The following is a 1,104,650-nucleotide window of genomic DNA, read 5'->3' as shown; positions in this document are numbered from 1 at the left end:
TCAATTGTACATATGTGGTTCATACTTAATGTAAATGTCAAAAGATCTATAGTACAGGGTGGCTAGATGGTGCAGCAGATAGAGCACTAGCCCTGAAGTCAGGAGTACCTGAGTTCAAATATGGCCTTAGACACTTAATAATTACCTAGCTGTGTGGACTTGGGCAAGCCACTTAACTTCATTGCCTTGTAAAAAAAAAAGATCTAGTAGTACATTCACTCAAGCTAGGTACTCTCATCTCTTCATCAGTAAAGAACGTAACTCAGTCCATGACATTCTGCCATAGATCTTACCCAAAAGATCCAACAAACTTTCTTATAGATCTTTTTTTTTCTTTTTTTAGATTTTTCAAGGCAAGGAGTCAGATTTGAACTCGGGTATTCCTGACTCCAAGGCTGGTGCTGCGCCACCTAGCTGCCCTTCTTATAGATTTTTTTAAAATACCCTTTGACTATCTGTTATCCAATTTCCTTGTCCCATCAGTTTTTTTATAAGTTATGCACCTTATATCACTTCCTGAATATGTTATTGGAAACATACTAAAACCTTTTTGAATCCTTTGTCATTCAAAAATTGATTCCTAGTTTGTTCCAGTATTTAAAATTATACAGCATTGCTGGAAGAAAATATTGTACTCTTTTGCTTTATGTCCTATCTCCTCCACTAAAGGTGAGAGACTATATGCTGTTTAGGAGAGAATCCTTGGGAACTTTAAGGCTTCATTCACACGGTCATAAAAAAATGCACCTTCATCCTTAGTTAATTTCCTCAGTCAGTTTTCCCTACTTCTGCATGGCTCTCATTTTTTTTTTTCTTTTTTTCTTCTTCCTCCCTTCTTTGATTTTTCAAGATCCTTTTTAAGCTCTTCCATGTAGTTTTGGATTTGAGGCCAATTCATAAATTCCTTTGAGATTTTCCTTGTAATTTGTCATTGGTTTCTTCTTCTGAGATGGCATTTTATCCCTATCTCAATAGCAACTTTCTATAGTTAGTGCTCTTTTGGGTTTTTTATTTTTGTTTTGTTTTTTTTTGCTCATATTGTTAGTTGGGCCTGCTCCTAGGATGCAGGAAATATAGTCCCCAAGCTTTTTGTGCTGAAGTTCATCCCTTATCCCTGGTTTATCTCTTGCTAAGGAATTGCCTATGCAGAGGTTTGTTTCCTCCTTTATTCCCAGGCTTTGCCTATGCAGTGGTTTGTTCCCAACCCAGTCCTGTCTGTTGTTCCCAGGGCTTGGACTTGGTCAGCAATGGGACCTCCCTGCTGGCCTGCTCTCTAGTTGAACCTGGAACTGGACTGTGCTGTGGCTGTCTCCCTCCGGCTTTCCCATCTCCCACCCACACTGAGCTATACTTTCTCTTTACCCCCAAAGAGACAGACCTTAATGGAAGATCCTCCAGATATTGTGAATTGAGAACATATTTTGCTCTTTTTTTGGTGGGATCTGTAATTTTAACATCTGTGAAGAGGCTTCATTTAAAGTTGTGTAGGGAAAAGCTCAGGGAGCATATTAGCTTTGTGTCTCCATCTTGGCTCCACTCCAGAACCTCTTCAACCTTTTTCATCTAGTTTTAGATGAAGAAAGTCGTATTTTTCTTTCACTTTTGAATAGTATCTTCATAGTTCACAATTGAAGTTTCAAAAGTCTGGCAAGCAGGCCATAGCAATCTAGTAATTGGAATGCTGGCCAATTTTTACAGCTCATTTAGAATATTACCCTGGGAACAAAGAGGTAATTGTCTTCTAGGTGTGGAAGACTCTATCTTCAGGGTGTGGAAAGGTAGTAGTAGGTAGAGTAGTCTGAGCTAAGTTTTGCTGTATAAAGGAGATTTATCCTTAGAAGTATTGGGGAAAATATTTCTCCTTGTTATGTCCATAAATTTACTATGACTTTATGAAAAACTATCTGACATTATGCTAGGCACTGGCCCCAAACAATGCAGGAATAGAGCCAATTGTCCTTGCTAACCGTAGCAATAGGAGAACAGACTCCAACCCCTCAGGGTAGCCTAGAACTCTAAGAAGCAAGGCAGCCAGTCTGATGCTAAGAGAAGGGGTCAAAGCCTACTTAGTACTTAAAATCTCTCTTCCTGCATGGAAATAAAGCTATATGTTCCATATCTGAAAAAGAAATGAAACAATAAGTCTTTTTTTTAAAGGTTTTTGTAAGGTAAATGGGGTTAAGTGGCTTGCCCAAGGCCACACAGCTAGGTCATTATTAAGTGTCTGAGACTGGATTTGAAACCAGGCACTCCTGACTCCAAGACCAGTGCTTTATCCACTGCGCCACCTAGCCACCCCTATAAGTCTTGTACTTGGAAGCAATTTGGGGATCATTAAAAGCACTACAATTTCCTGAATGGAATCCAGTCCCCTTTCCTCCAATTCAGATCTCACCCAATTCACTGACCACCTACAGTATCTCTCCCAAATATATGTATTTATATATTAATTCCATGAACTGGCTATCCAACTACCTATTACAGTCTGAACAATAGATATTTTTGTCTTTTTATTTAATAAGAAATTGTTACAAAGAATTTATATTTTCTTTATTTCTGTTGTCAATGCAGAAAAACCTGTATTTAAAAAAAAAAGCAGGATGCTTCCCCTACACAATTTAGTAAGAGAATGAATTTGATGTTACAGTTGTATAAAAACATAAAAATAAATTGCATTAGTTTTGAGTGTTCATTAATTGAACTAAAAGATTTAAATTAACAAAAATCTGGTCTACAAAAAAGTCTTTACAGCTTAAAAATCCTTAGAAAATCCTTCTTTAGTAAACACAATATACCATCAGACTTAATAAAGTAAGCTTAATTTTCACCTGATTTATATGATAAAGTTGTCATTCCTCTAAATTCACAGTTATATTTTATCCATGATTAAAAGGTTTCATTTCATATAGTCAGTCATAATTTACTTTGAACTGGCAATCCAGTTAACTATTAGTTAACTGGATTGCCATAGATGGTCTTTGAAAGTCTTCACAAGTTGAGGACTGATTCAGCCATTCTGGGAAGCAATTTGGAACTTTGCCTGAGGGGCTATGAAACCTTGTATATCCTATAACCTAGCAATACCACTACTGGTTGTGTCCCAAAGAGATAAAAAACAAAAGTGAAAAGGATTTATATGTACAAAAATATAATAGCTCTTTTTCTAGTGACAAAGAATTGGAAATTGAGGTGATGCCCATTAGTTGGAGAATGACTGAACTAATTATGACATGTGATTGTGATGGAATACTACTGTGCTACAAGAAATAATGGGTAGGATGTTCTTGAACAACCTGAAAAGACTTACATGAACTGATAAGCAAAATGAGAACAAGGAGAACATTTATACATAGTAACAACAATATGGTATGATGGTCAACTTTGAAAGTCTTAGCAATTTTCAACAATACAATGATCCAAGGCAATTCTGAAGAATTTTTAATGAAAAATGCTATCCCACTCCAGAGAAAGAACTGATATAGTATGAATGCAGATCAAAGCATAGTCTTTTCTACTTTCTTTTTTTTTCTTTGGTGGGGGGATCCCTATGTTTTCTTTTTTTAAAATTTTTTTTATTTATTTAAAGCAATGGGGTTAAGTAACTTGCCCAAGGTCACACAGCTAGACTAAGTGTCTGAGGCTGGATTTGAACTCAGGTACTCCTGACTCCAGGGCAGTACTCTATCCATGGACCACCTAGCTTCCCCCTGCTCATTCAAAAATTCATTTATTTATTTATTTAATTTCATGTTTTCTTTTACAACAATATAGAAATATGTTTTACATGACTATACGTGTATAACCTATATCAAATTGCTTGCTTTCTCAATAAGGGGTGAGGAAAGGAGAGAATTTGTAACACAAAATTTTAAAAGACAAATTGTAAAAATTGTTTTGGAAAAACAAAATATCAACTAAGCAATTAAAAGTTTAAAAATTTAGTTCTATTTTACTTGGTGAACTTATTAGCTCCCATGGATTCAGTTATAATTTTATGCAAATGATCCTAATAAGTATTTTGTTCAGCCTTCTTCTTATCTCCAGTCATGCATTTCCAACTGCTGATTAGATATCTCCAACTAGATGTTTCATAGATATTTCAAACACAACATGATCAAAACTAATCTTATTATCTTTCCTTTTAAACCCTCCTCTCTTCCTAACTTACTTTCTTTTTTCAAAGATACCATCCTCCCAATCACCCATATTGTTTATTCTTTTATCATCTGCCTTCTTCCTGACCTTTTAATCTTCTTACATCTTACTCCCTTCCAGGTACTATTGCTTACTTACTTGCTTTCTATTGCTTACTCCCCTCCAGGTACTCTCACCTTCAGGCATTTTCCATGTTTCTCATGCATGGAATTTTATATCTTCTTATCTCTGCCTCTTGATCTCAAGTCCTAGCTAAGGTCCCACCTTTTATTAAGAAACATTTCTTGTTTTTTCTTAATCAGAATGCCTTCCCTCTGAAGTTATCTCCAATTTATCATTATACATACTTGTGTACATATTTATTTATCCTAAAATTATCTTCCATTTAGCATAGATAATATGTATTCAGATAGATGTGTGTATGTAATATATGTACTATATAGTACATATGTACTATATGCAAATATATATATACGGACATTAAAATCTTGTGTGCACATTATCTCCCGCATTAGACTGTGAGCTCTACTCATAACAAGGCACTACTAGGTTCTTAATAAATGTTTGTTGAGTTGTATATTTTATCAGAGGGGAACTAAGAGTTGTTGAATTTAAGATTGGTCAGTGGTAATACAGTGTTTGCTTAAAGACTTTCTGAGGCATCACATTCCACTTTAGTATGTTTTGATCATTAGAAAATTTTACCTGATCTAATTCTAGAAAAGCATTGTGGCATAGTAGATAGAGAGCCAGCCTCCAAGCCAGTCAGTCTTAGACTTGTCCTTCCTGGGATCATCTTGGGCAATTTTCTGAACCTCTCAGAGCTTCAGAGCAATGTCAGTCTCAACGAGGCCACAATCACTAAACCTTATTTAGGGATCCTTGTAGGCCATATATTGTCTTTAAAAAAATAGTAATGTTATCTACATTCTATTGTATTTTCATTCTGTTAAATAATTCCCAATTACATTTTAATCTGGTTTTAGCTCACAGTCAGGATTGTTTTAGCCTGCTTTTAATTTTTGACATCTCTATTCTAGGTTATTTTCTAAAATAAGAGATGTACCCTTAGACTGGACGCAAACTAAAATTTCCTTTTTAGTTTCTCTAGGAATATTAAGAAATAATTTTTTTCTTCTAAAACCCTCTCCAAAATCCTTGGATAGGTGAGTGATGGATCAGATCAAATATGGTAAATAAGGGGTGTGCTCCAGAAGGAATGAGAGAGTGACTTGATTATTCAGTATAGGAATGCTGACCCAGATTTACTAGGTATTTTTTACTAATTCGAGATTCCTATCTATAAATGTTAACTGAAATTTTGGGGCATTGTCATGCTTGGATGACATGAGGACAATGATAGTCTGGAAATCTCTATCCAAGCTAGAGATGGTTTGGATATAGATAAATGATAAATAAAATTGTTTTGGAAAAACAAACCTAAAATACAGAGTTTGGATTTTTTTTTCATTAAGTATTTTTTGTTAAAATTTTTAGATTTTTTTTCAATAGTAATATTTTTTCTTGGAAACCAGAATAGATCATGTCATCCATGGCTCTTCATTTTATGCATCTCTTGTCCACTTCTTCCCATAAATCCTGTAGGAGAGGTCATCTAGCATGCTAGGGGGTAGGTGAAGTAGAAAGTTGCCTTTAAATCACTTGACATGGCATGAATCTATAACAGTAGAAGACAGTGGTGATTCCCTGGTGACTCCTCATTCTCACTACTTGATTTTCCCACTTTGTTTCCTAGTCACACATCTCTTCTTAATGTTAAATCTTATCTTCTTCTGGATCCTCTCCTTTACCTGATATGTGTTCATATTTGTCTGAGATTTTTGTCATCTGTAAATCTGACAAGTATAATTTGCCTTTATCCAAGTCTTTGATAAAAATGTGAAACAACATGTGATCAAGCACAGATTCCTGATGCATTTAGGTTTGGGAGGATTTCTTCTACAATGACATCTAACTATTAACAACTATTCTGAAGGACTGACCATTCCACCAAATCTAGCCCATATCTCCCCATTTCCCACCCCCTCGGACAAGCATAAGGACATGCTTTTGCCAAAGTTGTTTTTAGCATTCTCTAAATTACCAGTTTAGCAACTTTACCAAAAAAGAAAAAAAAAAGTTAATCTGATACGATTTTTTAAATTAAATTCTTTTCAATTATTGAGCATATTTTCTTGACTCCCCTAGCTAATTGGAAATAAAATAAAACCAAATACTTATAACTAACAAACTTAGGAAAGCAAAACAAAGCTTCAAGTTTTTGTGTTGCTGGTTTTCAGAGCTAGTTCTGGGAGTCTGTAAGTTTACAGTGCCTCTGAGGTGGGGTGATCTAAGGAGAGGTGTGGTCACAGCAAGAAAGGCCCCGCTTCCTTGTTGATTCTGTTGGTCCTAGAACTGGGTCTGGGACTTCTGCTCCCCTGCAACTACTGGCACTAATGCTCCTTTTCACTAAAGAACTTCAACCTAGAATCATGCCACATGAAGGCTATGTCCAAAAATGTTTCTCAGTAAGAAAAATAATAAATCAGTATAACCTTTTCTCAATGAAGAATAATGAGGATAAAGACCTGTTCTGGCTCTGGAGGTGGCCAACATTCTGGTGATGAACCTCTCCAAACAGTTGGGCTGTTTATTAGGCCACAGACTATTCATCAGCAGGCACATTCTTAAAGTCTTTCCAACTTGGTAGACCTACCCAAGCTTGTACTCTGATGGTAAAGCCTTCGAGAATCCAAGGTCATGTCTATGCTGTGATGAGGCATCATCATAGGATTATGTGGTACCTTACATATCCATAGCCCATAAGTTAACCAGTAAAACACGCTTCAGAATATTATAGTCAAACCAGAACTTATGTGGCATTGCAGCTCCTGATAGTTTTTGTTCTGGTTTACTATAAAAGTCATAGGGAGAAAAAAAAAAAGTCATAGGGAGAAAAGAATGAGAAGGATGTGGAATGAAGTTATCTGCTTTTTCTGGGAAAATAGCCACTAAATCATTCTCATCTACAGCTACATCTGCTTTTTTGGGGGTCCTTTCCCCCATCTCTGCTTATATAAGTTGGGAAAGGATGGGAGAGAATAGAAAATGATACACCTTCCAGGAAACCTCAATGGATCCCATTAGTAGCCAAGGTAATGGTGCTAAACTCAGGCTAGCTTCCTGACAGACTCCTGGATCAGGGATAATCTTTTACCTTTTTTGTTTCCTCAGCACTTAACATAGTGCTTCACCCTTAATAGGTCCTTAAATAAATGATGATTACTTGATTGAGAAGCACAATAATAAAAATAAAAAGCACACCTTTCAGAATTAGCTTAGGGATTGGCTGCATCCTCCTCTTGGGGCAGAGGTACCAGCAAGATTTTCCTTCCTCTTTTTTTTCCCCTTATAAATTTCTCTATACAAGAAATTGTATATTGCATTCTTCTGCTAAAGAACTGCTTTTATCTCAGAAACTTTTAGAGAGAAGGTGCTATACAAAATATATATATATATATGTATATATATATATATATATATATATATATATATCTTTGCAATATCTGAATCAAGGGAGAAAATGTAGAAAGAAGAGAACTTTGTCACTGGCATGAGAAAATTTAGCAAAATAATAGTGCCTTAAATATAATCATCACTGAAACCCCATTCAAAGTAACCTCAGACAATATAAAATACTTGGGAATCTACCTGCCAAGGAAGACTCAAACTTTTTGAAAACACTTACAAAACACTTCTCGCAAAAATAAAATCAGATATAAATAACTGGGCAAATATCATCTGCTCATGGATGGGCCTAGATAATATAATAAAAATGATAGTTCTACCTAAATTAAACTACTTATTACCAATCAAAATTCCAAAAAATTAATGTGTTAGAAAAAATTTTAAGGAAATTCAAAGGGAGAAATAAAGTCAAGAATTTCCAGGGATTCAATGAAAAAAAGTACAAAAGAAGGTGGCTTAGCTCTACCAGATCTAAAATTATATTATAAGCATAAGTCATGAAACTGTCTGGTACTGGCTAAGAAATAGAGTGGTGGATCAGTGGAATAGACTAAGTGCAATAGCAGAAAATGATTATGGTAATCTGCTGTGTGATAAACCGAAAGAGTCCAGCTTTTGGGATTAAAAATTCTCTTTGATAAAAACTGTAGGGAAAATTGGAAGTTAGTATGGCAGAAACTTGGATTAGACCAATACTTCACACCAAGATAAAATCAAAATGGATACAGGATTTAGACATAAAGAATAATATTATAAGCAAACTAGGAGATCAAGGAGTAGTTTACCTGTCGGATCTATGGAAAGGGAAGCAGTTTATTACCAAGGAAGAGATGGAGAACATCATTAAAAACAAACAAGATAATTTTGATTACATTAAAAAGCTTTTGCATAGACAAAACCACTGTAACCAAGATCAAAAGAAATGTAGTAAATTGGGAAACAATTTTTAGTATTTCTGACAAAGGATTCATTTCTGAAATATACAGAGAACTGAGTCAAATTTTTTAAAAAAAAACAAGCCATTCCCAACTGACAAATAGTCAAAGGATATGCAAAGACAATTTACAGATGAGGAAATCGAAGCGATCCATAGTCATATGAAAATTTGCTCTAAATCATTACTTATTAGAGAAATGCAAATTAAAGCATCTCAGAGATACCACCTCACACCTTTCAGACTGGCCAATATGACCAGAAAGGACAATGATCACTATTGGAAGGGATGTGGGAAATCTGGGACACTAATGCACTATTGGTGGAGCTGTGAACTCATCCAACATTTCTGGAGAGCAATTAGGAATTATGCCCAAAGGGCAACAAAAATGTGCATACCCTTTGATCCAGCAATACCACTACTAGGTCTATACCCTGAAGAGATCATAAAAAAGGGTAAAAACATCACTTGTACAAAAATATTCATAGTAGCCCTGTTTGTGGTGGCAAAGAATTGGAAACTGGGGGTGGCTAGGTGGTGCAGTGGATAAAGCAATGGCCCAGGAGTCAGGAGTACCTGGGTTCAAATGTGGTCTCAGACACTTAATGATTACCTAGCTGTGTGGCCTTGGGCAAGCCACTTAACCCCATTTGCCTTGCAAAAACCTAAAAAAAAAAGAATCGGAAACCGAGTGAATGTCCATCAATTTGGGGAATGGCTGAACAAATTGTGGTATATGTATGTTATGGAACACTATTGTTCTATTAGAAACTAGGAGGAATGGGAATTCAGGGAAGCCTGGAAGGATTTGCATGAACTCATGCTGAGCAAGATGAACAGAACCAGAACACTGTACACCCTTACAGCAACGTGGGGGTGATGATCAACTTTAATGGACTTGCTTATTCCATCAGTGCAACAATCAGGGACAATTTGGGGCTGTCTGCAATGGAGAATACCATCTGTATCCAGAGAAAGAAATGTGGAGTTTGAACAAATACCAAAGACTATTACTATTAAAAAAAGTTATCTTATTCTACAATTTTGTTCTCTTATACTTTATTTTTTTTCCTTAAAGATATAATTTCTCTCTCATATTCAACCTAGATCAATATGTACCATAGAAACAATTTAAAGACTAACAGATTGCCTTCTGAGAGGGGTGGAAGAGGGAAGTGAGGTCAGGAGAAAAACTGTAAAATTCAAAATAAATAAATAAATAGATAATAGATAGATAGATAGATAAAGATAAAATATAAAAATAGATAATCATTATTTGTGTACCTAAATTTATATAGTTTTTCCAGTACATGGTAAACTAAAATCTTTCCTTAAAAACAAGTCTTACCTCACCTTTCTCACTGGATAATAATCTTTGGAAACAGAAAGCATGGTATACTATAGCAATTCTCAATGTACGGCTTACGCACTCCTGGAGGTCTCTGTGATCTTTTCTGGGGGGGGGGGGTCCTTAAGGTCACAACTATTTTTATAATAATACCAAGATGTTATTAACATATTTAAAAACTCTATTTTTCAATGACCTATTTATGGGAGGCCAGATTTAATTCAGGGATTTCAACCAAAACAACATATCACAAAAGACAGTGTAGAAACAGAAAAAAAAAATCCAGTTGCTTTCTGTTATGCCAGAAATGAAAGAGATTCGCAATAAAGATGTAAAACAAAGCCACTAATTTTATTTTTTCTTTTGGAAAATGTTATTTTTCATGTTATTTTAATATGTAATGAATTTATTATTGCTACATTAAAATAAATGAATAAACATTTTAAAATTTGTCTTAATTTCTAATACATTAAATACTGAGAGATATAAAACACATAAAAAATTTCTTTGAGTTCTTCCATAATTTTTAAGAGTAAAAGCAATGGGATTAATGGCTTGCCCAAGGCCACACGGCTAAGTAATTATTAAGTGTCTGAGGCTGGATTTGAACTCAGGTACTCCTGACTCTGGGGCCAGTGCTCTATCCACTATGCCACTTAAGAATATAGAAGGTTATATAGTTAATACATGGGATGTAAGATTTTCCATGGTAAGGCGTTATAGTTTAGCTGCAGAGAATTACTAACCCTCAATTTACCTCTAGTATACAGAGAACCCTGACCCCCAATTCACCCCTGATGTACAGGGCCAGGAGATGAGCAGGACTGATCTCATGCACATATTTAAAACAGCTTGAGCATTTGAAAGAACCACTGAACATCCCTGACTGGTCCTGGCCAGACTCTCAAGGCCCTTCTTGATTAACATTGCCTATCTCTTCAGCCATTCCTGAATGTAAACACCATAATTCTTGGGGCTCAGGGAGGGGTGGCTCCCTTCTCAGACAAACTGGAAAATTTGGTTTTATTCCACAAAACATTGGCAAGAAGCGTTCTTTGTTCTCAAGCTATTTAAGATCTAATTAGACCCTCTTCAGATTAGAGTTTCACCCATGGAGAGGATGCTCTGCCTGGGGCTTTTCCAATCAAGACTCTGAAGCTGTAACCTGGGATTCCTCACCCGCTATTGATTCAGATGTTGAAGCTCCTTCGATTGATGTTTTCTTTTAATATCTATATTTATGTAGGCTCTGCTCTTTTTTATTATATTGGGACTTATTGGTTACTTTTGCCGTAAAACTGATTTATTTCTACCTGTAAAACTGATTTATTTCTACCAATTTATTAAATATACTTTTTTTAGTTTTGTTGGTGTGAACATGTCATTTTGGAGGAGCAAATCGAAACCAATACTCCTTAATCAAACAAAATTGGCGTCATGAACAGGATTTGCTCTACAAAATAACATTTTTAAAGAAAAATGTAGAAAAAGAGACATGTATATAATGGGTTGGGAAGATTTACGATATTCATCCCTTGCTAGATAATGGGCATAGGGGAGCCATATGAAACAAGGGTCTCCCACACAAGTAACTGAATGTTTGAAGCAAGTAACTGTGGGAAAAGGCAAAGGAATGACAGGAGTCTGTAGAAGGGGGTGGGATCAGAGAGATAAGGCTGTGGAAGAAATTCTACAATGTCAGAACTTTATTTTAGGAGATCAGGTATGCAATTATCAGGGTGTAGCTGAAAAAGCTGCTGTTAGAATGTCACAGTTTAAATATAGGAAGAAAAAAGGGAAGATTGATAAAAAGAAAGTTCAAACTATGGTGGGGGATGCAGATACATATGATTTGACTTTGGTTGGAGCGGCCCGCTATAATACCTTAGTCCAGAGGGGCCCCCCCAGATACAAAAATTTGATAATGACATTGCTGCTTAGTGAAGCAGGAAAGCCTCTGGCAGAAGTTTTGGACAAAATCTCCCAATTAGAGAACTCAGGCAACTGGGAGTATACTGATGGCAATAAATCTCGATATAGGAGTGGTGAACATGCTGCTGATCAGTCTCAAGATAAGTACAAAAATAGAATGTCCCAAAAAAGATTCGTTTATTGCCCTGCTACAAGCAGAAGTGGATAGGAATAAGATTGATGGACTCCCTACTCCTAACTTGTTCAGGATGAATAAGAAGAAAGGACAAAAAAGTAGAAATAGGGAAATTAGGGCCACTCCGTTGGCACCCTCCTTATAATTGCCCTCTCTTAAAGGAGAATAGTAAATAGGGACCAAACCCTGGTAAGGGAGAACAGAGATGGATTATTGGCTTCTCATAAAGTTAATTATAAATTGCAAAAAAATGGATATACAACTGTTTGTTAGCTTTGTTTTATTTTGATACTGGGGCAAGACCTCTTCGATGTATGGCAAACCTAGTATATTTAGAAATGGAATGTCCATTAAAATTACAGGCTTGGGAGGAAAAGAAATTTAGGTAAAACAAGTTGAAATAATGATGAAGATAGGTCAATTACCCAAAAAGGAGTACTCAGTGATGATTGTTCCCCTTCTCCTGGAGTACATATTAGTACATTTTAAAGGGGATGACTCTAAATTTACCTGATGCGAGATTATTCTTGCTAAAGTAGAGGGACTTACCACAATCTGTAAAATTTTAAGTATACATGGAATCAGGGACATAGAAAAATCTTGCCCAAGAACTTGTAAATAGAACTATGCCTATTTAGCTGTAAAAGTAAGGTTTTAAATAAGTCATTGGATCTAGTCAAGAACAGTATGTGTTAAAATAAAAAAAGAAGAAATGGGGATGAAAAAAGTCTGAAATATGCTTAAATAGTATATTAAGAGAATATGCAAGTTGTGCAGTCTGAATCCTGGATTTAAGGACCTGTGAAAAGAATATTGAAAGGGTTGCAAGGAAAAAATGAAGAGGCTTAGAGAAGGTTGGTTTTTTTTTTTTGGAAGTATATCAAATTTATGGAAGCTAAAGCATGTATAATGAAGGTATAGGCAAATTTGACTTTGTATAAATAAAATATTTGGTTTTGGAAGTTTTGGATAAAGTAACTCTTTTTTTGTTGTTGTGTTTTTTTTAAAGTTTTTTTGCAAGGCAATGGGGTTAAGTGGCTTTCCCAAGGCCACACAGCTAGGTAATTATTAAGTGTCTGAGGCCGCATTTGAACTCAGGTACTCCTGACTCCAGGGCCAGTGCTCTATCCACTACACCACCTAGCCGCCCCTAAAGTAACTCTTAACTGGGTACCAAAATATTTAACTTTTCCAAATATATATCCATCTTTAGAACCTCTTATATAAATATTAAGTGATTCTGATTCTCTAAAGCAACTATTGGAGAAAAATGAAAGAGCTCTTAATGAACACCAAATACAGAACTACATAGTTGCTGGTAAACTTGAAGCCTTTCACCTTGTAACTATTGATACTAATCATCATTGGTATAACTTTCTTATTTAGATCAGCTTCAGCCCAAAAGTATCTTTCCATAATAGTACATCCTCTTCTATTGCTTGTTGCACTGCTTCTTTTGTTATTCTTGTGTAATATATACATATATACCAGAATAAAGAAAATTTCTAGAAAATTAAACCCCAAAGTTGGAACGGCCTATACCATGTATAATCTTAGGGCCGAATGTATGATTAATACACTGGATATGAGATTTTCCATGGTAAGGCCTTATAGTTTAGCTGCAGATTATTACTGACCCTCAATTTGCCTCTGGTACAGAGAATCCCTGACCCCCAATTCACCCCTGATGTACAGGGAAGGGAAATGAGCAGGATTGATCTCATGCACTATTTAAAACAGCTCGACTATTTAAAAGAACCACTGAACATCCTTGACTGGTCCTGGCCAGACTCTCAATCAAGCCGTACTTGATTAACATCGCCTATCTCTTCAGCTGTTCCTGAATGTAAACACTGTAATTCTTGAGGTTCGGGGAGGGGTGGCTCCCTTCTCAGACAAACTGGAAAATTTGGTTTTATTCCACAAAAAATTGTTAAGAAGCCTTCTGGTTCTCAAGCTATTTAGATCTAATCAGACCCTCTTCGGATTGGAGTTTCACCCATGGAGAGGATGCTCTGCCTGGGGCTTTCCCAGTTGGGACTCTGAAGGCTTCCCGGGATTCCCCAGCCATTGTTTTTTTTTTTTTAAATTAAAGTATTTTAATTACACAACACAAGGAGTAGATTGATTACAATAACATCCAATACAGCAACTAATACATTAAAGACAATGGGTTAGTAATACTATAATCAAAGTAGAAGAAAAAGATAAAGATAACATCACCAATTCGGGGGAGCACCAACTCTGAACAGTCCGTGGCTGGGGGGATCCCAAGTTCTTGTCCAGCCTTTCTGTTAAGTCCCGGTTTGGGAAAGAAAGGAAGAAAGAAGGAAAGAGAGAAAGAGAGAGAAAGAGAGAAAGAAAAGTCCCAGGCAGAATCAATTCTCCATGGGTGAGATTCCCACCAATGCTTGGAGCCTCAAGAGTATTTATCAGTGGAGAACAGAGAAGGCTAGATGCTAATTTAGTTGGAAGTTCCTTTAACAGTAATATGGGAAAAGCCTATAAGTCTAGCAGTTTGAAGACTTCAAGGAAATGCCATAGGGGGCCGGAAGATTTTACTTTGAATAAGGTCAATACTGTGAGAATAGCCAGTTCTCCCTAGTACTACCTGTGTATTCCAAGGAGTGGCTAGCTCCTGGAGTCTTTGGAATGCGGCCAAATCACCTATGGAATGTCCAGAGTGGGGAGGTAAATTTGTGAGGAAGGCACATCCTCATACAGGCTTGAGAGAACTTACTTATAAGAAAACTTCATTTTCTTATTCATTTGGCCTTAAGGTCACGAGAAATGTATGAGGATGGGACTATAGGAGTAAACTTATTACAAATTTGTTTATAAAAAGCACAAATGCATAATAATAACAATAAAATCATTAACAACAATATAGGAATAGCTAAACTGTTAAAATATCTAGTAGTAATTGCTGATTTAAACAGGAAATCATACCAATGGTGATTAGTATCAGAAGTTACTAAATGAGAGGCCTCGACTAAATGTCCCACAACTATGTGAGTCTGTATTCGATGTTCATTCAAAGCATGCTGATTAGACTCTAACAGTTTTTTTAGGACATAAGATTGATTAAGAATAGCAATTAAAGGTTGTAAAGATAAAGAAGTATGGGGAAGAGGTAACAATTTGGGTACCCAAGTCAAATTCTTAACAATAACATCTGTATCAGGGGAAAAGTAAAAATCATCACCCTGCCAGTGTAAAAAAGAGATGTTAGTAAAACATCCAGACAAGGGAGGTTTCTGAGAGACAGAAGCTAAATCAGTACTATTATTAGAGGTTAAACAAATGTGTTGAGAAGATACTTCATATAACATTGAAAAGTTAGAAAGAGGATAGACAGTTAAGTCACAAAGGTTAGAGGAGTGTGAGAGAAGGCAGGGCTCCATCTGCCTATTCATCATCTCACACAGGATGCCTTTGTTAGTGAAAGTACAGTCCTGTAAAGTATAAGTTACATTGTCTTGATCTATATAGTTACTATTTATACGTGGTAAAGCAAAATAATCATGTAACACAAAAGGAATCACATGGAATTGACACATCATTTTCCATATATGAACTTGATAATATACTACAGTCCCACTACACCAAAGGGAGGTACACTGAGCTTGTTCAGGGTTGATCTGTTTCCAATAATTTGCCATATAGGGTAATGCTACATCCCAAATGTTAGTATCTCCTTCTTTTAATAATCTTTGAGCATTCTCTTTTTGTATTAAAGTGTACATGTTTTTCAAAGAACATTTGGTCCAACTAAACAGGGCACTTATATTAGCATCAATCCATATATTAGCTAGAATGCTATCATTAAAAAACTTGTAAGAATTGGCCTTGGTATTTTAAAGTATTTTGGTGTGGCAGGATCATCATGGGCAACCAATTAGCATTAATTGTCAAAGCTTGAGATACATCCCGTCCAGCACTGCGCAGTCTGCTGGCCAAGGTCTCAAGATCCATAGAATTTACTATACCCAAACCTGTTCCTGCCCCACCAAGTAGGGTGTCATACCAGGCTCTTTTAAATCTAGTACAGGGCAATAAAGGTAGAAAGGACACATTATAATGAAGGACAATTTTGTGCTGAGCAATAGAGGTATTAATACATGATTTCAGGACACGAACAACAGATGGAGGATGATTGGTGGGTGGTGTTTTGGGCAATAATAATGAATAATGAAGGGTGGAGTTATTTATATTCCATGTAGTACAATTTTCAGTTAATCTTTGTCTTATTACTTTATCCTGTAATGTTGGGAGCGTAAAGTGGAGAGGAGTAATACAACATGAGATATTAACCAATGAAGAGATAAGAATAGTTATAGAAGGTCCCGTTAGGAGGGCAGACATAGGTAATGGGGCTCTATAAAATTTAGCATCACTAGACCAATTAGCAATAGTCCAATTAGCAATATTACATTTGCTGTATGCAGGACAGATGAAATCTCCTTGTTGTCTAGATTTAGTGGCTTATTTCCATGTCAACTGGATCTGGATTCCTGAATTTGCTAGTTGAGCTCCCGGAGTCCAAGTCTATGCTTCAGTATAAAGCCAGAGCCTATGAGACACTGTAAGATGCAAGAGCACCAAGATGACCTGCAGTAATGTGAATCCATTTTCCCAGTGTCAAATCGTCCCTATTCTCCAGGGGCATCATTTGCAGGGATTTTTCTTCTGCTTTTAAGAGTTCATCAGCTTGGGCATTATACTCATGTTCCAGAGTGTCCACACACTGGCATGGGTATCAATTCAGGGGAGCACCAACTCTGAACAGTCCGTGGCTGGGGGGATCCCAAGTTCTTGTCCAGCCTTTCTGTTAAGTCCAGGTTTGGGAAAGAAAGGAAGAAGGAAAGAGAGAAGGAGAGAGAGAGAAAGAAAGAGAGAGAAAGAAAAGTCTCAGGCAGAATCAATTCTCCATGGATGAGATCCCCCCCCCCCAGCCATTGTTGATTTGGAAGTTGAAGCTCTCCTGATTGGTGATGTTTTCTTTTAATATCTATGTCTATGTAGGCTTTGCTCTTCTTTTTATTATATTGGGACTTACTGGTTACTTTTGCTGTGAAACTGATTTATTTCTACCTGTTTTATAATCACTTTATTAAATATACTCTTTTTAGTTTTGTTGGTGTGAATGTGTCATTTGGGAGGAGCGAATTGAAACCAAAACTCCTTAATCAAACAAAAGGTCATGAGTCCAAAAACTTGGAGAACTGCTAATATGGTGATCTCAAAGTCAGGAAGGCTGGCTGAAAACAGAACTTTTGTAACTAATGGGAAAATCACTCAAGTTCCCTGAGCAATGCACTAAGACTATAGGTAGCAGAATAGTTACAGAACTGCACTGGTGGAGTTTTCTCACCTGGACTTCCTACATCAACCAGAGCCCAAGTCCAGTCAAAAAATAATAACAACACAAAAAAATAGCATCTCTTTTATTTATCATGGTCCATTTCATGTAAGTTAAATACCAGTATTAATTCTGTACTATAAACCAAAAAAAAACTGTCATAAAACCAAGAAACTTCCTCTCTGGAGCAGCAGCAGATCCATTTTCTAGGCCATAATGATGACTATATGGAAGAGAGATGAGAAATGTTTAAACATGAAGATTCACAACTAGTTCTATATTGTAGTATTTTACCTTTCCATTCAAATTACCTTGTAATTACTTTCTATATGTTTTAGCAAAACAAATTCATTCACTCACTGACCATGTCCAGAAATTTATGCCTCATTCATGTATCATTTAATACTATTAATTTTCCCCATTACATGCAGAAACAAGTTTCAACATTCACTTGCCTCATCCTGTACCTTAAACTCATCACCTCTGGCAGGTGGGTGGCATGTTTCATCTTCAATCCTTTGGACTTGTTTCAGGACACAAACTAGGATTTGAATTCAAATCCTGTGAAACTCATTGCATCTTTCTACTCTATTAGGTAGTTAGGGGTTAGAGTGGATAAGAACACTAGGTATAGAATCAGAAAGACCTGAGTTCCAACTGGAAATTTGCTGAACCTCTGTAGTAAATACTACAATACCACAATACTACAATACTATAAGGTCTTTCAGTTCCTCTTGAAAATTAAGTAATATCAGTTCAGAAAAAAACACCATCCAAATTCCTGAACAGTTGAGGCAAACAATTTTCTAATTCCTGTTTTACTTTGCAAGCATTAATGTTGTAGAAAGTTAAATTCCAGGGGGCAGCTAGGTGGCGCAGTGGATAGAGCGCTGGCACTGGAGTCAGGAGTACCTGAGTTCAAATCCAGCCTCAGACACTTAATAATTACCTAGCTGAGTGGCCTTGAGCAAGCCATTTAATCCCATTGCCTTGGGAAAAAACCCTAAAAAAAAAAAGTTAAATTCCACAAGTAGCAATTTTACCCATGTTTATATAATCCCAATGGAAAACAAATGCTTGGAATAATAATAATAACAACAACAACATAATGTTTATATACATCACTCTATTCCAAAAAGCACTCTGCTAGGTACTTTACAATTATTATCTCATTTGATCCTAACCATACTCCTAGAAGGTAGGTGTTATTATGAAAAAATTGAGATTAAAAGACTTGCCCAGGGTCACATAGCTAATAAGTTTCTGGGGTTGGATTTGAACTCATCTTCCTGATTCTAGATTTGGTACTCTATTCTCTGTTCCACCCAGTTGTCTGGAAATTGAGTAAAATGATCCAAAATCTCAGTATGTTTTAATACGAGACACAGGAAATTATTTCTTACAGTATGAAGGTGATTTACCCTGCTATATTAATGCTGGTAGGGATGACCATTTTAGTTTATCCACTATCTTACAGACAGACCTCTTCCATTCCTTTATAGCTCTTCACTTTGACCCCACTATTTTCTCTATCTTCTACCATCCATTCAGTGTCCAATAATCCCCCTTCCCCATGCTTTTCTAATTCTCTTCCTTCTGCCCAATTTCTCCACATACTGTCCTACTCTGCCAGAAAAATACAACTGAAAGGAAGGCTCAGTCACTTAACTGGTTTGTAATCATCAGTGACACCAAAGAGTAAAAACTACAAAAAAAATATTGTATGTATGAAGACCAAATGACATTTGTTTCTTCTCTCTCATATTCTTTATTGTGTAACAATGGAGTCAATTTCCAATCATTGGTAGCAGTTGGAAACATTACTGAGTTATACCAGCAATGAACATATGTGACTGGTGATGATTAATAAGTCTTGCTCTCTCTCTCTCTTGACTTTTTAAAAAGATAAACAAAGGTAAAAGGAAGAGGGATATGAGCAGCCTGAGGCCACTAAATGCAGTCCCTCTTCTAGCCAAAACTACAAGAAAATGATAAAGAACATTTGACCTTATTTTCTCCTAAATGGAGTGGGAGGAGAGGGTTGGTGATTTTTTTTGTCAAAGCTATCCTGTTAGAAACATAATCTGCTCCTCCATAAACACAGTAGCTCCATACTACTCAAAAGAACACCAAAGTCCAGTCTAGATTTGATAAAAATTTTCTTGAATGAGTCTAAACATCAGTCCCAGATTTGTTTTTAATCAAAGGAGGAAGGGACCTGGTTACAGTCTTGATGAAGGGTCTCCAGACTAAGTTGACAGAACTATTTTCCTGAAGATGAAGATCAGTTCAGTAAGGACCAGATACTATATAATAAAGGTCAAAGAGGTTTTTTAGTATAATCCTTCCCTCCCCATAGTTTGGTCCCATTCATCTAGAGGTAAACAGAAGGAAAGAATTACCTGCACATGTAATATTACTGATGGCCCTGCAGTGACAGTGACTTTTATACAAGTAAAAGATACTTAGAAAGATCTGGCAGTGCATTGGGTTATTACCCTGAAGTCAGGTAGGCAAATGTATCATCAGTGGAAGGATTGTGCTCCCTTTCAACCAACCTTGGAGAAGTCCTTTTAGCACATTAACACTGAACCGCTCTTTGATGATGGGCTACCCCCATTTATCAGTTCTGCTGGATGCCCAGCAGATCACAACTGGCATCCCATAATCGCCTTGCCGTTGTCCCATTGCGTCCCCGGGAGGAAATCCATGCAGGACTACAATCACTGGAGGAGAAAGGAGAGGTTGATGTCACTGACAGTGTGCATGAAACAGAGGTTCAGCAACTTTCCAGTTAGAACTCAGGTCTTTCTGGTTCTATACCCAGTGTTCTTATCCACTCTAACCCCTAACTACCTAATAGAGTAGAAAGATGCAATGAGTTTCACAGGATTTGAACTCAAATCCTAGTTTGTGTCCTGAAACAAGTCCAAAGGATTGAAGATGAAACATGCCACCCACCTCCTGCCAGAGAGGTGATGAGTTTAACGTACAGGATGAGGCAAGTGAATGTTGAAACTTGTTTCTGCATGTAATGGGGGAAAATTAATAATGTTAAATGAATTTAATATGAAAAAAAAGATACATGAATGAGGCATAAATTTCTGGACATGGTCAGCGAGTGAATGAATTTGTTTTGCTAAAACATATATAAAGTAATTACAAGGTAATTTGAATGGAAAGGTAAAACACAAGCTTCTGAGGGGATCAGAAAAGTTCTCATGGAGGAGCTGGTCCTCCAGTGGAACTCTGAAAGAAGCAGAGACTTTAAGAGAAGGAGGTGTAGAGGGAGCATGTTCTAATCATGGGTGACTGTCAGAAGGGAGATAGAAATGTTATGGGCAAAAAATAGCAAGGTGGGTTTGTAAGACCACAGAGTGTTCAAAGGGGATTAATGTATAATTTTATAATTTTGAGATAATTGAGATAATTTTGAAATCTTTTTTGCCTTTCTTTGTATCCTTAACACTCAGCAAAATATCTAGACACATAGAGAGTACTTAATGAATATTTTTTTGCAAGGTCAGAATTACAGCAATGATGGTTATTGCAGCAGAAAAAAAAGGAGATGAATGATAAAAACACTGGAGGTAGACTGGACAAGATTTGGCAAGTGAACCATGGTACAAGATAACAGCTCTAGGTCTGTGTCAGGAAGATCTGAGTTCTAAACCAGCCTCAGGTACTTCCTAGTTATGTGACCCTGGCAAGTCACTTAACCTCTGATTGCCTGACAGAAGGATCCACCAAAACCACCGGACAAAGAAATGGTAACCGGGGTGGCTAGGTGGCACAGTGAATAAAGCACCGACCCTGGAGTCAGGAGTACCTGGGTTCAAATCCGGCCTCAGACACTTCATAATTACCTAGCTGTGTGGCCTTGGGCAAGCCACTTAACCCCGTTTGCCTTGCAAAAAAACCTAAAAAAAAAATGGTAACCACTCTAGTATCTTTGTCAAAAAAAACCTCCATGGACAGCACTAGTGTGTGATGATGGTCTATGGATCAAAAAGAGTAGGAGGCCACACACCCTGAACAACTGAACAACAAGGGTGATGATTTCAATAAGGCAGCAGTCCCTTAGTAGGGACTAGAATTCAGGTCAATTTAGTCTAGTGCATTTTCCTTTGCATCACAATTAAAATGCAGAAAATCCATGCTACTGATAGTTTCAAATGTGACTTGGTAGGAGAAGTATGATGGACAAACCATTCAGGAACTGTCATTTATCAATGACATTCATTCAATAATTTCCTTCTACATAAGGCTTATTTTAAAACTCCAGGTTTGTTATACAACTGACATCTTTTGGGAGTAAAAATCTGACCTCTATAAACAGAATTATACCTGAAATGTTTCCCACTCAGAGGCTCAAGGCCCTCAGTCAAGGCACAGTACAGGCTGGTCTGGGCTCCCTCCTGTGGGGTCTTAATGATGAAGGAGAAGAGCTTTAACAGCAGTTGCAGGCAAGTAGAATGACGAAACAATTCAGAGTTGACCGTTCCAGGATGTACAGAATATGTAGTAACCCCTGTACCTAGAATTAGAAGGACAGGAATTATGGGAAGTCATATACAAGAATTCAAAAACCTCATTGAGGACAGAGAAAGTAGAAGTATTCCCAACATGAAGATTTTCCATTATTAGATTATCACCAGCACCAACGTGGAAGTCTAGGGCATAGTTCCTGAGGGATATTAATGAGGCTCATCTTTACACAGAATAAACCTCGAAACCAAATATTTTACTTTAATTAGAGTTGGTGAATTCTATTTTCCCTATCTATTTTCCAACTGGCCACTGAACAGGCAATGCTTGAGGAAGCAGTAGGCCAGGCCCAAATTGTAGTATTCTTTATTTTTACTTTTTTTAGGTTTTTGCAAGGCAAACGGGGTTAAGTGGCTTGCCCAAGGGCCACACAGCTAGGTAATTATTAAGTGTCTGAGGCCGGATTTGAACCCAGGTACTCCTGACTCCAGGGCAGGTGCTTTATCCACTACGCCACCTAGCCGCCCCATGTAGTATTCTTTATCCTGTACATTTTGGAAAGAGAGATTCTGCCTAGATGAAGAGGGAGGGAAGACAACTTTCCCTATTGCTATTCTCCATCTTCTGTTCTACTTTTGTTCTGCTACAGGCCTACCTTTTAGTCTCCGAGCTAACTCTTGGGTAAAAAGTACATTGGCCAGTTTGCTGTGGCAATAGGCAAGGCCCCGGTTATAGTATTTCTCGCCATGTAGGTTGTAAAAATGGATCCTTCCCAGGTGAAAGGCCAAAGAAGACACATTCACCACCCTTGATGGGGCTGATTCCTTCAGCCTCTCCAGCAGTAGGTGAGTCAGAAGAAAATGACCTGGGAAGTGACACAGAAAAGGAGAGAGTTCAGAGACAATAAAAGCAAGGAGGGTTAATTATAGAAAATGAGAAGCTCAGGTCAAGTTCCTCATTTTATCTTATCACTAACATTTATTTACATAGCATTCTAAGGTTCATAAAGTGTTTACAGACATTCTCTCACCTAATCCTCACCAAGAACTCAGAAAGATATGTACTTAAATGTATTATCCTCATTACAGATGAGGCAACTAAGTTTCTGATTTGCCTGATGTTCCCTAACTGGTAAGCTGGGTCAGAAGTGGAATTTTAACCTAAGTATTCTAAATCCAAGTTTAGCATGGTTTCTACTGTGCCATGCTATCTTTTTCTTCTTAAGGTTTTTGCAAGGTAATGGGGTTAAGTGGCTTGCCCAAGGCCACACAAATAGGTGCCTGAGGCGAGATTTGAACTCAGGTACTCCTGACTCTAGGGCCAGTGCTCTATCCACTGCACCACCTAGTCACCCCCATGCTATCTTTTTATTCTTTTTTTTTAGGTTTTTGAAAGGCAAACGGGGTTAAGTGGCTTGTCCAAGGCCACAGAGCTAGGTAATTATTAAGTGTCTGAGACTGGATTTGAACCCAGGTACTCTTGACTCCAAGGCCAGTGCTTTATCCACTATGCCACCTAGCCGCCCCCCCCATGCTATCTTTATAAAGAAAAATTAGGATTATCCCCAAAGACTGATGTGGAATAGTTGACATGACTATAGAAATTGTCAGACTTGAGGAGAGGGAACAAATACAGTGGCCCAAATGGAGTACCAGATTCCAAAATTTTGGACAACAGTGGATCAAATCTTTTTGTGTATGATTTACATGAGGTGATCTCAGAAGTTAGATGTCAGAGAGTAATTCTGTTCAATAGGGACAGCCTGAGACAAGGGATATCTCCTATAACAGATTTAAAATATGGGTCCTCTAACTTGGATTTGATGATAGGGATTATTGCTGGGTGTCAGAGTAATGGGGTCATTGTTAACATCTTAAATTAAACTGAACCCAAATTAGGCAACTGTAAGAAGGAAGGACTTAGTAATATCTTCTGCTTTCTAGCTATGTTAGGCTTCTTACCTAAGTGATTGACTCCCATTTGCATCTCAAATCCATCAGATGTCTTAGAGTAGGGGCACATCATCACTCCTGCATTATTGATCAGGATATGAAGCTGTTTTTCTTCTGCAAAGAAAAGGAGGAGGAGATGAGGACTTCAGGGAGTTTAGCAGCAGCCAGCCAAGGTTATCCATGGTCTGGATACCTGTCCAGTCTACCTAAACATAGGCATGAAAAAAAGAGACTCAAGAATCAAGTCATCTTTATTTTCCTTTCACTTGCATAGATCACATTCAATCAATCAATTAATAATCAATCCTGCATGCTACTAGATGTTAGTCTAATGACATATGCTGCAAAGAAAAGAGATTTGCATGATGCTGACATGAAAATGACAAATGCAGGTGACCTTCAGACCCTTAAAAGAGAAGCAGAAGTCATCCCCTACTTTCGGAAAGCTATCTGCCTACCTCTCCCAGTGAGCATGGCTTCCAGAGGACAGAAGAGACTTCATATTCCTATGGTGAGGCAAGATTAGAGCCAAATTTGAGTTCTCCCTCCAGCTCATTATTTCTTAAATGCATAGATGTTTTAGAACATCTTGCCCTCTCTTCAACCCTTCCTAATCGCCCAGTTTGACCCTCACCTGACAGGAAGGTCTCAGCAAAGGCTCGGATTGATTTGGTGTCAGATAGATCCAGCTTCCGTACCAGCACCTCCTGGTTTCCTGTCTTAGCCCGGATCTCACTGGCTGCCAATTCCCCCTTTTGCAAATCCCTACAAGCAATATATACTCGAGCTCCTAAGAATAAAGATATAAACAAAGGTTCAATTTTTGTGTATAGTACAATACAATTTTAATTTGACTTTGAAAACAAATCTGGTGGTGATGCCTATGATGGTCTTGGGGAGGTTCTTACAAAGTTGGAAGATATATAGGGTCTCATAAACCCTATAGAACATATAACACTCGCTATTCCTAATTCTTCATCATGGGGAAAAGAGAATCATAGGCAGAGGTCCAGAATATTGGGGAAGCCAAAGGGGGAAAGTTAAATCATCCTGACTGGGGGAGGGAGGGCTGTCCCACTCAGTTCAGTTCCGACCAGGAAAGGGAGTCTCACTGCATTGAAACTAGGGGCAACGGGAAAACAAGATAGTAACTAAATAAATCTAAAGTAAGCCATGGATACAGGAAAAGGGGGGACATGCTTAGAGTGCAGGATGGGTAGAAGAGGGCATGACAACAGGAGATTCTTAAAAGAACAGTTAACTTAGCTGAATCTGATTAACCAGGATGAACTGAATAATGTTTAATGTTGGTCTTTTATATTTCAAGGAGGAGTCATTAACCCTAAACTTAATAGTTGGCTTAGGGTTGAAACTCAATGGGACAGCTGAAACAAGTTCCAAGGATACTTTTAAATTCTGAGAGCTTGGTACCCCAAGCTAAGAGGGAAAGATGTAACACAACAAATAATAACAGAAGTAAAGGATAGAAGCTGGAGGGGATTGAAGGAACATAAACTTGCCTCTCTGAGCAAGATCTTTGGCTGTCTCCTTCCCAATGCCTGTGTTGGCTCCTGTGACTATCACGACCTTTCCAGGAAGTTGCACAGTTGATGTACATATTCCTTTGGAAACTGCTTTTCTATAGAGAGAGAAAAAAAAATTCATCCAGCAAATTCCCACCTCAGCCTGGGTTTCTTTTGCCTCAAGCCTTTTATAGCTCAAGACTAGAATTTGCTTTGATTTTTTTTCCTATTGCAGTGACTCTCAGACAATAAACATCCTTTGTTAGCTGTTAAAAAGATTTTTTGAGGGTGTTTTTTTTTTGGAGAAGATGCAGAAGCAAGTGGTCTTAGTATTCCCAGTTAAATGAGTTGCATTCATAGCAATAATAGAAGCAGCTAGATGGCTCGGGATAAAAACGCTGGGCTTAGAGACAGAAAGACCCGAGTTCAAACCTAACCTCAGACACTCATTAACTGTGTGAACCTAGGCAAGTCACTTAACTTCTCTTTACTTTAATCTACTGGAAAGGAAATGCCAAATCACTCTACTATCATTGTTAAAAAGAAACCCCTATGGTCTGTATTATTGTGCTGTGTCCGACAGGGTCACAAAGAATCAGATCAAGTGAACAACAAAGCTGTGGGGGTCAGCAGTGAACTCTTTTAATTAGAGATCTCTATATTAAGAATTATGGCTAGGAAAAATGGAAACAAAGTGGGTACCCAGCAATTGGGGAGCTGTGGCATAAGACTGAGATGAAATGTTATTATGCTGTTTTTGTTTTTGTAAGGCAATGGGGTTAAGTGACTTGCCCAAAGGTCGCACAACTAGGTAATTATTAAGTGTCTGAGGCGGAATTTGAACTCAGGTCCTCCTGACTCCAGGGCTAGTGCTCTCTCTACTGTGCCACCTAGATACCACCAAAATGTTATTATGCTGGATGAGCAGGATGCTTTCAGAAAATCCCAGGAAATTTTATGTGAACTGATACAAAGTGAAGTGAGCAAATTAGGACATTGTATGTGGTAACAGTTATATTGAAATAATAATCAATTGTGAAAGACCTAGTACTATGTTCAAAACAACAACCCTAGACAAATCAAAAGAACCTATGATGAAAGATGCTACTGATCTCCAAGGAGAGAATTTATGAACTCTGAGTACAAATTGAAGCATATTTTTTCACTTTATTTTCCTAGGTTTTTCATGTTTTCTTTTGCAAGATGCCTAATAGGGAAATATGTTTTGCATGACTTCACATGTATAATCAATATATTGTTTGCCTCCTCAAAAGAAGGGAAGGGAGAGAATTTGAAAACCAAAATGTCAAAAAAAAGAATTTTTTTAAAAAATTTAATTGAGAAATAGTTAATGAAATAAAACATTTTAAAAAAGAAATAACAAACATGAATTCAAAAATATGAAAAAAGAATATATGAACTTATGTAAAATAAAGAACACAAAACACAATATAGGTCTACTATAATGACAGTCAAATTTGGGTTCACTGGAAAGATCAATCAATCTCAGTGCTAGAGAACAGACATTGAAGGATACTCCATAACTAAATAGAGATCTTGAAGTACCCTTATGAAATATCAGAAAGTTGCCTTGAAAATTATTTAACTTTTTCTTTATTAGAAGTGAAGATTCATTGTGAAGGCATGATGTGAAAATGAATTTTTTTTATTTTAAAATTGCAATTTAAAAAATCCCACAAATCTACAATTAGCATCTTAGGTTTCAGTTTCAGAAGTTACATTCTGTCTTTGTATTCCTAACAATGCTTGGCAAACAGTAGGAGATTCTGTGGAAATGTTTGTTCCAGCCTGGGCTTATTTCTTACTGACTTTAACTGTGTAACTCTGGGTAAGGCAGTGAACCTCTCTGAGTTTCCATAACTGAAATATGAGGTGAAATATTTATACCACCTGCTTCAAGGGATGGGAAATACTTTATAAAGCTTAAATATAAATACATAATATATTATATTATATAATATAAATATAAATTGTTTCTGAGATTGACTCCAGACATCTTTAGTTTTTACCTTTTACTCCAATCTGCATATGAGACATGTACATTGTATGTACACTATACATAAGATCCTAAACAGTCAGGATCTCTACAGTGAAGTGAATCAAAAGACTAAACAACAAGAAAGCAAATAGCCTTTGGCTTAAGGACAAAGATAGCTAAAATTTTTTAAGATCCCCCCCCAACATATTCTCCTCTTCTACCAAGTCATGGAAAAGACCTATCTACTTTTTGATCCTTAGGACTCATTAAATTAAAAAGTACATTTATCATACCATAGAGGATATTTCAGGTTTTTTTCCTCTTAAATCTCAATTCAATTTTTTTTCTTGTTTCAATTTCATATATGTATATGTATATATATATATATTTACACACACACACACACACACACACACACACACACACAATCACTCCTAGACACTGTTAATGGTTTTAACAACATCCTTGACCTATTCAATGAGCTTATTAAAAAAAAAGGCACCTAACTTAACTTTGCAGCGAATAGGTAGGTCATCTCTCCTTCTATGTTGACATTTCAGTCCCTAAAGTTAAGAGTGCTTATCTACCTTTTTTGTCTAGATTTGTGATTTTATCAGTTTAATTGAAAGTCTTTTACCAGGGCTGATCAGTAACTCTTCAGCACTTTAAAGTGTAGGAGATTTGCCTATGACATTGTGAATTTAAGGAATTTATCCATTGTCAGAAAGCCAGACACCAAAACCCAAGTCTTTTGAATCAAAGGCGGGGGAGAGAGAAACAGAGAGAGAGAGACAGACAGACAGAGAAAACATAACAAATTGTTGAGCATCACCAAACATGGACTCAAGTTCCCGTTAGTGCCATTAAGTTGCCCACCATCTTTTGTCATCCCATAATTATTCTTGGTAATCATTAAGAAACAACCAGTTAAGACCTGGACCCACAGCTAACCCTTATATTGTTCTGAGGAAGTCTGTGTCCTCTCCTCCAATAAGCTCTTTCTGGAAGGTTAAATTTGCCCTTGTTGGAGCCCCCACCCCCAAAAGTGAGCAACTCTGATTCTGAGCTGATGAAATACAGGAAGTAAAACATGCCCACCTTAGTTCTAATATGACATCCTCTATCAACTTTTAAATTGAACTTTTGAGGCTCAGTGAGCACTTGAGTGGTTTTTTCCTAGCTCAAACTTCCAGTGAATAGTGGAATTTAGTTCTCTGGGGCTTAAGTGGATTGTGGGGTGGTACACAGACCAAAGGTCAACACAGCAAAAACAGAGAACAAAGAGAATTTAAGATTTATAGGAGCTGGAGGGATCAAGGGTCAGGGAGAAAAATGTGCTCTCTTTACCAAAAACCCTCGGTTAACGATATTTATCTCTTTTTTTAAGGGGGGGGGCATTTAAATCTTGATTGCATCAAATTCTATGAAAGAAAACAGCTTCTAAGGGGAGCCAGGCCCCCTCCCGCATGGCATCTTCTCCCGCGGGGGCTCGGACCCCAGAGGCCCGTCGGCTCGGGTCAAGCCCAGCACCCCTCGGCGGGAAGGCGACGCCCCGGCCTCCGGGGGTCCGCGGCGCCCCGAGGCCATCCCCTCCCCCTCCGTCCCCCTGCATCCCGGCCCTCGGCGTCTCCGCCCAGCGCCTCCCGTCGCGAGGGCTCTCCTCGGCAGGGAAAGGGCGGGCAGGGCAGGGCAGGGCCAAGCGCCGCTCACCTGATGTAAGGCGCTGCCAGCATCAGCAAGAGGGCAAGCGAGGCCGACAAGGCCAGCACCCCGAACATGGCAGCACGCTGGGACGCAGCCGGGCCCGCAACGATGGCCGCCGGACGGACTCGGGCCCGCACCCCTCACCTAAATGGCCACAGGTTTAACTGGGAAAGAAAGCAAAGCCTTCTGGGGAATGTAGTCCGAGGCAGGCTTCCCGCAAGGCGCAGAACCCCGGAAGGGGCCCGGCTGCTGCGGGCCTTGCGGACAATCCCGTTCCGGAGCTCTTTGCCGACTGGCCTGAGGAGGGAAGGCGGGCAAGCCGGGCATTCGTCCGCTCCTGTCCAACCTGGTTTCTTATGGGGAAAAAATGATCAGTTTTATTGGCCTTGACGTTAATCGCATATACGTAACTCATTGAACCTCGATCACCGTCAGTTTCCTCATCTGTAAAAGGGAGATGATCACGAAACGTACGTTCTCCTCATCCCGGAGGATCAAATGAAATAATAATGCAAATCGCTTAGCATAGCGTGGCCCGTAATAAGCACTATAGAAATGTAAACTGCTATCATCATTGGTCCCGCCAGGTGGCGCAGTGGGTGAAGGGCCGGCGCGGGAGTGAGGAGGGCTGAGTTCAAAGGTAACGGTGGGCAGGCACCTAGCAGCCCTGTGACCCTGGCCACGGCCCTCCACCCTGTCTGCCTCAGGGTCCTCATCTGCAAGATGAGCTGCGGGAGGGAATGGCAAACTGTCCAACATCTTGGCTAAGAAAACCCTAAATGCGACCACAAAAGAGTCAGACCATTAATCGATCAAAAAATGTTCATCAAGAGGGAAAAAGGGAGGGTTGGGTTTCAAGGACGTAGTAAAAAGATGAAATTGCTAGTTTTCCAAGTGTTTTCCCAACATGATTTCATTTAACTCTTACAATAAGTCAGTGTTATGTATTATCAGCCACCTTTTCCAGATGAGGAAACTGAGGGTCCATGATTTGCCCTTAGTCCTAGAGAAGCATCAGAGGCAGTGTTCCTACCCCAAACCTAACATTCTTTCAACTATATCATGCAGCCTCTCCATCATATGTAGCAATCACCTAATTTGTTTCTTCAATGAAAAAATATTGAACACGATCCCTACTTCATTCAAAGTCAGAAAACCTATGATTAAATTAGATTTGATGGCAGTTTCTAGTGACTCACACATTAAAAATTTTCTTTTGCTTTGACATTGAACCTCAATTCCATTCAAGTCAAAAAACATTTATTAAGTGCATTTGTTGGGTATAGGAAGAAAGGCAAAATACAATCTCCTTCAAGGAGATTACAAATGAATGCTCTGATAATCACTGGTTGCTATCATATTGTAGTTAAGAATAATGATGATGGTACCATCATATTGTAATAATAATAATGATACTTTACATCTGCAGCACTTTTAGTATAGCTTTTTTAAAATTTCATTTATTTAAGGCAATGGGTTTAAGTGGCTTGCCCAAGGCCACACAGTTAGGCAATTATTAAATGTCTGAGTCCAGCTTTGAACTGAGGTCCTCTTGACTTCAGGGCAGGTGCTGCCACTACACCACCTAGCTGCCCTGAAGCACTACTTTTTTCTTAACTGATATTCTCTTTTCTTTCTCCTCTTTTTTTTCTAACTTTTTTTTTTTCAGTTCTTTTGTGCAAGGCAATGGGGTTAAGTGGCACACACAGCTAGGTAATTATTAAGTGTCTAAAGTTGGATTTGCACTCAGGTACTCCTGATTCCAGGGTCAGTGCTCTATCTACTGCACTGCCTAGCCTCCCCGCTATTTTATTTTTTCAATTACATGTTATGAAAGGTTTTGAACATTCATCCACTTGCATATTTATAATTTACATAATTTTCTTACATGCTCCCCATCAGTCTCCCTCTCACAGTCCAATGAATGTTGTACATGTACATTTATGTTAAACATGTTTACATATTAGTAATTTTGTATATGAGGAATTACGACTGAGAAAAGAAAGAAAACCATGAGATAAGGAAAAATAAGACAAATTTTTAAAAAAGTGAACATAGTGTTCATTCAGTTTCTGTGTTTTTTTTCCCCTATCTGAATGTGGATGGAGTTGTCCATAATAGGTCTCCCAAAGTTGTCCTTAGCTCTCTGGCCTGCTGAGAGAAACTACATCCATCATAATTGATCAACTCATGATATCATTGTTAATGTATACTATGTTTTTTGGTTCTACTCTCTTTGTTCATCAACAGTTCGTATAATTATTTCCACACTTTTCTAGAATCCAACCATTCATGGTTTCTTATAGAACAATACATATACTATAACTTATTCAGCCATTCCCCAATTGATGGGCCTTCCCTCAATTTCCAATTTTATCATCTAAGAACTTTCACTTATCTCATTAGAACCCTCAGCAGTCTTGTACACAAAATCATCTGACTTTTTATTTTTTATTTTCATATTTTATTTTTCCCAATTACATGTAAAATTTGACATAGGTTATACATCTGTAGCATCTGACTTTTTTTCCAAGGCAATGGGGTTAAGTGACTTACCCAAGGTCACACAGATAAATATTAAGTGTGAGGGAAATTTGAACTCAGGTCCTCCTGACCCCAGGACCAGTGCTCTATGCACTGCACCACTTAGCTGCCCCTACATCTGATTTTTTTGATTCTTTACTTAATATTTATTTATTCTCATTTTGTACAAACAATTTTTTTATACATTAATAAAATATTCTTGTTTAAGAGTAAAAAGATACCCCTTCCCCTCCAAAAATAAAGACTCGTTTGAGCAATAAAGTAAAGGGGAGAGAAAAAAATGAAAAAAAAATAGTAATAATAGTAGGTATAGACAGGTGGTGCAATGGACGGAGCACCAGCCCTGGAGCCATGAGCACCCGAGCCCACATCCAGCCCCATACACCCAACTATCACCCAGCCGTGTGACATGCAAGCCACCCCAACCCCACTGCCCTGCAAAAACCAAAAAAAAAAAAAAAAGAACAAAAAAGACCCAAAATAAAATAAAATAGTAATAATAGTAGGGGTGGCTGGGTGGCGGATAGAGTATTGACCCTTGAGCCAGGAGCACCCGGGTCCAAATCTGGCCTCAGACACCCAACAATCCCCCTGCTATGCGGCCCCAGGCAGGCCACCCAGCCCCATCTGCCCTGCAACACCCCAAAATAATAATAATAATAAAAAATGTGCTTGAGTCTTTGTTCCAACACCAACAACTCTGTCCCAGGTGGATCACATTCTTTATGATAAATCCATCGCAAAAGTTACTTCCATATTTTTCCACCATTGCCATTGCTGATCGCAACTTCCTCCTTTCATATTTCTCTACTACCATGTACTATATTTTCTCTCTCCTTTCACTCTGACTCTGCTGTAGGGTATGAGTGGTTCAGCAGACAGATCCTCGGCCCTGGGGCCAAGAGGCCCTGAGCCTCCCTACTACCCTGTAGGCCCAGAATCCACCTGGCCCTGTGGTCCTGGGCAGGCCATCCAATCCCAGCCCCTTGCAAGAAGTAAAAAAGAAAATGTGTTATATCTGAGCACTCTCCCCCCATGGTCCATCCTCTCCTCTATCACTCACATCCCCCCTTCCCCCTGTCCCCCACTCCTTCTTACTCCAGATGTCTATACCCCATTGAGTATATATGCTGTTTCCTCTCCTAGCCACCTCTGATGAGAGCAAAGATTCCCTCATTCCCCCTTGCCTTCCCCCCTTCCATATCATTGTAATAGCTCATTGTAATAAAGAAAAATCTTATTATATGAAATATCTTGGCCTATTCCCCCCTCTCCTTTTTCTTTCTCCCTTTACACTTCCCTTTTCTCTATTGACTCCATTTTTACACCATATTTTATCTTCAAATTCATCTTTCTCCTGTGCTTCAACTATAAAAGCTCCTTCTACCTGCTCTATTAACTGAGAAGGTTCATATGAGTATTATTAGTGTCATTTTTCTATGCAGGAATACACGCAGTTCATCATCATTAAGTCCCTCATATTTTCCCCTTCTCCTCCAATCTCTATGCTTCACCTGAGTCCTGTATCTGAAGATCAAATCTGTTCAGCTCTGGCCATTCCAATAGGAATATTTGAAATTCCCCTGGTTCATTGAAAGTCCATCTTTTTTCCCCTGGAAGAGGACATTCAGCCTTGCTGGGTAGTTGATTCTCACTTGCATTCTAAGCTCTTTTGCCTTCCGGTATATTATATTCCAAGCCCTACAAGCTTCCAGTGTAGTTGCTGCTGAGTCCTGTGTGATCCTGACTGCAGCTCCACGATATTTGAACTGTGTCCTTCTGGCTTCTTGTAATATTTTCTCTTTTACTCGGGAGTTCTGGAATTTGGCTATAATATTCCTAGGGGTTGGTTGTTGGGGATCTCTTTCTCGGGGGAATCAGTGGATTCTCTCCATTTCTATTTTTCCCTCTGCTTCTAGAATATCAGGGCAATTTTTCTGTAGTAATTCTTTGAAAATGATGTCAAGGCTCTTTTCCTGATCATGACTTTCAGGTATTCCAATAATTTTTAAATTATCTTTCCTAAGTCTGTTTTCTATATCAGTTGTTTTTTCAATGAGATATTTCACATTTTCTTCTAATTTTTCTTTTTTTGGTTTTGAAGTATTTATTCCTGATTTCTGGTAAATTCATCAATCTCCCTGAATTCTATTCTTTGTCTGAAGGATTTGTTCTCCTCAGAGAGATTTCTTATCTCTTTTTTCATCTGGCCAATTTTACTTTTTAAAGCATTCTTCTCCTCAATAACTTTTTTGAACTGTTTTATCCATTTGACCCAAGCTGGTTTTCAGCACGCTATTTTCTTCAGCATTTTTTTGGATTTCCTTGACTAGGCTGCGGACTTCATTTTCATGTTTTTTTCCTGCATCTCTCTCATTTCTTTTCCCAGTTTTTCTTCTAACTCTCTCATTTGATTTTCAAAGTCTTTTTTGGTGCTCTGTCATGGCTTGAGCCCAATTTCTGTTTTTCTTGGAGTCTTTAGATGCAGGAGCTTGTGCTTCTTCATCTTCAGACTGAGGATTTTGATCCTTCTTGGGCCCATATGCAAAATATTTCTCAGTGGTGTTCCTCTTGTTTCTCTACTTGCTCATTTTCCAAGCCTAAGACTGTTTTTAGGATGCTTCCTGAGCTTTTGGGACACTCCCACAAGGGTCTCAGTGTCTGAGGCTCTATCCTCCTGCCTGGTCTGTGAATGACCATGTGCACCCCCCTCTGCCACGGGGCTGAGGTGGAGGGAGGCCCTGCTGTTCTATGGCGGGGCCTAGACTGCGATCAGGATCTGAATGTGGTCAGAGCCCCAGAGTCCTGTTACAGGGGCAGAGCTCTGCAGTCTCTCTCTCTTCACTCCCCTCCCTAGGTTCAATGGGCTCATGTCCTGGGGGCTCCTGCTTATCAGCTCCATGTGCTTCTCTGTTTCCTGGATCTGGGCTGCTGTGGTCCACTGTGTGCCCTGAGGGCTGGGCTTCACCTGCTCGCTCTGGCAGAGGTCCCCCGCTGTTCCCCCAATTTGTGCCTGGTGCTCCCCGGGACATAGCTCAGGAAACTCCCCTGCTGCTGTGAGCCATGGCTCCCAACTCCCTGGGGCTGCCTCCAGGAGGCTTAAGTTCTTTTGCTTTGGTGGGCCACCTCTCTGGCAGGCCGCCCCTCCAACCCCAGGGAGCAGAGCATTTCTGCTCTTTTCCAGGTTACCTTGAGTAGGAGCACTACCTCACTGTGTCCCTCTGTGAGTTCTGTCTCTCAAAAATTTAGTTAGAGTCCTTAGTTTCGAGAGCGCCTAAGACACGATCCGTTCTTGTAGTCATCTTGGCTCTGCCCCTGAACCTGACTTTTTATAGGAATAATTGTTCTGTGTAATCAGCATTTAGACTTTCTAAACCTAATTCATGAAAAAAAATAGATTTTAAAATATGAAAATGACAAATGCTGAGGGAAATAAAGAGTTAGTAATTATAATTTTGAATGTGAATGGGATAAACTCTCCCTTAAAACATAAGCAAATAGCAGAGTGTATTAAAAACCAGAAATTCATTTGAAACAGAGAGATACATAATAGAATAAAGGTAAAAGGTTGGAGCAAAATTTATTTTGCTTTAGCTGAAATGAAAAAAAAATGCAGGGGTAGCAATCCTTATCTCAGACAAAGCAGCTACAAAAATAGATAGTATTAAAAGAGATAAGGAAGGAAACTATATCCTCCTAAAAGGTACCATAGACAAGAAAGTAATTTCAATACTAAATACATATGCACCCAATGGTAAAGAATCCAGATTCTTAGAGGAAAAGTTGAAAGAACTACAGGAAGACATAGACAGCAAAACTCTGCTTGTGGGAGAGACCTCAACCTCCCTTTCTCAGATTTAGATATATCTAATCATAAAATAAACAAGAAGGAAGTTAAGGGGGTAAAAAGATTGTTAGAAAATCTAGATATTAATAGACCTATGGAGGAAATTGAATGGGGAAGAATAGAATATACTTTTTTTCTGTACTACATGGTACTTACACAAAAATTGACCAGGTACTAGGGCATAAAAACCTAATGATCAATTGCAGAAAGGCAGAAAGAGTGAATACATTTTGTTCAGATCATAATACAATAAAAATCATATGCAATACTGGGCCAGGGAGATATAGACCCACAAATAATCGGAAACTAAATAACCTCATTTTAAAGAATGATTGAGGGGCAGCTAGGTGGTGCAGTGGATAGAGCACTGGCCCTGGAGTCAGGAGTACCTGAGTTCAAATCCTACCTCAGACACTTAATAATTATCTAGCTGTGTGGCCTTAGGCAAGCCACTTAACCCCATTGCCCTGCAAAAAAAAACCACAAAAAAACAAGGAGTGAATCAAACAACAAATTATAAAAAGAATTAATTATTTCATCCTAGATAATAACAATAATGAAATAATATACTAAAATCTATGGGATACACTCAAGGCAGCTGTCAAGGGATATATCTTTAAATGCCTACATGAGTTAGAAATTAGAGACAGAAGAAATTAATGAACCAAATTTGCAACTAAAAAAATTAGAGAAAAACAAATTAAAAATACCAAATTAGAAATTCTAAAAATTAAAGGAGAAATTAATCAAATCGAAAGCAAGAAAACTATTGAACTAACAAATAAAACCAAGAGTAGGTTTTATGAAAGAACCAATAAAATTGATAAACCTCTGGTCAATTCAATAAAAAAAAGATAAAGAAAACCAAATTACTAGTATCATAAATGAAAAAGGTGAACTCACCACCAATGAGGAGGAAATTAAAGTAACAATTCAGAATTATTTCGCCCAACTCTATACCAATAAATTTGACAATCTAAGTGAAATGGAAGAATATTTACAAAAATATAAGTTGCTCAGTTTAAGTGAAGAGGAAATAAAAAACCTAAATAATCCTAGCTCAGAAAAAGAAATTCAATAAGCCATTTTTGAACTCCCTAAGAAAAAATCTCCAGGCCCACATGGATTCACAAATGAATTCTATCAAATATTTAAGGAACAATTGGTTCCAATTCTATATAAACTCTTGGAACAATAGGTGAAGACAGAACTCTGCCTAACTCTTTTTATGACACCAATATGGTGCTGATACCTAAACCAGGAGGAGTTAAAACAGAGAAAGAAAATTATAGACCTATCTCCCTGATGAATATAGATGCAAAAATCTTAAATAAAATCTTAGCAAAACTATTACAAGAAGTTATCCCTATGATCAAGTAGGATTTATCCCAGGGTTGGTTCAATATTAGTATAATTAGGATAATATAATTAATTATATTAATAACATGCCTATCAGAAATAATATGATTGGGGCGGAGCCAAGATGGCAACAAGAGTGGATCGTGTCTTAGGCACTCTCTCATAAATCTTCAAAACTAAGGACTTTAACTAAATTTTTGAGAGACAGAACCCACAGAGGGACCCAGTGAGGCAGTTCTCCTACTCAAGGTATCCTGGAAAAGAGCAGAAAGGCTCTGCTCCCTGGGCTGGGAGGGGCGGCCCACCAGAGGGGTGGCCTGCCAGAGCCAAAGAACTTCAGCCTCCCGGAGCCAGTCCCAGGGTGCTGGGAGCCATGGGTCCCAGCAATGGGGGGAGTTTCTTGATCTACACCCCAGGGAGCACCAGCACAAATTGGGGGAACAGCGGGGTGGGGGGGGACCTCTGCCAGAGCGAGCATGTGAAGCCCAGCCCTCAGGGCACACAGCAAACAGCATGGCCACTGCAGCCCAGATCCAGGAACAGAAGCAGGCGGAGCCAGTAAGCAGGAGCCCCCAGGGCATGAGCCCATTGAACCTAGGGAGGGGAGTGAAGAGAGAGAGACTGCAGAGCTCTGCCCCTGGAACAGGACTCTGGGGCTCTGACCACATTCAGATCCTGATCGCAGTCTAGGCCCCCCCATAGAACAGCAGGGTCCCCCTCCACCTCAGTCCTGTAGCAGAGGGGGGCGCATATGGTCATTCACAGACCAGGAGGGAGGACAGAGCCTCACACACTGAGACCCTAATGGGAATGTCCCAAAAGCTCAGGAAGCACCCCAAAGACAGGCTTAGGCTGGGAAAATTAGCAAGCAAAGAAAAAAGAGGATCACCATTGAGAAATACATTATCTATGATCCCAAGAAGGATCAATATACTCAGTCTGAAGATGAGGAAGCACAAGCTCCTGCATCTAAAGACTCCAAGAAAAACAGAAATTGGGCTCAGGCTATGACGGAGCTCAAAGAAGACTTTGAAAATCAAATGAGGGAGTTAGAAGAAAAACTGGGAAAAGAAATGAGAGAGATGCAGGAAAAACATGAAAATGAAATCAGCAGCCTAGTCAAGGAAATCCAAAAAAAAAATGCTGAAGAAAATAGCATGCTAAAAACCAGCTTAGGTCAAATGGATAAAATAGTTCAAAAAGTTATTGAGAAGAATGCTTTAAAATGCAAAATTGGCCAGATGGAAAAAGAGATAAGAAAACTCTCTGAGGAAAACAAATCCTTCAGAAAAAGAATAGAACTCAGGGAGACTGATGAATTTATGAGAAATCAGAACTCAATACTTCAAAACCAAAAGAATGAAAAATTAGAAGAAAATGTGAAACATCTCATTGAAAAAAACAATTGATATGGAAAACAGATTTAGGAAAGATAATTTAAAAATTATTGGAATACCCGAAAGTCATGATCAGGAAAAGAGCCTTGACATCATTTTCAAAGAATTACTACAGGAAAATTGCCCTGATATCCTAGAAGCAGAGGGCAAAATAGAAATGGAGAGAATCCACAGATCCACCCGAGAAAGAGATCCCCAAAATACCAACCCCTAGGAATATTATAGCCAAGTTCCAGAACTGCCAAGTCAAAGAGAAAATATTACAAGAAGCCAGAAGGACACAGTTCAAATATCATGGAGCTTCAGTCAGGATCACACAGGACTTAGCAGCAACTACATTAAAAGCTCATAGGGCTTGGAATATAATATACTGGAAGGCAAAAGAGCTTTGAATGCAACTGAGAATCAACTACCCAACCAAAGTGAATGCCCTCTTCTAGGGGAAAAAGATGGAATTTCAATGAACCAAGGGAATTTCAAATGTTGGAATGGCCAGAGCTGAACAGAAGGTTTGATCTTTAAATATAGGACTCAGGTGAAGCATAGAGATTGGAGGAGAAGGGGAAAATATGAGGGACTTAATGATGATGAACTACTTGTATTCCTGCATAGAAAAATGACACTGATAATACTCATATGAACCTTCTCAGTTAATAGAGCAGGTAGAAGGAGCTTTTATAGTTGAAGCATAGGAGAAAGCTGAATTTGAAGATAAAATATGGTGTAAAAATGGAGTCAATAGAAAAAAGGGAAATGTAAAGGGAGAAAGAAAAAGGAGAGGGGGAATAGGCCAAGATATTTCATATAATAAGATTTTTCTTTATTACAATGAGCTATTACAATGATATGGAAGGGGGGGAAGGCAAGGGGGAATGAGGGAATCTTTGCTCTCATCAGAGGTGGCTAGGAGAGGAAACAGCATATATACTCAATGGGGTATAGACATCTGGAGTAAGAAGGAGGGGGGGGACAGGGGGAAGGGGGGGATGTGAGTGATAGAGGAGAGGATGGACCATGGGGGGAGAGTGCTCAGATATAACACATTTTCTTTTTTACTTCTTGCAAGGGGCTGGGATTGGATGGCCTGCCCAGGACCACAGGGCCAGGTGGATTCTGGGCCTACAGAGTGGTAGGGAGGCTCAGGGCCTCTTGGCCCCAGGGCCGAGGATCTGTCTGCTGAACCACTCATACCCTACAGCAGAGTCAGAGTGAAAGGAGAGAGAAAATATAGTACATGGTAGTGGAGAAATACGAAAGGAGGAAGTTGCGATCAGCAATGGCAATGGTGGAAAAATATGGAAGTAACTTTTGCGATGGACTTATTATAAAGAATGTGATCCACCTGTGACAGAGTTGCTGGTGTTGGAACAAAGACTGAAGCACATTTTTTATTATTATTATTTTTTTGGGGGGTGCAGGGCAGATGGGGCTGGGTGGCCTGCCTGGGGCCGCGTAGCAGGGTGATCATTGGGTGTCTGAGGCCAGATTTGGGCCCAGGTGCTCCTAGCTCAAGAGCCAATGCTCTGTCTGCCACCCAGCCACCCCTACTATTATTACTATTTTATTTTATTTTGCGTCTCTTTTTCTTCTTTTTTTGGTTTTTGCAGGGCAGTGGGGTTGGGGTGGCTTGCATGTCACAGGGCTGGGTGATTGTTGGGTATATGGGGCCAGATTTGGTCTCAGGTGCTCCTGGCTGCAGGGCTGGTGCTCTGTCTATTGCACCACCTGGCCATACCTACAGTTATTACTATTATTATTTTTTTAATTCTAATTTTTTCTCTCCCCTTTACTTTATTGCTTAAGCGAGTCTATATTTTTGGGGGGAGGGGTATTTTGTTTACTCTTAAACAAGAATATTTTATTAATGTATACAAAAACACTGTTTGTACAAAATGAGAATAAACAAATATTAAATATTGAATATGAAAGGAATAATATCATCATATAGATACTGAAAAAGCTTTTGACAAAAATACAGCACCTATTCCTGCTAAAAACACTGGAGAGTGTAGGAATAAATGAACTGTTCCTTAGAATAATTTTATTTTCAGTTCCAGTTCTCTCCCTCCCTTACTCTCAACTCAGTAGACTGTAAAGGGGGAAACACAGTTTCTACTCTTATTCTTTTCTTTCTCTTTAAAACATGTGACTTTGGCCTCCAACTTTCCTTGAACAGATTATCATCAAGAGAGAAAAGAATTTTTCTCCTCTACAGCCTCCCTCCCACCACCCGAATATGGCAGCAGTGTGTACATGGCAGTAAATACCCGTGCTTGAGATAGGATCTCAAATCTCTGGTAATCTTTTATGCTTTGGGTTTCTTTCCCTGGGCATAGGTGAGTAAACAGCAACCCTGGTGACTATCTCTTTTTTTTTAAGAGGGTTAAGTTGCTTGGCCAAGGCCACACCGCTAGATCATTATTGTCTGAGGCCGAATTTGAACTCAGGTACTCCTGACTCCAAGGCCAGTGCTCTATCCACTGCACCACCTAGCTGCCCCTTGGAATTCATCTCTTAAAGAACTAATTTTTTTAATTGAAGAAAATTGTTTAGTTATTTTCAATTATATATAAAGTTAGTTTCAACATTCATTTTTGTAAAGTTATCTCCTCTCCCACTCTTACCTTCTCCCATCATTTTACTTATTTTCATATTAGTCATTCTGTGAAACTAGAATCAGAGCAAAAGGGAAAAGTCACGAGAAAGAAAAGCGTTAGACCTAGGTACCAGCAGTAAGAGATGGTTCACTGAGTCTCACTTCCTGCCTGCATCCCCATTTCCTCCTTTGACTTCAGGGAGTGTGGGTGAAGGTCACAACCCTTTGCTGGACGCAAAGAGTAGACAGTTTTCTGGAAGATCGTCTATCCTCTAGTCCATGTGAGCATACCCTCATGAACATGTAAACCTGTGGAGGTTTCTCAGTGGTCAGACCACTTTCAGTGTCTGCTTGAAGAGTCTTTGTTGTTCAATCATGTCTGACTCTCATTTGGGGTTTTCTTGGCAAAGATACTGTAATAATTTTCCATTTCCTTCACTGGTTCATTATACAGATGAGAAAATTGAGGCAAACAGGGTGAAGGGACTTGCCTAAGGTCACAAAGCTAGTAAATGTCTGAGGCTAGATTTGAACTCAGATTTTACTGACTCCAGGTTCATCACTCTGTGTACTGCATGTCTTAGGCCTCCTGTGATCCCTGGAGATGGAGTTTCCTGGAGCTGGGCTGGACAGTCACTCATAAATGATGGAGCAACACTGCGTGTTCTGTTCCCCCACCTTTGGTCCCAGGTCGTAAGAGATTAAAAGATTTGAGGGGGGTGGCTAGGTGGCGCAGTGAATAGAGCACTGGCCTTGGAGTCAGGAGTACTTGGGTTCAAATCCGACCTCAGACACTTAATAATTACCTAGCTGTGTGGCCTTGGGCAAGACACTTAACCCCATTCATTGCCTTGAAAAATCTAAAAAAAAAAATATTTGAGGATATCTGTTTCTCTCATATTTTCCTCTTCAGCCTTTTGAGGCAATATAGTATGTTAGGAAGCATCCAAGATTTTAAGTCAGGGGCCATGGTTTCAAATCTTGTCTTTGCCATTCACTACTAATAACATTCAAACTGGATCTTGCAGGGCAGTTAGGTTGCACAGTGGATAGAGCACCTGGAATCAAGAGGACCTGAGTTCAAAATAGGCCTCAGATACTGCCTAGTTGTCTGATCTTGGGCAAGTCACTTAACCCCATTGCCTTGCAAAAACCAAAAAAAAACACACAGGAAAAAAAAACACCCAAACCCAAACAAACAAACTGGGATTTATTAAAGACCTAAGGTCTTTAATAGAATCAAATATGGAGTTACCCCATCCCACATCTCCATGCACACAATCCCTAGCTAAAGGAGCTTAGACTTGGAATTATATGTCTATATTATATATCAGTTATTGGAAATCTGAGCAAATGAGTTAAAATAAGTGAAGTACTTTGCAAATCTTAAAGATCCATATATTAAATACTACTAAAAAGTGCTACTTAAAAAGAAAGGCTAAGTTCTCTCACTGAATCCAGGACTGATGAAGTAAGGATTCAAGTGATGAATTAATTCACTAAAGAGATTCAAATCTCAGAAATATGAAGAACATACAAGTTTTACTACATAGTTTCAAGGTTATTGAAACTAGGCTGATCTTCAAGGGACAAGTATCTAATGGGATGTACTATGGCTTATTATAGGGAAACAGGGCATGGTATATGTGATAGGAAAGGAATAGAGGTTGGTGAAAATATAATGGATTATATCAGGAAGTTAATTTTGGGGTAACAATGGCTTATTTTGAGTATCAGTCTGTTATCTTTTTTTTTCTTTTTTGGTGTGAGAAGTTATTTTTTTATTTTAATTTACATTTTATTTATTTGCACATTACTAAAATAGTCTTGTTGCAAGAGTAAACATAATCCTCCCTCCCCTGACAAATATAAAAAAACTTCATGAGAAATACAGTGAATGAAAGAAAGAGGGAAAAAATGTGCCTCAGTCTATGTTCATACACCATCAACTCTGGCTCTGTGGTGGATTGCATTCTTTATCATAAGTCCCTCAGAGAAGTTACTTCCATATTTTTCCACAGTTGCTGTTGCTGATTGTAATTCCCTTCATCCATTTCTTCCCACTACCATTTATTATATTCTCTCTCTCTCCTTTACTCTGTCTCTCTTTAAAAGTGTCATGTAGGGCAGTTGAGTGGCTCAGCAGATAGAGCCCTGGGGCCAGAAGACCCCTAGCCTACATCCCACACCAAAGACCCAGCCCCATGGTCCCCGACAGGCCACCCAATCCCACAACCTTGCAAAAAGTAAAAAAGAAAATGTGTTATATCTGACTACTCTCTCTCTCTCATGATCTACCCTCTCCTCTATCATCTACATCCCCCCTCCCCTCCCTCTGTCCCCTTTCTTCTCTCATCCCCTTTCTCTCCTTTTTCTTCTAGATTTCTATACCCTATTATGTGTGTTGTTTCCTCTCAGAGTCATTTCTGATGAGAATGAAGGCTCATTTATCCCCTCACCTTCCCTCCTTCCCCCTATTGCATTTTTCTTGACTCTTTTACATAGCTATCTTAGCCCGTTATACCTCTCCTTTCCCTTTCTCCTGTACATTCTCTCTCTCTCTCTCTCTCTCTCTCTCTCTCTCTCTCTCTCTCTCTCTCTCAGGTTTTTTTTGCAAGGCAGTGGGGTTAAGTGGCTTGCCCAAGGCCATACAGCTAGGTAATTATTAAGTGTCTGAGGCCAAATTTGAACTCAGGCATCCCTGACTCCAAGGCTGGTGCTCTATCCACTGCACCACCTAGCTGCCCCCTTCTCCTGTACATTCTCTTTTTACCCATTAACTCCCATTAACACCCATTTACTTTACATTATCTTATATCTTCATATTCAGCTCCCTCCTTGATCTTGTCTATATATGCTCCTTCTAACTACTCTAATAAGTGAGAAGGTACATATGAGTATTATCAGTATCATCTTCCCATGCAGGAATACAAGCAGTTCATCATCATCAAATCCCTCATAATTTAGCCTTCCCAGCCAGCCTCTCTATGCTTCACCTGAGTCTTGTACTTGAAGATCAAACTTTCTGTTCAGCTCTGGTCATTTCAACAGGAACATATGAAATTCCCGTTTCATTGAAAGTTCACCTTTTCCACTGGAAGAGGATGTTCAGTTTTTCTGGGTAGTTGATTCTCAGTTACATTCCAAGCTCTTTTACCTTCCAGAAAATCATATTCTAAAGCTCTATAATCCCTTAATGTAGATGCTGCTAAATCCTGTGTAATCCTGACTGCAGCTCCATTATATTTGAATTGTTTCCTTCCGGCTACTTGTAATATTTTCTCTTTGACTTGGGAGTTCTGGAACTTGGCTACAATATTCCTAGGGGTTATTATTATTTTTTGCATCTCTTTTAGTAGGAGATTGGTGGATTCTTTCCATTTCTATTTTGCCCTCTTTTTCTAGGATATCAGGGCAATTTTCTGTAGAAATTCTTTAAAAATGAAAACAAGGCTGTTTTCCTGATCATGATTTTCAGGTAGCCCAATAATTTTAATTAAAAAAAATTTTTTTTTTAGGTTTTTGCAAGGCAAATGGGATTAAGTGGCTTGCCCAAGACCACACAGCTAGGTAATTATTAAGTATCTGAGACTGGATTTGAACCCAGGTACTCCTGACTCCTGGGCTGGTTCTTTATCCACTACACCACCTAGCTGCCCCAAGCCCAATAATTTTTAAAGTGTCTCTTCTGAATCTGTTTGACAGATCATTTGTTTTTTTTAATGAGATGTTTCATGTTTTCTTCTAGTTTTTCATTCTTTTGTTATTGTTTTGTTGTTTCTTCATTTATCGCAAAGTCATTGGCTTCCCTAAGTTCCACATTTGAAGGAGTTGTTTGCTTCAGAGAGCTTTCTTACCTCCTTTTCCATCTGGTCAATTCTGCTTTTTAAAGGTATTCTCCTCATTAACTTTTTTTGACTGCTTTTTCCATTTGACCTAAACTGGTTTTTAACATGCTGTTTCCTTCAGCATTTTTTTTTTTTGGATCTCCTTGGCTAAGCTGCTGATTTGATGTTCATGTTTTTCCTGAATCTCTCTCATTTCTCTTCCCAATTTTTCCTCTACTTCCCTTACTTGATTTTCAAACTCTTTTTTGAACTCTCCTATGGTCTGAGCCCAACTCCTATTTTTCTTGGAGGCTTTGGATACAGAAGCTTGAACTTTGTTATCTTCTTGAGTGTGTGTTTTTATGTTCCATGGGACCAAAGTAATTGTCTATGGTTCCTTTTTTTTCTGTTTACTCATTTCTCCAGCCTGTGCCTGGTTTTGGCGTGCTTCCTGAGCTTTTGAGTGTTATTGGAACACCCCCTGCAAGGATCTCAGTTCCTTCAAGGTCTTATGAGAGGTTCTGACTGCTCTTCTGCCTGTGTTCTGATCTGTGGACGACCACAAGCACCCCCTCTGCTCAGGGCTGTGAGGAAGGTCCCTGCTCCACTATGGCAATATAGGGGCCTAGACTGTGACCATGGTCTGAATATAGACAAAGCACTAGAGTCCTGTCCTAGTGACAGAGGAGAGACCTCAACAGTCTTCTCCCACCCCCTTATCTTCCATGGGTTGAACATTCTGGGAGCAGATGCTGGGTGGCTCCCTGCTGGGTGGCTCTGTGGACCTGCTTCCATTTCCTGAGATCTGGGCTGTGCTGATGGCCATAGCTTCAATGAGAGCCATGGCTGCATTGAGAGCCAAGCTGTCCTGGTCTCTGTGTTCCTCCTGATGGAGATCTCCCCACTGATCTTCCAAGTTGTACCTAGTGTTCCCTGGGTTAGCAAGTCAGGAAACTGTTTCTGCTGCCAGAAGCCATGGAACCAGGCATCCCATGGACTGATCCCAAAAGACTGGAGCTCCTTTGCTCCCACATGGTGATCCTGGCTGTGCTGCCACCCTCTCCATCCCTGTGGAACAGAGCCTTCCTCCAATCTTCCGGGTTACCTTGAACTGAAGAATTGCCTCACTGTATCTTTCTGTGGGTTCTTTCTCTTGAAAATATAGTCATAATTTTGAGAGAGCTCCTGGGAAAGCCTGTTCTCATGCCACCTCTTGATTCTACCAACAGTCTGTTATCTCTATATTCTTTGTTGGTCTCTAACCTCTACCTCCTTTTCCTTATAGAATTTTCCCACTGGCAAGGGCCAGTTGTCCTATCTAGTTGGCAAGATACAGAGTACCCAAGATCGTTTTTATCAACCCAACATCTGGCTCAGGGAGGCAAACTTTCCCAGAAATTGAGGCAGCCTTTCACAAGGGTGGTGTAAGAGTTTTTTCTATAGCAATATTTCTCAAGATATATATGGTCAGCATAGAAAAGAAAATATCCTAATTGCTAGTATAATATTTTCTCTCTGGCTCATATCACCTCTGCATCAGGGACATCTCCAGATTGATATCTGCCCACTGGACTTAGATGACTTCAGAGGAGAAAGTGAAGCTAGTGACTGCACAGTCCTTCCTCACATACAATTCCCTTGCATGTCATGGCATCACCTCCCTGATGTCATGGTCTTCTTTGAGAACCAAGAAGAAACTAGAAACCTGTATAATCTTAGATTAGTCACTTAAAAATCCCTCTGGGTTTTTTGGATCTCTTTCAGGAGGAGATTGGTGGATTCTCTCCATTTCTATTTTGCCCTCCATTGGACTTTAATGACCCTGGAAGAGATAGTGAGGCTGACAACCTTCTACAACTTTGCTTCATTTAATCCAATTTATACACAAGTCAAGACATTACCTATGATACCATTGATCTTCAAAAATAAAGACCACCACCACCACCACCAACAATGTATAACAAACTTCTGGGCAGCCCACTTATAACAGGGATATAGAGACAAATATGGAGTTGCCCCATCCCACATATCTAGGTACACAATCCCTAGCTTAAGGAGCTTAGACTTGGAATTATATATCTATATTATCTATCAGTTATTGGAAATTTGAGCAAATGAGTTAAGATACATGAAATACTTTGCAAATCTTAAAGATCCATATAAAAATGCTACTAATGGCATAGTGGATAGAATCCTGGGCCTGGAGTCAAGAAGACTCATCTTTATGAATTCAAATCTGGTTTCAGACCCTTACTAGCTATGTGAACCAGGAGAAGTCATTTAACCCTATTTGCCTCAGTTCTTCATTTGTAAAATAAGCAGGAGAAGGAAGTGCAAACTATTCTAGTGTCTCGGCCAAGAAAACTTCAAATGGGGTTACAAACACCCAACTGAAAACTAAACACTCTTTTTTTTAGAGTCTTCTGTGTATTTATTGTTTTACAGCAGAATGCTCGACACAGATCATCATAACTGCCTAATAGTCAGCTGTGCAAAATAGTATATATATAGTGCTTAAGTACAAATGGGAGACATGATTTTTTTAAAATAAATAAATAAATAAATATAAAAATAAATAAATAAATAAATAGATAAAATATAAAATAATAAAAAATAAAATAAATAAAATAAATAAAACAAATTTATAGTCCTACAAAAGAGCATTTAAACAGATGGTCTAAGTTGATCTGCTTTCTTGGACCCACAGTAACTGTTATTTTCCCAAAAACCAATAGAATCAATATGCAGAATCATCATCAGTTCCACTGTGTGAATAATGGATCACAATAAATGAGTCCCTTTTTCTAAGAGCTGTTCTTGGCTCTTCTACAAATATGATCTGGCCTGAATAAAAAGACAACAGGAATTTCTTGAAGGTCAATGGTCCAAAAATGCTAAATGTGGTTAAGTATTCTACATGATCTATATTTACTGGTTCCATTTTTAGCTAGGATGTTCTTAGATTACTTTCTTCAATTCATCATACAGGACAAGCACAAAAGTTCCACCCGTGCCTCTCAGAACATTGGACCAAGCACCCCTGAAGAAAGCTTTGCCACCTTCATCTTTAGTGATTTTCCTCTAGCAGTCAATTGTACCAGTGTACATGATATCAGCTCCTTTGCGTCCAGACTGCATCATCATTCACCGCCTTATGGTATCAAAAGGATAGGAGACCACACCTGCTACAGCAGTCACTGTCTGTGCAGTCATCCAGCTTACCACAATGTGAGTGTTCTTCGGATCTGGGAGCACACCTTTTTGCTGTATCATAGATTCCAAAGTAGGCTGCTCTATAAATAATGATACCCTGAACTGAGACATTAAAACCTTGATACAAGCCACAAATTCCATCAGACTTGGTGATTTTTACAAGGCAGTCTCCCAGGCCTTTGAATTCTCTTTCAGTGCCAGACTTCCCAACATCAGCTGCTAAGCAGGTTCCTGCAAAATCCAAGGGATAGACAAAGCAGAGAGAAGTGGCTCCAGCTGCACCACCAGAGGCAAGATTGCCAGCAAAATACCTCCAAAATTGTGTGTGCTTGTCCACTCCTCCCCAAAACACCTGCTTATACTTATCCTTAAAGGCAAAGTTAAGGGCCTGGGTGGGGAAATATCTGATGGCATTTGCTAAGTTGCCCCGCCAGAAAGAAAGCATCCCTTGTTCCTTTGGAATTCGGACTATACAATCCATAATGCCTTTGTACTGCTTATCTGCAGCAATTTGTTTACTTGCATGCTACACCTGCAACAGCAGCTTGACTCTCTGGATGGGGGCCACCGCGGTCTTGGGGAGGGCCGCGGCGATGCCGCCGGCCAAGAAGTCCTTGGCGAAGGAGATGGCCCGTTCCGTCATGGTTGCGGCGGGAGAAGGAGCTGGAGTTAGGAGGAGAAAGCCGGCGGGAGAGGGCCGAAAGCCGGAGAAGTCGGTGCCGCCCGCACAGCCACTCGCTACAGCTCGGAGCGAAAGGAAAACTAAACACTCTTGTGAATTTTAGGGGGAGTTCAGAATAAAAAAAAACAGGGCAGCTAGATAGTGCTAAGTGGGTAGAGGACCAGTCCTGGAATCAGGAGAATTAAAAACTTATTTTCCTGATCTTATGTTTTCCCTGACAACTAAATATGGGGGAGGAAGGTGGAGAATAGTTCCATTAAATACCTGTTAGTTTAATCTCAACTAGTTTAGAAAGCACAATATATTTATGGCACAAAATATAGTCAGTAATGATGGGAAATGGTAAAATAATGGCAAAAGAGTAATTAGAATAACTATACATATTAATTTAGATGATGGGATGCTTTTAATCAAAATTAGGGGGTTAGTATACACAGAAAAGTATAAAATCTCAGCTCAACTGGGAAGGGAGCTATCTCAACCAATGAGCCCACCCTTAGTAGCCTCTGGTGATACAGGATCTAGGAGTCAAGGGACTAGTTGAAGTGCCAACTTTTTCTCCTGCAGTTTGATGGGGAGTGAAGGAATTTTAACATTAAAAATTCATACCTTGCCTTTTCTTGCCTCATCATTCCTTCCTCTCCCCACCTTCTCTCTCTCAGAAGTCTCTTTACCAATCAGGAGTCACATCTCTATGTTCCTTCCTATGTAGCATCATAGTGCCATCCCACAGAGGACCAATAAGAAGCCCCCTCACTCCAGAGATTGGTTAACTAATTGAGAATGAAGTTACATTTGTTTAAGAATAAAGGGATGGGTTCAGGGGACTCTTGGGTAAAAAACTCATCTGTGAAGTTGGGCAACTACTCTGCTTCCAGAGCACCAGGGTTTGCACTACCAGTATATATCAGAGATAAGGCTTGAAACCAGATCTTCTTGGCTTTGAGGCCAGCTTCCTATTCATTACCTCCTCCACATTGCTTCTGTGTTATAGAATTATAATAAATGGGACAGTGGATAGAGCACAAGGCCTGGTGTCAGGAAGGCTCATCTTCTTGAGTTAAAATGTGACCTCAGACATATACATACATACCAGCTGTGTAATGCTGGGCAATCTTCACCCTATTTGCCTCAGTTTCTTCATCTGTAAAATGAACTGGAGAAGGAAATGGCAAACCACTCCAGTATCTTTGCTAAGAAAACCCCAAATGAAGTCACAAAGTATGGGACACAACAATACTCATTAAGAACATTATTAGTATTGATTGTTTTTGTGATAAGTAGAATGTTGTAACTTTGATAAAAAGGGAGTCATTATGGGGTGGCTAGGTGGCACAGTGGATAAAGCACCAGCTCTGGAGTCAGGAGTACCTGGGTTCAAATCCGGTCTCAGAACTTAATAATTACGTACCTATGTGGCCTTGGGCGAGCCACTTAACCCCATTTGCCTTGCAAAAACCTAAAAAAAAAGGGAGTCATTGCTACATAAAGTTTGGAAACTACCACATGCATGGATGGCTATTGTCCCATATGACTCAATTTAGTGATAGGAACAGAAAATGCCATTCACTCATAATCAGTCAATATTTACCATGTGCCAGATACGCTGCTTAGCATCCAACATTACTGTCTGGAATACACATTGAAATCTAAGTATTCTCCTTTTCTGTGTTGCTTACAGGTATCCCCATCTAACCTTCCTCATAGTATTCCTTTGTCCTACCCTATCATCTATGACATAGAAGCAAGCCCTCTACCACACACATGCTTGAACCTTAAAGTTAATATAGGACATTGGGTAGGCAGCATCTCCCCCAACTCCATTCTAGCTTTGTTTTTATTTCTTACTAGTAGCTATAAATCTTCATTATCTTTTTATTTGTTCTTTTGTTTATCTGTTCTTTTCTCTTTCTTTCTCCATAATGAAAGTCCCCGATAACTAGTAATCAATCCCCAGAATAGTCCCATTTCTTACCAAGTTAAAATTGTGGAGGAAAAGAAGAGAATAATTTCACATTTTTTTTCTCAAATTTCCAGTTACATTTTCAGATTTTATATTCTGGGGCCTGATCCAATTTTCAACCCATGTGTATCTTACTTTTGGTCACACAACTCCTATGAATATAATTTTATGGCTGAATCTTCCCCGTCTCTCCCCCCCTTTTTAAAAATTTTATTTTTTATTTTATTTGGTTTTTGCAAGGCAATGGGGTGAAGTGATTTGTCCAAGGTCACATAGTTAGGTAATTATTAAGTGTCTGAGGCCAGATATGAATTCGGGTCCTCCTGACTCCAGGGCTAGTACTCTATCCACTGCACCCCCATCATATCCTTAATCCTAGTGGAATGGATCCAATGGATCAAAGGAAACAATTTGTTACTCTTATTATATATGTATGTGTATATACATATAAACACAAACATACATATATACATACACATATATATATGTGTGTGTGTGTATATATATATATATATATATATATATATATATATATATATATATATATATATATACTTTGTGTGGATATGAAAACATCTGGAAATAGATTAGCTGAGTGAGGTAAGCAAGAGGACCTCTTCTACTGGTCTGAAAAAAACAATACACACATGCACATATATGCATAAATACACACACATAATATATTTTACACAGGATGTCCTAACAGTTTTACTGCAATTTTAAGCTTTAATAATACAGAAGTGTAAATGATAGAAACTTTAAAAAAACTGAAAGGGAGCAGCTAGGTGGATAGAGTGCTGGAACCACGAGGACCTGAGTTCAAATCCAGCCTCAGACACTGAATAATTACCTTGTTGTGTGACCTTGGACAAGTCACTTAACCCCATTGCCTTGCAAAAACAAAATAAAAAAGCCAAATATTTGAAAGGTTAGTTATTTAAATCTTAAGAATATATATGTATATATATATATACATATATATGTGTGTGTGTATATATATATATATATATATATATATATATATATATATATATATATATATATGTTTTTTGCAAGGCAAATGGGGTTAAGTGGCTTGCCCAAGGCCACACAGCTAGGTAATTATTAAGTGTCTGAGACCGGATTTGAACCCAGGTACTCCTGACTCCAAGGCTGGTGCTTTATCCACTACGCCACCTAGCCGCCCCATCTTAAGAATATTTTGAAACTTCTTACAAAAATTTAACATAACCATCATCTTCTATATATTGCTCTATTCAGTTTTCTTTACTTTGCTTCTCAGTGACTGAAAGAATTATATTTGTTATCTATTAAATCTGGAAACAAATAACCAAAAGTCACAGAGGTTATGAAAATACCAAAGATCTCACATAGGTTATCACAACTATAGTTAAATTAAATAAAATAAAAACAAAATAAAACCAAAGAGCCAACAGTGCTCATAAGCAAATAACTTCCTTTATTCTGTTGGAGAAGGGAAATTAGAGACATGTACCTCCTCCAGAAGCAGATCTGTTTTAGTGAAATCAAATACTGATACATAGAGTATTGGCTCTGCAGTCAGCTGTAACCCCTACAGTGAGGGGCACATGGGTCCTACAAGTATTTGTCTGAGTACAGAGACCAGTAGGGGCTGTTGTGAACTATTCTGGGTTTTTCTGCCACTGAGTTCATCCAGAGGATGAACACAAAGGATTGTTGTTAAGGCAAGCTCAGGGCACAGCTTGCTTGATAGATTTTAACTTTGGAAAACAAGATGTCTCCTAATAGTATAAAAAAAGGAGTAAAAAGAAAGGAGTGATCTTGGCATGGGGATCCAGAAAAATTTAAGCTTTAAGATTATCCACTGAATGAAGTTTTGATGAATACATAATTTTGATGTTATCACACAAGAAAATGTCTAATGGAAATAGATCAAGTGATTGAGGTAAGGAAGAGGACTTATTCTACTAGTTTGAAAAATCATCATTCAGAAATTTACACACATAAATACAAAATGGAAGGGTGTACTATTGCAATTAAAAATGTATTATTCAGGGCAGCTAAATGGCGCAGTGGACAGAGCACCGGCCTTGGAGTCCGGAGGACCTAAGTTCAAAGCCAGCCTCAGAAATTTAATAATTGCCTAGCTGTGTGACCTTGGGCAAGTCACTTAATGCCATTGCCTTAAATAAAATAAAATTTTAAAAATGTATTATTGAAAATTCACAAAACTAAATAAGTATAATTTAAATACACAAATAGCTTAATTTTTTTGTATAAGTTTGTAGGATTTATATCTCTGAAGTTATTAAAATTTAAAACTGCACTAAATGAAAGAGGCAGTTTGGTAGCAGGGATAAAAGGGGAAGCCTTAGTTAGGAATATCCTATTTCAAGTCCTGCTTTTTACATATATTGACTCTGTGACTTGGGCAAGTCATTTATCTTCCTGGTGCCCCAGGCAGCTCTCTAAAATTAGAATTTTCAGAGTCCTTAACAGAAAGGGACAGTGTCCTCACTAGGAATTCCTTAGAAAAATGAAATCAAAGATTTAGACAAAAAAATTATAAATTTTCATATTTATCAGCAAAATGCATCAATTCACAGCTCCCTCACCAATGTGATAGCTTTCTTATTTCTCTACAACCCTTCCAACACTTGAGTCTTCACATTTTGATTGTCTTTACAACTTGATGGATCAAAAGTTTTGATCCATGTATGTTGGTATCTTGTTGCAACTAAGACTCCAGTACTAGAATCAGGAAGAAAGGATTTCAAATTCCAGTCTTGGCTACTTAGTCACTATGTGACTCTGGGCAAGTCACTTCACCCTGTTTGCCTCAGTTTTCTCATCTATAACATGAACTAGAGAAGAAAATGACAAACTACTTCAATATTTTTACCAAGGAAACTCCAAAAGTGGTCAAAAGAGTGAGACACAACTAAATATCAACAACTTGATGGCACCATCTTTTTTTAAATTTAAAATTCTAATTTATGGAATAAAAGTAAGCATTTCCACAACATAGTACAATTAAAAAAAGATGATTGCATATGAAACCACAAATTTGCAATGTACAATTTGCTATTCCTTTCAAATACATAACAAAATTATCATGTAAATTTATTTTCTTTTCTCTCCCCATGCCACACTCTAGAGATGGTTACTATTAGACCCAAATAGATATATGTTTATATATACGTGTATACACACACACACACACACACACACACACACACACACACACACACACATATATATATATAATGTAACATGATTCTATATATACTTCTATTTATCAATTCTTTCTCTAGATGCACATAGGAGCTTTCTTCATGTTTCCTTTATAATTAATTTGGGCATTCATAAAATAATATTGCTATTATTATATACAGTGTTCTCTTGGTTCTGTTCATTTTGCTCTTCATTATTTTATGCAGGTCCTTCCATGTTTTTCTGAAATTGTTGTACTCATCATTTTTTTTTTTTTTAGGTTTTAGCAAGGCAAATGGAATTAAGTGGCTTGCCCAAGGCCACACAGCTAGGTAATTATTAAGTGTCTGAGGCCGGATTTGAACTCAGGTAATCTTGACTCCAAGGCTGGTACTCTATCCACTGTGCCATCAAGCTGTCCTTTGGTAAGAATTTTTCTTATAGCATAGTATGATTGCTTCATAATTATATACCACATCTTGTTTGACCACTCCCCAACTGATGGGCATCCCTACAGTTTCCTGTTCATTGCTACCACAAAAAGAGTTGCTATAAACATTTTAGACAAACATATAAGTTCTGTTCCTTTTCCCTTAATTATCTTTAGAAATTCACCTCCAGTGAAAGAACTAATGAAGTTATGCATAGTATAGTTTTATGTATATATGTGTGTGAAATAGTGGCCTCTTGTGTTGAGTGGAGATGGATGGCAGGAAACTGCTTGAAATTTAAAATGTAATTAAAAAATTAATTTAATTTTTTTTTAAAAAAAGGACACCTTTTTATCAGGATGAGGCACAATAGTAGAATTTTGTGGGAGACAATATAATGTTATGGAAAGAGCCAAAAGACCTGTATTCAAATCCATCTTTCAGTGTTTCCTGCCTATATGATATTGGACAAGTCACTTATCTTTCCTGGGTCTCAGGCCCCTAATTTGTAAAATCTGAGGGTTGGACTACATATTCTGAGTTGCATTTTTCAGAGGTAGCTAAGTAATGCAGAGAATATAATGCTGTTTCTGGAGTCAGAGTGGCCTGAGTTCAAATCTAGCCTCAATGCATACTGGCTGTGTGACCCTGAATAAGATACTTATTCTCTCTGCCTCAATTTCTTCAACTATAAAATTAGGATAATAATGGTTGTGAGGATTAAATGAGATATTTGTAAAGGACTTAGCACAACATCTGGCTCCTGGTAAGAGCTAATAAATACTTGTTTCCTTTCTTAATTTTTTATAACACAACTAAGGACCGAACACTGTGAGCTCCTTGAGGACACGGTTGTCTTTTGCATTGTTTTTGCCTCTCTCAGTGTTTAGCACAGTACCTACCATAGAATAAGTACAAAAACAATAGGTAAATGCTTAATAACTGATTTAATGCTGTGTGTTTTCACCTTGCCATTGTACTGAAGCTCTTAATAAAGTAGATATTAAATTAAATGAATTAATAAAGTTGAAGTCTATTAAGCTCTCTACATGATTTGATTTGGATGACTTAATTGGATAACTTAATTTTTAGTAGAATTTTTCTGCAATAGATTGTTAGTGTGTAAGCTGTAATTATTTTCATGATGATTGTTTGCAAATACTTTTACAGAAAAACATTTAGCCATCTAAGAAAGCCTCCTTTTTTCCTTAAATTTTTTTTTCAAGGCAATGGGGTTAAGTGGCTTGCCCAAGGCCACACGACTAGGTAATTATTAAGTGTCTGAGGTCAGATTTGAACCCAAGTACTCCTGACTCCAAGGCCGGTGCTCTATTTACTGAGCCACCTAGTTGCCCCTTCCTTAAATTTTCTTAAAATGCTTTTAATGTTTCATAGGGGATTACATTTATTTCTAAGCTGGATCATTGAATTTTTTTTAATGATATTTTGTGCTATGGGTACAAGATAACCAAGTATTCCATTAATTGATGTTTTCTTTCTGGATTCACAGTAAAACTGACTTCCTCCAATCTTTTATTTTCATCTCCTGAGAAAACCTGAGTACTTCCATTTAACAACAATTTCCTCCTATCTTCTGGTTTCACTTATGGTGAACATGTCAATGTAACGCTATTTATATAGGATTCTCCTCATTGGTGGAGAATGATTATTCAAGACTCCTTGCCTGCATGAAAGGTGAGAGCTTGGAAGAAGAGAGATATGAATGTTATCTCCCTTGAAGCTAGAAACCAGAAGACCAGGATCTTTCCTCTCCAATCCTCACTAACTACACCCTAGGGGCAGCTAGATGGTGCTGTGGGTAGAACACCGACCCTGGAATCAGGCGACTCTGAGTTCAAATCCAACCTCAGGCTAAATATTGAGATGATGATATTTGTCCTTGTTATCAAAGAAGACCCTAATATCAGGGAGGTGATGCCATGACCAGCACAGGAATTGGATTTGAGTAAGGGAATGCAGGGCTGGGTCACTAGTCTCACTTTCTCCTCCAGAGTCATCTGGATTCAGTGGCCAGATATGAAACAGGACAACTGGAGATGGCCCTAAGTGTGAGGCAATTTGGGTTAAGTGACTTGCCCAAGGTCACACAGCTAGTAAGTATTCAATGTCTGATGCCAGATGTCATGGCATCATCTTTCTGAGTCATGATCTTCGAGAACAAGTACAAGCATCATCATCAACCACGCCCCTTGTAGGCAAGGAGCCCTGAATAATCAGTGAGAAGAGTCTCATGCAAATAAGTTTTTAGACTTGGCAGTTACATCAAGATTGTTATGATTCATTTCCTTCAGCAGTTCATCCATTCCTTTTCCACAGGATCCCACTTTTAGAGAATCAAGAGCTAAGTAACTGCTTAATTTTTAACATCCTTTGATTCCTTTTCCATTTTGTTCTTTTGTTTTATGGGTTGTCATCACCTAAGAATTAATCACCAACTGGCCATCCTGTTGGTAATGAGCTTCTTAGTATATAATGAGACTGGTCCTAGAAAAGAAAACATAGATTGTAATTGAAGCCTTTTCAGTTTCAATTGAAATATCTCAAACTTTATGCTCTTATGGCATTGCTTTAGAGAACCCAACAACTCTCCTGCCTTGAAGAGACAGCTGAATAGGATATTTTCTCTCTCTTTCTTTCTCTCCTTTCTCTCTGCCTTCTCTCTGCCTTCTCTCTCTCTCTCTCTCTCTCTCTCTCTCTCTCTCTCTCTCTCTCTCTCTCTCTCTCTTTCTCTCCTTTCTCTTTTCTTTCTCGCTTTCTTTTTCTTTTTCAGGAAAAAGGGGTTAAATATCTTACCTAGGGTCATATAGCTAGTAAGTGTTTGAAGTCAGATATGAACTCAAGAAGATGAATCTTCTTGATTCCAGGGCTGGCTCTCTATCCACTGTGCCATCTAGTTGCCCCTAGAAGATTTCTTAGAGAAATTTAATTGATATAAAGTACTCATTATGACAGGGAACCCAGAAACTGACTCAGTCATCTTGCCCAGTCATCATGACTAATTTGCAAAAGGTCAGCTCATTTGCAAAATATTGTGGAGGGCATGAAGGAAGGCAAATAATATAATCTCATATAAAATAAAAAAGTCAAAGAAAATAAACCTTTAGGGGGCGGCTAGGTGGTGTAGTGGAAAAAGCACCAGCCTTGGAGTCAGGAGTACCTGGGTTCAAATCCGGTCTCAGACACTTAATAATTACCTAGCCGTGTGGCCTTGGGCAAGCCACTTAACCCTGTTTGCCTTGCAAAAAACAAAAAACAAAAAAGAAACCTTTAGAAAGCTCTGAGCTAAGAGTTAACTAAGATCTTATGTGTGAAACAAAGGGAATACAGTTTCACAATGGGAGTTTCTCAAGATGATGAAATTGCAAACCCTTTATTTAGTGACTACAAGATGTCTGGGGTAATTGGTCATTAACTTACCAAGATAGCATGTGACTTTTATAAAAATAACTATAAGACAATTTTGACAGAGAGAAATAAATTGTAAGAATATCCTATTAAAATCAATAAATCTAGCATGCATATATATGCTATATATATATATATATATGTATACACACTCATATAGAAATAGACAAATGTTAGTGTTATCCAAATTAAATCATAGATTTCATGCTATGCCAATCAATTAGATAAGTAATAAAAGCTACGTGGAGAAATATTGGAAAATTAAGGGATAATTAAGGAAAAATTGAGGAAAGAGGGCCTGCACTGCTCGATCTCAAATTATATTTTTATCAAGCAGTTATTATCAAAGCTGAATTTAAAAATAAAATAGAAAAGTAGGTCAATGAAACACAATAGAAAAATTCAGAATTAGAAGTATGCAGTAAATTAGCATTTGGTAAACCTAAGATTAAAAAACACAGAGGAAAGAAATCATTCAGTGAAATATACTTTGGAATACTGAATTGCTAAATGGTGAAAAGGACATGTAGTTGAGTTTACATCTGGCCTCAGACACTTTTGAGCTGTGTTAATGTAGCCAAGCCATTAAACCTTGTTTGTCTCAGTTCACATCAGCAAAATGAACTAGAGAAGGAAATGTAAACCACTCCACTATTTTTGCCAAGGATATCCCCAAAAGGATTAAGGACACAACTGAAACTACTGAGTATTAAACATGGTATTAAATTCATATCTCACATAAAAGGCCTCAAGGAGTCACATTATCATTAGTGTGAGGAATTCACCAAGGGAGATTGCAACCTCTCTAGATATGAAGTCTTTCAGGGTTGCAGTGACCAATTTGATTCTGACATTCTGTAAAATCTAGGTAGGATTGTCCTCAGACATTCTTAAGTCTTCAAGCAAGCTAACATGAAAGAAGGGTCAAAGTTAAGATGCTCTAAGAAAGAAAGAGGTAGCTTACCTACAGAGGTATATCTAATACCAGTCTCGCCCACAAAAGCATTGTGTCCCTGTTCAACCAAGAATGGTCCACTCCTTGCCTCCCCTGCAGGTAAAATCTTTTCCCAGCGTATAGGATCTACCTTTGCCCTTTCTTCCATGTTGGCTGTCTCTTGATGACCTGAGAATCTCCTTCCATCTCCTTGCTCCTTGGAGTGGCTAGGTGGCATAGTGGATAAAGCACTGGCCTTGGAGTCAGGAGTACCTGGTTTCAAATCTTGTCTCAGACACTTAATAATTACCTAGCTGTGTGGCCTTGGGCAAGCTACTTAATCCCATTTGCCTTGCAAAAACCTAAAAAATAAAAATAAAAAATAACATCTCCTTGTTCCTCATTGCTCAGTAAAGCTCCTACTCTGCTGCCTGACTCTCTTCAGAAAAGGGTTAGGGTTAGAGTTAAGGTTAGGGGATCAATTCTCATTGTATCCAGCCTTTTCTCAGTCTCCAGTTAGTCAGATGGTTCATAGGATACTCATTGAATAGTATCCCTGTTCTTATCTTTACATTGTTGTTCTGTCATGCTTGGCTCTTTTTGACTTCCTTTTGGGGTTTTGTTGACAAATATACCAGAGTAATTTAGCATTTCCTTCTCCAGTTCATTTTTTTTTTAGTTTTTTCTAGGTAATCAGTGTCTGAGGTCACATTTGAACTCAGGTTCTCCTGACTTCAGGGCAGGTGCTCTATTCACTGCTCCACCTAGCTACCCCCTCCAGCTCATTTTATAGAGGAGAGACCTGAGGCAAACAGGGTTAAGTGACTTGCCCAGGGTCACATAGCTAGTAATTGTCTGAGGTCAGATTTGAGCTCAGGAAGATGAGTTTTTCTGACCATACCTGATACTCTCTCCAACTAGCTCACTTTTTAAAAAAAATTATTTATTTAAGGTAATAGGGTTTTTAAGTGACTTGCCCAAGGTCACACAGCAAGGCAATTATTAAGTGCCTGAAATCAGATTTAAACTCAGGTCCTCCTGACTCCAGGGCCAGTGCTCTATCCACTGAGCCACCTAGTTGCCCCTCTAGTTACCTTATGAATTACCTTCCCCTCTTCCAATTCTTTGACTCTTCTTTTCAATCTTTTCAATCTTTCAATCTTTTCAATCCTTATTTTTATTCTCTGAGTAGATTTCTCAAATCAAGAGGTCCCTCTGAGTTTCTTGGTCAAAAGTATCATTATTTTTCAGATAAATTATAACTTATTTGTTCAATAGATTGATTCATGGGGTGGCTAGGTGGCGCAGTGGATAGAGCACTGGCCCTGGAGTCAGGAGTACCTGGGTTCAAATCCCATCTCAGACACTTAATAATTACCTAGCTGTGTGGCCTTGGGCAAACCACTTAACCCCATTTGCCTTGCAAAAACCTAAAAACAAAAAACAAAAAACACCCCCCCCAAAAAAACAATAGATTGATTCATGAAAACATTATTCACAAACTGCAATACTAAAGTAACCTAGACTGGTAATATATAATATAGTAAGATAAAATAATAATGTTCAAAGGAAATGATAAATAGCAAATATACATATTAGTAGCAGTGGGATAGTAACAACATTCCATCTGTGTGTCAAGATAATGCTGTATTTGCAAAGTGTATGTTTAATTTGGGACAGCTAGATGGTCCAATGGACAGAGTACTGGGTCTAGAGTCAAGAAGATTAGAATTCAAATGTTATCTCTGACACTTAGTAGTTGTGTGATCCTGGGCAAGTCTCTTCAACAACTATGTTTCAATTTTCTCATCTGTAAAAGGGGAAGAAAATGGCATACCAATTCATTATCTCTGCCAAGAAACTCCAAATGGGGTCACAATGAGTCAGGGATGACTAAAAAATGACTGAACAAGCAACAATTAGCAAAAGTTACATAGGATAAGTAGGTATGAATAGTTAGCAACATGTATCTACTACTGGAAGAATCTTTGAGAACACAGATACATTGAATTATTGATATATGTATCCTTTGACCATTTACTTATTAGAGAAATGAGTATTACTCTTGTAAATTTGTGTAACTTCCCTATAGTTTCTTGAGGTCAGTTTTTACCAGCCATATTTGCATCAAAAGTTATTTTCAAAATCTGTTTCTTTTTATTTTGGAAGCATCAATTTTCCTATGTAAATACCTTAATTTTCTATAATAAAATCCACTTCTTTTTCATTTTTTTCCCTAACTGTTTAGTTCAATTTATTTCTTAGGTTTGTTTGGGATTTTTTTTTTGCAAGGCATTGGGATTAAGTGGCTTGCCCAAGCCTACACAGCTAGATAATTAAGTGTCTGAGGCCAGATTTGAACTCAGGTACTCCTGACTCCAAGGCCAGTGCTCTATCCACTGTGCCACTTAGCCACCCCTCAATTTATTTCTTTAAAAATCAATCAGTTCAGTTGAGGGTTTAAATAAAATACATTGGATTCAAATCAATTAGACTCAAATCAAATGAACAGATTTTTGGTCTACAAGCAAAGTGCCAGAGTTGACAGAAGTCATATAGGAGAGATTTTTGTGGAGGTAGAAATGAGAAGACAGATTGAATATGTGGGATGATGGCAAGTGAATAACTGAGGATGACAGTGAGATTGTGAACCTGTATAACTGGGAAGATGGTGATACCCTTTGACAATAAAAGGGAAGTTGGGAAGAGAAAGGATTTGGAGGGAATGAGTTTTATTAGTTTGAAATACTTTCGGGACATTCAGTTCGAGTGTAATAGATAGTTTATGATGTAAAACATTCCAGATCACTCAGGAGAAAAGTGAGGGTTGGATAAATATATATAAGAATGATCTTAAATCTTAGATTTTAAATAGAGAAGATAATTGAATCCAGTAGAGCTGATGATATGACCAAATAAGATAGTATATAGAGAGAAGAGGGTCCAGGATAGGGATATTCCCCTTTTAGTGCGTGTGACCTGGAGAAAGACAAAGCAAAGAAAACTGAGAGTGATCAAACATTCAACAGGAGAAGGAAACCTAGAGAGGAGAGATATCCAGGAGATAAGATGATCAACAATATCAAAGCCTGCAGAGAGGTCAAGAAGAATGAAAAGTAAGAAGAATCTGGCAATTAAGAAGTCACTGATTGCTTTGGAGAAAAGAATTTCAGTTTAAAGATGAGGTTAGAAGCCAGATTGTAGAGAGTTTAAAGGAGAATTAGAATAGAAGTGGAGGCATGATTTATAGATAAAGTTCTCATGGAGTTTAGACATGAAAAAGAGAAGAAAATAAAACAATAATCAGAGGATTTGAATAATTAGTAGGGTTGAACGAGAGTTTTAAAGAATAGGTAAGACATGCCAGGAGAGAAGCAGACAGTACATAAGGAGAGTTTGAAGATAGGTCACTAAACCCCAGAGTCTTGGGAATAGCAGTGTCCCATAGACCACCAAATCTGCTTCCAGTCCAGCCCCTGCAGTCATTGATGGGACAAATCATGATGGGAAGAGGGGACCTTCTTATCACCACCATTACCACCAATTGTTGATCATCTGCCAACCAAAATCAGATAAATACAGGATCCTTGAGAATGGTAATATCCTCCCTCACCCCCCCCCACCCAGATCTCCTATTCTGCTTTCAGCAAAACCCTTACAACCATCATCTGGGAAAGCAATGTTTAAGGAAAAGGGATTGGACATTCCCATCAAATACTAACTGTTACTTACAAGGGAGACAAGACAACTTAGCTGAAGAAGCAAGACTTCAGGTAGACAGAGAGGTACCAGACAAATGAACAACCACCACCACCACCACCGTCTGACTCGGGATCCTGAAACTAAGAGCCCTGGAAAGAGCAATGTAGTCTTTATCCTGGGAAGCAATCCCAGTGGAGATTTAGCCTGCCAATTGCTTTTGCAAGTGTCACACCACAAGTACTGAAAACCCAGAAATCACAGTTCTTGCTGTTATTGATGAAACTGTGATTTCCTCCAATCATTCTAGAAAATAATTTGGAGGTACTTTATTTTTTTAATTTATTCATTTTTATTAAAGTTATTGAGTTTTACAATTTTCCCCCCACCCTGCCCCCCCCCGTGGAAAGCAATGTCAGTCTTTACTTTGTTTTCATGTTGTACATTGATCCAAATTGAGTGTGATGAGAGAGAAATCATATCCTTAAGGAAGAGACAAGAAGTCTCAGAGGTAACAAAGATCAGACAATAAGATATCTGTTTTTTTTCCTAAATCAAAGGGAATAGTCCTTGAACTGTGTTCAAACTCCACGGCTCTTTATCTGGATACAGATGGCATTCTCCTTTGCAGACAGTACCAAATTGTTCCCGATTGTTGCACTGATGGAATGAGCGAGCCCATCAAGGTTGAACATCACCCCCATGTTGCTGTTAGGGTATACAGTGTTTTTCTGGTTCTGCTCATCTCACTCAGCATCAGCTCATGCAAATCCCTCCAGGCTTCCTTGAAATCCCGTCCCTCCTGGTTTCTAATAGAACAATAGTGTTCCATGACATATATATACCACAGTTTGCTAAGCCATTCCCCAATTGAAGGACATTTACTTGATTTCCAATTTTTTGCCACCACAAACAGGGCTGCTATAAATGTTTTTGTACAAGTGTTTTTACCCTTTTTCATCATCTCTTCAGGGTATAGACCTAATAGTGGTATTGCTGGGTCAAAGGGTATGCACATTTTTGTTGCCCTTCAGGCATAGTTCCAAATAGCTCTCCAGAAAGGTTGGATGAGTTCACAGCTCCACCAACAGTGTAATAGTGTCCCAGATTTCCCACAACCCTTCCAAAAATGATCATTGTCCTTTCCGGTCATATTGGCCAATCTGAGAGGTGTGAAGTAGTACCTTGGAGGTACTTTCTAATAGTCATTAAACTGTGTAGCAAGAAGTAGAGAAAACTAATCAATAATCATGCCACCAGCATTTATTAATCTCCTACCATTTGTCAGGAAATGCATTTTGTCACTGGGGAATAAAACAATTCCTACTCACAAGGAGCTTACAATGGGGATACTCTTCAACTGAGGAATGGAGAAAAAGCTGAACAAATTATGAATAAAGATTTAACAGACTACAATGAGGAAAGGGTAGGATTAAAAGACATCTGGGAGAACTTGTATGATGTAGAAGTAAGTACAGTAAGTTCATCTATCTATATATAATTTCTAACTACAATCTTATGAAAGAATATAACTTTGAAAGACTTAAGAACCTAGTCTAAATGGACAATGATGAATCATCTTTTCCACTTCTTGACAGAGACTGAATGACTAAAGGTCATTTATCATGAATGCAGCAATGAAACTTTAGATACAGACAATATGTGGGTTTGTTTTGCTTGGCTCTAATTATTTGTTACAAGGGTGGTAAGGGATTAATAAGAGTTATGGAAGGGAGGATAGTAGTAGGGTTGCAAAAAAAGAATTAAGGAAAAAAAGAATGTCAGTGAAACAATTATAAAATACAAAGAGAGGGCAGAAGAAAATTCAGAAAGAGACAAACAGAAGAAACAAGAGTACAGTTAGGATAGTGCGTTTGGATAGCATGCAGGTCTTAAAGTCAGAAAGACCTAAGTTCAAATCCTACTTCAGACACTTATTAGCTGTGTGATTCTGAGCAATTCACTTAATTACTTCTAGCTTTGATTTCCTCATCCATAAAATGAGGATAATAATAGCATCTATTATTAGCACCATTGTGAGAATTGATTGAAAACCTCAAAGTACTATATAAATCCTAGTTATTATTATTAATTATCAAAAGCATGACAGTATTAGAATTACTGTGCTAAAATTATTATATACTTAAAACAATCTGTATGTAATAGTGATTCATAGTTTCATATGCATTTTTTTTACCTTTTCTATGTATATGGGAATGTTCAAGTCTGTTGATGTCTATCAAGTCTATAGAAAAAAGGAAAATCATAAAAGAAAAAAGAACCTGTATTTTAAGAGAACTACTTCTCTTGAGCTGAATATTATTGCAATTTTTGAAATACTGAGATTTCTCCAATATTTGGTTGTGTATAAATAGTGAAATTGATATAAATCTAGTAGGTGAGACAATTATATTATCTCAATGTTCTTTATTCTAACTAGTTCAATCAAAGCCATTGAAGTTAATTGCTTAAGAAAGAATAATGGAACTTTTGCTTTAAGAAATTATAGTTATTCTGGGGCAACTAGGTAGCTCATTGGATAGAGCACTGGCATTGGAGGACCTGAGTTTTAATTTGGCCTCAGACACTTAATAATTTTCTAGTTGTGTGACCTTGGGCAAGTCACTTAACCCCATTGCATTGCAAAAGCCAAAAAAAAAGTTATAGTTATCCCGTTGTATTCTATATGTAAAGTTGACCTAGGGGTGAGGGAAGAGGACTTCTTTAGAATTCTAATATTAAGGAGAAAAGGCCTCTACATATTAATTTCATTATATATCTATATCTATATCTATATCTATATCTATATCTATATCTATGTCTATGTCTATGTCTATGTCTATATCTATATCTGTCTATGTATATGGCTATGTCTATCTCTATCTCTATATCATCTATGTCTATATCTATGTCTATGTCTATGTCTAGATCTAGATATTTTCACATATTTATGTGTGTCTTTGTGGGATTGTGGGAGTGTGTGTGTGTGTGTGTGTGTGTGTGTATGTATTCTCTATCAAGCAATATTCATTTATATCCACACACAGGAAGACTGGTTCAGAAGTTATGAAAATTCTAGGTAGGAAGTCCATTGTGAAGAGGGGTTATTGGATAACAGAAATCAAACATCATAAAAAGTATTTTTTTTTGTTGGCCCTTTGGCAGCAGAGTACATAAAATAGGCAAGTTAGTTTGGAATGTAGAGATGGGGTTGGCAGCGAGAATGGTGGAATGAGGGAAGCAATGTGAAATCCTTCTTGCCCTTTGCTAGCTTTTTTTATAAACTACTGTGGAGGCTGGGATTAGGTCTGGGTCTTTAGGCTCTGGCACAGTACAGTGATTTACCAGGCACATGCTTTTTAGTAATGATGAAAACTATAATGATTGTCTTCATTATGTTGTAATATCAGTAAGAGAATGTCCCAATACTAAGTTGAGAAACATCTTTGATGTTTTGATATAGTATTTTTTTTCACTTAAAAGAATTCTACAAAACCATTAGGGTACCAATAGGTTATGAAGATCATGTTTAATAACTTTTGTCAAATTACATCTGTGTTCTTTCTTTAGGCCCTGATCACATAAGCTAATGTTATTTGACTAGGATGTTTTAGGACCCCTATGATAACTATGGGAAATCAACATGTTTCTTTTGAACTTTCCTGTCCCTTGGAAAAACATGTTCCATTCAATCATGATCAGAAGAGTTGGGATTCAGTATAAAAAGCAATCAGAGACCTCTGGAGACATCATTTCACCCAGGATGGCAGGTTCATCCTTCTAATTCTTTAATACTGTTTTAGCTCTGCTAGGGGGCAGAGCTACTGTAGTGGCTGTAGTAGCCCTGACCTTTGGCACTTTGGACTCTGTGTGCCTCCTCCTTTCCATTATTCCTAAGCCCATTGCTTTTTTTCCTGGCTCTGCTTTTACTTCACCCACAATCATCATTTTAGGTTGGAAGAGACAGAGTGAAAGTGGGCAGATAACTCTAAAAATGCTGTTTTTCTTAGTGGATAAGAAATTTGTTAGTTTTTTGTTTTTGTTTTTTTTTTTGCTTCCCTCCTTCCCTGTACCAACACAAAAAGGGTATGTCAAGATCAGTTTGTGTGGTATGGAGGGAAAATGCACTCTTTTTTTTTTTTTTTTTAGATTTTTCAAGGCAATGGGGTTAAGTGGCTTGCCCAAGGCCACACAGCTAGGTAATTATTAAGTGTCTCAGGCTGGATTTGAACTCAGGTACTCCTGACTCCAAGGCCAATGCTCTATCCACTGTACCACCTAGCCACCACAGGGGAAAATGCACTCTTTAGGAAAACTCATTAAGACTCAGATGACTCATATTTAAGACCAAGCTTTGTCTACATGACCTTGGACATTCTCTCTGAGTTCAATGTTTTCATTGGTAAAAACTTTTTTTTTTTAGATTTTCTAAGGCAATGGGGTTAAGTGGCTTGCCCAAGGCCACATGGCTAGGTAATTATTAAGTGTCTGAGGCAGTACTCTATCCACTGCACCACCTAGCCACCTCCAAGAACTTCTATATCTTAGTTTCTCACTTATAAAATGAAGGACTAAGAACTAAATTATTAAGTTCCCTCTAGGTCTTATGTCTTTGAATTATTCATTCGTTCATTCAATCATCATTTATTAAGTGCCTGCTATATGTCAGGCACTGTATTAAATACTTTGAATACCAAGACAAAATGGAAACAGTCTTTTCCCTTAAAAAGTTTACATTCTATAATTTTTCTGCCTTTTAAATGCTATCACCTTTCATGTTATCTTGCTAGGTCAAAGAGGCTATAAATGTAGCAATGAAGTCCAGTGTAAATAAACCTTTGTTTAGTAAGGACCTGAAAGCATGTTTATAGGTATCTACTTGAAGCAAAAGTATGGGACCATTGCACTTCCAACTGTACCTTCAGAACATATTATGTGCCTCTGGTTGAGTTTTGGTGATTTTCTTCTGCCTGGGCTATGGAAACTTAAAGTGACTCTGCATTATTTTGATTCTTTAAAATTGGTATCTTTGTACACTCTACATGACTAGGAAGTGTTCAGAAATTGTTCCATAGACTCCATATTACTTATCTCAAGTATTTTTACAAACAATGACTCTTCCTGGTTCATTCTCTTTCCCAGTGTAAGGCAAGGCCTCCTGCTTCAGTGTCTGACAGCTTTGTCATGGATGACCAGCAATAATTTGCACAGCTCACCAAGAGGCAACAATTTAGTTATTTTACACTCCAGTTGTCTGGTTCATTAATGTGCAAATTCCTATCTCCAACAGATGTGCCCTCAGTTTTCTCCCATTCACAGAAAAAGTGCTTTTCTTTTCCATTTGTCAAGTTGCATTAAAGCTACATGTTAATCTCAAAAAAAAGTTTACATTCTATAAAAGGGGAAAAAAGACCTACATGTGCAAAAATATTTATAAAAACCCTTTTCATGGTGGCAAAATATTGAAATACCCATCATTTGGGGAATGACTGAGCAAACTATGTTTCATGAATGTAATGGAATACTATATTGTGCAATAAGAAATGTTGAACATGCAAATTTCAGAAAACCTGGAAAGATTTGTAAGAATTTATGCAAAATATGAACTGATGCTGAGTGAGATGAGCAGAACCAGAAAAACACTGTATACCCTAACAGCAGCTTGGGGGTGATGTTCAACCTTGAAGGAGTCGCTCATTCCATCAGTGCAACAATCGGGAACAATTTTGGGCTGTCTGCAAAGGAGAGTGCCATCTGTATCCAGATAAGTAGCTGTGGAGTTTGAACAAAGTTCAAGGACTATTCCCTTTAATTCAGAAAAAAACAGATATCTTATTGTCTGATCTTGTTACCTCTGAGACCTCTTGTCTCTTCCTTAAGGATATGATTTCTCTCTCATCACATTCAATTTGGATCAATGTACAACATGGAAACAAAGTAAAGACTGACAGATTGCTTTGTGGGGGAAGCTTACTTCCCTGGGAGAAAATTGGGGGAAAATTGTAAAGCTCAAATAATATCTTTAATAAAAATAAATTTTAAAAAAAGAATTTATGCAAAATGAAATGAGTAGAAAGAGGAAGACATTGTACATAATATCAACAACACTGTGGTAATCAACTATGACTCAGTTCTTCTCAGCAACATAAATATGAAGGACAAACAAAGGAAAATACTAAGTCCTGATAGACTATGAGTGCTGATAAAAGCATACTTTTTTCACTTACTTGATTCTTTTTTGTATTTTTTCCCTTTTGATCTGTTTCTTCTTTCACAACTGTGATTAATATGTAGATATGTTTTCTATGATAGCATATGTATAACCTATATCGAATTGCCTACCACTCTTAGGAAGAGGGGAGGGGAGGAGAGGGAAGGAGGAAAGGAGGAAAGGAGAAAAATTTGGAATTCAAAATCTTGTAAAAATGTACACTAAAAATTGTCAATTTGCCATTTGGGAAAAATACTGTTTTTAAAAAGTTTACAGAAGATAACCAAATTACCAGTATCAAAAATGAAAAGGATGAACGAACCACCAATGAGGAGGAAATTAAAGAGATAATTTGGAGCTACTTTACTGAACTATGCCAATAAATTGGACAACTTGAGTGAAATGGATGAATATTTACAAAAATACAAACTACTCAGATTAGCAGAAGAGGAAATAAATAACTTAAATAGTCCCATTTCAGAAAAAGAAATTGGGGGCAGCTAGTTGGCACAGTGGATAGAGCATGGGCCCTGGAGTCAGGAGTACCTGACTTCAAATCTGGCCTCGGACACTTAATAATTACCTAGCTGTGTGGCCTTGGGCAAGCCACTTAACCCCATTGCCTTACCAAAAAAAGAAAAAGAAAATAAGAAAAAGAAATTGAAGGAAACCATCAATAAACTCCCTAAGAAAAAGTCTCCAGAGGGGTGGTGGGGTGGCTAGGTGGCGTAGTGGATAAAGCATCGGCCCTGGAGTCAGGAGTACCTGGGTTCAAATCCGGTCTCAGACACTTAATAATTACCTAGCTGTGTGGCCTTGGGCAAGCCACTTAACCCCGTTTGCCTTGCAAAAACCTAAAAAAAAAAAAAAAAAAAAAGTCTCTAGGTCCAGATGGATTTAGAAGTGAATTCTACAAAGCACTGAAGGAACAATCTACATAATCTACATAAACTATTTTTAAAAATAGGAGAGGAAGTTCTGCCAAACTCCTTTTATGACATCAACACGGTGCTGATACCTAAACCATGAAGAATCAAAACAGACAAAGAAAATTTATAGACCAATATATTGGTCTATAGAATATTTTTTTATTTATTTAATATTTATTTATTCTCATTTTGTACAAATAATGTTTTTTATACATTAATAAAATATCCCTGTTTAAGAGTAAACAAAATGCCCCCCTTCCCCCTTAAAATATAGACTCACTTGAATGATAAAGTAAAGGGGAGAGAAAAAAAATTAAAATTAAAAAAAAATAGTAATAATTGTAGGTATGGCCAGGTGGTGTAGTGGATGGAGCACCAGCTCTGGAGCCAGGAGCACTTGAGCCCACATCCAGCCCTAGACACCCAACAATCACCTAGCTGTGTGACATGGATGCCACCCCAACCCCATTGCCCTGCAAAAACAAAAAAAACAAAAAAAAAGACTTAAAAATAAAATAAAATAGTAATAATAGTAGGGGTGACTGGGTGGCAGACAGAGCACTGGCCCTTCAGCCAGGAGCACCCAGGTCCAAATCTGGCCTCAGACACCCAACGATCACCCTACTATGCAGCCCCAGGCAGGACACCCAGCCCCATTTGCCCTGCACCACCCCTCCAACATAATAATAATAAAAAATGTGCTCCAGTCTGTGTTCCAACACCACCAATTCTGTCACGGGTGGATCACATTCTTTATGATAAGTCCATCACAATAAGTTACTTCCATATTTTTCCACTGTTGTTATTGTTGAGCACAACTCCCTCCTTTCATATTTCTCCACTACCATGTACTATATTTTCTCTCTCCTTTCACTGACTCTACTGTAGGGTAGCTAAGTGGCGCAGCAGACAGATCCCTGGCCCTGGGGCCAAGAGGACCCGAGCCCCCATACCACCCCTTAGGCCCAGCATCCACCTGGCCCTATGGTCCCAGACAGGCCATCCAATCCCTGCCCCTTGCAAGAAGTGAAAAAGAAAATGTGTTATATCTGATCACTCTTTCCCCATGGTCCATCCTCTCCTCCTTCATTCACATCCCCACCCCTTCCTCCTGTCCCCCCCACTTCTTACTCCATATGTCTATGAGTATATATGCTGTTTCCTCTCCTAGCCACCTCTGATGAGAGCAAAGATTCCCTCATCCCCCCTTGCCTTCCCCCTTCCATATCATTACAATAGCTCATTGTAATAAAGAAAAATCTTATTATATGAAATATCTTGGCACATTTCCCCTCTCCTTTTTCTTTCTCCCATTACATTTTTTTTCTATTGACTCCATTTTTATACCATATTTTATCTTCAAATTCAGCTTTCTCCTGTGCTTCATCTATAAAATCTCCTTCTACCTGCTCTGTTAATTGAGAAGGTTCATATGAGTATTATCAGTATCATTTTTCTATACAGGAATACATGTAGTTCATCATCATTAAGTCCCTCATATTTTCCTCTTCTCCTCCACTCTCTATACTTCACCTGAGTCCTGTATTTGAAGATCAAACCTTCTGTTCACCTCTAGCCATTCCAACAGGAATATTTGAAATTCCCCTGGTTCATTGCAAGTCCAACTTTTTCCCTGGAAAAGGACATTCATTTTTTCTGGGCAGTTGATTCTTGGTTGCATTCTAAGCTCTTTTGCCTTTTGGTATATTATATTCCAAGCCCTAAGAACTTTTAATGTAGTTGCTGCTAAGTCCTGTGAGATCTTGATTGTATCTCCATAGTATTTGAATTGTGTCCTTCTGGCGGCTTGTAATATTTTCTCTTTGACTTGGGAGTTCTGGAATTTGGCTATAATATTCCTAGGGGTTGGTTTTTTTGGGATCTCTTTCTGGGGTGGATCTGTGGATTCTCTCCATTTCTATTTTGCCCTCTGCTTCTAGAATATCAGGGCAATTTTCCTGTAGTAATTCTTTCAAAATGATGTCAAGGCTCTTTTCCTGATCATGACTTTCAGGTATTCCAATAATTTTTAAATTATCTTTCTTAAATCTGTTTTCCATATCAGTTGTTTTTTCAATGAGATATTTCACATTTTCTTCTAATTTTTCATTCTTTTGGTTTTTGAAGTATTGAGTCCTGATTTCTCATAAATTCAATCTCCCTGAATTCTATTCTTTGTCTGAAGAATTTGTTTTCCTCAGAGAGCTTTCTTATCTCTTTTTCCATCTGGCCAATTCTGCTTTTTTAAGCATTCTTTTTCTCAATAACTTTTTTGGACTGTTTTATCCATTTGACCTAAGCTGGTTTTTAGCATGCTATTTTCTTCAGCATTTTTTTTTTGGATCTCCTTGACTAAGCTGCTGATTTCATTTTCATGTTTTTCCTGCATCTCTCTCATTTCTTTTCCCAGTTTTTCTTCTAACTCCCTCATTTGATTTTCAAAGTCTTTTTTGAGCTCTGTCATAGCCTGAGCCCAATTTCTGTTTTTTCTTGGAGTCTTTAGATGCAGGAGCTTGTGCTTCCTCATCTTCAGACTGAGTATTTTGATCCTTCTTGGGCTCACAGGCAAAATATTTCTCAATGGTGTTCCTCTTGTTTCTCTGCTTGCTCATTTTCCCAGCCTAAGCCTGTTTTTGGGGTGCTTCCTGAGCTTTTGGGACACTTCCACAAGGGTCTCAGTGTGTGAGGCTCTGTCCTCCCTCCTGGTCTGTGAATGACCATATGCGCCCCCTCTGCCACAGGGCTGAGGTGGCAGGGCCCTGCTGTTCTATGGGGGGGCCTAGACTGCGATCAGGATCTGAATGTGTTCAGAACCCCAGAGTCCTGTTCCAGGGGCAGAGCTCTGCAGTCTCTCTCTTCACTCCCCTCCCTAGGTTCAATGGGCTCATGCCCTGGGGGCTCCTGCTTACTGGCTCCACCTGCTTCTGTTTCCTGGATCTAGATTGCCTTGGCCACACTGCTTGCTGTGTGCCCTGAGGGCTCGGCTCATGAGCTTGCTCTGGCAGAGGTCCCCCCCTCCATTCCCCCAATTTGTGCCTAGTGCTCCCTGGGGCGAAGGTCAGGTAACTCCCCCGCTGCTGTAAGCTGTGGCTCCCAGAGCCCTGGACAGCCTCAGGGAGGCTGAAGTTCTTTCGCTCTGGTGGGCCACCCCTTTGGTGGGACGCCCCTCCAAGCCCAGGGAGCAGAGCCTTTCTGCTCTTTTCCAGGTTACCTTGAGTAAGAGAACTGCCTCATTGGATCCCTCTGTGGGTTCTGTCTCTCGAAAATTTAGTTAGAGTCCTTAGTTTAGAAGTTTTATGAGAGAGCGCCTAAGAAAGGATCCTCTCTTGTTGCCATCTTGGCTCCGCCCCCTCTGGTCTATAGAATATTGATGCAAAAATCTTAAATAAAATTTTAGTAGTGAGACACAACAAGTTATTAGCAAGATAATACACCTTGATCAGGTTGGATTTATACCAGGAAGGCAGGGTTGATTCAACATTAGGAAAACACTCAACATAATTAAACGTATCAATAATAAAACCAAGAGAAATCATATGATTATCTCATTAGATGATGAAAAGCCTTTGATAAAATACATCCTTTCCTTTTAAAAATACTAGAAAGTTTAGGAATAAATGGAATTTTTTCTTAAAATAATAAATAGTATCTATCTAAAACCATCAACAAATATTATATTTAATGGGAATAAACTCAGAGTATTTCCAATAAATTCAGGGGTGAAACAAGGATGTCCATTACCACCATTACTATTCAATATACTATTGGAAATGCTAGCAGTAGCAATAAGAGAAATAAAAGAAATTGAAGGAATTAGAATTGGCAATGAGGAAGCAAAATTTTCACTCTTTGCAGATGATATGATGGTATACCTAGAGAACCCAAGAAAATCATCTAAAAACTTCTTGAAACAATTAACAAATTCCACAAGGTAGCTGGATATAAAATAAACCCACATAAATCATCAGCATTTATATATCTATATCTACATCTACATCTACATCTACATCTATATCTACATCTATATCTATATCTATATCTATATCTATATCTATATCTATATCTATGAACAACAAAGTCCAAGAACAAGAGATAGAAAGAGAAATTCTATTTAAAATAACTGCAGACAACATTAAATATCTGGGAATCTACCCAAACAAACTCAGAAACTGTATGAACACAATTATAAAGCTTTCCTTAATCAAATAAAGTCAGATCTAAATAACTGGGAAAATGTCAAATGCTCATGGTTAGGTCAAGCTAGTATAATAAAACATGACAATTCTACCCAAATTAAATTACTTATTCAATGCCATAACAATCAAACTACTAAAATAACTACTTTACAGAGCTAGAAAAAATAGTAACAAAGTTCATTTGGAGCAACAAAAAAAGGGCAAGAATAGCAAGGGAACTGATGGAAAAAAAATGTAAAGGAAGGTGGCCTGGCTCTACCAGTTCAATACTATAAAGCAGCAGTCATCAAAATTGCCTGGTACTGGTTAAGAGATAGAGTAATGGATCAGTGGATTAGGATAGGTTCAAAAGAAACTGCAGTAAATGATTACAGCAATCTACTATTCGACAAACCCAAAGACATCAGCCTCTGGGATAAGAACTTACTATTGGACAAAAATTGTTGGGAAAACTGGAAAACAGTATGGCAAAAACTAGATATAGATGCACATCTCACACTCTACACCAAAATAAGGTCAAAATGGATACAGGATTTAGACATAAAGAGTGATATCATAGATAAATTAATATATCAAAAAACACTAATCTATCTGATCCATGGAAAATATATAAATTTGTGATCAAGCAAGAATTAGAGCACATAAACTGCACAATGAATGATTTTGACTATATTAAATTAAAAAAGGTTTTGTGCCAGTAAAATCAATGCTGCAAAAATAAAAGAAAAACAGAAAGCTGGGAAACAATTTTCACAACCAGAATTCTGATAAAGGTCTCATTTCTAAAATATATATAGAGAATTGCATCAAATTTATAAGGTCACAAGTCATTTCCAATTGAAAAACGGTCGAAGGATATAAAGCTATATATAATCATATGAAAAAATACTCCAAATCACTATTGATTAGAGAAATGAAAATTAAAACAACCATGAGGTATCATCTCACACCTATTAGATTAGCCCAGATGAAAAAAAGAGAAGATTGATCAATGTTGGAGAGGTTGTGGGAGGATTGGGACATTGATGCATTTGCTGGTGGAGTTGTGAACAGATTCGACTTTTCTGGAGAGCAATATGGAACTATGCCCAAAGAGCAATAAAACTGTTCATACCATTTGACCCAGCAATTCCAATTCTAGGACTATATCAAGAAGAAATTGTAAAAAAAAAATGGGAAAAGTCCTACATGTTCCAAAATATTCATAGCAACTCTTTTTGTAGTGGCAAAGAATTGGAAATGGAGGGGATTCCCATAAATTGGGGAATGGCTAAACAAATTATGGTACATGAATACTATGGAATATTATTGTTCTTTAAGAAACCACAAATGCTTGGACTCTAGAAAAGCATGGAATGACTTATGGGATCTGATGCTGAGAGGAGGAAGTAGAGTCAAGAGAAGGATGAACACAACATTATAAGATGAACAACCTTGATGGAAGCAACTCCTCTCAACAGTAAAGAGAGCTAGGATAACTGTATTAGACTGGTAATGGTCTATATTATCCCCAACCATAGGAAGAAAAACAAAACAAAACAACACACACACACACACACACACACACACACACACACACACACACAACACCCTCCTGAATCTGATGAACACTTTATAAAAATTATCTCATATATCTCTTTCCCTTAATCCTAATTCCTCCTGCCAAAATTACTAATTTATAAATATGTTTAACAAAATGTGTATGTAAAATGCCAACCTGAATTTTTCCTACTGAGGGGAGATGGGTGGGAAGAGAAGGTGGAGGGAAATTTTGTAACTTGGAAATATGCATGTACAAATGGATGAAAATTAAAAAAAACAAATTTAACATAAAAACATTTACATTCTGTTAAGGGAAATAATGATCACACAGAAGAGTAAAAGACAAATTAATTTTTTTAGTGGGAGGACATTAGTAACTTGGGATCAAAGAAGACCCTATATAGGAGGCCATCTTTGAAGGAACTTGATCTTTTTTTTTTTTTTTTTTTTTAGGTTTTTGCAAGGCAAACAGGATTAAGTGGCTTGGCCAAGGCCACACAGCTAGGTAATTATTAAGTGTCTGAGACCAGATTTGAACCCATGTACTCGTGACTCCAGGGCCGGTGCTTTATCCACTAAGCCACCTAACCTCCCCAAACTTGATCATTTTCCAAGACAGCTTTGAAGAAGAAATACAAGCACAGAGATGGAAGGGGAAAGTGTTATAAAATATGAGTTGTTATTTTTATTACTCATTATTTCTGATTGATCCATATAATGCTCTTAGGAAAACAAGTAACAGATGCAAGTCTTCACTATTAAAAAAGGGAAATTCTCAAATTCAGAAGAGATTTCTGTTCAGAGATTAGTTGGACCAGAAAATCCATAGGAGTCACTTCCAGCTCTAAGATGCCATAAGAAAGAATTATATAAATATATAGGACTATTTTCATTCTTCTATATTTCAAATAACATTCCCTTTTATTTGTCATCTTTCACCCATTAGAATGTAAGCTACTTGAGGAGAGAGAGGGTCTCGAGTTTTACTTATATTTGTATTCCCATTGATTTCTAACACCTGGAACATAGTAAGGACTTCATAAATGTTTTATCTATTTATCAGATGGTGCAGTGGATAGAGCATTGGACCTAGAGTCAGGAAAACCTGAGTTCAAACTCAGACACTGATTAGTGGACAAGTCACTAAACCTCTGCTTGTCTCAGTTTCCTCATCTGTAAAATGGGAATAATAATTGTTTCTACCTCCGAGTGTTGTGGTGAGGATTAAATGAGATAATCATTGAGATTAATAGTGCTTAGCACAGTTTCTGCCCCAGAGTAAGTGCTATATAAGCAATCAATTTATTGCTGAAGTTTTTAAAAAACGTTATCTTTTAATACAAGACCCTGGCTAGAGGGAAAATAAAAGGAAGACTGATATTTTAGGAATGTAGAAGTCTCTCCATTTTCTCACATTCCCTCCCCTAACAAGTTGAAGGTTTTAACTCTCCCTGCCAGGTCCATTTCAACAGTTAGGAACTGGACTACATCTCCCAGCAGGCCATGCTGTCAGAGCACACAAATTTAAATCTGATGCCGAGAGGACTCAGATCCAGTCTGCTGGGAGAAGCACAGAAAGCAGACGGCCGGGAACCGAGAGAAGTGAGTTGCAGGAGCAAGAGCAGCAGGTTGGAAAGATGATAGGCATCTTGGTGCTGCTCATCTTCTTTTCCTTCCTGTACGTGGCAACTCCCTACATCAGGTCTGTGTTCTTTCACTGGCTCATTCACTAAAAAAAAACAAAACACTTAACCCTGAATCTGGAACCCCTTCTGTTGAGAGAGGAAGTGATGAAGGCAGACTGGGGCAAAAGGCTGGGAGTGGGAACAACAGGAAGGCAGTGGTTATGGATACCACCCCCTGAAAGATGGGAAAGGAGGTCAAACCAATTTGCCAAGCGCCTCATGCAAGGAATTTGGAATCCTTTGGGGACTGGTAAGAAGAGTGAATAGCGTCTGTAAATAACTTACAGTTGGATTCTAACTGTAATGATAACTCTTAATGCATGCATGCCTCCCTGTCTATTAAACCTTACTAGTCCAGAAAGCACTGTTGAATGACATGAATCATGATTACTGAGTGATTAATTAATCTTAACTTAATTTGTGATTAATTATACTATAATGTTAAATATTATATAATAAACTTAATAAAATATTAAGCAACTAAACTTAGGGGAATTGTGAAAAAGAAATAAACTCTTGTTTCCTTGTTCTCTCATATTTCAATAGACTTATTTTCTCCTGTTTTGTAATTTTTCTGTTGTGGTTAGAATTTTTGTACAAGTCAAGAGCTGCTTGTGCTGAAGGGAAAAATCTGGGGATTGTTAATAATAAAAAAATCTAGAGAAAAGGAATAGCCACATCCAGTTTTGAACCATGAGTGGACAACTTTGGGCAATAGGAAAAAACTCTGGAGTTAAAAGTGAAGTCAGTCAGTTAACAAGTATTTATTAAGTGGTGGCATTACCACTGTAGAGGAATAATAGTATTGTACCTCAAATAACTGGCTTCCTCTAGACCCATGGAGAAGTAGTGAAGTGACCAGAGCCCATGTATTTCAATAGAGGATGACCAAAGTCTGACCCACTAATTGTACTATTCAGAATTTGTTCAGTGGTCCAGTGATTATACTTGGTGTGACGTGAATTTATAGAGTTTTGATAAAGTAGGAAACCTATTTTTAAAGTACCATTAAAACAAAGCCACAAATATCTCAAGGATGTTACAGAGTTTAAATTCTTGCTCAATAGATCTGACTAAATATCATTTAAGGTCACTTCTAGCTCCTAAGTTTCTGTGAGTCTATATCCTCTGCTACCTCATGGATATGTTTTTGAGTTTTCCTGGTCTCTGTTCCTAGTAAGGGAACTTTCTTTTGATTTGACTTAATTTTTTTTAAAAGTTCATTTAGTTTTTAATATCAGTCAATATAAGCATTTGAATACAGGAATAATAACAAAGAAAAATATAAACAAAACAAATTGAACAAAACTTTCTTATCTTCTTTGCCCAGATGATCTTCTCAAGCTCACTGGCATGCATCACCTTCTTGGAACTAAAGGATGTAAATAAAGATTTAAAACTCTTCTTACAAATATTTTTCACATTTTTTGATGGGATAACAAATCTTAAATATTTAAATTCTGATATGGCAAATTTTCTTTTACTTTTCTTGTACATGGGTAAAGGTGTCGGCTTCTTAGCAATACCGTTAGCAGTAGGCAGGGAATTTCAACAGATTGCCTTACTGAGTCAAAAGAAATCTGTTGAACTCAAGAGGGCAATTAGGGTTAGGTAGCATGTTTTCCATGTCTTGCTAATTGTATTTGAGAAAGAATGAAAGGAATCTATAGTCATTTCTTATGCAACTCAGATAGGAATTGGGAAAGAAAATGAGTTTTAATAACTTTTCCTCTTCTGTTTTTAGAAAGTTCTTTGCTGGTGGAGTTTGCACATCAACTGTGAGGCTTGATGGAAAGGTAGTTGTGGTCACTGGAGCCAATACGGGCATTGGGAAGGAGACCGCCAAAGATCTTGCTCGGAGAGGCAGGTTCATGCTCTCCCAGTTTTTGATTTTTTTCTGTTCCTGTCCTCCACTTCATCCCATTTCATATGGTTTTTGCTGTTGGCTGCTCCTGTTTTGGAGGCATGTGTGGCTAGGAGTTCAAGAACATATTTCATACATTTCCTCATTTATAAGAGAGAGGGGTTGCAATACTTTTTGTTTCACAAGCCTCTTTCAACCCTCTATAAACCTCTCCCTATTGCTTCTTCTCATAGTGTGACAGATATAATTACTAGTATATCTTTAAAGTTTTCCTAATTTTTAATCAGAGAAGCTACATGCATGCATTCAAAATCTATGTATTTTTCTTCTCTATCCCATCAATTCAGCATACAAAGGAGGAAAACAGCCTGGAATCACTCCTAGGTTAACAGGTCTGAGTGCATAGATAACAGTAAAATTGTCATCATTATTTTGAAGAACATAGCCCTCTTCTATCGTTCTCAGTTCTAGACACCTCCTTATTGGCCACTTTCTAGCTCCCATCCAGAAACATTTGTTTGTCCCTAGAGATGGAATTAACTTGTTCTTTCCTCTTTCCTCTGCCTAGGAGCCAAAGTATATATTGCCTGCCGGGATATCCTAAAGGGAGAGTCAGCAGCCAGTGAGATCCGAGCTGCAACAAAGAACCAGCAGGTGTTTGTTCGGAAGTTGGACTTGTCTAACACCAAGTCAATCCGAGCCTTTGCAGAGGCATTCCTTGCAGGTGATGAGGGAGCAGGGAAGCTAGAGAAGAAAGAATACAGGTTGAAGGAATTACTACTCCACCCCTTGCACCAGCCCTATCTTAGTCCCCACCCAACTGGTTCTGCTACTAGAACCTGCAGGACAGGGATGGGAAGACAAGGGAAGGGCAGGCAGACAAACTGGGTGAGGCCCCTTATTTCCCTCTAGTCTCAACTATGGGAATATGGGAAATTCTAGGCTCCTTGCCTGGGCTTGAGTTAAAAATCAAGGTGTGTAACCAGTGTTGCAGAGTTCCTGCATTGTCCTTTATTGTTTGATGGTCAGTGAGCCAATAACATTTTATGGTCATAGGTGGGGTCACATGGTCACCACACTTTGGGATCATGGAAGATAGATAACCAGAAAGTCTCATGGACTTAAGAGGAAAGCACAATTGTAGACAAAGAGCCCCAGATGATGTGTTCCCCAGGCAGTGACTAGTGGAGAAGACTATTCTCAATGTGTAATTCTGTCTCTGAGCACACTTTCATGCTTCCTATTGTGTGTTGTCTTCTTTAATTAGATAGTAAGCTTCTTGAGTGCAGAAGACTGTCTTTCTTTATGCTAATTGTATTTTCAGCCCTTAGACAGGGGCTGATACATAATTGGTGCTTAATGTTTATTGAATTAGATTGGATTGGATTGAGTGGATTCTCTGTGGAACTAATATTGTGCAGCCAAAAATAAAGGCAAAGGGCAGGAACCCAAGATCTTAACAGTTAGGACTAGGGCAAGCTGTTATTAGTTCACTTTACTCATGTCTCATTTGGCTTTATTATGTTCTGCCAGAGGAAAAGCAGCTCCACATACTAATTAACAATGCAGGGGTGATGATGTGTCCCTATTCCAAGACAGCAGATGGCTTTGAGACCCATTTTGGAGTCAACCACTTGGGTAAGTAATTCACCCATGGGGGATGCTGATCCAATTATATTCTTCCTATTCTTAAGTTCATAGCCAAGAGAAATGAGGCCATTTATATCACCTCCCTTTAGCCCAGGTGTGCCTCGACCCCTAGCCCACACTCATGCTTCCACAGTATTCTTTTCTCCTGTATGGATAATGCTAAAGGCTCAGAACCAAGATATCTGGATATAGCATCTGGTAGAACTCTTGTCCCCAAATGCTAGGATTGTGCTATGGGAAGATACGTGCACTCAGTTTAACTTATTGAACACATATACTGGGAATAATTCTCACTCTTTCTGTGCTCCTACAATTCAAAATTCATCCTCAGGACAAATCTGAACCCCCTGGGGATCTACATCCAGACAATACATCCATGGATCTATGTATGCATATCTTTACAATCTCATGAACTTTTCACATATTCAAGGCATTTTCTAAATCCTTCTCTCTCCTCCTCATCCTCAATCTAGTATTCTACTATCATTTTTGGTACTCATTCAATTACTGTTCTATACTCAACACAAAAACTCAGGGATCAACTTCTTAATGTGTTGGTTCCACCAATGAATTACCAGAGTGAGGAGAACATCGTGACTCCTCTTCATGGCCTTCGGGTAGCTCAGGTTAAAAGCATCTATGAGAGCCTCAGTCCCTTTAAAGACTCTCAGCATACCCATCCCTATTCTCTGTATGGGGATGCCACAAAACCAACTTTATAAATTTCCTATTACTCTGTGTCAAGGAAAGGATTATAGGATCTTGGCAGAATGGATCAGGATCAAAATATACTGGAGAAACTGCTATCAAGTAGACTGATTAAGGTCTCTTTCCAGACCTCTCCTCTAAGGAATTCCATCCCCATCCCTATTAACCAGAACTTTCAGGAGATATTGGGGTGAATAGTGTCAGTCTAGAGCAGGGGTAGTATTAGAGCAGGACATGTTGAGCAAGGTCAGGCCTGGGAAGCCAGATATGCCTAGAGGGATCAGATTAGAGGTAGAGCAGGATATAGGTCAATCCCAGAGAGAGAGGCAAGACCTAAGAATATTGGGCTGCACTCACTGACTTGGTTGACAAGGCAGTCAGGAAGAGAGGTCATGGCTGTTGTGCCAATGGGCAGGATGGGAACTCTTGGAAGCTGAGTGTTGAATTTGGAGAGAGGGCATTCAGATTGGAATCCCAGTCTTGCTATTTGATGGGGCAGCTAGGAGGCTCAATAGATAGAGCACTAGGCCTAGAGTCAGGAAGACTCATCTTCCTGAATTTAAATCAGACCTCAGACACTTACTAGCTGTGTGACACTGGGAAAGTCACCTAATCCTGTTTGCATTGGTTTCTTCATGTGTCAAATGAACTGGAGAAGAAATGGGAAAACCACTCCAGTGTTTTGCCAAGAAAAACCTCAAATGAGTTGGATGTGACTGAACAACTTACTATTGATAATATTGATAAGTCACCTGAATTCTCTGGACCTGATTCCTTATCTATAAAATGAGGGAGTTGAATTGGATGACCTTCCAGATCACTTTTAACTCTCAATCTAGGATCCTGTAGTCCTAAAAGATCTATGTACCCTCTGCCCTCTTTTATCCTTCTTGTCCATGGCTTGGGTAATCACGACCAGAGAAGCAGAGGCTGTTGGTATTTGCTGCTCTTGATTGGGCAGGGGCAAACGTACTGGAATTATTAAGAGGTTATTACAGAGGGACAGGATAAATGAAAAAAATTTGTCTGGTCTTACCCTTGTCCATTGTTTTGAGGAAAAGAAAAAGATTGACTCCTTTATGGTAAAAATTCTCTTATGAACTCATTCCCAGATCTCATCCTTTAACAATGAGGCAGAATAACAATAATGTTTGTATAGCATTTAAAAGTTTGCAGAAAGCCTTCTTTACAAAAGCCCTATTAAACAGGTATTAAAAGTAGTATCATCCCCATTTTACAGATGAGGAAACTTGAGCTTATGTTGAAGTGACTTCTACCAATTAATTAATAAATGTTTATTAAGTATTTATTGTTTGTCAGGTATGAGTCAGCGTTAAGTACTTTAGACAGATAAAAGTGAAACAGTTCCAGTCATCTATGGAAGAAAACAAGTTGCACATATATAATTATATGCAAAATAGATACAAAAGCACTAATAGCTAGTTGTGGGAAGGAGGGTGGACAGGGGAGGGAATCCAAGTTTTCATGTAGGAGGTGGCAGCTAAATTTGAAGGAGACTAGAGAGGCTAAGAGGTGATGGTGGGGAGAGAGTGCATTCCAGGCAGAGGGGGCAGCCAGTGCAAAGGTATGGAGATGAGAAATAAGAGTACTGTATATGAAAAAGAGTAAGAAGGTCACTTTGATGGAACCTCAGGATTCAGGCAAGGTAGTAATCTATGATAAAGTTGGAAAGATCATAACAAAAGTCAATTAGTAAATAAATAAACAAGCATTTTTTTTTTTACTAGGTAGTTAAGTACTGTGCTAGGCCCTGGCTATTTAAAAGCAAAACATGAAAAAGTTCTTGTTATTATGGAGCATATAAATGTATCTACATGTATGTAAACACATATACATGCAGAATGAATTAAAAAATGAATATGAGGTAATTATTGAGAGAGGATTCTAAGCTCTATGTAGAAGATGGGTCTTATACTGAGACATGAAGGAAGTAAGGATTATTCTAAGCCTAAAAGACTACCAGTACAAAGGCTTGGAGACAGGAGATGGGGTGTCATGAGGGAGGAAGCAAGAAGGCCAGGTTAGCTGGACTGCAGAATATAGGAAGGGGAGGAAAATATAATGAAGCTGGAAAGAGAGGTGGGACAGATTGTTAAGGACTTTGGAAACCATTGACAGCTTATTTTATCCTGGAAAAAAACAGGAAGCCCTCAAAGTTTATTAAAATAACAGAGTGACATGGCCAGACATGTATACTTAAGAAAAATCACTTTGGCAGCTGCGTGAAGGATGCATTAAAGTGGGGAGAGACTTGACTCAGTGGTATGCTGGTAAATGTTTAACAATCATCTCTCCAGGAAAACAAAATAAAACAAAATGTATGCACGGCTTAAATGTATCCATTTAATTTAAATCTGTGTTATTAACATTTTCTCTGACTTTCTTAAATCTAGGCTGTCTGAAAAACAAGGAATCAAGCCCTAATTTGTGGTTTTTGCTGATTTCTGAGATTTAAGTATTCACTCTGAAAATTTAACACCTGGTCCAAGGTGGTTCCAGCCCACTACTGGACTTGAGACATCCCAGGAGACTATACAATTGATAAATATAAGAGATTCTCTCCTGGTTCAATGTCCAGCATTCTTTTTATTCTCAAGAGTTAGTTAAGGGCACTTAGGTGGCACAGTGGATAGAGCATTGGCTTTTGAGTCAGGAGGTCAGGAGTTCGAATTTGACCTCAGATGCTTGACTCTAACTAGCTATGTGACCTTGGGCAAATCACTTAACCTTGACTGTCTCCCATCCAGGGTCATCTCTCATCATCCTGTATATCTGGCCACTGGATGAAGATGGCTCTGGAGGAGAAAGTGAGGCTGGGGATTTAGCACAGCAGCCCCTCATTCATGTGCTTTTCATGATATCACCTCCCTTATTGTCTTCTTCAAAAATGGAGGACAAACACTATTATTATTAAGAGAGCTAGTCAGTTCAGCTTCTCATTTCCCATTCTTGGACAGTTGCTTTTATCTTCATAACTTTCTCCATCATTCTAATAATTCTATTCTGTTCACAGGTCACTTTCTTCTGACTCACCTGCTCTTGGAGAGGCTGAAAGAGTCAGCTCCATCCCGTGTGGTGAACACATCTTCAATAGTTCACCATTTTGGCAGTATTTACTTCCGTGACCTGCAAGGAGAAAAATACTACAATCGTTTCTTAGCTTACTGCCACAGCAAGCTGGCCAATGTGCTTTTTACCCGTGAATTGGCTTTTCGGCTAAAAGGTGAGCTTGGAGCTGAGAGGCACGGATTCAAATTTAAAAAAAAAATAATGATGGGACTCAGGATCAGAAAGAGCAAGAAAAATCCTCCACAATGGGAGGTTCTCATTCTAATGAAGTCAAAGATCTGAATGCTGTCCTCTCAACTCTCTCCTTGTTATCCTCACCTCACCCCCAGGGCACAAGAAAAAAAAAAAGAAAAGAATAAAACAGATAAGAACATTTCCTTGAGTAGGTGCTGAATACTGGACATAAATAGATTTACTACTCTACTGCTAATACTAATAATACTGCTATGGCTACTACTATCACACTACTGCTACTGTTCTACTACCACCACTATCCCCACTACTGCTACTGTTACTGCTATTGCTATTGCCACTATTACTACTACTACTACTACCACCACCACCACCACCACCACTTCCACCACTTCCACTATGACCTCTCATTACTACTACCACTATCACCACCACCACAACACTATTACTAGTATCACCATTGCAACTATTTCTATTATTATTGTTACTACTACTGCTACCACCACTATCACCATCACTAATATTTCTATTACTACTACTACTACTACTGCCAGCACCACTACTACTACTACTTCTATTACTACTACTACTAATACCATCACCACATCACCATTGCTACTACTATCACTACTACTATTTCTGTTATTACTACCACTACTACTGCTACTACAGCTGCATCTGCTACTACTCCTGTCATTACTACTGCTGCTGCTACAACTACTACTGCTACCATCCCCACCCCCACCCCCACCCCACTACTATTACTACTTCTACTACTACTACTACTACTACTACTACTACTACTACTACTACTACTACTACTACTACTACTACTACAACCTGATATTTATATAGTGATAATGCTTTAAAGTTTGGAAAACACTTTCCATATATTATTTCATTAGAACCTTAAAACAATGTTGTGATGTAACTATGACAAGGTATAGTGACTCCCAAAATCCTGTAGAATTTTAACCTGACATTAAGTACAACAATAGAATACAGTCCTTGCTCTCAAAAAGTTTAAAATCTAACAAAAATAAGATAGAAGGGTAAATAAAGACTTAGACTTGTGGTGGTCTAAGGAAAAATGTACTGGAGTCCCGAAGTTAAGTGTTATTTTGACTACTTACTAACTCTGGGAACTTCCACAAGTCATTTAAACTTGGTGGGTTTTTCTTAACTGTAAATGAAGGGTCTCCAAATTTGCTTCCAACTCTAAAATTCTAAGATTCTCTGAAGTTAGAGAAAATTCTGGCTCTGACTTTCTGGAGGTCTTGGGGAAGGGAACAAGCATTTAAGTTCCTTCTGTGTGTGAGGTACTATGCTAAGGGCTTACAAATATTATCCTCATTTGATCTTTGCAACAATTCTAGGAAGTGGATGCCATCGTTCTTCCCACTGTGGAAACTGAGGTATGCAAAGTTAAGTGAATTGCCCAGGGTCACACAGCTAGTATCTGAGGTTGGATTTACACTCAAATCTACCTGACTCCAGACCTAGTGCTCTCTCCATTGCACCACCTAGATTCCAATTGATTATGGGACAGAGGCGATGTTTCTATCTGGTGGAAGGGAGAGATTGTTTATCAGTCTGTACTCTGTAGGAGGTGGCTTCTATCAAACCCCTCCATAATTCATATATATCAAGTCTCTTTTCACTTCTGTGGGTATGGTGCATGGGAGTGCTGTAGGCACTGATTCTATGAATCCTCCTCTGTCTTCTATGCTTTAGGGACTGGTGTCACTGCATATGCTGTCCACCCAGGCATAGTCCGATCTGAATTGGTGCGTCACTCATTCCTCATGTGTCTCTTGTGGCGTCTGTTTACTCCTTTCGTGAAGTCAACCAAACAAGGAACTCAGACCAGCCTCCATTGTGCTTTAGCTGAGGGTATCGAGTCTCAGAGTGGTAGATATTTCAGGTGGGTGTTACTCTGATTGTCTGTTTGTATGGAGGAAATATACATGTAAAGAATACTGGATCTGATGTCAGAGGAGCTGGGTTCAAATCTCAGCTCAGCCTTCTACTACTTATTTGATCTGAGACAAGTCATTTGTCCTTTCTGGACTTTCTCCATCTGTAAAATGAAGGGGAACTAGTGTGAAGTCCAAAACTGTCCTCTCTACAATAAAAGAAACAGAGACAGAGCTCCAAACCAATAGCATTTTATTAAAGAATGCATGGTCCCCCCTCTAATGAAGTGAACCTCAGCTCTTCCTCACAATTTGAAATGCCCCCTTTCTTTTTTTAATTTTTTTTGCAAGGCAATGGAGTTAAGTGACTTGCCTAAGGTCACACAACTAGGTAATTATTATGTTTCTGAGACTGTATTTGAATCCAGGACCTCCTGTCTCTAGGGCTGGTGCTCTATCCATTGAGCCACCTAGCTGCCCCAGTACCCCCTTTCTTTAAAGCCTTTGTTTTATAGTGTTTGATTCCCACATGAAACAGAAGATGCAATGTAAAACACATAGGCTCTCTAAATTTTTCTTGTCCTTCCAGGAGATTCTTCAGTTTATATGGGTGATAGATTGGCTGATAGAGGATAACCAAATATGGATGAAGCTGATGATCTTTCATTGACCTCATGTTGGGCAAAAGATGGGGAAAGAGATTCACAGGCAACTTCAAGTAGGGTCACCCATTGGTCAATTTCTCATAGGACCTGTTGACCAAGAGCCATAGATAGGGCTGTTTTCCTAGCAAATTGATGACTAGAGGGACTTTCCTTGTCATTAAATCACCCTCTGCCACACTAGGCTTGGTCATTTATCATCAGTCACTGCTTAGGCAAGTAATACATGAGATTTACTAATTATATTAAAAGACAAGTATAACAGTAATAATTACCACCCCTGAGGAATCAACTCAACTGAAAAATATCAGTTGAAAATAATCTAGGGGGGCGGCTAGGTGGCGCAGTGGATAGAGCACCGGTTCTGGAGTCAGGAGTACCTGAGTTCAAATCTGACCTCAGACACTTAATAATTACCTAGCTTTATGGCCTTGGGCAAGCCACTTAACCCCATTTGCCTTGAAAAATCTAAAAAAAAATAATCTAGGGATCTAAATAAAATAGGGATCTAAATTTTCCCACATTAAGTAATCTTGAAGGTGCCTTCTAGTACTAAATCTGTGAAAAGGAGGGGAGTGCTGGGGTTGGAACAAGCATTATGCTTTCAGTACCAAAAAAAATTAGAAGTATGAACAACTCACAGAATAAAGTTCTTTTATGGATAAAGTGCCTTGCCTAGGGTCACATAGCTAGTAAATATCTGAGGCCAGATTTGAAAATGAGGAAAATGAGTCTTTCTGACTCTAGACCTGACTCTTTATTCCCATAAGTAAGGGCTAGTATGTGCAAATTTTAAATTCTATAAATTCAAAGTTATACTAGAAAACCCATACCTTTCTCCTTCTATAGGATAGGTTCTCCTTCTATAGGTTGCTCACCTCACCACTAATGATTTCCTATGTAATCTAAGTGTTGTTCTCCTTCAGGCTTGTGGTTCTCTGTTAGTTTCCTTCCTGATTTGTTTATTCCCATCTAATACAAAGTATTAGTTCAAGGTGGCCCAGATAGTGGCCTTTATCTAAGGCTAAAAGGAACCTTAGAGAACATCTATTGAGGTCTTCTGAGTCCAGAGTGACTGTTCTTTCATGAACAGCAATGTACATCAGGGACATAGAAAAATCAATGGACATTTGTTTAGGGTTGGGTTGAACCCCCACACTTCTCTCTCATACTGTAAACATCTTCCTCTCTCAACCAGTGATTGCAAGAAAACATGGGTGTCCCCAAAGGGTCGAAACAACAAAACAGCCAAGCGCCTATGGGATGTCAGCTGTGAACTTCTGGGTATTTAGAAGGAATACATGGTGGCAAAAGAGAAGATGGCTTCATACTCTTAAGCTGGACTAACTGAGCCCCAACAGCCAGGAACAATTCCCCAAAAGAGAAGGCACACTGACATGGGAAGGATCAACATCTGCCTCCTTCCTTCCACCTCTCTGAGAACCTTTGTTCTCTCTTCCCTTTGTCAACTTATTTCATTTGGATAGATATCCACATTTACATAATCATTTTACCAAGGGTGTGGTGAGTAGCATATGTGTATTATTAGGTTAGACCTAAAGGACAGACCCCTGCTCACAAATGGTAGCCATTGAAGCATTTCTTAGATTTCCCTATATATTACATATGATTCCAACTAGCTTTCCATTTTAGAAGCACTCTTTCTTTAGCCTCAGATGAACTGAAGCGGGACTAGAGTTAAGTTATGCTTCTCAGACTAGGAGGACAGCATGGCCAATCCTTCTCTTTGGAAAAACAATCCTTGTCAGTGATGTTAAGGCAGCTTCTGGAAAATCCTCCCTAAATAGGGATTCTCCTTTGTTTGCTTCCTTTAAACCATCTTGCATTGCTGCTGTAATGACTGTCTTTCCCATATCTAGACATGGGGACAGTTTCCTTTTTATAAGTGTTTTGGTTGTTTGGTTATTTGTGTTTTTTTCCTCATTGTTCTGAAGAAAATAAAGACCAAGTAAGTTCTATATCTCTGCTTTTCTGTTGTTGTTTCTCAGAATAACAAGGTCATGGAAGAGAAGCTGTTGGAGGCTAAAGCCTTCTGACTTCAGTTAGTGGCCTCATATCCAGCCCACTCTTTGTTTTTTTATTTCACAAATTAGGTCTGTGATTTCATCCATCATTGCAGACCCAGCATTTGCTCTACTAATCTTCAGTGACTTGCCTGGGATCAGACAGCATGTTTCAGATTCAGGACCTGAACCCCACCAATTCTTAACAATACTGAAACTAGGAGCCCATAGGAGACTTGGCGTGTGTATAGATATACACTGGAGTCCTTTCTAACATAGCTTTAGGAACCTTAAGACAGAAGTTTCCTCTAAATGGATTTCTAAGGTTCCATTAAGTTCCAATAAGCATTGATTCAGGGTATGAACCTTGTTGACAGTGGCCTAAATCACACAGTTGTTGCCCTTTTCCATATATTAAGACCAGACACTCCTGGTAGATAGCACAGGTCTTTATAAAACAGTCAGACTCAGATAATTCCCTGATCTAGGATCTCTAAATTTTCATCATGGCTTTGGCTCAAGCTTGACCAGATTCTTACCCTCCTGCTTCTATAGACAAGAGGTAGGAAGAGCAGAAATGCTACCACCTCATAAGGAGTTGGCCAACTGTATCATTCCAGGCAAATCAGATCTGAGAACCTAGAGACCACAAACTTCTAAATTAGTGTCCTTCTAGACCTTAAGCCTAGTGACTTTAAGACCTAGTGTCTAACTTCTCAGTCAAGTTCTACAAGGAAACCTCTTTGTCTTGGACTCCTGATTGGAGACAATTCCATGGACAGCTTGTGACACTAGTCTCCTTCCATAAAAGTGATTTTGTTCCTCTGTTAAAATATTATTTTGAGGGCCTCAGGACTTTTGATGCTAAAAGAGAAGATTGGCCATTTCCCTTAACAGAATGGAGACTGGCTATGTCAGAATGTGATGGCTATACTTGGATAAGACCTGCTCAGATCAAGGGAGCTTTAAATTGAACTAGATGTGCTGAACAGGGCTGTAGAGGAGTAAGGGGTGGGAAAGAAAAAGGTAATGAGAAAAAAATAGGAGCATTGGGTGAAGGCAGAGTTAGTGATGAACAAAGCACAAACAAGCCTGGACAGAAGATATCTAGGATACACAATCTGGAATGTTGGGATTAGAGCAGAATTTGGGAACAAAGTCTAAGAGCAGAGAGAAAATAAAGAACACATAAAGAAAAGAGTATCATTAGAGGAAGTTCCATAGAGATACTCCAAGTTCTCTTAATTCTCTAAAGTTATGTGACTCTGTCGTGAGGTAGGTAGGTGGTTTCTTTTCCAGAGAAAGAAACTCACTCAGAAGCCAATATAGTGTATAACTGGAATCCAAACAGAAAAGGGCTTTAGATCAAAATGTGACTAATTACTGGTACATGTTTATTCTGATGCTTCAGGAACCACAAGTAGTTCAAGGGAGAAATTTCCCCCTCAGATGGGTTCCACCCTTCATCCAGAAGAATGAACCCTAAATCTGTCAATGATAAGCTAGAAGTTCATTCTGTCATCATACAGTTCCACCCCCTAGGAAACCAAGGCTGTCAATATTTCCAATTTCCATATTATACAGAATATCCAAACTTCCCCCTTTTATCAGTATTCTTCTGGAAAAGATTCAGTTTGGAATTATAAGGCACCTCTTCCCTTTATGGCAAGGCTTGAGGCACAGCCTATTCTGTCAGGGTATTGCTTGGGTGGTGAAGTACAGCTTCCTCTTCCCACAGGACTGTGCCAACCTTCAACCCAAAGTAATATTTCCAGAAGAGACTTGCCCAAAGTTCTCTGTAAACCTTGATGCCCCGAGTCATGGCCCAATCTGTCAATCTTTCTTTTCCAAATGCTAGTATAATTACAATAACTGTTTCATAGTCCATTTCCCAATGCCAGAGGCAGGACTTCAAACACCACCAATAACTATTAGGAACTGAGAAAAAACAGCAGTCACAGCTCTTCCTTCATCCCCCTATTCCTCATCATTCCCTTCTCTATTTCTTCTACGCTACAATGTCTGCCTTCATAGAAGATGATGTCGTCTCTAGCTATTAAGAACTGAGGGTGAAATATCCTTTCCCCTTTTCAATTGAATCAAGGCAGAAATTTTCCAAGTGGAACTTTCCCTTGAAAACTAAAGGAAAAACAAGAATAATGCTCAAGTTCAGACCACAGAATCTACTAGTACGGATATGGTTTCAATCAATCACTAAATATTTATTAAGTGGCTACAGTGGGCCAGATTGTAATAAGCATCAGAGTTACAAGGATATAAATATAATAATGATACCTGAGCTCAAGTTGCTTACATTTCATGAAGAGAAACAAGCCTACAAACTGTACATAAGCATATAAGTATAAAATTGTAACTATACACATATAAAATATGTACAAGATTTTAAAAATGTAATTTGGGGGTATGGAACTATAGCAAAGGTGAAAATTACACGCAAAAATATAATGCAAAATAGAGTATGTTAGAGGGAAAGGAGAGATTCATTCAAAGTCTTTTAGGAACATTTGAAGGAAAAGAGAACTTTCAGTTGGTAAAATACTGGGTTAGAATTACAGGGACTGCTTCATGGAGACACCAAATATGCCAATTTTAGTTGAGTCATGAGCTGGAAAACAAAATGACAAGCCACCCTAGTATCTTTGCCAAGAAAACTCCAAATGGGCTTCATGAAGCATCAGACAATGAATCAACAACAAAAGCATTCATGTAGTACCTAATATTTGTCAGACATTCTGCTAAATGCTCTATAATCTCATTTGATTCTCACAACAACCTTGGGAGGTAGTTACTATTATTGTCCTCATTTTACAGTTGAATTTGAATTCAGTCTTTTCAACTCTTGACCTAGTATTTTTTTTTTTTTTAGGTTTTTGCAAGGTAAATGGGGTTAAGTGGCTTGCCCAAGGCCACACAGCTAGGTAATGATTAAGTGTCTGAGACTGGATTTGAACTCAGGTCCTCCTGACTCCAGGGCCGGTGCTTTATCCACTGCGCCACCTAGCCGCCCCTTGACCTAGTATTCTAATCCACTTCACTCAGCTGTGGCAGCTGTATGAAAGATGTGTAATCTGTGACTGGGATTTCAAATTCACAAAGTGCCAACCCCCCCATTTTCCTATACTCCTTCACCCCCACCCCACCCCACCCCCTAACCTCCACCTCCTCATCCCAGCATATAATCCTAGAGGATAATAGATTGCCTGTTTGTTTTGCTGCCCCAGCCTCAGCGTTTTAATCCAGAGTGCCCACAGAAATAAAACATAATTATAGTTTGTATCTGGGTTTCTTTAAAGGTGGGTTAAATTAGAACAGGTTCATGCTTTAGGTTGTGATCATTTGATAAGGAGAGGTCTCTTGAGGAATATATTAAGGTCTCCCATAGGGAGTCACAAATACACTTTTTTAAGGCAATAGGAAGAACTGGGGGAAGAGTAGTAACTGTATCCTTTTTGAGAATGTTATGCTACTTTGTATAACCTTTAAAAAGACTTTGGGGCATCTAAGTGGTGCAGTGGATAGAGCACTGGCCCTGGAGTCAGGAGTACCTGAGTTCAAATCCGACCTCAGACACTTAATAATTACCTAGCTGTGTGGTCTTGGGCAAAAACTAAAAAAAAAAAACTAAAAAAAAAGACTGGAGTAGTCCTATCTGAACTCTCACTCTGATGAGTAGGGTCTCCAGAATAGTGGTGTCCAACCCAAACAGAAATGAGGATCACTAATCAGCACATAAGAATCCCTATACTTGACATATTGTCTTATTTTTAAAATGTAATATTATCTATGTTTTATTGTATTTTTATTTATTTTATTAAATATTTCCCAATTGCATTTTAATCTGGTAGACTCAAACTTAAGGCAATTTCTTTTTTTCACAATTAATATTTTATTTTATTTTTATAATTATGTTATGAAAGTTTTTCAACATTCATCCACATGCACATTCATATTTATAAGTTACATATTTTCCTTTCACCCTTCCTTCCTACACCTTCCCCTTAAGAGTGAAAAGTCTGAAGAACAATGTACATACACATTTGTGTTTAACATGTTTACAGATTAGTCATTTTCTGTGTGAGGAATTAGGACTAAAGGAAAAGAAAGAAAAGCATGAGACAGGAAAGAATAATATAAGAGAAGTTTTTTAAAAAGTGAACATAGTAGTATTGATTCAGATTCTCTAGGTTTTTCTTTGTTTTTTTTTTTCTTTTTCTAGATGTGGACGGTATTGTTCATAACAGATCTCCCAGGGTTGTCCTAGGTCTCTGAATAGCTGAGAGGAGCTATACTTCTTTTCCACTACAAAAACATCTGCCATGAATATTTTGAAATATGTGAGGCTTTTCCCATTTTTTATGATTTCTTCTGGATATAGGCTTAGAATTGGAATTGCTGGGACAGAGGGTATAAACAGCTTTATTGCTCTTTGGGCATAGTTCCATATTGCTCTCCAGAAAGGTTGGATTCGTTCACAACTCCACCATCAATGTCTCAATCCTCCTACAGCCTTTCCAACATTGATCATTTCCCTTTTTTGGTCATATTTAAAGCAATTTTTTTAAAGTTTACCAATGAAATTCATTTCTGAATGTGGCATAGCAATGGATAAGCCATTGTAGCTATCTCCTGGTGACTGTCAGTTCACTTCTATGTTGGGTCTAGGTGATTTCTGGGGACTTTATTCGGTGCTCTATAAAATCCAGCAGGTTTTCTAGTTCATGGACTTCTGGAGGTTTGCTCTCTTCACTTTTGAAGCTCGCTAGGTCAAAAACTATTCAAATATTCCTTTACCAAAGAGCAGGATAGAATAGATACATCAAAAGATAAAATGAGATGACAATTATAAGGAGCTCTGCCAAACTTAAAGTGTCATATAAATATTAGGCTAATTATTACTGTGGAGGTAAAATCAATAAGACTTAGCAGTTGATGTGGCTGTGATTGAGCAGAGTCAGTGATGAATCCTATGTTGTGAACTTGGATGAATGCCTTCAAGAGAAAAAGGAAAGTTGGGTGGAGGAATGAGTTTGAGTCAAGGTAATGAATTAAGTTTTGGACATGATGGTTTAAGATAGTAATTAAGTGAAAAATGAAGTTTTGGCAATCAAGAAGGAGATGAGGGAATAGATATTGGAATCACCTACATAAAAGTGATAGCTGTATCTGTAGAAGCTTGAACAGATCACTCAGAGTATGGAAAGAGAATATAGAGAGACAAGAGAGAGAGGCAGATAGACAGAGGACAGTGACAGAGATGAGGACTCAGGACTCCAGAAGATATTTTTTTTTATTTCATCTTTATTTAGTTATTTTTTTTTTTTGGATTTCATCCAGAAGATTTTTTAAGTGCACTTATTAATAAGGGACATTAAGCAAAAAGCAAAGATAAGAGTCAGATAAGAGTCCTTATCCTCAAATAGGTTACATTCACCTTGGGGACTAAATACAAAATATATGCAAAGTAACTCCCAAGTAGTCTGTATATATGTGTATGGGAGGGGGAGGTACTAGCAGGGGTAATCAGGAAAAGCCATATGTAGGCAGATGACATTTCAGCAGAGCTTCGAAGGGTGTTTTAGGGATTCTAAGGGTGCAAGCAAAGAGGCAGTGAATTCAAAGTTAGCCTGTTAAAAGGGAGTTAGAGCATTGTGTCCCAGGAATACCCAGTAGACAAGTTTAACTGGTCGTAGAGTGAGGGGTGAGAGTAATGGTAGAAGGACTTTAAATGTCAGAGGAGTGTTTTTTTTAATCCTGAACCAATAGGGAGCCACAGGAGTTTTTTGAGGAGAGGGTCGAGGTTAGACTTGTGCTTTAGGAATATGACTTTGATAGCAGCAAAGGAAAATGAGGATTTTTTGTTTTAGATAGGTAGAAACACTTTGAGAGTGTTTTGGAGAGTCTGTGAGGAGGGAGCATTCAGAAAGCGAAGGAGTCTCCTGGTAAAAAATAGAGGAGCTAGCATTGGCAAAAGGGATATCTTTCTCAGGGACTGAGCAAGGGTGGAAATCCTAGAGGCTGAAGTTCTTTGTGAGTTTAGAATTGGGGAAAAGGAGGTTTGTTACAGAAATTCTAAAACATTTCTGTGAAGCATGAGATGAGATGCTAAGAGGGAGGAGAGATGAAAGGGACTTCGAAGAAATGATTTGGAACTGATGCTGTGGGGAATATGATAGACTTCTAAGCAAGATCTTAAGTTACCTCCGAGTTTCTCAAGTTTCTAAGCAGCACAAGTTGTCTGACCTAGATTCAGCTTTTGTGTTCCCTTCTTCTTCCCCTTGGAGGGATTTTTAAAAATGGATAGCAAGTGTCTTCATTGCCTTCATTTCCAGATATATTTATTTCCTCTCACCTCTTCAGAGAGTCATTTCTTGTATTATATATATATTTTTTCCAACTACATGCAATAATAGTATGGGTTAAACATGTATAACTAGTAATGAATATATATATATATATATGTATATATATATATATATACATATATATATATATATATACATATATATATATATATATATATATATATATATACGGGGGAGAAGCAACCACCAGGCTAACCAATACAGCAGCTGAATGTAGCAGCATGCGCATTATTCTACATTCATAATCTTCCTTCCTTGCAAAGAATGGAGGGAGATGGATTTTCTCATCCTGTCTTTGGGATCAAGTTTAATTATACAGCAGTTTTCATTTTCTCTTCATGTTCTTTCCATTTATATTATCGTGTATACTATTTTCCAGCTTCTGCTTGCTTCTTTTTGTTTTCAGTTCTTCCCAAGATGCTCTGAATTCTTAGTTCATATGTTTCCATGATATTCTATTATGTTTATGGACCAAAATTTGTTTGGTATTTCTCTAATCAAAGGGGATCTACTTTGTTTCTATTTTTTAGTTACTACCAAAAAAATTCTGCTATGGTTATTTTGCTATATATGGCATTTATATGGACACTTATGCAGCTACAATAGACATTTGAATGATCATACGAGTAAAATATAATATATAGATAGATAAATGTATCGACATTTTAGTTATCTTTCTTAGTATATTTTTAAAATTACTTCCCAGAATAGTTGGATCAGTCTCTGTTGGATTTTATTAGCAATAGCTCTGTGTGAATTATTTTTCAAGGTCTGCTTTTATGGTATTAGTAGAGTAGGAGTCAGAATTTATTGTGAGACCAAGGACAAATCTCTTTGGGGCCCTTAGTTTCTGCATCTCTATACTGTGAGGATTAGAAAAAATGCTTCCCAAGACTTTTTCTGGATCAGAATTCCATGATATAACTGTTATGGTAAGTTTTTAAAAAAGATCTTTTTTAAACATTTAATTTTTATTTTTCTCAATACATGTAAACAAACATGTTTAACATTTTTTAAATGATTTGGTTCTAAACACTCTCCTTTTCCATCTTCTTTTCCCCCCTTTTTTGAGAAGCAATTTGATATAGATTATGTATAATTTGCAGTCATACAAAACATTTCCATATTAGCCATGTTGTAGAAGGAAATGCAGACCAAGAAAATACTCAAGAAAGAAAAAAAAGTGTTTCAATCTGCATTCATATTCCATCAGTTCTTTCTCTCAAGATAGATAGCATTTTTCATTATAGGTCCTAGGACAGCTAGGTGATGCAGTGGATAGAGCACAGGCCCTGGAGTCAGGGGGATGCTGAGTTCAAATCCTGCCTCAGACACTTAATAATGGACTAGCTGTATGACCTTGGGCAAGTCACTTAACCCTATTGCCTTAAATAAAATTTTTAAAAAGAGAGAGAATGTCATCATAGGTCCTTCTGAACTGTCTTGGATCATTTTTGCTTAGAATGCCCAAGTCCTTTATAGTTGTTCAGTTGTATAATACTGCTGATTCTTCCCATATTTTTCTCAAAGCATTCTGCTCATCATTCATTTTTTCTCTCTTTTTTTAAACAAAGCTTTCATTTTATTTTTTCCAATTACATGTGAAAATAGTTTTAACCATTCATCCTTTTGCAAGCTTTTGAGTTTCACATTTTTCTACCACCCTCCCTTCCTTTTCCACTCCCCATAGCAGGGAACAATCTGATAACATGTACATTCATGTTTAATTTATTTCTGTATTAGTCATGTTGTGAAAGATGAATTAGGACTAAGTGTATGTGTGGGGAACCATGAGAAAGAAAGAAACAACATGAAATAAATTTTAAAAAAGGGAACATAGCATACTGTATTTTGCGTTCAGACTTCATAGTTTTTTCCTTCTGGATATGGGTGGCATTTTCCATAACGGGTCTCTCAGGATTGTTTTTGATCACTAAACTCCTGAGAGAAGTTGCAGCTATCATAGTTGATCACCACACAATGTCGCTGTTAGTGTTCTCCTGGTTCTGCTCACTTCACTCAGCATCAGTTTATGCAAGTCTTTCCAGGCTTTTCTAAAGTCCAGTTGCTCATGATTTCTTACAGAACAATAATACTCCATAACATTTATATACCAAGCATAATTTGTGCAGCCATTCCCCAATTGATGGGCATCCCCTCAATTTTCAATTCTATGCCACCAACAAAAGAGTTGCTATAAATATTTTTGTACCTATATGCTTTTTTTCCTTTTTAAAAAATATCTTTGGGACAATAATAGTGGTATTGATGGGTCAAAGAATATTCTGTTGTATAGCAAAAAAGGGCCTTCTCAATTTTCTTTGAAAAAAAAGAATAGGGAGGGAAGCAAGAAGAGAGAGAGAAACACAAAGACATTGTGTATGTATGTATGTGTATTGGTGTGGGTGTGAATGTTGTATGTGTGTATATAAGGAAAGCAGCAGTATTGTGCTTAATGTTTCTGAACCGAATACTGTGCAAAAAACTTTAAAACTAAAAGGAGATAAAGAGTATTTTTGTTGTTTAAATCAGGGCTGTCCAACCTTACTTTTAAAAGTTTTTATTGAAACAATAGATGATATATTTTGATTTACCATTTTAATGAGAGTTCTGTGGTATCTCACTTCATTTACTAAAACATTTAGTAAACCCAAAGACAGGCCACATAAAATGTGGGTGCATTTTGAACAACCTGGTTTAAATTATGAACTTAATCTTGTTTTTTAATATCCATATCTAAATTCTTGGTCAACACTATTTTGAAATAAACACTTTAACATTTTAAAAAAGATCTTCTAAAGACAAAGCAGGAAAAGATAATAATTTATTGGTGGTAGCCTTTCACAGGCAATTTTGAGAACACATGATACCTAGGCTTAAATTTTTTTTTAAGTTTGAAAAAATTATATGATGAAGCCTTAACATATCACCTATAGTGGAATTAAAAGTATAAGCAGGGGCTTAGCTATAATTCAATAGTTAAAGACAAATAGAAAAATATAAAAGATATTTTAAGTTATATAAAAATGCTAAAACACTTGATTTTATAGTTTGTTAAATGATTTTCTAATAAATTGTGCATCTAGTCAAAGAAATCTCTATAGATATAAAATAATTGAAGATTTTCATTATATATATTTTTATGTATATATTTAAGTATGTACCTGAGTTAAATATTATAAATCTGAGAAGTGGAACTAGAGTTTGTGTGTGCTACACATACAGCTTGAGCCCAGTATTCAGAAATCTTTCAAATCCTGCATGTATTCTTGGGACAAAAGTCAAAATCTAATTACTGACACAAAAGAGAGAAAAGGAAACTCTTCCTACTTTAATTTTTCATGTGCATCAGTAAGTCCAGTAACTCCTGAAATAGGAGCCACAGCAAAAAGAAAGGAGGATTTCCACTGATAGCCTCCTTTTATTGAATTGCACTGATGTCATTGTGGTAGCCCTTGCCACCACCCGGGTCCCCTTCCCCCCCGACCCCAGTTTTTGGACAAACACTACTTGTTCCTTTGAAGGGTGATATTCACTGACACTGTTAGTTCCTAATAGACTCCAAACTCTCCATCTTCTGTAGCTTTTTTCTTTTTTTTCCCTTTTTTTTTTTAGATTTTTGCAAAGCAAATGGAGTTAAGTGGCTTGCCCAAGGCCACACAGTTAGGTAATTATTAAGTATCTGAGACCGGATTTGAACCCAGGTACTCCTGACTCCAGAGCCGGTGCTTTATCCACTGTGCCACCTAGCTTCCCCACCCTCCATTTTTCATAGGATAATCTGGTTTCCCACTGGAGTTTCTTCTTTCTTTCTTGAGCATCAGTTCTTTGTCTTTTAGTCTGTTTTCTTCTGTTGGATGTTATTGTTATTACTGCATTGATAACTTTGATTTTTAAGTTGTTAGTGCCATCTGTTTAGAAGTAGCATGACTTGAACTCATTCTGGTTTACTTGCTTTTTCACTTTCTTGATTATAGGCATCTTCTTATTATAAAGACTGTCTTCTTTTCTGCTGCATATTTCATACATATGAATTATTCTACTCCCCTTCAATTGAGCTAGAGGTTTCTCATAATTTAGAGGGAAAATTTCAGCCATGAGACATTGTTTTTTGTCCCCATAGAAAGATTTTTTGTGGATAATGTTTGTGCTATAGTTGATCTTGCTGTTAATTTTGCATTTTCCTCCCAGGTTCACTTGAAGGCACAAGAGAATAGACCTTCCATAGCAAATGAGAATATAAGATTCATCATAACCTAGATGAGACATTTTTGACAATAGACATCAACAAGAATTTGGACTTCCATTTGTATTGACCTAGATCTTCTTACTAAAGCAATTTGGCATAAGAAACTGAAATGGGTGATGGGAAACCTCTTCTGCTATAGTTTTGGGAAACCCAAAGCACAGGAAACAAATGACATTGGCTCTGCATTCTCGTCATTCTCCATGGACAGGGTACAATGGTCCTGGGGTGTAAGATGTGTTCAAAGAAGATTACTACCTTGGTGTGAGGGCTGCAGAGCCTTCTTCAAGGACTGCTTTCCACTTTTGAGATCCACCTGAGCCACCTAACTCTCACCTGTGACTCCAAGAAGCTGTAGCATGTACAGCAGCCATACTCCAGTAAACCATTTTGACAGGCTAAACCAGGTTGAGGTTGGGAGTCTCAAGCTCATCGGTGAATTAGTGGGGGGATGTCTGCTCCAAATAGGTGAAGTTTTCCACTAGTGGAATGAGAAGAAGAGAGCCATTCATTCCAATGGACACAAAGGCAGCTGAAGCAGGTGCTATGGAGTACTTAGAGCTTGTTTTAGACATCAATGATCAAGGTCATCCACTGCATCTAGAGCCATCACCAGTTGTCTTGAACTCTGTCTTTAAAAATTTTTTTATTTATTTATTCATTTTGTTTTCATCCATTTGTACAAGCATGCTTCCAAGTCACAAAATTTTCTTCGACCCTTCCTTTCAACCCACTCCCCTCAGTAGGGAATGGTCAGATTAGCATTTTACATTCACATTTTATTTAAAATATTTACAAATTAGTACTTTTTGGAATGAGGAATTAGGATCAAGGGAAAGAGATACATAAGAGATAATTTTTTATAAAGTGTTCATCAGATTCAGTAGGTATGGGTTTTTTTTCTGAGTGTTTAGTTTAGTTTTGTTTTTCTTCCTCTGGTTGGGGATAATATAGACCATTACCAGTCTAATACAGTTGTCCTAGCTCTCTGGACTGTTGAGAGGAATTGCTTCCATCAAGGTTGTTTAATTTCATAATGTTGTTCTCTTGGCTCTACTACTTTCACTCAGCATCAGATCCCGTAAGTTGTTCAGTGCTTTTCTAGAGTCTGACCATTCATGGTTTCTTATAGAACAATAATATTCCATAGTATTCATGTACCATAACTGGTTTAGCCATTCCCCAATTGATGGATATCCCCTCAATTTCCAATTCTTTGCCACTACAAGAAGAACTGCTATGAATATTTTGGAACATGTAGGATTTTTCCCATTTTTTACAATTTCTTTTGAATATAGTCCTAGAATTGGAATTGTTGGGTCAAAGGGTATTTTATTGCTCTTTGTGTATAGTTCCTTATAGCTCTCCAGAAAGGCTGGATCTGTTTACAACTCCACCAGCAATGCAATCAACATTGATCATCTCCCCTCTTTCTAATCTGGGATAATCTAATAGATGTGAGATGTTACCTCATAGTTGTTATAATTTGCATTTCTAATCAATAATGATTTGGAGCACTTTTTCATATGATTATATGTAGCTTTAATTCTTCATTTGAAAACTGTTCATATCTTTTGACAATTTATCAAGTGGGGAATGTACTTGTGATCTTATAAATTTGATGTAATTTAAGAAATGAGATCTTTATCAGAACGCCTGGTTGTGAAAATTGTTTCCCAGCTTTCTGCTTTTTTCTAATTTTGGCAGCATTGACTTTATTAGTGCAAACTTTTTAAATTTAATATAGTCAAAATCATTCATTGTGCTCTAATTCTTATTTGGTCATAAATTTATCCCTTTTCCATAGATAAGATAGAGTATTTTTTGGTTTATTAATATATGTCTAAATTAATTAATATGTCTAAATCCTGTTCCCATTTTGATCTTATTTTGGTATAGGGTGTGAGATATAGATCTATACCTAATTTTTGCCATACTATTTTCCAGTTTTCCTAGCAATTTTTGTCAAATAATGAGTTCTTATCCCAGAGGCTTATTGATGTCTTTGGGTTTGTCAAATAGTAGATTGCTGTAGTCATTTACTGCATTCAGAAATTTCCAATTCTTGGCCATCACAAACAGGGCTGCTATGAATATTTTTGTACAAGTGATATTTTTACCCTTTTTCATTTACTGAGTTTCTTTTGAACCTATCCTAATCCACTGATCCATTATTCAATTTCTTAACCATTACCAGGCAGTTTTGATGACTGCTACTTTATATATAGTTTTAGATCTGGTAGAGCTAGACTACTGTCCTTAACTTTTTTTTCCCATCAGTTCCCTTGCTATTCTTGCCCTTTTGTTTCTCCAGATGAATTTTGTTACTATTTTTTCTAGTTCTGTAAAGTAGTTATTTTGGTAGTTTGATTGTTATGGAACTGAATAAGTAATTTAATTTGAGTAAAATTGTCATTTTTATTATATTAGCTTGACCTAACCATGAGCTTTTTTTTTTTTTAGGTTTTTTGCAAGGCATAGGTAATGGGGTTAAGTAGTTTGCCCAGGGCCACACAGCTAGGTAATTATTAAGTATCTGAGACTGGATTTGAACCCAGGTACTCCTGACTCCAGGGCTGGTGCTCTATCCACTGTGCCACCTAGCCTGCTAGGGGACCTATCCCGAGCCATAGCCTGGATATATACCTTTCCCAGTCTTTGGACGTCATGGACCTTCCTTGGGGACATCCAGGTCCTCCTTGGCCCCTGGGTGCTCCTAGCCCATAGGTGGCCAAGGTCCAGAGCTGGGTCCCTGACACTAGCCACCCCTTTTTCTTCTCTTATTGCTGAGGCTAACATTTCTAATATGATATTGAATAATTAGTAGTGATAATGGGCATCCTTGTTTCACCCCTGATCTTATTGGGAGTGCCTCAAGCCCTTTCCCATTGCATATATTGCTTGTTGATGGTTTCAGATAGATACTGCTTATTATTCTAAGGAACAAACCATTTATTCCTACACTCTCTAGTGTTTTTAGTAGGAATGGATGCTGTATTTTGTCAAAACCTTTTTCAGCATCTATTGATATAATCATATGATTTCTGATAGGTTTGCTACTGATATAATTAATTATACTAACAGTTTTCCTAATATTGAACCAACCCTGCATTCCTGGGATAAATCCTACTTGGTCATAGTGTATTATCCTGGTGATAATTTCTTTTTTTTTTATTTTTAGGTGTTTTTTTTTTTGTAAGACAAATGGGGTTAAGTGGCTTGCCCAAGGCCACACAGCTAGGTAATTATTTAGTGTCTGAGGCCGGATTTGAACCCAGGTACTCCTGACTCCAGGGCCGGTGCTTTATCCACTATGCCACCTAGCCGACCCCCTAGTGATAATTTCTTGTAATCGATTTGATAAGATTTTATTTAATATTTTGGCACCTATATTCATTGGGGAGATAGGTCTATAATTTTCTTTCTCTGTTTTAACTCTTCCTGGTTTAGGTATCAGCACCATATTGGTGTCATAGAAAGAGTTAGGCAGAGTTCTGTCATAGAAAAAGTTAGGCAGATTGTCAGTGCCGCAACCAATGCCTCTGCTCCCTAGTTGCCCCTGTGGCCGATCAGGCTTGCCCAGCTGTTAGGCTTCCACTCTCTAGTCTACCCCACTGATCAGGCTAGTCGAGTTATCCTACTCTCGCCTGCCCCGCCAATCAGGCTAGTGAACCTCTCAGGCTCTGACCCTGTCCTGTGCTCCCCACAGAGTCCACCATCTGCTCCCAGACTCATCCATGATCCTGGAGGACAAACCTTGAGGTAGATCTTCTCCTAGTTCTCTTTCTTGGTTTTGTAGATAGAATTTCTGTTAAGAGATTTGTTTCATATTATGTATGAGGGAAGATCAGGAGACTAGCACTGTGCCTGTCTTCTCTCCACCATCTTGGCCTAAAGTCCTCTCCTATTTTTTAAAATAGTTTATGTAGAATAGGAATTAATTGTTCCTTAAATGTTTGGTACAATTCACTTGTAAATCCATCTGGACCTAGAGACATTTTCTTAGGGAGTTTATTCATGGTTTCTTCCATTTCTTTTTCTGAGATGGGGTTAAGTAATTTATTTCCTCTTCTGTTAATCTAAGCAGTTTATATTTCTGTAAATATTGATCTATTTCACTCAAGTTGCCCAATTTATTGGCATATAGTTCGGGAAAGTAGCTCTGAATTATCTCTTTAATTTTCTCCTCACCCTTTTCATTTTTGATACTGGTAATTTGGTTATCTTCTTTCCTTTTTTAAAAAATCCGATTAACCATAGATTTGTCTACTTTATTGCTTTTTTCATAAAACCAAATCTTAGTTTTATTTATAAGATCAATGGTTTTAATCTCTCCCTTGATTTTCAGAATTTCTAATTTGGTATTTAATTGGGGTTGTTTAATTTGTCCTTTTTCTAGCTTTTTGAGTTCATACCCAATCCATTGATCTCCTCTTTTCTCTATTTTATTCATATAGGCATTTAGAGACATAAAGTTTTTCCTCAAAACTTCTTTTGCTGCATCCCATAAATTTTGGTACAACGTCTCATTATCATCATTTTCTTGGATATAATTATTGATTATTTCTACTATTTGCTGTTTGATCCACCCATTATTTATAATAAAGTTATTTAATTTCCAATTAGTTCTTGGTTTTAAATGAGGCAGAATCCTGACCCTTTATTACATGCAATTTTTATTGCATCATGTCTAAGAAGGGTGTATTTATTATTTCTGCCTTTCTGCATTTGATTTTAAGGTTTTTATGCCCTAGTACATGGTCAATTTTGGTGAAGGTACCATGTACTGGCAAGAAAAAGGTAGATTCTTTTCTATCCCCATTAAGTTTTCACCAAAGGTCTATCATATCTATGTTTGCTAAGATTTAATTCACCTTCTTAACTTCCTTCTTGTTTATCTGTTGTTAGATTTATCTAGTTCTGAGAGATTAAGGTTTCCCATTATTAAAGTTGTCTATTTCTCCTTATAATTCACTCAGCTTTTCCTTTAGCAATCTGGATGCTATACCATTGGATGCAGTAATGATATAGCCTTTTATTTTTTTCAACATTTTATTTGTTTTCCAATTATATACAATAGTAATATGTACCCATCATTTTTTGCAAGACTCTGAATTCTACAATTTTTCCCACTTCTCCCTTCCCCCCCCACAGAAGGCTGTCTGACAGTCTCTACATTGTTTCCATGCCATACATTGATGTAAATTGAATGTTATAAGAGTAAGCATAAGAATAAACATAAACCCCCTCCCCACCCAAGAATATGAGAAACCTCAAGAATAGAGAGAGAAAAACTGTACTTCAGTCTGTGTTCAGATTTCAATGGCTCTGTCTCTGAGGTGAGTTGCTTTCTTTATCATAAGTCTAACAAGGGGCAGCTAGGTGGCGTAGTGGATAAAGCACCGGCCCCGGAGTCAGGAGTACCTGGGTTCAAATCCGGTCTCAGACACTTAATAATTACCTAGCTGTGTGGCCTTGGGCAAGCCACTTAACCCCATTTGCCTTGCAAAAACCTAAAACAAAGAAGCAAACAAACAAATAAATAATAAGTCTACCAGAGAAGTTGCTTTAATATTTTTCCCACAGTTGCTATTACTAGCTGTACCTCCACGTATAAAAGTATGTTGAATCTGAGTACCCTTTCCCTCAATCTTCCCTTTCTTCTATCACCTATTCCCCGCTTCCCTCCCCCTATTCCCCTTCATCCCATCCCTTTCCTCCCATCCTTCTTCAGGGCAAGATAGATTTCCTCACCCTATTAAGTGTGTGTGTCATTTCCTCCCTGAGCCATTTCCAATGAGAATGAAGGCTTACTCATTATCCCTTGCCTTCCCCACCTCCACTCCATTGAAAAAGTTTTTTCTTGACTCTTATGTGAAATCTCTCAGCTTCTTCTTCATCTCCTTTTCCTTCCTCCAAGTACTTTTCCCATTACCCATTGACTCCATCCCTTTACCACATCATACCATTATACTCTACTCCTTCCTATGTCCTGTCTATATATGCTCTTTCTAACAGCTCTTGTAAATGAGAAAGTTCATATGAGTTATCAAAATTTTCTTCCCATGCAGGAATACAAACAGTTCAACATCATCAAGTTCCTCATAGTTAGTCCTCTCTTCCACTCCCTCTATGGCTCACCAGAGTCCTGTACTTGAAGATCAAACTTTCTCTTCAGCTCTTCTCATTTCAATAGCAAAGTTTGAAAGTCCATCTTTTCCCCTGAAAGAGGATGTTCAGTTTTGCTGGGTAGTTGATTCTCGGTTGTAAACCAAGATCTTTTGTCTTCTGGAATATCATATTCCAATCCCTACGAGCCCTTAATGTAAATGCTGCCAGATCCTGTGTAATCCTGACTATGGAGCCTCAGTAGTTGAATTGTTTGTTTCTCACAGCTTTTAGAATTTTCTCTTTGATTTGGGGAGTTTTGGAATTTGGCTATAATATTCCTGGAAGTTTTCCTTTTGGGATCTCTTTCAGGGGGTTATTGGTGAATTTCCTCAATTTCTATTTTACCCTCAGCTTCGAGAATCTCGGGGCATTTTTGCTATGTTATTTCTTGAAAAATGGAGTCTAGGCTCTTCTCCTGGTTGTGCCTTTCAGATAGCCAAATAATTTTTAAATTATTTCTTCTGGATCTGTTTTGAGATCAGTTGTTTTTCCAGTGAGATATTTCACATTTTCTTCTAATTTTTGGCTTTTTTGGAAGTTTATATTTCTTCCTGCTTTCTTGCAAAGCTTCCTTTAGTTCCATTTTGCATTTGAAGTAGTTATTTTCTTCAGAGAACTTTTTTATCTCATTTTCCAGCTTGCCATTTCTGCTTTTATGGCATTCTTTTCCTTGTTTGCCTTTTGCTTTGCTTTTTCCATTTGGCCTAAACTGGTTTTTAACATATTATTTTCTTCAGTATTTTTTTGTATATCTTTCACCGAGCTTTTGATTTGGTTTTCATGATTTTTCTGTATCGCTCTCATTTCTCCTCCCAGTTTTTCCTCCCCCTCCCTTAATTGCTTTTCAAAGTCTTTTTTGAGCTCATCCATAGACTGAGCCTATTTTATATTTCTCTTGGAGGTTTTGGATATGGAATCTTCAATTTTGTCATCATCTGAATATGTGTTTTGATCTTCCATGGGAGTAAAGCAATTCTCTATGGTCAGATTCTTCTTTCTCTGTTATTAACTCATTTCCTCAGCCCAAGACTAATTTACAACACTTCCAAGGCTTTGGGGTTGTATTTTTTTTGGGGGGGGGACACCCCACTGGGACCTTTATTCCTCCTTTTGCTCTCTAGCCTGTGCTTTGATATGACCACTGCACTTCCCTCTACCCTGGGGCTATAAGGGGAGATCCAGCTTGGTTATTTATTATAGAAGCCCAAATGGCAATATCTGAGTGTAGGCAAACAGCAGAGTTCTACCCCAGGGAGAGCAATCTCTGCAGACTTCCCTTACTATCTCTGGGGTTGCAGGCTGCTTTCTTCTGATTCTTGCTGCAGATTCTGCGGCTGTGCACCTCACTCCACAATCACTGAGATGCAGCAGAGTTCTCTTCCCTCCCCTTCAAGCTGTTGCTGGTGATCTCTGGGCTGGGATGTGCTGGGCTGGGCTGTGCTGCAGCTTTTTTTCCAAGCCCTAGTCCTGGTGAAACACACCTTTCCTGTGGGACTTCTAAGTTATCTTGGACTGGGAAAATGTATCATTCAGTCTTTCTGTGGGTTCTGCCCCTCTAAATTTTGACTAGAATCATCTTTTGGGGGGGGTTTGGGGGGTTGGAGTTCCTGGGAAATGCCTTCACGCTGACAACTTGGCTCCGCCAAATCCTCAATGATGCCTTTTAAGAAGATGTAGTTTTCTTCCTTATTTCATTTAATGAGACTGATTTTTGCTTTTACTTTGTCTGAGATTGGGATCACTACCCCAGATTTTTTAACTTCTGCTGAGTTACAATATATTTTGCTCCAACTTTTTACTTTTACCCTTTGTGTATCTCTCTGCTTCAAATGTGTTTCTTGTAAACAACATATTGTAGGATTCTGGTTAATTCATTTAGCTATCCTCTTCTGTTTTTTGGGACAGTTCATTCCATTCACATTTATATTTAAGATTACTAATTCTATATTTCCCCTCCATTCTATGTCTCCATTAATATTTATCTTTCCTTTTCTCTTATTCTTCCTCACCAAAATTTTACTACCTTTCCCCTATGACTTTTATCATTTATTTACTTATTTTTTGGAAGGCAAATGGGGTTAAGTGGCTTGCCCAAGGTCACACAGATAATTATTAAGTGTCTGAGACCAGATTTGAACCCAGGTACTCCTGATGCTTTATCCACTGCACCACCTAGCCGCCCCTCCCATGACTTTTCTTTTAGGAATTTAAATTTGTTTATTTTCACTTACACCTTCCTTCCCTTTTATCAGTCCCTTCTTCCCTTATCTTTCCTTTTCCCTGTTCCTCCCTTCCCTGTAGATTGTTAGATTTTTAAACCCAAGTGGTAAATATATTTTATTCCCTCACTGGGCTAAATCTATTGAATAGGGGTGGTGATAGGCAAGTGATGAAGTAGCAGATGCAGATGTACTGGATGCTGTAGTCACAACCCTGCACAAAGGTGGCCCAGGCCATAGTGTTGTTTCTCCACTGAAAGCAGCAGTGAGATTTGGCAGTCCCCTGGTGACTGAGCAACCCTTCAAGGACTGCACTGCTCACCTCCTGATGCGAGGAAGAGGCTAGAAAAGCTGTCCTAAAAATTGTCTGCTTACCCAACCCTGGCCTGATTGCCACGACAGGAGGGTATCCCACAGTGTGGTTGATACACAAAAATAATCTATAAAAACTTCAACACAAGATCCAATAGACCTAAAAGATGAATAGTTCTTGTTACAAGAGAACTCAGCAGGTATCATATCAAAATAGCTGCCCTGAATGAAATAAGGCTGGTAAATGAAGGTCAGCTTACTGAAACTGGAGCTGGATACACATTTTTCTGGAATGGCCACAGAGAAGGGGAATGCCATGAAGCTGGGGTAGGTTTTCAAATCAAAACTAATGACTACTGTCTCAGGGACTCTGGAGTTGTCTCCTCACTTGCTAAGACTGGAGGAAGCGAATTATAATTCTCCTTCTGGATCTAACATTCCATGATAAGAATTATGTAATGATAGCCTGAGAGCCAGAGATCACTTAACCTTCTCCAGGCATACATTACAAGGAGAAAACATGGGAAACAGAACGAGAGGCAGAAATGCTTTTAGGGCACAATAATTTTATTGTGACTAGTCTGTAAAAACACAATACATGAGAATGTACTTTTTCACTGGAGATCCCAGCATCATACTTAAAAATCTTTAGCCATTTCACATATTCAACTACCTACCATCTGGTTTAATTAGAAATGAGAGGGAGGACAGTGTGAGTTTAAAACCCTGGTTTGGGTTGTAAAATCTGAAACCCATCAGTGTAAAGTGCATATGGTTCAGTGCAAAGAAGAATTTGAAGGGGATAGAAACATCTCTAGTGGGTTGTGCCATTGGCCTGTTGGAAAGAGTCCATTTTTTGATAAAGAGGAAAAGTCACTCAAATTCTTTATGCCTTCCCCAAAGTGGTTCTAACATTTCCTCTGGACCTCTAACTAGACAGAAGCAATTCATCTGAAAGACATCCAAAGCAGATGTTAGTTTAACTTCTAAAAGAATGTTCAGAAGCACTTACTGCACTCACCTCTGCATCAAATGAGATGACCAGATTAAGTTCCAATTGGCAAGACACCTTTCTAGGAGTTGGAGATTGGATGGTTTTGAACAATAGGTCATTTTTAGACTCAAGTCAGTAAGTACCATAGGCTCTATCTACCGATGCCATGTTTTCATTTGGAATCTATTTTTTTTTAATCTTAGAGAAAAAAAGAGCAGCTTTGTACTGAGTGATTTCTTCCTATTCCTCAACAAGAAATAATTTCTTTTGTTCACAATTCCTTAATTATTTTCATTGTTACAGCATAAGGAAGAAACAGGCAACTTTCCTAATGGTTAGATGGTTCCCTAACCCTATCTGAAGGAGCAAAACAATTCTTTTGGCACCAGCAATAAAATCAACATTTCATTTCATTTCTGTTTGGTCAAAGTAGATGTCCAATCCTAGGCTGTTGTTTTTCTAGGGGAAGAGTTCTTTTACTTAATCATCCTTGCTATTAAGATATTCTAATTTGTGGAACTCACAAAGGCCTGTGAATTCCTTCTTCCCAGGGAGCTGGTAATCCTTGAGTGGTGAAAGGCATTACTGTATTTTCAGACTTAGCATTACAAGCAGTAAAAAAGGGTTTGTTTCCATTCTAGTATGCTGGCCTAGCAGTGATATGTACTTCCTATCCACATCATGACTGTCAGGCAGATGAGTGGCATGTCTGGATACTACCATTCACCACAATTCTCAGATCCCAAGATCATGAGAATCCCTTTCCTATTCCATGAACTTTCAAAATTTCATATTAACAATTTGTGCTCATGAGAGAAGAGCATCAATTTTATTTTGCGATAAACATGATCCTCAAAATAAAGCCCATGAATCTTATAGAAGGACTGGAAAGTAAGCAGAATTAACTTTCTTGCAGTGCTTTGTAATCCTTTCAGCTGAGATAATACAAAAACATTTCTGTACCAAGGGGATTGTGTATAAACAAAATGTACTGGGTTAAGAACTAAAGCACACAAGGAAAGTTTCAAGATTAGCAAAAAGGCAAAATTAAAGTGCCTCTTCTCACTGGAAGAGAGTTTAGTTTGTTCAGAAAAGCCTAGGCACGCATGCATACACAAATATACACTCACACACACACACACACTTATACACTCACTCTCTCTCTCTTACAATGTGAGGTAGAAAGAACTGGTCATCAAACACACACACACACACATTCACAGACATATGGCACTTATGTGAAGAGGGCAAGAAGGTTTTCAACTCTGCTCATTTAAAAGTGGGGACAGAGTCATATAAGAGTCGTGCTTTGGGAAGATGTACAATGCATGGCTACTGTTTCTCTTTGCTGAGTTTCTTGGCATTGACTGCTTGAGCAGTCATTTCCTAGAACTGAAGCCATGGGGACACCTAGTGCGGGAGGTGAGAAGCCATTGGGCACAGATATCCTGGACCACTTCGTCCCCGCTGTTCTGGGCTGCCTGCTGCACCTGCTGGACGAGGTCTGTGGCACGTGAGAGCTCTTGCTTCACTGCTATCAGGTAGGCAGAACGCAGCTTGCTACACATCAGATAGGCCAGAACCTTGAAATCATGCGTGCAGAAGGGAGAAAAGGGAGTCCATTAGTAAGATCAGGGGATCAGTGGGGAATTTAGTTTTCTTTTTTTTTAAATCAAAAGAACCTGCAAACTGGAAGAGGCTCTGGTGTCCACAACTGCCCTAATCCTCTCTCTCCAAGAAAATTTATGTGTCGTTAGACCAGTGTCACAAGTCTATCTCAGACTGGAGGTCTCATTTGCACCATTCCTTCCCAGTCACACTGTCCCCTTGACCTGGCCTTCCTACCAGCCTTAGAAGATCACTTCCTAGACTTTAAGGCCTTGCCAGCAGGGCACAATGATCCCCTTTCTCCATATTCTCTGACTTGCAGGAAAATCTGCCTTGATTTATTGAGTCTTGATAAAAAAAAAAGTTAAAGAGATTTTTCTAAATGAACTTCTACAAAGAAACTAGGAGATAGGAAAGAATGAGCTCTAAGTTTCTAATCCCAGTTAAAAAAACATTCACAGAAAAGGTTGGCTAACATAATTTCAAGATCACCCAGAGTCTGGTCCCTTTCCTTTGCCTCCAGCCATCTGGTTGGCAATGACCCAACTCCTTTGTCATTCACTGATCAGACAGAACTGCCTTTCTACTTCTAAAATTAATTTCTCCAGTGACAATGCAGCTTTCATTACCTAGAACTTTTCTTTGGACAGTAGTTTCTTCTCATAATCAAAAGGAGACCCTTCTCTTTCTGGCAAATGTAAAAAAGTTTCTGTACTCCTTTTTGCCCTATCCACTAATTTTTCTGAAGTTGAAATTTGGAATTATGCCTAAAGGACAACAAAAATGTGCATACCCTTTAATCCAGCAATATCACTACTGGGTCTATACTCTGAAGAGATGATGAAAAAGGGTAAAAACATCACTTGTACAAAAATATTCATAGCAGCCCTGTTTGTGGTGGCAAAGAATTGGAAATCAAGTAAATGTCCTTCAATTGGGGAATGGCTTAGCAAACTGTGGTATATGTATGTCATGGAACACTATTGTTCTATTAGAAACCAGGAGGGATGGGAATTCAGGGAAGCCTGGAGGGATTTGCATGAACTGATGCTGAGTGAGATGAGCAGAACCAGAAAAAACATTGTACACCCTAACAGAAACATGGGGGTGATGATTAACCTTGAAGGACTCACTCATTCCATCAGTGCAACAATCAGGGACAATTTGGGACTGTCTGCAATGAGAACTGTGGAGTTTGAACAAAGACCAAGGACTATTAACTTTAAGTTAGGGAAAAAACCTGATATCTTATTGTCTGATCTTGCTATCTCTTATACTATATGTTTCTTCCTTAAGGATATGATTTCTCTCTCATCACATTCAATCTGGATTAATGTATACCATGGAAACAAATGTAAAGACTGGCAAATTGCCTTCTGTGGGGGGAGGGAAGTAAGATTAGGGGAAAAATTATAAAACTCAAAATAAATAAAATCTTAGAAAGAATAAAAAGAATGCCTCTAAGTTTCAGTTGATTTGTAAAACAGAAATTACTGAGCAGTCCTGACTTCAAGAATTATTAGGTTACCAGATTTGCTCACTTCCTTTGGAATGTTAATGATTCAGTCCATGAGTGGTTTTCTAGAATCACATCATTACTATCTATTAAAGTTTAATACTTTAAACATATATTTAAAACATTACAAATAAAATTCCCAAATGAAAAGGGACATTTTTCTCTAAAGTCTGACTCCCTAATGCCTACAGTGATTGCTATCCAAGTATTCAATATGTGCTAATGATCACACTGACCCTTTTCATGAGAAAAATATAAGGATTGATGGAAGAACAATGATAAAAAACTATGAGTATTTATTTATCTGATGGACCTATTAAAAGCCTGTGTAATACCAAAAAGAACTGGAAGGTGGGTCATGAAGTCTACTCTAGTCAGAAAGTTGGCACAGCAGAGCACCAGTTCTGACTTTGCCACTGAGCCATTTTAGACTTGTGGGAAAATCATTTGCCATGTACACAACAACCTCCTCTACTCAATCCTACCTTCTCAATTTAGGAAAATAAGTCAGAATATCACTTTTCTTTATTTTGCTGAGATATCAAGGGATTAAAAAAAAGGGAATATTGAGCATTCTTCAGGAAATATTAAATTATCTGTAATGTCATCCTGATCAGTTTCTGAGGTCAAGAGGCAGTTTTTTGAATCCCAATTTTGCTCATGCAGGACATAGATAAACCAAGACAACAAGATGGTTGTGCTGCATAGGGCAAGGCAGGATAAAACCTGGTTTATTTACTTAGTGGTCATGAAGGTCTCCAGGGAGCCTCATTAGTAACAAGAATTCTGTGCTTTCTAGACAAACAGGTACCTATTACTCCACCCTAACCAAGGCAAGAAGGAAAAAAAATCCACTAATTTATGACTATTCCATGCTTTTCCCTCATGTCCTTAGGGAAAGAGACATGCTTTAGGGAGTGAGAAGTTACCAGAAGGTGCTGAGCAACAGATGGAGCTAGGGAGTTTTCTTTTGTATCCAAGAAGATATCCTTTACTTATTAGTAACGAAGTATAGGAAGCTTTTGGCACCAGATTCAATTAGTTGATTGATTGAAGAAAGCTCTCCAGAAATCGATCTCAATACAAAAAACTAGAATAAGAATAGCCTTGAGAATCCTGAGGTATATTTATCTCAGGGATGAGGCAGAATAAGGCAGTCTCATATAGTGAAGTGGCCTCCCTCCCCACTCCCTATCAGTAATCCTAGCACTCCATAGCTAGTAGAGTTAAACATGAGGGTGACGAAGAGATACATTCAGGAAGGGTGGAAGAGCACTACCTGATCATTTGAAATCAAGAAGACTGACCTGGCTTTAAATTCTGTCTCTGCTACCTGGGTGACCTTGGGTAAGTCTATGAATCTCTCTTTGGGTATCAGTTTCTTCAGACGTAAAAAACAGGGTTGGACTGGGCAGCTAAAAGTCCTCTACAGCTCTGAGTTTAGGATCTTATGGTATGATCAGGAGTAAGAAATACAACATTAAGCCAAAAGTGCTTCAAATCAGCTTAGGCAAGAAATTCAGAAATCTCAGGTTTAAAAATGATTTGGAGAATCAGGGAGTTTATGCTTACTTTGTTGTCATCACTGTGTATTGCCTGGATTAGGCCATCCAATTCCTGTGAAGAAGAAAAATAAAGCTATCATAAGGTGGTTGGGAATGGGGGAAGAGAGTTTGCTTCTTTCTCAGCTAAGCCATTCTGACTTTAGGTTTGGGAATGCCTTCCTCGTTTTTCTTTCCTAACTCAAATTCAATTATAGGGATAGCTAAAAGGGAATTAATTGGTTACATCAATTCTGGGCAACTCGGGAGATAAATTCCTAATTTAAGGTTCAAGGAAGGCTTTATTTCTTCACCAGAGTGTGGTCTCAATGCTAAAGAGAGGGCATTGTTCTGATTTCTTGCTTTGTGTAAGATCATTCAATTCCTGACTACAAAATCAAAACACCACATGTGCTCTTCTGGGACACTAGGACCCAGTGAAACAAGTTTAATTTACTCTTCTCTGGACCAGAAAAGGCTTGGTCCACCCAGAAGTTTTGGGTTCTTGCTGTGATATGTGACTAGACTTTTTTTGGTTAGTTAGTTGTTTGTTTTTGCAAGGCAATAGGGTTAAGTAACTTGTCTAAGCTCATACAACTAGGTAATTATTAAGTGTCTGAACTCAGATTCTTCTGATTCCAGGGCCATTACTTTATCCATGCGCCACCTAGCTGCCCTGTGACTAGACCTTTAAAATAATTTAGTACAGAACTATAATTTCATCAATATGAAGAGTTCCCTGAAATGGAAAACTCTTTTCACTGATAGAGATTAGTAATTTACCTATACCTTAAGGAGACTTATTCAGGATCACAGCAGGAATAGTTAAGAAGCAGTACCTGAGCCCATGTCTTTCTAATTACACTACATTGTCTCTCTGATTTATCACAAAATAAATTCCTACTGGTTTTGAAAAGTAAAATTTTCTGTGATTATAAAAATGACTATAAACAAAGTCAGACTAAAGCAGACACTTTCTTCATGAAGGCCTACTGCCAGAATGTCATCTCTGGACCTGCAGAGAGAGAGCAAAACTTTTCTCTGGCTCCAAAGACAACTCCAAGGATAATCCAAAGTAGGTACAGATTGAAGAATTCTTCTAAGAGTTAAAAAAAAAAAAACAGAAGACTACCAAGGCATAGCAGAATTTTGTTTCTAGAAGGAGAGCAAGTAATGGTATTTCAGTTCTACTTAAGTGCTACACTAGTGATTTTCAACATTTGTTTTTTGTTGGGGCTTTTTTTTTTGGTTTTTACAAGGCAATGAGGTTAAGTGACTTGCTCAAGGTCACACAGCTAGGCAATTATTCTTAAATGTCTGAAGTCGGATTTGAACTCAGGTCCTTCTGACTCCAGGGCTGGTGCTCTATCCTCTGTGCCACCTAGCTGCCCCTACATTAGCAATTTTTACATGGAGGGGTCCTATTACAAAAATGCCATCACCATTATCGACTTAGGGAAATAAGGGCATCTTCAAGAGCATTAATTGTTTTCAAAGAGGGCAGAGTAAAGAATAAGACATTGGGATACTGAAGAGAGAAGTGGATGAGGAGAATGGGGGAAAAATGTTACCTGGGATGGGATACTCCCAAATTTCTCCAGGCAACTAAGGAGGATAGTATCACCATCATTCTTGGCTGCCACACCAGACTCATTCACACATTTGAGAAGTTGTCGTATCTCACTGTACTTCTCTCTTTTCACCAGTTGCTGGGCAGCTTTACAATAAGTGGCAGGAGCATCCAGCTTGAAGTCCTAGGTCAGAAAAGTGGAATAGAAGGTTTAAGATGTCAGAAGACATATAATAGGATGGGTAAATCTTGATTCCAAGGAGGGAAGCAAGGAGAATGCCATGACAAGCACTCTGAGTAAGGGGGCTGTATCACCAGCCTCACTTTCTCCCCCAGAGCCATCTGGGTCCACTGGTCAGATATGAGTCAGGATGACTGGACATGGCCCTGGATGTGAGGCAATCAGGACTAAGTGACTTGCCCAAGGTCACAGAACTAGTAAGGATCAAGGGTCTGAGGCTGGATTTGAACTTCTGGCCTCCTGAGTCCAAGGCCAGTGCTCTATTCACTGCTGCCCCTGTGTTGTGATTATAAGTTCTAGGATAAGCACCAGGTGAATAACTTGGGTTTTTTAAAACATTAGTTAAAAATATGTGCACCTTGGTACATAAACATGCATTTAAGTAGTATCTCCTTAAAATTCTTATGCACTCCAACTCAGGGCCTAAAAGGAATCCCTTGCTTTCTTCCCAGGGTCACTATCTAAGAGAATTCTCAAGTCAGGATAATTTCACTTTGCCTCCCAGAAATCACTCTCCTCATGAGATGCTCATATAATTATCTACACCAAGTCTTTTTTTTTTATCTCTGCTGGGACACGGCAAGACAAACACAATCATGCTTCTGTTGTGAAAGGAAGCTCTTGAAGATAGGATGTTAGTACAATTAGATTAGATGATAGGACAATTAGGCATATACTGAATTAGCTGAATGACTGAATAAGAATAATAATAATTGTTACTAGTTCATGTCAAATTTGTGATTGTTCTTAAAGAATTTATCATTTCCCATTTGTGTTGAACTAGCAATGCTAGTTTTAGAAATAAGAGAAGGAAAAGAAATTGAAGGAAGAATAGGCAAATGAAAAAACAAAAAACAAAATTATTCCTTGAAGATGAATGATGATATGCTTGAAGAATCTCAAAGAATCAACTAAAAACTAGGAAACAATAACTTTAGCAAAATCTGTTTACTTCACTAAATGTGTCAGGATATAAAATAAACCCACATAAATTATTAGCATGTGTACATATCACCAACAAAGTCCAACAGTAAGAGATAAAAAGAGAAATTCCATTTAAAATAACTATAGACAAAATTTGGGAGTCCCCCTGCCAAGACAAACTCAAAAACTATATGAACATATTTTAAAACACTTTTCACCCAAATAAAGTCAGATATAAATAATTAGGAAAATATTAACTGCTCATGGGTACACCAAGCTAATATAATAAAAATGACAATTCTACCTAAACTAATATACTTAGTGTCCCACAAAAAAAAATTATTTCATAAAGCTAGAAAAAATAATTTTCAAAGAATTACTACAGGAGAATTGCCCTGATATTCTAGAAGTAGAGGGCAAAATAGAAATGGAGAGAATCCACAGATCCACCCGAGAAAGAGATCCCAAAAAACCAAACCCTAGGAATATTATAGACAAATTCCAGAACTCCCAAGTCAAAGAGAAAATATTACAAGCAGCCAGAAGGACACAGTTCAAATATCATGGAGCTGCAGTCAGGATCACACAGGACTTAGCAGCAACTACACTGGAAGCTCGTATGGCTTGGAATATAATATACCAGAAGGCAAAAGAGCTTAGAATGCAGCCAAGAATCAACTACCCAGCAAGGCTGAATGTTCTCTTCCAGGGAAAAAGATGGACTTTCAATGAACCAGGGGAATTTCAAATGTTCCTGTTGGAATGGCCAGAGTTGAACAGAAGGTTTGATCTTCAAATACAGGACTCAGGTGAAGCATGGAGATTGGAAGAGAAGGGGAAAATATGAGGGACTTAATGATGACGAACTGCATGTATTCCTGCATAGAAAAATGACACTGATAATACTCATATGAACCTTCTCAGTTAATAGAGCAGGTAGAAGGAGCTTTTATAGTTGAAGCACAGGAGAAAGCTGAATTCGAAGATAAAATATGGTGTAAAAATGGAGTCAATAGAAAAAAGGGAAATGTAAAGGGAGAAAGAAAAAAGGCGAGGGGGAATAGGCCAAGATATTTCCTATGATAAGATTTTTCTTTATTACAATGAGCTATTGCAATGATATGGAAGGGGGGAAGGCAAGGGGGAATGAGGGAATCTTTGCTCTCATCAGAGGTGGCTAGGAGAGGAAACAACACATATACTCAATGGGGTATAGGCATCTGGAGTAAGAAGGATGGGGGGCCAGGGGGAAGGGAGGGATGTGAGTAATGGAGGAGAGGATGGACCATGGAGGGAGAGTGGTCAGAAATGGCTCAGGGAGGAAATGACATACACACTTAATAGGATGAGGAAATCTATCTTGCCCTGGAGAAGGATGGGAGGAAAGGGACGGGATGAGGGGGAATGGGGGGAGGGAAGGGAGGAATAGATGACAGAAGAGAGGGAAGATTGAGGGAGATTCAACACACTTTTGGACAGAGCCAGGATGAAAGGAGAGAGAGAGAGAGAGAGAGAGAGAGAGAGAAAAATAGAATAAATGAGATGAGGGTGGGGAGAAAAAGAGTAGAAGTACAGCTAGTAATAGCCATTGTGGGAAAAATATTGAAACAACTTCTCTGGTGGATTTATGATAAAGAAAGCAACTCACCTCAGAGATAGAGCCATTGAAATCTGAACACAGACTGAAATACAATTTTTTTTCCTCTCTCTCTCTCTCTCTCTCTCTCTCTCTCTCTCTCTTCTTGGGGTTTCTCATCTTCTTGAGGAGGGGGGTTTATATTTATTCTTATGTTTACTCTTATAACATTCAATTTACATCAATGTATGGTATGGAAACTGTGGAGACTGTCAGACAGCCTTCTGTGGTGGGGGGAGGGAAGGGAGGGGGGGGGGAAATTGTAGAATTCAGAGCCTTGCAAAAAATGATGGGTACATATTACTATTGTATGTAATTGGAAAACAAATAAAATGTTAAAATATTGAAAAAAAAAGAAGACAAAGTTAGTGAAGATCAAGAAGCTGCCCTGAATTGACAGTCAAGCAAGATTATATGGCTCAATGCGATCCCTTCCTCCTCCCAATCATCGCTTTCTGTCATGTCATTGGTTAGTCTTCAGAGTTACATTCTACTTGTGAAAATCTACCCCAGCAACAAAAAAGAGAATGAAATATTTTCATAAAATATTGCCTCACCATCTAGATGGTGAGAATATCAAAAAGACTTTTAATGACCTTCTGTGTCTACCTAAATGAAACAATGTTTGAGTATGCAAAGTCTTTTACTATCCTCCTAGATGGTAAAAATAGTCTTATCATCAAATAAGAGGCTTATGAACTTCTTTGGATTGCAAGGTTTTTCCCATGAGAAAAAGTCTATCTTTCTAGTGATCTTATCAAAAGTTAGGAAAGTGAGCCACCTGTTTGGAATAGAAGGGGCTTTCTTCTAGAAATAATTTAAGAACAATAGTTTATTCTTTCTTTAATATTTCTTAACCCTGAGAGGACTTCACTAGGAATATTAACCCTAAGAAGGGTTTTGTACAAGCAAAACTAATACAGCCAAAATTATAAGGAAAGAAGAAAACTGGGGAAAAAAAATTTTTTACAGCACATTTCTCTGATAAAGGTCTCAATTCTCAACTATATCGAGAACTGAGTTACATTTATAAGGATATGAGTCATTCCTCAGTTGATAAATAGTCAAAGAATGAACAGGCAGTGTTCAGATGAAGAAATTAAAGCAATCTAAAGCTATGTGAAAAAATACTTTAAATCCCTATTGATTATGCACTCCAACTCATTAAAACAATTTTGGGGAAAATACAAACAATTCTGAGATACCACCTATCAGATTAGCAAAAATGACAGCAAAGAAAATGGTGAATGTTAGAGGGGATGTGGAAAAATTGGGACACTAATACACTATCGGTGGAGTTGTGAACTGATCCAACCATTTTGGAGAGCAATTTGGAACTATGTCCAAAGGACTATAAAACTGTGCATACCTTCTGACTCTGTTGGAGGCCAGATACTTCAGGGCCACCTAGCCACCCCCAACTCTTCATTTAAAAAAGGAAATACAATGGAGGAAGATGTCTGAGTGGTGTGAGATGATGAGGGGAGAAGAAAGAGCCCTTGACAAATTATTTCAATTTTTTTGGTGAATATGATGGGATTTCCAACTCAGAAAGTGAAATGAGAGGATGCTATGATAGGCCTGGAGACAAATGATGGTCTTCAAATGTAGTGTTGAACATTAGTCAGACATATTGTAGAAAGGATTTCTGGATCTTGTTACCTCTTAGACTTCTTGTCTCTTCTCTAAGGATATGATTTCTCTCTCATCACACCCAATTTGGATCAAGGTACAACATGGAAACAAAATAAAGACTGACAGAGTGCTTTCAGTGGGGGTGGGGGTGGGGGGAGGGAAGCAAGATTGGGGGGAAAATTGTAAAACTCAAATATCTTTAATAAAAATTAATTAAAAAAAAAGAAAGGATTTCTATATAGGCATGGAATAGGTGAGATGATTTTTTGAGGTTCTCTACAACTTGGAGAGTCTATGACTCTTACTGGACTGGATTTAGTTACTCTGTCCCCCTTGATACAATCCCATTATAATCTAAGTCATACCTGTAGGACACGAAATGCTATCCCAAAGCCATCTTCCACATTCTTCCCTCCTAGCATTACCTAGAAGGGAAAAGAAATCATTGATATGGCTAGAAGTGCATGGAACAATGGAAAAGGTGCTAAATTTGGAGTCAGAGGATCTGGAATTTTATCTAAGCTCTATCAGTAACAAGCTGAATGATCCTGAACATGTCATTTTTCCTCCTGGGTCTCAGTTTCCTCATATAAAGGATGAACACGTTGGATTAGATGACACCTGTAAAGATCCTTTCATCTTTAAGTCAATGATCTTATGACATATATGTCAGGCATAGGTTGTATAAATGACATGTGTGTCAGGCATAGGTTGTATAAATGACATGTGTGTCAGGCATGGGTTGTATAAACTACCACATACTTTACAGGCAACATCCATTTTCATGTGATTGTTTCCAAACAGGGTTGGCAGGGGCAAGGCTGTAATCTGGGACGTTCCAGTGCTCTCACATCGATGTAGAAACCTGGTGACTTCCAGTTGCAGGCCAACTGTATTCATGTGCCTGAAATTTTGCAATATATAAGCAATGTCAGTCTTCACCTTAGGAATGATGTAACTGGAGCAGGAAACTGAAGCACCATCAGTAGTAAGAGTAGAAAGGTAATAGTATTTGATTCTGGAGGTAAAAGAGACCTATCTGTACAGTTTTCTGAGAAGCTTATAAGAGGACAAAAACAGTTATCCCTTGATGCTCAACAGCACTCTATGACTGGGGTATGCTTTGGAGCTGGAGAATTCATGATCCTAACTTTTCCAACTCCCCCTCTTCAGTTTCTCCAGTCTCTGGATAAAAAAGACCTTCTATAATAGGAACTTTGGCTAGAGTTTCTCCCCACGGATCTGAAAAGGGGGAGAAATTGATCAATATTGTTCATAGCCTTCTTGAAGCCCCAGGCTGAGGGTCGCCTAGATTTTGATCCTACCTTGATACATCAGCTGCATTCATCTTTTTCCGGAAAAAAGTGAGTTTCCTCTTCCCTGTACTCCGGGATGCCTCCTGTAGATAGGTCTTAAGGTGATCCTTAGCCTTAAGCAGCCATGTAAGTTTTTCTCCCAGTTCTGCATATGTCTTTGCTTTATGACAAAAGAATCGAATGCAGGTCATAGCAGCACGGACTTGGTCCTAGGGGAAGAGAAGAGATGGGTAGGTTTGAGAGATCAGGGATTTGGAATTGGTAGTAGTGACCATTCTTACTGGGCTCAGGTCCACGAAGCCCTGCTACCAGTATTTAGAGAGAAATTAATTCAAAAAGCCGAATCAATAGCTTCTTTAAGTTTTCTTTTGTTAGCTAAATTAGATCAAATAATCCTTTAGCAGACTGACTTCTGCTTTCATTCGGTGACAATATGCTTTTAAAGCAGGCTGAGACATACAAATGTATATTTCGTTGAAATATGTTTTTGATTGTTTAGTTTTTCCATTTGTAGTTGAGTAATTCCATTATTTTTATTTTCTTTAGTATTGACAACCTTAAAATTTGATCCAATATTATCATGTTCCCTAGGATGCATCTATTTTTTTAAGATTTTCATTTAATTTTCTTTAATTTTAAATATAATGTCTATAATTCCCTTTTTTCTTTTTTACCAACTATCCCATGCTTATAGTATTTGTGAATCATCTAGAGATGGTAACTGAATTCAAGCTGTTTGATAAAATCACCAGAAGAGTGAAGAATAAAAAAAAAAGAGGGTCCTTAATAAAATTAAGACTTACCTATTACAGAACTGTAACCCATTTTAGAATTAAATTAGCTAAGTGTTTTAAGGGAGCCAAAGAACACCAAGTCTGATTCCAATTTCACTTAATAGCATCCCCAGGAACCAAACTGTGTGGTCTCAACTTCCCAAAATTGTGTAGGCTTAGCTCAACAAAACTCAGTTTCAATATTACAGCAACAACATTGGCTGGGATTATTGTTACCTTCATGAATTGCTGCAGCTCATAGAGAAGGTGATAATAGTTTTGCTTCTGTAGGTGCTGGCAAGCAGCAATCAAGTATTTTCCCCAGCTCTCCAAAGTCGGATCAATGTCTTCTAGTAAGTTTTCCAAAATGTGTAGCTTCCCATTTGTGTAGCTTGGTTGGAAGATGCCTTCAATAAAGACTTCTGGAGGGCTCTCCTAAAAATGGGAAAGGGAAACATCAGAGCAGCCAGTGGTTATACATGCTTTTAGATCAATATGGTGCTAACCCTGAATCCCAACTTTCCTTTTAGCTCCCCCTTGGGAAGTTTTCTCAGGCTTTGGAAAACTGATTAAGACTGGTGTTAGCTGAACTGCCACTGCATAGGGAAAAATTTTCACTACTATCACTCTATGCCAGAAGAAATCCATAGCCCAAAGAGATGGCTTCTAAGCCCCCAACCTTTGAGTTGGATAAGTAAGAAATTGCCTGCTGTCCCTGAATCCCTCACCTTCTTCTGGAGATGCTGCAGGGCTTCTCTCATACAGTTGTGCCTCATGTAGAAACTGATGATGGCAAGGTTGGTGCTGTAGTGATGTAAGTAGAAGAGGCACTCCTGGTAGTAGGCATTGTGCATGGATTTCCCCTCTGGAATCACTTCTAGAGAGAGACTCTTGGTTCGAAGAGTGGCTTCTAACTCCTTCAGAGTGGCAAAATAATCATCATCCTGCTATGAAAACAGGAGTAAAGAGTAGGAAAAGTTCTCTATTTAATAAATAATATTTAGAAAGCACTCACTGTGGGGTAGTCAATAGGAGAGACACAAAGTTTAGATGAGACTTGGATTTTGGCTTTAGGAATTTATAGTTTAATATGGAAATAAGACACATGCATAACTAAACATGTGACTAGGGAGAGCCAAAAGTCAAGGTGGCCCTCTATAATATCACAATGATGTCTCCTTCTCTGAACCAGGCATTCTGCTTGGTGTTCTCTTACCACTGACAGGATAGGCTTTACTGTGGACTCCAGGTATTCAATTACATCCTGTACAAGTCTTGGGCCATGAGTTAGCTGATTGAGGTCAAGGGGCGGCTTGAGACATCGGCTGAACTTCTCACGCGCAGCCATCAGATTCCCAGCTTTGAGGCAGGCCATACCCCAGGCATGCCATGCACCAGTAACATCCAGTCCAGTTTTTGTGGACACCTGGAGGCAAAAAATTATCTAAGGTGTGGGTAGCTGAGAAGGTGAAAGCAACTCCATTTTGTTTAAAGTTCCTTGATCCTGCCCCTGGATCCTTTTGTATGGCAATACTTCATCTTCCTTAAGCCCCATAAACAACCCTACTGCTGAAATAGCAAAGAGAGTTCTATTAGGATGGGGTTAGAAGATATAGCTAACTTGAAGAACAGCCTTTCCTATCACTAGCTCAGAAATAAGCCCTGTCCAATACTAAGGTATCCCATGCCAAATTTACCACCTGGTTAAATCAAAACCTAAATGTCCTTTTGTTCCTTTAGGGAATCTCTCTGCCTGTGTGGGTGGGCTTTCATACTGGCAAACTCAATAAATCCTTATTGGTTCTTAAATTTATGGCACTGGGTTTGAGTTCTAGTTTGCTGAGGCCCTGAATTTAACCCACAATGAATGGGTGTCAGGCAATGAGATTCATTGACAAACTAGTGGAATTCCAGGGGTCACAATTTGGGAATGTCTTGAAACAGACCTTATAGGTTGATGATGAGAATCTGCCATCTGTACTCAGTTGAGCAAGGATTAGCTGTGCTGTACTGATCCACAAATAGTAATGAATAAAGACATCACCAGTGAGGGCTTCTGTGTTTTGTCTTTGTTTCAGTTTAAATGTTTGTATTTAATGCCCAGTATGTTTTCATTGTTGTCTGTGTTTTACAGCTTGGAAAAATCCAACTGACTTTTTCATGTGGTCTAATCAGCAGAAGGAAAAAAAAAGCTTGTAAAGAATGAAAACTTTTTTGTCTAAATTGAGACCTTTATTAACTTTGTTCTTTTGTTTCTTCAGGGAATCTGTAATTATGTGGGTTGGGTTCCCCTGCTGGTGAACTCACAAAATCTTTTTTGGGTCCTAAATTTATGGCATTGGGTTTGGAAGTTTTGATTCTATTATGTTAAGGAACTGACAATTTTTACCCACAGTGGGATAAGTCTAAACTAAAAATATAATGTACCACTCCTACTCAGTCACTGGTTCTATTCAGGATACTCCCTTAACCATGAAGAGCTGACAAGAGTAAATTTTTAGACTAGCAAAAGGAAATTCACTTTACATGTTAGATACAGTCTATGTTCCTCTCTTACCTCAACTCCCAGTTGATAGTACTCAGCTTCCAAAAGTTGGTTCCTTAGTCTTGTTACTGCAGCTGGCTGCAAGATCTGATCCAGAGATGGTACATGTCGATAGGCAGCACCAACTAAAATGTTCAGTACATCCACCTTGCTAATGTAACTATTTGGAAGAAAGAGGCATGGAAATGAGTCTACCCTGAACTTCCTATAAAACAACAGTTGCTTGGGTTCCTGCTTTAATTTTCTACCATGTTTACTAGGATCATGGAGCTTTCTATTTCAGGTTAGGCCTGTCATTTAGCATTTGGTAACCATCTTATTTGAAGCAAAACATTCTATTTGTTTTCCATTCTGGACTGCATTTCAGCCACCTGTAGTCACTGCTAGATGGCTTCAAGTATCTATGTATCTCCAAAACAATCCAATGCTCTGACTCAAGTAGAGGGAGCTATAAAATTAGTTTCTACCTTACTTTAATTTTAAAAGGTAGGTACAATTAGGTCTAGATCCCAAGGAGATCATTAAAAAAGGGAGAAATGCACATGTACAAAAATATTTATAGCAGTTCTTTTTGTAGTGCAAAGAACTGGAAATTGAGGAGATGTCTACTAAGTGGGGATTGGCTGAATGTGAATGTGATGGAGTATAATTGTTTTGTAAGAAATCAGAAGTATCAGGGCAGCTAGGTGGTGCGATAGATAGAGCACTGGCCCTGGAGTCAGAAGGACCTGAGTTCAAATCTGGCCTCAGATGCTTAATAATTGCCTATCTGTGTGGTCTTGGGCAACTCACTTAACCCTATTGCCTTAAAGAAATAAAAAGAAATAAAAAAAAAAGAAATAAGTGTCAAGCAACATGGGGTTTGATGATCAATCTTTTTTTTTAAAGGTTTTTGCAAGGCAAATGGGGTTAAGTGGCTTGCCCAAGACCACACAGTTAGGTAATTATTAAACATCTAAGGCCAGATTTGAACTCAGGTACTCCTGACTCCAGGGCCAGTGCTCTATCAACTGAACCACCTAGCCACCCCTTGATGATCAATCTTAATGGACTTGTTCATTTCATTAGTGCAACAATCAGTGACAACTTTAGGGTATCTGCGATGGAGAAAACCATCTGTATCCAAATAAAGAATTGTGGAGTTTAAACAAAGACCAAAGACCTTTAATTTAAAAAAAAAAAAAAGGAATCTGATTATGTAATTTTGCTATGTCTCATATTTAATTTTTTTTCCTTAAGGATATGATTTCTCTCTCAACAGATTCAATTTTGATCAGTGTATATCATGGAAACAATGTAAAGACTATCAGACTGCCTTCTGTGAGGGGTGGGAGGAGATTGGGGGAAAAAACTGTAAAATTCAAAATAGAAAAAAAAGGAAATCATAAATGTCAGAATTCAGAAAAACCTTGAAGGACTTGCATGAACTGATGCTGAGTGAAGTGAGCAGAATCAGGAGAACATGCACACATTAATATCAATATTGTGATATGATCAACTATGACAGATGCAGCTCCTGCTCCTCTCAGTAATTGAGTGATCAAGGGCAATCCTAAAAGACCTGTTATGAAAAATGCTATCCACAATCAGAGAAAAAAACTATGGAGTCTAAAGAGCAAACATATATGTTTACTTTTTTAAACTTTTTATGTGTTTTCTTTCATTCTCATGGTTTTTTCCTCTTGAGTTCTAATTCTTCTTTCACAATATGACTAATATGGATATATGTTAAACACTATTGTACATGCATAACCTATATCAAATTGCTTGATACCATGAGGAGGGTGGGTGAAAAATATGAAACTCAAAAGTTTGCAAAAGGAGAATGTTGAAAACTATTTTTACATGTAATTGGAAATTTTTTTAAAAAAAGTTTGAAGGTAGGGATTCTAACAATTGCTGATGTTTGTAAAGTAACTGAAAGTTTACAAAGCTCTTTGTATAGATCCCTTTGATCCTCATGAAAGCCATGTGAGGTAGGTACTACAGGTTATTATTATGACCATTTTACATAGGTGGAAAATAAGACATAGAGAGGTTAAGTCCATGGTCATATAGCTAGTAAAACATCAGAGGTAGAACTTGAACTCAGGTTCCTCCTAAAAACAAGAGCAGCACTCTCCATTACACCACATTGCCTTTACAATCTATGATTATGAGCTGGATTACTGTCTGTGACAAAAGTAGGTTTAGAACTTGACCCAGTTGACTCCACCCACAAAATAGCATAATTCTTGTTTGCTACACACCTATTTACAAGACTTTAATGCCACTTGGTCTTAGCTTTAAGTAAAAGACAAGATTTAAGTGAATTTTTTTGCCACTAGAAAGCATTAGATACTGAATGTGCCTTAAGATACTGAATGTGCCTTAAGATCTTGATCAAACTCCAAAAATCAAGATTTGTATTTCTTCCTATTCTAGTCTCTTGGATATAAATTTTATCTCCAGGGACTCAGTATGGGAATTTAGAACCTGAGATTAAAAGACAGTGAAATGAAAATCATATAGGATCTAGCAATGAACTCATTAACATGAATCTATTAGAGTGGACCAACCTCCTGTCCAACCTCATCTATTTGAAGAAGGGGATGGCTGGATAATTGGGAGTGGAAGACATAGATAGAGTGAAACTACCCCTGACCCAAAGGACATCGTTACCTGTCACACAGTGCTAAATCTTGGCTCTGGCCAGCTTTGACAAACATCATCTTGGCACTGAAGAGCAACTGCTTCATGATATCTGTGAGTAGTCCAGCATCCACCTCGGGGTTGGTCAGGCCCTGACTCAGTCGACAGCAATGATCTATCAACTGATGGCCACAGGCAATGCTGTCACGATGCAGGTTCAGGATGGCAATGCACAATGAGGCACTGGGGGCCTAGCCAGGGAGAAGGAAGAAAGCAGTGTCCTAATGAAACATTTTTCAAGTTCTGCCAAGAGAGAAGACATTTCCATTTTACAAATGGGCCAAGTGAAGTAGAGGAGAAGGAACTTAGGGAAAAAAAGTTCCTCTTGTAAAGCAACAGTGAAGCTAAAAATAAATCTAGGGGATCCAAGACCCATTGTATAAAATTTTCATTAGCTGACCTTATGTTTTCCTCTAGGACAGTGGTGGCTGCATGATCAGTTATCACCCATACTTTACCATTACCTGTTCATAGTAAAACTCGCTCCGCACCAGATTATTTTCTTCTTCATTCAGATCTAGAGTCCACTCCAGCTGAGCTGCTTTGGGGACTCGTACCACAGCCAAGTATGGAGGGCTCTCACTTGAGGGGCTATCTGAGGCTGAGGATAGAAATGCCATTCATTGATTCGTCAGTGTGGGCCCTCCAGGAGTCAATGATAAGTCAGTCCAGACAGTAAATAACAATGTAGACATTTGACAACCACAATAGCCTTCTCCTTTCCTTTGGGAGAATTCTGAAGGGAGCAGTATCTCTCTCTCTCTCTCTCTCTCTCTCTCTCTCTCTCTTTTTGTTTAAGTTTTTGCAAGGCAATGGGGTTAAGTGGCTTGGCCAAGGCCACACAGCTAGGTAACTATTAAGTGTCTGAGACCAGATTTGAACCCAGGTACTCCTGACTCCAGGGCCGGTGCTTTATCCACTATGCCACCTAGCTACCCCAGGGAACAGTAGAAGATAGACATAGCAGGGGGAGAAATTTCCAATATAGTACACAGAACTTTGAGGATTCATAGAGAGCAGCAAATCATAAGGAATTCTATTCTCTGCATTTGCTCAGAATGAAAAATACATAGCCATTTAAGTTTAGTCTGAGGGAACTTAGAAATGTATGACTCCAAATAGGAATTTAAGTTAGTTTTTAGCTCATCTGCTCTGTGGACTACACAATTCAGAAGTGGCCTCCTATTCAGGTGAGGGTGGTGATAATTAAGTACCCTAGGAATGACTGCTGAGTCAAGAACTGAATTCAATGGGGTTTTTTTTCAGTTTTTACAAGGCAATGGGGTTAAGTGACTTGCCTAAGGTCACACAGCTAGGCAATTATTATGTGTCTGAGACCAGATTTGAACTTGGGTCCTCCTGACTCCAGGGCTGGTGCTCTATCCACTGCGCCACCTAGCTGCCCTAATTCAGCAGTCTTTAATGGTATTGACAGATGCACATGGTGAGGGCTCTAGGATTAAACAAAATAACTGACAGCAGCAATAAGAAATGTCCTTGATAGGCTCATTGGATAGGGTCTACATTGCAATAAACCCTAAAGATACAGGGACCTTGAGTTTAAAAACCATAGAATATTAGAGTATCTTTCAGGCTCACCTTCTGAATGTCCTATACTCTCCTCTGGTGAACTAGAAATAAAAACAAAAATAAATTGCCTATCACATATCTCATAGTTCAGAGGATCATAGCATCACAGATTTCAAGCTAGAAGGGACCGTGGAAGCCACCTAGTCTGATTCTCTCATGTTACAGATCAGAGAACTGAGGTGTAGGGAGGTTACTTGGCTAGCCCAAGTCATAAAAATAATAAATAGTAGAAATAGGATTTTTAGGCTCTGACTCTAGGTTCAGAGCTCGTTTACACCTGTGGAATATTTCTCTGATAACTGAAGGGAATCAGTTACTACTTTGATTAAAAAAAAAATCCCCAGTACTCAGATGTGAATTTAAATCATGCTATCATGAATATGGAGCTCTGGAGATTTCCATGGCTTTTTGAAGTATAAGGCCAGATTTATTAGGAAAGTATGACTGGCATGTCAATGATCTAGCAATTATGGGCTACCAGACATGGTTGTTGGCACAGGTAAGGTTATAATAATTCAAAAATCTGATATTCACATATTACTAGGGTTTACAAAATAAGTTTCATATATTATTTAAATGGATTTTATATGGTAAGTGGTGCCCAACTGGGATAAGAAACATTTAATTCAATTTTATAAACATTTAATTAAGCACCCATGAGCTACCAGTCCTTTTCAGTTAGGTGGGATCCATGAAGCAGAGACTGCTTCAAGTGAATAAGGAATTAGATGCTTCCCTGAGTGTAGATGCTGAACAGACTTTTGGGATCAGGACTAAGAAATAAATTCCTGCCACTGAGGAACCCATGACAAGAACCCTGAACACATATTTCTTCTCCTCATCCCTGAAAAGGATTAATATCTATAGATAACCTGTCCCCACTCCAGATGTCATTGAATGTTTGTTTGAGGAAGGCTGATGTCAGAGAAGCAGGCTTTTGGGGACCTGAAGGCTTGGGGAAGGAGCAGAGCCCTGACCCTTACTCACGGTTTGTTATAGTGGTTATAGCATTGGTCACACACCCGGGCTGGGTTCTCTCTGCTGCTCTCCACAACCATTTTCTTAGTGGAGCAAGAGCCACACACTAACCTACCACAGCGACGACAATGATGACGGCGGTTAAACTATGAAAGAAAGAGAGAGGGAAAGAAAAGGGGAGGTGTGTAGATTAATAAATGCTTCTACCAATGTGCTCGCTCCCCTTCCCTCCCTTCTTTCCTCCAGTTATTTCTTATTATGTTCTCTGAGGACATGTTGGTTTTGGTGCTAAAGCAACATGTAATCTGAAGTCCCTGCCCTAGAGGAACCTCTCTTTCAACTGATAGGAAAACTCCAAAGTTCATTAAAGATTTTCTATCATTGAACTGATCATGAAAACTAGTCCTATCTTCTGTTGCAGACTATGTTGTGGGAAAGAGGAGATAACCACATTTATTTTTAACAACTGATTTCAATTAAGCCAATGTTTATTAAGTGCCTGCTGTATAGCAGGCACCTGTGCCAACCAGCTCCACAAAACTCAATCAAATGACCTGTCTTTCTCAATAATAATAATAATAATACTTTGCAAGGGACCTTTACCTATCACCTTGTTTCATCCTTATGGCCAAAGGGTGAGATAGCTAAGTTTTATTCTTCCCATTTTTGCGGATGGGGTTGGGACTAAACCATAGATCTATTGATTCAAGTTGAGGCTGACTTTCACTTAATACAAAATAAAGCAGGTAGCTACTTACCATGGTAAAATGTTCACTTCTACACACCATACAGGTGATTTCCATCTCATCTGGTACCCACTGCTGCCTATCTGGGGGCTTCTCAGGGGGCACAAATTTCAAGGGATCACTCTGTGGAAAGCTTCTCTCCTTTGAGCTCGGAGACTGAGCAAAGGAGATTCCTAAAGGCCAGAGGCAAAGTAAGAGAGTTTGAAAAAAGAATTAAAGGGATCTAGTTGTACCTATAATGTGTCAGTAGCCTAGAACTTCTACTTGGCTGTGCTGGATATCTGTTTTGATACAGATATTATTTATTCATATGGTGGGAAATGTCAGTCATTTTTTCTTGGTATCCAAGAAGCTTTTTTGGTTTTCTGCATACTCTAGAGGAGAAAAATATAGGAATCTCAAGACCAGTACAAAGATGAAAAGCTACAAATCTACTAAGCACATTGTACCTCTGCTGTAATACTGCTAACTCCACATCCTTTCAATCCCAATGTAGTTAGGCTTTGAGTGCTGCTCAAAGCCAGATCACAAAAGGGGCATCTGAGGTCAGCACAGCAAGGCAGAGGTTCCTGTTACTGATTTTCACAATATAACTGTACAATTAGAATAATTCAAGAGAATTCTGACTGGCAGTCTAGGAAACCAAGTTAGGTTTGGATTTCTTCTGGGTTACCACCTTTATGATACTTACCTCTTGACAAAATTGAGAACTGATCTTTGGACAGGGTTTCATTGGAAAATTTAACTCCCTCGGAGTTTTGAAGCATAAAAGATAGCTTTTAGACAGTGGAATCACTCCTGCTATTTGGATTTGTAGCTTAGATTAGGCAAAGAGTTAAAATAAGAGATACAGTTTTTACTCAAATAGCTTACTTTTGTCAAACAGGACTTTAGGATATTTTCCTGATTTTAATTAATCTGTTGTTTTTACAGAAAGTAAAATTATCATTGTCATTTTACAAATGAGAAAACTGAGATATAAACAACAGACTGTACCAGGTCTGTAAGTAAGTCAGTGACAGTCAAGAATTTAGGATTCTTGGTTATAATGACATTAGAGTGGGGTGGCTAGGTGGCGCAGTGGATACAGTACTGGCCTTGGTGTCAGGAGTACCTGAGTTCAAATCTGGCCTCAGACACTTAATAATTACCTAGCTGTGTGGCCTTAGGCAAGCCACTTAACCCCATTGCCTTGCAAAAAAAAAAAAAAAAACCTAAAAAAAAATAATGACATTAGAGCATTAAGAATAAGTAATCTGTTCAAAGTCACATGGTTAACAAGTAGTGGAGCCAGGTCCAGACAACAGGTGTTTACAGTTACAAAAGAGAGTACTTTACAAGTTTCAAAATTCTTTCAGAGACCTCATTATTTATTTCATAATTACTGACAACCAAATGAGGCTTAGAGGGCTTAAGTGATTTACCAGAGCCCACACGGCTAGTAAAAATTGGGATTAGGGTTTAATAGTAGTTCATATTTATATTCCCTCTTGAGATTTACAAACTTCCTAGTTAGAAGCATCAATTTCCACATCTGAAATATTGGGAAACTGATGCTTACACCTAGGAAGTATTAGAATTGGGGTTAAAACTAAAATCGTTTGATTCTCAATAGTGTTAAGATGTCTGTACATTAAGAGGATCAGTGAAGAAAAATAGGGATGTGATGTTGTGATGAAAACACCTTGGAGGCTTATCCATAAGTGTCTGCTGTCTTTACTAGTCATATATACCAAGAGATATCGAGTACTTCAGCAGTGGTATGAAACTAGAAATAGATCCCTGTGGCTGCATTTGGACATAGAAAACCACAAATTAACATTATGTATATTTTACCATATAAATATTTCCCAATTACATTTTAATCTGTTGGCAATAAGTGTGACACTTCTATACTTGAGGATCCTGTTCAGGGGTTATGAAGAAGGATAACATATGGTCCTCCTTTAGCAGTTAATAATGTATTCGAGAAGTTGCTGGATAAAGCATAAACATACTTAAAAAAGATGACAATGTAAGAAAATATCTAAGGGCTAATTGAATAATATATACATAGTAAGTATTATAGGAGTCAGAGGAAGGAGAGAACTCTGGGCTAGAGAAGTAAGTTAAATCTAATGGAGAAAGAAATGATAAATAGAAGTGTGTATAGAATTTTACTTATATGTATATCTCTAGGAGTTTAATGGTAGTCTTTTCTAGGGTGAGGGAAGAAAAAAGAAATTTACATAATTTTTGAAAGGAATAGCAAATTGTGTATAGCAGATTTGCAGTTCACATGCAATCATATTTTTATTGTACTAAGTGTGGAAATGCTTGTTTAACCTATAAATTAAAAATAAATAAAATAAATGAAAAGAATTATATAAAATGCTTATATAAGTCTTAATATTTATGGTCATTAAATTAATTTTAAAAAATCTAATGGAGGAGAACTGGACTTTAAGATCAATCTTGAAAACCAGGTAAGATTCAGGAACATAGAATGTAGGTGGGTAGGTAGGGGGTAATTAAAAACCCAGGGGTTAGAAATTTAAGTTAGGAAAGGTAGGATCAGTGGATAGAAGGGACTCAGATCACAGCCTAATCTCTTAGTTTTCCAAATAAAGAAATTAAATGATTGAAGCCAGAATGTGGAAGGTCTTTTTTTTTTTGGTTTTTGCAAGGCAATGAGGTTTAGTGACTTGCCCAAGGTCACACAGCTAGGTAATAAGTGTCTATGGCCGAATCTGAACTCAGGTCCTCCTGACTCCAGAGTAGATACTCTATCCACTGCGCCACCTAGCTGCCTCTAGAATGTGGAAGGTCTCAAATTGAAATCTTTGAAGATTTTTAAGGAAGTAAATGACATGGGAAAGATATAAAAATGAAGTTTAAGGAATATCTAAGGAAGCACATCAGATAATGTCTTTTATGTAGGTCCCAAGAATGTGGCTTTCTATAGGGTCCCACTTTCTGGATTCCTGGTACTAATTAGATGGAGAAGAGTTCAGCTACTTCTGCAAAGATAAGATCATCTTTTTACCTTAGCTTAATAAATTAGGGTAACAGATCAAGATGAATTTAGTCTCTATGGCTCAACAATAATTTTTCTTTCCACTGAGCTTGATAAAACACATTGGTTTTCTGAATAGATATCTGATAAGGGAGAAATAGCCTCAAAGCATTCACTAAATTCACAACAGGGTAAAAGAATATACCAGTTCTGGTATAGAAAATTAGATCAAATACCTAGAAACAGGAGCCTGAAAGAATAATTAGCAGAATCTCAGATGTATGAGGTTTTTTTTTTATAGAAAAGGTGGGGAAAAAATGAATACAAAGTCAGCATTAGAGGAAAAACCTCAAAAAGTGGGGAAACTTTCAAAAATTTTTCTTACCAGGAGATGTAGTAGCAGACAACTCAACTGATGCTGACCTAGATAAGGTTTCAGGCTCTGATAGCTGATTAAGAGTCTCTTGGAGGTGAATTACAGAATCTAAGGAAGGAGAAATAAAAAAAACAGGTAAGTTATGGATGACATGCTGTTAAAAGGATGGCTCAAAAAAATGTATCCTTGTTCACTGTGATTGTAAAAATTAATTCAAAGCCAGTCTAGATTGGGTGATGAGCATTTCACGCTTTCTTGAGAAAGTTAAGTCTCTATAATACAAAGAGTATGTAGGTGAAAACAGGGTGAAAACATGTGTTTTGGTGCCTGAGTATAGAAAGAGCAGAAGACAAAAATGAACATGAGTTCTCCTAAACATGTCTCAAAATGTCCAAAAGAGCACTAATTTCACTTAAGTGTTCCAAGAGCTTTCTTGTACCTTGGTAATGAACTGAGGTGCAATGTAGTGATTCTGGAAGTAATACAACTTAACAAATGAATGTGCTTACAGCAGAGGCAGACATGTCATTTTAGAAATTATGATCTCAGCATTCCTGTTCTTATAACCTGGGGCTCCAAATCCAAGGTTTTCCCTGCACAGTAATTTCCCTCCCATGACCTTCAGCAGCTTGGGAAAACAAAGGGGGAGGGAATTAGAAGTGCAGCATGGCTATGTTAGTCCTCTTCTATCCCAAGACTAGAGCATGCTGTTGACAGTTACCTACCTGATCGTTTTTCTTTCAATGAATATGGAAAGTCAAGTGCTTTCCCTGCATATCTAGAAAGCAATGCATCAATATCCTCCAAGGTAAACCCAATTTCTTGTCCAGCTAGTAGGTGGTGTAGAGTTTGCACAGCCACGGTAACCCAGTCCACTTTCATGTTCATTAGTAGTTGCTCCAGCATGAGTAAGGGGCTGGAGGACAGGTGGGAGTAGCTGGCTCGATGAGGTTCAGGCAGGGTCAACAGCACCTATGGGGGAGTTTAATCATGGGATGAAAGCTAATGTCTTAACTTTAGGGAAACTTTGAAGGCCTGTGGAGTACAATCTAACCCATAAGAATAACCACTGGGTTTCTCTTGGGTGAAGAGAGCCCCAATTCTGATCTAGACTCAAAAGTTCTCTAATTCTACAGCCTAATTTCTTCAGACTCAGGAAAGAATTCTACTCAAATGGTGATCCAAACACCTGTCTCTGCCATTTTGGTGACTGGAGGAGTTCAACCACTGAGCTACACTGGCTTAGCCACATTGGACTACATATAATGGCTTAGCCAAGCTCTTGAGTCTTTTTACTCAACGGTTTTCTCAAGGTCAATATAAACCACCTATGGAAGTCATGAAGGAAGCCTTTTTAAAGAATCATGCAAAAAAAAAATTGAAATGTGAGCCATTATTGTACCTAAAGCTAAAGACAGGCATTGTGGAATAGAGGATAGAAAACCAGTGCTGAAAGCATCCAGAAGACCTTGGTTGAAAGCTTACATCTTGATACATACTGGTTGTGTGATTATGGAAGGAATTTAATCTATTAGAGCACCAGACAAGTCTCTAATACTACACCTGCAGAACAGTTAGTTGCCTATCTGCATCTGGAAAAGGAAATTTGCACAAGAGAAATTTCTTCTCCCAATGAAATCCTGAGTCAGAACAAAAAAATTATAGATTAATCATATACTAATGATCTAAAGGAATTGGCCTTCTCAAAGGGCCAATGATCTCAAACATGATCTAGTTTTCAATTATTCAGTGAATCTTTATATTATTTTTAGAGGTATATGGGACAGAAAAACTGATGCATTAGGATGCATAAGGTCATATAGAAAGCTGTGGCTTCTGACATAGAAACAAGACAATGTTTTTAGGCCTCTTCTGAAGGAGACATTAATCTGACATGCAATATTTGGAAGTCTATATTTGTTTGAATCTTCATGTATTTCATAATTATGACTTTCAGTATTCAGGGAAAACTGTTATACCTATAAAATGTCATTTATTGGCTTTACATGCATTATGATATCTACATTTGCATCACAGAAAATTTCCTGTGTTTCCTGTGTCCAAAGTCTCAAACACTTTCACAATTAAATGTGATCCATCTACCTTTCCCAACATAGCAAATATTTTCAAAATCACAGGGCTCAAAATATTTGTAATGGTTCCACCTACATGTTCAATATCAACACCACCCACTCCTAGATTGTATTCTTTCACATCACTAGGTTGAGAAAATAAACTCTAACCTACTTACTACTTCTGCATACAGATTCTCACTAGAGTCAAAAGGAAAAAAAAGAATAGGAAAAGAAGATGATTATGTTAAATGTCAGGTGCACATGCGTGCACACACACGTCTTTAAATTCTGGACAATTATTTATTTTATGATTGATTATAGCAAGTGTTGACAGACAGGTTCAGCACTACACATAAATAGGTAGCCATCTCCTTAACCTAAGCTGAGAACCCTAAGTGACCTAAAATTCATGTCACACTACCTTATGTCCTAGCTGGTATGAAATTACTTCCTTTACCATGATTTCCCTAAGTAAAGCCAGAAAAATGGGTACATCTCCTGAGGGTCTTCTTTCTATGCAAATGGCAACCCCACATTTCTCAGTGGAACAGATTAATTTGTGACTAATTAGTTGAAGGTCTAGAAATCAGAGGAATCTTAAAATTCAGGATATCAAGTAGTTTTTCACTGGAGATTGAAGGGAAGTGTGCTAGAGGCCAGAGGCACAGCAGAGACTCTTTTGGGAAGACAGGTTTGGATAGAGTGGCCTAGAAGGGCCAGAGGCAGTGAAGGGATGGTTGACAGAGAACAGTAGTATGCCAGACCAAGGAGACAAGCCCAGTGCATGGGAGCATGTCTTAATAGAAGGAGGTCCTGAAGATGATTTCTAAATTCTGGATAAAGTTAGTTCCTCTGGGAGCGTTTTCTTCACAGAGTTGCAGTTTTTCTTATACATATAAACTTTACACAACACTCTCCTTACCTTGGATCCCACATACAGAGCTTGGATCTCATAGTGTCGAGTAGCTGTCAGTTCCCTGTAGAAGTGAGTAGTGAGGTAGTTGGCCAAGAAGTGAGAGGCAGCCAGACTAGGATGCTGATCAAGGGAACATTCTGTGACATCAAAGCGCATGGTGGGGTCAGAGATTCTCTGAAGGAGCTAAAGGAAGATGGATAGAACACAATCATCTATTCTGTAGAATCCTGATCCCAGCTGGCCAGCTATACCTTACAGAGAAAGTAAATTGGACAATGTCCTCCCAACATGTCCATAGGACTGCTGATACTTTATAGTCTCCCTCCCCTCCCCCACCCCTTTTAGCCTGGGTTGTGATTTCCCCCAAAGGCAAAGGAGGAGGAGAGACTTCAGGGAAGCTCATCTGTAATTCTCCATCATCTGAGAATTGCCAGAGGGCACTGACACAGAAGTGATTTTCCCATGCTTGTTCAGCCAGAATGTATCCAAGGAAGGACTCAAACCCAGGTCTCTGAACTCAGCCATCTGTCCAGTGTGCCTTAGTGGAGTGTGAAATGAAACTTGACATCAGATTGGACTCACCCTCTTTTCCAATCACATAGAAATGGCTTTACCTGAAGGGCTTTATCGTGGTCTCCCCTCTCTAGAAGGTGAAGGAGATGTTTTTGGTTAACACTGATTAAGTGCTCTCTTGGAATAGGATACAGGCAGCCCCATTCCTCACACAGCTCGTACTCCTGTGTGGAAAGAAGGAAAAAAACACATGTGCTTTTAATCCCTTATCATGCACATAACTCCTACCTGGTTTTTCCCAGCACACACTAGGGCAACTCTAAGAAGATTTAATTATGTGGTAAAGGGACAGTTACTGTAGGACTAAAGCTGGAGAAATCAGAATTGGAGTTGAATGAAGCCCAGCATAGTAATGTCTGGCTGTTGTTTCTGTGGCTGGTGGGTTGCTTGAGCTCAGAATAAAGACAACTGAGTGACTGCACTAAGTATGGCATTAACATGATGAGCCACAGGAAACTGGGGATACCAGGCTGCTCAAGGATAGGTGATCAATTTGGGGAGAAAAAAAAGAAGTAGGTTAAAGCTTCTACACCAAACAGCAATGGTGGCCACTGCAATTCCAACTTGGGCAAGATAGGGAGAAACAGTATCCAAAAACAAGAACAACAAAAGAAATAAAAAGTTAATTAAAAAATAAAACAACAAAAAAAACACCTAAAAAAATAAATAAAACATAAGGAACTGATTGTGTATCACTGAAATGCTTTTCCATTTATTTACAATCTCACTTTAACCTTGCAACTCTTTTTTTTTAAGGCTTTTTGCAAGGCAATGGGATTAAGTGGCTTGCCCAAGGTCACACAGCTAGGTAACTATTAAGCTTCTAAGGCTGGATTTGAACTCAGAGACTCCTGACTCCAGGGGCAGTGCTCTATCCACAGCTCCACCTAGCTGCCCCTAACCTTGCAACTCTTACAGGACAGGAAGTACTATCAGCATCTCACACTTACAGAAAATAGAAGCTCCAGTTATTAGCTAGCAATAAAGTCAGGCTTAGAACTTCCCAGTGTCTTTCCCAATATTCTCTCTAATCACCAGAACAGTGGTGCTCAGTGCAGTTTATCTCCAGCTAATATACCAGTTAGCTTTGCATTTATATATACATACATATATACGTGTGCGCGCGCACACACACACACACACACACACACACACGTATATAGCTAGATAACCTGGCTTTAAATCTACCTCCAATACTCACTTGCTGTGAAAGTTTGTTTATCCTCTATGAGCCTTAATTTCCTGTTCTGCAAAATATCAATCACAGCACCAACTCTTGCTATGAGGACTGAATGAGACTGTACATTTTACAAACCCTAAAATTCCCAGGTAAGCTATTCTCATTGGCATAAGGTTCTTATGAGATCTTCTGAACACCTGGATAAGGTCAAGGCAGGGGAAGGAAGGCCCAGAGAAACTCAATAGTCTTACTTATTCCCCCCTTTATTTACCATTGTAGAACTTTGCTTGTTCTCACCTCACCTATCATCCTAGGTCAAAATGACAAAGTTTAAATAAAGGACTAAAATGAATGAATCAGTGGGCCCTGGATCCTAAATATTACTTCTTCTTCTTCTTCTTTTTTTTTTTTTTTGTAATTGTAAACAGGTTGAAGCAAATGACCAGGGAGGTCTTTTGCTTCATCTAAGAATTCTCCAGACCAAGGAAAATGAAGACCCATGCTACTCAAACATAATGAAGAGGGACAGCTTTCTGAGGTGAGGGTGAAGGAGGGGACAGTTTGGGAAAACTGCACCTTTGCCTCCAGAATCAGGTCCATGACCTCTGGTGGATTGTCAGCACAACACCTCTTCAATGTCTGCCAGTCAGACCACAATGGAATGGTCTGCAAATCCAGAATCTAAGGGAAGATAAGAAAAATACTGAAGTACATGGCAGGTTTTTGATGCAGATGACCCTGGACTCTCCTGGAAATGAACTATCCACAGATCCAAAACTATTTGCCAACAAAAAGGAGGAATCAGAATATAAACAGGTTAAAAAAATTAAAGCCTTGAAAGATCTGAGAGGATAGGAGGTTCAGGTTCCTAACTTCTCAGATTACCTATTTTGGAAGAAGAAAAAGAAAGTAGAAGCTTGAGCATAGGGAGAAGGGAGGAGAAAAAGAGATATAATTCACTGGTTCTGAGGACTCCTAGAGACCATGGCTCTATTTGAGATTATTAACTTTTTACAAATCCCTTCATTTTAAGATTGAATTTAGGTCCTTGCCGGTAAGAAGCTGGAGAGGAGGGAGAATTCTGGACTCCATTTTTCATTTCAAGAGCCCTGTAATCCCACAGATGGGATTAAACAATATATACATTTTTTATTATGATATATATATATATATATATATGCGCATGCATTCTTTAGAAATCAGCTTCCAGGTGCTTCTCAATCCTGAATACAACACAAATCTAAGAACCATATGTTCTTAAAAATGTCCTGATCCTTTCAAAAGGGACTTTGAATGGAACAATTTTAACAAGCATATAACCTTTTTATAAAAAAAAAAGGCCTGTGTGGCCTTGGGCAAGCCACTTAACCCCATTTGCCTTGCAAAAACTAAACAACAACAACAACAACAACAACAACAACAAAAAACAAGCACAAGATAATAGAGCTAAATAGAGAGGAAAGACAAATCTGCCCAAAGTCCTTTATATCCTCATGTAAATAGTCAAGACAAAGATAAGTTAAACAGTCTATTTCAGCCTATTTATTTATTTTTTATTTTATTTAAGGCAATGGGGTTATGGGACTTGCCCAAGGTCAATAGCTAGGCAATTATTAAGTTTCTGAAGATGGAGTTGAACTCAGTTCCTTCTGACTTCAGGGCCAGAGCTTTGTCCACTGCACTACCTCAGACTATTAACTTTTTGATTGATGATGGTTTTACCTTCTGATAAACTTGGAGTTCCTTCAGCTTTGTATGTAGCTCCGATTTTAATTCTTCCTGGATGGCTGGTTCCGAAATGCAAAAAGCCAAAATTTCTAGACAAGGCTCCAGGGGCCACCTCTCCATGAACCCAAGGGCCATTTGGCTTCTCAGAGTTGCATCTTTTACAGAAAACAGGTACCGCCAGCCATCCTGATCTAGGAAGAAAACAAGAAACCCTGCAGTCAGCGAGCAGAGTGCTGAAAAAAGTTAACTCAGTGTCATGAAACAGCAAAGCAGAGGAATCATAAGCTATCTATTCTAAATTCAGTTCTATCACTTCCTTCTTCCTTTTGATTCCTCCCTCCATCATTCAAGGATACACACTTACTGAACACCCAAGTGGGGATAATATGAACCCCAAATATAAGACTTACATAATACAAGTGGTAGGTGCTCAAAGGTCTTCCATTCTCTATACAGAGGTCTGTTTCAGGGATATATGAGCAACAGGACTATTAAGAACATTCTCTACCATCACCACCCCTAGTGCCATCAAAGTGAGCATTACCATAATTGAGATACTTTGGAGCATTTGTTTCAACTCTGTTCTTTATTATTATATTATATTGGTTTTTAAAAAAATTACTTATTTAAGGCAATGGGGTTAAGTGATTTGCTCAAGGTCACATAGCTAGGCAATTATTAAGAGCTAAGGTTGGATTTGAATTCAGGTCCTCCTGACTCCAGGGTCCATGTTCTATCTACTGCATCACCTAGCTGCCCCTCAACTCTGTTCTTTGTCACCACTATTAACATTAGAAACTACAAGCAAACATGTTTCCCAGTCCAATTTCACAAATATGACAAACCACAGGAACCAAATTTTCCAGGGATAGAAAGAGACTCTTCTAGTTCTAACTTCTCCTTTGATTTTCCTTCCTCCCTAGCTCAAACTTTTTCTACTTACCATTCACTGTGGCACAGCTCAGAACTACATCCTTTATACTGCTTAGTTCCTCCATATCTTGTCCATACAAGTCCATGAGATGAAGGGCTTGGGCCCAATTTCTGCTTACTAGTGCTTCCTCAAAGGCCTTTGTCAGTACATCCACAGCCATAGGAGAGTGTAAGCCCAGGAGAACAGTAGAGAGACAAATCTGGCCACACAACCCCCCTGCCAAGCTCTGCTCCTCCTCATGGCTACCTCGGAGAGGCTCCCAGGCAGCCTCAAGGAAGGTTTCTAACATTGGGACCTGACTCAGGAGACTCTTACATTCCCGGGCTACCTGTTCTGGGGTTAAAGGAGCCTCTCTTCGACCACACAGTTCCTTCCATGATAGACTGGGCTTGGAGATGTGTAAGCCCAGACTAGCCCCCAGGCAGGCCAGAGCTGGCAGTAGTTTTGAGTGAGACTTCAGGAAAGCTAAGGCAGAAGCAGTAAGAACAGGGGGTGATGGGTCATCTGAAGAGGAGGGAGAAGGGGAATCCAACTTTGGTTTCTCTTTTGGTTCTACTAGGGTAAGACTAGGGAGTGGAATGTCAGTCAGGAAATGGGAGGTATACAACTGTGCTAATCCACCCAAACGGGTGAGAAGGGACCAAGTCTGTTGTCTCTGCCGAGGAAGACAAAGGGTAAGGGGTTGACAACAACAGCTAATGATAATTTGTGGCACACTCAGGCTGAGTTCCTCTTGGGCCAGAAGAGATGCAAGTCTGTAGAAAAAGAAGTAAGGGAGAGTAAAACATGAATAACTCAATATTTTGGTACAGGTAAGGGGAGGAAGGAAACTAAGAAGTCATAAAGATTGAAGTAGTAGTGCAAGTGGAAGTTAAGAGTTAGTATGGAAATGAGATTTCAGTTCTAATTATCTGCATAACTCCAATTTCCATCCATCAAGAGTTTCTCTGATGATATAGAAATCAAAGGATATGTGTAGGAAAATAGAACAAAACACCCACCTGTCTGGGGGAATCTGTCTTTCAAGGAGGAGGTGGGATATGAGTTGGGAAGGGCTCTGATGCAGAATGATAAAAGGGTTTCCCACTTTTACCTTCACTGCATGATCTGCAAAGGGAGGGAAAAGGAGAAATGTATCTTGTTGGTATGAGCTGAAAGATATAGGCTTCTTGGAGGCATCAATATGCATGGAATGAAGCTGAAGAATGCACTAGGAGCAAGCTTAAATTCATCTCTTTGTTCTTGGTAGGACAGTGGCATTGTCAGCATACTTCTGACTTCAAATTCACTTTCTCCCTTCCAATCCTGGTTTAGGAATGGTATATTGTCATCACAGAAGGAAATGGAATCTTTAGGAAACAGATCTGATACTTCTCATGCTGAATCATTTATAAAAGAGAGACAAATCAGACAGTCCTACTTCCTAGATACCCAGCACCTTTGCCAAACACTCATTCTGGGAACTCAAAGTCATATCACTGAGGTCATGTTTAGGGCACCTGCCTAAATCTACTACTTACCAGGCTCAGAACTCAGGCTTCGAAGGAGCACAGAAGCCATGGTATTTGAATAAGTGAAGAAGGCACCAACATAATCTGCTGGCCCATTTTCTACTGGGATCTGGTTGCTTAGGTTCTTCATGAGAAGACGTGTCTGGATCTGCACGGGGTGGGCTTCTATTTCAGGCAGCTTCTGAGAGGCCTGAGCCACTAAAGAAGATAGTGGGCTGCCCTTAGGTTCTGAGGAGAATAAGAAAAGCAAGAAAGAACTACTGTAGCTTTTTCCTGAATTTCCATTACAACCCACGAATAACAACTCTCCAGTTTTACATCTGGCCTCTGTTTGTAGACTAAGTTTTCTGCTCATAAGACAGGGACAAAAAAAAAAAATCTCTTCATTTCTATCTGATCATTTCTCAATGTGAAGGACCTAAGATTTTATTCCTGACTTAAACTAAGGAAAAGGTTGTGTCTGAAGGAATTAGATCAGGCAATCCTAAACCTCTGATACAAGAACACTGCATGCAGAATGGCTTAATTAGTGGCACAGAAATACTAAGGTGAAGGGTGTAAAGATTTATTGAACACTTCTGGATACAAAACTATGTAGTTGAGGGTGATAATTACATACTATCATGAAGAGCTTAAAGCTAGGAAAACATACACACAAGTATAGGATATATACATACATACATATATATGTATATATATATACATATCTATATCTATATCTATATCTATATCTATATACATATATATATATATATATATACATATATATATATATATATATATATGTATATATATATATATATATATATGACCTGGGCAAGTCAGGTAGAGCCATGTCTAACTTAAATTATTCAATTCCTTATATGACCAAATTGAACAATTTTGCTGATGATTTTACTTTATAAATAAAAAGACCCTCTACTTCAGAGTTAAAACAAATATTTATTTTTCTTTAAATTCTTTTATGGTTATTAAAAATATCTGGATCACTAATATAATACTACATTACTGTTGTAGTGCATGGTATAGTGGATTCAAATTCATTTTTTTATATATAGCCATTTAGTTAACTCAGCAGATTCTGTTCTTGAGTTTGAGTGTTTGTGACATATAAACTTTTTATACTCATTAGGTTCTGCTTCTGAGTTCCTTATTCTGTTCTATCAATCAGAATTCAGTTCAATCAAATAATCTTTAGTAACCTCCTATAGTCTTGGCCTTCAAGGAGTTTATATTCTGTTAATGATTATGTACATGCACAGATAAAGATTTCAAGGAAAGGATCATATTTGAATATAGCTTCAGAAGATTATAAAAAGGAGTGGGAAGGGGCAATGTAATGATCATTCCTACTTTTGGAATACAAAAGTACAGAACCAGGACATAGCATTTCGAATAAGGGGAATGAATTATTGGCAGTTAGCTAGAATGGAGAACATATGAAGAAAAATAATATGAGATAATTCTACATAGGTGGGTTGGAGTCAGATTGTGGATGGTTTAAAATTTTGAATCTTTTTACAGCTTTGTATTTTATCCCGAGGAAACAGAATTACAGAAGATTTTTGAGCAGAAGAATAACACGGTCAGATCTGTGCCCTTGGGAAATTATTTTGGTGGCTATTGAAGAATGAAATAGAAAAAGGAGAGATTTAAGGCAAAGGGATCAATAAGGATATCCCAGGAAAGAAATGATATAGGCAAAAACCAGGGTAGTACTCCTGTAGGTGGGAAGAAGGGGAAAGAAACTATGGCGTGATGGGAAGAGGAAAGACACTGGTGTGACTGTTTTGAACCTGGGTGAATAGAATGATGATACCCTCTACAAAAATAGGAATGTTTGGAGAAGGGATGGGTGACATCTGTGTCATTATGACCCATAGGATATTGATGAAATGCATTGGAGATGAAAAGGTAAGGTGGGATATATATGGATTTGAGAGTCAATCAAATAATAAAAATAACTGAACCCATTGAACAGATGAGACCAACAAAGTAAAGAGGAAATGAGGGTGAAGGTCAGAGCTGCTTGTATAGAAATGAAAGAAATACTTCCAGAACCTTAGAAGTCACATGACCAAACCTGGAATTGAACAAGAACCCCTTTACAACACATCAACAAGAAGCCTTCTGGTTTGAAAACTTTCAATGACAGAACTAGTTTCTTCTTCTATCAAACTGAAAGCTGCCTCTTTGGATCTTCCACATGTTGTTCCTAGTCTAAGGAGAAAAAGGTAGCTGGTGGATAATGGATAGGGCTCTGAGCATGGAGTCAGGAAGACTTGAGAATTCAAATCTAACCTCAGGCACTTATTAGCTATGTGACTTTGGTCAACTCACTTAACCTCTGCCTCAGTTTCTTTTAAAATGGGGATAATTATAGCACCTAAATAGTAAAGTTGTTTGTGAGGATCAAATGAAATAAAAATTGTAAAGAACTTAGGGGTAGCTAGGTGACTCAGTGGATAGAGCATTGGCCCTGGAGTCAGGAGTACCTGAGTTCAAATCCAGCCTCAGACACTTAATAATTACCTAGCTGTGTGGCCTTGGGCAAGCCACTTTATCCCATTTGCCTTGCAAAAAATCTAAAAAAGAACTTAGTGCAGGACTTAATAAGTGCTTGTATTCTTTCTTCCAGGTAACAGTCTTTTACATGCCTGACAATATTTTCCCTAAGCCTTCTTCAGGCTAAATAGTTCCATTCACTCATCCTCATATAGCATGATCTTGAGACCCCGTACCACTCGAGCAGCCATCATTTGAACACTGGTCACCTTAACAGTGTACATTCTGAAATGTAACATAATAGAACTAAATCCACTCAAGATATGATCCAACCAAAGCAGAGGACAGTGCAAAGGAGCTTTGGACTCTTGTGTTTCTCTTAATGAAGCCTAAATGAACTTGCAGTTCACTAAAACCTCTAGGTCTTTTCCAGATGGACCCCATCTCCCCTCATCTTATACTTATAAACCTGACTTTTTTGAACCCAAGTATAAAATTACATTTACCCCTATTAAATGCCATCTTATTAGATTCAGCCACATGCTCAAAATCTCTTTAGATCTTGTTCTTTCACCCCACATATAACTCATTCCTTTTCACTTTGTGTTGTCCACAAATTTGATTTAAAAAAAAAAACCAAACTACTCATGGCCTCTGACTGGAAGGGTTGACAGGTGGAACAACTTCCCAAACCTTCATTTAAGCTATCAGCTCTGCACTCCTTGGACTGGACTCAACCAAGCCTCTGGGTCAGGTGGGTCTCCCCTCTCACCCACTTCTGCTTTTCAGTTTCATTTTGTGTGATGTCTTCATCATTAAATTGTAAGTTACTTGAGGACCAGGTCTATCTTTTCTTAAAAATATATTTGCAGGGGTGGCTAGGTGACGCTGTGGACGGCCCTGGAGTCAGGAGTACCTGAGTTCAAATACGGCCTCAGACACTTAATAATTACCTAGCTGTGTGGCCTTGGGCAAGCCACTTAACCCCATTGCCTTACAAAAAAAACCTCTAAAAAAATATATTTGTATCCCAAATATTATGTTTCAGCAGTGTTTGTAACATAGTAGGTACTTAATAAATGCTTACTGTCTGACCAACTGATAAAAAGGTTAAACAGTAGAGGACCAACCATAGATTTCTGGGTTGCTTCACTGGAGACCTCTCTTTCCTATTCAACATTAAAACACTGAAACCTATTGCTTCAGCCTGGCCATTTGGTCAGTTCAGAATTTCATCAATTTATATTATTACCTAGGCAACATCCTTCCATCTCAGCCACAAGAATAGGATAAGAGATTTTTTCAAAAGTGTTGCCAAGATCCTGACAGGTTAGAATAATGAACTGAATTTACTAAGATGAAATTTATCATAGAGATAAATGTAATATCCTATACCATTTCAAATATCAATTCTGCACATAGAAGATAGCAAAGAAAAACTTCCCATTAAAAAAGGCCTGGGGGGGGGTGGAGCCAAGATGGAAGCATGAAGGCAGCATTTCCTGGGAACTCCAAAAGCCAATAAATGATGACTCTAGCCAAAATTTAGAGGTGTAGAACCCACAGAAAGACTGAATGATACATTTTCCCAGTCCAAGATAACTTAGAAGTTCCATGGGAAAGGTGTGTTTCACCAAGATCGGGGGTTGGGAAAAAACCAATGGCTGCAGTGCAGCGCAGCTCAGCCCAGAAATCACCAGCAACAGCTTGAAGGGGAGGGGAGGAAACTCTGCTCCACTAGAATGAGTGTGGAGTGAGGAGCACCTGGCGCAGAATCTGCAGCGAGAATCTGGAGAAAGTAGTCTGCACCCCCAGAGACAATAAGGGAAATCTGCAGAAATTTCTCTGCTTTCCCTCGGGGTAGGACTCTGCTGCTAGTCAACATCAGATCCAGGTTGCAGTTTGGGCTTCCCTAAGCTGGATCCCTCCATATAGCTCCAGGGCAGAGGGAAGTGGGGGGGGCATCTATATATCAAAGCACAGGTAAGGTAGCATAAGATCTTGGAAGAATAAAGGTCCCAGTGGGGTGTTCCCCCCCCCAAAAAAAACCCAAAGCCTTGGAAGTGCTGTCTTTGGGCTGAGGAAATGAATAAACAACAGGAAAAGAAGAATCTGACCATCTTTAGTCCCATGGAAGATCAAAACACATACTCAGATGATTACAAAGGTCAAAGATTCCGTATCCAAAACATCCAAGAGAAATAGGAAATGGGCTCAGACTATGGATGAGCTCAAAAAAGACTTTGAAAAACAATTAAGGGAGATGGAGGAAAAATTGGGAGGAGAAACAAGAGCAATGCAGGAAAAATCATGAAAAGCAAATCAAAAGCTTGGTGAAAGATATACAAAAAAATACTGAAGAAAATAATATGTTAAAAACCAGTTTAGGCCTAATGGACAAAGCAAAACAAAAGGTAAATGAGAAGAAGAATGCATTAAAAAGAAGAATTGGCCAGCTGGGAAAGGAGATAAAACCCAGAAATTAGAAGAAAATGTGAAATATCTCATTTGAAAAATAACTGACCTTGAAAAGAGATCCAGAAGAAATAATTTAAAAAATTATTGGGCTATCTAAAGCCACGACCAAGCAAAGAGCCTAGATTTCATTTTTCAAGAAATAATATAGAGCCATTGAAATCTGAACACATATTGAAGTACATTTTTTTTCTTTTTTTTTGCAAGACAAATGGGATTAAGTGGCTTGCCCAAGGCCACACAGCTAGGTAATTGGTAAGCCTATGATTTGAACTCAGGGACTCCTGACTCCAGGGCCCAGTGCTCTATCCACTGTGCCACCTAGCCACCCTGAAGTACATTTTTTTCTCTCTCTATTCTTGAGGTTTCTCATCTTCTTGGGGTGGGGAGGGGCTTCTGTTTCTTCTTATAGCACATTCAAATTTGATCAATGTATAGCATGGAAACAATGCAAAGATTATCAGACAGCCTTCTATGTAGGGGGGAGGGAAGGGAGCATGGGGGAAAACTTGAAAAATCCAAAACCTTACAAAAAATAATAGGTGGATATTACTATTGTATATAGTTGAAAAACAAATAAAATGTTAATTTAAAAAATCTTACTTCTAAAACAAACAAGCAAAAAAAAAGGCCTGCAAAGTCAATGAGGTAATAGGATCATGAAGTAGCTGAAAAAGGAAAGTTATATCTCAGACTGTACTAAGAGAAGAAGGCCACAGTCCTGTTGCATTTTGCCACTGCTGGAGAAAAGCTTGAGTACTGTGCTTGGTTCTGAGCATCCCATTTTGGAAGGACACTGAGAAGATGGAGAGTGTCCAGATGGTGGTGCTCAGGCTGTAGAGGGCAGAGAACCACAAGGAGACCATGACATACAAGGATTAGTTGTTTAGCTTGAGGAGAAGATCGAGAGGACAAAGTAGCTATCCTTTAATTATCTGAAGGGTTGTCTTATGGCAGAAAACCAGATTAAATGAGATATCTGAAAAAACTGCCTGGTACACTCTAAGTGCTATATAAAAGCATAACCCCTCCCCCCCTCTGCCTAGAATTGTCCTTCTTGTCCCCAAAGGACAAAAACAGAAACAAATGATAGAAGGCAAAAGTGGTAAAAAGGAGGTGAAATTTTCCTTAATCCCAGTCTGTCCCAAAGAGGAATGGCTTCCTATTCACCAGGGTTCTTAGAAAAAGTACAAGTGAAGCTTAGAGAGATGTGGGACTCTTAGCACAGTAAGGAAGTAGATGAAATTCAATTTTATGCAGATAGTAACAATCCAAGGTGCTTTTATGATACCCTAGAGGCTATTTATGGGCCAAAGACCTATGGTTCTCAACTAAGTGCTGATGGATCCACATTAATCAATGATAGGGACATGATCCTAGAGATGGGCTGAACACTTCCACAGAGTTTTTTTTTCCCAGTTTTTGCAAGGCAATGGGGTTAAGTGACTTGCCCAAGGCCACACAGCTAGATAATTAAGTGTCTGAGGTTGGATTTGAACTCAGGTACTCCTGACTCCAGGGTTGGTGCTCTATCCCCTGTGCCACCTAGCCACCCCTTAAAGAAGAGGTTTTTAATACCATTAGGCTCATTTCAAGTGGAAAAGCACCTGGTGCCGATTCTATTCCAGCTAAGACCTACAAGGTGGGGGGCTTCATTGCTCATCCAAAAACTTACTGAAATTTTCCAGGTTATATGGCATGAAGAGGTTATCCCTTTAAGAATTCAAGAATGTCTCCACTGTCCTTATCTATAAAGGTACAGGGAATAGATTGTTCTGTGACAATCATAGGGATGTTTCTCTTTTAGTCATTGCTGATAAGATTCTTTCCAGAGTCCTTCTCAATAGGCTGATCCTTCATTTGGAAGATGGTCACCTTCTAGAGAGCCAGTGTGGCTTCAAAAAGGGTCGAGGAACAGTCAATATGGTGTTTGCTGCCTGACAACTCCAGGGAAAATGCCAGGAACAGAACAGAGTTTTGTACAGAACATTTGTAGATATGACCAAGGTCTTAGATACCATCAGTCATGAGAGTTTATGGAAAATTATGTCAAAATTTGGTTGCTCAGAGAATTTCATCAGTATTGTACATCAGTTTCATGACAGCATGCATGCCCAGGTTTAGGACAGTGGACAATGCTCGTGAGATTTCCCAGTCACCAATGGAGAGAAACAAGGATATGTCTGTGCTCCAATACTTTTTAGCATGATGTTTTCAGCCATGTTATCCAACATCTTTACTGAGGATGAACATGTCCTCAAGGTCAGTTACTGCACTGATGGCAAATTCTTCAACTTGAAAAAGCTACAAGTCAAGACCAAAGTGGAGGGAGTGTTGGTGTGTGATCTTCTGATTGTAGATGACTGTGTATTCAATGCAGCCTCTGAAGCTGAGATGCAACAAGAATATGGATTGATTCTCTGCTGCTTGTGCTAATTTTGATCTAACAATTAGTACCAAGAAAACAGAGATGTTCCATCAACCAGCATCAATCCATATGTGGAACCATAGATTACAGCAAATGGAGTTTTGAGTACCGTTCACTTGAGTACAAGTTCACTTACCTTGGCAATGTCCTTTCCAAGGAGGTATACATTGACAGTGAGGTTTACACTTGCATTGCCAATGTAATGGCTCAGTGTTTGGGAGACTCCAAAAGAAAGTGTGGGAGAGAAGAGGTATTAGACTGACTAACTGAAGGTCTACAGAGCCGTTGTGTTGACCTCATTGCTATATGCCTGTGAAATCTGGACTATCTACCAACACCATGTCAGGAAACTGAATCGTTTCCATTTAAATTGTCTTAGGAAGATTCTGAAGATCACCTGGCAGAAGATATCAGACACTGAGGTCCTTTCTCAAGCCAAACTGCTGAGCATTCCAACATCTCTATAGAGAGTGCAACTATGATGATTTGGACTTGTTAGAATGCCAGATACATGCCTGCCAAACAAACTATTTTATGGAAAACTCATATGGGGCAAGCACAAGGGGGGTCAGAAGAAGTGATACTGAGACACCCTGAAGGTCTCATTGAAGAATTTTAGAACTGATTGTACAGCATGGGAAACTTTGGCACAGGACTGCCTAGCATGGTGTACTCTCATCAGTGAGGGGGCTGCACTCTATGAAGAAGACAGAACTGAAGCAGCTCAAAGGAAATGTGATATAAGTAAGTTTAGAGTAGCCACCCCAAGTGTTCATGTGCACTATTTGTGCCCAACCTATGGTAGCACATTCTGAGCTCATTGGTCTGCTCAACCACAGTTGAACACACTATAATTTGTCTCAAAAAAATTGATGTCATTTTGGTCTTCTTTGATAATAAAGGACAAGAACCAACCAACCAATTAAGCAAAGAATGACTACTTGTTGGGGATAGTATGGAATGAATAAAGCTTGTGCAGGTAGATATAGACCAGATAAGACAGTGATGAGGTCTTTCCCAAAGTTTTGAGTCTTAGGTCTCTCTATTAAATGCTCATCTACCACTCCTCTCTAATCCCCAACTTCATTTCTTCCCACTTATTTGAGCCCTTGTTCCTCCTTTTTCCATTTATAATCTTTTAAGAGATAGGGAAAGGTGTGGCCAACCTGGCAGTTGCAGCACTTGCATCAGTGTCTGAAGAATTTGTTCTCGCTGTTGGCAGAGGTTGATTTGGTTTGACATACAGTCCTCTGTCAGGCTTGGGAGGCACATCTGAAGGAGTTCTCTAACACTGTACCGAGGGTGACTGCCTGTTTTTTCTTCTGCATTGTCTATGGAAAGCAAATGAAAGTGAGATTGAAGAGAGAACCTAATGACACTCTTAATGTTAGTCTAGAAGAGAAAGGAGGAAAAGCAACTTACCAGATTTAGTCTGTCCTGCTGGCACAAAAGGGTAGCTGAGAAGTTTGCCAATTTGCTGAAGAATAACTGGAAAGCCTCTAATGCCATCACTATTCAGGAGAACATAGTCGAGCTTTCGACCTAGAAACAGTTTAAGGTGAGGGAACATGGTGAAGTTAGGTGTGTCTAGAAATTAAAATTTCAGTGCTTTTTGATTTTTTCTCCCCCAGGTGAGACAAGACTAAAAATTATTTCCACTTTCTTTGCTGTGAGACTCAAACTGCTGGTGGCTGTAAAAGCCCTCCTTGTGTGGCTCACACTGACAGCAGTTCTGCCTTTCCAGCAAGAACAGGCAGCAGCAGACCTGGAAATCTGAATTCCTTTGAATTGTGGCTACTAGTTACTGGGGGTTCTGCCTTCAGCAGTACACCTTTGGGGTTTTGTTGGACTTGAATATAAATTCTAATGCTGTCACGTCTCATTTTTTACTGTACTTTTCTGGCACACTCCTAGGGACATCGCAAATACTCAACAAATGATTAATACAAGGCTATTGTTGCTAAAAACTGCTGCAAGTTAGACAGAACTCACACAATTTTACTTCTCCCTTTGCAATGTAGAAAACCAATGGCCTAGCAGGTTAGCTGGTGTGGAGAAGAATCTATTTACTATGACAGTAATAGTGCTGAAATGAATAAATCTCAACAACATGAAATGAAGATCAAATAGTATTTTATTCAGTTATATTTATTTTTTCAAGGCAATAGGGTTAAGTGACTTGCCCAAGGCCACACAGCTTGGTAATTAAGTGTTTGAGGCCAAATTTGAACCCGGATCCTCCTGACTCCAGGGCCGGTGTTCTATTCACTGCACCACCTAGTTGCCCCACAAATAGTATTTTAAACAAAAGGTCAGAAATGATTTGGTTTTTCAACTCATTTCCATTCCCCTCATTCTACTCTTATGAGGATGGAATGACATTTTTCAATAATCAAGATTTTACTAACATCTGCAACATAGTGTTGAAATGGGTTTGGTTGGGTTAGGGTTTAGCTAAATTCCATCATTAATTTACATTCCTTCTCAATTTCCTTACCTTCCAACCTTCAAGTTCATAACTTTTTCATTTACAGAAATCCAAAAAATTGAAGGCAATGTCTGACTACTTTCTTTTTTCTTGGTTAAAAAAAAGATCACTTTTTTCATGAAATCTTCCCTAAATTAGAGATGATTCTGTAAAGGTGATTAAGAACTCTGTTTATAATGACGTAAATAAATTTGTTTATACATTAGGTTTTTCTTTTTTTTTTTTTTACTGATTGTTATTTTATATTTTCAATTACGTGCAAAGATGGTTTTGTTTACTTCATTCAGCATCAGTTTACACAAGTCTTTACAGGCTTTTCTGAAATCTAGGCCCTCCTACATAACAATAGTACTCCATCCCATTCACATTCCATAATTTGTTCAGATATTCCCCAATTTGATGGCTATCCCTTCATTTTCTAATTCTTTGCCACTACAAAAAGAGCCATTAAAATATTATAAGCATATATTACCTATAAATATATATTATAAATATAAGTAGGGTATAGTTGGTCATAGTTCTAAACTGCTCTCCAGAATGGTTGCATCAGTTCACAACTCCACCAACAGGCATTGGTATCTCACTTTCCCAATATTCCCTCCAACATCGATCATTTTCCTTTTTTGTCATATTGGCCAATGTGATAGGTGTGAGGAAGTATCTCAGGGTTGTTTTAATTTGCATTTCTCTAATTAATAATGATTTAGAGCATTTTATATATGACCATAGATAACTTTAACTTCATCTGAAAACTACCTGTTCTGATACATTTGACTCAATTCTCTAAATATTTTAGAAATGAGGCCTTTATCAAAAATAATAGCAGTGGGGGCGGCTAGGTGGCGTAGTGGATAAAGCACCGGCCTTGGAGTCAGGAGTACCTGGGTTCAAATCTGGTTTCAGACACTTAATAATTACCTAGCTGTGTGGCCTTGGGCAAGCCACTTAACCCCGTTTGCCTTGCAGAAAAAATAAAAATAAAATAATAGCAGTGAAAATTGTTTTCCAGCTTCGTGCATTCCTTCTAATCTTAGCTGCATTGGTTTTATTTGTGCAAAAACTTTTAAATTTAATGTAATCAAAATTATACATTTTGTATTTTACAGTATTCTCTGGCTCATATTTGGTCATAAATTCCTCCCTTCTCCATAGATCTGACAGACAGCCTATTCATTGTTCTCCTGATTGGCTTACGGTTTACCTTTTATTTCTAAATCCTGTATCCATTTCGACCTTGTCTTGGTATAGGGTGTGAGATGTGAGTCTATGCCTAGTTTCTGCCATATTATTTCCCAGTTTTCCCAGAAGTTTTTGTCAAATAGTGAGTTTTTATCCCAGAAGTGGGAATATTTGGGTTTACCAACAGTAGATTAATATAATCATTTATTACTGTTTCTTTTGTACCAATCTATTCCAATCATCTACCACTCTATTTCTTAGCCAGTAGAAGACAGTTTTGTTTTTTTTTTTTTGGTTTATGCAAGTTAATGTAGTTAAGTGACTTGCCCGAGGTCACACAGCTAGGTAATTATTAAGTGTCTGAGGCCACATTTGAACTTGGGACCTCCTGACTCCAGGGCCAATATTCTATCCATTGCACCACTTACAAGACAGTTTTGATGACAGTCACTTTATAATATAGTTTTAGAAATGATATGGCTAGGCCACCTCGCTTTGCATTTTTTCCCCATTAATTCCCTTGATATTCCTGACTCTTTGTTCCTCCAGATAAATTTTGTTACTATTTTTTCTAATTCTATAAAATATATTAGTAGTTTGATGATATTAGATTTTTCAACAAGATCCTTCTTAATTCTAAAATTGGCTTAGATTACAGAAATAAAGAAGTTGTAAGAAGAGGACTGAGAAGCAATTCTTTCTCTTCTCCCTTTCAGAGAATTCCATTTTTCTCCCTGAAGAACAAGGGAGAGGGAATTTATCTCACTAGAAGCTAATGAGACAGAGCACAAAGCATCCTTACCTCGGCTCTCAAGGCTGCTGAGCAGTCGTCGTTCAGCTGTTTCCAGAAGCTGTTTGCAAGTTTTCCACAGTTGGCATTGGGTGCAGGCCAGGTCAAATGCAGCCATAGCAGGGGGGCTGAGATCTTCTAGAATGTCTCTCAAGGGACCAGTGGGCTCCAAATGTATGTTGCTTATCCAGAAGTCTTCCTGGAGGATGGGGATAGGGTCTCTAGAGATGCTAAGTAGTTTGTCAGTCACATCAGAGATAGAGTAAAATACCATACCTGGAAAAGAAGCAGTATAGTAAAACATATCATAGAATGAGCAACATTAGCCAATTAAGAGGCATTCACTAAGCACCTACTATGGATATAGCACCACACTAGGGATACAAAGACAAAAAAAAAAAAAGAACAGTCTTTGCTTTAAGGAGCTTACAATCTACTGGGGAGAAACAACATGTACAAATATGAGAACATACAGATATCAAGTCTAAGATAGTTTTCTTTTTTGAGGGGAAAGGCACAAAGAGTTGGGGAGGGGGAGAGGAGAAAAGGCCTCAAGTACGAGTTTGTACTTGAGAAGAACCTGGAAGAGCCGGGAATTCTAAACTGCAAAGGTGAGAAGGGAGAGTACTGCACATGAAAACCTATTCCCATCATAACAATCCTAGTCATGCAAAAAGGTAGGGAGATAACTGTTGAAATGCAGAAGAGGCAATAGCAGGGAAGGCAGTGGGGCTAGAATACAAGAGCATGTGAAGGAGAGAATTATGGAAAAAGCCTGGCAAGGTAGGTCAAGAGTCAGTTTATGAAGTTCAGGGGAAGAGGGGGCCATTTTCTCAGACACGGTCAAATCTGTGGCTAATGTTCTGATGGCTGGGTGTGGAGGGGCAGACTTGAGGTAGGCTGACTGACTAGGAGGTGACTGCAACAGTTCAGTTCAGATGTATCAAACACTGTAGTCAGCAATACTCAGATACAACAGGACGTAGATATTAATAGGTGGCTTTCTAAGTCAATATGTAGCCCTAGTGACCCCATTCCTATTTGAGCTCATGGGTCTAGCTGAGAGTCAACGAGGGCCTGAACTAGAGAGGTGGCCCTATGAGAAGGAAAGATGTTATGATTCTCCTTATAACTGTTGTTGTTATTGTTACTAACGAAGTTATTATCAAGATGACAAGGAAATCTTTGCAAGTGAGTAGATACACACATCAGTGTCAAGAGAAAGTAAGGTAGCATGGTTATAGTTAAGGGAGAGAAAAAAAAATCCTTAAAGAGGTCAAAAAGAGCCATGTTTCCAGATGGGATTTTAAAAAGAAATTAATCAATCAAATAATAAACACATTAGGAATTTTCTATGTGTCAGGAATTGTGCTAATCTCTGGTGATACAAAAAAAAAATCACAAAATTCTAAAACAGACCCAGCTCTCAAAGAGGGAAGACAGTATATAAATAAATTGGCACACACATAACACTTAAGAGTAGGAGGAAGGTAACTTTAAAGGTCATGGCCATGTCTGTAGACAACAGCATAAGAAGAAATTGAAGATTAGTCAGAGTGGAGAAGATATTGACTCTGCTGTAGAAGGTGGGAATGGTGTGTTTATAGGAGTTGGCTGATGAAAAGAGAAAGGCAACCTTTTCCTGTCAATTAAAATAAGGATGCTCTTGTAATCTGTGACTTAACATCATGGTACTTCTACTATACTAAACATTGGTAGTTGTGACTATCAAAAAAAGAAGGGTGGGGGGAAAAAAGAGATAGGGGAACAAGGGACCATCTTGCAAGAAACAATTTAAAGAGGGACCTTTTTGCACTGAAGCCCAAGTTGGAGTAGATAGCTGACTCCCAATGGGTAGCATAAACCACTTGACAAGATCTCTTCTCTAACAGTTAAATAACATAGTGTTCTTTATAAAGCTTGCATAACCACACAGGGAGAGAAGCAAAATGCGCAGTCACATACAGAAGCATTAGGACTTATGGCAACAAAACTTATGGCTTCCTGGAGAATTAGGATAAAAGGGTTTCTCTTTTAAGTCTGGGCACAGCAGATAAGCTTAAGGGAGTGTGTAAAATAGCAGGTATCTGAAATATATTGTAGGGGAGATGGAATAGTTCTTAATTCCTTAGTTTCCTCTTCCCCACAAAAAAGATATTCTTGTGCAGAGGTTCTTAACCTGGGGACCATGAATTCATTTAATATTTTGATAACTATATTCAATATAATTTGTTTATTTTGTAAAGCTATGTATCTTATTTATGCATTGAAAACTTTCTTCTCTTCACAACATGATTAATGTGGTAATGTTTGCATGGCTGCACATATAACTTATATTGCTTGCCATTTTAGGGAAGAAGAATGGTAGGGAGAAAAAATTGTAACTCAAAATTTTATAAAACAAGTGTTGAAAACTTTCTTAACATGTAATTGAAAAAAATCCCCCAACATTCTTGTGGGAAGAGATACACAAGCTAACTGCCAAATAGTTCATGTTCTTGAAATTTTTTTCCCTCATTACCAGTAGAATGCAAAATATCCCCTATTTTGAAAAAAAAGAATATTTTCACCTGCTGCAGCAGCATTGCCAATGGCCTGCAGAGTTGACAGGCCACTGCCGGTTCGTCGAACAGGGTTACTGCCCCCCTCTGAGACTGTGTTTTCAATCTTGTTTTCAACTTGGGTCAACTCTTGGATCACTTCTTGGTAGCGCTCCATAAAGATGAGCTCACCACAGCTGGGAGAAGACTTCAAGTCAAACATGAATACCACCTGTCACAAGGGAACATGGGGATGGATTATTTCTATGGTTGCCTGCAGGAAATTCATAAATTTCTATGAAACTTCAATCTTGCAATTATCATGACAAGCATCTGACATAACAGGTCCATGAAGTCTGAGAAGCCTGGATGTATGAACAGATCAGAGAATGTTGAGGTAGCTCAGGGTCATGAAGGACTCAGAAGAAACAGGCTTGAGCCCTGGCTCTGATCTTAACCATCTGTGTGACACTAATTTTTTGATTGTGGGGCAAATCACTTAAGTCTGAATGAACTTCAGTTTCTTTATCCATAAAACAGTGATAAAAATATTTGTACTAACTCATAAGGATGGCTTTTCATTAAGAAAAATTCTTTTGAAACTAGAAAATGTTACACAAATGGGAGCATGGATGGAGAAGGAAGAATAGCTGAAACATATTCAAGGGGTATATGGTGGGGAGGCCATATGAATTAGGATTACTGCTATTATTACTATAGATAATATATAAAAGATGTTTCACCCTTCATTTTTGAAGACTAGGCCATCAGGGAGGTGATACCATGATAAGTACACGAACTGGATTTGAGTCAGGGGGTGCTATGCTAAGTCACCAGCCTTACTCTCTCCTCCAGAACTATCTGGATCCAGTGGCCAGATATGAATCAGGATACTGAGATGGTCTTGGATGTGAGGCGATCAGGTTTAAGTGACTTGTCCAAAGTCATATAGCTAATAAGTATCAAATATCTTAGGTTGGATTCAACCCCCTGTCCTCCTGACTCTAAGGCCAATGAAAACAAGAAGATGAGGAGCATAAGGATGGCCTTTGTCATCTGGGATGTTTCCTTGTGATATTACTATTAGATGGATAGTTGGCAATGGTTTATAGCCCCTGAAAAACTAAACTGTTCTCAACTGAAGGAAGTAAAATGCTCACCCACATGCTAAAGATAAGACTATATGCAAGTATAGAAGCTACAAATCAGTCTATTTAAAAAGTGATATATAAATATGATTCTCAAAAATAAATAGGCAAAAGTAAAAATAGTAATTCTGACTATATTATTTTAGTTGGCAAGGCACATGGACAAAGGACAAACTGAAACTTTTGTGATCCTCACAATGATTCCTGAGGTAGGCACCTCTGTAGAGAGGAGGTGCTAAAATGACTTTTCAAGGTTAGTTAAAAGCAAACTAAGATCTTCTCATTCCTAGTTTAGTACTCCATCACACACCTACAAAGCTATTCTGATCACTTGAAAATTGCAGTAATTTGCTTCAAAAACAAATAAAATTAAATTAATATTTTGGTAGATCAGTTTTTGTGAGCTAAATCCATTTTTGGGAGTCTGATCACATCTTGGAATGGTTTAAGAAGGCTGCAAAGTTGCAGACCTGGAATTTAAACTATGGCATGATACCTTTCAAGGGCACAATCACTTGTTGAGTACTGGCCTGAAACACTCATTTAGACTTTCTTGACTGCCCAGAGATGAAGCCTAGAACAAAGCTGTTGCCCCTTGGGGAGGGGGGGAGGGAGGAAAGGGGCAGTGAGTTTCTCCCTTTCACCTGATGTGCTTCCACAAAGTTCCCTCGGAGAATACAAGAAGCAAGAAGTGACTCGGGTTGAGACAGCATCATAGGAATAAGTGGGTTTTGCGGTTGAGGTTGTAGCTGAACCATGAGCTCACTACGCCCAGACACAGCACTCAGACTTCCCTCTATAAGGAATACAAGATAAGGAGAAAATCAGGCAAGCACATGGTTTGCATTGCAAAATCTTCAAATTACTTTCATCAGAATAACCCATGGAGGGGCGGCTAGGTGGCACAGTGGATAAAGCACAGGCCCTGGAGTCAGGAGTACCTGGGTTCAAATCTTGTCTCAGACACTTAATAATTACCTAGCTGTGTGGCCTTGGGCAAGCCACTTAACCCCATTTGCCTTGCAAAAACCTAAAAAAAAAAAAAAGAATAACCCATGGAGAAGACTGTAGATAAGACCTGATGTCTCCTCAGGAGGAGGGATTCTCCACATCTAGATTAACTGAGCAAGCTGCAGGTACTGAAAAATATCTGTTTATCTTGACTGAAGAGAAGCATTACCTCATAGTTCTTGAGACAATATTCGCATAGAGTCAGGTTGTGGGACCCCAGTTTTTCCATCACAGTGAAGGAGTATTCTCAACCATAGGGCAAAGATGGGAACTAGGATCTGCCTGATTAGTACCTGAGGTGCTTGTGCTTAGTTCACTACTTGTACTTTCTAGTGATGGGTTGGAGACTCTGTCCCGGCCATCTAAAGAAGAAAATAAAATCCATCATCAATGTCTTGTAGTGCAGAAAATTCCTTTTAGTAACAGGAATTTAGATAATCTGAGAGTGAAACACATATACACAGCAGGCACCCTCCCTCCCAACCATCAATCCATCCATTCATCTATCCATCCATGCATAAAGCAACTGTGGCTTTAGTGAGCAGCAAAACTCGTAGAGGGAGAAAAGACCACAGAGGCAGCAGATTCAACTAATCCCCTCTGCAACAGAAGCCTTACTCCCTCTTGCAGGCAGTAGCTGATATTTATGAGACAAAATTCCAAGACTCCATCCAGCACAGTCGGCTTGCTCAGGGCTATTCAAGACAAGGGGGCCCACACTGCCTTCCAGCTCCATTTTGCTCCACTGGTGAAGAGTGCATAATTATTTCTATTTGCTGTCTTTTTATCTGGCATGGATGGAAACTAGTGGGGAACCCATGGAGTCAATCAGCTTCTTGGTCTCATGGTCTCTCTGACTAATTTCTGAGTCACACATTTCTCAGGAATTATTTTATGTCATTCACCCCAAACAGAATGCTCCTTCCTTTCTCATCCATTTATCTAATACATCCTTCAAGGTCCAATTCCAGTCCCAGTCCTAACTTTGGCCAAGAAGCTTTATCTAATGCTAACTGTAACCTTTTTTTAATCTCTAAGGATAGTTGGGAAGAAAATGTTACTTATGTAAACACAAGTTATTATTTTAACCCCTTTTGCACTCATAGTAATAGAGTAGCTAACTTTTATAAACAGTCTAATATCTGCAAACTGCTTTATATATCTCTTTTGATCTTTACAATAACTCTGGGAGACAGATGCTACTGTTATCACTATTTTATAGATAAGGAAACTAAGGTAGAGGTTAAATGACTTGCCTAGGGTCATGCAACTATTAAATGTCTGAGGCTGGATTTAAACTCAGGACTTCCTGACTCAAGGTCTGGTACTCTATCCATTGTACCACCTAACTTAGACTTCCTTGTTTTCAAATTGTTTCAGGTAGGTTATTCCTGTCTCTTTATCTAGACCATAAGCTTCTTGAGGGTAGAGACTATGGCACTGATCCCTCTCCCTCTCCTGTATCTCTCAAAGTTTCCAGCCTGATGCTAGGTACAAATAGATGATTGATTTCAGACACAAGCAGCAGCACACAAGTTGCCCAGTGTACAGGAAAGAGCTTCTAAGTTCACCTGACTTATTTTTTCTTGCCCGGTGAGCCCGGCGGAGACTGGAGTGGCGTGTGGCATGGGTGTGGCATTTCTGCAAGGCTGCGAGCTGCTCCTCTGAAATGGTAACCACCACAGATCATATAGAGAAGGATTTAGGCTTTGTTTTGCCCTCTCCCTAGGGAAAGCCTGATAAGAAGTGGAGTAATTTCCAAATTCTAAACAGTTTATCATGGCATCTGTCCCTCTGAAAATTATTGGGGCCAAAGGGATATGGGCTTCTGAAACCTTGTCTTAGTTTTCTCCAGCATAATCCCTTCTCTTACCTGTGTTTTGATTGCTGATTACCACCTTATATCTCCACTGTGCCTCAGAGAGAATTTTAGAAAACTGGTGCAGTCGGTTCTGTGACCCATCCCTGCTTCCTGAGCAGTTCCGGCTTTCTAACAGTTTTAGGTCCTCAGAGGCCTCATGGTTGTTGATTTCCTCTAGTTGTTCTTGGAGAAGCTTGAGAAAAACCTCCATTACTAATTCATCAGCTAAAAACCCACTGTTACCACTAGTTAAGTGTTTCAGGTCCAGAAAGCCTTGTTCTTGGTTTTTGCCTCTTGCTTCTGCAATCAGACAGCTTGGGGAGCTATGGGGAAGACCTCTGAGAAGCTCAAGGGTAGTCTCTGACTTCTTCTCAGGCTGGGGTATATGCTGGAAGTGTTCAGAAGGAGACCATACTAAATCTGGAGGACTTTTCCCATCAAGGTCATCATCTTCAGCATAGTCCTCAGGTAGGACAGGGTCTGGGTGAAGGTCACTAGAGGTGATGAGGAGCAAAGAGAAAATATTTTCCAGAAGTTCTAGTCGCAGGGAATTGGGAATACTGCATAGATAATGTTGACACTTGGCCAGGTATGTTGAGAAGAGATTTGAAGCACCTGTAGAGATGAGATTCAGAGAAGTAGCCAGAAAAAGAAAAAATAAGTTCACACATATACTCAAAGGCTCCTAAACTAAAAGCAAAAAATAAAATCATCTGATAGCCTCACAAACATTTTCATACCTTCTAATCCAGGAGACCATGGCAATGGTCTGAAGCCTACAAAGATATACGTGATACATTCCACAACACCACTATAGTGTGGCTTGGAAAGGTTACAAGACCTTAGCAGAAATCAGAGATACTGGACACTAGTATTTCTAGGGTGGACTGTTGAAGCCAGAAAGTAGTCAATAAGCTAACCAAGCCCCTTCACAGAGGGATTGGGGAAAACAAGTCCTCTAGTCTATTATATCTAGCCAGTTTCTTCATACAGCATCTGCCCTGCTATCCCACATATACTTTTCTTTCCCTTCCTTCCTCTTGGTACAATAATTAAATCAATACTTCCACTGCTTTTCTGGAAAGGCTGTCAATGAAGTCACTCTATGGTTCAACTCACTGTCTCAGTAACTTTCCAGACAAAAACTACCTTCCATGGCAACTACTCCTGAGTATGTGCTATCTCTCCTGATTAGATACGATGAGGGCCAGGACTGTCTCTTTTCAGTGCTGAAGACAATATCAAGTATATTCTGGTACATATTAAGTACCTAGCAGATACTTCAAAGTGTTTTTCCTTTCATTCACAGGACACAAGACACTCTCATTTTGATGATCAGTGCATGCTTTCAGCTAAGGCATTGAAACTTCAATAAGGTACTATTGTACTATCTTCCTATCCCATCTCTCTTATAAATGCTCTATTTCTAATTTAGTGGAATGAAGGTAGCATTTGTCTTCTTTAATTAATCCTTATCTATATCAATTCCCCCCCCCCAAAGAATAAACCCACAATTTATCTTAAGTTCCCAGAAAACCAAGAGAACTATTCATTAGGCAACAGATTTTTGCTCAAAAAATAACCTTGCTCACACATTGCCTGAGAGGGGGGTGGGGAGGGTGTGATAGAATGTTAGTAATAATGACCTCTAAGAGGGTGGATTTTATAGAAAAGGTATATTAAAGACTGATAAAAGTTTTTTTTAAAAAAAAAGGAAGGCAGGAGGTCTGACCCCTTTAGATATTGGGTGAATTCATGCTTTGGTTTTTTCCTTCAGAAAACTGAAGATAACATTTGATAATACTGAAATTAATTCTCATTGAGTTATAAACCTTTGAATTGAAAACTGTAATGGAATTTATTATCAATACAAAGAATATATGTTGGATTTTTACTACTAAGTCCAAGCAGAAGCTGGAGCCCATTACTAACCTGGGGAAGAAGAGTCCTTGGCTGGCTCTTGATTAGTGGCCAGGTTCTCAGAAGGTCCTTCTTTGCAAATCTGGCACTGAGAGCGCTGGTGAGAATTCACACAGAGGGCATAGATGGCATACTTCATGGCGCAGAACCCCTGGAAGAGTGTCAGGTTCTGATGTTGATTCAAATGGTTGGGAATTGAGACATCAGCTAAATATCAATTATAAGGAAAGAGAAAAGAGAGAGAGGTAAAACTTCTGAAGGTCAATTCTTTCTTATTCTCAGTGATTGTGAGCACAAAATGAAGAGATACAGATGTAAATCATAGTAATGTGTCTTCTCTCCATACCACTTGTTATTTCTACTAGTTTCTCTTGTTTCTTTCCTTATGCTATTTGAGTTCAACATTTCCTTCTCTCAGTTACTCCCTAACCATAGAATCAGAAAACCAGAGTGTTGGAAGGGATTTCAGAAGTCACATTGTCTATGTTTGATCTACCACCTAAATCTGTGTTCTTATTCAAGGTACTTCCTGACATTTCTTAAAAATCCTTTCATATATTCTAAGAAATCCACCTTCACTTGTAACAAAACTGAAGATGAATAGAACAGAATCGATATTGTCCTATACCTGATACAGGCATCATCCAGTTGTTTTTTATTAAAGTACATGCCTTGTCCTAATATATCAGTAATGCTCAGAAAGAAATCACTACACTGAAAAGGTTCTATATTTTTATACAAGAGAACTGGATAATTCCAATTTCTTGAGTATTTCAAGTGGTGGGGCTAAAGCAGACATATCTTATTTCATGATCATTAGATTAGCTTCCCAAGGCCATTGTAATTCAGAATGAAGCTTCTAATTTTGTTCAAAAGGGGAAAATATGTATAGAGAATTCAAATTATAAATTGCTCCACTGCCTCAGAAAGGCCAGAAGATTTGTATTTTTGACTATGCCCCAGGGATTCCCCACATCTCAGAGTTTCCTTGAAAGATAAGGAAATCCCATCTTCCTCATGTGTCTGACTCAGTGTTGTTCTTTCAAGTTCGAAGACACTCTATGGGACCACTGCAAGGCTGCCCATTTTTGAGGGGTCATGGCAATAAGCTTGGCCAGACCTTCAGTTGGCAGGGGATGGATATGAATACTTCAACTTACACTGATCCTGCTGTGGGTCTGTGATAAGCATTTTTTGCAGTAGTTCAAGAACATCTTCCTCCCTAAGAGCAGCAAGGTTTGTGAGGTGATGAAGGGAGTAGAGCACCGAATGGCTGTCTCCAACATACAAGTGATGCAGAATCTTTTTGTCTGGTATGGGAATGCTGCAAAAAAGAAGGTTGAAGAGGTGGAGGATGGTTTCATAGCACTATCAGGGAAAAGTCTGATTTCTTTTCCTCCTTGATCTTTCTACTTCACTCTTCAGACCATAGATCTCACCTCTCTTAGCACTGAAAAAGAATTAGATTTGGTATGAAACTACCATCACTGTGTTTCCAGGAGATCCAGGAGGTCCTGAAGGACAAGCCTTTCTGCTAACAGAAATTCCCTTGGAATGCAGTACTTCTGGCAAGTGCTAGGGCAGTGACCAGACAAAGACCTCCATTCCCCTTCACCACCTACCACTCTACTTCTGGAAATCTTGATAAGGTGGGAAGGAGATGAAACTAGAACCATAGAGGAGTCAACAATGCTATTCGGATCAATCCCCTATAGCAACTATATCTGTATGTTGAAAAAGAAGAGTTAATGGGCAAAAAAACAGATTTACTGAATATCCCAATTACAGGATGGAAAAGTGAACAAGAGAAGGAAGGCATCACCTATCCTCACCTGCTTCTCTGTAGACACCACTCTAGGACCTCGACATGTGCTGACAAACCATCACAGGCATCACTGAGGAGTTTGTCACACTCTTGAATCTGATTTCAAATGAGAAAGGAGAGATGTTGACCCAGACTCCTAGGGCCAAAGATGAGTATTATCCATATTAAGCTAACCCTTAAGCTTATAGTTCTAGATAGCTTTCATTGCTAGAGAAACCCAAGACTTCACAATCAGAGATTTACCTCTGTCCTATGGAGGGTCTGTAGCAGTAACTTGGCCGATTCCAGGCTCTGACAATGAGTCCATCCAAGAAGCACGAATAGCTGACCAAGAGGCCTGAATTCTCTATCCAGCAAGCAACTCAGACTCAAAAAGTCTTCTTCCTTCAATAGTGTAAGTGCTGTCATCTGGAATTCAAGAGAATTATGAGAGACTGACAAACCCATTAAAAAAAATCTAAATGAACCTTGTTTAAACCATAAAAGTGACAGCTTTTTAGTGACAATATAGGGCTTCTTGGCAATTATAAAAATGGAGAATAGATTGAGTGGGGCCAATTTTCAGATTTTATTAAAGGGAATTGTAGCCTACAGGGAAATGTTTTACTTCTTTATGCACAGAATATCTTGAATTTTATGAATTCATCTAAACAGGATAAATATGGTATCAGGCCTACTTAACTTTGCTGTGACCCTCATCTTTCTAGAGAAATCTCTAGACTTTGCCAACATTTTGCTTTAAGAGACAACATGAAATGTAATCACAAGTTACACTGTTAGACCTTTATGTAACTTGTCATCCATGTCAGGAATGCACTCCCTCTACACTCATGTACCTCAGAGCATCCTTGGTTTCCTTAAAAGCAATTATTAATGCAATCTTCCTCTTAAAAACACTTTGTATTAAGATCAATTATTAAGATCTGAGATTGTAGAGGTAATCTAGTCCAATTTTATCATCTAAAAATGAGGAAACTAAGTTCCAGAGAGATTAAACAATCTGAGGTCACAGAGACGATTAAATGACAGAGATATTCTAACTCCAAATCCAGTAGTCATACACAACTTCTCAATTTTGTATTTATTTATTTGAATACAGAGGACCATAGTTTCAAAGTAGGAAGAGATCAAAAGAAGTCATATGGTCCAAGCCCTTCACCTATAAATGAGGTTAAGTACCTTGCTCAAGACTGTGTTAAGTAGCTAAGGGATTCAAATCCAGGCTTTGAAAATCTAATGATCTAATCTGGAATTATGCCCAAAGGGCAGCAAAACTATGTGTATCTTTTGATCCAGCAATACTTAACTAGGTCTATATTTCAAAGGGATCACAAAAAAGGGAAAAAGACCCACACATATAAGGATATAGTTAAAGCATATATTTTGTGGTAAAAAAAATTGAAAATTGAGAGGATGTCCTTCAATTGGGGAATGATTGGACAAGTAGTGGTCTATGAATATGCTGGAATATAATAAGAAACAATGAGCAGGGGGACAGCTCGGGTGGTGCAATGGATAGAGGACAGGCCCTGGAATCAGGAGGACCTGAGTACAAATCTGACTTCAGACACTTGATAATTTCCTAGCTGTGTGACCTTGGGCAAATCATTTAACCTCATTTCTTTTTAATAAAAAAAAAACCCCAATGAGCAGGAAGACTTAAGAAAAACCTGGAAAAACTTACATGAACTGATGCTGAGAGAAGTGAGCAGAAACAGAATATTATACACAGTAACAGCAACATTGTATTATTAATTATGATGGACATAGCTATTCTCAGCAATATGTTAATTAAAGACAATCTAAAAGATTTGAAATGAAAAATGCCACCCACATCCATGGAATCTCAATGCAATTTCCACCTTTTTAAAATTGTTCTTTGCTTTTTTTTTTCCTTCTCATGACATTTCCCTTTTCTGATTTTTCTTTCAGAGTGACTAATATGAAAATATGAATATATGAAAATGTGTATAACATGATTGTACATGTATAACCTACATCAGATTCTTTGCTATTTCTAAGGTAGAAGGAGGGAAAGGTGGGAGACAAAACGTTTCAAAACTGAATGTTGAAAATTATTTTTACATATAATTGGAAAAAGGCAACAAGAAAAAAGAAAAATTGGTGTTTTAATGAATGGCAACTTCTTGTCTTTATAGACTTAATCCCTAGTCCAGTCCCTTGAACATTTGTTGGATGGTATTATTTATCATAGTCGATCTATATTTATAATGCCTAGCCCCTGTCATAAATGTATGTATGAGGTAGGACTAGAAGAGAGACTCAGGAAAAGGGAAGGGAGAAGATGACATGACAGAGTAAGAAAAGAGGAGGAACAAACTTAATGGAGTGGATAAACTGGTGAAGTAGGAAATTGTTGCAAGGGAGTAGGGGAAGAGTATATGGCTGTGGAATGGTTGACAGTAAAGAAAGGAAGGTTATTAAAAAGGAATAAATAGGGGTGGCTAGGTGGTGCAGTGGATAGAGCACCAGCCCTGGAGTCAGGAGTACTTGAGTTCAAATCTGGCCTCAGACACTTAACAATTACCTAGCTGTGTGGCCTTGGGCAAGCCATTTAACCCCATTGCCTTGCAAAAAAAAAAACAAAACAACAACAACAAACTAAAACAAAGTAATAAATAGTCCTAAAACCTTAAGGAAGTTCTTAGAGGTATGGCATAAACACCCCACAGTAGTAAAAGAACACCATTACACTAAAAAAAAAATCACAAAAGGTACGGGGAACAGGAGAGAATTCTGCATTCAATTGCAATGATTGTTCAAATATTTGCATTTCTGTCAATAGTCAAGTGACTGATATACTCTAAGTACAGTTTGGTCTTCTCCCTTGAGGAACAGATGAAGGGACCTGAAGAATGCTTCTCTATATTCCAGGCCATTAGGGTCATTTAAAAATGAAAGCAGAACTTCTAAAAAAATGAAAGCAGAACTTCATTGGGGGAAAAAAAGCAGATATTTAAGGAAAAAGAGGGGAGATTAGAACTCAGCCAAGAAGATGGAAGATGAAAGAGTACTAGCCATATTCACAGGAAAAGAAAGAAAATGGCAGATGTTTACTTACAGCTAAATGACTGGAAAGAGAAGGAAGCTTTGAAGAGGCAACTGTTTTTATCCTCCTAGAAATTGCAGCAAAACCACCCAAGCTATCAGGGGAGAAATCTTCCAATAAGGATCAGAGGAAGAAATGAAGACTGGCAGTGATTGGTCATTCCCAACTCATGGGCACTGAAGCAGTTACTGATATGCTAACAATAATAGAGAAGTCTATTGTCTTCCCATGGTCTGTATATATCTATCTATCTAAATTTATTAAAATGGAAGTCTGCAATGCAATTCAAGTGATTCACATAAGTACATATAATATTGCCACAGGGAGCTTAAAACTTATTGCCAAAGATTATGAGGTTTTGAGAAAGAGACTGAATAACTATCAATTACTGATGTCAAATGGTATAAAAGCAATTTGTGAAGAAAAGAGTTGGCTAAAATAGTGGTGTCTGAGAATAGGATTTGGATTTCTGTATTATGACTAGTGAGCAGAGATACCTAGCTGGGGATGAACTAAATTTAACAAAGGCAGATAAGAATGAATGGTTAATTTGGGCATATGCAAACTTAATCAAAAAAGACTGTAAACTAAAAAAGGATTGAAAAACCTAGTTTTAGGTGATTTTCTGAACTAGTTACCATGGATAGTTATAATGAAAAAAGAATACCAGATGAGGCACTCAGAAATCATAGGAAGTAACAACCAAGAAAGGAACTAAAAAGTATAAAGTTAACCCAGTGGTCTCAACTTCCTATAAATACTCAAAGTTTAAGCAAGCAGCTAGGGAAAGGAGTTGTCCTAACAGAAGGTAGCAAATTTGACCTGAAGTATCCCTGACATTGAAAGATTAAAATCCATGATTGGAATATGGCTTTAGGTTGGTATATCTTATTTAAAAAAAAACTAGGACAAGGGGTGGCTAGGTGGAGCAGTGGATAGAGCACCAGCCCTGGAGTCAGGAGTACCTGGGTTCAAATCCGGTCTCAGACACTTAATAATTACCTAGCTGTGTGGCCTTGGGCAAGCCACTTAACCCCATTTGCCATGCAAAAACCTAAAAAAAAAAAAACCCAAACTAGGACAGGTAAAGAGGAGGAAGAATGAATTATAGAAGCTTATTGTAAGTTATTTCTCATGTAAGGCAATCTAGAAACATGAGTGGCTAAAAATAATGGACAATATTTGGACAAAGATCAATGGAAGAAAAAAAGAGAGGCAATTTTGTATGCCTAAATCACCTGAACAGAAAGTAGATACGTTCAGGAAATGAATCACATGTTTTGCATGAAGTGATCTAGACACCTTCTGGAACTTTTTTCCTACCAAAAGTACAACAGCTAAAAACATCCTAATTTGTTGGAAAAAACAAGAAGAAATTCCATATAGAATTTAATTCTCACTAACTAGGAGAAACTGGTTTCTGTGGTGGAAATAATGGGATCCTTGGAGGAAGTAACCACTCCTTCCTAGAGGTTCTGATTGAGAAGAAACTTCAGTATAGTTTGACAGTTATCCTAAGTTTCAGGAAGGTTTCATGGAAAGAAAGAGTAGGACTCCATTCTACAGGGAAAATAAGCCCAAGAAGAATGAAAAATTCAAAGATCAAGGGAAATAATGGAGTTGTCTGAAGAGTAAGCTGGGAATACACATGGAAGTAAACAACCAATTTATATTTTTTAAAAGACTTGAATAGAAGTTGGAAACAAAGGTAGGTAAAAGAAGATGAATAATAGTGGCATAGTCCTATAAAAATAGTACCAGAAATATTAATGTCCTGAATGAAAGGAGCTATGGAGAGAATGAGGATAACTGGCCAAGGAGAGAACATAGAGGTATTCAACTTTTACTTCTGCTCCCTCTGACCAAAAGAGTGACCTATGGATTGGAAATGACAAAACAATAGCTTCAGAGAGCTGATATCCAAAGTCAGTAAGAATGATAATAGAGCACTCAGTTGTCTTTAATACATTTAAGTCATGTGGCCCAGAGAAACTGCATCCTTGGATATTACAAGAATGGCTAAATATGAGAGGCAAGCAACTCACTGTCAGTAATAGCTAAAAAGCTGAGGAAATTAGGAAAGGTAATTCAGACAAAAAAGGGAAGAGAATAATGTCTAAAAAGTACAGGCTAATAAGTCTGAATTATTTGGAAAATTCTAGAATGGATCATTTTAAAAAATGGTCAGTGAACATTCAGAAAAATAAGTGGAGATTACAAAGAGAAAGTGTGACTTCATCAAGCAATAAATCACGCTACACTAACTTTATTTTTTCCCAAAAGGATTACTAAACTTGTAGGTGAGAGGAATGCCTAAACATAGTTTGACGATTTTTTTAAACAAAACATTTGATGAAGTAGTTCAAAATACTCTTGGGGAGAAGGTGGAAATATGTGGATATAACCGGCTAAATGGACAATTTCAGAGTAGTCTTTCCATGCATAATTCAATTTCTCTATGGCAGGACATCTACAAGACCAGGGTACCATGAAAATTTGTGTTGTTTAATATTTTCATCATGGCATACTCATCAAACTTAATGACACAAAGCTAGGAGATACTGTAGCTAATATACTAGATGACAGAATTAGCATACATAAATATGACATCCTTTTTAGGACTAAGTAGCAGGGTCATAACTAAGTTCTGGTAGACATACTAGGATAGTATGCCACAACTGTTCCTCAGCTACTAACTGAAGCAGCTTTTATGTGATAGCAGTCCTAAAGCAAGAGCACTGGACTGAATCTAATTACATGAAATTTGGTAGGAGTGGGGGGCTCATACTTGTGGTCAAAAAGTCAACATGGTTAGAGAACAGTTTTTCTGAAAAAGGTCTCGGGACTTCAGGGGACTGCAAACTTAATCTAGATTAAGTACAGGGTGGGCTGGTACTTAATAAAGCTAGGGCTACATTAAGAGAAGCATTTGCTTTCAGGAATAAGGAAGTGAGAGTCCCTCTGTATTTTGTCCTTGTCAGACATGATCTGGACTGCTGAGATCAGTTCTGGAATGTTAAAAGACTGGAGAGTAAGCAAACAACCAAAGCTTTTAAGTGCATGTCATTTAAATTGTTAAAGGAAATGGGCTTGTTTAGCCCGGAGAAGAAAAGACTGGGGATACATGATGACTTCAGGTATGTGAAGGGGATGCATGAGAATTTTCTGTTCAGCTCTAGAGGGCATAAACAGGTGGTGAATAGGAAGCTGCAAGGATACAGATTCAGGCTCAATGTCTTGGCAGACTTTCTACTAGTTATTTAAAAATGGAACAGATGAACTGGGAAGTGGTGACAGTTTTATGGTTACTGGAGCCTTGAGGCAGAATCAGGATACCAGAAATGCTACCAATAATGCTAAATTTCATTATTCTCTATGAATTATAGAGTAACCCAACTTGCCCATACCAGAATCTGCTCCAGGAAGTGTTTGTGGCTACTCAAGCAATAAAAATAGGCCATCTTCCAGGCCTGGGTTGTATTAGGATTGGAGAACAGGGTCAGCATTGCCTTTTCAGGATCCAGATATTCAGATGGAACTAGAAATCAACAACATAGGAGTTACTGAGGAAAAAAACAGAATTTCAATTCCTATGGTCAGCTCTATTTTTGAAACAATTAACTCAAGAGTCTGTAACTTTATAACTTTAAGAACTTTCCCATTTCTGTATTCTGAAAAAAATCATTCTTTCCTATTAATTTACCTGTCTCTTACTATCTTAGTTTGTGAAATGTTGTTTTGGCAAAATAATACCCATCACTCCCTAATCTCCTTTACTACCAAATTTTTCTCACCAGATTTCATAGTCTACCTGGGGGGTTATGAACCCCAAAGAAGTGAGCATATCAGAACATAGCAAAGGAAAACCAGAGTAGAGAAGAGAAAACTTACCTTTTCCCAAAGTCTTAGCTTCCTTCACTTTTTCTGCGTAGATACTGCCATATATAGCCACAAGGCTGCAACTAGATCTCCTTATCAGGCACCCCAAGAGTCGCTCTTCCTGCAGGGGACCACCTTCAGTTTCACAAGCTCTAAGCAGTTCCTCACACAGGAGATGCCACTCAACCCCAAGTGGTTCTGCAGGGCAGCATAGTATACGCAGAGTCCCATAGATGGCATCAGCTACCCTAGAGGGTACAGGGACAGACCCCTTTAGAGACTTAAGTGCTTTCTGAATAAAACTGATCAACAGTTTCTGCAAAGAATAGCCATAAGCTCCTATGCCATTGTCCTTTCCAATCATGAGATCCAGCAGAGCCTGTGCCTGTTGGGGTGCTTGCCATAGGAGGTCCCAGAGGATGGAAACAGCTTTTGTGCTGAGCTGGGGTGGCCAATTCTCCCCCTTGCTAGTGCTGTCAGTCAAAGGTCTTATATCATCTTGTGGTATAGTCTCATACAGCTCCTGTGGGAAGAATAGTTGGTCAGAAATGCTTCCTTTTCTTTCCTTCATTATCAATACAGAATGTTACCAAAACCTGTTCCCTCCTTCAAAGTGTGCCCTGGTGTAATCCCTTCCTCTTCATTTGCACAGTCAACAGGGTCTCAACACTTCATCATTACTCTAATAATCTCCTAACTACTTTTCCTGCTTCCAGTCTTTCCCCAACTCAACATAACCTACATCGTTTAAAATGAGTATTGGCACCTACATGGTAGATGTTCCATAATCGTTCTTTAAGACTCAGGAATGGTTTATGAAATTTTGATTTCTTTACTCATAGAATATGGGGTAGCTAGGTGGAGCAATGAATAGTATTGTTTTGGAATCAGGAAGGTGGAAGCTCAAATCCAGACTAAGACACTTGACATTTACTAGCTATGTGACCCTGGGCAAGTCACTTAACCCTGATTGCCTCCAGTCATCCTGATTCATATCTGGTCACTGAATCCAGATGACTCTGGAGGAGAAAGTGAGGCTATGACAAAGCACAGCCCCCCCCCAAACTACTTCATGTGCTTGTCATGGCATCACCTCCCTGATGTCATGGTTTTTGAGAATGAAGGACATAGAGGGCAGCTAGGTGGCGCAGTGGATAGAGCACTGGTCCTGGAGTCAGGAAGACTTGAGTTCAAATGCAGCCTCAGGCACTTAATAATCACCTAGCTGTGTGACCTTGGACAAGTCACTCTTAACCCCACTGCCTTAAATAAATTTAAAAAAAAGAGAGAATGAAGGACAAACATCAGCCATAGAATGTGACAACCTATTTCTCTTTTTATTGTAATAGTAAACCTATAAGTAGTAGAGAAAGTAGGTTAAAAAAAAGTATGGCTAGGTGGCTCAGTGGATAAAGCACTGGCCTTGGAGTCAGGAGTACCTGGGTTCAAATCCGGTCTCAGACACTTAATAATTACCTAGCTGTGTGGCCTTGGGCAAGCCACTTAACCCCATTTGCCTTGCAAAAACCTTAAAAAAAAAGGATGCCTAGAATATTCTGACAGAGAGTATTTCCTTCTTATCTTAGTATCACCAGGATCTACTAAGGTGCCTTGCATGCATGCCTTAATTAATAAATGCTTGCTGAATTAAACCAAACCTAAACTGGCATGGGTGGAGAAAGGACACTGTGAAACCACTATCTTGAAAGTCAGCCTCTCCTAGAGTCATACTGGCAAGGGGAACAACTTTAATAATTTAGAATAACTTTCTTTCCCCAGCAATCTGCAATACAGGTTTTCTTCCCAGAGAGGATCACCTTCAGGATATCTTCTGGAATGTTATTTTGTAGCTCTTCTGAAAGCAAAAGAAACTCTGTCCTTCTTCGTAGAGTAGATGAGGGAAATTTCTGGAAGAAATGAGAGACCAGAGTCTGAAGTCAAAGTTGAAGGCAAATAAATTATAGACAAATAACTCACCTAGACTAATCTATGTGTTGAAGGTGCCCTGATTTAAAGTACATTTAATTCATGAAATCAGCAAGAACAGAACTGTATGCATACTAATTTCAACAATATTAAGAAAAAATATGGTAAAAGAAGAGCCAAAGGATTTTGGCAAAGCCAAAGCAATTCGGTCGAATTGTGAACACTCTGGAAGGAGAAAGATAGCAAGCAAAGAGTATGCTTATTTGTAAATTATTTAAGTTCTGTATACTCCAAAAGTCACTAAACTCTATATAGCATGATTCAATGATGCCACCACTAGGCTTATACCCTGATAATATCAACGATGAAGGGAAAGGGACCATATTGTACAAAAATAGTGAAAGCGTAACTTTTTGTGATACTACAGCTGCAGGAAAAAAGTTGGAAAAAAAAAAGAAATGTCATCACCTAGAAAACAGCTAAATAGGTTGTGGTAGGGCAGAAAAGCATAGCCAGATCTCATGATACCTAAGCAGAAGTCCAATAAAGTTAGATCACCCCCCCCCAAAGGTGAGGCCCAATACAAGCTGTGAATTTTCTACCTACATGCTTCTCCTATAGTTAATAAATACCCACTTTCCGTGGGAGGTCCCTATTGGGTATCCCTGCCTTGAGTCTCCTACTTCTATCCATGCTCTACACAGCAGACAAAATGGTCTTCCTTAAGAGCCGACCATGTTACTCCTTTACTCAAACTCCAGTAGTTTTGTATTGCTTCAGGATCAAATATACACTTTTTTGTTAGGCTTTTAAAATCCTTTATAATCTGGCCTCCTTTCCTGCCCTTCTAGGAATTCTGCAGTCCTTCCAGACTGGCCTTCATCATGTTCTTCCCAGATAACTGCACACCTCCTGCCTTGGCACTGGTCATCTCCTATGCCTAGAATGGTCTTCCTTTCTCTTCACCTTCATCTCAGAGAGTTTCCTTCAGGGCTTAAGTGAAGTGTTATGTGAAGGCTTTTATTTAGATTATTTGGTTGTAATGAAAGCATAGCCCTTCTTCTATTTGTATAATTTCATGACAGTTTTGCCAGATATATTTGACTTTAAAATTCTTATCTTAATGCCAAATAAGCTGACCATTTTCATATGCAAAGAATAGAAAGAGTATATGAAGTACATTAGTCTGTATTATGACCAACTTACTTTAAATTACTAATTCAACATTTTCAAACTGTCTTGCTTGTTTACTTCCTCCTGAAATTTTATTCTCTCCTAGGCTTCAATGATGTTCTTTTATTACTTTTCTTTTTCTTTCATTCTAGTAACCCCATCACTATTCCCCTTTTTGGCATCACCTCCCCCCACCCCAGCAAAAGAAAGAAAGAAAAAAAAATTTTTTTTTATCAGATATACATAGTCAAGTAAACCAAATTTCCACATTGGCCACATCTGAAAATGAACACTCATTTTGCACTATAGATTCATCATCTCTTCATCAAGTTAGGTAGGAGGTCATCATTTGAAATCTTGGTTTTGGTCCCTATATCAATTGTAATTGTAATGTTGTCCAAACTTGCTTTTCTTTATGATGTTGTTATTTGTGGGGGTCCAGCCTCCATGGGGTTCTTGGAACCTGACAGGAGGGATAGAGTCAGTGAAATGAGTTGAGTCAACAAGTGGGTAAAGGCAGGAGCAGGTTGACTGACTGTCAGCTGCTTGGATTTATTTTTATAGTTTCAGAATCATATATGTTTCAAGCAAGCAAGCTGAGATCATTTCCTTGGTTACAAGAGTGTACAATTTTCATCAACAATGATATAGTTCATATGGTTACAAGTTTTAATCATGTGATTGCAAGTTTAAGTAATAATCATATAGTTAATTGATTTCTTATCCCTACTCAGACCATGATGACCTTAACCTGTCCTTTACCTTATTTATCACTACATTATATAATGGTTAATTCATTTGAAGTTATTAATTAAGCAATTCTTTTTATGGAAAGTTTTTTATATTTTCTGTGTAGGTAACGTTTTTCCATACACTTCCTTAACCGTCTGTAGTGAGGGTCTTTATGCTTGTCCACCCATCCGTTAACTCTGACAATAACCAATTTTTCTTTCTGGCCTAGTCGGTAGAAACCACGGTTTCTGTGACTTTTTTGTTCTTTCCCGTGAAACTAAGGTCTGCTGGAGTTCACATATGGGTCACCTGTACTGACTATTTTCTCACCCTCTTTTTCATATATTCCTGTATATGGTAAGGGGGGCAAAACTATTAATTTCCCTGGAATTCTATCTGACCCATCTCGTATCTATTTTCCCTGCATATATTCTGGCATCTCCTTGGAATTCCCAGTGCTGGGTTTTCCAGAGGTTTCATAATGTTGAAGCCTTTTGCATACCTCAGGGAGAGGCAGTCCTGTTAAATTTAGACAGACTTTACAATCTGTTTTATTCAAGGATTTTTTCTGAAATCCTTCCTTTATAGTCACTCCAGTATTAGGGTGAGTAAATATTGTAATCAATAATAAACCTATAAATATTGGTATGCATGAAATCCATACACACACACACACACACACACACACACACACAGATATTGAAGAAGGAAATGTTCCATCAGGCAGTGTGACTGCCTTGAGTCTTCTTGCTGCGACTATGTTAAACAGCTTAGAGACCCTGGCTCCCAACAGTTATTAATTATTCTGAGTTTTGCTCATTTTACCCTCTATTAGCTGATTCATGTCTTGTCAGATTTCCCTTTCATTATTTATGATGTAAAAATAATCTACTATATTCAATTCCATAATTTGTTTTAACTATTCCCCAAATGAAATATTTTTGAACATATGGGTTCCTTTCCTCTGTCTCTAATATCTTTTTGGTACATAACAGGGGGTTATCACTGAGTAATGCAGTTTAGTCATGTTTGAGAAATAGTTCTAAATTGCTTTCAAATGGATGAATCAATTTAGTGCTCTACCAATAATGTATTAGCCAGCCTGTTTTCTTGAATCCCTTCAACAATTGTTATTTTCCTTTTTTGCAGATTTGCCAATCGGAAAGGTATGAGATGCAACCTCAGAATTGCTTTAATTTGATTTTTCTTATCATTAAATTGAAAATTTTTTTCATAAGGATTTTGATAACTTGAATTTATTCCTTTGAGAATTAAATGTCTGCTTATATTCTTTGATCTTTTCTCTATTGAGGAATGGCTCTTACATATTTGAATCAGTTTCTTAAATATATATGGGATATTAGATCTTTGAAAATTTGTTGTGAAGCATATTTCTTTGTATCCTTCATACTTGTCAGCCTCAATGGTATTATATTAATTAATTAATATTATATTATTAAATGCTTCTTAAATAAATATTATCCTAACCCATTAATTTAATGCAAATTATTTAATCATCGCCCTATTTTTGAACATTTAGGTTACTTCCCAATTATTACAACTATAATTCAAACTTCTATAATAATCTTGGAATAGGTAGTTTTCTTTTTCTTTTTAAAAAATAATTCCAGAATATATTTCCAAAAATGGAATTGCTAGATCATTTTTACTGCAAACTGTTCAAGTATGGCCCTTTCCTTTACAACCCAACCAATGCTAAGCTCCACTGCTTTTCATTATTTTTGTAAATCTGATGGGTGTGGTGGTATTTCAAAGTTATTTTAATTTGCATCTCTTTGAAAACTAGTGAAGCTGAAGGTTTTTGAAGTGGTTATTTTATTTTTATCTTTTTCTAAAAATGATTTTATTCTTATCCTTTGATCATTTCCTCCTAGTACAGTAGAGAAAGCTCTCTATGTATTTTATTTTATTTTATTTATTTTTTAGGTTTTTGCAAGGCAAATGGGGTTAAGTGGCTTACCCAAGGCCACACAGCTAAGTAATTATTAAGTGTCTGAGACCAGATTTGAACCTAGGTACTCCTGACTCCAGGGCCGGTGCTTTATCCACTGTGCCACCCAGTTGCCCCCCCCCCCCCATGTATTTTGAATGTCAAATTTTTTACCCATCATGTTTACTCCAAATATTTCCCCTAATCCATTACATTTCAAATATTCTAATGTAGTAAAGTATATATATATATGTATATATAATATATATACATATATATATATATTTGTGTCCAATATTTCCTATTAGTTGCACAGAAAAATATTTGACTTCTTTTTACATGAGATATTCCAGTTTCTTCTAACTTTTTAATTTTAAAAAATGTTTAAGTCTATCATCCTGCTGGATTTCACCAGAATAATAAAGTATAAGGATTAAGGAACTAAATTAAATCTCTTTCCCCAAACTGCTAACAAATTTTCTTAAATTCACAAATCAAATAACGGATTATTTCCCCAATTTTCATTTTCTACAGGTTTATCAAACACTAATTTTTCACACATTTTGTTTGGATAGCTGCTATATTTTCAAATTTTGCTTAGTAACAGTTTTGGTGGTACTACTATTTTGTAATTTATGTTATTTTACATACATATATATCTACACACACACATACAGACAATAATTATAATATTTTTAAACCTGGAAGTGCAAGACCACCTGTGTCATTACTTGACAATCATTATCCACAGATTCACAAACAGATTTCGTATATACATTTCTCCTCTTCGATTAGAAAGGATGAACACCACCACCACCATCTCCACAACAGTAAAGAATTTATTTACTGTATCTAAAATACAGATGCTAACCATCTTGATTACAAAACCCACTCTGAAAATAATGTCTAGAAAAATTACAACAAAATGCAAGAGAGGAAAGCAAAAATGGAACAAAGAAAAGGAGAAGAGGGTCACACATTTATCTGAAAATGAAATAGGAAACTTTTACCATTAGGGAGTTTAGAAAAGGAACCAATCTAGAAGAAAGCATGACCTTTTTTGTCTGGTTTTGAAGTACCCTGCTAAGGAAGAGCAGAGGTTAAAGCTGCAGGTTCCACCTGGATTTTAGTTAAGATTAATAAGCTCCCAGAAAACTCATTACATTTTTGAAATTGCTTTGGAAAAGAAAGCAATTGCAGTTTTAGGGGCAAAACTATTTACTTTACTTCTGGTGAGAAAAGTAGGGTGTTGGTCTTCACAGGGTGTAGAGGGGAGCCCTTAGGGAATCCATTACAAAGGGGGAATGGCCCAGCCAATCACAAGACTAGAAGTATTCCTAATCCCATTCCAGGGATACCAAACCCCAAAGGTCAAGAGTGACCTAGAGATCTTGACCTAATGCTACTGAGTTTGCACAATTAGGTAACTGAATATTAACCCACCCCCCCACCCCCGTGACATTGGGGTTCTTTAGCATGTCATGCATTGACTGATGTGGGAGGGGATCATATTAGGGGCATATCATGGAATGGGCAGGCCTTTTAGATTGTAACTCAAACTCTGAGAGCCTATGGACATCCAAGAGGGAGGGGAAAGAGTTTCTGAGGACAATAAATTACCTGACTCCTGAGACTAAGGTGTGCCTCAAGCCTAGGAGTGAGGTACCCCTATCTTGTAAGTTGTATATTGCAAGGTTCGTGAATAAAATGTACAATTTTCTCAAACTCTAGCAGGTTTTTATTTTCATTCATTTATAACACTTCTGGAGAAAACAAGACAAAAGCCATGCTAGGACTGTGCAGTGGAATGGGAGCAAAGGATAAGGCAGGGAAGGAGAGACTGGGGATAATGGTGCAAGAAAACTCTTGATTCTGGGGTGGCTAGGTAGTGTAGTGGATAAAGCACCGGCCTTGGAATCAGGAGTACTTGGGTTCAAATCTGGTCTCAGACACTTAATAATTACCTAGCTGTGTATCCTTGGGCAAGCCACTTAACCCCATTTGCCTTACAAAAAAAAAAATTTTAAAAAAAAGAAAACTCTTGATTCAGCTGAGCAACTGTTTGGAAAAGTAAGCAAGCTAGAGGGGGAAAGTTCACTTGGCTCAAGAAATTCAAAGTTTAAGACAGAAAGATCCCTAATTAGAAACAATAAGTTTTTCTGCTTTTTGCTTCCTCTTCAGAAACTGTTAAACATTTTATTTCAAACTTTTGCATAAGTCAAAGGGGTTGGCAGAGGCAGGGACAAGAAGTCAATTTAAGTCAGCCATCTTGGTTGCTTTTGGGCATCTAAGCTGAAAAGATTTGGTTTCTGGTGACAAAGTACCACAGTAAAAAGTAATTTGGGATGAAAGAAAGAATGGTCTGATGAGAAGAATTGGAACATAAAGATAGGCTTACAAAAAACTTGTAACAAGTAAAAGTTAATAAATATTAATATTGCCTCAGAGATACCCCAAGAAATGTGTTTTGAATGATTTAGTATGCAAACTGTGTTTCTATAATGAAGAAAAATTGTACTCATATTTTTAAAAACAATTTCCTTAATATGGTTAATAATCTTTAATTACATAAATGCATGTGTGTATGGTAAGTCATATGTATAACAATGAGGTTTTAAAGATTTTGTACATATTCCTCTGCTACCATATATATTCAATAACTGATTTAATTTATATGATGGCCTTTTTTCTATCTTTTCTCTCATATCCATCTTTGTGCAATAATGCTGTCCATACTCACAGGCTAGAAGAAGCTCTATTCAAGGAAGCACTATTATGTAAACTTTGGTAAATCTCAGATGAAAAGAAATCACCAACAATAGAAAATAGGAGGATTCTATTACTAACACCTCATTCTCAATTTCCACCTCAAAGGCTAATTTGAGTTGTAAAAAAAGATCCTTACCCTGTCACATTCTAGCCATTTTTCTAGTACCAGAAGCCAAATCCAGGCCAACCTTTGGGGACTATAGTACTGCCCACACCTGAAAAAAGAAGAAATCAAGTTATTTAGGGTTTTGTGACAATTTGACTTCTCTTGACTTCAGACACAAGTTTCTTCATTTCTGTCAAACCTGAAAAAGCAAGATGATTTCAACAAGTAACAAGCAGTCAAAAAGTTAGAAATTTTTACTTAGGAACTCCCCACTTCCCTCCCACCCCAAACCCCAAGATAATTTATTCTTTCTTTTCTTTTTTGGTAGTAAAACCTTGGAACCTAAACTACTTGCAACTGGACTTGGGAGTCAGAAGTTTTATTTTCAAGAGCTGGTTCTGATATACTAGTCAAATGTCTGACCATTTTGTGAATCCAACTTTCCTTATTTAAAAAATAGAAACAACTTACTTTACATGGTTGTTAAGTAAATTTAACAAGTATTTATTAAGTACTTCCAATGTGCATTACATTGTACAAGGCAGGAGGGTAGATAAAACATTTACACGAGATATTATCTCTGCCTTCATCCTGCAGACCTTAGAGTCTAGCAGGGGATAAGACATACCTTGGTAATTGTAACATAAAATATTACAAAGTAAGTGCATCAAAGTGGTTCAAAGCTATGTGAGATGAAAAGGGAAGGGGATCAGGAAATGCTTCATGGAGATGGTAGAATATGAGTCAGGTCTTTAAAGAATAGGTAAAAATGCTATAGATGAAGGTCAGGGAGGACATTCCCAAAACACAAGAAAATATAAATAGCAACATGAAATCAGGAATCAACAGGGTAAATTCTGGAGAGAGAATGCTTGTCTGAAGCCTAGAGTATATTGAAGATCATAACATGAGATAATACTGGGATGTAGCTTAGCACCCAACTTATTCTAATAGGCCTTGAATAACAAATAAGGAGTTTGAATTCTAGTTGGTGGGCAGAAGAAACTGCTAAAGATTTCTGAGCAGTGACCTGACCAGACCTAGATCTGGTACTGAAGTATGGGTTGAAAAGGGGAGTGGGAAGAGGTAGAAATAACTGTTAAATTAATGTGATAGTTCTGGGAAAGTGATGATGAGGTTCTATACTAGAAGAAGAGATACATGCAAAAAATATTCTGAGGTAAAATTGCCAGTATTTGGTAAATGATTCAAAATGAGTAAGGATGAGAAGTAATAGTCAAAAGATAAGAAGATTTTGCTGGGTGGATGGTGCTACCATTAGGTTGAGATGACCAATGATGCAATACTAATAAGCAGGGAATCACTAACTAAAATGATTTCAGTAAAATGAAGTAGTATCAAACCTTGCAATCTACCCTGCTAAGAACCTACCTACCCTAAGAACTTGTGGGGTTTGCTAGCTGTCATATAGTTGAATTTATTCTTATAAATGTAATCATCTTCAATGAGAAATGTGAATTCTGAGAGCAGGGGACAAATCTTGATTTTTCTATTTGTATCCCCATTGCTCAGCACAATTCGTAACAAGCACTTAATATTTTTGTTTTCATTCCTTCACTTATCGTATGATTGAAAAGAAAAACCAACCTGGTGAATTTGGTTATTAATAAGTTTTTGGTGACTTTAGAACAGCAGTTTTCTCAGAAGTGCTTTGAAGGTAAAAGCTCAAATGAAAGAAGCTGTCCATTGGGACATGTTTTCTTTTTCCAAGAAATTTAGCAACAAATGAGAGGATAATAAAGCAACAGGAACTTGGTGGGGAAGAATGGTCAAAGGAACAATTCTTTAGAATCGAAGAGACTAAAGTGTTTGTTGGTAGATAGGAAGGAACCAGCAGAAAGAAATCTGAAGATAAGTTATAAAGAGACAATGACTGCAGAAGTGCGGTTCTAGAAAAGGTAGGAGTCAATGGGATTGAGGATAAAAAAGGAGGATTAAGAAAATTTCTTCTGAGATAAGAGGAAAAGAAGAGATAGTAGGTGTCTAATCTGATATATTCTTTACTTTGTAATTAATACTTCTGATCTGTATATTTCTGATCAGAAATTAGTCTCTTAACCTTAAACTAATAGTTATAAAATGTCAATTTGCCATGTATGACCTGTCTCCTACAATGCTGACTTGACCTGTGTAGAGACATCTTGGATGGGCAGCCAGAAAACGCTATTGTTATTTGTAAACTTTTACTCTTCAGCTTAAGTGGATGGATGGCATAGGTTTCTAAAGGGAAAGAATGTACCATTCCTTCCTCTAAGCCCCCAAATTTGGAAATTTTGACCTCCAAGGGATTGGTTTTTAATGAACAAGGTATTTTGTTGTTTGTTTTTGTTTTTTTAGATTTTTGCAAGGCAAATGAGGTTAAGTGGCTTGCCCAAGGCCACACAGCTAGGTAATTAAGTGTCTGAGACCAGATTTGAACCCAGGTACTCCTGACTCCAAGGCCGATGCTTTATCCACTACGCCAGCCACCTAGCTGCCCCTCGAACAAGGTATTTTAGAGTAGGTTGAGTTTAAATTAAAAGGGAGAAGAGGGAAGGATTTAATGATTACTTATAGCAATCTACAGGAAAAGAAATTAACTGCTAAATAGATCTGAAGTAAAAAAAAATTGTAGAACTTGGAGCACCTATTAAATAATGCTATTATAGTTATTCCATTTTTATAAGAATACTGAATTGCCTTTTAATCTTCCCTTTCATCTGCATATCCACCAAGCCTACACTAAAGTAAGATGCAAATTTCTTGCGTAAGAAACTGTCTTTGTATTCCCAGTACCTAGCCCAGAGTTTCCAACAGTGGAAACTTAATGCTTGTAGAATTGGAATTAATTTTTGCTTCCTTAAAACAAGCATTTATTTTGACATATATATTATTCTCCAGTTCACATCCCCTCCTTTCTTTTCTACTTTGCATTAAAAGAAAGGGAACTGAGAGTTTGGCTTTTTTTTTTCTTGGTAGCTAGCAACCCAAATCTAACCACCACAGCCTAGAACAAAAACTGTAAGAAAAATACTTATCCAAAGCCTGAGGAAGAAAGGGTTCTATTATGTTTTGCTTCTCTACTATGCTGAGGTATAAAAGGTGAAATAAAAACCCCCAAAAGATTGAAAAATATATTTGGTTTCTTTACCAGCCGCTGTAATTAACAAGAACAATATTATGAATACAGGGTGGAATTCCCTTTCATCCTTTTGCTTAAGCTGCAAAGAAATCTTAACCCCAAAATGAGAAAGACAGGATTTCTGTTTTTGAAGGAATGAAAGAAACTACTTTCTAAAGATGTTCTATCCATCACCTTTCTGAAAGACTAATTATAAACAAGAGAAAATCCGTGTCAGTGGTACTTTCCTGGACAGGCTCTGTACCAAGTTTTATTTAATAGTTAAGCTATTATGATTTAATAAGTGCCTGATAAAAATAGTCTTGGAAAGAATTTGGACTTCTGATTTTTCATTGAGTCAGAAAAGTAATAGGAATTGGACTTTGATTAATCAGTAATTGCTAGTTCCATCAAAGAAAGGTAGCATTTGAAAAAAAAGGTTATCAATTCTCATTTTGAAAGTTTAATCACATAATTTTTCTCCTTTATCAAAACTTGGAGGTACCTAGTCTCAGTACTTCTTTATATTCTTAAAAATTATTGGACTCCTTAAAAAGTTTTTTCAAATGTATGCTTTAGCTATTATGTCTTAGTAACAAATATTATGAAGATAGTTTTAACATTGTGGACATTTTATTGCCAAGGCAACATTTTACTTTGGAAATATCCATTGAATATGCCCTCTTTTTCTCCTCTGACATTGCTACCTCTTGCTGTGGGTATTCACTGTCTCACTCTTAGAATTCTGTCATATCCTCTGGTTGATCTCTTTGACAGAGAGCTCTCCCAACTCTAGACCATCTTCTACCAAGTTACTATCAAACTAAACTGCCAGTTGTCCCTCCAGTGGTGCCTTATCACCTCCAGGAGCAAATATAAAATTCTGCATGTCATCCAAAAGCCTTCCTAAATTGACCCTCCTCCTACATTTCCAGTTTTCTTACACCTTGTGCCCTTCTTCCTCCACAAACTTTGTGATCCAGTGACACTGGCCTCCTTGATAATCCTTACATAAGACCCTCCTAATCCAGATTGAACATTTTTACTGGCTGACCTTGTGCCTGAATACTCTGTCTCCTCATCTCTGCCTCTAAGCTCCAGTTAAAAATCTCACCTTCTGAAGGAAACCTTTTCCTATCCCCTTAATTCCAGTACCTTCCCTTTGTTAATTAATTCAAATTTATTCCGCATTATAATATGGTTTGATTGTATATAAGTGCCTATGTGTATTAGCAACACCATATGATTGTAAGCTTTTTAGCAGGATTAGCTTTAACCTTTGGATGTATCCCTAGCTCATTGACTGGCATCTATCTATTAGGCATTTAATATTTTTGTTTGTTTTTTGCAAGGCAATGGGGTTAAGTGACTTGCCCAAGATCACACAGCTAGATAATTATTAAATGTCTGAGGTTGGATTGGAACTCAGGTCTTCCTGACTCCAGGGCTAGTGCTCTATCCACAGTGCCACGTAGGTGATCCCTAGGCACTGAATTTACTGAATGACATGAAAGGTTCTAGAAGACTCCAAGCAGTCCCTGGACCAAACTATGAGAACCATTAGCAGGAATTTCTTCTAGGTCAGCACCTTTTCTGCAATTTAAGAATGTTACAGATCTTATAGATCTCCAAGAAATTATGTCAGGTCAAATCAATAAGCATTTATTAGAGTACTACTTGGTAACAGGCATTGTTCTAAGAAGTATAGGTACAAAGAAAGAAAAAAACAGTTTCTGTCTTCAAGGAGCTCACAATATAATAGAGAAGGAAACATGCAATCAAGATCTATGCCAGATAAACTGGAGATAATCTCGGAAGGAGTGCCAGCATTAAGGAAGACAGGAAAAGCTTTGTGCACAATGTGGGATTTGAGCTGAAAACTTGAAAGAAGCCAGGAGGTAAAAATTAGTAAGAAAACAATTCCAGACATGTAGTACATTTACTGAAATGCAGAGTCAGGGGATGGAGTGTCTCCTGTAAAGAACAACAAAGAGGCCAGTTTCACTGATCCATGAGTACTTGGAGAGGAAATGAGGTGTAAGAAAACTGGAAAGCTAGGGAAGAGGCTAGGTACAAATGTCTTTAAAAGTCAAACCGGATTTTATTTTTGATCCTGGAAGTGACTGGAGGCCACCAGAATTTGCTGTATAGGGCCTGACATGGTCAGATCTGTTCTTTAGAAAGATAGTTCTGAGAGGTGAATGAAAGAGGGACTGGAATGAAGAAAGACTTGAAGTAGGGAACCAATTAGCAGGCTACTGTAATAACCCAGATTTGAAAGTGGAAACAATGTCAGAAGAGAAAAAGAGACATATATGAGAAATGTTACCAGGGTAAAAATGACAGTATTTGATCATTGATTGGATATGTGAGAGGGAAGTTGTTGTGAGAAGTCGAAGATAACATCTAGGTTTGAGCCTAGATGACAAGAAGGATGGTGGCTGTCTTGACAGTAGTAATGAAGTTAAGAAGAGGGGAGAATTTTGGAAGAAATAAAACTCAGTTTTGGATATGTTTAATTTAAAATGTCTATGTGACATAGAGTTTGGCAAATCTAAGTTAAGTGACTTGCTCAGGAACACATAGTATGTGTCAGAGGCAGAACTAGAACTATTTCTGGCTTTGAGGTTAGCTCTCTATTCACTATTTAAAGGAAATTTCTCCTCTAGCAACTAAATGTGGGAAAATGCCTAAACAAACCCTGAAATTTCACCCTTCTAATTATCCTAATATAAAGTTTAAGTGACACTGATCTGTAAAAATAATAAACTAATTAAGTTGTGAATGGGTTACTGGTGATAGAACACTTAGGGCATTTACCTCATCAGGTCTGGACATGCCACCAGAGCCTGCAGGATATTTTCCACTTTCTTAGGGATATCCCCTTGTCCTTTGTGTAGCTGAGGGACACACGCTTGTGCCAGTTCCCATTCTCCATATTTCAGGCACTCACAAAAAAATCCAAAGAGCTGTTCTACTGAGGCAGCTTCCTCTTTTCCAAATGGATGCATTTTTCCCAGCACAGAGTGCAGGGGGCAGAGGAAAGTGAGCTACACTAAACAAACTGTTCTCAATATTTCCATTCTTGGAACACCACCTAGAAGTGGAAAAACAAATAGGGAGAGTCAGAAAAGCAACAGGAGTTGGACTTAGATTCATCAACAATTGCTGGTTCCATCAAAGAAAGGTAGCATTTGAAAAAAAAGGTTATCAATTCTCATTTTGAAAGTTTAATCTTCTTAAGTTTCTTCCTTTACCAAAATTTATAAGTATTTAACTGAAAAAAGTGCCTGATCTGTACTGTGTTATCTGACTGGGAAACAAAGGCAAAAATGATCTTAAAGCCTACTGATTTTTGTCTTTAAGACTTTGACATCAGGGAGATGATGCCACGACAAGCACATGAATTGGATCGGAGTGAGGTGGGGCTGGGCTAAGTCACCAGCCTCACTCTCTCCTCCAGAGTCATCTGGGTCCAGTAACCAGATAGGAATCAGGATGCCTGGAGATGGCCCTCCATGGAGGCGATCAGGGTTATGTGCCTAGCCCACAGTAAGTGGCAATAGTCTGAGGTTGCATTCGCACTCCTGTGCCCCGATACCATACACTGCGCCACCTAGTTGCCCTCTAAGGTCTTACTGAAAGATACAAAATATACACAAATTAAGTAAGAACACTGTAAATAGATGGGAAGCGGGAGAACCAACGACTAGAGCGGTGGGACTTCAGGAAGGGTGCCCGGAGAAGGCACATCTGAGACTAGGCTCGCAGGGAGAAATATTCTAGAAAGGCGGTCAGGAGGAGACCAGGCATGGGGCAGCCTGCTCCAAGGCAGGGAAAACGGCGGTGCGCCTCCATGGGACCATTCGTGACCATTATCCAAGGCTGCTTCACAACTCCTCTCCACCCCCTTCTCAAAAAGACTACTTCTTCCAGACTCCGAAGGTCCCAAGGGAAAAAAAACCACTCCCTTCTTATTTACTGCCCTGGAGGGAAACGTCCGGGACCCGAAGCCCCGGTGATTTGCACTAGTGCATTCTGCCAAGACAGCGCAGCTAGTCCGGCGACAGACCCGGAGGTCTGAGCCGGGAGTCGCACTTAGGGAACGGCCCCGCTTCGCGGGGTTGGGGAGGCCGCCACCGACTCCCCCGGGGCGCTCGGAACTCACCCATTCCCGACACAGAGAATAGTGCCCAAGCCAGCGCCGCCATGTTTAGAGTTGAGTCAGGTGACAGTTTTCTCCCGGAAGAGGGGGAGGAGTCAGCGGCCGTGAACCCGATTGGTGGAATGACAGTGATATGCAAATAAGACGCCATATATCGTAGGGGCATTTGAAGCCACAGAATGGAACCTGGCAAATTCAACAGGAAGTTTAGGATCCTACCATTCCGCAGACTTCCGGCCCAGCGCCAGGGCAAACCTCTTACCCTGACAGGATTCCTTACCATGGGAGTGGCCCATAATTTAACTTTGGACTCTCAAGAACCAAATTAAGAGCTGGTATCAAACGCTTCTCTCAGCAGTGCAGGCCTGTTTTCAGCCTAGTAGAAGGCGTCAGCTTTGAACAGCATTAACAATCGCACCCCGAGCGGAACCAGAAGAACACTGAACACCCTAACAGCAACATGGGGGCGATGATCAGCCTTGATGGACTCGTGCAGCAGTCAGGGACAATTTGGGGCTCTGCAGGGGAGAATACCATCTGTATCCAGAGAAAGAACTGTGGAGTTTGAACAATCGAACCCCAATTCCTTTCCTTCCCTTTTCTCCTCTCCTGCCCCCCCACTATGATCTGATCTTCTTTCCATTACCAAAATACCTAGATTTCATGAGCTTTAAAAAAATATTGGTTATCTGCAATATAATTGTCACTTTTATAATCATATGTTTTGTTTTGTGCATACAAAAATTTTCTAAGGTGTCCATTGGTTTCATCAGAGTGCCTAAAGGGTTCATGACCACCCCCAAAATTAAGAATCGCTGATCTAGTCAGCATTTATGTTCTTTATTCCCAACTTTCCCTCTTCTTCTCTTGTACCAAGATTTCTTGCTTCTTCATCAAACCTTCCTTAATACCTTTATATGTATAGCCCCTCTGCTAATCAGAATAATCTTTGATTCTATTTTTTGGGGGGTTTTGCAAAGCAATGGGATTAAGTGACTTGCCCAAGGTCATACACCTAGGTAACTATTAGCTGTCTGTGTTTGGGATTTGAACTCAGGTTCTCCTGACCCCAGGGCCAGTCCTCTATCCAGTGTACCACCTAGGTGCCTCCAAAAGCTTTTTTTAAATTTTTTTTAATTTTTATTAAAGATATTATTTGAGTTTTACAACTTTCCCCCAATCTTGCTTCCCTCCCCCCACCCCCACCCCACAGATAGCACTCCTTCAGTCTTTACTTTGTTTCCTTGTTGTACCTTGATCCAAATTGGGTGTGATGAGAGAGAAATCATATCCTTAAAAAGAACAGAATTCTCAGAGGTAACCAGATCAAACAATAAGACATCTGGGTTTTTTTTTTTTTTCCCGAATTAAAGGGAATAGTCCTTGCACTTTGTTCAAACTCCACAGCTCCTTATCTGGATACAGATGGTACTCTCCTTTGCAGACAGCCAAAAACTGTTCCCAATTGTTGCGCTGATGGAACGAGCAAGTCCTTCAAGGTTGAACATCACTCCCATGTTGCTGTTAGGGTGTACAGTGTTTTTCTGGTTCTGCTCATCTCACTCAGCATCAGTTCATGCAAATCCCTCCAGGTTTCCATGAAATCCCCTCCCTCCTGGTTTCTAATAGAATAATAGTGTTCCATGACATACATATACCACAGTTTGCTAAACCATTCCCCAACTGAAGGACATTTACTGGATTTCCAATTCTTTGCCATCACAAACAGGGGCTGCTATAAATATTTTTGTACAAGTAATGTACCCTTTTTCCTCAACTCTTCAGGGTATAGACCCAGTAGTGGTATTGCTGGGTCAAAGGGTATGCACATTTTTGTTGCCCTTTGGGTGTAGTTCCAAATAGCTCTCCAAAAGGGTTGGATGAGTTCACAGCTCCACCAACAGTGTAATAGTGTCCCAGATTTCCCACATCCCTTCCAACAATGATCATTATCCTTCCTGGTCATACTGGCCAATCTGAGAGGTGTGAGGTGGTACCTCAGAGAAGCTTTAATTTGCATTTCTCTAATAATTAATGATTTAGAGCATTTTTTCATATGGCTATGGATTGCTTTGATCTCCTCATCTGTAAATTGCCTTTGCATATCCTTTGACCATTTGTCAATTGGGGAATGGCTTTTTGTTTTAAAAATATGACTCAGTTCTCTGTATATTTTAGAAATGAGTCTTTCTCAGAATCATTAGTTTTAAAGATTGTTTCCCAATTTACTACTTTTCTTTTGATCTTGATTACATTGGTTTTATCTGTGCAAAAGCTTTTTAATTTAATGTAATCGAAATCATCTAATTGGATTTTGGTGATGTTCTCCAACTCTTCCTTAGTCATAAATTGCTCCCCTTTCCATAGATCTGACAGGTAAACTAGTCCTTGATCTTCTAATGTGCTTATAGTATTGTTTTTTTATGTCTATGTCCTGTAACCATTTGGATCTTATCTTCGTAAAGGGTGTGAGGTGTTGGTCTAATCTAAGTTTCTTCCATACTAACTTCCAATTTTCCCAGCAGTTTTTATCAGAGGGAGTTTTTATCCTGGTGGCCTGACTCTTTGGGTGTATCAAACAGCAGATTACTATAATCCTCTCCTGCTTTTACAAATAGTCTATTCCACTGATCCACCACTCTATTTCTTAGCCAATACAAAACAGTTTTGATGACTGATGCTTTATAATATAATTTTAGATCAGGTAGGGCTAAGCCACCTTCGTTTGCATTTTTTTTATTAAGCTTCTGGCAATTCTTGACTTTTTATTTCTCCATATGAATTTACATACAATTTTTTCTAACTCATTAAAGTAATTTTTTGGAATTTTGATTGGTAGGGCACTAAACAGATAGTTTAGTTTTGGTAGAATTGTCATTTTTATTATATTAGCTCTCCCTATCCATGAGTTGTTATTTGCCCAGTTATTTAAATCTGATTTAATTTGTCTGAGAAGTGTTTTATAATTGTTTTCAAAAAGATTCTGAGTCTGTCTTGGCAAATAGACTCCCAAGTATTTTACACTGTCTGAGGTTATTTTGAATGGGATTTCTCTTTCTAGCTCTTCCTGCTGTTTCTTGCTAGACATATATAGGAAAGTTGAGGATTTATGGGGGTTTATTTTATAACCTGCAACTATGCTAAAATTGCTAATTGTTTCCAGTAGTTTTTTAGATGATTTCTTGGGATTCTCTAGGTAGACCATCATGTCATCTGCAAAGAGTGAGAGTTTTGTCTCTTCCTTCCCAAATCCAATTCCTTTAATTTCTTTTTCTTCTCTAATTGCTGATGCTAACATTTCTAATACAATATTGAATAGTAGTGGTGATAATGGGCACCCTTGTTTAACCCCTGATCTTCTTGGGAATGCCTCTAGCCTCTCCCCATTGAGTATAATGCTTGTTGATGGTTTCAGACAGATACTGCTCATTATTTTAAGGAACAGTCCATTTATTCCTACACTCTCTAGTGTTTTTAATAGGAATGGATGCTGTATTTTGTCAAAAGCTTTTTCAGCATCTATTGATATGATCATATGGTTTCTGATAGGTTTGTTATTGATATAATTGAGTATACTAACAGTTTTCCTAATATTGAACCAACCCTGCATTCCTGGAATAAATCCTACTTGATCATAATGTATTATCCTAGTGATGACTTGTTGTAGTCGTTTTGCTAAGATTTTATTTAGGATTTTTGCATCTATATTCATCAGGGAGATAGGTCTATAATTTTCTTTCTCTGTTTTAACTTTTCCTGGTTTAGGTAACAGTACCATATTGGTTTCATAGAGAGAGTTAGGCAGAGTTCCATCTTTCCCTATTTTCCCAAAGAGGTTATATAGGATTGGAACCAATTGTTCCTTAAATGTTTGGTAGAATTCACTTGTGAATCCATCAGGCCCTAGAGATTTTTTTTAGGGAGTTCAATAATGGCTTGTTGAATTTCTTTTTCTGAGATAGGGTTGTTCAGGTATTTAATCTCTTCTTCATTTAACCTGGGCAACTTATATTTTTGTAAATATTCATCCATTTCACTTAGATTATCAAATTTATTGGCATAAAGTTGGGCAAAATAATTTCAAATTATTACTTTAATTTCCTCCTCATTGGTGGTGAGTTCACCTTTTTCATTTATGATATTAGCAATTTGATTCTCTTCTTTCTTTTTTAAAACAAATTGACGAGAGGTTTATCAATTTTATTGGTTTTTTCATAATACCAACTTTTGGTTTTATTTATTAATTCAATAGGTTTTTTGCTTTCAATTTTATTAATTTCTCCTTTAATTTTTAAAATTTCTAATTTGGTATTTGATTGGGGATTTTTGATTTGTTCTTTCTCTATTTTTTTTAGTTGCATGTTTAGTTCATTGATTTCCTCTTTCTCCAATTTATTCATATAAGCATTTAGAGCTATAATATATGCCCTATGAGTTGCTTTGAATGAATCCCATAGGTTTTGGTATGTTGTTTCATTATTATCATTATCTAGGATAAAATGGTTAATTCTTTCTGTAATTTGTTTTTTGGTCCACTCATTTTTTAAGATGAGGTTATTCAGTTTCCAATTTGCTCTGGGTCTATATCTCCTTGGCCCAGTATTGCATATGACTTTTATTGCATTGTGATCTGAGAAAGATGTATTCACTATTTCTGCCTTTCTGCAGTTGATCATTAGGTTTTTATGTCCTAGTACATGGTCAATTTTTGTATAAGTTCCATGTACTGCAGAGAAAAAGGTATATTCCTTTCTATCCCCATTCAGTTTCCTCCATAAGTCTACCATATCTAATTTTTCTAACAATCTATTTACCTCCCTAATTTCTTTCTTGTTTGTTTTATGATTTGATTTATCTAGATCTGATAGCGGGAGGTTGAGGTCTCCTACTTGTAGAGTTTTGCTGTCTATGTCTTCCTGTAATTCTTTCAGCTTCTCCTCTAAGAATGTGGGTGCTGTCCCACTGGGTGCATATATATTCAATATTGAAATGACTTTATTGTCTATGGTACCTTTTATGAGGATAAAGTTTCCTTCCTTATCTCTTTTAACACTATCTATTTTTGTTGCTGCTTTGTCTGAGATAAGGATTGCTACCCCTGCTTTTTTTACTTCAGCTGAAGCAAAATATATTTTGCTCCAACCTTTTACTTTTACTCTATATGTATCTCTCCACTTCAAATGAGTTTCTTGTAAGCAGCATATTGTAGGATTATGGTTTTTAATCCACTCTATTTGCTTACGTTTTAAGGGAGAGTTCATCCCATTCACATTCAATGTTATGAGTACTAATTCTTTATTGCCCTCTGTGCTATCTTCCCTCTGTTTGTATTTTTTCCCCTTTCCTCCCCTTTTATCCATATTCCCCAGTATTTTGTTTTTGAATACCACCTCCTTCAGTGTTTTTGCCCTCCTATATCACACCCTCCCCTTTCTTTCCCCTTTCCCTTTTTCCCTTTTCCCTTCCCTTCCTTTTGTTATTTCCCCTTTCTTCCCCCACTCCCCTATTCCCTTTTTAATACTTGGAAGGTTAGATGTTTTATAAGTTAACTGATTATGTGTAGGTTGACTTTAAGTCACGTCTGATGAGAAGATTCAGGTGTTTCTCCTCCAGTACCTTCTTCCCCTCTATTACCATAGGTTTTTTTATACCTCTTAGTGTAATGAGATTTGTCCCATTCAATCCCCTCCCTCCTCCCGTCTCTTTCCTGTCCCCCTTTTTAGGGAGGTAGTGCATTTTTTTAGATCATTCTATCTAAGTTATAGAAAATTCTGAGTGTCTGTCCCTTCTAGTTCAGTATATTCTGTTGAATAGAGTCAAAATTCCTGAGAGTTATTAGAGTCTTTCTCCCCAGTGGAGTTAAAGCCAGTTACATCCCATTAGATATCAGTCTCATGGATAGGTCATGGATGTCCATCATTTCTGGCTAGGTATATTCTCTCTGTTAGAGTTACATTTCTCAGGATTTATGAGAGTCTCTACCCCTCCCCCCCATGTTGGGATATAGCCAGTTTCAACTTACTGGATTGCATATTTTTCCTTTTACCTCCCCCCCCTTTTTTTTTCTTTTCATGTGTCTCTTGAACCTCCTGTTTGATATCCAAATTTTCTGTTTAGCTCTGGTCTTTTCATCAGAAATTTTTGGAATTCTTCCATTTCGTTAAATGTCCATCTTTTTCCCTGGAAGAGTAGGCTCAGCTTTGCAGGCAAGTAGATTCTTGGCTGCATTCCAAACTCCCATGCTCTTCAAAATATCTCGTTCCAGGCTCTTCAATCCCTTAAAGTTTATGCAGCCAGGTCCTGCGTGATCCTTACTGTGGCTCCTTGATATTTAAATTGTTTCTTTCTGGCTGCTTGCAGGATTTTCTATTTTATCTGATAGTTCTGGAGTTTGGCCACAACATTCCTTGGTGTTTTCATTTTAGCATCTTTTTCTGGTGGGGATCGATGTACTCTTTCAATAACTACTTTGCCCTCCGATTCCATGATGTCAGGGCAGTTTTCCATCACTAGATCCTGTAATATTAAGTCCAGGCCTTTTTTCTCTTCAATGTTTTCAGGAAGTCCTATAATTTTCAGGTTGCCCCTCCTCGATCTATTCTCGAGGTCAGTGGTTTTGTTGATGAGGTATTTCACATTTGCTTCTATTTTTTCTAATTTTTGATTTTGTTTAACAGACTCTTGCTGTCTCATGGAGTCATTAGTTTCTGTAGACTCCATTATTTTTTTGGGGGGAGGAGTTTTCTTCATTAACCTTTTCCACTTGGTCAATTCTACTTTTGAAAGAGCTTTCCATTTGACCAATTGAGGTTTTGAGAGAATTAATTTCTTTTTGCATTTGCTCATTTGAGGATCTGAGAGAATTATTCTCATTTTGTAATTGTCCAATTCTACTTTCTAAGGTTTTGTTTTCTTGTTGCAAGGTATTAATTGTCCCCCCCCCCAAATTTTCCAGTTGATTTTTAAACTCCTTCCTTATTCCTTCAAGGAAGTCTTTAAGTGCTGGAGACCAGATTGTATTCTCCTCAGAGGTTCCAGGTCTCTCTGGGTTGGGGTCTTTCCCTTCCAGGAATTTTTCTATGGATCAGCCTTTCCACTGACCCTGCTTCATTATGCTAAGACCTTGAGTTGGGTGGGGCTGGTTCACCTGGGCTTGGGATCTCTAAAGGCTTTACTGAGTGCAGTTTCTCTGCCTGGCCAGTAGGAGGAGCTGGTTGCCCTCTCTGGGGTGTCTGTGACCTTGGTTGTGAGGCCTTCTCCCTTTGCTTGATGGAGGGAATTGGAGCTATTGAATTCTTTTGACTTCAATCAATGGTGGGCCTTACCCTGGCCTGAGGTGATTCCTCAGCTGGGCTGGTTTTTTTGCTCACACACCTGGGCCTGAGGCAGAAATAATTTGCATTTGTTTGGGAGGAGGCCTCAGTGCAATGGAGGCGTGGGCTCAGAGTTTCTCAGACCTGAGGAGCCCAGGGATGGCGTCCACAGCTCTCCTGCACCAGACCTCTCCCCGCAGCCCTTTCCCCAAGCTCCAGGGGGACAGCCCCAACACCAGCGCCTCTGCTTCCCCGTGGACCCAAGCCCCCTTCGTCCAGCCCCAGCGCTGATCCAGCAGGTCCGGCTCTCGGGCCCTCAGACTCCTGGTTCCAATTCAGCTGTTGGTCTGGCTGATCCCGGGCTGATTTTCCCTTGAAGCCCAGACTCACCTGCAGGTACTCAACCAAGGCTGCTGCAGGAGACAAATCCTGAGTTCGATTTTCCTCTCCTGGCTTTTCTTTCTGGCTTTCCTGGTTTGGATTTCTTTTAAGAGGTTTGTTTCATGTGACAGATGGGGAAGAGATCAGGAGACTTTAGAACTGTGCCTGTCTTCTCTCTGCCATCTTGGCCGGAAGTCCCCTCAAAACCTTTGATTCTCCATTTTAGATACCATACTTTGAAAAGAAGGAAAATGTTTTATTTTGGTACAACAGACACTTCCCAACAAATATCCAAATCATCTTATCATTCTTAAAGGAAGTATAAGGGTAGTGTCATGACCTAAGTGGTACTGGTGAAGCATCTCCCCAAAAATGCAGGAGTGAAGCAAGTACCTTTGTTTCTTGTTCCTCCTCTTCATAATTTGACAGCAACAGCAAACTGCTTCTGTATCTTTGCTAGGAAAACCTCAAGTGGGGTCAAGAGGAGTCCAAAATGACTCAAGGGCAACTGGAATTGGAATCAAAGAACTTCAGAAATGGAAGGATGCTCATAAATGCACAACAGATCATTTAAATGCAATTCATCACATTTATGACACATCTACTTTTTTTTTAAAGTTTTTGCAAGGCAATAGAGTTACGTAACTTGCCCAAGGCCACACAGCTAGGTAATTACTAAGTGTCTGAGGTCGGATTTGAACTCAGGTACTCCAGACTCCAGGGCCGGTGCTCTATCCACTGTGCCACCTAGCTGCCCCTGACACATCTACTTTTAAGAAAGTAATGCTCCTCCCTCCCTTTTCCTTTCCTTTTCCCCTCATTCTGCCCTACTCTATCCTAATACTTTATAGATGTTATCTGTCACATTTGATCCTCACAACCTTGACGGTTGCTATCCTCATTTTATATTGGAGAAATATTAGACAAATAGAGATTAAATAACCTGCCCAAAGATCACATGGTTCCAGGTTAAATGAAGCCAAATTTAAACTTAGGTTTCCTAATGCCAAACCCAGCAATCTATTCATAATAATAACATCTAACACGTATATGGTTCTTTTGTCAGGCAAGGAAGTGTCTGAGGTCACTTTTGAACTCCCTGTTCCTGAGACATAGCATTATCAACTTAGGCCTTCAACTGCTTGTTGGTTAGCTAAGTTTTCAGTAGGGGTTCTTAACCTCTCCAGTAACTGGTTTTTTATAAATGGATAATTATATTTCAGGAATAATTTGTTTCCTTTATAATCCTAGTTTCATTTTTTTTATTAATTAAAACACAGTATTCCCAGAAGGGGTCTACAAGCTTCGCTAGACTGACTGCCAGGGTTTAAAAGATGACGCTTTACAGTGAGATGAGAAAACTGAGGACCGGAGTGGTTATGTGACTTTGGGCCATAGTTCATCTTAATGAACCAGATTTTTAATTTATATCATAATTTTATCCATTTAGTCCGAGATGGGCGAAGTCTCCAGGTCCTTGATTGACCATTCATCCACATTTACGCACCCCCTTTCTATTATTTCTCATCTGTGTAGGCTTTGAGGGCCTCTACTCGGGCGCAAGTGCCAGCGTGTTGCTGAGGCCCCACCCCAGCCTTTTCTGGCTTCTTCCGGAGAAGGCCACGCCCCCTTTGCTTCAGGGCCAATCGGGGCCGTTGTCGACGCTGATTGGCTGGCTCTCTCCCTCTCTTCTCCCTCTCCCCAGGACACAGCTGGTGGGCGCTTGGCCGAGCCAGGCCCTAGGACGGTGGCACCGAGGGCTCGAGTCCCGGAGGCTCCCTGGCGGAGCTGCGGGTCCCCGGGCGCTGGGCCGCAGAAGCCAGGTTCGATGACCACTTGGGGTTCTGTTTTACGACCTTCGGGAAGACCCTCGCGGGGATGAGGGTGGGGTGGCGCAGTGGCGCCTCGGCTTCCCTCCCCGCCAGTAGGGGTTCTTCAGCCCGGGGCCTGGGTGGAGGGGACGGTTCTTGCCTAGAGTGTGCCTCCTTAATGGGGGAGGCGGCCCTTCTTAAGGTGAGCTCGTTGAGGGTGTAGGACTAGATTGCACATGTATGTCTTTAGCCCCCGGGAGTCTTGCTTGGTTTTGGAATGGGGATCAAAGCTCAGGTTCCTTTAGGGGAAAGGTCCTGGACTCTGTGACTTAACCAGAGTCACACAGCTAGAAAGTGAGGTTGAACTTTTAGGAAAAAAAAATTGTTAACAGTTTCAGTATAATTGATTTCCTTTGTAATTATGTGCCTTCAGTTTATTCCTTATAAACATTTTCCACTCTGATCCATAACAGTTCTGAAAGACTTTATTTTTTGTTTATTTATTTTTTTTAGGTTTTTGCAAGGCAAATGGGGTTAAGTGGCTTGCCCAAGGCCACACAGCTAGGAAATTATTAAGTGTCTGAGGTCGGATTTGAACTCAGGTACTCCTGACTCCAGGGCCTGCGGTCTATCCAGTGCGCCACCTAGCTGCCCCACTGAAAGACTTTAAAATGAAAAATGCTGTCCATCTCCAGAGGCAGATGATGGACTTTAAGGACAGATTAAATCATGTTTTCCTTTCTCTCTTTCCTTTCCTCTCTTCTTCCTTCCTCCCCCCTTTTACCTTCCCATGGATAATTTGGAAATATCTCTTGCGCGACTTCATATTGTAATCCTTGCCTTCTCAGTGACTGGGGGAGGACATGGATGGAGGGAGTAGGAGAATTTGAAACTTAAAATTTAAAAAAAATTCTTTCTGTGTGGTCGTGTGACTCACAGAAATGCCCCTATTTTGGGCAATTTTTTTCAGGGAAACTGCAGTGTTGAGGTGGGTCTATTCTTTTTAAAAAGAACAACCAACCTATTTTAAAGTACCTAGGTATTACTAGAAATAATACTGCAGACTTAAAAAACAAAATTAACCCTGTAGGTACTAGAGGTCAAGGTCCCTTGATACTTATGCTTCACAAAGAGAAGAATCATTGCTTTACTTTTGATATTTTGATATCTTAGTGAGGTTCACCATATTAGCAAGGTACTAACAAAGTCACAGTTTGCTTCTTTTATTTGCTTTCATTGTGAAACTGGATTGTATTTTTTCCTTTTCCTGGAAGATTTTGGTACAACCACTAAAAAAAATGGAGTTGTTAACTGTATTATGAATTGGTCCTGAATAGAACCATCCAGATAACTACCATTTCCAATATTAAAGCTTATAAAACACCTGGGGTGATCAAGATTGGGTAATTCAGAATGTTTTGTCTGTATGATTGGGTGACCTCTTTGTGCTTACTTACAGTGAGTCACCATCTTGTTTGGGAAGCCTGGCTCAAGGCTAGTTAGATATACTTGCAAAAAACAAATCATCAGATCTTCTTGATGGGGACTGTTTTGAGAGGTTACCTTTTCTCTGTCCTTGTCCTGCTACATTTAGAAGATTCCAGACCATTAAAAGATAACTTTATTTTAAATCCAGCTTTGTTTTCACTCTATGCATGAGACTTGAAGAAATTACAGTTTTTCTTAAATAAATTTTATGGTTATAAATTTTTCTTAAATAAATTTTATGGTTATGGTCCAGTTATATTATCTATTGTGAATTACATTATTCCTTTGTTTTATGTTGTGTTAAGGACATTTTCATTTACTGCAGTTGTTGGCATGGCCAACAAGAAATTAACTCGAGTAGGCTTACCACAGGATCTATGTGACCGGCTTAATAAACATCAGATTGTTACTTGTCAGGTAAATTTTTGTTTAATTTTTTAAAATGCAAAATATATATATTATATATACATGTATATTAAACATTTTAAAGCAAACATCTAACAAGTAAAATTCTGGGTTTTATGAAATGATATTAGATGATAATTGACTTTCAAAAAGAATTCCCTTCCTATACTTTTAAATAAGACTATTTTGGTACATTTAAAATAATGATTGGTAACTTGAAAAAATTTGATTTGTACACACTTCTTCCTGGAATGTGTTCTTTTTAGAAAAATACTTTGTAAAAAAGAAATACACTTCAAATTCACATCTGAGACATATTTCCTCATATTTCTTTGTAATTGCCCTTCCTTTCCAATTTTCCATTTCTGGTGCTGTTATTATTATATATTCAATTACTAGGACAGGAAAATTCAGAGTCATCAACAACTCTTTCCTCTCCTGAACTCCATCAGATCCAGTTTGCACTGTTGCAAAGTTATAGCAGTTCTAAGTTCACCAGTATCTTTTCTATCCATTTCTTTCTCCCCATTCACTGTGCTACCATTCTCATCCAGTTTCTCATGACTGTTTTCCTGCTTTTCCATAATATACCCTCAACTGTTCTTCCAACCCTTAGTCTATTATTTTTTTCCCTTTGTCTACACAGCTAAGATCTTCCAAAGGTACCTTCCACTTCTTCTTGTTTTTAAGTCATGTCTGATGCTCTGTGACTTCATTTGGTATTTTCTTAGAAAAGATAACTAGAGTGGTTTGCCGTTTTCATCTCTGGCTAATTTGTAAGATAAGGAAACAGAGGCAAACAAGATTAAGTGACTTAACCAGAGTCACACAGCTAGTAAGTGAGGTTGGATTTGAACTCATGAAGAGTCTTTACCTGCCCATTGTTTCTATTGGCAGGATAAACAAGGTCCTAAGCTTGTCATTGGGCTACTAGGTGGCACAGTGGATAGAATCTCAGGCTTCAAGTCAGGAAGACTCATCTTCCCCAGCTTAGATCCAGGCTCAGACACTTAAAATAGCTGTGCGATCCTGGATAAGTCACTTAACCCTGTTTGTCTCTGTTTCCCCATTTGTACAGAGAGCTTGGAGAAGAAAATGGCAAACCACTCCAGTCTTTGCCAAGAAAATCCCGGATAGGATCAAGAACAACTGAACAACAAGAAAGCCTGTGACCAAACTGTTTACAGATTAAAAATTCTCTCCAGACTTGTCACTCAGTTTCACATTACTCTGTTCAAAACTCTTTACCCTTATCTTACTGGACTACTATTTTACAAGTTCTTAGTTCAGCTCACTTTACAAATCAGCCTGATTCCTTTGACTGAAAATGTTTTTCCTCTTCTCAGATTTTCTTAGAGCTCTTTTGGTTCTCTTCTAGGTCCCAATCACATTCTGCCCTCTACCATATTTATCTATCATTATTGTATGCCTTCTAATAGAATGTTAGCTCCATAAGGTCAGAATCTGTATTATTTTAATCTTGTATGTTGTAGAACTTAATAAATATTTTGTATGATTGAATTGAATTTGTTGAATCCTATTATGCATCAAGATTACAGTCTAGTCATTAATTTATGAGAATTTCTTGTTTGTGTAAGAAATATACAAATCACATGATTATGAATGATTTCTCTTGAATGTAGTAATGATGAGATTTTTGATTCATCAGAATGAATCTGGTAGATTTAGTAATGTTTGGTAAGAACATTAAATTTGTAAGCATGGTAATTACATCAGTCTAAAGGGATTGAAAAAATAATATGATTTGGTTACCAAGATATTTTTCCCTGTATGCCATAATTTTAAGATTTTGTTGTTTATATTGAAGATATATCCTCAAATCTTTAATTAAATAACCATTTATAGCACAGCCACTAATTGAGAATTAGTTTTTTTTCCTCTAACCTCCTTTGTAATTCATGTTGGTTTAAACTGTTTCTCTTCATACTTCTATAGGATTTCTTGTGCCTTTCCTCATTGGAGCTCATGAAAATGACTGGCTTAAATTAACAGGGTGTCCGTGACCTCCTCCACACAGTTAGCAGAGCTTGTGCCCCTCAAATGCAAACTGTAAGCTTCCTTTACATTTTGGTGGTTCATTGACTGTAGAATTTTTCTTGGATTTTATAAGCTATTTTACCATGATTGATGATAACTTGTGATCATGAAACTTAGGTCCTCTCTATGCCACAGCCAGAGGTCTTATTTTAATAATTGCTGTGCTGTTTATTTTTACTAACTATAAAAATGCCTCTTGCTTCTATTCTATATTTTAATAACTTATAGCATATAACAACGATGTAAAACTGCTTTATAAAATGTTTAAACTGTAGGAACAGATCAATTTTATCTTAATTTCAATTAATTTTTTAATGAACCAACTGCACCATAAATGATATAGTGGCATCAGGTGGCATTTCTAGCCTACTTTTATAATTTCTTATTTTTAGTTTTAGTTTTAGTTGTTTTTTTTTTTTTTTTTGTGTGAGGCAATGGGGTTAAGTGGCTTGCCCAAGGCCACACAGCTAGGTAATTATTAAGTGTCTGAGGCTGGATTTGAACTCAGGTACTCCTGACTCCAGGACCGGTGCTCTGTCCACTGTGCCACCTAGCCACCCCTCTAGCCTACTTTTGATAAAATAACAGTGATTTAAAAATAAAATAATCCAATTATTTGTAAAAGGCTCATTTCAGTTCCTTGATGCTCTTCCTAAATTAGACAACAGCATGTAATGTTTTTCTTCTAGTAGTTGTAATCTGGGATTCTGCTTTTTTAATTAAAATTAAATCTCTTGTTTAATTCTAAAATGGTGTTTTGTCTATAATAGTAACATAACTTATCTATATGAAGATACAGTAAGATGTTGTACTGGTTATATAAATTTTTGTTTACAGTGTAAATAGTTTTTAGACATTCTCTCCCTTTTTGAAGAAAGTTTATATAAAGGGTATCCCAAAAGTCATAGTGTAATTTTAAGATATAGTTTAAAAAAAAACTTTTTTAGACTTTTGAGCCATCCTGTAATTTGTCTACAAGAGATCAAATTGGATTATATTTTTAATTCCTTTCCCATTTATATAGCTTTTTAAAAGTAGCCAATAATAATAATGTACACATAAATGTTTAAGATGATGGATCTAAGAGTGTGGGAAAGTTGAAGGATCAATAATGATCTGGAAGAAGCAGCCAGAAGAAACAAACTGTATCTGTCCTTCATTCTCTTAGGTGTGGGGTGGAACCTTTTTTTCTGCCATTTGGATATTGAGGGCCATACAAAATTATCATCTTAAAAATTAGGCTGCTATATTTGGTCAAAAATCTAATTAATTTGGCCTTAAAAACTACCAGATTTATTGAATTTTGAGTTCCACCTGTGATTACTGTGGCAGTGTAGTGCCAAAAGCCTTATACTGACCAGATGTCCCCTGCTCCTGTTCTAATTTCTCCTCCACCCATTCTTCCCTCTTTCATGTATCACTTTTCATGAATGCAGACACTAAATAATTTTAGAAATAAAGTTATCTTTTAAATATTATTATTTTATGAAGTCATGAGATAGTTTTTTTTTCTGAGTGTATCTGAACACTAACTGATTTCTGTGGAAACTCCTCAAAGTAATTGCAGTATTGATTGAAAGATGAATCTAATCAACTTTAGCTCCCAAAATCAAGTTTTGAGTTAGGAGTAGTGAACAAAAGTCAGTTCAGCAAGCATCTATTAAGAACTTACTGCCAGTTCTCAGTTACCTTTTTTTTTCAGAGAATTCCAGAACTGTGTTCTGCAACCCTTATCTTCCCCATGCCCTCATAATTCTCTGTGTTCTAGATCCATGTTATTGCTACATGTTCTGTAATTGAGTTATTTTTACCAGTTAGTGTAACATCAGGCGAAGGAATTGGAAGAGCAGTAAGAAATAATTTCACCCCCCAGATTAAATCACGAGTTATATCAGGTAACAAGGCACCTATGTAAGTGATTGTCAAATATTCTTGAAGTTTTGTCATCTGTTCCTTTTATTGTCTTTTGAGCTGAAGGTGAAATTTTTTTCTTTCTATCATATTACTGACAATAATGAATGGAATATTTCAATTTTGACTAATTAGCTGATTTTATGTGCCTGACAAATTCTTCCTCCAGTGCCATGAATAACTGAGGATAGGTGTAAACAGTCAGATTCTATGGAAACCACATGAAGACTAATATTTTCTAATCTTGCATATAGCGTTTTAAAAAATTATTTAAGACAATGGGATTAAGATACTTGCCCAATGTCACACAGCTAGGCAATTATTAAATTTCTGAGGTCAGATTTAATTTAGGTCCTCCTGGCTTCAGGGCCACTGCTCTATCCACTATGCCATCCAGTTGCCTTTGCTTATAGCCTTTTGACAAATTTTAGTGAAAAACCATATTTCATAAGATCTGCTTTAATAGATCCTGAAGTGAGATTCTCATCCTAACTTAGGTGGAATCCTCAAGGTCATAATCCTACAGTTGGAAGTGAAATTTGAATCCTAGGCCTGTTTCTTTTGTAGCTTCACTGTGTATTCTGTAAAAGGGGAATTATTATTGTAATTTAGATAATTCCTGTGATGTACTAAGATGAAAGAGAAGGAAAAGGGACTGAGAATTTATGTAGCACCTACTGTATGCCCTGTACTGTGATTTTTTTTTTCTTAACAAATCTTCACAACAATCCTGGGAGGTAGGTGTTATTTATCCCCACTTAAAGATGTGGAAACTGAGGCAAGAAAAATTTAAGTGAATTGCCTAGGATCCCACAACTCAAAAGTATGTGAGGTTGGGTTTGAATTAAGGTCTTCCTGACTGAGCCCAGCACTCTATCTAGCTACCTAATGTGGCAGGTGGAGTAGAGTCATGTTGGCAGAGCTTTGTGAGCTTTTAGAGCGGAAAGTGCTACAGTTGGAGCTGTGTAACTTGCATGTGGTTTTCTGAAATTCAGTTTTCTGTCTTATCTCCATCTCTGCCCCTGAGAAAGCAAAAAAAAATGAAACTGGTCAGAAACATGTATACACAAACAAAACAAATTTTCACCTTACTAATGTCCAGAAAATTCAAAATAGGACAAAAAACTCCCATTAGCTTTAGTCTTTCTTTGAGTTCATTACTTCTGTATTTATGAACTATCTGGAATTATGATTGGTCATGGTGTTGATTAGAGTTCCTAAGTTTTTCAAAGTTATTTGTCTTTACAATATTGTTATTGTTATAATTTGTCCTCCTGTTTCTGCTCATTTTACTTTTGAAGATCATTTTTATGCTATAAATTTATTTACTTCTATCACATATAACAGTTGAATGTTGGCAAGAGCAAATGGTAAGTAATTTGCCTGTTTCAGGGAGGCTGATATCTTTTGCTGTCATAACAAAATGCTGGGTGGTTAGGTGAAGCCCCACATTGGACATCAATTATGCAAACACAAATTACACATTGTAATTGTATTTATTTTTTAAAAGAAAGTCAGTTTTTCTAAAAAGCTTTTTTTTTTTTTAAAGAGCCTGATATTTTTAAATTTACATGTGAAGTGTTACATTTAAAGAGCTGATGGCTTGTTTCTTTGTCTTGGAACAAGCCTTTAACATCCCATCAATCAGGTTTTTGCAAGGCAAATGCGGTTAAGTGGCTTGCCCAAGGTCACACAGCTAGGTAATTATTAAGTGTCTGAGACCAGATTTGAATCCAGGTACTCCAAGGCTGGTGCTTTATCCACTACGCCACCTAGCCGCCCCTCGGGGGTTGCCTTTTAATAATTTTTTTTCAGAGTGTTAATTTTCTGAACTTTTGACTCATTTAGGTCTATAAAAAACTATTACAAAATAAGAAATGAAAGAGTGCCTAAGCTTCATTGAAAACTAGAGGAAAAATTTTTTCTGGGATGTCTGACTTCTTTATGAGGTAAGGATGTTCAGACAGTATCTCATAAAAACAGTGATGTGGAATAATTGGTTTTATGAATACTTGTAGTACTCTGTGTATGTATATATAAATTTAAGGGTTTGGGGCATTGAGAATTGTAAGGTTTAGCATTGGTAATACGATATTTGAGGGTGCAAATGAAATTCTGGAGTAAATGCTATAGGCTTTGATTAACCAATTGAATAAGAACTCTTATTTTCTTTATTGATTTCTTAAGCCTCATTTCTGTTTAGGCTTATGAAATGAAATTACAGAGGTCTGGTGACCTTTCTTCAGCTTTCTTAGCCACAACCCTTTCCAGGTTAGATGAAGCCCTACATGGAGGTTTGCCCTGTGGCTCACTCACAGAGGTAAGCAAAAGATTTCTTTTTTTATTTTGTAACTAATAGTCAATTAATCCATAAATATTAATAAAATGGATGTAGCCCAGGTAGAAGTAGGTTAATAAAATCAGTTATTTCACAAGAATTTGTTTTATCTCCAGAAGTAGATTATGAGTACTTTGAATACAGGAACCATATTCCTATTCTTTTTTTTTTTTTCAGTACCCTTTATACCTTACCTTTTGACTGGTGCCCTTAAACTCACACCTTTTCTATCTCCTCTGGGACTTTGTTTTCTCAGTCAACCCCTCCTCTTTCATCTTTAATCCCTCCTTGAATAGGCTTCTCCCCCTCCCTAAAAATATGCTTAGGTTTTTCCCATTGTAAGGAAAAAAGCTAGCTGAGGCAAGGAGGATGGTTCTCTTATCATCTGATGCCAAATAGATATAATAAGCAGGAGTCTTTGAGTTGCTGAGGGGAGTTGAGATGGAAACTGTACTCTGAATTACTGACATTAAAGTTTGTGAGCAGCTGTCCCTATAATGTGTCCTATGAAAATCAATTACCTTGTATTTTTCATGCCCACTATCTCTTAGCTGACCACCTCACCATCTACTTCACTGAGAAGACTGAGGTCACCTTAACACAAACTCTTCTTTTGTCTATACTGTTTTCACCCTCTCCTCCTTCCTGCTATGGTTTTGTTAATGGAAATGACAATAAAGAACATACATTACCCTTTGCTTTGCTGTTGAATTTTAAGAAACACTGGGTCTTTGTTTTTGAGTTATAGCTGTAACCTTCTGTTTTTTTTTTTTTTTTTTTTTTTTTAGGTTTTTTCTAGGCAGTGGGGTTAAGTGGCTTGCCCAAGGCCACACAGCTAGGTAATTATTAAGTGTCTGAGACCAGATTTGAACCCAGGTACTCCTGACTCCAGGGCTGGTGCTTTATCCACTTTATCCACTTGCACCCCCTAGCCGCCCCCAAAACCTTCTGTTTAGGAAAACCTCTTTTTAGAATGGAAGCTCCTAAAGCAAGCCACTTAACACCATTTGCCTTGCAAAAAACCTAAAAAAAGAAATACATATATATATATATATATATATATATATATATATATATATATATATATATATATATATGAAGTAGAATGGAAGTTCCTTGAGACAATGAATTGTCTTTCTTTTTTTATTTGTATCCCCAGTGTTTTACCCCATATGATCAATGGCCCACTAGGTGACATTCCTGAGTGTGACCTGAACCAGATTAAAATGTAATTGGGAAATGTTTAACAAGTTAAATAAAAATCTAATCTATATGGTTTTGTAAGTGGTTTTATAAATCAGTATGAGAACCAACTAGGTGGTGCAGTAGATAAAGCCATAGGCTTTGAGTGAGGAAGACTCAGGCTCAAATATGGCCTCAGATACTTCTTAGCAATGTGCTGGGCAAACCATTTTAAACTTTTTTGCCTCGGTTTCCTTATCTGTAAAATGAGTTGGAGAAAGGAATGGCAAATCACTCCATTATCTATGCTAAGAAAACCCCACATGGGGTTATGAAGAATCAGACATAACTGAAACTATTGAACGAAGAAAACAAAGTACATATGAGGCCCAGAGGGATCTTGTTCCATTTGGGTCTTGACACCATTTGAATTTTTATCCATAGTAAGGGCTTAATAAATGCTTTTCCATTCATTCATTCTGACTTCTCTCCTGTTGGAGAAGATGAATGATCTCTTATCTTTTCAAGGTTAATAGTTTCCCTTATGCCTTAATGCTGCCCCTTTTTATGTTCTAGCTATATGCTTTCTCTATCTGGTGGGTCCTTCTGTGATATCTATAAATAATAATAGCTGGTATTTTCACTACACTTTTAAGATTTCAAAGTGCTTTACAGATGTTATCTTCTTTTTTTAAAAGATTTTATTTGAGTTTTGAGTTTTATAATTTTTCTCCCAATCTTACTCCCCCCCCCATGGAAAGCTGTCAGTCTATTTTGTTTCCATGTTGTACATTGATCCAGATTGAGTGTGATGAGAGAGAATTCACATCCTTAAGGAAGAAACAAAACAAGTATGAGAGGTAACAAGATCAGACAATAAGATATCTGGTTGTTTTTTCTAAATTAAAGGGAATAGTCCTTGAAATTTGTTCAAACTCCATGGCTCTTTATCTGGATACAGATGGTATTCTCCATTGCAGACAGCCCTAAATTATCCCTGGTTCTTGCACTGATGGAATGAGCAAGTCCATTGAGGTTGAACATCACCCCCATGTTGCTGTTAGGGTGTACAGTGTTTTTCTGGTTCTGCTCATCTCACTCAGCATCAGTTCATGCAAATCCCTCCAGGCTTCCCTGAATTCCCATCCCTCCTGGTTTCTAATAGAACAATAGTGTTCTTTGACATACATATACTAAAGTTTGCTAAGCCATTCCCCAGTTGAAGGACATTTACTTGATTTCCAGTTTTTTGCCACCACAAACAGGGCTGCTATGAATATTTTTTTACAAGTGATGTTTTTACCTTTTTTCATCATCTCTTCAGGTTATAGACCCAGTAGTGGTATTGCTGGATCAAAGAGTATGCTCATTTTTGTTGCCCTTTGGGAGTAGTTCCAAATAGCTCTCCAGAAAGGTTGGATGAGTTCACAGCTCCACCAAGAGTGTAATAGTGTCCCAGATTTCCCACAACCTTTCCAAAAATGATCATTGTCCTTTCTGGTCATATTGGCCAGTCTGAGAGGTGTGAGGTGGTACCTCAGAGAAGCTTTAATTTGCATTTCTGTAGTAATGATTTAGAGCAATTTTTCATATTGGCTATGGATTGCTTTGATCTCTGTAAATTGCCTTTGCATATCCTTTGACCATTTGTCAATTGGGGTATGGTTGTTTTTTTTTTAAATATGACTCAGTTCTCTGTATATTTTAGAAATGAGTCCTTTGTCAGAATCATTAGTTGTAAAGATTGTTTCCCAATTTACTACATTTCTTTTGATCTTGGTTACAGTCGTTTTATTTGTGCAAAAGCTTTTTAATTTAATGTAATCGAAATCATCCAGATTGTTTTTGGTGATGTTCTCCATCTCTTCCTTAGTCATAAACTGCTCCCCTTTCCATAGATCTGACAGGTAAACTAGTCCTTGATCTTCTAATTTGCTCATAGTATTGTTTTATTATGTCTAAATCCTGTAACCATTTGGATTTTATCTTGGTGTTAGGTGTTGGTTTAATCTAAGTTTCTTCCACACTAACTTCCAATTTTCCCTGCAGTTTTTATCAAAGAGAGAGTTTTTATCCCAATAGCTGGACTCTTTGGGTTTAATCAAACAGCAGATTACTATAATCATCTGCTTTTGCACCTAGTCTATTCCACTGGTCCGCCACTCTATTTCTTAGCCAATAGCAAACACTTTTGATAACTGATGCTTTATAATATATTTTTGACAGGTAGGGGTAAGCCCCCTTCTTATGCACTTTTCTTTCATTAAATTCCTGGAAATTATTGACTTTTTATTTCTCCATATAAATTTACTTAGAATTTTTTCTAATTCATATCTATCTATCTATCTATCTATCTATCTATCTATCTATCTATCTATCTATCTACCTCTCAGATTGTTCCTTCTCATTTTGGGGGTGCTATTTCTTTTTTTTTTTGGAAGGCAACTGAGGTTAAGTGATTTGCCCAAGGCCACATACCTAGGTAATTATTAAGTGTCTGAGTTCAGATTTGAACTCAGGTACTTCTGACTCCAGGGCCAGTGCTCTATCCACAGTGCCCCGGGACATTTCTTTTTCTTTTTCCAGTCTCTTTTTGTTGAACGAAACCACTTTTAGGACTTTATTTCTTGGGACCATTTCAATTCATCTTCTGGCTACTACTAACTTCATGGCTAGCAAACTGCCATCGCTAAAAAGAAATTATTCTCATCTATTTCATCCTCTTCTTCTTCAGTCCTATCACACTCATATTGAAATACTTCTTGCTCTCATCTGTCACCTCTAGACTTTTTCTTTATTGTCATAATTGAGCAATTTCTCCTCTTATGAAATTCATTTTAAAAAACAGTATTCATTATATTCAGATTATGGAGGTTTTTCTAACTACCCCTGGATCATTTCCTCTTTTTTCTCAAGGAGTTCAGCACTTGGCTCACTGTCTTTCTCTCCCAACTTCTGCCTTTATTTTAGTGGACTTTAGTGTTCAGGTTGATGCTTCCCCAAATAACCTAACCTCCTAGTTCCTCAGTTTCAGTCCCCTTATCAGCCACATATAGGGAGGGTCACACTCTGAATCACCATTACTTATCTACTTCCTTGATTATAAACTCTGATATTCTCAGATTGCATCAAAAATCCTTATTCCATCTTTTTCTTCTAAACTTACTGTTCCCTCTTATTGCAACCTTCAAGTCCTATAGCTCTCAGTATTCTTTCAGGTCATTAACTCCATTTCATTTTTAAAAGCCCTTTAGAACCTTCCCCTTATCTATCTTTATTGCTTCATCACACATTACTTTTCTTCCTGCACTCTCTTAGTCCAGCCAAGTTGACTATTTTTTCCCCATGGATGACATTCTATTTTCTATCACTTTATTTTGTACTAGCCATCCCATATGCACGCAAATCATTGTCTTCATCTCTATCTCATAGAATACCCCTCTTCTTTCAAGCTGCAACCCAAACACTGTGTTCTTTATGAAGCTTTTCACAATTACTCCTGACTGCTAATTCCTCTTCCCTCTACAACTGCCTTGTGTTTAACCACCTTTTTTGAATTTTGCATTTATTTAGTGTTGCTGTTCAAGTATGATTCTTTGTGACCCCATGGGCCATCCTGTTGATGGAATTTTCTTGGCAAATATACTGAAGTGGTTTGCCATTTTCTTTTTCATTGAATAAAGGCAAATGGAGATTCAGTGACTTGCCCAGGGTCTTTCAGCTAGTGTCTGAGGGAAGATGTGCACTCAGGTCCTCCTGACTTCAGGACCAGTGTTTTATCTACTATGTCACGTGGTGTCTTCCTATTTATTCTGTATACAATTTAATTGAAAAGATACTTATGTTTACTCATTACCCTTAGAATATGTGTTCCTTGGAAATAGGCTTCTCCTCCCGCATTTCCCTTTCATCTAGCAAAGTTTTTGGCATTTAGTAGGCATTTAATCAATGCTTGGTGATTGATTTCTGCCAAAGCAATCTTCCTAATGCAGCTCAGATCAGTTAATAAACCTGTTAACCACTGCAGCACCTTCCTTTTTGTAGAATAAAATATAAATGCCTTCTCCTTGCCGAATAATGCTCCAGTTTATCTTTTTAACCTTATTTCATACTATTCTCCTGTGTTTATCTCCTAAAGAGAACACTCTGGATGCACTGCACCTCTCTGCCTGCTCACATCTTTTTGTTTCTTAATTACTTAACAAATGCTCCATGAAGTGTCTGAACTCTCCCCATATAAAAACGATTCCCTCTTTTCCCAGAGGGAGAGCAGAGCATTCCAGGTATAGGGGATTGACTGGATGGGAAGAGGTGGGGGGGTGGGAGAGTGAAAGGTGAAAGTAAATGACATAATTAAAGTCAGTACTCCTAGTCCCTCATAGATTCATCTCTCATTATAATATACATTCTCTCATTACTTGTTAACCAATCAGGGTTGATTGCCACTCTCAGGAACACCCAATTCTTCCAAAGGGCATTTAAGTGTTGAATTGGTTCGATGGGGGTCTTTGACATTTGAAAATTCCACTAAACCCTTTTGTTAATTATTGCTAGCAGGATTAAGAAAATGATTAATTATCCAGAAACTATGTCTATTAAATTTTTTATATCATAAGACAGACTAATTAAAAGAACATGGCAGTAGTTTAGAGGAGAGTTGATAAGGCCCCAAACTAGGATGGTGGACTTTGTGAATTGCTCAAAAGGGGACTTTTGATAGTGAAATGAATGGAAAATCATCTCCATCAGTTTCTTGGAAAACTGACAACTTTTGTTTAAATAGTGTTATTGCATTTTTTAGTATTTATTTACTTTTTATTATAATTTAATTACTAAAAAGAGAACCTTTTAAAATTTCCATTAATTTAGTACCATTCCCTAATATATATTTATTTTTATTATAATTTCATTGCTGGAATAGAACTTTATCCTCAAATTTTATTAGCTTATTTTATTCCCTCCCTCCCCCTGAAGATTTTTTAATGATTTTTTTTGCTTGAGAAAGCTTTTTCCTATTAAAAATGAAAAAAAAAATTAAATAAAATCTGTAAAGTTTGTTGCCATGAATTCATTTTTTTTCTCTCAGTTTTGTATTTCAGAAATATTGGTAGAGGTGTCAAATGGAGTTTGTTCAGTCTTGTTTCTGGTGAGGATTTAAGATGCCAAAAAGTTAATAACTAGATTTTACAGATTCCAGGGGCATCTTAGACTTGAAAGTTAGTTAGGAAAAAAAGGGTTTTTAGATGACTGAGAGAGTGAGTATAAATCTAAATACCCAACTGTAGTATTTAATAATATTTCTTTCCTGACAACTGTTAACTTAAAAAGAAGCAAATCACTGTTATTGGAATCATACCTTAAGGACTTTACTAGTTTTGGTTTTATGTATTCAGGTAGAACTTTACTTAGTAATAATAGAAGTAGATAATTATTGCTTAGGCCAAGGAAAAGAAAGCAGATGGAAAGCAAGGAAACTTAAAATTTGAGGGATTTGGGAAGGCAAATGAATTGTGGAGTACTAGGCTGTTTACTATGAGTACCTTGTTCCATAGAGTGCAAATTTGTTATTTGTCTGGCAGGGACTGATTAGTTTCATCTCTGAGCTTTATAGCTGAAAAGTCTGGGGAAAAGGTTGTTTTTAATATGGGACTCTTAGGGATGTTTGTGGTTAGCTTTGCATAAAGTACATTTTAGCACTCTAATCTTCAGTTCAATCAACTTTTGGAAACTAATGTCAAAAAAAAGAAGAGGCTAGAATACTCTTTTTTTTTTTTTTTAGTTTTTAGTTTTTCAAGGCAATGGGTTTAAGTGGCTTGCCCAAGGCCACACAGCTAGGTAATTTAATTAAGTGTCTGAGGCTGGATTTGAACTCCTGACTCCAAGGGCTGGTGCTCTATCCACTGTGCCACCTAGCCACCCCTATAATACTCCTATAATTAAATCAAAATCACCTCCATGATAGTATGGAAGTAGGCCAAAATTTCTGCCTTGAATATTGTACTTAATCTTATCTAAATATTTAACATGAATCAGAATTTTTATGATGTTTAGGGTTTTTTTTTTGTTTTTTTTTTTTTTACAACTAGTAGGCAAAGGGAATAGAAAGTGAGGCCTGGAGTTCAAATCTAGCTTCAGACATTTAGATGCAATGTGACTCTGGGCAAGTCACTTCTTTCTACCTTAGTTTCCTTATCTGTACAATGGATTAATAATAACACCTACCTACCAGGATTTTTGTGAAAATAAAATGAGATACTTCAAAGTGTGCTAAAAGTCTCAGTGTGGCTTCAGCTATTAAGACTTTAATATTAAGTAATATAGAGCAACATCAGACTTAGCATTAAATTTTAGTTTGTATCTATGTAGAAATATAAATATTTAATTTAAAAAATTTAATAACATAACTGCACAAACATTTTTGGGACATTCTATATTTACAAAGTGCTTTACAAATCTTAAACCTCTTTTTAAATGCTAGTTATTTTGGTTAATTCAGTAGTGTCTATGCTTTGTCCATGCTTAAAAGGGGATCTCCTTTTAGCAATTTAGTTTTGTTTTGGTAGAGAGTGAGACAGGATGTCAGTGTCCTATTTTGGCAATTGTTCTTTTCCCTGAAAAAGCAGAATGTTCCCATTTAAAAACAGCTGTTTTCCTGAAAGTGATATAATCTATGTTGTAACATAGCAGTTTTACAGAGAAAATAACTAAGATTGGTTTAGTCTGAGAGTTCCTTTCTTATTGCTCCATAAATATTCCACTTATTATCTTCTTTATATTGGGCAACTTAATGCCCTTTATTAATTTTTCCACTTTGAAACACTTATTCTGCCTTGGCTGAGTATGTTTTATAAAAGCATTTGGATGGGATAAATATTGAACATACTATCTTACGGAGATTTTTTTTTTTATATTGACCAGGACAAATTTTTTTTGTTTTATATCAGAATAAACTGTCAATCAATTGATAAATGCTCTTTGATTTATTTTTCTTGTAACACACGTCTTCTGGTTTTGTTGACCATGTAGCTTGTGGTGAGTTGTCATCATTTCCACACCCTCCCTCCCCCATCTCCCTCCTTGTCCTGATCCTAGCAACTATCAGTGTGACATAAAAGTTAGTGGAGAGAATCCAAGATATAACACTTTCCACATGTTGTTATTGTAAAGTAATTCAAGTGGGAGGTTTTTAAAATGACAAGGTACAGCTTGGTCTTTTTGTCTAAGGGTTAGGAGTTTTGTGTTTTTTTGGTTTGTTTTGATTTTTCCACATTTTTAGATGTTTGAGGAGTTGATTTTATTTTAAAGGTAGACTCAAGGTCTCCAGATATGAACATTACTTAAAAAAAAGAATAAAGTAAGCTTATTTTAATATGGTACATTTTTATTGAAATCTTTTTGACATCTCTGTTTCCCATTGTGTATGTTCTCTCTCCCCTTCCCAAGAGGGATGTACCCATTCCTAACAACTGAGAATAAAAAAGAGGGTTTAGTCAAACTTAATTATCTTATCAAAAAGAGCCTGACATTATATGCATTGCTTTACTCTGGTATCCCAATTCTGCAAAAAAGTTTGGGGAAGTGTCTTTGAAAGTAAACTTTTTTTTGCAAGTCATTGTGGTTAAGTGACTTGTCCAAGGTCACACAGGCAATTATTAAGTATCTGAGGTCATATTTGAACTCAGGTACTTGTGACTCCAGGGCCAGTGCTTTACCCATCTAACTGCCCCTGAAAGTTTACTTTGAAAGTGGAGACACTTTGGATAATTTAAAATACGGTTTAAGATTTCTGTTTGTCTTACTTTTTCCAGTTACAGCCAACCAGACCTCACATTTTCCCTCAGCAGTGTTATTCTGGAACATTGCCAAGTTCACATCTGACTTTTGTTAAAAGGCATTACATTTTAGCTTCTTTCCCCAACTTAAGTATATAGGCTTTACCTATTGAAACTTACAGGTTCTGGCAGCATTTTCCATAGTGCTTAAGGACTATAGCATATAACTTGCAAAGAAAATGACTGCATTGAGTACAGTTTTAGTTTAGTTTAGCTAGACTAGAGACAGTTGTGTTTTTCTTATCTGGGAAATAATCCTCTTTCCTCTTCAAGAGTTGACTGTTTTCACTTTTTGCTTCTCTGCTGATATGTGAAGCTCTATATTACTTGTTGTTTCTTGCCCATTTTTTCCTCTTGATTTTTACATTTCCTAACCTTTAGTCATTCAAATTCATTTTGACTAATCCTAATAGTATTTTATTGGTATATTCTGTATATGTATTTAGTTTTGAGTTGCCAGGAAGCAAATGACTTAAGACAATTCTAACCCTGGTAAATACTCTGTTTAACCACCATTGGTGTTGAAACTAGAAACAGAATCAACACTTGAAATTTTGTGGTTTGGATGTTAGAACACTATGGAAGGAAGATTCTGTACTCTGTCCTTCAGGTATAAATTTACTTGAGTTAAATTAATTGATTAAATAGATTTAAATTCTAAACATCTTTGCTTAGAGAGAGAAACTCCAAAGGGGGCAGAAATCTAACTTAAAATTTAAAAAGTTTAAGAACAAGGACAAATTCCAAAGTTAAGATAAGATCAAGGTAAAACCCCAAGCAACAATAGTCATTTAACTTTAGGAGCACCCTGGAGAATCAGTTTCTTAAAACTATCCATTTTTTCTTGAATAATTTTCTTTTAACCCTAGCAAAGATGAACTGAAGAGATAATTCTATTAGCTGAATTAATCAAAGACTTCTTTTCTTAGTTTGATCATTTTCCCTAATCGAATCAAAACCATAGGGAAACATTTTTACAGATATTAACTCTTCAGTTCTCAGAAGGTTCATGGGACATAGGGAGTGAATTTTATGTAATTGAAAGATGCTGGTCTCAAAACTTAATGATCAAAGTCCGTTATTTCTTTTTTCTTTTAGGTTTATGCAAGGCAAATGCAATTAAGTGACTTGCCCAAGGCCACATAGCTAGGTAATTTTTAAGTGTCTGAGGCCAGATTTGAACTCAGGTACTCCTGACTTCAGGCCACTGCTCTATCCACTGTGCCACCTAGCCACCCCCAAAGTCCATTATTTCTTGCCAACTGTCCTTAGTTATATTGATATAACATGCAGAGACTTTTCATCTTTTGAGATATGTTTCGGATATGTGTGTTTGTCTCAGAATGAGATTTACTCCCCCTACCCCAGATTTTGATTCTTTAGTAGAAGTTCAAGACTGCCAGAACAACAGCACAAAACATAAACCTTGTCTCAAATTGAACTTATATCAAGAACAACACTTTTATTTAGGCTCCTACCATCTTGTTCAGTATTGATTGTATTGCCTTCTCAGCTAGGTACTTTTGATATGGGGACTGAACTCAATTCCATTTTGGTCTATTGAGGGTACAGGTGGACATCATTTAGACTTTTCCAAACAGCACCTGTCTTTTTCTCTGTAATGGTCAGGGCTGACTTTCTTCCACATTCACAGAGGTCATAATCCTTAGTGAGGATGTAGCTGAACCTTGACTAGCCATTGGCTAACTGCTTTATAATTATATCAGTTTTTGATCAAGCTACTTCTAAACATCTTATTAACACCTTATTAACAGTAAACATTAGCTCTTTGTACTTTGAGGACTTTAACACTTGTTAGTTGCCCTTTATCTTCTATAGTTTTATAACTTGGGAGGAAATCACTTGATCAGGGTGACAATATACTGTACTTCCTCCCCCCATGCCATTCTCTCCCCTGTCCTTTTTATAAAAGGGATTATGTTTCACTTTTGCCTTTTCCTCTGTTTAAAAACCTAGTTGAACATACAATTCAAAGGACTTTGTAATGGTTAAGTTGGTTGGTAATCTTCTTTAAGTTTTGATTGTGTGTTTAAATTAATATGTTGCCTATGTTTATGGGATTCATTTATGTATTTATCATTTTCTTTCACTATAAACTCCTTAAAGTCATTGACTGTCTTATTCAACTTTCTCATTTCCTAGCATTGGAATTTGTATATATTACTCTTTATAAAGATATTAACTATCTCTTAATGGTTGAATTTGATAGACTTCTACTTAGTTCTTATGGTGCTTTGACCTCTAGCACTTGATGTGGTTATCTAATCCTTAATACTTTATTCTCTTTGTTTATATGATACTGCTCTCTTGGTTTTTCTCCTATCTGTGCCTCCTTAGTCTCCTTTGTTGGATCATCTTCTGAATTCTAACCCCCCCCCCCAATTGTGGATTTACCCTAGTGCTCCAGGGCTCTTGGCCCCAATCATTCACTTCATAATTCTTCTCGGTGACTTAATTGGCTTTCATGTGTTCATTGATCCATTTTTGCGCACATAATTCAAGGCCTATGATTCTAGCTCTGATCTCTCAACTGAATTCTAGACCCACAACACCAACTATTCTATGTACCAAGTTTCAAACTGATATATTGTGTAGGCATCTTCAATTAGACATGTCTAAAATAGCCTCTCCTCCCACATTCCACACCCTTACTAATAATTTCTGTTTCTGTTGAGGATTGCAATATTCTTTTAGTTCAACTTGGCCATCTCTGTAATATCTTATATGTACCATACTAGTTCAGACTGTCATCATCTTTCACTTGGAATGTTAGATAGGTCTTCCTTCTCCAATACAACCTCCGCAAATTTATCAATGTGATATTTTTTTAAAAAAGATTTTATTTATTTTGAGTTTTACAATTTTTCCCTCATTCTTGCTTCTCTCCCTCCCACCCCCCCACAGAAGGCATTCTGTTAGTCTTTACATTGTTTCCATAGTATACATTGATCTCAGTTGAATGTGATAAAAGAGAAATCATATCTTTAAGGAAGAAAAATAAAGTAGAAGAGATAGCAAAATTACATAATAGGATAACAGCTTTTTCCTAAACTGAAGGTAAGAGTCTTTGGTCTTCCTTCAAACTCCACAATTCTTTCTCTGGATACAGAAGGTATTCTCCATTGCAGATAGCCCCAAATTGTCCCTGATTGTTGCACTGAAGGAATGAGCGAGTCCATCAAGGTTGATCACCCCTATGTTGCTGTTAGGGTGTACAATGTTTTTCTGGTTCTGCTCATCTCACTCAGCATTAGTTCAGGCAAATCCTTCCATGCTTCCTTGAATTCCCATCCCTCTTGATTTCTAATAGAACAATAGTGTTCCATGACATACATATACCACAGTTTGTTAAGCCATTCCCCAATTGAAGGACATTCACTTAATTTCCAATTCTTTGCCACCACAAACAGGGCTGTTATGAGTATTTTTTTTTTAGGTTTTCTTTGCAAGGAAAATGGGGTTAAGTGGCTTGCCCAAGGCCACACAGCTAGGTAATATAAGTGTCTGAGGCTGGATTTGAGCTCAGGTACTCCTGACTCCAGGGCTGGTGCTCTATCCACTGCACCACCTAGCCACCCTGTTATAAGTATTTTTGTACAAGTGATGTTTTTACCCTTTTTCATCATCTCTTCAGACCAGTAGTGGTATTGTTAGAACAAAGGGTATGCTCAATGTGATAGTCTTAAAGCACAGATAAAACCAAATCCTTCCCCTACTGGATAAAATCCAGTGACTCATTGCAATTAAAATAAATTATCTCCTCTGTATAGCTTTTAAAGCCTACCATCTTCCTTTCCAAGCTTCTTATTATTCCTTTCTTATATGGTCCAGACAAATTGACTTTCATGACATTCCTCACATGTAACACTCCTCCTATTGCCTTGTTTATTCATGGACCATTCCCTATGCCTCCTCCACTTTCCAATTAGAACAGACTGGTCAGTTTGCTCCTCTGTCTCTTGCCTCTGCCTTTTTTCTTTATTTTTTTTGGAAATAAAATGAAAATTTATTAAAAAAGTTATAAGACATAAGGAAGGGAGAGAGAGAGAGAGAGAGAGAGAGAGAGAGAGAGAGAGATAAAAGAACAGCCAAGCAGCCTTGGCTGGGCCATGGTCAGAGGAGTCTGAGCCAGCTTTTCCTGTCTTTGCATGGGTGGTTGCCTCTTTTTTTGTGGAATGTACTTCCTTCTCACCTACCACTTCTTAAAATCACTAGCTTTCTGCAAAGTACAGGTAACCTTCTACTTCCTACATGAGATCTTTTTTTATCTCTCTAGCTTTTAGTTCTTACCTCCTAAAACTACCTTGTATTTATTCTCTACTAATTTTATGTGTGTATGTGTGTGTGTATGTGTATGTATATACATGTTGCTTCTGCTGATAAATTAAAAAATCCTTGAAAGTAGACTTTTGGATTATTTTTGTCTTTGTATCTCCTGCATCTGATACATATCAGAGACTTTATACTTGTTGATTAATTAATTAGGGGATCCCTAAGTAAATGTTTGTTCAACTGTATTTAATAATGACTTCTAGCATGAAAAGACATAGAGGAGTTCCAGGTTCCCCTATACTCTCATAAAGCTATCAGTGCAGTAGAAGGAACAGTGATAAAGAAAACCATTGAGAAAGGACTCTAAGCACCAGTGAGTCCAGGACTTTTTAAGAAGTCTGACAAAGACCTGTGGTGACTGAGCAGAGAAAAGGTAGATATTAGGTGGAGACAAGGTCAAGCTGGTATGCAGATAACTGAGGGAGCACTTAGAAAGCAAAACTTTTGTGGATCTTGTTGCAAGCCTGCTACCAGTGCTTAGGTAATATCTGCTGGGTTAAGTTAGGTTCACAATTAGGGAAACTACTCCATATTTTGGACTTTGTAAACAAAAGGAGTTAGACAAGGGGCTGATGCTACAAGCTAAGTCAAGTCACCAGGAAACTGAGTCAAAACTTAAAGATTCCTTCAGAAGATGGGGCCTAATTTTAGACATGGTGATGAGGATCAAGCAGAGCCTGTTTACCCCATGCAAGATTTTGGAAGTGATCATAGTCTGACAAAAGTACAAAGTCTCAATCAAAAAATGGAGATATTAATAAACATAAGAAAACACTGGCAATGAAGAAATATTATGCATTAAGAAGCCCAAGAAGTTAAAACAGAAATATAAAGTAATGCTATATTAAATCTAAGAACTTTAGAGAAAAGAATGGCTTGACCCATACTGGAAGAAATAAAGCAATAGGACCAAAGGTAATTTTTAAATAAAATGAGAATTAGGGAAGAAAGACTGGGAAGGAAAATTAATACTTTGGAACACTTTCTCTTCAAGTATTTTTTAAAAAAATTAACTGATCGATTTTTGTTTTTTACATTTTAAATTTATTTACAGATTGCTAAAATAGTCTTCTAAGAGTAAGTATAATTCCCCTTCCCCCACAAAAAATAGAAAAACCTGATGAAAAGTAAAGTGAAAGAAAAGAAAATTGTATTTCAGTCTGTGTTCAGATACTATCAGCTCTATTTCTGGGGTAGATCGCATTATTTATCATAGGTGCATCAGGGAAGTTGCTTCCATAGTTGCTGTTTCTGATAGTAATTCCTTCTATCCATTCCTCCCCACTCCCATTTATTCTCTTTTCTCTTTCTTTTCACTTTGTTCCTCCTCAGAAGTAAGCCATTGGGCATCTGAGTGGTACAGTGGATAGAGAACTGGCCCTGGAGCCAGGAGGCACCAAACCTACATCCAACCCAGAAACCCAACAACTACCCAGCCTTGTGATCCTAGACAGGCCATTCAAACTCACCACTTTGCAAAAAAAACCCCAAAACATGTATCTGACTACCCTCTCCCCTATCACCTGCACTGCTCTCCCCCTCCCCCTGTCCCCTTCCTCCCATCCCCTTCCTCGCCTTTGTCCTCTAGGGTAAGAGATTTCTATTAAAGTGTTTTCTCTCTGAACCATTTTTGATGAGAATGAAGGCTCACTCATTCCCCCCTCACCTTTCCCCCTTCCAGACCATTGCAAAAGCTCTTTCTTGATTCTTTTACATGAAATATCTTAGCCCATTCTTCTTCTCTCCCTTTCTTCCAGTACATTGCTTTTTCACTCATTGACTCCATTTTTATAATATGTTATACTTTCATATTCAGCTCTCTCCTGTACCTTGTCTATATATGCTTCTCCTAACTGCTCTATTAATTGAGATGGTTCATATAAGTTAACAGTATTTTCTTCCCATGCAGGAATACACACAGTTCATCATCATCATCATCATCATCATTAAATCCCTCATAATTTACACTTCCCATCCACCCTCTCTGTGGTTCACCTGACTCCTGTACTTGGAGATAAGCCTTTCTGTTCAATTCTGGTTGTTTCATCAGGAAATTTTGAAAGTCCCCTATTTCATTGAATGTCCATGTTTTCTCCTGGAAGAGGATGTTCAGTTTTGTTGGGTAGTTTATTCTCAGTTTCATTCGAAGATCTTTTGCCTTCTAGAATATTATATTCCAAGCTCTACAAACTCTTAATGGAGACACTGCTAAGTCCTGGGTAATCTTGACTGCAGCACCATGATATTTGAATTGGTTTTTTTTTTTTCTGGCTGCTTGTAGTATTTTCTCTATGACTTGGGAGTTCTGGAATTTGGTATCTCTGGTATACCATTTCTGGTATCTCTTTTAGGAGGAGATCAGTAGATTCCTTCAATTTCTATTTTGCTGTCTGCTTCTGGGATATCAGGGCAACTTTCCTGTAGAAATTCTTTAAAAATGAAGTCAAAGCTCTTTTCCTGGTCATGTATTTCAAGTAACCCCATAATTTTTAAATTGTTTCTTCTAGGGGGCAGTTAGGTGATGTAGTGGATAGAGAACTGACCCTGAGTCCAAGTCTGGCCTCAGTCACTTAATAATTGCCTAGCTATGTTTCCTTGGGCAAGTCACTTAACCCCATTGCCTTAAAGAGATAAAAACATTTTTTTAAAATGGTCTCTTCTGGACCTGTTTTCTAGGGCAGTTTTTCCAAAGAGATATTTAATATTTCTTTTAGTTTTTCATTCTTTTGTTATTTTCTTATTATTTAATGATTCCTCCCAAAGTCATCAGCTTCCTTTAGCTCCATTTTTCATTTGAATGAATTGTTTTCTTTAGAGAACTTTATCTCCTTTTCCATCTGGCCAATTCTGCTTTTTTCGGTATTCTCCTCGTTAACTTTGTGGATTGCTTTTTCCATTTGATCTAAACAGGTTTTTAACATGTCATTTTTTGTATCTCTTTCACCAAGCTTTGTTTTCATGATTTACCTGCATCACTCTTATTTCTCTTCCTAGTTTTTCCTCTTCTTCTTTTACTTGATTTTCAAATTCTTTTTTGAGCTCTTCCATAAGACCAATCACTAATTTTCTAGGAGGCTTTGGATATAGAACTTGAACTTTGTCATCTTCTGAGTGTGTTTTTTACTCACTTTGACACCAAAGTGGTCAGATCTATGGTCTATGGTCAGATTCTTTTTTTTTCTGTTTATTCATTTCCCTGGCCTATGACCTGGTTTTGAGGTGTTTCTCAAGCTTTTGAGTGTTATTGGGGCACCCCTGAAAGGATCTCAGTTCCTTCAAGGTCTTATGAGAGGCTCTGATTACTCTCCTGTATGAGCTGTGGTCTGTGGATGACCACAAGCATTCCCCTCTGCCCTGGAACTGTGAGCCCCCCTCCCAGCAATGGGGGCCCCATGACTGGGACCAGGGTATGAATATGTATAAAGCCACAGTCCTGTTCCAGGGATAGGGGAGAGACCTTGACAGTCTCCCCCCACCCCCTTACCTTGCATGGGTTGAGCTCTGGAAGCAGCGGCTGAGTTGCTCCCTACTGGGTGGCTCCCCAGGCCTGCTTCCATTTCCCCAACAGAGGCTTTGCTGAGGGCCATGCTGGCCTAGGCTCTGTGCTCACTCTGGAAGAGTTTTCCCCTGCTGATCTTCCAAATTGTGCTTGGTGATCCCTGGGTTTGGAAGTCTGCATAGTGCTTCTGCTGCCAGGGCCCAAGATGCCCTGCAGGCTGTTCCTATAAAATGCTAGCTCCTTCACTCTGGCACCTGTAACCCTGGCATGCAGCCTTGCCTTCTAACCCCGGTGGAACAGAACCTTTCTATGGATCTTCAAGTTTCCTTGGGCTGAGAATTGTTTCACTGGGTTTTTATGTGGGTTCTCTCTATAAAATTTAGAGTCGTAATTTTAAGGTTTTTGGAATATTTTGGGAGAGAGTTTCTTGAAAATCCTGCCCTCATGCTTCAATCTTGACTCCGTCTCCCAGGAACACTTTCTACCCAGGAAATGGATTCACTGAAAATTACAATGGACCATAAACATTCTGAGACTTCATAAGATGATGGAAAATATTAGTACAAAATTAAGAGAGTTAAAAAAAAGGAAGTAATCTGTTAAAGATAATTGGCCTAGTTTACAGGTCAAGGAGAGATAATTTTAAGAATCATTGGATTCCCTGAAAAATAGTGTTCAAAAAAGTCTAGAATGCCTTATTTCAGAAAATACACATGCACACACAGATTTATTAGCACTGAAGGGCAAAGTGAAAGTAGAAATAAGCCAGTGATCATCTTCTGAAAGATATTCTAAAATGAAAATTCTCAGCAATGTATAGATAAAATCCAGTGTTTCTAGGTCAATGGAAAAAATACAAACATTCAGTAAGGAAAAAGTACCAAGGAATCACAGCTAGACATGGTAGTTAATACAACAAAAGAGAGAAAATCTTGAAATATGTTCTTGCCAAAGATTAAACATAAAGGCTTAAAAACAATGATAGCTTATCCTATCAAGCTGAATGTAATTGATAGGGGTGGAGGAATGGATCCTTAATGTAAGTATTCCTAGTGAAGGGACTAAAACTGAGCAGAAACTTTGAGATGCAAATCTAGGGGTCAAAAAGAAGATAGAAAGGGATTTAGAAGGTGATGTATGATAATAAAGTGTTTACATTCTTGTTTGGGGAGAAGAAACAAAGATCTGTTCAAAACTCTAAAATGAATTGAATAAATCTATTAGAAATCTCAAACTTTACATCCTAGAGGATAATTTTATTAGTAGAGCATTTTAAAGTTAGTTTCCTTCCATTTTTTCCCCTCTTTATTATTTATACAAATAATATTTTCTTCAGGTCTCAGGTCCATCGGGTAGTGGCAAAACCCAGTTTTGTATGATGATGAGCATTTTAGCCACATTGCCTACTGGCATGGGAAGATTGGAAGGTGCTGTTATATATATTGACACTGAATCAGCATTTAGTGCAAAAAGGTAAGAACTTTTATTATTCATCTTAATCCATTATATTTTTACTGTCTTTACTTCTTTTTTTAAAAATATGAGCCATATGAAACAGCTCATAATTACCAGTAACTTTGAAAGCTAAAAAAATAGGTAGATATTGATTCCAGAAACTTTCAATCTTAAAATAACAACCCCAAATTTTCTATTATCTTTTTGGTGTGAATGAGTCTTTCATATGGGCTCAGATACCTCCCTATTTGCTTTTACTCTTCTGTTCACTAAGCTGACACGAAGACACTGTGGAGAGGAGACTGAAAAAAGAAGAGAAAAGGATGAGTTGTTTTAGAGTGAGCCTGTCACCAGTAAATAGTGATAGTTTTATTTTTTCTTTTCCTATCTTTATAATTGTAGTTTTTCCTCTTGCTTTATTGCTATTGCTAGCATTTCCAGAACTATGTCAAATGATAGCAGAGAAAGTCGGCATCCTTCTTTTACTTCTATATTTACTGTTTCTAGTGTATCCCTGTCCTGTATGATGATTTTTTTTTGGTTTTAGATAATTTTCCTGATATTAAAAGGAGATCCCTTTATGCTTACATGTTTTATTATTTTTAGAATGAGTATTCTACTTTGTCAAAGTCTTCTATCTGTTCAGATAATTATGTGGTTTTATATATTTTTATTTTTATTGTATATAATATAGTGATTGTTTTCTTAATGTTGAGCCATCCTTGCATCGCTGGTATAATTATAACTTGGTTATTAATGAATGATTTGTTGGATAAATATTTAAAACTTGAATCAATATTCGTTAATGATAATTGTCTTTAGTTTTTCTTTATTGTATTCTTCCTTGAGTTAGATGTTAGGAGTATATTGTTCTCATGAAAAAGTTTGGTAGAATGGTTTTATTAACTTAGTGTTAGTACTTATTGTTCTTTTAAAAGCTTATATAGTTCTTCTCTAAATCTAATGGGACCATTGGTTTTTTCCCCCCCATTGGTAATTTCTTTATAGCTAGTTCTGTTTTCTTGTTCTAGATTAGGTTATTTAACATCTTGATTTAATTTTCTTTAGGTAATATTTTTCATATTTTTGCATGTATTTCTTTTTGTTCTTAACTTTGTTAGGATATAATTGTGCAGTAGGGGGCAATTTGATGGTGTTGTGAGTAGTGTACTAGACCTAGAGTCTGGAAGATTCATCTTCTTGAGTTCAAATCTGGCCTCAGACATTTCCTAGTTGTGTGACCCTGGGAAAGTCACTTTTGCCCCATTTGCCTCAGTTTTCTTATCTGTAAAATTTGGTGGAGAGGGAAATGACAAACCTCTTCAATGTCTTTGCCAAGAAAACCCAAATGGGATCATGGAGAATGAAAGGACTGAAAAACAACAAAAATTTGTACAGTAGGTTCTAATAATTCCTTTTATTTTTATCTTGGATTTGTTCAGATTTTACCTTACTTGCTATTTTGTTGATGTGATATTCTACTTTTTAATTTAGATTAACTAAAGATTTGTCAATTTTGTTAATTTTTTTGAAGGACTAGCTTTCAGTTTTATCATTTCTATAATATTTCTTCTTTAATTTTCTTTTTTGTTTGTTTATTTGTTTCTTTAGGTTTTTTTCAAGGCAATGGGATTAAGTGGCTTGCCCAGGGCCACACAGCTAGGTAATTATTAAGTATCTGAGACTGGATTTGAACCCAGGTACTTCTGACTTCGGGGCCGGTGCTTTATCCACTGTGCCACCTAGCTGCCCCTTCTATAATTTTCAATATCTCTTTAGTTTATTTTGAGTTTGTTTAGTTGTCATATTTTTGATGTTTAAAAATATACATTCACTGCATTAATTCTCTTTTTTCCTAGTTTATTCATGTTTTTAGGGAATATATTATTTCCCATGAACACTAATTTAGTCACATCCCAGAAATCTTACTCTATTATTTGTCATTTTCATTTTTTTCTCACATAAGTAACTTTTTTCTATGATTTGTTCTTTGACCATTCATCACGTAGTATTTCATTATTAAGTTTCCGTTTGGATGTTATCTTTGTGTTCTCTGAAACGATCCCTATTTTCATTGTCTATAAAGAATGCCTTTTCAAAAACTATTTGTGCCTTTTTATTTTTATTTGCAGTGTTGCTAAAACATAAGTAGTATGTAAAAGTGCTACGAGGTACTGAGAAATACTCATGTTCTTTTAAGAGTTTCATTTAGGGGGCAGCTAGGTGGCACAGTGGATAGAGTACCAGCCCTTGGAGTCAGGAGTACCTGGGTTCAAATTCAGCCTCAGACACTTAATAATTACCTAGCTGTGTGGCCCTGGGCAAGCCACTTAACCCCATTGCCTTGCCAAAAAAAAACCCTAAAAAAAAAGAAAAAAGTTTCATTTAGACGATTCATATATCTTTTAGCTATTTTCTTTTTTTTTTTGTTTTACAATTTTCCCCCCATTCTTGCTTCCCTCCCCCCATCCCCCACAGAAGGCATTCTGTTGGTCTTTAAATTGGTTCCATAGTATATATATTGATCTCAGTTGAATGTGATGAGAGAGAAATCATATCCTTAAGGAAGAAAAATAAAGTATAAGAGATTGCAAAATTACATAAGATTTTTTTTTTTCTAAAATGATGGCAATAGTCTTTGGTCTTTTTTTCAAACTCCATAATTCTTTCTCTAGATACAGATGGTATTCTCCATCGCAGATAGCCCAAAGTTGTCCCTGGTTGTTGCACTGAAGGAATGAGCAAGTCCATTAAGATTGATCATTACTGGGCAGCTAGGTGGCACAGTGGATAGAGCACCAGCCCTGGAGTCAGGAGTACTTGAGTTCAAATCTGACCTCAGACACTTATTAATTATGTAGCTTGTGTGGCCTTGGGCAAGTCACTTAACCCCATTGCCTTGCAAAAAAAAAAGATTGGTCATCACCCTCATGTTGCTGTTAGGGTATACATACAGTCTTTTTCTGGTTCTGCTCATCTCGCTCGGCATCAGTTTATGTAAAGCCTTCCAGGCTTCCCTGAATTCCCATCCCTCCTGGTTTCTAATAGAACAGTAGTGTTCCATAACATATATATATATATATATATAAAATATATATACCACAGTTTATTAAGTCATTCCCCAATTGAAGGACATTTACTTAATTTATAATTCTTTGCCACCTTTTAGCTATTTTCTTCAAGAATTTGTTCAGTTCCATATTCCCCCTCTATCTTTTTTAGTTTTGCCCATATCTATTTGACACCTTTTATTATTGTTTTCTTATCTATGTCTTCTTGTGATTCAGCTAATTTTTCCTTTTTAATTTGGGATAGATAAGTTTAATATTGACATTAGTTTTCTGTTTCCATTAAATATACTGAATTTTCTTTTAATCTTAAAATTGAGAATTTTTGTTTTTGCTTAGTATAATGGTGTGATCTCAATTTCTTTATTTTTGAATTTACATGATGCCGAGTAAATTTTGTTCCCCCCACTCATTTTGATTATATGTATGTCTTTATTGTTTAAGTTTGTTTCCTGTGAGCAGGAGATTATGACTTCGTTGAATTATCCAATCTGTTACACTTATTTTGTTTGTTTAATGCATTCACATTAAAGATGTTGGAATTAGATGGTTTTCTTTTGCTCTTTTCTTTTTTCTTTTTTATTAGGATTTTTAAAAATTTAATCTTTAGGTCAAGACTTTAAAGGGGCATCTAGCTGGTAGAGTGGATAGAGTACTAACCCTGGAGTCAGGAGGACCTGAGTTCAAATGCAACCTCAGTCACTTAATACTTACTTAGCTGTGTGACCTTGGGCTAGTCATTTAACTCTGTTGCCTTGCAAAAAACCAACCAAACAAGACTTTATAATTATTTTTGCTTAATCTATTTTAAGATTGTAGATTCTTTTCCTTTTCTCCCTTAATTTGACATTATCTAGATTTGGAATTCTAGATTCCTTTTTTTGGATTCCCTTCACTTATGTATATTAATTTTTTCCCACTTCTCACCCTTTTGTCTTTTGATTAAGTAGCTAATGAAAATCTCTCCTTATCTCTTCTTCTTCAACTTATTTTGTTTTCAATTTTTTATTTTATATATTTTTAAAAGGTTTATTTTTCTTTTCTGTCAAGTCTTAAATTTTTATTCTTTGATTCATAGTTTTTAATACTTAGTTCTTGGCTTTTTTCCATAGATTTAAAACTCTAAGGTACTAATTTTAAAGTCCTTATTTTTTACTACCTGGTTTCAACATCTCTCTCTATTCATATCTACGTCTACATGTATATACATATATAAAAAGAAAATACTGTGGTATTATATGACCTGTTCTTTGGGTCTTGAAATATCAATCATTATTGTTGATAATTAGATTAAAAATGAGAAAATATGTAAAAAATAAAAATGTTATCCTCATGATGTATGATAGAAAAAATATTGTTGATATAATAGGAGTAGGGTTTAACAGCTGGATCACGTGAATACTACACTATGTAAAAGACCTAGAGGGAGGTCTAGCATAATGAGTGGAACAAAAGTTGCACTGGGTGAGATAATTTGAATAGGTTGTGGTTTTTTTTTTTGGATATAGTACCGTATGGATAAAAATTAGTCATCTATTGAATAGTATCGTTGAGTTGTAATTGGAAGAAATTTTAAGAGATCAACACTCCCATTTTACAGATGAGAAAACAAAGATCCTGAAAGGTTAAATAGCTTATGCAAAGTTAAGCAAGTATTCAGTTGTAGGTCAGGTTTTGAAACTCAGATCCCCTTACTTCAAATGCAGTGGTTTTTCTCTGTACCATACTGAAATAATGAAATAGCATAATATGCCAAGAAAGAAACATCCATTAGGACTCTGGGAAGTCAGTTATTTACATATAATAAAAAATAACTGTCTAAAATTTACTCATTCAGATGTTTTTCTTTTTATGACAAGAAGTATGTAATAATCATACTTCAGCATAAATTACAATTGGGAGAGGAAAGGACAAATGCCCAGAGTTGACTTCTTTAAAAATAAAGGAAGTTGGGGAGGCTAGGTGGCCCAGTGGATAGAGCACTGGCCCTGGAGTCAGGAGTACCTGAGTTCAAATCTGGCCTCAGACACTTAATTACCTAGCTGTGTGGCCTTGGGCAAGCCACTTAATTCCATTTGCCTTGCAAAAACAAACAAAATAAAAAGATAAGAACTGCAGAGAAAGCATCCATTTGTATTGGGGAAGTAGTAGTATCAGAGAATGAGTCCAAGTTTCTTCACTGGAAATTCCATATCATCCAGTAAAAAAAGATTGAAATTATAAATTAAATGTTATGTATTTCTTTGCTGAAGTAGACTTAGAAAAAGTTGTCCAATAGATGTCACTGTCTTCATATGTTATGATTTTTTCTACAGGTTTACATTTTGATTGCTTATATTTCTCTTGCTCTCTTCCTCTTTAAGTATATTTATTAATAAGTATATCACCTGGTATAAATAGCACTTGCCTATAATTCTTTCTGTATTCTTTGTTTTTCTTGAACATATTTCTGTCTGATTCAACTTGTTAACTTTCAAAGCCTGATCCTGTTTTGAAATACTGAAACAAAGTACTCAGCGTCCAAAGTACCTGGCTTTTGTCTTTTTTTTTTTCTGAGTGTGGGGGGGCAAACATCTGAACCTATGATTTCATCAGTTAAAGATCTTACAGTGTACATCTTCCTTCTACTTGTTCATATTAGCCGGTGGTCTGTAAATTATAGTCTCAGAGACTTGGTTAGGGATGATTAGATGTTAAATGATTTCTCTCTGGTCACATCTAGTATCTGTCACAAGTGGATTTTAAATCTGCAATCTTCCCATTCCAATTCCAATCCTCTTTCTACTACTATGCTACCTCTCAAGAAACAATAGAACAAATTTAGCAATATGATTTTCTTTTATAACTAAATGTAAAATTGACTGCAGTTGAAGATAAATTTATTAGATGTTTATCAGTGAAATATTATTATGTAAAGTGCTTTGTAAACCTTAAAGGACTTTATGAATGTCTTGAAACTTGCAAAGAAAATGAAGCTTTTTTCAATATATTCATTCTTTTGTTAACATGCCTTGTAATAGTCAAAATAATATAGCAATGTATTTATCTTCAGATAGAGTTATGCAGAACACAAAGTCCTTTAAGAATTTATGGTACTTTCCATGACTCTTTACTGATCTTGGTTGGTGGAAAGAAGCCATCATCATTAAATCTATATTCATTTGTAGAGAGAATACTGGATTTGAATCTAGAAAATCTGGTTCAGATCCTTGCTTTGTCCCTCTTATGAGCATCACTTTTGTCAAATCATTTCACTTAACTCATCTTTAATTCCTTCTTTTTAAAATATGTGTATGGGATGGGGAATTTGGGTTTCATGACCTCTATGGTGAATTTCAAAAATGAAGCATATTTATCTCTTAGATTTTTGTTCTAATTTTATTCTTTGCTGTTGAATTGGGATGTATAAGGATCAGCAACTTGGACTTAACTGTTTCTGAATTTTTTATTGCTTTCCTTTCTATTTTCACAGAATAATCAGGATAGCAGAATTCCATTTCCCCAGCTTTTTCAACACTGAAGAAAAATTACTTGCAGTGATGTCCTAAAAAGGTAATCAGTTAAGTTTAGACCAATGTCATCTCTCACATACACCCATCTTCTCTCCTTTGACACTTCCACTATGCTGGTACAGGTCTTCATTATGCCTAGATTATTGCAATATGTGCTACCTGGTCTTCTTGCCCCAAGCCTCTTCCTTCTCTAGTCCATCCACATAGCTACCAGAGTGATCTTCCTAAAGTGCTGATTTGACTGTGTCATAGTCCCCACCTCACCTCCACTCTCACTCAGTAAACTCGTTTTACTCTGCATCATCTTGAGGATCAACTAGAAAAATCCTCTCTGTCCACTGTACCATTTACTTTGCCATTATTTGTTTAGTTGTTTCCCAACTGATGGGCAACTTGTCTACTTTGTCCCCAGTTCTAGATAGGTGGTATAGTGGAAAGAGCACCTGATATGGAGGCAGGAAGTCCTTAGTTCCAACGCATCCACAGATAATTATTACTGTATGACCTTGAACAAAATATACTTACCTTCTCTGTGTCTCAGTTTCTATATCTTTAATGATGGGATACCCCTTTCCTCAGGTTGTTGTGAAGATCAAATGAGATAATATGTGTAAAGGACTTAGCAAACCTACATTAAAAAAAGTACTATATAAATCCTAGCTGTTCTTTTTTTGTTACCACAAAAAAGATAACTTTATGCAATTTGGGAAATATGGGTCCTTTCTGGGTTCTGTTTTTTACTGAAATCATTTTTGTATTTCAGTTCTTTTTTAAAAATTTATTTTTTTATCCTTATTTTGTACAAATAATGTTTTTTATACATTACTAAAACATTCTTGTTTAAGAGTAGACATAATACCTCTCCCCCCAAGAAAATATAGACCCGCATAAGCGATAAAGTAAATGGGAGAGTAAAAAATAAAATAAAAAATAATGATAATGATGATGATGATGATGATGATGATAATAATAATAATAATAATAATAATAATAATAATAATAATAATAGTAGGTATGGCCAGTTGGCTCAGCGGACGGAGCACTGGCCCTGGAGTCAGGATCACCTGAGCCCAAATCTGGCCCTAGACACCCAACAATCACCCAGCTGTGCAACCCCATGCAAACCACCCCAACCCCATTGCCCTACAGAAAACAAAAAAAATAAAATAAAATAAAATAGTAATTATATTAGTAGGGGTGACTGGGTGGCAGACAGATCACTGGCCCTTGAGCCAGGAGCACCCAGGTCCAAATCCGGCCTCAGACACCCAACTATCACCTAGCTGTGCGGCCCCATGCAGGCCACCCAGTCCCATTTGCCCTGTAACACCCCCCAGAAAATATTAATGATAAAATATATGCTTCAGTCTGTATTCAACACCACCAGCTCTGTAGCAGGTGGATCACATTCTTTAGGATATGTCTATCACAAAAATTACTTACATATTTTTCCACCTTTGCCATTGCTGATCACAACTCCCTCCATTCATACTTCTCTACTACCATGAACTATATTTTCTGTCTCCTTTCACACTGTCTCTGCTGTAGAGTAGTTGAGTGGAGCAGCAGACAGATCACCGGCCCTGGGGTCAAGAGCCCCCGAGTCCACATACCACCCCTTACCCATCATCCACCCTGCCCTATGGTCCCGGACAGTCCATCCAATCCCAGCCCCTTGCAAGAAGTAAAAAAGAAAATGTGTTATATCTGACTACTTCCCTGCATGGTCCATCCTCTTCTCCATCATTCACATCCCCACCCCTTCCCCCTGCTCCCCCCTCCTTCTTACTTTAGATGTCTATACCCCATTGAGTATATATGCTGTTTCCTCTTCTAGCCACCTCTGATGAGAGCAAAGATTCCCTCATTCCCCCCTTGCCTTCCCCCTTCCATATCATTGCAATAGCTCATTATAATAAATAAAAACCTTATTTTATGAAATATCTTAGCCTATTCCCCCTCTCCTTTTTCTTTCTCCCATTACATTTCCCTTTTATCTGTTGACTCCATTTTTACACCATATTTTATCTTCAAATTCAGCTCTCTCCTGTGCCTCATTTATAAAAGCTCCTTCTACCTGCTCTATTAAATGAGAAGGTTCATATGAGTATTATCAGTATCATTTTTTCTATACAGGAATATTTGTAGTTCATCATCATTAAGTCCCTCATATTTTCCTCTTCTCCTCCATTCTCTATGCTTCACCTGAGTCCTGTATTTGAAGATCAAACCTTCTGTTCCACTCTGGCCATTCCAAAAGGAACATTTGAAATTCCCTGGGTTCATTGAAAGTCCATCTTTTTCCCTGGAAGAGGACGTTCAGTTTTTCTGGGTAGTTGATTCTCGGTTGCTTTCTAAGCTCTTTTGCCTTCTGGAATATTACATTCAAAGCCCTACGAGCTTTTAATGTAGTTGCTGCTAAGTCCTATGTGATCCTGACTGCAGCTCCATGGTATTTGAACTGTGTCCTTCTGGCTGCTTGTAATATTTTCTCTTTGACTTGGCAGTTCTGGAGCTTGGCTATAATATTCCTGGAGGTTGTTTTTTTTGGATCTCTGTCTCAGGGAGATTGGTGGATTCTCTCCATTTCTATTTTGCCCTCTGCTTCTAGGATATCAGGGCAATTTTCCTGTAATAATTCTTTGAAAATGATGTCAAGGTTCTTTTCCTGGTCATGACTTTCAGGTATTCCAATAATTTTTAAATTATCTTTCCTAAGTCTGTTTTACATATCAGTTGTTTTTTCAATGAGATGTTTCACATTTTCTTCTAATTTTTCATTCTTTTGGTTTTGAAGTATTGAGTCCTGATTTCTCATAAAATCATCAATCTCCCTGAGTTCTATTCTTTGTCTGAAGGATATGTTTTCTTCAGAGAGCTTTCTTTTCTCCTTTTCCATCTGGCCAATTCTGCTTTTTAAAGCATTCTTCTCCTCAATAACTTTTTGAACTGTTTTATCCATTTGACCTAAGCTGGTTTTTAGCATGCTATTTTCTTCAGCATTTTTTTGGATTTCCTTGACTAGGCTGCTGACTTCATGTTCATGTTTTTCCTGTATCTCTCTCATTTCTTTTCCCAATTTTTCCTCTATGTCCCTCACTTGATTTTCTTTCTTTTTTTTTTTTTAGTTTTTTTTTTTTTTTTTTGCAAGGCCAATAGGGTTAAGTGGCTTGCCCAAGGCCACACAGCTAGGTAATTATTAAGTGTCTGAGACTGGATTTGAACCCAGGTACTCATGACTCCAGGGCTGGTGCTTTATCCACTACACCACCTAGCTGCCCCCTTCACTTGATTTTCAAAGTCTTTTTTGAGCTCTGTCATGGCCTGAGCCCACCTTCTGTTTTTCTTGGAGTCTTTAGATGTAGGAGCTTGGACTTCCTCATCTTCAGATTGAGTGTTTTGTTCCTTCTTGGGATCACAGGCAAAGTATTTCTCAATGTTGTTCCTCTTTTTTCTCTGCTTACTCATTTTCCCAGGCTGAGCTGGTTTTGGGGTTCTTCCTGAGCTTTTGGGACACCTCCAAATGGATCTCAGTGTGTGAGGCTCTGTCCTTCCTCCTGGTCTGTGAATGACCATAAGCGTCCCCTCTGCTACGAGGCTGAGGTGGGAGCGGTTCCCTGCTGTTCTATGGGGGGCCTAGACTGCGATCAGGATCTGAATGTGGTCAGAACCCCAGGAACAGAGGACCGAACTTGGCAGTCTCTCTCCGCTCCCTCCCTAGGCTCAGCTGCTCATATCCTGGGGGTTCCTGCTTTCAGGCTTCTGCTTCCTGTTCCTGGTTCTGGGTTTCTGCGGCCACGCTGCTCACTGTGTGCCCAGAGGGCTGGGCTTCACTTGCTTGCTCTGGCAGAAGTCCCCCCCTGCTGTTCCCCCAAGTCATGTCTGGTGCTCCCTGGGTTGTAGGTAAGAACACTGCCCTGGCTGCTGTGAGCTTGCGGTGCCTTAGGGCTTCCTCTGGGAGGGCCCTCCGACCCTGTGGAGTTGAGCCTTTCTGCTCTTTTTCAGGTTACCTTGGGTTGGAGAACTGCCTTACTGGATCCCTCTGTGGGTTCTGCCTCTCGAAAATGTAGTTAGAGTCCTTAGCTTATAAGTTTTGCTCCAGAGCAACTAAGAGATGGTCCTCTCCTGTCACCATCTTGGCTCCACCCCTCTGTATTTCAGTTCTTTAATAGGGAATAATTTTTCTCTTAAATCCCATTTTTTTATGAAGGTCTACTTGTGTGTCATACCACCCTGCCCTTGCTTATATCCTGATATGTTTTTTTCTTAGTTGTTTCAGGCAGTCACTTAAAACACATTTATTTAATACTTTTTCCTGCATTTTACCATAGGCAGTGACCACATAATTGTCTCTCCTCACATCTCTGTTTCCCCACCCCTAAATAAAAAACAACATAATCTCTCTCCTTAAGGAATTTATGTTTTTCCTTCTGAATTCGTAAGTTCTTTCAGAGCAGGGACTGTTTTTAATTTTTCTCACTTTATTGAGCCTGAAATTAGATTTGTCCTTTGGATATATATATATATATATATATATATATATATATATATATATATATATATATATATATGTAATCACATCATTGTAGGTAATTCCTTCAGTGGTTCCATCCACTTGTCTGACCACTTCACTGGTGTGGGGTCTTCTATAAATCTCTTTACAATGGTTGGCCGTTAGTTTTCTGTCTTTCTCTTTATAAGTAGATTTTTATTGATATCTTTTATTTTTACATTGCCTAGATCTGTGTCTCCCCTTCTACACCCTCATTCATTCCCTTATAATTTAAATTTAAATTTTAAAGAAAACAAAGAAATAAAGGAAAAAATCCACAGAATCTATCGTTTCACCAAAAAATCTGATGTTGTATGCAATATTACACTCTTGTGGACCCTTTATCTCCCTCATGGACTTGTGTAGATGTTTTCTCAAGTCTAATATTTATATGCAACATTGATTCTTAATTGTTTTGCAATTGTTGCTTAATTGTTATCGTTGGCTCTGTTTACTTCTTTCTCTGTCAAGTTGTTTCCTGTTTCTTACTCTCATAGAAAGTGCTGTATAAATATTTTAGTGTTTTTGGAGTCATTATTTTTGTCAATAACCTTCTTGAGGTATATGCCTGGCAGTGTAATATCTGCATTAAAAGATATACCTATTTTATATATTTTATCTAAATAATTCCAAATTGCTTTCCATAATTGTTGGGTCCAGTTCAATGTGTTAATGTACTTGGTTTTCCATCATCCCTCTTACACTGAATAGTCCCATCTTTGCCTTCTTTGCCAATTTGTTGGGTGTGATATTAAATTTCAGAGTTTAACAAAGTAGACCTTTACTGATACCTTTTTACATGAGTGAGATTTTTTTTGTAGTCTTATTCCCTTCCCCTCTGATAAATAATATTCCCCCTTATATAATAAAGAATTTTTTTAAGTAGAAAAAGTGAAATTTGTTTAAAAAGCAAAATCCATCAATTCTTTGGAAAAATCTGACATCATTTTGTACTCTTCTGCTTCTGTAGACCTTCTACTTTTGCAAAATTGCTCATACCTCTTCTTTTGGGCCAAGTATTCATTTTCAGTTGTTTTGTAATTCTTCTTCTCCTTTCATTGTTGTTTGCTTTCTTTATAACCAGCCTATTTCCTTTTTGAGTCATTTGTCTCTGTGATGATATAATTTTTTCCACTTGTTTACTTTTTGTTGAGATTTTGTTTATCATTACTTATGGAGTTCTTTCTACTACTGTTTTGGATAATTTGTTATATTAATTCCCCTGAGTCTTTGCTATTTGTAGACTGTACGCTGTACCTGATCATTGACACAGAGGTGTCATTTAATAAATGATTGATTATGATTAAGCAAAGATCACAAGGCCATTTCCTGAGATCTTGTCAGGTAAGGTCTAAAGCTATTTCCAAGTGAGAGAACTTGTACCCAAGAACCTTGTATTTATCAGTACTCATGCAATAATATTTGTTGAATAAATGGTGGATGTTCTGAATTTTGGAAATATAACTTGGATATTTGTTTCCTCATTGCTTTTATTTTATATCTGCTCTACCTTACTTTCTTTTTAATAGTGATGAAAGTATTTACATGAAAATTTAAAAAAATTTAAATGAATGAAATATCTTTAGTATAACTAGATAATAGACAATATAACTAGCCAAGTAATCTTGTTGCTTTGAGTATAGGAAAGACAAAGAATGAAACTGCCTAGAAACTTGAGCAGTCTGGTTCCATGAGGGACATAAAATAAACATATTGTTGAGATGCTTGGGGGGAAATGTATGTTTTGAGAATCTACCGTATGGAGAAGGATAAAATGAGTTTTTTTAAAATTCATTTTTAACATTTTTAATGTTAAAATAACTTGTTGACATTTCTTTCATACAGCTAATATTTTAAAATATTTATTCTTTTAAAGGATCGAGTCTTTGGAGGAAGAAATTATCTCCAAGGGAGTTAAACTTTTGGTTATTGATTCTGTTGCTTCTGTGGTCAGAAAGGAGTTTGATACACAACTTCAAGGCAATATGCAAGAGAGAAGTAATTTTTTGGCAAGAGAAGCATCATTATTGAAGTATTTGGCTGAAGAATTTTCAATAATAGTAAGTTTTTATTTCTTTTTTTTTATAAAGTTCTCTGACATCTAGTATCAAACCATAAAACCATAGAAGGAAAATGAAAACCAGATGGCTCTTTTATTTTTAAGCGTGCCTTCCACTATAGTTGCTGTTAGCAAATAGCATTCTCGTGCTACTTGATTTGTTTCAATTTCTGCTTTCAGATTTAGCTTGGGGCAGACTTCAGAGTTGTTTTAAAATGTTTCTCCAGTCCCTTTTCCTGTTCAGTTGGTAGGCAGTTTTTGTATTTCTTTCCCTCCTTTTGTCACATTTGTGTAATTGACCTTGCTGGAATTACTCAGGCAGAGTCCCAACTTTATTCCCAGTGAATGTTCCTTTGTGTCAGCATTTTCAGGTTATTGTTTATACATGTGCTTGATATTTGGTAGAATTTTGACTTTAGATTCTTTTTTTTTTTTTGTAGGTTTTTGAAAGGCAAACGGGGTTAAGTGGTTTGCCCAAGGCCACACAGCTAGGTAATTATTAAGTGTCTGAGACCGGATTTGAACCCAGGTACTCCTGACTCCAGGGCCGGTGCTTTATCCACTATGACACCTAGCCGCTGACTTTAGATTCTTAAACTAGAACTAAAATAATTGTAAAGAGATAAGGACTTATGTTGGTTTAAATTTCATTTGTTCTGCAAATATGAGAGATAAGATTTTTGAGGTGTTTAAAGCATCATCTTGCATTTGGTAAGACCCTTTAGATCTCTGAACTCTTTTCTGGATGCTTCGAATGACTTTAGATGGTGCTTGATTTCAGTGTTGGGAGTTTTTCTATTAAGAGTAGGAGTTTTCTGGTTTTACAAGGGTCATACCAAAAATGATGGAGATAAATTTCTAATCATGTATTGAATTAAATTCTGATCTGAGATGATTTCTGTTTTTTAAAATTTTTTTAGTTTTTGCAAGGCAGTGGGGTTAAGTGACTTGCCCAAGGTCACACAACTATGTAATTGTTAAGTATCTGAGGCCAGATTAGAACTTAAGTTCTCAAAAAAAAAAAAAGAACTTAGGTTCTCCTGACTGCAGGACTGGTGTTCTATTCATTGTGTCACCTAGCTGCCCCTGAGAATGATTTCTAACAGGAAGAGAATTCATCTTATCTATCTTTGAGGTTTCAAATAATATGCCCTTGATTATTCCAGAAATCTTATTTATCCTGCTGATATCATAATGTAATGAGATAAAAAAGTAAGTACAGGTACTTTATGAGCATAAATCATAATCCTATTTGGTTGTTGACATAGAATTAATCAATGAAAAAGTATTAAGCATTAACAAGTATTTTTTAAGCATCTAGTATGTGTCCTGAACATGAATACTAGAAAAATAATGAAAAAATCTCCACAAAGAGTTTACATTTTAATGAGAGAACAAGATCATATAGAAATATAAAGGTATTAAAAGTATAAATATCAAGTGAATTATTACAAAGTAGTTGAGAACAAGCTAATTTGGGAGGTATCTAATTTGGGAGACTCTAAGTAGTTGGAGGGAGAATAAGAAAAAGTTTCATGCAGAAGATGTTACTTGAGCTTCACCTTAAGAAGAGGAATTTTATTTGGTGAAATTAAGGAGGGAATTAAGGATACTTATAGACAATGAGAAGATAAGAGAGAGGGCCAGTTTGTCCATCTGAATATGGAAGGGACAATAATGTCCATCAAGATTGTACCTTAATTGTAGTTGAAATCATGTTGTGTGTGAAGGGCTTTAAAAATTAAAGTGGAATTTATATTTTATCCTAGAGGCAATAGAGATGTTGGTTGAGAAAGTATGTCATATAGACAGATCTGTACTTGAGGAAAATTATTTTGGCAGCAGTTCATAGTATGAACTGTAGTGGTGAGACTGGAAGACTAATTAGGAGAAACAACTGTGGACCATGTAAGACCTCCAGAAAGCTCATGCCTGTTACATGCCTCTATCTCCTCAGTTAAAGTAGTCAGAGACACTGGGTGGGGGGGGGGGGTTACCTCTTGACTATCAAAATTGAGGTGCTGTAGATTTCTTGGAAGTCTTTCCTGGCAGTCTCCATCCCACCCCTCACTTGAAGAAGAATTGAGATGATTTTTAAAAAATAACCATTTTTAATTTAATTAAGAAAACTCTTTTATATCTGTATTACTGCAATCCATTCCCATAATTTTGTTTTCTTAGGTTCTTTATAAAGAAAGGATATCTTTTCCTTTCTAGTTACAGAATAGGAAGGAAACAGTGGGTTGGCAGTTGCAAATTTTTGATTTTGAAAAAGATACTATAGTAGTGGTTCCTTTTTAATGGGATTAGTATCTTAAATATTTCTTACTTTCCTGAAAACTTTCTAGACATTACATTCAACATTACAATAACCCTCTTCCTGCACAAAATAAGGTTCCTATTTATATTTTTTTACTGTAAATATTGGCCACATGAGCAGAATAAGGGAAAATTGGAAAAATTTAAAAATATTTCCTCAATATTACTATCTCTCCTATTTGGTTACCTCATATTACTTACTATTTTGGGTGCATTTTTAGATTTTGCCTTTTGTGCATTTTTAGATCACAATTTTCTTGAGGATAGGGGCCTTATTTTTTACTTCCTTGTATTATCATAATGCCTTTTATTGAGTAGGCACTGAGACCTTTGTTTACAAAGCCTTTCCCATGTATATAGTCACAATTGTACAGTATCTTTATCATATATATTTTAGAATTTGGAGTTCCGGTATGGCATTTTGTTTGAACAATTCTTTCAACGGTACCTTTGACTGGTGATCTTGGGAGGAAAATATAAGTTTTCAAGAAAGAAACATTATGTCAGAAATGAAAAGGGGGGGAGGTTAGGTAGCACAGCGGATAGACCACTGGCCCTGGAGTCACCAAGTACCTGAGTTGAAATCCGGCCTCAGACACTTAATAGTTACCTAGCTGTGTGGCCTTGGGCAAGCCACTTAACCCCATTTGCCTTACAAAAAAAAACCCTAAAAAAAAAAGAAATGAAAAGGAAGTATGATTTTGGTTTATTTACAATGGTGATGAGAGTAAATTTTTCTTTGTATGAGTTATTGATACATTAAAAACGTAAAATTTTAAAGCCTTAGTCAAGTATAAGGATTTATTAGACATTTCTGGATTGTCACACATTATGCTAGTTACTAGAGATACAAAGAAAGATAAAATTGAAATACTCTTTGACCTCTAAGAGCTTATATTCCATGTTAGATGTCAAGGATAATTGTGAACCAAAAAATCACTATGAATCACATCAAAAACATAATTTCAAGGAAACAGAGTGGTTTTGTGCCTTGAACTCAAGATGAGAACTGGGATTTCACATTTCTAATTGGATTTCTATTATCATTTTGCTGTGTGACCTTAGTGAAGTTACTTTATTTGCTTTTCTACATGTAAGAAATTTGAGATAATAGGTTTAATGTTCATTTACCTTTTATAGGAATTTTTGATGATTCCAATTCTGTGAAACAGTAACATTTTTGACATTTTACTTTATATATATCATATTCTGTTTTTTCCAACTACATGAAAAGATACTTTCCAATATACATTTTTTATAACATTTTGAATTACAGATTTTTTTTCTCTCTCCCTTCTTCCCCCAAAAGCCAAACAATCTGATATAAGTTTGAAATATTTAAAATTAAAAGAGAAACAGGGACAGCTAGGTGGCGTAGTGGATAAAGCACCGGCCCTGGAGTCAGGAGTACCTGGGTTCAAATCCAATCTCAGACACTTAATAATTACCTAGCTGTGTGGCCTTGGGCAAGCCACTTAACCCCATTTGCCTTGCAAAAACATAAAAAAAAAATTAAAAGAGAAACTTGAAAGTTTTTATATTAGCCTTTGGTACTCTTGAAATAAAAATTTTGTAAAGCCACGAAGTCATTATTATTGGGTTATTTTTGGTTCTGAGTATGAGAGAATTTATGATGTACCCATTCCTAAATTTCCTGGAAGATACTTTTATCACTGTTTGTATTACATATCAAAGAAATGTAGGCAATCCTTTGGGCAAACTCAGTCTGATGTTTGTGTTTACATATGTGTGTGTGTGTGTGTGTGTGTGTGTATGTGTGTAAGTACACACCATATTTTTAACTTTGTCTTGATATTTATAACAGACAAACATTGTTTAGATATACTGTGAATACATTTTGTGATGTTACGGTCTACGAGATTTAGGAGATATGAAGGGGAAGGTTAAGGCTACAGGGAGACTGATAGGTAGTAGAAAAGCAAACAATTCTACTATTTAGTTGAGGAAAAAGGGAAGAATCCTGATGAAATCAAGGTTTCAGAAGGCCTAGGTCTTTGGTCACAGATAAATTCAGCACAGAAACATAAGTAAGTAGTCTTTTACTATATTTTATTTTATTATTTTAATATTATTACTATTTTAAATTTAAATATTTATTTATTGTTCCAACTACAGGCAAAGATAGTTTTCAGCATTCTTTTTGTGTAAGATTTTGAGTTCTACATTTTTCTCCCTCCCTCCTTTCCTTCTTACCTCCCCTTAAATAGGTTCTATGTGTATCACTATGTTAAACGTATTTCCATATTAGTCATGCTGTGAAAGATGAATCAGAACAGAAGGGAACAAAAAACCATAAGAGGGTAAAAAAAAAAACGTAAGTCATAAAACAAAATTTTTAAATGGAAAATAGTATGCTTTGGTCTGCATTCAGACTTCATAGTCTTTCTTTGAATGTGGATGGTATGTATCTCTATCATGAATTCTTTAGAATTGTCCTTGATTATTGTTCTGCTGAAGAGAGCTAAACCTATCATATTTGTTCATCACACAGTGTTGCTGTTAATATTTAGAAGGTTCTTTTGGTTCTGTTCACTTCACTCAACATCAATTTATGTGAATCTTTCCAGGCTTTTCTGAAGTCCATCCATTCATGACTTCTCATAGAACTAAAGTGTTCCATCACATTCATATAACCACAATTTTTTCATCCATTCCCCAATTGATGAGCATCCCCTCAATTTCCAATTCTTTGCCAAAATGAAGAGAGTTGCTATAAATATTTTTTGTACATGTGAATCCTTTCCCTCTTTTTTATGATTTCTTTGGAATACAGACTTAAAACCATATTGCTTAAATATAAAAGTTTTAAAACTTAAAACTATATTGCTAGATAAAAAGGCATGTATACTTTTATTGCCCTTTGGGCATAATTCCAATTTGCTTGCCGGGAAGGTTGGATCAGTTCACAACTCCACCAAACATGTCTTAATGTCCCTGTTTACTCACATTCTTTCTAACATTGATCATTTTCCTTTTTTGTTATATTGGTTAATCTGATTTGTGTGAGGTAGTATCCCAGAGTTGTTCTAATTTGTATTTTATCTAATCAATAATGATTTAGAGCATTTTTTTCATATGACCATAGGTAACTTTAATTTCTTCATCTGAAAACTGCCTATTCATACCCCTTGACCAATTATCTATTGGGAAATCTCACTTTTATTTTTTAAGTAATTATACTGAGTGAATGTTTGGAGGCAGTGTATCTTTTTCTGTCTTGACTGATATAACTTGATGAAATTTGATGTGAGACAAATGGGAAGGTACTAACTAGGTTATTGTTATCCTTCTGAACTAGCAAAAAATTTTAAAAACTCCATTCCAGGTCACACCTGTTGCTCATTGAATCAGTCATCTGAAACTATGTTGTTTATATTGTTGTGTTGATAATATTTAACTCATAGAGGCATTACTGTTCCCTGTCCTTTATTATCTATTGGTCTTTCTATTTTAAGTCAATTTTTTCAACTCTATTAGTTTTACTAGTTCAACCAGGGAAACTGCTGTAGGAAATCTCCAGCCCACTTATTTTTTGTAAGCTTCAAATAATATTTTAGTTTTCCTCCAGTTACAATTACTAAGACAATTTTAGACATTCATTTTAAAAAATTTTGAGCTCCAAATTATCCCCCTCTCTCCTTTACCTTCCCATCCCTGAGATTTGATAGTGGCTATACATGTACAGTCATATAAAACCTATTTTCATATTAGTAATGTTATAAAAGAAGACACAAACCATAGGTGGAAAGTACAACTCACAAAAACAAAGTGAAAAAATTCTTCAGTCTGCATTCCAATTTCATCAGTTATTTTTCTGGATTTGGATAACTTTTTTCCATCATGAATCCTTCTGAATTTCTTGAATTGTATTGATAAGAATAGCTAAACTATGTACTATTTATCATTCTGTTCTTGTGTACAGTATTATTTTGGTTCTGTATTTCATTTTGCATCAGTTCATGTAAATTTTTCCCCATACAGATCCACTATTCAATGAAAATATGTCTACCCATAAGAGAATGAGTTATCTCCCATAAGTCAATTTTTCTGATTGTTGGAGCACTTTACTTTTAAGCACCTAAAACTTTTTAAAAATGATGGAAATCTATCTAAAATTTATTCCTTCCCCATACCTTTTAAAAGACATGCCTTACCCAATTTCATGTTCTCTGATGTGTATGTATCATTATTTTATATTTTTATTATTATATTTATTTATATATTACATATTTTATTATTATATAGTTTTAAAATTCTCTACTGTAATAAAGTGAGTGATAAGAGGACATATTTAAGGCATATAATTGTTATTTTTCTGCCCTACTTTAAAGGAGATGATGTAAAGGAGATGATTCTACTGCCTTTGCTATCTCTTACCAATATGGTAGATGTTACTTCTCAGTGTTTCAACTTTTTTTTTTTGTATTTCATACGTCTCTGATTTTAGTCTGATTTTAGTAAATCATGGGGGAAGAATAAACCAGATTGATTAAATCAGTAAGCTTGATTTTATAAAGAGCTCCCCTGTCTTAGGTTTTGAGATGCTTCATTTCCTTTCAGTTTTTCTGATGGCATGGGAATTCCTCTGGATGACTGGGGTTGATCGAAATCTGATTCTTCAATAGGGACTTAAATGTTAAATTGACAATGCAAATTGTAATATAGCTTCAAAATTAATCTGGAAGCTCTTCTATTTGAGTTGTGACAAGCAAAGTGGTGCTTTTGAGTTGTATGAAAAAAATGTATACTGTACTTGCTTTGCCTCTTCTTTTAAAAAAAAAGTAGATCATTTTAAAAAGTCACTAAATGAGGGGCAGCTAGGTGGTGCAGTGGCTAGAGTACTGGCTCTGGAGTCAGGAGTACCTGAGTTCAAATCCGGCCTCAGACACTTAATAATTACCTAGCTGTGTGGCCTTGGACAAGCCACTTAACCCCATTTGCCTTGCAAAAAAACAAAAAACAAACAAACAAATAAATAAAGTCACTAAATGAGAATACCCATCTCAATTTTTTTTTTTTACTTAGTTCAGAGATATTTTGCCACTGCAGTATTATTGTTGGGAGGTTTGTGTAGTGATAGCTGACCATGTAGACAAATCTGCCATTGCATATGGGGCCAAAGAGGTGAAAGGATTAGTACTTCATGATCATCTGGGTAGTGTGTATGTCCATAAGAGGAAAATTGAACATGGTATAACAGATAGAGAGCTGACCTCAGTGTCAGACTTAGTTTGAAATTCTGCTCTGTTACTGGCTATATAAAGTCAGATAGAGCTGTGTCAATAACTTAACCTGTTTTGAAGAGTCAGCTCTTTCAAAGACCAGGGACAGTGGGCTCAGAAGATTGTGGAGGACAGAGTTCAGTGCAGTCCTGTCGGGGCTCGGTCAGTTCCTGAAGGAGGCCTGGGCCAAGGAATTAGTACTCACTGTGTCCTTCACCACTGGCACCATGTCCCTACTCTTACCTCCTTACACTGCCATGCATTCAAGTGTTACTACAGAGAGCACAACTACAATGGGCTGACCATATTGTTTGAATGTCAAAGACAAGTACTCACGGAGTCAGAAGAAGAGATACAAGTCCCTTAGGAACTTTAGAAATGATTGTACAGCATGGGAGACACTGGCACAGGACTGCTCAACATGGCATGCCTTCATCAAAGAGGGTACTGTACTCTTATGAGCAAGACAGAATTGAAGCAGTCTAAAGGAAACATGAGATGTACAAACTTAGAGAATTCACCTCAGATGTACACATGGACTATTTGTGCCTGATCTCTGGTAGAAGATTCCAAGCTTGTATTGGTCTGATCACAGTAAAACACACTGTATCTTGTCTCTGATATAGTGATAACATTTTGATCTTTGCTAATGAAGGACAAGTACCAACCACCAAGTACACTGGTGTGATCAACTGAGCTACCCTACAACTATCTTCTTTCTGTTTGAGATGATAGCAACATTCCTGACATCCCCAGTCATTCTCCAGTGGTCTTTCCTTATAGTGGTTGAAAAATCCGTGAAACTACCATATGCTGTTCAATCTCCCTTCTCTCTCAATTAAATGTCTTTCTGTTAAAAAAAATAAAAAGTATATATATAGCTTGTGGAATAGTTGTAAATCTGATTTAGTAGAAGGAAGTCTTCACTAGTGTACTCACTATTTTTGTCTTTACCTGATGTCTAGCACTGTATCTGGCACCTAGTAGATATTCAATAAATACTTACTGACTGAATGAAAGCACAGGTCTAGACCCCCCCCCCCAAAAAAAAAGACGGAGATGCTGAGTGTTAGAGTAAGGATTCAAACCCAAATCCTATGACTCTACTCATTCCAGATTGCTACATTTCGCTTAAGTTCCTTCTTGTTCGTTTTTTATTTTAAAGGGTTTTTTAAAATAATTAACAAACACCAAAAAAAAAGCCTAAGAACGTTTATTTCTATTTATAAAGTAGAATATAAAAGAATATTGCCTATGACATCCTGAATCTCTAATCTATACAGATTGTTTTTTCAAAAATATTTAATAAATTCAACATGTTATTTTCAAAGCTGTCTGGCAAGTAATATGAGCTTATTTTTGAGTGTTCTGTTCTCTTTTGTGCTTTAAAAAGTGTTTCAATGGCCCTCTCATTTGTTTTCTTATTTTTTGTCATCACTTTAATTATTTCTCTCCCTCTTCCACCTAAAATCTTTCTTACAAGCAAATAATCACAGTGAAGCAAAAGAGATTCTCATTGGGACTATATTGAAAATATATATATTTTTTCCTTCATCTTGGGCCCTTCACTTCTCTGTGTAACTATCCTCCCAAATCCCTTCAAACAATTTTCTGTTCATGTTTGTGAATCTGATGAGTGTGACATAAAACCTTAGAGTTTTAATTTGCATTTCTCTTATTATTAGTTATTTTTATTCATTTATTCATTCATTTATTTGTGATTATTTATTGCTCAAATTTCTTTGAGATCGACCAGTTTATATCCTTTAATCTTATATCTGTTGGTGAATGGTTTTTGTTCTTGTTTTTATATATTTGAATTAGTGCTTCTTGCATATTAGGCCTTTGCCAGAAAAACTTGCTACAAAAATTATATTTCTCAATTTCTGTTTCCTTTGTAAGTGCCCATTCTCCTTTTTGTAAAGAAGAAAAAAATGGCAAAGAATGGGAGTATAATCAACAGCAAATTTTTAACTAAAGTGATCTATTTCTCTTCCACTCTCTTGTTCAATTACTTGGTTTCCTCTTGTTCCTTCTTTGTTATTTTATTTTATTTTTTGCAAGGCAAACGGGGTTAAATGGCTTGCCCAAGGCCACACAGCTAGGTAATTATTTTAGTGTCTGAGACCAGATTTGAACCCAGGCATTCCTGACTCCAGGGCCCATGCTTTATCCACTTCGACACCTAGCTGCCCCTCCTTCTTTGTTCTTTTTTTTTTTTTAAGGTTTTTGCAAGGCAAATGGGGTTAAGTTCCTTCTTTGTTCTTAAAAAAGACCAATGACATATTAGATTTAAGTGAGATAGGGCAAAGTCACTGGCCTCATTCTCTTCTCCAGAGTCATTAGAGTCCAGTGGCAAGATGTAAGTTACAATGACTATCTTTGACCCTGGATGCAGTGGACATCTTGGACTTTTTAGTTAAAGTCTTTCTCAGGACTCAGTTTGAGGCAAAATATGGCCTAGTTTGCCTTTACAAAAGATTTGGTCTAGCTTAGACTCTTAGAGTTTCTGGAACAAAAATAATTGCTATTTACTCTGACTCTGAATCAACAAATCCCAAATAATGAGGAAGTAGGGCTTGGGCTTGGATCTATTATTGACCAATCAGTGAGAGCCAGAGTGATTTGGGTTTAAATGTATAGTCTAGAAGCTCTATTTGAATCTCAGTGGGCTTGATCAAGCCTGGCTTTTCAGAAATCATAACTAAAAACTACATGAAACAAAAGGGTTAATTGTTCTAGTATTTTAGGAAAAAAAATAAAACAAAAAGATAGAAAAATAAGTAGAGAAGAAAAAAAAATCTAGTCCCTAAACTCCCAAGATATCTTGTGAAGTATAAGGCATCAAAATTTGTATTTCTTTGGGCAGAGCATCCTCATTTAAAGGTATGACTCTCTATGTGGACAGCAAGAATGTAAGTTTTAGGCCCCTCTTCTTCCACCATATTTTTCCCCTGCATTGTTCATATTACTGGATCCTTTGGATTCTTTTTTTTTTTTTTTTTTTTTTTTTTTTTTTAGGTTTTTGCAAGGTAGTAGGACTTAAGTGGCTTGCCCAAGGCCACACAGCTAGGTAATTATTAAGTGTCTGAGACCAGATTTGAACCTAGGTACTCCTCATTCCAGGAATGGTGCTTTATCCACTGCGCCACCTAGATGCCCCCATCCTTTGGATTCTTAATGGATTCTTCTACCCTGGAGCTCCTTTGCCTGAAGTATTTAGATCTGACTCTAACAGATCACTTATGTTCTCAGTTTCTTCTATGTTTTTAATTACTGAAAAGGCCAGGAGACTTACTTAGCCTGCACTGTTTCTGGATAGAGCCTCAAAGGCTAAAAGTATCTGCTGCTTTTCTTGATTATTTCTCACTTGCTCTGGGAAGCTTTCATCTTGTCTATCCAAGTACTGATTTTTCTGAGTGAAACATCTTTTCTATCATTTCTGAGCATCTTTCTGACTTTTTGTGTGGTTCTGGGGTAGATGTAGTTTCTCACTGAATTTTTTGACCATTGTTCAATCTGGTACCATTTTTTTTTTTTTTTGCTGGTGTGTGGGAGCTAGACTGTCTGCCTCTATTAAGCAGTCATCTTATCAAGAAGTCCTCTTTATTTATTTGAAAATAATAATAATATATACTTAATGATTAGAACTTTGGCATACAAAATTTATAGTTTGCTACTAATCTTGGTTAAAAGAAACTTGGAAATTTTATAAATATATGTCTTCATTTTCATACAACCTTTTTAAACTGACTTTTTCTTTTTTTTAAACTGACTTTTCCTTTATAATCATCACCTGTTGATCCTTTGCTTACTCATATTATAAATTCATCTTGGCTTTATAGGGAGTAAATTGCTGAGACATATGATTTAAATCTGAAGGGACTTAAACAGTCAATAGTTTTTCATTGACTGATATTTAACATTTCTTTCTTTTTGGAAATGGTCCATCAATTTGGAAGCATGCCTGAACTGTTCCAGTCCCTTAAGGCACAAGAAAAATAGATTTCTATTCATATAAACCTATTTTTATTCTTTCTCTTTTGGCAATATGTCCCATTACAAATTTTTTTTATTTCAGTCAAACTTCAGAACCAACCAATCTACATTATTGGTGCTATTGAAAGTCACCAAAGAACTATGCAAGGTAGTTTATAAAGGTTAGGTTATGGATATATCCTATGGAGTGTTGTGAGATCCCTTTTCTTCCCTCAGTCTCCTTCTCTAGAATAACTTGCTCTCCCCAACCTTCATTGGCAGATTAAAGGGTTTCCAGAAAGAAACTGTCAGCACATGATTATACACAAACTCTTCTCAGGGTTTCAGGGGAAACTTGATGTGTGTAGGGATATACTTCTATTGTTTGCCACTATAGTTCAAGCATAGGTTCAGGCCTTAGAAAAAAATAGGAACCATGAGGATTCTGACAATGCTTTTTATAGGCAAAAACCAGACTTTTATTATTGTTGTTGAGTTATTTTAGTCATGATATATTCTTTGTGACTCTGTTTGGGGTTTTCTTGGCAAAAGAGTGGTTTGCCATTTTCTTTGCCATTTTACAGATGAGTAATGGAGGCGAACAGGATTAAGTAGATAGAACATATCTGAATCCAGATTTGAATTTGGGAAGATGAGTTTTCCTGATTGTGCTATCTAATTTTCTTTAGAAAAAGGACAAACTTTTAGTTAATCAGAATTTGTTGGAAGTATGACCATCATGAGTTCTGAATAATAAGAGGAAATCAACAATTCCCATAATACTCTGAAACTTGCTTAGTAATCACCTAAACTTCATTGATTCAGTTATTTCTATACAATTGATTCCCAGATTTATTTATCTAGTCCTACCCTTTCTCTTGACCCTCAGTCTCGTCACTAACAACAGTCTTTTGGATTTTTCAGACTATCCCATATTTTCTAGGTATTTCACAGACTATATTTCCAAAACAATATTCAGTATCTTTCTTTTTAAACCTTTTCCCTCTTCATTTGTCCTGAAGGTCCCACGCTATTTAAAAAAAAATGAAACCCTTGAATTTGAATGAGTTGAGGTAGTAGTGGTGGTAGTAATGAAGAATGGTTTACAATATTTGAGAAAACTGCCCAAATTAACAGCACAAGACCAATTATATGAGGAAAAGAAAAATAAAGAAAATTTGACCTTGCTAATTATTGTCATTTTGGAGTTCTTTATCTACTATGTATGCCTTGTTTTGTAAGACCCTGAGTTTCGAAACCTGAGTTTCGAAACCTATGAACTTTTGCCTGAATGCCTGTAAGACCCTGAGTGTCGAAACCTGTGAACTTTTGCCTGAATGCCTGTAAGACCCTGAATGTTGAAACCTATGAACTTTTGCCTAAATTCTGCCCCTAAGTCTCTGTTTGGTCAGCTTGCTGAGTTTCTGCCTGATCAGCTTCTAGAGATTCTGCTGGGTCAGCTCTCGGACCATGCAACTGGGGGCTTCTCTGAGGACCTGCATCCAATAAGAACACGCCGCACCATCTCAAGACATTCAGCAGGCAGATGCTTGGAAATCCCCCACTGAACCATATATAAGGTCTCTCCTCACTCTACTTGGGGTTCCAGGATCCTAGCCCTGACCTAGGACGGAACCCTAGCTCGAGCTAGTTTAATAAACCCTTGCTATTGCATCTCCATTGTGTCGAGTGCCTCTGTTCTGTAATTGGGGACTTTTCTCGGACCTTAACAGTTTACCTTACAGCATAGTCACATAAATGCTGTTTGATTAGGACAGGAAAGCACTGTACATTTATACTTAGCCTTCATAGTTTGCTGCTTGCAGTCCAGCTTTTTTGCTTGTAGCTATTAAAAAAGGAGAGAGAATTCTAATCAGGAATCAAGCTCACAGTGAAAGCTTTTATGGATATCTAATGATCATCATAGAAAGCATATTGTAGTCTGTTTCAAGTTTTTCTTCCTTGATTTAAACTTCAACATTTGCACTTTCAGAGTTGGACTTGGGGTTTTGGTTTTTATTGAATCTCCTGTCTTCCACACAGTTTACTAAAGGTTTTTTTCTTTTCTCTGTTGAGATGTTCATAAGCTGTTCTAATATGAAAATGCCTTGCATGTTTTACAAAGGCCTTAGTTTTAAGAAAGTGTTTTTGCAACTGACTTCAAATTACCATAATGGTTCCTAGATATTCAGCATATAAAGAGCCACTCAAAACTGTTTTTCGAAGTCATTACTTGGGATGACTCATCAAATAAGAGATCAAGTTGTTAGCATTTCAATAGTGATAAGTATCTGCACCCTTCTTTCTTTCTCTGTTCTATCCATCTTTATTTGTGTAAAATTTTCCTAATAAAAAAGGAAAATACTCTTTAACAGTGTGTGAGAAACAGAGTAGATTCAAGAAGCTTTTGGACAAGACTGTTAGAACATGTTCTTGAAAGGCATAGTTTTGTTTTAGTTGCAAATATCTATTTTTAAACCTTAAACATATTTTGTCAATATGTAATTATAACCAGTTTCTATTTCATTGCAATCTTTGTGCTTGGTTATGTATTTTTGAGAATATTGTATTATTGCCTGTTTCTTTTAAAATACTCATGCTCATAAAATGTTTAAAGCTGCTGAGGAAAAAGATTTTTTTTTTTTTTTTGGTATTTAGTATTTTCTCACTTTAAAGAAGAAGCCCCAACCACTAAATGAGAATTAGTTTGTCTTTTTTGATGAAGGAAAAAAAAGAACATGCCATATGTAAATTGTTTTATTCTAGCTGTTTGATGGTATTTAACAAAAGCACCTTATTCTATATTGTGTTCATTCAGTCCTCCTGTGCCTTAAGTCCCTCTAGGGATACTCTCCTTCTTGCTATTCCTCTAAGACACTTCATCTCCTGACTGGGCATTTTCACAAGCTGTCTTCCATGCCTTATTACTCTCTCTCCTCATTTCCATCATTTGGTTTCAGACTCCAACCTTGCCATATTCAGAAGTCTTTCTTTGTTAGTTTGTTGTTCATTCTATTCCATTGTTCTCCATTCTTCCTTGTTTGTTTGTTTTTTTAGGTTTTGTTTTTTTTTTTTTTTTGCAAGGCAAATGGGATTAAGTGGCCTGCTCAAGGCCACACAGCTAGGTAATTATTAAGTGTCTGAGACCGGATTTGAACCCAGGTACTCCTGTCTTCCTTGTTTTAAACTTCAACATTTGCCCTTTCAGAGTTGAATTTGGGGTTTTGGTTTTTATTGAATCTCCTGTCTTCCACACAGTTTGCTAAAGGTTTTTTCTTTTCTCTATTGAGATGTTCATAAGCTGTTCCAATATGAAAATGTCTATTTGGGGGTTTTCTTGGCAGAGTTGCTGAAGTGGTTTGCCATCTCCTTCAGCTCATTCTACAGTTGAGTAAACTGAGGCAGTCAAAGTTAAGTAACTTGCCCAGGATCACACAGTTAGGTAGTCTGAGGCCAGATTTGAACTCAGGTACTCCATTATACTGTCTTCCTTCTTTTGATGACTTCCTATTTATTTTCTGTGTTTGCATAATATCTCTTTCATTAGATTGTGAGGTTTGGGTTGTTTTTTTTTGAGGTAGTCAGGGTTAAATGACTTGCCCAGGATCATACAACTTAGTAAGGGTCTAGGGTCAGAATTGAACTGGGATTCTCCTGGTGCTGTAGCATCTGTGCTACCTAGCTGCCCTGTGTCTCCATTGGATTGTGAATTCCTTGGGGGCTAGGACTGCTTTTTTGCCTTTCTCTTTCTATTGCTTACCACTGTGACTAGGGTGTAGTTGGTACCTAGTAAATGATAATTAACTGACTTGTCTTCAAATGTAATTTTGCAAGGTAAAGGATGGCATTTTTACTTTGCCCCCAGTAAAATTCTATAGAATAGTGCTTTGCAAAATAGATTTAATCTTCAAAGGTATATGTGAATGTGCTACATACTTTGGTATTAATGAAAGGTTGTATTGCAATTTGGATTTTGTAAATTAAATAATTTTTAGGGAAATTCAAAGGAATTTGGGTTAATTTTATTATGATCTAAATAACTGCTCCTTAATTTATCTGTTCTGTAAGCCTTGAATTCTATTTTAGAGCTTTCTTAAAGTGAGGCACATGTGTTATAGTATATTATCATCTGCACAAAGACACTTAAAGTTATATTTACTAGTGTAAATAAAAAAAACACTCATAACACTAAACTAGAACATTCCATGGGGATTTTCAACCATTTTTGCAAATGACAAAATCATGCTGTGAGTTTTTGGCAGCTTAAATTTTTTTTTTTATTCCTAAGACTACCTCCACTGAAATTAAAGTCATGCTGTCTCAGGAAGTAAACAACTTATGGTTAAGAAGTTGGTGTCTGAGATTGCAAGTTTGATTCATGGACCATGCCCTTAAATATAGAAGTATTTAAACATGATTTCTGTTAGGGAAGGGAGGACGTCTAAATTTTTTTCCCTCCTGTAATCTTACAAATCTATATAGAAAAAGAAGGGGATGTTAGAAAACTGCCTATGAATATTTACTAAGCTAGTTATGACAGCTAGTTATATATAAAAAGAAACAGAGTTAAATATATAGGGAGAAAAAAGAATCTAAAAACATCTAGCAAAAAAAATTAAATTCATATTGGTTTCACTTAATATATCTCCCACTCACATTTGGACTCCAGAAAGCAACTGACTAATTGTTCTCTTCAGAGTTCTAGAAGTTTCTAGTACTATCATTTATGATTAGCTAAGATCAATTAATTTTTGTGTGTATTTTCAGTTATTTTTCAGTTTTGTGTGTCTCTTCCTGACCCCATTTTGGAGTTTTCTTGATAAAGTACTGGAATGATTTTCTATTTCTGTCTCCAGTACATTTTATGGGTAAGGAAATTGAGGCAACCAGGATTGAATAACTTGGCCCAGCCACTCAACTATTAAAGAGTGTCTGAGGCCCAATTTGAACTTGTAAAGATGCATCATCCTCATTTTAGAGCCTGAACTCTATCCATTGCATCATCCAAAATATATATATTGTTCCTAGAAAGAATGCTCAAATTTAGGACACAGAGGCCAGTAAGTCACACAAGTAGGAAACACTTGGGCCTAAAGGACTACATCACAATTCCCAGCCTGTGGAGTCCTTTTCTTCCTTCTACACTAAGTTCAGTTCAGGATATTGTGACAAGTTACACCTTTTATTCATTGGACTAGTTTTTTCTAAAGTGTGGTGCCTTGGTTGTTGGTGTAGATCCATTGATGGGAAGGATCAAGGAGGACACCAGACTGTGGTGATGGCTTCTCATTGGACTCTATTGACATTATTACAGTTGCCAGTAAGACATCCTTGATGGTTCTGATGGTCCTCCTGAATATTCTTCTCATATTCATTCACATTGAGATCAAGAAAGAATAAAAATAATAAAGGTAAAAGAAACAGAGGCATCACATATTTGCAGACATTTGGTGATACATCAATTGTCTCTCCTTGCACATGGTGATTTATAGCCATTTTGGGCCTTCCCTAAAGAAAAATGCTAAAGGGCTTAGGGAAAGTGTGAATATGAACTCAGTTCAGATTCCATACTTCTAAGTTGTCAATACTTCTGGCTCTTCATTAGACCAGAAAACTCCCCAGTGAATAGAACTAACCTTCTAGTCACCTTTGGTTGGAAATAGACACAATTTATATAATGTGTTGGATTGGTACAAGGCAGAGAATATTAAAAATATTCTATATTGCCTTCATAGAAGGGCAAATTTGAGCATGCTCTGTGTCCTCCTTATGTCCTTATTGATCAGTCCTCTTTTTGATAAACAAATGCATACAGTAGAGCCATGTCTTTGTTGTTATCTTTATAACATCTCATACTTTGCTCTCTTCCTTGTCAGTGGAGACAATAATTGTGTATTCTGCAGGTAGTAAGCACCATGAAGGCTTTAGGAACAGAAGCTGAAGATTCTTGTCTTACTTTATCTACTCTAATAATTTCCCCAAAATCAGATTTGACTTTATTTACACACAAATACACAGGTGTATGAATGTGTGGGGTTATTTATACATACTTTACTTATACCTCTAGAAAGTATAAATAGTTCCTCCTAAAGAAAAGTAGTTAATGAAAAGTAAAACTAGGAAATTTTTTTTATGATGGTAATTGTTTGTAAAGACCTTAAGAGTTAGCATTGTCTTCTATTTTTTTTTTATTCTCATTCCTTTGAAATGTACTCATGTGGACATTTTGTGAGATTTCGTGTATTGTTGAACTGATGATTGTAGTTCTTTAGAATCTTTGATTTGGAAGGGACCTTGGAGGTCAGTTAGTTTAGTCTGTACCAAAATAAAGAATTCTTTCTATAACATTTCCCAAAAATGGTTACCTGCTTCTGCTTGAAGATTTGCATTTTTGTATAACTCTGAATCTTCTATACATTTTTCTTATTCTTGCTGAGGCCCAACAAAATAAATAAAATTCTTTTCCATATAGAAAACTCTTCAAATACTTGAAGATAACCCATCATATTCCCTTATGTCTTTGTCCCCAGTTCCTTTAAATAATCCTTATATGACAGAGATTTGGATCTCTTCATCTTAGTTGCACTTCTGTATTTCTATTACTTAAAGAATTCAGCAAGGACAAATATAAAAAAATAGAGAATAAAAGCTTAAATAAAACTCTCTAAGCACTTAATGAAATATAATCAAATAAATTGTATGAGAGGGAACTTTTCATAGTGAACAGAGAACTCTTATTGGAGGCAGGAAAATCTGGATTCAAGACATGTTTTAGATATATACTGGCTGTATGACTCTGGACAAGTCACTTGACAGAATCATAGGATTGTAGTGCTAGATGAAATCTCAGAGGCATCAAATCCATGGTTTTCATTTTGTAAAAGAGTAAACTGAAGACTAGGAAGGTTAGCTAAGTGAATTGTCCAATGAACTCACAGGTCTAAGACTTCTCCATTTATTTTTATCCATAGTTTATTTCCTGATTGATTCCCTTTTTGTTTAAACCTACACACTACAAAACATTTGTGAATATATTTGCATTGATGGGTTCTTTTTTTCTTTTTTATATTAATTTTAAAGATTAAGTCCTGTTATGGAATTTGTTGGATCATAAGATTACTCTTACCTTTGGATTTTTGAGGTATGGTGAGGTTTATCCAAAGCATGATTTTACTAATTGAAAAAAATGTCTCTTACCATTAATACCAAATTGTTCTCCAAATGTTTGTGTCAGTCTATAGTTCGAATAAAAATGTCTTGACTATTTACCTGCAACTTTCCCAAACTGAAATGTAATATTTATTTGGATTACTTTTGCTTTTTTGAGTGGGTTTGATTGTGATTTTCATTTTTTCTGAATATTAAGAAGTTGAAGCATATTTTTGTATTGTTATTAACAGTTCATGTTTTCTCCTTTGTTAATTCCATGTTTTTATCAATCCTTTGACCTTTACTGTTAATTATTTGTATATATTATCAGGCACATTACAAATATTATATCATTTGATCCTTACAACAATCCTGAGAGGTAGGTGCTATGATAATCTCCATTTTACAGTTGGGAAAAGGAGACAAACAGAGCTTAAGTGATTTGTCCAAGATCACACAACTTCTTGTTGAGATGTTTCAGTCAGACTCTCCATGATCTCATTTAGTATTTTCTTGGCAAAGCTACTGGAGTGGTTTGCCAATTCCTTCTCCAGGTTACTTTACAGATGAAGAACTGAGGTTAACAGGGTGAAGTGACTTGCTCAGGGTCACATAGCTAGTAAGTAACTAAAGCTGGATTTGAACTCAAGCCTGTGTTTTATCCACCTAACTGCTATATGTAACTTATTCTTGCAGATTTTTTAAATTTAATATTTATTCTTATTTTGTACAAATAATGTTTTTTATACATTAATAAAATATTCTTGTTTAAGAGTAAACAAAATACCCCCTCCTCTGAAAAAATATAGTTGCTTGAGTGATAAAGTAAAGGGAAGAGAAAAAAAATTAAAATTAAAATAAAAAAAATAATAGTAATAATTGTAGGTATGGCCAGGTGGTGCAGTGGACAGAGCACCAGCCCTAGAGCCAGGAGCACTTGAGCCCATATCTGGCCCCGTACACCCAACAATCACCCAACTGTGTGACATGCAAACCACCCCAAACCCACTGCCCTGCAAAAGCCATAAAAAAATGACCTAAAATAAAATAGTAATAATAGGGGCAGTTGGGTGTCGGAAAGATCAGTGGCCCTTGAGCCAGGAGCACCTGGGTCCAAATCTGGCCTTAGACACCCAACAATCACCTTGCTATGTGGGTCCAGGCAGGCCACCCAGCCTCATTTGCCCTGCACCCCCCAAATACTACTACTACTACTACTACTACTACTACTACTACTACTACTACTACTACTACTACTACTACTACTAAATGTGCTTCAGTCTGTGTTCCTACACTACCAACTCTGTTGCGAGTGGATCACATTCTTTATGATAAGTCCATCACAAAAGTTACTTCCATATTTTTCCACCATTGCCATTGCTGATTGCAACTCCCTCCTTTCGTATTTCTCCACTACCATGTACTATATTTTCTGTCTCCTTTCACTGACTCTGCTGTAGGGTAGCTGAGTGGCACAGCAGACAGATCCCTGGCACTGGGGCCAAGAGGCCCCGAGTCCACATACCATCCCTTAGGCCCAGCATCCAGCTGGCCCTATGGTCCCGAACAGGCCATCCAATCCCAGCCCCTTGCAAGAAGTAAAAAAGAAAATGTGTTATATCTGACCATTCTCCCCCCATGATCCATCCTCTTCTCCATCATTCACATCCCCACCCCTTCCCCCTGTCCTCCCCCTCCTTCTTACTTCAGATGTCTATACCCCATTGAGTATATATGCTGTTTCCTCTCCTAGCCACCTCTGATGAGAGCAAAGATTCCCTCATTTCCCCTTTTCCATATCATTGCAATAGCTCATTGTAATAAAGAAAAATATTATTATATGAAATACCTTGGCCTATTCCCCCTCTCCTTTTTCTTTCTCCCATTACATTTCCCTTTTTCCAATTGACTCCATTTTTACACCATATTTTATCTTCAAATTCAGCTTTCTCCTGTGTTTCATCTATAAAATCTCCCTCTACCTGCTCTATTAACTGAGAAGGTTCACATGAGTATTATCAGTGCCATTTTTCTATACAGGAATACATGTAGTTCATCATCATTAAGTCCCTCATATTTTCCTCTTCTCCTCCACTCTCTATGCTTCGCCTGAGTCCTGTATTTGAAGATCAAACCTTCTGTTCAGCTCTGGCCATTCCAACAGGAACATTTGAAATTCCCCTGGTTCATTGAAAGTCCATTTTTTTCCCTGGAAGAGGACATTCATTTTTTGCTGGGTAGTTGATTCTTGGCTGCATTCTAAGCTCTTTTTCCTTCTGGTATATTATATTCCAAGCCCTACAAGCTTTTAATCTAGTTGCTGCTAAGTCCTGTGTGATCCTGACTGCAGCTCCATGATATTTGAACTGTGTCCTTCTGGCTGCTTGTAATATTTTCTCTTTGACTTGGGAGTTCTGGAACTTGGCTATAATATTCCTGGGGGTTTTTTTTTGGGATCTCTTTCTCGGGTTGGATCTGTGGCTTCTCTCCATTTCTATTTTGCCCTCTGCTTCTAGAATATCAGGGCAATTTTCCTTTAGTAATTCTCTGAAAATGATGTCAAGGCTCTTTTCCTGATCATGACTTTCAGGTATTCCAATAATTTTTAAATTATCTTTCCTAAATCTGTTTTCCATATCAGTTGTTTTTTCAATGAAATGTTTCACATTTTCTTCTAATTTTTCATTCTTTTGGTTTTGAAGTATTGAGTCCTGATTTCTCTCAAATTCATCAATCTCCCTGAGTTCTATTCTTTGTGTGAAGTATTTGTTTTCTTCAGAGAGTTTTCTTATCTCTTTTTCCATCTGGCCCATTTTGCTTTTTAAAGCATTCTTCTCCTCCATAACTTTTTGAACTGTTTTATCCATTTGACCTAAGCTGGTTTTTAGCATGCTATTTTCTTCAGCATTTTTTTGGATCTCCTTGACTAAGCTGCAGACTTCATTTTCATGTTTTTCTTATATCTCTCTCATTTATTTTCCCAGTTTTTCATCTTAGTCCCTCATTTGATTTTCAAAGTCTTTTTTGAGCTCTGTCATATCCTGAGCTCAATTTCTGTTTTTCTTGGAGTCTTTAGATGCAGGAGATTGTGCTTCCTCATCTTCAGACTGAGTGTTTTGATCCTTCTTGGGCTCACAGGCAAAATATTTCTCAATGGTATTCCTCTTTTTTCTCTGCTTGCTCATTTTACCAGCCTGAGACTGGTTTTGGGGTGCTTCCTAAGCTTTTGGGACACTCCCACAAGGGTCTCAGTGTGTGAGGCTCTGTCCTCCTTCCTGGTCTGTGAATGACCATATGCGGCTCCCTCTGCTACGGGGCTGAGGTGGAGGGGGCCCTGCTGTTCGATGGGGGGCCTAGACTGCGATCAGGATCTGAATGTGGTCAGAACCCCAGCATCCTGTTCCTGGACAGAGCTCTGCAGTCTCACTTCACTCCCCTCCCTAGGTTCAATGGGCTCATGTCCTGGGGGCTCCTGCTTATCAGCTCCATGTGCTTCTCTGTTTCCTGGATCTGGGCTGCTGTGGTCCACTGTGTGCCCTGAGGGCTGGGCTTCACCTGCTCGCTCTGGCAGAGGTCCCCCTCTGTTCCCCCAATTTGTGCCTGGTGCTCCCCGGGGTGTAGGTTTAGGTAACTACCCCGCTGCTGTGAGCCCCAGCTCCCAGTTCCCTGGGGCTACCTCTGGGAGGCTGAAGTTATTTCGCTCTGGTGGGCCACCCCTCTGGCATGCCGCCCCTCCAACTCCGGGGAGCAGATCCTTTCTGCTCTTTTCTAGTTTACCTTGAGTAGGAGAACTGCCTCACTGGGTCCCTCTGTGGGTTCTGTCCCTTGAAAATTTAGTTGGATTTCTTAGTTTATAAGTTTTATGGGAGAGCGCCTAAGACACAATCTGCTTTTGTCACCATCTTGGCTCTGCCCCCCCCAATTTTATGTTTCAGACTTCTAGTTTGACATGTTTATTGTATATATTGTTTTGTGGTTTTGAGATTTCACTATCTCTTGTACTTTTATGTTTTGTTTATATGCTTAGCATAATGTTGGATAGGATTTTTCTGTTTTTAAGAATTTAGTAAAGAAAAGCATTTTAGAAAATATTTTACAGTCAAAATCAACAATCTTAACTTTGGTTAATTATGCTCATTTGAATACTCTGAAATACAATCCATGTTGTTTAAGAGGTTGGTCAGAATATAATTTAAGTTTTTCAGAGACAAAATTATCCCTCTGATTGATCTTTAAAAATACTTTTTTGGGCATTCCTTTTGTTTCTGTTGAGTGAATGTAGCTATCCTCCCTCTATATTGGTTTGTCTGTGGCTATTGTGATTTTTCCTGCTTTTAAGTTTTACTCTTTACCCCTTTTAAAATCATGTCCTATTCTTTTTTTCCCTGAGGAGGAGCTTAAGTATTTTTCTGGCAGGCTAAGACCTGACTAGGTTTTTGGCAATTTTAATGTTTTCATTTCCGTCATGTATCGGTTTATTAAATCAGTGAACCAGGCTCTCAGATAGTTTATTTTAGAAGAGTTTTAAGTCTCATACAAAGTTATTGTCTTTTAAAAAAATAACATGTGCTGCTTTAAATCTCACAGAAATTTTTGAGTTTAAGGGACCCCTTGAGAAAAAATACTTTAAAATCCCCTTGAGAAGTATATTTATATGTGTGTGCACATATATAAATATATATATAATATAAATATATATGTATGTATCTTCAAATAGTCAATTAAACAGGAGATTAAGAAATGTACTTGAATATTTAAGATAGTATATAAATATATTTTAAAATTTTTATCTGTTCTCATATTATTCTCATTTGAAAAAATCATTCCTCTTGCTTTTTTTTTTACTTTCCTGTAATGAATTGATAACCTGGTTTTCGTTTTTATTCTCTTCGATTCTCTGAAATATTCTAAACTTGTGATTTTATTAATACAGCGAACTGGTTTTAACATGGTTTTTCCCAATGCAGATTGATAATATATGATTCATGGTTTTAAGAATGTTTAGAGATTAGAGAGGGATAGGTGAATTCTCAAAAGTTAGACCACCAGCATGTGTGTCAGAAGTGGGACTTGAACCCACTCTATCTGGTTCCGAGGCCAACTCTATTCTTTATCCCTTGCTGCCTTAAAGTGGAGCACAGATTTTTGTCTCATCTCTTTATTACCTGCCTCTAATAGAGTGTGGTTGTAGTTCAGCTGAGATCTGTTAAAGGCCTTAGTTTAAAACAACCCACTGCATCCAGGGTCATGTCCAGTTGTCCTGATCCATATCTGGCCATTGGATGTAGGTGGCTCTGGAGGAGAAAGTGAGACTGGTAATTTAGCACAGCATTCCCACTCAAATCCAATTCATGTGCTTGTCATGGCATCACCTCCCTGATATCATCATGGTCCTCTTCAGGAATGAAGAACAAAACACGATAAAGTATATCACAAATTAACAATAGAACACATATAACGTAATAAGAGGTTTGTATCTCAGATAAAGAACTTATTGTGGTTGTTTATGGAAGAATTAATGTGAATATAGTGACTAAGAGGGCCAAAGGACCTATTATTTTTTTAACTATTAAAGTTTTCATTAACAATCACCTTTGTTCCTTCAATTAAGATTTTGTTTTGATTTTGTTAAACCAGGTTTTAGTCCAAGTTAGATGGAAATGATTGCATTTATGAGGAAAAAATTAAATCATGAAAATAGTCATATTCTTCAAATAACCAACATACATGTTATTTTGATGGCAAAATAAAGGGTTGTCAGTGCTATAATCTCTGTTTTAGTCCTAATAGCATTGTTCATTAATCAGAATCAGCAATTCCTAATTATTTTCTCATTGAGTATTTGCAGTGCCAGTGATGGCACTTCTAGTCTTGTAAATAGCAATAATAGCAATAGCTTACTTTACTTAGTGCTTACAGATGAGTAAACTAAGACAAAGGTGAAGTACACAAATACATGTAATAAAAAGGGGGAAATAAGTCAATATTTTCCCCAAGGTCACATAGATAATAATGGCAGATGGAATTTAAATGTATATCTTAGGTTTCTAAATTCATTGTTCAGCAGCCATTCTAAAACTCATATCTTATGTGGTTCTTGTTCATGTTTTTATGGCTATATGAAAGGCACATTTTTTTTCTCCCCGTAAGTCCTCCACTGAGAATCTACTTAATGAGCTAGGAGCATTCCTCTTGTTCTTTTGTTGTTAGTTAGTCATTGTTCAGGCATGTCCAACTCTTTGTGACCCCAATTTGGGTTTTCTTGGCAAGGATAATGGAGTGGTTTGCCATTTCCTTCTTCACATAATTTTACAGGTGAGAAAACAGAGACAAATAGTGCAAAGGGACTTGGCCAGGGTCACACAGCTAGTAAGTGTTTGAGGCTAGATAAAAACTCACTAAGATGCATTTTTCTAACTCCAGTCCCAGTGCTCTATCTACTGTGTTATCTAGTTTAACCCCATTCTCCCTTCCCCTTTTTCTTTTAATCGTTTGGAAATGACAGTTTAGTATTCAGGCTCTCTGTTGTCATTCTCTTGCCTAACCATCTCATTCCTGTGTATCAGTTGTTAATAATATACAATAGCTTTAGCTTACTTATGCATGTGTTTGTGTGTGTGTGTGTGTGTGTGTATGTGTGTGTATATATGTGCACAACTTTCCAGTAAACTTTTTGATTGTCTGATCTAGGGAATATCCATTCAGTTACTTGTTGTGATGGGGACAATATGCATTTTTTATCCACTTTCTTTTTCTGTGTTTATGGTAAAATCATTTTAATTTTCAATGTCTTTGAAGCTAATGAAGCTCTGTAGTATACTAAGAGTTGTTGCAATATAATTGGCATCAATGAAAAAGAGTATTTGGAGAACTTTACCATCTAAAATAAGAGTTACTAACATTTTTAGTGTTATGAACCCTTTAACAATCTGGTAAAGCCTATGGACGCTTTCTCAGAATAATCTTTTTAAATGCATAATACAAAATACATAGTATGACAAAGGAAATCTATTGTATTGAAATAAAGAGGTACTTTTCCCCCATTCACAGTCACAGTGGCCTTGAAATCCAGTGTGGATCTCAGTCTAGCTTTCCATGGCATTAATGGACATTGATTCATTTGAAGTCAGTATGCATTAGCATTTTGTGTTTAAATATGCCAGTCTTTAAAATGAGAGGACTTTTTTGTAGGTATTATGTTTTTGTATCAACAAATCCTTATATATGTATTATAATAATTATTATCTCTCAGTGATATTATTTCTGTATTTCTGGGTTAAACTTTATTGAGCTTATAGACTGATTTTTATGAATTGTATTGATATATATATATATATATATTGCTTTTTAATATTACTTACATTTCTCAATATGTCTCTCTAGAACCACCTCCTTCTCACATTATAAGAAAGAATAAAAAAAGAGATAAAAGAAAGCCAATTCAGGAAAACTAACTGACAAATTGAAAAAAATCTGATGTATATAGAGTTCCATAACCATAATCCCCTTTCTCAACAAAGAAAGAGGGAGAAAGGTGCTGTGGATTTGAGGTAGTATGTTGCTCCAGGAATCACTCTGAATAGGTTTTTCCTACAAGCTTGTACTTGGAGTCCTCTGAAGTATAGAGTTTCTGTAGAATTCTCCTAAGTGGTTTAGCAAGACCCAGTGCATGCTGAGACTGGACACCAGGAATTTTCGTTCACTCCAAAGAAGGAATTGCATTGCCAGATGTAACCAGTAAATTTTCTAGTTCTACACGTTAACATAGAAGCTTAGTGAATTTAATTAAAAGCACCTAGTAACCTAAAACTTCAAGTAGTTTTTATAGGCATCATGACTCAAGGGTCTTATGTTGCTTGTATATACATGTTAGAGAGAACATTACTTCTTAACACTAGAGTAAGGTGATACCCAAATGACTAACTGGACTAAGGTACATTATACTTAGGAATTGTAAAAAGTGTGATAGAAGCCAGATTTCCTTCATCCCTAAGTTAAAGTTTATAAAATTTGTTTTCCTTTATAGAATGGCTTGGAAATGAGTCGTACTGTGTCGTGCTGTTTTATTATTAGAATAGTTAAATGAATTATATAATACCATTGCATGGACTTGTCCTGCACTATTTGAAAATACATTTCTCCATCAGCAGTATGGGTATCTGTGCCAACTCCGGAACAGGAAGTCACACTACCTTTATTTTTTTCTTCTTTGAACCTTATTGGATAAAACTCAAAATTAAGCCTCTCATTATTGAATAGTGGAAAGACCATTGAACTAGCTTTGTGACTTTAAGAAAGTTGTGTCTTCTCTGGGTCTCTTAGAATCACAGAATACCAGAACTGGAAGAGACTTTAAGGGGCCATAGGAGTGGGGGATTATAAATAATGTTCCAGTTCAACCTGTACTTGAATTAGAATGCCCTCTACAGAATCTACCATAAATGAACTTCCAGCCACCATTTTCAGAAAATAATTTTATTAAAATTATCTTAACATTTTTAAGTTTTGAGTTCCAAATTCTATCCTTTCCTCTCTTCTCTACTTCTTTGAGAAAGTAAGTATTTTGATATAGGTTATAATACATCTGCAATCATGTAAAACATTTCCATATTAGAAATTTTGTGCAAAAAATACTCAAAAACAAAATCAAAAAGAGGAAAATATTCAGATAATAGTTTTTCTGTGGAGGTGAATGATATTTTTCATCATTAATTTTTTTGGGATTATCTTTGTGTGGATAAAAATCCACTTAAAAATACAGTGACTCCTCTGAGCAGAAAGGAAAGTTTATTTTGACTTTTCTTGAGAAAAGGGCAACCCCAAGTCTCACAAAGGTAGTGAAGATCAAGGAGCTGCCCCAAGGTGACAGTCAAGCAAGATTACATGGCCTAGTGTGATTCCCCCCCTCAAGCCCCCTCTCTTCCAACCTGATTTTTTAAGGTTTTCAGAGTTACAATCTTTACACAAAAAAATCTACCCAGAAACAAAGAGAAGAATAAAAGGTTTTCATAAAATATTACCTCACCATCCAGATGGCAAGGGTATCAGAAGAAGATTTCTAATGAACTGTTAATGTCTGAGTATGCAAGGTCTTCTAAGGGACTCTACTAGCATTTATCAAATAAGAAAAGACAGACTACTGTTCCCACAGTCCATTATCAAACAGGTGGCTAACTAAGACTGCAAGGTCTCTTCTCCAAAAGTATTCCACTATTTCCCTCCCTAACAGAATCAATGCAAGATCTTTCTGGAAATAGTTCACTGTTTCACTCTAGCAGAATTGGGAGGGTGCCTGACTGGGAATGCAAGGCCTCTCTCCCTCTTCTAAAAATAGTCTAAGGGTAATAATAGTCTGTCTTTGTTTTTATGATTTTTAACTCTGAGAGGACTTCACTAAGAATATTAACTCTTAAGAGGGAATATTCCATTCATCTTGAATCATTGCATTGCTGAGAATAGTGAAGTCACACATAGTCAACCTCATACAATGTTGTTGTTTCTGTGTACAATGTTCTCTTCTTTCTGCTCACCTCACTTTGTTTCAGTTCATGTATGCCTTTCCAGGTTTTTCTGAAGTTTGCTCATCATTTCTTATAGAACAATAGTATTTTCCATTCCATTCATATATCACAACTTGTTCAGTCAATTGATGGTTATCCCCTCAAATTCCATTTCTTGTTAGAAAAGAACTGCTGTAAAGAAAAGAACTGCTATAAATATTTTTGTACAGAAAAGTCTTTCCTTTTTTGGGGGGGCTCTTTGTCATACAGATCTAGAAGTTATATTATTGGATCAAAGGTCATGCACATTACAGATGAGGAGATCAAAGTGATCCATAAACATATAAAAATTGCTCTAAATCATTACTTATTAAAGAAATGCAAATGAAAGCATCTCTGAAGTACTACCTCACACCTCTCAGACTGGCCAATATGACCAGAAAGGACAGTGATCATTGTTGGAAGGGTTGTGGGAAATCCAGGACACTAATACATTGTTGGTAGAGCTGTGAACCCATCCAACCTTTCTGGAGAGCAGTCTGGAACTACGCCCAAAGGGAAACAAAAATGTGCATATACTTTGATCCAGCAGTACCACTACTGGGGCTATACCCAGAAGAAATGATGAAAAAGGATAAAAACATTACTTGTACAAAAATATTTATAGCAGCCTTGTTTGTGGTGGCAAAGAATTGGAAATCCAGTAAATGTCCTTCAATTGGGGAATGGCTTAGCAAACTGTGGTATATGTATATCATGGAACACTATTATTCTATTAGAAACCAGAAGGGATGGGAATTAAGGGAAGCCTGGAGGGATTTGCATGAACTGATGCTGAGTGAGATGAGTAGCACCAGAAAACCATTGTATACCCTAACAACAACATGGGGGTGATGATCAACCCTGATAGACTCACTCATTCTTTCAGTGCAAAATCAGGGACAATTTTGGGCTGTCTGCAATGGAGAATACCATCTCTATACAGAGAAAGAAGAACTGGAGTTTGAACAAAGACCAAGGACTATTAACTTTAATTTAGGAAAAAAACTGATATCTTATTGTCTGATCTTGCTATCTCTTATACTTTGTTTTTTCCTTAAGGATATGATTTCTCACTCATCAATGTATACCATGGAAACAATTTAAAGACTGGAAATTACCTTCTGTGGGGAGTGGGGGGAGGGAGGTAAGATTGGGGGAAAAATTGTAAAACTCAAAATAAATAATCTTAAAAAAAAGGTTATGCACAATTTTGCTCTAAAGAGTGGTTAGATCAGTTCACATTTCCATCAACAGTACATTAGTATCCAAGTTTTTCCCAGTCCTCTCCAACATTTATCATTTTTCTTTTTTGTCATATTAGTCAATCTGAAGGTGGGAAGTGGTACCTCAAAGAGTTGTTTGAATTTACATTTCTTTAATCAGTAGTGATTTAGAGCATCTTTTCACATGACCAAAGATAGCTTTGATTTATTGATCTGAAAACTCCTGGTTTATATTTTTTTTGACCATTTATCAATTGGGGGGATGATCTGTATTCTTATAGACTTTATTCAGTTCTTTATATATTTGAGAAATAAGACCTATATCACAGATACTTGCTATGGAAAAATCCATTTAAAGACCTTTGATGGGAATCTCATTAATTCTTGGGGAAGTAAATTCTCCTTATTTTGTTTTCTTTTTTATTGTTGTGAACAAGTCAAACATTAGCAAACATGAATATTTACTAAACATTCATGCACATGAAACTTGAATCTTAATTATATACATTGTTTTTAAAAAAGATTTCAAATGTAACATGTTTAATTCTGTCCTGCTTTTTTGGACTTCCTTTTGTTATTTTTCATTTTATTTCAAATTATCCCACCTAGCTGCCACTAAATCCTTCCTTTAAGCAAATAGACATAGCCAAAGTATAATCAAACACAATCAGCCATTTAGATATATGCAAATGTACTTTAACACACATACATATATGTATATGTATATATAAATGTATATATATATTTATATTTATATATTTGGGTGTGTATAAATTTTGTACCTTTAATTCAGAACCTCTGTGCCAAGAAATAGGAAGTATAATTCATCAAAAGCCTTCTGGAGTTATGATTGGTCACTGAAAGGATTATGGTTTTTAAATCTTTGATAGTTGTCTCTCATTACATTGAATACATTATTTATTTGGTTCTAACTGTTTTGTGCATCAACTCATACAAGTTTCAGGTTTCTCTGAATCTCTCCTTTTCATCATTACTTTTTTTTTCAAAGAAAGATTTTATTTAGGGGAAAATTTGTAAAAATTCAAAATAAACTTCCCTCCCCCCATCCCCCACAGAAGCCAGTCTGTTAGTCTTCATATTGTTTCCATGGTATACATTGATCTAAGTTGAGTGTGATGAGAGAGAAATCATATCCCTAAGGAAGCAACATAAAGTATAAGAGATAGCAAAATTACACAATACGATAACTTTTTTTTTTTTAAATTAAAGGTAATAGTCTTTTATCTTTGTTCAAACTACACAATTCTTTCTCTGGATATAGATGGTATTCTCCATCACAGATACCCCCAAATTGTGCTTGATTGTTGCACTGATGAAATGAGCAAGTCTACTATCACCCCTATGTTGCTGTTTGGGTGTACAATGTTCTTCTGGTTCTGCTCATCTAGCTCAGCATCAGTTTATGTCAGTCCCTCCAAGCTTCCCTGAATTCCCATCCCTCCTGGTTTCTAGTAGAACAATAGTGTTCCATCACATACATATACCACAGTTTATTAAACCATTCCCCAGTTGAAGGACATTCACTTAATTACCTATCCTTTGCCACCACAAACAGGGCTGCTGTGAATATTTTTGTACAGGTGATGTTTTTACCCTTTTTTCATAATCTCTTTAGGGTATAAAACCAGTAGTGGTATTGCTGGATCAAAGGGTGTGCACATTTTTGTTGCCCTTTGGGCATAGTTCCAAATTGATCTCCAAAAAGGTTGGATGAGTTCACAGATCCATTACTTTTTGGAGAAATGCAAATTAAAGGATCTCTGAGGTACCACCTCACACATCTCAGACTGGCCAATATGACCAGAAGGGATGTGGGAAATCTGGGACACTTAATTCATCATTCCTTTTAACAAGTATAATAATCTTCCATTATTTTTATGTCATAATCTTTATTTTTATTTTTTAGCAGTTTTTAAAACTTTATTTTTTGGGTTTTTTTTCCCTTTCACAACAGAACTAATACAAAAATGCTTTGCATGGCTGCACATGTATTTCTGTCTAATTGCTTGCTTTCTCAATGAGAAGGAGTTTAAGAAGGGAGAAAGAAAATTTGAAATTCAAAATTTTAAAAGATGAATATTAGAAATTGTTTTACATGTATTTGGTGAAAAAAATATTAAATTAAAATGTAAGAGGCAGCTAGGTGGTGCAGTGGATAGAGCACCGGCCCTGCAGTCAGGGGAACCCGATTTCAAATGCAGCCTCAGATACCCAACAATTGCCCAGCTGTGTGACCCAGGGCAAGTCACCCAACCCCATTGCCTTAAATAATAAAAAAAAAAAATCACCAAAGAAATTAAAATGTAAAATACTCAAACTAACAAAGGATCAAATAGAAATTTTGGATAAGTAATCTCAGGAAAAGAAAAAGAAACTTAGTGGAAAGGAACTATCAACCAGGAAAAATACTACTTCTGTTATTATCATGGAAGAATTCTATCTATTCTATCTATTAAATTATTCTCCAGTGCACATCTATTTGCTTCCATTTCTATCCAAATATAAAAAATTCAGCTATAGTTCTATGGATATGAGTTATTTTCTTTTTTTCTTTGATCACTTTGGGGCATATACTTACTAGTATAACAGGATGTTATGATATAAACAGTTTAGTGAATTTGGGGTATAGTTCCAAGTTTTTTTCCGTAATGTTTGGTGTTCAGTAGGTCTCTCCTAAAATCTCACCCATAGCGTGTCAACTTTACTGATTTCATAGGTGTGAGGTGAAATCTCAGAGTCATTTTAATTTGCATTTTCCTATTTGTTCATAGCATAAAATCTTTTACATATGTTGTTGAAGCATCATTTCTAATATTTTAATCTATATTTTTTGTATTGATATTCATTGTAGGCAGTGGTCTATAGTTTTCTTTTTCTTTTCTTGGTTTAGTTGTCAGTTGCATATTTTGGAGGAATATCTTTTAAAATTTTTTGAACAGTTTATATAATACTCAAATTAACTTTTTTTTTGAATGTGTGATAAAATTCACTTCCAAATATTTGGTTCTGAGGTTTTTTCCCCTTTGGTAGTTCATTGATTACTTGTGCATCTCCCTCCTCAGACCCCCACCCCCCAGGTATTGGGCTATTCAAAGTTTCTTTTTCATTCTATTATTCTGGGTTCTTATTATAGCCCCCTTTTTTTTTTAGGTTTTTCCAAGGCAGATGGGGTTAAGTAGCTTGCCCAAGGCCACACAGCTAGGTAATTATTAAGTGTCTGAGACCAGATTTGAACCCAGGTACTCCTGACTGCAGGGCCAGTGCTTTATCCACTACGCCACCTAGCCGCCCCTAGCCATTTGTTTTTTTAAAAATTACTTTTGTTGTCAAATTAGATCTTTATAAAAATTCTTCTAGTTTTAGTTATCTTTGTTTTTTGTCTTTCATTTTTGTTAACCTCTTTAAAAAATTCAGGATGCCTAATTGGATGTTTAATTGTGAATTCTGTTTTCTTTCTTTCTTTTTTGTTTTTAGATTTTGGCAAGGCAAATGGGGTTAATTGGCTTGCCCAAGGCCACACAGCTAGGTAATTTATTGAGTGTCTGAGACCGGATTTGAACCCAGGTACTCCTGACTCCAGGGCCGGTGCTTTATCCACCGGGCCACCTAGCTGCCCCCTGAATTCTGTTTTTTTTTTTTTAAAAGTTGTACTTCTAATTTAGTTTTGGCTCTTTATCCCTTTTGTTGATGAAAGTTTTTTGATATTTAAATTTTCTTCTAACAATTTCTTTGGCTTCGTTTAAAGACTTTGATGTTGTTGTCTCATTCTTGTAATTTTATTTGATGAAATTTCATATTTTTGTGATTTTTTTCTTTAGCCTACATATTTGTATTTACAGTGACATACATAACCACATGAGATTATATTATTTAGATTCCATTTAAGTTTCAATGCTTTCTACAAATGTGATTTATTGATTATTTATTTGAAATAATTAAAGGATGTATTTAATATATCTATTTTTGTTAAATTGTTAATGAGATTTTATACCCTATTACATGATTAGTGTTTTCAGTATATCATTCACAACCAAGAAATGCACATATTCCTTTCTTTTCCAGTTCTGTAATTGCCAGAGATCTATTATATCTAACTTTTCTATAATTCACTTTATTATCTTTACTTCTTTTCATTTATATTTTTGTTAGAATTGTATAGCTCTTAAAGGAATACATTCTTGTTCCAACAAGTATAGTTTTTTAACATTTAATTAATTCATTTATTTTCACATTAGTACAATCATCTTGTAACGTAACGCCTTATAATGTAAAAGTAACCATAATTCCCCCTCCCTCCACAAAGTTAGAGAAACTTCTGAGAAAACGAAAAAAAAATGTACTTCAGTCTGTGTTCAAACATCACCAGCTCTGTCTGGGATGAATTGTATTTTTTAATCATAAGTCCATCAGAGAAAGTTGCTTCAACATTTTTTTTCCCCACAGTTACTATTGCTTCCTGTATTTACCTCCATTCTATTCCCCATCCCACCCCCATTTATTATATTCTCTCTCTCTCCTTTCACCTTGTCCCACCTCAAAAGTATGTTGTATTGGGGCAGTTAGGTAATGCAATGGATAGAGCTCTGGCCCTGGGGTCAGGAGGACATGAGTTCAAAATTGACTTCAGATACTTAAGTTACCTAGCTATGTGCCTTGGGCAAGTCACTTAGCCCCATTGCCTTGTAAAAAGAAACCAAACAAAAAAATCTACAAAAAAGTTGTATCTGACTATCCTCTCCCATGATCTTCTTTCTCTTCTATTACCTATACCCCTCTCCCCCCCACTCCCCTGTCCCTTTTCTTTTTTCCTTCTAGGGTACGATAGATTTCTATATCCTATTGGGTGTCCAACAAGTATAGTTTTGCTGTATTTTTCCCCTGTAATAAAGATTTTTTGTTGTTATTTTTTTTTTTGCAAGTCAGTGGCATTAAATGACTTGCCCAAGATCACACAGCTAGCTAATTATTAAGTGTCTGAGGTCACATTTGAACTCAGGCCTCTTGACTCCAAGGATGGTTCTTTATCCACTGCACCACCTAGCCACCCCTGTAATTAATTTTTAAAATTTAAGCCCTTAGATACTATGCCATTTAGAGCCTATGTTGTCAAACACTGATATATAATATTTTAAGCATAATGTAGTTTTTCTACCTATATTTTTGTATCATGTTTATTTTTTTTGTGCCTTGTGTGAGACTGTGAGTGCTATTTCTACTTCATTGCCAGAAACATAATTCTGTTACAATGTCTCATTTTGACTCTCCATGAATGTTTATATTTCAAGTGTATTTCTTACAAGTAACTTTTTTGTAGTTAACTTTTTAATCTATTCTATTGTTTTCCATTCATGTCACTTGCTTTTTACTGACAGATTCTTCAGTGCTTCACATTGAGTGCCCAGAGAATCCAGGTTGAAAAGTACAGTTCAACCACTGTAAAAGCTTTGAAGTATCTATGTGTAATGTGTTTTAATTGAGGCCAGTTAGTTCAAATCTGTTCTTAAAACCAGTTCTTCTTTTTCTGTTATAATGTAGAAGAAAATCTAGAACCCTAATGAAATAGGATGATTTGTAACATCCTTGCATTTCTCCAGTATTAATATCTTCCTGTGTTTATCAGTCAGTGTGTTATGCCTGAAATGTTATACTAAGTTCCTTTAGAGTAGCTCTTGCCCAAACTCTGGTCACCTCCAGCTCATGCTTTCTTCATGCTGGCAAGGAGAAATTTTCTTCTGGAAACACTAAATTTTCCCAGTCCAGGAATTTGCTGAGAAAGATCAAGTGTTTTTTAAAAAACTGAGACCATGAAGCCCAAGTTTTTGAATTGGTTCTGTCTTCTGCTCTGCCAGCAAATCTGTTGGGACTTTTGTGGCTTGATTTTTGCTTGAACTAAAATGTTGGTGTTAGCAATCAGGGTTTCTACCACCAGAATCATCTCTTTAACTTTTTCTTTCCATAACTGGTGTGCTCTGTTTCATTAGGGTTACTTTTATTTACAAGTTAAAAGTGTAGGATTGACAATTCTGGATCCAAAGTATACTGATTTCCATTTTCTACCTTTTTTTTCTTGTTTTTGTTGTGCTGCCATTAGCATTAATGTAAATTTTCAAAAATTTATTCATTTTTATATTATTTTTGTAATTATTTTTATTGGTTGTGCTTGATTGGAATGCACTATCTTCTAGTGGATGGAGAGGTTTAAAGTTGACAGAGTGAAGAAAAAGTAATAAAAAAGATTCAGAAAGAATAAAAAAGTTTTTAAAAGTAATTAGAAATGATATGAAAGTAGTGATATCACTTTTTTTTATCTGGTGTAGGTTGGGATAGAGAATACATTTTAGTTATAAACTGGGATTCCAGCCCTCTCTACTTCTTCCCAGACCTCAGCATATAGAAAAATAAGTTATGATTACCTACTTAGATTGGATTGGAGATCATTTTGAGACAGTGTGTAGAGTTTAAAAAAAAAGAGAACTTCTCTACTCTTGGCATAAATACAGTATATTTTTACATTACTTGAATCTGGAAACTAAAGTTCTAACTATTTGTGATTATGTTACTTTTAGTAAATCAAGAGATGAGAGCTTTACTGTGCTCTGCAAATTCAGTAAACTACATTTTGCTTGAATAGTGAGGTGGCACAGTGAATAGAGTGCTAGACCTGGAATCAGGAAAGCCTGAGCTTAAATTAGGTCTCAGATCCTTACTAACTGTATGACTCTGGGCTGGGCACCTAACCCTATTTGTCTCAGTTTCCTCATTCACAAAATAATCTGAAGAAGGAAATGGTTGAATCATTCTACTATCTTTGCCAAGAAAAACCTCAAATGAGGTCCTGAAGAGTCAGATACAAAACAAATACCAACACTTTCCTTCTATTAAGATTCAAAATTTCTTTTCGCATTTGAGTTTGATGCAAAATTTTTTCTCTTCTCTTCTTAATCATTAAGTATTGCTATGTAACTATTGATGATTAATGCCTCTTAGTCCAAAGTGGAATTTTAGCAATTAGAATAAGAGGATTTCATGATGATCTCTGAAAAAATTAGACTTCTTACACTTTTATTTAGGTATGTAGTGATAAAAGCAATTGATCTAAAGTCAGAGATCTTGAACTTGAACCCTGATTTCATTATTACCTGCATGGCCTTGGGGGAATCATTGGTTTTCAATGGAATTTAGTTTATCTGTGAGATGAAGGGATTGGACAAGATGATCTCTACATTCCTTTCTACTTTTATATCCTTTGGAATAAGAAGAAATGAATATGATTGTTATTCTTCTTACTTAATTCAATGAACATGCATTATACCAGACCACTTTCATTCCTTTTCTGTGCTATTCTTTTGCCTGGAATGCTCTCTTTCTCCTCATCCTTGTCATTCAAAATTCTGTCCTTCCTTTTTGGACCAACTCATGCCATGTTCCATCTATGGTTTCCTTATCTATAAATTATTTCTCCCTCATTTGCATTTCTATAGCATTTATTTTGAACCCATTCATATGACATTTACTACAAATTATCATGTGCTGTTAATATTTTACTATGAGGTATAACATGTAAAATGGATAGAGAGCTACTTCTCAATATCTTAAGTACATCTCTAAGACTATAAATTGCAGATGAAGCTCTTTTTTTGTTTGTTTTTGCAAGGCAATGGGGTTAGGTGACTTGCCCAAGGTCACACAGCTAGGCAATTATTAAGTGTCTGAGGTCAAATTTGAACTCAGGTCCTCCTGACTCCAGGGCCAGTGCTCTATCCACTGAGCCACTTAGCTGATCACAGATGAAGTTAAGTTAAAAAAAAATGAAAACAAAACCCATGCTAATCTGTATTAGATGGGGTTCTCTTATAGCATTCATTTCCAACTTGTCAGAGCGGCTTATAACCCAGATTTTTCAAGGACAATCCAGAGAGAAAGATAAGAAAACAAATTTTTAATTGGAAAATTTTATTAAAAGAACTTTTTCAAGTTTTCTTCCACAAAATGACTAACTGAAATTGTTTTGCATTATTGCACATGTATAGACCATATCAAATTGCTTACTACCTCAGAGCAGGGAAGGAAGCAATGGAATGATAGAATATAGAGCTCAAAACTTAAAAAAAAGTTAATTGTTTTTGAATATAAGAGGGAGAAAAGAAAATATTATTTTTAAAAAATAAAAGAAGAGCCTTTGTTTGAACAGAGTTTGGTTCAGAAATATGCCTATTTTGTTTATGGTTTCTATCCTATGTCAATTCCTTGAACATAGGATAATTATTTGTAGAATGAAGTCATTCTAAAGTCAGAAATCTTCCATGTTGCCTTTTTTAAAATAAGCTAAATCATAATCATTGTTACTTTGTAATAATAATAATAATAATAATAATAATAATAATAATAAACAATCTGTAGGGCCACTATTCTTTATTTTTAATCCTTTTATAAAGACAGGTAGCAGTGATGGTGGAAGTGATGGTGATATTTCAGAAAAAAAAAATGAGAATGGGAGTGGTTCCCTTTCATACTCATGAAAGCTTTCTAATAGTCCCTGTTTGTGACTATGCTTCTGGCAGTGTTGGAAACAGGAAAGAAAACCTAAGAATGCTGCTCTGGGACCTCCCTACTCATTCATCCTAAAAATATTTGGTAGTATACTTAACAGATGATTTAATTGTTTCAAGGTAAATAAAGTTAGAAATCTAAGGTAAGATAGCTTTATTTCATTCCTGGATGTGGTGTTCAGAAGAAGACTAATGAGAATTAAATGGGAAAAAACTAAGAGGGAGGAAAAAGAAAGAAGGAAGAGGATAGTTTGGGAAATTTTGAGGATATAATTCAATGGAAAGGGAGATGTTACTCATAATGTGGCCACCTTCCATTACTCACTTGGGCAGTTTTTATGTTCTCTCTTTTTGGTTTCTCTTTTGAGAGTTAAAGCTGGTTGGGCAAATAAATAATGACAGTCATGGTCACTGGGATTAGGACAGAGACTTTACTTCTCATTTTTTAATTCCTTCAGAAGCCAGGAATGAATTTGGGATATAGATTATTTGACAAATATTGACTGAATGGTTGAATGATTGAATAAATGAATTCTAGAATTATGCTCAAGAAAATGAAGGAATTGATTGAATTCTTTGGGAAATGGACTAGTCTTAACATTTGTCTCCTTTCTTTCCTGATTGATTGTCTCACCTTCACTCCATAACTGGTTTCCTAGTGCCAACCCTTTATTTCTTTTCTCCTTAATAGCAGTTATTCTGTCACATGGGTAGGGATGATCATACTAAAATTTAGAGCTGTTTTGGGAGCCTAGAGGTCATCTAGTCTAATTGTTTAATCTTGTAGATGAAGAAAGAGGTCAAGAGACTTGTCCAAGGTTACTCAGGTACAGATGTTAGAGATAGGTCTCTCATTTGCAATGAAGTTAGTCTTTTAGGAAGAATACAATTGTTAGGTTTTCCTGACCAATATAGTTTTGCCTATCAAGTTGTTCACAATTAAAAGAAAAGGTTTCCCCTCCACATTTCTCTTTACTTTTAGTAGTAAAATCATTCATCTTCCCTAATCAGGTTACATGGTTGCACCATTGAAGTTAAATTCTTTGTTTTTATTGTCTAAAGTCACAATGTTAAAAAAATGTCTTTTCTCATTTTTAAGTCTGCCAATACAATAAAGTAATATTCCTTTTGGAACCAGAGAATTCTTTCCTCTTTGGCTCTTGTTCCAGAATAATATGTAATTTAGACATTTGAGTAGGAGGAGGAGGAGCGGCATGTAGCCAGAAGCTTTTCAATAGTCTAGTTAGAATACATAATTGTGTGTTTTTGAAGTAAACCATTGAAAGAATGATTGAAAAATCCTGGATAAAATCTCATTCTATGTCTCTCAAAGTCCTGTTTCACTTTGTAATGGTGGGAGGAAGCAAAGTATAATCCTTCAGTAGTGGTCAGAGATTCTTACATGAGTTTTTGTGGTTACAGACTGATCTTCCTCATTTAGTAAGTAATAAAGACTCAAAGAAGTTTCCGGTTTTTCAGACTTTATTGGGCCTGGTGTGTATCTGTTATCTGAGGACCAGCCAGGCTAAGTTCTGCCACAGGCTCATCACCAAGTTAACTGTAGGATGATGAATTTTTCTACCACAACTTCCAGATTCCAAGTTGGGGAGGGCCTGTGATTTGCCCAATGAAATGCCTCTATTCATCTGCTTATCTAATTTTAACCTGGTTGATAGTAAGGGCTTAATCAATGCCTATTCTTTCCCCTTGTTTCTTTCTCCTTGCATCCTTTAAGACCCTACTCAAGTTCTATCTTCTCCATGAATCCTTTGGCTTTGTGTTCTCACGTTGATTTTGAACTTTTCTTAATTGTTTGTGCACTTATTATTGGTTCCATATGCAAGTTATTATCTCTTCTATAAGAGTTTCCCCATTTATTAATTCTGGCTTCCTAGCCAGATTGAAAACACTTAACAACCTGTTGGGCAAGGTTTATATCTTACACTTTTTTGGATTTCTATCAAAGTGCCTAGCACTATTGGCTTTCAGTAATACTTGTTTATTGATCCCTAAATACCAGATAGAACTATGCCTATATTTACAAAAAATGATTTATACTTTTCCCCCCAGAATTTTGTAGAGATTTACACCATATATCATTAACTAAAATAGCAGGGAAAGATTTATATATTTTTTACATACAATTTTTTTTTAAAAAGTAAAGGTCTTTTAAAAAAAGTCTTTAATATTTTTTGATATAGTGGTATAAGGGAAATGGAGTTATGGAGCCTGGCAGAGTCACTGTTACCCTTGGTCCCTATATAATTATTCATTTCCTAGATAAAAATTCTGAGTGCCCTCCCAATTTGACTTTTTATATACACTTTCTAATTTATACTAGTAATGTCATAATGGTTCATTGTTCAGTGAATATTTTTCAATCAAGTATTATAATATAGTCTATGATCCTTGGTATTTTTTATTTTGTACACTGTGCTTTTATATAGATTATTGAGGAGCCATGTCATATGAATGTGTTTTTCTAAATTGAAATATGGAAATATCTATTGGGAATTTTTTAGTATATAATAAAAAACTGTGATTCTGATAGTAGTTTTGCTAGATTACTGACAGCTGTTATTATTTAAAGCTTAAGTTTGGTGAAAATACTGAAATTTATTGGCATTAGACTTGGATAAACCAATTCCCCCCCCCCCCCTTTTTAGCTTTTCCCAGTAAAGTATTTTGGCAAATAGTGCCTACATCTTATCACTTTATCTCTCATTCTTAATCCATATTCATCTTGTTGGATTTTGTTTTTTGGTTTCATTTTGCACTGTGTTTATATTTAAGTAAATGGGGGACCACGGAAAAAGAAATTACTAGGAGATGATATTCTATTACTCCTTTGTCCAGAGACTGGTGACACCTTGCCAAATTTCAAATCTAGGTTACCTCCACTTTCTTTGTTCTTAGTCACATGCTACTGCACTCTTTGGTGAATACCACACAATTCTTTTCACTAAACTTACCACTACTATATTTATTATTTGATATTAACTGGACCCTCCCTGCTACTTGGTGATTCTTTTGTTCTTTCCTGATTCTTTTTCAATCTCACTCTTACCAGGGTGACTTTTCCAAACATTCTCCAATCTACCAATCCCCTTTCTGCCTTTCTGAGACAGTTAAATGGTATAATGGATAGAGCACTGAGCCTGGAATTAGGAAAACCTGAGTTTAGATCCAACTTTAGATACTTTTTAAACTGCAGAACCCTTAGGAAATCACTTTACAAGTTTGTCATGTCTCAGTTTCCTCAAATGTAGAGGTGTTGTGAGGATCAAATAAGATGATATTTGTAAAGCTTTTAGCACAGTATCTAACACATAATAGGTGCTGTAGAAATCCTTATTCCCCATCCCCTAAAGTGAGAAAATAGGAGTCATCCACTCAACAGGAATGCCTTTCTCTAACGTTATGACTGATCTCTTAATTGCCTTATCTAGTTACCTTTTGTCCATTGATATTCTCCTTGTCCTCTCTGTAGCATTGACCCTATCCTCCTAGGTTTGTTGAAATGAAAGTCTTCCCCTGGAAGACCTTCTTTTGGCTTCCACGACCTTGTTCTCTGTAAGTTGTTCCACCTGTTTGACTGACAATTCATAGATTTCTTTTTTGGGTTATTTTCTTGCTCTTCACCCATGGCTGCTCTCAAATGCTTCATACAGGGCCCTTTTCTTTCTTTATACTGTCTTCTTTGGTGATCTCATTAGCTTCTGAGCCTATCAGTTCTTTTTTTTTTATTAATTAATTAATTAGTTTTGCCATTTATTATAAAGATAGTTTTCAGCATTCATTTTTGTAAAGTTTTCTCCTTTCAGGGCAGCTAGGTTGTGCAGTGAATAGAGTACCAGCCCTGGAATCAGGAGGACCTTAGTTCAAATCCGTCCTCAGACACTTTATTACCTAGCTGTGTAGCCTTGGACAAGCCACTTAACCCCATTGCCTTGCAAAAAAAAAACCCTAAAAAAAAGTTTTCTCCTTTCCACCTTTCCTAAGATAGCAACTAATCTGATATAGATTACACAAGCATAATCGTGTTAACATATATTTCCATATTAATAATGTGGTGAAAGAAGAATCAGAACAAAAGGGAGGAAACATGATAAAAAAAAGGAAAGTTAAAAAAAAAGTGAAACTAGAATGCTTTGATTTGTGTTCAGACTCCACAGTTCTTTCTCTGGATGTGGATGGCATTGTTGATCATGAGTCTTTTAAAATTGTCTTTGATGATTGAATTCCTGAAAAGAACTAAGTCTATCATATTTGATCATCACAAGTATTACTGTGTACAATGTTTTCCTGGTTTTGCTCACTTTTTTCAACTTCAGTTCATGCAATTCTTTCTAGGTTTTTCTGAAACCTGTCTTGTCATTATTTCTTATAGGACAATAATATTTCATTACATTCATATATCATGACTTAGTCAACCATTCCCCAATTGATGGAAATCTCCTCAATTTCCAATTCTTTGGCACCACAAATAGAGCTGCTGTCATTTCACTGTTATAAGGAATTCCCAGTGAGATAATATTCCCTGTCAATGCAGATTTCCTCCTAGTGTGCAAATTATAGAGGCAGGGAGCTGTATGGGTAAGTCACTTATTTAGCATCATAGAGTCTGTGTATATTGCAGGTGGGATTTGAACTAAGGTTTTCTTGATTCTAAAGGTAGTTCTATATTTATATAAAATTCTACATATGTATGTATCTTTATATATGTATCTTTCTCTCTCTCTCTCTCTATATATATATATATAATATGCACACGTATGCAAATATGTGTAAATGTATTTGTAGGTTTATTTGTTTGTATACAATACATACCCTGATCTCTATTTTGAACTTCAGACACCTGCATTCCCTAGCTATTTAGGTAATTCTTCTTTGACATTCCAATAGTCATCTCAAAATCTGCATGTCTGAAAGGAAATTAATTTTATTTCCTTCCAAATCATCTAAATTCCTCAATTTCCATTGAGGGTATGACCATTCCTCCACTCACCCAGGTTTATAATCACAGAACCATAGGATTGTAATACCCCCTCTAGGCTCGTTTACCCAATCACCACTTGCACTGACTGGGTAATTGATCCTTGCTTCTCTCAGAGTACTAGGGATATTCCTGAGAAGATGTAGTTTCCAATGCCATGGCTTATAAGATACCATTCATTGTGCTCTTCAGTATAGCTCAACCAGTTGACTTCATTTAGCTTTTACGAGAGAGTAATTACTGAGAAAATATGGTGAGGACAGAAATGACAAAACATTTCTTAGGTGCCATTAATGGAGAAAGCTCCTTCTGGGGAAGCCATTTACACTTAATTTTTTTTTTTATTTATTTAAGGCAATAGGGTCAAGTAACTTGCCCAAGGTCACACAGCTAAGCAATTATTAAGTGTCTGAGGACAGATTTGAACTCAGGTCCTCTTGGCTCCAGGGCCGGTGCTCTATCCATTGTACAACCTAGCTGCCCCTTATAAAGCATCTCTTAAAGTGGGAGAAAGTACACTTGATCCCTCTGGAGAGTGGATTCAAATTTTATGTACAAAAATAGTTGTGGAAAGGAAGGGGGCCTAGGAATATTCTCTTTCAAGCAATACCATAAAGCAGAAATCCTGATCCTAGATATCCTTTATCACCTCCTTCAGTACCAGTAAGAGTGGACTCATAGAGCATGATCATTCTTTCCCTACTTCAAATCCTGCTGTACTCACTTTCTAGCTGTGTGATTCTGGCAGCATCACTTACTCTATCCAAATCTCAGCTTCCTCATCTGTAAAATATGTATTATTATAATAGTAGTACCTATTTCATGGGTTTAGTGAGAGGATCAAATGAAAAGACTTTAAAGTGCTTTCCAAACCTTGAAGTGCTTTATAAATGCTGGGTTTTAATGCTATTATTATTAAGCATGTGCTATTATTATTAAGACTCTTGTTATGTTTTTATTGATTTTTCTAGAATAGAATAAATAGAATTTGGGTTATTTTTATATTTTAATGTAAAAAATAAAGTTTCATTGTGAATAGAACACTAGTTCATCTGCTAACTTCTGCTCAGCTGTACATATGAATAGGACAAGAGTTCAGTGCATTTCATGAATTTATAAATGGTGACAGTGAATGGAACTACTTGAATTACTCCATTCTGCCTTTGAGTAATGAATCTTTTGTGATCACTTCTGTCCTAGAGATTCAGTCTGCAGGGAAGAATAGTAGCCACTAGATGGAGGCTTTTCCTAAGAAAAATGGAAGGATAGACCTTTGATGAGCCTAAGAATTTCAGATCGTGGAAGGAATGCCAGACTTTAATCTAATCTGTTTCCTATTTGAATAAAATCTCATAGTAAAGCAGTGATTTTAAGTGCCAGTAATAGGACCTTATGTGTCCTGAGGAAAAGGGAACACTAAAAAGAAAGAAGAGAGAAAAAAAAGTGGAACAGTGTGGGTAGGGAATGTTAGATAATGAGAATCTATTAATGTACAGATAATACTAATAATCATAATCCATCAAGATTTTATGGCCTCTGTGGTATAAATTGCTTACCATTGCTCTGAGGAAAAAGAATGGAAATTTTAAGATTCTGGCCTTTAGTCTTTTTTTTATATAGTAGGTTTGTTTAATTATTACCCACATTTTATTATCCTACCAAAGAAAAAAGTCCCCATGAATATATCTACATATTTTTTTCTACCAAACATTTTTCTTTTCTTCATTAAATATTTCCCAGCTACATTCAAATTTTTATTATTATTTATTTAAAAGAATTTTGAGTTCTAAAGTCTTTCCTACTCTCCCTTCTTTTACACATTAAGAAGGCAAAAAATACAATACTTCTTTTACATATGAAGTCATGCAGAACATATTTTCATATTAGTCATGTTTTAGAAGGAAACACAAAATAAAACAAGAGAAAGTAAAAAAAGTTTCACTCTTCATTCAGAGATCATTGGTTCTTTCTTTGAAACTGAATAACATTTTTCATCATGAGTCTTTTGAACTTGACTTGAATCACTGTCTTGATCAGAGTAGCTAAGTTTTTATGAATATATTTTTACAAGTGTTTAGATGGCGAAAGTTTTAATTTGGGCAGCCTTAGAGATGCCACATATTCATTGTGTTGTATAGGACAGAATCTTGATTCTTGAGGTTTTATCTGAGTGGATTTGCTACTAGAATTACCAGCAGGATCTCCTTATACTGCTTTCTTCTATATAAGAGTATAGATTCAGGAGCAGCTAGATGGAGCAGTGGATAGAGCACAGGCCCTTGGAGTCAGGAAGACCTGAGTTCAAATCTAGCCTAAGATACATAATTACTTAGCCGTGTGACCTTGGGCAAGTCACTTAACTCCATTGCCCTTCCCTCCCCCCCAAAAAAGAGAGAGGGAGAGAATACAGGCTGAACCTTTAAACTTTAGGCTGAGTTGCATATTCAGGACCAGCAAAATCAACAAACCTCTATTAAGCAGTTATTAAGCAGTTATTGCCAGTTAATTTGTAGAGGGCTAAGACAGGTAGAGAAGTAAGAGAACAAGTACTTACTGTGTGCAGCATTGTGCTAATGCTTTAAAAATAGTTCATTTGATGTTCATAATGATCCTGGGAAGTAGTTACTATCATTTCCCCCATTTTACAGTTCAAGAAACTGAGGCAGACAGCTATTAAATGACTTGCATGGGATCACAGAACTAGTAGATACTGAGAATGGATTTGAATTCAGATCTTGCAGACTCTACAACTCTATTCATTGTACTCACTAGCTGCTTCGTGAATTAAAACACAAGCAAAAATAAAATATCCTCTGCCCTCAAGGAGCTTACCTTTTTCTTTTATTCTTTTTTTTTAGATTTTTGCAAGGCAATGGGGTTAAGTGGCTTGCCCAAGGCCACATAGCTAGGTAATTATGAAGTGTCTGAGGCTGAATTTGAAGCCAGGTACTTCTGACTCCAGGACCAGTGCTCTATCCACTGCGCCACCTAGCCGCTCCCTAGGAGCTCACCTTCTAATGGGAGAAGTTCACACTTAAAAAGAAACTTGGAGTTGGAGGATGTACCAATTTAGAGATGGTCAAAGGGAGGGTTTATGGTAGAGAAATCCAGGTAGAGAAGCCTGCTGAGAAATGAAGGCTTTTCTGGGTTAGACTTCTTCCTTAAATGGAGACTCTAAAAATAGCCATCATAGCCACAGGAGACAGGACTTCCAGATGTGATTTCCTGGACTGAAATGATCTTCCAGGATGAAAAGTCAGAGAAATCAGTAGTGCAGCCTGGTGAGAAGTGAAAAATTATTCAAAGATAATAACTGCAAGGCATACCTTTCTTCTTTACTTAAAAAAACCCAGTTATTGATCATGTTTATCTTTATATCTTAGCTTTATCTTATTCTTGCTCCAGATTCAATTCACCCTTGTAAAAATGAAAAGCATTTAAACAAAATCATTTGATTCCAAGAATGTCTGCTGTTATATATGGTGCTCTCTGTCTTTGGAGTCCCTCACCTTTTCTGCCCTGAATTGGTTGAAAACAGATTTCATTATTAAGATTTCTATTATTTTTTTCTTCCATTGCTTAGATCTTAACTTCCTTTTAGTGATCTTTTTATTTACATTGTTTTAAGTAATTGTGTATGTAGGTATTTTGGATCTGTTTATTTTGTTCTTTGTCAGTTATTCAAATTTTCTTTTGCTCTCTTGAATTCCTTGTAATTATCTCTTACTGTGTAGTAATATTGTGGTTCATTTGTAAACCATAGTTTTTTCATTTATTTACTAATCTGCTTTGTTTCTGGTTCTTTGCCATTGCAAAGATAAAAATAACTTTTATATTTATTTCACTTTTAAGATTTGCAAAGAAATTTACAAGTCTTTTAATACTCAATAATTCTATGAAGTAACTGTTGATTTTCTTATATACTGCTTCTCATATTTGTTCATATATGTATATATATCTATAAAATAGAGAATATACATATATATTCTCCATTTTATAGATGAAGAAATAGTTTAGGAGAGGTTAAGTGATTTGATCAGGACCAAACAGGTAGTCTTCTTTACTCTGGTCTAGCACTCTTAACTAGTCTAATACTCCCTGACTATGTGCTACTATAAATTTTTTGGTACTTAATAGAGCTATATATATATATACCTAAAAATAAGATCACTGGATCAATGTAGGAAATCACATTTTTTTTGCTTAATTCCAAATTGAAATATTCTTCGCTTATCGGCAATGCTTTTTTTTCATAACGCTTCCATCATTGACTATATTTATTCTTTATCATCTTTTGAAACCTAAGAATTGCTTTAATTTGTATTTTTCTTCTTGGTTATTCAGAGAATATTTTCAGATGATCATTTTATACTTTTTTATACATTTTTTAGATTTTATACATTTTTTATTTTTTGGAAAACTGTTCATATACTTTGAGGATATCTTTTTGAGAATGGCCCTTTTACTTCCTTATTTCTTTTTGCATACCAGAATTTTCTTAATATTTGATAGAAATATCATCTTACTTTAATGTTTCTTTTATCTCATCACTGATTGTGTAAATGTTTTTTTATTTTTATTTAATATTTTTTGGTTTTTCTATATTCCTCATTTGACTTATGATCTTTTATTTCATTTTTGAGCTTACTATATTATATAATATGAAGCACTAATCTGTTAAATTACTTTTAATGTTACAATATCTGTTACCAAAAAAGAGAATCCTTCCATCCATATTTAATGTTCTCAAATTCTCAGACAGTGGAATACATTTTTTCATGTTTCTTTAACATTCCCCCCCCCCAAATCTGATTCATTCCACTGATCAGTTTTTATATTTTATAATCAAACAAATAGTTTTAATGTTCACTTACAAAAAAATTTGAAGTATAGTAATTTTATGTCACCTTTGCTCATTTTTCTCTTTGGATTCTAGAAATTTTGTTCTCAACAATGAAGTTTGATATTCTTTCATAGTTTAAAAGTTATTCTCATTTTGTCTCTTTTCTGATATTTATATGTTGATTTTGAGCTCATGTTATTACTATTATTGGTATTTCTAGGATTTTATACATTTAGAAATTCATACAGACATATTTCTGGTCAATTTTTTATAATGATTTCTTGAAGTTTGCCATTTTCTTTTTTAAAATCTATAATTTTTATCTTGTCTCTCTGTATTCTATTGTCAGCTTAAGTATTTTAGATTTGTTAAGTATTTGTGTTCCTTTCATCTTGTTTTGTAAAATTTGTTTCATTATTTTTTCTTTTATTTTTATCCTCTTCAACTTGCTTTTGGTTGATTTTTCTAGCTGGTCTTACTGAAAATTTGCTTGATGTTGAGAAGTCACACTGTTCTTAAGACTTGCTGAGGCCTCGCTGCTGTTCTCTAGTCTTTCAGACTCAAAGGTTTGGATGAAAGTTTGTTTTTTTCCTCGCAGAAGAGGAACATAATCAACTTGGGACATTGCTACAAGGAAACTCTAAGTGACTGCTAATATTAGGATTTTTTCCAGTCCCATTCTTCTGAGCTTCCACTGTTCTCTTTGGAACTGCCTTTTTTTTTTTAGTCTTTGTGCAATGCTCCTGGGAAAGAATATATGCTTCTGAGAAGAATGTTTTTCACTTAGGTATCTCTTTTTCATTGTTTTCCTTTCCTACTGGCTACTTCTTTCCTCATGCTATTTTAATAAATTTTCATCATCACTGCCTTTCTGATGACCTTCCTCAGGATTCCTTGTCTTTTAGACTCCACAGTCCTCCTTTGAATCAATCTTATTTCCCTGTTTCCCTTGTTGTTGGTCATATTGATCGACAGTATTCTGATGATCTATCTAGTATTGGGGTTCCTTCATAATTCTACTATAGGAATTGTGGGAGCCAGGGAGTATGACTTATATGGGGTAGTATTGAAAGTAGGAGTCTCTCCGGGAAACTGTAAAGGGATCAACTGCAAAAGCTCATTGCCTAAATTTACAGCATCCTGAGGATGACTGATTTGACTGTCAATTTGGGAGGAAGGGAAGGGAGAGCTGGGTTAGGGGAATTGTCCTGAGTAACTGGCCGGTGATGTCGTCTTTGGTTAAATTTCTAAAAGGATTATTACCTTGTGGCAGATTGTTTCACTTTCTTTTATTTTTAAGTTTCTTGAATTTTGGAACTTTAAAACAATAACATTTGGTGTCATGGGAGGAAATCTATTTCTATTGCTGTTCTGTAAACCCATCTGGCTTGAGTTTTAATCCTGATTTTTACCACTGATTTGGTGGTTTGCCTTGGGCAAATCATTTTAACTTTCTGTCTCTTGATTGGATTTTTGTTTTTGTTTTTGTTTGCTTAAATGTAAAACTTTTAAGTTAAAGATATATTATCATTTCCTACCTCTGGCTCCAAGCTCCCACTGAGTACTTTTTATTTTTCAAAGTTGTCTGTAATTGAAACTAGTTAAGATAGCATAGAAACTTAAGCATTCATAAATGGAGTCATTGTAGAACAGCTGAATTATTATATTGTACAGAAATTATGTCATCATGTTTTTATTTTGTTATTTTTATTGAGTGACTCTTGCACTGCATTTTCAAGTACAAAAAATGCCTACTTTCTACTTTTGGAGCACAATGACGGCAAAAACAAGGTGACTGCAAAGAAAATACCAGCGTATTTTATTAAGCTTTTGGCAAGCAGATATTAATTAATAGATATTGCCATTGTCCTTAAAGTGGTTACCATTTAATAGGAACATGTATCATAAGCATGCATATAACTAGTAGAACTAGAATATAGATTTACTTGAATATATGACACCTATAAAATAAATGCGTTAATTAGGCATACATTTCTCTTAATCTGTTTTCATTAACAAGTGATGGGATAATGAATATTATAATGTGCTTTTCACTTGATTCCTTCATTCAGTAAACATTTATTAAGTGCCTGCTATATGCTAGGCAATTTAGTAAGCAACAGGAATATTAAAAAGAGGCAAAAAATAGTCTCTGCCCTCAAGGGGTTTACAATCTAATGGACGGAGGGGAAATAACATATAAACCAGTAAGTACAAAACAAATTATATCCTGGATAAATAGAATGTATTTAAAGAGGCAAAGCACCGGAATTAAGAGGGGTTAGGGAAGACTTCTTGTGAAAGTTGGTATTTTAATTGGGACTTAAAGGAAGCCAGGGAAGACAATAAATAGTTGAAGCAGAGGAGGGAAGAGTGTTCCGGGGATAGGGGGTAGTTGGAGAGAATACCCAAAGCCTAGGGATAGTGTATCTGATTCATTGAAGTCGCTTCAGATTTTTTTAAAAAATATCCAAATCTGTTTTTTTATTAGGGTAGGGAGTGAGGTGAGAAACTTCCTCTACTAATGGGGGTGAGCCTTTCCTATCATTCCAGTCTTACCAGGGGCACTAGAAAGTTAAATTACTTGTCCATTGTCACACTCATGATACATGGGAGAGTTGGGACTTGAACCTAGATCTTCTCTCAACAATGACAGTTTCCTATCCCTCTATTCTATGCTGCCTTTTTGCTTTGTATTGTGAAATTAATTTCATGACACCCTGAATCTGCAGGCACCTAATACCCTTTCTTTAAAATTCATTATACAAAACAGTCATGGGAAAAGTTCTGGAGAGGAGAGATGTGAGAGGCCTCCATTCTTCAGAACCACTCTGGTTTTGGTTATAATGTATTAAGGATGTTATTGTGAAACAATATTTTTTTTGGCAGCATTACTTAGGGTGTGTTCATTCCATGTCAGAATGAAGATCCGCAGAGTGCCATAATTTAGGTTTCTTTTTTCCTTTAGGATTAACAATTTGATAACCAATCATTTGTGTTGCTGTCCCTTGGTTAAATTTTTGTTGTTGTTATTTTGAGAGACTGGAGAATACAATTTATTCCTAACCACACATTTTTTTTTTTTTTTGGTGAGGCAGTGGGGTTAAGTGACTTGCCCAAGGTCACACAGCTAGGTAATTATTAAGTGTTGAGGCCAGGTGCTCTGTCCACTAGTTGCCCCCTAACCACACATTTTACATTTCATTTTGTTTTAGGGAAGAGATCTTAATTAAGTAGAATGCTAATAATTAAATATAATGCTAGTATTTTTCATCAAATATTACTGAGTACCTTTAGAATAACAACACATCCTTGACTTAATAGATATTTAAGTAAAAAAGTGAACTGGTCATTGAATCCTAGAAAAATCAGAATAAGAAAAAATGTTTGTCTAATTTATGAGCCATTTGGTCTTCTCTGGACTTGACCCATACCCTCAGGATTATTTAGAAACTTATAAATTTGCCCCAGTGTTCTGGATAGCAACTGGTGACTTTGACTGACTCTAGCTGTTTCTTGCTTTCAGATAACTTTCGCAACTATTGTTGGCAGATGATATTCTTATTAAGTCTGCAAAGAGAAAAAAATGGCCACAGTTTTTTTAAAAAAAGTTAAACAATTAAATATCTTATATTCATGTGTGCTGTATCTTCTTTATATGTAGAATATTTGATTATAATGATTCTCATGCCTCCCTAAATAAAAATCCTTGTTTAACATTATCATCTGATTCATTATCTTTCCAACATACCTGTTTCTTTTGAGGGCATCACCATTTTTGCAGTCACCCCATGTTCACATTGTGTCATTTGTCACTCACCCCCAGACCCGATTACTTGCCAAATCTTGTTGGTTCTTCCTCCTCAACATCCCTTATATCTTTCTGTTTTTACATATGCAGTGTAACCACCCTGGTAAAGGTCACTGTTACCACTTGTCTGGACTATTTTCAGTGACTTCCACTGGGAAACTGTTAAGGCATCAACTGCCTAAAATTAGGCTCAATGCCTAAAATCACAGCATGCTGAGGATGCTCACTTCCTGTCAAGAAGCAAGGGGAGGACTGAGTAGGGGGATTTTCCTGAATAACAGATTAGTGAGGTGATCTTTACTTAAATTTTTGAAAGGATTACTTTGTGGCATAGTCTCCGTTTTCCAATTCATTCTCTATGTTAGGTACCAGAATGATATTCATACATCAGACATAAATCTGACCCTGTCAGAAGCTCAAGAATCTTCTATGAATTCCTGTTGCCTCCAAGATAATACAAACTTACTTCCCTGTCTGTTACTTTAAAGGCCCTTCACAGTTTTGCTCTAGACTGATTATTTATGACTCCCCTTCCTGCATTTTTTTTTTTTTTTTGCTCCTGGAAAACTGGTTCTTTCTTGCAGCATTTCATGATTTGAATGAGCAAACAGGGTATAGCTGAAAGATACTTGTTCTGGAGTCAGAGGAATTGATTTCTCATTCTACCCTTGATAGAACTTGCCAAATCACTGCGCCTTAGTTTAATTTCATCCATAAAATGAGGGAGCTAGACTAGATGACCTATGAGGTCCCTTTCAGCTGTAAGTTTTCTCTGTACCTTTATAGAATTCTGTGCCTAGAATACTTGCCCTCCTCCTTTCTGTTTCTTCAAATCCAACAAAAAGGATTCTTTGGATCCATAGACTTAGCAAGGCCCTGTCCCCATTAGTTGCACTCATTTTGTATTTATCCTACATTTACTTATCTGTGAACATGTTTTATTCTCCCAATAAAATGTAAGCACTTTGAGGGAAGGGATTATTATTTTATTTTAAAATTTTCACTTTTTAGTTCCCTGTATATAGTACTTGATATTTATTGATTCTATGTGGCCAATAAATTTTAGACCATCTGAACTATTAAGTAAACTTTATTCACTTGAAAACAATTGACTATTTCCAAAATAGTCTTATGAATCCTTCAAAAGATTTACTTAGAAGACAAAATGAGAAAAAAAGTGGCAAAATGTTAATTTTTCTTCACCTCCCCTTTCCCCTACCCAAACAAATTGCAAGTTAGGTTAGAAGTGTTTTCACATGACCCATGTGTACTGTTTCCCTGACCCCTATGGTTATACGCACTTAATCCAGAACACAACTGATAGGTCAAAGGAATTCTGTCTGGACTAGCATGCCAGACATTGAAGTATTCATTAGCTTTGTACTTTCAAAAAAAAAATGGTGTTTGTGCAGGGTTTAGTTGTGGATTTTGAAATCCATGCAGGGTTCCCCCACTTGCTGTGCAGTTTCAGAATTCAAGGTTGTCAGCAGGAACAAAGAAAAATGCTGTTTCCTCTTTCATCTATGTGCCACATTGCAGTAATGTCCTCTGAAAATAGCACAGATTTTCTGGGAAAGGGCATGACGGAGACCTTTTCTCACTCTCACCCCTCCTCTCCACTTCATGTTTCCCTCTTACAAATTGGTCATGTGCTTGTCCAAGTCTAGCTTATGAAGCATGCAGGATATTTGTAGAGTTTTGTTTTTTAAGTTCTACATTGTGCACGTGATGCAGTATTTAATTGGGAAATAGGAGCTGAGTTCAGTCACACATGCTTCTTGTGGTGTTTATCTTGGAAGCCAAAAGTAGGAGGGCATTTGGGCATTTTCTCCATCTGGACATTGTTCATGGGCCTCTTGTGACTTGGGAATTCTTTGTTAGGGTAGAATCCAATGTGTAATACTAAAAATAATGCAGAGTTAGGATGACATTTGAATGAAAACCCTTGAGAATAACCTTCTATTCCCAGCAGAGTTTGAGTTTGGGATGATGAAACTCTCCCAATCTTGTAGTTCTCTATTGGTTTGAATGAATTGTTAAGATTATAAGGTTACCAGACATCCTGATTTGGCTAAAGTATTGCCAGGCCTTTTCAAAGAAGAGAAACAAACACAATGAATTTTATTTTATTTTAAATGCTTTTTCATGGGAGATGTGATGGATGAGTTGAATCTTTTACCCAGCCCCAAGCTCTTCTCTGACCTCCTGCTCCTGGGATTTTAAAACTTTAGAAATCTTTATCTGATAGGTGTATTCCCACTGTCTTCTCTCACCTGTTTTAGAATTTGAAAGTGAACATTGAGAAGCAAGGCTATTGAATAATATAGTAACTTTATCTATAGTCTTCGTGACACATTAGCTACTAGTTTTTTCGGAAAGATTTGTGTATGGTAGAACATTAGAATGCTGCAGTCACTCTTGTTAAATTCTCTTTCCTTCTTATCTAATGCTTCTCTATGGTAAGACTCCTTTCTATAAGAATGCCAGTGACTTAGAAATGCATTTTCTGCTGCTATGGGACAAAGTTTGCATATGGACTTTGTTGCTCTTTGGCCCTGGCCTTCTTTTCTTAGATTTGATGAGATGTGGATCTCATCTTTTATGCCTCTGCTTGGAGCTGACTGAGAAAAGGGAAGGGAAGCCTTGAACAGATTTACACTTGAATAAGAGGAAGAAGGATTACTCTTGCTCAGAGTGTGGAACCAGTTTGGGGAAAGAGCTGTTTGCCTTTTTTTTCTTAATGCAACAGAAAAAGGGGGAGAAAAGCTAAAAAAAAATAGTAGGACCTGCTAGTTATAATTCACTTGGAATTTCCAAAGACTTTTGATAAGGTCTCTCATAAGAGATTATTAAGGAAAATAAATAACTTGAGGGTAAAGGCCAAAACCCTGTTGAGGATTAAGAACCAATTGAGTGTGAAGAAAGTTTTCATTGCTTGGACCAACCCCAGGAAAAGCTGTTTCTCTTTTTCTCCCCTCCTCCCCCCTTCCTCTCCCCCACCCCCACACATTCTTTTGACTTTTCTTTTGGGATTTTTTTCTTCTGTAATGCATTTTGCAATGTCTGGTTTTAAAAAAATTTTCAGAAAATAAATTCTGGTATGGGATTGGAATACTGAAATAGTCCCTCAAATTGCCCCTTTCCATTCTTTGTGGAAGACTTCTGTCTATGGGAAGACTTCACAAGTATTGATATTAAGATCATTCTTGTTTAATGTTTTATTGACTCAGGAGAGGAAATAAAGAAACTTGCTGGTCGCATTGTTGCTTTTGCTGATGCACAGGGAGAAGTTCTGGAAAACTTCAGCGTATTTGGAGCCTGTTTTGAGGAACTGGGAAATGTGATGATAGAATTATTATGAAAGGGCAGAAGTCATAGATACTCAGAGCTCCCAGAATCCTAGTAGAAAAAGACTAAGAATAAATTACTAATACCCTAATAGTACCTTGTCTCTTTTAAATAGAAGCAAAGAATAAATCCTACTTGATCATAATGTATTATCCTTAGTGATAACTTGTCATAATCATTTTGCTAAGGTTTTATTTAAGATTTTTGCATCTATATTCATCAGGGAGATAGGTTTATAATTTTCTTTCTCTGTTTTAACTCTTCCTGGTTTAGGTAACAGCACCATATTGCTTTCATCGAAAGAGTTATCCAGAGTTCCATGTTTCCCTATTTTTCCAAAGAGTTTATATAGAATTGGAACCAATTGTTTCTTAAGTGTTTAGTAGAATTCACTTGTGAATCCATCAGGAATGCAAGGTTGGCTTAATATTAGGAAAACTGTTAGTATACTCAATTATATCAGCAACGAAACCTATCAGAAATTATATGTTCATATCAATAGATGCTAAAAAAGCTTTTGACAAAATACAGCATCCATTCCTACTAAAAACACTAGAGAGTGTGGGAATAAATGGACTGTTCCTTAGAATAATTAGCAGTATCTATCTGAAACCATCAACAAACATTATATTCAGTGGGGACAGGCTAGAGGCATTCCCAATAAAATCAGGGGTGAAGCAAGGGTACCCTTTATCACCACTGCTATTCAATATTGTATTAGAAATGTTAGCTTCAGCAATTAGATAAGAAAAAGAAATTGAAGGAATTTGAATTGGGAAGGAAGAGACAAAACTCTCACTCTTTGCAGATGACATGATGGTTTTATCTGAGCCTGGCCTTGAAGGAACCATAGAATTTTTTTTTAAATGTTTTATTTCCTCCAATTATATGTTAAAACAATTTTTAACAACGATAAAGTTTTGAGTTCCATTCTTTTCTTCCTTCTCTTCCTCTGCTCCCCTCTTCTTGAGATGAAAAGCAATCTAATATAATTTATGCATGTGTAATCGTGTTATCATTTCTATATTATTTTGTACAAGGAGATTCAAGTCAAAAAATGAAAAAGTCAAAAATAGCTTGGTTCAGTTTGTACTTTCTTTGGAGGCAGATAGCATGCTTCCTCATGAGCCTTTTGAGATTGTCTTGAATCATTGTATTGCTGAGAGTAGCTACATCACTCACAGTCCTTGATCATATAATATTTTTGTTAGTCTGTTCACCATTTTCTTGGTACTGCTTACTTCCCTTTGCATCAGTTCAAGTAAATATTTCTAGGTTTTTCTGAAATCATCCTGCTTCTCATTTCATCTACCACAATAATTTCCCACCACAATCACATTGTTCAAGTTTTCCCCTCAATTTACAATTATTAGCAGTCACTATAAAGAGAGCTGCTATAAATAATTTTATACAAATAGTTCCATTTCCCCTTTGTTTTGATTTCTTTGTAATACAGACAAAGCAGTGCTATTGATAGATCAAAGGGTATGCAAAATTTTATAGTCCCTTTGTCATAAGGAACTATAAGATTTTAAGAAGCAAAGGGGATGTCACAAGAATGGAAAGAATGCTGGTTCAGGAGCCAGAGGTCCTAAGTTCCAATTCTAACTCATGTCAGTCAATCATCAAACATTTATAAAATGCTTACTATGAGCTAGGCAGTGTGCTACATATTGAGAATACAAATGCAAGAGAGGAGAAAGGCAGTCCCTTCCCTCAGAGAGATTACATTCTGATGGGGAAGACAACAAAAATAAAAGGAAGTTGTAAAGGTGTCTATGAGGTGACATAGTCAGTCTGTAGTGCAGCCTGATTAGACTGTTACACTTAGCCCATGGGTGATGTATATATGAGCTTCTGTTTTATCATCTATAAAATCAGGGGTTGTACTAGTTTGAATGGAATGAAAATACATTTAGTAAGCTTTTGCTGTGTGCCACAAGCCCTGGGCTGAGCAAATGGAATACAAAAAGAAACTTGGATAGTCCCAGATCTTAAGAAACTTGTATTCTAATTAAGCAGCATCCAGGAAACTTCAATGTGAGGACAGATGGCAAGTCTAAGTGGATCTCTTGCAGCATTGACTGACAGATATTGAGAAAGAGGTGGTGAATATAAGGGGTTTGGATTGTCTTGGGCAGGATTGGGGATGGATGTAGGTTATTGTATAGCAGGGAGAAGATAATGGGATAAGGGGAACATCTATTTTTCAGAGATTACTCATTTGGAGCTGTCAGGTCTGTGGTTTGAATTCCTTCCAGCCATAAGTCTATAATTCTGGCAGGGAAATGCCATAATGGATAGTACTGAATTTAGAATCCCAGATTTAATCTTGATTTCTACCTCAATGTTTAGTAGCTTGGTGACCCTGGCCAAATGCCTTCCCCCCCCTTTTTTTTAAGATTTCATTTATTTTGAGTTTAACAATTTTTCCCCTAATTCCCTCCTCCCACCCCCCACAGAAGGCAATTTACCAGTCTTTACATTGTTTCCATGGCATACATTGATCCAAATTGAATGTGATGAGAGAGAAATCATATCCTTAAGGAAGAAACATAAAGTATAAGAGATAGCAAGATCAGACAATAAGATATCAGTTTTCCCCCTAAATTAAAACTCCAGTTTTTTCCCCCTAAATAAAACTCCAGTTCTTTCTCTGAATACAAGTGGTATTCTCCATTGCAGACAGTCCCAAATTGTCCCTGATTGTTTCACAGATGAAATGAGCAACCCCCATGTTGCTGTTAGGGTGTACAGTGTTTTTCTGGTTCTGAGCAAGTTCACAGATGAAATGAGCAACCCCCATGTTGCTGTTAGGGTGTACAGTGTTTTTCTGGTTCTGATCAACTTGCTCAGCATCAGTTCATGCAAATCCCTCCAGCCTTCCCTGAATTCCTGTCCCTCCTGGTTTCTAATAGAACAGTACTGTTCCATGACATACATATACCACAGTTTGCTAAGCCATTCCCCAACTGAAGGACATTTACTTGATTTCCAATTCTTTGCCACCACAAACAGGGCTGCTTTGAATATTTTTGTACAAATGATGTTTTTACCCTTTTTCATCATCTCTTTAGGATATAGACCCAGCAATGGTACTGCTGGATCAAAGTGTATGCACATTTTTGTTGCCCTTTGGGTGTAGTTCCAGACTGCTCTCCAGAAAGGCTGGATGAGTTCACAGCTCCACCAACAATGTATTAGTGTCCCAGATTTCCCTTTCAACAATGATCATTGTCCTTTCTGGTTATATTGGTCAATCTGAGAGGTGTGAGGTGGTACCTCAGAGAAGTTTTTATTTGAAATGCCTTCCTTCTTGTCTGCCTCATCCACAAGTGTTTACTTCCATGTTCATGAACTCTGAAATTCCCTTATCTGATCTCTGTTGTTATTCTACCTTTCTTTTCTTCCTTGCAACATCAAATCCTATCCTTTGCCATCATTATGATCTCTGATCCCTTAACTCCTGAATTGTTTCCTACTCTCCACCCCTACCTTCTCTTTCCTATCTTACACTTTTTTTAGGTTTTTTTTTTGCAAGGCAAATGGGGTTAAGTGGCTTGCCCAAGGCCACACAGCTAGGTAATTATTAAGTGTCTGAGGCCAGATTTGAACTCAGGTACTCCTGAGTCATGGGCTGGTTCTCTATCCACTGCACCATCTAGCCACCCCCAGTGTTCTCTTAATTGCCAAATTGAATGATCTTATCTAAAATTCTCATACTTCTTGTCTCCCCTTCATGGGAATGGGTGCATCTAGCATGGAGAAAGTTTTAACTGTTCTTCAGAAATTATTCTGAAGAGATTATTTGATTTTGTCTATTAAGGGAAAATAAATGTAGGATGATAACTTGAGTGAGTGGATGTTAGGGTCAAGTAAGGATGTTTGAGGAATTGGGTATGTATAAGTATTATACAAGGGAAGGTGATAGAAGATGAGAGAGGACAGAGGGAGGAAATAAAGAGGTATATGTTTTCTAGTCAGATAGGTTGTCTTAATGCACCTTATGCTAATACTCATTTTATCTAGTATGTCCTCTTTCCTCTTGTCCAAATTCTGCCTGTTCTTCAAGGTTCTATTAACTCTAACAGTCCATGAAATTTTCCTTGATATTCCTTATCTTGATCTTTCTCTTCAATTAAGGAACTTGACGTTTAAAATTGGAAAGGATCTTTAAAAAAGTAGTCTTTTCTTAGAATCATTCACAGGAGAGAGCCCTCAGAATTCATCAGCTCCAATTCTCCATTTAAAAAATAAAAAACTAGGACCCAGACAAGTTCAATGATTATCTAGGTTTCCAAAACTAGCAAATATCTGAGGTGAGATTTAAAAAAAATTTTTTTCCAATAAAGTTATATAGTAATAGTATACAGTTTCCATTTTTGAAGACTTTGGGAGTTGCACATTTTTCTCTTCTCCCTTCCCTTACCCCTTCCCTTGAAAGCAAGTAATACAATATAGATTATACATGAATAAGTATGATAAACATGTTTCTCTATTAATCATGTTGTGAAAGAACAAAAGTAAAAAAGGAATCATAAGTAGGAAAAAACAAAATACATTTTTAAAATGGAAAATTGTATATTTTGGTCTGCATTCAATTCTTTCTCTGAGTGGTATTTTCCATTACATGTTCTTTAGCATTGTTTTTGATCATTGTACAGATGAGGGGAGCTAAATCTATCTTAGTTGATCATCACACAATGTTGCTATTAAGGTTTACAATGTTCTTCTTATTTTGCTCACTTCACTTTGCATGTTCATGTAAGTCTTAACAGGTTTTTCTGAAATTGGTCTGCTCATCATTTCTTGTAGCCCAGTAGTATTCCATTACATTCATTATGCCACAATTTGTTCAACCATTCCCAATTGGTGGGCATCTTCTTAATTTCCAGTTCTTTGCCACCACAAGAAGAAGCTTCTATAAATATGTTTGTCCAAGTGGGTCCTTTTTCTTTTTCTTAATGATCTCTTTAGGATACAGATTTAGCAGTGATATTGTTGAATCAAAGTACAGCTTGATTACTCTTTGGAAGTAGCTCCAAATTGCTCTCCAAAATAATTGGATCAGTGCACAATTCCATCAACAGTGACATTATTGTTCCAGTTTTCCTACATTTTCTCCAACATTCATCATTTTCCTTTTCTGCCCCATATAAGTCAATCTGATAGTTATGAGGTTGTACCTCAGTATTGTTTTGATTTGCATTTTTAAATCATGATTTAGAATAGATAACTTTAATTTTTTTCATCTGAAATCTATCTCAGGTAGAATTTGAACCCAGTGTTCTTGGGTTCAAGTGCATTGCTTTTCGTCTATGCATTTTTGACAGATGAGGAAAAGCTCTGGATCACATACACAATTTAAATAGCTGATCTGCCATTCAAAACTAGATCTTTTGATCCCAAATCTAGTATTATTTCTACTGTATCTGTAATTATTCTTTATTCTATACTATATCTATTCTCCTGTAGCACTTATGGACTGAAATTGCCCTTTACCACTTAATTGTGTGTTTTGCACAACTCTTGGTTCCTCAAGGGTGTGTCTTATTCTCACAGTGGCTAGACTACTTACTGCATTTGTTGTCAAGGAAACCTGAATTCAAATTTGACCTCAGACATTTTATAGCTCTGTGCAACTGCAGAGATCCTTATGTATAATTTAGTAGCCTTCATTTCTATTTGAGTCATTTAACCTTAGTTTAACCTTCAACTGAAAAATGGGATAAAAATAATAGTTCATATCTCTTAGGGTTGTTTGTAAGGGTCCTTTTTTCTTCCAAGAGTTCCCTTAATAATTACCTTAGCAGTCAGCACATAGGAGACACTAAAAAAATATTTGTTTGATTTCTGATTAATGTGATTTTCCCAGTTATGCAGGAAATTGGTGGTAGGATTAGGAATGGAATTGAAAGTTTCTGACTTCCAGTTCATTGAATGTTTTACCTTTACTAGACCTGGGAAAACAAAAAAATGGAAGACTAGATCCCATCTTTCTTTCTACTTGTTTAACCTTGGACAAGTAATATAACCTTGATATGGGACTTAATTTTCTTAATTTGTAAGCTGAAATGGTTGAACTTCTTTGTGTCTGGGGTCTTTTTCAGTTCTGACTCTTTGACTCTATAATTTTGAAGACTTGAAAAATTGTGCCTTCTTTAATAACAGAACTTTAATATGTTTGTTTCTATATTATAGTCATCTTAACAAAATTATTTTTTTACTAATACTGAGTATAGAATGCTAACATTAAGAAGTTGGTAGATTATATTTAACTTAAATGTAGAGCTAATAAGAAGAAGGAGATACTGTAGTTTGTTAGTACTTTCTTTGTGTGACATTTTTACTAGTTGTTTGAATTAATAAAGCTGAGAGCATACAATTTGGAGAAAAAGGACATATTTGGGCTTTTCCACTTACCATCTTAGGACTTTGGACCTTAGTTTCCTTATTTATTAAATTAAGGGGTTTGGTGATTTTCTTTAAGGCTTCTTTTAGGATAAGATTTGCAATCCTAGTTTTTTTTTTTTTTTAGGTGCTACCCTTTTTGGGAAGGGTTCTTAACCTGCTTTGTATTATGGACCCCTTTGGCAATTTGATCTAGCCTATGGACTCCTCAAAATAGTTGTTCTAGAATAATATATAAAATTCCAAAGAAAGACAATTTCATAGGCAAAAGATGTATTTTTCCTCCATCCCCCTCAAATCTATTCACAGACTCTTTGGGACATTAAGAATCCCAACCCAATAGAAAGACTTTCCTGATTTCCCTAACTTGTAGTTGTTACTGTTCTCTCTCTCCTGAAACTTTCTTGCATATACTTGCCTATACCCACAATATACCATTTTTGGAATGGAAGCTCTTTGAAATCAGGAATTTTTTTTATTTTTGTTTTTATATACTCATCTACTTGTATAGGACCCTTGAATTCAATGCTTATTTCATAGTAATGTACAAGAAGTCTATCATGTTACCATTCAACTTTCAGAATGGTTGGGAGGCCTCATTTGGCAGAGCTAATTTGACAGGCAATTTATTTTGAATAGATCTTTTGTTTCAAGTGTGGTGATAATGAATCTTTATAAGGGCGTAACAGGAGAGGATCTTCTCTTAGGTGCTCTCTCTCAAAACTTATAAACTAAGGACTATAACTAAATTTTCGAGAGACAGAATCCACAAAGGGATTCAGTGAGGTAGTTCTCCAACCCAAGGTAACCTGGAAAAGAGCAGAAAGGTTCCACTCCTTGGGGTTGGAGGGGTAGCCTGCCAGACCGAAGGAACTTCAGCCTCTGGGAGGCAGCCCCAGTGTGCTGGGAGCTGCGATTTATGGCAGCTGGGGTAGTTTCCTGACCTACACTTAGGGAGCACTGGGCACAACTTGGGGGATCAGCGGGGGACCTCTGCCAGAGCAAGCCTGAAGGAAAGCCCTTAGGGCACTCAGCAAGCAGCATGGCTGCAATATCTCAGATCCAGCAACTGGAAGAAGGAGCTGGTAAGCAGGAGCCCTTAGGGCATGAGTGCTGAGCCTAGGGAGGGGAGTGGAGAGAGACTGCCGAGTTCTGTCTTCTGTCCTTGGAACAGGACTCTGGGGCTCTGATCACATTTAGATCCTGATTGCAGTCTAGGCCCCCCCCCCCCCCCCCCAGCCACCTTAGCCCTGTGGCAGAGTGGTGTGCTTGTGCTTGTGGTCATTCACAGACCAGGAAGGAAGACAGAGCCTCATACACAGAGATCCTTGTGGGGAGTGTCCCACTAATGCTCAAAAGCTAAGGAAGCACCCCAAAATCAGGCACAGGCTGGAAAAATGAGTAAGCAGAGGAAAAACAGGAACATCATTGAGAAATACTTTGTCTGTGATCCAAAGAAGGATCAAAACAATCAATCTGAAGATGAGGACGTACAAGCTCTTGCATCTAAAGACTCCAAGAAAAATAGAAATTGGGTTCAGGCTGACAGAGCTCACAAAAGACTTTGAAAATCAAGTGAGGTAGATCAAAGAAAAATTGGGAAAAGGAATGAGAGAAATGCAGGAAAAATATGAAAATGAAGTCAGCAGCTTAGTCATGGAGATACAACAAAATGCTGAAGAAAATAACATGTTAAAAACCAGCATAGGTCAAATGGATAAAACAGTTCAAAAAGTTATTGAGGAGAAGAATGCTTTAAAAAGAAGAATTGGTCAGATGGAAAAAGAGATAAGAAAGCTCTCTTGAGGAAAACAAATCCTTCAGATGTAGAATGGAACTCAGTTGGACTGAAATTGCTCATTTTATGAGAAATCTGGACACCATACTTTAAAACTTTAAAACGAAAACTTTAAAAACTTTAAACTTTAAAAACTTAAAAAACCCCAAAAGTTTAAAACCAAAAGAATGAAAAATTAGAAGAAAATGTGAAACATCTCATTAAAAAAAACCTGATATTTAAAATAGATTTAGGAAAGATAATCTAAAATTTATTGGAATATCTGGAAGTCATGATCAGGAAAAGAGCCTTGACATCATTTTCAAAGAATTACTACAGGAAAATTGCCCTGATATCCTAGAAGCAGAGGGCAAAATAGAAATGAAGAGAATCCACCAATCTCTGCAAGAAAGTGATCCCCCCCAAAAAACAACCCCCAGGAATATTACAGCCATGTTCTAGAACCCCAAAGTCAAAGAGAAAATGTTACAAGCAGCCAGAAGGACACAATTCAAGTATTGTGAAGCTGCAGTCAGGATCACACAGGACTTAGCAGCAACTACATTAAAAGCTTGTAGGGCTTGGGATATAATATTCCAGAAGGCAAAAGAACTTGGAATGCAACCAAAAATCAACTACCCAGCAAAACTGAATGTCCTCTTCCAGGGAAAAAGATGGACTTTCAATGAACCAGGGGAATTTCAAATGTTCCTGTTGGAATGGCCAGAGCTGCACAGAAGGTTTGATCTTCAAATATAGGACTCAGGCGAAGCACAGAGAGTGGAGGAGAAGGGTAAAATATGAGGGACTCGATGATGAACTACATGTATTCCTGCATAGAAAAATGATATTGATAATATTCATATGAAGTTTCTCATTTAATAGAGCAGGTAGAAGGAGCTTTTATAGATGAAGCACAGGAGACAGCTGAATTTGAAGATATAATGTGGTGTAAAAATGGAGTCAATGGCTAAAAGGGAAATGTAATGGGAGAAAGATAAAGGAGAGGAGGAATAGGCTAAGATATTTCATATAATAAGATTTTTCTTTATTACAATGAGATATTGCAATGATATGGAAGAGGGAGGAAGGCAAGGGGGAATGAGAGAATCCTCTCTCTCATCAGAGGTGCCTAGGAGAGGAAACAGCATATATACTTAATGGGGTATAGACATCTGGAGTAAGAAGGAGAGAAGGGGGGCAGGGGGAATGCTGGGGATGTGAGTGGAGGAGAGGATGGACTGTGGGGGGGAGAGTGGTCAGATATAACACATTTTCTTTTTTTACTTCTTGCAAGGGGCTGGGATTGGATGGCCTGTCCGGGACCATAGGGCCATGTGGATGCTGGGCCTAAGGAGTGTTATGTGAGCTCAGGGCCTCTTGGTCATAGGGCTGAGGATCTGTCTGTTGAGCCACTCAGCTACCCTACAGCAGAGTCAGAGTCAAAGGAGAGAGAAAATACAGTATATGGTAGTGGAGAAGTATGAATGGAGGGAGTTGCGATCAGCAATGGCAGTGGTGGAAAAATATGAAAGTAGCTTTTGTGATGGGAATGTGATCCACCCATGACCGAGCTGGAGGTGTTGGAGTGAAGCACTTTTTTAACTATTATTATTTTTTGGGGGGGTGGAGTTGCAGTGCAAATGGGGCTAGGTGGCTTGCCTAGGGGCACACAGCTAGGTGATTAGTAGGTGTTTGAGGCTGGATTTGGACCCAGGTTCTCCTGGCTCCAGGGCCGGTACTCTGTCAGCTACCCTGCCACCCTTACTATTATTATTATTATTATTACGATTTTATTTTGGGTCTTTTTGTTTTGTTTTGTTTTGGCAGGGCAATGTGGTTGGGGTGGCTTGCCTGGGTTCACACAGGTGATTATTGGATGTCTGGGGCCAGATTTGGGCTTGGGTGCTCCTGGCTCCAGTGCTGGTGCTCCATCCACTGTGCAACCTGGCCACACCTACTACTACTACTACTACTACTACTATTATTATTATTAATTTTATTTTTAATTTTTTCTCTCTCCTTTAATCACTCATGTGGGTCTATATTTTTTTGGGGGGAGGGCGTATTATGTTTTCTCTTAAGAATATTTTAGTAATGTATAAAAAACATCTTTTGCACAAAATAAGAATAAATAAATAAATTAAAAAAGAATCATTATAAGACTGGAATAAATAGAAAACGGAAAAATTACTTAAAAACCTGAAATGTGCTCTATACTGTAGTAGTAACCATGATTTTTCAAATTTTTTAATTGGGACTTTTATGTAATGATCCTCAATTCAATTGGCATCCTGTGATATAAGTTTTGTAAATAAAAATAATAGTTAGTGACCATTTCCTAACAGATAAGTGATGGTTTTTAGGCTAGAGGTATCAAACATGTGGGTTACAACACTCCCACATAAGGGCCAAACTTATTTAAATTGCTATTGGGAAATATTTAATGACATGCAAATATAATAAACCATTAATGTTGATATGTAGTTTTCTAAGTTAATATGCAACTACAAAGATCCTTATGTACAATTTAGTAGTCCTTGTTTCTTTGAGTTTAAGAAGATTGATTTAACCTTTCAAAACAGACAATAGAAAAAGGAAATGGGGAGCTATTCTGAACATTGTTTACCCTTAAGACATTAACATACTGAATTCCTGAGAATGCTTCAAAGAGTAGGATAATTATTTTAGTAAAGCTATATATCTAATTTCTGAGATTCCTCTGGGTTTGCTCCTTGATTTTTTTTAATTGATTTTTTAATTTTACAGTTTTTCCCCAATCTCTCTTCCCTCCTTCCAACCCCCCACAGAAGGCAGTCTGATAGTCTTTACATTGTTTCCATGCTATACATTGATCAAAACTGAATGTGTTGAGAGAGAGAAATCATCCTTAAGGAAAAAATAAAATGTAGCAGATAGCAAAATTACTTAATAAAATACCTTCTTAAAAAATTAAAAGTAAGTCTTTGCTCTTTGTTCAAATTCCACAATTCCCTCTTTGGATACAGATGGCATTCTCCATTATAGATATCCCAAAATTGTCCCTGATTGTTACACTTGATGGAATGAGCAAGTCCATTTAGGTTGATTATCACCATCATGCTGCTGTTAGGGTGTAAAATGATCTTCTGGTTCTGCTTGTCTCGCTCAGGATCAGTTTATGCAAATCCTTCCAGGCTTCCCTAAATTCCCATCTCTCCTGGTTTCAATAGAACAATAGTGTTCCATAGCGCCTGCGCGCGCGCACACACACACACACACACACACACACACACACACACACACAAACATACAGTTTGTTCAGCCATTCCCCAATTGATGGACATTCACTCAATTTCCAATTCTTTGCTGCCACAAACAGTGCTGCTATGAATATTTTTGTATGAGTGATGTTTATACCCTTTTTCATAATCTCTTTAGGTTATAAACCCAATAATGGTATTGCTGGATTAAAGGGTATATACATTTTTATTGCCCTTTGGGCATAATTCTGATTGCTCTCCAGAAAGGTTGGGTGAGTTCACAGCTTCACCAACAATGCATTAATGTCTCAGATTTCCCCACATTCCTTGCAGCATTGATCATTGTCTTTTTAGGTCATATTGGTCATACTGGTCAGTCAAATGCTTTAATTTGCATTTCTTTAATAAGTAGTGATTTAGAGCAGTTTTTCATAAAACTATAGATCGCTTTGATTTCCTCATCTGTAAATTGCCTTTGCATATGCTTTGACCATTTGTCAATTGGGGAACGGCTTGTTTTTTTAAAAAATTTGACCCATTTCTCTGTATATTTAAGAAATGAGGGCGGCTAGGTGGCATAGTGGATAAAGCACCAGCCTTGGAGTCAGGAGCACCTGGGTTCAAATCCGATCTCAGACACTTAATAATTACCTAGCTGTGTGGCCTTGGGCAAGCCACTTAACCCCATTGCCTTGCAAAATCCTAAAAAAAAAAGAATTTTGAAATTGATTGTTTAGCATGGGAGACATTGGTACAGGATCAACCAGCATGGCGTCTCCCTCATCAGAGAGGAATAAAAGTAGCTCAAAGGAAAAATATGAGATGTGCTAATTTAGAGAACCCACCCCAGGTATTCACATGAACCATTTGTGCCTGACCTGAGCATTCTGAGTTCATATTGACTTGATCAGTCACAGTTGGACACACTGTATAATTTGTCTCTAACATAGTGATGTTGTTTTGGTCTTCTTTGATAAAGAATTACAAGAAACAACCAACCAATCCTCTTTATAAACTGTTTCCTCCACATATAGAAACCTATCACTTGGACAGATACCTAATTACTCTCTTTTTCTGCTTTTGTATCAACTACATCAGGACATCCTGGATATTAAGGAAAATTTGAATGAGTTAACTCACTTGGCTTTTGCCTAACTATATTAGTGTATCCTTCCAGAAGGATATATTAGAACTGACACCTTCAGATATGCAAAGGCAATTTACAGATAAGGAAATCAAAAGGATCCATAGTCATATGAAAAATTGCTCTAAATCATTACTTATTAGAGAAATGCAAAAATTAAAGCATCTCTGAGGTACCACCTCACACCTCTCAGACTAGCCAATATGACCTGAAATAATGGTGTTCATTGTTGGAAGGGTTGACACTAACACAGTTTTTTAAATTAATTTTTATTAAAGATATTATTCGAATTTTACAACTCCCCCCAGTCTTACTTCCCTCTCCCCCCCCCCCCCCCCACAGAAAGCATTCTGTCAGTCTTTACTTTGTTTCCATGTTGTACCTTGATCCAAATTGGGTGTGATGAAAGAGAAATCATATCCTTAGAGAAGAGACAAGAATTCTAAGAGGTAACAAGATCAGACAATAAGATATCTGTTTTTTCCTAAATTAAAGGGAATAGTCCTTGAACTTTGTTCAAATTCCACAGCTCCTTATCTGGATACAGATGGCACTCTCCTTTGCAGACAGCCCAAAATTGCTCCTGAATATTGCATTAATGGAATGAGCAAGTCCTTCAAGGTTGTTCATCACTCCCATGTTGCTGTTAGGGTGTACAGTGTTTTTCTGGTTCTGCTCATCTCACTCAGCATCAGTTCATGCAAATCCCTCCAGGCTTCCCTGAAATCCCATCCCTCCTGGTTTCTAATAGAACAATAGTATTCCATGACATACATATCCAACAGTTTGCTAAGCCATTCCCCAATTGAAGGACATTTACTTGATTTCTAATTTTTTGCCACCACAAACAGGGCTGCTATAAATATTTTTGTACAAGTAATGTTTTTACCCTTTTTCTTCATCTCTTCAGGATATAGACCCAGTAGTGTTATTGCTGGGTCAAAGGGTATGCACATTTTTGTTGCCCTTTGGGCGTAGTTCCAAATAACTCTCCAGAAAGGTTGGATGAGTTCACAGCTCCACCAACAGTGTAATAGTGTCCCAGATTTCCCACAACCCTTCCAACAATAATCATTGTCCTTTATGGTCATATTGGCCAGTCTGAGAGGTGTGAGGTGGTACCTCAGAGAAGCTTTAATTTGCATTTCTCTAATAATTAATGATTTAGAGCATTTTTTCATATGGCTATGGATTGCTTTGATCTCCTCATCTGTAAATTGCCTTTGCATATCCTTTGACCATTTGTCAATTGGGGAATGGCTTTTTTGTTTTAAAAATATGACTCAGTTCTCTGTATATTTTAGAAATGAGTCCTTTGTCAGAATCATTAGTTGTAAAGATTGTTTCCCAATTTACTACATTTCTTTTGATCTTGGTTACAGTGGTTTTATCTGTGCAAAAACTTTTTAATTTAATGTAATCGAAATCATCTAATTGGATTTTGGTGATGTTCTCCAACTCTTCCTTAGTCATAAATTGCTCCCCTTTCCATAGATCTGACAGGTAAACTAGTCCTTGATCTTCTAATGTGCTTATAGTATTGTTTTTTTATGTCTATGTCCTGTAACCATTTGGATCTTATCTTGGTAAAGGGTGTGAGGTGTTAGTCTAATCTAAGTTTCTTCCATAATAACTTCTAATTATCCCAGCAGTTTCTATCAAAGAGGGAGTTTTTATCCCAATGGCTGGACTCTTTGGGTTTATCAAACAGTAGATTACTATAATCATCTCCTGCTTTTACACCTAGTCTATTCCACTGGTCCACCACTCTATTTCTTAGCCAATACCAAACAGTTTTGATGACTGATGATTTATAATATAATTTTAGATCAGGTAGGGCTAAGCCCCCTTCTTTTGTACTTTTTTTTCATTAAGCTCCTGGCAATTCTTGACTTTTTATTTCTCCATATGAATTAATTACAATTTTTTCTAGCTCATTAAAGTAATTTTTTTGGAATTTTGATTGGTAGGGCACTAAACAGATAGTTTAGTTTTGGTAGAATTGTCATTTTTATTATATTAGCTCTCCCTATCCTTGAGCTGTTGATATTTGCCCAGTTATTTAAATCTGATTTAATTTGTGTGAGAAGTGTTTTATCATTGTTTTCAAAAAGATTCTGAGTCTGTCTTGGCAAATAGACTCCCAAGTATTTTATATTGTCTGAGGTTAGTTTGAATGGGATTTCTCTTTCTAGCTCTTCCTTCTGTACCTTGCTAGACATATATAGAAAAGTTTAGGATTTATGAGGGTTTATTTTATAACCTGCAACTTTGCTAAAATTGCTAATTGCTTCCAGTAGTTTATTGGATGATTTCTTGGGATTCTGTACGTAGACCATCATGTCATCTTCAAAGAGTAAGTTCTGTCTCTTTCTTCCCAATTCTAATTCCTTCAATTTCTTTTTCTTCTCTAATTGCTGATGCTAATATTTCTAATACAATATTGAATAGTAGTGGTGATAATGGGCACCCTTGTTTTACCCCTGATCTTATTGGGAATGCCTCTAGCCTCTCTCCATTGAATATAATGCTTGTTGATGGTTTCAGATAGATATTGCTAATTATTTTAAGGAACAGTCCATTTATTCCTACACTCTCTAGTGTTTTTAATAGGAATGGATGCTGTATTTTGTCAAAAGCTTTTTCAGCATCTATTGATATGATCATAGGATTTCTGATAGATTTGTTGTTGATATAATTGATTATACTAACAGTGTTCCTAATATTGAACCAACCTTGCATTCCTAGGATAAATCCTACTTGATCATAATGTATTATCCTGGTGATAACTTGTTGTATTCATTTTGCTAAGATTTTATTTAGGATTTTTGCATCTATATTCATCAGGGAGATAGGTCTATAATTTTCTTTCTCTGTTTTAACTCTTCCTGGTTTAGGTAACAGTACCATATTGGTGTCATAGAAAGAGTTAGGCTGAGTTCCATCTTTCCCTATTTTTCCAAAGAGTTTATATATGATTGGAACCAATTGTTCCTTAAATGTTTGGTAGAATTCACTTGTGAATCCATCAGGCCTTGGAGATTTTTTTTTAGGGAGTTCAGTAAGGGCTTGTTGAATTTCTTTTTCTGAGATGTTGTTTTGGTCTTCTTCAGGTATTTAATCTCTTCTTCATTTAACTTGGGCAACTTATATTTTTGTAAATATTCATCCATTTCACTTAGATTATCATATTTATTGGCATAGAGTTGGGCAAAATAATTTCAAATTATTACTTTAATTTCCTCCTCATTGGTGATGAGTTCACCTTTTTTCATTTATGATACTAGCTATTTGGTTTTCTTCTTTCTTTTTTTTAATCAAATTAACCAGAAGTTTATCAATTTTATTGGTTTTTCATAATACCAACTTTTGTTTTTATTTATTAATTCAATAGTTTTTTTGCTTTCAATTTTATTAATTTTTCCTTTAATTTTTCGAATTTCTAATTTGGTACTTACTTGGGGATTTTTGATTTGTTCTTTCTCTAATTTTTTTAGTTGCATGTTTAGTTCATTGATTTCCTCTTTTTCCAATTTATTCATATAAACATTTAGAGCTATAATATATCCCCTGAGAGTTGAGTTGCTTTGAATGAATCCCATAGGTTTTGGTATGTTGTTTCATTATTATCATTATCTAGGATAAAATGGTTAATTCTTTCTATAATTTGTTTTTTGGTCCACTCATTTTTTAAAATGAGGTTATTCAGTTTCCAATTTGTTCTTTGTCTATATCTCCTTGGCCCAGTATTGCATATGACTTTTATTGCATTGTGATCTGAGAAAGATGTATTCACTATTTCTGCCTTTCTGCAGTTGATCATTAGGTTTTTATGTCCTAGTACATGGTCAATTTTTGTATAAGTTCCATGTACTTCACAGAAAAAGGTATATTCCATTCTATCCCCATTCAGTTTCCTCCATAAGTCTACCATATCTAATTTTTCTAACAATCTATTTTCCTCCCTAATTTCTTTCTTGTTTGTTTTATGATTTGATTTATCTAGATCTGATAGCGGGAGGTTGAGGTCTCCCACTAGTAGAGTTTTGCTGTAATTCTTTCAGCTTCTCCTCTAAGAATTTGGATGCTGTCCCATTGGGTGCCTATGTATTCAATATTGAAATGACTTTATTGTCTATGGTACATTTTAGGCTGATATAGTTTCCTTCCTTATCTCTTTTAATGCTATTTTTGCTGCTGCTTTGTCTGAGATAAGGATTCCTACCCCTGCTTTTTTTACTTCAGCTGAAGCAAAAAATATTTTGCTCCAACCTTTTACCTTTACTCTATATGTATCTCTCTGCTTCAAATGAGTTTCTTGTAAGCAGCATATTGTAGGATTCTAGTTTTTAATCCACTCTGCTATTTGCTTACGTTTTAAGGGAGAGTTCATCCCATTCACATTTAAGGTTATGATTACTAATTCTTTATTGCCCTCTGTGCTATCTTCCCTCTGTTTGTATTTTTCCCCCTTCTCCCCTTTCATCCATATTCCTTAGTCTTCTGAAAACCACCCCCTTCAGTGTGTTTGCCCTCCTATATCACACCCTCCCCTTTCTTTCCCCTTTCCCTTTTTCCCTTCCCTTCCTTTTATTTCCCCTTATTTCCCCCACTCCCTTTCCCTTTCTCCATCCCCCTCCCCTTTTCCCCTTTTAATACTTGAAAGTTTAGATGTTTTATAAGTTAACTGAGTATGTGTAGGTTGACTTTAAGCCAAGTCTGATGAGAAGAAGATTCAGGTGTTTCTCCTCTGCTCCCTTCTTCCCCACTATTACCATAGGTTTTTTTTGTACCTCTTAGTGTAATGCGATTTACCCCATTCAATCCCCTCTCTCCTCCCGTCTCTTTCTTGTTCCCCCTTTTAGGGCGGTAGTGTTTTTTTTTTTTTAGATCATTCTATCTACGTCATAGAAAATTCTGAGTGTCTGACCCTTCTAGTTCTGTATATTCTATCGAATAGAGTCTAAATTCCTGAGAGTTATTAGAGTCTTTCTCCCAAATGGGGTTAAAGCCAGTTACATCCCATTAGATAGTAGTCTCATGGATAGGTCATGAATGTTCATCATTTCTGGCAAGGTGTATTCTCTCTGTTAGAGTTACATTTATTGCATTTTTTTTGTCTTTTACCGCCCCCCCCCCCATTTTTTTTTTACCTTTTCATATGTCTCTTGAACCTCCTGTTTGATGTCCAAATTTTCTGTTTAGCTCTGGTCTTTTATCAGAAATTTTTGGAATTCTTCCATTTCGTTAAATGTGCATCTCTTTCCCTGGAAGAGTAGGCTCAGCTTTGCAGGAAAGTAGATTCTTGGCTGCATTCCAAGCTCCCGTGCTCTTCGAAATATCTCGTTCCGGGCCCTTCGATCCTTTAAAGTTGATGCAGCCAGGTCCTGCGTGATCCTTACTGTGGCTCCTTGATATTTAAATTGTTTCTTTCTGGCTGCTTGCAGGATTTTCTCTTTTATCTGATAGTTCTGCAGTTTGACCACAACATTCCTTGGTGTTTTCATTTTAGAATCTTTTTCTGGTGGGGATCGATGTACTCTTTCAATAACTACTTTGCCCTCTGATTCCATGATATCAGGGCAGTTTTCCATCACTACATCCTGTAATATTAAGTCCAGGCTTTTTTTTCTCTTCAATGTTTTCAGGAAGTCCTATAATTTTCAGGTTGCCCCTCCTTGATCTATTCTCGAGGTCAGTGGTTTTGTTGATGAGGTATTTTACATTTGCTTCTATTTTTTCTATTTTTTGATTTTGTTTAACTGACTCTTGCTGTCTCATGGAGTCATTAGTTTCTGTAGACTCCATTCTTTTTTGGGGGGGAGGAGTTTTCTTAATTAACCTTTTGCAACTCCTTTTCCAATTGGTCAGTTCTACTTTTGAAAGTGCTTTCCATGTGACCAGTTGAGGTTTTAAGAGAATTAATTTCTTTTTGAATTTGCTCATTTGAGGATCTGAGAGAATTGTTCTCATTTTGTAATTGTCCAATTGATGATCTGAGAGATTTATTGTCCTTTTGTGTTTGTCCAATTGTACTTTCTAAGGTTTTGTTTTCTTGTTGCAAGGTATTAATTGTCTCTCCCAAATTTTTAAGCTCCTTCCTTATTTCTTCGAGGAAATCTTTCTGTGCTGGAGACCAGATTGTATTCTCCTCAGAGGTTCCAGGTCTCTCTGAGTTGGGGTCTTTCCCTTCCAGGAATTTTTCTATGGATCCACCTTTCTGCTGACCCTTCTTCATTATGCTAAGACCTTGAGTTGGGGGGGGGCTAGTTCACCTGGCCTTGAGATCGCTAAAGGCTTTACTGAGTGCAGTTTCTCTGGCTGGTCAGTAGGAGGTGCTGGTTGATCTCTCTGGAGTGTCTGTGACCTGGGTTTCCAGGCCTTCTCCTTTTGCCCGAAGGGAGGAGTTGGAACTATTGAATTCTTTTGCCTTCAATCAGTGGTGGGCTTTATTCTGGCCTGAGGTTATTCCTCAGCTGGGCTGGTTCTTTGGTTCACAGACCTGGGCCTGAGGCAGAAGTAGTTTGCAAATGTTTGTTTTGGAGCAGGCATCAGTGCAATGGAGGCGGGCTCAGAGTTTCTCAAACTGAAGGAGCCCAGCGATGGTGTCCGCAGCTCTCCTGCACCAGACCTCTCCCCGCAGCCCCTTCCCCAAGCTCCAGGGGGACAGCACCAAAACTAGTGCCTCTGCTTCCCTGCAGACCCAAGCCCCCTTTGTCCAACCCCACAGCTGATCCAGCAGGTCGGGCTCTCGGGCCCTCAGACTCCCGGTTCCAATTCAGGTGTTACTCTGGCTGATCCGGGTCTGATACTCACCCGCCCGAATTCTACCAAAGCTGCAGCAGGAGACAAATCCTGAGGTAGATGCCCTTTCTCCTGGCTTTTCTCTCTGGGTTTTGTGAGTCGGACTTCCTCTAAGAGGTTTGTTTCATGTGATGGGGAAGAGATCAGGAGACTCTAGAACTGTGCCTGTCTTCTCTCCTCCATCTTGGCCAGAAGTCTGTTTCTGTTCTTAAGGAGTTTACTTACACCTTGATGGGAGAATGACCATAAAACAGAGCTGGGAAGGATTAGATTGGGTATATTCTGAGACATGGCATGAAATAGTCTAGAAAGTGGTGTGGAGGAAGTTTTGGGGCCCAGGATGAGTAGACAAAAGCTAGAAGAGGCAAAGGCCTCAGAGGTATTACCTAGGATGCCAGTGAGGAGATGAGATCGTCTTTGATCCCCTCTATCCTTTAGTTAAGAGATCTAACTCTAATCAGGCAAGATATCTTCTATCAATTTTAATTTTTTATGGTTTCATCTTTTATATTTAGGTGACATTCATTTGGAACTTATTATGATATACATTTTTTTTCTGAATCAACTCGTGCTACCACATATCTTTTGGACCTAAGATTTAAAGGATATATATCTCTCTATATCTCTATAATCTATATCTCTATAATTTCTATATCTATCTATCATCTGTCCATCTATGTATAAAACCTTGAATATATATACACACATATATGTCCGAACCTTGAATAAAACCAGGATTCTAAGACTGAGATGAGGAAGGAAAAATTCTTTGCAGCAAATAATCACTGCAAAGATATGATGATTACAAAATAAATAGAATCCTTAGGTCATAGTATTGAAAAAGCAGGGTACATAAGGTTTCCAGGTGTTTGGGTCTAGAATAAAATCTGGGATTCTGCCAAGTTTATGCCTACTACAACTTGGCGGCAAGACTTTCTCCAGTATTTGACTCGATATATTTCTACTTTAGTTTTTTCCATCTTTTGAAGCATATGAAAGCTATTGCCTTATGTTTGGAAATACACCAAATAAATAAACTAACATTATAGAGTAGGGAGTCTTCATCCAGATCATTCTTCAGGTTTCAGAAGATTGTGAAGGTAATGCACCTATAGAATGAACAAATTGCACATAACCAAAGTATTGTATAAATGATTTGAAGATTTTCATTGTTTGGAGATTTTCTCCCTGTTTCTATTTTTATAAACTAAGTGTGTTATCTGCTTTATACATTTAAGATACTATTAAAAACATAATTGCTTTGATTGTTTTAGTGAAGTGTGCCTCTTTCTCTTCAAATTTTCCTCCCCCTATTTTTTATTAACTGGCGAAAGTTGGATTCCTTAAAATCTGATAGATTATAAAGTTCAATATGTAAACAAACAAAATAAAAGAACTTAAAAGTAAGTTCAATGAGTACATTTTCAATTTCTCTACTTTTACTTTCAACATAAAAATATGCTCATCTGACTTCTGGATTTTATTTTTCCCTTCTGTAATCTGTCTTATAAATAGCTACCAGAACAGTCTTCCTAAAAGTACTAATCACTGGATATAGCTCTTGACAACAGTGAGGTGGACTTCAATTTCAGAATCTCTGTGGGTTTGGTATCTCAACCCTTCAAAGTTCACCATGTTTTTGGCTGTCTCCAATACTTCTTCACCTGAGAAGAAGAAAGTGCAGTCACAAGAGTAGTAAAAGTAACAATAGAATGAGAGGGAATGCAGACTGTTTTTTGACTCAGCAGTCAACTAAATGGTCTTTTCTCAACTCTGTTAAGTACTTTACAAGTATATCATTTAATCCTCACAGATCAGTCAGGGAGATGGTATTATGATCCCAAGGCAGATAATGGCTAAGTGACTTACCAGGGTCATACAATCCGCTCACAGTCCTTGAATAGTTATACCTTCCACATCATAACTTTCCCTATCATGGTTTCAATATATTAACATAAAGAAATTAAATGGGAATTTTTGAGGAGTTTTGTGGAAGCCTCAGATGATATGGAAAGTTGAGCATATGATACAAAAAGTTTAGAAACTCAGAAATACAAAACAAATGTATATAGTATTGTGTAATATCAACACATTTAATCTTTTAATACCATAATCATTCAGACTTCTGTGGCCAAAATTTTTTATGTGTATTTTCCAGGTGATGGAGGCATGTATTCCTAATTGTAGGGACAACTGTATCTACACATTCTTCAGAGTCTACTTGGGGGATTATATCAGACATTGTACATGTGTTCTTAAAAATCTGAGCTCTCATTGGCTGCCCATGTTACTTGGAAACCAGGGTGGGTTGATTGATTTCCCTATAACTTTAATCACTGTCCTATTAAATTTTCTAATCAAAAAACCTTCTTGGGCAGATTTTCCCTTTGTGCTGTCTTGTTAGAATTGTTCCTTGAGGGTAAGAATTGTTTTGCTTTCTGTATTTGTAACCTTAGTACTTAGCACATCGCTTGTCTCTCTGAGTTTCCTTCAAGATTCAGCTCAAATCCAGTTTTTTGTAGGTGACTTTTCTTAGTACTGACAGTAACTAGTGCCCTTTTCTCTGAGATTACTTTCCATCCAGTTTGAATGTGTTTAAAATAAATACATAGTAACATGTTATCTTCACCAGTGGTATCAAACTGAAACCAGATACCTGCTCAGGAAGCTAATTAAGTTAGAAAGCAAACATCAACATTATCTGTGTTGCATTGTACTTTTATTTATTTTGTTAAATGTTCACCAGTTACATTTTAATCTGGTCCCATCTGCATTTAAGAGTGTGTTGTTGAATTTGACACATCTGCTCTTCCCCATTAGAGCTTTTTGGAGCATAGACATTCCCCCCCCCCATCTCTTTGCATCCCTAAAGTTAATGGCAGTAAAGAGTGTAGTAAGTTCTGAATAACTGATTTATATTCTTAAAAAAATTATTCATATCTCTCACCTGCTCAAAAAATTTCATTACCTGCATCTTAACTAGTAAAATCACTATTTTTTCTGTTTCACATTCAAAGATCTTTACAATATCTGTCTTCAACCTATCTTTCCAGGCTTATGAATTCTATATGCTCAACTTCCTTGCTAGATTGTTCTTGATGTTACTGAATTTGACAGGCTATTTCCCATCTTCTTGTCTGAATAGCCAGTGCTCCTTCCCTTTCAGTAAAGTCTCTTAGAATTTATTTGTTCGAAACTCCGTTCTTGTGCCAAATGTTTAAACAAGACTCTCCTGCTCTCTTTTGTTTTGAGTGCTTGATCCCTTCTTCATTTATCATATAGAGTATTTATGTTAGTTAACTCAGTACCCCCTTGACCCTCTTCTGGACCTGCCCAACTAATATACCAAGGAAATTCATAGAAACTTGGATCTGCACCAAGGAAGTGATGGGATAAAGGCGGAACAAGCAAATTTTGTCCTTCAAGTAAAATATAAACTCCTTGAGGGTATGGACTTTTACATTTTATCTTTTATTTTTTTAGAATTTTTATTTAAGGAGCAATGGGGTTAGGTGATTTGTCTCCTAAATTTTATTTTTATAGCCCAGAGTAGTGCATAGAGCCTAAATTGGTAAATGCTTAGAAGGGGGATAAAAATAAAGTAGAAGTAAGGTAAATTGTACATAAGGATCCCTGAGGGCTGCATTTTGACTTAGAAAGCCTCACATTTTTTATTAGTGCCCCCAAACTCATTAGAATCAGAAAATAACTACCTGATTTGGACCACTTTAAGAGTTTTTGGGGGCTATATGTAGGTTGCATTTTTGACATATTTGAATTGAAAGACCCCTAAAGTCCTTTAATACATTTATTTCCTCAAGTTATCATTTCCTCTTAAATTTTTTTTTTCTTAGGGGCAGCTAGGTGACATAGTGGATAGAGCACTGGAGTGAGTAAGAACTGAGTTCAAATGTGACCTCTGATGCTTAATAATTGCAAAGCTGTGGGACCTTGGGCAAGTCACTTAACCCCATTGCCTTGTTAAAAAAAATTTTTTTCTTGTTACTTTGTTTGCCAAGTTTTTGATGCCTATCATCAAATTTTACTATCACATGAAAAGAAGGAAAAAATAAAGGAAATAAGAGGGTGTAAGGAGGAAAGGGACATTAATTTCAGAGAAGGAAATAAAATACATCTGATGTGGAATAGTAAAATATTACTTAAAAGCATCAATTTTGCAATATTGTCAGGTAGTTTGCCCAAAAGACAGCCAAAATGTGCATAACCTTTGATCCAGCAATACTACTGTGTCTGTACCCTGAAGAGATGATGAAAAAGGGTAAAAACATCACTTGTACAAAAGTATTCATAGCAGCCCTATTTGTGGTGGCAACGAATTGGAAATCAAGTAAATGTCCTTCAATTGGGCAATGGCTTAGCAAATTGTGATATATGTATGTCTTGTTCTATTAGAAACCAGGAGGGATGGGAATTCAGGAAAGCCTGGAGGGATTTGCATGAACTGATGCTGAATGAGATGAGCAGAACCAGAAAAACACTGTAAACCCTAACAGCAACATGGGGGCGATGATCGACCTTGATGGACTTGCTCATTCCATCAGGGCAACAATCAGCGACAATTTGGATCTCTCTGCAATGGAGAATACCATCTGTATCCAGAGAAAGAATTGGGGAATTTGAACAAAGACCAAGGACTATTACCTTTAATTTAGGAAGAAAAAGTGATAACTTGTCTGATCTTGCTATCTCTTACTTTATGTTTCTTCTTTGGGGATATGATTTCTCTCTCATCACATTCAATTTGGATCAATGTATACCATGGAAACAATGTAAAGACTGACAAATTGCTGTCTGTGGGGGGTGGGGGGATGGAAGTAAGATTAGGAGAAAAATTGTAAAACTCAAAATAAATAAAATCTTTAAAAAAATTGTCAGGTAGTTGAGTAAATTATTCAAGTCACTTCAACCTGTTTAAAGTAAGTAAAATGCTTAATCAACATTGATTCATTCAATCAATCAATTAAAGGCTTTAGATTAAATATTTAGGTAGGCATAGAAAGCTTGATTCTGGTCCAAAAACAGTGGATCAAGTATCAAGAACCTTGGTTCTTGTTAAATTTGAGTAAGTTTGAAGAAACTGCCTGGAAGAAGAGGGAGAAGACTCAGTTTAGACCTAGACCAGGTCCATTCCTCTCCACCTGTCTCTTCTTCTCTCTCTTTTGCCCACAAGGTCTTATGAACTTTATAGTATTCAGAAGGTTTTGGACTTTATATGTTCCCATTATGGTATCTTAGTACTTAGTAGTGCCTGTGTTGGTAGACAAGAGAAAATGGTAATAGATAAAAATTCATGACTCTATAAGGATTCCAGGAAAGAAACTAAAACCATGTTAACAGGGAACTTTTTGAGTAACCCATAAATTTGATAAAAGGACTTCAAATAACTTGAGGCTGTGAGGGACCCCTTTGCCATTAAACCCATTTTCCCTGGAACTTTGAAAAGTGGAGAGTGTATCATAGGCTTTGGAGAGATGGAAGATGTTTTGTTAAAAATATCATTAGTATACCATCCAAGTAAATACCTCTTTGTATAAGTTACTTAAGCAGACTGCCTAAAATGATACTAAATTGACAAAGGGAGGAATACCCTGATTGGGAGTAGAATATATGATATTAGAATATCACCCCCAGTGCTTTCATGATGTGCCAATGACCTTACTCTCGGACCTGAGTCTTATCTGTGAAGGTCCTCAGAGCATATTCCACTATAATGTAAGTTAATGGGTATTACTTGTAGTTTGTTGAGGTCTAATAACCCCAAGGTAGTATTTAACAATATAATTTTTCCCTATTAGATACCATTAGAATTCATAATATTAACTAGTTATACTAGAGTTTTTATCATTTTTATAATAATAAATCTCTAGTTTGTGTAGTGTATATGAAATTTAAGTTATCCCTTTTTTTTAGGTGAAGAAAAAACACAGAATTTATTGAAGTCTAAGGTCACATGTTGATTTAGTTTTTACCACAAAAGTAACCATCCTAACCCTACCCTCACCAGTCTCAGAGTTAATCGTGCCATACATAGAAGATATCACATATAACAAATTTCATGCACATTGTAAATATTTAGTCACTCCTGATGTTTAGCTTATGTATAATCATCTTTTTTTTTCTGTTATTGTGTGTTTTTGTTTGCATATCTGTGGTATCTTGTTGTAGCATGGATGCTTCTGGAGGGCAGGGGCCATTTTCTATTTAGGTTAGCTTGCATTGTGCTCAGCACCATTCTATATACATGAGGAAACTTTCTAATTATTATTTGAGGGTGAAATTTTCCATTCTAGATCTCTTTTCTTTACTGTCATTATATTGAAGAGGTCTCTGTCATTAAAATAATACATTGAGGAAAATGAGGAATCCCCCCCCAAAAGGGTGGATTTAACAGATGGCTGCTCAATTTGCTAGATATTATTCCTTCTTACAGGAAGGGTGTTTTGTGCCACCACAAAGATGAGAAAGAGAAGCCACCCACAGAAAAGGTTTGGTACTCACATTTTACCACCAAATGCTTGTCATATAAACTTGGAAAGGAATCAAGCTTGAAAAGGCATAAACTTAGATAAATGATGATCTGAAAAAAATAAGCCTTTTTATTTTCATCTATCATTTTATTTAGAATAGCCCTTCGAAATATTATTAGAGTGATGAAATTAAGTTTGATGAGATGGAGAAAACAAAGGGTAGAAGTCAAACTTTTTATGAAGATGCTCCAAGCCCAAATAAAAACTATTGTATATCCTTTAAAGTAGTGAATATTCTAAACTTGTAACTCTGATTTCTAAAGCCAGTTATCCATAATGGACATACACACATACATAAAAACTCCTTTTATTATTCTTGATTGGAATATTGTATATATATATATATATATACATATTTGTTAAAATTTAATATTCCTTCAGTGCCTTATTTTTCCCTTATCTTTTCTTTTCTGACCTTTGCCTTAATCTCTCAAAATTTCTTCTATTTCACAAACTATGTTTATTCTAGAATTTTTTCAGTCTGTTTTTATTATTAAAGTAACTTAATTTGCTCAGTGACTTTGCTCCAATTGTTTAATTTCCAGATGTCTCACTTTTACATTTTTAGTTTCAGAACCCTGCAGATATAATCTCTTGTAAATTAAAAAATAAGCATGAGTTCCAGATTAACTTCATTCATTCTTAAATTTAGAGTATCTCTAAATTAAGTTCTTAACTGTCAAGATCTTTCTCTTCTTGTCCTATCTCAGACGCTCACTTGCTATGCTAATTTCAAACAATTTTTTATTTTGTTTTATCATTAAAATGCATTATAAAACATAAAACATTGGCTCATCTTCAAGTGTTATATTGTAATATTCTCTTTTTGTCTTTTATAGACAATCACTATCTCAAAGAATTTTATGATTGTGTTCCATCTGAATGTTATTTTCATATATCTCTTCCCCATCTCTCTTTACCACAATTTTTTTTTGTTTTCTTTAAAGGACAACTATTTGCCCTTCTACCATGGAACAATAAAAACATTTATGTAGAGTTGAAAGGTTTGTAAAATGCTTTTCTCTACATATACCATAACTAAGTGATGTAAGGAATACTGGTGTTATTAACCCTTTTTTATAGATCACAGAAACCAAGTTTCAGAGAATTTGTGTTTCTTGTGCATGTTCTCTTAGTAAGTGTTTGAAATTGAATCAGAATTCTATTCTCTACTGGTTCCTGGTCTGACAATGTTTTATCTATTCCATACTCTCAGCCTTTCTTCTTACTAGCTCTATGAACTTGAGTAAGTAACTTAGCCACATGTCTGGTTCTCAGTTTTCTCCTTTATAAAATGGGAAATTATCACTGTGGTTTCTTCCTATGATCCTATGAATATAGCAGCATTAAAGATAATAGTATTTTTCTACTACCATATTGTAATAGTTATCTTCAGGGGTTTAGTGAGGAGCAGGATAGTCCTTAGTAGATATTGAACAGAGAGCCCTTAAAATTCTGTAAATTATTCTTATTTCAAAAATATTCAACACTTAACAGAAAAAAACAGAAACTGTACTTTTCTTTCCCACCATTTAATAGTATTTTATCTTTTCTGTTTACATGTAAAGATAGTTTTCAACATTTGTTTTATAGGATTTTGAGTTCCAAATTTTTTTCCCTACCTTCCTCCTCTATCTCTCCCTAATATAGCAAGCAATCTGATACAGGTTATACATGCACAGTCATGTTAAACATATTTCCACATTAGTAATGTTGTTGAAAGAAGAATTGCAACAAAAGGGAAAAAGCATGTGAAAGAAAAAAAAAGTGAAAATAGTATGCTTTGACCTGCATTCAGATTTCAAAATTCTTTCTTTGCATGTGGATAGCATTTTCCTTCATGAGACTTTTGAAATTGTCTTGTATTATCACATTGCTGAGAAGAGCTAAATTTATCATAGGTGATCATCATAATGTTGCTATTACTATGTACTGTGTATAGTTCTTCTGGGTTTGCTCACTTCACTTAGCATCAGTTTAAGTTTATATGTCTTTCCAAGTTGTTGCTGAAAGCTGCTTGTTCATTATTTATTATAAAACAATAATATTTCATTATATTAAAATACAATAACTTGTTCAGCCATTCTGTAAATATTGGACATCCGCTCAATTTCTAATTCTTTGCCACCACAGAAAGAACTGCTATAAATATTTTTGTATTTTGTAGATCCTTCTGCCCTTTTTGTATGATCTCTTTGGAATAGAAACCTAGTAGTGATATTGAGGCATCAAAGGGTTTTCATAGTTTTATTGCCTTTTGACCATACTTTCAAATTGTTCTGTAGAATAGTTGGATCAGTTCCCAGCTCCAAATGCATTGGTACTTCAGTTCTCCCATATCTTCTCCAACATTTATCATTTTTCTTTACTATCATATTAGCCAATCTGATAGATGAGATAGTACCCCATAGTATAGTACCCCATAGATAGTTTTAATTTGCATTTCGTTAATAGTGATTGAAAGCATTATTTCATATGACATAGATAGCTTTTTAAAAATTAATTACCTTGATATTCTTGATGTTTCATTCTTCCAGGTGAATTTTATTAATATTTTTTCTAGCTCATTAAGTAATGTTTTTGGTAGCTTGATATGGCACTGAATAAATAAGTTATTATGTGTAGAATTTTATTTAATCCTCTTGATTTTCACATTTTCTAATTTTATATTTAATTAGGGTGTTTGATTTGTTCTTTTTCTAGCTTTTTTTAGTTACATGCCTAATTTATTGATGTATTTTTTTCTCTTTTTTTAATTCATGTAAGCATTCGGAGATAAAAAATGTCTCCTAAGAACTGCTTTAGCTGCATCCAATAAGTTCTGGCTTATTGTCTTTTTATTGTCATTCTCTTAAGTGAAACTACTGATTGTTCCTATGATTTGTTGATTGATGCAATCATTCTTTTGAAATAGATTATTTCATTTCAATGAATTTTTAGTCTATCTTTCCATGACTCTGAATTGCATGTGATTTTTTTTATTATATCCTCTGAAAAGGATATATTTAATATTTCTGCCTTTTTGCATTTGACTATAAGGTCTTTATGCCATAAAAAATGGTCAATTTTGTGTGCGTGCCATGTACCACTGAGGAAAAAAATATAGCCTTTTCTATCCCTACTCTATTTTTTCCAGAGGTCTATCATATCTAAATTTTCTAAAATTCTATTTACCTCCTTAACTTCTTTCAAGGTTTCTTTTTTTGTGGTTAGATTTATTTAGTTCTTAGAGGGGGAGATTGTGGTCCCCCTCTATAAGAGTTTTGTTGTCTGTTTCTTCCTGTAACTCACTTAACTTCTCCTCTAAGAATCTGGATACTATATAACTTAGCATATATACATATATACATATATATATATATATATATATATGTTTATTATTGATGTTACCTCATTTTCTATATTACCTTTTAGCAAGATTTAGTTTCCTCTCTTTTAATTAGATGTATTTTTGTTTTTGTTTGTTTAAGTTCAGGACTTCTACTCAGCTTTTTTTTTTGCATCAGTTAAAATTCATATTCTGCTCTATGCTTTTACCTTTACTCTGTGTATATCTCTTTGCTTCAGATATGTAAACAATCTATTTTAGGATTCTGTGTTTTAGTTCACACTTCTATCCTCTTCCATTTCTGGGAGATTTCAATCCATTCACATTAACACAGATAATTACCAACTGTGTATTTCCTTCCATCCTATTTTTCCCTTTTATACTTTTCTCTCTTTTTTAGCATTTCCTTACTCACTGGTATTTGACTTCTGACTGCCATCTCTCTCAGTCTACTTTCCCTTCTATCAGTTCCCTTTCTTTCCTTTATCCTTCCCCCTCTTATTCCCTATAGGGTAAGAGAAATTTCTGTACTCAACTAAGTGTATATGTTATTTCCTTTTTGAAGCAAATTCAGTGAGAGTGAAGTCCAAATAATGCTCACTTCTTCCCTTCTTTCCCTCTATTGTAATAGGTCAACTTATACCCACACTGTCTATGTATCCTCCTTTTAAAAGCCCTAATAGAAATACGGTTCTCAAGAATTAAAAGTACCATCATCCCCTATAGGGATGTTTTAACAGTTTAACTTTTTATGCTTGTCTCGAATCTTTTATTTGAAGATCGAATTTTTTGTTCAGCTTTGTTTTTTTTCAACAGGAAAATTTATAAATCCCCTATTTTGTTGGATGTACATCTTTTCCCCTGCAAGATTATGCACAGTTTTACATGGTAATTGATTCTTGGTTGTAATTCAACTCCTTTCCCCTTCAGAATATTGTATTTCAGAATCTCTAATCTTTTAATATTAAAGCTCCTAAGATCTGAATGTGACTCCTTGGTATTTGAATTGTTTCTTTCTGGCTGCCTGCAGTATTTTCTCCTTGCCTTGATAAATCTAAAATTTGACCTCAATATTCCTTGGCAATATCATTTTGGGATCCCTTTTAGGCAGTGATCAGTGGATTCATTTTTTTTTTTTTTTAGATTTTTCAAGGCAATGGGGTTAAGTGGCTTGCCCAAGGCCACATGGCTAGGTAATTAAGTATCTAAGGTCGGCTTTGAACCCAGGTACTCCTGACTCCAAGGCCGGTGCTCTATTCACTGCGCCACCTAGCTGCCCCTCAGTAGATTCTTTCAATGATGATTTGACCCTCTGGATTTAAGATATCTGGGCAGTTTTTCTTGACAATTTTTTGAAAGATGCTGTCTAGGCCCTTTTTTAATTATGGATTCCAGGTATTCTAATATTCCTTAAATTATTTCTCCTGGATCTATTTTCCAGATCAGTCATTTTTCCATTGAGGCATTTTATATTTTCTTCTATTTTTTCATATTTTTTCTTGCTATTTTAGAATTATTAGCTTTTACTTGCCAATTCTAGTTTCCCAACTAAATGCCTTCTTTTTAATTTTGGTTGTTTCAGTTTTATTTGTACAAAATGTTTCAATTTAATGTAATAAAAATGATTCATTTTGCATTTTATAATGTTCTCTATCTCTTTTTTGATTATAAACTGCTCCTCTTTTAATAAATCTGACAGCTAAACTATTCCTTGATGTCCTAGTTGACTTATATCACCTTGTATGTTTAACTCCTGTACCCATTTCAACCTTATCTTGATATGGGGTATGGTACAGGTTATTCTAGCTTCTTATCCCATAAGCTAGAATCTTTGGGTTTATAAAACAGAGGATTACTATAGTCAATTACAACTGTTTCTTTTGCACTTAATCTATTGCATTGATTCATCACTCTATTTCTTAACCAGCACCAAATGCTTTTGATGACTGATGCTTTATATTATTATTTTAAATCTGTTATGGCTAGGCTACCTTTCTTTAATTTTTTATTAATTTCATGTTTTTAATCTTGAATAATTAATTCCATCCTTTCCATTTTGATCTTTTTTTGTTATTCTATATGAATTTAATTACTATTTTTTCCTAACTCAGTAAATTAATTTTTTGTAAGTTTTTCTTTGGTGTGGGACTGAATAATTTAATTTAGTTAGAATCGTAATTTTTATTATATTAGCTCAGCCTACCCAGGAACATTTGACATTTGCCCAGTTATTTAGATCTGATTTTATTTGTATGCAAAATATTTTTATAAATTTATTTATTTATTTTATATTTTACAATTTTTCCCTAATCTACACAATGATCTAAGTTGAATGTGATGAGTGAAATCATATCCTTAAGGGAAAAAAATAAAACATAAGAGATAGCAAAATTACATAATAAGATAACAGTCTGAAAAGCATTTTATGGTTGTTTTCATATAGTTTCTAAATTTACGTTGGCAGGTAGATTCCCAAGTATTTCATAATGTCTACAGTTATTTTAAATGGAATTTCTCCTTCTATCTCTTGCTGCTATGTCTTGTTAGTTTTACATACACACACACACACACACACACACACACACACACACACACACATATATAAATGCTGATGATTTATGCAGGTTTATTTTATATCCTACAACTTTACTAAAGTTGCTAATTGTTTCTAGTAGTTTTGTAGATGATTTTCTATGGTTTTCTATGGTTAAGCATACCATTATATCATCTGCAAAGAGTGAGAGTTTGTTTCTTCATTACCTATTCTAATTCCTTCAATTTATTTTTCTTCTCCTATTGATAAAGCTAACATTTCTAATACAATATTGAATGATACTGGTGATAATAGGCATCCTTATTTCACCCCTGATCTTATAAGGAATGTCTCTAACCTATTCTCATTACATATATAGCTTGTTGATGGTTTTTGTTTTTGTTTTTGTTTTTTAGGATTTTGCAAGGCAAATGGGGTTGAGCGGCTTGCCTAAGGCCACAAAGCTAGGTAATTATTAATTGTCTGAGGCTGGATTTGAACTCAGGTACTCCTGATTCCAGGACTAGTGCTCTATCAACTGTGCCACCTAGCCACCCCGTTGTTGAGGGTTTATCCAACTTGGGCCCAGGGAGCCGGTCACTGTCTTTCTGCACTGGCACCTCCAGCGACAATTGTTTGCCAACTACACTGGGGTGGCTCAGCCTAGTGATGCCTGTTGTTCTTGTGGTTCCCAGGCTGGCTGTTTGCCTTCTGTTTTGGGGCTGGCAGCCTCACAGGTATTCTGCTGTGACCAGCCTGCTGAGCCTGGATCTGGAGACCTCAACTGCTGATCTATGCTGCGGCTAAGAGCTTGGCTGGCTTGCTCAGATACTGTCTGTGCTGGTCTGCACTCCCCAAGGGAGACAGACCTTTTCTGAAGTCCTTCTAAGTTATCTTAATGTGGAAAATTGTTTCACTCTGTCTTTTTATGGGTCTTTTTGCTGCAAAATCTCTTTAGAGACTTGATTTAACATTGTTTCTTAGAGAAATTGCTGAGAGGTCAGGCAACTTCCTGACCTTTTTTTGGCTGTCTTGACTTTGCCCAACTATACTTCTTTCCAAGGAGGAATGCTAACCTATAGAACATGGTCAGACCTATAAGTGGATGTTTCAGAGGCTTCAAATATTAGATCCCATGATAGGACATAGATTATTTGAGAGAATGTTTTTGCTAAAAGGTTATATATTCTGAATAGCTTAAATGAGGATGTTCTTTCATTGGTTTAGTTCTTTAGTTCTCACATCTGTCAGGAAGTCAAGGTTGAAAGTTGTTAGATTCAGATATTTTACAAACAAGAGCTTTTAGTCAATAGCTACCTTGCCACTAAAGAAAAAACAAGCTCATTTTAAAATCAAAAATAATTTGGGAGTTCTTGATAGAAGCCTGTGAGAAGAGAGCAAATAACAGTTTGGGATTTTTGACCCCACTGGTATGATAAAATGGTAAAATAATTGAAATAGAAGACCTGAATCCAAGTCCTAACTTTTATACTAGAAAAGTTATTTTACTTTCTGGGATTCATTATATTTAATTATAAAAGAATTGTTCTAAGTGTTCCTTTCTCATTAAATTCATTGTTTTACAGAATAACTTTAGTTCAAATCACAACTATGATTTACTTAATATACATGACCCTCCCTGGGCAAATTGCATAGAAGCACAGGTAGACCTGAATTTAAATCTAGCCTTAGATTCTTATTGACTGCATGACCTTCAACATGTCTTAACCTTATCTTACCATCTGTCTACCTCAGTACCTCACAAATTTTTCTGAGGATCAAATAAGATAGTATTTATAAAATGCTAGGCAGAAAATAATAATTTTCCTTGTTCCCACTTAACCTTTCTGGGCCTCAGAAAGGGATTGAACTAGATTTTCTTCAGGGTCAGACACTTGAGCTGTTTCTAAAATGCTATGAAATTATTTGCTTGGAGTTAGCACTAGTGAAGATGGGTGTATGACTCAGACTTCAGAATTTGCAGTTCTAGTATGATTTCCCTTATAGTGTTTTGCCTTTCTAAAGAAGGAAAAATAATTAGGAAGAAAAGTTGTGATTTTTCTAGGACCATTGGATTTAGCTCTGACAAGTACCTTAGAAATCTTTTGTGAATGCTGAAACTAAAACTAAAAGTAATTGTGATGACAACAGCACTGGACTTGGTGTCAGAGGACTGGGGTTTAAATTAGACTTTTCTACTTATTGGGATCATAGAATCATAATTTCACAGCTAGAAGGGACTTCATTCCCCTTATCTGTACCTTAATTTCTTTATGTAGAAAATGATGGTGTTGGGATATATGAATATGTAAATAGTGGCGTTTCAAATGCCACTATATAATGAACCTCCTTCTGTGAGTTTAGTTACCCATGATGATTGAAGCTAGGGAGCTTCTGTTTCTTGGGGGAAGCCTCAGTAATCTGACTCCTGTGGGATTTGTGGGTTGATTGAATCTAGAGGTATAAATTAGGCAAGGAAAAGAAAAGGGCACCACTTGTAGAGAAGACAGAGGTTAAAAAAAAGTAGAGCTTTAATAATACTGACAGTAAGCAGAGCCAGAACCTGAGAGACATTTAGTACCTTTTGTGAAACTAGGAATCTAGGAACTCTGAATTCCCAAAGCCCAAAACAAAGACTTCAACACATTCCTGGGACTAGTCCCCTCCCAATATGCTAGGGCGATTGGGGAAGAATTTAGAATTTATTTAGAAGAATTTTAATAAATTCTCATTGATATAGGACACATTCTACTGATTGATTCTCTCTTGTAATTTTTATTCTATTTATGTCTTAACTAAATTGTTTTGTTATTGGATTTATGGCTTACATGATCTCTTAAGTAAAGGATATTTATTGGTGTAGACGTGGGCTTTGATTTGTAGAAATGATTATCAAAAATACCCCACACTGAATTTGGAAAGAGTAATAAGGAGATTTAGACACAGAGATTTTGAGACTTTCCAACTTCTTAGTGTTAAAGATAGTGGAAGTAACAGAGTTAGTATTTTAGACCTAGATACTGTGACTCCAAACCCATTGTAACTAAAACATAGATCATTTATTTGTACTTTTGGATAATTTCCTGGTGAAAATGCCTGTAAGAATATTGTATTTATGTGTTTATTTTCTTCTTTAAGAAAAAGAGTTCTGCATCACAATCATTTATTGATTGAGTTCTCAAACTCCAGAAGTTAGAAAGGAAAGTGAGCAGGTTTCTAGCAGGAAGAAAGCCATTATTTGTCAAAGACCAGGAATTTACTGTGGTTTCCAAAATTAAAATACAACTAAAATTTGAGATGTCTGACAAAACAGCTCCAAAGAGTGTGTTCATAATGGAGAAGACACCATTTTTACTTCAGGCATCTAAGGGGAAATGGAGATGTTGTGTTATTCCTTTGTGTTGCTGGGATTGATTTATTTAGTTATGATTTCAACATGCCTATAAGACAAACCCCAGAAAATGTTGCATAACAACATTAACCAGAACAAATCTGCTTCCCTCTTCTCTTCCATCTCTCCTGCTTAGATTTTTAAGCTCCTGTGCTTCAAATGCTTGACTTGTGGGTGTGGCAACTCTCAGTATCTTAAATATCTCGGCAGGTTCCAGAAAAAGGGAAAGAATTAAAGGTGATAGACTTTCACTTTTGTAATGTATTTACTTCTAATGAGTTAACAAAACTGGCCTCTTTTGGTAAGAAAACTTAATAAGGGGCAGCTAGGTGGTGCAGGTGGCTAGGTGGTGCAGTGAATAGAGCACTGGCCTTGGAGTCAGGAGTACCTGGGTTCAAATCCAACCTCAGACAGTTAATAATTACCTAGCCCTATGGCCTTGGGCAAGCCACTTAAACCCATTGCCTTGAAAAAAAAATCTAAAAAAATAAAACAACCTAAAAAAAAAAAGAAAACTTAACAAGATGTAGCAACCCCTCTAGGCCCACTCTCCCTGGTTCCATTTTTACTGGCAGATTGGAACTTCAGAAGGTAGAGAAATACAGTTCCCAGGGGTTGTAAGGGTAATCGTGGGGCAACTAATTATTACATTGAATAGAAGCTTGTCAATAGGAAGATTCATCCTCATGAATTCAAGCTGTGTGACCCTGGGCATGTCACTTATTCTTGTTTGCCTCGGTTTTCTCAATTATAAACCCCAAACTGAATCACAAATAGTTAGACATTACTGAAGTGACTCAATAACAACCACAAAGGATAACCTAGAGGGTTGAGGTTTCTGACACTTTTGTTCAGGAGAGCCTCCTTTCCAGTATCTACTAGTTAGTATAGTACTAAATAGCTTTGACAAGTAAACATTTACTGAGGTGTAACAGGGACAGAATTTATTATACATCTTTCATATCAGGTATGTTCTTTCCTTTTTACATACACAAAGTCTCTAGAGAAATTAAAAATCTAGTCAGGCACATAGAGAACATGGAAAGCCTAAGCATACCTTGAAACTTCTAGGCCCAGGAATTCTTTCATCCCTTTGCAAAATTCCCACCAAGTTTACTTCTGACTTGCTTAGCTGGCCAATGGGGTAATATATTGTTGCACTGGGTCAAGGAGGTCACTTGACTGCTGTACTGCCTGGCTCCTCACCAGGCTCCACAGCTACTGCTCCAGTTACTGGTGAGACCTCTTTGAGCATTTTGATGGATCGTTATGTCTCACTGGTCGCCAGGGCATTTCTTTCTTGGAATATTTGTTCGCCTGAGATGAGGAAAAAATAAACACAAGTAACAGTGGTGCCATTCATTCGTTGACACATGGCAGCCAAATGGGAGAAAGGACAACCAAAACCTCTCCATCTCAATCTCTATCCAGCTCAGAGCAGGTCAGGAAGAAAAGATGCAAACATGACCAAGGGAAGGACACATTGATCCTTCTGTATGTAAACTCAGTTCTTGCTCCCATGTCAGAGGTGCTCCAAATAAAATTAGAACACCCTGGGTCATCACATAGAATGGCTCCAAATCAAGTCTGAAGGATTTCCAATTATCACACAGTATGAACTCTTGAATTATCAAGACTTTAATCAGCTTTTGAAGTTCTATGTTTGATTGACAGGAGTCAGGGAATATCTGTGTATGCTTCATGGACTGGGCCCTCATTAGTCAATTATCTCTGTGACAAAGCAAAGATTTGTTATTATTAGGAATTTGTCCAGGAAGAAATTTGAAAGTAGCTAAGTTAAACTATTCACAGGTTCTCAGATGTCCACATTTTCAGAGATATCTTAGGAACCGTCAATTTTCCTGGATTAAGTTATTATCATCATCATCCTCAAAAACCATCTATGTTCAAAGAAAATAACCAAACATCATCTTTATCCTCCAAGAATCCTTAAGTAAATGCAAACAGACATGTAGAGGAGCTATAGAAAAAAGAATTAACAATTTGAATATAACCCAGTTTTTTGAGATTATCATTTTCTATCATTCATGGAAATACTTCAGGGAAAGAAAAAAGCTTAGGAGAGAAGCTATAGTTTCATATTTCAGCAGGGTTAACATCATCAAAAATTGCCATTGTCCTCTAGTCAATCTAGAAAGACATTGTTTGAAAGACATCCGAGTGGATGATTCCTGACAGGAGAAACCCAAGCTTTGGCCTAAACCTCCTTTGAGTTGCCTGCCATTGCTTCCAGTGTCTCGGAGAAGCCAGAGGCAATGATGTCCTGACCTTCAACCCCACTAGTAATTAATGAAGGCCTATGGCCTCAGGAGCTGTTGAATACCAAGAAATAGAGGGTTTGATAGGAGAGTTTTAGGAATATGGTACAAATTGGGGTGCAGTGAGTAGAGCTCCAGATCTGGAATCAGGAATACTTGAGTTAAAAATCTGACCTTAGCTATACCCTGAAGAGATGAGGAAAAAGGGTAAAAACATTACTTGTACAAAAATATTTATAGCAGCCCTGTTTGTGGTGGCAAAGAATTAGAAATCCAGTAAATGTCCTTCAATTGGGGAATGGCTTAGCAAATTGTGGTATATGTATGTCATGGAACACTATTGTTCTATTAGAAACCAGGAGGGATGGGAATTCAGGGAAGCCTGGAGGGATTTGCATGAACTGATGCTGAGTGAGATGAGTAGAACCAGAAAAACACTGTACACCCTAACAGCAACATGGGAGTGATGAACAACCTTGAAGGACTTGCTCATTCCATCAGTGCAACAGTCGGGAACAATTTTGGGCTGTCTGCAAAGGAGAATGCCATCTGTATCCAGATAAGGAGCTGTGGAGTTTGAACAAAGTGCAAGGACTATTCCCTTTAATTTAGAAAGAAAATAACAGATAGCTTATTGTCTGATCTTGTTACCTCTTAGACTTCTCTTCTCTTTAAGGATGATTTCTCTCTCATCACACCCAATCTGGATCAAGGTACAACATGGAAACAAAGTAAAGACTGACAGAGTGCTTTCTGTGGGGGGGAGGGGGGAGGGAAGCAAGATGGGGGAAAATTGTAAAACTCAAATAATATCTTTAATAGAAACCCAAGCTCTGGCCTGGCTGGCCAAATCTCCTTGGAGATCCCTTTGCCTTCCTCCAGTGTCTTGGATAAACCAGAGGCAGTGAATGATGCCCTGAACTTCAGCCCCAGTAGTAGTTCATGAAAGCTTGGTGGGAGCCCAGGGTTGGGAAGACAGTGCTTAGCTTGGACTACAGCTCTCTGAAAAAGGGATTGCCAGCAGTAGTATCACCTGCAACAAAGGTTGGGGCCTGGCAGCATGGGGCTGCACTGAACCCAGCCATGGCATTGGTGGAGCAGAGTCAGACCCTCATTCTGTGGCATTACCTATGGCCACACTGTGGTAGCACAGAAGAATATTGCTAGAGCCCTGAACAGGGAGTAGAGTAGACCCTAGCAGTAACAAGAAATGAAGTAAGCAACAACTGTGGGCCTAATGTTTACAAGCTTCAGAGGTAATGTACAATGGTACATGCCCCATCCAAGATGTGAATTCAGGTCAGGTCACTCAACGTTCTACTGTCCATGTTTTTGTATTTAGTTTATTTATTAAGTATTATAGAAATCTTGTAAAATAACATTTTCCCTTATATAGCATAGTATTTATATTGACCGCTTAATTTTCTAAAAAGACAAACAGTGTAATTTGAATTCAGAACTTTCTGCAGTAAAAACTATTCATTTGGAGAGGGTAAAGAAGTGGAGGATAACTGGTTTCAAGTTTGTAATTGAAAAGACCTGGTGAGAAGTTATACAAAATTCATAAACTTGGCACCCTAATTCAAAACAGTTCCCAGGATTGGAGGCATCTTTATCTATGCATTCTTTCAGGGACAAGTCTGAGCTGGCTAGACCCATTCAGTTGAATATTATTACCAACCCTCTGATGACAGCATAAATAGCCACATCTGTTGGCATCTTATATTCAACAGTATCAAAGTCTGCTAAAGGTTCATTGTGCCAGAAAATACTCTCTGACCAAGATCTGATCTGTGATCCAGGTTGGATCCAGTTTGGAATCTAGTGTCTGAAGTGCACTTGGAATTAAAAAATCACATCAAATATTTTATATTCTAGAAGTGGGACATAAGTTAGTGATAGAGTGAAAATCTGGCAAGAATGTTTGTTCATCTGTCTGAATAGAAAGCTCAAGAGAAGTCTAAACAAGTTGTACTGCATTCAGTTTATAAAATTTACTTTGTCTAAATTAGCATCTAAGTAGATATTATGTAGATGCTTCATAGTATATGTTTTCATTATATAGTTCTCTTTCTTTGTACTTCCCATTTGATGAATTTTTTAAACAGTGGTTTGCTGGAGGGGGGAAAGCTAACCGAAAACAGTATGGGACAAATTGAATTAGAAACCTGGTGTGGTCCTTTAACTCAATTAACCCTAATTCATGTTATTTCAGTCATCCTGGGTGGTAGCGATTCTGCATGAATGACCACAAAATTTTTTTCAGTGCAAGAATTTTCCCTGATTACTAGGTCTAGGGATTTGTAGGAAGGTATTTCTAGCATTTGAATGGAAAGGTTATTTGGTATATGTTTACCATTTGGGGAAATGAAATCTTTGTATTAGGTGCTTTGTCATACTCCTTCAAAATTTCTTTTCAATAGGTCATTCCCTTAATTTTTGAAAGTTTAGTTCAGTTCAACAGCATCTATGATTAAATGACTGATGTATCTAAGCATTATCCTAGGTGGTGGAAATAGTAAGACAAAAAATCCCCACACAAAACAGTTCTAGTTCACATCAAATTTTATTTCTGGTGGGGAGGAAGGTATGATACACACACACACACACACACACACACACACACACACACGACATCTTATCTTCTCTCAGGCTTATTTTCTGCCTCTACCCCCTTGAACCCATCCCAACACTTCCCAAACTTTTCCTTATCTATATCAAAGTAAATGGTTTTTAGAGTCATTGAATCTTTTAGAGTCATTGAATCTTTTCCCCTTCATTTATAGTAATCATATTAATTTATTCATTATATATTAAGTACCTATTATGTTTCAAATACAGTGCAATTGCTGGGGCTACCAAAAGAAGTAAAAGAGTCCCTGCCCTTTAGGAGTTTGCAATATAATGGGGAAGACCACATGTAAACAGATATTATTCAAAGCAAGCTTATATACAGGATAAATAGGAAATCATTAACAGAGGGAAGGCATTAGACTTAAAAGGGGATGAGGAAGGTTTCCAGTTGAGGGTGGTATTCTAATTGGCATTTAAAGGAAGTGAGGGAGGTCAATAGAGCAGAGGAGGGAGAGAGCATTCCAGATATGGAGGACTGTCAAAGAAAATGTTCAGAGCACAGAGATAGAGGATTCAGAGGTTGACTGACTGGGTCATGATGATAAATGGCAAAGCTAAGATTTCAACCCCAATCTTTTGAATACAAGTCTAGTGTTCTCACTATACCATTTCACTCCTCACCTTTCGTATCTTCTCCCTCCTCTCTTTTAGGATTACCCCCTTATTTATCTACTGTACCAAGTTGATTATTTTCCCTGTCTTCTAAGCTTCTCATAATCTAAATTGATAAAGTATTGAACTTGGAGCCAGGAAGAATCTTGGATTCAAATTCTTCTTCAGACACTTAGTAACTGTGTGATCCTGGGAATTTTATCTCTCAGAATTTCAGTTTCTTCATCTATAAAATGCGGACATTTTGTTTGATAAAGTCTAAGTTCTATTTCAGCTGTGAATCTCTGATTTTGGGACTCATTTATTTCTAGTACACACTTCATTTCAATATAACTGAAATCTTTAGTATACCTCATCCATGCTATGCTCTTCTCATCTCCTTATCTTTTCTTCTTTTTATCCAAATCCTATCCATTCTTTTTGGGATCAACTTTTGCACAAAAAGGTTTACATTGATGTTTTCTTTTTCTAAATTTCCATTTTACTTACAGTGAAATTTTGGTATTTAATTGTTCTCTAATAATTTCATTTGTGTTAATTTTGAGTTATTAACAAAATTGTTGACTTGGAAAACAAGGAATTTACCACATATTTTTGGGTAGATGATAGGTATTAGAGCCATACTTGCCTATTATTTGAATCTAACATTTTAAAGTCTTTTTGGGGTAATAATATTGAAATATTATTCATCTCTTACAGATTTTTTTAACCTTTGTAGCCATAAAAGAGGATTAGTTGGTTCTCCAAGGAAAATATGGAGCTACATTTCATCATCTTGATGAAGGAGTAATGCTGTATGAAATGATTAATTCAAAGAAATGTTCCCTCTGGCAAGCTATCAAAACTGGCTTTCAGCCTCAAACTATCAAAGCAAAAGTTTTCAGAGTAGCCCAGAGCAGTACAGGTATTAAGTAGTAAGAAGTTCATGGTTTCTGATCCTCAGCCTGCTAGAGCTCAGCTCCTGGCCCAACCCTTTGGCATAGATAGTACAAAGAAAGGAATATATGCTTTGATCTTCTCCTTCCTGAATGCTTTCCTGAATTGAGACACTAAGAAAGAGTAGATAAGTGAATTGTGTCAGCATCTTGTAATCACCATGAAAAACCAAGAGTATGTGTAACCTCTAATCAGAATATAAATATACTAAAAATAGGAAAGTTAGCACCTTCCCTCCACCCTAGTTCTGTGAGCTTAGCACACTGTTTCTTGAAGTTGAGAATTAGGTATGAGGTAAGAGTGAGTCAGGGTAAGAAACAATTTAGTTCTTTTCTTTTTTAAGTTCAATTTCTAATTTTTGAGTGGGTATAATTTCAACTTCTATCTTCTATCCTTTCATCATTTTCCTCAAATTCTCTTATTCTCCTATCCTCTTATCTCTTTCCCTCTCTGTCTGCCTCTGTCTGTTTCTTTTTCTCTCTTACTCTCTTTATCTTTCTTTCTTCATATTTTTCCTCCCTCATGTTTTTGTTCTCTTCTTTCATGTTGCCTCCCCTCCCCCCCTTTCACCTCAAGGTTAAAAGGAGTGTCTTAATTTAGAATTAAGGAAACTCTTGAAGTCACCTAATCAAACTTCATATTCCAGATGAGGAAATTAAAGCCTAGAGGCTGTGACTTGCCCAAGTTCCTCTATCAATTAAGTAAAAGAACTTTCATTTGAATCCAGGTCTTCTTCAGATCCAATAGTTCTTCCTTTCAACCTTTCATAGTGGGGAGTATGGAAATTCCAGGCATTATATCTGATGTAGTGAGAAAAAGCACTAGAATAAAAATTGAAAGACTTGGGTTTGAATCCCAGCTTGTCTACTTGTATGACCTTTGGTTAAGTTATAACTTTTAAGAGCTTCAGTTTCCTCATCCAGGACCCTCAGGTCTCTACAGAGAATGCTTTCTTTCTCATTCTGGCTCCTAATCCTTGCTTCTTTGTACTTATTCCAATAAGAATTCATCAAGTTCTTTTTCCACTTTTAACACCTCCTTCTACAGTGACTTGATTTTTTTTTTTGCCTTTAAATATAGCAATCATTCTCCTCTACACTAAAAACCAAAGTAAAACAAAAGCAAATGCAGTAACTTCCTCCTCTCAAAAAAGAAAACCAAAAAACCCCCAATTTCTTTAACTCTTAAAACGAACTTTACTAGACCCTACCTTCTTCATCAAACTCTCACTTTTCTGGTACTCTGCACCTTTCCTTATACTGCTTCTTTTAAAAGTAAGTTCATTTGAATTATGGGCTTAAGTATTCCTCTATTAGTGTTCCATGAAGGACCAAATCAATATATGTTTTGTGAGTTACATCTTTCTTGGTCACCAGATAAAGCTATAACACTGTTCACTTATGCTGAACTGCTGAACACAGTTCACTTCTACATCAATCAAATCAGTCAAATGATTGAACACCACCAAACATTACAGACAGTTCATTGATTATAAATATAAAACTACAACTCTGTGAAGATTTTCTAATTTTTTTCTGGTGGAGAGAGGAGGAAAAGTGAATAGAAATTTTAGAGACAATATAAGGAATAGTCATATTTTTTAGTACCTTTTCCCTCCATTTTTGTTATGGACTTACTATTTCATTCATGTATGGTACTGTTAGAGACAACTCATCTGTAACTTATAGTATGAACAACTTTGTGTAGGCCTCTGACAGAGCAATTCACTTACCCCTGGTTACTTGGCTAATATATTTCAGAGAAAAGACTTCAGTATTCACTCTTCTTTCCAATACTTTATTGACCTGAAATCCTAAATGCACTTTTATTTGAACTGGTCTTAAACTGGTCTTAAAGTCAGTGTACAGGTAAAGCTCCTCCCCTCCCCCCAAGTACCAACCTTATTAAACTCTGAAATCCTATTCTTAAAGGAGCATATATTGTATTGTATATTTGCTTGGTATTTCATAAAATCTTTGGTTTGGCATATTAAATTTAAGAGTATACTTTAACCAGATGGTAAACACAAATTTATTGGTTAAATATCCTTTTGAATGCTTTGAATTTTGGTTAGCAAAGGAGCTTTAAACTTTTATCTAACATCTTTCAAGTTTTATCTACTTAAAAGAGTTTGGTAAATACTAGTGAATAAAAGAAACCAATGGTAAAGCTTCATAATAAAACAAAGAAAGTTATGAAATTTTCTGGACATAATGCAATGTCAAACATATGGAAAGTTCTGCTTTTCACAAAAGGAGCTGAGAAATCAAAAAGACTGGGAAACACCCTAAATTCATTGAGTACAACTTTTACCACATGGAACATTTTTTCTAATCATTTTCAATTGGAAATGCATATTTCATTTTGACAACAAATCATGTTTCCCCCCCCCCCAGAAGAACTTGTAGTATAGAAATGCTTCCATATGCTAAAAGTTGATTTTTACCATTTTGCAAAGGGAGAAGAATGAAAAAATGTAGTTTGCTGACTGCTTTTTAACATAAAAAATAACTGTAGTATATACAGATTAAATAATGAGATTCTGCAGAATTAACTATAACTTTTAAGCTCAGAGACCTCACCTCACTGCTAAGGCTATAGGGAAACTTTTGCCATAAATTATTGAAATAGTTGGAATTTAGCTATAATTTATATTGGTTATAAAGCTTGTAACTATAAACTAAAATATAATTTAGTATTCTGAGCTCATTTAAAATTTTACTGTCAGTTCCCATTTCCATCTAACTTAACTCCCTCCTTGCACCTTCTACTCATCACTTTCCTAATGTCTCACTCCAAATCAGCCTAGATCTTCTACTTTGCCCTTTGGAACAACAGCCACTTAATTAATAAACTTTGATTTAATCCTCTTCCATTTTTACTCGTATCTTCTGGAGATAAATGAAACTTGGGTCCCTTCTTAATGACACTACTTCCCGTTCTTTAGGGATGACCCAGAATACACCTTACTGGGACAGCTTGGCCCTGGAGACAGCAGCACCTGAGTTCAAATACAGCCTCAGATACTTCCTAGTGACTCTGAGCAAATCACTTAACCCCAGTAGTCTTTCCAACCCCCCCCCCCCCAACAGAATGCAATGTAGTTCCCACTGCCATATACTGACTCTTCCTCAACCACCATTGATTGTCATGTTCTCCTTTCTGGTTTATCCAGTCAGTTTCATGCTACACGTATTCATCACCCAATCCAGGTCTTGATTCCTGTTAATTCACCTACCTCAAGGGCATTCCCCAATCATTACATTCTTTGATTTAGAGTCTTAATCACCATCCAAATTCCTTTTCTCATACTAGGGGACTACAACATACATATATATATATATATATAATATATATATTATATATATTATATATATGTCAATGTCCTATCAAATACTCCATCTTCCAGTTACTCAGGGTACTCAGTCACTATGAAGTGCTCTTCCATTTCACCTCCTACTCCACAGCTCTTCATCCTGAAGTTTCCCCTCCATCCTTATAATTCACACTATAGAAGTACCCTCTGCTTGTTCTTTTGATTGGAATGACTTGTTCAAGAATCTCTGTTTGAGGAGGTCATCCAAACCAGTCATGGCTTATTCCTCATTTGCTACACTCTGGCTTTCCTTTACATATCTCTCTCCCAAACCTTTTTTCAGTTTTCTTTTAGGTGTTATCTTCCACCTTTAGAATACAAACTCTTTGAAGGCAACATGTGTGTATGTATGTATGTGTTCTCAGCCTGGCACAAAAGTGCACTTTTTGACTGAGTGATATTCATATTTTTTCTGTCACCGTCATTGACAGATGGTCCCCTTCTATGTTTTCAAACTTGAAATTTCTTTATCTTAACATAATCCTTAATCATTCCATGTTTTCCTATGTCTCATAACTCCAACCTATTTTTTCATCCTTACTAGGACTTTCAGTTTCTATAACTTTCATTTTTTCCCCAGACCGTCACTTCTGCACTGGCTACCCTTTCCTCCCTTTTTCATTCTCAACTCTTTGGTGAATTCATTCATCTATACACTATATTCTTGAATACTGCACCCTTTTGTCCTGTTACCATTCTCATCTTTCCATACCACAAATCTGCATCACTCCCACTCTCTGCCTCCTTTTCATGTGTTGCTGAGTAGAACTCAAGGAAGTCCTAGAACTATGTTGACTAGACACACTACAAGCTAATAGTATCTCATCTCAATTGGACTCTCACTGAAGCAAGGCAATACAATTGCTTCTCCATAATTGATTCTCTATCCCTCTTTCTGTAATGACTATTCTAAAGATTTTCATTTCTTCTCAAGTTTCCCACAGTCCCAGGCTCCTTTCAGCTGAGGACTTCACACTTCAGTCAAAAAATTGAGACTGCTGTTTACTAAAGAACTTCCTTCTCTCTCTTTTTCTTTATCTTCCACCCTTCAGGCATCTTACTTCACTATCTGTCTCTTAATTCTAACTTTTAGTTTTGAGTTAGCCCTTTCCCTTGCCATGTCCACCCCTCTATATGCAGCCTTGATGTCCCATGCTTCTTATTTTCTCAACCAGACTGTATCCACATCTTTAAATTTCATTCCCTCTGTATCCATTGACTCCTTCTGTCTTGCCTATAAATACACCCACATCTCCTCCACACTTAAATTCCCTCCCTTGTTATCCTCTATCTATTGTCCTATATTCCTCCCTTTTCAGCTAAACTTGGGGGAAAAAAATTTGCTAAGTGATTCTGCTTCCTCTTTTCTCTTTATCTTCAATACCCCCTTGTAATATGACTCCTGACCTTATCATTCATCTGAAATTGTTTTCTTCTTAGTTACCAGTTGTCTCTTAATTGCTGTATCTAAGGATCTTTTCTTAATCCCTATTCTTCTTGACTTCTCTGCAGAGTTTGATACCCTACTACCTCCTGAATCATTGTTTTCTCTGTATTTTTAATTTTCCTTTTTTTCTATTGCTTTGTCTGGGTCTTTTTTCTACCTTATCTGAATATTCTTCCTAAGTGTCTTTTGCTAGATCTTCAACTGTATCATACTCACTCATAGTGTGTGACCCTCAAAACTCTATCTTGACCAGTCATCTCCTATTATTGGCTCAGTTGTCTCTATGAAGATTATTTCTTCTTCTCTTTTTCCAACCCTCATTTGTCTTATGAGCTCTAGGCCTACATCACCATCCATCTCTTGAGTATCTTGAACTGGATGTCTCATAGGAATTTAAAAATCAACATGTCCAAAACACAACTCATTATCTTTTTCCCATGCCCTTTTCCTTTTTGACATTCCATTTTAGTGTTGAGTGCACTAGAATTTGCCCTACTACCTTTGATTCAGCATCCCTCTTGACTCCTCAAGCTTAGTTGCCTCTTAATCTAATGTTGTCAAAAATTGTCTAATTTCTACCTTCACAATATCCTTCTCATCCTTGTCCTCTTCTTTTCTGTTTTCAACTACCCACTTATCACCCTACTTCAGGCTCTCAATCATAGCTTGCTTGAACTTTTTAATTAGTCCCCTATCTCAAAATTTATCCTTCATTCACCTGACAAAGCTGTACTCTGAAAGCAAAATTCTTTTCAACTCTTATTTGGTAAACTCTAGTGATTATTTATGACTGCCAAGATCAAATAATGAATTTCTTTGGTGAATATTTAAATCTTTTCGCAGCCTGTTCTCTTACTACCTTTTCAGGTGTTCTTATAATCTATTAACTTACAAAAAATCTGTGATCTAGCTAAACTGGCCACTTTTTTGATCCTCACACTCAATGTTTCCATGATTTTTCATTGACTTTCTCCTAAACCTGGAATTTTCCAACTCCTGAGATTTGATTATTCATCTTTTTTTTAAAAGTTTTTGCATGGCAATGGGGTTAAGTAGTTTGCCCAATGTCACACAGCTAGGTAATTATTAAGTGTCTGAGGCTGGATTTGAACCCAGGTACTCCTGACTCCAAGGCCAGTGCTTTATCCACTGAGCCACCTAGCCACCTTAGGCATCCTTTTTTTAACCTACTTTCTCTACTACTTATAGTTTTACTATTACAATAAAAAGAGAAATAGGTTGTCACTTTCTATGACTGATGTTTGTCCTTCATTCTCTCTCTTTTTTTAATTTATTTAAGGCAGTGGGGTTAAGAGTGACTTGTCCAAGGTCACACAGCTAGGTGATTATTAAGTGCCTGAGGCCACATCTGAACTCAAGTCTTCCTGACTCCAGGACCAGTGCTCTATCCACTGTGCCACCTAGCTGCCCTCTCTGTCCTTCATTCTCAAAGACCATGACATCAGGGAGTTGATGCCATGACAAGCACATGAAGTAGTTTGGGCGGGGGGGGCTGTGCTTTGTCATAGCCTCACTTTCTCCTCCAGAGTCATCTGGAGTCAGTGACCAGATATGAATCAGGATGACTGGAGGCAATCAGGGTTAAGTGACTTGCCCAGGGTCACATAGCTAGTAAATGTCAAGTGTCTTAGTCTGGATTTGAGTTCCCACCTTCCTGATTCCAAGACAACATTATCCAGGGCTGGTGCTCTATCCACTGTGCCACCTAGCCATCCCTGATTATTCATCTTTTAACAGAATAGTAGATTAGTGTTTTGGTTTTATTTCCTAAAAAAGAGAATTCCTGTGCATATTATGTCTGCTGCTCTGGTATGAGTTGAAAAAAATGTTTTTTTTTAGAAATATTAAATAGAAAATTAAAAAAGTTAATACTTTTGAGAAAAAAGAAAAAAGAAATGACCCTGTAGTATTTATTGCCTTTGTCATTGTTCATTGAATACATTCATATATTGCTTATCTTTGTGATTGCAGAATTCCAAGTAATCAAAATTTTATTTCCTTTATGAGTAGGATATTAAAATTATTACAGGACAACTTGTTAAAAAGTTATTAGAGGATATATTTTATTGAAAAGAATATATATAGAGAAGTTGAATATTCTGGCCAATTGATATTTTTTCAGTCTATGTCAGTATCTGGCAAACTAAAATAAATAACCTAAGTGTTGAAAAACGAATTCCAGTTTCAATGTCCATTTTTTAGGTGAAATTGTATATTTTAACCTTTTTTTGTTTGGGTTTATCATTTTTAAAACCACAATTATAATTGAAAGGCCAGAAGTTCTCTAGGGGGGGGCCCTGTTGTGCTTTTGTATCTAGTTAAGTAAGAGAATCCTAGCATGTCATCACAAATGGGCAAATATAATCATGAAAATAAAAAAACAATTAAATTAAGTAGCCTAGTTCAACCCCAGAAAGTAAGGCATTCTTTAAAAATTTATATGGAACTCTCGATTTGTCCTTTAAAAGATGAGGTAGAAGGCTCTTGTTATGATAAACTTTATACAATTCTGTATAATATATCAGAGAAATAAAAATCTTTTTTATGTAGTAGTTTAGCATGAGCCCACAGTGAGCCCATTCTTCCAAATTAGTTTAGTTTTTGTATGGTAGGAGTAAATTTGTGTAGCAGAAAATATGAAATAATCACTGTTTTGGTTTAAGTTTCTCATTTAGTATTGAAAAGTTTACATCTATATGTAGATGCTAGGCTGTGTCCTGAAGGAGAGGAATTCTTTGATTTGATTTATGGAGCAAGGTTATCGATTTCATCCATAAGGGAAGCTGGGAAAAAAGCTGAAAATCAATCAGAGAAGATAACTGCTTTATGTAAACCTAACTAGCATGGAGGCATTGCAGAAAAAAGGGACTGATGGTGAGATGTAGTATTTTGGACAAGTTGAGATGTAGTATTTTGAGTGAGGCCTTTGAAGTCATAAGGAGTTTGAAACTCATTTGAAGGATGATAAAACTTAATTAAATGGATTCAAGTAGGAAAATGGTAGTCAATGGTAGTGTGTTTAAAAGAAGACCTGGTAACATTATACAGGACTGAGTAGGAGAGGGAAAGTGTGATGCTGCAGGCAAGAAAGTTAGTGGGAAAGGAGTTATGATATAGGAGGTGACCAGAATCTAGACAAGAGAAATGTATTGAGAACAGAAAATGACTTATAATTATATAGTCACAGACAAAGTAACAGCCAAGTTTTTCTTTTAGGTGGTAGTGAAGAATCTTTTACTCTTACTGCAATAATAATTTATATTTTCATGGCATTTCTTTTCTTAGGCTCTCATAACACTTACATATTAATTATCTGTTGGCAAGAGTACATTCTTTATTTTATAGTTAATGAAACTAATGCAGTCCTGCTGTAACTTGCCTAAGATAAGAGTAAATTAGTGGTAAAGCTGGCAATACTCAGTTTTCTTTGATTCAAAGATTAGGATAATGTATACTAGGCCATTTGGCTATTCATTTATGGGTACAAGTGTTTGGCTAATGGTATTGTGGTGAGAGCCTTAGATTAAGAGGTAGACTGGGTCTCCCACTTAATACCTTTGTTCCTAAACAAGTCACTCAATTCTTCTGGCCATCAGTTTCCTTATTTTTGAAATGAAAGGTTGAATTAAAATTTTGTTAAGGTACTTTCTAGCTTTTATTCCCATCATTTTGATCCTGTGATGTCTAGGCTCAAATAATAGCTAATTTGTTGGCATCATCATGTTGAATACTGCCAAATATGTTTCTTGGTATGATATTGTATCCCTGACCAATTGCTATAGACTTTCAACTAGAAAATAGTTTTGTAGAACCAGGTTTCAATTACAGAGTTATTTTTTATTTTTTAAGTTTTCTTTTTTTTTATTAGAGGGGGAGATGATTAAGTTGATATAAATGGCAGAACTTAGATTATTTTTGGTAGAATTTAATAAAAATGTGCCAAGCAAAAAAGATAATAAAAGGATGTTTTGGTCCTTAGAAATTAATTTAATAACTAACTAGTTTCTTTACTTCTAGTCTCTTCACTCATAGCTGTTTTTGAAACCAGCATTCAGCTTATACTTTCTAAAATATCACTTTAATCATGTCACATCTTTGTTCAAAAACCTGCTATATAGTGTTCGACTTCCTTACAGTGGCATTCAGGGCCCTCCACAATCTAACTTACTATTACAACTTTATATATTTACCATTTTCACATCATTTTTCTTAAAATGGAATATCCTAAATAGCCAATTCATATCCTTACCCCCTTCATTTTTCAGATACTTTTCTCACCTTTTCATAGAATGATCTACTCCTTCTCTCTGTCTATCAAAGTCCTAATCATCAAAGGCTTTGTTTAAGTCCCTTCTCCTACTCCTTCCACTCAACTCCATTCCATAATTTTCTCTTCCTTCTTCAGAGTCCAGATATTTCTCTTCTTTATCGCTCATGCATTTAATCATATCTCTCTCTTGTTGTATATTTTTATATTTTAATCTAAAATTTACACATGTAACCACAATTACAAAAGTCATTTAGGGATATAGAGGAAATGAAATATCAGGAATATGCTGGAGGTGAGCTGGTCGGGTGATAAGAAATATGGAAAGGGGTGGCTAGGTGGCGCAGTGGATAGAGCACTGGCCCTGGAGTCAGTAGTACCTGGGTTCAGATCCAGTCTCAGACACTTAATAATTACCTAGCTGTGTGGCCTCGTGCAAGCCACTTAACCCCATTTGCCTTACAAAAAAAACCTAAAAAAAAAAGAGATATGGAAATCAGATGAACAGTGTCTTTGACATATAAAAAGACTTTTTTATGGCATGTATTTTTTTTGCCAGTCTGATGAAGCCTTTGGACACTTCAGAATATTTTTAAATCTATTAAAATAAAATAAATAATTACAAAGGAATTATTATATTGAAATGAAGTTATCAAAAGAATTTTTAAAACAAGTTTGTGGGCTCCAGGTTAAGACCTCTTGACCTAGAGAAAAAGTCTCTAAGTATGTTGATTGGATCTTCTGTTGGAGAATTAATTTTAGATAAGAAAGGTTAGATGAGATGAAAGTTGCATCATAAAGGGGAATATCTACACTGAATAGATTATTGAACCATGGAAATATTTCAGCAACAAAATATTCAAGTCTAGCCCCAAAAGTCAACTTGAAAGTTCCTTAAAAGTCAGTACCAGGGGCGGCTAGGTGGTGTAGTGGATAAAGCACCAGCCTTGGAGTCAGGAGTATCTGGGTTCAAATCCAGTCTCAGACACTTAATAATTACCTAGCTGTGTGGCCTCGGGCAAGCCACTTAACCCCATTTGCCTTGCAAAAAAAAAACCCTAAAAAAAAAGTCTACCACTTTTATTTCTTTATAACTCACATTTCCTAACACACTGCTCTGTAAAATGTAGGCATTATACCTCACACATGCAACATTTTTATCTTGCTATAAATCAGTACATCTGAGTTAATTGTACCTTTTTCTTCTTTGGATTGAGGTGTTTTTAATGTTAAAATACCCATAAGAATATAAAGATCTGGTTAATTGATATTCATTAAATAATCCTTGAGATTTTTTCCTAAAAGTTGATATGACATTTACTTTTTTACATTGCTGTGGAAACCCTTTGCAATTTGCATTTGCCTCTTTTATAAATTATATTGGCTACATAATAGCTTTTGCAGATATTTCAGTGGATGGCAAAACTATCATGGGGGATCTTGTATCTTTTATTGATACTTCTTAAGGTTAGGAATACCTCAGACTTGCAAAAACTAATGTGTTTATTTGAGTTTACTATGGTTTGTATTATTCCTTCTTTGTTGCCTTAGCAAGTGTTCTGGATTTCATGAAAATGATTGATGAAAAACTTTGCAGCCTACAGCAAAAGACGTAGGTTTTCAATGAGAAGAAAAAGCTTCTTTAATATATTGTGAGTCTCCTGACTTATCTATCTGTGTCATTCAAGGTAGGTATTAACTTGAAATTAAATACATTGGAGAGACTTTGGATTTTAAATTCTCTAAACTTTGAAGTCTTATCTGAGATTTATTTCCCTTTTGGTTTGATTGGAAAATAAAGGTTTACATAAGAAGCTGCTGAACTAACTACTGTCTGGGCAGTTTTATATTTCATTTGATTATTTATTTCAGAGGGCCAATACTAACTCTACATTTATCCAAGCTTAGTGGATAAGTCTTACTCAGCACATACTTTAGTAAAGACATTCTTGGGAGTAATGGCTGACATTTTCCATATTGTGGTTCTGTGTCTGTATGCACATGTGTGTAACTTGGCAGTTGCATCCTTAGTGAAATAACATTTAGTGTAGTTCAGCCAAAGTTTATAGGAATGAAATGACTGAAGTGGGAACCTTTCTTTTTATAATGCTAAGTTGATAACATCCTTGATTCTTTTCTCTCAAATAGTTCAGGTAATGCTGCTGTTGTGGTAGTTTGCTAAAAAGATATCCCAGGAAATGAAAGCATTTTAGATTATTTATTTCTCTTGACATTTCATTAAATCCAAAAACTTGCCAAAACCTCAAAAAATATAGCAGTTCATGTTTATGTTTGGTTTTAACATTAGAAATATGTAAAACAGTTTCCCTGTCAATTCTTCCAGGAACAGAGTTTAATGGAAAACTGTGTTTGGTACTTTGACTTAACAGTTAAGAATTTGGAAATATTTTTCTAGGTATCTGGCTTATTTCTCCCAATATCAAGGAGAAAGGGGTGGCTAGGTGTAGCAGTGGATAGGACACTGGCCCTAGAGTCAGGAGTACCTGGGTTCAAATCCGACCTCAGACACTTGATAATTACCTAGCTGTGTGGCCTCGGGCAAGCCACTTAACCCCATTTGCCTTGCAAAAACCTAAAAAAACCAATATCCAGGAGAAACCCTGTTATATTCTGAATTGTATGAACTAATGAATAGAAAGAAATAAACCCATGGAAAAGGAACAGAATTTTATAAGCACAAAAATATTTTGCTCCTTTGATTTTTCAAATTGTTTATATATGATAAAATTAGGTAATCATCAACTTATATTATTTTTCATATATTTCTTTTTTTTTTTTTGCAAGGCAAATGGGGTTAAGTGGCTTGCCCGAGGCCACACAGCTAGGTAATTATCAAGTGTTTGAGACCGGATTTGAACCCAGGTACTCCTGACTCCAGGGCCAGTGCTTTATCCACTGGGCCACCTAGCCGCCCCCATATATTTCTTTATGTCTAATAACTAATTTTATTCCAAGGCAGTGGTATCAAGTGTGATTGATTTTTAATTTATTGTTTCTGGGCTGTCTTCATTTTGGACTAGGATCTAACCCTCTCCAAGCCTCAGTTTACTTATCTAGAAGACTAGATTACATGATCTCTAAAAGTCCATTCAAGTTGTAAAATGCTATGATTCTGTGAAGTCTGGAGAATGAACACAACATAACTCAGTAAAATTTTCTTTGTATTTCAGATTTTTTAAAAAAGTCTTTAAGTTAATGATTTTCTTTTCTCATTTTCAAATAAGATAGATTAAAAAAATACACATTTGTGACAGAAATTCCATTAGGAATTTTATTTATTTTTATAATATGAGTGTCAACTCCGGGGACTTGATATCTTTCTTTCAAATTTCCTATTTGCCAGTTTTCAAACCCAATCCTAGATTTCTCCCAATACAAGCAATTGTGTGCTCCAACTATGAAAGAGCCTTAATAGTTCAAACCTACTCCTAGTTTTCCTATAAGAAATTATCAAATGATGTTCTTTGAGTAGTAGACAGGTTCAGGGATTCAATTTTTAACACCACTTTTCCCTTTTTGTCAGCCTGCTTAATGCAACAATTTCATACAAAAGTAAATACATGAATAAAAAACATACTAATTGAGTATGCTTATAGGGAAAAACATAATACTCTTTTTTATTATGCTTAATTTTCTCATCTGTAAAATAGGAATTAATGTAACACCCTCCTCCCATTGTTGTTGACGATAAAACTAATATTTGTATAGAATCTCAAGACTGAATCATCCTAAACCAAAACAGAAATGAGAGGCCAAAGTCTTAGAAAAATAAGATCCCTTTGTGGAATCAGTTTAGGTTTAGGTTCCATTGCATTTTTCAGTGACCAGGGCTTCACACTTTCATTTTAGAAGCAGTTTACTCCTAAATAAGTTTTTTCATTATGGCACATTGTCTGGAAAAAATTCAAGAGCAGGAATTATTTAGGGGCAGGCACTGATCATAAGAATAATGATGGAGAGAGACACAGAGGAGGGGTATTTAAAAGAAATCAGGAACATATGAAATATTTAATTTGGAAGATAACATGTAAATAAGTATGTAAAAACAAGAAAGAGACAGAATAAGAACTGGAAAAGACTTCTTTCAGAGACTTCAAGGAAGCTAAGAGGCAGAAATGAGAGAAAGGGTTTACATTGAGTTGGGGGGGGGTGGAGATAGAATGTCTTATTTGATGAACAACAGAAAGGCCATTGTCATTGGATTCTGAAGTTCATGGGAGGGAGTTAAGAAGACTGGAAAGGGAGAAAGCCAGGTTATGGAGGGCTTGAAAAGATCCTGAATTCAATTCGGAGCAAATGGAATTGACTGAAGAGGTGAGGATGATATTATCAGAACTGAATTCTTTTTTTAAAACTTTTTTTAATAAATATTTTTATTTATTTTTCCAAGTAAAATAGGAGTTTTTACCTTTTTGCAAGGCTTTGAGTTCTACAGTTTTTCTCCCTTCCTACCTTTTCTTCCCCCTGCCCTCTCCAGAAAGCTATTTTGGTATAAGCTTTACATTTGTAACCATGCTAAAACAGTTCAAAATTGAACATGTTGTGTGAAAGAACCAGATTCATATGGAAGAAAGAAAACATTAGAGATCACAAAATTACATAATTTGTAGCATCTTTTAAAAATTGAAGATAATAAACTTTGGTCTTCATTTAAGCACCTCAGTTTCTTCTCTGGATACAGATGGTATTTTCCATCATAAGTCCCTTAAAATTGTCTTTGTTTATTACACTACTGGAATGAACAAGTACTTCATGGTTGATCATCATCCCTTATTGTTGTTAGCGTGCATGATGTTCTTCTGCTTCTGCTCATCTCACTCAGCATCACCATACAAGTCTTTCCAGCCTTTTCTGAAATCCTGTCTCTCATGATTTCTTATAGAACAATAGTGTGCCATCACATACATATACCACAGTTTATTCAGTCATTCCCCAATTGATGGATATCCCCTCAATTTCCAATTCTTTACTACTACAAAGAAAGTTACAGTGAATTTTTTTTCAGGTGGGATTTTTTGCCTTTTTTTCATGATCTCTTCAGGGTATAGATCCAGTAGTGGTATTGCTGGATCAAAGGGTATGCACAATTTTACTGCCCATTGGGCATAATTCCAAATTCCTCTCCAAAAAGGTTGGATCAGTTAACAACTCTACCAACAAAGCATTAGTATCCCAGTTTTCTCACATCCCTTCAGACATTAACTATTATCCTTCCTGGTCATATTGGTCAATCTGAGAGGTGTGTAAATATCAGAGAAGCTTTAATTTGCATTTCTCTAATAATGATTTAGAGCAATTTTTCATATGGCTTTGATTTCTTTGATCAGACCTGAATTCTGAGAAAATCACTTTAATGGCTCAGTGGAGAATGAACTGCAATAAAGAGAGAGAGAAACAAGCATTATATTCAATGGGGAGAGGCTAGAGGCATTCCCAATAAGATCAGGGGTCAAACAAGGGTACCCATTATCACTACTACTATTCAATATCGTATTAGAAATGTTAGCATCAGCAATTAGAGAAGAAAAAGAAATTGAAGGAATTAGAATTGGGAAGGAAGAGACAAAACTCTCACTCTTCGCAGATGACATGATGGTCTACCTAGAGAATCCCAAGAAATCATCCAAAAAACTACTGGAAACAATTAGCAATTTTATCAAAGTTGCAGGTTATAAAATAAATCCCCATAAATCCTCAACTTTTCTATATATGTCTAGCAAGAAACAGCAGGAAGAGCTAGAAAGAGAAATCCCATTCAAAGTAACCTCAGACAGTGTAAAATATTTGGGAGTCTATTTGCCAAGACAGACTCAGAATCTTTTTGAAAACAATTATAAAACACTTCTCACACAAATTAAATCAGATTTAAATCACTGGGCAAATATCAACTGCTCATGGATAGGGAGAGCTAATATAATAAAAATGACAATTCTACCAAAACTAAACTATCTGTTTAGTGCCCTACCAATCAAAATTCCAAAAAATTACTTTAATGAGTTAGAAAAAATTGTAAGTAAATTCATATGGAGAAATAAAAAGTCAAGAATTGCCAGAAGCTTAATGAAAAAAAAATGCAAACGAAGGTGGGCTTAGCACTACCCAATCTAAAGTTATATTATAAAGCATCAGTCATCAAAACTGTTTGGTATTGGCTAAGAAATAGAGTGGTGGACCAGTGGAATAGACTAGGTGTAAAAGCAGGAGAGGAGTATAGTAATCTGCTGTTTGATAAACCCAAAGAGTCCGGCCACTGGGATAAAAACTCCCTCTTTGATAAAAACTGCTGGGATAATTGGAAGTTAGTATGGAAGAAACTTAGATTAGACCAATACCTCACACCCTTTACCAAGATAAGATCCAAATGGTTACAGGACATACACATAAAAAAACAATACTATAAGCAAATTAGAAGATCAGGCACTAGTCTACCTGTCAGATCTATGGAAAGGGGAACAGTTTATGACTAAGGAAGAGTTGGAGAACATCACTAAAAACCAATTAGATGATTTTGATTACATTAAATTAAAAAGCTTTTGCACAGATAAAACCAATGTAATCAAGATCAAAAGAAAAGTAGTAAATTGGGAAACAATCTTTACAATTAATGATTCTGACAAAGGACTCATTTCTAAAATATACAGAGAACTGAGTCATATTTTTAAAACAAAAAGCCATTCCCCAATTGACAAATGGTCAAAGGATATGCAAAGGCAATTTACAGATGAGGAGATCAAAGCAATCCATAGCCATATGAAAAAATGCTCTAAATCATTAATTATTAGAGAAATGCAAATTAAGGCTTCTCTGAGGTACCACCTCATGCCTCTCAGATTGGCCAGTATGACCAGGAAGGATAATGATCATTGTTGGAAGGGATGTGGGAAATCTGGGACACTATTACACTGTTGGTGGAGCTGTGAACTCATCCAACCCTTCTGGAGAGCTATTTGGAATTATGCCCAAAGGGCAACAAAAATGTGCATACCCTTTGACCCAGCAATACCACTACTGGGTCTATACCCTGAAGAGATGAGGAAAAAGGGTAAAAACATTACTTGTACAAAAATATTTACAGCAGTCCTATTTGTGGTGGCAAAGTATTGGAAATCCAGTAAATGTTCTTCAATTGGGGAATGGCTTAGCAAACTGTGGTATATGTATGTCATGGAACACTATTGTTCTATTAGAAACCAGGAGGGACGGGATTTCAGGGAAACCTGGAGGGATTTGCATGAACTGATACTGAGTGAGATGAGCAGAACCAGAAAAACACTGTACACCCTAACAGCAACATGGGAGTGATGTTCAACCTTGAAGGACTTGCTCATTCCATCAGTGGGAACAATCGGGAACAAGTTTGGGCTGTCTGCAAAGGAGAGTACCATCTGTATCCAGATAAAGAGCTGTGGAGTTTGAACAAAGTACAAGGACTATTCCCTTTAATTTGAAAAAAAAAACAGATATCTTATTGTCTGATCTGGTTACCTCTGAGAATTCTGTTCTCTTGAAGGATATGATTTCTCTCTCATCATACCCAATTTGGAGCAAGGTACAACATGGAAACAAAGTAAAGACTGACGGGAGTGCTATCTGTGGGGTGGGGGTGGGGGGAGGGAAGCAAGATTGGGAGAAAATTGTAAAACTCAAATAATATCTTTAATAAAAAAATAATAAAAAAAATAGAGAGAGAATGGTGGCAGGTAGACCCACCGGCAAGCCATTGCAGTATTCCAGATGTGAAGTGATAAGAACCTGTGCACCAGAGTGGTGGAAATGTCAGAGAAGTGAAGGAAGCATATTCAAGAGTCATTACCTAAATGAAATCTAAAGACTTTAACAACAAATTGGACATTGAGGTAGGACATAGTGAAGGGTTAAGGATGATGACTAGGTTGTGAACCTAGCCATCAGTAGTCATAGGGAAGTTTGGACAGGGAAGGTTTTTAGGGGAAGAGAATGATGGCAAGTTAAAGATATCCACGACAAATTCATTTGAGGTGTCAAAAATGAAGTTAAAGATGTGAAACAAGGTTAGGGCATAAAGATAATCATTAGATCCATACTTTTTCTTAAGCTTGACTTTTTTCTGAAAACCCTTGATCTCATCCTTTCTTATCTCCTTGAAGACTTTCCTGTCCTCTCATGCATCTGTAGTCATTTGTCCCATTTACTTCCCTCCATATAGATACTCAAGTCTACTCAATTCTTCCTTAAACCTTGAAACTCAAGGAAAAAACCGTTTCCTTGACCTCATGATTATTTGATATGTGTTTCTGCATAATACATAATAAATGTATTATGTAGATATTAATATAAAACTGAAATTTTATAATAATGATGCTGGTGATAACAAACATTTATATAGTGCTTTCTAGGTGACAGGCATTGTGCTAAGAGCTTCTAATGATATCTCATTTGATCCTCTCAACACCCCTAGGAAGTAAGTGCCATTTTTATCCTAATGTTACAGTTAAGAATACTGAGGAGTTTGAACAAAGACCAAAGACTGTTACCTTAAATTTAAAAAAAAAATCCATTATCTTATTTGCTATCCCTTATACTTTTATTTAACATGTCTATATATCGGTCATTTTGTGTATGAGGAATTAGGATTAAGGGAAAAGAAAGAAAACCATGGGATAGGAAGGAAAAATAAAAGAGATTTTTTTTTAAAATGACCATAGTATTCATTTAGATTCTTTGATTGTTTTATTTTCCCATCTGGATATGGATGTTGTTGTCCATAACAGGTGTCCTAGGTTGTCCTAGGCCTCTGAACTGCTGAGAGGAAGTACGTGCTTCATAGCTTATCAACTCACAATCTTGTTGTTAATGTGTACAATGTTCCCTTGATTCTCTTCCCTTCACTCTGCATCAGTTTGTGTAATTCTTTCCGTAACATTCTTATACCATAACTTGTTCAACCTTTTCCCAGTTGATGAGCATCCTCTTGATTTCCAAAACTTTGCCACTACAAAAAGAGCTGCTACAAATATCTTTGAATATGTGGAACTTGTCCCATTTTTTATCATTTCTTCTGGTTATAGGTCTAGTATTGGAATTGATAGGTCAAAGGATGTGATCAGTTTTGTTCTTTGGACATTTAGTTCCATATTGCTCTCCAGAATGGTTGGATTAGTTCACAACTTCAAGAAGAGTACATTAATTCCCCAGTCCATCCCCACCCTCTCCAGCATTGATTGTTTTCCCTTCTTGTCATCCTAGCCTATCTGATAGGTTTGAGGTGACACCTAAGGGTTCTTTTAATTTGCATTTTCTAATCAATAATGATTTGGAGCATTTTTTTCATAAGATTTTATATATAGCTTTAATTTCTTTATTTGAAAGCTGTCTGTTCATGTTCTTTGACTGTCAATTGGGGAATGACTTGTAACCTTATAAATTTGATTCAATTCTCTCCTTATTTTGAAATGAGTCCTTTTTTCAGAACCACTAGCATCTACCTTTTTTTTGAACAATGAAATTGGTAGGAGTTTCAGAAAGGCAGAGCTTTGATTAATATAAGGAAATCTTTAAAATAAGAGCTACCTCAAGGTAGAATTGAAGGTAGAGGGTTCCTCCATCTTCAAGTAGAACTCTTCATGTAGAATCAAGATTACATACTTGTCAGGGATGGTGCAGAAAAGATTCCCATTCAGATATAGTTTAGATCAGTTGACTTTTTGAAAAGAGGAGGAAAAGGACTCTGGGGAAAGTGAGCTTAAAGATTGAACAGTGGGGTTTGTTTTGTGAAGGGCTCTCCAATCTATGACTCAGAGAGGTAAGAAAGGCTTAGACTTTTAATTCTCAAATTGCACAAAAGTTTACAAATTATTACAACAAGTTTGTAGTAAGTTACTACAAAAGTTCACAGATTAGATGCTTTGGAGACAAAGCAAGATAGTGAGTTTCTTCAATACAAGAAGAGAATTGGGAGTGTTTGGGGAAATCAAACTCCCGCAGAGCAGGCTAGTTTTAGGACAAGCTGCATAAATAGTAAACAAGATAAATAGTATAGAAAGGCAAGGGGGTAAGAGAGTTTGGGGAATGATTCCCTCAGAACAGTCTGCCCTTCAAAGGGAGGCAAGCCCTTCCCACCTTTTTGAATTCCAACTTAAATGCTACTTCCTCCCAAGGTCTCCAAAAGCATTTGGTTGGCACCATTCTTATATACTTAGCCTATAATATTTTGTACTATAGTTATTTGTGTATGTGACATATTCTCCAACTTTGTTGTAAATTCCTTTTTTCTAAACTTTGTATCTTCAGAGAGCTCTTAGATACTTGAAATATGTTTTTTTGCCCTTAATTTTTAGGAATCTAGGATACATATTAGAAATTTGACCAAAGTGAGGATGATGTAACAACGAATCCTAGATCCATAGTTTCTAATGATATTCTTTTTTTTTTTTTAAGTTTTTGCAAGGCAATGGAGTTAAGTAACTTGCTGAAGGTCACAGTTAGGTAATTATTAAGTATCTGAGGCTGGATTTGAATTCAGATCCTACTGACTCCAGGGCCAGTGCTCTATCCACTATACCACCTTGCTTCCCTCTATTGATACTCTTACATGTACTAAGATATGAATTATATTTTCAGTGCAAAAATAAATATTTATTGACTTTATGCTTTTTTTTCAGAGATTAGTTATCTATATGACTACCAACAAATCTGTATACAGCTTAAAAAAGTATATAGGAAATCCTGGAAAATCTTGAATTCCTCCATTTAGTTCTTGGAAACTGTCACTATTATGTAATTCATTATTATGTAATATTTGGACTGGACTTGTGCTTTCATTAATGTAGCGAATTCCCAGGGATGAATTCTCTTCTTGTGAAGATCTGTGGCACCTCTACAACTAAGGATCTTAGAAGGTTTCCCATGGTAGTTGAAAGGTTGCCCATAGCAGTTGAAAGGTTAAGTGATTTGACCAGGGTCACTCAGTCTGCAGATCTTGAAACCATTTTCCTGAGCCTGATTCTAGCTCCCTATTTACCATGAACTTCTTGTGTAACTCATATGAAATGCCCTTTAATGTAGGGGTTGCCATATGAGTGATTCTGAATGGAAATTGTGGGTTGCAGTTTTTCTTTTTTCACAGGATCCTTTTATTTGGAGTTACTATATTCCCTACGACTTCAATGTATTTGTTTATATTTTGGAAATGATTAACTTCCCTTGTTGCTTTTAAAAGGAAAAATCAAATCTTCTTTAGAAGCTTTAAAAATACACACTAACCACTGTTTATTTAGGAAAGAAGCAGTTCTTAATCTACTGGCAAAATGTGTCCAACCAACTTTTATTTTTTAATGTATGTTATTGCCAAGTAGACAGGAATGATCTTGAAGAAATCTTTTGAAAAAACAAGCCAAGAGAGGAGTTACCCTGAGGCTAAAGTTAATGGTTGAACATATGCCCTGGTTGCCCAGCCAAGTTTTATCTCTAATTTGATTTAATTTCTTATATTTATAGTGTTTCATCTTCAAAGCACCTTTACAAGAAGTAGTAACTTGTTAATCTCTCTAACACTTAAGTGAGGTTGGTCAGTTGTGGCCTTGTTTTATATTTAGAGAAAGTGCCCCTTTATATGACTTTATTAAGTAAGGACTTAGGATAGAATTCCTGAGGCTCCCATCTAAATCTTTGAAATCTTTCTTTCTTAATTTTTTCCACTGCCACATTCTTCTTTCTGATCTTTGACCTGAGTTTCTTTTATATTTCCTTTAGGAACATGTTTGTAAACAGTGGTGGTATCCTTTCCCCTCACTTTTGAATTCTGCTTTTAGTGTACCTTTCTCAGGCTTTCCTAGTTTGAAAAAAGAAAAAAGAATCCCTAGTTACCTATGAACTCTAAATTTCTCTCATTCAATGCTATTGTCAAGACTTCTGAGAAGTGAAAAGTGCTAAGGACTCCAAATTTTTGACTTACAAATATAAATTCATATAAGGACACATAGCAAGCAACTCAGTTATTTTTTTCAGGTTTTTTGTAAGGCATATGGGGTTATAAGTGGCTTGCCCAAGGCCACACAGCTAGGTAATTATTAAGTGTCTGAGACCGGATTTGAACCCAGGTACTCCTGGCTCCAGGGCCAGTGCTTTATCCACTGCGCCACCTAGCCGCCCCCTTTCTTTTCTTAAAACTGGATTTTTAATACTTCTTCATATAGTTGTTGAGAATAAGTAATATTGAATTGAAATATGTTTTTATGACTTCATATGTATAATGAGTACTGCATTTCTTTGCCTTCTAAATTTGTGGGGGAGAGTTGGAAGAAAGGGGGCAAATTTGATACTGAAGTTTAAAAAAAAGTAAGAGGAGCAGCTAGGATGCGGAGCACTGGCCCTGGAGTCAGGAGTACCTGAGTTCAAATCCGGCCTCATAACACTTAATAATTACCTAGCTGTGTGACCTTGGGCAAGCCACTTAAACACCATTGCCTTACAAAAAAAAAAAAGTAAGAACAAGTTGCTTCTCTGATCCTTGACTTCTTTTCAGTGAAACAGTCATAACTTAATAATGATAGAATAATCAGGGGTAGATGTTATAGATCAGAATGAGCACTAATGTTTAGGATCTCAGTAGACACATTAGCTAATATTAGTTTAAATTAAACTTATTTTTCAATTTAGGAATCTTGACATATTTTGAGGGTTTGTGAGATGTATGTGTTTGAGGGATGGGCTTAAAATAGATTAGGCCAGGGAGAAGTTATTCTTTTAGGAACCTAAATTTGAATTCAGACAAGACAGCAAATCTATGATTTGCTATATATATTTGCTATATATATATATATATATATTTTGCTATATATATTTTCTATATCTATATCATTATGAGAATTCAAATATTTTTGTACCTGTAGGAAATGAGTTTATCATGGACTTACTGGAGTGAGATTCCATAGCACAATAGCAATCTCGTGCTGCTTTTAGATGACCTGCTCCCCAGAGCTTTTCCTTTTTGTGTCATTGAGGATGGCTTCAACTTTTTTTAAAAAAATAAAGATGAAATTGGAGTAAATGATAAAAAGGAGAAGGCATAGAAAACAAGATACAAGTCCCTTTGTTGGTAAATTTCTCATATTTTTATGTCTTTGTTCCTTACAAGTTCTGGGAATATCACTGATGATACCAAGATTTTTGATTTATGTAATTCATAAACATGAACTAAAATGCTCTAAATACAAACTGATTGATAGCTTTCGCTGTAAAATTTCAGTCTGGTTCTTTTCTCTTCTTCTGTTAAATTAATAGACTCAGCTCATTGCCCTTTTGCATTGCCAGTTGACCATATTTGTATTAAAGGTAATTGTTTGGACTGCCCATCCAACAGCTTATTATAGTTTCTGTAGTTTGTTTTCTTCATTTATTTTTTCCTGTGTATTTTGTGTGGCTGTTCACTTTTAAATGATCAAGGATCTTTCTGAGGAGGCTTACGTTATTATGGAACATGATTATAATAAATACAGTGTTATCAATTAACAGGAAGCTTACCATATATAAGGATATTGTTTTCCACTTGGACTAAAGTATGTCCATCATGATAATGATGATAACCTTTGGTGAGCATTATTTTTCCTCATTTTGTGTTTTGATTGATACTGATAATGAAAGGATTGTTAGTCTTTCTGGTGGCATCTAAGGAAACTTGGATAATACTAGCATATCCCAAGGAGAGAGCTTATAAGGCTTCATTTTGCTCTGCTAAATCAAATGCTTTTATTCAATCCACAAAGAATAGAGGCAGTGGAATATTGCATTTTTGTGTTTCTGAGTTGTGTGACTCAAGATATCATCATGTGATATTTTGTGGAAAATCATTTGTGAAATCCTGCATGTTCCCTTCTTAAAATTATCATCAATGATACCTTAAGTTTATATTTAGACTATTTCCACAAGAATTTTACTCAGAAGAAAAAGGCATATATATCAATAATAGCTGTTCTTTTATTGATCTCTTCTTTGGTTAATAGTGACCAGCAGTTTCCTCTCTCCCTCCCTCCTTCCTTCTCTCCCTTCATCCCTTCCTTCCTTCTCCCTTCCCCCATTGACATGTCTTGAGAGTCACTATCTGAATCCCTTCAAAATTATGTAGCACAGAATTCTGTGTATATTTACTCAAGTCCAGTCAATCTTTTTGACTTCAACACAGGTGCCAATTTTACTTCCTCTTATAAGTAGAGACATTTATATCTGAATATGATAGTTCTACTGTCACTGTTCATAAGAACAAATTGCTATAAAACTGGTGGTAAACCTGGCCTATATTATGTATGTTTGTTGTCCTTCTTTGATGTTTAATTATAAGTCCTCTTAGGATAATATAGCTTAGTTGGGTCTTATACCAAACTTTTTAATAGTTGCGTTTTTTCCTCCATTACCTTTTCCTGTTTTGTATTCATTATTTTTTGTCAACGTTCATAATGTTTTTTAAGTAAGTTTGTGCTCTAAACCAGTGTTTCTGTTGGCTGACATGGTTTTGTATTTGGCAGGAAATCAAATATTTGCTGATTGCAGTGGATTCTGGGGTCTTAAGGCTTCCTCCTTTTGGCAATCATGAGAATCACAGTCAGTATCTTTACTTTTGATCATCTTTCTATTTTTCATTGTTAGTGTCTTGTTAAAAAGATTAGATTGGAGATGTTTTAACTGCACACAGTGTCTTTCTCATATTTACCCTTTCTTTAATTTGATGTTGGTCTTACCTCTTGCCCTAGTTACTGGATAATCTGATTGAATAAAAGTTTTGTAATGATTCCAGTCATTGGTTAAAACTGTTAAGATCTGATCAATTTCATTTTGGGGGAGTAGTAATTTGTTCTCATTAAGTCCAGTATCTTCTGACTCTTCTTTATAAAAATATTCGTGGAATACAAGTATGAGATATCTAGATTGTCCACTAACCTTTTCAGTCTTTCATTTTTTGATTTAGAACCATATTTTCCACCATGTTTCAGCATGCTCCTTCTAGACCCAAATTTGGTGTTGGTTAGTGGACATGAAGGTCCTTAGGCTAGATCATTCATTAACTGGTGGACTGTTTGCTAATAACAAGGTTCTATAAGCTAAACTAGGCTGGTCTTTTTAACAACAGACATATATTTTGTCACTGAATTATGTGCATAGAACCTGCCAAAGTTTGTTTTTTGCTGCTATGGTCTTTGAGAGAATCCAGAATCCTTTTTATGCCATGTTAAGGTATCTGAATGGGACTCTTATGGAGCTCTTAAATAAATTGAAAAGGGCATTCCTCTACCACATTCATTTACATCAACATCCTAAATTTACTTTAATTTTTTTGAAGAACTTATATTAACCATTGTTCTCTTTAATTGACATATTTTGAGTATATTTAATTCTTAGGACTAGATTCTACAAATTGATCAATGTGACTCCTTTACTACTAATCAATACTTATCTCTTATGAGTAATAATTACTATCACTATCAGTTAAGATATCTAGTGTTTATAACACTAAAAAAATAAAAGAATAAATATGAAAATACTGTTATTTTGTAAATGTGTAAAATTCGCATTACTTTTTAATTTGTTTTTCTTTTGGTAATACTTCAGGCACAAAAAAGCCTAAAGTGTTGAATTTCCATAGAAAGAGCTTGATAATTTTTTCTTTTTCTTTTTCCTTTTTCTTTTCTTTTTTAGGTTTTTGCAAGGCAAATGGGGTTAAGTGGCTTGCCCAAGGCCACACAGCTAGGTAATTATTAAGTGTCTGAGACTGGATTTGAACCCAGGTACTCTTGATTCCAAGGCCTGTGGTTTATCCACTACGCCACCTAGCCGCCCCTAAATTTTTTTTTTCTATCCATCTGCATGGCTTTGTTTTTGATTTATTTTTTTAAACCTTCAGTTTGTGTACTGATAGGCTAACAGTTTAAGGATCCACTGCTAAGTGATAGAAAGCAGATCCCCAGTGTAGGTTGTTTTAAAGCTTAAAAGTTTACAATAAAGAAAATACCTTTGCAAATAGTGTCAATAAGTACTAGAACTTATTTGCCAAGCTGTCATCAGTTTGATTGTTAACCTACCTAACTGATAATTTCATCATAGCTCATCCATTTCTTAAAACCAGCTTGGACTAACCCCTTTCAACCTCCAAATCTTCAGAACACATAAATAACCCACTTCAGCACCGTTAAGTATGTAGTCTTATCTTGCTGAGTGTTGTGCTCAGTTTCTTTTGTTAACTGAATTTTGTAAAGTAGGTAAATCCACTTGAAAGTAGGCTTAGGGTGATATTTCAGAATTATAGGTTACTTTAGATATGTTTATGTAATTTTTCAAATTACAGACAGAGACAACACGTTTGACAAAATGTTACTAGTTAATTTTGTATGTTGGAATCTTAAAACTTAGTAAAGAAAAATATGTGTAATTTAAAGTGGGATAATTTTTATATTTTCTTACTGATATAGTTAATCTGGAGACACTCTAATGTGTTAAAGCCAATAATATTTTATAGATGTAGAAATGGATTCAAAAAGTATACATCTGACTGCAAAAGATGGTAGCAAATTACAGCATCGACTTTACTTGTGAATCAAACATTTAAAAAAATTGAACTCCTATTGAGGACAGATGCAGTGTAAATTTAGCATGTAATTATTGTTCAAATCAATCAAAAAAGAATTTATTTGTGTAGCAATATGGTGCAATCCCATGCTTCAAGGCTGTTGTATTTTTTATCAGCAGTGAATTAGTTATAATACTCAGCTCCTGAAATGAAAACAGTTATTACCATAACAAAATTGTTTTGAAGAGTTTCTTTATTCTAGTTAGAATCTTCTTGCTAAATAGTTTTTGTAAGTGGATATTGTTTGCAATGGTTTTGAACATTTTGACTAAAATACATTGGAGAATGAAGAGTTTTAGTCTTTTTTTCTTTTTAACTCATTACTTACCATTTGATCCTAGTTAGAGAGTAAAGAAAAAAAATAGAAGAAACTCTAGGAGAGATCCTCAGGAGTATCCTTAGTTACCATCACATTCATAAAGCTATACAGCAAAGGAGATTGAGAAGGAGCAGTCAGAGAAGTAGTGTTACAAATGAAGTGTTAGGAAAATCAAATCAACAAGAGAGATCAAGAGAGAGAGATCAAGAAGAAAACTAAGGATTAAGAAAAGGTCATTTAATTTGATTTCTAAGATTACTGAACCATGGAGAGAAAAAGTTCAGCAGAATAATAGTAATAAAATTATAATTAATAAAAATAACAATAATAGCATTTTTAGTTTCCATTTACTTTTTAAATATTTTTATCAGCTGACACAATCCTGTGAGATAGGTACATAAAGATCCCTTTCCTTTTTTTTTTTAAAAAACTTTGAGAAGCAGACCTAGTAGAAATATTGCTGGGTGAAAGGGCATACACAACTTTTTAATCCTTTTGGCATAATAATTAATCCTCTTGTCTTTTTGATTCCTGGTCCAATACTTTTAGCCACTGTGACACCTTGCTGTCTATTGAGATATCAGGAGTTTAGTTGTAGATGTTTTAAAGTGGATAATTTTGATTACATTTAATTAAAAAGCCTTTACTCCAAAAACCCCACTTGTAACCAAGGTCAAAAGAAATGTGGTAAATTGAGAAAAAAAAATTTTACAACTAGTATTTCTGACAAAGGACTCATTTCTAAAATATATATAGAAAAGTAAGTCCTTTTAAAAAAATAAGCCATTCCCCAATTGACAAATGGGGTCAAAGGATATGCAAAGGTCATATAAGATGAGGAAATCAAAGCCATAGTAATATGAAAAATTACTCTAAATCATTACTGATTAGAGAAATGCAAATTACAGCATCTCTGAGGTACCACCTTACATCTCTCAGACTGGTCAGTATGACCAGAAAAAAACAATGATCAATGCTAGAAGGAATATGGGTAATCTGGAACAGTAATACATTGTTGGTGGAGCTGTGAACTCATCCAGCCTTTCTAGAGAACAATTTGGAATTATGCATAAATGACAATAAAAATGCAAACCCTTTGATTCAGCAATACCACTACTGGGTCTATATCTGGAAAAGATGAAAAAGGTTAAAAGCATCACTTGTACAAAAATATTCAGAGCAGCAATGTGGTAGTAAAGAATTGGAATGTACATCAATTGGGCAATGACTGAACAAATTGTGGTATATTTATGTTATGGAACACTGTTCTATTAGAAACCAGGAGGGATGAGATTTCAGACAAACCTGGAAAGACTTGCATGAACTGATGCTGAGTGAGATGAGCAGAACCAGAAGAACATTGTACCCTAACAGCAACATCGGGGTGATGGTCAACCTTAATGAACTTGCTCATTCCATCAGTGCAATAATCAGGGACAATGTTATGGTATCTGAGATGGAAAATACCATTGTGGAGTTTAAACAAAGACCAAAGTCCATTACCTTCAATTTTTTTTTTTTAAAAAGTTGTCCTATGTTCTATGTAATTTTGCTACCTCTAATATTTTATTTTTCCTCAAGGATATAATTTTTCTCTCAATACATTCAATTTGATTCAATATATAGCTTGGAAACAATGTAAAGATTATCAGACTGCCTTCTGTGAGGGGTAAGGAAGGATGGGGGGAAATGCAGAAAATTCAAAACCTTATCAAAAATGATAGAAACTACTATTATATATAATTGGAAAACAAATAAAATATTTATATAATAAAAAGATTGTAGATGTTCTATAAGAGAGAAAGAATATAAGCACAGAATATAGATAGTTTTTCAGAGTTTAACTGAAAAGAGGAGGAGTGATATAGGGCAATAACTAATGGGAATGCTAGAATAAAGTATGCATGTACATGTGAACAGTTTGTCACAAATCGGTTTTCATTAATTCCCTTGATATTCTTTTTTTGTTTGTTTGTTTTCTGCAAGGCAATGGGGTTAAGTGGCTTGCCCAAGGCCACACAGCTAGGTAATTATTAATTGTCTGAGGCCAGATTTGAACTCAGGTACTCCAGACTCCAGGGCCTGTGCTCTATCCACTGCTCCACCTAGCTGCCCCCTCCCTTGATATTCTTAACCCTTTATTCTTCCAGATGAATTTTATTACTATTTTTTCTAGCTTTTTAAAACATTTTAGGAACAGCAGTGACTTAATTTACTTGTAGACTGTTTAGAAGGAATCAGTCCATATGGAAAGATTAAATAGATTAGAGAGTAGGAATGATAGTGGGTTCAATCTGTTGGAGCCAGTGGGAGGGGAAAGGGTCAATAGTACATGACAAAAAGGGTGGCTAGGTGTTGTAGTTGATAGAGCATTGACCCTGAGTTCAAATATGACTTCAGATACTTAATAATTTACCAAGCTGTGTGACCTTGGGCAACTCATTTAAACCCATTGTCTTGTTAAAGCAAAAACAAAATAGTACATGAAGAGAGTTGAGTTTAACAAGGACTTTCAGGTTGATAGACATTCCAGCATCTATTTTCTCCCACACTTTCTGAGCCTCTCAAACATGAGCTAGTTTTGACAATGTGTACATTACTAGAAAGTATAGTACCAAGGTAAGTGAACTTTATACACAGCATTCAAAAATATTTATAAACTTTTTTTTGTAGTGACATAAAATTGGAAATCGAGGGGATACCAATCAATTGAGTAAAGGCCCAACAAATTGTGGCATATGAATGTGATAGAATTCTATTGATCTATAAAAAATCATGAATAAGCAGATTTCAGAAAAACCTGGAAAGATTTATATGAATTGAGCAGAACCAGGGAGAACATTGTACACATTTTGGTTCAGTTAGGGCACCTTTCGTCCCATTTTATTTTTCATTAATTCCTTTGTTATCCTTCCTTAATGTTTTAGACTTCCAGATGAATTTTATTACTATTTTTCTAGCTTTATAAAATGGTTTTGGTAGTTTGATTGATATGATACTGAATAAGTAAATTAATATATATAAAATTGTCATTTTTGTTCTAACTAAGCCTATTCATAGGCAATTAATAATTTTTCAGTTGTTCAGATCTGACTTTTATTAGTGTGAAAAGTGTTTTGTAATTATGTTCATATGTTTCTTCTTTGCCTTGGCAGGCAGACTTCCAGTTATTTTATAATATCTACAATTATTTTAAATGGAATTTCTTTTTCTATCTTTTCATGCTTCTCATTGTTGGTAATATATGGGAATTAGTTTACCTATTATTGAGTCAGCCATATTTGTGGTATTATTGCTATAAACTCTTTGCTATCTTATTTAAATTTTTTGTTTCAGTAGTCAGAAGGGAAATTATAGTTTTCTTTCTCTGTTTCTGCTCTTTGTGCTTTAAGAATCACCACCATAAAATAACATAAATTTGGTAGCACTGTCTGTTTTTCTAAATAGTTTGCATAGTATTGGGATTAATCATTCTCAAAATGTTTGGTAGATTTCACTTGTGAATCCATTTTTTTTTTCTTAGGGAGCTCAGTTTTTGCTTATTCAATTTCTTTTTCAAAGATGGGATTATTTAAGTAGGTTTTTTTCCATTCTGTAAATCTGATCACAGTATATTTTTGCAAATATTCTTTTCACTTAGATTTTCAGGTTTATTGGCATATATAATGGGGTAAAATAACTCCTACTAATAGTCTTAATTTCTTTTTTATTGGTGGTGGATTTGCCCTTTTCATTTTTGAAATTAATAATTTGGCCTTTTAAAAAGAAATTAACCAATGGTTTATTTTATTTTTTTTAAAATAAAACCAGTTCATAGAATTTGTTATTAATTTAGTATTTCTTATTTCCAGTTTTGTTAATCTCTTCTTTGATTTTTAGGAGTTCGAATTGGATTTTCTTTTTCTAGTTTTTTTGTTTTTGCTTTTTTTAGTTCCATGCCATTTCATTGATGCTCTCTCTATTTTATTGATGTAGTTATTTAGAGATATATATTTTTCTCTAAGTATTTGTTTACCTATGTCTTATAAATTTTGGAATGTTGTCTGTTGTCATTTAATGAAATTTTTGATTATTTCTATGATTTGTTTTTTGTCCTTTTCATTCTTCAGGATAAGATTATTTATTTTCCACTTAGTTTTTAGTTTGTCTTTTCAATGTTCTTTATTTTTTTATTAACATGAGTATTTTCTTTTTTTCTTTCTTTTTCTAATTATATATAAAGATAGTTTTCAGTATTCATTTTTTTTTTTAGGTTTTTGCAAGGCAAATGAGGTTAAGTGGCCACACAGCTAGGTAATTATTAAGTGTCTGAGACCGGATTTGAACTCAGGTACTCCTGAGTCCAGGGCTGGTGCTTTATCCACTGCACCACCTAGCCGCCCCTCATTATTCATTTTTTTTTTTTTAGGTTTATTTTTTGTTTTTGCAAGGCAAATGGGGTTAAGTGGCTTGCCCAAGGCCACACAGCTAGGCAATTATTAAGTGTCTGAGACTGGATTTGAACCCAGGTACTCCTGACTCTAAGGCCGGTGCTTCATCCACAACACCACCTAGCCGCCCCCTTATTATTCATTTTTATAAAATTTTATTCTTATCCTTTTCTTCCCCCTCCCTAGGACAAGAAGTAGTCTCAGAAAGGTTGTATGTGCCTAATCGTATTATATTTATTTCCATGTTGGTCATCATTCCACTGTCATGTATAGAATGTAATTTTTATTATTCTATGATCTAAAAAGGATTGCATTTTTTGCATTTGACAGGCTTTTATGTCCAAGGCATAGTCATTTTTCATGTTGTTGGTATGAATCACTGAGAGAAAGGTATACTTCTTTCTATTTCCATTTTGTTTTCTATAGAAGTCTTCCATTTACCTCTTTAACTTCTTTCTTGTTTATTTTTTACTTTAGATTTATCTAATTCTGGGAGGAAAAAGTTCAGGACTCTCATTAGTAGTTTTACTGTCTTTTTCTTCCTTTACTCATTTAACATTTCTTTTAAGAATTTGACTGCTATACCATGTTTATTATTGATAATATTTTATTGTTTATGGTACTCTTTAGCAAGATAAAGTTTCATTGCTTATTTCTTTTAATTACATTTATTTTTGCTTTAGCTTTGTCTGAACTCAAGTCATGAACTTTCTTTTTTTTTTTTAAATATATTTTTACAAGGTAAATAGGGTTAATTGGCTTGCCCAAGGCCACACAGCTAGGTAATTATTAAGTGTCTGAGGGCAGATTTGAACTCAGGTACTCCTGACTCCAGGGCCAATGCTCTATCCACTGTGCCACCTAGCCACCCTGAACTCATGAACTTTCAGTTAAAGCTTAATGGAAAGGCACTTAAGGCCATTTGCCTTGCAACTCCCCGCCCCCCCCCCCCCAAGATTAATGGATTCTGCTCTATTTCCTTAACTTTGCTCTGTGTGGGTGTGTGTTTTTTGTAAAATAAAATATTGTAGGATTTTTGTTTTAAATTCTACTCTGTAATCCACTTCAGTTTAATTGGAAAAGTTCTTCTCATTCCCAGTTATGATTATTTTGTATCTTCCTTCATCCTATTTTCCCTGCTTTTATCCTTTCACCCCGACCTTCTTCAAAAATATTTTGCTTCTGGCCAGTGCCTCCCCTAATTTCTTCTCCTATGTATAAGTTTCTTGTCCTTTTTCTTATCCTCCCCTCTTGTTTCTCTGAATGGCAAGGTAAATTTGTATACCCAAATAAATAATTTTGTCACATAATTTTTGATTCAGTTCCATTGTTAATAAGGTTCAAGAATTGACTATTGCCCCTTACCTTACATGACCCTCAACTGTAAAAGCTTTCTTCATTTCTAGGTGAGATAATTTACCCCATAATAATTTCATTTTGAGGCATTATTTTAAAGTTATTTAGACAGGGATTTGGGAGTTTTCCAGAGTCCCTGCTTTGACTTTATCTTGGCTTTACCTCTCTCTCTCTCTCTCTCTCTCTCTCTCTCTCTCTCTCTCTCTCTCTCTTAAAAAATTGCTATTCAGTAAATTTACAAATAATGTTTTTTTATACATTAATAAAATATTCTTGTTTAAGAGTAAATGAAATACCCCCTCCCCCCATATATATAGACTTGCTTGAGTGATAAAGGGGAGAGAAAAAATTAAAATAAAAAAACATAATAGTAATAATTGTAGGTATGGCCAGGTGGCACAATGGACAGAGCACCAGCCCTGGAGCCATGAGCACCCAAGCCCACATCTGTCCCGTACACCCAACAATCACCCAGCCGTGTGACATGCAAGCCACCTGAACCCCACTGCCCTACAAAAACCAAAAGAAAAAGAAAAAAAAAGACCCCAAATAAAATAAAACAGTAATAATAGGGGTGGCTGGGTGGCGGATGGAGCATTGGCCCTTGAGCCAGGAGCACCCAGGTCCAAATCCGGCCTCAGACATCCAATGATCACCCTGCTATGTGGCCCCAGGCAGGCCACCCAGCCCCATTTGCCCTGCATGCCCCCCCCCCCCCCAATAATAATAATAAAAAGTGTGCTTGAGTCTTTGTTCTAACACCAAAAACTCTGTCGCGGGTGGATCACATTCTTTATGATAAGTCCATCATGAAAGTTACTTCCATATTTTTCCACCATTTCCATTGCTGATCACAACCCCCTCCTTTCGTATTTCTCCACTACCATGTACTATATTTTCTCTCTTCTTTCACTCTGACTCTGCTGTAGGGTAGCTGAGTGTTGCAGCAGACAGATCCCCGGCTCTGGGGCCAAGAGACCCTGAGCCCACATACCACCCCTTAGGCCCAGCATCCACCTGGCCCTATGGTCTCATACAGGCCTTCCAATCCCAGCCCCTTGCAAGAAGTAAAAAAGAAAATGTGTTATATCTGACCATTCTCCCCCCATGGTCCATCCTCTCCTCCATCACTCACATCCCCCCTTCCCCCTGTCCCCCCCTTCTTACTCCAGATGCCTATACCCCATTGAGTATATTTGCTGTTTCCTCTCCTAGCCACCTCTGATGGGAGTGAAGATTCCCTCATTCCCCCTTGCCTTCCCCTCTTCCATATCATTGCAATAGCTCATTTTAGTGAAGAAAAATCTTATTATATGAAATATCTTGTCCTATTCCCCCTTTCTTTTTTCTTTCTCCCATTACATTTCCCTTTTTTTCTCTTGACTCCATTTTTACACCATATTTTATCTTCAAATTCAGCTTTCTCCTGTGCTTCAACTATAAAAGCTCCCTCTACCTGCTCTATTAACTGAGAAGGTTGATATGAGTATTATCAGTGTCATTTTTCTATGCAGGAATATATGTAGTTCATCATCAAGTCCCTCATATTTTCCCCTTCTCCTCCAATCTCTATGCTTCACCTGAGTCCTGTTTCTGAAGATCAAACCTTCTGTTCAGCTCTGGCCATTCCAACAGGAACATTTGAAATTCCCCTGGTTCATTGAAAGTCCATCTTTTTCCCTGGAAGAGGACATTCATTTTTGCTGGGTAGTTGATTCTTGGCTGCATTCTAAGCTCTTTTGCCTTCCAGTATATTATATTCCAAGCCCTATGAGCTTTTAATGTAGTTGCTGCTAAGTTTTGTGTGATCCTGACTGCAGCTCCATGATATTTGAACTGTGTCATTCTGGCTGCTTGTAATATTTTCTCTTTGACTTGGGAGTTATGGAATTTGTCTATAATATTCCTAGGGTTTGGCTTTTTGGGATCTCTTTCTTGGGGTGATTGGTGGATTCTCTTCATTTCTATTTTGCCCTCTGCTTCTAGAATATCAGGGGAATTTTCCTGTTGTAATTCTTTGAAAATTATGTCAAGGCTCTTTCCCTGATCCTGACTTTCAGGTATTCCAATAATTTTAAAATTATCTTTCCTAAGTCTGTTTTCCATTTCAGTTGTTTTTTCAATAAGATGTTTCACATTTTCTTCTAATTTTTCATTTTTTGGTTTTGAAGTATTGATTCCTGATTTCTCATAAATTCATCAATCTCCCTGACTTCCATTCTTTGTCTGAAGGATTTGTTCTCCTCAGAGAGTTTTTTTATCTCTTTTTCCATCTGGCCCATTTTGCTTTTTAAAGCATTCTTCTCCTCAATAACTTTTTGAACTGTTTAGCCATTTGACCTAAGCTGGTTTTTAGCATGCTGTTTTCTTCAGCATTGTTTTGGATTTCCTTGATTGAGCTGCTGACTTCTTTTTCATGTTTTTCCTGCATCTCTCTCATTTATTTTCCTAGTTTTTCTTCTAACTCCCTCATTTGATTTTCAAAGTCTTTTTTGAGCTCTGTCATAGCCTGAGCCCAATTTCTGTTTTTCTTGGAGTCTTTAGATTCAGGAGCTTGTACTTCCTCATCTTCAGACTGAGTATTTTGATTCTTCTTGGGCTCATATGCAAAATATTTCTCAATAGTGTTCTTGTTTCTCTGCTTGCTCCTTTTCCCAGCCTGATCCTGTTTTTGGGGTGCTTCCTGAGCTTTTGGGACACTCCCACAAGGGTCTCAGTGTGTGAGGCTCTGTCCTCCCTCCTGGTCTGTGAATGACTATATGTGCCCCCTTCTGCCATGGGGCTGAGGTAGAGGGGGCCCTGCTGTTCTATGGGGGCCCTAGACTGCAATCAGGATCTGAATGTGTTCAGAGCCCCAGAGTCCTGTTCCAGGGGCAGAGGACAGAGCTCAGCAGTCTCTCTCTCTTCACTCCCCTCCCTAGGTTCAATGGGCTTATGCCCTGGGGGCTCCTGCTTACTGGCTCCTCCTGCTTCTGTTTCCTGGAACTTGGTTGTGCTGCTCTCTGTGTGCCCTGAGGGCTGGGCTTCACATGCTCACTCTGGCAGAGGTTCCCCCGCTGTTCCCCCAATTTGTGCCTGGTGCTCCCCGAGGTGTAGCTCAGGAAACTTCCCCGAGGCTCTCAAGCCATGGCTCCCAGCACCCTGGGGCTCCCTCTGGGAGGCTGAAGTTCTTTCGCTCTGTTCGGCCACCCCTCTGGCGACTGCCCCTCCAATCCCGGGGGAGTAGAGCCTTTCTGCTCTTTTTCAGGTTACCTTGAGTAGGAGAACTGCCTCACTGGGTCCCTCTGTGGGTTCTGTCTCTTGCAAATTTAGTTAAGAGTCCTTAGCTTTTAAGTTTTATGAGAGAGTGCCTAAGAGAAGTTCCTCTCTTGGTGCCATCTTGGCTCTGCCCCCTGGTTTAGTCACTATTCAGTAAATTTAAGCAAGAAATTCACTCTTGAATTTATTTTAATTTTTTCTCATTTCATGTATAGATCACTTTTGAGCATTCAGTTTTTTTGCAAGATTTTGCATTCTATATTTTTCTATGTCTGACCTTTCTTTTCACCCTCCCCATTGACATTGCATAATCTGATATAGGATATACAAGTATAATCATGCCAAACATATGTCCATATCAATCATGTTGTGAAAGCATAACCAGAACAAAAGAGAAAAGCAATTGGAATAAAAAATGTTTTAAAAAGTGAAAAAAGTAAGCTTTGATATGCATTCAAATTACATGGTTTTTCTCAGGAAATGGCACAAGTCTTTTGGAATTGACTTTGATTATTGAACTCTTGAGAGGAGCTAAGTATCAAACATAGTTGATCATTACATAGTGTACTGAGAAGCATTTCTAATACAATATTCAATAATAGTGGTGATAACTGCCATCCTTGTTTCCACCTCTGTTCTTACTGAGAAGCAGTTCTATTATCCTTATCCTCATTGTGGATATTTTTTGTTAGTGTTTTAGATACTGCTTTTCATTTTAAGGACAATTCTATGTATTCCTATGTTCTCTACTGTTTTTAAAAGGAATGGGTGCCCTTATTCTCGAAAGCTTTTTCAGGCTCTATTGAGATAATCACATGATTTCTCTTTGTTTTGTTACTGATATGGTCAATCATGTTGATTGTTTTCTAATATTGAACCAGTCCTACATTCCTGGTAAAAGTCCTACCTGATCATAGTGTGTTATCCTACTAATAAAATATTGTAATTTCTTTGCTAATATTTTATTTAAAATTATTGCTTAAGTTATTAATTAAAAAATTTAGCTATAATTATCTTTCTCTGTTTTAGCTTTTTTGTCCTTTAGGTTTCAGCACCATATTGATGCCATAAAAGGTATTTGTATTTTTTGAAAATAGTTTATTTGAATTGGAATTAATTGTTCTCCTTTTATTCATTTAAGGCAGTGGGGTTAAGTGACTTGTCCAAGGTCACACAGCTAGGTAATTATTAAGTGTCTGAGGCTAGATTTGAACTCAGGTTCTCCTGACTCCAGGGTCAGTGCTCTATCCACTGAGCAACCTAGATGCCTTAAATTGTTCTTGAAATGTTCGTTGAATTCGCTTCTAAATCAATTTGGACCTGGAGAGTTTTTTTCCTGTGGAGTTCATTGATAGCTCATTCAATTTCTTTTTCTGAAATAGGATATTTAATTATTTTATTTTCTCTTGTGTTAATCTGGACAATTTATATTTTTGCAAATATTCATCCTTTTCATTTCACTTAGATTCCAAGATTTGTTGGCATATAGTTGGCAAAATAGCTCTGAATTACTACTTTAATTTCCTCCTTGTTGGTGGGTAATTCATTCTTTTCATTTTTGATACTGGGAATTTGGCTTCTTTCTTTTTTAAATCAAATTACTTAAAAGTTTATCTATTTTATTCTTTTTTCATAAAACTAATTTTTAGTTTTATTCATTAGTGCAATAGTTTTCTTACTTTCAATTTTATTAATCTCTCCTTTGATTTTCAGAATTTCAAATTTGGTATTTAATTGGGGATTTAAAATTTTTTTCTGGCTTTTTAAATTGTATGTTCAATTGATCTAGTTAATGTCTACTTTCTCTATTTTGTTCACACCAGTATATAGAGATAGAAAATTTTCCCTAATATGTCTTTTGACTGCATCCCACAAGTTTTGCTATGTTGTCTCATTATTATCATTGTTTTGATGAAATCATTGATTATTTCTGTGATTTGTTGTTTGATTCGCTCATTCTTTAAAATCAGACCATTTAGTTTCAATTAAATTCCATAGCCCTTTATTACATGTAATTTTCATTTCATCATGCTCTGAAAAGGATCTATTTAATATTTCTGCCTTTTTGCATTTGATTGTGAGGGTCTTATGCCCTAATACTTGGATGTTTTTTGTTTGGCTATCATGTCCTACTGAGAAAAAAAAAAACTATATTCCTTTCTATTCCCATAAGCATTTCTCCAGAGGTCTGTCATGTCTTACTTTTCTAAAATGCTATTCACTTCCTTAACTTCTTTTTTTGTTTAATTTGTGCTTAGATTTCTCTAGTTCTGAGATCCCCCACTAGTATAGTTTTGCTATCTTTGCCTTCCTGTAAAAATCATTTAAGTTCTCCTGTAAGAATTTGTACTATGAATTTTCTTGTACATATGGCAATGTTTCCCTTTTTATGATCTTTTTGGTGTGCCTACTTAATAGTGGTATTGATGGCACAATTTTACTGCCATATACATATTGTTCCAAATCACTCTCTTAAATGGACAGATCAATTCACAACTCCATCAACAATGCATTAGTGTCAGTGAGATAAATTTAAGTAATCCTGTATAGGAAGAGTGAAGTCAGTTAATATCATGAAATAATATATACAAAAATGTAGATTGATTGTAACCAGATTGATTAGGACTTTCAGTTCTAGGAGTTTGAATTTTAGTTGGTGGGTAGGGTAGAATCTTTTTTTAAAATCCCAAGCAGAGGTGAAAGTTATAGATGGCATGGAGTAGTTAGGATGGATTATAGCAAGGAAAGACTAGAGAGAAGAATATTCTAGTAATCTAGGAAGGGAGTAATATACATTTGAAGTAGGATGGCATTGACAGAATGCTATTGGTAAAAACAGAAAGGAGGCAGGAAATTGAGAAATATTGCAAATAAAAAAGTGACAAAAATAATAGTTTTCCAATTAGAAAGGGATTTCCCATACCATGTAATATACTGAACTATATATGTGAAGAATTAACCTTCTTATAATCCTCTCTGTAGTAGTTCTTAGAAGTAGCCATTCATCTTAAAATCAAATACTTCAAAAATAGGGAAAATATTTCATGATACACAGTCCATGCTACTGGAGAACTCTTAATTTTCAGAAAGTTTTTTTCTTATATTGACTTGCAATCTCCCTTGCTGAAATTTTCTTCCATTGGTATTAGGCCTGTTGTCTAAAATAAAGCAGAATAAATTCAGTTTTTCTATGTAACTATTCGATGTAATCTATTTGATGATTGCAGCCTTTTTTTTTCTCTTAACAATAATAGTACCTAGCTCTTCCAGTGAATCATTGATCATAATATTTGGACTGTCCTCATCATTCTTGTTACCCTAAGTCTATCCAAATTCCAGTTTGTTCATTCCAATATCTGATTGGGTATGGGATTAAGGGAGAAGTCAGAGTTATAGATGATTTTGAGCTAAAGGGTCTGGCTCCGTTATAATGCTTTTGCAAAACTCCCACTATTTCAGCCAAGCAGCAAATTCCAAGTAAGAAACTCAGATCCATTTCGATAATTAGTGGAGATTTGCCATGGACATTTAAAATGCCTAAATGGGCAAAATATGCATCAATTTCTTTTAAGTTTCACTCTTTAAGTTTTTAAGTATATTTATTTTTTATAAGTTTGTGCTAAATTTGCTTCTTGTCCTAAAAATATTTTTTCTTTGGTTTGTAATCAGAATGGGCATGTCTTTTTGATCCCAGGGTGACGATAAACGCTTAATTTTTCATAGAATCACTTGTGAGTATCAACTTATAGGAAACTGATAAACCTGTTGTCTTACTAAGATTCTGATTTTTCTTGACAATTGTTTTTATAAATGAAATTGTAGTTTAGTTTTGGCTGTACTGCTTAAGCTAAAACAAATTGCCTTATATCCTGCTTCTGTTCTGATTTAGAAGCTTATTTATTTGATATAGGACACAGATACACAATCTGTTAACAGCTACATATTTGGTTGATTAAGTTATGTGTAGACAAATTTATAAGGGGAATTGTTGCCTGAAAAATTCCAGTGCCCTGACATATGAAAGTAGCCTGGTTATTTCTTTCCATTTTCCACCATTTCTTGCCAAATAAAATAAGCATTTTCTTGCAAAGCATTGACACACACTGGAAGTTAGAAGTGTTCAGTGTTTTATCGATCATATTGAGCTGTCCTGAATCTTAAGTAAACAGAGAAATACCCATATAGCCACCTGGAGATGTTGTCAGCCTTTGGACTGAAAATTTCTTTCAGGCAGAGTTCCAGATCCCTTTGTGACCAGTAAAAAGTATGTGTGTGTCTATTATGAAGAGACAGTAGCAGTGGAAATTATAGGATTATTCATTTTGAATTTTTAGCTTACTAATGTTAATTCACTAAAGTTTATGTTTTTTGAGAATCTTAGATGTTGCCAATTATAGCATGTTGTATGTTTGAAGAAATATATTTTATTGTTTTCTTTGTTTTGTTTTAATAAAAATGATAATTTGCATATGATATAGTTTAGGTTTTTAGGAGTAACTTTCTCTTCCCCCCTCCATCCTTTAAATAACCACTGTCCTGTTCTATGTATAATTTTATTTTTTTTCTGGGGGGATTTGTTGTGTTTATTTGTTTTTTGCATGGGTAAGTTACTAGCCCAAGGTTACACAGCCAGGAGTCAAGAAAGAAACCCAAGTTGTGATTCTGGGTGACTAAGAGGATGCTAGGTCAAAAGAAAGGGAGGGTTTTGGATGTGTTGAATTGGATGTATATAATATTTAATCCAAGATTTCAAAAAGATGACTCTCTTCCTCCTGAGTGTTTTTTCTGGGTAAAGGCTAGAAGTCTAGTGCTGTAGTAGCTTTTATTTGCTTATGCTGGATGGGAGAAAAGTTGAAGCTGTGATATAGCAGCCAAGCACTATTTGGATGATAGAATCTGTTGTGGCTTTGTTTTGCTACTTCTGGTTCTCTGTGATTAGGGAGGAAAAAGTGGGATGTGAGTAGATGGAACTGGTGCATCATGGTTCTCCTTATCTATTAATTCATTTATTTATTGTCATGTCAGTTTAACTCCCAAAGCGCTATTTTTGGAGAGAGAGAAATATCAAAAACAATTCAAAGAGGAACAAAGTCAAGGGGCAGTGGATCAAGCATTTATTTACTGTATGCCAGGCTCTGTGTTAAGCTTTACAAACATTTCATTTGATCATCAACCCAATGAGGTAGATATCCTACCTCATTGTAATACCTCTTTATAATAATAATAATCTTATCAAAAATATCATGAAACATAATGGAAAAATGGGAAGAAGTAAGGCATAGCAATATCAGATTTCTTGGAACATTAATGCATTGTTATTGGTGGAGTTGTGAACTGATCCAACCTTTCTGGATAGCAATTTGGAATTATGCCCAAAGGGCAATAAAAATGTGCATACCCTTTGATCCAGCAAAACCACTACTGGATCTATATCCTAAAGAGATTATGAAAAAAGGTTAAAAATCCCACATGAACAAAAATCTTCATAGCTGCTCTTTTTTTAGTGGCAGAGATTTGGAAATTGAGGGGATGCCCATCAGTTGGGGAATGGATGAACGAACTGTATTATATGTATGTGATGGAACACTATTCTATAAGAAATGAGGGATGGGATTTCAGTAAAGCCTGGAAAGATTTATATGAATTGAAGTTGAGTGATATATATATATATATATACATATATATATATATATGTATATATGCATGTGATGGAATACTATTGTTTTATAAAAAATGAGGGATGGTATTTCAGAAAAGCCTGGAAAGATTTATATGAATTTAAGTTGAGTGAGATGAGCAGAACTAATTAGAACAGTGAGCAACATAGAACTTGCTCTTCCATCAGTGAAATAATGAGGGATAATTTTAGGAGATTTGTAATGGAAAATACCATCTGTACACAGAGAAGGAACTATGGAACTTACATGAAGACCAAAGCTTATTGTCTTTAATTTTTAAAAGTCATCTTATGTATTATGTAATTTTGCTATTTCTAATTTTGTTCACTCATTTCAGTTGTGTCCAACTCTATATTACTCCAGTGGGAATTTTCTTGCTTAAGATACTGTAGTGATTTGCCATTTCTTTCTCCAACTCATTTTGCAGATGGGAAACTGAGATAAACCAGGTTAAGTATCTTGCCCATGGCGGCATAGCTAATAAATGTCTGATTTGCACTCATAAAAATGAGTCTTCTTGACTCTAGGTTTAGCACTCTGCCACTCAGCTGCCCCTTAAAATTTGCAGAGGGTTTTACAAATATTCTCCTCTTTCTATCTTTAGAAACCTTGGAGGTATGTACTACCTACGTTTTTCCTTATGAGGAAACTGAGGCAAAAAAGTTTAAATTACTTGGGTCACATCACTACTAAAGATTTTAAGTCTGATTTGAATTTAGATCTTCCTGTCTCTAGGTCTAGTATACTGTGCTACCTGGTTAACTTGAAATTGTGATTGCTTTGCCTTCTTTTTTGATTTCCTTTGAAGCATAATAGATTTCTTTCAACTGTGTACAAATTTTCACATTTCAAAAGTATTTCTTTTTTTTTTTAGTTTTGTTTTTTAGATTTTTGCAAGGCAGATGGGGTTAAGTGGCTTGCCCAAGGCCATACAGCTAGGTAATTATTAAGTGTCTGAGACTGGATTTGAACCCAGGTACTCCTGACTCCAGGGCTGGTGCTTTATCCACTACACCACCTAGCTGCCCCACAAAAGTATTTATTGAAAATGTCAGATTCTGCCACGTAATTCTTTTCGCTATCCTCTTCTATTCTTCCAATTTCCACTTACTATTATCATTATTAGATAGCTATTTCTTTCGCTTCTCTCTACATGTGCTTTGTCCTCTCTTTGCTTATATCCTTTACCAATGAGAAGTTAATAAAGAGGAAGTTTATCTTATAGTTGTTATCTATAAAGGAAACAATCAAGGATAACCTATTCAGGAAAACTAAATATAATCCTCCATGTGAAAATTCCATCATTAATGGAATAGAGGATTTCCAAGCATCTCTGATGAAACAATTAGTGGACATTTAGAAAATCAGATCCCTAGAATACTGATACATTTCTAATAATTGCAATATTGTGCCCATAGCATCTAGGCTCTTATATATATCACATCTTCCCTGTTTTCCTTGGTTGGCTTATTTAAGCAGTCTTAAGATCTAGATTGGAGACCTGCCTGGAGTCTTATACCCTTGCTTCTGGGCATAAGGAATGCTTCTGTGATGACCAAGTATTTCAGAGATATTTCATCATGACCTTTATCTGTCACCTTTCATCTACTTCTGGACTTAGGGTGTTCCTACTCCACTGAACCTACCCAGAACTCCACACTGGATCCCCCTGTTCCCTGTGTTCCTCTTATTTTCAGGTCGTTCTGGAATGCTTATTTACTGAGGACCTTTTTCCATCCCTTTGTACCTTGGCTGATCAGTGGACTCTATTTTGAGCCTGATAGGTTTACTGTGTATCTAGATCCCTCCATCCTATGATGTCTGCTTCATTCCCAGAGCCTTCTGTGGATGCCAGGATTGAATTGAGTAGAGGGTCTTCAGATGATTTTCTTCAGGATTTTTGGATATTCTCTATTTCATTAAGGATTCATTTTCCCCCTATAGGATTACATTTAGCTTTGTTGCATTATCTACTCTTGGCCAGCTCTTTGTGCAGTAGAGCACTGGCCTTGGAGTCAAGGGGATGAGAGTTTTGAGTCCGACCTCAGATGCTTGACACTTACTAGATGTATGACTTTGGGCAAATCACTTAACCTTGATCACCTCACATCCAGGGTCATCACCAGTCATCCTAATTCATTTCTGGCCACTGGACACAGATGACTGTGGAGGAGAAAGTGAGGCTGATAACTGTACCATTAGCATCCCCCCCATTCAAATCCAATTCACTAGCTTGTCATGGCATCATCTCCCTGATGTCATGGTCTCCTTCACAAATGAAGGACAAAAACATCATCATTCTTGGCTTAATTCTTTATCCTTTACCTTCTGGAAAATAATATTATAAGCTCTCTACTCCTTAATAGTAGTTGCTGAAATTTTGTGTGATCCTGACTGTGACTCTTTGGAATTCTTTCTTTCTGAATATTTACATTATTTTTTCCTCTGACCTGGAAGTTCTGACTACTGACTATTCTGACTAGGAAGATTTTGACTATAATGTACCTGGGAGGATTTTTTCCACTTTGGGCTTTTTCAGAAGTTCACTTGTAGATTGCATCTCAACTTTACTTTGGTCCCCCCTTCCCCAGTTATAAATTATTTTCTTTTATGATTTCTTAAAATGTGTTATCTACCTCTCTCCCTTTTTGGCATTAATGGACCTCAGGTAATGATACTTATTCTAAATTGAGAACTCAACACCATAAAATTATTGGCAGATCAATGCTGTTTCTTCTCCTCCCTTCAATTTATTCTGTAAATATTGTTTGCATGAACTGGCTTAGTTTGATTATACTTAAAAGTGTATGGTTTCAATGTTTGAAAACCTCTGTCTTGGAGCTCATCTTCTTTTCTTTCTCAAGCCACAATTAGAGTAGAGCCCCCAGCCACTGTTGTATGGCTCTCACTTGGAGTGTGTGCTTGCTCTTTCTCACCCAGGATCACCCAGGATCACCATTTGATCTCAGATCAGCTCCTACTTCTTTTGCTCAGCTGTTTATGTGTACTTAGATAAGTCATTTAAGTTTTGTGGAGCATAATTTCCTTATCTATAGAATCCTTGTGAGCTCTAGATCTGTATTCTCATGAACCTATATTTCTGCTTTCTCCTTCTTCCCTAATATTTTGCAAATAATTTTGTATACTAAGTCAAGTTAATTATTAAATGTTTCCAATGTGAGAATCATTGTGCTCAGCTCTCAGGATACAATATAAAGGAAAAACAGCTCCTGCCCTTTTAAGGAGCTTACCTCTTATTGGGGAGACAACATGCAAACCACTCTATTTTAAATAAAAGACATATATTATGTAAATACTAGTAATTTCTTTTTTTTTCCAAAACTGAATTGTTACTTTAATTTTCAAAATTTTGAAGACTATTAAAATTTTACCAAGAAATCATAATTTCCATCATGAAAATTATATGCTTATTCATTTAATAATTATTCTCATTAAGTTCACTATTTATCTATAGATAACCTAGGTTAAGATCTATGCAAGTAATTTATACTGAAATGTGAAAATAAACAAATACTAATGGAATGTAGTATCAGGAAAGAAAACTTGGCTGAAGGTATCAGAAAAAAGGTAGAATTTGAGCTGGACTACACCGGAAGGATTAAAGCAAGGACAGCAGGGAAATATTCCAAATGGAGGGGACAATCAGGATAAAAACTATTCTCCTCTCCATCCAAGTATATCATTTCTTCTTTGAAGTGGATTTAAATTACACTGTAAGAAGAAAGCAACCTAAGCATTATTTGGGAATTACTCAAAAGGTAATTATAAAAGAGGATGCTTGATTTAATTTTTAGAACTTTCTACTATAGTAACTGTAAAAAGAAAAACTAGAAGACTTTTAAGGAGCCCCAACTTTATCATGACTCTTCCAATTCTTGTTGCCTTTGTATACAATCTTTTTTTCTTACATAAATTTTAAAAAGCTCCATTTTTTTCTACCACAGATCTCATAACTATGATCATAGTGGTTCTAAAATCATCTATAAATTTCTAGGTAATCAGCTGCTGATGAAAATACTGCTTTACTTTAGGCCTAGTGTCAGAGAAAAGAAATGAAGTGATAGGACAACACATTAACCATCGGAAATTTAGTGGGTCCTGGTTGGGGGGAAGCTGCAGATGAATCCCCTTGAATTTATGAAATGATCTTAGTTTGCAAGCAATCCAATTACAATCTTGATGAAAATTAAGTTTATTATGATAATCATCCAGGACCAGGCCTTTTGATTGTTACAGACAATAGTCATCTGCTAAAAGAAACAAACAAAAAAAGCTCAAACCAAACCAAAGCTGAAACTTGTCTATAACATGAAATTTTATGAATTATCTTTTGCATATTTAATAAAAACTGAGACTTTGGGGGCTAGTCATTTTTGACCTAGGGCTTCAGTTATCTTCACCTATTTCTTAATGCTCACTGTGTTTATTTCTAATATGAAAACTATTATTCTTGGAACTCTTGCATATCTTCCATGTAATCTAATTTTAATTACAAACTCACAAATTAGACACAGTACATGGAAGCATTCACATTCAAGAAATCTGTGTTTGTGAGATCATCTGTTGGGCATAAAGTGAGAGATGAAAATATCTTTGATCTTGTGAATCCCTTTCCTGATGCTTTTTTGTCTATGCTGGATGGTGTACTCTAGTTTTGCTAGATATGCCCTGAAATCTGAAGCTATTTCTTGAACTTGTTGACTGCTCTTCACACAAGCTTGGCATTTGCAAGGTCCTAAATAGCAACTCTATCTGTAGATGTACTTTTTAACCTCCTCTACTGCTGGGGAAGTAAAGAAAGATGAGGGAGGAGAAATAAAGGTAGAGGAGTTCCAAGCTGGAATCTAGAGGACTTACTGGAAAGGGTCCTTTGTTAGCAAATACTGTAAAAAAAAAAGGTTTGAAAATCACTGCACTATGCCATTAAGTTATCAACCAAATGAATGCTGTTTAATTTTTTTCCCCAAATAGTGTGGTTAAATTACAACAATTTATGTCCATTTATCTAATTCTCTAACACCAACATTTCTTTGCATAGTGCTCAAAGTTTTCTCTAATATCATGAGAATAACAAGTAAATCCAGTTAATTGACCTTTTAAGATAACTTGACTTACAATTCAATGACTAGTAAAATATATTTCACTTTCCTTTGTCTTTCACTTTCACAACTGAAGTCTTATTTATATGCTGCTACAAATAATGAACTATCCTTAAAATTTGATGAGAAACAGTTAAAGGTCTAATTTAAAAGAGATCCCTTTAATATAACAAATACAAAAACTTCTGTGTCAATCTCTCAACAAATACATAGTTTTTGAAACAAGCTATGATATTAAACAGCTAATTTATTATGGTTGTCTTTAGTATGTAGCAATGACTGACAAAAGGGAAAAAATAAATAGCTGTGACTGCAACATGACTCCTGTTTATTTAATCACAGTAGTAGCTTTACTATATTTTATTCCAACCTAAGTTTTCATTCTTCAGATTCTCCTCGTTTGCGGATATCATCAGTCTTCAGAATCATCCTGACCATTTGTGTTGCAAGAGAAATCTGTTGTTTTTTGCCAAAGTTTCTATGACATGTTGTTGTTTCATATCATTTGTACCCTTATGCAGGCAGTCAATACCAAGGGCAGGATTCATTTCTTCCACTTGTCTGGCACGTACATCTGTCATAGTTTGGATGGGATTCATACCCCTATTTTCAGAAAGGGCCATAGGAATGACTTCTAATGCATCTTCAAAAGCTCTTATAGCATACTGCTCCAAGGAGGGACACTTACCAGCTTCTTCACTAGCTGCCAAAGCACAAGATATTTCAGCTGCACCACCTCCATAAACAACACGATTATCACGAACTAGGTTTCTGATTACACACAGAGCATCATGAAGAGACCATTTTGCTCTTTCAATTATCATCTTATTTCCTCCTCTAATGAATATAGTCACAGCTCTGGAGTTCTTACATTTCTCTATAACAAACATTTTGTCTTTGGTTGTTCCAAATGAGATCTCTTTTACCAGACTGGCAAAACCAAGTTTCTCAGCTGTGAGTTCAGAGAACCGTGGAACAATGCACCCTCCTGTTGTAATGGCAATCAATTCAATTTCAGGTCCTCCTACCTAACAGACAGCAGGCAACTTATTCTGAAGGAGTAAATGATTTGCTCCATCATCAAAGCCCCACTGGCAAATAGCTAGGTTTGCACCAGTCAGTTTAATTTGTTCAATCATCTCTTCAAATTTCTCCTTTTCATATTTCTGTAGGGCTTTGTAATCTTCTACAGAGGTAACATCTAGCTTATGCTTAGGTTTTGGTTTGGGTGGCTCAAATGGACAGGTAAGAATTGCAATCTTAGCATTTTTCACTTTTTTTAGGCATTTGTGGATGACTAAAATCCTTATCCACTATTACTCCCTTAATAAGCTGAGTGTCTTCAAGTCTCCCTCCTATTTTGCCTTCCACTTTGATTAGCTCAAAGTCAACATCTCTCCGTTCCATATCAGCTACCGTAAGGACAGCATTTACAGCAATTTCAGCCATTTGTTGGTGGCAGCTGTTAACTACTTTAGAACCTAGAGTTGTTTTTGCAGTCTAGATGAGAGGTTCAGTATTATTAACATCAACTGAAAAACTATCACTGATTTTGTCCAAATGTTCAATGGCAATTCGAGCAGCCTGCTCATAACCATCTGCTATTCTGATTGGGTGAATACCACGATCCAGCAGTTGTTCAGCTTCTTCTAATAAAGCACCAGCCAGAACTACTACTCCTGTAGTCCCATCTCCAATCTCATCATCTTGTGATTTGGAAAGTTCAACCATCACTTTAGCAATATGATGGTCTACATCCATCATGCTTAAAATGGTGGCCCCATCATTGGTTACAGTCACATCACCATCCTTATCCACCATCATTTTATCAAGCCCATTGGGTCCAAATGATGTTCTCATTGTATTTGATACAGCCTTTGCTGCCATTATGTGAGACTTCAGGGCCTCCAGGCCCATAAGACGAGACTTGCGCTCTTGGTCCTTGATGATGAGGAAAGGACGGCCATATTCGTCGAATGCCAGAGTCCCCATGGAAGACATGGTGCAGCTAGAAGGGAGCCCTCCCAGCAACCGGCAAAGAAGACCGAAGAGCAATACTAGTAATTTCAAAGATAAGTCACTAGTATTGAGGACTGGGACTGACCTTTCACAGAAAGGGAGATATTAGCTGGCTAAGGAAGCCAGAAGGTAGAAGTAGGACCATTCCTTGTAATGACAACACTCATTGAAAAGACTTGGTATTGGAATATGGTGTAGGATCAATAGCAAGGAGGATAATGTTACTAAATCAGAAATTTTTTAAAAAAAATATTTTCCCCCCAATTACATGTAAAAACAAACTTTGACATTGTTTTTTAAACTTTTGAGTTATAAATTCTCTCCGTCCCTTTTCTCCCCCTCCCTGAGATTGTAGGCAATTTGATATAGATTATACAGATCACAGATTATTTGGAAGAGAGTAAAGTGTAATACTAGAAAGCCATTTTTGAAGGAATTTAAAAGTTAAACCAGTAGTTTTATAAATGATCCAGAAGGAAACAAGGAGCTGTTAGAGTTTGTTCAGTAGAAGTAAGTAAACATGGTTAGACCTATGTTTTAGGAAGTTCACTTTGGCAACTGAATAGGGGATGGGACTGGAATGATGAGAGAGAGACTTGAGGCAGGGAAACCAACTGGCAGACTATTGTGGTAGTTTAGGCTTGATGCCATGAAGATTTGGCAACAAATTATACATGGGCACTAGTGAGTCTGAAGTTAAATTAAGAATAACTTGATTATGACGCTGGGTGCCTGGGAGATTGATGGTACTCAACAATAATAAGGAAATTTAGAGAAGAGAAGGGCTTTTGGAAAATGATAAGTTCAGTTTTAGATATTCTGTGTTTAAAATGTTGATGGGATATGCATTTTGAGATATCATGCTGGCAGGTGAAGATGTGATTTTGGAGTAGAAGGGATATTAGGATGGGCAGATAGAGATAATTATTTGAATAGATTTTATAATTCCTGTTGAGGTCACCAAGCAAGATAGGATCCAGAGAAAAGAGCCTAAGACTAAGCTGGTATTGATACTGACTGCCATTTTCCCAGTTGTAACTCAGTTAATGTTAATAAAGATACAATGTTATGGGGCAGCTAGGTGATGGAGCTCTGGAGTCAGGAGGACCTGAGTTCAAATTTGACATCAGACACTTACTAATGACCTGTGTGATCTTGGGCAAGTCACTTAACTCCATTGCCATGCAAAATCAAAAAAAGATACAATTTGATAAGGTAGCTAAGTGGCATAATGGATAGAGCACTGATCCAGAGTCAGGAAGACATAAATTCAAATCTTAGATATTTGATGCTTAGTAGGGACAAGTCATTTAACCTCACTTCCTTGCAAAAATGACAAAAGATACAATGTTATAACAAATAAATTATTAAAAACAATTGGCTTATTAGTTGTGGGATAGTTATAATGTATTATCTTAACCATTTTCACTATATATGATTAAATTAAACCCAATATAGGACAGTGGGAGGAATGCTGAGTTTAGAGTCCCAGTTTCTTAGTTTGAATCCCTGTTCTACCATTTGTTGGCTTTGTGATTTCTGGCAAATCACTTAATCTCCTTTGGCCTCAGTTTCCTCAACTTGGAATGATCTTTAAGTCCTCTTTTGAATATGACCTACTCACATTAGTAGTATATATATATATGTATAGATATATATTATATATATAGATATTAGATTTGTTTGAAGTAGAGGATTCATAATGATATCCTTTGTGTACTGAGAGTTCTGAAATGCTCTTTTGACCATTGAAAGTAATTGTATGTGTGTGTATGTGTGTGTGTGTGTGTGTGTGTGTGTGTTCTTCAAGTTCAAGGAACTTTGATTCACTGTTATTTAACTCATAATTAATATTTGAACTAGCCACCAAATAGATGATGGAAATTGAAATATCTCCATTTTCTTTGATCTAGGTCTGCTCTGGCCCAAAATTTTTTTTAAATTTTTAAATATTTTGCTTTACAAGTTTAATGATAACACAGTAGTTTTATTTATATTTGTTTAGTTATTTTAAAATTATTAAATTTTTTTTAGCTCTTATGCTTATTCTAGTACATCTGATTTTTGTCCAACTTTTGAAAGGACTTGGGGAAATATAGATAAAAGATTGTATTGGCTTAGGTCATAGTTTTGTCAGTCTAGGATCATAAAACAGTGTTAGTAGGCAATGATTTGTATTTTGTGCCTGCACCCTAATGCTTTATTCAGTTTGAGTTATAAAAAGTTCCTTCTCCCCAATACCTCCAAACCTCCCATATACAGACTCCTCCCAAACCCCAACTAATTAAAAAATTATTCCAAATGATATTAAAGTTTCAAATTGTTAATGTATTTTTTTTTAGGTTTTTGCAAGGCAAATGGGGTTAAGTGCCTTGCCCAAGGCCACACAGCTAGGTAATTGTTAAATGTCTGAGACTGGATTTGAACTCAGGTACTCCTGACTCCCAGGCCGTGCTTTATCCACTACGCCACCTATCCATCCCTGTTATGTATTTCTTAACAATAACAACATTGATTAGAATAAAGAGCTATTATTTTGGGATAGTTCTGATGCTGTTTAAAGAAATGAAATAAATTAGAAAAATTGTGAGTTAATATTTTCTGATGAAGCATCACATTTTTAATCCAATATGCTCCATGTAATTGATTAGTGCAAATTTTTGATTCCATTTGGAAGATTTTAAATAGATATATTATTTGCTACTACCTTTTCAGCCAAATTATTTAATTCATTTATAGTTGAACTGCAAATTCAATTGTAGCTGAACTGCACACACTATTAAATTAATATTTCCTTGTGGAATCTTGTGAAAAGCTTTGATTTTTTTTTTAAACTTAGTGAATTTAAATCCTTTAGATTTCAATGTAGATCACTAGGTTCTCCTAAAGCATAATGATCTTTTTACTTAATGACTTTGTCTTAGACTACATTGTTCTCTCATCATTTCATGTATGACTATCTTGTCTTTGTTATTATAGAATAATGACTTTGAGGATATAAGGTCTTGGTTTATCCATGTTATGCATATGTATATTTCATAATAACCAGTTGACACAAAAATGGGATTTACTAAACAACTAGAAAAGGTCTCTCAAGTCTTTTAATATGGTCTCCTCATTTTACTAGATGAAGAAACATGATTATTTTTAGGTAAATAAAACATACATAAACATAGAAAACTTGGATGACTGACACTTTCTGTTTGAGAATTAGTTTCCTCCAAAATTACCCCAAAACAAAGCGGAGAATGTCAGTGATTAAAATGCATTGTTTTTTTCAGTTTTCTCCTGATTAACAGATCTGAAAATTTTTTCCCAATAATTTTTAATGGATTTTATCATCCTCATGAGATAGAAAAGAATGATGAACCTTTTAAGTTGGGGAATGATAGTGTTAGTCAGAACTCTTCATATCAAGTTTAGTTTGGAGTTAAATAATAATAATAATAATAATAATAAAAACATTTATATAGCCCCTTAATGTTTGCAGAGCACTTCATATATGTTGTTTCATTTTACATATGAGGGCAATCAAAGTAAATTAACTACTCTAAGCCTATTTAGCAAGATGACTGAAATAAATTTATGTTTAACTCAAAAAACTTAATTTATTAAAACAGTGATGTTCTTCTTAGATAACAAGATGTGATAAAATAACGGTTCTTTCTAATTCACAGGGAACAAATTATTGACACTGACTAGAACTAGGTGTGACAGTGGACTTAGAATCAGGAACAATTAGTAACAGCAGTAGAACAGGGGAGTTCTCAGTCTCCAGTGGTAACTGGTAGTAGAAGGTTGAAGGGAATTCGATGGTTAATTTTTACTTCATGTTTGTATATTTCTTTCTGCTTACTTTCTCACTTCCTTCTCTGATTGGAGGAAGTTTTCCTCTCAAACCAAGCTTATGAAGATAGAAAAAAATAGTGGAGACTGCCTCCCTTCCAACCCTTGCTAGGGAGTGCAGCCTTGGAGTAGAGTGGGGAGTAAAAAAAGAGGAATAGGAAATCTTAGGCTGCTACTATGATATTGTTTATGAGACGACAGGCACCAGAGCCAACATTTCTACTGTTTCTGCCAATCACAGTTCTGTCTGAAAGAGCATAGAAGAATGCTGGGCCTGGATTTTAGTTGAATCCAAACCTGGAGACATTGGTAGCCCACAATAAAATACCAGCCCTCAATAAAGTGCTGGCCCAGGAACAGGTCCAGGGGCCTGTAGAACAGCTATCCTAGCCCAGATGCCACTTCCCATGACAATGATGCAAGGATATTATAAAAAAATGTTGTCTTGAAAATCAATGTTTGCCTTTCCACTTGTGAATTCTGGATATTATGTAATTTTAGTAAATGCCCTTGCTTTGAGATAATTGTCAGTAAGAATTTATTAAATCCCTGCTTTATGCCAGGAAATATGTTAAGTTTTGGTAATACAAAGAAAAGCCTATTTCCAACCCCACCTCCAAAAAACAGTAACAGTACCCCTGCTTTTAAGGAGTAGAAGGCAACATGCAAGCAACTCTGTCTCAACATAATATGTAGATTATAAATTGGAGATTAAACAGAGAGGGAAGGCACTGACTTTAAGGTGATCAGGAAAGAGGTTTTAACTGGAATTTAAAGTCAGCTAGAAGGTAGGTATGAGGAAGAAGAACATCCTAGGGAGGACAACTAGTAAAAATGCTAGGAATTAGGAGGTGGAGTGGCTGGTGTGATGAACAGCAAGGAGACCAGTGTTCATGGATTGCAAATATATGAGACATGGGTGAAGATATTCAGGTATAAAAAGATTGAACAAGTAGGAGGTCCCAGATTATAAAGGACTTTATATACCAAAGATAAAATTTTACATTTGATCCTAGATGTGCTAGGGCGCTCCTTTGGAGATTATTGAATGGGAGGTTGACTGTGACATAATTGCACTTGTTCTTTAGGAAGATCACTTTAATAGATGAGTAAAAGATGGACCAGCATGTGGAAAGATTTGAAGCAGGGAGACCAATCAGTGGTTTTAAATAATTCAAGCTTTTACAATATTCCAGGTATGAGGTAATTAGTGCACTAGGAAGGTAGGAGTAGTAAGAGGAGAGAAGAATTCTACAAATGTAGAAATGACGGGATCTGGTAATAGATTGTCTGTGGGGAAGGGGACTGAGAGAGCGGAGTCAAGGATGATGCCTGGGATTTGAGCCTGGGTAACTGGGAAGATAATGCTGTCCTTGAAAAAAGGAAAATTAAGAAAAGGATAGATTTGGGTGGGAATGAGTTCTTAAAGTTAATTGTATCCTATGCCTAACCAGACAAAAAGTATTCATATAGGAAGGAATTTGCTTTTAAACTATAGTTTGAAAATATAAGCTATGTGTAATTATATAATCTACAGAGTACTCTGAGAGTTTTGTTGTTGCTGTTGGTGGTGGTAGTGGAAGTGGTGCTGGTGGTAGTGGTCCTTTGTTCTTAAGAAGAATTGATTTCATGAAAATGGCCTAGGATATAGTGGATGAAGTTGACTTTTCTAAAATTAAGGTCTTTCCGAGGTCTCAATCCCTCTATCTTTGTTTTTGTTTTTTTTTAGGTTTTTGCAAGGCAAATGGGGTTAAGTGGCTTGCCCAAGGCCACACAGCTAGGCAATTATTAAGTGTCTGAGACAAGATTTGAACCCAGGTACTCCTGACTCCAAGGCTGGTGCTTTATCCACTATGCCACCTAGCCGCCCCTATCTTTGGTTTTTATGTGGTATCTCATCCCTTGTGAGATTGAACTTGTGAGTAAGATTTGGGGATGGGGTGATGGTAGTCAGAGGAGTACTCCATTTGTATCCTGAACACCTAGCACAGAAGCAATTATTAAACTACTTATGGCTTGCTACATTTTGAAGAACTTACCTATTAGCAAAATGAATGAGGCAAATGAGGCTAAACCAAATGAATAGGTCATGTTTGTGAGAGTTTTTCCAGTAGTACATGGCTTGTCTATTCCCTGTGATCCTTACAGATGTAGCAGTTATCCCTTGTCAAGAAGCTATGAATGCCCTCCTATATATATTTCAAAATATAATTTCCTAGGCCTGAGAATAGGACATATAGTTCTTCTGAGGCACAGAATAATTATTTTACCCAGGTCACAAAGTTAATATTGGGTTTAACCAGAAATAGACTCTTTTAGTCTTGTGACTTTCAATCTTATGTGTTATTCAGTACAATATTTGACCTTTCTCTTAGAGTTAAACACGGTCCACATTTTTAAGGTAATGGTGGAAAGTATGTGCATGTGTCAAAGTATTCCACTGTTGGGTTATTCTTTGCTTTGATAGAGCAAGGATTGGAGGGCCCTGAAGAAATTAGAAAAACAGTCAAACTTTATTTAGTCTTCTGGGTTCATTAAGTGAAAGACTTGTTCAAAAGCTTATTTATTTACAATGGGCTACCTTTTGCCTTTTGATATTTAATCCAATGATTCAGAAGGGATTTTGTTCAGAGTTCCTCTGACATTGAAAAGTATGGTGAACTTTAGTTCCATGAAAGCTTCATAGGGAAAATAAGATGTTTTTAATTTTTTTTTAAAAAATCATAATATTGGACCATGTTAAGAAAAGCTGTTTCAGATGACTGAAAAATTGCTATTTTTTTCCCCCATGTAGTCTTATTCTGGCATATGTGCTGCTTTTTTGCATGAGTAGTCCTTCAAATTTGATCAAAATTTTAAAGCTGTCCATTTGTGGGGTTCATGCTTTTTTTTAAAAAAGTAGATTTATTTTCTCATACCTCATATTAAATATGTCCTAAGATACATTTTATGCCGGGATTTATTTTTAATTGCTTGTCATTCAGCAGTTTTTTGTTTTGTTTTGGGATTTTTGTTTTGTTTTGTTTTTTTGGTTAGTTTTACTTTTTTGCTAGCCAGAATGCTTTCTTGGCACCTACAATATAGGACAGAAATTGTTTTTCTCTTTTCCTTTTTTTGAAGGGCTGTTTCTCAACTTAACCTGCATGCCTGGACCTGTGTTGTAATTTTAGTAAAAACAGTTGAATATATTGCAAATGATTTCTTCTGAGGACCAGACTAAGCCCACTGTTTCTGCTGATCTGTCAAACATTGCAATTTCTGTAAACTCTTCCATATGCATCCAGCTTCTTCAATTTGTGAACAAACCTCACTATATTTATCCTCATTATTTTCATCCACATGTTTGTTTTGTAATGTAATAACACCTGAAGGTTCTAAATTTTTCCATGTGCCCCATTCTTGTGGAGATAAACAACACATATACTATACATTTCCCTGGACTTTGAAGATTTACTTTTGGAAATAAATAGTTTGATAGGATTTTATAAGAGGTTTTGGAAAGTCATTTGCTCTAATGTATTTTTCATGAAAGGGAAGATAATTGAATTTCATCTGTTTAATAAATTACCTTTTGTTAATACAACTTTTCCTAGGAATACCAAAAGACTACCTTTATTTTCCTAAGCTTTTTCCAAGTATCAAATAAATCTGTATTTGAAAATATAGGGAGTATTAGTTTATATGGAAGTGACTGCTGTATTGAATTGATCAAATTGAATAGATCAAGTTATGTAATTCTTTGTGTGGTACTGTTTTTAGAATTGATGAAAATTTTTTAATTTGTTTCTTTTTTATGTTTCATAGATTAAAATTTTGGTTTGTCATTGTTAAAGAGACCTATAACACTTGGTATATGGAGCAATTTATGATTTTTTCTCATGGAAAGATTAATTTTATGGTACACAATCTACTTGTAGATAAATTACTATTTGTGATTTAATGGAGTAAAGTTTTTTCTTAAGTTTGACCCAAGATTTATCTTCTTGATTTTCTTCTTGATTGTCTTCTTGATAAAGTAGAGAATGCCTGAGCCAGAGAGTTTCTATTTTATTCTGGGATGTATAGGTATCTTTAATTCCTACAAATTAAATATTTATCCTGATGAGATTAACTCAATATAGAAAAAAAATTTCCATTTAAAGAAATTTAGTGAGGGGTTAATAGAAATCCCTCTATGTCAGAGTAGTCAAACTGATTTCCTTGTGTATACCTAATGTATAATGTAAACTGTGGTTTGTTAGACCCTTGAATCATGCTGTAAAACCAGTTTTCAGTAATAGTCATAATATTGCATGTTCATATAATGCTTTAAGACTTGCAAAGAAGTTTGCAAATATTATCTCATTTTATCTTCACAGCAACCATCTGAGGTAGATGCCACCAGTATTATTCCCACTTTACAGATAAGGAATCTGAGGCAGATTAAATAACTTGCCCAAGGTCATATAGCTAGTACATATTTATGTTGGGATTTAAAATCATATCTTCCTGACTGCAGGACTACATGCTCTGCTCTTCATTGCCTAACTTCCTATTGCAGTCATTTTTACATTCTTCCTTTCCCCAACCTTTCTTTGTAACAAGAAAAACAGTTAAAACCAACCAACAGAATAGCTAATGATGGCACTGCATACACCATTCCTTATCTATAGGTCCCTTGCTACTTTACTGAGATGGGGTATGTAGTTTTTCTGAGGCTAACTTTCCTTAATTTTTCTTTCATTATAATTATAATCTGTCTCTTTTCCAACTGAAATTTTATCCTAATGTGTCTTTCTTAGGTCTCTTTAGAAATCACCCTGGTTTATGAATAATAACAATTTCATATTTTTAGAATGCCACCATTGAACATAGTAGTATATAAATTTGGGGAAATACAGTCTTGCCCAGTGGACTTTTTTTTCCTAAACTAGTTAAACTTGGAAACCTAAGAAAACAAATATGATACATAATAAATTTTCAAAATCAAAACCTAGAGGTCATTTCATCTGTGTACCTGGATTCATAAGCACTGTAGCAGCAATCTCTGTCTTCATGGTTATATGTGGATATTATGGTAAGTACAATAAATCACTCCATAAGGACTTATGCAGAAAGGAAAGAACCACAGGAAAATATCCAGCATTGATTTAGATCCCGCATGCTTTATATTTGCTTGTTCTTACTTTTCACAAAGATGCCATCAAACTTATGTCCTAGAGCCTTGCTGGGAGTCATCTCTCCCATAATCCTGGCATTTAGTAATTAATTCATCACAAACTCTTAGTATTCTTCATGCTCTTCTTCCTTCTTGGCTTTTGTTTGCCTTCTGATTGTAGGTCTCTTTTGTTGTTCTCATTGCTCGGATATTGATCCTTGCCTTTTCATTCTCTGCAATCTCAGTTGAAAGGGTTTGCCATATTTGAAAGCCTTCCACTTTTATAAGTATGGATCTAGATGGTTTTGTGAGCTTCTGTAGCCATCTTTTCCACTATGATCTCCTTTCCTTTTTATCCTTCATTTATAGATTCAAGAATAGATGAAGAACTGCACTCAAAGTCTTTATATATTTGTAGAGCTCAGCATCTGTCAAAAAATTCAAGATCAGGGGCAGTTCAATGTCTCAGTGGATGGAGCACTGGCCCTGGAGTCTGTAGGACCTGAGTTCAAATTCAGCCTCAAACACTTAATACTTACTCAGTTGTGTGACCTTGGGCAAGTCACTTAACCCTATTGCCTTGCAAAAAAACCTAAAAAAGAAATACCAAAAAACTCAAGATCACCCAAAAGTTTATCAACTAAAATAATTTTTAGTTTAAAAATGAAAAATAGTTGCAAAGAGCTATATTTTGGACAGCTACTTTTACATTGGAAAAGTATGGGGTGTTTGTTATTTAAAACACGTCAAAAATATAATATGTGTTAGACTGGACCTAGACACAGAACCCTCCATGCTCACTTAACAGAGCTATGAGTGAGAACACTCTTTGTTTAGTTTCCATCATTTTCAAATCTTCCTGGTAACTATTAACAGTCCTAGAAAAGCTAGATCATAGATATAAGGAAAATGAAACCAAACTGTTCCTATATATTCAGAAACTAGAAGCAAAACCATTGGTTTTTAAGGATTGTTTTATGATGGCAGACTTATTCATGGACTTAACAGCATATTTAACTGCAACAGCACTCATAGAAGGAATAATGTTAATGGTAGATGGGACCAACAGTCTGTAGACAGGAAGTACATTCTCTGACCGAAATGTCTTTCTGAAAAATGTGTTAAATCTTAGTGAGATCATTCAGTCAGGGAGGTAGGGGGAGATGGTTTGTGAGGCAACCCTTTCTCCCTTCTTCCTGAAATTCACTCCTCATAAAACAGGAAGGACTTCCATTTCTGAAAATACTTTTTTATAGGAAGCGCTAATTTGGTCACAGAACTTATCTACTTCCACATACCTTTTAGAACATAAATTCAATGGCCATATCTCAACTAAAAATCAGAAATATGACCTAGAAAAGATCATTCCTTTTTTTAATCTTTAAAAATTTTAAATTTGAATATAAAACAATAGAAAATTATGACACATACAGCAAACCATGAAAGGATTCATAATATAAAGCAATTAATTTACATTTCAACAGTCTGTATAAAAATACTTCACATTGTATTCAAAATTGTCCATCTTTTCTTTGATTTCTTATATATTTTCTTCTGTTCTTTGCTGTCCATTAATTACTTTTCCCCTCCTTCCCCCAAGTATGCTTATATACATGCACGTGTATATATGTATATATACATATACACATGGAAACGTATATATGTACATAGAAACATATATGTACATATATACACAGTTACATATACATATTCATGCACATTTACACACTTGATATATATTCATTGATTTCTATATATTTGATTTGTGGGTATGTCTCATTTTAAAAGCATTTCCTGATATCAAGAACCTCTTCTTACTCCTCTACTTTACTTCTACTCTCTTGCTGTTTTATTCTACATACCCTTCTATATCCTCATCTTCTAACTCAGTGCATTCTTTATCTATTTAAAATACTTGTATACGTACACATATACATATATGCATATGTGCATGTATACATACATACAATTTCTCTGTATTAATTCTTCCTCTCACATTATTTGTATAAAATTATAGCTTCTTTTTTATCTTTTCCTAGCCCATTTTAATTTTTAGACTCTCATCCAACTCAGCTCTATCCCCATCTTTCCTTCAAGTGACCCAATTCCTCTTAGCAATATTGGACATATGGTTTACCATGTTATAAAAAGTAAATAATTTATCAATATTGAGTCCCTTGCAATTAGTCTTTGATTTATTTCTCTTGGATCTTGAATGTCAAATTTTCTACTAAGTTCAGGACTTTTTGCAACAAAATTCCAAAAGTTTGACAATTCATTTAATGTCCATTTTTTTTCCCTTTAAGATTAAGGAACTTTTCTGGGTATGATATTTTCAACCACAACTCCAGTTTCTTTGCTCTTTGATGTATGGAGTTCTAAGACTTGGAGTCTTTTGATATAACCACTGCTAGGTCCTGTGTAATTCTATTTGTGGCTTAGCCATATTTGAATTTTTTTTTTCTTGTCACTCTTAATATTTTTCTCTTAACTTAGGGGTTTTGAAATTTGACCATGACATTCCTGGCACTTTTCTTCCTATGATTTCTTTCAGGTGGTGATAGGTGAATTTTTTCTTTTTCTACTTTCTCCTCTTGGTCTATCACTTCAGAACAATTTTCTTTAATTATTCCTTGCATTATTTTATCAAGATTCTTTTTTTGATTGTATGTAACTTTCAAGTTGTCTGATTATTTTTATGGTTTTTCTTCTTAATATGTTCTCCAGAGTGATTGTTTTTTTCTTATGAGGTGTTTAACATTCTCTTCTAGTTTTTTCTTCTTTATATTTTGTTTTATTATTTCTTGATCTCTTATAACTTCACTATCTTCCTCTTGCCCAATTCTAATTTTCTTTTTTAAAATTTATTTATTTTCATCCATATGCACATGTATATATTTTTTAATTTATTTTCCTCTTTTTTCTTTAATTTATTTACACATTACTAAATGGTGGTATTGTTGTAAGAATAAACAGAATGTCCCCCCTCCCCAACAAAAATATTAAACCTCATGAGAAATAAAGTGAAAGAAAGAGAAAAAAATGTGTTTCAGTATGTGTTCTGATACCATCAGCTCTGTCACGGGTGGATCACATTATCCCAGAGAAGTTACTTCCATATTTTTCCACAATTGCTATTGCTGATTGTAATTCCCTCCATCCATCCATTCCTCCCCACTACCATATATTATATTTTCTTTCTCCTTTCACTCTGTCCATCTTCAAAAATGTGCTGTGGGACAGCCAAGTAACACAGCCGAAAGAGCACCAGTCCTGGGATCAGGAGGCCCCAAGTCTACATCCCACTCCAAAGACCAAGCACCCACCCAACCCTGTGGTGCCTGACAGGCCACCCAATCCCATCACTTTGCAAAAAGTAAAAGAGGAAAAAAAGAAAAAGCTATACATAAATATCTTTCTTCTCCTTTGATCTACCCCTCTCCTCTATCACCCACATCCCCCATCCCCCTTTTCTCCTTTTTCTTCTAGATTTCTACACCCTATTGAGTGTGTATGCTGTTTCCTCTCTGAGCCATTTCTGATGAGAATGAAGACTCCCTCCTTCCCTTCCCCCTTCCCCTTCCATACCATAGCAAAAGCTATTTCTTGACTCTTTTACATGAAATATTTTAGCCTGTTCTACCTCTCCTTTCTCTTACTCCCAGTACATTTCCTTTTCACCCATTGATTCCATTTTTACTATTATGTCTTCAAATTCAGCTCTCTTCTGTGCCTTATCTATAAAAGCTCCTTATCTGCCCTATTAAATGAGAAGTTCTTATGAGTATTATCAATATCATCTTTCTATGTAGGAATACACGCAGTTCTTCATCATTAAGTCCCCTCATAGCTTCACTGGAGTCCTATACTTGAAGATCAAATTTTCTGTTCAGCTCTGGTTGTTTCAACAGGAACATATGAAGTCTCCCTGATTCGTGAAAGTCCATCTTTTCTGATGAGAATCTTCAGTTTTGCTGGGTAGTTGATTCTCAGTTGCATTCCAAGCTCCTTTGCCTTCTAGAATATTATATTCCAAGCCTAACTAGCCCTTAATGTAGATGCTACTAAATTCTGTGTGATCCTGACTACAGTTCCATGATATTTGAATTGTGTCCTTCTGGCTACTTGTAATACTTTCTATTTGATTTGGGAATTCTGGAACTTGGCTATAATATTCCTGGGGGTTGGTTTTTTTTTTGGATCTCTTTCCAGGGGAGATTAATGGATTCTCTCAGTTTCTATTTTACTCTCTGCTTTTTTTCTGTAGAATTTTTTCTGTAGGCAGTTATTCTGTAGAAGTCCTTTAAAAATGAAGTCAAGGCTCTTTTCCTGATCATGACTTTCAGGTAGCCCAATAATTTTTAAATGATCTCTTCTGGATCTGTTTTTTCCAGATTAGTTGTTTTTTCAATGAGATTTTCTTCTAGTGTTTCATTTTTTTAAAAATTTATTTATTTTTTATTAAAGATATTATTTAAGTTTTATAATTTTTCCCCCAATCTTTCCCCCCCAGAAAGCAATCTGTTAGTCATTACTTTGTTTCCATGTTGTTACATTGATCCAAACTGAGTGTGATGAGAGAGATCATATCCTTAAGGAAGAGAGAAGAAGTCTAAGAGATAACAAGATCAGACAATAAGATATCTGTTTTTTCCCTAAAATTTCCCCTAAATTTGAACTGTGTTCAAACTCCACGGCTCTTTATCTGGATACAGATGGCACTCTCCTTTGCAGACAGCCCCAATTGTTCCTGATTGTTGCACTGATGGAATGAGCGAGTCCATCAAGGTTGAACATCACTCTCATGTTACTGTTAGGATGTACACTGTTTTTCTGGTTCTGCTCATCTCACTCAGCATCAGTTTGTGCAAATCCCTCCAGGCTTCCCTGAAATCCCGTCCCTCCTGGTTTCTAATAGAACAATAGTGTTCCTAGTTTCTCATTCTTTTGGTGTTGAATTATTGTGTCTTAATTTCTTGCAAAGTCATCAGCTTCCTTTAGCTGCATTCTACATTTGAAGGATTTGTTTTCCTTAGAGAGCTTTCTTATCTCCTTTGCCATCTGGTCAATTCTGCTTTTTTAAGGCATTCATCTCCTCATTAAGTTGTTGAACTATTTATTCCTGTGACATAAATTGGTTCTTTAATATGTTATTTTCTTCAGCATTTTTTGGATCGCCTTAACTAAGCTGCTGAGCTTCTGAGTGTTATTGGGATACTCCTGCAAGGACCTAAGTTCCTTCAAGTTCTTATGAGAGGTGAATACTCTCCTCCTCTGTTGAATGACCACAAGCACATCCCTCTGCTCCTGTTCTGTTCACCATCTTCCCGGAATTCTTTCCAGACCATCCTTTTTTTTAAAGCAATCCAGAACGTATATTTTTTTGTAGTCATAAGTGTCCTGGAATATATGGAACATATAGATTCCACAGTCATATGTTTTGGAAGTTGTTATTAATGAGCAATTCAAAATATATTTAGAAGAGAGGGAAAATAGTACCAGTATCTTATAGCACTATGGAATTTTATAGTTTATAAGTTTTTTTAACTTTACTGGTTTCCTGGACTCCTTACTCTCTCTCACGCCAGACATCTAATCTTTCAGCAAAACCTATAATTTCTACCTCTTCAAAATCGTTCACATCAGATCCCTTCTCTCCATTCAAATACTTAGCTCTTTAGTTCAGACACTGATCACCTCTCACCTAATCTCCTAGCTGACCTTCTTGTCTCATTCCTCTTCCTACACCACTCCTTCCTACATGTTACTACTAAAGTGATTTTCCTTAAGTACAGATCTGGCTCTATGATTCCTTTCTTCAATTCTGTCCATTGGCTTCCAAAACAAAATATCAGTTTCTCTGTTTCGCTTTTAAAGCCCTTTACACTTGGCCTCAAACACATGTTTAGCTTCAATGGATATCACTTCCCATCTGGCAATACTGTGATCTGGCCAAACTGGCTTTGTTTATGTTCGTCCCATACACACCCCAACTCCCATCTCCCTGTCTTTACTGGCTCTTCCTTGGACTGGAAACCCCTGTCTCCTTACCTCTTTCTCACAGAAGTTCAGGCTCAAACCCTATCTTCTGATCAGATATTTCCCAATGCCTCCCTTACTAGCCCTGATGCTAGTGTTGCCCTTCACAAACTAATTTGTTGATTTGTATTTATTTGTATTATATTTCTGCTGTACATAGATATATGATGCCAGGTCTTGAAAGTAAGTGGGTATATGGAGGGAAATAAACATTTATTAATTGCCTATGATCTCAGCCACTGAGCTCTCATGATTGTTTGTATCCTCTGGTAGTTTCTGAATCTCTTGAAGGTCATGGTGTCTTTTGCCTCTTTTTGTATCTCTAGGGCTTAGTATGATGTCTGCCACAGAGCACATTTGATAAATGCTAATTGATTGGTTTGCCATAGAGAACAAAACAAAATTGATCTCATTTGAGCTTTACAACCCTGAAGTAGGTCCTATTTTGCAGTAGAGGAAATAGAGTCAGAGGTTGAAAATCTTATTTAGTGTCCCGTAATTTGTAAGAATTTGGGGGCTAAATTTTAACTCAGGTCTTCCTGACGCTTAGTATTCTAACCAACTCACTACTATCTCCCTCTCTCTCTATGATTCTATGTAGGACTTTGAGCAACTCACTTCAAAGCCTTCTCTGGGCTTCATTTTCCTTCTGATCCTGTGATAATATCCTGTCTATTCTCTTTATTTATTTGCTTATTTATTTATTTATTTATTCATTCCTTCATTTATTTGTTTGGCAAGACAATGGTGTTAAGTGACTTGCCCAAGGCCACACAGCTAGGTAATTATTAAGTGTTGGAGGCCAGATTTGAATTTAGGTACTCCTGATTCCAGGGCTGGTGCTCTATCCACTGTGCCACCTAGCCTCCCCTTGTGTATTCTCTCTCTCTTTTTTTTTTTTTTGCAAGGCAAACGGGGTTAAGTGGTTTGCCCAAGGCCACACAGCTAGGTAATTATTAAGTGTCTGAGACTGGATTTGAACTCAGGTACTCCTGACTCCAGGGCCGGTACTTTATCTACAATGCCACCTAGCCACCCTGTGTATTCTCTTTAAATCATTCTTACTCACTATATATACAATTAGTTATCAAATCTTGTTTCTGCTTCCTTGATATCACTCATGTCTATCCCCATACACCCAGCTGCCATCCTAGTTCAGGCTCTCATTTCCCTTTGTCTAGACTACCTTGATCCTATAATCTTCCAACTCTTCCAAAAGCTTGCCTCATGGATTATCTTGTCATCTCTCATTTTCAGTTTCTTTATCTACTGGCGCCTTCTCCACCTATAAATATGCTCAAATCTCTTCTATAGTATAATGGATAGAACTGCTAGACCTGGAGTCAGAGAGACATGAGTTCAAATACTTTCTTAATATTTACTAGCTCTGTGACCCTAGCAGCAGAACTGTTGTCTGCCTCAGTTTCCTTAACTGTAATATAAGGTTAATAATAGCACCTACCTTCCAGAGCTGTTAAAAAGATTTAATGAGTCAATATTGCAAGGCAGTGAGGCTAAGTGACTTGTCACACAGCTAGGTAATTATTAAGTGTCTGAGGCCGTATTTGAACTCAGGTCCTCCTGGCTCTAGGACTGGTACTATATCCACTGTGACACCTAGCTGTCCTGTGTGATTTTTCTTAAGAGACAGATTTGCCCAGATCACTCTTCTGCTCAATAAACTCCAGTGGGCATCCTTGGCATTTAAGTGTTTTTTGTGGCCCAAATTCTTTTACCACCTAGCCCCATTCTATCTTTCAAGTCTTATTATAGCCCCTGCTTTACAATACTTCTGTACCTCACATATAACACTCTACTCTCTTGGTTTCTTTCTATTGACTATCCCTCTCTCAAGACACAAGGAAAAATTTGCTCCATTATAATAGAGACAGTAATCATGTTTTGAAGTGGTAATGTGAAAAACTGGCTAGATTTTGAATATAGGTATAACCCCTCATCCCGCCAAACTTATAATGCTGATAAGTAATTTGTTTCTAAATCCTAGGTGTTGAGAAGCAATTTTATCTTAAGGGTAGTGAAATTCTCTCTTGCCGAGTGCCTATATTTTAGGTTGTGCTTTTGCCTTTTCTTAAAATACTTGGGAAAGAAAGCCTTTCCATCTCATTCTCCTACTATTGGGGCCCTATACTCATTTGCTGCTAGAAGTGGAGATTTCTTGATTTCCTTTTCTGCTGAGAGCAATAAAAGATGTCATAGGGAAAGTAACTTCTTTAGGGATCACCATCACCACTGAGCAAAAGTAAAAAAAAAACCTTTTTGAACAGTAACAGAAAGAGGGGTAGCAGAATTTAGGAATATCATTGTAGTATAGAGAATCTATAGAGTAATAAATGCAAAAGGAAATAGAAACTATTATTTTAAACTATTTCAAATTTCTTGAGCTTTTTAGGTCTAGACTCTCGTCTTATGGAAACATTATTTTTCTGGAGTTTCTTAGGAGAACCCCTTGAAGTCTCAAGCCTGGTTTGTTTGTTTTTTTGACAGTAATAGTCATCTCAGTCTAGGCCTGTGATTCTTTTTCTTGCATTTCTATAGTGCTTTGTTCACTTGGAGAAATGATGAAATCACTGACATGATCCAGTGCAACCTAGATTTGCTCATGATTTACTTTCATTTACTATTGGCCAGTTATAGACTGTTTATTATATGTTTTAATTTATTGATTTTAAATGAGTAAAGGGTAAAAAAAAACTTTAACCATTCTGATTTTAGATGGTTAGGAAAAAATGTTTGCCTTTTTATTAGAATTTGTGAAGGTGAAAACATAGGGGGAATGTTTGTCTTGTACAGATTCTGAAAGATTTGTTAACCAGCCAACTTCAGACACTCCTACCCCCTGACCCAGATTTTTTTTTATTAACTCCAGTGTTTGTAGAGAGCTTTGCAGTAATTTAGAATTTAGAGTCATGTTTCTCTTCTGCCACATTTATTTGCACACACCCTTCTTCCCTGCCTTTGACACACCTTTATTTCCTTGAGAAAAAGAGTCCCTCCTAGAATATAAAATAAACATTTCTTTGTGAAGTGTGACTTATTCATGCTCAAGGGGGAAAGCTCAACCTGTCAGTGTGTACACAGTGGAAAAGGTGATAGAGGTTTCTTTAGCTTGCCAAGTCAGAGCTTTGTACATGTTCAGGCCAAAGAGCACATTATGCAGGCTGCAGAAGTTTTAACAAGTCAGAGCATTTTTACAATTTCCATATTTATCAAATGTATCAGGGGATGGCATGACAAAACCTTCCAAGGATTAATTGCCTGCAGAACTTGGGTTGTTTTATTAAGACACAGGAAACCACGTTTCTCAACAGCCCACCACTTTTCTCTATTAAGCACAAGTGTGAGAGAACACTGGTTATCCTTAGAGAGAATGAAAGATGATCCTGATTTCAAAGGGTTTTCCTGAATGAAGGAGGAAAAAAAAAAAGATCCCTGCACAAATGAACTGATCTTGACAGACCTTTGGGTATTGAAGTGTGTTTGTCAGAGAACTTCAGATTTATTAATTTTTGATATGAGGTACATAACCCCAGATCACTAAATCTGAATTCCAGGGAGATGTTCTCTTGATTGACCAACAGAAGGTGCTTTATAACATTTACACCTATGCATATGTTCTCAAAGTGGGATGGGTGAAAACCTTTTCTTGCTTTTTGGGGTTTAATGAAATGTTCCAGGCTATAATTTGTGTTACAATATTTGAGGTTTTGGCACAACTTAAGAATTCGTTTTGCTAACCATTTTTCTTTTATTTTTCTTTTTTAAATGGGAGAATATTTCAGGTAGAATTTAATCTCTTTTTTTTTGCTAATTCTTATACACTCCAACTATGCAAATGCTGTATTGGAAAAAATACAACTAAAGTTTAACAAGCATTGAGAAATCTCAAACTTAATTTCATATAGCATTTTTTTTCCTCACATAGGAAGATGCAAAATTTAAGTCCCCAAGTCTTAAATTTGAACTGGGACATGGAATCCTCAACCTGGGGGGAAAAAGATTCCAATTTTGACAATATCTTCTCAAACAAATCTATTATATTCAACCCTTTGACTTGTTCTCAAAATTCATGGAAAAATTCCAGAACTGGTTTGCAACTTACCCCCCCCCCCCCCATGTATTTGAAAAATAAGAATATAGTTTGGCTTTAGATAAGGAGATCAAGCAGCTTCTTGAAGGGACAGAAAGGGACAGAAAGACAAAAAAGGCAATAAAACAATCCAGAGGACTAATTGACAAAGACCCTGACAATACTAATATTTGTTAGCTTCCAACTCCATGAAATATCCTTTTCCATTATTGTTAGTATGGAGCGCAATAGAAGAGGATAGTGAAAGGAGAATCTACAAATAAAGACAAAGTTATAAACTTAAAAAAAGAACTGTTTTTTGTGATTTATCTTCTTTCTTACCACAAGCTCCCTATGTTTCATATTTGATCCAGAAGCAACTAGTAGTTGCTTCCACTTGCAAGAATCCACCAGCAACACAGTGTCCATTTCTCAGATCACCCAGATCTTGAGGGTTTAAATAAATAGTCCTTGTATATATTAGTAGCTGACTGTCTGTCTGTCTCTACATCTGTCAGTATCCTAGACCAAAACAGTTTCCCCAAAGCAGGTAAAAGCAGTGTAGAAGATAAAAGCAGGTAACAGTTTCCAGTATGGAAGTTAAAAATACTGAATGGAGAAGGATCTCAAGAATTCACAGAGTCTTAGAGCTGATTTTATATTTTGCTTATTTAACAGGGTCCACATCTGAATCCCAGAGCAATTCCTCTGGGTCCAAAGTTAACTCAAACTTCCACAGGTCTGCTGTGTAGCTTTTTCTTTATAAAAATACCAACTGATGTGGGAGTGTGGGAATTAACTCAAGCCTCCTTAGTTCCCCCCATCATCTTGCCCTACTACAATTCTCTTTAGGAAAACAAAAAGGCAGACCTGTCTCCAAGAGAAAAACGTAATAAGTATTTTGAATAAATTGATATGATTTTTCTTTACTTCTTTAATATCATAAAACCAAATTGTAGAAAGTGTTCTGAATTCCAGAATGGTTGCATGAATAGAAAGAGAAGGAAAATATGATGTGGATTCTTTCATATACTGCAATTGCTAAGACTGTTGAGTGTTGGAAACTTATCACTGGACCAGCTTTGATGATTTTTTTCTCTCATTTAGCTCAAATATTCCTTGACTGGTCATCATACCAAAAATCTAAGAAACAGTAAAAAATTTTTTTGTATTCAAAAAGTTATACTGACATCAACAAAGCTACTCAGGAAATTGTCAGATTCATCTCTGTGTTTCCTTTCCGTGCTTAAAGAGACTTGACCTTGATAAGTGAACACAGCCATGAATTAAGAATCATGGAGGAAAATTGATGCAAAAATAATACTAGAAAGTTGTCCAACTAGAAAAGGAAGTTGGATAATTATGTCATGAAAGTGAAGGATAGCTATCATGTAAGCATTAGAATTTATTTATTAGTAGCTTATCTAGTTGCTGGAGCAGAGAGTAACCTGATCCAAATGGGTATGTGATGAAATAATCAGAGTGGGAAGTTGGGTCTCCCTTCCTTTCTCTTTGCAATTGTTGAACTTGTTGTCATCACAGCCATGCTTATCTACTTTTGTCCCCTAAAATTCCCAATCTACAATGCAAACTCCTAACTTCCATCCTTCTAAATCTAATCCCTCAATGCAGTTAGAACCAAACTATACTTTGGCTTCCTCAGCAGAAGTTGTGCAGATACTAATAAGAAAATCCTACTCTTAAAATATTTACTTCCTGCTTTCCAGAGCACTTACTGACTGAAACAGGTATCTTTCCTAGGGTGTGTGACTCTGATGCAGAAACTGGTGAATAAAAGTGTTGACTGCATCCTTTTTATTTTAGGTTGCACAAAGTGAGGGACATAGAATGACTGTAATCTCTATCATGTTATCCTCTCCCAGCTGATATTGTTGTGTTACTTTCCTTTTCAAACTCTTACCACTTCAGAAAGTTCCTCTTTTTGGTATCATGAACTTTCCAGCCACCCAGATTCACAAATATGGTTTTATTTTTGACTTCTCATTCTTTCTCACTCATCTCACCTCATATTCATTCAGTTACCAAACCTTTTATTTTCAGCATCCAAGACATCTTGTCTTCCTTTTTTTTTTGACACATCTCATCTCACCTAGAGCATTAGAGTAAACTCCTAGGTTGTTACCTTTCTTTAAGTATGTTCTTTGCGTTCTCTCCACAGCTGACAAGTGATTTTCCTATAGCAATTAATCCAATAAATACCTATTCAGAGCTTTCTATTTGCCAGGCACTCTGCCAAGCATTGGGCTACAAAGAGACAAAACACAATCTTTTCCCTCAAGAAGCTTCCCCTATAATGGGGGGAGACAATATGCATATGTGTATATGTATATAAATAGAAAACAATGGATGGGATAAATCGGAAATAATTAATAGAAAGAAGGTACTAGAATTAAGAGATCTTAATACAGGTCTAATCATGTCACTTCCCTCACAAGTTTCTTACTTTTGATTCTTTACCAGTATCAAAAGTAAAAAGGTTGAACTCACCATCAATTAGGGAAAAATTAAAGAGATAATTCATTGCCCAATTGTATGTCATTAATTTTGATAACCTGAGTGAAATGGATGAATATATACAAAAATACACACTACCTAGATTATTTGGAGAGGAAATAAAGTACTCAACCCCTTTTCAGAAAAAAGAAACTGTAGAAATCATCAATAAACTCCTTAAGAAAAAGTCACCAGGCCCAGATGGATTTACAAGTGAATTTAATTCTAATTCTGTATAACAAATTTTTAAAAAGAGAAGGAATTCTGCTGAATTCCTTTTATGACACCAATGTGGTATTGACACCTAAATCAAGAAGAGTCAAAACAGTCAAAATTATAGACCAATCTCTCTAATGAACATTGATGCAAAAATCTTAAATAAAAGTTGATCAAAGAGATTACAAGTAAAATGTACCATGATCAGGTAGGATTTATACCAAGTAGGAAGGGATGGTTCAATATTGGGAAACCACTTACCATATCAATAGCAAAACCAAGAAAAATCATATGATTATCTCAATAGATGCTGAAAAAGCCTTGACAAAATATTTCCATTCCTATTAAAAAACACCAGAGAGTATAAGATTAAATGGAGTTTTCCTTCAAATAATAATTAATTTCCTTAAAATAATAAAAAATTGTCCTTAATAATAAAATAAAAAAATTTCCTTAAAATAATAATAGAATTAAAATTATTAAAATAATAGAATAATAACAAATTGATCTAAAATCATCAACAAATTTTATATAATATGGGGATAAACTAGGAGCATTTTCAAGAAGATCAGGGATGAAAAAATGATGCCTATTAACACCATTACTATTCAATATAATATTAGAAATGTTGGTTTAGATTTAAGAGAAGATAAAGAAATTGAATAAATTAGAATTGGAAATGAGGAAGCAGAACTTTCACTTTTTGCAGATGATAGGCTGTATACTTAGAGAACACTAGAAAATCATCTAAAATACTACTTGAAATAATTAACAAATTCAGCAAAGAAGTAGGATATAAAATAAATCCACATAAATCATCAGCATTTCTGTATATGAACAAAAAAACCCAAGGGCAAGAGATAGAAAAAGAAATTCCTTTTAAAGTAACTGTAGAAAACATATGATACTTGGAAATCTACCTCCCAAGACAAACCTGGAAACTTAGAACAAAATTATAAAATACTTTTCACACAAATAAAGTCAGATCCAAATTAGTTGAAAAATGTCAATTGCTCATGGCTTGATCATGCTAATATAATAAAAATGATTATTCCATCCAAATTAAATTACTAATTCAATGCCATACCTGTCAAATTACCAGATAACTATTTTACCAAGCTAGAGAAAATAGTAACAAAATTCTTCCATAAAAATGAAAGGTCAGGGGCGCCTAGGTGGTGTAGTGGATAAAGCACCAGCCCTGGAGTCAGGAGTACCTGGGTTCAAATCCGGTCTAGCTGTGTGGCCTTGGGCAAGCCACTTAACTCTGTTTGCCTTACAAAACAAAAAACAAAAATGAAAGGTCAAGCATATCAAGGGAAGTGATGAAAAATAAAATGTAAAAGAAGTTGGCTTCACTCTAGCAGTTCCAAAACTTATGAAACAGCAGACATCAAAAGTACCTGGTACTAGTTAAGAAATAAAATAATGGGCCAGTAGATTAGGATAGGTACAAAAGTGACAGTAGTAAGCACTCTAGTAATCTATTGTTTGACAAACCCAAGACATTCAATTTTGAGATAAGAACTCACTATTTGACAAAAATTGTTGGGAAAACTGGAAAATGGTATGGCAAAAACTAAGAGTAGGCCTACATCTCACACCCTATACCAAAGTAAGGTCAAAATGAGTACACAATTTAGACATAAAGGGTGATATCATAGACCAATTAACAGATCAAGAAATACTCTGTCATGGAAAAGGGAGAATTTATGATCAAACAAGAAATAGAGTGCATTATAAATGGCAAAATTGTTGACTTTGACTATATTAAATTAAAAAGTTTTTGCACTAATTAAAACACTGTAGCCAAGATTAGAAGGAAAACAGAAAGCTGGGAAATAATTTTCACAGCTAGGGGTTCTGTTAAAGCTCTCATTTCTAAAATATATAGAGAATTGAATCAAATTGTTAAGGTTGCAAGTCATTTCCCAAATGATAAATAATCAAAGGATATGAACAGGAAGTTTTCAAACGAAGAATTTAAAGCTATATAAAATCATATGAAAAAATGCTCTACATCCTTACTGACTAGAGAAATGCAAATTAAAACAACTATGAGTTATCACCTCATACCTATCAGATTGTCTAAGGTAACAAAAAGGGAAAATGATTGATGCTGGAGAGGTTGTGGGAGGATTGGGGCATTAACACATTGTTGGTGGAGCTGTGACCTAATCCAACCATTCTGGACCTCAGAGTAGATTATTCTAGAATATCTCAGTGTTATAATTTTTTTTGTTTTTTAAATTTATTTTTCTTAAAGATATTATTTGAGTTTTACAGCCCCCCCCCCAGTCTTGCTCCCCCCCCCCCCCCCCCCCGGAAAGCACTCTGTCAGTCTTTACTTTGTTTCCACGTTGTACCTTGATCCAAATTGGGTGTGATGAGAGAGAAATCATATCCTTAAAGAGGAGAAGTCTAAGAGGTAACAAGATCAGAAAATAAGATATGTTTTTTTTTTCTAAATTAAAGGGCATAGTCCTTGAACTTTGTTCAAACTCCACAGCTCCTTATCCAGATACAGATGGCACTCTCCTTTGCAGACAGCCCCAAATTGTTCCCGATTGTTGCACTGATGGAATGAGTGAGTCCTTCAAGGTTGAACATCATTCCCATGTTGCTGTTAGGGTATACAGTGTTTCTCTGGTTCTGCTCATCTCACTCAGCATCAGTCCATGCAAATCCCCCCAAACTTCCCTGAAATCCCATCCCTCCTGGTTTTCAGTGTTATAAATTAAAGGGAGGAAGCATTTTAAAAATTTTAAATCACTGACCCATAAGCAGAAAAAGTCAGCTGAGAACTTCTTAAATAAAAAAAGCAATTTAATTTTAAAAAGAAAAAATAAAATGTATCATTCACTTGTTTTTAGAGTTAAGAACAATGAGTGTAACATTTCGTTAAATCAACAAATATAATATATTACTTATAACTAGTAAGAGGAGAAATGAAAAAAGGGTAGAAAGGAAAAGATAAAATTTGAACTTTTGTCAGCCCTTGAAGGAAGGAGGATCTAACTTATTTACCAATAATGCTATTTTTGAAGGAAGGGAAATATAACTCCATATTTATAAAATATTAAATATTTTCATAATTTTTTTGTAAAAGGTGCTTTCATTCTTATCTACAGTTTGGAATCTCAGGCTTTTTTAAATTAAAAGTTCACATTTTCTAATTTACAAATTTATTTTTCTTGAGGGGAAAAAGAAAAATTAAACTCTTGTTTTTAAACAATAATGCATGATGAATTAGAAAAATTACTACACTGGGAAAATTCCAAAATATATGTCATATTTTATACTCTTAAGTTCAGCACCTGTCAATAGGTGGGCAGCTTGCCTGTTCAGAGTTCTTAGGTTCTTTTCAAATTATTTGTCTTTACAATATTGTTATTGTATAAATTATGCTATTTCTACTTACTCTGTGAAATCAGTGTCTTCATAATTTCTTATTGCACAACAATTATTCTTTTCCTTTTCAGGACATAATTTGTCCAGCATTTTCCAAATTTCTTCGTTCAGTTCCTCTGACTTTGCAATTGGTACAAACATCTTTTGCATATCTGGAGTACTTTTTCCTTTTAAAAAATCTCTGACTTATGACACAAAAGTGTTATAACTGGGACTCAATTTGGCAGCTTTTCAGATATTGTTCCAAATTGACGTCCTGATAGCTGGAACAGTTCTTAGGTCCAATGACACTTTTAATTTGCTTATTTTCCCACAGCCTCCCAACATTTTTTTCCCTTTTTTTGCTCGTATTTGACAATCTGATGGATGTAAGATAAAATCTCAAAGTTGCTTTAATTTTAATTTCTCTATTATTGATTTGAAACATTTTGTGATCAAAAGCTTAAATTTCTTTGTTTGGAAACTACTTGTTCATATCGAACATTTATAAAATAGGCAATGACTTGTTCTAAATTTTCATGATTTTATGATATATCTTAAAATGAGACTTTAAATAATGAAATTTACTGCTTAGATTTTTTTCTAGTTACCTGATTCCTTTTTGATTTTTGATTTATTTGTTTGGATCACAGTCTTTAAATTTTTTTTGTTTTCTTAAATTTTAATGGAACATTCTTAGTTATTCCTCTGGAAATTAGAGTTTCACATTCATTTTACAAAAGAAACAAAAAAAATAGGTAATTTCTACAGGATAGTTTTTAGCCTTTTGAGGTTTTTGAGGCATTACTGTCCAAAGTTTTTTTTAAAAAAAATGGAATTCATTGATAACTTTTGTCATTATATTATTGAGATTTCTGTCTGTTTTCCCCCCTCTTCCCTTTCCAGAGAGTTAGTCTTTAAAACAAAAGAAATATTTTCTTAAAAAAGAGAAAAAAGGGAGAGAAAAAAATTCAATAAAACTAATCAATGAATCCATCAAAGAAATCTGACATTTTATTCAGTTTTTTCCTCCTGTGCACCTCTTATCTATATAGAAGGATAGGGAGATGTCTTTTCTTTCTCCTTTGGTTCATGATTGTTCTTAATATTTTCATATAATTTAATTTTGAAATTTCATTTCATTTTGATTTTTTGGTTGTTATTTCTTTTTCATTGTTGTTCCATTGTGCAAATTACTTTCTTTTCTTTTGGTCAGTTCAGTCAGTTTTATTGTGTATTCACCAAGTTTGAACCTTTTTATTTGTCAGGTGTCTCCTTGGGATATAAGCCTAGTAGTTGAATCTCTGAGCCAAAGGATTTGGACATTCTAGCAACTTTATTTGCACAATTACAAATTGTTTTCCAGAATTTTGCAGAATCAGCAAATTGATCTTTCAAATGCAAAAATACGACTTTTACCTTTCTTTTCTCCCTTGCTTTCTTTATTCATTTACCTTTGGTGTCTCCCTATGATCTCCAGTATCACCAAGTGGATTACATTTTTGATATTCAAAATTCATTATCTAATTCCCTCCTATCTTTTTGGGCTTCTTACATCTTACTTTCCTTCACATACACTGACCTCTTTGTTATTCTTTGAGGAAGACTCACTATTTCCTGACACTGAGCATTTTTACTGGCTGTACCCTCATGTTTAGAATTCTCTTCACCCTCATCTTTGTTTCCTGGTTTTTCTGGAACCTGGCTAACCTTCTATCTTCTACAGGAAGTCCCTCAAAACTATAGACATCCTTCTGTTGATTAGTTTTTATTTATCCTTTCTATATTTTATTTGTACACATTATTTGCATGTTATCTTTCCCTCTCACTGCACTAATTTGTGAGAACAGGGTCTAGAACATAGTGAGAACACTCTGTAAATGCTTTTTGATTGACTATAATGTTCTGTAATTAGATTATTTTTAAAAGAAAAAATGAAAATTAAGGATTAATAAATCAATTTGTTTATGTTTATGCTTTAAGTTTATTTACTAAGAATTATTCAATTTACTAAGCTCCTATATTATGTGAAGGACCTATTGAAGAAGGTGGGGAAGAATTGTGTAAGATGATAGAGCCAAAACAACCAAGATTAGAAGGAAAGTAGAAAGCTGAGAAACAATTTTTATGGCTAATGTTTCTGATAAAGGCCCCCATTTCTTAAATATATAGAGAATTGAGTCAAATTTATAAGAATATCAGTCGTTCCCCAATTGGTAAATATGACATGAATAGGCAATTTTCAGATAAAAAAAATCAAAGCTATACATAGACATATGAAAAAATGCTTGAAATCATTATTAGAGAAATGCAAATTAAAGCAGTTCTGAGGCCATGTTACACCTATCAGATTGGGCAATATGCCAGAAAAGAAAAATAATCAACATTGGAGGGAATGTGGGAAAACTGGAACACTAATACATTGTTGGTGGAGTTGTGAACTGTTCCAGCCTTTCTCAAGAGCAATTTGAACCTATGACCAAAAGGCAACAAAACTGTACATACCTTTTGATCCAGCAATACCACTTCTAGATCTGTAAACTAAAGAGATCACAAAAAAGGGTAAAAAACTCACATGTGCAAATAATATTTATAGCAGCTCTTTTTGTAGTGACAAAGAATTGAAATTTGAAGGAATGCCCAGTAAATGGGGAGTGACTGAGTAAGTTATGTTATATGAATATAATGGGATATTGTTGCACTATAAGAAAAAATGAGCAGGTAGATTTCAGAATAACCTGAACTTACATGAATTGATGCTGAGTGAATTGAACAGAACCAGGAGAACACTGTGCATCTTAAAATCAACATTGTGTATTGATCAACTATGATAGACAACTCTTGTTAGAAAAACAGTTATCAAGGACAATTTTAAAAGACCTGCAATGGATAACGCCTTCCACATCCAGAGAAAGAACTATGGAATCTATTTTCAATTTTAAAAAATTGTTTTTTGCTTTTTGTGTTTTTTCCCCTTTTTGTTCTTATTTTTTTTCACAAAATGACCAATATGGAAATATATGTAACATGATTGTATGTATATAACATATATCAGATTGCTTGACATCCTAAGATAAGGAAAGTGGGAGGGAAAAAACTTTACAAAAATGAATGTAGAAAAGACCTTCAATTTAGGGGAAAAAACCTGTTATTTTATTATGTAATTTTGCTATCTCATACTTTATTTTTCTTCTGTAGGGATATGATTTCTCTCTCATCACATTCAGCTTAGATTAATGTATACCATAGAAACCATGTAAAGACTAACAGACTGCCTCCTGTGGGTAGTAGGGGGAAGGGAAGCAAGAATAGGGGAAAAAGTGTAAAACTCAAAAATAAATAAAATCTTTCTTTATAAAAATGAATCTAGAAAATTTATCTTGACACATAATAAAAAAGAAATATTTTAAAAAAGAAAATAAACTTAGGTTGGAAATGATGACTACAGGGAAAAGACTTTGTTAATTTGAAAATTCTAAAATTCTGATACTCATTATAAAGAATATAACAGAAACATTCTCTGGCCCTCCCCCCACCAAGAGTTTTGCAAGATGAATAAATCATGAAGTGGTTTGAGATGTACTGATGAGGAGACACCTATATTAAGGTCATAGATCCTTTGAAAATGTTAAAGTTTTGGTAAAAATGATCTTTTAGAGATATTAGTGGTCATTAGGCAACATCCCCAACACTGCCCTCCCCCAATTTATCAATGAGGAAATGATTTGTCCTAAGTCATGCAGTATTATTCTTGATTATATCAGGTCCATAATTCTGCTCAGACTATTTTTGTCATTTTTGTAACTTCCACCAGTGATGATGAGTAACCTGAGAGGAAGTAACAGAGATGATATGGTGGATGATAGAGCTACTCAAGGTTGTGGATTATTGGATAGGGCATGGCAAGACATTGGTGAGAGGGTTAGAGTGGTCATGGTTTTGGGGTTCTGATTAGTCATAGTCTGTTAGTCAAGATTTGAACTCAGGTACTCCTGACTACTGGGCCGGTGCTCTATCCACTGTACCACCTAGCTGCCCCCATTGCATTCTTTCAATAAATATTTTGCCCTCTTGGTTCCTTGATATCAGGGCAATTTTCTATCACTAAATATTGTAATATTAAGTCTAAGCTTTATTTTTCTTCAATGTTTTCAGGAAGACCTATAATTCTCAGGTTGTCCCTCCTTGATCTATTCTTGAGGTCAGTGGTTTTGCTGATGAGGTATTTTACATTTTCTTCTAATTTTTCTATTTTTTGGTTTTGTTTAACAGATTGTTGCTGTCTCATGAAGTCATTAGTTTCCACAGACTTCATTCTTTATTTTAGAGAAGAGTTTTCTTCATTTATCATTTGCAACTCCTTTTTTACTTGGTCAATTCTATTTTTGAAAGAGCTTTCCATTTGACCAATTGAGGTTTTGAGACAATTATTTTCTTTTTGTATTTGTCCAATTATATTTTCCAATGATTTGGTTTTTTGTTGCAAGGTGTTAATCTTGTATTGGGTTCTTTTCCCAAATTTTCCAATTGATTTTTTTTAGGTTTTTGCAAGGCAAATGGGGTTAAGTGGCTTGCCCAAGGCCACACAGCTAGGTAATTATTAAGTGTCTGAGACCGGATTTGAACCCAGGTACTCCTGACTCCAGGGCCGGTGCTTTATCCACTATGCCACCTAGCCGCCCTCTAATTGATTTTTAAACTCCTTCCTTATTTTTTAAAAGAAGTCTTTCTGTGCTGGAGACCAGATCATATTCTCCTCGAGGTTCTAGATCTCTCTCAGTTAGGGTCTTTTCCTTCTAAGAATTTTTCTATGGACCCTCCTTTCGATGGCCTTTCTTCATTTTACTAAGACCTTGAGTTGGGGAAGGGCTGGTTCATAGAGGTTTGGTGTTGGGATCCCTAGAGGATTTGCTCATTGAGTGTCATAACTCCAGCTTTCCAGTAGGGGGTGCTGGTTGCTTTCTCTGGCTTGTCTTTGACCTTGATTGAGTCCCTCTCCCTTGGCCTGGAGGGAGTGATTGAAGCTGTTAAATACTTTTGTCTTTGATCAGTAGTGGGCTATATCTTGGGGTGAAGTGATCACTTTCCTTATTGTCAGCTGAGGTGGTTCTGCTGCTCACATACCTGTGCCTGGGGCCGAAGGTCTGTGATTGTGTTTGTTCTGGGAAGAGGCTTCAGCTGAAATGGAGGCCTGGACTTTGAGTTCCTACTGACCAGAGGAGTCCAGGGACAATGTCTGCAACTCTCTAGCACCTGAACTCTCCTTCTAACCCTGCTGGCAAGCTTGTGAGGGTCAGCACCAATACCAATGCCTCTGATCCCTAGTTGACCCAAGCCCCCATGGTCGACCAGGCTCTTGCCCCACTGCTGATCAAGCTGGTACAGTTCTTGAGGATTCTGGGCTCCAGCCCCATCACTAACAATGGCTAATCCAGGCTCCCAGGCTTCCCCGGGTCCGTGTTCCCAGCAAATTCTGCCCTCTGTGCCCAGACTAACCTGTGACTATGGGAGACAAATCCTGAGGTAGATGTTCTTTCTCCTGGCTTTTCTTTCTTGGTTTTGTTGATTGAATTTCTGTTTCATGTCATATATGGGGAAAGATCAGGAAATTTTAGAACCGTGCCTGTCTTCTCTCAGCCATCTTGTCTGGAAGTTCCTAATCCTCAATAATTTTAATAGTATATAAGGAATCTAAGAAACTAAAAAGCTTTAGAACTATTGGTCTAAAGCGTGACCATATCAGGAAAAAAAATGTTGTATTTGGGGAGAAATTATATAGGTAACTATTAGATGGATCATCAGCACAAATTTTAAATTTCTGAAGACAGTGGTAAGGTATAGGCTAGATAGTATATGAATAAGATACTAAATTCATTGAAATTCTGGGCAGAGTAGCATGGAAGGAGACAAGAATGAGGATAAACATATTGTTCGGATTTTTTGAAAAAGAAAATTTATTGAGAATTTAATTTAGGATCAGGTTTGGCAACATATTACCAAAGAAAAACATTTACTTAAGAACACTTTAAAAATTGGAGGTTTTGAATCACTATTTTCTCAGCATGGGAGTGGAGGATGAAATAATAAAAATAATAGAAGGAAAGAGATAATGGCGAAAATTCAGATGAGAGAAAGAGGCAGAGCAGTAAGAGAGTAAGGGGCCTGTATGGGGAATGTGGGATGAGTGAAAAGTAGAAGGCATAATTGCATTCTGGAATTACTAATCTAATACTAAGACCTTTTCCCCATCTTTGCTTCAGTGCTTGTATTCTTTAGGGCCTTTCTTACTCAGGAAGGTTATTGTTTGCCACTTTATTATCATAAGAATGGCATCCCTGAAGCTTACATGTGTAATACACTTTTCTGTTTTGGGGAAATCTTTTGTAATATTAAGTCCAGTATCATTGTGTGGAGATATTTATTTAGTGCCTTTATCTTAGGCTTTTGTGATTCTTCTTCCTCGATTTTGATTTTCAAAGGTTTATTTCTGTGAAGCTTTACATTTGTGACTGTCATAATGTTATTTATTCTTCTAACAAGTTTGTTCCTTTAAGTAGGCATCATTGTATGAAAAGAATGCAGGCCACAAGATATACAACTAGATGTTTGTTTTCATACATGCATATTTTGTTGGGGTGGTTCATTTTATATGTAAGAAGAGTTTGTCTTAAGCAGCGATATGACTTAATTGAGTTCTTATCACCATACTAAAGCATGTGAACAACATTTAACTTGTGAAGAATTTTTATTAGGAACAAAGCAGTTTTTAGGAGTCTATCAACTTTTTTGAGGGCTTTTTTGTGGTTCAAAGACTAAAGGGTACACAGGAATAAGTAAATTTTACAATTCTTAGATAGCTATATGTTGAATAACCAGACCATTCTTTTGTTATGGATTAGAGGTAAAGTTCAGCCACTAGAGCAGACTTTACTTAATACATCCTGCCCATTAGTTTGGGGACTATCAGCAGTTGTAAATGACTCTCTAATCTCTAAGCATTTTCCATGTCCAATTTCTCCAGATCAGTGCTTTTCATTGGATGCATTAGGACACATTAGGGTTATTCCAACTTTATTATGGCTTTTCTAATAGGTCAGACTTAGCCAGCTAAGAACACCTTGTTTCTCTTCTAAAAGTTAATCCACATATATATCACAGCAATTGACCTAAACTCACATCAACTTCAGGTATAGTCAGTTGCTTTTTTCCTGATCTGATAACCTTCCTAGCACCTTCCCCTCAATTTCTGGAATTTCTCCAGTATTACTAATTACAGTTATCTAAGCAAAAACATGTAAACAGTTTTTTGAAATGTCTCTTGACTTTGCTCTTTCCCTGTTCAAGCTGCTGCCAGGACCTCATTTATTAATGCCTCCTAGCTATATCCCTTTTGCTGATCTGCCTTCCTGTAGTCTCCTTTTATTGCACTCAAACCTCAATATAGCTTCCACATTAAGTTTTCTAAAGGATAGTGTTTCTGATTTCACTTCTATGCTCAGGAACCTATTCTGACTACTACATGGCTACTTAGGTGACTTCCATGACTTCCTTACTATATAATTCATCCTCTGAACTCTACATACCTTTCAATGATTTTCATAATCTGGTCCTGCTCTCCTTAATTAATCTTACATAATTACACAGTCATTGGCTCCTGCACATATCATGCTCATTCTTATCTTTTTTGTACTCATGCTATTACCTAGTTACCATTCTTTCTCCTTTTTGTCTATATTTTTGTTATTTAATTATTTTTTTAGTCTTGTCCAACTCTTTATGTGCTTCAGTTTGTGTTCCAGATACAATCAGCTCTCTCTCATAGTGGATTGCATTCTGTATCATAAGTCCATCAGAGAAGTTACATCCACAGTGATGTTGCTGGTTGTAATTACTTCCATCCATTTCTCCCTCCTTTCACTCTGTTCCTCTTCAAAAGTATTCTGTGAGACAGCTAAGTGGCACAGTGGATAGTGCACCAGCCCTGGGGTCAGGCCCCAAGCCAACATCCCACCCCAGAGACTCAGCACCCACCCATCCCTGGTGGTCCCAAGCTCAAATTTCTTGAAGCAAAATTTCCTGCAATGTGGTGACTTGTCAAGGAAACTTCTGGCATCACAGGTTCAATATTTTTATTAAAATATTTTATTTATTTGCTTTTCTAATATATGCAATGCTAGTTTTTAACCAACCTTTTTTTTTTCAAGGCAAATGGGGTTAAGTGGCTTCCCCAAGGCCACACGGCTAGGTAATTAATAAATGTCTGAGACCGGATTTGAATCCAGGTACTCCTGACTCCAGGGCCGGTGCTTTATCCACTATGCCACCTAGCCTCCCCAACCAACCTTTTTTTTTTGCAAGGTTTTGAGCTTTACATCTTTCTCCCTCCCTCCTTTAATCCCCCTCCCCCTGACAGAAAGCAATCTAATATAGACTCTACATTTATAACCATGCTAAACTTAGATCCATATTGATCATGTTATGAGAGAAGAATCAGATTAAAATGGAAGAAAAAAAAATTAGAGATAAAAATAATCACAATATATAAGACAACTTTTAAAAATTGTAGGTAATAAGCTTTGGTCTTCATTTAAACATCACAGTTCCTCCTCTGGATATGGGTGATATTTTCCAACACAAGTCTTTTAAAATTGTCTCTGACTATTGTACTGCTGAAATGAGTATGTCCATCTTGGTTGATCATCATCCTATATTGCTAATGTGTATAATATTCTTCTGGTTCTGCTCATTTCACTCAGCATTAATTCATGCAAGTCTTTCCTGAAATGTCATCCCTCATGATTTCTTATCAAACAATAGTGTTCCATCACATACATAAAGTACAATTTGTTCAGCTATTCCCTAGTTGATGAGCATCCCCTCAATTTCCAGTTCTTTGCCACTACAAAAAGAGCTGCTGTGAATATTTTTGTACATGTACAAGTTCAGTCTTGATGGAAATTTCCATGAGTCACTTAGAATAGTGACTTTTATTTAGATTATCCTTCTGTATGCAACCTAAAGTCATATAAGCCAAGGAGGGTGAGAGGGAAGGAGATAGGAAGAGGAGTCTTTCAACCCTTCCTTTTCATAGAAAATCTTTTGTAATTCCTTGCAACATGCACATTCAATCACAACTTGGACAATGTGTTGAGCTTTTGCAGGGATTATTATTATCACCAACAATAATGGTCTTTTACATGGATTTGTAAATCATTTAAATTTTTCACTTAAGATGTGATAATACATTCAGCCCCAGATGACATTTGTTTTTGAAACTGATACTGTGGTTTTGTACATGGCCTTCTTTGTGCCATTTAATTCCAAACCTCAAACTTAATTTTTTTTTTAGGTTTTTGCAAGGCAAACAGGGTTAAGTGGCTTGCCCAAGGCCACACAGCTAGGTAATTATTAAGTATCTGAGACACATAATTTCTTTCATGAGGTCTTCTCATTAACATTTAGCCTTTCCTCTGTGATGACAACCTTTTCCCCTGGACCTCATCTCATTGTGTAACTTGTTAATGCATTTGTCTTGTATTATTGTATATTAATATTTCTTTCAGAACCTAACATAAGACTTTTACTTAGTAAGGCATTTAATATTAATATTAAGTTGGTTTGGCAAAAATTATGCAGATGCAAAATTTTATTATCTTTTAAGATGCATAATTTTACAATTATTCTACATATTTATTGTCAATCATCTTTAAGGATTACTCTTATTATTCATTCAGTACCTATAGCAAAAGACAGTTTAGGATTAAAAGAACCCATTGTTTTATCAGTGGTCAGAACTCTCTGCATCATAATCTCTCTCTCTATGAATAGGTGATCTTCATAAGTTGCTTTGACTAAAAACAATTCATCATCCTGGGTCCAACTTGAGTTCAGCCTCTTTGAACCTAGAAAGACTGAATATAAATAATGTCATTGACCCTATACTATATTTTCAGCTTGATAGAACTGGTCAGAGCTTGCTCCCTGTTGGCATAGTCTTCAAGAACTGAGACCAGTTTCCATGGCAAGCTTTGTATCAGGAAACACCTTTGTGTGGTCACAGCTGCTTTAGAGGTCTGGTTTCAGGGACTATAGAATGATTAGAGAGTAGATTATCTCTTCTCCATATCTTATTACACATTTGTGGGAAATATGGTGCTAAATCATTTATAGAGTTGTAGTCATTTCTTGGCTCTGGGCATATTCTTTGACTATCCCTCATGCTTGGAATGCTTTTCCTACCCATCTCTTCCTTCTGAGTTTCCTGACTTCCTTCAAGTCCCAGTTAAAATTTTACCTTATATAACAAAGTTTTTCCCATTCCCTTTTAATTCTGTCTTTCCTCTGTTGATAATTTCCAATTAATCCTACTTTCCATATGTCCTACAACAAAAGCTCATTGCTTGTTCTTTGAATAGTAAGTTCCTTGAAAGCCAGGTCTATTTTTTGGCTTTCTTTTTACCCCCCAGGACTTTGCCAAATGCCAGCTGTAGAATGATGACATTTGTTCTTCGTTCTGAAGAAGACCATGACATCAGGGAGGTGATACCATGATAAGAAATTGAATTGAATTTGAATGCTATGCTGAGTCTCACTTTCTCCTCTGAAGCTATGTGGATCCAGTGGCTAGATATGGATCTGGAGGACTGGAGGTGGTCTTGGATGAAAGAAAATTAAAATTAAGTGACTTGCCCAAGGTCACACAGCTAGTATGCATCCTGTGTCTGACTCCAGATATGAACTCAGTGCTGCCTGATTCCTGCCCACCTAGCTGCCCTATATAGTAAGGGCTTACACTGTCTGACTTGATCTTATTGGTCGAAGTTTAGTATGCTCAGGAATAGCTATTTCATTGAAATCTTATTGTAAGTTAGTACGTGTTCCTCATTGTACCTACTTGAAGAAAGTATGAAATTCAGCCTAAACAGATAAAAATGTCTAACATCATTGAAATCCTTTTGATAATAGCTAACATTTATTGCATCATTTAAAAATTTTTTTGGCAAAGCAATGGGGTTAAGTGGCTTGCCCATGGGCACACAGGTAGGTAATTATTATGTGTCTGAGGTCAGATTTGAACTCAGGCACTCCTGATTTCAGGGCTGGTGCTCTATCCACTGCACCACCTTGCCGCCCCTCATCATTTAAATTTGACAAAAATTTCTGCATGCTAGCTCATTTGGTCCTCAAATAATAACCTTGTGTGGTGAATAGTACACATTATTATTCCCATTTTATATAAAAGGGAACTGGAATTTGAAACTCAGAAAGATGTATTTGGTAACACAACTGAAAAGTGTTAGAGCTGGGACTTTGACCCACCTCTCTTGACTTATTCTATTCATTATACCATTAGTGTAAATTCTCTTGTGTCTTTGAAAATATAAAATAGGGCAGCTTAAATTTAGTTCATTCACTGTCTCTTTTGATTGTTTTTCCAAATCTCCCCAAACCATCTTTTAGTACCCGGAAAGCATTTTACCAAGATTATTGGCTCTGCTTGAAGAACTAATGAGTTTTGTTAGTTAAGATTTGAAGATTCTGAGTACGATATATTGAGGAAATATTTATTTGGTTATCTGTGTGTATGTGTGTATGGAGAAGTAGGCTGTCTGCAGTAATAATGCCAAAATAACTTCTAATGATATTGGGATTCTGTGAAATCCATATAATTCTTCGTGTTTTTTGGCAGCAGGAATTTATTGATAAAAGCCTTTCTAGGGGAAAACAATACCTCTTCGGTAATATTTAGAATTCTTTGCCTAAGAATAGGCATTTCTCAAGCTTTTATAAAATGCATTGTGTGCAGTTGTATTATGATTGGCTACTTTAAGCTTTTATAGATATATTTTTAAGTGGTCCATTTGCAGATTGGTAATGGAATTTTATTACTATAAACCTTTTTATCTATAAAAACTTTCAAAACTGACTTGTAGCATAAAATGGGAAAATAGGGAAATTTAGTTGTCTTTAAAACTATATGTATTTGAAATTAAAAAATTTAAGTGCCACAGAATTAGTGAATATCTATCCTGAAAAATCTTTTGGAGCTTCTAATTCAGTTACCTGAATTTCCTGTCATTTATAGAAAAAATTGATAGAGTAAGTGACTTTTTAAGTTGCTATTCATATTCATTTTTTCACAGGAGAAGAAAAGAGGATAGAAAATTTTTTGACTTAGAAATAAGCCTTATTTTTAATCATAACCATATAATGTTGAATTTTTGTAGGAAATTTATATCTTTATGACAGACATTTCACACATGATCTTGGGTCAAACATTTAGTTTGTGTAGAATGGCCAGGGAAGAGTACAATCAAGTCAATTATTTACATATTGTTGACCCTCTTTCTATGTTATCTCTGACTTTATTCTTCCTGTGATTCAACTATGATTTTTTTTTATTTTTTGGCAATTTCATCAGCCTTTCCACTAGAGGGCATCCTAAGGAAGAAGGAACTCAAACTAGAGTAAATTGTTAAACTTTGGAAGACCTACATTCAGCATTACTTTTTGAACAAGATCATTTAGGCCAAATTCTATTTAGTTGATTTCTGTTATTCATTTTATTAACTATTTAAGTTTTTAAGGGCTCTTTTCTCAATATTGAATTCTGTGGTTAGTAACAGAATTTTAAAACTAGAAATCATTTAGACAAATACTCTATTCCCCACTCCTACCTCACTAGGACACTGAGATCTAGATTAGTTAAATCACATAGAATTACAGGACTGCAAAGGTAGGAAGGGACCTCAAAGATCTTCTGGTAAAGTCCCTAATCTAGAACGAAGGCTGTCTTTGAAATCCCCAATTATCATTTGCTGTCTACGTATAAATTTCCAGTGACAAAAAACTCACCAAGGTGAAAAAATCAATTCTTTAGGTTTTGAATTGTTTTATTTATTTGTACCTATTTTCCTTACATTAAATTAAAATCTATCTTCTGTTATATTAACTCATTGATTCTTACAAACTCCTTAATATGAGATTTATGGCCATACACAGTCTGGTTTCTTGGTACCTTTTCAGTATTATGTCACATTATTTTTTTTAAAGTTCTTTTTTCTTCTGAACAAACAAAATGACTAGCTGTTCCCTATATTTTATGTGCTATTTCTTGCCTCATGTCTTTTTATATAGATGTAGAATGGACTGTTTTTTCAACTTCACCTTTTAGACTCCATCTCTTTCTTCACTTAGGTGAAACCTCTTATATGTCTACAGTTAAAAGTGATCTCTCCTGCCTTAAGTGTTCCAGAAACACTAGGTCTCCTTTGCTCACCTAAGTCACATTGAATTAAACTTTTTTGTTTATATTCTAATTTAGTCAAATATCAGCTTCTTGAGGGACAATTATACTTTAAACTATTTTTATCCTTAGATCTTTGCCCAATACCTTAATATTTATAAGAGGGTACCCTTTTAGAATTTGAACAAGTGGCATATACAACTACAGTTGTAAGAAATACATTGCTAAAGTATCGCCAGTCACACACACACACACACACACACACACACACACACACACACAAATGTACTCAATAAGGAAAAAGATGGCTGCATGTTCTCTTTCCAACATCAAATTTACATATGATGGAGGCACTTGAAAATATCATCTTGGTTTCTAGAATTGTTTAATTGTAATAATGAGACAAATGTATATTGCCTCATTATGATATAGATAATAATGGTAATAAAATGGAAGAAAAGTGTATCATGACTTATCACCATGAGATAAAGGTGAGTCATTTGCCTGAAGAGATGCTGTTTTGCATTAACAGTACTGATCAGAGTTTAGGAGAGCTGAGTTGGCCTGAGATTAGGGTTTAGAGTGGAGCTAAGAGCTGATCTGAGGAGAGACCCATTTAAGTTGTGGAGTTTCCTTAAAGCTTGCACAGACTCCTGCTCCTTGGAAGAGTGAACTGGAGAAAAAACCCTGTTTTTTTATATGCCATTCTGTCACTATACTCTGTCCTAGTAAGAGCAGGACTGAAGTACTGTGTCTAATAGACAAAGTGAGGGACATGATAATCCTTTCATGATAAGACCCCAATACTGTGAACAGAATTAGATGATACTTTTTTTTTAGTTTTTTTTACAAGGAAGTGGGGTTAAGTGGCTTGCCCAAGGCCACATAGCTAGGTCATTATTAAGTGTGTGAGGCCCGATTTGAACTCAGGTACTCCTGACTCCAGGACCAGTGCTCTATCCACTGTGCCACCTAGCCACCCCTAGATGACACATTTTGGAGAAGACCATGATTGACAAATTGGAAAAGAGGATAGTCAGGTTGATGAGAAAACTTGAGACTCTGTTACTCAAGCACCAATTAAGTAGAATAGAGAAGTTTAACTAGAAAAATTATGAAGGGCAGGATATTTTGTTTTGGTTTGTTTTTAAGGAAAATTTAAGGACTCTCATATGAGAGATGTGAGATTTATTATTTATGAAAGACAGAGATATTATTAATTCAATAATAAGAGCATTTATTAAGCATGGGTATGACATGGGCATTTATTAAACTTAGGCATGACATCCAACATCCCTCCCTCTCTCTTCTCTCACTCTGTTGACTTATTCACCTAAATTCAGTTCTTCAGGTAAGGATGGTTTACAAAGAGAGGGACTGCACAGAGATCTAGGGGTCACTTAGGATAAGTGATATATCTGAAGAAACTGCAGTTAACACTCAGCTTTTGCTGAAAGAAGACAATAATAACTTCCACAGAACCCAGCAAAGGGAGCACCCTTGGAAAAGTTTTGATGTTTTTAGGAACTTGAGTTCCAAGGCTTCTTGGATTGGGAGCAACTTCAGTGCATAGGAGTAAGTTAAGAAATGTTCCTGCTCAGCAAGAGTGGTGAGGTCCCAGAGTAGTGGAGTTAAAGAGTCCTATGTCTCAATGAAGGAGACTGTTCTTGAGCAAGACAAAGGATCTTTGGGCATCCAACCCAAAATAATGAGATGCTTTGTGTGTGTGTGTGTATGTTCTCCACACACATATGCTTCTCTTCTATGGTTGAATGTGCTCATTCTCTCCTCCAGTGGACATTTTGTGTGTCAAGGACAGAGTATATTTCTAGTTTTTAAGTGGAATCTGTGTCAACATTACTCTTGGTTAGCCTTCTGTTATTAAATGTTTCTGATCAAGAGTTAATGTACCTCATTTGACTAATTTATTATATGGAAACTTTAGGAGTATATTTCCCTTCTTGAGATGCCCTGAGATTAGAGAGAGAGAGTTATAACATTTTTCCAACTCTCTTTGCGAACTACTCATACTTGTCAGTGTTGGGGTATAGGTTGACATGAACAAGCTAACAAAGAATGAAGAGAGATGGGGAAGGAGGGGCAGTCAGATGTGATGCCCCAAATATTTAATAAATGTTTTGCTATTGAATTATTTCTGTTTCTGAGTCTCCCAATTCAATAAATCCCAACCATCTCCCATATGAGGGTCCATAAGATATTTGAAAACAGCCATCCTGTTCCTTACAAATTTCCCTGGTTAATGTCTCTATTTCCCTTAATTTATTCTTGAATATAGGATCATTTCAGGCTTTCTTACCTTCCTGATTTTCATTCTGTTCCAATTTGTCTATTAGTGTCTTTTCCAAAATGCGGCACCTTCCAGTTGTGGTTTTATCAGAACATAGTGCATTAGAATTATCATTTTCACTTTGATTAAGATGCTTTTTTAAAAAATTGATCTAAGACCAGTTAAGTTCTTAGATTTCGACAAAACACTGCTAATGCATATTGATATTGCGTCAGCTAAAGTTTAGGGCAGGTGATAGATCATGGGGCCTTCAGACTGTAGACACTTATTAGCTGTAGGATCCTGGAGAAGTCACTTCACCCTGATTGCCTCAGTTTACTCTGCTGTAAAATGAACTGGAAAAGGAAATGGCAATCTACATTTAAATCTTTCCAAGAAAGACTCAAATGGGGTTATGAGTAGTCAGACAAGACTGAAATGAATAAGTAACTGAATGAAACAACCATCACTGAAGTTCACTACTAGTTCTATATTTGAAGCATCTTAGCTTTGAAATAATCCAGACTGCTTGGATCATTTTTGTATGAACTCAAGTGAGGCTGGGTTGGAACTCAGCTATCCTGACTACTAGTCTTATATTCTGTGTACTACTGGTAGCTTGTGTTCCTAAACTAAATTGGAATCAAAACAATACATCTGGTCCTTTATAAGAGAGGTATTGTGGTATGATGGATCTAGTTTCTAGTCTCTTCTCTATCATTTACTGTGACATTTGACTAAGTCATTTAAATAATGTCTCTGAGGGGTGATGTGAAGATAGAATGAGCATTTATGTAGATCCATTATGTTTTTGTCACTGTGCTAAGTACTTCCTCCTCCCCCTCTTTTTTTTTTTTTAACAAAATAATCCTCACAGCAAACTTATAAAGTGGGTACTATTATTATACCCATTTTATAATTGAGAAAACTAAGAAAAACAGATTAAGTGATTTACCCAATGTTATACAGGTAGTAATTGAATGAAATCAGATTTGAATTCAGATCTTCCTGACTTTAGATCCAGGTCTATATTCATATTTACCTATTACCAGACAGATGACTAAGATGTTCTTCCTACTTATAAAATTCTGTTATTCTAGACACTTGTGCATTTTATATAGTACAATCACATGAAGGTACAAAATGAAGAAAAAAATCATGCTTAACAGTTGTGTCTGCTTTTGATAGAACTATATATATATACATATATATGCATATATATATATATACTTTGCATACCTGTATATTTACCTATATACACATTTATCTCATATATATTTCTGATATATGGAAATATATGCTTTGAATACAAAATAGAGTGAAGGGAAGGGAGAGAGGAGAAAAATGTAAAACTTAAAACCTTACCAAAAATGATTGTTGAAAACTATTCATGTAGTTATTTTTTGAAAAGAAAACTAAATAGGAAATTTATTTTTGATATTCTAAATGATTTTTTACTTTATAAAAGGTACTTTCATGTGCATGCAATTATCCTGGAACAAAGCAGGAAAGGATGGTTCACAAAGAGAGGGACTGCACAGAGATCTAGGGGTCTTTTGCACCCTCATAAATAGTTCTTATCAGACTCAAACTGATCCTAGTAAAAGCTGAATAAAACAATTTGCATTTAACACTCTAAAAATCAATAACAATAATAACAAAAACAACAATAACAAAATCCAAAAATCTCATTTTATTTACCAACATTTTTACCAGCAGAGGAATTGCAGCGTTAAGTTGATAATATTATAATTGCCCAAGAAGACTGTAACTGCATTAGGATGAATCACTGTCATTGAACTCTTTGAACTTTTCCTTGTTTTGATCTTTTTAACTCTTGCACAGAACAGATGAATAAAGTGAAAATATCTCCAGTATATTACTATGTATTGCATAATTTGCAGGTCATGAATATGAAATGTATTTCACTTTTTTTTGATTTATAAAGACTGAGACTGAAAATTATCTATTTAAATAATTTCAGTGATATTTTTTTTTTTAGGTTTTTGCAAGACAAATGGGGTTAAGTGACTTGCTCAAGGCCACACAGCTAGGTAATTATTAAGTGCCTGAGGCTGGATTTGAACCCAGGTACTCCTGACTCTAGGGCTGGTGCTCTATCCACTGTGCCACCTAGCCACCCCATTTTCAGTGATATTTGGAAAAAGTACTGGGAAATAAAAAGGCAAATTAAAAATGATTCCTTTTGACAGGAGCTCATATTTATGCTACTGTTGCTCTCAGGCTGCCTTTAACAACTCCTCATTTGGATATTGGTACCCAGACACTGACTTATTTTGCTGTGAATCCCAGCTCTTTGTCCATGGTAGGACCCCACCTCCCTGTGCAATGACAGGTACATTAGTTCTGGCACGCAAGCTTCCAGGGTGCCAACTTTTCTTCCCTCTGTGCTTCCTTTTCTTCTTCCTTCAGCATTTTCTTGAGCTCTTTTGATTTCCCTGCCATGAATTCTCTACTAGGTTCTATAGTTCTTTTCACTTAGTTCTCAACTACACTGGACAACCAAACTTCTTTCTTTTTTTTTCCCCTTCTTATTCTTTCAGGGGCCCCTTTTCAGACATCTTCTGAGGTTTCTATGATAGACTTGGTCTTCCCTAACATGTTTTACTTTGCCATCTTGATCAGAATTTGCCCCAGCATCATATTCTGCACCTTAGGCTTGCAATCTGTTTACCTATGCATTTGACAAAATTAGCTTTTGACCTACCTGGTGAGCAAGATCAGAGAAGTGTGAATTATTTCATTAATAGCAAACCAACAAACAACCTAGCACAGATGAGAAAATGAGTACAAGAATGGTGGTATGTCTCAGTCATCACGACTGGCTTTAGCGTGGGAACAGGGCTTTTTGGTGAGTGTTCCATACATTGCACCTGTTTGACATTCCAGTTGAGTTGCTGTTTTCTTTTCCTTCCTGGAAGGCCCTGTAATCTCAGGGCTTGTTGTTCTGGCAACAAATACATGAAGTTCCACATTCCAACTTTGATTTCTCCCATGTAGCAGTACATTTTAGTTACAGAGAAGCAAGGATTTTTTTGTGTGATATCATAAGAAATATCTCATAGGTAATTTTGATTAGTTTCTCCTTGGAAAAATATAATGATGAAAGGAGACTACTAATGATTTTTAAAATAGCAAAAAATTTAGCAAGTTATTGTGTAGATTATTTGAGAAAAATAATAAGTGAGATAAATGTGGATCATGAAATTTACTACTATATAAGAATATTTGAATTTTCAGCTTGAAATCTGAAATCCTTTTTATTATTACTGTTCCACATCATCTGTATTTTACCAGTTTTATTTATTTCCCACTTATCTCAATATATTCAGTGGTATAGTTTCAAATATCGACTTTCAGATATTTATGGAATAAGAACATATATTAATTTAGTTGTAGTAGTGAGTAATGAGTGCTAGTTTTAGAAAACAGACTCTGATTTCATTTATTGCCTGTGTGATCTTGTTCAATTTAATTATTCTCTCTGGACTTCAGTTTCCTGTAAAATTATAAGGGAGGGGATGGAGTTGAGAAGAACAAGGTTATCCAAGCTTTTGATTATATGCTTCATATATGAAAATTTTCAGTACTATTCCATAATATGTATAGATTTACTTACTTAAAATTTTATATATATATATATATATGTATATATATGTATATATGCGCAGTCTTCTTTGTGACCCCATAGACTTGTCCATGGGGTTTTCTAGGCAAAGATGCTGGAGTGTTTTGCTGCTTCCTTTTTCATTTTTAAAAATGAGAAACTGAGGAGGATTATGTGACTTACCCAGCAGCTTACAAGTAGTGATTGTCTGAAGTCAGATTTGAACTTAGATCTTTCTGAGTCCTGGCCAGTGCTCTATCTACTGTATCACGGAGCTGCTTGATACAATTATTGTTTGTCCTTTGTTTTCAAAGATGATTAGTGACTTCATGGGGGGATGTCTTGACTTATTCATGAATTCAGGTTAAGTGAGGTAGGTTATTTACCACCTGTGTGAGTTTGGGAAAATTACTTAACTATTCTGAGTCTCATTTTCCTAATCTGTATAATGAAGCCCTTGGATTAGGTAATTGTTAAGGTCCTTTCCAGCTTTGAATAATTTAATTCTGTGACTTCTGCTTTGCCCCTTTCTATCCTGTACTCATTTGTTCCCCCTACAGACAAGTTAAGGTTCTATGAATAGATTTGGGGACGGAATCAGAATATTTACTTCCAAACACATGTACTTGGTTTTTCTCGATGAATTTCAATTGAAGATAGTATTGCTTTTTTTTGGGAGGGGGTGAACGTTTAGCAGACAGAAGACCAGACTCCCTATTTTGTTCTTACCTATATTTTCACCATTTAGTATAGAAATTTAAAATAGTGTCCCTCAGAAACTGTATGAGTTCTCTTATCAGTTATGAATATGTAAGGTAATTGGGGAGATTTAGCCTGTTCATTACAAGATTCAGGAGGATGTAGTAGGTGAGATATCTGTCCAGACTAGGCTATGTCCTTATCTGCCCCTTCCTTAGCCATTGAAACCAACTGCAAGACTTAATTGTACTAGAGGACTAAGGTTCAAACTTTGTCCAGTTACAGTATAAAAATTCCAGCTATGAGAAATTGGTAGCCTTGCAACCAGTGATTTCATGTATCCTGTTACCCTCTTGACTGCTTCCCTGTGGAGATGAGGAGAGTTTTCCCCATTTGAAGCAGTGCAATATCCTTAGGGATATTTCTTTCCATTTTATTAGTGATCAAATTTTTGTTACGTATGTATTTATTATATGTGAATGAAGGCAGTGTAGTATTTCATTCCAATTCTGAACCACCTGAGTCATGCCAGGCTCAATATTTGGCATAGCCAGTAGAATTTTTTTGGATTAATTTTGTAGTTGCAGTAGAGAAAGGAAAATGTGGAGAGAGACAATTGCTGATACAAGAACCTGACACCCTATAACTGTGTTTCTGGTGGCACATTGTGTATCCTCCTAATGAGACAGAATTTCCTGCTTTTTTTGATGATGCTAAAAAAAGCTAAATTGCCCATATAGGGACAAGGAAAATAGGTAATCTGCCAACATTCAGCAAGTAGGGGCAAATGCTTTTACTCTTTAAGAAGCATGCCCTGAAGACAGAGGGACATCTTGATAGATTTAGTTGTGAATTCAATTTATATTGAGGGTAATTGTTGCCTCTAGGCGTATACTCTAAGCTTTAAGATTGTAGAAGAACAGTGATGAATGAATTACTTGAGATCCTATATAGCATTTATAAGACCATGGACTTTGTCAGTACTCTACAAGTTAAAGAATCATGATGATGATGATGATTATAATCATCTCTAGCATTTATACAGTATCTACCATGTACCCCTCACTGTGTTATTGTCAAATTCATAACTATCTTTACCCAAGTACCAAGTAATGGAATATTTTGGAAGTGACTTGTTTTGCAGAACCATGAGATAGAGTTGTTAGGGGGGGGTACCTTTCTTTATAGTGACACAAGAGAATTAAACTGCCAAAAACAGGAGGCAGTCTTGAATATAGGATTCTAAGTTGGCAAAGATTTGGTATTATTAATCTCTTCCCTTTATTTGAAGTGCAGGAAGGAGATTTTATTTCAGTAGACTTCTAAGGAGGGAGAGGTTCTGGATGATGGGCCAGTGGATGAGTAATAGCTGGTACAGGATAAGATCTGGATTGAGGACAAATTATATTACAAGAGGGTGATGGCAATTTAACTGCCTTAATATAGATATTCCTGACTTGTGATGATTGTTGTCTTTGATTATTGTGCTAGAAGGATGATAATTGTGGCTGTAATATTTCTTATAGTTTTCCTTATTGTCACCACTTTACATTGGAAGATCCACTATGAAGTGTTTCTGATATCATCTATCATATGAATCAAATTGTTAAAATTTGAAATATAGGCCTTTCAAAATGAGGAGAAGTCATCTCTGGTCTTTGTTCTCCATATTTAGTCACTTCTCCAACCCCTAGTCCTTACTTTCCAGTCTTCCTTCACCATGACCCCATGTGGGCATCTCCACTTCTGCTTTTCAGTTTCTTTTATGGGCTGCCTTCTCTCTTTAGAATGTAAACTGCTTGAGATTAGAGACCATCTTTTTTCTTGTATTTTTAATACTAATGCTTAGCCTAGATGAAGATGTTTTTCTCTAAAAAAGTTAACAAAACTATTACTGAGACTATTTTCCCCCACCAAGGGACTAAGGCTTGAGTCCCTGACATATTGTTCCGTTTATTAAAGTATTAAAAAAAATTACTCCAAAGTAGCCAGTTCTCTTAGGCTTAGACTTCTTATTGTCATGGATATCAATGTCTCCTTTTGAGACAAAGGGATCTAAATTCATCAGAACCAATGCTGTCTCCTTGCTGAATATAATTTCTACATTTTTAAGTAAACTCCAGTTGCTTAATATTAAAATGTGGGGCCAAGATCCCATAGCACATTTAATCTCTGCAGCTGGGAAGACCAAGATTGTTTAAATTTGGGAATTCCAAACTATAGAGGGCAAAATGTTCACACAAATATAATGATAAATATGAAAATGTTCTGTTTTAAATTCTGGCAAGATAAAGGAGAATCAGTATTTTATTTATTTATTTAAGGCAATGGGACTAATTGACTTGCCCAAGGTCACACAAGTAGGCAATTATTAAGTGTCTCAGGCTTGATTTGAACTCAGGTACTCCTGACTCCAGGGCTGGTGCTCTATCCATTGTGCCACCTAGCTGCCCCAAGAATCAGTATTTTTTAAAAAATGTTTTGTTACTTAGAAATGTCTGATTTTGCCCCAGTTCTGAATCTGAACCATCAAAATGGCTTTCAATCAGGGTTACAAGAAATACTATGGGAAAATGAAATAGGAGTGGGATTAATTGGTGGAAGTTTAGGAGAAAGACTTTTGATTCAAAATAAGGAAGAGATTTCTAATAATTTAGACTTGTTCATCAATGAAAGAAGCTTTGAAAAATTAGTGAACTCCTTGTTTTTGTAAACATCCAGTAAGAGATATGACCTTTTACCAGGAATATTATGGAAGATATTTAAACACCCGGAATGAAAATGATCTATATCAATTCTAAGCAGTGTGTTGTTTCAGAATTCTCTGATTCCTTAATTTCTGTGTTGTGGTCATATCTTCCATTGCTTAAAAAAAGTGTCTTCCTATCAACCTTTAAAGTTAAGATTATAATAATGTGAGATTTAGAACTTGGTGGACCTCAAGAGATCATGTAGTGAAAATACTAAATGGGAGAGCCCGGATTTGAGCCTGCTAACCTATACCCTTTCAAACCCTTTTAAAATTTAGTGTCATATTATCTTTTCAGTCTTATCTTAACATTAATCTGCTTTTATACTTCTGATAAATTGGGCTTCTTTCTGGTGTCCATGTTTCTATGCCTTACTTCAACTTGCCTTTTTCCATATTTCTGTGCTTTGAATGTTCTTCATCCTTTCAGTAGCTGAATTTCTCATCATCCTTTAGAGTCCAACTCAAGAGCAACAATTTCTTTTTTTTAGCTCAGAAAAACACATTTTGTGTATTTCACTAATTCACTTATCTCATATTACTGTGCATTATTGTCCCCATCCATGTGTCTTATCCTTTTTTTGCTTATTTATTTTTTTCATTAAAGATTTTACTTATTTTGAGTTTTACAATTTTCCCCTAATCTTACTTACTCCCCCCACCCCCCACAGAAGTCAGTTTGCCAGTCTTTTCATTGTTTCCATGTTATACATTGGTCCAAATTGAGTGTGATGAGAGAGAAATCATATCTTTAAGGAAGAAACATTAAGTATAAGAGTTAACAAGATCAGACAATAAGATATCAGTTTTTTGTTTCTAAATTAAAGGAAATAGTCCTTGGACTTTGTTCAAACTTCATGGTTCTTTATCTGGATATAAATGGTATTCTCCATTGCAGAGAGCCCCAAATTGTCCTGATTGTTGCACTGATGGAATGAGCGAATCCATCAAGGTTGCTGTTAGGGTGTGCAATGTTTTTCTGGTTCTGCTCATCTCACACAACATCAATTCATGCAAATCCCTCCAGGCTTCCCTGAATTCCCATCCCTCCTGGTTTCTAATAGAACTATAGTGTTCCATGACATACATATACCCATGTGTCTTATCCTTCAGTAGATTGTGGGCAGGAACCATATCTTTGGCTAATCCTTGTATTTCCTCCAGCACCTGTCCCAATGATCTATATGCGGAAATATTTAGTTTTCTTGAGTTTACTGATTGATATGCTAGAGAGCATTTTGGGAGGCTCACCAGGATAAAGTAGTAATGGGGCTCAATTCCATGTCATGTGAGAATTGACTGAGGGAACTGGGTATATTTTGATTGTAGAAGAATCTCTCTTTGGGAGTCTCAAAGACTTAGTACAGTTTTAAGTTTTCAGATTAGCTTATTCAAGAAACATCAAGGCACTTGATATTGGTCCAGAATAGAGGAGTGTGAGTCAGGTATAAGAAGATGGAATTGTTGAGAAAGGGGAAGATTATGAAAAATTTTGAATGCCAAACCAAAGACTTTAGATTTGATCCTGGAAGTGATAGCAAATCCTAAAATTTATTGAATAAGGGTAAAATGGTCAGATCTGTGCTTTAGGAAAAATCAATTTGAATGGTGAACTGAAGGATGGACTGAAATGGTATGAGACTTGAGACAAGGAGAACAACCAGAGAGCTGTTGCAAGTATTTAGGAGTGAGGTGGTATGAGGTGTTGAGGGCTTCCTTCAGTGTTGTAGCAGTGTCTGAGGAAAGAAAAGGGAAAATGTGAGAGATATTACTATGGTAGACATGATGAAATTTATTGGATGTCAGAGGGAAGATAAATTAGGAGTTGAAGATGACATATAAGTTGTAAGCCTCTGAGACTGGGAGGATATTGGTATCATTGACAGTAATAGTGAAGTTAACAAGAGTGGATTTCAGTTTTAAAGATGGTGAATTTAATATGTCTGTTGGATATCAAGTTCAAGAGGTTCAAGATATAGATGCAAGATTGGAGGTCTGGAGAGAGATTAAGGCTGGACAAGTAGAACTGAGAATCCTCTGCAGACACTGGTATTAAATTCAAATTGGAATAGGGCCACTACACTGTAGGTTGCATATTGACTTAGAACCATTTTCATATGTATTTTTATTTATTTTATTAAATATTCCCAATTACAGTTTTTTTAGGTTTTTTCAAGGCAAATGGGATTAAGTGGCTTGCCCAAGGCCACACAACTAGGTAATTATTAAGTGTTTGAGACCGGATTTGAACCCAGGTACTCCTGACTCCAGGGCTGGTGCTTTATCCACTGCGCCACCTAGCCACCCCCCCCCCCCAATTACAGTTTAATCTGCTTGGGGTAAGCTTTAAGAGAGTTATGGGCTACAATGTGGACTGTGGATCATATGTTTGAGACCTTTGTCTTAGGCCAGAAAAAGGGCCATGTTTTCAAATGGGACAGGGATGAGGAGAGAATAGAAGAAACCATCTTAGTGATGTGAGATAAGGAGAAAAGAAAGAGGAATTTTCAGCAAATGGCCTAATTATTTTCAGTGAAATATGTTATGATTAGAAGTTGAGAGAATGGGGTGAAAGTAAACTGTGGGACATTTAGGAAGAAATGGAATAGTTTGAAAAAGCTAGTGTGGTAATTAAGATAACTGATCAGTGAGATGTAAAAAAAATACTTTGCTTCTATGAGAACGTAATTGAGATTATGCAATACACAAAGTTTACAATACAAAAATTTTCTCTAGCTTTGTTCAGTAACTTAGAAATAAGAGCAAAAGCAACAGATCTTTAAGAAAAGAGGGTAGTTTAGAATTGAATTGGCTAGCCAAGTGCTAAAGAATTCAAGAATATGGAAGTGGAATACTTGTGGGAGATGGCAAGATCAAGAGTATGCTCTTGATATTGGAAAGGTATGACCATCTCTTTAGTTTTTTTTGGAGTGGAGTAGCAGGCAATGGGATTTAGGTAAGTTGATGAATTGAGAGGTTAGGGTAGTTGAAGAAAAATTATTGAACATATTACAGAATCCAAGTATGAAGGCAAGATTTGGAAAGAAGAGATTGTGATTTAGTTGAGGATGGAAATGTGTATATATGTATATATGTATACATGTTTGTGTGTGTGTATATGTACAGATGTCCACAATGAGTTCTATGCCTGTCTCACAGTCTCTTCCTCAGCTCCTGCCCTCACATATATTTCAGTTTGGTCTTAGGATTTCATCTGCTTATGGAACTTTCAGGAGCCAATGAGCAACTGTTTTGTAACTTTTATAATCTTTGAATATTTCTTGTACGTAAAGACTGACAAATTGCCTTCTTTGGGGTGGGGGGAGGGAAGTAAGTTTAGGGGAACAATCATAAAACTTAAAATAAATAAAATCTTTTAAAAAAATTAACATTTATTTTAACATAGTGCATATATATATCTATATATATCTATATATATATCTATATATGTATATAAGCATTTCAAGTTCCTTAGCCAAGATTGGTACATTGTTAAGTATTTCATGCTGTTTCTCATTGAAAATGGATTTTAAATTTTAATTAAGTGTCAAATTGCTAAGTCGGTTTTATTACGCCCCCTTTGTCTCTGCCTCTTGATCTTTCTATCTCTGTCTCTCAGTCTCTCTCTCTCTCCTTCTATTATTCCCTCCCCTTGATTTCAGCTTGGAAACTTGAAAAATAAAGTTTCAGGTTTACATTGACATTCATGTCTTTCTCTTCCTGTTGTGCTGGAAAAGTTTATATGCCATGGATTCTAAAGGGAAAGTAATTTGATCTATTATTGTTCATCCATGTATATAAGTATACTTCTTGGTTTAGATATGTTAATAGTTCTTTAAAGGGGTTGTAGGTTGGGTGAAGTGTAGTCTTACAAGTCTGTATATTTTCTTGAAGGCTTTTATTTTATCTGTGATAGGGGAAAATATTTTGTTTTCATACAACACTATCATTTTTTAACAAAACCCTGTATCTACTAGTTTGGCTTATTTTTAAAAAACACAGGACTGTTTGAATGGCTTCCTGAATACTTTCATGCTGCAAAAAGATTACTACACTACACTTTCTTCTGAAACCAAATTTATCGTTTTGAAATCTGTGTATGCCTACCCTAATTTGTGTAAGGTTACTACAGATATTCCAGATCTGTTTAAAAAATTAGAGCTTGTCTATTTCTTTCCTAACTAGTATTTATTTTAATTAAGTTGCTGTTTCCATTATTCAAATATTGGGTGGTTTGTGTACTTCTTGCCTGATTAATTTTAGTTAGTGAGTACTTCAGAACTGTGTCCAATCAAAATACTTATTATATTATCTTTAACAAAACTTTTGTAATTTATTCTTGTAAATATTACTCTATCCAGGGCTAAAAGTTTAGCATATCCCTTCAATGTCTCTTAAAGCTTGCTTTCCACTGATGGGATATTTGTATTTATCCATTTTTTCCTTAAGAAAGTAAAAAACCGGGCAGCTAGGTGGAGTAGTGGATAAGGCACCGGCCTTGGAGTCAGGAGTACTTGGGTTCAAATCGGGTCTCAGACATTTAATAATTACCTAGCTGTATGGCCTTGGGCAAGCCACTTAACCCCATTTGCCTTGCAAAAAACCTAAAAAAAAAAAAAGAAAGTAAAAAACCTCTTGGCCATATTAAATATTAAATTATTAGCATAAAGCCTGATACATTTAGATAACAGAAAGGAATAAAGTGGTTTCTAATTTTAAGTTAACTTTAAATTGTAATATACTTCTGTTGGTATATTGAATATAAAATAAATAACATAAGTTACTATTAGAGTTAGCCAAATTTGCTCAACCCCATGTTGAAATCAGTCTTTTGGTGCTTTAAAAAAAAACTAGTACCACATACTTCTCTATCTTGATACTAAAGGAGGTAAAATGTAGTAAAAATGCAAGTGGCAAAAATCTTTTGTTTTAAAATAAATTTCTTCATACTTTTGTGGTTGGAAAAATGTCCTTGCTAATGTTGATTTGCATTTAAAATGAGAAGGTTGGACTAGATCTTTGGATAAGATCAATGCTTGTTGAATTGATTTCAAGGCATTGGAATGATGTCTTATGTTCAGAGCTGTAACATTTGGATTTTATTTTGACTGTTGGTTTTTCTTAGTTTTTTAAAAAATTACTTGCTCAATTCTATTTGCATGAAAATGATTATTCAATATTGTTTTGATGGTAGTGATAAGAAAAGTTGATATGCTTGCTGAAGCATAAGTGGGAGTAATACTTGGGAACTTGGTAGAAGAAAAACATCACTGTAGGAGACTTAGTTTTAGAATCTCTTCCGAGGTCTTGTTAGATATTAGAAATTTTTTTTTTGCTTTTCTATTGCTCAGTTTTCCTGTTTTGTGTTCTTTTTCTCCATTTGCAAAATATAGATTGTCGCACTTGTTTCTCATTTCTCATGTAAAGATTCATGCTCTGTCTTCCTCTAGAAGTCTTAATTGTATCTTTTCTAGCCATATTTCTGATCTCAAATGAAGAATTTCCTCTTGTTCTTTTTTCCAATCATTTCTCCAGTCAACTAAGAACAAAAAAATTTTTCCCTAGTGAATTGAAAATTAAATATTACAATTAGAATTTAAGTCTTTAAAGATTGTTATTCACACCAAAAGATATATTATAGATTAGTGAGTGTATATATATAATATTTGTATCTGTATACATGTATATATATGTGTGTGTGTGTAGGTATTGACATATATGTTCTTCAATGGCATGAGCTAATGATTGAGTTTCTTTATTTGAAGAAAGATGTGTTATGTTCACTGTGGCTAATACTAATTACAAAAAAAGAAAGAATCTTTACCAATATTTAGTTTCAAAATCCATTCATAGAAATGGATAGCATCTTTCAATAAGGAATGGAAAAAGGTATAGCAGCCTAGAAACATTGTTTATTAATGAAAATATATTGAAGGTTTATAGAGTAAGTAGTATGTGATTTAGAGTTCTATGAACCCCAGACCTACTATAGCTATTATATCCTAATCAACAAATATTTCACGGGAGCTTTTCTTATTAACAGCTTTATGCTAAACTCTAATCTAATTTTATGGCATTTCATTAGGACTACCTTTCATCCATATTTAATTTTAAGGAAATCTCAGAACTGAATCACCAATGGATCACTAAAGATAATAATAACTTTCAAAAGTATTATGTTATCGTGAGAGGCCCTGATAAGGAGTCTTGAAAACTTAGTTTCAAATTCTACTTCAGGCACTTTTTAGCTGTTTAGATATGTCATATAAAAGGTCATAACCAGGGACAAGTCACTTAACTTTTCTGCATCTTAGTTTTCTCATTTGTGAAATGTGATGGATTCAGTGATATCATAGATACATTTCAGTTCTAAATTTATGATCCTATGAGACAGAGACTGAAAGTTATTAGGTAGCAAGTGTTATAGATTGAATCGAAACAGCATTAACTAAGGTCATGATTCCCAGTTGCCTTTACTAAAAGTTAATCATTTAAGAACTAACTGATTAAAGACCATGATTGTCTCTTGTATTTTAAGAGATAAAGGTCTTCTGTAACACCCTGCTGTTTCTGTTGTATTAACAGAGATAAATCAAAGAGTGATTTCCTGTTGTAATGCTTTTGCTCTGTTGTTTTGCAATATACAGATTCGATGAAGATGCTGAAAGGTTGAGGGAATTGCCATTAAAGAAGAGGGAATCAAAGTAAGACAGACAGAAATTGTCAGTAACATTAAGAGTAAGAAAACTCAAAGACCTTGAGCATAAATAGAAAAACCAATAGGGAAGACATTAGAGGCAGAAGAAAAACTGACCTCCAAGGGTAGTGAAAAGATTTTAAGCATCCATGAATACAGTAAAACAAAAGACTATTATTCAGTACCTGATGAGAGGATCTTGTGAATTTTAAGGAGAACACAGAAGCTCAACATGCTGTTTCTGGGAAATAAGAATTGAAAGCAGAATTTATGACCTGAACAATAAAAATAATTGACATAATAGAAAACCTTGAATCCATGGTGGCAAATCTTGCCAAAAAGGAATAAAAGAAAGAAAAGCTGATTGGAAATGCAAAAACATGAAGGTAAAGGACATCTGTAAGAAAAGAAGATGGAATAAGGAAGGTATAGAAGAATAATACTAAGAAGGGTTGAAAGAGAAATAAACTTCCATATCCTGAATGGAGATTAAAATGAAAATTTAAATTATTGGAAACTAAGGGAGTGCTGAACAAGAGGAACAGCAATATGAATGTAATGAAGTGCTGAGAAAGGAGAGGTAATTTTAATAGCATCCTGGGAAGTAGGAATTGGTAAAGAGTAAAATGATAAGACATTTCAGTGACATTTTTTTTTTAGATTTTTTGAGGCAATGGGGTTAAGTGGCTTGCCCAGGGCCACACAGCTAGGTAACTATTAAGTGTCTGAGGCCGGATTTGAACTCAGGTACTCCTGACTCCAAGGCCAGTGCTCTATCCACTGTGCCACCTAGCCACTCCTTCAGTGATATTTGTAATGAAAAACTACTTAGAAAAATTTAACAACAAGGACCAATCACTTCTCTTGAGGATCTATGATAAAGGGTTATGATATCTCTCTTCTGACATAGAAATTATAGACTCATGATGTAGAAGGAGGCAAACCTTTTTAGACATGATAGCTATATGAATGTGATTTCCTTAATGAAGCTTACTGGTTATATAGGGTTTTTTCCCTTTTTTTAATTGGGGGGGATAGATAATGAGGGAAAAAGAAATGAAAGTAAAGAGAGGAAAGCCATTAATATGAAACATTTGTAGATGATTTTGATTGCATTAAATTAAAAACCGTTTGCATAGACAAAACCACTGTAACCAAGATCAAAAGAAATGTAGTAAACTGGGAAACAATCTTTAATGTTTCTGACAAAGGATTCATCTCTAAAATATACAGAGAACTGAGTCAAATTTTTTTAAAAATTCCATTCTCCAAATGACAAATGGTCAAAAGATTTGCAAAGTCAATTTACAGATGAGGAGATCAAAGCAATCCACAGTCATATGAAAAATTGCTCTAAATCATTACTTTTTAGAGAAATGCAAATTAAAGCTTCTCCGAGGTACCACTTCACACCTCTCAGACTGGCCAATATGACCAGAAAGGATAATGATCATTGTTGGAAGGGTTGTGGGTTGTTGGTGGAGCTGTGAACTCATCCAGCCTTTCTAGAGAGCAGTCTGTAACTATGCCCAAAGGGCAACAAAAATGTGCATGCCCTTTGATCCAACAATACCACTACTGGGTCTATACCCTGAAGAGATGATGGAAAAGGGTAAAAACATCACTTGTACAAAAATATTCATAGCAGCCCTGTTTGTGGTGGCAAAGAACTGGAAATCAAGTAAATGTCCTTCACCTGAGGAATGGCTTAGCAAACTGTGGTATATGTATGTCATGGAACACTATTGTTCTATTAGAAACCAGGAGGGATGGGAATTCAGGGAAGCCTGGGGGGATTTGCATGAACTGATGCTGGGTGAGATGAGCAGAACCAGAAAAACACTGTATACCCTTACAGCAACATGGGGGTGATGATCAACTTGATGGACTTGCTCATTCCATCCGTGCAACAATCAGAGACAATTTGGGGCTGTCTGCAATGGAGAATACCTCTGTATCTAGAGAAAGAATGGTGGAGTTTGAACAAAGACCAAGGACTATTAACTTTAATTTAGGAAAAAACCTGATATCTTATTGTCTGATCTTGTTATTTCTTATACTTTTTGTTTCTTTCTTAAGTAGATGATTCCTCTCTCATCACATGGAAACAATGTAAAGACTGGTAAATTGCCTTCTTGGCGGGGGGGGGGGGGGGGGGGGGGCGAGTAAGATTAGGGGAAAATGTAAAACTCAAAATAAATAAAATCTTAAAAAGAGAAAATAAAATAAATTAAAATAAAAAGTTTGCAAAGAAATGCAAAAGGAATTTCAAAAGAAAGCACAGATCACTAGGTCAGTTTTGAAAATAACATGTTGAATTTATTTTATGCCTTTTAAAAAATTAAGCATTATTAGAGATTCATGTTTTTATATATAGATCTCCTGTGGGATCTATTTATCAGACTGTTCATTTGGGTAGGAGAAAGTTAAGTTCACTTCACAAATTTATGTCTCATCCTTGTACAGGGGCCATGCTAATCTCTGTATTGTTACAATTTTAGTATACGTGCTGCCAAAGTGAGCATGAGAAGATTAAGTTCAAAATAGAAAGAAAAATATCTTTTCTTTGGGAATCTAAGCTATAATTTAAAATTCATAGTTCAAAGATAATTCTGTTTAATTTACTATTATCTATGCTATTTCCAAATACCACATTATAAAGTAATAATATTTTTAAAATAAAGCTAGAATCTTTAAAAAGGGGGCAAGAGAACCATTCATTAGATCTCCCATTTCAATGAATACCATTTTAGGATAGAATAAAAACTTTGCAATAAAATATACTGTGGTTACCTAGTGTCACAGCCTTTTGCTATGGAGTTTTGGTTTAAGTGGTTCATCTGACATATTATAAAAGCATTGAAAATGAAGTTATAGGGTCCTAGATCTAAAGTAGAACATATCTGAGTAGCCAACTAGTCTGATCCCTTCATCTTACAAGTGAGGAAACTAAGGCCCATAGATGTTAAGTGACCTGTCCATTACTCTGTCCACTTCAACAAAATTGAACAAGTTATAAAAAGAAATCCGAAGAGAAAAAAAATAGATTTTTCAGATCAATTCTTTCAAAGAATTAATAGCTATGTTAAAACCATTTATTCTAAGAAAGAAAAATAGAGAACAAAAGTAGTAATGAATATTAACTCAAATTTTAAAATAAAATTTTAGTCAGAAAACTACATTAATATATATTTTAAAAAGTTAATGTGACAAAGTTGAATTTGTACCAGGAATACAAGGATAGTTCAGTTATTAGAAAAATGACATTAATCACATAACAGTAACTAGAAGCTAAACATGACTGTCTCCATAATGAATTAAAAAAAATTTCAAACCTTACTATATACCACATGTTATCCTATGATCTTTGAAAATACAAATACTAGGGGCAGCTAGGTGGTGCAGTGGATAAAATACTGGCTTTGGAGTAAGGAGTACCTGAGTTCAAATCCGGCCTCAGACACTTAATAATTACCTAGCGGTGTGGCCTTGGGCAAGCCACTTAACGCCATTGCCTTGCAAAAACTAAAAGAAAAAAGAAAAAAAAATACAAATACTAGAGTATAGTAAACCCTAACCTGAAGGACCTTGCATTCTAAATGGAGAACATACATATTGGTGAATGGTATCCCATGATTACCGCTCTTGGAGTTAAATTGTAGGGATAGTAAATAAAGCAATGTTGTTCAGTTATTTAGTTGCTTCTGACCTTGTACTTTCATGAGACATATCCTTCTATCCTCCATGTGGTCAGTTGTGTCCAAGTCTTTGTTTGAGCTTTTCTTGGCAAAGATATTGGAATGGTTTGCCATTCCCTTCTCCAGTTCATTTTATAGCAACAGAGACAAAAACGGTTAAGGCCCTTGGCCAGAGTCACAAAGAGAGCAAGTGTCCGAGACCAACTTTTTGAACTCAGAAAGATGAGTTTTCTAACTTCAGACCTGGCACTCTATCCACTTTGCCACCTAACTGCCATTCATTTCTGTAGAGAATACTTTATATGGACATTTCCTCTTACACACTCCAGCTTGCTGGCCCCAGCCATGATCAACATTCTCACCTGACCAGCTTTCTTCCAACTACCTATTTGCCATTTCATTGTCTGGTCCAGTGGACCTTGCCATATAACTTAGAACTGTTGGCTTTCAGATCAGAGACCATCCCCTGAGGGATTTACCCTCTGAGCCATAAAACTCTATTGAAAGGAGTTCATGCTGTCCTAATTGGTTACTTTGTCACACAACTCAGAGATCTACCTGGTGCAAGTCATGTCCTCCATTCTACCCCAGACGTCTATCTTCATGTGGTAGTATTCTTTTTTTTTCATTTTAAAGATTTTATTTATTTTGAGTTTTACAATTTTCCCCCTAATCTTACTTCCCTCCTCCAACCCCCCACAGAAGACAATTTGCTAGTCTTTACATTGTTTCCATGGTATACATTGATCCAAATTGAATGTGATGACAGAGAAATCACATCCTTAAGAAAGACACAGAAAGTATAAGAGATAGCAAGATCAAACAATAAGATATCAATTTTTTCCCCTAAATTAAAATGAATAGTCCTTGGTCTTTGTTCAAACTCCATAGTTCTTTCTCTGGATACAGATGGTATTCTCCATTGCAGTAGCCCCAAATTGTCCCTGATTGTTGCACCGATGGAATGAGCTAGTCTATCAAGGTTGATTATCACCCCCATGTTGCTGTTAGGGTATACAGTGTTTTTCTGGTTCTGCTCATCTCACTCAGCATCAGTTCATGCAAACCCCCCCCCCCCAGGCTTCCCTGATTTCCCATCCCTCCTGGTTTCTAATAGAACAATAGTGTTCCATGACATACATTTACCACAGTTTGCTAAGCCATTCCTCAGGTGAAGGACATTTACTTGATTTCCAGTTCTTTGCCACCACAAACAGGGCTGCTATGAATATTTTTGTACAAGTGATGTTTTTACCCTTTTCCATCATCTCTTCAGGGTATAGACCCAGTAGTGGTATTGTCGGATCAAAGCATATGCTAATTTTTGTTGCCCTTTGGGCAACTATACCTATAGTAATGGTTTTAAATAAATTAATATTTTATTTTTCACAATAGTAATTGCAAATATTTAAAAAATAACAATATACATAGGAAAGACATTATTCAGGCTACAGCAGACATGTTTATATATTGTAGTGACTCATGTTGCATAGTTTGTTAACGTTAGATGAATAGTGAAAAAATAATAATTTATACTCATCCGAGTTTGGGGAGCTCTTGTAGCAAAACCTTGATCTTCCCCAGAGATCTGGGTCCCAGATTGGGAACTATTATGGTAACTATTGGGAACTATTATCAAATACTAATTTTATTTTTTAAATTCTAAATTAAAATGAAAGTATTTCTTTTTAGGGATCAAGTTTTTAAAAAAATATTTATTGTCCAAGTCCCGAGGTTTCCATCTGTAATCCTGAGTCAACTGAGAATGTTTTTCATTAGTCACCATGTAAAGAGAGGTCAAATAGTTGAGTACCACTGTTCCTGAAAATAAATCCCCTTCTTACTGAATCCCTGTCTTTGGGCTTGGCAGCAAATATAGTTGAAGGGTGGTTTCTTTCTGACAGTGTAAGTGTCTCTCTAAAGTTATCTTCCCCACTTAAACCTTTCTTCCTTCCTTCCTTCTTCCTCCTCTACATATTTTCTTCATGTGAAAGCATCAGTGTCTATAGGTTGTCTGAAAATATCTTAGACTCTCTCTCTCTGTGTGTGTGTGTGTGTGTGTGTGTGTGTGTGTGTGTGTGTGCCTGCATGTACCTACAGTAATTTATTTTTTTTCCTTTGAACGTCTTTTGGAATAGATGAAGCTAGAAAGGACTGCAATTAAAACCTTGGTGCCTGCTAATTAAGTGATGGCAAATACATTTTTAGGTTTTGTTTTTTATTTTTCAGACTTGTAGGGTTCAGAAAGGGGACAGGGGCATCTGGATCCTTGTACTTCTAAGATATTTTCAAAATAACAGCACTGAAAAAATGCTTTGTAGTTTCACAATGTTGTCCCTGCCCTGCTTCGCATCTCCCCCCTACCAACCATAGTAACTTTTTGAATAAGACCACCTTTTTTTCCCCATTCTGTGTGCTCCAGAGGTTTGTTTGGCAAGATTGTATCCTCCCATCTTCTCAGCAGTGGCCTCTCCCAGGTATTGACTAGGACAACACAAGTGTCTCCCTGCTACTGTCTCTTTGTTCTGTTGTTTTTGGTCTTAGCTGGGAAGTAAGCTGAAAACTGAACCCATCCGTCCAACACAAAGAGCTAGATATGTTGTCATTCCTGGTAGCACACTGTGAGATTTGTTCCCACCTCTCCTTCACACTCATTAGCCCCCTAAAGTACAGAAAAGGTTGCTTCTCTGGAATAAAAGGAGTAGACCTAAGTCGGAGAATTTTTTTGCCTTTTCCTGTGTTTTATTTGGGTGCATTCATAGCTCTCCATCTTCATTAGTGGCCCAGCAGGGGGCTGGCACCATGCTGTGGCCAGCTTTTGCTGGCTCCCTGGGGTGTATCAGAGACCTCAGAACTCAATACCCCACTATAAAAATAAAACATTGGGTTCAAACAGCCTTTTGATGGAACAAAGCCATATATCCCAATCTGTTTGGGCATATCAAATTGCCATCCCTGCTACAGCTTCTCTTTGCCTTTTTTTTTCTTTTCTGAATGTACTTGCTTCTTTTGATGGCTTCTGTTCAGTAAAGGCCCCTTCTTCATTTCAGGTCAGAGTTTCTATGCATATGAGAAAACTCCCTTTCTGGGCAAAGACCTTTTGTATCTAAATCATCTCGAAGCATCTTATGAGTGATGCAGAAGGCATTCATCATTAACTAAACTCTTTGCCGTCCAAGACATAATTTCAAGTTCATATCAGAAATTTATGAAAGTAAGCATACCCTAAAAAGTGTTTGAAGGGAAAAAAGCAAAACATACAGAATTAGAGAGTCAGGAAATTTTTAATTTGGATCACAAATTATTCATTTGTGATAACATAACAATTTTTTGTCTGTACCCTGATATGAACACAGAACACACGTCAAAAAGGATTGTCATCTATGGACGAATCAAGGATTCTGGTTTAGTAGTTCAGGAGAGTGTTTTACAACTTATCATAATGTTAAAAAAATCCTATAAGAAGAATGATGTATAGTTGCAAATGGGAAATGTTAGTTTGGTTTAGTTGTAGTTCACATTTGCTGTTTTTGCTGAATCTAATGCTGAGTCAGGAAAATTTTGATAATTACTCATTCCTTCAAGAGAACAACCATTAAAATTTCAAAACAATTATTATTGCAAAAGATATAAAGTATCTTTATTGGCATGATCTACAAGAGTTTAAACATGCTTTAGAAATCTAAAGAAACATCTGCAAAAAAGAGAAAAGTATACAAATTGAATAGTTTATGCAATATTCTACTGCCATAATTCTCCACCACTCCATTAAAAGAACATGCATGTCTTCATCCCTTCTCTGGGGCCAAATTTGTTCATTATAGTTTCATAGCATTCAGTTTTGTCTTCTTCCCCCCCCCCCTTGTTTACATTATTATAGTTGTTTTATATATTGCTTTCTGAAATCAAGCAGCTGTTCTTTTAAATTAAAATAAAATGAAAGATGAATAATAATTTTAGTTTCTCTTCTTGTTACTTTCAGTATTCTTTGTTTAAATTTAAATTCTTCACACATATATATTTTTGGGTCACTGATCTGTCAGAAATGTTCTTTTTGGTCAATCCTTAGCTTTGATTTTTTAGTAACACGTTGCTGACTTTGGAAATGTGAATACATTTCAAAATTTACTTTTCTTCTAAGATAAACAACATTATTTTCAGTTTTCCTTCTTTGAAACAATATAAAAGACAATAAACCACTAGCTAAAACTCCTTGGAAAAAAGAGAAAACAAAAGAGATAATTGAATAAGTACTAGGAAAACATTTAATTTAAATATACAAGTCTAAAGTTCTACTTCTTTTTAAGGTCATGTATTGTCTCCACATAATCATTGAGTATATTTAGTAGTAGAGCATCCTTTGAAATTCTTTCTAAGTTATGTATTTTGATTATTTGATTTTTGATAGCTCCACTACATTTGTTCTAAAAATGTCACATAATACGCTGTACTTTTCTTACTCGTTTTATTTTTCATTGTTTATTATTTATTCCATTTTCCATCAGTTATTCTTGGTAATATCCTGATGAAAGACTTAACTTTCTGACTAATTTAGTTGCAAGTACATTAAAAAAGTCCTTTTGGCCCTCCTTTTTGAGGCACCACCCTTGCTAGTCCACTTTCATGCCTTAACAACAGCCTTTAAAATCTGAAAGTAAAGATGGAGGGGCAGGTTAGAGAAGGAAGTAAACCTTGTAACAAGTGATCATTGTCAAGCAAACTTATGTTCAAATATCTTTACTGCATCATATTTCTGTCATGAAGTTAATCACGTGCTTCATCCTAGATCTTCTGAAGACATTGATTTTTTTTTTGTAAGGCACATGGAGTTAAGTGACTTGCCCAAGGCCACACAGCTAGGTAATTATTAAGTGTCTTCTGATTCTACTCACTTTATTTGGGTATCAATTTATAACACTCAGACTTCTCTGAAATCGTTCACCATTTGCCAATTAGATTCTATTTAATTTGTATATTTTCTTTTTTTTTCACCCCCCAATCTTTTGATTTTGTTTTAACATTGCTGTCTTGTGAAGTCATTTGTTTTTCAGTTATTGTTTTTAGTATCCATAGCCTATTACTTGTTAATAGTTTTTCTTTAATTTTTTCTTCCAGAACTTTTATTCCATTAAAAGGATTAAAAAGTTATTCCTTTATTTAATCTGGGTAATTTGTGTAGTCAGTAAGGAAAAATACTCTTTTTTCTTTTGAGATTTTTTTCATTATATAACTACTTTATCTGTGCTGGATTTGGGGGGAAGATATGTCTAATCTGTTCTTTTTAATACTTGCATCTTTTTTTTTTTTTTGCTTTGTCTTTTCTACTTTAGTTCTTGATTTGGGGTGAGGCTCTGTTGTACTTTTGAGTGAGGTGGTTGTCCCTGCTTTGTTTCAGTTTGGTTTCTGCAATTCGAGTGCTAACCTTTACCTCTTAGGGTTTAGGTCTTCTTGTTGCCTTGAGTCTTTGAGGTTGAGCATACTAGGTCTTTACAACCCTTTCTGGAAACAGACTTGCTAGGGAAAGTCTGGGGACCTAAACTGTCTTTGTCTTGCTACTGCCATGACTGACTTGTCTGTCACTCCCACTCCATGGATTTCCATAGTTCTCCCTGTACCTTTCTGACCACCCTAAAGCTTTCTCTGGGGAGTCTTTACCCTTTTGCTTTCTTTTGACATACAGCCTTATAGGGTTACATCATATCTCAGCATTTTCGGGCCTCTGAGTTATTTTCTTTGGTCCTGGCTTCATTCTTTCTTATTGCCAGTGAATTTCTAAATTTCTGGCTGAATTTTTGTGCATTTCTGGGAGATAGTTACTGTAGTTTCCCATTGGATTTCTTGATCATTATTTGGCCTTGGAATAAATTTCAAGTTTTTACTGGAGTAGGTATGTGGAAGCTAGGTGGTCTGTCTTTGTTCTTATAGTTATCTTAGCTAGAAATCCAAAAGGGTCATTCTTACAAAGGTTATTTGAATGTTTTTGTTTAAAATAGTGTAAAGAGTTCTGGAATTAAAGTCAGAGGACCTGGGTTTGAATTCTCACTCTGCTACTTGGAACCTTGTGAAGCCATTTAGCTTATTTCAGCCTCAGTTTCCTTGACTGTAAAATGAAATAGTGTTCTAGATGACATCTGAGGTCCCTTCAACTACAATTTTATAATATGATGACATTTTCTGTTGGTTCTCAAGGCAGGTTATAAGTTTTCCAGGAGCTAGGTAAGCCGTGTCAGAATGTGATAGAACCAGTAACTACTTAAAATTTTAAAAATTGGAGTCAAAATGTATATGTAGTTAGTTTCTCTTTTGAACTATTTTATTCCATTTTAATTCTCTAAGCTTTAAGAAGTTCATGAAGGAATAGCTTCTTTTTTAAAATAACATATTACTTATGTTTCTTATAGCAATAAATAAAAATATTTATTATGGACCAGATATTGTGTTATCCACTGAGGCCCCAACCACTGATATCAGATGAGATTATTTATCAGATCAGAGAATCTGTCAGGAGCATTATAGATGGGAAGGGAGAAGAAGATAGAAAATAAGAATTTACACGGCCCCTACTAGCTGAGTACTTTACTCTTATTTCCTCATTTGATCCTCATAACAACCCTGTAAGTAGGTGCTATTACTATGCTCATTTTATGATCAAAGAAATTAAATCAGACAGATATTGAATGATTTTTGCAAAGTCACACAGCACGTATATGCATATGTATATGAGGCTAGATTTTGTGTCTTTGACTTGAGGTCCAGCCCTCTAGCCACAAATCTTTCAATCTCATCATTATTCAGTGATAATGATAAAGGATGTCACTTTGAGAACTACTCTATGAGGTTGATGATAAAAAAGAATGTTTTTCCCTTCTTTAACTAGACAGATCCCCAAATGTCTCCTGAATTAAATCCATTCTCATCTATAAATAAAAGGATTGATTTCTAGATCTTATTCTGTGCTCTGCTATGCACTTGACTTCATGTTTTTAAAATAGTTTCTGCCTTATGACAGCGTTTCCTCATTCAAAAATAGGATAACCTCCTAGGCAAGTTATAAAGGTTTGTATTTGAATAGACATTCTATTTCCTTTTGTGGATGGTTGCTTTTAAAAAAAAAGTGAAAAGATTCAAAGCAGAAAGTGGAAATAGTATTCTTAAGAAGACTGAATATTTTCAAATTTGTCTGAGAGGTGGAGTGATAACACCACCAAATAACATGAGTCATGGGGAGGGTACAGACTCTAATATTGTTAATTGTTCTGCTTAGCTCAAATTTGTGACTATCTGCTAACTCTTTTTATATAAAGGATTTTAATTAAGCATAAAAGTTTTCAGGATTTTTAATGTTGGCAACTGTTGAACAAATAAGAAAAACTGATAGAAGGTGGTAATTCATTTGATGGCTATTTGACGAAACTGGAATATCAAGCTTTATGAATTGTGGGAGTTTTGAGTCAGAAGGAGCCAGAATTTTGATGAAGTTCTCTCTGGCTTTCTTCCTGTCTTATGTCTTGATTTTTCTTCCAATACAGTCTTCTTATATATGAAATTTGTGAAAAATCCAATGATAGGGGAAGGAAGATCAGTGTTTTTTTTTTGGTGGTGTTGTTGTTGTTAGCATTATCAAGTAGAAATATCTTAAATGTAAAGCTTTTTAACCATTTTTTCCCTTGGTCATGAACTTTTTTGGCAGTTGAACAAAACTTAGGTTCTTTCTCATAGTAACTTTTTTAAGAGAAGGGTAAGGGAACAGGTGCCCTTGTTACTTAAGTGCCTTATGGCCTCAAATACCAGTGTGTTAAGTGGTTTTTTACAGATATCACATTTGATCACTTTTTAAATGTATAAACTAAAAAAAGTATAGGAATATAAAAGAAACCAATCATATTTAATTAATTACAAAAATTAATACAAGCAAACAAATAACTATCATTACAAAAATATATTAAAAATAAAGCAAAAGAAAATATTCATGGGCTCTGGCCTGGACTCCCTCTCCTTTAGAGAGAATATTTAGGTCATGTTATAATACCATTTACCCTTATCATATGCTCATTTTCTATTGAACATTTTAAAACCTCAATGAATTAGAAATAGTTATAATTATGAATGTACCTGATCTAGCAACCAACTTATTTTAAGATTGTTTTCAAACTAAAAACAAATCTGTGAGCCAGTTTGTCTGGAAATCCAATGACCAAGCTTCATGTTCTGGCTCAAACTGCTCATCTGTGGTATGAGGCTGAGCATTACTCCTTTGTACTAGGACCTAACTTCCTTAGGTTTTGATGATCAATAATTTCACTCATTCCTGACTTAGGTACACTATATAAAAGTTGGTATTTAAAAAATGTTGAGTCCTTTCAGGTCTTCATAATATTTTTTTTGAATAGAACAAGTAGAGAGTGCTACTCTGCCTTTTCTGATTTGTAAGAATGAGAAGAATGACTAAAGTAATGAAATGTAAAGCAAATTAAATCAATTATATGAATAGTTACATGGTCCCTAGGGAATCTCAAGCTTATTTTTAGGTGATCACTTCTTCACTTTTCTCATCCCCAACTTTTATCAGAACTAACTAAGACAAAGTAAATCAAAGCATAATCTCTATAGATTTGACTTTCTGGTCTGTTTGCTTTTCCTGCCAAAATGCTGATGAACCAAGAAACAGCCAAAAGTCTAGCAGGAGACAGAAAATAGTAGGCAATACAAAGATGCTAGAAAGTTAGCCTCTGAATAGTTAAGAGTCGAATGTATTATTACTTTAATAAGTGGATATTACTCTTTTCCTTGGAAGAATTCTGTGACTCTTTACAAAGCCATTAGTAAATTTATAATTTCTCTTTTCTCTGATGTATGCAAGTTGTTAAAAATTTGAAGAGGGATGGGAGGAGATCTTGGATCTTTCATTTCTACAAGTTTCTATGATTCATCATTGAAAGTGAAGTGAGGGTCCAGGTCCCAACTAGTATAATAAATAAAGCAATATGTAATAGTATTTTCCACTTATCTGTTACATATTTAAGAAATTTAATGCTAATAAATCCTTGAGTGGTTGTGAATTATTGTTCAAACTCCTGAAATGAAAATGCAAAGTAAATATTTTTTAAAATATTGAACTCATTGCTTTATTTCCCCATGGTAATAGGTTTTGAACATTCATTATATTTTATATTAGAAAAGAGAATTTAAAGCTTTGTACTTGTCATGCTTCTGGCCCATATTCTTGTCTACATGGTAATTTCTGAAATGACCCAGCCTTGATATTTAGGACTTAGGCAACCTGGCTCAGTCTGACACCAATCTTGACTATTTATGTTGGCCACGAATCCCAAAAACTCAAGGTAACAACATATACCAAATGAAAAAAACTTATACAGGGATAATTTTACTTGGCAATTTTACAGCCAACAACACACAGAAGTTTTAGTTTTGGATGCCAAATCTGGCCTAAGGGGTGGGGGACGGGTGGGTAGAATTTCTATTTCTGTATGAACTTTAAAGGTTTAAAGAATCAGAAGATGACATAATAGATAATGGAAACTTTGCTATTAACCTTGAAGGAAAATATAAGGAAAGGTAAGAAATACTGACACAAGTCCCCATCTCCCCAATTCCTCCTCCCCAATTGCAGTTCTGTTTTTTAAAGCTAAAAAATTGTGATCTTCTAGTATATCCTTTGAGAATTTCAAAGGGATTTATTATTATTGATAAAAAGTTTTAACACTAAATGAGATTGTATCCAACAGTATTTATAAGAATAGATTGTTAGAATGTTTGGATCTTGTCAAATGTCACACAATATGACCAAGACAGAATTCATAGCCTTAAGACACAGTCATCTAATCCCCTCACTCCATAGTGTATTCTCCCAACAGTCCTTCAGTTAAGTGCTTTTCATCATCATAGAGCCCTACTAAACCATAGAACTTCACTAAACCAAGTGGCTCTGGATGCAGGGTTATCTCTAGACACCATTGACATCATGTCTCTTTTCACATACCATTTGGATGAATATTAGCCCACATCATTCTTGTAAGTGGGTTACAAGAAAGCCACAAAAGATTTCATTCAATTCTGAAATGTCTTGTTTGAGTTTTTTAAATGAACTAGAGAACCACAATTAGGATGCAGTAATCATATGGGCATGTACATACCAAGCCTCAAAAAAACGAAATACATCACTTGTGTCTACAGAAGGGTTAGTCCAATTCACATGGTTTATAGGTAGCAATCCAGAGTAGCTAGAGAGCTAATCTCAGAGCCAGGAAGATTTGAGTTCTAGTCTTTCCTCTGACATGTAACAGGTTGCTTGACTCTTGGACAGTTTCTAAGAAATCTCTCAATGACCCAGGTATTCTTTTAGACTAAAACTGTACAGAAGTTGAAAGCCTTCGTTGACCCTGGGCAGGCCATTTAACCTCTGCATGCCTCAGTTTTCTCATTTGTCAATTGGGGATAATAATAGTATCTTTCACATTGTGCTATATAACTCAGATAAGGAAGCTTTGCCTGTCTGTCCCATCCCCATTCTGTTCCTCCCCCACACTCCCAATATTAGATTGTATTGTGAAAAGCATAATAGCCAGGACTGAGGAGGAAAAGAATAATCTGTTCTTTTTATTTGAATCTGGAGTATTGGGTCCAGTTACAGGCACTGCATTTTTACCCGGGACTTTAGTAAACTAGAGGGCACCCAAAAGACTAACCAGGATAAATGACTTAATGCAAAAGCAAACCTGGGGATGGAAAATAGAATAGAAAGTAGAACACTCTAAGCAGTCCTTGCTTTCAAGGATTTCAGACTTTAGTTGGGGAGATCCCTTATAAAAGACATCACCTGCAGAGCAAATGAGAGGCTTGGAAAAGCTAACAAAAACAACTAATAAAGAGCAAATTACCTAGAAAGCAACTCTAGGAAAGATAATCTAAGCATCATTGGAGCACCTGAAAAATCATGTTTTTTCTTTCCCCAAATTGAAGAGATTGTGTTTTAAGAAACCATAAATGAATATTTTTGTATCTATTAGAGCCACAGACCAGAGTGAAAAATAGAAATAATATGGTCACCTACTAAAAGGAATACCCAAGTGCAAATTATAGCCAATGTTATAATATTATAACTATATATTATAATATTATAGGTAAATTGTGGAGGTTCCAAATCAAAGAAGAAAAGCAATTTAAACTGTGATGTGACCAGGAAAAAAGTCTTCTAGTAACAAGAAGCTACAGTTAATATCTGTGTTTTTTTTTTTATTTTTGCAAGGCAGTGGGGTTAGGTGATATGACCAAGGTCACACAGCTAGGTCATCATTAAATATTTGAGATCATATTTGAACTCAGGTTCTCCAGACTTCAGGTCCAGTGCTCTATTCACTTCGCCATCTGGCTGTCCCCTGCTACAGTTAATATCACAGTACTTTGCTACAACTTTATAAAGGAGAAAAAATCTTGGAAATTGATATTCCAAAAAGATAAAGATAAAGTCTTACCATTAAGAATAAATTGCAGAACTGAGTACAATCTTTTTTCCCTTCTTTTTTCTTTTTAATAAAAAAAGATTTTATTTATTTTGAATTTTACAATTTTTGCCGATCTTACTTTCCTCCCCGCACCTCCCACAGAAGGCAGTGTGTTAATCTTTACAATGTTTCCATGGTATACATTGATCTAAGTTGAACATGATGAGAGAGAAATCATATCCTTACAGAAGAAATATAGAATATAAGAGATAGCAAAATAAGATAAAGATTTTTTTTTAATTAAAGATAATAGTCTTTGGATTTTGTTCAGACTCCACAATTCTTTCTCTGGATACAGATGATATTCTCCATTGCAGATAGCCCAAATTGTGCCTGATTGTTGCACTGATGGATTGAGCAAGTCCATTGAGGTTGATCATCACCCCCATGTTGCTGTTAGGGTGTACAATGTTCTTCTGGTTCTGCTCATCTCGCTCAGCATCATTTCATGCAAATCCTTCCAGGCTTCCTGAATTCCCATCCCTCCTTGTTTCTATTAGAAAAATAGTAGAACTGAGTATAATCTTATGAAGAAAAAAAGAATCTTAGTGGCAGCTAGGTGGTACAGTGAATAGAGCACCGGCCCTGGAGTCAGGAGGGCCTGTGTTCAAATCTGACCTTAGACATTTAACAATCACCTAGCTGTGTGACCTTGGACAAGTCGCTTAACCCTATTGCCTTGCAAAAATAAAAACCTTTAAATTAATAAAAAAGTATTTCTAATCAAATTATCAGAACTGAAAAGAAATTGTGAAATGCAATCATCAGAGTCAAAGAGAAATCTAGAAACTAAATATATTCATGAATCTGGAAGGGGCTATACAATAATGAAGTGCTTGCATTCTAAGAATGGAAGAAGAAACCCATTCTTTCTGAACTTTAATCTCTAAAAGTTCCCTCAGGGAGTGAAATAAAAAGTATTGTGTTGAAGGTGCTTTTATTTTGTTTTGATGAAGTTAAGAGAAAAAAAATGAGGATTAGCAAATATATCAAAAAACATACCAGAAAATGAAGGGGAGGAAATTTACCATTTTACATAACTGTAACCCATAGGATGAAGAACATATGAATATAGGGGAATTAATAGGAGGTGAGTACAAATGGACATCATACTAATATGATTTACCTGAAAGAACAAGAGTATTAAAATAATAAACTCAAAATTTAGTATGTAACTATATTAAATTCAGTAAGGATAAAAAGATGAAAGGAAGAATAAGTTTAAGAGTGAGGATAGGATGGGGAAGAGGTTAGTTACAAACGAAATAAAACTCCAGTGTCAGGAGGTAGATGTTTAAGGGAAGTGTAAAGGTGGGGATCCACTGAAATGAAAGTTTTCTAGAGAGGAAAGTGTTAATTTTTTGATCTGATTATTAACTTAGCTAAACTGACTGGGGTAAGCATTCAAAAATAATAATGTAGAACCTTTCTAACTCACTAAAGAACAGGAACTGGTACTATGGACTGAACCATATACCCTCATAGTTGAGGACAGCATATATTAAAACTGCTTTGGGAGGAGGGAGAGAGTATAAGGATGGGACTGCATTGATTATCCCACTCAAAAGTAATTACTACCTTTGTTTGTTAAAAAAATATTCTTTGACTAAATCACTTAATTGTAATCACAAGTGAACGGAGCCTATATGCCTCCCTGGGTCCTTTATAGTGATTTGTGAGAAATTTGATTATGCCCTAAGTAATAGGCTTAAAACTGTCTTAGAACCAGAAAGAGTTTCCACGGTACCCATCTGTCATACTTCTGAGAAGCAAAAGTTAGGGCTGATTTATGATAGAAAAGAGACATATTGAGGATCCATAAGTATTCTGGATCAGAAGATCCTGGCTGAGAGAAATTCCAAGAAAATATTGACTCTGTCCAGCTTCCCTTCCTAGGCCTTGTCCATCCACAGACACTATAATATAATTTGCTATTTTTTTCTCAAACATTTCCAGTAAACTTAATTTTGTTTCAACCACAAAGAGACCAGGGATTGACCAAAGAAAGATAGAAATGTAAATTTAGGCACAGAGCCCAACCTCTGCTTAGATGTTAGGAATTTTCCTAACTGGGGGCTCAGAATGATTGTGACTGAAGTCATAACTTTTGTCTAAAATTAATTTCCAAATGTTGGAGAAGGGAACCACATGAACATTAGAGAGCATTATGTTGTCCATTAGGTTTAAATGAGCTAGTAATTGCAGTGATGTTAAAAAAATGGGGAAAAAGACCAAAAACCTGTTATTAAGTTTGAGAAGAGGGAAGAGAGTAAGTAGAGCAACAAAGGAACAGAAATTGATAGCTTTAATAAAAGATCATTAGTATAAAGCATACTCTTTTGCCACCTTACTTTTTTTGTCATAGGAGGCAAACAAAGAAAAAAATAAGATGTTAAGACAGTTCACAATTTGTAATCATCACCATGAACATGCATGGAAGGAACTTTTCAAACTTTTCAAAAACCTAAGACAAAACAAGAAAATTTTAGAATACTATGGAATAGTATTTAGAGTATTACAGATCTTTGATAAGGAAGAATATATATTTTTCATTTATATATGGTACAGTTAGAAATATGAGATGTATATATATTATATATATATATATATATATATATATATATGCAATAAGAATTTCACAAAAGTGGAAAAGTAGAAATATCAACCACCTCATACTGCCTCCAATGCAATGAAAACTATGTTCACTCTCAAGAGTTATTGGAGAAAGTATTAAGTATGATTGTCAACTAAATAGACCTAAAGAATAGGTGGGCCAAAATAAAAATCATATAATTTAAGCAATAGAAATTTCAGCAAAGAAAATGTCAATAATTAATGAAACAACTTGCCCAAACTTTGGGTTGTATTTAAAACAGTCTTAGGGGAAAATTAATATCTTTAAATGCTTTAATTAAAAAAAAGAACAATAGATAACTAGACAGACACCTAAAAACAATTGGAAGAGAAACCCTTATGCTAAACACTAAATTAGAATTTCTGAAATTTAGAGATATTTATAATATTGAAAGCAAAAAATTGAATTAAACCCGGAGCATTAAAAACATATAAATAGTTCTGATTTTTTAAAAGAGAGGAAAAAACTGAAATTGTTGGTTTAAAATATGAAAAAGAATTAACAGCAATTGGAGATAAAGTAATAAAAGAATCTATTTTGCACAATTCTATTCCCCAAACCCAATAACTTAGGGAAATGAATGAATATTTACAAAATATATGTATTAACCCAACAATTAATAGATTTACCTATAAAATCCATTAGCAGAATAAAATCACTGGACCTCTACTGGGGTCAGGATCTGATAGATTTACAGGGAACTTTATCAAAAGTCCAAAGGGAACAAAAATTATAAAGTTATATAAATTGTTTGCAAACAGTTAAATCAGACCTTGATTTTAATATTTGCTAATTTCCAAGGTGTAATTGTTTACTCTTAAGATTTAACAGTCACAAAAAATAGTAAAAGAGGGTCCCAAAATTGATTCTAAGATGCAAATATGATATTTATACTTAACTCAGGGAAAGATCAAGTAGAGAAAGGAAATTGTAGACTGATAAAAGAAATAAAGAAGGAAGGAAGGAAAGAAAGAAAGAAAGAAAGAAAGAAAGAAAGAAAGAAAGAAAGAAAGAAAGAAAGAAAGTAGGTAGGATGGAAAGAAGGGAGAGAAGAAAGGAAGGAAGGAAGGAGAGGAGCTGTGTAGCCCAAATTGTCTATAATCTGACCACTTCTATTACTCACAGAGGTTGTTCTTGAAGAAGAACTTGACATCAGGGAGATTATGTTGTGATATGCAATTGAACTGAATTTGAGGGGATGCTGTGCAAAGTCACCAGTCTCATTTTTTATAAAGAATTATCTTTCTTAGAAATTGATATAGTTTATGATCAAACTTTGGTTAGAGATATCAAATTTGACAAATCTGCATAGAATAAAAAAGTTTTTGCACAAATAAAATTAATGTAATTAAATTGAAAAAGTAAACATAATTGGAAATATGTACAGACATTATTAAAAGAAGGAAATTCAAGCTATCAATGAGCATGTGCAAAATCCCTCACACCTCCAATAATTAGGGGAATGAGGTTTTTTTCTCATACCCATGGAATTGGCAAAGATGATTTTTTAAAAAAGGAAAATGACATTTGATGGAAGGAGAATCAGAAACAGATAAATTAATGCATTGTTAATGGAGTTGATTGATTTTTGGAATACACTTTCAAACTATATATCCCATAAACAGCAGTGTGGTGATAGTTGTTTAACAACTGGGTGTGTGTGTGTGTGTGTGTGTGTGTGTGTGTGTGTGTGTGTGAATTATTTTACCCTGGAAATATGTTTAAGTTTAATTTGCTTTATTAATATTTTCTTCATCATTTTCTTAAGTCTAGACAAGATAAATAAATCCAGCCTTAATATGTAGAATTTGCCAATTTCCAAGGTGTAATTTCTCATTCTGAAAATTTAACAATCAGCTTATGAAGCTGGCTCCTGCATACTTCTGCCACAGTATCATTAAGTACATATTCCATCTCAGTGATAACATTACCCCAAGGGATGAAAAAAAAATAGGGGGAAAAATGCCCATATTTACCGAAACATTTACATCTACTTTATTCATAATCAAGAGCTGAAAATTTAAAAATATTCCCATAAACTTGAATATTGATTCTACCAATTACTGTATATGAATTTAGTGGAATAATATTGATCTTCTTAAAAATGAGGAAAGGCATGATCATTAGAATGAAGAGAACCAAGAAAATAGGTGCCTGTTTAAGAACAAGAAATAAAAAGAGTTTTGAAATCCTTAAGAACTCTTATCATATGCCACTATGGTGTTCACCTTTTAGTAGGGAAGAAATGTGCAAAGAAGGTGCAGAATGAAGGATACACACATCCTAGTATGGGCATTTGTTATACTTGACTATGCATATTTGTTGTAATTTTTTTTCAATTTAGTTGGGAAAGGTTGTAGGAAAGGATGGTTATGAGTGCAAAAATAAATAAAATTCTTCCTGACTGCTTGCAGGATTTTCTGTTTTATCTGATAGTTCTGGAATTTGGCCACAACATTCCTTGATGTTTTCATTTTAGGATCTCTTTCAGGAGGGGATTGATGTATTCTTTCAACAACTTCTTTGCCCTTTGGTTTCATGATATCAGGGCAATTTTCCATACTAGTTCCTGTAATATTAATTCCAGACTTTTTTTTTTCTCTTCAATGTTTTCAGGAAGTCCAATAATTCTTAAGTTACTCCTCCTCGATCTATTCTCAAGGTCAGTAGTTTTGCTGATGAGGTATTTTACATTTTCTTCTATTTTTTCTAATTTTTGGTTTTGTTTAACAGGCTCTTGCTGTCTCATGAAGTCATTAGTTTCTGCAGACTCCATTCTTTTTTTTTGAAAGAGTTTTCTTCATTGACCTTTTACAACTCCTTTTCCAATTGGGCAATTCTACTTTTGAAAAAGATTTCCATTTAACCAATTGAAGCTTTGAAAGAATTATTTTCTTTTTGCATTTGTCCAATTAAGGATCTGAGAAAATTATTCTCATTTTGTATTTGTCCAGTTGTATTTTCCAATGATTTGTTTTCTTGTTGCAATGTGTTAATTGACTCTCCCAAATTTTCAAATTGATTTTTAAACTTCTTTCTTACTTCTTCAAGGAAGTCTTTCTGTGTTGGAGACCAGATCATATACTCCTCAGAGGTTCTAGGTCTCAGTGAGTTAGGATCTTTTCTTTCCAATAATTTTTCTATGGATCCACCTTTCCGCTGACCTTTCTTCATTTTGCTAAGACCTTGAGTTGGGGAAGGGCTAATTCACAAGAGGTGTAGTGTTAGGATCCCTAGAGGCTTTACTCACTGGATGAAATATCTCCAGCTGAACAGTAGGGGGTGCTAGAGGATTTGCTCACTGACTAATTTATCTGGCTCACCAGTAGGAGGTGCTGGTTGATTTCTCTAGAGTGTCTGTGACCTTGATTGAGGCCTTCTCCCTTACTTGGAAGGAGCGATTGAAGCTGTTGAATACTTTTGTCTTCAGTCAATGATGTGCTCTACCCTGGGGTGAAGTCATGCTAAACTGAGTTCTTTTGCTCACACACCTGTGCCTGGGGCAGAAGGTCTGTAATTGTGTTTGTTCTGAGAAGAGGCCACAGCTGCAATGGAGGTATGGACTCAGAGTTACTCAGACCAGAGGAGCCCAGGGATGATGTTAGCAGCTCTCCTGCACAGGAACTCTCCCCCCAGTCCTGCCGGCAAGCTCCAGATGGTCAGTGCCAACACAAATGCCTCTGTTCTCTAGTTGACCCAAGCCCCCGTGGTCGACTAGACTCTAGCCTGAACAAACTCTAGCCCCTTTGATCAAGCAGGTCTGGCTCTCCCACCCTCAGGGTCCTGGGGCTCCAACCCCACCACTAATCAGGTTGATCCCCGGCTGATTAACCCTCTGTGCCCAGACTCACCCAGAACCACAGAAAACAAATACTGAGGTAGATGTTCTTTCTCCTGGCTTTTCTTTCTTGGTTTTCTTGATCAGATTTCTGTTAAGAGGTTTGTTTCTTATCATAGATGGGGAAAGATCAGGAGATTTTAGAACTATGCCTGTCTTCTCTCCACCATCTTGAATGGAAGAACAGGCAATTTTCAAATGAAGAAATTAAAGTTTTATATATATATATGTATATATATATATATATATATATATACATATATATATATAATATGAAAAAAATGCTCCAAATACTGATTAGAAAAATGCAAATTAAAACAAGTATGGGGTACCACGTCACATCTATCAGATTGACTAAGATGACAAAAAGGGAAAATGATCAATGTTGGAGAGGGTGTAGGAGGATTGGGACACTAATGCCTTGTTGGTAGAGATGTGAACTATTCTGGAGAGCAATATGGAACTATGCCCAAAGAGCAATAAAACTCATTATACCTTTTGAAGAAGTCATTAAAAAATGGGAAAAATCCCACATATTCCAAAATGTTTAAAGCAGTTCTTTCTTTTTACAATGGCAAATAATTGGAAATTGAGGGGATACCCAATAATTGGGAAATGGTTGAACAAGTTATGGCAATATGAATGCTATAGAGTACTATGTTCTATAAGAAACCATGAATGGTTAGAACTCTACAGAATCATGGAATGAATTACATGAACTTATGTTGAGTGAAGTAATCAAAACCAAGAGAATATTGTACATATTAACAACATTGTGAGTTGATCAACCTTGATGGATGTAGTTCCTCTCAGAAATTCATAGAGCTAGAATAACCATAAGAGACCTGTTATAGACAATGCTACCCATATCCAGAAGAAGAAAACAAAAACAAAATAAAATAAAAAACCCAACAGAATCTGAATTAGCACTACATTCACTTTTTAAAAATGTTTTTATTTTTCTCTCTTGGTTCTCTTTCTTTTCTCTTTATCCTAATTCATCATACAGAAAATGACTAATCTGTAAACATGTTAAACACAAATGTGTATGTACAATATTCACCAGACTGTTTGCCACTGAGGGGAGGGGGGTGAGAAGGGAGGAAATTATGTAATGTAAAAATATGCATACACATATGGATGAATGTTGAAATGTGTATAATGTGTTGAAATATGTTGAAATGTCATAATGTGTAATTGGAAAAATAAAATAAAATGTTAATTTGGAAAAAAGAAGCTTTAATTACTTTTTCATTTTATTTTTGCACTCATAACCATCCTTTCCTATAACCTTTCCCACCTAAATTGAAAAAAAAATTTACAACAAATATGCATAGTCAAGTATAACAAATGCCTTATTGAAGGACCTTTAATGAGATATCCTGAAGAGCAAGGGAGCTTGGAATGCAGCCAAGAATGCACTATCCCACAGAGCTGAGCCTTCTTTTTCAGTGACAAAGATGTACATTTAATGAAATGGAAGAATTCCAGAAATTCCTGATGAAAAGACCAGAGCTAACTAGAAAATTTGTACTTCAAACAGGCAGTTCCAGAGATGCATGAAAAGGAACAGGGGGTGGGGGGACAGGTAAAGAGAAAAACCTGCTATCCAATAAGTTGAAACTGGCTATATCTCCGCATGGGAAACAGATTCTCATAAATCTTGACAATTGTAACTCTAACAGAGAGAATATACCTAGCCAGAAGTGATGGACACTTGTAACTTATCTTTGAGACTGCTATCCAATGGGATGAAACTGGCTATAACCCTACTTGGGAGAAAGACTAATAACTCTCAAGAATTCTAACTCTATTGGATAGAATGTACTTAGCTAGAAGTGATGAATACTCAGAATTTTCTATGACTCAGAATGATTTAAAAACATCTCCTTAAAAAGGGGGACAGGAAGGAGACGGAGGAGTTAGGGGATTGAATGGGGTAAATATCATTACATTAAGAGGTAATAGGGGAGGCTAGGTGGCATAGTGGATAAAGCACCGGCCCTGGAGTCAGGAGTACCTGTGTTCAAATCTGGTTTCAGACACTTAATAAGTACCTAGCTATGTGGCCTTGGGCAAGTCACTTAACCCCATTTGCCTAGTAAAAAACTAAAAAAAAAGTAATAAAGACCTATGGTAATAGAAGGGAAGAAGGGAGGAGATGAGGAAACACCTGAATCTTCTTCTCATGTGACTTGACTTAAAGTTAACTTACACACATACTCAGTTAACTTAAAAAATATCTAACCTTTCAAGTATTAAAAGGGGAAAAGGGTAGGGTGGAATGGAGAAAGGGAGGGGGGAAAAGGAGAAAGGGGAATGAAAGGGGAGGGGGTGGATATAGGAGTGCAAACACTGAAGGGGGTGGTATTCAGAAACAAAATACTGGGGAATATGGATGGGGGGAAAGGGGAAAAATGCAGAGGGAAGATAGCATGGAGGGCAATAAACTTTGAATGTGAATGGGATGAACTCTTACCTTAAAACATAAGTGAATAGCAGAGTGAATTAAAAACCAGAATCCTACAATATGCTGCTTAGAAACAACTCACTTGAAGCAGAGAGATACATATAAAGTAAAGGTAAAAGGTTGGAGCAAAATATATTTTGCTTCAGCTGAAGTGAAAAAAAGCAGGTGTAGCAATCCTTATCTCAGTTAAAACAGCTGCAAAAACAGCATTAAAAAATATAAGGAAGGGGAACTATATCCTCCTAAAAGCTACCATAGATAATAAAGTGATTTCATTACTGAATATATTTGCATCCAATGGAATAGCATCCAAATTCTTAGAGGAGAAGCTGAAAGAACTACAGGAATACATAGACAGCAAAACTCTACTAGTGGGAGACCTCAACCTACCACTCTGAGAATTAGATAAATCGAATCATAAAGAAGAAAGAAGTTACAGAGGTAAACAGACTGTTAGAAAACCTAGATATGATAGATATATGGAGGAAATTGAATGGGGAATAGAAAGGAATATAACTTTTTCTCTGCAGTACATGGCACTTATACAAAAAATGACAATGTACTAGGGCATAAAATCTTAATGATCAGCTGCTGAAAGGCAGAAATAGTGAATACATCTTTCTCAGATAAAAATGCGATAACAGTCATATGCAATATTGGGCTAAAGAGATATAGACCCAGAACTAATTGGAAACTGAACAACCTCATTTTAAAGAATGAGTAGATCAAACAACAAATTATAGAAAGAATTATTTCATCCTAAATTATGACAATAATGAAACAACATACCAAAACCTATGGTACTCACTCAAGTCAGCTGTCGGGATATATTATATCTTTAAATGCTTACATGAATAAATTAGAGAAAGAGGAAATCTATGAAGTAAAAAATTAGAGAAAGAACAAATTAAAAATCCCCAATTAAATACCAAATTAGAAATTCTAAAAATTAAAGGAAAAATTAATAAAATCAAAAGAAAATTGCTTGTTCTTATCCTTTGCTCATTTATCAATTGGGAAATGACTTGTAACCTTATAAATTTGATGCAATTCTGTATATATTTTAGAAATGAGACCTTTATCATAACCCCTAGCTGTGAAAATTGTTTTCCCAGCATTCTGTTTTCTTTTTTTTATCTTGGTTTATTGTCACCTTCTCCTTTTGTCTCCAATCTTTCCCAACATCAGAATCTTTTCTAGTCAGTCTGCCTAGTCTCCTCATTATGTGGTCAAAGTATTTAAGCTTCAGCTTCAATCAGGGATAATGAAACAGTAAATAAAATAGGGTCCCTGACCTATTTGAAACATCAAATCCTCTTGTGTATCTCTAACAATTGGTCTCTGTTTTCAATCCTTTAGTGACAGGGAATCCACTATTTCTTGAGCAGCCCATTCTATTTTTGATGGCTCTAATTGCAATATTAAAATAGTGCTATCACTAATTTTTTTTTGGTTTTTGCAGGGCAATGGGGTTAAGTGACTTGCCCAAGGTCTTACAGCTAGGTGATTATTAACTGTTTGAAGTCAGATTTGAACTCATGCACTCGTGACTCCAGGGCAATTGTTTTATCTACTGCGCCACCTAGCAGCCCCTGTTACTATTTTTTAATAATTAAAAACTCACATTTATATGGTGCATTTAGTTTTCAAAAGTACTTTTCTAACAATATGCCTTTGAGAGTTCCATATTGTAAGCCTTGTTATTCTATTTTACAGATAGTAAAATTGATGCTCACTGAACTTAACTCAGTTGCTTTCCCAGGGTCACAAAGCAAAAAATATGCCAGAGCCAGGATTTTAACTGGAGCTGGAAATATTTATATATATTAAGTCAAAATCTGCTTTCTTAAAACCTTCATCCATTAGCTTTAATTCTGCCAGATAGGCTAGGACCACTTTTGTACTGATGGGAGTCTTCTCTAATGATGGGTTTGCCTATTGATATCAAGTGTAATGTAGATACTTGTTTTCTGAGACATAAGATAATAAAAGTATTGGTTTGATTGTGGACAAGATGAAATCCCATAAATTTTATTTATTGTAGTCTCCATAATAGTACTTTTTCAACCTTAACTTTGATATATGTAATGCTATCCTGTATAATTTGTAGGTATGAACATAAACAGTTGAGTCACCTTTCTTCATTGCTGTTAAGTGAATCTTAAGAGTTTTTGATATTAGCATTGTAAGTTGGGTTATTGGGCAATAGATTAGGAAATGAAAGGAAGCAGCTCATTGTAACTTAGGCAGGACTTTAGAAGAGCTTCTGATAATGACAAAATTTGGATCTTGGCTTAAACATCAGTTTTTACTTCATTAATTTTTTTTTTTTACAGAAGTTCCTATGAAACTTTAAGTAACTTATTTATGTAAGTCAACTTAGTAAACAATGGAACTTGGTGTCATCCTTGACTCCTTACTATTTCTCACCCCCAAATCCAATCTGTTGCTAAAGTTTATCTACTTCATTTTTTTAATGTCTTGTAAATATGCCCCCTTCTCTCCTTTTGACTTTGCCACCATTCCCTCCAATGTGCATGCCCTCATCACCTCACACCTGGACTGCTGCTATAGTCTACTGATGGATCTGCCTGGCTCAAATCTCTTTCCACTCCAATCCATTTTCATTCATCAAAGTGATCGAATGAGATAATATTTGTAAAAAGCCTTTACCATGTAAAAAAAAAAAACCTAACATGTAGTAGGTGCTTAATACATGATAACGGATTGGGTGACTTTTTTGGTTTTGGGAGGGGGTTTGTCCTTTCTTTTTATCCCCAGCTGTTAGCTCAGTTTCTGACATAGTGTATTATTGATTAACTTAATTTGTATTCACTATTATTTGATTTTCAGCTGAAATGCTATAATAGATATTACTTTAAAGGTTTTTTTATTATTTAAAATTTAATGATAAATTGTGATATCAGTGCTAAAGAATTTGCCTTTTTGCTTGGGTAAAATTTCTCATTTATTTTTACTAGATTTCCTTGAGATCTGGTTCAGTATATTTCATTCTATGGAATTAAAGCTGTCAGTCAATCAGCGGACAGGTATTAACTGCCTAATATATTTCAGATACTGTGCTAAATCCTAGGGAATACAAAAAAGCAGCAAAGGACAATTCAACTCATGTTACCCCAATTTACTATTAGGGACAAATAATTATTCTGGAGATTGGAGCTCTCGTGTTTTGTTATTGCTTTTTCACTCAGCATAAAGATAGTAGTATTTTTCTTATGTAGCAAAAACACCCAAATAGAAGGTGCTTCCTTGCCCTTGGTGCAGAATGAATCAATGTGCAAGGTCCAGCAAGAAGTCTTGAGGGTGCAGACTAGTTATATAGCATGGCATGCTCCCTGAGAGAGATGGGATGGCAGTGCTAAGAACTGGCAGGAATGGAACTTAGAATGTTGATCATGGCAAGTCTACCTCTACAGACTACTAGCATCCACAGACCCACCAAAGCCAAAGACTATGTACTTCTATGGCAAACATACCTGAATTTGCAGTGGGGTTATACAACCTTTTTGAGGCTGTCATCACTTAGCATGGTACCTCATGTTTGTGCAGACTGTGTTGAATCTTTGGTTTGAGAGATGGGGCTTACTAGGGGGGGTCTCTCCCAAAAGTTTGGAAAAAACGACCTCAGGAAACAATTGCTTCCTTTTAGCTTAGTACTTCTGGAGAATAATGGGAAATGGAAGAGGAACTCAATAAAGGTTTTGTATTTGGGGGTTTTAAAACTAACTCATAACTTCCATGAAATATATTTAGATCATTTGGGTTGCCTCATTATCAAAATTTTTATCATTAAAATGTATTCTCTGGAAGTTTTTTATTGGATTAAAAGTAATTCAGGCTCCTTTTTAAGTCAAGGTGATTTCTTAAGTTTTAGCAACTGCACTTATTAAGAACAGGCAGAAACTGGTTATATGTTATAATTTTTATTTTTATTTCCTTCTTCATTCTTAACAAAATCTTGTTATAGTAAGTATGTCCTGTTAAAATAAGTATGTCATATTTTTTTAATTACCTCATTTGGAAAGGTGTTTATTCCCAGGAGTCTGGATTTGATTTAGGAACTAGTTTTCCCTGTTATTCATGGCACTTCATGGTCACCAGTCTATTGTAGTAAGTCTTAACAGTTACATATTTGAAATGGTCCCTAACTATAGCACGAGGAACTATTTATACTGGTTGCAAATGGGATGGTGAAATGATTCAAAATTTGATAATACAGAAAAGTTGAATAAAACTTTAATAATTTGACTGTGAGCCCAGTTTATATTATGAATTCATCCATGTCCCTTTCTTCTGTAAACCTCAGGTAGCATTTAGATTTTCATTCTTGAGTTCCCTTGGCATTTGTTTTGTTGATGTTAGTCATAGGGGTAAAGTTTGCTTTTTCAGGTTCTTTGAAACAGATAGCCAGGTTTTTGTTTTTGTTTTTTGAGGAAAATGAAGAATTTATATTTGGAAAGAAAGATATATCTAAAAGGGACTGAAATTCCTTGAGATTTCCAAAGTAGTTTCCCAATGATAAACTTAATCTTTTATTCTGGTAATTGTACAATTTTCATTCCCTCCTAAGCGTAACTGGATCAAGAAGAGTTGAGACTCGAAGAGTATGTAGAAAGGAGTCAGGGTACTAGATGTTATATCTGGGTCTGGACATGCTGGAAATACATTACTGGGGGAAAAATCATATGACCTCAATTTCTGTGCATTTGCTATTCCATTTTACAATAATTTGAATTCTTGTTCGATTGCATGTGAAATATCTTCAACTGATACTTGCCAAGATTGCATGCATAGTGAAAAATAAAGCTGCAGCTTACTCCATATTAAAGAGTTTCAATTTAATTAGCCTTTTTGCAAGCAGTTCAACAACCTCATTCTCCCTCTTACAGGCATCTTCCATCATTCCATTGCTTCTGTTGATTCTGAGTTAAGAAATAGTAATTTTTTCCCTGAACTTTGTCTCTGGCTATTTTCAGCTATGGAGCTTTCTTTCTTTCTTTCTTTCTTTCTTTCTTTCTTTCTTTCTTTCTTTCTTTCTTTCTTTCTTTCTTTCTTTCTTTCTTTCTTTCTTTCTTTCTTCCCTTCCTTCTCTCTCTCTCTCTCTCTCTCTCTCTCTCTCTCTCTCTCTCTCTCTCTCTCTCTCTCTCTCTCTCCTCTCTCTCTCTCTCTCTCCCCCCCCTCCCCCTCCCCTCCCCTCCCCTCCTCCCCTCCCTTCTGTAGATGTCCTGAGCAGTGACTGCAGTGTTCACCATGGCTTCCATATACAATGAGAAAAGATTTCAGTATTCTTACTAGGTGTTTTTTTAAGTTCTGCAAAGAAATTAGACAATCCATTCCAATAGCTCCCAAGGTCCTGAAATCTGTCTTTCATTATAAACATACATTACATTTTTATGGATATTTGGTTTCACATCCTTTATATCACTTGATTTTCAGAACATACCTTTAAGATAGATGTTATACTGTCTACATACAGTAGCCTAAATTTTTCTTAAAAGGTGAACAAAATCAGGACTTTATTGACTCATTGATAGGGTAAGACTCTGGTGGCCTCTGGATATGTTGAGATATGACTTTCTGGTCATAAACTTTCATGGCGTTAAAGATTTATTGATTGATTAGTAAAGGATCCCACTGATGCCCTCATTGGCCTTTCAATTTGGTGTGTATCAAATGGTCACATATATCACCATCCATCCTCTTAATGAGACAGGTTTCATGTGGAAGAAAAGAAGACTAAATCTACTGTTCCTTAGTTCTGTTATTCTTGTTGCACATCCTTGTGATATTAGTGCTATAAACTTCCTTTTGTTAAATATTTAGTGACTAAATGAGTGCTTCATTTAGTCCCATCACCAAACTTGAACTATTGGAGTGGTAGCATCAGGTTTTCCGCCAACCATAGACCCAGGACTATCTTCTTCTTACTGATGAGGAATTTGAAATTCAAAAAGATTAAATGTTTTACCAAAAGTCAAATGGTTAGTTAATGGAACAATCAGGTACCCGAATTTTCTTTTAGTCTTAAACATAGTATGTTGAAAGTTACTCTGGATCAGCAGCTTGGGGATCTGAATTCAAGTGCCAGCATTGGGATTTATAAGAATTTGGTCATGTCAGTTTTCTGGGCTTCAATTTCCAGGGGGTTGGACAAGATATCTAAAATCTCTTTGAACTTTAAAATTTGTAGTTCTATGACTCTTCTTGCTTCAGTTTAAAACCACTTCCTTTTATTCTAGTTTAACTGAAGATAAGAAAGCATCTGGAATTTGTCATTTCTTACACAATAATCTTGTGAACTTGATAACTTGTCACCTCTCAATATTTACTTCTTCCTATTAATGTCTTTTTAATGATTGTTTCCTATGTCTCAGCTTAAAAAATCATTCTTTTTCCCATCTCAGAATTCTCTTCATTTTTTTCATTATTTCCCTATATTATTAAGCTTAGAGAGTAATAATCATATTAGTCAGACTAGTGTTGAGTACTGAGTTTTCACCTCAGGTCTTGATCCCAAATGAATACCGAAAAAGATCAAGAGGTGTCCTCAGAAAAAGACACAGACCTTCAAACACATTTGATATGGACATGTAGGGGTATAGTTAGGGTTGCTGGGGACTCCTAGGAGGAGTCATGAGTTTCTCTTCTAGTCACCTCAGCAGTCTTGGGATACAAATTTAGCAGATAAAACTTTGCTATTCTCTATGGGTTTATTAACTGGCTTCTCACCCCTATGGGTTTACTAACTGGCTTCTCACCCCCACCCCCACCCCATGTTTAAGTTAAGCTTGAAATACTTCTGAAGGGAATTAAAGTAGTGTGGAGATGGATTCTTTTAAAGGCAAGTTGAGACAGCAGCAAAATACAGACTAGGATTATGCTAAAACTACTAAAATTCTGTGCTATTTAAAATGAAGATAAAGGAGGAAGAAAAAGTAGATGAATCATTAGTGCCAGACCCATAACTTGCAGACACTGACTAGAAAGAGGGAACCAGTTTTTTTCCCTGATTTTCCTTTCTCACACATCATAGGGAGAGATTCAGGTTCAGCATCATGCTCAATTTTCCCCATTAAGTTGTAGAGCAGAATGGTCAAAGAATAACTTGCATTATTAGTTCTAATGATGTGGCAAGCCATTGCATAAAGCAGCAGTTTCCCTAACTGTATTAGGTTTTTGCAAGGCAAATGGGGGCTTGCCCAAAGCCACAAAGCTAGGTAATTATTAAGTGTCTGAGCCCAGATTTGAACTCAGGTACTCCTGACTCCAGGGCCGGTGCTCTATCTACTGCACCACCTAGCTGCCCCACATGACCTGTTTTTAATGAAGCTTTACTGACTCTCTTTCTAGATTTTCATCAACTGTCCCTTTAAGTATCTTTTTGGGAATTTTCTAAGAAATTAAAAGTTAGTAGCCTATTGTTTGACAGATTCTGTTTTCTTCCTCCCCCCTTTTTTTTAAATTAAGGTAACATTTTAGGATTATTAATTGCCAATTTTGTAATATCTCACTCATTTCCCATGTTCCTTTCACCTGTCATTACCAGTAATTCATCAATCACATTCTGGCAATTTTTTCAGGCCTTAAGGATGTAATTCATCAGAACTTAATGACTAGATTTATGAAGGAAAACCAGGTGTTATTATTGCATTTTTATTATTGTTATTATTATTATTATTGCTATCATTTATTTTGTAGAGAAAATGGAAACAAAGAAGTGAGTTGATAGATAAAATATCTATTCAGTAATTACTACAGATCAGCCACTAGGCTAAATTCTGAGAATTAAAATACTAGGAAACAAGACAATCTCTTGGATCCCTTTTATCTAATAATGTAACTAAAACAAGACAGAAACCCCCTTTTTTGTTGTTTTTAACTTCCCTTAACAACTTCAATTCCTTCTGAATGTTAGCATTTCTGACACAGTTATTATAGGACCATACCTTATTCTTATATTTATCTTTTGTAATCTAGTCTATCTTCTATTCATTTCTTTTAAAAATTTAAATGGTTTGGTGCGTTTTCCATGGATTTTCATGGATTTCTTTAGACAAATGCAATATTTCCGCCCCCCCCTTATTGGAATAATTTTCCTGTTTGTTTTCAAAATTTGATTCTTGAACATCTCCCATCTTCCCTGAGTTGACATTTTTTGGGAACACTTTAATCTATGGAATACTATGTATATTTGCTCTGAAACTTTTAATATCTGTTTTTATAAAATCTGAGATATATGTTAGAATATCTCTAGATTTCCTCTCTTCTTTCACACTGTAGTTACAACTGATCCCTTCCTCGAGGGTTCCTATCATTTTTCATCTCAGCATTCAATTCTTTTTTTCTAGGAATAATCAGATCCCAAATAGAATGTTTTCCTGTTGATTCCTTTTCTTTTTGAAGAATGAAATTACCACAAAAGTTCAAAGAAAAAGAGAGAGAGAGAAATTCAAGAGATTCCCCCCATAACTACTATACCATGCCTCTCGGACTTTTGATCTGTTTCCCAGTTTCTTTTATTTTAGGATTGTAAGGTCATATATTTGAAGATTGAAGTGCTATTAGGGGCCATAGAGTCCAACTCCCCCATTTTATTTTTAACTTTTATTTTCATTTTTTCAATTAGCAAGCTTTTGTTTTCTCTTCTGACTCCTCCCCTTCACATGAAATGGAAAAAAATATTGTAACAAATCTATTTAACTAAACAAAACAAATTCCTATACTGGAAATATCTAAAATGGTATTTTGCTTTTTGCATCATTAGTCCATCTTCTCTGTCAGGAGGTAAACTTCATCATTAGTCTTATGGAATCATTACTCCCCTCCCCCCCTTGTTTACAGATTGGGAAACTGAGGCTGAGTGACTTACTCGGAATCATAGCTAATTATTGTCTGAGGTAGACTTTGAACTTAAATCTTTCTGCTCCAAACTCCACTCTCTATCCACTGTACCATATGATTACTTCAGTTTACTTTTCTTCCCCACCCCCACCCCTTAGTAGTCTATAGTATGTCTAATGACCAAATTGCTTCAATGAACTTCATCCAAATAATTTTTTTTATACTTTTCTTTTCTGGTTCCTAGTTTTGCACCTTTTAGTATATTATCTTGATGTACATTAATTCTTGCCTTCCTCCTTATAGTTAGGTGAACATTTATTGTGTTGACTATGTTTTAAGCACTGTTCTCTGCACTAGAATTACAAAAAATGGAAAAAAGAGAGTTTATGCTCTTAGGGAACTCACAGTCTAAGGGGGAATACAAACATCTAAACAATTTTGTAAAATCAAGCTCTATACATTCTATGTTTTAATTATCTCATTTCTTTTGCATAAAGTATAATCTTATAGAGCATGAATCTAGTCATGGATTTCATTCCATTATACCTTTGTCATATCTTTGAGAACAAATAGCTTCTCCACCTCGATTTTGTGTTCTAAAATATCAGAAGGTTCAGAGAGGGGGCCAGAAATGAAGTTTTCAGTGTTACTTTAAGTTCTTCTTGCTTATTTCCTAGATTTGGTCATTTTTTTTGTAGGCACTTAAGGACATCATCATTTTTAAACTGGCTCTTTTCTTGAATATTGACTTGTATTTTTAGGGGAGTGGTGGGATATCTCAGATGGTCGTCTTCTTCCTCTTTTGGATGCTAGTCTTCTTTCTCTCTATATATATCTTGGCACTGGACACAGATGACTCCAGAGGAGAAAGTGAGTCTGGTGACTTTGCCTAGCATTCTCTCACTTAAATCTAATTCACTTTCAAAGTCATGGCTTTACCTTCTTGATATCTTGGTATTCTTTAAGAACAAAAGACAGATAACACGTATTCTTCTTTTTGCTCTTTCCCTTTTTGGTTTGAAGCTTTTTTATTATTTTCTTAGTAGCCCTTGTTAGATCTGTCCTGTCACTGACCATAAATCAAGATGCAGAAACACAAATTTCATTCTGATTGTTCTTTTTAGACAAATGTTAATTTCTGAAAATTTAATCTTCTCTTCTGCATCCCTTGCCATCCATAGGAAAAAAGAGAGAAAAAAAGATGGTCTGTGCCCTTATGACCTTCAAGTTTAATAATCATTAGCCCTGTTTTCCAGATTTCTTATGGAAGTATCATGTATCTGTCACATAGTGAATCCCCAGAAGTGAGATATTGTCTTATATCTTGATTTATTCTTGGAATGTTCTCTGTTACATCTTGGGCATATACCCTAAAAAGTTAAGGTTAGTAAATAGCATTTCAATCATCCTTGCAGGCAGTCATTAAATGCTATTAATTATCTTTTTCCTTTGCAGCTTACCTGATAATCTCTCCAGTTCAATCAGTCATTAAACATTTATTAAGCATCTCCCATCTCCTAGATCCTGTATTGTGTATGGGGAATGTAAAAAGAGACAAAAGACAAGTTGTTTCTTTTTCCTCAGAGTCAAATACTCTCTTTCTTAAGTCAGAAAGGAAGCTAGGAAAGAAGAAAAGAAATAAGCATTTAAGTGCCTTTGTACCAGAAACAATACTAAAGATTTCACAAATGTATTTTCATTTGATACTCACTACCATCCTGAGAAGGCAGTGCTATCATCTTTATTTTACAGGTGAAGAAATTGAGGTAGACAAAAATTATAGCCCCAAATCTCTTTTAAGATATATACTTGTACAGATACCATTTTTTCATCCCTTTCCTTTGTGGTAATTTTCCATTTTCTTATTGACAATTCAAGACTCACCTTGTCAACCTCTAATCCCATTCTTCTCCATTAAATCATAGCATCTGCCTCCTTTCGGAACCCTATTAACCTAAAGCATGTTAAAGTGTTCTTACTAATCCCTTTACCTTGTTCTTGAGGAGGGAGATCAGCCTTCACTTGAAACACAGCAAATAATCACTCTAATGTGTCAGAAGTAAAAATATCATACCTACAATGTGACTGTACAATTTCCTGTCTATACATATTGGTTGAGATTTTCAGTCTTATTTCTTGAAACTCTATGTATTTGTTTACACCTTAAATTTAACTACATAGCTAAAATGTTTTTAGCCAACTTTTGAGTTAAAACCTTATTCAATCAACCTGAACTCCCCTTTTTGGTCTTGTTCCTGACTTCCTGGTCTTCAAAATATGGCTTTCCTGAAGTTTTACCCTTCAACTTCCTCAGTACTTACCTTGAAATATCTAACTTACTCAGATATATCCAAATAATTCCCGTGGCCTGCTTAGCCTGTAATAATCCCTCTGCAAGGCCTACATCCTTCTCCCTATAAATTTGTTGGAGTTACCTTTTTTTTATGGATAGACCAAGACTTACCAACTTTCATTCCTCACCTGACCCCTTATCTGACTTTCTAGACTTCCTAACCAGGCTTCTGCACTAGATATCTTCATCTATTCTGTCCCTCTGTCCTGCCTATCTTCCTCAGTTTTTGTCTTCTTTTTGTATATTATCTACTCCATTAGAATATAAGTTCATTAAGGCCATGCATTGACTTTTTCACTTATGTTTTTATCCTTGTAACTTAGTACAGTGCCTTGCAGATAGAATGCACTTAACTATTCTTCCTTCTAAGCAGTTTTACTGCATGCCGCAATCTGTTCTTCCAATTTATTTTACCCTCTTTTATTCTACTTAGCTTTTCTTGCCATGCCCTTTCTTCCCAACTACCTTTTCCTTATTCTTTCTTAGTCTTCCCCTTTAGGTACTGTTTCCTAATCCTCTTTAATCCTTTTCATATCATCCTTAATTGTTCCTGAGATTATTTCTCTTGCAATTTGGAAATAGAATTTGGGACTAGAAATTGAGCTTGGGAATTACTCTCCTTTACATTTTCAATTTACCCAGATTTTTTCTCTCCAAATTAAATCTCTGACTTATTTCATTAGTTCAAAGTAAACCAAACCACCTACATGTTTTCCATCTTATTTGGTTCAAATCCTTTTCTTTTCTTCCAATCTTTCTACAGAAGCCAGAAATTGAATCAAATACCTCTCTCTCTCTCTCTCTCTCTCTCTCTTTTTTTGGTTAGTGGTCCAGGTTTTTCTTTTTCTCCTAGATAATTAGAACATGGTATTTTGGGTATAGCTTAGACTCCTTGTTTTCTTGGAATATACTTTTCCATTCTCCATTTTTCATGATAGTGATGTAAACTGGCATTATTCAAATTGTTCTTTTATAGCTAAAGCTATTTCTTGTGACTTCATGCAAAATTTTTAAAATATTATTGAAATTCTGAAATTTAATCTCTATTTTTCTTCAGTAGTGTTTTGTGGGGGACGGCTAAGTGGTACAGTGGATAGAGCACCGACCCTGGAGTCAGTAGTACCTGAGTTCAAATCTAGCCTCAGACACTTAATAATTATCTAGCTTTGTGGCTTTGGGCAAGCCCCCATTTGCCTTGCAAAAACCTAGCTGTGTGATCTTAGGCAAGTCACTTAACCCCATTTGCCTTGCAAAAAAAATAGTGTTTTGTGGATTTTTTTGATCAGCGTTTTCTTTTCTGTGAGAGGAAACATTGAGTGGTAGATAGAGAGCTGATCTTGAAATGAGGAATTCCAGATTGTCCGACCTCTGAAACATTTTGATTCCATGAACTTAGAAATTCTTTTAAGATTATAAATTGCAAATAAGATACAAATTCAGATTTGTTGAGGAAATTTCAACATTGGAAGTTCTATACATCTGTGAAATTATAGACCTATTTCCTTAGTTTCTTTGTGTTCAGAGATCCAATGGGCAGTATTTTTCTATTATTTCCTAACACGTGATATTCAGGTATTTTGATTTGTCATGTCTACATTATCTCTGTACAGTTTGTTTCAGGGGCAACTAAGGTGGCACAGTGGATAGAGCATTGTCCTTGGAGACAGGAGGACAGGAGTTTGAATCCAACCTCAGACTTTTGATAATTACTAGCTTTTTGACTTTGGGCAAGTCACTTAACCCTGATTTCTTCACATCCAGAGCCACTGCCAGTTCTGATTCATATCTGGCTACTGCTCTGAAAGAGAAGATGAAGCTGGTGACTTAACACAGCACCCTTCTCAATCCAATCCATTTCAAGTTCTTGTCATGGCATCACCTCCTTGATAGTATGATCCTCTTTGAAAATGAAGGACAAAAAGCATCTTGTTTTTAAAGTTAGTCTCCTCGATTTGTATAAACTTCATATATTCTTTTAAAGTTGTTAACTTTTATATCTTTTCTGTCAAATTTTCTTCAGTTCCCTTATTTTTGGCTTACAAGTCTGTCATTTTTCTCTTTCTGTGCTAATGTTTCTTTGGAGAGCATCTTCTTGTCTTTTTTTAAATTTGTCATTGAAAGGTCTATTTAGGACCTAATTGTAGTCCTCATATTTTCTTTTAAATTTTTTATTTCTCTTATGAATCATTTGAGAATTTTCTGCTTTTGTTCCAAAACAATTAAGGAATCTGAAGCAGTCTCTCTTTTCCTTTTGTTTTCCTTTCTTTTCTTGAATTTTGTTATATTTATTCTTTGCCTTTTTGTCTTACATTTTGTCTTACAATCTTGTATTTCCCCTTTCTTGTCTCTGATTTCCCTCTTCATTCTTTGGCATTCTTTTACTACTATACGGTCTCTATTCCCAGTTCTAGTCTATGCCCCTAAAAGTCTGGCCATAGTCATCTCCTTGAATTGATTGGAGTTTGGTCGTCAATGCTCCCCAGAAATCTGACCCCATCTAGGTTTTCATTTTCCCTTCTCTTAGACATGGAAGTACTTTCTCCTTTAGCTGACTCTCTGTTATATGTGTCTTTTGCTCATCTCTACTCTGAAATTGTTCACTCTTTCCTTTTAGAGAGCTAAGCAAAATCATTCTAAAGCCTCTTTTGGAATAGGAAGTGGGTTAAGCTGAGTATTTCTTTGGGTTGAACTAGGCAGGAGCTCTTAAATATGGTCCCTGAGGCATAAACCCCTGAAAAATTGCTTGACTTCCCTGTGTAGGTTGGGGAATTGAAGCTTTAACTGTTATAGTTATACAGTGTGACATTTTTATTTTGTTTTGTGTTTCTATCTTCTTATCTTGTGAGTTCATCTTTTCCTACTTTCTACTTGGTACATAATTTCTTTTTTCTCAAGTTTTAGGGTTAGCAAGATTTGTGGAAAGCTATTATTCTGCCACTTTTCTAGTTTTGTATTCCCAGAATTGAGCTTAAAAAGATTATGAAACTCATTTATCTTCTCCAGGACTTAGGGGAAATGGTTATTTTTTCATATATATATATATATGTACATATATATATATATATGCAGTATGAAATGATTTGTATATTACCAGAAAACATAAATACAAGACAGCTGTTTGAGAAAGACCTATGAGAAATTGATGTGATTAATTCAAAGATTAAATAAGAGAAGAATAAAACTGAGTTATACTAGAAGCTTAGAACAAAACAATTTTTCATGTATGCAGCATTGTTCTTTTAGATTTTTCAAGGCAATGGGGTTAAGTGGTTTGTCCAAGGCCACACAGCTAGGTAATTATCAAATGTCTGAGGTTGGATTTGAACCCAGGCACTCCTGACTCCAAGACCGGTGCTCTATTCACTGCACCACCTAGCCGCCCCAGTATGCTGCATTTTTAAAAAATTCACCCGAAGTAAATTGTTTGCTCTGGATGAAGAATATTTCATGTATAAAATGTGTAGTGAACCCAGAAGAACATTGTTTCACATGCCCACTCCAACTAATTTAATTTCAAACAATCTAGTCATCATTGTTCAATCAGTCAGAATATCAAAGATCTTGTAAACTAGTTATGAACAAATTCTTAATCAATTTAGGAGGAGTGAAATACTTTGATCATTGCTTGAAATCACATGATGCCATGATCAGCATTGCGATTAGTTCAATCAGACAACCCTTTGAGCCAGTATAGAGTGGAGGATGCAGGCAGAAACTTTCAAAAACAGGCCATTATAGTGGTGATTGAGAGACCTGTCTTTGGAATGGGAGGATTAAGTTCCTTTCCTTCCTCTTGAGCCATGGCTTTGGAGTCAGGAGGATGGATGGAAGCTCAAATCCAGCCTCAGACTCTTGATAATTACTAGCTGTGTGACCTTGAGCAAGTCACTTAGCCCTGATTGGCTTGCATCTAGGGCCGTCTCCAGTCCTTCTGATTCATATCTGCCCCTGGACCCAGATAACCCTGGAGGAGAAAGTGAGACCGGTGATTTAGCACAACACTAACTCAAATTCAGTTCACAAATTTGTAATGTCATTACCTCCCTGATGTCATGCTCTTCTTCGAGAAAAAGATGTCTTGCAAACTTTGAAATGTCTGAAAATATGGACTTCCATCAGTCTTGGTAATAGAGTCCTCCAAACATCAGTGTCTGATGTATGCCTCCATTAGGAGTTGAGAGATACACATACAGTTCAAACTGGACATAGCCAAAAAGGGGAGCTTTAAGATTCCAGAAGAACACTGACTTTTATCAAAGAAGTATACCTAAGAAGTCTAATGCTCTGATTTAGACTGTAAATCCTTGAGTACTGGTACTGTTTTTTTGCCTTTCTTTGTATCTCAAATGTTTAGTACACAGTCTGCAAAATGGTGTTGTGGTTCAGCTGTTTTGATTCATGTTGAACTCCTTGTGTCCTCATTGAGGTTTTCTTGGCAAAGATCCTGGAGTGGTTTGTCTTTTTCTTTTCTAGTTTATTTTGTAGATGAGGAAACTGAGTCAAATAAGGTAAAGCAATTTGCTGATAGTCATGCAGCTAGTGAGTAAGTAAGTGAATTTGAACTTAAGTCTTCCTGATTCCATACCTGGTACTTTATCCTGTGTGTCACCTAACTGCCCTAATATAGTAGAATATATAGTTGGCACTTAATAAATACTTATTTTTGACTGACTTTGAGGGAGTTTTTTGGTAATAACTCTTCTTAACTCACCCTTTTCTAGGTTATCTGTTGATAATCAGTAAGGAGTACACTGGGTGGGACCTTAAGACTGCTAGCACTAGAAACCCCAAACCCTCATTGTTACCCACAGAACCATGAAGGAAGATAGAGTCTTCTGCCCAGTAGAAACCTGGTTGACCAGTTTGAACTGTTATTAGAGAATCCTGGGATTGGGTACTATGTGCCAGGGCTTATCCAGGACACATTCTTCTACAACTATACATGTAATCTATGGGGAAAGTGGACTTAAGCTTAAAGGGTACTTGTGGCAAAAGGGGTAACTCTATGCTCCTGGTACCTGGAATTCCTTTTTTTCCTTCATGGAATTTGTGATGAAGTTCTCCCTGGATATCCTTGTGGAGTCCTGACTTTTCAACAATGTCTAAATTTACATATCTTGTCATTAAACACAGAGTTAGACAAGGACATGAAGCTAAGTTTTACTGGAGGGTCTCTTAGGTAAGAGTTATCTAATAGTAAAGCATAATTTAAAACATAGAAACAATTTGTCCACTACAGACTCCAGCAATATTTATCCTATTATCATCAGCCTTAAAGAGTACCTTTAGACTTGCTTAGCCTCTCATGCTTAGAGTTATACTCTCATTGAGATAATAGGCAACTTCTTCACATTTGTTATCCAGATACATGCCACCAAAGCTCCAACATTTCTTTTACATTATGGGTCTAACCAATAGATTTAAATTCTATTAGAGGTATTAATTATAATTTGCTGATCTTATCATTGATTTTCTGCATTAAATTTTTGATAGCTAATATTTTTGATGGTTATAGCTCTCATTGCCAACTAAAACTTCTAAAACTATAGTAAAAGTAAAGTTCTAGTGAATGAACTTTTATAATTTGGTCTATTTAAGTGGGTTTTTTTTAAAAACAGATTTTTAAGTTTTCTATGTCCTTGTCAGTATATTAGTAATAAATAGGAAAAATAATGGTAATTATAATCAAGACTGAAATACAAGAATTTCCAATAGGAAAAGCAATTCACTACTCAGCTTTAAATTATTCATTCAGAAACTATACAAACAACTTCTGCATTTTTATTCCAAAGATTTCATAGAATTTTTTAAAAATTATAAAAGCTAGTTTGGAATTGAACAGTTATATATCAAAATTATACTTATTGTCAAATTAAACCTATGAATTATAGCATGTATACATGTATATATGCAAATAAATGTCCATCTCTTTGTCAATAGAAATTATACAGCACAAAATGTTTACTAACATTTCACTATGTAATAAAATTGATGTTAAGATTGAAAGAATTTTTGGTAATGAAGATTCGCATTTCACTTTGGCTGCTGCTGGTGATCTTAGATGATTATTTTTCATTAATGACAAAAGCTTTAATCTTTGCTAAGATAAAGATGAATACAAGTCCCAGTAGTATTAAGAAATACAGTGACAATTTCATATTGTCCAGTGTTAGCCAAATTTATGTTATCAATTGAACCATTTTTTCTTTGCCTTAGAGAACTTATTTGATAACTGAAAGAAATTTATATGAAAAAAAGTTTTATCTTAGAAGCAGTGTCATCAAAAACAAATTATTCCAAAAGTCAAGGGGGGTTCTTTTACTTTTGAAATTATCCAAGCTTGGAATGCCTTCAGGAGGTGCCCTTTTCAGATAAACAGGAAGTAACAGGAATACAAGCCTCTTTATTGCAACAAGGAAATAATTACTGCTATGATTAAGCTATAAATGTGATTTCCTCCTGTGTATTCACAAATAAGCTAGAACCTACAAGAAAAATGAAGGGGGAACAATAATCATAATTAAAAAAACAAGTGAAACTAAAACAACCTTCACACTCAAAAAATCTTTTCAAAATTACCATTTATAATGAAATTATACTGTACAAAAGAAGGACTAACTTTTCTTTTATGATTTTTATAGATAATAACTACTACAGCATTAGGACATTGTGTTTATCAAGTTTTTGCAGAGATATTTCAACCTACAGCCAAAAATGAAATAGCTTAATATAAACTGTTTTTATTCCTTTCAAGGTTATTTTGCCTTTCTATTTAAAATAAGAACACATACAATTTCCCCCTTAAACTGCATTATCAAATTAAATTATTACAGATATAAATTTTAAAATACTAAGTATAGTATGGTCAGAAGGAAGGGGTTATCTTTACTGCTCCTAGTTCCAGCAATAAATCATCTTGGACACACTTTACCTCGTAAAGCAATAAATAGTGAGTAGCAAAACACTCAAGTCTTTTCTGGGCCCAGTCCATTTTGGGATGAATGACAAACATCCTAATCTTTAACTCTCAATCTGACACAGTTTAGCAAGATGTAACTGATTCCAACAGTTCATTTAATTTGAGGTCATTTGTCTCCTTTTCATAAAGTATTATAAATTTTGTGGATGGATGCTTTTCCTATGTAAAAATAAGGAAGTTTACCATTTTCACTAAACAGATCACACCACAAATGCAGACACTCTTAGAGAAAGACAGACACTTTTCCTGGCAAACATTTTTTGAGATCTATGCCAGGTTTTGAGATTTTCCTTTTATTTTTGCAGTTTCCCCTTTCCTGGTCCCTGTTCCTGTTCTTCCTCCCTGCCCACCCAGCCTCTTCCAGATCTCTATCCTCTTGCTGAAAAAGTCTCATTTGAAGCTGAGGAGAGAAAATTTTCTTATGGGTTGCAGTTCTCTTTATCTTTGGAGAGGTAAAAGTTGCATATTAATTTGGGGAAGTAATCAGTTTTTATTTGCAATTTCTAAATTGCTTTTAGCAGCTTCTGTTCTGATACCTGATGGTCTTTAAGCTGATAAAGAATTTTCTCAAACCAACTGTGTTTGTCACTTTTTTTTAGATTCTAATTCTATATCATTTATAAGATGACAATTTAGATCAACAGTCCTATAAGGGGAACTATCATTTAGAATCATTCTAGATATAAATTTTCATTAGTCTAGGAAAATACAGGTTTATTATATACATGAGATTAGCCAAACATGCATTTAGGGTGATCTAGGTCTGATGATCTTCCTTTTATTTACCTGAGCCTTACTTCTTGAATTTCATTTATTCCCTGTAAACCTTTTTTTTTCTTTTTAATTTTTGGTTACCTTGACCTTAATTCTTAATATTTTCAAGCCCAATATTTATTTTTTCCCCCTCATTACCTGGACTTATTCTAGTTCAGAATTTTACCTGGTGCTTCTTGGCCAGTTAGTATTTAGCCATTTGTTTGCCTGTGGGAAAATTTGTCCAGGTGAAACAATATGAAGTTCAGCACAATTTACTACTTGGGTATGAAGTTTGCCTAGTCTTAGTCCAGGTATTCACTATTATAATTGCCAGTTACCAGAAACAAAAATTAATCCTTGATTTCTGAGTAATAGGAGTGGATATTTAGTGTTTGAATTTTTTTTGTTTTGTTTATTGCAGATTGTTCTCCAAAATCCCCATCAGTGAAACTGTTAGCACTCTGGTGGTTAATCTTAGGTAAAATCTGTGATTTTAGATATAAGCCAGACGTGGGAAATTTTTCTGTTGTAATGGAGAGAAGCTTGTCTTTAGTTTAATCCCTCTAGTAACATGGTTCACCAATATCAAATGTGCATTCTTCTTAACAAAGACCCTGACAGCAAGCAAAAATGAATCTTTTTGTTCAAACAGATATCACTTAAAAGGTAGTGTTCTGACATGGAAAGAGCTCTGATTTTCGAGTCAAGGGACCAAGGTTCAAATCTTCTCTTCTGTTGGTTGGCAAATTACTTAACCTCTTTCATCATGATTTCTTCAAATGTAAGCTGGACTGACTGAATTAGATGGACTCTGGGGTCCTTTCTATCACTAGCTCCGTGATCCTGTGTTTGACAAAGTCTAAGTGAACTTGTCAATTTAAAAGATTCCTCCATAGCCTTCAAGTTGCTCCCAGGCATGTGGAAATGCAAGACAGTCCTGTTCCCCAGAGGACTGAAGTGGTGAGTGTTAAAGATTTCAGTAGAACCCCCATGAATTGTGAATAAAATCACTTTCTTTTTTTCAGTAAAGATTGCTCATATTTTTAATTTAAAAAGAACCATAGCTGCTCAATCTGGGATATAGACCTCTATTACAAAGAGATTACCAGCCATCAAGGATTTAATATCTCATATATAGACAAAAATATGTACACAATGTATATACATATATGTATATGCATACATACATGCATACATTTAATTCAGCAAATAAAAATCCTCAAAACATCAAACCCAAAAAACCCAAAATGTTATGTTAAATTTAGACTTCTTTATCATGTCTAATGTAGGCATCTTGTGATAAAAGCAGGCTAATTAAAGGACATGAACGTAGGGGTCACTTAGGAGTCATTGAGATTAGGCTTTCTTTAGACAGCTGGAAAACATCTTCCTCAATATAGGAGTATAGAATTTGGGGGGAAGAAGGTAGTCTGTTAGTCTTTACATTGTTTCCATGATATAAATTGATCAAAGTTGAATGTGATGAGAGAGAAATCATATTCTTAAGGAAGAAACATAAAGTATAAGAGATAGCAGAATTAAATAATAAGATAACATTTTTTTTCTAAATTAAGGTAATACTCTTTGGTCTTTGTTCAAACTCCACAATTCATTCTCTGGATACAGATGGCATTCTCCATCGCAGATACCCCAAAATTATCCCTGATTGTTGCACTGATGGAATGAACAAGTCTATCAAGGTTGATCATCATCCCCATGTTGCTGTTAGGGTGTACAATGTTTTTCTGGTTCTGTTCATCTCACTCAGCATCAGTTCATGCAAATTACTTCCAAGCTTCCCTGAATTCCCATCCCTCCTGGTTTCTAATAGAACAATAGTGTTCCATGACATTCATATACTACAGTTTTTTAAGACATTCCCCAATTGAAGGACATTTACTTAATTTCCAATTCTTTGCTACCACAAACAGGACTGCTATCACTATTTTTGTACAAGTGATGTTTTTACCCTTTTTCATGATATCTTCAGGGTATAGACCAAGTAGTAGTATTGCTGGATTGAAGGTTATGCACATTTTTGTTGCACTTTGTGTGTAATTCCAAATTGTTCTCCAGAAAGGTTGGATGAGTTCACAGCTCCACCAACAATGTATTAGTGTCCCAGATTTTCCACAACCCTTCCAACATTGATCATTGTCCTTTCTGGTCATATTGGCCAGTCTGAGAGGTGTGAGGTGATACCTCAGAGATGCTTTAATTTGCATTTCTCTAATAAATAATTATTTAGAGCAATTTTTCATCTCACTATGGATGACTTTGATTTCCTCATCTGTGAATTGCCTTTGCATATCCTTTGACCATTTGTCAGTTGGGGAATGGCTTTTTTTTTAATTGCGTCAGTTCTCTGTATATTTTAGAAATGAGTCCTTTGGCAGAAATACTAGTTGTAAATATTGTTTCCTGAGTGGCTAGGTGGTGCAGTGGATAGAGCACCAGTCCTGGAGTCAGGAGTACCTGAGTTCAAATTTGGTCTCAGACATTTAATAATTACCTAGCTCTGTGGCCTTGGGCAAACCACTTAACCCCATTTGCCTTGTAAAAAAACCTAAAAGAATTATTTCCCAATTTGCTTCATTTCTTTTGATCTTGGTTACAGTAGTTTTATCTGTGCAAAAGCTTTTTAATTTAATGTAATCAAAATTATCTAGTTTGTTTTTAATGACAATGTGTTTTGCAGAAATCATGTATTTTTTTAAAATGGCCTTGTTTGCTTAAGGAAAAGCTATTAGAAAGGTAGGTTGCAAAATTCTGCCTCAGATACTTAGTAAGTTGTTGTATGACTGGGCAAATTTCCTTTTATGGAAATAAAACAACTTTTTTAATTAAAAAATAATAATAGCACTTACCTTATAGGCTTTTGGTAGTGATTAAATAATTTTAATATATGTAAAGGTTGTTGGAAAATCTTAAAGAATTATATAAATTATTGTCATTATCATCATTTTTCTTATTTTCTTTCAGATTCTCTTGTACTTCAGTTTATGTAATTTTTCAATCATTTGTTCTCTTTTTTGTTCTTTGGAGAAACTACTCATGATGAATTGAAGTTTTACTATTTTGCCAATATACCTGCTGTGTAGGTCATAGCTTCTGCTATTATTTCCTTTTAACTACTTTTAAGATTCTGTTTTCTCTCAGAAACATCCTGTTCCAGTTCTTTTCTCTCTTAGAAATCCATGTTTTATCAGGTATTGATTCAGTTCAATTTTCTTTCTCTTGCAATATTTATTTAAAAATGTTTATAGTGTTTTTACCTTAGAAGCCATCTTATCGTCAGTTTTTTTTAATAGTTGAATTCTTTATTAACACATATGCATTTATTTGTCTTCTGGCTTGTTGAAGCAGTAGGTTAGACAACACTTGCCACAATAATGCCTGTCAAAATGGCTAGCCATAAAGACTCCAGCACCACATTCATCAGAAGGGCATTCCCGTTGAAGGCGGCTAATCTTGCCATTCTCATCAACATTATAGTACTTCAGAACAGCAAGTTTAACCTTCTTTCTCTTATGTTTGTTCTTTTTGGGAGTGGTGTAAGACTTCTTCTTTCTCTTCTTGGCACCACCCCGAAGCCTCAGAACAAGATGAAGGGTAGACTCCTTCTGAATGTTGTAGTCAGACAAAGTCCGTCCATCTTCCAATTGTTTGCCAGCAAAAATCAATCTTTGTTGATCAGGGGGAATACCTTCCTTATTTTGGATCTTGGCATTGACATTTTCGATGGTATCAGACGTTTTGACCTTGAGGGTGATGGTCTTCCCCATCAGTGTCTTCACAAAAATCTGCTTTGAGCCTCTGGGTCCACCCACTGATTGCAGATCCGAAAGAGCTATCCTCGGTTTTAATATTTTCTGTATTGACTTAAATGATCTAGAATATGAAATCCAGAAAAATTCATAGTGAATGCATTGTCTAGCCAGCATTGCTCAGGGAGATAGAAATGCAGATCTGGGGACATTGGGGACTAGTCAAACTAGGAACTTGTTCTGGAGAACTCTGGCATCCAGGGACTTCACTAAAAAGAGAGGATGTTTGAAATCTACACTGGGACCACCCTTACTCTCCCAGACCCACACCAGTGCACTGTGCTGGAGACAGGTGCCAATTTGTAGCTTTGTAGCTTGCTCCCCCATCCTAGGTCTAGGGCAGAGTGAGAAGGGAACCTCAATGAATTCTACCCAGATCTTCTAGAACCAGGGACAGAGGAGAGATGAAAAGAATTTTCCAGTCACCTCCTGAAAGAAACCCCCAAATGAAAACTCCCAGGAACATTATAGCTAAAATCTAAAGCTTCCAAGTCTAAGAAAACAAATACTACAAACATCCAGATGGACAGAATTAAATACCAGGAAGCTACATAAGCAGTATCATACACAGTCTTGCAGCCACAACTCTAAAGAAGCAAAGAACTTCAAATTTGATATTCCAGAAGGTAAAGGATATTGACTTACAGTCAAGGATAACTTATCCAGCAAAACTGAGCTTAATGTTAAAGGAATTGGGGCAGGGAGGGTGTGCAGGGAAAGAAGTGGATCTTCGATGAAACAGAAGACTTCTTAGCATTCCTGATGAAAATACTAGAGTTGTGGAGAAACTTTGTAGTACAAACACCACAGTGATGAGAAATGGAAAAAAAAGATTAACACAAGAAGTTAAACATGGATGAACACTGAAAAAGGCTCAGAAAAGAATAAAATACTTACATTCAAATACAGGAGAGTTGATAAATGTATCTATCCTCTCTGATTCCTCTCTTCATTAGGGTTCATAGAGGGAGTTCAGTTAGACAATGCCTGAAAGACAATGCCTGGTGAGGAAGAGGAATGGAAAGGAAGATTAGGGCAAACATTATGTCATATAATAAGGGTGCCCAAATAAACATCTCTACAGACAAGGTAGAAGGTGGGGTGAGCAGCTGACTCTTTAAACTCACTCTCTGAGATGGACTGAACTGTTGACTGCACTGATCAAAAGAAAGAAGAATTCACAAACACAACTGTTGACAGAAAAGCATTTCACTCAGCAGGGGCATAGAAGGGAAGAAAAGGGGGAGGGAAAGTTAGGAGGATAGATTAAGGAAGAGATTAGTTCTGAGCAAAAAAAAACTTTTAAAGATGTACAAAAGTACTTTTTTTTGAGTTCTTGAAATATTCTCTATAGGTTTTTCCAAATCATAGTTTTCATAATCCCCTCACTTTAACCAATATAATGTTCATGTTATGTCATCATCAACTTGATATTATGATTTTAGATTACGAAGGACAAAATCAATCAAATTAGTTTTCATTAACTAATGTTCTGGCACCAAGAGGGGAAGTTGTGGAAAGAGCAAACCTTTTCTTGAGAGTTCCTTAGTCCTTGAGCTGAAGGATATATCAACTTTTCGTTGTCAAAAGGGTTAATGAACCTACTTGATAGAGGGGGCACAGTGGCTATTGGACCCACATGGTTCTGGAGGAGAAAATGAGACTGGTTAATTTAGCAGAGTATCCCTCACTCAAATCCAATTCATGTGCTTGTCATAGCATCACCTCCCTTGATGTCATGGTCTTCTTCGAGAAAGAACAAAAAAAAATCTCAACATAGAAGTTTATTTTTTCTTTCTCCTTTGATGGTTCCTGATTCTGCACTATTGATTACTAATTCTCCACTGTATAATCTAATTCTTCTTTTCTTCTTCCAGAACCACCAAATCTATATCTTCTTTTGAGTTCTTTTATTTTGTACAGATTATTTAGATAACCAAGTCTTTCTTGCAGTGACTGATTTATTTTTGATTTCAAATAGATGGCTACTAAACAGTCCACAGGTGTGACAATGTCAGGACATCAAACATTCTCACACATCTAAAATTTGGAAGGGACCCTAGCACCTATGTAATTCATGGAAGAGACCCCTGTTGCAATATACCAGTTAAATGGTTGTCCAGCTTGTTCTTGAAGACTTTCAAGGTGGGGTAAATCTCCTAGTGAAGACCAAGTTATCCTGGTATTCTCTATCCTGGTCCTGACACCTCAGGCAATGACTACTTACTTGAATTTCTTGAATATTTCTTGATCTTGTGATTGTAATCCTGGACAGGGCATGTCTATCTATTCCACCATAGCTCTACTCACACTCCCTTTCACTTTCCAAACCAAAATAACCCTTCTTGACTTCTTCCTCTGAATGTGTTGTCTCTTGTAATGTAATCTCCTTGAAAGCCAAGGACTGAGTTTTTCTATTTGCATCTTAGCACTTTGCATTATACTTGACTCATAATAAACTTTTAAATGCCCCCCCCTTTCCTTTTTCTCACTTTTTCTTTGGCTTTTCTCCTTCCTCATCTTTTCCATCTCCTTTCTCTCTTTTCTCCCTTTCTTTTTCTTTTCCATTCTCTCTTCCTTTTCTCCCTTCTCCATTCTCCTTCTTTTAGTAGGTTCTCAGCTTTGGGAAGATTTCCCTGTTTAAACACAACTACAGTACCTATCTGATATCACACTCTTAGGTTAAGCCCTGAGTGGGAATTGGAAGTTGAGTGGTATTTTTCTTTCTTTTATACTTCTGTTTCCTCCAGAATACTTCTTCACTGTTATTGCTGTTCACTATGTTTGAGTGGATCTTTCTTACCAAGCTTACCTGAAATTTGCAAAATTTATCATTTTAATCCAATATTCTTCCATTTAATCCTTTAATCCTCCATGGCCATGTGACCATAATTTTTAAGGAATCAAAACTGTGGGTTGTCCAAAAAGCAATGGAGAGATGTATAGTGGTCATAAATGTTTTTAGCATATTATCAGTGATGAATTGCACATAAGAAGTGGGATAAGATGTATCAGTCATGAGAAATATGAATATAAAAGGAAATGATCTTTTTATTTAGCAAAAGCAAGAAATATTTAATGAATTACCCACATATCAATTGATCATTCATACAGATTTTATTAATTATCTACTCCCTACTAGGTATTATGCTAAGTTTTGGAGATACACAGATAAAATGAAACCATTTCTGCCCTAAAGGAACCTACATTTGGTGGTATTGTGTGTGTATAGGTAGACTGAAGTAAAAAGTTTGATCTACCTTCAACATTCACACGTTTACCTTTCATGGCTTCCAGCATTCACATTTTACCAGAAACCTCACTTTTACTTTTGTGTACTTGAGTTCTACTTTTAAGAAAACAAGAAATTCTACTTGATTGAAGTAAGGAAAAAGTAAATTCAGGGCATGTGAAATAGTCTGTTTGAAGGTTAGAAGTTAGAGTGTCATATGTGAGGGACAAAAAAAAGTCCTAAACTTAGCCAGTTTATGAAGGGCTTCAAAATTCTGAAGAGTAGAGTAATATGGTATCATTAGAGTTTATCTAATCATATGCTTGACATGACCAGACTTTTCTTTTAGGAATATCACTTTGATATTTATACAGAATGGATTAGAGAGGGGAGAAATTTGAGTCCCCTTGTGTACTCATCCTTAAAAATCTGTTGCCATAGTCAGGTGAGAGATGACAGAGTGATGGCTATGGGAGTGGAGAGAAAAGAATGATTGTGAGAGATGCTACAAAGATAAAAAAAAAAAGGCAAGACTTTGTTATAGCAAGGGAGAATGAGCATGATTGAGTTAGTGAACCTGGGAAATTGTCCTGATGTTGATAATCTCTGAGTACAAATGGGGGAGGTAAGAAGGCAGATTGGGTTTGGAGGGAAAGATAATGACAAGTTTTCAACATGATCAATTTGAAATGTCCCTGGGACATCCAGTTTGAAATGTCCAACAGGAAGTTTCCTGTAGTTCAAGAGAGACAGAAATCTTGGCATTATCTGTAAGAGATGATAATTGAATGAATGGAGCTGACAAGGACTCTGAAAAGGCAGGTAAAACAATATTAAGAGACTTAGAAGAAGGCCCTCAAGCACATTGGAGGGGATCCCCATGGAGGATTTATTTCAGGACAAGGAAAACATTAACACAGGATCAAAAATCCTCTAGAAAGTGCAGTATGTACTTTTGTAGGTAGCACCTACAAAGAATGGATCACAAATACACTTAAGTTTTTTTATTAAAGATTTTATTTATTTTGAATTTTACAATTTTCCCCCTAATCTTATTTCTCTCCCCCCACCCCCACAGAAGGCAGTTTGTCAGTTTTTACATTGTTTCCATGGTAAACATTGATCCAAATTGAGTGTGATGAGAGAGAAATGATATCCTTAAGGAAGAAACAAAGTATAAGAGATAGTGAGATCAGACACTAAGATATCAGGGTTTTTTTTTTTTTTTTCCTAATTTTAAGTTAATAGTCCTTGGTCTTTGTTCAAACTCCACAGTTCTTTCTCTGGATACAGATGGTATTCTCCATTGCAGACAGCCCCAAATTGTCCCTGATTGTTGAACTGATAGAATGAGGGAGTCCATCAAGGTTGGTCATCACCCCCATGTTGCTGTTAGCGTGTACAGTATTTTTCTGTTTCTGCTCATCTCACTCAGCATCAGTTCATGTAAATCCCTCCAGGCTTCCCTGAATTCCCATCCCTCCTGGTTTCTAATAGAACAATAGTGTTCCATACATATACCACAGTTTGCTAAGCCATTCCCCAATTGAAGGACATTTACTTAATTTCCAATTCTTTGCCACCACAAACAGGGCTGCTATGAATATTTTTGTACAATGATGTTTTTCCCCTTTTTCATCATTTCTTCAGGGTATAGACCGAGGAGTGTGCTGGACCAAAGGGTATGCACATTTTTATTTTAAAAATAATGTTTTTTATACATTAATAAAGTATTCTTGTTTAAGAATAAACAAAATACCCCCTCCCCCCCAAAAAATACAGACTCGCTTGAGTGATAAAGGGGAGAGAAAAAAATTAAAATAAAAAAATAATAGTAATAATTGTAGGTATGGCCAGGTGGCTCAATGGACTGAGCACCAACCCTGGAGCCAGGAGCACCTGAGCTCATATCCAGCCCCATACACCCAACAATCACCCAGCCCTGTGACATGCAAGCCACCCCACCCCACTGGACTGAAAAAAAACAAAAAAAAGAAAAAAAAAGACCCAAAATAAAATAAAATAGTAATAATAGTAGGGGTGGCTGGGTAGTGGACAGAGCATTGGCCCTTGAGCCAGGAGCACCCGGATCCAAATCTGGCCTTAGACACCCAACGATCACCCTGCTATGCGGCCCCAGGCAGGCCACCCAGCCCCATTTTCCCTGCACCCCCCCAAAAAACAATAATAATAAAAAATGTGCTTCCGTCTTTGTCCCAACACCAACTACTCTGTGGCGGGTGGATCACATTCTTTATGATAAGTCCATTGCAAAAGTTACTTCCATATTTTTCCACCGTTGCCATTGCTGATTGCAACTCCCTCCTTTTGTATTTCTCTACTACCATGTACTATATTTTCTCTCTCCTTTCACTCTGACTCTGCTGTAGGGTAGCTGAGGGGCACAGCAGACAGATCCCTGGTCCTGGGGCCAAGAGGCCCCAAGCCCCCCTACCACCCCTTAGGCCCAGCATCCACTTGGCCCTATAGTCCCGGACAGGCCATCCAATCCCTGCCTCTTGAAAGAAGTAAAAATGAAAATGTGTTATATCTGACCACTCTCCCCCCATGGTCCATCCTCTCCTCCATCACTCACATCCCCCCTTCCCCCTGCTCCCCCCTCCTTCTTACGCCAGATGTCTATACCCCATTGAGTATATATGCTGTTTCCTCTCCTAGCCACCTCTGATGAGAGCAAAGATTCCCTCATTCCCCCTTGTCTTCCCCCCTTTCCATATCATTGCAATAGCTCATTGTAATAAAAAAAATCTCATTATATGAAATATCTTGGCCTATTCCCCCTCTCCTTTTTTCTTTCTCCCATTACATTTCCCTTTTTTTCTATTGACTCCATTTTTACACCATATTTTATCTTCAATTCATCTTTCTCCTGTGCTTCAACTATAAAAGCTCCTTCTACCTGCTCTATTAACTGAGAAGGTTCATGTGAGTATTATTAGTGTCATTTTTCTATGCAGGAATACATGCAGTTCATCATCATTAAGTCCCTCATATTTTCCCCTTCTCCTCCAATCTCTATGCTTCACCTGAGTCCTGTATTTGAAGATCAAACCTTCTGTTCAGCTCTGGCCATTCCAACAGGAACATTTGAAATTCCCCTGGTTCATTGAAAATCCATCTTTTTTTTCCCTGGAAGAGGACATTCATTTTTGTTGGGTAGTTGATTCTTGGTTGCATTCCAAGCTCTTTTGCTTTCTGGTATATTATATTCCAAGCCCTACGAGCTTTTAATGTAGTTGCTGCTAAGTCCTGTGAGATCCTGACTGCAGCTCCATGATATTTGAATTGTGTCCTTCTGGCTGCTTGTAATATTTTCTCTTTGACTTGTAAGTTCTGGAACTTGGCTATAATATTCTTGGGGGTTGGTTTTTTGGGATCTCTTTCTTGGGGGGATAAATGGATTCTCTCGATTTCTATTTTGCCCTCTGCTTCTAGGATAGGGCAATTTTCCCTGTAGTAATTCTTTGAAAATGATGTCAAGGCTCTTTTCCTGATCATGACTTTCTGGTATTCCAATAATTTTTAAATTATCTTTCCTAAGTCTGTTTTCCCTATCAGTTGTTTTTTCAGTGAGATGTTTCACATTTTCTTCTAATTTTTCATTCTTTTGGTTTTGAAGTAATGAGTCCCGATTTCTCACAAATTCATCAATCTCCCTGAGTTCCATTCTTTGTCTGAAGGATTTGTTTTCTTCAGAGAGTTTTCTTATCTCTTTTTCCATCTGGCCAATTCTGCTTTTTAAAGCATTCTTCTCCTCAATAACTTTTTGAACTGTTTTATCCACTTGACCTAAGCTGGTTTTTAGCATGCTATTTTCTTTGGATTTCCTTGACTAGGCTGCTGACTTCATTTTCATGTTTTTCCTGCATCTCTCTCATTTCTTTTCCCAGTTTTTCTTCTAACTCCCTCATTTGATTTTCAAAGCCTTTTTTGAGCTCTGTCATAGCCTGATCCCAATTTCTGTTTTTCTTGGAGTCTTCAGATACAGGAGATTGTGTTTCCTCATCTTCAGACTGAGTATATTGATCGTCTTGGGATCATAGATAATGTATTTCTCAATGGTGTTCCTCCTTTTTCTCTGCTTGCTCATTTTCCCAGCCTAAGCATGTTTTGGGGGTGCTTCCTGAGCTTTTGGGACACTCCCGCAAGGGTCTCAGTGTGTGAGGCTCTGTCCTCCCTCCTGGTCTGTGAATGACTATAAGCACCCCACTCTGCCATGGGGCTGAGGTGGGGGGGCCTGCTGTTCTATGGGGAGGCCTAGACTGCGATGAGGATCTGAATGTGGTCAGAGCCCCAGAGTCTTGTTCCAGGGGCAGAGGACAGAGCTCTGCAGTTTCTCTTCACTCCCCTCCCTCAGCTCAATGGGCTCATGCCCTGGGGGCTCCTGCTTACTGGCTCCACCTGCTTCTGTTTCCTGGATCTGGAATGCAGTGGCCACTCTGCTGGTTGTGTGCTCTGAGGGCTGGACTTTATGTGCTCACTCTGGCAGAGGGCCCCTGCTGTTCCCCCAATTTGTGCCTGGTGCTCCCCAGGGTGTAGCTCAGGAGACTCCCCTGCTGCTGTGAGCTGGGGCTCCCAGTACCCTGGGGCTGCCTCTGGGAGGCTGAAGTTCTTTTGCTCTGGCGGGCCACCCCTCCAACCCAGGGGAGCAGAGCCTTTCTGCTGTTTTCCAGGTTACCTTGAGTAGGAGAACCACCTCACTGGATCCCTCTGTGGATTCTGTCTCTTGAAAATTCAGTTAAAGTCCTTAGTTTCAAAGATTTATGAGAGAGCACCTAAGACAAGATCCTTTCTTGTTGCCATCTTGGCTCTGCCCCTACACTTCAGGTTTGAAATAACTATTTCACCAGGACTGTGTGAGGCAAATGAAATTTCTTAAAAAGGACTAATCCTATGTCATCTATTAGCACTTTTATTACCAATGGGACAGCCTTTTGGAACTCCCCTTACTCTTTCCTCTTCAATCCATTTTAGGGTGGGTAAAAGGTCTTTTAAAAAAAAATCTCTTTTTGGAAGTCAGAACTGAAAGTGATCATTCCCATGGGAGCTAAAACACACACCAATTCCGCCCATTTACTCAAAAACTCATCAATAGTGCTGTGCCTGAGTCACAGAAGTTAGTTCATTGCTATGCTCTTTCCTCATCCTCATTAATTCATTCATTTGATCAAAAAACATTTTAAAATTGTCTAGTATTGTGCCAAATGCTGGGTTGGGGATATAAAGACAAGGAATGAAACAATTACTGCTTTTAAGAGTTTACTTTGCACTGGGGAGGTAAGTACAGTCCTCTCTCTCTCTCTCTCTCTCTCTCTCTCTCTCTCTCTCTCTCACTTGTGCAAAAGGGAAAATTGAAGGTTGGAAACATGAGGGCTGGGTTGTAAAGTAAATGGGCTGAAAATGCAATAGTAGCCACTAGAGTTTATTAATTAAGATAGTAGAATGGCTAGATCTGCAATTTAAGAATATTACTTTGTGAGCTTTGTGGCGAATGGATTGAAGTAGAGGAAGATTTGAGCCAAGGAGATAATTTGTTAATTTTCTTCTGGAAATATTTTGTTTATTTTGAATTTTATAATTTTTCTCCTGACCTTGCTTCCCTCCCCCCATCCCCCCACAGAAGGCAGTCTGTTAGTCTTTACATTGTTTCCATGGTATATATTGATCTAGGTTGACTGTGATGAGAGAGAAATCGTATCCTTAAAGAAGAATAAAGTATTAGAGATAGCAGAATTGCATAAGATAACATCTTTTTTCAATTAATGGTAATAGTCTTTGGACTTTGTTCAAACTCCACAATTCTTTCTCTGAATACAGATGGCATTCTCCATCGCAGATACCCCAAAATTGTGCTTGATTGTGCACTGATGAAATGAGCAAGTCCATTAAGATTGATCATCACCCCCATGTTGCTGTTATGGTGTACAATGTTCTTCTGGCTCTCTTCATCTCACTCAGCATCATTACATGCAAATCCTTCCAGGCTTCCCTGAATTCCCATCCCTCCTGGTTTCTAATAGAACAGTAGTGTTCCATGACATACATATACCACAGTTTGTTAAGCCATTTCCCCAATTTACTTAATTTCCAATTCTTTGCTACCACAAACAGGGCTGCTATGAATATTTTTGTACAAGTGATATTTTTACCCTTTTTCATGATCTCTTCAGGGTATATACCAAGTAGTGGTATTGCTGGATCAAAGGATATGCACGTTTTTGTTGCATTTTGGGCATAGTTCCAAATTGCTCTCTAGAAAGGTTGGATGAGTTCACAGCTCCACCAACAATGTATTAGTGTCCCAGATTTCCCACATCCCTTCCAACATTGATCATTGTCCTTTCTGGTCATATTGGCCAGTCTGAGAGGTGTGAGGTGGTACCTCAGAGATGCTTTAATTTGCATTTCTCTAATAAGTAATGATTTAGAGCAATTTTTCATCTCACTATGGATGGCTTCGATTTCCTCATCTGTGAATTGCCTTTGACCATTTGTCAACTGGGGAGTGGCTTTTTTTTTCTTTAAAATTGCCTCAGTTCTTCGTATATTTTAGAAATGAGTCCTTTGTCAGAAATATTAGTTGTAAAAATTGTTTCCCAATTTACTACATTTCTTTTGATCTTGGTTATAGTGGCTTTGTCTATACAAAAGCCTTTAAATTTAATGTAATCTAATTTTCTAGATTGTTTTTAATAATGTCCTCTATCTCTTCCTTGGTCATAAACTGCTTCCCTTTCCATAGATCTGACAGGTAAATTATTCCTTGACCTCCTAGTTTGCTTATAATAGTGCTTTTATGTATAAATCCTGTATCCATTTTGATCTATCTGGGTATAGGGTGTGAAGTGTTGATCTAATGCAAGTTTCTTCCATAGTAACTTCCAATTTTCCCAATTTTTATTTAAGAGAGAGTTTTTATCCCAATAGCTGGACTCTTTGGGCTTATCACACAGCAGATTACTATAATCATTTCCTGCTGTTGCAACTAGTCTATTCCACTGATCCACCACTGTATTTCTTAGCCAATACCAGACCATTTTGATGGCTGAAGCCTTAAAACATAATTTTAGATCTGGCAGGGCTAAACCACCTTCTTTTGCACTTTTGTCCTTGACTCCCTGGAAATTCTTGACTTTTCATTTCTCCATATGAATTTACTTACATTTTTTTCTAACTCATTAAGTTAATTTTTTTTGGAAATTTGATTGTTAGGGCACTAAACAAGTAGTTTAATTTAAGTAGAATTGTCATTTTTTATTATATTAGTTCAACCTATTTATGAGCAGGTGATATTTGCTCAGTTATTTAAACTTGATTTTATTTGTGTGAGAAGTGATTTATAATTGATTTCAAAATGTTTCTCAGTCTGCATTAGCAGGTAGACTCCCAGGTTTTTATATTGTCTGAGTAGGGATTTCTCTTTCTAGCTCTTTCTGCTCCATCTTGCTAGTCATGTGTAGAAATATTGTGGATTTATGAGGGTTTATTTTATATCCTGCAACTTTGGTAAAGTTGCTAATTATTTCTGGTAGTTTTTTAGATGATTTTTTGGGATTCTCTAGGTATACCATCATGTCATATGCAAAGAATGAGAGTTTTGTTTCTGCCTTTCCAATTCTAATTCCTTCAATTTCTTTTTCTTCTCTTAGTGCTGTGGCTAACATTTCTTACTTTATCTTCATTTATTTATTTATTTGTTTGTTTGTTCATTTATTCTTATTATGTACAAATAATGTTTTTTATACATTACTAAAATATTCTTCTTTAAGAGTAAACATAATACCCCCTCCCCCAAGAAAATATAGACTTGCATAAGCAATAAAGTAAAGGTGAGAGAAAAAAGTTAAAATCAAAGAAATAATAATAATAATAATAATAATAATAATAATAATGATAATTGTAGGTATGGCCAGGTGGTACATTGGATGGAGCACCAGTCCTGGAGCCAGGATCACCTGAGCCCAAATCCGACCCCAGACACCCAACTATCACCCATCTGTGTGACCCCATGCAAGCCACCCCAATCCTATTGCCCTACAACCCCCACCCCAAAATGACCCAAAATAAAATAAAATAGTAATAACAATAGTAGGGTCGGCTGGGTGGCAGACAGATCACTGGCCCTTTAGCCAGGAGCACCCAGGTCCAAATCCAGCCTCAGACACCCAACAATCATCCAGCTGTGTGGCCCCAGGCAAGCCACCCAGTCCCATTTGCCCTGAAACACCCCCCAGAAAATAATAATAATAAAAAAATGTGCTTCAGTCTGTGTTCCAACACCACCAGCTCTGTCGTGGGTGGATCACATTCTTTAGGATAAGTCCATCACAAAAGTTACTTCCATATTTTTTCACCGTTGCCATTGCTGATTGCAACTCCCTCCATTCATACTTCCCTAATACTATGAACTGTATTTTCTCTCTCCTTTCACTCTGCCTCTTCTGTAGGGTAGTTGAGTGGCACAGCAGACAGATTCCCGGCCCTGGGGCCAAGAGGCCCTGAACTGTGGCTAACATTTCTATTTTTTTTTTTTTTAGATTTTATACATATATATATATTTTGCAAGGCAATGGGGTTAAGTGGCTTGCCCAAGGCCACACAGCTAGGTAATTATTAAGTGTCTGAGGTCGGATTTGAACTCAGGTACTCCTGACTCCAGGGCTGGTGCTCTATCCACTGCGCCACCTAGCTGCCCCTAACATTTCTAACACAATATTGAATAATAGTGGTGATAATGGGCATCCTTGTTTCACCCCTGATCTTATTGGGAATGCCTCTAGCCCATCCCCATTGCATACAATGATTGTTGATGGTTTCAGATAAATACTGCTTATTATTCTAAGGAACAATCCATTTATTCCTACACTGTCTAGTGATTTTAGCAGGAATGAGTCAAAAGTTTTTTCAGCATCTGTTGATATAATCAGATGATTTCTTATAGGTTTGTTGTTGATATAATTAATTATACTAACAGTTTTCCAAATATTGAACCAAGCCTGCATTCCTGGGATAAATCCTACTTGTTTATCACATATTATCCTAGTGATAACTTGTTGTAATCATTTTGCTAAGATTTTATTTAAAGTTTTTGCATCTATATTCATCAGGTAGATAGGTCTGTAGTTTTCTTTCTCTGTTTTAACTCTTCCTGGTTTAGGTATCAACGCTATATTGGTGTCGTAGAAAGAATTAGGCAGAGTTCTGCCTTCACCTATTTTTCCAGAGAGTTTATATAGATTGGAACCAATTGTTCCTTAAATGTTTGATAGAATTCACTTGTGAATCCATTTGACCCTAGAGATTTTTTTCTTTGGGAGTTCAGTAATGGCTTGTTGAATTTCTTTTTCTGAGATAGGGTTATTTAGGTATTTAATTTCCTCTTCACTTAACCTACCCAACTTATTTATTTTTTAGGTTTTTGCAAAGCAGTGAGGTTAAGTGGCTTGCCCAAGGCCACACAGCTAGGTTATTGTTAAGTGTCTGAGTCAGGATTTGAACTCGACTCCAGGGCCAGTGCTCTATCCACTGTGCTACCTAGCTGCCCCTGCAACTTACATTTTTGTAAATATTTGTCCATTTCACTTAGATTATCACATTTATTGGCATAGGGTTGAGAAAATTAATTCTGTATTATTTTATTTCCCCCTCATTGGTGGTGAGTTTACCTTTTTTACATTTATGATACTAGCATTTTGTTTTCCTTCTTTTTTAAAATCAATTTGACCAGAGGTTTATCAGTTTTTTTTTCATAAAACTAACTCCTGGTTTTATTTACTAGTTCAATATTTATTTTCAATTTTATTAGTTTCTCAAGGAGATAATTTAGAAAGGCATTGAAACCATCTAGATGAGAAGTGATGTGGGCCTGAACTAGGGAGTTGGCTATTCAAATAGCTATAATTTTAGTTTTTTATTGTCTATGAATGGAAGAATTTTTCTCTCATGGTGTGAGAGTCAGTGTAAATTACATTTACTGAAGTTATAGACCATCAAGTACTTCACTGTTTCCAGAATTTCCAAGTGTAAATGTCATCTCTTCTAAATATATTCTGTAACTTTGCCTGTTAGATGCATGTGATTTGATCTATGTAGGCTGACCAGCATGTATCTTTTAGGGACACAAGGAAAGCACAGCAAAAAAATCTATTTTCTTGACTTACATTAATCATTCAGAGAACTTGATAATTTAAAAAATTTTTAATGTTCCAAAATTTGCCTGTAGTAATTCAGCTTTAATTATCATATGATCAAACTGGGGTTGTATTTTCATGCAGTCTTGGGAAATTAGATCTGACAGCTGGCCTCCAGCTGGTTCCCAGCTGTGTGTTCTACTAAACTGAATCTTGGTGTGTGGTGGGGAATGGAAGAGTTTTTTTTTTAAATCCCATCAGGGTTGAACTTTATGAGTTTTCCTTATCTTGTTCCCCAATGGAATGCCTTCCAGGTTAACATTTAGGAAGTGTGACTTTCCTTAGCTGGCACATGAAGCCTTATAAGTCTCGTCCTTTATTTTGGTCGCTATATTAAATAAATTCACTATGAAGCAGAAAGCATTTATTCTAAATATTCTGAGAATTCAAATCCTGAAGCCTGGAATAGGGTTCAAGCTATACACTCAAGAATAGATATCAGTAAATAAGTTGCATTCTTATCTTGGTCTTTTACTCATGGCATCTAATTATTTGTGCATAAAAATTTTTTATAGCTTTTCTTTAATAGTTTAGCCCACATATTCCAAATATCTATTTTTTTTGCATTTACTTATTTTATTTTTGGTGATATGTTATGAACTTAATTCTACCTTTTTTTAGTGTACAAATACTTAATATTTTTTGTCATTGATATTAATTAGAGAAATCAATATTGGGCAACTGTTTTCTTAAGTTTTGGGATATTAAATGACAGTATTGTGTATTAGGTGAAGGCCTGGCTTTGAAATCAAGAAGATTTAGAGTTCAAATCCTGCCTCTTTCAAACTAACTTGGTGATATTGTTATGTCATCTGAGATGCTGACCAGTCTCACATACAGTAGTGATACAAGTAGCCCTCCACCATTGCACCAGTTGATTTTCCCAAGCATGTATGGTGGTTGTGTGGTAAAGACTGATGTCTTTCAGGTAGGGATCTGCTGAAAAAGATAGGATTCAATTGTACCTAAAATAATCTGGTTCTAGGCTAAAGGGAAGCCATGGGGGAGGCAAAAATCTAGCATACTGTACCCATCTCTTTCAAAAATTTTATCCTTTTGCTATTTCCTTTCAAAAATTAGATGTATAGGAAATTCGTGAGTTTTCTGTGACTCAGATAGAATGATTTAAAAACAATACCTCCTTAAAAAAGGGGAACAATAAGGAGAGGGAGGATGGAGAAGATTGAATAGGGCAGATCTCATTATATTAAGAAGTACAAAAGACTTACTGTAATAGAGCGGAAGAAGGTAGGAGCTGAGAACTACATGAATTTTCCTTTCATCAGTCTTGGCTGAAATTTAACTTACACACACACTCAGTTAAGCTAAGAAAATTATTTTACTTTTCAAGTATGAAAAGGGGGGAAAGGGGAGGGGGATAGGGAGAGGGAGAAAAAGGGTAACTAAAAGAAGGAAAGGGAAGGAAGAATGGGAAAAGGGAAAGGACAAAGTAAGGGGATGGGGTTGATATAGGAGGGCAAACACACTGAAGGGGGTGGTATTAATAAACAAAATACTGGGGAATATGGATAAGGGGGAGGGGAAAATACAAACAGAGGGAAGATAACATGGAGGGCAATAAAGAGTTAGTAATTATAACTTCGAATGTTAATGGGATGAACTCTCCCTTAAAACATAAGGAAATAGCAGAGTGGATTAAAAAATAGAATCCTACAATATGCTGCTTACAAGAAACTCATCTGAAGCAGAGAGAGATACATATAGAGTAAAGGTAAAAGGTTGGAACAAAATGTATTTTGCTTCAGCTGAAGTGAAAAAAGCAGGGGTAAGCAATACTGGGGATTCAAAATTTTAAGCACCAATCCAGATTGGAGAAGTAGTTTACTCTTGTGTTGAAGATGTAAAATCTGAGGAATACCTTTTTTCATGTTTCCCTACAAAACGATTGTCAAGAGTACGTATTTTTCTATAAAATTATTTTGGAGGAGAGACCTTTTTTAACCTGAAGCATCACATCAAATGATGTAGCACTCATATATTGCATTTTTCAAAAACTCTAAATCTTCAATTTAAACTGAGATTGCAGAGTTTGGGAGGTGAGAGAGAACTTGTTAGCATTTATTTCCCTCCTCCAATTTTTTAAAAACTTACTCATTTTCCTTGGTTGTTCGTCTTCTCATGTGACAGAGGTCCAATTGTTACTGCCAGATGCCTTAGTTTTGTTGACCTCCCCAGGGCTTTGGTAGTCACTATCCATGGAAACTGGAAGAAAGGATGAAGTGGAAAAAAATAAACAGTGGCAAAAGAATGTTTAGTGTCCTGTGTTTTCCTAAATGTAAAGTCAATCTAGAATCTGCAGAGATTAGGGGTTCACTGGGTGTAGACTGCCAGTTGTAAACATTGTAGATACTCTGTGGGACACAGTTGTAACTCTTTGGTTAATCTTGTGTAGTTCTTGGAAGGATATTAACTGTTTCAAAATATTAGGTTATTCAACAGATTTTATTTTCTTTGTGGATCAAATGCTGTTATTTGAGGGACATCATAGTGGAGTGGTCAGAATATTGCATTTGGAGTCAGATAATTTGGATTTGATTTCCAATTCAGTTCTTTCTACTTGTACCACTTTGGCCAAGTCATTCAGCTTCCCTTGCTTCATTGTTCTCATTTGCAAAATAATATCAGGCTAGATGATCTGTGAGGTCATTTATAATTCTAAATCCATGATTTTTAAGATTATAAACTATTGGGAACTTTTCTTGAAACTTGATTGTAAATCTTGTTCTTAGACTTTGAGTTCTATTAAAGAGATGACTTTTACAATTATGATAGGCAGCTAGGCTGTGCCTGATATCAGGAAGATCTTCAAATGCTTCCTTGGATACTAGCTATGTGACTCTGATTATCACTGAATCTCTACTTGTCTTGGTTTTCCCATTTGTAACTTGGGCATAATAATAGCACCTAACTCTTAGGGATGTGGGGAGAACAAAATGAGATGTTTGTAAGTACTTTCCAAACTTTTAATATTGCAAATATATGTAAGTATATAAATATACATATACATTTCACCAACATGAAGATAATGACTTAAAACATGTCTACTAAGATAAGAGGTGATTTCTCTGGATTATCTGAGATCTACCTAGTAATTTCTCAAATCCTAAATTTTGATGGTCATATCTATACTTATACAAGACATTCCTCTTTGGAGATGATGATGATGATGATGAAGGGATGCCATCTTTTTTTTAACTTTTAATTTATTTTTTATTCTCATTTTGTACAAATTTTTTTTACATTAAAATTATTCTTGTTTACAAGTAAACAAAATACCCCTCCTCCCCCATGAATATAGATAGACTTGTTTGGGCAAAAAAAGTAAAGGGGAGAGAAAAAAATTAAAATAAAAAAAATAATAATAGTAATAATTGTAGGTATGGCCAGGTGGCGCAATGGATGAAGCAACAGCCTTGGAGCCACGAGCACCCGAGTCCACATCCAGCCTCGTAAACCCAACAATCACCCAGCCGTGTGACATGCAAGCCACCCGTTCCCCACTGCCCTGCAAAAACCAAAAAAAAGACAGAAAAAAAAGACCCAAAATAAAATAAAATAGTAATAATAGTAGGGGTGGCTGGGTGGCAGACAGAGCATTGGCCCTTGAGCCAGGAGCACCTGGGTCCAAATCCAGCCCCAGACACCCAAAGATCTCCCCGCTATGTGGCCCTAGGCAGGCCATCCAGCCCTACTTGCCCTGCATCCTCCCCCAAATAATCATAATAAAAAATGTGCTTCAGTCTTTGTTCCAACACCAACAACTCTGTCATGGGTGGATCTTATTCTTTATGATAAGTCCATCACAAAAGTTTTTTCCATATTTTTCCACTCTTGCCATTGCTGATCACAACTCCCTCCTTTCTTATTTCTCCACTACCATGTACTCTTTTTTCTCTCTCCTTTCACTATGATTCTGCTGTATGGTCGCTGAGTGGCACAGCAGACAGATCCCTGGTCCTGGGGCCAAGAAGCCCTGAGCCCCCATACCACCCCTTAGGCCCAGAATCCACCTGGCCCTGTGGTCCTGGGCAGGCCTTCCATTCCCAGCCCCTTGCAAGAAGTAAGAAAGAAAATGTGTTATATCTGGCCACTCTCCCCCCATGGTCCATCCTCTCCTCCTTTATTCACATCCCCACCCCTTCCCCCTGCTCCCCGCTCCTTCTTACTCCAGATGTCTATACCCCATGGAGTGTATTTGCTGTTTCTTCTCCTAGCCATCTCTGATGAGAGCAAAGTTTCCCTCATTCCCCCTTGCCTCCCCCTTCCATATCATTGCAATAGCTCGTTGTAATAAAAAAAAATCTTATTATGTGAAATATCTTGGAATGTTTCCCCCTCTCCTTTTTCTTTCTCCCATTCCATTTCCCTTTTTTTCTATTGACTCCATTTTTACACCATATTTTATCTTCGAATTCAGCTTTCTCCTGTGCTTCAACTATAAAAGCTCTCTCTACTTGCTCTATTAACTGATAAGGTTCATATGAGTATTATCAGTGTCATTTTTCTTTGCAGGAATACATGCAGTTCATCCTCATTAAGTCCCTCATATTTCCCCCCTCTCCTCCAATCTCCATGCTTCACCTGAGTCCTGTATCTGAAGATTAAACCTTCTGTTCAGCTCTGGCCATTCCAAAAGGAACCTATGAAATTCCCCTGGTTCATTGAAAGTCCATCTTTTTCCCTGGAAGAGGACATTCAGCCTTGCTGGGTAGTTCATTCTTGGCTGCATTCTAAGCTCTCTTGCCTTCCGGTATATTGTATTCCAAGCCCTATGAACTTCCAATGTAGCTGCTGCTAAGTCCAGTGTGATCCTGACTGCCGCTCCACGATATTTGAACTGTGTCCTTCTGGCTGCTTGTAATATTTTCTCTTTGACTTTGGAGTTCTGGAACTTGGCTATAATATTCCTAGGGGTTGGTTTTTTGGGATCTCTTTCTCTGGGGGATCGGTGGATTCTCTCCATTTCTATTTTGCCCTCTGCTTCTAGAATATCAGGGCAATTTTCCTGTAGTAATTCTTTGAAAATGATGTCAAGGCTCTTTTCCTGATCATGACTTTCAGGTATTCCAATAATTTTTAAATTATCTTTCCTAAGTCTGTTTTCCATATTGGTTGTTTTTTTCAATGACATATTTCACATTTTCTTCTAATTTTTCATTTTTTTGGTTTTGAAGTATTGATTCCTGATTTCTGGTAAATTCATCAATCTCCCTGAATTCTGTTCTTTGTCTGAAGGATTTGTTCTCCTCAGAGAGTTTTCTTATCTCTTTTTCCATCTGGCCAATTTTGCTTTTTAAAGCATTCTTGTCCTCAATAACTTTTTGAACTGTTTTATCCATTTGACCTAAGCTGGTTTTTAGCATGCTATTTTCTTCAGCATTTTTTTTGGATTTCCTTGACTAAGCTGCTGACTTCATTTTCATGTTTTTCCTGCATCTCTCTCCTTTCTTTTCCCAGTTTTTCTTCCAACTCCCTCATTTGATTTTCAAAGTCTTTTTTGAGCTCTATCATAGCCTGAGCCCAATTTCTGTTTTTCTTGGAGTCTTCAGATGCAGGAGATTGTGTTTCCTCATCTTCAGACTGAGTATTTTGGTCCTTCTTGGGCTCATTTGCAAAATATTTCTCAATAGTCTTCTTTTTGTTTCTCTGCTTGCTCATTTTCCCAGCCTGGCCCTGGTTTGGGGTGTTTCTTGAACTTTTGGGACACTCCCACAAGGGTCTCAGTGTGTGAGGCTCTGTCCTCCCTCCTGGTCTGTGAATGACCATAAGCGCCCCCCTCTGCCAAGGGGCTGTTGTGGGGGGCGCTGCTGTTCTACGGGGGGGGGGGCCTAGACTGTGGTCAGGATCTGAATGTGGTCAGAACCCCAGGGTCCTGTTTCAGGGTCAGAGGACAGAGCTATGCAGTCTCTCTTCACTCCCCTTCCTCAGCTCAATGGGCTCATGCCCTGGGGGCTCCTGCTTATGGGCTCCACCTGCTTCTGTTTCCTGGATCAGGGCTGGGGAAAGATGATGCTGCTTGCTGTGTGCCCTGAGGGCTGGGTTCCACGTGCTCGCTCTGGCAGAGGTTCCCTGCTGTTCCCCCACTTTGTGCCAGGTGCTCCTCGGGGTGCAGCTCAGGAGACTCTCCCGCTGCTGTGAGCTGAGACCCCCAGCACCCTGGGGCTGCCTCTGGGAGGCTGAGGTTCTTTGGCTCTGGTGGCCCACCCCTCTGGCAGGCCGCCCCTCTGGCCCGGGGAGCACAGCCTTTCTGCTCTTTTCCAGGTTACCTTGAGTAGGAGAACTGCTTCACTGGGTCCCTTTGTGGGTTCTGTCTCTCGAAAGTTTAGTTAGAGTCCTTAGCTGATGAATTTTATCAGAGAGCTCCTAAGACTCGATCCCTTCTTGTCCGGGATGCCATCTTTTAATACTAATCTTTTGTTATCTGTGGTATAAAGCATAAAATGCATGAAGTAACAAAGAAATTCTACTACAAAATTCTAATAGATAAATAACAATACACAATGGATATATACTTACTGTATAGTGCTGTGCTAACTGAGATAGTCATTTCGGCATGACTTAATAATGCATATGACATTTTACTAGCTCTAAGCTGAAATAGAATATCAAATTCTGGTTAAAATAACAGATTAAGCTGAATTTTCCAACTTTTGTTCCCTGATGAGTAATGGATTTTGTGCCAAAATCATGTGCACTTTTTTCTTTTATTTGTAATTTTGTGATTTTAAGAATATAAATTTACTGTTGTTCTGAAAGAAATCAACTAGGTGGCAACTAGATGATAGAATACTAACCCTGGGGTCAGGAGGACCTGAGTTCAAATGCGACCTTAGGCACTTAGCTGTGTGACCTTGGACAAGTCACTTAACTTCATTGCCTTGCAAAAACAAACAAGAAACAACCTCCCCCAAACCCAACAACAAAAAGAAATCATAAACAGCTGAACTTTAGAAAAGATTCACATGGAACTGATGCTGAGTGAAATGAGCAGAACCAAGAGAACATTATACATTAACAGCAATATTATAAGATGGATGGACATTATAAGCTATGATGGACTTAGCTCCTCTCAGCAGTTCAGTTTCAAGGACAATATTGAGAGACCTGTTATGGAAAATGCCATCTACATCCAGAGAAAAACTATGGAGTTTTAATGCAGTGCATAGTATGCATGCTATGTTCACTTTTTAAAATTTCTTTTATATTTTTTCTTTTTTTCTCATGGTTCCCTCCCCCCCCCATTAATTCTAATTTTACTTTCACAATATAATTATTATGGAAATATATTGAACACGATTATACATATACAACTTTTACCAGATTATTTGCTGCTATAGGGAGGGGGAAGGGAAGAGAGTGGTGAAAAAATGTGGAACTATAAACTTGCAAATGGATTAATGTTGAATACTATTAACTGATATTGAATACTATTGCCTGAAATTGGAAATAAAATAGTAAAGTAAATAGTAAAGTAAAAGTAAAATAAATAGTAAAGAAAGTAAAATAGTAAATAAAAAAACAAAAGAATGACAATTTTGAAAAAGAATATAAATTTCTTTAAGGATAAATAGAGAATTATAGCACTTTTGAAACATACTTCATTGACTGTTAGAGATCTGGCTAAATTATTGGTAGGGGAAAACCAAATATTACAAGGATCTTTGCATGAGGAAAGCTCACAATCTCATGCTTGTAAGTAAAAAAATAAAATGTGGTAGAAAATGAAAAGCAGTTTCAAGAAATTACATAGGATTAGTGCAAAACAGCCTAATTAATTCCCAGAAAACAAGCAAACAGCTTTAGTGGAACCTGTTAGCTGATGCACTGCTACTGATTTCATTGAGGTGTGGTGTGGGTTTCTTAAGATTTCTTATGATTCTTCTAATCTTACCTAGTATGAAGACTAGGTAAAAAATAAAAACACGAAATCTAAAAAACCCAACCATTAACTATTTTTATGAAGGGGGGGAAGTAATTTTTTCCAATGAAACACATTTTTTTGTTGCTGTTGTTTAAGATTATAACAAAACCATTGCCAGAAGAAATATAAACAAGCTAAGCAAGATCTAGACATCTTTATCAAAATTTATAAGGAAGATTGAGATAAAATGTTTGAATGGCTTGGGAACCTGCTTAATTTAAACCATTAAAAACCTGTTGACTGTAATGAAGTCCTTGGAATAATGGACTATTTGTCAAAGGCATATTTACTATGCAATAAGATGTATGTGGTTTCTTGATAAAAAATTAAAATATCTGTAAAAATATTATAAACTTATTTCTAAAGCATGTAGCAAAAGGGCAGTGGTATTGTATATGTTTTTATAGATAAAAAATCATATAATTTATTGTATGTTAACAATGAATCATTTTACTTTGGTCAAAGTAATTCAAACATTATTGTAGGTACCTTTCCTTTGAAGAGCTGAATAAGAACATGTTGGTCAATATATTAATCTTATCCCCTAATATAGTTTTTAATTAGATTTAAGTGAATAGAAACTGTTGAGTCCTTATTTTAAGGAATTCAAGTCTGTTAACTTAGTATCTCAAAGTGTTGAATACTATGTTATTTTCCTCATCTTCATATGACAGAATTTCAACTTCATATCTGTCTTAATTTTAGTCCTGAATACTCTGCTGAGTAATATGTCTAAAAAGTCTTGCTTTTATAGGAAACATTTTCAGTTGAATTTTTTTCAGTTAATGGATACTGAGTACCCCTAGTTACTATACCTAAAAATCTCTTCAGTTTTCTGTTCCTTTATCAGTTACTTATGTTTTGAGTAATTTAGTATAAACTGTTTAGTTGCCTTTGTGCCTCAAATCCTTAGTATGAAAATTAGACTTTACTGAAAGAAAACAAATGTCATTAGTTTATGGAAGCAAAGTTCCCTCTGTTGTACCATTACTATCAATAAAATGAGTATCCTCATGACTTTATTCTCTTGCTTCATATCTTGGTAAGACTCTTTTTAATTTTGTGTTTAAAATGAATATTTAATGGAGAGATATTACCACCTAATAAATTCACCATAGGTTATGCCTCTTTTGTATAATTAAAATTTAAATTAGGTAAATTTAATTAAAACCTTCAACTAACTTTGGTTTTCTTCCCATTTTAAAGGCTTTCTTAAGTAGCTTATTATTAAAGAAAATCACTCAATTCTTTCTGCCTTCCCTCAACAATCATTTCTCAGCATTTGGAATGAGCCATAAGAAACATCACAAAAATAAGGGCACATGCAGTATTGTTTTCTATTTTCTGTCTTTTCTTTTGAGTTTATCAGAAGAACCATTTTAGACTCCTATTGCAAATTTTGTTTAGATAAACTGTCTTTTTTTCTGTTTCTTACATAGAGCATTTAATTTTCCATCTCCATGCTCCATGTCTAGAATGCACTCGATCCTGATTTCTCTCTTCCTTTAAGGAACAACCACCTTCTTTCTCATCCCCCCCTCCCAGTATGGGTGAATTCTCATCCAAATCATCTCTTGCAGGATGAAAGAAAATATGATTTTTGAGTGTGGTAACATGTTTGTTGACTTTATATATATTTTGCATACATTGTTATCCATATTTACTCCCTGTCCCTTCCCCCACCTTAGAATACAAATTCTATGGATAGTGGGGATTGTTTTGTTCTTTTTACTTAAATTTCCAGTAAATACTAAAAATAAGCCTATTAAATAACAAACCATCTAGTCCAAGCTGCTCATTTAAAAAAAGTGAAGAAACTACAGCACAGAGAGGTTAAATGCAAATTCACAGTTTTGACCCATGACAGATGACAAGCAGGCCAGAACTTTTTCATCAAATCATGGGTTATTTTTTCCTAGAAAAATAAGATTAAATCTTTTCATCTCAAGACAAATCTTTTTCAAAAGATTTTATTTATTTTGAATTTTACAATTTTTCCCCTAATCTTACTTCCCTCCTGACACCGTCTACAGAAGGCAATTTGCCTGAGTTTGCATTGTTCTAAATTGAATGTGCAAGGCAGATGGGGTTAATTGGCTTGCCCAAGGCCTCACAGTTAGGTAATTATGAAGTATCTGAGCCAGTATTTGAACTTGGGTCCTCTTGACTCCAGGGCCAGTACTCTGTCCACTGTGCCACCTAGCTTCCCTGAGAAATCTCATCCTACTTTAAAAAAAATTTTTTTTTTAGATTTTTCAAGGCAATGGGGTTAAATGACTTGCCCAAGGCCACACAACTAAGTAATTATTAAGTGTCTGAGGTCGGATTTGAAACCAGGTACTCCTGACTCCAAGGCAGGTGCTCTATCTACTGTGACACCTAGCCACCCCGAGAAATCATATCCTTAAGGAAGAAACATAAAGTAAAAGAGATAGCAAAATCAAAGAATAAGATATCAGTTTTTTTCTAAATTAAAGGTAATAGTCCTTGGTCTTTGATCAAACTCCATAATACTTTCTCTGGATAGAGATGGTATTCTCCATTGCAGACAGCCCCAAATTGTCCCTGGTTGTTGCACTGATGGAATGAGCAAGTCCATCAAGGTTGATTATCACCCCCATGTTGCTGTTAGGGTGTACAATGTTTTTCTGGTTCTGCTTATCTCAGAGCTTATCTGCTCAGCATCAGTTCATGCAAATCCCTCCAAGCTTCCTTGAATTCCCTTCCCTCCTGGTTTTTAATAGAATAATAGTTTTCCATGACATACATATACTACAGTTTGCTAAGCCATTCCCCAACTGGAAGCACATTCACTCAATTTCCAATTCTTTACCATCACAAACAGGGCTGCTATGAATATTTTTGTATAAGTGATGATTTTACCCTTTTTCATCATTTCTTCAGGGTTTAGGCCCTGGATCAAAGGGTATGTACATTTTTATTGCCCTTTGGGCATAGTTCTAGATTTTTCTTCAGAAGGGTTGGATGAGTTCACAGCTCCACCAACAATGTATTAGTGTACCAGATTTTCCACATCCCTTACAACATTCATCATTTTCCTTTCGGGTCATATTGGCCAGTCTGAGGGATGTGAGGTGGTACCTCAGAGAAGCTTTAATTTGCATTTCTCTAATAAGTAATGATTTAGAGCAATTTTTCATGTGACTATGGATCACTTTGATTTCCTCATCTGTAAATTGCCTTTCCATATTCTTTGACCCTTCGTGGCTTTTTTTTTAATTTGACTCAGTTCTCTGTGTATTTTAGAAATGAGTCCTTTTTCAGGAATAATAGTTGTAAAGATTGTTTCCCAGTTTACTACATTTATTTTGATCTTGGTTACAGTTTGTGGTTTTGTCTGTGTAAAAGCTTTTTAATTTAATGTTATCAAAATCATCTAGTTTGTTTTTAATGATGTTCTCTATCTCTTCCTTAGTCATCCCTTTCCATAGATCTGACAGGTAAACTAGTCCTTGATCTTCTAGTTTGTTTATAATAGTATTTTTTTATATCTAAATCCTGTATACATTTTGTTCTTATCTTAATATAGGGTGTGATGTATTGGCCTAATCTAAGTTTCTTCCATACTAACTTCCAATTAAAACAGTAGATTACTATAATCATTTCCTGCTATTGCACCTAGTCTATTCCACTGCTTCACCATTCTAATTTTAGCCAATACCAGATAGTTTCGTTGACTGATGCTTTAATAATTTTAGATCTGGTAGGCCTAAGCTACCTTCTTTGCATTTTTTTCACTGAATCCCTGGAAATTCTTGACTTTTTCGTTCTCCATATGAATCTACTCACAATTTTTTTCTAACTCATTAAAGTAATGTTTTTGGAATTTGATTGGTAAGGCACTAAATAGGTTATTTGGTTTTGGTATAATTGTCATTTTTATTATATTAGCTTGGTCTATCCATGAACAGTTGATGTTTGCCCAGTTATTTAAATCTGATTTCATTTGCATGAGAAGTGTTTTGTAATTGTTTTCAAAAAGTTTCTGAGTCTGCCTTGGCAAGTAGACTCCCAGGTATTTTATATTTTTGAGGTTACTTTGAATGGGATTTCTCTTTCTAGCTCTTCCTGCTGTATCTTGCTAGTCATATACAGAAAAGTTGAGGATTTATGAGGGTTTATTTTATAGCCTGCTATTCTGCTAAAGTTGCTAATTGTTTCCAATAGGTTTTTTGATGATTTCTTGGGATTTTCTAGGTAGACCATCATGTCATCTGCAAAGAGTGAGAGTTTTGTCTCTTCCTTCCCAATTCTAATTCCTTCAGTTTCTTTTTCTACTCTTATTGCTGAAGCTAACATTTCTAATACAATATTGAATAGTAGCAGTGATTATGGGCATCCTTGTTTCACCCCTGATCTTATTGGGGATCCCTCTAGCCTCTCCCCATCACATATAATGCTTCTTGATGGTTTCAGATAGATACTGCTTATTATTCTAAGGAACAAACCATTTATTCCTACACTGTCTTGTGTTTTTAGTAGGAATGAGTGCTGTAGTTTGTTAAAAACTTTTTCAGCATCTATTGATATAATCATATGATTTCTGATAGATTTGTTGTTGATATAATTAATTATACTAACAGTTTTCCAGATATTGAACTAAGCCTGCATTCCTGGGAAAAACCCTACTTGGTCATCATGTATTATCCTAGTGATAACTTGTTGTTATCGTTTTGTTAAGATTTTATTTAAGATTTTTTCTTTCTCTGTTTTAAGTCTTCCTGGTTTAGGTATCAGCACCATATTGGTGTCATAGAAAGAGTTAGGCAGAGTTCCTTCTTTCCCTATTTTTCAAAAGAGTTTATATAGAATCATAACCATGTGATCCTTAAATTTTGGTAGAATTCACTTGTGAATCCATTGGACCCTTGAGATTTTTTCTTAGGGATGGCTTGTTGAATTTCTTTTTCTGAGATAGGATTGTTTAGGTATTTAATCTCCTCTTCATTTAACCTGGACAATTTATATTTTTGTAAATATTCATCCATTTCACTTAGATTGTCAAATTTATTGGCATAGACTTTGGCAAAATAATTCCCAAATTATTACATTATTTTCCTCCTCATTGATGGTGAGTTCACCTTTTTTCATTTATGATACTAGTAATTTGGTTTTCTTTTTTTTAATCAGAGGTTTATCAATTTTATTGTTTTTTTCATAAAACCAATTTTTGGCTTTATTTATTAGTTAAATTTTTTTGCTTTTGATTTCATTAATTTCTCCTTTAATTTTTAGAATTTCTTATTTGGTATTTAATTGGGTTTTTAAATTTGTTCTTTCTCTTATTTTTTAGTTGCATATTTAGTTCATTGATTTCTTCCTTCTCTAATTTATTCATGTAAGCATTTAAAGATATAATATATCCCCTGAGAGCTTCTTCGAGTGAGTCTCATAGGTTTTGGTATGTTATTTCATTGTTGTCATTATCTAGGATAAAATATTTAATTCTTTCTATAATTTGTTGTTTGATCCATTCATTCTTTAAAATGACATTATTCAGTTTCCAATTAGTTCTGGGTCTATATCTCCCTGGCCCAATATTGCATATAATTTTTATTGCAATATGTTATGAGAAAGATATATTCACTATTTCTGACTTTCTGCAATTATTAGGTTTTTATGCCCTAATACATAGTCAATTTTTGTGTAAGTGCCATGTACTCCCCCCCAAAAAAGATATTTTCCTTTCTATTCCCTTTCAATTTCCTCCATACGTCTATCATATCTAGGTTTTCTAACAATCTATTTACCTCCTTAACTTTTTTCTTGTTTATTTTATGATTCGATTTATCTAAATCTGAGAGTAGTAGGTTGAGGTATCCCACTAGTAGAGTTTTGCTGTCTATGTCTTCCTGTAGTTTTTTCAGCTTCTCCTCTAAGAATTTGGATGCTTTACCATTGGGTGCATATGTATTTAGTATTGAAATTACTTTCTTGTCTATGGTACCCTTTAGGAGCATATAGTTTCTTTGCTCATCTCTTTTAACACTATATTTTTTTTTACATTTTTGCAAGGTAATAGGGTTAAGTGACTTACCCAAGGCCACACAACTAGGTAATTATTAAGTGTCTGAGGCCAGATTTGAACTCAGGTACTCCTTACTCCAGGGTCGATGCTCTATCCACTGTACCACCTAGCTGCCCCCAATACTATCTATTTTTTGCAGCTGCTTTGTCTGACATAAGGATTGCTACCCATGCTTCTTTCACTTCAGCTGAAGCAAAATATATTTTGCTCCATTCTTTTACCTTTACTCTATATGTATCTCTCTGTTTCACATGAGTTTCCTGTAAGTAGCATATTGTAGGAGTCTGTTTTTTAATCCACTCTGCTATTTGCTTACATTTTAAGGGGTAGTTCATCCCATTTACATTCAAAGTTATAATTACTAACTCTTTATTGCCCTCCATAGTATCTTTCCTCCGTTCATATTTTCCCCCACCTTCCTTATCCATATTCCTCAGGATTTTGTTTCTGAATATCGCCACCTTCAGTGTTTTTGCCCTCCTATATTCCCCCCCTTTTTAAAGAAAAGGCATAGATTTTAATTCACTGGTTGTTTAAAAAACTTACAACATACAAAACCTCAGTGGTTAGGTTCTTTAACAAGGTAGAGTTCTTAAGACAATAAATTTAAACATAGAAGAACTTTGGCCTGGGCATAACAGCACAATTTAGAAATGGGGAAAAAGGGAAACGGACCAGCCATGACATAATAATTGGGTTTAGATTAACATGGATCCAGCTGCATGATGAAGATGGTGGTTCAGTTTGGGGATGATGCTCCCCAAAAGTAGGTTGACCTCCATAGGAGAGGAGTAAGCTGGGATACATAGTAAAGAAGTGCATAGGGGAGTGAGAGGTTATTTGTGTAATTATGCTCCTGTAGAGCAGGCTTATCTTCCAAAGGAAATCAAGAAACTCAACTGAGTGAGCCAACTTTGAAGGAGGTCTTTGAGGCAGGTAGCTCAGAGATTTGTGATGAGGCTATTTGTACAGAGCCATAATCCTTTGAGGCTAAGGGGGCATCCATTGTTTAGTTTGTGGAGGGTTGTTTTGTGCCTGGGGACTGGGATTTACAAGAGTCCTTCCTAGGCAGTTTGGAGCATGGTACTTTACTAAAAGTTCATTGTCTCCATCTTATAACCTGGACAATTGAGATGGTAGTGGGATCAGTGTTAATGGAAGGTTTATATATTATATAATTGATACCAAGGGAACAGATCAATTAAGGAATAGATTTTTCTTAACATTTTCCCTACTTCAGTTTCTTCCAGATTCTTTTATATACCTTATTACCAGTATATTCTTTTCTTTGAAGCTCTACTTAGATTTCTTGTAGCATTCTTTTTCTTCTGGGATTACCATTTCATTTTCTCTTAAGCCATAGTAGTACATTATTGTCCCAGCATTTTCATCTGTTTGCTAATAGCCTCAGCCTTGATTTCTCTATTGGAGGTTTGTGCTTTGGTTATTCTTTATTCATCTCATTTGATAGGTTGACAGGTCATACTTGGTCCTGGATATTATGCCTAACACCAGACTCAGGCTTCTGGAAATTTCTGTCCTAGCTCTGTTTCCTAGTAGGTTTTGTCTTTGGTTCTTTCTTTGTCTCCTAGATTCTGGAGTTAACGCCTTCCTGAACCTGATAAGTTCTAATGTCACTGTTGATTGTATTGCTAGAGTAGCCTCTTTATTTATTTAGAATTTTACAGTTTTCCACCCTAATCTCACTTCTCTCCCCCCCAACCCCCACAGAAGGCAGTCTGCCTTTATATTGTTGAAATCATATCCTTAAGGGAAAAAAATAAAGTATAAGAGATAACAAAATTGCATAATAAGATAATGGTGTGTTTTTTTAAAATTAATGGTAATAGTCTTAGGTCTTTGTTTAAACTCCATAATTCTTTCTCTGGATACAGATTCAGAGATCTATATCGCAGATACCCCAGAATTGTGCCTGATTGTTGCACTGATGGAATGAACAAGTCCCTCATGGTTGATCATTACCCCCGTGTTGCTTTTAGGGTATACAGCGTTTTTCTGGTTCTGCTCATCTCACTCATCATCAGTTCATGCAAATCCTTCCAAGTTTTCTTTGAATTCCTATCCCTCCTGGTTTCTAATAGAACAATATTATTCCATGACATACATATACTACAGTTTGCTAAGCCATTTCCCAGCTGAAGCACATTCACTCAATTTCCAATTCTTTGCCACCACAAACAGGGCTGCTATGAATATTTTTGTACAAGTGATGTTTTCACCCTTTTTCATCATTTCTTCTAGGTATAGGCCCAGTAGTGATTCTGCTGGATCATAGGATATGCACATTTTTTATTTCCCTTTGGGCTTAATTCTAGATTGCTCTCCAGAAAGGTTGAATAAGTTCACAGCTCTACCAACAATGTATTAGTATCTCAGATTTCCTGCTTCCTTCCAACATTGATCCTTTCTGGTCATTCTTAGAGGTGTGAAGTGGTTAGATAGCCTCTTTTAAGATGCCAGATACTTCTCTTTCCAGGTGACACCTGGACTGTTTTCTCCTCAGCTTCTGCTCTGGGTTGTCAGGTCTCTCCTATCTCCACTGAGGTTACCTAGTGACAGCTTCTGTGAGTTTGGCCTGTCAAATCCATGGTTACCCTAGGTTCAACCATAGTGATAGAAAGGGTGGGAGCCAGACCAAACCCAGATTCTATCAATCCTGAGAAGCAAGTCTTCTGAAGTCCATGACAAATGCTTTCCTGGTCAGGTAATCAAAATAATGTCGGAGAAAATGTTATAGGTTGGGCTAGTGTTATAAATGGCTTGGAAATACTTAGTCCAGAATGATTAAAATGGTTTTTATTAAGTTATCTTAATAAAATGGCAAGGGGGGGGGGAGAGAAGGGCCTCAAAACAAATCTTGACTACCTAAGTCTGACAAAAAAAGGGTATATGCCATATCTTCTAGAGGTAACTAGGTGGTGCAATGGATAGATCACCATCCTGGAGTCAAGAAGACTCATCTTCCTGAGTTCAGATTTGACCTTAGACACTAACTATGTGACCTTGGGCAAGTCACTTAATCCTATTTGCTTTAGTTTCCTCATCTATAAAATGAGCTAGAGAAGGAAATAGGAAACTACTCTATTATCTTTGCCAAGAAAACCCCAAATGAGGTTTTGAAGAATCAGACAAGACTGAAAACAATTGAACAATAGTATATTTCCTGAAAATCTCATATACATGTCAAAATCAATACTGACAAAACAGAACTCATTATCTTTCCTTTTAAGCCTCCCCCTTCCCCTACCTTCCATATTTTTGACAGGGTCATGCCATTCTTTCAATCTTCCAAGGCTTATTAACTTTCCTTGGCCCTTTCCCCCTGCCATCCCACCCATGTCAGATCAATTGTCAAGGTTTACTTCTACTATCACCGTGCCATCTTTATAGTCATGTGGCACCACCCTAGTTTGGACCCTGTCATTTACCTGGGTGATTGCAGTAATTGATTAATTGGTTTTCTTGTCTTTTTTTTTAGTTTTTGGAAGGCAGTGGCGTTAAATGGCTTGTCCAAGGCCACACAGCTAGGTAATTAATTAATTGTCTGAGGCTGCATTTGAACTCAGGTACTCCTGACTCCAAGGCCAGTGTTTGATCCACTGTGCCACCTAGCCTCCTCCAGTTCATTTCTTTTCTAATCCATCTTAAACAGAGTTACTGAAATAACATTTTTGAAACACAAGCCTTACCATGTCACTAGCCTGCTCATGAATTTTCAGTGACTCTCTGTTGTTGCTTGGATATATTGTAATTCCTCTTTTGAGTATTGAGCACCCCTCATCATCTGGCCTCATCTTGCCTTTTCAGATGAGGTTTTATTAATCCTATTTATACTCTTTGCATTTCAACCAAAGTGGCCTATGCATTGTTATTTGAATATAAAATTCCATCTCCTGCTTCCATGCATTTTCACAAGGCTTATCCCCCCCCCCATATCCACTTCATGCTTGAAATGCACTAATTCCATCTCCCTCTCCCTGATCAGTTCAGGGGTTTCCATAAGGAACTCATCTTTTGCATTGGATCTTTTCTATACCCTTTAATTATTATTGCCCTTCTAGCCCAAATTTATTTCATATTTGCATTGTATTTGACCTGTCTTTATTTATTCAAGTACATGTTATATTCTTCCAGTAGCATATAACTTAGGTTAGACATTGAATCATTTTTAGATTTGAAACTAGAATTTCTGCCATAAGCAGAGGCACCTTAACTCCTTAACTCCCTCTCCTTTTTTCTAGCTTGGCTGTCCTCAGTGTTCACTGACCTTTGCTGGGCATGATAAACCTGAATACCATTGCTGCTCTACTTTCTTACCTTCCCCCTTGTCTAAATGTTTGATTCCTCTTAGCCTTTCACTGAAATGAAAATCAGCATTCTTTTTGTGATGAGATAGAAGACTCTCTGACTTACCATCTGCTTTGCTATTACTTCCTCAGATCCTCTTTTTTATCTTTAACTAATTATATTAACTATCTTGACTAACTAATCAAAAGACCTCTTGGCTTTGCCTTTCACTCCTCTTTGCATGAATAGGAATTCTTTGCCTTCCCATTTCCCCAATTTCTGACTTTTCCTTTGTGTATTATTTCTCTCTATTGGAGTGTGGATTAGTTAAGAACAAGGACTAGCTAACTTTTTCTATTTGTATCTGCAGCATTTAGTACATGGTAATTAATAGATGCTTATTCATATTTTTATTCATTCAGTGATTTACTTAGGTCTGCCATGTGCTTGACACTGAATAAGTGTTTGTTGAATTAAATAACTAATACGAAAATCCTTGATTTGAACACTATTTCTGGATTAGTATATTGCTGCATAAGAAGGGAGCACTTGGAGGCAAAATTATGTCTAAGGGTAGTGGTTGGGGAGTAGACAAGTTGTATTCTTTATAAAGGAACCCCCCCTTTTTTTTAAACAAAATCCAAGCTCTGATGCAATGAAACTAATGTGAGGTAGTAAGCTTCCTTCAGTGGAAGTGTTTCTACAGAGTCTAAGGAAGAGGGACTGTGTTAAAGATTTTTATAATAGATGGTAGGTTAATTTATGTCTCAAAATTCCCTTTCAGTTTAGTATCTGACTCTAAATGTCTTTTAAGTGAAATAAATGCAACTACATTTAAAAACAATTCATTTTTTCAACATCATTTTCTCCTATGCTAACATTTTTCATCTTTATTTTTATCTCAAGGATTAATTCGTTAGGAAATTTTGAACAAAATTTTCCAAGCCTCTTGAATTTGGGGATGGGGAAAACATACTTCTTTTGGCCCTAAAAATAAATTTCACATATTTTGATCATCCACAAATGTAAAAATGTTGAACTTTAGCATGTGGGTTTCCCTCAAAGAAACAGAATGTCCTTGTTTTTGAACTAACTCTTCTCTTCCATCTAATGAAGGACTGTGTCCTTTACATATATGACTGGACTGCTCAACTTTAAAGTACCTAATTAACTGAATTACCATTTAGTTTTGCAATTCTAGAATGTTTTTGATGAAAGGTTTTTTTTTGTGTTGTTTTTTAATTCCCCAGGGTGGTGATTTCTGAGATGAATGGAGTTACAAAAATACACAGTTGGGCAATTTCCATGATAGGATGGTCATGCATTTACCTTTCTTCCAATATCTCTCCTCCCACCCCTTTAATGATGGTTTGGATTATAGGTAGAAGAAGGAAATCCAGGTGCACTTAGTAAAGCATTTTTGTTTCGAATTTCAGTCAGGCTTAATAACAGACTGTGGAAAAAGAGACCATTTGTTCTTATTCCTGCTAAGCCACTGGTGTCTTCTGAAAAATAGTCTACATTATCAGTAGTATACCTTACATTATCCTTATTTCCATTGTCTGGAATTCACCATATAATTGAACAGCATCCTGCTTTGTTTTTCTTGTAAAGACCTAAATTCTGTAGACTCTTGTTTGGTAGTCATGCCTATTTTTCTTAATAGTTAACCAAATGAAAGCATCTCATTTCTTCTTGTATGTCCTGATATCATTCATTCATTCATTCATTCATCAGATATTGTATAATGGAAAGAGCCCAGATAGAAGACCTGACTTTATATTCTAGATTTCGGTTGGGTTTTTTTTTTAGGTTTTTTGCAAGGCAAATGGGGTTCTAGATTTTGGTTGGTTTTTTTTTTTTTTAGGTTTTTGCAAGGCAAATGGGGTTAAGTGGCTTGCCCAAGGCCACACAGCTAGCTAATTTTTAACTGTCTGAGACCGGATTTGAACCCAGGTACTCCTGACTCCAAGGCCAGTGCTTTATCCACTACTCCACCTTAGCTGCCCCTGATTTTGTGTTTTTTAATTTTATTAACATGAAGAAGTTATTTCACCTCTTTTATCTGATGAAGTAGAGCTTTTTAAACTTTAAAAACTATAAAATTTAAGTTATTATTGTTGTCATCATCGTTATACCATTCTGATCACTTTTTGTTGTATTTCAAATGGAATAGATATGAGGATCATTCTTTGATTTTTTTTTTAGGTTTTTTTTTTTTTGCAAGGCAAATGGGCTTAAATGGCTTGCCCAAGGCCACACAGCTAGGTAATTATTAAGTGTCTGAGACTGGATTTGAACCCTGGTACTCCTGACTCCAGGGCCTGTGCTTTATCCACTGTGCCACCTAGCTGCCCCGTTCTTTGATTTTTTGATGTTTTTCGATGGATAAATAAAATGATCATTTTGCAATTGAATAAAATATTGATTTCCAAGTTCTTTTAGGTTCATTGAAATCATCTTTGGGCTAAAAGCAACGGCTCTGGAGTCAGGAGTACCTGGGTTCAAATCCGGTCTCAGACACTTAATAATTACCTAGCTGTGTGGCCTTGGGCAAGCCACTTAACCCCATCTGCCTTGCAAAAACCTAAAAAAAAAATGCTAAATTTTTAAGGATTTTTTGTTAGGTTGTTTGTGACTAATAACCCTATCTAATGATAGTCTGATGGTCTGAAATTTTAAGAATTTATATTTGTTCCTAGCAAATCTGTTTTCCATTAGTTTATAAAGGATAGTTAATTTCTGATATGTAATTTTAGCTACTTGATCATGTCTTGCAAGCTATAGTAGTAAAAAGGATAATGATAATGATAATGATTAACTTTGTTGTTACTATCATTACCATGATGATGAAGTTCTTTATTAAGTACTGGGGGAAATTCAACATAAAAATATCCATCAATCATCAAATATTTATTAATTGTTTACCTAGCAAAGGCCCTATTCTATGGTGATACAATAACAAAAACCTAACATTCTCTGACTTCAAGGAACTTACATTCTATCTGGGAGATAAAATTTACACAATAATTGTATAAAAATATATACATGATAAGTTCAAGGCTAAATTTAATGGCAAGGAGAGCAGTAGAATCCTAGGAGGTCTGGAAAAGCTTCATGTAGTTGATGTTGCTTGAACAAAGTTTTGAAGGAAGTTAAGTGGTTCTGAGAGATGGAGGTGAAGGGGGCATACATTGTACATATGGGAGGTAACCAAGGCAGAATCTTTGAGATGAGAGATGGAATGCCATATTTTGAAGAAAAACAGAAAGGTCAGTACAGTTAGTGTGTAACAGAGAGTGTTGGAAGGAGAATAATATACAATATTGGAAAGGTGGGTTGAAGCCTGATTGTGAAAGACTTTATAGCTAAAACAGAGGAATTTATATTTGATCTTAGGGCCATCAGAGTTTATTGAATAGGGGAATGATACAATCAGATTTGCACTTAAGGGAAATCATTTGGGGAGCTATATGGAGGACAGATTAGAGAGGAGTAGGGTTTCATTAAAGGGACCAGTCATAGAACCAGTGGTAGGCATTAGTATGGATGAAAAATGATGAAAACCAGAGCTACAGCGGTTGCTGTTGATATGTAGAGAAAGGACAGATGCAGTGGATATTGTGGAATTGTAAATGAGGAAGGAATGGCAATTGATTGGATTTAAGGCATAAGGTAGAATGAAGTGTCAAAGAAGGTGTGAACCTATGTAACTAGAAATGGTGATCCTCAGAACAATCCTGTGACAGCTCCATTTTACTTGAAGCTATTCTCTAGACTGTTGCCTTGGTTGAACTTTTAGAGTTGGGAATTTGGTTGAGTGCTTAAGCTTTTTTTTATTTAAGGCAATTGGGTTAAGAATGAATTGCCCAAAGAATTGGAAATCCAGTAAATGTCCTTCAATTGGGGAATGGCTTACCAAACTGTGGTATATGTATGTCATGGAACACTATTGTTCTATTAGAAACCAGGAGGGATGGGAATTCAGGGAAGCTTGGAAGTAATTTGCATGAACAGATGCTGAGTGAGATGAGCAGAACCAGAAAAAAACTGTACCCCTAACAGCAACATGGGAGTGATGTTCAACCTTGAAGGACTTGCTCATTCCATCAATGCAACAATCAGGAACAATTTTGGGCTGTCTGCAAAGGAGAGTACCATCTGTATCCAGATAAGGAGCTGTGGAGTTTGAACAAAGTGCAAGGACTATTCCCCTTAATTTAGAAAAAAAACAGATATCTTATTGTCTGATCTTGTTACCTCTTAGACTTCTCTTCTCTTTAAGGATATGATTTCTCTCTCATCACACCCAATTTAGATCAAGGTACAACAAGGAAACAAAGTAAAGACTGACAGAGTGCTTTCTGGGGGGGGGTAGGTAAGCAAGATTGGGGGGAAAATTGTAAAACTCAAATAGTATCTTTAATAAAAATAAATTTCAAAAAAAAGGAATGAATTGCCCAAGATAACACAGATAGGCAATTATTAAGTGTCTGATTTCAAATTTGAACTCAGGTCCTCCTGACTTCAGGGCTGGTGCTCTATCTACTACACCACCTAAATTTTTATTTTTTAAGAGAGATAATTGAATTCCTTCTACTTTTTTCATGTCCTCAGTTATATCTCACCAGTTCTGTCTGGATTGTTTTACCCTCCATATGCCTCTCATTCCTATCCATGCTACTAAATCAAGTTGTAGAAGTCATGAAATTAGGAGGCGGAGCCAAGATGGCGACAAGAAGTCTTAGGAGCTCTCTGATAAAACTCATCAGCTAAGGACTCTAACTAAACTTTGAGAGACAGAACCCACAAAGGGACCCAGTGAGGCAGTTCTCCTACTCAAGGTAACCTGGAAAAGAGCAGAAAGGCTCTGCTCCCCGGGGTTGGAGGGGTGGCCCGCCAGAGGGGTGGCCTGCCAGTGCCAAAGAACTTCAGCCTCCCTGAGGCAGCCCCAGGGCACTGGGAGTCTCAGCTCACAGAAGTGGGGGAGTCTCCTGACCTGCACCCCAAGGAGCACTGGGCACAAAGTGGGGAAACAGCTGGGGACCTCTGCCAGAGTGAGCACGTGGAGCCCAGTCCTCAGGGCACACTGGGAGCAGCTTGGTCTTACTGCAGCCCAGAGCCGGAAACAGAAGCAGGTAGAGCCCATAAGCAGGAGCCTCCAGGGCATGAGCCCATTGAGCTGAGGGAGGGGAGTGAAGAGAGACTGCAAAGCTCTCTCCTCTGCCTCTGGAACAGGACTCTGGGGCTCTGACTACATTCAGATCCTGATCCCAGTCTAGGCTCCCCCATAGAACAACAGGGCCCCCCCCCCCCACCTCAGCCCCATGGCAGAGGGAGGTGCTTATGGTCATTCACAGACCAGGAGGGAGGACAGAGCATCACACACTGAGACCCTTGTGGGAGTGTCCCAAAAGCTCAGGAAGCACCCCCAAACCAGGACCAGGCTGGGAAAATGAGCAAGCAGAGAAACAAAAGGAAGAATATTGAGAAATGTTTTGCAAATGAGCCCAAGAAGGATCAAAATACTCAGTCTGACGATGAGGAAGCACAAGCTCCTGCATCTAAAGACTCCAAGACAAACAGAAATTGGGCTCAGGCTATGACAGAGCTCAAAATGGACTTTGAAAATCAAATGAGGGAGTTGGAAGAAAAAATGGGAAAAGAAAGGAGAGAGATGCAGGAAAAACATGAAAATGAAGTCAGCAGCTTAGTCAAGGAAATCCAAAAAAAATGCTGAAGAAAATAGCATGCTAAAAACCAGCTTAGGTCAAATGGATAAAACAGTTCAAAAAGTTATTGAGGAGAAGAATGCTTTAAAAAGCAGAATTGGCCAGATGGAAAAAGAGATAAGAAAACTCTCTGAGGAGAACAAATCCTTCAGACAAAGAATAGAATTCAGGGAGATTGATGAATTTACCAGAAATCAGGAATCAATACTTCAAAACCAAAAAAATGAAAAATTAGAAGAAAATGTGAAATATGTCATTGAAAAAAACAACCAATATGGAAAACAGACTTAGGAAAGATAATTTAAAAATTATTGGAATACCTGAAAGTCATGATCAGGAAAAGAGCCTTGACATCATTTTCAAAGAATTACTACAGGAAAATTGCCCTGATATTCTAGAAGCAGAGGGCAAAATAGAAATGGAGAGAATCCACCGATCCCCCAGAGAAAGAGATCCCAAAAAACCAACCCCTAGGAATATTATAGCCAAGTTCCAGAACTCCAAAGTCAAAGAGAAAATATTACAAGCAGCCAGAAGGACACAGTTCAAATATCGTGGAGCTGCAGTCAGGATCACACAGGACTTAGCAGCAGCTACATTGGAAGCTCATAGGGCTTGGAATACAATATACCGGAAGGCAAGAGAGCTTAGAATGCAGCCAAGAATGAACTACCCAGCAAGGCTGAATGTCCTCTTCCAGGGAAAAAGATGGACTTTCAATGAACCAGGGGAATTTCAAAGGTTCCTTTTGGAATGGCCAGAGCTGAACAGAAGGTTTAATCTTCAGATACAGGACTCAGGTGAAGCATGGAGATAGGAGGAGAGGGGGGAAATATGAGGGACTTAATGAGGATGAACTGCATGTATTCCTGCATAGAAAAATGATACTGATAAAACTCATATGAACCTTCTCAGTTAATAGAGCAGGTAGAGAGCTTTTATAGTTGAAGCACAGGAGAAAGCTGAATTCGAAGATAAAATATGGTGTAAAAATGGAGTCAATAGAAAAAAAGGGAAATGTAATGGGAGAAAGAAAAAAGGAGAGGGGGAATAGTCCAAGATATTTCACATAAATTTTTTTTTATTACAATGAGCTATTGCAATGATATGGAAGGGGGGAAGGCAAGGGGGAATGAGGTAATCTTCGCTCTTATCAGAGGTGGCTAGGAGAGGAAACAGCATATACACTCAATGGGGTATAGACATTTGGAGTAAGAAGGAGGGGGAGCAGGAGGATAGGGTGGGGATGGAGGTCAGATATAACACATTTTCTTTCTTACTTCTTGCAAGGGGCTGGGATTGGATGGCCTGCCCAGGACCATAGGGCCAGGTGGATTCTGGGCCTAAGGGGTGGTATGGGGGCTCAGGGCTTCTTGGCCCCAGGACCAGGGATCTGTCTGCTGAGCCAGTCAACAACCCTACAGCAGAATCACAGTGAAAGGACAGAGAAAATATAGTACATGGTAGTGGAGAAATAAGAAAGGAGGGAGTTACAATCAGCAATGGCAACATTCGAAAAATATGGAAGTAACTTTTGTGATGGACTTATCATAAAGAATGAGATCCACCCGTGACAGAGTTGTTGGTGTTGGAACAAAGACTCAAGTACATTTTTTATTATTATTTGGGGGAGGGTGCAGGGCAAGTGGGGCTGGATGGCCTTCCTGGGACCACATGGCAGGGTGATCTTTGGGTATCTGGGGCCGGATTTGGACGCAGGTGCTCCTGGTTCATGGGCCAATGCTCTGTCTGCCACCCAGCCACCCCTACTATTGTTACTATTTTATTTTATTTTGGGTCTTTTTTTTCTTCTTCTTTCTAGTTTTTGCAGGGCAGTGGGATCTGGTGACTTGCTTGTCACACGGCTGGGTGATTGTTGGGTCTACAGGGTTGGATGTGGGCTCGGTTGCTTGTGGCTCCAGGGCTGGTGCTTTGTCCATTGTGCCACCTGGCCATACCTACAATTATTACTATTACTTTTATTTTCAATTTTAATTTTTTTCTCTCCCCTTTACTTTTTTCACCCAAGCAAGTCTATCTATATTCATGGGGGAGGAGGGGTATTTTGTTTACTTGTAAACAAGATTATTTTATTGATGTAAAAAAAACATTTGTACAAAATGGGAATAAAAAATAAATTCCAAAAAAAAAAAAAGAAGTCATGAAATCACTGGCTTAGTCCACTACAAATTTATGTCTATGTAATTTCAATGCAGTGGAGTGATCCTTCTCCTTATCTCGTATTCATTATCTATGGTACTTCTCTTTTCTTAAACCTCCTTTGGCATTTCTTCTCCCACCTTTCAGCTGATGACCTTGCCTTAAACAATAACAATAAAAATATTGAAACCATTCAGTTCTTTCAACTCCAATCATTCCTTTAACAAAGAGAATTAAGCAATTTTGCCTTCTCCTTGTTGTTGGTTATCATTATCACATCTATCCTAAGCATTACTTTTACAATTAGTGTTATCCATTATTGAGCCTTTGGAATGACTTTTCACTATGCTTAGAAAGGTACTGCCACTCTTCTTACATAATTTTCTTTTTTTCAAAGTGTAACTCATGTATTAACTTCTACATGAAGCGTTTCCTGATTCCCTGTTCCCCTCATCCATCCCCCAAATCTCAGTTCCCTATTTTTTATTTTATCTACCTGTTATATATTTTTATTCACTGTATTGTTATATGTACTTGCTGTCTTGCTCTTAGAATTTAAGCACCTTGTAAGTAAGAATGTTTCATTCATTGTATTTGTATTTCCAGTGTCCAGAATAATGTAGTGCTAATAAATATTTGTTATTGTTTTAGCTACAATCATACTTTTTTCTCAGTTCTGGAAGCATACTCCCACCATTCAGTTTTTTTTTCAGAATAGCTAGTCTTTTCTCAAGAATTCTCTTCATGGGGCAGCTAGGTGGTGTAGTGGATAGAGCACTGGCCCTGGAATCAGGAGGACCTGAGTTTAAATATGACCTCAGATGCTTAATAATTACCTAGCTGTGTGATCTTGGCAAGTCACTTAGCTTCATTGCCTTAAATAAAACAAACAAACAACAACAAAAAAAGAATTCTTTTCATATTTTCTTGCAGGATAAAGGCTAAACTTATTTCTCTCAGTAAGTCTTTTTTTAACCCTTTCAGATACTGACAGATAAACTTTTAATATTTCAAGATTCTCTGATATTTTAAAGATACCATAATAGTCAGTAGCCTTGCAAAGATGGTGAAATAGGAAGAAGTAGTACAGCCTGGTTTTGCCCAGCTATTCTAAGAAAATCTGGAAAAAGCTCCACACAGTCTTGTGATTAGAAAATCCAAAGAGAACATATAATAAAGTCATTTTTCCAACACAGAGCCCCAAAACGAGATTGATGGAAGAAATTGGGGACTGGTTTAGCCAGAAAAAAAGTGTTTTAATGCTTCCTTTGTGACCCCAGAGCTGGCCCTAAGACCCAGTAGCTGAAAGTCTTGGACAAGGAGAGGTCACAGTCTTGAACCTATATAGTAGAAAAGAAGCAACAGAAGTGAGCAGCTGCTGTGTCACTCAAGCCCCAGAGCTGTGTTATAGATTCGACTACCAGCATTGCCTAAGGTCTGCTACTGAATGACCAATAAATGGACCTCACCCCAGGGAGAGCTTGCACTTCTATTAGCTGTAAAGACTAGCATCCAGCTGAGAGTGGCTCAAGCAAGCCTAGTGCACTTCTATCCACAGAAAAACCTAGTATTGTGTTATCTAACCCAAACTGGGGTCTAGAGTTTATCAATACCAGATCAGCTGGATAGTGATTAAATTTGTCCTCTATAAGAACACTTTAAGAATGCAAAAAAAATGTTCAGGACTTTTGTTCAAGTCTCCTCTGAAATCCCTGAATAACACTGATTTTAGTATTATGTGAAAGAAATAGTAGAATCCAGAGAATAAAAAAGCAAAGACGAAGCAAAGCCCAGACTCTTAGAATTAAGCAGATCTGGGTCCTTAAATAAATTCTCAATTTAGGAAGTAAGGTGTAAAGAATGAGTGAAAAGGAAATGATTCCCACAATAAAGAATTATTATTGAAACAGAGATGCTTAAGATATAAACTTAGAAGAAAACTAATCCAAGACATTTTTAAAAAACAAAACCTTGAAGAAAAATATAATTCCAAATACCAAATCAGTTTGAATTTCCAGAAGAAAGGAAGCAAGCATTAAAAATAAAAGTTTAAAATGATTTTATAATTGAAAAGCAAGTTCTTAAGGAACGAAATGGAGAAAAAAATGAGATATATGGAGGAAAGTTTTAGAAGAAGAATTAATGGGTTAGTATGAGAGGCACAGAATTTTGATCAAGTAACTAATTTCTTGAAAACTAGAATAGACTAAATAGAAATTTGTGATTCTGAATCAATATGAGACATTAAAGTAAAAAAAAACCTAGAGAAATGGAAGAAAATGTAAAGAATCTCAAATCAGGAACAACCCATATAGAAAATAGATCAAGTAAATTTAGTTTAAGAATTAATGATTGCTTGATAGCCATTATAAAAACCAGAGTCTGGAAATTCTATTTCAAAAAATCATGAAAGAGGGCTGCCTAGATCTGATATGAATAGATGCAAAGGTAAAGAACAAATAATTTTCCTATATTGTATTCTTTTGGTTAATGATAGCAATGAGACAACATACCAAATTTGTGGAATGAGTTCAAAGCCATCTTTACAGGAAATTTTCTACTTTTTTAATGTTTCCATTAACAAAAGAAAGAAGGAATAGATCATTGAATTGGATATGGAATTAAAAAGTCTAGAAAACCAATGAACAAATTTTTATAAAAACCAATTGAAAATAATAAAATAAAAATTGTAAAGCTCAAATAATGAAATAATAAAATTGAAAGAACAAAATATAAATGAAACTCAGAGCAGACTAAAAAAAGAAACATGAACAAACCATTAGGCAATTTGATTCAAAAAAGAAACTAAGAACAAATTATCATTATCAAAAAGGCAAAATAAAAGAAATTATTTAAAATTCTCTTGTTTAATAATATGCTAATAAAATCAAAACCTTAATGAAATAGATTTTAAACTTCCTGTGAGTATTGTCTTTTTGCCTTTTTTGTATTCTCAGTATTTAGTATGATAGTATTTAGCAAATGTTTATTGATTGAACAAGTGTTTACAGAAGCACAAAGTGCCATATGATATAATCTAGACAACTTACCCTAGTCCATTTGATTTTGTTTCAGTTTGCTTCTGTGATGGAATGAGGTTAAAAACATTGCCCAAGGTCACACAATTAATAAGTAATGGTGTCTGAGGCTGAATTTGAACTCGGTCCTCTAGACTCCAAGGCTGGTGCTCTATCCATTGCACCACTTACCTACCCCATTAACCCAATCTCAGAAAGAGAAATTGAACAAGAAATAGATGAGTTTTGAAAAGAAAACTAAAACCCAGGACCAGGCAGACTCTTTTAGAGAATAAATAGACAGATCTGTGCTGATTGTTATGAAAACATTTATTTTTGTTGGTGTCTTCATAATACTTTGTTCAGTTTTATATCAGGACATTTGAAACTGGGACCTCTATTTAAAAATAAAGAAAACTAAAATAAGCATAGACAGATACCCGGAAATCTGACATACTCTTGACTTGTTTTCACATATTAGTGAAGTTATGTTTTGTTAAAAATTGATTACATTCTAAAAATGCGTTCATTCATTTTTTCTACTTCACCTCCAGAAAGCCAGAGAGAATTGAAGGGAGTCAAAGGTTTCCTTTTGTATTAGGGAATGCTTGCAAGGATAGTTACAGTTGTCCCTCTCATTAGCTCTACTAGCTCAAGCAGAATGCATAGATAACTTATGTATAAGATGAGGAGATTCTAGAATCGTGCTCATTTTTTGAGCTTAATGAAATGTTCCCACTGTAATTGACAGTTGTACTAAGACTGACTGTAGCAACCCCAGAATTAGATCTCCTGTGTCATGAAAAGACCCTTATGCTATTTAAATTGTTCTATCTGTTTCTCTGTTTCAGTTTCTGTCTCACCATCAGTCTCTTTTTGACTAATGTCTGTTTGATGCAATTCCATTGTTTACACGAGTAAAGAACTTTGTTAGTCACAGTGCATTTCCTGAACACTGCAAACATGAACATGACATCACTAAGAGCAAATGAGAAAAATATCTATTGTATTCCAAACCATCCTGTTTTTATTTCAGAATATATTGTTTTATATTTTATACATGGGTTAGGAATTGAAACCATCTTCCATAGCTAGCCAAACTGGCTTAGGAAAGCTAATCTTACTCACAGAGAACCAGGAACAGTTGTAAATTTGTAGTAGAGATGACAAATTCTCATAAAAAAAAATTCCTCCATGGACCAGGGATTTTATTCCCAGAATTTGCCACTTAACTTGATACTCTGAGGGGTGGTTGGAAAAGTTGAGACCTCTATAAGATTAAAAAAACACATGCCAAATGGTCAAAGCATATGCAAAAGCAATTTACAGATGAGGAGATCAAAGTGATACATAGTCATATGAAAAATTGCTCTAAATCATTACTTATTAGAGAAATGCAAATTAAAGCATCTCTGAGGTACCACCTCACACCTCTCAGACTGTCCAATATGACCAGAAAGGACAATGATCATTGTTGGAAGGGTTGTGGGAAATTTGGGACTCTAATACATTGTTGGTGGAGCTGTGAACTCATCCAACCATTCTGGAGAGCAGTCTGGAACTGTGCCCAAAGGGCAACAAAAATGTGCATACCCTTTGATCCAGCAATACCACTACTGGGTCTATAAACTGAAGAGATGATGAAAAAGGGTAAAAACATCACTTGTACAAAAATACACATAGCAGCTCTGTTTGTGGTGTCAAAGAATTGGAAATCAAGTAAATGTCCTTCAATTGGGGAATGGATTAGCAAACTGTGGTATATGTATGTCATGGAGCACTATTGTTCTATTAGAAACCAGGAGGGATGGGAAGTCACAGAAGTTTGGAGGTATTTGCATGAACTGATGCTGAGCGATTTGAGCAGAACCAGAAAAACATTGTACACCGTAACAGCAACATGGGGGTGATGATCAACGTTGATGGACTTGCTGGGCTTGTTCATTCCATCAGTGCAACAATCAGGGACAATTTGGGTCTGTCTGCAATGGAGAATACCAGTCAGGAGTCAGGAGTACCTGAGTTCATTAAGGTTGCCCAGCAATTCCATGTTGCTGTTAGGGTGTACAGTGTTCTTCTGGTTCTGCTCATCTAGCTCAGCATCAGTTCATGCAAATTCTTCCAGGCTTCTTTGACTTCCCATCCCTCCTGGTTTCTAATAGTACAATAGTGTTCCAAGACATACATATACCAAACTTTGTTCAGCCATTACCCAATCAATGGACATCCCTCGATTTCCAATTCTTTGCCACCACAAAGAGAAACTGCTAGCAATATTTTTCTACAAGTGCTGTTTTTATCCTTTATCATAATCTCTTCAGGGTATAGACCTAGTAGTGGTATTGCTGGATTAAAGGGTATGTATATTTTTATTGCTCTTTGGGTGTAATTCCAAATTGCTCTCCAGAAAGGCTGGATAAGTTCACAGCTCCAGAAGGTAATTATTGCTGTTGTTATTGCTTGTAGTTTAAATAGATTAATAATAGAGAAGAATAACACATTCTTCTCTATTAATAATAAATTTGTTACTAATTTTGTAATATATTTCTATCTGATAAATAAGAACTTTTTGAGATTTTTAAACTTAGACAATGCATAACAAACACACTAGGCTAACACAAATGTGTATATAGATATACATTGTATGCTTGTATGTAAATATATATATCATATAAATACTCAAACTAAAAGAGAATTTATATATACATACATTGATTATATATATGAGTGGGTATATGTATTATATGAATACATGTATATGTAAAAGGATTTGTGTATCTTCATATACACATACGTATAAATTTTCTTTGAGTTAAAAAATCTGAAAAGGTCCTGAAAAAATAGTTCCTTTAATTAGTAACTGATTTAGTATTAGGGAATAGGGGGAGATGTTTTAAATACTTAACCTGTTTGAACTTTAAGTAATAACAACAATAATCACTTTCACTTCAGTGTCAATACAACACACATAAATTAAAATAAATTTATTAAAAAATGAAATAAATAAAATAAAACAAAAACCAAACTAGCAATAGATGGTTCACACATTAAACAATGCAGATACATTTCTTACTATTGCTAAGTCTGTTCCATAATCAAAAGACAATTCAAATATGGAATATTATTTGAATGCTGATCACCATTCAGAAAGGCATCTTGTGGGCTTAATTTACTCACTGCTGTTTGTTTTCTTATCAGTGTACTCCTTTTTTTTTTTTAAAAAAATGATAGTTTATTTTATTTTTCCAATTACATGTCATGATAGTTTTTCAACATTTATCCCTTTGAAAATATATAAGTTTCACATTTTTCTAACACTCTGTCTTCCATTCCTCCTCCCCTCAGTGATGAACAATCTGATAAAAGTTGTACGTGTACATTTGTGTTAACATATTTACATTTTAGTCATTTTTTGTAAGAAGGATTAGGACTAAGGGGAAAGAAAGAAAATCATGAGATTAGAAGGAAAAATATAAAAGAAGTTTTTAAAAACCGAGCACAGTATACATTCAGATTCTTTGTTTTATTTTTTTTCTTTGGCTGTTTCTCAGGGTTGTTCTTGGTCTGAACTTCTGAGAGGGACTGCCATCCATACACCATAGTAAATCAACTTATAATATTGTTCTTAATGTGTACAATATTCTCTTGGTTCTGCTCCCTTTGCTCAGTATCAGTTCATGTAATTCTTTCCATGATTCTCTAAAGTCTGACCAATTAATGATTTCTTTGAGAACAATAGTACTTCGTAACATTCATATACCATAACTTGTTCAATCATTCCCCAATTAATGGGCATCCTCTCAACTTCCAATTTTTTTGCCAGTACAAAAGGAGCTGCTATAATATCCATGAACATGTGAGACTTTTTCCATTTTTTATGATTTCTTCTGCATACAGGCTTAGTATTGGTATTGTTGAGTCAAAGGATAAGATCAGCTTCATAGCCTTTTGGGCATAGTTCCAGATTGCTCTTCAAAACAGCTGGATTAGTTCACAATTCCAGCAACAGTGTTTTGTTGTCCCACTTTTCCCATATCCTCTCAAGCATTAATCAGTGTGCTCCTAAGAGGGACATAGTATATCATAACTTTAATTACTTTGTAAAATCGTAAATGGCTAAGCATATATTACATGTATTAATATATATTAAAGCAAGAAGTGATTACATATATGTTACATGGTTATATATTTACATATATATTACCTATATGTAATCACTTCTTGTTTTTATATATACATATATGTATGTTCAAAAAAATTAGACTGTGGTTGATAAAATGCATTGAATCTCTTAGAGGAAATAAGGTGTAAATATGGAATTTATAATATATAATACACATAAATACATATATTTATTTATACGCATATGTGTGTATGTCTTTAAAACAGCTTCAAATCACATTTACTTGTGCCTAAGGTATTCATTTGTATTAATAATATTTAAGTTTCAGTACTTTATAAACATTAAATATTGAAGTTTCTAAAAAGAACTTTGAGGTATTTAAAAATAAATATTGTTTTAGTATTTAATACTTGAATAAACAGGTATAGAATGATTAAATATAGTACCTGGAGTCATGCAGAAAAATAGACATTGGATATCCAATTCTTTTTTCCGCCACACAGTTCCAAAACTGAATGTTTCCTGTGTCTTTATATCAAATTTTCCTAATTTTCTGAGATATGAAGCATGATGCTAATGGAATTAATCTGATTAGGAAAAAAAGATTGCTGAATCAAAATGAAAGAGACTTAAAAGAGACAGCTCTTTGTTCCTTGCATATGTCATTCTGCCAGCCAATGCTGCCTTATTTGATATAAAGCTTTTATTACTCATCTTTTACAGCCATTCTCCCCTCAGTTTTTCCACCTGAACTAATATTTGCCACTCCCTAGTGCAGAGGAGTGTTTTAAGGATTAATGAGTTATTGTTGATAAAATGCTTTGAACCTCTTAGAGCAAAGGTCTTATGTAAGTATGGAGTCTATTAGTGCAGGTTCTTATTCCAGTCATGTGTTTCTTAAGTATGACTCCAAGCCTGCTATATGGGTGGACAAAATCTCCTTTGTTAGAAAAGGCAGAATATGGCTTGTGGTCTTTAGCCCTTAGAACACACATCTGGATTGTAATGTTAAAAACCAGGTGAGACATTTAAAACAGTTACATAGAAACCTCCCTTTATTGCTCCCATTTCCTGCCATTTTAGGGGAGAGATAGATACCTCAGTAGGAAATCCTGCCGTCTTTACATGACAAAGTATAGAGCATTACATTAGACTTTTTCTACATGAGAAATCGCAACAGATTTTCCTCCCTGAATACAACATTATATTTCTGTGATCCTTTAGAGGTGATTTCAAACAGTGAATTACTCAGATTAATATTAAATTAAGGGAGATTTTTGTCATTTGGAAGCTTCAAGGAGATTATGGTGTTACTATTATACACACACACACACACACACACACAAAAGATTGAAGGAAGGCATTCATTTTCATTAGGGAGATAGTAACAAATCCTACTTGATCTATATTATTTTTTCTTTCCCTTTTACCTCATCTGGTCTGCAGGTTTAGTGTAGTTTGGCATTCCCTTTTAGAATCTGGGAAAGAATCATTACTGAAAATCACTGACACACACACATACTTACCCTGGAATGCTTGGTGATGTCATGGAAAAGTGGGACTTGAGCAATTACTCCTAACAACCAGAGCTGCAGTAAACTGTAAATATTACCTCCACCAAGGCATTGGTTTTTAAAGAGTCTTAACAAGATCATACATGCCAGCCACCAATCATAAAAAATGGTTTTATAATTTTACCTTAGTCTTTCTGTAAGTACTGGCTGGCTACTGAGATTTCATTATAGTTAGGTGGTATAATGATACATTAATTCATTTTCAAGGTTCAATAATCAAAATTCACAACTCTTATTTTCTTTCCTCACATTTCTTCCTTTTGACTGCCTGTTATGCTCCAGAGTGAACTTAAAAAGAATTGTTGTATTTTAGGTTAATACTCTTTCTAAGACGTTTCTATTGCTAAGTGCCAGAAATTGTAAGGATTGGGTAGCTAGATATTGTAGTCATCATGTACAGTTTTATTATTATTGTAAGCATTTCATTCTTTTTAAGATTTATAGGAATGTATCTGAGTTCCAAAAGAATAAATGGTAGCAAATGAATTTGGGACAAATGGGAAAAATCTGTATACCAAACTGTTTGCAAATTCCTGTTGACTTTACAATGGCAACTCTTGGGGTCTAGCTGACTATTTCTTTATCTCTGAAGACTCTGGGGTTAAAATTTTCATGTCCCCAGATTCAGAAGTGGACAATACTTGCCATCTTTCTGCTATATTCAGGATATAATATTATTAAAGCAATCTTCATTGGTAAGAGATGAAAGAGAGATTAGAAGCCTGAGGAAGAAATGAGTTAATCATTTATTTAATCAACAAGTTTTTATTAAATCTTTGGGATAACAAAAATGAAAGTCAAAATTTCTATTTAAAGTGCTTATATTCTATATATTCTATCAGGGAGATAAGATATACAATAGTTAATATCTCTATGTAGATGGTGATATAGATGCTGTTAGTGACCTTGACCATTACTTTCCTGAGGCATAAATCTACTTTGAAGAAAAAGTCTGCTTTGTCAGCTTACTCATCTGAGACATATCCTTGCCTCAGACTTCTGAGGTAACATTTTCTCCTTTTAATGTGGCATGATATTGCTTAGAGAATACATAAGTGATTTGCTTATGAATAAATGAAAAATTAGAGAACTTAAATCAGGTGAAACTTTTAATATCAATTGTAAACTAAGATCTTTAGAAAGACCCATTTGCTGAACCAATAAACGATAGGAGAGGATAATAGAAGAGAGCTGAAAAACCAGATTTTGGAATTATTTTAAAAAAACTAGAACTTTTTCTCTTGGCATTGAATCTTTGTTCATTTGTTGTTTACATTGTTTACATTGCCTCAAACATTAGTTAACTAGTGAGAGTCTGGGGTAATCTATGATGCCACTTAATTCTATTAATATTAAAAAGGAGATATTACACTCTATGATTTGTTGGGAAAAAGAAAAAAAAGGAAAGAAGATTGAACCTGCTTTTTTTCTTTTATGGTTGCCACCAAAGCACAGAAAAGAATAATAATCTTGCACAGAGTAGAGCTGGAGAGGTTTCTTTATTTTAAAAAATAAAGGTATTGGGGCAGCTAGGTGGGAGAGTGGATAGAGCACCAGCCCTGGAGTCAGCAGTACCTGAGTTCAAATTTGGCCTCAGACGCATAATAATTACGTAGCTGTGTGGCCTTGGACAAGCCACTTAACCCCATTGCCTTACAAAAACATTAAATATAAAATAAAGGTCATTGCCTTTTCCAAAATCCATTTCAGAAACATAATATGATGTTGTCAAGGATTATGCCAATCTGAACACAGAGAAAGCATGGGAGCAAATCATCAGAGCAGTAACTCAGAGGCTTAACCATCATTGTTAAGCACAAGGTTGAATCAGCTCAGTTTAGTTATGGAAGCAGCTATTCAACACAGAAGCTGCTCTCATCAAGGAATTTTCATAGTCAGTTCCCAAGACAGAAAGAGGTTCCAGAGGTCTGAATTGTGAATTCTGAGTCGCCTTGTTCATATATATTTACTAAATATATGCTTTACTTCTCTGGAATTTCAGGTGTTTGTGCACTTTTCCCAAAGACACAGTATGGGAAAGTGTAATTATTGTTTTGGTGTGGAATGTTATATAAATCTTGTGTTTGTTTTGCTTTTCAGGAAATATTTTGGTTAAGATTGAGAATTAATGACTCGTTTGTTAATTATAGGGGCTCATGTACTTTATTATTTTGGGGATTCATCACCCACAAGGATTATCCTTCAGATTCTCATTATAAGAGAGACAACCACTTCCCTGTCGAACTACTCTCATCTGACTCGCAATTGGTGAACAAACCTGTTCTAGTCCAGGGATAAAACCTGGGGAGATTTGGGGTCAGTGCTTCATATAGTATATGATCATTTTGGAAGGGCATGGAGGAAGGCATTTGTAATGAGATGATTAGCAAAGACCTCATTGAGAAAGTGATACAAGATCTAGGGATTCTAATAGGTAGAGATGAGAAAGCTATGTATCTAAGCATGGGAGATAGGCTGTATAAAGGTATTGATATGGGAGATAATGTGGCAAGGGATCCATTAAGAAGACTGTGTGTGTGTGTGTGTGTGTGTGTGTAAAATGAATCCCTAATTATCTTTATTTCTTTTTTTTTTTTTTTTGTTTTTTAGTTTTTCCAAGGCAGTGGGGTTAAGTGGCTTGCCCAAGGCCACACACCTGGGTAATTATTAAATGTCTGAGGCTGGATTTCAACTCAGGTACTCCTGAGCTGTGCTCTATCCACTGTGCCACCTAGCTGCCCCTCTTTATTTCTTCTTAAGGCATTCCTTGGCAATATTTATTAAACTTGTATAAAATAAGACTAATTTTGTTGGATTGTGGACTGGGTGAAAAGGAGTAATATATAATAAAGATGTTCCATTGGAGCCACATTGTTTGAATCCCATCACTTCAGTAAGAAAATAAACTTTTGCTGTCTAAAAGTTTCTATAAGTTGGATATTTAGATAATATACAATAAGGGAAAGCCTAGGACAATGAAGTATTGACAGTTATTCTAAGGATAGCTCTCCCATCACCACACAAAATAATACAAATGAAAAACAAGTGGGCAGCTTTAGGAAGAAAAATGAAAGAACCCAACGCCTCACTAGGTATTGGAAAATAAACCAAAAGAACCAAAGGGCAATTTATAACTCTACTGTACCCTGAGTGCTGGTCCTTGGCCTGCTCCTCCATTCTCTCACATTTCAACTCTTGCAGCAGAGATGATTTTAGTTATTGATTATTATAGTTAGAACCATGACAATATTTCTATAGGGAGATTTATACCCTTGAATTACATCAGCCCCCATGATTCAAGAAAAAGGAAATGGGCTGGTTGTGAAGAATTGTGGAGCCTAAGAGATAAGAAAGTAGAGGCAAGAGAACAGAAATTGCACACTGATAATAATTATTTAATACAATTCAGAAGGAAACAGCCATCAGGGAGAGTATAAGAAGTTGGAGAATTCAAGAAAAGTGTCTCAGAGCCTCTCTCTAAATATTGTCCATGGAGATCTTCCCCCAAACCCTTTCACTTAAAGTCTTTAATACTTTGCTAGAGACTGGATAAAATCTGTTGCAGAGAGGATGGTGAAATTGAGAAGAATGTGACTTCTACATTGGCCAATGAATCTCTTTGTAATGGTCACCTAAATAAATGATTAATTTTATCTTTTGAGATAAATAGACCTCACTGGAAAAAGACTGGTGGAGAGATACAGTAGAACTGGATCTTCTTAATGGAAAAGGTTGATGTATGCAGGTTTTCTATGACATCATAAGGAAATCAGAGCAATTCATAAGAATAGACAAAAGATGTTCAGGATGGAGAAATTTAGAAGCTTGTAAAGAAAAGAACCATCTGGATACATAAGTAATCCACAGAAAAGGAAATTCAGTCAGAATCCCTTGAGGAAGGTGAAGATGTACATGAGCAGGTGGATTTCAGAAAAACCTGCAAAGACTTACATTAACTAATACTAAAATGAAGTGAGCAGAATCAGGAGAACATTGTACTCATTAACAGCAACACTGTGTGATAATCTACTTTAGTAGACCTAGCTTTTCTCAGCAATAGACTATTCAAAGACAATCCCAAAAGACTTGTGATGGAAAATGCTATCCACATCCAGAGAAAGATGAATACAGATCAAAACATACTACTTTCACTTTTTAAAACTTTTCTTTATCATGATTTTTCTCTTTTCTTTTGATTCTTCTTTCATTTCACATCTAATATGGACATGTTTTACATGATTATATATATGTGTGTAATCTTTATCAAATTACCTGAAGTCTTGGGGAAAGGGAAGGAAGGGAAGGGAGAGAGAAAAATTTGGAACTTAAAATCTTACAAAAATGAATGTTGAGATTAATTACCTAGGAAAAAATGAATGTTGAAAACTATCTTTACATGTAATCGGAAAAAGATAAAATATTAACTGGTAGGTAAAATATAAAAACATTCTTACAAACCCCTTGAAATAACAAATTACAAGAACCTTTACGAATGGTTTAGAAAAGCAATAAAGGAGAGAAGTGAAAATATCAATGACATAATAATGATTGATTTACTCAATCAAACCATCCCTCACTACTTAAAGTAAATATCATGATTTTCCAGTAATACCTTTAGTATCCAGTAAAAGCCTCCTGGTTGGGATATTGTGTGGGGAAGGATATCTCTACTTGTACCCTGGATAGATCACCTTCCTATCTCCCCTTTCTTTGGTTAGAGGAAGGCTTTTTAATCTTTGAAGGGTTTAGAGGATTTAAGATTTCCCAACAGTGTCAAAGCAGCATCCCCAGAACAAGGTCTTTTGGGGGGAGCTGATAACTTTTATTGATAGCTCTCCTGGAAGTTCAACAACAACCAAAAAAACTATATGGTGTCTTAGGAAAACTAATTGAGTACCCCATGCATAGGAGAGGCCTCTGAGAAGCCAGAGTCCTCTTACATACTCTTTTGCTTCATTTGTTCTCTAAGTTGGAGCTCTTCCTTGGGACTTTCTAAGTGCAGATAGGAGTATTTGTCCCAGATTTTGGGGACAGTGTTTTGTATAAACCATTTTTAATGTACCAACATAATGAGTTTTTATTTCCCATTATTCCCTTTCAGTGTAGGATTAAGGCTATCTTTTTATATCTGATTCATGTTTGCACTTGAAACACTTTATTTTTCCCCTCACATTTTTCTCCCCCATCCCAACCTTGTCCCCTCAGCCCCCTTAGGCAAGAACTGAATCTGAGATAGGAGTATAACAGAAATGTTGAGAGCCTAGTTCTTTTGTTGAAGAGACTGATAACATTAGATAAATGAATATAGGCTAGATAGAGAAGACAAGTGAAAAAGGAGAATTGATGAAATTCACTAGCTCCTATGCCATCTCTATTTCTATGTGGAATAGTAGAGAACAATGTCTTAAAATGAAGCAGGGTGCCTTAGAAGATCAGAGATCACCATTATTGAAGTTCTACACTTAGATGCTGCGTGATCCCTCTTCTGGTATGTTGTCATTTGAGTATTGTTTGAATTATATGATCTGTGAGGTCCTACATAAAAATTCAACGATTCTGACTTCTTTCCAACTTTGCTATTTGGTAAATTTTTTAAGTTCTATGTTATATAATTCTGGACTTTTAATTGAAAAACAAAGCCATGCTTTAGTTCATCATAAGGAGATACTCCTAAAGAAGAAGAAGAAGAAAGGAATATAGCAGATAAGTATGAAAAAGGCAAGAATGAGCCAAGTGTTGAAGCTGACAGCTGAATACTATATTTCCTGAAGGATCTTCCATGTGAGAATATCCTAATCTGCCATGTCATCTAGGAAATTTTAAGCAGTATTGGAAAATTGTCTTTTTTTTTTGTATTCATGCCTTTTGTTTACTCTTCTGTGTTATGCCAAAATCATTCTCTTTCCTTTTTTTACCTTAACCCAGCAAGTTCTATCTTCTATCTGACTTTGTCAGACCATTTAAAAACTGTAAAAATAATAATAGCTAATATTTACAAAACAATTTTAATGTTTTCAAAATATTTTGCTTGTATTTATATATTTTTATCATTTTACATGTTTATAATATATGTGGGTGTGGGTGAAAAGAGTGAAGCAGAGAAGTGTAGATAGAAGAGGAAGTTATATCAGAATGTGTAGAAACTTTGACTTGTAGGTAATTAAAACGAGGTGTGTGATCTCACACTTCATTTTCAAATCTTAGAACTGATGCTTTCCTTTTTTTTTTCTTCTCCTTTTTGAGAAGCTTCTTTTGACATCCTTTTGCCTTTTTGTTTAAGAACATCCTGTGGGAGTCTTGGTTTAGAATTCTTTGCCAGCCTGCTTTTTTTCCCCATGTAAAATATTTATATATGAGAGCAAGGGAGTTGGATAGGCTGCTTCTACCCTCACAATCATAACATTTCCCTTCTTTCCCAACACAGATAGCATAGTTCTCACCACTTAGTCTCATAAGTGAGCTCTTGGTAGTATACTTTCTGTTTAGCTATATCCCATGGAGATTTTTGCCTCTGTGTCCATTCTCCTTTGGTCTAACTGATGCTCCCCATGAGTCTGGTTTGCATCCATTTGAGACTGGATCTGAGTGATGACAGCTGAGGCAAAAGTCACTTGGATTTCCTTTATTTAGGAAACCAAAGAAGAGTGAGGAAATTTGACCAGGACTATTGGGTAGAGGTCTGTAAGAGAAAGACCATATCCACTAGAGGCTTTAACTAGGGTTCTTATGTAGTTTTGCCTGCATATGAACAATAATAGAGCCATAGAATTTAGGATTGGAAGGAATTTCAGAGTCCATAGAATCATAGATTTTGAATTAGAAAGGAATCCAGAGGTCATTTGGTCCAAATCTTTTATTTTAAAAATCATGTACCTAAGTTTGGAACATATTTTGGTATTAATTGATATTAAAGATGATCCTTTATATCTAAGATATTTGTTTTTCACAGAATCACATGGGATTTTAAAGATCATTAAATGACTGTTGGAGGTGTAATAGCTAGAGCACTAGACCTAGATTATGGAAAATCTGAGTTCAGATCCACTTTCAGACACTTCCTAGTTTCCATTTTATATACTTTTCCCTTACTTCTACCCATGAGTTCTGGTCAAATTTCCCAACTCTTCTCTAGTTTCCTAAAATAAGGAAAGTTAAGTGACTCTTGTCTCAGCTGTCATCACTCAGAGATAGTCTAGAATGTATATAGCCGTATGACCTTGGGCAAGTCAACCTCTGTTTGCCTTAGTCTTTTCAACTGCAGCATGGTAATAATATTTTATATTTGTTTAAAAAAGTACTTAGCACAGTGACTGGATCATAGTGGGTCTATTGAATCCCTTCCTTTCTTCCCTTCCCCATCGAGCCCAACCTCACTTTAGAGATGAGGAAATTGAGGCCCATGAATATTTAAGTGATTTGCCCAAAGTCCCTAAGGTGGTAAATCATAAAACCTCATCCTGTGACTCAAGGTTGCTCTTTCAACAGAATCCTGTTTTTTTTTTCTTGAATGAATGGAAAACTCAAACATTTGTTAAACACTATGTACAAAGCACTGTAATAGCAATGGGGATACATAGAACAGAAACAATCCCTACCTTGAAGTATAACATAGTCGAATGATGGAGACAACCCATACAATAGGCTTTCATTTCTAAGTCAGATGAAATTTGTCTCATATTCCTTAGGGGGCAGATGGTGATGCCTCTTTTTGAATGTCCAATTGCTTGTAGAGATTTTAGTCACTGTGATTGAAGATGAAGCAAAAGGTTCTCACACTTCCAGAAGCAACTCTCAGGTTGTAACTCTAGCATTCCTGAGACATTCTTCTCTGTCAATGGCAGTTGGTCAGTATTTAGTAGTGGGAGCGGAGAGGAAGTTGGGGCCCATTCTCCAAAGGAACTTTTTCCTTGAACATTAGGAAACCCAAGCCTTCAAAAGTTGAAATGATTTATCCAGGGTAATACAGCTAATTCAGTATAAAAATCCTTTGTACAGTTTTCTTTCCAAACTTTTTTTATATTTGTCAAGAAAAATTTTATGGCACTGAGGTGATATATATAGGATACTATTTATAATTATTAAGTGTCTGAGGTCGGATTTGAACTCAAGTACTCCTGACTCTAGGGCCGGTGCTCCCAACATAGCACCACCTAGCCGCCCCATATGGGATATTATTAATGAGATCTGTTCTGCATGAATTTGGTATAATAGAAAGAATTCTAAATTTGAAGTTAAGCGAGAGACTTATTCTCTTTATTATCTAAGGGCCTTCTTTCAATCTTTAAACCTTCTTTGACTTTCTACACCTTTTGATATTGCTCATCACTATATTCTCCTCGTTACTCATTTCTTTCTAGTTTTCACATTCTTTTCTTATTCTCCTATTTGCCTGACTACTCACTCTACACTCTTCTTCTCTAGATGCTCATCCAGGTATCACCTGGGTTCCTAGGACTCTGTCCTGGATTGTCTTTCTCTCTCTCTCTCTCTCTCTCTCTCTCTCTCTCTGTCTCTCTGTCTCTCTCTCCATATCTATTCATATTCTTATATTTACATATAGACTACTTCAATTAGTGATGTCATCAGCTTCCATGGATTTAGTTCTCATCTTCATGCCAATGATTCTCAGATTTATTTATCTATTTAACTTCTCTCCTGACTTCCATTCTTCATCAACCAAGTGTTTATTGTACATTTCAAGCTGCAAATCCTGTAGATGTATTAAAATCAGCAGGTCCAAAATGGAACTCATTATCATTTTCCCCAAGCTTTCTCCTCTTCCTAACTTTTCTTTTATTGTCTGGGACACCACCATCATTTCCATCACTCAGATTCTCAACTTGACTCTTCCATCTCTCAACCCCATGTCTAGCCTATCACCAAGTCTTACCTATTCTGTCTTTATAATATCTCTTGTATGTAATATCTCTTCCCTTTCACCACCTCCACCCTGATAGAAATGATTGTCACCTTCCACTTGGATGTTCTAGGCCTTCTGGTTGTTTACATTGCCTCAAGTTTCTCTCCACATCATCCCCTCAGCTGTCAAAATGATTGTCCTAAAACAAATGCATGGAAATCAGTTATTTTCCTTTCCTTACTTTCTTCGAATATAATTGGTACATCTTTTGCTAAGTTTATTTTTATTTTTGGCCAAAAAGTTTTATACATGTTGAAAAGAACAACATGTATTCCTTGGATTACCCTATCCAATTAAGCAACAGAAAAAATGGACTAGAGTAATATACCTAATCAGGCAACAGAAAGTTCAATTGGAATAATATATTTAATATATAATATATTAATGTTAATTAACCATGAATTAATATTAATATTAAAATAATATATTAATATATAATATATATAAGTTTCAAATTCTCAGCCATATTCCAGTAATTTGGAGTTTTCTAGGAGCCCATTTTCATTTATAATGAATAGCTTCTTTTTTTGTTTGTATTGTTCATATTCTCCCTGGTTATAAAAAGAAATTGTCTTATATGTTTTACTCAAATGTCTTTTTTTCTGGAGGGGGTGAATCTTGAATTATGATAGATATAAAATTTAAAATGGTTATTAGCACTACTCTATGGGACATTAAAATGTTAGGAAATAGTGCAAGGGAACTTCTAGTTCCTATCACATAGTGTTGATAAGATGATTTCATCAAGCCTTTGGAATATTTGTTCTGTAGTCATCATTTTACTGAAATAACTCTATCCAAAGTCACTAAAGATTTCCTAATCATTAAGTCCAGTATAATTCTTTTCTGTTTTTATCTTCTTTAATTTCTGTATAGCACTGATATCTTTCTCCTTTGGCTTTTATCACATGGTTCTTCTGCCCCTTTTGACCAATCTTCATTTTCTTTTACTTCTACTTCACCTTTTTTCTGATACTCAACAATCAGTCTTGTTCCTTTCTACTACCCTAGGGTTTTCTTCTTGATACTTTTCTCTCTACAGTTGAAGATTTCATCCATTTTTAGGGCTTCACTTTTTCAGTCCTGTGCAGGTGACTGCACAAACTATGTTGAGAATGACTATTTCCAAGTGTATGCTGAATGGCTCTCCAGTGTCTCATCTTCAGCTTGTCTGAAATGAAACTCATGGTCTTGTTCACATACTTAATCTACTCCCTAACACTTCTATTTCTTTTGATGTTTTTTTCCAGTCATGTCGGACTCTTTTGTGACCCCATTTAGGATTTTCTTCTCCATTCTATTGAGAGTAGCACCAAGCAATCACTTAGGAGCCCATAACTTAGGAGACATCTTTTACTATTTTCTCTTAATTCTCACATCCAAACAATTTACATCTCTGGTTTATTCTACCTTCACAATATTTACTCCCATCTATCCCCTCTTAATTCCTATTTTAACTACCCCTGCCCAAGTCTACTCCTCTTTTCCCATAGATTAATTAGCCTCTCAGCTAATCTTCCTTTTCTATCTATCCAGTTATAATGATGCTTAAATAATCTTTCAAAAAATTGTCTTCTCTTTAAAAATTTTCAATGCCTCCTCATTTCCTCCAAATAAAAACTATTGATTCCTGATTATGGTATTTAAGATCTTTCCAGCCTTATCTTATTCTACTCACCTTCACAAGCTCTATGATTCAACAAACTGAAGGATTCTTGTGTTGTCTGATCTAATCTTACCTTCCCATGGTCTTTTGCCTTTGCTTTGCTCTCATCCAGGACCTCTTTTCAGGGACCAACTTAGTTGCCAGATCCATAAATGAAACTTTTTCTTACTCTCAATTGAAAGTAGTTTTTCCTTTTTCTTCAAATTTCTAATGGCCTTTTGCTTGAACTCTGGTTTGTACTTCTCTAATACTCTCTTGTAGCATTATTACTTATATACATGTATTTTCTCTTATTAGATTATAAGCTGCTTGAAAGTGGAATCTATTTTATATCATCTTTTTGTTCTTTATGCTTAGCACGGTGGCTTTTATTTAATGTATATTTATGTCTCTTTATTTGAATTGATGGAGAAGCTATATTTCAAAATAGAAGATAGTAGATTCAGGAAGTTTGAGAAGAAATAGGTAGTTCAGAGACATTTATATGAATAAGTTTTTGCTTTGTTTGTTCGGAGGTTAATGACTTGGAATGTAGTAGCAGTGTATCTGCACCAGGGGGTATGTCAGAAGAAATCCTCACCCCCACCTCCCATCCTGCAAAGCACCTTTCATAATAATAAATGATGATGATGATGATGACAATGATATACAGATAACAGTTAAATAGCATCTTTTGCCTTCTGAAGTGCTTTCCTCATGGCCTTCTCATGTAGGTAATATATTACCATCCCAGTTCAGATCAAGAACACTAAGGTTGACCATTTTAAAGCAGAGCTGTGATCAAGGTTTCTAACTTGTAGAGTTTGACAATCTTTTAAGGGAGAAGTTCCATTTTGGGAGTTATAATCTAATAATTTTTCTAAAGAGCAAAATAATTATAATTTTGCTATCAAGTTCTGATCATGCCACCTTCCTATTCAATAATTTCCTATAGCTGTCAATTACTTCTAGCATAAAATATATAATCCTGGGGCTGACTGTCATGCTTAACATGGGCTTAGATGTCCATATTCTTGTGACTTCCTCTCCCAACCTTTTGAAACTCTCAAAAGTCAGACACCATTTCAATTAATTGGTCAATGAGAATTTAGTAATTTAGTAAGCACTTTTTAATGTCCTGGGTCCTGTGCTAAACACTAAGTATATAAAAAGAAAGATCATCTCTGACTTACATTCTAATATAGGAAGTCAAAGTGAAAGGTGGTGTAGTATGGAGAATGAGGGATCCCTAGTTTCAGACCTTCCCCCAAAAAGGAGATTCTGGGAAGAACTCTCCAGTGGGAAAAGGAACTGATAGAAACAGAGTCAGTAGGCATGTGGTATGACCTGGAGAATGAGGAATGGTTGGTCCTTCACCAGGAGCCATGAACAGAGTAGTCATCAAGACCCTCCAGAAGTGAATAAGGCCAAGAGTCAATAACTGAAGTCCTTTTTGAATGGATCCACAGCCAAGGAGCTCACTTTTTAACATGTGATTATCTGAACAGAACCAGTTACAGAATGCCTCTGTAGTGTTCATGCTCTATTTCTCCAAAAAACTTCCCTTATACATCATTCCTATTCTCCTGGAAGCAGGGTTTCAAGATTTTCCTTATGGAGAGATGCCAACTCAGGTCCCAGAGTGGGTTCTCAAGACCACCTCATCACACATACTTTTATTATTTCAGTTCATTTATATATTATGTAATATATTTATACAAGTAACATTTGTAATTCTTTTTCCCCAAAAAGATCCTTATTATAACGTATATCTGTGGGCTAGAAGCTGAGAAGAGAATCCTGAAAGTCTCTATAGCTTTCCTCTATCATCACATTAGTATAATTAGTTTATCAGATTAATTCATTGTCACTCAGAAGTCAGAAAGTATCTGACCTTAAGGAAATGAGGTATGGAAAGAGGAGGAAAAGAAACTAAGTTACTGGTCAGCAATGGGAACTCTGGGAGAGAGAGGAAGTTTTAAAAAAAATAGAAGAGAAAATAAGCTTGCTTTTGCAGGCTTTGTACTGTGCATAGTAGCAAGAAATGACTCAGAGCCTAGCCCTGAACTCTACTTGTCTCCAAGATTATTAAATTATTGTTCCTCTCTTCTTAGTAATTTGACTCACATGTTTGTTTTGGCTGAAAGAGCCCTATATGTATTTAAAGAACCTAGTAACTCCCAAGCATGCTGTTGCTGACATACTTATGATGAATAGAAGCAACATGGACCTAGGAAATGGAAAAGTCCCAACACTTAGTATATATACTCAATAACCATTTTTTTATTGATTAGCAAAGTAGATTTTTCTAGGAGCTAGTAACATGAAAAATTCTAGAAAAATTCTATGGGGTTGAACTTTTCAACTCCAATTTTAGGTATCTATATCTTTCTTGCTTGTATACAGCTCCTTGCATGAAAGTATTTATGATGGGATAAATTAATCTATACTTGTTTCCTCTATTTTCTCTCCTCTTAAGTCCTCCAAATTTAGACTGGCAAAACTATGGCCTTCTAATTACTAAATCCAGTGACCCTTTCACAGTTATTAATTAAATTCAATTTAATAAGCATTAATTATGGTTCTGCTATGGGCAAGGCACTCTTGTCATTGCTGGGGATATAATGACAAAAATGTAATGCTTTCTGGGACTAAACAATTAATTCATAGCTAAATACGTTTATAATCTATACAAAACAGACCCAAACTAATATCAGAGATATGTGGAATGAGGGGGTGGGGACACTAACATCTGAGAGGATTACAAAAGTCATGGCTCCTAAATTGAACTTTGAAGGGAATTAGGAATTCCAAGAGGTTAAACTGAAGTATTCCAAGCTTGGAATAGCAAATTGGTCATCCTTTCAATCATCCAGGCATGGAAAACAATGTCAGTGATGTCATCCTTGACTCACTCAACATATCTAATCATTTTAGTTTTCTTGAACTTTTTATCCCATCCCCACTGCCCCTAATGTACTCCTAACTGCTGTTTACACATTTCCATCTGACTGCAGGCATTTCCATTGACTGTTTTCTGTTGACTTGGATATTTCCCCTCCTCATCTCTATCTCCTGATTTTCTTGGCTTTCTTCAAATTCCAGCTAAAATCCCAATTTATATAGTTGAACTTCCTCTGTCCTCCTTAAATCTAATACCTTCCCTCTGTGGAATATTTCTAACTTATCCTCTACAATTTGTACATATTTGTTTGCAAGTTCACTCCCCTATTGAGAGAAGATGCTTTTGTCTTTCTTTGTACCTCAGATACAGTGTCTGAAACTGTAATATTTATTGACTGATTGACTGAATGAAGAGAATATGAGGAGTAATCTGAAATGTCTAGGTCTTTAAAGCTAGGTATTTACATATCAAATTGAGCAATTTATCCTTTTTTGACCTTTTTGTAGCATTTCACAAATGCTACTTTTCGAAGCTTTGTTTTCCATTGGCTTCCATGACCCTTTTTTTCTTTTGTTTTTCCTATCTCTCTATTTATTCTTCATTTCTTTTATTGTTTCTTCTTCCTCCATCACTCAGATTTTAAATATAGACAGTGCTGTGGTAGCTAGGTGGTGCAGTGGAGAGGCGGCTAGGTGGTACAGTAGATAGAGTACCAGCCCTGGAGTCAGGAGGGCCTGGGTTCAAATCCAGTCTCAGACACTTAATAATTACCTAGCTGTATGACCTTGGGCAAGTCACTTAACCCCACTGCCTTACAAAAAACAAAACAAATATAGATAGTGCTGATGATTCTCTTATCCTTTAGTGACCTCAGCCATTCCAATAACTTCAGCTGTCACCATATGCAAATGAATTTCATATGTATTTGTGAAGGATCATAAATTTAGACCGCAGAAGGACCTTAGTGGCTAACTAGTCCTGGCTTCTCATTTATTTTTTTTAGGTTTTTGCAAGGCAATGGGGTTAAGTGGCTTGCCCAAGGCCATACAGCTAGGTATTTATTAAGTGTCTGAGGTCAGATTTGAACTCAGGTACTCCTGATTGCCAGGCTGGTGCTCTATCCACCGTGCCACCTAGCTGCCCCTGGCCTCTCATTTTACAGAAGAGGAACTACGTTCTGAACAAGGCAAGTGACTGACCCAAGGTCACCTAGTTGGAAGCTTCAGAGCTGGGTTTCAATCTCCAGACCTTTGACAAAATCCAGCATGTTTTTCCCTGCACTAGCATGCCTCCTTAATTTTTCTGGTTTCCTTATTTACCTAGGATCCATGTCAGAATCCTATTAGTTCTTATCTTCTGATAGTCCTTTTGTCACCTCTAATTTAATTAAAAGGAAGGATGGTTGGTATGATATTTAGGATGAAAAGGTTCATAAGTTTCTGAGTGAGGTTTTCAAAACACAAACCTCTTTTTAACTTTAGTTTTACTTCTCTTTTTTTTCTGTTTTCTCTTAAGATAATTAAAATATAACAAAACTACTTTTAGACCCTCTGTCTTATTTAATCCATCTATGACCCTTGAAGGTTCTGAAGCAATAATTTTTTTCTATTAGAATATAAATACTTTATCCTCTCATACAGTCCTTTTTAAATACTCTGATGTATTTTCCTTTCTTGATTCTTCTTCACTCTGGTATTTGCATATCAAAATATGGACTCAGTCTTATTATCTTCATTAGAAACATTTCTCTATTTCAACAAAGATTGTAAAATTATATTGTAACTTTCTTAGTAGTAAGACTTTATCTTATGCATTCTAAAATATATTCCAAGTTCTCCTTTATTTATGGTGGTAACTACCAGGTCTTATGTGATCCTGACTGTGACTCCTTAGTACTTGAAGTCTTTCTTTCTGTTATTTGCATATCTTTCTTTGACCTAGAAGCTTTGGGTTTGATATGCCTGGGAGTTTTCATTTTGAAGTTTCTTTTTGTAAATGGTATTTTCTTTTTGCCCTCTGGTTCTAATGGCTTTGGGCATAATTTTTTCCTTAATTTATGGACATATATTATCTGTAGTTTTTATGGTGCTTGGTATGATCAAGTCTGATTGTTTTTTGATTTAACCTGTTTGTGTTTCAGGTGTGTTGTTTTTAAACTCATACTTAATGATATTTGATGATTCTTTTGATTTCTTTCCCCAAGTATATCTTACTGTCTCATGGTGTCATTGATCTCTATTTGGTTCAATCTAATTTTCAAGGAGACTTATTTGAATAAGATTGTGTATCTATTTTAGCAAATTGTCTATTTTTCCAATTAATTCCTCTAGTGCTTTCATTCATTTCCCAGTTTTACTTTTAGGGATTTTATTTCACTTGCATCATTTTTAAACCCATTTCATTTCTTGTAGGTATTCCCAATGAATTTGCAGAAAATCTGAGTTTATGTATTATTAATAACATAGGTGATTAATATAATATATGATTAATAATATAACAATAAATAATAGGTTTGTATCTTAAGTTCCCTCCACAATATTTCTCTGTTTTTGGTGTTTTCTTATAGATTCTTATTTTCCCTTCTTGAAATAGGACTTTGAGATAATGTCAGGCTTTATGTACAGTTTTATTTCTCAGGGATAAGGGGTAAGGTTCCCTTCATAATTTAGAGAATTCTTGTATAAATTTTTGGCTTTCCCTTTGTACTAGAGACAATATTTGATTATTTCCTTTTGTCCTTTTATGGGCTATTTGCAGCATCTTATTGTAAAATTTGGATTAAGTACAAATAGCAACAATTAGGCTATAAGTAGTTCAATATGAAGTAGAAATACTAATTTTGTGAGGTTTTTTGCTGGCTTTTCATAAACTTCTGAAAGGAATGATGAATTATTTTTTCCTACTGAACTACATTTTCTGAGAGCTGAGTAATAGGTGCTGTATTTTTGAGGTATCTCTGAAGGAGCTTCAATCAGCCTGTGCAAGTATAGTTTGTGCAGGGGCATTCTCATTGAGCAGAGGTTCCTCCAACCTTCATCATTAGTCTCCGTCTCTTAGTATTTTCTTGATGTCAGTACCATCTGCTCAGTTGATCTTGGCAATATCCTGGTCTGAGATTTTCTCTGTTTGATTTTGGAACACAGTTGCAGGATTCTCTTGTTGGCATTGAAAGGCCTTATTGAGCATCATGTTTTCAGGAAGGGATTTTCTGTCTGTAACCCTTCACCAGTGATCACAGATTTCCAAGCTGTCACTTTTCTAATTAGGTGAATTATTACAAGGCACTTATTGTAGTTTCTTTTTGGATTTCTTGATCATTTCTCAATCTTGTCCTTCCCTCCTTCCTATCCTCCTCCTCAAAAATCTTAATTTGAGTAACTGTGAAAGATCTGGGCTGTTTTATCCAAATCTGATTCAAGTCATTTGTCCAAATCTGACTCACTGGTATCTTGAATAAAGTCTAGTTTAAGTAATTATAAAAACATTAGATCTTTCATTGCTAATTAATTAGCATTTTATGTTAATTTGGTAATAATTGTTGAAATTACAAGTGGATAATGACAAGGGGTAAATGTTTCACAAATGACCCTGAGGGAGGGAGGGTAGCATGTTACATGTGACGCATTTTTAGATTTAATCTGCATGAATGTTTTCTCTCTTTTTTCAAGTCTAGACAATCAACAAAATGATAAATCTAACCCTGGTTTGTAGCATTGGTCAGTTTTCAATGTATGAATGCTTATATTAAAAGTTTAAGTATTGATTCTTCTTTATAACAAAATAGAATTTTAAAAAATATAATATTTTATTTATTCAATACATACCACTTGTAAAATTTTAGCAATTGTTTTTTTTTAAATTTTGAGTTACAAATTCTATCCAACCCTTCCCTGCTCCTGAGATGATATTGAATCTGTTATAGGTTAGACATGTGGCAATCATGTAAAACATCTCCATATTAGTCATTTATTCAAGCAGAAAGCAAGAGGAAGGAAGGAAGATTAGAAAGGAAAGAAAGGAAGAAGAAAGAGGAAAAATGCTATGCTTCAGCCTGTATTTAGATAACATCAGTTCTTTCTATAGAGGCAGGTAGCATTTTTCATCATGAGTTCTTTGGAATTATCTTAGATCATTGTTTTATTGAAAATAGCTAAGTCATTCTATTTAATATCTTCTTCAGTTCTGTACAATATCGGTATTATTGTATACAATGTTCTCCAGGTTTTGCTCACTTCACTTTGTATCAGTTCATGTAATTCTTTACAGATTTTTCTGGAATCACCCTACTTATCATTTCTTATAGATAATACTATTCCATGTCAAATCATATGCTACTATGTGTTCAGCTGTTTTCCCATTTGGGCAATTCCCCCCCCCCCCCCATTTCCACTTTTTAGCCACTACTAGTGCTATTTTTGTACAAATAAGTACTTTCATCCCTTTTTGATCTCTTTGGGATACAGACGTAGCAATAATATTGCTGCCTCAAAGGATGTGCAAGATTTTATAGCCTTTTTTTGCATAGTTCCAAATTGTTCTCTAGAATAGTTGAATCAGTTCACAAATCCACCAACACTACATTAATGTCCCATTAACTATTGTTTCTTTTGAGGCAGTAAGAGCTGGGTTTAGCTCACATCAGTAGCTTTCTTTTTCCTTGCCTTCCTCTTTCCTTTTTCTGTCCCATCACCATCCCAGCTTTTCATCTCTGTCCCAACTCCTTTTCTCTCTTTCATCCATACAAAATAATAATACAATCATATCTAAAAATTTAATAATTATCTGCTTTGTTTGGGGGCAGTCCTTTTTCATCCATAATAATGGGACCTAAGGAACCAAGGAACTCTCAGTATTTTTTTTAAAGGGTGAGTTGTTTTAGTTGATTTATCACTTCTGAGTCAAGAATTTATAGTTTAGTGAAATCAACTGAACCATTAGAAGAACAGAAAACTGACAGTAAGTGCATTTTCACCAGGAACGGCTTTTATTTGTCACTAATTTGAAACCAGGCTTAAAATAATGTAAGGTCACATTTCTTATGAGCAGAAAGTTACCTTAACTCTTGCCCTAATCCACTTTTCACTTTTAGAATGGACAGTGAGATAGCTTAGATAGAAAGGACAGTGTGGGGAAAGACAACTGAATATGTATAATTGGAACTCAGGAAAATAGATTAGAGTTGAAAATAGATTTGGAAGTCATCTGCAGAGAAATGATAAACTTGTAGGAGTTAAGTCACAATGGGAAATGCTGAAGAATCCCTTCAGTAGTACTTAGTAATAGGCAAATGACGTCACTTAGCTAAATTGATTTAGTTTTCTAATTGTTCTCAGCCTATTATAATAAAAACTATTTTAAGTAGACGGTAAAATTTTTAATATTAAAATGTTTGGGAAAGCCTATATAAATGTAAGATTTGGTAGAAGAGTCACAATGGTTATAATTTGTAAAACAAGTTTGTTTTATTAGTATGTCAAAGTACATCATGGTAGATGACACGTAACAATATCAAAGAGCTGCAGCAACTTTTCTTGTTTCTTAAAAGCATTTATTTTCCTTTGGAGAATGAAACACTGTCTCTTAATTTGGAATATAAATACTTTTCTTGAATCTTCAGTTCCTGACATGGTCCAGGGAGTTTTGGGCATTTTTCTGAACTGAGGAAGTAAAAGAGTTTGTGAAGTGAGAAGCATTTAAAAAAAAGTTATGCTGTTTAGCATTGTTGCCCTTCCCCTTCACTATTTAACACTTAGGCTAGTAACAGGTAACATAGCTCATAGCAGAGGCTAAACCTGCCATTCCTCTGCAAGGCTCTTCCAGTCCTTGTAAATGCTTTGACTGATCTTAGTCAAGAGGAATCATGTATGAGTAGAAAGGAAAATATATTAAAGATACAAAATTTTAGTGCTATAAAAATAGCCTGTGCCTGAGATGGAAATTGCATCATCTCTGCCTGCAGTACTATGAACTGTGCCAAATTATGTAATCTTCTAATATAAATGGTTAAGATTTTAAACCATTGAAAGGACAAAATTAAATATTCAATTCTGATTAATTTATTTAACTACTTTAATTTCTTATTTTCTTGTATTTATAAATTCATTTATTTTCTAGTAATGAAAATTCATATGAATCTGAATGATACTTTGGGAGTTAGTAGATAAAGTGGTTTTTGAATTTCCACAAAGTATATAATCTTTTGGGGGTGGTTTTACTTTAAATGTAGTTGCAGAGCACAAGATGTTACAGAATTACAGAATCACAGAATATGGGAGTTGGGAGAGGGATCTCAGACCTTCAGTCCACCTCATACCTGAAAGGAATCTCTACTATAGCATACCGATTGTATGTTCATGAATGTTACTGAATGTAAGGTCATGCAACCTCCTTACCTCCTCACCTCCCCACCTTTGAACAGCTTTAATTAGTAGGAAATTTTACCTGATAATTGAGCCTTAATTGAAAATTCTGTTTGATGCCTAAATGGAAACTTAGCTGATGCTTCTGTTTCTAACCTTTGGGAATAAACAGAACCATTTAATCATTTTTTTCAAGTTATAATCCATGAAATATTTGAATTTAGCTGTTTCCCCTCTGCTAAACCTCAGTCTTTCAGCTGATCCACATGTGATTCTTCACCATCTTGGTCACTATCTTCTGGATACTTTTCAATATATCATTGTATTAAATAAATAGTGATGCCTAGAAACTGAAAGCAGCAGTCACTTAATCAACCATTATTTCTTAAGTGCTCAGTATATACTAAGGACCATGCTAGTTACCAGAGCTATAAAATACAAAGAAACAACCTTTACTTCTTTTTTTTTTTTTTTTTTTTTTGCAAGGCAAACAGGGTTAAGTGGCTTGCCCAAGGCCACACAGCTAGGTAATTATTAAGTGTCTGAGACTGGATTTGAACCCAGGTACTACTGACTCCAGGGCCGGTGCTTTATCCACTGCGCCACCTAGCTGCCCCTACAACCTTTACTTTTAAGAGATCAAAATTCCAATGGAAATGACAAGTACTTTAAAAAATGTAGCACTTCTTTTGGCATATTCTCCCTTACAGATTTATAGATTAGGTTCCCATTGGGCAATTGTTTCTTCTTGGTTCTAGAGATACTCTGTGGGTACCACACGAGACCCCACCAGAATTAGCCCCACCATTAATAGAATGTAGATACAATTTGAACTTTCCTAAAGAATTTACTAAGATGACATAGTCAGAATAGTCACTGCATCATGTTCCCTTCATAAACCTTGGTGTACTTTTTCCCAAATACACAGGGCTTTCCAGGAGAAGAATGGATATAGATACACAGACACGCATATGTATGTATGTATATGTGTGTGTGAGGGAGAGAGAGAGAGAGAGAGAGAGAGAGAGAGAGAGAGAGAGAGAGAGAGAGAGAGAGAGAGAGAGAGTATGCAACTGGTCTTGATAGGTCTACTCTCCCAAGATCCATTCTGGATTGCCCAGGTCAGCTGCCTCTTGAATCCATAACTAGATCTCTTTTCTGCTGCCAGAGGTCCTGCTCTTCAGAATTATTTCCTTTGATTGACTCTCTGTATCTGTTTCTTTAGGGTCTATGTAATCAACAAGCATTTATTAAGTTCATACTAAATTCTAGGCATTGGGTTAGATTCTAGTAATATAAACACCAAGAACAAAGCAATAGCTACCCTGAACTTCTCCCTCCTGAGGTTTGGGTTCCTTCTCTACTTCTAGATCCAGACATGGATAACCCTTTAGTCAAAAGAGATATAATTAATCTGCCCAGCTAGTACCACAATGGTGTCAATACTAAATATCTCATTCTCTGTTTTCTATCTTATAGAGTTGGGGGTTTATCAAAGATTGAAGAATAGGAGGAAAGTTTGGGAAATAATGTCTAGGACTTTTGAGATGAAGAGGCAAAAGTGGAAGCTGAGACAAATAGTCTAAGTTTTTTTTTCAGTAAAATAAAAGATGAGGTTGCCTGCTAAGAGGATGGGAGAAGGGAAAATTGAGAGAAATCAGAGGAATAATAAAAATTTTCAAACAGTTCCTGTTGAAAATAGGATAAAGAAGCAAGGAAGAATTAATAAAAAAAATAAAGAAAAAGATTGCATTGATTCAGTAAGAGCCTAGCTTTATTAGTTGGATAATAGGAATTTTTATGACTTCCTCAGGCTCTGGTCAGCAATATTAAATAGAAATGGAGAAGGTGGGAATATTTCTGGACTCAAATTTGGCAAGAAAAGAGTAACAATAGAAAAAAGATTCAAGAGTATAATTGGGTCATGGAAAAAGAGGAAACTGAAGTAAAAGCAATGGTAATAAATGTCCTGAGAAGGCATTGAAACATGGAGGGAGCAGAGTTTTGATGAGATTAGATTTAACAAGGGTGAGGAAAAGGGAAAATTTGAATAATTTTATATTATGATCAGATACATGAATGCCAGTGTTGTCTTTAAATTTTTTTTTTATTAAAGATGTGGAATACTTTTAGGTAATTGTGAGATGTTGCCTCTGGCCATAACTGTATCTTATTGAGATGGAATGGGATTTAAAGATACTGAGATTGACAAATTGGAGAGTTCAAAAGAGTATTAATATGTTTGATGAAGTTTCTTCGTATTAGGACAAGAATTGAGGAGAAGAAAAAAAGTAAAAGTCAAGTTCTGAAGTCCTGAAGAAAAGAGGCAAACCCAACTCCCTCCTCTACCCTCTAAATCCACATGCCCAGACCTTAGGATGAAGTCATCTCAGGTCTACTTCCCACCAGTCTGTCTCCACCAGGACTTAGAGCTAGACCCAATTAAGAGCATGAAGAGACATTAAAGAAACATATCTCCCAAATACACCCCTGCAAAAATCAAGAGTACTCCCATTATAATGCAGTAAAACTCAAGTCAACCTAGGGAAAGAGATTTGACTTCACAACAAATTCTAATAGATTTTCAAATGGCTTGGTCACTAGGATCATAAGAATGGCTGAAAATAGGAAAGCAAAAAATTAAAATTGAAACAGATGTTTGTCCTTTATTCTCAAAGAAGACCATGACATCAGGGAGGTGATGCCATGACAAGCACATGAATTGGATTTGAATGAGGAGGTGCTGTGTGCTAAGAAACCAGCCTTACTTTCCTCAAGAGCCACTTGGGACCAGTGTCCAGATATAAATCAGAATGACTGAAATAGCCCTGGATGCAAGGCAGTCAGGATTAAGTGACTTGCCCAGGATCACACAGCTAGTTAATGTCAAGTGCCTAAGGCCAGATTCAAACTCTTGTCCTCCTACTCCAAGGTCAGTGCTTCTTTCCCCTATAGGATGGATAGAAGAAAACATTGTTAGAAGGAAAAAAATAGTTTAAAACTAAGAAAAACCCTATCCAAAAAATAAATCCCTGAAAAGTCATATAAAAAGTCAGGATTCATTGACACCAGGAGCAAGAAGAAATGGTAAAAGTATTTTGTTTGAAAAACAAAATAAAACCACTGAGAAAAGTAAGGTATGTTCTATCAAAACACTAAACTGGAATATATGTCCTGGAGAAATAATTCAAGATTACAGAAGAGGAAATAATATCTAAATAAAGTAGAAAAGCTAAGTTAGGGCCAGGTTTGATAGAAATTTAAAAGTCAACAGGATTTTCTATTCTATTCTAGAGTTAATAGCAAGCTGATAGAGTTGGTTGAATTTGGGAGTAATATGGTCAGAACTGTACTTAAGTTGAGAGTGAAATGGACTAAGAGGAATGAGATACAAGAATTGGGAAGGTAGATACTTGAGAAGGTGAACCAATTTTTTTTTGCATAATTTTGTACATGAAAAGAAAATTATATAAACATTCAGCAAAGGTGTAGGTGGATCAAACATTTCATGAGCCTGGCTTATATTTGAACAATACAGAGTAGACTAACACATCACACACACACACACACACACACACACACACACACACACACACAGAATTTAGTGTAAACCCAGCAAGGAAACAAATGGGGATGGAGAAAGGAAAACGAGGGTACAGCTAGGGAGGGATAGTGAAACAAAAATCAATTTCCAAAACAAAAAAAATGTTGGTTCACCGTCTTCCTTAACTCTCTACCTTCCCATCTCTTGTATCTCACTCCTATTAGTGCCTTTTACACTCAGCTTAGGTACAGGTCTGACAGTGTTACTTCTTAATTCAAGAATTAAAGATAAAGAGTTTTTAAACCAGGAGGAGCAAATGAGGACAAATATTGCCTTTGATTCATAAATGAGTAAACTGAGTTAGAACTTCCAATACTCTTAGTTTGAGCCAGAAGGCCTGTTAAGCTCATCAGCATCACCTGAAAATTTATCTGGAAAAATCACTGGGCTGTGTAGGGTTTGGGTGAGCAGAACCAGTTACTTATGAAATTATGTTTTTGTCCTTGAAAGTTACCACTAGGAGTATGCTAGAGCTAACTCACACTGGCTTTGGAGAGCTAAATGTTAAATTTTCAATGCATCACTTTACTCCTTGGATGTTGGCAAATGACAAATTGGATCTTGATTTGTAATTTCTTTTGATTGCCAAAGAAAGTGATGGAAAAAATGCTAATGTTGAAACTTAAATTTAAAAGTTTGCTTTGAGTTAAATTTCCTCCCAGAAAGCTAGTTGTTAAATATTTACCAGTATTCCCCTGACCACCTTTCTTCATGGAGGTGATTCTGGGCATCTTTTTCTCTGTTTCATTGATATTTTTAATTTTTAAATCGAGGCCATTCTGGGTACATTCTTTATTGTAGGAATGGCCTGATTCAGGAACTCGGGGAATTGAAGTTTGATATTGGAATGAAATGAAATTCTCTGCAGCTAGTAGTGTTTCCCCAAACCACTAATGTCAATTTATATAATTATGTATCTATTTACCCCCCCCCACATATATATATGTGTGTATGTATATATATATATACATATATATATATATATACCCTTACACCCACACCCAAATATATGTGTGTGTGTATGTTTATATATATGTATATAATAATCTTTTAAATATAAACTCTTTGATGGCAAGGGTTGATTTCATTTCTTTGTCTTTTGAATCCTTCCCCATGCACAGTAGACACTAAATGCTTGATTGATCGCCATAATTATATAGCTTTATTTGTTTTAATCAGTGTGTTTATTGTTTTCCTGGTTTGGATTACTTTATCCTTCATGTTTCTCTGAATTCCTCACATTTGTCATTTCTTATAATAATGAATTTTATTTATATTATACAACTTATTTTTTTTTAGTCTCCAGTTTATGTACATCTGTTTTATTTCTAGTTTTTTGTTAACCATGAAAAAAATTCTTATGAATATGTTGGTATATATGGGACCTATTTTTCTATTTTTCTTTCTGACTTCCTTGAGATGTTTTCCTGATAGATTTTGACCAAGTTTAATATTTATAAAATTCTTTTTGCACAGAATTACAAATTCAACTCTCTTTGCTCTTAGCTCTTCCTAATACAATAGCACCCAACCCAGGTCAACTGTTTCCTTTGATTTTAATCAATTCTTTCTTGAATTTTTCAAATAACTTAATCAAATGGCCTACTCTGTATCGTGTTTGTCTTCCTCAGTTTCACCAGCTTCTCTGGGAATAATAATAGCATTTATCTCTTCCAGGGTTTTATTAAAGGTAAAGCACTTAGCCCAGTGCCTGAGACATGATACCCACTTAATAAGTCCTTCCTTCCCTTGCTTCCTTTTTTCCCTCCTTCCTCTCCCCCACCTCTCTCCCTCCCTTCCTCCTCCCCTTCCTTCTTTCCTTCCTCTCTTTCCCTCTCTTACTCTTTCTTTCTTTTTCTCTCTCTCTCCCCCCCTTCCTTCCCCAAATATATACAAATTCATGGACACATAAACATAACAACCAACATATATGTGCAGACACTCCCTTGTCCCCATGACCACTAGGTATCCCTCTAGCTTTCAGCCTTTTCTTCTAACATCCCACACCTTCTACTTACTACTTCATTTAATAAACATCCATTCATATGTTTCTTCTTTTTTTAGCTCCTCATCTTCTGCCATCATTCTTCACCTACTCCCATTCCATAAATCTTTTCCCTTAATCCTCATTCACTAACCCCCTCCATTGCTCAGTTTATCTCCATACTCTGGCTGCAAACACAGCTGTTGGACTAACTGGCTGTTCACCAAAATATATTTAGTACTCAAAGGGAAACAGTTTATATATTCCCAATTATTTATTTTGATAGATGACTCTTGTATTAAAAATATTTGAGCTTGAGAATAGGAAATAGGGATTCCAATTTATAAAAGGACCTAATTTAAGTAGCGTTTCCTGGGAGTGATTCTTATTTCTTCTTATTTGAAGCCCAAGATGATTCTTTAGCACCACAAGAAAAACTTATTTAAAAATCACTTTATCATTTAAATAGGGCTAAGCATTTCAAGCAGTGTTTCAAAAGCATTAGGAGATTTTTGGACAAATAATCTAAACTATAGATTAATAGGGTCCTACTGTTGATCTATGTTCCTTAAGAATTTCTCTAGTGTATTTTACATTTCTTTGACTTTTTCTAATTGCAAGTATGCTTTTGATTTTATGATTAATTATTCCTTCTACAACTATTTGAGTTTGGGTTTGTGATGTCTCATTTTTGCAGAATAGAAAGCGGAGACCTTGAGGCCTGAAGTGACTGGTGGAGAATTTCACAGCAGGTTAATTTACAGAGCTGAGATTAATGCTTCTAACTCTTGAGTTTCTCATCTGTTGTGCAGCTCACTTGGCATAAATCTAAAATAATTTACTGTACTCCTCAATTTTTAATTATAAATACATCTTAGAAATTTTCCTTTCTTTTAATAAGAAAAAACAATATGAAAACTGTTACTTGTGAAAGAATGACAAGGTCAGAAAAGAGAGAAACTGGATTCCAAACTCCTTAATTTGATCATCGGCTTTACTATAGATTTGCTTTCTGACATTCATCCAACAAGCACTTATTAAATCCTTATTATGTATAAGCCAGGCTCTGTTCCTGGAGATATTAAGATAAATAAGGTTGGGCTTGTGCCCTCCAGAAGTTTACTCATTTTCCTGTAGGCATTGTGGGAACTCCACCTGCTTCCCAGGTTGTGAAGTTTGTATGCCTTGTTAGTGAAGTGCTTTGAAGTCCACTCACAAAAACAGCTTGAAGTGCAAAATGCCATTATTGATTAACTTGAAATGACCCTTGTCTGAAAAGTTCCTAGTGTTCCCTGAGGCTGGAGGTTTTGGTGGACTTGCTAGGTAGGGTGTGGTGGGAACCAGTTTGCACCTCAGTGATTTGTTTTAGTTTTCTAGACAATTTTTGTTTTTCTGGTCAGTCTAAAGTGAAGGGAGAAAAAAAAAGCCTGCTAAACTGGCTTTGGTGAAGCCAGGAGTCTGTTTGCGAATGTAAATTGCATTCCATTGGTGATGTTAGGAGGATGGATGTTGGCTGTTCGGGAAAAGTAGCCTACACTTAATGTCTCCCACTAGCATTTTCAGTAACATGTACCAGATGTGAATAGTTAATTATTCTCAGATCTGATAAGTACCTGCCAGCCAAGGCTAATTTTATTTTCAGTAAACAGTGGCCAAAGGTCCTAGCTATTCATTTGATAGGATGGAGGCTATTGCACTTTTCTATTAATAAAAGCACAACCCTCCTTTAGTTTTCCTTTCCCAGGGCCAGATAAAACATTTCAGATATTCCAAAGTACATTTGTCTTGCTAAATCAGACAAAGTAAACAAATTTGGTAGATTAACTTGGTAAACAGAGGGTAGTTAAAAGTTACCTTTGTAGTTTAGCTCAGTGTCATATAAATAGCTTTATTTGCTGATATTTTCAGTAACTTTCATGGTTTCTTTTGTTTCATAAATTTAGAACTAGAAAGAATGTCAGAGTTCATCTGGTACTAGCTCTTAATTTTGCAGTTGAAAAAGTTATATGACTTGCCCAGGGTCATACAAATAACAAGTAGAAGAGGTAGGATTCAAATTCAGATCTTCTGACCATGATTTTAGCTCTCTTTTCCACTTTCTTTTCTCTTTTTTAACCTTTCATTCTTATATTTTAAAATTATTCCCCTTGAGAGTCAAGCTCTTTTGTTCTTTCAAATGAAATTTTTTTATTGATTTGCCAGGTTCTAGAAAGTCTTTGTTTATTTGGTTGGTATAATTCGAAATCTAGATACTATCTTCTTAGTCATCTATAATTTTTTTTAGTCATTAACAAAAATCGTTTTGGGGGTCTGCTGGTTAATGTACTCCCAGATGTTTTATTCATTCTGTAGTTATTTTTACATAGCAATTTCTATCATGTTCATTTTGTTCAGATTTTGAGCACAGCAGAAAGTAATTTATGAGAAAACTTGTCTTTCTTCTTTACAGATGTTTAGACTTTTAATTTTGTTTTGTTATCTTGCTGCTATAGTTGACTACTTCTAGAATAATACCATATAATAGTTGGGAGAGGGAGTCATTCTTGCTTTATCTCTGGTTTAATTGCTAGAGACTTGAATGTGTTTTTGTTTAATACTTTCAGATGTTCTTTCAATGGGATGAATGAAAAATTACTTAGGAAGGGGAAACTTGCATTCAGTTTTTTTGCTTCCCTTATTAATTCATGTTAGGATTGGCTAATGACCCTAGCAGACTTATTCATTCATGTTGAAATTGGAAAAGGTGATGATAACTCTGGAGATCCCAGATGGCCATCCCAAAAGACAGGAGTACATAGGGGCACAGAAGCTTTCCTATCCCCAAACAAACATTCATTAATGGATTGTACATTCTTTCTACAGGGACTCGGCCTTTGGAGTGGGAGAAAAATACTACTTTTTATAGTGAGAGAGCTATTATTTGGTTTATTTAGTCCATTCTCTCCCTACCTGACTTCCATCCCCCAAGACCAATCAGAAGCACTAATAGTATTTGTTTTATGATATGGATACTGGTCATTTAAGAATTGAATTTAAACATCTTGACTATTCTCCACCAGCCAACAAAGAACTATTATAACAGTGACTTGTCACTGTGGGTCTGAATGGGATTTGTACTTCACTAGAGGTATAGGTCCTCCAGATCCCATTGCTAATCATTTAAATATGCTTTTACAATACTTTTCTTTTCAGTAATGATTGAAAATTGTAAGTATATTAAAATTAGCTTTTTTGTTGAATTTATTTTTAAGGCCATATAAGTTTCATGAAACATTTCTTTTTCAAGTTTTTCATGACCTTTAGTGTGCATGGGGAGAATTTTTTTTTTATTAGGAAATATCAGTAAAAGCACCTTGATGATTCTGGGAGATAAAGCTTTTTAGTGTTTTAAAAAACACTTATAAACATGTTTAAAAGGTCTTTGCAATGCCCATTAGGCTGACTACATTATATGTTTCAAATTGTTTTGATATTTTAGAGAATTCTTAGATTCATCATGCCTAAAGTTATAAGTGAAATGACTCTTGAAAGCTTATAAATGGGAATAATAAATCAATAAGCATTTATAAAGCATATATTGTATCAGTTTCTATAGTTCTCTGAGAATACAAACATAAAAATCTCTTATCACAAAGAGCTTATTTGGTACTGGAAAAATAGAACATATTCACAAATTAGTAAATATATGATATATACAAAAATATCTTCCAAGTCATTTGTCTGGTCTGATTCTAATAACTAAGGCAATCAAGCAAAGACTTATTCAAGGAGGGGGAATTTGAGCTGAGCATTGAAAGAAGCTTGGAAGCTGAGTCAGATACAACCAACAAGAAGGTATGACATAATCAGCCCCTCACTTTAGAAAAATCACTTTGTCAGCTGAGTAGAGGATAGATCGGAATGGGGAGAGACTTGAGGCAGGGAGATCAATTACACAACTATTGAAATAGTCCAAGTGAGAGATGATGAGGACTTGAACCAGGGTAGAGGTTAGAGTAGCAGAGAGAAGAGGACAGACATAATAAATGTGAATAGAGCAGCAAGATTTGTATACTTGGGGTGAGTAAGACTGAGACGTCAAGGAAGACACTCTGGTTTGTGAACCTGGGTCTAAGTGTTTGGTGTTACTATTAATAAAAATTTAAAAAGTTCAAAATAGGAGAGTTAGGGGAAATATAATGAAGACTGGGACTCTGAATTACACATATTGAAGAGATGGTTGGTAAAGTTTTAGTATAGCAGCAGCTGCTACTACTACTACTGCTACTACTACTACTACTACTACTACATACACAGATACACACACACACACACACACACACACACAGATTCTCTCAAGATTTCATTGAGGGTCAGTTAATTGGTGCTGTGGATAGAGCATAGAGGACCCGCCCTGGGAGTCAGGAGGACCTAAAGTTCAAATATGTCCTCAGATATTTGACACTCACTACCTCTGTGACCTTGGACAGATCACCCCATTTCCTTACAGAAATAAACAAAAAACAAAGAATCAAACAAAAAAAATTCATTGGTAACTTCAGGGAGGGCAGTTTTAGTTGAATAGTTAAATTGGAAGCCAGGTGGGTGGCACAAGTTTTTGAAGAGAGTGTTGACATTAAGTAGACCACAGTTTTTTCAAGGACTTTAGATAACAAAGGAAAGAAGACTTGCAATAGGGATTGAGTGTTAGACTTGCAATCAGACAGATATGAATTCAAATCTTGTCTCCAACACCAATCTAGCTGCGTGATCCTATGCAAGTTCCTTAACCACTGTTGATTTCATCAGTTGTAAAAGGGAATAATAATAATTCTTGGTTGTTGAAAATTAAATGAGCTTATATGTATGTATAAAGCAATTTGCTAACCTTTAAATGCTATGTAAGTTATTCTTGGGATCAAGTGACTTCTTTTTTTTATGAATACAACGAAACATGGTAATGTTTGTAGGCAATAGGGAAGGAGACAGTGGAGCAAGGGAGAGATTCAAGATTAGACAGTATGAGGATATTAGTGGACCAATTTGCTGGAAGAAACTTTTAGATCAAGGCTGCATGTAGGAAGGTGAAAGGGAAAACCCCATCTTTTACAGTGTGGGACCATACTCAAAAAAGTTCACTTGCTGGGATGATCAACATGCTTTTTGATGGTCGTGATTTAGCAGTAGATTTTTTGTTTTAGCATACATTATCAAGGTGAAACAATTTTTCTTCCTTATCAAACCTGAAAGGAAAATGATTTTCATAAACCTCAGATATAAATTCCCTCCTTCAGAGTACTGGGAACTAATAAATTCTAAGTGATTACATAAGCACTTTGGAATTTAAATTAAGCAGCAGTTAAATTTAAAACTCTAACCACATCATCTAAATATCATTAAGTTATAAGAGGTTGATTGATAGGGACCAAACTGTTTTTGCCTATTCCTGCATGCCTTTCATTTAACCAACCTTTTCAAACCAAGATGTTGATTTAAAAAAAAATGATCCTATGAATCTTAAAAGTTGGAGACAATTTAAAATCATGGTTCAGTGGGAAAGGTCACACCCACTTAAGGGACATTTCATATACTTAAAAAAAAGGTTAATTATTTTAATAGAAATAATGGGGCTCTCATATCAATATATAATTACCACTAAAGTGATTTTCTTTCCCTTTGGAGGACAATTTGATCATGAAACTGAGCACAAAATAGCTAAGCATGATTAGATTCTATACCAGTAACTGTCTTTCCCCCCCGTTAGCCTTTTATACTCACATTCAGTGTTGACTTTTTAGATTCTTCTGTTAGTCTTGGTCTAGTTGCTGCTACCAGTCATTTCAGTCTTAATCCATTCTGGTTATAGTTCTTTTAGGTAATGATGGTAGTAATTATTTATTATTATACAATTATAACTACTATTGATATTAATTGCTAATATACTGTTATTCTCCACAGCATCTCTTTTTGAGCAATCTGAGAATATTAACTAAATAAATTTTAACTTATGTTATATTTGACTTGGGATTATACCTTTTCACCTTCTAATTTAAATATTATATCTTTAATATACATAAAAATCCTCATACTTGTCTTTTTTTTTAAAAAAAGAAACTATTTTGGTCACCAGTGCAAGAAAATGCCAGCTATATCAGCCCTATTTGACTCTTCTGCTAATTTTGGGGTGAAATTGTCTTAGCTGTTTTTATCTAGAAAACATACTTTAATGATTTTTTTATTAAGCCAAATTTTCTAATTAAAGGGTTCAGTGTTGGTAAGTCTGCTGAATAAAATTTGGCAGCTTTAGAATATAGAATGAAGAGTTTGTTGGTGGGAAGTGAAGAAAGGAATAAAAATTTATATTATTATGTAACATGCTAAGTGATTTAAAAATATTGGTATTTTTTTATCCCCATTTAACAATTAAGGAAATGGAGCCTTGCCTACAGTCATATAACTTGTAAATAGTTGAATGTGAACTTGTGTCTTCTAGACTACTGGCCTGGTGTGTCATCCACCATGTTACCTGGCTGCCTCTTAGAGAATAACTTACCAGAGTCTATTATTTTGGTACAAAGAATTGGACAGATGAGATGCTATTTGAAGGGCTTATAAACATAAGATTAAAAATTTTAATTTTTTTAAAAGCCCTGCATGAGTAGTACACAATAGTTTTCATTGTTCAGTCATTTCAGTCATGTCCTACTCTGTGACCCCATTTTGGGTTTTCTTGGCAAAGTCACTGGAATGATTTACTATTTCCTTCTCTGGCTTATTTTAAAGATGAGAAAAAAAGTGAGGCAAACAAGTTTAAGTGTTTTGCCCAGAGTTACATAGCTAGCACATGTGGAAGATCATATTTGAATTCAGGCTTTCCTAATTCCATGCCTGGCATTCTATCCACTGCCACTTAATTACCTTAGTACAACAGTAGTACTTTCAAGTGAAAGAAAGATCAGGGAATAAAAGTCCTTCCTCAGTGTCAAAAACTGTGTTAGTAATCTAGCACCCATGCTTAAAGCAAAGGATATTTTGATCAGTTCCCCAATATTTCATCAACAATCTGAAATGTGTTTGGATTCTTCAACCTTTCTTTCTTTTCTAAGCTGGAATCTAGAAATTCCTAAAGCCACTCAGTAGTGAAAAAGACTGAAAGAGCCCTTCCCTTTCCTGCTTTCTTGGACGCTATGGAGTCTATCCCCAGGACAAAGCATTCATATCCACTAATAAGGACTTTGGGGTAAAGATTACATTCCATTTAATTAAGTGATTAAACAATCATTGAGCCGAATTCATTCTTCCTAGAACATTCCACATATAAGAAAGGCACTACTTCTTTAGTATGATAACACAAAATTCAAGAAATGTGTTCTCTCTCCTCAAACAATATGCAGTTTTTAGGAAAGACAAGACAAACAAACCATAATAAATCAAGATAAGACTCCTATGAGAAGTATATCCTTGTCAATGAAGAATGTAAGAGGGGTGAGAAAAACAAGAGATTAAAAGAACCCTGAGTAACCTGGAGAATCTCTACTGGAGATGCCTAATAACTGCTAGGGAAAGTATTCATATTGTATGTCTATAAGAAACAGGGAAAGGACATTTGTAAATCTAACTTATGTTTTACCTATTAAACTACTTTCCTATCAAAAGGCATATGTTTACCCGAGAGCTTTGAATTTATTTTAAAAATATTTTGATAACTATTTCACTATTTATTCTCTTTTAATTCTATGTTTTATGCATTTAAAAAAACAATATTTTAAGGAGGAGTCTATAGACTTCACTATCAAGAGTCTGTGACACAAAAAAGACTACATTCTAATATTTACCATATCATCATTAAGAAGGTACTTAATAAATGATTGTTGATTGATCTGTGCTTAAGTAATCATTCTCTCTCTCTGCTTTTCCTTCTTCTGCTTATCCCCTCCCCTCATTCTTCCATGGTTATTTCATATTTATCAACTTTTAAATATAAAGAATTGAAAAAGAATGACATTTATGAGATCTGAGTCCTGCTTCTTTGCATAATTTTCTTTCTGCCAGTGATGACTTTTTTGTGCTTAGTCAGGTGTGTAAGGTCTGTAGTATGAAAGATGAATCAAACAGTGAATCTTGTGGATGATTAACTTTCACTGGTCTCCTCCAATTAACTACTTGACTTTTGAGCCAAATCTTTGAAATATCTGATCTTGGTAGGCAGTATTAAGGACATTGGTGTTTTTGTTTTATTCTGGTAAAAATTGATTCCAGATTTATAAGCATTTAAATTCCTTAAAATTAAAAAAAAGTAATTCATTAAGAAAATCCAAGTTATTAAATAGCATCATCTCATTTTGCTTATGAAGTAGTTGAGGCATAGATTTTATTTGCTTTGCCAAGTTCACAGAGTGAAATTAAAGGCAGTGTGTTATTAGATTGCATTTCCCTAAATTTCTCAGGTCATCGCCTATTTCTTTGAAACCTAGGATTCTATGCTTCTTAGCTTTCATAGACTGAGAATGGTGCTGGACGCAGTTGTTTGTTGTTCATATTTTAGAGGATGTATTTATATAGTGTTTAATAGAGTTCTTACCCCAGTAGTTGAGATCATTGAAGGTTTTTAAACACTATGCTATTATGTTCATTTGCTTCTGCATTACATTGATCAACTTTTCTACTTTTTACCAAAGCAAATAACTTTGATAATTGCTGCTTTGTTAGTAATTTTTGTGATATAGTACTGTTAGTCTCCCTTCTTTCTCACTTTTCCTCTCACCATTTCCCTTAAAATTTTTCACTTTTGTTACGATGAATTTTATTAACATTTTTTTCCTACTTCTACAAAGTAAGCCATGGGTAGTTTTGTGTGTTTGGGACTAAATAAGTAATCTAATTAATATGTTCATTTTTATTATATTGGCATGCCCCAACTATGAACAACTGATACTCCATTAATTATTTAGTCCTGTCTTTCTTTCTATAAAGTGTTTTGTATTTCAATTCATTGAATTCCTATGAGTTCTTTGGTAAGTGGACTCTTGAATATTTTATTTATTCTTTTTGTTATTTTAAGAAACCTTTCCATTTCTTTCTGCTGAATTTTATTGATAATGTATAGGAAAGGTTGATGATTTGTATTGGTTTATTGTATATCCTTCTAAAGTTTATATTCTGCTAATTTACTGTTTCAAATAATTTTTTGTTTGCTTTCCAGAGGTTTCATTTTTATTATTTGCAAATATTCATCATTTTGTTCCCTCTCTGACAATAAGATTCCCTCAATTTCTTTTTTTTTTTTTTGTCATATTGCTAACAACTAGCATTTTTCACTCTTTGGCAAATGATAACAGTAATGGACATCTTTGCTTCATCTGTGTTCTTATTGGAAATCTTCTTGAGAATTAAACCTCAGGAAAATCCAATAATATAGACTTTCCAGGAAAAATAACTGAGTTTATTTGATATGATTATAATCCTGATTATGGTTTTATAATAATCCTATAAAGATAGGACTTATAGTGATTCGTTAATGAAGGTACAATTCCTACTTTTCCTATTTTTGCTTTTTATGTAATATTTAAATGAATTATTCTTCTATTTGATAACATTTGATTATAAAGTCATCTCACCTAGAAGTATTTTAAATAGCAGTTTACTTCTGTTTGAAATAATTTTGCTGACTTTCTAAAATTGAAATAATTTTTTTGACTTATTTAAATTCTTTGTTTCTTATTTTTATCTGGAGATTTTATATTTTTGAAAATATTCATCTATTTCATTTAAGTTATGTATGATATTTCTTAGCAAATAATAGGGCAAATTAATTTCTAATAATTTCCTTTATTTCCCTTTAAGTTTCATTTTCCTTTCTATTTTTGAGAGTAAGATTTCCTGTTGTTTTACTTATTTATTTACTTCCTCATAAAAAGTTTTTTAAAAATAAACTCAAATGTTTTAAAATTTTTTCTTAATCATTTTGATTTTCAGAATTTTTATTTCTATGTTTAATTAAAGTTTTTTGATTTGTTACTTTTATAGTTTTTTAAATTATATGCCCCATTATTGCTCTGGTTGTATTGTTTGTTTTATTATTGATGAAATTTTAGAGATTTGAATTTTTCTCATTAGAGCTCCTTTGGCTAAACTCCCCTCTAAGTTGTTTCATTGCTGTCATTTTTTTTCTTCAATGAAATTGTATATTCTTATCATTTATTATTTGACCTACTATCTTTTTAGAAATAAATTATTAAATCTTCTCTTAAGTTTCAATTCTTTCTTCAAAGTCTTTTATTGATATTTTTGTTATATTATGGTTAACAAAGAATGTTTAGTATAAATGATTTTCTATTAATTCTTCTTGAAATTTTTACACCAAACTATTGTTTGAAGATATGATGAAGGGGCAGCTAGGTGGCACAGTGGATAGAGCACCAGCCCTGAAGTCAGGAGGACCTGAGTTCAAAGCTGGCCTCAGACTTTTAATAATTACCTAGCTATGTGACCTTGGGCAAGTCACTTAACCCCATTGCCTTGTTTAAAAATACCTTAAAAAAACCAATAAAGATATGGTGAATGGGGTAGCTAGGTGGCACAGTAGATAGAGCACTGGCCCTGGAGTCAGGAGTACCTGAGTTCAAATCCAGCCTCTAACACTTAAAAATTACCTAGCTGTGTGACCTTGGGCAAGCCACTGAACCCCATTTCCTTTGGAAAAAAAAAAAAACCTAAAAAAAGATACAGTGAATACATGAGAAATATATATATATATATATATATATATGTATTCTTTTTATTCACATTCAGTAATTACTATTGCATTTAAGTTTTCTAAAAATCTTTTGAGATCTTTATCTTTTTCCTTTTTTTATCTTGTTATCTTTTCCCCATATTTATCTAGATCTGAAAGGGGGGGTATATTTTGCCCCTCGGTTATTAAAATTTTGCTTCCTATTTCTTCCTGTATCAATTAATTTATCCTTTCAGTTTGTAGATGCTTTGCCATTTGGTGCAAATTATTAAATACTGATAGTATTACATTTTCTCTGTTGCCTTTAAGCATTATATAGTTACTTACTTCTTTTTACCATGGCTCTTTTTATTGTTGACCCTGTTTGGTAGCATGATAATTACTAATACTTTTTAGTTTTCCTGAAGCATAAATTGTTTTTCAGTCCTTTATCTTAGCACCCTATAAATATTTGTTTCAGTTATGTTTCTTGTAATCAACATCTTGTTCTATTCTGCTTTCTAATCTATTCTGCTATTGTCTTCCACTTTTGTGGATATGTTCATCCTGTTCACATTCACGGTCATGACTGATAACTATATATTTTCCTTCATATCCTATTATGCCTTTTCTTTTCATTTTTTCCTTCTCTCTGTCTTTTTATTTTTTTTAAAGAAGACTGTAGTACAAGAGGAGTATGATCAATTATAGTCACCTATAATTGAAGTGATCTGTTTTCTCTCCACTGTCCCTCTTCTGTTCCCCAACTCAGATCGTGAATATACATTCTTACTCTTTTTAGTCTTTTCTTTCAATAACACTTCAGTATTTCAGTGGGCTTTGGTCTCATTAATGTGGTTATCATCATCATCATCAAGGTCACATTCTATCTTTTGTGACCTTTGTCTTCCTGTAAGTTCTGTCTTGAAGATCTATCCAATGTGTTTTAGTCCTTCATATAGAATGTTTGATGTTTTGTGGGTACTAGTATAGCACAAGTATTTATTTCTCACTCTTGATTAATAATAATAATAATAATAATAACTAACATTTATTTAATATTTATCATGTGCCACTTGAAAAATGATGAATCCATTATCTTTTCTTGTGATACATTTCTCTGATAAGACCTTTTATGTCACTCCTTTTTCGTAATCATTTTTTGGTAATATCCTGTAGCCTGCACATGTCTACCATTCATCTTTTTTCCTTTGAGTATAGTTCAACCAGTTCTTTGGAGATTGTAGAAATTTGTAGATTTTTTCAACTAACTAAAACAAGTGTGAGGTTGTAGGTATTTAAAAGAAGGACCTTTGTTTTAGGGTAGGTGTTGAAATGGAATATTATTGTACTACAAGAAATCACTAACAATGATTTCAGAAAAACATGGAAAGGCTTAAATGAACTATGCAAAGTGAAGCGAACAGAAACAGGATAACACCGTACACAGCACTAACAATATTGTATGATGAAGAGCTATGGATGATTTAGCTATTCCTAGCAATACAATGATCCAAAACAATCCCAAAGGACTAATAATGAAGTATACTATCTGCCTCCAGAGAAAGAACTGTTGCTTGAATATAGACCTATAAAAGGCATGTTATTTTTCACTTTCTTTTTCTTTTATTGGAGTATTCTTGTTCAAATGATTAATAATGGAAATATGTTATGTGATTACACAATAAGTTATATCTGATTGTTTATCATTGGGGGATGAGGGGAGGAAAGAATAGATTAGAAATCAAAATTTAAAAAATACAAATATCCAACATTATTGAAAGATTTATTTAGGAAAAATAAAATACATTTTAAAAAGAATCCACAATTTCTTAGATAAAGTTTTCTTAGGTATAATCCAACTTACTTTGCTTTTTGTATTCAACTCTCTGGTCAGTTCATTGTCTATCTTCCTTGTCTTACAAATGTACCCATATGGTTACAGGCATATAGATATGCCTATACATATACCCACTGTTGCATAAAATTTATAGTCTATTCTTTTAACTGAATATCATAACTAGTATTCCTCTCTCTTCCGCTTGGTTTTCCTGTGTGAATTACTTAAACCAAAATCTTTTGTGTCATTATGAATGTCATTTAGTAGGTACTACAGTCTTCTTGGGATTAATACCTAACATGGTTAATACACATCGGGAAAACGTCACCATATAAAGAAAATTCCTTTTCCATTTTGACTTTCCATTGGACATCTATTATGATATTGTAAACATTTTGGTATTGATCTCCCTGTTTTATGCCTTGTTTAATATTTATAATCATGATGTTAATGAAAAATGGTTATCTGTGTTATTCATTTTAAGTATATTTTTATAAATTGTACATATGCATATGAGACACCTTGTTGAAGGAGTGATTTTTTAATAAAAGAAAGCTTTTATTTTGAATTTTATAATTTTTCCTCTAATCTTGTTTCCCTTCCCTTACCCCTCACAGAAGGCAGTGTGTTAGTCTTTATATTATGGTATACAGTGATCTACATTGAATGTGATGAAAGAGAAATCATATCCTTAAGGAAGAAAAATAAAGTATAAGAGATAACAAAATTGCATAATAAGATAACTTTTTTTTTAATTAAAGGTAACTGTCTTTGAACTTTGTTCAAACTTCACAATTCTTTCTCTAGAAAAGATGGTATTCTCCATTGCAGATATCCCAGAAATGTGCCTGATTGTTACACTGAAGGAATGAGCAAGTCCATTCAGGTTGATTGTTACCCCCATGTTCTTGTTAGGGTGTACAGTGTTCTGTTTCTGCTCATCTCACTCAGCATCAGTTCATGCAAATCCTTCCAAGCTTCCCTGAACTTCCATCCCTCCTGATTTCTAATAGAAGAGTATTGTTCCATGACATACATCTGTCACAGTTTGTTAAGTCATTCTCCAATTGAAGGACATTCACTTAATTTCCAATTCTTTGCCACCACAAACAAGGATGCTATGAATATTTTTGACAAAGAGATGTTACCCTTTTTCATCATCTCTTCAGGGTATAGATCTAATAGTGGTATTACTGGATCAAAGGGTATGCACATTTTTGTTGCCCTTTGGGTATAATTCCAAATTGCTTGGAGGAGTGATTTTTAAGTATCACTTTAGTTTATTGGATCAAATGCTTTCATACAATTACTAAGCAATAAGCTATCATACAAGTTAAAATATGATTAAGTACATGAAAATAGTAGTATTGGGAAAGTATGAAGGAGGAAATCACCTATAGTTGGAAGGAAAGGAAGAGAGGAAAACTTGGAAAAGTATCAGTGAACCTCTACTTGGCCATACTATAAAATCAGGATTTCAAAGAAAAGGACTATTAAAGAAAAGATCATTCCAGATATGGGGGAACATTGTGTGCAAACCCATAGCAGATTGTAAGTTCTTTGAGCTTCATATGTTAAATAAAGGCATTGGATTATCTTAGAATCATACTACTGGTAGATTTTTTTTTTTTTTAGGTTCTTGCAAGGCAAACAGGTTAAGTGGCTTGCCCAAGGCCACCACAGCTGGGTAATTATTATGTGTCTGAGGTTGGATTTGAACTCAGGTACTCCTGACTCCAGGGCCAGTGCTCTATCCACTGCACCACCTAGCCACCCTTACTGGAAGATTTCTTAAAGACATCTCATCCAACTATATCCTGAACAGGAGTGCCTGCTAGATCTTGCCCAGGAGTGCCTGCTAGATCTTGCCCAAGATGTAGTCATCTACACTCTACTTGAAGACTCTTCCATTCAGAGAGGCAGCCTATTCCATATTCAGATTTAATCAACAGGAAGTTTTCACAAGCAGTCTAAATTTGCTTTTCAGCAACTTCTCATTGCTTTTAATTGTGTCTTCTGGAAACAGGCATAAAATAAAAAAAAAAACCTTTAACCAAACTCTTCATTTTAAAACTCAGGAAAAGGGAGTCCTAGGAAGGATGGTCTCTTCATCCAAGTTCATATTGAGACTAGCAAAACTCACATTCAAATCTAGATTTATTAGATGTTCTTTTAGGCCCTTCAAATGTTATCTAGGAAGAAAGACAGATTTACCAGAAGATGTCTAGAAAGAATATGTCTGAAATGCTTTCAAATTTCTGGGTGGAAAAATGCAAATATTTAGAGGTCAATAGTTGGCAGACTATTTCAGACATTTTGAAAGTTGTTTTTGATAGTAGCTGTGTGAACTTGGGCAAATAATTTTCACCTTTCTGATCTTTTTCTTCTTTACTGAAGATCATCTACAAAACTTTGAAAACTTGTTTCACTCTCTTTTTAATGGGATCTGTAGTTTTTTTTAAAGATGTTATTTGTTTTGAGTTTTACAATTTTTCCCTAATCTTACTTCCCTCCCCCCCCCCGCCCCCCACAGAAGGCAGTTTGCCAGTTTTTAGATTGTTTCCATGGTATACATTGATCCAAATTGAATGTGATGAGAGAGAATGCATATTCTTAAGGAAGAAACATAAAGTAAAAGAGATAGTAAGATCAGACAATAAGATATCAGCTTTTTCCTAAATCAAAGGTCTTTGTTCAAACTCCACAGTTCTTTCTCTGGATGCAGATGGTATTCTCCATCCAAGATAGCCCCAAATTGTCCCTGATTGTTGCACTGATGGGATGAACAAGTCTATCACGGTTGATAATCACCCTCATGTTGTTGTTAGGGTGTACAGTGTTTTTCTGGTTCTGGTCATCTCACTCAGCATCAGTTCATGCAAATCCCTGCAGGCTTCCCTGAATTCCCATCCCTCCTGGTTTCTAATAGAACAAATAGTGTTCCATGACATACATATACCACAGTTTGCTAAGCCATTCCCCAATTGAAGGACATTTACTTGATTTCCAATTCTTTGCCACCACAAACAGGGCTGCTATGTATATTTTTGTACAAGTGATGTTTTTACCCTTTTGCATCATCTCTTCAGGGTATAGGCCAAGTAGTGTTATTGCTGGATGAAAAGGTATGCACATTTTTGTTGCTCTTTGGGCATAGTTCCAGACTGCTCTCCAGAAAGGTTGGATAAGTTCACAGCTCCACCAATAATATATTAGAGTCCCAGATTTCCCACAACTCTTCCAGCAATGATCATTGTCCTTTCTGGTCACATTGGCCAGTCTGAGAGATGTGAGGTGGTACCTCAGAGATGCTTTAATTTTCATTTCTCTAATAACTTATGATTTAGAGCAATTTCTCATATGACTATGGATCAATTTGATCTCCTCATCTGTAAATTGCCTTTGCATATCCTTTGACCATTTTTCAATTGGGTAATGGCCTTTTTTAAAATTTGGGGGTAGCTAAGTGGCACAATGGATAGAGCACCGGCCCTGGGGTCAGGAGTACCTGAGTTCAAATCTGGCCTCAGACAATTAAAAATTACCTAGCTGTGTGGCCTTGGGCAAACCACTTAACCCCATTGCCTTGCAAAAACCTAAAAAAAAATACAAAAAATATTTGTCTCATTTCTCTGTATATTTTAGAAATGAGTCTTTTGTCAGGAATAATAGTTGTAAAGATTGTTTCCCAGTTTACTATATTTCTTTTGATCTTGGTTACAGTGGTTTTGTCTGTGTAAAAGCTTTTTAATTTAATGTAATCAAAATCATCTAGTTTGTTTTTAGTGATGTGTTCTCCATCTCTTCCTTCATCATAAACTGTTTCCCTTTCCATAGATCTGACAGGTAAACTAGTCCTTGATTTTCTAGTTTGCTTAATAATATTGTTTTTTATGTATAAACACTGTATCCATTTTGATCTTATCTTGGTATAGGGTATGAGGTATTGGCATAATCTAAGTTTCTTCTGTGCTAACTTCCAATTTTGCCAGCAGTTTTTATCAAAGAGAAAGTTTTTATCCCAATATCTGGACTCTTTGGGTTTATCAAACAGCAAATAACTATAATTGTTTTCTGCTATTACACCTAGTCTATTCCATTGGTCCACTGTTCTATTTCTTAGCCAATACCAGCGAGTTTTGATGACTGATGCTTTATAATATAATTATAGATCTGGTAGAGCTAAGCCACCTTCTTTTGCACTTTTTTTCATTGAATCCCTGGAAATTCTTGACTTTTTATTTTTCCATATGAATTTATTTACCACTTTTTCTAACTCATTAATTTTTTTGGAATTTTGATTGGTACGGCATTGAACAGGTAGTTTAGTTTTGGTAGAATTTTTATTTTTATTATATTAGCTCAACATATTATCCATGGGATCTGTACTTTTAAGGTCTGTATAATGCTTTCTTTAAAGCTGTATTAGAAAAAGCTCCAGGAGCATGCTAGCTTTGCACTGCCAACTTGACTCCATCCTGGAAGTCCCTCTAATACTCAACTACATAATGAGGAGTCTGGACTAGATCCTGGAACCCTTTATCAGAGTATGGAGCCTTTTCCAGGATACTGTTTTTAATTGCATGAATTAAATTTTTAAAAAATTCCTCAAGCTCTTAAACCTTAATTTAAGTACCTTTGGAGAGCAAGGTGTGGGAAAACATAAAGGAAAAAGAAGTATGCTTTCATTTCAACTTTTATTTCTTTCTTTCACCTAGTACAGTTGGGTAGTAACAGCTGAAAATAAGCTATCACTTCCATATTGCAACTTTGCTCATTTCGATTTAGATATATCATGGGTTGACATAAAAAAAATTAAATGGAAACTTTGGGGGAGTTTTGCAGAAGCTGCAGGCAACCCAAAAAAGCCTTCAGACAACATAGTGAACATTTAGAAACTCATATGTGTGTGTGTATGTATGTATAGTATTATATAATAGCAACATATTTTATCTTTTAATTCCATAAATCTACATAATTTCTTCTCTGGCATGAAGAATGGGCCAACAAATTTTACGCATATTTTCTTAATCATTGGCACTACTCCCCTGTTTAGTATCAACAGTTGATAGCAGTGTAGAGATTTAAAATATCAATTGACATAAAAGAGGTTTTTTTTTTTTTTGACTTAATACAGGACTTGTGAAATACAAGGATCAGATAAAGAAATTGAGAAAATACAAAGAATATGATTTATGGAAATCCTTGGATATGTTGAATGTCTTAGTAGACAGAAAAAAATGTATGAATGACAATAGGATAATTGCTTATTACTCGTTTTAACAAAGAATAAGCAAATTATACCATCCAGTTATTTAAAGACATTAAAATGATAGAAATGCAGTGAAAAGAAATTGCAATTGCATATAAGCAAGTCATAATTGGTCATTAGATGGAGGATATACAAGGTCATTTAGAAGATAGGATGGAAGATGCAAGTGAAATCCATGAGGCATTGAACAACACAGAATGACAAAGGTGACTTAAAGGCAGAACTGGGTGCATAGGATGATGAGCTGCTGAAGCATACGTGATGTACAACACAAAGAGAAAGTCCTAGTGGATTAATTTAGATTGTCAAAAATCCCTGTTATATAGAAATTCATCTTTAAAAATATATATGTAAATATATGTATTTATATATATGTGCATATAAAATATATTTATATGTCAAAAAAGATCAGTATAAATTATGGAAACTGGGCGATATTTTACTTTTCTGTTGTCACTGCAGTCAATTTATATGTCTTTGTTCTTTTTCCCAAAGAAAGTTTTGTTACACTATTTTTTTCAATTATAGGATAAATTCATTTAACAGAAGCTTTCTTCTTATAGGATCTTAAAATTCCTTCTCTGTCCCTCATGTCTGGAATGCTCTTTCTTCACATCTCTGTCATCTGGCTTCTTTGTCTTCCTTCAATTCTCAGGTGAAGTCTTGCCTCTACAAAAAGTTTTTTTTATCCTCTTAAATCTTTATGCTTACCCTCTGTATATATCTGGTTTGTACATAGTTGTCTATATTTTGTCACTATAATTAGAATGTCAATTCTTTGAGAACAGAAACTGACCTTCAAAAATGTATTTATTCATTCATCCATACATTCATTCCTTCATTCATTTTGTTTTCCTATAGAACCAGGCACATATGAGGTGCTTAATAGAAGCTTATAGACTGGGAAATAGTAATGGTTTTATAGAACTTCAGTTTTCATTTAGAATTATTTCTTTAATTTTTAAAATTCTCGGCTAATTTGTTAAAAGAAGTGATTTATTTATTAAAAATATATAGTTCCTTTTCAAGATAATGAGACTATTTTATACTGAATACTGTTCTCATAATTCTTGATATGGTTCAGATATACATATCATTATGGAATCACACCCTGATTTTAAGTAACAACAACATGTAATTGAGATGTAGGTTTCGTTGTGTGTTCTTATCAGTGAATCATTATTGTCTTTACTATTTGATTACTTTTTTATCTTAAGCCTGGATTAAAGTGTTATTCCAAGATTTTCACAGTGTTTCCTTTCAGTTGTAATCAATAAGAAAATTATATTCTAACACTTATTGTATATATCATTTAATTATATTTAATGAGTATTTTTCCAAAGGAAAAAAGGAGCAAAACCTGGACTAGATAGTGTCTGTAATCCCTTATCTTTAAATCTATAATTCTCTGATCTAGATTTTCTGGGATCTTTTCTCATGTTATAACTCTCAGGTTATACAGATACACAGTTACAAATAGTTGAAACAGTGATTGGAGTCCTAGACTTGGAGCTAGGAAGATTTGAATTTAAATGTGATCTCAGCTACTTACTAGGTTTGTGACTCTGTTTCCTGATCTGTAAAATGAACTGGTGAAGCAAATGGCAAACCATTCCAGTATCCTTGTAAAGAAAACTCCAAATGGGGTCATCAAGAATTGGTCATTACAAAAAAATGACTGAACTTGAAACATACTATACATGTTTAATCAATGAGAAATGTATGGTTTTGAAAAAAAAATAAAAATCATGAAAAGGTGAATAAAGCTAATCAAAACAGTCAACTCCATGTCATTATTTAGACATCTGGTAGCTCCTTATGGATTTGTAAAAGGCAAATCTCTTTGCCAATGAAACCACACCCCTAAATTTTTATACAAGTCATTCCTCTCCACATGTTTCTCATGAAGATGCCCTTTGCCGGTAGTAACTGTCAACATGGGAACAGCTGTCTCTCAATGTAAACTCCTACTTTTGTCTTCTCTGTGCTCTCAGATTAATTTTGCTAGCTACATTTATCCTGCCTGTACTGTTTTTGTGGTCAGGGGTCTTACTGAATTGCAGGAAAAATTCACTTACCAGTGGATCATAAACATAATTTGAGATAGAAAAGATATTGTTGTTGTTCATTCATTTCAATTTTTTTTAACTCTTTGTGATCCTATTTGGGGTTTCTTGGCAGAGATAGAGCAGTGGTTTGACATTTTCTTCTCTAGCTCATTTTACAGTGTGGAGACTAAGACAAACAGGAGACTTGCCCAGGATCACAGAGTTAGTAAGTGTTTGAGGTGAAATTTGGACTCAGGTCTTCCCTGCTCTAGCCTCAGCATTCTATTTCATGTGCTATCTAGCATACATTGCATTATCCCTGAAACATGTCTCTACTTTGTCTCACATGTGTACCTCTATATTAAGTAATCTCACCAATGTAAAGTTAGGTTTGTAAGCATTGTATTTCTCATTTAAAAACATTCCCATATTTAGCAGGACTATATTGTAATGGATAGAAAGATGGCCTCTGAACTGGAAGGCATGGGTTCATTCCATCATGGTTTGATAAATCATTCAAATTCTTAGTGCCCCAAGATTCTTTACCTGAGGATCTAAATGGCAGAAAAGGTTCTGAACTTTATGGGTGGGTAGAGGAAATCTTTTACCAGGACTTTCTTTTTTTCTTTTACTTTTTTTTACTTTTTTTAATATTTATTCTCATTTTGTACAAATAATTTTTTTACATTAATAAAATATTCTTGTTTAAGAGTAAACAAGATACCCCTCCCCCATAAATATGGACTTGCTTGAGTGATAAAGTAAATGGGAGAGAAAAAAATTAAAATTAAAAAAATAGTAATAATTGTAGGTATGGCCAGGTGGTGCAATGGACAGAGCACCAGCCCTGGAGCCACAAGCACCTGAGCCCACATCTGGCCCCATAGACCCAACAATCACCCAGCCGTGTGACAGGACCTTCTTATATTAATGAATTTCTTAAAAAATGAGAATGATATGTAACTGCAAAGGTTTTATTAAGGAGATAATGAATTTTTTAATGAAAAATATTCAATTTAATGTAATAAAGAAGTTGGTCTCTAAATGTCTAAATTTCGTTCCAGTTCTGAAGTTCTGGCATTCTGTTATTTAGAAATGCAGAGAAATTCTAGAATAAATTCGAAAACATGTAGGTTGATATAGATATATAGTAAATAGGATCTTGTGAAAGAAATGCAAGTGTTTGTATGGTGGAATTTTAAGAGGAAGCAGTTGGAGGAGATTGGAACATTTCTTCCTTGCATGGAAGAGTTTTACAAAATGTGAGATAAGGCATCTTGCTAAATTGTGGATGTGAATGGTATCTATCTCTTTCCTAGCATGTTGCTGGTGCTCTGCCCAGTAATGTCCAATGATGAAGAAACAAGTGAAATGAAAACATCTCATAATTTCATATGAGCAAAGATTTCATTTGATCCAAGCTATTGCTTTATTCTATCTAGTGATCAAAATACCCACAACTGGGGAGAGATTTCCCCATTAATTCCTACAATTTCTAGGTGACTTGAAATAGATTACAGAAAACTTTTGTGCCCTGTATCAGGGCACATCCATTATAGTAGAGGTCCAATGTTGGAATGAAATAAGACACTCCCGAGTCATTCATCAGTTAACAAAAAAAAAAAAAAACTTACTTAATCCTAGCACAGAAAGTATACTCAACAAGTATGTTGAACTGGGTACTAACAGACTTGGTCCCCCAGAACTCTTTATGGAAACATCTCTGTTCTGTAGGTGTGATGATAGTAAAAGTAAAATTCTTTGTTTGGGCTTTAACACTGATAAAGCAAAACTCAGCACAAAGAGAAAAAGGAGTTCATTAAAATACATCAAAATATCAACCTATTGATGGGTTGATTATTGGAGATGTGCAGTGGTTTCAAGAAGGAGCCTGCTTTTATTGAAAACTCATAACTTTCATAATAAAGACAGCTGCAATAGGTCCATATCAGTAAAAGAGGATGCACCATTGCATCTGAGTTCCATTCCAGTTTGCTATACTTGTTTTTTTATCATGTACAAATTTGTAGCAGGGATTTGATAGAGGATAAATAGCAGGTAATACAAACCTGAAGACAGGGTGAATTCCTCCTCCAACACAGATTGCCAAGCAATCCTGAGAAAAATGGGCCACTGAATCAGTATACATTTCAATAGTGATTTATTGGGTCTTGTATCATTGAGTCTAAAGGGTTTTGTACTTCAGATGAATGGGCCTTTTATACATACAGACACACATACACAAACACACTCAGATATATATGACTTTAGATGAAAAGCTTCATTAGCTTTGTCTGAAACCACCAGGACATTATCTCCAACTACCAGGTTTGAACCATAGCTCCTTGGGCCCATCAAATCTTAGGGACAGCCTCCTTGGCTTTTAGGAAAAGAATTAGCCCAACCCAGAGGCAGCTAGGTGGCGCAGTGGATAGAGCATCAACCCTGGAGTCAGGAGTACCTGAGTTCAAATGTGGCCTCAGACACTTAATAATTACCTAGCTGTGTGGCCTTGGACAAGACACTTAACCCAACTGCCTGGAAAAAACCTAAAAAAGAAAAGAAACAATTAACCCAACTCTACAAAGCATGGTCAGGGTGGACATTGAACTATCATGCCTCTTATTATTCCTATCACTAACCTTCATGAGGGAAAAAATTCAATGTCCTTGTATGGAATTTAATGAAGTCTACATCATTGTAGGAGCAAAAATAGAACCAGAGGATGCAATATTTGGATTTCATCAATCATTCATAGACTCTCTATATTAAATTTATTGGACAGATTATTTTCTTTTTATTCATCACACATATGACTAGAAGAACTAACATACATTTGTCAATGACTTTACCACATGGGATGATGAATTCATCATATTTCAGAGTCTAAACATAATTGGACTGGGCTGGGAAATCTCCTAGGAACACACCTGTTACAGGTTCTAAAGAGACAGCTGTTAGTGATTCATTTAGGGGTTTCTTTCCCTTTAGAGTCAGTCCTTGAACATTCCACTAAGTGGTATATATTCTTGGAAATGCTTTCTTTTGGAAGAAATGTCAAGTGAGTTCAGGGCATTTTTACAGTACCTTAGTCAAATGCAAATTGAGGTTCAACATTTGTTTAAAATTCAGTTTTCTTGGCTTAATTCCATGAGGTTACAGTGTTCTTTAGTCTGTCTTAAACTACTCACTCAGTAGGCACACCCTTTTTTAAGGTAGATATATTTTGTGATTATTTCATTACCAGATGGAGAGCTAATATGAGACAGAGTTGCTAAGTAAGGTTTCTAAAATATCAGATGACTTCTTCGTAAATCATGGTAAAAAAATTATGTGGCCATTATTCTTGCATTTTTCACTTTTTTCTTTCATCTGATGTATGTTAATTAAGCTTTACCATGTCCTGGTGCCTCCTCATAACAGGGAGGTGACTCACAAAATCTTTGTAAGCCAACTGGTTAGTGTTCATTGATTCTAGAAAGACTTTCAAGGTATAGTCTTGGCAACAGACTGAGTCCTCTTTCCTTGGACAAGTCAATATAGTTTGGAGAGACCGAATGTTTTTGTTTCTAAAACAGAAAAGTTCAAAATAGCTGAGTTTAACCATTTTTTTACTTCTCTAGTAACAGTGTCAATGTGGGATGGAGGGGACAGAGGCTGGTAAGACTCACAAAGTTTTTAGACCATGTATAAACTTTAATATGACATGATAACCTAATCAGTGGTGACAAAATAAAATAGAAACTGATGACTAATTCATACATAAGGATCCTGTGGACTTTATATATTGACTTAGTTTTAAATGAAGCATCATCCATGTTTTATTTTTACTATTTTGTTACATTCTTCCCAAATACATTTTAATTTGATTCAGACCAAACTCAAGACTGTTGAAGCCTCAAATTGTTTAGAGATCACTTGTTTTATTCCTCTGATTTGAGCAGTGAATTGATGTGCTGTTAGAGAAGATGAATCATTTCAGTCTTTTAATTTCTTGCTATAAATGAAACCAGTAGAAGGAAGGAAGTTGAAATAACATGGAAAGATGGTCATGGGTACTACTTGGAGCCTCAAAGAAAGGAATTAGATTTTATTCCGAAAAAGTCAAAAGAAATGTTATTTGTTAATTATTAGGGTGTCTTGCATTGTAATAACAATGATAATAAATTGTAAGAAGACAATAATTAAAGCATCTTCAACTCATACACTGTAAATCTCATAGAAATTTCATGCTTTAATGTCATTAAACATTTTCTTTGACATAATGATTATGTTGAGTAGATGTATGTGTGTGTGTGTGTGTGTGTGTATGTTTATACAAGTCCCAAATACTATATTCTGGAAGACAAGAAAAGACTTGTTATTGGCATAGAAATTATTCCTAAATCACTTATTTTTAGACAATTCAATTACTGACTTGCCAGTAATCAAAAATTAGTAAAAAAAAAAAACAAGAAAAAGAAACAAAAGAGAAAAAAGATAGGACATAACAACTGAAGAAACTTAAATCTTAATAATCACTAATGAGAAATTGGAAATGTATATCAAAAGGGTTCTTAAGACTGATTACCATTTTATACAATGTAATAGGGGCCTGGCCCATTGGAGCCCCCTTCTTCAGTGCTTATGAAACAGGCTTTGTTTCATGCAAACCCTTACCGAAAAGGTTGAGGAACCTGCTCTCTTAGAAGCAAAAAAAGGCAGTCCAAAAACAGTCACAAAAATTTCCCATTAGATATGTCACATTCAGAGGTGACCTATAAAAGGAGTATTCGATAGAACTATTTTCCCCAGGCTCTCCAGGTGTTGGGGGAAATATTCGTACTTCTGTGTTTTCTACATCTTCTCGGTAAATATTTCTCTGTAAATGTTAATTGATTTTAATTGGTTAATTAAAACTATGAACTTGATCAGTGGCATTTGGTACTTAGAATGTGTCAGTTCAAGACTATTTCTCTACTAAACGATCAACTCATGAAAATGAGCAGGTTGCACTTAAAATTTAAGGAAAACCCATCATATTCTAGTGTAATAGACGCAGTGTTTACCTGTGGAAACACTTTCAAACTGACTGGAAATAATATCTCTGCTTTCAGCAAGCAAATAGAAATTGATCTTGCTCCCATCTATATTAAAATGCCAATCAGGAAAATGCGTCCTTCCCTCTCTCTAGTCTTGTGTGAATATTCCTTCAGTTACTCTGAAACCCTAGAGCATTGAGTTAATAAACTGATAAAGGAGTGGCAAATAATTGGAAATTGGGGGGATGCCAATCAATTGGAGAATGGCTAAACAAGTTCTGGTACATGGATCCTATGTAATACTATTGTTCTATAAGAAACCATAAATGGTCTAACTCTAGAGAAGCATGGAATGACTTACGGGATATGATGCTGAGTGAAGAAAGCAGAACCAAGAGAACAATGTACACATTAACAACTACACTGTAAGATTTTCAACCTTAATGAAAGCAGCTCCTCTCAGCATTTCAGAGAGGTAGGACAATTGCATTAGACTGGTTATAGATGATGCTATCCCCAACCAGAGGGAAAAAATCAAAACTAAAGACACACACACACACACACACACTGCAATAACAATGATAATAATTTGTAAGAAGACAAGAAGACACACACATACACACACACACACACATACACACACCAACCCTTCAGAATCTGATGAACACTTCCTAAAAATTATCTCTTATGTAGCTCTTTCCCTTAATCTTAATTCCTGAAAATAACTAATGTGTAAATATGTTTATCACAAATTTGTACATATAGTGTTAATCTAACTATTTATTGCTGAGGGAGGGGGAGTGGGAAAGGAGGGTGGAAGGAAATTTTGTAAGTTAAAAATGTACATGTGCATATGGATGGAAATAAATAAACAAATAAATAAGCTGATTCATTTGTAGTGAGATTCTCCATCCATGAGGGGAAAAGAATAAAACTGAATACCCCCTCCCTCCAGGGGCTACCAATGAGATTTTGGGGGAAATCTTTCTTTAACTTTATCAGCTTGAGCTCTCATTCTTTTTTCCCCTTTCCATTTACCGTGTCATGAATCTCTTGAGTCATGAATTCTAAGATCGAATTCTCTGTTCAGTTCTTGTCTTTTTAACAGGAAATTTTGGAAGGCCTCAATTTCATTGAACATCCATCTTTTCCTCTGGCAGAATGTGTTGAACTTTGCAGAGTAGTAAATTCTTGGTTGTAATCCAAGGTTCTTTGTCCCCCAAAATAACATATTCCAGACCCTCTGATCCTTTAATGTTGAATCTGATAAGTCCTGTGTAGATGTGATTGTGCTTCCTTTGTATTTAAATTGCTATCTTTGACTGCTTGCAGTATTTTCTCCCTTATTAAAGAATTCTGAAATTTGGCAGTATTTTCTCCCTTATTTAAGAATTCTGCAATTTGACTATGATAGTACTTGGAGATTTTATCCTGGGGGTCTCTTTCTGGAGGTGTTCTGTGTTTTCTTTCTTTTTGTCTTCTTGATCTAATATGTTTGGACAGTTTTCCCCTGATATTTTCCTGGCTCTTTTTTGATCTTGGCTTTCTGGTAGACCAATAATTCTTAAATTATCTTTTCTGCATCTATTTTCCAGATCATTTGATTTTCTTAAAACATACTTTATATTTTCTTCAATTTTTTCAGCCTTTTGAATTTGTTCGAGAAAATCTTGGGTGTTTCATATATTTGTTAGTTTCTGTTTGTCCAATTCTAATTTTTAGAATTTTATTTATTTTTATTTATTTTTTAGGTTTTTTGCAAGGCAAATGGGGTTAAGTGGCTTGCCTAAGGCCACACAGCTAGGTAATTATTAAGTGTCTGAGACCAAATTTGAACCCAGGTACTCCTGACTCCAGGACTGGTGCTTTATCTACTGCACCACCTAGCTGCCCCTAGAATTTTATTTTCTAAGAAAATGTAAAATACCTCATCAGCAAAAGCACTGATCGAGGAGGAGCAACCTGAGAATTACTGGACTTCCTGAAAACACTGAAGAGAAACAAGTCTGGACTTAATATTACAGAATATAGTGATGGAAAATTGCCCTCATATCATGGAACCAGAGGGCAAAGAAGTTTTTGAAAGAATACATCAATCCCCTCCAGAAAGAGATCCTAAAATGAAAACACCAAGGAATTTTGTGGCCAAATTCCAGAACTATCAGATAAAAGAGAAAATCCTGAAGAAACAATTTAAATATCAAGGAGCTACAGTAAGAATTACACAGGACCTGGTTGCATCAACATTAAGGTATCAAAGGACCTGGAATGAGATATTTCAAAGAACAAGGGAGCTTGGGATGCAGCCAAGAATCCATTATCCTGCAAAGCTGAGTTCCAGGGAAAATGATGGACATTTAACAAGATGGAAGAATTCCAAAAATTCCCGATGAAAAGACCAGAGCCAAATAGAAAATTTGGACATCAAAGAGGAGGTTCAAGAGACACATGAAAAGGTAAAAAAAGGGGAGGGGTTAAAGAAAAAATTGCTATCCAATAAGTTGAAACTTGGTTATATTCCAGCATGGGGAAAAAAAGATTCTCTTAACTCTTGAAAACTGTAACTCTAACAGAGAGAATATACCTAGCCAGAAGTGATTGATATTCATGACCTATCCATGAGATTGCTATCCAATGGGATGAAACTGGCTATAACCCCAATTGGGAGAAAGACTATAATAACTCTCAAGAATTGTAACTCTATTAACTCTATTAGATAGAATGTACTTTGCTAGAAGTGATGGATATTCAGAATTTTCTATGACTCAGATACAATGATTTTAAAAACATTACCTCCTTAAAAAAAGGGGGACAGGAGGAGATGGGAGGAGGGAGGGGATTGAATGGGGTAAATCTCATTACACTAAGAGGTACAAAATACCTATGGTAATAGAGGAGAAGAAGGGAGGAGATGAGAAACACCTGAATCTTCTTCATCAGATTTCACTTAGAGTCAATTTATATACATACTTAGTTAACTTAAAAAACATCTAACCATTCTAAATTAAAAGGAGAAAAGTGGAGGAGGGACAGAGAAAGGGAGGGGAGAGGGGAAAAGATAAACTAACAAAAGGAAGGGAAGGGAAATGGGAAAAAGCAAAAGGGGAAAGAAAGGGGAGGGGGGTAGATATAGGAGGGCAAACACACTGAAGGGGGTGGTATTCAGAAATAAAACATTGGGGAATATGGATAAAGGAGAAAAATATAAACAGAGGGAAGAAAGCATGGAGGGCAATAAAGAATTAGTAATCATAACTTTGAATGTCAATGGGATGAACTCTCCCGTAAAATGTAAGCGAATAGCAGAGTTGATTAAAAACCAGAATCCTACAATATGCTGCTTACAAGAACCTCATTTCGCTTCAGCTGAAGTGAAAAAAAAGCAGGGGTAGCAATCCTTACGTCAGACAAAGCAGCTGCAAAAACAGATAGTATTAAAAGAGATAAGGAAAGAAACTATGTCCTAAAAGGTACCATAGACAAGAAAGTAATTTCAATACTGAATATATATGCACCCAATGGGATACAAATTCTTAGAGGAGAAGCTGAAAGAACTACAGGAAGACATAGCAAAGCTCTACTAGTAGAAGACCTCAATCTCCCACTCTCAGATCTAGATAAATAAAATCATAAAATAAACAAGAAAGAATTTAAGGAGGTAAATAGATTGTTAGAAAAACTAGATATGGTAGACTTATAGAGGAAATTGAATGGGGATAGAAAGGAATATACCTTTTTCTCTGCAGTACATGGAACTTATACAAAAATTGACTATGTACTAGGACATAAAAACCTAATGATCAACTGCAGAATGGCAGAAATAGTGAATACATCTTTCTCAGATCACAATGCAATAAAAGTCATATGCAAAATTGGGCCAAGGAGATATAGACCCAGAACCAAGTGGAAACTGAATAACCTTATTTTAAAGAATTGAGTGGACCAAAAAACAAATTATAGAAAGAATTAATCATTTTATCCTAGATAATGACAATAATGAAACAACATACCAAAACCTATGGGATTCGCTCAAAGCAACTCTCAGGGGATATATTATATCTTTAAATACTTATATGAATAAATTAGAGAAAGAGGAAATCAATGAACTAAATATGCAACTAAAAATTAGAGAAAACAAATTAAAAATTCCCAATTAAATACCAAATTAGAATTCTAAAAGTTAAAGGAGAAATTAATAAAATCAAAAGCAAAAAAACCTATTGAATTAATAAAGTTGGTTTTATGAAAAAAAATAAAATTGATAAACCTTTGGTCAATTTGATTTAAAAAAAGAAAGAAGAAAAGAAAATTGCTAGTAGCATAAATGAAAAAGGTGAACTCACTTCCAATGATGAGGAAATAAAATTAATAACTTGACATTATTTTGCCCAACTATATGCCAATAAATTTGATAATCTAAGTGAAATGGATGAATATTTACAAAAATATAAGTTGCCTAGGTTAAATGAAGAGGAGATTAAATACCTAAACAACCCTATCTCAGAAAAAAGAAATTCAACAAGCCATTACTGAACTCCCTAAAAAAAAATCTCCAGGGCCTGATAGAGTCACAAGTGAATCTATTCACAAGTGAAACATTTAAGGAACAATTGGTTCCAATTCTATATAAACTCTTTGGAAAAATAGGGGAAGATGAAACTGTGCCCAACCCTTTCTATGAAACCGATATGGTTCTGATACCTAAACCAGGACGAGTTAAAACAGAGAAAGAAAATTATAGACCTATCTCCTTGATGAATATAGATGCAAAAATCTTAAATAAAATCTTAGCAAAATGATTGCAACAAGTTATCACTGAGATAATACATTATGATCAAATAGAGTTGGTTCAATATTAGAAAAACTGTTAGTATAGTCAATTATATCAACAACAAACCTATTAGAAATTATATGATCATATCAATAGATGCTGAAAAAGCTTTTGGCAAAATACAGCATCCATTCCTACTAAAAGCACTAGAGAATGTAGGAATAAATGGACTGTTCCTTAGAATAATTAGCAGTATCTATCTGAAACCATCAACAAGCATTATATTCAATGGGAAGAGGCTAGAGGCATTTTCATTAAGATCAGGGGTGAATCAAGGATGCCCATTATCACTACTACTATTCAATATCATATTAGAAATGTTAGCTTCAGCAGTAAGAGAAGAAAAAGAAATTGAAGGAATTAGGATTGCCAATGACATGATGGTATACCTAGAGAATCCCAAAAAATCATCTAAAAAACTACTAGAAATAATTAGCAACTTTACCAAAGTTACAGGATATAAAATAAACCCTCATAAATCCTCAACCTTTCTATATATGTCTAGTAAGATACAGCAGGAAGAGCTAGAAACAGAAATCCCATTTACAGTAACCTCAGACAATATAAAATACCTGGAAGTTTATTTGCCAAGACAGAATCAGAAACTTTTTGATAACAATTATAAAACACTTCTCAAATTAAATCAGATTTAAATAACTGGGCAAATATCAACTGCCCATGGATAGATAGAGCTAATATAATAAAAATGACAATTCTACCAAAACTAAACTATCTGCTTAGTGCCCTACCAATCAAAATTCCAAAAAATTCCTTTAATGAATTAGAAAAAGTTGTAAGTAAATTCATATGGAGAAATAAAAAATCAAGAATTTCCATGGAGTTAATGAAAAAAGGTGCAAAAATAAGGGGGCTTAGCGCTACCTATCTAAAATTATATTATAAAGCATAAGTCATCAAAACTGCCTGGTAGTGCGGTGGCTAGGTGGCATAATGGATAAAGCATTGGTCTTGGAGTCAGGAGTACCTGGGTTCAAATCCGGTTTCAGACACTTAATAATTACGTAGCTGTGTGGCCTTGGGCAAGCCACTTAACCCCATTTGCCTTGCAAAAACCTAAAAAACCCCAAAACGATAAAACTGTCTGGTAGTGGCTAAGAAATAGAGTGGTGAGGCGGGTCTAGGTGGTGCAGTGGATAAAGCACTGGCCCTGGAGTCAGGAGTACCTGGCTTCAAATCTGGTCTCAGACACTTAATAATTACCTAGCTGTGTGGCCTTGGGCAAGCCACTTGACCCCATTTGCCTTGCAAAAGCCTAAAAAAAAAGAAAAGAAAAAGAAAGAAAGAAATAGAGTGGTGGACCAATGGCATAGACTAGGTGCAATAGTAGGAAGCTATTATAGTAATCTGCTGTTTGATAAACCCAAAGAGTCCAGCTATTGGGATAAAAATTCTCTCTTTGATAAAAATTGCTGGGAAAATTAGAAGTTAATAATGGAAGAAACTTTGATTAGACCAATACCTTGTACCTTATACCAAGAAAAGATCCAAATGGATACAGGATTGAGACATAAAAAAACAGTACTATAAGTCAAGTAGAAGATCAAGGATTAGTTTACCTGTCAGATCTATGGAAAGGGGAGCAGTTTATGACTAAGGAAGAGATGGAGAACATCACCCAAAACCAACTAGATGATTTCAGTTACATTAAATTAAAAAAGCTTTTGCACAGGTGAAACCACTGTAACCAAGATCAAAAGAAATGTAGTAAATTGGGAAACAAACTTTACAACTAATGATTCTGACAAAGGACTCATTTCTAAAGCATACAGAGAACTAAGTCACGTTTTAAACAAAAAAGTCATTCCCCAGTTCACAAATGGTCAAAGAATGCTGCAAAGGCAATTTACAGATGAGGAGATCAAAGCAATCCATAGTCATATGAAAAATTGCTCTAAATCATTACTTATTAGAGAAATAGAAATTAAAGCTTCTCTGAGGTACAACCTCACACCTCTCAGACTGGCCAATATGACCAGAAAGGATAATGATCATTGTTGGAAGTGTTGTGGGAAATCTGGGACACTATTACACTGTTGGTGGAGCTGTGAACTCATCCGTTTCTGGAGAGAAATTTGGAACTATGCCCCAAAGGGCAACAAAAATGTGCATACCCTTTGATCCAGCAATACCACTACTGGGTCTATACCCTGAAGAGATGATGGAAAAGTATAAAAAACATCACTTGTACAAAAATATTCATAGCAGCCCTGTTTCTAGCGGTAAAGAATTGAACATCAAGTAAATGTCCTTCAATTGGGCAATGGCTTAGCAAACTGTGGTATATATATGTCATGGAACACTATTGTTCTATTAGAAACTAGGAGGAGGGGCGGCTAGGTGGTGCAGTGGATAAAGCACTGGCCCTGGAGTCAGGAGTACCTGGGTTCCGGTCTCAGACACTTAATAATTACCTAGCTGTGTGGCCTTGGGCAAGCCACTTAACCCCATCTGCCTTGCCAAAACCTTAAAAAAAAAGGAACTAGGAGGGAAGGGAATTCAGGGAAGTCTGTAGGGATTTGCATGAACTGATGCTGAGGAAGATGAGCAGAACCAGAAAAACACTGTATACCCTAACAGCAACATGGGGGTGATGATCAACCTTGATGGACTTGTTCATTCTATCAGTGCAACAATCAGGGACAATTTTGAGTTGTCTGCAGTGGAGAATACCATCTGTATCCAGATAAAGAGCCGTGGAAATCAAACAAAGTTCAAGGACTATTCCCATTAGAAAAAAAAAACAGTTATCTTATTGTCTGATCTTTTTATCTCTTATACTTTATGTTTCTTCCTTAAGGATATGATTTCTCTCTCATCACACTCAACTTGGATCAATTTACAACATGGAAACAAAGTAAAGATTGACCAATTGCTTTCTGTGGTGGGGGGAGGGAAGTAAGATTGGGGAAAAAATTGTAAAATTTAAAATATATAAAATATTTAATAAAAAAGCTACCAGTAAAAAAATAGAATTTTATTTTCTTCAGATAACTTTTCTGTTTCCTTTTCCAGTAGTTAATTTTACTTTTTGCTGAGTTATATTCCTTTTCCAGTAGGTTTCTTTGAGTTTTAGATGAGTTGCATTCCTTTTCCAGTTAATTGATATTATTTTTTGAAGTTACATTCTTTTTCCAGTTGGTTATTTTTACTTTTAATAGTGATGATTTTTTGATCAGTTTTTCATAATTTTCCTGTATGGATTTCATTTGTTTTTTCTACTTCTCTTCTTCTCTTCTTTGGTTTTTGAATTCTTTTTTAAGTTCTTCTATGAAGTTTTAGATTTCAATCCAATTCATAGACTCCTTCGAGATTTCTCTTGTAAGTAGTATGCAGTTGCATACTTTTGACATGGCATTTTTATCATCTCTATCTGCATAGGAACTATCTATGGTTAGCCTTCTTTTAGCTTTTTTTTTATGCTTATTTTGATTGTTGAGCTCTGCTCCTGGGTTATAGGGAATATAGTCCTGAACTTTTTGTGTTGGGCACAGTCAGGAAAATATTTACACTCTTCCTTCCCTCTCTATATTCTTGTAAATATTCCTTCAATTATCCTGGAAGGGACTGAGTTAATAAACTGAACCCTGGCTTATTTATGATCAAGACAATGTTGCCTTTGCAGTCCCACATGTTGCCTATCAAAGGTTTGTTTAATCCTTTACTTTGCCTATACAGTGATTTGTTCACAGCTCAATGCTGTCTTTTGTTAAGACTTTGTCTGGGGTTGGGATCTTCCTTGCTGTCTTTCTATCTAGCTGCTAGATCCTGTGATGCTATCTAACAGCTGGGACCTTGGTTGTACTGTGGTTACACACCTCCTCTTGGCTTTCCCACTCTCTCCTGCTTAGCTGGGCTTTATTTCCCTTTTTTTCCTGAAGAGACAGGCTTCACTGATCTTCCATGATGTCTACAGTTGAAAACTTGTTTTGATATATTTTTTTTTTGGTGGGAGCTTTAATGTCTATATAAAGGCTTCATTTAATGTTGTCTTTGGAAAAGTTTAGGATCATCTAGCTTCACACCTCCATCTTCTTGAACCCACATTCTAGTATATTCTCACCATTCTTAACTACCAGTAACTAGTCCCCCAGGTTCAATTGACATCAATTAAGTTTTGCAAAGAGATATTTAATGTGAAGATATAGCAGGAACAGAAGTTAGAAACATTCCCCTCCCCCTCCCTCACCCCATACATTCTTTCCCTATGTCATCTTGGTTCAGGGGGTAAATATCCTTAGACTTAATGTGGTTGCTACCAAATTCATTTCCTAATGTGATATGATTGACGGATGAGTTTGTATCTCTGCTTCAGCTGGACTGGACCAGACACATTGCTCAGGACTTTGCTCCTCACCATTTGACTTCAAGAAAATACTGGCATGAACTTCATCCAACTGAAATTCTGGTGGTTCGCTCTCTTGACTTTTTGAAGCTAATAGAATAGTATTTTCCTATCTCTTTTACCTAAAAACAGAAAAAAATGGATACAAATAGTCACAAGCAACCGAAAGACCCTATGCTCACAGACCACATTTTAATTATGTAGCTAGCATATTCATATTGCTTTAAGGTTGGTAAAGTACTTAAAAATATTATGTCATTTTATCTTAATCATAACCCTCAGAGATAAGTGTTATTATTATCCCCATTTTGCAGATGAAGAAACTGATGTAGGCAGAGATTAAGTGACTTGCCCAGTGTCATATAGCTGATACATGTCTCAGACTGGATTTGAACTCCTATCTTCTGGACTCCAGGTCCAGTGCTCCATTCTCTGTGTCACTTGCTGTTCACTTGCCGTAGCTCTCTTGGGGGAGATAAAAGCTTTCCCTATCTGAGACTTTCAGCAGTTCTTCTCTGCTGGAATGAACATACTCCAGCAGGAATAAAAACTAGTCCCATCTTGTTTTGGCTGTTCAGCCCTCTGGGACTGTGCCTCGGTTCTCACTTCATACCTACTCAAAAAGACTTCTCTTCACCACAAGGTTGATGAACTAGAACCCATTACCAAATGTGTGTACATGTTCCTGTGTTCACATGAGGATTGCTTCAGATGTGCACTGTCCATATTTATAAGGAGTGGGCTGAGTGGATAGTTAGATTTTCATTCATTCACTAAAGCAACTACTATTTCTTTAGTAGCAAGATGGCACATGCAAAAAGGAACAGGCCTGGAGTAAGGAAGTCTTAAATTAAAAACTGGCTTTCTAGCTATGTGACCCTGGGTAAATTACTTAATCTCTGTCTGCCTTGATTTCCTCAATCACAATAGCATCTGTCTCCCTAGGTTTTTGTGATCATTAAATTAGGAAATATTTGTAAAGTACTTACCACAGTGCCTAGTCCATGGTAGACACTTTAAAAATGCTCCCTTCCTTCTTCCCTTCTTCCTTCCCTCCTTTCTTCCTCATTTCCTTCCTTATTCCCTCTTTTTTCTTCCATCCCTTCATTCTTCCCTTCTTCTCTCCCTCCCTCTTTCGTTTACATGAGGTTTTCAGACAAAGGGTCTTGCTTGACAGCACAGTCACTTTCAACTTTTCAATTATTCTCAGTAATTGTTAACCAAACAGGGTTGACTCTCACCCTGAGAATCACACCTGCTCTTAGAAGGATGTATAAACTGTGAACCCATCATCATGGTTGCCTTTGGTGTAAGAGGTGATCAAATGATCATTCTTTTATTCATGCTGGTGCTGGTCTTATTAATAAAACAATTAAATTATCCCAAACCTGTGTGTCTTGAACCTTTTTAATAAAATCAGCATATGAGGAAGATAGCACTTAAGTGCCTTATTCAAAATCACACAGTCCAGCTGAGGTCTACTAGACTCTAAGTTAGAATAGATATACAGGGAACAGATGAAACAGTCTTAGAGGAGAAGCCTTGGGACTAGGAAAGACTTCCTCCAGTAGCTGACACTGGACCTGAATCTTAAAGGAAGTCAGGAGCAGAGGTTAGGAGGGAGAACATTCTTACCATGGGGAACACACATTACAATGCCACAGAGAAGCAAAAAGAGAATTTCACATGCAACAAACAGCAAACTCTTTGGCTTGAGAGCCTGGAGGGAAGTACTGTGTGACAAATCTGGATAGATATGTTGGAACCAGGTGATTATGAAGAGTTGTAGATGTCTTCAAGGAAGGCTTTGGAAGAAGTGATACAAAGACACTTCCAAGGTCTCTCTGACTACCCAATATGGCATGCCTATATCAAAGAAGGCATTGTGCTTTGTGAGTGAAATAGAATTGCAATAGGTCAAAAGAAACATAAGATCAGCAAATTTAGAGAATCTCCATCCCAAATGTTCAAATGGACTATTTGTGCTCCATCTGAGGTAGAACCTTTTGAGTTTGTATTGGTCTGATTAGCCATGGCTGGATAATACTGTACCTTGATTCTAACAGAGTGATTTCATTTTGTTCCCCTTTGAGGGCAAAAGAAAATAACCACCACCAGTCACTAACTACATACCAAATATAGTAACTTATATTTTATTCTAAAATTAATAGGGAACCATTAGAATTTATTGAGGATGGGGGAAGCCACGGTGGGATATTCACTCTATGAAAATCACTGGCAGCTTTGTCGAGGATATACTGTATCAGGGAGAGATTTGAAGCAAGAAGTCTTATTAGAAGGGCTATGAAAATATTCCAAGTGACAGCTGATGAGGGCTTAAACAAGGGTTGCTGTGTTGCACGAGGGGGCGGACAATGAAGGTATAGGAAGTATTGTTGTAGATAATAAATTACAAATTAGATTGGATAAGTGTAGTGGGCAGGGGTGAATTGAAGAAGCTTCTCAGATTGTGAACCTTGGTTATTGGAAGGATGCATGATACTCTTAGTAGTAAAATGGAAGCTTCTAAGCTTCCTCTTCTAAGAGGGGTGGATTGAAGACAGGAAGGGAAATGATAATAATGAATTCTGATTTAGTTATGTTGTGCTTGAAATTCTTAAAGAAATTCAGTTTGAAATCAAAGAAAGGATTTCCAGAGGACACAGTGGAAAGTTCAAGCATGTATAGAGAGTTCAGGATGGGGATGAGATGAATGGAATTGAGGTCAGCTGGAATTAGAGAGGATCATGATGATGATGAAAAAAGTAAGAGAGGGAGGAATATGCTAACCATTGGGGAAGTTTCTGGGATAAAGGCATTTTATTTCCAGGTTCAATGTAGATCCATGACATTTTGACATAACCTTTAACTGACCAACCTTTGGTATTGCTCTTATCTTTGTGCATCTGCAAGACCATCTAATGGCAACCATGAGCAGGAGGTCACAAGTGTGTCTAGAGCCTACTGAGAGATAGCACTGTGGTTTTATGTCTCTTAGAGTATATGGAAATCTAGCTCAGAGTCAAGAGGAGATAAAACCCAACCTTCTTCCCACCTGCTATGACTGCCCAGGGACCCACAGGGATTTGGGAAAGCTTAGTAAGGAGATAGGAAATGATATGTCCCAATCAGATCTTATACTAGCCCTAAGCAGAGTCTGGCTGGGTCAGCCTTGGAAGAGAGGTATTTTAAACCTGAGTTGTGAGGAGGTGGTATGTCTTTAGTTGAGTTGAGTGAAGCAAAGTATCTTTTGATAAGGAAGTACAATTTATCTTCTCACTTCAGTAGTAATAAACTAAAGGAAAAGCTATGAAAATTTGTTCTGTATCATGGAACAGCTGATGTCAGTAGGAAGAGATCATGTGAATCAGTCCTTTAAGTTTGCTGAAAGTAATGAATGGGTTATTTAGAAAACTAGCCTGGGACTAAGAAAAAATAATGGTGAAAGACAGAAGTTTTCAGATTTTTTTTTCCTGCAATCCCTTGGAGCTCGTTTTTTTCCTTGCTCATCATTTTAGGATCTCCTCTATTCCTTGTCTTCCATTATATTCTATTAGAACTCCAATTCATTAGAGAAATTAGCAATTTGGAGTTTGGCTTATATTCATTTTATCTTACTAGACAAAGAGAGAATTCTCAGAAGTCTGAAAGTTAGATATTTGAAAAAAATTTCCATGGAAGCATTATCACAAGGCTATTAGTTTGTGATGTAACAATATTTTTGTAAAGCTAGCTTTTTAAAAAAAAATATTTTTTTTTTTTAGTTTTTGCAAGGCAATGGGGTTAAGTGGCTTGCCCAAGGCCACACAGCTAGGTAATTATTCAGTGTCCCAAGCCAGATTCAAACTCAGGGACTCCTGACTCCAGGGTGGGTGCTCTATCCACTGCGCCACCTAGCCACCCCTAAAGCTAGCTTTCAATTACATTATAGGGCAAATGCACTTCTTTAAAATAGACTTTTGTGGCCCTGCCTAGATACCAAACCAGCATTTATGACATTTTTTTCTGTGGGTAAATGGATCCTAATATCCAAAATTTGGAATTTGTGATTAGTCATTTCTTTGAATGGTACTCTTAAGTATATAAAAGTTATTTTATTTTACATTATCATAATTGTTGTGTAAATTGTTCTCTTGTACTTGAATGCATTGGTGGTCTCTTTTAAATTCTTATTAAACTGTTATAGTTCTATGCACTTAATTTTGTAATTTCTTTTATAATTTCTTATGGTATAATATTATATTCCATTCATGTTCCATAAATTACTTTAGGAATTTCTCAGTTGATGGGCATACTCTTAGTTTTTGATTGCTCTTACAAAAAGTGATGCAACAAATATTTTTGCACATGTGGGTCCTTAGCTCTTTGATGTATATGTCTCATAGTATCTTTGCCTCAATTATATAAGGAATTTAGTGACTTCTGAGGATATAGTTCCAATTGCTTTCCAGAAGAATTGAATTGACTATCATTTCCAATAACAGCTGCTATAATACTTTTTGGAGGTCATTTTTACCAATCTGATGGGTGCAAGATAGAATCTCAGATTGGTTTTAATATGTATTTCCCTTACTATTTGTAATATGATATATTTTTCATATGACTTGCCTTTCTTCTGAGAATTATTTGTTCATCTCCTTTGCCCATAGGGTAATGATTTTTGTTCCCATAAATATGATTGTTTCATATAAATCTTAAAATTAGAACTTTTTTGGAGAGCTTTACTATAAATATCCCCCCATTCCATTAACTATTTTCCTTCTGGTCTATCTATATTGATTTTGTTTTTGCAAAACCTTTTTATTTTAGGCATCTAAAATAGATTTTGCATTTTATCTGCCAAGTTCCTCTCTTTCCCACTTGTTTGATCAAGGATTCTATTCTTACTTATAATTGTGAAAGATTTCTTCTTTTCTTGTATGGTTTGTATATGATACTCACCATATCTGTGATCTCATTGATTTGGGACTTGCTGATCCCAACCTATCCATGCCTGCCCATGTTGTGCAGCTCATGTCCAGTTTCTTAGAAAAGTTTGTCATAGGGTGGCTAGGTGGCGCAGTGGATAAAGCACTGGCCCTGGAGTCAGGAGAACCTGGGTTCAAATGCAGTCTCAGAAACTTAATAATTAGCTAGTTGTGTGGCCTTGGGCAATCCACTTAACCCCATTTGCCTTGCAAATCCTAAAAAAAATGTCACAAGACGTCCACATTTTATTCTGAAGGCTTTCCTCACTTTCTCTTGACCTCAAGAGAGTCAGGAGACTTTCTATTGATCTTTCCTTCCTCATTTTCTTCCCTGGTCATGTAACCAAGGCTTCTTTTTTCTATCCATACAATTCCTTGTTGACATTCTTTATTCCTGTTCTTTCGAATTCCTCCTTGGTTATGTGCTGTAACCTAACACCCTCCATTTGCCTCTTTGTTGATTTCTATATGATACTCATCTCTAGTTCTCTGGAGGCCATATCTCAATTGCATATAACTATACCAGTAAAATGGGAAATATGTGCTTTCTTTTTAATGATAAGCTTGGGGGTCTATAAAAGAGCAGTGTTCCCAAGCAATCCAACCTACTCTCCTCTTTTTTCAATTCTGGGTTGGAACAATTCTAGCTCATTATCCATATGCTTGTGTGTGTATGTATAAACATATTTGTGTCACATGTGTGTATTTTTATATGTGTATTTATATGTATATTCTTTGTAGAAGTACTTTGTGAATATCTTTGTGAAATACTCCTAATAGAATTAACTAAAGCATTGCTTAGTTCTTAGTATCATAGGTTTAGAGTGAAAAGCTAATTTAGAATCCTTCTAATTTACTGAAGTCCAGAGAAGTTTTAGGTCACATGAAGTAAATAGGAGAATTGAACTGAAGTCCTTAAACTTAAAATCTAAGATTTTTGCAACTCTACCATAACATTTCCATTTTTATTGAACTGCTTATTTTTTCCTCTTTCTTTTAAAATCTTTATTACAAGGGATAGCTTCCTGGGTTGGATAGATAGATAAGAGATGTTTAGAAATGAAGGTAATATAACATGAAAGAAAGTCTCCAAAAAAATTAAATAAAAAAAACTTTTTTTGAAAGATTGTCACATGGTACTGAGTTATCCAGCCCACTGGTGAACTTTAATTCATTTGTGTTGAAGTTTTGGGGGAGAAGGCAGAGGTAGACTTTTGACAAGATTATTAACCAAATAATTCAGAAAGATGAGACATACAGAGGAAATAAGATAGGGAAAGAATGATTGGGGATGAAACAGGGAGGGAGGGTGAAACTATGCCCTGCATAGCACCCAGTAATTATGGTAGCTGAGCTCCTCTGGGGAGGACTTGTATTGTAATAGGAGTCACAATGCTTAAACCTGGGTTAAGCCTGGAGTAGGGTTCTGTTTCCAGAGGATGAATTAAAATAGGGTTGAGGCAGGAAGGATGAAAAGCACACAAGCATGAGTAGGGTTCAGCCCCTGCCACCCCCCCCCCCAACAATCTCTTCCTTGCTCCCCAGCCCCTGGCAATCCTTGCAAGGGAATAAACAGATTTAGAATTTCTGAGAGCTTGATAGCAGCAACACAAAAACACAATGATGAGATGTTCCTTATTACGATTTAGAAAGCTCTGAAGTAGTTAGCAAGCTGATAGCATTACTTAATGCATTTCAGGTGAGAAAATTGAACCACTGGATAAAGTGAATTGTGTTTGTATTTAAATCATTAGTATGTTGATGTTAAAACTCGCAGATTAAGTACTTTAAGGTTGAGATTCTTTTTGAGGGAATTCTTTAGAGAGTTGGGAAGTAGGTTGGGCAGTGAGCTTTTGTTCTGACCCATTCCATCCTTCAATACAAAGAAGCTATAGAGTTTGAACTGCTGTAATGGAAACCAAAGTATGTTTATATAGATAAGCAGTGGGATTTAGGTGGTGATAATAGCTGTTAGATAATCCAGGGTTCAGCTTTTCATGAATAGGTTGGATGCCTTGTACCTAAACTGCTAGGTTACTGTGGGCTTTTTATAAAAATAGGTTTCAGGAAGAATAGAAATTAAATCCAGCCTATTTCAACTTTTGAATCAGGGACTCTTTAAGGCACTGCAGGTGTGCCCAAGATTTCAACTTTGGATGCCTCAAATAGGAACTTTCCTTCCAAAGGGAGAGGCCCACATTTGGTAACTGCCGATATTTGTGCTGTTAAATCCAAGCCTTGCTCCTTCTCAGCCTGCCCCACTCCTGCAGTGAAACCTTAAACCTGTGGCTTTGGATTTGTTATATTGTGATTTCACTATAAGGTTCATCAAAAGCATAAGGAAAAATAGATGAAATACTAGACAAGATACTGAAGGAAATCATCAAACAAGAGTTTTCTAGTTCTTAGGTGCTTTCATCTGAGAACAAGTGGTATAGAATAATGCATCTCTAAAAGGGGGTATGCACTCAATAATTATCTCCAGTTTATAGACAAGGAATGAAAATATACAGAAAACATTATCTACACTATCACAGAATGAGTCATTGGAAAAATAGTGAATAAAAGTCTGGAATACTTGCCTATTGTTAATAAATTTAGTTAGCTTTTATACACATACTTTTTAAGTGCTTTGTGCTTATTAAGTATTTTCAGTATTATCTCAGATGCTATTTTTATTCTGATCTTATAATAAAAGATGATTCAGGTTGTGGTGATCAGGTGACCATACTAATATAAAGAGTAAGAGTGAAAAGTAATTATTTTTCATTGAGAAAGACAGGTAGAATTTGTCAAGCCTCCTAAATGGACTGGTCTTCATGCAGGCTAGCTGAAGGTCACAACTCAGCAAACTATCAGTAAATGTTCTTTTAACTTAATTTGATTTTGCTCTTTGAGCCTGAAAAACTTTGGCGGAGTATTTCAAATAGTTTCATTATAGTTCTATCTACCGAGCCACCTAGCTGCTCATATATCTGCATGCATTTGTTTCTTTGTTTCTTTTCAGTAATTTCAGTAGTTCTGAAGTGAGTTTTCACTGTGTGACCTCACTCAGGAGAGATGCTTGGGCCAAGAGTACAATCCACAACTCATCTGTGATGATTCAAAAGGTTTGAGAGACCTAATTTCTAGGTAATTTAATCATTTTATTAATAAGGACAGTATGTTATTAATAAAAGAATGACTATTTGGCTTTTTGATAAAAAAATAATCATTTCAGCAGCTCACAGTTTATAAATCTTTCAAAAAGTAAGTGTTTCTGAGGGGTGGCAATCTACTCTGATTGGTTAACACAGTGGGAGGTGAGGCATTTTAAAATGAAGGTGAGAGTAACTGCAAATCACCTTTGGACAGATTCTTTATACCCCAACCAATCCCAATTTTGGGCAATCTATTCAAAGAATATATGCCCTACTCAAGCTTAAACAGAACACAATAGCTACCTTACCATTCCAATTTTACTACTTCTGATATCCTCAGACATTTACTAATGTGTGACCTTGGGCAAGTCACTTAACCTTGATTAATTCATATCCAGGACTATCTCCAGTCATTCTGATCCATATCTGGCCACTGGATACAGATGGCCCTAGAGGAGAAAGTGAGATTGATGACTTAGCACAGCTCCTCTCAGTCAAGTCCATTTCATGTACTTGTCATGGTATTACCTCTCTTCAAGAATGAAGGACAGGGGACAGCTAGGTGGTACAAGGGATAGAGCACTGGTACTGGAGTCAGAAGGATCTGAATTCAAATCCAGCCTCAGACACTTAATAATTGCCTAGCTGTATGACCTTGGGCTATTCACTTAACATCATTGTCTTAAATGAATAAAATTTTCTAAAAAAGATTGAAGGACAAATATCACAATTTCCTTCAAGAGTCTTTAGAAAAAGGCAGAGATGGGGAGACCTGAATCCCCCCAGGTCATTGGTGATTCATAATCATAATAATTGGTGTATCAGAGATAAAAATTGCTGGATACAGGAACATTATGTTGAAAGCTATTGAAACCATTCAACCAAGAGATAATGAAAGGCTTTAGAAGAGTGGTTGTTTGAATGTAGATAAGGAGAACTAAGAACATATAATCAGTATGATTTAGCAACTAACTAAATATATGGAGAGTGATTATTGAGAGTAAATTGAAGATGATATCTCGGTTGTGAATCGGGGTGACTGGAAGAATGTCCTCAATAGAAGTAAGTAGTTCGATTAAGGGAGAGAGGTTTAGGATGAAAGGTAATGAGTTATAGTATAGTCACGTTGAACTTGAGATACCTATAGGAGATCTAGGTTGACATGTCCCACACCAGAACTGGAGATTTGAAGTATGTTCAGGGAAGATTAGCCCCTCTGGGGCTTGTTGAGCCCTTTTAAGGCTTGTTCATTGGCAGACAGTCTAAACCAAGTTCCCTCTCTCATCTCCTTCTCTATCTCTTTCTCTCTCTATGTTTGTTTATATCAAGAAGCTTATTGGGATTTATTAAAAGTGTTGTTATAAAAAGTTAAATCTATCCTGATCTCTTTACCCTATTCAGTCCTCTGCCCACATTTACCACCTGTCCAAGTTATGTGTCTTGCGGATTACATAGTCAAAAATATTAATAATACTTATAATTGTTTTATTGTGATTAGAACTAAGTTCTTTTTCTATAATTTTTCTATAATTTCTATAATTTTTTTTAGGTTTTTTCAAGGCAAATGAGGTTAAGTGGCTTGCCCAAGGCCACGCACCTAGGTAATTATTAAGTGTTTGAGACCGGATTTGAACCCAGGTACTCTTGACTCCAGGGCCAGTGCTTTATCCACTATGCCACCTAGCTGCCCCCCCATCACTATATGTTTTTGTCTCTTTTTAAAATTTTTCTTTTTCTATATGCAAAAAAGAACTGACACTGGATGAGATTATAAATGAAATAAATCTTTTTTTACAGCTTGCTTTTTAAAAAAATAATATAATAAAATGGAAAATTTTGTATGAACTGACTGGTACCATTAAAAAAGTTATCTGGGAAAAAAATTTGTAGAAATTTTCTCCTATTAAACCGATATCTAAGGTTACCATTCTCCAATAGATAAATGATCAAAGAAGTAAAGAAGTGTCAAAAAAGCAATTATTAAATGCTGATTATTTGTCAGGCACAGTGCTCAGCACATTACAAATATCTTCTCATTTGATCCTTACAACCATCTTTTGAAATAGGTGCAGTTATTCACATCATTTTCCATTTGAGGAAACTAAGGCAGATAGTAGTTTAGTGACCTGAAAGCACCAACTAGTAAATCAAAGGAGTTATCAAACAAAGAAATTCAGAGGCAACAACCATATGAAAAATTCTCACCTAACTAATAATTAGATAAATGTAAATTAAAACAACTCTGAGGTTCTATGTCATCAGATCTGCAGAGCTGACAAAAAGGGAAAATGATAATTGTTGGGATGATGGGGAAGATGGGCACTATTGTGAGCTGTAAATTCATCCACAATTTCTGGAAAGCAATTTGGAACTGTACTTCAGAAGCCACTAGATTATCCATACCTTTTGATCTAATATTACAACCATAAACACAGAGTTCAAATAAAGAGGAGAAAGAACCACATCTACTAAACTATTTATAGTAGTTCTATTTGTTGTTTCAAAGAGCTGAATGATAAGGAGTTACTCTTCAATTAGGGAATGGCTGAACAAATTAACATATATGAATGTAACTAAATATTATTGAACCCTTAAAAATGATTATGGGCATGACTTCAGGGAAATCTAGTAAAGCTTATTTGAACTGACACAGAGTGGTCAGAAGAAATGAGCTATTTATATAATAACAATACCATTGGGGGGGGGGGAAACTTGTTTTTTTTTTCCTTTAAATTTTTTTATCTGGGGAGAGAGAAGTAAGCAACAATCTTGTCAAAAAATTTTAAAAAAAGAATAAAAAAAGAAAAAAAGTTTTTAAATACCCAGAGAAGCTCCTTTTCAGAAAGAATCAAATCAAACAAGCTATCTTTGAAAGTAACCTTGAAATTACTAGACTAAAAGAAAGGTAAAAGGAAATTTAAGAAAGAAAAAGGAAGCTATATGAAATAGAGATTCTTGTTCCATGTACAATTTTCATTATCTGCTCAACTTATATATTTTATTTTATTATTAATTTCCATATATATATTTTTTTAAAGAAAAGGAAGATATTCCTGAGTTCTTCAGAAAGAACCACAGAAAGCTGCTTACTCCCCAGACCATATACTTTGTTGAGAAATAGATCTTGGGGCACCATCCCTCTCAGATTGGGAAGGAAGTATTATCTTGTTAGTCAAACACTGTAATTTTTCTCATAGCTATCAGCCAATCCAGTTTGCTTTGGCCCTGGGGTGTAAATTGATCAACAGAAGCCTTCTACTAGTTGAATAGCCAGCTTCTCTAGGGAAGAGATTTTCCTGACTTGAGAGCTGAGAAACTTGGTATGTGTCATTAATCACACTAGAGTTGTTTGTTTACTTTCTTTAATCTAGGAATATTTGCCCAAGGCTGGCCATAAAGTTAACTTGGTTGTGTAAGAATAAGAGTGTTTGATTCGGAAAGTTCATGAATGTTTAGATAGCATTCCAGTGCTGTCTGGAACCAACCAATTACTTTTGTTTTTGACTTGTATTTTAGAAACTACCTGTACACAGTCCAATCACAGTGAAAAAGTGGGGGTTCCCCTTAGTTGCGATAATACTGGTTTTCCAGTCGTGTGACAGCTTTGTTAGAGTCTGGGTTAAATTTCAACCCAGATGTCTCACTTCAAGGCAGGTCACTTACAGGCCAGACAAAACCAAGGTTATGTATTGAACGGATATTGGTTCTGGTAACTATAATGCTATCCCTTGTTTGAAATACTATACCACCGTTTATCATAAATTGCAGCTGCTGTGTCCATTTGTTTTTGAGTTCTTAATTAACCAGACATAGGAAGGGTCACTGTTTCAAAGGAACCTTTATGAGATACTTTAATTTGGGTACCTTCTTCCACCTTTATTATGAAAGGAAGATAACTTCCTGAAGACCCACAAGAGTTATCAGAAGTTGTATAACAGGTTTTCAAAAGCCACAGGCTTTCCTACCTAAAGATTAAGTTGTTAGCCTGAAATTATTATTTTTTTCTTTTCTAATAAGGTAAATTTCCTAGTCCTATTTTATCAAAACCTTCCCATTTCATGACCCAATGAAATAAATCTTTTTTTACAGCTTGCTTTTTAAAAAAATAATATAATAAAATGGAAAATTTTGTATGAACTGGTACCATGGCCCATTTGATGAGACCATGCAAATAATTTAAGTGTCCAGTATAGCAATAATAATAAAAATAGTAATAATTGTGTTTCAAGGTATAGATATTATTTTTCTCACCACAATCCAGTGATATAGGTAGTTTATATATTTCTATTACTATTTTATAGATGAAAATATGAGCCTGAAAGAGGTTGTGCTACTAAATGTCAGAACCAATGCCCAGAATCCAATTCTGTCTTTCTGGTTTGTCACTTTGATTCCCATTCCCTGACTTTTACCTTTTTTTTAGAAGAGAGTGAAGTTTATAATATTCAGACTTGAATATATTCAATTATATGAAGTCTTTTGAATTTCTAAAATTTCATTTCATGTTACTTTTTAAAACTTAAGGAATTATATTAATTTAATCATTTAAAATATTGATAAAAATTCAGGCCAATATAATGATATTGATAAAATCCAGATTTTAGATTATTTGAATAAGCAAGTTAATTAAAATATCATATACAGTTTTGAAGCACTTTACCTCTGTGACACTAAATATTTTTCACAAACTTGAAAATTACAATGAACTTTTACAAATCATTACTGGGTATGTATATATATATATATTATATATATATATATAATAGAAGTGTGAATTTTCATTTTGTTGTCATAATCAATTCCTTTCATTTGCCTGTGCCTAATCTTTTTATTGATAAATCAAATTTAAATAAACAAAGTAAATAAATAAAAGTCTTCTTTACAGATTTACATAGGACTCTGGAGATTTTCAAAATATTTTCCTCACCAGAATTCTGTATAAACATTATTTCCATTTTCACTAATGAGGAAAGTATAACTTAAGTGAGATTATGAGTTTTTCATGGTAATGAAGCTCTTGGTGTCAGAATTAAAATTTGAATCTAGTTTTTCAGATTTCAACCTCAGAACTCTTCTTCCACGCTAACTCATTTCTCTTTATAGTTTTGTTTCAGGGCTAAGAAACTTAATTATATTAATATTTGGACAAATATACTTTCATTATTGAAACTGGGGACAGTTTTAAGTTTCTGTGTAGCAGATGTATTCCGTCTTTTCCTAAGAAAGGTAGAAGTTATATTAGACAGTAGCCTGGAATGGTATAATACAAATGTTTTGTTTAGTCCTCTATGAACTTCTTGATTTCCATCTTCATCACCAGTTGTATCTGTTCTTTCAATGATCTTTTAAAAGGAAGGTGATAGGTTGTAACATATGTTCATTCCCATTGCTGAAGTAATAACCAAGCTGTGTCTCCTCTGCAAGCAAACTAACTCAACCCTCTTTTCCCCAGTAATGTCAATGAAAATAGAGTGGGTAAGATACAGGAGATGAGATGTGTCTGGGATAAAATGAAGAAGGTTGATTGTTTAATTTATGTAGAAAACTGTGCTTTAAAATCTTGATTCTTCCACCACCATCACCACCACCCTCACTCCCCCTTGCAGCAGAGATAAAAATCTTTACTTGGAGAACATTTCAACGTCACATTTGAAGTGTAACTTCCCAATGGAAAATGTTTTTCATTTATGAAAGAGCTAACTTATTTTGCAATGGGAGAAAAACACAACTGTAGCTAAAACTTATATGCAAAGTTTACACAGCTTGGCAGAGGCATTGAAGTTTAATTTTATGAACAGCCTGGAGTCATTTTCTTTTTTCATTTTAACTCTATTCAAATCAAAAAACTTAAGAACCTATTCTGCTCCTTTTTCTGGGCTACTGATCATTGTTGAAGGAAGTTGAACAACTGTCTATGATAAATTTACTTTATATGATTGTAACTATATTCTCACTGCTGTGATATATGTTCATCCATTTGTGCATGCATATTTACAAATTACAAAATTTCTCTCCAACCTCCCTTCCCACCCCTGCTCTCCTCAGCAGGGAACAGTCAGGTTAGCCTTTTACATGCATATTTTGTTAAACATATTTACATATTAGTAATATTTGGCATGAGGAATTAGGATTTAGGGAAAGAGATACATAAGAAAGAATTTTTATAAAGTGTTATCAGATTTGGAAGGGGTGTTTTTTTTTTTCCTGAGTATTTTGTTTTGTTTTGTTTTTCTTCCTCTGGTTGGGAATAATATAGACCATTACCAGTCTAATACAGTTGTCCGAGCTCTCTGGACTGTGGAGAGGAATTGCTTCCATTAAGGTTGCTCATCTCATAATATTGTGGATGTGTACATTGTTCTCTTGGCTGTACTCCCTTCTCTTAGTATCAGACCCCGAAAGTCATTCCGTGCTCCTCTAGAGTCTGCCCATTTATGATTTCTTATAGAATAATAATATTCCATAGTATTCATGTATCATAACTTGTTTAGTCATTCCCCAATTGATGGGCATCTCCTCAATTTCCAAGTCTTTGCCTCTACAAAAAGAGCTGCTATGAATATTGTGGAACATGTAGGACTTTTCCCATTTTTTACAATTTCTTCTGAATATAGTCCTAGAATTGGAATTGCTGGGTCAAAGGATATAACAGTTTTATTGTTCTTTGGGTATAGTTCCCTATTGCTCTCCAGAAAGGTTGGATCAATTCACAACTCCACAAGCAATGCATCAATGTTCACAACCTCTCCAACATTGATAATTTTCCATTTTTCTCACCTGGGCTAATCTGATAGGTGTGAGATGATAGCTCATTGTTTTAATTTGCATTTCTTTAATCAATAGTGATTTGGAGCATATTTTCATAGTCATTCATTTGCAGTTTATAATGTGCTCTAATTCTTGTTTGGTCACAAATTTATCCCTTTTCCATAGATCAGATAGATAGAATATTTTTTGGTCTATTAATGTATTTATGGTCTCGCTCTTTAGGTCTAAATTCTGTACCCATTTTGATTTTATTTTGGTATAAGATATGAGATGTGGATCTATGCCTAGTTTTTGCCATACTATTTTCCAGTTTTCCCAACAATTTTTGTCAAATAATGAGTTCTTATCCCAGAAGCTGATGTTTTGGGGGTCTGTCAAATAGTAGGTTGCTGTAGTAAAATACTGCAGTTGCTTTTGAACCTATCCTAATCCACTGATCCATTACTCTATTTCTTAACAGTACTAGGCAGTTTTGATGACTACTGCTTTATAGTATAGTTTTAGATATGGTAAAGCTAGGCCACCTTCCTTTACATTTTTTCCCATCAGTTTTCTTGCTATTCTCCTTTTGTTGCTCCAGATGAATTTTGTTACTATTTTTTTCTAGCTCGGTAAAGTAGGTATTTGGAAGTTTGATTGGTATGGCACTGAATAAGTAATTTACTTTGAGTAGAATTGTCATTTCTATTACATTAGCTCGACCTATACATGAGCATTTGACATTTTCCCAGTTATTTAGATCTGGCTTTATTTGGTAAAAATCTATTGGGAGGTAGATTTCCAAATATTTAATGTTGTCTGCAGTTACTTTGAATGGAATTTTTCTTTCTGTCTCTTGCCTTTGGACTTCATTGTTCATATTTAGTAATGCTGATGATGATTTATGTGGGTTTATTTTATATCCTGCTACTTTGCTGAATTTGTTCATTGTTTCCAAGGGGTTTGTTAGTTGGTTTTCTTGGGTTTTCTAGATTTACCATCATATCATCTGAAAGCTTTGCTTCCTCATTGCCAATTCTGATTACTTCCATTTCTTTTTCTTCTCTTATTGCTATTGCTAGCGTTTCTAATAATGTATTGAATGGTAATGGTGATATTGGGCATCCTTGTTTCACTCCCTGAATTTATTGGAAATGCTCTGTTTATTCCTATTAAATATATTTGTTGATGTTTTAGACAGATATTATTATTAAGGAAAACTACATTTATTCCTAAATTTTCTAGTGTGGTTTCTTTTCTTTTTTTTGGTTTTTGAAAGGCAATGGGGTTAGGTGACTTGCCCAAGGTCACACAGCTAAGTAATTATTTAAGTGTCTGAGGCTAAATTTAAACTTAGATCCTCCTGACTCCAGGGCTGGTGCTCTATCCACTGCCACCTAGCTGCCCCAACCTTCTAGTGTTTTTTTTTAATAGGAATGGATGTTGTATTTTATCAAAGGCTTTTTCAGCATCTATTGAGATAATCATATGATTTCTGTTGGTTTTATGTTTAATTATATTGAGTATTTTCCTAATGTTGAACCATCCCTGACTGACAGGTATAAATCCAATCTGATCATAATGTATTATCCTGGTAATAACTTTCTATAGTCTCACTGCTAAAATTTTATTTAAGATTTTTGCATCAATATTCATTAGGGAGATTGGTCTGTAATTTTCTTTGTTCTTCCTGGTTTAGGTATCAGCACCATGTTGGTGTCATAAAAGGAATTTTCCCTTTATTCATTCCCAATCACCTCATTCCTCAGTATTAGTTATGATCAAATCATCTATACCATCCTCTTTTCCCATTCCTCTTGACAAAGGATCCTAACTTATACCTAATGAAAAGAAGTTAAACATCTCAAGTAAGCTTCCTCTTCGCCTCAACTTTATACTCCCAATCACCTGAACATCTCACCTGACTTTCTTCCTCAGTTCCAGTTTCAGAGAATGATGGCTCTTACAAATGACAGCCCCCTTTACTTAGTTCCTTGATTCCACATCCTTTCTACTTTTGGTGGAAGATTTTTCCCTTTGACCATACCTCTCCTCCCTAATTGTCAAATTCTCTGCCCATTTTCTCTATGCTTACAAATATACCCAAATGTCCCCAATCCTTAAAACAAGAACAAAAACCTTCACTTGATCTAGCTGTCCCCTCAGACTTCTGTCCTTTGTTTGCTCTTTCTTTAAAAGCTAAATTCCAGGTAAAGCTATTTAGGCTTGTTGCTTCCATCTCATACTCACTTTATAAATCTTTGTATTTCCATCTCATCAGCTATACCTACCTTTCTCCAAAGTTGTTAATGATCCAATTGTCAGATCTGATATTCTTTTTTCTTTATCTCTCATCCTTTTCTCTTCAGATCTCTTTGCATCATTTTAATGGTGTGGACCCCTTCTAGCTGTTTAGATATTCCCTTATTCTTGGTTTCGTGAGATTCTATTGCTTCTTGGTTCTTCTCTAATTTTTCTGACCACTTCTCACGTTTCTTTATTGTGAATAGAGTTGTTCACCCCAACAAATTTGACCTACCTTACTCTTATCTCTACAGAAACCTCTTGTCTTGGTAAACTCACCAGCTCCTATGAGCTCAGCAAATTTCTCTACCCAGACTCTATTCTTCTGTCTCAGTGTATTTCCTACATCATATATTAGACCTGTGAATATCTCAGGTTCAACACCTTCCAAACAGGAATCTTCACCTTTTTCCTCAAACCATTCCCTCTTCATAACTTCTCCATTTCTAGGGGCGGCTAGGTGGCATTTCTGTCAAAGGAATCACCATCCATAGTCACAATTGTTAGCATTCTTGGAGACATACTTAATTCTTCCCTCTTCCTCATCTTTTGCATTTAGTCATTTTCCAAATCTTACCTTTTCTTCTTCCACAATATCTCCTACATCTGACCCCTTCTCTTTATTCACACAACCATTAACCTAGTTTATACCCTCAAAATCTCTCACTTGGGACTACTACAATAGTCTCCCTGATTGTAGTATCTTCCCCTTCTGACATTTTCTTCCCACATATGATAAATTGTAAAAGCACAGGTTACCAACCTGCTCAGGAACCTCTGGTGGTTCCACATAAAATGCAAACTCCTTGCATTTTTTTTATATTTAAAGTCCTTCCTAATTTAGTGCTTGATTTCTCAGTCAAACTGACTTTCATCTATAATTGATGGCATTCTATATTCTATCTCTAGCTTTTGAATAGATTGTGCTCCATGCCTGAAATGTGTAGTCCATCCTCACCTCTGCCTGAAAGATTCTTTCTCATTCAATTGTGCCCAATACTTTGTGACTGAGTATAGTGTTTTCTTGGCAAAAATATAGGAGTGATTTGCCATTTCCTTTTCACTGGATTAAGGCAAACTGACGTTATGTGATTTGCCCAAGATCACACAGCTAGTGATCTCAAATTGGCTTTGAACTCAGATTTTGCTGATTCAAGGTACCTGATTCATGCTGTAGCACTTTATCCACTGAGCCACCTGCTTGCCTCCAAAACCATAGATTTCCTAGCTTCCTTCAAACCCCAGATCAAGTATGGCCTCCTGAGGTAGTGCCCTCACTCCCTTAAGTTACTTTGAAAATATTTTATATTTAGTTTTTTATATCTATTTTTCTCCATAATAGAATATTTGACACAATGCTGAGTATACATTTTTAATAAGTTTTTATTAAGTGCCTAAAACATGATAGTACTGGAGGTACAAAGACAAAAACTAAAGAATCCATTGCCTCAAGAAGTTTATATTCCACTATAGAGAAGAAATTCATAAAAAAACTAATTATAAAATATTTTCCAGGGGGAGGTGCTGAATCTGTTATTTCTTTGGTCTTGGGAATTCCACATTGTTTGATGCATTGTTGTTGTTCAAAGTGCTTAACTTCATGACCTTATGGACCATGCTGTTCATAGGGTTTTCTTGGGAAAGATATTAAAGGATTTTTCTTTTCCAATGGATTAAAGCAAAGAGAGGTTAAGTGACATGCCGAACAGTAAAGTATCTGAAGCCAGATTTTACTATGGATCTTTCTGACTTCAGTGCTGTATCCACTGAGTCACCTTTCATTAGCACATAAATGGTACTCCATAAATGCCAGTTGATTGATTGCTAGAGATTTTTTCTTAATATTGAACCAAGAGATTTCTTATTAATATTGATCCAAAATCTGCCTCCCCTTTAGCTCTCATTTTTTGGTCATGGTTCTACCCTATAGAGAAGTGGGTCCAAAGTGAGGGTTGACTGGACTCCATGGGGGGGGTCCATGGCCTGACCTCGGTAGGTCCTGGTCTAAAACTGGAGGTCTAGAATAGACCAATTTGAGGATAGAAAGATGATTAGATCCCATCTTTAACTGCTACAGCCAGTTGTAAGGCTTGTGTATAACAGCCATGTCTACCCTTCTCCTTCTTAGGCAGGAGTTAGACCTGAGGAACTATTATAACCTAATTACTATCTGGGCACTCGTGGCAGCAGATGTTGAGGTTGTTTTTAGAAAAATCCCCTCTCCATTATCAAACCTACCTTGTCCCCTAGATACCCTTGAAGGTGAAGACTATGTTAAAGGCAATGAGACAAAGGAGGAGTTCTATCTTCTCTCTTTAATTTTGAGTGAGATAGAGTAAATTGTATAGGATAAAGAAGTTTAGATGGATCTCTGATCAAAATCATAGATACCATTAAAAAATCTTTCCCTCCTAAACCATTTCTCTTTTAAGGGTACCACTAATCTTCCAATCATCCAGGTTCTCCCAATCATCACCCTCAACTCCCCCTTTCTCACTTTAAGTCTAATTAGTTCTGCTTTGACATCTCTCAAATCTGTTTCCTTGTCTCCATTCACACAACCAACGCTTCAGTTTAGACCTTTTAACGTTACCTTTTGCTTGAACTATTGCACTGACCTAATTGATCTCCCTGCCTCAAGTTTCACCTTTCTCCAATCTATCCTTTATTCAGTTGTTAAAGTCAGTTTCCTAGAGCATAGTTTTAAACATGTCACTTTCATATTCAATATTTCTAATTCCAGTGGCTTCCTATTGAATCTGGGATCAAACATTGCATCTTTATTTTCATCCTTTTTGGATTTCCACTTTTGTGTAAGCTTTTCATTTCAGTATACCCACCAGGGAAATATATTGAATTTTTATTTTTTTTTATTATTTTTAGAGGTATACTATCCATACATAAAGATTATTACTCTTGAGCTACATAGAATAAGATTTCTGTATGTTAAAAAAACCCAAATCAATAAAAAAAGCACAATCCAAGGTGCTTGCCCACTAGGAGATTCCAGACTTATTTTATTCACAGAGGATCCTGACCTTGAAAGCAAGACCATCAGACTTTTTCTCAAACTCATTATGCCCCACCTTGGAACCCTGGTATTTCCGTCTGAGAAGTCTCTCTTAATTTGACCCTTGTTGGAGTCTCCCTACGTGACTTAGCAGAAAAGGTGACTAATGACTAGAACTATGTCATATTGTGAGGCAGAGTCAAAAACAGAGAATTCTATTGGAAACAAGTCCTTTGGTGATCATAGAGATAGAGTCTAAAATTTGAGTTTCTCTCTTCTAGAAATTTCACACAGACATTTTATACAATCAAAGAAAGTTTTATCAGTTATACAATTTACAATTTGCCAGGGAACTAGGCACAGGATATTTTGATAGTTAAGATCAAAGTGACTGTAGCTACATTTAAGTTCCCCTGGAACATCAAAACAGCTACAGCTGCATGAAGCTTCCTAGAACTGTTCGCATTCTTGCTTTATCAGCAAGGTTTTTCATAGGCCTGTTAGATTCAGGGAGTCACTTTAGGCAAAGAGTAGTATTCAACTCCTTAGACTTTACATATCCTTGTTGAAACTAAGCATTTCAAGTGCTTCACAACTTTATCCTTCTTCCTCCCACAAAGTAAAAGCTTAACCCAAAGGTCTCATAAACTTGCATTGCCAAATACTTAAAGCATGATATAATTATTCATCACTCCTATTATACTCTCTGCAGAGACTGACACTTAAGACATCACATGAAATAATTTCTTCACCTGCTAAACAAGAAGCCCTTCACCTTGGCTCTGTACTGTCCAAGCAATTCACTCAAGTTTCCTAACATCTAGAAGCCAAAGCAAGACTTATTCATCCATGATGATCCCTTTTGATGATCATTTTCTTTTCATAGAAGTTTCAGATGTCACCTCTGTTTGGTAATCAGTACCCAAACTCTGAAGTTCCATACCTCTCTAACTCATGAGGTGGAAACCCATTGAAGACCGATTTTCAGTCACCTATCCCTAGAGGGAATTCTGAGAGACAATGAGTTACCCAAGATCTAGGCCCAGTCCCTTTTAGTCAAGAACATGAGTTACTGCCATGGATATATAGCTTCTTCCCAGAGAAAGGATAGGAAGTGGCATTTCTTCCATCCTGTTCACAGGAAGTTAAAAAAGAAGTGCAAAAATTGCCCCCCCCTTTAAAATCCACTGAGTATAAAGCATTTCCTGCCCAATTAACCAGTCTTCTTCTAAATGGTTCCCAGTCAGAGGTGCTTGAATATATGAAGATCAAGAAGGTGCCCTTTATCAAGGGACCAAAACACATCCTTCATGAGAAGCCTCCTGGATAAATGCTTGGTGCCCTCCAAGATGAGCTTTGGGTACAAAATATATTAGTGAAATTAGCTAGTGTTCAAGCCTATCATCACAAATTTTCTATAGGACAGTTACTGTTCAGAATTTTGAAGATAGATTTCATACCTCCCTTGAGACTTCTCTTTTTGTGCTAACCAACCCTAGTTCCACTAATCATTTCCCACTTAATGTGACTTTCAGATGTCTTGTCATCTTGACAACCATTTCTCAGCCTGTCACTCAGAAATGAACAAAATATTCCAGATGATGTATATCTCCTATAAATTTGGATGATTACCCTTATTCTGGAATTCATGTATCTATCAATGCAGGCCAAGACTACATTGCACTTTTTTTTAGGTTTTTGCAAGGCAAATGGGGTTAAGTGGCTTGCCCAAGGCCACACAGCTAGGTAATTATTAAGTGTCTGAGACTGGATTTGAACCCAGGTACTCCTGACTCCAGGGCCAGTGCTTTATCCACTGCGCCACCTAGCCGCCCCTACATTGTACTTTTTAACAGTTTTTCAGTGGTGTATTATATTGAGCTTGCTGTCTACAAAATCCTATAAGTCATATTTAATAAAGTGATGTTAAACCATAACTCTCCTGTCACGTACCTTTTTCCTGTTGATTATTTTCAACAACATGTACTACATTATGTTTTTTGGAGGTTGATCATTCCTTTTTTGTAGGATTGCTAAGGACAGAAACAGATATCCTCCATCTTATTTAAACCATAGAATAGTTGTTTACCTTGATATTCGAAGTGGGGGAAAACAGCTGAACTCAATTTAAGTTTTGTAAACTTTTCTCTTTTTTTCTAGTGTTTCATTTGGTTCCTAAATTTTGAATTGAGTTTTTTTTATTCTCTGATACTTTTTTTCTCTCCCCTACCCCCCCCCCCCCACCTTGTTGGGTAATAGTCATGAGCTGTCTTTGGCAAAGGTTCCTTAGCTATGGGAGCATCTCCTAACTTTATTGAGAAAATCTTAGTGCTGAGTGTCACCTGCTTGTGTTGCAATCTTGGACAGACTTTACACCCTGTGTCTCCCAGAGGGATAGAATGCCTTCTCATTTCTTTTGTCCCCACAATCTAGCTATGGAAAATATCTGAAGGCTACTGGCTAGTTTCCTCTACTCCCCTCACCCCCAATAATCTGAGTAGGAGAAAATGTGGTGAATTAGCTGCATGACAGCAGAGAAGGAATTTATTAAAGAAACTGAGATGAATTCTTCTCAAGTTTCAGACTTTCAAGTGAAAGCCACAATGAAATAATCATCTTCTTGTTGTTGTTAATCACTTCCTTTGTGGTACCTTCCTTGTCCATGAAACTGATCTCATTGTCAGACAGGGGAGTTTGAGAACATAAGAAATACTAATGGAGGCTTTGATTTGTGGATTATTGCAGCATTATTAACCCACTTCCTTCTAATTGCAGTTTTCAAGATTGGTTATGGCCAGCTTCAGGAAAACAGTGGACCATGTCATTGTTATTATTTTTACTTAACCCATCACCTGCCAGAAAGATTAGCTGATCTTTAAGGTCTTTTCTCAGCTGTATATCTCTGTACTTGTGAGATATTCTTTAAGCTAAATTTTTCTTGTGTAAAGTATTAGAGAAATTGATAGAAAAAATTTTTGAATATTGGAAAGTTCTTTCTTATATACTAAAAAATAAGTTGTATAAAAATTGAATTAACATTGATATCTTTTGTCATTATTAAAAGATCAAATTCTGAGCTGCCCAGCAAAATTTTATAATGAATCATCCTAAATCAACCCCAATTCTTTTTTAAGCTGATAACTTATTTATTCATTTTGTCATTTGTGAAGATAGTTTTCAACATTCATTTTTGCAAAATTTTCTCCCTTTCACCTTTCCCTCCATCCTCCCTAAGATAGCAAGTAATCTGATATAGCTTATATGTGCACAATTATGTTATACATATTTTTATATTAGTCATGCTGTGAAAGAAGAATCAGAACAAAAAAGAAAACCATGAGAAAGAAAAAAACAAAGAATAAATTAAAAGTGAAAATAATATGCTTTGATCTACATTCAGACTCCATTTTTCTTTCTCTGGATGTTTCCACATTTTAGAATTGTCTTTGATCACTGAATTGCCGAGAAGAACTTAGTCTGTCATAGTTGATCATCACACAGTGTTGGTTCTGCTGGTTCGGTTTACTTCACTCAACATCAGTTCAAGTTTCTTTCTAGGTTTTTCTGAAGTCCTACTCATTATTTCTTATAGAACAATAATGTTCCATAATCATTCTCTAGTTAATTAACATCCCCCTTAATTTCCAATTTTTTGCCACCACAGAAAGAGCTGCTATGAATGTTTTTGATCATGTGGGGCTTTTTGGAATGCAGCCCTAGTAGTCAAGTCAATCCTAATTCTTACACATATACCCAGAAGCCAACTCTTATTTAATGGGCTCCAAGGTTCTACAGTAGTTGATTGATAATATACTAATTAGATGTAAGGATAATTATTAATACATTTTATATGCAATTCTTCAAAATGAATCAGAGTAATTTCTGCATTTTGTAGAAAAAAATGAATCCCTCATTTTATTACAGGTCAGTGATCAATACTTAAGCCCAGTTCTCCAAAGTGGACTAACTGCTTTTCATATCCTTTATATTCTTTTAATACTGTTAATGTAGTAATTAAAACTACAACAGGAACCAGCTCCTTGAAATCAACAAAGGACTTTTCTTATGTTATCTCATTTAAGGTAATTTTTTGAGGCAAGTCAATGCTAAATGAATTTTCTTAAAGGAAAAAGTTAATTTGTAGTTATTTATGCACATTTATTCACATAGCTCTTTTGGTTAATACCAACTTACTTTTACTTGGTCAATTTTTTTAGTTGAAAAAGAGTTATCTACTTTTCACAGAATCTATCAAGTGTGTGGTTGTTTTGGGAGAAGTAACTTCTCTTGAGTTCATATAGTGAGACTATTACTAAATGTACATTTGCTATAATACAATGGAGCTAAAAACCTAAGTTTTAGGGTTATGTTCAAGCATAGGTTCAGGCCTCAGATCAAACATGAATCCCAATTAGGATTCTAGCAAGGCAAAATTAGACAATATTATGTCAGAGTGACAAATAATTATTTTATATATTACAGTCTTGTATATGCTATTTAGGCCATAAAAGTTAAAGAGAGATAAATATATGCATATTCCTAAACTTCCTTCAGTGTCATAAAAGTTAAATAAATTTACTTAATCATAATTTCATACACAGTCTAAGGAAAAAAATTATCAAATGAACTCCACAGGTAAACCAAGTCAGGCCCTAGATTAAACTCCATTTAGAGTGTTAAATAGATTGATTGAGGAGGACGCTTTCATTCACCAAGAAGACAGGGAGAGTTGAGATTCTTTCTCTGACTCTTAAGTAAATTGTTACATGCCATAGATTTTGTCAGATGAGGTTAATATTAATAACTTTAGGAAGAATAAAAGGAAATTAAAAATTACCATAATATGGTTCACTGATTTTATTATTCATTACTTCCTTTTACTATATGAATTTATTACGCCTATGAGAAACCAGGATTTTTCAACTATGAGATTACATTCTAGGTTACCACTAGGAGGCAAGGGAAGTGTCTTAATTTTCTTTATTTTCCCTTTAGTATCTCTAATAGACACTTAAAATGACTTTTGAATGTAAACTCTTTGAAGACAGAATTTAATTTTTATTTTTGTGTCCCCAGTGTGTAGGACAATAGCATTTGTCCTTATTTTTCAGAGACATCAAGGAGGTGATGCCATGACAAGCACATGAATTGCATTTGAGTGAGGGGGTGCTATACTAAGTCACTAGCCTCACTTCTCCTCCAGAGCCATCTGGGTCCAGTGGCCATAGCTGATTCAGGGTGACTGGAGATGGCCCTGGATGTGGGGCAATTAGAGTTAAGCAACTTGCCCAAGGTCACATAGCTAGTAAGTGTCAGAGGCTGGATTTGAACTCCTGTCCTCCTGATTTCAAGGCCAGTGCTCTATCCACTGCACCATCTAGGTGTCCTTCTTTGTAGAATACCTTAAAGTAGTAGGTACTCAAAATGTTGTTAAATTGAATTCTCATATTGTGTTCCATTTCCCCCACTTGCTCATCACCAGTTTTCATCCTGAAGTTGGACTTGAAAAGTGTGCTCTTAATATTTCTGGAGGATGAAATACTTTTTCTTCAAAGTTTATCTCAAAAATCTTGGCCTGTATGATTTGCTTTTTTGATAATCATATATCCCTCAATTTTTGTTCCACTTCATTATCTTGGTCAGATCTTTGTCTATCAGATCAGACCTTCTATCCTAGTTATTTGTGGACCTGTCATATTCTTACTTCTCTGTTCCTGGAAGTAGGCTACATTTAAGATTTCATTTTCTTATCCCCAGTACCTAGTGTAGGATATTACAAAAAGTAGCAAATGTATTTATGCCACTCAGATTGGACTGTATGCCCTTTGGTAACTAGGTTTGAACTCATTGACTGAAAGACTATGACTCTGTTGCCTTCAAAGAAATCTGAGTGGTTTTAGAATCATAGAATCCTAGCTCTAATCTCAAGGGACTTCAGAGGCCATACAGTATCCAGTCCACACATTTTGTTATCAATTAAATTAATATCTAGGGGATTTAAGTACCTTATCCAACATTGCATAAATGGTGTCAGAGGTGAGATTTGAACTTTAGAGTGCCACTAGATTTTCATTATTTTTCATTATTTTGACACCACTTTCTCATTTCAATTATAGGATGGTCAGGTAGGCAGTAGTTAACAATTCAGTTTTTCAGTGAAAAAAACTATTCAGAAAGTAACATAGTCAGTTGTAACTGTTCTTTTTTTTAGTTTCATAGACATTTGAGGAACTCTCAATTTATTTACTTGTCTAAGTCATTTATCACAATGAGAAGTGTCCATTTATACTTTTTATTTCACTTTCATATTCCATTCTTTAAAGTCCATTTATGACTATTTCCATTTATGTCCATTTACTCTTATTTTCTGGTGCATGAGTTTCAGTGGAATGCCATTCTATTTAGTTTGCTCTCACTTAAGTATTTACATTATTGTGGGGCTTTCCTATCTGGGAAGTTCATTTCCCTGACTTATTATGCTAAGAATAAAGAGTATTAATCAAGTTACATTTTTAAAAGAGTTAGTCATTTTCTTATAGTCCTATGAATTTGCTCTGACCTCACTTTGAGGACCAAGTGTATTGCACTTTCCCCTCACCTCAGGATTCTCCAGTACTTTTATAGATTCTGTGAAGGTTCTAATCTTTTCCCCTGACTCAAGTTCTCAGTTACCATCTTTGGTATATAATGGTGACTACCATTATAGTACCTTTTTAACCTCTTAACATCAGATTAACTATTTAGAAGGAAATTCTATTTATTCATTCATTTATTTATTTGTTTGTTTTAAGAAAGATTTTATTTTGAGTTTTACTATTTTCCCCCATTCTTTTTTTTTAATTTTTTTTAAATTTGTTTTTTATTCTCATTTTGTACAAATTTTTTTACATTAATAAAATATTCTTGTTTACAAGTAAACAAAATACCTCTCCCCCCATGAATATAGATAGATTTGCTTGGGCGAAAAAAAGTAAAGGGGAGAGAAAAAAATTAAAATAAAAAAAATAATAGTAATTATTGTAGGTATGGCCAGGTGGCACAATGGACGAAGCACCAGCCCTGGAGCCACGAGCACCCGAGCCCACATCCAGCCCCATAGACACAACAATCACCCAGCCATGTGACATGCAAGCCACCTGATCCCCACTGCCCTGCAAAAAAACAAAAAGAAGAAAAAAGACCTAAAATAAAATAAAATAGTAATAATAGTACGGGTGGCTAGGTGGCAGACAGAGCATTGGCCCTTGAGCCAGGAGCACCTGGGTCCAAATCTGGCCCCAGACACCCAATGATCACCCTGCTATGTGACCCCAGGCAGGCCACCCAGCCCCACTTGCCCTGCACCCTCCCCAAATAATAATAACAAAAAATGTGCTTCAGTCTTTGTTCCAACACCAACAACTCTGTCACGGGTGGATCACATTCTTTTTGATAAGTCCATCACAAAAGTTACTTCCATATTTTTCCAACGTTGCCATTGCTGATCGCAACTCCCTCCTTTCTTATTTCTCCACTACCATGTACTATATTTTCTCTCTCCTTTCACTCTGACTCTGCTGTAGGGTCGCTGAGTGGTGCAGCAGACAGATCCCTGGTCCTGGGGCCAAGAAGCCCTGAGCCCCCATACCACCCCTTAGGCCCAGAATCTACCTAGCCCAATGGTCCTGGGCAGGCCTTCCAATCCCAGGCCCTTGCAAGAAGTAAAGAAAATGTGTTATATCTGACCACTCTCCCACCATGGTCCATCCTCTCCTCCTTTATTCACATCCCCACCCCTTCCCCCTGCTCCCCTCCTCCTTCTTACTCCAGATGTCTATACCCCATTGAGTATATTTGCTGTTTCCTCTACTAGCCATCTCTGATGAGAGCAAAGGTTCCCTCATTCCCCCTTGCCTCCCCCCCTTCCATATCATTGCAATAGCTCATTGTAATAAAAAAAAATCTTATTATGTGAAATATCTTGGACTATTCCCCCTCTCCTTTTTCTTTCTCCCATTCCATTTCCCTTTTTTTTCTATTGACTCCATTTTTACACCATATTTTATCTTCAAATTCAGCTTTCTCCTGTGCTTCAACTATAAAAGCTCCTTCTACCTGCTCTACTAACTGAGAAGGTTCATATGAATATTATCAGTATCATTTTTCTATACATGCAGTTCATCCTCATTAAGTCCCTCATATTTTCCCCCTCTCCTCCAATCTCCATGCTTCACCTGAGTCCTGTATCTGAAGATCAAACCTTCTGTTCAGCTCTGGCCATTCCAAAAGGAACCTTTGAAATTCCCCTGGTTCATTGAAAGTCCATCTTTTTTTCCCTGCAAGAGGACATTCAGCCTTGCTGAGTAGTTCATTCTTGGCTGCATTCTAAGCTCCTTTGCCTTCCAGGATATTGTATTCCAAGCCCTACGAGCTTCCAATGTAGTTGCTGCTAAGTCCTGTGTGATCCTGACTGCCGCTCCACGATATTTGAACTGTCCTTCTGGCTGCTTGTAATATTTTCTCTTTGACTTGGGAGTTCTGGAACTTGGCTATAATATTCCTAGGGGTTGGTTTTTTGGGATCTCTTTCTTGGGGGGATCGATGGATTCTCTCCATTTCTATTTTGCCCTCTGCTTCTAGAATATCAGGGCAATTTTCCTGTAGTAATTCTTTGAAAATGATGTCAAGGCTCTTTTCCTGATCATGACTTTCAGGTATTCCAATAATTTTTAAATTATCTTTCCTAAGTCTGTTTTCCATATCAGTTGTGTTTTCAATGAGATATTTCACATTTTCTTCTAATTTTTCATTTTTTTTTTTTTTTTTGGGTTTTGAAGTATTGATTCCCGATTTCTGGTAAATTCCTCAATCTCCCTGAATTCTATTCTTTGTCTGAAGGATTTGTTTTCCTCAGAGAGTTTTCTTAACTCTTTCTATCTGGCCAATTTTGCTTTTTAAAGCATTCTTCTTCTCCTCAATAACTTTTTAAACTGTTTTATCCATTTGACCTAAGCTGGTTTTTAGCATGCTATTTTCTTCAGCATTTTTTTTGGATTTCCTTGGCTAAGCTGCTGACTTCATTTTCATGTTTTTCCTGCATCTCTCTCCTTTCTTTTCCCAGTTTTTCTTCCAACTCCCTCATTTGATTTTCAAAGTCTTTTTTTGAGCCTGAGCCCAATTTCTGTTTTTCTTGGAGTCTTTAGATGCAGGAGCTTGTGCTTCCTCATCTTCAGACTGAGTGTTTTGATCCTTCTTGGGCTCATATGCAAAATATTTTTCAATAGTCTACCTTTTGTTTCTCTGCTTGCTCATTTTCCCAGCCTGGTCCTGGTTTTGGGGTGCTTCCTGAGCTTTTGGGGCACTCCCACAAGGGTCTCAGTGTGTGAGGCTCTGTCCTCCCTCCTGGTCTGTGAATGACCACATGCACCCCCCTCTCTGCCACGGGGCCGAGGTGGGGGGGCTGCTGCTGTTCTATGGGGGGGCCTAGACTTCGATCAGGATCTGAATGTGGTCAGAGCCCCAGAGTCCTGTTCCAGAGGCAGAGGACAGAAGAACTCTGCAGTCTCTCTTCACTCCCCTCCCTCAGCTCAATGGGCTCATGCCCTAGAAGCTCCTGCTTACCTGCTCCACCTGCTTCTGTTTCCTGGATCAGGGCTGGGGAAAGACCATGCTGCTGGCTGTGTGCCCTGAGGGCTGGGCTCCACGTGCTTGCTCTGGTAGAGGTCCCCCACTGTTCCCCCACTTTGTGCCCGGTGCTCCCCGGGGTGCAGCTCAGGAGACTCCCCCGCTGCTGTGAGCCATGGCTCTCAGTGCCCTGGGACTGCCTCAGGGAGGCTGAAGTTCTTTCACTCTGGGGGGCCACCCCTCCGGTGGCCTGCCCCTCCGACCCCAACCCTGGGGAGAAGAGCCTTTCTGCTCTTTTCCAGGTTACCTTAAGTAGGAGAACTGCTTCACTGGGTCCCTCTGTGGGTTCTGTCTCTCGAAAGTTTAGTTAGAGTCCTTAGTTTATGAGTTTTTATCAGAGAGCTCCTAAGACTTGATCCCTTCATGTTGCCATCTTGGCTCTGCCCCCATTTCCCCCATTCTTACTTCCTTCTCTCCACCCCCCACAGAAGGCATTCTGTTAGTCTTTACATTGGTCATGTTATACATTGATCTCAGTTGCATGTGATGACAGAGAAATCATATCCTTAAGGAACAAAAATAAAGTATGAGATAGTAAAATTACATAATAATATAACTTTGTTTTTCTAATTTGACGGTAATAGTCTTTGGTCTTTGTTCAAAGTCCATAATTCTTTCTCTGGATACAGATGGTATTCTCCATTGCAGATAGCCCAAAATTGTCCATGGTTGTTGCACTGAAGGGATGAGCAAGTCCATCAAGGTTAATCATCACCCCATGTTGGTTTTTGAGTTTACAGTGTTTTTCTGGTTCTGTTCATCTCACTCTGCATCAGTTCATGCAAATCCTTCCAGGCTTCCCCTGAATTCCCACTCCTGGTTTCTAATAGAACAATAGTGAGGAAAATTTATTTTAAAAAATTTTGCGAAAACAAGTATAAAAAACATTTTCCCCTTCATCTCAATGTCATAATCCTCCCTACACCGCTTGGCATTGAGAATAAATTAGGCTCACAAGTTTACTCAGATCTCATAGAGCATTATTCCCACAAAGTTCAAATCCAAAGAATTGCCAGGCTAGTGGCCTGGACCCTTGATACTAAACGTTTCCTTGCTGAACTGGCTGTAACATCTAGATTCTGACTGTCCATAGCAAGGAATCCATTCCCTGACCCTAACAATGGCAAAAAGAGATGAAACCAGAACAAAATGCTGAGCTTATTTTTGGGGACCACATAGCTGAAGTGAGACCTTTAGGCCCTCCCCCTTATCACATGGTTTCCCCTACTGAGTGTGGAATGAGTCCTTCATCCCCTAGTCATGAATGCCAAAAAGAGAGGGATTGTATTTAATAAAATGAATTTAGAGATGTGGAGAATCTTATGAAAGATTGAATGAGTGAATTAGCATGGGCTTCCACATTATAGAAAAAAAAGAACTACCCAACTGTTATTTTGCTTCTGTTTTTAGGAAGGAAAAAGATACTCAAACTTGAAAAAGGAAAGACCAAGATTTTTTTTTATTATTAAAGATTTTATTTATTTTGAGTTTTACAATTTTCCCCCTAATCTTACTTCCCTCCTCCACCCCCCACAGAAAGCAATTTGTCAGTCTTTACATTGTTTCCATGGTATACATTGATCCAAATTGAGTGTGATGAGAGAGAAATCATATCCTTAAGGAAGAAACATAAAGTATAAGAGATAACAAGATCAGACAATAAGATATCAGGTTTTTTTTCTAAATTAAAGGAAATAGTCCTTGGACTTTGTTCAAACTCCACAGTTGTCTGGATACAGATGGTATTCTCCACTGCAGAGAGCCCCAAATTGCTCCTGATTGTTGCACTGATGGAATAAGCGAGTCCATCAAGGTTCTTCATTGCCCCCATGTTGCTGTTAGGGTGTACAATGTTTTTCTGGTTCTGCTCATCTCACTCAGCATCAGTTCATGCAAATCCCTCCAGGCTTCCCTGAATTCCTTTCCCTCCTCGTTTCTAATAGAACAGTAGTGTTGCATGACATACATATACCACAGTTTGCTAAGACATTCCCCAATTGAAGAACATTTACTTAATTTCCAATTCTTTGCCATCACAAACAGGGCTGCTATGAATATTTTTGTACAAGTGATGTTTTTACTCTTTTTCATCATCTCTTCAGGTTATAGACCCAGTAGTGATATTGCTGGATCAATGGGTATGCACATTTTTGTTGCCCTTTTAGTGTAGTTCTGAATTTCTCTCCAGAAAGGTTGGATGAGTTTACAGCTCCACCAACAATGTAATAGTGTCCCAGATTTCCCACAACCCTTCCAACAATGATCATTATCCTTTCTGAAGACCAAGATTTTTAACAGGAATAAATGATCATCTGGGCAATGCCAAATCTTTATTTTTCAATTTCAGTTGTTCTAGAATCAATTATTACTAAGCAGTTAACCTCAAATCCATTTTAAAAGTCTCCCAATGTTTGCTGTAGTTTATTTGTTTACTACATGCTTACCTATTTTTTTTATCTAATTTCATAGCATTTCTAAAATCTTCTCTAGAAATATTCTTTTCTAAGGCAGACTGACTCTTGGAGGTTCAAATACAAGGTCTCTTCACTATACAACTCATCATCTTCTAATCTCTTTTTCAGATAAATCTGCACAGTAAGAAGCACGGAAAGCTTGATCATTCAATTTTGTGTTTAAAATGATACATAATTAAAACTTAAGTGATCTCATCCCAACACACACATTTTAATGATGCTGTAATAATAAGTGAATTTAATTCTGAAACTTAAATATTTTGGTCACATTATAAGGAAACAGGACTCTTTGGAAAAAATCCTAATGTTGAGAAAGATGGGAGGCAAAAGAAAAGGGGATGATTAATTTTTAACATTTAGAGAAAAAATCAGTACACACAACAATATGACTTAGAGCATGAGAAACTCTCAAAAATGAAAACACATCTTCAGCAGTTCAGACAATCTTAAAGAGTAAAATAACACCAAGAGGAGGGTCTGAGGAGGGAATATCTAAAAGTTTTTTACTGTAGGATTTTTCTGAGGAATTCTGATTTTAAAATTATAGGTACAGCAGGAGGGATACATAATCAAGTTGAAATATAAAAGGGTCATGAGACAGTAAGAAAATTATCAGTAATAGATTTAAAACTTATTTCCAGAGGAAAAAAAGATAGAGGTAGAACTAGTATTTGGGGGAGATGGCATGGTGTTATGTATTGTGCAGAAAAACAGAGGTACCCAATGCCTATTTTGCTTCTTTTTTCAGTAAGAAAAATGATATTCAAGTTTAAAAAAGAAAGACCATGATTTTTAAGGGGAAGAGATAACTAAAACAGAAGAAAAATAGTCAAAGAAAACATAGTACCCATTTAAAACTCACATACCAGACTAGTGAAAGAATTTTAAAATCTTTAAGAAATCTTTGAAAACTGAAGAACTGACAAACAAAAACTCTCAAATGTCTATATAACAATTTTTTTTAAAAGATAGATTTAAGAAAAGAAACTGTAGTCTCACAGTCTTGATATCAAGTCTCAACAACCCCCTGTAACAGATTATTGAACTAACAATTTGTGATGAGTTAAAAATGAAAAATAGTCACCATCAACCAGCAGGAATTCAACGAAGAACAAGAATGACGAATTAAATCCATTTATTAGAGAAGTTCTGAGTTGGTGTTGCTTCACCTGTCCCACTACTTTAATCAGACTCCAGCCATGCTTTACCTCACTTCCCACAGAGCAAGCACTAACATGGTGCTCAGAATTAAATATAAGGACACTCAAGGTAGAACTGTAGAACTTTGGAATTGATTGTGTGACTGGGGAGATACTGGCACAGGACCACCCAGAACGGTGTGTGCTCATAAGAAAAGGGGTAGTGCTTTAGGAATAAAGAAGAATTGAAGATTAAAAAACCTGCGAGATGTGCAAATTTAGAAAATCCACCCCAAGTATTCACATGGATTGTTTGTTCCCAATCTGTGGGAGAGCATTCTGAGCTCAGATTGCACTGAGCAGCCTCTGTTGGATACACTGTGACTTGACTCTAACCTAGTGATGTCATTTTGTTCCTCCTTGAGAACAAAGGCATCCATTCAGTTCACTCTCCATTCATTTTGTCCACCAACTTATTCAGTATCCTTTAGTTTACTCTTGCCACTGTTCCTCCCTTCAGGTGTTGAACCTTGATCAAGCTAATTCCACCATCATTTCTGAAGTTACTGCTGATCTTCTCTCCCTTGCCCCATCCACCACACTTAGAGCTTAATCACAGGCCAATCATTGTTCCTATAATCCTGGTATCATGAATTAGTATTTTTTTTTTACTTTCCCTCTGCTCTTTTGGGGAACTAAATTGTGCTGAATATTTATGGAATGCATTATGGTCAAATCCCCTAGCTTAAGGAAAAATTCAAGCTACAGGGGATATTATTGGAAATATGGATCCTGACAAGTTATTCCCATGTGAGCCACATGACTGGCATATGAGAGAACCTTGAGAGATATGTTGGATAAACTCTTCATCTACACTAATATCGAGATGGTGACCTCAGGTTTGGGTTAGTGAATCAATGGTTTGAAGAAAACGGGGCTGGACAATCAATGACTCTCCCCTTTAGTGTAAGGACCATTGGAAAAAATTTTCCAGTGCCTCCCACTGCATGTAAGTGTATTCCAAAAGTCTTCCTGAGGTTTCAAACTATTGAACCATTATTATTATTATTATTATTATTATTATTATTATTATTATTATTATTATTATTATTATTTATGGTCATTATTAAATGGTACTAAAACATTTGAGATAATGTTTTTGCTTGTGGGTGATGTTAGCAATTATCAGAGATAAAATATTTACTAAACAACTATATAGAAGCAGTTACGAAAATGACAAAAATTGAAGAATAGGTCCATTGTAAATACTGACATCAGAGCTGTGATGCCATATTGTGTTACATGTGGGGTCATATGATCCTCCTAAGGTTATGCCATCTATTCCTTTTTAATTTAAATTTATTTTTATTAAAGATATTATTTGAGTTTTACATTTTTCCCCCAATCTTGGTTCCCTCCCGCCTCCCCTGGACAGAGAGCACTCTGTCAGTCTTTACTTTGTTTCCATGTTGTACCTTGATCCAAATTGGGTGTGATGAGAGAGAAATGATATCCTTAAAGAGAAGAGAAGTTTAAGAGGTAACAAGATCAGACAATAAGCTATCTGTTTTTTTTCTAAATTAAAGGGAATAGTCCTTGCACTTTGTCCAAACTCCACAGCTCCTTATCTGGATACAAATGGTACTCTCCTTTGCAGACAGCCCAAAATTGTTCTCGATTGTTGCCCTGATGGAATGAGCAAGTCCTTCAAGGTTGAACATCACTCCCATGTTGCTGTTAGGGTGTATGGTGTTTTTCTGGTTCTGCTCATCTCACTCAGCATCAGTTCATGCAAATCCCTCCAGGTTTCCCTGAAATCCCGTCCCTCCTGGTTTCTAATAGAACAATAGTGTTCCATGACATACATATATCACAGTCTGCTAAGCCATTCCCCAATTGAAGGACATTTACTGGATTTCCAATTCTTTGCCAACACAAACAGGGCTGCTATAAATATTTCTGTACAAGTAATGTTTTTACCCTTTTTCCTCATCTCTTCAGGGTATAGACCCAGTAGTGGTATTGCTGAATCAAAGGGTATGCACATTTTTGTTGCCCTTTGGGCATAGTTCCAAATAGCTATCCAGAAGGGTTGTACCACTTCACAGCTCCACCAACAGTGTAATAGTGTCCCAGATTTCCCACATCCCTTCCAACAATGATCATTATCCTTCCTGGTCATCCTGGCCAATCTGAGAGGTGTGAGGTGGTACCTCAGAGAAGCTTTAATTTGCATTTCTCTAATAGTTAATGATTTAGAGCATTTTTTCATACGGCTACAGATTACTTTGATCTCCTCATCTGTAAATTGCCTTTGCATATCCTTTGACCATTTGTCAATTGGGGAATGGCTTTTTGTTTTAAAAATATGACTCAGTTCTCTGTATATTTTAGAAATGAGTCCTTTGTCAGAATCATTAGTTGTAAAGATTGTTTCCCAATTTACTACATTTCTTTTGATCTTGGTTACATTGGTTTTATCTGTGCAAAAACTTTTTAATTTAATGTAATCGAAATCATCTAATTGGATTTTGGTAATGTTCTCCAGCTCTTCCTTAGTCATAAACTGTTCCCCTTTCCATAGATCTGACAGGTAGACTAGTCCTTGATCTTCTAATTTGCTTATAGTATTGTTTTTTATGTCTATGTCCTGTAACCATTTGGATCTTATTTTGGTAAAGGGTGTGAGGTGTTGGTCTAATCTAAGTTTCTTCCATACTAACTTCCAATTTTCCCAGCAATTTTTATTAAAGAGGGAGTTCTTATCCCAATGGCCAGACTCTTTGGGTTTGTCAAACAGCAGATTACTATAATCATCTCCTGCTTTTACACCTAGTGTATTCCACTGGTCCACCACTCTCTTTCTTAGCCAATACCAAACAGTTTTGATGACTGATGCTTTATGATATAATTTTACATTGGGTAGGGCTAATGTACCTTCTTTTGCACTTTTTTTCATTGAGCTCCTGGCAATTCTTGACTTTTCATTTCTCCACATGAATTTACTTCCAATTTGTTCTAACTCATTAATTTTTTGGAATTTTGATTGGTAGGGCACTAAACAGATAGTTTAGTTTTGGTCAAATTGTCATTTTTATTATATTAGCTCTACCTATCCATGAGCAGTTGATATTTGCCCAGTGATTTAAATCTGATTTAATTTGTGTGAGTAGTGTTTTATAATTGTTTTCAAAAAGATTGTGAGTCTGTCTTGGCAAATAGACTCCCAAATATTTTATATTGTCTGAGGTTACTTTGAATGGGATTTCTCTTTCTAGCTTTTCCTGCTGTTTCTTGCTAGACATATATAGAAAAGTTGAGGATTTATGAGTGTTTATTTTATAACCTGCAACTTTGCTAAAATTGCTAATTGTTTCCAGTAGTTTTTTAGATGATTTCTTGGGATTCTCTATGTAGACCATCATGTCATCTGCAAAGAGTAAGAGTTTTGTCTCTTCCTTCCCAATTCTAATTCCTTTAATTTCTTTTTCTTTTCTAATTGCTGCTGCTAACATTTCTAATACAATATTAAATAGTAGTGGTGATAATGGGCATCCTTGTTTCACCCCTGATCTTATTGGGAATGCCTCTAGCCTCTCCCCATTGAATACAATGCTTGTTGATGGTTTCAGATAGATACTGCTAATTATTTTAAGGAACAGTCCATTTATTCCCATACTCTCTATTGTTTTTAATAGGAATGGATCCTGTATTTTGTCAAAAGCTTTTTCAGCATCTATTGATATGATCATATGATTTCTGATAGGTTTTTTGGTGATATAATTGAGTATACTAACAGTTTTCCTAATATTGAACCAACCCTGCATTCCTGGAATAAATCCTACTTGATCATAATGTATTATCCTAGTGATGACTTGTTGTAATCGTTTTGCTAAGATTTTTAGGATTTTTGCATCTATATTCATCAGGGAGATATTTCTATAATTTTCTTTCTCTGTTTTAACTCTACCTGGTTTAGTTAACAGTACCATATTGGTTTCGTAGAAAGAATTAGGCAGAGTTCCATCTTTCCTTATTTTTCCAAAGAGTTTATATAGGATTGGAACCAATTGTTCCTTAAATGTTGGGTAGAATTCACTTATGAATCCATCAGGCCCTGGAGATTTTTTTTAGGGAGTTCAGTAATGGCTTGTTGAATTTATTTTTCTGAGATAGGGTTGTTTAGGTATTTAATCTCTTTTTCATTTAACCTGGGCAACTTATATTTTTGTAAATATTCACCCATTTCACTTAGATTATCAAATTTATTGGCATAGAGTTGGGCAAAATAATTATTACTTTAATTTCCTCCTCATTGGTGGTGAGTTCACCTCTTTTCATTTATGATACTAACAATTTGCTTTTCTTCTTTTTTTTAATCCAATTTTTTCGTAATACCAACTTTTGGTATTATTTATTAACTCAATATTTTTTGCTTTCAAATTTATTAATTTCTCCTTTAATTTTTAGAGTTTCTAATTTGGTACTTAATTGGGGATTTTTGATTTGTTCTTTCTCTAATTGTTTTAGTTGCGTGTTTAGTTCATTGATTTCCTCTTTCTCCAATTTATTCATATAAGCATTTAGAGCTATAATATATCCCCTGAGTGTTGCTTTGAATGAATCCCATAGGTTTTGGTATGTTGTTTCATTATTATCATTATCTAGAATAAAATGGTGAATTCTTTCTATAATTTGCTTTTTGGTCCACTCATTTTTTTAAAATGAGGTTATTCAGTTTCCAATTTGCTCTGGGTCTATATCTCCTTGGCCCAGAATTGCATATAACTTTTATTGCATTGTGATCTGAGAAAGATGTATTCACTATTTCTGCCTTTCTGCAGTTGATTATTAGGTTTTTATGTCCTAGTACATGGTCAATTTTTGTATAAGTTCCATGTACTGCAGAGAAAAAGGTATATTCCTTCCTATCCCCATTCAGTTTCCTCCATAAGTCTACTATATCTAATTTTTCTAACAATCTATTTACCTCCCTAATTTCTTTCTTGTTTGTTTTATGATTCGAGTTATCTAGATCTGATAGTGGGAGGTTGAGGTCTCCCACTAGTAGAGTTTTGCTGTCTATGTCTTCCTGTAATTCTTTCAGCTTCTCCTCTAAGAATTTGGATGCTGTCCCACTGGGTGCATATATATTCAATATTGAAATGACTTTATTGTATATGGTACCTTTTAGGAGGATAAAGTTTCCTTCCTTATCTCTTTTAATGCTATCTATTTTTGCTGCTGCTTTGTCTGAGATAAGGATTGCTACCCCTGGTTTTTTTTACTTCAGCTGAAGCAAAATATATTTTGCTCCAACCTTTTACCTTTACTCTTTATGTATCTCTCTGCTTCAAATGAGTTTCTTGTAAGCAGCATATTGTAGAATTCTGGTTTTTAATCCATTCTGCTATTTGCTTATGTTTTAAGGGAGAGTTCATCCCATTCACATTCAAGGTTATGATTACTAATTCTTTATTGCCCTCTGTGCCATCTTCCCACTGTTTGTATTTTCCCCCTTTCCGCCCCTTTTATCCATATTCCCCAGTCTGTTTCCCCTAACCACCCCGCTTCAGTTTTTTTGCCCTCCTATATCACACCCTCCCCTTTCTTTCCCCTTTCCCTTTTCCCCTTTTCCCTTCCCTTCCTTTCATTATTTTCGCTTATTTCCCCCACTCCCCTTCCCTTTCTCCATCCCCCCTCCCCTTTTTCCCCTTTAATACTTGAAAGGCTAGATGTTTTATAAGTTAACTGAGTATGTGTAGGTTGACTTTAAGCCAAATCTGATGAGAAGATTCAGGTGTTTCTCCTCTGCTTCCTTCTTCCCCACTGTCACCATAGGTTTTTTGTACCTCTTACTGTAATGAGATTTACCCCATTCAATCCCCTCCCTCCTCCCATCTCTTTCCTGTCCCCCTTTTTTAGGGTGGTAGTTTTTTTTTTTAGATCCTTCTGTCTAAGTCATAGAAAATTCTGAGTGTCTGTCCCTTCTAGTTCTGTACATTCTGTTGAATAGAGTCAAAATTCCTGAGTTATTAGAGTCTTTCTCCCAAGTGGGGTTAAAGTTAGTTACATCCCATTAGATAGTATTCTCATGGATAGGTCATGAAAGTCCATCATTTCTGGCTGGGTGTATTCTCTCTGTTAGAGTTACATTTCTCAAGGTTTATGAGAATCTTTTTTTTTTACCCCCATGCTGGGGTTTAGCCAATTTCAACTTACTGGATTGCATTTTTTTTCCCTTTTACCGCCCCCCCCTCCTTTTTTTACCTTTTCATGTGTCTCTTGAACCTCCTGTTTGATGTCCAAATTTTCTGTTTAGCTCTGGCCTTTGCATCAGAAATTTTTGGAATTCTTCCATTTCGTTAAATGTCCATCTTTTTCCCTGGAAGAGTAGGCTCAGCTTTGCAGGAAAGTAGATTCTTGGCTGCATTCCAAACTCCCATGCTCTTCGAAATATCTCGTTCCAGGCCCTTCGATCCCTTAAAGTTGATGCAGCCAGGTCCTGCGTGATCCTTACTGTGGCTCCTTGATATTTAAATTGTTTCTTTCTGGCTGCTTGCAGGATTTTTTCTTTTATCTGATAGTTCTGTAGTTTGGCCACAACATTCCTTGCTGTTTTCATTTTAGGATCTTTTTCTGGTGGGGATCGATGTACTCTTTCAATAACTACTTTGCCCTCCGATTCCATGATATCAGGGCAGTTTTCCATTACTAGATCCTGTAATATTAAGTCCAGGCTTTTTTTCTCTTCAATGTTTTCAGGAAGTCCTATAATTTTCAGGTTGCCCCTACTCGATCTATTCTCAAGGTCAGTGGTTTTGTATATGAGGTATTTTACATTTGTTTCTATTTTTTCTATATTTTGATTTTGTTTAACTGACTCTTGCTGTCTCATGGAGTCATTAGTTTCTGTAGACTCCATTATTTTTTGGGGGGGAGGAGTTTTCTTCATTAACCTTTTGCAACCTTTTCCAATTCATCAGTTCTACTTTTGAAAGAGCTTTCCATTTGACCAATTAAGGTTTTGAGAGAATTAATTTCTTTTTGTATTTGTTCGTTTGAGGATCTGAATTATTCACATTTTGTAATTGTCCAATTGATGATCTGAGAGATTTATTCTCCTTTTGTGTTTGTCCAATTGTACTTTCTAAGGTATTAATTGTCTCTCCCAAATTTTTAAGCTCCTTCCTTATTTCTTCAAGGAACTCTTTCCTGTGCTGGAGACCAGATTGTATTCTCCTCAGAGGTTCCAGGTCTCTCTGTGTTGGGTTCTTTCCCTTCCAGGAATTTTTCTATGGATCCACCTTTCCGCTGACCCTTCTTCATTATGCTAAGACCTTGAGTTGGTGGGAGGGCTGGTTCACCTGGGCTTGAGATCGCTGGAGGCTTTACTGAGTGCAGTTTCTCTGGCTGGCCAGTAGGAGGAGCTGGTTGCCCTCTCTGGGGTGTCTGTGACCTTGGTTGGGAGGCCTTTTCCCTTTGTCTGAAGGCAGGAGTTGGAACTATTGAATTATTTTGCCTTCAATGGATGGTGGGCTTTACCCTGGCCTGAGGTCATTCCTCAGCTGGGCTGGTTCTTCTGCTCACACACCTGGGCCTGAGGCAGAAGTAATTTGCCTTTGTTTGAGGAGAGGCCTCTGTGCAATGGAGGCATGTGCTCAGAGTTTCTCAGACCGGAGAAGACTAGGGATGGTGTCTGCCGTTCTCCTGCACCAGAATACTTTCCCCAGCCTGGTCCCTGAGCTCCAGGGGGACAGCACCAACACCAGCGCCTCTGCTTCCCCTTGGACCCAAGCCCCTTTCATCCAGCCCCATCGCTGATCTAGGAGGTCCGGCTCTTGGGCCCTCAGACTCCCGGTTCCAATTCAGCTGTTAATCTGGCTGATCTGGGGCTGATCCTCCCTTGGAGCCCAGACTCACCCTCCCAGATTCTTCCAAGGCTGCTGCAGAAGACAAATCCTGAGGTAGCTGTTCTTTCTCCTGGCTTTTCTTTCTGGGTTTTCTGGATCGGATTTCTTTTGAGAGGTTTGTTTCATGTGATAGATGGGGAAGAGATCAGGAGACTTTAGAACTGTGCCTGTCTTCTCTCCACCATCTTGGCCAGAAGTCCTATGCCATCTATTCTTGATGAACTTCTTATACAAATCAGAGTGCTCACCTAATTCTTAACATGAATAACTTGTACTCAACTGTTGGGGGTTTTTCTCAGCTAAGTGGCATCAGCATGGTGTGGCTGTCAAGGCCAGGTGTTCATTATTCAAGAGATGGTGTTCATGACAAATTAGAGCCATCTTTGGAATGGGAAGGGAGCTGTGATCTCTAAGTTTCTTAGCTCCACCTTCCAGGAAGATTTACTCAATATGGAAAGACTTTTTAAAAAAAAATTCCAATTAATGTTTGCTGATTCTTCCATATTCCTCCTATGGTACAGAGTTTGTCAGACATCAAGGTCATTGCCTCCTTTAAACAGCTCCAAACATCTTACAGAACTAGCTTGGGTCCCCTTCAGCTGACAGGTTTCCTTTCCTGAGAGATGGTTTGAACAACTTTTATTGGGAGGTGCCTTTCCTTCTAAAACTGTTCCATATATAACTACTATGGCTGTGCTTTTACTTGGAAGAAAAAAACATTTCCTCTCTGATTTGGTAATAATCCTGACCTCATGGATGAAGCTGAAATTGAGTCCTTATCCTTGTGGAAGAAGAGGGAATCCTCTCAGCAGAGCTCTATAAAGGATAGATATTTATTATTATTCTCCCAGTGAGGATTTCAAGAACAAAAATGTCCTGGTTGACAAATTGAGGGATGAAGCAGAGAATGGTAGTACAGGGAAAATTTTGGAATCAGAAGAAGCTTTATGCATGAAGATAAAGACTGCTTAATGGGTTTACTACAGATAATATTTAAATATAACGAACAATTGATAATATTGTGCTAAAAATGCTACCATTTGTTCTGTAGTTCTGATGTTCCTGATGCTCATTATCACCTCTTAAATCAAGAGAACCACCATGAATTTCATCAGAAGGTTGAGTGTGCTGGGATTTGATTCTTCCAAAGTGGAAATACAAAACCCAGGATATCATCTCTTCTCTTTTATCTTTGGTTATTCTCTCCTTCAAGGGGCCATTAGATTTTGTATTTGATTGTTTGATTGATTGTTGCTATCTTTCAAAAATGAGATTCCTCCCCACTTTTTTCTCCAAATGTATTTCTAATTATGTCACTTTCCTATAATTCTATTGTCTTGTAATAATCTTCTGGATCAAATAGAAAGTCTTCATTTCTCATTCAAAGCCATATTCAACCTGGCCACTTCTTCCATTTTCAGACTTCTTCCTTCCTGTCCTCCATGTTCTCTCTGATCTAACTACATTGGCCTAAATAAAATGATTATTTAGATGATCCTCACATAATATTCTCCATTTTCTGGTTCTATGCCTTTTTTCTGTTTGTTTCCCCCATCACTGCAATTTTCTCTTTTCTCATCTTTACCTCTTCACTTCCTTGACTACTTTCAAGACTTCATTTCTATCAGACCATTTCCAAGAGACCTCTCCTAGTCCTTCCACTATGTTTCCTCTGAGATGTGTTACATTTTCTCTTTACATATCTTATATATATGTATCTTTATATATATATATATATATATTTATATATTTATCATCATGTCTGCTCCATTAGAATGCGAGGGGAAGGACTATTTTTTACCTTTATTTGTATTCCTTAGCACAGTACAATCTGGCACATTGTAGATGATAAATAAATTGCTGACCCAATTACCAAAATAATTGTTCTGCATTGAATTGCTGCTCATACCACTCCTCTAACTCAACCAATACCAGTGGTTTCTTTGTCTTTTGGATCAAATACAAATTCTTCCTTTTAGCTCTTGGGGCCCTTCCCAGCCTCACTCTAAACTCTCTCTCCAGTCTAATTGGACTGTGTGCTCCTATCAGAATGGTCTATTCTCTTTTCTTCACAGAGAGCATTACATCTTCTTTCTCCATGCCTTTTCACTGGTTAAGCCACATATTTGTATTTGTCTCATTCTTCACCTCTGCCTCATAGATAGTCTCTTTCCTCATATCTCAGCTTTAAGCATCACCTTATAGAGGAAGCTTTTCTTCATCCCCTCCTCCAAGTGAAGTTTAATGAAAGAAAATACCCTTAGGAACACACCCCTCCATTCAAATACATAAAAAGAAATTCTTTAAAATGCTATATTATATATTATTTATATATATTATATATATATTATATATATTATATATATATATATATTATAGGGGTGGCTAGGTGGTGCAGTGGATAGAGCACCAGCTCTGGAGTCAGGAGTACTTGAGTTCAAATCCAACCTCAGGCACTTAATAATTACCTAGCTGTGTAGTCTTAGGCAGGCCACTTAACCCCATTGCCTTGCAAAAACCTAAAAAAATGCTATATTATGCTTTGAATGAATGAATGAAAAAAAATTATGTCCTACCAGGTTCCAGGTACCTGATTCCAGTGCTTGGAACTGGAGATAAAAATGCAAAAGCAAAGCAGTACCTGCTCTCAAGGAATTTACCTCCTGATAGCAAGAGGCAGTACATATTTAGGTGTAGTCTGAGAAGTCACAGAGATAATTAGTGGAGTCACAGGAGAATAAACTTACATGTTCTTTCCAAGTATAGTAGTGCTGATATGATTACTTACTATTTTGATTATTTAAAGTCTGTTTATAAAGTACATATAAACTAACAAGATAACAGAAATGTCCAGTTTGTTTTCTTTATGGAAAGAAAAAAGTTTCCCTTTTGAACATTTTTATAGGGAGATATACCATTTATTACGTGCCTTTACCCATGCAAACACCAACACAGGTGTAGCACATCTTAGGGACATTAATAAGTGATTTGCAAAAACATGATTGTTGTTGCTGTGATAGCGGTAATGTCTATCAAAGTCCCCTGCTGGATGAGGGATGAGTTCTTTTCCTTGAAGATTATTGAGGTTCTAATCCTTAAGACGTAGCTGAGGAGGGTAAAGGCTTAGGTTATTTACAAGAACTTCAGCTCCTCCCTGATGCTTGGTGGTACATACTTGGATAATGCAGAGGCAAGGTGGAACTATGCCTGAGTCACCTTTATGACCATATATCTCACTAAATATTTTTGTTGAACTTTCTTCCTCTAAGATGACTCAAAGAAGCTACTTTTGGTAACTGTCACATATAATACTGGTGTTTTATTTCCTTCTAATATTGAACCTAAGGAAGAAGGGCCGGGAGCTTTTGGGGCCTAGCTACCTCTGTATTGCCATGGCCAGCCAGTCGCAGGGGATTCAGCAGCTGCTGCAGGCGGAGAAGCGCGCCGCTGAGAAGGTTTCTGAGGCCCTCAAATGGAAGAACTGGAAACTGAAGCAAGCAAAAGAAGAAGCTCAGTCTGAGATTGAGCAGTACCGACTACAGAGGGAGAAAGAGTTTAAAGCCAAAGAAGCTGCGGCTCTTGGTAGCCATGGCAGTTGCAGCTCGGAAGTAGAGAAGGAAACCTTGGAGAAGATGTCTGTCTTCCAAAACCACTTCCAGAGGAACAGGGAAGAAGTCCTGGAAAACCTGCTGGCTTTTGTGTGTGACATCCATCCAGAAATCCATAAGAACTACCACATAAATGGATAAGATAAAAGGAATAAGCTCACATTTGAAACATGGATTGGCAGTTCAATTGCCCTGTTGTAGAATGTGAAGCTTTATCCATGCTGCAATTACATTCTTGTATAAAGATTTTAAATTATTTCTGTATAGTATTTGGTATAGTACTTCAATCATTTTGGAGTCTAGAGAATCTAGCTTCATAAAGACTGAAAGCTCATCCAAAGAGGTAATATTAATATTCTTTTTTTCTTATTTCATACTAATTCATTTATTGAGTACAGCTTTTTTGTGCCTTTTAGTTGGTAACCTGGAGAATGCTACATGTTTTCCTAGATGGTTTCAATGATGAAGAAAAGTCCAAGAAAGGAATTAAAATGTATTTGAATATGTATTCTAAGTAACATTCTTAAGGTCTTCATTATTGTAAACATCAGAGAAATAATAGAAAGAAATGGGAATGCTTAAAATAGCCCTATCTAGATGAGTTTTAGTATAATAATGTTACTGATAGAGCCATTTAGAATCCTTTGAGTTACCCTTGATGGAAGAGAACCAGCTGACAGAACTCAGGTGCTTATGAAGACCTTGTTACATTTAGTACTCTTATGGTCACTTGAAAGTAGACTATTCAATATAAGTGTTCCTTAGCTTGAATTTTTTCCTTTGACTCATGCTTTTTTAAAGCAAATAGTCTAAAAAAGTCAGTTGCTCAATTACATTGCTTGGGAAATTGATGGTCTCCAAAGCCTTCAGAAAATGTATATTATGGGTACTATAGGGAGAAAAAAGAATAAATTGTCTTAATATTAAGTAGAGCATGTTAAATCTGTTGGCCTTTTCTCAGGGGTTCCCCATATTACTGACTTTCTGTGTCTTATTTAATTTGAAAAATAGTTTCTGGCGTTCCAGATGTTTAAAGCCAGTACATGCCATATATAGGCATGTAAGTTTATTATGTATGGGTCATTGAATTCAATCAAATATTTATTGAACTTTTACTCTGTGCTCAGTATTGTGTTGGGTTTAGTGAGGGCAGCACTAAAGTTATGGGTACAAAAGGAGAAGGTGCCAGCCACTACTCAAGGAATTCTTAGTCTACCCTTTTGTAGTTGCTAAGCTTTTTCATTATGGGAGAATGCACTGGAATTCATCGAGATTTCTTAAGGAAAATCTCATTCTACTGCTGACCCATCTTCTTCCTGTTGGAGGAAAGCTATTACATTAAAAACATCTTCTATTACATTAGTACCATTTCCTCAAATCTCAGAAGTTTTAGAAGTGTTGCTGGCACAACTTTAAACTTGGAACCTCAGAGTTTGTAAGACATGATAACTGTAAATCTGGCCCCTAGCATTTATTTTCCAGTTCCCTTGTAGAGAACTCCACTAGATACCCCTTCCAGCTTGGTGATTCTCTAGAGAAGGTCACATTGTCTTAAATGAGTGTTGTAAAGATAGACCCCTGAATCATTTGAAGTAGTTGCACTGTAGTTTGACCAGTAGGAAAGGATAGGGGCTGGACTTCTTGTTCTTAGTAATATAGGGAATTCTTAGTGAAAAACTCCTACAAATGCAGGTCAGCATTTGTCTTAAGTCTCTTTGGCAATAGTCTCCTTTTCTCCCATATTAGACCTGTGAGAATTGATCTGTGAAATTTGTGATGGTTCTTCTCAGATTTCTACCTGTTGCCATTTAATAACTTTTACTTCTCCCCATTTCAAGGACCACTTTTTCTTAAGATGCCTCTCCCCTCAAAAAAGAAATATAAAGGAGAGGCATGATCATATTCAATCTCTGAAATCTGCCTACTGCCATCATTCTGTATCTCTTTAGTAGTTGCTTTGTTCTATTATTTCTTCCAACCCTTGGCCATCCCAATTCACTTATATCTCACACATTAAATTTCTCATATAATTGGGAAAACCTTTGATCCTAAACCCACATATTCAGGAAACAACTAGATTAATCATCTAACTATCTTGGAAACCATTCAGCATGGTCAGGGGCTAATAAATCCTTTTCTGAGTGGCATGGTTACCTATCTCTCCTAATGTCATGAGGAAAGCTTGTCTATTAAAAACTTTAAATTTACTCAATTATTTCTGGGTAAAGGGACTACACTGGGTTTATGCTTCTAATTGGGTAGAGGTCATACCAACCTTGCTTCTAACTAGGTAGAGGTCATGACACTAATCTAAATAGGTTAATCTGCATTTTGTATGCGTACATAAGTGATATACATTGACTTGGGTGATTTGACTATTAGCATTCACATTTGTATGGTTCTTGCTTAATTGAAATCTTGATATGTAGGTAGTGCAATTATTAGCATTCTCAGTTGAGGGAACCAAAACTTAAAGGAGGTAAGGGGGGAAGTTAATCCTTTGTAACAATTTAATTTTAATAGTAGTTACCATACTTTGGACTAACCATGTTTCTTTTTGTATGGTGCCTGACATTTGCAAAAATAGAAGTAAATGATTAATAAATGCTTTTTGAACCTAAAAAATATTGAACCTAAACTACCTGAGGACTGATCCTGAATCAGGTCTTTCCCATGATAGTTGCCAATCTTTTTTTGCAGAAACCTAGAGTAGTAAATAGACATGGTAAAGAAAATTTGTAGTTCTGTGTATGTCTCTTTCCACATTTCTATCTCCTCTCTTTCTTATCCACTCATAAAGCTTAAATCAGATTTTTCTTCAAGAGAACTTTCCCCTACTAGTGCTTCTTTTTGAGAAGACCTTCCATTTATACTGTACTTAGCTTGTATTTTATGTTGTTATTTGCAAGTCCTATTGGCACCCCGAATTCAGCTTGTCCAAAATCAAAACTATCACCTTCTCTCTACTTTTTCCTCCTCCCAGATTTCCGGTTCTCTTGATAATTAATACTATTGTTCATTCTCTCAGTTATCCAGTTTCATTATCTTGAAGCCAGTTTTCACCTTCTACAATATCTTTTGCTCTCTTTCTCCTCATTTTTAATCACTTTGTCATCACCCTAGTACAAACCCTCATTAATTTCTCATCTGGTCTGCAGGAAAATACAAATACTACAAATAAAAATTTGCATTCTCCTTTTCTTCCCATATCCTATACATCCATCACATACAGTAGTTGCCATTATTAATTCTGCTATAACACTGTTTTTGACCATTTGATTCCCTTACCCCAAATTTTTCAGTTTCTCTAGGAGAAAATATACAATCCTTATTATAGCATTTGAGGTCCTCTACAGTTTTCTTTAAGCAATACTTTTACCCTTTAGAGGTAGGGAAAGTAGAAGTAGTGTCAGCTTTTTATGTTCTTAGGCTCAAAGGCCACAGTAAATAGCAACTACAATCATGAAATTAAAAGACTCTTCCTTCTTGAAAGGAAAGCTTTGACAAATTTGGACATCACCTTGCCAACAAAACTCTTATAGTGAAAGTTGTGATTTTTTTCAGTAGCAATGTATAGCTGTGAGAATTGGACTATCAGGAAAATTAAGTGCCACAGAGTCAATGCTATAGATTTGTGGTTCTGGAAGAGACTTTTGGGAGTCCCTTGGACAGCAAATCAGTCAATAACTTAAACGAAATTAACTCAGATTATTCCCTGGAAGATCAAATACTGAAGCTGAAACTTAAATAATTTGGCCACATGAAGAGAATACATAATTCATTGGAAAAGACCCTGATGTTGTCTGGGAAAAGGACATCTTAGGATGAGATGAATAGTCATGGATAGTCATGGAAGCAGTAAACATTAGTTTGAAGAGACCTTGGGAGATAGTAGAACATAGAAAGCGCTGTGGAATCATGAAGAGGGACCAAATAACAACATAAAACTTGTGATTTTTTTTTATTTGTATGTTTCATATCCCCTCTATTAGACTGTAAATTCCTTTGAGGTCCCTAAAATCATGTATTACATGCAGAAAAGACAATAAATATTTACTGACTCTTTGAAATGCATAAAACCTCACTGTTATTCCTTCCTTTTCAAGTGACTATCATGAGATAAAACAGCATGAATTGGATGATGACCAACCTTCTGAGTTAAGTTGATCATTATTTTAGGGCCACAATTTATGGTTGGCCAGTGAAGCAATAGAATACTCTGAACTTCAGTTTTACAGATGGCTCCCTTCTGGATTATGAATCTAGTCCAAGTATACACCAGTGTTTTGAGTTAAAAAGAATGACGGTCTCCAAATTTATACATATGACACTTCTTAGAATAAAATGCGTCAAATTTTGGCCTGATAACCACATGCAACAAATAAGATTCTTGCCTTTCCCTCAGGATTTAGTTAGCAAGCCTCTTTATTGTGCTGAGTTGTAGTAATAGTTTTCCAGTTTTGTGCACAGTCTGTGAAAATAGCAGTGACTTCAGTTCTACTGATTGTTATTTTCTCTGTACTTTGATTAAAAAGAAATCTCCAGGGGCTCTTAAGTATATTTAGTAAATAAAAACTTGAAGTTCTAAGAATTTGGAGAACATTTTGTTTTTCTTTCTCAGATACTTGCATGATGCAGAAAAACATATTTATTACAATTTAGAACACAACAACAAAAAAATTTATTCCATACCTTGCCACAAGACTAAACAGGGAGAAACATCAATTGATACATGGAGATATGTATCTCTGGGGACAAATAGGCTTCTAATGTTATTCATTTCCCATGGGTACTTATTATAGTGTATAGAAATGCAGCATGATGCTAGTTCATAAATGGCCATTTATTGGTCTTTGGGGAAGTTTGTTGTATTTCAGGAAGTAGAAACAGAAATTTTTTGATATCTATTCTTTCTGTTCTTTTGTTGACTTTGGTGTTTCAAGACAGTGGTGGATGCTGTTTTGTCTTTTGGTTTTCCTTACCCAAGAATTGTGAGGCAAAATATGAGCATTAGTTGTAACTACTCATAGAAATATAGACTTACTCTAATGAAGCATTACTCATTGTCACTTGTGACCTTTAATATTATTAGTGCAGAAACTGAAATTTATCCTCACACCAAATTATAGTCATTAAAATAGGAAAGTAGTATCTTACCTTCAGACTCAGAGCAGGAACCAAGGTGAAAATTGTTGTTACATTATACACTTGTAACAAAGTTCTCTTTATTTTTTGTATTCAAAGTCCAAGAAAATTGGGGCAAAGGTGGTGCAATTGATAGAGTATCAGCCCTGGATCAGGAGGACTTGAGTTCAAATCCAGTATTAGACACTTAATAATTACCTAACTGTATTTATGACCTTGGGTAAGTCACTTAACCCCATTGCCTTGCAAAACCAAAAACCAAAAACAAAGTTCAAGAAAATCCTTAGTGTTTTATTTTGATTTTTTAATAACTTAAAGCATCTGTCTTTTTTTTTGTTATCAAAAATCATAACTTCCTTCTACTAGTCATTACTGAAATCTGTCTCTCCACAAGGTCTCCCTAGCTGTTTTTTCTAATATTGGTTATACTTTCATTCATTCCCCTTGGCTTACTGATTGAAGTAAAGGATGTAGAATATTCCTGTTTCCCATTGCCACTTCCATGTTCTCCCTTTATTTCCATTACTCAGTAGCTTCTCCTTTTAGGATCATGCCATTCATATCTACCACCTAATCAGAATTCTGGTAGCTGTTGTCTACAGACCTCCAAGTAACTTCTCCTTTTTTCTCAGTGAGTTCATTATATAGGTTATATTTTCTGTCTTTTCCTCAACTGCCTCCTTCATACTAGGGGACTTCAACATACATTTCAACTCTCCCTCAAACTCTGTAATCACTTAGTTCCTCAGCCTATTCACTTCCTATTAGCTTCTTCTCTGCCACACACAAAGATGGTCATACACTTGATCACTTGATATATCACTTGAAAATATAGCATCTCCATGTTCAAGATTTCTGAAATTTTCTTAACTAAAATAATATATTGTCTTTTTACCTCTGTCATTTGTCTTTATTAGAGGGAAGAACTTTATAATAATTAGAGCAGTCTAAAAATGGAATTGCCAGTTGTGTAAAAATGATAGCTTTCCTTATCACTAGGTGTATTAAAGTTGAGCACTAATGACCACCTGTTAAGGTTTATAGTTCTATGAATTGAAGAAACCAATAGAGGTCAAAATACTTCAATCCTTTGTTTTAGAGTCAAAATTATTATTACCATTTTATTACCATTTATATATTTATAATGCAGATATACAATAATTAATATATTTACATTAATCATTTATTATTTTAAATGATTACTTGTGGAATGAAATGTCCAAATGAACATTGTTATTTTTGAGGAAATAGATTCTAATCTTGGAATTATCCAGGCAACCAAGCATTTTTTTTCTACCCTTCCTTGGTCCTAGGGACCAAGAAAAGAAAAGATAGAAAGAAAAGACAACACATTTCATTTGGATTAGTGTCTCAGAAACCCATCGTGGACCCCCCAAAACCTTTTTAAAGGTTTATGGTAAATCTTCACCAGAGAATTTGTTGTGAATTCCATGAACCACATGTTCTTTCACTTTGCGATTTCCTACAGTATAAATTAGCCTTTAATTGGAAAGTTTTTCACTGTTATACTGAATCACATAAAACAATTTTTTTTCCTTTCTATTGCTCTCTTCTACTGATTTATATTTAATAATGCAGGCTGGACATTGGGGAGGAGGCAGACAATTCTTGAAGCATACACAAACATTTTGTGGTTGGTTTGAATTCTCAGAATATGCACAGAGACTCTGCCTGCTTTCAATCAAACCATGTGGAAACTTTGGGGAACCAGTTTAAGAGTCACAAGTGACTCAGGGGTTGATACTATGGGATAACAACAACAAAAAAATCTCGTAATTGACTTTGGAGCCAGAAGGCTGATGACTCAGGGTATGTTGATCCAGAAGTAAATGTGTGTATAAATCCTACTTCAGTCCCCAGAATGAAAAGGGAACTTTTGGACACTTCTAATTTTGAGGAAATCTTTCCTGATATGAAATTGCAATTTACCTCTTTGTAACTTCTACACATTTGCTCCTGGTTTGCTTTTGGAGACAAAATGGAATAAGAAATGATTCTACCTGATTACACTTCAGAATTTTTGAAGACAGCTGTAATATCCCTTCTAAATTTTCTCATTTCAGGCTAACTGTGCCCATTTCTTTAAATTGAACTTCCTATGACATGGACTGAAGGCCTTTTATTATTGTGGTTGCCTTTCCCTGGATACTCTTCAACTTTTTAATAGCCTTCTTAAAATGGGGTCCTGAACACTGACCACAGTTCTTCAGTTGAATGCTGTTTAATTCATTGAGACTATCAGCTCCCTGTTTTTGAAAGCTAAGGCTCTCTTCCTGGAGTGCCACATCACATTAGTTTGATTTGGTTGGTTTTTTGACTTTTTTTTTGTCGTATCATTCTGTTAACTCACATTGAGGTTGAAGTCAACTAAAGCTCGAAGATCTTTTTTACTTTTCTTTTTTTTTGGGGGGGGACAACTACTATTTATATCTCTTCCATTTTATACTTATTAAAGTTTTTGGTGTAATAGTTGTAAACATTTGCATTTATCTCCTTTGAATTTTTATCTAGTTGACTCATTTCTATCCTGCCGAGATAATTTTTGGATACCAACTCTGTTTTGCATTATGTTTTGTTAGCCCTCCTTTTTTTCGTTTTAAATCTTTGTGACATCTACAGATTTGATTAGCATGCCATCTGTGTCTTTATTCAGATCACTGATAAAGGAAAAGCAACATTGCCTTCTCTTCTCTGACACTTTATTCTAAAAAGTTATTATATTTTGTGATTTATTTTCCCATATTTACATTTCCCATGTCTCATGTTATTTTATGATTAATGAAAAGCTAGTGATCTTTTCTATTTGTCAGCTTTAAGATATAGAATTAGACACCTTTTTTTGGTCTGGACTTTTATGTATTTGTGTAAATGTTTCAACAAAAAAGATCACCAATGCAGAAACAACAATTCCAAACACACACCCAATTGCTGGATATCATTAGCATCATCATCATCAAATCAAACACTTCATAGTCTAATAGCATCTTTTTTTAGCCCATTCAATTATTTATAAATTTTCTCCATTTGAAACATGTATGTCTCAGTCTTACCCCTAATAGTCACTGACTTCCTTTGTCTTTTTTGTTGCTTTAAACATGACTAAAAATAGCAACAAATTATTCAGTTTAACACATCATGGAATAATGGAAATAATGGTATTAGCTATCTTCTATATAGTATATATAATAAAATATAATATAAAGAGGCATATGTGAATTGTCTTACTTGATTCCAAAAGCAAGTCTATGAGATACATGTTGTTGTTCTCCAGTTGTTTCAATTGTGTCCAATTCTTTATGACTTCATTTGGGTTTCTTTATTTTTGTTTGGCAAAGAAACTGGAATGCTTTGCCATTTCCTTATCCAACCCACTTTATACATGAAGAAATGAGGCAAACTGGGGCGGCTAGTTGGCGCAGTGGATAGAGCACCGGCCCTGGAGTCAGGAGTACCTGGGTTCAAATCCAGTCTCAAACACTTAATAATTACCTAGCTGTGTGGCCTTGGGCAAGCCACTTAACCCCATTTGCCTTGCAAAAACCTAAAAAAAAAGAAATGAGGCAAATACTGTTAAGTCCTCCTGACCCAGCACCAGCAATATCCACTGGAGCTACTTAGCTGCCTATGAGATATATTTCTTTCAAATGATGCAATTGAGGCTTCAGAAATGAAAATAATATTGGACTGAGATTAAGGAAACATGCTCTAGTCCTTTATCTACCACTATTTATTCATATGATATTACATAAATCATTTTTAAGCTTATTGCTTTCTTCATCTAGAACATAAGGGGTTAGGCAGGCTAAATTACTTTGTAGTTCTTTTATCCTGGTACTATTCACAAACTATAAGCACTTTTACTCAGAGTCAGTCTAATCTACTCATTGATTTGCATGACCTGGAAAAGGCCTCCACTATATCTACCTTGGTCATTCTGCTACTGAAGCATTCAGCATGACTAAAACCCACATGGTCTAAATCAATGTTTTGGGGAAAATGGAGCATAGAGACCTAGTAAAAGTGGGGGAAACCAATTTCAAGGATAAATTTGAAGAGAATATATGAAAATGATGGTCCTGATTTGGAATGCTATAACATGAACCAATCTTGTAAGGTTTTTTTTGTGATATTTTTGAAGAAAGGCAGACCAGGAACTGAACAGTATAAAAAAAAACTGACTTAAAGAGGGTGAATTTTGATATACACCAAGGAGGAATTAACAAAATTTTGAGGTGGAATAAAAGAAATAAAAGCAGCATTAGCTGCTGCTTTGTTTCTCTTTTGACCCAAAGGGTCAAAATTGACCCAAATAGTATGAGAAAATCAAATTATCAAACATTTTTGAAATGTTCAACAATAGAAATTGTCCAGCACTTAATGGGAAACCAAAAATTTTTGTAGAGGAGATAGAAGGATGGTGGCATTGTTCAAGCCAATGATGAATCAGTGGAACTAGATGATTCAGAGAAAAAGTGACTAACCACATTTGGTGATTATTATATCATCTATTTCTCCTAAGAAAATCACATTGTGTTATCTGTGTTGATTCAAGCAACAGATGAGTTCTTTTGCAACATGGCAAGAAGTGGTGTATTGTGGATTATTTTTTTGCTCAAGTGAACAATAGAGTTGTGAACAAAGATTTTGTTCATTGATAATAATCCCATAAAAATATTATGGGTCATGGAATCCACTCTTACCAAAGCTATGTATTTTTTACACTTAGGGGGGAAAAGAGTGAGAAGTTTTAAATAAAGAATAACTTACTTTAATGTGATAGACTATTATTTATACCACTGAAGTGATTTTGTCCTTCTATCTTATCTTTTGAAATTTTATTTATCCCCCTTTGTTTTGATTTGTACCACATTTGCTGTCATTGTGTTATAAACTAAAAACAAATGGACCAGTCATGCTGAGATGCTTTAGGATCAGAGTTCAGAGAACATTTTATTTACTTCATTATTTCATGGAACCATGGGCCTAAATGTGTCCTTAAAAAAAGTGTAGTTCTTGACTGTTAGGGTTTTTTCTATAACTCTCTCAGAGGCTTTGGAAGATTAGGTGAGCACAGTATAACACCTCCATCTTGTGTGAGAATTTATGAGTTATGAACAGAGGCAATGAAAGAATTTTCCAGTCTAATACTTGATCTTTATTCCAAGAAGGGGTATGACTGGCAGTTTCAAGTTCACTCAACTTTAGTATGGGATTTAATTTATTATTTACTTGGGTTCCATATGTTGCAGGATGAGAGAGAAATGATCCCAGAGTGTAGAATTCTGTATTACTGAAGGCTGAGAGCTGATGAGGGAATAGAAAAATCAATTGCAATATCTGTGAATGTTTAATCCTTTTCTAGAAGAGAAATCTTGGAATGGAGGGAGACCATGGTAAGTCTTCATGTATTTCAGAGACTATTTCATAAAAAAGGAATTAGATTTGTTCTGCTTAAGCAAGAGAAAGAGCTAGAAAGTGCAGAGGTAGAGTTTAGTTTCACATAACCTGAAATTATAATCTGAATTATAAATTCATAACCTGAAATTTTTCTGAAATTAATCTAAGAATCTCTAAAGGGAACCATCATGCCATCTACAAAAATCCTAATTTTGTTTTTTTCTTTGCCTATGCTCATTGCCTCAATCTTTTTCTTGTTTTATTGCTATAGCTAGCTTCTAGCATTGTGTCAAATAATAGCAGTGACAACTCATTTCCTTACTTTATCCTTGGTTTTATTAGAAAAGTCTCTAATTCAATCCTCTTCCATATAATGCTGCCTTGCTTTTAGAAAGATTGGTGACATCACTATGTTGGGGTGAAGGTACAGTGTGTCCAACTATGGTTGGTCAAATCTTTCTTTTCAAAGCTTAAAAGGCTCTACCACTGGTTGAACACAAATAGTCCATATGAACATTTGAAGTAGAAGTGTCTCCAAATTTGCATATTTCATGTTTATTTTTGTACTACTGCAATTCTGCTTTACTCAGAGAGCATAATGCCAGCAAGCCATGCTGGACAATCCTATGCCAATGTCTCCATGCCTTGCAAATTGTCCAGGCAACCAAATTTTGCCATGATTTTTCCACCATCCCAAGTGTCAGAAGCCTTGGTCATATTGACAAATATTGTGTAGAAACTTTTTTTCTGGTCCTGGCATTTCTCTTGGTGCTGTCTGGCAGTAAACACCATATTTCCAGTTTCTTAACTTTCTTTTTCTTTCTTTCTTTCTTTTTTTTTCTTTCTTTCTTTCCTTCCTTCCTTCCTTCCTTCCTTCCTTCCTTCCTTCCTTCCTTCCTTCCTTCCTTCCTTTCTAGGTTTTTGCTAGGCAATGGGGTTAAGTGGCTTGCCCAAGGCCACACAGCTAGGTAATTATTAAGTGTCTGAGACCAGATTTGAACCCAGGTACTCCTGACTCCAGGGCCAGTGCTTTATCCACTGTGCCACCTAGCTGCCCCTTCTTAACTTTTTCTGACACCACATTGACTCTCAGGTAGCTAATCATTTTCCAGATGAAGGATCAGACTATTAAAGAAAGCCGTTAAAAATCTTGTCAGCGGTATGGTTCTCAAAAAAGATTTCTCAAACAGCTAGAGGGCTGCCAAATCCTACTGTTAATTCAATCCAGTGAAATGACCCAAGGGTCTGGACTGCTTATGTGCAGGGTCGTTTATAGAGCTTCCAGTTGGTATGCACACCTGCTTCTTTGTCACTTGCCCATTGCCAGCCACAGGACTTTGAGGGAAGCATAAATGATGAAATCATTTTGGTGATATCTTTCCATAAATTGGATTAAATGAGGTAGAGTTGCACAAAGTCCTCAGTCTCACTTTTCTGTAGCCATCAAAGTCCAGTGAAAAGAAAAAAAAAACATCAAGATGACTGGTGATGATGTGGGATGCAGTGGATAACCTTGGCATCTTTGATGTCTAACCAAGTCTAAGTGCTCCATAGAGCATGTCGGTAGGAACAAATTGTTCTTATCTACCCATTCCACCTTAGGAATTCTTCATAGGCTTGGAATAGGGAACCCCCTTAACTCATTGTCAGGTCTGTGGCCACTTGGTTACCCTCAACCTGGGTTTGCCTATTTGCCTAAATGATTTGCCATGTGAGTCCCTATTGCACATGCTATAGCTTCTTGGAACCACAAGTGAGAGTTGAATGATAGTTGAGACACCAAAGTAGGAAAGAAATTCTGTAAAGGTTTTGACAGTTGTCACATCAAAGTCACTAGTCTTCCCTTAACATTTGTATACCCATTTTTTATATAGGTACTACTTATTTGACTTCACATAAAGAAACATCTCTTAATAATGAAAATCATCCAAAATATAATGGGCTTCCTTTGGGAGAAGTGAGAAGTTCTTCATTAATATAAATCTTCTATCAGAAGGTGAATGCCCACTTTTAAAAAATAGTATTTTTCCCCCCAAATTACATATTGTGAGAATTTTAGCATTCATTTTAACAAGATTTTGAATTCTAAATTTTCTTCCTCCCTCCCTTCTTCCACCTCTCCTCCCCTCTTCTGAATATGGTAGGTAGGTTGATTATAGCTTATACATGTGCTCTCATGCAAGACATATTTCCATATTAGTCTCAGTTGTGGAAGAAGAAACAGATCAAAAGGTAGAGATAACCCAAAGTAAGAATAAAATTATTGAAAAAAATATACTTCAATCTGCATTCTGATCTATCAGTTCTTTATCTGGGTATGGATAGCATTTTTCTTTATGAATCTTTTGATCTTGTCTTGGATCTTTATATTACTGAGAACTCGGACATTTGCAGTTGATCACCACACAATGTTGCAGATATTGTGTACATTGTTTTCTTGGTTATGCTCATTTCAATTTGTATCAGTTTGTACAAGTCTTTCCAGGTTTTTCTGAAATCTATCTGTTCATCATTTCTTATTGTACAGCAGTATTCCATTATATTCATTTACCATAGCTTGTTCAGCCATTCCCCAATTAATGAGCATCCCCTCAATTTCCAATTCTTTGCCACTACAAAAGAGCTGCTATGAATATTCTGGAACATGTGGAACTTTTTCCATTTTTTATGGTTTCATCTGGATATAGACCTAGTATTCATATTGCTGGGTCAAAGGTTATAATTAGTTTTATTGCTCTTTGGGCACAATTCTATGTTGCTCTCCAGGATGATGGGATCAGTTCACAACTCTACCAACAATGTAATAATGTCTCAATCCTCCTACAATCTCTCCTACATTGATTGTTTTCCCTTTTTGTCAATTTAGCCTATCTGATAGATGTGAAGTAGAATCTCATAGTTTTATCTACATTTCTCTAATCAGTAATGATTTGGAGTATTTTTTTCTTATGATTATATAGCTTCAGTTTCTTCATTTGAAAACTGCCTGTTCATATCCTTTGACCATTTATCAATTGGGAAGTGACTTATAACCTTATACATTTGTTGCGATTTTCTATATATTTTAGAAATGAGACCTTTATCAGAAATCCTGGCTGTGAAAATTGTTTCCTACCTTTCTGTTTTCCTGCCAATCTTGATAGCATTGGCTTTATTAGGTGCAAAATTTTTTGATTTAATATAGTCAAGATCTTCCATTTTGCAATTTATAATGTACTTTATTTCTTGTTGATCATAAATTTCTTTCCTTTCCATAGTTCTAATAGATAGAGTATTTATCTATTAATTTGTCTATGTTATCGACCCTTATGTTTAAATCTTGTACCCATTTTTGACCTTATTTTAGTATGGAGTTTGAGATATGTATCTATAGCCTCGTTTTTGCCATATTATTTTCCAAGTTTTCCCAACAATTTTTTTTCAAATAGTGAGTTCTTATCCTAGAAACTAATGTCTTTGAGTTTGTCAAACAATAGATTACTATTGTCATTTACTTCTGTTTCTTATGAACCTACCCTAATCCACTGATCCATCACTTTATTTCTTTACCAATACCACGCAATTTTGATGACTGCCACTTTATAGTATACTTTTAGATCTGGTAGAGCTAGGCCACCTTCCTTTACATTTACATCAGTTTCCTTGATATTCTTCTTTTGTTGCTCCAGATGAATTTTGTACAATGTTTTCTAATTCTATAAAATAGCTATTTGGTAGTTTGATTGGTATGGCACTGAATGGGTATTTTATTTTGGGTTAAAGCTGTCATTTTTATGATATTAGCTCAACCTAACCCATGAGCGATTGATATTTTTTTTCCAATTGTTTAGATTTGATTTTATTTATTGAAAAGCACTTTGTAATCGTGTGTTTGTACAGTTTCTGGGTTTGTCTTGGGAGGTAGATTCCCAAGTATTTAATGTTGTCAGCAGTTACTTTATATGGAATTTCTCTGTTGTTCATATATAGTAATGCTGATGACTTATGTGGATTTATTTTTTATCCTGCTACTTTGATGAATTTATAGTTTTTAGATGATTTTCCTAGGTGAAGGACTACTTCTTAAAAAAGTGAATTCCTCTTGAGGTATGAATTAGAATAAATGTCTTCTGAAGTCCATTCCAAATATGAGTTTCTTGATTCTCAGATTTGATCTACAAGCTGATTCACTGTGTCCCAGACCAAGGTTCATCTAAATTGTTGTTCATCCTTCATATTTGAAGAGAACTAGCAACATCATTGTTCATGCTTGATCACGAATTGGATTTATGAGAAGTAGAATTGTAAGCCTCACGCTCTTTCTTGCTTATTAATCAAAGTCCAGTTCCAAGTCAAAAGTCGTGATGACTAGTAATGACCTGAGGTGCAATGGAAAACAGTATAATCCTAGTAAAAATCACAGGCTTGAACAAATTATTCCTGGATCATTAGATTATCTGCAGATGTCAGAAATAAAGCCTTTACTTCCTCTGTTATCCTGGGATTTGACATCACCCCTTTTCCTTCCACTTATGGACCAGACAATATATATGAATTAACCCTGAAGTGAAACTGAATTATATTTACTCTTTTGTTCATGTACTTTTTCTGTTTTGTCAGACTGCAACACCAAAGCTAATACTCCTAGAACTGAGTACCATTTATTCTTTTTTTTTTTTTTTTGGCAAGGCAAATGGGGTTAAGTGGCTTGCCCAAGGCCACACAGCTAGGCAATTATTAAGTATCTGAGACCGAATTTGAACCCAGGTACTCCTGACTCCAAGGCCGGTGCTTTATCCACTATGCCACCTAGCCGCCCCCATTTATTCTTTAATTAGTTCTCTCTTCCACTCTCCACAGAAATTGTTCAAATCTTTTTTTCTCCTCTCAAGCCTCCCACACTTCTTCTTGTTTACCCCTCAGCTGAGTACCTTATCTCTTACTTGAGGTCTTTCACCTGCATCTTAAAATAATAATAATGTTTGTCCTTCATTTTCTAAGAAGAGGTGCACATGAATTGAATTTAAGTGAGGGAGGTGATGTGCTAAGTCACCGATCTTACTTTCTCCTCCATAGCCATCTGGGTTCAGTAGCTGGCTATGAATCAGGACAACTGGAGATGGACCTGGATGCAAGGCATTCAGGGCTAAGTGACTTGCCCAAGGTCACAGAGCTAGCGATATCAACCACCAATCTTCTCTTCTTCTATTCTCTGATAATGAGATAGACTTTTGCCTTGTCTTGACCATGGAAATGGTCAATGATTCACAGATCTAAATACCTAGCTCCATTCTCCTTCTCTGGAGCCATTCATGTGTCACCATTTGCCTATGGACCAAACCATGTACATGTAAGTTATACCATCCTTTTCTTTTTTTCACAACTCATCTAATTTGCACAACTCTCTAATTTGCAACTTCTTTTTAAGACATTGATCCTTCCCTGATGCCTTCAAACATACCTAAGACTCCTCTATCTTTGAAAAAATCTTCCCAAGATCCTACTATTTCCTAAAATGATTATCCATTCTTTCTTATTTGATTTCCTAGGGAAAAATTTTTCTACACTCATTTACTTAGATTCCTTCTCTCTTAGCTTACTCAATTGAGTCTGCTTTTCCAAAGTCCTCAAAGAGTCCTTAATTGCCGAATTAGTGGTCTTTCCAGAGTCATTATCCTTCTTGACCTTTCTGGTGAATTTGACAATGTTTGCTAACCTGTTCTTATACTTAATGTCTCTTTTCTGGTTTTCCTTCTACCTGTCTGAGCATTCCTTTTTAGTCTACATTGCTGATTCATTAGCCTTATCATGCCTCAAGTCTGTATGCTAGGTACTCTTCCCTCTCAGCACTTTTTCTCAGGATGACTTCTTCAGTTCCCATACATTTAATGGTCATCTCTATGACAATGATTCACAGATCTATATACCTAGCTCCAATCTCCTTTTTTTTGGAGCCATTCATGTGTCACCAGCTGCCTATTGGTCAAACTGTATATCTCAGTTGTATCTAGAATTCAACATGTCCAAAAAACATCCATTTCCCATTTATCCTATGCCCTTTACCCATCTTTTACTATTTCTATCATGGGAACTACTTTTCTTCTAATCTCCCAGGATGGCATTATCCTTGACTCATCAAAGTTTTTCCTCAATTATTAGTGCCATCTATAATTAGATAACCTTGATTTATTTTGGATTTATTTCTTATACCTATTTCATGCAGAAATTTTGTCTCATTCCCAGTGCCTATCATTAATAAATACTTACTGATTGATTAAAGGAAATAATGACAACTAGATCCTAAGGTCAAGAAACTTGGACCCATCTTAGGACTTGTACATATATATGATCAGTGATATGATCTAGTCTTGCTACCGCTGGGCTCATGTTTCTTCAACTCAACTCATCATCTTGCTCCTGTTATGGTTCATTTGGAAGTTTTCCAGATTGGTATCTGAACTTCAGCCTACACATGAGGGGCAATCCTTATATAGTGAAAAGGACTGAAAAGAAGTGAAATTGGTGGGAAGTTGTGATTCTTTTACTTCTGCTCCCTAAAGTTGTGTGTTTTAGTCTTCCTTTCCCTTACCTGAGAGTTCCCAAGACGAAACATTTTCATCCTTAACTAAAAGGAAAACAAAATTAACGTAAAAAAGTGACTGAGAAAAAAATAAGTAAGAAGGTTGTCACAAAGGCACTTTTTTTGGTTTTCTCAAGAAACACAAGATTTTGATTTTTTTTTCCTTTGAGACATTGCTCAACTGTTAATAAAACTTATTATTATCTAAGTACCATAGAGAAAGAAGAATGAATGCTTGATTTGGGGTCAGAAGACCTAGACTGGAATCCCAGCTCTGACACCTTTGTTGTGATCTTTGGCACACCATTCAACTTATTTGGGCATCAGTTTCTTTTTTTTTAGGTTTTTTTGCAAGGCAAATGGGGTTAAGTGGCTTGCCCAAGGCCACACAGCTAGGAGGGCATCAGTTTCAATGAAGATTTTGGACTACTTGTCCTCATAGATCCCTTCCAATGTTAAATCTGTAGTCCTATCAAAGAGCCTCAGGAAATGTCTAAACATAATCCACAAGAAGAGTAGGGAATATATATACTTTCTATATGACTCTGTCAATGGGTTTCAAAGTTGTTGGCATTAAATATATTGTGAGAATTATTTGAATATTATTAAAGTGAGCGTCATAATCACAACCATCTACTAAACAGCTTAGAGTTCATGAATTTGCTTCATCGTTAGAGTTATTCTGTTAATTTTCAGTAGTTGGGTGGTCTGACAGGACATAAATCTTTGAGGATTCTGAATATAGTCACTAAATCTAGGCAGATTAGGAGACACAACTTTCTTTTTCCAAAGAGAAAGATTTGCTCCAATAAATCATATATCAAAATAAATTTTAATAACAGAGAATTGTTTTTAATGAGATAACACATTTTTGGAAAGCTTTTTCCATCTGTATTTACTTATTCCTGGATATTTTCCTTCATGCTTGCTTTCCCAAATGAATAAACAGCTGGATGCCACCTTCCAAATTCCCTCTTTCTCTTCTTCACTCTTCTTTCCTCTGCTCTCTTTCTCCTTTTCCCACATTATTTTTTTATTTCTTTACCTTTCACTTTTTACTTCTTTTATTTCTTCTCCTTTACCTGATATTCTCCTCCATATCTTCCCTCCTAAATTTAAATTTAGTTCCTGCTCTTTTCCACCTGCGTTCAGCTTTGTCTCTTTATTCAGTTGCTAAAGATCAAAGTTATCTATATCCTGCAAAATAAGCAACATGATTCCTTACCTAGTGACCTGTTAACAGAATGAATTAGAACCCTGTTAATGAAATTTTACTTCAATCTTCTCTCATAGCAGTTTTCAAAGGAGTGGTTTATTTGGATGGGCAGGTAGTAAGAATCTAAATAGATCCTAAAGAGTTGTAAAAGAATATATAGTTCAAAAGAGAGATTTGGATATGAAGCCAATAGGCAAATAGGCTCTTAGATATTCTAATGGCAGACACAGGGAGTAAATTATAGAATGTAGAGAAAGAATCAAAAGCTGCAGAGCTGTTGAAGTCAGGAATGGAAACGTTAACTCAATTTGATAAAAATTTTTAAGTGGAAGCAAGATGAAAAAGAAGTTGGGAGCTGAACTCTACAAGTAATATACAAGGATAGGGAATGGACATAGGATTTTGAGAAAGGATTTAGCTGAACTGCTAGGTTAAGCCAATACATGTTAGAGTTCACAAAGCCACTAGGCTGTTTTCTCAAACAATAAAACAACTGTCAATAAAGGAGAAATGAACTGGAAAACAAAAAATGTCATTAAATAACTCAATCAGATGAAAAATTATATAATAGCACCTCCTGAAAGTGGCATATCTGATAGAGGTGATTACGAAAACTAAAAAAATAAAAAAAATGAACAATAAGTGATTGAGTTATACAATTACCAGGAAATATAAAGGATAAGGGGGAAAGATAGCTAAAATAATATTGACAGGTGAGCAAAATGGAAACAGAAAGGAAAAGAAGACAAATATAAATGTCATACCCTGAGAGGAATTGAAGAAATTAACAAAATAGAAAATAAAAGGAAAAGGAATGAAGGTATTTTTGGAGAGAAATAATTAGAAGGAATAAATTGAGACATATTATAATGATACAATTATACAATATACAATACATTATACAATAATATATTATGTATTCTATATCTATATAATATATAATATAATACTTGATAGAAAATATATTTGTTTTCTCAGGTTCTTGACTTATGACAGCTTATACCCTGCCCCCACCTATATTTCCATCATTTGGGGAAGTGAACAATCCAAGGCAACAGTATAGTTATTGTATTGTCAGAAGTAAATCACTGTATTAAATCAATTGTTTTTATCCAGAGGTCAAGAAATGAAAAGCAAGCAATCCTGTTGATTTCAGGCATGGAAATCCCCAGTTTTTCCAGCTGCTGCAATCTGTAGCTCAACAAGGCTTTACTCACAGGATAAAGATTCACAGTTCTTTCCCAGCCTTCAAACATTTACAAGTTGGTTAATCATTTTCTTGCCTTAACTCATTTGAAGCTAGTAGGAAATGAATTCTGGTACTCATTGGACTTAGTTTTGATCAGAGAGGTCAGATAAATTGGCTTGATATCAGGAAAAGAGAAAGATAAAGAATTTTGTGCCCAGAACACTGAATTAACATGTCCATATGTTAGTTCTTATACCTTCAATAAAGTCCTCCTTAGTTGTTACAGAATGCTTGGAGGGGAATGCCATAGCCATGCTGATAGAACAAAAACTTAAGACAGGTTCTTATTAGAGTGGAAAGGCTTCCAGTTCAAGCTCTGTGATCAAATGTGTGTCTACCCTCTGATGACTAACCAAATTTTGTAGGATTCATCACCACAAAGTTGGTTGCCATATGCTGACTTTATTGACTCCTTTATTATAAAATTTTTAAAAATAAACAATATTAATTTTTTCTTATAGAAAAACTGGAAAAAAGAAGACATGGATATGGCAGCAGAAATCTTTATTATGCATAATTTGCTTTGTTAAAAAGTATATATAAAATTTTATTCCTTCTCCATCACTATCAACTACATTGATATCTGGCTTTACTCTCTCCAGAAAAAAAAAAGTACTTCCCTGTAACAAATAAGAATAGCCAAATAAAACAATTCCTTATATTGTCTGTACCTGAAAATGTATATCTAATTCTATAATTCTAGTTTCTACCAAGAAGAATGACTCATCTCCATCATCTGGAATCATGATCAGTCATTGGTCAGATGTTCTTAATAAGTCAGAATTCTTAATTCCCTTTATTTTTACAATGTTGTCTTCATTTTGCAAATTGTTCTCCTGTTTCTTCTCACTTTACTCTTCATCAGTTTACATAGTTCTTCCTAGGTTTTTTTAGAGTTGATACTTTCTACATATATAATTTTTTCAGCCATTCTTCAATTCATAGACACCTATTTTGTTTCTTTTCTATAACACATCCTGCTAATATTTTTCTGCATAAGTTTTCTTCTTTTCTCTTTAGTCTTTTCTTGGGGAGGACATAGGTTTACTATTGGTATTGATAGGTATGTACAATTTAATTATTTTTTGAGTAAAATTCTAAATTGATTTCCAGAATTGTTAGATCAATTTATGTTCTTTAATGTCAATATATTAGAATGCCTCTCTTCCCATATTGCCCCCCAATAATTCTCAATTCCTTCATTGTCATCTTTGGCAGTCTTGTTGGTGAGAAGTAAAACCTCAGATTTTTTTATTTGCATTTCTTTCATTATTAATTACATGGTTCATTTTCTCCTGTAGTTGTTGATAGATTAGATATCATTTATTGAAGATGATTTTTCATATTCTTTGACTTGGGAAATAACTTATTTTTGTGGTAGATGATGGTGGTGATAATGATGGTTGAATAATGTCCCTCCTCCTATGAAGTCCTCATGCATAGGTCCTCAGAGGGAAATCGTTATATAAGGAGGCAACTTTGATTTTAGATTCTGGTTAACTTGCAAATTTTATTTTTTATATCTATGGTATGAGTCACTTTAATTTGTTAATCTCTTATACTTGAGCCTGCTATTGGAAATACCATTGTAGAGTGGCACCAACATATTCATAATTCCTAGGGACAAATAACTAAATCTGCTGTCTCCTTAATGAGTCTTTCTCTCCCATTTCTGCACAGACTCACTCCTCCCAAATCTTTTTTTGAAACTGTTAATGTTTGGTACTATTATTATTAATCACACAATAAAGAATAGTAGTGCCAAGTTTTTCTTTATGTAAAAGGAAGATGAGTGGTAGCAATTACAGAGCACAGGGCAAAAAGGGGGGGTTGGCTGTAATTTGCATTTCTACATAGTTCAGAAGAGGGCTGAAATCTTTAGCAGAAAAACTGATTTCTCTAGGTTTTCCTTATAGGGATTAGTCAAGGCAAACACCAGAGGTGTGAAAGACAATAACTGTTTCCTTCCTTTAGAGTTTGAGGAAAAGAAAATGCCTCCAAGAGAACACCTGGGTCATCTCTCCTGTGTTGTCCATACCATCACATCAACACACTCAGCAGCAAGGATGTCCCTTGTTTCAGGTTCTCAAGGAGGTGAGTTGGAGGAGCAGTATGCCAGGACACAATAGCACGAATACACATGGTCCCAAGATGTAAGATGATTTCTGAACTCCTCACTCCTGTTTTACTTCAACTCTTTCTTGTGTTTTTCTCCTATAAGTTCCTAGGAAGCAGATTCTGAGCATACATTTGTTCACAGTGTTATTATGTAATGCATTCCGAGTTAATATCTCCATGACAATATGGGTTATATTCTAATATATAAATTTTAACAGTTTAAATTGCACTACAACTTTTGGGATACTATGTATATTTCTGTCAATTCCTTATTTATCTTGGATAGCAGATGTTTTTCAAAGAATTTGCTTCAAATATTTTTCTTGTTATTTTTTCAAGTTTGTCTCTCTTCTAACAAAATTGATTTTGTATGTATAAAACTTTTCAAATCATGTAATTAAATTGTTAATTCTAGCTCCTGTGTTCACCTCTCTTATTTGGGCATGGACTCTACCCACTATGGTAAAACCAATTGTTTCCTATTTTTTCTGCTTTGTTTATTACATGATTTTTTCAAACAAGGTCTTCTATCTGTTTAGAACTTTTTTTTTTGCTATGCGGTTTGAGATATTGATCTAAATTTAGTTTCTGCATGTCTTTTGAAACAATTTTCCAAGAGTTTTCTTAAAATAGTGAACCCTTATAGGGAATCCTTGGTTTTATCACTTAGCCTAATCTATTCCATTGGTCTCCTTTTAAATTAGTACCAAATAGACTTGGTGGTTATTTTGTAATTTGAAATCTGGACCCCATTCTTTTCCCCTTTTCATCTTCCCATTTATTTTAAAAGTTTTCAGCTTTTGTTCTTCAGGTTGAAATGTTTTTATTTTATTTAGGTCCTTAAATTTGGTATTTTCCTATCCATTGCATTATCATTGCATTGTAATTTTTACTGTATTAACATGGTCCAATGATGAACAATTAATATCTTTCTGATTAAGTCCATTTTATTTCTATAATGTTTTATAACTATATTAATATAATTTTGATGAATGCATATAGTTAGATGAACTTGATAATATCTTATACATTCTATGTTTATTTTACATGAAACTTCAGTCTCTTTTGTTGTGTTTTACTTGTAACATACATAGACAATGATGATTTTGGGGGTTTTATTTTACATACTGTTACTGTGCTGAATTTATAAATTTAGTTAACTTTCTAGCATTTCCTAAGTCAACCATATCATTTACTAAAGGTAATGATTTTGTTTCTTCTCTGCCTAAGACTTTTCTCCTCATTTTATTTTTTGTTTTAGTATCATAGCTAACATTTCTAAAATTATATTTGATAATAGTGGTAATATTTGGCATCCTTGTTTTATCCTTGATCTTATTGGAAGTTTGTTAGTATTTCTTCATTACAAATAATAGTTTTTAGATACTGTTTATGATGTTAAGGAACAGCCCATTTGAAATAATTATGTTTAAAATTGTTTTGAACATAAATGGGCATTGTTAAAACTTGTTTTTATATTCAGTCTACCTTCTGTCTACTCCCTAAGTGATTAATACTTTGATCTTTCTGTATCTAAGTACTCAGAAAAACTTAACTCATCATTTCCTACAGAAATTGATGATGAGATTATTATCTGTCTGCTTTAAAGGAAAAAAAAAACTGTTGTTCTAATTGACAAAAGCACTTGTTCTAGGTAGTGAATCATTAGTAATTTAAAATACTGTGCCCAGATTACAGAAGGTCTATTGTTTTAATGTGACTTAGGTTTGTTCAGAACTTCTTAATCAGGGGTGGCTGGGTGGCATAGTGGATAAAGCACCTGCCTTGGAGTCAGGAGTACCTGGGTTCAAATCTGGTCTCAGACACTTAATAATTACCTAGCTGTGTGCCCTTGGACAAGCCACTTAACCCCATTTGCCTTGCAAAAACCTAAAAATAAACCCAAAAAACTTCTTAATGGAACAGATTCTTCTAATATGTACTCCAATATTTAGTTACTATAAATGCATGTCATCCTTTTTTTCTCCCCCAAAGAATGATAAGTTTGTTTTTTACATTTTTAAAATGTAAAATAATCAGAAGGACAAAAATTACCCAGGATGGCAGTGGAAGGAGGATAAATAGAGATATGGGAGAGTTAGTATAGCTAAAAAAGTAAAAAATATTAGATTTAGAATAGGTATATTAATAACCTTTACTGACTGTTTGTAGTTCTAAATAACAAAATAACAACTCTACCAATCAAAATATGTTTATATATTATTTGACTCTTAACCTAGTACATAAATTATTGATTTTTTCCAGTGTGTTCTGTTCATATTCGAAATGCAATGCAAGTCTCATGTTAAAGCCTTTATTCTTTTTTATCCTCCTATCTATTAGTTTACCCTAACATATGAACACATGAAGATGCAACCTTACCATGAATATCTGCTCTGAAATGCAGTCTCTAGGATTTTGCAGCAATCACTACTATACCAGAAATTCTATAATATATATCAAGAAGTGTTGTTTTCCTTTGCTTAGTTCTGAGAAGACAATGACATTGACAGGATTTTATTGCTTGCTCAACATTGTGAACAAATTTTAAAGGAAAATACCATTATTTATTTTTGTTCAGTTTTTGATTTTACAAATTTTTAAAATTATTTTAAAGTACCTATTCTAATTTTTTTTCTTTTTGTTTTCTTTATTTTTTTCTCTCTGAGAGAAATTAGCTGTTGTTATTGATAATGGCAGTGAAATAATTGTTCTATCAGTATCTCTACTTAAAATCATTTTAGCACATGAGTAATAAGTCATTTCATTATAAAATTCACACAATATTTGTTGTTTCATAATTGATATATTTTCCTGAATTTTCCTTAAAACTTACTGATCTTTTGTTCCAGTGTTTTTCATGTTAGTTAGTATGTTACTTTTCATTTGTTCATTGCTATGTTCTGAAGTTATTTAAGAACCCTTTGCCCTTTTTGCTACAAACTCCATATAGGAAATTTAACTAGTATGTTGATGTAGCCATGATTACATAGGGGTGTGTGCTTTCTTCAACAATGAGATTGTAGCTATTCTTAATCCTGATATTTTTGTTTAGTTGATAGAATGCCGAACTCTGAATCAGGAAGACTGTTCAAATCCTTTCTCAAATAATTACTAGCTCTTTGACTCTGGGCAATTCATTTAACTTTTCAGCCTTTGTTTCTCCATCTGTACAATGAATATAATAATAGCACCTGCTTCCTAAGGATGTAAAATCAATTATTATATGTAAAGCACTATATATAAACCTTTAGCCACAATATAAATGTAAGCTATTATTATTATTATCATCTTCCCAAGATTTTTAAAAAACTTCTAACTATAGGATCTATTTTGCTCTACTTTTCCCATGAAGTCTTTTCCAGTTGCTCAAAATTCTAGTGTTTTCCCCAAACCCCAAATCACTTTGTATTTATTTTGTATGTGTATATAAATATAAAAGTTAATCCTAAGTGAAATCTAAACTCCTTGAGGACAGGAACTGTTTTTGTTTTTGTCATTGCATCCCTAGCATTTTGTGCCATGTTGAACAGATGGTAGATACAATAAATGCTTGTTGATTTATTAATGTATGGATATCATGACTGAGCAAACAACAAGATCTCATTCAATACTGCATATTTCAATTCGATTTGATTGCTTTTACATTCCAGTGGTCTGACAACTATTAAGAGCATTGTGACCAGTTGAAAGTTTATTTTCCCTTTTTATTATTAAAATTTTCATTTATAATCAGCTTGAAAAAATTTTCTCAGTACTATCAATATGCTATTTTGATATTAATATATTGATTTTCATTCTCTCTTCTTGACCTACCTGTTCACTTGTCTGGATCATTTGTGTCCTCAATCACATCATGAAATTATGCACATTTATTCATATATCAAGCAAATCATATCCCTATTTTAGAGACATTTTTTGAAAAAACTTTCTTAATTTTCTGGTTTCTTTTTCTTAAACATTGTCATGGCATCATTAACTCTGAAATAATTGCCATTTCACTTACAATTACTGTGTTTTTTCTCTTTTTTAATCAGTTACAGGCTGGAGACTTTCCAAATTATGAGATTCGCTTCAGATTTAGAAAACAAATTTTTATTTCTAAAAATAACCTTCTAGTGCCCTCAAGCCTCTTCCTCCAGTGACTCCAACCATGTCTGCCATATTCTATGAGGAATTTAGTTCTCACTACAGAGTTTAAGTATACTTCCAAATTACTAAAGAGAAAGAAGTGTCATTTTCTAGGTTACCCTGATTTTTTTCCATATTTGAAAGTGATAAAGGATACCTCAAAAAAGTTAGATTAAATAAAAGTTTGGCAATAACAATATATATATACATATGTATGTAAACACACATATAAATATATAATCTATTTTATATATATATATATATATATATATATATATATATATATATATATATATATATATACACACACACACACACATAGGTACACAATATACAAAACAACAGAATTATTTGTGTCCAACTTGTGGTTGACAATTCCAAGCTCATATTGGGCTGAACAACTTTAGTCAGACAGTCTGTAATTTGCCTCAAACACAGTGATGTCATTTTGATTTTCTTTGATAATGGATAAGAACCAAACCAACCATGTATATGAATGTTTTGTGTATATATGCATGTCTCTTTATATGTGTATAACTATATGCACATATGCATATATATATATATATATATGCATATGTGTATGTTCAGGATTCCTTATCCATTCCCTGTCACCTCCAGTATCAAAACCCTTTACAATCTGACACCTTTTCTATTTTCTAGTCTTCTCTTACTTTGCTTCTCTCTACTTAAACTATAGGTCTATCATATCTAAGTATTCTAGGACTTTATTCACCTTTTTAGCTTCCTTCTTGTTTGTTTTGTGTTTTTATTTATCTAGTTTTGAGAGAGAGAAATTGAGGTCTCCCATTATTAAAGTTTTGCTGCTTATATCTCCTTGTAATTCACTCAGCTTTTCCTCTAGGAATTTGAATGCTATGTTAATAGGTGCATACATGTTTAATAAGGATATAGCTTCATTATCAGTGGTGCCTTTTAAGAAGATGTAGTTTTCCTCATTATCCCTTTTAATGAGATTTTTGCTTTTACTATATCTGAGATTAGGATTGCTTCCTCCAATTTTTTTACTTCAGCTGCAGCATAATATATTTTGCTCCAACCTTTTACCTTTACCTTGTGTGTATCTCTCTGCTTCAAATGTGTTTCATGTAAACACCAATATTGTAGGATTTTGACTTTTTAATCCATTTTGTTCTCCACTTATGTTTTAATGCAACAATTCATCCCATTCACATTTACAGTTAAGTCTACTTAGACTATGATCCAACTGTACTTCATTTTTTGTAAAATATAGTTTTTATTTAATTAAACATTTTTTGATTACCTGTAAAAACAATTTATCTTTTAAAATTTTGAGTTCCAAATTCTAATTTTCCCTCCACCCCTGCTCCTCTTCGGAAAAGTAAACAATTTTATATTTATTATTCATGTAAAGTCATGCAAAACACATTTCCATATTACCCATATTGCAAAAAAACCCACAAGCAAAACAAAAACCAAGATAAATTTGACAAGTTAAAAATGTATGCTTCAGTCTGCACTCATTTCATCAGTTCTCTGATGGTAGATCCAACTGTACTTCATTGATTGTCCTTCATACCTGCAAATGCTTTCTCCTTTCAAACTTTTTTAAAAATGTATGTAAAAATCTCAACTTCTTCCAGAGCATTTTCCTACTGTCCCTTCCCTCAGAGATTTTTTTTTATTTACTCTCTCTATATAAGATGTATATACATAGTTGATTGCATGGCATTTCTTTCCATGAGAACATGAGTTCTGGAAGGTAGACACTATATTTTTGTTTTTCTATGAATCTTCATGGTTATCACAGTGCCTGGTACTTCATAATTTCTTGATAAGTGTGTAATGATTATGGACTACCTATTCTCTCCACTTTTTCTTTGAGATCTTTCTCCAGCTCCCATGGAAGATAAAGGAAATATTCTTCTAGAAATTTTTTTCAATAATTGTTTGCTTGTCTTCATTGATTCCTCTGATCCACAGTATTTGTTTAACAACTGGACCCATTATATCCAAACATTAGAGTGAATGGTGTTAAATATTAACAAATCTTTGGGAATTTTTGTTGAAATTGTGTCAATCTCTTCCTTTATTTTCCAGAATTTCAATTTGGGTTTTTAATTGTTATTCTAGTGGGTTTTTTTTAGTGGTATGACTTATTCCTTGATTTATTTTCTCTTTCTTTTGTTGATGAAACATAGGTTTTTACTTAAAAATTGCTTTGTCTGTATGCTCCAGATTTTGGTATATTGTTTCATTATTTTCATCTATGAAATTACCCATTGTTTCTGTTTGTTTCTTTGATCTCCTAATTCTTTAGGATTTAATTCTATTTTTAAGTGTGCATCCTCTCTCTCTCTCTGTCTCTGCCTCTGTCTCTCTCTCTCTCTCTGCTTCTCTCACTTCTTGATTTTCCCTCTGAAGTTAAAGCTTGTTTTATGTCTGTTCCCTCCCTGACCCTCCCCTATCCCTGCCCTTTCCTGCTTCACTTTGTATAAACTATTAATGCACTACCATTCTTTGTGTGTATATGTGTTTTGTTCAACAATCTTTTGTCCAATTCAGAGGAGAATTAATTTCATGTTATGTCTATCCTTCTACTCCTTTATCCTTTTTAGTATACTCTTTAAAGAAATAGTTAAATTCCACCTCCTTTCTTCTCTAGCATATTGCTTTTCCCTCCTTTTTCTTTCTTCTCTTGAGTACATCAGAACAAAACAAAGCCATCCTATGTACTCTGTCTTATTTCACTCCCACTATGACTCCTCAAGACTTTAAGAGTTCTAAAGGAAAATTTACATATTGTCTCATTAGATTATAATTATTTCATATTTCATATTTCACTCCTATTACTAAAATATGTTTGCCCAAGTTTCCTTTAATTCTTATGTTTACATTTCGAATTTTCTACTCAACTCTGGTCTTTTCATTGTTTGTGGTTTTTCTTTTGGTTTTTATTAAAGGGCAGTGGGGTTAAATGACTTGCCCAAGGACACACAGATAGGTAATTATTAAGTGTCTGAGGCTGGATTTGAACTCAGGTCCTCCTGACTCCAGGGCCAGTGCTCTATCTACTATGCCACCTAGCTGCCCCTACTCTGGTCTTTTCATTAGGAAAACTTGAAAATCCTGTATTTCATTAAAGGTATTTCCCCCCCCCCCAATAAGATTATAGTTATTTTTGGTTGTGAGTTTTTATCTTAACTCTTTGGAGCATGTATCACAAGATTTCTTTTCTCTTATTATTGAAGTTGTCAAGTCTTGTGTGATCCTGACTGTGGTTTCATGGTACTTAAACTCTTTCTTTCTGGCTACTTAGATTATTTTTTCTTTGATCTAGAAGCTCAGCATTTTAATCAAGCTCCTGGGAGTTTTAATTTTGAAGTTTTTTTCAAAAGGTGACCAATAAATTCTTTTTATTTTAATTTTGTCCTCTATTCTAGTAAATCTAGATAGCTTTCATTTATGATATCTTGGAAATCAGTTTCTTTTTTTGGTCTTGATGTTCAAAGAGTCAGATGATTCTTAAGTTATTTCTCTTTAGACTGTTTTCTAGACTTGTTGATTTGATAGTAGATACCTTATATTTTCTTCTTTTTTCCTCCAATATTTTGGTTTTGTTCTTATCTTTAAAATTTTTTCTTGAGTCATTGATTTCCATTTAGGCTCTTCTAACTTTTAGGGAGTCTGTACTTGTATAGGTTTACAACCTTACTTTTGAAACTATTTTTCTTGTCTTCCATTTAACTTATTTATAATTTTTTTTTATCCTTTCATTTATTCCAGAATGGCCAAACCATTTTTCTTTTTATATTTTTCATATTTTTGTTTTTGTTTTTCTCATCTTTTGAATTTGTCCATTGGACTTCATTGAATTAATAATATTTTTTTCATATTATTTGATTTCTTTTTGGCCTCCTTTCGCACTCTTAGATGGTGTGGTCATAACATGACCTTGATTTTCTGGGTTGCTGTTATTGAATTCAACTTTCTTGATATGTGTATACTTATAATGTTAGTGTCAGACTCCAAGTGGTCTGAGTTCAAAGTGCTATGGTCTTCAGCAACTCCTGGAGATTATATTCTTCTTTCAGAGTATTATAAACATTTACTCTTGTGGGAACTCTGCTTTGAGTACTCTTCTCCTGTCTCAGCATTCATAATCAGGTCAGTCAGAACTCTGAGGATTTCCCACCATCTTGAAGCTTCCTTTGTTGTACACTTCTGTCTTTCTGCCCCAAGGTATGGAGTGTTGTGGATTTCAGGTGGTCTTAGATTAGCTTTAGTCCACACTTGAAGGCTTCTGACTTTTCTAGTGGGGATCCTGCAGGCCTTGGATGTCTTTCTATTTAGTTCTTAAATGCATTGAGGTGCTTACTGGATTTTTCCCTTAGATTTGTTGATGTTATTCAGTTTGGTACTCTGTTTAGACCTTTGTTGGAGCTCATATGCGAGAACTGAATTTCCCTATTACCATTCACAAATCTATATTAACAGGACATTTTGATAACAAATTTTATCCTTTTTATTGGTTGACCCCAAATACTAGGGGGACAGCTGTTCATTCTTTAGTTCCAATTTAGTGACTATCTCCCTTTTCTTTATCCTTTGGTAAGATCTTCCCTGTAGAACAGAACTTTCTCTTAGTCTATCTCTCCAAAATTAAATTTCCAAGTTTGTCTGGAACCATTTTATAAATAGTCATCTTATGAATATAAAAATAATTAAAATGTAGAGGGAATTTTTCCATGTGTTGAATTGCCCTTAATGGAATACTTTCCTATTGTATCATTCTTTTAACCACAAAACCACTGGTATAAGAGTTAGTTGACTTGTGATAGAACCTTACAAAGTAACATCCAGTGGAATGGAATGCTATATTATTTGTGTTTTCAACACAGGGCTCACTGACAAAATGACAAAAAGGATATGTTGAAAGATGTTCTTGTATTTTAAAATAACATTATAGTTCATCAAAGTAAAAGATTTCTTAAAAATCAGTATTTCTAGTATCTATTTAAGTTTTGTTTAGTTTCTTCTCTCTGCTCCTTGAAGACAGAAAGTGCCTTGGTGGTTATTTTCCTCTCTAGGCTGATGTGGTTTCATTTCTTGATCCTCATACCCACAGTCTTGTCATATTTACATTTCCAATGAGAGAATATTTAAAATGTTTTCATTCCAATTCTTTGAAAAAAATCATTAAAATGGGTACTTTTTAAAAAAAAGTATGCTAAGTTTATTTTCAACTTGTAAAATGTTATATGTTCAAATGGGTGAGAATTGACTAGGGTATTAACCCCCATGATCAATTGTGATATTTTGACTAGGTTAATAGGTAAATAGATGGGTGCTGGATTTTAGGGACAATTCATTTTAGTTAAAAAAAATTTTTTTTAATATGACCTTTTTTTGTCCTGGAACTTTGTATGCCTTTTCTAAGTTTGCTGTTTAGCTTGGATAGAGCACTAGGTGTCAGAGTAGCTGCATCACAAAATCCCTATTTCTGAGTCTTTTTTCTTTAGAGTCAGGAAAACCAAATCTTAAGACATAACCATCTGTGGCTATGTGAGATTTAACCTAGTAGATCCTAGCCAACTTTTTCTTGACAGGGAACTGGCCAAAATAATTCCCAAACAGATGCTTCCAAGATATTAGCTTTGAGGTTTTTGTTTCAGCTTCTTCCTCCCAATGTGATTCCCACTCCCCACCTTCATTTAACTTTTTTTAGCCTCACTGCTTTTATCCAGCTTGGGGAAAAGGGAACCAGGGTGAGTATTTCTAGAGGGCAATGGCTCCAGTGTCCTAAGTATACTTGCAGACAGACAAGAAGAATACTAATAATGATTATGCTTTGTAAACACAAAACAGTTTATTTCATAGCTGCTTCACTAATGTACATGGGACACCATTTTCCCATAAGAAATTATTTTTGAATTTTTTTCACCCAAACCTTCATATTCTTACTTCATCCAGCAACCCCCTCCCCAGCACCCCCCATTATACATAAATATACAATTCAACAGATGCTTTTTGGTTCCATTCTCCATGCAAGCCAGTGATCTAAAATTGGGAAATATAAATGTCCCAGCCTTCAAGAAGCTTTCAATCTTTAGGGAAGAGAAGTACACAATTAAACATGAATGAGGGGGAAGAGAGGTTATTTTAATAATTTTATTGGTGCACCTAGTGAGAATGTTTCCAATAAGGATCTGAAATGGTTCTGCAACCATTCTTCCACAAGGTGGTGCAGGGGATAGGGTATTGAACTTGGAATAGGGAATATTAGAAATCATTTAATGTCTCTCAGTCTTAGTTTTCACATTTGTAAAATATGGTAATAATAGCATCAGCCTTCCAGGGTTGTTGTGAGGATCAGATCAATAACATAATTCGAGTACTTTGTAAACTTTAAAGCATTATGTAAAGCAAGCTATTGTTCAGTTTTTAGTCTTCAAAAACTGACTACCCAACTGAGATTAAAAGACTTACTTAGGATCCCTTAAGGGTGACAGTATGTAGAGTTAGTATTTGAACCCAGGTTGTCCAGGCGGCTCTAAGGTTATTCTGATGTTCTTGCTCTTTCTATGAAAGAAGAACATGAAAAGTTCCCAAAGAAGGTGGAGACAAAATTCTTAGGAGGATCACAAAGGGTTTTATCATATATGAAGAGGGAGGACAAATCTAAGAAGTCCGTTCCTGAAAGAAATGGTATTTGAACTGGATCTTGAAGGAAGAATAGGATTTCAATATGCACAGATGGTTAGGTGGATATTTCAAATTGAAGAACCAGTAAAAGTAGAGGCAGAGATGATGAAAAACATAGGGTACGCTCTCAGAAAACATTCTATCAAATAAGGTGAAGCTCAATTTGTCTGGTGTTTAGGATGGGTACTTTAGAATGAGTAGGGAGAAATCTGATTTTTATAGGATACTTGATTCAAAACACTAGTGAATGTATGATTCATCTAGTAATAAAGGCATCTTTTTTTAAAGAAGTTTGGGAGGAATAAGTTATAAGAAATGAATTTGCTGTTGTCTCAATACCACTATCATCCATGCCCAGAACTGTCTATACAAAAAACAAAGTATGCCTACAGTAAGATAGAAAAGTAACACAATTGTATCACTATCTTTCTGTATTCTATGAAATGTAAAACTATTATGAAAGAAATAAAATCTGTAGAACTTTAGTAAGAGAAAAATATATTAAAATCATAGTGCCAAGAACAAACAATGTAGGTTTGGCCCACCTTAAAGAAGTACAGCTTAACAATACTGGTATTTTAACAAATGATCAATTAGAGGGTGGTTATTTGCATTACAAAGGCAGTCTTTGCTTTATGAGGAATAGTAATAGGAATATTCCAAATAATGAGTTACCTATGTACATTTCAAATTATTCTGTTTCTTCCTAATTGTTTTTCCTGCCATTTCACAGAAGCACAGAATTTGAGAGATAGTTCCAAGGAACTTCATTGGCCATTTAGTCTAGTTCTTACATAAAAGGAACTTTGAGCATAACACAATGAAATGGTCATTAAGCTTCTATTTGAAGACCTCCACAGAAGGAGGAATTCCTCACCTCTAAAGGCAGCCAGTGACACTTTTAAATAGCCCTAATCTTTAGGAAATATTTCCTATCATGGGGCCTAAATTTGTCCCTTTGCAAATTCTACCTATTGCTTCTGGTTTTGCCCTCTAGGGTCAAACAAAATGTCTATTAATCTCTCCTTCACATGGCAGCCCTTCAAATACTGGAAGGTAGCAGTCATTTCTGCTTGAGTCTCTCTCTTTTCCAAACTAAAAATCCTCAGTTTCTCCAACTGATGTTGCTATGATATGTACTCAATACCTTTCACCACCCTGGTTACCTGGTCTTGAAAATCACTAGCTTATCCATAGCCTTCTTAAACTATGGCTCATAAAAATAGAGCACAGTACTTTAGATGCGGTCTAACCAGGCCTGAATCGTGTCAGTGGGACTAACATCTCCATATTCCTCAATGCAGCCCAAGTTGCATCTAATCATGGTTTGGCTGCCATCTAAAATTGCTGGCTCATCTTAACATTAAGGTCCATTAAAACTCTCAAATCTTTTTTTCAGAATAGCTTTTATCTATGCCTGTTGTACTGGCAAAACTGATTTTGTATATGTGTGTATGTGCTAAAGTTTAAGAACTTACACTAATTCCTAATGAATTTCATCTTTTTAATCCTTAATTTAATCTTTCAGGATCCCTTTAAATCCTTACTCTTGTCATCTGATGTGTAAGCTATCCTAGCATTGTGTCATCTTTAAATTTAATAAACATTCTATCTATGCCTTTATCCAAATATACCTTATCATCTAATCCATACCAGTCAATTTTCTCTATAAATATAGCATGACATACATTGTTAAAAGCTTTGCCAAAATCTAGGTAGACTAACTTTCCCTTACATACCAGTTGGATAATCTTGTTGATAAAGAAAAGATGCTTATTCAGTATTGACTTATTTTTGAGATAGCTTTTCTGGCTTTTTGTTTTCACTACTTCTTTATCTAAATATTCACCAACTGTCAATTTAATGATATTTTCATGAATTTTCTCAGGAAAACATGAAGAGTGCAGACTCTGTTCTCTCATCCCCACCATTTTGTTTTTCCAAAATCAGAACAACATTTGCCTTTTTCCAGTTTTTTGGTTTTCTATTGTGTTTCTAATGTGACTGAATAATCCCACCTGCAACTTCTTGAGTGACTTGAATTTATGAAGTGTATGTGGGTGCTTTCTTGCTCTCTGTACTTAGCTTGGGTATCAATTCCTGTGTCTTAGGAAAGTAGAGTTGTATGTGTATATATACACACAAATATATACACATAATATATGTGTATCTATGTATACGTATGTTTCCAGCTATCTATATATCTATCAGTTACATGGTATAGTGAATAGTGTGCTGGACTTGGGATCAGGAAGACTCATCCTCCTGAATTCAAATGTGGCTTCAGATACTAAGTAGCTATGTGAACCTAGGCATATCATTTAACCCTGTTTGCCTTAGTTTCCTCATCTGTAAAATGAGCTGGAGAAGGAAATGGTTAAACTACATAACATTATACAAACGCATAAACAGAGGAAGCTTAAGGTACTTTAAAAATGACTAGTTGGATGGGGCAGAGAATAGCTAGAAATGGAGAAAATAAGGAGTCTTAGCCAAATATACATGATTAGTCATTTTAATTAGCATAGACTTTTCAGATGAAGACTTTCTTCTTTTTCTGTGGCTTCCTTTCCAGTACCAAAAATAAAATGATCACTTGTTTGAAGGGACCTAATGGATAGCAAATAGATAAGACTAGTGTTCTCAATCCAGAACTGTTTCTGCGGAAATTCTTTCAGCCAGGGTAGGTAATAGTGCATATTTCTTATTTACTTTAATGTTGCTTGAAATGAAATGTCATAAAAATTCCAAAGCAGTAGTAAAATTTCTAAAGGGGCCCATCTTTATTGCTTCCCTCTAATAGCTTTTTTGATGCCTCAGTGAATACATGTGTTTCTCAAATAACCCTATTTCAGTTACTGAACTATAGCTTGGATTTTCTTCTGGCTTTAAAGTTTAGTATTCAGTTCAGATTATTTCTTTATTAGGTATTTGTGTTGTAGATATCTCCCCTGCCATTTGCCTTTCTTTTTTAGTGTCACCCTTCTGAGTAATTGATATTCCCCCACCCCCAGGATGAAAAAAGATATGTTAGGGCATTTTTGCTCAGACTTTTGCTCCACAGGCCTTGTTTTTAACTTTCTGGAATAGAACACTGGTAAAAATGAGTCACAGCTTCTTTCTATCTTTGTTTCTGAGTCAAGAAGCCTAATTTTCTTGTAATTTTTAATGTACATTATTTTAATTTGAAGGGAAATAGTTGGAATTTAACCCACTTCCTTTTAATTACATGTTTGCAAATACTATATAATTCTTTGTATTTATGTTTTCCAAAATGAATGGTACAGTGACAGTGATTTCATTTGTCTTTACCAATAGGGAAAGGAAAAACACAAAATAGCTAGAGTTATCATTCAAATTTTATAGTTTTTTGTATATTGCTCTAGTTTGATATATCTATCAGTCCAAATGATAGATAGGTTTAGTACAATTTCACTTTGATTCCTGAAAAAAATTCTAAAAAAGTCATTAAAAGAGGAGTTAGATAATATCTAGATAGGGAAGTAGTGATTACAAGGTACCAGCACAGCTTCATTAAGAATGTCAAGTCAGGGGCAGCTAGGTAGTACAGTGGATAGAACATTGGCCCTGGAGTCGGGAGGACCTGAGTTCAAATCTGTCCTCAGACACTTAATAATTACTTAATTGTGTGACTGGACAAGTCCCTTAACACCATTTCCTTGACAAAAAAAAAAAAAAGAATATGTCAAGTCAGATTAAACTCATTTCCTTTTTTTGACAAGATTACTAAACTAGTGAATGAGAGAAATGCTGTGGATATGGTTTATTCAGATTTTAACCAAACTTTTTTGACAAAGTATCTACAATTTTTGTGGAATAAATGGAGATATGTGGATTAGGAAATAGTACATTCAAGATGGATTTAGGACTCTTCGGATGGCCAGCCTTAAAAAGTGGTCATTTATGGTTGAGTCATTTCAGCTTCCATCTTAACTGGTATAGTTCTGAACTCTGTCTCCTTTGTCTCTGTCTATTAGTATATCTCTCTTTCATCTTTCTTAAATCAGACTTTGAATCTTATTGTGAGGATTCTTAACTTATACTTAGTTATCACATTCTCAACTTCTGTATTTAATCAGATAAATTAATATTTGTTTCCTAATCATAGAACTAATCTGGTGTCCATTATCACTCCACTATATTGCAACTTGTCATATTCCAATTAGCAACAACTCTCAGAATTCTTGAGTAAGATTAACTACTTCTGTTAGATATCAGGTAAGTTAACTGCCACTCCCTTACAAAGGCACAGATAGTATGCTCATCAAATTTTCAGATGACAAATCTGAAAGGGATATTCAGCACACTGGTTGACAGGATCTAAAAATCTCTTGGTATGCTAAAACATTGGACTGAATCTATTAAAGTGAAATTCCCTTGAGATAAATGTAAAGTCTTGCACTTGGGTGCAAACAACCAACTTTACAAATATAAAATATAGGAAGAGTGATTAGATAGTAGTTGTTTTGAAAGAGATCTTGAAGTTTGGTGGACTTTAACTTCAAAATGAGTTGGGAGTGTGATGTGACAGTTTGAAAACTAATGTGATTTTGGAATTCAGGCTTCTGAGAATATGAAGGTAGTAATCACAATGTAAGATCTCCCTGTCAGACCTCATTTTAGAGAACTGTGTTTAGTTGTGGATGCCATGGTTTCAGAAGGCCATTGATAAGCTGACTCTAGTGGCCAAAGGAGAATAAAAAGAATGATGAAAGTGTGTTCCATATATGAATTGAGGGAAAGGACTAGTGATTTTTAACCTGGAGAAGAGAGTTGGAGGGGCATAAATAAGAAATGAATTCAAGTATTTAAATAACTATCATGTAGAGAAGAAATAAGACTTGTTCTTTTTGGCACTAGAGGACAGAACCAGAAATTATGTGTAGCAGTTGCAAAGAGGTAAATGTGGATTGAAGAGAAAAAGCCTGCCTACATTTAGAGCTGTTCAAATGTAGAATTTGTCACCTCAAGTCATGATTTCCTTTTTCTTGGAAAGTTTCAGACAGAGAATGAAGGATCACTTGATGGATATGCTAGAGCAGAGATTCATTTTTGCATATGGTTTGGACTAAGTGGCTACTGAAGTTGCTTCAAGACCTTAAATTCTGTGTTCTGTCATAAGATCATAGATTCAGAGCTAGAAGGGACTTTATCAGTCATCTATTCTAACCCCTCCTTTACAAATGAAGAAACTGAGGCACAGAGAATGAAAGGCCTTACCAAGAGTCAGACAAGATAGTGATAATTAGAATTCAAATTCAGATCTTCTGACTTTAATAGTAGCTTCTTTATGTTTAAAAATAAAAATATGTAAAGTGTAAGATTCATGTGTGTACCTGAGATCACACATATAAATGTTCATTCTTGGATAGATAGAGACAAAAAAAGGTATGAAAGACAAAAAAAGAAAAAGTATTGACAAATCTCAGTCATATATATGAAATTGGTCTCCAAACAAATTCAATGATGATTTTCAGTAAGAAGAGAAACCAGTTGTTCAGTTGCCTCCATTCCTCTAGTCTAAAGCTCCATATTTGATCATTGTAATATAAACAATGTAATGTCTTTGATTCTAAAAACATCAAGCTTTCCAGCCCAGACATGCTACTCACATTAACTATATGTGAAAGGAATGAGTACTTTCAGGGAGAAGATTGACACTAGAAAACAATTCTAAATTCACTCCTGTTCAGTTTCGTTGAAAATTCCTGGATTTTTACTTGATGGGTCAAGAAAAAAAACAAAGGGATTGATCTTTTCCTGTTTTACTTTTCACACAGAGCTCTTCACAGATTTTGTTTATAGACATAACACCATTGCAAGTTCCAATGTACTTAGGTCCATAGTACGATACAATTACTTTTATACTTCTTTCCCCTAATCCCTTACTTATAAAGAAGACTCTTTCCATTAAAATTCCTTCATTGAATGCATCAAGTGAAAGATCTAAGCGTGCTTTTTTTTCCAAAGGAAAAGGTAGTTAAAGAATTAAAGATATACTAGGTTCTTTCCTATTTTGACCAGGGTAACTAAGTTGAAACCTTATTTTAAAGCATTTTTAAAAAATATAGGTCATCATTCCAGATCTAGTATTTGAGAGAACAAAGGGGGGGGGGGGGAGGAAACTCAAAGGGAAGATTCTTTCCCAGGCCAAATTGTATTCCCTGAAGTGCCACACTGAATTTCAAGGTTGAATCTAAATATAAGTACTGTCAGAATAGCTGCTAAAAGCAAAAAAAGACATATGAAAGAAATTCCTGGTTGCTTAACTTGCCTTTTCACTGTCCTATTGTCTGTTTCTTTCTTTAGGTCTTCATTTTCCAAACACAGCCTTATAAGTGCAAGGGCAGGGGCAGAGGCAGGATTTTTTTTTAAGAGTGGTACAATATTACACTGCAAATAAAGAAAGAAGGAAGGAAAGCAAGCAAGGATGCAAGATAGTTCTCTTATTTTCCAGTGTTATAAGAACACACGATGTCATGATTAACCAAAATGATCCCTAATCAATAATACAATAGTAGTGCCAATAAATATTTATCTAAAAATATGTAATTTTTAGAATTGATGGAATTTAGACCTGGAAAGGGTTCAAACTTTTCATTTTACAGGTAAAGAATATGAGGTCTAGGTTGGTCAAATGATCTGTCTATTTTATACAGCCAGAGGAAAGTCAGGATTCAGCTCAGATATTGGTGTCATTTCATGTAAAAGTCTTTCTTGGTAATGTTTCATCCTATTATATTTGCCACACAGCTTTCCATTTTCTTTTGAGTGACTTGAAGTTTTATTTTTTCATGATTTCTATGATGTGGTATTTTATATTTTATAGCCATAACAGTTTACCTATTAATGTCGAAAATAATATTAGGTTCTCAGAAAAATAGCCAATTGGGTGGCTTTTGGTCCCTACAAACCATTATTTCTTGACTTCCTACTTTAATTAGACAGGATATGGCTCAGAATAGAATAGAACTTCAGAGTTGTAGGAAGTAACACCTATTGAATCCATAAGTTAAGCATGAATACCCTTTAGGAAATCCCTTCAAAATGGACATCCAGCCTGTGTGAAGATCTTTAGTAAGGGAGGAACCCACACCACAAGAAGCAGCCCATTCTATGTTGGGACAGCTATAATTATTAGGGAATTTTTCTTTGTAGTGGCCAAGAATATGCTTCTTTTCATCTTCCACATACAGGTTCTAGTTTTGCTTTCTGGGGCAATACAGAGCAAGTTAAATACCTTTTGTGACATGGCAGGCCTTCAAATATTTGAAGGCAATGATCATATCCTTTCTATTTTTTTTCTTCTCCATGCCAAACACTCCCAGTTCTTTTTAGTTGATATTTATATGGCATGATGTTGTGTCCTCTTGCCATGCTGATTACAGTTCTGTGGATATGTTCCAGCTTATTAGCTTTGTTCTTAACTAAATTATAGAGTCCAGAGCTGAATGCAATACTTCAGATGTGGTCCAAGCAGTGAAAAGTGAATTGAGATGCCATATTTCCCCTATCAAATGTTTGGGTAGTCAATTTTTTTAAAAGACCTGGATGTAGTATTTCCGTATGTATTCCTCAAACTACATCTTTAATGATATATTCTGAAATTTTGCCAGACATCAAAATCATGTATATAATTGAAAGAATATACCATCTGCCTAATTTTCAAAGTTAAATGTTTACCCATCTCCAATCCTGTCATAATTTTAATTTTTTTTGCATTTTTGTAAATCACTGTAGTTGTAAATAGAAGCATTCTCTGTCCCCAATGAACTTATAATATAATTATTATTGAGTTTTTTCAGTTGTCTTTGATTCTTCATGACCTAATTTGTGATTTTCTTGTCAGTGATACTGAAATTATTTTACAAATGAAGAAACTGAAGCACACAGGGTTAAGTAATTTGACCAGGGTCACACAGCTGGTAATTTGAACTCAGGAAATTGAGTTCTCTTGACTGCAGACCCAGAACTCTATCAACTGACCACCTAACTGTCCTTATATTATAGTAGAGATAGGCAAACTATATAGGGTAGTGGTTACCAGTAAGCAGTGTTTTCATAAGAGAAGTCATATGAATAGTGAGTGAAGTTTCAGCTATAGAGTGAAGTTGATTAACCTGTTCTCAGAATTGGTAGATATGTTGATTTTACTCAGATCTAGAGGTGGAAAACTTGAGCTTGAAGTTGGAGGTAGAAGAGTGAAAGGTGATCAAAGAGCAGTATGGTTAGTCTGCATTGTGCTAGATGTGGTGAACCTCCATCAACAATTGACCATATCAAATAGCAAAACTAAGAGAAATCATATGATTATCTCAATAGATGCAGAAAAAACTTCTGATAAAATATAACCCCCCCATTCCTTTTGATAACAGTAGAGATCAAAGGAATAAATGGATTTTTTTCCTTAAAATAATAAGCAGTTTCTATCTCAAAACAACAACAAGCATCTTATACAAGGGGATAAACTAGAAGACTTCCTAGTAAGATGAGGGGTGAAACAAAAGTGCCTGTAATCACTACTATTATTCAAAATTATATTAGAAATATTAGTTTTAGCAATAATAGAAGAAAAAGAAATTATAAATGGCAATGAGGAAAGAAAACTATCACTCTTTGCAGATATATGATGTTATAATTAACGAATTCTAAAGAATCCACTTAAAAAAACTACTTGAAACAATTGACAACTATAGTAAAATTGCAAGATAAAATAAACCCACATAAATAATCAGAATTTCTATACCAACAAATTCCAGCAATAAGAGATAAAGAAATTCAAAGCATTTTTTGACAACATAAAATATTTGGGAATCCACCTCCAAGGCAAACCCAGGTACTTTAGGAATATAATTAAAAAACACTTTACATAAATAAAGAATATCTAGACAACTAGAAAAATGTCATTTTCTCATGGTTAGGTTGAGCTAATATAAAAAAAATGACCATTTTAAATTAATCTACTTATTTTGTAGAACTAGAAGAAATAATAACAAAACTTTTCTTGAAGAACAAGAGATCAGAATATCAAGAAAATTCAAGGAAAAATGCAAATGAAGGTGACCTAGCAATACTAGATCTAAAACTATGTTATAAAACAGTAGTTACCAAAACTATTTAGCATTGGGTAAGAGATTGAGTTGTGAAACAATGGTATAGGTTAGGTTCACAAGGCACAGAAGTAAATAACTATACTAATCTACTGTTTGATAAACCCAGAGACTCTAGCTTTTGGGATAAGAACTCACTATTTGACAAATACTGCTGGGAAAACTGAAAAAATAGTATGACAGAAACTATGCATAGATTACTCTCACACCATCTACAAACATATCATCAAACTGAGTACATGATTTAGAAATAAGGGTGATATCCTATTAGAAGAACAAGGAATCATTTACCTGTCAGATTTATGGAAAGAAGGAGAGTTTATGAATAAAGAAGAATAGAGAACATCATGAAATGCAAAATAAAGAATTTTTATTACAATACATTGAAAAGTTTTTACATGAGCAAAACCAATACAACCAAAATTAGAAGGAAAACAAAAAAATGGAAACAATCTGTACAGCCAATGTTTCTGATAAAGACCTCATTTCTTAAATATATAGCTGAGTCAAATTAATAAGAATACAAGTCATTCCCCAGTTGATAAATAGTCAAAGGATATGGACAGGCAATTTTCAAATGAAAACATTAAAGCTATCTATAGACATGAAAAAATGCTCTGTCACCGTTAATTGAATCAATGCAAATTAAAAACAAATTTGAAGTCTCATACCTATCAGTTTGGCTAATACGATGGAAAAGGAAAATGATAAATGTGGGAGAGGATGTGGAAAAATTGGGGCACTAATGTACTGTTCGTGGAGTTGTGAAATGATTCAACCATTCTGGAGACCAATTTGGAACTATGCTCAAAGGACCATAAAAATGTGATCCAGAAATTCCATCACTATTTCTGTATCCCAAAGGATAGAGGAGAAAAGAGAGAAAAGACCCCATGTTCACAAATGTTTGTGGTTACTCTTTTTGGTGATGCCAAAGAATTGAAACTTGAGGAATGCCCATCAGTTGAGGAATGGTTGAACAAATTGTGGCTTATGAATACAATGTAATATTATTGCTCTGGAAGAATCAATGAGCAAGCAGATTTCAGAAAAATCTGAAAGTATTTAACATGAACTGATGCTGAATGAAGTGAGCAGAATGAAGAGAATATTTAAACAACAACAGTGTGTGACAATCAACTATGATGGACTTAGTTCTTCTTAATAATATATGATCAAGAACAGTTCTTTTTTTTCTCTTATTAAAGATTTTATTTGAGTTTTACAATTTTCCCCCCAATCTTACTTACCTTCCCCCACCTCCCCATGGAAAGCAATCTGTCAGTCTTTACTTTGTTTCTATCTATGTTGTACAATGATCCAAATTTAGTGTGATGAGAGAGAAATCATATCCTTCAGGAAGAAACAAAAATTATAAGAGATAACAAGATCAGACAATAAGATATCTGTTTTTTTCCCCTAAATTAAAGGGAATAGTCAATTATAGGGAATACTTTCAAGAACAATTCTAAAAGAACTGTGATGGAAAATGTCATCCATACTCAGAGAAAAACTACGGCATCTGAAGGCAGATCAGACATACTATATTCACCTTTTAAATTTTGCTTTTGCTTTCCCTTCTTGTGGTCTGTCCCTTTTTGTTCTAATTCTTCTTTTGTATTTGTGACCAATATGGAAACACGTATAACACATTTGTGTGTGTGTGTGTGTGTGTGTGTGTGTGTGTGTGTGTGTGTAGCCTATTTCAGATGGCCAGAGGGAAGGAGGGAGAAAACTGTACAAAATGAATGGTGAAAATTATCTCTACATTTTGGAATAATAAATTAGTAAATTTTTAAAAAATTAAAAGAAATAAAAATAAAAGGATAAAACCAAACATCAAAACCCAAGCCTAGGGGCAGCTAGGTGGCATAGTGGATAAAGCACTGGCCCCGGAGTCAGGAATACCTGGGTTCAAATCTGGTCTCAGATACTTAATAATTACCTAGCTGTGTGGCCTTGGGCAAGTCACTTAACCCCGTTTGCCTTGCAAAAACCTAAAAAAAAAACCCAAGCCCATTTCTCAGGGCTAAAGGGCTCATAGGGAAGAGCACCATGACCCTCAGGCCTTTCTTTGCTTAGTGCATGGGGTCCTCCTCGGAACAAGGCCTTTATTCCTCAATACTGCTGGAAGAAAGTGATTTCAATTTCATTTTTTATATTCTCTTTTTTCTATTCTACAGTTCATTTACCATTCCAAAATATAAGAAAAAAATATAAGTTCATTAGCTTTGTCTTCTTTCCTTTATAATCATCCAAGTTACCCCAAGAAGTGGCCTTACCCCTTTATTTTCCTCTTTCTGCTATTTCTCCAAAAAACCACAAACCCCTTTATGTTGTCTCAAATATTTTCCTCCACCTTTGACTTATTCATCACATTTGCCTTCCTGGCAATCTCACAGAATCATGGCACTCTTCTGTATTCATCCTCACTTACCCAAGAAGTCTGTTAAACATCTTGTGTTTCCTTTGTTCCTGAAGATGATCAATAACATCAGGAGGGTAATGTCTTGACTTGCAAGTGAATTCAATTTAAACAGGTAGAACTGTGTAAAGAATCACACTGAAAGAATGACAGACTGAGAATTAAAGAGAGACTTGAGCTTGAGCTCTGTCTTTAATGCTTATTAGGTAATCTCAGGGTCCACAGACAAATCATGCCTCATTTTACTCAGTTGTGAAATGGGAATCATATACCTCACAGGGTTATTGTGATGATCAAAAGAGAACATATATTAAAGTGCTATGGAAATCCCCAGAGAGCTATCTGTCAGTTGCCTTTGCTCTTTTTGTCCTAAACATGGTTTTCTAAAACCTGAATTTCTTGGCAGCACCATCAGTTCTCTTTAAAGACGTAGTTTATCCTTTCTTTCTTATTTGAATAATTTGTGTTTGATTTGTCAGAATTTCATTTTAATTTCTTTTGTAGAATCTGAACCAATTGAACCCTGTCTACACTGATACCTTTGAACACTACTCTCCCAAAATCTTTTCTTTTCATTATGTCGTTTTAGTTAAGTCTGACTCTGTGGTTTTCCTGGCAGAAATATTGTAGTGGTTTGCCATTTCCTTCTCTAATTCATTTTTTACAGATCAGGAAAGTGAGGCAAACAGGGATAAGTGATTTGCTCAGGGTCACATAACTATTAAGTGTCTGAGACTGAATTTGAATGCTTGAAAATGAGTTTTCCTGATTCCGAGTCCAGGGCATTGTTCACTGTGCTGTCTTTTCTTAAAATCAGCTATTACTACCTCTTCATCTATTACTCTTTAGATTCTGTGGCTACCGTGGAGTATATTTAGTTAGTAAAAATTTGCACTTAAATTTTTTAAGTGACTAAATAATTTCATTTTATAATGGAATTTCATCAACTGATTCTCAAGTATTCAAGATGATTTGATTATCCATCCAATTTGAATTCCCTTGAATTATCCTGCATTAGAGTTCTGAATATAAGTAATCCTTTGTGTCTTTGTCTGAGGTGATAGAAGAGAATACAGAGATGGGGAAATAGTATAACAGATAATCCAAAATCATTATAGTTTTGAATTTACCTTTTAATTTGAATATTTCTTAAATATATATTATATATATGTATATATGTATATATTACTCTGAAAGTTATTTCAACTTATCCATGAAGTTACTTCTTCCAACAGTGCAGATCACATCCATCCAGGTTGTCTGTTATCTATATCCTCCTGTAAATTCTCCAATCCAGGCTCTATCTTTTGTTCTTGAGGTCTTCCTCTTGATTTCTTAGATGGGTCCAACTCTTTCTGGTCCTGTAATTTAAATTATTTTGACACTTTAGGATTGCAGTCATATAGTGTCATTGAAAGAATATTGCTGCTTTAAAAATGTCACTTGAGCTAAAAATTCCCAGAACCCATTGTACCTGCATTCAAACTTCTGTTGGTCAAATTCTCATCTCTCCACCACAGAACTTTGTCAATTTTCATCTAAAAATTCTTTGAGATTAAGATTTACTTTTCCAATAAATCATCAATCTCAACCATATTCCATGGAGAATGTTTCCTTAATTTATATTTAATTTAATTTAATTTATATTTATATTTCCTTAATTTATATTTCCTTGGCTCTTAGTTTTTACATAGTTTGTAACTCTATACATGTTAGATGACTATAAACAATGAGGCAGTATAGAGCATAGAGTGCTGAATGTAGTCAGAAGACTAAAATTCAAATCCTGCTTTAGACATTTACTAGCTATGTGACCTACATGAGTCACTCAACCTTTGTCTCAGGTTCCTCATCAACAAAATGGGGATAATATTAATACTAATCTCCCAGGGTTGTGGTGAGGGTAGAATGAGAAATTAATTGTAAACCTTAAAGAATTATATAAATGCTAGCCATTCTTATTCTTATGTACTTAGTATTATTTTTTAATTTTTTTACATCTTTGGATTCATATTTCCCAACTCAGTTTTAAACCCCTTTAAAGTCTGAGACTACTTTAATTGTTATATTCTCCATTAGATTCCAGCAAACTCTGGACAGACAGGAAGTGTTCTGTAAATAAATATTAGTAGAATGATGAATGAATCAAAATCCTGGAGACAGAATAAGGAAGTAACTGGAAAATTTTCCAACTTCCTCATATTTTGTCCTCCAAATCAGCTTATTCTTACCTCCTTATGACTTGATTCAGTTTCATCACCTTTGAAAGTGAATCCAAGCACTGGCCTAAATGTATTGGCTTATTGTTTGTCTCTGTTGTGTCTTGCTTGTTTATACCTTCTGAGAGTCCTGGGTGGGGAATTCATTAAGTATTTTCAAAAATCTTTGCCTTCCAATTCTTTATAGACACAAGATAAATAGAAGAGTAAGACTAAACAAAGATAATATCAGTGAAAAATTGGCAGAAAGTGTAGTAATAATGTCAACCAAAAGCTGGAAACAAGTCTTGTCATTGCTATGAATATTGGGGATAAACTTCTGATGAATAATCAAAATATGACTTTTAAGAAACAATAACTTCTATTTTTATAAGAAAGAACAGTATTATTAGCAACATCTCATAAAATATATTGATCCCCCTCCCCCTTATTAATCTATTTCCTCAAATTATTTCATTTTTATTTTTCTGTGTATATACAATATTGCCTAGAAGAAGGTAAATACCTTGATGATAGGGCTTCTTTTTCATTTTTGTCGTTGTACTCCAAGGACATATCCTAGCACTTTACACATAGTAGGTACATAATAAATGTTAGAATGTGAAATTAATAAAGACCGTGCAACCCTAGGTCTTCTGAATAAGTTCAGTACTTTTTTCTCTGTCATATTGAACATTATTCATCATTGTTTGTCTTTGTTGTTGTACTTGAGGGGTTCAGTTGTATCTAACCCTTTGTGAACCCTGTGGGTTTTCTGGACAAAAATACTGAAGTGTTTGCCAATCCCCTCTTCAGTTTTTCCTCATTTTACACTTGAGGAAACTGGGGCAAAGAGCAGTTAAGTGACTTACCTAGGTTCACACAGTAAATAAGTGTCTAAAACCAAATTTGATTTCAGGTCTTCCTTATTCCAGGCCCAGAATGTGTTTGTCTAGCCAATAATAATAACTGATATTTAAATCATGCTTTTAGGTTTGCAAAGCCCTTCCTCACAACAACTCTGGGAAGTAGATATGATTATAATTATCATTTAGAAATGAAGAAACATTGGCACAAAGGAACTAAATGATTAGAATCATACAGATTTTAAGTGTTAGAAGCAAGATTTGAACTTGGTTCCTTCATTCTAACTCCCAATTTTCTATATACCATGCCAAATAGCTATTTTATAGTACAATCTTAAATTTCCCTTTCATATTTTCTGGGGAGACTCTTTTAATTAAGTTTCAACATAACAGATGATGTACTCTGATTCTCAAAACACCTACAGGTCTGTATTTTTATCAATGGAGCAATGAAAGTGTAATAAATAAGGTTTCTGTCCTTTGTTCTTGGTTGGAAGGTAATAGAACTATCTATTTATCATCTCTACTACCAAAATGTTATATAATCTTTACCAAAATGAACCATGATTTTCCTCTTAGTAGTAGTAGTAGTAGCTTTGATAATTGGATTGATAATTAATCTTGTTTAGTTGTGGTTTTTGACAGAGTATTTGTTACCTGTTGAATATTGTACTGACATATATTCATCATGTATAATGAATATTTTCCTAGGTGTCCCACATAAATAACTCGACCTCTTTCACTGAAAGTGAGGACTGCATCAATGATAAATCTTTCTTTTTTTACCTCAAACTTTAGGCATTCTTATGAACAAGAACCAAAAACTTGCAATAGGAACAGGGGATCAAGGAAGAAGACAGATGAATTGTTTACATAAAGTGCTACAGTTTCATTTTATATATCCTGTTGACTTGGAAGAATGAATGATCTATGTGCTAAGCAATCAGATTGCTTCAGACTTCTCTAAACATTCTATTCAATTTATTAGAAAAACAAATAGTGAATAACCAAGATTCATTTAAATCCAGGACCTTGTTCTGTAGTCCATAGGAGAAATTTTGTCTGCATTTTGTCTGGTAATACTTTATTTCATTTCATGAACAGGTTAGACCTGGGTTTTTAAAATCAACATCAGAAAACAAAGTGGGTGCCCATATCTGAGGGAACGACTGAACAAATAGTGACATGTGAATATAATAGAATATTATTGTCATAAAAAATAAATATGAGAAATTCAGAGAAATTACTACTAGTATGAATTAATGCAGAGCAAAGAGAGCAGAACCAGGAGAATGCTGTACTATTGACCTGTAATAAAAGAATAAATAATAAAAGACAGTTGAACTAAGGTTAGCTATAATCTTGGTACCGGAGAAGAGATAATGAAATGTACCTCTTTTCCCCTTGGAAATAAAGGTGGTTAATTTGGGAGTAGAATATTGCTAATAATGCTTTTTAGATGGCATTACTTTGTCAGTTGACTTTGTTTAACTGTCCTTTCTTATTATTGTGAAAATGATGCACTGGGTGGGGACATATTGAAAAAGCATTGTAATGTAGAGGACCAAGAGATAAATAACACTTAAAAAATCATTATAGAAAAGGCTTCTTTGTGTTTCAATAGAAAGACCAAAATGATATGTTGAACATTATGATGGTATTACATTCAAATAGAAATAGGGGTCCTTAACATGTAGGGCTGCCAGATGCCTCTGTGGATAGAGTTTTGGGACTAGAGTCAGGAAGGCCTGAGTTAAAATCTATTGTCAGTCTCTTACTAGTTGTGTGACTCTGGGAAAATCACTTAAGCCTTATTTGCCTCCTTATCAATAAAAAGGGATATATTGAAGAAGGAAGCAGCAAACTACTACAATATCTTTGCCAAGAAAATCCCATGGAAAAGCACAGAATACTCACAAGCACACATTTGAGAAAAACAAATTTGAAACATGATTAAATAACTTGATTTATAACTACTATTAGAACATACTGAGCTATTAATAGTCAAACCTCATCAGAACATAAGGAAGTTTGAAGGCATTTTACATTTCAGCTTAGTTTTGTACAGTCTAAACAGTCTAAGCCTTATTGCCCAGTACATATCTATTACTAAAACAAGCCAGGATCTTTCCAACCCTCTTTTTTGTTGGTGGTCACCTTATCCAAAGAAGAAATTCCTTTTGGTATCAATCACCTTCACTTCTTTGGACCCAGCATCTTCAAACCTTTCCAACTCATAAGACTTTTTTGATCCAAGCCTGGATACTTGTTTACTTAAGATCTGGAAAGAATAAACACAAAAGGAAAATAAAAGTCAGAAGTCCAAGCATGAGATGGTTTCGTTGAGTCTAGTGACTTTGCCAGAATGCTTATTTTTATTTACTCCTTTATTTACTCCTCTCTGGAATTTACTAAATGATTTTGCCTAGAGGATTAAAGGAAGTTAACTAGAGAAAATCCTCCTCTTCTTTAAAAGGATCCACTGAGTCCTTAACTCCTCTGGCAGTCATAGCCTCTCATATGACCCTGGATGAATTAAAGTCCCAGGTACATGTCCCTAAAAAACCCTCAAAGCTGGGAAAATGGAAGCAGAGTGGGAAGAGTTAAAAATTGAGTCATAGAATGGAGAAAATGAACAAATAACAGAAGAAAAACTTGGACCACAGACAATTATTTTAGTCCTATGGAGGACCAAAATACACACTCAGAAGATAATAAAGTCAAAGCTTCTGTATCCAAAGCCTCCAAGAAAAATATGAATTAGTCTCAGACTATGGAAGAAATCAAAAAAAGATTTTGAAAATCAAGTAAGGGGGGGGGTAGAGGAAAAGTTGGGAAGAAAACGAGAGCGATGTAGGAAAATCATGAAAACCAAGTCAGCACCTTTGGGTCAAATAGAAAAAGTGGTCCAAAAGGCCAATGAGGAGCAGAATGCCTTAAAAAGCAGAATTGGACAGATGAAAAAGGAGACACAAAATCTCTCTCAAGAAAATAATTTCAAGTATAGAAGAGAACTAAAGGAAGCTGTTGACTGTGAAAAATTAACTAACAATGAAACAAAACCAAAAGAATGAAAAAAACTAGAAGAAAATGTGAAATAGCTTATTGGAAAAACAATTGACCTGGAAAACCAATCCAGGAGGGATAATATAAAAAATATTGGATTACCTGAAAGTCATAACCAAAAAAAGACCCTAGACTTCATTTTTCAAGAAATTCTCCTGGCAAATTGCTCTGATATCCCAGAAGAGAGAGAAAAAAAGAATCCACCAATTAACTTCCTGAAAGAGATCTCAAAATGAAAACTGCTAGGAATATTACAGCCAAATTTCAGAACTCCCAAGTCAAGGAGAAAATATTACAAGCAGTCAGAAAGAAACACTTCAAATATTGAGGAGCTACAGTCAGGTTTAGCAGCTTCTACTTTAAGGGTTTGTAGAGCTCATAACATAATATTCTGGAAGGCAAAAGAGCTTGGTTTGCAACCAAGAATCAACTACCCAGCAAAACTAAACATACTGTTTCAGGGGAAAATATGGATATTCAATGAAATAGAGGACTTCCAAACTTTCCTGATGAAATGACCAAAGCTGAACGGAAAGTTTGATCTTCAAGTACAGGTCTCAGATGAGGCATAGAGAGCGTAGACAGGAAGGGACAATCATGAGGGACTTAATGATATTGATCCGATGTATTCCTCTATGTGAAAATGATACTGATAACTCATAATGAACCTTCTCATTTCTTAGGGCAGTTATAAAGAGCCTATGTTGACAAGGCACAGAAGAAAATTGAACTGAGGGTATAATATATTAAAAAAGATGGAGTTAATGGGCAAGAAAGGAATGTAGTGGAAGAAAGAGAAAGGAGAGGTAGAATGAGGTAAGTTCTTTCACATAAAAAGGGCAAGGAAAAGCATTTGCAATGGAGTGGAAGAGAGGGAAGGAGAGAGGAGAGAGTGAGCCTTTTCTCTCATTGGAAGTGACTCAGAGAGAAAATAACATACACAATAAATAGATTATAAAAATCTATCTTACCCTAGCAGAAAATAGGAGAGCAAAGGGATGGGAGTAAGGGAACAGATGGAGGAGTGGGGTAGTAGATGTCAGAAGAGAAGAAAGCTTGTGGGAGAAGGTAGTCAGACACAAGATACTTTTGAGAAGAACAGGGTGAAAGAAGAGAGATAGTAGAATAAATGGGGTTGGGGGGAATGGGATGGAGGGAAATGCAGCTAGAAAACTGTGGGGAAAAATAGGGAAGCAATTTGTTTGATGGATTTATGATAAAGAATGCTAACTATCCTAAAGACAACTAATGGTGTCTGAATACAGACTGAAGCATGTTTTATTCCCTCACTTTACTTTTCTTGAGGTTTCTCTTTCTTTGTGGGGGAAAGGATTATGCTTACTTTAACAATACGACTATTGTAGTGATATATTTCATGACTACACATTTTAAAAATTTATTAATTTTAATCCATATGCACATACATATTCCCAACTTACAAAATTTCCCTCCACCCTCCCTTCTCACCCCCCTCACCAGGGAACAGTCATTTTAGCATTTTACATACAGATTTTGATAAACATGTGTACAAATTAGTAATTTTGGGGATGAGTAATTAGAATTAAGGAAAAGAGTTACATAAGAGATAATTTTTATAATGTGTTCATCAGATTCAGAAGGGTTGTGTGTGTTTGTGTGTGTGTGTTTTGTTTTATTTTGCTTTTCTTCCTCTGAATGGAGATATTATTATAGTCTATAGCCAATATAGTTGTCCTAGTTCTCTGGACTGCTGAGAGGAGCTGCTTCCATCAAGGTTGTTCATCTCATAATATTGTTGTTGATGTGCACATTGTTCTCTTGGTTCTATTCCCTTTGCTTAGCATCAGATCCTGTAAGTCATTCCATGCTTCTCTAGAGTCTGACCATTTATAGTTTCTTATAGAAAAATAATATTCCATGGTATCCTTGTACCATGACTTGTTTAGCCATTGCCCAGTTAATCAACGTGCCTTCAATTTCCAATTCTTTGCCACTACAAAAAGAGCCGCTATGGCTATTTTTGTATATATGGTTCTTTTCCCCTTTTTAATGAAATTTTGGGTATATAGACCTAGAAATGGAATTGCTGGGTCAACGGGTGTGAACAGTTTTATTGCTCTTTGAACATAGTTCCATATTGCTCTCCAGAAAGATCCATTCACAACTCCACCAGCAATGCATCAAATCCTCCCACAACCTCTCCATCATTGATCATCTTCCCTTTTTCTCATCTGGGCCAATAATATGTGTGAGATGATACCTCGTGGTTGTTTTAATTTGCATTTCTCTAACCAATAGTGATTTGGAGAATTTTTGCATATGATTATATATACCTTTAATTTCTTCATTTGAAAACTGTCTGTTCATATCCTTTGACCATTTATCAATTGGGGAATGATTTGTGTTCTTATAAATTTGATGTAATTCTCTATATATTTTAGAAATGAGACCCTTATCAGAGCTCCTAGTTGTGAAGATTGTTTCCCAACTTTCTGCTTTTCCTCTAATTTTGGCAGCATTGATTTTGTTAGTGCAAAAGCTTTTTAAATTAAAATACTCAAAATCATTCATTTTGGAATTTATCGTGTGCTATACTTCTTGTTTGGTCATAAATTTATCCCTTTTCCATAGATCAGACAGATAATTTTTTGGTGTCTTAATTTATCTATGGTATCTAAATGTATGTCTAAATCCTGTACCCATTTTGACTTTTATTTTGATATAGGATGTGAGATGTGGATCTATGTCTAGTTTTTGCCATACTATTTTCCAGTTTTCCCAACAATTTTTGTCAAATAGTAAGGTCTTATCCTATAGGCTGATGTATTTGGGTTTGTCAAATATTGGATTGCTGTAGTCATTTACTGCAGTTTCTTTTGAACCTATCCTAATCCACTGATCCATTGCTCTATTTCTTAAGCAGTATCAGGCAGTTTTGATGATTGCTATGTTTTAGTATAGTTTTATTTCTGGTAGAGCTAGATCACTTTCCTTTACATTTTTTTCATCAGTTCCTATGCTACTCTTGCCCTTTTGTTGCTCCAGATGAATTTTGTTACCATTTTTCCTAGCTCGGTAAAGTGGTTATTTGGTAGCTTGACTGGTATGGCACTGAATAAATCATTTAATTTGGGTAGAATTGTTATTTTTATTATATTAGCTCTACCTATCCATGAGTATTTGACATTTTTCCAGTTGTTTAGATTTGACTTTATTTATATGAGGAGTGTTTTATAATTGTGCTCATATAGTTTTGGGGTTTGTCTTAGGAGGTAGATTCCCAAATATTTAATGTCTACAGTTATTTTAAATGGAATTTCACCTTCTATCTTTTGCTCTTAGGCTTTGTCATTCATATATAGAAATGCTGATAATTTATGTGGGTTTATTTTAAAACCTACTACTTTGCTGAATTTAGTAATTGTTTTAAGGAGGTTTTTAGATAATTTTCTTGGGTTCTCTAGGTATACCATTATATCCTTTGCAAAGAATGAAAGTTTTGCTTCCTCATTGCCAATTCTGATTCCTTCATTTTCTTTTTTTTCTCTTATTGCTACTGTTAGCATTTCTAATACCATATTGAATAGTAATGGTGATAATGGACATCCTTATTGCACCCCTGAGTATTGGAAATGCACTGAGTTTTTTCCCCATTACATATATTTGTTGAAAGTTTTTAGATCGATATTATTTATTATTTTAAAGAAATATCCATTTATTCCTAAACTTTCTAGTGCTTTAATAGGAATGGATGTTGTATTTTATCAAAAGCATTTTCAGCATCCATTGAGATAATCACATGATTTATCTTGCTTTTGCTATTGATATGTTTAATTATGTTGAGTGTTTTCCTAATGTTGAACCATCCCTGCCTGCCTGGTATAAATCCAACCTGCTTATGGTGTAATCTTGGTAATTACTTACTGTAGTTTCATTGTTAAAATTTTATTTAAGAGTTTTGCATCAATATTCATTAGGGAGATTGGTCTATAATTTTCTTTCTCTGTTTTGGTTCTTTCTGGTTTAGATATCATTACCATGTTGGTGTCATAAAAGGAGTTTGGCAGAACTCCTTCCTCTCCTATTTTTTAAAATAGTTATGTAGAACAGGAATTAATTGTTCTTTAATTGTTTGGGAGAATTCACTTGTAAATCCATCTGGACTTGGAGACTTTTTCTAAGGAGTTTATTTATGGTTTCTTCGATTTCTTTTTTTTTTTTGAAATGGAGCTATTTAAGTAATTTATTTCCTCTTCTGTTAATCTGGGAGTTTGTATTTTTGTCAATATTCATCCATTTCAATCAAGTTATCTAATTCATTCGTAAATAGTTGGGCAGAGTAGCTGCAAATTATCTCTTCAATTACCTCCTCATTGATTGTTGGTTCACCCTTTTAATTTTTGATATGGGTAATTTGGTTATCGTCTTTTTTAAAAATTAAATTAACTAAAGATTTTCTATTTTATTGGCTTTTTCCTAAAATCATCTCTTTTTTGTTTATAACATCAATTGTTTTCTTGCTTTCAATTTTATTATTCTCTCCTTTGGTTTTCAGAAAGTCTAAGTTGGTATTTAATTGTGGATGTTTAATTTTTTCTTTTTCTAACTTTTTTAGTTGCATACCTAATTCATTGATCACCTCTTTCTCTTTTTATTCATATAGGCATTTAGAGATATAAAATTTTCCCTAAAAACTGCCTTGGCTTCATCCCATAAATTCTTTCCTCTAGGAATTTGGATGCTATACACCACTAGGTGCACACATAGTTAATAATGATAAAGCTTCATTACCAATGGTGCCTTTTAAAAAGATATAGTTTGCAGATGACATGATGGTCTACCTAGAGAATCCCAAGAAATCATCTAAAAAACTCCTGGAAACATTTAGCAATTTTAGCAAAGTTGCAGGTTATAAAATAAACCCTCATAAATCCTCAACTTTTCTACATATGTCTAGCAAGAAACAGCAGGAAGAGCTAGAAAGAGAAATCCCATTCAAAGTAACCTCAGACAATATAAAATATTTGGGAGTCTATTTGCCAAGAAAGACTCAGAATCTTTTTGAAAACAATTACAAAACACTTCTCACACAAATTAAATTAGATTTAAATAACTGAGCAAATATCAACTGCTCATGGATAGGTAGAGCTAATATAATAAAAATGACAATTCTACCAAAACTAAACTATCTGTTTAGTGCCCTACCAATCAAAATTCCAAAAAATTACTTTAATGAGTTAGAAAAAATTGTAAGTAAATTCATATGGAGAAATAAAAAGTCAAGAATTGCCAGGAGCTTAATGAAAAAAAGTGCAAAAGAAGGTGGCTTAGCCCTATCTGATCTAAAATTATATTATAAAGCATCAGTCATGAAAACTTTTTGGTATTGGCTAAGAAATAGAGTGGTGGACCAGTGGAATAGACTAGGTGCAAAAGCAGGAGATGATTATAGTAATGTGCTGTGTGATAAACCCAAAGAGTCCTGCCATTGGGATAAAAACTCCCTCTTTGATAAAAATTGCTGGGATACTTGGAAGTTAGTATGGAAGAAACTTAGATAAGACCAACACCTCACACCCTTTACCAAGATAAGATCCAAATGGTTACAGGACATAGACATAAAAAACAATACTATAAGCAAATTAGAAGATCAAGGACTAGTCTACCTGTCAGATCTATGGAAAGGGGAACAGTTTATGAGTAAGGAAGAGTTGGAGAACATCACCAAAAACCAATTAGATGATTTCGATTACATTAAATTAAAAAGCTTTTGCACAGATAAAACCAATGTAACCAAGATCAAAAGAAATGTAGTAAATTGGGAAACAATCTTTACAACTAATGATTCTGACAAAGGACTCATTTCTAAAATATACAGAGAACTGAGTCATATTTTTAAAACAAAAAGCCATTCCCCAATTGACAAATGGTCAAAGGATATGCAAAGGCAATTTACAGATGAGGAGATCAAAGTAATCCATAGCTATATGAAAAAATGCTCTAAGTCATTAATTATTAGAGAAATGCAAATTAAAGCTTCTCTGAGGTACCACCTCACACCTCTCAGATTGGCCAGTATGACCAGGAAGGATAATGATCATTGTTGGAAGGGATGTGGGAAATCTGGGACACTATTACACTGTTGATGGAGCTCTGAACTCATCCAACCCTTCTGGATAGCTATTTGGAAGTATGCCCAAAGGGCAACAAAAATGTGCATACCCTTTGACCCAGTAATATCACTACTGGGTCTATACCCTGAAGAGATGAGGAAAAAGGGTAAAAACATTACTTGTACAAAAATATTTATAGCAGCCCTGTTTGTGGTGGCAAAGAATTAGAAATCCAGTAAATGTCCTTCAATTGGGGAATGGCTTAGCAAACTGTGGTGTATTATGTCATGGAACACTATTATTCTATTAGAAACCAGGAGGGATGGGATTTTAGGGAAACCTGGAAGGATTTGCATGAACTGATGCTGAGTGAGATGAGCAGAACCAGAAAAACACTGTACACCCTAACAGCGACATGGGAGTAATGTTCAACCTTGAAGGACTTGCTCATTCCATCAGTGCAACAATCGGGAACAATTTTGGGCTGTCTGCAAAGGAGAGTACCATCTGTATCCAGATAAGGAGTTGTGGAGTTTGAACAAACTTCAAGGACTATTCCCTTTAATTTAGAAAAAAAAACAGATATCTTATTGTCTGATCTTGTTACCTCTTAGACTTCTCTTCTCTTTAAGGATATGATTTCTCTCTCATCACACCCAATTTGGATCAAGGTACAACATGGAAACAAAATAAAGACTGACAGAGTGCTATCTGTGTGGGGGGGAGGGAAGCAAGATTGGGGGAAAATTGTAAAACTCAATATCTTTAATAAAAATCAATTTAAGAAGGTATAGTTTCCTTCCTTATCCCTTTTAATGAGATTAATTTTTGCTTTTATATTGTCTGAGATTAGGATTGCTACCCCAGATTTTTTTACTTCATCTGAGGCATAATATATTTTGCTTCAACCTTTTACCTTTACCGTTTGTGTATCTCTTGCCTTCAAATGTGTTTCTTGTAAACAACATATTGTAGTATTCTGTTTTTTTAGTCCATTCTACTATCTATTTCTCTTTTATGGCACAGTTCATCCCATTCATGTTTACAGTTAAGATTACTAATTCTGTATTTCGCTCCATGCTATCTTTCTTCATTTATATTTTTCTCTTTCCTTTTTTCTTATTCCTCCTCACCAAAATTTTACTACCTTTTTGCTTTGAATTTTCTTTTAGAAATTTAACTTTCAATTTATTTTCACTTATACCTTCCCTTTTACCAGTCTCTTCTTCCTTTATCTTTCCCTTTCCCAGTCCCCCCCTTCCCTGTTGATTAAGTTTTATATTTTAAAACTGAAATGGGAATGTATCTTATTCCCTCACTAGGCTAAATATTTTGAATAGAATTTATTCAGCATTCACATTCTTCCTTCTTTCCCCCTAAAATTAAAAATCTCTGTGCCTCTTCCTTTGGTATTATTTATTGCTCTAATCTTATTAATCAAGTATCATCAATCACAGTTTCACTATTTGATTGCTTGATAATCTCCTATTGTTAATAAGCAGCATTGACTCAAATTTCATCCAATTATAATTATAAACATTTTTTACCTTACTCCCTTTTTAAGCATCTTTCAAGTACACACAGTCCTCCTCAGGAGCCAAAGCATCATACAAAGCCATGTCATTTCTTGAACTATTTGTGTCCCTCCCCCCAGGTCTATTTTCTTTCATACTTTACCACCCCCCTTCCACACAAGGTACTTAATACCTTGTTAAGTAAAGCAAGGCCTATTTATCTCTCTTATTTTACCCCCCCTTCCCCACCCAGGGTATTTAACCCCTTATTAAGTGAAACATCAGTTAAGTCAAACCTGATCTAATTAATTGTAATAATCTTAAATATCTCTAAGTACTGGGAGGCTCTAGAGGTCTCACATGAGAACTTTACAAATGATTGTAAGTTAGAGAGACACTGACTCTGGTCCTCACAGTTTATGATGCCCTCATTGGACAAGGTATTAAAGGACAGTGTGATTAAAGTGAGTCAAAGAATAATGAAACACTTAAATCTAAAGTTAACACCCTTGCTTTTCTTCAGGGCTTTTTGTCTCAAACATAGTGATGTCATCTTGGATCTCCGTAGTTGAGAGACAAGACCCAGTTATACCCATATCCTTTAGGTTCATTCTCTTTAGTTATGTCCTACCTTTTAATTATCCTAAAAGAAGTAAAGTTCTACAGTATTAAAAGTGTTATAGCTTTCCTTTTAGGGCTGTAATCCAAGGCCCTTTGCTTTCTGAAATATGCTGTTCCAGGTCTTCTGATCCTTCAATGTTGAGACTGATTGGTCCTTTGTGAGTCTGATTCTGTTTCCTTTATATCTGAATTGTCTTCTTTGTGCTGCTTGCACTATTCTCTCCTTTATTTGAGAGTTCTGGAATTTGACTATTACAGCCCTTGGAGTTTTTATCCTGGGGTCTCTTTCTGGAGGGCTTCTGTGGATTCTTTCAATAGTGTGGGAACACAGGCTATTCTAACATCCCCTGGACAGTCTCAGGAGCTGACATGCCTCCCTGAGAGATAAGGTGAACCTGAGTCCTTGGGAGCTGGTCTTTCTGCCCCACAGCCCAAGGGCACAGGACACAGCTGTGTTTTACCACCTCCCCCCAGCATACCCCCTTATCCGGTAATGCAAGATGCTGCACATACACCGCTTGTAATCTCCCATTCCCTCATTTTTCTTTGTTCTACCTGGGAATACCTAACAGTATATATATGTAGAATCTAAGCAGTAATAAAATTGAGCTGGAGGCATAAGGCAGTGTGGCTTGACTCCTTATTCTCAGCTCACCTCTGGGAGGGAAGTTGGCGCTGTTAGGGCCCCAAGGTGAAGGAAGCCACAACATAATAGTTAATATTGTTTTCTTGTTCTATTAGATTTGAACAGTTTTCCCTTATAATTTCTTGAATGATGTTTTCCAGGTTCTTTTCTTGATCCAGGTTTTCTGGTAGTCTGATGATTTGTACATTGTCTCTCTTGGATCATGTCATTCCTTTTCCTTAAAAGGTACTTTACATTTTAAATTTTTTTCAGCCTTTTTATTTTGTTTGATGGAATCTTGTAGTCTTATAGATTCATAAATTTCTATTTGTTCAATTCTAATTTTTAGGGTTTTATTTTTTTCAATTACCTTCTGGTTTTCCTTTTCTAGGTATTATTTTTACTTTTAACAGAGTTGATTACTTTGGTCAATTTTTCATATTTTTCCTACATGACTTTCATTTCTTTTTCCATTTTTCTTCTTCCTCTTTTATTTGGTTTTTAAAATTCTTTTTAAGCTCTTCGATGAGCTTTTGTATTTGAGTACAATTTAAAGACTATTTTGTTACATCCCTGTGAGTGATTTTTCACTGCTTTTGACTGCATTGCTGTCATCTTTGTCTATAAAGTAGTTTTTACAATGAACACTCTTAGGTTTTATTTTTGTTCATCTTTGCTATTTTAGTTCTACTCCTGGGGTACAGGGAGTATAGATCCAAGCTTTTTTATTCCCCCTGGGGCTGGGGTCTGATCCCTGGCTTGCCATTGACCAAAATGTTACCTATGCTATCCAGGCATTGTTTTGCAGAGTTTCTCCCCCCCCCCCCCTTTATGTCCAGGTTCTGATCCCTACACAGTCCTGTCTTTTATCCCAATGTTCCCAAGGTTCAGACTTTGTTTGGGGCTGGAGTCCTCCCTGCGGGCTTGCTATCTAATTGCTGGGAACTCTGCAGTTGCTAAGCTATTGGTACCTGAATTGGACTGTGTTTTAAAGCCCTCTGCTGTCTTTCCTCCTCTCCTGCCTCCTGAACTTTACTTCCACTTTCCTCCAAAGAGACAGACCTTCACTGAAGATCCTCCACAATGTCTCTACTGTTGAAAATTTCTTTGAATATTCTCTTTTTCTTAGTGGGATCTGTAGTTTGAATGTCAGAGTAAAGTCTTCATTTATCTTTAGTGGAGAAAAGCTCTGCCCTGGAAGTCCCATGACTTCTATATATTTTTGACCCACACCAAGTAACTGGCTTTCTCAGTGGAGGAAGTAGGGTGGGAAGAAGGGAGAGAATTCGAAACTCAAGTTTTAGAAGTAAATGTTGAAACTTGCTTTTGCATATGGTTGTGGTAAAAAAGTTTTAAATAAAAATGAGTTCTTTTTGATAAAAAAAAATCAAATAAAACAAATTTCCAAAAGGTACGCTTTTATCTGTACATGAGTCTATCCTTTTTTTGTTCAGTTGTTTCAATAATGCCTAATTCTGTGACTCCATTTAGGGTTTTCTTGTCAGAGATTCTGCATGGTTTGCCATTTCCTTTCACAGGTCATCTTACAGATAAGAAAATGAAGGCAAATAGGGTTACATGGCTTGTCCAGGTCCTCTTAACTAGTTAGTGTCTGAAGCTAGATTTGAACTCAGGAAACTGAGCCTCAAAGCCCTGTGTGCTATTTTCTGCATCACCTAGCATCTCTTCCAGGAGTTGGGTAACATGTTTTCATTGGAGTTAATTGATCTTTGTTTTTATCAGAATTCTTTAAAAGGTATTTTTCTTATATATTTTTTTTTTGCAATGATATGGAAGGGGGGAAGGTGAGGGGGAATGAGGGAACCTTCACTCTCATCAGAAATGGCTCAGAGAGGAAACAGCATACACACTCAATATGCTATAGACATCTAGATGAAAAAGGAGAGAAGGGGGCCATGGGGAAGGGGGGGTGTAGGTGATAGAGGACAGGGTAGATCATAGGAGAGGATAGTCAGATATAACACATTTTCTTTTTTTTACTTTTTGCAAGGTGCTGGGATTGGGTGGCCTATCTGGGACTACAAAGGTTGGGTGGCTCCTGAGTCTCAAGTGGGATGTGGGCTTGGGGTCCCTTGGCCCCATGGCCGGTGCTCTGTCTGCTGTGCCATTCAGCTATGCTTCAGCACATTTTAGAAGATGGAGAGAGTGAAGGGAAAGAGAAAATATAATATATGGTGGTGGGGAAGAATGGATGGAGGGAATTACAATCAGCAACAGCAACTGTGGAAAAATATGGAAGTAACTTCTGTGATGAACTTATGATAAAGAAATTGATTCACTCAAGACAGAGCTGATAATATCAGAACACAGAATGAAATACATTTTTTCTCTTTCTTTTACTTTATTTCTCATGAGGTTCTATATTTTTGTGGGGGAGAGGGTATAATGTTTACTCTTAAACAAGACTGTTTTAGTAATGCATAAATAAAGTCATATTAACCAAAAAAAAGAAAGAAACAAGGAGGGATGGGAATTCAGGGAAGTATGGAAGGATTTGTATGAACTGATGCTGAGTGAGATGAGCAGAACCAGAACAAAGACATTATGCACCCTAATAGCAGCAGGGGGTTGATCATCATCCTTGATGGACTTACTCATTCCATCAGTGCAACAATCAGGGACAATTTGGGGCTATCTGAGATAGAGAATGCCATCTGTATCCAGAGAAAGAATTGTGGAGTTTGAACAAAGACCAAAGACTATTACTTTCAATTTAGGAAAAAACCCGTTATCTTATTGTGTAATTTTTCTATCTCTTATACTTTATTTTTCTTCATTAAGGATATGATTTCTCTCTCATCACATTCAACTTAGATCAATGCATACCATGGAAACAATGTAAAGACTAACAGTCTGCCTTCTGTGGGGATGGGGGGAGTGAAGCAAGAATAGGGATAAATTTGTAAAAATTCAAAATAAATAAAATCTTTCATAGGGGAAAAAATTTTTAAATTTTAAAAATTATTTTTCATAGAAGGGAGGGTCAAGATGGTGAAGAGAAGAAGAGACTTGTCTGAACTCTCCTCCAAACCTCTCAAAATACCTTTAAATAATGATTCTAAACAATTTCTAGAGTGGCAGAACCTTCAAATAGATGAAATAAAACAATTTTTCAGCCCAAAGATAACTTAGAACATCTGCTGGAAAGGTCTGTTGTACCAGGTGAGAGTGAACACAGTTCAGTGCAGGCTGCACCCAAATAAAACAGAATAAGTCTTGGGGGGGGGGGTGACTGAATCAGTGGCAGCAGTGTCTGTTTTAAGATCTCTCAAGCCACATATAGAAGGGGGTTCGGAATTTGGTCAGAAGGAGATTACCAGGTTCTGTTTGCTGGCAGTGGGTGCAGGACTCTGTTGCATTGTCTGTACTTGTATCTGGTTCACAGTCCCACAGTAAGAAGGAGCACTAATATACCATAGCTTGTGGCCACTGGGGAGTGGTGGCCCTGGTCACAATTCCATGATTGAAAAGAGTACTTGTGGTCACTCACAGACTAGTGCACAATATAAGAGAATAGTAAACACACTTCTCCCTAGAGCATATATTTTTGAAGAACTAAAAACTTATAAGTCCCCAGAATTACTTCTGAAAATAGCTGCACCAAAAACCCCCTATAGTTTAGGACAGTACCCCTCCCTCAACAAGTGGGCTGGGGAATTAAGCAAACAGCAGAAAAAGAACATGTCTATTGAAAGTTACTATGGTGACAAGAAAAATCAAAACCACACTCAGAAGAAGATAATAGAATCAAAATTCATATCCATATGAATTAATCTCAGATCATGGAAGAGATATAAAAAATTTTAAAAATAAAGTAGGAGTGGTAGAGGAAAATTTGGAAAGAGAAATGAGAGTGAGGGATACAAGAAAATCATGAAAAAGGAGTCAAGAGCTTATAAAGGAGGCAAAAAAATATTGAAGAAAACATCTTAAAAAAAACAGAATAGGGGTGGCTAGGTGGTACAGTGGATAGAGTACCGGCCCTGGAGTCAGGAGTACCTGAGTTCAAATCCAGCCTCTGACACTTAATAATTACCTAGCTGTGTGGTTTTGGGCAAGCCACTTAACCCCATTGCCTTGAAAAATCTAAAAAAAAAAAAAAAGGAATTATTGGACATTTGAAGCCACGATCCTAAAGGGAACTTGGACATCATCTTTCAAGAAATTATCAATGAAAATTGTCCTGATATTCTAGAGCCAGAACATATAATAGAAATTGAAAGAATACATCAGTCACATCCTGAGATTCCCGAAATGAAAATCCCTAGGAATTTTTCCTTTTTTTATTTATTTTTAAATTTTTTTTAGGTTTTTGCAAGTCAAATGGGATTAAGTGGCTTGTCCAAGGCCACACAGCTAGGTAATTACTAAGTGTCTGAGGCCCAATTTGAACTCAGGGACTACTGACTCCAGGGCTGGTGCTCTATGCACTGTGCCACCTAGCCGCCCCTACTCCCTAGAAATTTTTTAGCCAAATTCCAGAACACCCAGGTCAAGGGAAAAATATTGCAGGCAGCCAAAAAGAAATAATTCAAATATTGTGGAGCTTACAGTCATGACAGCATAACATTAAAGGTTAAGAAGCCTTGAAATATGATATTCCAGAGGAAAGAAGAGCTACAATTACAAGCAAGAAACACCTACTGAGTAAAAGTTACTTTTACCCTTTAGTAGAAAAAATAAAAATTCCATGATATCAAGGGCTTTTTCAAGCATTCCTGATAAAAAGACCAGAAGTGAATAGAAAATTTGACTTTTCAATACAAGACTCAAAAGAAACATAAAGAGGTAATCAGGAAAGGGAAATTATAAGGGATTCATAAAATATGTCTTCTTTCACAGTATGACTTATTTGGAAATGTATTTTACATGATACATGTATAATAAAATTTTTGCCTTCTCAAAGGTATTGATGGGAAGGAATAAGGTAAAGAATTTAGAACTCAAAATTTGAAAAACAAAAACCTAAATGTTCAAGTTGTTTTTACTTGTAATTTCTTTACAGTATTGTTGTTCTTGTCCTTCCCATTTCACTTTGCTACATATGAGTTTTCTAATGATTCTCTGAAATTGTCTTATTTTTCAGTACAAAACAATATTTTATTAATTCTTAAGTCACATTTTATTCAGTCTTTCCATAATTGATGGTCAACTTATTAGATTCTTTTTTTCTCCCTTCTATTCTTTTTAGTTCCTCCTTTCTCATCCTCCTTAACACCTCCATTTGAGGATCTGGAAATTTGTTTTGCTTGTGTCTATTGCCTCTCTAGTCTTAGCCTCCTTCTTAATCTCCATTCAGATTTGTAAATTAATCTTCATTTTAAGTTCTTATAGTTTTTTGGGGGGACTATTGCATTCCAAGATATTTTCTAAACTCTAGTAGAAACTGCCAGGTCTTGTAGGATAGTATTTTTGTTTGTAGTATTTCTTTTTAGTGTGCTAGCTCTATATTGAATAAGACATTTCTGAGACTTTTGCTTTTAGGCTTTCTTTCTGGAGATTCTTAGTAGATCCTTTGTGTATTCACCTTTCTCTCTGGTTCTAAGAGATATGGACAGTTCTCATTTATGATATCTTGTAATATATAATGAAAGGATTTTTAAAAATCATAGTTTTCAAAGTCTAGTGATTTTTTTTAGGTTTTGGTTTTTTTTTTGCAAGGCAAACAGGGTTAAGTGGCTTGCCCAAGGCCACACAGCTAGGTAATTATTAAGTGTCTGAGACCAGATTTGAACACAGGTACTCCTGACTCCAGGGCCGGTGCTTTATCCACTGTGCCACTTAGCTGCCCCCAAAGTCTAGTGAGTCTTAAATTTTCTTTCAGTAACATGATTTCTAAGTTGTTTTTGATAATAGATATCTTATAATTTTTTTGGGGGGGGAGGTGGAAGGTAACTTGTCCAAGGTCACACAGCTAAGTAATTATTAAGTGTCTTATGTGAGGTTTGAACTCAGGTCCTTCTGACTCCAAGGTCAGTGCTCTATCCACTGTGCCACCTAGCTGCCCCTATATCTTATAATTTCTTCTATTTTTCTTCAGTTTTCTGATTTTTTCTAATATTTCTTGCTCTCTCACAGTATCAATTATTTCTGTTTGACCTATTCTAATTTTTAAGGAGTTTGATATTTGGGTAAGTTTTACTGCTTCCTGTTCGGATATCTATTCTCTTAATTATTTCTTTCAGAGTTTTTAATTTCATTTTTTTTATCTTGCTTCATCTCTTTCCATTTAATTCCACTGTCATTATGGAAAATTATTTTCTTCCTTTGAAATTCTGCTGGCAGAAATTTCTATAGAATTTTTGGATTTGTGGGTATCTTTGGATCCACTGTAAATATTCAAAAATTGTCTATAGCATCTTCTCCTTATTGATCTCTTAAACTCTGCTTCCTGAATTGGGGTTTTGTCCTAGAGTCAAGCTCCACCTCCTGCTTCTCCTTTCAATGTGTTGGTCACACTGAAAGTTTAATCTTTGGTTACCTGGGTCTTTCCTCTCACCTTCAACTTCAGGAGTTATGTCCCCCTGGATCTTCAGAGCCTTCTAAAAATGGTTTTGGACATAATGCTAGAGGCCTGAAACTTATTGAATTCCAATGACATGTTGATATCATTGGTGAAAGATTCCACAAGATGAAGTTGCTGTTTAATGTGTTTTTAATGGAGCTTCACTTAGATCACTCATGTATAGAATCACAGGGTCATAAATTTAGAACTGGAAGGGTAACTTAAATGTCATTAATTCTAATTTCTTCATTTTATATGTGAGAAAACTGGGCTTCAGTCCAGGGTGGTTAGGTAATTTGTCCTAGATCAAAATAGTAAGTGACTTAGGGTGGATTTGAATCTAAATCTTTCTAACTCCAAGTCTAATGTTCTATCCATTATACCAAGTGATTAGTACACTGTATTAACATGATTCTCTATTTAATTTTAAAGCCAATTTCATTTTTTACTTGGGAATTATGAAGAGAACTGAGGTTTTCCTTAAACCTAAACAGAAATATAATGGGCTTAAACCATATTTTATATCAGTTGTTCTTTATCTTATTGTGATGATGACATGTTTTAGACAAAGAATATTTTCCATATGACTAATATATCTAGTGTCTTTACTAAATTTAGTTATATTTTAAATATATTTTTAGGACATGATTAAACCTTAAGTGTAAAACTGCTTTAAAAGTTTTGTGATAATAAATGCTATGACCCTTTTTGGTACATTGTTCAATAATCACCTGATAAATAATGCTCCATAAACAAACTTCGTTTCATCTTCAACCTTTTCCTTTCTCACACCTTCTATTTTCTGTAATTCTCTGGGACTCCATTCCATTTTGATGACACTTCTTCTTTCATTACCTTTCCTGTAATAGCTATACTTTCTTTCATACCAGTTGACTCACTGAAATCAGAGGTTGAGCAGTCAGGACATTCCTTGCTCTCCATTGGTACTTCTTAGGTTCTCTAGGCCATGCCCTTTTTACCTTACCCCTTTAATCCTTTCTTTAGCTGTACAGGAATAAGTGGAGTTTTCTTTAAAATAATATGCAACCCTTTGATCCAGCAATACCAATACTGGGTCTATACACTGAAGAGATGATGAAAAAAAGTAAAAACATCACTTTTACAAAAATATTCATAGCAGCCCTGTTTATGGTGTCAAAGAATTGGTAATTAAGTGAATGTCCTTCATTTGGGGAATGGCTTAGCAAACTGTGTTATATGTATGTGATGGAACACTATTGTTCTATTAGAAACCAGGAGGGATGGGAATTCAGGGAAGCCTGGAGGGATTTGCATGAACTGATGCTGAATGAGACGAGCAAAATCAGAAAAGCACTGTATACTCTAACAGCAACATGGGGGCAATGATCAACTCATTCCATCAGTGCAACAATCATGGACAATTTGGGACTCTTTGCAATGGATAATACCATCTGTATCCAGAAAAAAATCTGTGGAGTTTTAACAAAGACCAAGGACTATGACCTTAAATTTAGGAAAAAATAACTGATATCTTATTGTCTGATCTTGCTATCTCTTATACTTTATGTTTCTTCCTCAAGGATATGATATCTCTCTCATCACAAAACAATCTGGATCAATGTATACCATGGAAACAATGTAAAGACTGACAAATTGCCTTCTGTGGGGGGAGGAGGGAAGTAAGATTAGGGGAAAAATTGTAAAACTCAAAATAAATAAAATATTTAATAAAAAATAAAATAATATGCAGTTATCTGTCTAAAACCATTAAGAAGCATTATATATAATGGGGATAAACTGGTAGCATTTTCAGTTGGATCAGAGGTGAAACAAGTATGCCTATTATCACCTCTACTGTTCAATATAGTATTAGAAATGTTAGATTTAGCAATGAGAAGGAAAAGAAATTGAAGGAATTAGAATTTGCAACATGGAAGCAAAACTTTCATTCTTTGCAGATGATATGATGCTATGTTTAGGGAACCCTGAATCTCCAGAGCCTTCTAAAATGGCTTTGGACATAATGCTAGAGACCTGAAACTCATTGAGTTCCAATGACATTTTGAACCCTAGAAAATAAACTAAAGAGAAAAGGTAAATGAGGGAACTCATGGCTAATGACCTGTGTTCTGAGATATAAAGGTTTTGCAGTATTCATATTTTCTTAGGTTCATAAATGAAAGCATGATTTTTCACTATTATTTTTTTTAAAAAACAACTATCTAAATTAGATGGCTCAGTGGATTGAATGCTGGTCCTGGAGTCAGGAAGACCTGAGTTCAATGTCAGCCTGTGACCCTTAGCTAGACACTAGCTCTGTGACCCTAAACAAGTCACTTAACAACTCTATATGCCTTACTTCCCTGGAGGAGGAAATACAAACCACTTCAGTATTTTTGCCAAGAAAACCAATAGTGTGGTCCAGGGGGTCCTGAAGAGTTGGACAAGACTAAAATGATTGAACAACAACAGTCTAAAAAGTTGATATTAATGTTAATAAATTTTAAATTTAGTTTAAGTGATTTTCACAAGGTGAAAAAGATGCCATCAATGAAATCATAGGTCAAGTCCTAATCTAGCTCCATTCCATTCTCATCTTGCTAATATTAATAACTGTTCAATCGAAACTCAGTTTAATCTTGGATTTAGCCCCAGATGTACATTAAATGTTCCTTCCCAGCACATAATAGATCTACTCCTGGAATCATATCTCTTCAAAACTTCATACATTGCTCTAGAACATATGACTAGCTGGTCATGAGAAATTACTTTAGTTTTTAGAGTTTCCAACTTTGTGTGCTTTAGCAGAGTCACTCCTACTACAGTCATTTTCCCTAAACCACTGCTGTTGTCATTACCCACAAATTTCAGATCTTTTCTCTTTCACAGTCTTCCTTTTGTCCTGCCCATATGGCTGAAGAATAAAACTGAGAAATTCGTATGAAAGAACAGTCTTGTTTTATTTTTTTTTATTGGCTGATTTTATTTCTTTGGTGAGGCATCCAGAATTGGCCTGTTCCATGTAAATGTGTACTAGAAGCTTGAGAAGATTGTTTTGGAAAATATCACTGAATAATATTTATTTGCACTTAAATAAATGGTAAGTGGTTGTAGTAATCAATCATACCTTATTCTTTTCTCTCATCCTGGATGAAATAGGTTAGTTGTTCCTCATAAGAAGAAGGGGCAGAGGAGAAAGACATGTATGGAAATATAAAACAACAGTGTTCCTGGCAATCTGAGGTTTTGGAAATTCTGGAAGTGAGGCCTTTGGCAAAGACAACAAAGAAGCTAGAGATCAGAGGAAGAGGAAACTGAAATGTATATCTTGGGGAGACTGTTTAGGGCTTTTAAGTTAGGGCCATCAGTGATGAACACCAAGATTTATTGAGTGATTTTAAACATGTATATAATGTAACTTTATTGGATCTAGTTCTTGGTGATGAGTAGTCTTCATACTGATATTTTTCTTTCCCTATGAACTTCATATATATACTACCTGCCTATATATGCATACATGCTGATCTCTAGCAGACAGATTTGAAGAAAAGAGGAATTGTAGGTCACTTGGCCTTAGAGTGCTCATAAGCATTTATAGAGAAACTACTATATGCCAGGCCCTGTATTTATACATATTATTTCATTTGATACTCACAACAATCCTGCATGGTAGGTTATTATCCCCATTTCACAAATGAGGAAAAAAAAGGTATACAGATTAAGTAACTTGCCCTGAATCACACAGCTAGTAAGTGTCTGAGGACTGATTTGAACTCAAACCTTCCCAACTCCAGTCCCAGTATTCTATCCACTGTATTACCAGCTACCCCAAATAATTAAAAAAATAAGTAAACAGGTCATAAAATTAGCTGCAGCCTATGTACTCAATATCTCTTGCAGAGGATGTTGAAGTGGAGGAATTTTATGAAAAATTTGTTAAGGTCCTACAAACTAAACTAACATATCATTTATTACATGGTCTTTGTTGTATTTTTTTAATTTTTTTTGGTTCAAAAGGTGATTCTGTAAACCTAGAATTTCATATTAATGTTAATCATAACTATTATTTTATATAATTCTCACTATGAAAACTCTCTCTTACAATGAATCTAGAGTTGTCTGGTACCCTCAGAGCTATAGGGACTTTTCTAGTGTTATGGAGGTAGCCAGAAGGTGAACTTGAACCCAGATCCCCATAATCTTAGGGTTACCTCGCTATCCATTATGTCATACTGTCTCACAAAGTTGTTTGCCCTTGTTGATGTAAAAGTGGACTTGGGTTGATGAAAAATCTGTGTTGAAAAATGTGAATAAAGATATGAAATATCTTGAGGATAAAGAAATAAAAAAACTGAAGTCTTATTCCTTTAATATCTTAATAATTTCTTTAAGAAAAGGCTCAGGAGGTATCTAAAACAACATCTTAAATAATGAAATTATCTGAATTTTGAAAAAATAGGAATTGACTGATTAGAAATATAATAGCTATTATCAGCTATTAATCAGTTGTCTAAATATATTCAGATAATTGACATCATCATCATCATCATCATCATCATCATATCTAACTATGGCTGATAAGACCAATACAAGCTCAGAATGCTCTGCCACAGGTTGGCACAAATTGTCCACATAAATACCTGGAGTAGTTACTCTAAACATATCTTGTGCTTCCTTTGAGGTACTTCAATTCTACCTTGCTCATAAAGCACAATATCTCCCATTCAGTGCCCTGAATTCTGGAGTTCTTAAGAGAGACTTTCAGGGAGCCCCTGTATCATTTCTTCTGACCCCTTTGTGAGTACTTGACCTGTGTGAGTTCTCCATAAAATAATCTTTCCTGCAATAGAATGCCTGACTTTCTAACAACATGGCCAGTCCATTATAGTTGCATTCTCTGTGGTTGAATGCTTGGCAGTTTAGCTCAAGAAAGGGCCTCATTATCTGGTATCTTCTTTTGCCAGATGATCTTCAGAATCTTCCTAAGACAATTTTTTTAAATTTAAAAAAATTTTCCCCCTCATTCCCATCTCTTTCTTTCTTTCTTTCTTTCTTTCTTTCTTTCTTTCTTTCTTTCTTTCTTTCTTTCTTTCTTTCTTTCTTTCTTTCTTCTTTCTTTCTTTCCTTCTTTCTTTCTCTTTCTTTCTTTTTCCCAAGAAATATTTTATTTATTTTTTATTTATACATTACTAAAATAATCTTGTTTAAGAGTAAACATAATCCCCCCTCCCCCACAAAAATATAAAACCTCATGAGAAATAAAGTAAAAGAAAGAGGAAAAAAATGTGTTTCAGTTTGTGTTCCGATATTATCAGCTCCTTCTTGGGTAGATCACTTTCTTTATCATAAGTCCATCATAGGGGCGGCTAGGTGGCATAGTGGATAAAGCACCGGCCTTAGAGTCAGGAGTACCTGGATTCAAATCCAGTCTCAGACACTTAATAATTACCTAGCTGTGTGGCCTTGGGCAAGCCACTTAACCCCATTTGCCTTGCAAAAACCTAAAAAACAAATAAGTCCATCATAGAAGTTACTTCCATATTTTTCCACAGTTGTTGTTGCTGATTGTAATTCCCTTCATTCATTCCTCCCCACCACCAGATATTATATTTTCTCTTTCCTTTCACTCTGTCCCTCTTCTAAAATGTGCCGTAGCATAGCTGATTGGCCCAGCAGACAGAGCACCAGCCATGGGGCCAAGGGACCCCAAGCCCACATCCCACCCCAGAGACCCAGGAGCCACCCAGCCTTGTCCCAGCCAGGCCACCCAATCCCAGCACCTTGCAAAAAGTAAAAAAGAGAATGTATTTTATCTGACCATGGAACACAGTTTTTCACTATTTTCCAGGTTACCTTGGACTGGAGAATTGACTCACTGGATCTTTCTGTGGGTTCTCTCTCTCCAAAAATTTAGTTAGAGTCATAATTATAAGATTTTTGAATATTTTGGAGAGATCACCTAAAAGAGCCTCTTCTCCTGCTGCCATCTTGTCTTCACCCCTAAAACAATTTAAATGAAAGCAATTCGGTTTCCTGGCATGGCACTGGTATGACTTCAGCAATGAGATCAGCACAATAGTTTTGTAGATATTCACTTTGATAGTCAGTCTAATACCTTTTCTCTTCCATACTTTCTTTTGGAGTTCCCCAAATACATATTTCTGGAAGAGTGTGTGTCTGTGTGTGTGTGTGTGTGTGTGTGTGTGTGTGTGTGTGTGTGTGAATCTCATTAACAATGTGTACCTCCCTGGAAAGTACACTGCTAAGCTAAGTGAACTTAGTTATAGTTTTCAAAACTTCTTCATTTGCTGTAACCAATGTCTCCACGTATGAAGGTGCTGGTTAATGGAGCACCTGTGTTTTCTTGGTGGTAATTATTAGACCAAAATTAGCATGAGCAACAGAGAATCAATCACTACTTTGTTGAATCACAGCTTTAGAAGCTGCATTGAGTGTATGATCATCTGCAAACAGAAAATCATCCAACACTCCCTCCACTTTGATCTTGTTTTGTAGACTTTTCAGATTGAAGAATTTATCAACAGTGTAATAGCTGACCTTGATTCTTTGTTTATCAGTGAAGGCATTTGATAATATGATTGCAAACATAATGCTAAAAAGCATGGAAGCAACAGAAAAATCTTGTTTCACTCCATTGGTGACTGGGAAATCACAAGAGCATTTTCCACTAACCAGAAGCTAGGCAAACATGCCATCATGAAATTGACATACAACATTAATGAACTTCCCTGCACAATTTTGACATAATTTACTCAAAGCTCTCAGGATTGACAATATCAAAGGCCTATTCAGATCTATAAACAGAGGTATGCAGACTTCTGTTCTGCTCCTTGAATTTTTTCTGTAGCTATCAGGCAGCAAAAACCATGCTGACTGATCCTCTCTCCTTTCTGAAACCACACTGGCCCTCAGGTAGGTGACTATCTTCCAGGTGAAGGATCAGCCTATTAAGAAGGATTTTGTCAATAAGCTTATTAACCAATACCTAAAAGAGAAACACCCCTGTGATTGTCATAGGACAATCTATTCCCTTTACCTTTATAGAAATGGACAATGGAAGCATCCTTGCATACCCAGGGGATAACCTCCATATGACCTGGAAAATTTCAGTCAGCTCTTGTTTGAGCAATGGAACCCCATCTTGTAAATCTCAACTGGGATACAATCAACACCAGGTGCTTTGCCACATGAAAGGAGCCTAAGGCATTCAAAGCTTCTTGTTCAGTTCAAACTTCAACTAGGTACAAATTGACAGAAACATCAATAGAAATGTTCAACCCATATCTCTAACATCATGCCCTTATCCATCACCACTAAGTAGCTGAGATTCACTATATGTCTTTGGCCCATAAATAGTTTTAGGTTTTTTAGGGTTTTTTTAGGTTTTTTTTTTTTTGCAAGGCAAACAGGGTTAAGTGGCTTGCCCAAGGCCACACAGCTAGGTAATTATTAAGTGTCTGAGTCAGGATTTGAACCCAGGTACTCCTGACTCCAAGGCCGGTGCTTTATCCACTACGCCACCTAGCCGCCCTGGCCCATAAATAGTTTTCAGGGCATCACAAAAGCATTTCATCTGCATTCTTACTGAGCCAAGAATCCTGCATCTCTGTAATCTTCACTTATACTTTATTTTTGATAGAATTAAACTCTGTTTTCTTAGAAATGGATGAACTATCCTGCTGGTAAACCCAGTGGAGTTCTTGTTTTTCATTTAGCAGCGCCTGTATTTTCCCATTATTTTCATCAAACCAGTCTTCACATTTTTGAGTGTTATAATCCAGATGGACAAATTCAGTTCTATACACCAAATCTCTGAAAGCTACTCACTACTTTTCTGCTCCACTCTAATCAGCTATGTGTTGGTTCAACTTTCGTTCCAAATTAGCAGCAAACTGTTTCCCCTTAGAAAAGCACTCTAATTTCTTGACATTAATTCTTTTGGTAGTCATTTTGCTTTGGGGCCACTGCTTTTATTGAATGTGAATGTTAGCATGGAGAGTATGAGTCTCTGATCAGTTCAGCATTCTGTACCACAAATTTCCTTTGCCATTCTCACATTCCATCTCTCTTTTGTCTTTACAAACACATAGTCTTCTCAATGCCATCATTTGCTGTAAGAGTGCAACCATGAAGTTTTTTGTGTTTAGGTGAATGGATCACAGTGTTGGTGATGAGGCTGAATAATGGACTAGTCTTGAGTAGTAGGTGACCATTGCTGTTGCTGTTTTCAATTCCATTCATCCCAAGAACATCCTGCTATGTCATATAGTCTGAGCCTACTCTAGCAATAAAGTCACCCAAAATTATAAGCTTTTGACACATTTATGATAAGGGCTCTAGGTCTTCATAAAATTTTTCTTTGACTATATCAGGATTCATCACTATGGGATCATAGACACTGATGATGATGACATGGCATTTTCCTGCAAGAGGCAATTGCATTGCCTTTGATCCAGCAATACCACTACTGGGTCTGTATCCTGAAAAGATCATGAAATAGGGTAAAAACAAAAATATTCATAGTAACCCTATTTGTGGTGGCAAAGAATTGGAAATTGAGTGAATGTCCATTAATAGGGGAATGGCTTACTAAACTGTAGTATATGTATGTGATGGAACACTATTGTTCTATTAGAAACCAGGAGGGATGGGAATTCAGGGAAGCTTTGAAGGATCTGCATGAACTAATGCTGAGCAAGATGAGCAGAACCAGAAGAGCATTGTACATCCTAATAGCAACATGGGGATGATGATCAACTTTTAATGGACTTGTTCATTCTATCAGTGCAACAATCAGACATAATTTTGGGATATGTGTGATGGAGAATGCCATCTGTATCCAGAGAATTGTGGAGTTTGAACAAAGACCAAAGACTATTACCTTTAATTAAAAAAAGAAACGTTACCTTATTATGTAATTTTGCTATCTCATACTTCCCCCCCCCCCAAGTATGTGATTTCTCTCTCATCACATTCAACTTGGATCAATGTATGCCAATGAAAACAATGTAAAGACTAACAGATTGCCTTCTGTGGGGCATGGGGGAAGAGAAGTGAGATTAGGGGGAAAATTGTAAAATTCTAAATAAATAAATAAATTAAAAAAAATAAAAAAAGAACAACATCATTCATTTATGAGACATCTGTTTGGGCTTATGAGTGCCATCTGTAGCCAAGGGACAAATTGATTTTTAAACCTGTGGTCATGGACTTTATTAGCATGGTATTTAACCAAATGAACAAACTTACAAATAAGACTTTTAAGTAAAAATATTTAAATATGGAAAATGAAGTATTGGAATAGAACCATATAAATTGAATAACAAGTTCTGGACAATATCTGACGTGACATCCTGAAAGTGGATGAAATTAGTAGTGTTATGAAACTTGTTGATACAATAAATTTACATATTAAACTGGCCCATTTTTCATTATGAATTGAATCGAATACAGTAGAATTGAGCTGTCTAGGACAGGAAGACTCCACCAGCTGACCTACTTAAACTTGGCCCAGAAAATACAGCTTCCTACTCTTCAGTACTTATCTTTTTACCTTTGATAATCCAGAAGATAGAGAGCTACCTTGAGCTTGAAAGTATACAATATTCTTCATAAGAAGGATCTCAAAGGTGGTCATACTTTTGTGAAATGGCATAATGTTATAGTTGCAGTAAGAATAACTGTTTGAATCCTGGCTTTGCAATCCTTTGCGACATTGGGCGAGCCATAACATCTCTATGCTTCAATTTTCTCAGATGTAATTGAGAAAATTAATATTATCTACCACATATAGAGAGACTACAAGAGTAATTCTATGAATTATTTGTTTCCAAAATGGTTTGATTTATCTATAGAGTTTGAAGAATCTGAATATATTAATTCTATGAAATTATGTATGTCAAGTACTTTTTAACTATCAATTACTGTATGAATTTCCTCTGTTATTTTTAGGAGAAAGACTGTTCCTGTATTCAGATCTTAGCATTACTCTTGGAAGTCTTCCTGTCCTTCTGTTGATTCTTTTCATTGTCTTTCTGATCCTAAAAAATGCATCCCTAGCCATTTAGGAAAAGTTGCCTTATAGCTAATATATCTGAAGAAATGTTGCAAAGACATTTAGTTCTAGAAATGAAATTAAGGCAAGTGAGAAAATTGAACAATGATAAAAACAGAGGCAATTATTTTAATGTCTGGTATGGGTAGCCTATATTCTTTCTTTTTTAGGTTTTTGGAAAGGCAAAGGGGTTAAGTGACTTACCCAAGGCCACACAGCTAGGTAATCATTAAGTGTCTGAGGTCAGATTTGAACTCAGGTACTCTTGACCCCAAGGCCAGTGCTCTATCCACTGTGGTACCTAGCTGCCCCGCCCCCTCTTTTTTCTTTTCTTTTCTTTTTTCTTTTTTCTTTATTTCTTTATTTCTTTTTTAGTTTTTACCCTTTGTTCTTAATGGGCTTCTTTCAGAAGAAATTTATCTCCTCCAGGAAGCCCCCTCTGATCACTCATAACTGGAAGCAATCTCTCTTCTGAATGGCCAAAGCCATTCAGTTAAGGTCACTTATTTGGTGTTTATAATCTACTCCAACCATTAAACTGGTATAATAAATGAAAAAAACTATCTCATAAGATTGTAATAAGGAAACTTTTTAAAGTGCCACATTGAAATGTGAATTGTTATTATTATTGTTGTTTTAACTTCCCCTCTAGGCTACTTCCCCAAGTCCCACTCCTACTAACCCAGTCAAACTTCTTCTGTAGAGTTATTGATAACTCTAAGGGACTGGGATATTCTCATATAACCCCAGTCTTGCTTAGTCAGTTGATATCAATTAGCTTTTTCAGAAATGATATTGACTGAAAGGCATAATAATGATAGAAGTTACAAAAATATCCCTACAAACTGGTAGCATACTTTCCTCTTTGCACTCATTCAATCTTTAGGGAGGAATTCATATTTAAGATCGTTGGTACAGAACATTTACACTATCTTCCAGTCTAAGGGCACCAAAAATGAGATGGGGAAAAATGGTTGAGGGTTGTATCCTGGACTTGAGAATCCTTTTCTGTCTTTATGGAATCCCCATCTGTTCACTTCTGAATTGAGGTGGATGCAAGGAAGAGTAACTTCCTTGCTCTGCTGAATTACCTCCTTTTAGGAAATTGTATTGGGGCAGCTAGGTGGCGCAGTGGCTAGAACATGGGCCCTGGAGTCAGGAGTACCTGAGTTCAAATCCAGCCTCAGACACATAATAATTACCTAGCTGTGTGGCCTTGGGCAAGCCACTTAACCCCATTTGCCTTGCAAAATCCTAAAAAAAAAATTGTATCTTGGCACTGGATCAACCTTGTTGACTGGACTTGCCTGAGCCAAACAAGTTGATCCTCATGACTGGCTCCTCACTAACCTCAGATATTGCTTCTCCCTGATCTAGTGGTGTCAGCTGCTAGCTCTCTTTGCTGAGGGGAGTCTTTGATGATTTTTCCAACTTTTTCATTCTAAATATGGATAACCATTCACCCAAGATCAGGAAAAATAACAAAAAAGAAACAAACACTTTATACTTGGGGACACATGACAATTGGGTAGGGGTATAGGACAACTTCCCTTTTCCCTCCTGGAGGCTCATAGAAGTTCTCTTGTAAGAGTTGTTAGGGAAGAAAAAAAGTGAAAGGGAGTGATATGAAACCTTTTGTCCATTATACAAACTTAGTTCTGTCAATCATCAACCCTTCCAACTCTGAAGTCACTTAGAAAATGCTTCTTTACTATATAAATACCATTCATTGACAAGAAACTTCCCCAAAATTGTTCCCCCTCAAAGTTCTAGATGCTGAAACATGAAAAGTCGAAAACATGACTCATTTACTTCATAACTCACTAGGAAGGCCTATTCGTGCATACTCTAACAACTGGGCTCTCAATGTCCAGTTATCCAATTTTTTTTTTTTAGGTTTTTGCAAGGCAATGGAGCTAAGTGGCTTTCCCAAGGCCACACAGCTAGGTAATTAGAAAGTGTCTGAGGCCGGATTTGAACTCAGGTACTCCTGACTCCAGAGTCAGTGCTCTAGCCACCCCAATTCATTATATTTTTGATGCAGAGAAACCTGGGCATGGGAGTGATGAGATCAGTTGGAGACAAACTTTGTAAATTTTTTGTTTGCATTGTAAAGGGAATCTTTCTTCCTTTATCATCTAATTTAGGCCACACCTGAGTGCCTGACCTTCAATCTGATTTGGATTGTATTGTCTTCTGGTAGGGCAGCCAGGGAGCACAGGCCCTGAAAACATCTAAGACCACCCAAAAGAGATCCCTCCCCAAAAGGCAAAATCTCCAAAGTGGGACTTGATCACTCCCAGCTCACCACCCCTCCCATGGGCTTTGAGGGACAATTGAAGGAGATATAGGAAGGGACTCCATCCATTTTTTTTAGTTTTTTTTTTATTTTTTGCAAGGCAAATGGGGTTAAGTGGCTTGCCCCAGACCACACAGCTAGGTAATTATTAAGTGTCTGGGTTCAGATTTGAACTCAGGTACTCCTGACTCCAGGGCTAGTGCTCTATCCATGGGCCACCTAGCCACCCCTGCACCACCTAGCCACCCCTTCCATCTCTTTTACCTTCCAGCCTCCTGCTGAACCCTGGTCAGCTGGCCTGACCAATTCAATCAGCAATCCACATGATCTTCTCTTTAAACTCTTTTTAAGTTTTCTATTACCTTCATAATATGTTGTAACTTCCTTTAAAAATCTCTATTTTTAGTCTGAGTCGCGATTCATCACAGGGCAGGACTAAACCCAAGAAACAAATCACCACCACATTTTAATGTATATATCTAATCCATGTATCTGTATCTATCCATATTAAGGTATTGCCTTAGTTAATCTAAGAGCTGTTAAAGACCCTAACTTAAAAAGGCATCTAGGGTGCCACTACATCTAGGTCATCTCCAATCATCTTGATCTATCTGCATCTAACCACTGGACTCAGATAGCTCCAAAGGCAAGAATGAGGCTGGTGACTTTACCCAGCCCTCCAATTCACTTGCATATCATGACTAGCCTCCCTAATGTCATGATCTTCTTTGAGATTGAAGAACAAGAGGGCAGCTAGGTAGCATAGTGGACAGAGCACCAATTCTGAAGTCAAGAGGACCTTAGTTCAAATTTAACCTCAGATACTTAATTCTTACTTAGCTGTGTGACTTTGGGCAAGTCCCTTGACCCCATTACTCTGCAAAAAAAAATGTCAACAACACAAAAACTAAGAGAATGAAGAAAAAAACAAAATCCATCCATATATTTCAATTTATATGTTATGAATTTAACAGTAAAAAAAAAGTACATCTATCTCAACTATAAATTTTGAGAACTCAGATTCCATTGTCTTAGTATCAGCTTTCTCATTCTGATTCCTAGACTGTATCTCATTGCTTTGTCTAAGACCACATATCTGTGAGTCCTCAATTCACTTCCCTATGTCCTCAACAACTGACTGTAACTATGTGTGCAAGACCAATCTGTGGATAATTAAGGCAAATAAAAACTGCCTAATTTCAGAGCTGCTCTGAAATAGAAATGGTTGCCTAAAGAATTAATGGGTTCCTCCTCATTGAAAGTCTTAAGAGAAAAAGTTAGATGATGGATTTTCAGTGTGTTTTAATTTATTAATTGTGGTTTGAATTAGACAATCTCTGAGATCACTTGCAATTTGAAGATTCTGTGATGATATGTGCTCCATGATGGAAGAGACTGGGACAGTTCTTTGTAGCTATGTTAGTACCTAGATCCAGCAAGACTCCATGGAAATACATTGTATTAGATTTGGCATACTTGGGATACTTGGTTTTTAGTCCCATTTCCAATTGTTACTAGCCATGGGACTAAGGGCTGACTTCTGTAAGTAATAGTTTCTTCACTTGTTAAATATGGTACTAGTAATACTTTTCTCAATTGTACAAAAGGGCTATTATGGATAATTAGCTCTCTTTATAAAGTATGCTGAAAGTAATTGTTATTGATTCTATGTCAAGTGATAGGAAATCTCCAATTGATCACCCCAGAAACCTATGCTTGGTATTGTTTTAATTAACATTTTTATTGGAAATGCACATAAACAGAAATGAATGTTGTCAGATTTGAGGCTGATACAAAGTTGGGAAGGATAACTGACATTAGATATTAGAGTCAGGTTGTAAAAAAAATCTTGATGGGTTAAAATACAAGGTTGAATATGAAATGTAAAATTCAGGAGAAACAATTGAATAATTTGAGATTCAATAGAGGTAAATAAAAAGTCTTCCACTTGACTTCAAAAACCTCAACTTCTCAAGTATAATATCTAAGAGTAATGGTTAGACAAAAATGTATCTGAAAAAAATCCGGAAGTTTTTGTAGACAGCAAACTTAGTGTGCATCAGCATTGTGACATGATTGTGAAAAAACTGTGATCTTTAAAATTGAGTTAAATAGTTTCCATTAAAATGAGGGAAATTATGTCTCTATATTATGCCCCAGGTCAGAGCCATGCCTGGAGTATTATGATCATTTCTGAAAAAAATACTTTTTAAAAGGACTTTAATAAATTAGAGAATGTTCAAGTAAGGCAGCAAGGTGTTAAAGGGTTTTGGTTCCATGTCAAAGGCACTTTTAAATGATGTCAACAAAAATTTCCCAAGTTTTCCAAGATCTGTACAAAAGTGAAATGGGCTCCCTTAAGAAATATGGGGTCTTAAGGGGTGGCTAGGTAGTACAATGGATAGAGCACTGGCCCTGGAGTCAGGAGTACCTGAGTTCAAATCCTGACTCAGACACTTAATAATAACCTAGGTGTGTGGCCTTGGGCAAGCCACTTAACCCCATTGCCTTGCAAAAAAAAAGAAATGTGGGGTCTCCCCCTTAGGAACAGTTATTCAGGAGAGACTGGATCATGACTTGTCATGTTATATGTTATAATAGGAGTTCCTTTCAGACATGTGTTGGACAAGATGGCCAACAAGGTCTCTTCTGACTCCAATTCTATGATTCTATGAATAAATAAATATCAGTTGATTGGTTGTCAGTCTACCAATTTTAATGTTAATTTAGAAGTAACATCTGGATAAAGTGTAAAGGAAAACAATTATCTAGGTCACAACATCTAGAGGCAAAGAGGTATTTTAATATCTTTTAATAAATAAATATATGTTTTAACATAAGAATATTTTATTTTACGATATCAAAATTTCTTGGTTTAGAGTGGAAATTGTGTTGAATAGCAGTAATCTATTTTCAAATGTGAGAAGGGAGAGAGGTAAGAAGTAAAGGAATATGTTCTATTTTCCATGCTTTGTTTAGGGAAATAAAATCATGTGGTTCTCTTCAAAGAGCAGTACTTCTAGACATTTGCTATTTTGTCAAAAAGATTGCTAGGGAAAAAACCTCAGAGAAAATCATTTTGACTGTTAGTGAAGGAGTAAGCCGTTTTGCAAAATTCTTCTTCAGAGTTTAGAATTTAAACTTGGCATTGATCTCAGCAAGAGATTATTCCAGTATATATGTCCACATCAGTCCATACCTTTCTGATAATTTAACATTAGCTGAATTAAAATAAGATAATAGTATTTAACAATATAATTTTCAGTGTTCCATTATCATGATCCATTTAAGCTGCCTCTTGTGTCCTGCTTCTAAGGCATACGGTTCTTAGTACCAGTATCCTACTAAGGGGAAACTGAACCTTTCAAGAGATCAAATGACTTTCTACCAGTCTTCAAATTAATTAGTCATTCTATAAGTTAACTGTGGTTTGAAGGAAGTGATATAAATGCCATTTTTTAAGGTAAAATTAGAATGGAAAGGGGAGCTAACAACAACAAAAATCTTAAACAGAATCCCAAAGCAGCTCATTGAACACCATAAAAAAAGAAAAGAATTGTGTTCTCTGTTAGCAGAGAAAACCTGGCCAATTTTATCTTCCCTCTGGGAAATATCCTTTTCGACATACTTGTCAAACAATCTTACATGTGCAAGTTTTTCTTCTGTTTTTTGAACTATTAGAATATGATGTGTATATATATATATATATATATATATACATATATATATATATATATATATATATCTCAATCACATAAACACATACACACACTCTATATTATATTTGTGTATATGTATATGTATGTATTTGTATAAATTGTACATCTTCAAAGAGACAAATGATTACCAGCTGTTCACTCTCACTTCCTCCTGGGGGCATTTTGGAACCCAAACTCCTAGAGAAGTGAAACCCATGGTGACTTGGGAGAGCTTGAATTTGCTAAAGTGGTTGAATCGACAATTGCTTATTTGTGGATAATCCCTGCCTTATTCTGGAGGGTAATGGGGTGAAAGATTTGCAAATGATCTGATCATGTTTGACATTCATAGGGCCCTGAATGTGATGATGACATAGTTTAGTCAAAAGAAAATAGGCAAGGAGTAAAAAAGAACGAATGAGTTTTAGTCCTAACTTTTGCCACTAAGTTTCTCTGACCTCAGTTAAGTCACTAAATTCTCTGGGCTTCAGTTTCCTCAACCATAAAATGAAAAGGTAACATTCTTTGAATCTATGGTTTCTGACTTTCATAGATTAGATTGTCTTGGTCTATCCAAGATTCTTCCTTCACCATTCACTAAGCCACAATAATCATGCCATATTTTTTTTCTCTGAAATTTCCTCCCAACTCCTCTCTACCTATGTTCCTTCGAAAAAACATTTCTATATTTACTCATTGGGCTAACCCCAAACATTCCAAGAGCTCACATTTTTTATTTTGTTCCCTTTATAAATCCTTGGATACTTTCATGTTATCTTTGTTTATAATGAAAAGAATTAGTTAAAGGTTTATCTTGTATGTATTGGCATATAATTTAAGATATGTTTTCTGCCCTGTCTTCTCAATTAAACCCTCAAATACTTGAGAGTGAAATCCAATTTTCTCCTTGTAGTGTATTGCATATCATGGATGTTCAATAAACATTTGCTGACTTACTGAAACAGTTAGACCACATCCTGTTCCTAACTAAATTGTGATTAAGTTTGGGACTTGTTCCACATTCCACATGTTTCTAGATAGACATATTTAGTTTCAGTGCTGTTGTTACTGCTATGATCCAGCTGTGACAAGAGCAATGTGATGATACATATTCTCTCACAGATGTCATCTTTCTGGCTCTGGTGATAGGATGAGACCAAGACTGAAGAGCACACCTGTGATTCCACTTTCTTGGCTAGACAGCTGATGGTTGTATCACTCACTAGACTTAACTCCCTCTTCTTTGGGAACTCCACCACTCACAACTGTTGGCAACTTGAAGGAACAATTGGAATTTAGCAGAAATTGTTTCACTTTTCTTAAACAATCAGGAATGGATGCCCTCAGATCTCGAATGAGTTGTGAGGAAAAATGAGTTACAGAACTTCCAGAGAAAAAAAGAGTAAATGAGTTCAGTTTCTTGAAAAGTATTAACTTTATTCCTGAAACCCTTTTCTTTTTTTCTTTATTAACTTTTTGTTTTAGGGAACAGAACAACATGGAAAACAATGTAACATATTAGTGACTGAGCATATAAGTATTAAGGCCCTTGACTTATCTATTCTCCTGTTCTGTAACTTGAACCAGTTACAGAATGGACTAGTCCATTTGAAACTATAGTCATGGAACCACATCTGGTGATCAATTTAGCAAGCAAAAAGTTTAATAAGAACACAAGCTGGTCCTTGTTTTTTTTTTTCTCAAAAACTATATTTGTGAGAATCCATGTTGAGGCTAGGGTGGCATATGACTAGGTGATGTGTATGGTGATAGCAATTCATGGGGACTTTTCAAGAAAAATGAAACCATTTCTCTATTTTCCCCAAAATATCCCTTAAAATAGCTATTGCCCTCCAACAAAAGAGAAAAATCCTAAAGACCTTTGACCAAGAATAGGGAAGATGATTTAGCTGGAGACCATTCACTATCTCTTTGTAGTTGGAAACCTAACTTCCTGTATAGTTCAAAGACAACTAGATTAAGACCCAAGAAAATTGACTTTAGTTCAGCTTTGCCTCAATAGAGACTGTAATCTGGAATACCCTTCTCTGAATCTCATTTTTCTAAACTGAAAATAGAAGAGATTGTATTTGGTGATTTCTAAAGTCCCTCTTAGATTTAACATTCTACAACTCACTGACACAAAAGAATCAAACAAGAAACTAGTAGGCAAACTTGTTAAAAAGAATAGACTTGGGGCAGCTAGGTGGCACAATGGATAGAGCACAAGCCCTGGAGTCAGGAGTACCTGAGTTCAAATCCAGCCTCAGACACTTAATAGTTACCTAGCTCTGTGGCCTTGGGCAAGCCACTTAACCCCATTTGTCTTGCAAAAAAAAAAAAATCATAGACTGGGTGATAGTGGGAGTAGGGGGGAGGCAGTATAAAAAAACTCAGTTCTGTGCTAATGATCCTTGCAGAATAATAAGATCACTTGGAGAGATGATAGAGTGTTTGTATGCAGTCTGACCTGTTTGTATTTTTTTAATTTTAGATTTTTTTATTGCATTTTTTGGTTGTAGAGTTGTTTTATTTAGTTAATTGTTATAGTATAAGTATCCATATACTAAATTAAAGTACTTTCCTTATCACTTAAGAAAGGCCACCAGAACCCGAATAGGAGATAATTTTTAAATAGGTAAAGTATTTTAGCATCCTTTTTCCTCTCCTACATTTCTTCATTTATATACTCAATCTGTGACCTAGTATAATAATTGCCATTTTTGCCTAAACCTGCATACTTAGAAAGGAGAGGACCTTTGACTTTGCCCTGTACCTCTTGACTTCTTTTTTAGGTTTTTGTTTTTTGTTTTTTTGGTTTTTTTTTTTTGCAAGGCAAATGGGGTTTCAAGTGGCTTTAAAGGACACATAGCTAGGTAATCATTAAGTATCTGAGGTCTGATTTGAACTCAGGTACTCCTGACTCCAGGGCCTGTGCTCTATCCACTGTGCCACCTAGCCACCCCTCCTCTTGACTTCTTAATTTACAACGGTTTTCCAAATCATGGTAAAATGAAGTACCTAGTCAATGGAGTCAAGTATTTCCTTCAGACTTTCCAGAGATATACACATTGACATAATGAAAAGGATATTAGGATGAGGAGATGTGAATTTCCTTAAAACTGGGGAAGTCTCCTAAACTGGTTTCCCTAATCTCCCTGATCCTCACTCCCACCCATATATGGGGCTTTGAGATGGATTCTCAATGTCTGAAACTATATAGGGATGAGCCAATAGGCACACAGACTTTTGGTTACAATGTAACTCAGCCTGCAGTGGAAGGTCACATTTTTTGTCACTTTGTTGGCTGTATTCCCTTTTCTCCAAGTAGAGGAAAGGCAAAAAGCCTGGGGTGATCTCTTGTTGGTATTTCTTTCAACTTGAAAAATAGAGCAAGAATTAATTGCCTGAGAGCAGCATATTTTTCTGCTCAATTCTTTTTTTTCTTTTTATCAGGTAAGATTTTTGTTACTTTTTCTGTTGTTATATTTTTATTATTTGTATCTGATTTCCCCAAAGGATCCATTAGAAGATGACTGGAATGGAATTATATAATCAGGGTATTTATTATTTAACTATGGCCTCTATTCAAAATTTAAATAATTGGTTAGAGTAGCCACATTTACTGGACTATAATGTCTTAAATTTTTTTTAGCCTGCTACTGCCTCTACAAGGGCAACATAGTTTCTAATGGATTATGAATCAGAAAAATGAATTTCCCTACTACTAACTTGGCTATATGCATTTTGGCAAGTCACCTCCATTTTCTGAACTTTGTAAAATTAGGGTGCTCAAAGCCTTTGTTTTCCATTGAAAATGTTCTTCCATGATTTTTAAAACCCCAGTTGTCCCTGCCACTCATGGTATCCAGTTAGGGCTTGTGTGCAATGAACTGCAATGCCCTTGTCCCCACCAGCATTTCTCCTCAGACCAAAGAGAATTCTTGAAAAAATAGAACAAAGGTTGGCCACCCTATCTTCCCTGTGGGTAGCAAAACCCTCTATTATTCAGGGCCCCAGAGGAAAAAATTAGCAAAGAGTTAACTAATTTGTTTCATTTGTTAAAATTTCAATTTAAACTGTTCTTTGAACTTTGAAAACTTGATGAAAAGATTTTAAAGCATTTCCCTAAACAGTGTTCAAAAGCCAGAAGAAAAGGGACTTTTTGAGAACCATTTCCCAAAGAGACTGACTGAACTATCTGTCTGCTGAATCTTCCCAGTGTAGGAATAGACTAGCCTATCTCCACCCTCTCTCATTCTGAAGTTTATCTTCAAAGGTTTGTTTGCAGAACAAAAATTATAATATTATGATGATTACTACAAGTACATACCCTTGTGCATCTTTTGCCTGTAGCTTAGGAAGTCACATGGAAATCAATATTAACTATCCGGAGTCATTTGAGAGTTGTTGTTGCTGTTGCAAGTATTTTGAATCTCAATTATCTATGTTGATAGGATAGCCTTTCTTAAGATTTTCCCCTAAACTCCATTTCCCATGAAAGGTTTTCCCTTTATCCTGCAGCTGTGATCTGTACCCTGTTTAGGATTTCAGATGTTGAATTTTTAAATAAAATTTAGGTAAGACAGGAACCACACACACACGCGCGCACGCACAAGCCTTATAACCAAACGATTGTCTTTTGTAGTATTGGACCCACTCCATGGGTAGAAAGGGTATTGAAATGTCTTCCTTTCAATTATTTCAACTCTTCTCTGAAAGGGTGGGATACCCAGTCTCTAAAAGCTGAATATATTGTGTTGAATGGAAGAGAAGTTCTCAGAGGGTTCCTCTTCATTAGTGCCTCTCTGCTAGGTGCCTGGTTACCAGACTTCCTTTCAAACATATTCTTCTAATCTGTGGTCGATTCTTTGCCAAAATGCCTAATTCTTAAATAACCCCTCTTCTTCACAAAGTCATACTTAGTTCACTTTTCAGTAGTTTTCAATCATAAAGAGCTTGATATTCTACTTATTAACATTTTCTGTAGGGTAAAAACCTTGTAATACTGTTCTTGAATGATATGTCTTAGGACATTGAACTTAAAACTTGGTCACAAACCAAATATTTGGAGCATTTTAGGCTTCTCAGAGACTAGGAATTTTTTTTCTGTACTAGGTACAGTTTAAGTTTGCTCTTCTGAAAGGTTAAAATCTTAGTTTCTGTTAGATCTCCAGCAGAGCAAGCTAAATATGGAAAATATAGGTCTTAAAATAAGGCGTGGCCCCTCACCATTGACTTAACTGGTTATCCACAAGTGCCTGAAATCCCCACAATTATAGATATCCAGTAATAAAAATTAACTAATGGTAGAAATTTGAATCCCTATAAGCCAGTTCTCTCCCTTCCCTCCCCCTCCCCCCTAAAGTCTTTTAGTCTTTACATTGTTTCCATGATATACATTGATCTTAAAATTCAAATATATTAACTTGAAGGGGTAAATTTAATTTATTATTATTGAATAAACCATTTAATCAATTCATAATTATATAAAATTTATATTCAATTCATAATTATTGAAAGTATAAAATCAATTTAATTGATTGATAATAATATTTTATTAGATATTGGTTTGTTAGATTAGCTAGCCTCAGTGAAGAGAAACCTCAAGGAATTAATCCCAGCAGATTTATTTTTCACAGGAAAGATCAAAAGCTCTGTAGTTGTGTTATAACCCAAGGAAAGTAGACTTAGGAGATTGGGTACCCTTTTTATCCCAAACTGGAGAACTCTTTGAAAGGAGCAGTTTCAGAAGTTAAGAAGACTTCCATTCTCATAGTTCTTTGATTTCTACCTTTTTTTTCTCAAATAGAATTTTGTCTCTATTCAAGACCTCACTTTCCCTCATTGATTTTCTCCTTCCTTTCCTGTTGATTCCCCAGATTCAATGACTGATGTATATCAAGAATATCAGTGAGGGAGAACAATTCTTGCATTTGTACATATACTTGGATATGGTTCTTTATGAAACTCTTTCTAAGATGTCATTGTGGTCTACAACATGACTTTATAGACAGTAATAATCATCTTGGTTATTAATTCATTAGACTGTTGTTTTATCTCAATGGAATGTGAACTCTATAAAGGTAGAGACCATCTTTGCTTTTGTTTTTGAATCCTGACACATGGTAGGCACTTATTAAATATGTATTGCATTTAATGGAGATGCCTAATTCTCTTTTTTCTTTCATATATATAAAAGCACTTTCCCTATAAAGACAACATTAATCCTTATTTCAGTAACATGCTGAGATGCTAAGTCTAAGAATTGCTTCTTTCCAATAGAAATAACAGATTCACATTTGTTCTGACTCTATTCTCTGATAATTCATGGAGTCATGATTTGTCAGTATGAGGTCATCTTCCATCCAGGTAAATTGCAATCCCATTGCAATGTAACTCTAACAATATTTTTTTTTCATCATCCTGTAGCCAACAAAGTGAAGAATCTCTCTAAATTTAGTGAGACTCATTCAGAGCCAAAAGACATAGTGGTCTCAGTCCATGACTGAGCTCATTTTCAAAACTTTTCCAGCTTGATAGGACAGTTTGCAGTATATGTTTCTGTTGTTTTATTCCTTGAAGAACTCAGGATCCCCTATATAGCACCCTCCAGTTTGGGGGCTACATGATAAGCCCACTGGAGTACCACTTTATTTTCTTTGTATTTTTTTTAGGTTTTTGCAAGGCAAACGGGGTTAAGTGGCTTGCCCAAGGCCACACAGCTAGGTGAATGAGACCGGATTTGAACCCAGGTACTCCTGACTCCAGGGCTGGTGCTTTATCCACTATACCACCTAGCTGCCCCTTTATATTTTTTAAAGAAAGACTATTTATTTTGAGTTTTATAATTTTTGCCCTATTCTTGCTTCCCTTCCCCCTCCCCCTAAAGTCTTTTAGTCTTTACATTGTTTCCATGATATACATTGATCAAAGTTGAATGCGATGAAAGACAAATCATATCTTTAAGGAGCAAAAATTAAAGTATGAGAGATAGCAAAATTACATAATCAGATAATGGTGGGGTTTTTTTCATAATTGAAGGTAAGAGTTTTTGGTCTTTGTTCAAAATCCACAATTCTTTCTCTGGATACCGATGGTATTCTCCTTTGCAGATAGCCCAAAATGTCCCTTATCGTTGCAGTGACAGAATGAGCAAGTCCATCAAGGTTGACCATCACTCTCATGTTGCTGTTAGGGTGTGCAATGTTTTTCTGGTTCTGCTCATCTCACTCAGCATATGTTCATGCAAATCCTTCCATGCTTCCCTGAATTCCCATCCCTCCTGATTTCTAATTGAACAATAGTATTCCATGACATACATATACCACAGTTTGTTAAGTCATTCCCCAATTGAAGAACATTCACTTAATTTCCAGATCTTTGCTGTCACAAACAGGGTTGCTATGAATGTTTTTGTACAAATGATGTTTTGACCCTTTTTCATCATCTCTTCAGGGTATAGACCCATTAGTGGTAGTGCTGGATCAAAAGGTATGCACATTTTTGTTGCCCTTTGGGCTTAATTCCAAATTACTCTCCAGAAAGGATGAATGAGTTCACAACTCCACCAACAATGCATTAATGCCTAGATTTCCCACATCCCTTCCAAAATTGATCATTGTCCTTCTAGTCACATTGGCCAGGCTGAGAGGTGTGAGGTGGTACCTCAGAGATGCTTTAATTTACATTTCTCTAATAAGTAGTGATTTAGAGAAGTTTTCATATGACTATGGACTGCTTTGATTTCCTCATCTGTAAATTGCCTTTGCATATTCTTTGACCATTTGTCAAATGGGGAATGACTTGTTTTTTGGAAAATTTGACTCAGTTCTCTGTGTATTTTAGAAATGATTCTTTTCTCAGAAATACTAATTATAATAATTGTTTCCCAATTTATTACAACTTTTTTGATCTTGTTTATAGTGGTTTTGTCCCTGCAAAAACTTTTGAATTGAATGTAATCAAAACTATATAGTTTGTTTTTAATGATATTTTCCATCTCTTGCTTCGTTATAAACTGCTTCCCTTTCCATAGATTTGACAGGTATACTACTCCTTGATCTTCTAGTTTGCTTATGATATTGCTTTTTATGTCTAAACCTGTATCCATTTTGATGTTAGCTTGGTATAGGGTGTGAGGTGTTGGTCTAATCTAAGTTTCTTCCATACTAACTTCCAATTTTCCCAAAAGTTTTTATCAAAGAGAGAGTTTTTTATCCCAATAGCTGGAATCTTTGGGTTTATCAAACAGCAGATTACTATAATCATTTCCTGCTATTGCACATAATCTATTCCAATGATCTACCACTCTTTTTCTTAGCCAATACCAGACAGTTTTGATGACCGATGCTTTATAATATAATTTTAGATCTGCTAAGGCTAAGGAACCTTCTTTTGCACTTTTTTTCATTGAATCCCTAGAGATTCTTGACTTTTTACTTCTCCATATGAAATTAATTACAAATTTTTCTAAGTCATTAAAATTATTTTTTGGAATTTTGATTGGTAGGGCACTAAACAAGTAGTTTAGTTTTGGTAGAATTGTCATTTTTTATTATATTAGTTCAACCTATCCATGAACAGTTGATATTTGTCCAGTTATTTAAATTTGATTTTATTTGTGTGAAAAGTGTTTTATAATTGTTTTCAAAAGGTTTTTGAGTCTGCCTTGGCAGGTAGACTCCCAGGTATTTTATATTGTCTTAGATTACTTTGAATGGGATTTCTCTTTCTAGCTCTTTCTGCTGTATCTTGCTAGTCATACATAGAAATGCTGATGATTTATGAGGGTTTATTTTATATCCTGCGACTTTGCTAAAGTTGCTCATTATTTCTAGTAGCTTTTTGGATGATTTTTTAGGATTCTCTAGGTATACCATCATGTCATCTGCAAAGAGTGAGTTTTTCTCTTCCTTCCCAATTCTAATTCCTTCAATTTCTTTTTCTCTTCTTATTGCTGAAGCTAGCATTTCTAATATAATATTGAAGAGTACTGGTGATAATGGGCATCCTTGTTTTGCCCCTGTTCTTATTGGGAATGCCTCTAGATTATCCCCATTGCATATAATGCTTGTTGATGGTTTCAGATAGATACTGCTCATTATTCTAAGGAATTATCCATTTATTCCTACACCTTTTAGTGTTTTTAGTAGGAATGGGTGCTGTATTTTCTCAAAAACTTTTTCAGCATCTATTGATGTGATTTCTGATAGGTTTGTTATTGATATAATTAATTATACTAACAGTGTTCCTAATACTGAACCAACAAGGCATTCCTGGGATAAATCCTGCTTGATCATAATATATTATCCTAGTGATAACTTGTTGTAATTGTTTTTCTAAGATCTTTTTTTTTAGGTTTTTGCAAGGCAAATGGGGTTAAGTGGCTTGCCCAAGGCCACATAGCTAGGTAATTATTAAGTGTTTGAGACTGGATTTGAATGCTAAGATCTTTTTTAAGATTTTTGCATCTATATTCCTCAGAGAGATAGGCCTATAATTTTCCTTCTTTGGTTTTAACTCTTCCTGGTTTAGGTATCAGCACCATATTTGGTGTCAAAAAAATAGTTAGGCAGGGTTCTATTTTCCCCTATTTTCCCAAAGAGTTTATATAGAATTGGAACGAATTGTTCCTTAAATGTTTGATAGAATTCACTTGTGAATCCATCTGGCCCTGGAGATTTTTTCTTAGGGAGTTCAATGAGGGCTTGTTGAATTTCTTTTTCTGAGATAGGTTAAGTTTTTGATCTCCTCTTCATTTAACCTGGGAAACTTTTATTTTTGCAAATATTCATCCATTTCACTTAGATTTTCAAATTTATTGGCATTGAGTTGGGCAAATTAATTCTGAATTATTACTTTAATTTCCTCCTCATTGGTGGTGAATTCACCTTTTTCATTTGTAATACTAGCAATTTGGTTTCCTAGTTTCTTTTTTTAATCAAATTGACCAGAGGTTTATCAATTTTATTGTTTTTTTTTCATAAAACCAACTATTGGTTTTATTTATTTATTAGTTGAATAGTTTTCTTGCTTTCAGTTTTATTAATTTCTCCTTTAATTTTTAGAATTTCTAATTTTATTTGGGGGTTTTAATTTTTCTTTCTCTAATTTTTATTTGCATATTTAGTTCATTGATTTGCTCTTTCTCTAATTTATTCATGTAAGCATTTAAAGAGATAATATATCCCCTAATAGCTGCCTTGGGTGTATCCCATAGGTTTTGGTATGTTGTTTCATTATTGCCATTATCTAGGATGAAATAATTCATTCCATATATAATTTATTGCTTGATCCACTCATTTTTTTATTTTAAAAATTTTATTTTGAGTTTTACAATTTTTCCCCTAATCTTACTTCCCTCCCCCCACCCCCCACAGAAGGCACTTTGCCAGTCTTTACATTGTTTCCATGGTATATACTGATCTAAACTGAATGTGATGAGAGAGAAATCATATCCTTAAGGAAGAAAAATAAAGTATAAGAGATAGCAAGCTTACATAATATCAGGTTTTTTTCCTAAATTAAAGGTAATAGTCCTTGTTCTTTGTTCAAACTCTAAAATTCTTTTTCTGGATGCAGATGTTATTCTCCATTGCAGATAGCCCCAAATTGTCCCTGATTGTTTCAGTGATGGAATAGGCAAGTCTGTCAAGTTTGATCATCATCCCCATGTTGCTATTAGGTTGTACAATGTTTTTCTGGTTCTGGCTCATTTTGCTCAGCATCAGTCCATGCTTTCCTGAATTCCCATCCATCCTGGTTTGCAATAGAATAGTGTCCCATGGCATGCATATATATATATATATATATATATATATATATATATATATATATATATACATCACAGTTTGCTAAGCCATTCCCCAATTGAAGGACATTTTCTTGATTTCCAATTCTTTGCCACCTCTCATTGTTTAAAATGAGGTTATTTATTTTCCAGTTAATTCTGGGTCTATATCTTCCTGGTCCAATATTTCATACAATTTTTATTGCAGTATTCTCTGAGAAACATGTATTCCCTATTTCTGCCTTTATGCAATTGATCATTAGGTTTTTATGCCCTATTACATGGTCAATTTTTGTATAAGTGCTATGTACTGCAGGGAAAAAAGTATATTCCTTTCTATCCCCATTCAATTTCCTCCATAAATATTATATCTAGGTTTTCTAACAATCTATTTACCTCCTTAACTTCCTTCTTGTTTATTTAATGCTTAGATTTATCTAAATCTGAGAGCAGGAGGTTGAGGTCTCCCTCTAGTAGAATTTTGCTGTCTATGCCTTCCTGTAGCTCTTTCAACTTCTCCTGTAAGTATATGGATGCTATACCATTGGGTGCATACATATTTAGTATTGAAATTACTTTCCTGTCTATGGTACCTTTTAGGAGGTTTATAGTTTCCTTCCTTATCTCTTTTAAAGCTATCTATTTTTTGCAGCTGCTTTAACTGAGATAAGGATTGCTACCCCTGATTTTTTCACCTCAGCTGAAGCAAAACATATTTTGCTCCAACCTTTTACCTTTACTCTATATGTATCTCTCTGCTTCAGATGAGTTTCTTATAAGCAGCATAGTGTAGGATTCAGGTTTTTAATCCACTCTGCTATTTGCTTACTTTTTAATGGAGTGTTCATCCCATTCACATTCAGTGTTACATTTACTAACTCTTTATTGCCCTCCATGCTATCTTCCCTCTGTTGGGATTTTCCTCCTTTTTTCCCTTTATTCATATTCCCCAGTATTTTATTTCTGAATATCATCGCCTTCAGTGTGTTTGCTCTCCTATATCCACCCCTCCCCTTTCTTTCCCCTTTCCCTTTTCCCCTTCTTCCTTCACTTCCTTCTGTTAGTTCCCCTTTCTCTCCCCCTCCCCTTTTCCCCTTTTAATACTTGAAAGGTAAGAGAAGTTTCTTAACTTAACTGAGTGTGTGTGTAAGTTAACTTTAAGCCAAGTCTAATGAGTTGAAGATTCAGGTGGTTTTCACCTTACCTCTTATTGTAATGAGATTTACCCCATTCAGTCTCCTCCAACCTCCCATCTCCTTATTGTGCCCCTTTTTAAGGAGATATTGTTTTTGAATCATTCTCTCTGATTCACATAAAAGTCATGAGTTTCCATCACTTCTGGCTAAGCATATTCTTTCTAATAGTGTTACACTTCTCAAGAGTTATGAGAATCTTTCTCCCTGGTGGGGATATAGCCAGTTTGATCTTATTGGGTAGCAGTTTTTTTTTTCTTTACCCCCCCCTTTTAACCTTTTCATGTGTCTCTTGAGCCTCTTGTTTGATGTTCAAATTTTCTATTTAGCTCTTGTCTTTCATTAGGAAATGTTGGAAGTCTCCCATTTTGTTAAATATCCATCTTTTCCCCTGAAGGTTTGAATAGGCTCAGCCTTGCTGGATAGTGGATTCTTGGCTGCATTCTAAGCTCCCTTGCTCTTCTGAATATCTCATTCCAGGCCCTTCAGTCCCTTAATGTTGATGCAGCCAAATCCTGCGTAATCCTTACTGTGGCTCCTTTGTATTTAAATTGTGTCTTTCTGGCTGCTTGCAGGATTTTCTCTTTTATTTGATACTTCTGGAAATTGGCCATAGCATTCCTTGATTTTTCCTTTTAGGATCTCTTTCATGAGGGGATTGACATATTCTTTCAATAACTATTTTGCCCTCTGGTTCCATGATATCAGGGAAATTTTCCATTACTAAATCCTTTAATATTAAGTCCAGGATTCTTTTCTTTTCAATGTTTTCAGGAAGACCTATTTTTACATTTTCTTCTATTTTTTTCAATCTTTTAGTTTTGTTCATCAGAATCTCATTGTCTCATGAAGTCATTAGTTTCCACAGATTCCATTCTTTTTTTAGAGAAGAATTTTCTTCTTTTACCTTTTGCAACTCCGTTTCTGATTGATCACTTCTATTTTTGAAGGAGTTTTCCATTTATCCAAGTGCAGTTTTGAGAGAATCATTTTATTTTTGCATTTGCCCAACTGAGACTTTGAGAGAATTATTTTCTTTTTACATTTTCCCAGTTGCAGATCTGAGAGAATTATTCTCATTTTGTATTTATCCAATTGTATTTTCCAAGAATTTGTTTTCTTATTGCAAAATGTTAATTTTTTTTCTTGAAACGTCTTAATTTTTTCTTGAGTTTCTTTTCCCAATTTTTCCAATTGATTTTTAAGCTCTTCCTGATTTCTTCAATGAAGTCTTTCTGTGCTGGTGACCAATTCATAATCTCCTCAGAAGTTCTAGATCTTTCTGGGTTAGAATCTATTTCTTCTAAATATTTCTCCATGGGTCCCCCTTTCGCTGGCCCTTCTTCATTTTCCTAGGATCTTGTGTTGGGAAAGGGGCTGGTAAAACCCTAGAGGTTTTGCTCATTGGGCTTAGTAATTCCAAGAGCTGGCCAGTAGGGAGCACTGGTTTTTCTCTCTGGAGTTTTTGAGGCCCCTCAGCAGCAGAGTCTTGAGTTGACCTTGAACAAATGGGCTGGGCCCTGGGGGAGGTAGTTAATCTCCCTTTCAGCTGAATAAACTCTGTTGCCTGAGGGTGTTGGGGGCATTTAGTGTTGGTTCTGGGAAGAGTGCTCCACAAAAATATGGTGCTCAGGTCCCTTGCCCAGCTGGTCTATTTCCAGGCCTGCTCTGTGACTCTCTTTGTTGGAACTCACCCTTGCATTGCTCCTTTCCTCCCAGACAAAGATGCCATGGCTAAAATTGGTCCTCAGACCCGCCACTCACGAAAGTCTCTGCAGCTAAGGCTAGTCCTCTGACTTCACCCTGCTGCTGCCCCTGCACTGACCCTCTACTCTCTACTCCCAGTTCACCCACAGTCCCCTGAGACAGACATTGTTGGTAGGTGTTCTTCTCCTTGCTTCTCTTTCTGAGTTTTGTCAATCAAATTTCTGTTAAGAGGTTTTTTTCATGTTATTTTTGAGGGGGAACAAGGAGCACTTAGAACAGTGCCTGTCTTCTCTCCACCATCTTGGATGGAAGTCCTGGAGTACCATTTTAATAGTGAAAATTCACATAATCACAGGATAGAAAGACAGAAGTAAAAAGGGTATCTAGCTCCAAGGAACTCACATGTCATTGAGATGAAACAATAAATATTATGTTCTGTGATCTAATGAAATAAATAACCTGATGAAAAGCTCTTCATTGTTTGTCAGAATTTCATTTTCCTCTTTCATGGTTGGCTCCTGATTATGTTCACATGGGCATTTTTCCATACTGAATTGTGACAAGAATCACAGATGGGTATGGTATTTGCCATCATTTTATAGCTGCTAGGTTGTGTGGCATACATAGAGAGGATCTCCATGTTGATGAAACGGGAAAGAAAATTAAGTGTATCTGAAGAGAAGAAATGGTATCTTGGAAATGAAGGGAACAACTGGTTGATATTACAATGTTTCTTTTCCTACCCCCAACCCATTTATTTAAGGAAAACATAGGAAGAAGTCATTATGTCCCAGGATATCTCAAGGCAGCAGTTAGGTTATTTAGTGAATAGAAAACTGGATCTAAATTAAAATCCTGCTTCAGATACTTACTTGGAATTAGAAGGAACCTGAATTCCTTGGAGCTAGACACCATTTTTACTTTTGCCATTCAATCAAGGAATACTGTAAATTTTTTTTATTGAAAAATGGTACTCCAATGGCTCACAAACACAAACATTGTATGATGTTGGGCAAGTCACTCAACTTCTCTCAGACTCAATATCCTCATCTGCAAAATGAGGTTAGTACAAGCACAAGGATCAAGTGAGAGAATCTATATGAAGTTTTTTGCAAACCTTAAAAGTGGTATATAAATTCTGACTATTATTAAAAGTTATTGTGACTCACTGGCCACAAGTCATTCTTCAGTTTTCTCTTTGTGTTTAGTAAATATTAATTAAGCTTCACATTCTACATTGGTGATTACAGATGAGGAAAGAACTTTGAATTTAGACAACAGAGAGGGAGGAGTGAAGGAGGATGTGTAACCCTGAGTAAGGCATTTAGCTTCTCAAATTCCCCAGACAACTCTTTGAGATGATAAGCTCTGAACTATCTGTCATTATTAATAATGAAAGGCATTTCCACACCAAGAGTTCCAAATATTTATGAAAACATAGGTCCATATAAAAATAAAACTGGATTCCATTTTGCCATTTATGATCTGTATAACTTTAGGTATATCACTTATTCTTCTCTTTAAACTCCCTAGGAACCAGTTTCCACATGTGTAAATTGAAGGAATTGGATCAGATTACCTTCAAGGATCTTTAGTATTTTTAAGATCTATGATTTTATGCTTTCTGTTTTTATTATTATTTCCTTTTGTATTGAGAATAAAGAATAAAGTTGTGTATAGATAGAATAGAGAATTTAGGTGGTTGTTGTTGTTATTGTTTAGAAGGAAAAGAATTATAAGTCTTGAAAGAGAATTGACCTTCTTCATATCCCTAAGCTTGCTGAGTCACTGCCTCAATCTGTTACCCTGTGATCTTTGGTTGAGCTAATGGAATACAGCACAGACCACAAAAAAAAAGCTCTAATAAATGGCAGATCATTTTGGGGAATTTTTTTTTTCATTCCTGTACTTGCTCTCCCAGCAAGATAGGAAGCCTTTAATAAGACTTTTCCTTAATGATGATGCATGTGAAATTTTCTCTGTTTCTACAAACAAATGGCCATTTCATGAAGTTTAATTCCTCCCCCCCACCCAACTCCTTGAGTACTTTCCACAATAGGCTTATTCCTATACTGGTTACTGATTGATGGTTCCACTCCAAGTACCCTTTAATTTTTCAATAAGCTAACAAGGAGTCTTAGACCACAAACTTAAAGCGAACTGACTTTTATTTACTTGCTCAATTCACTAGGAAGATAGGCAGTTAGTAATGTCAGTGTGGTCCTTGGGAGGGCAGGAGGAGTCCATGAGATGTAACACTGCATTAGTAGCAAGATCACTAGGAAAAAAAACAACACATTTTTATTCTTCCATTTAAAAGAGACTGTCTTATCTGTGAAGAGTCAGTATGCAGTTCTCTGTAGTCCTCCTTAAGGTTTAGTCTCACTTTAGGACTACTAAAGAAAATGGAACAATGGATTTCTAACATTCTATATTTCCTATAAAAAGGGTCATTTCACAACATTTTTATGACAAAGTAATCCAATCCAACTGAATTCAAATCATTTCAATTTATTATCATTGTTATTCAATCATTTCAGTTGTGTTTGACTCTTCATGACTCCATGTGAGGTTTTCATTTTTTATTTTGTTTTTATGTTTTCCAGTTACATGAAAAGATAGCTTTCAATGTTCATTTTTTTATGAGATTTTTGAATTCTATATTTTTCTCCCTCTCTCCTTTTCCTTCCATCTCCTTATGAAAGCAAGTAATCTGATATAGGTTCTAAAGGAATAATCATGTTAAACATATTTCCATATTAATTATACTGTGAAAGAAGAATCAGATCAACAAGGAAAAGAATGTGAAGAAAAAAACAAAACAAATTTTTAAAAGTGAAAATAGCATACATTGGTCTGAATTCAAATTCCATAGTTCTTTCTCTGAATCTGGATGACATTTTCCATCCATGTGGGATTTTCTTTGATTAGACATCTCCTCCAGCACAGTTAATGTGTCTGAGACCAGATTTGAACCTGTGAAGATGAACCTTCCTGATTCCAACCTCAGTGCTCTATCCAATTCTCCAAATGGCTGCACTCATATTCTTCCTCCACAGTATATTTTATATTCATTCATTTCTCTCTAACTAGGTGATGAGAGGCAGAGATGAGCATTTCAAACTTTTATCATCTCTGGCCTTGACTAAAAGAGTTTTTAATTGTTCTTCCAGGCTTTTTTCTTTCTTCCCTGAATCATTCTTCACACAGCTGTCACCATGTCTCTCTTACTTAGAATGCTCTAACAACAAACTCCTCTTTTAAAGTTGGCCTTTAAAACCTTTTATGATGTAGTTTTAGCCTAATTGTCTAGGCAGTTACGCATTGTTCCTCTTCATATCCAAACTCTCCAATTTTTCTTTTCTTCCCACATCAAATTCTGTTTTCTATCTCTATATCTTTCCTGATACTTTAGCCATTAGTGCCCCATCCCCATTTCTTTGAATATATATTATATGTTCTTTTTGTTTTGAATATCTTCTATTTCCTCCAGGAGAATATAAGCTTCTTGAGGGCAGAGATTATTTCATTTTTGACTTTTTATCTGCAGTGCCTGGCACTATGGCTAGCATAGAGTATTCTAACAAATGAAAATTGATCCGTCCATTGATATAGTAAAAGCTATTATGGTAGTAGGGATACAAAGATAGTCTTTGCCCTTAAAAAAAAACAACTAACATTTCATTGAAAATGAAAGACAATCATAGTGATGACATAGTTTGAAGGATCAAAAGGAAGACCTTTGACCTTTCCTGACCCTTGTTCATCATGCATCTTCTTAAGGCTTTTCTTTTTGCAAACTGTCACTGAAGATTAAGGATACTCCTTTTGATTCCTACTACCTTTATTTCATTTGTGACCATCACACTGAATGAAGGGCTTTGGGCTTTGTCAAAATGTTCAGGTACTAATATATACAGAGTGTGTAAAAAGTTATCTCTCATCAAGTTTATGCTATGGAGTTGGATGGACAACCTATAGAGCTTATCTATCAGTTTGTTTATATATATTATATATATATATATATATATATATATATATGTATATAACAAAACAAAAAATGGACACTGAATATTGGCTTAGAGCACAAGAATGGGTTGAATTATCTGTTAGAAATTGAAAAAGTAATGACTCCAAACTTTTCTTTTAAGCCAGGGCCCATCGTTTTAACACTAATAGTCTTGGGGGTGGCTAGGTGGCACAATGGATAGAGCACCAGCCCTGGAGTCAGGAGGACCTGAGTTCAAATATAACCTCAGACACTTAATAATAACCTAGCTGTGTGACCTTGGGCAAGTCACTTAACCCCATTGCTTTACAAAAACACTCATGTCTTACAGTGGTTATAATATCATTTGAAAATGAACCAAAAGACAATGGAGAGGCACATGGTAGAAAGAGAAACATTATAAATATAAAAACAAATATAAAAAAATAAGATATTTTACAAAGAAAGGATGCCATCAATGATGTATATAGCATTTTAAAAGAGTGAAATATAAGCAGTGGACAGCCATATGTTCCATTGTTATCTTAGACTTATCAAGAGAATCAGAAGAAGGCCTGTGGCATATTGCAGGTATCCTATATGTATCCTATATGTTGAGCCAGTCAGTTAATAGGCATTGATTAAGGACCTGGTTTGTGCTAGGTACTGGTCTAAGTATTAGTGATATTAAAAAATGTACAAAAGATAGTCTGGTTCCCTTAAGGAACTAACAATCTAGTGAAGGAGATGACATGGAGACAAATAAATACAGAATAAGCTATTTGTGGGATAAATAGCAAGTAATTAACAGAGGGAAGGTACTAGACCTGTTCTTCCTCCAGTAAAATATAAGCTTCTTGAGGGCAGAGTTTATTTCCTTTTAAACCTTTTATCTCTAGTGACATCTCTTGTTTCCTTGTCTGTAAATATGAAAATTGCTCTAGATAAACTTTGAAAGATTCCTTATAACCCTAATATTTTGTGATTCTGTATTGTAAGTATATAATGTATGTGTGTACATATATATAATACATAATATATATATATATAAATATTTCTGAGTAACTCTTAGAGACCTAAAAGTAGTTTTACAGTAATACAACTTTAAACAGTATACAGTAATACAACTTGAAAATGATAATAAAAAGGGAAAAGTAGTAAACCAGAGATTATTTTCATTTAATTTAAGTTGAACTAAGTTTAAACATAGCCTATATATTATCATGACATTGATAGTATGTTTCCCTCCATATATTGGAGTGATAGGAATATATTTAACTCCTATGAACAGCTTGTTCTAACTGTAGTTTTATGTATAGATGCTGGTACACTTTGCGGCTCTCCCATATTTAGTCAGATAGCAGTCTAGTTTTGTTTTGCTATTTGCCGTTGTCTGGTGCCTATCTTGCACATTATTCATCACCACCTTTTAACAGAAGTGAAAATGGTCTTGCATTGAATTTCCAAAGCTCATTCAGGTGGTTAATGACAAAGGCAGATATAGAATGCCAGGACGTCTGGTCTTGTGGTCCTCTGCTCTAACCGCTAGAGCATGCTTCCTCACTGCTTGGATTGCTAAATATTTCATAAAGTTTCAGTATTATTATTATGCTGAGCAGGGTTCTAACTGTCACATTAGTTCCTATTTAGGGACACCTAATTAATTTCATTCTTGAAAATATGTAATTTTATACACAAAATTCCATGTATTATTAAACAGAAGAAGACAATTAAACAACTAATGTCTTTCTCTGAGAAACAGTGTAGTATATCTGCTACTAATTATCTGTGTGACCTTGAACATTTATTCTCTTAGGTCCTCAGTTGCCTTCAACTGGATTAGATTATATAACTTCCAAGTTCTCTTCTAACTCTAAATCTGTGCTCTTAAAAAAAAGAATTATTTATTTAAGGAAATGGATTAAGTGACTTGCCCAAGGTCACACAGCTAGGTAATTATTAAGTGTCTTGAGGTCAGATTTGAACTCAGGTTCTCCTGGCTTTATCCACTGTGCCACCTAGCTACCCCTAAATCTATTCTCTTACAAAAATCTATTTGCTTTAACAAATTTTTCCCATATGACTGCATTGCCATTAACAAACACAAATATCCAGATATATAAACCAGATCCAAAGTAATTATTCATAAATTGCAAAACTCTATTATTTTCTTCATTTTTAAAATTTGAAATTCTGAAGTTCTCATAAGGTAATTAAAAATAATGCCTTTTATATTCAGTGACCTTTTTGATCTTTGTTAATATCTTTTGAATGTTTTTTTAAATTCATATGCTCTAGTTATTATTCTTAACAAGGTTAAAGCTCCTCCTTCATGGATATGCTTTCTTCTGATTGTGCAAAATCAGCACAAAATGACTTTCAGCAAAAAAAAAAAATTACTTTGGTTACCACTGAGTTGCTTTATTTTGTTCTTTGGATTACTTTGTTAGTGTCTCAATCACTTATTTATGTGACTTTGGGCAATTCCCTTAACCTCTCTACTTTAGTTTCCTCAACTACCTCTTCCAGTTGCTATAGGGATCAAATGAGATAATATTTATAAAGTATTTAACACAATAGCTGCACAAAATTGGTGCTTAACATGGGCTTCTTTCTTAGCTTCCTTTTGTCTCCTACATATTTTTCTTCAAGCTTATGACATCTACCTTTTTGATGATGAAAAGTATATAGAATTTCTGATAAACATTTGTCTTCTGGATTCTGTACTGCATCTTTTTCATTATCTTTACTTGGGTGATATGATGTCCAAGTTTTCCATTGTGCTTGCCAATAGAAATTGATGTAAGCTTCTCAAATATTTCCACAAATCTTCCATAATTTTCATAATTCCCTTCTGCTATAGTGTTATGTGACATAAAGTAAGTATCATGCTTTCAGTTTTTTTCTCAGATTGTTTGCCCACTTTAGTGGACTGTGCCATCTTTATCAAAGCATTTCCTTATGTGAAGTGTTGCTATTTCTAATTTGTCCTGATGCTTTTTTTTGTGATACCCAGAGCATAATGGAACTTACTGCACTATTCTCCACTTTAATCAGTTCATCACTGTAGTTTCAAGTGGGGGCAATCCATAATGCCCTGATACTCTATTTTTTAGATTCATAAGAGCAGTTTCATTACACTATCACACTGACCAGGGTGCCAACCCAGTCAATGGTATTGCTAGAGGTCTATTGATTAGAATTTCAAGATTGTTGGAAAGCCTTCTTAACTGCTAGAAAGTTACTGTATATCATCCTGACTCAAATCCCTTTAGTCAACCATCTTCTTTCTCATCCCAGGGATAAGGACGCCAAGGATTATTAAGACTAATAATAATTATTTCAATTATGATTAATATGCTGGAAAGGTGGCACAATGGATAGAGCACTGGGCCTAGAGTCTGAACAACCTGAGTTCAAATCCAGCCTCAAATTCTTACTAGCTATGTGACCCTGGGCAAGTCACTTAACCCTAATTGCCTTAGTATTTCATCTGTAAAATGAACTGGAGAAGGAAAACGCAAACCATTCCAGCATCTTTGCCAAGAAAACCTCAAATGGTGTCATGAAAAGTTGAACACAACTGAAATGACAGAACAACAATATATTATAAAGAGTTGACTATGAGTATAGTATGTATTTCAGTTTACTCATTTGCAAAATGAGGTGAATAATATTTAGTGAGTTTTCTCTGAGAATTGCTGTGAAGTCTGGGTGAAAGCAATATATGTAAAAATGTTTTGAAAAGTATAACGTGTTAAGAAAAATAGTTTTATTATTGCTATTATTATTAATTTAAGTTGAGTAGTGAGGAGCAACCAAAGCCCTGGCTTTGAGATATAAGGAAATTGCCTAATCTAAAATTCAGAAATAATATTAGTGTCTCGGTTTTGACTTCAGCTGTCCATTGGGAAAATCATTGTATCCTTTCTTTAGAGCTAGAAAGAACCTTGTAGGTGATTATTTTCTACAGGAGAAAACCAAGGTCTATAGAGATGAAATGATTTGCCCAAAGTCACACAAATAGTTTCAGAGCAGGGATTCAAACCACTCCCCTAGTTCCAAATCTTTTTCTCTTTCTACTATGCTGCCTTAGTTAAAAGGACCATGACACAACACAAGTTAATAGATTAATTTTCGAATGAGTAATATCCTGGGTATGGCAACAGAATACCCTAACTAGGACTTGATATCAAAGATGACTGAATAACTTCTTTCGTTCTTCTCAGAGATGACCAATGACATCTTAAGAGTGCTGTCTTTACTTGGGGATATGACTGGAGCAGAGCTGAGCAAAGTTGTCAGCCTCACTTTCTCCTCAGTCATCAAAGTCAAGAGGCAAGGCAAAGGTCAAGACAACTAGTAATGGCCCAGATACTCAGAAATCAGGAAATATGCTTTGAAGAATCCAAGGGTCTAAAAGGCAATTGCTATGTTTAGCAATTTTTCTTTCTGGTAAAACAACTTTCGACACCTAATCCTTATTCTATGTGATTATTGTCAGTAATACTTGGAAAATCATCTTTTGAGGACATACTCAAAGCAATGGAGGATTTCTTATGGATCTTTTAATATTTCATGAAAACCATTATGAGGCTGTCCATTCTCTAGTCCCTTAGCCTCTCAGTTCTCTCCCTTCCACTATCTATACTCTACTCCTTTCCCCATCTTGAACTCTCTTGAGTAGTTCATCACTACTCCGTCCTCTTTTCTTGAATCCCCAGCCTCTTTATCATGTCCTTGATCTTGCCCTGGACCAAACCTTAGCCTTGAATGCAGAAGAGAGATAGTAGGGAAAAAAAAAAAGAAAAGAAGAATTATAGATTGCTGAAGTTTGAAAGCCTAGAGGTTAAATAACTGGCTTAATATCACACAGCTAATGAGTGACAGAGATAGGCCTAAAATCCAACTCTTCATTCCCACTTCACTGAGTGAAATCTGCCATGACTCATCACATAAATATTTAGTCAATTTAATGTGTTTGTTCTGTGCCTAGTCTTCATGTGTCTGTTATATATTGAATCAGTTTTTCTTATTTGTTTGTCTGCACGTTGACATCATTCTTTCAAGCAGGATAAACCCCTTGAAGATAGAGACCACAAAGAATCATAGATTTAGAACTGGAAGGCACTTAGCCCAATCTACTTCTTTTAAAGATGAAGAAACAGACTCAAAGAGATATGCACTGCAAAGATTCAAACCTAGTCTTCAGAATCAAAGTCCAACATTCTTTCCACTGTTCCATGTGCCATCTTTTCATAGTTGCTAGTAGAGGTCTATTGTATACAAAGAAACTTTGGAAGTTTGGAAGAGGGATAGTAATTTTTATATCTTATAAGACTTCTGACCATGTGCACAGGTAGATCAATTGTACCCTTTCCAAACAGACAATGATTTCTGTGATTTTTTTTTCCCAGCAAATACCTCATTCTCCAGATGTATTTGGTCAAGGGTTAAGGCAAGAGCTAGAATTGTCTGCAATTTAATCACTGACTTATACAGCACTTTCTAACTTGGGATTTGGAGTAAGACAATCTGGGATGAAATCCCAGTCCTTCCAGTTACTACTTAAGTTGAACAAATGCTCTAGGCCTCAGTTCTTCAGCTGTAAAATGAAGAAGCTGGATTCTATTGGGGTTTCTTAACACAGGTTTGTGAATATACTTTTAAATTTATTTATTTTCATAAATGTATTTCAGTATAATCAGTTACTGTTGTAATTCATTTACCTTATACAATTAAAAATATCATTTTAAGAAGGTGTCCAGAAATTTCAACAGACTGCCAAAGTGGTCCATGACACAAAAAAGGTTAAAAACTCTAAGACAATATCCAAGGTTCCTCCCAACTCAATATTTATAGCCCTGTGATTCTCTATTGTCAACCAGAGGCTCACTTAGCCCAGGACCAACTCCAAGGATAAGGGTATAGGCCAGATCAGTATGCCTAAGTTGGTTTTATTCTCCTTTCAGGGATTCTAGGGCTCCCAGGAAAAATCCGTTGCTATGGGACTTCAGATCCATATTCAATGTTCCCCCAAAGGATGAAGGCTGCCAGAATTGATTGTTGCTGATATTCAACAACTGTGCCATTTTCTAGGCCCACCCCCTCCAAAAAGGAGTGAGTCAACAAAACTTCTCTTTTAGTTTAAATGAGGCCCCCACTGAAAGCAAGAGGGGAAATGAGCTAAAAATACCAGCAGTCTGCCTTGGTCACTTAATATGGAGTTGATTCTTTTTAATTTCTTCTTTCAAATTAAAATGAGGGGGATTCCCCAAAGCATGAAAATATATGTGAATAGAAAACACTTTCAAATAACTAGAATACTCCATCCAAAAGTCAACAGAAATTCAGGGTGCTATTGGAAACTCAACTCCCTTGCTTTTTGATTCAAATTAGTGGGTAGTAGACAAAAGGTGAGGAAATGGGAGGGCTCCCTCTAAAGCACTTTCAAGGGCTAAAAAAGATTGTATACCCTGCAACATGCCACAGTAGGAAAGTTTGTTCCATCTGTTTAAACCTCAAAGTCCTCCGATATTAGTCTTCTTGTTTTTGTTTTTCTTTCCTAAACCCTCACTGACTTAAGATATTCTTTTGGCTGCCTCCTGACTACTAATTGCACACAATAGGGAAATGCTCCATTTTAAGGCGTTGTGAGCACAGCTTGCAATTTCAGCCCAGTACATTCTACTTCCTGCTAGGGGCCAAAGAATACTCAAAGGATGCTGAGGTTATGTGGAAGATGGAAATGTCACACCCCCTCTGTTGTTTGTGGCTCTCGTGACTGTTAGCAGCTCCCGGGCCTGAGAAGCACAACTTGTTAACCCCAGCCTCCTCTCTGTTGGTGGGGCAACTCTATGACACCAGAGTATGTGATGCCACATGGTTGGGTCCTGTGGACCATCTGATGCTTTCCACTTGAGTCCCTCTGCGTGTGTGGATGAAGAGAAGAGAGCCAAGAAGAGAGGCCTCCTCTGTGGGAGTAACTTGCCTAATGTAGCTCAGTGTTTATTTGGGCTAAAGAGCAGGCATATTTCTATGCCTGCAGTGTATTTCCTCTGAATGTACATGGTCACGGCAGTGACAGAAATGCAGGAAAAACTCCAGTTTCTTTGTGTGTGATTGTGGGCTTATCCTGAGACAGACATTTTCCCCTGCTTTATATCTCCATAGTCTGGATGATTTTCTGTTAGTTTTTTTCAGTTTTTTTTTTAAAACAAAAGACTTTCTTCAGGGTCACTAATAATAGCTTGGCTATAACTACACAACTCCATTTTAAGTCACTGTGAACAAGCTCTTGATTTAATGCAAAGATAGATTACTTCCTGCCGCAGGCCTCAGAGCTCTTACAGGATGTCGAGGCTGTGTTGAAGATGGAACTATTAAACCACCCTGCTGCCTGCGACCCAGGCTATGGAACAAAATGGAAGAAAAAGTACTACCTACTTGGGGTTATTATTAAGTATCTGAGCCAGGACTCAATCCAGGTCCTTCATTGTGTATTATGACTCCTAGACCAGGGATCTTTCCACTCACTATGTGACAGAATTTCTATTTTTGTTAAAATTGGACCCCCTCTTTCTCTTTTTTTCTTCTCTCACTTTTTTTTAGGTTTTTGCAAGGCAAACACGGTTAAGTGGCTTGCCCAAGGCCACACAGCTAGGTAATTATTAAATGTCTGAGACCAGATATGAACCCAGGTTCTCCTGACTCCAGGGCCGGTGCTTCTATCCATTGAGCCCCCTAGCCGCCCTCTCTCTCACTTTTGAGTTAAAAACTTTCATAAAGATTTTCTTAGAGAATGAAAATATAAATCAAATAAATGTCAATTAAAATGTTGCAATAATTTGACACATAATATGTTTTTGTACTTTTCCCATTGTGTGAAGGCATATACAGATACGATTATGTTAAATTCTCCCACTATAATTGTGAAAGTACCTTTGAACCGGGTCACCTACATCTTGCAGGGGTTAGACTGCAGGGTTTTTTGTTTGTTTGTTTGTTTTTGTCTTTTTGCTTTTTGCAAGGGACCCTTGCCCAAGGTCACATAGCTATGTGACTATTAATTGTCTGAGGCTAGATTTGAACTCCTGACTCCAGGGCCAGCTCTCTATCCACTGCACCACCTTGCTGCCCCTAGACTGCAGGTTTTGTAATCAGAAAGACTTAAGTTTAAATCTGACCTCAGAAGCTTACTAATTGTAACCCTGGGTAAGTCACTTAACCCAATTTGCTTCAGTTTACTCATCTGTAAAATGAGCTAGAGCAAGAAATAGCAAACTACTCCAGTCAAGAAAATCCCAAATGGGGTCAGGAAGAATTGGATACAACTGAAATGACTAGATAACAACAGTCTACGGATCATCACATTTCTAGAGGAGACTCTAGACACAGAGAGGCTGAGAAAGTTGGCCAGAATTGCATAGCAAGTTAGAACTCGAGAGTGAACCTCCCACACAGGTGCCAGCTTTAACCAAACCTAAAGTTTCATTCTCATACCACAATTATTTTGAAAGAGGAAAACCCCAAACCTCTCACATTTTCTAAAAAAAACTGTCTTGTAGGGGCGGCTAGGTGGCGTAGTGGATAGAGAACCTGCCCTGGAGTCAGGAGAACCTGGGTTCATATCTGGTCTCAGACACTTAATAATGACCTAGCTGTGTGGCCTTGGGCAAGCCACTTAACCGTGTTTGCCTTGCAAAAAACCTAAAAAGAAAACTGTCTTGTGACTCTTCAAGATGGAAATTGTTCATTAACATCTTTGTTCTAGCACTGGCATTTTGAATGTACTATGATAAAGCAAGAGAAAAGTAAATTTTAAAAGGAAGGAATGACTTGCAGGTTTCCATATTTTAGTAAAACTAAGCCAGCAATACTAAAACTAGATTTGTTTTATGACTGTCAAATTTTAGAATATTTGGTATAATATTTCTGTACCAAAATATTTACCTAAAATTGATGGTCCTATGATTTCACTGATGCACAAACTCCTTCTAATGGTACAAGTTGTAGCTTATGAATATCTTCTCATTTTGTGTGACTTTTCTCTTCACCCAAATCCTATGAGGAAGCAGGCATGAGAATACCCACCACTATGCGCACTCTCCCCTTTTGTCTTCTTTTCCTTTCACTCCATGACAGCCAGTTTGGAAGAACTGAAAGGCATGTGTTTGAAATGAATCATCAACTCTAATTCATCTGGTGAATTGGAGGACCACCAGGTTTTAACTTGGGCCCTGCCACTGATCCTTCCCTTCATGCCCTCCACATTCTAGGACACTGTCAGGTGGACTCTCTCCTTCTGAAACCTTTAGGACCTATACTTAATCTACACTTTCACTCTTTTGTGAGGGTTTGAACACTTTGAGAGCTAAATCACTTTTTTTACTAGAATCCCTAGGGATTAGAAAAATGTTTGGTATATACTGATTGCTTAATATATTTTTCTTAGTTTTGGCCCCTGCCCTCACATAAATTTTTTACAAAGTGTCCAACTAACCTTTTTATGTCTCTTGATATTGTGTGGCAACCAGTGATGCATAATCTTAGTAAATCACTGGTCCACCTTCTTTTTCAGGAATACATTTCTTTGTTAATATCTTTTATAAAACTTCTCTTGTACAATATTTGTTGGTGATGTGTTGCAGTCAGCTCTTGCCTTGTCCTTTGGGTAACTGATAACTTTAATGTTCTAGAAACTGTGGTATATGATGCTTTTTAATCTTATCAGAAAGATATAGTTGGACTTTAATTTCTAGAAGTTGCTTGAGGTCATTAAAATCACTGTGTTTTCCCAATTACAGTCATCTTTCTTCCAATTGTCCAATTCTTGGTTCATTTCATTGTCTGTCAGCAGTGTCTATCCTTGCTTATGTGCACTGATGGACCATTTCTTTGATGTCCAGTCAACTGTATCATGCTATATCATACATAGTCTGATAATAGTTATTTTTCATCCTGAGTTTCTGAATGTTCTCTGAATTTCCATGATTTCTATGAATCCTTAAGTAAGTCAACACTGTACCTGCATCTTATGCTTTCTCCATCTCTAAAAAGTAAATTAGCCAATTAGTAATTTATTGACAGGGCTAAATTAGATATCTGAGTTCCTGACTAAATACTCCAATTGAAAGTCAAGCCTGCCTTTGATACCTCAGCATGATGTGGAGGCCAACTTTGACTTCATGAAGGTTCTAACACAGTGGGAAAGGTTTCAAATATAGACCTGGCAGTAGATAGTATGCCTATTGTGTTGGGAGGTTATAGCTAAAGGCTGACCACTTGATGATTTTTTTTCATTCACAGCAACTTGTAAAGATTAGATCTACTTAAGTCATAAAGGAAACATGATCTACATTGGTAGATGGAGTTCTCACCTTCTTGAAGTCATGGATCCTTTAGAAAATCTAGTTGACTCAGACACTTCATTGCTCCCATGACTGACTACAGGGGCCATTTTTCATTTTTATTTTTGTTGTAAAGCATCATGCTATACAACAAATATAGACTAGAAAAATCAAGTGATTTCATAAGCATGGTTTAGACCCACTATAGGTGCTTTTTCTCCAATTTATCAGGAACTGGCAGGTTTAGAAAGTTACCTGAGGCACTGAGAGCATAAGTGACTTGCCTGGAGTACGACACATATGTAGGACCCAAAACTAAGTCTTTCTGAATGCTAAAGGGAGGAAGGGATTAAGGATTAAGTGTCTATTATGTAACAAGAACTGTGTTAATCACTTTACAAAATATGATCTCATTTGGTCCTTATAGCAAGCCTTTGAGATAGGTGCTGTTATTTTCCAAATTTTACAATTGAAGAAACAGGTTAAATTGATTTGACCAGGGTCATACTAGCTAGCTAGCTAGTAAATTATCTGTCTGAGGGTAGATTTGCACTCAGGTTTTCCCTCTTTACATTGTGCTGCCTTATTGTTGTGTCCAATTTTTTGTGACCCCATTTGAGATTTTCTTGGCAAAAGTAGTAGCATGGTTTATCATTTTTTTTTTCTGCAGCTCATTTTATAGAGGAGGACCTAGGGCTGTCATAGTTAAGTGACTTGCCCAGGATGACACAGCTAGTAAAAGTCTTAGGCCAGATTTGAACTCAGAAAGTTGAATCTTCATGACTTCAGACTGGGTCCTCTATTCACATGCCACCCAGCTTCTCAGCCAAGGCAAGGTATAGTTTTTTGAATGAAGTTTTATTTGACTCTGCTCTCTTAATAAAGCATTATAGAATTGAAAAGATTCTTGATCTCCAAATCAAAAGTCTCTTGCAACCACATTGAATAATATTCATTTGTGATTTGACTAGTCATTCACTACCTCTCATTACCTCTCTCCCACATCCCATTCTCTTTTCTAGGGAAATTGAAATATCCATGTAAGTCACTGCACTTAGCCATATTACACATCTTGTAAAAGTGAAAAGTGATTCTGAAACTTTTCTGACTCTTTGCACCTTTAGGTTATGATAGGGGAGAGAGAAGGAAGCAGATACTTGTTGAAGGTTAGAGACTTCCCTGAAATGATTATCATTGCATCACTGATTTTTTAACTAGAGGGAGGGAGGGCGGGAGAGAGGGAGAGAGAGAGAGAGAGAGAGAGAGAGAGAGAGAGAGAGAGAGAGAGAGAGAGAGAGAGGATCAATACTATCAGCAAGGATATGTTCATATTATTAAGAAATTCCATCTTTCTATGACCCCATTTTGGAGTTATCTTGTCAAAGATACTGGAGTGATTTTTTGTTTCCTTCTTCAGCTCATTTTACAGATGAGGAAACTCAGTCAAACAGAATTAAATGAATTATACAGGATCACATGGCTATTAAATGTCTAAGGTTGAATTTGAACTCCTGAAACAAGTCTTCTTGATTCCAATCCCAGTGCTCTATCCACTCTGCCACCTAGCTGCCACATCATTAATTTTTATAGGCCACTTTTTATGAGTAACTTGATGATGCAATGGGTAGAACACCAAGCCTGGAGTCATGTAGACTCATCTTCCTGAATTCAAATCTGGCCTCAGACATTTAACAGTGTGTGTGATCCTGAGAAAGTCATTTAACTATGTTTGCCTTGGTTCCTCTTCTATAAAATGAGCTGGAGAGAAGGAAATGACAAATCACTTCAGTGTCTTTGCCAAGAAAACCTCAATTAGGTCACAAGAGTCTGAGATGACTAAAAACAACTGAATGCTTGATATCTCTTGCCTACAAAGGTCTCTTCTCCATAGAATTTTATTTCCTAAGCCTGTTACAGATCTAGGAAATGAGTTAACTGTATGCAGTCAGGTCACTGAATATTGTCCAAAAAGATGAAAAGATTTGTTTTGGATTGTCTCACATGCTTTGCATTTTTATAGTAGTTGTTGACAGCTGTTATTTATTGGAATTTGATTCCTAAACAGTTTATAGCACAAGGTTGTATGTGGTAAAGAACAGACTTGTCAACAATTTTGTATTATAGGTTTATTTAGATGGGTTAATTTAGGTATAATTTCCTATCTTATAGACTATCTCACAAAATTCAGGAAAGTGATTTTCTGAGTATTAGTCAGTGGGATTCTAAATCAGAATCCTTCATTCTACTTAGCTTACTTAATTATGCTACTTTGCTGCTATGGTGGCAGTGTGAGGAGAGGCAGACAGATAGAGAAGCAAAACTCCTTTTCCTAGCTATGATAATGATCCTGGACAAAAAGCTCAAAGCTCTCTCTTCCTCAATTCCTCTATATGGAAAAAGAGGTTAATAATAATGGTAGCTCCTACTTTTACATGTTTAGTAGTTTAGTAGTTTACAAAGAATCTTTTTTTGCAATAATTCTGTGACAGGTAGTAAAAATATTATCCTCATTTTATAAATGGAAAAACTGAATCTGAGATTAAAAGTATTTGGCATTTACCTCCCTCAGAGAGGATCAGTAAAAAGTTAAAATGTTTGTCACATTTTGGTGCTATGTAGAAAAATCTTTGCTGTAAATAGTAAGGATTTGTTTCTTTTAACTTATTGAAGGAACAAAACATTGCATAACATAATCCAGTGGTGTTCTGGTTAAGCAATTGACTCTCCAAAATCATCCAGTTTTTAATAGGGAAAAATCTCAGCTATTACCTTTTAACTTTGAGTAACAATATTCAGATTATTGCAATTTTGAGATGTAAGATTTATAAATTCTAGGAAGATGCCTTTTTATGCCAACTGCAAACCACTGAAGCCTGGGTTTTTTTTTTTAAATCTTTAAATTTTTAAAAAATGTTATCTTTTATTTTTAATCACTTCCCCTTCTAAATATAGTCCTCTCTCACTCTGAGAGTCATTCTTTATAACAAAGAAATTTAAAATAGAAAAAAACACTTGTTGATTAATAATATTCAACTCTTTCTGATCCCATTTGGGGTTTTCTTGGCAGAGACATTAAAGTGACTTGCCATTTCCTTTTCCATATCATTTTAGAATTGAGGAAACTGAGGCAAACATGGTTAAGTGATTTGCTCAGGGTTTCATGGCTAGAAAGGATCTGAAGTTGGATTTACACTCAGGAAGATGAGTTTTTCTGGTTCCAGGTCCTACACTCTATTCTTCAGACCCATCTAACTTCTCTACAAAAAGCACTAATTACCTTCTAAATTCCAGATGCTGTGCTAATCACTTGTTCATCCTTTGTTCTTAGAGGGGACCAGTGACATCAGGGGTGGGGGGTGTCTTGATTGGGAAGTGAACTGGATTTAAGGGAGGCAGAGCTGTGTAGAGTCATCAGCCTCTCTCTTTCCTCAGTCATCGCCTGGCAATGGCCCCTAGGAGACTAAATACCAAGGATACAAAGAAAGGCAGAAATCAGTGCTGCCTCAGTGATTATATGTCTCATGGGAGAGACAACATTCAAACAAGATAGAGAGTACATAGAATAAATGGAAATCAGGAGGAAGGATCTAGGAAAGACCTCTTATAGAAGGTGAGACTTAAAAGATAGGAAGGGGCCAGGTCACGGAGGGATTTAAAAATCTGGGAAGTAAAAGGGAGGAATTGGAGTTGATTACATAGGGATGTAATGTGGTCTTACCTGATCTTAGGAAGATCTATTTGACAGCTAAATGGAGAAGAGAATTAAGTGGAGAGAGACTTGAGAATGGGAGAGCAAGAAGCAGACCAGTGTAGTCTAGACATAAGGTAAGAGACCTGCACCAGGGTGGTGACAGTCTCAGAGAGAAAGAGGAGAATACAATAGATGTTATGAAGGCAGATGTTATCAATAGTAGAAGCACTAAGAAAAAGCTCTGATATCTTTTGACTCTCTGCCATTTTATTTTTTAAGGACTTTTTAAAAGAGAAGGTCAGAGTGGTTTGAATTTGTATTCACTATTGTTAACAACCCCCTACACACACACACACACACACACACACACTCTCTCTCTCTCTCTCTCTCTCTCTCTCTCTCTCTCTCTCTCTCTGTGTGTGTGTGTGTGTGTGTGTCTGTCTGTCTCTGTCTCTCTCTGTCTCTGTCTCTGTCTCTGTATCTGTCTCTCTCTCTCTCTCCCTCTCTCTCTCTCTCTCCCTCTGGTTCTGACGTTACCAGAGATAGTAGAGGTATACCTATCTACTTTTAGGTTTTGAATAATATAATTTCATTAATTGAGTGGTAAAAAGAACTCATAAGAGGCTTGAAACAGGTTTAACATGAGATAAAAAATAAAAAAAATTAATCCAGTTGAATTTATTAAGCATTCATTAAATGTCTGTACCTTAGCTTAGCTCTGAGGATAAAAAATAGTTCTTCTCAAGGGTCTTATTTTCTTCTGGAGTATAAACATAGATAAATATAGATAGGTAGGTAGATAGATAGATAAATACTTGATAGTATTTTTGTATATATCTATATAGTATATATATATATGTGTGTTTGTGTGTATGTAGGTAGAGATAAGTATTCAAGTGAACTGAGAAAGGAGAGATCAAAATAGAAAAAGAAAAGAATATTTAGGATACGTTAATCACTCATAACAACTGTTTTAAGCTTCTAGAAACAAGGGTTCTTGACCTGGGATTCAATAACTTATATTTTTTTAAATTTCTTAAATGTATTTGAATTGGTATCCTTTGAAATCTTATATATTTTATTTTATGCATTAAAATATTCTAAAAAAGTGGTTTACAGCCCTCATCAGCTTGCCAGAGAGGGGCATGACACATAGAAAGATTAAAAAAAAAAACCCTTATTGTATATGAGCATGTAAGAGACCATAGAGACCTGTCCCTCCTCATTCTGCCTAGGCCAGCCAGGGAAATAACTGTGGCAAGGCTCATGATGATCAGCTCATTTCTGTGGATACAGGTGAAAGTCTTCAAATTGGGAATAGGGATTGGGAAGTTCAGGATCAGAAATATCGTGTGATATGCCAGAGTCAATAACTAGAATATGAGTTACTCATCAGAGGGACAAAAGGACAAAATCTTGAGGAACACATACATTATGTGATTTAGGAGACTGAACAGGAGCAGTCAGACAGGTAGAAGATGAATGAAGACTGGTACTCAGAAAACCCATAGTGGAGAGAGGATACAGGTACTCAGTGGTGTCAACTGCAGAAGAGAGGCTCAGGGTAGGGCTAAAAAAACACACAAAGATGGTGATCTGCATGTTGAAATAGAGAATAAGAATGTGTCAGCTTTGTTCAGGGGACAGTGATGGATCTGCTCTCCTTGGAAACCAATTAAGTTAAAAAGCTTGCTATCATGGGTTAATGGTATCCATTAAGTAATAAAAAGTCATAAAATGTTAGAGTTAGATGGAACCTCAGAAACTCTCTAGTTCAAATCCATCATTTGACAGATGAAGAACCTGAGGTCCCAAGAGATAAATGATTTTTTCAAACTTACACAACTAATGAGTAGTACAATCATGACTTAAACCAAGGTTTCCTGATTCCAAATAGTGTTAGTGGCTTTTCTATTATACTCTCTTTCAATTTTTTATATTACTTCACTTTCCTACTGGGTACTGACCAAATTATGAATGTTTCAGTATACTTGGTAACTATATTTTTCATTATTATTTTATAAAATAATCATTCTGATTAATCAATTGTATTTTTTTTTTTTTTTTAGTTTTTGCAGGGCAATGGGGTTAAGTAGCTTGCGCACGACCACACAGCTAGGTAATTATTGAGTGATTGAGGTTGGATTTGAACTCAGGTACTCCTGAATCCAGGTCTGGTGCTCTATCCACTGTGCCACCTAGCTGCCCCCAATTGTATTTTTTTTAATGTGAATCAAGCTACCATACCTTGATCATTCCTGGATGAAAAGGAGTCCCTAAGCATGAAACACTCAAGACCAGATCATGGAATGTAGCCCAGGCGAACACACACACACACACACACACACACACACCCCCTCTCTTCTCTACTTCCTCTCCCCTTCATCTTTTACTTTGTACCAACATTCCATCTTTTGCAAGTTTTTCTAAGCTATTCTGAACATTAACTTAATCTTAAGTAGTAGGGGAAATTTAAGGATTTTTACAAGCCTATGTCCTAAAAGCACTATGATATTCTACTTGAAATTAGACTGTCCACAGATGAAAAGTGTGATTATTGAAGACTATACAATCTAACTTTAAACACAAATGAGTTGATTGATTAAACATGAGCAAATACACATCTGATTCTCCTCCTGAATTTCTTTTGGATAACAGGTCAAATGAGCTGATGAGATCATTCAACCTTATAGTGACATATAATAGTTATTGTTTGTGATTATTTTGTTGCCTGAGATGCTGGCAGCTTCTAGTTAGGATAGGAATGCTTTGTCCTTAGCACATTTAACCACTTTGTTAAAACTTGGTTGCCCATTCTTGTACAACTCAGAGACCACAAAAATCTGCTATTCATAGAATCATTTCCATAGATTAATCAGTCACTCAGAAACCCAATTTATCTGTGTCTTTTAAAATCCTTTTCCTTCTAAAAATTTTTAAAAAGACAAAAACTTTTTCTTTTCTTTTCCCTCTGTATCCCTTTAATTCTTTCTCTTAATCCCACCATCAAGTTACTCTCTCAGTCTCCCATTAAGATGTCACAGGTATAGGATTTATAATGTGTCACTGCCCCCCAAGAGACAAGAGTAGAAGTGTGGATGAAAAGCTTTTCAAACATCCACTTGGTGTCAGGGAAAGGAGATGATTTCCATTTTTGTTCAAGTTAGAGTCACAAAAGAAACCATCCCCAACCTCTGAAATGGAACTGAAGCAGCTAGTCATAATGTTCTGTGTATTGAGTTTCTCAATAATGCTCAGTGGTCCTTTCTGAAGAAGCATTTCCTCTGGATTAAGTGCAGGCAGCATCTGATATTTTTCTAATACAGTGTTTGGCATAATAGATACGTAATAAATATCTATTGATTGATTAACTGACTGACTAAATGGTTGATGTCCAAGATGCTAGTTTTCAGCTTCACTGGGAATGTTCTAACATTTTTGTAGTGTTTTTAAGATTTATAAAATATTTTCCTTATATACATTATCTCCTACAAAACATGACCATTATAATCTTTTTATTCCCATTTTACAGATGAGGAAACTGAGAGGTTTAAGGAGTTTAAGGACTGGTCATTTAGCTTAGTAAGGATGAGAGATTATGCCATCTTTTTATAAGATAATTGCTATGAGCATGACCTAATTTTTCCATTTAATATCTAAACTTCTAAATCATGCACTGAAAACTTTTGCATAGCTATTTTCAAATAAGATTACAATTTTATATATTCAGTTGGAAAATATCACATGACTGTGTATGAATGTGGTTTTTAATAGCTTGAAGGGCTTTTGCTAGGGCCTTCAATAATGAACATGTGATATAAAGTGATAGAGTAAGATTTTCAAAAAACTTCTGGATTTTACTCAGAAGACATCATTGCTTTTAAGGTACATTTTCTAGAAATCAATTAGTTGCAGACAGATAGTATGATAATTCTGACTTAGGGAGATAAAAGTTTAAAATCTAGCAACTTATTGTCCTCACTTTAAAGATGAGAGAGAGGGACTAGTGACCTGATAAGTGACCTTAAAGGCCTCTCTCAAGTAGAACCATAATGCTATACCTTTCTAAATGGAATTATTATTATGTGCCACATTACATTTAATCAATCATTTATCAAGTGCCTACTTTGTGTAAGGCATTGTACTAAGAGCCTTAGATACAAAGAGAAAGAAATCCTTGCCCCCAAAATTTAACAGACTATATTAATTGTACTTTATGAATAGAAGTTAAATTTTTTGGTTTGTTTTAAAACATAGATTATAGAGATGTTTTCTAATTTTTAATTAATTTTCTGTCTGTAGACTTACAAGACAGACATTCTAAATTTCGAGTTTTCTGTATTTCTAATTTTCATCATACTCCTATTTGATGGTTTAAGCTTAGGAAAAGCCTACTTGAGTGCCTAGTATTTCTGCATCATCAATGGCTGACAGACAGCGTAATCTATTTTGGCCTAGAGTTAAAGTTGCTGAAAGTCAGAGTTAGGGCCTTCCTGCCTATGTGTCTATCATTCTTCACCTGGTCCACAATTTGCTTTCTGATAGCTCTAATAATTAATTTGGTTGTTTTCTCCCTCTTTCTTCTACTGTCCTTCCACCCCCATCCCCACTCCCCTCCCCACAACTTTCTCCCTGTCTGTTCACAGGTTATCTTGACGAATCAAATTACAACCCATCTGAGTGGAGACCTCACTACTCAGACAGACCTGGTGTCTCCAGCCGATGATTTGTCTCTGTGGGGAGGTAAGAGATCTGTCCTATGGAAGCTGAAACTTGACACTGACATGTATCTCCACCTGCCTCTCAGCCTCCTGTTGATAGTTGAGGGACATGGTTAGTAAGCTCTGGCCACTGAACCAAGTCAGAACTTTGTGAATTTGTCCTCTTCCTCTTGTCTCTGTATTCAGTCCCTTGTTTTTGGAGACTCTCTTACTGTGACTTTGGTGTCACAAGTGAGCCATATTCAAGAGGCACCCACCATTTTGATTTATATTTCATTTCGTCTTTATCACCAATGATTCCCTATTGTGCTTAGTTAAACTGATATGAGCAGCTTATTTCTTTTACTTGACTATTATCCTCACAAATTAGCTATGTTTATTACCCTGTAGAAATTAACTTGTTACAATGTTTAACACTTTTTGGAATGCCCTAAAATATATATTGTTGAATACCTTTTGGAATGCGCTAAAATATATATGTAGGCCAGCAGAAACCAAATAATGTAGTTATTTATGTGAACTCTGTAAAAAAAATTAAAAAAAATTCTTCTGTTCATAAAATCTGCAAAATTTTGTTCCACACTCAGGAAGTTATGTTCCTGGTTTGTAGTTTGGGTGTTTTAGATGGTTCAATGAATACTGTTGGGTTTGGCACAGGAAGAGTGGGGTTCACATTCTGCTTCAGACTGTTAAATAGCTATGTGACCCTGGCAAGTGACTTACTCTCTGCTTGCCTCAGTTTCCTTAGCTATAAAATGGGAATGATAAGAACACCAACTGAAAAGCTCTTTGCAAACCTAAAAAGATTACATAGATGGTGCAGTGGCTAGAGCTCTGGCCCTGGAGTCAGGAAGACCTTAGTTCAAATTTGACCTCAGACAATAATTACCTAGTGGTATGACCTTGGGAAAGTCACTTAATCCCCTTGCCTTGCCCAAAAAAGAATTATATAAATGTTATTTTTATCATTATTAATATTTTAGATCTGGCTCTCTTTCAGGATATAGGCTGTCATCTGAGACATACCTACATTTTTGTGCCTCTTATTTACGTGTCCATTGACAGTTAATCTTTAGATCTTCATAGTCCTTGGATTGATTTTTGGCTTCACCTCTACTCTTCTATTTGTTCTCTTAACTTATCTGCTTTACTGTGTTGCTATTGTTCAGTCATATCTGATTCTTCATAACCTCCTAAGGGGTTTTCTTGGCGAATATACTGGAATATTTTGCCATTTCCTTCTCCAATAAATTAAGGTAAACAAAGGTTAAGAGACTTGCCCAGGGTGGCACTGTTAGTGAGTGTTGAGACAGGAAGTCCATGCTCTATTTACTGAACAACCATTCTTGCTTTACTAAAGGGTCTGTCAAATTAAGTTCTTTATGTTTGATTTTCTACAATAGATTCCAGAAAGAAGATTAATTAATTACTTGACAATATACTTATATTGTTCAGTCATTGTTGTTCAGTCATTTTTCAGTCATGTCCATCCTTCATGATTCCATTTGAAGTTTTCTTGGCAAAGATACTGGAGTGATTTCCCATTTCTTTCTCATTTTATAGATGAGAAACTGAGCCAGACATGGTTAAGTGACTTGCCTAGGATCACACAGCTAGTAAATGTTTGAAGTCAGACTTGAATTCAAGAAAATGACACCACCTAACAGCCCCTAAAATGTTTATAGGAATTCTGTATGAGTTATTTTCACGAAACAATTGAACAAACAATATCCCAATACAAAGAATTGCCAAAAGTCAATACTGCAATCATCTTTGTGATTCCTTTTTCCTCATCCCCAAATCTTAATTCCTTCATAATTTACATTAAACTTTAGGTCTGTATTCCCAAAAATTATTATACTCTCTTAAATGGTTTCCTTGGCTTTAGATCCATTTTATCCAGTTTATCTTATATACTAACTATATATATATATATATATATATATATATATATATATATAATTTTTATTTTTTAGAAATCTGAACAGAAGTATTCAGTAGCCTATCCATTGATTAATTATAAAAACCCAAACTCCATTTTCTAGAGCTCAATAACTTCAATATGACTATAACTTTCTTTTCTGTAAGGAAACTTGTTGTTTAATTGTTCAGTTTTGTCCAATTCTTCATGACTCAGTGGACCCTAGCACACCAATGTTATCCCCAGAGTTTTTTTGGCAAAGACACTGGAGAGGTTTTCCATTTCCTTCTTCCATGAATCTCTCTTCCCTGGAAGAGAGTGAGGCTGATCTGATGACTTGGTACAAGTCTTCCTCAATTAAATCCAATTCACTCACAAGTCCCTTACATTGTCACCCATAATGTCATTGACCTTCTTTGAAAACGAAGAACACATTTAACACCAAGGTAAACAAAGAATGTTAAGTGACTCATACAGCTAGTGTCAGAGGTCACATTTGAACTCAGATCTTACTGACTCCTGACCCAGTGTTCTATTCATAAGCTACCATCTTCAAATCCATCTTTTCTGACTCTCATTTTGCACTTAAGTAATCTTAAGCCCCTTTGAGGTTAAGTGAATCAGGGTCACACAATTAGTAAGTTTTTTAGATGGAATTTGAACCCAGGTTTCTCTGACTGATTTTCATGCACCATCCATTGTACCAACCATGTTGTTTCTCCTACTATTCCCTGAAATAAATTCTTTCACAACCATGCTTTTCTATTGCTTCTCCCCCAATACCAATACAATGCAAATCCCATACAAAGCTATGCCCAGTATGTTCTTACAAGGCAGCTAAGGTAATCCAGAGGATCGAGCAGAATTGAGTTCAAATCCTTCTTTAGATACTTATTGGCTGTGTGACCTTGAAGGTAAAGGTCACTTAACCTCTGCTTACCTCAATTTCCTCAATTGTGCCTAACTTCCAGGGTGGTTGTGAGAGTCAAATGAGATAATATTTGTAAGTGTTTAACACAGAATCTAGAACATTGTAAAGGCTTGATTCCATTTCCCTTTCTCTCTGACTTCTGAACATCTACACTGAACTTTTTCCTTTGAGAGGCAGCATGGTACAGAAGCAAGAGAACATTAGCCTGGGTTCAAATCCCTATTCTGCTGTTTCCTACTTGTGTTTCTTTGGACAAGTCACTTAAACTTTCCTCATCTTTGAAGCAAACAAGTTGAAATAAATGATGCGTAAATCCCCCCCCCCCCAACTCTAATATATGGGTCAGCAAATTATGGTCCTATGTTGAAATCCAAACTTCTACCTGTTTTTGTATTCCCACTAACTAAAAAAGATTTTTACATTTTGAAATAAAATTGTATTTAAAATAAAAAGCTCTGCCAAACTGGAACATTTTCTAGTACAGATCTGGTAATACACATTACTCTGTCTTTATCATTCAAGAAACAACCTAGGTAATTAAAGTCAGAGGCACTCATCGTAAGATTGATTGCATGGTTATTCGGTGTTTTTGTTATAACAGCATTTAAAAATTGTCTGGTAGGTTGGAATCTGCATTTGTTGGCAGGTGAGATGGGGCTGCCACACGGAAGAACTGATATGAGTACAGTTGGATAGTGGTATTGATGATGATGATGTAAAATAATATGTGTTATATCATAATAACTAACATTTAAATAGTTTTAAGGCTTTCATAACACTTTACAAATAATACCTCATTTGAGCTTCATAACACTTTTGAGACAGATACTGTTATTATCCCCATTTTACAGATCAGAAAACTCAGGTAGGCAGAGGTTAAGGGATTTGCCAAGGGTCACACAGTTAGAAATTAGCTGAGTCTTGATTTGAATTCAGATCTTCCTGACAGTGCACAGCATAGCTGTGAAGAGGAAAAAGTTTGGTTATAGAAATGTTCAAGAAACCCGTTGTGTTTTTCCTAGCTGAATATCAAGAAGCCCTAGTGAATATCATTGTCCTATTCTTTCTGCCCTGTCACCTCTCTTTGTAACAGGATAATAAATTTAGAGCTTAGAAGCTCTCTAGTTAACCTCTCTCATCTTGCAAACGAAGAAACTAAGTACTCTAAAATGTTATAACTTGACCAAGATCACACAATGGCAGAAGGATTTGAACTCAGGTCCTCTTAGTCCAAAGAAAGTGCTCTTTCTATTGCTCCATGATGATTCTCCAGAAAGAGAACAATTGACAGATATGAAGAACTTTGTTCTGTGACTTTATCAATGAATTAATCAAGAAACATTTATGAAGTGCTAGGCTTTTTTGCTAGGTTGATTTACTGGGTTTTCAGATGCCTACTGCACTCCAAGCATCCTGTGCTAAGAGGTGGGTGTATTCAAAGAAACAAAAGACAGTCCCTGTCCTCAAGAAGCTTATGGGCTAAAGGGGAGGGGTGGATGGCATACCAAAATACATACATATACATATATATATATATATATATATATATATATATATATATATATATATACAAAGAAAGCTATACAAAGGATAAAAATCTTAACAGAGGGAAGACCCTGTAATTAAGCAGGATTGGGGAAGGCTTCATATTAAAACTTAAAGGAAATTCAGCAGAATATGGTGAGAAAACTAGACAAAAATATTTCTCTGCATGAACTCCTAAGGATGGGAGGAGTCCTAATCATTGTTTTTGTAAGATTGGGCTGTTCTTTAATTCAGCCCGGCTCTTTCAGAGGGCCTCAATACATTTAACTAAAAGATTTGTGGTGAAGTCACTTGCCAATGAGATTAAATGGATGAATGCCTTAGAACACTGATATCCATTTTAGGACTATTGCTGATGGATGTTTGTGTTGCTATGGCTTTATATGTTTGAAGTGTGCTTTTAGAGTCATTTTAAGTCATTTTTAATGCTTTATGTACATTAGAATATGGAGTATTCAGTTATTGAAGCTTCATTGATATGTTAAATATCATTTATGGGGTACTGGCAACTGAAAAGTTTGAAAAAAGGAAAACTCCTCTGGCTGTCCCCCATCCCTGGAATACTGTCTCTCTCCATCTCTATCTCCTGGCGACCCTGTCTTTCTTCAATTCTCAGTTACATTTCAACTTCTACAAGAAGACTTTCCCCATCCTCCTTAATTCTAGTGCATTCCTTCTGATGATTATTTCCATATCCTTTATATGGCTTGTTCCCTATCAGAATGGGAGATTCTTGTAGGCAGGAACCCTCTTTTGCCTTTCTTTGTATCTACTGTACCTTAGCACAATATTGGCACTCAGTTGGTACTTAATTGACTAGCAAATCAGCATACTATTGAGACCTTCTGTATACCTATCCAAGCCTAGAAAATGCTTTTGTCCCTCCCCTGCCTCCTGCACACTCAGCACATCTTTCTTTCTCTCTGTTTCTCTTCTTTTAGTTCCTTTCTGTTTCTATCTGTCTCATATGTCAACCAATAAGAAATACAGGAATGTAAGGAGGAGCAAGGGTCAAGTTAGTCTTGTTTTTTTTTTTCTTCAAATGACAAGTAATAGGTTTCAGCTGCAGAAGAGATGATACTCCTTATGTAGTTCTCCTTTAACAATAATGATGAGAAGAGAGCCAGTGACCAGAAGAGCCACTGATAAAGTGATTTGAGTGGAGTTTAGATGCTCTCTCAGCAAGAGATAGTTGGAGGAAATGAAATCATCCCTACCCCAATGCAGAAAATGTACTAAAAGTGACCATCCTACCTCAAGATCCTTTCCACCCCAAAAGATCCTGAGATATTAATATCTGTCAGCTGCAGGCCCAGAGCCTCCCCCTGCTGAGATCAAAAGAGAGCCCCTATCTTAACTGGAGCAAGGTCATCTGCACACTGCTCTAAAGGACAGCAAAGCCTTGTCCCCACTGACTTGGAGGGAAGTGGATGGGGGAGGAGAATTTGGGAGATGAGGAGGCAATCTCTCAGGCTCCTTTCATCTCAGCTGACCAGCTGCTGCCTGTCCAGTGTGCATAAAGTTGAGAGTCCTTGTTGTTTTTGTATTTTTCTCAATTAAATTTGTTGTATATGCTTTTGCTTCTATTTGCTGATTCCTCACTCATTAGATGAATTTACAATTAGTTCGGATTGTTGGTTCAGTTCAGATTATTCTCCTCAGTGAGCTTTCATTCCACTGTGGAATTGTAGGGTTCTATGCCAGAAGAATCCACACTAGAGAAAGGGTTCCCACAGGACAAAGACTTAGATTTCCTTTGCTCCTGGCCTGGAATTTCAGATGACACTGGCTGTGCCTCTTCCTTTACTTTTTTTCCCCTATGTTTTTGCAAGGCAATGGGGTTAAGTGGCTTGCCAAAGGCCGCACAGCTAGGTAATTATTAAGTGTCTGAGACCAAATTTTAACCCAGGTACTCCTGACTCCAGGACCGGTGCTTTATCCACTGCGCCACCTAGCCTCCTCTTCTTCCTTTACTTCTGCAGCTCAAGGACACTAGGAACTTTTGAGGCCCAGAGAAAAGGACCAAAGTTTTAAAACAAATCTAAGGAGCAGACATTAATATTTTTTATTCTGTCCATTATTCTTTAGTCTGGATGTTGGTATACCTAACCACTGTTTGCTTACCATAACCTTGGTATTTCTGGAGCTCTATGAGGCCGATCTAAGAAATATATTTCTTGGAAAGATATACACATTAGGAGTTCTTCCCTATAATCTTAGAGATAACATAGAACTTTAAGAATATCTTTGGCATCTCCATAGAATATAGCATCTCTTTCTTGTGAACAAACTTTGAACAAGAAGGTATCATATGCCCACCTTTATGTTACTCGGGAGGTAATCAGTAAGGGAGGTAGTCACTTGGGATGTAAGCAGTATGGAGAGACAGCTGATCATACATCTGGCCAGACAATGTGGGCTAGGCTAGAGCAACATGAGATGTGAGTGGGTATAATGTAAGGTAGATGCATTGTTTGGTATAGTCATAAGAGGATAGAGTCATTACATTTTGGAATTGGAATGGATATTAGAAATCAATCTCATTCCTTTACAGATTAAGAAGAGATTGTAGAAGGAAGGAAAAAAGGAAATAAGGAAGGGAGGGAGGAGAAAAGGAAAGGAAAGAAGGAGGAAGGGAAAAAGGAAGAAAGCAAAGGGGAAGAGAAGGAGGAAAGAAGAAAGGAAACAAAGAAGGGAGGATAGAAAAGAGAGAGGAAGAAAGGGAAGAAGGGAGGGAGTAAAAAAGAAAGGAAAGAATGGAGAAGAGGAAGGAATCAAGAAAGGAAAGAAAAGAGGAAGGGAAGATGAAAGGGAGGGAGAGAAGAAACGAAAGAGAGGAAGGGAGTGAGGAAGGAAGGATAGGAAGGGGAAGGAGGAGAAGGAGTAAGGAAGGAAGAAGAGGAAAGGAATGGAAGGAAGGAGAAAAGGAGGAAATAAGCATTTATTATGTGCCAGGCACTGTTCTAATGTTCCACGTGCTTTACAAATATCTCATTTAATCTTTCCCCAACCTTGGGAGTTAGTTGCTATTATTATCCCCAATTAAAATATATATTCTATTTTTTCTCTTAAGTTATGAGGAAGAACTCCCAAGTTTTCCTAAGTGGATGTAAGAAATTATTTCTTATATCAAACATAACTCAAAGACATTATTTACTTATCCTAAACAAACCCTCAATATATTCTATTTTTTCTCTTAAGTTATGAGGAAGAACTCCCAAGTTTTCCTAAGTGGATGTAAGAAATTATTTCTTATATCAAACATAACTCAAAGACATTATTTACTTATCTTAAACAAACCCTCAAAGAAAAGTTAGTCAAAAGGAAAGTCATTCCACCTGATCTTTAATCAGAGTTCAAAAGCATCCATGTATTAAAACGTACCTCACCATTAATTCCCATGTTGTCAAATCTTATTGATTTCATTTCGATGTTACCCAAATAATCTATCTTGCTATACTGTTGTTCCATAAAGAAATAAATATATTAGATACTTAAGGGAATACACAAATGAATAAACCACTGTCCCTATCTTTGAGGAACTTAAGATGACTATTCCCCATGGTCCTATTCATTGGCATTCACATTCATTTGTGTTACACACAAAACAGTGGTTGCATGTACTAATGCCTAATTGAAGAAAACAGAAAGACAGATGTTAAATGACTTACCCAGGGTCACCCAGCTAGTAAGTGTCTGAGGCTACATTTGAACTCAGTCGATCTTTCTGACTCCAAGGTCAGACTCTCTACTGTGATTCTTAGAAGTAAGCTACTGCTAAGATTTTGGTCACCCTTACTTTTCTGTAAACTTTTTTATGGGCTTGCATCCATTTTCTACAGATTGCCTTAAGTTTCCTAGTGTGGACCCTTAATCTAAGATTGTTAAATGAAAATTGATCTATTTGCTATTCCAGATATTCAGAGCATCCTCTCTTTTTCCCCACTTCCTTTTATCTGGTACTCCTTTGGTTCTCATTACTGTTATTCTTTCATAAGCAGTGGCACAAGGTAACCTAAAATTAAAATACATGGAAAGAAACAACACAGTTTGGGTGTGGGGGGTGAAGAAAAGGTTGAACAGAACAGTTGCAAAATGTTTTAATAGTAGAGACTTTTCTGTTCACCAAGTTGCCTTTGTCTGGGCACTTGACAACTGATTTCATCTGCTAGAGAAAGTATTCACAGATTTATGTTCCCTGGCAAACCATTCTGACCAGAAGTTGAAGTCTGTTTTTAAGACATGGGAGCATATGACTTGCTTTTACAAATCTGACTGAGCCAGAGTAACTCTGGTTGGTTGAGGAGGTGGGATGGGGGACCCAGGGGCTGGTTGTGAAAGAGAAAGACTTCAAATTGAACTGCACACTCTGGGGCTCTAATACCACTGTTGATTTTCCAGCTGAATCATCTTGGATTTACTGCAGGATGTTTGAAAATGTGGTTCCCTGCTAGTCTCAGACAGTTGATATTGATCAATGGTCTTTTTTATTTCCGATTAAAAAAAATCCATTGGTGTTTCTGCTCAAATTGTGTGTCTTTTCAGCTTTATTATTGTAGTTGTGATTTATTATCCTGTTACCAAATTTGTAATACATTAACCACAAAAGTTGGGAAGGATGGGTCAGGTTAACAGAATTCTCTCACCAGTGTACCTTGGAGCCATTCCCCTGTCAAAATGCAAAGCAAATGTCAATTGGTTTAAAGAAGATTGTGGAGCTTGGGTGTGGTTGAAAGTGTTCTAAGGAGCCACCTCCTTGTAGTATCTTGAGGGTTAACAGATTAGTTTGTGCTTTGACAACATGGTACCAGGATTAATATTACCAAGGATGAAACCATCTATCTCTTTTGCTGATGTTAGCATTTCCATAGATTTTGAAAATGCTTTAAAGTGATGAATTTCCTAATCCACCTAAAGCAACCAAAGGATAAAAAAGGGAAATGAATTTATTTTAGAGGCCACACAGCAAGTGAGTGGCTATGCCAAGAAGAGAATTCAGAGTTCCTGACTTTAAATCCTAGGCTTAAATGAGACTGCCTTAGAGAGAGTGATTATCAGATGAAGATGCATAAATGTCCTTGTGAACTTCTACTTTATGCTCTGAAGCAGCACCCCTCACTCATATCAGAGATGGCAAAGAGACATGAGATACATAGCATATGGTGGGCCTTTATCTGTCCTCTCCAACCTCTCAGGACAGTATAGATGCCAGCAAAAAACTAGGACTTCATGTACCCAATAACTCTACAAGAATGAAAATTCCTGACTTATGGAAGCATAACCCTCCAAAATATGTGCAGTATGAACAAAGAATGACTAAGTTTTATGTAATGGGGTTGAAGTGGTGGGAGATTAGAATCACTTTGTAAAGTGGGGATAACAATAGTAGCCTTGTCGTGAGAATAAGATGACATATTTTATATGTGTGTGTGTATGTGTGTATAGTCTTATAAATTCCAACTTTTCTTACTCTTCTTACTTTAGATCTCGAAAAGTTATAAACATTGAAGATGAGAGGAAATTGTGTGGTTTTGAGCAACAGGATACAATTAAGAACTAAAAGATCAAAATAAGAAAATATACATTAAAATTGAACACCCCAGTGGACTTCTGGACCCAGAGTTTGGCTTGGCAAGGAATAGCATCTCACATGGAGAAACATTTGAAGTCTGACTTTTAGATGTCAAAATAGGTGAGGACTAATGTGTCCTACCCAGAGAATAGGCTCTTGTTAGTTTGTGGGAGGAAAAAGCCAAATGTTCCAAAATCTTTTCTTCTTCTTCTTTCTTCATATGTACACCCCCTGCCACAGACCTTCCCTCCTTGGATTGCAGGATTCACTGGCCAGTTTCCCAGATTTGCATATGTCCCTATGGATGCCAAGAGGACAGACAGAGGCATAAACAAACAAACAAAACAAAACAAAAGGTCTCTATTGAAGTTCCAGTAAGGTGAGAGTTTTTAAAAAGTCAGAAAAGCCCAGAATATGGAACGCCAAGAAGTTCAATAGACTCAAGAATTAATCTGAACTTTAGGTTTAGAACAATTCAATTAGAAGGAAATGTGTTTCTCTCTGTCCAGGGAATTGTACACTAAGGCTGAGAGGCCCACAAAGACAAGAAGTCTTATAATGAATGGGAGAATGGCTGTCTTCTGGATTGTCCCCAGGGGACAAATTAGGTTGTCTTGCAATGTGGCTTGACAGGGCTTCAGAAAACAGGTGCTATATTTACTAGGCCTTTTGGGAGGGGGGGAATGGAGTGGAGGAGATTATAAATATTGTTTTGATCAGGACTAAGCAGTATAGCTTGTGAAATGATTTTTTTAATCTTTTTTAGAATCTCATTTCTTAGTTCTTATAGTACTTTGGCACTTAGTAAATAGAAAGTAGTCACACTGACCTCTATAAATAGACATTCCCGAAAAGGTTTTTGTATCATATTTTCACATATTTGCAGATGCAGTCTTAATGGAGAAATGTTACATTTGGGTTCACATATAAAAATTTATATTAGGGAGAATTTGACCTTCTTTATTATTTACTTATCCTAAACAAACCCTCAAAGAAAAGTTAGTCAAAAGGAAAATCATTCCACCTGATCTTTTTTAAAATTTTTATTAAAGATTTTATTTTTTTAAGTTTTACAATTTTCCCCTAAACTTACTTCCCTCCCCCCACTCCCTCCACCTAATCTTTAATCAGAGTTCAAAAGCATCCATGTATTAAAACTTACCATACCATTGATTCCCATGTTATCAAATCTTATTGACTTCATTTGGAGGTTGTTACCCAAATAATCTATCTTGCTATGCTGTTGTTCCATAAAGAAATAAATATATTAGGTACTTAAGGGAATACAAAAACGAATAAACCACAGTTCCTATCTTTGAGGAACTTAAAATTTGCATTTCAATATTAATAATCACAATAGCAACTACCATTTTTATAATGCCTTAAGTTTTGTAAGACCCTTTATAAATATCTCATCTTATCTTCCCAACAACCTTGTGATGTAGGTACTCTTATTATCCTCATTTTAGAGATGCAGAAATTGAAGCACAATGAGATTAGGTTTTATGTACAGTCACGGAAGTGTCTGAGGCAGGATTTGAACTCAGGTGTTCATGCCCAGATACATCTGTGATTTTAGTGATGTGCGTGCTTATTCTCTTAGTGCAGACAACAACTCATCCATGCCTTCTCTCATCCTGTGTTATTCCTACTTATGTTTTCTCTATAGTAAAGGAACTAACACATGTACATAGACAAATCCAAGTTAAAATGTAAGTACTATGAAATATACAACAAAATTCAGTAAGGTTTAGAGAATAGGGAAATGATATGGGGCTTTAGGAGCAACTTCTTGTAGGAGATGGTGGGCATAGACACATAGAGTATTATGTGAGCTTCTCATCCTTCAGGCTTGATTCTGTGTGGGTGGGGAGATATTCTAAACCCAGTAAGCAAATAGAATGAGCAAAATTAATGATATGGCAAAGTGTTGGTCTTTGGGGTCTAGTTAGGATATTTGCAGAATAGTGAGAGATAGGTCTGGAAAGACAGACAGATTAAAATATGATAGATCTTTAAAGGACTAAGTGAGTTAGTTCTTGAGTGAGTTAGCTAAAATCTCTTCTATATCTAAGACCTATGATCTATGACTTTGTCTAGTAGACAGTGGGGAAACTATCAAAGATTTTTAAGTGGGGGGGGTTATTTCATTAGGGCTATTCTTAGAATTAATTGGGCAGTGGTGTATAGGATAAAAATCAAAATGGTATAGTGTATCAGGAAGACTTGAGCTTGTCTGGACCTTGAAACATTCTAGATTTGTGGCTAAGGGTAAGTCATTTAATCACTTCTAACCAGTGCCTCTGGTCTACTCTATAAGACTGTTAGTGACAGATAAGGTGATGATAGGCACCACAAGAGGGAGTTTCCTTTTCAGGGAGTTCCCCTATATCCATGAAATCATAGGTCTAGACCCCTACATCTCCCTCCCCTACCCCTAACCCTCCAACAAATGTAGGATGGATTATGGAAGTGAGATCAGTCAAGAGACTATTGCCATCATCTCTGAACAAAGTGTATTAATGAATGGCCTAAATTGGAATGGTGGAAGTGAAAATGGAATGGAGGGGGCCTTAAATGTGTTTTGGAGGTAAACTCCATAAAACATGGTGACTGAATGGCTTTTGAGATGAAGGAAAGGGAATGAATCAAAGATGATCTGTGATTTCAAACCTGAGTAACTAGAAAATTGATGGCACCATTACAGAAATAGGAAGATCCAAAGAAATACCTGGTTTGAAGGGATGGAACCAGAGTTTGGTTTCATAATTTAATTGTTATATTTTGCTCATGTTGATTGAATTCTTAATTCAGGGTCTCTTGGTGAAGACAAGGCAGTTCATAGGAAACTGGAATATATGCTGTATTAGAGATGTCTCCATGTAAGTCACCTGCTGTGTGTAATTTTCATAAATTTTCTTTTTTTTAATATGAAATAAATAAATATCAACAAATATCTTAATCATAGCTAGTATTTTTGTAGTGCTTATTATGGGCCAGGCACTGTGATAAGTACTTTACACATTTTTTTATTTGATTCTTCTAACAAATCTGCAAGGTTGGTGCTATTATCCTCATTTTATAGAGAAGGAAACTTGAGGCAAATTGAGATTTAGTGACTTGTACAAGGTCAAACAGCTAGTATATGTCTGAGGTTGGACTTGAAATTATGTCTTCCTAATTCTAGGTCCAGGGTTCTAGTTTGTGACCACCTAGCTGCCTATATGAACCTTTTAATATACAAATAACAGAAAAAGAGTATTGCATATGTGATTATGATCCCTATTACATAAAACTTGGGTTGTTTCTTAAGAGTATATATTAAAATTAACAGGATCCTATCAAGTTTGGGCTTCTTAATCTTTTTAAACTTTTTTCTGCTCTTTCATGGATGCCCTATTCTTTATTTCCTTTCCTTTTTTTGGCATCACCATCCACTAATTTCCCCTTCCACTCCTTCCCATAAAATAAATAAAATAAAATAATAAAACAAAATAAAATAAAATAAAAAATAAAACAAAATAAAATAAAATAAAAATAAAAGCAGTGCCTTGTAACAAATAAATATGGTCATTTAAAGAAAATTCACATATTGGTCTTTTCTGAGAATGGCCTTCTACATCATTACCTTGTCAAGTGGTTGGAGGCAAGATTCATCTTCAGTTTTCTGGCGTCATAATTAGAAATTATATTGTTCAAAGATTATAAACCTTTTAAAATTGTTTTTATTTATATTACTGTAAATAAGTGATTCTCTTGGTTTGTGTAGATCATGTGCCTCACTGACCTCAAATTTCCCTGATTTCATTGAACCCATATTATGTATCATTTCTTGAAGCACAATAATATTACATAATATTCATTTATCATCATTTGTTAACCTATTCCCATTTGATGGTCCCCTACTTTATTTAGAATTCTTTGCTATTACAAAACAAACAAAAATTTTTTTGTACATATGGGACCTTTTCTCTGTTTAGTAATGTTATTTCTGAATTAAAGAGTATGTATGGTTTAGTAACTTTTTGGTATAATTGCATTACAAATAATGCTAACTAGTTCTTTCATTTATGTGGTTACTATTTATCATATTGAGGAACAGTTTATTTTTCCAATGCTTTTGAATTCTGTTTTGAATTTTTTAATATAAATGAGTGCTGTAATTTTAGAAGCTTTTTTTCTGCTTCTATTGCTATAATCATGTTATTTTAAATTTTAAGTTACTATTATATTTGTAATTTTCCAATATTGAACCAATCTTGCATTCCTGATAAGACCTGGTTGTAAGTTTATGACTATGATCATTTTAATATATTGCCATTACCTTTTTGCTAATAGTTTATTCAATATATTTGCATCAGTATTCATTAATGATAATGACTTATGCTCTACTTTTTCTGTTTATGTCTCTTGGCTTTAGGCATCAGGATTATATTTGACTCATATAAGGAATTTGGTAAATTACCTCCTTCCTGGTTTGTGAAAAGTTTATATAATATTTAAATTGTTTCTTGCATATTTGATCAAATTGACTGGTCCTGGGCTTGTTTCAGGGAACATGGAGGTACATTTAATTTGTGCCTTGCTAATTTCTTTTTCTCTGACTTACTACATTTTCCACTTTTTTATTGTAATAATGCAGGTACTTTATATTTTTGTAAATTGAAAATGTTTATCTATTTCTTTAATTGGTTCTGTTGCCATAAATATGGTCAAAATAACTTCAAACAGCATACTGTATTGTCTCTTCATTTGTTATGAATTTTAAAAAAATATTTAATATTGGCAGTTCCTCTCCCAATCTCACTCCCATGTCTTTAGTCAGATTAGGTTTGTTGGTTCTAGTTTCTAGGTTTGTTGGTTTAATATAATTAAATTTAATTCATTATTAAATTTAAATGAATTAAATTTAATATAATTTAACCTCTTTCCCTCCCAACTCCCCAGTTTTGGTTATTTTTTCTTTGATTTTCAGAACCTATTAGGTTCTATTAGGTAAGTGATTTGTTATTTTCCTAAATTTTTCAGTTCCATGTTCAATTCATTTATTTCTTCTTTCTTTTGCTGATAAAACATTTAGAAGTTTTTGTTTTGGCTATATCCCAAAAGTTTTGGTATATTTTTTCATTGTTGTAATTTTCTTTAATCAAAATTTCTACTGTTTCTATGACTTCTTTGATCCATCAATTATTTTATATTAAAATTTGTGTTGCTATTTATGAAATTTTTTCAACTTTCCTTTATCAATTATATTTAATATTGCATTGTGGACAACAGAAGATATGTTCAAAATTTCTTTTTTTTCTATATTTTATTATGAATTTTGAATACCTTAGCATATGGCCACATTTTGTAAAGGTGGCATACATAGCTGAAAAATATACCCACAAAAATATGCATATACACATATACATACATATATGCACACACATGCATAAATACATATTCATGTGTTTCTACCCCCACTTTGGTCTTTTTAGTCAAGAATGCTTCAAAATCCCTAGTTTATTAAAGATCCTTCCTTCCCTCCCCTTTCTCCCTCCCCATAAAAATTCTACTTCCTTTTGATGGATAAGTATTCTTTGTTCCAAACTTTTTCCTCTTACTTTTTTGAATATTATATTACAAGACTTTTTCTTTCCTTTATATAATCTACAGCCAAATCATATATGATCCTGATTGTTGGTCCTTTATACTTTAATACTTTCTGGCATACCATGAAGAATTTCTTTAACTCAAAAGCTCCAAATTTTGGTTGTGTCATTCCTGGCTATTTTCAGTTTAGGGTTTCTTTCAAAAGATGACCAGTGCATTATTTCTATTTTCACTTGGTCCTCTAATTCTAATATACATACACACACACACACACACACACATATATATATATATGTATATATATATATATATATGTATATATATATATATATATATACATATATATGTATATATGGCAGTTTTCTTTTACTATTTCTTGAAATATGATATCCTGTTTTTTGTTTGATTGTAGTTTTTAGGCTATCTGATAATTCTTATCTCTCCTCTACCTGTTTTCCAGATAATTTTTAAATAATATATGCCTTACTTTTTCTTTTTTTTTCAGTCTTTGACTTTTTTCTAATATTTCTTTGGTCTCATGGAGTTCATTGCTTATGTAAGATTTTTCATCTTCTGGTCTAAGCTATTTATTTTCTTTTCCTTTATTTTTCTTTCTTCCTGAACCCTAATTTCATTTTTCATTTTTAAAAATTTTATTTCTTCTGGAATTCTTACTACCTATGTTGCCAAGATATTTCTCCTTTCATACTTATAATTATCATTGGTTACTGTCTACTTTTGAATTTACCTCTTGAGCATCTCTTAACTAATTATTTCTTCATTGTGTTTGGTGTTTTATTTACTCATATTTTCAGCTAAAGTACATAGATTGGGATTTTGTACATGGGCCAGTCCTTTTATTTAAATTGTTGCTGTTTTTCAGCTGTGTCTGAACTCTTTGTGACCCTCATTTGGCATTTTCTTGGCAAAGATATGGGGCATTTTCCATTTCCTTCTCCAAATCATTTTACAGATGACAACACCAAGGCATATGGGGTTAAGTAACTTGTCCAGGGTCTGAGTAAGCATCTGAGGTCAGATTTGAACTCAGGAAGATGAGTCTTCCTGGCTCCAGGACAGGTATTCTATGTACTGTTCCACCTAGCGTGCCCACATTTTGGTCTCTATTTCCACAGTTTTCTTGAAGGGGTGGCTGGTAATAGGCCCAAACCTGTGCCTCAGTCTATGTCTGTTTTATTTTCCTGGTTATTCACTGTGTATTCTGGCCTTAGCAGATCTGTTTCCTTCTCGTTGGGAATTCCCCAAGCAGAGATTTGTTTTTGTTTTTTTCTCTCCCATTCTGTGGCCTCAATAGTCCACACTACAATATCTTAGGCCTGTTACATAGCATCTTCAGTATTTGTGTCCAGGTGCTAAGTTCTAGCTAACAGTGCTCTGAATATTGCAAGGCTGTCTCTTGTCTCATTTCACAGTGACCTGTTAGGATTAGGTCTATATCCCAATTTTATTCTTACAGAGTCATGCGTGGTTCTGGCTTCAGAATTCTAGTTATTGTCCTCATTTTATCTTGTGATTTGCTCTGGTTAGAGCACTGGTTGACTTCAGGGCTTATTTATGGCAGCTTACCTATCCCAGTCCCTTTCCTAGCCTTTGCCTTCTACTTTATTTGCAAACATTTTAGATTATTGATTTTTGTTTGCTTCATTCTATTTTTTTCTTTAGGTTTATTTTTGCAAGGAAATTGGGGTTAAGTGACTTGCCCTAGGTCACACAGCTAAGTAATTAGTATCTAAGACTGGATTTGAACTCAGGACCTCTTGACTCCAGGACTGGTGCTCTATTCATTGTACCATCTAGCTGTCCCCTTCATTCTATTTTTCAAGGAAATCACATTTCAAGGTTTTTTTTTTCTCTTACTCTATGCTATTTTCTTTTCAATGTTTAGCAAAGTGTTTGACACAGTTGATGCTTAATTGGCTTATTTCCAGTTTTTCCCCTATGAACTCTCATTTCACTTTTAAAACACTTGCTTCATTTCTTTTTGTCCTGCTTAGAATTCTCAGGACTGTACAGTTGTTTTTATTATGGGGCTACCCTCCTTATAGATGAACCTCTTTGACTTCTCTTATACCATAGAGTTTCTTCATTTTATTTAGACTTTTCTTCTATTTATTCATATTTTGAAAGTTCTTGAATTGTGATCTGGTATCAAGGCCAATCCCTGGGGTTGGGGTGGAAAAGACTTCAGTCCTTTCTCCTTTGTAGTTTTATGCTGCTACTGATACAATTCTGAATTAAGTGGCTGGAAACAGGTTGACTTCTGCTGTCATGGATTTTTTCCTCCATCTCCTGTTGACCTCCTAGGATGCTCAACTTGATATCTGGCTATTATCGTAGTGTGTAGAGACCTATCATGGGCTGATTCTGAACCACATTATGGGTTTAAGACATCAGACCACTGACTTCACCTCCATTTCTTACAGCTTGTGTTGAACTCTACTTCCCCAACCCACAGGTTCTTCTATCCTCTTAGGTAGTTATGGGTTGTATAAATAAACTTATTGGTGGTTTTCCTTTTTACTCTTTGTCATTATTTTCTCTATTATGGCTCAATCTCTTGTTGCTCCCTTAAGTCCTACACAGTATATAAGATCCTCTTCCCTCCAAAATGTTACTGCTATCTGGGAACTTTCTTTTCTCTTGAAGGCAAAGGCCCAGAAATTTCAAATTTGGATCTCTAAACTCTCCAGGCATTGTCCCAGGAAATCTTCCTTCCTCTGTCCTGGAAACTGAACATGTAATTCTTTTCTCTTTGTGGTTGTTTAGTTAAGCTTTTCCACTGCTTGTTATTGCCATTAATGGGATCTCTATAGATAGCCCATGAGAAGGCTACTTCTCTCTACCTTTCCTCTCCCCACCCCCAACCCCAAGAAACAAGAAGACTCTATGACTGACCTTTTACAGTCCCATGATCCGTAAGAAACCAAGACAACCAACTCATCCCCAATAACTGAGGCTCACTCATTTTCATTGCCGGTATGAATGAGCTATTAAGTTCCTCAGGCCAGAAAATGTCCTTAATCCTTTTAATAAGAAACTAATAGCATGTTCCTACCTGCCACAGGAAAATGTACCTCCCAGTGACCTCAATAAGTCAATCAGTGAACTCAACATCAGGATCAGCTAGGAGTGGGAAGTTGGAACAATGGGAAGGTTTGGGACAACAATTCTCTTGAACATGCAAAGAGAAAAAGAGGCAAGGGGGTAATAGAAAGAAAAGACAATTCCCAAGGAAGGAGCCCAAAGAGTTCAACAACAGAGTGCTTTTAGCAGGCCACTGCTGAGACATTTGTTGAGAAATCAAAGTGGATGGATTTTGGAATTTGCTAGGAAAGTCCCTACACAATGCATGCACCAGGGGCGGCTTAGGTGGCCTAGTGGATCACTGGCCTTGGAGTCAGGAGTACCTGAGTTCAAATCCGGTCTCAGACACTTAATAATTACCTAGCTGTGTGGCCTTGGGCCAGCCACTTAACCCCATTTGCCTTGCAAAAACCTAAAAATAATGCATGCACCAGATGGAGATGTAAAGAAAAGTGCTTGGCTTTAGATCTGGAGGCGTGCTGGTAACAACTGGCTCTCTAAAAAAATATCCCCACAACACTTTTACTGTTAATTTTTATTGTCTCTATCACTCTTATTCTCTATCATTTTCTCTATCACTCGCTTAAGTTTATCAATCAACAAGATAATGAATCAAGCCCTGGTTTATTTATTTCCAAGGTATGTATTTTATACTGAAAATTTAATAATCAGCTTTCACAAACTGGTATGAGTTGTCTACACACCACTGTGGAAAGTAGACCAATAACAACATAAATTTAATCCCAAAGGTTGGAAACTTGAAGAAGGGTTTGAAGATATAAAGAGAGAAAGCTAGGGCAAATGAAGAAGTAAAGAAATGTGCTGGTAATGTCCATCAGAGAAGACACATGCAGCATGCTCTGGAGGAGTGTGCTGCTACACAAAATTGTCTCTGCTACTTACTAGCAGACAGGTTATTAAGATGTAGTGGATAGAACACTAAACCTAGAGTCAGGAGCACCTGAGTTAAAATTTTACCTGAACTTACTTCCTAGCTATACGATCCTGGACATGACACTAAAATGGGGATAATAATACCGCCTACCTCCCAAGGTGGTCATGAGCATCAAAAGACACTGTAACCCTTAAAAGTTTCCTTTTTGCTTTACACATCTTAATAGAGCTCTATCACCTATTACCTATCACTTAACTGTAGTGGGGCTCAATTTTCTCTTTTTCTGTAAAATCAAGGAGGTTGACCTCTAGGAACTAACAAGTCCTAGGGTTCTAAAAGGACACTAATAAATTAAGTAACAGTTGCAACAGCACACAGCAAAGGACAAAATGACTATTTGATAGAGTGCCAAAGGAATTTGGAGAAAGGGTGTGATTCCTGGGGCAGTTGTGTAATCTTCTACCCTTAGCAAAATGCTAACCCGACCCTGTTTATCTTATCCTGTCCTTCCACTGTGCCCTGGCTAGTTTGGTGCCAGTGGGATGACCCACTCATAAAACACCAGTCTGTCATTCAGAAAGCTTGCCAGACTGGCCAAGGTAGTGCCGTGTACTTCCACACCTGTGGTGGGTAACTGTTTTTCTTGGCCAGCTGTTTAATGAACACCAAATCAGATAAATTGCCACTTGACTCCAGACACAAACAATTAAGGTTATCCTTGTTGTATGGTTATTCAGGGAAAACCATGCTTCCCTGGGCAGATCACCTGGTTTACAGGCCCCCAGGGGCCAGTTTGGAAAATCAGTAGAAACCATGTTACCTTTACCACATCTTCCTAAGAAAAACATGTTAACCCCTCAAAGTGTAGCAATCACTTGTAGTCTCTTCTAGTCTCACTAAGAAATTAGAAAATATTAGAGGCTCTAAGTCTTAAATACAAAAGATTTAAAAAATAAATGGCTGAAATAGATGATTAATATTTCATTTCTTTTCTTCTTCCTTGGGATGGGGTAAAGGATCAAAACTAGTGTGTTCTTCTGATTCTGACTGTGGCACATGACTCACCTCTGTTAAATTCTCTATGAACTTTGCTGAAATTGCATATTTTCTTTGTGAAACTCAAGGTATTAATCTAAGCACAGGAAACATCACCTAATTCAGATCTTGGCTTTGTGAGAAATTACCTCATCCAGTGAGAACACTTGGGCCACTTGAGTCTAGCCTGCTATGTCTGAACTCAACCCCAGACATAAGTGCAGGTAAGCTGAAATTCAGTTGCCTTGAAAAGAAAAGGCTACCATTCTGAGACGGCTTTTTATGTAGTCTCAGTTACAGAGATCTCTGAAGGGCAGGGAAGGGCATGTTTTCCCAGTCTTTTGGTTTGCTGATGAACATTCTTGGAAATGTATGTGTGACTTCAAATTTGTGCTTAGAATCTTGCATAAAAATATTTAAGTTAATAAAACCCACCTTCCTGTGGAGTTTGCCCATGAAATTTCCTAATGAGACCTTTTTTCTTATTAAAGATTTTATTTATTTTGAGTTTTACAAATTTCCCCCAATCTTACTTCCCTCCCCAACCCCCCACAGAAAGCAATTTGTCAGTCTTTACATTGTTTCCATGTTGTGCATTGATCCAAATTGAGTGTGATGAGAGAGAAATCATATCCTTAAGGAAGAAACAAAAAGTATAAGAGATAACAAGATCAGACAATAAGATCTGTTTTTTTCCTAAGTTAAAGGGAATAGTCCTTGAACTTTGTTCAAACTCCATGGTTCTTTATCTGTATACAGATGGTATTCTACATTGCAGACAGCCCAAAATTGTCCCTTATTGCTGCACTGATGGAATGAGAAAGTCCATCAAGATTGATCATCACCCCCCATGTAACTATTAGGGTGTAGTGTTTTTCTGGTTCTGCTTATCTCACTCAGCATCAGTTCATACAAATCCCTCCAGGCTTCTCTGAATTTCCATCCCTCCTGGTTTCTAATAAAACAATAGTGTTCCATGGCATACATATACCACAGTTTGCTAAGCCATTCCCCAATTGAAGGACATTTACTTGATTTCTAATTCTTTGTCACCATAAACAGGGCTTCTATGAATATTTTTGTACAAGTGATGTTTTTACCGTTTTTCATCATCTCTTCAGGGTATAGACCCAGTAGTGGTATTGCTGGATCAAAGGGTATGCACATTTTTGTTGCCCTTTGGGTATAGTTCCAAATTTCTCTCCATAAATGTTCGATGAGTTCACAGCTCCACCAACAGTGTAATTAGTGTCCCAGATTTCCCAAAACCCTTCCAACAATGATCATTATCCTTTCTGGTCATATTGGCCAGTCTGAGAGGTGTGAGGTGGTACCTCAGAGAAGCTTTAATTTGCATTTCTCTGATAATTAATGATTTAGAGTAATTTTTCATATGGCTATGGATTAATTTGATTTCATCTGTAGATTGCCTTTGCATATCCTTTGACCATTTGTCAACTGGGGAATGGCGTTTTTTTTTTAAAAATGACTCAGTTCTCTGCATATTTTAGAAATGAGTCTTTTGTCAGAATCATTAGTTGTAAAGATTGTTTCCCAGTTTACTACATTTCTTTTGATCTTGGTTACAGTGCTTTTATCTGTGCAAAAGCTTTTTAATTTAATGTAATCAAAATCATCTAGTTTGTTTTTGGTGATGTTCTCCATCTCTTCCTTAGTCATAAATTGCTCCCCTTTCCATAGATCTGACAGATAAACTAGTCCTTGATCTTCTAGTTTGCTTATACTATTGTTTTTTATGTCTAAATCCTGTATTCATTTGGATCTTATCTTGGTAAAGGGTGTGAGGTGTTGGTCTAATCTAAGTTTCTTCCATACTGACTTCCAATTGTCCCAGCAATTTTTATCAAAGAGAGTTTTTATCCCAATAGCTGGACTCTTTGGGTTTATCAAACAGCAGATTACTATAATTGTTTCCTGTTATTGTACCTAGTCTGTTCCACTGGTCTACCACTCTATTTCTTAGCCAATACCAAACAGTTTTGATTACTGATGCTTTATAATATAATTTTAGATCAGGTAGGGCTAAGCCCCCTTCTTTTGCACTTTTTTCCCTATTAAAACCCCTGCAAATTCACGACTTTTTATTTCTCTATATGAATTTACTTACAACTTTTTCTAACTCCTTAAAGTAATTTTTTGGAATTTTGATTGGTAGGGCACTAAACAGGTAGTTTAGTTTTGGTAGAATTGTCATTTTTATTATATTAGCTCTATCTATCCATGAGCAGTTGATATTTGCCCAGTTATTTAAATCTGATTTAATTTGTGTGAGAAGTGTTTTATGATTGTTTTCAAAAAGTTTCTGACTCTGCCATGGCAAATAGACTCCCAGGTATTTTAAATTGTCTGAGGTTACTTTGAATGGGATTTCTCTTTCTAGCCCTTCTTGCTGTATCTTGCTAGACATATATAGAAAATTTGAGGATTTATGAGGGTTTATTTTATATCCTGCAACTTTGCTAAAATTGCTAATTGTTTCCAGTAGTTTTTTGGATGATTTCTTGGGATTCTCTAGGTAGACCATCATGTCATCTGCAAAGAGTGAGAGTTTTTTCTCTTCTTTCCCAATTCTAATTCCTTTAATTTTTCTTTTCTAATTGCCGAAGCTAACATTTCTAATATGATATTAAATAGTAGTGGTGATAAAGGGCATCCTTGTTTCACCCCTTATCTTACTGGGAATGCCTCTAGCCTCCCCCCATTGAATATAATGCTTGTTGATGGTTTCAGATAGATACTGCTAATTATTCTAAGGAACAGTCTATTCCTACACTCTCTAGTGTTTTTAGCAGGAATGGGTGCTGTATTTTGTCAAAAGCTTTTTCATCATCTATTGATATGATCATATAATTTCTGATAGGTTTGTTGTTGATATAATTGATTATACTAACAGTTTTCCTAATATTGAACCAATCCTGCATTCCTAGGATAAATCCTAAAAAATATGGAACACTTCACGAATTTTCATGTCATCCTTGCGCAGGGGCCATGATAATCTCTATATCGTTCCAATTTTAGTATATGTGCTGCTGAAGCGAACACCCTAATGAGATCTTAATAGAATGCACATAGTGGAGGAGTAGGAAAATGTTCTTATGTTGGGTCACTGGGGCCCAGATTGTTATGAATCGTACTCATCACAAAGAAGTCTATAAAGGAGGGAGGAGACTAATCAGAAAGGAGTGACTTTTGTTTATATACCGCATTCTCCATCAGAATTATTGGTGTGGGAAAGGAAATCCATAAGCCAACATGCCATCCAAATCTCCTGATTTGGATGAAAATATTATATTCTCTTTGCTGGCTCGAGTTGGACAGGGTCAGTTCACGTCTGGGTTTTCAGGGCTCAGTACAGGGCCCTTTTGTCTTGGGAGGCGGCTGGACTGGTTTTTCCTCCAGGCAGGTGCACAGAGAGCATTTACTGTAGCCTGAAATGAAAACACACCGATCCAAGAACCACCACCCCCCTCCCCGCCTCACTCAGAAAAAAGCAAAGTGAACAATGTTTCTTACAACTGGTGAGCACTGTAAATGCCACTCCTGAATGAAATATTTCTTAAAACTTTGTATCTGTAACTTGATCCTCTCTTAAAACGTAATTATATGTCAGAGAAAGCGAATCCATTGGCTCCTCCATCTGTCCAGGTCGGACAAAAGTGCACAATGGAGCATATCCGATTCACAGCACTACTTAGGTAATCAGATTAATATCTCCTGAATTGAATTTACCCTTTTGATATGGAGTCTTTTAGATGCCTTGTTTCACATCTCAAATTCTGACAAAGCTCTGAGGTCTTTGAGTAATTTCCCTGAAATCTATATGCGGGAAGTCTGTGCTCTTTTGAGCATTTTTTGGGACTTGTACCAATTAAATCTGTTTCTGGCACACTTTTAATGGCATACTTTCCCTTGAGTCAACAACTGCTCCAAAACCTGAAGTCATTTGTTTAATTTAAAAGCAAAGGTTATGGAACAACAATTTCAGACTTTACCAGCCAAGCCTCTGTGGCTTTGAAAGTGGTGGTGAAATGGGGGGGGGGGGGGGAGAGAAGATAATAAATTGAATGTCTTAGGTACAAAATAATTTAATTACTGCATTTCGGTTAAACCAGGATCAAATTTCAACCAGGTTTGCCCCTTACCCTCCTTATTCACCTTGCTCTTCTTTTCTTTACAAAATCCTTATGGGATTTCCAGCCTCATGACTGAGGCTTGTCCTCTTGCTACTGCTATTCCTATTAAACAACGACCTGGACTGGATCTGGTCAATTGGAATTGAGAAAACTAAATGATGCAGTAATTTTTTTCCTTTCTTATTAAATTTATTTATAGCAAGTCTGAAGCCAGGAAACATGTTTTTTATGTTAGAGTGCTTGATTGGTGGTTCTCTAGGAATGTACAATGAACTGTATTTTCCTCCCTCTATTTTCTAAAAAATATTCAGAGTAGTATTACATAATGCCCCCATTTTCATTTCCTTTTCTTCTTTCTTTTCCTTCTTTGGGGGACTCTTACTTCAGATATTTTATCTGTCAGAGGTCTCTTATTGTATCAATTAATCCAATACAATCTCTTCTCTGATACTATGAGAAAAAAACATAATTGTTAATGTTTTTCCAAGGGATTGTGGAAATTGAGAATGAGTTTCTAGTGTTTAGAACTTGGTCCATGGATATGAGCATTTCCTTTTGCCATAAGAAAAGGACTTGAATTGTATCTCTCCCTCTTTTACTTAAGCATGTTCTATGATCTTAAAGTACTTAATCTGCTCTATAATTTGTTTTTTCCATATTTCAAATAAACATATAACTTAATAGGCAGTTTTATAAATTACTTGTAAAATATTTTTATAACCTCCAATGAGATAATATTGAATCCTGAAGTATTGTGGCTTTTTAAAAGAATAATTATCATACCAAATATATATATGAAATCTGGACCAGATGAGCCCTTGAAATCCCTTCTAATTTTGAATCTGTGAACCCATAGCACAGTGGACAAAATGCCAGACACAGCCAGGAAGACTCATCTTCATGAGTTCAAATCCAGCCTGATACTTACTATGTGATCTTGAGCAAGTCATTTAACCCACTTTTCAATGTAAAATGAACTGGAGAAGGAAATGGCAAATCACTCTAGTATCTTTGCCAAGAAAACTCTAAATAGGTTTACAAGGAATCAGACAAAACTGAAAAATGATTCAACAATATTGAACCCATGATGTTCTGGAAATGATTGAGATGTAAAAATCCAAAGTCATCAGTGAGTTTTTTTTTTAAAGAATGCATATGGTGTAAAAGAAGATAGAAAGAGAATATGGTTTTTAAAAAAGAAAGGAAATATACTGAGCAAGTAAAACCAAATCTTCAATGGGAAAAATAGTAAAATACCTCCAACTAAACCCCTAGAAATGGGAATTGAATGAATAAGAACACACAGTGTGGTACAAAAGTTTAATAAAATAAAGGAAAAAATGAACATCAAAAGTTGAGCTCTTAAAGGAGAATTTGAAAAGACAAGATAATTAGTGGAATAGGACAGAAGGTGAAAAATTCTATTAAGACAACAAGCATTCTGCAAAAGAAAATACCAGAAACAAAGGGGAGAGAGAACAAAGTGTTTCACTTAGAAATGTTAAAACAAATAAAAAATACAGTGAGACTGGAAAACCATTTGCAGTTATATTATTAAACAGTGCTACCCTTCTTGAGGAAAAGACTTGGTGATACAATCTGAGCGTTAAGAGAGACATCCCTTACCATTATCTAAATCATTATGGAAAGCCCAGATTTCTCATTAATAAATCAGAGATCTGAACCAGCTGTGAGAAAAGCCTGGGCATCTTTTTTCAATCAATCAAAAGCATTTTAATCAGGTACAAAAAAGTCTTTGATTAATGTGGGAGAATTGTAGGGCAGTGAAAATGAAACAATACTTTGCAAGAAATATTTGGGGGTTTTCAATTAATATACTAGGTGATGGCAGCTTCAGCCAAGTCCCAAAGGTAGAATTGTGTATGTTCAGAGAACAAGAGTCTCCACCTCCTCCCTTCTACCTCTGATCACAGGAGGACTTTGTGAACTACAGAGGACTGAAAGATTTGGACTTTTTCATCAGCATATTATTAGTGTTCTCCAAACAACAGTGATGCTTGTCAATGCCTTACCTGGGAGCTAAGGTCAAGTTAAACACACTGAGAAAAGGTAGCTTCAAAGATGCTAAGAAGAGCCTGGCAGAAGATCATCTTAGAACTGATTGAGTATCCTATGAAGAGAATAAAAGGACTTTGAGCAACCAGTAGAGTTGATTGACCTCTTTGTCTAATGTGGTCTTTGACCCCATTATGACAAATAATGACTCTCTGTGTACTGGTGAGAGAATGTGTCATATATGTTCTTTTGGAGAAGGGAGAGAGTTTTATTATACCAACTGTTCTTATAATAGCACCTTAGTAAAATTAAGCTAAACAAGTTTGGTTGACTAATTGATATTAACCAATAGTCAGATAAGTGCTCTAATAGATACCCACAACCCCTCAGAGTTAACCCTTAGAACCTTGAGAAGAGAAATAGCAGCAGTGCCTGCCAATGGGAATAGGGAGAGTAAATGCAGGTCATATATATATATATATATATATATATATATATTACATAAAGATCATTATCTCCTATTGTCCTGATCCATATCTGGCCAGTGAACCCAGATGTCTCCAGAAGAGAGAGAAAGTGAGGCTGCTGACTTTATACAGCCTTACCTTACTTAAATTCAATTCACTCATGTGTTTGGCATCATCTCCTGGATGTCAGTGTTTTCTTTAAGAATGAAGGACAGAGAGCAACAATAATAACCTACCAGGCAGGAAAAATAAACAGTGAAACAGAGTTTAAATATCTTGTTTCAAGAAATCATTAAAACAAATTACCATGTAGTATGTTTAGATTGAATTAAAACTGGAGGACAAAAGTAACTATCAATAGAATTTGCTGGACACCTACAAAAAGGAAGACTAAGTTTAGCTCATCTAGAAATCTCATCAGTAAGGTTCGGACTTGCCAAGAGGAGATACTTCCTTTATCAGTGAATTCCATTTTAAATCATACAAGACTGCTCAAAGATAGAAAGGAGAGAAAGTACTGGATTATGATATATTGAAAACAAAAGAAAATGTCAAGGGTGCAAAAATAATCTGTAAAGCTGAGAACATTGCTATAGGAAAAATTTTTTTTAGCAGAATCAATGAATTCCATTTATTTCCCTTGAGGAAGTGAGAAATGAGCAATGAGCAAAAGAAACATAAGAAAGGCAAACAATATATAGCATGAGAAGACCAAGTGATGACTCATTGTTTAAATTGTCAGGAGGAAGAGGAGTCAAAACTATTTATCTCTTAAAGTTTCATCTTTTCTAAGGGTAATTGAGTGAATTAAGAACAATTGTTAGAGTATTCAGACTGAAAGGAAGGAAGGAAAAGTGAAGGAAAGAAATAACATAAATTTTTGAAACTGGGGTGCCAATGGTGAAAGTCATTCAGACAAAACAGGTGGACATGTAGGAAAAATAAGGAGAGAGTGTCATGAACCATACTTTACAGTATGAAAAAAAGGAAGTGTAAAAATATTATCAGTAAAAGTAAAATCAAGGGATATGACTTTGGGCTTGGCAAGGTAGATAGAAGGTGCAGCCAAGGGTGAATATGGGATCACATTGCTTCAAGTAAAGCAAGTGGCAAAAAATCCAAGATGATTTTTAAATTTTTTATAAAATAAATTATATTGACTTTTTGAGGGTTTCTCCAGGATCTTTATTATTTTTTAAAATTTTTTCTAATTACATAAAAAGATGGTTTTCAATATTCAGTTTCTGAAAGATTTTGAGTTCCCCATTTTTCTAACACCTTCCCTTTCCTCACCCCTCACTATGACAGCAAATAATCTGGTATAAATTATACATGAAAAATCATGCTAAATATATTTCTGTATTAGTTATATTGTGAAAGAAGAATCAGAACAAAAGGAAAGAAAAACCTTAGAAAGTAAAAACATAAAACAATTTTAAAAATGAAAAATTGTATAATTTGGTCTTCATTCAAACTCTATAGTACTTTCTCTGAATGTGGATGGCATTTTCTAGCTCAAGTCTTTTAGAATTGTCTTTGATCATTGTACTGCTGAGAAGAACTAAGTTTATCTAGCTGATCATATAATGTTGCTTTTAATATGCATACTGTTCACCTGGTTCTGATTACTTCATCAATTCACATAAGTCTTTTCGGGTTTTTCTGAAATCCATATGCTCATGATTTTTTACAGAACAATAGTATTCCATTACATTCATAAAACACAGCTTATTCAGCCATTCCCCATTTGATGGGCATTCATTCCCTCAATTTCCAATTCTTTGCCACTACAAAAAGAGTTTCTTTTTTAAATTTATTTTTATTAAAGATATTTGAGTTTTACAATTTTCCCCCCAACCTTACTTCCCTCCCCCCACCCCACCCCCACGGAAAGCAATATGTCAGTCTTTACTTTGTTTTCATGTTGTACATTGATCCAAATTGAGTGTGATGAGAAAGAAATCATATCCTTAAGGAAGAGACAAAAAGTCTAAGAGATAACAAGATCAGACAATAAGATATGTTTTTTTCCTAAATTAAAGGGAATAGTCCTTGAACTTTGTTCAAACTCCACAGCTCTTTATCTGGATACAGATGGCACTCTCCTTTGCAGACAGCCCAAAATTGTTCCCTATTGTGACACTGATGGAATGAGTGAGTCCTTCAATGTTGATCATCATTCCCATGTTGCTGTTAGGGTATACAGTGTTTTTCTGGTTCTGCTCATCTCACTCAGCATCATTTCATGTAAATCCCTCCAGGCTTCCCTGAAATCCCATCCCTCCTGGTTTCTAATAGAACAATAGTGTTCCATGACATACATATACTACAGTTTGCTAAGCCATTCCCCAATTGAAGGACATTTAACAAAAAGAGTTTCTATAAATATTTTTTATACATGTGGGTCTTTTCCCCTTTTTTTGATTTCTTTGGGATACAGGCCAATAGTGGTATTGCTGAGTCAAAGGGTGTGATAATTTTTGTACGCCTGTGGGCATAGTTCCAAATTGCTCTCCAGAATGGTTGGATTGGTTCACAACTCCATCCCCTCCAACATTTATCATTTCCTTTTTTTTTATCATTTTAGTCAATCTGATAGGTGTGAGATACTTCAGAGTTCTTTTAATTTGTTTTTCTCTAATCAATAATAATTTAGAATATTTTTTCATATGACTATGGGTAACTTTTATGAAACCTGCCTGTTCAGATCTTTTTTCCATATATCATTTGGGGAATGACTTGTATTCTTATAAATTTGACACATATATTTTAGAAATTGATGCTTTATCAGAACACTATGAAAATTATTTCCCAGCTTCCTATGTTCCTTCTAATCTTGATTGTATTGGTTTTATTTATGCAAAATCCTTTTGTAATCCTTTTATAATTAAAATTACCCATTTTCAATTTCATGATGGTTTTCTATCTTTTGATTGGTCATAAATTCCACACCTCTTTGTAGATCTGACTGGTTAACTATTTCTTGTTCTCCTAATTGACTTATGGTATTGCCCTTTATATTTAAATCCTGTACCCTTCTTCATCTTATCTTAGTATAGGGTGTGAGATGTTGGTCTATGTCTAGTTTCTGCTGTAGCATGTTCCACTTTTCCCCAGCAATTTTTGCCAAATAGTGAGTTCTTATCCCAGATGCTAGAATGTTTGGGTTTATCAAGCAGTAGATTACTCTAATCAGTTTACTGTTTCTTTTGTACCTAATCTATTCTACTGATCTACCTGTATTTCTTAATTAATACAAAAAAATTTATGACTGATGCTTTAAAATATAATTTTTGATCTGGTATGACTAAGTAATCTTTCTTCTCATTTTTTTTTCATTCCTTCCCTTGATATTCTTAAACTTTTGTTTTTCCAGATGAATTTTGTTACTATTTTCCCTGGCTCTATATATTTTTGATAGTTTGATTACTATGAACTGAACAAGTAATTTTAAGGTAAAATTGTCATTTTTATTAAATAGCTCAACCTAACCATGAGCAATTGACATTTTTTCAATTATTTAGATATGACTTTATTTGTGTAAAAATATTTTATAATTGTATTTATATAGTTTCTCGGTTTATCTTGGCAAGCAAGTACACTATGATGCATATAGTTACTTAAATGGAATTTCTCTTTCTGTCTCTTGTTTCTGTGCTTTGTTGGTCATATATAGAAATACTGAGATTTATATGGGTTTATTTTATATCCTGCAACCTTGCTAAAGTTGTTAATAATTTCAAGTATTTTAGTTGATTTTCTAGGTTTCTCTAAGCATATTATCATATCATCTTCAAAGAGTGAGAATTTTGTTTCCTCATTGGCTATTCTAATTCCTTCAATTTGATTCTAAAGTTAACATTACTAATATAATATTGAATAATAGTGGTAATAGCAGGCACTGTGATTTCATCTCTGATCCTACTGGGAAGGCTTCAAGCTTTTCCCCATTACAGATAATGTTGCTGATAGTTTTAGCATTTTTAGGGGGAAACTCCATTTATTCCTTTGCTCTCTAAAGCTTTATTTATTTATTTATTTATTTATTTATTCTTATTTTTGTACAAATGATTTTTTTTATACATTACTAAAATATTCTTGTTTAAGAGTAAAATATAATAACCCCTCCCCCAAAAAAATATAGAACTGCATGACCGATAAAGTAAAGGAAAGAGAAAAAAATTAAAATTACTACTACTACTACTACTACTACTAATAATAATAATAATAATAATGATAGTCATCATCATCATCATCATCATAGGTGCAACCAGATGGCGCAGTGGATGGAGCACCAACCCTGGAGCCCGGAACATCTGAGCCCAAATACGGCCCCTGACACTCAATAATCACCCAGCTGTGTGACCCTGGGCAAACCACCCCAACCCCATTTTCCTGCAGAAACCAAAATAAAAAGACCCCAAGTAAAATAAAATAAAATAATTATAGTAGTAGTAGTAGTAGTAGTAGCATCCAGGGGGCGCAGTGGACAGAGCACTGGCCCTGGAACCAGGAGCACCCGGGTCCAAATCTGGCCTCAGACACCCAACAATGACCCAGCTGTATGTCCCCAGGCAAGCCACCCAGCCCCATTTTCCCTGCAACCCCCCAAAATAATAATAATAATAATAATAATAATAATAATAATAATAATAATAATAATATGCTTCAGTCTGTGTTCCAACACCTCCAGCTCTGTCATGGGTGAATCACATTCTTTATGATAAGTCATAACAAAAGCTACTTCCATAGTTTTCCACCGATGTCATTGCTGATCGCACCTCCCTCCATTCATACTTCCCCACTAACATATACTATATTATCTCTCTCTTTTCATTTTATCCCTCTTTTTAAATATGTTGTAGGGTAGCTGAGTGGTGCAGCAGACATATCCCCCCGACCCTAGAGCCAGGAGGCCCAGAGCCCTTAGGCCCAGCATCCACCCGGCCCTATGGTCCCAGACAGGCCATCCAATCCCAGCCCCTTGCAAGAAGTAAAAAAGGAAAATGTGTTATATCTGGTCACTCTACTCCCATGGTCCATCCTCTCCTCCATCACTCACATTCCCCCCTTCCCCCGTCCCCCTTCTCTCCTTCTTACTCTAGATGTCTATTTCCCATTGTGTATATATACCGTTTCCTCTCCTAGCCACCTCTGATGAGAGCGAAGTTTCCCTCATTCCCCCTTGCCTTCCCCCCTTCCATATCATTGCAATAGCTCATTGTAACAAAAAAATCTTATTATAGGAAATATCTTAGCTTATTCCACCTCTCCTTTTTCTTTCTCCCATTACATTTCCCTTTTAGCCATTGACTCCATTTTTACACCACAGTGTATCTTCAAATTCAGCTCTCTCCTGTGCTTCACCTATGAAAGCTCCTTCTATCTGCTCTATAAATGAGAAAGTTCATATAAGTATTATCAGTATCATTTTTCTATGCAGGAATACATGTAGTTCATCATCATTAAGTCCCTCATATTTTACCCTTCTCCACTCTCTATGCTTCACCTGAGTCCTGTATTTGAAGATCAAACCTTCTGTTTAGCTCTGGTCATTCCAACAGGAACATTTGAAATTTCCCTGTTTCATTGAAAGTCCATCTTTTTTCCCTGGAAGAGGACTTCAGTTTTGCTGGGTATTTGATTCTTGCTTACATTCCAAGCTCTTTTTGCCTTCTGGAATATTATATTCCAAGTCCTACAAGCTTTTAATGTAGTTGCTGCTAAGTCCTGTGTGATCCTGACTGCAGCTCCGCAATATTTGAATTGTGTTCTTCTGGCTGCTTGTAATATTTTCTCTTTGACTTGGGAGTTCTGTAACTTGACTTTAATATTCCTGGGGGTTGTTTTTTGGGGATCTCTTTCTTGGGGAGATCCATGGATTCTCTCAATTTCTATTTTGCCCTATGCTTCTAGGATATCAGGGCAATTTTCCTGTAGTAATTCTTTGAAAATGGTGTCAAAGCTCTTTTCCTGGTCATGATTTTCAGGTATTCCAATGATTTTTAAATTATCTTTCCTGAATCTGTTTTCCAGATCAGTTGTTTTTTCAATGAGATGTTTCATATTTTCTTCTAATTTTTCATTCTTTTGGTTTTGAAGTATTATATCTTGATTTCTCATAAAATCAGCTGCCTCCCTCAGTTCCATTCTACATCTGAAGGATTTTTTTTCCTCAGAGAGCTTTCTTATCTCTTTTTCCATCTAATTCTGCTAATTCTGCTTTTTTAAAGTATTCTTCTTCTCAGTAACTTTTTGAACTGTTTTATCCATTTGACCTATGCCAGTTTTTTAACATGTTATTTTCTTCAGCATTTTTTGACTAAGCTGCTGACTTCTTTTTCATGTTTTTTCTGCATCTCATTTCTTTTCCCAATTTTTCTTCTATCTACCTCACTTGATTTTCAAAGTCTTTTTTGAGCTCTGTCATAGCTTGAGCCCAATTTCTGTTTTTCTTGGAGTTTATAGATGCAGGAGCTTGTACTTCCTCATCTTCAGATTGAGTATTTTGATCCTTCTTGGGTTCATAGACAAAGTATTTCTCAATGGTGTTCTTCTTTTTTCTCTGTTTATTCATTTCTCCAGCCTGTGCCTAGTTTTGGGGTGCTTCCTGAGCTTTTGAGTATTATTGGGACACCCCCACAAGGCTCTCCATGTGTGAGGCTCTGTCTTCCTTCCTGGTCTGTGAATGATCACAAGTGCACCCCTCTGCCACGGGGCTGAGGTGGGGGGGCTGCTGTTCAATGGGGGGCCTAGATCAGGATCTGAATGTGTTCCAGGGACAGAGGACAGACCTCTGCAGTCTCTCTCCACTCCCCTATCTGGACTCCACACTCACACCTGGAGTCTCCTGCTTATTGGCTCCACATGCTTCTGGTTCCTGGATCTGGGTTGCTACAGCCAGGATGCTTGCTGAGTGCCCTGAGGGCTGGGCTTCATTGGCTTGCTCTGGGAGAGGTCCCCCACTGATCCCCAAGTTGTGCCAGGGACTCCCCAGGGTGTATGTCAGGAAATTGCCCCGCTGCTGTGAGCTGTGGCTCTCAGGTGTCCTAGGGCTTCCTGCAGTTGACTGAGGTTCCTTCACTCTTGTGGGTCACCCCTCTAACTCCGTGGAGTGGAGCCTTTCCAGTCTTTTCCAAGTTACCTTGAGCTGGAGAATTGCCTCACTGGATCCCTCTGTGGTTTTAGTCTCTTGAAAATTCAATTAGAGTCCTTATTTTATAAGTTTGGAAATATCAGAGAGAGAGCACCTAAGAGAGGATCCGCTCCTGTCGCCATCTTGGCTCCACCCCTCTCTAAAGTTTTTAATAAGAATAGGTCCTGTATTTTGTCAAAAGTTTTTTCATAATGTATTGATTGTTTTTTTTAGGCTTTTTTTGCAAGGCAAACAGAGTTAAGTGGCTTGCCCAAGGCCACACAGCTAGGTAATTATTAAGTGTCTGAGACTGGATTTGAATCCAGGTACTCCTGACTCCAGGGCGGTGCTTTAGGCACTACACCACCTAGCCGCCCCATAATGTATTGAGATAATCAGATGATATCTGTTAGTTTTGTTACTGATACGTTCAGTTGTGCTAATTGTTTTCTTAATATCAAACCATCCCTGCATTCCTGATCATGGTGTATTATCCTAGAGTTAAACTACTGTTAATCTCTTAGCTAATAATTTTTTTTCATCAATATTCATTTGGGAAATTATTTTATAATTTTTCCTTCTCTAGTTTAGGTCTCAGCCCTATATTGGTACCATAAAAGGAATCTGGCCGAACTCTTTCTTTGATGAATTTTTCAAATAGTTTATATTGAATTTTTTTCTGGAAATTTTTTCTTAAGGAGTTCATTGATGATTTATTCAATTTCTGTTTCTGAAATGGGTTTATTTAAATATTTTATTTCTTCTTGTTTGGACAAGTTATAGTTTTGTAAATATTCATTTCATTTAGATGGATAGATTTATTGGTATAAAATTGGGCAAAATAGCTCTGAGTTAATGTTTTAATTTCCTTCTTATTAGTGGTTAGTTCACTCTTCATTTTTGATATTGGTAATTTGGTTTTCTCTTTTTTTTTTAAATCAAATTAATCAAAAGTTTTTATCTATTTTATTATTTTTCCATGAAACCTCACTTAAGTTTATCTATCAGTTAAGTAATTTTCTTTTTTTAAAAAAAATTATTTATTTTCAGCAATATAGACATGTACATTTTTTTTTAGGTTTTTGCAAGGCAATGGGGTTAAGTGGCTTGCCCAAAGCCATACAGCTAGGTAACTATTAAGTGTCTGAGACCGGAACATGTACATTTTTAAGTTAAAAAATTTCCTTCCACCCTCCCTTCCCATAACCTCAGTGAACAATCAGGTTAACATTGTATATACATATTAGTCATTTTTGATAGGAATTAGGATTAAGGAAGAGAGTTACATAAGAGATAATTTTTATAAAGTGTTTATCAGATGTTGAAGGGTTGGTTTTTCTTTTTTTTGTTTTGTTTTGTTTTGTTTTTCTTCCTCTGGATGGAGATAACATTGTCCATAGTCGGTCTAATACTATTGTCCTAGCTCTCTGAACTGCTGAGGGGAGGTGCTTCCATCAAGGTTGTTAACGTGTACAATGTTGTTGTTAACGTGTACAATGTTCTCTTGGTTCTGCTCTCTTTGCTCAGCCTTAGATACTATAATTCCTTCCATGCTTCTCTAGAGTCTGACCATTTATAATTTCTTATAGAACAATTATATTTCATAGTATTCATGTACTATAACTTGTTTAACTATTCCCCAATTGATGGGCATCCCCTCAAATACCAATTCTTTGCCTCTACAAAAAGTGCTGCTATGAATATCTTGAAACATATAGGACTTTTTCAATTTTTTTTATAATTTCTTCTGGATATATAGACCTAGAATTGGAATTGCTGGGTCAAGGGATATAAGCAATTTTATTGCTCTTTTGGTACATAGTTTTCTTTCTTTCAATTTTATTAATCTCTCCTTTGATTTTCAGAAATTCTAATTGGGGATTTAAAATTTATTCTTTTTCTAGGATGTTTTGAGTTGCATGTCCAATTCATTGATTACCTCTTTCCTCCATTTTATTTATGAAAGCATTTAGAGATATAAAATTTCCCCTAGTAATTGTTTGGTTGCTTTGCACAAATTTTGATTTGTTGTCTTTCTTATTTGTATCCATTCCCTTTGAGGAAATTATTGTTTCTATGATTCGTTGTTTGACCCAATTTATTTCCAGTTAATTTTTAATTTATCTTTCCATGGCCTTTTATTTCAGGTAATTTTTTATTGCATCACTATCTGAAAAGGATGCATTTGATTGTGGTATTTTTTTATGAATGGTCAATTTTGGACCTCAGATACTAACAGCTTCCCACTGCACTGGAGTTGCCTGCTGAATTGTACAGGCTATGCAGGTGTTCGAGTCTCTCAATTTGCCAATGTACCAGTATTGGAGATTTCACAACTGATCTGCTGAGCCAGGGCTCAGGACCTTGGTTTCTGATCTTTGCTGGGACTAAGAGCCTCCCATTTTCTTCTGCATTCTCACTGGCCCCCATCCACCCACCCAGACTGGGTAATGCTTCTCCTCTATCTAAGTGAAACTGATCTTTCCTGGAGTCCTTCCAAGATATCTTAAGATATGAATATGTAGTTTTGTCTTTTTCTGGATTCTGTCACTCCTGAAACCATTTAGAGACTTGATATGATTTTGTTTCTGAGGGAGGTTGGGAAAAATTTGGGGAAGTTCTTTCTCTTGACACCTATCTTTTGAGTTTTTTTTTAATTATCTAAATTGCCCCCAGAAAGTCATATTATATAACAAAGAATATTTTAAAGGGGAAAAAAGAGAAGTAGGAGAAGGGAAATATCAGAAAAACTGATCAATAAAGCTTAAAAATTTTTTAAATATATTCAGTAATTAACATCTCATACCCCCTACATCTGTGAAAAAAATGAAAGATTCTTCTTCTTAAGACTCTTCTTTGAAAACATGCAAGTTCTTTGTAATTTCATGACATTTGATTTTTGTGGTGGTTTTTTCTTTTTAAATTGCTGTTATCATTATGTATATTGTTTTCTTTGATTTACATATGCCACTTCTGTATTGCTTCATTTGTTTTCTTATCCTGTTCTTTCTAGTCATGTTCATTTCCCCCCAATTTCAGGCTATTAAAGTTTTTAAAAATTCATCTACTTGTATATTTATAAGTTGCATAATTTTCTTCTATCCTCCCTTCACCCCCCTCCTCATAAGCAAATAGTCTAGTGAATTTTGTACATGGACATTTTTGTTTAACATGTTTACAGATCAGTCATTTTCTGTATGAGCAATTAGGATTAAAGGAAAAGAAAGAAAACTATGGGATGGGACAGAAAAACATATGAGAAAATATTTTGAAGTGAATATAATGTTCATTCAGATTCTGTTTTTTTTTTAATTTTCTATTTAGGTGTGGATGACATTGCCCATAACCAATCTCCTAGGGTTGTCCTAGATTTCTGAACTGCTGAGTAGAGCTGCATCCTGATCGATTTATTTATTTATTTATTTATTTGTTTATTTGTTTGTTTATTTATCAGGTTTTTGCAAGGCAAATGGGGTTAAGTGGCTTGCCCAAGGCCACACAGCTAGGTAATTATTAAGTGTCTGAGGTCAGATTTGAACCCAGATACTCTTGACTCCAAGGCTGGTGCTTTATCCACTACGCCACCTAGCTGCCCCTATCTTGATTAATTTATAATGTTGTTGTTAAGGTGTACAATGTTCTCTTGGTTCTGCTCCCATCACTCAGTATCAATTCCTATAATTCTTTCCATGCTTCTCTAAAGTCCTACCTTTGATGGTTTCTTGTAGAATAATACTACTACATACCATTCATGTACCATAATTTGCTCAGCTGTTACCCAAATAATAGTCATCCCCAATTTCCAGTTCTTTGCCACTACAAAATGGGCTGCTAAGAATATTTTGAAATATGTAGAATTTTCTCATTTTTTTATGATTTCTTTTGAATATAGGCCTAGTATTGGTATTGCTGGATCGAAGGGTATGATTAGTTTTATTGCTCTTTGGGCATAGTTCTATGTTGATCTCCAGAATGGTTGTATTAGTTCAAAACTCCACCAACAGTGCATTATTGTCCCAATCCTCCCACCATCTCTCCAAGCAGTGATGTTTTCCGTTTTTATCATTTTTGTCAATCTGATAGGTGTAACATAGTACTTCATAACTGTTTTAATTTGCATTTCTGTAATCAATAATGATTCAGAACATTTTTTCATATGATTACATATAGTTTTAATTTCTTTGTTTGAAAATTACTTGTTCATATCTTTTGACCATTTATCAATTGGGGAATGAATTATAACCATTTAAATTTGATTCATGTCTCATATTGTCAAAATGAGACATTTATTGGAATCCCTGTTGTGAAAATGATTTTCCAACTTTGTTTTCCTTCTAATTTTGTCTCCATTGATATTAGTGCAAAAACATTTTTAAGATTTTATTTGAGTTTTTAGTTTTACAATTTTTCTCCCAATCTTACTTCCCTCCCCCCCCACAGAAAGCAATCTGTCAGTTTTATTTTGTTTCCATGTTGTACATTGATCCAAATTGATTTTTACAAGAGAGAAATCATATCCTTAAGGAAGAAACAAAAAGCATAAGAGATAACAACATCGGACAATAAGATATCTGTTTTTTTTTTCTAAATTAAATGGAATAGTCCTTGAACTTTGTTCAAACTCCACAGCTCCTTATCTAGATACAGATGGTATTCTCCATTCCAAAATTGTCCCTGGTTGTTACACTGAAGGAACGAGCATGTCCATCAAGGTTGAACATCACCCCTATCTTGATGATAGGGTGTACAGCTTTATTCTGGTTCTCCTCGTCTCACTCAGCATCAGTTCATGCAAATCCTTTCAGGCTTCCCTGAATTCCCATCCTTCCTTGTTTTTAATAGAAGAATAGTGTTCCATTATAAATACTTTGCCACCACAAACAGGGCTGCTATGAATATTTTTGTACATGTGATGTTTATTACCCTTTTCCATCATCTCTTTAGGGTATAGACCCAGTAGTGGTATTGCTGGCTTAAAGGGTAAGCTCATTTTTGTTGCCCTTTGGGCGTAGTTCCACATTTCTCTCCAGAAAGGTTGGATGAGTTCACAGCTCCACCAACAGTGTAATAGTGTCCCAGATTTCCCCAAACCCTTCCAAAAATGATCATTATCCTTTCTGGTCATATTGGCCAGTCTGAGAGGTGTGAGGTGGTACCTCAGAGAAGCTTAAATTTGCATTTCTGTAATAATTAATGATTTAGAGCAATTTTTCATATGGCTATGTATTGCTTTGATCTCATCTTTAAATTGCCTTTGCATATCCTTTGACCATTTCTCAATTGGAGAATGTTTTTTTCTAAAAATATGACTCAATTCTCTGTATATTTTAGAAATGAGTCCTTTGTCAGAATCATTAGCTGTAAAAATTGTTTCCCAATTTACTTCATTCCATTTGATCTTGGTTACAGTGGTTTTTATCTGTGCAAAAGCTTTTTAATTTAATATAATTGAAATTATCTAGATTGTTTTTGGTGATGTTCTCCATCTCTTCCTTAATCATAAACTGCTCCCCTTTCAATAGATCTCACAGGTAAAGTAGTCTTTGAGCTTCTAATTTGCTTATGGTATTGTTTTTTGTCTCTAAATCCTGTAACCATTTGGATCTTATCTTGGTAAAGGGTGTGAGGTGTTGGTCTAATCTAAGTTTCCTCCATACTAACTTCCAATTGTCCCAGCAGTTTTTATCAAAGAGAGAGTTTTTATCCCAGTAGCTGGACTCTTTGGGTTTATCAAACAGCAGATTACTATAATCGTCTCCTGCTTTTGCACCTAGTCTATTCCACTGGTCCACCACTCTTTCTTAGCCAATACTAAACAGTGTTGATAACTGATGCTTTGTAATATAATTTTAGATCAGGTAGGGCTAAGCCCCCTTATTACGTACTTTCCCCCCCATTAAAACCCTGCAAATTCATGACATTTTATTTCTCTATATGAATTTACTTACAACCTTTTCTAACTCACTAAAGTAATTTTTTGGAATTTTTATTGGTAGGGCACTAAACAGGTAGTTTAGTTTTGGTAGAATTGTCATTTTTATTGTATTAGCTCTGCCTATCCATGAGCAGTTGATATTTGCCCAGTTATTTAATCTGATTTAATTTGTGTGAGAAGTGTTTTATAATTGTTTTCAAAAAGTTCTGAGTCTGTCTTGGCAAATAGACTCCCAGGTATTTTATATTGTATGAAGTTACTTTGAATGGGATTTCTCTTTCTAGCTCTTCTTGCTGTATTTTGCTAGACATATATAGAAAAGTTGAGGATTTATGAGGGTTTATTTTATATCCTGCAACTTTGCTAAAATTGCTAATTGTTTCCAGTAGTTTTTTGGATGATTTCTTGGGATTCTGTAGGTATACCATCATGTCATCTGCAAAGAGTGAGAGTTTTGTCTCTTCCTTCCCAATTCTAATTCCTTCAATATCTTTTTCCTTCTCTAATTGCTGAAGCTAAGATTTCTAATACAATCTTGAATAGTAGTGATGATAGTGGGCATCCTTGTTTCACCCCTGATCTTATGGGAAATGCCTCTAGCCTCTCCCCATTGAATATAAGACTTGTTGATGATTTCAGATAGATACTGCTAATTAGTCTAAGGAACAGTCCATTTATTCCTACACTCTCTAGGGTTTTTAGTAGGAATGGATGCTGTATTTTGTCAAAAGATTTTCATCATCTATTGATATGATCATATAATTTCTGATAGGTTTGTTGTTGATATAATTGATTATAATAACAGTTTTCCTAATATCGAACCAACCCTGCATTCCTAGGATAAATCCTACTTGATCATAATGTATTATACCAGTGATAACATGTTGTAATCATTTTGCTAGGATTTTATTTAAGATTTTTGTATCTATATTCATTAGGGAGATGGGTCTATAATTTTCTTTCTGTGTTTTAACTCTTCCTAGTTTAGATATCAGCACCATATCGGTTTCATAGAAAGAGTAAGGCAGAGTTCCATCTTTCCCTATTTTTCCAAAGAGTTTATATGGAATTGGAACCAATTGTTCCTTACATGTTTGGTAGAATTCACTTGTGAATCCATCAGGCCTTGGTGGTTTTTTCTTAGGGAGTTCAATGAGTGCTTGTTGAATTTCTTTTTCTGAGATAAGGTTGTTTAGGTATTTAATCTCCTCTTCATTTAACCTGGGCAACTTATATTTTTGTAAATATTCATCCATTTCACTTAGATTATCACATTTATTGGCATAGAGTTGGGCAAAATAATTTTGAATTATTACTTTAATTTCTTCCTCACTGGTGGTGAGTTCACCTTTTTCATTTATGATATTAGCAATTTGGTTTTCTTCTTTCTTTCTTTTTAATCAAATTGACCATAGGTTTATCAATTTTATTGGTTTTTCCATAAAAGCAATTTTTGGTTTGATTTATTAATTCAGTAGTTTTTTTGATTTTGATTTTATTAGTTTCTTCTTTAACTTTTAGCATTTCTAATTTGGTATTTCATTGGGGATTTTTAATTTGTTCTTTCTCTAATTTTTTTAGTTGCATGGTTAGTTCATTGATTTCCTCTTTCTCTAATTTATTCATGTAAGCATTTAATGATATAATATATCCCCTGAGAGCTGCTTTGAGTGAATCCCAAAGGTTTTGGTATGTTGTTTCATTATTGTCATTATCTAGGATAGAATGGTTAATTTTTTTATAATTTGTTTTTTGATCCACTCATTCTTTAAAATGTTGTTATTCAGTTTCCAATTGGTTCTGGGTCTATATCTCCTTGGCCCAGTATTGCATATGACTTTTATTGCATTGTGATCTGAGAAAGATGTATTCACTATTTCTGCCTTTCTGCAGTTGATCATTAGGTTTTTATGTCCTAGTACATGGTCAATTTTTGTATAAGTTCCATGTACTGCAGAGAAAAAAGTATATTCCTTTCTATCCCCATTCAGTTTCCTCCATCAGTCTACCATATCTAGTGTTTCTAACAATCTATTTACCTCCTTAAACTTTTTCTTGTTTATTTTATGATTCAATTTATCTAGATCTGAGAGTGGGAGGTTGAGGTCTTCCACTAGTAGAGCTTTGCTGTCTATGTCTTCCTGTAGTTCTTTCAGCTTCTCCTCTAAGAATTTTGATCCCATTGGGTGCATATATATTCAGTATTGAAATAATTTTATTGTCTATGGTACCTTTCAGGAGGATATTTTCTTTCCTTAACACTTCAGCTGAAGCAAAATTTATTTTGCTCCAACCTTTTACCATTACTCTATATGTATCTCTCTGCTTCAAATGAGTTTCTTGTAAGCAGCATATTGTAGGATTCTGGTTTTTAATCCACTCTGCTATTCGCTTACATTTTAAGGGAGAGTTCATCCCATTCACATTCAAAGTTATGATTACTAATTCTTTATTGCCCTACCTGCTATCTTCCCTGTTTGTATTTTCCCCCTTTCCCCACCTTATCCATATTCCCCAGTATTTTGTTTCTGAATATCACCCCCTACACTGTGTTTGCACTCCTATATCACCCCCTCCCCTTTATTTCCCCTTTCCCTTTTCCCTTCCCTTCCTTTTGTTAGTTCCCCTTTTCCCCCCACTCCCCTCCCTTTCTCTGCCCCCCTCCCCTTTTCCCCTTTTAATACTTGAAAGTTTAGATTTTTTTTTAAGTTAACTAAGTATGTGTAAGTTGACTTTGAGCCAAGTCTGATGAGAAGAAGATTCAGGTTTTTCTCATCTCCTCCCTTCTTCCCCTCTATTACCATAGGTATTTTGTACCTCTTAGTGTAATGAGATTTACCCCTTTCAATCCCCGCCCTCCTCCAGTCTCTTTCCTCTCCCCCTTTTTAAGGGAGTAGTGTTTTTTAGATCATTCTATCTGAGTCATAGAAAATTCTGAGTATCCATTCATTTCTAGCTAGGTTTATTCTATCTAACAGAGTTAAAATTCTTGAGAGTCATTAGAGTCTTTCTCCCAAGTGGGGTTAAAGCCAATTACATCCTACTGGATAGCAGTCTCATAGCAGTCATGATTGTTCATCACTTCTGGCTAGGTATATTCTCTCTGTTAGAGTTACAGTTCTCAAGTTATATGAGAATCTTTTTCCCCATGCTGGGATATAGCCAGTTTCAACTTATTAGATAGCAGTTTTTTTTTCTTTTACCACCCCCCCATTTTTTTTTTTACCTTTTCATGTGTCTCTTGAACCTCCTGTTTGATATCCAGATTTTCTATTTAGCTCTGGTCTTTCCATCAGGAATTTTTGGAATTCTTCCATTTCCTTAAATGTCCATCTTTTCCCCTGGAAGAGAAGGCTCAGCTTTGCGGGATAGTGGATTCTTGGCTGCATTCCAAGTTCCCTTGCTCTTTGAAATATCTCATTCCAAGGCCCTTAGATCCCTTAATGTTAACGCAGCCAGGTCCTGTGTAATCCTTACTGTGGCTCCTTGATATTTAAATTATTTCTTTCTGGCTGCTTGCAGGATTTTCTCTTTTATATGATAGTTCTGGAATTTGGCCACAACATTCCTTGTTGTTTTCATTTTAGGATCTTTTTCTGGAGGGGATCGATGTATTCTTTCAATGAGTACTTTGCCCTCTGGTTCCATGATATCAGAGCAATTATACATCACTAGATCCTGTATTATTAAGTTCAGGCTTTTTTTTTTTCTCTTCAATGTTTTCAGGAAGTCCAATGATTCTCAGGTTGCCCCTCCTCGACCTATTTTCGAGGTCAGTGGTTTTGCTGATTGAGGTATTTTACATTTTCTTCTATTTTTTCTGTTTTTTGATTTTTTTTAACTGGCTCTTGCTGTCTTGTGAAGTCATTAGTTTCTGTAGACTCCATTCTTTTTTTTTAGGGAGGAGCTTTCATTAACCTTTTGCAACTCCTTTGCCAATTGGTCAATTCTACTTTTGAAAGAGCTTTCCATTTTACCAATTGAGGTTTTGAGAGAATTATTTTCTTTTTTCATTTGCTCAATTGAGGATCTGATAGAATTATTTTCATTTTGTATTTATCCAATTGAGGATCTGAGAGATTTAGTCTCATTTTGTCTTTGTCCAATTGTATTTTCTAGGGATGTTTTCTTGTTGCAAGGTGTTAATCTTCTCTTGGGTTTCTTTTTCCAAATATTCCAGTTGATTTTTAAACTCCTTCCTTATTTCTTCAAGGAAGTCTTTCTGTGCTGAGGACTAGATCATATTCTCCTCAGAGGTTCTAGGTCTCTCTGAGTTAGGGTCTTTTCCTTCCAAGAATTTTTCTTTGGATCCACTTTTCTGCTGACCCTTCTTTATTTTGCTAAGATTTTGAGTTGGGGAGGGGCTGGTTCACAGGGTTTTGGGATCGCTAGAGGCTTTACTCACTGAGTGCAGTTTCTCTGGCTGGCCAGTCAGAGGTGCTGGTTGCTTTCTCTGGAGAGTCTGTGACCTTGATTGAGGCCTTCTGCCTGAACTTGAAGGGAGTGATTGAAGCTATTGAATCCTTTTGCCTTCAATCAGTGGTAGGCTTTACCCTGGGGTGAGGTCATTCCTCTTCCTATTGTCAACTGGGCTGGTTCTTCTGCTCACAAACCTGTGCCTGAGGCAGAAGTAGTCTGCTATTGTTTGTTCTGGGAAGAGGCCTCAGCTGCAATGGAGGTATGGACTCAGATTTCTTGAGACCTGAGGTGCCCAGGGATGGTCTCCACAGCTCTCCTGCACCGGCACTCTCCCCCCGGTCCTGTTGGCAAGCTCCAGAGGGTCAGTGTTGACACCAGTGCCTCTGCTCCCCAGTTGACTCAAGCCTCCACTGTCCAGCCCCACTTGCCGATCCAGCAGGTCCATCTCTTTGGCCCTCAAACTCCCCAGCTCCAATTCAGCCACTAATCTGACTGATCTGGGACTGATCCGCCCTCTGAGCCCAGACTCACCCTGCCCGGATTTGCCCAAAGGCTGCAGCAGGAGACAAATCCTGAGGTAGTTCTTTCTCCTGGCTTTTCTTTCTGGGTTTTGTGGGTTGGATTTCTGTTAAGAGGTTTGTTTCTTATGATAGATGGGAAAAGATCAGGAGACTTTAGAACTTTGCCTGTCTTCTCTCTGCCATCTTGGCCAGAATTCTCCAAAAACTTTTTTGTAGTCAAAATTATCCATTTTGCTTTTTATAATGTGCTCTATTTCTTTTTTCGTTATAAATATCTCCCCTTCCATAGATCCAAAAGAGTGTTTCCTGATCTGTTAATTGGTCTATGTTGTTGCCCTTTATGACTAAATCCTGTATCGATTTTGGTATAGGTTATGAGATATGCTGTACTATTTTCCAGTTTTCTCAACAATCTTTAGTGAATTGTGATTTCTTATCCCAGAAACTAATGTCTTTGGTTTGTCAGACAATAATTACTGTAGTTATTTGCTACTGCTTCTTTTGTACCTATCCTAATCCATTACTCTCCTTAAAAAGTTCCAGGGAATTTTAATGACTGCTGTTTTATAGTATAGTTTTAAATCTGGTAGAGCTAGGCCATCTTCCTTTACATTTTTTTTATCTGTTCCCTTGTTCTTGACCTTTCGTTGTCCAGGTGAATTTTATTGCTATTTTTCCTAGCTCTGTAAAATAGTCATTTGGTAGTTGGATTGTTATGGTACCAAATTAGTACTTTAATTTGGGTACAATTGACATTTTTATTATATTACCTCATCATTGCATTACCTTACCATTATAATTATATTAGACCTAACCATGAGCAATTGACATTTTTTCCAGGTGTTTAGATCTGACTTTATTTGTGTGAAAAGTGCTTTGTAATTGTGTTCATACAGTTTCTGGATTTTTCTTGGGAGGTAGATTCCAAATATTTTTTATGTTGTCTGCAGTTACTTTAAATGGAATTTCTCTTTCTATTCTTGCCCTGGGGTTTTGTTTATATATATATATATATATATATATATATATATATATATATATATATATATATATGTACATAAAAGCTGATGAGCTTTGTGGGTTTATTTTTCTTGGGTTCCCTAGTTCTTATCATATGCAAGGAGTAAAAGTTTTGCTTCCTCACTGCAATACTAATTGCTTTGATTTCTTTTTTCTTTTCTTATTGTTTAAACTAACATTTCTGATATTATTTTGAATAGTAATCAAGATAATAGCCATCCTTGTTTCACTCCTGTTCTTATTGCTCCTAGTTTATCCTTATTGTGTATATTTTTGGTGATTTTAGATAGATAAGGAAAATTCAATTTATTTACACACTCTGTAGTATTTTTAAAAGGAATGGATGTTGTATTTTTTCAAAGCCTTTTTCAGCATCTATTGAGATAATGATATGATTTCTGTTGACTTTGTTATTGATAACATTCAGTTATGTTGAGTGTTTTCCTAACATTGATGTATCCCTACCTACCTGGTATAAATCCTACCTGATCATGGGGTATGATCCTAGTAATAACTTGTAATTCCTTTGTTAAAATTGTTTTTAAGATTTTTGCTTTAATGTTCTTTAGGGAGATTGGTCTATAATTTTTTCTAGTTTGATTCTTCCTGATTTAGTTATCAACACCATCTTGGTATCATAAAAGGAATTTGTCAAAACTCCTCCTATTTTTAAATATAGCTTATGTAGAATTGGAATTAATTATTCCTTAAATGTTTGGTAGAATTTACTTGTAAATCCATCTGGACTTGGAGACTTTTCCTGAGTTCATTCTGTTCATTTTTGATACTGGTAATTTGATATTTTTCTTTTTTAAATCAGATTACCTAAAGGTTTGCCTATTTTCTTGCTTTCCATTTTATTAATGTCTCCTTTGATTTTGAGAATTTCCAATTTGATACTTTTAATTTGTTCTTTTTCTAGCTTTTTTTAGTCACTTACCCAATTCATTGATTTCCCCTTTCTTTATTTTGTTTATATAAGCATTTGTAGAAATAAAATTTCCCCTAAAAAGTACTTTGGGGCAGCTAGGTGGTGCAATGGATGGAGCACCAGCCCTGAAGTCAGGAGGACCTGAGTTCAAATCTAACCTCAGACACCTAATATTTGACTAGCTGTGTGACCTTAATCAAGTCACTTAACCCAATTGCCTTGCAAAGAAAACAGAAACAAAAACAAAAAACCAAAAAACTACTTTGACTGTATCCCATAAATTTTGGTATGATGTTTCATTGTTATCATTTTCTTGGTTGAAATGCTTGGTTATTTCTATGATTTGTTGTTTGATCCACTGTTTCTTTAAAATTAAATTATTTAGGTTTGTCTTTTCATGTCCCTTTATTACATGTAATTTTTTTGTTGCTTTATGATCAGAAAAGGATACACTTATTATTTCTGCTTTTCTGTATTTGATTATAAGGTTTTTATACCCTAATACATGGCCAATTTTGGTTTAGGTGCTATGTACTGCAGAGAAAAAGATATATTCTTTTCTATCTCCATTCGGTGTTCTTCAGAGGTCTAGCATGTCTAAGTTTTCTAAGATTTTATTTACCTTAACTTCCTTCTTGTTTATTTTGTGACTATATTTTATCTAATTCTAAGAGAGGGAAGTTGAGGTCCTTAATTATTAAAGTTTTGCTGTCTATGTCTCCTCGTAATTCATTCAGCTTCTCCTCTAATAATTTGGATGCTATACAACTTAGTGCATATATATTTAATAATAATATAATTTCATTGCCTAAATTGCCTTTTAAGAAGATGTAGTTTCCTTCCTTATCCTTTTTAATGATATCTACTTTTGCTTTGTCTGAGATTATGATTGTTACCCTTACTTTATTTACTTCTTCTAAAGCATAATGTATTTTTTCCAACCTTTTACCTTTACTCTGTGGGTATTTTTCTGCTTCAGATGTGTTTCTTGTAAACAATATATTGTAGGATTCTAATTTTTAATCCATTCTGTTATCTTCCTTTTTTTATGGGAAGAGTTCATCCCATTTACATTTACAGTTAACATGACTAATTCTGTATTTCCCTCCATGCTGTCTTTCTTCATTTATACTTTTCTCTTTCCTTTCCCCTTATTCTTCCTCACCAATGTTTTGCTCCACTTTCCCTTCAACTTTTCATTTAAATTTTAACTTTAACTTTACTTTTACTTTTACCTTTGCCTTCCTTTATATCAGTCCCTTTTCCCCCAGGATAGATTTTTAAATCCAATTGGGAATGTGTATTATTCCCTCTCTGCACCAAATCATTTGAGCAAATTTATTCAGTGTTCACACCCTCCCTTCTTTACTTCTACTATAATAGGTCTTTGTACCTCTTTACCTGGTGTTATTTGTCCCCTAATGCCTAGCCTTCTCCCAGTATAATCCTTTTTTTATGTTTTTATTGTTTTAACCCTGACTTGTACTTACAACCCCTTTGTCAAAACATACTCTTTCTCAAAGGCTGATTGATTGATTAATAAGCATTATAGTCACCAAGTACTCTCCCCTCTTTTTTCTCATGAGACATACATTTATTAAGTGCTATAAATCACAACAAATTATACCTTATACCTTACTCCCTTTTCAAGTGCTCTCCATGGACATGCACTCCTCATGAGCTAAAGAATCCTGCAATCCAAATCATTTCACGAACCATTTATTACCTTCCCCCAATCCAAATCCCTCCAATTGTAACCAAAGAGTCAAGCAAAGCAAAATCTCTTAATGATATTTTCATGTCTAAATACACTCTCTTCCCCCTTCTTTATAATACTCCAACCACAGCCCTACAACCCTCCCCAACCAAAGTATCTCATGCACTCTCTCAACTCTGTCCCTTTAGCTCTCCAACCATGGTACTTAATCCCTTGTTAACTAAAGTATGGATTATCACTTCCTAATCACTTTACATCTAACTCTTCCAAGTAAACTCCCTCCTCTGCCCCTATTGTACCGTAGCCCTCTTTAAGGTCACTTCTGATTTATTTATGTATAGAACATTTAAGTACTGGGGCAACCTGAAGGTCTCTCTTAAGGATTTTAGAGTTGATTGTTAGGCATGAGAGACACTGGCACACAACTGCCTGGTATAGGCAGTTGAGCTCTATGAGGAAGGCATTAGAGTTTATAGTAAACACTTCAGGTGTTCTCCTGAACTATTTGTGTTCCACCAGTGGTAGAACATTATGAACTTGTATTGATTTAGCACTCATAGTTGACTACACTGTAATTTTTCTTGAATCTAATGATGTCATTTTGGCCTTCAATAATGAAGGACAAAAGCCAACCATACCCATATACTCTTAGTACAATCCCTTCAACTATGTTCAATCCTTTAACTATCCTAAGAGAAATACTATCCTCAGGAGTTGAAAGTGTTATCTTTCCTTGTAAGAATGTGTACAACCAAATGTCATTGAATAACATTTGTTTTTTTAACCCCCCCTTTCCATTTACTTTTTTTTTTCTTGATCTTATTTATTAGTACTGGGAAGTCAGCTTCATCAACTAGTAGCAGTTCATAAAGGACAGAATCATAGGGAAGATTACAACTTTTCAGCTGTAGAGGTACAGCCCTTGGGAGTGATTTTCACATCTTTGGTGATTTTTTCCCATCAGAGATTTGTGTGTATTGTTGCTCATTGTATGGATTTGTTGGCTCTCCAGTGAACCCTGACCTGGGGTAATCTGTAGCTCCAGAGGTGGTTGTACAAGAGTTTTTTTTGATAGAGAAGTATGCAGATTTCTAAGAACAAATATTGTAAATTTACCCAGGAAATTGTGAAACTGGGTCTCCTTTAACTGGTCATTCCTGTGATAAGTTTTTGCTATAAAAAGTCTGAGTTTCCAAAAATAAAGTTGGTAGATTTTCACATCCCAACCTTGCATGTTTGGGAATGTTTTCCTACTCGACCTTACTCTCCGAAGTGCATGTCTAGAACCTCACCAGAGCTATTGCAGGAAATATTCAGCACTCTTACAAGGACCTCAAAAGCATATGTTGGAGACATCACCATGGCTTCTTTTTTTGCCAGATTCCTGTCCTTCAGCTTCAGCTCCAGGAACTTTTCCTAAAATGTGAAAAGGAGTAAAAGGTCCGTTTACCTTTTCATGAATTTCGAGTCTTATATTTGAATATCAAATTTTCTGTTCCATTCTTGTCTCTTTATCAGAAAAGTTTGGAAGCCCTCTATTTCATTAAAAAATCTGTCTTTTCCAAAGGGCTCATCTGTAAAATATACAGCGAACTGAGTCAAATTTTGAAAAAAACAAGCCATTCCCCAATTACAAAGGATATGCAAAGGCAATTTACAGATGAGGATATCAAAGCAATCCATAGTCATATGAAAAATTGCTCTAGGGGCAGCTAGGTGGCAGTGGATAAAGCACCAGCCCTGGAGTCAGGAGTACCTGGGTTCAAATCCAGTCTCAGACACTCAATAATTACCTAGCTGTATGGCCTTGGGCAAACCACTTAACCCCATTTGCCTTGCAAAAACCTAAAAAAAAAGTTGCTCTAAATCACTACTTATTAGAGAAATGCAAATTAAAGCATCTCTGAGGTACCACCTCACAGTCTCAGACTGGCCAATGTGACCCAGAAAGGACAATGATCATTGTTGGAAGGGATATGGGAAATCTGGGACACTAATGCATTGTTGGGGGAGTTGTGAAGTCATTCAACCTTTCTGGAGAGCAATTTGGAATTAAACCCAAAGGGCAACAAAAATGTACATACTCTTTGATCCAGCAATACCACTAATGAGTCTTTACCCTGAAGAGATGATGAAAAAGGGTAAAGGAATCACTTGTACAAAAATATTTATAGTAGCCCTGTTTGTGACGGCAAAGATTTGGAAGTCAAGTAAATGTCCATCAATTAGAGAATGGATTAACAAACTGTGGTATATGTATGGAACACTATTGTTCTATTAGAAACCAGGAGGGAAGCCTGGAGGGATTTGCATGAACTGATGCTGAGTGAGATGAGTAGAATCAGAAAAACATTGTATACCCTAACAGCAACATGGGAGTGATGAGTCAACCTTGATGGATTTGCTCATTCAATCAGTGCAACAATCAGGGACAATTTTGGGCTATCTGCCATGGAGAATACCATCTGTATCTAGAGAAAGAATTGTGGAGTTTAAACAAAGACCAAAGGCTATTACCTTTAATCTAGGGGGGGGAACATTTTCTTATTGTGGAATTTTGCTATCTCTTATACCTTATTTTTCTTCCTTAAGGATATGATTTCTCTCTCATTACATTTAATTTGCATCAGTGTATACCATGGAAATAATGTAAAGACTGGCAAATTGCCTTCTGTGGGGGGGGGGGTGAAAGCAAGATTGGGGAGAAAGTGTAAAACTCAAACTAAATAAAATCTTTAAAAAAAAAAAGAAAAAAGAGGCTTTAGTCTTCTCTGACCATGGCCCAGCCAAGGCTGCTTGGCTGTTCTTTAATCTCTAACTCTCTCTCTCTTTCACTAGCCCTTCCTATGTGTAGTAACCTTTTAAATAAATTTTTGACCCATGCTTTCCTGAGTCTGAATAAGGATTCCTCATAGGCAGAACCGAATCTAAGTAGCCAACAGCTACATTTTGGTGACCAACAAAGGGATTCTCTCTGTCTAGACTGGGAAATTGGATCCAGTTCCATAGCTTCCCCTCCAGGTGACACCACATATTTTTATGAACCACTGGAAGACTTGAAGTACCTGTTTAGGAAGACATCCTGAGGAAACTTGGAGATAAGTGTCTGTGTGGATACTTTGCACTCCGTATAACTGGGCATATTCTTATTCTTATCCTCACTGTCATTAAACCAAACACATTATGTTATTACTATTATCTTTTGTCTTTATGTTCCTATTTCTCCTGGCTTAAGGTTAAGTCAAATTCTTCATAACTGGAACTCCATACCAAGGAAATACTGCAAGAGACATCTTGGATGCAAGATTTCCATTCCACCATGAGCTCCCCTTTCTCTAGATTTTCTTGGGGCTCCCGGTTCCTCTCCTTTCTGAGTCCCTTGATTGTTCTACTTATAATAATTGTTCTTCTGCTTCTTTTTGGCCCTTTTGTACTTATTGTCTTTTCTAGGATTCAAGCAACAGGTTTACAACTAATGACTTCAGCCAAACATCAGTCTCTGTCTGATCCTGATTGTCCACATCCCTTGGATGCCACTAAAATCAAGTTTCATCTGTAGAATATTCCTTCTCCAAATGGGCCCCTAATAGGCTAGGCTAGGTTAGCTTAGGTTATGTTAGGTTAGGTTAGGTTAGGTTAGGTTAGGTTAGGTTAGGTTAGGTTAGGTTAGGTAGGGAGACTGCTATGCCCCTCCTCAGCTTTGAAGAAGTTACAGAAGACAGACCTTCATCCCAATTCACCAGAAGAATCTGGGTCCTTAATAATTGGAGAGAGGGGATATGATGCAGAAAAAACTGGGCATGGGAGTGATGAGATCAGTTGGAGACCAGCTTTGCAAATCTTTTGTTCAACTTGGTAAATCTTTTGTTCACATTATAAAGGGAATCTTCCTTTATCATCTAATTAACACACCTGAGGGCCTGACCTTCAACCTGGTTTGTATTGTATTCTCACAGGTCTTGTGGAAGACCACCCAAAAGAGACCCCTCCCCAAGAGGCACAATCTTCAATGAGGGACTTGAGTCATGCTCAGGTCACCACCCCCTCTGATGGATTCTGGGGGAGCAAAGGCGTGGTGGCCTCTTTGACCTTGCAATCTCCAGTGGAACCCTGGCCAGCTGGCCTGGCCAAAATTGAATCAGCAATCTGCGTGGTCTTCTCTTAAAACTCTTTCTAGGGTGACAAGGTGGCAGTGGATAGAGCATGGCTCTGGAGTCAGGAGGACCTGAGTTCAGATCCGGCCTCAGACACATAATAATTACCTAGCTGTGTGACCTTGGGCAAGTCACTTAACCCCATTTGTCTTGTCAAAAAAAGCCTCTTTCTAACTTATTTTTTCTTTCTTTTTATTTTTGTATAAATGATGTTTTATTATACATTACTAAAATATTCTTGTTTAAGAGTAAACATAATATAGACCCTCATGAGCAATAAAGAGAAAAAAATTAAAATTAAAATAAAAAATAATAATAGGAGCAGTCAGGTGGCACAATGGACAGAGCACTGACCCTGGAGCCAGGAGCACCCAAGCCAAAATCCGACCCCAGACACCCAACAATCACCCAGTTATGTGACCCTAGGCAAGTTACCCGAACCCTATTGCTCCTCAAAAACCAAAAAACACCAAACCAAAATAATAATAATAATAATAATAATAGGGGTGACCAGTGGACAGAGCACCAGCCCTGGAACCAGGAGCACCTGGGTCGAAATCCGGCCTCAAGACACCCAACAATCACCCAGCTGTGCAGCCCTGGGCAAGGCACCCAACCCCATTTGCCCTGCAAACCCCCCCCCCCCAAAAAAAATAATAAAATAATAATGATAAAAAAAGAAAAAAGAAAAATTTGTCTTTTTCCCAAACCCTTTGCAGGGTAGTAAATTCTTGGTTGTAATCCAAGGTCATTTGCCCTCCAAAAATATCAAATTCCAGGCCCTCCAATCCTTTAATGTTGAAGCTGATAATCCTGTGTAATTCTGATTGTGTTTCATTTGTATTTTAATTTCTTCTTTTTTGTTGCTTGCAGTATTTTCTCCTAAATTTGAGAATTCTGAAATTTGACTATGATAGTCCTTGAAGTTTTTTATCTGAGGGTTCTTTCTGGCTGTGTTTTGTGTATTCTGTCAAGGACTATTTTGTCATCTTGATCTAGCATATTAGCACAGTTTTCCATGATAATTTCCTGAAAGATATTTTCCAGGTTCTTTTTTTGATCTAGGCTTTCTAATAGACCAATAATTTGTAAATTATTTCACCTGGTTCTATTTTCCAGGTCGTTTGTTTTCCTAAAAGTTACTTTACTTTTTCTTCAATTTTTTTTAGCCATTTGGTGTTGTTTGATGGAATCTTGATGTTTATTAGATTCATTAGTTTCTATTTGTCCAATTCCAGTTTTTAGAGTTTTATTTTCTTCAGTTAATTTTTGTGTTTCCTTTTCCAGTTGGTTAATTTTACTTTTCAGTGAGTTGTTTTCCTTTTTCCCATTTGGCTAATTTTAATTTTTTTCTGAGTTGTATTCCTTTTCCAGTTGATCACTTTGACTTTTACTAAGTTACATTTCTTTTCCATTTGGTTGATTTTATTTTTTGATGAGTTGCATTCTTTTTTTCCAGTTGGTTATTTTTATTTTTAAAGGATTTGATTTCTTTGGTCAGTTTTTCATAATTTTCCTGCATGACTTTCATTTCTTTATTTCCATTTTTCTTCTTCCTTGTTTTGTTTTTAAAATCTTTTTTTAAGCTCTTCTATGAGGTTTTGAATTTGAGTCCAATTCATAAACTCCTTTGAGACTTCCCATGAAGATAACTTATCACTGCTCTCTTCTTCTGAGATGGCATTTTTATCATCTCTATCTGAATATTAGCTTTCTATGGTTTGCATTCTTTTGGGGCTTTTTTGCTCATTTTGCTCATTTTGACTGTTGGAGTATAGGGAGTATATTCCCAAGCTTTTTGTTCCAGGGCTGGGGTCTGTTCCCTAGCTTATCACTGATCAAGATGTTGCTTGTGCAGCCCAGGTGTTGCCTATGCAGAGATTTGTTGCCTCCTTTATGTCCACGCTCTGCCTATAGAGTGGTTGTTCCCAACCTAGTCCTGTCTGTTGCTCCAGTGTTTTCAGGGTTCAAACTATGTCTGAAGATGGGACCTTCCCTCCTGGCCTACTATCTAGCTACCAGGACCTGGGTTACATTGTGACTAGAATCCCCCCACCCCACCCCTTGATTGCTTTCTTGTTTTCCTGACAAACTGGGCTTTACTTCCCCTTTCCCTGTGTAGAGGCAGATCTTCAATGAAGATCCTTCATGATGTCTACAGTTGAAGATATACTTAGGATTTTTTTTTAAATTTAAAAAAAATTTTTATGTGGGCTCTGTAGCTTTAATGTCTGTGTGTAGAAATTTCATGTAACATTATATAGGGCAAAGCTCCAGGAGCATGCTAACTTCTCACTGACATCTTGGCTCTGCCCTGGAAGTCCCAGTCATTATATTCATAATTCTGAACATCACAATATTATTTCACTACATTCATGTACTACAATTTGCTTAGCCATTCTTCAAGTGATGAGTTATTTCCAGTTCTTTGCTACTACAAGAAATACATCTTTAAAAATTTGGGTGCGTATGAGAATGTGTTATTAACAACCCTCCTTAGGGTATATGACTGGTTGCATAATTTCTCAGTCAAAGAATATGAACATTTTAAGTCACTTAATTAGAATAATTCCAAATTGCTTTTCAGAATAGTTGTACTGATCACAGTTCTATCAAGAACATGAAAGTGCATCTATCTTCCCATAACCCCTCTAAGATTGATTATTCTCATCATTTGTCATTGCCATTTTTCAGGGAATTAGGTAATGCCTAAAGTTATTATTAGTTTTTTGAAACATCAATATCAAACAGGTAGTCACATATGGCCCACAACAATGCCAAGTGTTTCTTGAACCAGATTAAGTACCTATGCAATGTGATGTTATAGTAACAAAAACAACATGTGGTTGATTTTATTATATATTAGCCTTCATTTCTATTTGTTTGATACCACTGAATTGAAGCAGTCTTTTCTTATGATTAGTAATAATTTTCAATTCTTTTGAAAAATGCTTGTTCATATTCATTGACCACATATTTATTGAGGAATAACTTTTGATCATTTCTCTATTGTATCTCAATATCCTAGAAACCAAACAAGAAAAGTGATCCAAAGTCTTTTTTTTCCTCATTCAACTGTTACATTTCTTATCCTAGATACATTGTTTTGTTGTGGGATTTGGTTGTTTTTTGTTTTGGGGGGGTTGGAGTCAGAAGAATTATTAATTTATTTGCTTGTTTATTTATTGATTGAAATTTTATTTCATTTTTCCAATTACATGCAATGATAATTTTTCAACATTAATGCATTTGCAAACGTATGAGTTCCACATTTTTCTACTACTTTCTCTTCCCTCCCCTCTCCCCAGGGTGGTAATAGTCTGGTGATAACATTAACTTTAATGCAGATCTGTTCAATTTCATTGTAATCAAAATTATGTTTTATCTTTTGTAATTGATTAGGAATATATCCCCTATTTATGGCTATGAAAGATGATACTTTTAAAATATTATGATCTTTAATATCAGTCACATATTCATTTTGAATTTATTGTGAATTGATATAAGTTTTCATCTAAGCATAATTTCTTCTGGACTGCTGTTCAGTTTCCCCAGGAATTCTTATCAAGTAATATTTTTCCTAAGTAATTTATGTTTTGGGATTCATTGAATTGCATAGTTTTTGATTTTTCTTATCTAGTCTGTTCCTTTGATCTAATTTTCTTTAAAAAATTACAAATGGTTTTGATGAATATTGATTTATAATATAGTTTGAGTTTTGAAAATATCATTCTTTTCATCTCTACCTCTTTTAGTTATTTCTCTTCCTAATCTAGAACTTTTGTTTCTCTGAGTGAATTTTGTTACTATTTTTATCCAATTTTTGTAAAGTATTCATTTGATAGTTTGCCAAAACTATAAAAAAGTTAGCTACAAGCTACTTTTATTGGTATTGTTATATTTTATTATATTAGTATGGTCCAGACATAAGCATTCAATATTCTTCCAGGATTTAAATGCTATTTATTTCTTTAAGCAGCATTTTATAGTTGAATCTATACTAGTATTTGGGTGCTTTGGTCAATTGATTTCTTCTACACAAAAAAGGCTTTTATGCATTTTGTAGTTATTTGAATGGTATTTCCTTTTTATTATTATCTAATTAATTTTGTTATTAGTGTTTTCTTTTGAGGTTTTATTTTGTAACGTTTAACTTTGCTGAATGATATTGTCTCAATATCTTTGCTGTGTTTTTAAGATTTTATATGTAAGGGGCAGCTAGGTGGCAGGGTGAATAGAGCACAGGCCCTGGAGTCAGGAGTACCTGAGTTCAAACCCGGCCTCAGACATTTAATAATTACCTAGCTGTGTGGCCTAGGGCAAGCCACTTAACCTCACTGCCTTGCAAAAAAACAAAAGAGCAAATAGTTTTATCTTCTCTTTGCCTTTCTGTCTCCTTTAATTTTTTTATCTTGTCATTTCTTTTTGTAGAATTTTTCTAATTATGTCGAATAATAGTGAAAAAACTCCATATTCTTGCACTATTCTTATATTTGGGTAAATATTCTAGAGTATTCCCATTGTATAAAATGTTTTCTTTGAGTTTTAGATACATACTTTTTATAATATTAAACAAGGTCCCTCCATGCATATACTTCGTATGGTTTTTAGTACAGATGAATGCTATACTTTGTCAAAGGATTTTCCTACAGTTATTGAGTTAATCATATAGTTTGGGATAGTTATTTTTAATATGACTTTTTATTGTTTTCCTAATATTTAGTCATCCTTGCATCTTTATTATAAACCCAAATTGGTCACAAAAAATGCTATCTTAGATGAATTGCTGCAGTCTGGTTTTTTTTAGGTGGTTTTTTTTTTTTGCTAGGCAATGGGGTTAAGTGGCTTGCCCAAGGCCACACAGCTAGGTAATTATTAAGTGTCTGAGGCCGGATTTTAACTCAGGTACTCCTGACTCCAGGGCTGGTTCTTGGCCCCCTGTGCCACCTAGCCACCTTTGCAGTCTATTTGACATGATTATATTTTAAAATTTTAAATTGATATTCATCAATTATATTTGTCTGTTCTTGTTCTTCTTAACTTTCTCCTTTTCTGTTTATGAATTGGGAATACAGTTGTCTCATTAAAATGAACCTGGTAGGAGTGCTTTCTTTCTCATTTTTGGAAAATAATTTGTATAGAATGAATATTAAAAGTTCTTTACAAATTTTGATTGAATTCTCCATCATGATTAGCATATTCCAACTCTGTCAAACATTCCTCATCTTAGTGATTCTGAATCTCTAGTTATAATTGCACAAACTTTAATCTCTCTTCTCTCTCTCTAGTACTCTTCAATTTTCTCTCCCTGCAGTATTCTACTCCATACTTACCCCCCATCTCACTCCCTTTCCATTGTACTTTTTGGAATGTCTCCTCCACAATTTTAAAAACCTCCTTTCTTATTATAACTTTGCCTTCTCATTTTTTTAAATCTTCTGGCATTTATTGAGATCTGGCTCCCTTCTGATTGCTGAACACCATTTTCAGTATTATTTTTTCACTATAGTGATAGGGACATTAGAATATGTACTCCTTATTCTCTATTGCCACTTCCACACTCTCCTCTGGAGAACATTCAATCAAGAATATTATTGCAGTTCTTTCTGTGGTTTCTGGTGCATGGAAAATAGCCTTATGTTATTTAGATTTCCCTTTTTTAAATATTTAAATGTCTGGTTGCTTGCAGAAGTTGCCACTTATCATTGGAATTGTTAAATTTAATCACTTTGTGTCTTAGAGTTGGCAATACATCTTCCCTCTCCTCCTTACCACAGAAGGCCTCTTTATATTTTTTGAATTGACTCTTTGTTCTTTGTATTCAGGAGTTTGAGACAGTTTTCTTTTATTATTCCTTACATAATGATATTTAAGGATTTTTTTATTTGTCATGTTCTTTTGGGAGGTCGATGATGTTTAAATTTGTTCTGTGTATCTTTTGAGAACATGTGTTTTGCTTATACAGATATAATATGTTCCTTGAACATTGTTGTATTTTCCAACTCTTCTTCCACTTCTTTGGTACCCACAACACATCAGTACCCTCAATTATCTCTGCCCCTTTGGAGAGAGGAGGAAAAATGCCTCTCAAATCCTCCTTACAAACAAGACTCAGAATCCTAGAAAATTCTTTATTTTTTTTACTAGCTGCATTGCTTGGTTTCATTTCCATCATCATCATCATCATCATCATCATCATGCCCTCAAACTGGATATTCTCTTTCCTTCCTATTTTTCCCTCCCACTATTTAGCTTCTTTTTGTGTGTTCTCTTCCCCCATTAGATTGTAAGTTCTTTGAGGGCAGGAACTAGGAATACTTTGTGCTTAGCATATAGAGTCAACTGGCATATAGTAGGCACTTAATAAATGTGTATGATATGAGGGTATTTTATTGTAATTTGTCCTTAGCTTCAAGATATTTGTATTTCCAATTAATTATTTTCTTTAGTGGTTTTTTTTTTGAGAGTCTCACAACTATGGATTCAAGATTTTTATTCTGCTAATTATTTTTGCTGTGTAAAACATAAACTTGCCATTTCATTACCTTTTAGATTCTTCTTTCAAGATTCTTTTTACTCTTGAAACATTCTCTCTTGAGAATCCATATAGTCCCCTACCTTATCAATTGTTGCTTCAATTTCTTTTGTCTTGCAGTATTTACTTATGGACTTTATATACATTTAGAAATCTTGGTGGCCATCTTCCTTTCTATTTTAATATTTTCCTGTTTATCTGTTTATGTTTCAGGGTTTTTTTTTTTTGCTGAAGTGTCTTTCCTCTTGAGACCTTCGGTGGTTTTAAGATCTTTTGCTTTTATTCTGCTATCAGTCACTTTCTGTCATCTCCTTTTGATGGTGGAGCCCCCTAAGGTCTTGACCTAAGAGCTGTCTCAGTCTCCTCTCACAATAGTGAGTTCACTTTTCATTAGAAGGTCAGTCCCTGTCACAGAGGGGGATAAACAGAATTAGCTCCAACTGGATGCCAGTCTCCTTTCCTTTGGGCTTAGTACATCCTCCAACACACACTGGTGCTTTGCCCCAGTTTCCTCTGTTCTTTCTCTGACTGAGGTGTTGGAGCGCCCTCTACTTTCCTTTCTCTCTTTTCTTTGCACTTGAGTGAGCAGAGTTGAAATCTGTTGTTTATTGTCAGAAAAGTTGGAGAGGGCGGAGGTTAGATTGGATGAACTGGAGGAGACTTCATCAACACCAACAAGGAAATTTCCTTTTGGGTCCTAGAACACAAGTCAGTAAGACTGGGTTTGCCTCCTTCCAGATTGTGGTGGCTTACAGTAAGAAAGAAGGTTGCCAAATGAATCCAGTAAGGATTCACCTTCTCATACCTTGTTAGTCTTATTTATTTTGGCCTTTGGATATAGCTTCAATTGCTTTACCTTCTGTGCAAATTTCTACATTCTGAGAGTTTGTGAAAACTGAAAAAATGTCTATTTCTCCATCTTGTTGGTCATATGATCTGGCAGCACCCAGGGTTAATATTTAGTAAGACTAAAAATCCAGTTTTACATTAAAGATGATAAAATTTTGGCATAGAAAAAGGAAGAGATTAGCTTCAGGTCATCACAAAGTCATCAGGCAGACCCTTTGGATCCTTCAGCTATGGCCATAGAAGAAATTCCCAGAGATACACTGACACTTAAAATCCTATTCCCCTAAATTTTGATACTGTAGCCAAACAACCTCTAAGCAGAGTTGGGAGGTCTTAGAGATTGTACTGTTGGATTACAGGATATAATTCTATAAGGAGCATTAGGATCTTCTCTCTGGAAATCAATTTTTTGTTTTGGGCATAGTTAGACTAGTTAGAAGATCTGGGCTCGCTTCTTGCCTTTGTTACTAGCTGAACCTACATTTCCTTTATCTATAAAATAAGAATGAAGAAATACCTGATTCTAAATTGATGTATGCAAAGCACTTGGCAAACTTTAAAATGCTATAGAAATTTCTGTTACCTTTATTATTATTGATCATAAAATAAGGAAGTTATACTTTTCCTATTTTCATATTTCCAAATCCACAAAATATATATAGGATTACAAAGAAAATCAATTATATTTTTTAAAAGAGAGTCAGCAAAAATTTTCACAAACAAGTTCACAGATCCCGGGCTAAGAATTTCAACTCTAAACAATCTTGAATTCAGAAGATCTCGGTTCTCATTTTTACTAGATTCACATATGCTTTTAAGAAAGTCTCTTCCCTTCTCTACTGTCAAGTTCCTCCTGTAATGGTTGTAATGAAATTCCTTTGGGGGGGGGAGGGAGAAGGAGATGTTGAAATGTGCTTAAAGTCCTTAACACTTGCTGAAAAATATTTCTCTTGATTCAGAGATAAGGAATTCACCTACTGATAAGTAGTAACTTCTAAATAAGGTTCTACTAACAAAAAAAAAGAAAAATTAAAGGCAGTAGAATTATTGTCTCAACTGCAGTTCTTGTGAAATTTCAGTAGATTTAATAGTACTTTATAAGTATTAGACATGACATATTATTGTACATACCATGTATAACACCATGCATGGTGTTTTTGTTTTGTTGGAATTCATGGGAAACTAAGATTTTGCTGAAGTGGGCAAGAATTTCTGGTGTTACAAGTGTTATTTAGGCCCAGTATTTTGATTTTAGAAACTGGAGGCATCATTGGGCTCCTGCCATCCCATAATTCAAACTCTAGGAACAATAAAATTAGCCTCCAAATCAATCTCAAAAATGGCTTCTGTAGTTTTAAAAAGAATGTAACTAAGTCAGCCATTATCTCTCTTACTTAAAATTGCTAGGTGCCTCTTGGCCTCATGACTTCCTCCTATTTTGGCACCTTCGATTTAGTGTGGTATTGGGTGGAAATGAAATCAGATGCCCTATTTACTTTTGGGTGGAAAAGATGACATCCATACTGTGTGGAGGGCTGTTTTTACCTCAAGCCCCAAACCTGACTTCCTCTTTCACCTGATATTTTTTAACTAACATTCAAATTATTAAATACTATTTTTTCTTTCTTTGAGTATATTAGCCAGATAAAAGAGAGTTTCACTCTTATTTGTATCTCTTACCTGTTATAGTCATTTTCAAAGACAAAATTATCTCTTTTTTCTTTAATGATTGGTTTGTCAAAAAGCAACAAGATTGAGCTTGAAGAAAGTCAGCCAAATACCTTTCTTGTGTGTTACATCCTTTTCCTGTGCTTTTCTGTTTTTTCTTTCTATTTTTTTCACCAAAGAAATTTCCACAAAGTAAAACAGAAAAAAATATTATACATAAAATTGCAAATTTGTATACTTTGTTTTTATTTTTTGAATAGTACATTCATTGTGTAGCTTTCAAAGCTGTCCTGCTGGTCTATGATTCCTTCTGGTCTTTCTCTTATTCTCTTCTAGTCATTAAAAAAACAAAAACTCAAAAAACTCAACTTTTAACAAAGCTAACCCTACCCCCCTTTTTTTTCATCTTCTCTAGACAATTCTTCAGAAAAAGACAAAAATAGAACTTTTTTAAACTAATATGTATAGTCAAGTTCAACAAATTCCCACAAATATATATTTTATTCTGAGTCTTGAATCCATTACCTCTCTGTCAAGAAGTGAATGGCATACTTCATTATTGATTCTCTGGAATCATAGTTGGTTTTTGCATTGATTAGAGTTCTTAAGTCCTTCAACTTGCTTGTCTCTCCAGTGTTGTTGCTTGTGTAAATTATTCCCATGACTCTACTTATGTCACAAGGCATCAGTCATTTAAATCTTCACAGGTTTCTCTGACACCATTTTCTTTATCATATCATCAACAAGAGTAACATTTAAATATTCTCCAGTTAATGGGCACTCACTTGGTTTCCAGGTCTTTACTGTAACAACAAAAACAAAAGAACTGCTTTAAATATTATTATATTTATGAATCCTTTCCACATTGTCTGATTTCTTTAGTGCAGACCTAATAATAGAATTATTGGGTCAAAGAATTTTTATAAGCATACTTTCAAATTGTTTAGAAGTATGTTTGGATCACTTCAAAGCTTCACAAAAAGTGAAATCATGTGCTTACCTTCCCATGGCCCCTCCAATGACCGTAATTTCCTTTTTTTGGTCATCTTTTTCAATCTGATCATAATGAGGAAAAACCTCAGAGTTGTTTTGATTTGTATTTCTCTATTTATTGATGTTTAAGGCTTTTTTCATATAATTGTTGATAGTTTGAACTTCTCTCTTGAGCTGACTGTTCATGTCCTTTGACCATTTTTTCTCTTGGAAAATGAGTCATTCTTTGATTTTTGAATTCATTCTCTATAAATCTGGAATGTAATGCCATTATCAGAGGAAGTTACTGCAAAGTTTTTTACTCGTTTACCTTTTTCCTTTCTGATTTTAGCTGTATTCATTTTATTTGTGTAAAAAAATTTATATCATAAAAATTAACCATTTTATCTATGATTCTCTCTATCCTTTTTTTTTAGTAATTAACTCTTCCCATATCCAGAGCCATGAAAGGTGATTTCTTTTTTGTTTTTCAAATTGTTTCTGATATAAAAAAGCTAGTGAACCTTTATACTTGTCACATATTCATCTGGAATTTATATTAATATATAATGTGTGATATTGGTCAATATCTCATTTTTGCCATGTTGCTTTTCAGTTTTTCCAACAATTCCTGTCAAATAGTGACTCTTTACCCAAATCATTGATGTTTGGGATTTAAAAACCCCAAGACTATTTAGTTCATTTGCTTGTTTATAAATCAACTTTTTTAGACAGTATCAGATAGTTTTTATGATTATTGTTTTGGAGTATATTTTGAAAAATAAATAGTACTACCAGATCCCTTTCTTCTCTTTTTTCATTTTTTCTTTAAAGCTTTTCTTCCTTCATATTCAACTCATTCTTATTTTTTCCAGCTTTGTAAAGTAATTCTTTCATTGTTTTATTGGCATAGAATTGAAAAATTAATTGGGCAATACTGACTTTTTAAAGATAAAGCACAGAGGGGCAGAGCCAAGATGGCGACATGAAGGGATCGAGTCTTAGGAGCTCTCTGATAAAAACTCATAAACTAAGGACTCTAACTAAACTTTCGAGAGACAGAACTCACAAAGGGACCCAGTGAGGCAGTTCTCCTACTCAAGGTAACCTGGAAAAGAGAAGAAAGACTCTGCTCCCCGGGCCGGAGGGGCGGCCTGCCAGAGGGGTGGCTCCCCAGAGCAAAAGAACTTCAGCCTCCTGGAGGCAGCCCCAGGGCGCTGGGAGCCTCAGCTCACAGCAGGGGGGGGGGGGGTCTCCTGAACTGTACCCCAGGGAGCACCGGCACAAAGTGGGGGACCTCTGCCAGAGCAAGCAAGTGGAGTCCAGCCCTCAGGGCACACAGGGAGCAGCTTGGTCTTTCTGCAGCCCAGATCAGGAAACAGAAGCAGACAGAGTTTGTAAGCAGGAGACCCCAGGGCATGAGCCCATTGAGATGAGGGAGGGGAGTGAAGAGAGACTGCAGAGCTCTGTCCTCTGCCCCTGGAACAGGACTCTGGAGCTCTGACCACATTCAGATCCTGATCACAGTCTAGGCCCGCCCCCATAGAACAGCAGGGCTCCCCCCCACCTCAGCCCCGTGGCAGAGGGGGGCACTTATGGTCATTCACAGACCAGGAGGGAGGACAGAACCTCACACACTGAGACCCTTGTGGGAGTGTCCCAAAAGCTCAGGAAGCACCCCCCAAAAAACAGGCTTAGGCTGGGAAAATGAACAAAGAAACAAGAGGAAGATCATTGAGAAATATTTTGCAAATGAGCCCAAGAAGGATCAAAATACTCAGTCTGAAGATGAGGAAGCACAAGCTCCTGCATCTAAAGACACCAAGAAAAACAGAAATTGGGCTCAGGCTATGACAGAGCTCAAAAAAGACTTTGAAAATCAAATGAGGGAGTTGGAAGAAAAACTGAGAAAAGAAAGGAGAGAGATGCAGGAAAAACATGAAAATGAAGTCAGCAGCTTAGTCAAGGAAATCCAAAAAAATGCTGAAGAAAATAGCATGCTAAAAACCAGCTTAGGTCAAATGGATAAAACAGTTCAAAAAGTTATTGAGGAGAAGAATGCTTTAAAAAGCAAAATTGGCCAGATGGAAAAAGAGATAAGAAAACTCTGAAGAAAACAAATCCTTCAGACAAAGAATAGAATTCAGGGAGATTGATGAATTTACCAGAAATCAGGAATCAGTACTTCAAAACCAAAAAAATGAAAAATTAGAAGAAAATGTGAAATATCTCATTGAAAAAACAACTGATATGGAAAACAGACTTAGGAAAGATAATTTGAAAATTATTGGAATACCTGAAAGTCATGATCAGGAAAAGAGCCTTGACATCATTTTCAAAGAATTACTACAGGAAAATTGCCCTGATATTCTAGAAGCAGAGGGCAAAATAGAAATGGAGAGAATCCACCGATCCCCCCGAGAAAGAGATCCCAAAAAACCAACCCCTAGGAATATTATAGCCAAGTTCCAGAACTCCCAAGTCAAAGAGAAAATATTACAAGCAGCCAGAAGGACACAGTTCAAATATCGTAGAGCTGCAGTCAGGATCACACAGGACTTAGCAGCAGCTACACTGGAAGCTCATAGGGCTTGGAATACAATATACCGGAAGGCAAAAGAGCTTAGAATGCAGCCAAGAATGAACTACCCAGCAAGGCTGAATGTCCTCTTCCAGGGAAAAAAGATGGACTTTCAATGAACCAGGGGAATTCCTTTTGGAATGGCCAGAGCTGAACAGAAGGTTTGATCTTCAGATACAGGACTCAAGTGAAACATGGAGATTGGAGGAGAGGGGGGAAATAGGAGGGACTTAATGAGGATGAACTGCATGCATAGAAAAATGATACTGATAATATTCATATGAACCTTCTCAGTTAATAGAGCAGGTAGAGGGAGCTTTTATAGTGGAAGCACAGGAGAAAGCTGAATTCGAAGACAAAATATGATATAAAAATGGAGTCAATAAGAAAAAAAGGAAATGGAATGGGAGAAAGAAAAAGGAGAGGGGGAATAGTCCAAGCTATTTCACATAATAAGATTTTTTTTATTACAATGAGCTATTGCAATGATATGGAAGGGGGGAGGCAAGGGGGAATGAGGGAACCTTTGCTCTCATCAGAGATGGCTAGGAGAGGAAACAGCAAATATACTCAATGGGGTATAGACAACTGGAGTAAGAAGGAGGGGGGAGCAGGGGGAAGGGGTGGGGATGTGAATAAAGGAGGAGAGGATGGACCATGGGGGGACAGTGGTCAGATATAACACATTTTCTTTTTTTACTTCTTGCAAGGGGCTTGGATTGGATGGCCTGCCCAGGACCATAGGGCCAGGTGGATTCTGGGCCTAAGGGGTGGTATGGGGGCTCAGGGCTTCTTGGCCCCAGGACCAGGGATCCGTCTGCTGTGCCACTCAGCAACCCTACAGCAGAGTCAGAGTGAAAGGAGAGAGAAAATAGAGTACATGGTAGTGGAGAAATAAGAAAGGAGGGAGTTGCGATCAGCAATGGCAACGTTGGAAAAATATGGAAGTAACTTTTGTGATGGACTTATCATAAAGAATGTGATCCACTCACAACAGAGTTGATGGTGTTGGAACAAATACTGAAACACATTTTTTGTTGTTATTTGGGGGAGGGTGCAGGGCAAGTGGGGCTGGGTGGCCTGCCTGGGGCCACATAGCAGGGTGATCATTGGGTGTTTGGGGCCGGATTTGGACCCAGGTGCTCCTGGCTCAAGGGCCAATGTTCTGTCTGCCACCCAGCCACCCCTACTATTATTACTATTTTATTTTATTTGGGGTCTTTTTTTTTCCTTCTTTTTGGTTTTTGCAGGGCAGTGGGGATCGGGTGGCTTGCATGTCACATGGCTGGGTGATTATAGAGTTTACAAGGCTGGATATGGACTCGGGTGCTCCTGGCTCCAGGGCTGGTGATTCGTCCATTGCACCACCTGGCCATAGCTACAATTATTACTATTATTTTTTTAATTTTAATTTTTTTTCTCCCCCTTTACTTTTTTGCCCAAGCAAGTCTATCTATATTCATGGGGGGAGGGGTATTTTGTTTACTTGTAAAAAAGTATATTTTATTAATGTAAAGAAAAACATTTGTACAAAATGAGAATAAAAAATAAATTTAAAAAAAGATAAAGCACAATCTACTTATGAAAAATTGATATTACTCTGATTATTAGGTCCTCTTTATTTTGGTATAATTATATAGTTCATGATATTTTTTCATATTTTATTTTTATACATTCTGTTAATTTTTTTTATCCTGCACTTCTGCTGAATTTATTGTTTTAATTAATTTTAGTTACCTTTTTTGGGTCTCTGAAGTCACCAGCAAAAGAAAACAAACCATAGTTTTATTTTCCCTTTTGTCTATCTATACTTGTTCTCTCAATTTCTTTTTCTTGTTATAGTGCTGTACTTAGCATTTTTGAAACTACATCAAAAATTAGTGAAGATAATCAGCATCTTTACTTTCTCTCTGATCTTATGTAAAAGGCCTATATAACCTGTTATATATAATTTGGTTTTTAAGTTTTTACCATTTTGAGGAAAAGACTATATATTCCTTTGGTTTCTAGTTTATCTTTAAACAAAAACAAACATTTGATTTTGCCAAAAACTTATTCAGCATCTATTAATATAGGCAAGCAGTTTCTATTATTTTTTGTTATATTTGTGTTTTCATAATATTGAGCCAAGTCTACATTGAATCAAGTTGGTATAGAGCCAACCTGGTCATACTGTTTAATTTTTTAAATATGTTATTGTAGCCTATATGCTAACATTTTAATATTTTTATATCAAATGTACATTAGGGATATTGATCTATAACTTTCTATGTGTTGTCTTTTCCTATTTTAGTTATAAGGAAAAATTTTTTTTTAATAAAAAGTTTGAAAGTCTTTCTCTTTTATTTTCAAATAGTTTATATAATATTAGAATTAATTGCTATTTTGATAGAATTCATTTTCATATATATTTGATCTTGGTTTTTTGATCTTTCCTTTGCAAGTTTATTTATGGTTTTTGTTTAGTTTCTTTTTTGATTTGGAGTATTTAAATAATCTTTTTTTCTATTCCTTTGAATATATTTATATATTCAAGTATTTATATACTTTACATTCCATATAGGTTGTCAATTTTATTGGCATGTGATTAAGCAAAATGATTTCAAATTATCTCTTAGTTTAGGGTTTTTAGCCCCGATTTCAGGAACTTAGTTTGAAAAAATTGATAACTGTTTAATATAATTTAATTCAATTGCAATAATATATATTTTCTTATACTTTTAAAAGTATTAGTCTGAAAAGAAGTTCATAGGCTTCATGAGAGTGCTACTTTCACTTCCAGCCACCCAAAGTAGATCACTGAGGGAAAAAAAAAAGCAATGCTGACTTTCAGTGACAGGTTGTTCCCTTAGATTGGCTACTCAGATATGCAAATAGATGAGAATTCTGCTTTGTCCAGTTAGTTCAAAATCTCCTCACCCCAAATTGTAAAATAGGTTCAAAATGTATCTTTTCTGTTTCTCCTTCTAAAAACTTGAGTTGAAACTGCTTCCTCACGCCACAAACATTTATTAAGTACCTATTATATTCCAGACATTTTGGGATACAAAAGGGAGTCAAAAGACAGAAGGGACACTCCAGGAACTCATAGTCTCTTTAATGTTGGGTAAAATTGGTTCTATTCTTTATATTTTCATTTTGTTGCCTTCTTGGCAATTTGAGGACCCTTTATGTTGTGGCACTAAAAACAATACAATCCTTTTTGACTTTTCTGTGACCATTACAGATTGGATTACAATTAAAGAACGGAATGTGAAAAACAGCTTTAGAGGCTTGGGGCTTGGAATGGAGTTGAGAACAATCAGATTTATTCGATGACTATATTTCATCCCAAAATCATGTGATACTTGGGCAAAAAAAAAAGACTTGACCTTTATTCTTTAAATTCTTTAAAATCACATGAACACAGAATTCCATGACCCACAATTGCTACTGGTTTTGCAGGTTGTCAGCCCAAACCTAGGGAAAGATGACAATTATATAAAGGACCATAGGCTATCTACCATGCTATTAATAGTTCTGAGATATTGTGTGTACCTAAATCCCCTTACAGGATTAAATGATCAATCTGCTCCCTTAAAACTCCTTTCCTCATCAACTGCTCTTTTAAGGATAGATTTATTGTAAGCAGTTTACTCTTCAGAGAAGCATTTGGCAAGAATAGTTGCAAAAGGGATGACCACCCTTTTATTATGATCTTTCTGCCCTTCTTCAAAGCATAGTTCTAAATGCCTATCCTATTTTCCTTCTTCCGAACTCTCTCCAGAGTCCCCTTTCTTCCAGTTTCAACATGGATACAAATGACCAAGCATTAACCAACAAAGGAAAATTTAGTCATATTTTTTCAGTTGTCTCCATTTAGGACTAAACAATAAGGCAGAACTATATCTCCTTGGGGGGGGGTAATTCTTTAATTTTTTTTCCCCTTATTTCGAAGAGTCTGACTTTTTCCTTTATCTTACAGTATGCTGGTGGCACTCAGGTCAGTTAGCAGCTAGAAACTTCAACTGTTCTAACAGAGTGGATTTGATATTAATAGATAGTATTATGACTTTGGAGCCAAGAAAAGGATAAAACCTCATTCCACTCCCCAAAACTCCATTCCATTCCATACCCAATACCAGTGGGTAGTTGTTAATCTTGATTATAGCTGAGATAGGTGATACACTGAAGTTCAGCAACATGCCCAAAGTAGTCTGGTTCTACAGAGAGAGGACTGGTGGATTCTTGATTCTCTGGCCCTTTATGTTAACTAGCAGCACCCCTCCCCATGATAACTACATATAATTTAACTAGTTATACATGATGGCTTATGACTTTCTCTTCCCCAATAACTCCCAGAGCTTAAAGAATCTTTTTAAAGGGAGCTGGTCAATGGAATTAGCTTTGCTCCAAAAGGACTTGAATAGAATGGATTCTTTGCTTCACATTAGTGTTATATTCTGATCAAGGAAATAGATTCTTCCACAATTAAACTATGTAGAAAGGTAGCACTTTCTAGCCATCTCCACACCATACCTTCTACCCCAAGTTCTCTCAGCCCCAAGTTCCCTCAGGTCTGATATGGTATCATCTTGTTTGGACCCAGGCTTCCACCGCACTTTCCCACCATTTCCTTGCTGTGTCTTCTTGAACAATCTTTGCCTCATTTCTAGCTCCCCTATAGGCATTTTTTTTCTTCCATTATAATATAAGTTTCTTGAGAAAAGGCTGTTTTATATGCTTTAAATTTGTATCCTCTATGCTAAGGGCAGTATCTGACACATGGTAAGCATTTAATATATGTTTTGCCTAACTACCTATTTAAAATAATTTCCCTCTAGCTTTCAGTAAGTAAACCTTGAAAAGAACTTTTGGAAGTTTCTTCCTATATGAGATGTCAGTCTGAGGAACTTTGCTTCTGGGTAATGAGTGATGTTCATGGCTTTCATCTATCTGTGTAGGAGTGTAAAAGGAATGCAAAGTCTCTGGTCCAACTAGACTCTCCCCCATGGTTCAAGGTAATTTACCATTTTATTTCAAATTAGGAGAAAAAACAGAGTAGTTTGGCAATATATCTGTGACTAGGTAATAAATTTAAAGACTGTAGCTTTCTTCAACACAGGAGATTAAGTATACCCTCAATGGTCAGATCAAAGCAGATACCTTGGATAATCTGATCTTCACAAAAAGAACTCATGTTGGCCTAGTCTAAAAGATGTTCCATGCATCCTTTCTACATTAAAAAGCAAATTTAAGACAGATTGATAGGCATAAATGATTTTTCTTGATAGTATTTCTTACTCTTAATTGAACAGACAAGCAAGACCTAATTTTATTTTTGCTTTCTGATTCTTGAAATGTCACAGTAACCTGGAGTTTGAAATGATGTGAATGTTAAGTAGTACTTTCTGAATGGGTAGGGCATAAGTTTCAATGGTCTGAAAATAATAATGCCTCATATTTATATTATATATCCAGGGAACCAAAACAATGTATGAATACCCTGTCATTCTTTTTAAATTCTTTTTTATTATTTTAAAAATTATTTTAAATTTTTTTAAAATTTGAATTCCAAATACTCTCCCTTCCTCTAAGTCTTCCCACTCACTGAGAAAGCAAGGAATTATAAGTTATATGTGAAATCATGCAAAACATTTTCATATTAGCCACATCACAAAAAAACAAAAAGAAATAAGAGAATAGTTTACTGCAGTTTGGTGGAAATTCATCATTTTTCTCCCTGGAGGTGGATTACACTTTCATTATGGGGTGATTGTTGATTGTCATTACAATATTGCTGTTACTATGTACAATGATCTCCTGGTTTCACTCATTTCATTTTACATTTCACATAGGTCTTCCCAGTTTTTTTTTAAATCATTATTCCCCTCATTGTTTCTTATATTACAATAATATCTCATCACAATAATATACCAGAACTAATTTAGTCATTCACCAATAGGTCTTCCCTCAATTTCCAAGTCCTTGCCACCACAAAATGTAGTTACTATAAATTTATATATATATATATATATGTATATATATATGTATATACATATATATATACCAATATACAACTCCACAAATAGTATATTAATGTACCTATTTTCTCCCTTTAGCATTTGTCATTTCTTCTAGGTGTGAGGTGTGACAGTTGTTTCAATTTGCATTTCTCAAATCAGTAGTAATTTAGAACATTTTTCTTACAATCATAGATTTTTTTTTGAAAATTAGCTGTGATTTCTTCTTTTGAAAATTGACTGTTTATGTCCTTTGAGCTCTTATTTTCATAAACTTGACTCAGTTCTTTATCTAACTTGAGAAATAAGGTCTTTTTCACAGAAACTTACTGGTTTTTTGTTTTGTTATTGTTATTACTTCATAATTTATGCCACCTTTTAGCAAAATGTAGCTTTCCCTGATTAGTTTTTAGAATTTTTGCTTTCATTTTGTCTGAGGTCAAGGTTGCTATCTCTGTCTTTTTTTACCTCAACTAAATCATAACAAATTCTTCTCTGGATCCTTATTTTAACTTTTGTATGCCAAATATGTTCTTATAAACAGTATATTGTTGGATTCTTGTTTCTAATCTGTTCTGTTATGCATTTCCATTTTATGGGTGAATTCATCCCATCCATATTCACAGTTATGATCACTAAACTGTGTGTTTCCCTCCTTCCTATCTTTTCTTGTTTGTCCTTCTCTCTTTTTTGCCTTGTCTCACCACAAAAGTCTGTTTTGCTTCTGACCTCCCTTAATTCACCCTCTCTTTTATCACTTTCCCCTTCCTCTTATCTTCTTTCCCTTCTGCTTCCTTGTGGATAAGATAGATTTCTATATCCAAAATGAGTGTGTGTGTGTGTGTGTGTGTATATATACATATATATATATATATCCATCCCTCTTTGAATCAGTTTTGATGAGAGTCACAGCTGCCCCCAAAGTCACAACTGGTATTGCTGTTGCATATACTCCTGACCAATCACCATCCAAGTTTCACAGACCTCTCCTGTTAACCTCTTAAATTATCTTAGGTTGGAAAAATGTCTCACTCCAATCTTTTGTTGGCTCTGTCACCCCAGAAAACAATTGAGAGATTATTTTAAAGTTTGGAGGGAAATTTGGGGAGAGTTAGTTAGAGTTAATAGATACTGCTACTCCAGCATCTTAACCTGCCCCATCATTCATTCTCAATATATACCAATGTGATAGTTGAGATATCAATGCTCCTTTTTCTATTTTGCATAAGGAATCACTGAATCAACTAATTTGAATCATAAGTCACCTTCCTCAGCAGTCATTTAAGTCCAAACCATACACCACAGGAATTCCAAGTTTAATAAGCTTGATCATGTGGCCTTTGCCTAAAGACCTTCAAGGAAGGAGCATCTACCACCTTTCAATTTATCCAGTTTTGGATAGATAATTGTGGTTAGATAATTAGATATCAAGTCTAAACTATCTTTACAACTTCTTCCCATTGCTACTGATTCTGCTCTGCTGGAAACAAACAACAAATCTAGTTCCTCTCCTTTAGGACAGCCTTTCAGATACTTGAAGACAGATATCATGACCCCCATGTATTTTCTTTTCTCCAACTTAAACATGCTTATTTTCTCTAACTGAACCTCTTATATATGAAATCAAGGCCTTTGATGTTTAGTTTATGGGGCTTTCATTTGTTATTTTTAATGATTTTTTAAAAATTACATACCCAAATAGTCTTTCTTTTGTTGATTATAGTATTTATAAATATCAATACATTTTGGTATATTTTTGATGAAATTTTCTATTTTTTTCTGATTTGTTCTTGAACCAACCAACCAATCATTAGTTTGAAATCATTTAGTGTCAAAATAATTCTAGTCATTTAGTCAAAGGTCTTTTATTATATATGTTTATTATATTATGCTCATTGAAAAAGGTTTGTAGTATTTTCTATATTTGTTTGTGAGAATTTTGTCATCATATATGTGGTCAGTTTTTTAAAAGTGTCCCACTAAGTTACTTTCTCATCTCATTCAGTAAACACCAGGAACCTACTGTCTCTAATTTTTTTCAGGTTCTATTCAGATACTTAACTTCTTTCTTATTATCTTTTTGTTAGATTTGTCTAGTTCTGAAAGGTGTCATTTGAGGTCCCCCACTATTACAGTTTTCACAGTCTTTTACATGTCATTAATAATGACTCAGCAATCATATCTTCCATTTCTTGTAGAACTCAAAACTATAGATCATCTGGGCCAGATGAGTTGAATTCAATGCCTTTGGGCATTAAATTAAATTAAATGCATTTAGATATTCTTTTGGGGGGGGTTAATTTCCTCAACCATTTTTTTCTGTTATTTACTTTCTTTTTAATGATAATTTATTTTATTTTTCCAATTATATGTTATGAAAGTTTTTCAACATTCATCCACTTTCATATTTATAAGTTACACATATTTTCTACCACCCTCCTTTCCCACCCCCTACACCTCAGTGGCACACAGTCTGGTAAAATTTATACATGTAAATTTGTGTTTGACATGTTTACATATTAGGCATTTTGTGTATAAGTAATTAGGATTAAGGGAAAAGAAAGAAAACCTTGGAATAGAAAGGAAAAACATAACAGAAGTTTTAAAAAAAGTAAACCTAGTATCCATTCAGATTTTTGGTGTTTTTAGTTTTTTCTTTTGTTTTTCTTCTTGATATGGATGACATTGTCCATAGCAGGTGTCCTGGGATTGTCCTCAATCTCTGAACTACCTAGGGGAGCTGCATCCGTCATAGTTGATCAACCACTCAATGTTGTTTTTAAGGTACATAATATTTTCTTGGTTTTGCTCAGCATCCATCCATGTAATTCTTTCCTTGCTTCACTAAAGTCTGACCATTCATAATTTCATATAGAACAACAGAACACTATATTCATATATCATAACTTCTTCAGCCACTACCCAGTTGATGAGCATTTCCTAATTTCTAATTCTTTGACAATACAAAAAAGGCTACTATGATTATTTTGGAAAACATGGGACTTTTCCCATTTTTTTATTATTTCTTCTGGATGTATGCCTAGTATTGGTGTTGCTGGGTCAATGGTTATGATCAGTTTTGCTGCTCTTTGGTCATAATTCCATATTGCTCTTCAGAATCGTTGGATTAGTTGACAGTACATTGATGTCCCAATCTTCCCATAATCTTTCCCACATTGATCATTTCCCTTTTTGTCATCTTATCCAGTCTGATAGGTGTGAAGTGGTACCTCATATTAATTTGCATTTTTCTAATCACTAATTATTTGAACCATTTTTATTTAATTATATATATAAAGCCTTAATTTCTTTGTAACTTTATAAATTCGATTCAATTCTCTATATATTTTAGAAATAAGACCTTTATCAGAACTGTGAAAATTGTTTCCCAGCTTTCTGTTTTCTTTCTAATCTTGACTACATTTATTTTTATTGGCGAAAAACTTTTTTCTTCAGTTTTTTAATCTTTGTTTTTATTGCTATTTTACCTTTCCACATACATGTTATCAAAGTTTTTTTAACATTTATGCATATGCGCATAAGTTAGAAATTTCTAAGTTACAAAATTTCCCTCTACCTTCCCTTTCCACCCCTCTCCTCTCAGCAGTGAACAATCAATTTAATATTGTCTTTACACATTTGTGTTAAGCATGTTTATAGATTAGCCATTTTTGGTATGAGCAATTAGGATTGAGGGAAAGAATTATATAAGAGATATTTTTAAGAAAGTGAATGTAGTGTTTCTCAGATTCTGAAGGATTTCTTTTGTTTTGTTTTGTTTAATTTTTCTTCCTCTGGATGGGGATAGCATAGCCGGTCTAATAGGGTTGTCCTAATCCTCTGAACTGGGAGGCCAGTTGCACCTAAAGGGATGATTTTCTCACAATGTTGTTGTTAATATGTATATTGTTTTCTTGGTTCAGCTCCTTTTGATCATCATCAGATCCTGTAATTCCTTCCATGCTTCTCTAGAGTCCAACCATTTATGTTTTCTTATAGAACAATAGTATTCCATAGTATTTAAGTACCATAACTTGTTTAACCATTCCCCAATTGATGGGTAGGTGCAAAATCTTTTTAATTTAATAGAATCAAGTCATCCATGTTGCAATTTATAAGGTACTCTATTTCTTATTTGATCATAAATTTCTTCCCTTTCCATAGATCTGACAGATAGAGTATCTCTTGATCTGTTATTTGGTCTATAGTATCACCCTTTATTTGTTAATCCTGTGCCCACTTTGATCTTATTTTGGTATAAGGTGTATGATGTGGGTCCATGCTGTCATTTTCAATTTAAAGATCTTTCTCCTTTGAATAATAAGAAATAAATTAAGAATTGATCAACTCTGCCTTTTCTCTGGAGTCAGTTTTATTATCCTAGCCATCTCTAAGCAAAAGTTATATTCCTTCTTTTATTTTCCCCTTTACTCTCAATATTGCTTTAAAAAAAAGCTTTTTTAAATCATCTTTAGTTTCTCTTGCTAGACTAAGCTTATTTTGAGTTTTAGCCATTTTTATAGGACTTTATCATGTTCTTATTTGTCTCTGTCTTCTGTTACATTTCTTTTTAAAATGTAGGGGCAGCTCGGTGGCGCAGTGGATAGAGCATCAGCCCTGGAGTCAGGAGTACCTGAGTTCAAATCTGGCCTCAGACACTTAATAATTACCTAGCTGTGTGGCCTTGGGCAAGCCACTTAACCCCCTTGCCTTGCAAAAACCTAAAAAAAATCCACAATAAAATATAAATAATTTTTTGAGTTTCTCATGTCTTCCTCTTGGTCTTCCAACAGCCCATTTTCTCCCCTCGTTATTGGAATTGTTTCCCTTTCTATCTTTAAAATTACTTTATTAAGCATCTCCCATTCCTTTTGAAATGACTTCCCTTGAAACATGGAATTCTATGGGACTTCCCCCTCCCATTTTTTTCTCTGAATGCTTTGAAATTTGCTTTCCCAAAAATCAAGGGAGAAATTGAATTACCAGCTTTGGGAAATGGTAAGATTTTGTTTTGTTTGTTTTCTGAACTTGACCTACATTTTTCTCAGTGAAAGGAATTCCTGGTGAAGAAATATTTACTAAAGCAAACTAGCATTTGTTCTCCAGAGTTGCCTAGAACATGGATAGATTCCACGGCTAGTATAAGTTAGAGATGGGACTTGAACATCACTCTTTAAGACTCTGAGACCAGTTTTTCTCTTCCCTTCATCATGTTCCCCCATTCTTTCCTGTTAATCATAAATTTCCCAACTTTAGGGAACCATTTCAGTTCTAGATAAACTAAGAGCAAGAATCCCAGATTTTGTTAGTCATGATTTGAAAGAGTTTGTTTCAAGGGTTTTAAACACTTGATTTGGCACTTAAGCTATCCCAGGGAAGACTAAGATGAATATTTCATAGGTGGCAAAGCTTGACAGGGCACAATGGAATGTGTTGGTGATTTTTCTCAATTTTTTTCTAGTTACATGTAAAGATAGTTTTCAACATTTTTGTACAATTTTTAGTTCCTCATTTTTCTCTCTCTCTTCCCCCCCTTCCCCTTGACAGCAAGTAATCTGATATAGGTTATACATGTGCAACTATGTTAAACAAATTTCTGTGCCTTTCATAGCTTTTAAGTAGGTTGATTTGAAAACATCTTAGAACACTTTTTCTGATGTGTGTATTCTTTGCTGTCATTACTTAGCTTGTAGTACTACGTAAAAGAAAAGGGATCCCATTGATAAGCCTCTTCTCTGAGTGGTTGAAATTATACTTGTTTTTATTAGGAATTTAAAAATAAATTGATATTATTCTACCTTTGCTTTTTCTTTCTGATAAGAAAGAGAGATAGAAAAATGAAGTTTTATGAGGTTCACTCCAGAATTATTACTATTTGGTCACCTATGAGATAGGACTAATGTACTTTCTAATTATATTGCAGCAACTTTTGTTACTATGGTAGATCTGGAGATTAAATGCAAAATTAAATTACTTCCTTCTCATTAGGAGCATTTTGAAACTATCAAGTCTTTCATATATTCAAAATTGTAATAGTAATTAGACTGTGAATCAAATATTCAGAATGAGAACAAAGCTAGCCAAGTTCTCAAGGTTCCTAGTCCTTTAGAGACTGTGACATTTGTCCTTGAAAGTGATTTTTCCTCTACGGGGTTAGTCACAATATTTTTGTTCACTCTACAGGAACCTGAGAAAGGATTTGACTGGAGCTCTTGACCTAATTTTTTTTTAGTGAATTATACATGAAGTCATTATCAATTAATATTCATTTAAGATTAATACTTTACAAAGGGATGTGGGCAGAGAGGAAGGTAATGTGTGTAGGTGCTGCTTTTAAAAAAGAACACAGTTTATTTTGAATAAAGGAAATAACCTAAAGGGCAACACACTCAAAATATCTCCAAGGCTCTGATGTCTTTGCTATATGAATCTTCCGATATGGAAACTTCATCCACTGAGGTACATCAGCAACCCATCTATAACTTATAGCCTTAGAAAGTCACCTGAGTCATGTTCTACTCTTCATGACCCCCCAATTTGAGTTTTCTTGGTATGGGAGTGGTTTGCCATTTTCTTCTCCAACTCATTTTATAGATGATGAATTGACATTAACAGGGAGAAATGGCTTGCCCCAGAGTCACACAGCTAGGGTCTGAGGCCAGATCCAAATTCAGGAAGATAAGTCTTCCTGAATCCAGACCTGGCACTCTACCCATAACACCACTTAGTCTTGTTATTTCTGCCTCCACAACAACCCTTATATTTATTCCCTTCTCTCTATTCAAATGGGCACTACCCATACCCCCACTTCTCACTTGGACTATAGCATTGGTTTCCTAACTGGTCTCTTTGCCTCAAAAACTCTCTTTAGCCCATTGTTAACATAGGTTCTGAAGTGATTTTCTTAAAGGGTAGGTCTGACCATGTCATTCATTCCTCTATTCAATAAATTTCAATGGTTCCCAATTGCCTTTAGAGTCAAATAAAAATTTCTCTGCTGGGCTCCTTATAGCCAAGTTCCAGACTCTTTCTCTATCCTTGTTAAATATCATTCCCTTCTACATCCTCACAAAAGAACAGGTCATCCCCCATTCAAGTAACTTTTCACAGGCAGTCCTCCCTACCCGATTTGCATTGAATTTCTTTGTCTTAAAATCCTGATTTTCCTTCCAAGCTTAGCTTAAATACCATATCCTAGGTGAAGCCTCTTAAAACGCTAAATTTCCTTCCAAGCATAGCTTAAATACCATCTCCTAAGTGAAACCTCTTATGAGCTAGCAAATTACCTTACATTTATCCATCTCTTTTATATGCATTTTAAATGTACACATCTCCCTTGATAGAAGTAAGCTCCTTGAGGGCAGGGTCTACTTCATTTTTTTTTATCTTTGTATCCCAACTACCTAATATAGTACCTTGCACATGGTAACTTCTTGTTCATGGATTGACACTGAGGTCTCACTTGATCACTTAGACTAAGTGACTAACCCTTGGCCATAGAGTTAGTATTTGTAAAAGTGGGACTTGAACAAAGGTCTTCTTGACTCCCAAGTTGACTTCTCCATTAAGCTGAATTTTCATCCAGGTGTCTGTATGCTTTCCTTTGTTCCTGTCATGTCAGAGGAGAAATACTGGCTAAGAGACTGGAAAAAAATTATTTTCCTTCTACTTTAATCAAGGAGGACTTCCCAAGTCTCAAAGAATGTATGCTACAGGACTTGAGAATCCTTTTCTTTCTCAACTCCTTTTTCCTATCTCTCTTTTACTATTGCATATTGTTTACTTGTTTAATAGGAATCCTTCTGAAGATTTGAAGAAAGAATTGTTACTGAGATTTCTACCTCTTCAGAGGTAATTACTATATAATTGCATTCTTGTAGCCTTGGGCTTTAGGAATATCAATTTGATAGTTCTGAGGAAGGTGGATTAGAGAAGGGAAGAGAACTGACTAAAAGAAACCAATTAGAAGGCTCTTGCCCTATTTCAGGACCTGAGCTAGGGTGGGAACTTAGTGCAAAGAAAGAAAAGATGGAGGAAACCTTTGAAATTTCTGCATTGGAAGAAGTGTGAGTTGTGGATTTCTGGTGTCAAAATGATAGAGTAAGGAAGGAACCTCTGAACTCTCTCAAATTCCCCTCCAAACAAGTAGAAGACCTCCTCAGAATTAATTTAGGAGCAAGGAAGTAATTTACCAATCTAGTAAGAAAGATCTATCTCACTGAGGGGAGAGGGGAGCAAGATCCAAGAGCACTAGCATCAATCAACCTCAAAGCAGGGGGCCTGCTCACTTCAAGCCTAGAAGCAATTCACTGTCAAGGTCCCACCCTCTTGTAAACCAGCAGGCCCCTAAACAAGTGAGAAGTCTGTGCAGAACATCAAGATCCTACCCCAGCCACCATACATCCAGCACAAACAACCAGTGTGGCCTTGACCTCATTGATGACTAGTTGTTAAGTCCCACCCTGGGCATGACTGGGCATCTAAACCCTGACCCTGTGGTTCACCAGCAAAACAACCCTTTTTTTCATAGCATCCCAGCAACATGGTCCCACCCCTGGGGTAGACCAGCAAATTTGTTGCTGATATTCAAACCAGGAATAGCCAAAATAAAAAGAAAACTATAAATCAATTTCCCTAATAAATATTGATGCAAAGAAATTAAATATAACACTAGCAGAGAGATTACATCAATAAATCACAAGGATCATATACTATCACCAAATAGAATTTATAACAGGGATACAGGGCTGGTTTGGTTTCAGGAAAATTATTACCATAATTGATCCTTTCAATAATAGAACAACAGAAATCATATGATTATCTCAATATATGCAGAAAAGGCCTCTGACAAAATACAGTACCCATTGCTACTAAAAAACGCTAAAGAAATAAAATGGAACTTAACTTAAAATGATAAGTAATATTTATCTTAAACTATCAGCAAGCATTATCTATAATGGACATGAACTAGAGTTCTTCCCAATACAATCAGAAGTGAAACAAGAATACCCATTATCACCTCTATTATGTAATATTGTGCCATAAATTTAGCTATAACTAAATAAGAGAAGAAAAAGGAATTTGAATAGGCATCGAGGAAACAAAACTATCGCTCTTGGCCAATGATATTATGTTATACTTATTAAATCCTAGAGAATCAACTAAAAAACTATTTGAAATTATTAACAACTTTGGTTGACAAAGTTGCAGGATACAAAATAAACCCACATAAATCTTCCTCATTTCTTTACCAACATAGTACAGCAGCAAGAGAAAGAAATTCAGAAAAACCTGAGAAGATTTAACATGAACTGGTGCATATGAAGTGAACAGAACCAGGAAACCATTGAACACATTTGCAGCAATATTGTTGAATGAAGAACTGTGAATGGCTTGGCTATTCTCAACAATACAATATCCAAGACAATTCTAAAGTACTAATGATAAAGTTTACCACTTATATTGATTGAATATAGACTGACACATGATATAAATCAGTCGCAACAAAAAGAGAGTGATAAGTACAAAACATATTCTTCAAAGTAGATCTTTGCCTAATTCTGAAATGAAGTCAACAACAAGACCATGAATTTGAAGTTCTTTGGGGAAATTTCAGAAAGAAAGGAATTTTGTTAGATACCAGCCAAAAATGGGAAAAAATTTTTGATGCTTTTATTATAACCCCCCTAAAAGAAAGGATTTTATTTTGTTTTTGAACATTCTACCTCCTTTCTAGCCTCATTCATTATTCATCTGGCCTTTATGAGTAGGGCCATCATGAATGTTCAAAGAACAACTGTAGCCAGATAGACATTTATATTCATTGTTGATCTTCATTTAATGGTATTTAATGGCAAAGAATACTAAATATCACAGAAAATGATGTTACATAATTTTGAAAAAGCACATATTTTCTTAAGAATAAGAAGATATTTGGATGAATATTACTTCGCTTAGTGACTTTTATGTGACAAACTTTAAAAAACTCAAGAGGTCAATACTTTGATATTCTAGCAAGCAGCATCTTCTTAAATGCCAGTCTATTAAAAATTATTCAAATGCCACTCAAAGGGAAGTTCCCTTCCTTTTTAAAAATTTAAATTGGAGACCTTCAAAAATCCCCTTAGTGAGAAATGTTCACAAATGTGGTTTTGTACATGTATGTGTATATGTTTATATTTTGACTGATAATTTAAATATGTGAAGGGTAAATGACAACTGTTGGAAACTGAGACTATTTTCCAGTGACATCTGCATTATAGGAGATTAAATTTATACTGTTTGGCTATATGTTGGAAAAGAATTATTTTCATATACCTTGTCCCTGGTTTATATAGAATCTCTGATTGTGTAGTTATATATGTGAGAGTCAGGTTTTATGAAATTATTTATAAATCTATAAAAAGATACCAATTGAGGGTTTTTTTGCATCTCCAAGTCAGTAATGTAAAAATCAAAAATTTCATTCCAAATTCTTTTCCTTTGTGCCTGAAATGTAATTGAATTGAGGTTAGGCAGTGGAGAAGGAGAAGGACCAGGTGCCTCATTCTCCACTTGTAGAGACTAATCTGTAACTGGTCTTCCAGTTAAAGACAGGATGAAGATTCACATTGGAGCTTTGGGTCCCAAGGCTAAATCCAACTGATGTGGATTCCCCAGAGGCATCAAGCCAATCACTCAGGGTTGCTGTAGAACACAGTAGTTCCTCAATCCTATGGCAGACCTGCCAGTACCAACAGAGGAGGGGTGTGACTGGACAAGCCTCTGAAAATATGGCCAAACAGTCTTTGTTCTTCCTCTCCTTCAGGATTTGACTTGCTGTCCAAATCTATATCATACCTTGCTGGCTAGAAATGAAAGCTTTTCATGTCTAAAAATTGACTTAAACAGCCCCTAAATACTTGTCTCAGACAGCTTTGCAAATGACATGGAAATATGGGAGTTGGAAGATATTGGTATTGGCATATTCTTATTTTCTATGAAAAATGATTCAATCAAGGATAAAAAATCTAGAAATTTTATTACAACATTTTAAAATGTGTCATCATTTTAATATTCCTAAGAAAGTCCTGGTGGGATCTAAAAAATGAGACAAACTGGAGAGTTTCATTGTAAATAACTAAGAGCTACATCATGGAAAAGTCAGCTTCCATATGATTCACATGATTGTTTCAAAATGAAATTGGCTGGATTCACAACTTACAGAACCATTGCAGTATCCAGCTAATTGAATAATAAAACCCAGATTGCCTCCTTCCCCCCAGTTCTTGCCCTGTAATGAAATATAACCTATCTGCCTTGGTATTTCTTTTTTACCAGTTATCTCTGCCTTTCTGTCTCTCTCTCTGTCTGTTTTTCCCTTGCTATCTAGGATGCTTTCAAAAATATGGATACATATTTGTCATATAAGGAGCTAGAGTATGTCTCTACCCACAAGTAATACCCTATATTTCTTACCTAGGCCTATGGACCCCTAGTTACCCTCTAGATTGATTCATTCTAACTTGCTTTCTTACTACCAGATCTGGGTTCCCAGAGAAGTATTAGATGCAAAAAAGGTTATGTTCTAATTTTCTTAGCGTTGAGGAAAAATAGAATCCCTCTTCTCACTTCTTTAACTTTTGAACTTCCACCAATCCATTTCTGTGCACACAAACCAGCTACCCCCAATGATGACAAAACAAGCATTTACTTACATTTTTAGGGGGGGAAAGATAACATCAAAGAAACTCATCTAGTAAATCAAATGTACTGATAATATATAATATAATCTATACATAAACCTAGGTTATATTCTTTCACTTAGACACTCAGGATTGGGGGAAGAGTGAATACACATTTATAGAAACATGGCAGGAAATCAGATTAGTGAGGAAGACCAGTGTTGTATTAACTTATAGTTCTGTGCTACAAGCTTTGATATCATTGGGTCTATTCAATAAAATAATCAAACAGGGCCAGCTGGGTAGCACAGTAGATAGAACACTGGCCCTGGAGTCAGGAAGGCCTGAGTTCAAATGTGGTCTCAGACATTTAATATTACTTAACTATGTGACCTTGGGCAAGTAATTTAACCCCATTGCCTTGCAAAATTTTTTTAAATGCAACAAACAAAGCTATTTCTATTTTGACTGTTTATCTGCTGGCCCTCACCATTCTTAAACTGAGAAATCCTCTTCTTTTTTATACTCTAATGGAACATTTAAAGTAATGGATGTTAAATCAGAAAGATCTGAAGTTAAAATACTACTTCAAATACCTACTAGCTTAGTCAGCTAACTCATTCACTAGGATTCTACATAATGCAATTAAACTTCAGCATCAGCAAAGTAGTTACAAAAACCTATCTTTCCCTTTTCTGCATTTTCTCTGTCCACCTTTTCATGACCCTGTGAATCACAGTACACCAATATTATCCATAGGATTTTCTTGACAAAGATACTGGAGCTGTTAGCCATTTCCTTCTTGTGTGGATTAAGGCAAACAGCTTAAGTAACTTGTTCAGGTTCACACAACTAATAAATGACCATATTTGAACTTGAGTCTTCTGGACTATAGGCCCAGCACTCTATTCAATGAGCTACTAGCTGCCTCAAACCATGTTGTTGTTGTGTAGCCATGTCTAACTCTTATGACCCCATTTGGGTTTGTGTTTTTTTGGCAGATAATGGAGTGGTTTCCCATTTTCTTCTCCATCTCATTTTACAGATGAGGAAACTGAGGCAAGCAATTACCATTGACTTGCCCAGAGTCACATAACTAGTGAGTGTCTGGGATTGAATTTGAATTCTAGAAGATGAATCTTCCTGATTCCAGGTCCAGCATTTTATCCTTTGAACATCCAGGTGCCCCAATTCATAGAGACAGAGAGAGAGAGAGAGAGAGAGAGAGAGAGAGAGAGAGAGAGTCAATCTATATGACTCTATATAAGAGAGTCTAAAACAATGACCCTTTCAAAAAATGATGTCATTCTCCAAAAGGAGACTGTCTCTAACCTTCACACAATTGTGAAGCCCCACATCAGTATTCTCACCAATTAGGATTCTCCTTCTGTAAATACAACAGCATGCAAACTTTCTAAGGCTTGTCTAAAAACAGTTATGCAGTTAATATGGACATTATAGTAGTTCCTACCTTTTTAGGGCACAACAGAACCATAAAGCCTCAAAACTCAATATGAAACTAATGGTCTGATCTGATAGTCCTACTCAACTTTCTGTGCAGCAACCTGAGTATGTAGTCTAAGTCACAAAGGTATAGTGGCAGAAGGCGAGGGGTGAGGTAGATACTTGAAGTCATAGGGTTCCTTTAATTGTCAAAGTTGGCTTCTGCCCAGGAAATTTTCAAGGTCTCAATTTACTGCATGAGTGGGAAATGTGTAGAGAAGTTCCCCATCTGATATACTTCTAGAACTTTAACAACAGAAGAATGAATTGATTAGTTGATCCATTTCACATTCCTAATAAATACAGTATGCCGGCATTTATTTCTATATATTTTTAAAGCAAAATGACCTCCTGCCTAAAACAGATTCCATAGCACTGAGTCATAGCAACAGTGTTCAAATTCTATTTCTTCCACTTGCAATCTGTGTGACTTTGGGCAAATCCCTTAACATCTTTGGGCCTGACTTTTCTCCTCTGTAAAATGAAGGAATTGGACTGGAAAACTTCTTGTAGCTCTAGACAGATTGGATGGTGGAATCTATAAACCTCATGCACTTTCTTTATCATCTTATTTATAACACAAATGGAAAATACTAAAAGAAGGGCAAAACTAGGCAAAGTTTTACATGTGTTTTGGTATTCCTCCTTACATTTGGAAAAGTAGGGAGGAAAATATGTGTGTATTTGTTTCTGTGTATCTCTATGTATATTCTTTTCCGAGGGAAGGGTTGGTAAGAGGGACATAGGATCTTGTTATTTAATTTAATTTTTGGAAGTAGGGTCTTTGGAGGACTTTCAACAAATTATGTTCACAGAAGCTTTTAACAGTATTCAAGGAAGGAGAAATTTTATTACAGTTGAAGTGTACTAGATTCTGAGAAATTTCTAACATTCTAAGGTATCCATTTTGAAATCTTCTGTACTATTTTATTAAGAAATTATTCCTAGTACATAGCCTGAAATTCTCCTATTTTAATTTAATCTCAAAAACACTAGTTATAAACTTTGATTTCTCTTACAATCCAGATACCCCTTCAAAAAAAAAACAAAGGGTCTATGAAAAAAATTGCAATTGTTTATAATTAAGTTCAGATGTTTATTCAACTTTTTCTTGAAGAGTTCCGGTGAAAGGAAATCCATTTCTTCTGATCATAGTCCATTTACACCATTTAATTTCTCTTCTAGTTAAGAAGTTTTTCTTTTTAAATCAAACCTAAATTTGTTGCATTGTCTTTCACTAGTTTTCCCGGGTTTTGCTAAAATGGCCCAAGGAGAATAAATCTAATTCCTGATTTATAAAGGTATCATGAACCACTCAGTTCTATTATTCAAATCAGCAAAACTGTTTAAATCATTTATTATTGCCAGACCCTTTGTTTGTCAATGGGTATGCCCCCATCAAAAGGAAATATCCATGCTCTCATGAAGTTAGCATTTTATTAGGAAAGTGTGGGTGGATAGAGTTCACAGGTGAATAAATGCAAGATAATTTTAAAAGAAGACTGATAACTATGGAGATAGGGAAATGTTTCATAGAGGTAATCAGAGCTGAACTTTTTGGAGGAAGCTAAAGATTTTGAATGTTGAAATGATATGAGTTCATTCCTCCCTTCATCTTCTTGGCTTGAAGACATTCACCTAGATAGGGAGTAGATATTGATGTTTATATGTACAGGAACACAGAGTGTGTGATTCCATAAATTTCTTTAAAAGACTTTGATGAGATAATTTGACATTTGTAAATCATAGAATGTCATATAAATAAATGGAAATTATTATGAAAAAATATTGTGAAACACAATCTAGAAAGGAATGTGGAAGCCAGACTTGCAGAGGGTCTTAAACTAGAGACCAGGGTGTATTTTATCCTAAAGGCACTCAGAGGTCATGTAAAACTTTTGAATTTAACAGTGACATGGTCAAATCTAGGCTTTAGGATAATTTCCTTGATAATGATAAAGGTTTGAACTAGGCTTGTAGAAGTTTTAGGGAAAAATAACAAGAGATGTTGTGGTAGAATAGATGAGTTAAAATTGTTTAGATTTGGTGTGATTTGGCAAAAAGGTAGTGTAGAGATAATAATTAAGGTTGACTAAGGTTGGAAATCTGGGCAACTAAGAGGACCATGATGCCCTCAGTAGAAATAGGTAAGTTTAGAAAAGGACAGGTTTAGGGGAAAGATGACTTATTTTTTGGTCATAGTATTTGAAAAGTGGATATGACATTGACAGAGAGGATAGAGAGATAAAAAGAGGCAACTGTTAATGTGGGACTGAAATCAGGAAAAAAGGTTAGAGCCAGAGATATATAGCTATATCTCTATAAATACATACATGCAGAGACAGAGAGAGAGACAGAGAGACAGAGAGAGAGAAACAGAGAGACAGAGAGAGAAACAGAGAGACAGAGAGATCGATCTTCAATAGTGTCTTAGGAAAAGCTTTCACTTTCACTTAGGGGAATACAGATGGTTTATGAGTAACCAAAGGTGACTGAAAAGGAATATAAAGTCAGGTAAAAGTAGAATGGGGGGGAGAAGAAGGGGAAGGACGATTATTTCTAAAGTTAATGGAAGAGTAGTTTTTCATATGAAAAAAAAACTCTCCTAAGAAAGCCATGATAATAATATTCATTTCCATGAGAGAGATAATTTTAAAAATATATTTCATGTCTTATATTGTTTATAAGTTTATACTTTTTATATTATTTTTTGTGTAAACCAGAGTATGGGTTGTTGATTCAGTCTTTACATTTCATAGTATATTATTTTTTAAACCTCAGTTATAATAATTCATCTTTTTTCAAAATTAAAATAACTCAGTACTATGCAAAAATACAATCAAAATTGTAAGAAAATTTGAATCAATGGAATTTACATTTCAGTTATTTATATAAACTTATATATATTTTATAATCAAAATTTCACTATAACTTGTTTACATGTGTTTAAACACACATAAACATGAAAAGTATAATATTAAAATACTCTAGCATATATGCAAGCTATGTAGCTTTTTAATTTGGAATTCTGAAACAAAACATGCCATCCAACATATAATAATGAACTAGCATGAATGAGCACTTTAGGACAGCTATTAGCTTTCTTTTTTTTCCAATGGGAATTGAAATTTTATAATTTAATTTTATTATAGTTACCCTCACAATCTTAGTCAGTATAAATACCAGGTACCAGACATAGTACTAGAAATAAAAAGAAAAGGAAGGGACAGTTCTTGTCCTGTAAGAACTCACAGAGACTGACAACAAGCAGAAAAAAAAATGTGTACAAATAAGCCATACACAGGATTAATAGGAAATAATTAACAGTAAAGACACTACAATGAAGATGAATTGAGAATAGTTTCCTATAGGGGATGGGATTTTACTTGGTACTTGAGGAAGCCAGGGAAGCCAGGTGGTGAAGACGAGGAGAGAGAGCATGCCAAGCATGGGGAACAACCAGAGAAAATGTCTGGAACCAAGAGATGGAATATCTTGTTTGAGGAACAACAATGATGCCTGTTTCACTGGAATAAAGCCCATAATTGGAGACAATGTGTAGTAAGGTATAAAGTATAAGAAAAATGGAAAAGTAGTGAGGAGGGTTTTACATGCCCCAAAGAAAATTCTGAATTTGATTCTAGAAGTTTGGGAGAGCAACTGGAGTTTTCTCAGAAGGGAAGAAGAGACATAGTTGTTTCTGTGCTTCAGAAGAGTCATTTTAATGACTAAATGGAAGGTGGACTAGAGTGAGGAGGGACTTATAACAGACCCAACAATAAGCAGGCTATTTCAAAAGTAAAGGCTTGAGCCTGTACCAAGATGTTAGCCATTACTATCAGAGGAGATAAGGGCACATGTTTAAGAGATGTTGCAAAGGTGAGATTGGCTGCCCTTGGCAAAAGATTGGATATGGGATATATTAGAAATCATGAGAATTCACAAATGAGACCTAGGTTGCAAGTTTGGGGAATTGGGAGAGTGGGGAATAGTCCCTTGATGATAATAGGAAAGTTTGGAAGTAGGGGAGGTTGATGGAGAAAGATAATGAGTTAAATTTGTGACATCTTGAATTTAAGAGGTCTACTGAATATCCAATTTGAGGTAGCTGGAAGGTATCTGTAGATCCAAGACTAAAGGACAGGAGGTTAGATAGGTTAAAACTTGAATAGGTAAATTTGAGAGTTATCAGCATAGAGATGAAAACATAAATGAGAGCTGACAAGATCCCCAAGTGAAGTACTATATAGAGTAGAAGAGAAGAGATCCCAGGACAGAGCCCTATGAGACACTCACAATTTGGGGCTGTGACCTGTATGATTATCTGTCTAGCAAAGGAGACTGAGAAGTCCCAATAGAGTATAATATCCTGGAAACCCAGATAGAAGAGAATATCAAGAAGAGGATGATAAATAGCACCTAAGTCAACAGTAAGGTCAAAAAGAATCAGAACTGAGAAAAAGTCATTGGATTTGGCAATTAAGAAATCATTGTTACTTTTGGATGAAATAGTTTTGATGAAATGATTAGATTAGAAGTCAGATTATAGAGAATTAAGAAGAGTGTGAGAGGAGAGATGCCTATTTTACATGGCCTCAAAAAGCAGAAGAGATATAGGATTATAGTGGGATGGGAGGATCAAGTGGGATTTTTTTTTTGAGAATGAGGAAGACATGCTTATGTTTGTAGGCAGTAGAGAAGGTGCCAATAAGCATGGAGAGACTTAAGTGAAAGCACATCAGAGAAAGAAGGGGAAATCTGCTAGATGAAGCAGCAAAGAATAGGATTACTTATTCAGGAGAAGGATTTATCTTGGCAAGGAGTATGGCTACCTCTTCATAAAAGGCATGACATAAGGATAGTGAAAGAACTATTCATGTGATATGACATGAAGGAGAGGGGGAGGAGAAGGAATTCTTGGTGAATCACAATTTTTCTCAGGGAAAATATGAGGTAAAATTTCAGCTAAGAGGGTGGAGGTATGAGGAGGGTGAGTGGATATGGGAGGAGCGGAAGTATTGCTTAGCTGCATGAGGTCCCAGTTGATATTGTATAATATAAATTTGTGGTGAACCCATCAGAAAAATTGCATGGTATTTCTCCATCTTTATTCAACAAAGCATGATAGGAGTGAAAGTAACAGGTGATAGCATTGATACAAAGCTGAGATCTGACAGGGTACAGTTGTTGCTATGATAAGGGAGCCAGGCATTCAAGAGAAGAGGACAGACTAGAATTAAACTAGTTCATCAAAGTGCCAAGATGGGGCAAGGAGTGGAGTTTGGCTAGTGCAGAGGTAGTAGCCTGGGAGAGAATTTAGAAGTCAAAAATTTAGAATAGGGCTTATTAATGAGGATGTGGAAAACCAAAAGATTTTGGTCAGATGAGAGTTCTTGAATAGGAGGTAGTGCACTTGAGGATGAAAACAGATTTAAGGGTTGACCATCTCTGTGTGTTACTGAGGTGGATTAGAGGAGCAATTCATGGGATTTGGGTAGATTGAGGAACTGAATGGTTAGAGTGTTAGAGAGAGGAGTGTTAGTGTATATGTTGAAGTCCTCTATAATAATAGTAGAGGTTGGGAAATAGAGAAGGATTAGGATATAACTACTAAACTCTTTGAGGAAGGAAGGGGAGTGTCCTGGAGTTTTCAAGAAAATAACTACCAGGATTTTTATTGGGTGGAAGAGATAGCTTGTATGGGCATCAAAGGAAGAGAGGTTCCTGAGTGAATAGGGGAAGAACCCAGAAGTGGTGTGGAGAGCAAGGAATATTCAATTTAATTATTGAACTAAGTAGAATGAAAGTACAGGCAGTGCTAGAAGTATCCAAGAAGGCTGTCATTAATGATTATGATATATTTTTAAAATAAATTCAAAGAAATAATAGCTTATTTGTGAGTTATTTAAACTTTATATTTTAATTTGTTATTTATTTTAATTTATTTATTACTGTTTATGTGATTTAAAGTACCCAGAATTTGTAAGCAGTCAATTTAGGGCATATTAGAAATTCAAAGAATAAAATATGACATGCAAAGCACTTAAAAGAGAATATGCTACTAATATCAGTATTTAACAATTAATATTCTGAAACTGAAATGTAATATATTTTTGTGCTGTAACTCCAAAATGTATGTGAATTGTTTTTTTTTTAAAAAAAAAACTTATTTGAGTTCAGCAATGATGTTCTGGTACTTACTTCCAGTCAGAAAATCAGATTATTACTATAAGTGTTATCCATAATATTAAATTGAATGCTGTCAAAGGATCAGCAATCACATTGAATTTCTCCTATATGCTGTAGTAGTATTTTTGACAGTGGGACAACAGTTAGGTTGCCCAGTGGATGGAGCACTTAGTGGACTGGAAGTCAAGAAGACTTAAGTTCAAATGTGGCTTCAGACACTTAGTTGGGTGACTCTGGTAAAACACCTAATCTTGTTTGCCTCAGTTTCCTCATTTGTAAAGATGAGCTGGAGAAGGAAATGGTAAACCACTCTAGTATCTTTGCCAAGAATATCCCAAATGGGGTCATGAAGATTTGGACATGACTGAACAACAATAAAAATCTTTAACAGTGTATAACATCCTTGCCCACGCATTATTGTTGCACATGTTAGTGCACATTTATGTTATTTTTTATTGAACTTGCCATCTGCAACAATGTTTTTCATAAATAGCATACATTGTATTTTCAAACGACTCATGACAGTTAATGAGTGATAAATTTATGAGACCTTAAACAACTTAAGGAAAATGCAGGGCAAGGGGAATGTATTAGACATATGTGGAATATTTTCCATAACTCTCTGCCATTCTGGGGAATATGGGGGCATTAGAAGCCAAAATTATTCTGTATAATCCAAGACAACTAGCTGACTCAATTTAGGTGTATTCAGACTTTCTTGTATCCCACATAATACATCCCATGTAAATAATACCATTTATTTGGTTGTCCAATCATTCAAAATAATTTTATTTTATTTGACTGCATATTTCATTTTTATCTTAAAAATTGTTATAGTTATGATGAATAGGATCCTCCAAAGCAAGGAGTTGCCCTGAGGCATGGAGTCTTAACCAGGGCTCTTGCTGAAGGGCAGGTCATCTATTGCCAGTCACACCTGCACACATGCTGCTGAACAAAGGTGGAGAAAATCATGAAACCACTGTGACTGGGTCAACTACAAATTTGTTACTAGAACCTCACTGGTGCTATCAACTTACTGTCCAAGTTTCCATTGCAGTTCTTCCAAAACTGTTTATCCTTTCTTCATCCCTCTGAGCTTCCTCTTCTTCCTTCCCTTCCTAGTTGAGAACTTTTTCCTCATATTTTACTCCAAAACTGAGGCTATTTACCAAGAGCTCCTTCCCCTTCACACCTCAGAACCAAATAGTTCCTTCTGCTTTCTTCACCTTCATCCCTGCCTCATGCAAAGAGGTGGCACCTCTCTTTGCCAAGGCAAAACTCTTTATTAATATAAACAATTCCATGTCTCCTTCGACAGATTTCCCCCTCCAACTTTGGTACTCTGTCACTTATCTTAAATCTTCTGGTCTAACTACTTCTGGCTTTTATTATCTAGCCATAGATGTGAAAAGCATGTGATATAGTTATATTTTAGTTTTTTAATGGTGTGGATTTTAATAGTCTCTCCTCATTTTTAGCATATTATAGTATTTGATATTAAATGTTGGTCTCATTCTAATTTCTGATAGGCTGATTTTCAGTTTTGCCCACCCTTATCAAATAGGGCATTTTCCTCAAATAATTATGTTCCTGAATGAGGTTACCAAGTTAATTTGTTTCTAATTTTTCCATGTTTTATTTTTTTCATTGATTTGCTTTTCTTCTTTATTGATACCAGTTTTAATGAGAATAGTTTTCTTTATAGTATAATTTGAATTTATTGAAGAGCTTTCCTTCTTCATTCCCTTTTTTCCCTTAATATTTTAGAATATTTTCCCCCCAAATGAATTTTGTTATGATTTTTATAAGCGCTTTGAAATATCTCTTTGGTAATTAAATAATTATGGCAACAAATCTATAAACTTATTTAGGTCATATCATAAATTTTATTATATTGGTGAAGCTTAGCCATGATTATGGGATAACTTTGAAGTCATTTAAATTGTTTTTTTTAATTTACTTAAGAGCATTTTGTAATTATATCACTTTATATAAGAGTATAGACAGGCAGTCAGTGCTTAATAAAAATTCATCGATTGTGTATCTTGAGTATACTGTAGTAGATTGACTCCCATATACTTCCTGCATTGTGCTACCCTATCAATCCTCAATCCTCAAAATACTTTAACATATACTTATCTGATCCCCCCCCATAGAAAATACTCTCCTTCAGGGACAGGACTGTTTAATCTTTTTCTTTGTGTTCTCTGTGCCCAACATAGTATTTGCTAATATTAGATGCTTACTGAATGCTTGTTGAGCAAATGAAGGAATTATAGCATTTTCATGGCATTGGTGATTAATCAAGCCTAATTTTTTCCCATAGGAAAGTAATTAGGATATTCTAAGAATTATTCATTTTTTTTACTTAGCCATATGAGACAATATAATTACAAACATGAAATGGTATATAATATCAGGAGACTAATTCTGTTAAATAATTTCCCCATTATTTTCAGAATTAGGATACTTAACAATGAATCTTATGTTAGACTTTTATGTCAAGTTTATTTTTGTATTTTTCAGAGGATGTCACAAGCACGGAAAAGGGTTAAAAGCATGGAAATTAGAATCTATGGTAACAGTGAATGAAAATTTATCTTTTAACTTAAAAATGAAGGATAAGGGAATAACTGTCATAGCTTCATGGAGGAAAACCATAAAACTTTCTTTAAGGAAGAAGCTGGCTAGATATTTTGCACCTTCATGGAGTATGTAGCCATAAACAAGTGAACTTAACTGTTCTATTTGAACAAAGGAAGAATTTTTTTAACTATAAAAATTTCCTCAATGAATGGAAAGTTGGACACAAGATCTTTTTTTGAATCTGTGATTCTTTTGACTGTCAGATATCAGAACTGGGTATGAAATACTTGTGAAATCCTTCATTTGGTTCTTTTAAAGATAGCCATCTGTTTAGAGTAATTTACATTCTTTTCTTCCTAGGCTCTTGCCTGATTTAGATGATTAAGTTACTTCCAGTTCAAAGATAGATTCAACATATCCTTGAGAAAGCAGAAATCATTTTATATGAGCAAACTGAAGGAAAGAACAATAAATTCATTTGAGCTAGTGATAGTAAATCATAAAATTAAGGATTTCTGATTTCCTCTTCTTTCAGTTAAACTATTATACCATTATTCAGAGTTTCTGCAATAACCATCAAGATGATGCAAGTCATGGGATATCTAGGTATCAGTGCCAGCCCTTTAAGAGTACAGAATTAAATGTATGGATTCCATATTAAGCAATGACATTGTATTCTGAGTTCAGTCATTGGCCATATCAATAAGTATCTGGCAAATTTCCTATTATCGGTTGACTTGGCTAATTTGGAATCCAATGACTTCAAACTAATATGTTGGAAAATAGATTCTCCTCAGGAAACCATTTCTAGGTTTTATGTATGGAAAAGCCATAATAAAAAAAACAATAGCTTTGGCATTGCAAATCTAGGTTTGTTTCAAAGTTTAAAAGCCAGATGTTATTTCACTAAACTGGGTTTATTTAACATTTTTCTACACTACCTGGACTATTGAATAGTTCTTTGTAGAAACTAAACACATTTTGTACAAGGTAAAAACACTTTTGCTATAGTTTTCATGAAATCCCCACATCCACTAATTAGTACCATAGTAGAGTTCTGCAGTTTCCTTGGTCATTTAGCTCTGACTGGAATTTCTGCATTAAATGCCCTAGCATTCATTTCCCTTTCATGAATCCTATGTGGTGACTTTAAATTAATATGTCCAGGATACCTTCCAGCTATTGAGAAAAGCTACTAATGAGCAGAGATTGAATGACTTCAAAATCTATTTATTCTGATTAGATCCTAACAGTTTCTAGGTTTACAAGTTTCAAGTGAAAATTGCAATTGAGATTGGAAGTGGAAGAGGGGAGAAGAATATTATGGAGTAAAGAGAACTGATATGTGATGGTTATTGTGTAGTTTTGAACTGCTTTGAACTGCTCTCTCCTCATGTTAATTGTCTAGTTGAGAAAGCCTAGTTGAGGGGGAAACAAAAAAAATAGACTGTTATATTGTCTATGTTTAATTTATTTTATTGATCTAAAAATCAGGAACTAGCTTCTGAATTTATTGTCATACTTGAACTCTTAAATTTCTTTTGTCAAAAAACCCAGATTATCAACTTCTCTTCCATAATTTCCTTTCAACAGAATTTACTCTATTTTTCCCCAAACATAAATGACTGAAACAGATGTCCCTTTCTCTTTCAGTATAGACAGAAATAACACACCCTTATTCTTATACACTGATTATATATGACTACAAACATGAATTTATTTTAGCAGAATAAATATCTCACTGATCAAAATAAAATCCATTTTTAACATTATAGACTTAATGTAATATCACTATTTCAGAAAAAACTTGAGTAGGATTAGCAGCCTTTCACTTTGTGTTTACTTGTGAAACCTCTTCAGTTTTCAGGACTCTTTACCACTGAAGAATATTAGTGGATCAAACAAGGAGACAGTACTTGTTTCACTGTTCTTTCTAGTTCAGTTTTGCTTGCCTTTCACTCACCTTTAACATTTTACTAACCAAAAAGAGATATATGAAACCCTCCTTTAAGAAACTCATAAAGGGATGGCTAGATAGAGCACTAGCCCTGGAGTCAGGAGTACCTGAGTTCAAATGCAGTCTCAAACATTAAATAATTACCTAGCTCTGTAGCCTTGGGCAAGCCACTTAACCCCATTGCCTAGCAAAAAATGAAAAAAGAAAAGAAACTCATAAAAACTTACTTTATCTTCTTATCTCCTTCTCCCTTCTTCCTATATGGCATAGGTGCTACAGAAGCACTTGGAGTACAGATAGAGTAATGGGAAAAAATATCAAACATTATAGGAACTGGTCCTATTCATAAGTGGGAGTCATGTCAATGTACAGGCTGTGCTGAAGGGATACTGAGCAACTCTTATAAGGAAGTGACTTTAGAAATCTTCTAGTGCAACCCTTTCATTTCAGAAATGGATACACTGAGGGCTGAAGTAGGAAAATGACTTACCCAAGGTCACATAAGTAATTAGTGATAAAATGTAGATCTAAACTCAGAGGGTCCTGTCACTCTCATTCTAGTACTCTTTACAAGAAACTGCCCTCCCTGACTCTCATTCCAGTATTTTGTTCTCTGGAGCTAAGAGACTTATCCTGAAGAATGTAGCCTCTTACACTATTGTTGCATTACTTCTTTATTTATGGGCCCCCAGGGTGAGTCTTGGAATTCAGTGCAAGTCTACACCCTTTCAGAGCACATTGAATATGTCAATTCTGCTACTATTCCAGCAAACAGGTCAAGTGACTTCTAGACCTAGTCTGGACCAAACAATGAATCCCAAATGATGCTAAAGCATTATGAAGTACCAGTCTTAAGGCACTGGACAGTCATGCAATTGACCTATCAAATCAAAGTTTTGTTCATATTGTATTTCCTCATCCTACTCTTTTTTTTGCCCTTTTACTTCAGCTGCAGGCATGATTAATTTTCAGTCGCATTAAAAAAGCCACAGAGGCTGCACTCACCTGCCCACCAAAGGCTCTTTGAAAGAGGTAATGGGACTATAAAGTGGGAGAAAAGGTCAGAAAAAGTGACAAGAATCATGTCATTATAAGCCTATCCTTTCACAACCAATTCCAGTATCAAGCAGAAGTAAAAACATAACCAAGAATTATAATAGGCCAAGAAAGGATCAGCAAGGGATTGAGATCTAGGATTCCATCTACAATAGTAAGACACATCAAGGCTGTTGAACCAGACTAAGAATAACCAGAATTTACAATACTTGCTCTTCATAATTTCCTATACTGAGATGTGTATAGTCATCCTAAGCCTCCAATTTCTGCTCAGTGTTTCCTTCTGCCTCCTCTTCCAAGTCCAAAGAGCAACTAATAGGATATTGCCCTCAGAAAGTATATAATCCAACATTACCAGTGTGTCTCTGTGCCCCCAAATAACTCTCTAAGATACTTATTGCACATTGCAGTGAAAGAGGGAGTCTCCTTATTGTGAATCCCCCACACAAATGAAATCATCTCTTCAATCCAGTCTAAAGTAGGGGAAATAATATCAAATACAAGGAAATGTGGGGTGCTACATAGAATTCTGACCTTTGAGTCAGGGAGCCTGGGTTCAAATTTTATTTCTGATGCTTTCTAGCTATGCAAACCTGGGCAAGGTTTTTATGCCCCCAGACGATTTTCCAAAACTCCAAATTATAGATGAATTTCCAGTCTGCCTCACTGAAGGGAATTTCAGTAGGAATCTCCACAGTAAAGTAATCAAAGATTCAGATAGCAGCAACAAAAAAGACTATCATAAAGCTAGCCAAATAAATGTGAAAGTGTCAGGATGCTATCAGGAAAGAGACATATTGAAGAAAATGGGGAAAGACACAAGGATCATGATGTCAAGCATGCAGCTGTTCCTGGATCTTGTAGTAAAGTTGGAATTGTCCTTCTTTTGAGTGTATTCTTGCCTAAGATGTCAAGGAACTTTCACAGTAGGGTAATGCACTAGAATTTTCACTGGACATATACCATTTGAAGGAACAAGAATATAGACACAGAAGGAAAACTACCCATTTAATGAGGCTCTCCAGAACTGCTCTCATTTTCCATATTGAAATCTCTTAGGTTCTCTTACTTTCCTTCCTTGTGGGTTACACTTCAACAAGATATATCAGCTGAAATGCTTAAATATTCAATCTTATTCTACTGATACATTAGAAAGAATGCTAAATTATAAGCCATGAGCCCTAGTTTGGGAAGTCAGATCTTTTGACTATGGGTGTTAGTTTCTTTATCTGTAAAATGAAAGGAATAGGAAGAATAGACTAGAAGAACCTTAAAATAACTTTTAGTCCTATAATCCATAACATGTACATGCTTTCTACATGTTGCCTCAATAGGAAGGGGACTGGTGCCCTTGATTGAGTGTCCTGCCTTCACAATTGTTTTTTTCCTATCATTTTATTTTATTTTCAATTTTAGAAAGGTTTTATTTATTTTGAGTTTTACAATTCCCCCCCCCCCCCAATCTCCATCCCCACCCCCCTCAGAATGCAGTTTGCTAGTCTTTAAATCATTCCCATAGTATGGAGTGATCTAAGTTGAATGTGATGAGAGAGAAATCATATCCTTAGGGAAGAAACATATAGTATGAGATATAGCAGAATTACATAAGACAACATTTTTTTAAATTAAAGGTAATCATCCTTGGGCTTTGTTCAAATTCTACAATCCTTTCTCAGGATATAGATCTGCCTTCCCAATTGTGGAAATATTTTATTGTTTACTCATTTTTCAGTCAAGTCTGACTCTTCATGACCCCATTTGGATTTTTCTTAGAAAAGATAAAGGAGTAATTTTCTATTTCCTTCTCTATCTAATTTTACAGATAAAGAAACTGAGGCAAGCAAGGTTAAGTGACTTGCCCAGGATTACACAGCTAGTAGGTGCTTCGACTAGTGTTTTCCTGAACTCAGGAAAATGAGTCTTTCTGACTATAGATCTGGGATTCTATCCACTGCATAAAATATATAGAATATATTTATATATTCTATGTAAAATATATATCTATATTCTATATAAAAATATAAAATACATAGAATATATTTAAAGTTTTTTAAAAATAAGGGAGTATGATCTTCCCTACCCTAATTCAATCAACTAAACTTTTATTGTCCATAAGTAAATCATTGTGTTAACTGTGGAGCAAAATGCAAATGCTAAAGGACTTTTAAAAATAAACATCTTTTTTTCCACTTAATATATGTCAGAGACCTGATCCTTGCCACATTTGAATCAATTATGCAGAAAAGCTTTCTAAGTCCAAAATTAGAAACTATTAACTTCAGTGTATATCAATTCTGAAATCATTACCTTAGCAACCAGAGAATTCATTATCAGTATTTCCAAGAGAATATGTTTCATTTTTATTCTCCCATTTCTTTCTGATACATCTGTAGAATGAGCCTTTGAATTAAGTATTCTGGTGATTGACACTGCAGGGAAAGAAAGCAAGAGAACCTGTAAGAGATTTCATGATGGCAGAATATTGCAGTTTGGGAGAGTCTGATTATGTTTCTTTATGTGGCTCTATTCTTCCCAAATAATAAATTTTCAAAAGACTTGGGTGGGGGGAGAGAATAATATTGATACTATTGAGTGTTAGGTATGGAGCAAGAGGATCTGGGTTTAATTCCTGACACTGCTACTTCCTACCTGGAAGACAGAGCCATTCATTCATAACCTCTAAACTTCAGACCCTCACCTAGTTGGACTAGATAGAGTTCATCTCTAAGGTCCTTCCAGCTCTAAATAAATGATACTGTATTATATATTGTTCTATCCCATCCATTTTTAAAAAAGAATTTATTCTTTAAACCTGGAGCAAATTCCTTTGTAAGCTCAATAAACTGTTGTTATTTTTTAAGTGTGTGTGTTTGGGTAAGTGGGGGGGTGGATTTCACTTTTATTTTTGCTTACTAATTTCTCTCTAATTTGGGTGTTAATCTTGCCTTTGGTTGAATACAATCATCTTTTGATATCAGTTTCCTTCCTGCCCAAGGAAGAATTTTATAAAAAATTCTGTTTAATTGCCTCTTTTGCACATACCCACTATTTATTTTCATTCACTGCCTACCCCAGTCCATCACAACCTATAATTGTCTACCTAAATAATATTTTTTAAGACTAAGTGCTCTCAGACCCCAAAATGATTTAGATTAAAAACTGAAGGGATGCTTTAGTGATCTGTGACTCAAGCCTGAAATACTTAGACCTCTTGGAACCATAAAACTTCTAATGCTTTCCATCCTTCCAAGATAGATGAAGTAGATTACAATTAGACTTTGAAGGAATCTGATTAAATATTAAACAGAAGCTTTGTTTGAGCATTATGGAGCCTAGTCATTCTTTATTTAGGATTTATCATTTTTATTCCAGCACCTCATCACCATCCCCCCCAAAACCAAAATCCTTCTCTTTTGTGCCCTGTGCTATGTACTTGTTATGTACTATTTACTAGCTTCCAGTCCCACCTTGTTGACACGCCATTTCTAGGCCTGCAGACAGGAAAACCTGAGTTCAAATCCAGCTTCTAATACCTGCTACTGTAACCCTGAGCAAGTCACTTAACATGTTTGTTGACATGTAATTCATAAACCTTAAGGAAAGCATAGTACAGTTTCCTCAACTGTAAAATAGAAACAATATAATAGCACATACCACTTAGGGTTGTTGTAACAATCAAATGTGATATTTGTAAAGTTCTTAGCCTGGTACCTAATATATTATGTTTCTTTTCATCCTTTTTTTCCTTCTGGTCACTTCACAAATGACTTGGTTTCAAAAGTATATGAATATTGCATGAACTCTATGTAAAATATCTCAGGATAAAAGTTAGGCTTTCTATCTATTTCTGATCAGTTCTCCTTCAAATTCATAATAATCTGAGATTAATTAACCTTTTTAAAAGTGTCACAAGGTAAAAATTGTCGCCAACATGCCAACAAGAGAGGAACTCTCCTAGGCACTCTCTCTCATAAAAACTATAAACTAAAGATTCTTAACTAAATTTTTGAGAGACAGAACCCACAGAGGGACCCAGTGCAGCAATTCTCCTACTCAAGGTAACCTGGAAAAGAGCAGAAAGGCTCTGCTCCCCGGGTCGGAGGGGCAGCCCGCCAGAGGGGTGGCCCACCAGAGCTAAAGAACTTCAGCCTCCTGGAGGCAGCCCCAGGGTGCTGGGAGCCAAGGCTCACAGCAGTGGGGGAGTTTCCTGAGGTATGCCCCGGGGAGCACTGGGCACAAATTGGGGGAACATCAGGGGACCTCTGCCAGAGCGAGCACATGGAGCCCAGCCCTCAAGACACACAGTGAGCAGCATGGCCTCAGCAAGGCAGACCCAGGAAAAAGAAGCATGCGGAGCAGTAAGCAGGAACCCCCAGGGCATGAGCCCATTGAACCTAGGGAGGGGAGTGAAGAGAGACTGCTGAGCTCTGCCCCTGGAACAGGACTCTGGGGTTCTGACCACATTCAGATCCTGATCACAGTCTAGGCCTCCCATAGAACAGCAGGGCCCCCCCACCTCAGCCCCGTGGTGGTAGGGGACGCATATGGTCATTCATAGACCAGGAGGGAGGACAGAGCCTCACACACTGAGATCCTTGTGGGAATGTCACCAAAGCTCAGGAAGCACCCCCAAAACAGGCTTAGGCTGGGTAAATGAGCAAACAGAGAAATAAGAGGAACACCATTGAGAAATATTTTGCATATGAGCCCAAGAAGAATCAAAACACTCAGTCTGAAGATGAAGAAGCACAAGCTCGGGCATCTAAAGACTCCAAGAAAAACAGAAATTGGGCTCCGGCTATGACAGAGCTCAAAAAAAGATTTTGAAAATCAAATGAGGGACTTAGAAGAAAAACTGGGAAAAGAAATGAGAGAGATGCAGTAAAAACATGAAAATGAAGTCAGCAGCTTAGTCAAGGAGATCCAAAAAAATGCTGAAGAAAATAGCATGCTAAAAACCAGCTTAGGTCAAATGGATAAAACAGTTCAAAAAGTTATTGAGGAGAAGAATGCTTTAAAACGCAGAATTGGCCAGATGGAAAAAGAGATAAGAAAACTCTGAGGAAAACAAATCCTTCAGACAAAAAATAGAACTCAGGGGGATTGATGAATTTATGAGAAATCAGGAATCAATATTTCAAAACCAAAAAAAATGAAAAATTAGAAGAAAATGTGAAACATCTCATTGAAAAAACAACTGATATGGAAAACAGATTTAGGAAAGATAATTTTAAAATTATTGGAATACCTGAAAGTCATGATCAGGAAAAGAGCCTTGACATCATTTTCAAAGAATTACTACAGGACAATTGCCCTGATATCCTAGAAGCAGAGGGCAAAATAGAAATGGAGAGAATCCACCGATCCCCCCAGGAAAGAGATCCCAAAAAACGAACCCCTAGGAACATTATAGCCAAGTTCCAGAACTCCCAAATCAAAGAGAAAAAATTACAAGCAGCCAGAAGGACACAATTCAAATATCATGGAGCTGCAGTCAGGATCATACAGGACTTAGCAGCAGCTACATTAAAAGCTTGTAGGGCTTGGAATATAATATACCAGAAGGCAAAAGAGCTTAGAATGCAACCAAGAATCAACTACCCAGAAAAACTGAATGTCCTCTTCCAGGGAAAAAGATGGACTTTCAATGAACCAGGGGAATTTCAAATGTTCCTGTTGGAATGGCCAAAGCTGAACAGAAGGTTTGATCTTCAAATACAGGACTCAGGTGGAAGCATAGAGATTGGAGGAGAAGGGGAAAATATGAGGGACTTAATGATGATGAACTGCATGTATTCCTGCATAGAAAAATGACACTGATAATACTCATATGAACCTTCTCAGTTAATAGAAAAAGTAGAAGGAGCTTTTATGTTTGAAACACAGGAGAAAGCTGAATATGAAGATAAAATATGATGTAAAATTGGAGTCAATAGAAAAAAAGGGAAATGTAATGGGAGAAAGAAAAAGGTGAGGGGGAGTAGGCCAAGATATTTCATATAATAAGATTTTTCTTTCCAATGAGCTATTGCAATGATATGGAAGGGGGGAAGGCAAGGGGGAATGAGGGAATCTTTGCTTTCATCAGAGGTGGCTAGGAGAGGAAACAGCATATATACTCAATGGGGTATAGGCATCTGGAGTAAGAAGAGGGGGGACAGGGGGAAGGGGGGGATGTGAGTGATGGAGGAGAGGATGGACCATGGTGGGAGAGTGGTCAGATATAACACATTTTCTTTTTTACTTCTTGCAAGGGGCTGGGAGTGGATGGCCTGTCTGGGACCATGGGGCCAGGTGGATGCTGGCCCTAAGGGGTGCCATGGGGGCTCGGGGCCTCGTGGCCCCAGGGCCAGGGATCTGTCTGCTGCACCACTCAGCTACCCTACAGCAGAGTCAGGGTGAAAGGAGAGAGAAAATGTAAAACATGGTAGGGGATAAATACGAAAGGAGGGAGTTGCGATCAGCAATGGAAATGGTGGGAAAAAATGGAAGTAACTTTTGCAATGGACTTATCATAAAGAATGTGATCCACCCACGACAGAGTTGTTGGTGTTGGAACAGAGACTGAAGCACATTTTCATTATTATTATTATTATTATTATTATTATTATTATTATTATTATTATTGTTATTTTGGGGGGTGCAAGGCAGATATGGCTGGGTGGCCTGCCTGGGGCCGCATAGCAGGGTAATCATTGGGTGTTTGAGGCCAGATTTGGACCCAGGTGCTCATGGTTCAAGGGCCAGTGCTCTGTCCGCCACCCAACCACCCCTATTATTGTTCCTGTTTTATTATATTTTGGGTCTTTTTTTTTCTTTTTTTGTTTTTTGCAGGGCAGTGGGGTTGGGGTGGCTTGCATGCCACACAGCTGGGTGATTGTTGGGTGTGCAGGGCCGGATGTGAGCTCAGGTGCTCCTGGCTCCAGGGCTGGTGCTCCGTCCATTGCGCCACCTGGCCATACCTATGATTGTTACTATTATTTTTTTCTTTTTAATTTCAATTTTTTTCCCTCTCCCCTTTACCTTATCACTCAAGCAAGTCTATATTTTTGAGGGGAGGGGGTATTTTGTTTCCTCTTAAACAAGAATATTTTATTAATGTATAAAAAACATTATTTGTACAAAATGAGAATAAATAAATATTAAATATAAAAAGAGTGTCACAAGAAATTTATCTGGGAAATAGAAAAAATTGAGAAAGTATACTAAGATAGCAAATGAGTGCTCATATCTACTAATGCAATATATGTAATCTTATCTAATGATCACCTCTCCCACCTCTAGTTGTTCACTCTTTCCTTCTTTAAAATTACTTTGTATTCTTTTGTATTGTGTTCATTTTTACTTAAACACATATTGTATCCATTAATAGAATGTAAGCTACTCAAGAGTGAAAACTTTCATGTTTGACTTTTGTATCTGCAGTTCTGAACTCACAGTAGACACTTCATAAGCATTTTTCTGAATTGAATTATTCCGAATAGATAATGAGAAGATAGTCCCAAATTCCAGGGCAAAAATATTTTAGCATCTTTTTTACTCTACTTAGGATGTATGTACCCCTTTCACAGAACTCATCTCAAAGTGGTGGGACAGAAGAAAAAAAAAACTAACCTAGATGGCATCATGGGTTGAGTAACTCCTGAGATCATGCTCCTGAGATTCTTGATTAACATCAGTGCTTTCTTTCTTCAACAACAAGGAAAGAAAAGGTCATCTTAAGTTTTTAGAGAAATAATAAAGAATCTGGGTTTTAGGGGCAGCTAGGTGGCATAATGGATAAAGCACCGGCCTTGGAGTCAGGAGTACCTGGGTTCAAATGCGGCCTCAGACACTTAATAATTACCTAGCTGTGTGGCCTTCTTAACCCCATTTGCCTTGCAAAAACCTAAAGGAAAAAAAAATATCTGGGTGTTATAAATGTATCACAGGCAGGGAGACAGAGTTGAAAGAAAACCAAATTTGAACTCAGGGTTTAAGGATTTAAACTCACTGAACCTCATCTCTTGGATTAGATGATCTTTAAAATCTCTTTTAGTTCTGTTGTCTTTGGTCCCTTAAGGAAGTTTCTCAGTAATAATGCATTTGTACAAGATGAAAATGGTAGTGCTCTTAAATCAAATTGGATTCCTATTGGTGCTACTAATCTGCACCACTACTTCTATAGCCCTAGAGAGATGGGAATGGATCAGTGGTAACCTAAGCCAAGACCAGTTACAACCCACTTTTCTGGCTTTGTCTCATATGACTCCCCTTCACATAATCAACATTTCAGCCAAACTATATGACTTTCTAATGTCCTCTCCCCACTCCACCTTCTCATTCTTTTCTTTTTTTTCTCTCATCTCCATACTTCATTCATAACTTTGCTCTATGCCTAGAATGAGCTCCTTTCTCTTTCCTATTTTTATCCATTTAAATTCCACCTTCCTTCAAGGTTCAGATCAGGTGCCACACCATCCATTGTTTCTCCTTATTTCCCAATAAATTTTTCATAACATTTTGTCTGGATTTCTCCTTTTCATTTACTTCATTTACATACATGGCACAAACCCTCCCTCCCATTAGTTTATAAACTGCTTGAGAAAAGGGTGTCACATCTATCTTTGTATTCCCAATGCCTTCTGCTGTGCTTTGCACAGATACTTAGATCAATTAATCCACAATGTGCCAATACTCTGCTAAGTACTGATAATTAAAAGAAAAAGAGGTCTTTCCCATCAAGGACATTCTAATATAAAATACAGAGTAGATTCAAGATAACATTCAAGGGACTGTGGTTGTAGGAAAGTCCTTCTGGAGGAGGTGGCAAGTGAGCTGAGACTTTAAGGAAACTAAGTTATTCTTAGAGTCAGAGACTGAGAGGGAGCATATTCAGGCAATAAGGAACTGCTAGTGAAAAGGCATGGAGTTGTGTGTAAGGAAGGGCAAGCAAATATTACGTATATATCTCGTTATTCACATGTCTCTCCTTGTTAGAACATTTTACTTTTTCTTGGTAACAAATGTTTATTAACTAACTAGCAGACTTTTAGGGAGACCATGATTTTGGGAAACAACTTTTAACAAACATCACTATCTGTAAATAACAATTATATATTTAAGACATCTAACTCATCCAGCATTTATTAACTATCTACTGTATGAAACTCACAGTACTTTATTTTTGTGCAGTATGGGAAAGACAGCCCAGGAATTGTAGATTCATCCCTTCTGGTACAGTTTAGTGAATGATATATCTCGATAGCATATGCTTAAGAGGTAAAGCACTCTTGCATAAATGGAGATAGTTCTTCAGAAACTAGCAGGGATATTAATTTATCTGAGATTAAGAATGATTCTGGGGGCAGCTAGGTGGCACAGTGGATAGAGCACCAACCCTGGAGTCAGGAGTACCTGAGTTCAAATGCAGCCTCAGACACTTAATAATTACCTAGCTGTGTGGCCTTGGGCAAGCCACTTAACCCCATTTGCCTTGAAAAAGCCCCCCCCCCAAGAATGATTCTGCCTGAAAATTGGAAGAAGAATTAAATATATCTTATAGGACCATTGTCATGTTGTTTATGTATGTCTTTGTATATATTTGAGGGAGAAGAGAGGGAGATAGAAATAAAGGAAGGGAAGGAAAGTGAGGAAATTCATTAAATAGCAGAATCACAGAATTAAAAGGAACCTTAGAGGCTCTCTAGTTCAATCCACTCATAAACAAGCATCTTATCTAACATATCTAATAAATTATCTTCCAGCCTTTTGCTTGAAGACTTCCAAGGAGCAGAAACAAATTACCTATCCACCAGCACTGCTGACTCCCCTTTGGCCCTTCATCAATTCTGGATGCCTTTCTACCAATGTTCTTCCTAATCTGTGATGCCCAGAACTGAATGTAGCCCTCCAAATGTGGTCTGCCCAGAACCATCATCTTCTTTCTCCTAGACATTATGATTCTACTAAAATATTCTCAGAAATTTTATTTTATTTTTGAGCTCAAAGTCAACTTAGAGGAGACTCATCTAGTCCAACATTCTTATTTTGAAAATAAAGAAACTGAGACAGAGAGAATCGATAAACATGCCCAAATTCATAGAGTGAATAAGTGGTTGCATCAGGTCTAGAAACTTTGTCCCTGTTTTCCAGTCCAGAACACTTTCTACCATACCATATTGCTATAGCAAATACTAAGCAAGAAAGACATGCCTCTTCAGAGCTGAGAGAATTATTAAAATTATGTCCTATACATGATGACCAAAAGTTTTAGGGCAGTTAATATTTTTTAAACCATAAGCATTCACTAAGACTTTGGGCAAACCATGCTCTTTGGATGTGTATGTATGTATGTGTGTGTGTGTACGTGCATGTGTGTCATAGAAACAAGCATTTATAGAGTGCCCATTATGTGCCAAGTACTTTACAAATATTGTTGCATTTGATCCTCACAACAGACCTGGAGGAAGAGGGTTAAGTCCTACTATTATCCCTATTTTACAGTTAAAGAAGTGCAAGGCCCAGTCTCTGTCTATTGTTTCTCCAAACTGCCTCTCTTTCTCTCTCTCTCTCTCTCTCTCTCTCTCTCTCTCTCTCTCTCTCTCTCTCTCTGTTTTCATCTCTCTTTCCATCTCTCTCCATCTCTTTGTCTCCCTCCCCTTCTCTCTGCATTTCTCTCTCTCTTTTTCCCATCTCCATCTTTCATTCTATATGTATATTTTATATATGTATATATTGTATATATACTAACACCTATGTGTATGTACAGAAATATGTACACATGTATATAATATATACACAAACTCATATATATGTACTCAAAATTATACTTATACCCATATAATTATATATGTCTGTATATACATGTATAGATATTTGTGGACACATAATGTGAGTTTAACAAGACAGGGAGACACAAAAGGACAGCGTAGTTTGATAATTACATGAAATTATAAACTGCCTTATGAAGTACAGGTAATTCCCAACGACATGTTAATGAAGCAAATGCTAGGGTCAAATTTCTACCTTCTTCCAATGTACTAACAGCTCCAGAAACTTCTTGGAATGGCTGAAAAGCATTGGGTCTGTGATATGCTAATGGATTTAAATGGTTTATGTATAAATTTCTGGGTGTTTGAGAAAACTCCACTACTACTTCAGTGGATAATTGCTTTCTTCTATAAACAGGGCCAAATGGACAGTAGTACCACATGGCAAGGATTCAGTTTATGAAATGAGTGGAGATGAACATTTATTACCTAAGCTGGTGACAAGTTTTTCACTTGGATCTGGCTTTATTTTCTGTGTCTGACTGAATAAGTATGTGAAGTCTTGGGCTTATTTGGTTCTTACTGTTGAGTTGTCAGGCATCAAAGCAGAAAGTAAGGACTGTTGTTTTCTGTATGAAACAATTTCTAATCTTTCCCCAGTTTTCTTCTCCTTGAAATTGGAGAAGTGGATATCCAGATTTTGATCAATGTAGAGAACTACAAGTTTAGAAATTACCCCCACTGAAGCAGATTGGAAACTCATTTATAACACCAGGTCAGGTTGTTTTCTTGTAGGCATTGCAAGCTTAAATGTTTTTTGCCAACCATCAGTATAGAGGTGGGATGTGATCTCAATTGTATAAGATTCTAAGCAGTAAGTAGTACAATGAATATAACACTGGACTTGGAGTCAGGAAAACCTGAGTTCAAATGTAGCTTCAAACACTTCTAAGTTGTGTGGGCAAGTTGCTTAACCTCTTTCAATCTCCATTTCCTCATCTGTAAAAATAGGGATCATGATAGTACCTAAATCCTAAGGTGGTTGTAGGCATAAAATGAGATGATGTTTATAAATTACTTTGCAAAACTTAAAATACTATGTAACTATTAATAATGTTAGATGTTCCTGATTTCCAAGGCTAGACTTTTTTCCAGTATTGTACTCTGTCTATAATCAAAAATGATAGATTTAATGCCCTTTTAAGAATTGAACTGTCCCATTGCACAGGATGCCCTTTTAAAATCCCTGAAGACCCTCTAGCCCAAGTAATAAAATCATAGACTCATAAATCTGGAAGAAACTTTAAAGGTCAGTTATTCAACTCCCTTCATGCTACTTAGGGAGAAGCTGAGGCTTTCATAGGCTAAGTGATTTCTTCTTGTGATTTGAAACTTCATTAACTTCTAGAACTAGAACCAGTGTAATGTTCTTGGTAGGAAGATGGTGTATTTGAGCATCTGTAATCCAGACTTGTTCATGAATAGAAAAGGCAGAATAAAATTCTATTAATTGCATTGCTAAAAAGAAATCTCTGTAAAAGTTCTCATATATATATATATATATATATATGTATATATATATATGTGTGTGTATATATATATACACACACATATATATATGGTTATATTTTGCAGCTCAAAACAGTCAGCCAAAAAAAAAAAAGAAGAAAAGAAAAACAAAAGCATACATTTGCACTGGGAGGAAACCAGTGTCTTTGAAATTGAATACCCCTGCTATTGGCATATCCATTCCTGAAACTCAACTGCAGCTATTAGCTTCTACCTCATGTTTACATTGGAAATCTCTCTGTGAGCATATAGAGTTTGTTCTCTTATGAAATCATGTCTCTAGGGAAGGATAATTTAAAGCCATTTCCGTTTGTTATGTCTGAGCTGAATGAGACTATTAGGGCTTGTTAACGCTGGATAAACTTGAGCCCTATAACTACCTTCATCTGCGGATTAGAGCATCTGTCCAACAAATTGCATTCTGATGTTTGCAGAGTGAGGGCTAAACAAGGGAGGGTCTTTTACAATTAGTATTCTATCACCATGATTGAGCCAGGAATCACAGTCTTGAGTTTCATCGCTCCTTGGTATGCTAGAGAAGATTTGACTCTTGGAGGAGTCAGCTCCAGATGTAATTGACAGAATCCACATCTGTCTGTTATAGGACACTTTGGCAAAGAAAACGTTCAGTGCCCATCAATTGGAAAATTGCTGGCTAAGCCCTTTTTTGGTAGGGACTAGGGAGTGAGCATAATTTACTATTGCACACAAATATGAAATAACCTGTGTGATCCTTGTTTATGAAGAATTTTATTTCAAAGCTATGCTATTATATGGTAACCCTGTGGCAGGTAAATAAAATAAAATAATTTTGTCATACCAAATATTGTCAAGTAAATATAATTAAATGAAGATGTAGCTTCCCCAATTAATTAAGGAACAATAACACTCATAATAATTACAATTTCTATGACAGCTTACTATTTACAAAGTACTTTCTTCATAGCACTGTGAGGGATCTGTCAGAATTTTCATTCATGTTTTTAATATATGAAGAAACTAAGGCATGTCTATGTATTCATGGTCACATAACTGTTAGTTGTTACATGAGGTGGATCCCAGGCAGGGATATACTGGTAAATGTGTAACAACTAACTTTCTAGGGGTAAAAATAAATTCACACACACTTTTAAATTTAATCTGTCTTTGTAACATTTTTTCTATCCCTTTCTTAATTCTAGACAATCATCAAAACACTAGTTCAAATATTTATTTGTGGTATTTGCCAGTTTCCAAGATCTAAATGCTCATTCTGAATATTTAACAATCAGTGTATACTGAACCTGTGTCTGCTAACCTGGGTTTCAAATCCATGCTTTTATCAGCATCCCACACTGTCTTTTTAAATATGTAGCTGTCCTAATCCCAATTTCAATCACTTCCCTATTGATTCTAGTCACTCTTTTATTTGTACATAATATAAAAATGAAATTTATATAATTATTTTTGTATTTGTTTATATATTTCAGCAAAAAAAATAGCCTATGCTTATTAAGGCCTTATCTTATATTCAATGAAATATGCTAGATGCTATCTGGAGAAAAATGAAATCATCTCAGTCCTCAAGAAACTGACACTTATAATAGTGCCTGCTATTTTATTATCTTTTCTTTGATTATGGATGTCATGAACATAAGAACCAATAAGCTAGCACAGTTCCATCCACTTAATGAGTGCTTGGATACTAATTCTATAACTTAAAGCCAAATGACTTAAAGAACACGATAATAGAATAGTCAAAACTTTTAGAGGAGGATTGCTTTTCTTCATGTTTCTTACCATCCTAGTCAACTCTTACCCAAACTTGCAGCAGTCAAGTTTTTAAAAATAATTTTTATATAATTGACAGCAAACATTAATAAGCAAAGACATTCCATATTTAATTTAAAAACAGAAAAAGAGAATTATATGTAAAGCTGTGAATCTCTGTTTCATTCAGCTTGTTTTGTTAAAGTATAGATCATATTTGACATGGTAGTTCCCACTTGCCATGCTTGTCTTAATTGTTTTCTCTACTATATTCAGTTCTCTATCATGCATTTTAAAAATGTGATACTAATGGCTTTTCTTTTCTTCTTTTTTCATATCATTATCTCTATCCCTCAACTCCTTGCTCCCCACCTGTAAAATTCCTTTCCTATTTCACACAACATGAAAGCTTTCTTCTGTAACAAATAGTCAAGCAAAGGAAATTTATATATTGGCCATATGTGAAAATGTCAGTCTCATTTTAAAACCTATCCTGGATATAGCTTGTTTGTGCATGGTTGTTGGCATGTTGTCTCTTCTATTAGATTATGAATCCTGAGGAACAAGGACTGACAATCTATTGTCTTATCACCTCTCTGCAAAGAGGGACAAAGCATGATTCATCCTTGTTATTTAAAGTCTTGTACACTAATCAGATTTCTTAAGTTTTTCAAAAATGTTTTCCCTCTCCTAGTTCTGCTTACTTTCCTCTGCATCAATTCAAACAAGTCTTATCCAATTTTTATGAATTCTTCAACAGGTAAAGCCTCTCTTTGGCTTATACTGTAATTTGTTCAGTGATTTCCCAAGTAATGAACACCCACTTTGTTTCAAGTTTATTGCCACAACAAAGAAGTGCTGCTGTTTCCATATAAGTCTTTTCAGTTTATCTTTGAACTCTGTGAGGTATTTACCAGTAATAATATTTTGGGGGCAAAGAGAAGAGTATAGCCCTAAATTGTTTTCCAGAATGGTTGAACTACTTCAAGGCTTCATCAACAGGGCATTAGTCTGCCTATCTTCCCACAGCTCCTCCAACAATCACCATTTTCTCTATCTTTGGTCATTTTTCCTAATCTGATGAGTGTGAGGTAGGATGGCAAGAGTTGTTTTAATTATCATTATAATCAGAGGTATCACTCCAAAAATTTTTCTGCATTTATTTCATCAGAGTTTTGTAGTTACATTTATAGAATTCTTTTGTGCTTTGCTAAGTATATTCCCAAATATTTTCTATGTTCCAAAATTATTTTGATTTGAATTTCATTTTCCATCTCTTCTTACTGGCCAGTATTGATTTTATAAGTATATTTTACATCCTACCATATTATTCTGAAGTTATTGTGTTTTCAATTAGAGATCTAGTAATCTAACATTGTATCATCTACAAAAATCAATAATTTTCTTTCTTTCTTACCTGTATTTATTCTTTCTTTTTTGTTTCTATTTTTATTATTAAGGCTAGGGTTTTAGGATACTTTGAAGGGTTGGTGGATTTCATTTATCTTTTACCTTTTTCTTAAGACTCCACTCTTCTTAAACATAATATGTGTTTAGTTTTTGTTTTGTTTTGTTTTTCAAGGCAAATGGGGTTAAGTGGCTTGCCCAAGGCCCTACAGCTAGGTAATTATTAAGTGTCTGAGGCTGGATTTGAACTCAGGTACTCCTAACTCCAGGGCCGGTGCTCTATCCACTGCGCCACCTAGCCACTTCCATAATATGTGTTTAAATTTTGTTTAACCTAATCCTTCCATTTTCCTACCTTCCTTATTACCAGCTAGGATACCACCATTTTCCCAGTTATCCACCCAGATAGTATGCTTATAGTTTCATTCTCTTTCACCTCCATATCCAATCATTTGTCAAGTTTCTATCTTCATAAAATCTCTCTTATATGCCCCCCTTCTCTCCTATAACCCTGCCACCACAATGGTGCAAATCTTCATTGATTCAATGCCTGAACTACTGGAATAACATAATGGTTTATCTCCCTAGTTGCATTTCATCCTTCACTCCCTGTCAAATTAATCTTTCTGAAGTACAAATCTGACCAAAAGTTCACCATTACCAACAGGATCAACTATAAATGCCTGTGTTTTCATTGGCTGTCCTCCACTCTTGGAAATTTGTCTCACAGCCTCCTGATTTCCCAAGTCTCTGCTAAAATTCCATCTCCTCAAGAAACCATTCCTGGATCTCCTTGATTTTCATGCCTTCTCACCAAGATTATCTCCAGTTTATCTTGTACATATCTTATTTGTATTTGGTCATTCGTATGATTGAGTCTTACAATAAATTGAGAGCTCCCTGAGAGCAGGAATTCTTTTGCTGTGTTGTTCTTGTTACTGTCTTTGCCTTTCTTTATAGTCCAGTGTTTAGCACAATAGCTAATATATAATATAGTAAATACTTAATAAATATTTGTTGACTTGACCTACTGTCTGTGTACCCTTCCTACTCCAACCCCCTATTCCAGCAATTAGCAGCCCTGTTTTATTTAAATATTTAACAGCAATTATTTGTTAAAAGGAATATTTATTTCAAAGATAGAGCAGGAATACATTTCCTTCAACACTTTGGTGTCATACTCCCACCCACAACACCTTGGTCTCTGAGGTCTCTCAACCTAGCTTAGTTCCTAACTAGTACTAGTCCTGCCAAGTTTATGTCTAGATTCAGCATATCTGCTAGATGAGTCCTTGTATTAGTTTCTGCTGGGATGGGGTCCCAAGGGTCTCCCTGAAAGAAGCTCCCTGCTCCTCAGGACATGACTTCAACTCTTGGACAGAATGCTTATTCCTAGATTACTGTGTCTTAGTTTCCTAACGTTTTGAAATTTTGCAAGTCAGAGACATAGTCTTTATCTAAAATAGAAAAGAACAAAGACAGAGGCCAAATTTTTTGAGTCCTGTTCCTTGAGTCCACATGGTTGCAGTAAACTTCTGGCTCACCTAGATCTTCTATACCTATAGGACTACAGTTTCTGGCCTTCCTGGATTGATCCACATGAAGTCTCATTAACTGGGACTTGGCCTGGCTTCTGCCTATTGTAATGACTCCTTTCTCAGCATTCTCAGACTTCTGGTCATCCTTGTAAACCACCCTGCACTGGAAGGAAGGGCTTATTTCAATTCCTTTTGGTCTTTTTGATCATCATTTTAAAATCATTATTCACATCTGGTGTGCTCCCTATTAGGGGAAGCTAGACTTCATTATGACATTTTTCAACATTATCTTAACCCCAAGATGCCAAGAGTAAACTAAATAATTTCTGAATAATCACTAAATATAACCATATGGTTATAGAATCCTAGAATTTTAGGTCAGGAAGATTCCCTTAGAATCAAGTTCAGTGTTTTCCAAACCAATCCAGGCTGGAGACTTCTAAAAATTGCCAAATTCTGTACCATTTCCTCTAGCTCAGGATAGGATGAGGTGTAGCCTGGGGCATCCAGAGAAGGGACACCAATTCAAGAAAAAAAAAATATTGATTTAAACTTATACAGGAAGAAAGTGGGAGTGGAGAAAGTAGGTTTGATTTTGTTAGGGGGACAAAGGACCTTTTAGGATAAAAGTGTAGCAGACTAGTTAAAAAAATCACTGCCCTCCTATAGTTAGGAAACACCAACAAACTATGCATACACACATACATACATAAATATAAAGAAGAAAAAAATCTAGTCCCACCCCAGCCTAAGTATAGAAAATCTGAGCAACAGTGCTAACAATAGATATTTTTAAGCACCTACTATAAAGGCTCTGTATTAAGCTCCAAGAAATAAAAGACAAAGCAAAATTGTCCCTGCCTCCAACAGAGTTTATAGTCTACAAAATTCTAACAAGTAACAAGCTAACTCAACTTTCCCCAAGTCCTACCCATAGACTTTTACTCTGTTTTGACCTGTACAATTCTACAAGATAGAATGAACCAAAGGTTTTGTAACATAATTTCTGTACTAAATTTCCTTTTTCTTGTTCCCTTTTGTTTTGCTGTCTTCAAAGATTTAAGAGCTGGAAGGGACCCTAAATGACTCACTTATAATAAGTAGAGTTTCAAACCCAGGTCTTCCTGACTCCAGGTTTATTTTCCCATGCCCTGTGTTCTCTTTTTCTTAGGAAAAAGAAATATAATATTAATAAGAGTTGAAGAGCACAAAGAAACTTTTTTCTTTTTTTCATTGATATAACAAAATCTAGAAAAACTACTTTTATAGTGAAAAATGGTGCGTAAGATCTATGTCTCTATGGTATTTCCCTTGTTTCATTGTTACTCTTGGATAAGGTGGTGTGTGCATAATGATCTTGTAGCTTCAAGCACTTTTCCTTATTCTTTTTCAAAGGATAAGGGCATGAATCCTTTCTGTTCAGCTTTTTTCTATTGTACCTGGTTTAGGTTTGGACATAAATCTACCTCCACTATAAAGTGAAGACTGGTTCCTTATGCTTTATGTGAAAAATCTGCCTTATTACTTTATGGGCATACATCCCAGGAGTAAATTTTAACTTTTGGTATCAGGGTCATCAATCCACATTCAGTGAAGTGCTGGGAAACTCTCCTTTTCTTTGTGCTCTTCTCTAGGTAAGCCAAGGGGATCCATCTGAATCCAGGAAATTCATTAGATACATTGTCTCAAGAAGTACAAGAGATATATTGAGGGAAAGAACACTGAACTGAGAATCACGAGTCCTAAGTTTTAGCCATAGCTCTGCACTGACTGTACTGCAAGAATTAGAGACCTAAACTCTCTAAGTCTGAGCTGTGAAATTAGAGTGTTGGATTAGATGATGTCTCTAAATTCTCTTCTAGCTTTAAAATTCTATATCCTTATTGCATGCCTTTATATGATCCACCATTTTTAGATTTTGTATGTGCTTGGTAAATAGAATCTAAGAGTAATACCTGATCTTTGTCTAATTGTTTTTAAAATCTATTTGTTGAAAGGCATTATGATGTGGACATCCTATGCCACTCTTAAATTTATGTCATGGCATCTGATGGGGTAGAAAAAAATAAAAGAACATATTATTTAATAGGTAGTAAGACACTCAATAATTTTGACATTCTTAATAACCAGTGAGAGTTGAGAATCATTCAGCTGTAGTTATCAATATATCATATAAAAATGGCCTGTCTTCTAGGCTGTGGTCAGGTCTGGTGACTTCCTTTAGACATGGTTTAAAAGGAAATATAGATTCAAAGAGCTGAAATGAACAAAGGTCTATCAGACTTCTTCCTTGCCTTCAAAAAGATATATATTCAACTACTTGCAAACACTGAACTCTTTTAAAAGATCTTGAACACATTCCCATTATCTATTTCATGAAATGAATCCTAGAATATTTGAAACAATTGATTTCTGGAAATTCATTGTGAATATAAAACAAAAATTTTGGGAAAATAAACATAGTACTACCTACCACACAATATCTCTCACATCTTACCCCTTCTTTCTAGTTATACAGTAACTACTTCAGTTGAAGCAACCGCAGTGGTCTCAAAACTGGTCTTCCAGTTTCAGCTCTTTCCCCACTCTAATATGTCATTCACATAGCGATTTCTTTAAGCATTGTATTATTCTCCCTTACTTAATAAACTCCAATAACTCCCTATTGCCTCTTTATAGAATACCAACTCCTTTGGGTTTTAAGACCCTTCAAACTTGGCCCCTGTCTTTCTTTTCATCTACATTATATTTTGCCACCCTTTTCATACTCTTTTATCCATACAAATTGACCTTCTCTCTGTTTTTCACAGTGCCAAGTTGGGCACTGCTTTCCAGTGTTGAGTAGCAGCAGTAGTGAACTACAAATTCAACTTAGCTAGGAAATACTAATATAAATAAAGATGCAGTATCTCAAAGATCATGTGACATTGAGCTACAGTAACACTAAGGGAGGAATAAAGACTGTATGTGAGATCCAGGCTGCTGGACTACAAGCAGATCACTGTATGCCTGAGAATTTGTAATATCCACCAAATAGTCTACCCAAAGCTTATGTGAACTTTGTTTCATTGAACTAACCTTCTTTGACTTAGCTGTCTGTAAATAACTGGCAGTGAAAGCAGATGGCTGATGAAGGGTTGTGAAAAGTGAGATAAGCCAAAAAGTGACACAATGCTAGAGAATTTACATTCCGATCCTCTGAAAGTACCCTACTGTTGAAACAATGGCATTGGAGTTGTGCAAAGGAGTTTTGGAGTGAACTGTCACTGATCCAACACATGGTACCAGGAAATAGTTGGTGCCAAGCATATGGGTCAAGAGAAGATTCTAGACTTTGTATGGAACTTATTTTGCTGGTCCCAAATAGTCACAGATGTTACTAAAAAGTAGGAGGGTTATGCTTGTATGCAAAGAAAAGTATTACTAACTCATGCTTCATATTTGAGGCCCTTGTAATAATCCACAAAAGAAATGATGAGGGACCTGAACCAGCAAGGCAGCCCTGCAAGTAGAGAAGAAGACAGATGTAAAAGATGTTTTGGTGGTGTGATATCAAGTTAGTAGAAATAGTAGACTAGGACCTAGATTTACTGACTCTAAAGCTCTGTTCTCTACTCCTTTGTGAAATACATTTAGTGTTATATTTGTACCAAAAATATTTTTCTACTTTTTTTCTCAATAGGAAATTTTTATTCAAAAAAAGATTCTCAATTCAAGATGAATTTATATGCTTACACTTGTCCTCCATGGATTTTCTAGTTTCCCCTGAGGTGGGGGAAACACTGTATTTCACAAGCTATGAGGGAACAGTAACCTCCTATATAACACAAAAACAGTATGTTATGTGGGACCACAAAAACCCTGGATCCCTTCCCAGAAGGGTTACCCAGGGATCAGAATGTCAATCCCAGGTCATTCTGCTTGGCATAGAAGCTTGTGAGGGGATGCTTCTACTCCCTTGGAGGGATTGAGGAAAGATGGCTATAGGACTATGTGACTACCCAGGGGAGATCAGTTCATTAAATAATATTCTCATGCATTTCTCACAACATCCAATCTTATGGAAGAGCTTAGGATCGAGAGTCATAAAACCGGAGTATTTGCTATGGTTCTACAGCTAGTTCATTATTTTGGACAAGTCAATGAGTATCATAGGTTGAGCATTAGATGAAATCTCAGAGATCATCTTGTTTATTCACTTTGCAGATGAGGAAACTGAGTTCCAGGAAAAGGTTGAGTTACTTATTTAAGGTCACACAAGTAAAAAGTGTCAGAGGTGGTTTTAAAAATGTGTTCTCTGACCTCCAGAAAGAGTCAATATTGTTTTCATTCTATGCTGACTTCTTTATATTCTTGGGCCTCTTCTGTAAATCAGATTTACATTAAATTAAATAATCATAGATTTTAAAACTGGAAGAAACCTTAAGAATCAGTTTGTCTAATCCCCCCATTTTAAAGATGAAGCAATTAATGATCTTTGAGATATATTTTAGCCTTAATCTTCTAAGATGCTGAGCTACTGTTTTTGTATAAAACTTGACATAGTAACAAACTGATTTTTATCAAGCTTTTTGGTGGAAATAGTGTAATGATTGCAAAGGGAAAGGAGAACATTGAGAAATTATCATTGAGCTCAGGCCATATATATATATATTGAAAACTGCCATGAAACTCAATGGAAAATCCAGAGCATTAAGCCAAGACTTTAGAGAGAATTTCCTTTCTCTTTTTTAATTCCAAAATGATTCCTTAGGGTATTTGGGCCCTTGTTTCCTTGAGTTTTCCCTTAATTTATGAGTTGCTTCCATGTTTACCCATGGAATTGTGTATAACCAAGGTCTTATTAGCTAGGTTGTAATTGGGATTTTCATATAGGTAGGACAGCTCTAACCCCTGCTCCTGCAGACTTAATTATACTAATTTCCTTCAGAATAGGGAAAGGACATCTTTGAAAAGCAAATCTTTTAGGTAATAAATTAACTCTAATGACTTCAGAAAGTTCTTTGCCTCACATAGTCCTGTATATAAAAGCATCCCATTAATGGTTGATCAATGAATTATGCAAAATTTATTTCCACCTCCTGGTTTCCTTTAAGTCCTAGCTAAAATCCCATCTTCAACAGGCTTAAGGTGTAATGGGGTGACAATATGCAAGCAACCATATACAAGATAAATTGGAAATAACAGAGGGAAAGTACTAGAGATAAAGAGGATCAGGAAAGGTTGCTTGTTGAAGATGGGATGAGATATAATTAATGAGATAAATGAGACATAATTCTTCAACTTCTTCCATGCTGATAGCATCTAACCTCACACTTCCTTTTCTTTAGCCTTCTGCCCAGAATATATAGTTGGTCTGGAAAGGTCATTCCCCCAATATAGATGGTGATAGTGATAGTGGGCCATGAACTTCTTTGAACATTATGTATGATTAGATATTAAAATATACATGGTGACAATGTGGCCCCTGGCCAAAAGCACTGAACTATGATAGAGAAAGCTCAGGGTTTTGTTTGTTTGTTTGTTTGTTTTCAGTTTTTTCTCCTTCTTTGCTACTGATTGCTCCCAGGCAGTCCTTCACCTTTGTGTTTTTGGTTATCTGAAAAATAAGAAAGACCTTAGCAGCCACTGATCTATATCACAGAGTTCCTTTGAGAGTGGATGAGATAAGATGAGTTAATATGAGATGAGATAAGACAAATAAAGATGAGATATATGAAGGACTTCAGGTTTCTTAGGATACAAGTACACTGTAACCCTCCAGTTTTCCATTACAAAAACATACAATTCACTCCGACTACATACTTTTTGTAGCACATGCTCCCACTTCTCTGGTCCTAATTTGACAGGTCACTGTTTCCCCTTGCTCAATTTCTTCTGTGACTGACTCATTTCCACGTGCACATGCTTTTCTGTTTTTAACTCAATCTTCCCCTTCATTTTCCTGTCTTCACTCATTTCATATGTTTTCTTTGTCCTTTCCAACCTTCCTGTGCAGTATCTTCATTGCTCTTCTATTGTCCAAGCCCTACTATAATTCCTTTTTTTCTGGCATTAGTGAACACTCACCCATTTTAAGAAACCCATTAAATAGAATGAGACACTAGCAATCATTGGAACACTTTGTAGGGCTAACCAATTAGAGTAGTTTGATGAGGGTGAGCTTTATGACATCCAAAAGGACCTCTTTGCTTTTGGGGAACAGGAATTTAATCCCGTTACTGACTGGATTGAGTCTCCCAGGATAATTGCAAAGAGGACAGAGCCATACAAGACACATTCCCTGCTGTGCTTGGGGGGATATCATTGGAAGAGAGAACAGTGGCAAGCTCTGGCTCTGCTGCAGCTCCCTCCCTCCTTCCCCCCCAAGCCCCTCGTTTCTTTTTTCTTTTGCAGTGACACACACTGTAGTGGCTCTGAGGTCATTTGTTTCCCACAGCTTCACAGAGCGCTGTGGCAACAAGAAGGACAATGATCTCTCACAGCTATGATGGGAAGCCCTGTTTAGCCTTAAATAAGCCCCTTCAAGGGAGTAGTAAGGATTGTTGTGTGTTTTTCAGAGAATCTTTTTGCATATAGTTCTACTGTGACGTACTCGTGCAACTCCAAATGACATAAAGAATCTTATATGTGTGAATTTAATTTCATTTTTATTGCTATGTTGAGAGCAGAGGTGTGTTTTCAGCTCTACCCATTAACCTTTTTTTTTTTCCTTTCTCCTTTCACATTTTCTAAAGGCCACAGTCCACTGGGCACATACTCACGGCAATTGGCAGCTGTTAGGAAAGCAGTCCCCTCACCCACAACACACACACACACACACACACACACACACACACACATACACACATATACACACACATACACACACACACAATACTGGCATCTGGCTGTCCAGGGAGTTTGGGAAAGAGAGAGAACTTAAATGAATATAGTGATTTTTCAAATTTCCCAACTTATCATAGATCCAAGAAAGGTCTTTTAAATTGAAAATCTAGAGCTAGCCTTAAATAACAGATTGAAAAAGATGATGTTTACAGACTTTGAATTCAATGAAAAGGAATGTCCTAAAAATATCCAATAGATTATGACAATCAAGACTTCAATGGTATATACAGTAAAGAGAGAGAATTATGCAAAGAACAAATTGAACTCAGGCTTTGCTTCTTTTGTATTTTGAAGAGTTAAAGCTTTTTTATAGCTAACTTCTGATAATACTACTAGAAGACTTATAGAAGAATTGATCTGTTTGCCATATTTCTGTCTTTGTATATTTTACGTCTACAAACTGATTAAAAAATATTATGATCTTCAAAGCATATCATTGAACAGCAATGTTATTATTAACAGATTATAATGTGTGACCAGTGCTTTATCTTACCATCCTAATTTTCTATTGAAAGAAACTGAGGCAATGAGAAATGAAATGTTCTGCTCTGCATCACATAGCAAATTAACCAAGGTACTGAAAATTAAAACCTAGGTCTTTTCATTTCCTACTCAGCATTTTTTAGCATGAGTCCATTTCCCATGGATCATCATCTGTCCTAATTCTGACTAAATCAAGATATTATTTTCTCATTTGATCAATGCTAATCAGATCAAATAGTCAGAAAAATCAATAATATAAAATCATGTGGAAAATATTGTTCTAGACTATATAATCAAACCTTTATAAGTTACTTATGATAGTGTATTTCTGATAAATTTATCAGCTTAGGAAAAATCTAGTTTTTCTGGTTACTGGAGTTTAATAATTTTCCTCTCAAATTTTAATGTTCTTTCCTTCTGTCATAGAAAATTGTCATCTTTCTTCATGAAATATAAAGGCAGATATATGCAGTTTCCAAATGTTTATGTCAATGAAACCTTCAAGAATGCATCAAAGAAATTCAAAGAATGCCAAAGTTTTAAACTTAATTGGAAGAGAAATAAGATATACTCAGATTAGAAGAATAAGAAACAGGGAATTTAAACATCCCAATTTCAGAGACAGAAAGTTAATAAGCCATAAATGAACTCACAAAGGAAAAAAAAGCAATCCAGGTGAGTCTAAGAATAAATAAGAATTCAAGAATAAATCGCTTCTACTTTAAATAAATTAATTTCCAAAATAGAGATAGAAAGCACCAAAGTGCTCCTATGATATAAATATGGTCTTAACACCCAAAACAGGGAGAGGCAAATTCAAGAAAGATCATTAGAGACTACTATCACTAATGAATATTGATATTAAAATACTGAATAAAATATTATTAGCAAAATGGTTATAGTAGCGATATGTTTAATAGATTATATACTGTGACTACATTGGATTCATGCTGGGAATGAATGGGTAGATCAATATTAGAAAACAAACAAATATAAACTATCAATAAATATAAAAATTTTGCATATATTATATATATATATATATATCAAGAGATGCAGAAACACAGCCCTCAATAATGTTAAAAACACTAAAAAGCACAGGAAAAAGCAAATTTTCTTAATAGAATAACTAGTACCTACAACAAAGAGTTAGTCTTACTTGTAACAGAAACACTTGAAACTATTTTCATATGATCAAGGGTAAAGCAAAGATGTCCATCATTCCAGCTATTATTTGATATAGTTCTAAAAATTCTGGCTATAACAAAGAGGGGTAAAGGGAGATGAACCTGAAATAGTAAATTTAGACAAGATTGTTTCTTTTTTCATATGATTACATGGTTTACATAGGCAATTCAATGAAAAAAAATTATCAATTAGTAATCTCAGTAAGTATCAAGTTAATGAAATAAAAGGACATGAATCATGAGTATTTTTATATTAAAACCTATCAGGACATATAAAAAGAAAATAAATTTGAAATTACTACAAAATTTAAAAAAAAATTTAGTTGTTATCCCATCAGACCCTACTCAGGTTTCATTAATACAATTATGCAACTCTTCCCACAAATTAAAAAAAAGATAAAAAATTAGAAACATACATTGTTCATATTTGGGCCATAACATTATAATTTTAAAATGCTGATACCAACTAAATTATTTTATATTCTTATTGTCATACGTATAAGACTGCCAATGAGTATTTTTTAGATTTAGACAAAACAATAGCAAAAGTCATCTAGAGGTACAAAGGGTTAAAAGTCTCAGAGAAGTAATTAAAAAAGCAGGCATAAAACAGTATTCATCAAAACTATTCAGTAATAGATTAAAAAACAGAAAAATTGATTAATGTTATAGATTAGATAAGCAAAACCAAAAGCAATTGGTACTTAATAAATCCAAGGGCACCAGCTTAACAAAAAATTCTAAGAAAACTAAAAGCGCCATGGCCAAAATTAAGTTTAGGCCAACATCTTTTAACATAAACTGCAATAAACTTCAGATGGATATGTGACTTAATTATAAGAGGTTCTGTCATTTATTAATAGTGGAAGGAAATACCTTTCACAAGGGGAAAATTCTTAATTTAGCAAGGGGTAGAGGGAATTATAGAAAATATAATGGGTTGTTTTGATTTTATAAAATTGAAAGTCTTATAAAAAATCAATATGGTTAATTGGAAAGGAATCTTGGAAAAATATCAGCAAAATTCTGATAACCAAGAAATGTAGGAAATTGAGCAAATATATTATCACAAATGTCAATCATCCATAGAAAAACGGTTGAAGTTTGTGAATGAGAAGTGTTCATTAGAGAGTAAATCTAAGCTACTAACAACCATCAATCAGCAATCATTTATTAAATAACTACTGTGGGACAGTTGTTGTGCTTAGCTCTGGGACTACAAAGAGAAGAAAGAAATAATCTCTGCTCTCTAGATACTTAGTTTTCATCAATGAAAATATGTACATATATAAACATACAAAGAATAAGTACAGGGTAATTTAAGGAGGGAAGACACTAACAGTTCAAGAAAAGTTTCATGTAGATTACAGTGAACAGTATTCTTTGAGGTAGAGATGAAAAAGGGGTGCATTTATAAAGTTGGTGATGACTAGGGCAAAAGAAAAACAACAGAAAATGCAGTACCATGTATTAGGAACAGAGAGTAAAGGTCAGTTTGACTAACTGGAAGGATAAACGTATATAGTGAGACTGAAAAAAGTATGTTGAGATTCTATCATAGAAGCCTTTAAAAATCAAATAGAAGAGTTTCTTTTTCATCTTAAAGGGAGCTACCAAAGTCTTTTGAATAGAGTTATGTCATGATGAGGCTTGTACTTTAGTAACTGAGTGGAGGAAGATTTGGCATGGGGAGAGACTTGAGGCAGGAAAACCAATGATGTGGACATTGCAATAGCTCAGGTAGAAAGATGATGAGACCTTGGTTAGATTCCAAAGGTAACTGTGAAGAAAATAAAAGGTACAGATGTACAAAGGTAAAGTGTAAGATGTTATCAAGATAGAAATGACATTTGACAATTGAATATATACTACACGTTTATACACACATGTGTACATGCATATGTGTGTACACATACACATGTATGATTGTGTATGTGTATATATATATATATGTGCGTGTACAGTATTTGAATGTTGGATGGTGCAGAGTCGAGTCCAATATTATGGTTGTAAATCTGGGAAACTGGAAAGATGGTGGTGCTGCTGGCAGAAATAAGGAAGTTCAGAGAGGGGTGCATATACATATTGTGTACATTGTATTTAATGCATATTATTTTGTGAAGAAGGTCACAATTTCTGTTTTGACTTGAGTTTAAAATTTCTATTTACATACATTTTGAAATCTCTGTGGCCATATGAAAGAATGTTCCAAATGACTTAAAAAGAGAAATGCAAATTAAAACAGCTCTGGTGTCTTATTCTATATTCTTTAAATTTTCAAAGAGGGCAAAAGAAAATGGGAAGATGCTAATGCATTCTTTGTGGAGTTGTGAACTAGTCCAGTTGCTCTAAAAAAAAATTTGGAATTTTAATTTTTAAATGAACTTAACTAACTATACAATTGCTTTGATCTAGTGATCAAATATATCCCAAAACTATTCTAATATATGCTCAAAAAGGTCAGAAAAAGAGTAGAAAATATTTGTAGTAGCTCTTTGGTAGCTGCAGAGAATTGAAAGATATGTGCATCAATTGGATAATGGCTTAACAAATTTTGGTCTGTTATTTTGTTGCCATGAGAAAAGAGGAATTTGATCAGGTATTCCCTCAGGAGACTGATAGTGAAGTACATTTTCAAACATGTCGATGTGTTAATATATTTTGTTTGATAAATGAATTTACAAATTGTCTTAGTTGCCCCAAACCATCTATTAAAATGATTTATTCCTAACTAAAATGTTATTTTGTGTTTTTATGATGAATTTTTTTAATTAAAGTTTACATAAAATATTATTTTGTAACTTCAAGTAATACATACTACAGCATGCGTTCTAGTGGATATACAACATTTCCATAGGCCAGATTATTTTCTTTTTAGTAAATGATGGAAGCATGCCTTTCCTGATTGACACTAAGTCAGGTTTTATTAATTTCATAAAGTGCAGTGGATTGGGGCAGAGATATGAAACAAAAAAAAAACAAAACAAAACACTATTAACAGGAGACCCATAAAGATCAGGAAAAATAATGGCAAAACTGCAGTCATTATCATATGCTCCTTGGTAAACTGATTTCAGAGATTTTGTTCAAAGGGAATATGAAATGTTGCTATTCTGCTTGTCTATGGACCCACCCGGCACTCTCTCTTGGGATATCTTGAGAAATCTCCCCAGAGGCCACCCCCCCCCCCCCGCCATTTCTCCCAAAGGCACAGAAGAGTGCTTCACTCAATCCAAAATGGTGATCAAAATTGTCTAATAGTGGAAAACCGGCTTTGGGAGCTGGTAAATAAATAACAGGCTTGTTGTCCCATACCCTAGTTTAATGCTCTCAAGAGGTTCTTCTGTTGCTTGCATTTAGCAGGCATGTAAATGAAACCCCTGTTGGCCTTGGCAGATATTGGCCTCTTCAGTGACCTTGTTGGATGGAAACAAAAAGTCATTGGTGGAACAAAAATTCAGAGCTCTGAACTTGGTTGAAAGAAAAGGGCAATTCTCTGAATTGGGTAATTGGATCCCCCTCCCAAGTGCCCTAGGGCTTATATCAAACATATAAGAAGGGGATTAATAACATCAGTGTATAAATGAGTTTCAAGTAGCTTCCAACTGTAACATTTCACTCTCAGGGGCTGTAAGATGTGAAAACAGATTTTTTTTAATTTTATTTTTCCCTCTAAGCATTTGAAGTGCTTTTTATGAAAAGGGCTACAGATTATTATGGAATTCTTATAATAATTGTGTTGGGGTTCCAGTCTGAGAAGTCATAAATCATAACTCTTCTGAGAAAAATGCCTACTTGATAAGGCCTCCTTCCATGAAAAAGTATTGGAATATGATTTTTAGAGTGGGAAAGAGAATCACCAAGGTTCCCTTCCAGCTCTAAATCTAGGATCACCCAATCCTCTTAACATGGAACTGTTGAAGGATAACTGAGAAGATGAACATATATCTTTCTGTAATGGGTGCCATGAATATTCCAGGCAAAAGATGCAGTTCATGTACTCAATTCATTCTCAATTTCCTTGAGCAAAGTAGTAATTAAGAGGTGGTCCTGTTGACTCCCTAAGATGCCCAATACTGTTTGTGACTTGCAGAGACTTGTGTAACTTGTCACATAACATAGCTTGGCTATAAAGAACAGAGAAAGAAAAAAAGGATTTGTGAAGACACCAATTAGAATGCCTGGACATGTTCATTCTATTCTTTTGTCCAACAGCATCTTGAAGATAGTTAAGAAAGAAAGGAACTGTATTTGGAGGAGAGTTCTGCAAATAATTCTTACCCTAAATTACTATGATATCATTCTGGTTTTGCTAAAGATAATTAGTGGGCTTTGCAATTTATTTATAAATAAATTTATATATATATATATATATATATATATATATATATATATATATGCACATATATATAAATTTATTTATATAATTCAAATGGGATATTTTACTAGTAGATAAGATTCAAAGCAGTCACATTAATAAGCATTTATTGGTGTTGCTGTATTAAGTAGGAGATGCATAAATTCATGTAAAACAGAAACAAGACTACAGATATGAACCTCAAGGAACTTCAGGCCAGCAAATATATACCATACTGAAATGATAGGCAGTCAAAGTAAGAAACTAATATCACTTTTATTGACTTGAAATTAAAATTGAATCTTATCAATTAAATCATATATATATATATATATACATATATATATATATATATATATATATATATATATATATATATATATATATATTCCTGACAGAAAAAGATCAATACAGTTCATCAGTTCATTTAGGTTCCTGAAAAATAAATTCAAATTACCCCATTTGTTTGACTCTTATTAAATTCCTTAATGGAGAAAGCAACAGAGTAACGGAAATACTGAACTGAGGAGCCCAGATTGCATTCACCATCTAATGCTAGTTGTTGAGTAAAGAAATCAAAGGACAAAGAAAAACCTGAAATGTGCTATAAGGAATGGCAGGAAGAGTTTGGAGGAGACTCTGCCTAAAAGTGAGAAAGACAAAATAAGGGGCGGACTAGTATATCTTTCCTGGAACCTAAATTTTGATTTTGTTTTTCTGTACATGCAATGGGCGGGTATTTAAAGACAAAGAACATCTTTCCTTAGTCCCTTGACTATATATTTCAGTCAGTCTCCAGTTCTCCTCCCTTCAGCCATCACTTGCCTGTCCTGAAAAGGCCAGGTGATTCATCTCTCTAGGGTCATGAAGCATGGTTTTGTGTTGAATTCATCTTTTAAGTGAGGATCATCTTTTGGGCATATCATTTCTATCTTTGGACTCTCAGAGACAGTATAGTGTTTAGTTCACATTTTGCAAAGAGAAGTCATTTAAGGGGAATGACTTCAGTGTAGATGGTTTAGGCTGTTTAAGAAATTTGGAAGCTTTGAAGTGTTAAAAATGACAAAAAGATGTTTTCTTAAAATTAATGATAGGATGCTTGGACGCGTTACCTTGAATTGGTATGTGTTGAACCTCCTGTGAAAAACATGGGAAAATAGGAGAATTGCAATAAAGTGTTGATGGGGGAGGCACAAGGCAGAGCTCTTTTTTTTCCGCCTCAGATTTCACTGACTCCTTCTTAGTTCACTGTTGTTTGGAGGAAGAGCTATAAAATGGAAGATCTAACCACAGGCCCTTTGTGACAAATTTCTCAAGGCCCTGCTATCCCCTGATGCTATCCCCTGAGATCTGAATTCTAGTATAATATGGTCAGTGACGTTGTTACTGCTTCCACGAATTACTCCTGCACTTTAAATGCGTTGGTCAGTCTTTATTTTTCCATCCTGAGATGTCATACATTATTTTTGTATATTTTAAGACAGCTGCTTTATTCTGTTCCAGAGATTACTACATGCAAATGGAAGGAGGAACTAGTCCTATGGATAGTCCCTCCAGCATTTCAGAATGGGATATATTGGCAGAATGATTACTTTAGGTCATCCAGATGTTACTTCTGGTCAAGAAAGTGTTTATTCAATGTATATTTTTACATGTTCTTAGGCCTTTTATGCTACAAAAACAAATTTTCAGCTGATAGTCATTCCACAGGACAGGGAAATGTCCTAGGATTATGTTCAAGCCAGCTGTTCCTTCCTGCAAAGTACTTCCCACATCTTTTTTTAGTTGGGGGTTTGCATATCAGCTAAATTATGACATGAAAGATGTATTTTAAATTATTAATCAGAATGAAAGCCTTACTCCTTATATAGTACACACTAACCCATATTCACTTACAATAATTAAGCATTGAAAAGACCTATTCTCTATTGAGTATTCCCTTCCTAACTAATGTTCAGAAAAGAAACTTAGTAAGACCCAACATTTCTCTGGTTCTATATTATCAGGCCATAGAAGACTAATAATAAGACATCAAATAAATTCACATGTGTTAGTAGTTAGGATAGGCTGTGAATTATGTGGCCAATTCTGATGTTTGTATGTAAATGTACCTCATTGGCTTTGTGATCTCATCAAAGTGGTCCCTCCAAAGATAGAAATTATAACCCGTCCATGTCTCCCCTATCCTGCATGTGATCCTTATCCATGTCCTCCCCAAAATATGCTGGGAGAGGAGAAAATGAGGTTTATTCAACATTAATATATACATATATATGTACATATATATATATATATAGTGACCAATCCATCCTTTTTTCTGGTCATTCTGTTTTCAAGTCACATCCTTTTGCTCTGCTTCTTCTGCATAATTCTTCATTTGTAATCTGGTGAAAGCTGTTCACACCTACCATAGATTTCTCCATTGTTCTTTGGATGACCCTCAAGGTCAATATAAGGGAAAAATAGCAATGAAAAATTTAAAAGAAAATGAAAAAAGGAAAAATGGTCCCCACTTTTTAGGGCAACATTTCTTAATGCAGACTATACTCTGGCCTAGGAAAATATTTTAATTCTTTGTCTTATAAACTATTTTATCCTTCACATGCCAATTTAGGGAAGACTTTTGGACTGGGGAAAAAGCAAGGAGTTAGGGGAAGGACAGAATTCATAGAGGAAAAGATAAAGAAGTTAATTTTCTAAGTGTATGGGTTATAAAGTATTAAAAACATTTGGTAATAAACAAAGTTGTGGGTTTGTAAAAGAATTATGATCTGGGAAATAGAAATAAAGCTAATTACATATGAATTGCATCCTTTGATTCTTAGATTAAATCCCTTGAAAGGATCCCCAATTAAATCCCAATTCTATTTACCACTACCTATCACTAATTAATGATTTTATGAATAATAGAAGTTTTCTCTTATTATATATACCCAGAAACAGATTTTGTAGTTCAAGGAATTAGACTTATTGCTGATAGTGTCAATGATGGAAGAATGTAGATGGAATCCACAGAGACTGTGGATAGTGGAATGTATACTGAAAAGGGAATCACATGTACTTGTTCTCCCAGTGCTGAGTCTGCCACTAACTTACTATATGCCTTTGTGTAAGTCATGTAGATCTCACTTTTCTCTTTTGCAAATGAGGGAGTTTGAATTCCTAAGATCTTTTAAAAATACTTATAATATTCTATGTTCCAAAAGTCAGTGGCCTTGATATCACCCTTCCTAACCTTTTCATTGCAATTGGTACAATTCATGCCACCTATTCCTTCCTTCTCCTTTTTTTGGGGTGGGAACCACCAAATAATGTGAAATTCTGTTCTCTATTAGCCCCTGTGTCATTCTTACCTTCTATGGTTTTCTTTTAATTTCTGTCCCTTATGTTGAATAATTCTCCCCATTAAATATAGTTCTTCCCTACTAGAGCTTTATAATTGGTTCCTACTTTTTCAGTATTCTATCCTTTGGTTATCTCATATCTTCATATATTAACTATTTGTCATTTAATTCTTTCAGAAATTTTTATTCTTTATCATACTTGTTTGGAATTTTCTTTGCAGATATATTGGCTAGAGTGGCTTGCCATTCCCCACTCTGGCTCATTTTACAGATAAGGAAACTGAGACAAACAGGGTTAAAAGACTTTTTCAAGTCATTCTACTAGTAAGTGACTGGGTCTGGATTTGAACTCAATTAATCCTGACTCCAGACCCATACTCTATCCACTGTATCACCTAAATGTCCAGATTAATTAATATTTCTAAGTAAATGACTAAATCTATAGACTTAATTTTTCTCCTGAGCTCCAAACCAGTATCACTATCTTCTAGAAATAACAATAATAATAATAATGATTATTATTATTATCTTAGTAACATTTATATAACATTCCTGTACTTTATACTTGAATGTTATATCCTCAGAGGACACAAGTCTCCAGTATTTTTGGAGTAATCCTATAGGTAACTACTTCTATTACTGTACATTGCAAGGCTTCACAGGTGAGCTTTGCATAGCAATCAACCAACAGCCTTAGATCTTATTAAAATTATTTACTAAAAAGTGATATGATAAGAACATATGGTAAGGCATAAAACTTCTATTGAAAAGCTGAGGCACATTCTCCTACAAAAATACACAACACTCATGAGATTAATGGATTCAAATTTAGTGTATATTAGTAATAAAGTACAAATATTAGATATACATGTGACAGAAGGTAACTCAAAATTCATACTAATGAATTTTCTTTATAATTGACTTTCTATATAATTTTTATAGAGTCCTTACTCAGCATCTGGGTTCTTCAACTCTCTCTTCTGGGTTCTGAGGGTCAGTTTTTTTCTTGATACTATCACTAACAGTTCTTTCTGCTACAAAGGTCTTACACCATGAAGCTCCTTCCTTTTTTAGTTGACTGTCTATCTCAGTATCCATGTGTCTTCTGGTGTGTGTATATCTCTTCCCCAACTTGGTGCATTTTCTCCTCTTCTTAGTTCAATAGTTCAGGCAACATGGGTCATTGATGAAGGGGAAGAAGAAAAAGTCCTTACCTGACATCTTCCCTCCAGGGGTCTTCTCCTCAAAACCTGTCACAAACCCTCAATTATCAGTCTGCTACTTAAAGCACCCACAGGTAGACTAGTTTGTTTGCTTAGCTGATGGCCCCAATCAAAGGGGTTCAGAATCCCTTCAGAAAGGGATTACAAGGTATAAATATATATGGTCTACCTGTTAAAACTCTTTATGTGTAACTGACTACATTCAACTGTGATCTCCTAAACTGAGTAAGGAACCATGTCTTCCTTCCTTTTACAATACATAATACCTTCACATCCTACCTAATCATCTACCATGATAATTTCCTAGCCTTTTGTCCTGTTGTTTCTCTAGATCACTTCCCCCAACCATGTCCTGGGTGACTAATCCACTTAGCAAGTGAACTCTTTATTATTCTTCAAACATTCCCATCAGTTCCTTTCTTTCTTCTTAGCCCTTTATTATTGATGACATCGCTAACTACCTAAAATTTCCTTTCCCTCTAGCTCTAGTTATCCAATTCCTAGATCAATCTGGGGAGAAGTAACTTTTCCCTTCTTAGGTACTAAGACTCTCTCAGTATAGTCTTCATTTGCATAAATTAAGATCATGGGAAGTAGTGGGAAGAGAGGTTTTTAAAATATTTTAAAATATAACTTATAGATCTATTTTGTTTTTATATCACCAGTCATTTCAAATGTATTGTTTCTCTTGTTCTTCAGACTCTTTAGTCCATATTCAAATATTCTTCATTTCTAATATGATCATTTAATCTTATACATCTTCCCCTATAGGTTTTCAGAGTCAGACTCTTGCAATAGCTGTTGTAGGTATATCAGAAAAGAATGAATCATCAGAGGTCTGAGAGAGGACCTCAGGAAAATGATCATAACCCAGATGCTACGCTGGGTAAGGACTCTATAAAAATGATACAGAAAATCAATTATAAAGAAAGCTCATTTATATGAATTTTGAGTTACCTTTTGAGTTTCTCAGAGAGCCATCCTTTAAAATAAAGAATAAAACAAAGAGGAAAAAGTTCAGCAAGACTAATCAACATATCGGAAAATACTATACAGTCCTTTATACTCATGGTCCTTCACCTCTGTAAAGAAGCCGCAGCATTTCTCTTCTCTAGGACCAAGCTTCTTTATCATAGTTTTGTATCATTCAGTTCTGATTATTTTGTTGCTATTCTTTCCATTGTTGTAGTTATTGAATTCATTGTTGCTTCCCTTTACATCATTTCATGTAAGTCAGGAAAATTGATTCTATAACATAAATGCTTTTTTTCTTGAGTAATATGAAAGGATGAGAAATTCAAGTCATTAAAAGGAAGCACAGGAAATCATCCTTACTTGACCCCACAATTAGGAGGTTTCATTTCATTCAGTCTATATCAGATTTCACTGGAGTGAGGACCTCCCAGAGAGGAAATTCCTTCTACTGATACACTAATTTGCAATTTAGAATCTAAGAGATATTCCTAAAGAACAAGGTTAAATGTCTTTCCAGGGTCATACTATGTCAGACACATGTGTCAGAGGTAAGACTTGAACTCAAGTCTTTCTTATTTTGAAGCCACTTCTTGAAGCAAAAATTATCATAACATGAATTTAATCACTAATTTAACAGACTACTCATAAAATTTAGTCCTTATTCAAACATTCTTTGTTTCTAATATTATCATTTAATCCTATACATTTTTCCCTATAAGTTTTCAGAGTCAGACTCTTGCAAAAGCTGTTGTAGGTACATCAGAAGAGAATGAATCATCAGAGGCCTGAGAGAGGCCTCTGGAAAATGATCAAGCTTGAAGACTATTTTTGCAATAATAATCCTTTTTATGATAGGGAGGTTCTGGGAAAATTAAAAGTGAGAGCTCTTCTTTGATCCTATCATCCCATTTTGAAAGAAAAATTAGATAAAGTAATGCAACCCTTGATTCATTCTTTGTCCTAACAATTAACACACAATTACAGTTATAACATACTTTCTTCTCTATAAATTCTAATCAAACCTCCTTTTTCATTGTTGACTATGAAGTATTGGTCCCCATTTTATATGGATTAACTTTGTTACTTTTTTTCCAATACCAATTATGCTATGATATCAAGGTACTCCTTCATATATGTACTTTTCTCCTTAACCTCTTTTATGAAAATGAAAGATACTCTTTCCTAAATTTTTTTCCAGCTAAGTGAAAATACTTGTTCTTCAGTATCTCTCTTCAGGAATCTCAATGTGTACTGAACTCTACTCTTAGTGAGTTCTTATGGTAATACTAAATTTTTCTTTTTCCTTTTCTCTACTTTTTCATTGAAAAACAGGCACAAAATACAAATATTGCTTCATCTCATAGCCCTGCTAGATGCAACTAAATTATATTTTCCTCCTTTCCCAACAAAGCCCCTAAGCCTAGGTGATGTTGAATCAGTTGCTTATAGTGAATCATGCTTTATGACTAAATGATTTGCATTTTTTGAAATATGCACCTTTCATGTGAAAGCATTCTATGCACATTATCTCAGTAATTTCTTAGAGGCATCTATGTGATACAGTGGATGAAATACCTAGGATAAGGCCTAGAGCCAGGAAGAACTGAGTTCAAATCTTGCCTCAGACACTTGCTACCTTCTTACCCTAGGCAAGTGAGTTAATCTCTCTTTTTCTTCATCTCTAAAATAAGGATAATATAGTAAATCTTTTTATGATGGAAAAGAATTGAAAATTGAAAGGGTACCCATCAATTGGGAAATGGCTAAACAAGTTGTGGTATATGATTATAATGGAATATGATTTCAGAAATGCCTGGAAACACTTGAACTGATGCAAAATGAAGTGAGCAGAGCCAGCAATCAATTATATGATGCACAACTGTGAATGACTTAGCTTTTCTGAGCACTACAATGATCCAAGACAATTCTTTTTTTTTTTTTTTAGGTTTTTGTAAGGCAAACAGGGTTAAGTGGCTTGCCTAAGGCCACGCAGCTAGGTAATTATTAAGTGTCTGAGACCGGATTTGAACCCAGGTACTCTTGACTCCAGGGCTGGTGCTTTATCCACTACGCCACCTAGCTGCCCAATCCAAGACAATTCTGAAGGACTTATGATGGAAAAATCTTATCTACCTGATGGAATATGAATGCAGATTGAAGCACACTATTTTTCACTTGCTCTTTTTTATGCTTTTTATTTGTGTTTTCTTTCATAGCATGAATAATATGAAAATCTTTTCAGGGAGGATGGAGAAGAAGAAAAGAGGGAAAGGGGAGAGGCAACCAAGTGACGTGATAGATAGAACAATGGCCCTGGAGTTAGGAACATCTGAATTCAAATATGACCTCAGATACTTGATAGCTAGCTGTGTGACTCTGGACAAGTCACTTAACCCCATTGTCCTCCAAAATAAGAAAGGAGGGAGAGAATTTAGAATTCAGTTTTTAATATTAAAAAATTTTATATGTAATTGGGAAAAATATTCATAAAAATAAAAATAGTATAGGGGTAATAATAGCATCTACTTCCTATTGTAATTCTGAAGCCAAAATGAGAAAATATTTGTGAAACTTTTTGTAATCTTTCATCTCTATAAATGCCATTAATAATTTGATCAGTACCTACAGGATTGCAATTCTTTAGAAAAGAAGAGGGACAGAAGTTGATTCAAGAGACCTCATAAATCAATAGGTTTGGTAGTAGGGATAACCATTGAACATTGCTGTAGTCTTGTTAATGTTATAGCTCCATAAATATGGTACTTAATCATTTAAAGACATGGTAATTTGTCTTAAATACTCTGCTATAATGGATGTTGTGACACACTTAGCACAGATGGCTTTCCTTCATTTTTTTTTCTGGCTTCTCTTACCCAAACTCTGTCTAGTAAGTTAATGTCAATATTATCTTTACTGTTTTTAGGTAATCTTGGTATGCTTCTTGTTAGTTAGACTGTAAAGAATTCGGTTTTTTACCTGCGCCAAGGGATCGCTAAATTCTGTTGGCATCTGAGGAGGCAGTCCTCTGTTGAAAGTGAGGTCATGTTTCCCCTGGATTATTCTTCTATCTGATGAGCTTGGGCTGGCGTGAATCCGAGACAATGAAATAATCACACCCATTAGCTCACTGGGGCTCTATTAATATGGGACCTGGCTTTCCATCCATTTCTCTTGCTTGGAAAAATTGACACAGTTATAACTTATGTAGGTTAGCATAGATGAAGGTATTTCAGCAACAAAAATTCACTGTATTTCAAGTCCTGGGTGACAGTTGGGCCTCCAGTGTCAAAGATGTTTTGCTTTTGAATCTTCAGGTGATATTTACTTGCTAGTCTAAGGCCAAGGTGATCTTCCATCTTCTATTCCTATGTCCATGTGATCAAGTTTTCCCAAATGTCTCATTTAAAATCTTTTAATAGAGCCTTGGTTGTTATGATAATGTGTCAGTCCTGCATTGCATGCCAAGTAGCCACCTGCTGTAGATTTAATGCATATAGCACATAGCCATGCCATTCATGCCAGTTAAGGAGTTTATAGAAACTGCCAGTGTCACTAAAGTTTTCTATGTTGACATCTGTTGAGGGATTAAATGGTAAGCCAAATCAAGTCTTCTCTTTGTCTCATTTTTCCATTTCCCTCTACCGATTTAACCCACTACTTGAACCATACAGTGGAATGGACTCCCAAAAGCCAGCTCATCAATCAGTTAGCAGGTATCACCTAAAAACATGAATCCCTAGAATCTTAACTGGATTACATTTTTTTGTCTTCTCTTGACTTTTCTGATACTTCTAAGATTTTTATAGTAACTTGGTTCTATAATAAAGCATCTAATGAACTGATAACATTTTCTAGCCCTTTACGTTGTTCTGCCATCTTCCTGTGTGGGCTGTAATGTTTGGTAGGTATCAGAAATTTCTTAGAAAAGTCATGGTACCTGCCAACACTTCTGAAAGTGTTTCTCTTGGGCAATGACTCACTTGAGTTGACTCTGAGATGTTGCTTTCAAAGACCACCTAGTACCAGAAGTTTGCTTAGCCCAGCTCACTGGGGAATGTCAGAAAAGCAAGCCCAGTCAGTTCTCTTGTGAGATTGCAATCAAAAGTGGCTTGATAAATCAGCAAAAGCTGCAAATGTACTTGGCAGGTTAAGCAGGGCACTGGTAAGAGAATGCTCTCTCTAGCTACAATGAATTCATTATCCAAGAGCCAAAAGTGACCAGAATCCTTGATTGGCTAATTATAAGTAACACAAGGGTCATAATACTTCAGTCATTATGTGGGAATATTCATAATGAACTTGGATCCAGTTGTAATAAGGGGGAGGGGGAATCCACCCAGGGAAATTGCAGGGTAAAGGTCTGGGAATGTAGATGGTATAGGATGTTGCTGGTTGGAAATGGAAGGGTTTAATATATCATTGGTTTTGTGCAGCCAGACTCCTGGAAAACAGTTTCCTTAAGTCTTTCTGACTTTCAGATGAGATATAAAACTAGAGGTTTATCCTTTACTTGTGGTTGTCTGAGAACCCACCCTACCTTTCATATGAACTGAAGTGATTGCCCCAGCATCCTGGCCAGGTTCCCACTTTGTACAGGGTGGCCCATTTAAAAGAGGTATATGAATGCCTTGGTGTATTCGAAGGGGCCTGTTGTAAAGTACCACATGTATGTGGGTGTTTAATAAATACTAGCTGATTAAATTGGCCACCCTGAAAAACATCATACCTTCTGCAGCTTCTTCTCTGTTTTTAACTAGAGATTATATTATGATATCCTCCTTTTCTTTTCTGCTTTGTAATATCATGTATATCATATCATAATATCATGCTATTATTATACATATAAATAGAATATGATTAATATTATATCAATATGATATACATATATATATATATATATATATATATATATATATATACTCTACTACAAATGTTTCTGTATTTCAATGGAGGGAGAGGGGAACAAAATAATCCAGCCATACAAACAAATTTCCAAAGCATTATGCCCACCAAATTATTATTTTTTTGGGCCATCCTTGCTCTTTTCATGTGTACCCTCCATAGGTCTCCTCCTCTATTGCTAAATTAGCTACTTAAGTAAGACTTTCTGCCACTTGAATTTATCTGCTGATTCTCCTTACAAGTCTTTCTTCCTAAGCTCTCATTTCTTCTTGAATTATTTACTGTAACATTCATTTGTAAAATGAATTTTAACTCCTTTTCCTACTTCTTGCTTTATTTACTCTGCCTATTCTAGATGACTTCATATCCAAACTGTGTTTTTCTTTGAAGATTTGCTTATAGATATTTTAGAGTTTTCCTCTTCTTCTAGGTTTGTGTCTTTGGTATCCCTGGCACTATAATAGCTTTTTTTTTTTATCATGAGAGTGCCTTTTTTGTTGTTGTTTATTTTTTCTTGGAATCTTACTTCCCAAATCAAGACTTTGTTTTTAAGGGTCATTTTTATTTGATCTTGATTCATATCATCTGATATCCTGCTAAAGCTCTCTTTGGGGATTGGGTACTATGCTTTTCAAGTATTTCAGGGGAGGTTAAGGCTAGAGAATTGCAAATTTTCAATGTATCCAAAATAGTCAAATCTATAGTGAAGGCTAAATATTGCCTTCTTGGTTGGGTTTATAATGCTCTTAACCCTGATATGTGTTTAAGCAATACAACTGAAGACTTGCCCCTAGATAGAGTTCGTGGAGGCTGCTGTGGGCATAGAAAAACTAGTTGGAATGCTCTGCAAGTTCAGACTAGCCAAATTTCAGGCTCTCTTTGGGTCTGAACTTCCTGCCCTAACCAGTGAGCTACAGGCCTTAGACTAGGGTATATGGGCTAAATCTATGACCTTGGTGCTGCTGACCTCTGTTCCTGCTCCTTTCCCAGTATAAAGGAAGCTTCAGGCCTGGTCTGAGCAAGAGCAAAGATTATAACCACGTTTTGGCCTGGTGTGCAGCCACAAGTCAACAGAGCCTCAAGGTACAACACTCCTCAACTAGAAGTGGATTCAGGACCCTGCTCTGGAAACTGAGCAACATTACCACAAGTTGATTCCTATTCCTACTCCTTACACAGTATAAGTTTCCTTCCCTGTTGAATTTTCAAATTTTTTTTTGCTCCAGTAGTTTTGGGTCCCAAGTCAGCTTAGAAGGCCTTTCTGGCCCCTTCCCAGGTCTTTCCGGTCTCTGTCTCCCTGAGCTGACCTGAGCAGGAAAAACGATTCACTGTGGTTTTTTCCTTGCCTTTTCTGATCATACCTTAGTCTGATGTTCTTTCTAAATCACTTAGATTAGTAATTGGTAACTTCTGCTATCCTTTCCTATTTTTCTCTGATCCTTTTATGCATTTGTTAATGAGGTTTTTATGCCTTGGCACATGGTTCATTTTTGCAAAGATGACATACAAGCACAACCAAGAAAGTGTATATTTCTTTCAATTCCCTTTTAATAATTTCTAGCAATTATATAATATTTCTAAAATTCTGTTCCTGATTTCTTTTCTTCTTTTCTCTTTTTTGTGAGATTTGTCTGATGGGACCATAGTGAGTTGCTATCTATTTCTCTTCAGCATTTGATTAACTTTTCAATTAAGTACTTAAACACTATACCATCCTTTTTCTTTCTCCCCTAACAACCAGTAAAACAAAACAAAACAAAACAAAACCATACTCACTTCCTGTGTTTATATATTACATGATTACCTCTAAGAGAGTGAGATTCTATTTGAAGGTATATACTTTAATACTGATAGCCCCTCCAATTCTTTAAATTACTGCCACCTCTGCTATGAGGGTTTGTTAAGTCCTTTTAAGGGCTACTTGTCCACCTTTGGTGTCTGTCACCCAGCTCTCACCTGTGGCTTCAAGGAACCATGGCATGCACAGTGGTCAGACCCCCTTGTAAAACCATCCAGGCAGACAGATTAAACCAGGTTGAGAATAAGCAATGGGCCTTAAACCTGTCTTCAAGTTAGGGAGTTGTTCACTCCAAGCATGACTACTTCCCCTAGCAGAATGGACAGATGAGAGCAATCTATTCCAAAGGGAGCACAAGCAGGTGCTATGGAATGCTTAGAGCAGGGGTAGGGAAACTTTTTTCTACCAAGGGCCTAAACTTGAAAATTAGCCTGTAGTTTTTGATCAAACATTTAATCAATTTATCCCTGAAAATTTCTTAGATTTATTGAATTTTTATTTCCACCTAAGGTTGCCCTGTTTTCACAGACTTATATAGTCACCTATATAGACACCAAGGTCACCTAGTACAGCCTGGGCCATCTCCAGTTAACTTGACTTTGGTCTTGCCATTGGACTTTGATGACTCTGGAAGAAAGAAAGAGGTTGATAGCTTTGTATAACTCTGCCTCACTTAAATCTAATTCATACTCAAGTCAAGACTACGAAGGATGAAAAACAATTATCTTTCTGAATTTCTCTGGACTGCAATGTTTGTATTTTAAAGTTTCTATTTTTAACTCTAATATTTTTCATCAGGAATGCTTAAAAGTCATATAGTTCATTAAAGATCTATTTTTCCCATTAAAGATTATACTTAGTTTTGTTGAGCCGATTACAATTCACAATTAAGAGATAAATTCAAGGGATTATATTGTTGAATTTAGAGTCAGTTAGACCTGAGGTCAAATCCTTTCTCTGGAAACTACTAGTCCTGTGACTGGACCCTAGGCAAATCATTTTAACTGACTAAACCAATGAGTGTAACACCTATTTCACATGACTATTATAAGATATATAAAGTGCTTTGCTAAGGTGTTGCAGTGAATAGAGTATAGGACCTGGGTCAAGGAGATCTGAGTTCAAATATGACTTCAGATACTTAAAAAGCTATATGATCCTGAGCAAGTCACTTAACCCTATTTGCCTCAGTTTCCTCATATGTAAAATGAGCCAGAGGAGGAAATGGCAAACCATTCTAGTATCTCTGCCAAGAAAATCCCAAAAGGGGTCATGAAGTGTTAAGCATGCCTGAAACAAATGAACTACAGAAATTATGATGATTATCATTTTTTAAAGTCTTTTGCTTTTTTTTAGAATATCACCTTCCAAGAATAGCCTAGAATGATCCTGACTGATTTGTTGGTCTTCTGAACTCTTTCTTTTTGGCTTCTATAGTTTTTTCTTTTATTTGGAAGCTATAAAGTAGATTTTGGCTACTTATAATCCTATTTTTAGTTTTGGATTTGTTTCAGGAGATGATCAGTGAATTCTTTCTATTTTTTTTTTTACTTTGTTTTCTGGTTCTGTTTAATTTGGTCAGTTATCTTTGATGATTTGTTGAAATATGATAATTTTTGGCCGTTTTTCTGGGAGTGATGATTTTTTTAATAAACTGATGATTCTTAAATTAACTCCTCAACTTGTTTTTAAGGTGTAATTTTTGATAAGAGATATCTTGATTTAATTCTAATTTGATTTAATTCTAATGTTTCTTGTTATGTCATTGAGTCATTGAGGTCTCATTGCTCCATTCTTTTTTCCAGGAAGTCCACTATTTGGGTGTTTTCTGTTCAAAGCTCTTCATTCTCTTTCTAGGTTGATGTTGTTTCATTTCTACAGAGCCCTTATTTCGATTCTAATTTCATTTTTAAAAAAAATTTCTTACATCATTTCTTAAGGAAATTCTTATAGTTTTTTGTGCCAAAGCTATTTTTTCCTGAGTCTCTATTTGTATTTATTGTGGAGTTATGTTCCTTAGGCTTTCCTCTTTGACTGCTTTTCATAATTCCCTATTTTCTTCTGTTTATTTATGTTTTCCCTCACATGACCCTTCTCCTAGCATTCACAGACTTCAAATATGTTTACCAAGGCTAGAACTGACTTCCTTAGTATATCATCTTCCCCACTCTTCTCTGACCTCTAATCTTCCTATTTTTGTAATGCTTTTTCTCTGTAGTTTTCTTGATTGTTGTTGCTTCTGTAATTCTCATTAGATCTTTGCTAGGATGCATGTGGAAGAATTGGTCTCTACCAGCTTTTATATTATTATCTTCACTAGAAGTATGATATGAATTATGTTTTTCACAGTTTTTACTGGGTGTTGTTGGGTAGAAAAGTCCAAGACTGGGTTCAGATCACTCAAAAGATTGTCTGGGTTGAGTAGAGATGAGGCACATGGTGTTTGACCTTCTAAGTTCCCCCATTATCTGGGATGGATAGGGAGCTGTGGAGTGGAGGCAGTAAGTAGCAAGTAGTCCCCCCTTACTGGGTTCCTTGGGGTGTCCTCCCAGGGAGGTGGTGGAAGAGGTGCTTAAAAGTGAGGTTAATAGACCCCTCACGGCAGACTCCTCCAGGCTGAGTAGTGGAAGTTTAGAAGGCAAATACCAAGGCATGCAGCCCCTCCTAGGCAGAGATATTTACAAAAGGAAACCAAGAAACAAAAGCACAAGAATTTATTTCATAATATGGTCATGACCTGGTTTTTGCTTCATTGACATCAAAAAGTTATTTTTTTTTTGTGAAGCCTGGAAACAGAGACCTTTGGAAAAAGAGCTGGAAAAAAAAAATGTTGAGCCATCAGGTAGTAGATAACTTATAACATTCGTTACCATGAGCAAGAGTAAGGATGCCCACATAGACCACAGACTCAGGATCCAGAAAATTGGGTACAAAGAAACTTTTAAGTTGTTAGTTCTCTAGGAAGACCTGCTCTTTTTTTTTTTTTTTTAAGATTAGAAGATTCCTCTTCTTAGCCAGGACTCTGAAGATACTACAAGAATCCATGGGGACATACCTGCAGGGAATACAATCTGGACATAATAAGATGTTAGTCACCCAATAGTATTAGAGAAATGATTTACTTATCTGTATATGTCACATACATATGTGCATTTCCTAGACACGTTTGTTATCCCTCAGAACACATTTACTTCATGTACCTACTTGTTTTCTACAGAGGTTGACTATATTTTGGGGAGAATATGCCTGAGTTTTCTGTGCTCTGATTGGCCATTTAAGGTAAAAACAGATCAACCAATTATGCATATCTTAATTACTTACTATATATCAGGAGAGTGCTGACTCAGGAATAAGAGGATCAGGGTTCAAATTCTACCTCTGATGCTCACTCCTTGTATGCTTTTGGGCAGATTTAACCTTTATACAAGTATAAAATGAGGGAATTGAATTAAATGATTTCTGAAGTCCCTTCCACTGCTAGGAACCAGGAAAACTCGAGTTTATATCTTACCTCTGACACATATTAGCTGTGTGACTCTGGATAAGTCACTGAAATTTTCTAGATTACTATCTATAAATTGCAGAAAATGGCCTACTTGCATTGAAAGGAAGAATTTCCTCATGCAAGAGGAAATTCTCTGTACAGTTATCCCTGCCACATTTTGACTTTCTCCATTGCAGTTTTGATATCTCATGAGATGGCTTAAGAAATTATATGGGATTTTTGAAGGAGTTTTGTGGAAGCTGTAGATGACATGTGAAGGCCAACAGACTGCACAGAAAAAGTTTGTAAACCCAGAAATGCATAAAATAGATATATAATATTGACTCAATTTTTTGTTGAAATTTTATTTAATTTTTCCAATTGCATGCAGTAGTAGTTTTTCAACATTCACCCATTTGGAAATTTATGAGTTCCACATTTTTCTATCACTCTTCTTTCCCTTTCCCCTCCCTATGATGGAGAGCAGTCTGATAAAAGTTGTACATAGACATTTGTGTTTAACATATTGTGAAAGAGGAATTAGAGCTAAAGGGAAACAAAAAACTATGAGAAAGGAAAGAGACATATAAAAGAAGTTTTTAAAAAGTGAACATAGCTTGCATTCAGACTTTTTTTTTATTCTCTGGATGGATTGTCATTGTCAATAGCAGGTCTTTCAGAACTGGCTTGATCACTGAACTACTAGGAGGAGTTGCATACATCATAGTTGATCATGTCACAATTATCAACTCAAATTTTACAGTAAGGAAAAAAACCCATAAAACAAAAAGAAAAAAAAATCAGACTTCTTCTTTGGTAAAGGGAGGGCCAAAAAATTTTAGGGAGATTTTGCTGATCTAGGAGTGCTACACTCCCAACTCCAAAATATAGAAGGGATAACTTCACAGATTCACAGATCTAGTCTCCATACCTGTGTGGTAGGCAATGTGCTAGGCTAGGGATAAAAATATATGAAATATAAAATAAAAATATAAAAGGGAAATGTCATAGATGAGGAAGCACATTCTATGCCTAAGTCTAATTAATGTGAAGACTTGGTGAACTTGCTTCTGGGTATTATTGATCAATTGACTAATAACATAATTGAGAGAACCTTACCCACAATTTAGGGCATGTATAAGCATCTTGTTTTCCTATTGATATGCCATTTGTTGGTTAGAAAAAAAAATCTTGTAATTGGCTACTGAGTCAGAACAGGGTATGTAGACAAAAGGTTCAAGCAGATACTCTCTCACTCTCCTCCTTAGTGTCTTGAATTAGGAGAGTTGTTGTGAACCTCCTAGTGGGGGAGAAGGTCTCCTCATGCCCACCTGTGCACCATATGTCCATGAACACATAACTCCTTTTTCTTTTATCTCTTGTATCCTGTTTGTAAGTGACTGAGAATTCAGAGGTAGAATTGACCAGAATATGACCTTTGGGGATGTGAGAGGTCAAAAGAGTCATCAGAGTTCCCCTCAGCAACTAGAGTGCATAGCAGAGATCACAGGAGCCAGTACAGGTATCTAATGAAGAGTCCATCCTGAGGGTTAGCTAACATTTATTTAGTGCTTATTATGCACTGTGTTGAGTTCTTTACAATTATTATGTTATTTGATCCTCACAACAACCCTGGGAGTTAGATACTAACATTATTTCCATGAAACAAATAGAGATTAAGTAACTTTCCCTGGGTCATATGGCTAAATGAGGCAAGATTTGAAATCAAGTGTTCCTGACTCCAGGATCAGTGCTCCGTACATCTGCTGCCCTTCTATTTGGTTCAGCCCACCGATATCACATCTTATAAGAAACTAGACCAGGGACTAGCTGGCATAGTGAATAGAGTACAGGCCCTGGAGAGAGGAGGACCTGAGTTCAAATCCAGCCTCAGACACTTAATAATTACCTAGCTGTGTGACCTTGGGCTTGTCACTTAGCCCCATTGTCTTGCTAAAAGAAATAAAATTAAAAATAAAAAAAAAGAAATCAGCCCAAATGAGCCATGGAGTGATTCCTACATCAGGTGGCAACATAACCCAAAATGAATTTAGTGAAAACTCCTCAAAGGGAAAAAAGAGGATTCCAGAGTCAGAAGTCACAAAAGATCTCTTAGCACTACCTTTGCATCTCTGGGCTAGTTAGGTGGCAGTGGATAATGTGCCTGGATTCAGAAAGACTTGTCTCCCTGAATTCAATCCGGGTTCAAACATTTATTAGCTGGGTGAAGTCACTAGTTGGTCCTTTTTATCTCTGTTTCCATACCTGTAAAATGAACTGGAGAAGGAAATGGCAAACCACTTCAGCATCTTTGTCAAGACAACCCTAAATGGGTTCATGAAGTCTGCCATAATTAAAAATGATTGAACAACAATAAAAATTACCTTTGTGCTTCAAAGTTTGAGCCCACTCTCTTATTACAGATGCTCCATAAGAGAGTCCATCTGAGATCATGTCAGACCCTTTGTTTGCGACCCAACAGTACAAGACCATTGTTATTTGTAAGATCTATGAGCATTTTTCCTCTCTTAATTTAGACTGTAAATTAGTCTTTTGGTGCGTTTCCTTAGTACTAAGATGAGTTTCTTTGATCTTAACAGTAACTTTGGTTTATTTGATTACTTTTATACTGATGTCTTTGGTATTCCTATATCTACTTGTTCAAGTTCATCTAATGCTTAGCAGTTTGCCAAGAGCATATCATACCATATGTTATTTTTTCTCAAATTTTCACTTTTAATCATAACTAGGCTATATCTTTATGGTGAGATCCATATGGCTTAAAGGGACTATAGGATACAGCTTACTTGCTGTCATAAACCCCCAGGTCATTAACCCCAAGGGATTTGGATCCATCCCTACATATGTTTGGGGTTTACCTCATCTTTGTTATTTCTTCTAGAACTGAGCCTGCTTATTCTATTGTTGATTGAGGTTAGAATGCCATTTCATGCTTTTATAGTAGAAGGGACCTAATGGAAAAATTGTAGTTGCCCTTTGGTATAGAAAGGAATAGAATAAAAATATTTTCTGGTCTGCCAAGGAAATCTCTTTTGGAGAAAGGAAACCTAGAGATTTTGTCCAGACTAGTACTAGATAGATGCCTCCATGTGCCGAATGGTTCAGAGAAAAGTTTTCATCTAAGCAGTTGGTTTATAACTTGAGCATGAAGGAGTTCCAGTTTACCCCAAGTCTTACATTCCTGCAGGGGAAGCTTTATGTATTCTGAGACACTCTACAGGAACCAAGTGTCCTTCTGAGGAGGAAAGTTTGATCTTTTCCCCCTTTTGTTTTCTTTGTTTTCAGTGGGTTAAGAGAAGATAGGTCCTTGTTAAGTACTAAACAAGGGATAACTTCTGATGAAATTTGTTAAATGATCTTTATTAAATCTGCATTACTCTCTGGGAGAATATATGATTTGTGCCTGCATATGGGGCTATATAAAGTCAGTACCAAGGTGGTTGTTTTAATTAATAGTTTAACAGTGAGGAAGAGGTGAGAAGACAATGAAGGCTTAAGCATCTCCAGAAATATACCAGCAGGAATTTACTGAGGGTAGTGATAGGAATCTTCATCAGAGAAGAAAAGGTTTGAACCCCTGCTCTATGGGGAATGGATTTCTTTATTACAGTAAGAACCCAGTTGAAGTTAGATATTAAGAAATTGTATTGCAGTCAGTTTGGTTATATGACTTCTAGCTCCTGACAGAAACATGTGAGTAGAAGAAGTGGGGAAATTGAATGATAGGAGTAGCACAAGGCTGAGGTTTGGCAAAGGAATGAGAGGTTGAGCAAGCAAGAAATTCAAGAATAAAAGATAGTTTATATTTGAACTGATTAACGATCAGGTCCATATGGGAAAGGGAAAGGGAAGCTAGAGCAAGTAGTGAGGAATTGAGGAAGTGAAAGTCATGGTGAGGGGTGAAGAATAAATTAGGAAGTTATGCTTAGATAAAGCAATATCAGATTTTTTTAAGTTATGGAAGTAAGTTATAGAATTTTTTTTCTAAATTTTTTAAGTTACTTGTGGGTAATGGTGAGATCCAAGAAGTAGGTATCTCTGTACAGGACTGAAGTAGAGGAATAGAGTGTAAGATCTGAGACAATTAAAGAACTAAGAGATTCGTGTTTTCACACGAATAATGAAGTCCCATAGTATAAGGTCAGGAGTTTGGGAGAAGAGCAAGAAAATAACCAGATACAGAAATCCTGAGAAGAGAAATGACCTGGAGGACAGTAATCAACAACCATCATGATCTATATTATGAGTGAAAATTTAGACATTGTGACTTTAAAAGGATGAAGAGACATGGAGCTATGTCAGAAAAGGGAGGTATTCTACTTCCCCTTTTCGACTGGTGATGTGGGTTGTGAGAGAAGTTATAGACAGTGGTGGAGAGGAGGCCAGAGATGCAATGTTATCCAAGGCAAGTTAGGTCTCTGTGAGGGAAAGTACTGGGAAGGAATATAAGAGGAAGAAATCCCTTATGAATAGAGGTCTGTTTGTTTTGGAATAGAAATTCCAAAGGGTACGGTGACAGGCAGAGTGGAACATATTAAAAATGGGGTAGAGGAGGCTAGATGTGAGAGAATTGGAGATGGAAATTGGTAAAATATATTTTATGGAATAAGAATCCATAGGATGCCTCTACCTGTCTTAGACATTTTCTAGGGGACTCATTTTGTAAATTGAGGAATGTATTATATGTTTGTAATGTTAAATCAGAATAAAAATAGCTGGAAGTCAATAAATGTTTGTTTCCTTGCCAGAACCCAGAATTTGCTATCTGTCTAATAGACTAATAGGAATCCTTCCATTCCTGAGCTAAATTGTAGATTATCCTGGCTTTTAGCAAATTACTTTATGCCTATTATGTCATTATAACTTCTTTTCCCATAAACAAGTTATATATGATCATGAGCATGTGTGATGGAAGGAAGAGCAATGGGGAGAATTTAGAAATGAGGAGACTGAAAAGCTTGCCCCACATCCATGGTTTGAGAGAGAGGAGAGTTAAATTACCACAATCACCATCTGTCTCTATTTTGCTAACCTACTTGCTGGGACACCACATTGTGTTAGTTCCCTTTTCCTCTCACAGTAAACCTGAGCCAAACCTAAAGGGAAGTGTATCAGTATCTCTGGATAAACAGATCATTTGGTCTGTCTCTACATCAGCTGGACTACAGTCCTTTTGCTTACCAGCTGTGCCATCCTGGGTTGTTTGCTATGGCAGGGAAATCAACTCTCCCCATTAAGAAGTCTCTCCCTCACCCCATCCACCTTTTCTCAATGATAGGAATCAAAATCTACAGGCTCAGTACAGTTCCTATGATCATTTTAAAGGATCCTTCCTGGCACTGGACTATACTTAACTACCCCAATCCTGTCTCCGACAAGTTTCAACTAGCCCTAATAGTCCTTTAATTACAAAGTAGTTTTATTGAAGCATTCCTCAAGAATGAACCATTTTTAAACTCATCTGTGAATTCTGATAAATTCTCTTCTAACAGTTCTAGTAACAGCCCACTATGCTGATATGTCCATAATCTGTGGCTCTCAGAACAGGAGTTACCAGAGAGCAATAAAAAAATAGGATATTACATATATATATATATATATATATATATATATATATATATATATGTTTAAACTTCTGTCTGAGATTTTATTATTGCATGTTTTTAATGTCTTTGGTGATTGTAAGTTTTTCCAATAGACTGTATGCTCCTCAAGGGCAAGGACTGTCTTTTACCTCTTTTTGTAGCCCCAGTACAGTGCCAGAACATAATAAATCTTTACTCATGGTGAAGTTTCTGCAACTTCTTACCAATTTCTTAATCATGATATTGAGAGAGGTTCATTGGCATCCATTGTTTGGGCTTAGCTAAGAGTTCAGTAAACCTCGGTTTCAAATAAAAAATTCAATTCAACACATTATTTAAATGTTTGTAATATACAATTCTGGGGGGTGGCACAATGGATAGAATACTGAGCCTCAAGTCAGGAAGACTCAACCTCCTGAGTTCAAATCTGGTCTTAGACACGTACTAGCTATGTGATCCTGCACAAGTCACTTTACTCTTCCTCAGTTTCCTCATCTGTAAAATGAGCTGGAGAAGGAAATGGCAAAATCACTCTGGTATCTTTGTCAAGAAAACCCCAATGTGGTGACAAAGAATCAGACACAACTGAAAAAGACTGAACAACAACATATTTAGTGTATCTGCTAAGGATACAAAGATGAAATAAGATTTAGTTCCTGTCCTTAAGGAGCTTATAACCTATTAGAAGATGAGATGTGCAATACATCATAGGGTTTATTAAGTACAAAGAAGTCAAAAAAATTTACAGAATTAAGGGAGGAAGAAGTCACTTCCAACAGGGAGGAGCCTGGAGAAGGTAGAACCAGAACCAGTCCCTGGGAAGATAAGTACTTTCAAGGCATTGTGGGAACTATGTGCAGATAGATGGAGGCAAAAGAGGATATAACAAGATTGCAGAAAACCTAGAGTATCCAGTTTTCTGAAGCTGTATTAAAGAGACTGGCATGAACTAAGATTAGAAAAAATATGTTAGAACCATGTCCTTGAAAGACAGGATAAGTAATTTGTAGGGGGACCTACTGAAAATGTTTGGATAAAGGAGTAGTGTCATACTTGTACTTGAGGACAACCATGCAAAGGATGATTTGGAGAGAGAAGAGACTAGAGGGGGGGTGGGGAACAACTTAGGAAGCTGCTAGAATAGAAATACAGAGGAAGAAATGAATTTAAAACTAGAGCTATTGGAGATGTAGAGCAAATAGGATTTGACAGCTACTTAGATGAGGGAAGGGTAATATCTCCAAGGTTTTGAGCTGAACTGATGGTGAGAGATATGGAAATTAGGAGAAAGAGCAGATGGAGGGCAGAGGAGAATGATTATTTCAGTTTTGGACAAGTTGAATTTGAAGGTGGAAACATCCAGATGTCCAGCTAATAAGTTGGAAATGGATTGGCATTTAAAAGAAAAAAAAGTTAGGAGAAAAGATATAAATTTGAATATTTCCTCATATAAAATGGCTGGTTGAAATAGCTGATCTCTACGATCCATTCCAGCTCTTCCAAATATTAGAAGTTTTGGGTGTAGGACCAAGTTTGTAATAGTCCCTTAGCAATATAATATTATTCTACTGCCCCAGCACCTCTTTCCAAGAGCTTTTGACTTTTCACAAATGTTCTCATTAATTTTTGTGGCAGTATTCCCCCCCTTTATAAGTGGAAATGTTGACATGGAAGAATGATTTACAGAAGGCTACTATGAAGTAATTAGCAGAACCCAAGAGTCCCAATTCAGGGCTCCACTTCCTAAGCTTTTCTCTTAAAGTTATGATAAGCAGAAAACTTTAAATTTTATTCAAGTCCTCTAATCTGTTTAACCCTTTCAACTAGGACACAGAAAAAACTACTATAGGTTAGTTTTCTGAGCTACTATATAATTTGTGGAGAATACAGTCATTTATAAGTTTGTGACTCATGGAAATGAAGGTAATTAAAGCTTCCCCACTCCTCTCCTAGCAGAATGCCACACACCTCTCTGGATGGCAGTGTTATAGCCAGTATTTCAAAATGGTCTTCCTACAGATTCACTCACAGACCACACACTGGTTTGCATGGGATCTCTGAATTGTAGATGCAGGAGATGACAGAGCCTTCCCGCTGAGGTATGATGTCTCCCTGACTTTGGCCACCTAGTCTCCTGTTCTTTAGTCCTTGCCCAATGCTCACAGTTCCCTGCTTCATTTGGTGCTCTGAAAGCACTGTTACCAAAGATTGCAACAGAGTCTGGTCTCTGTCCTGCCCCACTCTAACCATGCCTTTGAGGTCCAGGAAATGTCTTAATACCAGTTTACCTCTTGAGAATGAGAATGATGTTGCATAAAGAACACTGAATTTGAAATCAAGAGAAATCTATGTTGAATCCTACTTTTATTTGTTGCTTGTGTGACTCTGGATTAGTCACTTAATTTTTCTAAACCCTAGCAAAATAGAAATGATAATTGCACCTACCTCACAAAATTGTGAGGATCAAATGAGATGGTTGCTGAGTGTCTTGTAAACAAGTATGATAATGTTAACTCTTATTTTAGTAGCAAGTTCACAATATTCCCTTAGCAATACAATATTTTTCAACTGACTCAGCACCTCCTTCTAAGACTTTTCACAAAAATTTAGACTTTTCTTATTAATTTTTGTGATAATTCATCCCCCTTTCATACTTGGAAATGTTGACCTAGAAGAATGATCCCCATTTTACAGTAGGGACAAACAAAAGTTAAGTGACTTGCCCAGTTATGCAGCTAGGAAGTGTCTAAGGTTGAATTTGAATTCAGGTCTTCCTGACTCTAGGCCTGTCCTAAATGGCATGGAGGTAGTTTGCTATAGCGTTAATGACCAGGCTTTTTTTTTTTTAAATATGATTCTTAAAATTGGATATTGGGACAGGATATTTATTAAGTATTTTTAAAGGTCTTCCCAACTCTAATATCATGTGATTTAGAGGAGCACTAATCTCCCTTAACCTGGAGCCAAGATGACTTGTTTAAATCTGGGTTCAGATACTTACTAGCCATGTGATCTTGGACATGTCACTTAACCTCTGTTTCCCTCAGTTTCTACAACTTTAAAATAGGACTGATAACAATAGTACTACCAACCAGGGTTATTGTGAGGCTCAATCAATTGAAATAATATTTGTAAAGTATTTAGCTGGTACTTGCTGCTGACCCTAGATGAAGTTAAGTGACACCATTCTCCTACTCTGTAATTCTATATGTAACTAAACACATGTAAAAGTAAGTTCCTGTAAATTGACAAGAAGCCTTGAGCTAAATAGAGGGAGAGCACTGGCTTATGAAAGAGTTGTTATTTTAATATGTTTATGATGGAGAAACTGATCCATGGGATCCCCATAATTTGTCTTATTTGCACCTTTATAAACTCATTTGAGTCAGAATTTACAAGATTGACACCCCTGTTAAACTACAACTTTAACTTCTTGTGTGAATTAGGCACAAAAACGAAATGGAAAGATCAGCTTGGGACTAGATACACAAATTGGGAACCTTTTGTGTTTAGAAGAGGATATATTATAATTAGTGATTTTTTAAAATCCTTTTCTTCATAATCCAACCTTACTTTTCCTTTTGCTTCATGGATAGATCTCAGAGGGTCAGTGAATTTAGACAGGAAAAAATTACTTATTTTGCATTTCTTTCAATTATGAATATAGGCAACAGACTACTCTTCTCAGAAAGGGTCCAGAGGCTTCCCTAGACTTTTTTTTTTGACAAAGCAATGAAGTTAAGTGACTTGCCCAAATAAGGTATTAAGTGTCTGAGGTCAGATTCGAGCTCAGGTTCTCTTAACTCCAGGGCTGGTGCTCTATCCACTGTGCCACTCAGCTGCCCCTTCCCCAGACTGTCAAAAGGATCTATGACATAAATAAAGTTTAAGGACTCATCATCTAAGTAGAACTCTTGGAGTTCTACTTGGAGACAGTAAGTTATTTCTCTTTATAGGAACAATAGTAGTATTGATTTGATTATTGCTCCCAGAGCAAGAACAAAAGGTGGGAAGGAGTTGGTAGGGAGTATATAATGTGCAGCAAGGAAGATGGCTAGATATCCCCTCTCCATAGGTCCTGATGATCTAGAATCTGGCTGCATAGGATGTGAAACAAAGTCTAGGTATAACCAAGGAAACCCCAAATGGGGTCACAAAGAGTTGGACTTGACTGAAACACATGAACAGCACAGTCATATCAATTAAGGGATATCAATCTCTAGGAATAGGATGCTCTGCTAAGCCCCCTTTTAAGTTCTTGTTTAAGCCCTCTCAAAATACTTCCATTAGCATTAATCCCAGACCGACTTGGCTCTCAATTTGAAGAATTAATTTATATAGGACATTAAAGTTGATCCTCCCTGTTGATTGTCTAGCATGTCATCATGTATCTTTTGCAAAGAGGGTTTGTGACTAAGATTTCTGCCTTAAAATATAGAAGAGGAGCGGCTAGGTGGCACAGTGAATAGAGCACTGGCCCTGGAGTCAGGAATACCTGAGTTCAAATGCAGCCTCAGACACTTAATAATTACCTAGCTGTGTGGCCTTGGACAAGCCACTTAACCCCGTTGCCTTGCAAAAAAAAACCCAACAACCTAAAAAAAATGAATAGAAGAGAAAGTTGTTCCCTATAAGATAGTCCTTAATCTAGGAGGCACCCCCAAAATAATTTGGCCAAAATAAATAAAACCCTTGCCAGATCTTTTGAAAAGAACTGTGATTGGTTCTTTAAGACCAACTGATGGTGACCTTTGAAAGTACCTGGATTATGGATGAGGAAAACAATACTGCCAGTGAAGGAAAGCTTCAGTGCTCATGAAGGTGCCTATATGAAATATAAAAGGGGAATTTCTGCAGCACCCAAGTCAATTATCTTTTGTAGTTTCTGCAACTGCTTTCCCAGTATGGATTACCTCCAGTCTTATGGAGTTTGGGGATGGGGTTGTTACTTATCTGTAGTCTGTAATCATTGACACAGACATCCCTGAAGAATATGTGATGATTGCTTATTCCTTTGACATGTTCTGTTCCTAAGACCTCCAACAGTTTACAGTAAAGACCATGCTATGAAACTTTTCCCAGGAGCACACATACCAGAGTGGAACACAGATAAAGGCGTATATAGAAAGTCACCTAGGTATTTAGACCCTCCCCCCCAATGCTCTACCACAAGGACATACCTAGCCATCTTTCTTTTCAGTCCATTTAACTTTATAGTCATAATGTAAGTGTCAGAATAGCCCACAGGCCTATACTATTTTTGCTTTTATAAAGTTGTTGCAAGTAGCTTAAGAATGGAAGCAAAAACAGGTGCCCTTGGAATGATTGTTGCCAGCAGCTACAGCAACCCTGTTTCTGAAGTTTGCTTCCATGGTAGTCATCTATCTATAGGGAGTGTTCCTCTTATAGTATCTGCTTCTGGCCTTGATCATCAGTCTTCTCAGTCAGTCTTGGGTGTGGATTAAATACAAGCACATTTTCACCTTAAATCATCTTAAATCACTGTGTGTTTTGTCAGAAGAGATAGCACTCAGGGGTTATGAGATTAAACCCCACCCTCCACTGACCTAAATCTGTACTGTTGCTGCTTTCTCTTATATAAAGCCAGTTCCAAGATCCTGTTTATCAAAAATGGGTGCCTTGGATAATTCTTTTCCTTCTCTAGGGAATTATTTTTATGAAAATTGTGTTACAACAACCATGATTGGGGGTGGGGAGAAAGCACCCTTAAAATTAAATACCATTTTGTAAACACATTCAACACATTCTCAGGATGTACTAGTTTAAAGATATAGGGAAGATATAATCTTTCATGCTTGAGTCTGGTGTAAGAATTTAGGTTTCCACTTAGCATTTGACATATGTGACATAATTGTGAGCTCCAACAGTGATCCCAAGTATCTACAGTTGGAAAATACCAGACCCCACCTCTGATCCTGCCTAACAAGCTTAGAGTCTAAATTGAATTGATAGGTACAATACAGACGGGTGGGGGGGGTGGGGGGGTAGGTGGGGGGTGTTAGGTATTAACATTAAACAAGGAGGGGCGGCTAGGTGGCTCAGTGGATAGAGCACCAGCCCTGGAGTCAGGAGTACCTGAGCTCAAATCAGGCCTCAGATACTTAATAATTACCTAGCTGTGTGGCCTTGGGCAAGCCACTTAATTCCATTGCCTTGCAAAAACCTAAAATAACAAAATTAAACAAGGAGCATCTATTATAATATATTTGAATCATCTTTGTTTCTCCAAAATTGGCCCAAAGTGGCTCAGAAAAAATTAGAATGAAGACAGTGGATTTGTGCCATAGGCTTTTAAACAGGACAGAGTTCCTTATCTCACAGACTCATAGAGTTCTAGAGCTGATCATAACCTCTGTTGTTGTTAAATTTTTTTTCTAATCATGTCCTGCTCTTCATGATTCCATGTGAGGTTTTCCTGGCAGATCTTTAACTACTGTTTTCCAGATGCTGTGTTAAGTGCTGGGGATAAAAATACAAAGGCACTGGTGTGACTTGACATTTTCTTCTCCAGCTCATTTTAGAGAGGAGTAACTGAGGCAAATAGGGTTAAATTACTTGCCCAAGGTCGTATAGCTAATTAAGTGTCTGTAACCAGCTCTGAGCTCATGAAGATTCCTTATTCCAAACCCAAGGCCTTCCTTGTACCACCTAGCTACCCCAAAGGGATGATCAAATGCTAATCTGATTCTCATTTTAGTGATGAAAAACAAAAAATGTGGTGGGTTTGGACTAGGCCCCACTACAACCTCACAGAGTCTCAGTTGCTGTACCTTACATAGAATTAAAATGAGGAAGTACTCCCAGGATAGTAAACATAATAAGAGTTCAATTATGATGGAGCAGCCAAACAAGGGGATGTAGGATATGGCTCAGTGGGGAGAAGTCTGGAAAAGTAAGGTTAGAAATATCTAGCTCTCACCATTGATGAAGGTAGTTATTGGAACCTAAGATAAGCCTCTGTCAAGAAAAGCCAGGAGAACCACAACCATCTACAACTGTTATTGGATCTTATTTCTCAGGCAGTGCTCTTAATCAGTAAAGTTTCTGAGGGACAAAGCCAAGATGGCAGCGTGAAGGCAGCATTTCCCAGAAACTCCTTCCCCAAAAATCTCCAAAAGCCATCAAATTATGACTCTAGCCAAAACTGAGAGGGGGCAGAACCCACAAAAAGACTAAGCAATACATTTTCCCAGTCCAAGATAACTTAGAAGTTCCACAGGAAAGGTGTGTTTCACCAGGACCAGGAGTGGAAGTCCTGGCTGCAGCCCAGCCCAGCCCAGCCCAGCCCAGCTCTGAGTTCACCAGGAATGGCTTGAAGGGGCTTTGAGAAAACTCGGCTACACCAGAATGAATGTTGAGTGAGGAGTACCAGCTATAGAACCTGCAGTGAGAATCGGGGAAAACCAGCCTGCATCTCCAGAGCACAGCCCACAGATGGTAAGGGAATCAGGGGAGACTGAAGAAATCTCTCTTCTGTCCCTGGGGCAGGACTCTGCTGTTTTCCCACACTCAGATCCAGGTTGCAGTTTGGGTTTCTATACTAAGATAGTCAAGCAGAATCCCTCCTTACAGCTCCAGGGCAGAGGGGAGTACTGTGGTCATCTACATATCAAAGCACAGGCAAGAGAGCATAAGACCTTGGAGCAATAAAGGTTCCATTTGGGTGTCCCCCCCAAAAAAAACCCAAAGCCTTGGAAGTGCTGTAAATTAGTCTTGGGCTGAGGAAATGAGTAAACAACAGAGAAAGAAAAATCTGACCATAGAAAATTATGTTGGTCCCATGAAAGATCAAAACATATACTCAGATGATGACAAAATCAAAGCTTCCATATCCAAAACCTCCAAGAGAAATAGAAAATGGGCTCAGACTATGGATGAGCTCAAAAAACACTGAAAAGCAATTAAGAGAGGTGGAGTAAAAATTGGGAGGAGAAATGAGAGCAATGCAGAAAACTCATGAAACCAAATCAGCAGCTTGGTGAAAGAAATACAAAAAAATGCTGAAGAAAATAATATGTTAAAAACCAGTTTAGATCAAATGGAAAAAAGCAAAACAAAAGGCAAATAGGAGAAGAAGACCTTAAAAAGCAGAATTGGCCAGCTGGAAAAGGAGATAAAAAATCTCTCTGAAGAAAATAACTTCCGGGGAAGCTAGGTGGCACAGTGGATAGAGCACCGACCCTGGAGTCAGGGGTACCTGAGTTAAAATCCAGCCTCAGACACTTAATAATTACCTAGCTGTGTGGCCTTGGGCAAGCCACTTAACCCCATTTGCCTTGCAAAAACCTTTTAAAAAAGGGAAAAAGGAAAATAACTCCTTCAAATGCAGAATGGAACTAAAGGAACCTGATGACTTTGCAAGAAATCAGGAAGAAATGAAACTCTTCCAAAAAAATCAAAAATCAGAAGACAATGTGAAATATCTCATTGGAAAAATACAACCTTGAAAACAGATCCAGAGAAATAATTTTAAAAGTTATTGGGCTACCTGAAAGGTCATGACCAGGAAAAGAACCTAGACTTCCTTTTTCAAGAAATAATACAGCAAAATTGCCCTGAGATCCTAGAAGTAGAGGATAAAATAGAAATTGAGGGAATTCACCAGTCACCTCATGAAAGAGATCCCAAAAGAAAAACTCCCAGAAATATTATAGCCAAATTCGAAAACTTGTAAGTCAAAGATAAAATACTAAAAACTGCCAGAAAGAAACAATTCAACTACCAAGTCTCCATAGTCAGGATTACACAGGATCTGGCAGCATCTAGATTAAGGGCTCGTAGGGATTGGAATATGATATTCCAGAAAGCAAAAGATCTTGGTTTACAACTGAGAATCAACTACCCAGCAAAACTGAACATCCTCTTTCAGGGGAAAGATGGACTTTCAATGTAACAGGGGACTTTCAGACTTTCCTATTGAAACAACCAGAGCTGAATAGAAAGTTTGATCTTCAAATACAGGACTCTGGTGAACCACAGAGGGGATGGACAAGAAGGACTAACTAAGAAGAACATAATAATATTGAACTGTTTATATTTATGCATGGGAAGAAGATATTGATAACTCATATGAACTTTCTCATTTATAATAGCTGTTAGAAGGGGCATATATAGACAGGGCACAGGAAGGAGCAGAATATAATGGTATAATATAGTAAAACGTTGAAGTCATTGGGTGATAAAGGGAAGCACTGGGAGGAAGAGAAAGGAGAGGAAGAAGGAACTAAGATATTTCATACAAGAGTTAAAAAAAGCTTTTTCAGTGGAGTAGAAAGGGGGAAGGCAAGGGGGAATGAGTGAGCCTTCATTCTCATCAGAGATGTCTCAGAGAGGAAATAACATACACACTTAATAGGGTATAGAAATCTGTCTTATTTTAGGGAAAAATGAGAAGAAAGGAATGGGATAAGGGGGAATGGGGGGGAGGGGGGAATAGGTGATAGAAAAGAGGGAAGATCATGGGAGAGGGTACGCAGATACAACACACTTTTGGAAAGGACCAGGATGAAAGGAGAGAGAGACTAGAATAAATGAGAGTGGGGAGGAATAGAGTGGAGGGAAATACAGCTAGTAATAGCAACTGTGGGAAAAATATTGAAGCAACTTCTCTGGTAGACTTCTGACAAAAAAAAAAGGCAACTCACCCTAGAGACAGAGCCATTGCAATCTGAACATAGACTGAAGTACATTTTTTTTCCTCTCTCTCTCTCACTATTCATCTTCTTGGAGGGGAAGGAATTATGTTTACTCTTATAACAAAATTATTGTAATAATATAAAATAAATAAACCGAAGAATTCTTTTTTAAAAAAAGCTCCTGTATTCTTAAATTATCTTAGAAAAAAGTATAGGTTTTACTCTTTAATCTGAGTGCTTTTTCTTTATAGAGTTAAGAACTCATGGTATCTCAGGATAATTTAAAATATCCAGGAACATTATGATGCTTTAACGTCTTGAGTCCAGGGTCCACATCTCCTAACTCCAAGTATTTTGTTCTTTCTAATTAAACCATGATGTGGCACAGCAGATTGACAGTAGGAATGAAAACAATCTGGATTCAAGTTCTTCCTTTGATGCAGAAATTTTCCATAGTAGAAATTCCCTAAAAAAATCACAGATCTGGACTTGCACCTCAAAAAAATATGTCATTGAAGACAAAGGAAATATAGTATTTAACTCTTCTTGGATGCAGCTAGGTGGTTTAGTGGTCAGAGGATGGGGTCTGGAGTCAGGAAGACTTGAGTTCAAATCTAGTCTCAGATACTTACTAGCTTTGGGACCCTGTACAAAAGTCATTTATCCTTTCTCTCAGTTTCCTCATCTGTAAAATAGGGTCAATAATAGAACCTACCTCCCAGGGTTGTTGTGAGGACAAAAGGAGATAATAATCATAAAGTCCTTAATGTCTGACATAAAAAAAATTATATAAAGTTGGCTATTATTTTTAGTTATTATTACTTGAAAGAGAGAAGAGTTATCAAGACTTGGTCTTTTTTTACTCATTTTTATTGAATTTTCTTTCCTTCTTTGAACCATTTTAGTAGTTCTGATGATGATGATGATGATGATGATGATGATAATAATAATAATAATAATAATAATAATAATAATGTTTTGTCCTTCATTTTCAAAGAAGACCATGACATTAGGGAGGTGATGCCATGACCAGCTCATGAATTGGATTAGAGTGAAGGTGGGCTGTGCTAAATCACCAACCTTACTTTCTCCTCCAGAGGCAACTGAATTCAGTGGTCAGATATGAATCAGGAGAACTGGAGATGGCCCTGGATGTGAGGCAGTCTGGGTTAAGTGACTTGCCCAAGGTCACACAGATAGTAAGTGGCAAGGATCTAAGGCTGCATTGGAACTCCCATCCTCCTGATTCCAAGGTCAGTGCTTTCTCCACTGTGCTATGTATATATGTATATATGTATATATACACATGTATATGTATGTCTATGCATATCTATTTATATATACAAATATGTATATATATATTATATATTATATATATATAATAGTTCTGATTATATTCAACTTATTAGTCTCTTGATTGATCTCAAAAACTTATTTTCAAGTTTTGGCCCCTTTCCTGACTTATTGTATAGCTTAAGGCAAATTTCTTAATATTCCTAATTTGTTAAGAAAAGCTGTTTCTTTTTATTTCTGATAAAAATCATAAGATCTCTCTCTTAGGGTATTTACATTAAAAGTCTGTAAAGCTTCATTGTGGTCTTTACATGTCCTAGAATCAAAATATATTAGAGCAGGAAGAGACCTTAGAAATCAATTAGTGCAACCCCAGAAAATGTCCCAGGCAGGGCACTAAACACTAGTAGTAATTGCAGAGTTAAACTTAAAACCCAGGTCCTCTAACTTCAAATTCCATGTTCTTTCTACTGTACTATAAATATCTTCAAGGTCTACATGTTGCTATTATTCAGTCATTCAGTTGTGTCTGATTCTCTCTGATCCCCATGGACTTCTTTTATCCATGGGATTTTGTTGACAAAGATTCTGAATGATTTGTCATTTTCTTTACTGTGTCCCCATTTTATGGATCAGAAACTGGCAAATAGGGGTTAATTGATTTGCTTAGGGACATAGAGCTTCTAAGTGTCTGAGGTCACACTTGAACTCAGATCTTCTTGTCTCCAGGATCAATACTCTATCCATACCACCCAACACCTCAGTCATACAAGTGGTTAGTGGTTATTGACACTGGGTCTAGATACATAGGGTACAATGACTTGGCTATGTCATAACCAGATAAAATCTTGAGCAATGGAAAAATCTAGCCTAAGACTCTGGAATGTGGATACTCTTACTAGAAAAGTCACATTTATTTCCTATCTATTGTCTCCGTGAAGTTAATGTGCTATTTTTTGTCTATTTACAAACTTATATTCCCCATTTTTGGTCACCATCAATAGCAATTCTGAATCATATCTATTTTGGTAAGATGTATTCCATTGTGGGGAGTCTTTTTAGTTGCCTTTCTGAAGTTGTTTCTACAATATAGGGTTGATGGAATGTTTGCCAATAGAACTTGAAAACATGATCTTATGACTCATTGGTGACACAGGGAGTGTGCTAGACTCTGGGGGATGAGAGAAGTCAGTTGGCTTCCTCAAGGTTCCTGGCTGCTTCATTTAGGCCAACTATAAGAGGTAGCCAACTGTAATATTAGTAACTACAGGAGATACTAGTAAATGAATAACACACAAAAGAGGTCTTGAGACCCAGAGAGGTTAAACAAGTCACTCAAGGTCACACAGGGCTAGAATTCAAATCCAACTTTCCTGACTAATTGTAGTTTTCTTCCCATTCATTTTTACCACACTCAGTAATGAATAAGAATATGTTTACAACCACCATTCTATTCCACTTGGACGGAGTATAACAAGAAAAAATCCAGATCCTTCTCTAAGATCTCTTAGATTAAGTCTATTATCAGATAGTATGTGCTAATACTCTCCCAGAATTCCTCCTACTTCCCCAAACTACCAAATCTCCCAGTATGATGCTTCAGTTAGAGTTTACTCAGGGGAATTTAATTCAATTTAAATAAGATCGTTTGTGTATGTGTTTGAATAGGAGGATTTAGTAGATATTTTGAAGATTCCTTTCCTCCAGATTGAAAAAATGGGGCTTCTAACCAGCTTAATCCCTTGGGCATCTCTGTTGGGAACACTTCTTATGGAGAAAGAAGCCATCATTTCTGCCATCACTAATACTGCTCACCAATTGCCACCAATGGCCAACCTAGATGAAGCAGCCAGGTACCTTGAGGAAGAGAGATAAGGGAGTGTGTGCTAGAGCTACCTAAACCACTGCTACCACCTTTAAAAAAAACACCACCCCATGAATCTTGGTCAAGAGAACCCAGGACTCTGAGGCTACAAGCCCTGAGAATAGTGATATCTCCTGGACCATTGACCTAACTTTTTACCTGGTCCCAACAGCTATCATCAAGGGGAATAATACATGTAGAAAAGAGGCTTATCAGCCTCCTTACCAATAACAATCACCAATGACTGCTGCTGATTAGCTAAGTCCAATAACTCTAGGGATAGCAATGACCCCCTCTCCCAGTATACCCATTCTGCTTACATACCAGTCCCATTAACCACTGTCCAAGTGTGGATCAAAGCCTGAAACACCCCTGCAAGGATGGCAACCCTTGCCACCTCAGCAGCCATGACTACTGAAGACCCAGAAAAGAAAGTTATTGATACCAAAGACCTCCAAAGGGGCAAATTGTTCAGTATCACAAATGAATATACTTTTATCAAAGTAAGTGACATTTAGAAAAGCTTTGCTATTCTATCCTAAGGAACCTGGGGTCTTTCCTTCTGACTTACTACTATGTTTCCTCCACTGTTATGTCATGTAAACTCCTTAATTTCCCATCTGTATCCTCAATGCTTACTTAGCACAGTGCTCTGAATTTCGTAAGAACTTTATAAATACTTCATTCATATTTTAGTTAACTTCTGATAAGTTCTTTCAAAACATGTCACTTATATCTATCATATTTATTTTTATATAACAGCAATTTCCTGATATGCTTCTATTCTCAGTGAACCCTCCTTTGTACTAAAGAAAATAAGTAAAAGTGACCAATAAAGCAAAAACACTATTGTGTTCCTGTAATCTTACATTTCTAATGAGTGGAATGATTAGTGTTTCTTCTGATGAATTCTTCATTTCTAGAATTCCAAACAAGTTGAACTAATATATTACAGAACCTTCCCTTCCCTTCCCTTCCCCAACCTGTATCTACATAGATCTATATATGTTGGTGATGAGCTAAATTTACAAGCCTGGAGCCTTTCTCTCCTGGTCATGAGGAAAATAAAAAATTTCCAAGTCATTGCATACCACTTTAGCCCCAAGCAACCAAGAGATCTGAATCACCCCTCAGAGGGGCTCTTGCAGTCTTCAATCTTGGCAAGCTCAGGTCCTGGGCTAAGCCTGGAAACCAGCTGACCTCCTGGACAGAAGGGTCCACTTGGTCAGCAATAAGAACACTGAGAAGGAAAGCAAGGGGAAGCTTGGATCAGTTGCCTCCCCAACATCCCTCGAGATGAATAAATCTACATGAATTCTTTAGGCTGTTAGCCCTTTGACCTTCAAAAGAACACTTACCTGCCCTCTACTCCCTTTTCCAGCATGTATGAAAAGTATTATTAAAAAATTCATCAGGGCGGCTAGGTGGCATAGTGGATAAAGCACCGGCCCTGGAGTCAGGAGTACCTGGGTTCAAATCCGGTCTCAGACACTTAATAATTACCTAGCTGTGTGGCTTTGGGCAAGCCACTTAACCCCGTTTGCCTTGCAAAAAAAATTCATCTAAAAATAATAAAAGTGAAAAGAAATTTTTTTTAAAAAAAAATGCATCTTTGTCACTAGATGGGATGCACGGAAGCTTGTTAATTCAGTTCCTATGATGAATGCATAGAAGAATAGAGCAATAGAAATAGTTCAGATATTACAAAAATGTCTTTCTCCCTGGCAGCAGCATAGTAAGTCCTTTATATTCAGTCCCTGTAATCTGTCCTATCACCCAAAACTCACTCTGAGGGCATTATTCTCTATGCGGGGGCTGATTCTCCCTTTAAACAAATATTGGTTTTTATCCAATGTCCTCCTTTTCCAACTTTTATCATGTCAAAAATTTTCTTATCTTCCTCTGCCAAAAGAGACAGCCAGATAGGTTTTCTAGTGGATAGAACTCTGGGCTTGAAATTAGAAAGACTTGCTTTCAAATCCAGCCTCAGATGCATTGGTTGTGTGATCCTGGGCAAGTCACTGAACCTTTATATGCCTCAGTTTCTCTGACTGAAAAATGGAGGTAATAATACCACCGATCTATGATTGTTGTGAGGAACAATGAGATATCATTTGTAAAATGCTTCACATAGTACTTGGCACAAAGTAGCAATAAATAAATGCTTGTTTCTTTTTTTTCCCTTCTTTTTTGTTTCCTTCTTCTGTCTCCTCCCTTCCTCTTCTCCTCTTCTGGATCTCCTCCCTCCCTCCCTTTCCATTTTTCCTTCCTTTCCTCCCTCCCTTCTTCCTTCCCTCTCTCCCTTCCTTCCATCCTTCCAAGTTATTTTGACCTTAAAAAAAGAAAGCAAGAAAGAGTAAAAACAAATCATTGTACATTTTCTGAATATCTGAACCTGAACATGCACTGCTCTGTTAGGCAAGGAATGTGACCTGCTCTGGATTAAGGTTTATGAGATTAAGAGAAATTCCCATTTAATTCAAGTTTAGTCATTCTAGAAGCCAGAGCTGTCCATCAGGATATTGGCTATTGAACTGAGGGACCAGAGATATTTGAAGCAAAAACTAAAGGCAATACCAGTATTGAGAACATATTCCCAAAATGTACGGAGATAAATAACACTGATTCAAGAGAAAAAAAAAAGCATTTCTTCAATTTGCTACATCCAACTTACTTCTGGTATGCACCAGTTTTGTGCCAACTACATTCTCTTTTTAAAGTTTACCACAGTTGGACAGCTTCCTCCACTGCCATCTTCATTGTTTTCTATGATACTGGCCCTCTCCTAAAGACCATCATTTCTATTCTACATCTGGCATTAAAACCATAAAGCAATGAAGGTCATAACTTAAATCCTATTTTTCTAAATGATGAATGGTCATCAAAATAATTTTGTCAAATTTGAATTATTTTTAAATGACAACATGTTGCTTCAATATACATCTAGAGGATTATTTAATTTGATATTTGGAATTGTTTAAATAAAGCAGGTGTCTTAATGTACCCTGTATTTCAAAAAGGAAAAATGCTCTATTGTTTGGGGGATGGGGTGGGGTGGGAATTTTAATGAATTGGGAAACCTTTTTTACACTTTGGAATTCAGAGAGCTGTGTTGCTTAGGGCTCAAAACCAAACAAAACTTGTTTCCAAGTCTTTTCCTCCATTTATCTTCACCCCTGCAGCATTTAGACCATGAGAACAGTGTTGCTGTACCCAGCTCTCATTTTTCTCCATGTGTATCCTGTAATTTGAACCTCTGTAGACAGATTGGAGGGCAAAGATGTGATGAGGGTAAAAGTTAAGCAGGCTGAAACCTCTAATAAAAAAAAAACATCAGGGAATTAATAGTAGAAAAAGGTCTATTGGTTATTTGACAAGGATGAAGGGATTAAATAAGTAACCAAGGTTTTCTTTTCAGTACCCTTTTGATAGTAAAAGAAAGCAAGCAAAGCTTCCAGAATATGTTGGGTGGATTCTTGTATGTAGAATTTATTTGGGGGGACTTGGAAAAAAGTTGCACAGAATGAACAACAATGCGCCATATATAGGTATACATACATACAACCCCTAGTTTCTCACTTGAGCTCCAACCTTATATCACCAACTGTCTTTTGAACATCTTTACCTGGCTGTCTCAGAGGTATCTCAAACTCCATGAGCTCTGAAATTGCTTCATCTGATCACAATTCATTATTATTCTATTATCATTCCTCCTCTCCTTCTGCCTTGCAACCTAACTAAATGTGACTAAATGCACCTCAGACATATTAATCCTAACATGTCTCAACCTGAATTCATAATCTTTTCCCTCAAACCCTTTCCTCAAGGTACCACCACCTACCTAGTAACTTTCCAGTCTCTCTCAACCCCACCCCCATCCCATATACAATCTTTTGTTGTGTCAGTTTTAATTTTTAAACATCTTTCATATATCCCTACCCTTGGTTTTCCTTAGACACTACCACCATCCTGGTACAGACTCTTATTAACTGATACCTGGACTATTGACATAGCCTGATGATTGGTCTCTATGCCACAAATCTTTATATTCCAGTTCATCTTCCACTTAAGTTGTGAAAATGATCTTCTTAAAGTACAAGTCCAACTGTATTATCCCCTATTAAACAAACTCCAGGCTCCCTTTCACCTTCAAGATCCAGTATAAAATTCTTTTAAAAAAAATTTAAATCTCTTCCCAACTTGACCTCTTCCTACCTTTCTGTTCTTCCTCCCTAATTTCCATTCCCCCCAATCTCCACATGATCTGATTCTGTGACATGGGCCTCCATACTATTCCCCACATAAGACTCCATTTCCCCAACTCTGAGCATTCTCCCTGGTTGTCCCAATGCCTAAAATACTTTCCCTCTTCATTTCTGCTGCCTGGCTTCCTTTAAAAATCCTACCTTCTACAGAAGTCTTTCTTAATCTCTGGAATGCTTTTCCCTTACTTTTGAGAATTATTTCCATCTTTTCCTGCATATTTTTTTAGTACATAGTTGTTTTTGTATTGTCTTCTCCCATTGCATTGAGCTGGGGAACAGGGACTTGTATTTTTTTTTTGCCTTTCTTTGTATCCCTAATACTTAGTAGAATGAATATGAGCTCTAGTTTTTCTAGTTCTTCTTTTCTGAACTTCCTCACTACTGTTAAAGGCACTACTTTCCTTCAAGTCACCCACACTGGCAATTTCAGTGTCACCTTTGGTTCTTTCCTCTCATTCATCCCAAAGAGTCCAGTCCATTGCCACATTTTTTTCCCCTAACTTCCACTCTCTGTGTACATAGCCTCCATCTTGGGATAGATCCTCCATACCTTTCACATGGAATCTTGGAACTACTTTCTAATTGATCTCCTTGCCTCGGGTTTTCTCCACTCTAATTCATCTTCCACTCAGTTGCCAAGTCCCAAAGCATAAATCCAATCATGTCATGCTCTCTACCCTCCCCATCCCAATTCAATAAAAAGGGCATTCAAAACTTTTTACGACCTGACCCCTTTCAATCTTTTCAGTCTTCCTATATTGTACTCCCCTCCCTACAATGCTCTCCCTCTTGACCTCTCTACCTGTTGGTTTCTCTGATCACCTTCTATAGGAAGCCTTTTGCCATCCCACCAGCTGCTGGCAATCTCTCCTTTCAGTTTACCTTCCATCAACTGTATATATCTTGCTTGTACCTTGTTATTTATATGCTATGGCCCCCTGTTAGAATGTACAATCCTGGAAGGCAGGAACCTGTTGCCTTTCTTTTATTCCCTATGCCTGGCTAGTAACAAGCACTTGATAAATGATTGTTGAATGATTGATCGATTTTCCCCAGCCATAAAACTAGTGTGGCAGAGCTGGATTCTTGCAAGTCTCTTGATTGCAGATGCAGGGATTTTTCCATGACAATCATTGCCTCTTGTTATTGCACCTGTGGATTACAAAAGATCCTGAAAGTCATGAAGATCTCGTCTGTCAGTGAGATATTTTTACTACCTGTTGCATGACTTGTAGGTTGGTAGTCAGGAAGATCCCTAGATTTTTCTACCCTCTGTTGGCTTGAGTAAGTCCCTGTCCTCTCTTCTTGTTTTCTCTGTTTGCCAGGATGGAATAATTATCCCTGTTACCACACAGGTTTTTGTGAGGGTTGTGAAGAATAATATTTGCAAAGTGCCTTAAGTTTCTGGGGCTGAGAAGAGGGGAAGGGAAAAGAGCAAAAAAAAAAAAAAATTCACTGAAGATCAGTGTTAGTGGAAATGTTTATCAATTATTCTGAGTAAGTATAATAGAATATCCATGACTTTTGATAGAAAAATGACTATCAGATCTAAAATGTGCTTAATTTCTCTAATATACTCAGAACTACATTAAACTAAATATTCTAACTACACTGGAGTTTCAGTAAGTGTGTCAGAGTCAAATGATGTGTTATTGGTGTGGTTGTTAAACAGGCTAATATCCTAGCAAAAGTGCCTATAGGGACTAAAAGTGATTTATTTGCATTGACTATAGTTATGTGATTAATTAGTGAAGCTTCTAAATTTAAAAGACCAGTTTGGATGGGAGAAAATAAAAGGTTTGGTCATGTTAGATCTGTTTTTTTCAACTGTCATATTTGGGGATTTTTTTCAGTGGTACTCTGAAGAACACAATATATAGTGCCTGAACTCTATTATTGCATCTTCTCTCATCTTGAAAAGGCCTACTCTTGGATGAAGATGAATGCCTGTGGAGATCAGGGAGTGTATTTACATAAAGCAGCCTACTTTTTTTTTTAAACATCCACTGTTCCCACAAAAAACGCTAAGGCAGCTTTAGATGACAGATGTGGGTCATTTAAAAGTGCCTGGAATGTGGGGGAATGTTCATAAGGACACCTGTCCCATGATTTGAAATACAGCCCCTGATGTGGAATCTATTACACCATTTTTTGAGATTCTCAGGTTCTGAATATTTCATTTTTTTTTTGAGGCCAAAGAAAGTAAGGGTATGAGAAATGCCTAGTGCTTATGTAATTGAGCTGTGGATAGATTTATTAGTGGTAATCCAGGAAGGGTATACAACATTATGGAGTGTGCTGGGAGGAGGACCAAATTTTAGCTTCAGGCTCTTTTGTAAAGGGGAATGTCAGGAGGTTGGCTGAAAGATTATTTTCTAGAACAAAGTCACATTAAGGAAATTGTACTGATTGCATCTTAGCCATCTAAAATTTATAAGCCCTTTTATAGTCCTTTCTTCCCTAAGCCTCACTACCCTTTCTCTGTGTGAATCCATCTACAAAAACTGTCTGGCATACCACCTTCTATACAGAGGTACCCCCAAAAAGTTTTTTTAATGATTTGTGAGTCACTAATAAAAAAAACTCCCCAAATATTATGCAATGTGCTTAGTTTTACATATATATTTATTATACATATTATATATATTTATATTTGGGGTGTGTCTGTGTGTGTGTGTGTGTGTGTGTGTGTGTGTGTGTGTGTGTGTGTACTTTGTCTCTCTAGATAGATTTGCCTTCAACATTCTCTCTTTATTTGACTATCTTGAATGCTTTCTGGCTACTCAAATGCTAAACCTATGACAGAAACCAGGGCCATTCTTTCTTTTTTCAGACTCTATCACCAACCAACTTGCTTGTCACAGAAAAGTTTCTCTGCTCTGGGCCTCCAGGACATGGGGAAATGGAATTTATTTGGTAAAGTGCTTCTCAGAGATGAATGTGTTATCAAATTTATAGGGGTCATAGGAATAATTTCATCCTTCCCTCTAGTTCTGAATATCCTATCTTCGGAGTTTATAGATAGTATTTAAAGTCTTTTCAATTGTTATCATTCCTCCTCCCAAAGTATTTCATCTCAGAAATTTGGATGGAGTGGGGAGGAGACAAAGATTTTATACTCTGCCCTCGGTGCTGTTTCCCTCCCTGGGGATTACAAGATGATTAGAAACCATCAAGTGGAAAGCTTGACTGCAAGGAACTGTCCTTTCCTTCACCTCTGCGTGGGGCAAAGACCAGCAGCTTGGGGTCAACCTCTCCACAGAGCCCTGGTCTGAAAAGAAGGAGGTAAAAGGTTGTGAGTATCCAACCCCACCTCTCTCCCCAAAACTAGGCTCTGGGACCAGAGAAAGGCAGCTGGTTCAGCTTTTCTGGAAGTTTTTAATTGGTTCCCCCCCACCCCACCCCGCCCTCCCCTCCATCTTCTTCCTTGGCTGGTCCAGCATCGGGCTCTCTGCCACATGTTTGTTTCTCTCTCTCTCTCCCTCTTGTAGAGTGTTTTTTCTCAGAGAGCCACAGCACCAGTGGCCCCTGGTGAGCCACTGGGAACGGAGGCTTCTCCCTCCTTTTGGCCTCCCCTCTCCGCGTCAGAATACTGGTCTTGAATGGAAAACAGCAAGATCTGTCAACATCACCCTTTTCTTCAGAGCTTTGAGGGTCACATTCTCCATAGCCATCTGTTCCCTTTCACCCCTCTGGACAATGTTGCTTTTTTGAATACCATAGACTCTTGGGACTTTATCCTCTCCTCTTTTTCTCTTCCCTTTTCCATATTACTCCATGATTTTGCTTGTCAACTCTTTCTCTTTCTCTCCCTCCCCCTCTTCTTCTCTCTCTCTTTCTTTCTCTCTATGTCTCTCAGTTACTCTCCTATCCCTTCTCTTTTTCTTTCCCCTCCCTCCCTCCCTCCTCTTTTTTTCTTTTCTCTCTGTGTCTCCCTCCCTTTGTCCCTCTGGCTCTCTGTCTCTACTTCTTTCTCCTGCTCTCTCTCTCTCTCTCTCTCTCTCTCTCTCTCTCTCTCTCTCTCTCTCTCTGTCTCCCTTCTCTTCAGATGAAACCTTCCTGGAAACTGTTTGAAATAACCTTTTTTATTTAAATATCTTAAAACTAAGAGTTTGGGGCGGCTAGGTGGCATAGTGGATAAAGCACCGGCCTTGGAGTCAGGAGTACCTGGGTTCAAAAACTGTGTGGCCTTGGGCAAGCCACTTAACCCCAGTTGCCTTGCAAAAACCTAAAAAAAAAAAAAAAAAAAAACTAAGAGTTTACTGCTTTGTAAACACATCATATTCTTGAGGTGTGTGAGTAACTGATTTTTTTTGAGGGTTTGGGGGAGAATAGAGAAGAAAACTGCTTTTTACTTAAGAAAAAATGAAATAACCCTTTTATTTGAATATCTTAAAACTAAGAGTTTACTGCTTTGTAAATACATCATATTCTTGAGGTGTGTGAGTACTGATTTTTTTTTTGAGGGATTGGGGGAGAATAGAGAAGAAGAAAACTGCAGTATAAATGATCATCTGCTTTCTGTTAGTAAAGGTTTTTCTTTTCTTTAGGGACTGGCTTAAGGAAATTCTTGATGCCCCTGAGATAGTTCACTCATATTTATTGTTTTATTAATGTAGAACATGGTGCCAAGGATGGTGCCAAGCAGGTAGAGTGGGAATCATTATCATAAATAGTTGATTGTAGGGGTGGCTAAGTAGTGTAGTGGATAAAGCTCAGGTCCTGGAGTCAGGAGTACCTGGGTTCAAATTAGGTCTCAGGCACTTAATAATTGCCTAGCTGTGTGGCCTTGGGCAAGCCACTTAACTCCATTTGCCTTGCAAAAACCTAAAAAAAAAAAAAGATAGTTGATTGTAGTTCCTTCCCAGAAGCTCTGGGATTAGTTAAGGAGCCAGCAAAAAAACAAACAAACAAACAAAAATCAGAGCCTTCAGAATGATTCCTCCCTTCTTAGGCTGCGTAGGCTGACTCATTGTATGACCTTAAGTAAGTCATTTCCTTCTCTTTACTTCAGTTTCCTATTAATAACATTGGTATCCTTCCAAGGGAAATGAAAAGGCTTAATAAAAAATGTTTTGTGTTTTCATAGTGCTCTACCTGTGACTCATTAATTATTTACTTTATTTTCATCCCTCAGATGTATCTGTGGCAATTTCATTGTAACTTTATGGATCAAAGCCCAACAATACAGAAGAGTTGGTCATTAGGTTAGAAATTTTCTGGTGGTTTGATTAATATCTAGAGTTCCCATTCTGATTGATCACCAAATTATGAACAGATATTGACACATCCTCTCTTTTATAAAAAACTTTTTGTACAAAAACTAAATAGTTCCCAAGCTTTATCCTTTTAACTTTAATATTCCTAGGTTTCCATATTAGAATCATAGGATTATAGAGCTAGAATAGAGATCATATAATTTTCTTGTAGTCTCCATTTTATAGATAAGAAAGGAAACTAAACCTCAGAGATGTTAAATGACACTTATCGAAAGTCATATAGCCATTGAGTGACAGCTTGGGAACCTGAACCCTGGATACTGGTATTCTCTCTACCACCATACCATATTCAGGGCATATTGTTTTATTTTTCCATTTTAGAATTTTATTATTTAGTTTATTTGTCCTTGATTAGAAACTATACTTACTGAGAAATAATAATCATGAATTATTGATATAGCTGTCCTGCTTAATAGCTTGAGAAACTATAGGAAATGAAAGAACAGTACATCTGACAGAGAAGATGAAACTGATATGGGGATCAACAAATATCCTGAAAATCTATTCATCAAAGCAATGTAGCTGAGCTATATTGGAAACCTTAGGATTTATTAACCACCATTGTCAATTCAGAGGTCATTATTTCTAGAAACATGTCGTATGACATATAACATTATAACATATTTTGATTATGTCCTTTTCTAATAAAGTCTAGTAAATTATAATATTTTGAGCTCAGATTAATTTGAATGATAATGACATTATGAATACAAAATTGAATTAATATAGGAAGTAGGAGCTCTATGTATTAAAAGGAGAATTTTAAGATTTTTTTCTATATTGCACAATAAATAAGTGGCAAAAATCATTGTGCCCATTTTCCTAAAGCACTAGAAGTGAAAGTCCAGAGAGTATTAGATTATTCAATCTGGGGAGGGTGGGGAGGAAGATTGTCTAGGGTTATCCTAGTCTGACCACCAAATTTTATATATTAGAAAGTAGTTAAGGGGCATACCTAGAGTCATGTGACAAATCTAAGATAAGAATCTCTATGTCCTGACTGCCTCTCCATCATTTTTTTTTCATTTCATTAAGGTAATTTTTAGGAGCTCATAGGAAAAAGAAAGAAAAATTGCGAAGGTGTATCTTATCTTTACCCTGGTCCTATACTCTGTCTGCTGGACCAAAAATCTTGATGTTAATCTCAGGCATAAGCTTATGTTGATAGGTATGACTACCTCAGTGAACAAAGATCTACATTGTAGCAAATATTAATACCACGGTTTGGAATCATTAGCTTTTGTGTTAGTCATTTCTATTTTAAAAGATATAGTTGTGGCCATAGTCACATGACTGACAAAATGGCACAGTAGTTATTTTTCTCAAAACTTTTCACCACCTAAACCTCAGAAAAAATTATGAACCAGTTACAGAGTGACTAACGTTGAACCCACAAGATAAGAAACACTGCACAAGGCAAAAATCTCAAAAAAAAAAAACCCCATAATTGCACTTTATATACTTAGTAAACATCCCCATTTTACCCACCCCCCCCCAGTCCTCCAGTTCAGTGAATTCAAGTAACCTTTGTAGACTTTTGCCTCAAGGGGAATGGTCTGTCTCTATTACCCCACAATAGGCAGCTTAACCTGAAACTCCCTTCCCTTTTTACCTCTGTCTCTAAGAGATGACAGACATTTTTTCTGCCCAGCCATGAAGGAAACAACTAGAGTAGTTGAGTTGTGTAAGACAAGGGAATCATAGAGCCAACTAGAAGAGCAAAGAATTTTCTTATCTTAGAGATAATGAACTGCAAACTCAACCTTGGTCAGTTTTTGTTCCCTACAGTTTATAGTGAACAGGTGCCTGGACTAACCCTTTAACCTCCATCCTATTCTCCCCAACATCCGATGCAAGAAAAATTGAAGATGCCCAATGTTGAGAGAAAGGAATAACTAAAAATAAAAGAAAGACCGAAAGACCAAGGAAGAAGACTGATTAAAATCCTAAGGCAAGAGTAAGTATCTTAGTTTAGTAAATAACTAAAGGTCAGAGAGCTCATAAAAACAGAAACAAGAATGAGCAAAAAACTAGAGAAACCAGAATACTATGAAAAAACCATACTTTGAAGCAAAATTAATTCAAACTCGCTGATCAAAGCAAGATAATTATGTAGACAAAAAAACTTCAGAATTTCACAAAAGTGAAATAAAATTTTTTAAAGAAAAATTAGAAATTAAATTAGTCCAGAACCAGAAAATTGTCAAAATGAAATTTAAGAAATATAGAGGGCTCTCATTGAATTCCCTAAGGAAAAAAATCTTCAGGGCCTGATGGATTCACAAGTGAATTCTACCAAACATTTAAGGAACAATTGGGTTCCAATTCTATATAAACTCTTTGGAAAAATAGGGGAAGGCGGAACTCTGCCTAACTCTTTCTATGATATCAATATGGTGCTGATAGCTAAATCAGGAAGAGTTAAAACAGAGAAAGAAAATTATAGACCTATCACCCTGTTGAATATAGATGCAAAAATCTTTTTAGGTTTTTGCAAGGCAAACAAGCTTAAATGGCTTACCCAAGGCCACACAGCTAGGTAATTGTTAAGTGTCTGAGACCTGATTTGAACCCAGGTACTTCTGACTCCAGGGCTGGTGCTCTTTCCACTGCATCACCTAGCCACCCCTAGATGCAAAAATCTTAAATAAAATCTTAGCAAAACAATTACAACAAGTTATCACTAGGATAATACATTATGACCAAGTAGGATTTATCCCAGGAATGAAGGGTTGGTTCAATAGTAGGAAAACTGTTAATATAATTAATTATATCAACAACAAACCTATCAGAAATTATATGATTATATCAACAGATGCTGAAAAAGCTTTTGACAAAATACAGCACCCGTTCCTACTAAAAACACTAGAGAGTGTAGGAATAAATGGACTGTTCCTTAGAATAATAAGCAGTATCTATCTGAAACCATCAACAGCCATTATATATTCAATCGGGTGAGGCTAGAGGCATTCCCAATAAGTTCAGGGGTGAAACAAGTATGCCCATTATCACCACTACTATTCAATATCATATTAGAAATGTAAGAGAAGATAAAGAAATTGAAGGAATTAGAATCGGGAAGGAAGAGACAAAACTCTCACTCTTTGCAGATGACATGATGATATACCTAGAGAATCCCAAGAAATCATCCAAAAAACTACTGGAAAAATTAGTAATTTTAGCAAAATCACAGGATATAAAATAAACCCTCATAAATCCTCAACATATATATATATATATACATATATATATGACTAGCAAGATACAGTAGAAAGATCTAGAAAGAGAAATCCTATTCAAACTAATTTCAGACAATATAAAATATCTGAGACTCTATTTGCCAAGGCAGACTCAGAAACTTTTTGAAAACAATTATGTAAAAGCAAAGCACTTCTCACAGGAATAAAATCAGATTTAAATTACTGGGCAAACATCAACTGCTCATGGATAGGTCAAGCTAATATGATAAAAATGACAATTCTACCAAACTAAACTACCTGTTTAGTGCCCTGCCAATCAAAATTCCAAAAAATTACTTCAATGAGTTAGAAAAAAGTGTTAAGTAAATTCATATGAGAAATAAAAAGTCAAGAATTTCCAGGGATTCAATGAAAAAAAGTGCAAAAGAAGGTGGTAGCCCTACCTGATCTAAAATTGTATTATAAAGCATCAATCATCAAAACTATCTGGTATTGGCTAAGGAATAGAGTGATGGACCAGTGGAATAGATTAGGTGCACTAGCAGGAAATGATTATAGTAATCTGATGAGTCCAGCTATTGGGATAAAAACTCTTTTTGATAAAAACTGCTGGAAGAAATTTAGATTAGACCAACACCTCACACCCTATACCAATATAAGATCAAAATGGATACATGATTTAGACATAAAAAATATTATAAGCAAACTAGAAGATCAAGGAATAGTTTACCTGTCAGATCTATGGAAAGGGAAGCAGTTTATGACCAAGGAAGAGATGGTGAACATCATTAAAAACAAACTAGACAATTTCAATTACATTAAATTAAAAAGCTTTTGCACAGACAATACCAAGATCAAAAGAAATGTAGTAAACTGGGAAGCAATCTTTACAACTAATGTTTCTGACAAAGGACTCATTTCTAAAATAAACAGAGAACTGAGTGAAATTAAAAAAAAAAAGGCATTTCCCAAATGGCAGATGGTCAAAGGATATGTAAAGGCAATTTACAGATAAGGAGATCAAAGCAATCCATAGTCATATGAAAAATTGCTCTAAATCATTACTGATTAGAGAAATGCAAATTAAAGCTTCTCTGAGGTACCACCTCACACCTCTCAGACTGGCCAATATGATCAGAAAGGACAATGATCATTGTTGGAAGGGATGTGGGAAATCTGGGACACTATTACATTGTTGGTGGAGCTGTGAACTCATCCAACCTTTTTGTAGAGCAATCTGGAACTATGTGCCCAAAGGGCAACAAAAATGTGCATACCCTTTGATCCAGCAATACCACTACTGGGTCTATACCCTGAAGAGATGATGCAAAGGGTAAAAACATCTCTTGTACAAAAATATTCATAGCATCCCTGTTTGTGGCAGCAAAGAATTGGAAATCAAATAAATGTCCTTCAATTGGGGAATGGCTTAGCAAACTGTGGTATATGTATGTATGTCATGGAACACTATTGTTCTATTAGAAACCAGGAGGGATGGGAATTCAGGGAAGCCTGGAGGGATGTGCATGAACTGATGCAGAGTGAGATGAGCAGAACTAGAAAAACATTGTACACCTTAACAGCAACATGGGGGTGATGATCAGCCTTGATGGATTCACTCGTTTCATCAGTGCAATAATCAGGGACAATCTGGGAATTTGGGTCTGTCTACAATGGAGAATACCATCTATATCCAGAGAAAGAACTGTGGAGTTTGAACAAAGACCGAGGACTATTACCTTTAATTTAGAAAAAAAAACTAATTGTCTGATCTTGCTATCTCTTATATTTTATGTTTCTTCCTTAAGGATCTGATTGCTCTCTCATCACATTCAATTTGGATCAATGTATACCATGGAAACAATGTAAAGACTGGCAAATTGCCTTCTGTGGGGGGGGGGGGGGAGTAAGATTAGCGGAAAAATTGTAAAACTCAAAATAAATAAAATCTTTATAATACAAAAAAGAAGCATAAAAAAGAAATATAGAGGGCTACAACTTAAAGGATAATAATCTCTTCAAAGAGCTAGACTAGATTTTTAATGCAAAAAGATAGAAAGAATTGAAATTTTGGCAGAAGAAAAGTAAAAGATGACAATTTAAAAATGACACCTGTCTTGGTAACATGCCAAAACAACTGATCTTTAAGGACTGTACATCTCCCAGAAGATAATAAAATAGCCTAGATGCCATACTGAATACTAACATAATAACACAAGACAATCAACTAGAACTTTGGGCAAGAGACAATAATAAAACATGATAAAACAAATGCATAAGAGGAAAAGGTCTTGTGTTTGAAACTCCAAGGATTATAATGGTTAAATTTCATAATTTAACTAGCAAATTTTGTGACAGGAGAAAAACACTGAACAATTAATTCAGTGACATAAAATCATTCCATGGAGAATAAAAAACTTCCATCTATTGACAGTGGCATATTACGTCATACAGGAACTCAACTCTCTGACCTTTACTACAGCACTTATATAAATACAGCATTAGAATGAACAATAAGCAAGAAATCCAAAGCGATCACTTAAATATGCTCCTTTACAGTTCAGGATTATGCAAAAACATGGCCAAAAGCTATGAACTCCACAAGCAGAGAACTATCAGAGAATCTAGCATGAGTATAGGTAAACAGACTTGAAATCTATGATGCCATATATGGGGAAGCCAAAGGCAAAAGCATTGACTGTGGAAACTCCAAGGAATAGTGAAAACACACACTGTCCAACTTGAAATAATCTCACCTGGGGTGGGGGTGGGGTCAGGGGTGAGTGTCAGAAGCTGCAGCTACAAGGAAGTCCCAGGGAGTTACCAAAGACCACCCAGCACCCAGTAAGCAAGACATATTGACCCAGGAACCAGTATGCATAGAGATAGTTTAAAATCTCCCTAGCAGAGCACAAGTCAAGAAAATCTAAACATCATAATGCTTGAAATAAAAGAAAACTGACCAGAACTTCCATTCACAGAAAACAAAATACCAATCAAAGAAACCACAGATCACCTCCAGTAAAAAAAAAAAAAAAAACACACACTCCCACTGGTTAAATTTAATAATTATAATAGCAAATAATGCATTCTTCAAGCAACTAGGAGAAATATCTTCAAATATAAATGAAAGGAAATTCAAATAATGCAAGATTATTCTGCTCCCACCAAAGATAACAGAAGGGAATGGAATGTGTTCCAAAGAGCAAAGGAGCTCAAGATGCACTCACAGTGACATATTTACATATATAAACCTAATAATCAATAAAAAAGATGGAATTCAATAAAAGAGACGCGTGTGAAGAATTTCTATCAAAAAAATAGACTTGGAAAAGAAATGGGCTTTAAAAAATATACAACCAGGGGAGTTAGAATAGAGGAAAAAAGAAAACCAAAGAGAAAAATAAAGATGCTTAAAAGTTAAAGCCAAATTCACTACCACCACCAACACAAACAATAACAACATCAGTAAAAAACCATTGAGGGATTTCTTTCTAAAAATATGCAAGGAATATTTCTACCATAAGTCAATACTTCTATCCTCTTTATTTCCAACAGAAATAGCTACTTCTAAGTATGAGCCATAACATGAAAAAAAAGAGGAGGGAAGTTACAAAGCAATAACAGAAGCTATTTCCAAAAGGTGCTGGGTGGAGCAGTGGATAGAACACTGGCCTTGGAGTCAAGAGGACAAGAGTTTGATTCCAGCCTCAGATACTTACCACCTGTGTGACCGTGGGCATTCATATCTGGTCACTGGATCCAGATGTCTCTGGAGGAGAAAGGGAGGCTGGTGACTTGGCACAGTCTCCCCTTACTCAAATACGATTCATGTGCCTGTCATGGCATCACCCCCCCCCAATGTCATGCAAAATCTTCTTCCAGAATGAAGGACAAACAACATTATCCTTTACAAAAGGAAACTCAATGTATACACTTAGAAAATTTAATTCTGTAAAGAATACTAGCAGTAAAGAAGGAATTAGTAAGAATAGGAACCATGAATCAAAGAATAAAATTTCTAAAATAGACAAAAAAAAGAGGAATTAATGAAGAGGATAAGAAAAAATTCTTTTTTAAAAAAAGTTCAGAAAATGAAAAAAAACTTTCAAAAACAAAAGGAGTTGAAAGAAAGGAAAGGAAGAGACCTTTATTTTCCTTTACTATTTAACTGAAAGAAAAAAGGGAAAGAATTAAATAGATAAAAAAGAATGTTAGGTAAAAACTTTAAAACTGGGGAAAGGGGTGACAAATGGAAAAGAGTGGGACTTGAGAATAAGAGGATAGCTTCTGGGAATTCCCCTAAAATATATATTAAGAAAAAAAATGACTAAAGGACAAGGTTTTGTCTTTATAGGTGAAGAACAACAACAAAAAAATCTTAATTCAAAAAAAATTAGAGGCAAATGGAGGAACATATAAAACTAACTCTCAGAACTCTAAATGTGAATGAATTAAACAAAAGGAAGTGATATATTAGATAAAAAAAACCCTCAAAAATCTGTGGCTCATAAAAAACTTACCTAAAAAAGCAAAAACATGCATAGAATAAAAATGAAGGGTTGGACAAAATTTATTGTGAATCAGATAAATCAATAAAGAAAAGAGTTGTAGTCATATTATCAGACAGCAAAAACCAAAATTCACAACATAAAAAGAGATAAACAGAAAAATGATATTGTACTGAAACAATAGACAAACTAATAGCAATATTAAAATTATGTGCTTCAAATTCTTTAGCATCTAAAGTCATGAAGGAAAATTAATTGAATTACAGGAAGATATAAAAAGTAATGCAATAATAGCAGGAGACTTTAAAGTTCCTTTCTCAGTTTGGGATTCATCTAAAAGAAAAAGCAAAAGAGGAACTTTAGGAACAAATTGCTGGAGATGCTAGAACTAAAAGAGTTGTGTCTTCTAAATGAGACTTCTAACAATACTGCACTGCTGGTGGGATTGCAAGTGGATCCAAAATTCTGGAGAGCAATTTCAAATTATGCCCAAAGGACTATAAAACTGTGCATACCCTTTGACTAAGAAAATACTAGGGCTATATCCAAATAGATTCTCACTTCCATCCCCCTTCACCCAAGAAAAAGGAAAAAGGACCTATATATAACAAAATATTTGTAGCACTTCTTTTAATGTTGACAAAAAATTTTAAATTGAGAGGATGTCCATCAATTAGGGAATGACTGAACAAGAGGACATATTTGATTGTAGTGGAATATTTTTGTGCTACAAGAAATGATGAGCAGGATGCTTTTAGAAAAACCTGGAAAGATTTACATGAACTTATGCAAAAATTAAGTGAATAGAATCAGAAAAGTAGACACAATAACAGCAATATTGTATGATGATCATCTGTGAATGACAATACAATGATCCAAGACAATTCTGAAGGAATTATGATGAAAAAATACTATTCACCTCCAGAGAAAGAACTGATGGAGTCTGAATGCAAATTGAATCATATTTTTTTATTTTATTATTCTTGGATCTTTTTTGGTCTGTATTTTCCTTTGTAAACATGACTAATATGGAAATGTTTTACACAACTGTACACATATAGTCTATCTCAAATTGTTTGCTTTCTCAAGGATGGGAAAGTAGTGGGAGTAAGAAAATATGGAATTCAGCATTAAAAAACAAATATTAACTTTTTTGTTTACATGTAATTGAGAAAAAAATGAGACACCCCCCAAAAATACATATTTCCAAATGAAATTTTTCAAAAATTGATCATGATGATGAATGCCTATGCTATGAAGAGACACTGAGGCTGGTGGATCATTTGAGATCAGGAGTTCTGAGCTGCAGTGAGGGTACAAGTATCCACACTATGTCTAATACTAAATATTGAGTCTCTTGTATCAGGGGAATTCCCATAAGATTGCTTAAGGAGGAACTAGTCAACTCATCAAAAAAATAAAGCAGACTAAAACTCTCATATGCATTAGTAATGAGTGGTCACTTGATTTTCAGTCTGGAAAAGAATAAGATTCAGTGTCAAAAAAAGACCCCTTCAGAATATATTTACAGATATAATGGAGTGAAACTAACAATCAGCTCAGGAGCACAAACAAAAGACACATACAAGAATGGAGACTTAACAATGAAAATCTAAATAATGAATGGGTCAAAGAACAAATCATAAAAATAATGAATAATGTGTGTAAAAATGACAATGATGAAATAAAAATACCAAAATTTCTGGAATGCAAAGTTCCTAGAGGTAAAATTGATATGCTTAAAATCATAAATTAACAAGATAAAAAAGAAAAGGATTAATGACTAGATTGTGCATTTTTAAAATTAGAAAGCCACCAAATAAATCCAAAATAAGCACAGAAGAGGAGGTATTGAAAATTAGAGGAGAAATAAACTGGAAACCAAAAAAGACTATAATGGAAATGATGCATAAAAGGTTCTTTGAGTTGACTATCAAAATTGATAATTCTTTAGCCACGCTGATTAAAAGAACAGGGCAGGGGCGCCTAGTTGGCACAGTGGATAGAGCACTGGCCCTGGAGTCAGGAGTACTTGAGTTCAAATCCAGCCTCAGACACCTAGCTGTGTGGCCTTGGGCAAGCCACTTAACCCCATTGCCTTGCAAAAATAACCTAAAAAAGAAAAGAGAGCAGAAAAGTCAAATCAACAAAATAGGAAATGTAAAAAATGAAGTCATAACAAAACCAGAAGAAAAAGAATGTTCCAAATGTACTGTACAAAGAAACTGAGAACATGAAATAAAGGTAACACTTTCAAAAATATAAAACACTGTAATTGATAGAAAATAAAATAAAGTTCTTAAATTATCCAATCTTAGAAAATAAAACAGAATAACCTGTAAAGGAACTTCCAGCAGAGGAGGGGGAGAAACTCTTAACCCTGCAGGATTCACAGGAGAATTTTATCAAAGTTTTCAAGAATAATTAGTATTAATACCATAAATTATTCCCCAAAACTAGACTCTTCTTAAAAGACAAATACAGTCCCAAACCACAGAAGACTAAAGCAAAAAAGGAAAACTTTGTATAGACCAATATCATTGATTCAAAAATTTAAACCATATCTGGTCAGATTATAGTGACCATGCAAAGAAATCATTTTTTATGATTAGGTTGATGCCAGGGACACAAAAAGCTCTCAAGACTGGAACGCAACCAGCATAATTAATCATGCTAAAAAACAAAATCATCCAAATCTACATAATTGCCTCAATATGTATGGAAAAAAAAACCTTTGGTGAAAGACTTGGAAGGGAAAATGTACCAAGGATCTGGGAATGAGTCTTGAAACCTAATTCCAAAGCCTTTAGAATCTAGAGATTCTAAATGGCAGTGGGAAGGAGTATGCATTCTAGTCATCATTCAATAATTGCCTATTAGACGTTTTAAAGTGAATATTATGGAAACAGCTAATTTGGCATGTCTGAAACTGATTCTATTATCTTTTTCTCAACCCTTCTCTTTGGAATTTCCATGTTTGTTTCAAGAACTCTGTCATTCTAGTTTCCTAGGTTCATATTCTCAGGGTTCTCTACTTTCTCTCATATCAAATCAACTTTGTCTTCCTCTTACATCCAACCCTTTCTATATATATAGCCTAAATCTCTTTAGTTCAGGAATTTATTACCTCTCACCTGAATGATTGTAGCAACCTCCTCACTGGACTCCATAAGATCTCTTCCTACTGCTGCCAAAGTGATTTTCTTAAAGCAGATGTCAATCTCCTGCCCCATCAATTCCCTTTTGTTCCTCACTGCTGCCAAGATAAACCACAGACTCTTCCATTTAACTGGTAAAGCCCTTCACAACTGGACCCCAATCTACTTTTCCATCTTCCCTATATAATTTTCTCCCTTCTTCACTCTGGGATCCAGCCAAACTGACCTTCCCATTGTCTTTTCCATGGCTACCTCCCATGCCTGGAATGTACTGACCTCTGTCTTACAGAACAGATAATGTGCACTAGCCTTTGAGATAAAAAGTTTGTTGTTTGTTGTTCAGTCATTAATCTGTGATCTGACTCTTTCTGATGTCATTTGAGGTTTTCTGGGCAAAGATACTGGAGAGGTTTGCCATTTCCCTCTCTGGCTCATTTTTACAGAGGAGGAAACTGAGACAAACTAGGTGAAGTGATTTGCCCAGGGTTACACAGCTAGGAGGTGTCTGAAGCCAGATTTGAACTCCAAAAGATGAGTCTTCCGTACTCTAGGCCCAGCCCTTTAGCCATTGTACTACCTCGCTGCCCTGGAGTTAGGGAGTTCAAATCCAGCCTCTGACATTTACTGGCTGTGGGACCCAAAAGTCACTTCACTTCTGTCTGCCTCAGTTTTCAGAAGATAACAATAACCTTCCTCACAGGATTGTTGTAAAGGTTGAGTGAGATAATATTGGCATAGTACTTAGAACAGTGCTTGTCATATAGAAGGTGCTTAATATAAATCTATTCCCTTTTCCTACCTTTTCCTTTAAGACACAGCAAGCTGAAGCACCATCTTCTATACAAAACCTCTCTGAACTCCCACTGTTAGTACCCTCTCTCTAATTATTTGTAGTTAACTATGTTTTATTCAGTCTATATAAGTGCACACATTGCCTTACATGTTAGAAGGTAAGCTCTTTGTGAGTAGGAATGGTTTCATTTTTACCCAGGCCCTAGCATAAGTCTTCACCCATAATAAATGCTTTTTCATGCTTTCACTTATCCTAGAAGCAATAGAGAGTCACTAAGAGCATTCTATCCTTTAAATAACTATCAGCACATTTTTTTTAGTTTCACAAATATTTATTAAATGTCTACCATATTTAAGTACTTCCTTCCAAAAGACCAAAGAGATTGAATTACTATAATTAAAAGTGAAGCAACCAAGAATCAAAGTGGTACTTGTTGATTAAGTGACTAATTGATTGACTTCTTCCCTTAAGTTTACTGGTCATAAAGAAGTTACTCCCACTTCACAAATATGCTCCGGATTCACACTATAACCAGAAATCTAATCCTGAAGGGTGTGCAAACTTTCAATAACTTGGTGTTTCTTATTCTTCCTGGTTTTTGATTCCCCAGTTCATTCCAAAAACAGTGACCATAAAGTCCATTAGATATCTAGGGCTTCACTGCTGTGTCTGTTTAGATAGCAGAAACATGGCAGTTTCTCTTGTCCTTCACTCAGGATGTGCCAAATCCAAATGTTGGGGAAACAAACAAAATTTAGCAGTGAGTATAATAACAGACTTCTCACACACAGATCTGTAACTCTGTGTGCCAAGTCTCAACCCTCTTTGACTGAGCCTCTCTAAATTTCCTTTTGTTATTGTTGTTCACAGAGTGCTTAGGGATATGTGTAATAGGTAATTCTTACATTTTGTTCCCTCCCACACCTCTAAATATTAGGATCATGATTCCCAATTGGAAGGTGGGGTTAAGGGGCAGGAGCTAGGAAGGGGGAATAACAATAAATCTTAGCACCATAGGTGGGTGTTAATTAAAATCATTCTCCATATCTTTCTGATCTCTACTGCCAAAAACAGGCCTCATGGGTGTCAGGATTTCTCCATAGGTCCACGAACTATGTGTCCTGAGTACATGCAGACTAGACAATTGAAATTGGAGGTCCTGAGTTGTTATAGAACTGCCATGTCTTTTCCTCTCTCCTCCTCCTGTCTTTAAAAATGAAAGGGATGCTTTAACAATAGAGTCAGATTAATGTTTAGTTTATAGAAAAAGTTAAAAGTTAAGGGATTGGAGGAAGAGCTATCTATCTGAACTGTGTATAGTCCCTCCTCTCAGTCCACTCCATGAGTCATTTCAGTAGCTCCCCACAGATAATAAATGCGTTTCCTCAGGATCTTGGATGGATGCTTTGTATGCATCTCAAACTTGCAGTTCTTAACAGTACTTCCATCTCTCCACCCCAACCTCCCCACTCTTTTTTTTTTTGAGGGAGTTAAATCCAAAGACGAAAATCTTGCAAATTTCATTAAAATGGCTTTCCAAAGAAAATGGATTTCAACAATATCCTACTAAGCATTAGATTTGGAGATTACCAAAAGCAAATGTGTTGATTTCAATGGACTATTTTGCTAATAAATAACACTGCCTCTCTTCTTTCCTACTCAAGGAAAGCAAGACCTTTGTAGAGAGTGATCAGAGGAACAAAACTAATGCTGACCAGACAGTGGTCAAGTGTGTACTAAGGAATAAGGAATCCCTGACTTCTAGGTTCAGGATTTCCAAAGTCATACTGATTGACAAAAACACACATTGTATTAATCAAGTTGATTTCCTCTTCTGTGGATATTTTCCAGACAAATATAGGCAAAGACTCTGCCTTCCCCTGAGAATGCTTTATGTGTATATCGTATGTAAGATACTACCAAATCCCATCTCATATTTGGTTCATATGTTTGTGGACTCTCGAATGGCAATGACTTTGTTATACTTATGACTTTCCCAGGCCCCTCCAAATCCTCTTACCTTAACTAACATATCTGATGAATTTTTAAGCAATTAAGCCCAAAAACCAAATCTGGGATTAGAGAAGGCAGCCATGCCCTTTCTCAGACAGCTTTGCCTATAACAAATACCAGATGGTTAAAAAGTGAGCCCAGATTAAATCAGTCAATAAGCATTTATTAGATGCCTACTGTGTGCCATAGATTAAAGATCTAGGCCTGGAAAGGAGCTCATAGGTCATAGAATCTACCTTTCTCATTTTATAGATGAGGAAATATATTGTTCAACATAGAGGAGAGGATAGAGGCAGGTCTGTTTGTTTTGTTTATTTGTTTGTTTTCAAGGCAATGGGGTTAAGTGGCTTGCCCGAGGTCACACAGCTAGGTAATTATTAAGTGTCTGAGGTCAAATTTGAACTCAGATGGTCCTGACTCCAAGGCCTGTGCTCTATCCACTGTGCCACCTAGCTGCCCCTAGAGGCAGGTCAATAGCACTGACCAGCATGGGGAGGGGGAAGATTATTTTATTTAGAAACTTCCTTAACCTGCTTGTAATGAAAGATCAAATCAAATAGGGGGCAGCTAAATGATTCAGTGAATAGAGAGCTAGGGCTCAGGAAGTTCTGCGTTCAAATCTAGTCTCAGTCACTGACTAGCCAGGCAAGTCCCTTAACTAGCTTCTATTTGCCTCAGTTCTTCACCTATAAATTGGGGTCACTGGAGAAGGAAATGGTAATGGTAATCACTCTATTATGTTTCCCATAAACAAAAAGCCCATGACATTGTATAGAATCAGACACAGCTAAATAACAATTAATCAAGTAGAAGCTTCTTTGGGTATCCTTTAAAATTATAGTGTTTTTAAGAAAAGTATTGTCATTCAGGACTTTTCATAAAAGATTAAAATAGTATTTTTTAAAGTTAACATCCAAACTAATAGTTACCCAAAAGAGTTTTCATAAAAGATTAAAATAATATTTTTAAAGCTAACATCCAAACTAATATTTACCCAAAAGATTGGGGATTCAAATATAGCTTGGGCTTAGTAATTGATAGGTCTAGTTTACAAAAGGCAGCAACCATGTAGAATGTGTGTCCTTAGAGGTCTAGCAGCCAAAATGAGTTTAATGTAATATAAAAATATCCTGGGGGCATGTTCTCCCTAAGAGTATAGGAGTCTAGTTTTATTCAAGACCTCTGGGGCTTATACTTTTCCTTTCAGTTATACTCTTATCAAACCCAGTTGTTTTTCTAACTTTCTTTGAAGCCCTTGATTCCTATCATTCTGTGCAATGGGGAGCCAAGTTGGTGGTGGGAGGTGTCTAGAGGAGGAATATGGTGTTTTATAAACTTAAAATTTTCATGAAGATTTCTTGGTCCCAGGTTGATCCTGGAAATTTCTTTAATGATATCTTTGGGAAAGTTATGATTTGATCCCTTTTGGTATTAATTCCCTGACAGTTACCTGTAGAAATGGTCTTAGTGTATTAATGCACACTATTTTTTTTTCTTGTACAAATGCAATGTCCTAACATTCTATTTATGCCTTTTCCACCTTTGGCTGGAGTGATTAAATCATTTTCCCCCTGCTCATCTATACCAGTGGGAAGGCATATGGAAAAATTTTGGTGCCACCCTCCCTTTTTTTCTGTTCTTCTTTGTTCCACCTCTCCATATCTCTTAGTGAGACTTGGGTAGGTTTCCCAAAGAAAGATCTATGAATTGTATTTGTGCTGCTAATCTTGGACCAATCATCAAAAGAACTATGATCTCCCTGCTTTACCCAGGGGAAAAGCAATCTTTTTTCTTAACTAGACTGGAAAAGTATCTTAATGCATTCTTTAGCAGATAAGTGACCTTAGGCAAGTAACTTATTTCACTGTTTTATGCTTCAATTTCCTCATGTATAAAATGGGGAAAGTATTAATAGGATGTGAATTATTTTGACTGTCTTCAAATTCTGGATAATGTGTGTGTATATATATATATATATATGTATATATATATATATATCAAGGTTTTTTTTTATTCTTTGTTAAAATGGCAGCAAAGGTACTGTGACCACCTACTTAATAGATAGCGTGTGTTCTCTGGGTCATTTGCAACATGATGGGTTTTTCCAGTGCTCTATTTATAGAGATAGGTCAAAAATATCACTTCCTTTGGTCATAGACCTAAAGTCACGTGTTGGTTCTAGAGACCTGCTTAAGTATATGCTCATACAAAATACAGCTGGCTTCCAGGTTCAGTCAGTGAACCACAAGCCCCTAAGGAAACTAATTCTACTAGAAAATGGATTTTTGAGCTTGCCCCAATAGCCTCATTTGTTAAAATTTCAACGATGGCCTTGGGGTCATAACAGTCTTACCTTTCCCTTACCAGTCATTCTCCATGTCAGCCCCCCATGTATCATATGCTGTCAGTGTATTAATTTTTTCTACTTTGAATGTCAGCTGTTTAAACTAAACTTTTAAAGAGCTGAATTTTTTTCTACTTTGAATACAAAAGTGACTTTGAAATTATTTGAATGTCTTTCCGTAAACTTTTGAGAATTTAATGGGAACTGGATCAGAGAAAAGGTTAAACAGAATGTGAATTAATCCAAATGAGACATCATTGAGTTTTGCAGTAAATGTGTGTAAGTGGGGGAGGGTGGTAAGGGCAGGATGTAGGAAAGCAGGTTTGGTTCACTCTCAAATAATCAAGGAAAACTCTCTTACAACTCCTTTATTCACATAACAGAACAAAATCTACCTAGGAGACTGAAGTCATTTATTGTAACAGGTTTTTGTCTGTTTGTTTGTAGTTTTACTGAAATGGCCATGAAAGTATATCCAGACAGGCTGTTACTTCTCCCCAGGGGAGATCATCCTGTTAGTTTCTTCCCAACTAAAAGAGGGTGATAGACAATAGCCTTTGTGAATTTTTGTCCACCACAAATCCTGGATTTTAATTGGGCACACAGAATTCAGTTCTATTTAAGTCAATTTTTTGAATAGTTATTAAGCATATTGCTATATGCAAAACACTATGCTAAGCTTGAAGATATGGAAATATAAATGAAACAGACCTTTCTCTTAAAGCACTTACAATATAATAGAGAGAAAATGAAATGTACCCATGTAATTTATTATCATTATTTACTAGTAGCAACTGTTCATACAATAACAGCAATGCCTCCTTTTATATTTCTTCCTCTCTTGACTTAGAGTTATTACCTATGGTAGCCAAAGGAATTTCTGCTTTTCCATCCTTTAGGATGAATTTAAAGAAAGAACTGTCTTTCTATACTCCAGGCAATTTGAAAGAATAGAGGGGAAGGTGGGGGTGATGATCAAGCTTGATGGACTTGCTCATCCCTTCAGTGCAACAACCAGGGACAGTTTTGGGCTATCTGCAATGGAGAATACCATCTGTATCCAGAGAAAGAATTATGGACTTTGAACAAAGACCAAAGACTATTACTGTCACCTTAGAAAAAAATGTTATATTATTATGTAATTTTACTATCTCATAGTTTATTTTTCTTCCTTAAGGATATGATTTCTCTGTCATCAAACTGAGATCAATGTATAACATGGAACCAATGTAAAGACTAAGAATGCCTTCTGTGGGGGTTAGGGGGAGGAAAGCAAGAATGGAGGAAAAATTATAAAACTCAAAATAAATAAAATCTTTCTTAAAAAATAGGGGGCAGGAAATTCTAAGAGATTTTCTGAAATAAAGCATTATTAACTCCCTGGGGACCTAATATTATTATTAACTTTTAATTTTAATTAAATTTTCTGATGTAAAGTATTATGAACTACTTGGAGAGTAGAGGGAACAGCATAATAGACGGAAAACCAGAATAAAAAGATTTCTAAAAACTTAGGAATCTTGGGAAAGCTGGGTGATTCAGTGGATAGAGTGCCAGGGCCTTCAGTCAGGAAGACTCATCTTTTGTTGTTGTTCAAGTGTTTTCAATTTTTTGTGACTTGTTAGGGGTTTTCTTGGCAAAGATACTGGAATAGTTTGTCATTTCCTTATCCATTTCATTTTATAGATGAGTAGATTGATGTAAATAAGATTAAGTGACTTGCCCAAAGGTCACACATTTAGTACCTGTCCAAGGTCAGATTTGAAGTCAGGATGTTGATTATATGGAGCTTGAAATGAGTAAAAACTCTTCTTTCTGATTCAAATCTGATCTCAAATAATTGGTATCTGTGTGACCCTGAGCAAGTCACTTTACCCCCTTTGCCTCAGCCTTTTCATCTATAAAATGACAAACTACTCCAATGTTTTTGCCAAGACAGTCCCAAATGGTGTCATGAAGAGTTGAAAACAACTGAATATGAACAAAGAATGTCAGTGTTCGAAGCGACGTAGATGTAGTCTAAATTATGTCCTGATTTTGTAAATGGGGAAGCTGAGCCTCGCCAGAGTTAAATGACTTACTTAACCAAGATTACTTAGCTGGCTCATGATAGAGGACAGCACATGGTTTCTTGACTTTTTTTCATTGCTACACTATTGTTCCCATTGCCTTTCCTACTTCCTATGCCTGTTTTTTGTCTTTCTTTTTCTCCCTTTTTTCTCTTCCCCCCTCTGCCTCCCCCCCTCAAATCACACACACACACACACACACACACACACACACACACACACACACACACTCACAAATGGCAGTAACAAAATAAAAAAAAATCAAAAGTAGAGTCCAATCTAGGGTCAGTCCATTCACTATTAGAAAATAGAACCCTGACAAAATAAACAAACAAAAGCCCATCTCCTTCCATGAGTTCATATAAGTCCAGATAGCATTTGTAAGAATTTTCATTCAAATTCTTGATATTTTCTCTTTCCTAGTCTTGATTAAAAAAAAAATCTGGAGTGAGAGGAGGGTCAGGTTAATCCAACTGTACTTGGCCTTGAATCTCTGTATCACAAATGTTTGAGAATCCCTAGTTTGTTTTCACATTTGCTGTTCTGAAATATAAGAATATATCATTTGGAGAAGAGACTTTGTTGAAGATTAGCTTTGCTCCCTGAGAACTGTCTTGCACCAAAGCCATAAATTGAAAAATTTTCAGAGGAGGAGATTTCCCATCAGAGGCTGGCCTCTTCCTCTTACAGCTCCTGCCCAACCTCCTTCCAAATGCTGACACAGCCTGCTATAAGTGGGTTTATGATCTGGGGAAACCAAGTATATGTAATAGTGAGGATCCTGATTGCTCAAGGACTCAACCAAGCTCAGCATATTTGTAAGATGGGATGACCCTTTGGCTTAAGTGAAAGATGTACTTTCCTGCCCAGGTCTTACCTCTCTCCCAATCCCCCCCCCCCCAATGTTCCCAGCAAAGTATGGACTTGATATTAAAGACAGCTGTGGTGAAAGGAACTTCTACATTCCAAATTTCTAGTTTTAACTACACCAATACTGAATTCTACTACCTTGACTATTATTAGCAAAAGTTAAAATATTAAAAGGACAATGGTAAAACTGCTGTGGGTCTTTATAAATTCCATATTTCATATTCATCACTATCATTGTATTTATATGTATCATCTAAAAGGTCACCATGGACTTTTTGTTACCTGGAAGCAAGTATTACTATTCAAATTTTACAGATGGAAAAACAATCACAGAGTTAGTTATGTGATTTACCGAAAGTCCCTTAGAGAGCCACTGAGGATTCTGGGAACTGAGTAAAAGAGTTGCTTTATAGTCTATACCTAAGATATCAATTACAAGTCAGATCCTGCTATGTTTAAAAAAAAAATCCCTGGTTAATGAAAAAAAATTAAATTCCAGTTCACTTATTTTTAGCAACACCCTCACAATAAAATACTAAAAATATGCTTTGGGCAATTCTAACCCTTCAGCCACAAAGAATTATACACTTAATTTTGCAATTCAGTTGGTTTAGTAGAACATATTCACAGGTCCAAAAGAGTGATTTAATCTCATCTACCCCATTCTTTTTACAGATGAAGAAACTGAAAACTAGAGTAACAGTTAAGTGACTTGTCCAAGTTAGTACAAATAAAAAGGATGTAAATTCTTGCTTTCAAGTTCAGCACTCTCCTCAAAGGGCTTAACAGGTTCAGTTTTGCATTTCCCATTCAGGTCAGCTAAGTCATAGATGTAGAACACTGTATTGCTCAATTCAATGACATGTCTAGATAAATTTTTTTTCTGAAAAACAAACAAATAAATTCCTCTTTGCTTCAATTTCTTCCACGGAAAATGAAGATGATTTCTATTGTCTATGGAAATATTTGGAATTCAAGAGAGTAAAAAGAAAATTTTTTTTAAAAGCCATTGAATTTCCTCCTTGGAAAATGTTAGACAAGAGATATTACTAAATATCAATACTTGAGGGGATACAACTTCACATCTTTGCTTATATGCCCTTGTTGAGAGTGTTACTAAATTTATAATTGAGCCATTATTTCAAAAAGTGAAATATAATATGTCTGCCCTCTCCCTGTTTCCTGCCCCAACTGACCTCAACCAACCCCTCTTCATACCTTCAATACTTTTCCAATGTTTTCTTAAAATTCAAGTCGCTATTACACAAAGTCAAGTCAGAAACATCCTTCCTCTCAGTTCTGTCCAGTATTGCCAATCATATTCCCAGGGCTTATTCAGTTCCAAGCCACCTGGTCTATGTGGGGCCAGCTGAAGGGCTAGCTGAATCAGGTTAAACAACTTGCCAGACTGGGACATGTATTGCATTTCTGGAAACCCCTTACCCTCAGCTATCAATGTACATCAGAACAGAGGAAGCTAAACACTTGCCTGAGGGCTGTGCAGAGTCAGGTGTTTGATAAGATGCTGAGATCACACCCTTAGTCAATCTCTTCCCAAAGACCAGTCATCCATAAGAATTTTCAGTCTTCCTTGGGGCCTAGTATCAGCTGAGAAGGCAGAAAAAGAGACTTAGTTCATTTGAGAGATGACTTTATCATCATTTAAGAGTCTGTCATCTTTAGTTTTGTGGTGGTGTAACATTTTTAAGCCTTCACTGATGGAAGCCTCCTCAAGCTTACTTACCAATACTTCAGGTGGTGCTGGGGAAAACATTGCCCTTTGGATAAACCCTAACACACACCCCCAGAGACCATCAAACAGGATGACATTTGTTTTGACCTATCATTTAGAACTAAAGTAAGGGGCAGTAGAAAGAGTACTAGAACATTTTTAGAACTCTTTTCTCATCTGAAAAATGAGTGAGTTGGACTAAAAGACTTCAGAGGTCCCTTCTATTTCTAAACCTATGGCTCTATGACCCTATGATTTCCAGATATGTCTTGTACCAATAAAAAGTAATTTCATTCTTCTTATCTGTGGGATCTAAAAACTCATATATTATCTCCCCTCTAAAAAACAAATTCTTGATTTGTTTCCTAGTAAATTTAGGGTTACAGGAAAAACCAAGTGGATAAACAATATTTCCACACTATAGAGTTTGATAGGCAACCCACTAAGCAGGTCTACCCTAGCATAAATCAGATGATTATGAGCTAAACTTAGAATTGGGTCAGATCTATAAGGGGTATACTACAAATCTTAATTTATAGAAAGTCTTTATAACATGATAAAGATTATTTCTGATTCAGAAAAATTTATGAGAGACTAGACATGTAAAGAGACTGGATTTGGAGTAAAGAGAAAAGATTCTTCTGGTTTCTGAAACTTTAATAATCTCAAGAAACTCCAAAATCACATTAGCTTATTTAACTGGGGAGGTTTTTATCCAAACTGCTCCAAAAAATACTTATTAATCAAATGCTAAATACTAGATGCCAAAGTAGTACTAGACACTTAAGATATAGGGCAAAAAGATGAAAAGCAATCTCTGCCTTCAGGAAACTTGAATTCCTTTATAGGCATACAACATGTAAATAGAAATGTATTTAACAATTTGAGGAAAGAAAAAGCACCAACAATTAGGAGAATCAGGCAATTTGATGGTACAGTGATTAGAACTCTGGACTTAGAGTCAGAAAGACCTGAGTTCAAATACTTTCTAGTTGTATGGCCCTGGAAAAACTGAACTTCTTTTTGCCTCAGTTTCCTCATCTGTAAAATGGGGAAAATAATAGCACCTAAAACTTCTCAGCTAGGAAAATCAAATGAGATAATAATAGTAAAGTGTTTAGCATAGTTCCTGCCATATATAGCAGATATTTAAATGTTAGCCAAGGTCATCATTATTATTAACTAGGAAAGGTTTTCTATAGAAAATTATATGTGTGAGGAACCATAACCTGAACTTTATTCCATGGGTGATTGTGCTATAGTGCCAAAATAATGACTTTTTATGAAGTTGTAAACTGATGGTGCCAGTGGTTGTTAGTATCAGTTCCTGATTAGAAGATATACTTAGCATTTATTTAATTGTTTTCATGGTGGCTCAACTCAGAAACTATAGTGTTTATTTTCAGTCTGGGCAATATGGTAAACTTTGGAATAAGGAAAACTTGAGTTCAAGTTTCAACATGTATTAACTATCAGATCTTGGATAAGTCACTGCCTTTGGCAATGCTCTAAGACCTTCCTACAATAAATAACAGATGAGTTGCTCATCTGCTTCAGTAGAGGAAGGCTCCACACTATGAGTTCCCTACCCTGGTGAAATCACAAGTCTGTCCTCCTATCCCTCCTCCAAAAGAAATCCTTGAACTCATTCCCTTTCAACATGATCCCCATAGGTACTTTATAGACAATGAATAAAAATTGAATTTAGATCTTTACAATACATCTGGATAATTTCAGATTCCTCTGGATCCAGGTGTTTGATAACTGCTCTAGGGAATACATGGAGTCACAGTGTGAACACCAGACTGATTCTCCATTATCTTGACTCAAAGAGAAGACAGGTAAGCCCCTTGTATATAATATGCCTTGTATTCATTCACTCATTTATCTTCCCATTTTCACTAAGCTAGACCAGGTCCTTTCACATGCTTCCTGAGTAGTCTCTTTACCTCTCTGTTCCTCTTTTTTCTCACCCTATGCAATGCTATCTCATCAAACTTTCAAATAAGTACACAGTTTTGATTATATAGGTCACCACTCAAAAACTTCATGGATCCCTCATTAATAATAGCTAAGTATAGAGACTAAATACTAAGAACTTTACAATGTCTACCTCATTTGATCTTTATAGTAACCCTGGGAGGTAGGTGCTAGTTTTGTTCCCATTTTACAGATGAGGAAATTGAGGCAAACAGTGGTTCAAGAGTTTGCCCAAAATCATACAACTAGTAAATGTCTGAGGCTGGATTTGAACTTGAGTCTTCCTAACTCCAGGCCCAGAACTCTGTCCACTATGCTACCTAGTTACCAACAAAACAAAGTCCAACCAAAGCTCTCCACAGTTTGGTTGCAACCTACTTTTCCATACTTATTTTTGGGGGGTAAGACAAGGGAGAAAGTACTCTGTTCCAGGTACTTAGAGAGGGAGGACAGTTGAAGGGATGAGGAAAGGTTTCCTCTTGAAGAAAGAGGAATTCTCTTAAGATGGGGATGAATAAAGAGTGAATTTTTAAACTAATACGTTTTTTAATTTAATTTTAAAAAAAGTTAATTAGAACTATATAGACAACTAGTAGAAAGGCAAAGAAGGGACACCCTCTAAGCTTATCTACTCTCCTCATGTCCTCCTCACTCTCCACCCCTTACAATCTGGCTTCTGATCCCATCACTCAACTAAAACTGATCTCTAATTCTGCCAGTGATCTCTTAATTTCCAAATCTTATGAACTTTCCAAATCCTCATCCTTCTTAATTATCAGCCACTTCTTGCACCCTTCACCACAACTTCCTTCCAGATTTCTCTCTCCTTTTCAGCTTTTGTGAGGTGGTTCTTTTCCTGCCCATTTGACATGTTCTCTGTCAACTTCCCAGGAGCATCATTCATTTCCCAACTCCTGCTTGTGGGCAGCACCAGGGCTTTCTCTACTTTACCCAGATTCTGTTTTGATGATTCCATCAGCAACCAGATTACTTGCTAAGGATGATAATGATGAAATATTTATTAAGCACCATATGGCTAGGCAGTATGCTAAACATGCTGTGTGTGTGTGTATGTGTGTGTGTTTGTGTGTATGTGTGTGTTTGTGTGTGTGTGTGTGTGTGTGTGTGTGTGTGTGTTTGGGGGAGTGATATAAATGTGACTGTGCAAGACAATCACTGTCCTCAAAGATCATGCTTTCTACAAGGGGAGGACAACACATATAAGACCTGGGAAAAAGGGAGGAACATGTACAGCAGCATCATGATTTGGAAACAATTGATAAGTGAAGTGAAAGCCTAGTTCTTGGTGAAATAAATGGAAAACTGACCCATCAGAGTCCAGTATCCAAGGTTCAAATGGGAGGGGGATGAAGAAGAAGAGGATAATAGTTGGAGTACAGTGATTATGGTTTGGAAGTAACCTTTTTCCTTGTCCTGATCTCCAGTTCTGCATCATCAAATGCTGAACATTTTCATTTGGATATCTCATCTGTATCACAAATATTATTATATTCCTTTAAATCCCACTTGTTCCAAACTTTCCAAATTCCCCTATTTCTGTTAAGGGTATAACCATACTTTAACTCACTCAGATTCAACATCCTGGACTCTTCCCTCTCCTTCACCTTCCCATCTAATCAGTTGCTAAAATGTGTTGATTCTTTCACCTAGATTTGGATTATTACAATAGCTTCCCAACTGCCCTCTTCATTTCCAACCTCTGTCCTCTAATCAATCCTCTACAAAATAGCCAAAATGATCTTCCTTAAAACACAGATATGGGCGGAGCCAAGATGGCGACATGAAGGGATCGAGTCTTAGGAGCTCTCTGATAAAAACTCATAAACTAAGGACTCTAACTAAACTTTCAAGAGACAGAATCCACAAAGGGACCCAGTGAGGCAGTTCTCCTACTCAAGTTAACCTGGAAAAAGAGCAGAAAGGCTCTGCTCCCCGGGGCCGGAGGGGCAGCCCGCCAGAGGGGTGGCCCACCAGAGCCAAAGAACTTCAGCCTCCCAGAGGCAGCCCCAGGGCGCTGGGAGCCTCAGCTCACAGCAGTGGGGGAGTCTTCTGAGCTGCACCCCGGGGAGCACCGGCACAAAGGGGGACCTCTGCCAGAGCAAGCACGTGGAGCCCAGCCCTTGGGGCACACAGCCCACAGCCTGGACCCAGCCTGGTCTTTCGAAGCCTGGTCTTTCAGCAGCCTAGACCCGGAAACAGAAGCAGGTGGAGCCTGTAAGCAGGAGCCCCCAGGGCATGAGCCCATTGAGCTCAGGGAGGGGAGTGAAGAGAGACTACAGAGCTCTGTCCTCTGCCCCTGGAACAGGACTCTGGAGCTCTGACCACATTCAGATCCTAATCGCAGTCTAGGCCCCCCAATAGAACAGCAGGGCCCTCCCCACCTCAGCCCCGTGGCAGAGAGGGGCGCCTATAGTCATTCACAGACCAGGAGGGAGGACAGAACCTCACACACTGAGACCCTTGTGAGAGTGTCCCAAAAGCTCAGGAAACACCCCCAAAAAAACAGGCTTAGGCTGGGAAAATGAACAAAGAAACAAGAGGAAGACCATTTAGAAATATTTTGCAAATGAGCCCAAGAAGGATCAAAATACTCAGTCTGAAGATGAGGAAGCACAAGCTCCTGCATCTAAGGACTCCAAGAAAAACAGAAATTGGGCTCAGGCTATGATAGAGCTCAAAAAAGACTTTGAAAATCAAATGAGGGAGTTAGAAGAAAAACTGGGAAAAGAAAGGAGAGAGATGCAGGAAAAACATGAAAATGAAGTCAGCAGCTTAGTCAAGGAAATCCAAAAAAATGCTGAAGAAAATAGCATGCTAAAAACCAGCTTAGGTCAAATGGATAAAACAGTTCAAAAAGTTATTGAGGAGAAGAATGCTTTAAAAAGCAAAATTGGCCAGATGGAAAAAGAGATAAGAAAACTCTCTGAGGAGAATAAATCCTTCAGACAAAGAATAGAATTCAGGGAGATTGATGAATTTACCAGAAATCAGGAATCAATACTTCAAAACCAAAAAAAATGAAAAATTAAAAGAAAATGTGAAATACCTCATTGAAAAAACAACTGATATGGAAAACAGACTTAGGAAAGATAATTTGAAAATTATTGGAATAGCTGAAAGTCATGATCAGGAAAAGAGCCTTGACATCATTTTCAAAGAATTACTACAGGAAAATTGCCCTGATATTCTAGAAGCAGAGGGCAAAATAGAAATGGAGAGAATCCACTGATCCCCCCAAGAAAGAGATCCCAAAAAACCAACCCCCAGGAATATTATAGCCAAGTTCCAGAACTCCCAAGTCAAAGAGAAAATATTACAAGCAGCCAGAAGGACACAGTTCAAATATCATGGAGCTGTAGTCAGGATCACACAGGACTTAGCAGCAACTACATTGGAAGCTCTCGTAGGGCTTGGAATACAATATACCAGAAGGCAAAAGAGCTTAGAATGCAGCCAAGAATGAACTACCCAGCAAGGCTGAATGTCCTCTTCCAGGGAAAAAGATGGACTTTCAATGAACCAGGGGAATTTCAAAGGTTCCTTTTGGAATGGCCAGAGCTGAACAGAAGGTTTGATCTTCAGATACAGGACTCAGTTGAAGCATGGAGATTGGAGGAGAGGGGGGAAATATGAGGGACTTAATGAGGATGAATTGTATATATAGAAAAATGATACTGATAATATTCATATGAACCTTCTCAGTTAATAGAGCAGGTAGAGGGAGCTTTTATAGTTGAAGCACAGGAGAAAGCTGAATTTGAATATAAAATATGGTATAAAAATGGAGTCAATAGAAAAAAAGGAAATGGAATGGGAGAAAGAAAAAGGAGAGGGGGAATAGTCCAAGCTATTTCACATAATAAGATTTTTTTATTACAATGAGCTATTGCAATGATATGGAAGGGGGGAGGCAAGGGGGAATGAGGGAACCTTTGCTCTCATCAGAGATGGCTAGGAGAGGAAACAGCAAATATACTCAATGGGGTATAGACAACTGGAGTAAGAAGGAGGGGGGAGCAGGGGGAAGGGGTGGGGATGTGAATAAAGGAGGAGAGGATGGACCATGGGGGGACAGTGGTCAGATATAACACATTTTCTTTTTTTACTTCTTGCAAGGGGCTAGGATTGGATGGCCTGCCCAGGACCATAGGGCCAGGTGGATTCTGGGCCTAAGGGGTGGTATGGGGGCTCAGGGCTTCTTGGCCCCAGGACCAGGGATCTGTCTGCTGTGCCACTCAGCAACCCTACAGCAGAGTCAGAGTGAAAGGAGAGAGAAAATATAGTACATGGTAGTGGAGAAATAAGAAAGGAGGGAATTGCAATCAGCAATGGCAAAGTTGGAAAAATATGGAAATAACTTTTGTGATGGACTTATCATAAAGAATGTGATCCACTCACGACAGAGTTGATGGTGTTGGAACAAAGACTGAAGCACATTTTTTGTTATTATTATTTTGGGGAGGGTGCAGGGCAAGTGGGGCTGGATGGCCTGCCTGGGGCCACATAGCAGGGTGATCATTGGGTGTCTGGGGCTGGATTTGGACCCAGGTACTCCTGGCTCAAGGGCCAATGCTCTGTCTACCACCCAGTCACCCCTACTATTATTACTATTTTATTTCATTTTGGGTCTTTTTTTTTTCCTTCTTTTTGGTTTTTGCAGGGCAGTGGGGATCGGGTGGCTTGCATGTCACATGGCTGGGTGATTGTTGGGTTTATGAGGCTGGATATGGACTCGGGTGCTCGTGGCTCCAGGGCTGGTGCTTCATCCATTGCACCACCTGGCCATACCTACAATTATTACTATTATTTTTTTTAATTTTAAATTTTTTCTCCCCCCTTTACTTTTTTGCCCAAGCAAGTCTATCTATATTCATGGGGGGAGGGGTATTTTGTTTACTTGTAAACAAGTATATTTTATTAATGTAAAGAAAAACATTTGTACAAAATGAGAATAAAAAATTAATTTAAAAAAAAACACAGATATGACCATACATACTGCCCTTTCACACAAGATCTACCACAGATCACCATTGCCTTTAGGCTAACTCGCACATTTCTTTATTTGACCTTCAAATCATTCCACAATCTGTTATATGCCACCCCATTCCCACCCACATACAACTTTCCAGACTCAGCACATTCTTTTGTCACATCTAATCTGTTTTCTCTTCCTTGAATATTATATTCTCTCTCCTACCTTCATGCCTTTGAAAAGTTTGTCTTCCTCACATCCAGAATGCACTCCTCTGTTTAACTTTCTTCAAATCTCTGCTCAAGTTACAGTTTCCTATACAAGGCCTTTCCTGAACATTGCTTCTACCCCCTTCCTAGTTCTTGTTCTCTCCTTCAATATCCCCAGAAACTTAATGGAATTTATTTTCCAAATAATTTGCATATAACTTTTCTTTATATACTTCTTGTCCTCTCTCCCCAGGTCCTCTCCCTCCAGTAGTCTGTAATTTTCTTGAAGGCAGAAACTAGTTTTCATTTTATCTTTGCATGTAGTAGGAGCTCAATAAATGCTTAGTAAACTTTTAAAAATTGCTCAATCCAAAAATTGCTCATCCAATCAGAGAGACACACACACATTGCATTCCACACTCAGGTTCTGACTGTATTTTAAAAGTTAACCAAAGATATCTACATTATTTTCTATATTCATGTTTTTCTTTATTAAATCTCATATTCATAACAAGGGTTTTTTGTTGCTCATTTGTTTTTTTTTTTTGTTTGTTTTAGTTTTTGCAAGGCAATGGGGTTAAGTGGCTTGCCCAAGGCCACACAGCTAGGTAATTATTAAGTGTCTGAGGCCAGATTTGAACTCAGGTACTCCTGACTCCAGGGCTGGTGCTCTATCCACTGTGCCACCTAGCTGCCCCACTCATTTGTTTTTGTAAAAAGAAAATGGGGGGAACAGAATGTAGAGACTTTGGGAAATAGCTAGAAAGACTTTGAAGTGATCCAGGTTTCCCTTTTCTGATGATGATGATGGCAGATAGATGGAAAGAGAGAGATTCAGGAGACACTGCTTTAATACCTTTCAATAACTGTCCCTTCTCATCTGCCACTTCACCACCATCACCTCCCACACACATGTAATAAACACATTTTCTCTTTTAAAGTCAAGGATGACAAGTGCTTTCAACTACTCTACTTTCCCAAGTCCCACTTTCAGCAGGCCCAATCTGCTAGAAACACATTGTATGTAAGGGCAGAAAAAAAAATGCTCTTTTCTAAATTTTCCCTTGAAAATTCAATTAGAATCAGTTCCTGGAAAGGGACCTAACTAATTCAAACTGAGGGAGGAGTCCACTAGCTGTTTTGAGTAGGAGTATGGGAGGAACCTTTGAAGGGTGGATGAGGAAATATTTGAAGTTCAGAGTATTCTATGAAAAAGAGAACAATACTTGTATATGTCTTCTCTTACACTAACTGGGGTAATTAATGTAAGATTTCATGATTCTGATTAAAGAAGAAATTAAATCTTCTTCCATCATCTCTGAGTTAGCAGAGGATACATCCTCCTCTCCCTCCCCACCCCATAGAAAGAACCAGAACACTGAAACAGATGATTTCTCTGATTCATTGAGATTCAAATTTTTTTTTGTTCATGCCCCTCTTCCTTTCAAAAAGGGATTCAGTTTCAGTTGTTCTGACTTAGATATAAATCCCCTTATTCTTAAAAAAATTCCTACAGGTCATAATACTTTGTGCCTTATTTATGGGTCCATTCACTTTCCAGTATTCAGGCAAGTACAGAATTATTTTATAGTTATGATAGGATCTAGCCTAAGAAGAAACTTGATTATATGGCAGGGAAATTCAGGGAAGGAAGAGACCTTTATTTTTCTTAAAACAGTCTACAGTAACAGCAAAGGGAACACAGAATTCCAGCCAAGAACATTGCTTTGATTATAAATGTTCTCTACCCTTTTTCAGAGCTGCTCATGTGTGAAATCTTACCCTCTGGCTGCCTCCTCTCCTCCCCCCCCCCCCAAAGTTAAAGAATCCCCAAAAGAAGATGACCAGATTAAAAATGTCAAAAAATGGTAGAATGTTTACTCTAGAAGAATTTTTTTTTTTCAGAACACCAAGCAGAAGTGGTGGGATTAGGCAACCAAGTTATAGCTGGTCAGTTTTGCCCAGGTGTGGGCAAAAAGCTGTAGGATTTAAGTCCAATTAAATAAATGTAGAGAGTTATGCTCCACACAAAGCATATAGATGGGTACCATCCTTGCTGTTGTCTGAAGTAGACAGGATACATGCCAACATGGAAAATTCCTATTTCTAACCTTTACATTCATAAAAAAGGTAGAAAATTGATGATTTCCAAAAATACTTCTTGGGCAACTAGGTGACCTAGTGGAGAGATGAAATCGGGGCATGAAATCAAGAAGACTCAAGACTTGGACAATTATTTCTATATGACCCTGGGCAAGTCACTTAACCTTACTTGTTTTCTCATATGTAAAATGAACTGGAGAAGGAAATGATAAACCACTTTAGAATCTGCCAAGAAAATCCCAAATAGAGTTATAACGAGCTTACTGTGACTAAATAACAGAATGCTTCTTCAAACACCATTTTCAAAACAAGATTAACCTGGTTAATAAGTCATCATTTTCTAATGTTCCAAGTTAGTGAGACTTTGATTAAAACTTCTCAAATAAAAGCTTTATTTGCACAATTGCTCCATGTCCCTAAATGGAAGTTCCACTTCAAAAACCCCTTTTCCTCCCCTCCAAGTAGAACATTTGCCTCCAATACAGAGGGACTTTCTAGGAAATCTAATATAGAGAAATGGGAGATTCTGGGTCATATAGCCCCCCCTTCTATTTCTATGATACCTTCTAAAGATCAGAGGCCCAAAGGTTAGTGGCTGAGTACACTCCCATAGGTAAGGTCCATTTTAATTAGCCACTCATTCTATCAGAGCTTGCCCTAGTTCTCCAACCCAACTGATTCTGTTTTTATACACAGTCTTTCTGGGGACCAATTTCTTTGGGAATGACCCTTTCTGATGCAAACAGTAATATAGACCAGGAAAAAAAAGATTCATTTCAGTTCCATCAGTATTTAGTAACTCCTATTTGCAAAGCATGGTGCTAAAAAATAATGATACACTAGCAGAAATAAGACAGTCTCTGCCATCGGAGAATTTACTTTTGGGGGTGGTGGATTGAAGGCAAATGTACAAAGATAAGTAAAAGGAAGATATTTTTGAGGAAAGAAAGAGCATTAACAACCACTAGTAAGAAAGACTACTTGTAAATAATAGTAACTGGGCTGAGTTTTTTTTTTAATTTTATTTATTTAAGGCACCGGGGTTAAGTGGCTTGCCCAAGGTCACACAGATAGGCTAATTGCCTATCTGTGTCTGAGGCCTGATTTGAACTCAGATTCCCCTGACTCCAAGGCCAGTGCTCTATTCACTGCACCACCTAGCTGCCCCTTGGGCTGAGTTTTGAGTTGTGCAAAGGCTTGGGATGACAAGTTTAGGAAACAGAGTTTAGAACTCTACTGGAAGCAGGAAGACCTCAAATAAGGCCTCAACACATTTGCAATCTGAGTGACTCTTGGTACATCAAGAATATCACCCTCCTGATGTCTTTGGTCCTTTTCCAGAATGAAGGACAAACAACAACCTACCCTTCATGTGTTTGCCCTTCAGATTCTTAAAGAAAACTTATCTTATCCCCCTTAAATCTTCTTTTCTGCTAAATAAACATGAGCAATTTCTTCCAACCAGTCCTCATATGTGGTAGATTTATTCATCATTCTATTTTTATCTATTTTTTTTTTTAGTTTTTGCTAAGCAATGGGGTTAAGTGGCTTGCCCAAGGCCACACAGCTAGGTAATTATTAAGTGTCTGAGGTTAGATTTGAACTCAGGTACTCCTTACTACAGGGCCAGTGCTCTATCCACTGTACCACCTAGCCTCCCATTCTTTCATATATTTTGAAAAGGCTTCAGAGGTTCTCTGGTGGCTAAGAACACTAGGATGTATGTGGTGTGTTCAGGAAGAACTAACACCTCTGGTGTGAAGACTCTTAGTCCTTTTCAGGACTGTTCATTTACTTTTAGTGTTCACCTGGGACTCAACTCTCATCTCTGGTTCCAAGAAACTATAGCATGCAAAGAAGCCACACCCTGGTATAATCATCTGGGCAGTCAGGCTATACCAGGATGAGGCTAACCAAAGGACCTCAAACCTGTTGGTGAGTGAGGGGGATTTATTCCAGATATATGAAGACTTCCCCCATGGTACTTGAAATCAATTTGTTCCAATGGCCATGAAGAACTCTGAAGGAGGCATTGTGGAACACTTTTGGTCAGACATGGAAGACTCCTGGGTCATCCGCTGTATCTTGGGTCATCTCCAGTTGTCACCTTGACTTTTGTTCTGTCTTTGGACTTTGATGATTCTGGAAGGGAGAGTGAGATTGGATACTTTGCGTAATTCTACCACACTTAAATCCAATTCACACAGGAGTCAAGACATCACCCAGGGATATCATTGGTCTTCTTCTAAAACAAGGAAGAGCAACAAGTACCCCCAGATGACAACAGACCTTTCTATTGTTGTTATCAAGTAAACAAATGCCCAAGAACAAGAAATCACCAACTCCTACTCTTCTTTCCTCTGCCCTTTACTGAATAAATTTTTACCTGATCACTTCTGAGGTTCTACTATTTCATTCTTGAAAGGACAGTCACCCTTTTCCTGCTGAAATATGTTTTTAAGCTCTAATTATATGTGTCCTTTTTTCTTTTTTTTCTCCTTTGTATAACAACTCTTATATTCTTTATCATCCTGACAATGATCAAATCTCCCCTCCTCCTTTTCAGATTCCCTTCATTCCCTCTGATACCCTGAAGTTTAGAGAGGAATGATTGAAATCCCTTCTCCTTCTTCTCCAGCAGGGTGAATAACCTACTTTTCAAGCACAGAGAATAGAATAGGGTGACTATGGCAAAAAAAACAAACATCACAATCACTATGACACTGCACAATTTCCCTTATTGTCCATAATGTTTGAAATTTTCAGTCTTATGTCTTGAAAATTATTTGTGAGTGTTAGCACATCAACTCTAAGCACCTGGTTAAAACTGTACAGCCAATTACCACTGCTAAACAATTCCACTCTAATTCTTTTCCTTTAATCTTAACAACTCCATAGTCATGACCACACCTATCTGCCCTTTAGCCTTACACTGATTCTGTTATAAGGCAAAATGGTTAAGTGCCAGGCCTGGGATCAGGAAGACTCCTATCTCAGACACTGTGTAATCCTATGCAATCACTTTATCCTGTTTGCCTCAGTCTCCTCATCTGTAAATGAGAAGGAAAACCACTATAAAATCTTTGCCAAGAATACCTCAAATGAGGTCACAAAGTGTCAAAAAGGAATGAAAAACAATTAACAACAATTCTGTTTCATCAGTTTGTCCCACTCACCAATCCACTTTGACAATTTGCTTAACCCTCTAATTGTTCTACTTACCTTTCCTTACCTTTTCTTGCCAACTGTTTACTTTTTTATCTTTCATAGATGTGCTTCTTCTAGTTTTATTCTAAAGTCTTCTTAATCCTCTTTAATTCTTTTGTATCCTCTTTAATTATCCTTGATCCTGATTCTCTTAAGACATGGAAGATTATTTTACAAATTTTCTAAAACTTTATCCAAAATTTGTAGTTTGAGTCACTAATTTTCTTCTTATTCAGTCCAAGTTTTCTTTTCTGCTTTAATTTTGATTGGTATATTATTTTATTTTTCCAATTGCTGCTTATGAAAGTTCTTCAACATTCATCTACTTGCATATTTATGTTACACGATTTTCTTCTACCTTCCCCTCCCAACCCCTCCCCTCAGTGATGGTCTGGTGAATGTTGTACATGTACATTTGTGTTTACCTTGATTACATATTTGTCCATTTTTTATGAAGAATTAGGATTAAGGGAAACTAAAAAAATCATGGGATGGGAAGGAAAAAACACAAGAGAAAATTTGAAAAAGTAAACATAATAGTCATTCAGATTCTGTGAGTTTTAGATTTGTTTTTCCCCCGCTCTGGATGTGGATGGTATTGTCCATAGCAGATCTCCTAGGGCTATCCTAGATCTCTGAATTGCTGAGAGGAGCTGCATCCATCATAGTTGATCAACTCACAATGTTGTTGTTAATGTGTACAATGTTCTCTTGCTTCTGCTCTCTTTACTCAGCATCATTTAAACAATTCTTTCCATGCTTCTCTAGAGTATGACCATTCATGTTTCTTATAGAACAGTAGTACTCCATAATATTCATATGCCATAACTTGTTCAGCCATTCCCCAATTGATGGTCATCCTCTCAATTTCCAATTCTTTGCCATGACAAAAAGAGCTATTTCAAATATTTTTGAACATGTGGGACTTTTTTCTCATATTTAATGATTTTTTCTGAATATAAGCCTAGTATTGGTAAAGCTGGGTCAAATGCACCAACAATGCATTAATGTCCCAATCCTCCTACAGCCTCTCCAACATTGATTATTTTCCCTTTTTTTGTTGGTTTCCTGTTTTCTAATCCAATTCTTTGTCTACTCTATCACAATGTTCTATGGACCCCAAAATATAAAGCCAAGTAAGGAGGTTAAATGCAGGAAGAATCACTCTCTTTAGTCAGATGATTTTTGCAAATATGATGCTTACTATTTATGTAACTGAGCAGTTGCTTGGGCTTCAATTCTCTTGTGTGTAAAATGAAGAGATTTGAAAGGATAGTTTCTGAGATACATTCTAAGTTATATTTTATAAGAAGCAGCTGGACAGAGTGTTGGTCCTGGATTCATGGAAACCTAGGTTCAAAACTAGCCTCAGATGTTTGCTCTCTATGACTCTGGGCAAGTCATTTATCCTCTGTCTATCTCACTTTCTTCAAGAGTAAAATTAGAGGGGTGGCTAGGTGGTGCAGTGGATAGAGCACTGGTCCTGGAGTCAGGAGTACCTGAGTTCAAATCAGGTCTCAGGCACTTAATAATTACCTAGCTGTGTGGCCTTGGGCAAGCCACTTAACCCCATTGCCTTGCAAAAAACTAAAGGAAAAAAACAGTAAAATTAGAATAATAATATAGTAAAGTTGTTGCATGGGTCAAATGAGAAAATTATAAAAGTCACAGCACCTATATAAATGTTTGTTCACACATACATACACACACACACACACACACACACACACACACACACACACACACCCTCTGATCCTATGATGCATCCCATCATTTAAACCCACCTAGCCCTTAATTTCCTATCTATAAAATAAGAGGGTTAGATTAGATGACCTCTTGGTTTCTTTCTGTTCTAGATCTGTAATCTTGTAATACTGGCAAGGTAGCCACTGAGAGCTGGGAATTATCCAGACAATTGGATAGAACTTGTGGATCTGTCAGTGACATGTCAATGACACTGACCATAGTGGGGTTTCCAGAGTTCCAGCACAACTTTGAAGATAATTATATAATGTGTGCATGTATGAATACACACACACACACACACACACACACACACACACACACACACATATATATATAAATATATATAATCTAATTCACCTTACCTACCTGCTATATAAAAGTGTAAGAATAATATTAAAGGTTAGCTTTTCAAATCCCCGAACAAGTAACACAGGAACAAACTCTCCCTAAAGGTAATGTCCTAGACACATGCCTGCATTCTAAATCTTTCTTCTGTCCAATTTCACAAGCTTCAAGTTTAGGAGAGGTGGACTGGGAGAGTATACAGTGGGACGAGAGGAGAACAGCAGGTTTTCAATTATGGTATTTCACAATAATTTCACTTAGTCTTTCCAATATGGAAGAAATGGCAACTACTATGGATTTATCATGCTCCTAGCCTGCTTTTTGGGGCAGTAGGGCTATATTCATAAATGTATATAGGAGATGCCCACTTAAGGATGAGTGATATACAATCATATTGGGGAGGGGGTGATGCTAATCTGAATTCTTTTTTTTACTGAAAGGAACCAAGGTTGGGAGGGTGCTAATGATCATATTTTATTCAAAGGCAAAGTTGGATACCTTAAAATATGAACACTGTTCAACCCATATTCCACTGGTTAAGTAAGTGAACAGTATTATTGTTTCACCCTTACTTATCACCTAGGAGGATGGATTTTATTAAAATAGCATCTATGGGGCAGAAGGGAAAAGGTTCACATCTATTTATCACCTTGAGCATTCTGGGTCTGTTCCTCGTAGAAGAGAATGGGAGGAAGGAAGGAAGAGCTGGCAGTAGTTGAAGGCATGACTAGTCTCCCTTTTTTTCATGGCATTGTCCTCTGGCTGAAAAAATAACTCTTCCCTTTATATAATTGGGATTTTGAAATGTTCCTTGCTGCTTGCCTATATTTAAATTGGGAAGTGTCATTTGCTACAAATGTGGCAGAAGTGAATCTGATGCAAGGAAAGTCATGAGAATGGATCAGTTAGTGGGAATTATGAGAAACCAGTCAGTCTTGGGGTGAAACCTGGCAAAGGCTCTGTGGCAAGCATTTCTCCTTTGGTAGTACTATGAAATGTAGGTTCACAGAGCCATGGAATGCTGCTCTAAAGGTACTTGACCTTTATTTCCTTCCATTGACTTGAGGGTTTTAGACGCAAAATTTTATTAACTCTTTTCCCCCCTTAAATTCCTGGAAACAGAAGAGATGAACATAGCAGAAGAGAGGAAGGGGAACCCAGGATCTTTCTTTGCGGCTATGTTTAGACTTGGTACAGTCTGCAGTTTTTTGTCGGTTTGGTTTGGTTATTGCAATACCATACGATATCTCAGATATAGATTGCTCTCTAAAATGGACCAAACTGGGGAATTAACTTGATTCTGTACTTCTGTAAATTATTTTTGTCTTTTGGTAGCCATGGTAATCTCTCACTTCCCTATCACTTTCCAAACTGACCTTTATAGCATTTAAGAATAGTCAAAGTTTCCTTCCAATATTCTCTGTGTTTGTATGCTGTAAAAAGGTTTTTTTTCCACCCAGGGTCCACACCTGTAGGCTTCCCCTATTGGTCTGGCAAGGTCTGGCATTGCTGGCATTCAAGACAATGAATAAGTGTGCTAGAATGTTGATTCCTTATTTCATGGACTTCACCAAACCAATGCACTGCCAGTGTAATTTTGGAAAAGCCAAGCTAGATTGTTTTCTGTATTCCTATAACATTTTTTGCTGAATCATCAGCTCATTTCTGTCCACAGGCTTGATGGCCTGTGTGGATGGTAAGGGATAAATAAACAAATATTCTTAACTGCAAAACTATGGGACTTCCAGAAACATAAATGTCTTTACAAGGCTTGGGAAAATTAGAACTGAGGTTAGAGGTCCCCAGAGGATCTGGAAGTGATTGAGACTGAATCCACCTTGAACCCCAAACTGTTGGCTTTCTGTTTCCTTTGCTGCTTATAACCACATGTTAACATTGGGCTACTCCTGCAAGCAGATTGGAATTAGTTGAGAGAAATTTCTGCAATAGTCTTATGAGTTTGTGGTTGCCTTCAATGACAGGAAGAAGATGCATGAGTTAGAATATTTTCCTGGAAAGGTAGAACAGTTCTTTTCCCCCAGATATCCTCCCTCTAACTTTTAGTCTGCTTTTCTGACTCTTCTTGTCACTTCCTGCTGAAAATTTTTGCCCCTGATTGGGCAGAAGAGTTAATTACTCCTAAAATGAATAAAATAACCCATTCAGTCATAGGTAATCGATTATAATGAAAAAAAGCACTGGATGTGGAATCAGAGGATCTGGGTTCAAATCTTGTCTAAGCCACTTTCTACCTTCAATTTAATTCACCTATCTGGGCCTCAGTTTGCTCATTTATGAAATGGGAGGGTTTGATTAGATAACCTGAAAGGTCCCTTCCAGCTCTAAGTCTATGATACTATGATCATAGTTTTTTCCACTCTGATTGTCCACAGATGATTTCTTAAAGAAAAAGCAGATTAGTCAATAGGAAGAGAGATTTGAAGAGGAGGCCAGTTCCACATGAGAGACACATGGAACTAGAGGAGAGCCTGCAAGAAGCTGCATGGCTCTAGGATAGTAGAAGCTTGGGCAGAGATAGTTACCCACCATAAAGTGAGACTGTTTAGACCAAGTGGGCACAAGGAATGTCTGGACAGACTCTAAGGCAGTAATTCTGTGTCCTTTTCCTTCCCTTGGGCTCTTTCACAGAAGCCTAAAGCCTTTCCTTCTGAGTATGGGGAAAAAATCTACCTTTATTTGTTTTAAATGTTTACTTTGCCTTTATTAACAATGCTAAGCACCATCACTTATTTGCTAGTCTGAGTATACTTATTAGGAATGCAGTTGGGAGGAGGCAATTGAGGGAGAAATATTCCCCAGAGAAGAAAGATATAAAAAATTGAAATTTTTGCCAGAAGTGCTGCCTCAGACTGGGAACTCAAAGAGAATTGCAGATCCTTCAATAAAACTTCCTAGAACCTATGTAGACAATGAGTCAGTAGGAGACACTGAATCAGGGATAAATAGAAGTGATGGAGTGGTTGAAACTGTTCACTATACTTACCACCACTGCAACATATAAAATGATGACAAGGTTTAACTATATGTTATCTAAGATCCCTTCCAACTCTAATATTCTAGTTTCATAAATTTAACTCCTAAATAGAACTTAAAAGGACTAGAGGAAGAGTTAGAATGATTCTAAATATCTTTTGTATGCCTTTCCTCCTATTCCCTAATATAGATATTGTCCAACTCTCCCTGGAAAGGATAAGAAGAGAGCATAGATGAAGGGCACTTTGGAGTGCTTTATAGTCTCAAAAATAGGGAAAGTGGAATTGAAGCCAACGAGAGGGAAAAAACACACAGCTCTATCTCAGCTCAAATATTTACAGTAAACTATCTCAGACAAAGGAGAAACTATGTTGTTGGGGGGAAAAAACTTAGAAATATGTAGACTATTAAATGATGGAGTGAATATATATAACATTTGAAAATTTCTGTCTTACCTAATTCAAATGTCTGTTCTAATGAACACGCAAAACAGAAAATTTCGCTCTCATATACTTCGACGGTTATCAATGCTCCCATCATTCTGGGAGCCTTCTCTTCTGTGGGATAAATAATACCTACTCATTAATTTAGTTTTTCATTCCTTTAATAAATTTTGACTCTCCTTTGTAAACTATTTCTAAGTTGTATACATCCCCCTTAAATTATGGAGCTCAATAACACAGTTTCACCAATGTTGGGTAAAATGAAATGACATCTTACAATTCCTTTATGCTTTACTCCTTTTATGTAATCTAAAAGCATACATAATTCATATTCACTAGTGGTCCTTTATAGACACTAAATCTTCTTTCATCATAATTGTATAAAATTGTTTATTCGTTATTTTTATGTCTGTTTCTTATATCTGTATTTTTATTTATTTATTTATATTTCGTATGGAATTTGTAGCTTTTACTTTGTAAGATTTTCGTTTATAAGTTTTTTCTTTTAATTCCATTTTAACTTTATTAGTATGCAGTACATAAAGGGTTTATGATTTTTTTTCACCTTGGGAATATTTTCCAATAAAGCAAGTTGCAGCTTATTTACTTATCAACTTTGAGAGTTGTCTAATACTCTAATTGAGTTAAGACATCACTCCATAATGCCATTGGTCCTCTTCAAAAACACAAGTTCTTTAGTTTTAACTATGGCCATTTATTCACCCTCTTTACTAACAGACAATGGAAAGAAAAATATATCATGGGCACAAAATACTCAATACAATTTCCCTCCTCTTCCTTTAGGATGCCCCCCGTCACAATCCAAACATACCATGTTAGTGGTTCCCTAAAGGATCTACAGTTGGTTAAAGCAGTTGGGGGAGATCCTGTTAGCTTTGGGCACTTTCAGGAGAACATTGGTAGCTTGAGATAGTGGTTGTTCCTCAAATGATAGATCCTTCAGTAAGGCTTAACTCTTCTGAGGCCTATTTAGCTGGTAAGTCAAAGCCAGGTAAGCTGTTTTAGACCAAGAATACAAGTTAGGGATGAAGTGAGACTGTCCCTTTTATTCATCCAGTTAATGTCCCAGGATTACTCTATTTTTGCTAATTGATAATTTCAGCCAATCCTGAGTTAGTTACCTATACAAAATCATTGATCATATCTGAGACCCAAGGAGACTTCTACACAAATGGAGGCTGTCTTGAACCCTAGCTTGGACAACTCCAATCAGAACTTGGGCTAGAGGAAAGGAATGACTCACTGAATCCATCAGAGGTACCCTCACAAGCTTAGAACATCTCAGACTACATTAAACAGCCTAGAATTTGCAATGATTGTTACCTAAGACAAAGACAGCATTGTATCACAGTGAGGCTTTGCCCATTGCAATTGCCCCAAAGCCAAGAATTTCAAAGAGTCTGTGATGTTAGATGTGTAGTGGTCCAGGGATCTCTAACATACTTAGCATCATTTACATATGACAAAAATCTAGGGTTATGTTCTCAATCAAGAAATTATAATTAATACATTTTAAAATCTTTAACTAGAAATAAGCCTTCTTGTGTCTGCAGCTGAAAAAATAACTTTCTTTGTGTCTTCTAATTATAAATACACATTGTTTTCTCATTCACACATACAAAAGATTAGTAAGTATTCTTTGTATTTGCCTCTGCACTATTCCCAACAGTTTACTTCTTTTCAAACCATGTTAAAGAATTCAACTTTGTTATTACCATTAGGTATTCCCTTGAAGAAGTTAATTCAAATTTGAAATCAACAAGCTGTCAAGGCCTTCTTCAAGGGAATGTCTTCTCAAATGCAGTTAAAAATCTAGTAGAGGTGATAAAGAAAGCTTACACATAGCTTAAAACAACATTAATTTTGTTGTTCAGTCATGTCAGACTCTTCATGATACAATTAGAAGCAAAGATGCTAGAGTGATTTGCCATTTCCTTCTCCAGTTCAATTTACAGATGAGGAAACTGAGGTAAGCAGGGTTAAGTAAGGGTAAGTGGCTAAGACTAGATTTGAACTCAGGAAGATCAGTCTCCTTGTCTCCAGACCCAGCACTCTTTCCACTACACCACCCAACTGCTCATATTTCTCTAACATTTTAACATTTGCAATGTTTTACATATATTTTCTTATCTATCTTCACAACAATCCTATGAAGCAAGTAGTTATTATTTCATTCTAAAAGTCCTTCTGGTAGAAGACTTTCCTGATTTCCTTTGATACTAGTGGCTTCCCTCTATTGATTATCTCCAATTTATCTTGTATGTAGCTTGTTTGTTCTAAGTTATTTCCGTGTTGTCTTCCATATTTAACAGTAAGTGCCTTGAGAGCAGGAACTATCTTTTATCATATTTTTTGTATTCCTAGAGCTTAGTACAGTGATTAATATATAGTTCTAACTGACTGATTGAGACTCCAATAAAAGTTGCCTAGACTTATCCAACTCTGTGATGGTGAATTGAAGTTGAAATCTAGATTTTTCTCACTCCCAAGTCCAGCGCTCTATCCACTACATAATTCATATTTGGAGTTGGTGTTTATTCGAAGAGAAAGAAAATAGAGAATGTCCAAAAAGCGCTAGATATCCCCCACTGACTGGAATATTGCATATGTGTTGGAAGAGTCATGGTTTTATGTGAAGGGCTTTGTTATTAGGGTTATATTTTGTAGGAGGTCTTTATAGATGGTTTTTGAATCCCATTTAGGCATATTTAGATTTTATTTTGTGGACATCAGTAAACCAGGGAAGATACAATCTGGGATTCTACTTTGCAATAATAAGTTTGGTAGTGGTGTGTGAGATTGATGCAAAGAAGAAAACAGGATTCCTAGGGGACCAGTTAAGGTCCTTTTGTAGAAAAAGAAGAGTGACATGATAATGCAAAATGAGTAGTATCAATTGGAATGGAATAGATAAAACATAAGACATAAGGCAGAAATACTTTGAAGACTGAATGGGAAGAGGGGGCAGGAAACAAAGGAGAGGGAGTCTGGTTGACTGGGAAAATGGTGATACCATTAATAGAAACAGAGTGGCCTAAAATAGGACCTTATATGAGAAGAAAGAGGGGTTTGCTGGAACCAGCTCAAAAGGACTAATGAACTGATTGTTAAATTTTTGTTTGTGAACACTTGGAAATCAAGCAAACACTATGAACCAGGATTTGATTTACTGTTTTGTTGATTGTGTAGACAAGAAAGAGATAATATTAATAATACAGATTAAGTTTAAAGAGTGTGCCCTTGGAGAGTCAGTTGTTAAACATTTACCAATACTCTGCCAGATAGAGTCCATTTTAAATATTGGATTTTGAGATTACAAATCAAGAAATCTATGCTGCTATCTGAATGTCCTACTAGAAACATCAGACTTTTGGAAATGCAGAATTAGTAGTTTGAATCAAGGTCACAACACAATTGCAGGAGTAAACAAATTCAAAGGCCTAAGCAGTTTTTATGAAGGAGTTCACAGCTAGAATCCAAGGGTTGGAGTAAGAGGTCAATATGGAGTAGATGGGGAGGGCATTATGAAGGGAACAACATTAGGTACTGATAAAATGGCAGCTAGTTTAATACAGATCTGCCCAGTAATGATGCCTCATTGCTTTGACTTCTCAGTGCTATCAGATAGCTTGTCATAAGTATCAGGGGGGAGGGGAAGGGAATAAGCATTAAACTCCCACTATTTGCTAGGCATTGTGTTAAGCATTTAAGTATTATCTCATATCACAGCCCTGTGAGGTAGGTACTATTACTATCTCCATTTTACAGTTGAGGAAAATGAGAAAGCAACTTGCCCAGAGTAATACAGATACTGAGTATCTGAGACCAGATTTGAATTCAGTCCTTCCTGATTCCAAATCTAGTTCTCTATCCACCTAGTTGACTCAGAGAAAGATAGAACAGGGCTGAAACCCTACAACAATGAGGAAAGGTAAAAGGATTGGTGGTTCTGATGAGAATGAAGGACAAAGAAAGCAAGAGAGGTAGAAGAACCAGAGATCATGGAGAAAGTGAAATTTTGCAGTTTCAATCTGAGAGAAATATTAATTCTTACTAATGACTTGGAACCCTCCCTAGAGGGTTGTAAAATGAAGGTTTTGGACTAGATGGCCTCTGATAAGCTCTAAATCCATCATCCAAACACAGACTAATGAGGTAGAGATTGTGTTACTAAACTTTTATTACTTATTTGTAGTTTCTTCAGAGGAGAGTGACTCTACCAGTAGAGAACTGCTGCTCATTTTTGGTCTGGGTCAGTAATTATCAGTATTATCAGTATAAATGATTGTTGAATGATTGAAGGATATATCAGATAGAGTATCCAGAACTGAAGAGTTCACCCTGTCCTTTCATGTAAAAAATACATGGGACTAAGAATCTCCCATCACTCTTTGTACCCTTTGCACCACTCTTCCCTGTCTACCCCCAAATCAGAACCCTGTGAATAACAGTGCCCTGCAGACCACTGCCCCTTCTTCCACATCAGCCATACTTTTCCTACTTTAGCCATCATATAGGGAAGCGAGTCTTGTGGAGATGTAACCTGGCAATCACATCTATAGATACTGTGACCCCTACCTTCTCAGGAGCCAATTTTAAAAAAGTTCTTTAGATTAAAATCCTTGGTATTATCAAATAGGTCAGGATCAGAAACAGATTTGCTTTAATCCATGGAAATGACTCTGGAGGACAATGCATTGATATTTACTTTATTGTTTATTCTCTAAGAATCACTGGACCTTTCCATCAAACTTGCAGCTGAAACTTGTTTGTCTGTCCCAGTATAAATTCCTTGCTTTTCTATTAAGGGTTTCCTTTGTACTTGCAAACTCTTAATAAATGTATTTTCATTCATTTACTCATTCATGTAAATGCAGAGAGATAGAAGATGATATTTGAGTGGTCTAGATTGGTTAGAATGTAGAGTACATGAAGGAAAGATATTTGAAATAAGGTTGAACAGGCAGGATTTTTTCTTTTATCCTAGCAGCAGTGAAGATTTATTAAGGAAGGGCCTGTGGAAGGAAGGAAAGTGACTTTGGAAATCATATAGTCCAATATCTTTATTTTACAATTGGGAAGACTGAGGCTCAAAGTGATTAAACAACTTCTTCAAAGTCGCATAGCTAGTAAGCATCAGAGGCAGTGAATTCAAGGTCTCTACTTCCTTAGTCTGTATTTTGATCATGGATGTAGAGTTCATTCAGAGGCCATCAGTCCAAAACCTTCATTTTACAAATGAGATCACCTAGAAGCAAGGAGGGTAAGTGATTTGGCCAGAGATAATAATGTTCATCCTTCATTTTCAAAGAAAACCCATGACATCAGGGAAGTGATACTATGACAAGCACATGAAGTTACCAGCCTCACTTTCTCCTCCAGAGCCATCTGGGTCCATGGCCAGATAAGAATCAAGACTTCAAAGATGGCTCTGGGTGTGAGACAATCAGGGTTGAGTGACTTGCCCAAGGTCACAGAGCTAGTAAATGTCTCAGCATCAGAAGATGAATTTAAATCCAGGTCCTCTGACTTCAGAATCAGTCTTCTTTCCACTGTATTATTCTGCTTCAAGATGCTGATCTTTGAAATGTATTAAGGATGTATAGGCTATACTTCAGATGTTGTATTATTGCTGTTGTTATAGTTGTTATTACTCATTATTATTATTATTATAGTTATGAATTTTCTCAAAAGTGAATCATTCCCTTAGGCATGGTACAGATAGTAAAGTCCCTAATCAGTATGAAAAAATATCATATTTGGTGACCATTCCCTTACCAGTACAGTGGAATAACCTTGATGAGACTCAGGAACACTAAAGCTGAGTGGTAGGTTAGGTCCCAGAATATTGGTTAGACACACCCCTACCTATGAATTCTACTTTACACACAGCAGAACTTGATGTGTAGTTCACATTTATCAGATGCCCTGAGAATTGGTCCCACTTGTCTCACAGCACAACTCTGTCAGGGCTCAACATTGAAGAGCTGGCTTCCTAGTGTCACAGGGTTAAATGTAGTACTCTCCTGCAAGGCAATCATTCTCTGCAGCATTTCCTGAATGGCATGAGAAAAGGAGATCTTCTGGCCTAGCCTCCTTCCTCTGGGATTTTCCAAAACTTTCCAGATGTACCTAAACTCAGGAAACATTTTAATGGCAGACATGGCTGGAAGTAATGTTTTGTAGGGGTTAGAAGCTTGGAATCAAGAGAAACTTTTCTGAAAAGAGATTTGTTGCTTCATCCAAACTCCATGACTCCCTCACTGGAAGGATGGCAGACTCCCAAGCGCTAATAATGAGTTTATGTGTCACAGGAAAGGATGTTGGCATCCTCAGAATGCACAATATGCATATTAGATAGTCTCTTTGCTGCTGAAGTTCTCCAGATGAAGAATCTTCTCCCAGGAGGGAAAGAAAGATGATTAAGTAGAATTTTGAATTTTAATTTAGATGTCACCATATAGCTAAACCTTTTAAGAAAGAGAGAATGGTAGGGGTGGCTAGGTGGCGTAGTGGATAAAAGCACTGGCCTTGGAGTCAGGAGTACCTGGGTTCAAATCCGGTCTCAGACACTTAATAATTACCTAGCTGTGTGGCCTTGGGCAAGCCACTTAACCCCATTTGCCTTGCAAAAACTAAAAAAAAAAAAGAGAGAGAGAGAGAGAGAATGGAACAACCCCACCCTCCTCCTTTTAAATCTTATTTTGTTAGTTTGCTTATAAAATTGAACTTATAAGATCAGAGGTCTTGGCTTTAAAACCTGCCTCTGCTGCTTGCTCAGACTTTGAACTAATAAAATAGTCTTCCCATCTGTAAAATGAAGGTTAGACTACTTGACTTCCAAAGTCACTTTCCATACTAAGAGGGGTGTTAATTGTGAACTTCAGCACAATTAAATACTTTAATTATTTTATAGCACCAAAGTCTTATTGATTATTTCTGCATATTTGTTATATCAGACTTCAAGAAGGACAATGCTGAGGAATCAAAATGTCACTGAGCCTCTCAGGTCTCTCAGTTTTAAGACAGACTCTGTGGGGAAAAAAAGTGGGAAATAAAGTATTTATTTTGTCATGTGGTCCCTTTGAACTGAGAGCCTGAGAGTAATTAAGAACTCTACTGTGGCAATGAGACCCCCCACAAATTTCCACAAGAACCTTCAAAACAAACTGGCTTTTCTTATATATCTCCATATATTTAATAAACAATCTATGTTCCCAGGCTCTTTTTGTGAATAGTTATGAATTCTTTCCCATGTTGCCTCACTGAGTCAAAGAAGCTTTCAATTTCTTTTATATAGAGAACATAAAACATATCATATGAAGCTGTACAGAGTGTGATAATGTATACAGACCCAATTCAGACTGTCTTTTATGTTAGGCAGGTGAAATAACTTTCATGGAAGTATCAACAATGTACTATGACAGTGATACAATTAGTATAACAGTTCATCACTGGATCTTTTTGGATAGTTGAGGGTAGAGTTTCTTCATTTGCTCCAAGATGAATCCTATTGAATGAGTCTAGGCTCTAAAATTACAGTGGAAAGAGTTTTGAACTTGAATACATGTTAATTCTGGTGCTAAGATTAAATCTTAAATTCCAATACATAGGTTAGAACTGGCAGCAACCTGCCAACTCTTATCACTGTATCTTTACTCACCTTGTTCCATTCCTGAAATAGTTTATAGCTTTGCCTTTACCTCTTAAATTCTTTCTTATTTCATGTTCCAACTTGGACATAATCTTCTCTACTGAGCTTTCCCTATCTTCATTCTCCCTTTCCCTATTATATTCCAACATGGGCTGTGAAAATAACTATCCTTTTCCAACAAAGTACATCTAGGTCCTAATTAATGTGAATAATGAATAGCCTGAAATGTTCTCATGTATTCAAATTTATGCTTTAAGAGTCCTTTGTACCAAATTTTGATTTTTCTACTAAATTTTAGTGTGACCATTAACTTAAATTACTTAGCTTCTTTCTTGGTCTCATTTGAAAGGTCATTTATTCATTCAACAAACATTGTGTACTTAAAAACCGGTTCAGCACCGGAGATGTAAATCTATAGACAATGATGGCCTTGGACCTCAAGGAATTTACAGATAATTTATAATTTCATCCTTGTAATTCCTCCTTCTACTATCTCAGATTATAATCCCTCTCTAATTTCATAGAAAGGGCAGCTAGATGGCACAGTAGATAGAATACTAGACCTGGAGTTAGTACACTCCTCTTTCTGAGTTCATATCCAACCTCAGACTTATTAGCTGTGTGTCCCTTAACCCTATTTGCCTCAGTTTCCTCATTTGTAAAATGAACTGGAGAAGGAAATGGCACAACACTCCAGTAAATTTGCCAAGAAAAACTCAAAATGAGGTCATGAAAAATCAAATGTGACTGAAAATGACTGAACAACAATATATCTTAGTAGATCATCTATAAGTGCTGTGACTAAACAACTCATCACCCTAAGTCAAACCAATAATGAACCTCTCTGATCTTAGTCAGGCTAGTCATTCAGTGAAAGAAAGTTAGAAAGGATTCCAGAGGCACCTGCACCCAGAAAGGAATCTCCTCAGTTATTCAGCTTTTTTTTTTTGAAGATCTTAAGGGAGAGAAACCCACTCTCAATCAAAGAATTAATATTTATTAAGCATCAACTGTAAAGAATACAACTTCAAAGACTGTAACAACTCCTCAATTCTAATGGGGGGGGAGACAAAAAGTGTATACTGAATAAATATAAGTTCAATAATGATAAATATTTACAAAATAATTAAATGCTAGTAGTTTGGCAGCTAGGTGACTCAATGATAAAGTGCTGGACCTGGAGTCAGAAAGACCTGAGTTCAAATCTAGCCTCAGACATTTACTGTGTGTCTGTGGGCAAGTCACTTCACCTTTGTTTGCCTCAATCCTCTAGAAAAGGAAATGGAAAACACCCCAGTATCTTTTCCAAGAAACTTCATGGACAGTCTGGTCCATAGGATCAAGAAGAGTCAGATGCAACTGAGCAAAGTATTAGCAAAGAATAACAGTTTGGGAGGGATGACATACTCAGAAGATAGTGCTTGAGCTACATCTCAGAGGAAGAGAGGGTATCTTAGAGATAAAGGTAAGGAATAAATTGATTACCAGTACATTAAGATTTTGGAATAGAGTATGTTGTATGTAAAGCATACAGAGCAGGAGGGGTGGCTAGGTGGTACAGTGGGTAGAACACTGGTCCTGGAGTCAGGAGGACCTGAGTTCAAATCTGGTCTAGGATACTTAATAATTACCTAACTGTGTGACCTTGGGCAAGCCAATTAACCCCATTGCCTTGAAAAAACTTAAAAAAAAAGAATACAGAAAGGGCAATTTAACTGGATTTCTAAGTGCAAGAGGGAAAATAATGTCGAAAATAGGTTGCATAGGACATTAAAAGCCTTGGGCCAGCTAGGTAGCCCATTGGATAGAGCATCTGCCCTGGAGTCAGGAGGACCTGAGTTCAAATCCAGCCTTAGACACTTAATAATTACCTAGCTGTGTGACCTTGGGCAAGATATTTAACCCCCATGCCTTAAATAAATATATATATTTTTAAAAAGACAATCAGAGGGTGCTTATATGTTTATTCTAGAGACAATAGGGAACCACAGGAGTTGCTTGTGTCAAAAAGTGACATGGTTCAATCTCACTTAAGGCAAATATCTTGAGCCATGGTGTGGAGGTCTGACTGGAAAGGGAAAAGAGACTCGAAGCAGGGGATCAATTAGGAAGGAGACTTGCAGTAATCCTGCTGGGAAGTGATAAAGACCTGAAACATTTGTTAGATGTATTGACTGGTTGAATATGTGAGGATGAGCGATATGAAGAATTGAAGAAAATGCAGAGAATATGAAACTTGGAGATTGGGACAATCCTGCCTTTGATCTAAATAGGAAAATTTAGAAGAAAGGAACATTTGGGAGAAGATAATGAGTTCAGATTTAAACAGTTTTAAGATGTCTCTGGGATACATTAGACATTTTGAAATGTCTAATGATGCAGAACTGAAACTTGGGAGAGAACCTGGGGCTGGATACGCATGGATCTGGGAGTCATGAGATTTTTTGAGGTCACCAAGAGGGAAGAGTATAAAGTAATAATTCTTAATCTGAGATCTCTGAACTTGGTTTTTTAAAATGTTTTGATCACTATTTCAGTATAAATTATATTCTGTTTTAAATCTATATTTTGTTTTATTTAAAAACATTTTTTTCTGAGAAGTCTGTAGATTTCATTGAACTGCCAAAGGGGTCTACAATACACAAAATGTTAATCTTTTAGAGGGGCGAAAGAAGAAGACCTAGTATAGAGCCTTGGGAGAATAGTTCTGAATGCATAACATTTATATAAATCCAATTGTTAGGAATTTTTTTTTCCTTCATCAAACCAAAATTTATCCATTTGACACTTTACAACTAGTTCTTTCCTCTGAGAGGACAAGCAGAACAATTCAAATCCTGTATTGGACCATTTAATGACTGCTCTTTGAAGGTTTGAACAAAACTTTATTATAGCCTTTTAGTCTTAAATTCTCTAAGCTAAATATCCCTCCTTACTTTAGCTGATCCTCATAGGATATAATCTATGCATTTTCCTGGATGTTCTTTAGCTTATTACTAAAGAATGTGATTCTAAAGATTAAATTCAATACAGCACATGTGGCCTGGCCAAAGGAAGAATACAATGAGGTTGTTACCTCCCTCATTCTAGACACTATTCCAATCAAGTTACTTTTTTTGAAAGCCATATCACATTGCTAACTCCCAGTTTTTCTGTGTTGCTTTAGACAAATCACTCTGGGCCTCAGTTTCTTTATTTATATAATAAGATGGGTCCAAGTGGATGATTTCTAAGGTCTCTTTCAACTTTAATTGGGGATCCTATGTCTAATGTTCATATATAGTCTCCTAAAACCCTAGATCTTTTTCACATGAACTCACACTTATCTACATTTTCTTCGTCCTATATCATTTATTCCATATGTCTAGTCTTTCAATTATTTCCAAATTAACCTAATTCTATACCTAACCATATCTTAGACTTCCATCTAGTCCACAGCTCTCTATTTTGTCTACAAGAATAATCAAGTAAGAGGTTTTATCAAATGCCTTGACAAAATCTATGTTAACTGTATCCATTCTGCCTGCATAGTACCCCTGTGAAGAAAAGGAAACAAGGTTAGTCTGGCATGACCTGTCTTTGATGAAGCCATACTGTCTCCTTAGGATCACCACTTTTTTTCTTTTCTGGAAATTCTCTAGCCATTATTTTAATTTGTTCCAGAATTGGGTTAGGATTTAGCCAATCTCACTGAAAAAAAATATATATATATATATATATATATATATATATATATATATATATAAATATATATGTATATATATAGTTTGCAAATGTTACTTTCTCTTCTTTTGAAAATCAGGACATTTGCTCATCCATATTCTTTCCAACACCTCTTTTATACTCTATGTTGTTATTTCCAAGATCATTAACAGTAGCCCAGTAATCTCATTTGCCAACTCTTTTAATTCCCTAGGGCAAAGTTTATCTAGGCCTGGTCATTTTAATTCATCAAGAGCTCTCTCATAATCTTTCTATTTATCTTGGGCTTCAACTCCCTAAGAGCTATTTATTTTCCTATACTTTCTGGTTGAAAGATAATTCTCCCGGCAGAGAAAAGCTGAAGCAAAGTATGAGCTTTTTCTTCCTCTCTTCCCCCCCTCAACCCCTATCAATATAAATGTAATATCTCTCCTACCTTTTAAAATTTTCCCTTCCCTTCCCTTGCCATTCTTGCTATTTCTATCTTCCATATAAAAACAAGAACAAGCATCTGTTAGGGGCCTACTGTGTACCAGACACTGTACTAAATATTGGGAATACAAAGAAAGGCAAAAACAAGTCCAGTTCTCAAATAACTTATAGTCTAATGGGGAGAAAAAATGTAAACACAATGTACAAACAAGGTAGAAATAGGATAAATGGGGGGAGAGGGGAAGTAGTGTCAGTAGTAAGACAGTCAGATTAATAGGGACTGGGAAAGGCTTCTCGTAAAAGGTGGAATTTTTGCTGAGTATTATAGGAAGATAGATAAACCAAGAGGGAGTGATCAACAAGAGAGGAGAATTCTTATTCACTGAAAATATTTACTTGGAAGGTAAAGTTTTATGTAACTAACTGGATCATAGAGTACTAAAAACAGAAAAGTAGGAAGGGACAAGGTTATGAAAAATCAGATTAACTGTTTAGGAAAATCTCTTTGACAGAGGAGGAGAGGAAGAACTAGATGGAGTAGGGAGAGACTTAAGAGATTATTGCCTGGTATTATTGCAGTAATCCAAATGTGAGGTGATAGGGCCAGCACAAGGGTGGCATCATTATCAGAAGAGAGAAGGGAGTATATATGAGAGATGCTGCAAAGGCAGAAAAAACAGCACTTAGCAACTAATTAGATATATGAGATGAGAGAGAATGAGAAGTCAACACCTAAAGATAGCTAGGTGAGTGTGACTAGGAGGATGATGAAGTTAGGATGAAGGGAAGATCTGGGAAAGAAGGCAGAGCTATGAATTCATCTTTGAATCCATTGAGTTTCAAATAAGGCATCCAGTTAAAGAAACCAATAGTCAGTTGTAAATGCAAATTAGAGGGCAGGAGAAAGGTCAGGGCTAGACAAATATCTGAGAATCATCTGCTCAGAGATGATAATAGTATAGAAAGTGAAGAGAAGAGAGCTCAAAACAGGGCCTTCGGGGACTTGTAATTGATAGTGTCAAAGACCTTTAAAGAGAGATCAGAAAACTATGAGTATTAAAAGGTCATTAAATTTGGAAATTAAGAGATCATTGGTAACTTTGGAGAGGCACACTTTCAGTTGAATGATGATGTTGGAAGCAAACTGAATAGAGTAAAGAAGAAAGTGAAATAAAAATAGTGGAGACATCTATTGGACAGAGCCTTTATAGGGAAGAGTAATAATGGATAGAGTGTTTGACCTAGAGTCAAAAAGACTCATGTTCTTGAATTCAAATCCAGCCTCTGTCACTTACTATCGGTGTGACCCTAGGCAAGTTACTTTTATATTTATTTATTTGTTTGTTTGTTTGTTTTTGTTTTTTGCAAGGCAATGGTGTTAAGTGACTTGCTCAAAGTTACACAGGTAATTATTAAGTGTATGAGGCCAGATTTGAACTTAGGTCCTCCTGACTCCAGGGCTAATGCTCTATTTACTATGTCACCTAGCCACCCCCGTAGGCAAGTTACTTAACCCTGTTTGCCTCAATTTCTCATCTGTAAAATGAGCCAGGGGAAGAAATGGCAAATCACTCTAGTGCCTTTGCCATGAAAACCCCAAATGGATTCACAAAAAGTCAGACACAATTGAAAAAAGACTGAGCAACAGCAATAATATAGGATAATAGCTAGTAGAGTAAATATTTTCTGAGGATAAGGAGACATGGGGCATGTTTGTAGGCAGTAAGAAAGAAGTTAATAGACAGAAAGAGATTAAAGGTTACTGAGACAGCTGACAATATTCTCGTGAAGATGGGAAAAGAGAAATGCTGCTTCTTCATATAAAACATGAATACATATATTTTATTTTACTATTTAAGTAGGTTGATGCATCTGCATAGATTCCTTGAACAGCTACACAGGTCTCCTTTAATAGCTATCTTTTTTTTCTCCTCAAGGTAATTGTTTCTCTTTGTTTCACCAGAATTTCATTCTTGAGAGTTTCCTATCCCTCCCATTCTGTGTTCTTCTATAGAATTTTAGGTCATGAATTCCTAAACATTTGGTTTCTCTTCTCTTTGAAATTTACTTTTCAAAAATTTAGGAGGTATGTTAGGTGGTTATTTCTATCATGAATTCTAAGATAGAAAATTCACTCCCTAATAAAGATTAACAATCCTGCAAAATTAGTCACTCCTTATTGATGAGAATCATTTCCTTTAGAAAGATAAATTATAATTAAGGCAAGCCAAAAAGGCTGTTCTACTTTCAACAGAATGATATCTCTAATCCTTCACATTCACTGAATGTCTCAGGCAATCTTAAATGTGATGTCTTTCCCAGATTATTCATCTGCTTCCTTCTCCTGTCCAAATAGTCTGTACTAGGTTTCTGGAATGGTGTGGATCAGTGTCAAACTGGAGCCCCTTTTGCTCACAAAACTCTCCAGTGTGATCCGAACCAGATTAAAATGCGAATGATAAATGTTTAACAAAATAAATAAAAATGCAATTTAATATAGAAAATGTTAATTAGTGCATTTTTAAGGTTTTTTAGGGGTTTTTTTTGCAAGGCAAACGGGGTTAAGTGGCTTGCCCAAGGCCATACAGTTAGGTAATTATTAAGTGTCTGAGACCGGATTTGAACCCAGGTACTCCTGGCTCCAGGCCCAGTGCTTTATCCACTATGCCTCCTAGCCACCCCAATTAGTGGATTTTTAAGTCAACTTGACTTCCTTTTTTGCTTTATGATCCTATTGCCTCTGCTATATAGCATCCCTAATAGAGGGAAGAACCAAAGATGAAAATGAAATGAAAAGGAGGTTGGCTGGTCATGTACTCAAAGCAAAAAATAATAAATATAATAGTCATACCTTGGAGATATTGCAGGTTTGGTTCCAGACCACTGCAATAAAACAAATAATGCCATAAAGCAAGTTACACAAATTTTTGTTTTCCCAGTGCACATAAAAGTTACATTATAGATATAATCTATTAAGTGTACAATAGAATTATATCTAAAAACAATGTAAACACTTAAATTTTAAAATACTTTATTGCTAAAAATGCTATCATCTGAGCCTTCGCTTTCTGTTGGTGAAGGATCTTGATAACTACCAACTGATCAGATGGTGGTTGCTGAAGGTTGCCATGGCAATTTCTGAAAATAAGACACAATGAAGTTTGACTCATTGATTGGCTCCTACTTTTACTTGAACACTTAAGAGTCATTGTAGGGTTATTAATTGACTTGATTTCAATATTGTTGTGTCTCATGGAATAGGGAAGCCCAAGGTAAGGGAAAATGGTGGAACAATCAGAGCACACATATTTATTGATTAAATTTACCATCTTATATGGCACAGTTTGTGGTGCCCCAAAACAATCACAATAGTAACTTCAAAAATCATTGATCTTTATGGACCATAGTAGACATAATAATAATAATAATAATGAAAAAGTTTGGAAATTTGAGAGAATTACCAAAATATTGATACAGAAACATGTTGTGTTCACATATTAGAAAAATGGCATTGATAGATATGCACTATTGCAGAGTTGTCATAAATCTTCTATTTGTAAAAAAAAATCACAATTTCTGAAAAATGCAGTAAAATGAGGCATACCTGTAATAGTATTTATGTGGTGGTTCAAATTTGGCAAAGGTCCCTTGCACATTGATCATTCATGATAATCATGTCAAGTAGGTGATGCTGTTGTCCCCATTTTATAGATGAAGAGACTGAGATTGAGAGGTTACCTAATTTACCCAGGATCTATTAACAAGTGACTGAAGGGAGCAGCTAGGCAGCCCAGTGGATAAAACACCGGCCCTGGAGTCAGGAGTACCTGGGTTCAAATCTGGTCTCAAATACTTAATAATTACCTAGCTGCGAGGCCTTGGGCAAGCCACTTAACTCCATTTGCCTTGCAAAAACCTAAAAACAAACAAACAAGTGACTGAAGGAGGATCTCTACTCAGGTCTTTGCATTTCTAAATTCATTGCCCTGTTCACTATGCTACCTAACTACCTCTATACTCTCATGCTTTGAAAATACCTTCCTGTTTGTTATACCTCCTATGGAAGACTTATGGGAAAAAATTAGATCCAGAAGAGGAATACTGAATGGACTGTATTCTATTCTGTTGAAGGAGTACTTAATTTTGATTTCTCAATTCATAGTTCTCCTATGCTAATGGAGCTATGATTTCCTCTTTTTGGCTGTTCCCTTCAGTGATATAGACCATGGCCTGTCCATACCACCCCAACAATGCCTGTTCATCCAGGATCAAAAAGAAAATTCTTTGTGTGGTATTCAAATCTTTCCCTCTGATCTTTCCAGTCTTACACTTTATTCCTGGCCCAGCCTCATGGCTATTCCTTGAGTAAGATACTCCATCTCCAGACTTCCAAACATTTTCTCTATCTATCTCTGTATCTCCTCTCCCTCTTTCTCTCTGCCTGCTGGCTTCCCTGGCTTTTTTATAGTCCCAATTAAAATTCTACCTTCTATAGGAAACCTTTCCTAACCTCTTTTAATTCTAGGGTCTTCCTCTCCTAATTATTTCTTACTTATCCTATATAAAGCTTGATTTTACTTTTTTTTCTGTTACTCCCTTATTAGATGAATTTCAAGTCCTTGAGGGCATGAACCGTATTTTGCCTTTTTTTTGTATCCTCAGCAGTTAGCACAGCTTCTGATAAAGAAAAGGCATTTAATAAATGGTTATTGACTGATTATTCAATGGCCTCTGTGGCCTCCATCCTTTTCACCACATGAGATTCAATGTGCTGAGGTCATCTTCTTGACCCCTTTAACACAGCATGAGAACTCATGGACTATCATTCTGTTGTTTTTCCCCCTTGCCACATGACTGATCTATATTAATATTAAAGAATGCCTTCACAAAACTTGATGAAGTATGTGGAAATAGATGCAGATACCCATTTCATCCTAAAAAACCTCATAAGGCTCCTTCATGCGGGGAAAATGATTGATCTTTGTTTACTTTTATTCACAGGAGGGCAAAGGGCTAAGTTTCTCTGTTGCATCAAATATAATATTCATGTCACCATTCAGCAAACTGGTGATATGATATGACATGATATGGTAAGAGGTTGCTTGGGGTACTGGATCAAATATTGAACTTGGAATCAGAAAGACCTGGTTTTGAAGACACTTACTAGCTGTGAAACCCAAGGCAAAGTATTTCATCTTTCTTGGCCTCACTTTTCTTATCTATGAAATGATGGGGTTGGATTCTATGAACTCTAAGGTCGCTTTCAGCTATGATCTGATGTGATGTGACATTCTCTCTTCCCATGCAGCACTCATGTATTTAAGAGGAACTAAGCTACAAGGGGATTAAAGTTGACATATGCAGAATGTGATTGGAATAAATTAAGCTGGAGTGATGAGCATCAGAAGAGTCATTTCAGATAGACTTCCCCAAGAGTTTCTAGCTCCCCATAGAGCTCAAGGGATAATTCTGAACCCAGATGCCATTTGCTCATTTTTTTGTCCTAGCAAAATATCATGGGTATTGGGCTCCTGATGTGTTTGCTTGGCTTTATAAATTAGGACTTGACTTTTTTGCTCAATAGCAGTGAGAAGACAAAAAAAATAACTCTTAGGGTTGGAAACATTTTGTTTCCTACTAAAAATCCCTTTTTTTAGCCAGTTCTGTGGTTGAAAATATTTCTTCTGTGGTCTAAGGATTGGTTGGATCTCATCACTTGTTGGCCAGGATCTGAGAATTTTAGCTTGTGGCTTCCCATCAAGTAAGTATGCAAGACATATATTTCTTTAAACTAACATGTAGTGATTTTGAGTGTATACATATGAGTGAATAAATCTGTTTTGGTGTATTTGAATAGATACATGTGAATCCAGCCTTTTCTGGAACAAAGTAAACCTTGATTTTTTTTCCCCCACATACTGTACATATCAACATAGTTTTTAAGTTTTCATCACTCACACGACAACAAAACAAATTCAGATGAGGACAAAATGATAGAAGGGTAATATGTAAGCCATATGCAGATTCTTTTAACAGATCCACAAACCAAGAGAATCTAAGATTTGATCTGTCACATTTTTTGCAGTTTTAACTTCTAGAAGAAAAATATGAGGTCTATTTTATTAATGGATGGGGTAGTCCAAAGACTTTCTCAAAATGGTGAAATGAATAGGAACAGAACAACTTAAAGTAGGATGAAAAAAGGACTAGATTGAGTAATTATCAATAAAACAAGGAATAACTAAAATAAGTGCATTTTTTCCCCAGTGTAGGACTACATAAAGACAGCCAGAGGCCTCTGGGCATTACAGAAGGAGTCCAACCTGAAATGTTAGGCCCAGGAACATAGAACAGAGAAAACTTACAATTTATGAGTGGGAGAAACCAGGAAAACCTGGAGCCTGCAACTGGGCACCGTACTTGGAGAATACACTGTGAATACATGGGGCCTAGATCTAGGTTAGTCTGGTGCCTGAGTGGGAGTCAAGACACTGTGAGGCTTCAATCCAAAAAGCAATGGATAGACTGGAATATGTTGGCACAATTTGCTGGCCTGAGTCATGGCCCTTGAGGTTCAAAAAAGAACATACAACTCAGTACCTGGAGGAAGCAGTAGCAATACCCCAGACAAAACAAATTAAAACTAAATAAGGTCATTACTGATACAAAGTCCCAATTCAGGAAATAAAGCAGGAATAATTACCAAACAAAAGAAAACACTGATATTAAAGTAATATAGACCCAAGTATGTCCAAGATACAAACTCAGAAGTAGAGAAAAATTCCACAGTATTTTGTAAGGAAAACTTCAAGCAAAAACACAGAAATACAGTTTTATTGCAAAGTCCACTAGAATTTCTGGTTGTAATGAAACAAGAGTTTAAAATTATATTATAAATGAAACAAAAACCCAGTAGAAAAGAATGGAAAATCAAATGAGAGTTTTAGATGAAAGAATTGAAAGAAAAATAAACAACTTCCGAGGGGAGGTTCATGATAGTTCCTAAAAATTAGGGATGGATCAAACAGAAATAAGTGGCTCCATGAAATAATAAAAATACTAGAACAAAGTTGGTAGATAAGAAATTATCAAAAAGGGAAGCCATCAAAAGCAATTGATTTAGGAAACAGGTAAAGAGATAATCTAAGAATATATATACTAAAAATAAATGCTAGATATCATATTTAAAGAAATCACAAGTTAAAGATTACCCAGATCTAAATAGAATCAGAGAGCAAATAAAAAAATGAGTCTACCAGTCACTTCCTGAAAGACACCCCCAAAATGATGATGCACAGCTTTCAGGACAAAGAAAGTATATTGTGAGCAGCCAAATACCTAGGAGTCACAGTCAGTATCACATAAAATTTGGAAATTCCCACTATAGTAAAGAGAGGATCTTGTAATGTATTATTGCAGAAGGCAATAATATATAAAGGCTTCTAACCAAGAATTACATGGTTGTGGAAAAATTCACCCTATGGATATATTATTGGTCAAGCTATGGATCAGTCAGCTATTCTAGAAAACAATTTAGAATTATACTACAAAAGTCATTAAATCATGTACACCTTTTCATCTAGTAATACCAACTAAGCCTACATCCCTCAAAGAGCAAAGAAATTGTGAAAAGACCCTTATATACATGAATGATAATAGCATTTTTTGTTGTTGTAACATAGATTTGGAAACTAAGGAAGTGACCATAAAGAAAAACAACTTTTAGGGCTCCCCGAGGGCAGGAAATTTTTATCTTTATTTTTTAAAACTTTTTAGTTGGCAGTGGGGCGGCTAGGTGGCGTAGTGGATAAAGCATGGGCCTTGGAGTCAGGAGTACCTGAGTTCAAATCTGGTCTCAGACACTTAATAATTTCCTAGCTGTGTGGCCTTGGGCAAGCCACTTAACCCCATTTGCCTTGCAAAAACCTAAAAAAAAAAAAAAAACTTTGAAAGATTTAAGAACTATGTCAAATATAATGACCAGCCATGATTCCAGGAGCTAATGATAATGAAGCATGCTACTTTCTGACATGCCCAAAATGGAAATTTATTTTTCTTAACCATGCATATATGTTACAAGTTTTTTGATTTTTGCTTTTTCCCATTTGGTAATGGAGGAGAATTGGGAAATTGAATGAGGAGATGCTGAAATTGAAAAAAAAAAGGATCATTGAAGAATTTTTTTAATATGCAAAAAAAATGTATAGGAGTTTCAAAGGAAAACTTAAACAAATAAAGCAGCCTTAAAAGTTACATTTTGAATTTGCTGTATATAATAGAGATTTGTGATTTCTTGTACAATTTTCTTTATCTGCTCTGCTTTGTATTTGGAAATGCTTATTTTAATAAATTTAGAATTTTAAAAGATGTTAAACACACAATCTCTCTCTAATATCAAATGGGAATTCTGAGATTAGTTTCTAACTTGACCACTCATAGAATACAGGTCATTGGGTTCTGACTGGTTTTAGATAAGTCTTGTCACTTCTTTGAGACTTAGCTTCTTCTTTCTGAGGGGATCAATTTGCAAAAAAGGCTTTCTGATCCAGAAAGGAAATGGTTTTTCTATTATGATATAAATCTCAATGTTTAAGAAAAGTTCATAAAACAAGGATGTCTTATTTGGGTCACTGATGTTTCCTTATCCCTGGCATTTTCTCATAATTGTGCACTTACCAAATAGGTATTCTGGCTTTGTACATTTAAAGTATTGCCTAACTTGTTCAGTGAGAGGACTCTAACGTAGTAGTTGTCATTTCAAAACTCTCTTGACTGAAATTCATTCTGGAGTTCCAAGTACATATGGCTGGTATTATAGATCTGGGAATCAGGGATATAGGACAATAACCAGGGTCATAAACAGGACCATAGACTACTTAAAATTTATGCCATCTATGTGATTAGAAACATATTTACTCAGAATTTGGGGCAGCTTAAAAGAAGCAACCAAATCATTGCTTTGTTTACCAAAAAGGATCAACAATTAAAAGACTAATTTTGGAACTTGTGTGTAATTAAAAGAATCATTAGGAGACCTACTAGAAATGCAGTATTTGAAAAGCTGAAACATTAAGGAAACTTCTTCCATGTAATGGGCAAGATTGGAAGTGGTGATAAATGGAATCTGACTTTGGAGCTCTATTCCCAGCAGAATGAGACTCTTGAATGCATCCTGAAAAGCAGAACTTAATGAGTCAGAAATTACCTTTACTGCAAATGAAACTGACCTATCTATGCCCCCTGACCTCAAAAGAGGAGGAGAAGGGGTGGGGGGAGACAGACAGATAGACAGAATCACTGATGGGCAAGGCTGGCTAAGAGTTTTTGTAAAGTATTTTTTTTTCTATTTCATGAAACTAAGGTATAGTGAAGGGTTAGTCTTTAATATGGTGGGAATAGAAGTGAAAGCCCAATTTTCTGATGACAGAGACATTGCTGTTTTTACCCCATCAAATTGAGACAGCAATCAAAACAACAGCTCTCTCTCAATGCACAGAAATGCCAAATCTAAATGAAATGGTGGAATTCTTGTGGCTTTGGCTCTTGGTGTGTAAGCATATTCATGAATTAGGGCCATGGTTTGGCAATCCAGAGGGTGGCTGTGTGGATCCTGGGGGAGTTCTCTTGCTCTGTGGCTTTCTTTGATATGCCATTGAATATTGGCATATTCCTTTCTCTCAAGGCTATGTTTATGAGGTCCAGGGGTAAGCAGAGACCCTCATTATAAAGCCCCAAGCAAAAACCAAGTTAGAACTCCCAGATGCTTTCCCACATTCACAAGTCCTGCTTGCAAGCTAAGGGACTGACCCATAAAACTTAGAAGCAAAGAGGCAAACTAGGGGGAGAGGACAGTTGGGTTCTACTCTCAGAATTTCAAAATATTGTCTGTTATCTTAGCCAGGTCACTTAGACTTTGCTTATAGCAGTTTTATAGTTACTAAAAGTCAAAGGATTCTCTCTACTTACAAGCTATTTTAAGGATTGATTGCTTCAAGAAAGACTTTTTGATTTCTATAAGAAAAGCTACCCAACAAACACAAGGTATAACTTTGCATTGTTTTTGTTCGGTTATTTCAGTTGTGTCTGACTCTGTAACTTCATTTGGGGTTTTTTGGCTAAGATACTGGAGTGGTTTGTAATTTCCTTCTCCAGCTCATTTTATAGATGCAAACAGGGTTAAGTGACTTGCCCAAAGTCACATAGTAGAAAGTGCCTAAGGTTAGATTTGAACTCAGATCTTCTAGATTCCAGGCCTGGCACTCTACCTAGCTGCCTACAACTTTGTGGGAGAACTCTAAAATTTATCACCCCCCCATTCCCCCATGTTCTCCCAATGAAGCTACACTACCTACTACACAATAATGAAGCACATGAAATTAACATTATTGCCTGGTGTTGAATTTTTTACTGTTCATGAAGACATTTTTCAAATCTATGTCTGTATTGGCAATGTGGACATGGACCTTTCATGGCATTGCAAGTAGATATGGCTGGCATTATAGATCTGGACAACCAGTGAGGTCATCTTCTTACTGGCACTTGCATATTGAAAACCAAACTGATGGTACTGTCCTCCTGAAGGATATAAGGAACTGGGGAAGTGTGTGACTGTTCAGTTAAGTCATGCCAGACTATTCCATTAGCAGATGATTGGCATCTAATCTGTGACTACAGGATCTTTTCCCCTTCTTTGTTCCATTATATCATTTGTGCATTTGTCTACAAAGAAGCAGCTGCAATGCTACACTGCCTATGCAAGTGTAGTAACCACAAAAATATCAGGTCGAAGAAAGCAAAGGGAATTTAATTGGTGGGGGGAATTTAAGTTAAAAGAACCATAAGGATATTAAATCATCTTGCCTAAGCCTATAATAGTGACATAGATGAAGTAAATGAACCCAGGTCTTCATCTTTATACCACAGCTAGTCACTACTTCCAACTTTTATCATTTGTTTATCTGTGTATAACGGGTAGGATTTGCCAATGAAGGCCCAGTTCTATTCCTTAGAATATGCTCAGATTGTCTAGGTATTGAAGTGGATAGAGTTCTAAGCCTAGAGTTAGGAAGACCTTAGTTCATATAGGATTTCAGATACTTTCTAAATGTGTGACCCTGGGCAAATTATTTAAACTTCGTTTGCCTTGGTTTCTTTAAACTCTAAAATGGGAATAATAATAGCACCTACCTGCCAGGATTGTTGTGATGATAAAATGAAATAATAATCTATAAAGTGCTTAGCCCAACATTGAATAACTACTAACTGTCTTATTTTTGACATCATCATTTTCATCATTATTATTATTTGCCATTCCTGATGAAAGGTGATATATAGATATTCCCTGCCTGGTTCCAGTCTAACCTGTGGAACCCTTTAATCCAATTCCAGAAGGAGATAAAAATATCCAATGACCATGGTCCTACACGCATATTTACACATGAACCCTATTTGCATTATTTATTGATATTCACTTGAGGTAGGGCAGCTAAGTAGTACAGTGGACAGTGTTAGCCCTGAGTTCAGGAAAACTCTTTTTTCCCTGAGATCAAATCTGGCCTTAGATATTTATTAACTGTATGATCCTGGACAAGTCACTTAACCCTGTTGCCTAAGTTGCTTCATCTATAAAATGAGCTGGAGAAGGAATGACAAACTGCTCCAATATCTTTGCCAAGAACACCCTAAATGGGGCTACAAAAGAGTTGGACATGCCTGAAACGACTGAACAACAACATTCATATAAGGTTGTAATCAAACTTGAAGTAGGTTGATAATCAAGCACACATGTAAAAGAAGGGTAGCCAATGAGTACCTCCTTCCTTGGGGGTCCTAGAAGTCCTTTTTCTCCTTTGTGATACCTCTATTCATCCAGCTCTCTAATGATCTCTGAGGATATAGGAACAATGCCTTTTTAGAATTAATAACTATCAGTTCTCTCCCTTACAGGGCTCACTTTCCCTGAAGCTCATGCCATCTTCAGGTAACTATCTCACATGCATCTCCAGGTTCTTCTTGGGTCACTGTTGTTTCAGCGGACCACCTCTGGGGACTCTGCTCCTCCTTGCCAGAAGGCCTTACCATAACTCTAATAACTTTCTTTGGGGGACTCATTCACCTAAAATCAGAAAAGAATAAGCACAAAAGAAATAGAGGCCATGGGCATAGCAACAGGAAAAGTAGCCCAACTCCTTTACCCCTTCCCATAAACTCTTAACTGTTGTCCTGCCAGCAAGGGCAGGTTTTCTCTTTTGTTTGCCTGCTTAGTTCCAGTTCAGTATCTCCCAAGTCTTTATCACATACTACAAGTCCCACCAGTCACCATGTGACTGGAAACACTCTGAGAATATCTGTAGTTGATAATGAGTTTGATCTAAGAATTGGGCCATCAATGACCAGTCCACCCACTCCATGTAGATCCATTTCACGATCAATCAGGGACTATTTATGAAAGTTATGAATTATGAATGTCTTTTACTTCTCTTCTTTCTTATCTTTTTATTTGTGTTTCTCTTCCTGGCCAAAAAATGTGAGATTCTTGAGAGCAGAGACTTTTTCATCTAAAAAAAATATTTTGGCCTGGCACAGCATTTCACTGTTGATTAATATTTAGAGAAAGAGGTAAAAAAATCAGGAAGTTTCACATTTATTTGCTTATTTTAGTATCTCTAGAAAATGATTCAGTTAAAGAATAGTTTTTTATTGATATTTATTTTATTTTTCCAATTTCATCTTATGGTAGTTTTGTAACATTCCTCCGTATGCAAGTTCATGTTATACTTTTTTTCTGTCACTCATCTCTTGGTGACAAATAGTCTGGTAAAAGTTGTACATGTACATTTGTGTTTAACATATTTACTGATTAGTCATTTTGTGTAAGAGGAATTAGGACCAAGGGGAAAGAGGGAAAGCCATATGAGAAGTTTTTAAAAAGTGAACATTGTATACATTCAGATTTCATGTTGTTATTTTTCTCCCTCTGGATGTGGATGGTATTGTCCACAACAGACCTCCCAGGATTGTCCTTAATCTCTGAACTGCTGAGAGGAGCTGCATCCACCATATTGATCTACTCACAATGTTGTTATCAAAATGGATAAAGTTCTTTTTCCAGGCTTCTCCAAAGACTGACTGACTATTCATGGTTTATTATAGAACAATAGTACTCCATAATATTCATATACCACAACCTGTTCAGTCATTCCTCAGTTGATGAGCATCAACTTCCAATTCTTTGCCACTACAAAAAGAGCTGCTATAAATATCCTCAAACATGTGAGACTTTTTTTATGATTTCTTCTGGATAAAGGCCTAGTATTGGTATTGCTGGGTCAAAGGATAGGACCAGTTTTATTGCTCTTTGGGCATAGTTACAGATTGCTCAGCAGAATGACTGAATTAGTTCACAACTTCACTAACTGCATTAATACCCCATGTCCTCATCAACATTGATCATTTTCTTTTTTTTGTCCTTAGCCAATCTGATAGAAGTAAGGGGATATCTCATAGTTGTTTTAATTTACATTTATCTAATAAATAATGATTTGGAGCATTTTTTCATATTACTATATATGCTTTAATTTTGAAGGGTGGTTTAAAGAAAATGACTTTAAAATGGTTTGGGGATTATTTATGGTTTTTGGAAAGGCTTATGGAAGATTTAATGACCAAGAGATAAAGATGACTTTTGGTGGTGGTATAGAGGAGGACTTTTGGGGGGTGCTTTAGTTTCCTGACAGAGATGTCACCTCCTGAGTCAACATCTGTAGAACCTATCAGGGAGTCTCTTGTATTTATCAACCAACCAAATCTTTCTTCATCTAAGAATTGAAATATTAGAAATTCATTCTAGTGAAGTCATTAAAATTTAGACTAGACTATATTTCTCATATAAGACACCACACTAGGGAAGATAGCTTCACAATGAGTTTTGCCATCTGAATCTCAGAGATCTGGGCTAACAAAGCTTCATGACATCATATTTCTCTATGTCAGTGATGTCAAGGACCTGTCTTATTCATCTTTTATGTTCCTGACAGTGCTGAGCAGAGTAGTTTTCATATCCGATAAATACTTTTTAAATGATAACTGTAACAAAAAGCACGCCTATTCAATGGGAAATGACTTTTTGTGTGTAACATCATTTTATGTAGATGCTCAATTTTCAGACATTTATGTCTCTGACTTTTTAAAATTTTATTAGTACCAGGATTGTTACATGAATTAATATTAGCTACTACTAAAGCCTAGTTGTGGCATGCAGTTAATTCTGGGTTCTGAAAAGATTATAACATATGAGCCATGCTCAGGCAAGCCCTATGAAGCCAGAAAGATTCTGAGTATAATAACCTTCTTAAAGCATAAGCTTGACCATGTCACTCCTTGATTAAGAAATTTCAGGGATCCCCAATTTCCTCTAAGATAAAAATACAAATTCCTCAGCTTGGCATTTAAAACCATTTGCAATCTGGCTCCTTTCTAGATTTAGTTCAAGTTATTCCCTTTCCTATATTCTGTGTTCCAGTTGGTTGCCCAGTAAACAGAGTTTTGAGTCAGGAAGATGAGTCCAAATTTGACCTCAGACATTTGCTAGCTATGTGACCCTGGGCAAGTCACTTAATCTCTGAAGGCCTTGGTTTCTTCAAACTATAAAATGGGGGGGGGGGGTCATAATAGTACTTAAACTTCCAGGATTATTGTGAAGATCAAATGAAATATTTGTCAAATGTTTAGCATAGTGCATAGCACTTAGGAAATATTGACTCCTTTCTTCCTTTGTTCCTTTCTTCATTCTTCCCTACATTTTTTCCTTTCTTCTCTTCCTTGATTTTTTCCTCCCTTTCTTTCTACCAAACTCACCTTTTTTTGCTATTTTCTGAATTTATTATTCAAACCCATTTCATTGCTTTTGCACAAGCCATCCCCCATATTTAAACTTCACTCTCTCCTCAGCTTTACCTCTTAGACTATCCAGCTTTCTACTAAGATCAGTCCATGTACCCATCTCCTACTAGAAATATTCCCGACCCATATAGTTAATAGTACTCTTTTTAAAATAGATCATTTCTTGATTGCTGAGGTCTTTTTCCATTTTGTCTTTGCATTCACAGTACCTTGCTCATAGTAGTTAATGAATGCTAAATGTCTATAGCCAGAAAAATAGCTCAGTTTAGAGAGGGTGGCTACTAGCTTATAGTTTGATTTGCAACTAGTGAAGACTCTGCTGAAGCATGGTAGAAGCCTGGATCTGTAAGTGGAGATGGATAAAATTATGTATTCTGTGGCAATAGTAGCTGTAGCAGTAGTAGCCGCACATCATATTTGAACTGTTCTGCATTTTTTATCTGAGAGGTATGCTAGAGAGGAAAGCAAACATTATACAAAGACTTCTGGCACATATTTTTTATAATAAATACAGGATGGCTCATTCAGTATAGGCTCTGTCTCTTTCAAATGTCCTTAGAAAGGACAAGACTTAAATGGGAACTCCTTGGTTATGTTTCCAATATTTTAAGAAGAGAGGAAAGCACAGAAGACTGTTTGAGGTCACTCAGCAAATCAGAACAGATCATGGAGTGGAATATGAGAACCTTGTATCCCCATCCCCTGATCTGTCCCTGAGATCACACTCCCTTATCTTGCATTTTCTCTTTCTGAAGCCAGAAATTCAGCAGCTGTGTCTGATGAGTGCTAAGATCTCAAATGTCTTGTATGGCTGAACCCATTGTTTATGAAGAACTTTCTTAATTTTTCCCCCATTCTCTTCTGTTGTATTTCCTCTTCCCTCCCCCCAATCCCCTCCCACACACCCTTTGGTATCTTTTTCCATTTGGATTACTGAAAGCCCAGGGGATGAATCTGCCAGCCTATGCTGTACAGGAATCTGCCGTGTCATAATAAACGGTTATCTCTCATTCATTCTTTCTCATTGTTATTAGAAAAGCTATTCCAGGGCATTGAAGAGAGCTCATGTGGGCTCTTGTCTTTATAATAGAGGTCTTTGTCCCACAGTAATTAGGCAGAGCTCTGGGTTGCTTCTACAACATTATTAACTCCTAGGAAAAAAAGGAAAAGGAGGGGAAAAAATTAGTTGTTATTTAAAATTGGTACCCTAGAGGGACAATGGGGAAGGCTTTCACATGTTTCCCCACCTAATCAGGCCAAGCCCAAGGTTGTTGGCATGTTACTCAAAGCTTTTTGCCCGTTTAATGTTGAGAAGCTGAACAAAGTGAGAAGAATGTGTCTTCTTCCTGGAGGGGTTTTTATTATTTTGTGAGGATATCGTCCAGAGGTTTTGGAATTGGTTCATACTCCTCTCAATAACAGATGGGGGTCAAGTGTGGAACCCATTGACTGCAATTTCTAATTCTTAATGCTGACATAGTCTTGTGTTTAATAGTCGAATAGATCTTCACAATTCAATTCAATCGGTTCATTTACAGCAGACGTTTCTTAAATTCATAGTGTGTTCAAGGCACTGTGCTAAGAATAGGAGAGAGATATATGGTCCAGGTCCTGCTGTCAAGGAGTAATGCTTTAAAGGGGGAAAGACAGACAAAAATAACTGATAAAAGTGAAAGCTAAAAGAAAAAAAGTTTGAGAGGAGAAGCTTTTCCAAGGTGTGGAATAGTACTACTCCTATATTTCTGAATTAAGTAGACCATAAACTTCAGGTTGAGTATCATTTCAACCTTTGTTTCCCCAGTGCCTACTTCTGTTTTTTACACATAGAGGAGATAGCAAAATTATAGTGTTCAGGGGCTCCTAGCTATTTTGAATAAGAGTTGGACCTGAGAAACATTAGGAAACCAGTGAAATTTATCTTCTAAGTTCCTCACTTCATTTCTCCAGCTTCCTTTTAGCACCCTGTCCTTCCTCATGGGGATTTAGAATAGATGTCCACTGCTAGCCTTTTATGCAGAAAATTCCACCCAGACTAATCTCTTGTAAAAGAGATGTGATGATGGGGAGGCTAGGTGGTGTAGTGGATAAAGCACCAGCCTTGGAGTCAGGAGTACCTGGGTTCAAATCTGGTCTCAGACACTTAATAATTACCTAGCTGTGTGGCCTTGGGCAATCCACTTAACCCCATTTGCCTTGCAAAAACCAAAAAAAAAAAAAAAAAGAGAGAGATGTGATGAGTCTACCATTTATTAAGTTTCTGCTTACTTTTTCTTCTTGCATTGGTCTTGGGGTTAGGAAGAACTGAGTTCAAATATGACTTCAGACACTTAGCTGCTTGACCCTGGGTAAATCACTTAAATTCTTATTTGCTGCAGCTTCTTCAACTATAAAATATGACTATTACAACTACTTGGTTGTTATAGGGGAACAAATGAAAGTTATTGAAATCAAATGAAATATTTGCAAAAAGTTCAGCATAGTGCCTAGCACATAGTATTTGAGATATATAAATATATGTCAAGGTTAAGTAATCTTATCAAATAATCTCCCATTTAAAGGGAGTATTGGTATTTTAGATTTTCAGGTCAAATGATGTGAGGGCTTCTGGGTCAATGAGAATGAGGAAGGTTCTTAGATATGGAGGCTATTCAGCTCCTATATCTATTGTTGTTCTTGTGTTTAGGTCCTGTTTGACTCTGCAACCCCATTTGGGATTTTCATGGCAAATATATTAGAATGGTTTGTCATTTCCATCTCCAGTTCATTTTAGAGAAGAGGAAACTGAAACAAAAAGTTAAATGATTTGCCCAGGGTCACATAGATTTAAGTGTCAGAAGCTGAATTTTAACTCAGATCTTCCTGACTCCAAGCCCAGTGGTCTACCCTTCACCCCTTGACTGCCCATCTCTGTAGAAGGCTGATATGTAGATGGCTTTCTCCACCTGATTCTCAGACTGCACATACTCTTTTTAGGCAGAGGAAATTATAGATATGGGAAGCCAAACCCTTCTCTTATCTGATTTGTCCCAGTTCTTTATGAAGTATGACCTTGTTTGAATGGAAAGTTCTTATTCCCCTGGGGAGAGAGGCTTTTTGTTTGTTTCTTTTTTATTACGAATTTAACAGTCATCAACAAATATAAATACTTTAATATCCAAAGGAAAACAGAAAGGAAAACTGTAAATTTTAATTATGTAGTTTAGTTTAAAAATTTTTTTAAATATTCCAAACTTAAGAGATATCAAATAAGATGAGTATTTCTACCTAAGGCATAACAAAGAAAGATCACATTTACACTCATGAATTTGTGACATGCAACTTGCTCTTCCATAGGAGGACATGTTAAATTCGACATGTCATTTTCAAAGTTACCCTGCTTGTCAATTTCCTTCTGATCTATTTTGATAATTTATTTACAAAAATTCTCTTGGGACTGTCTTCCTTTTTTTTTTCCTCTATTGCTAGCATTTGCTCTCTGCCAGTCCTCCCAACAACAAAACAAATTTAAGGGATGAAAAACAAATCCCTAGTATTAAATATACATCAAAGTCAAGCAAAATAAATATCTACATTGGTCATGTCCAAATGTCCCCTTCTGCCCCTTGAATTCATCACTTCATTTTTCAAAAAACAGGTAGCAAGTTTTAAAACTGGGCCTTAAGAACCATAGTTGGACATTGCATTTAAAATGGTTTTTAAGTGTTATTTGTTTTTCTTTATGGTGTTATTGAAAATGTTCTATTTCTGTATTATATAAATTTTCTCAGTTTTATATGAAATGATTCTACTTAAAATTTTTCATGGTACAATAATATTCCAACCATCACATTCCTTTGGCATATTTGTTCAACCAAAATCCAGTTGATGAGTTTCAGTCCAAGTTTCAAGTCATCTGCCTCTTCAAAGAGGTAAATTTATAAATTTTTGTGTACATATGAATTCTTTTCTTCTTTTTTTGTTCTCTGCTATATAAAGCTAGTAATGGCATCAAGGTTGAGTGATTTTTGGAGTATGTGGTACACCTAATCTGTTCTGGCTGTAAGTGCCTTTCAAACTAAGTTATCTTATTTCTACTTTTTATGTTTCTGATATATATATATATATATATATATATATATATATATATATATATATATATAATATGTGCATATTATTTCCCATTAGAATGTAAACTCCTTGAAGCCAGGAATTGTTTTCAATGTTTTTCTTTGTATACTTACTACATAGTATTGTGCCTAGGACTTGGGAATAGGGATATGGATAGAACCTGTAATGTCTTTGGTAGAAGGATAATCATTTTCCCAGATGAGGAAACTTCTACTAATGGAAATCAGCAACTTTTTTGCACTATAATTTTAGAGTGTTAATTAAAGCACAAACAAATTTAAGAGACTTGCTGAGGATCACAAAGTGAGTGAATATCAGAGTCAGGATTCAAATCTAGATCATCTTGGCTTCAAGGCCAGTTTTCTATGCTTTGACTTGCCTGGCACATGCTTCTTGACTGATGCCCAGTTTAGAGAATAAATGGAGATATAAATGGTAGGGATTTGATCTGATTTAAAGGAGTTGAATTCTAATCAGGGAAAAACAATATTTACAGAAAAAAATACTCATTACAAAGTAATTTCCCAGGCAGATAATGCTGGTCTATCACAAGGGATTGTATGCTAACATTATAACAGGGGTCCCAGAAGGTACCATGGAGGGATATGGTGAAGTGAATGTGAGAGAGATGGGGCTGTTATAGATGGGTAGCAGGAGCAGAGGTGGCAGTCACAGAAGGAGAATCATTCTAGATATCCTAGGACTAAGAGGAAGCAGTGGAAGATCAGATGTTTCCAAGTAGCAATGATTTGATTATCAGTCCCTCTATAAGAGATGGGGGAGGATCTATGATCCTCTAAAAGGAGGAAGGGCAGATATCAAAGTCTACCTGATTGTTCTGCCAGAGTTCTAAGGCTTAACTGATCATAAAAAGTATAGTTTTTAGAGTTTTTTCTCAGCCTGGTCAGCTCTGTCCCTGGGCTCTCTCCAGTATTTTACTATGGGGTATGCCTGAGGGTCTTTGATGAAGACCAGTGGATGAAGATCAATGAGAAGGAGGAATGATGTCAGTGGTCCAGAATTAAGGTCACACTGGTGATCTACAGACCACACTGAAGAAACCCTTCTGTGCGAAGCCTCAAACCAAATTCTAATATCTTATTACATTCCTCCAAAAGGATTCAGTTCATTTGGCTGAGACAACAGGTCTAGTCCAAGCACTAAAGAAGAACAAGTTAAAACCCTCTAGTGATAGAAGAATTGTTTTCCCCTTAAAATCTCACTAGCCGTCTAGTCACATTCTAAAGTTCATTTTAAAATATCTCTCACCTATGTCCCTCTTGGCCTTTGCCCTTACTTTGTGGGTGGAAGGACTTAAGGAAACAGTAAGAAGGATGTGGTAACTGGAGGATTAATTCCACTCGGCTGTGAAGAGAGAGCTTGTTGATTTCTCACCAGCATAGCTTCCTCCACCCTTCTCAAAGAGTGCCAGGGATGGAGTACATTACACAAACCATTCCCACTTGACCAGCTGTTTTTGGACAAGACAACCCAGAGAAACATGGTAGGAGACCAAAGGAAACCCCCAGTGGCTCAACTCATGATGTAACACCTCAGTCCTGGGGACTTAGTTTTAGAATTCTAAGACACACCCTCCAAGTCCCTGGCACCTTGTCACCAAAACAAGCAAGTAACCAGTTTTCCCTTTCTGACCCTCCAAGCCTAGAACTTTGCCTTGGCTTCATTTCAGAGCTCTCTAGGTCATGAGGACCCAAGTTCTTCTTTATATGGATCCAAAATACAAGTCCGGGATTAGAAAGCCCTGCTTGTTGCCAAGGAGTCTATTGCATCTGCAGATCTAATAAGTGTCTTGTGCATCTGGCATTTTTGGTAATTTTTCATACCCTTGATTTGGTTTTGAAAACGGGAATAGGTCACTGTTACCTTAAATTGTCTGTGACAATATTTGGCTGATTTTTGTTTTGAGTTGGATTGAAGTTTTTAAGTTCTGAAGACCATGAGAACAGAACATAATTGTTCATGTTTCTCTTGGAATTCAGTTTCAGTTACAGCTCTCTTAGCTTTATTTAGAGAATTTTTAAAAATTTTAACAAAGCCTAAATGTTAAATTTTGTTCTTAGTGATTGATTAGTAGTCTGTCCTGTACTTCGCTTAACAATAATTAATGATAGCAGCTTCAGTAAGATTGTAATTCCTACAGTAATCTAAATATTCACTGGTTCAGTGTCTATTCAGTTAACCCTAAACACACCTCCCCCACTGCCCCCACACACATATTTTATTCTATTCTACTTATATTTTCCTATGTATTTGACTTAGACCTACTTGTTTCAGCCCTGTGAGGATTATTGATCTAAATCTTTTTATTTTTATCATTTATTTATTTATTTATTCTTATTTTGTGCAAATAATGTTTTTTATACATTACTAAAATATTCTTCTTTAAAAGTAAACATAATACCCCCTCCCCCCAAAAAATATAGACCCACATGAGTGATAAAGGGGAGAGAAAAAATTAAAATTAATAATAATAATAATAATGATTGTATGTATGGTCAGGTGGTGCTATGGATGGAGCACTGGCCCTGGAGCCAGGAGCACCCGAGCCCAGATCCAACCCCAGACACCCAACAATTACCCAGCTGTGTGACCCAGCACAAGCCACCCCAACCCCATTGCCCTGCAAAAACCAAAAAAATAAAAAAATAAAAAAGACCCAAAATAAAATAAAATAGTAATAATAATAATAATAGTAAGGGTGGCTGGGTAGTGGACAGAGTACTGGCCCTTGAGCCAGGAGCACCTGGGTCCAAATCCGGCCTCAGACAGCCAACAATCACCCTGCTATGCAGCCCCAGGCAGGCCACCCAGCCCCATGTGTTCTGCAACCCCCCCCAAAATAATAATAATAATAATAATAATAAATGTGCTTCAGTCTGTGTTCCAACACCAACAGCTCTGTCGTGGGTGGATCACATTCTTTATGATAAGTCTATCACAAAAGTTACTTCCATATTTTTCCACCATTGCCTTTGCTGAACACAATTCCCTCCATTTGTACTTCTCCACTACCAGGTACTATATTTTCTCTCTCCTTTCACTCTTTCTCTGCTGTAGGGTAGCTGAGTGGTGCAGCAGACAGATCCCCGTCCCTGGGGCCAAGAGGCTCCAAGCCTACATACCACCCCTTAGGCCCAGCATCCACCTGGCTCTATGGTCCCAGACAGGCCATACAATCCCAGCCCCTTGCAAGAAGTAAAAAAAGAAAATGTGTTATATCTGACAACTCTCCCCCCCCCCCCCCCACGGTCCATCCTATCTTCCATCACTCACGTTCCTCCCCCTTCCCTCTGCCCTCCTTCTCTCCTTCTTACTCTAGATGTCTGTACCCCATCGAGTATATATGCTATTTCCTCTCCTAGCCACCTCTGATGAGAGTGAAGATTCCCCCATTCCCCCTTGCCTTCCCCTCCTTCCATATCATTGCAATAGCTCATTGGAATAAAGAAAAATCTTATTATATGAAATATCTTGGCCTATTCCCCCTCTCCTTTTTCTTTCTCCCATTACATTTCCCTTTTTTCTATTGACTCCATTTTTACACCATATTTTATCTTCAAATTCAACTTTCTCCTGTGCTTCATCTATAAAAACTCCTTTTACCTGCTGTGTTAATTGAGAAGGTTCATATGAGTATTATCAGTGTCATTTTTCTATGCAGGAATATACTCATCATTAAGTCCCTCATATTTTCCCCTTCTCCTCCAATCTCTATACTTCACCTGAGACCTGTATTTGAAGATCAAACCTTCTGTTCAGCTCTGGTCATTCCAACAGTAACAATTGAAATTCCTCTGGTTCATTGAAAGTCCATCTTTTGCCCTGGAAGAGGACATTCAGTTTTGCTGGGTAATTGATTCTCGGTTGAATTTTGAGCTCTTTTGCCTTCCAGTATATTATATTCCAAGCCCTACAAGCTTTTAATGTAGTTGCTGCTAAGTCCTGTGTGATCCTGACTGCAGCTCCACAACATATCAATTGTATCTTTCTGGCTGCTTGTAATTTTTTCTCCTTGACTTGGGAGATCTGGAACTTGGCTATAATATTCCTGGGGGTTGTTTTTTGGGGGATCTCTTTCTCACGGAGATAAGTAGATTCCCTCAATTTCTATTTTGCCCTCTGCTTCCAGGATATCAGGGCAATTTTCCTGTAGTAATTCTATGAAAATGATGTCAAGGCTGTTTTCCAGCCAGGTCATGACTTGCAGGTATTCCAATAATTTTTAAATTAACTTTCCTAAATATGTTTTCCATATCAGTTGTTTTTTCAATGAGATGTTTCACATTTTCTTCTAATTCTCCATTCTTTTCCTTTTGAAGTACTGTGTCCTGATTCCTCGTAAAATCAGCAACCTCCCTCAGTTCCATTCTTTGTCTGAAGGATTTGTTTTCCTCAGAGAGCCTTCTTATCTCTTTTTCCATCTGGCCAGTTCTGCTTTTTAAACCATTCTTCTCCTCAATAACTTTTTGAACTGTTTTATCCATTTGACCTATGCTGGTTTTTAACATGTTATTTTCGTCAGCATTTTTTTGGATCTCCTTGACTAAGCTGCTGACTTCTTTTTCATGTTTTTCCTGCATCTCTCTCATTTCTTTTCCCAATTTTTCTTTTATTTCCCTCACTTGATTTTCAAAGTCTTTTTTGAGCTCTGTCATAGCCTGAGCCCAATTTCTTATTTTCTTGGAGTCTTTAGATGCAGGAGCTTATATTTCCTCATCTTCAGATTGAGTGTTTTGATCCTTCTTGGGATCACAGACAAAGTATTTCTCAATGGTGTTCCTCTTTTTTCTCTGCTTACTCATTTCTCCATCCTGTTCCTGGTTTTGGGGTGCTTCCTGAGCTTTTGAGTATTATTGGGATACCCCCACAAGGATTTCTGTGTGTGTGTGTGAGGCTCTGTCTTCCCTCCTGGTCTGTGAATGACCATAAGTATACCCCTCTGCCACAGGGCTGAGGTGAGGGCAGTCCTGCTGTTCTGTGGGGAGCCTAGACTGTGATCAGGATCTGAATGTGGTCAGAACCCCAGAGTCCTGTTCCAGGTTCAGAGGACAGAGCTCGGCAGTCTCTCTTCACTCCCCTCCCTAGGCTCAGCACTCACACCCTGGGAGCTCTGGCTTACAGACTCCACCTGCTTCTGGTTCCTGGATCTGGGCTGCTGCGGCCACACTGCTCACTAAGTGCCCTGAGGGCTGGGCTTCACGTGCTCGCTCTGGTAGAGGTCTCCTGCTGATCCCCCAAGTTGTGCTTGGTGCTCCCCAGGATCAGAAAACTGCACCCCCTGACATGAGCTGCAGCTCCCAGCACCCTGGGGCTGCCTCCAGGAGACTGAAGTTCCTTTGGGTGGCTGAAGTTCCTTTGCTGTGGCAGGCCACCCCTCTGGTGGGCCATCCCTACAACCCTGTGGAGCCTTTCTGCTCTTTTCCAGGTTACCTTGGGTTGGAAAACTGCCTCACTGCATCCCTCTGTGTATTCTGTCTCTCAAAAATTTAATTAGAGTCCTTAGCTTATAAGTTTTGAGTGAGAGCACCTAAGAAACAATCCTCTTTTGTCACCATCTTGGATTTAAATCTTTAAAAACATCTTGAGTACTTCAGAAGTGTTACCAATTCATAGTCTCCTAGTCCAATTTCTTCATTTTATATATGAGTTCTGGATAGGTGTAAGTAATTTGTAAAAGGTAACACAGGCAATAAGTAGAAAAGCCAGAATTTGAATGCAGATCCTATAACTCCAAATTCAGAGCTTTGATCATTATTACTGGGTGCCAGGTTGGTGTTTATGTGCCTACTTCTTAAATAAAAGGAAATGGTGCCAATGATTAAAGAACCAGACAAGAAAAGGTACCTGGCTCACTTTCTGGAGATAGAGCATGTTTTACCAGTATTTGGAGCAGGATAATAGCATATGTGATGGTGGAGGTGAGGGAGAGGGATTGGATTCTACCAAGCCCAGCATCCAGATGAGGCTAATTCTAGAAAAGAGTAGAAACTGAAAGTCAATTTCCCAGAATGGGAAGAGGCTAAGAAATCTTTGAGGTCTAGATCATGGGAAATCCCAGAAAGTTATCATAAGAAGAATATAAAGGTAGAAGACTGAAATTACCAAAAATCTTAGTTGAAAATCCTGAGCACAAGTAGATAAACCAAGAGGTTTATTTATATTAGTAACAGATGGGAAGATAGCCTCCAGGACATCTAAACAAGTCCAGACATCTCTGAACAAATGTCATAAAAGAAAAGAAAATAAATCAATATCTGATGGGACAGAGGACCAGTTGATTTCTCAGAAAACACAGAATCACAGCAGAATGTTCCTACATGTCTCAAGAGTTAAGTACGAATCATGAAATAAATTATGGCCTCCTCAGCAGGAATAATTGGCAGAATAGATAGCAAGTTTCACCAAAATAATTAGTGAGAGAACAAGTAATTAGGAATGTACTTACATAGAAATCAGTGATGTTAAAAAAAAAGTCATTTCTATCCAGGCAAAATACATTGAGTTTAAAGACTGTGTGTGTGTGTGTGTGTGTGTGTGTGTGTGTGTGTTACACACACACACACACACACACACACACATATATACATATATATATATATATATATATATATATATATATATATATATATGCAAGCACTTAGGAATCAAACAAAAAAAAAAAAAAACCTGGCATCTCAAAGTAGTGCTTGCTTCCTTGTTGACAGGAAGAAAAAGCCCAAAATAGTGGAGGAAGGATTGTTCTGGTTTTATGCCTCCTGAATGATCAGTCTTTGATCAACCAGAAGACTACTCCTCACCAGGGATCACCAGCCCTACCCTGTCCCTCCTAGACAAAAGTAGGTTCACCAAGCCTCGGTATGTTCCTTTGGCAGCCTGCAGAGATTGCCTCTAGAAGATTTTAGCTGAAGGAAGGAAGGAAGGAAGAGAAGCTCGAAGGAAGCCATGGGAACCAGGTGATGCAGGAGATGAGGGGGAGAATATTCCATACTTGGGGGACAATCATGTAAAGGGCACAAAGTCAGGAGATGTTGGGTCTATTTTTTTAAGGTTTTTTTTTTTAGGTTTTTTAGCAAGGCAATGGGATTAAGTGGCTCACCCAAGGTCACACAGCTAGGTTATTATTAAGTGTCTGAGGCCAGATTTGAACTCAGGTATTTCTGACTCCAAGGCCAGTGCTCTATCCACTATACCACCTAACCTTCCCATATTGGGTCTATTATGAGGAACCAATTACTGGATCCCAGAGAAAAGGTTGTATGTACACTATGTCATATAAAGCCCACCCTAAGTTCAGGTCAACCTAATTCAATTTAATTAGCATCTTCTATGTTCTAGACACAAAGATAAAATTAGGATAATAGCTTTAATACTATGTTCTTAGAAGCCGTTAAGTCCAATCTCCCTATTCTAAAGTAAGGAAACAAAGTTAAGAGGTTAATTTTCTTACTCAGCATTGCAATTCTAGAAAGTATCTAAGGCAGGATTTGAACCCAGGTCTCCCTGACTTGAAGCCTAGCATTCTATCCTCTAAAACATGTCACCTCTTCTCTTAAAATAAAGTAACCTCCTCCTTCCAGAAGTTTACATTCTACTAATCCCAGATCTCAAAAACCACCCTAACTTTTATTATGCTTTTAATGTATTTTTGTCCATTATGGCTTTTGTAATCCTTCTCCTAAACCAGGGGTTAGATTTCATGGGATTATATGAGTTTGGATGGAAAAAAATCATCTTTATTTTCATTAACCTCTAACTTAAATTTAACTATCCTTAAATTATAACTACATTAAATTATGAATGTAGTCAAGAGACAATTCTGAGAAGTGATTCTTAAATTTCAACAGTCTTAAGGGTTACCTGGCAAAAAGAAATGAACAATTCCTGTACCAGTCCATCAGTTTAATGGGGGCATGAACTGTTATTTAAACTTCCTTAATGTAGTACTCAATTTCCTTAACATAGTACAATAGGTGCTTAATAAATGCCTCAAATTGAAGTGAAGGCTTCCTAGTACACCAAGGGAATAAAGCTAAGGGCTCCAAACTTCTACTTCTCTTACTTTTGGCAAAACAAGCACTAAATGTATGCAGCATTTGAATATAACACAGAGAAGCTAGAAAGGATGGGATTGGACATTAGAAAGCTTCAGCCCTAAAGACTAGAAGTCAGCAGCTCTCATACCACAGGAAGCACGAGACTCAGAAACATGACTAGCTGGGCCTCATGACCTAGTGATAAAGGAGGAGAAAGACTTATATAACAATAATACAATAAACAAATAATAAATAATTATATATTATTAATACAAACCTCTACATAGTATTATCAATATATTATGTGATAATTATTATTATTATATAATATTTTAAGATTTGCAAGGCACTTTAATATATTACCTAAGTCAATCCTCACAACTATCCTGTGGAAGTTATTATCCCTATTTTATAGATGAGGAAACTGAAGTCAAGAGGTTAGTTACTCATCCAAGGTCACATCAGTACACAAAAAAAACCCATTCACACCAGCATACTTTATTATTGGTGCTGTTTTTATCATTATTATTATTATTATCATAGTAAAGAACCAGAAACTACATAAATTGGTTGGGAAATAGAACAATTATAGAATCTGAATAAAATAGAACAAATTACTTTAAAAATCAAATTAAGGGAACCTTGGAGAGACTTATTTGAATTAATGGAGAATGAACTAATGAAGAACTAAAAGAACAATTTATACAATTTTTGCTATCCTTGTTATAAGCCAAGTTAAAAGAAATGGGAATGGGAATATAATTAGGAAGGAAAAGGAAATAGCAATAGTAGAATTTTTAAAAAAAAAAGGAAAAACAAAAAAATTTAAAAATTAAAAAATCAAAAAATAGAAAAAACATTCACAAAGCAATTTTTAGAAATTTATAATAAAGGACAGAATAATTCAGAGGACAGTGCAGATAAGCAGACCAGCTCTGAAACATAAATGTTGAATTTATTATACACCTTTTTTAAAAGTGATACATGAGGGGGTGACACGGTGGTGCAGTGGATAGAGCACTGGCCCTGGAGTCAGGAGTACCTGAGTTGAAATGTGGCCTTAGACACTTAATAATTACCTAGCTGTGTGGCCTTGGGCAAGCCACTTAATCCCATTTGCCTTGCAAAAACCTAAAAAAGAAAAAAGTGATACATGAAAGAGAGATTTCATGATTTTTTTTTATGCAATCCAGTTTTTTTCTGTTCTTATATATAAATATTCTTTTTTTTTTTTTTGCAAGGCAAATGGAGTTAAGTGGCTTGCCCAAGGCCACACAGCTAGGTAATTATTAAGTGTCTGAGACCGGATTTGAACCCAGGTACTCCTGACTCCAAGGCCGGTGCTTTATCCACTACGCCACCTAGCCGCCCCTAAATATTCTTTTGATTTCATATTTTTTCTGCCTTCAATTCAAGGAGATGATATTTTACTGTTTCTATCATATTATCTACAAGTAGATATTTTTTCTTTTCACTTCATTGACAATACCACAATACCACAAAGGAATTTTTAAAGTAAGTTGTGATACCTTTTCGTATTCCTAGAACCTAGTATAATTCTTTGCTTAAAAATACTTAGTTTGCTATATTGACAGCCACCCCCCCCAAAGTAATGGAAGTAATAAAGGACTTTAGCAAAGAAGTGGGATGCAAGATAATTAGAAAAATTATGTATTTTTGATTATCCCTATCAGTAATCAAATGAAAATGATACAAAGAGAAATGCCAATTATAATGATTTTTTAAATGTAAAAAATTTGGGGGCATATTTACTTATCATGTTGCTTTATCAAAAGACATATACAAAACAACTTCAAAATTATTTTGACAAAAGATAAGGGAGGGAAAGAAGGGATAGCCTCTGCTTCTTAGATTGACCAAATATAGTAAAATGTCAATATTCCCCATATGAATTCATAAATTTAATGTGATATTAGAAAGACAATTAAGATTTTGATTTTTTAAAAGACAACAATTTGAACCACCCATCATAAATAGTTACAAAGAACTTTTCTGCTGGAAAAGCACATGAGTGCTATTAAAGCAATTAAAAAATACCCAGTTAAGATCTACATTTATGTTACTTGATAAAATCATGAAAATTTTTTTAATAATAGCTAACATTTATTTAGACAGGCGCTGTGCTAAACTCTTTATAATTTTTATCTCATTTGTTCCTCCCAATAATTCTGGGAGGTTGATGTTATTATTATACACATTTTTTAAATAAAGAAGCCCAAGTAAACAGAGGTAAAATGACCAAATTGATTTGTGATCAAAAGTCCAGCACTTAACTACTGTGCCATCTAGCCACCCCAAGCATTTTAAAGATAAATGGGAGAATATGAAAAGCATTATTCAAGATCTGATGAATTTTTAAATAGAAGACCAAAATTTTCCATTCTCCAACTTTTTCCCCCCTTAATTTGCTCTCAAGTACCAAGAACAAGTCTTAAATTCCTTCTATGATGAGAGCATAGGTCCCAGTTAATTAGAATAATGAATCCTCTGCAGTGGTCTCATGTAACCTTAACTTCCATGGGTTTAGTTATCATCCCTGTGGAGATGACTGCCATATATACATGCAGAGTCCTAGTCTCTGTCTTAAACTGTAGTCTCAGATCATCATCTGTTTCCTGGACATTTCAATTTGGATATCCCATAAGCATCTCAAACTCAATGTATCAAAATTGAATGAGTTTTGCTGATGTATTCCTCTTGCAAACTTCCCTATTTCTGTTGATAGCCTCTCATACTCAAACAAATGTTAATTTCTCATATTCCATTTATGTGATAAATGGCCAAATCCTGTCAGTTCTATCTCTTAAAAAAGCTCTCATATACCTCTTCTGTTGTAAACCATATTTGACTCTGGTGGTTCAGATTTGGCAGTAGGATCAAATGAGATACTAGTAGATCATCTAATAATTCAACCAAAAAATATGAAACTTATTTAATCAAAAAAGGAAAGGATACAGCAATTCAGTCAAGTGTAGCTTTCCTGCCTCTATGTTGGTCACCCTAGTCAGAAATAGGTATTTAGCTTGACAAAGTTCTTTGAATCTGGGCTTTTTACTTAGGCCATCAGAATGCTGTGTGTATATACTTTTTCTCCAGAGATGTTGGGATGGGGATGTAATGAACTAAAGGAATCTGACCCTTCTTTTAGGTTATCAAGCTCCCCAGTGCTTAGGCTGGTTCAGAATGAATGTATGGTCCAGAGTATATGGTCCCCTTAGTAGAGAAAGTTCAGTGCCTTAGCCCTTTGGGCTCAGTTTGAGATTTTACTTCTATGACTAGGATCTTAGATTTGGAGCTGGAAGTGACATTAGAAACTATCTAGTTCATCCTTTTAATTTTATAGATTAATAACTGAGGCCCAGAGAGACTAGGTAATTTCCCAAGATCATTGGGAAAATGATAGAGTTAGCATTTAAACCCAAATTCTCTGTCTCCAAGTCCAAGGGTCTCTAAAAGATTAACTAGAAATAGATTCTTTTTTTCTTCTATGTTTTGTTTTACTCTCGAGATAAAAAAAAAAGACATACTAAATAATCATTTGTATTTTTTTCCTATTCCTTGTGACCTCTTGGATTATGGAGAAAGGATTGTTTTTTTTATATAATGTTTGTAGTCAGGCATCACAAACATAATGTATGCTAAGACAAAAAATATTCTGTCAGGAAGCAATATGTTAGATAGTATTTTTGATAGCAAGCTGTTAGATAGTATTTTTGCATAATTATAACAGTTGCCCTACATAAAGTGCTTAGTTTACACTGCCTCTCATCTTGAAGAGGTAAAAACACTGACAGGAGGAAGTGATTTGCTCAATGCTTGGGGATGATTCAGTGAGGAAATTGCATATATGGAGATGCTCATTCCAAATCTACTACTTACTAGACTTAGGTTCTGATTGAGAAAGGGAGCTGCTCACAATTATATTATTAATAGATCACAATTGAGAAAGGGTAGCCATTCAGAATTGGCATTAATCCTTTCATAGCATGTCTTATTTTTTGTTTTTTTTTCTAGTTGCTGATGGTTTGTGATCTTTAATACTTTGATCTTTAAGTCTTTATTAAAGAATAAATGCTAATCTGTTTTAAGAGAAGCAGTTACCAAATTCACCCTATACCAGTGAAATCATTGGCACAATCCTAATCCAATTTAAAAAATTCAACTATCTCCTGATTGACCTCTCCCTTCTCTTACATCCCCTTGGTATAAATAATCTATTTCAGTTATTTCTATATGGTAAGAGTAAGTTTAAGATTAGTTTGTGTGAGCAATTCTATTCCCTGATGGTTATAAAATCTGCAATAGGAGGTCTCCAATCATTTCTTTTACCACCAAAAACTGACTTATAAGTAACTTTAATCTTAAGAACCCAAATATATGTATATATAAAATCTTTGAAATGTTTCATTTTTGTCTAGTAGCTAGAATCTTAGATTAGATATCAAGAATCTTTGGTTCTATTTCTGATAATTGACTTGATTTACAAAGGTAGCATATCCTTCAGGGATGCTTTTCCCACTGGCTTTGGTAGTCTGGAAGTTCAGAAGGCAGCTAACAACTCCACCCATCTTATGTGTTATCCATTGCTTATCAATTTAATAACTAGATTTAACCAGCTTTTAGATAGGGCTATTTACTGAGTTGTTATGGGAAGAAATGACATAAAAACTATCTTTCAAATTAGGATTACCTTTGTCACTTCTGTATACACTCAGTACCTGGGGGGAGTGGGTTCAAGCTTAATGAGTGTGTGTGAGGAAGGACAATTATAGATACTGGTTTCATTCATTCATATTCTTGACATTTCCTTGTAGTATATTTAGCTTTCTTGTGGGTTATAAATGATGCCTTCATACAAGCCTGAAGCTGCCTTTCTTTTGTGTGTCTAATTCTTTGACACTTCTTGAGAGACAGTATAGATGCTGTTGTCAGCGTTAGCTATTCTGGAGACTACTAACAATCATTATGGGAAGTCCAAATCATCCAACCTTTAGAATATCACAAGGTTGTTGTTTGGTCAGGTAAAAGGGGAGGGGAGAGAGGGGACAAGAGAGAGATAGAGACAGAGACAGAGACAAAGAAGGACAGAGAGAAAGAAAAAAAGTGACAGAGACAAGAGAGAATCTTTTATTTACTCCCCCAACTTTATCACAAGGGTAGGCCTTTTTAAGACACTTCCAAAATTTCACCAAGCCATACTCAAATTCTTTCTCTAACATTCATAGGTTCATTTGACATAGATGTATGTCAAATTCTTTCAACCAATTTTATATTATTTTATCTAATGACTGGAAGTACTTTATTCAAATTGGTTAAGGACTTCTTTGACTGGTTGATTCAATAGTTACCTAAGAAATTTTGGGTTCTTAGTTTATATTTTTGATGATTAGTTCTGTAATTAAATCAAAGAGTTGCTCTCACTAGATGAAATATTAGAATGAAGAGCATTTTATTCTTTACATTAATTGGGGTTGTGGGATGTGAGATTTAAAAAATATATATGAAGCACCTACTATGTGCCAGAGACTGCGCTTAAGCTCTTTACAAAATTTTCTCATTTGAACCTCACAACAATCTCAGGTAGTTGCCAGTGTTCCTTTTTTTATAGTGGAGGAATTGGAAATTAAATGACTTGCCTAGAGTCATACAACTCGTAAAATATCCACTTGACTCCTGATTCCAGCCCAATGCTTTTCCTAGTATTCATATTGCTTCCCTTGAATATATCAATGGTTGTGTGATTTAAAAATTAATTAGTCAAATTAATGATATTATTGCATAATACCATACAGAGATTCTCTGATTCTATTACAGTTGAACGGACATTTACTCTTTTTTTAAAAAATTGAATGTTTTAGTATGCATTGATTATCACTACTACCAACTAGACTTATTTAGTAGCTCTTTACATTTAAATTAATTAATATCAAGGCTTCAGATATCATAAATTTTTCAATCATTTCCTCTAATATATAGGATTACAGCCTTAGACTTGGTAGAGATTTTAGAAATTTTCTAGTTTACTCCCCCTCTTTTACAGATGAGGAACCAAATGGAAAGTGAGGGTGTCTCCAAAGACAAATTGACAAAATAAGTGATAGAGGATTTGACATTAGGCTCTCCTATATCAAATCCAGTGCTCTTTACACCTCACTGTCTCATATCTCATCAGGAAGCATTTAAGTCAATGCTTGCTTGCTCCATTGATCAATTGATTCATCTTATTCACTTTTCCTATTGTATGTTGTGATTATTGTATAATCCATTCTTTAGGTTCTACTTTTTTTGGCTTTGTGTTGTTTTATAAAAAGTCTTTCCAAACTTCTATGTATTCCTCATATTCACACTCCATTACATTAATAGGGCTAGGGATAGAAATAAGGATAAGGTATGGACCTGTGATTTCATTAATTTAGGGTGCTACCAATATAAGGTAGCACCTACTTTGAAACTTAGAGAGAATTGCCTAGAGTACTGTGGGGTTACATCACTTGCCCTGGGTCACACAGCTAATCAGAGGAAAGATTTAAATCCAGGTCATCCTGGATCTGAAGTCAGTTCTCTTTATCAACCATTCATTGCAGTATATTAATGTACCATAATTCATCTAATCATTTTTTAAATTATTAAGCATTTTGGTTCATTGAAGTTTTTTTAATTATATGCAATTCATCTGTGAAAATCTTTGAATAGGTAGATAGTTTTATCTATTTTTAATATATGTTTTTAAGATATGTTCCCCATGGCAGATTCATTGAATCAAAAGGTATGGTCATATTTACAACTCTAATGTGTATTTCCAAATTTTACAAATTGGATTCATTAACACTTTCAGGTTACTATGGTACCATTTACTTCACTGATGCAATAATAATAATAATTTGAGTATGAACATTGATTCATAAGCTCATACTTAACTATTGGTCCAAAGGAGCCAAAGCATCTTCTCAAAGGACCCAGCTTTTTCCCAGGAGGTGGGACAATCACCATTAGTGTTAAAGTATACAAAGTCACTTGCCTGAAGTATGCTTTGCCATGGGGCAAAATCATAGACTTGTCACCACAATAACAAGTTGAACCTGCAACACCACATTATTGAGGAAGTATCAGCCTTAGTGATGTTTTCTTTCCCAAAGAGCTACATTTAAAAGTGAAGAAGTAATTTCTTTTCAAAAAAGATCAAAATATAGGAAGGGAGCTGAATCCCTGCCATCCTTTACACTAGATTTCCCTAGGCAATGACTAGAGGATTCCTTTGGAGATCTCTGGGTACCATTCTGAAATTCACTGATTTCAGTGACTTCTTATCAGCCAAAAAGAGTTCCCTGCTTCCCCAGTCTCCTAGAGCTGAGAGCTGAGTGGATCAGTCTGAGGAAGAGATAGAAGAAGGGAGGTTATCAAAAAGCCTGTTGAATTATCTGACGCAAGAGTGACTGCCTTGTTTTCCTTGCTGGCTCCCTTCCTGGGTTCCAAAGCAGCTGAAAAAACAATCGAAGTTTTAGACAAGGAAGAAAAATTCTGGCATGAAGGGTGCCTGTCGCAGGGACTTGGCACAGCCAGAGGAAAGGTTTGTTTAGCTTTAGCTTTGGGTTTTATTAAAGCAGAATCTAATTGAAGCCTCCAAGATAATAAGCTCCCTGTTGAAGGACATTACAGATTCAATGGATTTCCTTCCCAGTTTCTCAGCAAGGCCCTTTCCATGCAAATGCAAATATCAAACTCACAATAAAGGGATCTTAGCTGAAAATTCTCAGGGAACACATAACCCTGCTCCTCCCTTGTCTCTCCTATGGGGAGAGACCTGGGTTGGGGGACTGGGGGTGAAGGGAGAGAAGTGGAGATGACCCCTTCAGATTTTCTTTAGTCCTGTCCCCTGCACTGGGTACATTTTGGACATAGTAGCACAGAGGGAAAGGACCAGGAAGGAGAAGCCAAGCCTTTTCTCTGACTTTTTTTCCTTATTAATCTCTTCTCTGGTTTAGGTCTTTTTTGCCACTTCAGTTAACAGTGGTCTACACCCTCCAGCTCTGCTGCAGTCATCTCATCCACACTCAAGTTGTTAAAAAAAAAAGATTTAGAACTGGTAGAAGACTTGGAAGCCATCTAGTTAAATCTGTTATCTTGTGGATAACAAAATAAAGACCTAAAGATACTGAATGACTCTTCTAAGGTCATGAAGGAAATAAAGAGCAGAGAAGCAGGCATCTAAACCCACCTCCCCTGATTTCCAAACTACAGCCCTTTCAAATAGCTAAATGTGTGATCATGGAAGAGAAAGAGAGGAATGGGGGAAGGGAATGAATTGCAAGGAGTCATTAAGGGATCAAAAAAGAAACCTGGCAGTGAAACTAGAAAAAAGGGAAAGCTTGAAAAGAAAATAACATTCCCCAGCTGCCTGTTCAGATCTACAGTCCTAGGCAGAACTTACTTTTCCCTAGTTAGCACTCTATAACGAGGATCATAGGCAAACCCAGAGGGCTATAGCTTTTAAAAATTAGAAACACCATTCAAAATAAGCCTAATTACTTTATTAAGCTATCCCCACACAGGCATCCCACACTAGATTCTTTGTTGCTACAACAAAGTCCCTGTCTTTAAGTTGTGTAATAATGAACTGTTATACATTTTGGTCAGCTAGTACAGTGGATGGATTGCCAGACCTGGAGTCAGAAAAACTGAATTTAAACCTGGCCTTATTAGATGCTTTCTGTGTGACCCTGAGCAAGTCACTTAACCCTGTTTCTTTCTCTATAAAATCAGCTAGAGAAGGAATTGGAGCAAACTACTCCACTTTATTTGCCATGAAAATCCCAAAATGGGGTCAAGAATTGTCGGATATTACTGAATACCAACATTCCATGGGAATTCCATAGGAACGATGAATGTCTAACTGAAATGAGACATAGGATTTTATGACTATATAGGGATTGGTTAGAATATAATAACAATGTTATTGATGCTATAAACAACTACATGTACAATATACCTATTTGGAAATCCTGATAAAGACAATAATATGGGGGGTACAACAGATATGTTTAATAAGTACTGGTTATATGTAGAGTCATAACTAGGTGGTGCAGTGAATAGGGTGCTAGACATAGAGTCAAGAAGACTCATCTTCCTGAGTTCAAATCTAACCTAAGACATTTAATAATTATATGACTCTAGGAAAAGCAAAAACTGAGGTTCTTCATCTATAAAATGAACTGCAGAAGGAAATGGCAAATCATTCTACTATCTTTGCCAAGAAAATTCCAAATAGAGTAATGAAGATACAGAAGAAAGGACCAACTAACAACAGAGTATTCTGAGACTTGAATAGGAACGTGATAAAGAGTTTAGAATAGACACAACCCCTGACCTCATGAGTAGGAAGAAGATATGAAATGCACTCAAATTGCTTTATTGTAAAATAATTTATAAGATATATATGTATGTATGTATATATATATATATATATATATATATATATATATATATGATAAGTGAAACCAAAATGAATCCCAAAGGGAAAAGAATATGGCTCCACATCTGTCTTGTGTTTTATAGTTCACAAAATTCCCTCTTCCCAATTACTCTAGTTGGTTCAAATATTATTGTCTTCATTTTATAGCTGAGAAAATTGAGCCAGAAAGGTTAGACTTATTCATAGACTCATCGATAGAAAAGCAAAGAAATACATGTGGAAGTCTTTTTAAGGATCATTTAGTCCAATGTCTTCATTTTATTGAGGAAAATGAGTCCCAGAGAGAGAGGAATAACTTTTTTGAGGTCACATAAATGAACTCTGGAAGATGAGTCTTCCTGACTCCAGGTCTGGCATTCTACCCACTGTACCACCTAGCTATGACTCTACACACAGTCAATGCTTATTAGCTGAACTATTCTCAAGAATCCAAATCTAGTGCTCTTGCCATAGTAACCAAATGTTAGAGCCAGATCTTCTGACTCCAAGTCCAAAGCTCAATATGTCCATGATATGAAAGATTAAAGAGGAGAGGCACAAGCCCCTAATCCACCCACATGTAGAAAAACTATCAAACATCTATATTTTAAATGGAAAGCACTGTGATACTGTACCTCATCATCCTGGGGACAAAAAACCTTCCTACATAAAATCTGTTTTATTCTTCATCCCCTTTCCACTTCCAGCATCTCCTGTAGTTGGGTCTGGCCAGAAAAAATAAAAAGAGAAGGGAAAAAAGTGTCACTGTAACAAGTTCAAACCAAACAAAGATGACTTTAGACCTGCCCACGTTAAGCATCTTGGCAGAGACCTAGCTGGGTAATCTACTTTCCTATCTAACATTCCTGAGCCCAGCAGGGCACTTGTGGGCCTTTGGGGTAGCTGTAGTCAATAACTGGAGTCAACTTTCACTCGTGCCCCAACTAATTCCCTTCACTTTTTTTTTAAGTTTTTTTCCAAGGCAAATGGAGTTAAGTTGCTTGCCCAAATTCACACAGCTAGGTAATTATTAAGTGTCTGAGGCCGGATTTGAACTCAGGTATTCCTGCCCACCTAGCCCCCCCTTTCACTTTCTTAGATTTTACTTGATGTTATGCATCCTTCTCCAACTTGCCAGGTTACCCTGGGGAGGGACTTGAACTATATGAGTTCTCTAGGAAGGGACAGTTGCTTACATGATGTGACTACAGAGACAGTGAGAAGGCTTCTTTTGTCCCTATTTAGCTCTCTTAGGGAACATGATTCAAAGAGTCTTCAGTCTGCATAATATTAGTGTACCTAAGACAAAATTACTTAGAGCCTTCCTAATCAAAATGGTACCCATGGGAGAAATAATTCCCTAAGTCATAAGATCATATGATCCTTCTCTATCCTGTCCTCCTCTGGTCAAAGCCAGGAAAAATCTTAAAAGAGTTAAGTAATGCACCTAAATGGTAGCATCACATTTTATAGATAGGGAAACTGAGGCCTTAGAGAGTACCAGTAATGTGACCAAAGTCACACAGGTCATAAGCATTAGAGCCTGTGTTCAAGTCTAGGGCCTCTGACTCCAAATTAGCATTTCCAATACCCATTGATTAGTGATCTATCTGCTAATATCTTAAGGAAGAAGTAGTTGACTGCTTCTAAGCAGGACATAATACCTAAAGGAAATGTCAGGAAGAGGAAAGTTACTGAAAATGAGACTTGCCAATATGTTTCACAGTTTTGTCTGTGGACCATGTTGTATGATTGTCTTGATAAAACAGAAGTAAGAAGAATATACCTTTAAGGGATGGAGAATAGAATATCCAGGAAGTGCCAATCAGTTTGTTGAATGTCTGTGTTGTGTAAAACATTGTTCAAGATACTTGGAGGATGCACAATAAATAAAAAGAAATGATCCATGACCTCAAGAAATTTATAATACAGTTGGAGAATCAGATTACACATGTATAAGGCAAGTCTAAGAATATTATATAACAACATTACATGAAAGCTGGAAAACCCAGGTTCAGGTCCTTGCTCTGATATTCACTAGTTGTTGGTTCATAGGTATATACTTTAATATTGTCTAGTCTCAGTTTCCATATCTATAAAATGAAACTAAAAATATTTACACTGGGGGAGGCCCTGGAGTCAGTAGTACCTGGGTTCAAATCCGGTCTCAGACACTTAATAATTACCTAGTTGTGTGGCCTTGGGCAAGCCACTTAACCCTGTTTGCCTTGCAAAAAAACCTAAAAAAAAATTTACATTGCCTGTTTCTTGTGTTTATTGCCTCTGTGCAGAAAATGACATTTGTCCTTCATTCTTGAAGAAGACCTTGATGTTAGTGAGGGGATGCCATGACATGCATGTGAATTGGATTTGAGTGAGGGGGTGCTGTGCTAAGTCACCAGCCTCATTTTCTCCTCCAGAGCCACCTGGGTCCATTGATCAGCTATAAATTAGGACAACTGGAGATGGTCCTGTATGCGAGACAATCAGGGTTAAGTGACTTGCCCAGAGTCACACAGCTAGTAAATGTCAAGCATCTAAGACTGAATCAATTAGGGAAGGTTTCCTGATGGATTTATATCCAGTACTTAATACAGTGCCATCAATATTTAGCAAGTGTCTGACACATAGTAAATGCTTAATAAATGTTTGGTGATTGATTGATGAATGGAAGTGAATTTCCTGAGTCAGGTTTGGGGGAGAAAAGAAGAGGAACATGAATTAAGAGAAGATTTGTCATATTCTATCTCATATAATGCAATGGTATCAAGGTGATAGAACCCAGTTTTATAGGTCAGCAAAGGGAAAAGAGTTCTCTCAAAGCTTCTAAGATTAATTTCCAGCTCAAAGAAGAATGTAACTCATGTATTCAGAAACTAACACAATAGGATGATATGAACTCAGGATAAAAAGTGTTCACAGCAAAAGGGCAAGCATCTATTAAGAACTTACTGTGCAGGGCAGATACTGGCACTGGATAGATCACTGGCCTCAGACACTTAATAATTACCTAGTTGTGTGACCTTGGAGAAGTCACTTAACCCCATTGCCTTGCAAAAACCAGAGAGAGAGAGAGAGAGAGAGAGAGAGAGAGAGAGAGAGAACTTTGTATCTGTTCCAGCTGATGAAACAAAGACAGAAATTCAAAAATCTCACTACCTTCAAAGAAGTTTACATTTTACAGGAAGACACAGTAGAAAAGTAAAGATAAAATAATATGAGGAGAAAGAGAATGTTAGAGACTATAGAGATCAGATAAGGCTTCCCAAATGAGGTTGCACCTAGACAATGCCTTAGAAAGAAATAATGATAATATAAGACTGGGGGCGGGGTGGGAATGGGAACTTGAGTTGGATTGGCAGGTCAGTTTGATCAAAAGTGGCAACAGCATACTCAAAAATCCATTTATTCTCAGAAAACTGCTTTGGATGTCTACCATATCAAGGATCCAAAGCCTGCCTCTGAAAGTTTTCTGAGCTCTGTGTCTGCATTTGTTACTGGATAGTTATCAGCCTTAGTTAAGCCTCCAAGCCACAGAGGTTCCAAATGGATTCCACACACAGCATATCTATCTTTGTATGGGAGTGGGAGGACTTCACAATGTTATTGGAACTGTGATGGGCTTCTTGTGGGCAGAATAGTGAAAAGAAGATGGGTTAGTGTTTTACAACAATCACATCCAATGTTGGGGATGGGCACCTAAACTGAACATCTTTGAAATTGACTACAAGGGTTAGTTAGATTTTGTTTTCCTTTGGACTAGAATAATTAGAAAAGAAAACAGGAAGAGAAGGGAGGAAGGAAACTGGAAGGAAGGAAGGAAAATAGGAAGAAGGGAAGGAAAACGGAAGAAAAAAGAAGATGGGAAGAGAATGAAGGAGGAAGGTGGGAAAGAAGGAAAGTGGGAAGAAAGAGAAGAAGAAAGGAAGAAAAGGATATGGGAACAGGGAGGAAGATGAAAAGGAAGGGGTAAAGGAAGGAAGAAAAGAGGAAAGGTAGAAGGTAGAGGAATAAAATAAGCATTTAAGTACCTATATTGTGCCAAGTACTTTACAAATATTTTGATCCTCAGACCAACCTTGATAAGTGCTATCTGAAGAAACTGAATCAAACAGAGGTGAAGTGACAGGGTCACATAACTAGCACACATCTGTAGCTGGCACACTCAGGTTTTCCTGAGTTTGTCCCCCATTCTCTACTCATTATGATGCCATTGTGTGTGTGTGTGTGTGTGTGTGTGTGTTTACAAATGTTCTTATCCTAACATCACTGCTCAAAAATCCACTGGACTAGTGGATTACCCCTCCTTTTATGATCTTTAGAAAACCTGCATAAAAGAAAAATTGCATAAAAGTTCACTGTCTTTTGCCTTCCTTTGTATCCCCAGAGATTAGCACAGTTCATGGTATCTTGACTAACTATTCTCTGGATGTGTGTGTGTGTGTGTGTGTGTATGTAAATGTAGCACTTCTAATCTTACCTCTTTCATAAGATAATGTTTTTGATTGCTTTTTCTGAGGAAGGTTCAAGGATCACAACAGTTTGTCCATACTTTCTCCATGATTATCTACCTTGTTACCATTGGTAAGCCTTTCCAAGACAATTGATAATAATTTAGGATATAGATGGTAGTTAGAATAGAATTTTCCTCTATCTAAAATTATCTACTCCTATTGTAACTAACTAAAACACCTAGCTCAGCCTAAAGAATGTTATAGGTAATGATAATTAGCAATGGCTAACATTTATATAGTACCAACTACATAGAGAATTCACAATCATTATTTCATGTAAGGAGGCAGAGGGGAAGAAGCATCCAGGAAAGGGTGGGAAAGGAGAATCCCCTGGGTGGTCTTTTCCCATGCCCTTTAAATTTCCTATTTTTTGGGAAAAGCCCCAGACATATTGTCATAGTTATGGCTTAGGAGAGAGTTACAAGATGCAAGATATCCAGGTTTGAAATGGATATTTAGCCTCTTTCATTTAAGAATATTGACCCAGAGATCATGGGAGGGAGGGAGGTGGAGAGGAGAACCTAATACAAAAGCTTTGGTATAGCCAAAGTTAGAGATCCTGATATGGATGATGATCTAGCAAAGGAGATCACAGACCAGTAGAATAACCAGGAGAGGATAGTATCATGAATACTACAGAGAGAATCTAGGCGAGAGGCTGGTCAATAGTGTTAAATGTGATAACTTGATCAAGGATAAGAACAGAGACAAGACAATCAGATTTAGTAAGAGATCAATGATAAATTTAGTTTAGTAAATGAAGTCTAGATTGAAAAAGTTTTGTGTAAAAGATGTGTGAGAGTAAAAGAAAGTGAAGGTAAATAACTGTAGGCAGCTTTTTCTCAAGGAGTTTGTCTAGGAAAGGCAGAAAATATATAGGATGATAGTTTGAGGGCATAGTAGGATAGAGTGAAGGCTGTTTAAGAATGGGAATGCTATGGGGCAGCTGGGTAGATCAGTGGATAGAGCACCAACCCTGGAGTCAGGAGGACCTGAGTTCAAATCCTGCCTCAGACACTTAATAATTAAGCTAGCTGTGTGATCTTGTGCAAATTACTTAACCCCACTGCCTTGCAAAAAACAAAAACAAGTTAGAGATACTGTTTAAAGACAATAGGAAAGAATCTAGTAAATATAAGAAAAAGAGGAAATTTTAGATGTGGGAAATGATAGAGTTGCCATGGACTAGAGAAGTCAGAAAGGAATGGGGCCAGGTGGACATTATGGTGGGATTGACCTTAGCAAGGAGAGGAGATACCTTTTTATCAGATACTGGGGGAAAGGTGATGGTTAAAGGGTTTTGAAATGAAAAGAAAGAAAAGAGAGGGAATTCATATCAGATGGCCTCAATTTTCTCTGAAAGGTAAGAGACAAGGTCCTCTTCCTCAATTAATTGCCTCAAGAGGGGCAGGAAGAGGTATGGGAAGCTTAAGGATGGAGGAGAAAGTTTGAAATTGCTCTTGAGAGTAAGATAAGAAATCAGTTAAGGAGGAATAAAAGGACTTGATACAATGTAATTCAGTTTAAGTTGGATAGCTCAAATTTATATTGAGCCTAGTCCATGATAGTTGGGTGACTTCTTCCACTTAATTCATCAATGTGAGAATAAAAACAAAAGAAGCAAATGTGGGAATAGTACTGAACTTAGATTTGGCAAGAGTTAATAACAATAGGAAAAAGGGGCCAGGTATTCAAGAGCATAAGACCTTATAGAGTTGAAATGACTAAAATGAAGTCAATGTTAGAAAGGGAAGAAAGTGAAGTTAGAGATGAGAATGGCCTGAAGAGTTGCAGTGTGGAGATCTAAATGAGGGTGATGAGTAATTTTAGGAAGTTTGAGACATAGGGTCAATAAAGGAATGTCAGAGTTTCTAATTAAGAAAGTAGAATACTTATAGTTATGAGAAGATCTAGGATTTGACATCCCAATGTGTGACTGGTGGAATGACAAAATAGGTCATGAAATTTAAGGAAACTGAGGAATTGGGAAGGGAGAAATTTAGAGAGAATATCAATGTAAGACCTAAAATCCTTTAGTAGAGGTTGGGGAGTTGAGGAGGAGAGAAAATCAGTAATACAAGTGTTGAACTTTAAAAAAGATGGAGAAAACCTGGGACACATTGTAGTACACCATGGTTTGGATTAGGTGGAAATTTTAGGTTGAATGAACTTCAAAGAAGAAAGAGTTTGTAGAGAAATGGAGGTGAAGGGAGAGACTTGAAGTCATTTCTGGTAGCAAAGAGTATTTCAGTTCTCCATCTGGGATCATTATGTGGTGAAAAATGAGATAATGTGCATCCTATGATGGTGAGAATAAGTGGAGATTATAGAATGGTTAGGGGAGAGCTAGTTTTCATAAAGAGGTAGGAGATGGAAGTAATGTGAAAGAAAGAGGTCCAGAAGAAAGGGAATTTTGTTCATTATAGTACAGGAATTCCAGATGACAGAGTGGAAAAGGTGGATAAGATCGGAGTGGTATATGATGGGATACAGGTGAAGAGGATAGGAATGAAAGAAGGGGAGATGATTGATAGTTTTATTTGATCATTTCTCTTAAATAGCTGATAATTGATTATTACAGGAATTGTTGCTGGTGTTCAATCAGTTTTTTCAATTGTGTTTGACTCTTCATGACTCTAGTTGGGGCTTTCTTAACAGAAATGCTGGTTGGGTTTGCCATTTCCTTCTCCAATTCATTTTATAGGTAAGGAAATTGAAGTAAATTGTATTAAGTGACTTGCCCAGAATCATATAACTCATGTCTGAAGCCATATTTGAACTCAGGAGGATAGTCTTTCTGACTTCAGAATCAGTATTCTGTCCACTGTACTCCATTATAGAGATAGGGAGAAAACTAGAAAAAGCCATTGAGGTCATACTGGATGGCAGATGAATACTAAAGGTCAGTCTTCCAGGACATTTTCAGAGATCACTGGGCCAGACCAAGGCCTCAGCTCCTGACTTGCTTGCTATAATTATTCTTTCAATAGTGAATAGATAAAACTGAAGTAAAATCATGAGTGATAATGACCCCATTTAGTAGAGGGGGGAGTCAACCCTTGGTCTGCTGGTAAAAAAGTTCTGGTATATTGGTAATAAATAGATAGATAGATAAATAGATAAATGAAAGTATCATTACTTCTATTTCTCAATACTGCTCTTAATTCATTGTATAAAACCCAGATTGGCATTCCTTTAACTAAACTCTGGTCAAATGTGTTTGTGTATAGATTGTCATTGCCAAGTCTCCACTTGCTCCATTCTCCATGTTCAATTATACCATTGAGGAAGCTGGTCTGATTCTTCAAGGTAAGACTACCACCACCTCTCAAAAAAATTAATTTATTGGGGCGGCTAGGTAGCACAGTGGATAAAACACCAGCCTTGGAGTCAGGAGTACCTGGGTTCAAATCCGGTCTCAGACACTTAATAATTACCTAGCTGTGTGGCCTTGGGCAAGCCACTTAACCCCGTTTGCCTTGCAAAAAACTAAAAAAAAATTAATTTGTTTCAGAAAATTAATGAAGAGTATAAGTGTTTCATTTGACATTGTGGTTTTATTAAAAGTTATTTCAGAATATAAGGAATTCAATCCAGCTCTGTTGCCAAAATAAGGATAAGGGAACAGGTGTCAAGAAGATTCATTCAAACACATTTATTATAGAGAAGTCCATAGTCCAGCTCCTCTACTCTTAGTTGAAAACAAATTTACTTGGTAATAATAATTTTTTCCTTAATTTTCGAAGAAGACCACAACATCAGGGAGGTAATGCTATGACAGGCATATGAATTGAATTTGAGTGCAGAAGTAATGTGGTAAGTCACCCACCTCACTGTCTCCTCCAGAGCCATCTGGATCCAGTGGACAGATATGAATCAGGGCTACTGGAAATGGCCCTAAATGTGAAGTAGTCAGTATTAAGTGACTTGCAGCTAGTAAGTGGCAATTGTTTGAGTCTGGATTCGAACTCCCATCCTCCTGATTCCAAGATCTAACAATTTTTTTTTTAAAGATGTGCAAAATGGTGAGGATAATAAAGCAAGACATTCCTCTCTCTCAGGAGGTTCACATTCTAATGATGTCAAATAAAAAGACTCAGTGTTCCTTAGAAATGTAATTACAAAATAAATGGTAATGCATCTTCTTTAGAAGCATCAATTCTATTAATAAAATACTCTCTGTTTCTGACAATGAACCATTTGATGTTGCCAAAGATTGGTGGCAAGAACTGCCTTTTGTAGATTTTCAATAACTGTGACTTCTGAGGAAACAAATTTATAACTATGGAGAGAATTGTTAGGGTTCTTCTAGATGATGGCATCAGAAAGGTTGGGAGCAGAGGTGATAGTTGGGAGTAGGAGGGATGACTGTCTCTTGGGTTTACCTGCACATCGGTGGCAGTTGGTTGGTGTCTGTGTTGGTGATGGTAGAAATGATGGGTCCTTTCTCCAGAGGGTTTGCTTCCCTGAAAGATGGCTGCAGGGCAATATATTATTATCCTTAACCTGATCATTGTGCCAGTAATATACACCCCTCACCTATAAATTCATAATCCTTTCCTTTTGCCCTCATCTCTGCCTCCTAGAATTCTTATCTCCCTTCAAGGCTCAGCTCACACACCACAAAAAACCTTCCTTGCCACCAATCCCCACACTATGCCTGTTAACTATCTTACTTCTCAAAATCCATTTTATTTACTTATCTATGACCATATTATATCACTCCAAGGGAATGATACTACAAGAGGTTAATTAAGACTAACTTTTTAAATTCATTTTTGAATGAAATGAACATTTCATTTGATTTTCTTAAATATTTCATTTCAAATCTTTATTAAGTGTACTGTATATCCAGGGTATATAATAAAAATTCATTGAGTTAATAATAATAGTAATTAACATTGATATAGCATCTACTATGAGCCAGCATTATGCTCAGCACTTAAATATTATTTCACTTGCTCTTCATAACAACTTTGGGATATAAATATACTATTATTATTCTCATTTTGCTGGAAACTGAGGCAAACGGAAGCTCAGTGACTTGCCCACAGTCATAAAACTAAGTGTCTGATGCTGAATTTTAATTTGGCATCACACTGGTAGTCTTACTTTTATTGATATTTAGCAAAGTGTCATCTTTTTGTAGCAGTACTCAGAATCCACTTTGTATTACCTATAACAAGTAGTCTTTGAAAATGAAGAAAAGCATGTATATTCCAAAAAGAAAGTGTTGACAGTTTCTTTCTAATAGACAAAAAAAAATGTGATTTAAACTGACATATGGAAAAAAAGGCAAATTGAGAAGAAATTTGAAAGATATCTAGAAAATTTAGGCTTTCAAAGTAGTTCTTACTCAAGCAACCTGGAGGAAGATACCCAATGTTAAGGAAATGGTACACAGATACAAAAGACTTGGGTTCAAATTCCAGCTCTGCCATTTACTAGTTGCTTAATCTCAGGCAAATTATGTCATCACTGTACACCTTAGTTTATCTACAAAAATGAAGTGAAGGATTGATTCTATCCTCCCTCTCCCAGCTCTAATATTCTGTGAAGTTCTGTAAACCATTGCAATGTAAATCTTGTAGTAATTTGCCAATTTGAAATATGTTTCTACTTCATAGCATCATACTCTGAATTAGAAGGAATTTTAGAAGTCATTCATTTCCTTCCTACCAAATTTTTGACACATGTCCATATAGTCTCTGTCTGAATATTGCTGCAGATGGGAAAATCATTGCCCCAATAATTTCATGTTCCCATAGTTCTGATTATTAAGGATTTCTTTTTTATTTTCTTGTGATTTACATCTATCAGTCCTATTTCTTCCCTCCTGGAACCATTCAACATCTCCCTAATTATTCTTGAGTAGCAGTCTGTCAAATATTTGGTAGTTATAATCAGATCCTATCAAAGTCTTTTCTTCTCCAGAATAAACATACTTAGATCCTTCAGTTGATTCTCATGATCAGGTTTTCAGTTCTTGGAATACCCTGCAACTTCTTTCAGTAGCCTGGAATGAAATTTGTCCAAGCTCATGTTGAGTCTAGACTGACAGCCCATTAAGAGTCTAAGGAAGGGGAAGCTAGGTGGCTCAGTGGATAAAGCACCGGCCCTGGAGTCAGGAGTACCTGGGTTCAAATCCGGTCTCCAGACACTTAATAATTACCTAGCTGTGTGGCCTTGGGCAAGCCACTTAACCCCATTTGCCTTGCAAAAACCTAAAAAACAAAAAGAGTCTAAGGAGGTTGATGGGATTAGGCCAACTATCAAGGTACATTGACTTCTCTAGATCCCTATTAATCTATAATTCACCTTTGATTTTCTATCCACCTATCTACATTTTCCTTCTCTGGTTTATAAGTCAATTCTGTTTCTGTGTACTTTTACCCAGCTTTATTGACAGTGTATTCTTCCTTCCTACCTGGATCTCCAATTCTCATGACTTAAGTTTCTTTTTTTTTTTTTTTAGGTTTTTGCAAGGCAAATGGGGTTAAGTGGCTTGCCCAAGGCCACACAGCTAGGTAACTATTAAGTGTCTGGAGACCGGATTTGAACCCAGGTACTCCTGACTCCAGGGCCGGTGCTTTATCCACTGAGCCACCTAGCCGCCCCATGACTTAAGTTTCAATTGGGAATCTTATTCCTTTAGTTTTGACTAGATTCCCTAATATGTAATTTGTATTTGCAAAACCTCATTCTTTGGAGAATTCCTAAAAACACTAACACAGGATTGCTAACCTCACCTAGCACTGTTGAAGCTCGTACACCCAATGAAAGCTGGTGTTCCAAGATGATATATCTGATTAAAACCTCTAAGTGACCGGAACTTATTTAGAGCAGTTATGTGATCTTTATTATGTGCCCCCTTCTCTTGGGTTTCAGCTATCTCTGAAATATTTTTTATTCTACTTTTCAAACTGAAATTTTTTGGAAGGGAAATTGGAAAAGAAAATATTCTTGTCTTCCTCCACCCTCTTTTAACCTTGCAACATCTATCTCCCAGTGGGGTTTGTTCTTTTTTCTTGTTCTTGTCTTAAATATTTGTGCATGTATATGTACAATACACATATTGATCTTCACCATTTTTGTACCACAATCATTTCTTCAAAGGTCATGTCAGTCCACTGCTCTATTGTTCCACTCACCATCCTTGTGATCTCCCAGACTTTTATCAGACTAAAACACATTTTCCTGACCACCATAGCACTGTATGTGCTGCCTAATTTATTTTTTGCCACTGAAATTCAACTTAACCACTATGATTTAAAATGTAGATTTTTTTTTCTTGTGATCTCTGGATTCTTTCAGTTGATACTTAGTTGATATATAATCAGAAGTTCTAGAGAATTGTCTTATATTAGATCATTTACTTTGACTTATTCAAAATTTATGAATCCTGTTAATATTATGTTTGTTCTATTAAATTTTATGCACTCCAGCTTCTAGATTAGAGAGATCCTCCATCATGGATTCAACATTCCTGTTCTGCTTATTATGTTTTTATATTTTATGTTGAGAGCTCTGGTTTATGCACTGAGAGCTTTAGTTTCTGATTTGTTTCATTCCCAATTTTTATTTCATGAATTTTATCTCTCTTTTGAACTGTTCTGAAGTTTTTTGTTGTTTGTGCTCTGTGATCCCTTTTCTTCCACATTATAATATTTTCTAATTGTTTCTTGGTTTCTCATTGAAATTTTTACTCATTCTTCTTCCTGTTGCTGGGATTCTCTCTACTCATTTATCTATTTGCATATTTGACTTTTTTGAGAACTTTTCTCTCTCTCTTTTTTTTTTCTTTAGGTTTTTGCAAGGCAAACGGGGTTAAGTGGCTTGCCCGAGGCCACACAGCTAGGTAATTATTAAGTGTCTGAGACTGGATTTGAACCCAGGTATTCCTGACTCCAAGGCCGGTGCTTTATCCACTGCGCCACCTAGCTGCCCGAGAACTTTTCTCTTAAAAAGGCAGATTTGCTGCAGGTGTGGAGAGTCCCTGCCTTGTCTTCTCTGGAGGTTTGAGGAATGGAACTCACAACAATTGCTTTACCATTCTTTCTTTTATCAGGTCATGGCAACTTACTGTCCAACAAATTTTTAGTCCATCTCTTCTTCTCTCCTCTTCCTTGATATGACTCATCAGGATCTGGTATGCTTTCTCCTGTAATGTATGAGTGGAGGGTGGTAGGGTCACTTTGACCTACCTTAGAACAGGACCTTTTTATCTTGTGGACTTAGCTCTGTGTTTGCTACCTTTGCATCATGATTTCTTTCTTCTGAAGGTGAATAAAAGAAGAGGTTTGCAGAAAGCAACTAACCCACCATCTTGCTGGTAAAAATCTTCCTCTACCTTTTGAGAACTGAATTATCAGTGAAGAAATGTAAGGACTTATCAGGAGGCTCTGCTTATTGGACAGAGGCCAACAAATGTCTAGATTGCTGAAGTCATTCATCATCAATCTGTCTTGTCAGTGATCTCATTATTCATATCCTTCATCTGGAAGGAATGTCAGTAATATTCCCACAGGGATATCATTCTGTTTCTTTTAAACAAAGTTTGCCTTTCTATTGCAAAACTCTAACCTAAGTTTCATTTTACTAAGTCTCTATGATGCCTTATTGTTATTCAGTTGTTTTTCAGTCTTGTCCAAATCTATGGGACCCCCCATTTGGGGTTTTCTTTCCAGATCCTGGAGTGGTTTGGCATTTTTATCTCTAGCTCATTTAACAGATAAGGAAACTGAGACAAACAGACTTAAGTGACTTACTCAGAGTCCCACAGCTAAAAAGTGTCTGATGCCAGATTTGAACTTAAGAAGATGAGTCCTCCTGCCTCCAGGACCAGAACTCCATCTACTGTACTACCTAGCTGCCCCTCATCATCATAATAGCTAAACTTATATAGTTCTATAAGGTTTTATTAACTTTCTTGAGTTAAAATCTCAAATTCACTTTGCTTTTGTAATTGGGCAACTGGTCTGTTGAGAACAATCTGGACATATATATATATATATATCATTCTTATTTCCCTCATTCATCTCAGTCTTAAGAAGTTTTGAAGCATCAATATTTAAGGGTAGCTGGTTATTCACTCTAAATACCCTATTCTTTTTAGTTTATCACATTTCATGCTATAGTCATTACCAGTCATTTTGAACCATTGCATTAGTGGCATTAATGGTGGGATTCCAGACATCTTCATGAGGTGACATGAATTCAGAACCCTGAGAAATGTGAGTTCCATTCAAGGTTATAATTGGCCTTGAAACCTGCAACTAAAGAGGCAGCATTCTAGGTGAGGAGCCAGTATCACTTGTTACTCCTCTGATTAAAAAAAAAGGCTACAATATCTGACTAGGAGATTATTTAAGTCAAAAGGGAAAAACAGGAATCTTTGACCTTGTGAGCAATATTTCAGATATTTTGGGGCCATTTCTCCATTGAACATAATTTACATAAGGCCTCCCATTGAGTTACATAGAATGAAAATGTCAGACTGAATGGCAGGCTCATCTGTAGAGATGCAGAAGATATACATCTGAGCAACTTGGTAGATCAGGAGAGAGAGAGAGAGAGCCAGGTCTGGTGTCAGGAAAACCTGAGTTTAAATACAGTCTCAAACATATAATAGCTGTGTGAGCCTGAGCAAGTCAATTAACCTCTGGCTTCAGTTTCCCCATCTGTAAAAAACAACAACACCTACTAACTGAGGATCAGATAAAATAATATATATGTGCATAAGGGCTGGCTAAATATAATTATTATATTTATAGAAAGGATAATATTCCCATTGAGCTCCATAGTGTGGGCAGGCAATGGGCCTTTGACAGGGAAGACTTTTTCCTATCAATTTCAGTAGAGGCCAAATGGCAGAGTGGACAGAGAGCCAGCCTAGAACCAGACCCCAGGTGCCCAAATTATTCCAGGCAAGTTCTCTCTCGTTTGTTCTCTCTCTCTCTCTCTCTCTCTCTCTCTCTCTCTGTTTTTTTATAAGACAATGGGGTTAAGTGGCTTGCCCAAGGTCATACAGCTAGGTAATTATTAAGTGTCTGAGGTTGGATTTGAACTCAGGTCCTCCTGACTTCAGGGCTGGTGCTATCCACTGCACCACCTAGCCGCTCCCAGGCAAGTTCTTTAATGTCTCAATGTTCTCACTAAGTTTTCTCTAAGCTACAGAGGAGTTACACATGGGCCCTGACAAAGAGAATTTCCTTTCCCAGAGTTCCCTGCACCAATGAAATCACCAGTCTAAACCAAATCAAAGAAGTTTCATAGTTTAGTTGACTTTTGTGAGCTAACCCATTTGAGCTGTATTCCAATGGATACATTTTGCAGTGTAATGTCTGAACAGACCTTCCATGGGGTTATTTGAGAAGGGCTTTCAATCCTGACAGAAGCAAAGGCACCATCTTCCCATTTTTTTCCTCTTTGGAAATGTTTTTCCTCAATCATAGTATCTGGGGACAATTATTTAATATATTTTCCCATGTATAAAATTTACCCTTTTTCAAAAAAGTTGGGGTCTAAAAACTGGGAGTGTCTTATACAGTGGTTGGAGATTTTTTTACTTGCATTTCCTACTTTTTCACTCTTGTTGTCTTTGCACTCATTTTCACATTTGTTATCAGTATATTAGGTTATGTTCAGAAAAGATTTTCAAACAGTGCTGAATTCAAGTTCAGAGTGACCCAGTTTGAGTAAGATGAGCAGAACCAGAAAAGCATTATACACCCTAACAGTAACATGGGGGCGATGATCAGCCCTGATGGAATCACTCATTCCATCAGTGTAACAATCAGGGACAATTTGAGACTGTCTGCAATGGAGAATACCATCTATATCCAGAGAAAGAAGTGTGGAGTTTGAACAAAGACCAAGGACTATTAACTTTAATTTAGAAAAAAATGATATCTTATTGTCTGATCTTGCTATCTCTTATACTTTATGTTTCTTCCTTAAGGATATGATCTCTATCTCATCACATTCAATTTTGTTCAATAGATACCATGGAAAAAATGTAAAGATTGGAAAATTGCCTTCTGTTGGGGGTGGGGAAGGGAAGTAAGATGGGGGGGGGGAGAATTGTAAAACTCAAAATAAATAAAATCTTTAAAAAAAAAAAAGAATGATCCAGTTTGCAAAAAGTGAATGGAAATCTGGCTGCTGAAGCTTAGTGTAGTCCTCCTCCAACTGAGAAAACAATCTGAGACTGGCTATGGGAAGAAGAAACCCAACTGAAAACATCCTGGCAGAAGAAGGCCATGAGGCCTTCTTTGGCAAGGCAGCCAAATGATCTGAGTTAGAGAGGGAAGTGAAGAGAGGGATAGAAGAGCAAAGGGCCAATGGAATTCCTGTGTCCACAAAGATGGTTCAGCAGGAGACCAGAAGAATTGTGATGAACAAGAAGTGACTGATTTCAAAGGAGACACAACGGGTGCTTCAGGTTCATGAAAGGGAATGGATTGAGCATGTGCCCAGGCACCAGACTTGCCCAGGGAGAGCTTGTGGTCAACCCCAGACCAGAACCCAGGCAGAGGAGCAGACAGAGCCTCTCCAGAGACAGGGATTCGTCATCAAACACAGATGAGGACAAGCTAACGGATGGGAGTTTTGACAGTGATGAGTTGTATGAATTTTATGATGACTAAAACTTGAGTTCAGTAACATTATATAATAATTTTTTTTTCAAATTTTGGGCCCCCAAATTAATGTGCATCTTATACATGGGAAAATATGGTATTTTGGTAGGGATTCCTATTGCAGGAAAATTTGGGCAAAGAGACCATTTTGCTCTTTGCCCTTTAGCCTTTGACTCTTCATGTTTAAAATCAGATTATTGGTAAATATTTCCTTTATACTACAAATATTGTTTTCTGACAGAGAATAGGAAATTCTAAGGACAGATTAACAAATTAAAGATCCTTTGTTAAATATTCTCCAAGGGCATGCAATCAGAAAGCTAGACTTTTATTTTTTTTTAGTGTACAGTGTAGCTTTTGAGACTTTGGGAAAAGTTAGGCTTCAATTAAATAACAAATGGGAAAGAATTAAAGGTTCTTAGGGACTGTGGATAGAGTCTATCTTGGGAAGAAGGCAGATTCTGCTTAAATAATTTCTTTTTGATTTCCTTTTCTCCCTTCTCCTTCTTCATCTTCTCCTGCTCCTCTTCCTCAATCTATTACACTGTAAATGGAAAGAACAAAAATAAATTGCATACTATGTAATTAAAGTACCATATTCTTATTATATATTATTATTAATCAATAATTTATTACTTATGAATTATTTATTCTTTCTAAAGAATGTATTATTATAATTGATACAAATTATTATTGTTAATGATAATGATAGCTGATATACACATAGCATTTCAAGATTTGCAAAATGCTTTACAAACATTATCTCATTTAATTTTCACAACAACCCTGGGAGACAGGTACCATTATTATTGATGAGAAAACTAAGACTGAAAGAGTTTAAATGATAAGCCTAGGGTCACACAGCAGGAAAATAGCTGAGGTAGGATTTGAACTCAGGTGTTCCAACTCTGACACTGTATCCACTACTTGCGATCTGGCTTCATGCTAAATATATGTTCTAGCTTGTTGTTCTTTATACGCTTCTAATGTATCACTTAAGCAAGTAGCAATGAACATCAAAAGGGTTAGATAATATGGCAAAACCTCACCACATGCAACTTGTCTAAATAGACTGGCATAGTGCAAAGGAAAGAAGACTGTCTCTGGAGTCATAGGACCTGGGTTCAAATCCTGCCTGACACAATATCTGTATGCTATTATACAAAGCATTTAAGCTTGCTTGGTTCTAATTTTCTTTCTATAAAATTAAGAAATTGAACTAGATTGTTTCAAAGTTCCCTTCTAGTTCTAGATCTATGAGCTTAGTTTATATTATGACTTTTATTTGCATTCTTTGCTTTTCTCTTTATATGGGGGATACTTTTTTCAACTGTAAAAGTATCTTTAGAAAGTTTCTCTTTATGAAGAAAAGGGAAAGGGAAATGAGGCCCAAAGGTATGCTGAATGACAGGCATCATAGGAGATGAAGTAGAGGATGAGAAAGAAGCCTAAAAGTGAAAGAAAACAGGTTGAAAGGCTATAGTGAATGAAAGTTAGAATATTCTAATTTCAAGAATCAGAGAGAAGTTGAGGCAGCCAAAAATAACTAACCAGGAATTTTGTGACTGAGAGAAAGATCATGATCAAAGCCCTAACCAAAAGGTGCCCTAATTGATCGATGTTTTTCCTGGATTCTCAAAGAAGACCATGACATCAGGGATGTGATGCCATGACATGCAAGTGAACTGGTTTTAAACGAAGGAGGGCTGTGCAAAGTTAACCTCACTTTCTCCTCTGAAGTCATCTGGTCCAGTGACCAGATATGGATCAGGACAACTAGAGATGGCCATGGATATGAAGTTTAAGTGACTGAGCCAAGCTCTCATAGCTAGTAAGTGTTAAGTGTCTGAGGCCAGAAGGCAGATTTGAACTCAGGTCCTCTTGAGTTCAGGGCTAGTGCTCTATCCACTACATCACTTAGCTGCCCTTGAAGACAAATTTATTTGGGAAAGGGGGACCCTGTGAGCAAAGACCCAAGGATATTCTGAAGCCTAGAAAACTATTGATTATTGACAGTAAGGGGAAGTCTCGGAAAAGTTGAAGTTATAGGCCTGAAAGAAACTTTCTTGGTGTTCTTTCAAGGGGTGGGGCAAGAAGGGTGAGAAGAGAATGTGCCATCTGAGAGACCCTTGTATTAAATAATTATTTTTACTAACCACAATTGTTTTTACAGATGCTGAAGGAAACTAAATGCTTTCAAGACTCCACATTTTGATTCCTTAAAGACTTTTAAGAACTGAAGTAACAGAACCAAGAAAATAATATGCATAATGTCTATTATACTGTAAATGGAAAAAAGCAAAAAAAAAAATAAAGTGAACACTGTAATTATCCTTTCTTTGTGGAATATTGCATTTTCCATTAGATGTGCTAGTTCTTTTTGTTTATTCTTTGTTCTAAGACTTATTAGTTATGGAAGGGTAGAGGGAAATATCTGGAATTAAAGATGTCAAAATAAAAGATAGTTTTATATACATACATATACATATACATATTATATATATATATATATATATATATATTTATATATGATATCTTTGAACTATATCTGTTTCTGAGTCAGAGACCCAGTCACCCACCCTGGTTATGACTCTGCCAGGGACAGCATCACTCTCCTAGACTGAATTAAGGGATAAGATCTGAGGAAACCTGACCTCCTCAGTGATCAGGAGAGCTTATCAAGAAATTGGTTTACAGATAGAAACACTCTGAATTGATTTTTAAAAGGAAGCAGAGATGTCAGAATTTAATAGGGATAAGTTTAAAGTCCTACATTTGGATTAAAAAATTACTTTCCCTCTTTCCTTAGACAGAATAGCTTATCCCCTGTATTCCTTTATCCCTTTTCTATAGATCCTTCACTTATATCCCCCATGCAGTGCCCTCATTCTCAAAAGACCTAAATTATGGAGAAGCTAATTGATCATTGTCTGATATGAAAGATTAGGGATCTTAAATCAGGGCTTGGAAACCACTTAAAGAAAAGGAGAGATCATATAGAAATTGCCTGCTACCAAAAAAAAAGGGAAAGGGGTACAGAGAATTACATATATATATATATATATATATATATATATATATATATATATATATTAGGTTTTTGCTAGGCAATGGGGTTAAGTGCTTGCCTGGGGCCACAGGGCTAGGTACTTATTAAGTGTCTGAGGCCGGATTTGAACTCAGGTACTCCTGACTCCAGGGCTGGTGCTCTATCCACTGTACCACCTAGCCACCCCAAACATTATATTTTAAACTTGAATTTTTAGAAGACCACCTAATCCCCTTTCCTTATTGTGAAGAGAGGTTTAGTGAATTCACCAAGGTTCCACCGGAAATTAGGCTCAGACCCAGAATGAAAAATATATCTCATGACTCCTTTATTTATAGCAGATAACCACCCATTCTGAGGAGAAACAAATAATTTTTTACTTACCATAAGCCTCGTGATCAATCCAGGTAGGAGGAGGAAGTGGTTTGGACAAGGCATCCATGAGCTTCTGGTCCCAGTAGTAAACCCCTTGAGCATAATGAAAGAAAGACTCTTTGTATCCAGTTTACGTTTATAATACCAGTTTGTATCTAGAAGTCTCCACACAGTATTGATCGGTCTGTGATATCATCACTGTGATCTCCTGCACTGAAGTTATCAAAAGTAAGCATTTATTAGGCACCTTCTATGTCCCAGGAACTGTACAAGATGCTGGAATTAACAAGATAAAAAGAAAAAGTTCCTTCCCTTAAGAGTTTTATATATTTCAATGAACTTCAAAAAAATTGGGGAGGGGGCATCTTAGCCAGATGACTGAAGATACTCAAGGCACCAGGGAGAGGATATTATAGAAAAATAAAAGAGAACGACCTCAATTCTAGAGATATTGGAAATATACCAGGTTGGGAGCCTCTTGTCTGGGTCTACCTTGGGCCTCATTTCAAATTCATCATACCAATCATATTGCCTCAGAGTAGAGATAAAGTCTGATAAATGAAATAAACTGGAGTAGATAATCTCTGAGGTCTCCAGTGTTAAAATTTAATGCTTCTATGGCCATAGGAAGCAACACCAGAATATCATAGTGTTTGTAATTCAAAGGAAACTTAGAAATCATCCAACTAATCCCTTCCCCCCAAACACACACACCCCATACATAATTTTCCAGATGAGGAAACTGAATGCCAAAGAAGTTAAGTGACTTGCTCAATGTCATAAAAATAATTAGTTAAAGATTCACCCTCTGAATCCATATCTAGTGACTTTAAATCCAAACTTTTTCCATTAGACCATATAATCTTTGAAGTTATATTACAAAAGAATTGTTAGGTCTCCTTGTTATGAGCTCCTTTACTTGCACTTTTGACTCTATCCTTCCCCTCTTCCTTAGGGATAAAATGTCTCTGAAATCATCCCCTTTCCTAAAATCTTCAGTGTCTTCCAATCTTTTAGCTCTTTCCCTGCTTAGAAAAACAAACAAAAAAACCACTTTGATCCTATGACCCTTTAACATTATGATTCTATGTCTGTTCTCATTTTAAAAACTAAACTTTCAAGGAAATAAGCTGTCCACCTTCATTGCTTCCATTTCCTCTCTTCTTACTGTACATTTTAACACTGCAGTTTAGCTTCAGATCCCATCATTCAACACAAATGGCTCTTTCTAAAATTGTCAGTCTCCTCATAATTGCCAAATTCAGGGGCCTTTTCTCAGTTTTCATCCTTCCTGACCTGTTCAGTCCCTGTCTGGACTCTTATGTTGAGTCCCACTTCTAGACTCCCTCAATCTTCCCCAGGTGAGCATTGGAGGGGCGGGAGACAAGGAATACAAGATCTCCAAGTGCTCCATTTATTCACCAGAATACAAGTGCTTAAATATCCTTCCCATACCCTAATCCACTCCCACTCCCATGGCACTTAGTAAAACAAAGTTCTGATGTTCCAAGATACCAGGTGATGATAATTCACATTGCTCCCATACACAATGGTTCCCAACATTGACCTCTATGGAATATCTGACTCTGTTGCCCTCCCTCTCCTTTTGCATATTCTTCCCTCTCTGGGTTTTCGTGATTCTATTGGTTTCTCCTACCTGTCTGGCCTCCTAAATTTTATTTGTGGGTTTATCCTCCATGCCTTGCCCTTTAAAGGTAAGTGTTCCTCAAGGATCTGTCATAAGGTTTTCTTGCTCTTGCTTGTAAAAGTCACCAATTCATCAAAGGCATCTGGGTAGCATAGATAGGTGAATAATAGAACAGGGGCCTGGAATCATTTAATTTAAAATCCAGTTTAAGGTATTTGCAGTGTGAACCTGGGTAAGTCACTGAACTCCTGCCTCAGTTTCCTCAACTGTAAAATGAGGATGATAACAATAGCATATACTGTTCAGGGTTGTTGTGAGAGTCAAATGAGATAAGAGAAAGGGAGGAAAAGAGAGTATTTTTAAGCTCCTGTTATATACCAGGTGGAACAGCTAGGTGGCTCAATGAACAGAATGCAAAACCTAGAGTCAGGAAAACCTGAGTTCAAAATCTAGCCTCAAATACTTATTAGGAGGTCATTTCATCCTATTTGTCTCAGTTTCCCCATCTATAAATTGAATTGGAGAAGGAAATGGCAAACCACTACAGTATCTCTACCCAGAAAACCCCAAATAGATTCAAGAAGAGATGGCCCTAACTAAACAATAATAATACACCAAACAAACATTGTCTTCTTATTCCAGAGGGCAGCACCACCCTTCCAAGTTCCTGGCAGCCTAGGTGTTATTCTGGACTCCTCACTATCTCTCCTTCTTCTCCTAAATCTAATCTGTTGCCAAGGTCTGTCGAGTTCACCTTTGCAACATCTCTCAAATATACCCCCTTCTCTCTGACACTTATCATCTGAATTGGTCAAAGAAGTTCTTCACTTAGAGCTCTGGTTCAATGGCATCCCCAGTGCCTGCTACAGTACCTTCCATATAATAAGTCCTTAATTAATTCATACTGGTTGATTAGTAGTAAAAATGAGTATTCTGGTTGCCAGTTTTAAAAACAAATTCCCTTCTGCCTATGATTTTTCCATTTCAGTCTTTGTGGACAGCCTGGATCATGGGGAAAGACAGATCAACCCATCAGGGAAATAGTATCGTGTGGGAATAAGCCCACAACCCCTTTCATCCTAGAGCTGAAGAGTTACACCCCAAGCCTACTATCCAGGAGGCCTTAATCAAAGCACTCCATGAAACGGTACCTGAAAAGCTTCAAGGGGAAGGGGATAAAAGGTGAAGCAAACATTTGATTCATCATCTCCACAGGCCATTCTCCTTGCAGACTCCCAGGGATTAGGAGGCTGAGAGCGGCCCCAGCCACTGGAGGCCTTAAACTCTACTTGGAGTCTTTGTTCTACAGAGTTGGGAAACATAATAAAACGGCGGGCGGGAGAAGGCAGTGCGGTCAGTTAGGGATTTCACGGGCTACCATTTGAAACACGTTAAGGAGCCCTTCTTTGCAATTGTAGCTGTAAAATAGAAAGCGGAACTGTTCTCCATTAAAAAAAAATACATGAATCCTCCTGGCATCTTCTGGAGGTTGCTCACAAGAGGCCATTAACATAGTAATGCCATCATGTTTGCATGCCCTTTGTTGCCCTAAGCCACTACTTGGTGTTGTCTTGGCTTTTCTGTCTCTCCAGTGGGACTTTGGAGACTCTTTGGAAAAAAAGGGAAGAGATGAACATAGCCCCAACGCTCCTGCAGTTTAGCTTCTAAGAGGGGGGTCCAACCTCCCCAAGTTCCCAGCCAGAGATTTCCATCCTTTTGTGAAACAGAATTGGAAAAAGGAACTTAACTTCTTTTTTCTCCAGAGCTTGAGGTGAAAACCTCAGTACCCATGGTGTGGAGAAAACATGAAGGTTTAGCTAACAAGGATGCAGTCAAAGGAAACTCAAATGAAAGATGCAGGACCACTGACTGGTAGGAAATAACAGGTGTTTTGTTGAGGAATTGCTCAAATATTACCCAGGCCCACCCAAGCAACGTGAAGGGAAAGGCCTCCATATGTGTTCTCCCTTGACCCCTCTCTGATCTAGTGCACTCACGGTCATTAGCAAGTCCAACACTGTGCATGGTCTCTGCCAGCACCGCCAACACCCCACCCAGGATCAGAGAATCCAGCTGAGATCTCTTGGCCTGTTGTATTACAGCCAAGAATAAAGATTTCATAATTGGAACCAGCCTCTCTCTTCTGCTGATGTTGCAGGAGACCAAGGGAGAATTCAATGCTTGGCTCTTCCAGTTCCTGTGGGGCTCATGGGAATAAATGTTTGTCTGACTGAGAAAAGCAAAGAGAAACAAAATGAAGGAACCCTTAATAGAGTTAGGGAAAAATGGACTGATTTAGAAGAAAGCTCTTTGTTGGTGACTCATCCTCTTCTGGTTTAGGGTTTAGGGTTAATAATAGGATTAAAAGGTTTTGATAACAAAAACTAAGGGCAGAGTAAAAATTACATCTCAGGAGAAGAGTTAGATGATTATTGATTTTAATTAAGACCAGATTAATTATCTGGATTCAGTGAAATAGATCCAAGTAACATCTTTGAGAACAATAACTGACTTATTTTTATTTCCTCAGCACCTAGACACAGTTTGCTGAAGTCAATAAATTGATTCATACTTTGGCCCCTGTCAGCTTGGGTTTGGCAGTACAAGACTGAGGGGGCTGAGGCAGGGTAAGAACATCTCAAGACTGCACAGAGAGTGTATGTTGGAAAAGATGGTGCAGAGTGCATAAATATTGAAATTTCTACCTAATCCAAGGATTCAACAGAGTCCTGAAAACAAAGGGGAAGATTTTTATTGACTTGGAAATCTCTGCATCTCATTTTTATCTTTGTCTTTTGAAGCAACTTTCTGTTTGATTTTGGGTACAGGAATGAAGGTTCTACCTCATCCCAATCAAACAGAGAAGACTTGAACTCCTTGTACCTCATCCCAATCAAACAGAGAAGACCTGAACTCCTTGGGTCAATTAATCAGTCACTTCACACAATTAGGTAATTAGCACTTGATATTTTTATTTGATGAAAGCACTAATAGATTGATTTACAGAATAAATAAAATGTATTATCTATCTGTGGACAAATCTTAGGTACCTCTGTTGAATCAAAGACTAAAATCAAAGAATAAAAGACTAAAATAAACCAAGAACTATAGAGCTAATCCCCTTGGGAAGCAATGAAATGCTTCCAGACATTAGACAAAATCATATGATACTTGAAAGTTGAAAGAATTAGGCATATTCTCTGAGCTTCAGTATATAAGAAGAGATTCTAGCAGAAGGATTCAAGCTTGGGAGTTAAGCTTGGAAGACAAATTTCAGATGTTTGGGGAAGTCAGACCTCTTATTCTATACAGGAGGTCAGCAAGATAGGTGGGAGGTGTTACCTCCTGGAAAGATTGGATTAGTAACAAACAATGCATCTTCTTGGGAGCTGAGAGAAGACAAATTATTCAGGGGAAAGAAGTACAGCTTCAGGACTAGAAGTAAGCACCTCAAGAGTTGGAGAGCTCTATATACCTCAAGACCCTGCAAAAAGAGAATTAAATGTCTATAGAAGTTTGAACTGGGGAAACAGCCAAGATGGGGAGCTTATATGTAACATATCTAAGAGGCATTGTGGGGTAATACAAAGAACACTGGATTTGGAGTCTAGAGATAAAGGTCCAAATTCTATCTTTACTTGCCATCTGTGTAATCAAGGCAAGTCACTTAACCTCTGTAAGGACTCAGGCAGTCAGTTACCATTTATTAAATGCCTATTATATGCCAGGAACTATACTAAGTAATGGGGATGCAAAGAAAGGCAGAAAACAATCCCTACTCTAAAGAAGTCCCTAATCTAATGGAGACAACAATGCAACAACTATGAACAAACAAGATATGTTCAGGATAAATTGGGAGCAGTCTAAGAAGAAAACCCTAAGATTAAGGATGTCTAGAAAAGTCTTCCTGTTGCAAATGGAATTCTGATATTTGAAGTAAGTCAGGAGGTGAATATAAGGAAGGGCGAGCATTCTAGACAGAAGGACAGCTAGGGATAACAGCCAGAAGCTGGAGTGTCACATGCAAGGAATAGCAAGGAAGCCAATGTCATCGGATTGTAGACTCAGTTTCCTTATCTATAAAATAAAGAGAATAATATCCTGTAGTACTTGCCCCTCAGGGTTGTTGTATGGATCAGATGTGATAATGTATGTAAAATACTTTGCAAAGTCTTAAGGAAAATATAAATGTCCATTATTATTATTATTATTATTATTCAAAAGCTACCCCAGCAAATATCAGACTTTCTTTTGACAAACTTGAATTTGATTCTCTCAAGCCTTTCTCTTAAATTCTTAGCCAACATGAGGAAGATAACGTATTTGGTTTTTTTAATCCTTTTCCCCAGAGCCACTATCATCTGAATTCAACTTGAGTTGAAGATCTAAGCTTTTCCTACCTAATGAACCTAAGAACTATGAGAGATGAGGGGCGGCTAGGTGGCACAGTGGATAGAGCACCAGCCCTGGAGTCAGGTATACCTGAGTTCAAATCCGACCACTTAACCCCATTGCCTTGCAAAAAAAAATTATGAGAGATGGATCAAAGCATTCATCTAGTTCCTACAAGACATTAGGCTGTGTTGTAAATTCCACCCACACAACTAACACAGATTGGAGTTCTAGTAAGTAGCATGGGCAGAGTGCCCTGGAATTCAAATGGAATAAGGAGAGTTGACTCCCTATGATCGGTATTCATAGAAGTATAGGAACAAGAGATGGAATGAAACCAGCCTATTCTTCTTTCCATGAATCTATCCCAATATTAGCAGATTAATCAATAAACTAACATTAATATGCACTATATTTTAGGTTCTGTGCTGAGGTTGCAATGAAACAGAAAGAAAGAGAGAGAAGGAAGGAAGGAAGGAAGGAAGGAAGGAAGGAAGGAAGGAAGGAAGGAAGGAAGGAAGAAAGAAAGAAAGAAAGAAAGAAAGAAAGAAAGAAAGAAAGAAAGAAAGAAAGAAAGAAGAGAGAGAGAGAGAAAGAAAGAAAGAAAGAAAGAAAGAAAGAAAGAAAGAAAGAAAGAAAAAGAGAGAGAGGAAGGGAGAAAGGGAGGAAGGGAGGAGGGAGAGAGAAAGAGAAAGAAAGGAAGGAAGGAGGAAAGAGAGGGGGGAGAGAGAGACAGGAAGGAAAGAAAGAAAAAGAAAAGAAGGAAGGAAGGAAGAAAAGGAGGAAGGAAGGGGGGAGGTAGAAAGAAAGAAAGAGAGACAGAGAGAAGGAGGGAGGGAGGGAGAAAGCAATCTTTATTATCAAAGAGTCCAGGCAAAGAAATTCCTAGCCAAGGATATTTCAGATCATCCTAGGAATGGGAGAGTTGGTATCAGACATGGGAGTAAAGGTGAAATAGGTGGGGCAAAGGGATTGAAATCTCTATTTTTATTCTCTACCTATACAGCTAATTACCTTTGCATGAGGTATATATACCATGTTTCCTACTTCATTTTGTGTGGGAAACTGTTCAAACTTAAGCATACAATTCTATTGAAAAATCTTCAAGAGTCCTAGGAACTTGGGAAAAGCAAAGTAAGATTTATGTTTTGGATATAAATCCCAAAGTTTATTATGAAGTAAGAAATAATTTAGGAAAGGATACTTTAAAGTGTTTAGGAGAAAATGAGCATCTTACATCTTTAACATTCCATTTACTAAGATTCACTAACAGTATTTTTGAATCTTCCATGTTAATTTTAAAAAACACTGAAAAATGTTAAATTATGTAAATCTTACAGTGGTCAAACAAGAGTCAATTTTCCTTCACCAATCTTAGTGAATATTGTGTAATATAAGTTTTCAAGGGGAACACCTGCAGTCTGTCTTGTCTAAGATTTGCATTTTCCTAATCTTCATTTGAGAAAATGCCCTTGCCCAGTCCTCTGCTACTTTCTCCCTCTTAAAAAAAATCTTTCTGAAGAACCTATTTGCCTCTTGAATTCCTAAGCCAGACACAGTAATTTAGAGAAACCTTAAGAAAATTCAGTCAAGTTCTCAGGACATAAAGGATTATTGTGATTTAAGTATAGTCTGTTACAAGCTACTGATACTTCCTTTCAAAAAGTCCATAAAGAAAGCACAGAGATTTATTGGATTCTTCAGGCTCCCAACATGAGTATCCTGATGAATTCCTTTTACCAAATCCCTGGTGAGTTCACCTCTCCTAAACAGAGACTGGAATAGACCCTAGCTCTTGGAAGACCAAGAATGCTATCCAGTAGTCTTTCCTCTGTGTATCATAGTGCCCATATTTTCAGAGATCTTTATCCATAAGTGGAGTAAAATTTTTGGCAGACCCTTGGGGTAGCCAGATCAAGTAACTATTTAGCTTCTGGAGCAGCAAATTCTTCAAACTGATCACATAGTACACCATTTTTTGGAAAAGCAATTTAATCTCTATTTTTAGTCCTTGTTGCCACTGAACAGAAGAGTCTAGAGTTTATTATAAGTTGGGTGATGCAAAATGGTCCCTCTAAATGAATAGGGCACAGGAAATTTCTATTCTTAAATAGAAATGGTCCATTCAAGGTAGGTCCCACAGGTGTTAATGCCTTTGAAGTTAATGCCTAGGTTGCAATTTTAACAGAGGCTGGGGTCTCCAGTCCTAATCTCAATGCTTTGACTCTTCTTGCACAAGTGGACCTTCGTAGACATTAATAATAATGACAAAGAAAATACTAGCTCACACTTGTAGCACTTTGAGCAAAGCATTTTCTAGGTGCTATCTCATTTTATCCCCACAACAATCCTGAAAGGAATTATAATAATAATAATAATAATAGTAATTATCCCATTTTATGCATGAGAAATCTGAGGCAAAGATTGAATGATTTGTCCAGAACCATATAGCTAATAAATGTCTGAGGTGAAATTTGAATTCAGGTCTTCATGATTCCAAGTCCAATGTTCTATCTACTATGCCAGTTAGCTGCTTTAACTTTTTTTTTAATTTGGTAATGGGATGCCTTGATGAATGAAGATCCTGTGAAGTCATCCCCCGAGTCAAGTTGTGAGATGCATGATTGGCATGTAAGAGAGACTACAGAGATGGAGTAAATAAAATCTTTATCCTAGATCATGGACAGTGACCATTGGTCTAATGGAGTGGTCTGAGACCTTGAGAGAAGACCAGAAAATAAATCACTCTCCCTTATGCTGTCTGGATTAATGAGGAAATTTTTACTCATATCTCCTTTTGCATACAAATATTGATTCAGAATGTTAGTGGCCATCAGAGACTCATATGCCCTCTTTTGAATTGGACAATCAGATTGAAGTTCCTTATGAGACTGGCAGAGATTGAAGAATGGGCTATCACCATTTGGAAAATGAAGGCTATATTTTGATGGGCATAAAACTATATGAATTCTTTAATGAAGATCAAAGCAGCTGTCTCTAATCCATCATGATTTTTATGCCAAAAGGTCTCTCAGTCATACCCCTCTGCTCTAAAAGATCTATAGAGCATGATCCCCATGATTCTTTTTTAAAAATTGAAATTCTTGTATATATAGATATAGATATATTATATAATTTTATTTTTATTTATTTGTTTTTCCATCTACATGCATTGATAGTTTTCACCAATCATTTTTGGCAAGGTTTTGAATTTTACATTTTTCTCCTTCCCTTTTCTCCTCCTTCCCCCAGACAGAAAACAGTCTAATATAGGCTCTACATGTATAACTATGCTAAATATGGATCCATATTAATAAGTTGTGAAAGAAGAATCAAATCCAAATGGAAGGAAAAAACAAGAGAGAAAAAATTACATAATATATAAGATGATTTTTAAAAATTGAAAAGAGTAAGCTTTGGTTTGTACTTCAATTCCACAGTTCCTTCTCTGAATAGGAATGGCATTTTCCATCACAAGTCTTTTAGAATTGTCTTTGATTACTGTACTACTGAGATGAACAAGTCCGTCATGGTTAATCATCACTCTATATTCTTAGTATTCTTCTGGTTCTGCTCAGTTCACTCAGCATCAGTTCATACAAATCTTTCCAGGCTTTTCTGAAATCCTGTCCCTCATGATTTCTTATAGAACAATAATAGTGTTCCATCACATTCAAATACCACTATTTGTTCAACCATTCTTCAATTGATAGGCATCCCTTCTCAATTTCCAATTTTTTTCCACCATGAAAGAAGTTTCTATGAATATTTTTGTACATATGGGACTTTTGGCCCTTTTTCGTGATCTCTTCAATCCCCTATGATTTTGATCTGAGTTCAAATGGAAAATTGATCATATTAATTCTCTCTACCACCTCAGACCAAGAGGATATGGCATTGATGTACCAATCAAATCCACCACTAGGGCAACACCATGAAAGTTCTCACAGAATCTATTCTTCTTTCTTATGAGCCCCACATCAATGAGTTGCCCTGATCATGGCAACCATTCTACCACCATTCTACCATACTGCTCTGAGAGGGGGCTTATTGCTATCTCATATTAATCCAGCTTTAAGCTAATAGTGTTTAATATTGGAATCAACTCAAAATAATAGCTTTACTACATTCTTCTGATTATTGAGTTTGGGTGTCCTGGCTACTAGAAATCATGATGAATCATTGCCAGTGTAGGAAGGAGAGGGCTCTCCAGTCCAATCATTTCTTGTCTGGGGTTGGACTGTTCTGATGAATAATAATATTTGAAAGTTAATCAATAAGTTTAATATTAAGAGTTGAGAAGCTTGCTGCATGGTCATGCTGCTAATACAGCATGCTTTCTTGGTGGAATAGTTTGCAAGCCTGAGTGACAGGAATACTTGATAATAACTATAATACTTATGCAAGTCATAAAGTTTCACAATACTAACAACAATCATATGATATTGGTTATGTGAAGTTTCTACTTTCTTATATATTCCACAAAAGCTAAAAGAATTGGTTTTTTTTGTCAATCTCAACACCTATCTCTGGTTCTTTTGTGTCATTTTTTTTAAAACTTATTTTTATTCTTTTCAGTTAACAAGCATTTATTTTCTTTCTCTTTCATCTCTCTCCAGGGGGAAAAAAGAAAGAAAAACAAAATCTTTTTAATAAATATGTCTAATCAAGCAAAATAAATCCCCACACTGGCCAAGTCCAGAATATATTTCTTTCTGCACCTTGAATCCATCACCTCATATTGAGGAGGTAGATGGTTTGCTTCACCACTGGTCTACTGGAACTGGTGATTACATTGATCAGAGCTCTAAAGTCTTTTATCTTTTCTTCAGCAACTGTCTTTACAATAATGAGGCATTTGGAATAAATGTACAGATCTTTCTCCTTTGACTTCCCTACAGTTAGGCCACATGAGAACCTGACCTTCCATGTCCAGATGTTTTTCCAATTCTGAATGCTTACCCAGGGGCCCAGGTTCTTTTGTTGATCTCCAAATCATTTTATATGGAGACTTACTAATGTACTGAGAGAGCCGTTCAATAGGCAAAATAAATGAAAGCAGATGAAGACATGACCCACTGAGGTTTTCCTAAATCGACTTTAACAAAGAGTCTGAGGAGCAAGCTTATTGTGGTCAGCAGCTTCCCAGTGAGAGGCAGAATCTCCCCCACAGAGCTGATTTCAATGGCCACCATCAGTAGTGATAGTATATTGATGGCCTGTGGTGTATTGGGTAGAGTACAAAGCATCTTCATTATGGGCCCCTGCCTTTGTGGAGTTTCCTGCCTATGTAAAGCAACTGGTGTTCTCAGGGGAACTTGGGTTGGTAAAGACAGAGTCTCTTCTGAGTCATTTCCACTTTCCATCCTCTATTACCTGTTGTAGTAACTAGACAGGGCTTACAGTCATTCCCTGTCAAACACTTCAGCTGTGTCACCAGTTTCACTTCTAATCATTCCCCCAATCCACTCTTCAGCACCATGGTGGAAGCCCCCTTATTGTGGGTGTTGATAAAAATGTGGGTGTTAGTAAAATCATAAAATTTTAAAGCTAGAAGGGATTTCTTAGAGATCATTGAGTCCAACCCTCTCATTTGACAGATAAGTAAACCGAGGCCTAGAGAAGAGAAATGATATCCTCAAGATTATAGTAAGTTAATGTCAAAGTACAAATACTTGTCATGCTACTGATCTGGATAATCATTGAATATATATATATATAATATATATATATGGGAAATTTTATGTAGCTTTAATCTGAAAATTTGATATGGTCATTTTCATTTATTTTTAATATTCCTTTATAATTCTTAACAGCAGATTTTTTTAATTGTTGGATTGTTTATTTTTTCCTTTTAGACCAGAGTTTTGGGGTTGTAGACCCCTTTGACAATCTGGTAAAGCCTACTATCCCCTTCTCAAATAAATAAAATATATATCACAGAAGAAATCAATGATTGAAATAGTTACCAAAATATATATACATTGTGTAAATGTATTTTAAAATATAACACTTTACAGACCCCAGATTAAGAACCCCTATTTTTAAATGAACAGGGGCCATAATGATACTGTGTGTGACCTTTGTCTAGAGCTGTCAAGAGAGGATGGTTTGTAAAATGAAATAGGCCTGAGCTGCTTGAATGAAGAAAACAGAAACCTGGATAATGGAATTAATTAGTTGATTGCTGTTGAGATGGTAACAGATTTGCTGCTCTACCATTTATCCAATGATTATAGTCATAGCTAGGAAGATGAAGGTGAAGAAACCTTTGTCTAGGTCTCTTTCTGCAGTGCAGAAAGCTTTTTTTTTTTTGATGGGATGTCAATGACCATAAAAAATTATAATTTGCACTTATAAAGCACCTTTCAACCAGGCACCTCAAAGCACTTTAGCCATATTAATTAATTAAGACTCACAGCTTCCCTGTGGAGATATAGAGGATGACTAACCGGATTTGTAATAACAAGAGGGAACATTTCTGAATGCTTTATTGTCTACAATATCAAAAGAGTAGTTGCAAAGGAATTGAGGGCTCCAAAGTGTAACTGACTCAGAAAATAAAATCCTGAGGGCATGGTGCGAAGGCCCTTTCTTTTGTAAGGAGGTAGATAGTTCTCTGAATGCACTGACAAGCTTGGTCCAATAGAAAATGAAGATTGTAAGATATTAGTGACATTTGGATGATTGTCAACCACATTGCCTTTGTAAAGTAAATTTAAGTTTCAGTGCTATAATGTGTGACTAGGAGATTTCTTGTAGTTCACTCTAAAATTAAAAGAATAAGGTTCATGTAGCAAAAGAATAAGGTTCATGTAGCAATTAATAAGGGATAGAATTATTTCTTGGGATTGAAAGCCCCAATCACAGTCAGTTAACTGATAAATTAATTAACCATTCACTCAGAATTCTATATCCCAATCTACCCACATATTGCTTTTCCAAAGAGGCATCTCTCAGAAGTATCCACCATATGATGCTTTAAAGACTATGTCTTATCAACTACTAGGTCTGCTGACACAATGAACTTGTTGGACACCATGAACTTTCATCACAGAGATGAGCCCTGACCCAAGATGTTTTTAGCTCCTAGAAGAGAAATATTTCTGTTAGAAGTGGAGTCATTTTAGGGAAAGTGCCTCTTCAATTGATTTATCAAATAATAAAAATAAAATAAAGCAAAACAAAAGAATGAATGAAAAACTTGACTAAAAAATGTTTTACAAGGACTGTCCCATACAACATAGTTAGCCTTTTCCTAGTTCCCTTTGACTAAATGGCAGATTTGGGAACTTCCTCTGGCTATACTGTAACCTGTGAAGAAAGAACTTGGTTCTTTGGTTTTAGTATCATTTTTGGCAAACCCTGAGTGATCCTTTGGTTTTCTTCTGTCTTGGGACAAAGGCAGGGGGTCAGGATTCTGTGACAGTTAAAAGAAAAAAGAAACTTCTAGTTGCTTCTCTCTTCCTTCAGTTCTCCAGAGGGCATCAAATAAGAATAAAAATATCAGTTATCACTGGCAAATTCATGGTGACTTTACTACTGTGGCAACTGTAGTACAAGGGGATCCAACAAGAATGAACTTTTGTCCGAGCCCTTGACCACCTTTCCTACTTTTGTTTGATCTTTCCTTACTTTACATGATTAATTATCTATTCTGAGGTGAACATGTTCAGGCTTGAAAGTGATCCAGAAAGGTTCAGAAGTTCTATGTCCAATGAGAGAAACTGATGAGTTTCTAGGTATCAGGTATCTAAGTATCATCATTAAAAAGTATGATTGCCAACAGACCTGACTATTTTACCAGAAAATATATACAAATAGCTATTTGGACAGTACAGAGTCTAGCTGAAATGTCAAATGTCTAACAAGAAATCTCACAAATTCATTTATATTGGTATGACTTTAAGTATTTGCAAATTATGACAATTATTACAACTTGTTACTAAAGGCAAAAGAGACTATGAATAGGAGTGGTTCACAAGTTCTCCATGTACAGTAAAGACATCATCAGCACATGTGTTGCATATATATGATCATATTGGACTTCTACAACTTATTTAACTTGAGCAATATCTGAGTTCTTCCTAGGTTGCTTTGAGAAGAGAATTCTGGGAATGGGCAGTACAAAGACCTAGTATATATATATAGTCTAATAGACTGCAAGTGATGTTTTTGTGAAATGTAGATTTGAGACTCATCTGAATAGAGATGATAATTGCATAAGAGCATGCAAGATCTCCAAATGGTCGAGTGTAGAGATAGAAGAGCCAAAGAGAGTCTTAGGAAAATAATCCTATCAAAGAGGCAACAGTAGGATACTGGACTAGGGAAAGAGAAAAGGAGCAGTTAGACTAGAGAGCAAGAATATTAGTAGCTAGCATTTCTAGCTCCTTAAGATTGAAAGTGTACTTTGCATATGCTATGTCATATGATCCCTAGGAAGTGGGTGGTATTATTATACTCATTTTCCAAAGGGAAAAAACTGATGCTAAATGATTTACTCAAGATCATAAAGCTATAAAAGGTCCCAGTTTAGGATTTAAACTCAAATCTTTCTACATGCATGTCTAATCCTCTATCCTAGCTACCTAGAAAACCAGTAGATAATGAAAGGATGAGAACCTGTACAGGAAGAGTTCACATTGCTAAATGTGAAAAAGTCAAGGCAGATTAGATTTGAGGGAAAGGCTATCAGATTGAAGAATTAAGAAATATTTGATTAGCATTAAGAGAAGAGTTTCAGTAGGAACCAAATTGCAAGAGGAAAGAAGACTGAATGGTAAGGACCATTTGAAAATATAAAATATGACATTTATACTATAAGAGTGACTAACCCAGAAAAGTAAATGGTCCACTTATTTAAGCAAGCACTAAAATGGAGAGGTGAATGTTAAATGGATATTGGGGATCAGATTATGTGCTCCTTGCTGGAAAGCTTATCTTCCTCTACTTTGGTATTAATCAGTTCTTATTGAATAACTAGAGCAGGTCCTGGCAGGTGACAAGTTTGTAATATTTTCATAAGTTCAACAAACTGATTAACTGTAGCAAAATGTGGTTAAAAAAAGGATTAGACTTGTGATTTATTGACTCAGAGTACACCTGCATGGAGGAGGAAACTCCTTTTAACAAAACAAGTTGACAATTTATAGTCATTTCTACAATTTATGATCTTAAGAGTTGCCTGAGATCAATGAAAGGTGAAATGATAGATTCAGAGCTATTGAGTCAGGATGTGTCAGGAAGCTGGACCTGAGCCCAAATCCTTCTGGCTGCATCCACTCTACCATACTACTTCTCTTGGTCTATAAACAAGATCTGATAGTGAGGTAATTCTCCACATTGGGCTGTGGCTAAAAAAGGGCTGACCTGTGAAAGCAAAAGCCAAAAATGCTGTGTATTTGGAAATGTGTAGATTAGTGACTTTTCACTTGTCATCACTTTCCTTTCATTACCAAGAAAAATGAAAGAATATCAATAAGAAAGTGGCATCCAGTAAGGGATTTGATGTGATATTGATTTGTTTTAGTCCTGTCCTATTCTCCATGACCCCATTTGGGACCTTCTTAGCAAAAATATTGGAGTATTTTTTCATTTCCTTCTCCAATTTACTTTACAGATGAGGAAACTGAGGCAAATAGATTAAGTGATATGCCCAAGTTACACAGTTAGTAAGTCCCTGAGACTGGGTTGGAATTCAGGTCCTTCTGACTCCAGAGAGAGTACTCTTTCTACTATACCACCTAGTAAGGGAAGAGGAAACTAGTGAGATTTTGTGTGAGTGTAGGGTGTCTCTATGTGTGTATGTGTGCATGTGTGTGTGTCTACATGTGTATGTTCACCAATTCATTTTCATTGATTTTTTAATATAATTCATTTAGATTTAAAGAAAAAGCTATAATTGGTCTAGGCAAACTGTGGTAGGATACAGAATATTCCACTGATCTGCTTCCTGGCTCAGACTCATGGAAATATATATGTCTAGAGTTGACATTTTTGAATTAATTCAGTGCATAGCCCTATAGAATACAGTACTTTCATCTTTATTTGGAGTAAATAAAGCCAAGTTGATACCTAGATACAGAGTTTTAAAGGATTGTAAAGTAAAACTATGATTATCAAATGTAAAGTTGGAAAGGGAGAATAAGGAACAGGGGAAGGCAAGGCAACTGAATCCTGCCAAAATGCTGGTCATGGAAACTTGATTTTTGTTTTTAGTTTCAGTCTTGTCAGACTCTCTGTGACCCCATTTTGGATTTTCTTGGCAAAGATACTGAATTGGTTTGCCATTTCTTTCTCCAGCTCATTTTACAGATGAAGAAACTAAGGCAAATAGGGACAAGCAACTTGCCCAGGGTCATACAACTGAATTTGGATTAGGTCTTGCTAACTCCAGGCTTGGTGCTCTATCCATTCTACCACCAACAAATGGAAATATTAAAGATGCTAAAATGATTTGGGAATATTTTTTCCTAAGCTTGACTTTTATTATTCTGGACATAATCCTCCAAATGGCAAAAAAAAATATCATGCATAATTATCAATGAATGAGCATTTATTAAGTTGATAATATGAGCCAGGCACTGAGTTAGGGACTAGCATTACACATAAAAGTTCCCTCCCATTCTACACAGAGGTGCACATATATGGGTATACAGCTTTATTTTTAAATTTTTTAAAATAATTTTTGGGGGTTTTTTTTGGTGGGGAAATGGAAGTAAGTGACTTACCCAAGGTTATATAACTAATAAGTGTTAAATGTCTGAGGTCAAATTTGAACTCAGGTCCTCCTGACTTCAGAGCTGGTGCTCTATCCATTGTGACACTTAACTGCCCCAAAAGATAATTTTTTGGGGAAGAGATATTACCAGCTGAAGTTATAGCCTCAAAAAGAAGGTAGAATTTGACCTGAGCTTTGAAGGAAATTAGTAATTTTAAGATTTGGAAAAATAAAGAAGGGAGTATATTCCAGGCAAGGGAAACATTAAAGGGGTAGATTCATAAGAGTGATTATAATTAACAAACTAAATTAGCAAACTATGTTATAAAGTAAAATTCACTGGTACCTTAACAATAGGTAACTTTCCAGTGAATTTTACAGTCTTAACAATGTTATCCTGAAAAGATGCTGACCAGAGCAAATCCCCTCAAATTTCTCATAGAATTGAAAAAGTTTTCTTAATTCTGTTTAGATACAAGAATATAGTTTGAAAGTTTCCTCTATACTACAGAATTCATCTAGCCAAATAGAAAAAAATATATTAAATCACATTTGTATCTCTATTATATGAATGAACCAGTCATTAAGTACTTACTATAGAAAGTATTTAGAAAAGTACATAGAAAGATAGGTCTTGCTCACAAGCTCATATCCTAATGAAGGAAACAACACTTATGGAAGGTTTTAATTGCAAATCAGTTATAAAAGCCCCTCAGCCCTTAGGAAACAGCAGTGACACAGTTATTCATGCTTTTTTCTTAATGTCATTATTTAATTTTACTGTTCTCAGATCTCCTGAGTTAAGGGCTTTGGATTGTCCCCCTATCAGGGTATGTGGGTAATGAGAGTAGTTTGACTTGCTGCTACATGTTGCCTTCTGCCTCTCCCTCAGGGCATCTTGCTACTTCAGCTAGGCTATGTGCCTATCTACATTCAGTTTGTCTCCTACCCCTTAAAGTTTATAATAAATTCAAATTACTACTTTTAAACCAGTCGGACTTGTTTATGTTTCCCTCTAAAATTCTTTCATTTGTCCTTTGTGCATTTAAAAAAATACTTCACTGATGCTATTTATTGTTTCATTAGGTAAAAATATCACTAGCTACCCTCCCCTTCCCAATTAAAACCCCACAATGCTTGAAACAAATATAATAGAGTAAAACAAATCCACACACTTTCCACATGCAAAAATATATGTCTTATTCTCCACCTTGGGTAAAAGACCATTCTGTCAGGTGCTGAGTGGCATGCTTCATCATGGCTCCTCTAGAATCACAGTGGGTCACTGCATTAATCAGAGTTCTTAAGTCTTTTAAAGCTGTTTTTAGCTTTTAAGTGTCACTACAGGCTAATTCAAATCTCTTCATTCCTCATTAGTTCATATAAGTCTTTTCTTTCATCATTTTCTATTGTTAAATATCATTACATTATGGATCATCTGAATAGATGCAGAAAACTACAACACTTTTCTAATGCTAAAAATTATACAAAAGATGTGTAAGGAGAGACCCTTTTTAATGTCACAAAAATCATCTATCTGAAATCACAACAAAAATTACAATGGGAACTCCCCATTGCAATGGGAATCACCGGAACAAATACAAGAATCAACAATGTCCACTTTCCCCATCATTCCTCGATATAGTTCTATAAATGCTAGCAATAGCAGCAAGACAAGAGAAAAAAATAAAAGGAATAAGAACAGGTAAAGAATATGTAAAATTATCCCATTTTCTAATTACATGATGGTTTACTTGGAAAATTTTAGGGAATCAGCTAAGATACTAATTGAGACAATAGCTTCAGCAAAGTTGTAGACTGCAAAGTAAATTCTTAAAAATCAACAGCATTTCTACATAATAATAATAATAGCAAAACAAAAGAAATAATAATAGAAAGGGAAATGACATTTCAAATGGCTATAAAATGCATAGTATATCTGAGGAGCAACTTTCCCAAAGCATGCAAAAAAGAATATAGATTCAATAACAAGTACTTCTTAAAGAAATAAAAAACAAATTATGTAACTGGAGTACACATTCAGTGCATATGCCTGGATCCTGCCAATATAATATAAATGGCAATCCTACCAAACTTAATTCCACTTTTAATACTATATTGGGGGCAGCTAGGTGGTGTAGTGGATAAAGCACCGGCCTTGGAGTCAGGGGTACCTGGGTTCAAATCCGGTCTCAGACACTTAATAATCACCTAGCTGTGTGGCCTTGGGCAAGCCACTTAACCCCATTTGCCTTGCAAAAACCCCCCTAAAAACACTAAAAAAATACTATATTGACCAAGTTACCAAAGTGATATTTTACAGAACTTGATAAAATAATAACAATTCATTTGGAAAAACAAAAGTTTTAGGATATCAGGAGAAATTATAGAAAGAACTAGGGAGAAATGGGTAATAGCACTTCAAGACCTCAAACTATATTGTAAAGCAAAAGTCATCAAAACAATCTGCAATTGGTTAAAGAGGAGAGAAGAGTACTGGAGCAGACTAGACAAGGTGATTCTGAAATAATAGAATTCAATAGCCCAGTGTTTGATAAAGTGAAAAATATAAATTATTCTTATTTGATAAAAACTACTGAGAAACTGGAAAGTAGTTTGACAGAAATTAGATCAGTGCCTTATACCATCTTCCACAATTCATTTTAAATGGATTTGTGATTTTAGATATTAAAGATTACACTATTAAAAAATTGGAAGAAAATATATCCTATACCTCTCACAATTATGGGTAAGAGATGAATTCTTAACTAAACATGAGATAGAGGCTATTACAAAATAGATAACTTTGGTTACTTAAGGGAAATAGTCAAATTAAGGGAAAAAATCTTTGTGTCAAAATTTCTCTGATGAAGTTTTGATATCCAAGACACATAAACTATTATATAAATAAAAATATATGTATGAATGTGTATATGTATACCTGTGTATGATGTTATCAGTTTTCTTTGTTTTTGAAGAGTACTATGACACCATGACAAGCAAGTGCAAAGTCACTAACCTCACTTTATCCTCTGGGTTCAGTGATCATATATGAATGAGGAGAACTGGAAATGGCTGTGGATTTGAGGCAATCAGGACTTGCTAGTAAGTGTCAAGTGTCTGAAGCTGGATTTTTATTCCAGGGCTGCTGTTCTATCTATTGTACCACCTAGTCACATCAAAGTTGCAGGCTATAAAATAAATCCTCCCAAATCAACAGCATTTTTGCATATTAATAACAAAACAAAAAATAATTATGGAAAGGGAAATACCATTCTAAATAACTATAAACTACAGAGAATATCTGAATTATCAACCTTTCAAAGCATGTGAAAAAGTGTACATATTCAATAACAAAGTATTACTTAAAGAAATAAAGAACAAATTAAATAATTGGAGCAACAACTTTATATTGCATAAAATATTTAAGTATCAACCTTCCAAAGTATGCAAAAAATAAAGAAATTCAATAACAAAGTGCTCCTTAAAAATAAAGAACAAATTAAATAACTGGAGAAATATTCAATATTAATATATATGATAGCCATTCCCTAAATAGATTGATGGTCTAAGGTTGGGAATAGTTCTCAAAAAAAGAGCTTCAAAGTATTCACAAGCTCATGAAAGAATGTTCTAAATTACTACTAATAAGAGTCCTGTAAATCAAAACAACCTGAGCTTTCACCTCACACCCTACAAATTGGCAAAAGGTTCTATAGTAGTACTTTTTGTGAGAGTTAATAGTTTGAAGCAAAGTAGATACTCATCAGTTGAGGAAGGCTAAACAAATTATAGTTCATGAATGACATTGTGCTGTAAGAAATTATATGTGTGATAAATAAAGAAAACCATGGAGAGATCTATATAAATTGATATAAAGTAGGCAAAAGCCAAGAAAACATTATACACAGTAATTATAACAATATAAGTGGAAAAAGGTGACACGCTTAAAAAAAACACAAAAGTAAATGCTACATAATTATGAAGATCACACAACTCAAAGAGATATGAAAAAACACTTCCAACCTACCTTTTCATGGAGATCAGGAAGTCAGCAGGTACTACAACATTACACACATTTTTGGACTTTTTTCCATGTATAGATGGGTTGAACTGATTTTCCCCCCCATCTCTAAAAAATGTTATTTATCAGAGGGATACTTGGGATTACTATGGTGATGTAAGAAATAGAAAAAAAAAGAAATAGAAAAATAAATCAATAAAAACTTCAATAAAAAGAATCAATAAAATCTTATTAAATTATAATAGCCCCCAAATATTACATTACAGTGATATATAATCATTTGTGTTGATGAGCACCACTCTTTTTTTCTAGCTCTTTGCTATAAATAAAAGTATTATCACAAGTGTTTTTGTACCTTGTGGATCCTCCTTTTTCTTTGATCTCTTTGTGGTACAGGTTTAGTACTGTTATTGCTAAGTGAAATGGCATGCATAGTTTAATGACTTTGAGGGTATAATTACAAATTGCTTTCTATAATGTTTAGACTAATTCATAATTCTTCTAACAAAATATTAATATGCCTGTTTTCCCTTAGCCCCTCCTGTAATTGTCATTTTCCCTTTTCCCTTCCCTTATGGAGAAGAGATAGAATCTCAGAGTTATTTTAATTTTCATTTCTCTTACTACTAGTAATCTGGAGCATTTTTCAAGTGACTGTTGGTTCATTTATTTAAGCTTCTTATCAGAGAATGTTTGTCCTTCTTATACATTTGAATGAGTTTCTTATATGTCTGAATAATAGACTTTTATTAAAGAAAATTGCTCCAATGATTTTTCCATCAGCTTTTTGTCTTCTAATTCTTCAAATTGACTTTATTTGTGCAAAAAAAACTTTTCAATTTTATGTAACCAAAATTGTTTATTTTATATTCTATGATCTTCTCTAGTCCATATTTTGTTTTGAATTCATCCATATTTGAAAAAGTTACCATATCTTCCCATGTATAAGACAGACACACTTTTAAAAAAATTGGGGATCTAAAAACTGAGAGTGTCTTATACAGCAGTTGCAGATTCTTTTACTTGCATTTCCTGCTTTTTTGCATTTGTCTTTGTGCTCATTATTTCACACTTGTTACCAGTATATTAGGTAATGGTTTTTCATGTTCTGTCCAGAAATGGCTCAGAAAAGATTTTTGTCCAGTGCTGAATTCAAGTTCAAAATGATCTAGTTTGCAAAAGTGAATGGAAATCATGCTGCTGAAGGTCAGTTTGATCCTCCTTCAACTCAGAAAACAATCCAAGACTGGCTATAGGAAGAAACCTGGCAGAAGAAGGCTATGAGAAAGAGGCAAGGCAGCCAAATGGCCTGGGTTAGAGAGGGAAGTAAAGAGATGAATTGAAGAGCAAAGGGCCAGTGGAATTCCTGTGTCCACAAAGAGGTTTAACATGAGGCCAGCAGAATTGTGATGAACAAGAAGTGACTGATTTCAAAGGAGGGCACAATTGGTGCTCCAGGTTCATGAAACAGAATGGACTAAGCATGTGTCCAGGCACCAGACTTGCCCAGGGAGAGCTTGTAGCCAGATCAGAGCCCAGGCAAGAGAGCAGACAGAGCCTCTCCTAAGATAGTGATTCATCATCAAGCACAAATGAAGACAAGATGGGAGTTCTGACAGTGATGAGGAGTTGTAATGCATTTTATGATGAATCAAACTTAATTCAATAACTTTATGTAATACTTTTTTTTCAAATTTCAGGCAAATTAAGGTGCATCTTATACATGGAAGCATTTTACACATGGGAAATGCAGTTTTTTCCATCTTGTTTATCCAATTTGTTTATGATTTTCTAAGTCCAATTTTCTATTTAGGTCATGTAAGATGTGTAAAATGTTAGTCTAGATCTAACCTCTGCCAGATTGCTTTCCAGTTTTTGAAACAGTAAGAATTCATCTTGGCAGTTGAGATGTGTTGTATATCTAATCGGTTGCACTGATTGACTTTACTGAGTTGTTGATCTAACTCTGTAAAGTAATCCTTTGATAGTTTTATTGGTATGACACTAAAGAAATAAATTAATTTACATAGTATTATTTTTATTATATTATTATAGCCCAATCATGGGTTAGTAATCCCTCTGCTTACTTAGACTTGTCTTTATTTTTGCAAAGAACATTTTGTAGTTGTACTATTTTGTCTAAGTAGGGGGACTTCCTAATATTTGATATATTCTATACTTATTTTATATGAATATATCAAATATTAGGAAGTCCCCCTACTTAGACAAAATAGTACAACTACAAAGGTTTGGTTAACAAAATAATTAGTTTAATTTTAGATCCTTTACCAAAGTTTTTGCTTCTGTTCATCTTTAGTGGACTTCTTTTTCTTACATCATTATCATAGCATTTTTAGCACTATAACAAATGTTTAAATAGATAAATAGAGCATTGATTTAGTACTTGTATTGTTCCAAACACTAAGCACTGGACTAGAAACCAGAAATACTAGAAAGACATCCTTGCCCTCAAGGAGTTTACATTCTAATGGTGAGGAAATGACTGAGAAGAAGCAAAGAGGTTCTATCCTGAACCAGACAAACTGAAAGCTCCCCTATAATAATTGTGATAATGTACGTCCTTATACATTCATCGCACTAGAAAGACCTTTAGTTTTAATTCTATCACTGATAATGCTGGGTTTTGGTTTTACATAGATACTATTTTGCCCCATTAACTAAAAGTTTGTTTATTCCTATGTTTTTTAGTAACTTTAACAGAAGTGAGTTTTTTGGTCACATTTCTTTTTTTCTTCCATCTATTAATATAAGCATGTAATTTTGTTAATTTGTTAATATATTCAATTATGTTTATCATTTTAAAAATATTGAGCCAATCTTGAATCCTACTGTAAGTCATGTTAATATTGTAAAAGTTGTTTGATGTATTGCTGTAGATTTTTTACTAATATTTTAGGAAAGTCGTTCCAAACCAGTGTGTATACAAGTTTATTACACAAATCTTTTCTTTGGTTACTTAAACAACTTTCTGTTGAGTTGGTGAAAGGGCTAGTTTTGAAGGTCAGTAAAAACATTTACCAAAATGAGAATGACTTAGTCTTATGCTTATCTTATGATCCTTTGAGGATGAACTTCTGACTCCTGAATATTTAACAACATAAATATATCTTCCTCACTGACTGCAGATACTAATCATTATGGGACAGGACAATGAATTAAACATAACATAATGACACAACCCAATTTGAGTTGCCCAGAGGATGGTCTCCCATTTTGTAAAATCTGACTTCTGGAAAGTTGCCTTTCCATCTGTATTTCTTTACTTGTTATATGATTCAACTTCTCTGCCAAGTCCTACATATTTTCCAGAAAATGGCTCTTCCTGTCACAGAGGAAAAACTCTGCCCCGCCCCAATATTTTTTGGATAATGAGTTCCTGATCTAGGTAGACTGCCTCCAGGTGTTTCAGTGAAGAGTCATAGGACATTTCCAAGAGATCTGAGACATAATGGATGAAGTCTTATGTAGACAAGAGCAAATTCTTCCAGTTTATCTTCCTCACAACCTGAAATTTGAACTAAGAGATGATTTGTTATTCTACTGTTGAACCAACATGTCTCTCCCTGCCTTATCTTAGGTGGTACAAAGTGTAGAAAACTGACCCTGAAGTCAGGAAGACCTGAGTTCAAATCTAGTCTCAGACACTTGATACTTATTAACTGTGTGACCTTGAGCAAGATGGCTTTGCATCCAGGATATTTCCAATTGTCTGAATTCTTAACTGGCCACTGAATCTAAATGGCTCTGGAGGAGAATCATCCTCTCACTCAACTCCAATTCAGTTGTTTGTCAAGGCAAAACTCTTTAATGTCATGATCTCCTTCCAGAACTAAAGAGAAACAATAATAACACACAATAACAGCTCAATAGAAGTCACAGATTTTAAAGCTTTCACATGAGAAATTGGTAGACCTGGATCCTTAGGGACTTAAATTTGATTTAACTTTCTCAAACTCTAATACCTCTTTAAGCTATTAAGGCTTCCCTTTCCCTGACTCAGACATAGGCCTAGGCCTACTCATCTACAGAGGGGGTCAAAAAAACCCTAAAAGTTTGAAATTAGGTTAGTTGTTAGTTTGGAGATTACCCAGGAGAACAGCATGTTTTCAACGATTTAGGAGGTCTCAAACAATAGAGGCACTTTTAAAATAGTACTTTTTCTCTTACTTCTTCCTTATAGGAAGTAGCTCTTGATTACAAAGACCTTGTTTACCCTGGGGAAGTTAGGTCCCCACAATGAAGAGAATATTGGTTGGGAGTCAGGAAAACAAGTAGTCAAATCCAGTCTCAGACATTCATTAACTCCATGAACCTGGGCAAGACATTTAACTTCTGTCAGCGTCAGTTTCCTCATCTGTAAAATGAAAATAATATCACCTAGCAATAGTAGCACTAGTAGTGATAGTAGCAGCAGCAGCAGCAGCAGCAGCAGCAGTAGTAGTCAGTCATAGTAGCAGCTGCAGTAGCAGTAACAGTAACAGTAGCCAGTAGTAGCAGCAATAGTGGCAGTAACAGTAGCAGTAGTAGCAGCAATAGTAACAGTAGCAGTAGCAGTAGCACAAGTAATAGCAGGACCAACCATAGTAGCAGTGGCAGTAGTAGTAGTCATAGTAGCAGCTGCAGTAGCGGTAGCAGTAACAGTAGCAGCAGTAGTAGCAATAGTAACAGTAGCAGTAGCACAAGTAATAGCAGGATCAACAATAGTAGCAGCAGCAGCAGCCGTAGTAGTAGTCGTCATAGCAGCAGCTGCAGTAGCGGTAGCAGTAACAGTAGCAGCAGTAGTAGCAATAGTAACAGTAGCAGTAGCACAAGTAATAGCAGGATCAACAATAGTAGCAGCAGCAGCAGCCGTAGTAGTAGTCAGTCATAGCAGCAGCTGCAGTAGCGGTAGCAGTAACAGTAGCAGCAGTAGCAGCAATAGTAACAGTAGCACAAGTAATAGCAGGACCAACAATAGCAGCAGCAGCAGCAGCAGCAGCAGCAACAATAGTAGTAGCAGCAGAAACAGTGGGGGTAGTAGGAGCAGGAGCAGTAGTAGTTAGTAAAGGGTAACTAGACCTGGAGTCAGGAATACTCTGACCCAATGTGGCCTCAAGTACTTAGTAGCTATGTGCCCTGGGCTAATCAATTAACCTCTCTGCCTCAGTTTCTTTATCTGTAAAAAGAATAGGTTACTAGCATATACCTCCCCACTAAGGCAAACAGGGTTAGATGACTCACCCAGAGCCACATAGCTAGTACATGTATGAGGTCAGTTTTGAACTCAGGAGGATAAAGTCTTCCTGACTCCAGGACCAATGAACATTCTATCCAATGCACCCTAGCTACCCCCAACAATAGCTTAAGAAGTATGATAAAATAAAAAAAATTTTGGTTTGAGTTTGGTTGCCTTTTGGGGGGGGTAAGATTCTTTAATAGAGCATTTGTGCTTGCTTTTAAGTCTGAGTTGCTCAACTTGGTAGGTCAATGTGACTTAGGACATACATATTTTTAAAAAGTTTCCTGTGATTCACACAATTATTTATTGATTTAATCACAAAAGTTAGGACCCCATCCTAAATAGCCATGGAAAGTATTCTCTAAACATACTGCCTTGGGATTCTAGATTTAGTCTTTCTGAATGACTTCCAGATCAGTGCTTACTTCATTTAGAATCAGAAGTTGAACTTTGTTACTCCAGGCTCTGAAAATATCCTTCAAGGTCCGAGAATCCATCTGGGATTTCCAGCTTTGAACTCCATAGTCATCATCCAAAGTTTATAGTCATAACCAAGTAGACAATTTGAAAGTTGAAGCAAAAATGGAACAGGAGCCTGTTTGACTTTAGCCTTGCAATTTGGACTCCTCTGGAATTAATCAGAAGTTACTGCTATTGGTGTTGGTAACATAAGAGACCTCTGTGACGGGAGCCTGAAGAAGAAAGACATGATTTAAAACAACGCAAATTTCATAGTTGTTTCTTTTCTGACCATCTCTTATGTTACACTTAGATTCTCAGGATAAAAACCAACTTGCTTAACCAAACCAACTCTTGAAAAATTTTTTGCTTGCATTATTCCTTAAGGAAGTAAATTGTAAATGCTATTTTTTCAGTCTTCTTGCTCCTTGTACTTTAAGGAAAAGCTTCCCATCTCTGAATGTGCTAGTTCTCTTATGCTCTAAACTGTCTCCACTGAAATTATCGCTCTTGAGGTGAGCTATATAGTTACACCACAACCTAAAAGTAAGGTTGTAAGTAAGCTTCCCAAGAGCATTTCTGAATTGTCATCTGATTGGTCAGCAGAGATGACCTGAGCATATAGTTAACTCTCTATATTACACAGTTGTGGAGTATGATGAACATTTTCTTACCTTATCACTTCCTCTTTCTAAATTTCATTAAAAAATTTTTTTCTCAATTACATGTAAACAAAATTTTAACATTTTTAAATTCTGAATTTCATCTCTTTCCTCCTTCCTTTTCCTCTCCTTGAGAAGTTAAGCAATTTGATATGGATTATACACATGCAGTCTTTTAAAAGAAAAAGAAAATGCAAAACAAAAAACTCCAGAATGATAAAATTAATAAAAAGTATATTTTGATATGCATCCAGATTCCATTAGTTCTTTCTCTGAAGGTGGATAGCATGTTTCATTATAAGTCCTCCAGAATTGTCATGGATTGTTCTATTGCTGATAATATAATCATGGTACAATTTTGCTGTTATGTACAATAAAGTATCATGTTCAAAATTTCTTTTAGCACAATATTATTTCATCACAATATACCACAACTTGTTCAGCCATTTCCAAATTGCTTATCATTGTCTTTTGAAATAAATTACCTCCCTCTGGGATGCTACCCCTACAAGGTATGAGGAGAAAGAAGAGGAGAATGAAGGCACTAGTCTGGGAAAGGCAGATCAGGTAGTGGTTCTATATTTAGATGACTCCAAAGAGCCCTGTTAAGATGAAGATGACAAGTTGGCAAGAAAATGTTAATAAACTTAATAAATGCTAAGAGAGAGGTGTAAGAAAATGCTGGATTTTTGTTGAATGAATGAAAAATGAATTGGTAGTATAGTTATTCCTTCCACATTGCAGTGATTAAGGGCTCTCCACAATCTGGAAAATTCACATAAAATGTTTTGACCATTCCTTTGAACCAGGAAAGAAGTTTGAATTATTATTGTATTAAAAGATAAAAATATGTTTCTATAATACAATAGTACACATATATTTTATGTATTTCTGAGTTTACAAACTTTTTCCATTTTATCTTGCTGGTCTTTGTATATCATCTGCCACTTCCACAAAACTCCCCCAAATTCCCATTTAGTTTCTTATGCTGACTTGCAATATATCAAAATCATGATGAGGAATGCTGCAACGTGGGAAGGGTAACTTGGTAAAAATTGCATTCTCAATCTATCAATCTATCGCTCAATCTAGCTCAATCCATCAATCTATCCATAATCAATCATTCTCCATATTATCCTTGATAATTCATTTAATTCCTCTTTGTCAGATGACTCATTATAAAAAAGCACACAGCTTTATATATAATGTTAGCCTGGGAATCAAGAGACCTGGATCATATTTCTTTCACTAACTTTGGGCAATCAATTTACTTTAACTTTTGGAGTCATATTTTCCTCATCTTTATAAGGAGTCTGCTTGAGAGCCTGAAGCAATCAACTAAATTTTTCTTCCTCTTACCTTCTCTCCATGTAAAGATATGGAAAGAGAGGCAGAGGAACAATTGCACTGATTAGAAGAGGATTCCCTTTCCCTGCTTCTTTGTACTCAGAATGTATGCCCCAAAGGTCACTGAACAAGAATTGTTGGAAGGAAGAACCACCAAGAAAAAGGACAAGAAAAGCATGAGTTGATGGCAAAGGAAGGAGGTCATAGCTGGAAGTTACCTAATGCTTCAAAGAGGGTCTTGGGGTGTCAGCAGCAAACTAAAGTATAGAAATCACAGGAATATACAGTAGAAATTAAGGGATCTATAGAATAGATAACAGCAGAGTTTGAGAGCCAGAATAAGAGTAGCTAACCTGAGCTGGCTCCAGGTCCAACAAAATCAGTGCATTCAAGTTACTGAGACAATTTCTCAGTGCCAGAAGTCTTGGTAGGGACTGTGTTCTGAAGTTCCAGTAAGGGAGCAAAGATAATAAGCAAGGAGAAAACTAACCATAGCCATTCTTTTTTCCTGTTCCTTATATGAATCAATAAATATCAGTCAATAAACATTTATTTTTAAAATTTTATTTAATTTTTCCAGTTCCATGCAAAGATAATTTTCAACAATCATTTTTAACAAGGTTTTGAGATTCACATTTTTCTCTCTCCTTCCTTTACCTCCCCAACCCTCTTCTGTCTCCCCATCTCTGCAAGAAATCAAATATAGATGATATATATATATATATAATTACGTTAAATATACATTTATATTAATCATGGTATGAAAGAAGAATCAAATCAAAATGGGGAAAACATTAAAGAGAAAAAACATAATAAATAAGACAACTTTTAAAAATTGAGGATAGTAAGCTTTGTTCTGCATTTAAACATCACCGTTCAGAACTGACTTTGATTATTGTGCTGCTGAGATGAACAAGTCCATCATAGCTGATCATCTCCCAATGTTGCTACGTGTAGAATATTCTGGTTCTGCTCAATGCATTCAACATCAGTTCATGCAAGTCCTTTTATGCTATTCTGAAGTCCCATTCCTCATGATTTCTTATGACCAGTAGTACTCCATCACATTTGTATACCACAATTTGTTCAGCCATTCCCCAACTGATTCCCTTCAATTTCCAGCTCTTTGTCACTCTGAAAAGAGCTGCTATAAAAAAAGGTGAGGAAGAGTTGAAAGATCATTTTTACTCATGGCAAAAGAAAGAGCTGTGTATTCCTCAGTAACCTTTTCCTCTCCTCTCTCCTAATCTATAAAGCAAGCAATTTATAAAACCAGCTTCTTTCCCAGATAAGTGGTAATTTCTATATGGATCAGAAACATTTGTATACAGGATTATTTATCAAAGAGAATATGTTGTAACCAGATCAACAAAACTCTAATACTGTATCAATTACTGTTTTTTAAAATGAGGAACACTTGACTATAGAACTAACTGATTTAGAAAAAAATACATGTACTAGAAGTTTACATATATCTGTTACCCATTAAGATGGGACCTGCTCATTATTCCTCAATTAATAAGTGATCAAAGGATATGAACAGTTTTCAGATGAAGAAATCAAAGCTATCTATATTAATAAGAAAAATGCTCTAAATCACTATTGTTTAGAGAAATACAAATTAAAACAATCCTGAGGTATTACCTTACTCTTATTGGATTATTTAATAAGACAGAAAAGGAAAATGATAAATGTTAGAGAGGATGTGGGAACATTAGTACACCAATACACTGCTGGTGGAGTTGTGAACTGATCCAACCATTCTGAAGAACAATTTGGAACTATGCACAAGGACAATCAAACTGTTCATACCTTTTGATCCAGCAATACCATTACTAGGTCTGTATCCCAAAGAGGTCAAAGAAAAAGGAAAATGGTCTATATGCACAAAAATATTTATAGCAGCTTTTCTTGTGGTGGCAAAGAATTGGAAATTGAGAGGAAAAATTAAACAAGTTGTGGTATATGAATGTAATATAATACTATTGTGCTATAAGAAATGATGAGCAGAATGATTTCAGGATAACCCGAAAATGCTTACATGTACTAATGCAAAGTGAAGTGAGAAGAATCAGGAGAAAAGAATGCATAGAATCAACAACACTATATGTTGATCATCTATGAATTGCTTAGTTCTTCTTAGCAATACAATTACTCAAGACAATTCCAAAATATTCATGATGGAAAATGCTGTCCACATCCAGAGAAAGAACTGATGGAGTCTAAATGTTGATCAAAGCATTTTGTTTTCACTTTATTATTTTCATAATTTTTTCTTTTGGACTATTTCTTCTTTTATAACTTGTTTAATATGGAAACATGTTTTACATGACTGCATATACATAATCTATATCAAATTGCTTAAGGTCTTAGGGAGGTGTTATAAAGGGAAGGGAGAGGGATAATTTGGATCTCAATTTTCTTAAATGAATGTTTAAAATGGTCTTTTATGTAATTGAAGAAAATAAAATGCTATTAAATATTGAAAAATTAAAAAATTAAATAAAAAAGATAGAGCTTGTTGAACAAAATAATGAGAACAAGATAGTATGGCACAATAGAAAGAGCACTGAGTCAGAAGACTTGAGTTCAGATCCAGATTCTGTCACTTTTTTTACTTTAACCACTACTCTGAGTGGTTAAACTTCAGATTATTCCTATGTAATATGAAAGGATTAGCATATATGACCCTCCAGCTTTAACTCTATGATCTTAATGTAGCACTCTCACTAAATGACTTCAATCTGACATCCAAACAACTTAAGAGTGGCTGCTCCATGGGACTCTAAAGCATAAATGTGTGGTGTTGTAGTTCTTTCACTATAATTCATGAGCCCCATTGATGTGTTTTCCATTAAGAATCATCTTGTACAGAGAGAGGCATGTTCTAAGAAAACATAATTAGTACAACATGGTCTTCTCATAAATCTGGGATACACTTTTTCACAAATACACAGCATCCATGGGAAGAATGGGCTCAAACTTGAATTACAGTGATAATCAGTCACACATACAGGATACAGGTCATTGTAAAAGCAACTCTCAAATTCTGGTACTAAAAGTCCTGAAAGTTCTTTCTCTCACATAGCTCCTTTTGGGCCCAGTGTCTCTAGGGACAGTTTGCTTGTTAGAATTTCTCTTGAATCCAAAGCCAGATTTCTTCTCTGATTCCAGGGGTCTATTTGCTCAAAGTAAATGACTCTCTGCATCTGTTTCTGTCTGGAGTGTGTATCTCTGCTCCCTGTTAGATACAAAGTCTCCTATCATTTTCTTCAGAGTAACATAGCTGATAGGGGATATCTAGTAAAGACATGCTAGAACCAGCTCTAACCTTAAGTTCATTGTTAAAGTTTTGGTGTAAACACTTACACCTTGGAAATCTGTAAATGCTGCAGATCAAAACTTGATATATTTTGTTTATTTCTAGATTTAAGAAAATGATGGGGAAAATGTCAATGATGCAGATTAAACTTGAAAGTATACCCCCCTCCTGAAAGGAGAGGGTTGGGTCGTGAGAGTAGGGAGAAGTTTGAAGAGATGAGAGAAATCTTCTCTTCTTCCTTTCAGGGGTCTTCCCACAAAATACTATTTAAAGTCCAACCAAAAAAAGTAGGCCATTTTCTTTTATTCCATCATAGAAAGTTATTCACCTCCCAAAGAGATCAGGGTGTAGTTGCATCTTTATAGTTATTTTATTACCTCATTAGCATTTTACAATTACATTCTGGGCTTTGGGGAGGGGGTGTGATTATTGATTAAAGATCCAGTCAATGATGGTGAAGTAGGAATAATACAAGTTCTGGAGTCAGAACTTGTCTCTCTGTCTCTCAGATCATCCCTTTGAGGCTTGTTACCTATGTGGCCTTGGGCAAATCACTTTTTCTCCCTAGACCTCAGTTTTCTCCTATGCAAAATGAGTTGGTTGGATTAGTCCAGAAATCCATTTCAGCTCTAGATATAGATCCAGACCCAAGCCTATGATCCCTATACTATAAGATGTTAATTGTAATAATAGCTAATAATACATAGCATTATAAAGTTTATAAAACATTACCTAGGAAGTGGATGCTATTATTCCATTGAAAATATGGGGATAAGGGGTGGCTAGGTGGCATAGTGGATAAAGCACCGGCCTTGGAGTCAGGAGTACCTGGGTTCAAATCTGGTCTCAGACACTTAATAATTACCTAGCTGTGTGGCCTTGGGCAAGCCACTTAACCCCATTTGCCTTGCAAAAACCTAAGAAAAAAAAGATGGGGATATTAAGACAGATGTTAAGTAATTTCTTAAAAACTTAACACAACTAAAGAAATGTCTTAAGAGAAGGATCATACAACTAGTAAGCATCTGAGGGAAGATTTGAATTCAAATTTTCCTGACTCCAGGTCCAGTGTTCTATCCATTGAAAGAATAGAAATCTCTGGCAGCTTTCATTGTGTTCAGACAATGAATATGCTAATTATCAATAGTTCCTAGCAGTGATCAAACTTAAAAGATTCTTGGAAAAAACATTTCTTACTTGAAACAATGACAGTTACCATTTATATAGTGCGTACTGAGTGCTGGACTCAATGCAACTATCATTTCATTTGATCCTCACAACAATCCTAAGAGGGAGGTGCTATTATTACCCTCATTTTACAGTTGAAGAAACTGAGGCAAATAGAAGTCAAGTGACTTGTTCAGGGTCACATAGCTAGTAAGTGTGACTAGATTTGAATTCAGATCTTCTTGATGCCATGGCTAATCTACAATGCCACCTAGCTGCTCCAGTAAGTAGTGGAAAGACTTAGAAGTTGGAATACCTGGTTTTTAACTCTGGTTCTGCTACTTTGTGTGAATCTGGGGAATTTATTTCACCTTTCTAGGGTTAAGCTAGATGATCTGAAAGAACCCTTCCAGCTCTAAGTTATCATATGCTCAAATATGTAAATTCTCTATACCAACCTAGGTCTCAGTCTGCTGAGCAGAAAAATGGAATGAAGGAGGGAACCTGCTGAGGGTGGGAACAGAAGGATACATGGAAAGGTAGGGTCCATTTTTCACATTAGTTGGTTCCAAGAATATTAGGGATAAAAGTTACTGCTGAAATTTTGCCACAGATTTGCTTCTTCTTGCTTCTCCAGATGTATGTGATAGTCTCCATAGTGAAAAATGATGATTTTTTAATTGCAGATGAAACAATCCAAGGAATCATTTGTAAGGTATCTTTTGAAGTGAGCAAACAAATTAGCAACTGCAAACACTGATGGAATACTTCCTTTGTACAGGTATGCCTCATATTCTAAACCATTGCAATAAAGAAAATATCACACTAGAGTGAATTACATGAATTTTTTGGTTTCATGGTGCATATATTGAAGTCTATTGGTTGGTTTTTGTCCTTCAAAGAAGACCAAAGTGACATTACTATGTTTGAGACAAATAACATTGTGTCTGACTGTGGCTGATCAGACCAATATGAACTTGGAATCCTCTACCACAGGGTTGGGCACAAATAGAATATGTGAATACCTGTGATGGGTACTCTGGAGTCTATTAAGTGTACCCTAGTACTATATCTAAAAAGTACATATCTTAATTTTAAAAATACTACTAAAAATGCTGGCCATCATCTGAGCCTTCAGGAAGTCAAAATCTTTTTGCTAGAGTAGTCACTGCCTCATTGTTGATGGTTGATCAAGGTAAAGCAATTTCTTAAAATAAAATAACAATGAGTTTGCCACATCAATTGATGCTTCCTTTTACCTGAACACTTGAATAACTTATGGTTATTAATTGGCCTAATTTCAATATTGTGTTATAAGGACTAGGAAAGCCCCACAAGAGAGAGAAATATGGGAGAATGGTGGATGGAGCTATCAGAACACATACTACATCTATCAAGTATTATATGAATGCCATTGATGGTGCCCCAAAGCTATTACAATAGTAACATCAAAGATCACTGATCACAAATACCATAAGAGATATAATAATGAAAAGGTTTGAAATATTGTAAGAATTACCAAAATGTAATTGATTCAGAGATGTAAAGTGAGCACATGATGTCAGACAAATGGTGTTCAATGTAGGGTTACCATAAACCCATAAAGTGTTAAAAAAAATAAACAATAAAGTAAAAAATCAATAAAACAGGCCAAGATGCAAAGAGGTAAGACAATCCCTACCCTCAATGAACTTGAAGTCTTTTGGGGAGCTAGTGCCAGTATAATAGGAAGAATGGGGCACTGCATGAAGATATTTCCTAGGACTATAGGGAACAATTGAACTGAAGGGCAGTGCTAATCACACTAGCACTTCTATTAGAATATTTAGGAGAGCAAAATGGTAGTAAGAAGGTTGATGTGTCTTTTATCAAGCTAGCCTACACTTGGTATTGAGAATCAGGCGTGGGGAGGCAGAATGAAATCAGTGAAGATTAGGAGGTACAGATCAGCCGCGGGACTCACAGTACTAGGAATGGATATGTATCAAATCCAATGACTTTTACTTGACTTTTCTGTAACATTAAAACCATCATTCAACATCTGGTTTGTAATCATCTTCCTCTTTAGATTTTTGGAACACTTCTCCCTCCTAAGTTTCCACCTACCCATCTCTTCTCAGTTCTTCATCTACTCCATGACCACTATGTATGTACCTCAAAAATTTTTTCTGGGCCCTATTCTCTCTCTCTGTGTCTCTGTCTGTCTGTCTGTCTCTCTTTCTCTCCCCCCCTCCATCTTTTGATGATATCAGTACCATCTCCCATACCTGGAATCTTCTGCTCCTTCTATTCCTTTTAGAATCCTTGACTTCTTAAAAAAATTCAGCTCAATGTCTATTTTCTTCCAGAGGTTTTTCCTGATCCCCCATTTACTACTGTCTTCTCCTATAACATTGCCTTCCCTACTTCTCCTCCTCCTCATCCATTCAAAACAGGCTGTGGGTGCAGGCCTTTGTGTTCCATGCCAAGAGAAGAAACTGGAGATCAAGTCAACATATCGGGCTTTATCAAAGCATTCTAGTCTAACTGACCTGTAACATATAAAGCAAGGGAAATGATCTACATTCCCTTCTTAGGCTATCTTTCTATATGGTTTCTTTATGCAAATCTAGGAAATCTCATTTTCTCTCCCTCCCTATAATGGATTGTAGTTTGCAGAGCTATCAGTACCTCTAGCCACTTTTGTGATTAATGGATATATTTTTCCTACCCCTTCATTTTTGATCAACCCAGAGGTTGGTTCTGTGGCTCATCTTGGGTCATAAAGCAAACAATGAAAGGCATATGCAACTTTGGACTTGAAATTTGACAAACCCTGGGAATCTTTTATGAAGGTCATTTGGTTGAGGGGTTTGAAGAAGCAATCATCTCTTTCAGAAAATTTCAGATTGTATCTGCAGGGTCTCCCACCCCCCTCAGCTTTTCTTGAAAAATAAACATAGTGAGTTGATTTTGTATATTTTAGCATTCCCCCAATATATCACTTTCATCTGAGCATCCTGAGATTCCAGGCATATCAGCTCCTGTTATATGGTACTTTGAGATTTATGTTACACCTTTTTTCATGACATTAAATTGTAATCATGCAAGAATGATTATTCCCAGCTTACAAATGAGCAGATTGAAGCTCACAGACTGATGGGACTCAGACTTCCAAGGGTAGTCTGCCTCCAAGACCAGCACTCTTTCCATATCATACTTGCATCTTTAAATATAAATTATTTAAAATTAGTCTACTTGTTGCATGTTTGTGTGTGTATCCATGCTGCTAGTGAAAATTTCTTCTTTAGCTATTGTCAAAGAATAGAACAGCAGCTATTGACAATTTATGTTTCCATGACAAACCCCCCAAATTCTTTATGAAACACATAAAGGAGAGTCAAAGAATCCTAAATTTAGAGCTGAAAGGGTCCTTAAGGTCACTGAGTTCAAATCACTCATTTTACTCATGAGGAAACTGAGACCTAGAAAGGTTTAGTATTTTGCCCAGAGTTATACAATTAATGAGTGTTTAAGTCAGGATTCAAACCCAACTCAGAGTTCAAGCCCAGTGTTTTATCTATCTCACTGTCACTGAATGAATGGGTCTCTGGGAGGTCTTGGTAGGCTTTCTCTCCTCTTAGATTTGCTAGTTTATTTCATTGCTATCTTGTGGCCTGGCAGAAGATATAGACAGACAGACAGAGAGGAAGGAAGGAAGAAAAGAAGAAAGGAAGGAAGGAAGGAAGGGATGAAGGAAGGAAGAAAGAAAAAAAATATATATATATATATATACAGTGCTGACATTGAAATAGGGAGACTTAGCTTCAAATTCTGCCCATAGCTCAAACAACTACCCAGGATTTTCTTCCTAAGTCATAGACAGATAGCTGACATATTTAGTAGTTCCCTACAGTGAAAACATATACATATATACATATATATATGTGTATATATATATATATATATATTTCTGTACTTTTCCTTTCCCTCATCCCACACTTCCCTCAAAAGGATTTGACATCAGAGGACCTGGGTTTGAATCCCAGCTCTGCCATCTCTGTAACTTTGGTCAATCTCTTTGCATCTCAGTTTCCTCCTCTGATCCAGAAAGGTTGATCTGAATGACCTCTCCTAAGGTTTCCAATTCTAATTTTATGATCTGGTATCCTAAATTAAGGACAGAGGCCTAAATTAAGACCAGTTTTGACCCTTTGGTGCTTAGACATTCAAATTTATCAAATGAATAGAGATCTTGATTTCTCCTCTCTGGAGGTTCCTGTGGCATAGATGAGGACTAGGAAGCTGGAGATAAAGTTGAAGGACAGAAATCTTCCACTTTAACCTTAAGAGCTCTAGATCAGATTATTTACCAAGTGAATTCTCAGGTACTCTTCTTTGGAAAGAGGAATGAGAGATGAGTCTGAATGTGCTCATGATTCAGATACCCTGAACTAATCAGAAGTTGATCTTATTGGAGTGGCTAGCTGGCATAGTGGATAGAGTACTGACCCTGGAGTCAGTAGTACCTGAGTTCAAATCTGGCCTCAGACACTTAATAATTACCTATCTGTGTGGCCTTGGGTAAGCCACTTAACCCCATTGCCTAACAAAAATCTTAAAAAAAAAAGAAGTTGATCTTATTGTTCCCATCATTGCTTGATCCTTATTGATATGTGCTAGAGAAGAGAGGGAAGAACCAGAAAGCAAGCTCTAACCTGGTGTACATCCCTAGCAGAACCCAAATACCATCAGGACAAGGAACTCCAGGCTTATCTGCTCCTCTGATGGCCTATGGGACCCTCAGTCACACTGGATTCTCTGTGCCCCTTTTTCTGAAGAGAAGACACACCCCCTGATATGTAAGGAGTATAATCATTTCACATTCAGTAACACTTTGCAGTTTACAAGGAACTTTACTCATAATGATTATGTGAAGCAGGTAGTATAAATATTAATACCTTCTTATTTTATAAACAAAGAAACCAAGGCTCAGAATTTTGAAATGATTTGTTCAAGATAACATGACTAATAAACTTATATCTTTCCCCTCAAAGACCAATGCTCTTTCCATTGGACCATGTTGTACTAGGCAACTTAGGTGATGCTTTGATATTATTTGTATAAGACTCTTTTTTATTGTCTACATGAGAGAATTGAGTTGACTTGGGAGAAAATCTTTTTGGTCTTCTGCTTCAAGAGGTAATGTGTGGGGCAGCTAGGTGGCACAGTGGATAGAGCACTGGCCTTGGAGTCAGGAGTACCTGAGTTCAAATCTGCCCTCAGACACTTAATCATTACCTAACTGTGTGGCCTTGGGCAAGCCACTTAACCCAATTGCCTTGCAAAAATAAAAAACAAAACCAAAAAAAAAAACACCCACAAAAAGAGGTAACATGTGTGGTTCCAGAGCCTCTACAGGGAGAAACACAAATTGAGAAAGACAACCTTCTTTGGAAGACAGACATATAAGGGGAACCCCGCCCCTCACCCCCCCCCCCCACTCCCCCAGCATTACCCTGATTTTCAATGTGCTTTATTAGAGAATTTAGAGAATTTCTTCTTGGATGATATCTAGGATTTTCTCTCTTGATTGAGCTGAAACATTATCTAACTCCTAATGGGAAAGCTTATTCACTTTATGCATTTTCTGGTATAGTCTAATCTATGTAAGTTTTCTGCTTTCTCTTTGTTATCTATTTGGATAAATTGATTTATTTTTTATTAACTATTTGTGATGGGGTTTTTTTATATTACTAGCATTTGATGAGAATGGATCAAGTCTTTGGATATAAGCTAAGTTGTAACCCTTCCTCTTAAGATATAGCAACCAGGAAAGCAACTTGCAATTAAAAATATGAAATCATTTTCCTTAATATAGCAATTTTAAGGAGAGGGGATAGATATAATTCAGTCTAGTATCTCCTCAAAAAGAATGGTCAGTCTCATGGTCCCTTGTCTTATTCCCCTCCTGTCAGGAAAAATAATAATGATAATATCTAGCATTTACATAGTACTTAAAGGTTTGCAAATCACTTTAAAAATATTATCTCATTTTAATCCCCTCATAGCCTTGGGAAATAGGTGATAGTATTATCCCCATTTTGCAGTTGAAAAAACTGAGGTAGGTAGAAGCTGAGTGACTTGCCCACAGTCACAGAGTATTCTAGGTTGGATTTGAAGTAGACTAAGAATAAGAAGTCCAAAGTCTCCCTTGGAGACAGGTAGCCTAGATTCTTGAGATATCCATTAAAGCCTTCTCATAGAGGATTTTTCACATTTAGACAATTCATACAAATATATCCATAATCCATTCAATCAATACACAGACTCCTTACATTTATTTTTGGAGCAGGATAATGACTTAGCTCCACTGACTGGAGGTAAGCCCATAATAGCAGTCAAATGTTTTTGGTAGCACAAGGAAACTTGTATGAAGAACTTCTATCTAGAACCAACAAGAAAAACTCTCAGCAACTTAATTTTCAGAATCTGTCTTCTTTCCCTGATAGGCACTGACTGGCTGCCTTCCCAAGCATCCAGGCTCAGAAGGGCCATCTATTCCTGGTTGTGTATCCTGCCTCTTTCTCTGACTAGAGCAGCTCTCTCAGCAGAGGCACTTCCTGTTTTTTCAGTCCCCTTTTGTCTGCCACTGAGCAGCAGGGAGAGAGGATTCCTTTGGGTCCCTTGGCTTTCCACTTTAACATTGGATCCTAGTGCACCTGATTACATTAAATACCTGGAAATGGTCAGGAATTCCGATGGCAGAGGACTCTTGTTTAAAGCCTTGTGTGTCAGGAAAGGGAAGGTGGATCCCATTGGTACTGTGCTGGGGGTGGGAGGAGCAGGATATATGGCCAGGAAAAACAAATAGACAAGTTGAAATCAAATTCACTTGAAAAGGGGCCAGGAACACCATCCCTCAGCAATATATGAACTGCCTCTGACAACACAATGTGGGACTTATATTCATTTCTCCCTCCTTATACATTCCTAGACAGAAACACCCACTTCCAGTAATACTACACCCAAGCATAGGGGCTGGGAGGAACAAGCTTGGCTGCCTTTATCTTTTCCTAAAGGGACAGCTGTCTCTAATGCCTCTGCAGAATAGGAAAATGGAAAAGGAGGGGATTATATAGTAAAGAACATAACAGCAGATGAATCAATAAACTCAATAAGCACTTATCGTATACCAGACACTGGACTTTACAAATATTATCTCATTTGATCCTCCCAGCACACCTGTGAAGTAGGTACTATTATTATTATCCCCATTTTACAGATGAGGAAACTGAGGCAAACCAAGATTAAGTGATTTGTCCAGGGTCACAGAGTTAATAAGTGCCCTAGTCTGGATTTGAACCTAAGTCTTCCTTACTTCAGGCCTAAACACTATACCATCTAGCTGCTTCAGAATACTTTTTAAAATGCATAAAATATATTGGATTGCAAAGGAACTATGAAAATATGAGGACCAAAAAAATTTTCAGATCAAGTTCATTGGTCTTAAAGCAGATGTCTCCAACCTGCAGCCAGTGGACCTCCAGACTCATTCAAGCAGGCCCACATTGCATTTGTTTTAGTGTTCATTGGTAGTATGGGTTACATTCATGAATGGATATTGAATTCTCTATGTGGCCCTTGAGGGATTTTTGTTAGACAATGTAACCCAGAAGAGCTAAAAGGTTGGCACCCCTGGTCTAAGATTAAGAGGGTTAAGAACTGATGAAGAACTTCTATTTTATTAGATACCAGAATATATGTTATTGAGGGAAGAACCCATTCTATTCAATTTTTACCATACTTCAGTCCATCAAACAGGAGGTGATGTAGTCCTTCTGTAGTTCAGTCCTTCTGTAGGAAAGGGCCCATATTTGTTAAGGTTGAGCAACTTGGTTTAAGAAATAAAGTCACAATTCTATGACACTGCAAAAAGATGAATTGTTCATTGGACCAGCAATGTGAACAGTGATGGAAATAGGTCATAATGTGACTAGATCTAGAAAGTGAGACTGAGGAGGGCATTGACAGAGATAATTTAAGGTTAACATTTTACTAATTGATAGGCAGCTAGGTTCCAAAGTGACTACAGCACCAGTCCTAGAGTCAGGAAGATTCATCTTCCAGAGTTCAAATCTGACTTGAGACATTTGTTAGCTGTGTGATACTGGGCAAGTCGCATGATACTGTTTGCCTCAGTTGCCACATCTGTAAAATGAGCTAGAGAAGGAAATGGTACCATTCCAGTATCAAGACCCCCAAATGGGTCATGAAGAGTCAGGTAAAATTGAAAAATTACTCAACAACAAAATTATATATATTGGTAGTTAGTAACTCATTGGAGCATGGGGCTAACCTGTGTGAATCAACTTCCTCTCATTATTATTATTATAAATACCTTTAGAGGTATAATCTTTAGAGCTCCTATGGAGCTGAGAAAGAATAGAAGTCACTGAGAAGCCATCATCATATGTAGCAGGGAGCTGAGATACCCTTACTGTGGAAAAGCTGAGCAATGGAGATCATACCAAACAATTACAAAGAGAATGCTGCAAACCAAGCTAGTAATTAATGTGACTCTATCTCTGGACTCTACACTTATCCTTTAAGGGTTAACAAAAAAGCTATTTCCACCCAAATCTTTTAAATAGAAGGGATCACTCTTGGGATTTATACTCATAACTTCCAATACCAGAGGAAGCTCATACAAAAGACAAGCCACCAGATGACTAAAATTAGACAACTCCATAATATCTCCTTTATCACATCTGTCAAGTAAAATGGGGACGAGTTGGCAGAAGAAACTGGACTCTATCAATATTTAAAATTAAACTAATGATCTACCAAACTAAATAGATTTTAAAATTTGGGTATTATAGTATGTAGAGCCAAAATGGAGTTTGATGTTTATACTATATTCTTGGTAGAAGAAGGGAGTTTGGGAATATTTCATTCTACAAGTGAATGTGAGGAGTGGTAAATTTACTTACCCAAAATCATACAAAGTTGGCTTTTAAACCAAAGACCCTTGACTTAAGAGCCAGTAATACACTACATTTGGAAAGAACATGGATGCTAAAGTGGTCCAGCAAAATAGTCAGCAATGCTATCCACTTAGGTTTTAAATGATGATGGAAATATTTTTCCTCTGAAATGATATTAATTTAATTCTGAAGAGAAATGCAAAGGATTTTACCTAAGTTTCTCACATTTGTCACATAGTAAAAGGAAGAAACAGGATTTGAACTTGGACCTTTGATTCCAAATCTAATATTGCTTTTGCTGTACCAAGACACCTAAACTTTTTTTGTATGGTTTGTCTTTCCCCAGATGTCAAAATTCCTAAAAATAAGGCACTGTCTCTATCAAAAGCCTTAAGTCTTTTCCTGACTCATTTCGCATCTGCTGAAACAAATATTTGGGGACAAAGGTTAGGGTATTAAGGCACTTAAAACCATGCCTGTTGTCTCTCCCAAAACATTTAATGATACTCTATGGACTTAATTTCAGTCAATGGAACTCAGGTATAAGACCTCTCCAAATATAAATCACCAAAGTTCATTCCACTGAAATCCTACTCAGATACATCACTTTGGAATGGAGCTAGGACCTAGGTTCTGGCAAGGTAGTTAGGAGATCATAACTCACCAATATAGAAAGACATTTCCCTAATAGGCCAATAATGAATTTTGTGTCTTGCTTTGAACTCAGGTCTTCCTAACTCCAAGCTTGATATTCTATCCACTGTACCACCTACCTGCCTTGCTTAGTAGAGTATTAGGTACTTAATAAATGTTGCCTAACTGAATTCTGCAAAAAACACAAATAGGGGCTTGATTTATCATTTTCTTAATTATCTAGACTTAAAAAAGTGATGGAGAAAAGGTAGATTAAACTTGTATTGTGCTTTTTCCCAGATAGCTGGTTGTTAGATATTTACCTAGACACCAAGGCACTGGGGATTTCACCCTCAGGGATAGCCTTTTAATAAAGGGGGTTAGTGCCAGCAGATTCTTGGACCCTATTAAAGGTCATATTTGCTGTGAGAGTGGAAATCTCAGTGTCCCAGTGATATGGCACTGCTTGATGTTAATAACATCTTATGGTCTGGGCAAATCAAGGAACTTACAGAGAACTTCTTCAACTGTATGCAACTGAACAAATGAAACAACAGAGTGAAGTGGGACAGCCCCCCCTCCCCCAGTTCTATCCCCAAATCCATTCCCACTGTATATCAGACTTATTTATAACAATTGACTTGTTGTATCCAAATGACCCTAAATCCCACTTCCATTCAATAAACATCACCCAAGTGTTGAGTGTCCAATCCCCATTTAGTCTGATAGCAATAATCAATTAAGATTTTTGGGGGGGGTGGAGGAGCTTGGCAACACCCTGATCTTTAAATTCCTTAATGACAGGGTACAGGAGAGTAATATGTTGGAGATGGAGAGTTGCTACTGCCTCTGTCTTCTTTTCCATGGCATTTTCTAAATATAGTATTAAAGGGTTGGTTATCAACCTTCCTTATGCCAGTTTCTTTGGTAACTGGATCTATAACTCCTCCATAGCAAGCAAGGCCTTCATTTTTCCCCATATCCTTTTAGACTTCAAGAGATTAGAACCACTAAAGTCTGTTCAAAATCAAACTTCAAGTTTATAGTGAAAGTTTACAAAGCAAGAGATTGTTCCAGACTGGATGATCCTTTCTTTGTCCTGTGAAGCAGCCTGTTCTTAAAAGGACACAAGAGGATCATTCACCCAATCAATATTTTAGGTAAGGGGTGGGGTGTTCAATAAATAAATTGCTAACCTACCCTACTCAAATTAAATGAAAGAATGTCTTGATATCTTAAGTGAGAACAAGTCTCAATTAACCAATAAATCAAATATCTTGTGTGTGAAATGTTCTTGGACAAATTAGAGTAATATTGACAGGAAGAGTATTAAGATTGGCTGAGAGTATTTAGTTATCCACTGTGGGTCATCTATAAAGCAGAAGCATAGTTCAGAACTCAAATTATTTGAGCATCTGGTAGAGACTGAGATTTCAGCAAAAGGTGGATGAGAAGAGAAATTCCCTTGAGAAGAAAACACCTTGGTGGGAGGAGGGAAGTAGGAGTGGGAGGTGGGAGATAGGTGGTGGGAAGTGGAAGAGAGGAAGACAGAAAGCACTTTGACCTTGCCCTGAGGAGGCCTTCATGAATTTTGGAGGTCTTGAGGATTTCCTGTCTTCCCATCAGTATCCTGATATCTTCCCAGAAGTTAAAGATCATGCCTAAGTCAAGAGTCAAGATTGACTAGGTATAGAGTCAGAACCCTCCAAAGAGACCATCAAAGAAGGGAAGCTTCTTGGATGCCCTATGAAGGGGAGAAACAAACAGGAACTGCAAATTACTCCTTTGCCAAGAATCCCCTTTTCCTAGACTGTTTATGGACTGGTGGGAGACTACATTACAAATTTTTAGAGGAATGCCATACCAACTCTTATTTATTGCACAACCTTAGCAAAAATGCTATTTCCCCCCCCAAAAAAAGTAGCTAAAGCTGACTGAATAAATGATAATTCATTGGTGAGAAGCAACTGGAAGGGACTTGTAGGCATAAAGTATTAGAAAGATATTCCCAACTTTTCAGTAATAACTCCCCCCCCCCGCCCAGTTCTCTGATGGGATATAGTTGCCACAGTTTGGAGAATTGATTCATTTTGAATATCAATCTTTTTTTTCTGTTAATGGCTCAAGTTTAGAGGGCATATAATTTTGTACTGCATCTTGAGCTCCTTTGTTTCTTGAAATATATTATTTGATTCCCCTCTGCAGTTTCTGGTAGGTGCCAAATAGTCTTGTGTTATTGAAATGTCCTTTCATTTATATTTGAAGGACTTTCCCTTGATTGTTTACAAAATGCATTGTCATTGGAATTGTTCAATTAAACTACTATATAACTTCAAAGTTTAACCCATGGGTTTCTTATTTTCTGGAGATGATCTAGTTTATTTGTTTGTTTTTTATTGGCATTCAGAATTTTTGGACAGTTTTCTTATATTCTCTTGCATTTCAGATTGTTTTCACTTGTCGTGTTCAGCCAGAAGCCTATGATTTATAAATTTTCACCATGTGTCCTGAACCCCAAAACTGTCTCAACCTCTTCCCATTTTAGGGAATTCACTTTTTACTGGCCTTAATCCCTGCTTAAAATAACTTCTTAGAGGACAGTATATGCTGGCAGACTATAGCAGCCAGGAAATTTGCAGAAACACATTTTCCCAGAGCACAAGCTATTGGATCAAGTCAAGCACTTTCCAAACTCAAGTTATCCATGATCCTCAGATACCCTAGTGGCAGCAACTATTAGGCCACCATTGCCTGTCTCAAGGGTCAATTTTTCAATAGAAATTAGCAATAGCCAGGACCCATTATCTCTTCCTGGGTCTGTTGGGGCTACCCCTTATCCCCCTGAAAAAATTCATCTCATATAACACACAATTCCTCTGCCACCAAATAATAAGTAAACATGTTGGTTTACCCCAGTAATTGGAGTACCCCTGCTTTCCTTCCTTTGCAACATTCATCAGTCTATCCTTTTAGCAATCCATGAACCTGTATCAATAGATCCTGTATCAATAGACCCATGCCAAAAGTCTTCAGCCTGGTATTCTCTGGCCCAAATGTAGATTTTAGATTTAGAGAGACTGAATCAATAGGTCAAATCTTTTTTAAAATTTTCTTTTTATTAAATATAAACAAATATGAAGCAAATGAATAAACATTCAGCAAGGATTCAGATGTCTTTACCTATAGGGACTCACCCAAATCAAAATAGTACATGAAGAATTAAATAATTTTTCAAACCTGAGGAGTTTCCTTGTCTTCTTAATACCAACATATATAGGTATATATCTATGTATAATATAAATGTGTATAGCATGCACATATGCCTATATATATGTGCACATACATGTATATGTGTAGGTATGTATACATTTTTCCCCAAAAAAGTAGGTCTTAGCATACTTTTTATTTCATTTACTCCAAGTAAGTTAATCAACAATCCCTTTAGGACTCAAGATCTGGACAGAATAAATAAAGACTAAGACAGAACCTTAGAAATCATTTAATTCAACCCTCTCTTTTTAGGCTTAAAAGGATTAAGTGAATCACTCATATTAAGTAGCTTTGTTTTTGTCCATATTTTTGTTTTCATTGATGTAAGCAACTCCCCTAGAGAAATCACTTGACCACTGGAAAACAATGTTTCTACAATTTACAATTTTAGAGTTTCCTAAGGCACTGAGAAGATGAATTTCTTACCCAAGGTCACACAGCCAATTTGTATCAGAGGTAAATCTTGAACACGGAGACAGGTCTTCCTGCCTCTGCTCTCTATCTATTGATAGCATACTGCCTCTGTTAAGTTGTTGATGGGGAATTTGAATCCAGATTCTAGTGTTCTATATAAGGGCTCTCTTATTCTTTAAATTGCACAAGCCAAACAAAAATTTATTAAGTATTAATATACTATATTGAAGATACAAAGAAAGTCCACCTCCCCTTCCCCACACAAAATAAAACAATAAAACCCCAAATTCCAGGTATAATTCCATTGAAAATACCATGGAGGGTCTTATTTGAAAAATAGCAAGAAGGCCAACATCATTGGACTGCCAAGTCCTTGGAAGATGAGGTAGGGCTGGTAAAGTGTAACAAATAAACAAGTAAAGTGAAAATGTAGGAAAGGTATTGAATGCCAAAGGACTTTGCTGAAAGATAGATTGCAGAAATAGGTCTTTGGGACTGCACCTTGCATTTAAGTAACAGAAGGAAATGACTGGGTTTTATTTATGCTTATTGTTTTCACTTTCTGACTTTTGCCCAATGCAGGTGCTCATTTTTTTCTCTCTCCTGACAATAGATCATTTCCTCTAATGAGCAGGTCATGCATAGTCCTACCCCATGCTCCCCCCTTAGAATATCTGGAGTTCTCTATTTTCTCTCACTACTTCCCAGGGGTATGTCACTACTAAAATGTCATATGTTCTTTGTCTTTCCTTTATTTTCAAAAAAGACTATGACATCGGAGATGTGATGCCATGATATGCAAGTGACTTGGATTTGAGTGAGGGGGTGCTGTACTAAGTCACCAGCCTCACTTTCTCCTCTGGAGACATCTGGCCAGATATGAATTAGGATGGCTGGAAATGGCCCTGGATGTGAGGCAAGCAGGGTTAAGTGACTTACCCAAGGTCCCACAACTTTAAGTGTCTGAGGTCACTGAAATCAAATCCTCCTGATTCCAGGGTCAGTGCTCTATCTTCATCACCATGAAGACACCTAGATGGAAAAAAAAAAAAGATCTAACCTGAAAGCTCTAATAGCATCTGTTGTGAAGAAAAGTAAAGTCCATGTTGGAAATACCATGCATTGAACAATTTGGAGGGAAATAATAGAAAACTAGTTTCTTTCTTAAAAGGAGATCCTTGAAGAGGAAAATAATTTACATCTAAACTGCTTTGATCAAGAGAATCAAAAATCACCAGAATAGTCATTCCCTCTGGAGCAGGTGGGGTAGCTGAGGTATTCAATAATTGACTAAGGCGTTTTTTTCCCCCAGGAAGGGTCTGGAAACACCTGGAGGAAAAGAATCCTTATGGCCAAAAGATGTGGCTGGAGGGAGAAGGTTTCAAGGAACTGGAAGAGGCTTTCTAAAGAGAAAGAAATGAGTCTTCAGCATTCTGACATTTTGTGTGTGCTTGTGAGTGTTTCCAGCAAGAGGTGTACCAGGGAGAGAAGGGAAAGTAACAAACAGGAGGGGTGAACAAAAAAGAAAAATTATGAAGGCCTTGAATCCTAAAGACAGTGATTGCTGGAGATCATGGCAGAAGGATGAGATCAGTATACATCTGAAATTTGATCACAGCTTCCTCATAAGCCTAAAAAGGGAATCCATCCAAATAAAACAAAAACAATACAATTTTCCAGATTACTCAATGACAGTACCAGGCAAAAAAAAGTCCCTTGCCCCTGTTATTCCTTATTGGTAGTCAAGTAAGTATAATAGCAATTTTTCCTTTCTGACAGAAACTCTGAGAGTCTCCCCCTCTCAGATGGATTCTTTTGAGAAGGCAAACTAGGCCATCTTTTCACTGAATGGGTTTTGCCTCTGAGAAATTGAGACCTGGAAAAGACCTAACTTAAAAAAACCAAGGGCTCCCATTGCAGCTAAGGTCATTTGCCAGTCATCCTGACCTGTGTCTTGCCACTGGACTTCAAATGACTCTGGAAGAGAGCATAAGGCTGATGACTTTGAACAGCTTGCCTCATTCAAAATTCAATTCACCTGTAAGTTAAGACATCATTGTCATGATGTCATTGGTTCTTTTCCAGAAGGAAGAATAACAAATAACACTATTAGATTCAGGAGATCCTGGTTCCTGGGAAAAGAAGAATATTTCTCTGATATCTGTTAATAAAGAAATTAAATCAGACTATTACTGAAGCTGAAACTTAAATACTTGGGCTATATCATGAGAATAAAGGATCCAATAGAAAAGACCCTGATGTTGGGAAAGATCAAAATGTAAAAGGACAAAGGGATGACAGAAGATGAGATGGATGGATAGTGTCATGGAGTTTAGAAAGACTTAGATAATAGAAGAATCTGACATGCTATGGTTCCTGGGGTCTTGAAAAGTTGAACTTAACTAGGATCAGTAGCAAACTGAGTCTAATGTGGGAAAAAAAGTGGTATGGGTAGAAAGTAGTGGGCTGCCCTGTGTATATAGGATTCTAAAATTTTTTTTCCCTTTTTTTTTTGCAAGGCAAATGGGGTTAAGTGGCTTGCCCAAGGCTACACGGCTAGGTAATTATTAAGTGTCTGAGACCAGATTTGAACCCAGGTACTCCTGACTCCAGGGCCGCTGCTTTATCTGCTGCGCCACCTAGCCACCTAGCTACCCCTTGGGTTCTAAAATTTTAAAAGCACTTTATCTTCTTTGATGGTTATTAACTCTCTGAGAAGTGGCTGATATTATTATATTAATATATTATTATCATCTTAAAGACAAAAGGAACTGAGAGGCTGTGTCTAAATTGAACTGAACTTAGGCATCTTTGACTCCACATCCAGCATTCATTCTTTTTTTTAATTTGAGGCAATGGGGTTGAATGACTTGCCCAAGGTTACACAACTAGACAATTATTAAGTGTCCGATGCTAGATTTGAACTCAGGTCCTCCTGACTCCAGGGCCAGTGCTCTATCCACTGTACCACCTAGCCACGCCCCCCCCCCCCCAAGCATTTACTCTTAAAGTTATTTCTGCTCAGATTCAGTACTTGAGTAAAAGACTTCTGAGATGTCTCCAATGCAGAATCTGTGGATCTTGGTATTAGCTAATTTTGTCTTTATTCTGTTCTAGGTCTCTTTCTTCATCTACAAAGTGAAATAGGCAGTAGTAGTAGGTAACTCAACTCACAGGTACCCAGAACCCACCACTATTTCCAAGAGAACTGGGTCCCCTGGAGAGGAAGAAAAGGGATGGAAGAGGTCAGACCAGATCAAATTTCTCATGCTTACTTACTCTATTAAGACTCTTAAGTCCCATTAGGGCAATTTGCCTTTAATCTCTATCTGCAATAACCAACTTACATGATGAAGCTGTGTAGGGTTTTAATTTTCTTAACACAAGCAAACTTGAAGTTTAGAAAAGTTTTGTTGTAATAGTGTTTGAATAATAAGATGATCAAAGTGGTAGGATTTCTAGAAAGTGCCTACAATATCATAGACCTTCTCAAAAGATCACAAACAAGTTCTTGCAACACTATCCAAAAGTAGATTCTAATGAATGTGTTCTAATCTCAATCTTTTTAAAAAGTATTTCCCCAGTATACTAATGGTGCAGATGAAAAACTAATGAAAGATGTCCAAAGTATTCTATCCTATCCTTGGAAGTATAAACACATCCAATATAATGAATTTCTGCTATAACTGTAAGAGAAGGATTTGAAAAGAAGTCATACTTCAAGAGAGATTAACTTTGCTTCCCATAGAAGAAAGCCAAGATGGCAAAGAACCTTTAATTTTTGCCATAAAAAGATCATTTGAAGGAACTAAAGATATGTAGTCTGGAGAAGACTCCAAGAGGACAGGAAAATTCCTCAAGAATTTGAAACACTGTTATATGAAAGATTAGACTTGTTTTACTTGGCCCCTTGATGTAACACATATAGAACTAGAAGCAATGGGCAGGGAGTTATAAAGAAATAACTTTGGGTTTAATGTCAGGAAAAATATTGTAACAGAGCTAGCGCTAAGTGGAACGGAACTCTTTCAGGCTTGGGGCAAATTAGATGGCTATTGAGGTCCCTTCCAACTCTGAAAAATTATGCCCTTCTCAGTCCTCTCAGCATAGGACCAAGACTGGGATACTATAACTGTCTGGCAACAGAAAAGGAATCCCTGGTCTTTAAAGTACTATTTTCCTTCACAAAAGAAAATCCAGGTCATTTTTTGAGATGTAGATGGACTTTTCTTTTACCAAGGCTTAGTGTAGGCTATACCCACAGTAGTAGTGGGATTTTGAGATTTTGTTTCTTCCCAGACCATGTAAGGATACAGTCTGGGTGTGGGGAAGGGCACTCTGGGGACAGGGACAGAAAGACAAGAGCAATCAGGAAGACAGCCCCAATGGCCCTGTCAGATTTCCTTCCATACAGACCTCAATGCAAGATAATGTCAACCAGGGCTCTGCCCACAGGACAGAGGATAATAAATTCCCCTCTGGCCTCCTCCTGTGGTTATTTGGTTATTGTTCTACTCTAGGATTTGTTTTGAGTTGGAACAAAAGGAAGGAAGACAGCTCTGCTATCAGCCTGGGGAAGAAGGATGCTGCTCTGACAACTCTTGTTGCCCTTGGCCGCCCTCCTTTTAAATATGAGGAAGCAAAAGGGCAGTGTGCAACCTAACCTTGTTTCTGTTAATGAGTAGCAAGCACAGCTGGCCTAAAGATGGGGGGGGGGGGGACGGACCTCAGCTGGAGCTTTCCTGGGGAGATAGCAGTGTCCTTAACTGTTTCTTCTGCTGGGTTGTCCTAAATCCTTCTTTGATGCCCAGCTTAGGTAGGGTTGCCTAGTTGGGCATCATGGTTGGGAATCTTGGCTTGAGAGTTCTCTAGCTGGAAATGCCCCACTTAGTGCTAGGGGACCTGGGACAGTTAGCTGATTGTTTATTAACCAGGGTGAGCCATAAGCCCATTTCTCATAAAATCACAGAGGAGGTAAAATTTGAGGGTAAAGACCTTGAAAGACCATCTGGTTCAAGTCCACTGCCTAGAAGCCATATATATTTAGAATACTTGGGAAATATGAGCCTTTCAGTACTTCTGGTTTCTTCACATGCCTGACCCTTAGAATTAAATATGGGCATTGGAATTGGATGCTATGCTAAATTGACAATTCCTGTAATGTAAAGATTCCTGTAATGAATTAGAACATAAAGCAGTTATTCTTCCTTAACTTTATTCCTTCAAAGGTACTGAGAGGATTTCTGTTTCTCTCCTGATATCACCAGCCTTAAGGATTCCTTTGCCTAGTCTGTCTGCCTTGTTACACCCATAAATTTGAATTCACCAGGTGTATGGATCCTCCTAAAATGGAAAACTTTGCCTCAGCTGGTAAAGCCATGGGTTCTGAGCAATAAAAGGAGCCCAATTGGGAGAAGATGTCAATGTGCTTTCTCAACCAGAAAGGTGGTTTGAGTTTGGCCAAAGAAACTGAACCAAACAAACAGGCATCTCTCAAAGAAAAGTCGGGTGCTGCTGGGAGATCACACGCTGACAAAATGGAAACCATTATCAATGACAGTTCCAGCTCGAAGAGAGGAAATCCTTTGAAGCCACAGACAAGTTGAACAGAGCTTTCCACCTGAGAGACGCTGTAGACTGGAGGTCAGGCCATGTTCAACCCCCACAAAAACTGATGAAAGCACACTGCAGAGTGGGGGGGGGGTCACAGCTGCAGCTCGGAATCTCCCCGTGGAGTTGCTGAGGTTTCTCTGAAGCAAATGGAGCCGCCTTAACAACTAGGCCTGTGGGAAAGCCCTACAGAGTTGGTCTTTAAGCACAACCCCCTAGAGCTCTTCTGGGAGAGCAAAAAACAAGACTCTTGATAGTCCTGTAGAGAAAAAGGGAAGGGGGGAAACAAAGAAAAGAGCCAGACCACCCACCTGATAGAGGCCTCCATTTTAGAAACAATTGCTGACTTCCAAAGCTCACATCTGAAAGAATAGACAGAGTCAATACTCAGACCCAAAGTTTCATGTAATGATGGATTTGAGTGGAGTCATGGTCTCTTAGAGAACTCAGAAGCATAATTTTTAATGTGTCAGTTTTTTGTGATCCCTATGGAGGGGTCCTCCCTATTTTCTTTCTTCCCTGGTTCCAAGGGGGAATAACCAGTCTTCTTTTTTTTTTTTAAGTTTTTTTGCAAGGCAATGGGGTTAAGTGGCTTGCCTAAGGCCACACAGCTAGGTAATTAAGTGTCTGAGGTCAGATTTGAACTCAGGTACTCCTGACTCCAGGGCCGGTGCTCTATTCACTGTGCCACCTAGCCACTCCGACCAGTCTTCTTTTTAACAAGTATTTGTTACATGTAGGCACTTAATCTTAGTACAAATATTTTTTACATTTTTTAAACAAATATCACCTCATCTGATCATCACAAAAACCTGGGAGGTAGGTACTATTATTATCCCCAACTGAGGAAACTGAAGCAAATAAAGATCTAATAACTTTCCCAGGGGTCACACAGTCAGGAAGTATCTGAGGTTAGATTTGAACTCAGGACTTCCAGATTCTAGGCCCGAAGTTCAGTTCACTGCATCACCCACCTGTCCAAGAACTTTCACATTGCTATTTGTATCTCTCAGAAGGGGTAAAAGGCCAGTCAAGGCCAGATTCAGGTAAACTGAGCATTGTTGTTGTGCCTATGGGTGGTGATGTAATGTAGCAGGCAGAGTGCTGAACTTTGATTCAGAAAGTCCTTGTTCAAATGCTTGTTTCTGAGATATTCTAGTTCTGTCACCATGAGCAAGCCACCCAGTTTCTCTAGTTTCCTTATCTGTAAAATGGGAATACCTGTAGTATCTACACTATAGATTAAATGACTATAGACTCAAATGAGAACTATGTAAAATTTAGTTGTTACTAAGATCGTTCTTGGAGAATATACTGGTATGAAAACTCCTACGAGTGCAGACCAGCAACTTTTCTGCAACTAATAGTCTCTTTAAAAATATTTTTTTTTTAATTTAAGGCAATGGGGTTAAGTGACTTGCCTAAGGTCACACAGCGAGGCAATTATTAAGTGTCTGAGGCTGGATTTGAACTCAGGTACTCCTAACTCCAGGGCCAGTGCTCTATCCACTGTGTCACCTAGTTGCCCCTGCAACTAATAGTCTTGATAATTAAGTGACTTATGCAGGGTCACATAAGCAATGTCCATGAGAAGCTACATTTTAATCCAGGCCGTCCTTAAACTTAGTTCTTTATCCACTATGTCACAGTCAATTTGTCTACTTCTTTCTCTCTCTCTCTCTCTCTCTCTCTCTCTCTGTCTCTGTCTCTCTCAATTATGATTATTACTGTTTATGTCTTGGGTTGTTCCTTTTTATTTCTGCCCCATATAACTCCTCTACCTGGTTTTAACTTGGCACAGCACTTTAGCTTAGACATGAATCTAAGGTTATCATTGTTGTCCCCTTCTGGAAAGTGAGGAAAGAATCTGGCTCCACAAGGTTGGAGAGAGGAGTGAGTATGGGGAGGGTATTATGTAGAAGAATTGGGGGGGGAGTAGAGCCAAAAGATGGAGGAATGAATCATAGGAATCCTCAGTTATGGAAAAGGTTGAAGAATCTCTGGGTTACCTTCCCCAAATTCCTTTCAAAATGGATTAATAATAATCCAAAGGGTTCTGGAATTTTTGTTCTCTAGTGTTCCCCTATGTTGCTTCAAAAGCAGGATTTTTGTGATCCCTATGGAGGGGTCAGGATTTTTACCACCAATTAATATGTGCAGAAAGATGAATCAATGCAAATTCCTCCTGTTTAACAACCTCTAGTAATGGGACAGATTGTAGAATGAAATGTTCTAATGGTCCAAATGACATGTTACTGTGGGTGTTTGAAGGCTTTTTTATTTAGGACAATAAGATTAATACATAAAAATATTTACATATAGGCAGCCTTTCCCCCAAAAAAGGAAAAACATAAAGGAACTGGGGTCAATTTTTTTTATATTGAGTAGGTAGATAGTAAAACTTCAAAGTAATGTCTTTTTTTCCAGGAAACCAAAAAAATATTTTTTACAGCTCCTAATTATATATTAATCTCACAATCTCCTTCTGAAATTACATCAATAAAAACTTATTTTTAAAATATTAGTATTGACACATTTTAGGTTATAGTGCCAAGAGAACAGAGGCTATATCTGTGGAACTCTTACAGATCACCAGCTGTAGGCAATAAGTTTCTAATTATGGCTAGAGGTAGAAGACTAATAGAAGAGTGGCAGAGATATCAGTTGCTTTCTATCAGTTGAATGAGAAGGGGAAAAAACCACTATGAATATGGCAGTTAGAGAAAGAGAATAGAAGGAAGAGGACTCGAAATTTAGCAACAACCACAAACTCTGGTGTTTCAGAGAGCAGAAAATGTGGTATTGTGGAAATAACTCTCAATTTGATGACAGAGGACCTGGGTTCAAATTCTACCCATACCACATGTATGATTTTTGAGCAAGTCTCTTAACCTCTATAGGCCTTGATTTTCTCACCTGTAAAGTGAAAAGATTGTACTAGATGAATTCTAGGGTCTTTTCTACTTCTATTAGATCTGTGATGCTATGAATCATTGTCTGGAGGACATTTGTGTCTTGCTAATTTAATAAAGGGATTGAGATGGACAAAGGAAGAGGCAGCATGGTATAGAATGAGTTCTGTATCTGGAGTCAAAGGTCCTGGGTTTGAATTCCTTCTCATTACCTACCCATGTGAGAGTGAGAAGATCTCTTAACATCTCTCGGCCTCACTTTTCACATCTGTAAAATGAGGGGGTTGGACCAGATGACCACTGAGGTCCCTTCTGGCTCTAAATCTGTGACCCTTTGAAACTTCAAGAATTGTTTTATAGCATGGTAAAATTGCTTCTAAGCTTCCACCATAATAAAATTTATATAGATCCCCAAAAGGAAAAACATAAAAGAAATGGGATCAATTTTTTAAAAAGTTGAGTAGGTAGATAATAAAACTTCATAGTTATCCAGGAAACAAAAAACATTTACAGCTTTTAATTACATAACAATCCCACATGTGGTTCTGTGGGGCACTCAGAGAAATCAGTTACCTCCCCACATTGTGTCTGTCCTGTGGACAAGAGCCCATTTTTGCTCAGGCATAAATCCTCCTAAACCATCATGGATTCTGAATGCAAAGAGTGTAGGTAACAACATCCCACAGATTTTTTTTTCCTGACTGAATCATTAGCAAAATCACTGAGAGCTGAAGGAATGTTCTATTGCCTGATATCTGTGTGTGTGTGTGTGTGTGTGTGTGTGTGCGCTTTATGGTCATAAACCACTTTTTTATATTATCTCCTTTGCTACAACAATTCTCAGAGATAGGCAGGAAGAACAGCTATTACCATCCTCGTTTAATAGGAAGGGAACTAAGGTTCAGGTGAGAGATCTGGACCTTCATGCTTCACCCTGTGTAGTCTGTCATGGATATTTTTCAGGTAAGTTCAGCAACTTTTCATTAAATACCAGTTCTAGTAAGACTGGGGGATACCCAGAGAAATCAGAAAAATGTCAAATCAATAAGCATTAATTAAGTGCCAAATCCTAGGAAGAGAAAAAAAAAAAAACAAACCTCAACCAGTCCTGGCCCTCAAGAAGTTTCCAGCCTAAAGGGAAAGATAGCATTCAAATAACTAGATTAACATGTAAGATATATAGAGGATAAATTGAGATAGTGAACAAAAGAAATATATTAGCATTAAGGGAATCAGAAAAAAAATTTTAGTAAAAGGTGGGATTTTAATTATGGACTTGAAGGAAGCCAGAAGTTGAAAATGAGAAGACAGAACATTCCAGGCGAGGGGGACAGCCAGCAAAAATACTCAGTTGGGGAGTTCAGTGTCTTGCTTGAAGAACAAATGGCAACTCCTTCCTATCTGTCCTTTGTCACTAAATGACAGAGAAAACCAAAATGACTGGAAGGAAGGTGTCCTGAAGGAACTTACGATAAGCAAATATAAACTATACAGAATGTTCCAAAAGTTTTAAAAGTAATGCATAAGGGGTGGCTAGGTGGTGCAGTGGATAAAGCACCGGCCTTGAAGTCAGGAGTACCTGGGTTCAAATCCGGCCTCAGACACTTAATAATGACCTAGCTGTGTGGCCTTGGGCAAGCCACTTAACCCCATTTGCCTTACAAAAAAAAAAAAAGTAATGCATAGTGATTTCAAAAATGCCACTAACTTGGGGGATCAGGGAAGGTCCCATCCTTTAGGAATTTAAAGGCATAATATCTGGTTAATACTTACCTTGTTTCATGAAAAGTATCAAGTAGGTAGTTATTACAAGACTTAGCTAAACCCCAAATGGACTCGAATGGATTAATTCCTGTCCTGCCACCCCCATCTAGAAGATGTCAGACTGTATATAGCTGGCAAGGGAGACCCTGAATACTGGAGGGTTTTAAGAAGGTGGCTGGGAAAGCTCTTAAGGTGGAGTCACAGAAATCCTCTTGTTTAGCTACCTTTCTGTTCTCACTTTGGAGAGGACACATGGAGGAGACAGATGAAGAAATTCTTCAAGTGATCCCAAGCAGTGCTTATTAACAAGAGAAACACCCAAGCAGGAAATTGGACAGGGTCTCTTTTGTCCTCAACTTTCACCCCTGCCACCCACACATAATTAAAGAAATCCATCCTCCCTCGGTTCAGGCTCTTCTAAACGAAGTCTCAAGCTTCTCTTCTGACCTGCTCTCTATTACATAAATGGGCCTGTCTGTGCTGAATGAAAAGTAACTGCCACCAACCCAGGAGGGTTACGGTTCTGATTGAGGCCATTGGAATGTGGTTCATGTCCGTGTCTGTGTTCTTTTGGTGTTGGCTCTGAAGAGACCTGGCAACAGCAACCCCCCACTGCAGGTTGATACACATTCATTGTCTATAAGGTTCATTGCCTGTATTAATTACCAGAACCTTGTTTATCTAGAGCACAAAATATTGATTTATAGTAAAAGACTGTTTCCCCATGGATCAGAGATGAGTTGAGAAGAGGAGGGTGTAAGTGGGGGCAGATTCACTTCCCCTTCCTTTTTTGCAACACAAAAGAATAACAATTTCATGCTTAAACTCACCATTCCTACTCAAATGTGCTGTTTTTAAATATCCAATTTTCAAAGTGCTTCCTTCTGTACTTATGCTTAAGCCATTTGAGCATATAATACTTTCAGCCAATAGTAAAACTTCCTCTCTCATTTCTGTTTCTGTGTGTGTGTGTGTGTGTGTGTCCGTTTGTCTTTGAAGCACGTCTTCATTCTGATCACCTCCACAGGAAACTGGATTCAATTCCTGCAACCTCCTTGATTTTTGAGAGGATCACTTTGATCTGAAACTCCTGGGATCCAAACTTCCATAGCTCCCTGAACTATGGACATGTCTAGCCATGACACATCCCCAGTCTTTTTCCAGCTTCCCCTTATGTGTTGTCTTCCCCCATGAGAATGCAAGTTCCTTGAGGTCAAGGATTGTAGAGCTGGCTTGTTTTTGTTTCTCTTCCACTTAGCCTAGTACCTGGCCCATGTCAGCACTTAAGACTCAGTCACTCCCAAACCCCCACCCCTCTGCCCGTCTAGCTGTCCCTCTCTGTCGATCCTCTGATCCTAGATCCTGGAAGAAATGGTTAGAAGTCTTCTATTTGATTTTATTCTTTTTTCTAGTTTGGCTTGCTTCCACAGTTTAGATGCAAGGAAACCTGTTTTAAATGCCATATTCTTAATGTGTTTACAATGCATTGAATCTTAGGACAGGGTCATACTTAAGCTATGATAATTTCTCCAAACATTCCTACAATATTTTATAGTGTTTTGGAAAACTAAACTCTGGTAAGATTTAGATTCCTTAAAATAGAACCTTCTTAAAGATACAGTCTGCCTTTGAAAGCTAGCTCCTAGAATTTCAATATAATTGATGAATTTTAAAAATGAAAATATTCAATATATAGTAAAATTCTATTAGAGTCTCTAATGATGAAGTTCAAACTAAGGTCTACAAGAACTAGTTTAGAATGGAGCTTTTTATGTAATTTGGACACATTAAAGACAGTTTAATATGTATTGTTTCTCTACATTAAGTGAACCCCCAAATGGGATGTCTTGTAGGGGAAAACCCCTAAATCAAAGAATTCAAGTTTGAATCAAATGAGTAAGACTTTGAGTAAGTCACTGAACTCCTCTGAGCCTCAATTCCCCCTATTTAAAATATAGCAGATGCACTGAGTGATATATAAAGTTATATATAACCTAGCAATTCAAAAAAGTTTTATTTTTTAACCATCAAAAATCTACTTTTTTTCCCTTTCCAATGCAAAGAAGGGGTTTAAAGTCAAAGGACTGAGTTTTAATCCAGTTTTTTGCACTTAATCTCTCTAGGCTTTAGTCCTTTCATCATTTAGATCATTTTATTCATATACCTTACCCTTATTTTACAGATTAGTTTCCTGGTCTGTAAAGTAAGGGTAAGGTATATGAATAAAATGATCTTTACCATCCTTAGACTTTGAAATCTGTGACCCTGGAAGGCTCAGCAAAATGATGCCAACATAGGTCCAAAAGAAGGGTCTGTTGATTGTTGCTAAACATGCTGATTTTTGTGCCAAAGTTACTTAAGAAGGTATTTTGAGAGTTTTTTTTAAGAGTGATAATCAAAAAGATAAGGCAAATTCACTTTGTAACAGAAATATCCTCCTTAAATGTGGATGTATATTTTTAAAGAGACTTTAAATAAATTAAGAAAAGGTCTCCAAATACTGACCTAGAAAGATAGAGTCTAAATTTAAGAAAAGGAGTGGTGGAGGCAGGTAGATAGCACAGTAGACAAAGCACCAGCTCTGGAGTTAGGAGGACCTGTGTTCAAATGTGACCTCAGACACTTATTAGTTATAGGGAAAGTCAACTTTAATTGCCTCTTCCATTTCCACCCCCTCCCTCACAAAAAAAAGAAAGAAGCTATGAACATTCAACTACTCAAATGTAATCTCACTAATTTGAAAGTTCCATTCAACAATATAGATTGCAACCCATATATGTTTGCCCATCCTCTGGGACTTTTTCCTACATTCTTCCATAAATTTATTGCCAGAAGTCTTCCCAATGAGCTGGAGGTCTTCTTTAATTTGTCCTTTCATCATAAGATTATCAATAGAATAATATAACTATCAATTTTCCATATTTCATTCTTACCATGTGGCCAGCCCATCTTGTTCTAACATACATTTTTTAGAAAACATCTTTTATTCCTGTTCTTCAGACTTCTTCATTGACTATCAGTTACAGCCTGTTTACATCTACCATGCACCTCTTTGTTGCTCTCTGTGTTATCTTCATTTTTAATTCTTTGGAGAATGTTCAAGTCAGTGACTCATAAACTTGCAGCTGGGATGGGGCTTTATTTCCATGAGAAGCTTGGAAGTCATTAAAGGAATTTTACTGTTTTCTGAAGGCAATCCAACCCACTTGCCTACTGCTCAGCTCCAGAATCAACACATTATCCACTTGTATGATCTATCCCCAATTTATATACTAATGGACAATCTCTGTAGACTGTCTAGTAAAATGTGTTGTTATCTGGGCAATAGACTTCCTTCATCCACTTGGTCTTCATATGAGAATAATGAGTTCGAATTCCTTTGAATCAGTACTGATTTCTTCCAGGAGGATCTGCATTATCTTGGGACTTGATGCAACTAGCACAATGTCATCATCAAACAGAAACATATGAAAGACCTCACTATCCACAGAGAATCAATTCCTCTTCAACTTGAACTCCATGTCGGATCTTGTTATCACAGTGGCAAATTCCTTTTTTTTCTATTTCACCTGGACAGAGAATCATTGAAATTATTTCTGTTGTCACACCTTTCAAGGAATTTTAAATGTTTTTGTTGTGTAAATGACCTAATTCATTTTAAAAAGAGCCTATAAGGCAGAATTGTGTTCTACCATATCAAATAGTTTGCTTTTGTTTGGTTTTGTTGGGGTTTTTTTGTGATAGACAAGCAATAGGTGGGATGCCATCTTTTTATTAATTACAAAATGACAATGGTTATAACAATACCAATTGTTAGCTATTACTTGTGAAACACTGTCTTTCTCTACTATTAATATCATCATTGACAATGTTTTTCATTTGTGTACAAGTGATTCTCATAAAGATTTTATATGCAGTTGTCAGTAGTTATTATTACTCTCTTCTTAGTCACCTTCTTTCTTTTGCATTAATGAAGTTCAAATTTCTTCCATTACTTTGTAATTAGCATGGGAACCAATTATTTGTAGTAATATCATAAATGACACCACATTTTGAAAAACTTGTGCCCTATATTAATAGTATTAATATATTAAACAGCATCACTATGGTTATTTTTGTTACAAATTTGAAAATTATGAAGGATTTTGTTAATCAGTAAACATCCACATGTCACATTATTCTCATTGTATATTTAAGATTTATTTGTTACAAATGTGTAATGGTTTTTTGATTTTATCTGAATAAAATACTAATGAAAATTATTTGCATAGACTTATGAAAAGTATAGGAGAGTTATGTGATGTATCTTATTACTACATAAAATTTGGAAGTCATTACTATAATTTCTGTGATCCCAAAGAAAAAGCTGAGAGGCAGAGAAGTTTCACAGAGAATTTTAACTGAGAAGGCTGTAACAGTAATTTCCCCCACTGCTCTGAGCCTTTGAAGAGGATAAAGAGAAAGGAGATGATTTAGGGAATCAAAATTAGACAATGCTTCCAAAAGCATACAGCACTATATAGCAAATGCATGGGTGGGTTGGTGGGTCTTGAAGGGATCTATTTCATTAGGAGTTTTCAGGCAGTGCTGCAGGGTATCTTTAGGGAAAGAACTTCTGAAGAGATTAAATAATTATGTGTCTGAGTCTGCTGTGTTATTTCCTAGAATTTGTTCTTTGTTGTTCAGTCATTTCAGTTATGTTTGACTCTCTGAGACCCTATTTGGGATTCCCTTGGCAAAAATACTGTAGTGGTTTGCCATTTGCAGCTCATTTTACAGATGAGGAAACTGAGGCAAACAGGGTTGAGTGACTTCCTCAGGGTCACATAGCTAAAAAGATTTGAACCCTGGTCTCATAATATTCTAGTCTTTCACAGTGGAAAAGCTTAGTGGATAGTGCTGGATTTGGAAAGATCTGGGTTCAGATCTTACTGTTGCTAGTTATTATGTATGTGACCATGGGTAAATCACTTAACCTTGGTTATATCACCAGCAAAATGAAGAAATTGTACTAAAGGACCTCTAAAGTATTTTTCAAATTCTCATCTACAATGATGTTTTGTAGATCCTTTGGGAGCTAGGTGGCACAATGGATGGAGAGTCTGGAAGACAACTTCAATTCTGATGTCAAACACTATCTGTGTGATTGTGGGGGGGATTACTTAATCTCCTTTTGCCTCTGATTATTCATTTCTAAAATGAGGTTAACAATAGTACCTATCTCTCAGGGTTGTTGTGAAGACAAATATATTAGTATGTGCTTTATAAACTTTTAGATTTTTTTTCAAGGCAATGGAGTTAAGTGGCTTGCCCAAGGCCATATGGGCTAGGTAATTATTAAGTGTCTGAGGCAGGATTTGAACTCAGGTATGCCTGACTCCAAGGCCAGTGCTCTATCCACTGTGCCACCTAGCCACCCTTTATAAACTTTTAAATACTATTAGTAATTATATTATTATATTTACTGGTTTTTGCTATGCTAGAAGACTTTTTTGAAGATTACCTCATATTGTTGATGGTTTATCCTTCATTTTTTTTTTTTAGTTTTTGCAAGGCAAAGGGGTTAAGTGACTTGCCCAAGGCCACACAGCTAGGTAATTATTAGGTGTCTGAGGTCGGATTTGAACTCAGGTACTCCTGACTCCAGGGCTGATGCTCTATCTACTGTGCCACCTAGCCGCCCCATACTTCATTTTTGAAGAAGATCATGAGATCAGGGAGGTGATACCATGATAAGCACATGAATTGGATTTGACTGAGGGGTGCTATGATAAGTCACCAGCCTCACTTTCTCCTGCAGAGCCATCTGGGTCCAGTGGCCAGATATGAATCAGGATGGCTGGAGATGGGCCTGGATGTGAGGCAGTCAGAGTTATGTGACTTGCCCAATATCACACAGCTAGTGAGAATCAAGTGTCAGAGGCCGGGTTTAAACTCAGGTCCTCCTGAGTTTACTATCCAGTGTACTATCCACTCTGCTATCTAGCTGCCCCCTCATAGGCTCAAGGTCAATAAAAAGCTGATGAGAGCCAGAGGAAGGAGGACCCCAGTCATGTGCAGATGTTTGTAGAAAAAACTATCATAAAGGACCAATGCAGAGTCATAAGTAACCTACTGGTTCTAAAACCTGCTTGGGGCTATTGCCCAGTCTCAGCACATCCATGCTGAGAGAAGAATTATGAGTGCAGAAGGAATAAAGAATGAAAAGAATCAGGATCAGGTGATGGGTAGGACTTTTAAACCTATGATCTCTGAACTTGGATGGGAAAAAAATCCCATTTTTATTTTCAGCCACTTCTTCCTGAAGAATAGCATTTCTTTTAATTATTTGCAAACATTATTCTGAGGAGTCTTCACCCTCAGACTGCCCAAGGATAATTAAGAACCCCTGGGTGGTAGAAGAGAAGCTATAAATGGGAGTTAATTGTCTTTCTTCCATCTAAATAGATTGTTCTTTATATGAAATGTCTGCTGATTCTTTAGCCAAAGCCTTTGTATACAGCGTGGCTCTCCAAAACAGGATAGCACTTAAAAAAAAATTGACTTCTAATTTTCTTAGGGGTGTAAACCCAATCAATGCCAAAAGCAAACTTGACAGATTCAGGTTCACTCTGGAGAAGCCCCACTTTGGTGGGTTTAGAGAGCTTTCTGCATATACTTCAGGAAATTTAGATCATGCCTGAATTAATCTGACCCTGCCTCTGATGGACCACAAAAGGAAATAAATTTCCAAGGGGAAGGAAGGGTTCACATTTGATTCACATGGTTCAACTTACTTGTCTCTGAAAACCTAGGATGTAATTTAATTAAATTTGATTCAACAAATATTTATTAAGTGATGACTATGTGCAAGTTCCTTGTTACATTCTAGGAATAAAACAAAATGGAGTCTTCCTTCAGGAAGATTATAATTTATTAATGATAGAACTTTGCTTTTGTCTTCCATGACAAATATCCTCTCCTCTCATTAATGAGTTTTTCCTGGAATGAGACTCTTATGAGGAAAAGCCTCGTCAGTCACCCTTCACTTGTCTCTCAGTCCTGGTTCGGACTCTCAATACCATGCTCTCATGTACCTTCTTTCCTACTACTCTGTTCTCCTCCCCACCTCTTTCCAATTCCCTTTTTTTAACTGTCTTCTCCAATTAGAATGCAAGTTCCTTGAGGGGCAAAGACAATCTGTCTTTTTTCCTTTTATTTGTATTCCCAAACCTAGCACAGTTCCTGACACAGTAGTAAACTCTTAATCAGTATTTGTTGACTGTAAAAATCTTAGAAAATGTTTGGATTGCATTTCATAACAAACAGGACTTTAAATTAGGGAATCTCCCTCTCAGCAACTTATTTGGTATATGTCCCCTATATTCACTTTACTCTCTGCTTCGTGTAGATGCAAATATCCTTCTACATCTCTGCAGTATAGATTTCTAATCTCTAGTCTGCATCCGAATTACTTAGGGTGGCAGGATCATAGATTGAAAACTGAAAGAGAGACCTCAAATTAGTTCATTATAGAAGATGAGGAATTTGTAAAAGACTATATGAAAAGGTGGGATGAGCAGAAAGACCCTCTCTTGGTTTCAACAGTGATAATAACTGTTGTGTGAACCTGTCCAGCAAAACTATCAACACCTGCTCAAGGTAGTGCTCTTGGTTTGAACCCCCTCCACTGTGTTACAACTGCTACACCAGGATGCCTATGTGACTCTCTCTAAAATGCACACCCATGGAGAGAGCAAATTAAAGGGATTACCCTAATGATACTCCTGAAAATCTCTCTTCAGATAGAATCAGTGGTGCTGGAAGATTATCCTATAAACAACCCATTCTAAGGTCTTTATTTAATAAGCCTTCCATCTGTCAACAAATCCCCTATCAACAAAAGTTATTTTTCCATTACCACGTTGTGGTTCTCACTGTCCTGGTCCTTACATGGTTTCAACCCCAGGCCCTCTCTTGGCTAGATATCTATTCTAATTCTCTCACTTTTACAAATAAGGAAACTGAGATCTAGCAGAGTATTGACACACCAAGTAAAAGAACATGAATTGGAACCTAGATCCCCCTCATTCCAGATGCAGCACTCTTTTCATGGCAACATGTTTTCTGTGAGATTTTAAAATATTTTTTATTTTGAGCTTAAACACTAAAGAAAAAAGCATTTCCATATACAGAGCAGAATACAAAAAGAGGATTATATACAGAACCACGAATCTCCATTTCACACCATATTCCATTTCATACTCCAATTCAAAACATACACATTTAGTTTATTTAAAGTACATAATAAATTCCACACATTACTTTCAAAACTGCCTTGCTTATCTGTGCTTCCTCCTGAACTTTTCTGTTCTCTTAGGCATTTTGAAAAATGTTTTAGCAGCCCCATTTTGGGAGTAGGGTGTGGGGGAGCATCAGTATTACTAACCTCCCCTTCCTTCTACTCCCCCCATTAAAAAATACTTTTGAAAATAAGAATAATAAAAAATGTGGAGCTCAAAAGCTCACAAAAGGATGAATGTTGAAAACTACCTTTGTAGGTAATTGAAAAATGAAATAAAATAAGACAAAATAAAAATAGTCAAATCAAACTAATCCAGAAAAGGGACATTCCTTTGTGATCTTAACAATTATTTTTATCTCATTGTCTTCTTTCCTTGCTTGTAAAATGACAGTATCTATTCACAACATTCTGCTTGCTTTGGCAAATAGCATTGTGGTGTTCTTTATTTTTTATTGCTGTGTGGAAATTGAGGTTCATGTTTTCCTAAAGATTGTTTTATTATCTCTAAATAATATCTTAAGTATCTTAATCTTTTTGACTTCCTTAAATAAAATTTTTTCATAATTTTTTTTAGTCTGGGAAGAATTTAATTTTTTATTGTTGCTATTTTTATTATTATTATTATTGCAGCACAGATTCTGAAAAAATATAATCCTCTGGGATGAATGTTGTGGGTAGAAGATGAATGCCCAATATTAAGGAGGGACGTTGACCTTTCTCTGCATTCAGTCTGAGCTGCCCATTTGGCCTGGTGCCAGTTCCTTGATCACATTCCTCTCACTTTATCAATGCCTTCAATGCTAGTTGTGGCTCTACATTCCTATAGTTGGGTCATAGCAATGAGTCCTTTGCATTCTCCTTAATCCCTGGAGTTTTGTGGAGTTCCTAGTCCCATCTAAATCAGTCTCTGATCCTGGAGAATTATCAAGAATTACCACATTATCAATTATTTTAAGAATGAGCAAATTCTTATTTGTTTAGTATGTTTGTCTATACCCTTCTCCCACCCAGAGTAATTCCCTTCTATCCCCATTGGCAGGACACACAATTTGTAATCCCCTTAAAACTGAAGAAGAGAGGGTTCTGATGCATGGAGATTAAAATCAGCTGCAATCTATTAATGCATACCCCCCCCCCCAACCCAAGGAAACAAAAACACTGGACCAAATTAGACTGAACAGGCCTCTGTCTCCAGGGGAGAGAGGTGGAGTAAGAGATGGGGAGGGAGGAAGGACTAGAGGATTGCCATGTGGTTTTAATTAATTTGGATTCTCTTTCTAAAGCTAATTTACCCAACACAAAGCATATTGGGGAGTAGCTGCTGCCAGTTCTGGGAGTTTAGTTCTCCCTGATAAAGGCCCAGAGCCCTGTTCAGGGGGCTGGAGTTTGTTGTGTCTCTGTAATTAGCAGGTTTCAAAGTGGTTATTTTGGAAAGAGGATTTCAGCGGTGTGTGAAAGGCTTTTCATTGGCCATCACACTGCTTACCCAGGCCTTCAGAAGGGCCTCTCTCTCTCTCTCTCACAGTCCCTACTCAAGTTTTTGCATTTCCAAAACTTTATCCTTAGAAGCTGGACTCCCACAATGGATATTTATTGCACTAATGGTCACTGTGGTTTTGTTGTTGTTGTTTAGTTACTAGGGACATTTTCTTCAATGTCCTTATGATTCAAAGGAATATAAATAAAACCAACATAACACTTGCCTTCCTAGGTCTTCCTTGCCACTGCTTTCTCTTTGGAAAGTGGGTTGATTATCTGACCCTTAATAATGAATCAAGTTGCTAACCTGGTGATATCATAGAGCTAGGAAGGACTTTATTTTACCGAAAGGTATACTGAGGGTCAAAGATGTACAATGATTTGTTCAAGATCACAAAATCACTTAAGAAGAGAATTGGGGCAAGACTCCTAGTCTCTGACTTCCCAGAGCATTATTCTTTCCACTGAAAGTAGCATTTCAAATGAAAAGAGATCCTCAGGGGTGGCTAGGTGGTGCAGTGGATAGAGCACCGGCCTTGGAGTCAGGAGTACCTGGGTTCAAATCCAACCTCAGACACTTAATAATTACCTAGCTGTGTGGCCTTGGACAAGCCACATAACCCCATTCCCCTTGAAAAATCTTTAAAAAAAAGAGAGAGAGAGACCCTCTTTTATTCCTTCTTGCACAAAAGGTCCCCTGGAGTCTGAATTCATTTCCCAGAGACTAGATGACTGTAAGAGTCCCTTTCATTTCTAAATTTAGGCTCTGATGATTCTCTGATGCTACCCTCCACTGCTTCATGAGCCTATAAAAATGGATTTAACTTATGGCTAGTTTTTCAGGGGCAAAGGGAATCAGAAAGGCATTGATTAGAATGATCTTATGATTCTGGCTCTCTGTTAGCAGCTGAAAAAAGAACATTTCTGATGGAATTAATTAATTCATCCTTGGAACTTTCACCCTGGGCCAAGCTGTCTAAATGGGTAGATGGATGGATGAAAACTCAGCCAGACCAGAACATACTTCATATCCCATCCAATGGTGTTCTCTAACCTATCTTTCCTCCCATTTTGCCTTTGAATCACTTTTCATTCTTGTTTGGGAACAATTATCAAACCAATGCTAGAAGACTATAGTTGTTCCTTGAAAGGTTATATTGCCCCTATACCTCCTCTGACTTTATCTCTAACTTCCTGTGTCCCTGGCCACCATTCCCATATCAGTATTGCCTCCCCTATTCATTAGAATGTAAGCTTCTTGAGGATGGGGACTGTGTCACTTTTTCATTTGTATCTCTGGCTCTTAGGACAGTGCTTGTAATATAGTAAGTACATTATAATTTTTTTTTCATTCATTTGTTCCATTCCAGAGTGCTTAAATAAGAGATGGACAATGACTAGGTATGAACAGGACAAAGTATAAGCTTTGACTTTCAAGGATAATTAGAGTTCTGCTTCCTGTGATATTTCAATGGTCCTTGATAGCATTCATTTAAGTACTCCCTCTAACTATTCACACAGATCATGATCCCTTTGTCACTTAATAGGTGAATTTTTTAACTTTTTGGTAAAAATATATATACATACCCACATGTTTATTAAGACATGTATATATGTATAAATATACATGGATGCATTTATAACACATTGTGGATATGACTGCATATGTATGTGTATAAACACACCAGATATACCAATAATCTGGGGGTTACACTTTCCCCTTAATTACAGCTCCTTCCAATTCAGTTCCTTTCCCTCCAATGATCAATACAATTTGTCCTGACTTAGACTTTATTCATCTAAAGATGGAAGGGAATTCAAAGGTCCCACCCCTCTCATTTTTCAGGTGCAGAAACTGAACTCTTCAGAATTTAAATGACTTGGGTGATGTTATACAAGCAACTGTTGAAGTAAGTGATTGGGATGGGGGGGGGGGGGGAGTAGGATTTGAACCCAGCCTCTCTGCTTCTAAATCCTGTGATCTGAAAGTATTGTTTTCAAAATCTGCTGTCACTATGAGATACCAGAGTAGGACTTTCATGCAAGAGAGCCCCTATTTAGGCTCTGAAAACATGGTTTACTTTTATAATATGTTAAGAAAGAAATTTAGACTTCCTAGGCCTGGGCTGGTTGAAGGTTTAGAAACTGTTTTTTTAAAAAAGCATTATTCTCCTCACAGATTTATTTCTTGCCAGCCCAAATACAAATCTCCTCAAATTGTTGTTCAACATATAAAGCAAAATGTACTTGTAAGTATTGAGAAACAAGACTCATCTTGGGTTACGGTAACTTACATTGAGCCACTGTTATTTGATATAATTGGATAGTGGACTGGCTTCATTTCCTGGTCTGACATTTTTTTGAACTTTCTTTCACTAAAGGTATCCTAAATGCTGAGGAAGAAATATTATTATGCAACTGCTGATACTTAATAACAGTTGGTTATCCCAAGAACACAGGGCTCTAAATACAGATCATGTCAGAATCCAGGTCCCAGAATCCAGTCTCATTCCACCCAGGAGAACATGAAGGCAGAACTGGTTTGGGAATAACTTGAACTGGGCTCACACTCTACTTCTCAAACTTCCTCTAGATTCTTGGGCAAATCATAACATTCCTCAGCCTCTGTTTCCTCATTTATAAGGTGAAGGTACTAGATTAGATGATCTCTGAAGTCTATTTTAGCTCTAGTTCTATGAAAATTCTCCAGTAAGATAGAGCCAATTTTTTTTGCTGCTCCTACTCATGTTATTATTTTTATTTTTCCAGAATGCTGGGGAGTAAGAAAAGCGACATATTCTTGAGGAAGGAAAGAATTTAAAATACTTAGGATAACAGAAAATTCCTTAAGCAGCCAGTACATGGGAGATCCAAGAAAAACCCATAGATCCATAGGGGATCCATGAGCAATATCAGTCCTGTTCTGTTTGTAGCAGCTGTGACTCAACTTCATCACACTATATATAATTGGAATTCAGGAAGGTAACCTCAGTTTTCCATGAATGTTCTTAAATTCTTATGGGGCCTTTGGATACTTGATCTGAAAGATTCTTTCTAATAGGATCATTTAGAGCTGAAAAGAACCTCAGGTAATCAAGTACAGGGCCCTCATTTTACAGAGGAAGAAGTGAAAGCCCTGGCAGGACGTGAACTGCCTAATGGGAGCAGAATTTTAACTCATGTTTACTGTGTCCAGAGCTAATACTTTTTCCATAGGATAAATTAATCACATTTAATAATCATGAACTGTATGCTGAGAAATTTACAAATATTATCTCATTTGGTCATCAAAGCAACCCTGTGAGATAGGTGCCATTATTATCTTCATTTTGTAGTTGGGGCAACTGAGACAAAGGTTAAGTAGTTTACCCAGATTTACACATCAAACAAGTGTCTGAGGCTAGATTTGAATTCAGATCTTTCTGAGTCCAGTCCTTTCCATTGGACAACCTAGTTACTCTCAGAAGAAATAAGAAAGTTTGTTAGAGAGGTAAGTTTTGAAGGAAAAATATGAATTGGGGGGGGGGGTGCTAGGTGGCGAAGTAGATAGAGCACCGACCCTGGAGTTAGGAGTACCTGAGTTCAAATCCAGTCTCAGACACCTAATAATTACCTAGCTGTATGGCCTTGGGCAAGCCACTTAACTCCATTGCCTTGCAAAAACTAAAAAAAAAAAAGAATTTGTTTCATATATGTTGAGTTTCAAATATTTATATGACCTCCCATTTGAAATATCCCAAAGTCAGTTGATCATGTGATAATGAAGTTCAGAAGAGAGAATAGGGAGGGATCGATGGATGGGTGTGTGTGTGTGTGTGTGTGTGTGTGTGTATGTGTGTGTGTGTAGCTCTAAATAGTTTTCTGCAAGAGATAATTAAATCTGGGGCTGCTAGATGGTGCAGTGAATACAGCACTGGCCCTGGAGTCAGGAGTACCTGAGTTCAAATGTGGCCTCAGACACTTAATAATTACCTAGCTGTGTGGCCTTAGGCAAGCCACATAACCACATTGCCTTTCAAAAACCTAAGAAAAAAGAGATAATTAAATCCATGGGAACTGATATGATGAGAGAAAGAGAGGGAGGTAGTTAATTTAGAGAAAGAAGACAATCCAGAACAGATTTTTGGATGATATCCACAGCAAGGGATCATGATATGAATAATGAAAAAACAAAAGAGACTGAGAAGGGACAATCAGAAAGGCTGAAATATTGTCATGAATACACAGAGAAGAGAGAATATGCAGAAGGAGAGAGAAGTCAAAAAGCATCAAATGCTCAAATGGGGCAGAGAAGGCAAGAATAATAAGATACTAAGAATTTCAGATTTAGCAATGAAACTTTGGAAACTTTGGAAAGAACAATTTTAATTGAGGCATGAGTTTGGAAATCAGATTACAAGGGACTGGAAAAATGAGTGTTAGGAAAAGAAATAGAAGCAATATTGTAAAATACTTTTTTTCCTAGGAGTTTGGTTGAGAAATAGAAAATAGATCACTAGCTTGAGGGAATGGTAGAGTCTAGTGAAGATTTTGTAAAGATGGAGGTCACTTGGGCATGTCTGTAGACAGAGAAGGAAAAAATAGCCAGGGAAGATTGATGTTTTGAGGGGAGGGGGAGATGACTGTGGTGTTAATCTGTTGGAGAAGTGGGAGGCAATAGGGTCAAGGACATTCGTAGAGGAAGTAAGCTTTGATGAGGAGGAAAGGACTACCTTATCATCAGACACTGGAATAAAGGAGAAGAATCAGGGAAGGGCAGGGGTGATGCAGTCAAGGGGTTTTGAGATGGAGAATAAAAAAGAAGTGGGAACTCAAATTGAATGGCCTCTATTTTCTCAGTAAAGTATGAGGTGAAGACCTTGGCAAAGAAGGTATGGAAGGAGTGGGGTTTGATAAATTTGAAGGGAAAAGAGAAAATTTGGAGCAGTGGGAAAGAGTCAAAATTAGAGAAAGATAAAAGAATTGCCTTGCTTTGTAAGGGAGGAGTTGAGGTTAGATAGTGACCTCAAGCAACTTGGTTATATGATTTCCTCCAGATCCCTTTGATGAGTAGGAGAAGATCCTCTTGGATCACTGCCTTGTCATAATGGAAGGGCTTGTATAGCTCAATGAAACTATGAGCTAGGCCATACAGGATTATCTAAGATGGACAAGTCATAATGGAAAGTTCTAATGAGCCCCTGAGGAAGGAAATAGCAAACTACTCTTGACAAAATCTTTGCCAAGAAAACCCTATGGATAGTATTAAAATGCTAAAAGATATGACATTAGAAAATGAGCCCTTCAGTTGGAAAGTGTCAAACACATTACTGGGAAAGAGTGGAGAAAAGGAGCTTTAAGATATAGTGGGAAGGGGTGGCTAGGTGGCGCAGTGGATAGAGCACTGAACAACAGAAGAGAAAGCAGATGGGGGGAACCAATCCAGGGCTGGTTTGGCAAGGTTTGAACAATGATTGGACAAGGAGGTAATCAATTTAAGAGTAGATAACAATGTGTAGTTTGATCTGGTTAACTTTGGATCAAGTTTGGGAAGGGAGGAGAGAGAGAGGTCAGAACAAAGGTATGGTCCCAGAAATAACTGAAGGGTAGAGGGACTGGAGTCATAAAGAATGGATAAAGAAGGGTTTAGGAAGGGTAAGCCACAGGAGATTTTGATATAGAGAAATATAAGTTTTTTGATCATGGAAATAACATTTCTGGTATCAGATGGTTAGGTCTGGTGTGTCTGTGTGTGGCTGAAGTAGGTGATGGGCATTGAGAAGATGGAAGAATTGGGAGATTAGTGTATTTGAGACAGCATCAATATATATGTCGAAGTTCCTTTATATAAAGGTCAAGAGATATGCAAATATTTTGTGAATTGTGAAGTCACTTGGATTTAGTTCTGCATTTAAAGAGGGTATAGTCCAGTTTAGAGAGAAAGCCACCTCTCTTGGAATTAACCTAAAGGTCAGAAAGAGAAAACACCTATATTCAGATGTGGGGGTAGATGCAGGAGAGAATGAATCATGAATCATAGAATAGGTCTCTGGGGCATCCATTCATTGGAGGAGTTTAAGGCAATCATTATTTTCCTGTTTTTCATGTTAGGGATGACAATGTCGACAACCATCAAAGCGGTTTCTTTGAGCTATCCACTGACCATGTTGGCCTCTTCTATACTGCCTGCCCCTAGAAACTACTTCTCATGTATTTAGGACACTAAGTCTGGCCTCCTAAAGCAGGAAACTGAGGATGGGAGTTCTGAGTTCGATTCTATTTCTAGTTTCTTTTTTTGGTTTATTGAGCTTCCTTGGTTGTCACATCCTTTGACCAGGCCTTTCATGTTCTTTCCTATTTGTTCAATGGGAAGGATAGTCTTTACTGTTGATTTCCCCCTCTTTATGAAATAAATAACACTTACCAAAGTCTATTTGCTCTTTCATTTTAATTAATTAGTTCATTAATAGACATTCTTTTAAGGTCTGCTACAGCATGGTCCTAATACAAGAAGTATGGATGAGGTGCTATCCATGCTATAGAAGCTAGGAAGAACTGATCTTTGGAGGATGGGTAGGATTTCAGTGGGTAGAGGTAGTAAATGGTCAGAGAAGGGAAAAGAAAGTAGTATATGTTTTGAACAATTTGAACAAAAGCTTGAAAGCGGAAAAGCTCAGGATCATTCCAGATGTGACAGAAATTCTAGCTGGATAGAGCTAAAATATGAGGAACCAGATCTAACCTGTGCTGAGCAAATAGAGCCTTTGTCTTGTATACAAAAAAAAAATCTATCAAAGGGGAAGGTCATAAATTTTAGAAGAAAAATCTTGATTCTCCTTAGGCAAAACTTAGGTTTCCTAGAGTAGCTTCATGGTTTTCTTTGGCTTTGTCCTCCCCTAATCCTTTTTGACCAATAACACTTGGCATGGCAAATCTAGTTTTGTATTGTTTACTTCCCATGTGATTGGTTTGAACTTTGAAATCTCAAAATCTAAGGCTGATTCCAAATTGAGACCATTAGTTACCTGAGTGACCTTTGGCAATTTGCTTAAATTTTGGGACTCAGTTTCCTAATCCATAAAATGATGATAGTGAACTAGGTAAAAGGTCTTAGCCCTGGGGTTTGGGGGATTTTTTTGCAAAGTATATTAATAATCATATTTCAGTAAAATTTATGTCCTTTATAATACTATGTATTTTATTTTATGCACTTAAAGGCATTATTCTGAAAATTCTATAAGTTATGCAAAATTGCCAAAGGGGACCATGATACAAAAAAATTAAGAAGCCCCCTGGGCAATCTCCAAAGTCCCTTCTAAATCAATAATCCTACAAGGGTGTGCTGTTAAATATTTAATGACTGGCTCTTCTCCTCCCTACCTCCCCCCAAAAGTAGACATAGTACTCTTTTAAAAATAATTTTTTTAAATTTAAGGCAATGGGGTTAAGTGAGTTGCCCAAGGTCACATAGCT

The 1,104,650-nt window shown here is 36.2% G+C and overlaps 5 protein-coding genes, 2 long non-coding RNA genes, 2 other non-coding genes and 3 pseudogenes across 18 annotated transcripts; 5 read left to right on the top strand and 7 right to left on the bottom strand.

Annotated features, from left to right (window-relative positions):
• Positions 1 to 10,451: 10,451 nt before the first annotated feature.
• LOC141522553 (retinol dehydrogenase 11-like) lies at positions 10,452 to 49,229 on the bottom strand. Of its 4 annotated transcripts, none has more exons than XR_012478235.1 (8): positions 29,107 to 29,253; positions 25,395 to 25,513; positions 24,509 to 24,664; positions 23,884 to 23,988; positions 22,578 to 22,787; positions 21,782 to 21,971; positions 19,993 to 20,160; positions 10,452 to 16,900 (listed from the first exon to the last, which is right to left on the bottom strand). XR_012478235.1 is itself a non-coding variant. In XM_074236062.1 (7 exons), the coding sequence occupies exons 1-7, from the start codon at positions 49,195 to 49,197 to the stop codon at positions 20,058 to 20,060; spliced, it is 906 nt and encodes a 301-aa protein (XP_074092163.1). In that variant the 5' UTR covers positions 49,198 to 49,229; the 3' UTR covers positions 17,505 to 20,057. The 4 variants fall into 4 exon arrangements, 2 of the variants coding, with proteins under 2 accessions (XP_074092163.1, XP_074092162.1); XR_012478234.1 differs by lacking the exon at positions 10,452 to 16,900 and adding an exon at positions 17,505 to 17,657; XM_074236062.1 differs by lacking the exons at positions 10,452 to 16,900; positions 29,107 to 29,253 and adding an exon at positions 49,175 to 49,229 and having other exon boundaries at positions 17,505 to 20,160.
• LOC141522554 (ADP/ATP translocase 3-like) lies at positions 47,643 to 48,620 on the bottom strand (annotated as a pseudogene).
• Positions 49,230 to 76,656: 27,427 nt separating the features above from the next.
• Positions 76,657 to 101,036, top strand: RDH12 (retinol dehydrogenase 12). Of its 4 annotated transcripts, none has more exons than XM_074236059.1 (7): positions 76,657 to 76,793; positions 78,521 to 78,639; positions 79,209 to 79,364; positions 80,174 to 80,278; positions 84,033 to 84,242; positions 86,015 to 86,204; positions 99,457 to 101,036. In XM_074236059.1, exons 1-7 carry the CDS (start codon positions 76,729 to 76,731, stop codon positions 99,464 to 99,466), a joined length of 855 nt encoding a protein of 284 aa, XP_074092160.1. In that variant the 5' UTR covers positions 76,657 to 76,728; the 3' UTR covers positions 99,467 to 101,036. The 4 variants fall into 4 exon arrangements, with proteins under 4 accessions (XP_074092160.1, XP_074092158.1, XP_074092159.1 ...); XM_074236057.1 differs by lacking the exon at positions 99,457 to 101,036 and adding an exon at positions 88,057 to 89,476; XM_074236058.1 differs by lacking the exon at positions 99,457 to 101,036 and adding an exon at positions 86,786 to 88,050.
• A 6,870-nt stretch (positions 101,037 to 107,906) lies between these two features.
• On the bottom strand, positions 107,907 to 187,942 carry ZFYVE26 (zinc finger FYVE-type containing 26). Of its 4 annotated transcripts, none has more exons than XM_074236054.1 (42): positions 187,871 to 187,942; positions 186,523 to 186,799; positions 180,612 to 180,690; positions 173,742 to 173,831; positions 171,937 to 172,447; positions 171,453 to 171,583; positions 165,219 to 165,383; positions 164,983 to 165,071; positions 164,311 to 164,474; positions 163,163 to 163,357; positions 161,243 to 161,845; positions 160,941 to 161,033; positions 159,663 to 159,731; positions 159,003 to 159,154; positions 157,241 to 157,442; positions 154,683 to 154,946; positions 151,636 to 151,755; positions 151,380 to 151,544; positions 142,815 to 143,033; positions 142,296 to 142,401; positions 141,304 to 142,049; positions 140,355 to 140,551; positions 139,209 to 139,313; positions 137,494 to 137,616; positions 136,886 to 137,062; positions 134,614 to 134,860; positions 133,898 to 133,996; positions 130,530 to 130,690; positions 129,781 to 129,917; positions 128,803 to 128,834; positions 127,668 to 127,804; positions 127,174 to 127,394; positions 124,525 to 124,672; positions 123,184 to 123,393; positions 122,696 to 122,911; positions 122,205 to 122,402; positions 121,204 to 121,403; positions 120,641 to 120,782; positions 120,244 to 120,303; positions 115,444 to 115,626; positions 113,904 to 113,948; positions 107,910 to 110,790 (listed from the first exon to the last, which is right to left on the bottom strand). In XM_074236054.1, exons 2-42 carry the CDS (start codon positions 186,711 to 186,713, stop codon positions 110,587 to 110,589), a joined length of 7,596 nt encoding a protein of 2,531 aa, XP_074092155.1. In that variant the 5' UTR covers positions 186,714 to 186,799; positions 187,871 to 187,942; the 3' UTR covers positions 107,910 to 110,586. The 4 variants fall into 4 exon arrangements, with proteins under 4 accessions (XP_074092157.1, XP_074092155.1, XP_074092156.1 ...); XM_074236053.1 differs by having other exon boundaries at positions 107,912 to 110,790; positions 122,696 to 122,914; XM_074236055.1 differs by lacking the exon at positions 160,941 to 161,033 and having other exon boundaries at positions 107,911 to 110,790; positions 122,696 to 122,914.
• On the top strand, positions 155,290 to 171,387 carry LOC141522550 (uncharacterized). The gene is made up of 3 exons (XR_012478233.1): positions 155,290 to 155,453; positions 162,540 to 162,606; positions 171,027 to 171,387. It is a non-coding gene; the product is annotated as an uncharacterized LOC141522550 (long non-coding RNA).
• A 9,330-nt stretch (positions 187,943 to 197,272) lies between the features above and the next one.
• RAD51B (RAD51 paralog B) lies at positions 197,273 to 1,029,792 on the top strand. Its single transcript, XM_074236283.1, is given in 12 exon segments — positions 197,273 to 197,384; positions 199,166 to 199,277; positions 201,222 to 201,335; positions 205,438 to 205,554; positions 223,775 to 223,911; positions 230,434 to 230,497; positions 233,118 to 233,158; positions 236,902 to 237,085; positions 753,932 to 754,028; positions 946,684 to 946,787; positions 1,019,051 to 1,019,129; positions 1,029,633 to 1,029,792. Coding segments are annotated over 11 exon segments (1,038 nt in total). The 5' UTR covers positions 197,273 to 197,384; positions 199,166 to 199,193; the 3' UTR covers positions 1,029,650 to 1,029,792.
• Positions 345,734 to 436,146, top strand: LOC141522548 (uncharacterized). Its single transcript, XR_012478232.1, has 3 exons — positions 345,734 to 347,191; positions 357,376 to 357,451; positions 436,137 to 436,146. It is a non-coding gene; the product is annotated as an uncharacterized LOC141522548 (long non-coding RNA).
• On the bottom strand, positions 379,862 to 381,678 carry LOC141522547 (T-complex protein 1 subunit epsilon pseudogene; annotated as a pseudogene).
• Positions 438,608 to 438,711, bottom strand: LOC141523125 (U6 spliceosomal RNA). Its single transcript, XR_012478338.1, has one exon. It is a non-coding gene; the product is annotated as a U6 spliceosomal RNA (small nuclear RNA).
• LOC141522546 (ubiquitin-ribosomal protein eS31 fusion protein-like) lies at positions 482,611 to 483,084 on the bottom strand. The gene has a single exon (XM_074236052.1). It carries the CDS (start codon positions 483,082 to 483,084, stop codon positions 482,638 to 482,640), a length of 447 nt encoding a protein of 148 aa, XP_074092153.1. The 3' UTR covers positions 482,611 to 482,637.
• LOC141522545 (V-type proton ATPase subunit G 1 pseudogene) lies at positions 634,796 to 637,324 on the top strand (annotated as a pseudogene).
• LOC141523259 (U6 spliceosomal RNA) lies at positions 777,565 to 777,668 on the bottom strand. The gene has a single exon (XR_012478443.1). It is a non-coding gene; the product is annotated as a U6 spliceosomal RNA (small nuclear RNA).
• Positions 1,029,793 to 1,104,650: the final 74,858 nt, after the last annotated feature.

This window comes from Macrotis lagotis, chromosome 4 (genome assembly GCF_037893015.1).
Source record: "Macrotis lagotis isolate mMagLag1 chromosome 4, bilby.v1.9.chrom.fasta, whole genome shotgun sequence".
NCBI classification, from domain to species: Eukaryota; Metazoa; Chordata; class Mammalia; order Peramelemorphia; family Peramelidae; genus Macrotis; species Macrotis lagotis.
The sequence above is the reverse complement of the archived record's forward strand: the minus strand, read 5'-3'. Positions and strand labels throughout refer to the sequence as shown.

What these genes read in the sequence shown, in the direction of transcription:
- ZFYVE26 (XM_074236053.1), bottom strand. Translation starts at nt 186,713, where the DNA reads ATGCATCCATTTGGAAAAGAGGAAGCTGCCTCAGTAGAACAGCTCTTT. An exon ending in ACTAAGCACAAGCACCTCAG is followed by an intron (nt 159,155 to 159,662) that starts GTACTAATCAGG and finishes TATTCCTTATAG; the next exon opens with AGGGAAGTCTGAGTGCTGTG. An exon ending in ACTATCAACTGGGAGTTGAG is followed by an intron (nt 123,394 to 124,524) that starts GTAAGAGAGGAA and finishes TTTTGCCTCCAG; the next exon opens with GTGTCCACAAAAACTGGACT.
- RDH12 (XM_074236057.1), top strand. Translation starts at nt 76,729, where the DNA reads ATGATAGGCATCTTGGTGCTGCTCATCTTCTTTTCCTTCCTGTACGTG. An exon ending in GTGGCAACTCCCTACATCAG is followed by an intron (nt 76,794 to 78,520) that starts GTCTGTGTTCTT and finishes TTCTGTTTTTAG; the next exon opens with AAAGTTCTTTGCTGGTGGAG. An exon ending in CAGAGTGGTAGATATTTCAG is followed by an intron (nt 86,205 to 88,056) that starts GTGGGTGTTACT and finishes TCTCTCAACCAG; the next exon opens with TGATTGCAAGAAAACATGGG.
- LOC141522546 (XM_074236052.1), bottom strand. Translation starts at nt 483,084, where the DNA reads ATGGGGAAGACCATCACCCTCAAGGTCAAAACGTCTGATACCATCGAA.
- LOC141522553 (XM_074236061.1), bottom strand. Translation starts at nt 29,174, where the DNA reads ATGTTCGGGGTGCTGGCCTTGTCGGCCTCGCTTGCCCTCTTGCTGATG. An exon ending in TGCTGAGACCTTCCTGTCAG is followed by an intron (nt 23,989 to 24,508) that starts GTGAGGGTCAAA and finishes TTTTCTTTGCAG; the next exon opens with AAGAAAAACAGCTTCATATC. An exon ending in GTTAGCTCGGAGACTAAAAG is followed by an intron (nt 21,972 to 22,577) that starts GTAGGCCTGTAG and finishes TTCTAATTCTAG; the next exon opens with GTACAGGGGTTACTACATAT.